At 38.3% G+C, this 1,077,425-nt stretch overlaps 11 protein-coding genes and 6 long non-coding RNA genes across 47 annotated transcripts; 6 read left to right on the top strand and 11 right to left on the bottom strand.

Moving 5' to 3' along the window:
* Positions 1-1,138: 1,138 nt before the first annotated feature.
* Positions 1,139-35,260, bottom strand: TUT7 (terminal uridylyl transferase 7). 6 transcript variants are annotated; one of them, XM_039343902.1, is made up of 30 exons: positions 35,062-35,258; positions 32,008-32,514; positions 30,666-30,844; positions 29,817-29,933; positions 28,132-28,309; positions 27,701-27,789; positions 26,762-26,813; positions 24,555-24,624; positions 22,885-23,011; positions 21,406-21,525; positions 19,825-19,956; positions 17,989-18,169; positions 15,688-16,799; positions 14,594-14,744; positions 14,119-14,205; positions 13,794-13,894; positions 12,196-12,253; positions 11,202-11,305; positions 10,649-10,738; positions 10,456-10,569; positions 9,908-9,985; positions 9,363-9,540; positions 8,349-8,396; positions 8,156-8,247; positions 7,303-7,418; positions 6,354-6,679; positions 4,737-4,810; positions 4,488-4,551; positions 3,520-3,634; positions 1,139-2,126 (listed from the first exon to the last, which is right to left on the bottom strand). In XM_039343902.1, exons 2-29 carry the CDS (start codon positions 32,489-32,491, stop codon positions 3,567-3,569), a joined length of 4,590 nt encoding a protein of 1,529 aa, XP_039199836.1. In that variant the 5' UTR covers positions 32,492-32,514; positions 35,062-35,258; the 3' UTR covers positions 1,139-2,126; positions 3,520-3,566. The 6 variants fall into 6 exon arrangements, 4 of the variants coding, with proteins under 4 accessions (XP_039199836.1, XP_039199835.1, XP_039199834.1 ...); XM_039343901.1 differs by having other exon boundaries at positions 3,524-3,634; XR_005556791.1 differs by lacking the exon at positions 4,737-4,810 and having other exon boundaries at positions 35,062-35,260.
* Positions 35,261-106,394: 71,134 nt separating this feature from the next.
* On the top strand, positions 106,395-113,613 carry LOC120308180. The gene is made up of 3 exons (XR_005556773.1): positions 106,395-106,496; positions 108,721-108,833; positions 113,396-113,613. It is a non-coding gene; the product is annotated as an uncharacterized LOC120308180 (long non-coding RNA).
* Positions 113,614-225,297: 111,684 nt separating this feature from the next.
* GAS1 (growth arrest specific 1) lies at positions 225,298-229,531 on the bottom strand. Its single transcript, XM_039343897.1, has one exon. It carries the CDS (start codon positions 228,277-228,279, stop codon positions 227,311-227,313), a length of 969 nt encoding a protein of 322 aa, XP_039199831.1. The 5' UTR covers positions 228,280-229,531; the 3' UTR covers positions 225,298-227,310.
* A 123,351-nt stretch (positions 229,532-352,882) lies between these two features.
* Positions 352,883-370,497, bottom strand: LOC120308197. 2 transcript variants are annotated; one of them, XR_005556789.1, is made up of 4 exons: positions 370,118-370,497; positions 355,739-356,036; positions 354,550-354,720; positions 352,883-354,103 (listed from the first exon to the last, which is right to left on the bottom strand). It is a non-coding gene; the product is annotated as an uncharacterized LOC120308197 (long non-coding RNA). The 2 variants fall into 2 exon arrangements; XR_005556788.1 differs by having other exon boundaries at positions 352,883-354,720.
* Positions 370,498-375,295: 4,798 nt separating this feature from the next.
* LOC120308192 lies at positions 375,296-381,283 on the bottom strand. Of its 3 annotated transcripts, none has more exons than XR_005556784.1 (3): positions 381,127-381,283; positions 379,283-380,826; positions 375,296-376,832 (listed from the first exon to the last, which is right to left on the bottom strand). XR_005556784.1 is itself a non-coding variant. In XM_039343895.1 (2 exons), exons 1-2 carry the CDS (start codon positions 381,256-381,258, stop codon positions 379,870-379,872), a joined length of 1,089 nt encoding a protein of 362 aa, XP_039199829.1. In that variant the 5' UTR covers positions 381,259-381,283; the 3' UTR covers positions 375,296-379,869. The 3 variants fall into 3 exon arrangements, 1 of the variants encoding a protein (XP_039199829.1); XR_005556785.1 differs by having other exon boundaries at positions 375,296-375,846; XM_039343895.1 differs by having other exon boundaries at positions 375,296-380,826.
* A 39,167-nt stretch (positions 381,284-420,450) lies between these two features.
* On the top strand, positions 420,451-429,879 carry LOC120308194. 2 transcript variants are annotated; one of them, XM_039343899.1, is made up of 3 exons: positions 420,451-422,027; positions 427,958-428,019; positions 428,421-429,879. In XM_039343899.1, exons 2-3 carry the CDS (start codon positions 428,013-428,015, stop codon positions 429,209-429,211), a joined length of 798 nt encoding a protein of 265 aa, XP_039199833.1. In that variant the 5' UTR covers positions 420,451-422,027; positions 427,958-428,012; the 3' UTR covers positions 429,212-429,879. The 2 variants fall into 2 exon arrangements, with proteins under 2 accessions (XP_039199833.1, XP_039199832.1); XM_039343898.1 differs by lacking the exon at positions 420,451-422,027 and adding an exon at positions 422,111-423,426.
* Positions 429,880-446,692: 16,813 nt separating this feature from the next.
* Positions 446,693-462,397, bottom strand: LOC120308196. Its single transcript, XR_005556787.1, has 3 exons — positions 462,247-462,397; positions 460,216-460,286; positions 446,693-446,783 (listed from the first exon to the last, which is right to left on the bottom strand). It is a non-coding gene; the product is annotated as an uncharacterized LOC120308196 (long non-coding RNA).
* Positions 462,398-462,495: 98 nt separating this feature from the next.
* Positions 462,496-532,320, top strand: DAPK1 (death associated protein kinase 1). 2 transcript variants are annotated; one of them, XM_039343894.1, is made up of 26 exons: positions 462,496-462,642; positions 463,578-463,756; positions 482,739-482,960; positions 489,629-489,767; positions 490,353-490,482; positions 494,429-494,477; positions 494,577-494,603; positions 496,283-496,435; positions 497,343-497,388; positions 497,856-497,945; positions 498,472-498,564; positions 500,731-500,850; positions 501,227-501,325; positions 502,157-502,255; positions 502,743-502,841; positions 503,837-504,034; positions 504,943-505,140; positions 509,179-509,277; positions 512,716-512,793; positions 515,108-515,330; positions 520,579-520,767; positions 521,970-522,167; positions 524,157-524,295; positions 525,053-525,173; positions 528,503-528,691; positions 529,583-532,320. In XM_039343894.1, exons 2-26 carry the CDS (start codon positions 463,695-463,697, stop codon positions 530,813-530,815), a joined length of 4,293 nt encoding a protein of 1,430 aa, XP_039199828.1. In that variant the 5' UTR covers positions 462,496-462,642; positions 463,578-463,694; the 3' UTR covers positions 530,816-532,320. The 2 variants fall into 2 exon arrangements, with proteins under 2 accessions (XP_039199828.1, XP_039199827.1); XM_039343893.1 differs by lacking the exon at positions 462,496-462,642 and adding an exon at positions 462,653-463,133.
* A 5,856-nt stretch (positions 532,321-538,176) lies between these two features.
* Positions 538,177-539,354, bottom strand: LOC120308195. Its single transcript, XR_005556786.1, has 2 exons — positions 539,301-539,354; positions 538,177-538,492 (listed from the first exon to the last, which is right to left on the bottom strand). It is a non-coding gene; the product is annotated as an uncharacterized LOC120308195 (long non-coding RNA).
* A 7,759-nt stretch (positions 539,355-547,113) lies between these two features.
* Positions 547,114-556,705, bottom strand: LOC120308190. Its single transcript, XR_005556783.1, has 3 exons — positions 556,595-556,705; positions 555,626-555,852; positions 547,114-551,841 (listed from the first exon to the last, which is right to left on the bottom strand). It is a non-coding gene; the product is annotated as an uncharacterized LOC120308190 (long non-coding RNA).
* Positions 555,672-568,530, top strand: CTSL (cathepsin L). 2 transcript variants are annotated; one of them, XM_039343891.1, is made up of 8 exons: positions 555,672-555,811; positions 558,717-558,849; positions 560,177-560,299; positions 560,381-560,536; positions 561,838-562,062; positions 565,155-565,323; positions 566,665-566,785; positions 568,015-568,528. In XM_039343891.1, the coding sequence occupies exons 2-8, from the start codon at positions 558,727-558,729 to the stop codon at positions 568,112-568,114; spliced, it is 1,017 nt and encodes a 338-aa protein (XP_039199825.1). In that variant the 5' UTR covers positions 555,672-555,811; positions 558,717-558,726; the 3' UTR covers positions 568,115-568,528. The 2 variants fall into 2 exon arrangements, with proteins under 2 accessions (XP_039199825.1, XP_039199826.1); XM_039343892.1 differs by lacking the exon at positions 555,672-555,811 and adding an exon at positions 556,784-556,912 and having other exon boundaries at positions 568,015-568,530.
* A 5,441-nt stretch (positions 568,531-573,971) lies between these two features.
* Positions 573,972-596,005, bottom strand: LOC120308188 (fructose-1,6-bisphosphatase isozyme 2). Of its 2 annotated transcripts, none has more exons than XM_039343889.1 (7): positions 595,729-596,005; positions 593,483-593,645; positions 591,329-591,421; positions 587,098-587,238; positions 585,432-585,569; positions 576,322-576,441; positions 573,972-574,783 (listed from the first exon to the last, which is right to left on the bottom strand). In XM_039343889.1, the coding sequence occupies exons 1-7, from the start codon at positions 595,899-595,901 to the stop codon at positions 574,589-574,591; spliced, it is 1,023 nt and encodes a 340-aa protein (XP_039199823.1). In that variant the 5' UTR covers positions 595,902-596,005; the 3' UTR covers positions 573,972-574,588. The 2 variants fall into 2 exon arrangements, with proteins under 2 accessions (XP_039199823.1, XP_039199824.1); XM_039343890.1 differs by lacking the exon at positions 595,729-596,005 and adding an exon at positions 593,742-594,159.
* A 4,630-nt stretch (positions 596,006-600,635) lies between these two features.
* LOC120308187 (fructose-1,6-bisphosphatase 1-like) lies at positions 600,636-616,963 on the bottom strand. Its single transcript, XM_039343887.1, has 7 exons — positions 616,660-616,963; positions 611,904-612,066; positions 609,674-609,766; positions 607,094-607,234; positions 605,009-605,146; positions 604,260-604,379; positions 600,636-600,968 (listed from the first exon to the last, which is right to left on the bottom strand). Exons 1-7 carry the CDS (start codon positions 616,827-616,829, stop codon positions 600,777-600,779), a joined length of 1,017 nt encoding a protein of 338 aa, XP_039199821.1. The 5' UTR covers positions 616,830-616,963; the 3' UTR covers positions 600,636-600,776.
* A 7,924-nt stretch (positions 616,964-624,887) lies between these two features.
* LOC120308186 (aminopeptidase O (putative)) lies at positions 624,888-816,712 on the top strand. Of its 10 annotated transcripts, none has more exons than XR_005556779.1 (18): positions 624,888-624,962; positions 634,519-635,374; positions 640,260-640,426; positions 648,133-648,280; positions 650,735-650,983; positions 678,991-679,180; positions 688,899-689,005; positions 693,175-693,277; positions 696,305-696,412; positions 701,558-701,601; positions 707,430-707,490; positions 721,865-721,927; positions 722,665-722,751; positions 786,866-786,982; positions 810,321-810,407; positions 813,039-813,182; positions 815,858-816,091; positions 816,211-816,224. XR_005556779.1 is itself a non-coding variant. In XM_039343881.1 (18 exons), the coding sequence occupies exons 2-17, from the start codon at positions 634,578-634,580 to the stop codon at positions 816,064-816,066; spliced, it is 2,583 nt and encodes an 860-aa protein (XP_039199815.1). In that variant the 5' UTR covers positions 624,888-624,962; positions 634,519-634,577; the 3' UTR covers positions 816,067-816,091; positions 816,211-816,353. The 10 variants fall into 10 exon arrangements, 6 of the variants coding, with proteins under 6 accessions (XP_039199815.1, XP_039199816.1, XP_039199817.1 ...); XM_039343881.1 differs by having other exon boundaries at positions 815,956-816,091; positions 816,211-816,353; XM_039343882.1 differs by lacking the exon at positions 815,858-816,091 and having other exon boundaries at positions 816,211-816,712.
* Positions 816,713-821,112: 4,400 nt separating this feature from the next.
* Positions 821,113-889,934, bottom strand: FANCC (FA complementation group C). 3 transcript variants are annotated; one of them, XM_039343878.1, is made up of 15 exons: positions 889,871-889,934; positions 880,454-880,626; positions 879,304-879,388; positions 877,025-877,119; positions 855,707-855,826; positions 854,724-854,788; positions 853,098-853,259; positions 849,894-850,050; positions 838,134-838,186; positions 830,035-830,134; positions 826,794-826,869; positions 826,618-826,699; positions 825,955-826,126; positions 822,180-822,380; positions 821,113-821,614 (listed from the first exon to the last, which is right to left on the bottom strand). In XM_039343878.1, exons 2-15 carry the CDS (start codon positions 880,616-880,618, stop codon positions 821,471-821,473), a joined length of 1,677 nt encoding a protein of 558 aa, XP_039199812.1. In that variant the 5' UTR covers positions 880,619-880,626; positions 889,871-889,934; the 3' UTR covers positions 821,113-821,470. The 3 variants fall into 3 exon arrangements, with proteins under 3 accessions (XP_039199812.1, XP_039199811.1, XP_039199813.1); XM_039343877.1 differs by lacking the exon at positions 889,871-889,934 and adding an exon at positions 888,712-888,836; XM_039343879.1 differs by lacking the exon at positions 889,871-889,934 and adding an exon at positions 884,637-884,767.
* Positions 889,881-896,590, top strand: LOC120308185. Of its 3 annotated transcripts, none has more exons than XR_005556778.1 (3): positions 889,881-890,018; positions 891,003-891,114; positions 892,888-896,590. It is a non-coding gene; the product is annotated as an uncharacterized LOC120308185 (long non-coding RNA). The 3 variants fall into 3 exon arrangements; XR_005556777.1 differs by lacking the exon at positions 889,881-890,018 and adding an exon at positions 890,034-890,212; XR_005556776.1 differs by lacking the exon at positions 889,881-890,018 and having other exon boundaries at positions 890,034-891,114.
* A 204-nt stretch (positions 896,591-896,794) lies between these two features.
* On the bottom strand, positions 896,795-1,017,498 carry PTCH1 (patched 1). Of its 6 annotated transcripts, none has more exons than XM_039343873.1 (24): positions 1,016,988-1,017,498; positions 992,787-992,979; positions 957,688-957,877; positions 956,087-956,156; positions 955,696-955,787; positions 952,063-952,261; positions 949,687-949,811; positions 947,578-947,725; positions 945,967-946,098; positions 945,255-945,410; positions 943,411-943,509; positions 941,976-942,101; positions 926,694-926,812; positions 925,557-925,959; positions 923,800-924,109; positions 920,830-920,978; positions 917,653-917,827; positions 915,217-915,497; positions 913,292-913,429; positions 909,653-909,795; positions 905,693-905,792; positions 903,393-903,647; positions 900,445-900,976; positions 896,795-898,581 (listed from the first exon to the last, which is right to left on the bottom strand). In XM_039343873.1, the coding sequence occupies exons 1-23, from the start codon at positions 1,016,988-1,016,990 to the stop codon at positions 900,446-900,448; spliced, it is 4,137 nt and encodes a 1,378-aa protein (XP_039199807.1). In that variant the 5' UTR covers positions 1,016,991-1,017,498; the 3' UTR covers positions 896,795-898,581; position 900,445. The 6 variants fall into 6 exon arrangements, 5 of the variants coding, with proteins under 5 accessions (XP_039199807.1, XP_039199805.1, XP_039199808.1 ...); XM_039343871.1 differs by lacking the exon at positions 1,016,988-1,017,498 and adding an exon at positions 994,369-996,907; XM_039343874.1 differs by lacking the exon at positions 1,016,988-1,017,498 and adding an exon at positions 993,453-993,898.
* Positions 1,017,499-1,077,425: the final 59,927 nt, after the last annotated feature.

Genomic DNA, 1,077,425 nt, shown 5'->3' with positions numbered 1-1,077,425 from the left:
TAGGTTGGAAGGCAGAACCCAGGTTTCCTATAAAAGCTCACATCTGCATCACTATAATAGAAACATTTTAATTCAAGATAGTTTCCAGCATATAATTGCATTCTGTAGTTTCAGGCATATTGGTTTATTTCAAACACTGCTTCCTTGTCCCTCATCTTCTTCCAAAAACTAGCTTTAAGTTTTCTCGTGTTTCACAGCCTCTCTGGATGTTGTCTTTAACCAACTGGAATATTATTTTATTTGGGAAAGAGAACATGCACTTCCATCCATATTTTATGTTAGACCTTTAGACATGATAAACAAATATTTCTTTCTCTTCAGTTCAGTCGACTGTAAACTGAAACAAACCCTGAATATTTGAGGTGTTCTTTAATCTGCAGCGTTGCGTTTGGTGATGGAATAACTGACTGTGCAATGCTAGTGTTTTTTAAATGTTTCTCCTACCTGTAGACTTCTTTGTAGTGTCCCTTCTTGGACCTGGGATAAGTGACTTTTAAGATGATAGGCAAAACAACACGTATTTTCCAGCCTCTTGTTTTTGATCATGCAATCATTATGATCAGGTCCCTGATGATAGTTTATTTGCTACAGTGTTTCAGTAAATTGTTGTAGATATCCTGGGGTGTCTTTATCTCCCCTGGTAAGCGAAATCCAATTTTGCCTTTGGCTTATCGGATCCAATGGTATTTTCTTTTAGTAAAAGTCCTTGAGAAAATGGCATTTTATTGAAATCATTATTTCACCCAAGTGATCATTTGAAAATGAATAAAAATAATAGATGTTTCTATCCTCCTTGCTTTTATGTGCATTTTAATCTTCAACATGCATCAAATTCTGATGTGTCAAATTAATTTATCTATGCAAAGTGTACTTACATGGATTTTTTTAAAAGAACAGAAGCTACTTTTGAGAGTTCTTATTAGAATAGAGGATTTCAACAAAGCTATATGCCAACTTTAATGTTATTTTAGTCTGTATATTTAAAAATGTGTATCTTTTTTTTTTAAAAAAATCACTTGTTGGATATCTTGAGTAAACTTCTGAATGAAAAATGGATGAAAAGTTTGTATGCACATATAAAATTCTGTACAGTAGTTAGATAACCCAATCGTGCAATACAAAAAAATGTAGAAATTTATAGTTTTCTTTTGACTGTTTTATTTCCAAGGTCATAAATAACAGTGTCTTATGTTTTTGCTGTATATTTTCTCCTGGAAAGGCTGTACTGCATCATCTGAAAAAAATTGTGACATAAAACTTGGATGATGAGGATGATATAAAAGTAAATCCTTGCCAAGCACACTCATGTTTAGTTTTCAATAAAGCAGAAATGCATTCCTTTGTTTTAACTCCCTTTTGTTTCCTTAGAGGAATTTTTTCAAGTTGTGGACAATGGGAAATAATCATAGCAGCAGCAAACATAACTAATTTGCTTCTCACTCTCTCTGTACAGAAAGGACAGCAGCATAGCAATCATAATAAAATAGAAGGGAAAAATTCACTCATTGGCACTGCTTTCCACAAAGATTTTTACATAAAAATTTACTTAATGTCCATGTTTTAGTTGTCCGCAGTTTAAAATATTTGCAAATATGGCAGTAGCAGTCCAGAAATATTCCAAACACTTTTACACAAGGAATCAATGTTCAACATTAATAAATACCCTTTTTACTCTTCAAAAATAATATTTTGAAGGTGACATTATATTTGGCTTGCACATCATTTAAGTGCACTCAGACATTCACACTGAATGTAGAAAGTCTTAGAAGTGATTTGGGTGAAGGATTTCCCTGATCTACATGTTTTACCTAGTAAATACAAACATGATTTTCTATTAAAATGCTCAAACCTATTTAGAGCAAGGATTCATGGTATGAACAAACATTAAAATTCATTGCCTTTGTAACTTTAGCAATTTAATTAAAATAAAAGGTGTTTTCTCTAGATTTATGTCAAAGACAGTTTTTGCTGCTGTTTTGTGAACCCAACGCCTATAAAAGAAACTTTTCTGAAGGGAATTGATGTTCTGTATTGCAACTGAAAGATTGCTTCAGTTTCTCAAGAATCTTGTTGGGGTCTCTTCTGTGAAGCTTTTCCCTGAGTCATGTATTTACTGGAAAGGCTGCCTATGTAAGGGAGACAAAAAGATCGAAATGAAGACATCAAGAATAAAGTTATCAACAGCATTTTAAAAAACTTTCCCAAGGGTAAGTCAGTTCTTCATAACTCAGGAGAAATGGAACATCGGTAAAGCTTAAGTAAATACCCTTCTTCAAATCACTGTCCATTCTACGCTATTCGTAGTAGCTCTTTTGTAATCTCAAACTTCATGTTTCTCATAGAAGAACATTGCTTCCGCTTTAAGATACAGTCCTTTTTGTCTGTGCAAGATCTTTGTATCTGAATATACATTTGTTTAATTAGCGTGAGGGTTAATTCCATAATGAATTCATTTTATTAAAAATAGCCAATTAAAAATTGCCCTTTAAAATCATGTTAAAACCAATCAACCAACTCACTCATCTACCCGTTCAAACTTGATTATATGCACTGGTGTCTCTGCTGTAGTTGTACAAGGTAGGGCATCCAATTTCTCTTCTATACATTTCAGTGCAATACAGCACCCTTATGTATTCCTAAATATCTTTTTTTAGCATGGAACATTCAACCCAAAGGTACAGGACATTTCGTATTCATGAAACTTGTGTGCCTTATTGTAGGACAGGGGTGTCAAACTCAATTTCACTGAGGGCCGCATCAGCATTGCGGTTGCCCTTGGGGGGCCAGGTGGGCGTGGATGGAGTGGGTGTGGCCTACTGGGTGGGCGTGGCCAGTTCTACATTCGCGTCAAGGGTGCCTGTGGGGGCCTGGGCAGGAGTGGGACAGATCTGAGGGTCTCTGGCAGAAGGGGGTGGGACCGGGGCAGGTGCCAAGGCATGGTCCACCGGGGCAAGTGCCAAGATGGCCACCACAAAATTGTACATTGGCTCCCGGCTGGCCTGGGCCAGGGCCAAGGCAGCAGGGGCCGTTCCTTCACTGTTTCCAGGATGGCTTCGCAGGCCACATGAAACCACTTCACGGGCCGCATCCGGCCCCCGGGCCTTGTGTTTGACATGTCTGTTGTAGGACATAGAAAGGTGTGTTTTTTTGTTACAAAAAATGCAAATCTAATAATCAAGTCTGAAAAAACTTTCCTAAAGGCGAACAAAATGGGGGCATGTCAGATAGCGGGGTGGGCAGAAGGGAAGGGCTTCATTCCAGAGAACAGGAGTAACAATAAAAAAGACATGTTTCCTAACAAGATTTAAATGAAGGAACCTGGAGCATGTCCCCCTTGTCGGAATCTGTGGGGCAGGTAGATGTATTTGGGAGAAATCAATCATTCAGATAACTATGCCATATAGGGCTTTAAAGGTGATAATCAGCACACTGAGTTGTACCTGGAATCATACTGGAAAGTAGTGCAACTTGCAAAGTTAACAGTGGCACATGAGCCTTACAAAAAGCAATCACAATTACCTACATTGCTGAATTCTGGATCAACTGTTGGTCTAGAATGATGGTCTTTAAGGGCAGCTTAAATTTCTGCAAAGGCTCCCCTGGCCACAGCTACCACTTGCTCTTTGAGCAGGAGCTGTAAGTCCAAGAGTATTGTCAGGTTGCATATCAAGTCTGAATGAGTTAATGCTACCTCATATAGAACCAAAGGTGAAAATATTCCAGTTCTTGGATCTGGGGAATCTAAAAACCCTATAACCACTCAATATTGGCAGGGTTGAGCTACAACCTGTTCTTCCCATCCAGACTCTGGGAAAAAAGTCTCAATAGTTTCACTTGAACAGCCAAGGACAAAGATGTATAATTGGGAAGCAACTACATACTGAAATGTGGTGTAGGAAATGTGATTGAGATAGTAGGCTGCAATTTTTATCACTCCTCACCCCTAGTTATAGTGGCTGGAACTGATAGGCGTTTCAACCCCATACATACATAGAGTATCTCTGCATTAAGGTAAAACACAAAGTATTGCTTTTAATGCAGATCAGCAAATGACAAATATATCTTGAAAAGCACTGCCTCTTTTTATTAGCATAAGAAAATGTCAATGACAACATCTGTATATTGTCTACATGATGCACAATTCTGTTCAGACTATTGGGTTGGATCCTAAAAGCCATTCATGTAGGAAAAAAGACAGAAATAGATTCTCTTGTTCCTTCCTCATGCTGCAGCCCCCAAATTGCTTGTCAAAAATTCTGAGAGCTGGAACAGCGCCTCAACCTGACCCAAAGAACTGGGTAGAGGGATGCTGTTGAAAACACCAATCCCAAATTTTTAGCCATTCACCAAGGCAAGGAGCTTACATAAATCATTGTGAGGAAAAAAAAATCTGTGATACTTTTTCGTCTATTTTAATAACTACCAGTACATTCTGTATCATTTCTTGGACAGTAAGGTTTGCATTAAAAAAAGCTTAATTTACAAACCTGACTGGGGACCCAAAAGTAGTTTCCCTTTCTGATTCTTTTTGTCTTCCTGTGGAGAAAGTCCCTTAAAAAATAGATAAGAAAAAGCGTGAACAAACATATGGAGGCAGTTAATATACAATATAACAGAAATATAACCCTGCAAATATCTTAATAGGTATTCTGTTTGGAATGATGTACTATGAATTTTATCATGTACTAAAATAAAAGCTAATCTTATTGTTTTTTAAAAATTGATACATTATTTACCTGATTTAATCGACCAGAGTGTTTAACAGCACTGGATAAAGGGGTCCCACATGGATTTTCTAACACCAGAACACCTTATAAAGTTAAAATTATAGTTTGTTAAAAAGAAAAAGTTGCATGTCAAATACTTTTGACCTCAGTCAAAAATCAGCTCCCAAGACCTGATTCATTGTTAAACCATGGTTTGTTACCTACATAATTGTCTGAATTTACACACTGCCTTGTCTTTACTGATAGCTTATAACTCATAATAATTGCATTCATGCAATATGCTAAGACAAAACAAAACAAATAAGGTGCAACATTTGGAAGGCTATCCTTTAAAAGAGGTCTACTGGTTTTTGTTTAGTTTACCTGAAGAAATTGCTAGTTACAATTTGAAACAAAGGGAAGGGGGCAGAGTTCTTAATCTTTACTCTTGCAGTTTTCCTACTGAAAATTTCCCTCCCTTTCACTACTCTCTTTCCTTAATCCAGAGGTTAAGTACTTTTTTTTGGTGAAGGTAAAATTCTCAAGTAGCAAACTGAAAAATTGAAAAAGTTACCAGGGGAGGAAAAATCTTGATTTAATATTTTACCAATCCTAGGACACAACAATGAAAATTTGCACAGAGACAATACCCCTGAAATAAACTCTCTGTTATATTCAAACTAGTCTCCATGATTTACTTTCTTACTTACTTCCACCCCAAGTAAGCAAATGACACAATTTCCATTATTTCTATTTTTAATATTTGCATTAACAATGTCATTATACTAATATAATTATGCAAATAATGTTATCTGGGTATAACAGCCATCCCCTCTATTTGAACAGTCCCTTAAACAAATGCTGCACTTAAATTGTGTTTTTATAATATAAACTTCATTTTTTAAACTATTCCTTTCTTTTCTACTAGAAGTGTTTCAGTGTCAAGGGTTATATCCAGAACCCTTGTTTCATAAATGGAAATTAATTTCAATTACTTTCATTCCTTACATTAACTTATGTACAGCAAAGGGCACTTAATTTGCTGATTAGACATTCCTTCCAGCTGATTTTCAATGACTTCCCTTTTTGTCTGCAGCTCTCAATCCCAAACTCTCATGCTGAATGTTAATCTCTGCACTGGTCTAGATCCAAATTATAGCTTTAGAAAGATAAGATCATTGAGGTAATCAGTTTAATCCTGATGAATATAGAGCAGTGGTGGCGAACCTATGGCATGAGTGCCAGAGGTGGCACACAGAGCCCTCTCTGTGAGCACGCGCGCCGTCGCCCCAGTCCTAGGCCTTCAGCTGGGTTTTATAAAACTTTTTCGCTTTAGGCCTCCATGGCCGTGTGCAAAAAAAAAAAGTTCAATCAGTCAATTTCAACTTCTCGCGGGAAAAAAAAAGATCTTGCAAAGTTGGAATTGATTGATTGAACTTTTTAGTCCCACCCAGTCTGCTGTTACAACCGTAGCCACGCCCACCTAATTGGCCACACCCAGCCAATGGGCCATACCCACCCGCCACTTGACAATGCATAAGTGGGTTTTGGGTTGCAGTTTGGGCACTCGGTCTCTAAAAGGTTCGCCATCACTGATATAGAGTAGAACATCCATTAGTAGCATTGGACTGGACCGAAAGTTCATACCTGCAGCTCCTTTGTGCTGTGGGCATTCTTTTTTTATGTGTCCTTCCCTTCCACAAATAAAACAACGTTTTTCTCTTAAATCTCTATCTTCTTGCCACTTCCATTTCTCTCCCATTGGCTTGGGAGATTTCTCTTTTCCAATTTCCATTGCTCCTCTTCCTGGTTTATTTTTATTGGGCGCACATATTTGCATCTTTCCATCCTTTAACAACACTTCTCTTTCTGTAGTTTTAACTGGGGTTTCTTTTTCATCTTTACTTCTTTTTTCTTTATTTTCTGTGTATCTTTGGTTTTTAGGATCTTCACTATCCTGCCGTCTTCGGGATCTATAACAATGTTGATTGAAATAATTTTTCTTTTATGAAATTTAAACCCGAGAAGCGTACTATAGCAAAATCACTTTAAAATGTACTGGATTCCTTTCTCCTACTGCACTTCTTGGAGTTAACAGTAAAACACATTCACTAGTCTTTTTTGCAATTGCAGTTCCCACCTTTAAATTTTTAATATATTATTTCTGCATTACTTGTATTTTCAAATGTCCAAATAAATTTACTTGGAAGATCCTCAATCAAAACTGAAGGCATTGATGAAAACAAGTGTATACAGTATGCAATACTCCATCAGGTCAATCTAATGCCATCTTTTCAGTAACAGTAGTATTTTCAAATTATGACGATTCATAGTTTCAAAATACTATGTATGTTTTAAACCAGGGGTCTTCAACTTGGCCCTTTTATGATCTGTGGACTTCAACTCCCAGAATTTCTCAGCCAGGCACACTGGCTGAGGAATTCTGGGAGTTGAAGTCCACAAGTCATAAAAGAGCCAAGTTTGAAGACCCCTGGTTTAAACCATCTATCTTCCACATGCAGCATTAAAGTATGGAGGAAATATTTTTGAGTTTCTAATCATTAGATTATTTCTGCACTTGAGGAAACGAACTTACTTTCTCCGCATTGGGCAGTCTTTCATGAAATGTCCAATTTTTCCACAAATTCTGCAACATCTGTCATTTGGGGCCAATTCTCCTTCTGTAAGCACTTCTGGGTCAAAAAAATATTCCTAGCAAAGCATTAAACACAGTAAGCTTTTAAGATCTGAAGACACTATGATTGTCCGTAAAGCACAATAAGTAAAACCTACTTCTTAAGTCTGACTGCTAGTATTTATTTTAAATTGTTTATTTCAGTAAGGACTCTAGAAAACATCTAAAAACCTAAAAAATTACAACTTTAGATCCAGTTCATATAGAGCTTTCCTTTTTTAAATGCAATCACACACACTGTTTATGCTTATCTGTATATATTATGAAGAAAAGATCTTCTATTCAACTTATATCTTACAAAACTAAATAAAAGTAGATCTCTGGTTTTCTAATTAATTTCACCTTGAAATGGCTAACATCTGATTAAATGTTGCAGGGCAAATTGTATTAAATGAGATAAAACTGCAATATTTGGTTACAGATCCACTATTTGTGACATGGAAATATTTAGACAGATGATTCTGATAAATAAGAGCTTTCAATATCTTTGTAAAGATATGTTAGTTTCTAAAGCACCTAAAAATATATTGTATATAGATTGCAGTTCTATTATCAAAAATGTTATCATAGATCTCTTCAGTAATTTCATTTATAAACTATATCATAACGGTCACATTTTAAGCAACCATCCATTAATTTAAAATATGTATTTATTTTCTTCCATCAATAAAAAGTATACAAACTGACTGAGAAAAAGCATCATTAACAAAGTACTTGAAAGACAAATGGGTCATGAATTTCCTAACATACTCACCATTTTTGAAGAATATTCTTTTGGAAATCCTCTTATTGGAGTGCCAAATACCCTCCTGCCGTTTATAAAAGCCTTCATTATAAAATTTGTCACTAAAATAATTGAAAGAAAAATAATTAACTGTATAATCAAAAATACTCAATATATACTTAGATGCAAGTATATGTACGATAATTCTGACAAAATGTCTTACTTTTTCTTGATAATCCAGCTCCAAGATTATGATTCAGATCAAAAGGATCTGCAAAACAAATAAATCCATAGAAAAACATTAGACTAGCCTTATCAACTGAATGGGTATTTCAGGACAACTTTGTATCTCTTTGACAACTCTACATAGAATTCACATATTGTATTAAATATTAATTTATTTAGCAAGCTATAATGATCTGATTCCCATGTTATAAACAATGGCTGATAGGCCATAGTATATGGCACAGTGTGATAGAATCCTAAAAATGGAGAGTGATATCTAAGTTCTAAATGATATATATGTAAAAATTTAACACGAGTAAAGTGTTGACGATTATAATATTCAGTCATTTTTTATCAATCCAAACTTCGTTAGAACTAGAATTCAATATAGTCAGAGAATAAAGAGAAAATTCCAGTGCAAGGAGAAGGAGAAAGCAGTGAAATGTACTTTAGGATCTGCCCTCAGAAACCTAGAATAGATTAGGCTGGATGGAAAGAAGAGTGCCTTGCAGATAAAGCTACAAAAAAGTATGACAGGGTCAGCATCAGATCCCTGTGATTTAATCTGTAAAATTCAAAGGAACTAAATGCTTTCAAGAGTTCTACATAAAGTTATGTACATTATGAGACACAGAAAGAATAAGAGAGGCCATAAGGGAAGTTCAGGTACCCTACAAAACCATTCTGTACTACAAAATAACTCTGATATGTGCTGTATACCCATCTTAATTTTGTTAGAGAGCATTTCTTCTTTGCGCCCTTTGTTCAATGTAACATGCAGAGCAATGGCAATGGATCCAGCAGCTCCATTGTAGACTGTCAGCAGTGACCTTAATAATGGACATCAAGAGAAGTACCTTGCAGAAAAATGCTAAGTTGATGTCCTTCTTCAACGTGGAATAGTGATATCATTCATTCCAGTGTCAGACACTGTTATGCATATAGAAGCTAGTCATCCAATAAAGCCCTTGCAATAAAAAAAAATCTGTATGTTAAAATATCAATAAAATACCTTCAATGACTATGTATTTTGAAGTCCACTGTTTCTTGAATGTTGTAAGCAAACTTTTTCTTCGGATGCAGATAACATGCTCTTTAAAATCAAATTCTTCAGTATAAAAACGTAGAAGTCCTAGCCATAATTCACCAATGGATTCTTTATTTTTACCAAAATCTGGCCAATCCTCTGACTGAAAAGAGAGGGGAAAAAACACTTTTTTGCTCATTTTTTTAGGTGGTTAAATTTTAAAATGGAAATGTAATTTAATTATTATGCACAGACACACATTTTAACCTGTGCACAAAAGGAACGTATTCTTCTGTTTTTTGAAAATTGAAGCCCCATAAAAGCACAAGGAATGTGGCTGATTTCACTGAATGTAAAATCTGCTAATCTGAAATAATCTGTATATTAACTAATTTCCTTTAGCCGTACAGAAGCTGATCACTGGGTTTAATAATATAGGCTGAGGCTGTCCTTTTTTATTCAGCAAATCTTAGGAATGTAAAATTTAAGAATACATACAATGTTTTGCCCTGAATCAGTCAGATTCTCACCAGTTCATTTATTCTGTCAAAGAAATAAACATTCCAGTCATCAACTAGAATTTCAGGTTTCTTTGGCTCTTTATAGATCTAAAAAAAGAAGTATTAAATATTAGGTTAGCATTAAACTGGTAGCCTTTGAATTCTTTTAACTCAGTGGTTCTCAACCTATGGGTTGGGACCCCATTTGGGGTCGAACGACCATTTCATGGGGGTCACCAAACAACCCAGTCAGCCATTTTTTCCCCCTTTTCCTTAGCTGTGCTACTCCCTTTTATTCTATTGGCTTTTGAAAGCCAATAGAATAGACTCTCTTGAATAGAGTCTACTTCTATTGGCTTTCAAAAGCCAATAGGAATTGTCCAGGCTGTCTCTGCCCTGCTGAGCCCGCCAAAAGTCCCATTCTGCAAACAGTGCTGCACCAGATGAGTAGTGCTCGACTTACGACTGGTTGAGTAGTGCTTGACTTACGACCGGTTGGGGGTCGCGGCATTAAAAAGGTTGAGAACCACTGTTTTAATTAAACATGGAAGTGTACAAACAACAATTATATACTGCACCTCTTGAAGAACTGGAATAACAGGTGGATTTCTCTGCTGAAGAAAATAGAGCACCATTAGAGTATATGCATAAGAAGATAAGCTGCCTCTGGATGCATCACCAATGTCGCACATCTGGAGTGAGAGAAAAAAATTACCTTCAAAACTTGGTTGTTCTTGAACTTTCCCCCATAAGATCTGGAGATTGCTTTACCTTTGTAAATACTTTCATTGTGTAACAAAGATATTTTACTCTGGGATCGATTGTGGCATAACAAGACAAGAGCCTTGTGTTATGCAGAGCCTGCAAAAAACAAAGACTAAGCGTAAGCCCTTTTTCTTTTACAGAAGGATTTGAAAAGGTAAAATGAGAAATTCAGGCATGGAAAGCTGTTCAGAGATTTATCAAGTTTTAGACTAATACATGGTAGAAAAGCTTCATTTTTAAAATATGCCATTAAAATGAGTCATTTCAGGAAATCATATGCTTCTTTGGGACTGACATATTTTTACATTAAGCTATTTTCAGACTATCTGACACAAAATATTGTAAAGACAAGGCTGATATATTTATCTTCCAACTTTTCAATTTTAGTTAACTGCCCATATCATTGCTTGCTATTTTGTTTTTGGTCCATATGATGACACACTTAAATATAAATTGAAAAATTATTTTACCTTGGAGCCATGGACCATTCCTATTTATAAAAACTTCTCAATGGTTATTTGAAGAAATATTTACATTTCAAATTGGTAAATGCTCTTACCAATGTGTTATACAGACTGATGTCTACTTCAAGGCCACTTCGGACATGAAAAAACTTGACAATCGGCACTTTAGCAGTTGTTATGGGTAAGATATTTCTTAAACCTATGCAAGTACAAAAATACTTACTTCAAGTGAACTTAGTGACAATACTAGACTTACAATCCAGCATACTAAATAAAAAATGGAGCTTAATATACAAAAACATACACACATATTTAAGGGCAAGTCTCAGTTAATTCAACAGTCCTTATTTTAGTCCAAGGCTTTTGGAAAATTATCAAGATGCTTCACTATAAAAATCACTAAAGAACAACTGGTGCAGAGTCATTCCAGGCTTTTTCTGTAATTCATAATAACAGAAATGCATTCGGTACACTCAGTTGTAGGAAAAGACAGTGTCAGCATATATATACAGAATGAGATCCAGAAATCTGACAAAAGACAGAACTGTATAAAAGATGTTGATATGAAAAAAAATTATATAGGGCAAGAAGTTTTAATGAATCATGTTTTACTGGAAAGATAATGAAAATTCTACAATGAAACTTACATTTTCTAATACTATTAGCATATAATCAAACAATCAATACATTAGCTATAACAACACTGGCAAAACTTTGTTTAAATTTTAGGAAATAATCTGAATAAAGAAACAGATATTTGCGAAAGACACAGATACTATACTCTCTCAATACTGGCTTTTGAAAGATAAGGACAATATGCAATCCATAAAGTTTTAACCTTTTTCCAAATGAGATTGTCAAAATATTATATAAATAACTGCATCAGAAACCAGTTGAATGCATTTTGATTTCTGAATAATGAAAAAGTTAACAGCTTGGGACATAGCTGTTGACTAGCATTTTTGCTATTTAAAAAATAATAAAGTCAAATGTTTATGTAAATGAAGTAACAATATATCAAACATGAGGACCTTTTCTACATTTCATGAGGCAACCCAGCTTTTTAATTTTGAAGAATTGGATGTTTACCTGAATGTTTCTTCAGCACTCTTGCAAGTTCTTCAATAATTCTTATACAATCAAGTCCCTATGATAGAAAAAAATGTTAGTATATTGACAGACTTTATATCCAAGAAAACAAACTTATCCACCTAATATGTCTTTGCAGCATACACAGGTATAACTTCAGTACTTGACACTATTTTGAAGCATGTCTTCATAATGTTAGGTACTGTCTTCTATACTATACTGGCTACTATACTATACTGGCTACTATACTATACTATACTATACTATACTATACTATGCTATGCTATGCTATATTATACTATACTATACTATACTATACTATACTATACCAGCTACTATACTATACTATACTATACTATACTATACTATACCAGCTACTATACTATACTATACTATACTATACTATACTATACTATACTATACTATACTATACTATACTATACTATACTATACTATACCGGCTACTATACTATACTATACTATACTATGCTATACTATACTATACCATACCGGCTACTATGCTATACTATACTATACTATACTATACTATACTATACTATACTATACTATACTATACTATACTATACTATACTATACTATACTATACCGGCTACTATACTATACTATACTATACTATACTATACTATACTATACTATACTATACTATACCGTTTACTATACTATACTATACTATACTATACTATACTATACCGGCTACTATACTATACTATACTGGCTTCTATACTATACTGGCTTCTATACTATACTGTTTCTAATCAGTTTTTGATTTTTAAATTGCAAACATGTGCTAACTCACAGAAACATTCATGTCAGAAAATGGAAGCATCTTGCAGTCCTGACCCAAATGTTGCAAATATTTAAATTGTCAAGGACTTGTTAAACTTAGTAAGGAGAGGAAAAAAGAATGCAAGCATGCATTTCTTTTCCTCTGTTGCAAGAGATGTAAAAGTCGAAATAGTGCCAGTATTGTGTATTATTTGATGAGGGCTTCAGAACACCCTGCAGTATAAACAATTGAATATAGATTATTTTTCTCTTCTCAAACAGCAGCCCTCTTTTTTCCAAAATCAGCTTAATTTATACATTTATTTCTGAGTGCAAATTGCTGCAATGAAGCTTATGTTCCCACTGGTGTCTCACATCTGATTTAACTGCCAAAGACAATACAGGCCATCAAAACAATAGCAAAGAATCCACATGATTTGAATGATTGTATTTTCTTAACATTTCTTAAACAGTGCACTGGTATCTTACAGCAGTGTTATGCCATACACAAATATCTACTCTGAATGAAAACCCAATTTTTTTGAACTGGTGTGAATGGAAACAAAAGTATAACTGGTTTATTAGCCTCAATTTTCATACAGTACTATAGGTTTCGAAAAACAGAGAATAAGAACCCTGCTGAGACTATTTTAGTAATTGTAGTTTGGTGCCCAGCCTATATACAAAACTATAATGATGGGTAACCAAACACATCTGTACACACACATATGGGACATTAGCAGCTTAGAAAACAAAAAAGACACATACAACATATATTTTTGTTCATCAAATTGTCCATATCGACAAGCTACCTCAGCAGTTTCCAGACCATCAATTGTCATACAAATATCAAGATCGCTTTGCTTGAAGCCAAATCCATTCTTTGAAGACCCAAACAAGTTTAATTTTGTGCCTATAAAGGAGGATATACATCTATGACTAATTTACACAAACATTTAGCATAGTTAGCAATACATGCTTTAACATCAGGTTATTTAAAAATATAAGAAAACTGAGTTCAGCATACAATATTCTTGTCAAGTAAGACATTTTGTTTGAACTAGATTTAGATGAAAATAATAAAAATTACTTTAAATCTCTGAAATTTAAAATTAAAAAAATAACTACAGGAAGCACCTGGAAATTCTTGTTGGATGAAACTTTCAAGATTTTGCCTTATATATTCCCGAGCTTGGTCTTCTATAATATTTGGAGCAAAATCTTCTGTTGAAAACAGAACACCATTTACATTCATTTAGAAAAGGAATTATGACAGCAAGTAAGAGGCACACAAAACAAGCTGTTTTTCTAATGTTTTGAAATAGTTTTATAAATAAAAAATGTTAAAAGTAAATCAGTTATAGAAATTATGGGAGTAGATATTTAGCAACATAGATCTAGGTACAACCTGTACAGCAGAGCAAAATGTGGCAGGAAAACTTAAATAAAAAATGGAAAATCACATAATTTTTAGCAAAGAATGCGTCAACATTTTTCTTTTCTGATCATAAATAAATCCGTATATTCCAAGTAGAATATAACTGCAGGAAACTATTAATGCTTTTTTTCTGTAAAATTAACAAATCATTAAAATATAGTTCTTCCCACTTACTATAACACTGGATGCACACTTGATCCAGAATACTGGTAAACTTGGATGTTAATGGTGGCAAAGGATCCAGTTCAATTTTTTTAAAGTCTTCTGGACAGTCCCTCTTTAGATGACCTTCCCGCTTACATAAACTGCATACAACTGTAGGAGTCTAGCTCAAAAGAAAAGAAGATTTATCTAAAAATGTCTCTTCTTTCAACTTTATAACACCACCTAGCTCCCAAAATTAAAGAGCAACCATTGCTCAGTCTTGAATATATATTGATGATGGATGAAATCCAATGTATTTCCAGTGACTTTAGTAACCTGAGGACATAATTCTCCCATCATCCATTATCCATATGTTTTTCAATCTTCTAACTTTCCAGAGCAAATATTTAATATCTTCATATCTCAATTTGATCTGATACTATTATGGGCTGTAATATACTGCAATTTGGACAAGAATTTTCTTAATTCCCATATAAGCAATGTTTCTCGGCTGCTTAGGAAACTAGTGACAGAGTATATTATGAATGGTGTATGCAACATACTGCGCTACTGTAATCAAAGATGAAATATAGGTGTACATTTTAAATGCTTAAACTTGAAGTTTGCTATGATTTTCTACTTACTTTAACATGAGACAGAAGTTCACAGCTAATTTGTTTGTGAACACAAACTACAAGGAATTAATATTTCAGGATTGAGTTGAGTGCAGCCATGGATGGAAATGGCTTTAAAACACATTTGAATCTAGATTCTTGTATATAGAATTTATAGGTCAAATTTTACTAATGTGGGTGTTAAATCCTACTTCCTAAATGCTCCAACACTGGAAGTTTTTAAGAAGAGACTGGACAGCCATTTGTCCGAAATGGTGTAGGGTTTCCTGCCCGAGCAGGGGGTTGGACTAGATGACCTCCAAGGTCCCTTCCAACTTTATTATTATTATTATTACTATTACTGATCATCGCACAGTCAGCCAGATGTTCAGACTGGATTTGGCATATTATTATTATTATTATTATTATTATTATTATTCTACAGATAAGTCTGTTCTGGAATTGAAACATTATACGATTAGTAATACTTTGATATATAGGTGCTATTACCTTGCCTTTTGTGAAAGCAGTTTTATTAAATTCATAGAAGAGTTCAGACCTGTTACTCTGGTCTACTTGCTTGTTACTTTCAGCAAGTATTTCTTTTTCAGGATCACCTTCTTTGTTCAAATCTACACTTGAACATTCATCTACTCTCTTCTTTAGCTCAATGTCCCCATGAGCAATAAGCAATTCTTCCTCTTCTGAAAGAGGTTCCTCAACACCAGATCCAGTGTATGTATTGTCCAGCTCATCTTCAGTATGGATTATGTTCTCGAGTTGCCCCTGGTTTTTAATACTACGCTCTTCGTCTTCTTCCTCCTCCTCTTCCTCCTCCTCCTCCTCTTCTTCTTCTGAGTTATCCATTTCAGATACTTGTTCCCGAGTTGGTGGTTCCAGTTTGAACAGGGAATCATCCAGTTCATCAGTACCTTCTGTGCTCTCTTCATCAATGTCAAGTTTATCATTTGGAATACCACTCTCTTCTAAACCAAACTCATCAAGGGCAGCTACTACGTTTTGAAAATTTTCCAAATCAGAAATGCTGTCTGTTTCAACATCCTGCTCACTAATTGGAATAGCAAGATCTCCACTTTCACTATCTTGGTTACTATCCAAATGTTGCTGCTCGTGTCTCTCTTCACATTCCTCCTCTTCATTTCCACTCTCAGTCTCCTCACAGCTTGGTTTAAATTCCTCATTATCTTCCGAAATGAATTCTTCAATTATGCAATCTGAGTCCTCATAAGACATTCCTATATGTTCACCATCTGCCAACTGTTCTTCCACAAAGTTTTCATCAGTAAGTACCTGAGAAGGCTCACACATATGTTCTTGAGGAAAATATGAACTTTTCTTAGAAGAAGTTATATAGTTGTCTATTACAGTATTCTCTATTTCATTATGGACATTTTTTATATCAGGGGTTGTTTGCTTAAAGGCATTCTTCTCAGGTTCTAGAAGTACTGAACCCTCTAGAGATTTTATTTGGTTCCTTTTTGCATTCTTTTTATGAGGCAAGGCAAAATACTTGTAAGTTGACCGTAAACAATGAAGTATATACTCATATACTAACTGACTATTAAGAGTTCTTGCCACATTCCTCTTTACGGAGTAAGGATCTGAGAAGGAGAAAAAAGGTAAAAAGTGTTACAAAGGGTAAAATGTTATGCTCATTTTTCATTCTTTTAACCGAAAATTAACCAAACAAGAATAGGCATGAAATCACATCAAGCCTTTTAATCAATTCATTAGGCTGAGAAACCTACAGAATACAGGTAGTATTTGATTGGTTAGTAATAATAATAATAATAATAATAATAATAATAGTAATAATAATAGTTGGAAGGGACCTTGGAGGTCATCTAGTCCAACCCCTTGCTCAGGCAGGAAACCCTATACCATTTCAGACAAATGGTTGTCCACTTCAGGCACTATGCAATCAGGCTGCATTTACAGCTATCTGTATTGTCTCACAGTCATATGACTGCGTTTTATGACAGTTGCTGAAAACAGGCACTTACTTCCAGTTTTCAAGAAAACCATGCCCCTGGCAAACCACTGGTTCACTTAACAACTATGGTGTAACGTAATGACTGTGGATTAGCTTAATGATCATGATTATTTGCTTAACAACTGCTGCAAAAAAGTTAATAAAATCAGGCAGGTCACATGACTGACCCATTTTACAACTGTCACAAGTTATGACTGTGATGGGGAAGCTACCTTACAGTTATGACGTGAGATCAACCTGTGTATCAACCAATCAACATGACTAAGAAATGCACATTTAAGGCTTGCAACATGCATACCATGAACATGAGAACCAATTTAACCGTTGTTTTATAGGCCACAAGTCTGAATTTTCACATTTTATTTTAGTGAGGCCCACTAAGTCAAAAAAGAAACCTGCCTTCAAAATCTTCTCCAGCTGAGATTCTGCACTGTATATTTTGAGAATGTTAGGGAATTGCCTCCTCCTGTTTCATTAGTAAAAATATCTGCTGATCAGAGTTAGTACTGGGTTCTATCCTTTAATTCAGTGGCCCCCAATCTTTTGGGCACCAGGGACTAGTTCTGTGGAGAGAGTTTTTTCCACAGACTGGAGGGGGCAGGGTTTCACGTGCTGCCTGCATCCCGCGGATAGTGGTTTGCTTATTTGTGCAGCCCAGTTTCTGATATGCTGTGGCCTGGTGTAGGTCCACAGATCAGGAATTGGGGACCTCTGTTTTAATTCATAATATATAGTGATGTAAGTTTCTGCTATAATGAACATAACTAAACACTGGCAAGCCAATCTATTTAATATACCTTCCACAGCAATTCGTTTTTTAGGCCAATCCTTGGATTCACGAGATACTTCTTCTTTGAGCCGTATGCTTATTACCAAGTCAGATAGATTAAATTCCAAGGCATAAAAACGAAGCAGTTCAACCCACAGCTGTCCCATCGGAACTGAACACTTTTGATCTGAATCAAATACTAAAGGAACCTGTCAATTAAAGCAAAAACTGAGTCACTGTGTTCATCTAGAAGCCATACTTGGAAACGGAAAAGCATGACTATACTATTGTTAATAATCCTTTTAAAGAACAAGTTCAAGGTAATGACTAAAACATCTAATGAATCAATAAAAAGGGAAATAATTAATTATTAAATAAAAGTTAAAGAATTTTTGAGTGGTGCAGTGAGATTTATTCTTAAATAAGATGATATTTTTATTCTGCCTTTATTTATACTCTCTCTCTCTCTCTCTCTCTCTCTCTCTGATCAGACAACATTTCTTTCAAATATTTGAGCTCTGATAAAAGCTCCGTTGTGAAACTAAATTGTTATGTTTAAAATATAACTGTAAGAGCACAGGTTTGCCCTTGGAAAAAATATATAAAGAATTTCTTTTTAAACATTTCACTTGTACTTTTGATGGACATGATGTATATATACCCCAAGTGTACTAAAAAAAAAATAGTACAATGGTGCAACAATTTATTCTACATCTATAAGCAGATGGAAAGAGAGAGGCAAAGATGATTCCAAAGTCTTTTCTCCTCCTCCCCAGAGGATCCTTATCATCAACTGCTATAAGGAAAGAATTCTAGAGCAGAAATAAGGCAGGTTGACAAATACTCTCCTAAAGCCTACTCCAGCTAACTGCCCCATCAGACATCATTACTGGTCATCATTTGTCCTATAGGAAATATACTAAAAATGTGACTTTTAACAATTATTGATATGATTCTATTCTGCTTTTCAAAATAACTGTGATTTAGTTTACACTTAAAATTATTCAAGTATCTAATCAAAATTAAGGTAAAAAATATGTAGTCATATTATTAAGTTCAATGGTGTACTTCTATAACTATAACTTGGTGGATTCTAGCTTCTGTATCTTTTTATGTATTCAGCTCTGATAGTAGAAAACTATTATACAACATACTAATTATATCAATTATTTTATTTTTAAATAAATATTACACTTGTTAAATACAATATTTGTTTCTCATGTCAATTTATAGATCCCATGATTTTTCAATTCTCTGGTCCTGAATACAGAAATTTCATAGTGTACTAGTCATTAAGATTTGTTTAATTAACTGGAATGTTCTACAACAGTGGTTCTCAACCCCTGGGTCGGGACCCCATTTGGGGTTGAACGACCATTTCACGGGGGTCGCCAAACAACGCAGTCAGCCATTTTTTTCCCCTTTTCCTTAGCTGTGCTACTCCCTTTTATTCTATTGGCTTTTGAAAGCCAATAGAATAGACTCTCTTGAATAGAGTCTAATTCTATTGGCTTTCAAAAGCCAATAGGAATTGTCCAGGCTGTCTCTGCCCTGCTGAGCCCGCCAAAAGTCCCATTCTGCAAACGGTGCTGCACCAGTTGAGTAGTCCTCGACTTATGACCAGTTGAGTAGTCCTCGACTTACGACCGGTTGGGGGTCGCGGCATTAAAAAGGTTGAGAACCACTGTTCTACAATAAGGCTTCCTTTTTAAATAATACCCACATTTATTTGATGGCAGTGTTTTAATACTGAGAACTTCAATCTGTTTATTGAAGCCTACTTCATTAAAAATTAGCAACACAAGCTTTTTAAAAAAATGTACATTTAAAACATTATAGCCCTATAATTAATTTGTTAACATACCTTTCCCCTTTTAGGAAAAGATTCCTTTGAAGAAGTGGTATCAGTACCAGGGCTGTATTCCCAGACCACAGTATTATTTTCAACTTCTTTAAGAATAAAATTCACTAATTTGTTTAATGAAAATCCTCCAATCTAACGTAAGAAAAAAAAGATCATTAGAAATAATTACTTCAGAAAAATATCAACATTAAGGACAGAAACTTAGAAAAGATTTCACTCCTGCTCTAAGATACTACTTTGGCAAATTCTGTTTTTTTCCTAGTCTTTAAAAAAAAATCTCAATGTGATGGTTTTGGATGAGGTAATACCAGAGAGTTATATAACGTAAGGATAGTATTGTTTCTAATTCCTGTTTTTTTACACCTGGCTGTGTATTTTAACATATATTGTACATATTTTCCAGTTTTCCAGTATTAGTCAAGTATTCCTTCTATAATCATAGCCAATCTAGGCTATCAATATCTATGAGAAGCCATGATTTTGTCTTCTACTGCACATCATTTTTCATTAACAATGAGTCTCATTGGCCATTCTTTATACTATTAAAGATATTCTTTTTTCATTATGAATTTGGAAAAAGGGCTATTTTTTCTCAAAACAACATTCAAACCAACAAATATTATAAACTATTTAAATACATAAAAGCAACAGCTAAAGAAGAATGAATTAAATAGTCTTTTCTTGGTATCTTAAACATGGGGTCAATGCTAAAAACCCTGATCTGAAAAGAAATTCCACAAGCAAGAGAATATCCTCCTAAGAATATTGTTTTCTAGATTGCATATTGTAATATCTAAATCTGAGACAAACAAAAGTGGATCTTATTTTAAGATCTTAATTGATTAGTACGATCAGATGGAAGATGGCAATATATGAGCTAAACCTGGTCCTGATAACTTAATGCTACAGTCCAACTCTGTTAATTTTGGATGCAACACAGAACTTTAAAAATGAACAAAATATCACCATTATTATAGGTCTCAGCTATTATCTAGATTAATTTTCTGAACCTATTGTAAGTGAACCTATTGTCACCATTGCTTGTTATCTCCTACTCAGTCCCAACTTTAGGACATTTAATAACTGTTTATAACCAATAAAAAAAAATCTTTGCTATTCATAGGCCTATTGGTCAAGGTAGAATCTACTCTTAATTCATGCACTCAACGAAGTCATGCTATGGGTCTCATTTCACCCAGAATTGAGAGGAATGCTAGTCCAGAAGTTGAATTTCTTGCTCAAGAATTGACTCTTACTCTCCTATCATTTAGAAAAGCAATTAAGACTGTGCCATTTCAAAGAGCTTTTGAAGGGGAGGGCATTATATAGACTGCCAATACTTTAATGTGGGGCCCATGAGCAGTCAGTCAGTCAGACCAATGAACTGTTGTGGTGTGGTTAATTGATTTTATTTGTTTCATTGATTTAGAACCGTGTCAATGTAATAGGTGCTGTACAAGCAATAGTAAATAAGTAAGTTTCTCTCTTTTTGGAAAAAATAATTCATAATCTCAAACTTATATAAAGAAAATACAAGTGAAAACATTTTCTTTGTAATTAAGAATTTTTATAGACACATACCCATGAACCTAAATAGACAGGCAGAAAAGGTTCTTTCCTTTGTTGCAGAAAGAAAATAACCATTAGAGCAAATACATAAGGTGGTAATCCACCTTCTTCAGGATGATCTATACAACATAGCTAAAACAGAAAGAAAAATATTTATTAAAGTAGCATTATCAAACATTTCAACTAGACGTTTATGAATTTGAAGAAACTAATCAAACTTTTACTATAAAAATATTTAAATATACTCCTAGCAAACTGAAAAGACAATTCTATACTTCTGCTTTTGAGTCATATATTCACATGCAGCTAGAGCAATTTTATAGATTGAGTCATGACACAGTAGCTACTTGTCATCATATCACCACATCTACTAGAGTTGGCTGTATAACCATGGCAGATATGGCCACTGCTTTTCACCAGGCTATATGACTAGTCTCATAAGCTTAATACAAGAAACAGCTGAAAGATGTATATTAAGTATTGGGCAATTGACAGAATGAAACATTCATTTACAGTGGAAATACTGAACAGTGTTTGTTTAAAGCTATTTTACTTCTCTAAAGAACAAAATATTATAGAGATTGAAAGAAATCATTGTAGAGTAAGATAAAAGAAAATTAAGAGATCCAGTGACAATGACTTGGAAATGAATGAAAGTTTATTTATATATGCCACACGCTGGCAAAGCTGCATAATCCAGAAAGTTAAAATCTTAAATCCGATAATTTCAACTTGTTGATTTTATTAACTTTACTTATTGCATCAATATCCTTCCATTCTGTTATGATTAAGATCCATAGTATTTTAAAAGCAAGCCTATCATAGTAATCTTACTTTAATAAAAACATCTCTGCTGATCAACAAAGTTGGGAAGAAAATTCAAAATCTGGAATAGCTGGAATACTATTCTCTTCTCAACTATTTCAGGATCACAGATATATTTTTATGGATATATTTAGAATTAAATATAGTAATATTTAGTAATATAGCAAACTGCTAAATATTTAGCTGCTGTCTTTAAAACAGATAAATCCTTATATGAGATGCATTATTTCCAGTTAGAAGCCCTGAGAAAAAAGAGCGACTCCTAATCTTTTCATTTCATTTACAGAACTATAGCAAATTATCCCTTAAAAGACACATCTAAATGGATTTCTAGGATGGGAAACCTTTTTTTTTTTTTTTGAGCCAGTCTCAGTCTCTGAATTAAGTGCCAATGAGCACCACTAATGGAACAATTTAAGTCTTCTGTCTTTAGTCCTACACAAAGCCAGCAAAATTGGTTCAAGGGTTTTTGAAGCAGGAGGTGATAGAGGAGAGGAGAAAGGAGGACAGGCTAAAGGAAAGGTATATCTTTCTGCAGGAGTAGAAATATCGCCCAATAATTTACAGGATGCATCTTCTTACTTTTTCCAAAACAGATTGAGTACATATTGAGTAAATATTTGATTATATATTAATAAACATGCTTTGCTACTAAACCAAACCTACCTTGGCCCAGTGTCTGAAAGCAATGACCAAGGACACAAGATGAGGCTCTAATTTTCCAAGCATAGCCAAGTGATTTGTCGTCAGACAAGCATTATCATTTCCTGCACTTACTCTGCAAACAAGGCCACTAAAATGGTAAAGAGAGAAATGTAAATGTTTTTTTCACTCTAGGATATGCAAAATGAGACAGAACTGTATACAACTGGCAGGGAGTGGTTGTTATGGAAAAGAACAATCTACATTCTCTCCATCTTTTTTCTGCAATAACTCTTGGTAGAAATCAGGGTGATGCAGTATCATGAGCAGAACTTGCTATTCAATGGCAAAGAATAGTGATTTTTCCCAGGACATTAAAAAGAACTTTATCTGCTGCTACTATGGTTATCAGTGATGTTACTGCTATAAATTCCACCTTCCTGCCCACACCAGACTCAAGTCAGCTAATAAGACGTAGTAACTTAAAAAGTACATAAAATCTAATAGGGATATTTTAAATCATTTAATTACATCAGGTTTAAAAAAATAATTATTTGAAATTGTCATTCTGCCTTTAGCTCGCTTCTGGGCAAGACTCTTGAATGAAAAATATTTATTTTTATTTATTTCAAATTAAATGGGACCGCTAGATTAACATATACTGAAAGTATATCCAGAGATCCATCATACAGATAAGCAATTACAACGATAGTTTTTTAAAATTATTTGATAGCAATAGCACTTAGACTTATATACCGCTTCACAGTGCTTTACAGTTTACAGACTCTCTAAGCAGTTTACAGAGTCAGCATGTTCCCCCAACAATCTGGGTCCTCATTTTATGACCTTTGAAGGATGGAAGGCTGAGTCAACTTTGAGCCGGTGAGACTCAAACTACTGAACTGCTGGCAGCCGGCAGTCAGCAGAAATAGCCTGCAGTACTCCATTCTAACCACTGCACCACCATGGCTCTTAATACTTACTTCTGTGGTTTGATTATAATACCTTTGGGATTAGGATTGCAGCCAATATATTGCCATAGTAATATACCAGTATTCAACCTAACATTTTTGGATAGAAATCCTACTTAATGTAAAACATGCTAACTGGGATAAAGAATGGAGACCCCACCAGGCAGTTCTAGGGTTGAAGTATGAAATCAAAAACACATCAATGAAGAATGCAGCAACAAAACACATAACACTGCTTATTTGAGAATGGAATGTATTGTTAAATAGTGAGAAGTTTATAACAAATGAAAGAAATGTTTCACTGAATGGGAATCTGTTATCACAAAATATATGAAGGCTGTCAATTTAGCTTTAAGGGGGATTAGATAACAAAGGATATTAAGACTATTCATACGTAGTAACTGGGATTCTAAGACACACAAAAGATCATGACTGCTATATTCCACCAGTAATATCTCTTTCTGAGAACACCATAGCAAAGTGCTATAGCACCTGCTTACAGCTTCCCAAAAACATCCAGATGAGCACTACAGGATCAAGATGCTAGACTAAATAGGCTTTTGATTTGATCCAATAGGTTTTTATGGTGTGGAATTCACTTTTATTGTTGCTCTGTAAGTAGAGCTCTTTGAATTTATTTAATAAAAATTGTAATTTAGGTGTGGCCAGATGTAATTTACATTATGATATATTATAGGAACACACAAATTTGCTAAGTGAGACCTTTGTTTTTCTTTGCACACCACCATAGGTACTTTAGCATGGAAATCTGCATCAACATCAATAAAAGATTCTAGGGGAAAAAAGAAAGCCACATTATTCATGGTACCAAAAGAAACAAGTCTACCAATATGTCTCTCCTGAAGGAAAAATGAAACATAAAGGCTGTATTTCCTTTCTTGTAGTTTATTGGTGAACTCACATGGATGTAATTTGCATGAAACAAGTGAAATCACAGTATAGAATTGCTATTTGAAACTATCAGGTGTTGGTAACTTTTTGATACACATAATTTATTGCACTTGTTAAATAAATATTAACTGATCAATAGCAACACAAATCTATATTTAGATTGTAAAAAATGAAGCAGAATATATTTTCAAATGTTTAACTTTTTAAAAAGAAATACTCTGTCCAGTTATGTAAAATACATGTTTGGTCTTAGGTTTGTGGTACATCCCTTCAAACTTTAGCTATAACTAGGCAACCCATGACCCATTGGGTCAGGATCTCAGAGCTGTTTTCATATCAGATTTTCAATGCTTTCAACAGTGACACAGCTCCTAAAGTAATGCCTTCACTGGAAAAGTTCTTTAAAAATTACGGAGATATTCAAAGTTGTATCTGCTTTGAAAATAGCCCATGTTGAACTTTATAGCATGGTCAAACATCAGAAGTTTAGCACAGAAAATGTTATAGGACAATTTGTATTATGTTATAAATGCAGATTTTTGACACATTCTGTAAGTAAGCCCATATGAGCTACCTTGGTTCAAAAACTGTTGCCCTACAATACACAGTTTTTCCCAATTAAGATTACATAATCAACAAGGAGAGGTTTAGTACTATATAAACGATTATGTGGAAGTGAGACAAAACCTAAGACAGATTTCTTGACATTGACTCTGTATTGCATATTATACTGAATATCTGAAGATTTATATCCCTTCTTTCAGCAACAAACTTTCATTAATTGCCGAGGCCTCAGTAAGCTGGCCAAGTTGTATCTTAATTAAGACATGAAACTAGCTACAGGGAAATATCATATAGCAACATATGTAAATTGAGCTTGACAAGTAAAGGCTTGACTGTAAATTCTATTTTTCATTCATATAAAAATACACTTGGACTGAATGGCAAACTAGTTATAATATAATTCACCTATTATATAGGTGGATGAACAATTATAGAATGAGATATGTCAGCTAGGATTCTGAATATTACCTAACTACTGCAGACTCTCTAGTCTAGACAGACACAAATGCTTTTACTGGAAAAAAAAATTGTTCTAATTTATAGTATTATTTAGTGAAACACTATTCTGAAAGAAATGGTTTTAGTAGCATTTTGTTTCCAATTTTAATATGTGTTTAAGTATATATTTTATTCTTGCTACACCAGCAAACTGGAAGAACTAGTATTCATTAGTCTTAATGAAGTCATAAATTGGAATTCCCTATGGCAATCTAGTCCTGGAAAGGCATTTCCCTTTGTGCTGCTAAAAGATCCCTATTAGTACACATCCCTAATCAGGTTTAATAACATTTTGGCATTATGTCTTTCCATCACCACAATTCCCAAAGAATCTATGAGCAGTGATTCATTCATACTTTAAAACATTCTCGGGTGTAAACCACAACTCAACAATCAAATTACAGGACTGACCCCAAGTATTCCCCATTCCAACCCAACATTTCAATCTGGCATCCCTTATATTGCTGCACTAATGTCCCTTCTTTTTAACTGCTGTATACAGAAATGGACAATTACATCTATCACAGAGAAAAACAGAGATGGACCTAATAGTTGTATGAACTCCATGCACTGGATGTTCCCAATGGTAGAAAAGGATTGGAGGAAAGAGGAAAGAAACCAACAGCCTTAATCTCTGATGCTTTTACTCATCCTGAATATCTTCTCCTGAAAGATTGGGAACCCTTTAAAATAATGTATCAGAGCAGGCTAGGGGTTACAGGAAAAGGAAAAATGAGCAAAAATTACCATTCTGCTCCTTTCCTCCAAGCAATGATCTTCCTTAATTATTTATTAGGATAACAGAGGAAGTTTTTCAGTGATGGAGAGAAATGCTGATCCAACCTAATTCTTCTAGTCCACCACCTATCCACAACTAATTTTTTTATGAGTGCAAAGGAATGCTATTTTTTCATGTCAGAGGAAGAAAAAAATCTAATTACACATTGAACCCTTACCATTGCTCTTTAGGCTTTCTTGTACAAGTAAGAGAACATCTGGTTGGGACATCTATGAAGAAGAGCAGAACAAAAGTACATAAATATAACATTTTCCTAAGTATTTTTTAGCATTATTTCAAAATATTAGTCCAGCAGAACAATTGGTTTTCTAATCTCTTTCCATTCACCCTATCCAATTAGTGGGCTCTCTTCTGACAATATTAAGAAGAGTATGAAATTACTTTCCTCTAATGTTATAGCTGCTCTAATACAACTGTACATTATTATTCATTAAAGCAGCTTGTCCTCTGTCAAAGATCCACATGAACTCCAGAAATGTTGTGACTCCTTTAAAAATTGCATTTTTAGGCGCATGCAGATTCTTAAAAAGAGGTGTTTGCTTTAACGAATACCTGTCAATACTGCATGAGATCTAAAAAACCTTATTTTCAAAATGTTCACAGTCCTGATTAATAGATTAAAAAGGGGAAGTTATCCTGTAGTAAGATGGGTGACTAATAAAATGTATAAATAAACAATAAATTTTCAGTCTGAGTTTACACCAATAGGACTGGATTTTAGTTAATGTGAACAGTCTCCCCCTCATATAGCTTCTTATCCTTTTCCTTATAGATCAAATGGGTTCAGCCATATGCACTAGATTCTAGATCATGTGAAGAACTCTTTTTTCAGAAGAAACAAGTAGTTGAAAAGGTGACATATTTTATATTGATAGAATAACACTAGTATATGTAGATCCAAAAATTATTGATAAATGCTACTGCTAAACAAATAGGAACATGTTATTTCTCAGAAATTAAATGTGTCAAACAAACACATTCTCCAAAGTTGATATTTTAATCCATCAGTTTACAATATCAGTGTGGCACAAATATAGATTTAAGAGCCAGACTGCTACAACTCAGTTTAACCTATATTTGCTAGTCAGATGCTTACGTTGGGTGGAAACTGGATGTCCAGATTTATATCAGAATTTTTAAAGCCAAATCTGCTCCAGGAAGAACCGTACAATCTTAGAGAACAATCTATAACGAAAGAAAATGAGAATGTTAAAATTAAACTGAAAAAAAAAACAAGAGAAGTGTTCCCCAAAACTGTCTAATCCAGAACTTTAAAAGGAGTTATTAAGAGGCTCAATTCAAAACCATCTGAAGTTAGTTCATCAGTAAGTAAGAGATAAAATGTAGAGTTTATTATACTTTGCCTATATAAATTTATTTTGTCGCTTTTTTCACTAATCTTTAAATTTACTGTTTTAAGCTCATATTTTGCATTATGTAGCTAATATACAGGGAAAATATTCATAGGTCATGGCACGTTAAAAATTATTAAAATAAAAATTTATGTATAATAATCATAACAACAACCTGGCAATTTTGGTTGAAATATATTTTCCATAGTAGTTTTGATTCCAAGCCTTTGTTCCACATCTTCATTATTTAATCCAAACTCTTCTACTACTTTTTGAACAGTTATACCAATGGCTTCAATTTGCAAAAGTGTTGGTGGAGGAAGTGCATTCAGCAGTTGTTGTTCTTGCTTTTCCTTTAAAGATAAAATGCAAAGCAATCTAAATACATCAAATAAATATTGTAACAATTTAAGAATATCAATGCTAGCACACAAATCATTTAAACAATAAGACTACCTGATTTTTCTTCATATCTTGGTAGGAAAAAAACCCCCAACAAATTCAAATGTACCTCCAAAGGGCATTACAATGTATCTCTTCAATAGATAATTTTTTTTATCAAATATAGAAATCCCAATTCAATTACAAAAAAAAAATCCTTTTGCAAGCACATATAAAATATTACTAATATATACAAAAGTCTGGATCTAATTTTAGTCATAACTATAGTAAGTTAAATCAATAGATTTCAATTCAGAATTAATTTTCAACTCTATTGATTCCAGTAACACTAAATACATTTCAACTCAGAATTACCGGTAATTGTAAATTTGTTGAGTTCAGTGGTTTAATTCTAAGTTTCATTAAATTTAGATCCAATTTAGATCATGTGCCCACATGAATGACAGCTGGAAGAGTGACAACAAAAAATATAGGTATCTATCTCAAGAAGCTCACAATATAAAATTCCACCCAGAATAAAAGTTTAGCAAGCAAAAACATAGCTGCCAAGGCAGAAAACCAATTATGACAAAACAATAATCTTCATGAGACGGTGAAATACAAGTAGTCCTCAACTTTGAAACCACAATTGGGGCCAGAATTTCCATTGGTAAGCAATGTGGTTGTTAAATGAGTTGCACCCTACTTTATGACCCTTTTTCTATGGTTGATAAGCAAATCACAGCAGTTAAGTGAATCTTATGGTTGTTAAGTGAATCCAGCTCCCCATATATGTTGCTTGTCAGAAGCCAGCTGGGAAGGTCACAAATGGTGATCCCATGACCCAGGATGTGCAATTGTCATAAATACATGCAGGTTGTCAAGTGCCTGAATTCTGATCATGTGACCTTGGGGATGCTGCAAAGGTCATAGGTGCGAGGACCAGTTGTACAGTAAGTCACTCTTTTTAGTACTGTTGTTAACTTTGAATGGTTGCTAAATGAATGGCTGTAAGTCAAGGACTACCTGTAGGCGAAGAATTTGAGAAACTGTTTCCCATCCAATGCAAATAAATCTCCTAATTAATGTATTCCTGCTTGCCTGCTTCAATCTGCAGTCTGAAAGTATCCTTTCCATTTAAAGAACCAACTTTTCTACACTGAGTTTTCTAGTAGGCCCTAAGCTTGCTGAATGGATTGCTGCCTAGCTCTATGGTTTTTATTCTTAATTGCTGCTCTAATATCTTATCTGTTTAACATGGCACACAATTTTTATTATCTTAATGGTTTCATGAGGCTTTGTGTAGCATATTCTACAGTTACATAATCACAGAATCCAAAGCAGAGTTGATCAGAAGAACTAGGGAGAAATCAATATATTTTAGTTCACAAAGACACAAAACACAAATAAGACATCTGTATTCTTCTTCTCCCTTTTTATAACATTATGAAACTATTGTTTTTACTGTTATTAACTCACCTTTATGTTTTTCTTGTGTCTTTTTTCCTTTATATGCTTATGAGCAAACATCACCGACTCCATCAATACATCACATAACCTGCAAGTATATTTAGCTGTTGGGTAGCTTCGAGGTCGCTAGAGAAAAATAAATTATGATCTTTTTAATTATATTTGTCAATAAAAATTATATGGTCATAAAATGTATTGGGAACTATCTTGCCCAATTAAAGCTGGGCAGATTCCAGTTGATTTAATGACTTTACCTTTCCCATGTGATCTTCATCCTCTGTTAAAGAATCTTAACTGCAAATATTGACAAAGTCAAATATACCAGTAGTAAGCCAGGAACTTCAGAATGCTACCAGAGATTAACCAATCTTGTTATATATTGAAGCATACCATATCCATCTGCATTTACATGCTTCCTGCAGCTATGACTGGTTTGCTCTACAATACTTTGTCAGAACTGGAGTCCTTATATTTCTGCACTGCTAAAAACTCAGAATCATTTATTTTTTTTAAAAAAAAAAATACATGGCTTGTCATTCTACCACTGAATATTGGGTACAGATGGAATTCTATGCTCGGTGGTACTGTTTGTAATAGCCTTCTCCAGTCTGGAGCTTTCCATTTGTATTGAAAAGCAACTCTTACTTCTCATGAGCTGGGAAATTTGGAGATCTTAAGGAATGGAGCTGGGGAAGGCTGATTTTGAGTGTGAATATAAGCATATAATATTTATATTTATAGGCAATTCTTATGCTTCTGCAAACTTGTTGATTTTCTGCTTCTCTAATATATTCTGACAATTGTTGCCTAACCCTAGTTCACATGTTTAAATAAGCATGTATATGGCAGAAATGTTACCTTCTTCAGTCTATAAATGTAGTCTCTCTTAAGTCGTTCTTCAGCCTGCTGCAACCCCAGTAATTCTTTTGCTGTCAGTAAAGCCTCCTCTATAACAGGTCCCTCCATTTCATCATCCATACCATTGTCTTCTTTTTTTATTCGTCTTGATCTCCTTGGTTTCCTATGTTTCTTCATTTCTTTTTTTGTAGTTATCAGAAAAAGAATTATGATGTTGCATAAATTAACTGTTAGTAGCACAGCATGTATTGATAGTATGGTAAAACTTTGCTGAGGAACCTTGAGCAATAAAGCTTCAAAAGTAATATACCATCATGGTTTAAAAATTCTGGAGGCAGACCCAACCAGAGAGAGTACAATACAGAAAAGATACTCAGAAAATAAATAAAAGTACAGCATGGTCCTGTACAGGTTTATTCTCATGTTTATAACATGTAAGCAACTTTAAATTTAGAGCACATCAGTTTGAAAATACTGTGTATTTTTAAACCCATGTGTTAACATCAGGTTAAGCTGAATAATACTGCATATAACATGAAGAAGGAAAAGCACAGTAATACTGAAATTTTTACTTAAAAACAAATGTCAGTTCTTAAAAAGAACCACTGCAATATTTGGAAGTAGCCATATACTATAAAAAGCTCTCAGATGTCTATTTACACAAGACACATAAAGCAGAGTTCAGCCAAACTTATGTTCACTGAAAGTAATGGATCCTGCACAAAAGCAATACAGTACTATGCAACTTTCACACATTTTCGCTTTAGTAGGACTGATATAGCTTATTCTCCATGGTGCTGCTACAGTTTTGATACTGGTATTTAAATATTTTGTCAGCAACATGAACCTATGGAAATGATGTTATTCCTAAAATATTTAAAGTAATGCTTTTAATGGTCTTAACTGATACTTTATGGAAGGTCAGTGGTATTCACCCACTTAACCTCACAGAACACACTGTTAAACTCTCTGCAAAGAAACTTCTAGATTTGCCAAAGAAAAAGCTGAAGTTAAAATTCAGGTGTAACAGACCATCTAAAACTGTGCTGACATTAATATTACATATCATTCAATCCTCTCATAACATTAACTGCTTGAATTGTTGTAACAAGTCTATTTTAATATTTTCAAGGATTAGAAGATACCTAAGACGATATCAAGTCTAAATAATGTAGCCAATTTCCAATAGTTTGAACTGAACTATTTAATAGTTTTATACAACTATTCAATATTCAATAATTTCAGAAGGGGAGGGACCTTGAAGATCTTCTATAGTTAGTAATGACTGCAGAAAAATATGTAATAGTGTTAATCTACAGAAGATCATCAAAAGATGTATTACCAGAATTTCCTTTTCTATCAGATAAATCTTCACTTGTTAGGTCTCTAAGGAGCTGTCTTCTTCCACTTCTGCCTCCTAAATTCTCACATTCGTGAGGAAACTCTTTCCGTGGCCTGATAATCACAGGTATCCGGGCTGTAGATTTGAATTCTCTCCAATTGCTGGAATTAGTTTGATGGTTGTCAGACACCCACTTCTTAATTTGGTCTTTTGAAGAGTCATTTATTCTTGCCCCTTGATTGTAAACCATGCTTTTTGAAGAATTTGGACTATTCAAAGCAGCATGTGCTCCCTTTCTAGGACTTGTTCCATAGTCACTTGATGTTCCCTTTCTTTTTTCAAATCTGGTGTCCACTTTGCTATTGTGTCCATTTCCACAATCATCCATTACTTGACGTGAAGTACATTTCTGGAAATCCTCCTCATTTATAAGCCCCCAGTCTTTATTACGTCTTGTACAGCAAGATTTTGCAGCATCACCCATTATAATCACTGTTTACTCTTACCCTGTGGATGATGGAAAAAACTAAAATAAAATTTCAAAATAAGATCAGTAGGATGCTTGGAAAGAGTTGAGATAGTTATGGGAATATATGGGATAATTCAAATTGTTGATCCCATATATCAAGACACAAGGAACCTGAAGCAAATTACAACCAAGCCACTTATGCAGGACATTTTCAGACTGAGGATTGTACTAGTTATTTCAAGATGAGCAATAAGGGTAATACACAACAGAATATTATGTTATAAAACTGAGGTAAAAAGTTATCATCCAAACACAATAAATGTATTAATAAATATTCTAATATCGATGGATGCTATTTTATCTATACAATTAGAATGAATTAAATCGAAGTTCTCCAGTTTGATACTTTCACATGTGCTGGGGATACACATGTTGGCTGGGGATTCAGGGAATGATAAATACAACAACTGGATAACATAGTACCAAGTTGAGGAGGCTGAGTAAATCCTCCAGGAAACCTAAGAACTTATTTGAATATCTGTGTATATTCATATATATCTAGCATTCTACAATGCCCATTATTCCAATAATGATAATAAAAGCATATGGTGTACCTAAAAAAATACTAAGCTCCAAAGACTGTATAGTAAATAAGTTTGTAAGTGGCAATATGCAGTGGTGGTATTTTAAAGTAACATTTTGAATTTATTCCCAAGAGACAGAAATGAAAGAGAAGTGGTACCAGTCTTAAAATCTTACAAACTGATTATATGTTGATGTGCCCTCAGTGCTCATTTCGGCAGTCTCAAATTTCAGAAGCCAGTTAAAAAATAATATAAATGCAGTGTGTAGCTCAGTTTCCTCCAAAAGCAAACCATCCCAGCCCAATCACTTCAGTGACGTATATCACACATTATTAAATGACATCACTCTCTTCATGCAACTGCCAGCCAGCAATATGATTTAAAAAGTGACGCCCTCAGCACCAGGAAGGGAATCACCCATTTTCAGACTTAAATTAACTGTCTTCCCATTTGACAACCTTACAGAAAGTAACATATATGTCTCCACACTGAAATGCTCTGAGACTGCTGAATCAATGGCAATCAGAAATGTAAGTAGATGTGACCAGCTAAAAACACGAATCAACAATTACAGGCAAATTGTAAGAGAGACATAATTCAACTCTACTCTATCAACTCTTGAACCAAAATAATTTTCTTGAAAAAAGATAATTCATAATACACTAGGCATGCAACATAAAATATACTTATTGCATTTTGATCTGATAAAATAAAAACTGAAGCTGTTGTGTCATAAATTATATATATATTTGTTTTCTGAGGTTTTCGCGGGTGTTTGTATGTAGGTCTTTGGTTATTCGGGTTCTCCGTAAAATTGGAAGTGTCTTGGCGACGTTTCGATGAAGTTTCATTCGTCATCTTCAGGCTGGTGCTTTCGCTTAGAAGCACAACAGAAGCCGAAAGCACCAGCCTGAAGATGACAAATGAGACTTCATCGAAACGTCGCCAAGACACTTCCAATTTTACGTGGGAGAGACCCCGAATAACCAAAGACCTACATATATATATATATATCCCATATATATATATATATATATATCCCATAAATATCCCATGAGGGATAGCTATACAGTATATTTCTAGGAAGAAGTAAACTGTCCATAGTCTTAACATTAGAATGCAAAATGAAAACAAATCAGATTTATGATGTGTTAATATGATGTGTTTATAGTTTAGGAAGTTTATTATTGTACCTGCAGGAATGCTTCTAAATCTACAAGCACAGGATGCTAAAATGAAATTTGATTTTTTTTTTCATTTCACATTGCCATGTTAAGACAGCTAGACCATAAAGACTATCATTTAATAAAATGTGTATATGCATTCCCTGATACTGGCAAAGCATACATTTCCAAAACCAATATAAACCTCTGTCTTCTCAAGTGAATGGAGGCACGCTTGAAAAAAAAAAAAACTCTTCTTGCCACATCTGAACATTAATTCTGAGCCAAATGTGGATCCAATAATCGAATCTGGTCTTCCTCAATATAATTCCCTCCAGCTACGCTTCAAGCCCCTCTACTTTAGGAAGAAAGGAGCTTGCAATCCAAAACACATTGCATAAGGCTATATACTATATAACACTATAAGGGAGTACATAATAGATTCGCGAAAACATCTATAACAGCAGGGGCAACTTGGAAATCCTCCTCCTCCTCCTTTCGGGAGGGGGGGCAGTTGCATCATCACCACAGCTGGAGGAGGAGGAGCTCCAACCAAGCTGATGTCTACTTAGGCCCAAGGAGGAGGAGGGGCTTCTCCGCTTTCCTTGCTATCGGCTCCGAGCTCTTTAACGTCCGCTTTCACCATCCTACAGTACTCTTTAAACTGGCGTCGGGGAATATGCCCCCTCCCCGCCCTCACCCAAAGGGAGTTCCACCGACCGGGGCGGTGGGTAGCTAGAGAGGTGGGTGGGGCCGAGGGCGTCAGGCTGTGTCTCCCTATACCCCGCCCAAGGGGGCGGGAGAGACGGGTCGACAGGGGACAGAAGGCTGAACTTACTACGGTAGACAAGAATACAGCTGCGCTCTTCGGGCTACAGGCTCTCGCTGGTCGTGCCTTCTCGCCCCTTGCCCCGCCGCCACGGCTGCTGCCGGCTTCTTCCCCCCTCGGTTACTGCTCTCCGTCCATTGTGCCAAGGCGGAAGCCCGCAGCAGCCCCCGTCGCACAACAAAACCGTCTCAGCGCTTTCCTCCGCCCACTCTCGGTCGCGCCGGCCTCTCTCCATCCGGCACATTCTGTTTACCTCACGGAGTGCCGGCGCCATGACACTCGAGGCAGAAGAGCCGCGCCTTTTTTTTTTTTCCCCTCACGCGCCATCGGCTCCTACATCGGCCGTGGCGCGAGCGGCGGAGTCCGTCTCCTTTTGTAAGGAGCGGAAATAACTCCTAGGACGAAAACTTAGAAAAAAAAAATATGAAGACGCTTTCGAGAGGGAAAAAGAACTTTCTCCTCCCCCTCTCAAACCTACTCTTGTTATAACGCGTAGTTGCGAAATCATGTTTCGAAGTAGATTCCGAACCATAGAAAGTTTAGGAGGGTCTAAGGCAATTTTTCACGGTAAATTTATCCTGACTTGACCTGCAAAACAAAACAACAAAATCCTAAGAGGCAGCCTATGTGCCCTAGAGCCTGCTGCCTCTATTCTTTTATTCACTCTGTGAGGTAAATTAAGCAGAGGAAGAAGCAACGACCCCGCAGCAGAAATGTTACACGAAGGACGAAGGATTTAAACTTTCCAATCCTGTTTGCCATGCAGCTGAAGCAAAGATAACTTTTGAATATGTACCTTTTTCTGACCACAGGTTTATAGTTAGAACAGAATGGGATGTGTCCTTTAGATTTTATTTAAGAAGGCCTGATCTCCATTAATTATGAAGTTAGAAAATAATTGGTTTCCTTCAGTGCAGGCCAATTGGAAGTATGTTGCCAGGATAGAATTTACATTGCTTTAAAAACCTGCTCTTCAATGCTTCATATACAATCCTGTATTTGCAAGATGACATAAATTTTATTAATAGGACTTTTGAGCTTGTCTGTGAAGTTTTGCTCTTTAAGGATAAAATTAAACACAGTTGCATGGCTATAAATCACATTGAACATTCAGTGGAGTGCAATACACGTGGGACTTATTTTTCAAAACATTTTGTGGTTACTATGCTTTTTAATTTCATAGAAACAAGTTCTGATGAATACCTTCATATGTACTAAAATATGTAGGTGTAACTGTCCCTATTAAGCTTAGTTTTGCCTCTGAAAAGTTCACAGCCTTGTCATCAGGTAGTGTGTCTCAGTGCTAAGATCTCACCATTCCTCTTTAAGCTAAACTTGGTCCTTGGTTGACCACTCTTTCAGTGACCATTCAAAGTTATCCCTCTGCTGAGTAAGACTTACGGTAACAACTAGTTCTTGTAATTGCAGCCATCTCTAGTGTTTCTGTAGTGAGGTGATTCCAATTTGGGCCTGCAAATATGGCAGTCACAGCATTCCACATTCATGTGATTTCCATTTATGATTTTAACTTCCAACAAGGAAAGACAATGGGAATTTGGCACAAGGTTGCGTTTAATGACCACATGGGATTTGCTTAATGACTGTAACCAAAACTGCTGCAACAGCCATTGTACATTGGCATGGTCAAGTGATGTCATACTTTACAACAGCAAATAATGGTAATTGGGACAGCTTAGCAACAGGGTTGTTGGTCCCAATTACCATACTTAAGTGAGGACTACCTGTATACAAAGTGCTGGGGGAAGTCATTTGCCAGTGTTGGGTATACTGATGATATTCAGTTGCACATCTCTGACCCTAGCTGGTCAGTTGATCCTGTTGAGGTACTGACATAGTGCCTGGAGACCTTGAAAGTTTGAATGGGGAGAATTGATTCAGGCTCAACCCTAGTAAGACGGAATGGCTTTGGATTTTCAGCCCTCCAGGGTCTGATAAAATGTTGTCTTTGATTCCAGGTGGGATTGTATTTCCTAGACAGAAATGATGTGCACTTTATAGGTTCTCCTGAACTTGTGGCTCCTGCTTAAAGAGCAGGTGGTAACTGTGGCCAGAGGGGGCATTACACAGATTCATCTTGTGTGCCGACTGCATTCATCCCAACACAAAGAAACTTTGCTGATAGTCATTCATGACGTGGTCACTTCTCAGTTGGACTATTGCAAAATGCTCTTTATGTGACTACTCACTAGTGGATAAGTTGGCATGATCCAGGTTTCTTCCCTTAAACAATGCTTTAAGGTGCTAGGGTAGAGCTTGGGCGTGGTTTGTTGAGGACATCTCAGAAGGATGGCTGAAGCACCAGATTTGGACTTTGTTTTTATGTTTTTTTAAATTGTTTTTGTGAGCCACCCAGAGTTGCACTCCAAGATGGGTGTCTAAGTGCATCTTTTAAATAAATATTGAAATATAAATAGTATAACAATCCTCCATAATGTAGCCCCTTTTGATATATCACCACTGTAACATAAGTTAACATAAACAACAACAGGAACTATACTATTATATTATTCCTCATATTATAGACAGATTAAATCAATATGTAATACCCCTTCATATAACAACAGCTTCTTTGATATAAAATTGTTTCCAAAATATTACTGTTCAAATGCATCCATATTTTATTTATCTCTTTCCCCCTCTCTCTGCTGTCAATAGCATGTGTGATGAGATAGGAATGTTTTGACTAATATGATGCAAACTGGAACAAAGCGGAGAACATTATTCAAACAGGACTTCACAGTTGTTCTTGGTTAATTCATGTAATTAATGGTATAGCAATTTGCACAGCAAAAGCCTCTTTACATTCTTTTCTGCAACAGTCAGCTATTATCAATAAGAATGGGGTAGAATATTTAGAACACCTATAAACCCAGTATGTGGAAGAGATATGGGTATTACAATCTGTGCTGCCTTTCAGGCAATTAAAAAATAAACATACAAAAAGTTAAATAATTTCAGTAATGCAGTCTCTTGGCCATATAAGGTAAAGGTGTTAAGCTAGATGATTTAGCTGTTCTTTCCCTATACTAATCTCATCACAATGAATATTTATTTAAAAAGAACATAACATGAGATGTTTCTGATAAAAGATAGGAGCCCTTATTAATTTGATGTATTACAAGGCAAATATTCAAAGATGAAGAGGATAAATCCCAGAGTTGTCCAGATCACAGTAACACAGCTGTTTAAAAGAAACATACCAAAGAAAATGCAGTAGTATTGTGAATGGCTGGCAGGCAGGTACATTCATAACACATGCAATAACAGTCTAAATTTTACAAGTTTATTAAACTGCTCAGTTAAGCTTATATTTGACTAAAGATTCGAATATCAATGTTTAAAAGTACTTCATGGCTTCAGGCCTGATTATTTGTGGGACTGCTCAGTCCAAACAGAGTCTGTCCACCCAAGGTATGTTTACACCAAATGTCTATTAAGAGTTCCCACTCCATATGAAGTACAACAGGAGAGTATTTGGATGTAATCATTTTCTACAGGAGCTATTGGACCTGTAGAAACTGCAGGACATCCTACCATCAGATACTTATCACATTTCTACACCACCCATCTCACCTAAGTGACTCCGGACAGTTTACAATAAAAAAACACTCTAGTATAAAAAGCTTAAATAAAAACTGAATTAAGAACAAAATTAAAAATTGAGCTCTTAAAAAGTTAAAGAGGCGGAGGGAGAACCTTTATGTTACCAATGACCCCCAGGGTTTCCTATCCATCTTAGATCCACATGCCAATTATGGAGCCAGGCCTTAACACTCTTTCGGAAGGCTAGAAGAGTGCTCCCCCATCTCTGGGATAAGGTGTTCCAAAGGGCAAGGAGCAACAGCAGAGAAGGTTCTCTTCCTGGATCCTGCCAGTCAAAATTTTTTCACTGACACAACATATCCTCTTTCTGTCCAGGTCGAATACGTTGGGGCTATCCTTAAAGAGCATTTGGAAATTATGACTGGTGCAGAGTGTGACAGCATGGGCAAATTTGAGGGCCTCTAGAGTGGCCCATATTGCACTGTTTTTCTGCGAACTGCTTTGGTTTGCTTCCGGGTGCAATTCAAGATGTTGGTTATCAAAGCTCTATATGATATGGGTCCAGGCTACTTAAGGAATTGCCTCATCCCAATGGGAATGGCCCTCTCTTCCCATGCCAGCAGAGGAAGCATGCTGTGGATACTGTCAATTACAGCTGAAGGGGTCCAGGAGAAGCACCTTCTCTGCCTTGGCCCAGCACTTTGGAACATCTTGGCCCCTGAGATGAGATTGGCTTTCACTCTCTTGACCTTCCACAAGAGCCTGAAGACCTAGCTCTGCCAGTTGGCCTGGAGCCCCAATGGGAAAGTATCACACTGGAGGTGGTTGATGGACCACCTAATAGCGGATCCCCCTGTACGTTGGGCTCTCTTCCTCCCATCTTTTAGTTATAATCTGCATTTTTATTATGAATTTATTATGATTAAAATTTAATAAATAAATAAAATAGCTTGATGTAATTAAAATGAGATAGTTTCTCAGTAACCTAATCCCATGCCAAGAATGGATTGAGTTGGGTCCAGAAGCAAACTGGCATCCAATGCAGCTCACGTAATACAGATGTTACATGTATAACTTTAGGGCAACTATCATAAGTACAAGTACTGATCATAATTACTAGTCACTCAGCAGTGTTGTGAGTTGTGACCACTGTTGGTGGACAAGCGGTCATTAAGCAAGGACCAGTATTCAGATATGGCTACTTACTGATCTTTTTATATATTATTTATGTGTTATGCTAATGTTATTGATGTCTTCATTGCAAACCAGTTAGATTCATACCAATTGAAATGGCATATCCCAAGAAACAAATATATCAGCTAGTAGGAGCTTGACAGATGTGAGCCATTGACTTTATCAATGCCAAGATTCTGATTGAAGCACTGTAGATTGTCTGTACATCAAGACATATGTCAAGAGAAAATGGTAAATGTTATTTTAAAACTGGGAGAGCTAGGAATGAATTTAGACTGCCTCCATAGTGTACTTGGATGAAACAAAGGCTGTATCATAAGGACATCTCTAAAATGTCCCTAAAATGGTTCATAGGTGTCTTTGTGTGTAATTAATGGACATGATGATAAGCCCCAACTCTAAAAACTATGGGTATCAGGCTATGGATATCAGGCTAAATTCTCATTGTCATATACCAGAGAAGATTTCTATAATGAATGTTACACTCACCAAAAGCTTCTGCTTTCTGAATAAGCATAGTGTTGACCTACAAGTGATGTTATTGATAAATGTAATTGGTTTCACATTGGAATAAAAACTGCTTTTTAAATTAACTAACCTTTCTCACTAGATGGCAGTTGATACAAAATAATGCATTAGGAGAATTGGCTTTGCAAGCCAAGTTTGTATTTCTGTTCTAAATATATTTCTATTTTCACACATACAAAATAAAACAAAACATATTGGCTATTTGATGATATATATGATTTATAATATCTTATTCTATTTTTCACCCCAAGCAGTTGCATGGGTTCATCTTCAAAAGTTTTGCTTTTTCCTTTGCTCTGCTGTAGTTCCTCAAATCTTTCCATGGATACCCAGAATTGATTAGCAGAGCCAAATCTTGGGGCGCTGTACTGAATTAGTCTGCCCCATTCATGCAACAGACTCTATTTTTGGTCAAGTAAGCCTCTTCAATTTCAGCCCACATCCTGGACTAAAAATCAATGAAACAAAATACAGAATGCTCACTATGTCATGAGTGATGGATTGATATGAGTTTATATTTTTTTATACAGCACAGGGGACCTTACTTAAAGGAGAGAATGACACTCTTGGGATATTAGTGATCAACTAAAATTCATATAATTGTATTGGATTGCATTTTATGAAACAGCACAACACAGCACAGCACAGTAGTATACAGGTAATCCTTGACTTACTATCACAATTGAGCCCAAAATTTCTGTTGCTAAGTGAAATCTCTCTGTATGTATGTATGTGTGTGTATCTGACAAAGACAAATATTCCTTTTTGACTACATCAGATTGTGCATTCAAGAGAATACCTGAATGTCACTTGGAAAACCGACCATTAAACTTTTTCTTCCATTGATCACTCCCATATTTAGCTTATTGTCGCTCACTCTTGTACAAGCAATCTGTTGAAGCATTTGGATCTCACAGTCCCCCTCACTCTCTACCTGGGTTTTCCAAAAGGATACACTACTGTATATAGCAATTGTAACTTTAGGTGATAAATAACTTTTTGGGGGTCTGTTGTTACTTTGAATGGAGATTAAGTTACTATTAAGTTGCCTGCATTAAATGAGGACTACATCTATACATTTTGTCCCACACATACTCACACACAGAGATGCTCATGCCCACTTACCCACATCCTTCTTAACCGGGTTGTCAGGCATCAGCTAAAGGGGTGGAAGCCACCTTTCCAGATGCAGGACAATCAAAGAAATGGATAGGCTTCATTCCTCCAGAGCCCATGCTTTGTTGATTCATGAGTCTGGTAGTACTTGATGGGATTAGAGGGGAGGCGGGGTTCCATGTGCTCAGTACCTGGCCTCCTTTGCCTCTCTAAGCAGAAGTTTAGATTTCTCCTTTGATCCTCAACAATTGTTCTTCTTATCTAGAGCACCTCCCAAAAGGATCTATTTGACAAGATTTCTGACTTTGGTCTTCTTTGCAAACATGCCTGCCCCATTTTTAGGTTATGGCAACTTCAGCCTTACATTGCATACCCATTCTCACACGTCTTCAAATTCAGGATGTCATAAAGTCTTCTGTGTTAAAACTTCTAATTATGAAGTACTGATGTGCTCTTTTACTAGAAAGACGCAGAGCAAATCTACCATTAAGATATTCTGGTTTTGTATTTCCTCCTGAGTAAACTAAATATAGTTCTTAAGAAGAGCAAGAGGGATAAGTGATGAAATATGCATATAATGCAAGTACTGTAACTTACTTTATATACATTGCTCAAATATGAAAGGGTAGAGATTGCATTATGTTGCCACAGAGCTTAACTTATCCTTCTTTGATAAATTCTTATTTATTTACATTATTTATAGCTTGCCCCAAACAACAAAGATTCTGGGTAGGGTATAATCATCTCATACAAAAAAGTACAATGTACAATTGTTTAAAAAATAATTAAGAAAAAAAAATCTCATCAGTACTCTCATAATTTAAAGTATGTAAGGACTGACACCTACCACTGCTTTGACTAGCTTATACGGTAAAGCATAAATAGGTTAGTGATCATCCCTAATCTTGGCTTGATATAGACTTTCATAGTAGAGTTATTTCTTGGCTAACAAGTTTGCAGATCTTTCACAGACATCTTATTTCCCTATATGCAAGACAGCAACTATGCACACTTTACATAGTTGATTGTCTTTGTATTTTGGGTTTGACACAAAGATTGTTCCAATATTTCTGAATCTGGGGCAAGAAGATGACGTATCTTCTTTTACTTTTACACAGAGCTGTGTTGAAGCGTGAAATCCTAGGTAGAGGGGTTAATGGGGTAGTTCTCAACTTACAACCACAATTAAGCCCAAAATTTCTGTTGCCGAGCAAAACAATTGTTAGTGAGTTTAGTCCCATTTTACGAACTTCTTTGCCACAGTTGTTAAGTGAATCATTGCAATTGTTAAATTAGTAACCCTATTCATTGTGCTTGTCAGAAGGTTGCAAAAGATGGTCACATGACCAAGGGATACTGCAACCGTCATAAATACATGCCCGTTGCCAAGCGGCCAAATTTTGATCACGTGACCATGGAGATGCTGCAACAGTTTTAAGTGTGAAAACTGGTCATAAGTCAATTCTTTTATTGCCATTGTAACTTCGAACAGTCACTAAATGAATGGCTGTAAGTCAAGGACTGCCTGTACTCACCTATTAGAAAATACTGCAAGCAAAAAGCTTACTCCATCTGTAACGTATATGTCATTATATTTTATAAGAGAGGCAAGATTTATAACAGGTTTGTAGAAAGGTTAAATAAAGCTTGAAAAATGTTGTGAGGAATATCAGGAGTAATTTTGAACAAACCAGGACATGGCTTCAGAGGCAACCCTCACATAATTTGTGGTTTGGTAGATTTTAAAATGAAGGAATTCCCTATGAGCTTCATATTTTGGGTATATGAACCTTTTTCAGCAAGTCTTTCTAATTCAATAATTGTAAAGAAAAGAATATTTAGAAAAATATTCTCATTATTTCACACAAGCACTATTATATTGTCATTTTAGATATCATAGGAATTGAAGGAATATTCTTCACTTGCTGTTATTTTCAAGGTTTGTAAGAGCAATGACTAGTTTAGGCAGCCTGCAGCTAATTTTGTTCCTCATCCTACTTTGCATTCCATTTCTGCATTTATTAATGGTACAATTAAAAATTAATTAACAATTAATGACTCATTACTATCTAAAAGGTAGAAATAGTTGGTAAAAAAATCCATCACTGTTAATCAATCAATAATTGAGAGTCAGTGTATTGTAGCTGTCAGATTGTTGGTCTTTGGTCCAGAAAAGGTTAATATCTTTGCTGAGCCATGAACTTCATTGACTAGCCTTGGGCAAGTCACCACTAGTTTTTTTTTCTGTAGTGAAATTTTCACAATCAGTTCTTGTAAGCATTACCAAGACTATATTAAGCAGACTTGACACAATGGTTTTTATTTGCAAACCACTCTTTAGGAAGCAAGCTTTAAAGGTGATGGACTCCAAATATATGTCCCCTCTCATTTTCTTCAAAGCCTCCTATCATACACCCAAATTAAATGATGGCTAATTTAATTTAATTTAATTTATTTTTAAAGGATCAGCAAATGCTCCATAATTTGTAATTAATCCTCAGTTCTCTGCTATATAATTATTAGCACTGAAAAAACAGCAAGTTACAAGTTCAAACTTTTAAGAAACTTGCTGATTTCAACCAAATCAAAAAAAAAAAAAAAAAAAAGACAAACTCTTCAATTTTAGCTGCAACATCCCAGTTTTCTCTCTACTCAATGGCCATCTCTAATTTCACTGCTACTAATCTTATTGTTGAAAGTCTTTTGAGTTGAAACAGCTCCAGTCTCCTAGTGGCTCTTCGCCAGGCATAGGAATTGATCTTGAGAGTTTTAGGAAAGATCTGTGAGATCCATTCCCATAGACCTCTCTTATCCATAAAGATAATAAAAATCAAGACTTTTCCCTTGGCCACTTCAAGATTATGAAACTGTAATTACTCACTTCATTCTCACTCTGGCTTTAAAGGGAGTATCTCTTTGATAGGCATTTTTTGCTGTCCTGCTTTTTAAGTGTAAGTCAATGGTGTGTTGGGCACCCAAACTTTCCTTATCTTGATAGAGCAGGGATGTCAAACTCAATTTCATTGAGGGCCGCATCAGCATTGCGGTTGCCCTCGGGGAGCTGGGTGGGTGCGGCCAGGGTGGGTGTGGCCTACTGGATGGGCATGGCCAGCTCTACATTGTTCGTGTCAAGGGTGCCTGTGGGGGCCTGGCCAGGAGTGGGACAGATCTGAGGGTCTCTGGCAGAAGGGACCGGGGCAAGCGCCAAGGCATGGTCCATTTCTTCATTCCTCACAAAGGGTGACACCTCCCCAGCATGCACCCAGGGGGCGGGGCCAACACAGCAGGGGCTGGTTCCTCGCTGTTTCTAGACAGCCTTGTGGAGCTAAGACTGAATGTGTTTCAGCAAAGAGGGCCACCACAAAATTGTACATTGGCTCCAGGCTGGCCTGGGCCAGCATCAAGGCAGCGGGGGCTGTTCCCTCACTGTTTCCAGAATGGCTTTGCGGGCCACATGAAACCACTTCGTGGGCCGCATCCGGCCCCCGGGCCTTGTGTTTGATATGTCTGTGATAGAGGAATTCATCACTGTTTAGATAATCCAATATTTAATGATAGAAATCATAACTCATTCCGCCCTTACAGACATTCATCTTGAATTCTGCCACTTAATTGTGTCTTGAATTATGCACACACTTTTTCAAGCATCATTCTCATGTCCTCAAGAACTTTCTCTCAGACACTCTTTTGAAGCAGACTCATACTTGACTTCTAGCCTAATATGTCCACCTTCTCAAAGTATCATTTTCACCCATGGCAGTTAAACCACTCGGCTTCAAATTGACATTAAGTCATAGGATTTATTCCCTTCAAATTCTAACAGAACTTGTGCTGTTATCTTCACACCAGAGAGTTACACCTTTCATATCTCACTTCATATCTTTATTTGATTTATCCTCCAACATCTGATAGATAGTGCTCAGGCTGAAGATCAAGTGCCCAATCCTCTTTTAGAACATTTTACTCCTCTGGCAAATGCATTGTGTCACTGAAGTCTCTTGAATTTTAGGTTCACTTCTCAAAAAGAAAGATGACTGGAATACCACTTAGTCCAAGATTCCTTTATGTATTTATATCCCGCCTTTATTTTTACAAATAACTCAAGGCAACAGACATATCCAACACACCTTCCTCCTATTTTTCTTACAACAACCATCCTATAAGGTGGGTTGGCCTGAGAGAGAGAGATTGGCCCAATGTCAGCCAGCTGGTTTTTATGACTAAGGCAGAACTTGAACTCAGTACAAAATGCTGTCACTTCATTCCAATGATTTCAGTCTTGCTGAAGAAAGTAAGAGACTCCTGGGCCAAACCAACCTCTGTGCTAGCAAGTTTTCAATGGACTAAACATCTTTATAGAGTAAAGCAAGAGGAATGATGTGTCATGTTCCAATATTTAATACAGCACCTAATTCTGTAACAATAAAAGTTCACAGTTCGACTCCTAACAATCAACATTCTGCACCCATGAATATGGAAGGCAAGGAAATTGGGCAGCTATACTCTAAGTATGCGGGGCAAAGTGCTGTCATTCTGCATGAGAAAATATTCCAATTTTTGGTCTCATTTCTGGACGACAATAAGAAAATTGTCAAGGTTTTTCAGCCAAGCAGATGATTTGCTAAACAAGAATTAAATACATTGCACTATGCAGCTGATTTGATTGCATGATCAGCTAAAATTGGTCTGAATTTGTGCCTTTTGAAAATAGCCTGTGTTTAACATGGCATGGAGTATGCATCAGAGCTTAACCCTGGATAGCTTAAGAAAAAAATACTGCATTAACTTTGGCAGCCACTTCACATTTTTCTGGCACCAAATTCTAATGCCCAGGCCAATAACCTATGTTTGTGTACGTAGCCACAAGCAAATATATTTTCACAGCAATCTTAAATACGATCTGCAATTAGACTAAGGATTTTTGTGGTTGTTTTTTTTCCTGTTTATGGTATTGATGTGCTTGGAATATGGGCTGAATTCCTGGTCAAAGTAAATAGCCATTTCCTCTCCATGCTTGTGACTTGATTAAAAGCTTATTTCTGAAATGCCTAGTTTTCATTTGTTGATTGTCAAGAGAATTCCAAGTCAGATGACATGTGGCAGATATATTTGCTAAGGACAGCTAACTTCCCAAGAAACCTAACACTCAAGCAATCAACTAGACAGAAATGACCTAAAATGGGAGGAATTATTGTCCTAGGTCAGGGGTAGGCAACCTTGGCTCTTTTATGACTCATGGACTTGAACTCCCAGAGTTGGGAGTTGGCTCAGGAATTCTGGGAGTTGAAGTCCACGAGTCAAAAAAGAGCCAAGGTTGCCTATCCCTGTCCTAGGTAAAGAGCAGGAAAGCAAATGTCTATAACTGTACCGTAGCTGATTTTATTAGCAATATTTTCCAGTCCAAGGTGTGTTCAGGATGAAACTAGATGAGAAGCGAAAGGTCTTCAAGGAAAAACAAAGTCCAGTTGCCTTTTAAAAAAGCACCTTTGGGACAACCATGACCTAGATGACTGAGAATCTCCATAGACATACAGAGGAAAGGAGAAATGTGATACCAGTTACTTTTAAGAGTATGTATTACAACAAAATGTCACATCCTGATGGTTCATCCCTGTCTTGCCTTTATTCCAGGCTGCTGCCAAGTGATGCCATCCTGATTATATTGTACATGTGCAGTTTTATAGCCAAAGCAGTTGATCTTGCTAGCCTTCCTCTTCTGCCCATCACCAGCTGGTGGAAAATAATCCACAGATCACTGCACTGCAGCAGGAATGGATTGAGTCTAGCTGCAGGAAAACATCAGTCATCTCTAGGCGCCTTCTTCGGTCTCTTTCTCATACGTTCTACCATAGCCAGAGTTAAAGTTAAAACAGATTAAAGTTGAGTCACAGAAGCTTTTTTATTTAGGATTTTCTCTCTCCTTTCCTTTGTTTATATAAGCAACAAAAGACAACTTCCACATTTCTCTGATTTCTGCTTGGGAGGCAAGAGGGTGGGGGTTAGTAATGTCACATCATTGCTTTGTCTCCTCAGGCTGTTGTAATATACAATTTCACTGTTATGTTGTTTTACTCCTCAGCAAATAGTTTTCCTCACTTTTCACATCATGTTGTGTCTAGCTGTTTAGACAGCAGTAGAATGGGGATAAACAATTCTTAACTGGAGGCCAGGAAAAAAGAGGGGGGGAGGATGTCTTCATCAGCCTGAAACAGCCAATAAGCAGTTCACCCAGCACTGGTCACCTAACTTTGTATCTACCATAATGAGGCATAACAGATTTTACACACCTTGTGGCTGCCGTTGCATGGAATCAATTTTAAAAGATGTAAACATTTTTTTTTATCTGTAACATTTGGAGGCTAGCCAGCTTCCAGCAATTCTGGATATCTTACAGCTAAAAGAAGTAGGAAAAGTTTTTTAAAAGACAGAAAAAAAATGAGCAGCTCAAGAACAAACATCAAAACAATAATTTAAGCCTTTCTACCCTATGAGGGGGCAAAAAGGGAAAAAAATGCATCAGGCACAAGATACTGTACTAGAGAACTTTATCTGAATGAGATCGCAGCCACCCAGTGATTGTTGCAACCTCTCTCTATGTGTCATGTGTTCAGTTAGTGACCATTTTACTTAATGGTCAAGGCACAGCAATAGAATGCAGTTGCTAAACAACAGCAGTGTACAGCAGAAAAAAAAGTCTGTTAAGTTACGTTTGTATCATGTTCAGATGGAACTAGAGAAAGATTTTCTATTTATGACCAAATCTATCCTGAAGCTCTTTGAACAATTCAGCAGATAAGTAGATAGTGGCTGCATTCATTCAGTCTGTGTGAAATGATATAAATTTGGTTTGAGAATAAATCTAAATCAGAATGGATGAATTTGTCTTTATGCTAAGCCAAAAACAAATCAAACTTGGTATAGTACAGTATGCAAATGTTTGCAAAAGTTGCTAGTTTGTTTTCTTTTTTTCTGTGTATAGCAAAAATAAGGCTGGGAAGAGAGGGAGAAAAGTTGAATGACTGATTGTTTTTTAAAAATTAAATTACATCCAATATTTTACTAGGGGTTTTGGTTTTTGGGGGAAGGAATTCTATCTAATGCAGTGGTTCCCAATCTTTTTAATGCCGTGACCCCCAACCGTTCATAAGTCGAGGACTACTCAACCGGTCGTAAGTTGAGGACTACTCAACTGGTGCAGCACCGTTTTGGGACTTTTGGCGGGCTCAGCAGGGCAGAGACAGCCTGGACAATTCCTATTGGCTTTTGAAAGCCAATAGAATTAGACTCTATTCAAGAGAGTCTATTCTATTGGCTTTCAAAAGCCAATAGAATAAAAGGGAGTAGTACAGCTAAGGAAAAGGGGGAAAAATGGCGGACTGCATTGTTTGGCGACCCCCATGAAATGGTCATTCGACCCCAAATGGGGTCCCGACCCACAAGTTGAGAACCACTGATCTAATGTTTTCTTCAATTTTCTCTGTACATTTTGTTCTGTGTGCTCTTTGTAGTTTTTGTACTTTCCTGATTATTTTTTATCCTTCTAATTAATCCCTATTTTCCCAATCAGTGTGATTTTTGTCAGTTTTTGTAGGTTTACTATTATACAGTATTTTCTGCTTTTCTAATTAATCCCATAATGCTTCACTAAGAGTAATTTGTTGCTGATAATTTTTACCCTATTTTGTGGCTATGGCAACAATATTTCTGAGGATCAGTTGGAGTCTTTTGTTACTTAAGCCATATTAAATCAACTATGATGGTTAAACAAAAAACAAGGGACTAGCAAAAAAAAAAAAAAAATTGGGAGAATATGCAGACCTAGGACAACAAGTTGCTTACTGGTGTCATCCCTTTTCTTTTCATTCTGATATGCTGATTCTAGTTACTAGGTTTTGCTTTCAATCAAGATCTATATTCTTTTTTAGTTCTGTAAAATGGTGTATAAATCCACATTTTTGTTCATAATTACGTACAGAAAGTCATAATATAATTGATCATGAGTACATTGCAAGTATTAACTGATTTGGCTTTATTTAACTATATTCGAGGAAGTAGTTGGAATTGACAGATTTATTTAATCTAGGACTAGGTCAATTCTTTGCTGCTCCCAAAATAGTTTAGATTGCAGTGGTTATAAAGTTCATCAACCTGAGGGCATACTTATATAGGTCTCACTTATTAAAAAAGAGAAGGAACAACAAAAGTCATTTTTCATAATGCAGACCTGGAAAAAATGAGCTTTTCTTATTTAGCGACAATATAGCACTTTAATCCTACTCTCACTAAAGCGTTCACAAACAACACTTCTTGCCATAGTGGTGGGCATATTAGACATGAGGATTTCTTATTTAAATGTGTCCATAACTATGTAAATCTATTTCTAATCTTGTGTCTTGAATTCTTATTTTTTGATAATTATCAGATAAATATTTAATTATGACAAAAGAATGAGAATCTTCTTAAAAATCACTGTTAATATTATTTATACATTGTTCTATGTAGGACTTTAAGGAATAGAATGATTTATGAGCAATATCAAACAATCCATTGTAAAGAAAAATGTGTACAGTGCTGCATCAGAATGCAGACTAAATATTAACCCTGAAATTCAGTTAATTTCTGTCTTACTTACCAGATCCTCAAATCTCTATCAGAGAAATCAGTGTGACTTCAAAATGTTTAAAACTGTATTAATACTTCAAGATATATGTTTTCTGTTATTTGAAAAAACTCCTTTCTGTTCCTTTAGTTTTGCTGAGCATATTGTATTTGTAAGTGCATTAAATTTAGCAAGTATTGAACTAGTTAGATCAGCTGGTTGATTCAAAAATACTCTGCAGAGTTGTATGCGCTGGGGTGATTGGAGTAGATAAATGTAGGTGGAGTTTAGGGCAAACCGTAGTGGCACAATGGTGAAGCTGTGATTTATATTTCTCCAGGTCACAGTTGTACCTTAATAATGGAAGTATGTGAGGAGTATTATGTGTATACAATACAATTCGTATGTATTTGTGATGCTATTTCTTCCCATACTATTGCCTGGAAAAGAAGATAGAAAACAGAGGATATGTGGGCATCAGGTAAGAAAAAATAAAACAGTAGAGTAGGGGAACAACTGTGTTTACCTCCACATCCATCTTATCCTAACAGAATAACAGAATTGGACAGGACCTTTGAGGTTTTCTAGTCCAAATCCCCTGCTGAAGCAGGAAATGCTATATCATTTCAGATAGATGGTTGTTCAGTCTCTTCTTAAAAATCTCCAGTGCTGGAGCACCAACAACTTCTGGAGGCAAGTCATTCCACTGGCTTATTGTTCTCTCTGTCAGGAAATTTCTCCTTCGTTCCAGGTTGGTTCTCTCCTTGATTAGTTTCCATCCATCGCTTCTTGTCCTGCCTTCAGGTGCTTTGGAGAATAGGTTGACCCCCTCTTCTTTGTAGCAGCCCCTCAGATATTGTAGCACTGCTATCACGTCACCCCTAGTCCTTCTTTTCATTAAACTACACATTCTCAATTCCTGAAACCGTTCTTCATATGTTTTAGCCTCCAGGCCCCTAATCATCTTTGTTGCTCTTCTTTGCACTGTTTCTAAAGTCTCAACATCTTTTTTACGTTGTGATGATCAAAACTGGATGCAGTATTCCAAGTGTGGCCTTACCAAGGCATTACAGAATGGTATTAACACTTCACATGATCTTAATTCTGGACCCTGTCCAGTTCAGTCTTGGCACTACAAAGTTTCAGGCAGTGGTGGGATTCAAATATGTGAACAACTGGTTCTCTGTGTGGATGCTGCTTCCGGAAGTCCATTCTGGGCCTGGGCAGCAAAAAATTAGCTACTGTTTCTGCTGAACTGATGCAAACCGGCTGAATCCCACCACTGGTTTCAGGTACTAAGGGGTCCTCAAAGGCAGGCACAAATGTATTCTTGGTCTTAGAGGCACTATGTAAAACCTTTCCCTTGGATTCATGCTGTGCTGCATTGGGGTCTTGCCTGTTTTTTTATTACTGCCTTTACGCTTCCAACCCAAACATGTGTTTTCAATATTCTGAATGTACATTCCACAACCATATATATTTCCTGGTGTTCCTGGCTGATGCTTGGTGGAGCCTTCCAATAAACTTAGGATAAACAGGAAGGTGCCATATAATAGTTCTGTTTCTGTGATTCATACAGATACTGATTGGAAAAAATGACAGGTGGATATGTTTTCCAGGTATAATGTCCTATGTAATAATGGATTTGGATTATTTGTATTTTCATCTTCCAGATTAAGACTACAAAAAAATGTTTTGCTGCTCCACTGCCGTAATAATGGCATCTTCCTTGCTTTCCCACATCTTTTGAAGGTAAAACTGCTTCTACTTGTGTCAGAAAAATAAAGTGTTTTTTTGACTGACATCTGAGAATCAGAATTTAACCCCTGTGATAATTTTCAGGGGAATAGTAAAAACTCCTAAGCAAGTAGAATGGAAATGAGAAAACCTTAAATTCACAAGAAAGCATCTTATTACTTAAAGAACATAAGATAATAAAAGCAAAAGTTTAGACCTAACTCTCCTAAGCTTCTCAAAAATACATTTGTACATACTGGATTCAGAACGTGGGATCTTATGGCCTATTAAAGCTTAGTGAAAGAACCATATGTCAGCATGAAGGATCAATTCACATTCTTATCAAAGATAATAAAAAGTTGCATTCCTGTCTTTGTTCCTTTTGGAGAAAAATGTACTAAACTACATTCCATTGTTCAGATTTTTAAAAATGCCCTGACAAGAAGCAGACTAATAAATGTGTATAATTTGTTAAATAAAACATCAAAACTACGCAAGAAACGTAACAAAAATTCAAGTATGGACTTGCTTCAAACTCTTTTTGCAGGTGGGCAAGAGGGCATAAAAATCTATCAGAACACATCTGGGGAGGTGAATATATAATCACACATCATATTTTATAGCAGTCTCTTGCCAGTATGAACACTTCCATGGCCTTGACAAGCTGTTGTCCTAATTCAATGAAGTTAATTATATGTGTAAATCCATCAGTGGGAGAAAATTACCAACACATTTACTTAAACATAAGCATATGCTTAAATTCTAAAATGTCCAAAGGGATCAAGTTAAATCTAAACATACTCTAAATCTGGCATGAAGATAGCTTCCTGTGTAATGCCCATTTTATCATTATACTGTACTTCTCACAAAGTATATGTCCTACAGCTTTTAATTGCCTTCATGCTGATGTCTGAAGTTTTTCTAAGCTGTGAAAACCCAAAGGAACTGCCTAGAACAAATGTAACATTCTCTTTAGATGAATTTGACTTCTGTTAACAGGTCTGTTCATCATACAGATTCTGGATGTGAAGTCCTGTGGGAGTTGCTTTTTCTTAAAGCCAAAGACATTTTTCAACAATTTATATGTAATCAATATAAAACAGTGTTTCATAATGTCATGATTCACATCTGGGGTCAGCAGCATAACACCAGACTGACACTTCACCCTTAGCTCAGTTTCTTGGCTGGACATGGCAGGAGACTCACAGACACAACTCAGCTAGATTAGAATCTTTTTTTAAAAATATATGTTATTAATTTTTTAACATTATCACCTTAATATTTAGTAAACAGCATGTTGTCTGGGTTTATATTTAAAACAATCAATAACAATTAATTTCTATAATTCCATAATCCACGTAGCTTTCCTGGATTTTCTCTTCCGATAATATTCTCTTATAAACCTTGAATTAGTCCATTTCTTAGAATTTTGATAGATAACAATTGAATATAAACATTTTTCTAATATTTCTATGTAACAACCATATCAATATAAAGCTTCTTTTCTAATTAATCATCTTAATTACCTTGTGATAAATTCTGTTTTCAAAGTTCTTATTTAGATTTGCAATGTTCAAAACATTCTTACCAGTTAAGATTTTCTGAGTTAATTACACTTAAGTATTTAAATCTTTTTCCTCATACAAGCCATCCCAACAATTTTACATTTCTCATATCTTAAAACAAAAAGAAAAAAAGAGAAGAAAAAAAGAAGGAAATAGTATAATACTTGAGAAACATGTCCCTCTTAAGCTAAAATACATTTATATCCAGAATTTTTCTATTCTTTTTAATCATATTCAAACAAATGTTTAATCTTTAAATATTCCATCCAACAAATCCAATCACCTAATTTTTTAAATCTATTCAAAACATTCTTATCGACTGAAATTTTCTCAAAATCAATTACACTTAAGAATCTAAAACATTTCCCCCATATAAACCATCCCAACATTTTTATATTTCTCATATCATAAAACAGTACTATGTTATTTGAGGGGCCCATCCCTCTTAAACTAAAATTCATTTATATCCAGAATTTTTCTATTTTTTAACCATATTCAAAGAGGTGTTTAATCTTTAGATATTCCATCTGATAAATCCCATCATCTAATTTCTTAATTCTAACTTTAGTCTTTTTTTTTGGCCAAACATCTTTCCTAATCAGTATGCTCCACTGGACCAAAGGGTCTTCCCATAGTCTTGTAGATATTGTTGTAGGTACAAGTCAAGTAAGATGTTTTTGTAGGAATGTTTTGCCCCTTCGTATTTATTGAAAATCTTTTTCTTTCTTTCTCTCTTATTTTTTTATCATTTTTTGTCTCTCACGTTCTCGTAGTTCTCCTGACACTCTATAATCCATTTTGTCGAATCTTTTTTCTTGTCCTCATACTTATTTTGCAATCTTCAAGTGTAGGTTATCTTTTCCATGTCCAATATTTCCTGCAAATTTTTCTCCACCTGGGTTAAGCCATATTTCCTTCCATTGTTGGGTTCCATCTTTAAATCCTTTTATTCTAATTTATGTTCAGTTGTCTGCTTTATTTGATTTATTTTCTGAGAGGTTTTTTGTTGTGAGGTTAAATTGAAGATGTGTTCATTTATATTTTCAAAGTTGTTTTTAATTTCCTCATGGTTTGAAGTCATTGTCATTTGTATTAGTTGCAACATGGCATACATTTTCTCCTGGAAAGTATTTGTTTTTTCTTGATGTGTTCTTTCTGCAGATTTCTGATGTTCCATGATAGCAAAAAAAATCAAAGTTTTCCTTTCTCTGCAAACAGCTTTAGAGTCACAGTTCAATAAGTATTTATAATTCAGGAAGATCAGGGTTTTTTTCCCTGAGGTTTATGGTTCTCGCTTTGTAGGTAGCCCAAATTGTTTTCTTTTCTTTGTTGCAGCTGTTCTCTGTTTAGTTAAAACATTGAAGGTCACAAAAACAAGTTATCTTTTTCTGGGCGTTTTGCCAATTACTGTATCACAGGAAGTACAATTGTATATTTTCATCCACCACTAGATGTCAGCACCAGTTCATTTTTCAGTTTTTAAAACAAGCAATTACTTTCTTCTGTTTTCACCAATAATCTTTTGAAAAGAAAATCTGAACTAATTCGACCATTTTCAAACTTATCTAGATTTAAGTCTTATATTCATTTCATTTCAATGTATTTCTGTCCCCCATAAAAGTTTAATTCGCCGCTTCAGTCTGTGGGAGGGTGGAACAAGAGTCCTCTCCTTTTCATTTTTGAGGATTTTTGCTGCTTGGGTTTTTTTTTCCAGGAAATCAATTATCAAGTAGAAGAGAGAGAATCAGTATTCTTACCCAGTTCCAAACATGTTGTTTACGATCAAGCTTAAATTAGTGCTTTTTGGCTTTGGCTGCTTGTAGCTTGGGCTAGACTCTGGAGTGAAACTAGCCTTTCTTCTGCTGGTTTCTGGAGGGCTTTCCCTGGATGACCAGATCGACCACCATCTCTCAACGGTCGATAGGGCACCCCTCCTTCTTTGTTGCCTCTCTGGGGCATGTTTAGGCCCATTTAGTGTCCCCAAACAGAAAAAAAATCAGCCATAGGGTGCGGAGCCCCATGATCCCTCAGCTGCTGCACTACTGTGCAAAACCAGAAGCCTGCTAGATTAGAATCTTGATTGCAGTCAAAAATGAAGGCATCCAATCAACATTTCAGATAAAAAATGTCAGAGATATGTATGTATCTATTTGCAAGGGTATAAACTCAAGGCTCATTTTTCCTGCCTGCCCAGACTAATGGATTTAATTCAAAGGCTTGGTTCTTGACAGACTTGAAATTAAGTTGTTGTGCTATGTTTATATAATGACCACCTCTTGCCTGGGTTGGGTTCCCTTCTCACTAATTTCAACCCTAACAATACATATAATAAAACCCATCAATTAAATAGCTGCCTGAAGAGACATAGTATAATATATTCAAATGCTCACCAACAGTAAACAATAGTAATTATCTTCTTGGAACGAAGGCATTATTAATGTTGTTATTATACTTTGCCTAGTATGCACACTTCTTGCAAGTGTTTTCCTTTTTTAATTAATAGTTCAACAATATAAGATCCCTACATTTTTATAGCATGGAAACTATATTTGCTAAGTGTGATAGTTCATTTTATGTTGCACTAATTAGATCATACCTTGAATGCCATATCTTTTTTCTGGTCACCATAATACAAGATGGATGATGACAAACTGGAGAGAATGCAGAGAAGAATATCATAATTGATGAGGAGTTTGGAAGTTAAATCCTAATGAAGAAGGAATAAATCTTTAGCCTAAAAAGATCAGGAAGCCAAGGGGATATACAATAGCTATCTTTCAGTTTCTGAAGGACTGTCATGGGAAAGAAGGTATGGATATATTCTGTACAGCTCTTGAGAGAAGAACAAGAACCAGTGCATGGAAATTTTTCCCAGGAAGATCCAAACTCAAAATAAGGAAGAAATTCTGCATCACAAGAGCTATTAAGCAGTGGAATGGCCTGCTTCTTGGAAGTTTTCAAGCAAACATTGGATTGTCATTTATCTGGGATGGTTTCAGTCCTGGTCAGTTTCCAAGGTTCCTTCCCATTTTTTATTTCTAAATTATTGCAAAATTGTGTCTCCCCCCCCCCCAGTTGAATATCAGATTAAGAGAACTAGAACCATCTGATTGAAATATTATTTAAAAATAAATAGTACCATGGTTTCTCAACTTGCTTCTTTGTGTAAAATATTCTATACTTAGTATCAATCACTTGCAAACTGCCTCAAGGGATTTTCAAAAGGTTGTCAAAGCTGTTTGGTTCAATTTGCTCTCAAGACATAAGCATGAATTATGCTTGCTTGTTGCTACTTGTCAATGTTTAGTAGCTGATGGCAAGTTTCACTGGCTTTGGTGCCAGGTGGGTGGGTGGCTGTACAGCCCTTTAACTTAGCAATTTCATCTCTTGGTTGCCAATGAATCACAGAATCATCAAGGCAAAAGCTTAGCACTGTTTCCTCTTCCCCCTGTCCTACAAATGCTAAAATCTTCCTTGAAAATGAAGGTCTTCTAAAGGAGTCCTGCCAAATTAGATGCATCTGTGTGCTATCAGAGGCCTTTTAGATAAGGCTGGCCAATTGTAGAATGACCCACATAGAAAAACTTGCCTGGTACTTCTTCTTGTGGTTGTTGTGCCATATCCCTTATCGGACGTTGGCGATCATGTTGGTGATCCTTTTTTTTTCAGCAGCCGCACGAAAAAGTGCTCCTGAGTTTTGTCCAAAGTTTTGCCTGGTACTTACTTTTTAATGACTGCTACTCATCATTATTTTCTAAGGCATGCTAACCTTTTCAGGATTTCACTTCATTTTAGTTTCAAACTGACTTGGAATGCTAAATTACATCAGCTTTTGACCATTGCTCTGGAAAATCCTGTCTGCAAAACTGCCAGTTCCACCCTTCAGATCAAAGAGAAAGAGAAAAACAACCCAGAACATTTGGGAGCTTAATCAAACTGAACTGCCAAAGTATTCAGCATGGAATCCATTCCTTTTATGTAGAAATGAACTAATAAGAGAAAACATCAGCATAGGAATGCACACAGATGACCAGTCCTTTCTACACTTAGTATTCTCACATTGTCAATAAAATTATGAAGATATTGATAGAAATAATGCAGAGGAAGTGAAAATGTGTGATTGTCCTGCCACCTTGAAAACAATATCAAATGAAGGGGGGGAGGTGTTGGTTGCTGGTTACCTTGTGTTGTGCTATCCTGCACTTTCCAAATGCTTCTTAGCTCAGTGCTTTATATGTCGAGTGGTCACAAGGTTGAAAAACAAGGTAGCCTAACATGCCATGAAGTGAAAGACTGTGTCTCATATTCACCCTCCTTTTGTTTCAAAAACTCATCACAGGGAAGGATCTTTATCTTCATGCTCACCCATAAATACAGTTGTCAGCAAGAGATTCCTGATCTCCAGGAGTGACCTAGGATTTCATATAGCACTGGCAATAACTTTAGGATCACTTTGAACATTTGTGCCTGGTTCCATTACCTGTGATGAAATTATTTCATTAATTATTTCATCAGTTATTTTGTTTTAAAAAAGCTTCCTGCTCACTCAAAATGACAATATGATCCAATTCTATTTCTAACTTTTATTTCTACGTTTAAGCAATTTCTCGTTAAATTCAATGAAAGATTGGATCGAAAACCCTAAATTATCCCTTATAGTCTGTGGCTCTGTTCTCACTGGTACTTAACCATAGTGCAAACATGGCATGACAACATAATTTTTTCTGCCCTGCCCCCATGACATCTCCTGCTCAGTTCACAAGTAAAATAAGTTCAAATTATTCTTAACAATAAAATAGTATGTTTCCTCTTGTTCTGAAACTGTCCCAGGACAGTGGCAGACACTCATTGTTTTGAAGAGAAGTTGGATAGTCACAGGGGCTCAAAACAGAGGTAATAAAATTACAATAGAAATCAACTATGGGGATGGCAAATTTAATGTTAGTGTAATTTACTGCCTACTTAAGTACAGGTAGATCCTGTGGCATTATAATTTAGTACTGTGCTACAGAGAAGAAAGATCTTCTTTTAGAAAGTGCATATCAAGACTGCTGCCACTAGATGGCAGACAATCCACTTCTTACTAGCATAGATGGTGTGCCTTGCAGAATGTTACCCATATTCTGTTTGCCAAAGTTTTCTTTTATAATATATTGTTTAGTGTATTAAAAAGAAATATTAAGGCCTTTCATAATTTTAAAAATAAATGTTCATCCAAATGTTTATGGCCATCAGAATCTAGGATAAGAATTTGCAATTAGCTAATTGTACACTACCAGAGCTAAAATTTGATGGAAGATTTGATATCAGAATAACCAGTTAGAAGAACTATTAAATTTCATTTGAACTGAACTTTAAGGTGAATTTGAGTATTTCTATGGAAATAACATTTTGATAATGTAAACATGTGAAAGAAATTCCCCCCCTTTTTTGGATAGCAAAAATTCTACAAGGTTTTTTTTGCACATCCCGAGGAACAATTTTCATTGTTGAAAATTGACGTGGATTTTTTTTAATTGATCTTGCTTTTCTCCTGATATGCTGCTATTACATAGATGAAATATTCACTACACAGGGAATATTGAGCCACAAAGCCTTCCTATTTCAAGTATCTGGTGGTATAGACTTGGCAACTTTATATGGGGATTTGTTTTATTGGCCTACACAGATGAGCTCAGAAAGTGTACCCCTTGAATTTAGCACCAAAGCTTTGAAGAGGAAACTGAAAGAAGATATGAATGCCAATAATAGAATTTTGTCTGTTCTTTTATTATTTATCCAATTACCTATCCACAATAACAAGACAAATAATAAATAAAGTTTCTGAGATAAGCTGTTAAGTGGGGGGGGGGGAATCAAACTTACCAAAAAACGGAAGCTCATTTTTAGTACATAAATTTCAATATCTATTTATCATATCTATTTCAATAGCTAACTGCTAACACACACACACACACACACACACACACACACCACCACCACCACCACCACCACTACCAGTTTACATCTATCAATTTTACAAAATCTGATTTTTAAGGAGTGGCCCATTAAGAGGCTAGCTGTACTTTTTCTAGGCTCTATAAATCAGGGCTAATCTGGATACCTTGGGACTGGTATATAGCCTCTCTCTGGGCTGGTTTTGGTCTTTTGAATCTGTCTTTCTAACCTGACACCTAACAAATGTCTTGGGACTGTAACTCCCACACTTTCCAGCCAGTGATTGCTCACATCTGGAAGGCACTACGAGGGTTGAGATGCTGTCCCAGAAGCTTCAGAATACAGTGCAAACAATCCCGGCTTTTCAATGGTTAGCTATTTTTAAAACAGAATTCTGACTTATTTTTCATTACTCCTTTTCATTGCCTGCTTTTTATATCTGTTATGTTTTATATTTGTCAGTTGCTGAGAATCCTAGGTGGGAGGTAGTGAATTAACCCTTTTTATAATATTGTTCCATTTCATATCACCTAGGAATAAAAGGTTTTAAAATATAAACTACTACAGGTAGTCCTTGACTTACAAGAGTTCATTTAGTGACTGTTCAAAATTAGAACAGCACTGAAAAAAGTGACATGACTCATTTTTCACACTTACAACCATTGCAGCATCTCTGTGGAAAAAACTGGAAGTAGTGAGGATTTTTAAAAATAAAAATAAAATATATTTTAGTATTATCATGTAATCATTGATTAGTTTTTTATAATCATTATTTTATAATCAAGTGCCTGAGTAGATGCTTTATGTATATTGGAAAATTACAAGTCCCAAATGAGGGGAGAGGGAAACTGGAGTTACTAAGGGGTCTGGTATGAGTCACCATCTAGGAATTGTTTTTCTGTACCTTTTGGTGCCTGGTATCACTACTTGGTCTGAAAGGTGGGAGAGGGAAACTGGAGTTACTAAGGGGTCTGGTATGAGTCACCATCTAGGAATTGTTTTTCTGTACCTTTTGGTGCCTGGTATCACTACTTGGTCTGAAAGGTGGAAGATTGATAGGCGTGTGGACACATCTTATTTCCAAGATTGATAGGCATGTGGACACATCTTATTTCCAAGATTGATAAGCATGTACATATATGGTCTGAGTAAACAGGATAGTAGGGGAGGGATCTTAGTAGTATAATGTAAGCAAACGGGTGGAGATAATGTATTCTGTTTAGGCGCTTCTGATAGATTGTAACCTCCAAAGCCTAAGCCAATGGGGCCATGGGGGAGGGAATGGGGCATCACAATAGGATGTATAATAATATATGATTTAGGGAATTTGGGGTGTGGTTCAGTGTTAGGCTACATTGCATTGTCTGCCTTCCTGAATCCACCACGCTTTGCAAACCGTTACTTTTTAGACTTTGTTGTGAAGTCTAATAAACTTCTTTTCTATTTGCAACTTCAAATAGAGTGGATTTCAATTTGTGACTATTTTGTGTCTAACATCTCCACAGTCATGTAATCAAAATTCAGACGCTTGGCAACTGACTCGTATTTATGATGATTGCAGTGTCCAGGGGTCATGTGATCACCTTTTATGATCTTCTGACAAACAAAGTCAGTGGGGAAGCCAGGTTCACTTAACAATGTGTAATTAACTAAACATCAGCAGTGATTCACTTAATAATTGTGGCAAGCAAGGTCATAAAATGGGGAAAAACTCATTTAACAAATGCCTCACTTAGCAACCTAAATTTTGGGCTCAATTGTAGTCATATGTTGAGGAGTACCTGTATAGAAAATAGCCACCATTATGAAATCACATTAGCAAACAAGAAACAAAAAGTATATAAAGGTTCCCATCAGTTAGAGCACAGGATAAAATAGTCCTTGACTTTGTTCCAGCCTTTTACCACTTGGTGCTTTCCATGCTGGCTCAGAATTTAGAGAATTATGAAGTTAATGTTTAAAAGTGGCACCAAAATAGAGAAGTAAGAATTCAACATGTAAGATTTCCTGGAGACAGGCAGGAGAGATATAACTTAAAGAGACCCCCCCACTCTTTTTTGTCTCCTCTGTTGATCCCTGTCTTACATTAATTTTTCTGTTTTCAGTCACTGTCTTCCTTCAGTCACTGTCTTCCTTCCACGGTAATGGATGACATGTCTAGCAGATTTTATATCTCTTGAGGCTGCCCTTGGATGAGGTCTGAATAAGAGGAAAACTTCCATAGAAGTATAGCTAAGGATGGCAAGTCTATTGTCAACGCTGCTAACATTGGATGTTCTTGCTTTGACAACAGATGGAAATACAGCCATTTTCTCTATTGCTCTTAGAATTAGTTGCTTCTGGGAGGGGGAATAGGGATGAGAGTCCAGCTAGTCATAACAGTAATAACTTAATCGTGGGAACCCAAGGACATTGGGCCCAGAGCTGATAGTGTTTTGGCTGGGCTGGAGAGCTGGGGAGAAAGCCTGCACTTTAAGCTAATTGGGGAATGTGATTTATGACAGTTTATTGGAGGAGGGAATTGTACTTTGTTATTTTGTATCCAGAGGAGGGGAATTTAGTTTCTGGTTTCAACTATGTAGTGCTGATACTTTGTCTCTCGAATAAAAGATTCTTTAAGGTAAACAATGCCTTGAAGTTCTTTTGAAGAGTTTCATCTATCGGAACCATGACACCTATCTCATATATAGGCAAGGGATGAGAGGAAGACCGGGATATGGAGAAGATGCTGCTACAGCAGTGGTTCTCAACCTTTTTAATGCCGCGACCCCCAACTGGTCGTAAGTCGAGGACTACTCAACTGGTGCAGCACCGTTTGCAGAATGGGACTTTTGGCGGGCTCAGCAGGGCAGAGACAGCCTGGACAATTCCTATTGGCTTTTGAAAGCCAATAGAATTAGACTCTATTCAAGAGAGTCTATTCTATTGGCTTTCAAAAGCCAATAGAATAAAAGGGAGTAGCACAGCTAAGGAAAAGGAGAAAAAAAATGGCGGACTGCATTGTTTGGCGACCCCTGTGAAATGGTCGTTCGACCCCAAATGGGGTCCCGACCCACAGGTTGAGAACCACTGTGCTACAGTATATTTATGCCATATTTAAGTACAAGTGGGGCCACTTATGGGTCACAGTCAGAAGAATACGCCCTGCAACAGCAAATCTGCATTGTGAAGCTTGATCCCCATCAAAAATAGATATTTTGGACTCTGGGAATGAATGTGTGTTTCAAGTAATATTAAATATACCAACACCTCCATAATAGCACATATATCATGTTCTTGCTCATCTCTTTGAAAGATCTTTGATGCTCTCTGAGCCTGGTCATTTCCTTGCAGACATTTCATTACCCAAATTAGGTAACTTCGTCAGTTCACTGATGACATTACCTAGTTTGGGTAATGAAACATCTTCAAGAAAACAACCAAGTTCAGAGAGCACCAGGGATCCCTCATTTCAACCCTGAGCTACAAATAGTCTCCTCTATTACCTCTTTGATTCTTGAAGAAAGAATTTTATTGGGACAGTGCATAAAATAATAATAATAAAGTAATACCTTGGCTCCAGGTGTTTTTAACTGTGGGATATGCAGATTAATTAAACTTCTCAAATCAGGTTGGTCCCAATTCTCATGACTTTTAAGATGTCAGTTGCAAACTTGTAAATTTATCAGTTTCCCTGGTGGCAAAGGTTTGTCGACAGCATTCATTAAATCAAGGTGTTTTTCAAGAACATTTTTATCATTTCAACATGTTGCATAATTAAAGGATTAGCATGTCCCTTTAAATGGATTTAAGGAAGACATTTGTGTATGTGTAAATTCATTCCGGGTTACATAATTTGCCATGGATTTCAAGATTTCAAATTAATACATAAAAATGTATTTTCTCACTGAAACTCTATGGGGGGAAAAAGACATCTGGAAAATTTTTTAGCATGAAATTATCTCCTTTATGTCATGGAAAAAAGAGATTGTGTGTTGGATCCATAAAGGCACAGAGTTGATTCAAATGCTTCATCTGTGCAGATTTGGGAATGAGTCATTGTTTGGCTCTCCTTTAAAAGTACACAGCCCGAGTTGGTAACATTCAGTTCTGCTTATGGATAACTGGTTCTAAAAAGCCTGATTCTTCTCAACAGTGAAAGAACGTATTAGAATACGATGTACTATTTTCTTTGCAGTATGCAATCATTTAGCAGATTTTTAAAATTTAATATGTTGGAGGGTTTCATCTCATCCTTCTTCAACCTTGTAGTTCCCAGACATTCCTGTAGCTGCCATAATAGTCAGAATGAGCTCCATGCTTGCTAAGATTTCTGAGAATTCCCACACATCTGAAGGGCATCAAGGTGGAAAAGATTGGACTTTTGATTGATTCAATATGGAAATTTAATTCAAAATTTAACATCCTTCAAAACTAATATTTAATTTAATAGACCTGAATAGCTTAAAGCATGCATTTATTTAATCCTCTAGTACAGTGGCCCCCAACCTTTTGGGCATTTGGAACCAGTTCTGTGGAGAAAGGTTTTTTCATGGATTGGAGGGAGCATGTTTTGTGTGCTTCTTGCATCCCATGGATGAGGCTTCGCTTGTTGCGTGGCCCAGTTGCTGGCATGCCACAGGCCAGTGCTGGTCCACGGACCGGGGGTTGGGGACCCCTGCTCTAATATGGAGGATTATCTGCAAAAAATTAAACATCACTTGCATGTTTAAACATACATCTTCAATGAACCAATTTTTCTGTTTTGGCTTCTTTCTCTGTCATAATACATTGAAACCAGTTGATTGTCTGTGATTGTCTGGCAGTGCCTGTGGTTTGTCTTATGATTCAGCCTTTAAAATTTAGAATTGAATCTCAATTTGATTTCAGAGATAATATATTCACTAGGGCTATATTCTGATGGGGTCCAACCCCATGAGGGTTCCTTCCCCATCTGCTATCATAGATTACATCTATTGAAGTAAGCTACAGCTCATGAAAGGTTGTGTCTTTTTGTAATCTTTATTATTCTCAAAAGAGGTTACTGGATTCTTCCTGATTTTTATACATTCCACCAGTTGCGTAGCTTCAACTAAAACCAGGGCTGGCACATAGCAAGCATTAAAAAAAACAACCCACAGATGTTTTCCTCTTTTACGCCTCCACAATGGGTGGACCATGCATTCTGGCATTTTCCCCTTGTGCTTTTTTTTTTTTCCATTGGAGAGAATAACTGACTATGTTGCCCCCTAAATCCCAGCTCATGTTTCATGTTCACTTAGCTAGTTACAGTGACCTGCTTCCACACTATAACGTGGAGACAAAACTAAGGAAAACTGGGTCTAGTTTAGGAGATCTTGCAGATCAAATGGGATTGATGTAGCAGAGCACATGCTTAAGTGAATCACCCAACAAATGCTCTCCAGATGATACAGCAAATCACAACTAGCCACAAGGTGGGCTCACCCACCTAGCTTCCTTGCAGCAGTTCAGACATCTTACTTAGATCCCAAAGATGCCTTTTTTTTCTCAGAAAGCAACTGGACTTTCTTGTTTTTCTTTGAAAATGTTTTGCTTTTCATCCAAGAAGGTTCTTCAGCTCTAACTAGATGGTGGCGAGTGGAAAGTTCTAGTCAGAGCTGAAGAAGCTTCTTGGATGAAAAGCAAAACATTTTCAAAGAAAAACAAGAAAGTCCAGTTTTTTTCCTGAGGGAAAAAAAAAGCACCTTTGGGACAACCATGACCTTGATGACTGAGAATCTCCATAGACCTACTGAGCCACACTTGAAACCAGCAAAACAATGGGATGGTTTCACAGTGATTTCTGCCTGTTGCACCAGACCAGACAGAAAAGGCATGCTCTGGACGCTCTCAGTGAAGCAGTGTCACCTGACAGGTCCTAGAAAGCATGCCATCTCTGTCATATGGCATCTCTCACAATTGTTCTTGTGGGGAAAATAGCAAGTGGGAGCATAGCTATGTACACCTCCTTGAGGCAGGATGAAAAAGACTAATAAAAATATAGAAGTGTTGTCAAAGAGACTTTTTTAATAGGGGCCTCAACTTGGATTTTAAAATATTGATTTGGATTATATATTATGTTTTGAGGGGCATGATGGCTCAGTGGTTAAAAGGTCTGAGCTTGTCAGCTGAAAAGCTGACAGCCCAGGTTCAAGACTCAAGCGCTGCGCAATGGGGTGAGCTCCTGTAACTTGCCCTAGTTGCCCTGCCCACCTAGCAGTTCGAAAGAATGCAAATGGTAATAGATAAATAGGTACCACTGTGGGGGAAGAATAACAGTGTTCTGTGCACCTCAGTGTATCGTCATGCTGGCCACGTGTCCATGGAAAGGGTCTTTGGACAAGACTGGCTCGCTCAGCTAAGGAACGGAGATGAGCACAGCCCCATAGAGTTGAGCATGACTGGACAGGGGAAACATTTACCTTTTACTGTTATATTTTTTATCTTTGTTCACTGCCCAGAATGCCACTGATTAGATGGTGACCACGGAAGAGAGGTTAGAGATCAGGGGCCCACTAAATTCAAATTGACTACTCCCATTTGGCCACTGTGTTTTCTGCCTCTATGGTCATTCTTTTTTCCCTTTGGCTTCCAGAAGCACCAGATTCTCATTTAGCAGCAGTTCTCACTTAGCAGGGTTTTTTTTTTTTTTTTTGCGGGGGGTAATGAAACTGGAGAGAATTGCCACCATGTCCAACAGTGACCTGACTCATTGCTAAGACATGATAGACTGTGCAGCACGTTATTGTACACTGGCCAGAGTCATGTTTTGTGAGACGGGCGGCCATATAAATATGATAAATAAATACATGAACCAACATTCCTCCCATCTCAAGGACAGGAGAAAAGTCAGACTCTCTGGGTGCTTGACCATCTCTCTTGAATGCAGTGCCTAGTTGGCTGGCATTTTTGTTTTTGAAACATAGAAATCTGCATTGGTTGATGGGAAGCCGAGCTGGCTCATCCTGTTTACCCTTTGAATGCTCAGGGGAGGAAGGAGCAAAATCGGCAGGAATGATACAGTAGATCAGGGGTGTCAAACTCGCAATGTCACGTGACATATCGCAACGTTTTTTCTGTTGCCGGCAATGGGGTGGGTGCGTTTTTGCCATGACACATCTGGCTCGCAGGCTGGCAGTTTGACACCCCTGCAGTAGATACTCTGGTTGGCAGGCAGAGTAATATGAGCCTGTTCTTTCATCTTCTTTATGACATCTTTATGTATGCCAAAATCATAGATAAAGCTTTCCCTTCCAGATTCAGATGATACTGGTGCTATGATTGAGATAAGCCAGCTACAAAACATGGATTTAGGCACTCTTCCTCAACTATAATTTAAACAATAATTTAGATTCAGTTGTAATGTTTAAAAATTCAACTGCTTGGAGTGTCAATGCCTAGGGCTGAGTTCCCATATTTTATCAAGCCATATAATTTGTTTGATGTCTGCCTAGAGTAAGCCCAGCAACTGTAGTTTATATGTCATGACTGATGGCTAAGCATTAGCACAGCCATTGGGTTATAACGCTTTTGATTCATTTTATTCAGACCTGAATTACAAGTGGTCACTTGTTCATTAGTTTCATTTGTAGGGCTTTGTTTCCAGAACCAATCTCTCTCCACTCAGTTAATAAAACAATACTTTTGCCTTTGAAATATTGGAACTGATTCTGCTGAATTTCGCCATAATGATATCTTGGCAAGGTGAAGGTACATATTTTGCTTTAGGCTCTGGGCAAGTATTGGCATATTTGGGCCCACCTTAACAGGTGGGAAAGCAGGGGAAAAAAAACTAAGAGTAACTATAGTTTCTGATCCTGAGCAAGCAAGTGCCTCAGAATATTAACTTAGGGCAGTGATGGTGAACCTTTTAGAGATTGAGTGCCCAAAAACTGGCCCTGCCCCCATTCTACCCCCTGCCCTGCCCCTGCTCTGTCCCACCCCATCCCCTCCCCCGCCTGCCCGTAGGGCCACTCACCGCCTCCAGAGCCCACTGTAGATTGCCCAGGCGGCCCAGCAGCACCATGGTGGCCACACCCTCTGCCCACCTTCCTGGCAACTGTGTGCAATGGGGCGTAAGAGCAGAGTCTTGTCTACACTGCCTGGCTGCCATGTCCTTGGCTGCGCTGCTTCACATGGGCCATGCTCGGGGGTGATTCTCCTCCAGGGAGGCTGCTGGGGAGGAGGGGGTCATGGGGGAGGCGAGGCTGGGGCAACAGCATGTGTGCTTACAGAGAAGGCTCCAAGTGCCACCTCTGGCACACGTGCCATAGGTTTGCCACCACTGACTTAGGGCATGAATGTATTTTTTTTTTTTGGTGGCCATTGATTATAATAGTTTTGGAGAAGTGGGCATTGAAGTGAAAGTGGCAATGATATAAAGCTGGGGGGGGGTAGCATGTACATGGTGAAGCTAGGTTTTTAATTTATGTTGTTTTGGGAGGGAGTTAATTTTTTAATTATTATTTTTAATTTGATCAAGAATACTTTAGGATTACACTCTCATTTTTATTCGCTTCCTATCTGAACGTAGCATTCTTCATGTTCTTCATGTGAAGAATAGCTACAGTGACCAGCTGCTTCCAGAAACTGAGGGTATAATTTCCCTCTTCTTGGCAAGACAAGAGAGGAGAGAGGATCATTGGCAAATGACAGTTCAGAAGAGGGAGAAATTCAAAGGAGAAATCATGTCACTGGAGAATTTTTGTTGTTTTGTAACAAAGGGAAATGCCTATAAAAGGGTACCTGTTAGCAGATTTTTCCCTCATGGGATTCACAGGAATGTTGGCCTGACATGTAAAAATGGGATATCAAATAGTATGTCTAAGGAGAGGCTGGGAAAGGGATCCTTGCCTGGTTCCCCTATCAAGGCTCTTAAGATTAACCCTGGCTAAGCTTACCTTGGACATTGATAATCTTGATGTGCTTGTGACAACCAAGCCTACTATCCAATCATTTGTGGTATGGTTCCAATTGGGACCAGTTGGGAAGCTGGCCTCATTAGCTGCAAGCAAGAGCAGTAGGCAGAAGCAGAGGTGGTACTGCAGCAACACCTCCCACTAGGAGCTTCATAGTGAACCTGATTGGTTGGGCCAACTCTAAACTCCTCCCCCTGCAGGTTGTGAACTGTTGGAGCCAGTGGTTACTTCATTGGGTTGAACCTAGCTGAAATCTCCCAGAAATGTAAAATGGTGCCATGAGTAAGGAACCCTTGCTGGAGAGCAGAATTACCTCTTACATCATCTTGGCTTTAAATTCCTGCCTTTCCCATAACTTTATAGAAATCTTGCTTTAGGTTTTTCCATTAGTATTTATTCAGCATCAAATGAAATTCTTGCTATTGATGATCATTCTGTCACTTCTGATTCTGTGTGGCCCCATGGATAACATTTTCCCACGATTATCTGTCAATAATGTGTTTGAGTTCTTGTACATTTGTGTTTGTGTCTTTGGAAATAGCATGTAACCCCCTTGTCTTCTATCAGCCTCTTTTTTGATGACCTTCAAATTTTTTCCCAAGCATTAGAGTCTTCTCCAGTGACGCTTACCTTTGGCCATACTTTGTGTTTAATTTCATAATTAGTGCTTCCAGTGTCTGGATTTCATCCAATGTTGAAGGATTGATAGTCAAAGTAAATTTCAGTGTTTTCACAGCTTTGATCAAGACACTGATTTTTTTTCCTTCAGTTTTTCTGATAGTCCAATTTTCATACCCATGCGTTACAGTTAGGAAAATCATGGGTTTGGCAATACATATCTTTATTTAAAATATTTATGCCATTTAAAGTCCAGCTCTCCCATTTACTTTAGATAGGTACTAGGTAAAGAAGCTTATAAAACAGAGTCATGTTTTGTTATATGTGCAAGGCTTACTTTTCATTATCATTTGTTTGTAAATATTTCCTTTTATGACTTACTATTTCCAATAACTCTTAGAAAGGAGATGCATGTTAACTTTTCTGTTAATAAATCTAACACCTCTAGATCTGCAGTTTAGAATAGAATAGAATAACAGAGTTGGAAGGTATCTTGGAGGTCTTTTAGTCCACCCCCCTGCTCAGGCAGGAAACCCTATGTCAATTCAGACAAATGGTTGTCCAATCTTTTCTTAAAAACTTCCAGTGTTGGAGTATTCACTGGAGGCAAGTTGTTCCACTGATATATTGTTCTCTCAGTCAGGAAATTTCTCCTAAGTTGTGGGTTGCTTCTCCCCTTGATTAGTTTCTGTCTATTGCTTCTAGTCCTGCCTTTAGATTCTTTGGAGAATAGCTTGACTCCCTCTTCTTTGGGGCAATCCCTGAGATACTCCTTTTTTTTCATTAAAGTAGACATACCCAATTCCAGCAACCGTTCTTTATATGTTTTAGTCTCCAGTCCCCTAATCATCTTTTTTGCTCTTCTCTGCACTTTCTACAGTGTCAACATCTTTTTTACATCATGGCAACCAAAACTGGATGCAGTATTCCAAGTGTTATCTCTACATGCACATTAAAATAATGTCTTTATTTAGCACATTGTATTATTATTTTGTACAGGACTGTTTGATTCCCTTTAGGTGCAGAGAAGACAGCACATGAATTGTCCTGCTTTGCCTGTACCAGAAATGGATGCAAAAATCAGTTATCATTTAAAAGAAGTATTGACAACATAGAAACTGAGAGAACATAGAAACTGAGAAAAAAATTAATGCATCAGGAAGACACTCCTTGGAAAAGTTGGGTGGTACCCAGACATGGAAAAGGGTTATGTTTGCCAGAAATTAGGGGGAAAAAAGGTTAGGTATGAACTGGAAAAATAAGTTTTTCTCAAACTTGTTTGTACATTCCAAAAGAATTCTGTGGCTTGTAAACAGTGGTGGGATTCAAATACCTGAACAAACGGTTCTCTATGTGCATGCCACTTCTGGAAGTGAAGAACAGACTTCCAGAAGTGGTGTCCATGCACTTCTGGTGGGCAGTTCTGAGCTTGGGAGGCCTCTCCGGCTCAGAACAGACTTCTGGAAGTGGCGTCCATGCACTTCCAGTGGTCCGTTCTGGGCCTTGTGAAAAAGAGCTAGGGCATCAGTCAGTTCACCGAAATCAACAAAAAATTAGCTACCGGTTCTATTGAACTGGTGCGAATGGCTGAATTCCACCACTGCTTGTAAATAAAATAGCAGTCCAGATGCAGTCTTGTGGCTACAAGTTCCCCATTTAATGGATAGAAGCCTTTGCTGTTGGTATATCAGGCTGTAAATTACTAAATATACAGTTCCTGATAAAAAGAGCTAGCTCCAGCAAAAAATAATTTTAAGAGTAAGGGGCTGGCAGAGATCCTTATTGGTGGGCTTAATATTTAATCCTAGCTATTGTTCTATCCCAGCCTATTGCCGTCCTTGTTAAAGGCACAAGGACCAAACCCCTTTTAATATGGGTGACAAACCTGTCAAATAGTCCAAAACACAAACAGCAAAACTCAAGTCCAAATGAAAGAAATAGTCCACAGGAAACACGATGCAAACAGAAGAATAGTCACAAGCAAGACAAACAGACCAGGATTCCAAGAAGCACTTTGCAAACGGTTGCCTTCAGCAATCAGCACCGCCCACAACTCCTCTTTTTATACAGCAGTCCCAAGGCGTTGTCTCTCATTGCCTTCTCCTTTTACTCTGGAGTTGCCATATTGACTGCTGCTGATTTTCTCTCGCTAATTGACGACGTGTGCGATTATCAATTAGCAAGTCCATCAGGTATGAGTCCTCCAAGTCTGACTTATTCTCCTCACACAGCTGAGCTTCATCAGGAACACGACTGGAGGGCCCAGGTTCTGCATCAAACCATGAGTCCTGTAATTCATCAGAGCCTCCCTCTGCCCCTGATGGCCCTTCAAATGCCTCCTCCACCACCTCCTCAGATTCCTCAGACTCAGCTGTTGGGAGCACAGGCTGGCACGGAATCACAACAGCTATATAGAGCTTTAATACACTATCAAAGAAAGCTTGGATAGTTTTCCCTGACAATCTTTACATTTCCATCTATTTCATAAAAATGACATGTCAGCATAAATGAGGAGATGTTCTCTTAGTCTACTCTTTGGCGTTCACGGGAGCTGAAGTACTACACATCTGGAGGGCAACCGATTGTAGAAGACTAACGCAATCCAACTCATGCAACTCAGCTCTTCTTCACATGGAATAAATACATGTTTGCCCTGAGACTTTGAGTGCAATGTTTCACTCTGTATTTCTCTTCAGTGCTTTACGTCGCTCCTGAAGAACTATCCATTATTATTTACTATGGTTATTAATTGTTTATTATGGGAATTGTTACACTGCAGCATTTTGAATACAGAATACAGCATTAATCATTGCTTTTATTTTTGGTACTCATGCTCTTGCTTCTTCCTGGGAGATCCTTGTGAGGTCCAGCAACCAGAATGTATAGACTTTTTAGCCGTGACAAAGTCACATTGCCCAAGATGCACCACAAGGAGACCAGTCTACATTGCTTACCAATAGTACACAATGGTATCCTCCACAATCATATTATTAACATTGCATTGATGCAAATGTATGGCAAATTCTTTTGTTTAGTAAATATAGTGTGCCTTCCCAGGAAATTGTATGGATAGTTTAAGGCTTGAGAAAGCTGATCTCTTTGGATGCATGATTCACAATGGGACGTCCATGGAAATGTGGATATATTTTGAGATATGTGCTGAACCTTTGACCCCTGCCAACCCTCATTTTTTTCATTGATCCTGGGTGATATGATAACAACACATACTAGATGTTTAATGGAGTATAACAGAAGACTGACCAAGCAATCTCATATTTGTGTGCTGCCAAGTGAACCAGATAAGTCAATATGCATTGCAAACATTGCAAAAATGGTTCATTTTCCACCCTGATAGATTTTATTTATTTATTGGGAAAAAAATTCATATTTGTATGAAGTAAAATGGGATGGATGGGATTTGTACTTGACTATGTTTAGAATAAGTTTGATTCCAACTTTTCAGGTAAAAACTTAGACGTGTTTAGAATCAAATTACTATAGTGCTTACTTTAGAAAGGCTGTATTGGGTTAAAACAGGAAACTTTTCTGGCAAACATTACTCCAATATACGCAGACGGGGGAGCACTCCGGCAGGCTCAAATATTATGCCAAAATCTAACATATGACTTGGCTATACGGTAGTGATTTTAAGTTAAGCTGGGATGATTGTGGTATTTCTCCCAGCTGTTAGTGTCAATGAATCTGGAACAGTGTAACTTAAAATAATTCTAGGATATATGTTTTTGTGGCAAAGCTAACCATTCCTTGATGGAACAGATCCATCATTCCACACTAACAAACTGCACTATATTAAAACCAGTTGGAGCAGCAGTTCTGAAGCAATTCATTTTTTTTTTAATCCTAGAGACTTTTTAAAGCAGTAATAAAATTTTGGCATCTCTGCTCATCTCTTGTTTGCTTAAATTGTTCTGCAAAGAATAACAGCTTGACATAGTTAGCATAACCAGAACAAACCTTGCCCTGTTTAAATTCTTCTGCATTATTTCTGGGCATTTTTTTTTTTTTAACTGAAGAAGGGAAAGCCACAGTTTCTTCCATATTACTTTGCCTGTGATACTTGCACAACATTTAAGAGGTAATAAATTCTCCAGTGCATTCGTGGTCCATCCTAGATACTTTGAGGATTTTTCCCCCTATTGATAACATATGAACAGTAACATCGGGAAATTAAATACTTTCTCTGCAGTTATACAATAAGATGTAATGGAAATATTCAGGTCATTCGTTCTGCCCATGTTAAGTAACTGAAGCTAAATCAACTCCAGATGAATCCAATCAAGACTCAGCGGAATTGTAGGGATAATCTTTATTAACAAGTTCACTCAGGGGTAGACAGAAACAAAAGAAGACTTGCTGGCAGCATCTTCAATTGGATGTGCAAAATTCATCTGGATTGCTAATTCAGCCTTTCTTCAATCTAGACCGGGGGTAGGCAACATTGGCTCTTTTATCACTCGTGGAATTCAACTCCCAGAATATTGGGAGTTGAAGTCCACAAATGATAAAAGAGCCAAGGGTGCTTACCCTTGATCTAGACAGAGACAACGTCCTCATTGCTGTTAAAACATACAACCCCCCCCCCACATCTCTGGAGGGTATGTAGCTCCTGGATTAAAGAAATGGCAAGCCAATCCTTAGGCTGTTGTTAAGAACGTAATGTGGACATGTCAGTGTAATCACCCATTGAGCTGAACTTCAGGAAAACGTAACTTACAGCTGATATGAATGATCCATGGCTTGCTAATGTTCAGATTCTAGTGGCTTTTAAAATCTTTCTGGAAAACATCATTATCTTCATTTTGTGCTGGTAGCCCTCGACTTAACGATCACAATTGAGCCCAAAATTTCTGTGGTTCAGGGAGACCTTTGTAAAGTGAGTTTTGCTCCATTTTGTGACCTTTCTTGGCACCATTGTTAAGCGAATCACAGCAGTTGTTAAGTTAGTAACATGATTGTTAAGTGAATCTGGCTTCCCCATTGATTTTGCTTGTCAGAAGGTCGCAAAAGGGGACCACTGTGGTAGCTAATTTTGTGTTGCCCAGGCCCAGAATGGACTTCCAGTAGTGGCATCCACACAGAGAACCGGTTGTTCACATATTTGAATCCCACCACTGATCATAAGTATGAGTCAGTTGCCAAGTGCCTGATTTTTGATCGGGGATGCTGCAACGATCATAAGTGTTGATCATAAGTCACATTTTTCAGTGCCATTGTAACTTCAAATGGTCACTAAATGAACTATTCTAAATTGAGGATTACCTGTACTATGCATATGATATCTCCAGAACACTTTGTAAAGTGGACTAGTTTATGTTTATTAATACTGCTTTGGTTACAGCTGAGTTTGATACTAAATTTCTTCTATTTTATATCTGGTTTGAATAATCTGGTGGTAATGAGACAGCAGATTCTTTTGTCTGCTTGTGGCTGGCTGACTGGTGAATTTATGTGATTTTAAAAAAAGATTCTATGTATATTTACAAGCATCATCAAGATTTTGGCTGACATTTACAGAAAAAGAACAGCTGAAGTTCCTGCAAAACGAGAGACAATCCTCATATCGGCTATGATAATAACTGCTCCAACCATGTGTGATTGTGTTTCCAACCACTCAGCATGTGTGACAAGACCTCTGCCTTGTTGTTTCCTGCAGCCTAGACTGGGACTCAGATGCTTCATGCATCAACCATGACATCTGGAATTACAGGAGTTTTCCAAATGCAAGTCACATCCTTGAATTTAGGACAGCTTGACATAAATAATTCCAAAAAGTTAACAGCACGTAGCAAAATTTTCAGTCATTTGCTGAAAGTACAGATGGGGAATAGAAAGATTCCCTACAAAGAAATATATAAAACATGACAACATTAAGGACCCCTGTGAGGTGGGAACTGCAGTATTGTAGGTGATATACATGTGGTATTCATAGATCTTGAAAGGTTTCCTTACTTAAGTAAAATAGAGAGTATTGATGTTTAAAGACAAACAATAAAGGACACGAGTTTTATGTTTTTCATCTACTTTCATTTGTAAGCACAAATCCAAACAAACATACTAGATTTTGAGGAATTCAGAGGAATGAATATGATGCTCATTTGATCAGCCTTCTAACATTTGGTACTCCAGACATGACAGACTACAGGATCTCCAGTTCCCAGCCATTGGTCCTACTGATTGGAATTATGAAAGCCTCAAAGCTTCTGAAGGGTGGCAAATGTAAAAAAAAATGAATAGGTACTCCAAAAATATTTTCCTTAGAGAAATGCTACAGTTGGTAGGTACATTGGGGAAATTCAGATGGTGACACCCACACCACACCAGCTGTCATGGCCTATTGGCAGCCAGTAAAAATGAATTAATGCTGGAGTTACCTTTGTAAATGAATTAAGAGCTGAAATGTAGCTGAACAAAAATATGCACAGTTAGAAATTATAAAACAAGAGCGTAAGAAGGCTAACCTCTCTGCTCTGTTCTTCTCACCTAATCCTAACCTCTTTTTTTTTTTTAAAGGATGGCTCTTATATGGTATATTGTCTTTCAAGATTTCTTAATTTTCCCCAGTCTGATAACTCTGATACATGTTGGACAGCTCTGTAATTTCTAGTCACGGAACTCGAATTCATATTCTGGTGGATATGTTTTTAATGTTTTAACTGGTTTGATTCTACAGTTTTAATGTGATTCTATGCGTCTTTTGGTCTTTGACTGGGAATCTTCCACAGTTGGTTGAAAGATGGGTGTCCAAATAAATAAATAAATAAATATTCTAATATACTTACAGGATAATAGGCAACAGAAAAACAAACAAATCCTAATCAGATTTAATGTTTTAATTTGAATGATACTTTGAAATGCTTTGTGCAACATGTTATTTTTATTTTTGCAAAACTCTTAGTCTATGTATGTCTTGATACATGAGCAGAATAGCATGAGCTCTTCATTTCATATCAAATAATGATATATATTCTGAGATGAATTAGAAACACCCACTATTGCACCACCGGTGCTCACATTCTCCTGACTTAAAAGCTGGCTTTATTATTTCTTTGATTCACCAATTGTCATTCAGTTCTTTCCCCCACAGTTATTAATATGGGGTAAATTAGTTGCTTAAACTAGAATTAATTAGAAGTACAGATTAGGGCTGCAGAACACAGGTAACCATTAACATGGCAATGCTTGAGACTTGTGCATTTCTTTAATGTTATCTACTTGTTTAGATATCTGCAACCCAGGTATGGTGGCTGACATTACAGTTAAACTATTGGACCAATATTGCTTGGCTTCAATTCCCACTCAGCCAAGAAGTTCAAGTGGGTTACTTTGGCTGGCCAGCACTGTTTTTTTTTTTTTTTTTTAGTGATTATCAACTACCATTATGTCTGGTTGATTGGCTACTGCCTGCTTGTCTCTCTAGAGCTGGAAGTCCCACAGGATCATAGCTTTCTTATTCTCTACGACCTTCTGTGAAATCTCCCATCTGGACTTAAGAAGATCTAGCCAGTGGTGGGATTCAAGTATGTGAACAACCGGTTCTTTGTATGGATGCTGCTTCAGAAGTCCATTCTGGGTCTTGGCAACAAAAAATTAGCTATCGGTTCTGCCAAAGTGGTGCGAACTGGCTAAATCCCATCACTGGATCTAGCCCATATTCTGTGTAGATGTCCCTATATTGTAGCAACTCTTCATCTGGACGTTTCAGTAATCATACAGAAATGTAGCAAGTATCTGTTTTCCTAACAGATGGAGATAATATAGTGGTTAAAGTTTTGACAGCTGCATCTCTCTGTATAGGAGCAGGGCAAAGAAAAGAAGAAAAAGGTGCCAGTCTTCAATCTTAAGATAACACAACTATTAGGGTACATATCATCTCTGTACAATTCCCATTCCAAACCTGGACAACTATAGTTTATATAGCTGTATGAACTACATTTGGTAGCTTTTACTGGGTCAAGGCCAATATGACTTGCAAAGGAAATGTGTGAACCAAGTCCTGGATTTGCCAGAAATATACATAGCCAGGTGCTAACATTTAGAAATGTAATGTAGGTTTGTCTGTAATTATAACATTCAAATGAAAGAACATACGTCATTATTAAATCCACCATGAAAATGTTTCCAATTATTGTGAATTGATCATTTCACACAAGAGACATGCGACTCAAAGGATTCTCATTCTGAAGAGCTTAAACTGTTTCCAAATGCAGCGTTTGAAGCTTTGCATATTTCTGATGTACTTCGATGGATGCTCTCGCTTTTGTGTCAACGCATACCGAGCTTTCATTTGGGGCAAGGGGAGGGCAATTCTGCTGCTGTTGGGTACAATTTGTTCCTAGCTATGGTTTGCCTTTGATGAAAATTAAGAAGTCCTGTTGTTTGTTGATCTTTTTAATTTATGAATAGTTTTCTAAAACGGTCCCAATGAAAACATCTAAAGGGGAAAAAAAACTCATCCCAAAGTTGCCTTTTATAAATCTCATTTTAGATTATTGCCTGGAAGTGCTTTTTCCCAATTTTGCTCAATATTGTGGGAAACAAACAAATAAACAAACTCTGAAAATGAGAGAAAGCAGAAAGCCCAGTTTTTAGATCCTCTCTGCACAGCTCTTTGAAGGATGTCAAGATGATTTAATTTTTTTTTCTGCTGCTACTAAAACAAAACAGAACAAAAATCCAGTTACTAAGAAATGGCAAAGCTTGGTGAACATATTGCCTAAACAGAAAGATATATTTTTATTTTAAACATAACATAAAGTAATCTTCATTTTATTGATTATCTGGAAAATGATATTGAATCAAGAAAGACTCCACCTCTCCCCGTGTACTTCATATTCCCCTTCTCCCTATCTTTTAACAGCATATATTAATAATAATAATAATAATAATTATTATTATTTTGCTTTATTATTTTAATGTTTGTAAGCCACCCAGAGCTTTCTCTGGACTGGATAGGTGGTACATAAATTTAATACATAAAAAAATCATGATTACCAAAATCCCACTTTCTAGCCAATCTTTGATTTCTTTCCTTGAAAACTTGGTCTCCTCTTTATTCTAGTCTGTCATACGGTGAGTTTGAGAAAACAAGATTGAAAGAGTATCAATGTTTGTGAATTTTGGTATTGGAGAAGACTTCAGAGAATACCTTAGACCAGTGTTTCTCAACCTTGACAATTTTAAGGCATGTGGACTTCAACTCCCAGAATTCCACAGCCAGCAATGCTGGCTGTGGAATTCTGGGAGTTGAAGTCCACATGCCTTAAAATTGTCAAGCTTGAGAAACACTGCCTTAGACAGTAAAGAAAAAAAAGCAAATGGAGCATTGAACTAATCAACCCAGAGCTTTTGAGGCAGAAATGATCAGGATCACATTGGGCTGTTGGTTTGATCTTCGAGCTTGGCGATTTGGCTACAAACGTTTCGTCTCCATTTGGGGAGGGGACATCTTCAGTACACTTTAAATTGTGCTTGTCGGTTAGAGCACTAGCCTTTAAATACCTTTTTGTATGATGTAAATTGGTGTAGGTGTTGTTTGTCCAGATGTTTCTGAATCATGGTCTGGTTTCGGGCTGTTTGGTTGGCTGCTGGTTGTTGCTGGGCCATAGTCTTTGTTGCTTTGTTTAAGTATCATCTGTGTGATGCAAATGGTGTTTGTTTGCTTGGTTGCCTCTGAGTCATGGTTTGGTTTTGGGTTGTTTGGCTGGCTGGCTGTTGTTGAGATGAAGTATGGTTTCTTGTGGAGGGTTGTGATTTTTGTTGCTGTGTGGTGGGGTGCCTGTTGGTTTTAGCTGCTGCCTTTGGGATTGAAGTAGTTCTTTTGTTCTCAAAGCTTGGTAGATTGGCTTGATGTCAATGTGTCTGTTTATTGATTTATTGGTGGAGAACCAGGCTTCGAGGAATTCTCTTTCTCCCCTTGATTTCACTTGGGTTACAACTGTGGTCCCGATTAGATCAAGCTTATGTCCTCCTGAGTCTTAATGGATGGATATGAGGCTCACATTATCATGCTTTGTGTACATTATGAGAAGTCTTAGTTCTCTGAAGAAGGCTGTAATGCTGGGAAAGGTGGAAGGAAAAGAAGAAGAGGATGAACAATATCAAGGTGGACAGATCCAATTACACAAGCAATGGGAGCACCATTGGAAGACCTGGAAGATTAGGCTGGGGACTGATCCTTCTATTGAAAATCTCTCTATATGGTTGCTAAGAATCTGCACTGACTTGATCATATCAGTTTGACCTAGTGCATAATTACCTGCCTTATTCATAACTTTTTGGCTGTTGCCTTAGTCACTAGAATGTCTGAAAGGACTATCACAGAGAGAATACTATTATATTACAATACCAAATATGAAATTCATTTTCAGCTAGCATAAAATAAACAGAGACCTCAAAGATACCCCCAAGAAATAATCCATAAGAAAGTGTGTATTACATCTCTCTTATACCAAGCACAGCCATGATCACAATACCAAAGCCAACACTTACAAATGAAGTTTTTCCAATTTTGTGTAGCTAATCTAGGAAAAGGCTCTAACATTCACATGAAGTATTCACCTGTAGCAGTCATTCTGGCTGTACATATATACAGTGAAAAGAATGTGTATGATATGTACCAATAAGGTACATGGCCGCAATATTACGGTATTATGACAACACTGTGCTCAGCCAAGTCTCAGGATGCATAGAAAATCTGCTATATCAGTTTATTTATATGAATAAATTAATTTTGGCTCTCTAAAGTAAATAGAACTGAAACTGCATATTGTCTAAAGGTATATACTTTTCAGATTTGTGCCGTGTAGTTTGCAACTCAAGGAATAGTATAAAAATTCTTATAACAGAAAAAATAGCCCAAACATGCAGTTTATTGTAGAAAATTTGCTGGCAAAATATATGCATATTTGAAAACATATATATTTATTGATACATTTATTTGAAAAATGATTTTATATCATCTGTGCCATTTTTTGTCAGTGGAATATGTAAACATGGCTAAATACAGCTTTAACTTAGTACAATGAGATTTTCTTAACCAAATAAATATATTAAATAAAGGCAGAACCACATATTATCTGCTCTCAAACTATGTTCTGCTGCCACAAATCACATCTGTAGAAGCTGTAGTCCATTTAGCACCCCTTAAAAATCCCAATTAATTCAGCTGATTTTCCATTTTAGCAAAATGTTTGGTTAAGTTTCTTCAAGGCTTAAGGCACTGTTTCATCCCTTAACTCTGCTAAAATGAGGGACAAAATAGCCTTGAAATGTTTGGTCTCTCCTACTTGAATGATGTCATATCACCAGCCATGTTCTCTGTGGCATCTGAAATGGATGTAAAGAGAAAATGAGATCACAGGATTAAAAGGTTTGTCTCCCTGTATCCTAAAGAAAATCAAGGAGATATGTAATGAATAACTCATTTATATACCACATGATAAATTTATATATATGAGCATGTATGGGCTCCAGAACAAGCATATTTAGAAACCGTATGGGTCAACTGAATATCTGTAGAGCTTTCTCTCATGTAAGTTCATCTGAATATTGCTACTGATGTTGGGATGTATATTGTTATTTCAGGTGCAGAGAGGTAATATATCAATACAACCATATTTCATTTCAGAACAACATAGGAGTATAAGTCAGAGTTCTATAATCATGGAATGTTTTATGTTATTTCCTGACAATGCAAGGCTAGAATATTTATTTAAAGACCTCACCAATTTGGGCAGGTGTATTTTTAAAAAAATATTATTACTGTTATTACTATTGACATTCAGTTGAGTTTGGGGGAGAGCTCTTCGAATCTACCCTGTTGTCCTCCGTGCTCGTACACAGTCTCTGAATTTGAGTTTTTCATAGACTGCTTGCTGTTAGACAGTAGGGTTTCTGTAAGAGGGGTCTCTTGTGAGCTGCTTTATGGGTTTTTCTTTTTCCTTCTGTAGAGCGGGAACTTGTTATTAAAGAATTGAGAAGATGAGTGGGTGGCACCTTAGGCTATTTTTCTTTTAATTTAGATGCTCTGACGGCATTGCAAGGGTTGACGATGCCCGCAGTTCACTTGTGCTGGTGAAGTCTGCTTGACAGCTGCATAAATCATGCTGTTCGCTGCCCGAATAGATTGCTGCATAAGAATTTGTACAGGACCACCCAAGTGCAGCTCAGGGGCAGCCGCCACTTGGCTAGGCCCTGCACAGATGTACAGTAATGCCATTCTCTTTAACCCTTTCTCCTTTGTGCTCCAATTTTGGGTCTTTCACTTCATTATGGAGTCACAACCCTTCTTGCATTTCATATGGGATGTTCTTGCTGTTCACTTGTCAAATGCTCTTCTTATGGTGCAGCTAGGAAATGGAAATACCTATTATCTGAGCATTACTATCAAGGTACACATATTACAGTGGATTTCTCCATCCTCTGTAAGAGGTACAAGGACTTTCAATGTAGTGTATTCATGAGGAATTATTTTTCGGTGATGCAAACTGAGATAGAGTTGAATGATAATTCCAATTTTGCTCATTGCATGGATACATAATTTGTGTCTGTCCATTGGATTAGTCTTCTTATCATCCCTAACAATTGACTCTTCTGATTGGGGGTAAATGGGTGTTGGCTGGTATTGATGGGTTTTGGAGTCAAACCATAACTGAAGAGCCACATTGGTTCATTTTGTCTTGTGTTATTCTGTTCCTACGTTTTGATTTTATTAGAATATCTACAATTAGTTTTCAAATGGAGAAGCACTTATAACCTTCATGACTGATTTTTTTTCTTTAATTTAGACCAGTGGAGAAGCACGTATAACCCTCATGACTGATTTTTTTTCTTAATTTAGACCAGTGAGTAGCCAAAGAGAAGAAATTCTGCTGGCTCAATGGAAACAGAAAGACACACCTAGTAACAATTGATGTCTGTGACTGTGTAAAAGAATTTAGAGATTAGGTTACTATGAAAGAAACATTAAGGAGGGACTTAGAGAAGCGAATATGTATTTCAGATATTGAAACAAGAATAAAAAAAATTCTGAATAACCCCACCCCATCTTTGTTAATGTGAGAATGAAGAGAGAAAGAAACTCGGACAGATTTTTAAGACTCTATTATTGTTCCCTACTATAATAGAGCAATATTCTTGGAGTCTCTGTGGTGTCTGTTTCTTGAACTGGCCAATCTCAAAGGGCTGACAGATTGGAAGTTACTGTAAATATGCACATCACATTAGGAGTGGCTTTGTATCAGATTCAGAAGAGTCATTCATGTGTAGTTGTCTATGCCACTGAAAGGCTAACTCCCAGAGAAAATAATTATTCCACACAGATTAACAGTCCATATTAACTGCATTTGGGGGTAAGTCGGATCGTTTGTGACAAACTTTCTAACCCCCAAGAAACATTCCCCATTCTTTCATCCTGATTCCTTCAGGGTACAAGTAAGAGAACACAGTGAGGGCCCTTGCTTAACCCTTGGGGTGTCAGCCTCAGCTGATATTGGTGTCCTTAGCCATGAATAGGTAGTTTATAATAAATGTCAAAAATGATTGTACAAATTATTAAAGTACTGGTTAAAATGAGTCATTAATATAGGCTCTAAGATCAGCCAAATTAACTACATAGCAATCTGGAATCATATGAGTTTGAAATTGTCTATAGGTCTGAAAAAACTAATATGGATCCCAATTTCCTTTTCAGAAGACTGGAAATAATTTTGATAAAAGATAAAGAAAGAGTAAAACAGACAAATAGACAAAAAGAATGACCGAACTGCTTCCTAGAAGTCAAAAAGACCCAGTAGATTGGAATAAAAGAAAATATAGAAAACATGTAATGCATTCTCTAAATTTATACAGTTTGAATATATCAATTTCTTTGAGGCAAATGAAACAAACTTGTGGATTCGTTGAAATATTGTTCACTTTAAAAACAATATTCCCCCGTTGAAGTTTCTAACCAAGGACTGTAGTCCAAATGTTACATATTTGACTGGAAAATTTAGAAAGGTATGATTATAAAATATTATAATTGCAATATACATTGAGAGAAGGCCTCATCCAACTTCAGATGAATAATGAAGTAAGTAATAGGACATGAGACTACATTGGAGATAATTGAGTTTTCTTGTAAGGGATATATGATTCAAAGCTACAACAAATAGATAAAGAAATAAGACAGGTAATAGTGCTTTATGCAAACCCATAGAAGAATTGAGAACAAAACAGATAATTCTGGAGGACATTAGATATCCTGCAATTAAAAATTATATACGATTAGATATAACCTTTCCCCTGGCTTTTTCCTGAGTATCAGGACCTCTAAGGAAAATGTGTCAGCTTTGCAACTTCTCCTCTGTTGATAGAAAAAAAAGGATAAAATATAATAGACTATGATAGATACTTTAGCCCTGCAGAGGTTTTATGAAATTGCAAGCAGTCCCCTTAGGAATAATTGGCCAGCTTCACTGATTTTTCTGCTGATCTTCCCATAATCCACGAGTCAAATGGAGCCAGTTGCAATCCTTGGCTCAGCTCAGAAGTGGAGAAACCATTTATAGAAATATCTCTCTCCCATTTTTTTTTTTTTTGCCTGACTTATAAGATAAGGGAGGGAAGCTCTAGATTCCCTTCATAAAGCAAAATAATATCACACTTCAGATAGAGTATCCCTTCTCTATAATTGTTCCTGCCCTCTGTAATAGCTTTCCCTTGAAGGTTTACTTGGCCCTGACCTTGCTGATTTTTAGGAAAGCTTTAAAGGCCCAGGCCCAGGGTGCTTTCTCCAATCAGTATCCTGTTCCAGGCTGCAAGCGGGTACACAATGAGTTTAAGGGCTTTATTTAATCTCCACAAGCCCCTAATGTCATTCTCCCAGATCCTTTTTGCAATAAGCTTGCTGGATAAATAGCCCCCCTCCCCCCCAAGTTTATAATAAAGCAAGATTCACAAGTCCGGCACAAAATCAACTCACCAAATACAGGAACTGAAATCTAGGCACAAGTCCAAAGGCACGATATCCAAATCCAAGGTACAACTCCAGAATCCACTCACGAGTCTGGAGTCCAAGCACAAGGTCAAGAAACAAAGGCAGGAATCCACAAAACCAGAACACAGACACAGCAGGAAATCAAACAGTTGTTGCCAGCATTGTGTTGCTCCACCTACTAGGCTAAGTAGGTGCACGCTGATATAACTCATTAGGGGTAGCCTAGCCAACCTCCATTGTACCTGCCTCCGTTTGGCCTTGAGTGTCCTGGGATCTGGTGGAGAAAGCATTCTTCCTTAACCCCGCTGACCGGCTTCAGCTGCATTCCTTGTCCACCCTACACTTCTGACTGGGTACCCAAACCTCCAACTGCAGCTGCGTGTCTCCCCTTTCTTCTTCAACCAGGGTCTCATCTGGTTGTTCTCCTAACAGTCCCTCTGAGGCTCCTGGCCTCTCCTCTCCCTCTGGCCCATTCATGACCTGCTTGGAGACCTCAGGTGTCTTCCTGATACTCCTTCACACCCTCCTCCGAAGTCCCAGAGTTGGTTGTTCTTCATTGTCCAAGACAGCATCAGGGAAAGCCATCACAACTAGTATCATAGATGTGATATTTTAAAAAGCTTTTGTACTTCTCTGATTGGCATTCTTTCATATATTTGTTTTTCCTACTGGCTTCCTTTCTGCTTGGTTTTTATGATGTGTTTTTAAAAATGTTTGCATATACCCTGGAGTTGCTTTCTGATTAGGTGGCTTCTAAATCAAAAAAGTGGCAATAATAACAATCTTTTGGTAGCCGGGAGCTTTACTAAATATTTTTTTGGAGGACACAAGCTTCAGGTGGGGGAGAAATAATGTACAGTTATATAGATCATTATAGGATTTTTTTTTTTTAACTTTGGGAGAAAAAGTTGGGGTTTCCTGTATTTTTAAAATACATTAAAGCTACCTTGGTGTCTGCATTTTTTTCCTATCCTTTCTAAAATATTTTTAAAAATCACACTTATTATTTTTCATTGATTGGTTGTAGGGGCTCAAGATCCACCTAAAAAGGATTTGATGGCCTTCATAATTCCCTAGAGGTAACAATCACCCATCCCGTTCTGTTCTAATGTCTTTTAAATGACAACATATGCTTGTTCAGCACAGCCCAATGTTACATAAACACAATCCTTGCCCTATTGGGCAAGTGCAGTTACAGTCTTGCTTACTTGTGGTAGTTACGTATGCATAGAATGATAAAAGGGAAAACAATAACAAGAAAAGAGGGAAGTGATTAGCTGTATAAAACCTGTCTTGCTAAGAAACCAGGTGTTACTTAATCACTTTAAGAAGCTAATTGTAAGGTAGCAAATGCTGCTGAATTGACTGCATACATTTGACTGTCTCTTTAATTCATGCTTTTGAAATATATTTGTTTACAATAACATATAAAGAGCCAGAACAATTAACAGTGAGATGATCTGGATAAAGTGGGTTGTTTTCTTTCAATTCTCTTTGTTGATGTTTCTTTGTCACTGAAGAACCACTAATCTCTTGCATCATGGTGCCAATTCCTACAGAGAAAGTGTAAGACATCAAAACTTCCACTGTCTTAGCAGATAAACTATCCAAAGAAAGATAATGATCTACATAAATTCCCTTTGTTGATCTTCCTTGAAGTTTTGAATTTTGAAGGACTTAAAAAAACTAGAGAAGAGCTTTCTCATTAACTCTTTCTTGTAGCTTTGATTGATTGGTTATGTGCCATCAAGTCAACTCTTATCACACAAATAGATTATCTTCAGGAGGATCTTATTGCTTTATTTAAATTCTGAAATTAAATTTATGAAGTTCAGGAAGAAAAATGAAATTTTTAATTCTATGAATAGACATTATTTTGTATTTAAATTAATAGCAACCATTTTAGCAGGGTATATGGACCTTCAATCATAAAGTTAGTATGTCAAGAATTCACTTCTGAAAATATAATGTGTGGACTTCGACTCAGTTATGCTGGCTGGAGAATTCTGGGAGCTGAAGTCTACACATCTTCTAGTTGCCATGGTTGAGAAACACTGTCTAAGATTTTCCCTGTTCTCTTGGAAAACCTAAACCAGGGGTAGGCAACCTTGGCTCTTTTATGACTCATGGATTTCAACTCCCAGAATTCCTGAGCCAGCCAAGGTCATAAAAGAGCCAAGATTGCCTACCTCTGACCTAAACACACTGGACTCGATCATGCAGTAACCCTGAAATACTACCAACATATTTAGCAACGTGAAAAGGGGGACTGGAGAATAGTACTGACCCTTTTTTCTTCTGTTCAATCATGTCTGATTCTTAGAGATGACTTGGACAAGTCCCTGCAATTTTCTTGCAAGGTTTTTCAGAAGTAGTTTGCCATTACCTCATTCCTAGCACTGTGAGAAAGTGACCAGCTCAAGATCATCCAGATGGTTTTGTGGCTAAAGCAGTACCAGAACTCATGGTCTCCTGGTTTGTAGCTTGATGCTTTAACCACTATACCAAACAGGTTCTTGTTAACTCTCTGTTTTCTTGTGAATCCTTCCCATATTCAGGGAAGGAAATGGGAACCAGTGGTCACCTAGATGTTGCTAAACCACAATTATCAATGTTCCTCAGAACCAATGTTAACAATGAGATAAAGTCTAACAGTATTGGAGGTCCAGAAGATTGTGATCCCTGTTATGGAAAACATGTTTTTCCTTCTTATGCCACAGTCAATAATTATTCATGTATAACTATTGATCTATAATATCTGGAACTAGGATGACATTGTGATACCACTGTAAGTAGAATTCTCCTAGATTTCTCATGAGTCTTATTTAGCAGTCTGCTTATACAAAAATGGCATGCTAATATGACATCACCAAGTCATAATATAAAGATTTATATAATCATTCTTGGCTCCATGTGAAATAATTCCAAAATAACATTGCTGTTATGTTGTAATGGCCTCTTTTATAACAGATGGATCACCTCTGACAAAAAAAAATGTATAGTAAGTCCAATATATTTTTCTCCTTTTCAATAGGGGAAAGTAGTTAGTAAAAAATAGTCTAAAAGTGATGTGTTAAGATAATCGAACTAGTAGTAGAAATGACCATCAAAGTTTCTATAAATGATGTAGAAATGCAGCTGAATACAAAGCAATAAGCCATTTATGCTGATCTCATTGAAATATCTTGGCGTGGAACTATTTCATTTCAGCCTAAGATCATATACATATGGTGAAGGAGACAAAATAATAGAAAGTTTATTGATTTATCCAGATTCCTAAACTCAAACAATTCTCATTTGGTCCTTAGCTTTGTTGCTTATTATGACAATGGCCAAAGTTAGAATATGGGCTGCTACTTTGGGGAATTGGGGAATTTTTTCTTAAAGGGCTTAATATTAAAATTCTTAAAGTGATTAATATGTCCAATAGCCCAAAGTTCAAGATGGTTTGATGATCTAAGTCCTTCTGAGAAAAGCTCAGTCTGCCAAATAACTCTACATTTGTAATTTAATCACATATTGCTTTGTGCTAGAAAAATCTTCACAGCAGGTTTCAATCATAGAGAACAATTTTTCCATAGCAGCTGAACCTAAAGCAGACCCATTACATATATAGAACTTAAACGTGTATCTGTCTATTTAAGCCTTTCGTACCTGTAGATTCCTTCATGACTTTGCCCAATTTAATTGACAGACATTTGGTAAAATATTGTGAAATCTAAGGGAGGCCCCAAGCTATGACCAGGATAACCATTTCCTATATGTGTGGCACGAGAGGGACATGCACTCTTGGAATTAGTCTCTCTTAACATCTGAAGCAAGTGATTAACATTGCTCATGCAGCCAGCACTGACAATTTAATTGCAGATGCACCTATGTTGCAGAAGCCCAGGTGTTGCCTAGAGATCACCTTTTATCCCCACTGTGCATAATTTGTCACATACGTGAATAACTTGTGCTAGTAAAAGTTCCCATTCATTTAAGGGGTTGTTTGGAAAAGTAAGTATGTGGCCCCCAGCATGCCACAGCAGACATTAGGAGATCTTGTGTCACAAAAGCAATAGATCTTCAAAATAAAATGAAAGAGAAAATTAAATATTGAAGCCCTTTTAGAGTCATGGTAAAATGTTTTGAGAATGCCTTGTTGCAGCCTTGAGTCTTATTTTTTTTCTCCTTGGATGTCCTGTCCATTCTCTCGGACCATGTTGTTTTTTCCTCTAGTATTAAAAGTAGCATCCAAATAAAATAAGAATATAGTTACTAATCAGCTTACATATGAAAGAAAACTAGGTTGCTTTTAGAAGTGGCATTAACATTAAAGATACTGTGGATTTTTTAAAAAAAAAACCTGATCTGAAAGAAAATAAAATATTCCAGTTTAAGAAATCTCTATTACTCAAAATTATGTTTTCAGAAATTCTAGTATTTAATGATAGAACGATTTGTAGAGGTTTTCAATCTATTAAATGAATGAAATGTCCCTCCTGGGTAGATGAGCAGAATGGATTGATTCACCCTGAAACTTATACTTTTGCTATTGTTATATTAAGGTTTTAGCTGTACTCAGAATTTCAAGAAACAGCATTAAAAGTAACTAGGTATTTATTATAAAATTATGAATATCTTGCATCTTCTGCCAAAACAGTTTGCAAAGCTAATAGGACCTCCTAGGACAGTGGTGGCGAACCTAGGGCACAGGAGCCAGAGGCGGCACTCGGAGCCCTCTCTGTGGGCACACGTGCCATTGCCTCAGCCTCGCCTCCCCTCGTGACCCCCTCCTCTCCATCAGCCTCCCTGAAGGAGAGTCGCCCCTGAGTGTGGCCCACAAAGAGCAGCGCAGCCAAGGACATGGCAGCCAGGCAGCATAGACAAGACTCTGCTCTCACACCCCATCGTGCACAGTTGATGTTGCAAGGCACAGGTAGAGGGCGTGACCACCATAGCGCTGCTGGGCTGCCTGGGTGATCTGCAGTGGCCCCTGGAGGTGGTGAGTAGCCTGCAGGCAGGTGGAGCGGGAGATGGGGGGGCGGAGTGGGGGCAGGGCAGGGGGTGGAGAGGGGCTGGAGCCAGTTTTGGGGCACTCAGTTTCTAAAAGGTTTGCCATCACTGTCCTAGGATTACAAATAGATACCCAAGAATAGAATGGCAAACTTGGAAAAAAACATGAGTAAAAAAAAAAAATCTTTTATTCCTAAAGTCAAATGTGATATAACTAGCAAAGCAATCAGAACTGCTCCTTTAACGTAAGTGATAAATCCATGAACATGTCAGTTGCACTAATTTCCTTACCTCCTTTTTTGATTTTGCAAATACTTGAAGAACAGCCTATTATGTTCTGCAAGGATATTTCAGCTGGCAGACTGGGAACATTAAATAAGAAATCAAATAAATATTCTATATGAATTTTCCCAACTTTTCTGATAGAAATGCTTTGCTCTTAGAGCAACATTTACTGCTTTGGAGTCCATTAATTGAAGGTTTGATACATCACTTATCTTTTTAAAATGATTATATTAAATGATGTAGTCATTTTTTTTTATTTAAATAGTGTCAGAAACAGAACTTATTTCCTTTTTTATATTGGGTTATGCTTCATAGTGTAATTCTGTAGAATGAAGAAATCTTCAAATACCATGAGTAAGTTTGTGGTTGTTGATGGTGAGGGCATTAGTACCACTACCAGCAAAATGATTTGCTGATAGTCTCCTTCTTATCTTGATTTCCCCAGAAAGCTTCTTGGAAATCACAGGTATTCCAAAATATGAAACTTCAAGACACCTTCATCGATGTATAACAAAAAATTGAGTGTCAGACTTGAAAGACCAGGTCCACATGGGAAGGTCCAATTAAATTAATTTATTGCTACTCGTTTCTATGCACAGGAATATTCTCAACTAACTATTAATACCTGCTAGGAGTTATATAAGAATCAACGGAATTCAAGGTGGAGGGACTTAGTCTGCTTGTGGCTACGTGGGAATTCTAGGCTGATCCCTCTTTTAACTCCATCCCCAGGTTCTGCCACTTCTTCCCCTACATTGAGAGAGAAACTGACCATCTTATAACAAAATAAGAAGAAGAGACAGAGAGGAAACTTCTTTCTGCTACTCATTTTATCCCAGTTAATGTACAGAAATCCCAACAGGAAATAGTATCGAAATTAGCTTTTATACAGGCTGGTGACAGACAGCTGAACATAATTAATTTGTACCTGGTTTTTATCATGTGTCTTATGAAGAGGGATTCAATAATTTATTATTATTGTTGTTGTTGTTGTAGAAGTTCATTTACTTGGCTCTGGATTGTACTAATAAAGTATTATGTTGTGTTGCCTGACAGCTTCTCAAATATGGTGCTGTTGAAAGAACACAGCCTGTAGAATAAACTTTTTTAAAACTGACTTTTTACTGATTTCATAAAATCCTAGCAATTCATTGATAGATTACTTGTTTATAGTATGCTATTTTAATAATCTAATATTTGAATAGATTATTAAGTCAGTTATATATTATGCATTATACTAAATATTAACATTGTATTACTTAAATTTCCATTTTTAATTAGTCCTAAAATGTATATATTTTATTTTTATTTGTTCTGTTTATGTACCCATTTAGCAATTTCTTTTTCCCCTCTTCTTAACCACCCTTTGTATTTTATAATATTTTATATGAAGGTGACCAAAATGCTGATCAACGTGGATTTGTACTGAGAAAAGCAAGGTATAGGTGATCCTATAGAGAGCCAATATGGAAAGTATGAGGGAGGAATCTGAAACTGTTCCAGCCTATTTTTCTATAAAAACAGTAAATCAATATTTGTGGGAGAAAAATTGCTGCAACTATGCCTCATGCTTATTAACATCCTCTATGTCTAATGAAGCTACAGTACTGAGACTATTGGAATCGCTATGGATATCAATAAAAAAAGTACAGCAAGAAGTACAAGGCAAATTAGGAGGCAGCAGAAACTGGATTTCTTTTTTTTTTCCTCTTTGAAACTAGAAGAAGATATTGCTTGTTTATATAAAAAGGACAATTCTCAATTTTGTTTCCATTGTGAACTTAGTTTACAAATTATGGAATTCATATCCAGCAGACTGGGAGAGGTTGGTGTAATGTGTAGAAATTCAGGAATCGCCCCATAACTCTGTTTCTCTTTTTATACAAAACAAAACCTTATTGATTGGTTTTAATTTTTAAAAACAATAAGAAAGTTTTGACTCCAGCCAAGCATCTGCTACAAGCATTATTTATTCCAGAAATCTTCATTGTGTTCTGGAACATGTTCTCTGATGAGTCACTAAGCAATGCTCCAAATATGAGTTCTTAGTCACTCCCACCACTTCCTGTGGTACTTAATTTTGGTTAGGAGGTTTTTCATCCAAACACTGTCTTATGCAATCGGATGGTGGCCGAGAGCCATGATGCAATCAGAGGGAAATTTACCATGTGGCTACTATTAGATTTAATGGGAGTAACTCACACAATCACCCGTATTTATTATAAAGTAAGAACGTGTCACTCTTGACTCTCCCAGAACTTATTGTTCAGAATCCTTGATTCATGAAAATGGAAATGAGAGCAAACCTCATTAGATCATATGCTCAACTTCCAAATATTGTCAGTATTTGTCTTGAAGTGAAATATGTTGATATAGGTATGCAGTTTTTAACTATTAAGCATATTAGCCTTATAAAAGAGAGCTATTGGACAAAAGATTGGGAAAAAAATAACAAGAAAAAACCAACACAGAATAGTGCAGCCTTTCCTACTAGGTATTTCCAGGTGTAGACGAACTGTAGCTGCTAGAATTCCATGTATTTTGTAATTCCAGCCCAATGGAAGAACAGCAGATTGGGGAAGTCAAAGACAGTGTTTATAGATTTGGAGTAAGATTATATGTCTTCAACTCTTTATTTACCATGTCGCTGGATGATTCTGGGCTACTTATCTACTTTAATTCAGTTTTACCTTCTTAATGAGTTTATCATGAGGAGAAAATATTTAGAACAGACCATCTGTATTAACCTGAGTGCTTTCCGCATCTGCTGAAATGTTAGTCTTTTATGGAAATCACTGAAAATAATCACTTCATTTTGAAAGATGGGAATGTATATTGGATTTTGTTTCCTGTAACAGTCAAGAAATAAAATGAAGTCATTGTGTGGATGGAGTGGAATAACTGGAAGGTATAACTGAAGTTACATTCCTAACATTTTCTAGCAAACAAAATCCTAAATGATCAAAACTATGGAATATGCCTGCAAGTAATGAATACATCAGAGTTACTAAAAATGCTATGTCTATTATACTTTTTTAAAAAAAACTGAGTGGGACAGAAATGAAAACTCAAAATGATTGTGAAAGAGTGATAAGGTAACTGATTTTTGTTGAATGTTCCAAAATTCCTAAGAACAAAGCTATTGCTCTATTATTATAAATGTATAACATGAAGACAGAATAAAACAGCTTTTATTTATTATTTAAATTTTTTGCTGCTCATCCACCACAATGCAATTCTGGGCAGTTTATAAGGTTAAAAGCAAAAACTATACAAATAAATATATTTCTTGGCCAATCTTATTCTGCCATTGGCCAATTCTGAGAACTGGAACCCCAATACCTTTGGATGGCACCAAATTATGGAAGATTGCTCTAAAAGAGAGCTTATGAAGATGTTGATGGTCATTTAGCAGGATTTTCAATCTCTATTCCATGTCATATTTTCTTTCCTATTTCTTTAATGGTAAAAAATTACAATATATTATACTGTTTTGAAAGGACATTGCAGTACTTACAGGTCCATCGATATCTTTTTTTGGTTATGGATTTCTTTCATTCGGCCTTATAGGTTGCCTTGTTTATATACTAGCTATCTTGTTACTGATATAACTTTTGAGAGAGAAAGATTTACATGCCTTATGTGCTTCGGAACTGTAGAATTACCAGTTTTATTTGTGGAAAACTGCTAGAAAAATCACAAAACTGTTTCACTTATTTTGGCCACATCATGTGAGGGATTTCACTGGAGAAAGCAATTATGTTTGGAAGAGTTAGTGGTGAAAGGAAATCAGACTGCCAACGAACATGGTGGCTGGACACCATCAAAGCAGATGCCAGCCAGAGGACAGAACAACTCAAAGAAGTAGTGCAAGATTGGAAGATGTGGAGAGACCTGGCCCATAGAATCACCAAGAGTCAAACACTTGACTGAATGAATAACATCATCATCAAACTGCTAGGGGAAGACGTACACTATTTACGTAAGCAGGGCAAAGAGATTTTGGATATTATATATACTATATATGATTTTTTAAATATCTGGAATGGTGAGATCTTGGGGGGAGGGGAATATTATGGGTTGAGGCCTACAGCGTGACCTGATGAATCCAGGTTTATCAGGCTGTTAACACAATTCCATGTCAAATTCCAGTGGATTTGACGCATGCTAATTTTGTATAGGGCGAGTTTATGTTTATTTATTTCCATGGGAAGAAGGCACCAAATCTGTTCCAACACTTCTCTGCCTGAAGTGGTTTGGTCCAACAGCAAATCCTTCGCAGAGGCTTACTAATCATGGAGCTTGGCTTTGCAACAGGTGTTCACCACTAGAGAGGTTTTGGTGAAGCACTTAGCACTGATCCTATTAATCTGGCCATCTCTGGCCATCATATGATTACGTCAGCCACTATACAAAGAAAACGGATATTATGAAAAACCATACATTATTTCTGGATACAGCCATCTGAAAATACTGCTGTTCTTTAGTAGTGCAACATCTCTGACTCCTACTGGATATAAATGGTCTTATATGATGAACTAGCTATTTCCCCCTCCTTTTCACTCACTCCCCCTTCCAAAATGTCTGTCCATGTTTGGCATTGTGGATTTCAGTTCAATTCTGGATAGTCAAAAGAGTTAAGCTTAGTATCAAGCAAAACAATATCCTGGTGAAATAGGTATCACCCACTGTTAATACCGAAATTCCTCTTGAGAAATACCCAGTCAAAACACTTGAGGAAATGCAGCAGCCCAAAGAGATACACACTTCAACCCAGAGCTGATTAATCTCTGCCCCTGGAGAATGAGTTTCTCAGAGTGGTAATACATCAATCTTCCGCTTCCCCACCCGCCCCACTCAGCAGTAAGCTCTCAAAGCCCTCTGCTTCTTAACCCTTCCATGGCAGGGAGAACAACAAATAAAGGCAACATTCAGGAGAATTTGGAAATTGAAGGGCAGCCAACATTACACTTTGTAACTTAAGTTATAATGAATTACGTAAACCTTATTGGTTAAGCTAAAGTATTTAATTTCAACTGAGCATCATTTTACTTATTTTTGTTCATGCAACCCTTCCTTGCTTTCCAACAAGATGACAGTTTGATTACAGATTGCCCATAGGGGAGCTGCTGGATAACTGAGGAGGAGAAAGGAATGTTTCTGAGCAACTTGAAAAAAAAAGTAACTGAACAAAAAAAACCCCCCATATTTATGGCAGATGCCTCTTCATTTCTACCCTTGATTTTTGTGGGAAGAATCTGCAAATCTATTTATCCCAATGAATGAGATCAGGAATCTCTCAAGAAGAACAATCTCATTAGAGGGGAAAATCATATTGGTTGTTGGATATCAATCAGAAAGTAAAAACAGGACCCCAAGGATCTCAAGCACACCAAAACTTATTTACTGCTGAGATATCAATAATGGATCCTGGTTTGGAGATGCAGGTCAAAGCCAATGCTTCTCTGATTGAATATTAATTGCAGGTGGCATATTTGGGGTATCCCTTCTATAAATAGCCTTTGCCTAAGCATTACTCTGTGTTCCATAAATGCAAGGCTATTGAGTGGATTTCCAGTTAAATCTCCCCCCCTCTCTCTTTTAGATCTAGAGGCTTTGTGAACAAAAGCAACAGGCACCCAGGTTTGGGAACCTGAAAAGTGGGAGAAAGGTAATAATTGCATTTAAGCAGTCAACAAAAGCAAAGCTCACCTCTTTAGTGAAGCAATAATTACAGGGGACTCACACAGGGGACATTGTGTTTTCTTTGAGAAAGGGAATGTCTGCCCATTTCTTTCCAGGCAGCCTCCAAGGTCTCTCTCCCCGCTGAAAATATAATTGGATCCTCCCAGTTCCCTTTAAATCAAAGCAGGGATGCAGTCAACGTTTATTTATCCACTGCTTGTTAATGAAAAAACTGAATAGGCTGAGAAAACTCCCACTTTGGGGATGGGATTAGATGCATGTAGACCAGCAGTATTTACTCCATGGCTGACATACTGTCCTCTTCCCTGCCCCCCCTCCTCATGCTTATTCAAGGTTTTTTGTTTCTAAATCTGCTCAGAAAGAAAAAGCAAATTGCTAGAAGTGAGATTAGAGGGGAATATTGTTCTAAGGACAATGGGACACTATGGCTTGACTGGCATGAGATTCAGGCTTTCCAAATGAGGAAAAGCTGGAGGTGTGTGAGTTCTTAATTGCCTACCTCTGATAAACTGGCAGCCAAAGGAAAAGAAAATACCAATGCTTTCACTGCTGAAATGGTCTGGATCAAGTCCATTGGCTAATCAGAGTTTAATTAGAGCACTGCTAACCTTCCCATATTCAAAAAGTGCAAAATTGCCGTGGCCTCTGCGTGCTTAGCATTCTCTTTTGCCCTGCAGGTTCTGTGCAAATATACATCTACAGAGCAAAGCGACTAAGTTTAGAAAAATTCATTATTCTTGACAGATGAATTTTTATAATTCAGAAACCTTTTCATGACACCTAGACTGTGCATATTCAGCCATTCTTAAAAGAACATCAGAGGCCCACAGCATCCATGACGTAGCCCTACTATCAAAATCCCTTTGAGGGATTTTCAAATTATTGCTTGTTACAAGTGTCCAAAATTTTGAAAGTGAGCTCATATCTTAATGAAAAACAGTGGGTTAACTGAAATGTTGCCAATCTGCACACTGTGACAAATGATACTTAGACTGCAACTCCTCAGATAATAGCACTTAATCTTATTATTTGATTCAGGATATGTCATCCACATTCACATGGATTCTCCAATCATCTATGTCTCCACTGTTTTTAGTTTGGATTCCCCCATAAGGACAAAACTTCCCTTTAATTCAGTATTAATATATGGTTAAAATTTTGTAGACTTAAATCTGGAAAATTAAACATTCTTTCTCTGACAAAGCTTTCTAGGTGAGAATTGAGATAGAGAATGTCACCAGCCAAATCTTCAAAACTATAGAGTACGCTACTGAAAATAAATTTTAGCTATGTATTTATAAAGTAATGCCACATATGGTATTAATTTCCTGTGACAAAATATACATTTTTAAATTTTCTGCAAATGCTCAATTTAAGTGAGCCTATCTATCCAAATATATCATTATCCCTAATAACAATATTTCATCATGTGAGATGTAGGAAGATGTAGGAAGTCTTGACTCAAAATGATTTTTGTGTGTGTATCCAGTCAATATTAAAACCATTCAGAAAAAGCTAACATTGACACTCTTGGAAGTATGGACCATCTATAGTCCTTAACCTTTAACATCATGGTCAGTTGATCTATTTCTGTCCAAAAGAGCATCAGGATGGATGCCACAGTCTCTTCTTTATTGCAGCACTCTGAAAACAGTCAGACAAGTTGAGCTGAGTTTTGGGTGATTATCTGCCATTTTTAATATAAATTTATTTTTTATCATCGAAAATAAAATACAAAACAGTAAAACAAATGAACAAAATGAAATAAAACAAAAGCATACATTCAACCCTAATAACAACAAAAAGAAAAAAATAGCGCACAAAAAAAGAGGAAAAAGTGGTCAATTAAATTTAAAATTTTATATATATATAAAGAAACAAGAAAAAGCAACAACAGGTTGAGCTAAACTTTATGGTAATCTTCAAATCCCTCTGATCACCAACTGTTATTATATTTAGCACATAGAAAGTTCTCAAATGTTTTCCAGTCTCTTATAAAGCTGTCTAGTCAGTTATTTCCAATCAAAGCAGTTAATTTCGCCATTTCTGCCAATTCAGTCAATTTCAAAATCCATTCTTCAACAGTCGGCATATCTTTTTCTTTCCAGTGTTTGGCAAATACAATGCTTGCAGCCATCGCCATGTGAAGGACTAGCGCCCCAAATTATTTTTCAAGTGACTTGCCCATCATACCTAAAAGAAAAGCTTCAGGTTTCATTAATATTTGTATCTTATATATATATTTGCATTGTCATTGTTATGTTTATCCAATATGTTTTCACATATTCGCAAGACCACCACATATAATAAAATGAACCTGGATTTTGACTACATTTTTAGCACTTATTAGAAATCCATTTATATATTTTTGCTAGTCTATCTGGGGTCAAGTACCAATGATACATCAATTTATAACATTTTCTTTCAAACTCTAATTTAATATCAATTTTAGTCCCTTCATCCATACATCCCCCCATTTATCTAGCATTATATTATACCCAATTTTTTTTGCCCATTTTACCATACACTGTTTAATATATTCATCTTCTAGATCAGAGGTGTCAAACTCGCAATGTCACATGACGTGTTGTGACGTATCATGACTTTTTTGCCATTGCCGGCAAGGGGGTGGTGCGGTTTTGCTATGATGCATCTGGCCCCTGTTCTAGATACATCTTGAGTAACATCTTATATACTTTACAAATCAAATGATCATCTCCAGAACATAAATTAATGTCCAACTCAGATTTAGTTCCTATGGAAACAAAACTTTTTAAAATCAAGTTTAAATCTTTCAAAAATTCTATAATAATTAAACCAATCACAAGCAAATCCTTCACTTACTAGTTATTCCCTTTTCTTTATCTTAAATCCCTTTTGCCGTTCCCCCCCCCCCCAAAGAACTAAGCAATGAGGTTGCCCACTGGCTGATTGGATTCAATTAGCTCTGGAAAGGCTAGCTATCTGTCCAGTTATGGAAAGATCTGTGCTTTATTATGGGTCTCTCTCACGTCTATCTTTCTGAATTAAAATCTGTTTAGTGCTACTCTGTTAATTTAAATATTTTTGTAGAGATGTGGTTGGGAATCATCTTCCCAGAAATTTCTAAAACAAAAAAAAAAAGCATGGGACTTTGAACTCCTGATTGTGGGGGCCAACTTGACTTTTTTGACCCTTTCTCGGATTCCTCTGGTTCTGCAGGTCTCCTAAACTTGTGCAATTAATATTATGTTGCAAAATCTCACAAAAACAATTTATGCAATTAATAATTACAACATTGTAGTTCTTAACAAAGATTAAAGCAAGAATGAGGTGCATTGAGAATTAACCTTCTATTTTATTTTTATTATTAAATTATAGCTAATTGTCATTTACAAAGAAGTATCAAATACCAAGCATTCTTTACCTTGGAGAACATCCTTAGTGATAAAAATACGGCAGTTGGGCACCATCAGTTATGGCACCTCCATGTATGTAACAACTGTGTAACTTTAGATACTACATGATGACACTAGGATTGTACATAAATGTTCTAATTTGTGTATAGGGAAAATAGAATGAAACTTTTAATTAACTGTTCAGGGAAGATATAACAGTATAACAGTATAAAAGTATATCTTTCCTATCTTATTCATTATACAAATAGGCTTACTGGTATATAAGGGAAACCACATAAAAAAATCTTTTTGAAAGTGTGCTATGTATTCAGCTGTTCAAACTGGGAAATGATAAAAATAATAAAAATAAGAAGCTTTGGCTTTTTACTTTTTTAAAACATGGGGATTGCAGTTAAATGGATTTGATGTTTCTGCCCAAAGGAAATAGTTAATGCTGACTTTACAAGCCCTTTACTGGATCAGACTTTTCACCATAAGTGATTTTCCAGAACTAAGAATTCCAGAAGTTTAAAACTGAAGCAATAAAATCAGATTAGAAAGTAAAATAAATAGAAGAGAACCAAAGTAGGAGGACGTCCAAAAACAGTGGAAGCTCATCTTACATATTTATATTTTATAATGTAGTCATAGAAAAAATTGCTTCATTTCCACTAAAGTAATAGTTTTTAAATATTATTCTCATTTAAATTAGCATGATCTCCTCTGTGGAACAAAGTAATATGTATTGAAATGATTTTCTTTTAATGTCCAAAAGTATTTGGCACCTGAATAACCTTTACTGAAATTGTCTGTCCCTTTGCTAAGAATCAATTGTTTTTCACAAAGCTAAAAATTGTTTTCAGAAATGCTAGACTTAAAGTTATATATACATTTCTCTCTCATGCCTGATCTAATCTGTACAACTTGTTTATCTGACATTGTGGTGTGTGTATATATCATGAGGAGCTATCATTTGTCTATTTCATCTGAAATTGTGGATAATGTGTACAAAAAAACCGTAAAGGTGAAGGTTTCCTCTGTCCTGTCATGTCTGAGTCTAGGGGACAGTGCTCATCTCTGTTTCCTAGCCAAGGGATCCAGGGTTGTCTGAAGATGCTTCCATGGTCATATGGCCAACATGACTATATGCTGAGGCACATGGAACACTGTTACCTTCTCACTGGGCAAGGAGCTGAGGCAGGATGGAACTCACGCTGTCATATGGTGCTTAACCTTAGCATTAATACAGTAGTAAGACTTCAACTCAAACTTGACATCAGTAACTGAAGGTTTGGGATAATTGCAAACCTCTTACCCTGTAGAAGGCAGTGAGTGTCTATGAGTTGCCAAATGATGTCAGTTGATCTGCTTTAAACATGAGTATCTTGCTCCAATTTGGAAAAAAAAGTTGGATTGCATTGGATTAAAATAAAGTAGGCTAACTTCAGCTATTCATCATGATGAATTTTTGCAATTCAGCCTCCTGAGCAGCAGGATATACTTTAATGACAAAGAAGAGGACAGGAGTGAATTTCCTCCTATTGTTTTCATCATGCAGATGATTTCAAGAGTGGGAATGTAAAGTTTGAACACTCAGAATCCTTGACTCTCATTACAACCCTTATGCTATATCTTCGGTTCTTTAGACATTGAATGAGGCAGAGTGTTGAAACAGCAAACAAGTTTATTAACTCAGAAGAGAAGCAGCCCTAAAGGCTGCTGTACAGCTATTTATACAGTTAGCCTCTAGGTGGCAACCAATAGGTTTAAAGTAACAGTTTCCCGCCCCAAACCTCATTATTAGCTTGGAGACAGCCAGTCTGGCTTTCAGTAACAGCAACTGTTAAACAATACAGCAATGTAGGTCAGACATTAAGCAAGTGATTTAAAACAGTTGTGTTCAATACATTACACCCCTTTCACCTAGATGGCTCAAACTCTCAACTGCTGGACATAGTCCTGCAGATATTTAGGTGGCCTTCTTGACCCTTCTGAACATCTAGGGGTTGCAGGGTCTACCCGCTTACCTGCCCGGCTGGGTAGACCAGGACTCTGAGGTCCAGTGAAGTCAGGTTGACTTGGGTCCCTTTGGCTGGCCAGTCCCGGTCGGCCGAAACCAAAGTCTGATTGTGCAGCAAAGTCTGCAGTGCAGTTTGCCGGTCCTGTTCAGCGGATACTGTCTGTCTGTCCAGGGGAATCTCTCCTATGGCCTTTTCCCCGCCTCCTTGAGTAAGAGTTCTGCTGGAGTACGCAAGCTCCTCTGTTGGGCCGCTGTTGCACAGCCCTTGCATGCGGCCCTCTTGAGAGGCCTGAGCCAGCGACTGGTTCGCTAGCCTCCAATGAAGCTGGTCAGTGTGCCAGCAAATGACTCGCCCATCTTCCAAGACCACTCATAAAAGAGTGGTCCCAACACCTTAACAACCACAGCTGCCACCCACAAAGCCCCTTGCCTATAATTCCGGGTCCAAACCTGGTTATCCACTTGCAAATTCCGAGATGCCTTTGGCTGAGCAGAGTCCGAGGCAACCCGGTCGGGGTACAGCCTGTCCAGTTTGGTGATCAAACGTCGCCCCATCTGAGTTTGGCAGGGCTTCTGCCCATGGCGGTACAGGGAGTTGTGCATTGGCAAAGTAGAAAATCTGCCAGTCTGTGGTGACAATCCCCTGTGACAATCCGTTTTAGTGATTCCTTGGTTGTGCAAACCATGTGTTCCACTTGGCCGTTTGAGGCCAGGTGAAAGGGAGCCGACGTGGCGTGCTGTATTAGATTTGCCCTGAGGAAAGACTGGAATTCAGAATCGGTAAACTGAGCCCCATTGTCTGAGACTAACGTGTCTGGAAGTCCGTGTGTCACAAAGATTCCGCGCAGTTCCTGGATGGTCCTGGTAGTAGTCATAGTAGGGACAGGTGCGACCTCTAACCATTTAGAGGAGTGTCGCAGCCTTCAATCCATCTTTGGTGACCTGGTGGGTGCGGAGGTAATTTTTGACACAGGAGATGTAGGACGCCCATCTCTCCGGTGAGTTACATCAAATTCTTTGCGCTTCCCGACCTTCACCATGGAGGTTTGTTTCTTCATTCAATGCCTCACGCTGCTGGCTTCTGTTTAGGCCCTATGATGGATCCTTAGGGCGTGGTGGTCTCCAGTGTGGCTTGCTGGCAGACTGAGGGAGGGGAATATAGTTCCTGTCAGGCTCTGTGCTGACCTCACCCCCTAGTGACTTCAAGCTTTCTCAATGAAGCAGCATATCCCACCCTCGTTGCCACTGTTATAGCTTCGGTTCTTTAGACATTGAATGAGGCAGAGTGTTGAAACAGCAAACAAGTTTATTAACTCAGAACAGAAGCAGCCCTAAAGGCTTGCTGCACAGCTATTTATATAGTTAGCCTCTAGGTGGCAACCAATAGGTTTAAAGTAACAGTTTCCCGCCCCAAACTTCATTATCAGCTTGGAGACAACCAGTCTGGCTTTCAGTAATAGCAACTGTTAAACAATACAGCAATGTAGGTTAGACATTAAGCAAGTGATTTAAAACAGTTGTGGCCAATACATTACACCTTACATTTATGTTTAAACCTTAATTTCCATGGCAAAATCTCAGGTCCTTCATGGTTGGAGACGAGGACCAGAAAAATCCCACTGAGCCCAGGCTATGTGCACTATTAGCCATTGTATAAACAAGTGCTAGATTTAGATTCAGAAATTTTTAACTGTGTGGGATTTAGCGCCAGAAGGTTTCACGAGATTTGCAAAAAGTTGGCAACATGAATGTTTTGTTTGTTTATTCGGTATATAATGATTTGAATGTCCCATACTTAACTTTACTGTGTGACTGGGCTAAATCACTGAAAGAGATTTGGCCACAATGTCAGGTTCCATGTCCTTGTGGGGACTTAAAATGGTAAGTAAAGAGAACTATACATACAAGCCCTGCTTCTGTGACTCCCATCTGTTTTTTCTCTACAGCCTCTTTGTGAAACCAGGAAGAAAGCTGCACTCACTTTTCCTTGAATGCAAGAACAGCTCTCTGTAAGCCATGATATTACTAAAGCATTAATTCAGATTCAAGTGAACACAAATAGTTTTATGGCTGGGGAGAGTTCAAATGCAAAGCAAGCAGGACATAGCAAGGGCCAGTGTGTCGGACAGTATTTCTTTGGTGCATTCAAGTGAGAGATGAACTGGTACCTTGGCACAAAAAGCAGCAAAGTAGCACCAATAAGAGAAGAATTCAGTTCGTTAAGAAAAACACAGATGGCACAGAGAAGTAGGTTGAATGTGCTAGGGAATAAATGTCCTAAATCTGGCAACATAAAACATTTTCAAGCAGCTGTGAATTTAAGACATAATAACATGCGGCTTGTGTGCTCAGGAAAACAGAATTTTTTTTAGTCAGGGGTTGAGAGGCTGAGCTATTCAGAAAATACTTGGTTTATCCAGCCAAGTTACATAAATAAATATTCAGAGACGGTCAAGGTTGAGGCAGACCTCAGAAAGTCCATTAGGCTATGATAAAACAGGGAAGTTAAACAACAGGAACAGCATACAGGGTATCTAAAATTACACAAACGCTCCTTTTGGTGACGAGAGGCATCTTCCTATTGATACAATTTTCAACAAGAAGCATACTGTGTTCCTCCATTTATGACTTCCAGTATTTCTAAGCAAGGTTGTTAAGTGAAATCTGGCTTCCCCCACTGAGTTTGCATTTTGGAAGCTGGCTGGAAAAGTCATACTTGGTGATCATATGACTCCAAGATGCTGCAACCCTCATAAATACATGCTAGTTGCCAAGTGCCCAGACTTTGATCATGTGACCAATAGCATACTGCAATGTTCATAAGTAGAAGAAGTGGTTGTAAATCACTTTTTTTCAGTGCTGTTCTAACTTGGACCAGTTGCTAAACGAATGATTGTAAATGGAGGACTACTTGTACAATGCTTGCATCTGCTTCTACCATTTTTACTTTCCGGCATTTTCTTTCTTTTGGATGGGGCTAAGAATGGGGTGCTCATCCAGTGCATCAATAATAAATGTAAATGTAAATAAATATTAATAAATGTATTTTCCATCTTGCTGCATGGGTAACATCCTCTTGTGCTGGAAGTTTTTAAATATGCAGATGGTCCTTGAATTTAGCTTTCTGCTGCTATTGCTGCTGCTTCTTTGAAAGAGCAATATATCAGGATGGGGATGATGCGAAAGAGGCCAAGAGCCATCTTGGACAATTCTTGGAGTTGTATAGCAGACGATTTGTCCATGAAAGGTCCCAGGACAAATAAGAGGATGTTAAGATATTTAAATTTAATAGCTGGAACAGTGGAGATGTACAATGAGTCAAAACACAGAGTTATAGCTGATTGGTTGGAGCGAGTTGGCTCCTGCATGAGGCAATCTATGCTGTGATTGGTTGCTGTGGGTAAAAAAGTGCTCTGTGATTTACCTCATGATGCTCCTGTTTGCCTTGTTAGCTGTAAATATATTCATTTATATAAAACAACCTTGTTCGTGCCCACATCTCTGACTTCATTTGGACACCTGCTGCACAATTCCCTGACAGAGCATTTGTGGTTTTTAAGTAGACAAACCAAGGAGTGATGAAATTCAGAAAAGGATGGAACAAAGACGTGAAAAGTTTGATTGTGAGAAAGAAGAATTCCAAAGAGAGTCTGAGCTACTTGAAAGAATTAACCCAAGTTGGTTAAGCTTGGAGCTCTGCTTCCTGAGGGAGAATTGAAGATAAAGAAGAACAGAGGGTATGATGAGTCATGCCTTGGTGCTCCAACTTGCTGATTTGTTTTGTGATGCAGATGTTTCAGGCCTGGGCTGAGTCTCCTGCCAAAGTGCCAGATTTGCTAATTTAATAATGTTCTTGTGGGTTGCCTGATTGTGTGGTGATTACTTTGTGAGAAAGATCTGTTTTTTAAAGGCATCCTTCAAAAACAATGCTGAAAGACTTTGATATATAAGGATAGAACAATTCTGTTATTGTTTAAAAGAAACAGACACTCACTTTCAGTGGCCAAAGAAAACAGGAGAGGGAGAAATCACTCATTTTAGGCTTTTAAGCACTGGGTGAAGATTTGGGTCAAGTTTCAGGATGGTTTCTTGACCCTCTAATTACTATTATTAATGTTCTTAACAAGACTCTTTAGAAAATCCTCTTGGTAAAAAGAGCCAGAGTGAGCTAATGAGTAGGAGAGGGAGGAGAAGGTCCTTGCTGGCATTATAAATACTCCAGCTTGCTAATTGGGGGGCTAAGATGAGATTTCTCTCTTTGGAAGAAAGAGAGAGAGAGAGAGAGAGAGGAGGGGGAGGGAGAGAGAGAGAGAGAGAGAGAGAGACTAGGAAAATGAATAAGAACAATATTGGTTTTTAGGGCTGACTTGTTACTTTTAAATATGCCCACTGCTACTTTGATATGGCACTGGACATATTTTAAAGTAACAGTAGGTAACTCGATCCTCCCTTTGGGCTCCTGCACGATTTAGGTTTTTCCAAGAGCTTTTCCAAGGCTCTCAACTTTCATGAAGAATAATAATCTTTGATTGAATCGGGCAACAGGCATCTCTCATTTTCCAACCCAAAGAAAAATCTGAGAGACAGGAGACCTTGCATCCATTGTTGCATTACTGTCCCATAACTTGAGCTGCCTCCACACTGATTTTACTCTGAAGGTGAGCAGTCTTTGAGGAGAGCTTTGAGAGGTAAAGGAGATAGTGAAAAACAAATGTGACATTCAAGATGGAACAACACATTGTCTATCTAATAAATTCAGTCAGATCTTGTAGGAAAAAAACCCATTAGGGGAGATAGTTTATTTTGGTGTAGTTTGGAGTAGTAGTGGTTGATGTAGTGGTTAAGGCATCAGGCTAGAAACCAGGAGACTATGAGTTCTAGTCCATCTTAGGCAAAACGTCAGCTAGGTGTTCTTGGGTCAGTCACTTTCTCTCAGTCCTACAAATGAGGCAATAGCAAACTACTTCTGAAAAACCTTGTCAAAACAACCACAGCGCCTTGTCCAGGCAGTCTCCAAGAATCAGAGATGAATAGAACATAGAACATAGAATAAAAGAGTTGGAAGGGACCTTGGAGGTCATCTAGTCCAACTCCTTGCACAAGAAGGAGATCTATACCATTTCAGACAAGTGGCTGTCCAGTCTCTTTTTGAAAACCTTCAGTGATGAAGCACTGACAACTTCTGAAGGTAAGGTTTTCCACTGGTTAATTGTTCTCACTGTTAGGAAGTTTCTTCTTAATTTCAGGTTGCTTCTCTCTTTGATTAGTTTCCATCCATTGGTTCTTGTCTTGCCTTCTAGTGTTTTGGTAAATAGTTTGCCCCCCTCATCTTTGTGAAAGCACCTCAAATACTGGAACACTACTATCATATCATCCCTAGTCCCTAGTAATGAACAGAAGGGAAAAATACTTTGGGACAGAAAAATATTGAGCATTAAAGAAATTCTTCCCTTCATTTTTTCCCTAAAATTTATAATTCTCTCTTTGTCTACAGCCCAGATTATTGTCTTTTTCTTTTTTTGTCACAGCTGTTCTTTATTGGTAAAGCTTTGGAGGTCACAGACATAAGATTAGCTTTTCCCAGGTTTTGCCAAGTCTTATATTAAAATCATAGTTGTCATAGTCTTCATCCACCACTGGTGTCAGCAACTATTTGTTTTTCAATTTCCAAAATGGACAATTATCTTTAGAATGAGAGTCTTAACAATTCAAACAATTTCAGATTTATCCAGATTTAAGTTTTAAATTTCAGGTTTTATATTTATTTCACTTCCATATATTTTGATTTTCCAAAAAAGATTAATTTGCCCCTTTCGTTAGTATAAGGGTGGGGCGGAAATCCCCCTCCTTCCCTTTTGAAGGTATTTTGCTCCTTGGGGATCTTTTCCAGGAAATTAAATATAGAATAGAAAAGAGAAAATCGAATTCCTCAGCCAGTTTCAAGCACACTGTTCACAGTTGTGCTGGTTAATACTTTTGGACTTCAGTTGCTAGTAGCTTGGGCTGGTCGATGCAATACGGCCAGCCTTTCTCCTGTCGGGTTAGAAGGCTTTCCCCAAGTCGAATGGAATGGCCGCTGCCATTCCAGAATTGATGAAGCACCCTTCTTTCTTTGCTGCCTCTCCAGGGTGACTTAGACCCATTGAGGGTCCCCCGGCATGGCAAAATTAGCCGTGGGGGTGCGGAGAATCCACAAGCCCACGACCGGTCGATACTGTGCAAAACCGGAAGCCAGAAATTTCCTTTTATAAGAAGACTTGTTTTTGTCATCCAGAGATAGACAGGTACTTCTAATATACTGAAAGAACCAAAAGGTGCTATGCATGTGCCCTAGGTCTAACCTTAAGAAAAAACTGCATTTAAAATAAAAAAGTCTTCCATGCCTGAGCTTTGCAATTAGCCACTCGGAATGAACTTTGATGGCTTTTGAACAGGTCATCACAATGTGGTTTTTGAAAGAGATTTTAAGCAAAAGCAGATTGTTGATTTTACCCCCTATTCCATGACATCCCAATGAGATGCTGCCTAACCAGAAAGCCAGACACAAAAATGAGGTGTATCTGTGGAACATATGGTACTAGTTTCCTTCTCAATGATAAACACATGGATTTCCTTCATATCTTTGTCACTGTTTTAGCAACCCCAAAATAACTTGGACACTTCAAGTTGTACTCTGAAGTAATCAAGTGTATGTTCCAATAATGCAGCCTTGAACCTGGCAGCAGAAAAATTGAGTTTTGAGGAACCGTTCATAGAAATAATCTTCCCAAAGAACCTCGCATTTTAAGCAAGTGTGACAGATGTGTATGAAAATGCTGTTCAGCTTCTCACTAATAAGTGGATCTTTCAACTGGCTCAGTGAAGAAATGAAGTCAAATCACCAACAGTTCTAGAAACCACCACTAGCCTGTTTTGTTTTTCCCTGCCATAGTCTTTGGCAATAATGCCCCTTTTTTGTCAAAGGGGATGAGATCTATTGAATTAAGCACTTACCATGCCTTCCTTGATATATGCTGGGACTGAGTATCAAAATCATGAAATTTAAAGCAGTGTGGAAATGAATGATGGGAGTGCAAAGATTGTTTCATATGATACCAGCAGTAGCTGATTTACAAGTATGACTGTATCTGGAGGGACATCTGGCACTATGGTACATATCCTGGTCACTTTTAGGTTAGGCTGCTCTTTGCTCTCCTTCAAGAGTCTTTGGAAACTGCAACTGGTACAGAAAATGCCCACTGTAATGATTTTTAAACCATCATTGGAATTTCTTAATCTCAGCAACTACAAAATGTGTGGACTTCAACTCCCAGAATTTCCCAGACAGCATGCAGGGAAATTCTGGGAATTGAAGTCCACACATTTTACAGCTGCTGAGGTTGAGAAGCACTGAGCAACATGTCCACCTTTGAAATGGATTGAAATCAATATATTAATATTTATTAATAAAACCAGGTTTATATTCTGGGCACCGATGCTTAAAAGTGCTTAACCTTTCATTTGTAGCCTCCCATTTTTTAAGATTTCAGCACACAGATTTCTCTGATCATCCGATCTGATCTGATCTGAATTCTCTGATCTTCAGCCCATGCCCTCTATAGCAGGGCTTTTCAACCTTTTCACCCATTGTACCACTTTTAGGATATGGCAACATCCGAGTACCACCAGTCGCCTAGCAAGGTGTCAAAAACTTGATGACCCCCCCCAAAACAAAAAAGTGATAAAGTACAGGTAGTCCTTGACTTACAACAATTCGCTTAGTGACTGTTCGAAGTTACAATGGCACTGAAAAAAGTGCTCCCAAGCCACAGCCGAGCAAGACACCTGCCTGCCCGCCCAGCGGCGCTCTTCCTCCTGTCCAAGGTTTTCATTGTTGTGAGCATTTCTGTTGATTGGCAGTGGGGGTGGGGTGGGGTGTTCGGTTTTTATTCCCCCCCATCTGCAGGTTTTGGTCACTTCACATTACCCTGGGACACTGTGACCGTCATAAATATGAATTGGTTGCCAAGCATCTGAATGTAAATCACAAGACTCTGGAGATGCTGCAATATTCCAGCTGATTGTTGCTTCTTCTGGGCTCAGCAGAAGCACCAGGATCAGCGCCGAGCTCCAGCTGGATCCTGGTGCTGATCCTGGTGCTTCCACTGAGCCCTGACAGCCCCAAAAAAGCGCTGATCCTGGCGCTTCCACTGAGCCCTGACAGCCCTACAGCTCCAGCCGTCTCTTGCTCAGGCTTGTGCAGTGCTGCCACTGGTTCAGTTCATTCCTCTCCCCCGCTACCACTTTTCTAGGATGGTCGCGTACCACCTGCCAGGTGCCAATGTACCACAGGTGGTACCCGTACCACTGGTTGAAAAGCCCTGCTCTATAGAATAGTACACAGCTTTATTATTTAGTGTGGTACTCTAGGGAAAGAAGCACATATCCAAACTCCTCTTGCCATTTTTAGCAAATCCAGCTTTCTTAGGCCTGCTCACTAATGTAGTATATACCATTTTATTTCTGCAGGTGCTTCTTATCTCAGCAAATGGATAAAGGTTGATAGGTGGCTAAAACTGTGCCACTGCTCCCTCAAGCCCTCTTCATTGCCACCTGTTAACTTTACTTGAGTGCTACAACAGGTTAGTGCTGCATAAAGAGACAACAGGATGATGCTGGTTCTCTCTGAAGATCACTGAAGAGGCATAAAAGCTTTCATAGTAAATGCGTCAATAAAATTAGATAAAGGTGTATTTGCCCTTAGGTTTTGAAATGTTTCTTTGAATTACTTTTCAATAGGAACTTTTTGGTACATTTTAAAGATTATTTAGGCAGGCTTTAAATAGTTAATGTGATTAATTTTAAAGCTAAATTAATATTATAGTCTGCTTTTTGGGTTCTGAACACTTGCCACTTAGAGGTATGTTCTCTATGAGCTAAGTTATTTTATAATTATTATCAAATTTCACATCAGCTATAGTCCAATTTATACTGATGATCCAGTGTGGAAGAACAGAAGCCATGTCTCTTTTGCTGAAGATGAAAAGAAAAACAGGAATTTGTAGAAATTAAAATACATACATACACTTTTATTGGCAGCAATGAAGCTTTTTAAAAATGTGAGGCTGAGACATCATAAAAGAAATGAAGGTTCATAGTCCACTATTGATAGATTGTGCAGTTTCTCTTAAAGCATTCTTTTACTGCCAACTTGGGTGAGGTCGCCATCATTTTCTTCAACAAGACACTTTTCATCCTAGAAACAGCCTATTCACTGAAATGAAACACTAATGTAATTTGGCTCAGCAAAGTATGTTGTATCACTCAAGTACTTGGCTCAATAGTAATAACTGCAAGAGGGATGTTGGAGTCATAGTGGGCAATCTCTTAAATAGGAGTTAGCAGTGTGCTGCAGCTGCCAAAAGGCTGCATTACCAGAGGGATAGAATCAAGATCATGTGAAGTGCTAATGCTACTTTATAATGCCTTGGTAAGATCACATTTGGAATTTTGCATCCAGTTTTGGTCTCCATGATATAAAAAAGATATTGATACTCTAGAAAGCATGCAGAGGAGAGCAACAAAGATTAGGGGGCTGGAAGCTAAAACATACAAAGAATAGTTGTAGGAATTGGATATGTCTAGTTTAATAAAAAGAAGGACTAGGGGTGACATGTTAGCAGTGTTCAAATATCTAAGGAGCTGCCAAAAAGATGAGGAGGTCAACCTATTTCTCCAAAGCACCTGAAGGCAGAACAAGAAGCAATGGATGGAAACTAATCAAGGAGAGAACCAATCTAGAACTACGGAGAAATTTCCTTATAGTTATGATAATTAATCAGTGGAACAATTTGCCTCCAGAAGTTGTGAATGCTCCAACACTGGAGCTTTTTAAGAAGAGACTGGACAGCCATTTGTCTGAAATGGTATAGGGTTTCCTGCTTCAGCAGGGGTTGGACTAAAAGACCTCTAAGGTCCCTTCCAACTCTGTTATTCTATTATTCTGTTAATTTATGTGATGGATCTGAAAAAAGATTAGTTTTTGGTTATGAAAAGTCTAAGTTTAATTAATTATTACTAATTCAGTAAAAAGCAAATAAGAAAGGCAGAAAGTAAGGGCCCATCTTGATAAACTCTGTTTTTGTTTGTTTGTATCTTCAAAGCAATATTCTACCTGTTGTTGTTGTTGTTAATTGCAAAGTCATGTCCAACCCATCACGACCCCATGGACAACGTTCCTCCAGGTCTTCCTGTCCTCTACCATTTTCTGGAGTCCATTTAAGTTCACACCTACTGCTTCAGTGACTCCATCCAGCCATCTCATTCTCTGTCGTCCCCTTCTTCTATTGCCCTCAATCTTTCCCAGCATTAGGCCCTTCTCCAGTGAGTCCTTCTTCTCATTAGGTGGCCAAAGTATTTGAGTTTCAACTTCAGGATCTGGCCTTCTAAAGAGCAGTCAGGGTTGATCTCTTCTAGGACTGACCGGTTTGAACACCTTGCAGTCCAAGGGACTCGCAGGAGTCTTCTCCAGCACCAAAGTTCAAAGGCCTCAATTCTTTGGCGCTCAGCCTTTCTTATGGTCCAACTTTCACAGCCATACATTGCAACTGGGAAAACCATGGCCTGGACTATACGCACTTTTGTTGGCAGGGTGATGTCTCTGCTTTTTAGTATGCTGTCTAGATTTGCCATAGCTTTCCTCCCAGGAGCAAGCGTCTTTTAATTTCTTGGCTGCAGTCCCCATCTGAGGTGATCTTGGAGCCCCGAAAAATAAAATCTGTCACTACCTCCATTTCTTCCCCATCTATTTGCCAGGAATTGAGAGGGCCGGATGCCATGATTTTGTTTTTCTTAATGTTGAGTTTCAAGCCAACTTTTGCACTCTCCTTCTTCATCCGCATCAAGAGGCTCTTTAGTTCCTCTTCACTTTCTGCCATTAGAGTGTATCATCTGCATATCTTAGGTTGTTGATATTTCTCCCGGCAATCTTAATTCCAACTTTTGATTCATCTAGCCCTGCCTTTCTCATGATGTGCTCTGCATATAAGTTAAATAGGCAGGGTGACAGTATACAGCCTTTCCGGACTCCTTTTCCAATTTTGAACCAATCAGTGGTTCCGTGTTCGGTTCTCACTGTTGCTTCTTGACCCGCATATAGGTTTCTCAAGAGACAAATGAGATGGTCTGGTACTCCCATCTCTTTAAGAACTTGCCACAATTTGTTGTTATCCACACAATCAAAGGCTTTAGCATAGTCAATGAAGCAGAAGTAGATGTTTTTCTGGAACTCCCTAGCTTTCTCCATGATCCAGTGTATGTTGGCAATTTGATCTCTAGTTCCTCTGCCTCTTCGAAATCCTGCCTGTACTTCTGGTAGTTCTCGATCCACATACTGCTGGAGTCTAGCTTGTAGGATTTTAAGCATAACTTTACTAGCATGTGAAATGAGTGCAATGGTGCGATAGTTTGAACGTTCTTTGGCATTGCCTTTCTTTGGAATTGGAATGTAAACTGACCTTTTCCAATCCTGTGGCCACTGTTGAGTTTTCCAAATTTGCTGGCAAATTGAGTGTAGCACTTTTACTGCATCGTCTTTTAAGATTTTGAATAGCTCAGCTGGAATACTGTCACCTCCACTAGCTTTGTTGTTGCTCAGATTTTCTAAGGCCCATTTCACTTCACCTTCTAGGATGTCTGGTTCGAGGTCAATGACCATCTCATTGTGGTTATCTGGGATGTTAAGCTCATTCTTGTATAGTTCTTCTGTGTATTTTTGCCATCTCTTCTTAATCTCTTCTGCCTCTGTTAGGTCTCTGCCATTTTGGTCCTTTATCATGCCCATCTTTGCATGAAACGTTCCCTTCATACCTCCAATTTTCTTGAAGAGATCTCTGGTCCTCCCTATTCTGTTGTTTTCTTCTATTTCTTTGCACTGTTCATTTAAGAAGGCATTCTTATCTCTTCTAGCTATTCTCTGGAATTCTGCATTCAATTGGGTGTATCTTTCTCTTTCTCCTTTGCCTTTCGCTTCCCTTCTTTCCTCAACTATTTGCAAAGCTTCCTGAGACAGCCATTTTGCTTTCTTGCATTTCTTTTTCTTTGGGATGGTTTTAGTTGCTACCTCTTGTACAATGTTGCGAACTTCCATCCATAGTTCTTCAGGCACTCTGTCTATCAGATCTAATTCCTTAAATACCTGTAAATACCTGTAGGGCTGTTCAAATTATCAAGCAAAATTTGGGTGCAGTTAAAATATAATTATGCCTCATTCTAAAGGAGCAGAAGACAACAAACCTCTTTGCCAGTGCTGAATCCAGAAATTTCTGTACATAGGAGAAGGGGCCTCTTCTTACTCTTCACCTCAACTTGTGAAATGTCTTAGTCAGACTTACAGTCTGATGTTAAAAAAACCTGCCAATTTAGCATTAATGAAAACCAATTCTGAACAAAAGGGCACAAAAGAGAATATAATCAAATCCATATCATTTTGAAATAACGAAAATATTGAAGTCTCACCTAAAGGCTAGTTGAATGAAATCCAGACTATTGACTTCAAAGGGTCAATTTGATAGAAATTATTAGTAGTAAACTACGCCTGATTCTTGTTGAAGTAAAAAGCTAGATAAACTCTGCCAAGGATGCTTTTTAGGTCTAAAAAAGGGAAGAAGATGAACTTGAACAGCATTTTTGGCTAGGCTGCATGATGTGTGAAGGATTGGATCCAAAATTATATAAAAATGCTCTCTTTCCTGTACTCTTTCATGGAGCAGTCAAAAGTCTCTTAGTGAGCAGAACAAATATAATTGCTTGAAGGCATGGAAGCCTATTGCTGTTTTGGTCTTGGCTGTGAAAGTAAAATAAAGTGACATCTCTCTAGAAACAAAGGCTTGGAAAGTTGGCCTCTTAAATAATTCCATATGGTGTTATTGTGAAGTGAAGCAGTGAAGACCAGATAGATATGATACATTTATTATGTATTCTTCAGCTGTGTTGCAATCATGAGAATGGAAAGATAGGAAGGACAGATATACATGCCAGAGTTAATACTGATTGATCCATTGGCCTTTTGCTTTGTATTTTATTAATTTTCCATCATTACAATTCATTTGTGTTTAATGAACATGTTGTCTGGGTTAATCTTTTGCTTAGTCATAAAATTAAGTTCTTGCTCTCTATCTTGTTTTTCCAATCATTGATAAAATAGGTCCCATGTTGGAGACAACGTCCAAGCTATTGAAAATGATAGAAGAATTTGGAGAAACAGCAGGATTGAAAATAAACAGAGGAAAAAAATCAAAGGTCTTTTCTTTTCTTTACTAGGTAACTGCTGCTATGTCTCCTGATGATAAATATAATTAATAGTCTATACTGATTTTCTATTCTGTTTGAATCCTGTAAGATAAACCTTTGCAATAAAGTAAGATGAACCACTCATCTGCACACTAGGATAAAGTCAATAAAGTACATGTCTTGCAACACTATATAACATATTTGTGTAGAGTTCAGAGTTCTAAATCAGCTTCTGATCTCTTTATATTTGTATATATTACTAGACAGCCCTGACATTTTTTATTGAGGTGCATAAGTAATAAAACTGTCAGTGGGCAGAAGGGAAAGCCTACCAAAGTTGAATTCATTGCCAAGATCCAGCCTAGCCTTATTTATTAATTTATTAACTATTTCTATACTACTCATTATAGAAAATCCCCAAGTACCTTATAATTCCTCTAGTGATAAAACACCCATGAGTCCCGGAGACAGGCAGTTCTCCTGCTTAATAGCTGTCTGGAAATTTCTCCTTATTTTGAGTTGGTCATCTCTCTGTAAAGCTACTACCCATTGACACCAGTCCTATTCTTCGGTGCCATATAGAATAAATCCATATCCTTTTCACTGTGATAACTACCAAGTCTCTCTTTAGACTGCTTTTCTTTAACTTAAATATACCCAGTTCCTTTGTCTGTTCCTCATAGGATTAACCTCCAATTTTTTTTAAACATCTTTGTTGATTTTATCTGTAATCTGTCCTGTATCTCAGCATCCTTTTTACTAGACACAGTATTCCAGGTATAGACTCACTCAGATGGCATGGAATGGGATTATCATTTCCTGGGATACCAACACTATAATTTGCAAAATTTCATTGGGTATTTTGGCAACTGCAGCACATTGTTGGCTCATGCTTAATTTATGATCTATCAGGACCTCTAGCCCCTCCTCACAAGTACAAATACTACTGCTTAGCCAGGTATCACCAATTTCACCTCTCACCTGTGCATCTAGTTTTTCCTAGTTAAATGCAGATTCTTACATTTGTCACCACTGAGCTGCATTTTTTATCAAATAGCCACTCACAAGGTACATGACTCAGGGCGGTGTATTATCAGCAATACAAAATGACAGAGTAAATAAATGATTTTTAAAATGCTGGGAAAAAAATATCTCATTGGTTCATACCACTCCCCCAATCAAGTAACTAGTGGAAGAACCATGTTTTAAATCCCTTTTAAAAGGCAGGCAGGGCCAGAGCCATACAGGGTTCCAAAGAATGGGGATAGTAACTGAGAAGGCATGTTTCCTGGGGCTTGTCAGTACCTAAGGAACAGCAACTGCTAAAGTAACACAGTCACGAATCATGGATGGCTTTATTCATGAGAATCAGCATCTTGAATTGCATTCAACATACCAGCGCACCTTACAAAATGGGACATGAGCACACTGAGGTTTCCCCATAACTACCTATGCCACTGCATTTTGGAGTAGCTTCAGCTTTAGAGTGATCATCAAAAGCCAAGGAATGAGTATCCTTGACCAGGCTCTCCTGATCTAATAGTGAATGCAATTGACACACAAGTTGGAGGCCCTTTGAACCATGGGTGCCACCTGCAGTTCAGATAGGAGCTGTGAGCTAAGGAGAAGCCCAGAAAGAGAAAAAAACATTGCAACACTATGCCTTCCACTTACAATCCAAAGTATAACATGATCGATCAATGAGAGCCAAGATGGATGCACCACCTTCATGCTCTTCCCACCACATGTCGTCAACAAGTATGATCAGTGCTGTCTTTTTACTTTGCCATGTCTGAAATCTGTCTGGAGGGGATTTGGTTAATCTTAATACATAGCCCTGACAATCTTCTCAGCAATTTTCCCTAAAGAAGAAGGGTTGGAGGCCGGCCTGAAATTATCCAGCACATTTGGATCCAGCAATAGCTTCTTAGCAAGGCAATAATTCCTGCTCAAGCATAGACAGGATCACTTTGTGTCTCAAAGATGAGTTTACCAATGCTTGAATCTAACCCCATGCCATTTTCTAGAAGACCTTCAGAAAGTAGGAAGATTATTGATTTAAATGCAAATGGACAGACTCACCACTGTCTACTACCTTAGGACCAACAGGATCAAAGTCTTCCCAGAGAACCATGTCTGTTTGTACCTCAACCAGTTCCATAAGACCTGCATAGCTAGCATCTAAACCCAAGTGGATCTCAGCATTTTTATCCCAACATATAGTATGTTATGAAAAATCCTCACCATAGCCCTGCTGGTGATGTTCCAGTCCAGTTCTACCCAGAAAAGGATAGGTTACCTTAAATATAGCTGCCAGACAGCAATCTGCAGACACAATAAGAAGAGGAAAATAATTCAGATTTGCCACTCTTAGTGACATAGTGTAAACCTTAATAAATATTCTTACTCAAGCCTGAGCAGATTTCCTTCATTTTCTTTCAGTGACGATCTAGGCCACCATTTTATGAAAATATTGAGACATAATAGGCTCAGGACTAAATCCTAAGGTACCCCACTACATAACTTATTCCATATATCCATTGATCCATTAAAGTCTATGTGCTGGGTATTATTGTTCACTAACAATAAATTTATCCATTCCACATTGTTCCATATCAATGAGACTATGGTCAACTTTATTAAACACCTTACTGTATTGGAATTTAAGTCTACTACCTCAATTGCATTCCTTTCGTCTGCTAATCTGATAATTTTGTCAAAAAATGTACACAGTGAGGGAGATTACCTTGATAGAAATAGAGCAGATCTGTTATCAAAACTACAAAGGAAAAATATGTTTTAAGTTCAAAGCAAGAAGAAGATTTGTGTGAGGGACTCAGGCAAACAGCTCCCTAATTCACATAAATTGAGGGGAGGAGTGAAACAATGTTAGCACTTCTTCAATCTTCTTGTACTTCCCTTGTACTTCAGGAATTCTCAAATATTATAGTTAGTGTTTCTGAGAACGTATCCATCAGTTCCTTTAGTGCCCTGAGTTGTAATTCCTCTGGTCCTGAAGATCTGAGTTTATTCAAAGCAGCTAGGTATTCTCTTACCAATTCCTTATATAATGTATTTTGACCTGTATTTCTTTTCTGCACCCCTCCTCCCAAGGTGGCTTCTGACATGTTAGGTCACTCTTTCTTTACAAAAGACCCATGAGAAAGAGGAATTGTTCAGCCTTCTTTTCTGTTCTCTATAACCATCTTGCCAGCTGTTTTTTACAATAAATATGGGGTAGAAAGCATGACTGTTAACTCAATTAGTCTTGAGAAAGGGGCTGAAAATACTAGAATGAAATTTAGTAGAGATAAATACAAAGTATTTCATATAGGAAACCGTAAAATAAACAGATACTGTATATAGTGTAGGACACCGGCTTCCCAATAATAAAATAGGTCTCAGAAAAGAAATAAATTGCAAACTGAATATAAGTCAGCAGTGAATGTAGCTGAAATAAAAACAAACAAACAAAATTTTAAATTACTTTAATAGAAATACATTTTCCCAATAATGGAAAGAAGTACTTCTGTTTTATTCTGTGATGATCAGATTCTTTTTAAGTATCGCATCCAGTCTTGGTTCTACATTTTAAGAAGGGAAAAAAAATGGAACACATTCAGGAAAGGGTAACAATGATGAACCTTAGTTCTTGAAAGAATTTAGCCTTGAAAAGAAAATATTCAGTGGGAATAAGATAGTTCTGGTTAAACACCTGGAAAGATGTCTAGCAAAATAAGATTTGAAGTGGTACTTTGCAACTATAGTTACAGGGAGGCATATTTTGGATAAATTCTATGGAAAAAATATTATACAAATAAGAGCAGTTTAGTCGTGGAATCAATTACCCAGAGAAGTAAGGACGGGCTCCCCTTTCTGAATGCATTAAAGCAATGATCAGGTGTCTGTCAGCGATGTTTTAATTTGGATCCATGCATTGAGAAGAGAATCAGATTAGATGGCCTAAAAGCCACCTTTCAACTATGATTCTAATAAATTAAATTATAGTAGTCTGGCACCTTTCGGCACTTTGTAAAAGTCTGCTGTGATTTTTTTTTAAATTTTCCATCCATTTTTGCCTCTCTCATACTTGTGACATTCTGATGAGAAGACTAATGTAATGATCATTAATTCAGTTGTAATGCTGTGAACACACACACACACACACACACACACACACACACACCACATGTGGCAAGGTTTGTCTTTCAAGTGGTTCAGGGCACCATAACTCTCAGATGCCGATGGAAAATTGCAGCCTTCTTTTTTTTGTCCCCCCAAAAGCAATTATTTTGTTGACCCTCAGGGTCTATACCTCAAAGAGACTCAAAGTCAGGCTTGGACCTGCTGCTCTGGCAAATTCCAACATACTCAATTACTGACCTAAGAAGGAGTCAAGCATTCCAGAGATTACAGGCCCTGGGAGTTGGCTTCACCAATGCACTCCAAACAATATGTAGGCACCATTAGCCTGCCTTTTCCAGTTAGCAAATGAGATATGTCTTAAGGCGAAATAGTTATTAACAGTCAAGGGCAGGGGCTACAGTCCTAATTGGAAACAGCAACATCTGCCAAGGGAAAGTAATAAAAACAAAGAACAAGGAGGTATAGCAAATGAATTATGATACATTTAGGCAATCATTCTATGAGGACATTTTTTAAACAGAAACAAAGAGAATTTCCATTGCCCTGAGAATTCAGGTTAACCTCAGTTGCTGAAAAGTATGCAAAGGATTAATTCTGCTCAGGTTTGCCAATTTCATTATAATAACTTCAGCACATTTCCCAGGTCTTATAGCATTTGTGTCACTTTTATTGGGAAAGGCTTTTTTTCCATCAGAGAAGGAGGAAACAGAGAGATAGACAATAATTTTCATCCCTTTCTTGACAAGACAAGTACTTTAATAACAGAACACTTTGAAGTGATGTAGCTGTTTAGGATGGCTGTCAGGCTGGATTAAGTATTTGATTTAGACTGTACATAAATGATATCTTGTCAAAAAAAATAATAACAAAAACATCCTAAACAAGTTTATTCAGAAAGGGATTTGGCAGTTTTCTGTTCTTCTAAACCCTTTTTTAAATCTTAAACTTCTATTTATGAAGAACCTGGCAAATTTTACCCTAATAACTCACTAGCTAAGTTTAAAGCATGAAAATCAACCTGCCGTATTTACCTATCTTCCTCAAAGTTTTAAAGAAGAGAAGCCTATCAAGAAAAATGGGTGACAGCTCTTATTCAGAGCTATTAACATGGTTGAAGATATAGGATTTAAAATCTGAAGTGCTAAAGGTTTTCTGCATGGATAGATAAAACTCTGTTTTTGTTCCCCCTATATTTTATTTTCAGATCATTAAGTTCTTTCCCATAAAGCAATCTGTGGATTTTAGGATGTTCTTATGGAAGAATGAACATCCCTCTCCATTAAAACAAACCTTCAGTAGCTGTTAAAATCTAAGAAGGTTAATTGAGTTTAGTCCAGAATGTGATATACCTGCTGGTGGAAGTTGTTTGGAATCATATTGTTTGAATAGTTCTGATTGGCTGGGTCTAGCTGCCACTCATTTCCTACAATACTTTGTCTTTGAAGTAGTAGCTAGCTTGGAGCCAAGATTTCTATTTTAGAGAAGGAAAAAAATTAGATGGGGCTAATAGCCCCTATTAAATTCTGGAATCTCAGCAGTTACCTAGAATGAGGATAGAGACTGTAGTGTGTTCGGCAAGACTGCATTTGAATGATTTAAAAACTTGTATTGCTGCATTTTGGATTTTTAAGAGTTGTGTGAATAAAGCCATGCAAATAAAGCTTTACTCTCACTTTTTAAAGACTTTGGGGTATTTTGCTACAGGCAATCATTGCGTACTCTTGTCCCAAACTCAGCTGTATCTTATACATATTAGCTTTTTTTGAGCTGTTTCCTCTGCAGGTTTGACCAATTTGGGAAAATTAAACTAATACATGCCAAAATGTTTTGACAAAGGCAAATCCTGGAGAATTTTGGGAAGCACTTTTGGCAAAGCTGCCACTGAAATCAACGTTACCAATTTCCAAGCATACTAAAGTTTAAATTTCTTGAAAATCATTTGGTCCATACTATTTGGTATTTCAGATCAATTATTTTTGTTGTGGAATAATGCCAAAGAGTTTATAGCAACATGCAAAATATGCTAAACACAAAGCAAATCTGGCCTTTTCAGAGCTCAGACATACAGCAAAAATGACAACAGAATATCATTTTCCCTTCTGTCCTGTAAGGCTTGAAATGCAATGAAACAGCTACAAGGCTGAATATATTTTCTATGCATATGAATATAGTTCAGAAGTGTTCTTCTCCAAATATTGAATCTTCAGCAAAAGGAGGTGGAAAGGAAATCTAAGAGACTATTTCAGCTTCTGGAGCCCTACAATATCTGAAGCAGAAATTTGAAAAATCTCATGGTTCCTAGGCATCTAATCAGGGAACATCGGAGTTTGTACTCCAGAGCAAGTCATTTCTCTTTTACAATAGCAGGAAAAGAATCAAATTATTGTTGATCATAATGTTAAGTAGTCTTGAACTTCATTAGCTTTGCTTTAGTTCACGGGTGTCAAAGTCCCACATCACGTGACGTATCGCAACATATCGCAACTCTTTTTGCATTGCCGGCAATGGGGTGGGCATGGCTTCGGTATGATGAAACCAGCAAGCGGGCCGGCAGTTTGACACCTCTGCTTTAATTGATAAGCCTCATTCTAATAAAATTCAAATTCTTAAATGTTCTGGTCCTATGCAGATACACCCAGATCCACAGACAAAAATTAAATATAATAACACATTTCAGGCTCTTTATCAGATCAAAGGCTGACATTTTAAAGAATTTGTTGATTGATTACATGCCATCAAGTTGGTGTCAACTCTTAAGCAAGGTCAGATTTCCGAGTCAAACCTAATTCTTTTGTAGGAGTCCCTCCCAGATGCACATTCTTCTTGATGTTCCAAGTCCATTGCCCTTTTTCAATGTAGGGAATTTTGTTGAACAGTAAAGAAGAGGAGTAATTTTTGCAAATATTGTTCTCTGTTAGGATACTTTCAAACCAGGGAACAGGAACAGGAAAAATTGCAGCTATAATAGATACATGGAGGGAAAATGGCCCAAAGATGCTTTTTCAAGAGGCAACTGGACTTTCTTGTTTTTCTCTGAAGATGTTTCACTTTCCAAGAAGCTTCTTTTGCTCTGACTGGATGGTGGGGAATTAAAGCATTTATACTCCTTGCAGACAGCTGGTCATTTGCATTCTTTTAGAGTCATTGAGGCCACTTGGAGGTTCGTCTGTGTCCTCAGGCTCACCTGGATGGTGCAAATGGGTGTGGAGCCTTCTTGGAATCACTGAAAGGACTGTGTTGTGGAGCTGTGCTTTCTGCAGGATGTTTTCTGCCTAGTGTCCCTTCACTGTTGAACACAGGCACAGGCAGTTGGGGATAAGTCTGTGTTGTCTGCATCTCAAACTGAAACATCTTGCAGAAAGCACAGCTCCACAACACAGTCCTTACAGCAGTTCCAGGAAGGCTCCATATTCATTTGCACTATTCAGGTGATCCTGAGGACACAAACAAACCTCCAAGTGGCCTCAATGACTCTCTAAAAGAATGCAAATGACCAGCTATCTGTAAGGAATATAAATCCTTTCATTCCCCACATCCAGTCAGAGCTGAAGAAGCTTCTTGGATGAAAAACTAAATATCTTCAAAGAAAAGCAAGAAAGTCCAGTTGCCTCTTTAAAAAAAGCAACTCTGATCTGGATGACTGAGAATTTCCACAGATGAAAAAATGGGTTCATTGAGATGTTCTATCTGTGGACCTTCCTGAAATGTAGAGTTGATATTGGATGTAGCCTTTTTCAGGAATTATAAAAAAAAACATTTGTACAGAGACAAGTTTGCAAATAACAGGTCTCTACTCCCAATGGAACCATGTTTGGATTAATTAGCAATCTACTTTGGAAAAGAACAAACTCCCATGGACAAAAAAAAAATACGTTTTAATTGTCCTATAATTCTGTATTCTGATCACAAGATTCAGAATGGTTTCACTTTCTTCTATAATAATGGGCTTCAAATGTTGGACTCCTAACTCAATAATACACCGAGAAAAGGCTAGTTTCAAGAGATCAAATAGCACTTTCAAAAACATTTCATCAAATTGGCAAACCTCGCACATTTATTCCACCAGACTCTTCAAAGGGAGAATAAAGTCTTACCAGGTTATAAATAATGCCCTTAAAATACAACTTTCCATTCCAAACAGCATGATGGAAAACAGATGATGAAGTTCAGCAAATGCTTTTAATTTTGTGCAGGTAGCATCTCGGTCATGATATTGACTTTCCATGTGAATACCAAAACAGTATGTTATAAGATGACAGTAATGAAAGAGAATACATTTGAGCTGTACCAAGATTGTTTTCTGATTGCCCCTCAAATAATTTATTTATAAATACACCTTCTATAAAAAGATTAATATAAAGTAGTAATCAAATTAGCACAAAGATGGACAATCACACTTCCAAGGTCCCTTTCAATTCTGTTATTCTGTTATTCAGTAAAACTCTTGAGGATGTCAAAGTGATCAGCACACATTCACCATCCAAACAAATGAAGAGCTCTCTTAACCTTCATAAAGGAAAGAATGGCTCCTGGGCCTTAGACCAGCGGTCTTCAACTTTGGCAGCTTAAGACTTGTGGATTTCAACTCCCAGAATTCCTCAGCCAGCAAAGCTGGCTGAGGAATTCTGGGAGTTGAAGTCACAAGTCTTAAAGTTGCCAAGATTGAGGACCCCTGCTTTAGACCAAGGGTGGGGAACTATGGCTCCTTTATGACTTGTGGACTTCAACTCCCAGAATTCCAGCTTGGCTCAGGAATTCTGGGAGTTGAAGTCTGCAAGTCAAAAAAGGGCCATAGTTCCCTACCCCTGCTTTAGATCCACACCTAAATAAAAAGAATTAGTAGTGTAAATGAGCATAAAAAATGTAATTTTCTTCCAAAATTAGATCTTTAGGAATAACAATAAATCATTGTTTGATTAGTTATTACTTCATATTTTTTTAATCTTTTGAAAAATCATCATATTCTATTTTACTATTTAGCTCATGAAAAAAATTGTGTACTGTCACTTTTCTACTCCATCCTATAAGGATAATGAAATGGAGGGAAAGGAGAAAGGATTAATTGATAAATTAGTAACAAGCTATTTCAGCATCCCAATTGTGACATGTGGATCCGTTCAGAAAAAATGAAAAGTGTAATAACCTTTTACGGTAACTATAGTAATTGTAATTTTATTAAAAAATAATAAAATAATGTATTCTTTCATAAAGTGCTTTTAACAGCATGTGTTTAATACATATTTGCCATATTTTTTTAAAAAAACACATGAGAAATATTAAATTATTCTTCTTTAGTGTTATAGTTTAAAATTAGACTGATGGTATTTGCCTTTAATTTAAAAGAGTTTTAAGTTTTCTTACACCAAGCCAAGCAATTTTATTCCAACTGGCAAAGGAATCTACCAGTTTCTAGATAAGGAAGGAAAACCTTTGCAAGTTTTACAGGGACTGAATATAATTTAGACTGGGATTGTTCATAAAACATCACAACTGGCAGGCAGTTAAGGATCTGTCCCCTTTCTTTGAGCAAATTTAAGATAAAAGTTATTTTTAATGTACTGCAAATGTTGATTTAAACAGGGCTGCAGGCACATCTAAGCTAGTAAATGGGGGCCTTATTTTTTGCACTGGCACCAATATGCTTTTAAAATGTTAGCCCAAATATAGGCATAGGCATGTCATAGGCAGCTACTAAAACAGATGTTTACTTCTATTCTTAATTTCTTTTTTTATATATAATATTTTATTGATTTTCTCATTTTACAACTGAATATTTTTAAAAGCAACGTAATGACTGGATTAATCAATAGTTCAATAGTGTACATAAATCTTTAGTATAAATCTCATGTTATAACATCAAATATTTCCTCTCTTTTTCCATTAATATCTGTTATCTCATATTGGGCTACTACAATTCTTATTGTTATCAACTAAATAAAAACATCTTTGTTACAGTTATCAATAATTTTAGCCTATACATATCTTAACTGCATTTGCACTTAATATCCTTGTATGAACAATGTCCTGTTATTGCTTCCCCCCCAAACTTTAATTTCCCATCAATATTCAAGAAAACACTATGATATGATTTCCAAGTACTTTATGTTTAGGTGACCAAAAGCTTACCTTATCACAACTTCTCCCTTTTTTCCTTTTCATACCAAAGTCTAATATTCTAGTTACACATCTTATCTATTTAATTATAATGTTAATCTATTCTCTAAAAGTTATCTGTTTTCACCATATTCAACCATCTAATTGGTAATATAATACCCCTTCTAATAAGTCAAAGCCATTATTTTCTTCAGCCTTACTCTCGCTTTCTTCCTTTGCCAGCTAACCTTCCATGTCAGTGCCTTTGAATCATCAAATAGGTCTCCTATTTTTATATATATTATTTGGAATAAGAAAGACCATTTGGTTGAAGTTTTTTTTGGAAGAACAAGCCCATCGGTATTCATTAAACCACCTCCCTGTTACTCCAATTTCCCACAATTGTCCTGATCACTGCATCTTCCATTCAATCTGTTCTTCTTCCTTTTCCTCAAATATATTCTATGAAAAGTCTTTTCCATTTTCAATGTTGTCACTCCATTTTCTGATTTTTCAGTTGGCTGGGTCTGTTGGTCAGTGGGTCCTCTGTCTTAGCGTTTAGTTGTTCCAATTTTCTTTTTGTTTTCTGCATTGTTAATTCTTTGCTTGTAATCAAGATCTGGCCTTGTATATTTAAGCTAGAACATTGTTACTTTGGGTTGCTTCTTATTTTATCACAAGCTGAAAGAATAGTTTCGTGTATTGATTTCAACATGGACAGGATTTTTTCCTGATCTTCATCTATATTTTTTTGATAATATGTTAAGTTGAAGACTTTAGAATCAAATGTTAAAAATATTTTTTTGTCTTTTGTAGCTAGGTATGAGACATCTATTTCACATTTTATAGGTGGTCTTTATAATAGAAATTATTTATCAAATTAGAGTTTATAATCCATGGTGTTCCATCATCTCGTATAATAATATATGCTTCTCATGCAGGGAAATAGGAAAGCAGTTCCCCAAGCATAGCTCTGAGACTTAGTAAAAGTTTACATTCATAGTTCAAGGAGGCCAGCTTCCCAAACAGTACATCATCCCTGCCACACAGATAAGCCTCCCAGAAATCCCTTCTTTGTAACTGGGTTTTTCAAAAGTGGTAGCTTTCAAGGCCAAACAAATTTTATCTGAAGTCTGGACTTCAAGCCAGGTTTCTTTTAGGCAATAACAAATTGTAATGCCATAATTCACCACAAGATGTCACCAACGCAGTTTTATAGCTTTATAAGTCCAAAACTGATATGGTGGTTTTTCAAGTCTTATTATTTTTAAACAAAACAAAACAAAACAAAAATCTCCAATAAGAAAAAAGAACACTTTTAGACCCCAAATTTCAAAAGAATATATATCCAATTAGGTTAAAATTAATCTTATAGTTGGTGGTGCTTTTGACTTCGGTTGTCAGCAGATTTATGACCAGCCATATTAATATGGCCGGTCCTTCCCACGCTGGTTGGGAGGGCTTCTCCAGATCAAACAGAAGGACTGCTACCCTCCTGCAATCAAACAGGGGTCCCCTCCTTGCTTGTCGCCTCTATGACACAACTTTCAACCCTTTCCAGGATCTCCCAGCGGAACAAATTCAGATGCGAAAGACGGAGCCCCAACTTCCTGTGTCCGTTGCACTGCGACATCAAGCCAGAAGTCACTTCTATTTTAATTTCTGAACAGAGTGCAATATGAGTGACTGTCTTTTGCCAGACAAAGTTTGTTTCTTTAAATCGCTGGAGATTCTGCTGTTCCAAACAGAACCATAATCCTTACCGTATATTCCGGCGTATAAGACGACTTTTGAGAGCGATGAAACAGCCTCCAAACTCAGGGGTCGTCTTATACGCCGAGTCATAACGTTTATTTATTTATTTATTATTTCCGGCATATAAGATGACGTTCTAGGAATGCGACTCGGTGTCGATCATCTTATACGCCGGAAATGACGTCATTTCCGGCATATAAGATGATCGACACCGAGTCGCATGCCTAGAAAGTCATCTTATACGCCGGAAATGACGTTATAAACTACGTTTATTTCCGGCGTATAAGATGACTTTCTAGGCATGCGACTCGGTGTCGATCATCTTATACGCCGGAAATGATGTCATTTCTGGCGTATAAGATGATCGACGCCGAGTCGCATGCCTAGAAAGTCGTCTTATATGCGACTCGGCGTCGATCGTCTGGCGACCCGGTGTCGAACTCGGGGGTCGTCTTATACGCCGGGTCGCCTAATACGCTGGCATATACGGTAATTTGTTTTTGATTTTTTCCCCGATAAAAGCTCTTAACTCCATCATTTGTTTCATATCCTTACTACATCTCCTTACTACATTTACCAAGAATTTCCTTGCTTACTTTCTTTCAGTTAGGATGCACAAAGCTTATATGCATTTTTTTTTTGCTGTAGAGTTAAAAGCAAGAAGAATGGCACTGCTATAAGTCCTACCCACAGTAGTGTGTGTGTGTGTGTGTGTGTGTGTGTGTGTGTGTGTGTGTGTAGCCCCCCCTGGCACTACAGTATGAAACACTTCAATCAATCAGAATGGAGCTGGAAGGGACCTTGGAGGTCTTCTAGTCCAGCCCCCTGCTCAAGCAGGAGACCCTATACCATTTCAGACAGGTGACTGTCCAGTCTTTCCTTAAAAACCTTCAGTGACAATACAACTGCTGAAGGCAAGCCATTCCACTAGTTAATTGTCCTCACTATTAGGACGTTTCTCCTTAATTCCAGGTTTTCTCCTTGATTAGTTTCCACCCATCCATCTTTCTTGCCTTGCCTTGTTGTGCTTTAAAAAAATAAGTTGACTCCCTGTTCTTCGTGGCAACCTCTTAAATACTGGAATACTACCCCTAGGCCTTCTTTTCTCTAGACTGGCCATACCCAGTTCCTGCAACGGTTCTTCATATGTTTTAATCTCCAGGCCTTTAATCATCTTAGTTGCTCTTCTTTGCACTTTTCCCCAAAGTCTCAGCATCTTTTCTGTAATGTGGATGCAGTATTCCAAGTATGGTCTTACTAGAGATTTACACAGCAGTGCTAATACATACTTCACACGATTTTGATTCTATTCCTCTGTTTATACAACACTATTTATTTATTAAAAAGTTTAGGTGGGCTTTATGGTGTGTGCGTGTGTGTGAATAATAGGGGAAGCAATCTGAAAATTAATGTAGTAAACAGAAAATGACCACATTGAAATCCTTCTTTGTCCTTTATCAAAAATAAACCAATAACTAACACACAGAGAGACAAACAACATATACTAACACTTGTTATTTAAATTACAAAACTCATATTTGAATTTAATGGAATCCCCTCACTTCTAGTTCCATGAAAACCAAGCAGTTATCCAGGTCTACTTCTTTTGAGTAGAGAGAATCAACTGGCCATTCAATTAGGTCAGATCTTCCTTCCTCCTTGCTTAGATGAAAACGATACCAGGAGTAACATAAGGAAGATTTCTACATCAAAGAGAAGGTTTCTAAAATATCTGGATGTCAAGTTTTGGCTTGATGTGAATCACAAGAAGGGAAGTTACCAAGAACTTTAAAAGTGGATTTTATAATGGAAATGCTGACAGGCCCTTCACTGCACAGCATCGCTGGGCGCCACACTAATAAAAGGTGGCAAACATCCAGGAGTCTTTGCAGCTGCAAGTCTAGAGTTTATTAAATATCTGATTATAGTTTACAGGCCTCTGCCAGATCGTAACTCATTTAATGCTGACACATTCCACTTCATAATTAATGTTGTACTAATATGTTCCTAACTGGTATTATGATATTTTTCCTGTTTTTTTTTTTTTTTTTTTGAAGAACCAGCAATGCACTGATTTGGCAAGTGAAGCGGCCTCATACTTTTGGAGAAAAAACAACTCCAGTGCTGTGCCCGTCTTTGTAAAGAAAACAGTCAGCATACTTTAAGCAGGAAGAGTAAAAACAAAACAAAACAAAAAAGAAGTAATGCGATGTTTGGCAAATCAAAAAAAGAATTTATTTTTTTTTTGAAAAATTAGTATAAGGACTTACAACGCACAATTAAATAAATTGTTGAATAATAACTAAAATGTTACTAAAGTGCAGAGGGTAGATTTTTGACACATATTATGGATTGTTTGTGGCTGGGCTTGCCCGCAAGGGAAATAGGTCATTTGCTCTGGGCACCAAGCCCTCAACAGCAGGCATTAAGCGGTGCTTTGGGGTGCCTCTCCTTGTATCCGCATTACAGTAATTAGTGCTGCTCAACGAAGAAAAGCACATTTAAATCTTAATTATTTCACTGTGTTTGTGAGTCGTAAATTCTAGTTCAGTAATCTGCTGTTCAGTCTGCCAATGAAGCATAGGCAGTCACCTAAAACCAAACTAGGAAACACCTTTAATTGAAAAGACACACCTTTTTCTCTTTCTTTCTTTCTTTCTTTCTTTCTTTTTAAAAAATGGGGGTAGCGTTGAAGTTTTGCAATGCCTGTTGTGGAAGCTAAGTTGGACCTATGCAGCAGGTTGGATTTTACAAAAGTTAGTTTACTGCATGTCCAAAAACCATTTAAATTTGCTTTGACTGCAGAATTTCAGGATACCCGTACAAGGCCCAATCCAGCAGAATAAGCAGGAGGGCTGCCAAAAATGCTGAAGTAACTTGCAGCAATCTGCAAGTAAATGAGGTAATATAGCCCACCAACTAAAGAAAAGATGGGGCATAAATCCATTAAGACAGGAGTCTAAAATCCCCTAATTGCGTCATTGGTTCAGCTGTTAAAACTGATTAATATGTAACTGAGCTGTGCTGTTTTGCAAATGCTGTTTGGATTTGATCTTATGGGGCAGCTTTATCGACAGTAATGTTATCTAGAAACACTAACAAAGAATGAAACAGACCAGAACAGATGACAACACTGTAAGATTCCATAGTTGAGTCGGATGGAAACTTCAACTCAGACATTCCCCTCATAAGTTTTTCTCATTAAAAACAAAGAGATTGGGAGAAGGATGATGGCAGCCAAAATGTACACACACACATTCGTTCTGTGCAGTTCTGATGGGGCTGGAAAAATTCAGGAATTATTTAAAGTTCGAAGTGGCTAAAACTGCCAGGTCTGGGAGGCACAAATCCATATGAGCACTAGATGGCAGCAAGAAATATAGAAAATATTTATTTCCTGTCTTTTTTAAAAAATTAAGTATCTTAAATAAAAAGAGGAGGGGAAAAAGTACAATATATAGGTATTTATATGTAAATTTTTCAGAGGTTATGTACTGGGGTAATGTACAAACAGAATAACATTTTGGACCAAGTGTTCTTAGCAGAATGCTTAATGTCTTTGCACATCACACGTCCACCCCCACAAAAACATATATGTCCAGAAAGGGATACCTCCAGGTCCAATATTCTTGGCAGCTGCTTTCCTGGAAATGAAGTTGAGAAGGCATAGTAATAGGGGAATCATCCAATGGGAGGGCATCATAATTTGAAGTCCTGACTCAATAGCTTGCAAGCTGTTATAAAAATATCTCAGTCCAGTCTGGAGGTTGAGCCATGGCAAATGGACTTCTTTTCTTTTTTTGGTTTGAAACGTTTCACTAGGCTGGCTGAGGAATTCTGGGAGTTCAAGTCCACAAGCCTTAAAGTTGCCAAGGTTGGACACTGCCGCTATAAAGTATGATTGTGCAAGGATCACCCCACCCGTTTTGTGACTGCATTTTCATCTTGAAAAGTAGCCTGATTGACCTGGCTTTAATTCATTACTTATTCTGGAATATTGCTTAAGAAAATCAGAGCTCTGCCTGGGTTTCCTTGTAGGGGGCCTACATAAATACTTAATGGCTCCAATAAGCTTTTTTGTTCTTTGTCAGAGTGGGATAAAAATTTTCAGAAAAGTGAGACCATTATGTGGGGATAAAATCTCCTAAATTTCATAGCAAACAGTAGAAGGTTTGAATTACCCTCTTTTAGATTATTAAAGTGCAAAAAAAAAAAAAAGTGTTGGCTTTTTACCAGAAGGAATACTCCTTGTAGAATAGCTAGATGTAATAAAGGGATGAGCCATGTCAAATTTCATAGGTTTTCATCACAGGGCTTTTCGGTTATGCAGTCTTGATTGTAGAAACTCCTTGTTCAGACCGGTTCCTCAATTTTTAAAATAAAATTGGAAGTCTGTGAGTTATAAAAATGTTTGGCAGATAACAGAAAGAGTACTGGAAACTTGGTGTCATCCATATATTTTGGAGTATTATTTCCTAATTCCCAGCTAATATGTCCAGTTCACAGTGATTCTGAGAAGAATAGTTCAAAAGAGCTAGATTGTACCAGCTTCTAGGGTACCCTCTACATTACAGTAAGCTGCAGTAGAGTGATGCTAACAGACCGTTTCAGTCTTGGAGAAGGTAATTTGATCTTGAAAGTTTGATCATATCGCTGTACTTCTGTCCCAAAGTAGAAGCAAACCAGGGTGTGTTGCATAGCAAATTGGACTGTTGTTTAGATTCATGGGATACAAAATATTCTAACTCTTCAATTACGCTTCCAATATAATTTCACATAAATAATTTATTTCCTCTTGTAAATAAGGGGAGAAAAAATTATCAACATTCCCTAGAACAGAGCAACAAGGAAGAATGCCACTGCTTCATTTCTGGCCTGGGGTACCACAAGATTCCATCTTAGGCCCAGTACTCTTCAATATTTTCATAAATGACTTACATGAAGGAATTGAAGGGGAGCTCATCAAATTTGCAGATGACACCAAACTGGCAGGAATAGCCAACACCCCAGAAGACAAACTCAGGATCCAAAAACATCTTGACAAACTTGAACAATGGGCCCTATTCAACAAAATGAATTTCAATGTGGAGAAAAGCAAAGTTTTACATTTAGACAGGAAAAATCAAAGGTACAAATGCAGATTAGGCAAGACCTGGCTTAAAACAGTAACTGTGAGAGGGACCTTGGAATCCTAGTGGATGATCACTTGACTATGAGCTAGCAGTGTGCAGCTGTAGCCAAAAAAGCTAATTCAATCCTGGGTTGTATAAATAATAATAACAACAACAACAACAATAACAACTTTATTGTCCCTTTGAAAGTACACCAATCGGCATACATCAAAATGAAATTTCGTTGCATACAGCTCTCAAAGGGTCACCACCTCCGATATACATTCCTTGTTCGTGGCCAGCTCAAGTTACAGATCTTCCATTTTAGTCTCTAGGGAGCGAACGATGGCAAACAGGACAGATGAAAATGGAGCTCCATGTGGATTAACCCTCAAATTAGCTTGTATTCCTGCACGACAACCTCGCCTCCTTTTCTTTTTCTGATCTTGTCTCTTCCACCTTTTCCTTAAAGAGGCCTCACTCCTTTTCACACAAAGTATTAGTACCGCTTTATAAAACCATAGTTAGTAAGACCACACCTGGAATACTGCAGTCAATTTTGGTCATCATATCACAAAAAAGATGTCGAGAGTTTGGAAAAAATTCAAAGAAGAGCAACTAAGATGATCAAAGGCCTGGAGACTAAAACATACGAAGAACGGTTGCAGGGTTTTGGTTTGGCTAGTCTAAAGAGAAAAAGAAATAGGGGAGACATAATAGCAGTGTTCCAGTATTTGAGGGGCTGCCACAAAGAGGAGGGGGTTACATTATTCTCCAAAGCACCAGAAGGCAGTACAAGAAAAAATGGTTGGAAACTGATCAAAGAGAGAAGCAACCTGGAATTAAGAAGAAACTTCCTGAGAGTGAGGACAATTAACCTGTGGAACAGCTTGTCTCCAGAAATCACTGGAGATTTTTAAGAAGAGGCTAGACAGTCACTTGTTTGAGATGATATAGGTTTTCCTGCTTGAGCAGGGGACTGGACTAGAAGATCTCCAAGTCCCTTCCAATTCTATTCTATTCTATTCTATTCTATTCTATTCTATTCTATTCTATTCTATTCTATTCTATTCTAGTCTATTCTAGTCTAGTCTAGTCTAAGAAGACTTGTAAAGTTTTGATATAATGGAGGTTCTGATGTTGTTTCTCTCTAAAATGTTGAATCATGATTGGATCCCACTCTTGCTCTTTTTAGAAAATCTTTAAAGACATCTCTTTTTCACAAGCCTTTGTTGATTAATTTTAGTACTAGTTTTTAAATTAATCCTTTCTCACTCAATTTTTTATCTGAATCATATTAGCTGCCTTAATTATCTGTTACAGTTGAAATGTGGGCTATAAACTGAATAAATAAAAAAATTCCAGGAGGTCCTAGGCATTCACTGATCTTTATCATCTCCACCTTTCTTTTCACATTTTTCTAGAGCCAACAGATCTTCTAAGGCAACTAAATTCATAAAATCAGGGTGGAGTTTTAAACAATATACTGTCAGCAGACTCAGCACAATGTTCAACTCCTCTTTACTATTCTTGTTACTGCCTATTCATTTCCCCGAATCTTTGGGTTCAATCTATCAGAGTGAAAGTGGGATATGGAGATTGCTGCTACTTCTTGCCTCTCCCTTTCAGTAGCACCATTAAATTAAAACAACATAATCAGACGACTCCAAATACAGGAAGAAAGAAAAAAAGAAAGAAAGAAAGAAAGAAAGAAAGAAAGAAAGAAAGAAAGAAAGAAATGTGTTTGTGAGAAAGAGAGAAAAAAAGAAAAGAAAGACAGAAAGACGAAAGAAAGAAAGAAAGAAAGAAAGAAAGAAAGACCCTGACTCTGTCTTTTCCCTCCCAATTTTCCCACTAAAAAATAAGTACTTCTGAAAGTGGTATTTTTCTATGGTTTTGAGATTTATTTTATTTAATGCATGTTATGAAAAGTGATTCCCTACAGCCATCTCAAAAGAGGTAAAACATCTGGTTAGTGAATGGGGCTGTTTTTAATCAGAGGGATTAGCTCTTGTAAGGATATAATTATAATGATAAGTGCAATTTTATGCAATTTTCACAAACCCCAAAGCCTGACAGATTTTATGTAGATTTATTGAAAAGTCCCCACTTTCCCATCCCATCCCTTCCTGGTTTGGCCCAAGTTTGGAATGTGATGTGAATGGCTCTCAGTTCACAGACCAATTGCAACCTTGGATGCTGCTCTCAGCTTTAATAAGCAGCTGGGCCACTCTGTTTTGTTGTGGTGTCTGGAATGTGAACCAAGTGTGACACACAAAACACCCTTTGGCTTTCCTGCCTCAGCAACCTGGAACACCTCCAATGATAAAATAAGTCAGACATTTAGTAGCCTTTATTACACTTTCCTTCACTGCTTGTCTAGGATACATTCATGGACACTTGGGTTCACACACATCAACCCTGAGTATCATCTTTATTATACTTACAGTATTTTTTTAAAAAAATGCTAATTGAGAATAGTTTCCATTTGGAAACAGTCTTACTAAAGTGGAGTTTATTTGGGTCCTCTAATCAACATGCTGGTTAAGAACTGTATTTCCTCTCACGGCAAAGTCCTATGAGCAGCTTTTTTACTTCTCTTTTTTTCTCCAGTATTATTACAAAGGTTTTTCAGACCACATCAAAAACCATGTTTGAATAGCCTCTAGAATAAGAGCTACAAAAGATTTTTTCCAAGTTAGAACACATTTTCAGAGTTGAGGGGAATGGAGGGACTGGAGAGGGTCTGTGGTTAGACTGGGGCCATTTACCACAGAGGACTGGAACCCTGTCACTTAAGCAATAAATCAGCTGTATAGTGGCTGTACAGATGCCACACACAGAAGTTGTCTCTGATACTGAACCCCTTCACTTTTAATATTTTGGAAAAGAACTTGAGGATGCAGATCAGTAAATATAACCAGAATCTCTTTGTGGAAATGTCAGTAAAGAAGCATGGAGACCTGTTGGCAGTGCTGGGATTCAGGCAGTGGTGGGATTCGCACCAGTTTGGCAGAACTGGTAGCTAATTTTTTGTTGCCCAGGCCCAGAATGGACTTCCAGAAGCAGCATCCACACAGAGAACCAGTTATTCACATATTTGAATCCCACCACTGCCTGTTGGGTGTAGTGGTTAAGGTATCAGGCTAGAAATTGGGAGACTGTGAGTTCTAGTCCAACTTAGGTATAAAGCCAGCTGGTTGACCTTGGACCAGTCATTCTCTTTTTGCCCCAGAAAGCAGGCAATGGCAAATCACATCCAAAACCACATCAGTTTGCCAACTAAACTGTGGGGATTAGTACAGGTAGTGCCAGGAGTCAACACTGACAAGGAGAAGGAGGAGGAGGAAGAGAAGGAGAAGGAAAAGGAGAAAGAGAAGGAGAAAGATTAAAGAAGAAGCAGTCCATGCATTGGCCACTGGTGGATCAGAACTTTGATTACCACTGGAAGCTTCTAGCAAATACAATTAAATCCTTGCTGCAGATATTCACTCTCCAGGTCATAGAGAGCAATAGGGCTGGTGAGAGAACAATTGCTAATGCTACTGATAAAGCTGTGCCTATTTAGAGATACATAAGGAAGGGAGAGTGTGGGTATTTTGTAGCCAAAGGAATAATTAGTCACAGCAATCTAGTCCCTGATCTGTTGGTTTCTAAATGTACTGAGCTTCAACTCTCTTCATGATTCAAACCTGACAATTATACCAAATGAAATACAATGTATCTGGAAGTCCAAGTAGATTTGGTTCTCTCAACTAAATTCCTATCAGACCAAATAAAACATATGGCAAGCTGGAAGGAAAGCATCTATTTCCAAGCTGACCTTTATGTTCTATACAACACCTACAGGTATTTTTATAAAATAACTGGTGGGTGCTTCTGTCCAATGATTTGTTTAGAAGTGTGCTCTTCTGTTCAGAAAAAACAGCAACAATAACAACAACAGAACTTAACCACAGAATAATGGAAACTACTTTGAGGAACTAAAACAAATAGTGGGGACATCTTCATTGGGCATCTTAATGGACACATTTTGGCTCTTAAAATCCACAAAGTTCACCAGAAAGAGACCAGAATGTTTTGCACAGCTTATCCTTAGCATAACTTGGCTAGCTCTGCAATAAAGTTGATGATTGCTTTAAAAAAAATAATTTTCTTCTATGAAACTTGCAGATGCAATTCAAACAAAGCTATATATATATATATATATATATGAGTCTAAACAATGAATTCTGAGCTAACACAAGTATGTAATGGAAAAAAATTATGTATTTATTTATTTATGAGACTTATATACCGCTTTAAGTGCAAGCACTCTCTAAGCAGTGTACACCAGTAAGCAATGTATATATATATTTACATTGCCCCCAACAATCTGGGTCCTCATTTTACCTACCCCGGAAGGATGGAAGGCTGAGTCAACCTTGAGCCGGTGAGATTTGAACTGCTGACCTGCTGAACACAGTCCTGAAGCAATAAAATTCTATTCTTACAAATGTTCACACTGTAATATATCTAGCTAGCATATTATATGTGGAAATATGATATTCCTATCTTCATTTAAAAATAAACCTTCCATGGTCTGATCTTACCATACATACTGAAATATGATATAACTCTTGTAGGATTATAAATTGAATTGATTAAGGGCTTGCATACATTATATAACTAATGTAAAACTGATGCCAATGAGCCCCATGCAGTTAAAGCGTTTGTCCATTTTTGGAAGAAATGCTGTGAAGAATGAATGGAGGTCCTTAGATGTTGACTTATTCTGGGTAATAAGTGAAAATAAAAGGCAATGTACCACTGAGTGCCACCATTGTTCATCAACATTTACTATTCAATCAAGCAGTTTTGATCTAGATGGAAAGAAGATGCAGACAACACAGACTCATTCTCAATAGCCTGTGTTCAACAGTGAAGGGACACTAGGCAGAAAACATCCTGCAGAAAGCCCAGCTCCACAACACAGTCCTTTCAGCAGTTCCAAGAAGCTCCATACCTATTTGCACTACTCAGGTGACCCTGAGGACACAGAGCCTCCCAGTGGCCTCAATGGCTTTCTAAAACAGGGGTGTCAAACTGCCAGCCCAGGGGTTAGATGCATCATGCCAAAACTGTGCCCACCCTATTGCCGGCAATGGAAAAAAAGTCATGATGCATCGCGACACGTCACCTAACGCTGTGAGTTTGACACCCCTACTCTAAAAGAATGCAAATGACCAGCTGTCTGCAAGGGATATAAATCCTTCCATTCCCCACCATCCAGTCAGAGCTGAAGAAGCTTCTTGGATGACAAGTGAAACGTCTTCCAAGAAAAACAAGAAAGTCCAGTTGCTTCTTGAAAAAAACATCTTTGGGACAATCATCACCTGGATGACTGAGAATCTCCATAGACATGGAAAAAAGAAGAACGACAGCATTCTTTGTTTTGTTGGTACTTTGTTTTTAATACATGATAACTACAGCAAGATTATGGTAAGCATAAAAATGGAAATATTTAGCATTACCCACAATGGAGGAATGGTTGGTGAAGATGATGGAACTTGCTGAGGTGGCTAAATTAATTTCTTTGATCAGAGAAAAGATAGCATCTATTTTTATTGCTGACTGGAAACTCCTTATGGACTTTTTGCATAAGCCAGAGAAATGCTTATGATTTATGGTTTTGATGATTAGATAGAATAGATTATAGAAAGAAGAGAGCAATATTCCAACCAGAGAATAAGAGGGGAATTTATAATTGAACTTATAATTGTAATGACCAGAAGCTACTTTCTTTCTTTTCTATTTTTCTTTTACTTCTTCTTTGTTGCACCATTAGCTTTCTCTTTTATTTATTTCTCTCTTTTTTCTTAGTTTATTTAGTTTAATCTTTCATTTTAAAACTCTTTAATAAAAATTATATTAAAAAAGAAAATAAATAACTGTACAATTAATGAGATTCTTTCTTGCTAATAAATTGCTATCGAAAAGCTTCTGATGGAGAACTACATTCCCTGTAGTCAGAAGATAGGTCTCTTATTCAGTCAACTTAAATATTTTTCCTCCTCTTATGTTTTCCATACATGGAAAAGCAGAAGTAAAGTAATATGTGGGTTTTTTCATATTATTTACTATTTATAATAATAATAATAATAATAATAATAATAATAATAATAATAATAATAATAATAGTAAAGTTGGAAGGGACCTTGGAGGTCATCTAGTCCAACCCCCTGCTCGGGCAGGAAACCCTACACCATTTCGGACAAATGGCTGTCCAGTCTCTTCTTAAAAACTTCCAGTGTTGGAGCATTTACTGCTTCTGGAGGCAAGCTGTTCCACTGATTAATTGTTCTCACTGTCAGGAAGTTTCTCCTTAGTTCTAGGTTGCTTCTCTCCTTGATTAGTTTCCACCCGTTGCTTCTTGTCCTGCCTTCAGGTGCTTTGGAAAATAGCTTAATTCCCTCTTCTTTATGGCAGCCCCTGAGATATTGGAATACTGCTATCATGTCCCCCCTTGTCCTTCTCTTCGTTAAACTAGACATACCCAATTCTAGCAACCGTTCCTTATATGTTTTAGCCTCCAGTCCCCTAATCATCTTATATGTTTTAGCCTCAGTCCCCTAATATCTTTGTTGCTCTCTCTGTACTCTTTCTAGGGTCTCACATCTTTTTTACATCGTGGTGGACCAAAACTGCTGGCCAGCTATCGACCCAAAGTCGTGGCCCCCTACAAGGCATTGAAGAGTGGTATTAATACTTCACGTGATCTTGATTCTATCCCTCTGGTAATGCAGCCTAGTACTGTGTTGGCCTTTTTGGCAGCTGCCGCACACTGCTGGCTCATATTTAACTGATTGTCTACTAGGACTCCGAGGTCCCTCTCACAGTTACTACTATTGAGCATGGTGCCACCTATGCTGTACGTGTGCATTTGGTTTTTCTTGCCTAAATGTAGAACCTTGCTTTTTTCACCCTTGAATTTCATTTTGTTAGTTAGTGCCCAGTTTTCAAGTCTGTCCAGATCCTTCTGTATCTTAAGCCTGTCTTCTGGAGTGTTGGCTATTCCTGCCAGCTTGGTGTCGTCTGCAAATTTTATGAGTTCCCCATCTATCCCTTCATCCAAATCGTTGATGAAGATGTTGAAGAGCACTGGGCCCAGAACAGAGCCCTGGGGCCCCCCACTACACCACTTCCCTCCATATAGATGCAGTTCCATTCGAGGACCACTCGCCTGAGTACGGCCGTAGTAAGACAGCTACGGATTCCATCTGGTGGTGGTTCTGTTCTACCCCACATTTTTCTATCTTGTCAAGTAGTGCAGCGTATGTGATCTACTTTATCAAATGCCTTACTGAAGTCCAAGTAAATTATGTCCACAGCATTCCTCTGATCCACTAATTTTGTCACTGGTCAAAGAATGCAATAAGATTTGTCTGGCATGATCTATTTTTGACAAACCCATGTTGGCTTTTAGTAATGACTTTGTTTGCCTCTAGGTGTTCGTTGATTCGTTGTTTGATTATCTTTTCCAGGATCTTCCCAGGTATTGAGGTCAGGCTGATAGGTCTGTAATTTCCTGGATCCATTTTTTTTCCTTTTTTGAGGATGGGAACTACATCAGCTCTTTTCCAGTCCTCTGGTAGTTCCCTGTGTTCCAGGATCTTTGAAAAATATAGTTCAGTGGCTCCGATATCACATCTGCCAGTTCTTGAGAACTCTGGGGTGTAATCCATCTGGTCCTGGCAATTTGAACTCATCTAGGCTGGACAGGTGCTCCCTAACCTATTTTCTTGCCTATCTTAACTTGTGTTTCTGTTTTGGTTTTTATGGCACTATTTTTGATAGGTTGGTCTGTTTTTTCCCTTTGTGTAAAGACAGATGCAAAAAATGAGTTAAATAGTTCTGCTTTCTCCCTGTTGCTTGTCACCTTCTTGCCACTTCCACCCACTAGTGGACCAATCATTTCCTTCACTTTTTTCTTGTTTTTTACTTGTTTTTTCTTGTTGCTTTCTACAAAGCTACAGCACTCATGGATCTACAAGAAAATCTAGATTCATTTTATTTGCTTCCTTATGTCAGCAGGCCACAGATTTTCTGAAATGCCTAGACCAGGGTAGGCAACCTCTTCTCTTTTATGACTCATGGACTTCAACTCCCAGATAGCTGACTCAGGAATTCTGCGAGTTGAAGTCCATGAATCATAAAAGAGCCGAGGTTGCCTACCCCTGGCCTAGATATTAGTATATCCCTAGTACTGAGTAGACATATATTGGATGACTGAGCTAGAAAAAAAAATGTGACAAATATCCCCAGGAGAAATAGTATTCCTGATCTTTTAGAATAAAAAATAAGCTATCTTTCATTAAGGGTGCTATCTTGTGTTTGTGTTAATGGGCTTCCTCCATTCCTTGAGTGAGCAATATATATATATATGTTGCCATAAATTGTCCTGTCCTGATATCTAAGCCTTAGTCTGCTCAAGAATGAGGCTGGTACTATCATTACAGTTTCAATATGGAACAAGGTAAGACCACTGAGTGTATTCCTCCTTGCTTTGGTTCCTCTCCACAGAATGTCATCTGTCAGCAAGAAAAACAGCCACCTTTATGGTGGGGCAGGGTTGTATGAGTGTAGGGAGATGCCTGGGATGGACACTTATCACCTTTCAAGTTGCCCAAGTGACAGACACTGAGATTATCCATGTCTCTGATGTATTAACTTGAAAGAGTATTAAATTGTGTCCAAATGTAGCTAGCTGATAAGTAACAGATGCTCTAGACCAGGGGTCTTCAAACTTGGCCCTTTTATGACTTGCTGGCTGAGGAATTCTGGGAGTTGAAGTCCACAAGTCATCAAAGGGCCAGGTTTGAAGCCGCTGGTCTAGACCACGGGTCGGCAACCCGCGGCTCCGGAGCCGCATGCGGCTCTTTGAGCCACCTCCTGCGGCTCCGGAGCCTTCTCCGCCATTTTCATAGAGAGAGAGACAGACAGAGACAGAGAGGCACTTGTGCTTCCCTTCTCTCTATCTCTCTCTCTCTCACACACATGCAGATTTGCCCCTTGCTCCCGATTGGCCCTGCAGCTGGATGCCCTGCCCCCTGGTGGCCAGGAAGGGCCTTTCCGGGGCTGGCCCAGTCCGAGGTGCATGTGGCCAGAGAGCCGCGCGGGGAAGCCCCAGGATCGATGCTGGGAGCGGCCCAGCAGAGCCTCCGTTGAAAGGGCCAGCCCTCCCGCAAGCTGCGGCCCTAGTGGGCCAAGCAGGAGCAGACCCGGAGATGGAGGGTGAGTGGGGAGGAGGGGGGGGGCTTACCTGCACCAGGCGGAGGGGCAGCCGAGCCGGCCTCGTGTCTCCCTGGGCTGGGCAGCAGGCCTGGCGGGGCCAGCGGCCGGCAGGGGCATTGGTTCCTGCCCTTCCCCGGGCCAGGCGGTAGGCCCAGCGGGGGCAGCAGCCGGCGGGGGCATCGGTTCCTGCCCCTCCCCGGGCCGCTGAGCCAGCCTCGCGTCTTCCCGGGCTGGGCGGCAGTGGCGGCCGGCAGAGGCATTGGTTTTTGGCCGTCCCCGGGCCGCTGAGCTGACCTCGCATCTTCCCGAGCTGGGCGGCAGGGGCGTTGGTTTGTAGCCGTCCCCGGGCCGCTGAGCCGGCCTCGTGTCTCCCCGGGCGGCAGATGGCGGGGATATTGGTTTCTGGCCGTTCCCGGGGCGCTGAGCCTGCCTCGCGCCTCCCCGGGCTGGGCGGCAGTGGCGGCCGGCAGGGGCATTGGTTTTTGGCCGTCCCCAGGGCGCTGAGCCAGCCTCGCATCTTCCCGGGCCGTGCGGCAGGCGGCGGGGGCATTGGTTTGTAGCCGTCCCCGGGCCGCTGAGCCGGCCTCGTGTCTCCCCGGGCGGCAGATGGCGGGGATATTGGTTTCTGGCCGTCCCCGGGGCGCTGAGCCTGCCTCGCGCCTCCCCGGGCTGGGCGGCAGTGGTAGCCGGCAGGGGCATTGGTTTTTGGCCGTCCCCAGGGCGCTGAGCCAGCCTCGCATCTTCCCCGGCCGTGCGGCAGGCGGCGGGGGCATTGGTTTGTAGCCATCCCCAGGCCGCTGAGCAAGCCTCGCATCTTCCCGGGCTGGGCGGCAGTGGCGGCCGGCAGGGGCATTGGGTTTTGGCCGTCCCCGGGCCACTGAGCCAGCCTTGCATCTTCCCGGGCCGTGCGGCAGGCGGCGGGGGCATTGGTTTGTAGCCGTCCCCGGGCCGCTGAGCCAGCCTTGTTTTTTCCCGGGCCAGGCAGCAAGTGGCGGGGACATTTGTTTGTAGCCGTCCCCGGGGCGCTGAGCCTGCCTCGCGTCTCCCCGGGCTGGGCGGCAGTGGCGGCCGGCAGGGGCATTGGATTTTGGCCGTCCCCGGGGCGCTGAGCCTGCCTCGCGTCTCCCCGGGCTGGGCGGCAGTGGCGGCCGGCAGGGGCATTGGGTTTTGGCCGTCCCCGGGCCACTGAGCCAGCCTTGCATCTTCCCGGGCCGTGCGGCAGGCGGCAGGGGCATTGGTTTGTAGCTGTCCCCGGGCCGCTGAGCCAGCCTTGTTTTTTCCTGGGCCAGGCAGCAAGTGGCGGGGACATTTGTTTGTAGCCGTCCCCGGGGCGCTGAGCCTGCCTCGTGTCTCCCCGGGCTGGGCGGCAGTGGCGGCCGGCAGGGGCATTGGATTTTGGCCGTCCCCGGGGCGCTGAGCCTGCCTCGCGTCTCCCCGGGCTGGGCGGCAGTGCGGCCGACAGGGGCATTGGGTTTTGGCCGTCCCCGGGGCGCTAAGCCTGCCTTGTGTTTCCCCAGGCCAGGCAGCAAGCCCGGCGGGCAGTGGGGGCCTCGGTTCCTGCTCGTCCCCGGGCCGCTGAGCCGGTCAAATCAACGGACGTGGAGGTACTGCAGCTGGCTTTTTGATTCGCCGCAGACCTCCATTGACTTCCATGGGGATTCTTGGCAATGAATGGGGCTGATTGAAATCGCTTCAAGAAGCAAGCTGCAGAGACACAGAGAGCTGCAAATGATCTCCACAGGAGATGCAGCAAGGGCAGGAGACGAGAAAGAGTCCGCTATGTCTGTGCACAAGCCCCGAAAGCTTTCTTCCTCTCCCTGCCTTTCTTGCTGGCCCTCTGATGTAAGCATCTGCTGGGTTTCCTCAACCTCCCCCCCCCGTTTTATTTTAATCCCACCATCGCCTCCCTCTTTCGCAAAGTTGACATTCCTAGGACTCGTAGCTCGCTTCGCTCCTGGAGTCACTTGGCAAAGTTTGAAGGAGAGGCTGCCTGCTCCCACCTCCCACGGAGCAGAACTGCTGCTTCCTCACCTCCCAGCGAAAGAACCCCAGAGAGCTGGAAGGCGTCCTTTCTCCCACTTTCCGCTTCCCATCCTCCCTTTTCCAAGCACCCCTCCCAGAGCAAACCAGAAGCCTCAACTCCAGCCTCCTGCAGCAGGCTGAGATAGGCGAGCCCGAGCGACCGTCTTCTGCTGCCTCAGAACATTCACTGCAGCAGCTCTTTCTCTCCGTCGGCTTCCTCCTCCGCTCCCTGGAAACCTTCGCGCCAAAAGGCAGCAAGAAGAAAGTCCCAGAGAGGGAGAGCGCGGGGTGAGGGGAGAGCAGTCTTTTCCGAAGGGAAGAGAAGCCAGGACTGCAGAGCCCGTTCATACCAGAGCTGGATGGGGGGCAGGGCAGGCGCACGTTTTGCCTTAAGCTCCTCTCTTCAATCAAGCCCTGTGTTCTGTGCGCATGCGCGTGCGCGCGCGTGTGCGCGCGCACATTTTGCGGCTCCCAGGATTTTTTTTTTGTGAGGGAAATGGATCCAAGTGGCTCTTTCACTGTTGCAGGTTGCTGACCCCTGGTCTAGACCAATGTCCAGAAATAGCTCAAGTTATAGAATACAGGCCTGGAAGAGGTTTATATTCCTTCTCTGTATCTATGAACAATGAGTTAGTCCAAAGGTATGGAGAAGGGGTATAGGATGAGGCAGGAAGGAGTGTTTGATAATGAGCAGCCTCTGTCCTCAACCAATTTTTCAACAGAATGCAAATTAAATAATTTCACTTTTATATTTTGCCCTTATAAAATCCAAGGTAATTTCCAATTGCATAAAATGGTATTATGATACAGTGAAACCTATAGCTATGCATAATAAATTTTACTTTAAAAGTGACCTTTATAGAGACTCTCTGGATGGGATTCAGTTGAAGAAGGTTATGCATTTAATGAAAGTTGCAGATGTATATATTAAAACAAATTCATGACATGTTCTGACTTCCTCTGCTTTCCTGTCAAACAAGAACCAACTTACCATTTTCTAAAAATAATAACATTGGCACAGTGATATATGAAACTTTAAATCCTAGAGGCACAACTAAGATAATTTTGAAAAGCTTAGCATATTTGTAAATATTTACAGTTCAAAACAAATTAATTACAATATTAATTGTTGCATATATTTTTTATTCTACCTTGTTGGCTGCAAGTGAACAATATAATAGAGAAAGTGAAACATCTTTGGGTAAAATGAGTCAAAGAAGTTGCTGCTATCCTGAAGAGGTATACATAATTTGATCTAGTCCTTAGTAATCAATGCAGGCATTGATAACATGCTCTTCAACAGAAATCATTTCAGGGCAAAGGGCCAAAATGCTTCACCAGGAAAATATTCAGATAATCCGTTCCCTTTTCCAAAGCAGCGCTTCTTGACTCATTATTAGAAGCAAATTTCTTTCTTTTTCTTGCTTTGCAATAAACCATACTCCAAAACACTACCAAAAAGCCCCAAAACAAAACCCCATTTGAAAGAAATTCTCAAACACCTTGAAAATGAGGCCTATTGCAGTTAAGGCATTTTATTGGTGTAGGTTTTTTTTAAATTACTTCCATTTCCATCATTCCAAAGTTTCTTTGGTGCACACATTTCACCCCCTAAGTATACCAAGTGGGTCATCTCTTTGGAATTAAATCAAAGGGTAGGAAGTCATGGAGTTTATCATCTGCTGGAGAGATGTTAGTACAATGAGAAAAAAAATGTATAGTGTAACAATAACCACAACATTCAACCCATGAGAATTTGCCCAAAAATTCATATTTGAAACAAAGGTCTTCAAAGCATAATTTCTTTCATCAATCTGGATGTCAACAGGTAGAAAAAGAGGTGAAAGGATTTTACTGCCTGGCAATCTTCAGAAATACTCACTCATTTGCATCTGTTCTTCTTGGTGCAATTTTCCTCTCAATTAATTCTTTAGTGTTTCATTTTTGCACAAAATTTATTTTCAACATCATGCTGCCTTCATTCCTGGATGTATAACTCATGGTGTCCTACTTTATTGTTATTACTTTTATTTTCTTAAATGACCCCTTTGTATCTGGAATATGTTTATGCATCTGAGTCTCTTGTGGAAGATACAAATCTATCAAAACACAAAAGTCTTGAAGGTTCAGTGATGTCTTTGAGTAGAAGTCAACATTTTTCCAAATACCAGATGCAGGGCGAGAAATGGAAGTTTTTAATTATCCCTTTTCAGCCCCTCCAATAAAGAAAATAATGGACTAATATGGGCCTTGGCCTGATCCAGCAGGATTATACTTATGCACTTTTGCTGTTTCCTGTTTTGTGCTTTTGCTCAGCTGAGTAAGAAAAACATTTGTTTCTCTGAAAAAAGTAGAAATCAGAATTCCGGGCAACTCCAGCTATACAGAAATGATGCCTTATTTGTATTAACTTATGAATTCAGTTTGGAAAAAGCTACTCTTTTCAACTATGACTAAGGAACAGAGATAGAAGGCCTTTCTGCGGATTGATTCTGTAACATAATCTCTCTCCTCAAAATTATTATCTGAGCGTGATAGAGCAAAAACTAAATTTAAGTTTAGGGGTGATAGTCTGCAAAGTAACTAATATTTTGTTAAAGGACTTGTTTCTGTTTTTGATACAGCTAGATTTCCAAACCAGGTTAATTTTTGGAAAAAATACAGTAACTGTTAGCATGGCAGTACAGTTACCTTGCTGCTTTGAGATTCCAGATGAAGATAAGAAAGATGCAGGCAGCAATGGATTTATGATAAAAAACCCCAAATATTTATTTACGAGGGCTCATGAGTTGTAATTTTTAATCTTTACTTGAACTGACAGGAGAGAGAATTCACTAACAAAATATACACTTATTATTTGTAAAGTTGATTCTATAAATACGCCTTACCTCAAAAATATTTCAAGCTTATTGTATGCTGTAATTATCCACTGCTACTTATTTTACTGTCAGAAGCATTATTATTTTATTTTGCTGTCTAATATGACTTCTGTAATTTGAGATGATCTTGCTAGTTTGTATTAAAATGTTTTTTTACATATGGCTTGAGATGATCAATAAATCTGTCTTCATCTTTTTAGTGTTCTATGCTTTCTCTATATTTAGAATTAAATACAAAACAAATTTGACGTGTGAAATCAGAAGAATTGTTTGTAATCAAAAAATAAGAGGCTTTATTAAAGGTTGTGCAGCCACTGACTATCATCTAATATTAAAAACCTGAAACAAGCACATTTTCTACAAACTCAGTTACCAGATGGAATTGATAGTGGGTGATTAATGAAAAGCACATTTCTCTGTATCTTGCAAATAGGTAACTGAATTGGAATATGAAATAATAAAATGTAATGGTACATTTTCATTCATATACAGTACTGTAAAGCTCAGATATATGTATGAATTAAAAATGTATTGCTTTTGTCGATTGGCAAATAAAGTTTCAACTATGGCAACTATTAGTTAAAAGTCTATCAGATATGAAGAGATACATAAATCAAACCCTGCCCTTTCATTCAATGAATTCCAATTTCAGCCAGTGATAGGACCGCTTCACTATAAAGGCTAGCTTAGAAGGTAGAACGTACAAGCCTCTGACTGAGTGAAGGACCACTTCTAGGAATTCTGGGAGTTGAAGTCCACACATCTTAAAGTGGCCAAGGTTAAGAAATACTGATTTAAATGGCAAGACTGCACACTTGAAGAAAAACTTGGCACCTCATTACTTTCCATTGCTTAAGATAGCTGCTGTCCTATAGACCCTTATAATATTTACTAAAGCATATTTAGCAATTAATGTTATAAGCATGTTGTAAATCACATTTATAGTTGATGCATTTTTCAGAGGAGGAATGTAGTTTTTGTGCATATAGAGTTGTGTACCAAAAGCAGAGGATGTTCAGCATTTGCTGTGTGAAACTTCTGCTTCTTTCTAACGATAGGGCCAGGCCGGATTACCTTGCCCTACATCTACAAAGGAATGCAGGAATTACACATGTACACTTACACCAAGACTTACTTAAGGGTTTCTGTAGAGTCTGTAAAATACATTTACTTTGAGCCTGGAAATGATGGCTCTTGAAAGCAATGTTATGCCACATGCCCAAGCCTGTTTCTGACAGTCATGCCATTCTCCTGCTTTGCACATGGAAAGACTCAGCCATAAAGATTTTGGAATTGGCACTTAGCTGACAATTTTTTGATGATGCTTCAGGCAGAACACAACCTGCCACATTCTAACGCAGTAACCCTTGGCTGGGCAAATTTCCACATCGTTCTAACATGCTTTTGTTGGTAAGTGAAGCTAATAAGAGGCAGCAGCAAGACAAGAGAGAAGCAATTCCCCTCAAATTTCAGATCTACGGATCCCTGCTTAAAATAGTAGAAGAAACAAATGAATGGCTTCCCAAATGTCTTGGCAACATTTGGAGGAGATGCACAATCTTTGGCTGCAGTTTCTGCTCTTTTCTCCCCTGAAGTCAACAACTGCTCCATCAATATTGGTGAAAAGATTCTCACGTCGAATTTCCCTAGAGACTGATTTTCAAAGTTTGTTAACCCACATTTTTAATGTAGGAAGCCACCTAAAAATTCAGTACCTTCCATACTACTAGGGAGACAGTCTTCTGTGAAGTGAGCCATATGATTGCAATTCTTAGTATCTCACAATTCAATCCTTCAGCTGTGCCAGCCAATTAGGGCAACTGGTGCTTTTCTCATTTAATTAGACATGGCTAAGCTCATTATGCTTATTTGTATAAAATATGTGCTCATTATACCTTGGAATAGGTTCAGCTTGTTATCAGAATCAGAGTGTTTGGGTGGGGGAAGACAAAAGATTTCCCACACTGCCTCCCACCTACCTTTTTAAAAAAAATTACCCTTTAGCTTCTAAAAGCCTGATAAGCAAACAGGTATCGGCCCCAATATTGTGCTATTTCTAAAAAGTATGGTGTGTTTAGTCTAGGACCATATATTTTAACAAATTAAAGTATGTTGTAACTATTGATATATTTCTCAATGCTTGATTTTCAAAGAGATACATTTATTCACAGTCCTATTTGCTTTCTGAATAGTTACTAAATTTGAGCAATATTCACACTATTAAAACACATCTAAGCTGAAGGAGGAGTGAGTATGTTCAAATATGTATATGTGTATACACACATGTATATATCTTAAAGGGATAATACACAATAAAGTATAAATTCTTTTTAAGTATATACTAAGTGCCAGCCACAAGATATTTATTCTATCATTTTTTTTCTATCAAAGCAGTATACATTTATCACCTCTCTCCAAAGCAAATTCATTCAGATTTCAGATTTCAAACTATGAGCAACTTTTACAAAAAATGGTATTTGCCATTAGAAGAGTTTTAAACCATTTTGACTGAATGCACCTTGCTAGAGGCTAATGCCTTTACAAAAAGCAAAATTTGGGGGAAATTGCCCTTTTGTACTGAAGCATACTACTTTGGTGGGGGTTATTCCCAATTCATTCCACAATTTCAATGTTATTGCTATAAAAGACGTTTGCTGGGTAACTACAAGCGAGGTCTGTTGGTTTGATCTCCGAGCTTGGTGATTTGGCTGCAAATGTTTCATCTCTATTTGGGAGGACATTTCAGTGCGCTTTGAATTGTGCTTGTCTGTCAGAGCACTGGCCTTTAAATACCTTTTTGTGTGATGTAAATTGGTGTGCATGTTATTTGCCCGGATTTTTCTGTGTTATGGTCTGGTTTGGGACTGTTTGATTGGCTGGTTGTTGTTGCTGGGCCATAGTCCTTGGTGTTTAAGTATCGTCTGTGGCAACTGCATAAAAACTAATGTATTCGCAGAAATGCTGTTGGGGTCTTTGGTAAATGAGAGCACATATGAAACACTCTCTTCTTTTTAGAAATGAGTGAATGATTATCATTCTTTTAAATGGGGCAACCAAAGCTGAAAAAGTATGTTTAGCTCAATTACATTCACCTAGGTTTTTTTTTTAAACTGCAACATTAAGTCATCAGCAATAAGTAGAAAAGCAAATGGATGGGAAAGACAATAAAAGTCTTTTTCATCTGGATTACATATGTGATGCCAAACGTGGTGTCTGTGATTGGCAGCATTTCTTTTAAACACTGGCAGAAAGAATCTTCAGCGGATGCAGAAATGGGACAGCAAATAAACAAGTATGCCTAGTCAGGTCAAGCTGAATTAGTGACGTGTGAGAACAGGAGTGAGATTACATGAACAGAGTAAGTGCTCAGGGCCATGATACTATCCACAACTGTGTCACAGAGGAGACATAAAATGAAAACAAAAGCAGACTTCACTAGGTTTTAATGAACATATCCTGGCCAGGGTTTCCAGTCATTTTTTTCTTGGACCTTGGTTACCATATTATATATTTAAATATAGCTGATAAAGGTCAACAATTATCTCAGTCTGTTGGTGTCTCTTACTTCTGAGGCTCAGTGAACATAGTGGGCATACAATTAGAATGTTTCTTAATTGAAAATAATGTTAAGCTATGCAGGAGTACTGAATACCAGGTTTAGATTTACATTCAACATGAAATTCCACTTGTGACATTGAGCCTCCCTCTGCCTAATCTACCCCACGTATCTCTAGGAAGAATACATTGGAGGACAAAGCCATAAACACCACCCTGAGCTTCGTGGGAGAAGATTCAATATAGAAGTCCTCCATAAAAATATATTTACATCCCTTGATTTCTTAAGTGTCAATTGGTTAATGTATTGAGTTGGGAGTTACAAAACTAGTATGATTATTGACACATTCAGGTCAATACCTCAATTTGTTGCATAAACTTTAAAAAGGAGGACACTTTTCCACAAATGATTTTGGGTTTGTTAATTGTTCTAGGAAAACATGCACAGGCAGAAACCTCTCCCCGTTCTCTTGCTTTTGTTTTTGTTGATATTATTATTGGGGAGGGAAATCTCCATTTTCATAACAAATAGGTTTGCACTTTTTGAAGAAGACTTGCATGTCTACAATTCATAGATATGTGTGTTTGGAAGCTGATTGTTTCCCAGAAACAGGTTTTGTGTTGTCATTTTTGTATACCAAACAAGACCCCAAATATATGGTTGCTATCAAATGGAAATAAAATGTAGTGTTCATATGGGGCTTCTTATTTCTGTAGAACATTGCAGTATTCATATATTCATGATAAAAGTATAAATTGGTAATTAAAAACATAAGCACTAGGATGAGCCAGTCAACTCTATTATCGAGGTCTGTGATCAAGGAAATAAAATCTGGAGGAAATGGAGTTTATATAATTAGGAAGTTAGATAGCAAGACGTAATACTAAAATGAATCTGTGTGTCTTCGTCAATTGACTAACGGAGGCTAATAAGTGCGTGAATATCCTTATAAAATGTAGAAAAAAAGAACAGCTGATTTAGTAATACCTCCTGCAATATAGGAAAAGACAAATTGCATGCATATGGATTTTTTTTTAAAAAAAATTCTTTCCAGAATGGCCATGGGCAAAACATTAAATATACAAACATTAAAAAAAATATTTTGGCACTGTACATTGACTTAAATACTTTGCTGGCCTCAAACTAAATGACTGAATTCTTAAATCTCTAAAGAGGCAGGCCTGCTCTAATGTTCCTTCCAGATCCTTAACTCATTGCTTAACTGCTAGCTTAGCCTGCTCAAAATCTACCGTATCACTAACAGAACTTCTTGAGGGAAAAAAAAAACATAATAATGCTATTTTTGTTTGAAGGAGCCTTTTGTTTTGAGTGAAAGTTGCCAGCTATCTGCGCTTTTTTGGATTAGAGGGCTAAACCTAAAAGGAAACATGTTCATAAATAATAAATAAAAATGCTTATTTACACTCCCATGCCCATCGTGTTAGAAATCTGTCCCAGTGGGGGCCCCAACCCCCCCATCATGATACACCTACATTGAGCTACCAGGAAAGTGTTTCTAACATGTTACAATTGTACAGACCCCAGTGATGCAAAATTGTGTGTATATAGCGTGTGTTATGGGTAGTATATACTTGCTTTTGAGATCAGGCAACATAATTTCATTTTTAATGTGTGCCAGTGCGCTCCACAGTAAAAAAAAAAATGACCATAAAGATTATCTTATCTTTAAAAAGAGCACCCTTTGCTGTCATTATAACTGTAGCAAAATAGGGATTACAGTGGGAACAATGTCTGTGTAGTTTTGCCTCCTGAAGGACTAATAAGTGTCACCGCAATTAGGAAGGCACCATGGTTTATATTTACTATCAGATCAACCTTAAGATACTGTAAACAAACTTGCTAAATTCTGTGTTTTCTTATCATCTTGATTTCTTGTCAGTGCTAGAATATTTACAGGTGATATTCTACTAAACTTTTATCTTATAAAAGCTGGTCTGTTACTGAAAATAAAGAAAAGAAAGGGGAGGCATTGCTTAACCATTCAAGATCTTCTGCTCACACATTAGATAGAAAATATGCAAAGAAATCAGCTTTCTGTGGCTGGATACACACATTGAACTAAGTTATGATGTGATTTGCTTCTTTGTGTAGGCATGCCATATTTGGATGGCAAAATCTAGATCAGGGGTGTCAAACTGTTGGCCTGTGGGCCGGCTGCATCATGCTGAAACCCCATTGCCGGCAATGGGAAAAAAATCACGCTATGTCACAACACGTCATGTGACGTTGCAAGTTTGACACTCCTGATCTAGATGATCTTTAGAAAGCAACTCAGAGTTTTCTGTATGTCTTCATTGCTATCTTGTAATTGCTTGGAATGCCTGGGTGTGATATAGTGGCTTAGGTGTTTTCTGAATTCATCCATGGTGATTTGTGGTTATAGTTGATGATTTAGCATTATGTGTGGTCTATAGTTTCTTCTGAAACACAGAATCGTTTGGATTACATCATTAGCTGGGAAGGCATAAATATTTCCACTTTCATGATCAGTTTTTCCTATTAATATATTACCTCAAAAGGTCCTGTTTCAAGAAGCTATTTAGTTCCTATAGCAACATATTATCTGTACAGAAGTTTACCAAGCAAAAGGGTTTCTATGGCTAACGTCATCACTGCTTGTTAACCCTCTCTTGTCCAACCCTCCAGCTTACAACAGCATATTTCAATTTCATAGCTAAGTGGGGAAATCTGACTTCTTTTAAGCTAAATATTTTACTGTATATATACTGTGTTCAAAAAGGCTTACAGTGGCTTGCAGCTTATGTACTCTCAACCTATACCTGTTTTCAGAAGCCCATTTTGCTTACTCAAGTTTATTTCCAGGTAAATATGGATATGATTTCAGCCATATCGTGCCATCTCTCTCTCTCTCTCTCTCTCTCTCTCTCTCTCTCTCTCTCTCTCTCTCTGTGTGTGTGTGTGTGTGTGTATAGCTTCCAGACAGTTTTTGGCTTCTTGAGACTGCCTGGACAAGTCCTAGCAGTTTTCTTGTCAAGATTTCAGAAATGGTTTGCCACTGTCTCTTTCCTAGGACTGAAAAGGAGTGATTGGCCCAAAGTCATCCAGCTGGCTTCATGCTTAAGGTGGTACTGGAACTCTTGGTCTCCATTGTGCCATCCAGGAATGAGCAAATCTCTTCCTGTTTACTCCAAAGGTGCATTCAAGTCCTTTGTCTCTCTCTCTCTCTCTCTTCTAAGGGCTGATCCATGTGACTAGTGTGTTGCAATTGCCCGGGAAGCAATCTTTTGCTATTACATATCCAAAGTAGGGCTTTCTGATTTATTTCAGTGATGCCATCAGGTTTGCCTGCTGTGCAACAGGTTTCATGCACAGAAGGAAGCATTAAGAGGGCAGAATTTGCTAGCACAAGCTTACCCTTGGGGAGTGAGAGACCTCTGCTGCCTTTTTTGCTCTGCTGACAGTGCTATGACATTGGAAATGGCAAAAGAAGGAAACCCACCTACCAATCAGGAAAGTCTTTATATCTCTTGGAACGAAATCCTCCCATTTTCCCAACATGTCCTTAGCAAGGCATGAAAAATATGCCACCCAGTCCTGGACAAATGTCCTTTCTTTCCCATTGCTCAAATGAAAGAGTAATTCTGAGTGTGAAAAAGAGACATTTCTATCCCGGATATCCACTTTGTAAAAATTTACATGGAGAACTTTTGTTTGTTTCTTCAACCCTGTTGGATCTATTGACTAATTATCATTTGTCTCCTATTTGGTTCTCTCCAGATGTGTTTGTACTGAAATTCAATTCCCAGCCAATTTGACTATGAGTTATAACATTCCTTGGAAGCTAAAGCTCCCACCCATCTGTGGAGCACCATGCTTGAAAAGGATCTAATAGCACAACTAGCCTTAAAAGCAACAATTAATCAGTGAGTGGTCAACCCACTTAAAAGAAGTAACTGTAGTTACAGAAATGAGGTTGAATTCCATTGGTGCAATGATGATAAAGAAAGGGAAGGAGTATCTATTCCATTCTCCTTTCTTGAAATTAAGACTAAGTATCTCCTTAAATACATTTTCTTTAATGTATGAAATTCTGCCCCAGAAAAAAAATGCTCTAAATGAACCAATCATTTTTTCAGGCACATGTTTTTCTTTTAGACGTGTCGTGCATTTTAGATCTTTGATTGTCTTTAATGCAATATGATGCCACCTAACTAAGTTTTGGAAAATGGCCTTGAAGTAAGATGACTCAAGTGTTAAAAAATACACTGAAAAAAATTTCACTGAACCAAGCCAGTCAATATGAAATTAATGAAGAGCCTATAGTATCCGTGGTTGTGTTTTCCCACACAAATGAAACAGATAAAAAAAGTAAAGAATTTACTCACTGACACCCATTTAAAATATCTGAGCTGATCAACTGTTTCATTGATCTGCAGCCAGACTGAAGTCTATCTTGGCTCCCTGGAATTCAACCAGCCACTTTCCAGACCTTCTAATGCTTTGCAGATCTCCTGCATTATGCATTCCAGATGGCTGCTTTTAATTCTTCTTCCTTCTTCTCCTTTTGATTTAGTTATTGGATAACTTGGGAACAAAATGCTTTTTGAAGCATCCTTCCACTTTCAATGCTGCTTGGAAATGAGGAAAGATTTTAATGACTGGCAGTGTTGATTGTTGTGTTATACCTCCATTTTGAAATAATATTTACCTTTTCAAATCTGGTCTGAAGCATTGAGACATTTATGAGCACCTGAGCAGATGTTTAATCATAGTAGGTGTGTGCATGAAAATCTAGAATAATGCATCACTTTGGACATTTTTTCAACAAAGTCACTATGTTTGTAAAGAAATCAAATTTGTGAATCATCAGTTCAATTGCCCCTAGAGTAATTAAATCACTCCATATCCTGATAATACCCAATTACATATGACTTGGTCAGTCATCTAAATACCATTTTTGAAAGTCTCCTAGTTTCAACTAAGGAGGCTTTCAAAACCTGGCCCTTTCTGCGCATCTGTAGTATGTGTCTGTATTTATGTTTGTATATGAGTGTGCATTGGAAACAATGCAAATATAATAATCAAATTGCCTGATTGGAGTCAGTATTACCATATATAGACTTTGGAGTGGTGGTGTTCCTTGGTCCACCCTGGTATACCTATCAATGTGGTTCACAATAAACTGATGTGTTTCCTCAGAGCTGCACTTCACCACCTAGTACTGGTATGTCTGTAGTGGGTCTATCCCACTTCAGGTGGGTTTTTTAAAATATAGAATTCTAAATAAAGAGGGGCTGTCATGTTGCTAAGACACAAGTTGATGCATTGCTACAAAACAGCAGTTAACTGTTAACAACAACAACAACAATAATAATATAAAAACAAATAATAAAAATGAATAATAAATAATAATAATTAATTAGTTAATAGCAGTATTCCAGTATTTGAAGGGCTGTCACAAAGAAGAGGGGGTCAACTTATTTTCCAAAGCATCAGAAGGCAAGACAATGGATGGAAATTAATCAAGGAGAGTAGCAACCTGGAATTAAGGAGAAACTTCCTAACAATGAGAACAATTAACCAGTGGAATGGCTTGCCTTCAGAAGTTGTAGTTGCTTCATCACTGAAGGTTTTTAAGGAAAGACTGGACAGTCACCTGTCTGAAATGGTATAGGGTCTCCTGCTTGAGCAGGGGGCTGGACTAGAAGATAATCAAACAACGAATGACCAAACACCTAGAGGAAAACAAAGTCATTACTAAAAGCCAACATGGGTTTATCAAAAATAGATCATGCCAGACTAATCTTATTGCATTCTTTGACCAAGTGACAAAATTAGTGGATCAGAGAAATGCTGTGGACATGATTTACTTGGACTTCAGTAAGGCATTTGATAAAGTGGATCACAACCTACTATTTGACAAGATAGAAAAATGTGGGGTAGACAGCATCACCACCAGATGGATCTGTAGCTGGCTGACCAGCCGTACTCAGCGCGTGGTCTTCAATGGAACTGCATCTACATGGAGGGAAGTGTGTAGTGGGGTGCCCCAGGGCTTTGTTCTGGGCCCAGTGCTCTTCAACATCTTCATCAACGATTTGGGCAAGGGGATAGATGGGGAACTCATCAAATTTGCAGACGACACCAAGCTGGCAGGAATAGCCAACACTCCAGAAGACAGGCTTAAGATACAGAAGGATCTGGACAGACTTGAACACTGGGCACTAACTAACAAAATGAAATTCAATGGTGAAAAAAGCAAGGTTCTACATTTAGGCAAGAAAAACCAAATGCACAAGTACAGCATAGGTGGCACCATGCTCAATAGCAGTAACTGTGAGAGGGACCTCGGAGTCCTAGTAGACAATCACTTAAATATGAGCCAGCAGTGTGCTGCAGCTGCCAAAAAGGCCAACACAGTGCTAGGCTGCATTAACAGAGGGATAGAATCAAGATCACGTGAAGTCTTAATACCACTTTACAATGCCTTGGTAAGGCCACACTTGGAATACTGCATCCAGTTTTGGTCACCGCGATGCAAAAAAGATGCTGAGACTCTAGAAAGAGTACAGAGAAGAGCAACAAAGATGATTAGGGGACTGGAGGCTAAAGCATATAAGGAACAGCTGCTGGAATTGGGTATGTCTAGTTTAATGAAGAGAAGGACGAGGGGGGACATGATAGCAGTGTTCCAATATCTCAGGGGCTGCCACAAAGAAAAGGGAGTCAAGCTATTTTTCAAGGCGCCTGAAGGCAGGACAAGAAGCAACGGGTGGAAACTAATCAAGGAGAGAAGCAATCTAAAACTAAGGAGAAACTTCCTGACAGTTAGAACAATTAACCAGTGGAACAACCTGCCTCCAGAAGCAGTGAATGCTCCAACACTGGAAGTTTTCAAGAAGAGACTGGACAGCCATTTGTCTGAAATGGTATAGGATTTCCTGCCTGAGCAGGGGGTTGGACTAGATGACCTCCAAGGTCCCTTCCAGCTCCATTCTGATTGATCTGATTGATTGATTGATCGATTGAACAAACTGCAACTGACCAAAACAAAGACCTCTGAGGTCCCTTCCAGCTGTATGATTCTATGTTCTATGTTCTATTACTGCTTAGTGTCTCTCTCTCTGTCTCTCTGTGTCTCTGTCTCTCTCTGTGTGTCTCTATCTCTGTCTCTGTCTCTGTCTCTGTCTCTGTCTCTCTCTCTCTCTCTCACACACACACACACACACACATACATACACACACACACAACATTACAATCTTCAGGATATAAGTTCTTTTTTTACTGTTTTTTTCCAGGACACAAAAGTTCACATTCTTACTTCCTCCTCCTCTCCACAAATATACTCATTCCTTATTCATTATCAGATACTCTGAATTATTACTATCTTTTCTTTTCAAGAAAGTCCAATCGCCTTTTGAAAAAAAACAACAACCAATTTTGGGACAACCATGACCTGGATGATTGAGAATCTCCATAGACACTTCTCAGAAAAGGACGAAATCTCTAGCTTGAGAAAAAAAAAATCCTCTAACATTCTTCCATATCCTCAAAATGCTTACATTGGAGATTTAGGTACTCAGGCATTCTCCAAAGAGGAAAACAACAAAATCTCTTTTAAACATCCATAGCATTTGATAGAACAGATGCTAAAACCAGATTTTTGCTCAACAAACAATAACCTTGTTCAGGTTCTTTTATGAGTATTGAAGCTGCAGAAGCTCTCCTCACCACTGGCTGGTATTAAAGTAGCCACACACGCCCAAGACATTTATATAAACAGTACTTAGCAATTAAACCTCACAATCCTTTTTGATACTGTTTCATATGCTTTCCAAAATGTTCCTTATGTAAAGTCGTTGAATTTAGCATATGAACATTGGGGTGACCTTGTGAATTGCAGATACAGAGATGCATGTTTTGCACTTTTGTTCTAAGTGCTTTTTTTTTTAAAGAAAACGAAAAACCCCATCTGATGTTCATCGAGAGTGACTTGACACAGTCTAGACTGCAAATGTGAAGTGAGACTCATGCATTTCTCCTCCTGTGCCTGACTGGTACCACTATGTGGATTCTGTTTCAGAAGCTGTTGTGTCTGCTGAAAAGCCGGCCAATGATGGATTGAAAAACACTCTTTATCACCCCTTAGAAGCGGTTCAGTATAATTGATATGTGGTTGGTTATGGTGAGCCAAGACTCCTGTGGTTAGCCCTTATTGGGTCTAAGTGATTTTTAAGGTGCATTTTAGGAAAGCAGAAACCAAATATCTTGGTCAGTCTTAATGGTTGCTTTTTTCCATATTCATAAAGTAACAAATTTCTTTTTCATATGGTCCTCAGATATTTAACCGGCTGGCTTTTAAGCATAATATGAGTTGTTAGTAGTTAAACTTTTCTGATGAATGGCTTTTACATCAGAGATCTCATAAATGTCCTGCGGGCTCATTTACAAATATAGGTTTCAACCTTTTCCATGCAAGGCCGCAATACTTGTGTTTCCTCATTAGGCTAGCCAATATTTTGAGCAACTCAACCTACTTTGTCAGAAATAGTAGCAGGAGACTCCTAGTGTTGGTCTGTGCTATTCAAAAGTCAGGAGGAATCTGGGAGCACTTAATAAGACATTTATTAAAAGGCATAAGCTTTTGTTATTCTGAAAAGATGCTACCAACCAGAGAATTCCAAATTTCCTCATTTGTCTCAGTCATGTCTCTTATATAATAAATCATGATTGGAAAATTATATACAGGTAATCCTTGATTTAGGACCACAACTGAGCCCAAAATTTCTATTGCTAAGCGAGATGGTTGTTAAGTGAGTTTTATGCCCATTTTATGACTTTTCTTGTCACAGTTAAGTGTATCACAGCAGCTGTTAAGTTAGTAGCACGGTTGTTAAGTGAATCTGGCTTCCCTATTGACTTTGCTTGTCAGGACACTGCAACCATCATAAATACATGCCAGTTGCCATGCGTCCAAATTTTGATCATGTGACCACAGGGAAGTTGCAACAGTCGTAAGTGTGAAAAATGGTCATAAGTCACTTTTTTTAGTGCCATTGTAAATTTGAACAGTCACTAAATGAAGGGTTGTAAATTGAGGACTAACTGTACAGAAGATCTAAAACAGAGGTCTCCAACCTTTGGGGCACCAGGGACCGGTTCCATGGACAGAGGTTTTTCCATGGACCGGAAAGTGTGTGGTTTTGTGTGCTGCTGCATCCCATGGATGGGGTTTTCTTCTTTGTGTGGACCGTTGCTGGCATGCCGCTGCCCAGTACCGGTCCACGGACCGGGGGTTGGGGACCCCTGATCTAAAATATAATTTTGTGAAATAATGGCAACTATTTCCTATAGGCATAAAAGAGTGCTTATTAACATTTCTGGATGCCTATTTATAAAATCAATAAGGCCATGTAAATTCCAATAGGGTACTGATGCATTTTGAAAAAGAAAATCAATAATTTAACAGAATTGATTAATTGACTGTAGGCCAATCACCTCAAGCCATTATTTTCAAGTGTCCTCAGAATATGTTAATATACTCCATTTTCTCCTTTTGCAATTTCTGCAATTTTTCAAGGCAAAGCAAACAGCTCATAATAATGGCACACTTTCCTAAACCACAATGTAGCACATGGTAAATTAATTCAAACCAGTCCCATTTGAATCCTCTGGCTCCTTCCCTTCTTCCCATCACCATGAATGTGAATGAAATGAAAGAAAGAAAGACATTTTATTCTTGTATTAATTTAGTTCAGATTCAGTTAGAAGTCAGGACAGTGTGACACTTAAGAATCCACTGGGTTTCGTAGTTTCAAAAAATTAAAAGATTTGTTCTTCTTGTAGTTCCTCCAAAAAAACCAATCAAGCAAGCAAACTAAATCCAGGAATATTGTCCTAGCATCTTTCAGGCACAGCTAAACAAAGGAATGCAGAGATTACCCTATTGCTTCAAATCTTTTTCTTTCAGTTTTCAATTTTATTAAAAACAAGACAAACAGAGGCAGAACAGTATTTGGCCCACTGACCAACCATCAGAGGAGTTAGATAGTTATGAGAAGCTCCATCTCTCTCCTCTCTAGGTGTATTTTAAATAAAAGTGTTTGTGCAGGTGGGTTCAAAGGAGGTCCATCTATCATGTAATAACCACAGACTGAGAGAAGCCTACATAACACCCAATAAGCAATTCAGAAGACAAACTGGTTAAGAATTATGTGGGTAGATGACCCAGCAGAAGCCAGAGATCTGGTGTCTCTAGGCGCCTAAGGCAAAATGGTCACAGCAAGGGTATACCTGCACAGAAGATAACTGCAGCATGGTTTTATTTTTATGTATTTTATTTTTAATTTTGTATTAGAATTCTAATAAAAACATCTTTTTTTTATTAGACTTACAGTGGGAAAGGAAAAGAAGGGAAAGGGGAGAGAGGAAAGGAAAGGAAAGTTTCTGATGCTGTCAGCTTCTCTCAAGGAAACTCAGTGAGGAAGTCAGAAGTTGCTCCTATATTTTTAGCCACCTATCATCATTCCGTTTCTCTGCTCAGATATGGAAATATCTCTGAAACCACCCAGTGGGGCACAGGTTGTCTAGTGTCCTCTCTGTTGCTAAGCACTTGCATGCTGCAGTTAATGGGGACATGAGGATGAATCCTAGCTTGGGGGCAGCGGGAGAGAAATTTAAGCATATGACAATCCTTGTTTAAGGTATTGATCAGGTTTTCTTACTTGACTGTAAAGATTGAATTATATAATTGCATATCAGTTTATTTTCACAATCCACTTTTAAAGCCATTCACACTAGATTCTCACTCGACTAGATTTCTCCTCAAAGGAACAGTAATGCAAATCATAGAAGTGTCTTCCTATTACCCCAGTGGTTGCTTTCTTAATCCCCTTCACCTGTTTAGCAGCACTGAACTATTTAATTGGCTTTCAGCTTGACCATTTCATTGACGTTTAAGTCCACTAAGAAGCCACTGCCCACACAGTACTAATTTGGAGGGACATCTTCCCACTGCTTGAAAATATAAGGGTTTTGATTCAATGAATTTATATTTTAAAAAAAAATATCGGTGTAGAATTGCTTACCTAGTACATTCTCTCCTCCCCCATAATGGTTTGCCAAGTATTTAACACACTAATAACTAGACATAAAACCTACTGTCGTACAACTCTATAAAATTCAAGCCAAGTGTCACACTCTAAAGTCATGCTGGCTCAGGAATTCTGGGAATTGAAGTCCACAAGTCATAAAAGAGCCAAGGTTGCCTACCCCTGTGAGGGATAATAATAACAATAACATCAGTCATAGTTGTCTTGCACTTAAAAATTCACCCCTGGAATATTCTTCATTGGAGTTAAAGTTTCTTCATTGGCTCTGTAGGACCGAGAATTGAGCTCTCCAACATAACAGTTAAGAACTGACATCAGTAATCCAAACTGCCATTATATGTGGAATATGCAATAATAGATGGAGAATACATGGCAAAGTCCTGGCAAGGCTTTGGAAACGATGGATGATCTGGAACATCACACTTGCCACTAAATCTATCTGGGTTACACTGGGTCTTACGCAAGGGAGAAGTGGCAGATTTCGTGCCAGGGAGCACAGTAGTCATTGACTTCAAGTAAATGTTATTAAAATCAGCATTATGTTTTGCTGTCAAATTAATAATGGCATCTCAACAAATTGGTCTATTTTCCTTTTGCTGTTTTGTATTGTATATGACATCCTTCTTGTATGACCAATAACTGGATACTTTTGGCTGTGTATGAACTGTAGGGTTTACATGTTGTTCCAGATATCTGTAACTAAACCTACGAGCAGTTTAGTCATACTCTGCTGTTTGTCAAAATGTATACCTGGATGTAATTGTTGTCTTACGATAACAAATTGAGAACCAGTTTATGTGCTAGCAAGCTTAAATATTCAACCTAGCCTTACTGTTGTAATATTTCATTTTCTATTGGCACTTAAAAATAATTTCTTATCTGCACAACTCCTGGGTAAAAACAAAGCAACAATAATCCAGTAAACAGCTGAAACAATTTACCTGCCCAAATGCTGCTCTTTTGATGTGTCACTGTGAAGCATTGACAATTCAATGATCTTTGACTCCTGCGCAAGTGGTGTCAATGTGTCTGCAGTATCTTCAAAAAAACCCCTTTGGCAAAAAAATAAACCAACTGCATCTGGCTTCTCCAAAGTAAATGCAAGCTAAGCAGCTATTAAGCAAATCTTAGTTGAAGCAAACTTTGCAGGTCTCTGTCAACAAACCTAAGATGTTTGAGAAATAATACCCTAAGGAAGTAAAGAGAAGCAATTTACATACTGCATTTTTCTAACATTCAATGGATGTAAGTAACTTATTATAATCACTTGCTTTTTGTCTGCTCTAAATGACTGCATAATATCAAACTAGATGGAGGGAGGAAAAACAGAGGCAGTAAAATAATTTATTGCAGAGTGATTCTTTACACATTTGATCCAAATGGATTTGCATGGAATTTAATGGGAATTGCTCTGTAATGTTAGGAGTGATCCATATGGACAGAATTTGAGGTATTGTGTTCTGCCTATAATACAGGAATCTTCTCAATTGGTCAGCCTATTCTTGGGATTAGATAATTAGATAAGGCTCCAAGGAACTTGGGTATGTGTGGATCCTAATCCTTTTGTGGTTCCGCAGTGGCTCCAGGCCAGGGGTAGGCAACCTTGGCTCATTTATGACTCGTGGACTTCAACTCCCAGAATTCCTGAGCCAGCATGGAATTCTGGGAGTTGAAGTCCACGAGTCATAAATGAGCCAAGGTTGCCTACCCCTGCTCCAGGCTAATTCTGTGTTGGATCCCCTCTTGTGCCTGGTTGGGTGCTTCCCAACAATATACAGATAGTCATTGACGTATAATAGTTATTTAGTGGCCTTTCAAAGTTACCATGACACTGAGAAAAAATTACATATCACCATTTTTCACCCAACCATTGCAGCAAAGTCACGTGATCAAAATTCAGACCCTTGGAAACTGACTCATATTTATGATGGCTGCAGTGTGCCAGGGTCATGTGATGACCTTTTGCAACCTTCTGACAAGAAAAGTCAATGGGGAAACCACTTAACAGCCATGTTACTAACTTAACAACTGCAGTGATTCACTTAACAACCGTGGCAAGAAAAGTTGTGAAACAGGGCAAAACTTAACTACAGAAACTTTGGGCTCAACTGTGGTCCTAAGTTGAGGGCTACCTGTGGTTCTGGTTGTTTTGAATGTGAGTGAAAATTGCAATTCTATACACATTGCCCATAGCACCTAAGTAGATATTTCTAGTAGAATTCAAACTTCTATAATCTGCTACACCTCCTTTAATGGCAATGCTAGTGAGTGGGCATTACAGTTCAACATGTCTGGAGAGCACTTTTTGAAAAGCTAATAAAGCAATTGAAGATAGTAGTGAGAACTTTGGAAAACTCTTAGAATCTGAAGGATCACCATAATCTAGGAAAGCCTATGTGCTATAGTATGTTGCAGATAACATAATGAACTCTGGCAAGGTGATTCAGCTTTTAATTTGGTTCACTTATGAAAGATGTTAGAGTAATATAAAATTTATGAGTTCCTATGAGCCAGTTTACTTTCACCATCTGATAGAAATGGAATTTGGGAAGCTGTGGTTAAAAAGTCACATCATGCTTAGGAAAGGTAAACCAAAGATACAGTGAAATTACTATTTACAATCAATGTTTTATAATTATCTGCTTAATTTTAAAAGAGGAGAAATTGTGGCAGGTAAATCATGTAGACTGTAGAAAATAAGTGCTGGGGGTCTGCCATGCCAATTTTGAAAGCCTACCATAGTCTAAATTGGAAACAGAATGCTTGATACCAAAATCAAAATCACTTAGATTCTTAACATTTGAAATTGCAAAATATGATTTCACAAAGATATGCAAAATGTATCAATATGCGTAGAGACTAGTTACAAATCGTATGAAAAACTGAGATCCACAATATCCTACAATACATCTACCGAGAATTCAATTGTGCTTCATTTTATTTATTTATTTATTGACTCATTAGATTTGTGTGCCACCCATCTCATCTTACAGTAAAACTTCTGAAACACATCCGTTGGATAAGAGGAATACTTTCAGCATTTTAAAATAAGAATAATATAGTATTGATATCTGATTTTTCTGGGCAAATGCTAAATTTATTCTTGGGACAGGAGCAGCCAAATTAATCAGTTTATCAGTTTGCCATGGAAAAAGAACAGATGCAAATGAAATATGTATAAACATATTTTTCCCAAACTAAACGCCTGCATTCTTACCACGCACTATAAGAAATATTAGACACTTGAAAGCTCTTGTCTCCAAGACAAAATACAGCAGTGCTTAGAGCAAAAAATGAAAATACCATGTTCCATTTCAAGTTTAGGAGGAACTTAAGTCTGGTATATAATTTCTGATTTTGGAATAAGGCCAAGGTTGATGGATAACATATCTATCCTAGGGGAAAGTGAAGTTAAACAATCCATTTCATGCTTTTGGATATCATCTAAAAGATAAATTATGACAGCCATAAGAATTTGGTATATGATTCACATGCAAATGGAACTAAGCTATCATTTTTTTGTGTCTAAGGATATTTCCGGACAACAGATAGCAGTTGTCTGCTATCTATATTGAATTATATATTTCAATATTAAGGAAGAATTGTGAGGAAAGTATTTATAAAAAAGATTAATTTGCAAGAAAAAAAATATTGGCACCTTTAAATATTTTGAGAACACCTTACTATTACTGATCTTACCCATCTGCCACTTGGACTAATGAAATCCAGTACTGTAATCCAGTACTATTCTCTGTATCAAATTGGTGGATTGGAGGCCCAAAGAATCTTCTAATAGAAGCATTCTTGGAAAAGTAAAGATGAAATAATAAGTCCCTAAGTTTCAGCTTTATGAACTCCTCCTCTGTTTCCAACACATAACTACTTTTGTCAAGTAAGGAATGAATGGCCAAGAATCAATGTCCTGTGCTATGTACATTTTATCTCTGTATCCCACTGTCCTATTATAATTCCTTACTTATTTATTTTGGACATTTATATCTTGCCTTTCCTTTAATAACTCAAGATTGGTTATTCCTTGCAATTCCATCTCCATAATAACAATCCTGTAAAATAAATCAGGATGACACAGAGTCAGTGGTGGGATTCAGCCAGTTCACACCATTTCGACAGAAACAGTAGCTAATTTTGTGTTGCCCGGGCCCAGAATGCACTTCTGGAAGCAGCATCCACACAGAGAACCCGTTGTTCACATATTTGAATCCCACCACTAGTCCAAGATTACCCAGTGGCCAGTATTTGGCCCTGAAGCTACCTGCTGTTGATGTTTAATACGTAGCTGAAAGCAGCATATCTCAACTTTGGCCTCAGCATCAGCCTCAATCTTGAAGGTGTGTGGATTTCAAGTTCCAGAGCTGAGTTCCACATGTTGTCAAGTTGCCAAGGTTGCAAAACACTGTTTTCAGCTCTGTGTTAAGCATCAACAGCAGGTTACAGTGCCTTAAAGCAGGGGTGTCAAATTCAATTTCACTGAGGGCCGCATCAGCATTGCGGTTGGCCTTGGGAGGCAGGGTGGGTGTGGCCAGAGTGGGTGCAGCCTACTGGGTGGGCATGGATGGAGTGGGTGTGGCCTACTCGGTGGGCATGGCCAGTTCTACATCATTCGCGTCAAGAGTGCCTGTGGGGGTCTGGGCAGGAGTGGGACAGATCTGAGGGTCTCTGGCAGAAGGGGGTGGGACTGGGGCAAGTACCAAGGCATGGTCCACCAGGGCAAGTGCCAAGATGGCCACCACAAAATTGTACACTGGCTCCCAGCTGGCCTGGGCCAGGGCCAAGGCAGCGGGGGGCGTTCCCTCACTGTTTCCAGGATGGCTTTGTGGTCCACATGAAACCACTTTGCAGGCAGCATCCGGCCCCCAGGCCTTGTGTTTGACATGTCTGCCTTAAAGTAACCATGCATGTAGCATAGTGTGTGAACCAGACAGGGAGAAGTATGATGCAAACCCCCTAAACCAGTGGTTCTCAACCTGTGGGTCGGGACTCCATTTGGGGTCGAATGACCATTTCACAGGGGTCGCCAAACAATGCAGTCTGCCATTTTTTCCCCCTTTTCCTTAGCTGTGCTACTCCCTTTTATTCTATTGGCTGTTGAAAGCCAATTGAATAGACTCTCTTGAATAGAGTCTAATTCTATTGGCTTTCAAAAGCCAATAGGAATTGTCTAGGCTGTCTCTGCCCTGTTGAGCCCGCCAAAATTCCCATTCTGCAAACGGTGCTGCACCAGTTGAGTAGCCCTCGACCTACGACCGGTTGAGTAGTCCTCGACTTACGAACAGTTGGGGGTCGCGGCATTAAAAAGGTTGAGAACCACTGCCCTAAACCTTGACTCTTTTATGACTTGTGGACTTCAACTCCCAGAATTCCTGAGCCAGCGGGAGTTGAAGTCTACAAGTCATAAAAGAGCCAAGGTTCCCTACCCCTGCGCTAAACTAAAGTCAACTTACTAATTACAAATGTTGTTTCTTTAACTTTGAAAAGAAAGAGTAAGTACTTTGAAGTGCTATGTAAAGCAGTGTTTTACATATTCATTTCTAGCATATTTCAGACTAAGTGAATCCTAGATTCTCTGCCAGAAGATACCTCTGCAACATGATGACATGATCTTTTAAGACAACTTGTGATTAGGCCTATAGATTTATTTATTATTTAAGGTGCAACTTCTTAATTGATTGCTTACTTAAATAATGTATTACTTAGTCTGTTGAAGTGCTTAATTTTATGTTATGACTTCCAGGAAGAGGGTTTGAAAATGGGAAAAAAATGTTAACTTCTTCTGCTCTTCCCCTTTTTAATATTCCATCTCAGAATGAAATCAGAATGCAAATTATTTCTGCAAATGTTGGGCAGATTCTGCCTACACTCCCTGAAGTTGGGTGGTGCATCTTGGCCTCTCCCTATCAGGATGTATACTCAGTTATGTGGCCACCTAAATATGGACTTGTGGTTTCTGAAGGTCTCAGATCTCTGGCTAAAAATCTGAATTACATAAGCCTGGTTTCTTTCCCAGGATAGTAGAGTTGATTTTCCACCAAATGAGTAAGACTCCTCCCATGGAGTCATAGCATGTTGTGAAACATCAAGAAAAAATGTTTTTCTCCTGATTTACACTATCCCCACAGTCTTTTGTGGAGAACACTTTGATTCCCACCCCCACCACCATTTTTGGGCTGAAGTGGAATATATTTGTACATATAATTTTACTGAGTACTATTTTTTTTAAAAAAGTCATCCAATTTACAAATTCAAGGACTATGATTACATACTTGCTGTAGTAACAACAGTAAAAACTAAAATTTTCCATTTCCAATGCTACCATATTTATTGAAGATCTTGATTCCTTTTTCCAATGACCTCTGAACTCATCTGTAATTATCATCCAAAATTCTATACTTGCTGTTCTTTATTTTTTAACAAATGCAAAAAAAGAAAATTAAAAATATACTGTATGCAGGGGATTATAATGCAAGTAGCCCTCATTTAGCAACAACAATTGGGACTAGAAACTTGATCACTAAATAAAGCAAACACTCAGTGGAAAATCACATGACATTACTGTATTTATTATTTTATTCCAGTTTTCCTTTTTATTCACTCCTGTTCTTTGGAATTCTCATCTGAGCACTGGGGTAATTAATAAGAACTATTTTTTATATTCATATCCATTGGAAGGGATGGGAAGTGATTACAAGAGAGTAAGTGGGTACAGCCAGTGCTAACACATTCCTTTTGATGTGTATTCCCTATTGTGTGCCCACTTACTCTCTTGTAATCCCTTCCTCTCCAATCAATGTGAATACAAACAACAATTCTTGTTAATTGCCCCAGTACTAGGGTAAGCATTTTGCAAGGAATTAAAAAAAGGGAAGATATAGGACAGTAGTGGCGAACCTATGGCACTCAGGCAGTACTCAGAGCCCTCTCTGTGGGCACGTATGGCGTCGCCCCAGCCCCCCCCCGTGGTCCCCTCCTCACCAGCAGCCCCCCCCAGAGGAAAGTCGCCCCGGGCGCAGCCTGAGCAAAACAGCGCAGCCAAGGACATGGTAGCTGGGCATCGGGGACAAGACTGTTTGGTTTGGATGTATTACTGTTTTGGACAGGTAGGCTGTGCAGAGAGTGATGAGGATAGCAGAAAAGATTATTGAAAGTTCATGTCCTTCTATCCAGGACATGGCATATAAGAAATGCTTGACCAGGGTCCGCAGTATTGTCATGGTGCTAAATGGCCATAAGTGTTATCTTCTTATTTTTCATTTTGGAATCCATGGGGAAAGATCCAGCAAGGAAAGAAAGAATGATGACATACAAATGCTTACATTTATCTCTCTTGCTAATAGGATTTGGAACCATATTCTTTCACCACCCCAATTTCATTCCAAAATTAATTCTGCCATTTTCTTATTAGGTATGTTGACAGATGTTGCTGCTGAAATTGCTCCAGATTCCAAAATCTGAATATGATCAAGGGCTCTAATTAAGTCTGCAACAGATCAAAGACCAGATTCTGGCTAGGATATTGGAATACTTTTGAAAGCTGACATTAGCTAGCTGAGAAAAGGGATGTGGATAAAGACTGTACCCGAGACAAGAGAGTATTTTTCTTGCAATTAGTGCCCCAGTGGTTAAAGCTTTGTGAAAGCAGCAGCTGTTATGAAAACTCTGTATTAAATACGCTTAGAGCAGGAAAATATGTATTGATGGTCCTATAGTTCATTGTGGGAATGGAAGGCATATGAATTATCACTCTGTAACCTTCCTGTCCTTTGAAATATGCATGTTTCCAATCCTTTTAAAATTTCTGTGCTCTCAGTTTTTATCACGATGAGAGACTTTTTTTCCTTCTTCCTGTATTAAATCAAATCCTAAATAGAATTTTAATGATTTAAAGCCAAGAACTCAATATAAGCATGTTCAGTCGGATGTAATTTCAGTGGGATTTACTCTCATGTGATCCTGGGCCTTATTGTGTGATCCTGGGCATGTTTACTCAAAAGTAAATTTTAATTTCTAGTAGTGGATTTCAGTCTTATTTAGTCAGACAGGTCCACTTAGCATTGCAATTGATTCTGTTTAAATAGCGCCATTACCTCAGATATATGTTAGTCAACATAAATTGTATCTAGATGTACAATTTATGTTAGTAACATACAGTGCTTTTTTTCTTTAAAAAAAAAAGGTGCCAGAACTCACACATGTCATACAATCTGTCTTGTCTACCCTACAAAGTTCCATCCAAAAAAGAGCGTTCTGGGTGTTCTATGAGGAAAAAAAGCTCTGGTAACATATCTGTGAAGCAATAAACTCCACCTAGAAGAAGAAAATCCAAAATCAAATCTGCAAGAAGGAAACAGCAGTGAACTTTTGTATTGTGGCCAATATAAAATACATTTACTGTATATCAACTTGGTTGGCTGATGACGAGTCCTAGAACTGGGAAATCACTCTAGTAGTTCTTGGAGAAGAATGCAGAACATCCAGGAATACATGTAGAGATGATAACATGGCCAGAACAAAGCCACGGGAAAATCTGATCTCTCATTGTTTCATTACGGAAAGAAGAGATTCCAGCTGTAAAGGACATATAAATGGAGTAATACTGTAACTGTGGCAAACATGATTCAAGGAAAACCTAAAATAGTCAAAACAAAAATTAAACATGCCAGATTGAATGTTTCAGGAAATAAGTGAATTTTGATGGACCAGGACACACAACTTTTAACAGATGCTTAGATGATATACAGTTCAGGGCATGAAACCATAGAAAAGAATTGAGTGGCAAAACTAATGATATTAAGTATGTGTTGAGCTACAATCCAATAAGCTAGTTATCGTTAGAATTACTGGACATCCAGTGAATTTTGATGTTCTGCACGTGAATGCATATACACAGATACAATGGTGGAAGACTATGAGCAATTCTATTGTAAACTGCAAATATGCAACACCAAGAAATGACACTGTACTACCAATAATTGGAATGTATAAGTTAGAAAAATGGGGAAACTGGATTTAAAAATCTGTTTCAAATCATGTTTTTACTCCTGTCAACTGCCTGGACTAGTCCTTCTAATTTTCTTGATAAGGCAAGGGTTTTGAAGTGGTTTGTCATTGCCTCCTTCCTAGGGCTGAGAGAGTATGACTGGCCCAAAGTCACCCAGCTGGCTTTGGGCCACAGGTGGGATTAGAACATCAAGTCTTCCAGTTTCTTGCCTGATGCCTGAAGCACTATATCAAACTAGCTCTCCAGGTTGAATTGGATAAATATTGAAATATTATTGGAAATAATATATGGTATTACTTAAAGGAAAGTCTTTTCAATGCAGTTATTAGAAGCTGAATAGCAGCTTTCTGGCCTCTAACTACTAACTAACTCATCAACTAGGGAGGGAGCAGAGGAAGCATGCTAACATTACGGGGAGAAAAGTTGCCAGTAAATTAAGACAAAATGGTGGGAAGAGAGGTCAAGAAGGAAAAATAGGTCATTGAAAAAGAAAAGAGACTGGAGAAGGGAAAAGGAGAAGAAAAGACTCAAAAAATCAGGAGGAAAACACTAACAAAGGCAATGGTCTATGGCAAACGTGCTTGCTGAGAGAGGCCTAGCTGCACCCGAGAGGCCTACCCAGAGACTGGAGCCCATTGTAGAGGAACCAGAGTGGCCCCCCCATCCAACAGAGTGACCGTGCAGGATCAAAAAGGGGATGTTGGAGGACCTCTAGGCCTACGGAGGCCTGCCTGAAAGGCCTGACGGCCCAGCAACCCAACCTGGCCCAACGAAGTGGAGACTGGCATAGCAAACCAGGTGATGTGGTGCTTCAGCAGCTCGAGGAGTGGAGAAGAGGCAGCTGATGGCAATGTGGAGCTACTGACCGATGAGGCAACTGGGGGCAATGCAGAAGGTGGTAGGCAGTGGGGACCGGGAGGCCTGTAGGCGGTGACGAGGAAGCAATGAGGCGATGGGGCAGTGCCGAGGAGGTGGCTGGCAGCAGCGCAAAAAAGCAGACTGGTAAGGTGGCTGGAGGCAGTACTGAGGAGGCAGCCAGTGGCAGCACAAAGCAGTGGACTGGTGAGACAACTGGGGGCAGCACAGAGGAGACAGCCAGCGGCAGTGGGGACTGGAAGGCCTGTAGGCAGCAGCGAGACAGCCCGATAGAGGTGGCGAGCAGCAGAGGTCCTGACCGGCAGCTGGAGAGAACCTGACTGAATGACGAAGATGGAGCAACAGCTAAAGGCGACTGAGGGCAACTAGAAAGACTGGCTGAGAACAGGCAGTCAAAAAAGCAAGGCAGAGAGGATAGAGTTAAATTAGGAACAGATTAAGAAAAGGAAGGATAGGGATGAATTTTTAGCAGAGAGCAGAAAGCTAAAAGCAAATTCCTTGTTGAGGAGAAAGCAGCCCTTCCCTTCTTAAACAGCCCTATCCTAACATTAACTTTTAACCTCAATACAAACTGCAATTTTTTTTTCTCTTAAAAGGAAAGGGCATACTACCACATACTTTATCTATACCAAAATAACAAGGCACAAAAACAAGCACAAGCAGACAGAAAAAAGAATAGAAAAATAGGCATAAATACTTAGAACAGACAAGCTAGAAACAAGATTAACAGCAAAGCACATCCACCAACCAAAAAGAGGGATTTTCAAACAACAAACTCATGGAACAGGTCACTGATACTACTGTGATATGCAATACATGTTCCATGTATGCGCTTATGCCCAAAGAACACCCAAACTATACATGCATTAGATGTAAATTATGTGAACTACTACAGGAAAAAGTAAGGAACTTAGAGGCAACTCTAGCCAAAACCCAATGTACAAAAGAAAGCTCCACCCAAATCAAACCAAATAATGAACAAATAACTCCCAGAGGATTTAACCCTACTGATAAACCCTTGAAGGAAGACAAATGGAGGTATGTCGCATATAGAAGGAAACACAATAATTAAAGAAAGAAGCAGCATACAACTAACAAACCACTTCTGCCCAACCCAACCCAACCAGAAGCAGCCCCATTAAAACCGAGCAATTGATTCCTCCCCTTAGATGGAAACACGCAGACCCACAACCTCCCCCTCAAAGAAAAATGCAGACACCTAGCAAAGAAACAACTTCCAATATCCCTAAAAATTCACATCAACAAACAGACCTGAAATAAACAGAAAAGCACCCTAAACTGCAGCCCCCCAAAAAGGAAGGAGAGTGTTGGTAATGGGAGATTCTATGCTGAAAGGAACAGAATCATCCATCTGAAGACCAGACATACAATTCAGGGAGGTATTTTGTCTCCCTGGATCAAAAATCAAAGATGTGGCTGAGAACCTAACCAAAATAATTAGGCCCACAGATTACTACCCCTTCCTCCTCCTCCACATTGGGACTAATGACACAACAAAGAAACTGAGTACAATAGTGAGAGATTACAAACAACTAGGCAATAAAGTTAAGAAGCTAGGTGCACAAGTAGTGTTCTCATCAGCACTCTCAACAAAAGGTCAACATCCATTGAGGGAAAAAAGAATTTTAGAAATAAATCATTGGCTAAAGGGTTGGTGTTGCCAAGAAAACTGTTTTTTTCCTGGGTCATGGACTGCATTTCCTATGCAAAGGACTCTTGGCAAGGGATGGGCTGAACCTCACGAAAACAGGGGAAAATATACTCAGAAAAAGATTGGCCCGACTCATCAGGAGGTTTTTAAACCAAAATCGAGGGGGAAGGGTGACCAATCTCTAGAATCTCTAGAACTCAAAACCAACCACAAAACCAAAACAAATCAAACAATGAGGTAGGCAGAGTTGAGAAAAAAGAAAAACTCAAACAATAATCAGGAGATGCAGGAAATATACCCATGGACAGGCATAAAAGTCTTAAATGCTTATATACAAATGCTCAAAGCTTGGGGAACAATCAGGGCAACTGAGAAGCAATAGTACATGAGGGAGGGTATGACACAGTTGGCATTACAGAAACCTGGTGGGATGAAACCCATGAATGGAATGGACTGATGGATGGATACAAATTGTTCAAAAGAAACAGGTTTACAAAAGGGGGGGGGGGGTTGCACTATATGTAAGAGAAGACTACATATCTACAGAAATGCACATGATCCAAGATAAAATCTCTCCAGAATGTACATGGGTCAATATAAAAGAGAAAAAAAGTGACACTGCCATAGGTGTATATTACAGGCCACTCAACCAATCAGAAGAAACAGATGAACTTTTTGTCAACCAGTTAACAAATGTATGTAGGAAGTGTACCACAGTAGTAATGGGAGACTTCAACTATCCAGATATCAACTGGGAGACAAACTCTGCAGTGAGTGGGAGATCAAACAGATTCCTAACCAACCTAGCTGACAACTTTGTCATCCAAAGGGTGGAGGTGGAAACTAGATGTAAAACTATACTGGATTTAATCCTTACTAATAGAGAAGAAGTGATAGAGGGAATTGAAACTGCCAGAACCTTGGGTGAAAGTGACCACGTCATACTGGAATTTAACATAATGCAAACACTAGCATAGAAAACAATCGAACCAGTATCTCAAACGTCAAAAGAACTAACAAACTCATAGAGAACCTAGGAAAGATCCCGTGGGGAATCCTACAGGGGAAAACAACCCAAGAAGCATGGGAAATTCTGAAAAATGTGATCATAAAAGCCCAGACCAGCACAATACCACTGAAAAAGAAAAACAAGAAATTCAAGAAGAAACCAGCATGGCTACACAAAGATCTCTCTGACAAACTGAAAGACAAAAAGGACAAATACAAAAAATGGAAAGAGGGGCACATAACTAAGGCCGATTATCAGCAGACAGCCAGAACATGCAAAGATGAAATCAGGAAAGCAAAGGCTCAGAACGAACAAAGACTTGCAACAGAAATCAAGGATAATAAAAAAAAAAGTTTCTTCCAACACATTAACAACAAGAAAAAAGTCAAGGAAACTGTAGGTCCACTAAAGAAAGAAGATGACAAGGAAATAACAGGCAACAGAGAGAAAGCAGAACTGCTTAACTCATACTTTCCATCAGTCTTCACACAAAAAGAAACTATAGCCCAACATACAAAAAAAAAAAAGATTGCAAAACTAGATTTAAAAATTAAAATAAGCAAGAAAGTGGTAAGAGAACACCTATCAGATCTTGACGAGTATAAATCACCGGGACCCAACAAATTACATCCCAGAGTTCTGAAGGAGCTGGCAGATGTTATCTCAGAACCATTACACCACATCTTTCATAAATCTTGGAGTAGTGGGGAAATACCTGAGGATTGGAAAAGGGCTAAGAGGGGAAAAAAACAAACCCAGGAAACTACAGACCAATCAATCTAACATCAATACCTGGGAAGATCCTGGAAAAGATAATCAAAAAACAGATCTGCAAACAACTAGAAGCAAACAAAGTTATCACTAGTAGCCAGCATGGGTTTGTTAAAAACAGATCATTATTTCATTGTTTGGTAAAGTGACTAAACTAGTAGACCAGCGAAATGCTGTGTATGTAGTATATTTAGATTTCAGTAAGGTATTTGATAAAGTAGACCACAACCTACTCCTTGGTAAGCTAGAAAAAGGTGGAATAGTCAACATCACCACCAGATGGATCTGTAGCAGGTTGGCAAACTGAACTCAACAAGTAGTCCTCAATGGCACCACATCCACATGGAGAGAAGTAAGCAGTGGGGTACCACAAGGCTCCATCTTAGGCCAGTACTCTTCAATATCTTCACCAATGACTTAGATGAGGGAATTGAAGGGGAACTCATCAAATTTGCAGATGACACAAACTGACAGGAGTAGCCAACACCCCAGAAGACAAACTCAGGATCCAAAAAGATCTTGACAAATTTGAACAATGGGCCCCATCCAACAAAATGAGTTTCAATGTGGAAAAAAGCAAAGTTTTACATTTAGGCAGGAAAAATCAAAGTTACAGTACAGATTGGGCGAGACCTGGCTTAAAAACAGTAACTGTGAGAGGGACCTTGGAATCCTAGTGGATGATCACTTGACTATGAGCCAGCAGTGTGCAGCAGCAACCCAAAAAGCTAATATAATCCTCGGTTGTATAAATAGAGGCATAGAATCAAGATCACACAAAGTATTAGTACCACTTTATAAAACCCTAGTAAGACCACATCTGGAATACTGCAGCCAATTTTGGTCACCATATCATAAAAAAGAGTTTGGAAAAAATTCAGAGAAGAGCCACTAAGATGATGAAAGGCCTGCAGACTAAAACATACGAAGAACAGCTGAGGGACTTGGGTTTGGCAAGTCCAAAGAAAAGAAGAAATAGGGGAGACATAATAGCAGGATTCAAGTATTTGAGGGGCTGCCACCAAGAAGAGAGGGCCACGTTATTCACCAAAGCTCCAGAGGAAAGGACAAGAAACAATGGTTGGAAACTGATCAAAGAGAGAAGCAGCCTGGAATTAAGGAGAAACTTCCTAACAGTAAGGACAATTAACCAGTGGAACATCTTTCCTTCAGAAATCATGGGCGCTCCATCACTGGAGATTTTTAAAAAGAGACTAGACAGTCACTTGTCTGAGATGATATAGGTCCCCCTGCTTGAGCAGGGGGCTGGACTAGAAGGCCTCCAAGGTCCCTTCCAGCTCTATTTTATTCTATTGTTATCTGCATTTCGAGGGAAATTTTCATTGGCCTCAATGTTAAGTCTGGAAAGGCTCTGGATCCCTTCCTGCTCCATGACTGTGACATAAAGAGAAAGGGGTTGCTTAGACCAGGGGTATCTAGGCTTGGCAACTTTAAGACTTGTGGGACTTCAATTCCCAGAATTCCATAGCCAACATGACTGGCTGGGGAATTCTGGGAATTAAGGTCCACAAGTCTTAAAGTTGCAAGGTTGGAACCCTGCACTTGATATTTACATACTAAATAGTAACTGAAACTGCATCTTAATTATAACACATAATTAACATATCATTAATTAACATATATTTCTTATCGGCGAAATTCAGCTCACTGGTAATGCCATGCCTGTTTCTCAAGTCAGTGCTCCAGAGAAGCAGCAGCCCCATGTTGCTGTAACATAACAAAACCTCTGAGCGGACTCACAAATCTAAACCAAACAGTGCAGCTATCTGCACATTTGCAACTCAACCTCATTCATTTATTAGGCCAGAGAATTCCCATGCCGAGACAATACAGGAGTTTGAGTTTGTATTTTTTTTCCCCACAAACCACAGCCTATTTGGAAACCATAAACCATTCAATAAACTATTGCTATTTTTGAAATGTTAACAACCTCTCCTGGGTGTTAAAGTTGCATAGAAGCAGAATAACTTAATGCTGACCCAGTGGGAAAACAAATGAAGAAGCTATTTTGTGCAGGCCCACCACTTGCCTTTCCATTCAGGCCATAAATTCGGCTTCTTTTAAGGACTGAAAACATGTCTTCATGGTTGCTTTTCTGAGCAACCTCAATTAAGTTTTTCTTCTGTGTAATGTATAAGCTTTCCAATAGGACTTGTAATCTTTTTACAGTAAATCAATTTCTACTTAAGCCTTCTATGTTTAGTTGCAAAATATGGATCTGGGGTCCAATATCTTTTGTCAGTGAGTTCTTAAAAAAATGGTTGTAGTCTAATCGCTTCCTCTGTAGTTTTTGACAATGAGGAATGCCATATCCAGTTTGGTCGCCCTGTGTGTATACTTTTAGCCGCTCTGTTAAGACAGAATGTTGCCTGGGGCATATCATCATGGAGGTAGTCTATGCAGGTAGTCCTCAACTTACAACAGTTCATTTAGTGACCGTTTGAAGTTACAACAACACTGAAAAAAGTGATGTATGACTGTTTTTCACACTTACAGTCATTACAGCATCCCCATTATCATGTGATCAAAATTCAGACGCTTGGCAACTGACTCATATTTATGATGGTTGCAGTGTCCTGGGGTCACCTGATCCCTTTTTGCAGCCTTCTGACAAACAAAGTCAATGGGGAAGCCAGATTCACTTCACAACCATGTTACTAATTTAACAACTGCAGTGATTCACTTAACAACCATGGCAAGAAATGGGACTAAACTCATTTAACAAACATCCCACTTAGCAACAGAAATGTTGGGCTCAATTGTGGTTGTATGTCGAGGACTATTTGCAATAGATGTCGAATTATAACATCTATCCCATTGCAATTCCATAGCTCCATATTATGGTGATTTTATTATGGTTTTATCTTAATTTAATATATTATATCCTATACTGTAATTTCTCTCTCTCTCTCTCTCTCTCTCTCTCTCTCTCTCTCTCTCTCTCTCTGTGTGTGTGTGTGTGTGTGTGTGTATTTGTGTATGTGTGTGTATATATACATATATAAATATATAAATTTATACATATATATTACGGTCAGTCAGGACGAATGGCCCTATCACACGGTCAATGAGTAAGAAACTAGGTTATCAAGGCTTATAAGAGATCTCTCCACCCCCAACACTTCACTCTGAAGACGCTGACAGTGGATCAGCGAAAGCTAAGTTTGTTTTAGTATTATAAATAGTTGCTTTTATTATTATTATTAAATTTATTTAATTTTTTTAACAATAAACAGCTGATTTATATTCCTTCCGGAGTTCGAAGATTGTATATTATTGAATATATACATATATATATACACATATATACATATGTATATACATACACACACACACATACACACAAACATATATATGTATATATATATTGCTGACACTTTATGTAAACTAAATTTGTATATCAGGTGATTGCATGACCTCTGTAAATGCCATATGCTAAGTAAATAAAACAGTAAATCAAGCAGAAAAGAACCCCAAATGCAAAACGAAGAATAAGAAATGCTGAACGTACAACAGACAGCCACAGTCGGGCCATTATTTGGAAGCATTTTTTGCAGATGACCCCCAGTCTCACAAGGGGTGCTAAGGTTGGTGTTCTCCGTTACTTGAGAACTGCACATATGTTGATGCTTTAGTTGCCCTACAGCTGCCATATCCTTTATATTACGCTAAGCTCCTCCCCCTGGGGTTTTTCACACCGTCCCTTCTTTGGGATGACCTCTCTCCCACCTCTGACCTCTTTTGGAGTTTTTGCCCTCACTTTAACAATGATTTATGATGTGCCTGTGCAAAGGTCAGGCCCAATTTTACAGCCAGCTTCTTCCTAGGCCAGATACAGAAGTAGCGCTCCATAAGTGCTAAGTAAATAAACAAAAGGATACAGCCAGCTTCTTCTTCTCTGTTAACTACTGGCTCTTTTAAAAACTCTTTGTCAGAGATGTTTACCAAGTTCTCCAACAAATTCACAGTTACCTATAATCATTTGGTAGGGTAATGAAAACTGTCAAGGCGCTAGGAAAATCCAGAAAGAGTAATTCCAAATTGAGTTGCCTCACAGTTCAATGAAAAGGCAACTGCTAAAGATAATTCAAAAGCCTGAAGTATTAGACAGGGAGTCTATTTTTCTTTGAGTCTGACAGATAGATCTTTCTCAGCCAAAAAAAAAAAAAAGGGGGGGGACATAATTTATCAAGCAAAAGCTTGCTTTCAGTGCTATTTTCTCCATTTTTTTCTTCTTCGTTGCACAAGCAAAGAGGGATGCACAAGAATGATTGATTTAATATCAATTATGGAAATATTTTTATTGTCTTTCTTCATGAATATGAATAGCAAGTACTTTCATGAAATGAAATGCATTTTTAAATGCATATTTGCAGATACTGAGGAATATGAAGGAATATTCAGGAAATAATAACAATTGTTCAGAAAAAATAAGATAAATACAAGTCAACTCTCTCTCTCTCTCTCTCTCTCTCTCTCTCAAATTTGTATAGTTACCCATTTACCAAAAGCAACTCTGGGAAGCACACAATTAAGGACAGAATGTGGTAGAATGTGGCATGACTTTTCAAGTATTTACACCTACTTACAACCATTCATTTAGTGACCATTCAAAGTTACAACAATACTGGAAAAAAATTACTTATGATCACTTTTCACACTTATGACCACTGCAGCATATTGTACAAAGTTATGTGGCAAACGAAAATATAGCCTATTAATCTATTGAGTTTGATAAGGTCTAGATCAAGGGTTCCCAACCAGAGGGTGCTCGCACCCCCTGGAGGTGCAAGATAATATTCCAGGGGGTGAGAAAACTTGGGTTTTCAAAATTATACTGTGTATGCATAATTCGTTACCATTATTTCGAATTTTTGTCAAGGGTGCAAGAATATATCAGAAGCATTCTAGGAGTCTGGGGTATAGAAAAAGGTTGAAAAGCCCTGGTCTAGATAAATTACAGAAGGCCCCACAAAGAAGACATGAACCAAAGTTTCCAGCTCGGAAGGTTTCATAACATGAAAGAACTATGTGTAATTTGCTGAGCATTTGCAATTTGCTTTTTGCAAGTAGATAGTTTTATAAGTATATTTGGAACAAGAATGTTAGAACCGTGGGAAATAGGGAACTGAAAGTAGCAGAAGGATGGAGGTTTCAGGTCACACGGGTATGTGTGGAAACTGATGGTCAGCAAGAAAGAACAAGGAACTGATTTCTTAAATGTTGTAAGAAACTGACCGTCTGTGTGGCCGTTAAGAAAAAAAGGTATAAAAGATAGAGCTCAAGACCAGCTCAGGGCCACTAGCCTATAGCTGTCCTTATTGGGGCTGCTGTGTCACTGGACCTCATTGCAATGAGTTGTTAATGTAAGTGATGTTATAATGATTGCTTATGTTCCAAATTATTACTGAAATAAACCTCTGAATCTTAAAGTAAGAATTATTGTTTTGTGTTGCTCTCTCTTGTTTCTTTCATTGGGTTTTTTTGCATGACAGTTACAACAGCACTGAAAAAAGTGACTCATGGTGCTTTTTCATACTTACAACCATTGTAGCATTCCCTTGATCAAATGATCAAAATTTGAGTGCTTAGCAAATGGCATGTATTTAGGACAGTTGCAGTGTCCTCGGGTCATGTGATCACTTTTTGTGAATTTCTGATGAACAAACTCAATGGGAAAGCCAGATTGATTGAACAGCCATGTTGCTATTTTAACAACTGCAGTGATTCTCTTAACAACTGTGGTAAGAAAGGTTGTGCAATAGGGCAAAACTCAATGAACAACTGTCTTGGTTAACCGTGGAAATTTTGGGCTCAACTGGGGTCATTAGTCAAGGACTATCTGTAGTCTATTTAAACTGTGGTATATCTGTCTGTACTGAGTAAATAATAGCTCACCATATTATTTACAAATTCCATATGAGACATTTCAAAGTCCATAAAAGTATAAATGTTTCCCCTCTGATGGGAAGTATAATTTATTGATCAATCTTACCCAGGAAAATAAATATATGTTTAAATAAATATATGCTTTTAAAATTCTTTGAAACATTACAAATTCTGCCAAATGTTTGTATTTATTTATTTACTTACTTACATACATAAAACTAATATATGCTAACTACATGTATTAACATGTTAACAACAAATACATGTTGCTAACTGTCTAAAACTCTGTGAGACAAACAGGAAATTAAAACCAGAAACAACAAGCAACACAATTAATAAACAAAATATCAACTACAAACAATAAATCACTTGCTAGAGGCCTAAGAAAGAACCATTCCATTTTACCACCATTAAAAAAATAACAACCAACGTGTTAGTAATTTATTACGCTCACCAATGAGAATCAACCAACCGGACTTACCTAACCTCCCAGCCCAAATGTCTGAGGGAACAACTGGGTTTTTAGCACCGTGTAGTACAGTGGTTCTCAACCTGTGGGTCGGGACCCCATTTGGGGTCGAACGACCATTTCACGGGGGTCGCCAAACAACGCAGTCCGCCATTTTTTCCCCCTTTTCCTTAGCTGTGCTACTCCCTTTTATTCTATTGGCTTTTGAAAGCCAATAGAATAGACTCTCTTGAATAGAGTCTAATTCTATTGGCTTTCAAAAGCCAATAGGAATTGTCCAGGCTGTCTCTGCCCTGCTGAGCCCGCCAAAAGTCCCATTCTGCAAATGGTGCTGCACCAGTTGAGTAGTCCTCGACTTACGACTGGTTGAGTAGTGCTCGACTTACGACCGGTTGGGGGTCGCGGCATTAAAAAGGTTGAGAACCACTGGTGTAATAGGTCTAGGGCGGAGGTAGGCAACCTTGGCTCATCGAAAGCTCTCAAGCTCTCCTTCATTCTAAACCCCAACTGGAATTGCTTATATAGAAGTGAATTGTCAATCTCCTTATATGACAATAGTACTGAAGCAGTTAATATCAAAAATTATTATCATGAATACTGTAGCACATGTAATGTAAAAGCAATAAATTTGACTGTTTAACCCCATGTCTTTTGACATCCAGAAGCATTTATACCTACTATACCACATCAGGCTGGTATTCATATGTAATATAAAAATCCATTTCTAAGACAAAAGCCATTTTTTTCAAATTTGGGGTGAATGTGATGAATGTTTTTTAATCAGGTAGCTTGTATATTTACAATTATTTCTTTACAAATATGTCTAAAATGTTCCAAAAATCAACTTTCAGAATATTTTGATGAATGATGTTTATCATGGGATAATTGCAATCTAAACTTCACCCATTGAGATCTATAAGAGGGATTCAAAAGAGGCAGAGATATGAAAGATTACATTTGTAAAAATTGCTCGAAAAGCCAAGGGAGTTCCAAAAATGCCCTTTTATTTTATTGATTTCACCAAGTCTTTTGACTAGGTAGGCCACAATAATTTAGGGACAGTGTGATGATTCTCTGGAGGCTTCTCCAGATACCTCTCTAGATGTCAGCTGGGGGGAGGATGAATCAGTTCCTCAAATGTCTGAAGCTGAGTTGATTGATGGCTCCGAACAGCTGTCTGTGAGGGATTTGGCTGAGGCTCCAGGGGGGAAAACATGCAGCTGTAGCCAGTTAGTGAGGAGGAGGAACTGCCTTCTGCACCTGATCCAAGAACACATAGGGGAGAGAAAAGGCAGGAGCAGAGAAGGTCATCCAGACTACTTGTGAGGAGAAAGCCTCACCTTCCTTGATGGGCTGCACCGGAACTGGCTATTTAGCACAGCAGACAGATGGAGGTGATGCTGGGAACCATGTGTTTGTTTCCTAGCTGTGTGTTCTTTGTCTTGACTTGCATCATGCCTTGGAAACTCTCTTGTATTGTAGATTTAAGTTTGCCTGGTGGGTTTATTTTGATTGAGAAACTTTCAAGTGCCTTTTGGATTCTTTGGCATTGCTCTGTGGACTAGCTTTGGTCTGCTCGTGGCTGGACTTAATTAAGACATTTCTGGGTTTTTTAGTGAAGAGAATTGCTGGGGAAGATTAATAAACTCAGTAAACCACAGTTATGTGTGTGTGTGTGTGTGTGTGTGTGTGTGTGTGTGTGTGTGAGTGAGCGAGCGGGACAACACAGATAGCCACTGAAACATTAGTACATCAGACTATAACATCTTGTTGAAGACATTATATGATAATAATAATTTGTTAAATTTATTAAATTATTTAACAACAATCATAATAAGACTGTACTCTCTCACCAAAGGCCTGGGCTGAAGTGAAGTGAATTTACAAAAAGCAGGTATATTTGAATATTTTATTTTAACCAAGAACTAAAGAAGAGGACAAAAACAATGGTTTCAAATGTATTACAGTAGTCCTTGACTTATGATCACAATTGAGCCCAAAATTTCTGTTGCTAAGCAAGACAGTTGTTAAGTGAATTTTGTCCCATTTTGCAACCTTTCTTGCCACAGTAGTAAAGTGGCTCGATGCAGTTGTTAAATTAGTAACATGGCTGCTATGTGAATCTGGCTTCCCCATTCAGAAGGTCACAAGAAGTGATCACATGACCCTGGGACACTGCAACCCATCATAAATGCATGCCAGTTGCCAAGAGTCCCAATTTTGATCATGTGACCATAGCAATGCTGTAACCATGTGAAAAATTGTTATAGGTCACTTTTTTCAGTGCTATTGTAACTTCAAATGGTCACTAAGTGAGTGGCTGTAAGGAGAGGACTACATGTATTTCAGATTTAAAATAGAATCAGAGTGGTACCTGTGTAAATATATCTGTGTTTCAATTTCCTCTTTGTGATGAATTTCAGTTTCCACCTAGTAAACGTCTATCTCCAGTTATTGTGGAATTTTTCCCTATTGTTCTACTGTCTGAAATCTCAGGTGTGAATAAAATAAAATGATAAAACAAAATATTATGGCAGAAAATGACTAGTTAATGGAGCTGTGTCCTACTTTATAGAGGATACTTCTTTGTTATTATATTTTTCCAAATCTAGGTTTAAATATAGGGTACCAAAGTAAGGAAGAATAGAGAAAGTAAAACAGTTCATCAACAATTTTCACAGGAGGTTGCTCAGATAAATAAATTTATTTTTTCTTATATTAAATTTTTAGTACTATTTTTTGTTGTACATCAGCATATGTACATATGTACCTTTTTTGTAAAACTGTAGTCTTTGTTAATGTATAAGGTGATCAGCCTGGAGCAGTAGTGGGATTCAAATATGTGAACAACAGATTCTCAGTGTGGATGCTGCTTCTGGAAGTCCATTCTGTGCCTGGACAACAAAAAATTAGCTACCGGTTCTGCCGAAGTGGTGTGAACCGGCTGAATCCCATCACTGACCTGGAGTCATATAATCAAGAATAAAAATTATAATGCTATTTATGATGAATAATACCATCCTGAGATTAACTATCCAAAGTGATAGAGTGCTATTTAAAAATATATGTGCTGTTACATTCCCCTAAGAGTTAATCAAGGCCTTCTATTAGCTGACCAATTTTGACTACCCTATATTAATACAATAGCAACAGCTGGATTGTCTTTCTTGGCCTTTGCATGTTTGTACAATTCCAATACCAGATTTTTTAAAGGGTAGTCTAATGCAGGGCTTTTCAATCTTTTCACCCATTGTACCACTTTTAGGATATGGCAATATCTGAGTACCACCAGTCTCCTAGCAAGGTGTCAAAAACTTGATGACCCAAAAAAAAAAAAAAGGAAAAAAGTGATAAAAGTATAGGTAGTCCTCGACTTACAACAGTTCGCTTAGTGACTATACAAAGTAACAATGGCACTGAAAAAAGTGCCCCCCAAGCCACAGTCGAGCAAGACACCTGCCTACCTACCTGGCCGCACTCTTCCTCCTGTCCAAGGTTTCCATTGTTGTGAGCATTTCTGTTGAGGATTGGCAGTGGGGGTGGGGTGGGGGTGTTTGGTTTTTATTTCCCCCGTCTGCTGCGTGGTTGCAGCAGGTTTTGGTCACTTCACATGACCCTGGGATACTGTGACGGTCATAAATATGAATCAGTTGCCAAGCATCTGAATGTAAATCACAAGACCCTGGAGATGCTGCAACATTCCAGCTAATCGGTGCTTCTTCTGGGCTCAGAGAGAAACACCAGGATCAGTGCTGCTTTCCAGCTGATTGGTGCTTCTTCAGGGCTCAGCAGAAGCACCAGGATCAGCGCTGAGCTCCAGTTGGAGCCTGGTGCTGATCCTGGCGCTTCCACTGAGCCCTGACAGCCCTGAAGAAGCGCTGATCAGCTGGAAAGCGGCATTGATCCTGGCGCTTCCACTGAGCCCTGACAGCCCTGCAGCTCCAGTCATCTCTTGCTCAGACTTGTGCGATGTTGCCACTGGTTCAGCTCATTCCCCTCCCCTGCTATCACTTTTCTAGGATGGTCGCATACCACCTGCCAGGTGCCAATGTACCACAGGTGGTACCCGTACCACTGGTTGAAAAGCCCTGCTCTAATGTAGTAGTTAAGACCATTTTTAAGTAAGCTATTTAATTCTTGCCAACTCTCACTGGCTTGGGAAGGATTGCAAATGGCATATTAGCTATACTTAATAGGAAACAATAGCAAATCTGATTGCAGCTGGAAATCAAAGGACTTTCCCAAACTGTGAATTTCTCAAAGAATAATATCCTACCCAAAATAGAGTTTATCTCCATTACTAACTTCACTTTTCTCTTTATTAACAACACCTCTGTCTTATCTAAATTCAATGTCAGTTTGCTATCCCCATCTAGTACACACTGAGGTGGAGGCATGGATTGTTTGAAATGCAGTGACTAATTTTGGGGATTAAGTAGTAGAGACAAGATTTGATACATCAATGTTATTCCACCCCCCAAAGCTCTAAATTATATTTTCCGGTGGCTTCATGTATCTATTAAACAACTTAGGGGAAAAGATGAGAAAAGTATACACACTTAAGCCTGTGGCTTAAGGTCAACAAAGCTGCCTAATGTGCAAGCAGCCCAGGTTTGAATCTCAGAAGGGTATGTCTGGCTGACGAGAGCTAATCACCTCGAAATAGCTATCCCAGTCCCCCTTAATTCTTTGTTAGCAATCCAAAAATTTAGGAAATACAAACAATGTCGCAGTAGTGACTACCTGCCTATTGACGGTTCTAGATTGAGCTGAAACAGGCAAAAGATTTCTTCCTCCCATATTTGGGTGGACAGGATGCATCAAAAAAGATTCAAGATGAATCTCCTCCCCTGGTCTCTACCCTCCCTGATACAGCTGACAAAGTGAGAAAGAGCCTGTGGCTTAAGGTCAACAAAGCTGCCTAACGTGCAAGCAGCCCAGGTTCGAATCTCAGAAGGGTATGTCTGGCTGATGAGAGCTAATCAGCTCGAAATAGCTATCCCAGTCCCCCTTAATTCTTTGTTAGCAATCCAAAAATTTAGGATATATATAGTCTAGTGTAGCTATTTCAGGCTCATTAGCCCTCATCAGCTAGTCACACCCTTCAGGGATTCGAACCTGGGCAGCTTGCATATTAGACAGCTGTATTCAAATCCCTGAAGAGTGTGACTAGCTGATGAGGGCTAATGAGCCTGAAATAGCTATATTAGTCTCCCACTAACTCTTTGCTAGCCACAAATTTTGAATTTATAGTGTTCACAGTATGTGACGTCTGCCTGCAAAACATGCTCCTAGATTGGAGCGAAATGCAGAACAGACTGATTTATATTTGGTAGACCGACAGATTATATATATATATATATATATATATATATATATATATATATATATATATATATATATATTATATGTAATATATATTATATATAAATAATACACGATCACCGGGAGAATTTTAAGTAAAAATACTTTACTAAAAAAGGTTGCCAAGCTTTCATTGGGGAACTCCCCAACATCATCAGGGCTAAAAGGCCGTTCTAGCAAAGATGGTTTAAATGGGTTTGGTCGACGTTTGCACACGGCTCTTTGACTGCGTAACTGGCCCCAGCTGATCAGCCGGTATTCGGAATGTATCTCTGACGTTATGTTCTTTCTTATCGTTCCTTCAGGTTCCCTTATCTATCCTTCTGTTGTTAATTTTTGGATTCATTAGTAATCTTATACTCCCCTCTCCTTTGATGGTGTTCATTCCTATCGTATCAGGGGGATTTAGTCCAATGTTTCTCTGTATCCTGTTAAGGATACATTGGACTAAATCCCCCCGATACGATAGGAACGAAGGTTGCTAAGTGAAACCGTGACAGTGCTTATGAACTTACATCATCTTTCCTTTGCTTTACACATCTGTAAAGGTTGTAAATGTGAGGACTTGTTGCAAAGTTACTTTTTTATCACCATTGTAACTGCAAATGGTTGCTAAATGAGACAGTCGCTAAGCAAGGACTATCTGCACAATACTTAAAAGACAAAAAAAAGGGACACATTATTGGGGCAAATAATCATGCACTCTAAGCAAAACAGACAATATATATTAATGTTTATGCTCAGTCCTATCAAGGAACGGGGGGGGGGGGGAAAGGAACAAGATTTCTAAGATCATTTAAAACCTTAACTGGAGGACCAGTCCCAACTTGGCCAGCAAAGACAAAGGACAAGTAAGCAGGTAATAGTCCTCATGTCTCCATATACATCATTTTCCCCCTTAGAATATATAAGCCAAGAAGAATCCACATGAACAGTTACCTCCCCATCACTTTCCCCAACTGGAACCTGTCAGAGCAAATCCAATTCAAGTTTGTCTGCAAAGAATAATGAACATTGTTCATAATGACTCTTTTCTGATTCTTGTCCCCTAACAATTTGTTGAAAGAGATGTTGAATCCCTTTTGCTCTACTGGAGGGAAGAGGATACTTAATGATATCTCCATGTTCCACAGATGAAGTAACTAGGACTTTAAGGGTGGGAAATTGTTAAAGTATATTTAGGAAATTATCCATGGTTACCATCGCAAACAACATCCTGAATCACTCTTCATGGGGAACGTCAGCATGGGAAAGAAATTGAGAGTATCAGGTAGAGATTTTAGTCAATGAGATGGAATTCCTATAGCCTACAGCCATACCATCTCCCACCTTCCAGTCAATGCTTATCACATCACATAGTAAGCCAACCCTTCTCCTCATCTCTCAGCCAGGTCTCCATAAAATATGCCAGGATAGCATTTCCTTCAGGATGAAATCCTGGATAATAGATGTTTTACCAACCAAAGCTTTAAGTTGGACAGACCTCCTTCACCGTCATCTTGATTTTGTTCATTACATTGATCCCTGAAAGGAATCAAGGTCAACAGTCTGCTCCCTCTGACACTGATCAGATTGCAACTTCTTATCACGTTAATAACCATTCTCATCTTGGGATAGTGAGCTCCATGTTTTGAGCATATGCTGCCTAACTAGACTAATATGATGTACAAGGATTTTGAAGGAGAGTACTGTATGTTTTCAACAGTTAAGTTCTCATAGCTTTAGGGCTCTTGAGTAGGTAAAGAAATCCAGACTGAAATAAAAACAAGTTTGGTATTTGTCAGTGCGATCCTACACATGTTTATGATGGGATGGCAAACAAGGGTGATTTAGGGTTGGCATCTGGCATTCCCCAACCTCAGAGCTCCAAAAATGCAACTGACTACTCTGAAGCAAATACCAGGATGTGCACAATGGGAATTGGTCCTTTAGGTATGTTAAGGATTGTTACTTGTGCTGAACATCCTAGGAGAGTTATTTTCCCTTTGGGAGCAAATGCAGTCCCTGTGCTTGAATGCTTTAATTTGCATAATTGTTTTTTTTTTCTTTTTGATGGTATAAGGCTTTCAGTATATAATTACGTTCCAGCCTGTCGATGTGCTTCTCTGAACAATGCTCACAGAATCTTATCTCTCTTGAGTAAGAGAACCAATGTACACCTGTTTATTTGTAAAGATGGCAAATTCGGAAGAGTTCTCCGTGACACCCTCTTTCACTCCAACTGCCTTTGTTGAGAATATGTGGCAATAATTTTTACAAATCTCTTGAAATGTACAGTACCCACGGAAGGAAACTAGGAAAAGTGTTTTGACAAGAAAAGGCTGGGGGAGGAAAGAATGAACATTCGTAAGAGAAGACATGGGGGAGGTTGCTGAATCTGTGAATTTTCTCTGAAAACATTCCTATCATGCTGCTTCATATTCATTAATTAGTCTGAAGGTTCCTTCGTGTTTATTTTACAAAGCCACTTAAACCCACGCACCCATTTAACATATTTACGACCCCAGTTTTCTTTCTTTTCTCTGAGACTGTACCGCAATTGTTCGGTGGGCTCAGGGTTTGCCGAGGTCCTTCCCCAATGAAAAGAGACAACATAAAGAAGGAAATGAATGTGTGAGGGATGAATACCTTCCACAAAGCAACTGGGTGCAATTTGGCCCATGCCCCCAGGGGTCACTTTAATAGAGTGGTGTTTCAGACTCTATTGAGTATATAGGAGACTATTAACTCTTCACAGTGCTGGGTCTCAGGTTATTTATTTATTGCTTAAATGATTTGTTATTGCCACTTGAATTTAATATATCCTCTGGGAACTGAGATAGCAGTGTCACGTTGCAAAACCCCCTGCAAGTTATTTAAAACTGTAATTGAGATTTTTAAGAGCACCATAAAAATCTTTCTGAACAAATAATGTCCCATTAAACAGAAACCACTGCAGGAGTTCTGTACAATTAAGTAGATATTGGAACAATACTGTATTTGTAAGCCTCTCCTAAAGCATCTTGAGAAGAAAGGGGAGCATTAAAATATTTATTGCTTTATGTGATCATGCTTACTGTTAGATTTTATTAAAAATGTAACACTGACCTAGCCCTTTACAATAACAAACACCAACTGGCAAAATGAGAAAATCATTTTGTGAAGGTTATCGTTTTTTTCAGCAACAGCTGAAAAACAGTTCAGTGGCTATTTGAGCAGGGGGGAAGTGTGAATCAAGCACTGCACAGTCTCTCCGTTTCAGCTTTGCCCAGTTTCAGATGCCCTTCTGGAATATTCAGCAATGCCATTTATACTGACTTCAATAGGGAGATGTAAGCTTGGTATAGTGCTTGTTAGGATGTTTTATGTTTTTGAATTGTGCATATCCATGTTCCCCCAGAACTATTGGCTTTATTTCCAATTAAAACAAAAAGAATACAACCGATGGACTTCTCACTGCATATCTTACATGCAGCATGGCACATAAAGGAGGAAAAATGTTGAGATGGATATTTAGAGTGTGCCATTATCATTACGTGTGTTTTTGGGGGGCCGAAGAGTGCTTTCTCCCCTTCTTTTGTCTAAGGGAGAATTGGCTTCTGGCCTTTGGCAAAAGAATGCTAATGTTTCTTAATTATAGCAGATGGTCCGCTTGCAGGGGTGAGATTAGACCAGGAGATTAGTGTGTGCAAAACAGCATTTCTGTAGATGGGAATGTGAGTTAATGAGACTTCCCTCACTTGCATCTAACCATGGTATAAACATGTCCTGGCAGCAAAAAAAATTTGCTGGATCTTCAAAAATATGCCTCATGTCTATCTTATAAGTAAAATAAGGCTTTGGTTGTCCTTAATTGGACTAGTGAGAAAGTAATATTTTGCCCCCTAGGCCACCAGCATCCAATCTATACAAAATCTGCTATCATTCTACCATAAAGCTGAACATTGGCCAGCAATGTGGAACACTGAAAAAAAAGTTGCCAGAACTTGTCATGTTTTTTTTTTTTTTAGCAGTGAAATGGTTTAGTAGGCTGAGGGGGTGAAAGTGGACAACTGGACCATCTCTTCCCCTGTGCCTCCAGAGCACAGAGGAATATGATTTTTGACACTTGCTGCCTTTATAAATAAGAATCTGAAATAAAGTGTTGTTTGTGACACAGCTCCATTTTTCTTTTAAACTGTACTCAGCTGTATATATATATGCATGTCTGTCTACTTTGGCTAAAAGCCCCTGAACTGGAATTCCAATCTAATATACATGCTTTATATCTAATATACCATACATATTTTACACACAAGGACTAGGGGTGACATGATAGCAGAGTTCCTATATTTAATGGGCTGCCACAAAGAAGAAGGGTCAAGCTATTCTTCAAAGTACCTGAAGGCAGAACAAGAAGCAATGGATGGGAACTAATGAAGAAGAGAATCAACTTAGAAATAAGGAGAAGTTTCCTGACAGTTAGAACAATTAATCAGTGGAATGGTTTGCCTTCAGAAGTTGTGAATGTCCCATCACTGGAGGCTTTTAAGAAGGGACTGGACAACCATTTGTCTGAAATGGTATAGGGTCTCCTGCTTGAGCAGGGGGTTGGACTAGAAGACCTCCAAGGTCCCTTCCAACTCTGTTATTCTGTTATTATTTGTATATAAGCAACATTATCCACAATTGCTTGAAAATGATAGAACTGAGAGGCTAAATTTGATGCCAGGGCTTCATCCATTTCTATCTACATATCCACCATACATATATTCAAGTCTAGTGAAAATGGGACCATATGAACAGAGCTAATTGAAAAAAGGGGCAAATTATCTGAAACTGAAGATGCAGTACCTTGAATTCTCCAGCTGTTATTGCAGACAGTTTTTTCCAACTTCTTGTAACTCAGAGAAATATAAGCATGTTAGCATTAATCTGGAATCAGATTGGTAATGAAGATACCATTGATTTTAAGCATGAAGACAACTGTTTTCAAAAGTGTCAAAACTGTAATAATAAACATTTTCACTAAATAATTACAGACCATATTTAGAATGTTGGTAATCATCAAAGGTTTCCTATAAGACGGGTCTTCAAATTTGGCAACTTTAAGACTTGTGGACTTCAACTCCCAGAATTCCTCAGACAGCCAGGGCTGGCTGAGGAATTCTGGAACTTGAAGTTCACAAGTTTTAAAGTTGCCAAGTTTGAAGACCCTGCTATAAGATAGAGGATTTGGAAGGCACTTAATTAGCTGGTCTTTTCTGTAAACCGAGACTCCAAAGTACTTATAATCAGAAATACTCTAACATATAGTTACTTTAGAGAAGCAAAAAGCAATCCGATTCTAAAAGGAAATCCTTTTTTCTTTTGCCATAAATGCAGCAAAAATTTGCTTAAGCAAAATATAGAAGTAGAGGAATAATCCACAAAGAAAGCTGGTAGATATTGAGGTGGACCTCTCTTTGGGGAGAATAAGAACTTCTGGGAGCAGAGCCATGAACCAGTACTAATAAGTTCATGGTACAATGTTGGCCAGAGACAATATATTGTTGGTACTTTTTGTGGGGGAGAGGTACTGTTTAAACTATTCTGGGATTTTTATAGATCATCTTTCCAACTCAAAATTGTAAGAACCCATGTCAATCCATGTGTAAAAATGGTATTCAGGATTCACATGGAATTCAGTGGCCCCAGTTTACTCTCCCTTATACAAATATTTCTTAGCAAAATTTCCTTCCATAAAAAGGACACAGATTGGTGATGGGCACTGACACTCCAGAGATAATAGTGCTGGTGCCAAGCCATAACCCATTATTGTTGCAGATTTTGCTGTTCAAAATCATATCAGCTAGGCAGCTGTTTATTCTAGATTACTACTGGTAGTTTGAATTCCAAGGATTGCTCATTATAACCTGAGATTACAGATACCCAATTGCATTATTATTCTACATTTCTGTGTTCAGATTGCTAAATATTTTTTGCCATTCCTTGTATATATGCATGAATGTACATATAATGAGACCTGTTTGGTACTTGAATGGCAGGAACACCAGGGTCATAAGCTAGACTGAGAAGTGGAATGAACATTCCAAAAGAAGATTATCTGAAAATAAATAAACCCCTTCAACATTATTGCTAAGAAGGCTGCATCTCTAGGAATCAAGCTCAATTCAAAAGGCTCCTTAATTATTTGGCTAGGATGACAAATTTTTAAAAAGTTCAAGAAGAAAATTTCCCAGACAACAGAAGGATGCTGTCTTTATCATTATACTTCTGTTTACTAAGTCAATTTTATTTTGTGTGGTTCCATTTTCCAAAAGTGTAAACGTGAAACCAAGTTACAGATGGATTTATGTTACTTATGATATTGCTTGCATGCTATTTACTTTTAAACCATTGTTTTTGATAGCACTGCTGATTCTGAAACTGTGGTGTGTATGCCATCAAATTGGTGTCAACTCTTAGCAAACAGACAGATCTTCTCCATGATGGTCTTTCAGGTCTTCCTATGTTGCACTAATTGCCATTGTAACTGAATCCATTCACCTTGAAGGTCATCCTCTTCTCTTTCCTTCTATCTTTCTTTGAGTTAGAGTTTCCTCTAAGAAATAGGTCTTTGCATAATATGTCCAAAGTAGGATAATTTGTTCTCCAAATGAAAATTCTGAATTGATTTGTCTGATGATTCAGTTGTTTGTTTTATTAGCTGTCCATGGAATTCTCAGAAAGTTCCAATTCTAAAGTTTGAAAATGCCAATATTCTTCCTATCTTGTACTTTCTTATTTTTGTATATATCAACACATCACAGCCTTTGAGTATTTGTAAGACTGGAGTCTGTTTCACCATGTATACTGTAGCTTTCTGATCTGTAAATAGATTTCTCATAAGAATAATGAAGTGTTCTGAAAGCCCATTCCACTATGGTTTCTTATTTTATATTTTAATGTAATTGCAATTTTGAAAAAAAAAATATACAGAAGTTTTTTTTATTTTTAAGGGAAATATGTGATTTATTAAAGAAATATAAATAAAATACTGTTTGCGTAGAGAAACATACATAACTGAAATTTGCTTTTAAAAATTTTGATATTCTTGAGTAGAATGCCAATATTTTAGAACAATTTTTGTTTCTTCTTTTTTGGTGTTTAGCTAAGGTGATGAAGATAAATGTAGCATGTCAGTGTTTTGACAAATTTCATGTCTTAATTTTCTGAGAAAAGATCACTGTTGGATAATAAAACAATTTAATGAGAATTAGGCAAATCTTGGATAAACAAAAGAGAAAAATAATTGACAGGTTGTGGGGGTTACAGATGATTTTGATTAAGCTGATTTTGACCAGTAATAAATGAAATTGAATGTTAGCTGACTTCAGTACATTGGAGGAAAGAAATAACAAAATTCAAAACAGTTTGGGATATACTGAACTTTATTTTAATGAAGTGTTTCAATTTGTAAATTAGCTAACCTGACTTCTTGAAGCATTTTAATGTTTTCTCTTTCTTTTTTATCTATCACATTGTGTTGGTATATTTTTTTTAGAAGCAACATTGAATTATTTTTTATTTTACAAGAATGTTCCTTCCATACCCCAATCAGGTTTGTTAGCTCTTAAAATTCAAATGCTTTGGGATGTTATTTTCTGTTGATTGGCAGTAGCCTGTGCAAATCACTGAGGGAGATCCCCCAGATCCAACTCTCAGCACGGTAAAACCAAAAAAGACACAACTTATTGTCAGTAAAGTCAGTGCTCATTGTCAGCAGTCAGTAAAGTTGTGACTGGTTCACAGCTGTGAGAAGATTTCCAGGCCTAAGAGCAAAGTAAATTTGAATGATTTACCCACATTCAACTGATAGAAGAATTTTTGTTTATAGTTTTCATTTGCACATTTCTTGACTATTGATATTAGAAATCCTACGGTTGGTTAGGTGATTAATTCTGGAGAAAAATCTATGCTAGGATTATTAGCATATTTCTGCTAACATCTCTAAGTACTTCTCCACTTTTAACAAACTGGTTAGCAGATGGCAGCTATGGAAGACTTTATACATCTCCATCCGGTATGCCAGTTGTGCCCCTTTCCCAGATTGGGAGGCCCTTCCGTCACTCAGGCTCTAGTTACCTCATGGCCAAATTATTGGCACTCTACATATGGCTGTCCTTGATGACCACTTGGATGTTTCAACTGGTCTAAAATGCAGCTGTGTGGGCAGTGATGGACAGGCCTCATTATGCTCATATGATACTTCTACTTTACAAGCTACAGAGCTTACCAATATGCTTACAGGTGTGATTTGAGGTGCTTGTTATATACCTAAAAATATATGGGATAATGTGCATGGTATAGTATAGGGCAGGGTCTCCAAACTTGGTAACTTTAAGACTTGCAGACTTCAGCATGGCTGGCTGAGGAATTCTGAGAACTCAAGTCCACAAATAGTAAAGTTGGACACCTCTGGTATAATGGTATGAAGGAATGGCCTTGAGAGACAGGTGGAAGAGCCACAGACTAGACAATAATCAGACAAGTGGCAGCTGAGCCCACAGAAGGGATTTTGTTGTTAGTTGCAAAGTCATGTCCGACCCATTGCGACCTCATGGACAATGTTCCTCCAGGCCTTCCTGGAGGAATACCATTTTCTGGAGTCCATTTAAGCTCAAACCTACTGCTTCAGTGACTCCATCCAGCCACCTCATTCTCTGTCGTCCCCTTCTTCTATTGCCCTCAATCTTTCCCAGCATTAGGCTCTTCTCCAGTGAGTCCTCATTAGGTGGCCAAAGTGCTTGAGTTTCAACTTCAGGATCTGCTGCTTTTAAAGAGCAGTCAAGGTTGATCTCCTCTAAGACTGACCAGTTAGAAGGGATTTGGGCATGACAAATGTCTCAAAGGTGACCCTCCCTAGTTTTTTTTTAGATTGAAAAGGTGAGGGAAGAGGGCGAGGTGTACTTTCAGACTTATAGGATTCTGTTAATAAACCCTATAAAATATATGAGGGTTATATATTATAAAAACTAGTTACATAAATAGTACTTCTGGATGTGCTTCTTCTCTGGGCTACCTCTCAAGACTGACGTCAATCTTGCATTACCATTATCGGTAATTTGAGGGACCACCTATATCCCATGGTTTCTGCCCAGCCAATATGGCTGACAAAGTTGGCATGTTCTAAGTCATTAAAAAGTGCCATCTTACAGGACCCAGGAAGAATGCCTTTTCTGTCACAGCAACTGCCCTTTGGAATGAGGTAGTCTTGAGATCCATATAGCTCCCATCTTAATGGAGTTCCAAAAAGCCTCAAAGACCTAGTTGTTCTTTCACGCCTTGGCCTAGGTTGAATGCAACCTCTTGGTATACGTTCTGCAGAATTTGTTTTGTTTTGTTTTAGTTGAGTGGATGGAATTCAGGTGACATATACACTTAATTATTTAATTCATCATCATCATCATTATTTTAGCCATAATCTATCCATGCAGGATGAAGGCCTTTTCCACATGTTTCCAATCAATATGGTCCTGAGCTTTCTTTTGCCAATTGGGGCTGCAATATTTGCTGATGTCAATCCATCTTGTTTTAGGTCTCTTTCGTGGATCCATTCTATGACTGCCTTGGTCCACCTGCCATCATTATATACACAACAATGTGAAATCACAGCTGCCAATTCTTCAGCTGGTGTTGGTCTCCATTCACTTCAAGTTCCTCCAAAGAACCTATAATGTCATACTGTATCAGCATAGTATTTTATCAGTGCAGAGATTTTCTAAGTACTGTCTAAAACTTTTAATTATGGCAGAGCTGTGTTTCATTATCTGGAACAGGTGTCTTCAAACTTGGCCCTTTTATAACTTGTGGACTTCAACTCCCAGAATTCCTCAACCAATGTGCCTGGCTGAGGAATTGTGGGAGTTGAAGTCCACAAGTCATAAAAGGGCCAAGTTTGAAGACAACTGATCTGGATTATTGGTTACCATGGTATACTGTAGCTTACTCTAAAGAAGCTTACTCCAAAAAATATTAAATGAACAGACATTGGCATTCTTTCATACATAATTTGGTATTTAACTATTGAGCTGAAATTTCAGCTATTTATACTTCCTTGATATCGTTATCACTGATAATATTTGGTTTAGGACTGCCCTAGACTGTGAAACCTTTTGAAATCAGTATTGCTCCACAGATTATATGCATTAATAGCACAATAATACATTATTTTCAGGGAATGTTATTTGGCTTAAAAAAAACTTATAAATGTTCTGTCAATTCCCCCAAACTGTATTTGTGCATTTGATTTCTGTTTTTTAAGTTAAGAATGTTTCCTTGTATTTATTAAATGTCATACAGTTACTTAAAGCAATTTAACCAAGGCAGTCATAGAATGGATCCATGAAAGAGATTTAAAACAAGGTCCTTTCAACTCTGTTATTCTGTTAAAATAATGAAGAATTGGAGGCTCAGGACCAAATCTTATGATACTCCACTTAATATGCTCCCCAATTTGAGGAGCAACAATTGAAAAACACTAATTGAATGCAGTGTCTGAACCTATTATGTATCCACTTAATTGGCACACCATTCAGTCAACTGGCTTTCTAATCAGCATGTCATGGAGTGTTTCATTAAATGCTTTGCTGAAATCAAGGTGTATTACAGCATTCTTAATAACCATCAGGGGACCTTACTCTCAAAAATGAGATCAAATTAGTCTGTCAAGATTTACTTTGAGAAATCCATACTGATGTCTGGAAATTGCCATATTGCTTTTTACTCATCTTAGGGTCCTTTTCTCATTAATTTCTTTTTCAAAGGTGCCTATAGGGCAGGGCTTTCCAACTCTGGGACTTTAAAACTTGTAGACTTCAACGCCCCAGAATTCCTCAGCCAATCAACTTCTGGGAGTTGAAGTCCACAAGTTGCCAAATTGCCATGGTTGGAGACTGCTGCCCTGTAGGCACCTCTGAAAAAAATAATAATTAGAAAAGGACCCTAAGATGAGTAAAACATTGAAGTCCACAAGTCACCAAGTTTGGAGACCCCTGCTATAGGGGTAGAAAGGAGTGAAAAGATCAAGATGGTGGACTGAGATAGAGGATTTAATTATGTATATTATTATAGCTGCCATTTGACACCCCCCCCCCTTTTTTTTTTTTTAGCTTTTCTGCTTCCCCTGCAGATGCCCCTGTTCATTAAGACAAGTTAGGAATTTCCTGGAAGGATCATGCTTGGTGAAGCTTGTCTCCAAAGGGATTGCAGGGCCATTAAAGTCTTCCATCACTATGACTACAATGCCTCTTCAAAGATCTGAAATTTGAGAAACTTATCAGTTCATTAGCTTATCTGCATTCTCAATATTTAAAGTTACAGCTTGTCTGCTTGAAAATGAAAAGTGGGCCATTTTTTCTGTTCTAATTAGCCTTTGACAAGCAGGGTAATGTACTTTCTGTGACCTAGCCATTCATATTAGGAGCTCTTCAGTGAAAACATTAGTTTTGTACTTTTGTGGTCCAAATCACCTGAAATAATTTTTTTTATTGCAAAGTTTTATCCTTTAATTGCTGGTTTCTTAGAAGGCTAAACTAACCTCAGACCTTATTTTGTAATGTTTTCAATTTCCTGTATTACAAAAAGAACCACTAAAGCATCTCTTTAATTGTCTTATGGCTCTGCACATTCACTTTATGTGCCAAAATATACTTTGTCTGGATATGAGTATGTATGATGTTAGACCCATTGCAGATGCAGCCACAAAAAATGTTACTTATAATTCAAGTCAATAAACATATTAGGGCTGTGTTGGTTTTAATGTTCACAGCAACAATTTTTTCCATTATGTCCTGTCTATAAAATAGAAAAGTCTTCAATAAAATATGCTTCTAAACACATTTCAATAATTGGGGTAACCACTCCTCATTTTAATCTCACAATATCATGGAGAACAATCATTTTCCACTTCCAACCTTTCCATGTTTTTCCTTCCATTTCTTACCACCACAATCACAAAATAAGTCATTAAGCAGAATAGGTGGAATATGATTTTTGATTAACTAAAAATTGCATGTTCAGAAGCAATAAAAAATGGATAGACAGTGTATGTAAGGAACTTTGAATCTAAAGGTCATGAGATAAGCAAGTTTTGGTTGGATCACATTTGACTTACCAGCAAATGGTACTTAAAATTAAAAATGTGGAACTATTTCCAAGAAGGCTTTCGAATCACTTTTACTCAAATTGTCACTCTTTGATCACATAAATTCACCTGGGGATAAAAGAAGTTTTGAAAACTATCTAAGATCCAAGATGACACAAGGGAAAGAGGAAAAAAGCTATATATTCCAGAAGTGAACTGTATGCTTGTATTAGCTTAAAATCAACTGCACTTTCTACTACAGTTTGAGATTTCTATAAAAAAAATATTGAATCTTTACCCAAGACTGACTTTAGTAAAGTCAAACTTAGGATTTGGAATTGGTTACAAATGGTCTCTTTCAGCTTTGAAAATTAGCACAGCCTTTTGAAATTAACAGATTATATTTTTTGCAGCATGAGGGTTAGCTTAAATTAATCTGATCCCATAGCCAAGAGAAAATTCACACTGAGACATACAGTCTGAAAAATGGTAAAATTAAAATCTACCATTTTTACCAATGGTAAATTTAACCATAATAAATGACACAGGGCACTGAATCTAAATTATGCTGTCTTTCAACCCACATGTCTACTATGCAACCTGCAGCCATGGCATTATGATCTTTATAAGAGAGTCTTTGAAATGATCTGGTAGCAGATTAACATATTTTGGGGTGTGTATCCATACATTAGGAACGACTTGCCTCCAGAAGTTGTGGGTGCTCCAACACTAGAGGTTTTTAACAAGAGATTGGACAACCATTTGTCTGAAGTGGTAATAGGGTTTCCTGTCTGAGCAGGGAGTTGGGCTAGAATACCTTGATCGTCCCTTCCAACTCTGTTATTCTTATATTATCATGCAAAGTTGTGTAGCATTTTTTATTATGTAAAGTTGCCTATTATGTAGAGTTTCTCTCTCTCTCTCTCTCTCTCTCTCTCTCTCTCTCTCTCTCTCTCTCTCCCTCCCTCCCTCCCTCCCTCCCCCCCCTCTCTCTCTGCTGAGGACCACATTTCCTTGGGAAAAATCTGTAATAAGCCACATATTAGTAGTGGTGGTAGCAAGCTAATGTTAAGCTAACCAGAATCTAAAAAGGGGAATGCTCCCCAGTCTTTCTCATTTTGACTCCCTCCTTTTTTCCTTCCTCATTCTGGCATCCCCTCCTCTTCACCCATCTGGTACTAGACTCACAATAATTGCTCTTGTATATCCAGTCAGTTTTTAAAATTAAGATAAGGAAAAATATATAATAGATTACCTTTCTGATTTTATCTGTTAGCAATCTGAATTCTTAAAATTATTTGGTTTTGATCCAGACAATCTTCTTCTAAACTTTCTTCAGAGAATGCATCTCTGAATCTAATTCTTCACAGGCAAATTGTGATCAGGGGATTGCATCATTGGGCATTTTCTATTGTGCCAAGTCTCAGTTTTGCAGCAGGAGAAAGCTAGGACCTGGCATTATGGAAAGTTCCCAGTGCTGGAGTTGACTGACTGGCAGTGGCCCAAGTATTTCCCCAGCAGATCTAAAATCACATCTGTTGAAACATTCTCTCTCTCTCTCTCTCTCTCTCTCTCTCTCTCTCTCTCTCTCACACACACACACACACACACACACACACACTGGATAAATATTACTTCCTTTGCTGTTATTTAAAACTATTCCTTCTGATTGCTTCTGTTTTATTTATGTATATATCTTTATAATGGAACAAAGCATCAAAAGTCGTGTGGCTAGGAATTCTTGCATCGGACGAGCAACGTTGTGTCTACAAATACTTCAGATATTAATTCCTTATATTTCTCAAGTTCTTGTTCCATTTTTCAGAATATCCAGTGTATAGAAATGTGCAGCCCTGCCTGCTTCCCTTGCCCCAACCATTCAAACGGGCTCTGTGTAATTGGATTTTGCACTTGCTATAATACCTGTGGCCCACAGAAATAAATAAATAAAAATCGGACCAAAGCCAAACAACCATCATCATGACAGCAACCATAATAATTAAAGGACAAACATTTTCCTGATATTGGGTCTCCACATTCTTCCCTAGATTCCAATATCGGCTGAAAAGGGGTGATATATATTAAAGTGAGTGGAGTCTGTTTCTTTAAGACAAGCTCATAAATCGTGAAAGATCACCACTTCTTTTCAAAAGAGTCTGCACGGTCTGAGTTTCCCTTCTGGGTCAGTAAAGGCATTGAAGTTTTAATGGCATGCCATGGCAGATTACACGATACAGCTGTCCCAGCACCGTGAAAATTAAGTTATGCCCCGTGTCAGCAAGGGTTGTTTTTTTCCCTCCTCTTTCCCTCCCTTCCCCCTCTCCTCTCCCTCTCTTTTCTTTCTTTCTTTCTCTCCCCCTTCCCCTTATTTCAGTCCTTTTTCTACTGAAAAGTGCACATCGAGGCAGAAATTCGGAAGACCGGAGGGAGCCATGACTGCCTCACTGCTGTCAAGCTTCAGCTATTGAGCCTTAGTAAATGGAGCTGATGGGGCCTGAGTGAAGAATCATCCAAATGGGGAACTTTTGTTCTTCGGCTCTCAGCAAGACTCAGACCAACCAACCCCCCTCAAAACCACTCTTTTTCCTGTCTCTCGGACCCCCTACCCCATTAGATTCTTCTCTTGCCCCCCTTACATGGCCCATCTCTCAATTGCTAGTTGTTTTAGCTTATTCACCTTCAGCTGCTCAGCATAATCATACTAACCTGCTAGGAGTGAAACCACATGTCTAAGTTTATGGAAATTAGGAGCTTTCTAGTAAAACTCTAGTGTAAAGTGTTAAGTACACACGTTCCTAATCCTCCCATGGACCACGGGGCAGGCTGGCAGGTTCACTTCCTGATCACTCATGAATTCAGAAAGCGTAACAACATTTAAGGTTCAATCTTAGGAACAGTTTCTTGTAATAAGATGCTTTGAACTCAGCAGAGGTTTCTTTGGAGTGGATTTCCATAAGATAGGACCATGGAATGCAATCTATACAGAAAAGCAGAGCAATTTGCCAATTGTTGTGAAGCTCCATATTTTTAGTATATTCAGAGTTGGCACATACACACAGTCTGTGTGTGTGTGATGTGTGTGTAAACATTAATTAACTGCAATCAATGTGGAGGCCTCTTCATTGAAGATGGTTATGAATCATAATGGTTCAGATTAGTCCACACCAATATGTTGTTATATCTAGATCAGGGCTCTTCAAACTTGGCCTTTTTATGACTTGTGGACATCAAGTCCCAGAATTCCTCAGCCAGGCACGCTGGCGGAGGACTTCTGGGAATTGAAGTCCACAAGTCATAAAAGGGCCAAGTTTGAAGACCCCTGATCTAGATAGATGTTCTTTGATTTCCTACTTCAGGGCTAAGAGAGGATGGCTAGCTGAAATTCAGCAAGCCAGCTTCCGCATCTAATGGAGAATTAAAACTTGGGTTTCCCCACTTTTCTAGTATGTTCTGTATTGTCTCCAATAAACCTTTCTGGTGGTCTCACATTTGCCCATTTCTGTTTTTCTGCCAGTGGAAGAAAATTAGAGAAAGAAGTTCTCTTAATTCTGACTGACCTGCGCAGTCATTTCCATAGCAGAGAAAAAACAATATTGGACCTTTTTCTATCCATCATTTTAATAGATGAAGAGAAGTCAGGCTTTGCTGTTAGGAAGTGGGAAGCAGCTGCATTACGAAACAGATGTTGGGAAGAGAAAATAGCAGTGAGATACCAGAGAGTAATGCTATATAAGACCTGCCACTTGTTCTTGAAACTAGCCTACTGCACCCAGGACTTTTCTATCTTATTATGGATGTTCCATAAAACTCCATTGGAAATTTAATTGGCAATTGTAGAGGAAATTAGGGCACCTCCTTGTCCTTCATTTTATATTTCAGATACCTTAGACAAACCCAGATGCATATTTCTTAAGTTTTAACTATACATCTTAAAATGTAACAAATTAATTATCATTATTTGCAGTGCTTTTTTTGTAAAAAAAAAAAAGGTGCAGGAACTCACACACGTCATACAACCCACCTTGCCTACCCTACAAGGTTCCATCCAAAAAAGGTGCCGGAACTCCGTTCTGGGAGTTCTATGACAAAAAAAGCCCTGGTTATTTGGATGTGTAGTATGTTTGTACATCTGTGTATCCCCTGTTTGTTGGTGATCAACTTGGATTGGTTCTGGTTCCAACTGGACTCATCCTAAAAGAGCAGGAGTACAATTTGGGGACCTTATGGACTCATGGTGGAGCTTGTAGCTAAGGTTGCATTGTCCATTTTTAGTTGGGGTGCTCTTTGCAGGCATTTTTGAACTGAAAGACTCTGGCAACAGTGACTTATGTCCCATTTACCTTGCAGAAAAGCTATTGGGACCCACTCTAAAGGAATGCTTTTGAAAAGTGGCAACTAGTCCAGAATGAAGTGGTCCATATGCTAACTTAGGGTACCTGTGCTATAGCATTGCACATATGCCTCTGTGTCCAATTCAAAGGGTTGATACCGATAGAGGAGAATATTTGCAGCTCAGGATTGAAATTATGTGTCCTTGGTACTCTCTGAGCTCAATTGTTTTCTTGCAGATGTTTCATTAGCAAACTATTTAACATCATCAGTAATGAAACATCAAGAAAACAACCAGAGAGCACCAAGGATTCCTCAAAGTGTTGATTATTAACTTTAAAGCACAAAATGGCTTTGAATTCAAGTATCTACATGACCATCTTTCCCATCAAGATTTGTACTATTCTGTTGAATCTGTCAAATAGAATATGCTGAGGTTGACACCTTGTGGGATCCAGTCAGGCTGACGTCTAGGGCCTTATCCCCGCTTGCTGGTAGTCCCATCATCAGAATGGACAGACAACCGCTTCCGGAAGCCTGAATCCTTTATCAATCTTCCAAAGTGGTCTCCCAAGCTGCATGTCTCTGCCCATTTCTAAAGCACACTTTTCTAGGTCTGTGTGCAAAATCTTGCTGCATTTGTTGGAAATGGCAAAAGGAATTGTGTTGTATCACACAATGAGCTCTGCCCTTTTGCGATGCAAGTATGTCAAGATTACGTAGAAAAGACACAAGGCTGGCACCATGTCATGATGCTTGCCCACCTCCCCAGCTGATACTGGTGAATGTTCCTATTTGTTGGATAGCATGCTTCAATTTGTTCCTTGACTATTTTGCAGAGAAAGAGCTGCCCCTTCAACTAATGCTTAGCATGCATTTTAACACCTCCCTTTAGCCCCCTTTAAAACACTGTTGAAATAGAACAATGGCTATTATTTTTGACTACCATGTATTCTAACATGGTATTTTTTATTACTATTTTTCTTTTCCTGGGCTCCTAGTTTCTCCCCATGCTTTTTAAAATAAATTTATGGGCGCACCATTTTACACTTTTTCAAGGCCATGCAGTTGTGAAAGAATGAAAGTGAGGAAAATTATTGTGATTGTGCCATTTCAATTCACAGGAAACCTGGATATACCCTTTGAAGTCAAAAGAGCTAAGAAGATGGCTGTTCTGCTGTGCTAAAGCAAATTCTAAAATCCCTCAAAATTGCCAAGAGTGTTGACAAATAATGACAGGGAATGCAGGGCCAAAGGAATCAAGAGCATCTCCTCTGAACCAAATTAGTCATTTTATAGCAGGCATTTAAGCAGATGTTGGATATTATTTTCTTGATTTTTTTAAAAAAATGGATGCTGCAAATGAGACACTGTACACCCTCTCCTCATTTAGCAATGTGTTCCATTCGAACAAATTGTTTGTTAAGCAAAATGGTACTAAATGAGAGAGAGAGAGGGAGGGGAGGGAGAGAGAGAGAGAGAGAGAGAGAAAGAGAGGGAGAGGGAGAGAGAGAGAGAACCTGTGAAGATCACTAGTTGTTGCACTTTCATTCAAATCAAGTTCTCTCATACAAAGTTCTGTACATGACCTGTTTCTTTCCCTTTTTTTTTGCTCTTGTGCAAAGCAGACCTACGGCTTAAAGGATATGGGTTAAACAAGCAATCTCTTTCTGTATTGTTTTTCTCTGCAGGACAGCATTTTCCTAAAAAGTGCTATCTGTAAGTTAACGTTCTCAGCTCCGTGACTTTAATTTCCTTTGAATTCCCTAGATCAGGGGTAGGCAACCTTGGCTCTTTTATGACTTGGGGACTTCAACTCCCAGAATTCCTGAGCCAGACCTCTGCCCTAGATCTATGGTTCTCTGGGGGTCTTTAATCTGCCTTCCCTAGGGATATTGTCTGAGGTAGCTCAAAGTTGCTGGCTTTCCTGACAGCTATGGGCCTATCCCACATCATCCAGAGCCCAACTCGGGCAGTGGTCATACTCCAGGCTTTCTGTTCCTGTCAAAACAGTGGCAATGTGATCTGACGCTTTCATCGTCCCTCATGTCATGGTTGGATCATGCCCTGATTTCAGCAGGATTCTCTAAAGTTACTATTTATTGTAGGAAGGCTAGACCCATTAGATTGGACCACTCCCTGGTGACTGATGAACCCAGATGCATTTCAGAGGAGTTGGGGGTTATCTCTGTTGGTCTGCTGCATGGTCTGTTCAAAGCCTTGGTTGTCATTTAGAAGAAGGAGGTAGTTGAGGCCTTAAGCTTGGATCACACCTACGCAGCCTCTCTTCTCTCATGGAACCTTGTAACACTCCATGGTTTATGGAGGTGCTGAAGGAGATGAAATGGGAGAACAGATGTCTAGAGTGCCTCTGAAGCTCAACAAAAGATGAGCTTGATCAAACTTGGGTTAGAACAGCTATTAAGGACTACTTTGTGGCATTAAGGGTGGCAAAGCATAAGTGCATCTTCTCCACCTTTATTGTGTCTGTAGATTGCCACACTACAGCCCTGCTTTTGGGTGACCCAAAGGATGGAGAGGAAATATTTACAGCATCTGTCAGACGAAGTCACTTGGATTTGTTCCCAATTGAATGCTGGCCTTATCCAAACCTAGGTCGAGGTCTTGCACAGTAATCCAGGAATGGGTTGAACCTGTTGAATCTGAGAAGTTGGAATTGGACAGAGACCTCAGGACTGTGAATTCAACAACCTGATCTCTAGATCCATGCCCCTTCTAGCTTGTCAAGGAGGCCTGAGAATGTTGTGTGAATGAATTGTGGTAGTGTTAATTCTTCTTTGAGTGAGGGGATTTGAAAGAGTTTAGTTTTCTTTCCTGCTTATCTTTGAAAACACAGTTGTCAGAGCTTCATAAGCAATTTTACAGATGAATCTTAAACTGGAAGTTCATTCGACCTCATAAAAATAAAAAATAAAATCTTTCAAAGAATGCACAAGTGAACAATGGAGTAGGACAATAATATTGTCAACTAAATTAAGACCTCTGGCTCTATTGATCCTGGGATTTTAATTACATTAGCTGTGTGTGTATATATATGTGCATGAGAAATCAGGAATAAGATGATGGTTTATATATTGGCTGATTCCTGAAAGCTATCAAGTTTGAACCTGGTTAACTGTTTGGATGGAAGCCTACCAGACAATCAGAGGAATACAGGTAGTCCTCAACTTACAACAGTTCATTTAGTGACCATTCAAAGTTACAATGACACTAGAAAAGTGAGTTATGACCATTTTTCACACTAATGACCGTTGCAGCATCCCCAGGGTCACGTAATCAAAATTCAGATGCTTGGCAACTGACTCATATTTATGACGGCTTCAGTGTCCTGGAATCTTATGATCACCTTTTCCAAACTTCTGACAAACAAGGTTAATAGGGAAGCCAGATTCACAACAACTGTGGCAAGAAAGGTTGTAAAATGGGGCAGAATGCACTTAACAACTGTTATTTAGCAACATAAATTTTGGGCTCAATTGTGGTGGTAAATCAAGGGCTACCTATATATGCTACATTGGGATGTTGAAAAAAATGTTCCAGAACCAACTAATGACAAGCCACTTTCATATTATTGCCACGAAATTACATGGATATGTTCATAACATCATCAGAATCAAACAGAACTTGGCTCTCCCCTCATTCTAGGTCCTTTTTTCCAGAAGGATTTGTTAGAAAGCAGGAACATTGTGTATTGCTGCTTTTCTCACGTTCTATACTATTTTTATATTGCCCCAGAAATTATTGTACTCATTGCTGCCTTTTATTAAAACTACCACTTACAGGATATAAATGGCAAAAATGGAGAGAGAACCCAAGTTCTCTGACAGACCTGAAGACTAAAGGTTAGTTTTCAAATAAAATAAAAACCCTGGTTTATAGATACAAGCTCTCTTCTTTTAAGAAGCACATTTTGGAGGAATATGTTGGAGGCCAGCCAGCAGCTGTCCTAAACTAAATATGGCTTTATGTTTTCTCGCTGATGCTTTTATTTCTCATACTTGCCTTTCTGCTTTTGACTAATTTCTTGATCTCATTTCATGGGTCACAGAGCAAAACACCAACCACTTAGTAGACATACTTACCTTCTCTCTCTTTCTCTCTCTCTCTCTCTCTCTCTCTCTGTGTCATCAAAAATCCAAACCCATGAGCATCCCAAATATTATAAGCAAATATGTTGCTGATTATTATAAGGGTGACTTTTTCCAATTTTGGTTCTATGATATATAATTTTTATTCGTACTGATTTTGTATGTTTAAACTTTTCAATCCGATAAGTGCAAGAAATTAACTCCCTTTAAAAAAGGATTAAAAAAGACTGAGTGATGAAATATCTGAAATCAAATACTTTTTGGTGAATAATGTAAGATTAAATCTTTGCAATACACATGGATCAATTTGTCAAGGAAAGTGAACCTTGTATGTATTTCTGTGAACACACTCACCTACTCCTTCCTCTCTCTCTCTCTCTCTCTCTCTCTCTCTGAGTGTATGTGTGCGAAGGTCTGAGAAATCCTAATCCCCTAGGTCTCATGGCCTATAGATTTAGACTCCATCTGGTATAACTGGATTAAAAATCTTTTCTTATTTCAAAGGCTTGATCTCAATAAGGGGTTTGATGTGATGAAATCAAAGTGGCAGGTCTGATTGGAAAATAATTTGATTCAGAATTTCCTAAGTTCTACGTCCTTGTGTTGAAGGCCAAGAGTAGGAAAATGGTAGCAAACATAAATATATTAGTACATTGATAAGGATGGACTATATTTAATGACAGCTAATTTGATGGCGATGTGCAGAATATTTGAAAATATTCATGTAAGTCAAAAGTCAATGTTTTTTTTCTTTTTCTCCCTCTTTCCCTCACTTTCTTTTCCCTTTCTCCTCCCCATTGTGTTCTATTATTTGCTTTATATTTTGTATTTTACTCTATAATTCAATAACATGTTTTTAAAAAAGAGAAAATATTCATGTAAACCAATCAGAATTTTTTTGTTCTCCTAGTTTCTCAGGAAATTTTCCAGTTCCAGTACAATAAGTGAAACAAATATTACTTTTAAAAAATGACTTTCAAAATCAATATTGGTGCTGAATTAGAAATAAATGGAAATATAATAGATATTGCATTCCTAATTATTAAACTCTTAGACATGTGCTACTTATTACTTTGAGATGAATTGAAATATTTAACATAATCATTAGTTAGTATTACAACTGATGCTAAAAGGCAGGGCTGCCACAAACAGGTGTGCAAGTTGTGCACTGCTTAAAAGTGCCGTGATATGGGTGTATGTGTGTATGTTTGACAATTTAATTTTTAAAAATCAGTTCTCCATTCCAAACACTAACTGTGTGTGCTTCCTTAGGTCAGATTTCACATCTTCTGAAACTAGTGTTGTTTATTAATTCAGAGAAACTGTATGTACAATACTAACTGAAACCATCATTGCCAGTACACAAATTGTTACCATTCCAAGGAAATGTGTTCTAATAAATACAGTCTGTGCCGAGTTGTTGTCTATGCAGTGACAAAATAATAGCCCTCTGTCTTTCCATTGGTTCTCTACGTTAAAGCTTATTCTAAACATCCTGCCTGGTCCTGGCAAATAAAATTATTAAGGGGAGGGGTGGCACACAACGTTTTGCATGATGGTACTTTATATGTCAGCTGTGTCCCTGCTACACTGGAAAGGATCATCACTAGATCAGTGATGGGGAGCCTATAACACACGTCAAAGATGATATGCCATGACATTTTGGGTGTCATGCCAACGTTCAACAAAACTATTCTCAAAAGCACACCTGTTGGATGATTTTTGGAGGCTGTGGGCATTGCACAGAATGAGATGTGTTCTTGTACAGCTTCCGGATGCTCTTGAAGTCACACAAGAGGACCATGCTCTCCTGCTGCCTTTGAAAATTGTGTGAGAATGGAAGATGCTTTCATGCAATTTTTGGAGGCTAAGGGGGCTTTGCAAGAATGGGGTGTGTTCTCATGTAGCATCTGCAAGAGGTCTGTGATCTCACATGGCCTCTGGAGCTTACAAAAATTGTGTAAGAATGGGGTGTGCTTTGGCACAATTTTTGGAGACTACAGAGGGTATGGAAGAGCATTTTCTGAAGCTGCTTCAAAAATGAGGGCCTTGTGCAACCCAGAGCAGCCTCAGAGACACTGAAGGAGACTGTTAATAGAACAAGGATACTGCCTGAAGATAAGGGGTCTTTGGCAGATCCTGGGGAACACCGAGTTGGAGGACAGTGACACTATTGCTCAAGGCTCATGCACCTTGGGGAATGGCAAAAAACGGCCTTTTTCATTGGTAGTCATGGCAGTAGGGTTGAAGTCAAGGCTTGGTCCTCTAAATCAGTCCCCGCCTTAGTGCTGCTCAAGGTGACCTACAGTAAATGGCGGGAGTTTGTGAATTGTTTTTCTTTTGTTTGAGGAATGGTGACATGCCACTAGAGTGAAATATTTGACACATTAAACACAAAAGGTTCACCATCACTATTAATGTCCAATATTTTAATATTTTAACTTTCTGATTGTTTTAGATTGCTGTTTTATGACATTGTAAGTCACTTGCCAGTGAGATGGGCAGCATGTACATTCAATATATAAATAAATAACATTTCACTGTAATTGACAGATGTTTCATTTCCTTACATGGGAAAGAAATTGCATTGCTCTTGGAGTGTTGTAAGATAAGCTTTTATTGCACTTTTGCCTTCTCTCACTCAGAGAATCTTAGAAATAACTATGATAATATCCTGTGGTTTTTCTTCTCTTAAGGAAGAGGGAGCCCAATGGGTGCAGAATACCTATTAAGAAGGAGATGGATGTCTAGAAACATATTGGTTCACTTCAAATATTCTTTAACACTATCTGTGTCTAGAAGAAGCTAGATCTGAACCTTGCTCTTGTAGGAGATGACCAGGCTGAGCCAAGGCTGGGGTCAGATGTGTCATCACTCTTGAGTCTCTTTGCACCCACAAGAAATTTAAGTCCAACCCAACTTGAATTCCATTGACTCCTGTCTACCACCAACTCACTTTGACTGTTAGTAGTTCAGATTATTGCAGAGAGCTTTAGCATCCAATAAATCTATACATTCATTTGAACTGTCTGAACTCATGATTTCCTGTGCTTGACAACTCTAGCATGTTAGTTTGGGTCCTTAGTACCACAACAGAATGAAGTAGGGCATGCAAACCGGAGAATGGCTATTTTTGAGGCTAGGATTTTTGAAGCTGAGAAGTGTATTACCATTGTGACATCTTTTCTGCCTTTTTGCATTGGGTTGGCTTTGCCCATTAGTATAGCATGTCGAGCAGCAAACAGTTACTCAGTTCTCTTCTTTCACCTTCAGCAAGAGATTTTAAACCTGTCTTATTTCTAGCCCTAAAAATGATAGTATCAGCATACAGATAGTTTCACTACGTGACCACTCATTCATCAACTGTTCAGATTTACAGTGGTGTTGAATGTGGACATTTACAACCAGTCCTCAAAGTTGCGGTGGTTGCAGCATCCCCATGGTCACCTGATCACCATTTGCAACCTTCACTGCCACCTTCTGGCAAGGAAGAGCAATGGGGAAGCTGGTGGGAAGTCATGCTTGACATCCATGAATAACCACAACCAGCTTAATGATGCAACCAGAGCTGCCATAACTGCTGTTGTAAGTTGGTGCGGTCATGTGATTATTTTTTTTTGCTTTATGACCGTATTAATGATGGATTGCTGGTCATTAATTTAGCATTACCTGTATCGGGTATTTCTAATGTTTCCCAAGCAATTTTCATTCTTCTTTCCATTTCTTCTAATGCAGCATTAATTATTTTGCATTTAAGTTAGATAAGGAGCAATATACAGACTTTGCCCCCTTTGTCTAGCCCCTTTGGTATGGGTTCTGTACTCTGTTCTAGTTGTTGGTTCCTTAACATATTACAAATTCTTAATAGGCAGATGAAATGGTAACTCTGGCATGTAAATTATGAGAGATCTTAGGAGGAGTGAGTGAAGAATGCCAGGAGCATGCATCTAAATTATATACTCCCAGCAGAATTAGCCAATCTATGAAGGCTACCCATCTAAAGCAAGTATATAGACATAGTATGTGCTACAGATCATTTTAGTTACAATCAAGAGGCAGCATTTCATATTGATGGGATACTTATGTATTTTATCAAGCAAATCACTTGAATAAACAAGATAGATTAACAATGTAGTGCCTCTAGCTGGATGGCTTTCAAGATACTACTGAATAAGAGGTGTGGATCCAGATCTACAAAAACAAAATTATGAGAACTCTGAACCTAAGAAGCATCAACTAATCCTAATGTTAACCCTAAGTCTCAGTACTGTGGACTACACACATTGACATTTAGGCATTAAAGAACTGAATTAAAATGGGCATTCTGTTAGAAAATCGCACTGGAAAATAAGAAATGATGTTGCTTTTGTGGCAGAGCAAAGACAGAGCTTGGGTACAATACAGTCAATGGTCACATAATATTAAATAGAGTTTAACAATCTTTTACTAAGATGGTTGTCCAAGTAAATGTTTCAATCACTGATGGAGAAGGAGAAGGAGGACCGTACCCCTTGTTTAATTGGCAAATTTAATTTGAAAGGAGCAGAACATGCTAGTAAGATGTGCTGATTGTGATTAGAAAGTAAAATGTCTATTTTGAAAATAAGGAGGAAAACATAGTTGGCCTATATTAGGGCTTTTCAACCACTTTTAGGATATGGCAATATCCAAGTACCACCAGTCGTTTAGTAAGGTGTCAAAAACTTGATGACCAATAAAAAAAGGGAAAAAGTAATAAAGTACAGGTAGTCCTCAACTTACAACAATTCACTTAGTGACTGTTCAAAGTTACAATGGCACTGAAAAAAGTGCCCCCCAAGGCACAGCTGAGCAAGACACCTGCCTGCCTGACCGGCGGCGCTCTTCCTCCTGTCCAAGGTTTTCATAATTGTGAGCATTTCTGTTGAGTATTGGCAGTGGGGGTGGGGTGGGGGTGTTTGGTTTTTATTCCCCCCATCTTCTGGGTGGTTGCAGCAGGTTTTGGTCACTCCACATGACCATGGGACGCTGTGACCGTCATAAATATGAATCAGTTGCCAAGCATCTGAATGTAAATCACAAGACCCTGGAGATGCTGCAACATTCCAGCTGAATGGCGCTTCTGGGCTCAGCAGAAGCACCAGGATCAGCACCAAGCTCCAGTTGATCCTGGCACTTCTGCTGAGCCCTACAGCTCCAGCCATCTCTCTGCCACCGGTTCAGCTCATTCCCCTCCCCTGCTACCACTTTTCTAAGATTGTCGCTTACCACCTGCCAGGTGCCAATGTACCACAGGTGGTACCCGTACCACTGGTTGAAAAGCCCTGGCCTATATGGTTTAAGAAACCAAAATAAAGCAGAAAGATTTATCAGATTCGGCCCGTTCAATTATTTCTTAATTGCTAACACATTCTTCAATCAAAAGAACATCTAAGTACTTGGACATTAGCCAGAAACAGCAAATTGACTATATTATTGATACAAAGAGGTAGAGAGTTCAGTCTATAACAGCCAAGTCATTGCCAACAGCAGACTGTGGAAAAAAATGAGAACTACTCACGTGCAAGATCTGAATCAACTTAAAGAAGAAAAGCAAAATCAATGGGTTATATAACATCTTTAGCACATAACCACAATTTCAAGGAGAAGATCAAGAATTATTTTGAAGTCCTGAACTTTATTGATAAGAAATCAGTGGAATTGTAGAATATAATCAAAGATGTTGTTAAGGACACATGTGAAAAAAGGCTGTCAAAAACAAGAAACAGGAGAAGCCAATTTTTTGTGTTGATAGTACCTTACTCCATTAACTTTCTGTTCTATCCATCTAGAATCTAAAAGTATGTAACTCAGCCTTTCACAATCTGGTACAGTATATATACTAGGAGTCCAGAATTCTTAATCAGTATTGTCCTTGAAGAAGTTAGACACAGGTTAGGGCAAGCTAACTCTGACTTGAGCTTCACAAGGAATTTGCAGCAGCAAAACTTAGGATAAATTTGATTGCAAAGATCTGGGGTAGATACAATGTAAAAAGCATAGCATTTAATGAATGGATGAGATTAAGTGTTCTAAGCAAAGCAGCTCTGCTAGAAATTGACTAATAATACAGTATTGACTAAACCTCATTTATTCCAGTCATAATTAATTATTACCTTCAGAGCAATAGATAGGAGTGTTTTTTTTCCAGTAATTTCTAATATTTGTCCAATATTTGTCCAATCTCCTGTAATAGTACCTCAATATTCTTATAAAGAAGATACTGGTATTTAGCCTTCAGATTTCATGATTAAGTACTTTGGTGAGTAATTGAACATTTAAGATACAATATCATGTTCATAACAATCTATGATCACATCACTATATTTGCATACTATAGGATCTGAAGCCAATTTCATGACAATACTTGGTGAGATACGGTGTAAATCAAAATCAGATTTATGAGAATTGTTTGTATTTTCAAGTAACCCTGAATCATCTCATACTTCGTTTTAACTGTATAAATATATAGTCTGATTTATCAGGCCATGCAACATGAATCAGAGTTTTTGACTGAGACTTTGGTTTTCATGTAATTTTTTTAATGGGGCTTATGTCAACTCTACAATGAACCTGGCTGAAGCCATCTTGTTCGTTCTCAGTTGCCACAAGAAAGGGAGGGGGTGCGGAGTATTTTTGCTAGTCTAAACAATTCTGGGTCCCGTGGGAACCAAGGTCATTCTATTGGTTAGTTTAGAGGGTTGGGCGTTTTGCTAGAAAGCCTGTCAAATTATTCTATTGGGGAACCTTACCGATTATCTAGCACTGGGGTGGGAAGTCTGACTTTGTAATAGTGTAACTCTTTGGAGGGAATTTCAGACTTGGTTTCACTTTTGACCATGCTGATATTTTGTAACCAATAAACATGTTCTAGCCTTGGAGTTCTGATTTTGTTGGTCTTAGCATCGGAACCATAACACTTATGGTTTATGAACTTCAGTGAATTAATTTTGATGCTACAGAAGCAACAACAGTTGGTAGGAATAAGCTCCTGCCCTTGAAAGACATTGCAGACACTTTCCATTGGTGGACTGTCTTTCTGTCTGTCGTCCTGGGTTCAATTCTCTCAAGGCAATTGTTTCAAATTATTTGTGATGCTCCAGCATAAGTGGCTTCCAATTTTTGATTTGCTCCTAATCCCTCCAAATTAAGGTCACTTGGAGCCTTGCATGAGTGGAGTAGAACTACTCATCATCATGTTTATGTAAGCTCAAAGAAAACGTTGAAACTTTTTAAAATGTTCAGTCTGAGGCTCAAGAAAGATATCACAATGTGCCCCTCAGAACTCTGCCTGGCTAGAGACTCTGAGACACAACCAAGAAGGCACCATTGAACCCAGGGTGTCCAACCTTGGCAACTTTAAGACCTGTGGATTTCAACTGCTTGATAACTTAAAGACCTGTGGACTTCAACTTCCAGAAGTCCCCAGCCAGTCTGGCTGGGCAATTCTGAGAGTTGAAGTTCACAAGTCTTAAAGTTGCTAAATTGGACACCCCTGATCTAACTATGGCATAAACATGCCGTAACCATCTCTTGCTTTCTGTCTCTGCCATGTCCCATGACATTGCCTTCCTCTGAGCATTGCTGTTGGAATCTTTAGTATTTGCATGCCTGTATTTTTTCTGATGCTGCACAGTGAGGAAGTCTGAGTTTCTCTATAGAAAATAACAACAACCCTCCTCAATAGTATGCACAGAAATATTTTAGCATCTTTCTTTCTTTCTTTCTTTCTTTCTTTCTTTCTTTCTTTCTTTCTTTCTTTCAATGGATGCTAAGAAATCAGTAGAGCAGTGAGTCTCAAGCATTTTAAATCCCCCCCTCTTCCCAACTTTCCCCATCCTTCAACTCACTGGGTGGTCTTGGAGTCAACACCGTTCAGCTTCAGCTCCTATTTATAAAATGGGAGCATAATTAGCAATCTATCTCATTGGGGTGCTATGAATGAGATAATGGCATAAAGCATCTTTCACCTCAAGAAAGTTCCAAGTGACAAACAGCCGCAATATTAAAGAAGAATGCCATTTTTGTTACAACGAAGAAGGTGGAGGGATCAACTCAGAAACTGAAAGAAGGATGGATCTGCAAATTGCAAAAGAAGAGGCTGCTGCAACAAAGACTTTTCATACACAATGAAGTGCAGCATCAGCCCTCCATTAAAAAAAACACAACACTCTCTTTTTAGGAGAAAGTGGGGGAGAATCCCTTCATTCTTTATAAATAGTCAGTTTGTGCGCCACATCTGGTCCCTGAGCAGTCATGGATGGATGTTTTGTTATCTTAAAGATGTCATTTGTCTTTTCCAAATCTGTATGCACTTTCCAAATCAGTCATGCAAAAATGTGGATTGCAAGCAGCCGACTTTTCGGCTTTTAAAAGACCCCAGGAAATTACTGTTGAATGAGTGGTTAGAAAGCTTCAGCAAGAAATTGTAGCAGAGAGAAACTCTTTGGCTTTGCTTCTTATCTAGTAGTCCCAGTTCTGCCTCTTGAACGTCTTATTATTATTTTTATATTTGCAAGCAGTAGATCTCTCAAATGGCTCAGGGCAAAAGAAATGCTCTGAAAAGATTCTGATGAAATCATTTCTCTTTGCAAATCCATAAAAAAAACCACCTTGGCCTCCTTATCAATGGAAATGTTTAAAGAGGGTGCAGAAGTCACTGAATTATGATGTGCTTGTTTTAATGAAATTCCACCCCTGCTGAGAAGTAGCCTGCAGATTTTCCATATTTCAGCATGGGAAAAGTTTGATGCTTTCCTGCTGATGCCAAGAGTTAATTGAAAACATTTCAGGATAACTTCAGCTCCGGGGGCCACCAGTTCCATTCCTTCATTATTCTTAACAATACTAGAGGAATAATATAATTATTAATTGGCATGTTGCATGATTTTAAAGTCGCAATGCATTTTTGAAACTCTGACTTTCAGGCCTTGGTCCCCCAACCAACCTGATAACTGAAACAAATCAGAGATTGGAAAGTTTTAAGATAAATCTAATTATTAAATATGCCCTGCACTTGTCTTTCACACAAGTCAATGGGTCATGCTAATTTTTTTAAATGCCATTATCTTCATAGTTTTTCTGAATGTTTTTATTACAAGACCAAATGCTATTAAGGACTTTTTATTGTCAGTGCATAATCTTTTCAACTGTACAAGAACTTGCAAAATATTTTTTACACTGGGAACACACTGAAGTAATTTAATACTTAACACAATAAAAAATGACTATTGTTAATACACCCAGTGAAAAGAAATAGTTGTAATTAGAAATTCAAAAATCAATTTTAAAATTAGATATTTTACATGTTTGGTGTTAGTGTTTGGGGGAAAAAAAACTACTGTATTTTTCCCACTATGCAAAATAATTTATTCTCAGCTGCTATGTTAGCTATGTCTTATCTCCCAAGGCAAGTTGTTTGTATTTTAATTTACTAGCATCCTTTCTCTGTTTTATTTCTTTATGATTTGGCCTCATGACACTTTCACTCCTCTCTTTGTTATCTTGCCAACTCAAATGAGAAGAATCAAATAAGTTGTGAACTGCTGGGCTAAACTTTACAGAAATAATCATGATTTTTCATAGTTTAAGAACCAAAAAGACCATAATAAATATATGTGCAATCATTACTTCCAGATGTAGAATAATCTTCTCCATTCTCCAAACTGGTGCCTTCCAGATGTGTTTGATTTCAATTTCCAGAATACCTCACTGAGCAAGACTCAGATCTACTTATAGCTTTCTAGGACATTTACAGATCTGGTGACTGAGGAAAACTATTCTACTGCTTTTTCAGAGAATTTTAATGTGAAACAAAGAAACCCATATTCATGAATCTGAACAGATGATAAGTGAATCATATTAATAATTGTTATTATGTTTGGGATTGCAACATTCAGAAAGAAAGATTTTTCGTTATTACAATTTGGTTTCCAATATGATAATTTGTATAAATGATCAATCCATAAATTTCCCTCCCCATCATTTTTTTCAGAAGTCCGATCTAAATCTTTATGAACTCTAAAGCTTCCTCTTTCCATTATGAGTTCAAGATGGACAGTGATTAATATTTATATGTTACTTATATATAAGGGTGCAGGTTTATACATATGTTGTATATAGTATGTTTAAATGTGTGTTATGTATGTGTACACTTTGAGAGCAAACAACTACATTTCATTTTTAATATGTGTCATTTTGCCCACAATAAAAAATGGCAATAATATCTACTGTTATTTCAGCCAGCAATTACTCTTCAGCGGGTGTGAATGTTCCATTTAATTAACACAGCCCATAACTGTTGATTGGTCTATTATTTATGAATCAGATTAGTTTCCAATAGCTGTCCCAGCAATGGGAGAACTTACATAACACTGGCAATGGTTTGCATTGCATGTCAGTTATGACTTGCATGGAATACAAGTGGGTGTCCTAACAGCCAACTTTACCAGAAAAGCATTCCATTCTAATGTTATACAAAGGGATCACAGACATGAAGGTGAGGTGTTTTGTGCAAAATATAAGTTGTTTCTCGAATATTCCATTCTATCCCAGTTACCTGTTTTCAAAGGATAGCCAGAATTCTAAATGTTTGTTCTAGTAGGACAGGGGTCCCCAACCCCTGGTCCGTGGACCAGTAACGGTCCACAGCATACCAGCAACTCGACCACACAAACAAATGAAGCCCCATTCACGGGATACAGGCAGCACACAAAACTATGCCCCCTCCAGTCTGTGGAAAAACCTCTCTCCACAGAACCATTCCCTGGTGCCCAAAAGGTTGGAGGCTGCTGTAGTAGGCGAACCAGTTTGGTCTAGTGGTTAAGGCACCAGGCTAGAAAGCAGGCAACCATGAATTTTAGTCCTATCTTAGGCATGAATGTCTTTGAGCCTGTCACTTTCTCTTAGCACATTTTACCTCATAGGATTGTTGTTGGGAAAATAGGTGGAGGAATGTTTGCTGTCTTAAGTTAATTATAAAAATAATAAAGGCATGATAAAAACAATCCTTAAAAACCTCCTCAACTTTTACTTTAAAGGAAAGAGGGAATATTCAGGCTACTTGATCATTTTTGTTGCTTTTTCTATAACTTCTTTCATTTCTTCTCTTTGAATGAATCAGCTATAACTTTGTAAGGAGTTTTAAATATGTCTCTTCCATGGGAGTCCGGCAAGGCTATATACTGTCGCCCTGCCTATTTAACTTATATGCAGAACACATCATGAGAAAGGCAGGGCTAGATGAATCAAAAGTTGGAATTAAGATTGCCGGGAGAAATATCAACAACCTAAGATATGCAGATGATACCACTCTAATGGCAGAAAGTGAAGAGGAACTAAAGAGCCTCTTGATGCGGGTGAAGAAGGAGAGTGCAAAAGTTGGCTTGAAACTCAACATTAAGAAAACCAAAATCATGGCATCCGGCCCTCTCAATTCCTGGCAAATAGATGGGGAAGAAATGGAGGTAGTGACAGATTTTATTTTTCTGGGCTCCAAGATCACCTCAGATGGGGACTGCAGCCAAGAAATTAAAAGACGCTTGCTCCTGGGGAGGAAAGCTATGGCAAATCTAAACAGCATTCTAAAAAGCAGAGACATCACCCTGCCAACAAAAGTGCGTATAGTCCAGGCCATGGTTTTCCCAGTTGCAATGTATGGCTGTGAAAGTTGGACCATAAGAAAGGCTGAGCGCCAAAGAATTGAGGCCTTTGAACTATGGTGCTGGAGAAGACTCCTGCGAGTCCCTTGGACTGCAAGGCGTTCAAACCGGTCAGTCCTAGAAGAGATCAACCCCGACTGCTCTTTAGAAGGCCAGATCCTGAAGTTGAAACTCAAGTACTTTGGCCACCTAATGAGAAGGAAGGATTCACTGGAGAAGAGCCTAATGCTGGGAAAGATTGAGGGCAATAGAAGAAGGGGACGACAGAGAATGAGATGGCTGGATGGAGTCACTGAAGCAGTAGGTGTGAATTTAAATGGACTCCAGAAGATGGTAGAGGACAGGAAGACCTGGAGGAACGTTGTCCATGGGGTCACGATGGGTCAAACACGACTTCGCAATTAACAACAACAACACTTCCATGGATTTATCAAATGACAGGATCTTAGCTGTGTTCATTTCCTGTCTCCTCCTGTTCGAAGTTTGGTTTCTTATAATTCCCTCTTGAAGTGAGAAAAATGGAATAAACAAAGTTTGTGTTATAAACTTGCAATAACACAGACAGGCAAGTGAAATCACATATTCCTGAAGGTATCATGCAAATGATGCAAAATATCATTTATGTCAGCCACATCCTGTCATTGTGAAGTTGTGAATACATATTACATTATAACATTCAAACAATAACACAGTGATTGTGATAACATAGAAGTTGTCACACTTCTGCTCCTAAAAGATTGGCTCCTCTTCTTTATGACATTAAGAAATCCAAACAATAAATAAAATGTATTCATTCATTGCTACGAATGCAATTTTATTTCTGTCTGGATCTTAGTGAGGTAGGGTGGCCATTACAGATAGATGACTTATGACTGGTCATTTAGCCAACATTCACATTTTGGATCTTCAAAAGCTATTTATGACCCAATTTCAAAGTTATGACAGCTACACTCCCTCCCATAGTCATGGGAAGCACTTGGCAACCAGCTCACCCTTACACCCATTTACAGCATCCCGTGGTCATGTGACCATGATTTTCAATGTTTTTTTGCCAATAGTCAACATTTATTGCTGGTTTCTGGCAATTCCCCCCCCCCCATCTGATTGGTACAATTAAATTGCTAAACAATCGCTGCATTCATTTAGTGGCTATTATCTTTGCTTAATCGCTGCCCAAAAATATATATGCTAAATCAGGTATGCCCATGTGGTGATCCACCTAAGGACCACAATGATTTACAATTGTAATTGTGGGCCAATTACAGTCAAAATCAAGGACTATTTGTAAAATTCCCTTAAAAAATGGGATGCAAATTAAAGGACTGTGATGAAGATTTAACAATGAAATGTAACTCTAGGTTAAAAAAAAGACCTGTAAATATAAATGGCAGTAAATGTATAACAATTGCCTCTCCACCCACCCACAAACACATACATACCCACGCACATTTTTCTCACAAGCCTATAAACAACTTTCCCTTTTCCTTCAGTTATGAAAATACTTAAAATTGGTCCTGAACATGCTGCTAGCCACATCTCCAGCTCTTCATACTTTTCTATTATTCATTTTGATCTATCTATGTAAAGATTTCAAGCACTCAGTTGAAAGTACTTTCATTTTCCTCTGATCTGAAACAAATGCTTTCCATGAATCTTGAAAAACTACAAACGTTCATATCTTTAGTGCATTTCTCAGAAAGATATTCCTACAAAGGTGTATAATGAAATAATGAAGTTACAACATAATGTTGTTATGGCTCCTTGTATAGACATCACAAGGGACATCTATGATAGCAACAGATTTGGTTTTCTAGAGCAGAGGTCCCCAACCTTTTGGGCACTAAGGACCGGTTACGTGGAGAGAGGTTTTTCCACAGACTGGAGGGTGCATGGTTTTATGTGCTGCCTGCATCCCGTGGATGGGGCTTTGCTTGTTTGTGCAGCCCGGTTGCTGGCATGGTGCAGTCCAGTACCGGTCCATAGACCGGGGGTTGGGAACCCCTGTTCTAAAGAATATGTGCAGCTAAGGTGAGATGTTTCTCTTGCCTTAACTGCACACATTCTTATTATTTTGCACGGCTTTTACCAAAAGTTGAGAATACCTAACTCAGAATATCAATCTCTCCCAAAATGTTCAGCTATATTGTATTTTAAATGACCTCTCCACAACAATTTATTTTTTTAGATTGGAATGTATTGTGCTTCTTTAATGAAGAATTCTGAAAATATCAAAGCATTCCATCTAAAAGAATAAGCATGGAAATATTCACTCAGTACTAATGCCCTGGAAAGTTTTTTGGCACCACAAATTCTGGAATTTCAACATTCTGGATACCAAGAAAGAAAGAACAGTGGACTCTCAGATAAATTTGGTGTGAAGGAAAGCAATTATAAATATCTGTCTTAGTTTACATCAAAAGAAATTTGGAGTAATTTTGCTTTGAATTATTTATTATTATTATTTTTTACATGAAATCAGCTTGGAAAAAACTGAATTGATATTTATTTATTTGTATTACAGATAGTCCTAAACCTAAGGCCATAATTGAGCCCACAATTTTGGCCATGTGATGGTCATAAAGTGGGTCATCCCATCACCAGAACCAGTTTTATAACCCTTTTTGCAGTGATTTTAAAGTGAACAGTCACTAAGTGCACACCATTGTTGTTAAGAGAACCCATTGATTACTATGGGGCATTTTTTTTCTGGAAACCAGTAATAAATGCTGGTTTCCAGCAAAAGTATTGTAAATCAAGGTCATGTGACTGGGAGAGCAAACAACCATAAATGCCGGCCAGTTGCTGAGTAGCCAAAATGTAGTCACGTAACTGCAGAAAATTGAATCCAGGTCTTAAGTAGCTTTTGCAGGATTTGTTGTAATTTTGAACAGTCCCTAAGTGACCAGTCATAAGTCAGGACTACCTTTACTCAAACTTAGTTCTGAATTCATCATTACTCACTTAGAGCAGGGGTCCCCAAACCCTGATCCTTGGACCAGTACCGGGCCACGGCATGCCAGTAACTGGTCCGCACAAACAAGCAAAGCCCCATCCGCGGGATCCAGGCAGCACACAAAACCACGCATCCTCCGGTCCGTGAAAAAAACCTCTCTCCACGGAACTGGTCCCTGGTGCCAAAAGGTTGGGGACTTCTGACCTAGAGAATATACTATTATGATTTGAATGTTTTTCTCTTTTCATCTATTTCTGACTTCTTTAGAATTTTCTTTATAGTAACTATAAATGTAAATTCTCCCAGAAGACATCTGTTACTAAGTGCATAGGTTTGTATGCCTTCATCTCACTTCTATGGTCTTTTTAGTTTATTTTATGTTTTCAATACCATTTCCAAATTGTTTTAAACATTGTTTATTTATTTATTTCTTCTTAGTATTCTTACCTTTCTACTTTTCTACCTTGTGAAGTCAGAAGTCCTTTCTATTTTTGACTTCAAAGTACCTTACTGTTTTGTGTTGAAACATCTCATTTTAAGAAGTATTGCTAAGTTTGTGACATAATGCTTCCCAGATTCATTATCTCACAGTCTTGCTATCCAAAGATACAATACTTAGTTACACGGAATCATATGAATCCGCTAAATCTTTGCATAGGTAAGCAATATGTCACCAAGCATTGCCTCTTCTTTCAAGAAACCATATCTCATCATAGAATCTTGCATGATCTGTTCATTGAAATAGGATATATGCCATCTGTAGTCCATGTATTGTGAATTACAACACATTACAACACATTATTTATTGGGGGTTGGATTAGAAGACCTCCAAGGTCCTTTCCAACTCTGATATTTTATATTCTATGAATTGTGATACTTCTACATTATTCTGCATTTTCATAGATGATCCCTAGATCAACTGAACTGAAGTTATGTCCATAAAGCTGTTCTCTTACTGAACTTTTTCAAGAATACAAGCAGTGTCATTCTCAATATATTACAATTTATCTTAGTTAGTTCCTGTTCCCTACAGATTTTATCTACCTGCCTTTGGGAAGTCAACGAAATATTTTCCCTTAGGGCATAAGAAACAGAAAATATCTGTTTCCTACTGTTGTTCACTAAAGTGGATAAGCAAGAGTTATGCTTCTGATGTATTTTATTACTATCACAACTAAAGCAATGCTAACTCATCTTCAGTAAATTGATCTAATCTTTTGAAGTAATCTAAGTTAATGATCATAATTATAGCTTATCAAAATGAATTACAGAGAGTTTTATTATCCAATGTATCAAAAAGATTTCCTTTCATATTTTTCCTGAATCTACCACTGTTGTTGACCTTTTTCTTATATTTTAGCATAATCAAGAGTAAATACATTTTCTTAATTTTTCATTTGTTGCATATGTATTATTTTCCTGTGACACTACTGTTTAATTTTCGGAGTCATCATAGATATATCATGATCTCTACCTCTTCATGTAAAGGATTTCTCAAAATTATTTTATTGTTTTTATGTATATTGTCCTTCACTCAAGAATATCAGGAATTACAGACAAATAAAATACATGTTTTATTTTTTTTTAAATTGCACTGTTTCTTCTTTCTCCTCCTCCTCTTACTCCTCCTCCTGCTCCCTTAAAAATCTACTTGACTTTTCATTAGTTTCAAGCATGTAAATCAGGTTGTTTATAGGCTTGCTCTATCAGGTCTACATATCTATAAAGTGTATGGATTTTTAATTTTTCAGTCAGTTCTCTGTGCCTTTGGATCCATAGCAAATGCAAATAAAAGGATCAGTTTCATATTATATTTGATCACATGGTATCTCTTCTATGGTTGTCCATTCCCTTAGTAAAGTCTTTTGGAGGTAAGCCTCCAAAAATATTAGCTGAGGCAAGTTTTCCAGAAACCAAATCTTTCCCACATCCTTCCCTGCAGTTCCTCTTTAAGAGGTGTCAGCATGGCTGAAAGAATGAAGTGGCTCCACATTGTTTGCCTGAACTATTATGTGCTTAACATTTCCATGACAAAAGTGCCACTCGACTTCTCCCCGATTAATGCAGCTTGAGGGCTCTTGTCCTCCTTTAATAAAACGTTGTTGAAATCATTTATTTAGAGTCCCTGGTTACTACTGGGAGAATGACCATCTTTGTGCCAAAATATAGTGTATACAGTTCACTATTTTGTAGTAGATCATTCCATTATTTGAGAAATTGATTAAATGGATGCCTTAGAAAGTATTTATGCTAATACTGCATCACTTTTGTCAGTGTGAGGCTTTTCAACTGTCTGCTCCATCCAATACCTCAAGTAAAATACAGTAGGCCTACATTCACATATGCAACAGTTTAATTTTTTCTTTTTATCCTATGTTAGGTTTTATGTTAACTTCTTCTCTTCTGCAGTATAGGTACATACACAGAATTATTTTCTCCTATTTTCTTCTTTATGATTTACCTGATCCTGTATTCCGCTATAGGGAAAAGACTTATTTAAACATTCTGTCTAGCAATGATGTACTCAACTCAACACACACACACACACACACACACACACACACACACACACATGAAATCATAAAAGACTTCCTGAAACTGCCCAAAGCCCATTTTTGAAATTTTCCCAGCTTGGTTACCAGATTGCTGAACATAAGAATGCAATTAAACTTAGGCCATTATTTAATCACAAACTCCCATTTAAGGTAGTTTATGTTGTTTGAAATGAAGAAAATAAACGATAGTGTTAAAATGTAGTAGTCAGTGCCACTACATATTTTTCTAGTGTAAATATGCAAATATATGCAAATATACCATATTTACATCTAAAATGAGGAATATTTTTAGCATTTCGAGAACATAAGAATTAGGATACTCAGTTTCACATAGGATGCAGTAGAATCAGAATTTTAAAAAACGTAATTCTAGAGAAGCATCAAATCCAGTTTCAAGCTACCTATATACTGTTATCTACCTATAATATAAGGGCAGTTTGAAATATAAAATCTGTTTCTCATTCCACATTGTATGTGATTTTGAAAGGAATTGATCTTCTCCATTTTTTAAGTCTTACTGTAAAGTCTCCGATTCTTGTCAGCTGCCTAGAGTCATTGAGAATTGGGGGCATATAAATTTAATAAATTATTATTATTAATCTTACCACTCGGAAATAAGTTGGTTAAGACAGTTTGCTTTACTTGTCAGCCATTTCATTTGCACTTATTTTCAGGTGATCCATGCTTGCCCACATACACTTTTATATATTGTTAAAAATAAACAGAGACCTTATGTTATATCCATTGTGCTTGTGTACAAAAGCCTCACAGTGCTCTTGGGTGATCAGTGAAGCTTGAATCTGCTTCTATTTACTGTATGGTCACTGTCAGTTCAATGAACTGCCTTCTTATTCTCCACCATTGTCTCACACTCCCTTAAACATTTGTCACTGAAGTGCCTCCAAAGACAAATAAACTGTCACTGAGAATTCAAATCTGGTAACTTGGAAGAAAAGGGGCACAAGGGTATCTAGTGGATTATTTTACATGAAATGGGGAGGGGGGAAGTATTAAGAGAGACAGGGGAGAGATGAAGCATTCTTTGCCCCCACTCATTTTGTCATGGTGGGTCAAAGCTTGTAAATATTTCAGAAATCTTGTAAACTTCAAAGAAGTCAGGGCTGTATTTGTTTCTCAAGTATCCTTTGAGGCACATCCTGTTTTGGGCAAATCTCACCTGCTGGATAGGATAGCATTGAACTGTTGGTTGGTCAAGGTAATAAAACTCTTAGAAATTAACTCATGGAAATTGAACGGGCTGAGAGAAATAGAAGCAAATCTTCAGTAGAAAAGTGCATTTTTTTCTTATTATTCTTCCCTCTTATTTTTATTTATTCTCAGTATTATAAAGTCATCATCTATAAATGTCTCAAAGTAATTAACAAGGAAATTGACCATGATAGATATAAATATCTATAGAATGATCATCTTATCCATTTGATGAGCTCCAGATGTGCTAGACTTCACAATTACTAATTGTCAGCCTAATTCTCAGCCATTAGAATCAGCCATGCAGACTGAAAATTGTGGGAATAACATCCAATACATCTGGAAAGCACCAGGTTGATTCCAACAGATTTTGGGGTAAAGACATTCAATAATCAATTAGGATCCTTTTTCTCTATGGAGCTCAACTCTGGTTGGTTTTTATTTTAAAAAAAGTTGTAAAGAATACATTTATTTAGAATCCTCATTCCAGGTGTCATGGCATCTACTTTTGACAGGAATTTCTCAAATTAGGACTAACTAGGAAATTCTAGTTCCTGTACTAGGAAATAATTATGTTCCCCAATGTATATTTCTCTTTGAGGAAAATCTATGGCCCAAACAGATTTCCACACTTCTTTCCCAAGAGTATAACTAATGGGTAGCTATTACCTCAGATCAAACATCAAAGTTGACTTAAAAATATCTCATTTCCTGTGACTGAATTAAGAAAAGTATTTAAGTTTATCCTGAAGACTAGAAACTCAGTATATGTAAGTGGAGCTTTTTATTTTAATGTCAGGTTCAATGAATTAATGAAAAACAGCATATATTTTTTTAAATGATGTGGTGCATTGTGGTGGAAATAGTAAATTTACAATTTTGTTAACTGCTTTTAACAGTTAGGTTTGATGGTTTTCACACACCAAAAAAATGTTATCTAAGAAAGCATAACAGTTCTTGCTGATCTTTCTTCCTCAGCAGTCAAGGTTTATTTGTTGCAGCTTTTAATCTTTTGACTTGTCTTCCAATCACAGCATTGAAAAAGAAGTTTTAAATAAACAGCAGGGATACAAGATAAATAAACTTTTTTTTAAGCAAGTGCCTAGCTTGGCACAGTTCAAACGCAATCCCCTGAGGACCAAGCTCTCTCTTTTGTGTTAATGTTTAAAAGATTTTCAAATGCTGAGAGTTTATTCTTACTGCAAACATTTCTATTTACAAGGTCAAGTGTATCAGCACTCGAGACAGCTTAAGAGTGTAATTATTTATCTAAGGGTGTTTGAGTGTAGATCAGTAGCTCTGGCAGAAAACCAGCCTTCAGAGGGCTGCAAAACAACTGCTAAGGCCAGTGTAAGACACAGGCTTGTCATTGTTGGTCACCCATGCTTCATTATATCTGCTCTCTCCTGCATGAAAGGAAGGTGAGCTGGTTTGCAAAGTGCCTCCAATTCACCAATCTAAATGTGTTAAGTACTTGACTATGGATTTGGTACTTAGATACAAACAAAGGCTTTCCTATGAATTGCCATCAACAAAAATGATGTATTTCAGTGAAAAAGCTGGGACACAGCAGTTTCTGTGAAAATGCAAAATGCATTAATTGGAATTGCTGTCTCCAATCATACAACAAACTTGTTGCCATACTAACATAATTCATATCTGTAGCTACTATTTTTGCTCAAAGGAAATAATTTTGAAGGGAAGCAATTACCAACTTACTTAAGATATAGTTGGCAAGTTCTCCAATTGCTCAGAGGAATACCATTGAATCACACTAATTTATCTCATAGCAATTTGAAGAACAAAATCTGTACCCAATTATTTCCATTTATATTCCACTCTGTTCCTATTTGGAGTGGTTTAAAAACAACTTCACCATAACTGTTCTTTAAAAATCTCTTTACTAATTTACACATAAAAATACACAATCAATAGATATTTAAACATAAGGCCTTTTCACACAGTCTATAAAAATACAATGTTTAAGGAAGTCCAGAGAAACATTTATACAATTCTACAAAGTTCATAAATCCCTTAAACAATACAAAATTTAAAATCAGACCTATTTGGAAAAGCTCTGTACATTATTTCATTTAGGGAATTACTGTTGCTTATATTCCTTAACATACAAAATAATATCTGTCTCTTTGCAATAAAAGAATAACAGATGTATTATTTTTTTGCAGGTGGGGTACACATTTAAAACTTTTAATTTCTTAAAAAATAAATTATTCCCAAAGTATACATTTTATAAAATTCTATATACAAGTAACAACAGCTGGTAACAAAACCAGTTTTAAATACATTTTATATAAAATTTACCAGAGGTCAGCCCCGATAGGATTAGAGGCAATATAACTTCTCAGGATATTTTTACATACTGAGCTTAAAAAGTGTCTTTTGAAGATGGCAGTGCAGCGCTCTTTAGAGACAAAGGTTGCATTGTTCAATAGCCAACAGTTCAGCATTTTTTTTCTCCTAGGACCTAGGCTGAGGCAAAAAAGATTTACTGGTGAACTTATGTATTGCAATTTTAACTAATGCAAAAACCAATACAAACCCTGAACAGGAAACCACTACTGTAGGAAAACCAATGAACCTACATATCATCCGGCATCTAGAATGAAGTTGTGTATCACAGGAATGTAGGAAATATATGTATACCTTTTCCCATAAAACTGGAAGCCACAGCTAATTAAAGCTTCCAAGGTTATGCATCAAGAAAGTAAAACTGAAGTATGTGCAATCATCACAGTAACAAATACATGCCAGTATTATACTTCATTCTGCAAAAAAAGTCCTAAGCTTACTATATATGAATCTTTGAAACAACTCTGAAACCTCTTCCCTCTATACCTGCACACCTATCCAATTAAAAAGAATCAAAACTGTATCTTCAGTCAACCATAATTATGAATGCTGTGAATGTTAACTTGTTGAATGGTTATGCAAAGCAGCACTTTTGGAAGCATTGCAAGGAAACCCTTAACTTCATTGTGGACAGCTTGAAAAAAAATCAGTCATTGGTACATTTATTGTTTTCAATTTGACTATAACCATGAGACAATCTGCTTACAGTGTTCTTTAAAGTCATTTGCCAAATGGCAACAATTTGCATAGTGCACATGTACAGATATGTCATGCATACTGTATATTTCCTATCTGGATGCAGACAGGATTGAGAAAAAGTCCATTGTATGTAATTGGGCAGCTGCAAGTGGTGATGTCTGTGCACATGGCAAAATAAACACTGCACAAGCTACACCCCCCTGACATGCATAGTCAAGACATTACTTATTATCTCATAAAATAACTAATGTGCAATATATGTAAAACCTACAGGTGAATTCCAAAGCATATTCATTTTGGACATCAACTGGAAACTCTTCTTAAAAAAAGTGTCAATAAACAGGGCCCAGTAACAAACCCCACAGCTTTTTAATTGTACCAGATTCCCTTTCTTTGAATCAAAAAGGGAATTTAATACAACAGAAGCTTCCCTTTCAGGCATCATTTTTTAAAGAAGCGAGAAAATGCCCATCATGAGAGGAAATAAATCTTTACACAGCTAGGAACACACAGCAAACCAAGTCCCAGACGATAAGGGGACTGGCCGGGACTGGCCAACTTCTGAGGTCTTCCACCTTCGGATGAAACTAGGAAGCTCAGGCAAGATGCTCAGGATACTGGCCTGTTTCTGGGATTCCTCTTCCTAAGATACCATGTTCCATGGGAGATATTCTGCCATCCTGTGAGAGGAGGGACCCGGGGAAGCTCTGAGACCCTCGCCCGTCCAGTAGAAACCCCACACCGGACAAGCGCCACGCGGCCAGCCCATCTTTCCTCCCTCTCAGCTCGGCCACGGTTCCCCTCATGAGCGCCTCCCAAGACTAGGCTAGGAGACCAGCAGCAGCAGCAGCAAAATGGAGGCGAGTGAGAGCAGCGTCCAAGCGGCCGCAGGGACTGTCCCGCCATCCAAGGGCTTCCTTGGGAAAACCGCCTCGCCGCCCGCGACGGCAGCCATGTCGTCGAAGTAATTTCTGGTGGGCTGGCTGGGCTCCTCCTCGTAGTCCTCTTCGTAGTAATCGTCGGAGGCGCTGTCCGAGGCGCCGCTGCTGCCGGGCCCCAGAGCGTCGGCTCCGAAGCACAGGCGAGCCATGTTCTCCTTGACCGACTCGCAGATGGGCCGCTCCAGCCCGTCGCATACGCAGTCGTTGAGCAGCAGCGCCTTGGGCACGGCCAGCATGTCCTCAATGACGGCCCGGCACTCCTCGGTGCAGCGCAGGCCGTTGAAGAGCTTGCCGCAGAACGTCATGTAGCGGCTGAGCGCCACGCTGCACCGGCTGTCCCAGTCGCAGCGCCGCCGCGCCTCCGTGCAGCCGATCACGCCGCCGCCCGCTCCCCCGCCGCCCGCGCTGCTGCCCCCGCTGCTCGTCCGAGGCAAACACGGCTCGATAGCGCGCTTGGTGGCGCGGCACTTCTCGTCCTGGTCGCAGTCGCAGTCCTCCAGCGCCGGGCCCCGCCTGGTGTGGTTGAGCTGGATGAGCGCCGAAATGCAGTGGCTCGGGCACCGCCGCCTATTGGAGAAGGAGGAGGAGGACGCCGCAGAGGCGGCAAAGCCGTCCCCCTCGGCCATGAGCACCGGCGCGCACGCCTCGGCGTACTGGCTGTAAGCGTAGCCGCAGTCCGGCTCTTCCTGGCATTGCAGCATCGCCTGCCAGCAGATGAGGCGCCGGCCGTGAACTCCCAGCGGAGGAGAGGCGGCGCCCAGCAGCAGCAGCAGCAGCCTCAGCCCCAAAGCGGCCAGTTGCGGGAGCAGCGCGGTCCGTAGGCATCGTCCTCCTCCCCGCCAGGCTGCCACCATTGCGGGCGGCCGCAGGGCAATCGTGGTCGGGAAGCGAGCGGGGAGGGCGCGGAGCAAGCGGCGGCGGCCCAGCGGCTGCCGAGAGTAGAAAAGTTTGGAGAAGTTTTGCCGAGGGTGCGCATGGGGGTCTTCCTCATCAATCCATCCGCGGCCTGGGATCTTCCTTCGGGAACGGTTTTCAGAGAGCCCAGAAAAGCGGCGCCTTCTCCTTTTTGCAGCCCCACAGCCTCCGCCCCTTACTCCCGGGATGGGGAGGCCGGGCAGCGGCGAAAGAAGCCTGGAGCTGCGGGGTGATGGGCTCCCTGCTGAGTCGGAGCGGCGGCTTCCCTCCTTCTCATGCCGATCTTCTTTCTTGGATCTCAGCGCATCTCCTCACATGCCAAGTGGCCGCGCTGAACATCCCGCGAGCCCCGGCCGGGCTCCGGAGGCGCGCTGAACCTCGCAGACTCTTCCGCTGTTGGGCAGGAGAAGGCAGCCCAAGCAACGAGGCAGCCGGGACTAACCGCGGGTCCCGCGCTCTCCCTTCGGCTTTCCTCGCCGCCGAATCCTTCCTCTCTCTCTCTTCCTCTCTTTGCCGACACTTTTGAGGAACTGTTTTCTTTCGCGAGGCTTTAAATACAAAAGTGCTCTCCACGCAGCGGCGGCGGCGGCAGCAGCGTGTTCTGATGCGGCCTCATTATGCATGCATGGAAAAGCAAACAAACAAAAAAAATTAGCAACGCTTCTCCTCCCTATTACACATCCCCCCTTGGCTGGAGCCCTCCGACTGATTCGCTCTTTCTCCTCTTCTCCACTCCCCCTCCAGTTGCCCCGCCCCTTTTCCTTGCTACGCGACCCGCGATTGGTCGGGCCGCTGTTGAAACTCCCCCTTTCCCCTTCTTTCGTTACGATCGCTAGGAAAGAAGCGGGGAGAGGGCTCCGGGGGGCTAGTGGGCTGCTCGCATTCAAAGCTTGAAAGGAAAGGCTTAAAAAGATTGACAGTAGCCCCCGAGGACCCCTCCTCCTATTAAGGAAGTTCCTCCACGCCGCTTCTTCCAGGGACGAAAATGCAGAAAGGCGAGAGTTTGCGACTGCTCTCCCATTAACGCTTGCTAGGGCGTTTCAAGCTAAAAGGAACTTGGAAAAGATAAAATGAAAGTTTCCAACGCTCATCATCAGAATAAAGAGTTGCACACTTGTTTCACTGGGTACTTCCAGAGAGGTGGATCGCGGTCTACTCTGCCCGACGGGGCTGAAAGTGTAAGTTGCTCTGTGGGGATCCGGGAGGCCCAAGTTTGTTAAGACACGCTCAGGGTCTACCCACCCGCGCCGATCTCTCCTGACATAGAACCGGTCCCCCTGAAACTTTCACTGAACTTTCACTTAAGACCACGTAGAAGTCTACGACCACCACCCCCCCCCCTGTTGCCGTCGGTTTCGCATGTTTGAATTCCCAATCTGTATGAACCCAGGGAGGAGGAGTTGGCTTAGCTAAAAGAATGGATTTTGTACGTAAGAGGAGACGCATCTGAACGAGGTTCATAATCATTCCTGGGGAAAGCGGTACAGTTTTAAAAGTGTCCATTTTGAAAGGTGGAAAGCAAAGAATAGGACGTGTTGTGGAGGGTTTAAGAACACACATACATAGTTTGATGTAATGGTTAAGGTACCACGCTGAAATCGGAGACTGTTAGTTGTGCTTTGGCTTTAAGGCACGAAAGCTAGCTAGGTGACTTGGAGCCAGTCACTCTCTCTGAGTCCAACCCACCTTACAGAGTTGTTGTTAAGCAGAAAATAGGAGGAAGGAGTATTAGTTACTTATATAAAGTAATACAGGCAGGCTAAAAACATCAGATAAATACATATCCATCCTATGAACTCACATTAGTATATGTTATTAAGGGCAAGAGGTTAGCAGACATGAAGGGGTGGGGGGAGGAATTTGGTATCCTTCAGCTTTGCTGGTAGTACATCTTGAACGTCATTCTATGTGTGTGTGTGTGTGTGTTGTCCTTTTAGTGCTACCTTAAGTTTTACTGTTGCAAATATACTTTGACCGCAAGGGGCATCAGTGTCTGCTGACTGTCAAGGGACAGCTCTTTACAGGAAGGGAGCAGCTCCATCTGTCAGAAAAATCAGGGCTAAAGCTATTTTCCAGAACTAAAGGGAGCCTGAATTTGTGGGATAAAAGTTGTCTTAAAATCTCAAGTTAGTATAGGCATGTATCCTACAGTTAAGATATGAGAGTCGATATGAGAGAATCTGTTTCAAAAACAATCCCAGTGAGCAAACTATTCCCTCTGAATTTGTTTTCACATTTAAGAAACAATCTCATGGACATTTTTCTCAGTGCCCCCACCCCACCCCGGGGCTCATTTTATCCGAGGCCCAATGTTTTAGGGTCTGGAATTTGGGAGACATAAGCCTATCTCAGTTTGCTTGGGTGAAAATCTCCCCAGAACTCAGTCTGCTTTTCTTTCAAACAGCCTTTTTGTACGCAACAATATACAGTAATATTTACTGCCGAGCATCACATAACAGTTTTCTGTTTCTACTGTCTAGCAGTGCTACATATCCAAGTGAAGTAGTGTATGCTCTTCAAAGGAGCTGAAAACTGTGTGTGACCTCTGCAGTTTTACTTCACAATAAGAAGATGTGAGATGACTGATAGTCCATTGAATTGTGTCTTTCTTGAACTTAGACTGACAAAACAGTGACCTTCTCATAGCTGTCCCATCTCTGACTTAGTCCGTGTGTGATTACTTTGCTTTGGGCTCAAGTTGTTGGTTATAGTTCACTGGCACTTTTAAGCCAGATCTCTACTATGCTGCTACTGTATACCACAGCATAACACTGTTCACTTTTTTTCCTTGTAGGATAATATATAAAGTGTACCTGATTACAAAGTTCAAAGAGGTATTTGCGATTCAGATTCTGGCTTTGGTCTCCAACACCAGCTTGTCCTAAGTTTGCCATCTCTTAAAATTAAAAAGGAAATTTGTATAACAATTTAAAATGTTATGTGAATCATAAGTACAGCAGCACCATGTTTAAACCTGCAAAAAAAAAAAAACAGGATTAATGGCCTAACAAACACAAGCAACATAATTACCTACATTCATATCCATTAATTAGCAGTTCATCCATTTATGTAGAAACCACTTATTATATAATGTTAATAGTTCATCCAGCTGGATTAAATGTTAGAATTCCTGCCAGCTTTCATTTAATTGGAAAAGAGATGATGTTGAATGATAAGATTTAGTTCATGAGCAGTTTCAAGACATGCCTGCACAATTTACGATATGTCAAGCCAACATAGTCCATCAGTTGGGATTGTAACCAAGGATAAGCACTTAGTAACGTGCTGTGATTCTAAAACAATAGAATTGCCAACCATTTTCCAAGGCACCACACACAGTAGGCAAAATTGACTCCATCCTTCTGAGACACGGATTGTGTTAGCTTACTCAGCGTTACTGATTTTAAAAAGCAAAGACATCCTCCAGTTGAGTTCCTGGTTTATATGTACAGTACATGTCTGTATAGTTTTCTGACCTCCACCTTTTTCCAGAGTATATTTTGTTGTGGGAACCTTTGGTGGTTTCCTATTCTAGTGTTAAATCAGGTCTGATCCTGCAGAGTTCGAAGTCCAGATGCAGTTAGCCCCATGCTGCCCTGTGTTCAGACATATTATTGATTAGGACTATGCAGAGATCCATATCAGAGGGCAAAATATGCCAGGAACATATTAAACAAAACATATTTTTTCCCCCTTAAAGATATCATGGAAGGTATAGAGGAGAGCTGCATGATGTCAGGAAAAGACTTAGGTGCTTTGAGGTGTTTTGGCAGTTATTACATGTCTGTAAACATCAATCAGGTCATGGCAGGTGCTGTGTCTGAGTTACCAGCAAACAAGAGCTATGTGAATGGCCACTGTTAATAACTGACATCACTGTTGGCAGGTCTGCTACCTCTCCCCAATCATAAGAGTATTTATCCTTCCAACACATTTAATGTACAATAGTAAACTGTTATCCACAGACATTAATGCTGCAATATATATTTTTTTTAGTCACTAAGGAGCCAGAAGATTTTTTTTCTTGTTTGGATTGCAAAGAAGTACGTGACCATTGTGCTGTATTGTAAAGTACATGATGGCTGTTCTGTAAATCTTGACTTGTTATGCTAAAAAGAAATAAGAAAAATCCTTTTAAAGTAATTTTTGGTGCATTCCAATCATTTCCCACCAATTCCAAATATAAGATTATGTCTTAATATTTTATTGCAGTCATAAGAAGAGAAATCCTAGAGAACAGTGTGTATGTTACACCTTTTGTAAACTCTCTTTAGACTTCTTTGTGGTCTGTGGCTCTCATATCTTTATAAAACATATTTGCTTCTTTGGCTGACTTCTGAAAATGAGATTGTTATTTATATCAGATGTAAGTTTTAGAGAGGGTATTTACCCCATGTATGGTAAACAGAGTGATATTGCTCAATTCATACTGGACTTGGGCTTTATAAACTTTTGCACAATGTAAACTGCAAAGCAGACCACACATGTTGCTAAAACAAAGCTACAAACAGAATAAAAGTCAAATATTCTTTAACTATTAATGTAACTGTTCCAAGTTATATACATAAAAATCATCCATTCAGCAAGCCGTGTGGCAGAAAAGTGGAAGATGTATCCTTTGTTCAAGCAGACCAGCCATTTCAACTACAACTTTAATTATAGGATGTATTTCTTTACACCCCACCATAGATGATGGAGCTAGGCAACCTGTTTTGGGATCAGTGGAAATATTTTGAGATGTTCTCATAACATATCTTCCATGAGGGGTGCCAGTCAATTGAATATAGTAGTAGAGGTTCAAATATTGAGATTTTTCTGTGTCATCCATGTAATCATCAGAATGATCTCTATAAAAAAATCTTTTGCCTTTTTTTTCCTCTCTCTAGCAGAAAAGTACATTTCCAAACAAAACACTGGGCTACAACTATCTGTTATTTTTATTTTTTAAAATTGTTAATGGGGCCTAGAGGCATCTTAAACACAAAGGTGGTTGCTTTGCTTTTGCCTTTGCTATTTATCTTCTTCTTGTTTTTTTAATTAAAAGAACATTAAGAAAAGTAAGTTAAACAGGCAGAAAATTGGTGGATGCACATTTGTGCCCATGGACATCACTGTGCTCTCCTCTGATATAAACAAATAGCTCAGTGATGGCGAACCTTTTAGAGACCGAGTACCCAAGCTGCAACCAGAACACATTTATTGCTGGGTGCCAGGTGGGCATGGCCCACTGGGTGGGCATGGCTGTGGTGTTCATGGCAGACTGGGTTGGATGTGGCTAAGGTAGGCATGGTCACCTTGATGTTGCTCATGGGGAGGGATGCCTGTGGGGGCTGGGCAGGATTGGGAGAGATCCAGGGGGTCTCTGGCAGTGGGGTGGTGGGCAGGAGGCTCATCCGGCAGGGTGAGGTGAGGGAAGGTGAGGCAGGTCGGGGGTGCCATTGTCACAGGGCAAGATGAGGCCGGGGCCAGGGCAGCTGCTGCCTGACACCATTGGCCCCCGCACACAGAGGCCAGTGAGTGCATGGGGGCCGACAGTGTCTGTCAGCAGCTGGCCCCTTGACAGGCACACTCGGGGACTCTGCAGCCCACCACTAGCAGTTCAGAGAAGCTGCCTCTGAGCTGGACAGACCGCCGACAGCTGAGGAGGAGATGCAGTGGGTCGTGCCCAGGAAAAGGAGAGTATGCAAGGCCAGGAGGGATGGGACGGTGGGGAGGGAAACCAGCCACGTGGGACCTCGGCAAGTTAGCAGGCGGCTAGTTGAAGAGGGATGGTCGCCATCTCGGGGCATGGCGCGTATGCCTACAGAGAGGGCTCTGAGTGCCACTTCTGGCACGCGTGCCATACAGTCGCCACCACTGAAATAGCTTTTAGCAAGTTTTTAATAATATAATTTCTAGATTTAGCATTCTCCTATGATTCAGGAGCTCTGTGACACAGTGGTTAGAATGCATTATTGCAGGCTATTTCTGTCCACAGCGAGGAGTGTGATCCTGACCAGCTCAAGGTTGATGATGTCTACTCTTACAAAGTCTTGTTGTGACATCAGTTTGCTTCTTTTAGTACTGAAATATGGCTTGTAAATTGAATATTTTTTACTTTGTATATTTCTTTACCTGAAAAAAGTGCCCCCAAGCCACAGCCGAACAAGACGCCTGTCTGCCCACCCGGCGGCACTCCTGTCCGAGGTTTTCATTGTTGTGACCATTTCTGTTGAGGATTGGCAGTGGGGATGGGGTGGGGGGTTGCTTGGTTTTTATTGTCCCCATCTGCTGGGTGGTTGCATCAGGTTTTGGTCACGTCACGTCACGTGACCCTGGGACACTGTGACTATCATAAATATGAATCAGTTGCCAAGCATCTGAATGTAAATCACAAGACTCTGGAGATGCTGCAACATTCCAGCTGATCGGTGCTTCTTCTGGGCTCAGCAGAAGCGCCAGGATCAGCGCCGAGCTCCAGCTGGAGCCTGGCGCTTCCGCTGAGCCCTGACAACCCTGCAGCTCCAGCCATCTCTTGCTCAGGTTTGTGCAGTGCTGCCACCAGTTCAGCTCATTCCCCTCCCCAGCTACCACTTTTCTGGGATGGTCGCATACCACCTGCCAGGTGCCAATGTACCACAGTTGGTACCCGTACCATTGGTTGAAAAGCCCTGCTCTAGAGCAGGGGTCCTCAACTTTGGGAACTTTAAGACTTGTGGACTTCAACTCCCAGAATTCCTCAGGCAGCTTTGCTGGCTGAGGAATTCTGGGAGTTGAAGAACACAATTCTTAAAGTTCTCAAGGTTGAGGATCCCTGCTCTCGAGTGGTTGACCTCTGATGGGAATATTGTGAGTTGTACCCTCCCCCCCAAAAATCTGAAAGGCACCATGTTGGGGAAGGCTGAAGGTAAATGTTCACTTCAACCTCAGGTTAGTTAGCATGGAGTAGAATATTTAAATCATGCAATTTTTGGCCTCTGGGCAAAATATAGAGCCCCAAACCCAGACCTTCTGTATCATTATCACATTAACTTTGCACCGATCAGCACCCTTTTAAGTATTTTGCAGATACGCCACTATGCCAGATAGAAGTTGACAATCTACCCTCAGGACACTAAGGAAAATCTGACTGCAGAACACGTAATGTTGGTTTGTCAATCTGCTAGGAATGATGAGGTCTTTATTTCATCTTCTTTGCCCGATAGGAGTTTTAGAAGTGGTAAGATTAAGAGGATTTACAAACCGCTAGAGAAATTGCAGTGTGGTAGGACATGGCCAACATCCTCTATTGCATGAGACTGAGGAGGTTCAACTTCCATTACCATCAAACAAATCTTCAACATCTGTTGGTGAATTGTTCCAATGACCAGAAAGAAGAGTAGGGCTTTCACAACACGACCGAAAAGAGATCTAGATTCATTCTAATTCCTTACTTCATCCAAGGGATCTTGCAGGTTTTTGTAGACCAAACCTGGTAGCACTTGTTGCTGAAGAAGGTATTTGTTCAGGGTTCTCCCTCACTGCTGTATTAATGTTTCTTGCGTCATTCCTGTATCAAAAAGAAAGTATGCCAACAAAAAAACTCTATCTGCTGTAGCAGAGCTTTACTGCATGTTTGTGGTGAGGCTGGGCAGCATTGCTGCTCCTTGCAAATTTCATGTGGAACAGTTTCAGGACAGATTCATAGTTTCTTTTCCCATCCTGCTCGGTGTCATCTATCAGCACAAAAAACAATCACTGATCATTCTCCAGAATATGTGGTAGGCCAGGGTTGAAGGACACTGGGTGGGTCTTTCCTTTCTCTGTCTTGAAGCCAATTTCCCTTGTGAATGGTTTCTTGGTCAGACAAAGAGCCTCTTCTTTCTCCCGTGCCCCATTCTATACTTATATGTGCATGATTTCTGTGCTTTACAATATTACCAGTACACACACACGCGCACACATACACAGACACACACATACCAAGTAACATCAGCACAGCGGCAGCAATACCACCCAGTGAAAAAACATTCAAACTTTACTAGAATATCAATATTCCCATATTAATGGGGGGGGGAAGGTTTCCCAGATCACAGGACTTGCTAGGAAATCAATATTCTAGTGCAAAAAAAAGGACAAAGACCCAAGTGTCTGGTCTTTCTTTGCAGGCCAGTCCAAAATGGCCATAGAGGATAGTATCATAATGGGATGGCAAGGGGGTGTATGTGCCACAGCAGCCTCAAACAACCAATGAGCTGGCAGATCCCACTCCTGATTACACCATCACCAGCATTGCCATTAAGGCACCATAGAGAGTTTAGATCAGGGGTAGTCAACCTTGGCTCTTTTATGACTCGTGGACTTCAACTCCCAGAATTCCTGAGCCAGGAATTCTGGGAGTTGAAGTCCACGAGTCATAAAAGAGCCAAGGTTGACTACCCCTGGTCTAGATGGTGAGTTTTGTGTTGGGAGGTGATGGAAAATATTATTTTCACACCAGAACAGCTAACGATAACTTCAGTGGGCTGAGAAAGAGAAGGAGGCAACATCTTCAGGACAGATCCTTAAAAACAGTAAGGAAAACATCTTCATGTTGCAGTAAATAGGATGTGAGGATTTGCTGTCAGGTATCCTGGGCAAAAAATATGCAGAACTTTGGTGATAATAATTAAATGGGTTGCTATCTGAAATACTCAATTGACAGCTAGTCTAATGTTTTTATCATGGGGAAATATACCACCCCTGAATGCATCCAGAAACCATCTTGATTGTTGAATTGTATATCAATTCAAATTTCAAATTAAAGGTAATCCTGTATAAAGTGTATTGCAGTAGTAAAGCCTGAAGCATGCTTTAAGGCAGGGCTTTTCAACCTTTTCACCCATTGTACCATTTTTAGGATATGGCAACATCCGAGTACCACCAGCCACTTAGCAAGGTGTCAAAAACTTGATGACCAAAAAAAGAAAAGAAAAAGTGATAAAGTACAGGTAATCCTCGACTCATAACAGTTCGCTTAGTGACTGTTCAAAGTTACAATGGCACTGAAAAAAGTGCCCCCCAAGCCACAGCCAAGCAAGACACCTGCCTGCCCACCCGGCGGCACTCTTCCTCCTGTCCGAGGTTTTCATTGTTGTGAGCATTTCTGTTAAGGATTGGCAGCGGGGGGGGGGGAGTGTTTGGTTTTTATTCCCCTCATCTTCTGGGTGGTTGCAGCAGGTTTTGGTCACTTCACATGACCCTGGGACACTGTGACTGTCATAAATATGAATCAGTTGCCAAGCATTTGAATGTAAATCACAAGACCCTGGAGATGCTGCAACATTCCAGCTGATCGGCGCTTCTTGGCTCAGCAGAAGTGCCAGGATCAGTCCTGCTTTCCAGCTGATCAGCGCTTCTTCAGGGCTGAGCAGAAGCACCAGGATCAGCACCGAGCTCCAGCTGGAGCCTGGCGCTGATTCTGGTGCTTCCACTGAGCCCTGACAACCTCGAAGTACCAATTAGCTAGAAAGCAGCACTGATCCTGGCGCTTCCACTGAGCCCTGACAGCCCTGCAGCTCCAGCCATCTCTTGCTCAGGCTCGTGCAGTGCTGCCACCGGTTCAGCTCATTCCCCTCCCCCGCTACCACTTTTCTAGGATGGTCGCGTACCACCTGCCAGGTGCCAATGTACCACAGGTGGTACCCATACCACTGGTTGAAAAGCCCTGCTTTAAGATATTTTTCATCCTTCAAACAGAAAAGAAAGGTATGAGCTACCCCTGATAAAATATGCTGCTAGCTATTTTTTCAGCCTGGGTGATCAAAAAATGATTTGAATCCATAGGCATTGCTAAAATGCATGTTTGCGTTATCTGAGACACAGATAAGTAACTCTTCATTGCAGTCTTAGACCAGTACAAATAAGACAATAAGAACAGTACAAGCAATACAAATAATGAATCCCATTTGTCCACCAGGTCAGAATGAAAATGCACTAATTATACCAGGCAAACCTAGGCTAAATTATAAAAAGCAATAGAAAACATCCAGAACTGGGTGGGCCCTGTCAAAGTCAAAAGGGGAATGAAGCTAAAATTGATACAGTAATGCAAGAAAGGTGCAAGCATAAAAATAATGCTAGTATTTAGTACGTGTCCACCAAATTTTGCAGTAGTGGTGCAGAATCTTGAGCATTAGCCATGGAGCAGGGATTATCTGCCTCTGATAGAACCAGCAAAGTCTGGTTTCTCAGGGCAGCCACCAATCAGAGGAAGAAGAAAGCTAGCCCTTATATCTCTGTCAGGCAATGGAGGATGACATGTTCCTGTCTTTCTACCTCTTCCCAAGACTTTCAGCCATTGGACACTATTTCTACTTGCCCTTCAGTTAATCTGAGAAAGTAAAATTTCATATATACATGATCTGGACTGAATCCTTGTCCACTCAGCAACCTAGAGATTGTCACAGTGACTGAAAAAAAAAATCTGTTTATAAGGGGCTGATGTAAATGACCACAAACATAGCGCGGAATGAATAGATGGCCTTTTTGAGACAGTGTGCCCCAGTCCAAGAACTTTAAAATGTTGAGCTCAGCTGAGGCCTGGGAATTGCTTGCTCAAAGAAAGCCCAAATATTGGAAAAGAACCCCTGGGAGATGGAAGCCTTGTGGGTTTGGCAGTCTCTGTAGGAAAGCGGGTATCAACTTGGCACAGAAAAAAACCCTCTCACTGGGTAATGCAACCTTTCCAGAACTAAGTAAGGGAGGCTTATTAGAAAGTTAGTTGTCTGGCTCCAAGAGAATTCCCTGGAGGGCCTCTGAAGCTGCACACTTGTCAATGGGATTTGCATAGTTGTGTTAACAAACTTGACAAAACTTGAATAATAAAAACATATAGCTAGAGAGTAAATGCATCCTTCGAACATCTTTTAGGCGTTAATGAAGTATTGCTTTAGCTACAAATGTTTGGCAGTTTGTCTGCAGCTGGATCTGGGAACAAAAGCATGCAATAGTTATGAAAACTCAAGATAAATGGATTTTTTTCACACTTCCTGAATTCTATTTTTAACCCATTAGATTGTATAGCCTATGACAGTGATGGCGAACCTATGGCATATGTGCCAGAGGCGGCACTCGGAGCCCTCTCTATGGGCACACATGTTATTGCCCCAGCTTTGCCCCAAGGCCCCCTCCTCACCAGCAGCCCCCCTGGAGGAAAGTGGCCCCCGAGCATGGCCCACGCGGAGCAGTGCAACCAAAGACATGGCAGCCAGGCAGCGTAGACAAGACTCTGCCCTCACGCCCTGTCATGCAGTTGATGCTGCGGGGTGCGGGCAGAGGGCGTGGCCACAATGGCACTGCTGGGCTGCCTGGGCAATCTGTGGTGGGCCCTGGAGGCGGTGAGTGGCCCTGTGGGCAGGCGGGGTGGGGGCAGGGCAAGGGGTGGAGCATGGGAGGGGCCAGTTTGGGGGCACTCGGTTTCTAAAAGGTTCACCATCACTGGCCTATGATCATTTGTATCATTTATTCCTGACCAAAATATCCTTATTAATTGTTAATATGAGAAAGAGACCCAAGTTCTCCTTTTCTGTCTTGCTATGGATATTAATCCAAAACGTAGAAATATGATTGGGAGCAAATTGACAACCCAGCTTTTTCCAAAGAGGTGTGTTATTTTCATGGTAGGATGAAAAGCAGTCCCACATAAACTGCACTGCAGTAATCCAAGTTTGAGATTACCAGCAGATGGATCACTCTGTCGACAGTGCCATTAACTGGGGACAACTGTATTTTGGAAACTTCTAAAGCTGAAAAACTGGACATAGCTAGACAAAAATACTCTATGCAACATAAACAAATCTTAATGATAATGATAACTCTATGAGCGCTTCCAGTATATGCCCAGATTAGTGTTCCCAGTGTATGCCCATATTCCTTCAGAGGGATTACAATTTCATCCAGAGCAGACAACTCCCTAATTCAGAGGCTCTCAACCTGTGATCCGTGGACCTCTGGGGGTCTGCGATGTCATCACAGGGGTCAGTGATGGCTTGAAGAAATGTTATGATTTAAATATTGAATTACATCTTGGGGGTCCGAGGCCACAAAAGGTATTTAAAGGGAGTTCATGTGAAGAAAAGTTTGAGAACCATTGCTCTAATTCATTATTGCCAGTGCTTTTGTCTTGTCAGGATTCATCTTAGGTAACTCTCCCACCTCACCCAGACTCAGATCATGGGGCTTTAGACTCAATTGTCATATGGCCAAGAGCCACCTAACCCTCTAGCCATAGGCCTGCATGTAAGAAAAGAACCACTGTAACACTCTATCTGAACTTGGAGTGATAGAAATTACAGTTCTGACAAACAGAGATGAATAAAGCAGAACTCCGAGGCTTGAAAGTTCCTCAAAGAACATGCATGTTTATTAGTTACAAAGTATCAGCATGATCAAAAGTGAAACCAAGTCTGAATATACAAGTAACCATTACCCAATTACAAAGTATAATGTCCCACCCACAAAACTATGTAAACAACTATGTTCCCCAATATTTTCATTTGACGGGCTTTTTTATGCAACACCCAGTCCCTAGTCACGGGATCAGTAGATGACCTTGGTTCCCACAGGACAAAATATTATTTTGACTAACGAAGCATCTGGGCAACCCCCCTCCCTCCATTCCATGTGGCAACTTAGAATGAGAAGAAAAAATGGCTGCAGCCATGCACACAGTAGACAATTACACTGTAAGCAAGACTTTCAAAAGCTCCTGAGACTATGGAGAAACTCGACAAGGAAAACTTCAAACTGATTCAGTTTCCCAAGCGGTCGGAATCTGGAATGGAATGGCTTCTGACAAATCCATTTTTTTCCAAGAGCATCTGAAGCTGCATGGATATATTTTTGCCACTAGTCATAATCATATTCGGGGTTTATAGAGTTTGTATCCAAGCCAAGTTCTATTAAAATACTGTACATTTTTGTGCATGTAAAATACTCTGTTTCTAATTTGGTATTTTATGAGTATATTTTCAAAATCACAACAGGGTTATAGTCTAGTTTTAGTTGTTCAAAAGAATAATAATCCTGAGTTCCGAGACAATTTTTCTCATGCTACCAAGGAAAAGGTTTTGCCATGATTCTATTTATAGGTAGTCCTTGACTTATGACCACAACTTACATTGCTAAGCGAGGCAGTTTTTAAGTGAGTTGCACCTCATTTTATGACCTTTTTGCCACCATTCTTAAGCAAATCGTGCAGATTAAATGAATCTGGCTTCCCCCACAGACTTTGTTTGGTAGAAGCTAGCTGGGAAAGTTACAAATGATGATCACATGACCCTGGAACAATGCAACTGTCATAAATACATGCCAGTTGCCAAGTTTTATCATGTGGCCGTGGGATGCTGCAAGGATTGTAAGCAATGGTAGGATTCAGCCAGTTTGCACCAGTTTGGCAGAACCAGTAGCTAATTTTTTGTTGGAGCAGCATCCACACAGAGAACTGGTTGTTTACATATTTGAATCCCACCACTAATTGTAAGTGTGAAAACGCCATAAGTCCCTTTTTTCAGTACTGTTGTAACTTTGAACTGTCACTAAATGAACGATTGTAAGTCAAAGACCACTTGGAAAGTAGTCCTCGGGTTTTTCCAGCAGTCCCTTCAAGGCTGTATTTTGTGTCTTGGGGAGGGGAGTTAAAATGCTGTATTATTTGCTTAAAGGTGATGGCAAAGGAGATAAGTAGCATTGTTAGAGAAAGATATACTGATGAAGATTCTCCATCATCCACATCAAGGTAGAAACTAGACTTATTTTCTTGTTGGCTTGAGACATTTTGCCACTCATCCAAGCCGCTTCATCAGTCAGAGCAAGTCAGTTATGAAACAGTTATGATGAAGTGGTTTGGATGAGGGGCAAAACATCTCAAACTAACAAGAACATAAATACAGTTGTCATGACTCCACTTTCAGATGACTGTTAGGGAAACTTTAGTTCTTTATTCTCTTACTTTATAAGAGAATACAAGAAAAAAGATCCTAAATGTAGCTGAGCAGAGCATGTTTTATTCATATGCTTGTAGATAGTTCAAAATATCACTTGGAAATGGTTTGGGCTTCAATTAAAAAGGGCAGCAGCTCAGATGAATAGGAAATGCTGCACCCCAAGGTGAAATCCTTCAAATGGTGGTTTCTTCATAAAATTCATGCCTAAAGCAACACTGTCTTCAGCCTGTTATATATTGCATTTCATGACTAGACTTTCAAACTGAATTCACTGCCATCATCTCCTACTACAGAACATCTTGAAAAAATCAAGCTACAAATAATGCCTGTTTTTTAAAGGTCAAAGAATCCAGAGAGGGGAAAAAAAGTGGAAAAGACTATATTTGGAAAGAAATATTCAGGAAGTCCTGAATATTTATTTACTGATATCATCTTCAGAGCCCAAGGGTATTTCAGAGCACAGGCTGCTACAGTTTTTAATTAAAAAAATAAAATAAAATAAAACTGAGTTTTATTTCTTATATATCAATAAACAAAATACCCCATAGACCATGCCACCCAAATAATGTGCTCTTTTATCTGAATTTTGCATTTCACAGTTGGCCTTTCTCAAAGGAACTTTTGCGATATTTTTAGGGAAAGTTACAAACTATCTCAGAAGTTGACACAAATTAATTGTATCATTTTAAGAAGTTACACTGTGTTATTTGGGTTTAATAATATGGTGCAATGTTGTGTTTGTAAATATTCCAGGGCAGGAATAGGCAGGACATGGTTTTGGAGTTACTAGTTGATTTCAGAGAGATTTACATTAAGAATACTGACTCATATTGGTCATGTTTGCTTGTTTGTGATATTTGGAAACTGCTGCAACTGTAGGACTTTAATAGCGTACAACAAAGATGAATTCCAAAAAGTCCCTAGGGACAGGACAGATTAAATACTTATTCCACATATCTTTAGTATTTCCTCCTGTGACCTTAGGCCAGTCATCCCCTCTGAGCTATAGTCAGAGTTATTCTCTGTGACACATCATCTAAAAAATAAAAGTCTTCAATGCATTGTGTATTAATAGGTTTAACTAGGCAAATGCAGTAACGTGCTAAGGAAAACAACCAATTTAGTGCGGTTTCCCTTTTCTTCTCACATTCCATGTTGTTATACTCAGAATCCTCTATTTTATTATGTTCTTAAGCCTTGGAATATCATAACTGAAGCTATTATGAAGGCCAAATATAGTGAAATAATTAAAATGCTGCAATTAGGTTCAGGTTAAATTCTCATTGACTTATAAAGTCCTTGGATGGCTTCTGGGCAGTCCCTTCTTTTTAATCCGATCTATTTCATAGAAGTGTTATAAGGATAAGATGTACATTTCTGACCTTCTGGACAGATTGATTGCTTCACTTCAAAACTGAAATTCAGAAGATAATCTGTCACAAGAAGTGTTCTGGAATGGACTCATTACAAGAAGAGAATATAACAAGAACATGCTTTACTATAAAAAAAAATCTGCAGATCCTGACACATGTTCTTAATGAATTCATCTGAATAACTATGGAAATAAACTCTAGGGATTAATGAAATATGTTTCTTTATATATATTTCGTTTAACTATAAACTGAAACATTTCTGGGGTCAAACAGCACAGAAGTGGAAATCCATATATCCTGCTCGGTGTGTTGCAAACACACACCCCAGTAATCAGTTGTAGAGGATACATCTTCATACATTGCCTTCTGTTTCCTTGCCAGTCTATTGCTAAAGCAATCTGCTTAAGATGTTCCAGTATGGAAGTGGTGATTTCCCTTTTGTCCTGGCATAAAATCTCCTATACCAGTGTTTCTTAATTTGAGCAACCTTAGGATGTCTGGACTTCAGTTCCCAGAATTCCTCAGCCAGCCATCATAAAGTTGCAGAGGCTGAGAAACATTGCCTTATAGCAGTGATGGCGAACCTTTTAGAGACCGAGTACCCAAACTTCAGCCCAAAACTCACTTATGTATTGCCGGGTGCCGGGTGGGTGTGGCCTGCTGGGTGAGTGTGGCTAGAGTGGTCATGGCCGCTGGGTGGGCGGGGCCAGGATGGGCATGGCCAGCTCGATGTTGTTCCTGGGGAGGGACGCCTGTGGGGGCCGGGTAGGGTTGGGAGATCCAGGGGTCTCTGGCGGGTGGGGCAGTGGGCAGGAGGCTGGTTCTCCAGCGTGAGGCGAGGCAGGGCGGGGGTGCCATGTCACAGGGCAAGGCGAGGCAGGGGCCGGGGCAGCTGCTGCCTGACACCATCGGCCCCCGCACACAAAGGCCAGGAAGTGCATGGGTGCTGGGATGCATCCGGCCATGTGGGACCTCGGTAAGTTAGCAGGCAGCTGGTTGAAGAGGATGGTTACCATCTCTGGGGCATGGCACGAGTGCCCGCAGAGAGGGCATCGAGTGCCACCTCTGGCACGTGTGCCATAGGTTAGCCACCACTGCCTTATAGAGACAGTTCATGAAGCTTATGGAGCAAGAACCTTGCAATGATGCAGACTGGGTCACAGTCTGCTTACCTCAAATTGGCCCGACTGGTTTGTTGCAGGATTGCTTCCTTCCATCCGGCTGTTGTAGAACAGGCCACTTTTTGATATTTTGGCTGCATGAGAAACAATACAAACTTATGCAAGGGCTGTAGGTGCTATATTCTAAGGAAATATTGACTTTCAGCCTGCAGAATGGACATAGAATGAGAAATAATTTTTTGGAGGAGCATCTCATTACTTAAAGCTCCTTTCTTTCTTACACTAAACCTCTGGCTGTTAGACAACACTTATCTAACAGCTACATCTGGTCTGCACAAATTTGGACAATCAAGAGATGGCATCTAAGACAGACCAAAAAAACTCTAATCTGTCATTAGTGATTCTTAGGTCAACAATTGACCTTTGGTAAAAATTGATTGGATTGAGAGCTTGCAATATGTACAGATTGACACATGTTTCATATGCCAATTGATGGGGACACTTCCTCTATGCGACATGACAAGCAGACTCCTTGCTCACTTTTATTAGCTAGAGAGTTTTGGATCAGAATTGACTTTGGATGCTGGATCCAAGACAATATAATCCTTCTCAGTTACAAAGCAGAGATTTTTGAAATTATCCATGTAATTCTTGACAGCTGTCCCTTGTGAGTAGATCACAGAAATGGATACTTTTATGTTTGGTTTATGAGTAGACTGACTGAGAATGAGGATTTACATCAAGCATCAACTCACAAAGCAGTCTTTATGGACACTACACATCACCATGCCTTATATTTTAACTACTTTTTTGAATTTTTTTATACTTGGCATATTAGAGAGATTAAGACCCTTTAGACAGGCAAAGTTCTGCTATACTGATTGGCTGAGTTTCTTTCTCCTTAAAAGTTAACGGCATGAATTTGATATTGAATTTTTTAAAAATATATGATTTCTTGGACTATGTAGGAAAAGGGTGATTAGTACATGGATTTCAGAAAGTTAATAATGGATTAAGGGGCCAGGGGGATTTGGAAGTATAGCTTTGAATTATTTAGAAGATATTTTCTCATGGGAAAATGCAGATATTTTTTTTTTAATAATAAGGGGACCTTGAAGGCAGGACAGTAAAACCAGAGGATAATGAAAATGGAACAGAAACACTTGATGCAAATTTTTGAATACCTTTCATCTAAGCTTTGAGACAGAATGGATTGGTTTTCTGGTCTGTGCCTTCTGATTTCATAATCTTGACTATAGTTTGAAAGCATATTGGAGTAACCGATTTTTGCCCACTTATATTCTTTTTACCTTTTATAGTCAACGATCTTCCACAACATTAGAAGCTAGAGAACTGAGAACTTAGAGAAGTTCCCTTCTGAACCTCTATCTCTGTCCATTATGCTGTAGGCTGTGCCCTTTCTTATCAGACCATTCCCTAAGCCAGGGGTCTTCAAACTTGGCTGCTTTAAGACTTGTGGACTTCAACTCCCAGAATTCATCAGCCAGCATGGCTGAAGTCCACAAGTCTTAAGGCGGCCAAGTTTGGAGACCCTTGCCCTAAGCAGCATCTCTACACCTTATCTCCTAGGATCTTTCTCACACATTATACAAACGAAGTTCCATAGCTAATTCTAGAGCAAAGTTCCCATGCAGAAGGACCCTTGTGGACTGTTAAATAAATAATAACAGCTGAAGAAAATGCCTTCAGGTGACCTTGTATAAAGTTGATCTCCTTTTATTCAGCATGTACACAGAGACAACCGTGTCTCTACATCAGGGGTCTTCAAACTTGGCCCTTTTATGACTTGTGGACTTCAACTCCCAGAACTCCTCAGCCAGTGTGCCTGGCTGAGGAATTATGGAAGTTGAAGTCCACAAGTCATAAAAGGGCCAAGTTTGAAGACCCCTGCTCTACATCAAGCAACTAGAGTAGAGGAAAGCACAACCATCCCTACCCTTTTCCTAAAAAGCCACACATATTTTTTGTGAGTGTCTCTATTGCTATTATATCATTTGGGTGTTGCCGTCTTCTTGTTTTATGAAGCAGGGCTCTGCTACAACATTCCAGTTCGATTTTCAAACTTGGCAAATAAAAGAGTAGCATAATTTATGATTCTTGAAAGCAAATGAAAGAAAGCAATAGCATTGTTCATATTGAAGAGACATAAGCATAGATAAGTTGGGTTATAATGTTCTTTTTTGGTTCTGTGTTTGTGGCTGGTTTGGTTCCATTGTCTGAATTCTTTAAGTGTCATCTCCAAATCTTAATTTATAAACAGATTTCACACATGTGGTACTTTCATACATGTGACATGGGGCAGCAATTCTATATGTCACTTGTCAGAAGAAATTCACTGAGTTCTTAAATAAACTCCTAAAATTTCAGCTTTCACTTGCTTGATACACTTAGTTCACCATGCTGAGTATGTGTGCTTTGTGCAGAGTGTTAGAGAATTTCTGAATCATCTTTCTGCTTGCGTATAAGCATGTGTTTGTATCTAGCTTTGAAATCAATTGATGGCAGTTGCCTTTCTGCCTTATCTTACACTTTAATTCATGAATCCCATGAAGTGCATTTTTAAGACTGCTCCCACTAAGTTTTCCATGCAAATGTATATATGTTGCTATGGATTCCAAAAGCATATTTTAATTTCTTCTACAGGAAATGAGATGAATCCTACTTGTTTGGGTCTGACTTGTAGGTTGGAATTGGAAAACCAGTACATTTCCCTAGAAATATTGGATTCCCAATATTGCAACTAGGGTGCAAAAAGGCTGAATTTATCATTTTTGAAGCAAATAATGCAGCCCCCCCCCAAGTCAAGGCAGAAAGTGAATTTAAGCAGTATCACACATTGGTTGTTATTGAGAAGTATATTCACTTTACTGAAATCTTCCTCCTGCTCTGTCATGGAAACAGTGTTAAGGATAGTAAGCACTGATTCTCAATCCCAGATGAAGAAAATTATCTTCAGATTGCTTTATCAATGGTTTATTAATATGCATTTTGAATTAAAAAATCCTTTTTCAAAGGCCCAAGAACTAAAAATAATATGCTAAAAAGTTGTACAAAAATCACAGTCATGGATAGATGCATTGAACTGGGAAGTCTTTGAATTCATCATGTAGCATTTAAGTTTCTTTAAGGAGTCATAGAATATATATTTGGCAAACACAATCTACTGGCGTTCTAACCAAAATGAGTCATTTTTTTGTGCTAAATGTAGGGTTTAAAAAAAATTTATGATGTTCTTTTAACATAATGACAAGTCTTAGAGGTTTTGTTTGTTTGTCTGTTTGTCTGTTTGGACTTCAGCAGCAGGAGAGAATCTAGGAGCTCAGAAGTGACAAGGCTAACTTGATGCCCTTTTATAGGGTATCCAAACATGAAGACATTGGGGTTGTCACAAAAAACCCTCTTTGCATGGAGGCCAACATGTCAGATTTGTTGCAAATCCAAGAGAAAAGACAGTTAAAAAAACAACAACAGATGGAGGAATGGCATCTCATCAGCTAGGTCACGATGACAAGATTTTCCAAACTTGTTCCAAGGCTATACAGACCACTGTATTGCATGTTTTGAAATCTGTATCAAATTCTCTTTCATGTGTTGCATTGTAATACAGTATAAACTAGGCCAGTGATGGTGAACTTATGACATGTACATCATAGGTGGAATGTAGCAAAGCTTTGGGGATATCCCAGCATTTACCAACACCTGACAACGATTCTTGAAAGCATGCCCTGCTCTCACGTGATTTTTAGAGACTGCAGAGGCCATGTAAGATATGGGGTGTACTCTTGCACGGCCTCTGGTACCTCCAAAAATCATGCGAGAACAGGGTGTGCTTTCATGTAATTTTTGCTGCTTCAAGAATGAAGGCCTCAGGGAGGCCGCAGGGGCCTGTCCACAGAAAGAGGACACTTCCTGAAGTAAGCAGTGCACGGCAGTTCCTTGGGGAATGCCAGGCCATGGGAAAAACTGTATCATCCCCCAAGTCTTCAGCATTTTGGGGAATGGTGCAAGGCAGACTTTTTGAGTGACAATATGGTTCTACAGCTGAAGTCAAGGCAAGGGCTCTATTTCAGGCCAGGCCTTGGTGCTGCCACTGAGAGCCACTATTCAGGGTGGCCTAGATGTGGGGGAGATAGAGAATTGTTTCTCTTGTATTCCAGATACTCCAAGCCCAAAAGGTTTGCCATCACAGAATTAAGCGAAGGAAATGACAGAATATTCTTCCTCATAATACAGTGGCGATGTTTCAAGAAGAATTGTGCATAATGCATATTACCATAATTGGGGAAGAGTCATAGAGCTCCTTGTAAAGCCTAAAATAAACATGTACTTTCAGCTTCAGCCTTTCAGGAATTTTTTTTTTCCTGCTGCATTTCTGATTGATTGATTGACTTCCAACGGAGACAATTATCCACATTTTCTTACATTTATCCACCATGTGATTTGTTTAGCTTTGCACATTATATGCAATCACCCATTGTAGCTTAGCATTATTTGCAAACCAGATCACAATGGTTTGTTTAACGAATCATAGTCTCAAAAAATCGATCCCAGTTTAATGTGTGAACTTAGCCATTTATCTGGCAATGTCTTTTCCACTGACTGAATTCCCACATTAAATAAGTAGGGCAATGGGCTGCGGAAGATGAATACAAACAAAACTTGTCAATTTCACCTCTGTTTCGGTCACTTTTACTGCAAGTAGTCCTTAAGTGACAGTTCAAAATTACAAGGGCGCTGAAAAAAGTGACTGTTTTCCACACTTACAACCGTTGCAGCATCCTCATGGTCATATGATCAAAGTACAGATGCTTGGCAACGGGCATGTATTTATGATGATTGCAGTGTTCCAGGATCATGTGATCTCTTTTTGCGACCTTCTGACAAGCAAAATCAATGGGGAAGTCAGATTCACTTAACAACTGTGCTCCAGCTTAACAACTGCAACCATTCATTTAACAACTGTGGCAAGAAAGGTTGTATAAAGGGGAGAAACTCACTCACTGTCTCACCTAGCAGTAGAAATTATGCACTCATTTGTGGCTGTAAGTCGAGGTCTTACCTGTACTGTGCACTAGGGAACATTTGGAAGAATATGCAGCCAAAGCATCTCACATCAATCCTGTTTGGCTCCCCTTCCCTGTTACCTCAACAAAAGCCATAGTTAGGCCTATGGTGAAAACTGCTTAGAGATAAAATTAACAATAACAGGAACAAAATAGCCAGACACGCTAGGCTTCACAACTATCAGTGCAGGAATATTCACATCTAGTGACGTTTCATGCATATCACATGTGAATATTCTTTGTCACTTACCTGATTGTGTTCTTTAATTTGTTTTTGTTTTGTGTGTGTGTGTGTGTGTGGGTGTGTGTGTCTTCATTTCTCCACATTTTCTGAAGGCTATTTTTGCCCACTATTGATTAACTGAAGGAGACGCTGATTGCTTCAGGCTTTCTCTATTCTTAATGTTTTGAGATTGGCAGAAATAAACAAAATCAATCGTTCGATTCGGTCTTCTTTTGAGGGATTTGGGGAGCACAAGCTGTGGAGGAATGGAAATATCTTAAGCCATGATGTGGCTTGTTTGGTTTTGGCTTAACACATTTCATGAACCCAGCCCTGTGGTTTACAAACCATGATTTATAGCTTAACTTGCTGTATTTGGCTGATTTTGCCAAATGCATAAACAGAAGGCTATTTATTTCAACTATTGTTCTCAAATAAAACAGTTTGGGCTGGATCCACTTCTGCTCACGGAAGGCATCAGAAATCAGGGGAAGCTCCTGCTGGCAGAGGGTGATGTGAGAAGTTGATCATTGTCAATTTCCCTGCCCTCTAATGATCTTTCTAATGCAGGGTTTATAGATATAGATAGAGTCCATAATTTTTATTTCCCCCCTACAAAAAGATGAAACAATTTTGCTCTTCCTAACCTGAGACCTCTCTGAACTTTTGTGATTTATTACATCAGATTGGTATTTGTGACATCTTATATGATTGCAGTCCTTGGTATCATGATGATACCCCTTTGTTTAAGATTATTCTTTTTTTTTGAGATAGTTTTTTTATGGATTTGAAAGCATCACAGGTACATTAAAATAGCAGAAGCTTTTCACTTGCAATCATAAAGTTAGCCTTAACAAATCAGATAGCAGTCTCATAATTCTCTTTTAATGGCTTAAAATGAGGCTATCCAACTGAGAAGCTTCTTGGGAATTTGCACGAAGAGGTCTTGTCTGCTTGCTTGTCTTGATGAAAATCTCCAGGTCCGTGAAAGGAGCCATCAATGTTTGGGGAGTTGGCCTGGAGCTAGAATAAGCTTCCCTTGTGTTTAAAAGGATTCCTCTGTGTGAAATCTCATTATAAATTGAAAAGGAAGGAAATCACTGTTTCACTAAAACAGCAAAGAAGGTAAGAGAAATGTACTTTAAAAAAAAACAAAGCAAAACTCCTTCAGGCATTGGTTAGAGTAATTAGATGTGGTGATTGAGTGGTTAGAAGGCATTTGACTGCTGTCTTGAAAGCAATGAGTTTAAATTTCAGAGATTCTCATATCAGCAGGCTGCCCTAAAGATGTAAGCAATCAGTAGGAAAAAATCCAAAATAGGAAATGTTCATTAGTGAATGACTGGAGCAATGAAGACAGAATGGGTACTGCCTGGAAAATGTGTCATCACAGACACTGCAATACTTCTAGATCTATTTTTACTTTTTATTGTCAGTGGTTTTATATGTTAGGAAGGGTGGTATTATGTAGGGCCATATTTTCTATGGTAAATGATCCAGATCATTATTTTATACAAGGAAGGGAAGGCAGGGAGCCAGTAGCATTGATAGAGTAAGGCATGTACATTGCAATGTGGCATTGTTTGTTACTTCTAATCTAGCAAGGTCAGGACAGGACATTGGGAAGACTGGTGTGTGTGTGTGTGTGTGTGTGTGTGTGTGTGTGAGAGAGAGAGAGAGAGGGGGGGGGGGAGAGAGAGAGAGAGAGAGAGAGAAGATTGTTTATTTCCTTTAGTCCAGCCAATTAAAATCATTATATCTCACCAGGCTGGTGTAGATCAGGACACTGGCTGGGGGATTCTGGGAGTTGAAGTCTTAAAGTTGCCACGTTTGGACATCCCTGGTGTAGATGAAGGCACAGTATTTGCTCCTCTGCAACAGTGTTTTTTTTTCAACATCAGTAACTTTAAGATGCATTGGCTTCAACTCCTAGATTTTTTAATGATGCTAAGGTTCAGACACACTGTACTATAGGAATAGAGAGATTATGAGACCAGCGCATTTAAAATTGGCCTGTCTTCAGAATGCTCTGATTTTGAATCTGCTAGATTTCTTATCATGAGTATAAATGCAGCTTCTGGATGAAACTTTTATGAACTTGATTTTTAAAATATCCTTCAGAATGGTACTTTAAGCCCAAGTACAAATTTCACCACCTTTTAATCCAAATAATGGATATCATATAGACATTCCCAACAGCCATCACTTGAATCAATAGATTTCCTCATGTCTGATTCCCATCTTTATTTGTCTCCTGTTGACTAACTGGACAAATCCCTGCAGTTTCCTTGGAAACATTTTTCAGAAATGATTTGCCATTGCCTTCTTTCTAGGACTGAGAAGAAGTGACTGGCCCAAAGTCATTTAGGCTTTGTGCTAAGGCAGGATCACAACTCCTGGCCTCCAGGTTTTTAGTGTTTTATTCATTGCCCCAAACTAGCTCTCTGACAATACATTATACTGTAAAGGCATTAATTGAAAGAACTATGGTTCAAAAAAAGAGCTAATACATTTTGGCCTGTTTGCCTTCGGCATATCAGTGTTCAAAACCAGCTGTTATTGGCTTCTATGACAAATGTGCTGGGTTTTAATTCCCAGCAACCAAGTCTGTGCCAGGTGTGACCGATTCAAGTTGTAGGCAGTTCCCAATCCCAGCTTCCTTCTAAGATAACAGAGACAAAGTCAAACAGATTGAATAGACCTTTGAACAATAGCACAATAAGGAGAAGAGCATTGACTTGTATGGAGTGGTTTAAATGCCTATGAAGATTATCAGTCATCCAGGTCATGGGTGTCCCAAAGATGCTTTTTCAAAAGGCAACTGGACTTTTCTTTTTTTTTCCCTTGAAAATAATTCACTTCTCATCCAAGAAGCTTCTTCAGTTCTGTCTAAATGGTGGAGAATAGAAGGATTTATATTCTTTGTAATCGTCTGATCATTAGCACTCTGAAGGTCAATCTTAGATCACTCTGAGTGGTTGAAGCTTGTCTCACTCATGGAATGGGGATAACTTGTGAACAACATACTGAGAACATGGTAAGGGGGGAAATGTTGCTGGGCACGAGTGCTTTTGCATTGAGAAATACAGGCAAACAAAGATCCTTGGTATAATTTTTTTCATTCCTATCTGGTAGCTATAACAATTTTTCCTGGACATCTGGGCTGATGCTAAAGGTCAGTAAAGAATAAGTCAGCTGTTTCCAGCTGCAGCAGGCTACCACGGTGTTAGGAACAATACAATACAACGTCTTGTTTTTGGAGTTTTCAAAACAGCACATTCTAATTTTCCAGGTACACAAAGCTATGTCAATGTTTACTCAGACTCTGAACTTCTTCTGGCTTCAGATCCTTGCACATTCAGCTCCATCATATGTCAGAGAAAATTCAAAGCCAAAGATTTAAGATGATTAAATGAAGTACTGGTGAAGGCAAGTCAGAGTAATGCTGATAAATTACCATGCATTTCTATCAGATTCACTATGTATTAGTTTTGACATCAGTAGTAATCTGATCTCATATGGCAGAAATACTCCCCCCTCCCCACATACAGATCCTGTCACATTCACTGTTGTATTTGGCTTCTTCTGCTGACATATCTTTTTACTGAGAGCTGAATAGGTATGGTTGGAGGCCAAAATTATCAGAAAAGTGATACCCTGCATGCTTGCACTTGAAAGTGCTCTGAGCACCCAGAAAAGTAATAGAGATGGTAGAAGGGGATATATATAGGAAAGGCAACACACAAAGGATTTGTAGCCTGATATCCTGGTCTAACATTTACGTTTTGTCAACCTTTATGCTCTATTCTGAGAAGTAAAGATCAGTCATGGATGGACAGAGAGTCTTGGCTTCAGGACAATGAATTATTTGGTTATGATGGATATATCGACATTGGATCCTGTTACAGTGTGTCAGATGCCACTATAGGACAAAGACCGTAAACAATGCTATATGGAAAATTCATCCATATTCTTTTCATATGTGAATATGTTCATCTTATATATTTTCCTTGAAAGCCTATCCTTCCCATCCCTTTATCTTCCTTTGCTTTTACTTTTCCTTTACTTTAGCCACTAGTTTTACACACATATATATATACACATATACTTATACATATACATATACAGCTAAAGTAAAGGGAAAGTAAAAGCAAAGGAAGATAAAGAGATGGGAAGGATAGGCTTTCAAGAAAAATTGCAATTGGGCGTGTAGGTCATGCAAAGTGTGTTAATAATCACTCTGCAGGATGTTTGAAACATCTGCTTTACAGAGTGAAGAGCTGAACATTCATTTCCAAGTTAGGCAAAGATGATAAACCAAAGCTGTTGTCTGAGGCCCTATTCTTGTAAACACGTGAAATGAATGAGATTTTTTTTTTTTTTTTTTTTTTTTTTGCCTTAACACAATTTCTATAGAGATTCTGAAATGGTACAACATAGGCTAGACTTACACATATAGAAACCGGTGGAAAAAGCCATTTTAAATTCAATTAACATAGAATCAAATAAACTCTATGAGTCTATTAACGGGTTCACATATCACTTATAACAGTGATTAATTTCAAACATGGTTTATTAAACAAGTCATAGTAGGTTGGCTTCTATGATGCATAAATGAAAATGGCAGGCTTCACATGCTTTGCTTAGCTAAAACTAAACCTGATGATATCATGAATTAGCATAAGATTGGATTTATTTTATTAGTTTGGATTTAATTTTACCTTATTTGTCCAAATTTATATGTTACCTTATTTGGGCAATTCTTTAAATTACACCCAAAAGAATGCAAGAATGTGGAAGCATCACAGACTGCAACATTTATATTCAAGTGAGCATGGAGTCTCTTTTGCCAGTCTACTTTTAAATGGACTATAAAAACATAGTTGCTCCGTTCACCTTTAATTAATTTTGAACCAATTTTTAATGCAAACCTGAAGTTTTCTCTTCTACTTTTGGATTTATTTATTTTTTTAAAAAAAACTGTTCTTAATTTGGCTCCTTGTCATATTCATTATGAATCAAATAATGAAAGTAGAATGATGTGCATTTTTGCTAACTTAGGGAAAGATGTGCATATGCTGAAGTCACTATAAAGAATATACAAGGTGTATAGTCAAATATGATGCAAATCAGCTGTCAAGGCACTTCTGTTCAAGCAGAAGTTTTGTGCTTCATATCTCCTGAAATATTTTCACACCACTGTCTAAGTATCCTCACTCCTGTCCTTCTCCTTGTCTTCCCACTGCCTTGACCAGGATTCTCTCTAGTTGGCCCACATGGGAGTGCAAAACAAATGGCAGCTAATCAGTGCTTTTCTTCTGTCCTTACTCCTTCTTTCCTCCTTTTCCTTTCTGTGTGAAGAAAATAAAGCAATCTCAGCTACTGCAGTGGGAGCCTTCCAAGCAATCAGGAAGGGTTAGGTACAGTGTTTCTCAACCCTGACAATTTTAAGGCATGTGGACTTCAATTCTCAGAATTCCACAGCCAGCAATGCTGGCTGTGGAATTCTGGGAGTTGAAGTCCACATGCCTTAAAATTGTCAAGGTTGAGAAACACTGGGTTAGGAGAAGGCACCAAGGTACTTAGCTTTCAAAAGGAAGAAAGGAACACTCAGGAACAGGGGGATGGGACAAAACCAAGGGAAATGCCATTCCAGGTCATCAGAGGAAATGTTGCTGAGTTGTTTTCTTCTAGGATCAGTTCAGCTAAAAGTGAAGTAGCTCAGCTTGCAAAGAAATCCATAAGCTCCATGGTTTTGTGACACATTTGGGGCACATTTTACACATTTGTGTGAAAAATGGTTTCAGTCTGTTCTCACATGTCTCAGTATAGTCTTGTTTTTCTTTAGAGCTCGACTCCATCTATACTTAGCAATCTCTTCAGAGTCTTATTCCATAGCATTAATTAGTTCTTATTTCCTTGGATAGACAATAGAGATAAACAGCACATTGAAAGAACTTAGTTATTTTCCAGTACTACTGTCTTCAATCTTGATTTATTCCCTTTTAAAACAGGCCTTAAATATAGGTGAGTAAATCCTCTTTCAGTCCCTCTGGGGGCTTTTTCCCTTGCTTTTTTTCTTCATCTGAAGCAGGAAAGAAAGAAAGAAAGAAAGAAAGAAAGAAAGAAAGAAAGAAAGAAAGAAAGAAAGAAAGAAAGAAAGAAAGAAAGAAAGAAAGAAATCCTGATCACTGGATTGGAATTTTATATTAATATTAATAGAGTATGTATAGGAGTACATACAACAACTATGATAAATGGGAAAATTTCTCCATACTCTTCTCTTTTCAAGTCTGCCAGAGAGAGAGATTTCTTCATTGCCTTAATTCAAATCAAGAATAATACAATAAAAAATGATCCTATTTTAATTAAGTACACTCTTATGAAAGAATTTTGACTTTAATTTTGCTTATATTTTGAAACAATGATAATGAACATACATTTCTGCATGGGACTGTTTCTTTTTAATGTCCATTTTTATCTTTTGTAACTTTCTGGAATTGCATCCTCAGAACTTCAAAGAATAATTGAACATTTCCGTTCTGATGAACATTTCAATAAAGCAAATCCTCAATTCCCAAGATGGAAGCCAACAGATACCCTGACTGTTTAAATCAGTCTTCTTTAGTTTGTTGTTTTTTCAGATGGAACTAAACTCTCAACACCTCCATCTAGCTAGGGATAATAGAAATTATAGATTGGTGGACATTAAATTGTTAGTAAGCTTTTTTTTTTTGCTGCAAGATGTAATAGCAAGCATTTCTTCTTTGTTGCAATATTGGCTTCATTTTTTTTGCCATGCCTTTTTAATTTTTTCCCCCTTCACCTGATGTAAGGGAATATGTGGATGACCTTGGAGAAGAAGGGAAAGAGCCTAGAAACAGACAAGAGAGGCAGGAGTTCTAAGGGGCAAAATGGGACAACTTGCCACAGCCAACTCACCACAGTCAACTCGCCATGGCCAATACACCACGGGATAACTTGCTGCAGGGCAATTCAACAATTCAGTTTAATTCAGTGTTTCTCAACCTTAACAATTTTAAGGCATGTGGATTTCAACTTCCAGAATTCCACAGCCAGCAATGCTGGCTGTGGAATTCTGGGAGTTGAAGTCCACATACCTTAAAATTGTCAAGGTTGAGAAACACTGATTTAATTGTTTAAAAATAATTTAAAAATATTTTAATTTTGGTCACTTAACATTTCTATTTTGGCTCTCCTTTGGCATCCTTTCTTTAATGATTCTATTCCACTATTTCTTCGATGTTAGTGAAACTCTTGTCCTGTGGCAAGTTGGCCACAGCAAGTTGGCTGTGACGAGTTGGCCTTGGTGAGTTGTTGTAGAGTCCAGTCAGAGAAAGGAAGTTAAGGATCAAGCATTTGAAAGTGACTGGAGGTGACTGTACTTTCAAACTTGCAAGATTCTGTGAATGTAGCCTTGCAATAAAGTAGAATATAGTTATGTTTCCTGTCTGGTTTACCTGGAAGGGCTGATTTGCTCTTTGATAGATTAATTCTCAAGAATTAGTTGATAATACTGTATTGCCTCTTCCCACTACCTCCTATTTCTTATCGTATTTCATCTGCCCTTATTTTTGTTGCCCCTTCCCTAGCTTGTAATTTGAACACCTATTTGTAGGGCTGTATTTTATTGACAATAAGCCTTTCATAGTAATGATGCTCTTTGCTGAATGCACATACCACTTGATTTGAAAATTACAGAGATGGATGCTTGCATTCTAATCTTTTTATACCATAACCTGTTCTAGATAATGAGCTTAAAAGCACGATGACAACACTGTGGAAGAAAACCTGATTACCCATAATCTTGAGGGTTTATTCTCCCTCTCTGTGTGTTTAAGTACTTTTTATTGCAATGAGAAGTCATGTGGAAGACCTGAGGGGAAAATATGTCTTAGTTTTTGAACATTAGAAATTTGTATAAATGGCAGTTAGTGGTTGTGGTATATAAAGAGATTACAGATTTGTGGTATTGTCTTCTGTGCTATTTTCTCTGTATTACTTTCATTCTCTTTCAGGTATTATAGCTTCAGTGAACATTGCAAATGCTCTTATAGTTTCCCTTTATGGTTACAAAGTTCTTTCATCAATGTATAATATTCTACAAGAATATGGATTTCTTTCCGTAAAATAAAACAAATCTCATATTATTATTGGGCTAAATCACAATTTAGAAATATGGAATATTTTAGTTTACAGCTTCCAACTAGTCTCCAGTAGTCCTTGCTAGCCCAGGTTGGATAATTTACATACCTGTTCTATAACAGCTTTTCTTACAACATTATGGGTGTCCTAATATATAAAAAAGAAAAATCTCCACAGGCCCCAAATTAACATTCTGCTCTCATGATAACCCAGCGGGTACCTATGAAACGTTTACAGGGACATGAGAGCAATAGCACTCTCTCCTTTGTGCTACAGTCTTGGATATCTGGAAATTTTATGACTAGATGCCATTGAGAGTTATAACTATCATGAACTTAGTGTATTTTAAAGAATTTGACATTATTTCCTATATGCTGATAGATATGTAAAATCTATTTCCCTTATTTCTGATCTCTCTCTCCATCTCTCTCTCTCTCTCCCTCTCTCTCTCTCTCTCTCTCTCTCTGTGTGTGTGTGTGTGTGTGTGTTTGTGTTTTCTAAACTGGGGATCTGGAGGAAGAATTAAGGGTAGGGTACTCTGCATTAGAAACATAGATGCAATTATTCAATCCTCTTTGAGCTCTGTATATAATGCTTTCTTTATATAAAAAACAGAACATCAGCTGTTTTAACACATGCAGCTCTTTTTCAGCAGACAGTTAAAAACATGCTTACTGGCTTATATTGTGATATACGCAATTATACTAATAAGTGAGATATAAATTAAGAAATGTTCAATATTATATCTACATCAAGTAAGAAAATAGTTTATGTTAGAACCCACATTGAACCAAACTTCGAAGATGGCATACCATACAACAAAGGTGCAAGCTAATTCGAAAATTGTTTTGCTTTAAACACTTTGTTTGGTGTTGCTGTATTTTCGCTTAAGGAAGCTTCATAACTGATCCCAAAAAGAAAGAATGAGCAAGACTATTCTTGGAGTTAAGATCCAGGAAGAGTTGCTGCAACAGGAATCTAAACTATTCAAGAGTGACAACACTTGCTACTTCACACTGGATATTGGACTAGGAGAAGTAAGACAAAGCACAAGCAATAGGACTTGATCCTTTGCTTTATTTACAAAAAATAACTTGATGAATTTTGTTACTACAATGACACTTGTTCCCTGGTTGCCTTTCGATTGACTAGTATCACTACAGGAAAACAGGGCCTGCTGTTGGGCCCAACAAGGCACAGGGTTTGGTTACGGGTTATTGTCTTCCATAGTATCTGATTTGATCCTGCAAGGCTGGTGTGTTTCAGGTCCCATTGATTAAACAATGTCATGTAGGAGTGAGCTCCCTTCGGAGTTCCTGAGGGCTCCCTACTGCTGGTGTTCAGGGCCCATCATGTTGTTGCTATTCAAAGCCCTAGCCCTTTACCAAAGCCTTTGGGAAGGGAGAGCGAAGACTTCTTGCTTCAACCTTGTTGAGCCCATTGTTTTTGCCTATTATTATTATTGGCACTGGTTATTATTGTATTTTCCTTGTTGTAGTTATGAGCTGTCCAAGGTCACTGGGAATCAATCAGTAAACACATCTGATTAATAAAATGAAATAAATAAACATCTGTCAGAGTGAGAGATGGTTTGGCCAGACTCTGTAGTCCTACAGTTGAATCTCCACTCACTGCTATCAGATGTGACTTTTGTCACCATCTGACTTTATCTGTGGATCAATAACCCATCACAGCAATAAAATTTGCTTCCCTGGTCAGTCACAGCAAAATCATTTTGGAAAGAATTCTAAAACTGTAAACAATTGTTCAATTGTTTCAGTCATAAACAAATGTATGCAAATGTGATTTTTAAAAATTAATTTGTTAAATAAATATCAGACAGTTGACTGAAATGTATATAAATCTCATATTTTTATTTCCTGAATGATGATTTCATATTTTGTTTAATATTGTAATGGCTCACCACCAAGACATTCCAGCCTTATTTTGTCAGAAAACTCCTTGTTTAGTTTCAGACTTTCTTCTCTACTTTCTGATTCACACCTTGCCCTGAAGACTTCTTATCCAATTATTTAATTTACATGCTTCTTCTATTTGTCACTTGCTACATCGTAATAAACTTGCCATCATAAGCCACATTCTTTCTTTACACTGGATAAGAGTTCTGGCTTTTGTTTTGTTTTTGGCACAGGAATATTAAAAGGTGCTTATGATTTATGATGACATTAGTTTTAGAGCAATAGATCTCACTAAAATTTTAAAGGATACTAACTCATCAAGCCTTCCTTCAAAAGATGACTAATCTTACAGTTATGCATTCTTCTCTGTCAACACTAATTTAGTTATTTAAGTTGCACTTTCCTAAAAATCCCCATTAAGTATCTTTTTTTTTCCCTTTCCTTTGCAGCTTCAATCTCTGATGCATGGAATGTGAACACATAAAACTGTCCAGCAAAGAACAGGGCATTCAGACTAAAATAGAGAAAGCTGTCCCAAGATAATTCTTTAAAGTTATCTCTGCCCTTGAGTTCCTGATTACAGGATGATAAAATGCATTCCCTCTTGCAGAACAAAAAGTTTCAAATTCATCTGAAAAGAACAGCACCTCCCTCAGTTCTCTTTCATTTGGAGGGATGGTGATATTTTACGTCTTTAGCGTATGTGCAACCTCATTTCATCTTTATATTTCCTTTCCCATTATCTATATATATATATATATATTTCTACTTACCCGATGGAAAGGACAGGCATATATTCACTGTCTTGCCTCCATGACTCATGTATGCTTTGGTTGCTTCCCTTCCTGCTGCATTTTTGAAGCGCTCTAAAAGTTGGGGCAAAATAGTAAAGAATAAAAACTGGAACCCACTGTCCCTCTTGCAGTTTTCTTCTCCATAGGAAACCTCCAGATGGTGGTGAACCTTCTTGAGAGCAAATGTAGTCTATTGGTTGAGGTACTGGACCCAGGTTCTAGTTTTTCCTCAGCCATAGAAAGTCGCAAGTGACTTTAGGCCAGTCATTCTCTCTCAGCCCAACCTCCCTTACAGGGAGAAAAAGTCTCAAAGACACCAGAGCTAGTGCTAAGCATTGGTTCAGTTGAAGAAGTCATCCTCTCTGCAAGGGAACCAAGGAATTGCCAAGGTTAGGCTGCAGCAAAATGAAAATGCTACATTTCAGAGGGATAGGTGCAATAAGCTGAATAGGAACAGTACTTTTAAAACTACTTAAGGCTGTTTTCAGAGTAGTGGATTGATAGAGTGTTAACAGTGTTTCTTTCTGCTATCCAGAAATGATTTCCAGCCAGTTCTGATAATAGGGCAAATGCCAGCATGGTCCTTGATTCATATTAATGACCTCTGAGTCTCCCTCATCTCTTAGTTTCCTAAGTGACCTCCCAAAGAGAGAAAATGTGTAATTAACCAAGAAACTCACAACATGGATAGCCAACAATAAAGGGAATTTGCTGACTTCCATAATTCTCCACTCAAATTTTCAAATATATAACCTGAATATTTAGAGAAATATGTCCAAGCAAAAGAGCCTGCTTCAAGACATTACTTCAAAACTTGGTATTATAGGCAGATATCTATTGACCACTATATCTTAGGTACACCTTAGGTAAAGTACTGTATAAAGAGTCTTGTACACTAGGAAAAATGGGGAGAGAATCCACGAAGAGTGGCAAACAGTGATATGTAAAAATCTGTGATAATAACACAAATTGGATATTCAACTACTCTGCAAATCCACCTGCAACTATCTGCCATTTCATCTTATGGATCCTCAAACAAGGCCCAGCCACTCCTAGAAACTGCCGCTCCATCATTTTGGGCAAGATTTCAGCTTGAAACTTGGGGTGATGGGACCTCTTGGAGATATATTTTCCACTGTAGAGAGGTGAACCAATGCATTTGGAGCACCAGCTCTTTTCTGGGTGATTTTGCTGTCTCATTACCTTTCTGTGGTGTGAAGGATAAGAGCTGGCATCTGTTGGTCTTAGCTTCTCTTTAAGGCCAAGCCCACTAGTTACTTCTAAGTGATACCTCATCTTCTGATATGATCTAATGCCCACCCTACTCCTATAGCAATACAGTAATGAGTGGAAATTAATGAAGATAGTGCCTAAGCAGAGAAGAAATAATTTCCTGTATTCATACTGATACTGAAACCAAAGCTCCCATTTTGGGGATGGAGGAAAAAGTACTGCCTGAAGGGAAAAAAATTTGTAAGAGCAGTAAGGAGAAGTGGTTACCTCTCAAAAATCTCTCTTACCCTAACATAATCTGGCCTATTTTGGTATAACCAAACACTTAAAAAGAAGGCAAAGACATTGAATATGAATATATATAACTGAATACCACAACAAGAGAATAATTATGGAAGTCATCGAAATAGAGAAACACCCCTACAACATGAATAAATGTGACGATACCTCCCGCCTACCAGACATCTGGAAACTAGCCCTAATTAACAAACAAGTCCTAGCCACGAAAACTGACTCCGGACCCAGAACAACACAGTACACCACCACCATTCACTCTCACCAGACCCAAACCCAAGCCCAAACCCATCCCTCAGATGAAATGCAACCACCATCCAGAAGCCAAACCATGATGACATCACCAACTGCTGCACCTCCCTCCGACCCCCACACAAAGCAAATGGACACACGCCATGAACACAGCTAGACTGCAAATTCGGAGCCAAACCAAAGCCCGGCATGTTACATCACAGCCTTCTGCTCTGGACATCACATCATAGAACTCAGGAGGTTACAACGCTAAAGCTCAGGATGTTACAACACAGCCTACCACCCAGGATGTTGCAACACAGAACTCAGGATATTACTACACTAGATCTCAGGATGTTACCACATAGCCCATTACCCAGGTCGTTACAACACAAAAGACTAATGGGCACACAGCCAGCATCTCAGCTACTCAGGATGTTACAAAACAGCTGAACAATCCGCAAACAATAACTCAAACACAGCCAACCAAGCCACCTACAGCAACTAAGCCAGCACTCCACACACCCCCACCAATATTTATAGAGAGACAGCAGCTTCGATCACACTTTACTCACACAAGCATGAAGCCGAAGACCCCCTAAAGACCCCTCATCGAAACGTTGCCAAGATACTCTCAATCTTACACGGGAAAAGACCCGAATATGTGAAGACCTGCATATATATAATTGATTACACCTTGACATTTTTTAACTGCTATACTGCAGTTTTACTTTTTACAATCTCTTTTGCCTTGCAGCCCCCAACTAGGGGCGTTAAGCAGGCTTAAGTCGCAACTGCGAAACATTACAAATCCAAATTTCTTTTTCTGACAAAGAAAAAGAAATTTGGATATACACACACACACACACACACACACACACACACACACACACACACATATACATATATATATGGATGCACACTTGTTGGACTTTATAGCAGCTTTAGAACCTGCCATGTATCACGGGGGTATAGGGGAAGATTCCAGAAACTCTATAAAACAGCAGGTCACTGGACTGCTTATACAGCATAGGCGTTATCAGACCCTATCCAAGGAGGAGATTGTGGCCCTAGAACAACTTAGAAGGGATGATTCTATAGTAATATTACCGGCAGATAAAGGCAGGGCCACTGTGGTAATGGATAGGGTGCTGTCTGTGGCCAAGGCATTAGAACTCCTTAATGACATAACGGCCTATAGAGTTGTTGAGAAGGATCCCATGGTGTCTATGATGAATAGGATCAACAAATTATTGAATAACTTCAAGCATGCCAAAAGAATAGATGAGGACTCCTTAAGGAGAATGCATCCTAAGGATTCAGCTCTCCCCAGGTTTTATGGACTTCCTAAAATTCATAAAGAAGGTACGCCACTTCGCCCCATCGTCTCCTTTAGGGGTACGCCCATCTCGGGATTGGCGAAGTGGCTGAGTGAGCGCATTTCCTACCTGGTGGAGGATAGTCCTACCACAGTTAAATCTGCAGTGGAGTTCTTAAGTAAAATCCAGACCCTTAGGGTGGAGGAGGACGAGGTGATGGTGTTGTTTGACGTCACCTCGCTCTTTAACTCCATCCCTCGGGGTCTTGCGATGGCTGTTCTTAAGGAACAGTTGAAGGCACGAGAGGAGACTCAGTGCCGAGACTCCCTGCGCGTGGAAGACTTGTTAAAACTTATAGAATTCTACTATATATAGTATATTTTAATAAGAAAACATAATTTAACAGGCAAACAAACGTCAGAGAGAGATAATATGAACATTTATAGAATGTTACGCCTAATGTCTCCAGGCTACATTAATTCTGGAACATATTTCAAATAAAAGTTGTCAAAATATTAAGGCTAATCATTCAACACAGAGAGAAGCATAACTGTGATAAATGGATTTCAGTAGAACTGTGCATTTTGTTTAAAAAGGTGTGACAAAATTTAGAAGATTTATGAATTATGCTCAGAAGCTAAACATTCCACTCAACAGAGATATAAATATAAGTTTTATCAGCCTGTCTGAGAAGATTGCAAAAAGCTATGCAATCAGTCAGAAACCTGAGTTTGGAAATCCAAAGACAATATGAAAAGAATGTAGGACATCAAGGCAAAAGGAATTTTCCTGGAGGCTAAGGAATAAGTAATGTCTTCACAGACACACAGAAAAATAAGCTGTCATGGCAAATAGTACCCACAGTGAGTAAAGTGTGGATTGAAGGTTCAACAATGTTAGAGGAGATCTCTTTCTCTGCTCTTTCTCTGAACAATATGGTCAATATGCTGTTTTTTCGTGGCATCCAGATCCTCCATTTTTAACCAATATTAGGGCTAGATCTTCAGGTCCATATCAATGATGACAAAGTAACACATATGTAATAATCTCTCAGCATTTGCCTGACAATGTCATCATGAAACTATCATTTGCTTCCCCTCTGAATGCCCATGGTCAAGATGGCTATTTAAAAGCTAGGAGTTGCTTTTGCTGATTTAGAATAGCCAAGTGACTCTGTGGTTTTGTTTTAAGTAAACAAGTGGGTAGAGTTGGGCTGTGAAGTCTCTTTCAAAACCCTAGCTCTACTCTGATTGTGCCTTGAGGCCTAGAGGTTGGCAGGCTGGCCGGCTGGCTGGCAGGAAAGAGATGCTATCAGTCTTCTGCTGAGGCCTCCCTTAATTGCATCTCATTCCGATCTCTACGAAATAACAAATTTGTTCTCTCTGTGGCTTGAAGAACACATGAAGAGGAAATGGAAGGGCTGCGAGTGGACTGGCACAGAAATTCTAAGCAGATGATGGAGAAAATGTTTTGCTGAATTAAGCCCACACTGCAGAGGAAAGTGTATACATCAACGTTTCTCAACCTTAACAACTTTAAAATGTGTGGAGTTCAATTCCCAGAATTCCCCAGTCACTAAGGTTGAGAAACAGTGGTATACATGCTGGCAATAGAATGAAAAAATGTAGAATTATCTGCCATAGAGTCTCTCTATTGTGACATTATTTTGACAACTAACAATGGGGGTAGAAAGAAGGGGAAAATTAACAGTACTCAGAATATAATACATTTATTCTTGACAGGATTATAAAGAGAAAGAGGGGGGGAGGGAGGGAGGGAGGGAGGGAAGGAAGGAAGGAAGGAAGGAAGGAAGGGCAATAACTAAGAGTAATAAAAAGCCTTATAAAGTGGCTTATATTATTTTTAATCTTATTAAAGCACAAGAAAGAACATAATTATTCTCATAGCCCTAATATTTGTTTAGTGAAGGTTCCATGTTTCATAGTATTCTTTATCTTCTTTTTCTTTAATTCTCAGTGTAAGTCTATCCATTTCTGCACAATCCAATATTTTCTTAATTATCTCTTCCTCCGATGGTGTTTTTTCATTTCTCCAGTGCTGTGCTATTGCAGGGCTTTTCAACCTTTTCACCCATTGTACCACTTTTAGGATATGGCAACATCCGAGTACCACCAGCTGGCTAGCAAGGTGTCAAAAACTTGATGACCAAAAAAAAAAAAAAAGAAAGAAAAAGAAAAAGTGATAAAGTACAGGTAGTCCTCAGCTTATAACAGTTCGCTTAGTGAGTGTTCGAAGTTACAATGGCACTGAAAAAAGTGCTCCCCAAGCCATAGCCAAGCAAGAAACCTGCCTGCCCACCCGGTGGTGCTTTTCTTCCTGTCCAAGGTTTTCATTGTTGTGAGCATTTCTGTTGAGGATTGGCAACAGGGGTGGGGGGGGAGTGTTTGGTTTTTATTCCCCCCGTCTGCTGGGTGGTTGCAGCAGATTTTGGTCACTTCACATGACCCTGGGACACTGTGACCATCATAAATATGAATCAGTTGCCAAGCATCTGAATGTAAATCACAAGACCCTGGAGATGCTGTAACATTCCAGCTGATCAGCGCTTCATGGCTCAGCAGAAGTTCCAGGATCAGTGCTGCTTTCCAGCTGATCGGCACTTCTTCTGGGCTCAGCAGAAGCGCCAGGATCAATGCCAAGCTCCAGCTGGAGCCTGGCGCTGATCCTGGTGCTTCCACTGAGCCCTGACAGCCCCAAAGCGCCAATCAGCTAGAAAGTACCACTGATCCTGGTGCTTCTGCTGAGCCCTGACAGCCCTGCAGCTCCAGCCATCTTTCGCTCAGGCTTGTGCGATGCTGCCACTGGTTCAGCTCATTCCCCTCCCCCACTACCACTTTTCTAGGATGGTCACGTACCACCTGCCAGGTGCCAATGTACCACAGGTGGTACCCGTACCACTGGTTGAAAAGCCCTGTGCTACTGTATACTTTTATAAGTACCATTTTAAGAAATTCTGGTCTGAAATGCATTCCAGAGCCTGAGGTTCCCAATTTCACTTGGTGGTTTTATCGACTGATTGATTGAACTCAATTTGAATATTTGAAGCAATTGGCCTTTTTTTTTTAATTTAAGGAGACAAGGGGACTGCACTGGTAAGGAGAGAAGACTTTTGCAGCCACCACTTTCTAAGTTTCACTATTTAATAGCAGTAATCACATCATATTCAGTGTAGTTACACTGAGATTGAATAATGATTTGAGCCAGAAACTAATCAACAAACTGGGTTCATGCAATAACCAGGTTTTGTAGTTTGTGCAAATAAGTCTGCTAAATTTTATTTCCTCTGGTTAAGCATGTTGTTATAAACACAGCCAGTGTTTAGGGCAGGGGTTCTCAACCTTGGCAACTTTAAGACTTGTGGACTTCAACTCCCAGAATTCCTCAGCCAGCAAAGCTGGCTGAGGAATTCTGGGAGTTGAAGTCCACAAGTCTTAAAGTTGCCAAGGTTGAGAACCCCTGGTTTAGGGAGACTATGTGTCCAATTTTGAGAATAACTTTCTTACATGTGAATATATACAAACTGTCTCAGAAGATAGCAGCATCTGGCCAATCTAATATTGTTTAAGAAATTAAGCGGCCCTGGGCTTGGTTAGTACTTGGATAAGAGTACCAGATTAGGAATTGGAAAAAAACAACGCTGGAAGACAAACATGATATGATGTTTGTGACATGACATGATAACTAAGTAGTGTTCATCTAGGTTTTTTTTTAAAATAACCAGAACAGTTAGCTAATAGTTAGCTCTACTATTAAAACTAACACAAGTGTAAATGTGTAAATAACCAAGAAGTACATTAGGTTCTACTGTAATCAGTTCATAAAAAATCAGTGTCAAATCAATGCCTGGTAACCAGCCAATATAATTGCTTCTAGCCAACTTATTTCTGAAGCTTGTTATCCCTCTTGCCTCACACTGATACCCTAAGTATTGGACTTAGAACAACATTTCAAAAGATGAGCCTTCTTAGAGCAAAGCAATACCCTCACTATTCCAGATACATTGGGAAAGCTGACCAAAATGGAGAGGATGGTTATTTCAACTGGCACTCTGCCTGTGACTTGGGAAATAACATGTAGTCAATGGGACTAATAGCCATTGAGAACATGAGTCTCCATGAATTTATGCAGTCCCCTTTAAAGCTTCCCAAATTGCCTATGAACACAGGCTGGCAGGGAGTTGTAGTCCCAACAAATCTGGAAGAAACCAAATTGGTGCTGGCTGCTGTAATAAATCTGTTATCCTAAGAGTGTAATGAAACAGTTGATGTAATGACCAAGTTAGACATTTAATAATATTACCAGATCTTGGGGGAGAAAAAGGGGGTGTTCCTGTCTTCTCTTGGTCAGAGGCAGATTTTATTAAAATAACAAAAGCCTTGGAAATTTAAGACCTTCTTTTCAAAATTGTTTTTGATAAACCTTCCAACTGGAATCTAGGAGAGGAAATGAACAAAATATTTTTCTACCATTAAACATGTGTTTGTACTTGAAACAAAGAGAAAAGTCTATTGGAAGGCTAATATTTGCTTTTAAATTTCTCTCTTTTGGCAGGGAAGGGAGTGGCCTCTCTCTTGCCAAAGGGATTAACGTCTTGATTTTAATACAAGAATGCCTATTCACATTCCCAACCCCCATTTGTTCAATATAAAAATGAAATGTTAATCACAGCTTGCTATTAAGAAATTATCATTCAAGTTGGTTTTCATTTTATTTGTCCTGGTATAATATTCCCTTTTTTACATGGGATAAATTTCTAAAGATGCCACAATGGAAAGGCCTGGTATTCATATCAAAGTAGCAATTATATACTGTATGCCACTGATTAAAACCCAAAGAGATTGAGTCTACTTTCCACTGTGGCATGCATAGGGACTAATTTATATTAAAAGAGTGCAGTTATAGGCTAGTCTGGGAAGTTGAAAAATATCCTGGAAAACGCCAAGGGTGAACATATTCCATATTCTTGCCAAGAAAATGCATGGACATAGTCATCAGGAGTCAGGGTCAACACAAAGAAGACTTTTAAGATTGTCTTTCAACAATACTGTGGATATTTTCTCCATTTATGCAAAATTCTGATTCAGATTACTGGATCATAGGTTTCATATCTGCTCAGGATCAAGTTCTCTGAAATAAAAAGATATAATTTGAGGATTCAAAGCAGCCTTAATGTTAGTTCTTGCCTTCAGTCAGCTCAGCATTGAATCACAGAGGAAGCAACCCTTCCAAGTGTTATTCTGTTACTCCTCACACAAATTATTCAAACTGCATTTTTTTGTGTGTGTCCCTCAGAAATTAGGGTCCCACTAATGTTGGCAGGACAACAGCCAGTGGAAACTTGAGTCTACACTTTCTTCCAAAATAAAGCAAGTAAAAACTGATATGAAAACCTCCATTTAGACTTATCAAACAAAGACATCCAGTTACCCCAAACAAATTATCAGAAAGCTTTTATTTCTATACTGACATTACATTACATGATAGTGGCCTCAACTATCCAGCAACAACTACAACAATCCATTTTAAAAGTGTGGTACTTTGCCAAAGTCCCTGCACTAAGGGCAAATTCTTTTATATTATGATTGGGAAGTTTGAATAATTCCATCAAAAGCTGCCTGATTTAAGAGGAGTGTGATCACTATATACAAGGAATTTTGTTCATTAACTAAGGTTGATTCTAGGCAGTGAATAATGCAACAGGTGGAACCAGTGGAATGACAATAAAATGCAATTATTTACAATAAAAATACAATATGTAATTACGGTTTTAAAAACTACAATTAATATAACAATCCTGGCACAATGCTCAAGTCCCAAAGCCATTCTGGAAGAGCCTTTCTAGTTAAAACAGTGTTTCTCAACCTTGACAATTTTAAGGCATGTGGACTTCAACTCCCAGAATTCCACAGCCAGCATTGCTGGCTGTGGAATTCTGGGAGTTGAAGTCCACATGCCGTAAAATTGTCAAGGTTGAGAAACACTGAATTAAAAGTTTTTAGAAGATTGTGGGAGCTACTCTTGCCTGGGAGGGAAGTGTTGGACCAGAGGAGCAGAAACACCATCGATAATGCTTTCCTTAAGGGCCCCTTGTGTCAAACCCCTCATGCCGTCTTTGCTATGGCACCCACTTTATGGAGTGTTCTTCCTCCTGAAACTAGATTAGCTCCATCACTTTTGATATTCCAGAAGTTCCTCAAGACCTGATGATAGTATTAGGCCTGGGGCTCCCAGGGAACCAGAGGCATGCTTCAATGGCTCCATTGTTGCGGTGGCCATTCTCATCTTCTCTTTGCCTAGCTTTTGTATATTTGTGTTTATAATATTTATATTTTAAGATGTGGATTTTCACATCTTTATATGTGTTGTTTTTACGTGTATTGTTTTAGTGATCGTTATACATCACCCAGAATCACTTTTTGTGAGATGGGCAGCTACACAAATTTGATTAATACTTTCATAATAATAATAAACCTCTGACTGTAGGCACTTTGAGATGACCCCCTCAGCCCTGAATGGCCAACTACTGTGCTCCTCTCTGCATGTGAAGGTTAGGGCCTCTTTTCCTTCTGCTCTTTCTGACAGTCCAAAGGATTTAGCACTCAGTAATGGAATGCCATACAAAACTTGGGTCCTCAGGAAAATTAGATCTGGCAAGCACACACATTCTTCTTTGAGACAATAATACAACTTTGATTGACGTTTACTGTGTTATCGCAGCATGTTCAGTCAGTTAAAGACCCAGGCTTTTTCACCCTTCCCCCTTAATTTCTCCTCAGAGCCATCAACCACAGATAAATTAAGCCAACTTAACCCACCAAATATTGACAATATACCATCACCAAGGGACATGTATTTAATTGCTCCTGTAAACAGTTTAAACAAGGGTAATCATATTCTTTTATAAATCAACATGTTGTGTTAAATTGTCCAAGCAACTATAAGGGTATACTACAAGCAACATAAAACATGACGTACGTTTGCAATTAATATTGGATTTATCCTTCAAAGCTGTAACTAAAATTTTGGGTTTTTTTCCAAGCTTAACCTCTATCATCCATAAGGTTCATCTATTCCTGTCCTTGTTTTAGCATTTATTAATATAATTATATAATAAAATATATATTTATCTCCTATTTTATTATTTATCTTTATGAGTTACATTTCGTTTCAATTTCTTCAACTAGAAGTTATGGGTGTCATAAATCATCACTATATGGTCACATTATGGCTGTGAATGCAGCTAATTTTTATACATTAGGTGTTAGAAAAAATCCTAAATACCCACAATAAAGGAATGGTTAATAATGACAGAGCTAGCAAGCTGGCCAAGTTAACATCCCTCAAGAGACAAAAATCACTGCAGAAATGATAATTGGAAACCCTTTGTGAATTTTTGCAGGAGATGAAGAAAACTAAAATGTTGGCATATGGATTTGATGATTATTCAAATTTAAAAAGGGGAGGGTTTTTTGATTTCCCATTTTCTTTTTTGGGAGAAAAATGGATATTTTATTATAGTCTTAAACTAAGTGTTGAAAGTAAGCATTCTTTATATCCTTGGAAGAAGAAATCAGAAGTCATTATTTGAATATATTTGTGTTTTCCTTTCTTTTCCTTTATACTTTTCCCCACTTCTATCCTTGTTCTCTTTTTCACTCTCTATCCTTTATGTTGTTTTTTCTGTTATACATTGTAAAATGTAATAAAATTATTTAAAGCATTGTGGTTCTGAATATAGGCATATTTGTTTATCCACTAGACTGAAATAATAAGATCTTCTAAAACTAATTGTTGTCAGAGACTCAGAATAGAAATTGTGCTTTATGTCCAGTATCCACAGGGCAGAAAAAAAGATAAATGACACTGCATGCAACATATCACCATGATGCAAATTATGCAGCTTATATGCTTGTATTAAATGTTGTGACACATGTATTAAGTTGCATCCTCTATGTCAGACATGTCAAACTTGCAACATCACGTGATGTCACGCAACGTATCGGAACTTTTTCCCCATTGCTGGCAATGGGGTGAGCGCAGTTTCCTCATGACACGTCCGGCCCACGGGCAGGCAGTTTGACACTCCTGCTCTATGTGATGACATTGTACAAATACGATTTGTTTTTGGGACACCATTATAGCTTTTTACAGATGTTTTGAATGGGACCACCACAGCTATGTGATGCATTTTTTTTTATTGCAATTCACATCTGTAGAACTGAGGGCTAGAGAGGCAACTCTCTGAATATGTGGGATGTGTGCCAGCCTATTATATAAAGGGCTGTTCAAGTAGAGGATGAGGCTCTAGTAGTTTTTATCAAGCAGGGCCCATGAGCATCGTATGACCAAGAAGTAAAATTCATGGCAGTCCTTTCTATGAAATTAATATTCACATTAAATTGCTCTACTACATGAAGCATTATCCAAGTATGTTAGGATGATTCAATATGCCAGAAATGTAGACTCAAAAAAAAAAAAGGTATTTGAGGCATTAGGTACATAGAAGATCAGGATCAGTGGTACAGATGGAAGACACGGTAGTGGCCTCAGTAACAACAACAACTTCTAATGGACAGCAGCAGATGGATAAGCTGGCAGCACCTGATCACCTCCTTTTCCAGCTAAATTTTTAGGCTTAGTTGGTTACAAGAATTCCAGCTAGAATTGCCAGCAATTTTCTCGGTTGTTAGAGACTCTTGTCAAATTGTGCAGACTCAGGATCCTTGGGAAAATTGCCTAAATCAGTTCAGAGTAATAACTGTGTGTTAGGAAGAGAGCCAGGCCAGGCTGACCGATTGACAGAAACTTCTCTCCTGCACACAACATATACTAACATTATAAGGATTCAGTGGCCAGTAATTGCAGAAAGTTATGTTTTTTAATCAATTTGCTTCCATAGTAGGTGGAGAAATGGAAAGAACTGTCAGGTTCACCCCTCCCCCCCATAATTCAGATGGAATTGACATAGCTGTCTCCTGTTGCTATTTGCAAAGGGAAAGTTGCCATTTAATTGGAAGTTGTAAAGTTGTAATTTAATATTCTCCCATTGGTCTAATCACTAATATGTAAGTGGGGAAGAATTTCCTCTGCCTTATCAATCAGATGGTGTATTATCAGCTGGTCAGTGGTCATTTTGCTTGCAGACTTTTCATTACCCAACTACTAGAAGCTTCTTGACTAGAAGCTTCTGTCAAATGGTCAGCCTGTCCTGGCTCTTTTCCTAACACACCAATTATTACTCTGAACTGATTTAGGCAATTTTCCCAAGGATCCTGAGAGTCTTGATGATTTGATAAGAGTCTCTAACAAAGTAACATCAACTGTGCCAGGTGATGAAAGGTCTGCAAGCAAACAACCAAACTCAAAGAACACCAAGAATTTCATAAGCTTTAATTTTTGTCTATGTGGTTGTAGTGGTGGAGGAACCTTGGGCAAATTGACAAATGAGGTTTGGTTCTGCCACAGAATTTGGGATTTTGCTCATCCCAAAATGGCTGATATGCTGGACCTGAATGGTGAGTCAGAAAGCAAGAATTTCCCAGAAGACAAACTAGTGAGGCTGAAAGATGACTCCCTTGCCTTGTAACCTGATTCCAAGGCAGAGATGAGATCTGATATCCCAAACACAGAGCAACTCATTTAAACCCAGCACTCCATTTTCTGCTTTCTCTCCCTCTTGACCATCTCCTTTGTCTCCCCTAATTTTTCTCTAGGGCCCTTTTATGACTTGTGGACTTCAACTCCTAGACTTCCTGAGCCAGCATTCTGGGAGTTAAAATCCACAAGTCATAAAAGGGCCACAGTTCCCTTCTCTAGGATGTAAGCACAAGCCAAAAAGAAGGGGAAAGAGCAATCAACTATCATGTATAGATATACACAGGGAAGGAAAGCTCACAAAGATGCACACGCAAACCTAAAACAAGCAAGCAAGCAAATGCCATAGGGAAACAAGGTGGAGAATATTTTTTTTTAAAAAAAGATCGCATTTTTCCTTCCTTTTTTCTTCCTTTTCTTCCTTTCTACTTTCTCCCACATCTGTTCTGGGTCAGAAAATGGTAGAGCTCTGCCACTAGGGTGCTTGCTCTGCCACTAACTGGAAGGCATTGTGCCAATGATCCAGAAAGAAGTGGGCATGTCTAGCAAAGACCGGAGAGGTGAATTTACTAGGGTTGTTGAGAGTCTTCCATTGCAGATGGAAGCAGATAGTGTGGGCAGCACAGTGAGCCCATAGGCAAAGCATTATGGATTTCAGTCTTAAAAAGTCTGGGCGCTAACCCAATTTCTTGTTTGAACCCTGTGCATTTGCTTTTGCCGGTCCTCAAGCTAGAAGCAATTTCTCAGGACAGAGATTGTTTCCTTTCATTTTATGTTATGCTAACAGCATAAGAAGTTTGCTAACTGTCCTAGAACACAATCTGTATCAGTAGTACTTAATACCTCTCTTATCACTCATCCCGTAACAGATAACGACCAAATTGCATTCCTCAGCTTCTCTCACACTCCAGAGAAGAATGTAACTTGTACAGGAATGAGTCTAACATCAGCCAGAAAAAGAAAGGGAGAAATCATCTTATTTTCTTGCCCTTTATCCCTATTGCACAATGGGCTGCAGTTCCCATAATGCCTTGTGATGGCCATGTTAGCTGGGGCTTGTAGCTGTTGAAATCCAAAGTATTAGTCCAGGTTACCTATTCCCAATTTAGATTAAAATCTTTCTCCCCCATAATCAAGAACATTGGGCCCCTAACCTCTTTCCTTGTGCAAAAGGAATTTCTGGCTTCAGCACCCACTTGTTTAGCTACAGGCCAGTCTTGTTTCACCAGTAGCACAAAACTTAATCCTGTTGTCAAAGAATCACACAATCTTGGTTTTGGGGCGAGCTTGGAAAATTTAGATCGTCTGATGCAATTCGAGTTATAGAGCATTAAGAGTTTGTAATATCTAACTAACCGTAAAAGCTCACATTTTTGTAGCTTTCAGGCCCTATTCTTGTTTTTGCATAGTTGGCAAGGAAAGAGGGAATTTTTCCTGGAAAAAAATCATAGCTGAGATCAGCCAGCCTGGAGCCAGCCTCATTATTACTATTTGACATTCAAAATCTTTCTAGATATTTTATTCAAATGGAATAAAAGTTTTACAAAATGGTGCAATAGTATCTGGAAATGTAACAGTAGAAGTCTTATAATGACTGTTAGGCTCAGCAATATTTATAACTAATTATCACATGATCACATTATACAAATTCCAGAAGAATCATTTAGTTATTAAATTACAGGAACAAAAAACACTGTTTATAATATGGGCTTTTCAAAAATCTCTCACTTTACAGACGACAAAAGTCAGACTTTTTTTTCAAACTAAATTTTTATAGATTATGCAGTTGTTCCTGACTCTTCTACAAGTCTAGTTATAGATCATTTGGCCATTGTAGCCATTGGTTATTGTTCTGGTCATCAGTTGGGGGGGGGGGAAAGACCACAACTGATAACTAGAACAGACAAGTGATATATCATACACACTCTTGCTGTGAAAGATTTAATATGTTTAACAGTTGTTTACAACTGGCCAGAACTACTGAAAGAACATGTCTAGAAAAATGGTTCCTACATAAAATTCTGAGCATAACAAGAGCAGCAGTAACAATCACAACAGTATTAAGGTATTCAACATGCTGTTTCCTTCCAAGCCATTTTATGTTGCAGGTTTTTAAAAACCTACAGTTGTGTTAGGATGAATTGTACACATCATGAACAGAAGATGAAAGATACTTTCATCTTCTGTTCATGATGTGTACAATTCATCCTTAGGAGAAGAGTAGAGCAAGGTGGCACAGTGACCGTCTATTGCTTAGCAATGGGTACCTTTACCCGGACCATTCTCTATCAATCTTACTTCTCTTATCTCTAAAATGGGAGTTCCCAGGACATTTCAAAGGGTTGAGACCAAAGAGTCTGACTATGAAGAAGCTTGCCTCACATCAAAAGACTCACTAAGAATTTGAGATATGATCAGAGCCTGGATTTTTTTGTCAAGTTCTAGTGATTATCCTTTGGAAAGTTTGGGCAAGAATACCACAGTAGGCTTCTCCTGTGTTGTAATAACCAGTCTTCCTTAATCATGAAATATCCCTTTTGACAACAAAGGTAGCTTGTTTCCCACTGGTAAAATAGCTATTTTAACACCTGCAAATCTGGCTTGCATTTCATATAGGTCTTTTTTCTGTAGTGATAACAGGAACCAAAAATGGGCCCTGACAGCATGTTGTGCATTTACAGTATCCAGGGGTACAGGGGAAAAAAAAAATCTCAATCTAATTATGATCACATGGCTTTTGAGAGTCATACTTTTATATTTAGCTCCATAAATCTGCTTTCAGTGAAAACCCTGCTCTGCTCTGCTGCATTTGCTACTCATTAAGGCATTTAATTGTTTGTGGTGCCTTTATTGCACAAGACAAAGGTGGAGATGGGGGTGGGGGGAGAGAGCGTGAAAGGATTGTGTGAAATGTTGATTTCATTGCTAAATAAATGGTTTTAAAATAAACCTGGGATGTTTCCTGCTGGTTCTTCTTTCTTCTGCATCTTCGCAGGAGGTTTTTTTGCAAGAAACAAACAAACCGAAAGGATGTCAGAACTTTACACAGAGGTCTCTGTACTGCAGCTTTTTCATCAGTGCAATTTCTATGGTGTCTAGTTTCAGCCTCGAATGCCAAGGTCATAATTTTCAGCCATAGATGGTTCTTCCAGATGTCTTTGGTCAAGTTAATCACAGTATGCCTGAAGGTTAAGCTTTCAGGTAATCTGTCAAGTCATAATTGTAAATCAAGGTCTCCTCCCAGCCAAGAGGCACAAGAGTAAAGAAAATAGACTGGGGAGGTTAAATTAAACAGGGCCAGACCAAGAAGCCATACCATAATAGTTATTATTTCCAACAGTTGCTAATGTTTTTTTTGTTTTTATGTCGTCTGAAACCCAGCTTTAAAAACATTTTGAGCAATGCTCTGTAAAGGAATTTTCAAAGGGATAAACATTCATTTCTACCTCTAAGGGCCGTACTTATCTACACTAATGTCCATCACAAAAAGGTGACCTGATCAGGAGATCAGGTAATATTTATCATCCTATGTTAGCAACAGCAATGGTCTTCATGGACAAAATAGTCTCCGTTCAGTATGAATTGAATTTCCAGAAAGGCTGAGGTTCATGTAGATCTCACTCTGGTCCGGAATCAGACAGATAGCTAATACTTAGCCAGAAGTAGTTCAGTCAAGACAATTTTAGAAAAGAGAGGGCCAATTGGTAGGTAGTTCATAATTTGACAAATGCATACCGTCCTATACATTATTCAGGAATAAATACTATAGATGTCAATGTGCTTTTATTCCCTGATATGGGTTTATTGGATTGATCCTTAGGAAAAGGAAGCCGTATCTATAGATAGTCATGGGTTTAATGTGCATACTGATGATTTATTGTGAGATTTCAACTTTGGATAGTTGTTCCTTAATCTTTACTCTTGTCAGGCTACAGCTGTCTCTTTAACATCAATATGTAAACAAACAGTTTTGAGATAGGCAAAATAAAGATTGGAATAAATAAATGTGTGGTTAAAATTTAATGAGCTTTTTTAAAAAAACAAAAGCACATTGTAGGGGTTTTCTAGGACAAGACTACTTCAGAAACAGGTGAAAGGAGAGTGCAGAGATCTGGATTTTGAATCCTATTGAGACTCTTATTGAAGGAAAAGTCTTCATCAGGGTCCAGTCCAAGCCGGGAATAAACAAAATGGTGACTGCTTTAGAAAGAAGGTTGGAGTTTATTGAAGACGAGAGCCAGACAGAAAGATGACTCTGGAAGAAAAGAGTCAGCACATGTAGAAGGGAGTGGGTTTTTATACCCTCTTGGGCTTTTGTTTGGAGTTGTTTCCTGTTTGAGGCTTTGTATTTCCTGTGTCATGTACTTTGACCTGAGTCTGAGTGTGCCCCTTTGGCATCTGTGGGTTAATCCTATATTGCCTAATCCCATCTTAGAGTTTGGGTGGGGTATGTAGATTTTAGGTGTCTTTGTCTTCCTAAACTTCTAGCTGGAGGGCTCCAACCTTCCTAAATAGATTATTACATCTGCATTTCTACAGAGCTGGTTTCTGTTTGGGGGAGGGAGACTTGGGACTATTAAGAAAAACTGGGCATGCTTTTCTGCCTCTTTAAGATCCCTTGAGGAACTATAATATTCTGCCCTTTTAATATTTCCTTCTCGGGGGGGGGGGCTGACTTCCCACACTCTTATTAAGTAAATTAAATGGACGTACATCAACATTTAGCTGACCATGTAGCTTGACATCCAATCTAAAAATGGTATCAGGATTGAATTATTTCTAATGACTACTTGGAAATCAGCCTATCAAACAATCTAGCTATAGCTGTCAAAAATCTCTCTGAATTATGAAACCTTTTTGACCTGCATCATGTATTTTCTAACATTTGAATAAAGAAAGTTTCCTAAATATTTGAAAATGCATTTCAAACCATATTTTTAAACTTATTTTAAATGCTGTGTGTGATTTTTTTTTCTCCTTAATTTTTTTTAAAGTGTGGAGTACATCAAATCTTCCATTTTGCATGATCTGCAAAGGTCAATAAAGCTTTGGAAATAGCCAGTGAGGAGGTAACATTGAAAACATTAATCCATCTGCCCACTTCCCATGAAAATATTTATACAGTTATATAAATAACTATATATTATATAAACCAGTTATGTTATATAAGATGGGTAGCCATAGAAATCATTTAAATAACTAAATAAACAAATATGTTGTGCATTTAGAGAAATATTACAGAAGACAAACTCTTTTTTTTAATGTCTTTGGGTCAGGCTTGAGTTCTAGTGACAGCCTGGCCAAGTCCCTGCATTTTTCTTGGCAAGGTTTCAGAAGTGATTTGTCATTGCCTGCTTCGTAGGGCTGAGAGAGAGTGACTGGCCCAGTGTCATTCACTTCACTTTGTGCCTAAGACTGGACTAGAACTCCCAGTCTCCTGGTTTCTAATGTGATATTTTAATCACTGCACCATAGTGGTTCTCAACCTTATATTAATATTAGATTATTTATCCCAAAGGGAAAGAAATGAGTAAAAAGAAATTCAAACTATGAAATTATTGCTTCTCAGCTAATTACCTATAATATAGAATATGCTTAATCTGAAGTACTGCAAGGCAGTTGTGTTGATTTTTCAGACAGTTTTGCAGTAAAATAAAACCTATTCCCCATCCAGGAAAATTATGCTCAGATCCTTTCTAATAATTTTCCTTCTCTTCAGTCTTTGTTCTGCTCCTGCTGTCCTCAGCAACTGAAACAGTTGTCAAATATGACTTCAGGCTGTGTGACTCTCTTAGGAAAATTTATGCATTTTTCTACTTCCTTTCCTTATAAGGAGACAGGAATCCATGATACCTATTAGAGCAAGTATGCATAAAGGGTAATGACTCTGCAACTTATGAGGAGTCTGTTCTTTCTCCAGCAAGTCATCAGATATAAGCACAAATCTGAACCAACAGCCTTGTTAGACCAAATACTCAGAATGCAGTGGTTGAAACACGGAGAATCCCGAAAAACAATCTTTTCAAATATCATCCTTTGGGGGAAATAAAAAAGAAAACACTTTTATTGAACATACATTTTTCCCGAATATTATTTTCTTCTTTTCCAATAATTGACTAGGTAGTTAATGTCTAAAGCTGAAGAATCGAAAACATGGATACAATATCTCTGTAGGCAAAGAGGGAGATCTAGGAATAGAAACCTCTCTTACGCAGCAAAAGATGGTCTTCTTCAATGTTCATTGGTAGACAATGGAGCTAGGCATTGGAATCAGGAATTATTGGGAAGCCTATGGATCTGCAGACCTCTTTGTTTTTCCAATATTCTGCAAATAGACTCCATAACCATGTTAGCCTTGGAACTGAGAGTCTTTTCCTCCTCCTCTTCCAGAGTCTAGCACAAAAATGGACAAATTATAGTCAACAGCAGTGTAAGTCAGTATCTTTTTTATGTGCCCTGAATAAATAAGATTACTCTTCCCCCCTTTCTTGGCAAGGTTTTCAGAAGTAGCTTGCCTTCTTCTTAGGGTTGAGAGATACTGATACTGGCCCAAAGTCACCTAGCTGGCTTTGTCAATAATTGGGACTAGAAATCAGAGTCTCTTCGTTTTTAGACTAATGGCTTAATCATTGTACCAGACTACTTCAATAAATAGTAACTTTTCCTGATCAATATATGAATTATTTGTGAATATTCTTTTCTGTTTAACATTAGAGGGGGGTGTTGATTCTAGGAAAAAAATGACTGAAACCTAAAAGTTGTTACAAGATTTTTCAGTACAGTCTATTCTGGCCATAATACAAATGCTGGGAGTGACAAGTTAAAATCTCAGTTAAAAACGAGGACAAAGCTCCAAAGATTTTGCTGATTGATAAGATCTTTCCGGAATTAAGTTAATTTAGCTCTTATTAAAGGCATCATTGTGACATCCCTAAAGGCAGAAATCTTGGCTCAACCACATAAGCAAATTCAATTCTTGGAATTCTGGGAAGCATCTCATGTTTTCCTTTATATTCTGAGAAATAGACTTCTTCATGACAGAAGGCACAACAGCTACATACTGACCATGCGGGTGTTATTAATCATAGTTCAGCGTTCAAAAATAATTTTCACAGAATTTGACCCTTAGTCAAATCTCTATATATTTATAAAACTAAAATTAATATTGCTTATTATTCCAGTCATTTTACAGACATATATTCAGCCACGCACATCATAATACAGTATTCATGAATTTCTATATGAGATTCTAAATTATATCAAAGTGGAGATTTTCTGTCTACAGTAATACAAGGAATGCTTTCTAATGGAAATCTTATTACTATTATGGCTATCCTTACATATTTATGTGGCATTTATAACAAATTCTGATACACTTACAATATACACAAGTGTCATGTGAGTTTATATAAAATGATACATTGCACAAGGCTGTTTCTATCTGAGGATGCACAATTGTAAAGCTAAATGTCCATAGTATATGTTAAACACTTATGGGCCTCATTTTTGAAATGGAAAAGGTATAAAATAGCATTTTCTATTAGTAGAGAGAGAAGGTTTTTGCAATGGAAACAACAAGGGGAAGACTATCTGTTCAAATGGAAGAAATGGACAAGAAAAGTTCACGTGATGGATAAAAAAGAGGCAAGAGATAAGATGACATCCAGAAGGGAAAGAAAGATAGAGTGTTGATGTCTTTGAACTTTGGTGTTGGAAACGATTCCTGAGAATATTTTGAAGAGCCAGGAAAACAAAAATGGATCATCGAACAAATCAACCCAGAATTCTCATCTGAGACAGCGAGACAATGAGAATTATCCTATCTTAGATACATTATGTGAAGATAGTATGAAAAAGGCTCTGACATTGAGAAAAGTGGAAAGAAAGAAAAGAGGACAATCAGCAGCAAGGAGGTCACTAGGAGTTGGAAATGATTTGAAGGCACATAATCAACCAACCAATCAATCAATCAAAAAAAAAACCCAAGTACAGTAGAACATAGCATCGAGAAAAGGGAGACAAAGAAAGGGCCTTCTTCTATTTACATTTAATGATAGCACCACATGCCTTGGCAACTTCTAAAGCTTCTAGGGAGCTTTACTTATTTAACCAACATGCTGCCCATCTCACTAGTTATCAATGTATCTGACCAGTGTATGCTCTAATTTCCATAAAGTGAGTTAAAAACAATACAGTAAAAAAAAAAGAGAGAGAGAGCATACTATTAATAGCCAAAACTATATATTCCAGGGACATTAAACAAATCAATTCAGTCATGCCTTCCCTGTCAATGGAAATAGGTTAAGGACCTGCGAATTCCCTCAGGCCTGATGGAATAACCACAGCCTTCTAGAAAACAAACAAACAACTCCACTGGGGATGTTTTGGACAGTTATTGAAAGGGCTCATTCCGTGAAAAGGACATCCTCTAGGCAAAAGGACACTGCTGGAGCCTACACTACAAGATCTAACTGGACAAGCAAATACTATTGGGAGTAGAAGATCTCACAAATACCAAAGCCCTGAGGTATATAAAGCCTTAAAGGTGATGACCAGTGCCTTGAATTGCATCTCGAAGTCACTTGGCAATCAGCTAGTAGCCAGAGTCGCTATATTATATAGCAGGGGTGTCAAACTGCCGGCCTGTGGGCCAGTTTCATCATACTGAAGCCACGCCCACCCATAGCCGGCAATGCAAAAAGAGTCACGATATGTTGCGATATGTCACGTGACATGGTGAGTTTGATAACCATGTTATATAGGGAGAACCAAGTGTTTCCATATGTATTTGAACTGCTGCTACCAAATGATTTTCTGCCATGCCCCATTACTTTGCCTTGACTTTCTCCCCAGACCATGAGTAGGACAGTCTTAAGTCATCATTAATGGTGTAACTATAAATAGTATCTTCTCTTACCCCAAGGACACCCTTTTAAGGGGAGATAAAATCCATTAGATAAGATGGGGATAAAAAATGGGGACAATTTCATGCTGGTTTAGTTTTCTATTATCTCGAAGATGGGTGGATTGTACTTTAACTTAGCAGTGAGGAGAGGCCCAAAGCACCAAGGTATTTCCACACAAAGATCAGTTCATTGTTATCCCCTAAGTTGGCTGTCTTCAGCAACTAAAAACTTCTCATTGCTAACTCAGTTGCAAACTACATACTAAAAAATCACTTCTCTTTGTTCTGCGATGGTGAAGCTTTGCAGATCTTCTGGGTGATCCATGTTTCCTCTAAGGGGACTTTTGCATTAGTCCTTTTTTGAGCTGTTGAGCTTCAGTGACCCTAATGGTTCCTTTAAGTACTAAGCTGCTTTTGATTTTTTCCCATTTCCCTTTTATGTAGACAGAGTATGGAGTGAAGGGATTTAGGTTCTTGCAGTAGAATGGAAAATTGTGACAAAGTAGACGTGCCCATAGTTCTATTTCTTATAGTATTTATTTTGTTTAGAACTTATTGACCCCTGCCCCATCACAGCTATCCAGTTGTAATTTAATGCAGAAAGGACAGTGTAGTAGTCAGACAACTTCATTGAATTACAAATGCTGAGATCTACTCTACTCTACTCCACTCCACTCCACTCCACTCCACTCCACTCTTAAACTCTCTGGAGAATATTATTTTTAAGCTTCTGTAAATTAGCCATCACTACTTATGGGTCAAGACAGATATTCAGATTGCAATGCAAAAGTCAATCCAATTTGCTTCTCATAACTAAATAAGAATGAAGTTCCATTATGATCTATTGGGGTTAATGCTTCTCACTCTAGAACACAATGAAACAGTTTCTCAACCTTGCCAATTTCCCAACATGCTGGCTGGGGAATTCTGGGAGTTGAAGTCCATACTTCTTAAAGTGGGCAAGGTTGAGAAACACTATAATAGAGGAATGAGGAAATATTATTTCCTGAGATACAAAGTTTGCTTCTGCTGACTTGTGATCCCATGTTTGTAGAACTTTAAATTATAATATATTATTCTCCCATCTCAGAACTTTGGAAGAATGGTTTCAAAAGCCCTAGCTGGAAATTGTATAGATGGAAAAAAGGTTTCTGTGTGCTCAAACTAAAAAAAAAAAATATTCCCACCCACTTTCTCTCCAATTCCTCAGCTTAGCTCTTTTCAGAAATTAAAAATGTATGGAAAATGTACAGAGAGACAGAGAAGCAGGATACTGCACCCTAACAGCATCCGGAGGGAATTGGGATCAAAACAAAATGCTGGTTGTAAGATTGAAGTCCCACATGAATAACATAAAGAAAAAGGTAGGGCTTTGATCACATGGCCACAACCACAGCGATGGGATTCAAATATGTGAACAACTGCTTCTCTGTGTGGATGCCACTTCTGGAAGTCCATTCTGGGCTTGGGCAACAAAAAATTAGCTACCGGTTCTGTCAAACTGATGCGAACTGGCTGAATCTCACCACTGCACAACTGCCATCTTGAACTTTTTTACTTCTACCTGTGGACCCCCTCTGCCAGATTCCCAATTCCCCTGCACCCATTTCAACAATTAAAACCCCTGGATGGAGCTTGCTGCCCTAATGTTATTCCCTCAACTGGTGCATGTTCTCAGAAAAAGACAAGGGTCTTAATATTTTTTGCTTTTCTCTCCCAGAGCAATCATTCTCCCCATAATTAAAAGACTTCCCCATTTATTTGGCAGCTCTTACAAAGCCAGAAGGGTTTGCTACTCCTGCCTCAAGTAGGGACAGGCTGGTACTCTGAGCCAAAGCACTGAGTAATTTGAGACATTTCCTTAGTTTCCTGGGGGGTTGTGGTAATAGGTGGTGGAAAATGGATGCTGCCGCAGGGAAAGTGATAGCCCTGCTATTATTCTGCTGCTTGTCACATTTAATATGCACTTTGATAATTATGTAGCTGCTTGTTAGGGGATATAATTGCAGTGGTATTTCCCATTTCACCCGTGGGCCTTTAAGGAACAAGCCATTTAAGCAAGGAAAATGTGAGAACCGTTGACGCATCTTCACCCACCTGGAGACAAAGGCTGTTATACTTTGCTTCTTCTTTCCTGAAGGGACTTGTGACTTCATTCCTGCAGCATGAGGGTCAGATCCATTTAAGAAAAAGGTCGCAATTCAGGTGTTTTGTATGAACAACATCTTTATTACAGTCTATTCCAGTTTGAATCTGGAGCTTTCAGGGTTGGCAATACTGGGCAAGATCAGCTTTCTCCAGGCTGCATGCTCTCCAGGTGTAAGAATTTCCACTTTCAGAATTCTCTGCCATGATCATCCTTCCTAAGGAATTCTGGGAGTTTGAAATCCATATGCCCAAAGAACACCAGGCAGGGGAGCAAGATGGGCTACTACTCTGACAAGGTGAGTCTGGAGACCTAAGGAAGAAATAGTCCAAATTTTCATTTTGACAGCTAAGTTTCCAAAACTTGACATTGTCTTTCAAACTAAAATTCTCTCCTCTCTTTGAAAATAGTACCAAGATTTAGGAACTTTTATACTCTAGTTTAGAATTCTATCTAATAAAATTAACATGGCAGTTAATTCAAAATTAAAATCAATGCAATTAAAGTAAATAGACAATCACTTAAATGTGAGCCAGCAGTGTGCTGCAGCTGCCAAAAAAGCAAGGCTGCATTAACAGAGGGATAGAATCAAGATCACATGAAGTGTTAATACCACTTTACAATGCCTTGGTAAGGCCACACTTGGAATACTGCATCCAGTTTTGGTCACCACGATGTAAAAAAGATGTTGAGACTCTAGAAATAGTGCAGAGAAGAGCAACAAACATGATTAGGGGACTGGAGGCTAAAACATATAAAGAATGGTTGCTGGAATTGAATATGTCTAGTTTAATGAAAAGAAAGTCTAGGCATGATATGATAGCAGTGTTCCAATATCTCAGGGGTTGCCACAAAAAAGAGGAAGTTAAGGTATTCTTCAAAGCACCTGAGGGCAGGATAAGAAGCAATGGATGGAAACTAATCAAGGAGAGAAGCAACCTAGAACTAAGAAGTATTTAAGAAGAAATTGGACAACCATTTGTCTGAAATGATATAGCGGGTAGGACCAGAAGACCTTCAAGGTCCCTTCCAGCTGTTATTCTATTCTATTCTATTCTATTCTATTCTATTCTATTCTATTCTATTCTATTCTATTCTATTCTATTCTATTCTATTCTATTCTATTTATTGGGCTCCACATCATTGTACAATCAAAGAAATTTTAATTCAAAGAAATAAAAAATGGGTTAGGGCAAAATATCCCATATTTGCCATAATTAATAGATACATATTTTAACTCTTTTCTCCAAAGGGGTAATCACATTTCTAGTGGGAGCAATTGGAGTGCCTTATCTCAATTTACCACATGCATTTTTTCAGTTAGATTTTTCAATTTTCAAATTACATATATGTATTTATGAAATTTATTTGACAAACTGAAATCACCAGATCCTAAGTGGATCACAAATATAGGATGTGATAATATTAATTAAAAGTTACTTATTTATATCCCACCTTTTTATTATTATTTTTTCAAATAACTCAAGGTGACAAACATATCCAACATACCTTGTTTTCCTCACTTCAGTCCTATAAGGTGAGTTGGGCTGAGAGAATGACTGGTCCAGAGTCACCCAGCCGGATTTCATGGCTAAGGCAGGACTTGAACTCACAGTTTTCCTTTTTCTAACATGATAGATTAAACTAATAGATATAGTAGTGGGGTCTATGGAGATTCTTAATCATTCCAGTCATAGTTGTCCCAAAGGTGCTTTTCAAAAGACAACAGGACTTTCTTGGGTTTTTTCCTTGAAAACATTTCTTGGGGTTTTTTTTGTTTTGTTTTGTTTTGTTTTTATTGAGAATTTTATAAATTTTTACAAAAAAACAAAATAACAATACAAAAACGAAAAACAACATATACAGAAAAACTAAACATGACATAACAAAACTCCCCTTCCCCGACCCCCCCCAAAACACCCACCCCCTTCCCCCCCCGAGCTTCCCAGAGCAGAATATAGGCTTAATTAAAAAAAAAATTAAAAAAAAATTATATATATATAAAAAAAGAAAATATAACACTAAGATATATGTATATATATATAAAAATAAAAGTTATGAAAAAGCTATGTGATATTTTTTATATCCAATTTAAATTGTATAAATTTTATCCATTTATCCCAAACAGCAAGAAATTTCTCTTGCGTTTGTTCCTTTAAAAAAGCCGAAATCTTTGCCATTTCCGCCAAATAAGACACTTTAAGGAACTATTCCTGCATTGTAGGCAAAGATTCCTTCTTCCAGTATTGTCCTACTAACAGCCTTGCGGCTGTAATCAAGTTTAACATCAATATAACCTCCTTTGTATCACAATCAGTAACTATGCCTAGCAAAAATAATTGTGGAGTAAATTTTACCCTCCTTCTAAAAATTCTCTGAATATTCCACCATATCTTAATCCAGAAGGCTTTTATCTCTCTGCACGACCACCAAATGTGATAATAGGTAGCATCCAAACAACCACATCTCCAACATTTAGGCTGTAAGTCAGGGTACATGAAAGACATTTTTTGTGGATCAAGGTGCCATCTATAAAACATTTTATAAAAATTCTCCCTTAAATTCTGTGCTTGTGTAAATTTGACATTTCTCACCCAAATGGTTTCCCAGGTATCCAATGGAACTGGTTCACTAAAGTTCTGCGCCCATCTAATCATACAATCTTTAATTAATTCCGTTTCTGAGTCCAATTCAACTAGAACCCCATAAATTCTCTTAATATGAGTTTGTCTTTGATCCTTCACTTGCTTAATAAAATTTTCATCTTCTCTAAGAAAACCCACCTTACAATCCACCTTCCATCTGTCTACTAATTGCCTGTATTGAAACCAAGAATAAATAATATTTTCTTGTGCTAACTCTTCCCGTGATTTTAACTGCCAATTTTGTCCATCCCATCTGAGTAGCTGTCTGTAAGACACCATGTCCATTTTAACACCTCTTTTTATTCCTTCTATTGCATGCCAAGGTATAGCCCATAATGGTACTTTAAAATCACCTTTATAATATTTTCTCCAAATCCTAAGTAAGGAAATTCTTATAATATGAGATTTGAAAGCCCAATCCACTTTTTTATTAAATATTAAATAGGCATGCCACCCAAAAAGTAAATCCCATCCCTCTAGATGGAGTATCTCAAGATTTGTCAAATTTACCCAGTCACTAATTAAAACCACCGCATCATAGTGTAATTTCAAATTCGGTACCTTAAGTCCACCTCTCTCACGGAAGTCTTGCATGATTTTAAACTTAACCCTTGGCTTTTTCCCTCCCCAAATGAATTTATTGACGCCTTTCTGCCATTCACTTAAATTAATCTCATTCTTCAAAATCGGTAACATTTGGAACAAAAAAAGAAACTTGGGTAGAATATTCATTTTTATCACTGCAATTCTTCCCATGAGAGATAATTGCAACTTCTCCCAATTCTTCAAGTCCTTCTGTACACTAGCCCACAACCTTTCATAGTTATTTTTAAATAATTTTGCATTAGAAACAGATAACATCACCCCCGAGTATTTTACCTTATTAACAATTTCAAAACCCGTCAAGTTAACCAGAGTCTGCTTCTCCTGAATAGTCATATTTTTAGGTAGAATTTTAGTCTTATTAACATTAATCTTAAAACCCGAAACCAAACCATAGTAATGGATCAACTGTAATAGCTTTACTACAGAATGGGTAGGTTGCGACAAAGTAACCACCAAGTCGTCCGCAAAAGCTCTTAACTTGTATTCTTTTTTGTTAACTTCTATTCCTTTAATTTCCTGCGACTCTCGAATTTTGATCAACAGTATTTCCAGTGTTAGAACAAACAACAACGGTGATAATGGACTCTCCTGCCTAGTACCTTTCTCTATTGTAAAAACCTCTGACAAACCTCCATTGACAATAAGTTGTGCCGTTTGTTTTTGATATATTACCGTAAGAGCTTGTAATATCTTTTCACCAAAATTCATCTCTTCAATTACTCTTAACATAAAATGCCAATTCAGTTGATCAAAGGCTTTTTCAGCATCTAAAAATATCAGCCCTGCGGGGACTTGGTTGTTCTTGTCTAAATATTCTAATAAATTAATGATTTGTCTAAGATTGTTTTTCATGTACCTACCAGTTATAAACCCAGATTGATCTTTATGCACAAGATGATGCACAACCCTCATAAGCCTATTTACTAGGATTTTAACAAATATCTTATAGTCAACATTTAAAAGAGATATAGGTCTATAATTCTTTGGTAAAGTAAGATCTTGATCCTCCTTTGGAATCAAAGATATGAAAGCACTACGCCATGAAGGAGGAATCTCTGAGCCCTGTAAGATATCATTAAAAAGATCACCTAATGGTTGGATCATCTCCTCCATTAAAACTTTATAATAAACAGCTGTCAGCCCATCCGTACCCGGTGCTTTCCCTGATTTCAATTGTTTAATTGCTATCACAATTTCCTCTTTAGTAATTAAGCCATTAATTTCATGTTTCTGATCCTCTGTCAATTTAGGAAAACTAGCCTCACTTAAGTATTTGTTTATATCTAAGATTTGCACATTAGTAGATTTGTATAGTTTTTGATAATAGTCTAAGAAGGATTTCTTGATCAATTCCTTCTGAAAAACTAATTTACCCTTATAATTTATTTTATCTATTATTCTCTGTCTCTGTTTCTTTCTTAATTGATAAGCCAACCATCTCCCTGGTTTATTGGCATTACAAGATGTATTTTGTTTCATAAACAATAAGTTAGTTGCAGCTTGATCCGCCAGCAACATATTAAATTGTGTTCTTAACAACTTTATAGATTCTTTAATGTTTTGTTTTGTTTTTGAAAACCTGACCTATCCATGACCTAGAGAGACCAACTCTCAGTACAATGTTTGGTTAAAAGGCTTAAGTACATGAAGTTTTCTTAATTCCGAATTATTTTGATCCAGCACACTTATGGCTGTTTCTAGATCAAGGATAGGTCTGGATGATCTACAGATAACTTGTGCTAGAATAAAACAGAAAGCGCTGCTTTAAGATCTCAATTTAATAAACTAGAAATCTTCTAGATCATTTTGGTAGGATATAGCTTGCAGAGATGCATGCTCTTTTACTGTGGTTTGGAGTAACAGCTATAAACATTTATCGTATGTAGTAATGTTACTGGGAAAAAATCTTGGTTATATCTTATATATTAACTGTCACATGCCAGAAAGTTAAGATAAAAAAAAAACTGTAAGCATATGACTAATAAAATGTACAGATACTTTCCTATCTTTGCTCTCATAAAGACAAGACGTTTTTGAAGCATTATTTTTCTTTACAACTAAGATTAATGGAAATGCCAGAAATAAACTGGAGCTTTTTTTATCTCCAGGATAACAAGGAGAGACAAATACAAAAATTGCAACCAATCCATCACCTTTTTTTTCCTTGAAAAAAAAAAAAGAGAGAAGTTTCTAAAAGCAAAACAAGGTAATATATTTTTCTGATTCTTCTTTTGGCACAAACAAAAAATTTTTTAAAAAAGAAAAAAGATATGGTTTTAAGCCAGCTGCTTCCTCTCCAGCAGGAGACTTCTCCTAGCAGATGGGATACGGGGCAACTTTTAGCAACACTCCCTTTTTGCAACAAATGGCCTGCCCTAACCAAATCCACTGGTAAGCAGATGTGGGAGAATAAGACAGTGGAAAAACTATTATTTCCCATTCTGCTGATGGAAGACTCCTGTCAGCCTTCCCAGTTAAACAGATAGGAACCATAACTAGATGAACTAATTCCATTTTATTGTAAGGCTACATTAACAAAATCCTGGAAAGTCTGAAAGTTCAAACTTCTCTATGCCACCTTTAATTAAGGCAGGTCTTTCCTAAGTTTCTTTTTCTGTTTGTTAAGCCTCTTTAATCTGACTGTTTCCTAGGCATCATCTCTTCCCATTTTTTCCCCAAGGTCATTCATACATTCCATTACCATAGTGGAAGATTTATTCCAAAACTGATATCTGTGAACTGAGTTATGCAGAGATTAGCACTAATTAAGATTTATATGGCAAATAACATTCATACTTTGAAAGCACAAACAAATAAACAAAAAAGAATTCAATGTTAAACCTTATTTTTCAGTTGTCCTTCCTTCAGCTGCTAGACTTTGCTTGCTTCTTTTGGCTTTTTCTGTTCTATACACTGAAACACATTTTAGCAAAATAGATTCTAGCCTTGTCCATTATATAGAACCAGTACATTGGTTAATTGTGTTGTGGGAATCTAATCTCTAGTTTAGAGGATTTTGACATTGGGCAAAATTTGCATCCTTGTTTTATAAAGCAAGTATGCAGGTAAATTAATTCTCCATGTACCCCGGTGCATCTCAAAAATAGATATATAGAATTTCTGCTTGCTGCTAAGTATGTCTGGCTTTAATTTGCATAATGCTATCAAACATCTATTAAACCATCAATCTTAATGATTTATATGAAACAACATATATCATCTTGCAGAAAAGTGTTTTATAAAGATCCCAATTTTATCATAATGCATTCAAGAATCTTTTTTACAGATGATACAAAAAGGCAATCTGGGTTTTATTTGGCTTGTTGATCTTTCTTTCTTTCTTTCTTTCTTTCTTTCTTTCTTTCTTTCTTTCTTTCTTTCTTTCTTTCTTTCTTCCCATCCTCCCTCCTTCCTTTTCCTTTGCAGTCCTCTAAAAATAATATCCCCATTGTTTGTTCCAAGGACTTAAAGGATCCATTTCCCCATAATAACACTGTGCAGGAAAGATTGCAAAGCCACCATTGATTAGGCACAAAGGGACTGTTCTTAGTCTACTTTTCATGGCAGTTAAAGTAAGTTGGCTATTAACCAGCATGATGAAAGGGCTGAAGATGGGACCCAGGGAACCTGCACATCCTGATCTGGCCTTGTCAAAACTTGGACCGTCATGTGCTAATTACTAAACATCAGATCAAACTGCCAGAAGCTGAAATATTGAAATCCTACTGACAGGCACAGATCTCTTACTTTAGGGATAAAATTATTTGTATGGAAGGAGGAGATAATTCTTAACATTTTAATTATTTAACTTATTGTTCTCCTAAACTGAATTTGGGCTCCTTATAAAAAAGAGAAATGAAAGACGTTCTTTTGAACTACATTAAGTGAACATAATTTATGCATTTGAGTAACCTGAAGATTCAGCTAGTGTTGTTTTTACAGAATAACAGAATTATACAGCTGGAGGTCTTCTAGTCCAATCCTCTGCTCAAGAAGGAAATGCTATTCCATTTCAGACAAATGGCTGTCCAATCTCTTCCTAAAACCTCTTCTTTTTATCCCATCCCTATTACTTAGTAAAAAAAAAAAAAACCCTTAATATTGGGAAAATAATAATATGAATCTCACTTTTTTTTTTTTTTTGGTGCCATCAAGTCAGTTTTGAATTTCAGAGGTTGCCTGGGCATGTCCCTGCAATTTTCTTGGAAATTTTCAGAATTGATGTGCCATTGTCTCCTTCCTAGGACTGGAAAAGAGTGGCCGTCCCAAGGTCACCCAGCTGGCTTTGTGCCTTAAGGCAGGACTAGAACTCACATTCTTCTAGTTTCTAGGCTGATGCCTTAACCACTACCTGAAAATAGCTCTTTTATTCTCACAGTGTGAAGCTATATTTCTTATTACAAGTTTCTGGTTGATCAATACACAGCTTAACAAACATCAGACTTAAATAATCATATTTTTTATTGGAGGCTTTGGAGAAAATAAAATCAAACTCAAATGATATAGATTATGCGTTAATACTTCCCAGTTTAATTCCAGCCATCAAAAGGCAGGACAATGACAAAAGGGGTTTTCATTTCCACCATTATCAAACGTATTGAAACAGAACTCTATTTCATTCTTTTTCCAGCCCACTGAGATAGTCAAAGAGAAGGAGCAGAACTCCTGTGTGTATCAGTGGTGGAAGGGAAAACTCTTCACACATAAGATTTTTCAAATGTTACATTTTGCATGAGTCTTGCAGGGCTCTTGCTTGCAAGCCAATTTGTATACAATTGTACATGTGAAGGTCTTTCTCTTTGCAGGCCTGTATACTGTAAGTATCTAAACAGTGATCTCTCTCCCCAAGAGAAGAGCATATTTTAAAAAGGCTTTGCTTAAGAAATAGAATTTATTAGATCAGTGTTTCTCAACCTTGACCATTTTAAGGCAGGTGGACTTCAACTCCCAGAATTCCACAGCCAACAATGCTGGCTGTGGAATTCTGGGAGTTGAAGTCCACATGCCTTAAAATGGTCAAGGTTGAGAAACACTGCATTAGATAGATGAGACGGTCAGATAGACAGATAGATATGGAGAGAGAGAGAGAGAGAGAGAGAGAGAGAATAGATTGATGATAGATGATAGATAGATGTAATGAATTCACATTAGGTAGGTCACAACTGCTAAATTAAAACAGAAACAAATTGCAATCAGAAAGTTTACTTCTAAATAAGGAACAGATTTATTAAGGAACAAATATGGAACAAATAAGGAGTATGTTTTACCAAATACAACTGGACTTCTGAACAAAGAAATGAAAAACCCAATCAAGTATGTACTTGGCCACATCCTAGCAGCAAAATCTTCTGCATGGGAAGAAAGAAGCAAATTCAGGTTCTGTTCAATTTCAAGTAATATGTACAGAATCACAGTCTAAGTTTTAAAAAAAATCTTAAAATCTGGGATTGTTCTGCAGATTCACCTGTACTTTTTTTTTTTTTTTTTGGCTCCTTATTTTTCACGGCTGTCTTTTGACAGTATGTTTAGACGTACCAGTCACTGCCAAAGATGTTTATGAATCACAGGGCTGTCATATTAAATACCCTCAAAGTCTCTTATATCTTTCATTGCTCTTTACTTCCAGGAATGAATGCAGATGACAGAAAAGATAGTGGCTGAGATAAGTAACAAAAGCCCATTATTTCTTACGCACACTTTCCAAAACTTGTGCCCTTCAACCTTCCATATTTTCCAGCTATCGGGATGGTCTTATTTTGTAGGAGAAAGAAGCAAAAAAATAAAAAATAAAAACCTTTCTAGAGTGATTGAAAGCAAAGTCCAAATCAGATAAATCATATTGTAGAATATGGTTGCACAAAAAGCCTGCTTCTGGGCCTTAAGAAATGGGATAGGGAGAGCAAGAGAAAAAGCAGGTGTGGTCGAAGCAAAAAGCAGCCATATCCAGTAAAAAACCCAAATATTTCTTCAATTCTATCCTTGTTTTTCAGTGTTTCATTCTACATCCCTCGTGTTTTGTAACATTACATTTTCCCACCTTAATTTATTCTAACTGTGTGTGTGTGTGTCTGTGTGTGTGTGTAAAACCATTCTTTTAAATAATGCCAAGTAGAAGAATATACCAGGTGCAAAGTGTTAACATTTGCAAGATAGGAGATCTAGCATCACAACCTAAGTGTCACCTCCTTTCAAATGTGAGCAATCTGGCTTGCATATAAGGGGTGGGGCTTGGGTAACAATGCCATGCCCACCATCTTGTGGATTTGACCCCTGCTGTGCATGCTGCTGATCAGATGTTGATAGCAACAGAATGTCAAAGCAATAGACAGATGTATAAATAGGTGGAAGAAATGTATTCTATACATGACAATTTAATTATAACTAATTTTGCCCTCTCTCATGTTGATGGAAGTGGCCTACAAATCGAATTTGTGCACAGGCTACTTCTGCTGACTGCCGGCTGCCAGCAGTTTGGCAGTTCAATTCTCACTGGTTCAAGGTTGACTCAGCCGTCCATCCTTCTGAGGCTGATAAAATGAGGACCCAGATTGTTGGGGGGGGCAATATGCTGACTCTGTAAACCGCTTAGAGAGGACTGTAAAGCACTGTGAAGCAGTATATAAGTCTAAGTGCTGTTGATATTGCTATTATTTATTTTGAATCCTGCCTTTATTATTTTTACAAATAACTCAAGGTGGCAAACATATCCAACACACCTTCCTCCTCTTATTTTCTCCAAAACAACAACCCTGTGAGGCTGACCCAGGGCCATCCAGCTGGCTTTCATGCCTAAAACAGGACTAGAACTCATTGTTTCCTGCTTTCTAGCCTTGTACCTTAACTGATACATCAGATTTAGTTTAATTTCTGAAATTAATGGCATATAAAGTGATTCCAACTGGAAATGCTCTGCTCTCAGTTTGAACTGGGTTTTCCAGTCTTGCTGGAAGTGTTTTGATGCTGTTCTGACCATACCAGAAGTCTTTGGAGTTTATCTGTTTTGAGCATCTGCATGGCTGGACAGCATTTCAGTGAAGTTTCGACTTCTGCCCTGAAAATCTTTTGCACATCCCGAACAGTAACTTAGCCAGAGTGTTAATTAGCTTGCTAATGTGAGAAACTTTTGTAAATGGTCCACACAAATAAAGCACTTTAAATGGGTATAGCTTTTGCACCAGAGTTCCTTTTAGACCTTACTGCTGACAACTATAATATTACCGCTGTGCTATACATGCTTTTAAAAATAATTTGGCAGAAGTGCTTTGAACCCTCCAGATACCTCTGCTATTCATTAAAGTTTGGAGCCTGAAAAAGATGCCCCTGCTCTAAGGGGTCAACTTATAACATGGAAGTCTGAAAAAAGTTGTACTGTTCCAATAAGTAGCAGAGAAGTGCTGTGCTCATATGCGGTCAAAAGCACTTGGGAAATCATTTTGAAACATGGCCAGCTATAACTTAGCAAAACATACATGAGTAAATGTGGGTTTCTTTAATTATTCACTTTCCATTTTATTTCCTTTTGACCCCAATGCTTAACTATTTTTCTCTGGGCAATTGTATCGGTATTTTGTGTCCATGCCTGCATTCATTAGCTAGAAGAACATTTGTACTAAAGTAAAATCCAGTCCCAAAAATACTTTCATTAACTTTCAGAGAAACATATTTTTCTTTCATTATACCTCAACAAGGCACAATCATTTTATAGTATAAGTAACAACGCAATAAGAGCTGTGCGAATTTCTTTTTAAAAGATTGTCTTATCTAGTTCCCCAAGATCATGATTATTAAAGAATGGAAGTCTCTGATCCCTGTTGGTTCTCAGTTCACCGATTGGTTGGAAATCTATATACTGTTAAAATTACCCTGTCTGTTTGCAACTTTTAATTGGGCAATTAAATCAGAGGGCCATACCTTTTGAATTGACATACTTCAAATGGGCTAACTTAAACAATGGGCCCAACATCTGGGATAGATTATTATCACCAGGTTGAAATTTGACAAAGTTGCGGCCACTTCAATTTATTTATTTATTCATTTATTTTCATTTATGAAATTCATATGCCACGGCAGTGCCATGTCACTGCACCGCCGCAGTCAGCTGTGGTCATGTGATCATAATTTCCAATACTCCCTGCCAATTTCCTTCAAGAAAAGTCAATGGAGAAGCTAGCAAGAGGTTGGAAGTCCCCTTCTTCAACTGCTTTTTGCCTCCTTGTGGTCATTTTGTTTCTCTGTTTAGGTAAGGCAGTGTTTCCCAAACTTGACAATTTTAAGGCATAAGTCCACATGCCTTAAAATTGTCAAGTTTGGGAAACACTGAGGTAAGGAAATATCTCTGAAGTGATGGCCCCCTGAGTCAAGGGTTGTCTAGTTCTACATTAAATCCTTTGGGCAAGACCTCCACAAGGTTCTTTTGTGATCCATACCTTGTTTTATCCCATTTGTAAGGAAGCTCAACTCTCTTCTAACTTTTCACTGACCAATAGTGACTATCAGGATAAATGACTACTATTTTCCAGCCAAAGAACATCCAGTGTATTTAAATCCAACTCCTTTCCTTCAAGTCACATTCCCATCTCTTCAACCAAGACTGCATCTTTTCAGTGCCAGCAGCTGCTTCTTTCTTCCCTGAACTATTGGCCTGCCTGTTGGTCTCCATAACATTTCTGTTTAGACATCACAGTTTGTTGATAGGTATGGAAGGAAGTTAGAACTGAATTAGCATATAGCTTTGGCTTTTCATTGTATTTGCTTCTGATCCTCTGAATAAATTTCTCTGTTGATTTATATTTAACTTACATTGAGCAAGGTTGCAAAAGGGGCAAAAAAAATTCCCTCCAAACCATCTCTAAACAAAATAATTAAAACAGGCCAAGAAGCAAATTGTCCACGTTTTCTCTTTCCTGTAAGTCTTAGCATTACTAACAAAGTTTGTTCTTACATTTTTTCGTTCAATATTTCTTAATATACCAAATGTCTTACATATCAAGTCATACACAAACACACACAGGGTGGAGGGCAGGGAAGAAAGAAAATAATTACTAAATATTGCCATTGAGTTGTCTTCACTCAGATTATATTTCTCAGTCACTGGTTGCTGCAAAGAGTAACAAGCATCCTCATTGTCAGCCAGGAATTTCAGCTTTGCCAATTTTTTTTTTTTTTCAGTTTATCTGCATCAGTGATTCCTGGGGGCAGAAAGAGACGGGGAGCGGAGAGCAGGACACAGAAAAGTAATCTCTGTCAGCTCCCTTGTCGCCCTTCTCTCAGGAAATACCTGCTTTTGAAAGATAGAATGCAGATGAAGCTGAGAACAGGATCTCCTTTGTTTAGCTACACAGATCTTCTCTCTGCTAAGTAACTTACCGTACTTAAATGTTGAATGTGCATATTATTGTAGTACATACAGAAAGGCAGTGCCACAGTACAAAGATATATATGCAGATCAATAGGGAATAACAAAAGGCTTTGTTTGCGATTAAAAGCAATGATAAATCCTAGAGAAACATTATTCGAGGTAAGGAAACAAGAAAAAGTTTGACTTGATTAATATACAATCAAATGAATTCATAGTATACTTAGAAATTCCAAACCTAATACATAGAAGATTTAAGGTCAATGCAGCTGCTTAAGAATATCACAAATATCTATATAATCATAGATTGAATTCACGGTAAGCTACAGTAGGAGTACTTAAAGTACGGTTTCCAAATAAGTCATAGAAGCCTAATTCATGAAGAATGATGGGTGTCCACATCACACTGAAGCCAAAGTGTATAAATAAATGTGGTCTGTTAAATAAATAAATGTGGCCTAATGTAATATGTAAATCCAGGATCTCTTTCAGTATTTTTCAGATGGTGGGGAAACTCTAAGTGGGGAAAGCAAATGTTTATTTGAAGAAGCAGCAATACGTTTAAAATACTTGAGGCTGAAAACCACTAGTACTTTAAATCAAATGTTTGTTTGTACCGCTGTCTTATGATTCTGAATTATGTTATCTTTCTGAAGTTATTTCAATTGCAAATGGAGCCACAATTGGGGAGCCAACATTCTCAAGCAAGCAGACTTCAAGATTTTCTTCAAGAATATCATCTTACTTGTAGAACTGTTATGTAAAGGGAGGAGAATGCATCAGATATTTTTGATATATTTGTCAGCATTCAACCAGGGTGGACTTTTTATGTTTAAGGTCAGTGTGAATGATATATTTGTTATTTGTTTGGGGTTTTTTGTAAACATGTTTTTTTATTTTTATTATTTGTGTCAGATGGTTGTTTGTTTGTTTCCTCCTTTTTTCTTTATTTTATATATTAACTTTGAAAATAAAAAATTTAAAAGGCTCATCCTTTAGATTCTACATTTGATCTAGTCCCTTGAAACAAATATTGTTCAACCTTTATGGTTTCTGTAATCAAGGGTTGCAGATTGATTCAGATGTACTGAAACTTTCTAGATCATAGTTGAATTCATGAAGCAATGAAAGTAAAAAAAAAAAAAACAGAAAAGAAATAATAGCACCCACTGACTGCACCCATGTTCTTGATTTTTAAAAGGAAACAGAAGTGAGGGCTGTACGTAATTCTTTTTACTTGTTTGTCTTGGCAAACCATTAATTAGAATTTCTTAGTTGGCTGTCTCCATGCTTCTCCACCATTTAGTATGACTGGATGACCCCTTAGATCAGTGGTTCTCAACCTGTGGGTCTGGACCCCATTTGGGGTCGAACGACCATTTCACGGGGGTCGCCAAACAATGCAGTCCGCCATTTTTTCCCCTTTTCCTTAGCTGTGCTACTCCCTTTTATTCAATTGGCTTTTGAAAGCCAATAGAATAGACTCTCTTGAATAGAGTCTAATTCTATTGGCTTTCAAAAGCCAATAGGAATTATCCAGGCTGTCTCTGCCCTGCTGAACCCACCAAAAGTCCCATTCTGCAAATGGTGCTGCACCAGTTGAGTAGTCCTCGACTTACGACCGGTTGACTAATCCTCGACTTACGATTGGTTGGGGGTCGCGGCATTAAAAAGGTTGAGAACTACTGCCTTAGATTCAAATAGTACAAGCAAAAGACATTTCTCTCTTTCTTCATACAATACTTCATTCTGTTTGGAAACTCCATGGGCTCTTCCTGCTGTTTTTTTTTAAATGAAAAACTGCCAGGCAATGTAACTGTTCCTCATAAGGATGTTACCTCAGCAGTTTGAGGCCATCTTTTCTAACTTTATGATGTAATTTTTACAACGGACTGACCAGAGTTGTTTGTCGGTGGTCACTCCATGGGGCTTGCTTATTTGTTGAAAACATTGCTATCACCAGAATGTGAAAGCTAACCACTGCCACAAAAAAAAAAAGTATTTTGGGAGAAAATGGCATCAGAGGTCTAGGAAGGCAGTGGACACACTGCAGAAAGTAAGACTCAAGCAGATAAAGTAAGGTGAAGGTGCCTTTACCTGGGAAAGGGATCCATGTAAAAGAAACCTAAGAAGACCAAGAGAGCTCTTTAAAGTCAACTATAAGCAGAATGAGAATTATGTTTTGATGTTTGAAAACTAATAATTGATTCAATTCAGATATATGAGAAATTGATTTGGACAAGAGTTCTTGGATTTTTTTAAGCAGTTCATTCACTGATGTTCCATTTGTATTTAAAATAAATGCACAAATATGCTCCCATAGTCTCCTTCCAGTAATTTTAGAATATTTCTATGACCTCTTTTCAAATAGGCACTGCAAACCTAGCTGGGCAATGCCCAAAACATACATATAGGATGACAACGTGACTGTGAATCAGATCATTATTTACTTTTCTGAAAACTGATATGTAGACTAAAGTTCTTCACGATCCAAATGTGTTTTGTTCTTTCTATTCTTTGCTCATATATAGAATTGATCAAAGGCTTAAATTTGGTTTTCATTCAGAAAATCTTAATTTGCTATTTTGGCAAATAATCTAATCAGTTTTTATACTTTCCCACATTGTCTTAATTAGAATTGCTGTGATTAGATTGATTCCATCTTTGCAAGAAATCCATAAAAAAATGGCAAAACTGGAATTTAAACACTCATTTGAATCACTTAGTCAAATAAAGTTGATGAATAGGTTGGTTCTGTTCAAGAATAACATTGAAAATAAAAACTCATTACAAATTCATATAATGTTATTGTCCTTTGATCATCAAAATCCAAGCTGCTTTAATTTTCATTGGAATGTTGTTGGTTTAAATTTCACAATCCAAATTTAGCTTGGACAGCAGCATGATCTTGTAAATTACCATAGTCTCATGAATATGGATTCTCAAACATATCTATTAAAATCTTCCACAGTAGATTTACAATTATTTTTGTAAAATTTATTGACTTTACTTATACTACACAAGAATGGAGTCATGCTTATGGTTGGGGGGGAAGTGTCATTACTATCGTTAAATACAAAATATTTGCCCTCAATGATGCATAGAATATGCAGACATCTCAACATTCTATCTAAATATTTTGCAAGTTGATAAAAGGTCCTGAAATGAAAAGAACACAATGTGCTTCACATTATTGTTTTACAACAGCTTCTTTATAACATATACTAGTGAAGCTTTGTACTCTTTTCAGCTTAAACTTTTAAGACCCACTCTACTCATATGTCCTCACTAAAACTACCTTCCAGTATAGACTGAATATCTATAAAATATTTTGGTATAATTGTTGTTGTTGGCCTTACTGTATTATCGTATCAATAGGAATACGGTTTTTGCCTTCAACCTTAGAATATAAAAAAATTAAAGATTCTTATTATTTAGAAAAAGAGGAAAAATGGGAGGAAGACCCATAGAAAAGACCCTCCTCCTTCAATTATATTTTCAAGATGGGCAGTGTTTAATATTTATTTGTTATGTGTATGTAGGGGTGTGGGTGTGGGTCTATACATATGTTGTATATCGCAGGGCTTTTCAACCAGTGGTAGGGGTACCACCTATGGTACATTGGCACCTGGCAGGTGGTACGCAACCATCCTAGAAAAGTGGTTGCGAGGGAGGGCAATGAGCTGAACCAGTGGCAAAACTGCACAAGCCTGAACGAGGGATGGCTGGAGCTGCAGGGCTGTCAGGGCTCAGTGGAAGTGCCAGGATCAGCGACAGGCTCCAGCTGGAGCTTGGTGCTGATCCTGGCCCTTCTGCTGAGCCCAGAAGGAGCGCCGATCAGCTGGAATGTTGCAGCATCTCCAGGGTCTTGTGATTTACATTCAGATGCTTGGCAACTGATTTATATTTATGACAATCACAGTGTCCCAGGGTCATGTGAAGTGACCAAAACCTGCTGCAACCACCCAGCAGATGGGGGGGAATAAAAACCAAACACCCCCCATCCCCGCTGCCAATCCTCAACAGAAATGCTCACAACAATGAAAGCCTCGGACAGGAGGAAGAGCGCCGCCAGGTGGGTAGACAGGTGTCTTAGGGGGGGTGTCTTCGGGGGCACTTTTTTCAGTGCCATTGTAACTTCGAACAGTCACTAAGCAAATTGTTGTAAGTCAAGGACTATCTGTACTTTATCACTTTTTTCCTTTTTTGGGGGGGGTCATCAAATTTTTGACACCTTGCTAGTTGACTGGTGGTACTCGGATATTGCCATATCCTAAAAGTGGTACAATGGATGAAAGGTTGAAAAGTCCTGGTATATAGTATGTTAGGTGTGTGTCATGTATGTGTTCACTTTGAGAGCGGGCAACTAAATTTCATTTTTTATGTGTGCCATTATGCCCACAGTAAAAATATGACAATAAAGGTTATAAAGGATAAAGGTTAAAAAAGCAGGTTTAGACACTGGTCCTTAGTATTTTAATATTACCACTATCAGCTGGAAATTGTATTGGAGTTTTAAGAAATAGATTGCAAGACTGATAATGTGAGAATAAACATCTCTCAATGACAATGTTAATATAAATATAAATATTTATAATGTTAGGCATTTAAAAAGGGTCTTCAGTTTATGCTAAATGTGAACTGTAACTGCTAACATATCTGAGCACAATGATATATCCCTAAACCAGCCATTTGTACTGAATACTATTCATGATATTGCTCAAGTGCTGCTCAAGTCCGATGGAAATGGAGACCGCCCTGTTAACAGCCTTGCAAGTTTCAGTTTATTGTCTTTGTTCAACGGCTGACAGTTTATTACAACTGTATTTTATGAAGAAATTTTGTGGGATTGGCAGCAGACACTGAATTCAATGTCTCAAATTTTGCTAAGCAATCAGTCCCTCAGGCACCCTCTTATTGGGCAGACGTTAAAGAAAGCCTTCATCACAAAGGTCTTCCTGCAACTTAGTGAAATGGAATTAAATATAAATTGTTCTTGAAAAGAGCTTTTAAAAACTTGGAAGAAGCGCAGGTTTGATCCCACAGTATGTCAGCGGACTAGTAACTGGCTGGTAAGAAGGATTTTCTTCCCTTTTTAAAATTCATGTTGAGTTAAGCTTTTGAGTGGTCTGTACCTCCATTGTTTTGGAATGATGATCCTTTGCTGTCTCCACTACCATAAAATTAAGCCTAAAATAATGCTGCTAGTTGTAAGAGGTCCTTGCCACACCCCTGGCTCCAACAAGACACAAGCCATTGAGTTCACAGGGGGTTGGTTTATTTCCGGAACGCCCTGGCATGCAGGATTCCAACGAATCAGTGCAAAAAAAGTCAGTGCTGGGAGCAACCGCCTCCCAACGCTCTAAATAGGTGCTTCCCGGCTGGCCCTACCCCCCACCCACCTACCCAGCATCTGGCATGCATGCCGGTAGGGTAGCAAGGCAAGGAAACGAGGCAGGCTTTCAACGTTCAGCTCCCCGCCACTTCTCCGCGCTGCTCAGCTGTTCAGCGGGATGACCTTGTAGCTGCGCTCCACAGGGTCCCCCTTCCAGCAGACGGAGGAGGGAAAGGGCTGTCGCTGTTGGTCCCATCCGCTGCCTCCTGATGCCTCTATCCAATGGTCTTGTCCCCTCCTCCCCCCTCCCGTTAGTGACAAGCCCACAGGGGCTTGACACTAGTACTTTCCTTTGAAGGCAATCCTAGGAACACATTGAAAAAGCCTTGTATAGTCAATATGGTATACAGGAAGCTCAGGAAAATCCAGAGTTTGAAAAACTGACAAACCCCACCACCACCATCCACCATTAATAATATTATTAACTTTACATTTTTCTCTTGGAAACTTGACTTGTAAATTTGTAAAGAGTGTTTTTAAACCAATTAATGTTGTTGTTATTCTTCTATTACATTAATAATTCTATAGCGGGAGCTCAAATGAGTCCAATAGAGACTGAGCCTAGATGGTGATCATAAAATGTGGACAGGACAAATTATTGTCATGTCAGATCAATACCATTATGTTTTTCCCATCAAAATTTTTTACTATAAAAATTGACATTCACTTAATATTTATTAAGAAGCATAAACCAAACATACTTCGTTGCTGCTTCCTGTGTGTGAAATTCTAGGGGGAACATAGAAGTTAGAAGCTCTTTATTTTGAATTGTGAGAAATTTCAGAACTGCAAGGAGCCAGATTTTTGTTTTCTTTCAAAGACAGCATCATGTATTTAGTAATCTTTAAGTTTATAAATCTATAGCTAGGACATAGCTGAATAATTAAACACTGCAAAAGGCGGCTCTTGTTCACTGCTTAAACATAAAATTTCAAAGACCTTAGTTTTGTGCCTGGTTGCAAACTTCTCATATGTTAACCAGATAGAGAAAAATCTGAATTTATTTTTTGTTTTCCAAAAGCCCTCTCCCCTACATATATTATTATTATTAAAACAATAATATCTCAAGTGAAAATTAGTTAGTGCTTTTATCATTTTACCAAAAGATTTGAAAAATGGATGCACTTATTAATATACAGTATATTAATAAAAATAATGATTCATTCTAAGGAATGTGGATGTCCACATACTTAAAATGTTCTCTCAAAATCAAATCAACATGTCTCATGGCATTTCCCCAGAAGATAATAATTTTAGGGCATTGAAAAAATATAGGATTTAATGAAATCTTATTCTCATTGCATATGACTGTGCTTATGATCTTACTTCAGCTTTCCTTTGCTTTACAGACCCATGAAGGTCATAAATGTGAGAATTGGCCATGAAGTTTCATTTTCATTACCATCATAACTGCGAACAATCACTGTTGTGATTCCTCATCAGCCAGTGGATCCGGCAGCTAAGTCTGAGGAATCAGATGAGGAGGAGGGGCCTGGAGTGGCATTAGAGTCAGAGGAAGGCTCTGAGGAGCTCCAAGACTTACAGTCAGACGAGGAGCATGGCCCCACTACTCCACTCAGGCTGAGACACAGTTGTGCTGGGAGCCTAGTTGGACAGTGATGAAGAACAGTTGGGACAAATCCCAGATGCACGAATGCGCAGGAAAGAGAAGTGAGTAGGACAGTGGAATGCAATGGGGTGGCTCCAAAGGCAAAGGAGAAGGAATTAGGAAGCCATGTCTTGGCTGAATTATAAAAGGGAGAGGTTTGGGAGGTGCTGGTTGCTGAAGGCAACCGTTCGTGTTGAGGATCGAGTTTCTGTGGACTGTGTTTGTTTGCCTTGGACATTGACTCAGGTCTGTGAGAATAAAAAGGGTTGTTTTTTTCTTACGGTTCCTGCCTGTTTCTTGGAAGAGGGGTTGCTCTTTGTAAACCTAACAACGACTCATATAGGCTGGGACAGAACAATCACTAAAGGAGACAGTTACTAAACAAAGTCTACTTATAGTTGATCAATGGTGGAATTATGTTGCATTCCACTGGTTGTCAAATATACCATTTATGTCTTTGTGCTTCAGACATACAATTATAGCAATGAGGATAACAATTACAGATATCTCTGAAATGTATGGTTTGATTTGAACAGTTTCAGGAAATCACACTAACACAGTTTAACAACCTACTCATTTCCTCATTTCTTTATCTTGATTTGTAGATTTCCCAACTCACCAATACAATTCTGGCTAGCTAATGGGAATTAAAATACAATATAGATACAGTCTATAATTATTGTCATTCCAACCAACTAGCACAAAGAGATTCCTGAACACATCATTCACCAGTTGTGTGTGCTTGACTTGGCCCCCATGGCTGGGAAAGCAACCAGGTCTTTTAATCTTCCTCTCTCCTCCCACCCCTTCTGTATGCAATATTTTTCCTTGGTTCTGTGACTTATTAAGAAAACCCCTAGATAGGAATATTGCCTCAAGCTCCTAAACAAAAAGTTGCTTGTTGTGAGAGGCTTGAAAAGAGGGAACACGCCAGCAAATATTATAATCAAAGGAATGATGGATTAGTCAAGACCCTCAGTTTGCTGGGGCAGCATTGGTACAATATAAAAACTAAAAGAAATAAAAGGAGAATTAAGAGGATTGCATCAAGTTAAAAGTGGACAATACAAGAAGTGAAGTAGGGAAGGCATCCATGAGGGAAAAAAAACCCAGGGGACTAGAGAGGCAAACCAGTCCCTAAACAGAAAAGCCAAGTACAAGGAAAGGGTTTCCTGCCTGAGCAGGGGGTTGGACTAGATGACCTCCAAGGTCCCTTCCAACTTTATTATTATTATTATTAGTAGTAGTAGTAGTAGTAGTAGTAGTAGTAGTAGTAGTAGTAGTAGTAGTATCATCATTATCATTATATCATAGCCATTTAATAATGCTTGACTTTCATGCAGAGATAGGAAGGATAAGAAGCAAGAGAAGGACAAATCAGATCCTAATCTTAATCCAGACTGAGCACCATCGCAATATCATTGCCAAGCCATAGCAGTTGGAATTTCTAAAATTGTCTTTTAAAACACAGGTGCAGCACAGGAGATACATGACTGTGCTGTCCTGCTCTCTCACTCTCTCTCTCTCACACACACATGTAACTGTGGTTTAGTGAGTTTATTAATATTTCCCAACAACTCCCTTCACCTAAAACCCAGAACTGTTCCAATTAAGTCCAGCAACAAGCAGACCAATGCAAGTCCACAGAGCAATGGCCAATGAGTACCCAAGGCACTTGAAAGTTTCCCAATCAAAATAAACCCACTAGACCAGTGATTCTCAACCTTTCTAATGCCGTGACCCCATAATACAGTTCCCCATGTTGTGGTGACCCCCAAGTGGGTGTGGCCACCAATAAGAGGGAGTAGGACAGCTAGGGAAAAGGGAAAAAAATGGCGGACAGCATGGTTTGGTGACCCCCGTGAAATGGTCATTCGACCCCAAATGGGGTCCCGACCCACAGGTTGAGAACCACTGCACTAGACAAAATTAAATCCACAATACAAGAGGGTTCATGTGGCAGGAAAAGTCCAAAGTTCATAAGGCATGACCCAAGTCAAGGCACAGTGTCATTCCAAAGCAAGGCAGGAATCACAACAACCAGAAAACACAACTAGGAAATGAACACATTGTTCCCAGCATCTCCTCCAAGTGCCTGCTTTGTTGAATAGCCAGCTTCTGGTGCAGCCCATCAAGAAGGGCAAGGCTTTCTCCGCGCTAGTAATCTGGCTGACCTTCTCTGCTTCTGCCTTTTCTCCTATGTCAGACATGTCAAACTCGCAACATCATGTGATGTTGTGCAACGTATCGGAGCTTTTTCGCCATTGCCGGCAATGGGATGGGCGCAGCTCCGGTATGATGAAACCGGCCTGCAGTCCTGCAGTTTGACACCCCTTTCCCATGTGTTCTTGTATTAGATGAAGAAAGCAGTTCCTATTCCTCATCACTGACTGGCTGCAGCTGCATGCTTTTCCCATCTGAAGCCTCAGGACTGTCCCACTGCAGCTGTGCTTCAGCCTCTCAGACTGCTGCTTGGCGCTATTGACCAACTCCCCTTCAGATGTGTCTGGAACTGGTTCATCCTCCTCCAAGGTGACATCTAGAGAGATATCTAGGCAAGCATCTGGAGGAGTCATCACAATAGCTTAGGCAATCATGCAGAAATGCCCTAAGTCCACCCATTCAGACTACAGGTTTATAACAGCTATGACTGTCAGAGAATAATTTTCATCTGACTGGAACCTATAAAGATGACCATATTGGCTAAATGTTTTAAAATATTCACATGAAAGGAACTGGCCTCAGTAAAATTCCCTATCTCAATCCCATCCTCTAGTAGCTAATAATCTATATTGAAACTTGAAATAACTTTGATGACATCCATCTGAGCACCATATAGCTGACAAAACATCATATTAGTTAACATTGGCCTTTCATAACTGAATATACAGACTGTAGACCCACATCAAGGTTGGCAGTCTGCCATGCTTTACTCTTAATATGTCATAATCACCAGAACACATTTAAAAACATAGTCTGTAGTTCTCAAAATTAGCTCATTTTGTTTAGAAATGGATTATGATTGCAAAGTTGTATGTGTCTCTGTAGTTCTTATGAACACACCTGCTGCTTCTTGCTTGCAATTTAATTTCTACTATTATTAAAGCTGGGAAAAACCTCAAACTAAACCCCAGGTATAAACCAGAATGGGAAACTATAGTCTCAATTGCCTTGGATTTGAAGCTTTCACCCACCTGGAGAATACCTTTTTTAAAAGGCATTTAAATAAACTTCTAATATGGAAACATAACTATCCAATCATTGCATGACCATCTGACATCATGGAGACATAGGGACTAACACCATGGGATTTCTTTTTCCCAGAACAACCTAAGGTGAGATTATAAGCCAGCCCCCAAAAATAATGTAATGCAGTATGCATGTCTGCAGTTATCAGATCTGCAAAAATATAGATGGTCACTAGATGACTGCAACATGTTTTCTGCTTTGAGAGGGTGCTGCTATCTAATAGTCTACTGGATATGGTCACCCTAGCCCACAGGTCAGCAACCTGTGGTTCCAGAGCCGCATGCAGCTCTTTGAGCCTTCTCCTGTGGCTCCCAGCCTCCTCTGCCATTTGCAGACAGAGAAACAGAGACAGAGAGAGGCACTTGCACTTTCTTCTCCATCTCCATCTCCCTCTCTCTTTCTCTCTCTCTCTCTCTCTCTCTCTCTCTCTCTCTCTCTCTGTGTGTGTGTGTGTGTGTGTGTGTGTGTGTGTGTGTGTGTAAGAAAGAGAGTGGCCTCACCCTGTTCTCCGACAAGCTGACAAGCTTATTGGGTGGGGCTCCTGCCTTGGCTGCGTCTCTGCAGGAAGCAGGAAGCAGGAAGGGCAGGAGAGAGCCAGCCTGTTGCAGAACAGCTTGAAGCTAGCTTGCCAGATGAGCAGAAGATCAGAGAGAGGGGGTGGGGCAGAGAGAAAGAGAGAGGGGGGAAAGGAAAGAGAAAGAGAGAGAGAGAGAGAGAGAGTTAACTCATGCACAGCAACCTCTATTTCTTTTTAATTAAACTCTTCAATCAAGCTTCCCCCCCCTTGCGCATGTGTGCATCTGCAAGTTTTGTGACTCCCAGTGTTTTCTTTTCTCTGGGAAACGGGTCCAAGTGGCTTTTTGAGTGTTTAAGTTTCCAGACCCCTGCCCTAGCCTATAATTCTCTCTCCACAACACACACACACACACACATAGATACCCACACACAGAGAGATACATAGATACACATCCATAAACACATATAAACACAAACACATACAAAAGGGTCACTTAAATCACATCTCTATTATAGTCATAGACCCGTATGAAAGGATCTCTTAAGGTACCATACCGCTTAACTTACCCTACTTCATGTCTTTCCTTGAAGGTGGCTTAATTTACGTCACTGCTACGAGAGGTATTCTTCTGAAATCGGGATGTTGCTATAGGGTATGTTGCTCTTAATCTTGCTAAAAGAGTGGCTCGATATATTGGAAGTGGGAGGAAAGCGGCATTGATAGCATTTAAAAGTCCATTCAGTTGCCATGCTGAATTCTGTGGTGCAGACATGATAGGTCATAGAAGACAGAAAGAGGGAAGGTAAGAGCTACTGCTACCACTATTATTATTTCCTCTCCTGAGGCTGCTTTCAAGTAAGTCATTGCACCAGCAGCAGCCATTGGAATTGAATTCCTTCAAGACTCTGGATATTTCTTCACCAAATACCACTTTCTCCCTCTCCTCCTCCGTCTGCATATGAAGGAACACACAGAGAGAGACAATGGAAAAAATAGCAGCGCTGCAAAAAACCAAGTGGCTATTATTGGGTAGTAAAATCATTCTGCCACCATCTATAGGCTGTCTGGATTTAACATTCCAGATGTATTTTGCCCAAGAGACAAAGGAAAGCCTTTGTCTAATACAGGTCGTTTTCAACTTACGACCACAACTGAGCCCAACATTTCTGTTGCTAGGTGAGACAGTTGTTAAGTGAATTTTGCCCCATTTTATGACCTTTCTTGCCACAGCTATTAAGTGAATCACTGCAGATGTTAAATTAATAACCGGGCTGTTAAGTGAGTCTGGCTTTCCCATTGATTTTGCTTGTCAGAAGGTCACAAAAGGTGATCACATGACCCCAGGACACGGCAGTGGTCATAAATACGAACCAGTTTCCCAGCATTCAAATTTTGATCACGTGACCATGGGGATGCTGCAACGGTCGCAAGTGTGAAAACCGGTCACAAGTCACGTTTTCAGTAATGTTGTAACTTTGAATGGTCTCTGAGTGAACTGTTGTAAATTGAGCACCACCTGTATTAAAGAAATTATAGGAACTGTAATTCCAGTGAGGCCACTGTGTTCTATGAATATGTCTTGCAAATAACGTTTCACTGAGATCAGCGAGGCCTCCTTGAGGTAAATTTGGGTTTTCAAAAGGCATGTGTTAAATGCATTCCTAAATTGTGGAAACTGTTACATTAAGCCTGCCTCTTAGAGAAAGTAATTTGAAGAACAGTTTTAGCACATTGCTTTAAAATTCACTAAGCAGGAGGTGGGGGGAGGTTTTCCCTAAAACATACAGTACATTTGTCAGATATGTTGAAAAAAGATAAAAGACAGTTCAGTCCAAGCCTATGTGAAAAAGAGCAAAGGACCTACTGGGATTACATCTGTTTGCATCATGATATAAACATTACTTTTCCAGTTTATAGGCCATCTATGGAATTCTATGGAGAATTTGTTCTTGATTTTATTTTTCAACCGGAAAATTTGCTCTTGCCTTACTATACATTTGAATATGAATCCAATAAACTTTTTTTTAGGAAAGAAAAGCTTTAGACCAGGGGTAGGCAACTTTGGCTCTTTTATGACTTGTGGACTTCAACTCCCAGAATTCCTGAGCCATGAGTCATAAAAGAGCCAAGGTTGCCTACCCCCGCTTTAGACTATCCAAACCATATCAAAGCATTTCTGTTTATATATTCCATGCCTAATCTATCTGACTTGTTTCCAATTTATAAATAATGATTTGTTCCTGGTAACTATGTAGGCACTCCTCCACATAGTCTTCATGGAGTAATATGGGATAGTTTGTTAATACCTTCTTGGATGTTTTTCAACTTTCTAGTCCAGCCTTCAGGTTTTGAAACAAAACAGGAATACTGTAAAAAAAAGGAATCAGTTGTATACAAAGATTGATATCTCTTTGTCTCACTCCCTTCAGAGAAATCATTTTTACAGGAAATACAGATGTTCACCGATAATGTTCTTCAATTACTAAACCCAGTGGATAAAATACAGATGATACTGCAGCTGTACATACTTTTGAGTCATGTTCCTCATTAATTTTTAATCTATCTCCTCCCTCTAAACCGCACATTCTTCTGGAGACTTTCCTTTAAATATATTTGTCCCCAGATAGTTCTTGTAGTTCTTATATATTCCAGACTATTAAGAAAGCATGACATTTGAATATAAACTCTGATATTTTTTTTTTTAAAAAGTATTTTGACTCTAATTTTGAAGAACAAGTAAGATTTAATTGACACAAAGGTATTTAATAAGGCTATTCGAAGCATTTGATAGGGATGCATTGTGTAATCTAAATACTTGAAGTATAAAAGCAGCAAAATCTTCAAGAAAATGTTGGTTCATGCCAACACATACACTTCTCTTTCAAATTTTTGGCACAGCCCTAATATATACAATGAATTCAGCCCTCCCATATTGCTATATTATTGTACCCTCCCTCCCTCCCTCCCTCCCTCCCTCCCTTCCTTCCTTCCTTCCTTCCTTCCTTCCTTCCTAAAATTTAGAGACCATCCATGTCTTGACTTTTGTCAACAATTCATAATAATAAATACAGGACCTTAATAAAGATATTATTTGAGCAATATCTAGAGATTGACAGGTGGAGAAAGCTGGCTTAGCAATGGATAATTCAGACTTAGATAGTCTTCTGCCAGACAAATATTTGTTATGAAATAAGATTTGAATTGGAACATTAAAAGGAAGATGTATTTCGTATCTAGGGAATGCATAACCATTTCAGATAGCTTAATTAGATGCTACCACAGGGAATCAGAGAATAATACACTGCAAACTCTGAGCCTTAATTCTACATAAAACATGCCTGAAAACTAGCATCATAAAATAACATTGTTTCATACAATAAGAAAAGAAAGAAATAATATATATTAGAAGATATTAAGTACCTGAATACTGCGGCAAGTAGTATTTGAAAAAGGAGTTATGCAATATACAGGAACATGTACAAAATGTAACTTAATAAAGCAGCCACATATTTTTCCAGATTTGCATGGAAGCTTCATAAAATGTTCTTGCTTGACTCCACATTCCAATAAAGTGGCTCTTATATTATAAATTATAACATTTCTTAGTTTATGTTTATTAGAGCTGTGTCTGACAGGGCAAAATATGAATCTGAATCAAATCCCCCTTTTTTTGACATGCTAGAGACAGAATAGATGGCTGAAATCTTGTAATTCAAATCTTTCCATGGGCTCCCAAATTGTCATTTCAAAGCTCCCTGTGCTGAAAATGAGGGAGCCACAGCCATCCCTCAAAGAAAAAGGGAGGGGATTAAAAACCCATTGATTTAAATGCTTTTGTGGGAGCAGGAAAGAGGGAGAGGAAAGGAGAATATTGGAGTCAGTGATCATCAGAGCTGTATCAAATCAAAATGACCTTGGTATTCCCATCTCTATCAGTTGTCCCGATTGCAGCTTTTCATGTGGAGGGTGAGATCAAGGGAGCAGGACTTCTCAACCAGTAACTAGTTAGAGTCAGACAGAGACACTGAGCAAGAACAAGGCAAGGGCAAGTCCCGGGATAAATGGCAAGAACAAAGTATGATTATGATAAGATTTGGAAATGGAATAACGGAATGAAAGAAGCTGTTGCTAAGATCTGATTTTCCCATCCCCATCACCAAATGTAGTATGAGACACCTATAACTTGTCATACTGCTTCAGAGTAAGAGATTTATTCCAGCTGGAGAGAATAACCCCAAGGTCACAGTCACCAGAACAGGTGGTCAGGAATATGCTCCATCTCTTCCTAGTGACTTGGTGCAAGATTTGTATGGTAAAGTTGGCTTATTTAACCTTGACCTTGAAACTCTAGGCGAGAAATTATACATTTTTAAAAAAGAGGCCTGGGAGCATTGCAATAGATGGTCTTCAGCCATCTGCTGAGTTGAAGAACAGAAGAGGGCAATTACCATGAAGATAATGGGTTTTTATTGCTACAGGTTAATGTTTCCATAGAAAAGAGAGTTCTATGTTCCTGAATCACAGGAACAAACTGGAAGAAAGTATCTTAGATTCAACCTTTCAGAAAGTTGATGGTATCCTGGCTTTTGGGACTTAAGCCACATGTGACATTGGCATCTCCCAATAAGTTTTTAGTAGTGGTAGTAGTAGTAGTCCTCGACTTACAACAGTTCATTTAGTGACCGTTCGATGTTACAAAAGCACTGAAAAATAGTGACATGATCGTTTTTCACACTTACGATCATTGCAGCATCCCCATGGTCATGTGATCAGACTTCAGAAACTTGACAACTGACTCATATTTATGATGGTTGCAGTGTCACGTGGTCACCTTTTACAACCTTCTGACAAGCAAAGTCAATGGGGAAGCCAAATTCACTTAACAACCATGTTACTAATTTAACAATTACAATGATTCACTTAACAGCTGTGGCAAGAAAGGTCAAAAAATAGGGCACAACAAATGTTTCACTTAACAACAGAAGTGTTGGGCTCAATTGTGGTCGTAAGTCGAGGACTGCCTGTAATTCTTTAACAGAATGAATATTTCATAAGCAATTGTGCAAATTTCTCTTTGTTATCTATATATTTTTCTTTTAGTCCCACTATCTGTAGCATAGCACTGACCCTTCCCTTTTAATGTCTATATTTTAATGTTTTTTGAAAACTGGCTCCAATCTTTAACTGCTAACAATATAACATTACATACATATAGTACAATTTAGCCATATGAGTAACATGTTACACAGGTCAGTAATTGTAATTTTGCTTCCAGGACTTTTGCAGCATGTGATAAAAAAAGGTCTGTGTGTGAGAGAGAGAGAAAGAGAGAGAGAGACTATTGTTTGGCATTTAGTATCCTGGTTGTTATTGTAATACCTATGCAATATTATCCTTATTATCATGTGAATTCTACTGTATCTATAAAAACAGCACATTCTGGGCAAAAAATATTTTTCACTGAAAAACAGCATGTCAGCAAGACACGAAGGCCTTCGAGCAGATATATATATAGTATTAGCACCATTCAAACAATTCACCTATTTGGTTCTTGTTGTTTCGTTACTCTGTACTTATTCTGTAGCCTGGGGGTTAGGGAGTGGGGAATCAACCCAGGTTGTACTCAGAACATTTCCCCCCAGTTTTGATTGATCAGTTGACAGTCCCTTCCTCAAGCAGGTGTTTAGCACATGAAAGCTAAAGCACATGAGAAACTGTGCTGTTTTATGTCCACACTCCAGTCCGCTGAGTGGGGACAACAGCAGAGCTGAAAGATTTTGCCAAGGACTTAAAAGTCCTACCAGTAAAATTCCATCTGTGTGCCCAAAGAGGAGTGTGTGTGTATGTGTGTGTGTGTGTGTGTTTGTGTAATAAATAGTACTGGAATCCTGAATTTTATTTTATTTTATTTTTTGTAAAAAAAATTTATTTTCAATTTTACAATACATAACAATCTTACAAATACTTCAGATAAAAAATAAAACAAATTGATACACACCACATTCGGTCTTGCCCACCCATTTCCCCCCAAACCGCATCCACCTCAAACCAAATTACTTCTTTCCCTCTTTTTCTTCATTCACCCCCTCTCCTCCTTCACCTCCACCTTCCTACTTACTTCTCACCTTCTTCTTCTCCCTCTTGATGGGGTCCAGGGGAAATGCCCGAGCAGTTCCTCTCTCAAAATTAAAACATTAATATTATATACAATAAGACTATTTCTACTTTATCTGAACTACTTAAACTTCAACCCATCCACCTCCCACCTCCCTCCCCCCACCCCCCTCCCCCCACCCCCCTCCCCCCCAACTTCCCAGAGCAAAATACAGGATTATGCAAACATATTAAACATAATCTATTTAAGTTTACTAATTATACAATGAACAAAATCATAAAAACCCTTAACTCTCTTCAAACTTTAACATCATAAGTTTATAAACAAAATCATTACTCATAGAATAAGTGAAACTTTGTAGTTCCATATTTCTTCTGAACATATTCTATCCATCTTCTCCATACATTAAAATATCTCTCTTGTGAATGGTCCTTTAAATAAGCAGAAATTTTAGCCATTTCTGCTAAATTAGAAACCTTAAATCCTGAATTTTCATCATGCATTTCAAGAGTCCAAGAAATGTAAATTCCAAGCAATGTAGCCAAAAGCTATCAAGAATTGACAAATCACTGAATAGCAAATTGCAATTCATTTGCCCTGTAATATTCTGGAAGAAATGGTTACACTGGGGGCCATCAACCTTTCAATTCTGGAGCGGTAACTTGTTGATGTCTTAATAAAAATGATGATTTGGTTACCCAAAACCAGACTCTCTATACTTTGATAGAGAGATACTGCATCACAGTATATATAAACTAGCAATATCATAACCGCATTTTATTTTCTTCTAGACCAGTGGTTCTCAACCTGTGGGTCGGGACCCCATTTGGGGTCGAAAGACCATTTCACGGGGGTCGCCAAACAACGCAGTCCGCCATTTTTTCCCCCTTTTCCTTAGCTGTGCTACTCCCTTTTATTCTATTGGCTTTTGAAAGCCAATAGAATAGACTCTCTTGAATAGAGTCTAATTCTATTGGCTTTCAAAAGCCAATAGGAATTGTCCAGGCTGTCTCTGCCCTGCTGAGCCCACCAAAAGTCCCATTCTGCAAACGGTGCTGCAAGTTGTCTGCAGTGAAGGCGAGCTGTCTGGAAGTTTCCACCCCTCCCTGCTGAGCAACTACTAAAAATGTAAGTAAAAGAGGGCCAGGGATGGGAGGTGGGAGGCCGGCAGGCTCAGGGAGGGTTGCTGGCGCGCGTGGGGCCCGGCAGGTGCCTTACCTCCCTTGGGCTGGGCCAGCTGGTGGCCCAGCCAGTGGTCGGCCTGCACCGTCTCTGTCACTTGCCAGCTATGCCTTGGCCGGCGCAGGGGGTGGCACCACACATGTGCGGCGCTCCCGGGCAGCGAAAATCCTTGACTTATGACTGGCTGGGTAGTCCTCGACTTACAACCGGTTGGGTAGTCCTCGACTTACGACTGGTTGGGGGTCGCGGCATTAAAAAGGTTGAGAACCACTGTCCTAGACCAAGACAGAGAAAGTTTTGCCTAATCTGATAATGAGGAGGATGGAAGTAAGTCTCAAGAGTGCTGGATCTTCCCATCTTTATTTGTTTAAGGACTTAAATACTTTAAAGATAGAAAAAGGAAATTACAAAAATAAACATTGTGTAAAGTGTGTGCAAACTCACTCTAGGGCAAGGGTGTGCAAACCTGACAACTTTAAGACTGGTGGACTTCAACTTCCAGAATTCCCCAGCCAGCTATGCCAAGGAGCAACCCTGCCTTAGAATAGCATCAGTCTTGCATGTTCCCTCTCCCAATCATTCCTTTAATAAAGAAAGATACCATTTTTGAGAGGAAGCAATAAGAATACCATTGAAAATACTAGAAGGATTTTTATTTTTATTTTTTTAGAAATGCTAGCAATGAGCCTGGAAGTTTCAGGGAGAGGTTAACAACATGTTGGTACTGATTTGGGGCATCAGTTACGCATTTTGAACTTGAGGGCAGAGGAGTCATAAAAGGGTCACGGATCTGTTGTTCAGCTTCCCAGTTTCATTCACGTTGCCAAGAATTGGAGCCATGCTGAGGAAAAAGGTTAGCACCTTTTCTCCTCTGTATGAACTCTAAATCAGGGCAGGATCTGGAATTTGCCCAAGTCTTAGTCTACTTGAGGACATAGTTGGTCTTTTCCTCTGGCCAAATGTTCCTTTGTAACCTGTTTGCTTCAATGTTTTGTAACATGTTGTCTCCCAAGAGTAGGAGTGAATATAAGTTCTTTCCTAGCCCTAGAGGATATTGGCCTAAAAATTGAAGACTTGAATTGAATTCATCTAAAGGCTGATTTTTCCCCAAAACATTTAATGGGAGAAACTGCTTTAGATTGTAGATTATATATGTATGTATTCTAAACTAATCTTTCTTTTCTTGCAATATTAGGGGTTAAATCAGGGTCATATTCTTTTCAGGTTAGTACAGCACACTTATCTAAATATTTACCTAATATATCGTATATCGTACTCACTTCAAGTATGATATGTGATATCAGGCAGGCTAATTATATGGATGAAACTGAACATGATGAAACTGAACATGTTTTTGAGCACTGAGTGCTTTCTTCCATTATTTTCAAGGGATGGGTTTGCAAATGATAAAACATTTCTGTGGTGAGCTTGATAACAACCATTGAAACAACCATTAGTCTTTAGGTTTCGCTTTTTTAAATTGCACAACCTTGAAAATTCTGTCATGGTTACAAATAGAATATATTTATCATGACCTTATTTTTTGGTTGTGGTTGTTGTGTTCAGAGATCAAAATAAAGGAAAACACTGGAAATGTGCATGGATGCAAGAGAAGAAGTCAAGGCCAGTTAAATATAAAGTGCTGATGCAAAGATATAACTGCAGTTTGAGAAGCAGATAGCCCCCTAATGTCCCCTCAGCTAAGCATCAAATCAAATTTGGTTGCACTCAATAAGGAAAGATCACTGAAATTGAATTTGCAGGTCATGGTTTTCCTTTCTCTTTCAATTCAAGTTCTCTTTCAATTTCATTCCTTCAAGATGAACATTAGTTTTTTCCCTATCAAATTTGGTCACCTATTTGGTCACCATACTACAAAAAAGATGTTGAGACCTTGGAAAAAGTTCAGAGAAGAGCAACTAAGATGATCAAAGGCCTGGAGACTAAAATATACAAAGAACAGCTGCGGGACTTGGGTTTGGCAAGTCCAGTGGTTCTCAACCTTTTTAATGCCGCGACCCCAACCGGTTGTAAGTCGAGGACTACTCAACCGGTCGTAAGTCGAGGACTACTCAACTGGTGCAGCACCGTTTGCAGAATGGGACTTTTGGTGGGCTCAGCAGGGCAGAGACAGCCTGGACAATTCCTATTGGATTTTGAAAGCCAATAGAATTAGACTCTATTCAAGAGAGTCTATTCTATTGGCTTTCAAAAGCCAATAGAATAAAAGGGAGTAGCACAGCTAAGGAAAAGGGGGGGAAATGGCAGACTGCGTTGTTTGGCGACCCCCATGAAATGATCGTTCGACCCCAAATGGGGTCCCAACCCACAGGTTGAGAACCACTGGGCTAGTCTAAAGAGAAGAAGAAATAGGGGTGACATGATAGCAGTGTTCCAGTATTTGAGGGGCTGCCACAAAGAAGAGGGCATCAAATTATTCTCCAAAGCACCAGAGGGCAAGACAAGAAACAATGGTTGGAAGCTGACCAAAGAGAGAAGCAACCTGGAATTAAGGAAAAACTTCCTAACAGTGAGGACAATTAACCAGTGGAACAGCTTGCCTTCAGAAATCGTGGGTGCTCCATCACTGGAGATTTTTAAGAAGAGGCTAGACAGTCACTTGTCTGAAATGGTAAAGGTTCTCCTGCTCGAGCAGGGGGCTGGACTAGAAGACCTTCAAAGTCCCTTCCAGTTCTATTCTATTCTATTCTGTTCTGTTCTGTTCTACTAGATTGTATTTTATATATCTGGAAGTGTTTTGAAGAACAATATTTTTAAAAAAAAATTGAAAAGGAAAGGAAAAGTGAGTTTGGTGTAGTGGCAAAGGTGCCGGCTTAGAAAGCAGGAGACTATGAGTTCTAGTCCTGCTGGTGTGATGACAGCCAGCTGTGAGGCCTTGGTTCAGTCACTTACTCTCAGCCCAACATACTTCACAGGTTTGTTGCTGAGGGGAAAATAGGAAGAGGAAGAAGTATTGTGTATGTTCCCCACTTTGAGTTATTTATAAAAATAACAAAGGTGGAATAAAAACTAAAAAATAGCCTCAGAAATTATTTCACATTAGTTGTTACAGTCCTATTTGTTCATTCTAACAGTGGTAACTTAATGGACTAGTATCACTGTCTTTATTATGGCTATGTATGAATCCTGCTATGACTTCAGGTTCAAACAGCCTTCCATAAAGATTTTGGAAATAAAGAAAGCACCATTTCCCAGAATTTTTGGGACCCGGAATGTTGTAGCGGTGACCTTTTGGAAAAAAAGCACTTTGGGGACTTGGCCACAATGGAAACACATTGATACTCTTCCACTAGTCATTAGTACTGGATAAGTTTAAATACAGTAGTGGCAATTATGATTTACATGGAGGACACATTGCATGATTTGCCCTTGGGTTCATTCTGAGCTGTTCCCATGGTCTGGAGAAGGTTTGAATCAACTTCTTCTGTGCTCAGTTATTTCAGATTAGGTATATTTGCTTCCAAATTGTCCATTTCAAAGACTGTAATATTCTCATGCACATTCATTTATGTCTTTGTAGAAGGAAAGCAAGTCATTCAATCTAGTATCCACATATTGGTCAAGCTGCCCCAGCTTTCTGTAAGCCTGGACCATGACCACTGTTGAATTGCTTACTCCATTGAGTGATTAATTGTCTTTTGGCTGCTTTTTGGTAATTCCATGGGTATAATAATAAGAAAAACAGATTTGGCATAAGAGCAGTTTCAGAAAGGGATCAGTTTTCATAAAAACAAACATTCCTTTTCTACACTAGAAGTTAGCAGAAAGTCTGCTTAGTCTATATCCAGCCTGCTCTGTGTTTTAGGGAGAGAAGCAAATCCAAAAAGTTAATAAACTAGAAGATGCCTCTTGGGGTGTGTATGTTGCATTGCTATAAAGACAGAAAAGCATCTGTCTTTATAATTGCTCGATTGTGATTTATGCTTAATTAATCTTTTTGATGGACTCAAGAAAATTAAACCAGAGCTCTGCCAAATTTTGATATATTTTTATTTCCATTGCAGTGCTTATTTTCTAATGGGCATGTAAGCTATCTTTATTTCACATAAAGAATAAAAATGTAATATATCTTGAGTGATTTTTCTTTTGACTTGAGCAGTACTGAAAAGGAGAAAAGACCTCAACTTCTAAATGCTTATCTAGAAATTGCAATCTAACTGTAGTGTTATACATTGAACTTTCATTGAGGAATAAGCCCCAAGGAAATCACATAAGACTTGGAAACAGAACTGCATTGACTGGCTTGTAATCTGCTTTTTAGGAGGGAAGGAAGAATAGCAATAGCAACAGCACTTAGACCAGGGGTAGGCAACCTTGGCTCTTTTTATGACTCATGGAGTTCAACTCCCAGAATTCCTGAGCCAGCTATGCTAGCTCAGGAATTCTGGGAGTTGAAATCCACGAGTCATAAAAGAGCCAAGGTTGCCTACCCCGACTTAGACTTATATACCACTTCACAGTGCTTTACAGCCCTCTCTAAGTGGTTTATAGAGTCAGTATATTGCCCCCAACAATCTGGGTCCTCATTTTACCAACCTCGGAAGGATGGAAGGCTAAGTTAACCTTGAGCCAGTCAGGATTAAAGGAATCAAACTCTTGGCAAGTGAGCAGAGTTAGCCTGCAATGCTGCATTCTAAACACTGTACCACCACAGAAAAGGGAAAGCACTGGAGAATTTCCTGAACTGTTATCCTGAATGGATGCCCTCAACAAAAACTAAACTAAACTTTCATCCTGGTGGCTCTAAAAGACTTAGAAGAACTTGTTTTCAAATCAGAAGTAACCATTCCAATAAGATGAGTTAAATTGGCTGTGGATCTGGCTGTCAGATTAAGTTGTTGCTTTCTGGTTGTGAGATCCATTTTCTGGAGAAATTAGATGAACTTCCCATAGAATGGTTAAGCAGTTATGCAGCATCTCCAGAACATATCTGTTCGTCCAGCATTAACACTCTGCTTCCAAGCAATTGTCTAATATCTCTGTTATTTATTTTTATATTGCTTTGGGGGATTTTTTTACTAATTATACACTTAAACAGAGCTTTTACAATTATTGTCCTTGCTATATTAGTATTTTATTTTTACTCTATATACAACCCTGGGCTTTTTTAGCTGCAGCAACAACGACAACTATTCTTAGCTGCCTTGAAACCAGGTTGATGCCACTGGGCACAAGTGAAGGGCACTTGGAGATAGTTGCATTGGTACTTGTTAGATAATGCCATCCTTACATGGTGTTGCACTAATATCACACAGCTCCACACAGCTCTTTACTGTTGATTTAATCTGCACCTATTTTCCTAGGCTCTGCGTTACTTAAGACTTTGCATTCAAGCTCTATATTATTATGGTTGTTTTTCTATATACATAGTCAGCATTTATAGAACTGGTTTAACATGAAGGGCAATCCCTCTCCCCACCCCCATCCCTGGTGAAAAACAACAACACACAACACATAACTGTCACACACTGGCCCTTTTCTGTCTGAAACCAGAGAGAGTTACATGGGGCTAAATTAGAGAGATTGGTCTACTGTGTTGTTTTTTTTCCTCCCTTCCCGTTTCCTACAGCTCATGCTTTCAGAAGGCCGCCTGCATTGTTCTTTCTTGCGCTTCACAGCTGCCAGCATCTTTAACTTGTGGCTGACATAAATGCTGCAGCTGGTCAGTCCATTCTTTGTTGCTTCCAAAGGTTCGTGGGGCAAAGCTTGGTAATTCTAACTGAAACATCCATCAACAGAAAGTTCAAAACTGCTGAACAGATCATTGTACATTTGTCAGTTTGGCCTAACCCTCCCCTTTCCTTCTGTAAATAGCTTGTTTTGAGAGCCTGAAGAGAATCTCTTTGCAAATTAAAGCTTGGCTTTAATTAATTGATAGTGTTACAGGATTCTGTATTTGCCTGGACAAAACATTCATTATTGGAAAGGATTATTTTAGCCATCTTTTATTAACTCGTCATAAATGAAAGTTGTAATAGGATTACATCTCCTTCAGTTTCTACTTATTATATCAAGTATAAATTTAGTGCAAACTATGGCCTAATATGAATCCTTTCAAAGTGACTTTCTTCCCAAAGCAAATTTTTGGTGGATCAAATTATCCAAATTGCAATCAGGCCATGGGCAATCAGCCCATCAGCAGAGATGGACAAAAACAAATGATGGCTGGATAAACTGAGTAATACACTATTATCATCTCTCTCTCTCTCTCTCTCTCTCTCTCTCTCTCTCTCTCTCTCTCTCTCTCTCTCTCTCTCCCTCCCTCCCTCCCTCCCTCCCCCCCCTCTCTCCTTAAAAACTTCCAGTGTTGAAGCACCCACAACTTATGGAGGCAAGCTGTTCCACTGGTTAATTGTTCTAACTGTTAGGACATTTCTCCTTAGTTCTAGGTTGCTTCTCTTCTTGAGTAGTTTCCAACTGCTGGTTCCTGTCTTGTCTTCAGATGCTTTGGAAAATAGATGACCTTCTCCTTCTTTGTGGCAGCCTCTTAAATATTGGAACACTGCTTTCATATCACACACCCCAGTCCTTCTTTCCATTAAACTAAACATGCCCAATTCCTGCAACTATTCTTCATATGTTTTAGCCTCCAGTCCCCTAATCATCTTTGTTGCTCTTCTCTGTTCTCTGTGCTCTTTCTAACATTTTTTTTTATATCATGGAAGTCAAAACTGGATTTGATATTCCAAATGTGATCTTACCACGGCATTATAAGGGGATATTAACACTTCCATAATATTGATTCTATCCCTCTGTTAATGCAGCCTAGGGCTATGTTGGCTTTTTTTGGCTCCCTTAGCACATGGCTGGGTCATATTTATAAGTGATTGTCCATTAGGACTCCAAGATCTCTCTCACAGTTACTACTATTGAGCCAGGTACCACATATTCTATACCTGTGCGTTTGGTTTTTCTTGCCTAAATTGGAACCTTGCTTTTTTCACTATTGTTAGATAGGGTCCAATTTGTCAAGAACTTTCTGTATCTTAAGTCTGTCTTCTGGAATGTTGGCTATTCCTGCCAGCTTGGTGTCATCTGCAAATTTGATGAGTTCCCCTTCTATCCCCTTGTCTAAATCATTGATGAAGACATTGAAGAGTACCGGGTCTAAGACAGAGCCTTGGCATACCCACTCCATGTAGATGCAATTCCATTAGGACCACACCTTGAGTGCAGTTGGTCAGCCAGTTACAAATCCATCTGGTGGTGATGCTGTCTATCCCATATTTTTCTATCTTATCAATAGTGGTCTACTTTGTCAAATCCCTTACTGAAGTCCAAGAAAATTATATTCATAACATTTCGCTGTCCACTAGGTTTGTCACTGGTGCACTAACTTTGTCACTATAATAACCAATTAGGGCATTGTTCAAGTATTAATTTTGGCAGAAAAATACAATCTGAGGCTCCAAAGACCTTAGGAAACTAAAATTTCTAATATGACCAAGGAGGAAAATTCTTAAATGCATGCCCAGATGAGAATCTAATTATAAGGCTATTGAACTCTAGTGAAATTAACATGAGGATAAAATTAGTTCAAAGGAGTTATTGCCCAGGTCTTACCCACTACTTGTGGACCATGGCTTGGCGGGGCACTCAAAGGACAACTGTAGTCCTCCATTCGGAAAAAGTTGTAGAGCCCAATTTTAAAGTGTATAAAGTGAGTACACAAATAGGCCTGAGCCAGGTGATGGCTATTCTTTATAGATGCTGGTATTGTTCCTCTGCACATCACAGAATGATAGAATTAGAAGATATCTTAGAGGTTATTAGTGCAATTCCCTGCTCAATGTACAGTCCACTAGAACATCTCTGACAGATGACCATGTAGCCTCTGTTTTAAAACATCCAACAAAGGAGATCATCATGTGGCAGCCTTTTCACAGCTGGTGCAGTTAGGATATTTGTCCTGAATTTAAGCTGAATAAACATCCTTGTAATATTTATCTATATGTTTTGGTCCTGTCTTCTGGGACAATAGAGAATAAATTCATTCTCTCTTCTATGTCAGAATCCTTCATTTATTTAAAGTCTGTTTTCATAACTCCCCTCAGTTTTCTTTCCTGTAGGCTAAACATACCCAGATCCTTTTAACAATTCCTCACAGGATTGGGTTCCAGACCTCCCACTAAGGAGGGTGGCCCTCCTTTGAACTTGCTCCAATTTATCATTGTCATTTTTAACTCTGTGCTTAGAACTAGACTCAATATTGAAAGTGAGGTCTGACCACAGTACAGTAAAGTAGAACAATTACTTCCTAAGATAAAAGACTCTGCTTCTGTTAATGTGAATAATAGTGTTTGTCTTTTCAGTAGCAGTATCATGCTGTTGGCCGATAATTTAATTTGTAGTTAACAAGGACGCTCAGATCCTTTTCATGTGTATTATTGTCTAGATAAGTCTCCCCCATCTTATACTTTCCTTTTTCTTATCCAAAATATAGAACTTCAAATCTCTCCTTGTTTAATTCTACCTGCTCATTTCATTCCCTGTTTAAGTTTGCCTACATTTTTCCTTTAAAGATTAGTAAAGTTTTTTTAATTTTGTGTCATCTACAGGCATCTACAAATATGTCCTCTGAACTCCCATATCACACTCAATGATAAAAATATTGAATAGCACAGGGCCAGAACCAAATCCTGTGGCATTTCACTGAATGATTCCCTTGAAGGTGAAGTGGTGCCATTAACAAGTACTCTTGAATGTGGCATTTGGGATTCCAACTAATAACATCATCTAACCCATATTTTAACTTTTAAATAAGGAGAATATCATTGGTGGAAGCTTTGCTAATGTCCAGGTCTATGGACATCGAATGCCTATGAAATTTTCACAGTCTGCTAAGAGTGGGACCGTACCATAGTACTAAATTGAGAAGGAGCTAATCAATGACAACACATTGATTGTAAAATGTTGACTTCTTCTCTCCCTGCCCTGATCTTCATATTCTTTCATGCACTTAATGAAAACTGCAATTGTGTTCTGTAAAGCGCTGGTTCTGTGAATCCAGCCAGGGTAGTTTCCTTCTGTTTAGTATGTTGTATGAACCCATCTAACCCTGTTCAGTGAAACCATGCTTCAGATAGACTGGGAAGGCAGCCAATCACTACGGTATTCAGAATCCCCACACAGATCTGACTGTGGGGAACTTAGGCTCCCATGCCCAAGACTGCAACCACAGGAGACACTACATCAAGCTTAAGTACGTAGATGTAGCTATGAGACATATTTTGGGGAACTCTTGAGTTACTTCATATATTGTGGACTACAGAGAAACTAAATTTAATTTTAGATTATAAAAATGTTTATTTGAAAGCAATAAGATGTGGAAAAGCACAAGATTCTAAATATACTTGGGAAAATTTGAAGTAAATAGATTCCAAATGGTGCTGAAAAACTCATAGAGATAGAAGTTTCCAGATGGGAATATGTGTGTGATATAGGAAAAACAGTAATTTTGGCTTCATCTCAGTATTCTCCAAAAGCAGTGTTTCTCAACCTTGACAATTTTAAGGCATGTGGACTTCAACTCCCAGAATTCCACAGCCAGCAATGCTGGCTGTGGAATTCTGGAAGTTGAAATCCACATGCCTTAAAATTGTCAAGGTTGAGAAACACTGCTCCAAAGGGACAGTTAAACTCATCAAAGTTCAGTGAGGCCTTTTGCATGTTAACCAATGCAACAGATTAATTACAATGATTATTGCTACTATGAGTCTTAGACTTAGTCTTAATTTAAATAAAATGATATTTTTTACCTGGAACCATCAGCTGAACAAAGTTTAAAAACTAGTAATAACTTTAGAAGAACTTAGCAACAAAGCTTTCCGTTGTTGCGTTTAAGTGAAATCCCTGACATATTTCTCTAATGTCACTTCCTGGAAAGTAAGCACATTAAGCAAGAGCTATAGGAATTACAATGACTTCATTTGCTTCTCAAAACACGTGAAATATCCATTTCAGTAGAGAAGGCAAATCCATTCCATTCAGTCTCAATTTAATCAGCATTCATTTCTAAGTATCCTATTTCTGTATTACTTTGCAGTATTGTGAAAATCATAAATGTACAATGTGGCATTTCTTTTTAATTGTTCCTCTGAACATTTATGCACATTTTGTCCTAAACTATGCAATGTTGTATATTTTATTCTAGTTCAGGGACAACCCATGTAGGCACAAGTTGATGGCTATGGCAGTATAAAGCCCTTCCTCTTTTTACATGTGTTGTATGTGCAATGCTGGTTATAGTTGCAGTTTTCTCTTTAATCATCCCAATTCCTAGACACCCCTGTTGTGCTTTATTTCCTCTTACTTGAGAGTTGCATTGCAGAATCTGGAGAAATACAACAAGGAAAGGATAGTATTACTTTGAACTACATTATATTGGTAACTTTAACAGAACAGAATAATAGAGTTGGAAGGGACCTTGGAGGTTTTCCAATCCAACCTCCTGCTCAGGCTACCATTTCAGACAAACGGTTGTCCAATCTCTTCTTAAAAGCTTCCAGTGTTGGAGCAGCCACAGCTTCTGGAGGCAAGCCATTCTACTGATTAATTGTTATAACTGTCAGGAAATTTCTCCTTGGTTCTAGTTTGGTTCTCTCCTTGATTAGTTTGTATCCATTGCATAGTTGCCATCCATTCCATTCAACTATAAGTTGAGTGATCCATTCACCTAACAGCATAGTCTGATTTCAATCATTAAGCAATTTTCCCCAGTTGACTATGCCGGCATCAGCTCTTCAAGTTAGGCCAGACTAGGAAAGTAGTCGTGTAGGCTAATATTATTTATTATAAGAATATAATAACAGAATTTTGCCAAGCCTGAATGCCTGTCACCCTTTCTTCCTTTAATTGTAAGAAAGAAGGAGGGACCTGTTTGAGATGTTTACTCAGGTTATAGTTTTTTTTAACCGACCATCTTCTTCGTAGTTCTTCTTCTTCTTCTTCTTCTTCTTCTTCTTCTTCTTCTTCTTCTTCTTCTTCTTCTTCTTCTTCTTCTTCTTCTTCTTCTTCTTCTTCTTCTTTCTTCTTCTTCTTCTTCTTCTTCTTCTTCTTCTTCTTCTTCTTCTTCTTCTTCTTCTTCTTCTTCTTCTTCTTCTTCTTCTTCTTCTTCTTCTTCTTCTTCTTCTTCTTCTTCTTCTTCCCCTTCCCCCCCTCCTCCTCCTCCTTCTTCTTCTTCCTATTTCTTAAGGTTATTCATTCTTCCCATTACATCTGGCTAGGAATTCTGGGAAATATAGTCTCTGTATGCCATGGGTATAGAGTAAGGCCTCCTACTGTGGTATTTTTTTCATTACACACTGTCCAAAGGGATTACTTGGGGAAAAACACATTACTGTGTAATAAATTGTAATAGAAAATAATGTTTGTTTATGGCTGTTAGATTGAGCATATGATTGAGTACCCTTTCTTTCTGTTTTTTTTTCCCCATCCACATATGAAAATAGACCTCAAAATTGTAAATTTATAAATAGAACAGGTCTCCTAGCTTTTCACTCATAGAATTGTTTTCTACATTCCACTACAACATGGTGGAATGTTTCTTACACGTTTACTGCTGAATAAGGTACAATTGGCTGGATTCACATGTTGCACAAAGCCAAAACACTAGCCTTCTAAGCTAAAACACAATCAACCATACTTTAGCACAGTGTGGTATTCAAATCAGGCTGCATATTGTTTATTTGTTTAGGAAACATACATGCTACTTAAAACCTTTGAAATAATTGTAGTAAGGAAGAGGCTAATGCAAAAAACTGAATTAGCTATTGTTACTAAGAAGTATCCTTCAGGGACACATAAACAGTGCCCCTTTTCTGCCCAAAGGAATGGAATGCAGAAGTAGACAATCGTACAGCTGTAAGTTTTCATATATCATTGTCAGTTCTTGGAATTACATATGTTTGGAGGGCAACCAGCACTAAAGGCTTCTACTCACACTCATATAACCACCTTCTAAGAAAGCTGTGATTTCTAAATTGTCTTCAACGGCCACTCTATACACAAATCTATTGTTATTAGTTCTAGGGACTGGATGTCAGGATTTCAGAGGGCTACTCTACAAAAAAGAAAATGCAATATCCAACATTGTGTGGGCATGATATATACAAATCATGATGCATATGCATACAATATATACTAGGCATGTATGATGTGTATGCATATAAACCAAGCCACCATGATTTTTTTTGAATAGGTTTTGCACAGTGTTTGATCTCAGATGGTCTGTTTGCTAGACAAAAATGGAGACAGAATAAAGGGGCTATAAAAAAAAGAGTATGGGATGTATCCAAGTTCTTGGAGCTTAATCTTTGGGCAAAGGCCCAGCAATGTGCCTGGATTTCCAACATCTGCAGAACAGACATCCCTTCATTTCTACACCAAGATAACTTTATCAGCCTTATCCTCCCACTGTCCCATAATGCAAAAACAAGGGGACATTATCAGGGAAAAGGAAGTGATGCTACAAAATTAAAGATAACTCAGGAAGGCAATCCTGTGATACAGGATAAGGAGTTCGCAAAAGTATATATCCAAACATATATTAACAAAGACAGCAAAAAAAGTAAACATACAAGAAATAACAAGACTAAAAATCCTAATGTAGGATGTAAACTATTTTCCAAAATTACAGTGAAAATTCCATGACGAACAGTTAAAATTGAGGACAAATTGAACTGAAAGAGCTTAACTCTTAAAAGAATTCCACAGGTTAGATATGGGCAAAACAGTATTTGATCCCCAAAGTAGTACTTACACTAAAAATATTAGTAATTTACTGATAAAAATTCTAAATTCCTTATGAAGTAAAAAAAAAGTTACTAGAAATCACTTCTCCCAATTAAAATTTACAAATGAGATATTCATATACAATTCCAAACAAATAGATGGAAATTTTTAAAGGGTATAATGAAAATATACATAAGCAAAATAATGCTATCTAGAAATTAAGAACTATTTGTGTAAAAGTTGAAAGCAATATGAAAATCAGATATAACAGTCTGTCTATAGATTTATAGTTATTCAGCTGACAAAAAAAAAAGATTTTTTTTTTGCAACTCCAATCTAGTAGCCCCAAGGAATTTAGCATTCCACATGGAAGTTGGGTCTGTTGCCTGTCATTGAAGCCTCTTTTCTTTAACAGAATTGTTTTTTTCCCCATTGGAACAGCATATAAGCCTTAATAAATGCCTTATAAAACTCTTCTGTCTGGTACTGAAATAACTAGATTCACATGGGGTGCTTAGCTACAATGTGGCTTGTTTCATTTTGGCCTAGGGTAATATGTAAATGAACACAGCCATTGTGATTAGTAAACAACAGCATTGCATTTGTATCAAGATATAATGGTATGTGAATTAACTCAAGATTAAAATAAAGTCTTGCATTGTATGATATGTGAACTTATCCACTGCTTAATTTTATCCCCTTGAATCTTTGGTCTTCAGCCATAGATAGATCTGGGCACAAGCTGCCGCCATTTCAAGCACTACCTCTGATTCATAATTCCTGAAGTATTTAACTAAAGCAGCAGAAGATTGAGGATGGAATCATAGTGGAGAATTAGTAGCCACTACAAAGCCATGCTGGAATGCCCAACAAGACCACAAGCAGGTCCAGAGTTCTTGTGTTTTTGATTACACTCTCCACAGTAATGTTAGCTTGTAGGAGACTAATGAATATTCAGTCCTGTGTTAAATTAAAACATATGCCCATAACTCTTGCTATGCTGAAAGGATGCTATAGAGTCAGAATGAAAGTTAGAGAAAGGGAATAATGGTGTACAACATTTTGCAGGTGGAGAAAGTAAATGTTTACAGTTAATATTTTTTTACATAAGAGTTGAATAACACATTTTTCACTTTCTTCTTGACTTGTAGGGATTCACAGCTCTTTTTATCACTGTAAACACAACTAGTAAATAAATTATGGATACCTAAGAAGATACCAATTCGACTACTGCTGGCATTTGCTTAATCCTAAACCTAATTTATGAGAAAATTAGAACAAAGGGGGGGGACAACAACTAAAGGGTATGTAGGCATTTTTATGGTCTAAAATAGGACACACAAATCAGTAGACATTGAACTTGTTTTACCATGGGATGTTACAAGGGCAATATGTTTCTGTGTTGCTATTCTGTTTTGATTATTGGTATTTCAGTATTTGATATTGCTGTTCTGAGCTACCTAAAACTCTTGGAGCATAATGTTTAAGTAAAAATAGACAAACATTGATTCAATAAACATTGGAAGTCATGCAGACCTTCTTTGAACCCAACCCAGATAGAATAGAATAGAGCTGGAAGGGACCTTGGAAGTCTTCTAGTCCAGCCCCCTGCTCAAGCAGGAGGACCTATACTATCTCAGACAGGTGATTGTCCAGTCTTTTTAAAAACTTCCAGCGATGGAGCACCCACAATTTCTGGGGCTAAGCTGTTCCACTGGTTGTTGTTATTGTTGTTGTTCCACTTCCTCATTGTTTTGTTACTTAGGCAAACTGCTGATAAGACTTATCCACTACAAGTCTTATCCTATCCCATTCAGATGTTTCATCCATCACAAAATGGACCAGAGATGTAGAAGCCTCACAAAGTGGTAGCTCTGAGTCTCCTGATGCACCTTGATAGCCTTTGAGCTGAGCTTTACTGTAAACATGGCCATTTGCAATAGCTCCCCTTCTTTTGGCAACTATAATCTATAGGCAGTTGCCCGAACAAGAGAAAGGAATGAAACCAGCTGAAGATCCTCTAAGACACAGGTGATGAAATGACTTCAGAGATACACCCGTCTGGTTTCCAAAGCCTCCTTCTCTTCATCACTCTTTCATGTTGGCTGGGCTACAATCCAGTATGTCTCTGCGTGTTGCTTAACAAACTCAAGCTGTAGTTTCCAAGCAGATAAAATGTATGCTAATTAACAGGTTGAAGGAAAATGTGATCTTGTTGCTGAGGAATGTTCAGAGAAGCTGGAAACACTTAGCTGCAAAAACGACATGTAGCAAAATAATCAATAATTTGCTTAAGAAACCCACATCTGTTTTTCCTTGCTACAAACAGGGATTAATAGGCTGTCATAGGCAGGCAGTGGTAAGTTGTACTCAGAGAAACAAAAAAAGCCTAAATGGCAGGAAGTTGGCTTGTACTCATACTATAAGCATTTACATTGGCTGCCAACTAGAAAAGATCATGAAATTAAATTGATTTGCACACTGCATTTTTAAACATAGTTTGAAGGAAACAAACAATATTTTGCATTTTTTATATTTATAAATGGAAAAGGCATGGGTGAGTTGGAAACACAAGGTTATTCTGCCCCCCTAGATCATTGTGACTTGGTAATATCTATAAGATCAGCCATTGCAGAAAAAGTATCTTAGGAATTATTAACACATTAACAACAAGAAAAAAGTCAAAGAAACTATAGGTCCACTAAAGAGAGAAGATGGCAAGGAAATAACAGGCAACAGGGAGAAAGCAGAGCTGCTTAACTCATACTTTGCATCAGTCTTCACACAAAAAGAAACTACAGCCCAACAAACCAAAAAAAAATCACTGCAAAAGACAAACTAGTAACAAAAATTAAAACAAGCAGAAAATGGTAAGAGAACACCTATTAGACCTTGATGAATTTATATTCATCACCGGGACCCGATAGATTACATCCCAGAGTTCTGAAGGAGCTGGCAGATGTTATATTAGAACCATTTTACCATATCTTCCAAAAATCCTGGAGCACCGGGGAAATACCTGAGGATTGGAAAAGGGCTGATCTGGTTCCCATCTTCAAGAAAGAGGGGGGAAAAACAGACCCAGGAAACTACAGACCAATCAATCTAACATCAATACCTGGGAAGATCCTGGAAAAGATAATCAAAAACATATCTGCGAACAACTAGAAGCAAACAAATTATAACTAGTAGCTAGCACGGGTTTGTTAAAAACAGATCATGCCAAACCAATCTTATTTAATTCTTTGATAAAGTGATTAAACTAATAGACCAGAGAAATACTGTGGATGTAGTATACTTTCAGCAAGGCATTTGATAAAGTAGATCACAACCTATTCCTTGGTAAGCTAGAAAAAGGTAGAATAGACAACATCACCACCAGATGGATCTGTAGCTGGCTGACAAACTGTACTCAATGAGTAGTCCTCAATGGCATTACATCCACATGGAGAGAAGTAAGCAGTGGGGTACCACAAGGTTCTGTCTTAGGCCCACTACTCTTCAATATCTTCATAAATGACTTAGATGAGGGAATTGAAGGGGAAATGCATCAAATTTGCAGATGACACCAAACTGACAGGAGTAGCCAACACCCCAGAAGACAAACTAGGGATCCAAAAATATCTTGACAGACTTGAACAATGGGCCCTGTCTAACAAAATGAGTTTCAATGTGGAAAAAAGCAAAGTTTTACATTTAGGCAGGAAAAATCAAAGATACAACTACAGACTGGGTGAGACCTGGCTTAAAAACAGTAACTGTGAGAGGGACCTTGGAGTCCTAGTGGATGATCGCTTGACTATGAGCCAACAATGTGCAGCAGCAGCAAAAAAAGCTAATACAAACCTGGGTTGTATAAACAGACGCATAGAATCAAGATCATGTGAAGTATTAATACCGCTTTATAAAACCCTAGTAAGACAACACCTGGAATACTGCAGCCAATTTTGGTCACCATATCACAAAAAAAGATGTTGAGAGTTTGGAAAAAAATCAGAGAGGAGCAGCTAAAATGATCAAAGGCCTGGAGACTAAAACATACAAAAAACAGCTGCAGGACTTGGGTCTTGCTAGTCTAAAGAAAAGAAGAAATAGGGGGGACATGATAGCAGTATTCCAGTATTTGAGGGGCTGCCACAAAGAAGAGGGGGTCACGTTATTCACCAAAGCACCAGAGGGCAGAACAAGAAACAATGGTTGGAAATTGAACAAAGAGAAAAGCAACCTGGAATTAAGGAGAAACTTCCTGACAGTGAGGACAATTAACCAGTGCAACAGCTTGCCTCCAGAAATCATGGGTGCTCCATCACTGGAGATTTTCAAGAAGAGGTTAGACAGTCACTTGTCTGAGATAGTATAGGTTCTCCTGCTTGAGCAGGGGGCTAGACTAGAAGACCTCCAAGGTTCCTTCCAACTCTATTCTATTCTAAATTAAACAATGCTGCAGTATAAGAATATGGATTAACAAAATATGAACTGATCTATCAGTGCTTAAGGAGAAAAGAATTTGTGGGGCACATGAAATTCTAAATGGAATTTGGAGTGGTTGTTATATGTAAAATTAAGATGCTGTCATAAAGCCTCATTCTAAAAAAATATTTAATTGGAAATCAGAGCACAGTTTAATTGTAAATAAAAAAAACGAATGTATGTGCAGGGATGATTGCAGAAATATGCTTTTTCACTGCCATCACTACACCCTATTGAAAAGGCTGGTTTAAATTATGATTGGTAACAACTGCAGAATCTGGTCCAAACTTGTATCAAAATACATTTTTAAATAAAATTTTAATATTATTAAACTTCACCCTTCAAAAATATTTTTGGATGATTAGTTCAGTATTGTTCACTGTTTATGAGCCATTGTTCTCAGGCTTAAATTGATGTTCATGACATTAGTAGTAGTAGCCAACTTTGATACACAATGATGTCATTGCATACTGTGTACTTGAAACTTCATTGGCTGGGATTAATTTTACGTAATGTAGGGAGCACATGAAAACAATGGCTACCTCAAAGGATAAGACGAAAAGATATTTTGGGGGAATAATATTCCGCTCAACACCATTATTTATTTATTTGAGGGGGGAGGGAAATAAGCAGAAGAATATTTGGCATAAATATAATAGCTTTGAAAAAAAATGAAACAGAAGTTGTGTTTAGGATGGAGTTATTTGTCCATGGCATTTTTGTTTCAGATGAAGTGCTCTGTGTGTGGCGAGGGGAGTCTTATATTTATAGTAACTAAAGAAACATACAAAGACAGTTTGAATACACAAAAGGCTATGACTAATACTTTTTTTAGTTCCTAATTCTTATTTAAAATAAACTGAACGTATTATACCAGAGATTCTGGAAACAGAACAACACCTACCTTTGGTACTTGCTGAAAAGATCTGCATGATGTTTGTTGGATAACCAAACGCTCACACCTAACATGTTCATGCTTCATATCAGCTATTTTATGTTCTTCCACAAAGTTCCATTATTCTTGACTCTGAGTGACCATGCAGCAGCCACCACATGACATTAATACCCCTCTCCTAGTCAATGTTTACAGTATATGAATATTTTGTGAAGCCAAGGCTTCCACATTTCTTAATTTGGAGACTTAAAAATATTTCTCTTTATTTCCAGAGCCAAACATGACAGGCTTTGCTCCAATTCAGTATCAAGTTCCACTGACACAACTCTGAATTTGAATGTGAAGTTCCAGCACCCCAGACATCATCTGTGCAGCTTTCTTTGTCACATGTCCTGTTCAACAGAGCAGGGAATGTATAGAATAAGACAAGGTTTGCTCCCCAAGTTGACATAACCCATACATATTGATGTATGCCTTCTAATAAACACTAAGTCATTAACAATACAGGTAGTCCTCAACTTACAATCACAATTGAGTCCAATATGTTGCTATGCATGGCAGTTGTTAAGTGAGTCATGTTCCATTTATCACCTTTTTACCATGTTCGTTAAGCGAATCACTACAGTTGTTAAATGAATCAGGCGGTCGGTAAGCGAAGTTGGCTTCTCCCATTGACTTTGCTTGTCAAAAGCTCCCTAAGAAGATTGCAAATGACCATCCCAGGACCCTGGGATGCTGCAACTGTAAATACATGCCATTTTGCCACATTGGATCACATGACTGTGGGGATGCTACAATGGTCATAAGTTCAAGGACCATTCGTAAGTCCCTTTTTTCAGCATTATTGTAACTTTGAATGGTCATTAAACAAATGGTTATAAGTCAAGGATTCCCTTCAATGTTTCTTGTATCAAAACTTAAAATGAAATCCTAAGCATACTTAATAAGACTGACTTCCAAAGGACTTACAAGTTAGCAGACACTGAAGTGGGTGGTTTTAAAATACTTTTTTAAAAAAAGAAATAATTCAGAGATTTCAGCAAAAACTATGAAGTTAGCCTTGAGTCCGGTAAATACAAAGAATTTGAGATAAAACAAGACAAAATGTGTCCCACTGAGCTTCGTATCGAGACTATTTTCCTACCAGACTCCCTGATATCTTCAACATGGCTAAAGCTTCTAATTTTTAAAAGTTCTTAAAAATGCAGGGAGCTATTGAGCAATGTACCTGCCTTGAAAATAGTCCATGTTCAATTGATTCGCAAGGTCAAACAACAGGAGTTGGCCATGGGAAATGTTTTATGACATTTTGTATTGCATCATAACAATAATTGATGATGATTTTTGTATCATAAAATGTTTTATAAAGTTTGCTGAATTTCAGTTCCACAGGTTATGGGTCCCAGATTTTGGATTCTGTAAATTAGCCCATTTGAGATATCTTAGTTCAAAACATTTCATCCATGATGGACCCAGTTAAAGGTTACAGACACAAAAGTTTTAGTAGTATATAGATAGGCTTCACCCAATGGTAGGATTCAGCCAGTTCACACCACTTTGGCAGAACCGGTAGCTAATTTTTTATTGCCCAAGCCCAGAATGGACTTCCGGAAGCGGCATCCACACAGAGAACCGGTTGTTCACATTTTTGAATTCCACCACTGCCTTCACCTTTCTGGCAGTCTTCCCCTCAGGTCCAAATTTTGTCTATATAGGATAAGAGAAGGGGGGTTGCTTTGCTTTTTTGTTTTGTTTTAATCTTTCTTTGCACATTCGGAGGTTTGAAAAACCAAAAGACCAGAATTAAAATGGCCCCATTGAGTCCATGGACATATTAACCTATAAAGTTCATTTCTGAACACGCAAATCACATCTGATTTTGCCAGTAGGGAAGATTGTGAAACCATATACACTACATTCCTAGGATATGGCTACCTTGTATATCTCTCTTTTCTTTTCTTCCAGCAAACTGGAGTTTTCCACTCGGTAGAAAACAAAATTGGCTATACTCCCAAGGCGGACATTTTACATCTGCTTGTTGAAAGTTACTCCTCCTTCCACTTAGGTGATAAATTATATGTATTTTGGGGTCTGCTTTCTCAAAGCATTCTTTCTTTCATTCCAGAGAGGAGGCCTTTGGTCAGACAGTCAGATTCTTAACAGAGACAGCTCTGCTGTTCCTTGATCGAGATACTGGGCTTTGCATAATTTCCCCAGCCATCTGCTTGCTCTCATTTTTTATTACTGACTTAAGTTCAGGAAAGGAGCAACATATCACTCACTTCAAAATAGACTCTCCCCCAGAATCTGAATCTATATTAAAAAAACAAACAAACGCTGATGCATTTTTATTACCATTTTTGTACTGCTCTTCTAATCTTTCTTTCGATCTCCAGTTATTAGAAGTCTATGATCAAGGCAGCTGTTGAAAAAGCAATTGTCTTTCTGTAAATGAAATTGTGCTTTAGTAGATCCCAGTTTCTATCATCAGGAAGCTAATTAAATGATAGTGTGTGTGTGTGTGTGTGTGTGTGTCTACAGGTGCTTAGAAGAACATGATTTGTTTGTCTTTCAGAAAAAATCTTACACTTCCACACAGACCCAGAGTTGGCTGATCATATTGCAATAGGGCTTGACATATTCTTTCTGGGAAACTCTAAGAGAAATTATGATAGAGTGTAATTAAATTAATTAATTCAAGCTTAATTCAATATTACATTTTTTAAAAACCTGACTTAGCTGTAGCAGACGTTCCTTGTTTGTACACAAGATGTAAGAAAATAAAAATATTTATCCAGCTTAATGCATGCTAGGTTATCAACAAGTGACCAGCCACATATAAAACCAGAACCTGGTTCAAAACATGCTATCACTTCCAAAAATCAGATCAGCGTTTCTCATTTTTGGCAGGTTTTAAAACTTTTTTTAAAACTGCGTATTTAGATTTTTTTTATCCTGCCTTTTTAATTTTTTAATAATCTCAAGGCAGTAATATATCTAATATTACTTCTTCTCCCTATCTTCCGCACAACATTCTTGAGAGGTGAGTTGGGCTGAGAGAAACTGACTAGCTCAAAGTCACCCAGCCATCTTCCACATGCATAAACTCCAACTCCCAGAATTCTCCAGCGAGCACTTTGGCTAAGGAATTCTGGGAGTTGAACACATATCTCAACATTACCAAAATTGAGAAATACAGGTCTAGATGTACATAAAAGTTGGTATACAGTACTATTGACCTTTGTTGTACTTAATTCTGTATACAGTCAAAGGGCAATGGATAGGATTTTGGGGGAAGATAGCCACAGAATAATTGTCCAGTGGGAGGATATGTTACCTTATTGTCCAGACTGAATACCTTTCAAGCCAGACTGGACGTTCTTATTCTAGTTTAAAGTTAAGCCAATATGAGTACAGGACACAAGCATCTTAAAACTAAGGGCATATATAAACACTGTAGGATTAAATGTCTATGGAAATTCTTAATCATCCAGGTCACGGTTGTACCAAAGTTGCTTTCCAAAAAGCAAGTGGACCTTCTTTGTTTTTTTTTCCATTTAAAATGTTTTTTCAGTTCTGAAGATGTTTCTTGGATGAGAAGCAAAACGTTTTCAAAGAAAAAAAATCAAGAAATTCCAATTGCGTTTTGGAAAAAGTACCTTTAGAACCTTGCAGGACTACCATATCTGGGCTCCAAAAATGTGGACAGCCACCAGATGGCAACAAATAGCTAGCATTTTCTGCATTGCTTTGCTGCATCTGGTCATCTGGATTTTTATAGCTTAGACCTGGTAGCCCAGTGCAAATGGAATTCAAAAATTCTGATCTTGGCAGTGATTTAAAGATAAGTGCACCTACTTGTCATTTCAACCAAAAAGGATTATAACATCAGATCACCATGAAAAAGCTGAGCAAGTCTCTCTGTCAAGTGTTCACTATGTGAGCAGTTCACTTTTTACCAACTATAACTATTCTTTCTTCACTCAGGTAAGAGAAAGAGTGACTCTTTATCCAAACAGTGTCTATATTCTCCTTCTTGAAATCCCTGTTTTCTACTTATAGACCTGTTTGTTGTTAATTGTGAAGTTGTGTCCGACCCATCGCGACCCCATGGACAACATTCCTCCAGGTCTTCCTGTCCTCTACCATCTTCTGGAGTCCATTTAAGTTCACACCTACTGCTTCAGTGACTCCATCCAGCCATCTCATTCTCTGTCGTCCCGTTCTTCTATTGCCCTCAATCTTTCCCAGCATTAGGCCTTCTCCAGTGAGTCCTTCCTTCTCATTAGGTGGCCAAAGTATTTGAGTTTCAACTTCAGGATCTGGCCTTCTAAAGAGCAGTCAGGGTTGATCTCTTCTAGGACTGACCGGTTTGAAAGCCTTGCAGTCCAAGGAACTCGCAGGAGTCTTCTCCAGCACCATAGTTCAAAGGCCTCAATTCTTTTGTGCTCAGCCTTTCTTATGGTCCAACTTTCACAGCCATACATTGCAACTGGGAAAACCATGGCCTGGACTATACGCACTTTTGTTGGCAGGGTGATGTCTCTGCTTTTTAGAATGCTGTCTAGATTTGCCATAGCTTTCCTCCCCAGGAGCAAGCGTCTTTTAATTTCTTGGCTGCAGTCCCCATCTGAGGTGATCTTTGAGCCCAGAAAAATAAAATCTGTCACTACCTCCATTTCTTCCCCATCTATTTGCCAGGAATTGAGAGGGCCGGATGCCATGATTTTGGTTTTCTTAATGTTGAGTTTCAAGCCAACTTTTGCACTCTCCTTCTTCACCCGCATCAAGAGGCTCTTTAGTTCCTCTTCACTTTCTGCCATTAGCGTGGTATCATCTGCATATCTTAGGTTGTTGATATTTCTCCCGGCAATCTTAATTCCAACTTTTGTTTCATCTAGCCCTGCCTTTCTCATGATGTGCTCTGCATATAAGTTAAATAGGCAGGGCGACAGTATACAGCCTTGCCGGACTCCTTTTCCAATTTTGAACCAATCAGTGGTTCCGTGTTCGGTTCTCACTGTTGCTTCTTGACCCGCATATAGGTTTCTCAAGAGACAAATGAGATGGTCTGGTATTCCCATCTCTTTAAGAACTTGCCACAAGTTGTTGTGATCCACACAATCAAAGGCTTTAGCATAGTCAATGAAGCAGAGGTAGATGTTTTTCTGGAACTCCCTAGCTTTCTCCATGATCCAGCGTATGTTGGCAATTTGATCTCTAGTTCCTCTGCCTCTTCGAAATCCTGCCTGTACTTCTGGTAGTTCTCGATCCACATACTGCTGGAGTCTAGCTTGTAGGATTTTAAGCATAACTTTACTAGCATGTGAAATGAGTGCAATGGTGCGATAGTTTGAACATTCTTTGACATTGCCTTTCTTTGGAATTGGAATGTAAACTGACCTTTTCCAATCCTGTGGCCACTGTTGAGTTTTCCAAATTTGCTGGCAAATTGAGTGTAGCACTTTTACTGCATCGTCTTTTAAGATTTTGAATAGCTCAGCTGGAATACTGTCACCTCCACTAGCTTTGTTGTTGCTCAGATTTTCTAAGGCCCATTTCACTTCACATTCTAGGATGTCTGGTTCGAGGTCAGTGACCATCTCATTGTGGTTATCTGGGATGTTAAGCTCATTCTTGTATAGTTCTTCTGTGTAGTTTTGCCATCTCTTCTTAATCTCTTCTGCCTCTGTTAGGTCCTGCCATTTTGGTCCTTTATCATGCCCATCTTTGCATGAAACGTTCCCTTCATATCTCCAATTTTCTTGAAGAGATCTCTGGTCCTCCCTATTCTGTTGTTTTCTTCTATTTCTTTGCACTGTTCATTTAAGAAGGCATTCTTATCTCTTCTAGCTATTCTCTGGAATTCTGCATTCAATTGGGTGTATCTTTCTCTTTCTCCTTTGCCTTTCGCTTCCCTTCTTTCCTCAGCTATTTGCAAAGCTTCCTCAGACAGCCATTTTGCTTTCTTGCATTTCTTTTTCTTTGGGATGGTTTTAGTTGCTACCTCTTGTACAATGTTGCGAACTTCCATCCATAGTTCTTCAGGCACTCTGTCTATCAGATCTAATTCCTTAAATCTATTTGTCACCTCTACTGTATATTCAGCTTATAGACCTAGCTGGCAGTACTTTATTTATTGAATGTGGCTCATTAATAGCCAAAACTAAGCTCCCATTTCTTTCTTAACACATATTTAAAGATAAGTGATAGACATTCGTAACTACTTTCTTTCCTTCTTTTTTTTAAGAAGCAGGGTATTTTTATTCATTTAATTTGCAGTGGTGCGTACATCCACAAATAATACAGACAGACATTTTCTGTTTTCAAACTTGTACCTTTTCGGATCTTCAGAGGCATGCATGCATATACTCAACGGAAACAAACAATGAGGTTGCTGTAAGGCAAGGGTCTTCACACTTGGCCCTTTTATGACTTGTGGACTTCAACTCCTAAAATTCCTCAGCCAGCTTGCCTGGCTGAGGAATTCTGGGAGTTGAAGTCCGCAAGTCATAAAAGGGCTGAGTTTGAAGATCCCTGCTATAAGGTAAAACATACATCTTTCAAATCTACTTTTCTCAGAATTACATCTTTCTGCATATATGTGTGTCATATAATGCCTTATGAACACAGCAGCTCTTACACTGAAATGTAAGTGCAACTGAAGTATAATTAAAAAATAGCACTGGTGTGGTTTTTCTTTCACATTTTGCATCTGGCCCCAAAGAATTTTTATTTTTATTTTTCAAGACAGAGCTCCAGTGCTGCAGAAAAATATATTTAAAGAACTGAAGATTAGAGCTAAGCACAGCTGGAGCTGAGTTTGACACCAGTAAAAGTAGTGTACCAATCTCATTAATAGAATTAATGAAAGAGAAAGGAGTATCATACAAAAATACCTCCCCTGTTCTCAATAAACGATTTTAAAAACCAACGTTATCTGCCAGAAAAAATGGACATGCTTTGGACACTAAATTTTCCCTGAAGATTTTGAATAGAAAATCAAAATTGTGGATAAACCATTTGGTAGCATGCTAATGTTCATAGAGATATTGCAAAACGCATTATATACTCAAACAATATCTTGCTTTAGCTATCCCATTCCAGTCTTCGCATTTTGTTTAAACTGTCCACAGTACTGACAAAAACCATCTGGAATTAGCAACTGGATCCTCAGAAGAAATCTTTACTAAGAAATGGAAGCATAAAAGCTTTTTGCCATGCTTGGATTCTGCCAGAAGATTTAATATTCCAAAATGAATTTGAAATCGACCCACTAGAATCAAAGTCCAGCTAGCATTAATTTGCCAGCTGTGTAACTTAGTGGTAATTTAAAAAAAAGCAACAACCAAAAAGACCCTTATATGGGAAAAACTTCTGGGATATAAGCCTATGTCTGGCACATTTTGTTAATGAATGAAAGCAAGATAATTTGTATTATTAAAAATGGTTATTAAAACTATTTACCTCACCTGTTATATAAAACATTTACAAATACTTCACACTTTTAAAGATAGGGTTCAAATTTATATGGATTTTTAACATTGCTGAAAATGCTTGTCACGAACCACTAACATGAACAATAGAGCTGACTGAATTTTTACACATCCGCACACCACTTGTCAGAAAGAAGGAATATCAAAACGGTGATATCCTTTCTTAAAACAGCAGCATTCTTTTGGGAATGTAATCTCCCAGCTGCTTAAAGGCATTTCACAGAAATTTGCTTGCTTTGTCCGAACCCTGAAAAAAGCGAATGAATCTTAATTTTATAATAGGAATTTGTGGTTGTTGTCAGATGTAAAGACATGGATTATGGGAAGCAAAAGATGTCAGTCAGTAAACCAAACTTCTTAGTCAGTTCTATTCCGATATTAAATCTCTTTTTACTCAGTATATTAGTTGTAATATATTTGTCAAACCAGTATCTTCTGCCTAGAGGTTTTGCTAAATCTCTGTAAAATCTGATTTATACTTATTTGGATCAAAATTTATATCCACAATAGCTGGAAGAGCTGTTTAGCTTCCCAGAATGTTATTAACTGTGTTTTCTTTGCTGGCATTTTCCAAAGTATTGTCAGCAGCAGTTAGTCCTTCTTTATGGGATAAAATGCTGAAATGTATCTGTATACATATTTATGGAGGTATTTGCCATTGCTGAAGAATTTATTAGCAGAGGTATTTTAGCTGTGGAATAGGGAACTTTGAAAAAAATAAATCATTGCTCTCTTCCTGCCCCTGGCATTAAATAGTTCTTAGAAAACATAGCAAGATATATGAACAACATTATTTTAATAAAGTGTTCTATGGATGTCCTATGGACATCTTCATTCTATCCAATTCAGGCATTAAAGATAAGAGCCGGCAAACTTTTGAAGTCAGCATTAAACTTCCATATATTTTATTTTATTTTATTGTTTTATTTTATTATTTTTATTTTATTTTATTTTATATTTTATTGTTAACTGGCCTCCAACAGCCACAAAATTTGTGTGTATGAAGATTTGGTTTGCAGAGAGAGATAGGTGTGTGAAAAGGCTAAATTTGGCATTATTTTACCATAAAAAGACATTAACAAAATCAGTGAGCTTGCTTCAAAACATCAGTGGCATGCATAGATCATATGACTGACATGGGGCCCTTTTATAACAGCAAATGCTTGACCTTTGGGCATTTCGCTGTCATGATATTTGGACATTCACCTTGCCGCTGGCCTCATCCCAACTGTCCACTAGCCATTCATTGCCCATTATTGCCACTGGTATTCCTGTTCAATGTTTAGTTTGTAAGACAGTGGAGAGGAACTGGTTCTTTTTGATTTATGGTACAGGTGCCTAATCTCTGCTATGGGATTCATTCTGTGTAAGCCTACTGGAAGTTCATTAAGGGAACTGGAGAGGCTGGCTTAAAGTTTAACTCTGCTTTCCAAAGCCACTTTATAAATTGTCTTGACTGACAACTGTTCGTTTAGTGACCATTTGAAGTTACAACAGCATGAGGAAAAAAGAGACTTCTCACCATTTCCCATACTTATGACTGTTGCAGCCTCTCCACGGTCACGTGATCAAAATTTGGACGCTTGCCAACGGACATGTATTTATGACGGTTGCCGTCGGGTCTTGTGATCTGCTTTTGCAAACTTTTGACAAGCAAAGTCAATGGGGGAAGCCAGATTCAGTTAACGACTGTGTTACCAACTTAACCACTACAGCGATTCACTTAACAACTGTGGCAAAAGTTGTAAAATAGGGCAAACCCCATTTAATAACTATCTCATGTAGAAGCAGATGTTTTGGGCTGAGCTGTGGTGGTAAGCCGAGAAGTACATGAAGAAACACAAGCATGAGACTCCAGCAGTTCTCCTAGGAGGTGAGGATGGGTGAAATGCCTTGTAACACCAGCTGAATTTTTATCTTTGCCTGCCTACCAGACAGAAGAAATACATGGATGAATCAGAAAGGTAGAAGTACATACTTGGTGACTGCTTTGTTTCTAGACTTCTGCTATTCATCAGAGGAGGAGCAGCTAACTCCCACTTGCAAGTCCTCCCTGGTCTCTTCTTGATAAATACCAGAAGATTAAGGGAGGAAAGGCAGCTTAAAGAGCAGGACATAACTTCTTCCATCACACAAGGAATTCCTTACCCGTGTGATTCCCCTGTGACTTTTTTCCCTTCCTGAGAGGGCAGGAAATGGCAAGGGGAGAACTGGTATTAAGGCATCACAGCTGTTCCTGTTTTTTGAGATCTTGTAGAAGGGAGTCCTTTGGGGCAGCCAAAAGAAGAAAGTTTTAAAAAGGAAATAATAAATGAAATATTTTAAATATGATCTTTTGTTTCTTAAAGAGAAATCCCCCATCCAATGCAGACTACATATACTCATACGGGATATATTTTAACTATTAAAAAAACACCAAAAAACAAGTCCACTGATCCTTCAGGGTTATCATGACACAAATCCGTTATCAAATCAAACTGTTATCAACTCATAAAATACTTTATGTGGTATCATTCATTGTTCATGTTTTTATAAGGTGACCAACTTTTTTACAATGAAAAGGAGGACACAAATAAATTGAAGAAAAAATATCGTAAATAAAAGAAACATTTTATTCATTGCAACAATAATACAGACAACTTGCATGTGCAAAGTTTGCCGGCCAGGTGTTTTGGCGCGCTCAGCAGCAATTCCTATTGGCTTTCGAAAGCCAATAGTGGGAGTAGCACAGCTCATGCAAAAGTTGAAAAAAAAAACCCATCAAAAAAAGCTGCCAGAACACCGTTCTGAGCGTTCTATGAGAGAAAAAAAAGCCTTGCAGATTAGTCTTCAAATATCGAAAAGGAGGACATGTAGGAGGACACTTTTCGAAGGAGGACAGAACTTACAAAAGGAGGACTGTCCTCCCTAAAAGAGGACAGTTGGTCTCCTTAGTTTTTAGATCAGAACCATTAACAAATTGATTTAGAAAGGAGTTATTTTTAAAGAGGAGGTACAATAATTTAGAACCAAACAAAACTTGAAAGTTTAACTGGCCAGGAAACTAACATAGTCTGCTTAGAAATCTAGATATATTTAAAATATGTTGGTGGAGTTTTTCGGAGATTACCCTCTCTTTTTTCTAAAAGGTGCTTCATTCTTAAAAACTACATCACAGGAAGTTGCAACATGATGTCTTCCATGTTGGGAATACCTGACCTACTGTATATGACTGGTACAGATAGGTGAGAATTTTGTTTGGCTAGGATATATATTTAAGGGAAGAGGCCATTTGGCCATTTTTCCAAAACTCGGTATTCTGGAAGATGACATAGTTTGCAGACTTAAGAGATGAACCAAGAGCCGAGGTGGCGCAGCAGTTAGAGTGCAGTACTGCAAGCCACTTTAGCTGACTGTGTTCAGCAGGTCAGCAGTTCATATCTCACCGGCTCAAGGTTGACTCAGCCTTCCATCCTTCCGGGGTAGGTAAAATGAGGACCCAGATTGTTGGGGGCAATGTAAATATATATATACATTGCTTACTGGTGTACACCGCTTAGAGAGTGCTTGCACTTAAAGCGGTATATAAGTCTCATAAATAAATAAATAAATCCCATGACAATCAAACAGTACCAGATTAAGGAATTTGGGGACCCAATACAAAACTAAATTTGGAGGTTTCTGTTAGCATGCACAGAGGGCACGGTGACCTACCGTTTAAGATGCTGGGCTTGTCAACCAGAAGGTCGGAAGTTCAAGATCCAAGCATCATGTGATGGGGTGAACTCTCATTTTTGCCCCAGCTCCTGCCAACCTAGCAGTTCAAAAGCATGTGAATGCAAGTAAATGAATAGGTACCACCAGTGCTTTTTTTCTTTAAAAAAAAAAAAAAAAGATGCCGGAACTCACACACATCATACAACCTGCCTTGCCTACCCTACAAGGTTCCATCCAAAAAGGGTGCCGGAACTCTGTTCTGGGTGTTCTAGGAGAAAAAAAGCCCTGGGTACCACTTTGGGGGGAAGGTAATAGCATTCCATGTGCCCTGCCATATAGTCATGCCAGCCACATCACCACAGAAGTGTCCTCAGACAATGCTGAGTCCTTCAGCTAGGAAACAGAGAAAAGCACCACCCTCTAGAGCTGGACACAATTCGACAGAGGAAATGGTTACCTTTACCTTTACTTAGTATGAACAATACTAAATTAATATATGTTGTTTGCCAACCGTCTCCCCAGTTTATTTGCAAATTTGAAATGTCTTTGTTTTACACGGTTCATCTTTATTTCCATCTATCTCATTGATAACATAGATAAGTGCATCTATAAAAGCTTAATTTGGTTCCTTAGTTGTCACGCCTAAGGAAATGTTAAATGCTTTTGCCTTTTCTTAATCTTATCCAGAATCATTTGTATTTTCTCTTGCCTTTTCTTTTTAAATTCACCATTCCATTGTATAAAATATCCTCTTAACAAAAACTTTACTCATATACCAAACCATCCTTACTCATATGCCTTTATTAAGATTAAATTGTCCACATTCCTTTAACTTTTTTTTTTTACAGTCCTCCACCACTTTTCTTTCTGTAACAACATCTCATTCAATCTCCACCTAAAAGATACCTTGCAGCTGTTCTCAAGATATGTATCTGAACCTTGGGAGCAATTTAAGGTAATGTGTGTGGAGCTGGTATAATTATTTCACATTGTTTACTGGAGTAATGGGAGGAGGAGGAGGAGGAGAGAAAAAAAATACAAGAACCAGGTTCAGAAAGTATTGCTTACCAATTTACTCCATAAACATATTGAAGGACAAATTTAATTCCGTAGCAACAAGTTAAAGCATGTGTTAATGAAAGCAGACAGTTTGTTTCTGCAGAACAGAAATAAAAGGAGGTTAATCAGAATACTTGATGGTAGAAATTAATTATTTGAGAGTATTTCTCCTCTATTTCCTCTCTCTATCTCTTCTTTCCCTCTCAATCCAATAGTCTTACATACAATCTGCCAGAATTTACAGAATCAGATAATCACATCAGTCTCACTATCGTAAAAGCCCCCAAACTGTAGCTACCTAAACACCTAAACCCTTTCATTCACAATAATATTTCCATTATCTGGGGTTTGGGACAGCCAACAATGAAACAAGGAGAAATATGATAATGAAACTCTGTCTACTTGTGCCCTCCCACCTCAGAATGAATTCCAGATGTTGAAGGGAGGACCTATACATGTGCCTTTCATCTGGAATCAGACCTGTGATCACACTGGACAATGCTACCCTTGCAGGAAGGAGAGAGGCTGGAAAATGTAGTCTTGAATGTCGCTTTGCAGTTTATATAGATTTTCACAGATTGAGAGCAGGGCTCAGTCTTGAGATGACTCTTGGCAGAACAGCCCTGTCATTCAGCAGAAATTCTGCCAAGTTTCTGGGATTCTTGGGGGTACCTAAGAAGGCTTAAAACGAAGGATCTGGATTACTTATATTTTCAGATTGGGTGGAATATTTGAAATAAGATTGCAGTCTTTTGCTCCAGGCAGAAGAAGAACATCATGGCTTCAAAATCTAAGGGACTGGTTTGGACAAAACTCAGCAACACTTTTTCGTGTGGCTGCTGATAAAAAACAGGATCGCCAACATGATCGCCAACATCCGATAATGGATATGGCACAAGAAGAAGAAGAGGAATCTTTTGCTCACTTAATATAAAAGTGAGGTATCTCTTAACAGACATATGTAGCATTTCAAGCTCAACATTTTAACAAAAGTCATTAAATTAGAATTAAACTATCAAAAGTTAAGTTTATATAATTACATTTTTTTCTTGTTTGAGTTTAATAAGACTTTCTACTAGGCCATAATTTTGCAGCTTTCCTACCGTGAAATATTGCTTTGAAGTTTTAGCAGAAGAACACAGCTGTAGTATACATTTGATAGAAGGATAGTACACTTCCACCTCGGATGATTGTCCTCTTCTACTGAAAATGCAACTTCAGGTGGGATGCACATGGAGTACCAAAGAAGAAAGGGGACATCCTCCTAATGAGCTAGATTCACTGAACCAACCATGGTGATCAATAGCATAAAGGTGTCACTGACAGATTATCCTCACATCTGTCCCACCATGAAATATTTTCCTGTTTTTAATTCTTCTAAACTTAAAGAAATTTTAGAAAGACATTATGTGAACGAGGTTAGGGACTCTGGTGGATTGTCCATCTGCAAGATATCTTTCCAAAACCCAAACTTAACTGGACCAAATTGGATGCAGGAAAAGAACACAGTAAAAGAAATAATCAAGTTTGAAAATAGACTGGAACTGGATAGGGTTTGCAGAGAATTTTTTTTAAAACATCTCCCACTGTATCCCTATGGAATAGACAGATAAACAGCAACTTTTCCTTAAGCTCTAAATATGTGGGAATGATCTTGAAAAATGGAAAACAGCCACAGCCAAGACTACGGGGTTGGATAAGTGACAGCTTGGCCTGCAGAAGAAATGTGAGCATGGCAAATGTCTTGGAAGGGATCCTCCCTGTTCTTGGGTTGTAAAGGTGATGGGGAAGACATGTACTTTCAGATGCCTATGGAGATTCTCAATCATCCAAGTCATGATTGTCCCAAAGATTGTCCCATGGTTGGAAAGAAAGAAAATCTAGTTGCCTTTTGGGAAAGCACCTTTGGGACAGGTACATTCAAATTCGCAAGATTCTGTTAATGTAACCTTACATTAAAGATGTCTTTGGAGATTCTCAGTCATCAAAGGTGCTTTTTCAAGAGATCACTGGACTTTATTGTTTTTCTTTGAAGATGTTTCACTTCTCATCCAAGAAGCTTCTTCAGCTCTGACTGGATGGTGGGGAATGGAAGGATTTATATTCCTTGGAGACAGCTGGTCATTTGCATTCTTTTAGAGAGTCACTGAGGCCACTTGGAGACTTGTCTGGATCCTCAAGGTCAGCTGAGTAGTGCAAATGGGTGTGGAAACTTCTTGGAACAGTCCTTGTTTTATGTTACATTAATATTACTCTGAGTTAGAACTATGGTTCCTTATTTTTAATTTCATTCTGATTTCTAAACTGTATGACTTTTGTCAAGAGCTGAATTGGCTTGACTGGAAAGTATAATACTATGGTACTACTGGTAATAAAATAATATTACCAATGGGTAATATGGTGCAACTGATGAATATGTTCTGAATTTAAAGGAAGAAGCTCTTATGCATTGTTTGCGATTAATACTTTGAGATCACACTGCATCTTCTTCCATTTTAAGATTACCTTTTATTAAATCAGATTTTTTTCAAATGTCAGGTCATAAAAAACAGGGTAATTGGATTACACTTACATTGTTAAACTTCACATGGTAAAAGAAAAGTGTAAACTAGAGACACCGTTGGTTTGAATTTCTTGGAGTTTATGGATCTAATCCAAACCTTTTAATGAACACTTTTAATAACACACTTTAATTTCCATTACTTTCAATGACAATCTTTAATAAATGATAGCCCTTTCTCTTCAAAGATATTTGCTCCAGAAAATTGCAGCTTTGATTTTATGTGCATGAGCGTTGAAAATATAAGCATGATACCTTGAAAGTTTTAATAGCCTTTTAAACTTGTCCATGTGCATAAAATGTGGTTTGTCAAACATTTCAGCTATGTTGCTAAGTAATTATTTTATGACAGAGGATGAAATATTTCAAGAAAGATATTATTTTCTTAGAAATGGAAAGTATGTTGGCTCAATATTGTAAAAATAAGACGACAAAGGTTATTTATTCAGAAGTAGAACTTTCAAAACTTTATGTAGATCATTGGGTTCTTTTTTTTATTGTAGATAAAAGCTGCATTTAGATGAAATTCTCCTTAATACTTGGTTCCACTTTCAATTGGCTCTTAAAGTTATGGGGTTTTTTAATAGTTAACTGAAATTTGCCTTTCTTACCTTAAATCCATTATTTCAGGTCCTGTCCTCTGGGATAATAACGAATAAAGCTTCTGCTATAAGGCATCTTTTTAGATTTTTAAGAGTGCTGTCATATCCCCACACCCTACATTATATTTTTCTTTTCAAAGCTAAAGGTTCTCAGACCTTTATTTTCTCTTCCAATTCTCTCAAATTTGCTTTCTTTTCCAAATGTGTTCCAATTTCTCTTAATTCTACTTGAAGTGTCAAAATTGGACTTAATAATTGAGGTTGGGGCTGATTAATGAAGAATAAAATGCAAATATTACTTTCCATGATAAAGTATATATGTACCTCCATTGATGTAATCTAAAATTGCATTTTCTTTTTTGCAGCCATATCACACTGCCAACCTATTTCAGTTTGCTTTTATTATTAAACGTTTATGCCATCCATCTACCCTATAAGGAGACTCTGGGAGACTCTTCAAAGTTCTTTCCTGATTCACTGTTGCCAGACTAATGCTTCCCTTTTTTCTCCTCTACACTTGTTTCCGTATTTCTAATTGCAAAATTTTGTGTGCATCTTTATTACATTTCATTTTGTTATTTTCAGTCCATTTCTTTAATTTATCAATAATTTTGTTTTTTAAAAACTGTATTTAAAAACTAGTATTTCTCTTTCAGAATAGTAGTTATCCCACTTGCTTTTTTTAACAGTTGCAATTACATTTCCACCATCTTTTCATATAAATCTTTAACAAAATGTTAAACAGTACAGGACCTAAGACTGAACCCCGTGGCATTCATGCTGTCTAATTTTAATTGAATGAGTTACCCCAGTTTATAAGTTACTCCAACTCTTTAAGTATGATTTTTCAAGCCAATTATTTATCTTACTATTAAGTGGAATCAGGACTTGAATAAGAAAGCACCCAGGGAACCCCAGGACAGCAAACCAGTTTGGGAAATAAAAAGACGCTATGAAAGAAGACAATGGAAAATTGTACTGTATATACAAAATGTATAGATGTATCAGAGTAGCCCTTATGATATTTAAATATTCTAATGACCATATCATCAGCACACGCTTAACTATACTGCTAATCAGAATGTCACTGGATACTCTTTGAAATGTTTAGCTGAAATAAGTATGTCTGCAGCATTTGCACAATGAAAATTTTGCTCCTTGCTTCACTGTTCATGAATATTTCAACAAAAACAAAAGGACAACAGTGCACTTCAAAGAACTTTCCTGTAGCGCAAAGTAAAACTTCTGAAACTTAGGTTTCACTATGAATAGCATGAAATGTAAGATGAAACAGCTGTGCCTACACATCACAACAGTTTAAGGAAATAAGAGGAGTTCACATGTATGTTCCTCCATATCTTTACTTCAGCACTTCTGCTTTTTTTTAATTAAACTGCACTTAGCTGTTATCAAATAGAGGCACAAATTCCCTCAATAATTTTAAAGCAAAACATGATAGATTGTGGCAATCCCATCGCATATTCTTTTTTTCTCTAGTAATTGTATTAAACATCATAACTGCAATAGCAAAAACTAACGCAAACTAAAAGGAAAGGTAGAACAGTTATTTCTTAAACTAGAGATCAAATCTGGTAAGTTAATTGACATTAGTGTGGTTTAAGGACACAAGCCTTGAGGAAGAGAGGCAAAAGGGATTAGGCTTGTATGTATAGCAGCTGTATCCAAAGGAGGGATCAAAAAAAGTTAAGATGATGGTTGTGGCATGTGATCACAGCCATGTCCCTTCTGTATACATGTTGATGTTACATGCATTCCAAAGCGGCAGGGCAGGGTTTCAATCGCTCTGCTGTCATCCTGAGTTATGTGCCATGTGCTTTCTAATAAATACATTTAGGACTGCAACCCCAACTGGTATATTAGGACCATCCCCAAGACATTCTCTGTTCATAGCTTTAAATTTGACAGAGGGGAGCTCACCTTTTCGCCAAGATGCTGTAGTTCAAATAAAATAAATCTCCATTTGTCATCAGTAGTGTGGATGCTCCAGCCTATAAAAGGCTGAAAGTGGAATCCACAAAGTCAACACAGTATATTTAAAACAGACCGACTCAGTCATAATGGAAGGACAGAACCCAAGCTAAGTACCTTTAATAGGAGTTGACCTCTCTGTGGCTTGTGGGTAAAAAGAGGATTTCAAGGTTTAGCTTATCATCCTGCATCATAGGATAAATATTACCTTTAAGTAAAAAGAGGAACTATTTGGTTATTACAAAAGTCAACAATATGTTAGCAGATATAAATATGCAGTGAAATCCGAGAGACTTTTTAAAGAAGCATTTTCTCTTTTTCAAAGCGGAGAAGTTTTAATAATATTATTTTTTAAGATAATTTATGATGAGTTACCAAACATGGGGTGCACGCGATGGCTCAGCAAGTAAGATACTGTGCTTGTTGGCAGGAAAATCAGCAGCCCAAGTTCAAGAATTGAGCACTGCATGATAGCGTGAGCTCCTGTTCTCGCCCCGCTCCTACCAACCTAGCAGTTTGAAACCATGCAAATGTGAGCAGATAAATAGGTACTACTTCGGTGGGAAGGTAATAGCGCGCCATGATGTCATGCTGGCCATAGGACTGTGGAAAATGTCTTTGACAGCACTGGCGCAATGGCCTTGAAACAGAGATGAGCACTGCCCCCTGAAGTCAGCTACGACTAATGGAGTAAAATCCACAGGGACTTCTTCTTACCTTTACAAAACATAACAAAATTGAAATCACCATATGAATATTAACAGGTATATCTAGAGACATTTCAAGACAGAATTGCTGGAGTGCAAGGAACATGTCAGCCTTACCAGGTAGACCAAACATGACCACAGAAACTAATTCTACTTTATTGTAAAGCTACATTGACAGATTCTTGCAGTTCTCCCACCATCTTCTTTACAGCCTGAGAAATTAAGAAGGGTCTCTTCTGACCTTCTTGCTCCTCCCACTATCCACCTATGCAGTGTGCTCTCTTATCTGACCATTCCCTCGGCCAGGGGTAGGCAACCGTGGCTCTTTTATGACTCGTGGACTTCAACTCCCAGAATTCCTGAGCCAGCCATGGAGTTGAAGTCCACGAGTCATAAAAGAGCCAAGTTGCCTATCCCTGCCCTAGGCAGTATCTCTTTATCCCATCTCCCAAGCTCCTTTCCACATACCATTGGGAACCATTACAAAATAGGAGAGGAATTCTGTTATATAAATAGAAGTTCAATTAGATGGAATCCTTTTATTATATTTTTAGTAACAGTATAAATAGGCAATTCAGAAGTACATCTAAAGCAATGCCTTCATTTTACACGCTATTTGAAAAATCTTTTCAAAGAACCAAGGGCCTTAAAAGGTCTTATGAATGCTTGTGAAAAATAAATGTCTTGAAGAGCCTCTGAACAACCATAGGATGCCCTTCTCCAGGTTCCAATGAGAAGTTTCTTCTAAATGGGATAACCATTGCCTGGAAATTAGTAAGATACTGAACACAAATTCCCTTAATAATTTTTAAACAAAAGCTGATAGATTGTAACAACTCCATCACGTAATCATTTGTATATAATAATTGTATTAAAGATTGTAATCGCAATAGTACAAACTAAAAGCAAGATAGAAGGCTAAAAAGAAAAACAGAAGTTGCAGAAATGAAAAAAGAGGAAAAAATAGAAAGAGAAATAGAAAAAGGCAATAAAGAAAAAAGAAAACAACAACAACAATAATAATAATAAAGTTGGAAGGGACCTTGGAGGTCATCTAGTCCAACCCCCTGCTCAGGCAGGAAACCCTATACCATTTCAGACAAATGGCTATCTAGTCTCTTCTTAAAAACTTCCAGTGTTGGAGCATTCACAGCTTCTGGAGGCAGGTTGTTCCAATGATTAATTGTTCAAACTGTCAGGAAATTTCTCCTTAGTTCTAGGTTGCTTCTCTCATTGATTAGTTTCCATCTGTTGCTTCTTGTCCTGCCTTCGGATGCTTTGGAGAATAGCTTGACTCCCTCTTCTTTGCGGCAGCCCCTGAGATATTGGAACACTGCTATCATGTCCCCCCTCGTCCTTCTCTTCATTAAACTAGACATACTCAATTCCAGCAAGCGTTAAATACAAAGAAATGACTTCCCACCTTCCTCAACAAGTATGAACAATTTTAGTAACATACCACTTTCTCTTCAAATACAAAAAATGGTCCCATCTCTTATTTGTAAACAAACTGATCAAGCATTGTCATTTCAGTCCTGGTTTCAGCAAAAGTCCATTAAGGGCTACAAAAAATAACAACACACCTATTTGATTATTGATTAAATAAACCATTTTTTTACTTCTAACAATTTTAATCTTTAGTCCATTCAAAGGCTAAAGTCGTAGAATTTGGTTTCATTTCTTTTCATTGTTTTCTCTTGGTTGACAGGCTACAAGACTAACATGGAAAAAGATGCTACACTAAAATCAGCTGATGCTTTAATAATTAAAAGGGATACCTAAACACCCTCCATCACATATTCCAAATGTTATTTTACTATATACCCACTCAGACCAAGCTGACAAAATTACTCTCCTTTTTCACACATTTATAATCTTCTAAAATGCCTAACTTTGATGTGCCCCATTTCTACTCCATCTCAGAAAATCTGATGTTTTTAGTGTAACAAACAGGGTAAGGAGGAGAGAGTCTCCAGAGCGAATCAGGTCACCTCTATCCATACAAACTGTGATATTTTCTCATTACAAAGATCAGAGCCCCTAGCTGATGACAGTTTATAAACTGCAAGCTGGTTTAAGATTTATCTTTCCATTAACTCTTGTCAATGGGACCAGGCATATATTGAGGACTGTATCTTTGCCACTGAGACTCTTCAAGTTACTGTAGTTTGTTTGGATTTCACTTCTCGTAACTGCTGCCATTTCCACGGTTGATCTGGCCTATGTTTGAAGTTGATGAACAGTCCAGAGTGTGTAGCACATACTGCTGCTCTCCATGTGCCAGGAAATAGAAGAAGGCGATAGTGTGTTTCTATGTCTGTGTAAACACCTGCCACAAACCCTTTTTCTATTCAATGCTGTATCCAAATTCGCTGTCCACCAGAAGTTTCTGGCTTGCTTAAATGCTTCTATTATCAGTGATAATCAGTCAGAATGCTGCTACTTGCAAATTACTTACAAAGGAAGTTAGCTTGCTTTCCAGAAGGAAGAGAATGGCCTATAAGAAAAAAAAAAGGAAAAATAATTGTCTCACAGAACAACTTAAGTTATAACTGCATAGGCCACAAAGATAATGGCTAGTTCAGACATCCACTGTCCCCTTGATTCCTCATCAACTGTTTCTTTAGCAAAAGTTTGTACAGAACCAGTTCACAAAAGGAAGCTTCTGCAAGGTCTAATAATTGCATGAGGCTCAATGAAAGGGGCCTAAATGTACGAACTCAAGGACCAAAGCATGGTGCCATGATGCTCTCTTCCCCATCCTTTCTTTCTGTATTCTTTTACATCTTGAACATGGCTTTGATGTTACACAACTGTCTTAGAGATTCTGTGGGTGCACATGATTTTTGAGTTAGACACGCATGTAAAAAATATGTTTATTCGGTGATGTGTCCATACTTTCCTGTGCTGTCATTTCTTGTTTGGCATGATTACAAAATGCACCTGAATGAAACCCGAGCATTCCTCTGTTTGTCCAGCTTGTAAAGTTGTCCTTTAAATCTCTTGCATTGATAAGCATTCAGGCTATACTCTTACTCAGACAATTACACAGCTCAGGAGAGACGGAAGGACTTCTTTCTGTAAGAACTCGTTTTCCGCTTACATCTTTGCTACCTTTGATCAATGAAAGATGATAAAAGATTAGGATTAGTGGAAAAATGACTCAGCTTCAGCAAATAGAAGTACACCTAGCAATAGGAAAGAACAAATAAAAGCAAATTATTCAATTTTAGACCTAATCTTAGAATTTGAAAAAAAAATCTAATGAAAAGTTTGTTTGTGGGGAGCCTATGCATCCTATAACTTCAAGATGTGATTGTCATTTTTTTCTAAATGTCCCTTCCCCAGCCTGGTACACTTCCAACCAAGTAAGATCACCAGAATAATTGAAGAATTGAAAACCAGTTTGGAGCAGGCTATTCTAAATAGCAAAGTGGGCTATATGAAGAACACAGAAGTAATATGTATTTTTTTTCTTGTGGAAACAGCTTTTTTAAAAATATCCCTTTATGGTGGTTCAGCTGAGAGTAAATTTCACCACAGAATCAATCACAGCCTTGGGCTAGAATAAACTCAGACAAAATGTGGTTTTCAGAAGAAACCAAAATGCGGGGATGAGGGTGTTGGATTGTAGATACAGTTTTATTTTAGATTTCTCTAGATACTCATTTCAATAAGGCCATTGACATGAAAGTGACCTATCATCAGCTTCCTAGGTTATTTCAGGATTCTTCTATTGAAGTAGAAACGTCTACATATTTAAACATGTGGCCTTTTATTTTCTTTAATGTATAAATATACAGGAGTCCTTTTTATTTACAATAATGCAGGGCATTCTGTTATTAAGAAACATATTCTCAAGTTTTCAGTCTTATAAATCATTTTTCTGCTGTTTTTCCACTGTGGACTGCATCATGTGCAACATCAGCTTTTTTCCCCTTCCTTCCTTCCTTCCTCCCTCTCTCCCTCCCTCCCTTCTCCCATGCCAATGGGAGTCTAATCTTTCACTCTCCTCTGTGGGAGAAGAGATCTTGTGGAACAAGATATCTTATTTCCCTGCCACTTTCAACAGCTTTTCAGTTAAAGCCTCAACTGCCAAGCTACTGCATCTTTTGATCTAGTTTCATGCTACCTTCTAGTGTATAGAATCTTTGCTCTTGAGCTTGACAATTTCATCATTTCAAGGAAAGCAGCTGTCAGAAGATATCACTGTCAAAAACACATCGCTTCTCAAGGTATCCTGGAGCAATTCCATGAAGGAGCAGGAAGTTTAACACTGGAGCCTTTGATGTCATATAATTCTCCATAGATTAATAAGAGAGTGAGAAAAGAGAGCCATTTCCTTAAGAAGATCTTGAGTGCTTTTTTCCCCTCCTTAACTATTCAAGAGGATCCTCTTCTACCTACAAAGCACAAAATAAGGTTTCTGTCTGCAAAATAAAATATAATGTTAATTAAAGACAAAGACAATTATCCAGGTCCGTTAAAATGTTCCATTATTGAATTTCAGTGCAATTAAAAGTTGTACAAGGGCATACTGTTATAAAATCCCCATATATTCCCTTTTTTTAAAAAAAAATTATAAAGGATTAAAGGAAAAAATATAAATAGTACAAATGTAGAAGAATATAAAAATAGATAATATGAATTTAAAAACACTTAAAACAGCAAAATTCTGGTGGATAGCTAGCAGATCTAAAGTCTCATAGCTAATATACTTTAGGACATTATATGAAAGTTTATTATAGTATATAACATTTCATATCCATATTTTAATCAAAATATATCTCTGTTAAACTGTAAACTGGCTGACACAATAAATTTGTTAAAGCAAAACAGGGATAAAGAAAGTGAAAATGTATGCAATAAACAATACTTTAAGGCAAATGTGTAGATTGCCTGTAGATTATAAGGCGATTCCCTATATATTTTTAAAAAACCTGCCTGGATCATTTCCTGTGTCATTGGTCTTTTGCTCTTTTACATAGCAAAAAAATCAGCAAATCTAAAAAGGAAACTGCTATCCTAGTAGTATTGTTCATGATTCTGTAGTTTGTTTACCAAACCATGATTAACATAAAAATGACTTAGTGCGATGTGAACCCATTGCTGACACCCTTCCCCACACATTTACTCAAAGGCTCACTGTTCTTAAATAGAACTTAATCAGATCAATGTGTGTATTTAATTGCAACTGAAAAGTTCAAAATATTTTTCTCTTCCCACTTATTCCTGGAAACTGTTTGTTTAATTTTGCTTTTTAGATTCTACAGTCAGATGATATTCAACAAATCTGAATGTCATTAAGCACATACACACACATACACACAAACACACACAACCCCACCACCACTTAACATGTTGAAGTTCTAAAGCAGGGGTGTCAAACTGCCAGCCCGCGGGCTGGATGCCTCATGTCGAAACTGCACCAATCCCCATTGCCAGCAATGTAAAAAAAGTCATGTTACCTCACGACATGTCATGTGACGTTACAAGTTTGACACCCCTGTTCTAAAGAATTAGTTCTTCAAGCACAACCAAGAGATCTTTTCATATATTTTTCCGTTTACAGCTTAAGGTTAGTGTTGCGTCCTTGGCGGGAAAGCAGACACGAGAAGCAGCTGGAGTTCTCAGTTTCTTTTATTCAGCGTTCAGCTTACAGGAAGATGGCTTCAGCCTCGCCCAAACGCCTCGCAGCCTCTTATATAGGCAACTCCCTCTTATATAGGCAACTCCCGGGTAAATGGGTTACTTTTCCCGCGCCAGCACCCGCGCATGCGCACGGCGCTGGCGACAGCCTGTCTGGTCCCGGGCAGCTTTGCACCTGCCCGGGACTGCCTGCAAACGCCCGAGCCGTTTGCAAAGGCTCGGGACATAACAGTTAGCTTGAGCACTCTTGTAACCAAGCGCTTTTCTAGTTTTGATGAGTGACATTTTTTCAGACATATTTGCTCTGTCTCGGTTTTGCTTACTGAGTAAAGCTGCTTCTTTTGTCCCTGTGCCTTAAGAGGTCAGTAAAAGCTCTCCAGAAATAAATTCATTAATTGGTGTGTGTGTAAGGGGGGGGGAACAGAACATTGGCATAATGTATTCAGTGCAATAAATACTCTGCACAGATTTCAATTTATACTAAACTGAATTTTTTGGGGGGAGGGGGAATCTCAAGTAACTGATTCAAACAAAAATGGAAAGAATATTCTTAAATTCTGTGCAGTACTGGTATCAACATCCAAGACAACATACCAGATATTACCCTATCTACAAGAATGTCCAGTACTCAAAGATGAAATTAGAGAAGCACATCATTTATTATCAAGTTGGAAAGCTACAGGAATTTATTAAATTTAAACTTGACAAAAAGCAAAAGAAGAATCAGTGAAAGTTCTATATTATTATACTATGGTTCCATGTTATGTTCCATAATAGACAAGATTTCCCAATCATAGTATGATAACTAATATAGGGAATGACACAATGATCAACAGATTAGAAGAGTTTAGTTTACTTGTTAGAAAAAAAATCCAATCTGTTCCATGGCCAGGTAAATGATCACAGGATGCCTGGTTGAAGTGGAGGCAGAATTTATTCGACAGCAAAGGAAATTCTGTCAAAGATAGCCACAAGCTCAGAAGATTGAGAGTAGTAGTATTTATAATAATAATGGACTTTAATAGTTAAGGTATGTTAGATATTAAAGTGAGGTGTTCTTGCTCTGGGGATATGCAGATCTTTTCCAAGGAGTGGAATTTTATGTGGGGTTTGGCTTCAGGGTTTAACTTGAGGAGCTGGTGCCAGGGAGTAGTATTGTGATAAAAGATTTCCCTTATCTTAAGGGACTTTTGTTTTATGATTGTTTTGCCAGCATTGGCTGACTCCCTGGAAAGATATGTTTAATCAGTAGTAGCCCAACTATCAATGCAGATGGAAATGTTTAAGAGGTTTCTTTATATTTTTATTTTGAGGATGCCAGTGGACCAGGATGATTGGAGCAGATATGTGGTTTGGCTAGCAGAGATACCATGAAGGATTTTGCATTCAAACAGTCTCTCCTTTGTGCAAAACTAAAATTTTGCAGTGGTGGGTGAGTTTGGGAAACACTTCCTTGCCTGGCTTAAACAGGAAAGGTTACATTGGGTGACACAGCATAAGACCATGGCAATTGTTATTAGTGCCCTTAAGAAAAAAGTTTTAACCATATGAGGTAAGCCATGAAAAGTCCAAGAACCAGGGACTGTACTCTATATGTTGGCTCAGGGTTTTTCAAATTTTTGATGTTTCCATCAATCAACTGGGAGTTCTCAGACAAGATGAAGCATTTACTTTCTTCTTTCTTGCTCCAGAGTGATAAAGAGGGAGGGGAAAATATGAGAATTCAGAGATGCAGGTGTAAGGTCTTCTGCCGACTTTAATCAGAATAAATGTAGCCTTGAATATGAGAATGAATATAACCCAACTCAATCAGTCTGACAATGAAACTGTTAAAATTGGTAGCATGGTCAAACATAGATCACAAATGAACATTGGAGTGTTTGATAAATCTTGTCTATTTGGAGAATAATTTGTGATACAAATGAAAGAACTTGTCTAGTACAAATGGTAGAAGGTCAGAATTCAATTAAGGTAAGTTTTTTTTTAAAGGGCTGATTTATTGGAAACATTTAAGTGATAGTCTCAAACCTCATGAGCTATCAGATGGTCATATGCACTGCATGAGACAATGGTATGATTGAATATCTGCAAAAACCACTATTAATGTACTATACTGTGTTAGAACAATCCCAGTTGCAGCAAGAATTAAGTGCTGGAGAAATAAACTTCACTGTTCTTAATATTTCGTCTTAGCTTACAGAGGTGCTCTTGTGAGTCGTGAAACAAGGAGAGATGTCTCAAATGGTAATTTTCTCTAACAAATTGAGCTTACGGTTAATTATGAACAATGTTGCAGAATACAGCAGGCATATCAAAAAGCATGAAAAATAAATTTAATTGATAGGCCATACAGTATACTGAAGATGATCTTAAATATAGTTAAATCATCCAAATTCTATCATCCTTAATTGTGCCCCATATTTAAGATACACAGAGACACACACAAATATAATAATAAAGTTGGCATTTAATCTTAGAACAGTCAGTGTAGAAAAGACTAGTTGAAGAGCATTCTGTAGAATAAATAAGTATCAAAGACCTTAGTGGTGCTGGGTTGACAAGAGTTTTTCTTGAAGAGCTGAACCTATCATTTGTTTATCATTCATTCATTCATTTAAGAGCAAAATTGATCATTTATTAACTTTATGGATCAAGGTTACAAGTGATTCAAATATGAAAGCAAAGCATGTTGGTCTGTAAAAGAGACCTTTAAATATAAACTGTATGCCATTAAGAATCCCAGCTGATGTCATAGCTTAAATGTGATTTTATGTGATGCAGTTAAATCTTGCAGAACATCTTTGACTTAAGTTGTAAATGTATAGAGTTTATCTCTTTCCATCTTCAACTAAATTATTAAATAAACTGACTTTCTGTAAAACACTCAGTGAATAAGCCATTAGAAATTTGATGAGAAAGTTACATTGCTAGAATAAAACTGGCAAGGTTGAAGTTTGTAATGTAATTGCTGAATTGTTGAATATGTCCATCGTCCTATGTCTACCAGGGGTCTTCAAACATGGCCTTTTTATGACTTGTGGACTTCAACTCACAAAATTCCTCTGCCAGGCATGCTGGCTGAGGAATTCTGGGATTTGAAATCCGCAAGTCATAAAAGGGCCAAGTTTGAAGACCTCTGGTCTAAGCGATTCATGTGCCTTCTTCTTCAAGGTCCTGCAAAGTGTAGGTAAGCAATTAGATGCTGTAGTAGAAATATATTCAGAAGTATACAACTGAGTACAGGTAGTCCTTGACTTATGACCACAATTGACCCCAACATTTCTGTTGCTAACTGAAACATTTGTTAAGTGAGTTTTTCCCCATTTCATGACCTTTCTTGCCACAGTTCTTATGGTACCATTACAGTAATTGTTAAGTTAATAACACAGTTCTTAAGCGAATCGGGCTTCTCCCTTGACTTTGCTTGTCAGAAGTTTGCAGAAGTTGATCCCATGACCCTGGGACAGTGCAACCATCATAAATATGAGTCAGTTGCCAAGCATCCAAATCTTGATCACATGGCCATAGGAATGCTGCAACAGTTGTAAGTGTGGAAAATGGTCATAAGTCATATTTTTTCAATGCTGTTGCAACTTTGAACAGTCACTAAATGATCTGTTGTAAATCGAGGACTACCCGTATAGATCTCAAGGTTTTTTAAAAAACAGAAGTACTGGAAACACTGCTGAGAAATTCAAAGGTCCCAAATTTCAAGAGCAACTTGTGAGGGAGAGATGAGAAAGCAGATAAGCCTGTACTTGTCTCAAAAGGAAAACTTCACATTAAGTTCATTAAGGTTATGATGGATGAAATAATTGCTCAATTAAAGGACAAATAATGGTGGGGCTGTTATAGTATGAATCATTTAACAAAAATGAATGATGGAAGCATTAAAAAGAAATGCAAAATGATAACTTTATATCTAATTTACCTATTCAAAATTGAGAGTAACTTTAGGTACTGTATGTAATCACCCTCAAGCAAAATGCAGTTTTGCAAACCTCACTTTAATTTTAAGTGTATTGTTCATTATGTTCCATGCAGGTAGTCTTTCCTTGATGTCCATTCATATGACAGTGATCATTTAAAGTTATAATGATACTGGACAAAGGGACTTATGATCATCCTCAGAGTTCTAGCCATTTTAGCACCCTCACAATGACATGAACAAAATTTGGATTCTTAGCAACCAGCTCGCACAAGTAACCAGTTGCAGCATCCTGTAGCAATATGATTGTCATTTGTAACCTTCCTTGCCAGCTTCCCACAAGCAAAGTCAATGGGGAAGCCAGCACGGAAGGTTGCAAGTCACTTGGATAAGGAACTCCCACTCACACCTCACTGGCCTTTCATCCCTCACATATTATGCCCTCCTTGCCCCCCTTCCCTTGCATAGACCACATGCTCCTTATCCCATGCAATAGAGTTGCTCGTGTGATAGCCTGTGCCAGGCTTTCCAGGGGCTTCCCCCCCCCCCGGGGTTCCCACACACTGCTTATCTGGGACTGCCCCTGCTTCCCACTTCACAATTCTGATTAAGCATCTTGGGGTTACAGCGCTCTGTGTCTTGGGGTTACAACAGCAACCAGGATTGCCTGGATTGTTGTCTCAAAGTGATGCAGTCATGTGATTACACATTTTATGATCACATTGCTTAGTGATGGCAATCTTGATCGCAATTGCTGTCATAACTTGAGGACTTCCTGCAGTTCTTACTGTACCAATAAGGGTTGCATACGGCAAGAAGTCATTTTCAAAACTGAATTTTAAAAAAAGCAACCTGTATTCTTCAGTGTAGGTAGCTGGGGGCAGTGTTTCTCAACCTTGACAATTTTAAGGCATGTGGACTTCAACTCCCAGAATTCCACAGCCATTCTGGGAATTGAAGTCCACATGCCTTAAAATTGTCAAGGTTGAGAAACACTGAGCTAGTGCATACTCTGAAGCATGAGGGAGTGACCATAAAAGATTTCACCCTTAATAAGAGAATTTAGGCTTAGATCCAGTTTTGGGTAACAGGCATTGGGCGCCTCTGTGTCTGAGTAACTTTACTGTTGCCTAAGTCAGCCTGTCTAAGTATTTGTGAAGGTAGACATAGCCAATCCAACATAAAAGGGGAAGAAAATGGCTTCTTAGCCTTTTTCCTTATAGGTTGAAAAATGACTTTGTACCTTTTTTGCTTCACTTAGAAAAATAGCCTGGTGTTTGTTGTTGTTGTTTTAAAAAAACTAGTTTACTTATATGGGGGAAAGCAAGTGAAGGGAAATTCCCAGTAGACACGCAAATGAAATGGTCTCTTCACAAAGCAATAGTTTGGACTGTACCACCATAATAGAGATGTGATAAATAAATCTTGTTTTAAAAAATGGGCACAACATGGCAAAGATCTTTTGACACTGGGTCACAGTTGACAGTGGGAAACACAAAACAACATAACTTAAACACTAAGTTGTACTTAAGTTTAACAGATTTCCCTCAGGTTTCAATACTTTTTTATATGTTATATAGGAGATATAAGATTTTCAATAATTAAAGTAAAGGCAAAGTATAGACAGTCCCCAGTTTCCTGATGAATACTCTCGAGTGGCCAGCACTGTAGCAATACTCTGTATATTCACACGATACATTTTTAGTTTCACACTTAAAACATGAGGAGACATATAAGTAAGCATAATACTTTGAGTCAGCTAAACCTTTTACTTGATTCTATGGATTAGACGAGAGCTAAAATGTTTCAATAGAATTGCTCAATGTAAAGTAGAGAAGATCATTGTAAAGATTATGGAAGACAAGTGAAAAACCAAGAATGATAAAAAAAAGGACCAACACTTTAAACTTAAAAGAAGTTGTCATTGAAACAGGCCTCTTAATTAAAATTAGCAAATACTGTAGTTTTATACTGAAAGAAATGATAGTGTTGATGTTGATGATGATGTTGCATTCTAAATTTGTCCTATTAAATTTTGGAAGCTGCTGCCAAAATCATCCAGTTTTTTAAACATAATTAGATGAGAAATAACATGAAGGTACACATCAGCCAGAAAAGGATTTCTATTTATATAGTGATTTATATTTTCTAGTCCTTCTGCCAAGCAAGTGTCAGGAAGTACAAATAATGGAATTATGTGCATGTTCCTCCCTATCTTTTAATAAATTTTGGCAGAGAAAACAAAAAGAAGGAAAGGAGAGGAGAGGAGGAGAGGAGAGGAGAGGAAGAAAGAAAGAAAGAAAGAAAGAAAGAAAGAAAGAAAGAAAGAAAGAAAGAAAGAAAGAAAGAATTTAATTCAGATGATATACACTGTCAAGAATCTTCAGCAAAAGCAATAAGAAAGAGTAATGTGCTTCAGAAGTTGTATAGTTTAAATGGTAAAATGGTAAAAAAAATAATCATTTTAATCAAGCTAATTATAATTGTTATGTCCCGAGCCTTGCAAACGGGCTCGGGGCGTTTGCAGGCAGTCCCGGGCAGGTGCAAGCTGCCCGGGACCAGACAGGCTGTCGCCAGCGCCTGTGCGCATGCGCGGGTGCTGGCGCGGGAAAAGTAACACATTGACACGGGAATTGCCTATATAAGAGGCTGGGAGCTTTTGGGCGTTGCTGAAGCCTTCACCTGTAAGCTGAACACAGAATAAAAGAAAACCTGAGAACTACAACTGCTTCTCGTGTCTGCTTTTCGCCAAGGACCCAACACTGGCGACGAAGGTGGGATGCCTTACATCGTCTGGAAAGGAAGAGGTGTAAGCTTATCCAAGTGAGTCCTGAGCGGTGGAACGGAGTTGACTCAGCAGCTACCCACCAATCCAGTGCGCATTCGGGGGTAGGCTGGCTGATAGATCGTCTCCAGAAGATGGCAAAGGTTGGAAGGCTTTCAGAGTTCGACGTCTCACATCCAGAGCGGTGGGACTCCTACGTAGCCAGGGTGGAAAACTACCTCAAGGTGAACCAAGTGAGGGAAGATAGCTTGAAGGCTGCCACCCTGCTTTGTGTCTGCGGCCAAGACGCCTTCGAAATCGCAGAGAACCTTGCAGCACCTGTTTCATTAGAGTCTGTCAGCTACGCAGATCTAAAGAAGCTATTGAAGGAACACTTCCAGCCCAAGATGTCCATCATCGCATGGCGCCACACCTTCGAGCAGAGGGATCAACAATCCGGAGAGTCGGCCAAAGAGTACATCGCCGCATTGAGGAAGGCCGCCAAGCACTGCGAGTTCAAGGACCTCGAAGAACGACTGAGGGACCGATTCGTGTGCAGCTTAAGGCATCGAGATTTACAACAGAGGCTTTTCGCCAAAGAAGACTTGTCCTTCCAAGATGCCTTAAGAGAGGTCACTGCAGAAGAAGCAGCAGGCGGCGCCGTCAAGAACATGCGGCCGATCAGGAACAGTCCAGATGTTGCATCCGTGCACCAAGAGGACGTCCAAGGGAACTCCGAGGAGGATCCGGACGAGGAAGTCGACCGCCTCCACCCCGTGAAGGAAGGGAATCAGAAAGGAAGCTCTTCAGCTCCCCTCAAGTGCATCGGCTGTGGAGGTCGCCACAGGAGAACCGACTGCAAGTTCCGCTCCGCTATCTGCCGGGCATGCGGGAAACAAGGACATATTGCAGCTGTGTGTCTGGGCCGACGAAAGGTACAACTCAGGAAGAACTGCGCCTGAAAAGTACCAGGGTCCCCAGCCAGAATAGGGTAGGTTTTTGCGCTTCGCGAAGAAGCATCTTCAGGACAGGCACACACAAGCCCATCAAGAAAAAGCTGTCACTCAAGGTGAAGCTACAAGGGGTTCCATTAACTATGGAACTAGACCCGGGGTCTGCCCTTTCAATCATATCCTTACATACATTTAGGAAGATTTGTTCCGGCAGTGGAACTCAGGCTAAATTAAGGCCTTCTGACATTGTGTTACCAGACTTTCAAAATTCGAGAGTGTGTGTTAAGGGGGAGGCCACCCTTAACGTACAGTATAAGAATTTTGAAGGTCCACTAGACCTATTAGTAGTAGGGGATGAACGAACGAGTCTCATAGGACTCGATTGGTTTGAAGCCTTGGGGATACACGTCACGGGGCTCAACAGTTTACAAACACTTGACCTACAGGAAGTCTGCAAAGAATTTGCAGATGTCTTCAGCCCCCAGCTGGGCACATTCAAGGGACCCCCTGTGTCCTTAAAACTAGACCCCACTGTCACTCCCATTAGAATTAAAGCAAGAAAGGTCCCTTTTGCTTTAAAGAGTAAAATTGACACTGAGTTAGACAAACTGATCCAACAGGGAATCCTAGAACCTGTTGATTCCAGCCCTTGGGAGACCCCCATTGTCACGCCTCTAAAGGCAAATGGGGACATTCGAATTTGTGCTGACTACAAATGCACTCTTAATAAGGCATTGCAGCAACATGCCTATCCTGTTCCTGTGGTCAGTCATATTCTGGCCTCCCTCAAGGGGGGGCGCGTTTTTGCAAAGCTTGACCTAGCTCAAGCGTATCAACAGCTGCCTGTTGATGATGCTGCTGCTATAGCTCAGACTCTTGTGACCCACAGGGGAGCCTTTAAGGTAAAAAGGCTACAGTTTGGAGTGAATGTCGCTCCTGGGATTTTCCAAAGCGTAATGGAAAACACACTACGGGGTATACTGGGGGTTTGCCCCTACTTTGATGATGTCTTAATTGCAGGAGACTCCACACACATTCTAGCTGAAAGGCTAAGGGCTGTCCTGTTAAAGTTCAGGAAAACAGGCCTCAAGCTCAAAAAAGACAAATGCAAAATTGGGGTGCCTTCTACTGAATTTCTGGGGTTCAAAATTGATGCTGCTGGGATTCACCCTGCTGAATCCAAACTAACTGCCATTTTAGAAGCAACTAGGCCAAAGTCTAAGGCCGAACTTCAGGCCTTTCTGGGCCTCCTGAATTTCTACAATTCCTTTCTTCCACATAAAGCTAGTGTAGCTGAGCCTCTTCACAGGCTATGAGACAAACAAGCAGTGTGGCAATGGTCACAAACACATGAGGCTAGTTTCAATGAGGTCAAGGCCTTACTCACTTCTAACAGTGTACTTGCACACTTCAATGAGTCCCTTCCTGTGTGCATCGATTGTGATGCTTCCCCTTACGGGGTAGGAGCCGTCCTGAGCCACCTCAGGTCTGATGGAACTCAGGTTCCTGTTGCATATTACTCCAGAACACTGTCTTATGCTGAGTGCAACTACGCTCAGATAGAAAGGGAGGCTCTGGCTGTTGTTGCTGGAATTAAAAAATTCCATGATTTCTTGTATGGCAGGCATTTCACGGTCTTCACTGACCATACGCCTCTGCTGGGACTGTTTACCACATGTAAACAAACTCCCCAAATCATTTCCCCTAGAATGCTTAGGTGGTCTATTTTTCTGTCTGCATATGATTTTTCCTTACTCCACAAGCCTGGGAAAGAAATGGGCCATGCTGATGGCCTCAGTAGATTGCCCCTGCCAGTAGTATAAGCTGACCCTGCGCCAGCTGTCAACATTCTATCCATCCAAGCCTTGCCCAAGTCCCCTCTGAATGCCAGGGATGTTGCCGCTGAAACAGGCACAGATCATATACTTTCACGTGTCCTTTCTTGGGTTTTGTCTGGATGGCTTGAGCACTGCCCTAGTCCTGAGTTTCAGAGTTTCTGGTCCAAAAGGAACGAGTTGTCCACTTCTCAGGGTTGTCTGCTTTGGGGAAGCAGAGTTGTCATTCCCACCTCAATCAGGACTAGGATCTTAGAGTCCCTCCACGAGGGTCATCCTGGCATTGTTCGCATGAAGGCCCTTGCACGCAGCCACTTGTGGTGGCCTGGTTTAGATAAGGACATTGAGGCTAAGGGGCATGCATGCCACTTGTGCCAGCGCTCTAGCCCAGAGATGCCCCAAGCTCCTGTGCATAGATGGGAGGATACACAGTCCCCATGGTCTAGGGTGCACATTGACTACGCTGGGCCCTTTCAGGGCCAGTTCTTCTTGGTACTCGTTGACAGTCATTCAAAATGGCTTGAGGTTGTACCTGTCTCATCCACCACCACTGCAAAGACTATTCAGGTACTGAGGGGGATTTTTGCTGCACACGGGCTCCCAGATGTCATCGTGTCTGACAACGGCCCTCAATTTACTTCCTCCAAATTCCAAGCTTTCTTACAGGCTTACATGATTCGTCATGCCACGTCTGCACCCTTCCACCAGTCCACCAACAGTATGGCTGAACGCATGGTCCGCATCACAAAGGATGCCTTGAAAAGACTCACCTATGGGGACTGGCATCACAGGTTGGCTGACTTTCTCCTTTCTTACCGCACCACACCGTCCAATTCTACAGGGAGAAGCCCAGCTGAACTTCGCTGGGGGCGCAAACTTACCACGAAGCTTGACCGGTTGCATCCGGACAGACTGCCTTCATCTACCTCACATCCTAGGGCACCTAGACAACTACTTGTGGGTGCTCCGGTTTGGACTCGCAATTACGGGCCTGGTCATACATGGGTCCCCGCTTCTATTTCCAGGGTCACAGGTCCTCTATCCTATGAGGTAGCCCTGGACAACGGTCATGTCCTGCGCCGGCACATCGACCAACTCCGCCCTAGGCGGGATCTTCCACCTGAGACTCCTGGGTCTTTTCCAGGGGGGAGGGGGACCCTTTGGAGCAAAGGGAAGGGCACGAGCTGCTGCCCACCTCCAAGATTCCGCGAGTGCCCCAAACAGGAATTCATGGGGCTTACCCAATCATCAGGCATTCACGCCTACTCCAGCCAGGGAGTCACCCGGGGGCACAATCACTATCCATCTACACCACACAGCACTCCAGTCAGGGAGGATACCCGGGAGCGTCCCAATAAAGCATACCCCGCAAGAGAGCTGGCACATAATCCCCAGAGTTGGCCTGACCTTACCCCAACTCCTACAGGGGGTCAAACATACAGGGAGGTGGTCGAGGAACCAAGTCCCGACCATAACACCTCTAGCCCAAATCAGGGAGCAACTGAGTTTTGGGAAGGCACAGAAACCCACACAAGCCCGGACACAGAACGGGGCTTAGGGGATGGACAGCCTCCTGACAGGTCTTGGACGGACCTAGGAGGTTCTACAGAGACGCCCAGCAGTGTCTATCACTTCAAGGGGCCCGAGGGCCTACAGCTAGGCGGGTCAACCAGGTCACAAAGTGACAGAAGCCCTGGCCTGACGAGCCCGGTTGGCAAGCAAGCAGGCCAGGCATTGGGGCACAGTCCTTGGAAGGCACCAAGGCATGATAAGGCGAACAGGCTCACGTCTCCCCTCAGTCAGGGAACACCTGTCAGAAACCCAGAGCTGAGAAGGTCACAGAGAGCAAGGAAATCTCCTAAATACTTAGAGGATTACATAACATTGCTGGCCAAACAAAAGCCAGTAAACAGTAGAAGCACTGGGGAGTAGAACATTGAATCAAGAAACAATTGTATGTTGGTAGTAGTCTTAGCCCGGGGGAAAGGGGTGTTATGTCCCGAGCCTTGCAAACAGGCTCGGGGCGTTTGCAGGCAGTCCCGGGCAGGTGCAAGCTGCCCGGGACCAGACAGGCTGTCGCCAGCGCATGTGCGCATGCGCGGGTGCTGGCGTGGGAAAAGTAACACATTGACCCAGGAATTGCCTATATAAGAAGCTGGGAGCTTTTGGGCGTTGCTGAAGCCTTCATCTGTAAGCTGAACACAGAATAAAAGAAAACCTGAGAACTACAACTGCTTCTCGTGTCTGCTTTTCGCCAAGGACTCAACAATAATCAACCTTGTTTTAATGCATGGCTCACTCACAGAACTTCACTATTTGCTTATTTTCTGCTGCCATATCTAGACATGAATGACATTACCTAAAATACAATACAAACCATTAAAATTGAGATACTAGGCTCCTTTCTGTAATATAATTCTTATTAAAACTTTTAAACAAGAAGGTAAAAGCTAACAGAAAGTAATGGACAATAAGGAAGAAAAAGAAAAAGAGGTTAATCATAGAAAAAGCAAAAAGTGCAAGAAAAGGGGGAAAGTTGTAGAAAAATAAAAAAGAAAAAAGTATAAAGAAGTGGTTTATGATATTCTTCACAGTAGTTATAAATACAAAAATATTTTGACCTTTCTCTCTAAAGATCTACATACTCTACTTTCTAGAACTTATCCTGTCTCATTATCAAAACAGTAAGTCACAAGTTTTTTTTTCATTTTCTAACAATAAATCTGTAAGAGGCTTCCAATCAGCAATAAATGTAGATTTTTTTTCTCTAATTAAAGAAGTTAATTTATCCATTTCAACAAAATATGTCAATTTCACCACTCATTCTTCCATAGACAGTAGTATCAAAACTTTTCATCTTTCTACATATAATAATCTTGCTTCTATGATCATATATTGAAATAAGCCTCCATGGCTTTTTTCTAATTATTGTCCATTAGTCCTAAAATGAAAAGTTCTGACTTCAATTGAATATTAATTTTGAACTCCTCTCTATCAAAGCATGTATTTAGTTTCATTTTTTTAAGCATTTTTTAGATGCCCACCAAGCATGACAAAATGCCCCTTCAGGTTGTTCACATTTCCAACATAATTTGAAACGCCTTTATACATTCTAGACATTTTCTCTGGAGTCATGTATAAAACAATACATCATTTTATAAAAAATACTCTTTCAGATTATAACACTATCTAAATTTCAGCCCTGTTAATCACATATTTTTCTAACTGATCTTTTGTATATTATAACCACAATTCTTAACCCATTTTATCATGCACCCTTTAACCTGGTCTTTCTCCATTTCAAATTTCAACAAAAGTTTGTACATTTTAGCAATTACATGTTCATCATCAGTATACAATTGTTTTTCAACTTTTGACTTACTTTGATTCATTTGAGTTTATCCTCGACTTCTGACTAGTCAATTTATGACAGTTTGGACTTACAACAACTTTGGAATGGGTGCTTTTACAATCAGTAAATGTTGTGGTCCCCCTTTGGCAAGTATCCTGTATTTATGACCAGTTGCAGCTTCAAACAGTCATGTGACCATGATTCATGAAGGATACATCTTGGAATGTCTGCAAAATTAATGCAAATTAACTCTTTGAACAATTTGATGGCACCATTACAGCTCTAAACTTTTATTCCTGGGATGTAAGTCCCAGTGAAGTCATTTTGAACAGACACGTATAGAATTGCATCATTCGATTTGAAACATGCATTTCTCACACTTGAATGCCTGTTTTCGTATATGGCATCTATCCGATGCCACCCATATAAAAACATTCATTGCAAGTCCAACTTCAAGAAGCAATCCCCCAAAAATCTCAAATAACTTTTATGGTATTTGAGATCCTTTAAAACCTCCTGTTAGCATTAAGTATCTTAAATGCATTCGGAAAATGCCTTTTAGTCAAAATGCATATGGTATGACTATATCATGTGAGCAAGTGATCGTTTTAATGCATTTATAAAAATCAATCCTATCCAAATCGAAATAATATTAGGAAGAAAAAGGAATCTATTTAAAAATGGCACAGCAAAAAAATAAAAAGAAGAGGATATTCCTATTCTTTTTCTGTGTTCAGCAGTGCAGTACAGTAAAGAAATTGACCAGTGCATGGAAAACGTTATAGCATAAAGCAATGCTTAGACCAGGGTTGACTACCCCTGGCTTAGACAGTATTTGAGTAATAGGATCCTTGCCAAATACCTTTTATTTATTAAAGACAAGTAAGAGTGCAGATTGAAATGGCCATGTTTATTCCAGCCAAGGCTGCTATATTGAGTTTCTACAGCGTGCTATTATATAAAAATTATAGGCCCTGAGCCTCTCACGTTTTGTTGCTGGTTTTCTCAAGGCCAGCAGGCCCTGCTTACTTTCTTCAATAGTATATCCGATGGAGATTAGATAGCAAAGACAGAGAAAGGGCATAATTTATTTCATGGGTAAGAAAACAAACAATATTTGGCTCCTTCTTTTGGCTACTGTATGTAGAAAGGAAGCCTAAAATCAACAAGAATGCTTTTGGCCATAAAATTATAAGGCAAGAAAATGAATTTAGATAACTCCATGAACCTTAATTGCATGTTTGTAAAGTTACAGACAGACTGAGCTTTTGCTCAAATATAGCTTAAGGTCAAATACCTTGGCACAATCTTCCCCCAACCCAGTGCCCTCCGTATATGTTAGTTTAAAATTCCCATTTTCTTTGCACTTTCTGAGTACACTTGTGAACACATCCAGAAGGAACTGGACCAGAGAAGATTGCCATAAGAGACGAAATCCCATTTTTCCTCGGCCTCTCCCAATTTGCTATGGGGTGACACATGAGGAGATAGCACTCTTCTTGGGATAATTGTGGGATGAATTTCTTCAGAGGCAACATTTAGTAGCAGAATGGAAAATGAAGCAAATCATATATGCAAGAGGTGGTTACACACCAGGTGTATCCTCAGGGTATTGGTTTTTTATTATACATATCACACATAAAAAGTAGACAGAACTTCAACTGCATCGCTTTGCTGCCATCTTGATTTTTTAAAACATATCTTGCAGACATGCCACTTACTCTACTTATTTATTATTTTTATTTATTAAATTTATATGCTGCCCAACTTAGGAACTGGATATATCTGGTCTAATAAAGAGAAGGACTAGGGGTGACATGATAGCGGTCTTCCAATATTTGAGGAGCTGCTACAAAGAAGAGGGGGTCAAGCAGTTAGAGTGAAGTACTGCAGGTCACTTTATGAGCCGAGGTGGCGCAGCAGTTAGAGTGCAGTACTGCAGGCCACTTTAGCTGACTGTGTTCAGCAGGTCAGCGGTTCAAATCTCACCGGCTCAAGGTTGACTCAGCCTTCCATCTTTCTGGGGTAGGTAAAATGAGGACCCAGATTGTTGGGGGCAATGTAAATATATATATATATATATATATATATATATACATTGCTTACTGGTGTACACCGCTTAGAGAGTGCTTGCACTTAAAGAGGTATATAAGTCTCATAAATAAATAAATAAATAAGCTATTCTCCAAAGCATCTGAAGGCAGGACAAGAAGCAATGGATGGAAACTTACCATGTTGACTGGGGAATTCTGGGAGCTGAAGTCCACAAATCTTAAAGTTGGCAAAGTTGGACACACTTCTGCTCTAAAATAATGAACACTTATGGACAAAAAGAGACCTTAATTGTGGAAGGCCTGCCCATGCTACCTGGTGATGCTCGCTTACTCTTAGCATAACTAAAAATGGGAGGATTGCTCCGCAATGAACTTTGCTATGGAATTTACTATCAGTTTCTGTATGTCAGCTCTTTAGAAAAGCCCTAAAGTGAGAAATGTTTTCTTTAAAGAAAAAGTGGCCAAGTGCAATTTATTTTAGTCTGTTGTTGATTTTAACTGCTTTTGGCTGGTTTTTTATTTTTTTGTTGGTTCTTAGTTCATTCTGGCTTCAGTTTTGTGCTGTTTATGTTTTATTATTATTATTCTAAGCTACCTTGATAGAATTTTAACCTTAGAGGCAACCTATTAAGAATTTTAAATAATCAACCAATTGATTAATTGATGTCTTGTATGTTCTACTGATTGCTGTTTGTTTGATTTTGAGCCATCTTCATTATACAGATTGAAGCAAAAAGGTTAGGAGGGAGAGTAGAGTGGGAAAAACAAAGCTTTCGTTAAAACTGTAATTTGGCTGAAAATGTGATGGCTTGATCTGAGCATTACTTTATACAATCATTTCTCAACATACTGCCTTCTAGACACTGTAGATCAGACATGTCAAACTCGCGACATCACGTGACGTCGCGCAACATATCGGGACGGTTTTGCCATTGCCGGCAATGGGGTGGGCACGGCTTCTGGATGATGCATCTGGCCCACGGGTGGGCAGTTTGATACCCCTGCTGTAGATGATTGTTATTTATTTGATTTATTTCTTGTCTTGCTCATAATGGCAAGATCAGGCTACAAGTCTCAGAATTTTCAACTATGCAAATCCATTGTATAATAAATACAATGCATACAGTGGCATCTATAGGTGTATATGTTGTAAAAAAGAAAGAAAGAAAGATGGAAGACATGATGGTGAGGTCAAAGCCCTGTCCCATTTGTATGGGCATTGACATTGCATGAATATACAAATAAGCAGGGTTGCTATCATATTATAATTGCCATCTTGACTATTTTGTTCTATGGATTTTGCTGCTTTATCTGTTGGAGTATGTGAAAGCGTAGATGTATGCATGTATGTGTATGTGTGCATATGTGTGTATAAAATAAATTATGTACTATGTATAGACCACACTAGGTTTTATGCTGCTATAAACATAGATGCATGCAGGCTCAGACATCAGTCCATACATTCAGAGTCAGCATAGGTGACTCCAATTTCTCCCTCTGAGATTTTTTTTAAAAATGACTTCTTAAAAATACTTTTATTAGAATATTACAATGCAACGTTTTTTTAAAAAAATGAAAAGAAAACCAAGAAAATGGGAAAGGGAAGAAAGGGAAGAAAACGTGGAATTTTTACTTCCACCCTTCTTTCTATTAAGTAATTTTTACTTACTCTTTTCCCTCCCTCTTTAACTCTTTCTAATCACATAAAGATCTGACTCTTTTTAAACCAGGGGAAGAAGCCAGCAATCCATGGATTAAAAGCGGGAAAAAGTGGAGTTTTTCTAGCAGCCCCTAAAATTATAGCTATAATTTCTAAGAAGCCAGAAAAGGGCAGATAATTGAAACAGAGGAACTGTTGCTTCAGAAAAATGTCACTCTACTTCTATTAGGTTTTCAATTTTTGTGTGACACCAAGCTTTATTGTCTATAACTCTCTGTATAAATTAGCAAATTATGTTTCAGTCTTTATTCATACTTCAAGCTATGGATGAAGCAATTTGTTTCTGTTAGAAACATCTTGTGATGCATAATAATATTTGGAACTCTTTCTTCATAAGTTTGTGGATATTTGAGCAGAGGGAAGTAATTTTTAGTAAATCACCGCCATCTTGTGGTCTGTGTTTAGTGTTATATTTTCTTTTGGCTTTTTAAATTTTAATTTGCAAACTTCTGTTCTACTATGATCTGGACAGCCCTGACATCTATTTTCTCCAACACTGAATGTTTGCATTTTAATATTTCAAGTAAGGTTGCCTGTAGTTTTTTAAATTAAAGCTTTATTTATCCCCTCTGAAGGGAAAGAGGATTTTTTAGATAACACATCTCTATACCACGGATCTTCAAACTTGGCTCTTTTATGACTTGTGGACTTCAACTCCCAGAATTCCTCAGCCAGGCACGCTGGCTGAGGAATTCTGGGAGTTGAAGTCCACAAGTCATAAAAGGGCGAAGTTTGAAGATCCCTGCTCTCTACCTTATAGCTAGTAGATAGTGTTCTACCAATGTCAACTTTTCATATCATAGTTTGACCTTTTGATCATCAGAAAGACAACACAGAATATGAGAGCCCTATTTCTCTCATACACCAAAATATGTGTATAGATGCTCTAGAATAGGGTTCCCTAACTCCCGATGCACGGGATCTAGATTGCTCACACTCCCCATCACCACTGCCATCACTGCTGCCTGTCCATGGAGCCAGAAAGATGGGGGACCCCTGCTCTAGAAGATAGATGATAGCAGCAGAATTAGTTGCTCACCCAAAAGCAGGAAGAAAGTGTAAATATTCAAGCAGCTTCAAAAACAGAAACCTCCAGTCTTCCATCCATTTCAGTGGTCTGCTACAGGCATTATATATATATAGGCTAACCATCATGTTTTATGCAAGCCATGTTCTTTTTTAACCATGGCTCCTTCAATAAGCCAAGATCAATCTTGAGACAAAATAATCACTACTTGTTTGACCAGTTCCTGCTTTGGGTATTTATTCTGCATTAAAAGTCTTCCATCACTTTTTTGATGGGGCATTGAGGTTCTTATGCATATCACATGTGCCAAAAGTATAAGCCAGAGACAATGTACCTGTTGCCTCGTCTTGACTTCACAACCAACAACCATCAACTTCACAACCAACAGACACAGGCCACCACGTCAGGAACGAAGAACTTTACTTTATTTCAGCAAAAATGCAGTTTAAAGTCAGCACTGACAACCATTACAGTCATGGCTCTTTTATACATTTCAAACTATCCCGCCTAGTCCACACCCACGCTAACACCCAGGGACCGCCACCCTCTTCCGGACCGTCCTACATACCCATATACGGGCCCCCATCCCAATTATACTAGCCTTCAGCTGCCACCTCCCGATGCTTCCCGACGCTTCGACGGCTTCCCGACGCTTCGGCAGCTTGTATTTCCTCAATTACTGTCCGTGGCTTCATCCCGGTGTCCGCGCATGCGCATTGGGCAGTTCTAGCCCTTTCGACCATCTGCGCATGCGTTGTGGTATGCTGGTCGTCGTCTGCACATATGCAAAGCAGGCAAGGCCAGCTGGTCATCGGGACGCTTTCCACGCATGCCGCTAGTCAGCTGGATGTCGGGCCGTCGGGACGCGTGCCCAGGACGTCGGGGCGCCTTCAGAGCAGATACCCAGGGCAGCCTCTGCTACGGCCTGACATACTGCCCCCCTTCACCAGGGCTCCCCCTGGAGGAAAGACAAAACATGTTACTTTGGTTCACGCACGTCCACCTCCCCAACCCCCACTGTGCTAATGGTTCCTGGTTTTCCGGGATTTTGTATATGGAATTCTTTAACCAGGCGAGGAGGTTGTTCATTATCGGCCAGTACCCATGTAGCCTCTGATAAAGGGTACCCTTTCCATCTAATCAGATAATACAATTTACGTTGTTTCATACGGGAGTCAAGTATCTCTTGTATCTCATACTCGTCACCATTAACAGGGCCTGGTGCGGTTCCTGTCCAGTACATATATATTGGTTTCAGTAAACTGCAATGAAACACCGGATGTATTTTCCCTAACAACTGGGGTAGTTGTAATTGTACAGTAACTGGATTAATGATTTTAAACGGTCCAATGTATTTAGGTCCCAGCTTCCTACATGGGATCTTCAGTCTTATATATTTAGTGGACAAATAAACTAGTTGTCCTACAACGAACGGCTTACAGGCCGTTTTTTGTCCGCCTGCTCTTTCATTTTCGCCTATATTCTACCAACGCTGTCTTCACAGCAGCCCATGCCCCACAAATCCTTTGTGTCCACTCTTGTGGGAGACATGGTTGTGCATCAAATTGCTGGCATTCAGGGATAGGAACAAAGTCTTTTCCAGATACCACTTTAAATGGCGCGTACCCTGTACTGCCATGCACCGCGTTGTTATACGCAACCTCCGCGAACACCAGCAGGTCCGCCCAGTTGGTTTGTTGGTATGATACATAACTTCTCAAATACCGTTCCACCGCTGCATTAGCCCGTTCAGCCGCTCCATTAGTAGTGGGATGGTACGCGGTGCTAAGCCCCTGCGATGACCCGAGCAGGGTGGTGAATCCTTTCCAGAATCGTGCCGTAAACTGAACCCCCCGGTCAGATATTATTCGCCGGGGAGCCCCATGGATACGGTACATGTGTGTAAGGAACATGTGAGCTAATTTCTGAGCAGTCGGCAACTTCCTGCACGGGACGAAATGAGCTTGTTTTGAGAATAAATCAATTACCGTCCATATTACTGTATGTCCCTTACTCTTTGGAAGTTCCACAATGAAATCCATGGCAATATCCTTCCATGGATATTCCGGATCAGCTACTGGCTGTAAACACCCAATTGGCTTTCCTGGATGGGTTTTGCACCTAGCACATAGAAAACATGCTTTTACATATCTTTCTACATCCCTTAGTAACGTGGGCCATCAGAACTGGCGTCTAGTTAGGTGTAATGTTTTAACAAATCCAAAATGTCCTGCCAATTTTACATCATGATACCTTTGAAGGATTCTAGCCCTTAACACAAGTGGTACATATAATTTTGCCCCGTACCACGCCAACCCGTTTCTTTGGGTAAACAGATTACTATGTTCCTGGAACCAAGGGTCCTGTGGTATTGCTGCCCTCAATTCCGATTCGATATTTTTGGTATCAGTACAGGAACTTACCCTACCTACTCCCTGCATATATGGAGGTACTATGGCTTGTACCAATGCCTCCTTCTGGCTCTCATATTGGGGCAATCTAGATAACGCGTCCGCCAAGAAGTTACAACCCCCAGGGACATATTTAAGTTGGAAATTAAATCACTTAAAGTATTGCGCCCATCTCACGTGTTTCGGTGCTAAACATCGGGGTGACTGCAACACTGCCAGATTCTTATGGTCCCTCCAAATTTCTATTTCTTGTTTAGCCCCTTCCAAGAGATGTCGCCACGTTACCAAGGCCCATTTAATGGCAAAGGCCTCCTTTTCCCATATTGCCCATCTCCTCTCAGTCTCTGTCAATTTACGCGAGGTATATGCGCACGGCTGTAAATTACCGGTGTTATTTTGCTGCAATAATACAGCTCCTACCGCCATATCACTCGCATCTGCTTGTACAATATACTATCTATCGGGGTCTGGATGTAGTAAAATGGGCTCTTCGGCAAACAAAGACTTTAGGTGTTCAAATGCAAATTGGCTTTCCTTAGTCCACGCCAACGACTGGCCAGGTCAGGGTTTTACAGGGTTTTTCCGCGTCTTTAATAATTCCGTAAGTGGCAGAGCCACCTGTGCGAAATCAGGAACGAACTGCCTATAAAAGTTCGCGAACCCCAGGAAGCTCTACAACTGGCGCCTCGTCCTGGGTGCCTGCCACTCAAGTACCGCTTTCACCTTTGCCGGATCCATCTCTATACCTGAGGCCAATATTCTATATCCCAAATAATCGATACGGGTTTTGTGAAACTCACATTTTGAGAGTTTTACGAATAATTGGGCCTTAAGGAGTTTGTGCAAAACTTCCCTAACCAACTTTATATGCTCGGCCATGGTCCTGGAATATATCAGAATATCATCAAGGTACACCAATACCCCACGATATAAATAGTCATGCAGTACTTCGTTAATGGTTTGCATGAAAACTGCAGGAGCTCCCTTTAATCCAAACGGCATGACAATGAATTGGAAGCTCCCTAAAGGACAATTAAACACAGTCTTCCATTCGTCTCCTGGTTTTATGCGGATGCGGTAGTATGCCTCCCTAAGATCGAGTTTAGTGAAAACGTTCCCCTGGGACAAATGGGTTAACATGTCTTTCAACAGGGGTAATGGATACATATTTTCAGCACATACTGCATTCAATCCTCTAAAGTCCACACAAAGCCTTAATCCACCATCTTTCTTTCCCTGGAATATTACCGGAGCCGCAATCCGAGATCTGGCTGGCTGTATAAAGCCGCGCGCCAAGTTCTTATCAATGTAGCTCCTTAGTTCCTCCAATTCCCTGGGGGACATTGGATACATCCGGGGCTTTGGCAATTTTGCCCCCGGCATGATATCTATTGCGCAATCTGTAGGACGATGTGACGGCAACACGTCACATTCCTTCTCCCTAAACACATCCCATAGATCCTCATACTCTACCGGGAACATACGTTTCCCTTCATTGGCTTCCACTGCCACATTGATCCTCTCCTTACCAGGTGGTTTAGACTGTGGTGTATGCATACATGGTTTCTCACTACTATCCTCCAGAGGTCGGAGACCTATAGCCAATCTTATGCGGCGATATCCACCCGCCCACCATATGACCGGTTGCCATTTATCAAGCCATGCCAATCCTAAAATTACTTCTTCGGTCATTGATGGAATGACAATAAAACATACTAATTCCCAATGATCTCTCATCTCCATCCTTACAGGTTCAGTCACTTGCGTCACCGGTGCCCCACCCAACAGGGATCCATCCACCTGTTCGAAATTGATCGGCCGGGATAATTCTTTCAACCGCAGCCCCAACGCATCCACAATCTTCCGACTCATTAGACACCTTGTGCAACCTGAATCTATCAACGCCTTGCATTCCACGCGTTGGCCATTTTTGCAATTCACCAGGACGATTGGTATGGCAAATGGTACCACTGGGCTACTCACCATGGGATACTCTTCTGGACCCTCCCAATCGTACTGGTCAGGTATCACCTCTGGGGTTGAAACCGCCGCTCCTGGGGACGGTCCATAGGGTGTGCTGTCTTCGTTTTGCCTCAGAGCTCTCATTTGATCTGCACCCCGGAATGGTGTGGCATCCTGCCTTCTCGCCGCCGGCACAGACTGTCCTGCAGACACCCCTTTTCCTGGAGACAGTGGACACTGGGCCACCCTATGGCCCGGTTTATTGCATCTAAAACATTGGAATATCCCCCTTGGCGCCACCGGCGGAACTGCTTGTACCGAAGCCCCCACAGTCTTTGGTTTACTGGCTGGTTGCTGTGTAGGTGCGGGGTGGGGGGGAGGTGCACGGGACTGATCTCTTGTAACCCAGCATAAAGCTCAGTAACTGCCCTATACCAATCGTGCAGACGAGCCGAAACTCCCCTCACCAGGCAGGCCTGTCGTAGCTCCAAATCTAGCCCCTGTCGGAAGTGGTGCACTAGCAACTTCTCAGGCCATGATCTTAATCGGCCTGCCACACGCTGGAATTCCCTGATGAACTCACGTACTCGTCTGCCCGCCTGCTTTAGTCATACAATTTCTGCCTCCGCTCTTTGAACCCTAGTAGGGTCCTCAAACCGTACCCTCAGGGCCTCTAGGAAAGAGCCTATATCTGCCAGCTCACTGGCGTGATCTCCGAACAAATCCGCCGCCCAAGTGGCTGCCTCACCCTGCAAATTGGCAGTCATTGCTACCACTATGGCCCACTGTGAAGTGTAATGAGCCGCAAAGCGATCTAAATGATTCAAGACATGGCCTAGGAACATGGCCAATTTATCGGGATCGCCATCAAACGTAATCCCAAGAGGGGGAGGGGTCCATGGCATACCCGTGGGCCACACTAACGCTGGCTGACCCCCTTGTGGACCCCCCCTAACAGCGGATTGTCGGCCAAGGTCTCCAAATCCTAAAGGCAGAGAAACAGGGGTGGTACGACTAGCATGTGTGGGTCCCATGTTCAAACCTCCCTGCACCCCTTGCTTCTGCTGTGCTGCTGTCACCCTCAATCTTGGGCTAGCCAAACGGAATCCAGACAAACCAATAGGAGGCTGGGGAGGCACCCCTTGTTTGGGAAGGAAACCCGTTTCCCCAAACCTATCCCTTAAAACATCAAGGGTGTATTGTCCAGGAGCAGTGGAGTAACTCCATTCATCCTCCTCGTCACCGGTAACTCTCCTTTCCCTCCAAGCTGCATAAGAGTCCCTTTCGCCCACAATAGGCTGCCGACCAGTGTCCAAACGTTGTAATGTAGGACTTAACCACCATTCACCTGCCTCAGTCACTGCTGGCCTCTGCCTAGTCTCAGGTCCCACATCCACTGCTGGCGGAAGAAGCCATTCCTTCGGCCGTACTGCAGGCCCCTCCACCACCGCAGCTGGTTCCACGAGCAAGCCCTGGTCCTCCATCTGTTCTGGAGCGTCTTCAGCCGGAACAGCATCTTGCACCCCTTCTGCCATGCTGCTTCCCGTCACTCCCCAAGGGTCGCTCTAACAATTGAGTTTAAAGTGAGTGCTGACTTACTGTTGCCTCGTCTTGACTTCACAACCAACAACCATCAACTTCACAACCAACAGACACGGGCCACCACGTCAGGAACGAAGAACTTTACTTTATTTCAGCAAAAATGCGGTTTAAAGTCAGCACTGACAACCATTACAGTCATGGCTCTTTTATACATTTCAAACTATCCCGCCTAGTCCACACCCATGCTAACACCCAGGGACTGCCACCCTCTTCCGGACTGTCCTACATACCCATATACGGGCCCCCATCCCAATTATACTAGCCTTCAGCTGCCACCTCCCGATGCTTCGACGGCTTCCCGACGCTTCGGCAGCTTGTATTTCCTCAATTACTGTCCGTGGCTTCATCCCGGTGTCCGCGCATGTGCATTGGGCAGTTCTAGCCCTTTCGACCATCTGCGCATGCGTTGTGGTATGCTGGTCGTCGTCTGCGCATGTGCAAAGCAGGCAAGGCCAGCTGGTCGTCGGGATGCTTTCCGCACATGCCGCTAGTCAGCTGGATGTCGGGACGTCGGGACGCGCGCCCGGGACGTCGGGGCGCCTTCAGAGCAGATACCCAGGGCAGCCTCTGCTACGGCCCGACAGTACCTCCTTACAGCTTCCTATTGTGATCTTAGATTGGGAGGGGGGTAGGCATCTGGGTCCTTTTATATCAAGGGAATTGGGAAGATTCTTAAGAAACCCTTTTAATTTTTTAAAACCTTGAGGGGTGTGTGTGTGTGTGTGTGTGTGTGTGTGTGTGTTTGCCTTCAAATCTTTTTTTTAAACTCCTGGACAAGTTCCTGCAGTTTTTCTTGGCAAGACTTTGTGGAAGTGGTTTACTCTTGACTTCTTCCCAGGGCTAAGACAGAGTGACTTGCCTAGCTTTGTGCCCAGATGAGTTCATTCCCCAGACAATTCCAGAACTCATAGTCTTCCAGTTTCTAGCCTCATGCCTTAAGAAGATACAGGCTGTCTAGTGGTTCCTGGCCCGATTTATCTTGGGAACGTCACTCTTAGCATTCTGAAGAACATCTGGTGAGCTAATGGACATTATGCATCCTGATGCATATTAAAAACCGTAAAAACTTATATATATATATATATTTGTTTACCTCTTTCTCTCCTGGCTTTTTCCCTAGGTAACCCCTTATATGGCCTAGGCCAGGGGTAGACAACCTTGGCTCTTTTATGACTTGTGGACTTCAACTCCCATTCCTGAGCCAGCATAGCATAGGTGACTCAGGAATTCTGGGAAGTGAGAGCATTCTTTCAGGCCACTTGTTTGGGTTAGTATAAAAAGGCAGCATTTGTTTATTTATGCTTCTTTTTTTATTATTGTTGGTTTGGCTTCAGGAAAAAGCATTTTTGAAAGTTGCTTTTATCTCAGATGCCAAAGTAATACCAATTGGCCAGCTGTGCACACTCTATGTTGTGTCTTAAAGAGGCAGACAGTTTGAAGCAAAATGTTTTGGGCAGGATCTTGGGCTTGGAAGAAATAACAAGTGAAAGTCCACAGTCTTTTCTTACCACAGAAACAACCTCGGATGTCTTTCATGGGAAAGTGGCTGGCTTTTGCATGAGATACCTGGATTATCTATTGTGGTGCAAGTAATTCTCTTAACAGATTCTTCCTTTAAAAAAGAAAAAGGAGGAGCCCACAATGAAAATGCATAGATCCTTATTTTTTTCCAGATGTAGAAGTTGTGTCCAGCTAGGATAACTCACAAGCAATTAGCAACATGCAAATAATATTCTCAACTAAAAGGAAACCTCCCTAGAATTGCATGCCTTGCCTTTTGTGGCATTTTTTTTCTTCATTCCTAAAGGGGAGTAAATAAGGGAAAGAAAGCAAGAAAAGAGCCACAGGAGAGAAACTGATGGACTTCTGGCTAAACTACAGCCAACCAGTCAGCCATCATTACAAGCAAGTGTCATGCAAAAGAAATACAAATTAATTCACATAAAACAAAATAAACACCATGCCGCTACCCCCCAAAAAACATCCAACCCCAGCTGCACAGTGTAGCTTGTATTAATATATGAAGGAGGGTAAGATTTGTACATCCCAAGGGATTCCAGCTCTGTGAGCTTACCGCACAAAAATGCAGGCTCCAGCTATAAACACGCTGACGGGAAAGACCAAAAAATATTTCTCAACATACCAGGGGAGCTGTATAAGTGATTGCAGCCTACAGCTTCCCAGGCTGCTCTCACAAATATCAGAATATCCACGGCTGTTTTGTTGGTTGTTCTCCAAGGCTGCAATGCCCTCTGTGCTGCACTCGGGATGGGCAGAAAAAGGAGACAAGATAAATCAAAACACATTCTGTTATTGAATGCTGAGATAATATTTTGGTAGGGGCTTTTGAAAAGGCCTCTCCAGATGTTTGATTTGGCAGAGAGGGATTTCAGCAGACACTTTTCTTGCAACTCAAAGCTACAAAGTTCAGTTCCCATTTTACAAAAAGCAAGGGACTGATCCCATTTCCACACCACAGAATGGAATTATTCCAACTAAAAAAATGCAGATAACTTACTGGCAAGAGAGGTTTTTAAAGTTCCTGTGTTTTTTAAGTTCATCTAATATTGTTTTCAATCATCCCATTTGCCTCCTAGCACAGATATAGCCAACCTCGTGCCCATGGGCACCTATGTTCTAGCAGATACTCCTTTAGCAGCCTCCAGATTCCCTGCTTCATCTGATTTCAATTTATTTTTACATTCTTCACTTTAAAGAATTAAATGGGAAGCTGGCATGTTGCAAAGGCTAGACTGCCAAGCACACACTTACTTAACCAGAACATCTCTATGGTCCACATAAGTTCCAAAGGAATCCTTCAAACATGTAACTATTCAGCTGGAGTCTTGTACTTTATTTGGAAAGTAAATCTCAAAAGCTCTAGAAAAAAGTCAAGGTTCAGTAGGGAATTAGAATGTGTGATAGGAAGCATTCTCACCAGTTTGCTTTCTGCTAAATGTATATTGTGCCCACATCCACCATGCTGGTCATTATTTTTCATCAGTTCCTTATTAAAATGTATAGAAAATATAAAGCAGTTCACAAATGCTAACATAAGCTGCCTATTAGAAGAGAGAAGTCAGAGTCTCAATAATGTCGCTGGAGATACAATAGATTCTGAAATCACTGAGCTTATTTCTGATTGTGCAGTAATAGTTGGGCCTTCTTTAAAATCAAGCCTTGTGCTAGCACTTAGACTTATATACTGCTTCACAGTGCTTTACAACCCTCTCTGAATGGTTTACAAATATCAGCGTATAGATCCCAACAATCTGGGTCCTCATTTTACTGGCTTCAGAAGGATGGAAGGCTGAGTCAACTTTGAGCTGGTCAGGATCGAACTCCTGGCTATGAGTAGAATTAGCCTGCAATACTGCATTCTAACCACTGTGCCATCGTGGCTCACTATAATCTTGTTGACCTCAGTTTTTGGCATTTGATCTTCTCTGCTCCAATTTTGAAATGTTCTCCTTGACTTCTATGTATTCAATTTGTTTCTGCAATTACCTCACCATCTGAAAACAGTGCAAAGTTACCTAGTTATGCTGATGGTTACGGTGGAGTTAATAAAGCTTATACTCATTGCAAACCCAGAGAGCATCAGCTGAGGCCTTTGCAGTGTTTCAAACATGGCTCCAATCTCCAAACATCTGCTGATCTGGGAAGTTCCATGAACTTATTTCCAGCACTATTCTAGTTTATTTGAAATTAGAGCAAAGCTGGAGTTTTCCTTTGTAGTGCTTCAATTCTGTGGAGCTTGTGGATGGACCTTTCCCCCATTGGTAGCAATTCTTATCCCACTTCCTTCCTCCTGACCTCAAGACAGCCATTAGTGTATAATCCATAATGTTTCATCATCCTGTTCCACATGTTCATCTGAATACATGGCTTAGAAGGCATCTTGCTCTCTCCAGCCACTACAGAAACATGCAGCTGTAATCTCTGAGTAAAGCATAAGGTTGGAGTAATGCTGATATACTTGCATTTCATCAGTGCAGCCGGTAAGAAGCTTTTAAATGCAGCTGAAAAATCATGCTTTTGTGGTCAGAAGCTTCCCTTCACATAACATTCCATTTTTTCCCCCTGTGGTTCACCAGGTTGCAGGATAGTGATTGAATTATATATTTTACATTTTCCTCCTAGTCATTTAGAGGGTACACTGTTCAGCTTTGGTTTTCTTCAAATTCTCCGTGTTTCAAGACTAGCAAAAAAGCATAATCAGAGGCCAGCTTCCAGCTGTTTTGGGAGGAATTGTAAAAATGATGTGGCGTGGAAGAGCCATACACGTTTCATGTATTAAAAAATCAGGTCCAGTCATATTTAGTCTGATACATTTTTATATGGTATAGAGACAGTAAAGTGCAAAGCTACATTTGCTAAATAACAGTATACATGGCAGTATGGCACAAACCGTGTTATTGCCCCAGTAGGCTATAATAAAAGGAAGTTCTGAATCCGCTTGCCACCAAATGAAACACAGGAAAAACTATAGAAGAGTATTTCATATTTTGTGTGCCCATTTTTTGTGTAGTTGGTTGAAAGTCCTGCCCTTTTTGTTTGGGGGGAAAAAAACATTGTACCCATTAACAGCCAAAATCCTTTCAAATCACATTCTTTTCAGTCTACTGATTCACTCTCCTGATTAATTCATATCTGAAACTACCATACAAGGTCTCCTGAGTTATAATCCTTAGCAAGAGAATCCAAGGCACTCTGCAGGCCTATATCCACAGTTCAGAGACCCAGATGGTTCAGAGGAAATTCTAGTAAATAATGGACTTCAGACATTATCAAAAGTTAGATCTAAGCTCAGGTAGTGGTCTTCTCGTCGTTTCTGATTGGGGATAATGGGAATTAAGCATCTGAACGGTCACAGCTTGGGGAACCTATTATAAAAACAGATAAATCAACATCATTTTGCAAACTTCTCAGTGGTTCAAGTGGAATACTGCTATTTTGCCTTTCTTTCTTTCTTTCTTTCTTTCTTTCTTTCTTTCTTTCTTTCTTTCTTTCTTTCTTTCTTTCTTTCTTTCATCAGAATAGAGCTGGAAGAGACCTTGGAAGTCTTCTAGTCCAACCCCCTGCTCAAGCAGGAGACCCTATCCTATTTCAGACAAGTGACTGTCCAGTCTCTTTTTAAGACCTCCAGTGGTGAAGCACTCACAACTTCTTAAAGCCAACTGTTCCACTGGTTAATTGTCCCCACTGTTAGGAAGTTTCTCCTTAATTCCAGGTTGCTTCTCTCCTTGATTAGTTTCTATCCCTTGTTTCCTGTCTTGCCTTCTGGTGCTTTGGAAAATAAGTTGACCTCCTCTTCTTTGTGGCAGCCTCTCAAATACTGGAGTACAGCTATTATGTCACCCCTAGTTCTTCTTCTTTTCTTCTGGACCATGCCAAATACCCATCTAGCCCAGCATCCTATGTAAAAAAAGTGGCCTATCAGATATATTCAGGAAGCTCACAAAACTCACATGGACCAGAGAATGATCAACATTTTCTATTCTTGATCCCTAGCAGCTTGCATATAAGATATCAAAGGAGTAACCGGCCATCAAAACCCGTGGTCAACGATAGCTTAAAAGTGTCCAGTTCCCTTTAAAAAGTATATAAATTGATGGTTTTCACCACCTTTAATTACAGCAAATTCCACTTTAATAATGGCTTGGCAACCATATTTGTTTTTTTACAGTGCAGCATCACCAACTAACAAGTCAATGAATCTGAGACAATAATTTTAGAGCAGACGAAATACAGAGTCAGACTATATCCTGCAGAATGTTCAAATGATCTTGAGGAACCAACATCATATTACCATGGCTTATAATAATATTTTAAATGCTTATTCTAAAATCTAAAAATCTTGCCTCTGTAGAGGCACATTCACAGTTGCCATTTTAACCATTTTAAGCACACCTTGTAGACATCCCAACCCAGGTGTATTAGAAACCAGCTAAAAGATACTGCTTGGAGTTATGCACAAACATATACAGATAATCCTCAATTTACAACCACAGTTGAGTCCAAATTTTTTGTTCCTGAGACATTTGTTAGGTGAGTTTTGCCCCATTTTACAATGTTTCTTGCCACATTTGTTAAGTGAATCACTGGAATTGTTAGCAACACGGTTGTTAAGTGAGTCTGGCTTTCCCCCCAACTTTGCTTGTCAGAAGGTCGCAAAAGAGGATCACATGATGCCGGGACACGGCAACCATCATATATATGAATCAGTTATTAAGCGTCTGAATTTTGACCACGTACCCATGGGGATGCTGCAATGGTCATCAGTGTGAAAAATGGTTGTAAGTCACTTTTTTCAATGCCATTGTAACTTCGAACAGTCACCAAACAAACTATTGTAAGTCAAGGATTCTTTGTTGGTCGTTGAGAAAAGTGATTCACTCACTCCTGTCTACCTTTATAAGAAGTAATCTCATGGGTTGAAACCAAAACATTTTTTTTCTTACTCTAATTTCAGCTAGAACCTTGAACTCATGTCATGTATCCAAAAATACAGCACAGAAACAAATACAAAGAAGGGAAGGGCTTCATATTTGTCCTCCTTTCTCCTAACCTCCATGTTTTTACCAGTATTTTGTACAGAATCTATAAATATCCAAGTTGCAAATGTGTGGCCTAAGTACAATCAAGGAATAGCCATTTGCAAGGCATCACATATGTATCACATTATATATCACACAAAAACACACACAGTAACTTATGCCTAGTACAAGTAGAGTCCACAAATGCATGGAAATCTGTTATGGTAATAGTGGGTATGATTGCTTTTCATTCATTCATTGCATATATTACTATACTTCAGAAGAGCAGTAATTGTTTCCATTTCAACAATCCTCTCCAGGGGACTTCTGTCCTTCTGATGCACAGCTGTTATAGATACCTTCTACATGAATATTGGCAGCAGCTGGTCAGCTTAGGATTAGATACTGCAAGGGTCTCTTTTTTTTTGATAGTGTCTGCAAATTATTGGTTTAAACACCGAAGGTCTTTTCAGCACCAGTGATCTAAGCAAAACTTCCACAAATGAGCTTATCTTTTCAAGGTCTTGTCTTACTACTAATGGGAAAGATTACTCATCCAGATTTAAGGTCAGCTCTTGGTATTCTTCCTCTATACAAATCATGCCATGTTCCTTTGTGAAAGTAAACTAATGGAGACAACTATTGCCTTACCTCTAATTTTATTTGCTTATTTTAAAAATATTGTGCCAAGGGCTGTGTAGACTTGCCAGTTTTTATTGTATTTACCGCAGAAATTGCTTTTCTTGTTTATGTCTTGAATTCCTATTATATTTTCTCATTAAAACTGTCTGAAATGGGAAGAAAGCCAAATGGATTTCAGATTTTGCTATCACAAAAACAAGAAAGTCCAATTGCCTCCTGAAAAAAGCACCTTTGGGACAATCATACCTGGATGACTGAAAACCTCCATAGACAATTTTGCCATCAGATTTTGATTTCAGTCTTAAACCTAAGCATTCAGATGCAGTCTGGATGCCAGCTTTATTGCCTTATCCCCATCATATTATGGATTGCCTTTCATATATTCTTTCTCTGTTTCCTTCCTTCACTCTTCATGTGCTATACTACTTCCTATAGCAGCTATAGGAAGATGTTAGATATATAAATAATCACCATAAGTAAGAAAAGTTAAGTTGCTCTAACTGCAAATAGCCTGAAAAGAAAATCAGAACTCTGAACACATAAGATTTAAAACAGACATGTCCAATATGTGGCTGTATGCAGCCCAGGACAGATAGTAAAGTAGCCCCACAAGAGAATTTAAAAAGGAAAAAGAAAATTAAAAGAAGTTCCTAATTTATCTATACTAACCATATTATATATTTTATATGCGGTTCAAGACAATTCTTCCTCACTCAATGCGGCTCAGACAAGCCAAAGGTTTGGACAATCATGATATTGTCTAGGTGTACATTGGATTTTAAAATATGTACATTATAATGCAGGAAGAGAGAGAGAGAGAAAGCATTACTATTATATATTTAGATGTTATGATGTTTAGATATGTAATACTTATACATCCAGTGATAACATCTGTAATAAGAAACAAAGATCAATTATAACACAGAATAGAATAAAAGAAAATTAATAAGATAAATTTCAAAAAGAGCAAATCATGGTTTTACATCAAAGAGAAGACAAAACAAAACAAAAAACTTCCAGACAGTGAGATATATGAGAATGTGGTTCAGACTCCAACAGGAAATGGTGGGAGCACTTAGACTTTTAAATTCAGATTATACAAACTAGACTAGACTGAACTAAAAAATACAGGAAACAATTCTGCACTAGATAATTAGACAGTTTCTTGGCAAAGTCTTCTGATGGGCCTTTTTTTTCCTTCCATCACTAATTCACAAAACATCATGAATACTTTTTCCTGAAATGAAAAAGAAGTATATATAATGGCATAGATCAAGTACTGATGTTTTTACAGGAAATAGATGAATAAGTAGCACATCTGCAGACTATTGACAAGGACAGACATCTGCATAGAATATCACCTCATATGTAAAAAAAAAAAAGATAAATCTCCAACAACTCATTTTAGAAAAAAAAAAATTTGGAATTAACGGCTCAAAGGAACAGTAGGATCTAGTTGACAAGCTATACTGTATATTTAAGATATATCATGCATGTCTAATATAAGTGGATAAAATAATATAGAAGGAAATGGAAATTATAAATAAACATAACATACTTGCCAGTTTTTCAGTATTCAATTCTTGAGGCATAAATCACAAAGTAAATGATGGGATACACTTTGAGAGAGGAGCTAGATTTCAGTAAAGTTTAAATAGTCCATGAACAAAAACAAACTTTTAGCCAGATTTAGAAATACAGTATCTATGTTTGTCTCACTGGATATAGGTTATTGTACAAATTGGATTCTGGTGCTGGGAGTGTACAATTTGCCTTGTCATCCCATCAGGAGCCAAAATTGCAAAAGATAAGTTAAATAAGTGAAATAATAATATTTAAAAATAAAGCCTGAAAGCAGAATGAATAAATTGAATAAAGCTGCATTACTTACAAGAGACTTATCCCCCACCAGACATGTTGTGGTCCAACAAAATTCAACTAAATTTGTTTAAAAAGCAGCATATAACTACCATCCCATCTCCAACTTCCCCTTTTGGGAGGGAAAGTTGCTGAGATGATGGTGCAACAATTACACTGATCTGCGAAAGATATATATTATCTGGATCTGTGGCAGTGGTAGATTTAGGCTTGGACATGGGAAGGAATCTGCATTGGTTTCCCTCAAAGATGACATGTGGTAGGACTTGGATAAAAGTCTTTGTCTTGCTGAACCTTGCAATCGTTTTTGATACTGTCAAACATAGCATTCCTCTGGACTACTTATAAAGGCTGGGAGCTGGAGGCATTATATTATGATGGTTTTGCTCCTTCATGAGATGCAGTTAAAGAGAAGTCAAGACTCTTGGATGCTCTATTATGAGATGCCCCAGGGATTTGTTCTTTTCCCACACTATGTTTCATTTCAACATGAAGGTGGTAGAAGAGATGATATAGCAGTTATTGTACTGGTAGGTGACATCACTGCTGCCAGGTTCTTTTAATAATTGTTATTTAAAGTTTTAAACAAATAGACAAAAACTAACACAAACTGATAAGTAGTAAGCAGGGAGAAAGAAAAAAAAAGAAAGAAAAAAGCAAATAGTGTAAGAAGAAAAGTTTAAAAAATTAGAAAAGAAAGGAAAAAGTACGAAGAAGTAGCTTCTGATATTCGTCACCACTGATATAAGTACAATATATTTTAACATCTATCACTAAAGTTACATTCCATTGCTCTTCTGTCTATAATCTGTTCTGCCTAATTGTCAAAAACATAAGTCACAAATTATTATTTTTTCATTTTAACACGAAAAGGCCATAAGTGGCTTCCAGTTAGCAATAAATGCGGATGATGTCATTTCTCTAATCAGGGAGGTTAATTCATCCATTTCAGCAAAGCTTCACTAATCATTCTTTCATAGTAGGAAGTGTCGAATCTTTCCATCCCTGAGTATAAAATAATCTTGCTGATGTGAACATATACTGAAATAATCTTTTTACTACCTTTAAAGGCCTAAATGCCTGGGTATCTAAGAGACCCTCCTAAATCACTTCTGCCATTTTCACGTGGGTAGCCAAATAAATCTGGCCAGAATCCCCTTATTGGAAGATGCTGTGAGAGGGAAAATGGCGACCAGCATTCCTCTTAAGAGTTCCCTTCCTTTGTTTCTTAAAGCTCTCTCATAACCTTATGGACGCTTGTAAAAACATAGCTGTTCCAGAAGGCCTTTGGCCTTTGATTAAAGTGGAATAATCTCTGCTAGTGTTCTTGTTAACATTCTTGTTATTGTGGTGATTACTACCACTTTACAACTCCATAATTTATTTTTAGTGTTTTTCTGTACACTACATTCATTTGCACTGAGGCAGCATATAATTGCATATATTTAAATTAGACATTTTTACATCATACAGGACGTCCTTTGACCTTTAATGCTACATTAATAGATTACATGGCAGAACCAGGCAGACTGAGGCAATTACTGGGATCTACACAGTGCACAAATTATACAAGAAGCAGATTATTTGCCTTGCCCTATTAACATAATACTGTTCTTTGGAGGCAATGCTGCTCTGGCTACTATCTTACTGTGTTTTCCCCAAAAATAAGGCCTACCCCCAAAATAAGCCCTGGCTTGATTTTTGGGGGTGGGCCTAATAAAAGCCCTACCCCAAAAATAAGCCCTAGTTTTGGGTTGAGGCACACACCTAAAAATCAAGCTAGGTGGGAGTGGGGGTGTGGAGCTGCCCCACATGCCCACACCCACTTACCTTGCAGCCAGGTCTCTCCTCACCAGCCCACTTCTTCTGCAGCTTCCCCAAGCCTGCATTTTGCAGTCAGGCCTTTTCGAAAGTCACTGCAGCCGGGAACTGAGCCATGAATTCAATCCATAACTCAGTTCTGCAAGACCATAGCTCAGTACTCATCTGTATAGGCCTTCTGGAAAGGCCTGACTGCAAAATGCAGGCCAGAATGCAGCTGCAGAATGAAGCTACTCCTTCGGTCAGAAGAATGGACCGCTGGGAGGGGCTGTTGGTGCCAGAGGTGAGCATAAATAACACCACCCAAAAATAAGATCTGGTACCTCTTTTAGAGGCAAAAAAAAAAAAAAAAACAGACCCCATCTTACTTTCAGGGAAATACAGTACCTTATGCAGGAGTAGGGATTTCCAAAGACTGTGCTTTAAGAGCCGCAAGAGCCAAAAGATCCCTTACAGCAGAGATGAGCGACTATGACAACTTTACAACTTGGGACTTCAACTCTATTGCCGTCATACGCTTACGTTTTAGTGTTTACATGCATTTTCACTCAGAACTACCTGCTATTCAAATGTTACACAGGACAGAAATAACTTTTCTATCCTTTCACACATACATTGGTTCCAGACTTAGCAGTGGCTACAATAAGCTGGACATCTGGCCTATTTTTTCTTGCTCAAATAATTCTGGGATCATTACAGCATACTAGTAAGTCACTGATCATTTACAGAGCTATTATGATATTACAGTATTACTACAGATAGTCTTGACTTACAGCAATTTACTTAGTGACTGTTCAAAGTTCAAAGCGCTGAAAAATGTGACTTATGAGTGTTTTTCACACCGTTGCAGCATTCCCCATGGTCACACAACCATAATTCAGACGCTTGGCAATTGACTCACATTTATGACGGTTGCAGTGTCCCAGGGTCATGCAATCCCCTTTTGCAACCTTCTGACAAGCAAAGTAAATGAGAAAGCCAGATTCACTAAACAATCATGTTACTAACTTAGCAATTACAGAAATTCACTTAACAATGGGGCAAAACTCACTTAACAATTGTTTTGTTTTGCAAGAGAAAAATTGGGCTCAATTTTGGTCTTAAATCAAGGACTACTTGTATTTTATCATACTGTACTTCAATACCTTAAGTAATAAAATAGTAATGCAGTGATTCCCTTAACAGCTACCACAAGAAAGGCTGTAAAATGGGGTAAATCTCACTTAACATCTGTCTCGCTTAGCAACACACATTTTGGGCTCAATTTTGGTCGTAAATCAAGGACTATCTATTCCTTTAAGTAAGCTGGAAGAAGGGAAAGCTGGAAGCTTTAGGCAGTTTTCTGCACATGGGGACAAAATAGTGGTAAGTGCCTTTGATGTGGGCCCACATTTCTAGAATTGGAGCCATGAACAAATGAAATGCTCATGATTATCTGATTTCTTACTTGGATTAAGGACACATTATAGGCCCTATAGGATAACGTTCTCACAAAGACTCAGCTTCTCAAACAGATGTGAAACATATTTTTTCTGAAAGACGCTAACATTTCAAATGAATTATTTAAGTCAGGGAAATGATTTGCCAGTGAATTTCTCTTATAAGGGAAAACTGAAACAACTACCTGGATTATGAAATGTTGGTTAACTTCACATAATACACTAATCATTATACTGTGATTTTGGTGCCAAGATTCCATCAAGGATTATAATAATTTTAAATAGAACAGATGTTTAGCAGACACATACACTGTCTTTCAAAGCGAAAGAGGCCCTGTCAATTTAATGACTATTCCAGAATTATTCGGTTCTACCTACACAAATACATATCTGTATTTAACATGCTAACACTATATAAAAACCTTAAATGAAAAGAACTTTTGTTTATTTATCTACTGGAACGATCTTTACATCTTTCATAAAATATTTCATTTGATTGATTTTGTTTTCTGGGTGAATGTGAATATTTTACTTTCATTTTTGTTCAAAGTAACAAATAATTGCTTTGTTTATGTGAAACCTCAAGGTCTAAGTAGAATATTAATACTATATTAATAGAGTTTGGATGGTACAGTAAATCACAAATTAATTGTATCATTGCATTTGTACATCACATTGGGCTAAAATGTAGCTGACTGGTAATTCAGCATGCCATACAATACAATAGTATAGGCAACTTGGCCAACATTCAACTCACTGCAATCATAAGTGGTTTTGTTCTCCACTGTGGTTCTATCCAGCCAATTTCAAGAATGGATAAACAGACTGCATGAATTACTACATAATTGCTAGCCAATTATACCATTTCATCTCCTCTAGCAATGAACAGCCTGAAAAACACAACCGTGCGATAATGTTAATATGCTTTTGAATAGATAATTTTATACTTTAAGTAGGCATCTTGTTATGCTAGTTTTGGCATGCTGCGTTGAATCCACTCTGAGCCCTTAGGGATGAGATGGGCTAGGAATCAAAATAAACAAATTGAAAAGCGAAGGTGAGAGCTGCTGCATGGCTTATGACAAAACATCTCTTTCACCGAGAACAGGTGAGTTAAACTGTCACCTAAAATAGTGCCTGTCTCTTATTTAACTTGGTACCAAGTAGATGGACTGTATGTATTAGGTCAAGAGAGTTTCATTTTCCCATTTTTAAAGTAAAGTCATTAGATGAATATTCTTATTCCATTGTAGCTATCTCTTATTTTGGTGGGATAAGAGCGACAATATGTTGGTCTGGAAGTAGGTCTTTAAATTAGACACCCTAGGAGCTTCCAGTGGATCGGCGCGCGCGATGGCGGCTACTTTGTAGCCGTCCTCCTGGGTAAGTGTTTGAATCGCTATGAACAGCGGACATCAGCTGTTCAGCGGTTCAAAATCCCCCTCCCGGGCAAAGGGGAGGGGAAGAGGATTGTCTGAATAGTGGTAGAGCTTCTTATGCACCCCAAGGTTTTTTTGGGGGGGGTGAAAAGAGTGCTCCCACGGAGTTCAGACTGTCTCCGCTCCCCAGCTGCTTTTGTCTCTAGGGACAAAACAAGCCTCTGCAACCACCTCCGCGATTAAAGTGACCTGGTGAGTTTTTCTTAGAAGCGGACAGAGCTGAGTAGAGGATTTTGTTTTTGCTTTCTTTGATTTTATTTGGATTTTAAGTTTAAAGATTTATCTTTATATTCCCTCTTTTTATTTTTTTTTTATTTTCTTTGTTGAAAGGGAAAGTAAAATGACGATCAGCAGGCTTTTCGGTGTTTTTTTTTCCCCTTTCCTTTTTTTTTTAATGACTGGAACGGAATGTGGACTTGATTATTTATAATGATTTTTTTGATGTTGGGTTTGGATATTAGAAGGATTATTATTTTTGTTTAACTTTTTTGTTTGGTTTTTTGTACTTTTAAAAAAATGGAATGGATTTTTTCTATTTAATCTTTTTTTTTTCTTTCCCTTTTCTTTTTTTTTAACTTTTTTCTTTTTATTATAATGATCTCCTTTTGAAGGATTTTTTGATTTTTTGGAGTTAATCTCTCTTTTTCTTTTGCTTAATTTTTGTAATTTTTAAGAAGGAGTAAAGATTTTTTTAAGATGGCTCCAAAGCGTCCAGTAATTCCTACAGCTCCTAAGGTGGTTTCTGCTTCGGTGTTATCATCAACAACAACCTAAATCAATAGCTTCACCCTCTTCTTTGGTACAGTCAATAATGGTGAAGGATTTGCAAGACATGATGGGAAATGTTATATCTCAAATTAGGGGAGAAATGAAAGAGATTTTAGAGGAAAATAATAAGATTCTGAGGCAAGAGATAGTTTTGGCTTTAAAAGGAGTTGCCTCTGTTCTTGAAAAGCTGAACTCTCGCGTAGAAGAGGTAGAGAAAAAGTGGAACTGATGGAGGGAAAATTTGAAAGCATGGAAAAAGAGATGGAAAATTTTCAAGATGAGATTCTTATGCTTCAATATAGACAAATGGAATATGCTTTAAGAATTAGAGGCTTGAGAGAGTCTGTGCAAGGAGATCTGAGAGAGATGGTTGCAAATGACTTTGCTGTGATTTTGAATAGAGAAAAAGAGGAAATACTTAGTGAAATTGAAAAAACATTTAGAGTTAATTCTGTGGTGGCAGAGCAAAAGAATTTGCCAAGAGATGTGGTAATTTACTTTGGGAAAAGATCCCTGCGCAATGAAATTATACAAGCTTTTTATAAGAAGAGGTTTCAAATTGCTTCACAAGATGTTATAATTTTAAAGGAGATCCCATCTAAAATTTTAAGAAGAAGAAAGGAGTTTGTTTTTTTAGCAGATGAACTTAAAAAGAGACGAATCTTGTTCAGATGGGATGCTCCGACTGGAATGGTGGTGAGTTACCTGGGGATACGTTATAGACTTAATACTGTTTTTAAAGCAAAAGACTTTTACACTTCGGTCCGGGGGTATGTTCATTGCCATCTATTATGTTTAAAGCTTTGGAAGAGAAGAAGGTAGAATTGCAGTCTGAAGAGCCTATACTTATGAAAATTGGGAAATCTCAGTTTGAGGGGCTTCAACAAGTTGAGATGGTGGAGCAGAGGATAACCTGTGCAACATATAACTGTAAAGAAAAGGAACAACAGAAGAAGGAGGTTAAGGAAGCCTCACAAGTATTGGTTTCTGAAGCTGCGGGAGAAGGGCCTCAACAAGCTGAGATGAAGGAGCAGAGGACAACTCGTGCAACATATAAACATAAAGAAAAGGAGCAACGGAAGAAGGAGGTTAAGGAAGCTTCACAAGTAATGGTTCCTGAGTCTGTGGGAGAAGCAAGATTTATAAACTTTTTGGAGCAACCTTTAAGGGCAGATTTTAAAGCACTTCTTTCGAGGTTTATGGATAAGAGAGATTGATAAGGAATGTCTTTATTGTGGATGGAATTGGTTATTGGTAAAGATTTAAATATGTATAAGGGAATTTTAATGTTTTAAGTAATGTTTAAATTTGTGTTTTGGAGGGAGTTTATAAAGAATGATGGATAATAATATAACTATGATATTAGAAAATGTTTAGAGTATATTACAATGTGTTTAATGATTATAATTATAAAAAAAATGGTTTTTTTTATATTATTATTATTTTTAAGAGAAGATAACTTGTTTAATATGTATTTAGATTTGCTTAGGACTTATATGTGTTTTAAGTTTGTTTTTTTTTTTGACAGGAGAGAAGATTATGGAGATCGAATGAAAAATTTTAGATAAGAAGTTTAAGTTTAGCAACTTAAGGACTATTCAAAAAAGTATTTAGTCTTAATGGTATAATGAATGTTTATATGTTTATTTTTGTGTCTTAGGATAAAGAAAGAGGGAGAGATTAGATTTTATATGGTATGTATAGATATCTAAGGAGTATTTAAAGGAACATTTTGCTTTAAATACGTATAAGGGAATTTTAATGTTCTAAGTAATGTTTAAATTTGTGTTTTGGAGGAAGTTTATAAAGAATGATGGATAATAATATAAGTAGGATATTAGAAAATGTTTAGAGTACATTATAATATGTTTAATGATTGTAATTATTATTTTTAAGAGAAGATAACTTGTTTAATTTAATGTATTTAGATTTGCTTAGGATTTATATGTGTTTTAAGTTTTTTTGAAAAATTTTAATTAAGCCTGTACTCAGCTCTGGGAAGGTTGGGGGAGGATATGGGAGGTTTGGGGAGGTGGGGGAGGGTATGGGAGGGCTGGGGGGGGTTGGGGAAGGGAATTGCTTTGTAAAATTTGAAAATAAAAAATAAAATAAAAAATAAATTAGACACCCTAGAATAGTATGAGTATGTTTGAGGTAAAATAGGCTTTGCTTGCACTTATAGCATACTGACCAAAAGATGCCAAAATTGACCAGTACTATCCTGTCTTGCTCCCTATGGCACGGATACATCTAAGGCCACTTTTCTTATTCAAAAGTGCCTTGTAAGAATGTCAGCTGACCACAGCTTGAGTCAGCTATGGAAGTCAATAGCTATAAGCCCATCTGATATTTTCCTTCCACATTTTCAATTTCTTTTGCCTGTTTTTTTTCTTGCTCCTTTTCTGTACTTTACATGACTTTGCTTATCCCAGAAGAATATAGAGTGATATGTAGGTAAGAATGAATAAGAATAAATGAGAAGCCTACTATCATGTACAGTGGTACCTCAATTCTTAATGTTAATTGGTTCCAGGAGGTGTGATGGATACCAAAAACTATGAGTACCAAACAATTTTTCTCATAAGAAATAACGTAGTGAGTCACAAGGCAACCAATACCAACATGTTCTAGCTTGTGCATTGAGTACCAAACAAATGATGAGTACCAGGACAAAATTTTCACATAAAAATGTGTTGAGTACCAAATTAGATGCATTTCAAAGCAATTGAGTACCGAGGTGCCACTGTATGTATAAAATATATTAATTTGACCAACTGCACTTGAGTAGGGGCTATAAATCCCTGTTATAATTATGAAGTGTAGTTACAATGGTGCTGAAAAGTAATTTTATGCCTGGCCCTTGCACTTACAATGATCCAGCATCCTGGTGGTGACATGATTGAGATTCTGGCACTTTGCAACTGTCTTAGTCACCCCCATGATTGCCATTTGCATGCTTCACAGCCAGCTCGATATTCTACTTCCATCAAGCAGAGTCAATGAAGAAGCTGGCAGTAGAACTGCAACTCATGGTCATGTGATGTCTCGCTTAAACACCAAGGTGATTTGCTCAATGATCATAAATGATGTTGTAAGTCCAACATGGTTGCATAATTTTTGATTTAACAACCGTGTTGCTTAGCGATCGTTTAGTGAGGACTACCTCTAAAAGAAAACCAAGTAATAGCACGTCACACGAAAAATAAATCTACTATTCTATGCACTGATTACATGGATCCCTGGGATCTGTTGGATAACATCTCTGAAGAGTTGGTGGTTGACTGGAACTTTGAAAGTCTGTTATTGGTGTTATCACAAGATGATTCACCCAAGAGATTTGCCTCTTCATGGGATGGCATTTAATGGACATGCCATGTCACAAAATATCCACCAAAAAGGAGACAAGTTGGTGAAGTTGTTCCTTGCTACCATGCAGTTACCTTATTGCCTCTTCAGTCTTTCAAATGCTTCCAAGCAAAGGATAGGGCTTCTGAAATCTCCTGTTTATATTTACAAATAGTGTAGTCAAGGCAGACCTACAGACAAGTCTCATGAGGTGGCCCAGGAATGTTGACAGAAATTAATGATGATTTACTTTGTAACATACAGCTTCACAGGGTTGGTTTTTTTTTAAAAAAAAAAGGTAGGAGAGAAAGATGGGTGAGTAGCAAGAGATATGCTTCAAATCAAATAGATGCTCCTAAGATCCATGCTATGAAATAGATTTTGAATATTTTTTAATTAACATTTAGCTATGGAAAAATACTTGCCAGCTTTCTGAAACAATGGCTGTCTTATTAGTAGGGGTAGTAGTACTTATTACACTTTTTATTAATAAAACTATCTTGATGCAAGTTTGACTGCTGGCAAGATCATGGATGATTTCATGCAGTTTTCTTACAGTAGCTAAAGTACTTTAAGGAGGAGCTTGCTATTGCTGACAAATATCTTACCAAAACAATTCAAAAGGCCAAAGTTTCCTGAGAAGAAATTAAAAAATAAGAAAAGCCTCTGTTAAAATAAAGAGAAATTTTGCAAGGCTTGGAAATGTGTGTGTGTGTGTGTGTGTGTGTGTGTGTGTGTGTGTGTGTGTGTGTGATCTCATCTCGCCAAATAAGTCGCTCTCTCCTTGCCTCTGCCATCACTATTTTATCTCTTCCCTTCTCTCTCAACAGCTGCCTGTGGAGAAAATGTTCCTCTTTCAGGACCTTACTTTATGCAAGGACTGAGCAAACAAAACCCTCCTTCTCAATGTGCTGAGGTCTCTGGCTCTTCCAAAAGCTTGGCAGGCTTTCCGGGTCAGCTTGGGTGAGTGTGTGCAGAGACTAAAGGTCTCTTGGGGTTCTTGGAAAAACAAAGTGGATGTGCATGCACAGGGAAAACTTTCAAAGCAGTTGCACCAAGCCAGCCTTGGTGCTCTGAGGATGGATGCCTCATTCACAAAATATGCTCTCTCTGCATGCAGTGCATGAAGAGAATCATAAATCAACCAAAGTGTATGTGTTCATCGTGGCTTGTAAGGGTCACATGGTAAAAAAATGTGGGTGCTTGACAACCAGCGTATATTTACAATGGCTGCAGCATCCAGGGATCACATGATCACTATTTGCAATCTTCCCAGGGGGCTTCAGATGAGCAAAGTCAACAGGGGAAGTCAGATTCACTTAACAATTATGTGATTTGCTGAACAATTGCAGTGATTCACTTAAGGGCTGCAGCAAAAAAAAAAAAGATTGTAAACTCAGTCATGACTCACTAAATGGCTGCATCACTTAGTATTAGAAGTTTCAGTCCCAATTGTGATTGTAAGTTGAGGGCTATTTTGTTCCTGCATAAGGCTCAATCCTAGTTTGCTTAAACTTGGTGTATTAAATGAATAAGAGTTGGCTGGTTTCAGGCAATTTACTATGCTAGAATATATAAACAAGGACTGTTTTCATATAAGATAGTAAAAAGCAAAACAAAAAAAGATAATTAGAATGATGTATGACTGATTAATATGACAATGCAGAATTTTTCATCTATATCATTTTACATCTATTTTTTCCACCTATCCCCTTCCTCCTCTCCATCTCCTTTAACCTCTTTTTCAATGAAGAAATCTAAAATTCTCAGAGACTTGAATATTTTTCTTCTCTTTTATATGGACTGATAAAAGCACTGACCTAATATAATCTTTGAAATGTATGGGCAAAAATGATACAGTAAGCTTACTCTAGACTAGATGATGAAGATATGATAGGCTTTTTTTTTCTCTAATATCCACAAATATTTTAATTGTATCCCAAATGCACTTGGCCAGCCATAGTCTATATTAAATTCTATCTCACCTCAATAATAAAGACTGCTTGGAAGTTTCATTAAATTCAACAGAGTTGATCTATCATTTTTATTTATATTGATAGATGCCTCAGCTCCTGTACTTGAGCCTTTATGAAACTCGGTGAAAAGGGATTAGACTGCCATCTTGAGGGTGTTCAACAGTAGCTTTTTCTCGTAGCTGAATGGAGTGCTAGTAAATAAGTTGTCTTACATATGTACCCAAATTTTACTGCTATAAACAGTAGGATTTAGAAAGAAGGTTTCTAGAAACAAAAGTAACCTTGCCTGTGAAAGCAATCTGCAGTAATTTTGGTTGTTCATTTAAAAAATACTGACCAAAAAGCGATAAAACCTATAGTACCATCAGGGATAGCTTTCCTATTAGGTGGAGGAAGAAGATAATCTCATGTAGCTAAATGGAGATTATAAAAGGGTAGCAATTTGATTGTTTGATAAATTCTAGGCTGTTCTTTTCAGCCTAGAATGGGAAGATATGGATTTTCTTTCTAGCTTGGAATACAAATTGCTTTTTTTTTTTTTTTTGCAGCTTCACTAGGAAACCTAATTTCTTATTCCAGGTTATGTCAAGGGAAAAAAAGCACCAACATTGATAGTGATGGTATTAATTTTTTTATAAAGTTTTTATTGAGTTTTATAAGGTTGGGAAGGAATAGGATCAGGATGGGGATTAAGGTTCGGGGTAGGGTTGGAATCAGGATTGGGGTTGGGACAGGATTGGGAAAAACATTGGGGTTGCCCCCTAATAACATTTTCAAGCTTTAGCAAACAGACCATTGTCCGGGTACATATGTTCAATAGCACTAATTAATATATTAGTAAATAGCTGTAATGAATATGATAAACAATAACCATAAACAGTATCAGTTAGTCAACACATATCATTCTTCTTACTAATATATATTCAAAATAACATATCACATTCATTTCTCACTAGTTCATTTTCCTAACCATTGGTAAAAATTATCCCATGTTTTAAAGTAAACTGAATCTTCTTTCTCTTTAAACTCTAAGGTTAGTCTATCCATTTCTGCACACTCTAAAATTTTCTTAATTAAAACCTCTTCAATTGGTAAGTTTACATTTTTCCAGTATTGGGCAAATGCAATTCTCGCTGCTGTCAATATATGCAATATTAAATACTCATTCTTCTTCTCATACTTGGCTCCTAATATTCCTAACAAAAACAGTTCTGGTTTAAATTCGATAGTGATGATATTATTGACCACTGAGTCAGATCAGATGGTTGTTATCGTGATCACTTTAAGCTTCTTTCTGGATATGAAGCAATGCTACTATGTTTTGCTAAGATTAGGGTAGTCCTCAACTTACAACAGTTCGTTTAGTGACCATTTGAAGTTACAACAGAACTGAAAAAAGTGACTTATGACTCTTTTTCACACGACCGTTGTGGCATCCCCAGGGTTACGTCATCAAAATTCAGATGCTTAGCAATGGACTCACGGTTATAACGGTTGCATTGTCCTTGGGTCATATGATCACCTTTTGCGACTTTCTGAGTCAATGAGGAAGCTATATTCACTTAACTGCATTACTAACTTAACAACTGCAGTGATTCACTTAAGAACTGTAGCAAGAAAGGTCATAAAATGGGGCAAAACTCACTTAACAAATGTTTCACTTAGCAACAGAAATTTTGGGCTCAATTGAGGTTGTAGGTGAAGGATTGCCAGATCTTTAATGGGTTGAGATGGTGTGATCCAGCTTGGAAGGCCAGTTCACCTCAGAGAACAATGCTTATGGAAATTAAACATATTTAATGTGATATATTAAGCCAGCTTAATTGTGCAAACTATAATCAGTGAGTCCACAACACACTAAATCATAGCTTGTTTAATCAACCATGACAAGTTGGATCTGTATAATCCCATAAACCATGCATTATCATTTACGAAGTATAATGGCCAGCCAGAATCAAATGTAGCTATTGATTCAAATTGTTTATTCAATCAACACATATATACTCAGAAGTGAGACACTGTTAATTCAGAGGAAATTACCGGTAACCCAATATGAGCATTTATATCATACTTCTGTCTAAATAAAGAGGATACTTCAAGAAGAGTTTCAAAGAAAGATGATGTTTATGATAATGATGATTTAATTTTACATGCTGCCTGATTCCCAGGAACTCTGGAAGGTTTAAAAATGACCTAAAACATAATAAAAAGAAGAAACAAAAGTGAAAGACTGCGGAATAATAAACTGGGTGGAAATAGTAGAAAACAGTGTAGGTTTAAAAAGAAACTTTTAGATTAAAAGAGATTTTAGGAATAGGCAGATCATTACAGAACTTTTGCTAACTTTAGGGAAGGGGGAACTTTTAGCTCTCCAGAAATTGTTGAACCATAGATCCCAGCATCTCTAGCCCAGTCGGCAATGGCTGCTGGAAGTTGTGCTTCAGAAACATCAGGAGCACCAAGGTTTTTCATCCCTGAGGTCAAACACTGAAGTTTGAGTTATGACAATAAATAAACTGATTTGTTTTTAATATAATGGGACATACACTGATTAGTAAAGGATTGCAAGATTCTATACCACTTGCATATTTTTTAAAAAGTGCTGATTTCAGGTGGAAATCACTCTGAAGTTGGGTGAATCAATAATCCATGAAGAAGAGGCCACACTAAGGTTTGAAGAACATAACCTCCAACAGCTGGAGAATTTAATTGTTGCTCAAGTGTTCTTTGTGGAATGTGTGCATTAACACAGAAACTTTTTTTCTCCACTGATTAAAATGGATCAAATATTTTCCAATTGCATTTTGGAGCTGAGTAAATTCCAAAGCCAAATTTGCCCTTTTTGATGATTTTTTAAAAGTCATTTCTTCTCAAATACTTAACTGGAGCAGCTTCATCACCAGGTTTTCCTCTCTTTCATCCTGGAATAACCACAGAGCATGTTGCGTCCTTGGCGGGAAAACAGACACGAGAAGCAGCTGGAGTCCTCAGGTTCTTTTATTCAGCGTTCAGCTTACAGGAAGATGGCTTCAGCTCAGCCCAAACGCCTCGCAGCCCCTTATATAGGCAACTCCCGGGTAAATGGGTTACTTTTCCCGCGCCAGCACCCGCGCATGCGCACGGCGCTGGCGACAGCCTGTCTGGTCCCGGGCAGCTTTGCACCTGCCCGGGACTGCCTGCAAACGCCCGAGCCGTTTGCAAAGGCTCGGGACATAACACCCCTTTCCCCCGGGCTAAAACTACTACCAACATACAACATTTATTTTATATGACATTTTGCTCCCCAGTGCTCCCACTGTTTACTGGCCTTTGCCTTGCCAGCAATGTTATGTAGTCTTCTAGGTACTTGGGAGATTTCTTTGCTCTCTGTGACCTTCTTAGCTGTGGGTTACTGGCATAAGTCCCCTGACTGGAGGGAGGCGTGAGCCTATTCTCTCTATTGTGCCCTGGTGTCTTCCAAGGACTGTGCCCCGATGCCTGGCCTGCTTGCTTGCCCACCGGGCTCGTCAGGCCAGGGCTTCTGTTGCTTTGTGACCTGGTTGACCTGCCTAGCTGTAGACCCTCAGGCCCCTTGAAGTGATAGCCGCTGCTGGGCGTCTCTGTAGGACCTCCTAGGTCAGTCCAAGACCTGTCAGGAGGCTGTCCATTCCCTGAACCCCATTCTGTGTTTGGGCTCATGTGGGTTTCTGTACTCTCCCAAAACTCAGGTGTCCCCTGATTTGTGCTAGGGGTGTTGTAGTCGGGACTTGGTTCCTCGACTAGCTCTGTGTATGTTTGACCCTCTGTAGGATTTGGGGTAAGGTCAGGCCAACTTTGGGGATTGTGTGCCAGCTCTCTTGCGGGGAATGATTTGTTGGGATGCCCCCGGGTATCCTCCGTGACTGGAGTGCTGTGTGATATGTGTGGAAAGTGAGTATGCCCCCGGGGTGACTCCCTGGCTGGAGTAGGCGTGGATGCCTGTTGTGTGGGTAAGCTCCATGACTTCCTTTTCGGAGCAATTGCAGAATCTTGGGACGGGCCGTCTGTGGCTCCCTCAGTGGAGATGGGCAGTAACTCTTGCCCTTCCCTTTGCTCCAAAGGGTCCCCCTCCCCCCCTGGAAAAGACCCAGGAGTTTCAGCAGAAAAGTCCCGCCTAGAGCGGAGTTGGTCGATGTGCCGACGCAGGACACGACCGTTGTCCAGGGCAACCTCGTAGGAGAGAGGACCTGTGATCCTGGACACAGAAGCGGGGACCCATGTATGACCAGGCCCGTAATTGCGAGCCCAAACCGGGGCACCCACAAGTAGTTGTCTAGGTGCCCTAGGATGTGAGGTAGATGAAGGCAGTCTGTCCGGATGCAACCGGTCAAGTCTAGTAGTAAGTTGGCGCCCCAACGAAGTTCAGCTGGACTTCTCCCTGTAGAAGTGGACGGTGTGGTGCGATAAGAAAGGAGAAAGTCAGCCAACCTGTGATGCCAGTCCCCGTAGGTGAGTCTCTTCAAGGCGTCCTTTGCGATGCGCACCATGCGTTCAGCCATACCGTTGGTGGAAGGGTGAAAGGGCGCAGATGTGGCATGACGAATCAGGTTTGCCTGTAAGAAAGCTTGGAATTCGGAGGAGGTGAATTGAGGGCCGTTGTCGGACACAATGACATCTGGCAGCCCGTGTGCAGCAAAAATCCCCCTCAGTACCTGAATAGTCTTTGCAGTGGTGGTGGATGAGACAGGCACAACCTCAAGCCATTTTGAATGGCTGTCAACAAGGACCAAGAAGAACTGGCCCTGAAAGGGCCCAGCGTAGTCAATGTGCACCCTAGACCATGGGGACTGTGTTTCCTCCCATTTATGCACAGGAGCTTGGGGCATCTCTGGGCGAGATCGTTGGCACATGTGGCATGCGTGTACCTTAGCCTCAATATCTTTATCTAAAGCAGGCCACCACAAGTGGCTGCGTGCAAGAGCCTTCATACGAACAATGCCAGGATGACCCTCGTGGAGGGATTCTAAGACCCTAGTCCTCATTGAGGTGGGAATGACAACTCTGTTTCCCCAAAGCAAACAACCCTGAGAAAGGGACAATTCGTTCCTTTTGGACCAGAAACTCTGAAACTCAGGACTAGGGCAGTGCTCAGGCCACCCGGACAGGACCCAGGAGCGGACACGTGAAAGTGTGTGATCTGTACCTGTTTCAGCGGTAACATCCCTGGCACTAAGAGGAAGCTCGGGCAAGGCTTGGATTGATAGAATGTTGACAGCTGGCGCGGGGTCAGCTTCTACTACTGGCAGAGGCAACCTACTGAGGCCATCAGCATGGCCCATTTCTTTCCCAGGCTTGTGGAGTAATGAAAAATCATATGCAGACAAAAAATAGACCACCTAAGCATTCTAGGGGAAATGATGTGGGGAGTCTGCTTACGTGTGGTAAACAGTCCCAGCAGAGGCTTATGGTCAGTGAAGACCGTGAAATGCCTGCCATATAGAAAATCGTGGAATTTTTTAATTCCAGCAACAACAGCCAGAGCCTCCCTGTCTATCTGAGCGTAGTTGCGCTCGGCAGAAGACAATGTTCTGGAGTAGTATGCAATAGGAACCTGAGTTCCATCAGACCTGAGGTGACTCAGGACAGCTCCAACCCCGTAGGGGGATGCATCACAAGCGATGCACACAGGAAGAGACTCGTTGAAATGTGCAAGAACACTGTTAGAAGTGAGCAAGGCCTTGACTTCTTGATTCTTTAAAGCAAGCCTCATGTGCTTGTGACCACAGCCACACAGCTTGTTTGTCTAGTAGCCTGTGGAGGCCCAGAAGGGCCGAAGTTCGGCCTTAGACTTTGGCCTGGGTGCTTCTAAAAATAGCAGTTAGTTGGATTCAGCAGGATGAATCCCAGCAGCATCAATTTTGAATCCCAGAAATTCAGTAGAAGGCACCCCAATCTGCATTTGTCTTTTCTGAGCTTAAGGCCTGATTTCCTGAATCTTAACAGGACAGCCCTAAGCCTTTCAGCTAGAATGTGTGTGGAGTCTCCTGCAATCAAGACATCGTCAAAGTAGGGGCAGACCCCTGGTATACCTCGTAGTGTGTTTTCCATTACGCTTTGGAAAATCCCAGGAGCGACATTCACTCCAAACTGTAGCCTTTTTACCTTAAAGGCTCCCCTGTGGGTCACAATGGTCTGAGCTATGGCAGCATCATCATCAACAGGCAGCTGTTGATATGCTTGAGCTAGGTCAAGCTTTGCAAAAACACGCCCCCCCTTGAGAGAGGCCAGGATGTGACTGACCACAGGAACAGGATAGGCATGTTGCTGCAATGCCTTATTGAGTGTGCATTTGTAATCAGCACAAATGCGAATGTCCCCATTTGCCTTTAGAGGCGTGACAATGGGGGTCTCCCATGGGCTGGAATCAACAGGTTCTAGGATTCCTTGTTGGATAGTTTGTCTAATTCAGTGTCAATCTTACTTTTTAAAGCAAAAGGGACCCTTCTTGCTTTAATCCTAATGGGAGTGACAGTGGGGTCTAGCTTTAAGGACACAGGTGGTCCTTTGAATGTGCCCAGCTGGGGGCTGAAAACATCTGCAAATTCCTTGCAGACTTCCTGTAGGTCGAGTGTTTGTAAGCTGTTGAGTCCTGTGACGTGTATCCCCAGGGCCTCAAACCAATCGAGTCCTATGAGACTCGTTCGTTCTTTCACCCCTACTACTAACAAGTCTAGTGGACCTTCAAAACTCTTGTATTGCACGTTAAGGGTGGCCTCCCCCTTAACACACACTCTTGAGTTCTGAAAATCAGTTAATACAATATCAGAAGGCCTTAACTTGGCCTTAGTCCCACTACTGGAACAAATCTTCCTAAATGTATGCAATGAAATGATGGAAAGGGCAGACCCTGTGTCTAGTTCCATAGATAATGGAAACCCCTTGTAGCTTCACGTTGAGTGACAGCTTTTTCTTCATGGGCTTGTGTGTGCCTGTCCTACAAATGTTTCTACGCGAAGCGCAAAAACCTACCCTATTCTGGCTGGGGACTCTGGTACCCTTCAGGCGTTCTTCTTGAGGTTGTGCCTTTCGTCGGCCCAGACACACAGCTGCAATGTGCCCTTGTTTGCCGCATGCCCGGCAGGTAGCGGAGCGGAACTTGCAGTCGGTTCTCCTGTGGCGACCTCCACAGCCGATGCACTTGAGCGGAGCTGAAGAGCTTTCCTTCTGATTTTCTCCCTTCGCGGGGTGTAGACGGTCGACTTCTTCGTCCGGATCCTCCTCGGAGTTTCGTCGGACGTCTTCTTGGTGCACGGACGCACCCTCTGCACTGCTTCTGATCGGCCGCATGTTCTTGACGGCGCCGCCTGCTGCTTCTTCCGCGGTGGCTTCCCTTAAAGCGTCTTGGAAGGATAATTCTTCCTTAGCGAAAAGTCTCTGTTTTAGCTCTCGATGCCTCAACCCGCACACGAATCGGTCCCTCAGTCGTTCCTCGAGGTCCTTGAACTCGCAGGGCTTGGCGGCCTTCCGTAACGCGGCGAGGTATTCCTTGACTGACTCACCGGACCGTTGATCCCTCTGCTCGAAGGTGTGGCGCCATGAGATAACGGACACCTTGGGGTGAAAGTGGTCCTTCAGCAGCTTCGTCAGGTCTGCGTAGCTTACAGACTCTACTGGAACAGGTGCTGCAAGGTTTTCTGCGATTTCGAAGGCGTCTTGGCCGCAAGCGCAAAGCAGGGTGGCAGCCTTCAAGCTATCTTCCCTCACTTGGTTTGCCTTGAAGTAGTTCTCCATTCTGGATACGTAGGACTCCCACCGCTCTGGATGTGAGACGTCGAATTCCGAAAGCCTTCCGATTTTCGCCATCTTCGGATCTTCAGGAGACGGGTCTATCAGCCAGCCTACCCCCGAATGAGCACCGGATTGGCGGGCAGCTGCCGAGTCGACGCCGTTCCTCTTTCGCCGCTCAGGACTCCTTGGGTAAGCTTACACTTCTTCCTTTCCAGGTAGTGCAAGGCATACCACCTTCGTCGCCAGTGTTGCGTCCTTGGCGGGAAAACAGACACGAGAAGCAGCTGGAGTTCTCAGTTTCTTTTATTCAGCGTTCAGCTTACAGGAAGATGGCTTCAGCTCAGCCCAAACGCCTCGCAGCCCCTTATATAGGCAACTCCCGGGTAAATGGGTTACTTTTCCCGCGCCAGCACCCGCGCATGCGCACGGCGCTGGCGACAGCCTGTCTGGTCCCGGGCAGCTTTGCACCTGCCCGGGACTGCCTGCAAACGCCCGAGCCGTTTGCAAAGGCTCGGGACATAACAGAGCATATGCCAGATCACACTTCTGAATTGCTAATGGCATCTGGCCAATACTAATAAATGTAAATTAATCCTATCTAGGGTAAGGAAAATTCTTTTTTTAAAATATTAATATTATATCCACAGGTGCACAACTAATGGGCAGGCACACTTTGCTATTGTGTGGCAACCTGGGTGTGCTCAGGGTAAGAATATTGAATCTACAGTTAACTATAGTTAACATTAAGTTATCGTAATTTCCGGCATATAAGACGACTCGGCGTATAAGATGACCCCTGACTTCGGAGATGATTTGCATGCTTTAGAAAGTCGTCTTATACACCGGAAAATACAGTACATTCAGCTGAAATTGAAATCTAATCCAGGAACAGAAAGGTGTGTGTTGTCTATATGTTTGCACACCACTTGATTTCCAAAGAATCAGAATTAGAATAGAGCTGGAAGGGACCTTAGAGGTCTTCTAGTCCAGCCCCCTACTCAAGCAGGAGGCCCTATATCATTTTAAACAAGTGACTGTCCAGTCTTTTCTTATAAATTTCCAAAATATCATAAATGTGGTTGGTGGTTGGTTCTAAAATGTATTAATTTCTCTTTTGAAAAAAGTTCTCAGGGCGCTTTTAAAAATGAGGGAATTAATTGCTAGAAGTTGAAATCTCATTTACATCAAGTTTGACTAATCAGTGAATTGGATTGATTGCACACTCGTAAAAAAATAGCTAAAAATTAAAACATGAAAAGTAGTCCTTTAAACATGCCTAATCAACAGATATAATCTTCAGATTGTTCTGTAGCCAAGCATTTACAATCTACTTGCATAAATCCTCTACCACCTACCGTATATTCCAGCGTATAAGACGACCTTTGAGAGCATTGAAACAGCCTCCAAACTTGGGGGTCGTCTTATACGGGGGCAATGTAAATATATATATACATTGCTTACTGGTGTCCACCGCTTAGAGAGTGCTTGCACTTAAAGCGGTATATAAGTCTCATAAATAAATAAATAAATAAATAAATAAATACGCCGAGTCGTCTTATACGCCGGAAATAAGGTAGTTTCTGGCGTATAAGATGACTTTCTAGGCATGCGACTCAGCGTCAATCGTCTTATACGCCGGAAATACCGGTAGTTTCCGGTGTATAAGATGACTTTCTAGGCATGCGACTTGGTGTCGATCGTCTTATACGCTGGAAATGCTAGTAGTTTCCAGTGTATAAGACGACTTTCTAGGCATGCAACTTGGCATCGATTGTCTTGCGACTCAGCGTCGATCATCTTGTGACTCGGCATCAAACTCGGGGGTCGTCTTCTACTCCGGGTCGCCCTATACGCTGGAATATACGGTATTTTAGCAGAACCATGGAAGAGAATGATTTTTTTTTTTACTTGTTTGGTACACTCACAATATGTGAAATTCTAAAAGGGATATTTTTATTGCCGCTACATGTGGCCAATACTTTTAAATGAGAGAAAAGTGTTGAGAACTTTATTTTTCTCTTTGTTTCACAGAAATTCAAATGAAAGTAAGTTATTCTCAACTCTTCTTTCCTTCAGTGTAATTTTTCCAAAGTTTGTTAATGGGTTTAAAACAGATTCCTAAACTGACGTCATTCAGATCTGTGAACCAACTTTCCTACCATTTATTATGGACATCAAGAGCATATCCACAAAAGCATTCTGGAGAAAGCAACAAGGCTGGAGGAAATAGTGAGAGAAGCTAAAGAGATTAATAGGAGCCAGGAAATAACAACAACAACAACAACAACAACAACAATAATAATAATAGTTGGAAGAGACCTTGGAAGTCATCTAGTCCAACCCCCTGCTCAGGCAGGAAATCCTATACCATTTCAGCCAAATGGCAGTCCAGTCTCTTCTTAAAAACTTCCAGGACATTCACTGCTTCTGGAGGCAGGTTGTTCCACTGGGTTAATTGTTCTAACTGTCAGGAAGTTTCTCCTTAGTTCTAGGTTGCTTCACTCCTTGATTAGTTTCCATCCGTTGCTTCTTGTCTTGCCTTCAGGCACTTTGTGGCAACCCCTGAGATATTGGAACACTGCTATCATGTCCCCCCTTGCCCTTCTCTTCATTAAATTAAACATACCCAATTCCAACAACCGTTCCTTATATGTTTTAGTCTCCAGTCCCCTAACCATGTTTGTTGCTCTTCTCTGTACACTTTCTGGAGCAGTGATGGCCAATCTTTTAGTTCCCCAAAGCTGCCCCTGCCCCCCACCCAGCCCCAGCCCCTGCCCCGCCCACAACCCCACCCCACCTGCCCGCAGGGCCACCCACCGCCTCCATAGTCCGCAGCAGATTGCCCAGGCGGCTCTGCAGCATCATGGCAGTCATGCCCTCCGCCCGTGCCCCGCAGAGCCTAGTGGCCCCATCGGAGAGGACATTCTTAGACCAGGCCAACTGTAACCCAGCAAATTGTTGACTTTCTGAAATCTATTCCTTCTTATGATATGCAATGTCCATTGCATTCTAGTTGTCCATGGCAAATACCACTTTCTTGCCAGTTTGGTCCAACTTGAATCTGCATCAGCAGCCCAAAATGGAGGGTTTATTACAAGGCCATGAATTTAATATACTATTTTGGAGTAAGCAGGACAACACTTCTGAGGGAGACATGATATGGATTTTGTAACTTGTTAACTAACATAGTTACTTTGTATTTTAATTTGACTTATTTTCTCTCTTTTAAAATGATGTTCAGGCTCATTACAGACTGGAATGCTGGGAAACCTTTATCCTATGGTTGTATGGATAGGTTAGATAGCTTCTAACATTCCTAAACTGAAAAGATAAGTTACAGAAAGATGCCTGGAGACTATCTCAAGATAAGAAAAAGTTTCTTAGTGTCAGCTGGTTATCTAACTTCAAACAAGCTTTGTAGTTGATTTATTATGCAAGGAAGAGTTACTCTTCTTCAACCAACTTTCCTCTTTCATTTTTCTTGTGTTAACTATAAAAAGGAATGTAAGATGGATCTCAAGGTTCTACCTTTTCATAGGGAGATCCCACTTTATCAGGGTATCCTAATAAACTGCTTTAAAATGATCTTCCAACTCGGTTGCTTATTGGGAAGGTAAACCGAGGCAGAACCTAAGGCCAAATTTGGCTATCACCTAGCTTGTGTTCCAAAGATAAGCTAATTGATTGTTGCTGACATTGCTCAAACCTGGGCTTTGGTTTTGGGTTTTTGCATAGTTTTTGCAGCTCTGTTTCCCCTTTGGAGTAAACTGTGGGTAACTCTTCCTCCCAAGCTTTCTGTTCCTTAAGAATAATTCTAGCTGCATAGTTCTTTGCAATCCAGAACAAGCCAACAAGCAAGGGTGAAATTATAAATTATTTGATCAGCAAGGGCACCATGCAAAGAAACTGCTCACATACTGTATTTTTGTTTTTAATTCTTTCCCTTTTGTATAGAAAGGGCATGTCGGCATATTTATGGCTACAAGATATGTAAGCAGTTAAGAGAAGGAAGGTATTTCCATTCCTATTTTTTTTCCTGACATTCTTTCTGATTATGCTATAAAATATTTCACAACTCGAAACATATAGACACATACAGACATAACCCATAAATACCACTTTCTTAAAAAGGTGATTTCCAGGTTAAAGAAGTACGTACACTATACTAAGTCACAGTTTGCAAGGTTTCACATTTTATCCATGAGTCTATCTGTAAGTTTCTCTAGTTATATTTTGCTAACATCCCTACTATCTCATGTAAAGACCAGTGGTGGGATTCAAATATGTGAACAACTGGTTCTCTGTGTGGATGCAGCTTCCGGAAGTCCATTCTGGGCCTGGGCAACAAAAAATTAGCTACCGGTTCTGCCAAACTGGGGCGAACTAGCTGAATCCCACCACTGGCTGAATCCCACCACTGGAATTAGAATTTTTCCTCATTTGCCAGATATTATTCTATCTGAAATCCATTTGTGCTGTGTTACTGATTGATATTTGAAATTATTAGAAGACATCCAAAATAGATTTCCAAAGTTCTTAGACAATATGCCTAGCTAATCTGAAGAAAGCTGTTTCTTTTATTGATAACCACAGTAGGAACTTGCACATCCCTGAAGAAATTCCCATTGATTGTAACAAATGCAAAATTGGACCCCAGCTGAGTTAATTAGCACCTGACAAAAATTCACTTCCTACTTTACTCTGCTTTACAGATCTTGAAATTTAGATAGAAAAGAACAAAATAATCACTGTATGCAAATGAAGGCTGAAATACACTGACTAACACTTGAGAGAATCTCCATTGTTCCATATCTATTTATTCTACAATTATCTATCAGAATTATATTATCTATCTATCTATCTATCTATCTATCTATCTATCTATCTATCTATCTATCTATCTATCTGATTTTCTGATTTGCAGAAAAACTCTGGGCAGCTTACATTATTAAATAATAAAACAATATTCAGGAGAAACCATGCATGTCTGAACGATTTTCATCTGTGATATAAAAATACTCAGTAGGGGCTCAGCTGCCCCCTATTCCAGAGCCTATTCCAATGTTAATCCAGGTATTGCTGAAATGTCAGGAAACCTAAACTAGAGCAGGAATGCATATGAATTTAGAAGACTAGTTAAAGCAAGTAAGAAAAAGAAATCTCCAGAAGTTAATAAAATCAGTAACTGTTCAAAGGGATGCAGACCCTTTTATGTTCCACAGAACAATTAATCAGAATAACAGCTTTTGCATTATTTCTCACTGATATTCAATGAAAATTCTAAATCACGAGGCATTCTGTAGTTCACAGAATTATTAATTTGAGCCTTCTGTTCCCTTTGGAGTGAATTGTGATTTTTTATTGCTTTTTACCTTTTTTTTGATAGGCCACTGTATCTTGCATATAAGAGTCCCTTGTCCCTACCCAAGCCTCAAATATCTAAAGGCATATTTAAAGAAGGAGTTGGCTTTCAGAAGTAGAAAATTAATCTCCAGTTATGATCTTGTCAGTGGAAGCTTACTGCAGTCTAAAATAGGTTGCAAAATTTCTGCTACCCTGAGATTTTTGCAATTTAATGGAAGATTCTAGAATGTCCTAGAAGTATTTTGCTAAACCCTCTACCCCCTCTAGGGCCTGCAGGATTTCCTAAAAATGAGGAAGACACATGAGCTATAAATGGATTAAGGAATATACTCTACATATTCTGTACTCCAGCAGATCTGTTTGAAAAGCTTGTGTGTCATGATTCCTCATATTTGTCAATAACATTAATATGAAAGGTTAGTGTAGAAGCGATGTGTCGGAGAAAAAATCCAGGTAGCATCAAGTTAATCAACCATTATTTAAGTGATCAGACATCATTTAAGTGAGAATCAATTAATCATAGTAACTAATTAACAGTAATTAACTGGCATCACATAAAGGGAAAACCTAACTGTGTGTTTCACTTCTAAAATTTCAGAAGGGCAGTGGAAAATCATACTGGAAATAATGCACTGGTTTTATTATTCAGCACTAAATTTCATTATTGTTTTCCCCAATGTACTATTGATTGCTTTGATTTAAGTCCTTTAGAAGCTTGATAGCCAGCATGATGACCAACTTCAAAAGATGGATTTATTATTCAGAAAGGGAAACTGCAGAACCTTCTTTTCACCCCAGAGAATTCCAGCCAATTAAACAAAGGTCAATTTGGTGGCTATGGAAACTATAATTATTTGAAAGTCTAATAAGGTATTTCAGTGAGGTTGGCTAGAGTGACCCACCAAGGGTTGTTACCTTTTTAATAACTAAAGATTCCAAACATATGAGCTACTTGTGGCTAATAAATTATTCTCGCTTGAACAGTGTGTTATAATAAATGTGCAATTAACAAAGAAATGAAATATAATGAATATACTGGAACTTTGACAATAACTAGCCCGGAATTATGAGACTCCCTTTCATCCAATCTGATTTATACATTTTATTTTTGTGCCTTTGAGTTAGTTTTGACTCCTGGCAATTGCCTGAACAAGTCCGTGCAGTTTTCTCTGAAGGTAGTTTGCCATTGCTACAGCTGAGAGAGGGACTGGTCCAAGCCATCCAGCTGGCTTTGTGCCCAAGGCAGTAATAGAAATCCCAATTTAATTCACTGTTATAACAAACTGGCTCTTGATCACAATAATTAGAGTGGAATTATGCACCTTCCTTTCTTCCAATCTTCTTGCAGCGGGTAATCTGATGCATGTTTACTTAGTAATAAATCTCACCGTGTTTAGTGGGTTTATTTCCATATCAATATGTGTGGGACTGTAGTTCCTATTTCCAACTCAAAATATTTTACAGAATGCAAGAAACATCAGATTGAATGGCTTTCTTTCTTTTTCTTTCTTTGTTGTCTTTTGTGCTGAGAACTAATTAATTAAACATCTTTAGGCAATTCTTATTGTATAATTCCTCTGTTGCTTGTTTACTGACTCTTCCATTCCATTGCATTATTAAGTGTCAGACAAGCGCCTATGATAAATACAGTATCAGTCAACACTTTCATTTGGGAATAAAGCCTGGATAATAGGTCCTTACCAGCAACTCATCTGGCATTAAAAGCAAGCTTCTTAAGTTGGAGAGACCATGATTTTCTTAGTGAGGAAGACCATCGATTCACTTCTTTCTTTACAAATGTCAGGTTGCAACTTCATACCATATCTCCCTCTAGTTGTGATTACTTCAGCATTTTCTCCAGATTATTTCCCTGCTCTATCAACCCCATTTTCCTAAGGCATTTCTTAACTAGGGCTTACAATATGGATAACCACTAACATGGCAGCAAAGACGGATCATTCTAACTTTTTGTTGCCATCTACTGGTCTTATGAATGTTTTCAGCCAATCACGAATGGCTTAGACCCTCATTTCCATCTTGAAGACTTTGGACTTGTCCCAATTGGTATTTGGCCCAACTCAATCTATTTCTATCTCTGTTCAGATACAGCTAATGATCTGAATGGAGAGAAGCCTGTGTGGCGTGGCTAGATCATTCTCTGCTCGGTTTGAGACTCATTGCCAGTGTAAACATCTATGGGAGTAGGGAGCCATTAAAAAAAGTTGGGATCAATATTGTTGATACCAAAGACAGCTTAGGAAGTTAATAAGCGTTCTCTCCCCTGTCAGAGAATCAAATCAGTTCCTTGGTTCTTTTGATGGGACAGAGTAGGTGGTTCCTCAACTGGAATACAAATGGAAGACTATTAGGATAGATCAAATTATCTATGGAAAGGCCATTGGAAGACCCATGATTACATACTCTATCTCATGGCAACAGGACAGTTGAATTTGCCTTCATTGCACCCACAAAGACCTGGCTGATTAAATTAACCAGGCCAATCAACCAGGCCAAGTCAGGCCCAATGGTTAAGGGAGAGGACCAATAACGTATTGCCAAAGTTATATTTCTCCTTGCTTAGCCTAAGGAAGTAATAATACTACAGAAAATCTCTTTTCATTTAAGAAGCCTATAAAATTATAAATCAGCCTGACAAACTCCATTTCTAGGAATGAGAAATCTGTAACTTGAGCCTTACAGCTCCAGGTGCATCAGAAGAATACTGAATTTTTTAAAATTATTTTTTATTTTTTGGTTTTCAATAGGTTTTTTTTGCAAGGATATGATCCTAAAATGCTTTGGTTACTTTCTTAGGTGAGATACTCTAGATTGAAGCTGGAGGGAGCTGGAGGAGAGAGGGATTTGGCCCTTAAGTTCATTGGTCCTCATGGTGACTTCTAAAACACATGGCTGAACTGGATCTTGTGGTCTCTGTTTACAGTAATTCTAGTATTTCCCGTCAGTCTGTGTCCTAAAGGTGATGCTGGGGTTCATCTTATACTGTCTCACAAAATTCCATCCTCTAGCCATGAAGTTTAACAGGAATTTTAAGTGGGATGAGCGTGAGGCAAGTTGAGACCTTTCCTACATGGGATGCAAGCAAATGGTACACTTATTCATACTCAGATTTTTTTTTTGAGAATGATATACATATTTTCATTGAATACTCCAGGGGCCCACTTTAATCACTGCCCATTCCTTGCAATAACATTTACTGCTGTTATATTTCCAGTCATCATTTAGACAAACTATCCCCATCTATCAAGACTCAAAGCATGACCGTCTAGAAAAGTGTGCATCACATAAAGAACATCTTTTTTGTATTGCTATAAAAACATGCCTAATTCTTCAGAGTCTCATCAATTCAGAATAACAGAGTTGGAAGAGACCTTGGAGGTCTTCTAGTCCACCCCCCTGCTCAAGCAGGAAACTTCTGGATAAAGAATTGCATTAAAATCCCCCTTTTTTTAAAAAAAAATCCTCTTAATTTCTCTTCAATTTAAGGTTTTTTTTTTGTACCTGTCACTTTTCAGAGGATATTATTTGTATGTTCTCCAATGGCATCAAAAGCATGCTATCTTTATAAAAGACAAAATAATCCAAATTACCAGATCACTCTTCTCTGTCAAAACCATAAGAACTGAACATAGAAGATGGTTCTATTAAACAAATATTGAATGATTGATGCATTTTAGACATCTTTTAGGGGGGGTGCGATGGCTCAGCTATTAAAGATGCTGAGCTTGTCAACTGGAAAGCTGACAGGCTGTGTTTGAGACCTGAGCGCAACAGAGTGAGCTCCCGTTACTTGTCCCAGCTCCTGCCCACCTAGCAGTTTGAAAGCATGCAAATGCAAATAAATAAATACTACTTTGGTGGGAAGGTAACAGCGTTTTGTGCCCTTCGTTGTATAGTCTCGCGGGCCACATGATCATAGAAATGTCTTTGGATAACACTGGCTCCCGTGGCTAAGAAATGGAGATTAGCACTGCCCCCTACAGTCAGACTCAACTAGACAGGGAAAATCTTTACCTTTTCTATCTTTCAATGTACTGTTCTAATACACCACCTAATTACAGAGGTAGCTTATTTTTTCCTGGGACAAACTCTAGCTTAGGGGTCTTCAAACTTGGCAACTTTAAGACTTGTAGACTTCAACTCCCAGAATTCCTCAGCCAGCCAAGGCTGGTTGAAGAACTCTGGGAGTTGAAGTCCACAAGTCTTACAGCTGCCAAGTTTGAAGACCCCTGCTCTAGCTGTTAGGTATTGTATTTTAAAGTCATCAACCAATAATGTAAGCCCAGTATTGAAAAACAACCTGTTTTCCATTCTAATCTGCCCCTGTTTTAGCTCTTCTATTCAATTTGTGGTCAAATTGCCATCTTCTTCAGAACCATGCTACATAATTACACAACTCATCTTTCACTTGTGTCATTGTGATTTAGTATTGCTTTCTCCAGGAAAGCCTGCCTCATCTCTACTTTATCAACTTTAGCTACCTGGTTAGGACAGTTACTTTGGCATTTTAAACATTATGTATTCCTTGGTGGGTGCTTTCTGTTTTATCGTTGTCCTTTGTATGGTGGTCTAACTATTGTATTTTCAGACTGCCATTTTATATGTTTTGCAATATCATAAAATCTTATCTGATAAAGGAAGGTATAAAATATACTGCTCAAAAAAATAAAGGGAACACAAACGTATAGGATCCTATACATTTGTGTTCCCTTTATTTTTTTGAGCAGTATATTTTCAATCAATTAAGACATGGCATTTTTTTCCCCCAGAGTCCTTCATTGGCTGCCTGTAGCTTGTGCAAACCTGCCAGGAGGTGGAGATATTGAGCTCTTGAGCAAGCAATTCTCATCCCATGCTAGAAGGGGTTAATAATATTAACATCCACCCAAAAACAAATTAGCACAAGGAAATTTTATATAAATGTTTCACACTAATGAATCCATGTTTCATTGATCAAATCATACACAAGAATGAGCTTTTGTTCAATATATTCAGGCTTATCTCAAAAAAGAAAACAAAACAGAGATTGTTCCAGGCTGTTTATTATCTCTCAGCACACTTTTTGAACATTCAACAAATGCCCCGGATTGCAATTTGCTAGCATTGTGCTTTAATCCCTATGTGAAATCTTGGTTTATTGAAAGTCTGAATTTAGGATACCATAAATACAAATTTCCTGGGCACCCTAGGCAAGAGCAAGTTATCATATGCAAGCCGTAGATCTTCCCAGGCATCCTTCATCACTTTGCTGGTATTTCTCTCTTACACCTCTTCCCATGTTCCCCACCTGATGTTTGACAGTTTTGCAGCCAGCTAAATATTAAGAACCAGTAAGGCTTAATAAAACCTGTGACTTCCATGCATGGAGGTTTTCTAAGATACCTTTGTTGCAAATTGGACCACCATCCATCTTCTTCCCAGGTTTATTTAGCCAAGGTGATTCTCAACCTTGACAACTCAAAGATGGATAGACTTCAGCTCCCAGAATTGGGTGCTGGCTGTGGAATTCTGGGAGTTGAAGTCCACCCATCTTTCAGTAGCCATAGTTGGAAAAGATAATTTCTGCAACCTCAGGAAAGAAGGGTTTTAGAAGAATTAAGGAAATTAGATAGAGGATAATTTTTTAATTCACACTGCATTTGTTTTTAATTAGCTGGCATCAGATTTCTAAATTCTTCTTTCATACAATTCTCAGTCAATCTGGGGGTGGGATGGAGACAAGCATCTTAGTCAAATGTTTGCAAACATTTTTCACACCTATTTGCAAACTGCAAATAAATTGTACTGCGAGGGAAATTGCCCACTGATTTGAAATGATCTGGAGACCAAATTAACAAAATAAGGTGTTTATTCCATGTAATTTGGATGGGAAATTAATCATTAAATCTCTCTAGAAAAAAAAGTCCAGATAAATCATAGTAATGGTTTCAGAATTTTCACACAGAAATATAAAGTACAGTAGCATAACGTGTCATACAGATTTATATCCTGCGAAACCATGCTGTGAATTTTTAAGCCTTAGCAAGAATTTATGTACATTTTTCAGATGCACTGCAGAGTCCTTCCAGAGAACTATCATGAAATCTAGTTATTTTTTCTGAAAAGGAACAACCTTCAAAAAGCAAGGAAAGTAATTTGAAGCAAGATATATGACCAGAAATCAGCAATATAACACTCTAGAAAAGTGGAAAAAACCTTGTCACCAACCTTGGTCTATGACAGTGGTGGCGAACCTATGGCATGGATGCCAGAGGCAGCACTCAGAGCCCTCTCTGTGGGAACACGCGCCATCGCCCCAGGCCTAGACCTTCAGCTGGGTTTTATAAAACCTTTTCGCTTTAGGCCTCCGCCGCCATGTGCAAAAAAAAAAAAGGTTCAATCAATCAGTCAATTTCAACTTCTCACGGGAAAAAAAAAGATCTTGCAAAGTTGGAATTAATTGATTGAACTTTTTAGTCCCATCCAGTTTGCTGTTACCATCGCAGCCATGCCCACCCAATGGGCCACACTCACCCAATTGGCCATACCCACCCAATGGGTTACACCCACCCGGCACTCAACAATGCATAAGTGAGTTTTGGGTTGCAGTTTGGACACTCGGTCTCTAAAAGATTTGCCATCACTGGTCTATGATGTTGCAGTCTATATTTCCAGTCTCTCACTATATCAGGACCATCTGTAAGAATAGGGATGATAAAAGGCACAAGAATAGCCATGTCCAGGCAATGAAAGACCCACCTCTTTTTTCACCTGTATTAATTGGTCACAGATACCAACTCACAGACCCACCTGCACTCCTTAGTACCTGTGGATCTGCAAGGGGGACCAAGTGTTATCGTTACATTACGTCATTACACAAGTGACTTTAAGTTGAAGTCTTTATTTACAGCAGGGGTCTTCAAACTTGGTCCTTTTATGACTTGTGGAGTTCAACTCCCAGATTTCCACAGCCAGGTAAGCTGGCTGAGGAATTCTGGGAGTTGAAGTCCACAAGTCATAAAAGGGCCAAGTGTGAAGACCCCTAATTTACAGTTTATGATCAGATGCAAACAAATCCTACTTGTTATTCTCCAATTATACCTTTAACCGCCATCTCATCTTGGAACTTTTGATTAATACACAGTTGCCTCACTACCCAGACCTCTTTTTATTGTATTTTTTGCACATTGGGACTACTCTACAAACGAGGCAAGTTATGCAATAATTAATTGCATAATTACACAGTTTGTACGATGACCTGTGATATCATAGTGGCTTCTCTCAGTTGTCTCCGCCATAATAATTTTGCACTGGATGTCCACTGGCTTTTCATGATATGGCTAACTGTAGACAGGATGTAACTGGAATCCACAAACTGATGCAGTCATCATTTACCACTTCCTTTGGAGAGGCCTGGTTTTTGCAGCCTGGATTGGTTTTTGCTGATTAAAAATATATATTAAATATCTGTGTGCTTTGCATGTAGCTAGGATACAGGCTGAACCATCTGACCTTATCTGATACTAAGAGACAGAAAGGAAATGATTCAGCTCAGCAATTCCTGCTCCAGTAGAATTGTTGTGGAAAATTCTCCTCAGCCTAATATATATTCACTGCCCATTGCTTTTTAAAGGTGAGGTTTATGTTTAAAACTATTTCTGAAGTCCCTTTTGTCCATCAACACTCTGGATCAATGACTGAACTACAGCAATTGCTATATCTGCCAAGCAGTAGGAGGAAAAAAAAGTATAACATTTAATTTATACGAAGATTCCTCACTTGAGAGTGGAGCAGTGGTGGGATTCAGCTGGTTCGCACCACTTCAGCTGAACCGGTAGCTAATTTTTTGTTGCCCAGGCCCGGAAGTGGCATCCATACAGAGAACCAGTTGTTCACATATTTGAATCCCACCACTGGAGTGGAGTGTCATGTTATCTACTCCCAAGAACAGGACAGAGAGCCATTTTGGTGCAACGATTAAAAGCAGTGGATTAGAAACCAGAAGACTGCAAATTCTAATCCCATCTTAAGTACAAAGCCAACTGGATGACTTTGGGCCAGTCACTCTCTCTCTCTCTGCCCTAGGAAGAAACCAATCGGAAACCGCTTCTGAAGAATGTAGCCAAGAAAACTGTAGCCCAGGCAGTCGCCGGAAGTCAAAAACTGACAGGAGGAGGAGGAGGAAGAGAAGCAGAAAGAGAAGAAATATGGTTAGAAAGTACATTCTCCTTTGAGTTGAATTCAGAACTGCATCCATTTATTTTCTGAGAAACAGTTCAGAAGTGGTTTGCCAAAGCTTTCTTCTGGGATATTTTTTTCCGCTTGCCACTTTAGCCTGTGGCATTTCTAGAGGTCTCCTTTCTCAGTGCCAACAATATCTAACTCTGCTTACAGCAGTTGTGTGTGTGTGTGTGTGTGTGTGTGTGTGTGTGTGTTTGTGGCAATGATCCAAGATCATTCGCTGAGGCCACCTAGCTGAGCAGATGGGCGTATTGATTTGTTTAAAAAGTGCTCATTTACATGCAAAGATCAAGGTTTGTCATCTAACTGAAATTAACACGCAGTGCATTTCACCCTAGTCAGGAAAGATATGGCCAAAGGAGCTGCACGCAATTCATTCTATTGTCCAATTGCTAATTCATTAGCAGGCAACTCCCAAGTTTCATGTTTTCCTTCTTCGAACTTTATTTATTTTTTTTACATTTCAACCAATGTGCAATTAGAAGATGCCTTCAAATACAGACTGTCCTCCCATAGCCTTACAAATAAAGGTCTGCTTTCAGTAGAGAAGGGCATGTGTCGCTTTTGCTATTTGTTAAACAAATGTATAATAAAATTCTGCCCTGACAGCTTTTCCAAACTGACCCAACAGTTTGTTTTTCCTTGCTGAGTCCATGTTCTTCTGCTACTTCAAACTATTCAAGCATATCCTGTCTTTCTCTGATATGCCCGCGATAAGTTCTTGACTGCCTGCAAAAGCTGTTGTTCCCTGGAGTGTCTAACCAATTATGTTTCCAGGTGAGGCTTACTTGTCATTGGAAAGCTAGATTGGGAAGTAATTTGAAAAAAAAGAATACGTAGCAAGACAATATGTCTCATGCCAGGCAAATACGCCTCACTCTTAGGGAAATCTAAAAGAAGGATACAATGAAGTTGAAGTTTGTGTGTTGCAGTGGAACAGGTGGCTGCTGCAGCCACTTCTCCCATGCTGAAGACCTTCCCAGAGCAAGGTGTTTGATAAATACTCCAGAGAGCAGTGCTGATTGTTTTCCTGCTATTGGATGACCAGACAGATCAGGACAGACCAAACTTTGCACTTATCTCTGTAGGCAGCTGAGCATTAGGCTGCCAAGTCATTCTGCAGACCCAGTATATCACTCTGGAAAACATCTAATACTGAGGCTCTTAACTGTTTTGTGAATGGACAAACTCAGCCAGCAGTCCATCTGTGCAAAGTATCTACCATATACAGTAGTGTGTTCTCAACATTTTAAAAGTGCTCACCTTCCCGGTAAGATTAGAGGCCTCTCATATAAAGGGAGCTTAGGGGAGGTGATCAGACTAGATGGCAGATCAAGGAAGAGATAATAAAGGGATGGATATATACCGGTAAGTGCCATACCATCCACTTTGCCAGTTGGCAGGGTGCTTTGCTCTACAGCTTACATTCTTTGCTCAGAAAATAAACTTTTTGGAACTTTCAGATTCAGGACTAGGGTATCGGAGAGAGACTGGCCAATCCAGGGGGAGAAGTCAAGTGGAGAATTAGTCTGGAATCCTTACTCAGGCACAAGAGGGAAAGGCCTGACCCTTCTCTCCTTAAATGTGTTGAACCTTATCTAGCCTGGTCAAGATGCACACTGCCAGTCTGGGAAGATTTCTATGTAAAAGACATGAGCAATAGAGTAGCTTAATTGAATTCTTCACATATGGATCTGGTTGTTTGAGCTTAATATAGCCTGATCATTAGACAAAATGAAGCAGCTATCATGGAAGCACTTGCAAGATTTAAATGAAAAAAAAATTGGCTGGCCTTGAACACTATATATCTTGACTTGAAGGAGAATGGACATTTGTTATTTTTGTCTCAGGCAGCAAAATCCAATCAAATTTCTGAGAACCGATTTTTTAAAAAATTTCTAGGAAAGGGTATCTTTCTACCTAACCTATGGCAGACAACAGGCTTAGAAAGGCAAATAGATACGGGTGCAGTCCTGCCAGGGTGCCAGGCTATGCTAGCCAGAAGGACTGGAGAGCTGAGGAGAAGGAAGACCCCATAACATGCTGCAGGTAGCCATGATACCGTGTAGGTCCCAATGCTCATCTTGCCCTATCTCTTCCTTGCTCAGGAATATAGATCATCCTTTATCAGCATCTAAACAAGATCTCTAAGGCTCTTCCATATAAATAAAGGAACACTGTTGTTGTTGTTGTTGTTATGATTTGTTGCAGAGTCAGCCAAATGTTCAGACAGGGTTTGGCATTTCTGACTACCTATCAATCCCTTTCCCAGGACCTGGAATAGGCAGCTCTGGATGTTTGATGTTGTTCTTGTTGTTGTTATTAAACATGCTAGTTTCTTCTACTGAATTGTTTTAGTCCATAGGAAAATAGAAATGGTCATGACCCAAGTTCCTCTTTCAATAGATTGTCTGGCTTTGATTGCCTTGAGAAATGTTTAGTTTTGAAGATGTGAAAATGTGGAAGAGAAACACTCCAGTTAGTAATTACATGGTACAGCTTTTCTGCTGTCTGCATACCCATTGCTGTACATGTCTTGAAAACTATGCCTTCTCTCTTTTAAAAGAAATTGGAAGAAATAAGCCATTTCTTCCAATTAGAAAATGAGATTGTTTTACTGATAGGAAACAGTTTAGTTCATTCCAGGTCAAATCTGACTCCATACTGAGATTATTGGGCTTTAGTAGGATCTAGTTTTTTTGCTAACCTTTGCTTTCCTCAGCCAAACTCTTCTCAGTTACCCATCCATTTACAATATCTAATTTGCTTTTCACTAAAGAAACTATTTGAGAAATCTCATTTTTCTGTGCCACCAACAGCAGGACAAGCCACATTTTTTCAGTGTTCCTAATTCTCACCATAATATAAGAATTCATCATAAAAATCTACCTCAGGAGTTCCATTTAGCCAACTAGCATTGTGATGCCAATTTTTATTGTTGAAACTACCAGCACCTTTCCAGACTTTTCAGGGACACGCAGTCCAGTTCTACCTGAAAATCTCAGAGATTAAGCTGGAATCTTAACTGGGACTAGGGCAATTGGAAATAAAACCAACTGCACCATTAGTTTTGCCATCCTTGTATTGGGGTAAGAAGCCAGAACGTTGACATTTCCCGTGATCTGTCTTCAGTTCCCAATGGAGAAGGAAGGCTGTAATGTTCACCTTACTTCTGAGGCATTTTTGAGCCAGCAAATGCAAATGTTAATAATAATATTAAATTGATAATCCCCTTCTCAATACATAAGCATTAGCATGGAAAACTCAAAAAGTTTCTGATCTTCCTGTCTGTATCATGCAGGACTTCTATCAAGGACACAATGCTTTAAAACAGGGGTGTCTAAACTTGGCAACTTTAAGACTTCCCAGCATGGCTGTCTGGGGAATTCTGGGAGCTGAAGTCCAGAAGTCTTAACGTTGCCAAGATTGATCATCCCTGCTCTAAAATAAATTCTTCATTGCAGCTCCAAATTGGACTGTGCTTTGAAGTCAGAAAAAAAATCATTTCAGTTCCCTTTTTTGGGGGGGGTTTCATGCATATTGAAGATTTAGAGTCACACTTCCTGAAAAATGTAGCTTTTTGTGGCTTTATTTTGCAGATGGGAACTATTTGTTGAGGATATAAGGTTTGAGACACGTTCCCTATAATTTCTATTTGATTTTATTGTCTTCTACCTCTTAATTACATTTTGAGCTATTTAGCTGTTTAATAAATGTCTGTTTAGTCATTGTTTCACTTTGTTCCCCAGTATTATTCTAGACTTCCTTAGCATGTTTGTCCTTTCAAAGTATTTCCAAATGGGACAACGTGCAAAATTTCCATTAAGAAACTGTCATATGAAAGACGGGAATGCACAGTCTTGTTTAGAACAAGCACCATCTTTTCTGTTGCTTGGCCAGAGCCATGTTTCAAAAACTGAATGGGGATAGGACAAAATTGCATTTAATTTATATTTCCATTTAATTAAAATTCAGTGTAACCAAGTAATGCATTTAAGAGGATTATTCCCTATTTGTTTAATAATTTTCCTGTTTGGTCCCATTACAAATTAAAGTTCAGTAGCTATTTTGGGAAGGATTTTGGGAACTGCAGCTAAGTCTTTGCAGGAACTTTTTGTTTCCCTAGTTTGCAAGCTAAGTAAAATTTGATTGAAATGTTCCTTTTGGGGGGGGGGGGATGCTGGAGATCTGAACAGAGCTCTTTACTGGTTGCTGACTGGGGAGTTCTGGGAGTAGAAAGCCACACATCTTCAACTTGCCAAGGTTGAAAAACTCTGGTGTAGACAAAGAATAAGTCTACTCTTTCTTACTTACCTATCTCAATGTTAAGAATGGGTCATAAAAGCAGAAATGATTCTGTTTTGTCAATGGTTTATCCCTTAGACCATGGGTGTCAAACTCGCCGTGTTACATGATGTGTCACGACATATCATGACTTTTTTTGCATTGCTGGAGCTGGCCTCCCCATGATGCTCCCCACAGGCTGGCAGTTTCACACCCCTGCCTTAGACATTCTCAATGTGATTATAAAAATGTGAACAAATGCAACTTTTGGCTATATGAAAGATTGTTTGGTCTACTGGTTACAGCACCAGGCTAGAAATTGGGACATTGTGAGTTCTTGTTCCACTTAGCCATGAAAAGTAGTTGGGTGACTTTGCGCCAGTTATTATCTCTCAGTCGAACCCAGCTCACAGGATTGTTGTTGTTGTGAGGAAAACAGGAGGAGGCAAGAATATTAGATATGTTCACCATCTTGAGTTATTTATAAAAATAATAATGGCAAGATATAAATAAAAAATTAAAAATATGCAATGAAAAAGCTGTTGGTCACATGGACTGTTGGGGCCTGATCATCTGTTAAAAACTGCTACGTCACATGGAAATATATCCGGGCAGGCAAATGGTAGGAAGGTGTTAATGTTATGACAAATGTCACTGGAGAACATCTTGTGTGCATTGAAGTATATATGGAAGATTGTGCACTGGTGCATGTTTTCAGTACAAAAATGACAAGTGAGATTAAAGCATATTTTCTCATTAAAAGGTGTTAAACTCAGCATTTCAGAGCATGTGGGTCTGCCAGCATAATTTTCCTTTAAATGCTTAACTTGTAGAAATTTGCAAAAGCAGGTCTCGCTATACCCCGCCTTCAACCTGTTCTCTGGGCTAAATTGCCTAACATAGATACCCACACAGGAGGATTCTTTTTCTGGAACATTCTCACAAAAGTGCTGCTGTTGCACATCACAATAGCTTAGAAAATAAGCAAAGTGTTTGAGGTAACACGATATGTGCATGTGAACAGTGCTGAGAGCTGGAATCTAAAAGGTTAATGAAACAGGCTAATGAGTGTAACAGAAAGAAGTTTTCTTTAAGGAATTACACAAATTACATTAGCTATCAGTAACCATTTCCATCAAAATGATTACGTCTCTGAAAAGAAAGAATCGGCTTTTGGGAGACCTCAGTGAAGTAACTGTTTCCTCTGGCTTCTGTAAAAATATCCTATGCCTTTAGATTTTGTCATGAGGAGAAAAAAACAGACACATAGAAATCCTCTATTGTTTTATATATTGTCATGTGTTTCTTGAGCTTCTCAAGAGATGTCTAGAGCACAGGTTCCCAAACTTGGCAACTTTAAGAGGTGTGGACTTCAATTCCCAGAATTCCCCAGCCAGCCATGACTGTATTTCAAAGGAACCAATCTGTGTTGCCCTCCAGGTGCCTGCCATACTGCAATCCCAGATAGGCATATTGGCGAATACTGATGGGAACTGCAAACTATGTTTCCTTCTTTAACCATTCACACATTGGGAGACCACCAAGTGAGATAAGTCTGCTTGAATGAAATCTGAAATAGCAGCCTATGATATATTTGTTTCTTTCTGTTCTTTAGTAAATGACGATGACACATGGCCAAAGAATAGGAAACCATTTGGGAAAATCGAGAGATGAAAGGTCAGTAACTTGCTTTACCACCAAGATCAGCAAGATTTGTGGGGACTTAAGCGAGAGCCTTCTGCTTAAGCCTCCCTTTGGATGTTCATCCCAAAGGAAACAGGCTATTTTAAAAGGTTACCTTATTATTCTGTGGCTATTTTTAAAGGTGCTTTAAAAACATACTGTGTAAACTGAAGAAAAAGCATTTGCTATTACTTAATAGGTACAACAAAATCGTAATACCATTTATGTTGCAAACCACTTTGGGAAAAATTAGATCCTTGAAAGGTACAAGGAAACACATTCAACGAAATAGGATGGGCGGGGGGATAAATAAGTGATGAATTAAGCAACACTATGCCTCCTATAATTATTTAAAGATGGGCAGTTTTGCAGGACTTCTTTTTTTCTTTTTTAAGAAATTCTTCACGCAACACAGACGCCTAACAAGCTGTTCCCGTCACTAGTACATAAGACTGTGTTGGATGATGTCCATGACAATGATTTCCTTTCTAATTCTGCCTGGCAACAGTCCCTGTGTTGCCATGTAACACCTACCTATGCACCTGGATGGAGAGAAGAACCTTGCACCCCATGTGGCTTTGTTGCATGCAACATATTCAGAGGCTGGAGGGTATCAACACAGCCAGACAACCTCAGATTAATCAGGTGGCCTCCTTACACTTCTGCCTTACAAGCAAATGCATTAATAATATGGAAAGAGGGAGAGAGAGAAATTCTTCAGGAAAACATGCCCTTTGTGTTCTGTCTGGCTGGTGTAACAAATGCAATGTCAGATAAAGGTGACCAGAGAAGGTATACTAACAAGACTTTTCTTCCTGCTCCAGAGTGTGATGACGTCCTTCCTTTTTTATTTTTTGGGTTGAATAAGAACATAATCAGTTCTTATTTATTCATTTATTTTGGACATCTCTACCTCAAAAACAAACAAACAAAAGATGAAGATGATGATGATGAAGAAGAAGAAGAAGAAGCAGCCAAGAACATTTCCTTGCAAGGACATCACCTACGACAGTGTCATACGCTCTGGCATTTAAGAAGGTTTATTCAATTCTGTCTGATCTGGGAACGCAATATTTTTTTTATTAAACTTTGCTTTGTAATGAAGTTTTCCTCATGTCTGTTTGTGAAACTACAGAGCTTTCAAGACTGGAGCAAGAGTAACACCCATGCACACTGCCTGGTTTAGCCCTATAAATTCAGAGTCAGCATTTAGGGGAAAACCTGGAAGTGACAAGTTAAGTATATTTCTATAAACTTATATAATAATTATGCTCTTGAATCCTTTTCAGTAAGGTTAGTTGAACTGACTGTTATGAAGACTTGGCATTGTAAACTGCAAACCTTGTCTATTGTTGTTATCCCGGAATTAAATTTTCTTCATTCTGAGGAATCAAAGGAACTTTTGCACTGGTTGATCCTAAGCTAACAACAAAATCTCTATACCGCTCTTTTGTCGAAAATAGTATTTTGGTTCGAACTGTTTTGAAGAATTTACTTCTTATCAGCTTTATTTTTTAGTATGTACGTATATATTTATGGGATTTATTTACTACCTAAAATAGCCTTAAGCAATATGTAGACAAATAATAGAATAAGATTAGTGGCCACGCAATTAATAAGCACTAATACCTTTAGTAAAATTGATATATTGTTGTTCTAATTACAAAGCAGCTTGAAATCAAAACCTTTGGGTTTTTCTTTTAATCTGTCCCCTTGTGATTCATTGTAGGCAAAGGTGATGTATAAATTGCAGGAGAATAATTACAAGCAGGACTCAAGCATGCTTATAATATTCCAATTCATTCCTTATGGCCCATGATTAGAACACATGTATAGCTCTAATAGTATAGCTAAGTAAGTAAAATAAAATAAAAGTACTTACAGACTGATGCTGAAGATCCAAAGGATAAGTAAAGTCAACTAAGGAAGTTACCTATGATAAAAAGTCAGCATCTGTGAACTTTCTGTTTTATTCTGGGAGGAAGGATAGTCTTAGAACTACTAAATCTTCTAATAAAGAAAGGTACAGCAGAGCCAAACAGAGAATCTGCATGCATGATGATTAAGGTAGCCTTAATATAGTGCAAAATGCAAAGATCTCTCTCTCTCTCTCTCTCTCTCTCTCTCTCTCTCTCTCTCTCTCTCTCTCTCTCTCTCTCTCTCTCTCTCGTCAAATGCATCATCAATTCAGAATCTCTGTGCCCCACCCCCATAACAGACTTAAGTCCCACCACCACCACTTGAAATCCATTAACTCTTATCTGGTGCCTATTTGCCTTGACCATTAATAGATCAGATTCTTTGTGTATTAAGCAGCATAAAAAAACCTTGCAATACTTTTGAATTTTATCCTGACTCCTGATTTCTTGCACCTGACATTCTCTTTATTATCAGAGTGTTTTTTATCCAGTTACTTTTGCTTGCTTGTTTTTACACTTTGCATCTCATTATTTTAGGATATTCTTGGAACACACATACCTCTGTGTGTGGGTTTATCTCTTATTCCATTTTAATAGTCACAGACATATTGCTGCCGGAAAATGTAGTTAATATAGTAACTACATAGTAACATATAATCAAAACACAGACAATCATATAGCAAAGGGATTTCTTAACACAAAATATGTCTCCGCAACAACTGTGTATTCTTTTATCTGAAATTCTGTGATGTTACTATTTTCAAGTTTGGGAGATCTATTATTTATTCATCAGAAAGCAGATAAAACCTATACCAGAAATCTCAAAATTCATTATCTGAACCCTATTTATAATATTTATTTTATTAAGAAAATATATAATAATTTATAATTTCATGTGATCCAACCTGTATCAGAAATAAGATGGATTATCTTGTGTGTGTGTGTGTGTATGTGCAGGTCTTGCTGTATTCGGATCTTTTCCCGTGTAAGATTGAGAGTATCTTGGTGACATTTCGATGAGGTCCCACTCGTCATCTTCAGGCTGGGTTCTTCGGTTTCGTGCTCGTGCGAGCAAAGTGTGATCGGAGCTGCCGTCTCTCTATATATATTGGTGGTTGTGTGGGGAGTGCTGGCTTAGTTGCTGTAGGTGGATTGATTGGCTGTGTTGGAGTTATTGTTTGTGGATTGTTTGGCTGTTTCGTAACATCCTGAGTAGTTGAGGTGCTGGCTGTGTGCCCATTACTTTTTTGTGTTGTTAATGACCTGGGTAATGGGTTGTGTGATGACATCCTGAGATCTAGTGTAATGATATCCTGAGTTCTGTGTTGCACCATCCTGGGTGGTTGGCTGTTGTAACATCCTGAGCTTTAGCGTTGTAGTCTCCTGAGTTCTGTGATGTGATGTCCAGGGCTGAAGGCTGTGAAGTAACATACCGGGCTTTGGTTTGGCTCCGAGTTTGCGGTCTAGCTGTGTTCATGGCGTGTGTCCGTTTGCTTTGTGTGGAGGTCGGAGGGAGATGCAGCAGCTAGTGATGTTGTCGTGGTTTGGCTTCTGGATGGTGGTTGCATTTCGTCTGAGGGATGGGTTTGGGCTTGGGTTTGGTTCTGGTGAGGGTGAATAATGGTGGCGTACTGTGTTGTTCTGGGTCCGATGTCAGTTTTGTGGCTAGGACTCGTTTGTTGATTAGGGCATTACTTTACAGTAAGAGCAAATGGTTTTCCATGTCCTCAGTTACAACCAAGGACAATTGCAAAGAGAAAATAGCTTCATAAGCAGCATAAACTAATTTTGCCTTTAGAATTATTGGTAAACATCTTGTGAAGGGTGAAAGTTGCATGGCTGTCTGATGTTACTGCTGTCTTCAAAGAGAAAAATTGCAAGAATGCCATTTTTAAATTAAAACCTGAAGGTTTGATATATTTTTAACAATCCTACAACGATTACTATAGAAAGACTTAAACATGGGGCCTACTTTTAGCTTGCTTGGATTCCACAGACACATAAGATATATTAGATAACAGATAAAAATTTATCAGATAGATTCCAGAGAAAATCAAAAAATTGTATTGTGGCAAGGAGCCTACAGAAAAAGAATTAAATACTTGGGCTAATGTTGGGATGAAAATCTATTTTAATACATCATTGCCTTTGCATCCCGCTTTTTAAAAAATCTCTACATGCTAATCCCTTTTTTAAAAGTGTGTTCCTTCCTTTGAGTAAACTTTATTGGGACTCTTCAACTTTTAGCTTCTTATCTCATGATCTTCTAGCTTTTAGCCTACTCCAGGATACTATTTCTATTTCCCAGGCTTACAAGATGATTTAATTCTAAACAAACTGACCACTTTCTTTTATCACATACGCATTTCTTTGTTTCCTGACATCTCAGCTCTTTAACAGATGGGAATGATCATGAACCTTTTGTTAATAACCTCACTGGCTCAATGAATCATTGTTTAGTCTGCTAAACAATGCAGTACAATCTAGAAGTTTCCTGCTATCTCCATCTTCCACATTTCAGAATTTTAAATGTAGAACAGTCAAACTCTATTTCTAGCAAAAATCATTAGTGAGATATAAAAGATTTTTAGAATGTGTCATATGTATCCCCTTGGCAAGGGCAGAAGAGCCAAGTCACAATCAATTTTGTTCAATTACAAAGTGCAACACTTGTTTGTACTATATCATTCAGGATTATGTCATTGTAAAAGCACATCATTGTTATTTATGATGAATTGTCCTATTCCTGTGATCAAGAAACTTTTGGCATCTGTCCTACCCTATGCACATATACACAAACACATACAATGTCCGTACATTATTCCTGAATGATCTTCAAATAAATAGATCCAAAGGCTCCCAATCCCTGGGAAAGTAGATGTTCTCCCTACAGATATCCATATACTTGCCTCCATTCACATGCAAGGCAGCATTAATCAAAGATTAGCACTGTATCTTACCATACCGTGTGGCTTGAGAAGGTACGTATGAACTAAGTCAATCCATTTCTAAATCAGCTGCTTCTCCAAAAGCAACACTGGGAAGATGGTTTGGCAAGGGGGCCCTCTAGAACTCTAGCTAGTTGTGCTTTGGTTTTTTTTCTTTGACATGAAAAGAAGATGTGGAGAGAGAAACTTAAGGGTGAGACTGGAACATCTGCTGCTGCTCCTGTCTTCCCTCTACCAGCCTCCTGGAAGAAGCAGTGGCTGGATCAGAGTAAGAAGAGAGGAGGGCAGTAGAGAGAACACACTTATTGAAGGTTTAGGAAGTGAATTCAGGGGCAGTGTGGAAGGGCTTCTAGACATAGTGACGTAGTGGTTAGAATGCAGTATTGCAGACTAACTCTGCCCACAGCCAGGAATTCAATCCTGACCAGCTCAAGTTTGACTCAGCCTTCCATCCTTACAAGGTCAGTAAAAGGAGGAGCCAGATTGTTAGGGGCAATATGCTGATTCTGTAAACCACTTAGAGTGGGCTGTAAAGCACTGTGAAGTGGTATATAAGTCTAAGTGCTATTGTTATAAGACCTGAGAGAAAGTCTAGTTATCTTGGGAATGGAACCACATAAAGAAACTAGTGGCTAGTTCTGGCATTGCATTATAATTTGTTTCACTACCAAGATATGGAGATAAACTGTGTAATATCAAAAAAAAAAAATTAGCCAAAATATCCTGAGATGGATTTAATTATATAGCTTTGACATGCATATTGAGTTGTGGACCACAATTAAAGCAGCTCTGGACTATTCTGTGAGAATGATACAGATTATATTCTAGCATAGGGATCTCCAAACTGCTAGGGAATTCTGTGAGTTGAAGTCTACAAGTCTTAAAGTTGCCAAGATTGGAGGCCCTTGTTCTAACATATCCAGAGGATAACAAATTGGACACGACTGTTTTAATTCACTTTTGAACAGTGGATGATTCTTCCAAGGTTGGAGTGACCTCTGAGGGGGAAATCTAATATTCTATGGCTCCTGGGATTTTTACAATACTTTTTTGTTCTTCAAGAAATATGGCTGCCTCTATTATATTTCGGCTACAAGAGAAACAGTCATCTTCATTCAAAACTCTTTCTGTGATTGAAAATGATAGAATAAATGAAATTATCATTCCAGCCAGGGCTTCGGTTACAGGTACACAATTGTTTAAGCTGCTTCTGCAGTTGTCATGGGGATTCAACTAAGCAGTTGTTTACTTGTTTACTGAAAAAATTGATATGCCATCCTCTAACTACTAAAACTCTCAGGGCAGCTCATGATTATTATAAAACAATATCAGATACAATATTGTCCTTTGACGGAATGAAAGAGGAAATAACACAGTGAAGCAGAAAAGCATTCTTAAAAAGGACCCAGTGCCACTGAAGTGACAGCTGTCACCTTAGATGAAAGGATGTCAAGGACATTCCAGGTGAGCCACCCTAAGAAGGAGACAACCAACTGTGATCTCTTCATCCAACTTCAGAAAAGAAAAAACAGATATGAAATGACAGATGATTTATACCAATTCACAAGTGTCCTGGGATGTGTAGAGAGAGCAAGGGAAGGGCAAATGACCAAAATTTTGTTGCTATCACAATGTAAGCTCTCTACTCCTTTTTGAATGCATGCCATGAAACTGCACACAGACACAAAGTGAAGGGACTCACAGCGCAACAATGCTGTCATCATCCTGCAGGCATCCCTTAACACAAATAATGAGGAAGTTGTTATTATTAGTAAGCGAAGAAAAATGGTTGCATATTTAGACACCCAGAGTTTTTTCGAAGTTGGGCGGTATACAAATGTAACAGCAACAACAACAAACAACTGCTGACAGAGCTCTCAAAAATCAAATAAGAAACAGCTGCTATTTTACAAGCCAGTGCACTTAATGAGGCCTCCAAATGTGCAAGTGTGACAATCAGCTGTCAGAGGGCTACCTAAACACCTGTTTTAATGAATCCCGAAAGATTTGGTCTTCATTCAACGGCTGCCTAGCTGATCATCCACTATCCTTTAGCTAGACTATTTCTGTTTTACTATATTCTTTGAGCCCAAAAAGTTTTACATCTGCTTTGCATGTTAAATACATGTAGAAGTGAATGTCATAGTTCTCCCTCAAATGAAACGCACTAGTACCTTCAATTAAATGCATTACTTTTATCTTAACGGTCTGGAAGGTAGCTGACCTGGGGTCCTCCAGATGTGTTAGATGTAACCTTTTGAATAAGGATAGAGCTGACCCCCTCCAACCCATCAAGTCAACATTACTTGAATTTTTAAAATGTCTTTGACACAATTCCTCATCAAAGCTCTTTAGTGGGCATGGAATAAGATGACCTGATTTTTTATGGACTGCTAATTGGTTAATTAATTGGTTAATTAACCAATTAATTGGTTAAAATTACACAGCCAGTCTAGTATAGTGTTAGAGCACCAAGCTAAAAACCTGGGAGATTGTGAGTTCTAGTCCTGACTTAGGCACAAAGTCAGCTGGCTGATCTTGGGCCAGTCACTCTTTCTCAGCCCTAGGAAGCAGGCTATGGCAAACCAACTTCTTAAATCTTGCAAAACAAAAAACAAAAACGTAGGGACAGGTGCAGGCAGTTGTCAGGAGTTAACACTGATTTAAAAGCACCAGAAAGAAAAAAAAAACGGTTAAAAAGATTTTTATTAAATATGTAGGAAAAAATAGACAACTTTTCTCCATCAGAAATTAAGGGATATATGTTGGAACCCATGCTTTTTGGCTTATTCACAAATGATCTTGACTTAGGAGTAAGCAATGTCTAACCAAATTTGCAGTAAACTATTCAGTATAATAGAAACTGTATGAAGAAATCCAAAAGAAATTCTTTGAACTAGGCAAGTACCAAAAAAAATGCAGTTTAAATAAGTACATAAGGATGCACACTAGAGTAAAACTTCAAATTCACATTGACGTGGTCTGATATGTCTGTAGCTAATTGGGAAAAGGATTATAGAAACATGAAGATGCCAGGTCAGTTTACAGCAGTGGTGAAAGGCAAGGTCTGTGTTAGAGATCATTAGGAAAGAGATTACAAACAAAATGCCAACATTTTTAATGTATCTAGTATACTATGTACAGAATATGTTGTACTATATGCAATTCATGTGTGATATTAATAACAGTTGGGAAAGTGCTAAAGATAACCAAATTATCAGGTATCCTGAACATATTTCTTATGAGAGAAGAATAGATTGTTTGAGACTACTTTGGAAAAAAAGGCAATTAAGGGGACATGATTGGAATGTACAAAACCATGCATGAAATTAAGAAACAGGACAGCGAGAATTTCTATCTCTTTCTCTCTCAAAATAGTAAGACTACAGGCCATGAAATGAAACTGATTGGAAGATTTAAAACCAACAAAAGGAAGCACTCCTTCAGGATTAACCTTTAATTTGTGGAATTAAGATGCAGAATCCCTCCCTGTTAGGCATGGTAATGATCATTAATTTGGAGTGGCAATATAAGATTATAAATTCATGGATGGCAATTCCATCAAGGGGCAATTCAGTGTTCCTTCTGGGTTGGAAGAAGCAGGCAATCAAATACAAATACAATGACAGGAGATGAATATTCTTCACCTCCTGCTTGTGAGCTCCCAGAGATATCTGTGAGACTAACATGGTCTTTAGTTATTCGTTTTTAAGAAAACATTTGAGTTTTACCTATTGTTTGTTCCATCATAAATCATAACAAATAATGAAATCTCAGAAACTTTGGGCTGGGTGGGATGAAAATCCATCCATTTGGAGAAGTGATTTAGATCTAGAGGATTTTTTGAAATAAACACAAAAGAAGGAAGAAAGGAAACCTATTGTCTCCTACAATGCTCCCAAAACTTCAGGAGCAGATTTTCAAATGCACAGAGTATATCACAATCTTTATTTTTATCTGGATTGCAATATTTTTACATGTTCTTTTAAGAATGGATGTGAATTGATAGGCCATTGTTGTATGATAGGCTATATTTTCCAACCATTTATAATTGGGTTTTTATGAATTTTGCAATAACAAAGTTCAAGTGAATTTTTATTAGAAAGGTAACAGAATGAACTTGGAAGTGGTTTATTACTGTGAAGCCAGAAGATTATGAGTTACTTCTACTCATGATAATGAAAAATCAGTACATGCATTGCTATATTGTTGTTTGTTTAACTCTCTGAATTGTATATGTAGGTTTGAAATATAATAATTGGTGTCAAATAAAGATCCTCTGCAACTATCTAGTATTATGACTTTATCATTATTTATTCTTCCTAGGAATGGTCCTTCATCTGAAAGAAATGCTAGATCTAATCCCCAGTTCAATATACTTCCTTGGCTTTAGTATAAAGTGGACATATAGACTGGATAATATTTTCTTGACTATATTACTTTGTAAGAATGTGTGTATATGTTTGTGTGTGTGTTTGTGTGTGAGAGAGACAGACAGACTAGGGCAGATATGAAACCAGCCCTTTGGTTTATAATTTCTTAGTCATGCCACAAAGAGAAAAAAACACAACTGTCTTGAAGAAATAAATTTAAGATAGCATCAGTACTGCTTGCAGGCTAAGTCTGGCTCCTGTATAAATAACATTAAAAAAGAAAAACCTTTTGGCAGAAATCCTAGGTTTGATGTCTTGGATCAATAAACAGGTTTTCCCTCTCCATATTTAAATGTATCAGATATAAACCAACAAGTTAAAAGAGAGAGAGAGACCCACCAGCACTTTAATTATGCTTCAGCAATACTTTTGAACTGGAACATTTGTTTTTTTAAAGAAAGTCTGTTCTTTGTTGCCATAGAGATAGATTCCCAGAGTGAAATTATATTATACTGGCTTTTCCCCAGGTTTTTAGCAATGTGCAATCAACTCCCACTCTTCTTTCAGTCTGTCAATAACATTCCCACCACCCTATTTCCCAGCACTTAACCATTTAACAGATTTGAATATGGGGGAGACATGTGAGACCTGACTATGCAGTGGACCGCCAAGGTGGAAGATCAGCGGCGGAAAGATGAAAAAGAAAAGGTTGGTTTCCCTTCCAAAACATTTCAGTAATTAAAGTGGAAAGAAATCCCTGCCCTATCTTTTCTTCTCCACTTTTTCTATTATTGGAGAAGCTCTCTGAAGGGCACATTCACTGTCAGGTTCAGATGTGCATAAGCACATAACAAGTGTGGTGATAGGAAAGAACAAACATCTCTATTAGTCTGACACTGCCAAAGCAATTTCATCTTGGAAAATGAATCTTGTTCTCCCGAGATGAAATTCTCTTGCATTTACGCAGCAGGCTACCTCCTCTTACAGCAGGTCCAAATTAGTCCATATTAACATCTTTAAAGGCTTATCAGGGCTAGGGAAGAAAAACAAAAGTCCTGTGAACTAGGCAAGATTAAAAAAAAACAAAACCCCAAAAGACTGTATTAGTTCCAAGGAAAAATGAGAGCTCACAGTTTACGGTTGGTGAAATGATTTGAAGCAAATATTTCTGCATTTAAATATAAAGCTATGCAATTAAGTTACGGTACTTCCTCCTCGCTTTCTTTGGATTAATTTCCAACATCCCACAGCATACAAATTCAATTTATTCTTTAGTCCCTGGTGTTTTCATGCCCCTTTATTTTTAATAGGACTATTTTTACTGAATGAAGTTTTCATTATAAGTGAAAAGGACTAGAAAAAGACCTTGACATATGTCTGGATATGTGAAGTAGTACACTGAGGAGAAAAAAATAGCCCATATTATTATAGTTGCAAGAAATATATCTGCTTATCATTTACTGCCTCAGAAAAAATGTCCATGGCTCCCTAGTTTTGGACCGGGAAATAGGCTGTATGTTATTTTGTTTAGAGTATATGTTCATGTTAAAAAAAAAAGATGCAACAGTATGAAAAACCTCAATTTATCTTGCATATCAACAAAACAAAGCCAATACAATTTGTACATCTGGATTGTTGTTGTTGTTTTGCAAAACCAAGGTGTTTGTTTTCTTATTAGTTTTGAAATAAATAAATGCAATTGAACTCGTGGAGATTTTTTATTTTTATTATTTGTATTTGTAACATGAAATGAAATTTGAATAAAAATTATTCTGTCCAAGATTTATAGTTCACAGTCGAGCAGCAGGGAGCAACCCTGCCGTTCTAAAAGTCATGTTACCATGTCAGAGAAAAGAGTTGTCTGCACATTGATTTCATTGCAGACATGTTTGAATGTACAGTGGTAAATCCAGAGTTCAGAATAGAAGTTTTCCTATACCCAGGCCTCTGCAGAATGGACAGTCATTCTGCATGCAGTCACTTTTCCCACTGACACCACAACGCAACTTCAGGAGCTACTGAGTAGGTAAAATTGTACAGAATATTTCATTTTACCATTGACGTGAATGCAAGTCAGCAGGTAAGTGTACCCTGAAGGCCTCAGGCTGAAGAATGGCCAAACTTTCCTGGGCAGATTAACTTTCTCTCATCAGTTTTGCATTGCATTAACTGTGATGAAGAATATTTCCCTGCCTCCTTGACTTATGACTGCAACTGAGCCCAAAATTTCCATTGCTAAGCAAGGTAGTTGTTAAGTGAATTCTGCCCCCATTTAACCTTTTTTTTGCCATAGTTCTTAAGCAAATCACTGCAATTGTTAAGGGAATGATATAGTCATTAAACAAAACTGGCTTCCCTCCCTTGACTTTGCTTGTCAGAAGCTGGCTAGGAAAGCTTATAAATAGTAATCACATGATCCAGGACAGTATAACTGTCATAAATATATGTCAGTTGCCAAGTGCCTGAATTTTGATCATGTGATTACAGGGGTGCTGCAATGGTCATACGTGTGAAAACAGGTCATAGGTCAACTTTTTCAGTGCCGCTGTAATTTTGAACGGTCACTAAACAAATGGTTAGAAAAGACTATGTGCACTAATCAATATAAAAGTTGCCCTCTCCACCTAACATCTTAGACCATATGATTCTGAATACCACCAGGATATTTGTTCATTGTTGGACAGCTGGTCTGGTTTAGTGCTAGAAACCAGGAAAACTATGAGTTCCAGGCCCACCTTCGGCATGAAAGCCAGCTGGGTGACTTTGGGCCAGTCACTCTCTCTCTCAGCCCACAACCTCAGGCTCAGTTGACAAACTGAATATTCAGTTCTGGTGTCAACCAGTGGAACAACACTCAGCTGATCTGGGGGAAAAAAGGATCCTGCATTTGTGGGAAAATGTTAGGAAGGAAAAAAAAGTTCCTTCTTGGCATTTAAAATTTAACATTAAGACATTTCCTTAAATAGTATTAAGGATTACTGGGTTAACATAATTTTAGCTACCTTTGATATTATAGCACTCTGAATTTCATCAGCCTCAGTCCCCAGCTACACCACTAAGCAGATATAATTATTCTTGATTTAGCACCAGCATCAGACAATCACACTTAAGAATTTGTCGAGTCTCCATTTCTACAGATTGTTCTATGATATCCCTATAAAAAAAGCTGCAGTTCTAATAACAGAAGACTGTAGGATGAACTTGTTCTTGCTAAATCAAGATTTTTAGCCCATGTTCAGTGATAATTTTCTTGTTTCACCATATGCCCCTCTTCTTCACTAGATAAAAATGGTGTTAATATTTATTTGCTTTTGTTTGCTATATTTTCCATTATCTTTCCTGAATACTGAAGTGAAAATAGAAGAGTTTTGATGGTGAGTCTGAGCATCCTTACCGAAGGTCACTGGAATGTTAGCACTTTGGCTGCTTAAACAAAGTCCATTTGTGAATTATAAAAGTAGCTCATCTAATAAAATATAAATGTCTTCTCTTAGCTAAAATTGAATGCACTTCCTATATAGGTCTCTTCTGGCCATTAATTTATATTAAGTTTTTTTGCAACCATATAAGATCAGCAAGTGATATAAAACAGCCAAGTGATAAACTTTTATATCTTGTCCACTTAAATCAAAGGTAAAATGCCGGTTGAGATATAAAAAAAATGCACACAAATATGGATCCTTTTCAAAATTAACGTTTCTTCCTTAATGTGTAGTAATACTTTTTTTTAATAAACATTGGTAAATACATGTCCTGTACAGAAGTGATAGAATCTAATCACAAGTTCAGAGTTAACAGATCATAAGGAATATACTTAAGTGATTACTTTTATTCTGAGAACAGCTTTTAAGATGGCAAGTCATTTCAAGGCCACTTAAGATGTGCACCACAGGTTTTTTTTTTTTTTTTTTTTTTTACCAATTATAGGCATGATCTCTTTTCACCAGATATGTTCAAGCAATGCTTTTGGTTGGGGATATTTCATTTGGATTCCTGCAGTAAGCAAGAGGATGGACTCAGTGGCCTAATTCTGTGAAATCTCATCTAGTTAAGATGATATAGGAATTGCTCAACTCATGTGGAAGGCATAAAATTGGGGAAGACTACTAAGACATGAAATGATAGAACTAATAAAAAGAACAGCTACATGCACACACACACACACACACACACACACAACCAGCCAGAACCAATCCGTTGAAAGAAGGTTCACTGAAATAAGGTTCATTGAAAATTATAGATCATAAACTACTATGCTAGTCTATAATGAGAAGATAGATCAATAGATGATATATGATAAATGGGTAGACAAACAGACAGACAGACAGACAGACAGACAGACAGATAGAATTTTTACTTCCCTATCTAAAGCTAAGAGAAAGGTCAAAGTCAGCCAGCCAGCTTCCGCACCTAAGGGAGGACAAGAAGTTGCTCCTAATCTAACACCTTAGCCGCTACACCACATTAGCTCCTGGATGGTTTGATTGATACATACATGGAAAGTTTGATTTCTGTGTTCTTCAGGATATATAGGACTGCTTTTTGTGTTCAATAAAACAGCTTATATAAACATGTTATGTCTGTGATGCTTCAGTATAAGCAAGAGGGCAACTTTAGACGACTGTATGTGGTTAACAACTGAAGAATAAATTACAGTACTGCAATGCAGACTATTGCCTGGAAAATGCAATGGCCTGCCTCCTAGTAGATTAGACCCATTACAAGCACATAATAGTTGCTTAGGGATGTAGTAGGGCTCCTAATCTGTTTCTGAGTACAGCTCAAAGTGCTGCTTTTATTCTATAAACCCCTTCAGGGCTTGGATCCCAGGTCCTTCAAGTTTGCCTTCTTCAAGTACAGCTGGCCTATCATCGAGTTTGATTTGTAAGGGTTGTCATCTTGGTCACAGGTGCCAATTTTGGTCAACAACTTTATCTACTTTAAATTCAAAGCTATACCCCTTTATATATGTTTGTGATATCAATGCATACAAAGAGTCAGGGCTTCTACTGCATGGTTGTGACACCCAGGTGCTCACAGATCACAGAACGCATCCTTTTGATTATTGTGCTTGATCCCCAAGTCTCTCGACATTGGTAGGCTTTCCCTAGGATTTTAATGAATATGTGTTTTTAGTAAGATATGTGTGTGTGTATTAATTTTAATTTCTTAAAACAATGAACATTGTTTTACAAAATATTTTACATTTTTAACTGCCTTGATTACTTGGCAGAGTACAAAATACATTGTAAATCAAATAAATATAAAAAAATGTCGTTACACCAAGAAAATATTCTTAAAAGTCAATAATGCAGCAGGAAATTTGGCTGGGTAAAGGAGCCTTTATCCAACCCTGTCCTGCTTTCTGTCAAATGTTCCATTTATTTCAAAGGTTCATATTTATTTCAAACTAATTTCCTATGAATGAAAAGAGGATATTCAGCAATCACATCTCTTTTTTTTTTCATTTTTCAATATGGAGGATCCAAAGGAATTGTCACATACTTTCTTGGAAACCAAGCACTGTTTATTTTTATGTATGTGTTTTATAGGCTACCTGATTCCCAATGACTCTGACCAGCATGCAATTAAAAATATAAAATTCAAAACAAGCAAGGAATTATGAATGACCCCCCAAAAGAACATATAACCAACCAATCCTCCCCCCCCAAAAAAAAAAGCTATTCAGCAGAAGATCACTCTTTACTCTTTACCTCAAAGCCTGGGACAATAGCCAGCTTTTTAATAGCTTTGGATAGTCATCAGGGTGGGACCATCTGGATCAGGAGGGGGGGAAGGTTATCATTCCTGAGGGCAGCCATGAAGAATGATAGAAAGAGGGCAACTCCCTGGGTCCCACAAGATGACACTGCTTAATTGATGGGACCCATAAAATGGCTGCTCTGTTTGATCACACTGCATGGGCATAAAAAAATCAGAGACATAGTCCCTCCAATAACCAGACTGTAGGTCTATGCATAGCTGAATATCAGCCCCTTGAATCTGGTAGCTAACCAGTAACCGGCGCAGCTTTGCAAAGCAGTGGGGGGGTCACACAGGAATAACCATCCATGTCAACACTGCGTGCACTGTTTGTTTAGTTTGTCCATTTGGTTACTTTTACACCTACATTTAAATTCCCTAGTCACACGAAGGAATAGGACTTTGATAGCAGCGAAAGAAAATTATTTTCTTTTTTTGTTTTTGTTTTGCCAATGGGCAAGTTGTGATAGGCACTTCCTGCAATGCTAAATGACAGAAGGTTAGCCACATACCATAATAAGTCATAAATATGGATGACAGGTCTCTGGGACATTTAGTACTGAAAAACAGGCATTTGGCAAGATTCAGTGGAAGAGGTAGGGTGGTTACATTCCTGGACCGCACATTCAGGAGAAGCTGGAATTGCTGAACCTTGGAAAATGCCTCCTGATCAGTTAGTATCAAGTTAGGGGTACTTATCTTGACCCAACAGCAGTAGGCTAAAATAAGTGCGATCAATTTTGCCTCTTATTGTAGCTACTCTACCATCCCCAGTATTTTGAATGAAAAGAGGGGTCCTTGGTGCTCTCTGAGCTTGCTTCTTTTCTTGCAGATGTTTCATTACCCAAATTAGGTAACATCATCAGTGCTAGTGAGGAGTGCCGTTTGCTGTCAGTTTATATTCTACATTCCTCACTAGCACTGACGATGTTACCTAGTATGGGTAATGAAACGTCTACAAGAAAACAAGTAAGTTCAGAGAGCACCAAGGACCCCTCACGTCAACCCTGAGCTACAAATATTCTCCTTTATTTGAATGAAACGTATGCCTTTTTTTCCAGCATCCTGATATATAAAGCACAAAGGAGCATAGCAGCTCTGTTAGTAAACACTACCCTTCTGACATATTTGCTTTTGTGTGCAAGACAGATTGAGTTGTATGCCATGTATCATTAAAATACTTAACTTCGGAACAGCAATGTTGTTTTCAAAGATAGGAATATATAATTTTGAATATACAGGTAGTCTTCGATTTACAACCATTCGTTTAGTGGTCATTCAAAGTTACAATGGCACTAAAAAAGTGACTTATGACCATTTTTCACACTTATGACTGTTGCAGTATCCCCATGGTCATGTGATTAAAATTTGGACACTTGGCAACTGTCATGTATTTATGACGGTTGCAGTGTCCCAAGGTCATGTGACCACCTTTTGTGACCTTCTGATGAACGAAGGTCAATGGGGAAGCCAGGTTCACTTAACATCCATGTTACTAATATAACAACAGCAGTGATTCACCTTACAACTGTGGCAAGAAAGATTGTAACATGGAGAATATTTAACAACAGTCTTGCTTAGCAATGGAAATTTTGGACTCAATTGTGGTTTTAAATTGAGGATTACTTGTACGCACAAAGTGGTTAGTTTATTTCAGTGTTTGTCAAATTTGGCAACTTTAAGACATGTGGACTTCAACTCCCAGAATTCCCCAGTCAGCTGGGAATCTTCAATCCTGGGAGTTAAAGTCCATACATCTTTTAAGTTACTAGATTTGACAAATACTGGTTTATTTAAAGAGCATCCCCAAATGGTGGGTTATTATTAGAAATAAATTTAGCCATAGACTATGATGCAGTTTCAGAAACTGTTGGACCAGTGTAACAGATTCTCAGATATTTTAATTTCCAAAGTGTTATTCTCAATAGTTCTTACAGAAAAAATAGAATCAATTTTTTCATATGCAGCCATTGGATTAAAGGAAATATGTTTTATCTTGATAAAAATTATCTTGATATTTTTTAAAAAGGCCATTTCATTCCAGTTAGGTCCTAATTTCACATAGGAGTGAAACTGCATTCACTGTTGTATGATGTACCTCAGTTAATAAATGTTTCACTGAGTTACTCATTTATGAATAGCAGGACTTTTTTCTAGCTATTGTGTCTTGCAATACAGTATACAGTACTGTTTTGCTGATAACAAGTATCATTATATTGGCTTAGCAAGGATCCAAAAATCTTGAAGTAAATGTAATATCCTGCATAGCTTAAATTTGAAAAGAAGAGAAGTGGAAATAGAAGAAAAAAATGATGATATACTCATTTAGAAACTTATGAGAGAACAAAAATAAAATTCATTAGAGGGGTCTACATTAGATCAAAACTATTATACAGAAAATAACCATAGATTCTCAGCTTTATTAGTGGCTTTCTGTTTCACTAATAGCACATAAGAATGCAAGCATGGACTATATATATATACAAAAAAGTTAGTTTGACAAATAACATGGGGGGATTCCAGTTTTGAACTTCTGACAAAAATGTACATTAAAATTCTGCAAAAATATTATCCAGTACTTTAGTTCAAAAGAGATAGCATTGTAGGTCAACTAAGTAAGTTTTAAAATGGTCTTGGACTCTCCTTATTTTGTTGAACTATAGTCACCCTTATCTAATAAATAACATTCTCCTGGATTAAAAGATCAAATGATTTAGCACCATTGTTATAAACATAGGATAGTGCCATTTTAAACCTCTGAGAAGTTCAGGGGCAGAGTATTCATTGGAGGCCCCACTTTTTTTTTTCTCATTGCATGACAGTGAAGTTTTTTTCCCCTCAGTTTGTCCTGCCCAATCAGTTTAGCAATGATGGATTAGAATCATCTCTCTGGTGGAACCAAGGGCAACTGCCTTCTTTTAAGGCTTTGACCCAGAGCTCAGGACCATCATCTATTTCAGGGGTCTTCAAACTTGGCCCTTTTATAACTTGTGGACTTCAACTCCCAGAATTCCTCAGCCAGGCATTCTAACTTCTATCATTCCTGTAAGGAACACATAGTGCTTGAAAGTTAAGAAGACTGTGGGTATTTTCTCCTGACTGTTTTCCCATGTTTTATTTTCCTGGATCAACTCCAGGGCTCTCCCCTTTGCTCCTTCCTGTTGCCCCACACAGTCTATTCTTTTTGAAATGTCAACTCTGCCTTGGAAAAAAATGTCACAGGGCAGCAGAGTTTTTCTCTTCCACTTTACTGTATGTTTCAAAAGTTGGTTCAGTTCCTCACATACACATAACCAATACAGGTAGTCCTTAACTTAAAACAATTCATTTACTGACTGTTCAAAGTGACAACGGCACTGAAAAAAGTGACTTATGACCATTTTTCACACTTATGATCACTGCAGCATCCTCATGGTCATGTGATCCAAATTCAGATGCTTGGCAGCTGACTCATATTTATGACGATTGCAGTGTCCCGGGGTCATGCAATCACCTTTTGCAAGCTTCTAAAAAAGCAAAGTTAATGGAGAAACCAGATTCACTTCACAACCATGTTACCAACTTAGCAATTACAGAAATTCACTTAACCATGGGGCAAAACTCACTTAGCAATTGTCTTGCTTTGCAAGAGACTACTTGTATTTTATCATATTGTACTTCAATACCTTAAGTAATAAAGTAGTAATGAGGCCATCTTTGCGGTCCAATATATGGTTTCCAGTCAGATATTTTATCTTCTGATAGAATCTGTATATCTGTAAGAAAGATGCCTTTAATGAAATAATGTTTAACTATAATATACAGGAAGAGAGAGAACAGCATGTTTCCTAATGTTTTTCAGAACTAGGTTAACTTTCTGCCCTGACTTGTCCTAGTAGGAAAGCTTGCTGCAAAGCAATGTCTTGAGAGAGAACTCCTTCTCAATAAACACAGTATGGTACAAATGCTGTGGTGTCTTATCACAAAACTATCTTGCTAGTTTTCACATAAGGGAGTTCAGGTCATTACAAAATCTGCAGGGCTGTTCCCTTGCCCCCTTGATGTAATTGATACAATAATTTTTAGCAAGGTACTTCTTGTACTTCACTTTAATCATAACCTCCTGATGAATAGTGATTCACAGTCTTATGTAAGCGACTAAATCTGGATCTTTCTACTTAAGCAATACAGAGAGCAAAATGATGGATACCCAGAAGCTGACCTTGCAGTGGACAGCATTCTGAAAAACAGAACTGCATTTGTGTATATCCTTCCCAAAGCCCTCTGATCTTTCCAACAAGGGGAACACGGATTGTACATTTAAACTAAGAAATGGGATAGTGCACAAGATTCCTGGGATACTCATCTATTATTCTTCAGCAAGACCTAAAACTTCTCTTTAGGAATGATAAAGCTTGATCTTTCAGTTTAAAGTCTTCTGAACCCCTCTGATACCCAGCTTGCATGCAATTTTCCTATCATTTCACTTGACACTGATCCAAATACTTGTACAAAAAAGCAATTTAGTATTTTTCAGTCTTACTTGAATAACATTCATGAGACAAGATTGTCTGGTCCTTCAAGTAAACTCTGTATTGCTTACAGAAGGGCAAATATAGTAAAATAGTGTATATTTCCTAAAGGCACTTGGTGCTTTGCCTGCAGCTTCTTTTTCCAATTCTCTCATCTCTGTGTTAGAAATACAAATACATAGTCAGCAATTTTTTTTCTGCTGAACTCATATATGTACCCAGCATAAAAAAAATCACTTGGTATCTGGGGGGTTATAATGACACCTAGAACAACTGGATTAATAACCTGCTGAGCATCTTGTCTAAGGTAGGACACACCAAGTATAAATGCCATACAGCTTTATTTGAATCAATGGATCTCACTCAGTTCTTTCCAAATTCTGCTGAAAAGGAGAATATTGTGCCATAAGCTTTAAAAAGTTTAATCAACTAATCATTTGCAGTTTACTTTACAACGCAATTACATTCATGAGAGTTTCTTCTGAAAAAACAATCATTTTCAAAGGAAAATATCTGACTATGTTGTAGATCATATCAGGGAACTGCATTTTAGAAAACAGAAAATAAATACAACAGCTAAATAAATACATTTAGGAATCATTTGCTTCTCATGAGAAAGAAGAATAAATTTTCCCGTATATATTTGTAAGAATAGTTATTAAAAGTAACTATTTACTATATACTTTTTAAAACTCCTCTTTTAGTTGACAAGCAGTCTCTAAACAACTTCTTGGTTTGACAAGGTATGCTTATCTATCAACAAAAGAGTTAATTTATATTTATTTTAATTGTAAACAATAGTAAAATAAAACCTGTCTATCTCTTGTTTCTACAGTGAACTTTGTTCTTCTTAAACTAAGAGGAAACTCTCAAGTCAAAATAAGCAAAGGAATATTGTGGATCAAAAGCCTTTTAATCAACTCATCTGATTAAACGGTTAAACACTACAGCCTTAATATCAGCAGCAAAGGTCTGATAATTTACCAGCGTATACTTGTCAGTAAGTCCGTGAAAGACTTTTTGGTAAACATGAATTAGGCTGAACTACATATTACATTAACCATATAATTGCCCTCTGCCCTTTCTTCGGCATACAACACCAAGGAAGTGTTTTATTCTTAAAGAACATTTTATTTCCAAAAATATGATGGCAGTTTCCTGTCAGCCCCAAAACCAGATTCAAGTCAATTTTCATAGGATTTGCAATTCAATGCAATTATTAATTTATTGGCATTTTTTAAATGTATGTCCTGCCTTTCCTCCTCACAACACTCCTGCCTCCAGTTTTTCCCTATAACAATTCTTTATGTCATATGATATCATGATGGGAGACACATATGTAAGCAGATGTCCCTTCCATTCATATATAAAACACGAGATAGGAATGAAATTTAAAAGGATCAAAGAAAAGATAGGTAGATTCTATCTTTCAAAAAGTATTTCTCCTACCAAAGTTCATTTTACAGGATTTGATTGGCCTTGACATGCTCCAAAAGTGAACCCAGACCTGGTTAGAAGAATGTGTGTTGCTGCATGAAAAGATTTCAGCTGTTAATGGATAGGGAAGGCAATCAAACTATATACCATTTCCATGTCACATCTTTTTTGGTATTTTTTTTTAAAAAAACTCTTTTAACATTTACTGATTTCATTATCTTCTTCTAGGATAGCTGGATTTATTGTTGTATTTCATAATTTTATTGATTTTTTCCCCCTTTTTCCACCACTTTGATTTCCCTTGAGAATTTAAATCACATCCTAGTTTATACATAGGAAGGGAAATTTAGAAAATGTAGAATACAATATAATTGTTACTAGTAGTTTAAATAATAATAATAATAATATAATTTCTATTTTAAATAAAATAGGATCACATAAATTTTCAGCTAGGACTTTGTGCTGATCAGAGTGTGTCTGTTTTACAGACAGTATAACAAAATTCAGCCACATCCAAAGAGAAAACGTACATCTGAAAAATAAAATAACAATAAATAATATACACAATAAAATCATAAGGTAATAAATTAAATGTTATTTAAAGTAAACCAATTTTCTTTTTGACTTATGATCAAAGTGAAAATCAACTTATGATCACATTAAAATAAATTGCCATTGTTGTCTCAGCACCAGATATATGTGTATTATATGTTGTTCGTACATACATAAAAGCATATTTGAGTGTTATTTTGTACAAAGAATGATCAAAGGCACTGAGTCCCATCATGGTGAAGAGTATCCAAACTAGACAAACGATTTTGGCAGAAAATCCACAAGCATCTTTCTTTTCTACTGTAAAAATAATAAGGATAAAAATAACTTAACATAAGCTGCTCTCTCCTCATCTTTGGTGGGCTACCAAAGATGTTTGGCTATGCATATAAGCACAGCTAGACTGTTAAAATTCCTCTAAGGGCTCCTCCAGATGGCTGGAGTAAAAGTCCTATCCCACAGTCCTTGAGGCAGCAGGGAAATTATGTTGCCGGCAGAAATTGTGCTGCCACATTACCAATTTGCATTATGCAATGGTAATGAAGCTGAAGTGTGCTGTCCTGATGCAGCTCTTGAGGGACAAGTTTTTCTTATGCAGTTCTTGAGGGACAGCTTAAGGCATAGGTGGATTTCCTTGACTTTTCCCACCTCTGATCTGTCAGCAAAAAAACCAGCTACGGGATCTTAATGCGCAGTATTATGGTTAAGTTACAATCAAGGAGATGGCTGTTCTAAAAGGCAGGCTTGGCTACTCCTCTAGTTGTCCAACTAACAAGTCACAGGCATAGAGGAGTACCTGAGATGAAGTGGGAGGACGCTCCTTCCAATTCTCCTACTCAGTGCAACCCTGTGAAGCCTGGATCAGACTTCTCCATCACAACACGTCAGGGAACGTATGCCATTCAGAGACAGTTGCATTTCTGTTGCATTTATATGTCTGCAAATGTTCATTCTGGCTGGGGGCGCTCAAACAGCAAAACACAGAGCGGGCAGTCGGGTCAACCAATCATTATGCGGGACATGCATCTCTGCACAACACGCAGTTGGGATTTGGAAGGTGAGCAGGTTCTGTCTTATAGCCATTTGTAACCTATGCTTACCCATTAATCCCTTCACAGTGTAGGTATGTGGTAATGTATTTCTGCACAACTCTAATTCAAGTTTGACCTGACTGCTGTGTCACTTGTGAATACAGGCCTAAAGATCTTTGAAAAGTGCAACTGGTCTATCAGACAAGGAACTGGAAAGAAGGGCTGAAGGGATAGGGAGCTGATGTTTCTCCTTGACATAATCTATCTTCTGGGCCCATGACCAAGCAGCACTAAACCCGTGTTTCAAAATAGACCAGCAAACAGGTAATTGAGTGTGGGGCAAAATAGTGTGTGTGTGTGAGAGGGGGGGGAGAGAGGGAGGGAAAGAGAGAGAGAATAACAATCAAAATTTACCAAATAATACTGCAAGAGAGTTGGCTCTGTTGGCAGCAAATAACCAAAGAATCCAGGTCAAATCTTATGTTCACAATTCCCAAGAACAGTCACGAAAAGCCTGCAGTTGTAATTAGCCAGCATGTAATAACAACAGCCATCATCATGGCAACAACTGTTGCTAACGTCCAAACAAAATGGGCAAAATGGTGCTACCCTTTTCCCCATCAAGGTATTAAAAAACAGTAAAAAGCATGACCCTGTGAAATGCTTTTTTGGAAACCAATAATACAGCACATTGTGACAACACTAGCAACACACAGCTGGAAAAAAATTGGTTATTTTCCTGTTTAAATCGACCTATGAATCACAGAACTACTGATTTGTCTTGGAAGAAAAAAAAAAACCTAAACGTGTTTTAAATCACAGATCTAGTAGTCTTTCCACAGAGCCTTATATTTGCTTGTTCGAAACCTGTGTTAAGAGAGATAACCTTTATTATCATTTTTTTTTTTTACTGTGGGCACACTGGCACACATTAAAAATGAAATTCTGTTGTCTGCTTTCAAAAGCAAACACATACATAATACACATATAAACATGCTATATACCACAGATGTATATACCTACACCCTTACATATAAATACCTATAAATATTAATCACTGTCCATCTTGAATACATAGTGGAATATATTTAACTTAAGTTAAGATTTGGTAAGTGCTTTAAAAACTACCATTTAAGCATTTCATGGGTAGATTCTTCTGCAGAAGCCCAGTAATCCAGTCCTTTCTGCACTCCAAAGTAAAATGGCCAGGGAGAGCAATTCCTAGGGACGGGAGAAGTTACATTCAAAGATGCCTAAAGTGGCCGATCAGAGCCAAGGAGATCCTAACTAGATTTTATCCTTGGGAGAAGAAGAAAAAGGTTGCTTTAAAACTGGAACAGTCAACTTGAAGCTGTTTCAGCTATGGGCTGGGTAGGAGACATAATAACAGTATGAACAGGGGATGGCAAAGAAAAGAGGAAGGAAGAAGACTGTCACATCAAGCAGCTGCATGGATTACCAGGACAGATTGCCTGGTTTGAAGGAAGTGAGGAAAACCCCAAAGTTCAGTATCAAGAGAACAGAAACAAATTCAGTTTCCCAATAATCCATCAATCCACAGTAAGAAACAATGTAGCCAGGGGTCTGCAACCTTGACAACTTTTAAGATTTGTGGACTTTAACTCTCAGAATTCCTCAGCCAGCTATGCTGGCTGAGGAATTCTGGAAACTGAAGTCCACAAGTCTTAAAGTTGTCAAGGTTGCAGACCCCTGATATAGCCTCTATCTCATTAGATATTGTGGAAGGAGAGGCAGAAGGAAGATCATTTTTGTTTTGGTGGATTTTTAGTTTCTTTCGTTTCCTGTTCTAAAAAAAAAAGGGGGGGGGAGAAAGGAACTGTATTCATGTTAAGATGAAATCATATCTTCCTTAAATACACATATTCAGCATTTTCCCTTCCTTTGATGTCTACTGTGAATCTGAAAAATTATTAACTTCCTTGCTTCTGATTTGATCTTTATAGCTTCTATAATGTCACAAAAATAACATAAAATAAGGGGATATTTTGTATTGGTTTGTAAACATTTCGTCTCCTGTGTCATGTTATCAAAGGCTTTTCCCTACCAGCAACAAGTCATGCTAACCCTGTAACTTTTAACTTTAACAAAACAAAACAAAAAAGCCCTTTTAGACTGTTGCAATTGATCTATTTTGATTTATTTCCCAGAATTGTGCAAGTCCAGTGGATTCAGCAGTACTAACTACCTTGATAAGCAATGGTGGGTGAAATGAAAAGATTACATAGGCATTTCCAGTACTCTTTATATATTGAGATAAATTTATCAGGGTACATTTCATCCTACATTCTCTTCCCCACATGAATTTTAATTTACAGATTAAAGAAAGAAAATCCAAACCTGAAATCTGCTACCCATGTGTGTGGCCTAATTGACAAAAAACATCCTCAAACTTTCCCCAAAAGAGATTTTCACCATGGCAAGGGAAGAAAGCAGCCTTAAAAAAAAAGAGGCATCTGGCTATATATCTTCAGATCAGAAGTGCTATCTTGCAAAAAGCATTTATCTCTTTAGGAAAAAACTATTGCTTAATGGCCCTGAAAGTACAGAAATAGTTTATGCCACAATATATTTCACAGAGATAGAAAGAGAGAATAAATAAAGAGCCACTGCAAACAAAAGGAAGAAAACTCAATCCTGGTTAAATGCTAAACTCTTAGTTGACTAGATATACTGGCCATGGACAATTTTTTTTTAATGTCAAGAGCCATCTTCCCACAACAGAAATCTTGGGAGTTGTATTGCATCTCTAGGGCAGAGGTCCCCAACCTTTTAAGCACCAGGGACTGGTTCCATGGAGAGTGGTTTTTCTGCAGACCGGAGGGGGCGTGGTTTCATGTATTGCCTGCATCCCGCGGATGGGGCTTTGCTTGTTTGCGCAGACAGGTTTCTGGCATGCCGTGGCCAAGTGCCGGTCCATGGACCGGGGGCTGGGAACCTCTGCTCTAGGGTAAGTGTGGCCAAAAAAAGGCAGTATGTGGAACCACATCTTCAAGCAGATGGAAGAATGGTCACTAGGTTCCTCTTTGAACCTCTCTCTTACATTTTATAGCAAACCATAAGAAAAGAGGTAAATTGCTTTTGCCTGAGATTTAAATTGCTAGCATGAAAAATGTATTTGAAATTAGACAGAGGCGTAGGGTACTGGTTGTCTATGCATGATATAAACTCCTTAATGAAAGATACTGGTACTTTCATAGTAGAACTTACAGAAGAGAAAAATCTATAGAGAAGTTTCAGCTTCACGTGCAATTCTCTGTATCCACATGCCATGATACCTTTCTCAGCTTACTAGGAGTGCTGAACTTATAATGATAATAAACATTTCATTACACTCTGAATTGATGACAGGCACTCCTTTACTTATTAGCTATATACTGCTCACAAAAATAAAGGGAACACAAATGTATAGGATCCTATATGTTTGTGTTCCCTTTATTTTTGTGAGCAGTATATATACCCTGCCTTTCATTCAGGCAGGTCAAGGCAGTGTATGCAACTACTGTACTCCCTTCCTCCATGTCTTCCACCCTGTAAAACAGATTTGAGTGAGAGAGAATGACTAGCCCAAAGTCACCACTTGGTTTCTGTGGTCCAGGGTGATTCTTGAACCTCAGTATTCCATTGCCTGTCCAACACAATTACCAGCACACTACAATCACTCTGTTTATGTTCACATTGCCATCAAGTCCAGTGGTGGGATTAAAATATGTGAACAACCGGTTCTCTGTGTGAATGCTGCTTCTGGAAGTCCATTCTGGGCCTGGGCAACAAAAAATTAGCTACCGGTTCAGCCGAAGTGGTGCGAACTGGTTGAATCCCATCACTGATCAAGTCAGTGTTAACTCTTAGCAGCCACATAGATAGGACAGGATGTTCTGTTTTCAACTTGGCCTTTAATCTCCCAATGTTGCTCTGATTATCACCTTAATCAAGCCCATCCACCTCTTTGCTGCTTTTTCCTTTTTTTTTTTTCTTGCACGTTTCCCAGCATTATGGATGTTTTGAGGAGTCTGGGTCTTTGCATCTGTCCAAAATGTTACAATTTGACTCCGGCTATTTGCGTCTCAGCTGAGAACTCTTGATTTTTATATCATCCATTTGTTTGTAGTGATATGGAATATGGACAAGTAAATTGGCTTCCAAGGATAATTCAAGGTGCTAGTTGTCATCTGTTAAGCCTTTAATGGCCCAGGGCCTAGATTTCAGCATGACCACCTGTCTCCAACAGTATTTACCCATTAGATACATTTGGGTAAGTGGCTATACTACTCAGTTAAAAGCTGTTATTTTGTGGGACCAAGGAAGTGGGCATTCTCTGTCATTGCTCTGCCCTCCTGAGAAGCATCTCTCCAAAGATAATCAGTATATACCTCTCTCCTGATTTCTCCAGGCCCTTAAGACCTGGCACTGTTCCCAGGTCTGGGGGCTTAGTGTGTCTCTGGAGATCCTGGATTTTTTTTTAATAGTTATGTGACTTTTTAGTCTGGGTTGTTATGTTTTTAATTGTTTTAACTGTATAGTCTAATGTATGCCATACATAGTTTTTTTTTGAAGTAGTTAGCCATAATAAATTTATAACATCATTACCATCACTAGCATCAAGTCACAGGTAAATTATACTACAATTTAGAAAGAAATATCTTGGGAAAAATACAGTCTTTGTCACATTCCAGATCTGTCACACTAGGTAATCAGCTAAGAATATTCTTGCTCGCTGGAAATAAATGTAATGAATCAATATTATGCCATTTGTTCGCAATCAAGAAAGTTTAATCCCATCATAATAAAACAAAAAATAAAATGAAATTGTCTTGCTTTGTTGGTTAGCCCCCAAATCACAAAAGAAGATGTTGTGATGAAAAGACAATAGGTAACGTGTCTGGTAGCCTATTATTTGTATATAAAGATTACTATGTAAATTGTGCATAAGTGATACTGAAGAGGGTTATAAATCATTTGCCTAGTTAAGATAATGGAATCTTTATTTCAGTAGATTATGCCACAAAATATAAAAGCTTTCAGCTAGATTGAATGCTGTGTAATTAATAATAGTCATTGAAAGGTTTCAAGCAGTTCTAGAACAGTTGGGAATAGAAATTGCTACATAATGTTAACCAAATTCTTCTCACTGAAGAATGCGTGCCTGAATCTTATTTTAGGCATTGGGCAGAACAATCATATAATTGCCCTGGAAATCTGTAGGTTGCAGTTCAAACTTAAAATAAGAAAGTTCTGTATATTTCATTTTTCAATATAATGCAAAGATTCTGCATTTTTTTACCCCAAGGAGCTGTGTGTTACGATGTTGAGGAAAATAATACTATCTTCTATGCAATTATCAAAGATAGAGATTAAATAGAAGTAGCTTAGCCTCATTGGTTCATGTTTAGGTAACCGGAATGAAATACTGTAGTGCAATGAACCATAGATTCTCCTTTTCTTTTTCCAAGAGCTTACAACCTCATTTAGCTGAAGTTAATGTATTCTGATATGAACTTCACAGTATTGTCTCACAGCTTGGGAATTACCTAAGAATGGGGTCTTAATTTTTGTTGTAGACATTTATTTATTTATTTATCAATTTGTTGAATTATGTAGCCACCCTTTTCACAAGCAATTCTTGTTTGCAAACTAAACTGCAATCATTAACTTCTATGAAAGAAAACAAATCATGTTCCAAATTCCTTGCTCTCGTGATCCCAAGGAGTGGCGGAATCAGTGTAGATTTTTAGTTCTCAATTTAAGTGTCTTGGTTAATTTGGCACATAAACCCCAGTGACAGCTACTGAAAAATATGTTACTCAATAACTCCATCTTGGATGCAGTTGCTTAACCTCATCAACTTTAAGTTGGGTAGACTTCAACTCCCATAATTCCCTGCTTTCTGGGGAATTCAGAAACTTGCACTCCACACTTCTTAAAGTTATCAAGGTTGAGAAATACCGTAATAGAGGATGATAGGAGTACTAAACAAATTTAAGAAAGACAGAAGCTGTTAAAAGAAATAATTTTATGTAATATTTCCATACTGTATTAAATCTATTTTCTAATATATCCAAATAAGAGAGGCAAGCTTGATCCTTATCATTATACTGCCATAATGTCACTGCTATTTTTAATATAATATTTTAGGCATTTTTATCCCGCCTTTATTATTTTTATAAATACCTCAATCCAGTGCACATACCTAATGCTCCTTCCTCTTCCTATTTTACCCACAACAACAACCCTGTGAGGTGGCTTGAGCTGAGAGTGAGAGACTGGCCCAAAATCAGCCAGCTGATTTTCATGCCTAAGGTGGGACTGGAACATAAAGTCTCCTAAAATCTAGGCTGGTGTCCTAAACTGTATAACTTAAATCATGTTTAATTATTGTTTTATGGTATTGATATTATAGCTGTTAGCTGCTTTGGGCATCATTAATATTAAAATATATCATCTGTTCCAACAATCCCCTTTTCAGTTCTTTCTTGCTAAGCTTAGCTGCACTTAGAAGTTAGAAAGGCTGAACAAAAACCCTAAGGGAAAAATGCATCCTTTTGCTACCTCCAACCTCTTTCGGGGAAAGACTAACATGCAATTTGACAATTCTGCAGGAGATCACATTGGGTTCTTGGCAGTTCTTATGAGCCTATGGAATACATCTTATAACAACAGCAGCAACAGCATTTATTTTTTTATCCAGAAAATTACTCAGGGAAAATGGCTGATTCTATCAGGCTATTGAAGATATTACAAGGAATACAATAAAGGAACACAGAGTAATTATTAAGGAATGAAAAAGCAATTTATTATACAGTATTTGTTCATCCTTGCCAAACTTTCTGGTTATTGAGATACCATTCTGCAATCAAGTAAGATAAACTGTTTCACTCTTTCATGATCTAAGCCACAGCTCTTCAACATGTTATTTACTGTAACTTTATGCAGCAAAATGTATTACGAAAAGGTGATAAATTATATTCTTATGAAACATTGAGGGCACCAGTGGATCAGAAGATCAACCAGGTAGAACGAGACAATCTGGTAGTTAAAATCACAGAAATCCCAAAACAGAAACAACCAGAATCATTAACCCGTTATATATGTAGAGATATGCCACTAATACAGCCTATCGACATGCAACTCATATTGAACTGATTTTCTACAGCAATGGCACAACTCTAGGACTAGTCATATCTTATTTCCCATATTTCTTGATTGGCAAGGTTAGAATTTGCTGCTGTCAGAAAAGAAAATGTTGCAGAATATTTGTGAAAGGCCATGGATTAAGGATTGATTGAGATCAGATAAAGAATTACCTGAATTGGGCTTATGTCTGCTTAAATCTAATACATGAATACTTTCCATGTGATGCAAATAAATGTTGATAATATTCTTGAACTTTAGAGTGGAAGCTATCAACCTCCGACCCGACCCTTATTCTGGAAGTACAGGCTGCTACTGCATGTTCAAAAACTTGTTGAAAAATTTTTATTATTGCCATTGCAGCTAGTTATGTCTCTCTTTGGTATACATCATAATCCTTCAAACAAAAAAGCTCAATTTAATTACCAAAGCATTACTAGTTCAGCTCAGATTTCTTCTTTTGGCCATTAGCTGCCTATAAATCTTTACTGACTGAAAGAAACCTCAGTATGGTAAAAATAGAACTAAGCCTTGGAAATGATAGTACAACAGCAGCAAGAAAACCAAACAATTAAGAACTTTTGAAAAGAATTTATTGGCTAGTCAAATTTATATGGCTTCCCATCTCACACCAGGTGACTGGCATGCAATGAAAACATTCTATAAAGCCAGTTAAAAACTATGAACATAAACAAAGGAAAATCACAAGAGGGAATATATATATAAAGGCTAATCTCCTAGGTCTCATCAGATAGAACTCCCTTGCAGATGGGATCCACAACATGCCTCTCCTGCCAGATCTGATGGGACAGGTAGAGGTAATCAGAGAGAGGCAATCCCTCAGATAACCTTGCCCCATGCTATAAAGAGCTGTAAAGGTCAAAACCAGCAACTTAAAATGGACCTGGAAGCAAGTGACAGCCAATGAAGGGCTGTCTAATGTACTGTCCTTTTAGAGGAACACATAAACTGTCCATACTGCCACATTTTGCACCAGCTTTCAGGTACTTTTCAAGGGCAGACACATAATATTTGTTTGCTTGCTTGCTTGTTTTTGTGTGGCTGTCCATCTCACCAAGTGACTCTGGTGGCAAATAAAATTTAAAAAATAAAAAACAATGAGTACAATAATTAAAATGGGCAAACACACTAGGATGATAGTATGAGTTCCCTGAATAGTTCAGGCATTTTAATTTAGGGCAAAATATGTATTTTATTTTGCAAGGTAATATAATCATTAAGCATCTGACCTGGGGCATATGGTCTTGTGAACCATTTGGAAGAACTCAAATATGTTTGGGCTTACTTAAAAATTGCAGAAAAATAGAAAAAATAAAATAGAATAGAAATGTCAGACAGGACCCAGAAATTAAAAAAATGGAAATAAAAGACGAAAAATATAAACTACAAGCATTTGCAGATGATTTGATATTTATACCAGAAGACCTGTTGGAAACAAGCTCTAAATTATTGACAAAGATAGAAGAATTCGGAGAAGTGGTTAGAGAAAATGTTAAAAAAACATGGAATTAATTCTTTTAGGTGTAACCTCAGAAAACTATGATAAAGAATGTGTATATTTAATATTACATATACTAACAGCAGCAAGAATTACATTTGCACAGCATTGGAAAAATGAAGAAATACCAGCTGAAGAAGAGATAATTAAGAAAATTTTGGACTGTGCGGAAATGTACAGGCTTACATTGAAAATGAAAGGGAAAGAAGATACAGAATACTTTCAAACATAGGATACATTTTACCTATGGCTAGAAAAAGAGAGTAGAAAGTAGGAATTTAAGATGTATTAAGTTAAATATGTGGACTCAGACAACACATTGTTTACCAAGCACTAAAGATTTGTAATTATAAAAAGTAATACAATATTTTTAAAAAGTTGCAGAAAAAGATACACATGCACTTATTTACAGTACATGCACAGAAGCATATTTGCTTCAGTATTCACCACTTGATAAGCATGCAAAAAGGTCTATATTATACCATGTCTGCTAAAGTTCAATATAAGATTGATGGATTCATATTTTTGTTTGGATCAAAATGTGATTTATTTCCTTGTGCTTTATTATGGTGTGTGAATCAAGGTTGTGACTTATTCAACATTGGGGTTAAGCAAACCACAGTCTATCAGGTCTAAATCTTTTGCCAATGACAGGTCTTTGTTTCCACATTAACTTCACTTTCCTGAATTAATCTGTACACCAGAATTCTATAAAGGGAAAGAGGGTTAAAATTAGAGGCAACTAAATGTTCTACTCCACACTTCAGTGATTTGCTAACATTGCTAAGATGGCAGAACATTTTAAAGATATATCCAGTGTATCTATTTCTCCTTACCCAAATAAGCAGTAATGTGGAGGACTGTTGAGAGGGAACGTAGGTATAAAGTCAGAACTAGAATTCTTGTATGCAAGATATATAATTATTGAATTGTTCCTTGCCCTTGAAGATTAGCCTTTGATTAGGTCAAGGGTTCATGTAACAATTACCTATTGCTCATTGCCTGGAGTTGTTTTGGAGGTACCTCTGGGTCATGAGTTCCTTTCGAGATATGTATAGTCTGCAAAGCAGTGTCAAATGTAAAAGGAAAAAAAAAAAAACGGTTAAATTTGCTGCAACTGCTATACATGCATTTAGTAATACTGAACAATATTTATCTAAGAGTTACAGTGCAGAAGCATATGGAATACTAAGGAAGAAAAAGCTCACATTGACACTTTTAAATTTTGGTACTACAATGCAAAATATAATAAATATTGCAATATTGCTGTATAATTAAGGATATATTTAGATTCTTCAGTCTAGTTTCCCTTCCCGAGTCTTGAGTCATATTAAAAGTTGCAGCATATTATATAAGCCAGCTGGAAGAGCAGGCTACATGTAATTCTAGGCAGTTCTCTTGGTTTTGTTTTGGCAATTTAAAATTCTTTTCTGTCAATATGCGAGGTTCAGTAGGCTGCATTTGTTTTGCTCAAATTTTTACATTGTTTACTTTGATTGAAAACTAATTAAGAATATCATTTTCTTGCATTAACTTTTAAAATGTTGTGGTCATTTGAGAAATGGCTCAACCCAAACTTGGTATCTTAAAGTATCAAACGTTTTTTAGTTACATCAGGATGCATAAACAGATACACATCCCAAACTTGGGAAAACTTAGATGTGCATTTCCATGGATAGTTTTATCATAAGTGAGGTTTGTAAACCACAACAAAGTGACTTTCTGATCTTCAAAATAATTTTCAAAACGGTTTATTGTTTGCTTTCAAATAATGTATCACAAAAGCAGAAGATAAAAATACCATATATAACTTTAGGAAAAAAGAGAACTAATTAAAATCAGCAAAACTAGAACCAGCATCACAAAGAATATATATTTATCAGACATAAAATTACAGGACAAAGCAGTGGATATATACGAAAACAAAGTTCAAGAGGAGGCTGGAAAGGTTAAGAAATTAGCAACAGGCTTCCCAAAACTAAATTTTTTACATATTGTTTGAAGTGACTATCTCTGATCAGGTATGACAAAAGTATAGCATGCAAGGATTTTGTTCAAGAGCTTTTGTGGAATAGATGAGGTGGAATTCTTCCTTCAAGTGCTGTGAATCCAGTCATGGCTCCCAACAATTAGAACTGAGTTCAGAAATGAGCCAATGAATTTCAGCATATGATTATATTGGCATTCAATTTGACCATAATACGCAATTTCAGTCTGGTTACAGACAACTCAACAGAAAATGATTCCAACATGGAATAAACACCCTTCAAAAAATTTACAGGCACTATAATGCTGTATTTTCCTGTGGAGACATATATAATTATGGTGGTTTCATTAGTAATGCCCCCAAGATTAGCTCTTCAATTAAAGATGAAAATGTGGGGATTAAGTCCTATAAAGTAATTCACATATTAGTAATTCACATATCATTTCACTGCTACAGAATAGAGCAATTGTCAGATAATCTCTTTTGATCAGGAAGTCTATGGAGATTCTCAGTCATCCAGGTCAAGGTTGTCCCAAAAGTCCTTTTTTTCCAAAAGGCAACTGGACTTTGTTTTTTTTTTTCTTGAAGACATTTCGTTTCTCATCCAAGAGGTTTCTTCAGCTCTGAAGAAGCTTCTTGGATGTGAAGGGAATCATCTTCAAGGAAAAAACAAAGTGCAATTGCCTTTTTGGGGGGGGGGGAGCTCTTGATGGGGAAATTTCTCTTTGGCAAAGCACACCTTGCTTGTCAAGAAGCCCAAGGCAAAGGTCAACTTTTAGATAAGGCGCTACAATCATGACCCAGGAGAGCTCCACACCTGCTGCCTGCTATACCTGCGGATGCTTACAACTCACTTTTCTCTGTGTGTGATCTTACAAACCCCCGTTTGCTAAACATTCGGAACCGGGAGCCTTCCCAACGCGTTCAAAGTCCGTCCCCCCTCGATGCCTAACTAGCTTCACGCCTGGCGGTTTTTGGGTAGCTGGAATCCAACTGGAAGGCACCGGTTAGAGAAGGGTGGGCAGTACTTACATACTGGCCATTAACCTCTGCAAAAGCCCTCCGAATGGGATTAAGCCGTGTTCTTCTTACTCGGGCGCTAACCTGGCACCGGGGAGGTCCCGACGCCTTCCAAGCCGCCCCCACGATACCCCAAAGGGCAGCCTGACTACACCTGCACGCTTTTGTCTTCCCCCCCCCTGCGTGCGTGCGTGCGTGCGCACGAGCCGCATTTCCCCCCCCCCTCCACCCCCGTGCTCACCGCTGGCGTGGGCTGGTCGTGAGCGGGAGAGGGAGGGATGTAAAGCGCCGCGGCTTTCCCATTGGCCGCTTGCCGGAGTGGTTTTTCCCTTGCTCGGCTCTGAAGAGTGCGAGCTGTTAAGAAAGGGAGGTTGGTCGCCGGAAAAGGGAGCGCGAGCAAAGCGGCGGGTGAGTGAGCGAGCTGGAGGGGCGGGTTTTCTTCCCGGTCTCTTGCTGCCCCAGCCAGAAGGAAGCTCCCTGCGCCAAGGAGAGGTTCCCGGTGCGCCTCCCCTCGTCCCCCTGCGGCGGCGGCGGCGGCGGCTCCGCCAGACGTGTCGGGGGGTTTCCCTCCTTCGCCAGCGCCGGGGGCGGAGAGTGGGGCAAGGCCTTCCAGGAGAGAGCAAGGGCCAAAGAGGAAAAGCGCAAGGCTCTTTGCGCCCCTCCCCGGCAGGGCGAAGGGGAATGCCCGCCGCGCCTGGCCAGCTGGATTTCACCGACAGCCGAGCGGGCGGATTTTAGGCGGCGGCGGCGGCGGCGGCGGCTCCTCCCGGTTGCACGTCCTAGTTGACCGGGTAACGGAGGGGGAGTTGCTGAGGAATGTGGCGTCCGTGCGGCTCAAGGCTCCTGGCTCAGGTGAAATGGTGGCTTTTGGTGCTCCTGCTTGCCGCGCGGGGAACAAGGTGAGATGCGCGCGAGAAAGCGGCGCGCGGAGTTTAGGAGGTGCCTTTCTTTCCCTTGCTCTCCTTCTCCCCCCCCCCCCCAGTGAGGCGTTGTTCTGAGGCAAAAAGGGTGACTTCTTTTCTGGTGTCTCCATTTCGCAGCTCGAGGCAAGGGGAAGAGGCTGTCGCTTGTGCAAGGCAGGCGGAGGGAGAGGACATTTGTTGGGAGCCGAATTGGCAGCCCAGGCCCGGCGATTTTTAGAGAGTGAAGTTAACCAGCCGGCGGCCACCCGGCACCAGCAGAGCTGCTCTCTGCTCTGATTTCCCCAACCCTGCTTGCTGGGAGGCACTGCCGGCTTGGTGTACGGACCTCTGTGCAGGGAGAAAACAAGGGACATAACCGCACCCTTCCTGCAAACATGGGCATTTTAACTCTCCCCTTGCTTTTCTGTGTCTCTTCTCCAGAGCTAGTGGCCATGCATGAAGTCCTGGAAGATCCTACCAAGGTGGAGATGATGAGTTGAAAGGCAAAGGCAGTGGAAGCTGGTTGTGGGCTTTCCCTTCTGAGCAGCGACAGCTATCATGACTGTCTTCCGGCAAGAAAACCTGGAGGATCACTACGAGATTGGAGAGGAACTTGGAAGGTAGAGTACCTGTTGGGAGGAAAGTATATCGACTGGATGGCTTTGATTGATAAAAATCCTTGGGGACAATGAAACCCACAGTGCAAGTGTTTTGGGTTGGGAATAAGGCTGAAGGTTATGGTGACCACAAGAGGACGTGGGAACCAATCAGTGGCATGTGCACAACAACAGTAAACTGTGAACCGGCTAAGTGCATTTTAGTCTTCTGTGGATTGTGAAATCAGTCTGCTTGATAGATTGCTGTTTCTGTGTGGCATGTGAACCCAGAAATTTGGGTTAATTGACTAAACTCTAGTTCAGTTGACCAAGATAATAAATATATTGTGGGAACAAAGTCACAGGACTGAACTGTAAATGTGTTTACCATTCATGCATGCATTCCAATGAGCTGCTTAAATGCTGCAGATTAAGAATTACATTATGCTATCTTTTAGCAGCTGCATGCCTTTTAAGGGGATCATTAGACCCCCAGTGAAATGTATTATGCTGTGGCTGGGAACCGAGCACTTATACTGGTGTTATGTAGGCATTTTTTCTGAGAAAAACTCAATATTCTGATGAAATTACCTCAAAAAAAGATTCCAAGAAACCTGCTTTGATGAAAAATATTGGATTGAAAAATATTGAAATTGTCACCTCTATGTTTGTTTTATGCTGATAGTAACTGATTATAAGAACGGTTTGCTTGATCCCAACCTCAGCAGTGAATTGTTAATGGATGTGGTAAAACCCAAATTGGTATGAATCTATTCAGTTGCATCTTAAGCCTTAATATGGTGGATTCTGAATCCAAATAATTTTTAATATTATCCATTTTGTTGACACTTGATAATTCCCAAACTATTCCCGAGCTTCCTTATTCATTTTAGTCAAATGTCAGATCAAATGAATTATTGTTATTATACAGTGCAGCTTTAACACAGATTCCATAAAGCTTGTTAGTTGAACATTAGAGCATGCTGGGTGTGTACCATAGCTTTGTGATAGGATAAACAAAACTGTTGACTGCTGATTTTAGTTCCATTTTATTTTAAATCTCTGAGTTTAATTGCTCAACTGCATTTGTTTTAAAGTGTATTACATTCTCGTTGTTAAGGTATTGTTTAAGCTTTCAGTAAAATCCCTAAGTGAACAGTAAATACTTCCATTTCAAGTATTACAGTTCTCATATACCCTCATAATTAACCTGTAAAGAAAGTTTAGATTGAAAGTTTGCTGTGATTTCCAAGCCATAATAAAAATGGTATGAAGGTTGGTAAGATTACTGAGAACCAGTTTAGCAATTTGGATGTCATGCAAAGCAAAGCAAAAACTCACAAGGAAACAATAATGTAAACAGAACAAATATATCAACTTGCAGAAAGACTTCTAGCTGTTGGACTAATGAGCTATGTAAACGTGGACATGGGTTCAAATCAGCCCCTTAGTTTGGTAATTGTGATTTATAGGATTTTTTTTGAGGATGTGTTTAAATTATGGTCCTCTTGAATTTATATTTGAGTTATATACAATTAAGAGACCAATTCAGTGTAGTGGTTAAAGCCACCAAGCTAGAAACCAGTCACTTTCTCTCAGCCTTAGAAAGAATGCCATAGCAAACCACTTTGAAAATGTTGCAAAAAACTACAAGGACTTAACCAGGGAATCGCCAAGAGTCATCAATGGCTTGAGGCATGAGGGTTTTTTTTCCTTTTTATGTGTAATTATAATGCAAAGAAAAGACAATTTTTGACTTTTAATCTCAACACTCAAATTATTTTGGAGCAGGCAATAGATTTACTGTATGTGTTGTGAACTGACTGTACACTGCTTATTTTATAGCTACAGGGGAAAATCCAAGGCTCCTTCAAATTAATAAGAAAACAGCAACTAGAGGATTAACTTGCATTCTGACATCATTCAAATAAATTTCTACAGAAAATTATAGCCTATTGTGAAAGTAAAAATAAACTTATATCATTTTATTCATTGTTATTTATATGCAATATGTAGCTAATTATAATCTACAAGATAATTGTAGGGCTGTTTTAAGCACTGAGCCCTGTTTTAAGAATTTCATATTGTTACCAGGAGTCTAATACTAATTTAGAATAGTAATGAGAATGAATAGTAACAGTGTTAAATGTATACAGAATTAATGTAAGGAAAGGATTTGAAATCCAGAATGTATTAAATAGGAGATTCTTGGGTTCTATATATTAGGATAAAAAAAGTTAATTTGCCAAAAATAATACTTTGAACTTTTTTTTCTTAACTGCTGCAAAATTTGTAGTGAGGTATATAACTTTTTCTTGTTTAAAATTAACTGATGCTGATTTGCTGTAAGCATGATAAAACTGCAAAACGTATCTTATTTTAAAAGATAATATATGAGTAAGTAAAATTTGTATATTTTATTTGATAAGTGGAAATTTGTCTATTAACCTCTGTGGGACATTTTAAAAAGTTGTCTGAGAACTTTTAACTTGCTTTTATATTGACTTGTATCACCAATCATTTTACCTCAGTATAATTTTATGCCTCTAAATGATGATAATGAATGTGTAGTTAACATTCTATAACAGTGATTTGAACCCACAGCCATATGAGCAAAACAATTAGTACCCCCTTGCTTGTCACTTAAACCAGGGGTCCTCAACCTTGGCAACTTTGCTGGCTGAGGAATTCTGGGAGTTGAAGTCCACAAGTCTTAAAATTGCCAAGATTGACGACCTGACTTAAACAACAACAGTTATAAGCAACCAATACATTGTACAAGACCATAAAAAATTTTGGTTCCATTTAAGAGGAAATTATTTTGAAATACATGCATGCCTTCTCTATTGCATTCTGTCCTTTGTGGTTATGAACAGTGTGACTGTGCATTTTAAATACTGTATTTGCTGGTTTCTTTTATATGCTATATACTGTTTCAGGGACTATATATGTAGTTGCCAGAGTGCTACATTCTTGTAATACTTTTTTTAAAATTATCCTTGATCAAAACAGCCCAAGAATTTGTTCCCATGAAGGTGGCTTAACATTAAAGGCAGTATTATGTTGACCTTGAAACTTTAAGATTAACCTGAAGTGAAATAGTTTAAATAACTTGTATCTGAAATACCTTCTGGTAGTGTTTGGTTAACAACAGAAATTGGGACCAGGAATTCCATCGCTAAGCAACACGGTCATAAAATGCACATGACCGTGCCAACTTACAACAGCAGTTCCATTTGCCATTGTTAAGAGAATCCAGTGTGGTGGTTAAGTGTGACATCATGTGATTGCCATTTTGCGGTCTCCTGTCAAGTGTTTCAGTCGCGATCACATGACTGCAGTGGCTCTTCAAGAACACAATTTTGAGGACCTTCTGTAAGTCTCCTTATTCAGTTCTATCGTAAGTTTGAATGGTCACTGAACAAAGAGTTGTTAATCGAGAACTATCTGTATTTCAAGAAAGTAAACTACAGGATCACTGGTTCAGTATGCATGAAATACCCATATAGAATTTTCATTTTTAGGGATGTATGACGCATCCGGCCCGTGGGCCGGCAGTTTGACACCCCTGTGTTAGGGTAAAGAGTATAGCACAGCCTGAGTTATGTCAATTCACGCTAGATTCTGTCTCACATCTGAGTAGAAATAAGGTTTGTACAATCAGATTTACACATAGGCCATTTCTCCAAATACAAGTTGTTGAGGCAAATAGAGATACTGTTTCCTATATTTGTAGTCTAATCCTTAGTGGCAGTTCCCTGCCAATTGCTGCAAATAGATTGAAATTAGTTAAGTGCAGAGATCATACATGGGCTTAAACTGTAACAAGCTCCCTTTGAATCTCTTGCTCATTGCTGTAAAACAATACAGCACCCAATGTTCTAAAGGCAAGCTGCTTCATTTAGAGGAGATCTTGCTTCAAATCAGTGTTTCTTCATTTGATTTAGTACATGCACATCAAATGACTTTTTAATGCAAACTTTACACTAATTTTCTTCTAGTTTTTATCCTTGAGAGAAAACAACAATGTTAAGGAGTAGAAGAGAAGGATAATGGGGAAATATAAATGGTAGTAATCTGGAAAAAAAAACTAGTCCAGTCAATTGTTGGTACCACTTGACCCATGTGTGCTAATATCAGAATTCCAAAATACAAGTAGCCATGTAGAATTGCAAGTCAGCTATGTCAGAGGTCCCCAGCCTTTTGGGCACCAGGGACCGGTTCCATGGAGAGAGGTTTTTCCACGGATCAGAGAGTGCGTGGTTTTGTGTGTTGCCTGCATCTTGCGGATAGGGCTTTGCTTGTTTGTGCGGCCCGGTTGCTGGCATGCCGCGGTCCGGTACTGGTCCACGAACTGGGGATTGGGGACTCCTGAACTATGGGATTGCAGGAACTCTAACTATGAAATGTACTTCTTCCAACATTGAAATCTCAAAAACTGGTAATGCTGCTTTATATTGTATGCTTTATTTAGAGGAACTCTCCAGTGCTAGAAATGCCCCAGTTGCAGAATCCAGCTAGCTTGCCATACTGCATACTTTGTTTCAATTTCAATTATATTTCAACAAGATGAAACCTTGAGCTAGGTTAGAATTAATTTAGCTCTCAGGGGGGAACATATTCCTCTGCAAAATGGCATGGCTTGCAACTCTTGCTTAAACAGCAGCTGGAGGCCATGTCCAGGAGACACTTTGGCCATCTTCACTGATACAGCAGATACAGCTGTCCCTAGAGAAGATGCTGTGCCAGTTATTCACACCCTTATCACTTCAAAGGTGTATTACTATATTTGGGTCTGCTTGTGAAGAATACTTGGCAATATTTAGCAGGATAATAGCAGTATTGTGGGAAGTACATTTGCTGCTAGTTTCTGGATACACCTCAGAGAGTTGCCATTAAAACTTTTGGGTTCAGATTCTTGTTTCCTCTCCGGATATCCCATCCTGTGCATTCTGTGCAGAAAGAGATGCTGCACAACTGGTCAAGCCTTTTCTGTGGTTCCCCAACCTAACAATTCTTTTTCCTCCTCTAAGGGAAGAGATGGCTTGCTCTAATCATCTGTTAGGAAAGAAACGAAAACTATTGTCTTGGAACATAAATTTGGAATCAGAGAAGCTGTTACTTGCTGTGTCTGGCAGTTGTGTTACTTTATGGTTTTTATGTTGATTCTTGGATTTTATGTCTTTTCTGATACGTGTTGTGAGTTGAAGTGTCATCTGCCTGGAGTTGATGACTGGAGTTGTATACAAATGCTTTGAAATAATAAATGGGGAAATGCTGTGTAAATTCAGATATATACTATGTATAGCATACTAGAATGCAAGCAGATATATAAATCCTTGGAACCGTGGATAACATTATTAGGTCTTCATTTTAAGTGTTGCTGATTATATTCTGATATTTAATATAATGACTTGCCCTAGAATGCCATTCATCCTTTGCTTCATACAATTAGAGTGGTGTCATTTTCAATTTCACTGGATTGAAATAGTTTTGACTAATTGATATTTGGGAAATGTAATGGTATATAATAAGCATATGAAATAAGAAAATGATAAAAATAGATTCTTGTTTCAAGTCCAATATTTGGGGAAATTGCAGGTCTTTACTCTGATACTTGCAAAAAAGACTGCAAAAAAATAGTATCAATCAATCAGAATAGAGCTGGAAAGGGATGCACCTGAAATATATTTTGTTTCAAACTTGGGACAAAATGTTATTTATTTATTTATTTATTTTATTTATATGCCGCCCAATCCCAAAGGACTCAGGGCGGCGTTCTTTCCAAGCTGATTTTGTTTTACAGGATGAAGGTAGAAAAAGAGTTGAATGTTTGTAATCTAATGGGACAAAACTCAGTGAGAGGTTGAGCCAAAAACATTTTGTTCCCTTGTTTTTCACATCCAAGTTACAAAAAAGGAAGGATGGTAATCTATGTGGATTGATATCTCTCATCCAACCTAAAAAAGAACTGTACAAAGAGATTAGTTTAGTGCTATGTTAAAAGTTGGATAAAGTGTTGCTATTCTTAATATGGCTTATAGAAGGAATTGAATTTCATAAATCATGATTGAATTTTATTACAGGGTAATATGAAATTTGATTCCTTCAATAAGCTATATTTAACAGAAGTAGAATTTAGGTTGGAAGTAATATATTCTCTTCTGGTAGCCATATCAGAGCAGAATGCCTATGCTTACCAAACTTGTAAACTCCTTATTCTTATGCTTTTTGCATCTAATGAATCCCTGATTTTTAGTTATAGTTTGATGTGAGGTCCAAATTGACAAAATATAGTTAACGATCAAATTTGCAAACCAGAACCTATACAGAATTACAAACTATAATTACAATAATAACATATAATTTGTACTGCTGAACAGATGAAAAAATTAAAGTAGACAAGATATTCAAATGCTGCAGTGAGTTGGTGTACTATTTTCAGCCACTGGTTTTACTAAGGTAACATGAATGAGCCCTACCAGACAATATTGGACTTTCATATTGCATATTCCTGCCTCCTCTGGTATAGTTATATACCGAGACTTGAAACCTTTTCCATTTTAGATTAATTATAGCCTGTGGCCAAAACTGGACAGAATTTCTATGTAATGTTAACTATGCTTTATTGAAAGAAGCCAGTTTTAACTTATAGTTTATGGTAGTGGCTTTTTTTTTAATTGACTAAGTTGAAGTTAACTATATTTAGTGTTCAAATGAAAGCATAGTCTGAAGCCCATTGAATGAAATTATAATTGTTAGATGTAGAAAGTGCATAATTAAGTTTCTGCATAATTTTTTAAAAAATATTTCACTTTTAAACTATTTCACTTTTATTTGAAAGAAAGCCAGTAAAAGCTTTTTCTAGGTTAAAGCTGCATGACATAATTTCTTGAGGATTTAATAACGGGTAAATATTTTAAAAAGTGGTACAGAGGAGCTCATATTTATAGAGATAAACTTTCTTGAGTATATTCATGAATTTCCCTTTAACAAACATCATGGATGGGAATAATTTTTTTTCTGGATAGGCAAAATAAAATATGATGGCATCTTTCTTGCCTGTAGCAGAAACATTTTCTGTCTGAATGGATTTCATCCATGCATAAATACTTTCTGAAGAAAGTAGGTCTTGTGCCAGCAAGAAAATTTTCAGTGGAAAAATACTCTATTTCTAGGTATGCATTGCTTGATTAAATTAAATGAATGTAATATGAAATGGGCTTTGGGGAAAAATGACATTTGGATCGAAAAAAAGATGTGTTTTTTGTTCTAATAATTAGCTGTATAAAAGTGCATGCATATACTCCTTTGGACATAATTAAAACATTTGCTGCCAGTTATCAGTATCTCTATTTTTCTTTAAATTATATGAGGAAAGTCTCCACTTTTGTCTATCTGACCTTTCCTCTTTACTTTTCATAGAGTCAGGACTGATTTTAGTGTTTCCCAGAATGTGCTGACTGCCATTCCCCATATATATTCAGCACAATAAAGTTGTTTTGTTTAAAGCCACTTTTTCCAATTATTGAATTAATAGTGGGAACCTAAGTTACAGCTGCCAGTAAGCTGAGAGATTGCTTGTATATTTATTTAATATTTTATCTATTTGCCTTGACAATGTTTATCTGCACAAGGTCTTCTGATTAAATGATATATTAAATATGCCTTGCTTTCATAAGCATTATAGAAATTTCTTAAAAAGACTTCTTGAGCAGTAAATTAACATTTTTAGAAGTAGAGGTAGTCCTTGACGTATGATGACAGTTGGGACCAAAATTTTCACTGCTAAAAGATGTGATCATAAAGCACAATGTCACATGACTGCATTGCTTAGTGACAGCGCTCCCAACACTCCCCATTGCCGTTGTTAAATACATTTGACTGGTTATAAATACCTCCTTATAAGTACCTACCTAATTCAAGCATTTAGGGTTTGGTTCCTCGCAGCTGCAAGGCTGGGTAAGGTAAGGGACTAATTTTAACTGCCCCCGCTGTTTATTTCATCAGCGTCCCTGCCCATTTAGTCCCCCTGCACCCCGCCTTGTGGGGCAACAAGCAGCCCCAAAACTGCTTGGCCCCCAAAGCAAAATTGCAGCTACCCTTGGAAGCCTAACCTACTCAGCCCAGTAGTGTAGCACAACACGGCTGCACCCTCACGAGCCCCAGTAGCATAACACAAAGCTGCAGCATTCCAGGAAGTCCCAAGAGCATGGCACAACAGTTGCCCCCGGAAGCCCAGAGAGCCGAGCTGCCCTCACTGCCCATCACCCCAGCTGACCTTCACCGTCTTCTTGCTTCTACTGAGGTGTATCTGCCATGGCTCTTTACAAGGCAGCTGCTTGCCACCTGAGGCCATCTTCCCCAGGTGTTACAAGGAAACTGCCATGCATGACCTTGGGAAGAAAGCTTAATGTGCCAGCAGCTGCTTCACAAAGGGCCAGGCCAGGCATGGTTGGTTTTCAGTGGAAACAAGAAGGTGGCAAAGATCAGCTAGATTGACAGGGGCCACAGAGTGCAGGGAGTCCAAATGGGGAGGTAGGTGGGGTGGAATTGAAGTGCCCCTGCAGTCTTAAGTAAAGGCAGGCTACTGAGCACCTGGGGTGCTGCGAGGGCTATAACTTCAGGAATAGGTCATAAGTCCCTTTATTCGCCATTGTTGTAACTTCAAATGGTTGTAAGTCGAGGACAATCTGTAACCAGAAGAGGTGTCAGTTTGGTCTAGAAAGCAAAAGACTGTGAGTTCAAGTCCTGCCTTAGCCATGAAACCCAGCTGGGTGATTTTGATCCAGTCAGTATCCAAGGTCATCTCATTTCACAGGATTGTTGTGGGGAACAATTGTCTCACAGGATTGTTGTGGAGAAAATAGGAGGAGGAAAATGTGTTGGATGTGTTCACTGCCTTGGGTTATTTGTGAAAATCTAAAAAGGCGGAGTATAAATTATATAGCTGTAAATAGAGATGTCTAAATAAATAAAAGAGGATTACTTCCTGGTTTTCTTCCTAATACTAGTACATAATGCTAAGTTCAATAGAAGAAATTTTTGTAGGAAGCTACTAGTTTTAAATATTAGTATTTGTTGTTGATGGGTGTTTTTCATGTTTGTCCTTACAACAGCCTAAATTTGGTTCTAATATAAGATTGAATGCTTAATAATAAATGAAATTTAGAGGAATATTTATAGTATGAAATTCCAAATTTGTTCTACTGTTCAAATCGTATGATGGGCATCTGGCAGTGTTTTGTTTTGCATTGCTACTCACAAAATGATCTTACACATAGAACCACATTCATTATTATGTGGTTATGTCTAAAGATAACAAAGGTTGTATCTACTAACGGTTGGCAATAGCAGAAATGTATGTATAATCCTCACCTCAATAGCAAAGTGCATTTTATTATCTAATATAATTTATTCTTCCTTTCCACCTTCCCACCCATCCCCCCACTCCCATGCTCTGAATTTATTTGAGAACAAAAGTAGGCTAAAAACCTAACTAGTTTTACTGCTGTGTATCCATTTTTAACAAATGGCAATCAGGAAGGGGGATTGCTAAAGGCATGGTACCATTCTATGTGACATTAATAAAAATCTGCTGGGATACATTGATTCCAGAAACTGCAAAACTTATTATTAGGAATTGTATAGTAGATAAAATGTTTGATACCTAATATTATACAGGTGTCCAATATCCCTTTTGTCCCTAGGACCCAGAAGGTATATCTTAAAATATGAAGTACAAGCACATGATTTACAGTGCCTTCCCAAAATGCAAAATTCATTTAGGACATATATAACATACCAAATACAAGTCTCTTAGTGATCTTTGGAAGTTACAACAGACTTCCCCAGGGCTACTTATAACCCAGATTCAAATTTGCGACAGCCCTTCCCTCCACCCATTGCCACGTGATTGAATTTTGAGTGCTTGGCAATTGACATGCTTTTATGGTCATTTGGAGCATCTCCAGTCATATGACCACAATTTACAATGCTTTTTTCCCCAGAAGCCAGTATTTGTGGTTTGTGGCAAAAAATGTCCCTTGTGAATTCACTTAATGACCACCACAAATAAAAGATCATAAAATAGGTGTGGTCATGTAGTGAACTGCTTAATGACTGGCATTTCTTACGACTAATTCCAGGCTGTATTACAATTGAAATTCAAGGTCTATCTATAATTTGATTATGAATTCCTATGTGTATTGCAAGCTATATTCCTGTTCCATGAACAGATATATTCTAGAATCTAGAATTTTCTACTTGCTGACCTAAACAAATGCAGATAGTCCTTGACTTACAACTACAATTGGGACCAGAAATTCCATTGCTAAACAAGGCAGTTATTAAGTGAATAACTCACGTTTAGTGAATCACTCAGTCATTAACTGAGGAAGACAGCTGGGAAGGCCACAAATAGCAATCACATGACCCCAAGACATTGCAACCATTGTAAATACATGATAGTTGGCAAGACCTGAATTTTGAACATATGAATACGGTAATGCAAGAATCAATTGTAAGTCACTTTTTCAATGCTGTTGTAACTTCCCATTATCACTAAATGAATGATTGTAGATCAAAGTATATTTTTCACATTCATTACTTTCAATGCATGCTACAGGTAATCTTCCACTTATAACTAGTCAATTAGTGACTGTACAAAATTATGACACACCCTTCAAAAGCTACTTATGAACAGTCCCCAAATTATGACCTGTTGAGACTCGGAGGTGAGGGGAGATAGACAAGGCAGGGGCACTGTAGTATCCTTGCAGTCTGTCATAGGGGTGAATGACTGTTGGGGCACTGCAGCCACAGTAACTTCAGAACCTGGTCGTAAGTAGCTTTTGAGGGGGTGTCCACCATAGCTTTGAATGATCACTAAAGAACCAGGGGACTACCTGTATTACATTCTCAAATGGTCTAAAATCTCTGGTTTCAAAAGTATAGACAGATATATATTGCTTTCACTTAGTACAGTGTTAAATTTCAAAATTCAGAATATCTTTTATGTGCATATTTAATCTTACATTGTTGTCTGAATTATGTGCATTTCATACTTCTGATCTCAGATTTTCTCTTCTACCTACATCTATTCCATCTAATCTGCTGTTATAGTCTTAGTCAACTTTGATTCCATTTTTTTAGTTAGTAGATTTGAGCATCAATAAAAATACGTTGCATATAATGTTCCTAATTGTTTATCTCAACAACCTCTTATGTTTCATCTGTATATTAATGCTAGGTGCCATAAACAGAGATGTAAAAAAAAAATTTCATGGATTAAATTGAGCCATGTGTTATACTTACACTTAATCTGCTTTAGAAAGAAGTGCTAACAAACTTTGATTCAAAGTCTCACAATACGATTTTCCCCTATTGATTTTTTTCCATAATAAGAACACATTGCAGATGCTATATGAACATATCATAGTTATGCCTGTTTGCACTCAGTAGATATAAAAAGGTTCCATAAATGTATATATGTATGCATTATTATTATTATTCCATTCAGCTGTGTCCAATTCTCGGAAAGCACCTGGGCAAGTCGGACAAGTTCCTGCAGTTTTCTTGGCAAGGTTTTTCAGAAGTAGTTATCTATTATCTCCTCCCTTGGGCTGAGAGAAAGTGACTGGCCCACGATCACCAACTGGTTTTATGTTTAAACTGGACTAGAACGCATAGTCTCCTGGTTTCTAATCTGGTGCCTTAACCATTACACTAAAGTGACCCTTGGCTGTAATTATTCTTCACATGATGTAAGCATGGTATAAATTATACCATGTTTATATCCTGTGAAGAATAATTAGTACTCAAATATATATTTTATGTGAAGAATATTAAGTACAAAAGAAACAGTTTTCTCTGTGAAACCAAAGATCCATTGTGTTGGTTAAAAAATGGAATTCTGTTTCTTCTAGGCCTGATACAATATATGTAATAGATTAAATTTGTTTCTTTGCATTGTTATTTTGGCATATGTCTTTACCAGAATTCTTTTCTGTTTGTGGTAATTGGAGGGCCTCCTAATAATGACTCAATGAGCATGGAAACAGCTTGAGAAAGAGGGTATTGGGGAAAATAAGTTTAAGATATTATGAGTTTTTTATTTTATAATGTAATTTATGGCATTCTTTCTAGGCAGATAACTAGCAATCCTAAATTTAGTTCAGTAGATCCAGTGTTCAAGGAATTTGTTCCATTTGCAGTTTTTTATGGGCATATTCTTCAGTTCATTGAAGCTGTTCATAATACTCCAGTAGCTTTAGAAATAGGACATTTGCCATGGAGCCTATTATTTGTGTGTTTGTTTTACTCTGCTTTTCAAACAAAAACAAAGGGTTATAAGACTAGAAATAGAGAACTATCCTTGTCCTGAGGCTTATACATGGAAAAAAATAGGACATAAAGTGGAAGGAAGGGACAGAAAGAGTAAAAAGCACACCAGTACTTAGTTTTTGTAATTAAAAAAAATTGAAATAAAGGCTCATTTAATGCAATTTGGGCATGTCTTTGCTAAAAAAAGGCAGATATTGTTTAAACAGAGCTTTCTTCCATTTGAAATACTATACATCTTATTTGTTTTATGGAGTAGACGTAGTCTTTTCCATTTAATGTCAAAATCATTGCATGACAGTTTATATTATTCCCATTTGGAAACATTTATGTGTAGATTCATTCTACTTTCCTTTCTCAGTGTCTTCGTGATTTTAAAACATCAGGCAAATTGAAATGTTAAAATCTAAATTTTAAAATCTACACAAAATATTTTTTAAAAAAATACTGTATTTCCTCAGCAACTTTGTGGAAGCCTTATGCATTGATTATATGCTTCCTGATAAAATCTCAATAATATTTTACCTTCAGCAGATCAGCTTTATATTTTTAGAATTATCACACGTTGTGATAAAAGCTGTGACCAACTATGCAAATATATGATCAGACATAATAACCTACTTTTATGCAAAATTATAAGTTAATATGTGCTGGTGGATTTGCTGAATTTATTTTAATCGCTTCTTAATGTATATGTTTGCATTTAATTCCTGAATTTCATTGGAATAAATTATGACAGTGTATTATATTTTTCATCCTGGATAAAGCCCATTTGTGTGGTGATTGAGAATTGACTGATTTAATGGCACATAACCATTCAGTTAGTACTGTATTAAAATTCTCTGAGTTCTTTGAATAATAGGAGGGGGAAAAAACCTCTTGCCATAATTATCTCATGGGATTTCTGGAAGCATCTGTGTGAAATGAGATACTGGATTCATAGGTATTGCTTAGCAGAACTGCTCATGTTATTAGTATCCTAGGAATCCTTATTAAGCTTCCTAATAGAGATTTCCTTCTAAAAGCATGTTATGCTAATTCATAGAAAGTTTATTACAAGTTACATATTCCTTACTATTGGAGAGATATATCTCTATAGAGCTCGTAGTACAGAAGTATCTGTAGCTGATAATCTATAAAACAATTTGGGCAAATTTTTGAATTATACAGATTCAGGAGGGAAGTTGGAGGAGGGTGTTTATTTTAAAAAAGAGGAACAAATGAACTTTTATCTTAAAAGTTATTTTGCTCTGCTTATAGTAGATTAATCATGTTGTCCAAATCACAAATTTAGGCTACGTCATAATTACATTGCTACCGCAGTGCCATATATGTTTACCTTACCAATTGATATGTATTACAATTGCAACAGATAAAAAGGAAGACATCTGAAGAAATGTTACTTGAAATATTGATTGATAGTCACATGATTTTTATGAACAATTTTTAAAGTCTGAATTAAAAGCTGAAATGATTGAAAAGATGTTAGAGCTGTTATCTATTTTGTCTCTGGTAAATCAGTGTTTTGGTGTGGTCATGATCATAGCAGCTGTTTTGAATGCCCATAATTTGTTCTCAAATGTCTAAATGTGGCTTTAAAGATATCTTATCAAGATATTCTATACAATTTTGCACTGGACAGATGGTTTAACTATGTGAGAACCTTAACTAATGTATTTCTAAATGTAATCCTATGACAGCCCAAACAGCTAATAAGGAAAAAATTGATTTCTTGATTTTAGTTGGGAGAAAAAAATGGTTGTAATATCATTTTCCAATGGATCATTTTTAATCTGATCTCTCATATATGGCTGTCAAAGGTGATCCTTCTGGGATTGTACATTCATAATGATGTGGTTCATATGATCACTGAAATGTTGCAAGTTTATCATTGGTAATGAGCCACGAAGGGAGTAATCAGTATGCATATTGTATTTTGAGAAAACTGCTGGTCTGTTTTTATTTTCCATCTGCTCAAAACAGAGCTTTTTTAGATCTACATTTTATAGCAATCTGTTTAGGTGTCCCTAACTGACTTTAACTTCTCAATGGTGAGCAGCTGAGTTATCAATAACATAACACAAACTATGATTTCTGGTGTGGTACTAGTATAACAGAACTGTTTTGACTTTCATGATTAAGAAGTAGGCTTGCACGTATATCTGATCTTTATGTAAATTAATCACCTTTCTTTACATTATTTTAGATCAGAGGTCCCCAACCTTTTGGGCATCAGGGACCGATTACATGAAGAGAGGTTTTTCCACAGCCCGGAGGGGGCTTGGTTTTGTGTGCTGCCTGCATCCTGCATATGGGGCTTTGCTTGTTTGTGCGGACCAGTTGCTCTGAGGCCCAGGGGTTGGGGACCTCTGCTTTAGACTGGTATCAGTGCTTACTTAACACTACAGCAGGTTTTAAAATTCTATTATTTATTCTATTAGTGTCAGTTTTGGCACATGGTTGGTAAAATGATGGTTTTGAATGCTATGGCACTCTCACACACCAATTTTATGATCATATTTAGGGATATTGATGATTCTTAATAGTGAATACTGCAATAGACACCTTATACATTTGTTCCTGGTTAAAATCCTGTAACTAATGCCAAAAGAGTTATAGTTGATAAGTACTCTGTCATATTCTTTTATTGCAGAGGTTTTATATTCTCAAATAAGCTTTCCCTTCTTGCTCAAATTGGAATTGAAAAATTATTTCCAAACAAAAAGTCAGTTAAGTAGTTTTAATTTTTATACATGTTTCCCTAGATATATTTGACCTCCAAATTGTAACATTAACATATTAGCCACTTTTCTAACTCTATTGCAATTTTGAGTGAAATATACCAACATTTTTTTATCTGTTCTTTTTATTGTTCTGTTCTTCAGTTACCCAAATGCATATTCTGCATCTTTACATAAAATCAAAGATTTCGATTGAATTGTATTTTGGTTGGTTCTAATAATATTGTCTCAAGTTTGGATTTTTTTTTACTTAAAATTTAGATGGATGGGTTGTTTGGGTGGGTGGATGGATGGATAGATAGATAGATAGATAGATAGATAGATAGATAGATAGATAGATAGATAGAACTAAGCAACATGGAATGAGAAAAATTGCATTGAACATCATCTTATAGGAAAAAAAACTTGCATTGCATAAAACAGTTTCAAAATTTTTGAAAACCTTTTTGTCAATGCGGGGATATGTCATGGCTTTCAGTTTCAACTGCATCCTTTGGGCCACTTCTAAAACTTCCTCCTGAAATATTAGATAAGTTTTTGAAGCATTTCAATTTTTATTTATATATGGTTCTATAATTGCCAAGGCTTTTAATCCCAATTTTCTTACAAGTTCCCTTTTTTGTTTTTTAAGCCTTCTTTCTATGGCAATGTGAAAAGGCACAATTTCTTTTCAATTTCACACAACCAGAGGAACTGCCCTGAACCACATACTGTCATATCCAGCGAAGGAAACGAAAGAAAGAATAGAGAACCTGCTTGAACAGATCTGTAAAATTTACAAGCTTAAAAAATGAAATCATTGTTTTTTCAGGATTGACATGATTTTATTTTTCTGTGAATGCCAAATATATGGAGATTATAAATGGCTTGTTACCAGGATGTAGATGCTATTGTGTAGTATAATGTGATAATAAAGTAACTCTACAATCATAAAAAATCTTTTTTAAAATTAATTATAGGACAGAATATAGTTTGAGATAGTGAGGTTGGAACAAGAGGTATTCAGGTCAGACAGAGCTAATTAGATAGACGGACAGACAGACAGACACATTTAGCAGGTATATCTCAGTCTCAACGCTGGGTAAAAAAATGACTACAAGTTGACTTCCGGTTAGACATTGCGGCATGACGGATGCAGGAAGATGGGGCTCCTAAAAAGGGTTGAAAGTTGCCCTGGAGAGGCAACGAAGAAAGAGGGGACCCTCATTGACTGTGAAGGGGGGGCAGCTCTTCCACTGGATCCGAGGAAGCCCTCCAAGCCGACGGGGGAAAGACTGGCTACATTCATGTGGCCAGTCAGAAGCTGATGAGAACCGAAGACAAGCACTAACTAGTAATTTTTGAGCAACGTGGATGAAACTGGGTGAGACGTTATCCTCTTTTATGACCTTGATACTACTTTCCTGGAAAAAAAGAATGCCCAAAGCAAAGAATCCTCCCTGATGAGAGAGAGAAGGGAATTTTTTGCCCCGCTCCCTCAGGAAAAGAAAAGCGGCGAATTGATTGCTTTGGGAGGAAATAGAGAAAACTACAAGATTAATTTGGAATTAATATAGCTTTGAAATTTGGGAACTAAAAGTACCTTTGAGAGGTTTTTTTTAGAAAAGATTTGAAAGTCTAACATAGGCTTGGATTTGGAAAGCTGGAAGACAGTGTCAATGACATCTAGTGGCGAATCACGGCACTACAATTTATTATGCTTAAAGGAAACTTGGCTTGAAACCCGGACTTAGATAAGACTCTTTGTTGTTCCTGGAAACTTTCACTTTTGCAGACTGCAGCTGGGAAAAGGGAAAAAAAACTCTTGGGCTGCTTATCTGTTTTGGGGACCCTATTGGACTATAAAAACTACATACAAAAACAAAATGGGTGTTCCATACTTAGCCGCAAATGGTAAAAAACCATCTTTAACACTTGTTTCTGAAGCCCCCAGTTTGAATATACCAACAAGAAAATGTTAATGAGTCTCAGAAAGAAATTCTTTCTATGTTGAAATGACTCCAAGAGTCAATTGTTTTATTTCATAATGAGACTAAAAATAACGCAAATGAGATAAAGAACAATTTTCTAACCTAAACTTACAAATCAGATAATGAGTACAAAAGAAGGAACTAGTAACCCAGAAAACAAGGAAAATTAGAAGAAACGGATCCAAAGATGGAGGATCTAAGGAAGGAATAAACAGACAGATACAGACAAATGAAAAATTAGAAGATGCAGTGATAACACCGGAAATGGAAAAGTTATCTTACTTGTCAAGATCTCAGAACACACTTGAAGATAAGAAAGAAGAGCTGATCGAATGGATGATAAAGCTGTTAGGAAAAATGCTGAATATTGACAAACAAGAAATGAAAAGAAAAACTGAAGGAGAAGGATGGAGGCCATTTAATTAATATAAATGGGTTGAACGTTCTTCCAAAAATACTTCAATCAAATTCTCTTCCTCATTCCAAATAATATATATAAAAACAGAGGAAGAATTACTTGATGATTCAGATGCATTGACTTGGAAAATTATTTGGCAAACGAAGAAAGCTAGAGTAAGACCGAAGAAAATAGAGGTTTTGACCATTAGATAATATATTATACTATTAAACAGATGTTTGATTATGGTTAAGAAAATAGATAATTATTAGAAATAAGAGTATTATTATAATTAGAAGGATAGGATTTGTAACTAGAATATTGTGTTATGAGATGTGAAATATGAACATTCTGAAAGGTTTGAATAAGGGAAGCTTTTGGTTACCCAAATATAATTTATTATGAGAAAATTATAAGCAATAGATATATTTTGAACTTTGATGGGAAATATTTTTTTTTAAAAAAAGTGGGAAAAACAGGATGTTGATTGAACAAATGGATTTTAAGTGGAAATGCAATTGAGATATGTTCTGGCTAGAAAATATAAACTGACACTATCAATATTATGTATAATACCAGAAAAATGTGATGAAGATGTCTATACTTAATTATATATGTATTAACAGTAACAAGAATTGTATTTGCCCAGTGTGGAAAAATGCATACCACCAGAAGAAGAGAAGACCAAGGAAGTACTGGATGGTGTAGTATTGGAACTAGACTGAGACAGTTAATATGTACCACTGAATTACCAGTGGATCCAGACAACACATTGTTTATTAAGTACTTGTGATTGTAAAATTAGAAAATTAATAAAATATTTATTTTTAAAAAATGTCTGCAAGTCTATTAATTTGAAAGAGTGGGAGGAATGGCTGAAGATTTAACCCTAAGGCTGGCCTATATAGAGAGCTGTTTATTACACAGATTTACTGTATGTGATTTTATTCTTGTCTGCAGTAAAGCATCTTATTTAATCATGTCAAGTCTGAAGTTTCTGTTGTTTGCTAGTTATGCTATGCAGGATTGAGTTTCTGAATAATATAGATACGTTGCTATGCTTGTGTGAGGTGGGTTGGGGAATTACTTGTCTTTTAACTTTTTCATTACTGTCGTTTTTGATGATGAGAGAGTAAGTTGAAAAAGCAATAGATATAATAGATGTTCTAATACCAAATGTATATTTTTGGTTAAATTTAAATTCATTTGAAGGCTTTTCAAAAAAAAGGCCTATTTTTCTGTTCACATATTTTTATTTCGGTAAGGTTGTAGTGTTTCCCCCCCCATTTTCGGGTTAAATATTGGCTATATTTAAAATGTGGATGTGTTAGCAGACAGTTTTAGCTTAAAAGAAACAGGATAAATGCAAAACAAATTTGTAGCTTTGTACCATTATTCTGCACTTCTTCCAGGATTTACTAAGGCAGATAGACCAATGATTAGTCAACATAAGACGTTCATCCTGTACTTTTGTGTAACAGTTCTTATTTCCACCAAGATATTGTTGTACTTTAAAAAGCACTACATTATTTTATTTTTGGGTTGTTTTTTTCCAGTGGCCAGTTTGCAATAGTAAGGAAATGTCGTGAGAAGACCACTGGGGCGCAATATGCTGCAAAATTCATTAAAAAACGAAGAACAAAATCCAGCCGGCGAGGTGTGAGCCGTGAAGACATTGAACGAGAAGTAAACATATTAAAAGAAATCCAGCATCCCAATGTGATCACACTCCATGATGTTTATGAAAGTAAAATGGATGTAATTCTTATATTGGAACTGTAAGTAATTTGTAAGTTGTTTGTAATGCCAGTTTTGGAAATGAAGCTTTTGTATCAGTTTTGAAAATGAGGATTATTCCTCTCTCCACTCACCCACCCAGTAATTATCTTTGCATTGTGAGGGTCATTCTACATTTGCTTATAAGAATAGAATAAACAGTTGAAAATAAAGGTATTTGTATGCAGATATCTTTGACATTTTGTTCTGTAAAGCATGGGTACCTTTGAAAATTAACTCTGAAGATTATTTACTTGGAAAGAGCTGAGCCTGTTGAATTTTAACTTTTATAATGCCTCTCTCTTTTTTGATCCATCTACCTTTTCCCATCTCATTAGTATCCAGTTTTGTCTTCTCCTTTCCTTCCCCCCACCCTCTGGCCACCACTTCTTTTTTCTTCCTTTCTCTGCTTGTTATTCTTATTTCTTTCTCACCTGTTCTTATATGAAAGGGAATGAAACTTCTCTGATAGAGAAGCATGTGTGGAGGAGAGTAGTTGGTATAAGCAGAGGGGGACCAATTGATTTTATAAATGGGTTATCATATTTATAGACAATTAATTTTAGTTTACAGTTAATATAGGGGGTTTTGTCTGCATGTTTTGAAGCATAGCTTGTGGCAGGCACTATATGCATTTGTGGGATACCAAGAGTAGAATTTTCTAGATTTAGTATAGCTGGAGTTGTCAATCCAGGGCAAGGAATATATGTATCAAATATTTGCTTTCTTTTGCATAATTCCTGAAATCTGGGTTTCATTTTGAAGATCACTGCTCTCATTCTGCAAAAGCAATGTTGGAAGCAATGTTACTTGCCTTAAATCAGCATCTTTTAAAATGCTGTTAATCATTTGCAGACTGTAAGTTATTTTTGTACTCTCTTTTTCTCAGCACAGGCAACTTGTGCTTCAGCCACAGCCTATTTTATTTCCCATCCAGCTTAATTCTTCAAAATCCTTCTTCCACTCTAACATTTCTTCTTCCTTACAGTCAGTTGGCTCTCCTTTCTTCACCCCCAGTGTAATTCCTTCTGGAAGAGCAAAATGTCAAGTTAGTCAGAACGCTGTTCTTGGTTGAACAGCCTGAAAGCAATACAGTAGACTCGGTGACATCTTTTTCATTTTTACAAACATGAGGCCAGTTTTTTTTCCACAGTATTCCCTTGTGCTTTTCGTTCATTCACTAAACTATATAAAAGCCTATCTGAGCAAAACATGAGAGCCAGATATTCTTAAGGTCTGAATGGCATAAGGAAGCAACTTGCTCATTTCTGACATATACATTGGAAATGTACCTCATCGGTTTTCTTTTTCAAAATCTGCTGGAAACATATATAATTCTCAGAATTATAACAGTTCTGTTATCATATGATGCAACGGTATGAGACTGTGGGCCTCAAGTTACCCATACTTAGTAATATTTGGTGTTCTATTAAACAAAAAACAATTATATTAAAAATGTCTATTAATAGAATAGGCTTGTGCAAATCTTCCAGTGAAGCACCCCACTGGATCCGTTCCTTGAAGCTGCCACAGCTATCTTGAAGCTTTGAGGGCCTGCCAAGTTTTAGAGCACTTAATTGACTTATTTATACAGTTCTAGAGTAGAATAGAAAACTTTTAACATGAACATTTGTTTCTACTAATGCATGTTCTTGTAATTATTGGCTAATTCTCAGCAGTCATGAACAAGCTAGAAAATGTCATATTAGTTTTTTAAAGAGTGAGGAACAAATGGATTAATGTTACATGAAAAAAATGCCAGTGCATTTAAAGCATACAGTCAGAATATTCAGATCTGTACAGGGGCATATCATCGGATATAAGATTTTATGAGGGACTGTCTGTCAGAAGATTAACTTGAGTGTCAGGTTTTTAATGTTGATGTTTTTAATAAATTTATGTATTATGGTGTTTTATTATTGTTGTTTTAATTGCTGGTTAGGAGCCACATAAGGAGTTTCATATAAAATGGGTGGCTATATAAATTTTAAATGAGCCGAGGTGGCGCAGCAGTTAGAGTGCAGTACTGCAGGCCACTTTAGCTGACTGTGTTCAGCAGGTCAGCGGTTCAAATCTCACCGGCTCAAGGTTGACTCAGCCTTCCATCCTTCCGAGGTAGGTAAAATGAGGACCCAGATTGTTAGGGGCAATGTAAATATATATATATATATATATATATATATATATATATATATATATATATATATATACACACACACACACACACACACACACACACACACACACTGCTTACTGGTGTACACTGCTTAGAGAGTGCTTGCACTTAAAGCGGTATATAAGTCTCATAAATAAATAAATAAATAAATGCAAAAATAATTTTGAGAAATTTCTGTTGATAATGGTTTTTTTAGGATGCTTCTAATATTGAGTTGTCTGTTCTTTCTGTATTAGTTGTTAGCTATTATAAATCTTAGCACAGTCTTAATTTCAGAAAATTTGTCTGTGGTTGAAAGAACATTCTCCACTTAAGATGGATATTTACATTTCAAATGATAATCCAGGCCGGAGTTTTGCTTTTAGTTCTCATTCTGTTTTTAAGATTGAATTCTGGATGATTATCGTGTTTTCTTTCTTGGAAAATAAGTACTAGGGAGGGAGGGAGGGAGGGAGGGAGGGAGGGAGGGAGGAAGGAAGGAAGGAAGGAAGGAAGGAAGGAAGGAAGGAAGGAAGGAAGGAAGGAAGGAAGGTTTTTGATTCTCCCAGCCATCTTCCCATAAGGAAACTCAATGGGGAAGCTGGCAGGAAATCAGAAGTTAGTCTCATTCCCAATGCTGACTCCTGGTCATGTTGTTTCTCTATTTAGATAAAGAAATACATTTGAAACGATGATCCAGTGGGGCATGGGTTGTCTAGTTTAACATAGAAAAATAAAATCATAAATTTTTATAAACAGAGTATAGCAATTTAAGATTGATTTTATAGTAGATATGAAAACAAGTTCTTCATATCCAAGATAGTGTGTCCAGGCTTAAAGAAACATGACTTTTTTTGTGGGATTTTAAATCTTTCCCTCCGTTAGTCCTCCATTGATAGAAGGTATTTTGCCAGTTTGAGAGCTTTCTTGGTTAAGAATTAATCCTCTTTTTCCTTGTGGAAAATAGGTTTGCACCTCCAAGTAACACTTTCAGATTGTGCTGTAGAGTCTATTTAAATGGTGAACATGTAGTTGGTAAAGCACATGTCTTTATAAATGATGAAATTGTCATTTATAATGTCCTTATATCCAACAGATGATACCTATATCGTACTTTAATACTTTACCAAGCAAGTAAAGGTTTTTAACACTTATCAAGCAAGAAAAAATCTAGCAAATTTAAATCTTTTCTATGAATAAATTATACAATGGGCTGATTTGCTAATATGAAAGCCTATCATGTTAATCTAATCTTTGTTAATATTGCTGATTTTTCTGACTACTTTCAGTGAAAGTCCTTTTAATTTTGTTAAACTCACTGGGAATATAAATCTCCATGGACAATGTCTTTAGATAGTGCCTTAATTATTTAATTGGTTCATTAATAAAGGCAAATGTATGTTGGTGCTAATTCATTAAGAGAGATAATGCTATTTTTATAAGCTAATCTGTTTCACATTAAATGCTTAAGACCTATAATTATATCTTGTGAGATATAATTTGTAATCCCAAAGCTTGGGTAACAGTTTACTTGCTAGAAAAGGAATTATTTTCTGGTATAATGTAATCCACTTTTCTTCCCAAAAAAAGAAAGAAAGAAACATCTTGTTTGCTTTAACTACTTTTATTTAATTGCTTTTATTTATGTGAGACTTTAAAGATCAAAAACCTATTGGAATTCCATGTAAACTTGCTGGTGGGCCTTCTGTATTTTCATTTATAAAGAAAACATATAATAAGTACTTTGAGCCATTACAATAAAATAAATATATTTAAATGGTTTTCTTAAAAAAAGCTTTTGGGGTATATTACATTGTATACTATAAGAACTTATTAATTTCAAAGTGTTTTGCTCTGGATATCTTAGTCATAACACTAAAATAAGCTACTTTCCCCATCATTCGCCTTTTAGTAGTCAGTGTAAATATTTTTTTAATGCAATCTATTTGTTTATACAAATTCTAAAATACATTTTCTTTAATCAGGACACAGATTACATGTACTGGGCAAAACATTTATATTGATAAAAATGTTAGAAATCTGAAGCCATGAATGGTTTCTAAACTTGTATTGAATGGGTTCTTGCTTTGATTTATAGATAATCACTATCAATATATTGATTCATTTATTTGTTCATTTATAGTAAAAGAAAAGTACTTACATTTTCAAGGGAGGTTGAGTAATAGCTAAGGTGTTATAACTTAAAATAACTCCTCCATTTATGTTCAATAAAATATTGCTATTATTGTTGGTGGTGGGGTAGTAATATATCTATAGTATAGCATCCAAAGCCTTAGTATGTTGTGTCTCTCCTGCTATGGCCCATCACTGAATAATATTTTGTTTTTCTGTAAAATTTCTGTTTAGGTCTGTAAACTCAATTGCAAATATAGAGTAATAATAAACTGAGGAAGAGATTTGTGCGGAGAGGAACTGGTCATATATTTTTTTGAGCAATCATAAGCACAGAACATGGATGTACATGTTATTTGAGACATTTATATATGTTTTCATATTCGAGTCTTAAAATTCCGTAGATACAATTAATTGTTACTGGAAAAATATGATTTTAGATATGCTATGAAGTGTTAATTATGAAAGCTATATTGCATATAGAAGAACTGTGGTTGCTGATACCATGTTCTTTGCATTATCAATCATTTAGAATTGGCAGATTTGTGTTTCATAAGATAAGAGATGATATCTGTATAATGTGAATGCTTCTTAGCTAAGACATAGAAAACCTTTCCAGAAGCAGAAGCCAGAAGCATCTGATTAAAGCAGTGGTTCTCAACCTGTGGGTCGGGACCCCATTTGGGGTCAAACGACCATTTCACGGTCGCAGTCCGCCATTTTTTCCCCCTTTTCCTTAGTTGTGCTACTCCCTTTTATTCTATTGGCTTTTGAAAGCCAATAGAATAGACTCTCTTGAATAGAGTCTAATTCTATTGGCTTTCAAAAGCCAATAGGAATTGTCTAGGCTGTCTTTGCCCTGCTGAGCCCACCAAAAGTCCCATTCTGCAAACGGTGCTGCACCAGTTGAGTAGTCCTCAACTTACGACCGGTTGAATAGTCCTTGACTTACGACCGGTTGGGGGTCGCGGCATTAAAAAGGTTGAGAACCACTGGATTAGAGCTTTTAAAAACAGGATGGTATTTATAAGATGATTGTCCCTGTAAAGATTTGGACTAGTTTTAGTGTCTACAATCAGTAGAAATAGGGATTTGGCCTTTGTCATACATACATAATTATTTCCAGATTGAGTTACATGATGTTTTTTGTACAACTGCTTTTGAAAATTGAACATTCCAATTGTTCAGCATGAAACATCCAGATTGTTAACCGATCACAGAGAACATACTGTGCCTATTTTATGTAACTCTGACCAATCTACAGTTACTTTCTAGGCACAATTCAAAATACTGATATTCGTCTTGAAAACTGAAGCGTTCTGAGATTGCTGTACATGCCTATTTACATATAAACTTCCTCATTTATTAAGAACATGTAATAATGTTCCAGCCACTGCTTCAATATGCATATGCTAAGACAGCTACACAGATCTATAATCCATGGTAACCTACAATAAATGCTGGGTCAAAAAATTGTGTTTTTTTTTTATTTAAGAGAGAGACCCATCAAATTATATAAGGAATTTTCTTATTAAATATGTTTAATTAATTTAATGTAATTTTAATAATATGTTAATACTAATATTAGTATAATAGATATATTAATTAAATGAGAGGTTGTTTGCCTGTTGCATTTCTGCCAGTTGTTTGGACTGTGGTTTTTAGCATGACATCCATTCACTAAGTACTCAGTTGGCCCCCTTAAAAAGTTACATCCTTGGTTTAGGATGGTAGTTGTAAGAAGAGAAACCTTATGCAGTATTTCATTGCTAACTTGAGAACAGCTGATAGAATAGAGGAATATCAATGAGAAAAATATGCTAAACAGTAGTTTTTTTCATGCTAGCTAAGGCTCAACACTATCAGAAGGTGATTGATAGAACAGAAATAGATGTGTTTGTATTTCTGATTTTTTTAAGAAGTGAAAACCAAAATATTTAATAGTTTTATGAATATGTTCCATTCAAAGACTATCCAGTAATATTTAGAACATATGAAAGTGTGATATAATATTGAAAAAATCATTTTAATTTCTATGACTTAGAACACATTTGAATACAAAGGAAAGTAGATTTTACATCATAATTGGTGAATAACCATGTGTCATATTTTTCTTCCACTCTATTGCTTAAACTAATGTTTTATTTTTAAGATATGACATTGCTGTTTCTCTCTTGCAAAGTTTTCTAAAGGCCAAAAATCTTTACAAATCTGTATTAATACTTAGCAAATTTAATTAAACATTTTAATAGTTGTTAAATAGTGTAGAAAGCTTTTAAGAGTAGATATTTTTCTTCATAAAGTGTGCAGACTCCTTCACATTTGTTTTTTTTTTTAAATGGAAAGTGTTCAAGTCATAATTAAAGCTCCTATTTTTTACAGCGTTGCAGGAGGGGAACTCTTTGATTTTTTAGCTGAAAAGGAATCTTTGACTGAAGAGGAGGCCACAGAATTTCTCAAGCAAATTCTTAATGGTGTTAAGTATCTGCACTCTCTGCAAATTGCACATTTTGATCTTAAGGTACATTGATCAAGCAGCTTTTTCAAACTTTGGATACCCAGAATAAATGCTAATGTAAAGTTTTGTCCAAGAAAACAAAAGACATCTTGAAGGTTCTTTATGTGGCAAGACTATAAGAGATTATAATAGAATATTAGAATAAAATAGGATATAATAGATTACTGATTGTGTTTATGGAGCCATATCTTTATGGATATTCTATATACAGTATACTTTGGGAAACTCTTATATGTATGTCTGCATATATTTGTATATTGGCATTTGTCCAACTTCATTTTATTAGAGACAAAAAAATTCAGGGAGAGAGGCATCCTCAGGTATGATCTAGATGGAGTAAATGATAAAATGCTTACCACTTTTGTATGTACAGTGCTACATATGTGTATTCAAGAGACAGGTTGCATCACAATGGTGCAATATTACTATTGTCATTTTGATGAAAGCCCCAATCCTGCAGACACCTCTTGTCAAGAGAGGGCTACATTTACCCATAAGAACTTATTAATTTTTTATTTTTTTATTTTTAAAATAAAGTATGGGTGTGATTTAGAATTGCTCACATACAATCAATATTTTTCCTTGAAGCCTGAAAACATAATGCTGCTGGATAGAAATGTACCAAAACCACACATCAAGATCATTGACTTTGGCTTAGCACACAAAATAGACTTCAGCAATGAGTTTAAGAATATTTTTGGGACACCTGAATTTGTTGGTAAGTATTATATTTCATCATTTTGTTATTATTAAAATTTGTCTGATAACTTTAAGCAGATGTGTTCTTTATAATCCACCTAATGACAATTTTGATGAATTTAGTCCTGTTTTTGTCCTTTGCTTTCTATACTGAGATTTAAAGATAGGTGATAGGAGACAGAGTTCAACTTCTTTTCAGTGCATGTAGCAGTATAGGTATATGGGTAATTTCTTGTAGACATTCTATGTCCATGTATATTTTTGCAGTCTGAATTTTATACAACTGTGTTAACCTTTCTTATTGTATAGATATCTACATTTAAAAGGAAAAAATGCCAAAAAAAGCCCAGCTCCATTAGTTTATAAAAATCCTCTTTTAATTAGGTGAATTACTTACATCTCCTTGAATACTTATTCTCACTATCAGCCATATATGTTTGACTGAGGAAAATAATAGAATTAATGATATTATAAAGTTCATTTGTTGAGGAGAAGCAATGAAGAGAACTGTTAGCATCCTATCCAGAGTAGCTATTTTACCACTGTATGACATTTTTGATTAGAAATTCATTTTCTTAATTTTTAGCATTATATATGGTACTGTATTGAAGATTGTAGTGTAGCACTATAAGAATTATGCTATAGTTCCCATAAAATCTGATAAATAATTCCTTGCTGTTCAACATCACCATAGTACAGTATATTTCCTGAGAAATATCATCAAGAAACCTGAAGTTTAATTTTAATTATGAACTGCTTATACTCCATTCTGTTTCTTCTTTACATTTATCCTTATAATCTGTATCTGGAATAAGTAAGAGATTAGGATAAGAGTAATTCCATCCAAATAAAAGTCCTGTTTATTAATGATTTATCAGTCTAGAGAAATAGTATTCTTTCTGTTTTGGATGGATTTAATTAGGCGCTGGACTTTCAGCTGACACAAAGAGCATGTGGCATATTTTACAAGCTTTTGCTGATGTACCAGTTGCATTCCTTTTTGGAGAAACAGAACATGGCTAGTTACCCACTCTCTATAATAATGTCCACACTGGATTACTATAATATAGTGCCCATGAGGCACCTCTTGAAGTTCATGTAAATTATTCTGGCTCCCTCCAGATATGTTGAGATTAGAGTCCACAGAATTCGTAGACCTCATGGGCTATGTTTCATCACATTTGGGCTGAATAAGGCTGATCAAGAAACTATTTTAGAAGATGCTGGTTGAATTATTGAATATGAATTCCCTACACATATTTATAAAATAGCTTACTTATTACAAGTTTATACATGGACTTAACTAAAGAAATTGCTTTGACATGTGTGGTCTAAGAATTTAGAAATCAGCTGTTCAGCAACTAAATCTAATATTGAAGGCCTTAGATTTAGCAACTAAATCTAATATTGAAGACACTATATTCCCCAACTTCTGATATCCAAAGGGAGGAAATAAGTGGCCTCTCCTTTGTAGATTTGTCTTTCTGTGTTTTGTCTTGTAGTTTTCTTACTTTCTCAACAGCCAGGGAAAGCATGCCCTGTCCTAAAAAGCTGCAGTATGATATGTAAGCCTGTCCATGACTATAATGTCAGCTTGCTCTGCTTTTTCTGTTGTAGAATCTAATATTATTTGGAGTTGAGACCAGCTCCTTGTTAATTTAAGAGGGAATTTTAAAACAAATATACTTACTCAGTTTAGAATATTTTTTCAATGATTCAGGATGACATAAATTTAATTTTACATATTGTCAGTTACCAAAAACTACAAAATGGATGTGACACCATATTTAAATAAATAAGATAAATAATATTGGCTATTATAGTAGGAGCTTTATTTTATATTAATGATGAAAGCTTTTGGTGCTGTTGCTAGAGATTTTTGGAAGGTAATATTATTTATCTAATTCATTTAGCTATCAAATTATTCACTTAATAATTTATGATAAGAAAAGAATTAACATGTGACTGAAGATAACTCCCATTAACTATATTTCATTTTAATTATATGAATGAATAAGTGAATAAATAAAATTCATTTTTGGTATTGCCCCAGGTATTGTCTTATGGAGTGCTAGGCCTATTATGTATTTAAAAGTTTGTCTTGTTTTGCCTGGTTATTTTTTCTCTCTAGCTGTTCTGTAGGTTTGATGCTATTTTAATGGAACAGAGTTGTGTTTCATCTGCTTTGAGAAACTTCTGGGATGTAAATCTCTACTAAAATTATCATTTGAAATCATTTGAATGATTCAAATGTGAATCATTTGAAATAAAGGATTATAGACTGACAGCAGGAAAGTTTATGATATTGATGGGGAAAATATAGCTGAGTAACAAAATATATTTATCTCTATTACACATTTAAGGAAGGAAAGATGAAAAAAGAAAGAATGGATACCTCTTTTAAAAAAAGAGCTGAAAACAATTAAAAATTAGAAAATAGAATTAAAGTAAGCTGAAATTAAATAGAGCTAAATAAAATGTCTGAGTGTTTAAGTACAAATACAAATACTTGCATCAGTATGAAGCAAAAACATAAAGGTGGTGGAAATATGCAATTTTAAGTTATTATCCACTGACAATAAGCCAATAAGTGTATCAAACCTGTCATAAATATTTCTAAAATAACCTGATTTTTAAATAAGTTGAAAGGACAATGCAGTAGGTTTCTATACTACAGTACATGCAAGCAGAAAGAAACAATGCATAAATATATTTTAAGAAAGGTTGACAGATTTCTCTGCTTATTTTAGTACAGCCTAAGCAAAAAACAAAAGTGCCATCTAAATAGAAACCAAAGATTGCAAGATAGTATGACCTGTCAAGAGCCTGTAGCAGGCTTCCATTTGCCTGGTGGGATGGGAACCAGGCTGAAGTTTCCAAAGCATGCTCCATCCTCTGAGGCACTCTCACATTCCACTTAACATACACAGTCTCTTAATGACCACAACTGGGAGAACTTTGCTTAATGACTAAGATATCACAAAAAAAGATGTTGAGAATTTGGAAAAAAAAATTCAGAGAAGAGCAACTAAGATGATTAAAGGCCTGGAGACTAAAACATACAAAGAACGGCTGCGGGACTTGGGTTTGACTAGTCTAAAGAAAAGAAATAGGGGAGGCATGATAGCAGTATTCCAATATTTGAGGAGCTCCTACCAAGAAGAGGTCATTTTATTTACCAAAGCACCAGAGGGCAGGACAAGAAACAATGGTTGGAAACTGATCAAAGAGAGAAGCAACCTGGAATTAAAGAGAAATTTCCTGACATTGAGGACAATTAACCAGTAGAACAGCTTGCCTTCATCACTGGAGATTTTTAAGAAGAGGCTAGACAGTCATTTGTCTGAGATGGTATAGATCAGCGGTTCTCAACCTATGGGTCGCGACCCCATTTGGGGTCGATCGACCATTTTACGGGGGTCGCCAAACAAGGCGATCCGCCATTTTCCCCCCTCGGGGCGGCGCCGCGCATGGGGGCAACGCCACGCATGTGCGCAGCACCACGCATGCGCGGCACGTTTGTGTGACGGGGGTCGCCGTCACACAAACATTGAGAAACGCTGGTATAGATCCTCCTGCTTGAGCAGGGGACCGGACTAGAAGACCTCCAAGGTCCCTTTCAGCTCTATTCTATTCAATAAAAATGTGACATTTGAGATTATATGTACAGATTAATGGCAGTCAGGATATATTGAACAGATGCATACTGCAAACACAAATTTTTACTGGTCTAAACTAATGTAGCTTTCTTAAAATTGGTATAAATTGTTCCAACTGCCCAGTGCATTTTTTCCTCACTCATTCTAGAAAGTGGGATTTAGATTCTATCTCTACTAGGGTGTAATGCAGCTAATAGAATACATTTGTTAATGTTTTTGCTGCCGTACAGAACAAATATTAATATCAAACCCTCTATTATTTATGTATTTTTTTTAAAAAAAACTTAGCAAATTCTTTATTTCTAGCTCCTGAAATAGTAAACTATGAACCACTTGGTCTTGAGGCAGATATGTGGTAAGTTCTCAATTTTTTTCTGGTATTTGTTGGTAATTTTTATAGGAGGCTTTTAGCACTGAAAAATACCTTTTCTCCTTCTCCCATATTTCTTTGCAGGAGCATTGGTGTAATAACTTATATTCTGTAAGTATTAACATCCTAATGTGGGTTTTTTTGTAATTTTCTCAATATTATTCAGTCTTGTAAATGATAACCTCATCTGTTTATATCCATAGAAATCTTGTTATGAAATTAGCTTGAAATACTTGCAGAAATACTTATATGAAAACATACTTCAGTATATAATGAATAGAAAATGTAACTGTACTAAGCATTATTTTGATATTTGGGAATATAACTTGGTATGTCTTAAATGTACTTTTCCATCCATTGAAGTGAGAAACCTGAATATTGTTAGATTCTAGTCCAGCCAACATAGAAAAATGATCAGAGCTTTAGGGTACAATCTGAAGGGCCATGGGTTTTCCATTTCTAAATTATGATTTTAAAAACAGATATAAATTACTTTAAGTGCCTCCACTTCCTGGTTTAATCATTAAAGAAACCTATTTGAAATTGTAAAAATCTGGTGCTTGGTTTCCATTTAGATCAATGGTGTTAAACTGCTGGCCCGCGGGCCGGTTTCTTCATACCAGAGCCGCACCCACCCCATTGGCGGCAATGGCAAAATAGTCCCGATACGTCTTGCGATGTCATGTGACGTCGCGAGTTTGACATGTCCGATTTAGACATAGAGACAGTGATAGTGACAGTAAAAGTATTTTGAATGAGGCAAGTAATGAGTCCACCATTTTAGGTGCCTCCAAAATGAACATTTTTATCAAACATCTTTTTTAATTGTAAATTTGGTGAAAGAGATAAACGGGAGGAAACAGCTTGTTGGAGCAGCAGAAGACAACAGCATGGTTAAGACTAGAGAACAGAGATTCAGTAGGAGACTTGTTTTGCCTCTTTTAAATAAGCTTGTGGTTTTTTTAAAAGCAACATTATATCTGTATATTTTAAAAAGCAAGATGATTTTGGGGGGAATCTGTCTATTACCTTTGGCATCAATACATACATTGAGCACCACTGAAACTAGAATAGAAGAAAACAAGCTGTGATTTTCCACCACCCACCTTTTTTCTATGTAAAAGTGAAGGGGGTGGAAATGTTTAGAGCAAAAGTCTTCAAACTTTTCCCTTTTATGACTTGTGGACTTCAACTTCCAGAATTCCTCAGCCAACGTGCCTGGCTGAGGAATTCTGGGAGTTGAAGTCCACAAGTCATAAAAGGACCAAGTTTGAAGTCTCCTGGTTTAGAGTAATATTAATCAACTTGAATTGAAATTATTACAGGGCACATAAATTTATTTGACAGGTAGAGATAAAAATATTTTATGGTTTTAAGCAGTTATTTCTATTTTAATTAATAATTTCATGTAAAAATTAATTTATTTGATGTGGTCCATCCTACTGTATGGATGCCTATACAGCATAACCATTTTAAACTTATGCCTCTGTTTCTTTATTTCCAAATGCATCAAACTCTGAAATATTGTTTGACTCCTAATTTACATTGGCCTGGGCATTGGTAGTTTATGTATTTTTTATTTAAGATTTTTTTTATTTCAGAATATTTATTTAGCCCCCAAATCACTCTCAGTGACAGTGATAAAAGTCACTAAAAAAGATAAAAACCCAATATAAAAACAATAATAATTTACTAACATTTGTATTTCTTCTGCTCCAAATGGATTCTAGAGATGTTTCTGTTCAAGTCACGCAACATCATGTTTACTGTGCCAAAATTAATTTTTGCAGATTAAGTGGCGCTTCGCCATTTCTTGGAGAGACAAAACAAGAAACGCTAGCCAATGTGTCTGCAGTGAATTATGACTTTGAGGAAGAATTCTTTAGTAATACCAGTGCTCTAGCTAAAGATTTTATAAGGCGACTTCTAATAAAGGACCCAAAGTGAGTTTTTGTCATTGATTATTTGTGATGGGTATGATCATTTTTTTATTTTATGCTTTAGATTATGCCTCTCAGTCAAGTTGGCATATAGCAGCAGCAGCATCATTAGGGCCAATTAAGGAACATCATGAAAACACCCAGTTATGGGGTAGAGGTTATGGGTATAATACAGATAATCCTCAAGTTACAACATAATAGAGCCCAAGGCTTCTGCTGGGAAGGTCACAAATGACAATCACATGACCCAAGGACAGTGCAACTGTCATAAATACATGCCAATTGCCAAGCATCCAAATTTTGATCATGTGACCATGGGGATGCTGCAACAGTCGTGTGGTAATTGGTCGTAAATCACTTTTTTCAGTATCATAACTTCAGATAGTCAGTAAACAAATGGATGTAAGACTATCTGTACACAATTTCATCAATTTATCAACTGGTATATTGGCCTTCTAACTGCATTGCATACTTCAAGCATGATAATCCAAGTGCCTCCTGCAGCAATCTAATTGGAAATATCTGTGTTTCTAAACTTAAGCTTTATTTCTTTTGAAACCAGTGACATGTTTGCCACTTCATTGTCCTGGATTTTATTAAATTAACATGATGATGATGATGATGATGATGATGATGATGATGATTTGTTTTTATTTATCACATTCTAATATTAAATATATGTGTTTTAATAAAGTTTCATGGAGAATGCACCAGGATTAGTACTGTGTGATGTTGCTAGAGCTGATGTAGTAGGTTTGTAGTTACTAGGTTGAAAATACTAGTCTGGGAATTTTAAAGTTAACTTTTAAATTCTGCCCACTTGATTTATAGTTGTAAAATTATAGGTAGGTGAGGAAAATAGAATAAGAATTTATTGGCTTACTTAATTAACCTGTTTCTCATTTAAAAGGAAGAGAATGACTATTCAAGACAGCTTGCAACATCCATGGATCAAGGTCAGCATGTAATACATAAAATTAAATTGTTTGATACAGTTTGCCTATTTTATTGCTCCTATTTGTATTTTTGTTTGCTTTTTGAGGCATACAAGTATAAGCATTTTCTTTTTTCTCTAAGGCACTAACCAAATTATTTTCTTCCTATCTGATGTTTTTTTAATAGTTATTCTAACCCTTGAACCAAATCAATTCGCCCTGTATTATCAAAGAGGAAAGAATCCAGTAGAAAATGTACAATGCTTACTGTACACTTGCATAAAATAACTAAAGATGAATATTCTGTGGTTGATAGGCAATACATTCTGCCCTGATTCTTCTTCTCCTTGGACTAAGGATTATATTTTGTGGTGCCATTACCTACTAAATTAACACATGAATCTGAGAACCGTGATTATAACTGTATCATTTGACAACCTTCACCATAACAGTAAGCATTTCAAAGTGTTATTTTAATTTTCTCACAGCCAAAAGATACTCTGCAAGCCCTGAGCAGAAAAGCCTCTGCAGTAAATATGGAGAAATTCAAAAAGTTTGCTGCACGAAGAAAATGGAAAGTAAGGTTAATAATTATTTATGATAATGCAGTTTAGCTTTGTATTTGGGGTAAGATGTACAAGAGTGTGTGCTATCATAACAAAAATATTAGATTGATGAGTGGCTACATTTAATATAAACAATTTTCTGTCTCTTGCTTTTAATTAGTAATAGTGCAAGATCATCTGTTCACTAAACTTAGCAATGTAGGTTTCTGTTGAGTACTTCCACTGTAACTCAGAAGGAGAAGGAAGTAACAATGTTGTGAGGATGCATACAAATTTCAAAAGCAATATAACATACCACAAAGAATGTAATTATTATGAGAATGGATATGAAATTGAAACATCTACCTCTAGATAACAATCATGATTTTTGACACGTAAGAACTTGTTCTAAGCTGATTCTCATTAAATTTTTGAATTGCCAACAAACTTCAGATCAGCATGTAGAAACCTACATTTTAATATGTCCTTTTCCTATGATAATCTCATGTGACATAAATTTCCTGAGAAATGAATGTTTGTTTCTTTTTTTTAATAAAAGCAATCAGTGCGTCTAATATCATTATGCCAAAGATTATCAAGATCATTTTTGTCCAGAAGTAACATGAGTGTGGCCAGAAGTGATGATACTCTGGTAAGTAAACATGTAAGATTGATAATTTCCTTAGGAAATTTTGGATAAAATGTTGTATGCAAATCAGGATTCAATTTTATTTAACTGTACTGATAAATTGAGTTTCAGATCTCATAGGGATTACTACTAAGAAATTAATTATATATCTATCAAGCAGCCATCCCCAAATTGGCAATGTATGCAATCTAGCTACCATAAACATAACTGGCCAAGTAGCCGGGAATCTTGGAAGTTGGTCTGAACCTAAAAAATATTGTTATGGACAAAAGCTAATATGTCTGAGCTCCCATATCATTATTTTATGCATTGTTTGTACATAACAATTTATTAATAAACTAAAGTTAGCAGCCCTAAGAAAGAAATTAGAAATACAAGTAGTCCTCAACTTACAATCACAAATGAGCCCAAAATATTTGTTGCTAACACAGTTAAGTGAGTTTTTCCCCATTTTAGTCTTTTTTGCCACTTATTAAATGAATCACTGCAATTATGAAATTAGTAACATGGTTGTCAAGTGAACCTGGCTTCCCCATTGACTTTGCTTCGCAAAAGGTAATCACATGACCCCAGGGCACTGCAACCATCACAAATACATGCCAGTTGTCGAGTGTGCGAATTTTGATCATATGGCCATGAGGATGCTGCAATCATCATAAGTGTGAAAAATGGTCATAAGGCACTTTTTTCAGTGCCATTGTAACTTTGAACAGTCACAAAAGGAATGGTTGAACATTGAAGACTATATCTCTTTTCTGGTTAAATTAAATGCAGCTTATCATTACTACACTGGACCAAGTTGTGATAATTGGTATGAACTTTTAGTGAAATAAGCCAGACATACTACCATTTAAATTTCTAGTTTCTTAACTGAAAAAGAATTTAAAGAATTCACAGTGAAGGTATAACAATATAAGATAGAACAGTGATCCCCAACCTTTCTGGCGTGCCAGCCCAGGAGGGAGACAGATAGCACAAGGGGAGCTTTGTGTGCAAGTGCAAGACGGCTGCTACTCACACGAGGGGAGCTTCATGCACATGCTTGCCTGCTGCCAGCAGGTCCTGATTCCAAACAGGCCAGAGCCTGGGTGTTGGGGACCCCAGCCATAGAAAATTAAAACCAGGAAGTGGTTGTTTCAAGTCTAATAGAGGGTCTACTAGATAACATCTTTTATAAAATTAGAATTCCTCTTTACATAAAATTTACATACTGAAAGAATGTAACAGTTATGTCAATTCATCTGAAAATATATAATTCAGTTATAGTTACAATTTAAAACAGAGTATATTGCCTTTATTTATATTGACCTCCTGAGGCTTCTATTCAAATATATAAATCTAGGAGATATATACTTCATACAATTTGGATACCTTTATTTTCCTAATGTACTGAACAAATTTGTTCTTGAAAAGAAAAAAAAATATAATCAATTTTGCAGAGTGATCCTTTTTTCTTTTTGTTCATCTGCTGATTTTCTCATTATTGTAAATGTGATTTCTACTTACTGGGGTACTAAATTCAGTTACTAAACCAACTGTTTTGGAAGATGAATTTCAATCTTGACCTCTTGTGGCATAAAATATAAATAAACATAAGACTACTGTTGCAGAACTGCAACATTTAAATTATATAATTTTTTACTTCTGCAAAATCTTCGCCGCTCACTCCTAGCACACGTTGAACTGTTTTAGAAAACAAGGCAGATACTAAATACAAAATATAGAAAAGGACTAAAAAATTCTGAGCCGAAGAAATGAAAGACATGAGATTAAAAAAAAAGAAATATAAGTAAATCTGTTTGGCCTCAAGCCTTTTATTATATTTCTTCTTACATTACCTCTTTATACTTGCAAGATGGACACTTTTAAGGAAGTAAAAATCTTAGATTAGAACAAAATTGTCACATGTTAGATGTTTGCAGTGACACCGAAGGACTCCTTTCAAGATTGAGCCATTTGAAAATGCATACTTCTAATGCATATAGTGCAGCAACACAATTCCTATTAAGAATACTGTAGTAAGCCTGTCAGAACTGCAATATATTGCTATGGCCTTATTTTGTTTTGTTTGATCCTTATAAGAGTTCTTATCCCTCAAATTAATTATCTTTTTTATTTCTATTCCCCCTCCATTTACAACTCTATGCTTCATTTTGCTTAATTTGTGAGGATGAGGAAGATTCATTTGTAATGAAGGCCATCATTCATGCTATCAATGATGACAATGTTCCTGGCCTTCAGCATCTTCTGGGGTCTTTGACCAATTATGATGTCAATCAACCAAACAAGGTATGTTGTAGTTGTTTTTAAACACTGAGCAACTAATCAGACATTTGGGGGAAAAGATTTGTTTATATTTTCTATATGATAACAGAATGTTTTATAATATATTGGAGAAAATGTACATCATTTTCTGGTGTGCTGTTAATGTATTTAACACCAAGCATACATCATTGCATCGATTCATCTGTGATCAAATCTTTGCTACTTAAGTTTCCCCCTCCCCAAATTTAATAGAACAAATAAACCAAGCAGTATGAAATATCTCCAAAATATATAAGAAAATGCATAATGTAAGTTCAAAACTGAGCATTAGTAAATCTATAGAATTGTGTTGTAATTAAATTGTACTGATATAGACAATTTACTGGTTGTTTTTACCTAGCATGGAACACCTCCATTTCTGATTGCTTCTGGATGTGGGAATATTCAAATGCTACAGTTATTTCTAAAGCGAGGTGCCCGCGTTGATGTCCAAGATAAGGTGGGAAACTAATTTGCCATTGTGAATAAAATAAAACATATATTAATACTGTAGAGGAGAAGGATAGAGATTAAATATCTGTGTTTTATAAGTGATCTGTCATGATTCCGAAAAGAAGCAGCTTTTCAAAGAACTTTGAGGCTTATTTACCTTAAAGAATCCTTTTATTTCTGCATAGCTTCAGCACATACAAAAATAAGCCAAAAACTGAATCCTCCCTCCCCCAATCACCCGTAACAAAGCATAATTCACTCCTTCATTTCATAGTCATCAATCACATTCTCCAATTAGTGTGAAGTGTGAATTGTCCCTCCCGTACCTCCTGTTACAGCCGACCTTGGCAATGCTGTGCTGAGATATTGTTATGGTTAACTAGCATATTTTCCCATCCACTAGGCTAGTATTGTCTGCTTTAACTCTAGAAGTGATATGCAGGCTAAATAAAACATGTTTACGTCTTAATATATAGCAAATAAGAACATCCGATGTTAACAGTCTTGACACGATCATTGTAGATTATGAACATTGTTTTAATTCAGAGGTCTTCAAATTTGGCCCTTTTATGACTTGTGGACTTCAACTCCCAGAATTCCACAGCCAGGCACACTGGATGAGGAATTCTGGGAGTTGAAGTCCACAAGTCATAAAAGGGCCAAGTTTGAAGACCCCTGTTTTAGTTAATTCAGATTCAAATTACAGTCTTCCAAGTTCTTCCTTTTCAATTCATGAATACTGAGCTGTATCTATCTGACATCAAATTATAATTCTGAGGATGTATGCTCAAATTAGTGTATGGTTTTGTTGATTACTACCATAAAATATTTTGCACAGGCAGGATCCAATGCAATATACTGGGCATCTCGGCATGGTCACATAGAAACTCTGAAATTTCTCCATACAAATAAATGTCCTTTGGATGTTAGAGACAAGGTAAGGAAAAATTGTTTTCCCTTAGAAAAAAAATACCACACATTCTAATTTTTAATAATTTTAAATTTAAATTTAAGAGCAAGTAATGAAAACTCTAGTTTATTCATAGAACATTAGCCATAGTAGTAGGAAAAGAAGAAAAAAAATCATTTTGAAAAAGGGTTTCAGACACCTATGGAAAAGAGATGGTTTAAGGATGTTCTTTACTATTCCCACATATCTAGTTTTTTACCTGTGCAGGTAGACATAGTGGAACTCATGAGCTGTTTTTCCATATTATACTTAACCATAAAATACAACCATATTTTGTCAAGCATGTTGTGCAATCCTAACCCATATTTTTTTCCAGTGAGTTATGCAAATGAAGAAAATTAAATTAGTGGTGTTAATCATTGGAAATTGTTTTATGTCAATGCAGTCATAATGTAGGAATTTCAACAGTCTGGTATAAGAAATAATATTTGCATGTGGTTGTCTTCTAATATAGTCTGGAGAAACTGCACTCCATGTGGCTTCTCGATATGGTCATGTTGATGTAGTTCATTACCTCTGTAGCATTGGATCGAATCCTAATTTTCAAGATAAAGTAAGTAATGAAGATTTATTTATACATATTTGTGTAATGTCAGAATAGCTTCTGAAAGGAAAATATAGTTGTGTTTTCTTATTTAAAATTGTTAATAAACTCAGAAATATAAAAAGCTGTCTTTGTTTTTGCTCCTCTCTCTCTCTCTCTCTCTCTCTCTCTCTCTCTCTCTCTCTCTCTCTCTCTCTCTGTGTGTGTGTGTGTGTGTGTGTGTGTGAGAGAGAGAGAGAGAGAGAGAGAGAGAAAGAAATTCATTGTGAACATATGAGCTGGAACTACCTATTGTTTTGCTTTGTTTTTTTCTCACAAGAGTATGGTATAGGTCGAGTTGAAAGGGCATGGTGATCCAAAATCACACACTGAGTTTCCCTGGCTGAGGATAGACTTGAACCTGGGCCTCCTGAGTACTAGTCCAACCTCTGAAACTCTGTACCATGCTGGACATTTATTCAAGTGATAGAACATTAATGTAGGGAAGGCTCCTATAACATCTGGAACTGTAGGGTTAGATTTTAATAACAAAGTTGGAAGGGACCTTGGAGGTCTTCTATTCCAACCCCATGCTCAAGCAGGAGACCTTACACTATTCCAGATAAATGGCTGTCCAATCTCTTTTTAAAACTCCAGTGATGGAGCACCCACAACTTCTGGAGGCAAGCCATTCCACTGATTAACTATTCTTACTGTCAGGAAATTTCTCCTTAATTCTAGGTTACTTCTCTCCTTGATACGTTTCCATCTGTTACTTCCATTCCTGTGTTCAGGTGTTTTGAAGTATAGGTTGACCTCCTCTTCTTTGTGACAGCCCCTTAGATATTGGAAGATTGCTTCATATCCTACATTTATAGGATAGCACATGAAACATGAATAAATAATGACATGGAATATACTTATTTATTGAGTCAAAATTTACAATGACGTTTTAAATAGTGCTAAAGCAGAAAGGATGTGAGACATAACTTTATTAATTTAAGTCCTTCAAAATTACTTTATAGGAAGAAGAAACTCCTTTGCACTGTGCTGCTTGGCATGGCTATTTTCTTGTTACCAAAGCACTTTGTATGGCAGGCTGTAATGTGAACATTAAAAATAAAGAAGGGGAAACTCCACTTCTGACAGCTTCAGCTAGAGGCTACCATGATATTGTGGAATGTTTGGCAGAGCATGGCGCTGACCTTGATGCAACTGACAAGGTTAGTTTATGGTTGAATGAGAAACGTTTAACAGGCTTTTAAATAATACAAAGCTTTCTGTGTTATGTTCTTTAATAATCCTTTGGATATAGCATTCAATATTTAATATTAAATAAAGATATTCTTTAAAAACTAAATACACTCATAAGCACTCTTGTTGTAAATGCAATTATTCTTATGAGATCTTAGCACTGTGTAGTGATTAACTCATTTTAGTTATTATTTGACTTCACGGTTGACTTATATTTCAGTTGCCTGTATTGTTCAGTATCCTTCCCTTATTTTTCTCATTTAATATTAGATTTCCTTATTCAGCCTGAATAATCCCTTTTTGCTACTATATACTTTATATAATTGTCTAAAGGATTTTTTCAAACTAAGTAAAAAAACAAGTAACTTTAAGAGATATCTCTCACTTTTTGTACTGATTAGCTCATTTATGTGGAGAGGATCTGTAGGAGAGCTCCATTGCAAGCATTCATCTGCCAGCTAGAGGAGGTTCCTCCCAAAGTGATGGCAATTCCTCCTACTCATTTGCCTTAATTTCAAATACTTGCTTTCATTGTACATCCTGCCCATTTGCTTGCATTTATCAGTATCTTTTATTACCATGTACTGAGCAGATATAAAATAACACACACAAACATTTTTAAATATGGTAATTCTGGAAAGGATGCCCATTTTTTTCTTGAAAATTAGATTTCTTGAAATATGTGATTATTGAATTAAAAAGGCAAAATAAACCCTACCTTATGTAGAATTTATCCATACCGTAGCCATGTAACATATTCCATATCTATATCTACATATGACAGGTATTGCCATAATAGGTCTGGAGATTTTATATATACATTCATAGAAATTTTGTTTGCAGCAGAAGAAATAATTAGCTGCGTTTATTATTTTAGGATGGACACATAGCCCTCCACCTTGCTGTACGAAGATGTCAGATGGAAGTAGTAAAAATGCTGATTAGTCGGGGTTGTTCTATAGATTTTCAAGATAGACATGGTAACACTCCTCTTCACGTAGCCTGCAAAGATGGAAATGTCCCCATTGTAATGGCACTCTGTGAAGCAAACTGTAACATCGATATGACAAACAAGGTAATAAAAATAATAAATCTAATCCTATAAGTATTTATCATGAGTGTACATTAAAATACCTTTTTTTAGTGAACTACATTTATATTTGGGAAAAATACAGGATTTAATTTTTGTGCAATAGCTATATTTTAAGGACATAGAGGGATTTTTCCCTACAGCCACTAGAGCCAATAAGAGAATAAATATTGTACTGTATGGTGCCATCAGCATCTGTTTGCTGACTTTCCTAATGAAAACTGCTTTTTGTCCTTTTTTGTAACTATTAACAGCTTATTTGATTTTGAATTTTTGAAGCTGTATTATCTTGCATAGGTATCTCTTCTGTGTCGTTGTCCAAATAAGTGATTAGTATGCAGTGTAAGCTGTAGGATTGATCGAATATAATTAGTATACGTCTGTATTTCCAAGTTAGTTATTCAGTCATATTTTTCAATAGCAGGTAGATGAACCTTTCTCTCAATGTAATTATCAAGCTGTTCCATTCTGTGTAGCAGGTGGAATAAGGAGGCGACTGCTCTAAGTAAATCAATATTTAACTGCAAAAAAAGTTGATGGATGATAAAGGATAGAAGAATGATTATGTTTTATAAATCAGAAAAAGTTGGGGAGGAGATCCCTCTGACAAATTCTATTTTTTCTTTTTCTCTTTTTTCTCATTTAATTAATCACAAACAGCTGTCAGATAATATTCTTTAGCATTTCTCCTTTCAGTACACATTCAAAAATTAGTATTAACTGCAATGCAAAAATATCTGCTGTTCTTCTAGTAATGATATTTAAAAGCTCAATACCTCATATACTTGCTTTGTGGAAATGGGTTAGTAAATTACATGAAATATGGAAAAATAATAAATAAAATCTAAATAACTATCTTGATTGTTTGGATTTCCTTATAGAACTATTTTCAAATGATGTTAATGATGAAAAAACAAGACAGATTTGGATGTCTGCTACTGTATAATGAACGACATCTGAATAATGAAACATTTTAGCTGCCAAAAAAAGCAGTTGATTTCAAAAGTGCTAGCATTAAGGAACATTTTTGAATTTTAGAGAATTAAATAGAATTGCAGTACAGTTTTGTCATCTAAAATAAAACCTTGTGACCTTCTGTACTAAAACTTCAAAATGAAAACGTTGGATTTTTAGCTGATCCCGTGAAATCATATGTTTGAATCATTTTTAAGTGTAAATGTCACCAGCTGCCAAGTAAAAAGTTTATGTAAATGAGCCCTCTGTCGTCTTCTATTAGTTTAATCTTGACTGATTGAGCAATTAAAACCAGAGCCATGCTAGAAACTGTTTATCAGGAAAGCAGAATTAAGAGCAAACAATCCAGTTTTTGTTATTTCAATTATCTTATCTTTGTTTGGTCCAGAGGATTTGGCACAAAAAGTTTTGGGGGAGTAGTGCATGGAAGGAATTTGGAATTGGCTCCAAAGGGAGATAGATGTTTCCAAATAAAGGTTGGCTTGTAGTTGCTTTTATTCAACTTCTTCTGAGAATAACATTAGCATGAATAAAGCAACCAAGTGCTATGAGATAGAATTCTAGAAAGCACATAAAACCCATAGAAACTTAGAAAGTAAATAATTGCATTACCTCTTTTTTTCTGTTACTGTTACATCTGAAACACATGATATTCTTAGCAGATTCTTATTTTTGTTACTATGGGCCACATGGATTATCATCTGATGATTTATCTTAAACCTATTTCATAGTATTATCTAAAATATAAAATGAAATCAAGAAACGGGTAGTTCTACTCTATTCTGGGCATCCCCAAAACCTGTTCCAGAGGAATTCTCTAGTTTGTTGAGCAGACTTTGAGAACATGTGGAGATCTTATAAAACAAGATGTCTCCTTGCAGGACCAGAAATTAGACAGTTTTATATAGATTAAAGAAATTGTCTTTGAAAAATAAAACTGCAAAAAGTATTACTACTTGTCAGAAGTGTTTCTGTTTGTATGGTTCATTATTTTATTTTATATTTTTATTTTTCTAGATTTCTGTAGAAGGAATTCACTTCTTTTAGTGTATTAAGTATAATTTAAAAAAAATATTAAGAGATAGACGATAACTACCACAAATGTAATAAGAAATTCTCAATGTCCAAGAGAAGTGTGGTATTCTAAGCCCCACATATATAGATCCAACTTTTGGGGTGAATAAATGGCTTTTTTTTAAGTGGGTTTGATGGAGAATGGGAAATGGATTTCATACATCTAATTGAGGAATGATTTTATCTGATTTTTTGGGAGGAAGATAGATTGGCTTTGGGGACTTGACTTATTGTATCTAATCAATCAGCAATTGATAAGAGATGGTATAAAGAAGCAAATATGGATATTAGATCTGGTATCAGTTAGGATTAATATTTGGGATGATTGAATATTGAAGCCATGGTAAATTTTCTACCAGTTGATTACAATAACAGTTTGTTAACAGAGGGTTTTGCATTTTTAACCTTGTCTTTTTCTTATTATATACAATTTTTATTATTCTTATACTCTTCTAACATAATAAATTCATTATTATTGCTTTTATTGTTAACTATTTTGTTATTAATATAGTTTATAGATGACAGGCTAACAGTTTGCAAGTAGATTTAGTAGTTTTGCCTTTTTTGCAAGGGGTGGGAAAATAATATTGTTACATTATAATAATTAGCATTCAACTAGGGAGAACATTAGGTGTATATGTGTTAGTTTTAGTTATTTTTAAAAAACACTTTTTGTTAATATCTTTTTTGTTTTTTTCTGTTTTTTTATATTTTGGTGTTCTGTATTTTAATCTTTTATGAATAAACTAAAAAAATCTTTTATGAATAAACTAAAAATTTTGAAAGATAAAAAAAAATTGCACATATTTTCCAGGCTTTGTAAAATGGGTAGAAGAGACAATATGTTCTTTTTATACACATTTCATAGTTTTTTCTACTGGACAGTAAGCATTATTGTATTGTTCAAGATTAGATCATTATCAATCTAAAATCTCAGAATTGTATTGCAATATAATTGAGAAGGGGATTCAGAGAATTGGATAGAAAAGGGTGATGTTTTTCTTCCTTCCTAAGGGAATATAAGAAAAGTAGACTTTTGATTATATATCATCTTCCTGCTAGTATTCTAATTCCACAAATTCATAAACTGTTAGGAGATTAATCCATTTGTCACTTTTTCTTACTACCTACTGATATATATTTAATTGATAAATTCATCTTGCTTCCTAATATTCAATTGGTGTAAAGTCATCAGTACAGAATGAAGCTATTGTCAAAATTCCAGGAATTTCTGCTATATTTGAACAGCAGAATTCTTTCTCACCGCAACAGAAATTAAAACATAAAATGGAAATTCCCTTCTTTCCCCTCTCATATAATGAGTTATTCTAATATTTACTTATTTGTCATAATTTACTAGCTGATGACGAACTTATTTTGAGTTTGTGATTTTTTTGTTTTTGTTTTTTACTATGAGGAAATTACCTTTGTCCTGTTTCACTTCAGATTAGTAGGCAAGGCTAAGCTCAAAATAAATTGAAAGCTCTTTGTATGCTGTAAATATATCTTGGAACACTTTATGCTTGGTTCAATAAATCTGTGCACTTTGTGGGAGTTGTCTGTATAGTTGAAATTACAGTAGTACGTATATGAGTCTGGACAGCTCTAAAGAATTGCCATCATCTGAACTGTAAAGATGGAAGTTCATAACATTTTTAAGAGCAAGGATATAGCAGTGCATGAAAATTTAAAATTAATTTTTAATTTCTAATGTAAGTAAAGTTTGCTCACTTGGCTCAGAGGAAATGAAAATCAAATGTGCATCTGAGATGACCAGCTGTCCGGTTGTTGTTATGCTCTTATATGACTCATTTCTGTAAAATGGGCATTTTATGGAACTTTTCCCATTATAAGTTGTTTGATGTATTTAAACTGTTCTACTGAGGGCATGTTTTTCTTTGCCAACTGATCACAAAATGAATTTGTAGATTTACCAGTTTATTATTTAGCAAAAACACCTTGTTTCTTTTATAGTATGGGCGAACTCCTTTACATCTGGCTGCAAATAATGGAATCCTTGATGTGGTCCGGTACCTCTGTCTTAGTGGGGCTAATGTGGAGGCTTTAACATTTGTAAGTATGACCTATTTGTTTTCTGCTTATTAGCAGTTTTATATTAAAAACAGTGAAGTCCTTAGAACTCCATGAGTTTGGTTGTTTGTTTGCAGATGGTTCATTATCCAGCTAGGTAACATCAATGCAAGTGAGTGAGGGGTTTGTTTTTTGTTTATATAGAATAGCTGGCTCTGAGAGTTTTGAATTGGCAGAGAAACTATAAGCTACATGTATATGCATCAATAAGTCTAACTGTATTGAATCTGGCTAAGAATTTCCAAGGGTCACTCCATGGCTAGAAACAATGATATAAATAGATCTGCGTTGTGAAAATGTTCCAAATACCAGGAAGAGTTTCATATTCTAAATATATGGTAATAATATGTCACAGATGTAAAGAACTCAGTGGCCTTGGATGTAGAATAGAATAACAGAATTGGAAGGGACCTTGTAGGTCATCTAGTCCAGCCCCTGCCCAAGCAGGAGTCCCTACACCATTTCTGACAGATGGCAATCCAGTTTCTTCTTGAAACCCTCCAGTGATGAAGCATCAACAACATCTGAAGGCAGTCTGTTCCATTGATTGATTATTCTCACTGTCAGGAAATTTCTCCTTATTTCCAGGTTGAATCTCTCTTTGATCAGTTTTCATCTGTTATTCCTTGTCTGGCTTTCAGGTGCTTTGGAAAATAGGTTGGTCCCCTCCTCTCTGTGACAGCCCCTCAAATATTGGAACCCTGCTATCATGTCTCCTCTGGTCCTTCTCTCTACTAGACTAGCCATGCCCAGTTCCTGTAACCGTTCTTCATATGTTTTAGCCTCCAGTCCCTTAATTATCCTTGTTGCTCTTCTCTGTACTCTCTCCATAGTCTCAACCTCTTTTTTATAGTGTGGAGACCAAAATTGATTGCAGTATTCTAGGTGTGGTTTTACTAAAGCTTTATAGAGTGATATTAGTACCTCACATGATTTTGATTGAATCCCTCTGTTAATGCAACTTAGGAATGCATTGGCTTTTTTAGCTGCCGCTGCACACTGTTGGCTCATATTTAATTGATTGTCCACTAAGACTCCAAGATCCCTCTCACAGTTGCTGCTATTAAGCCTGGTTTTACCCAATCTATTCGTGTACTTTTGGTTTTTCTTGCCTAAGTGTAAGACTTTAGTTTTCTCCATGTTGAATTTCATTTTGTTAGATAGGGCCCAGTGTTCAAGTCTGTCAAGATCTATAATGGTGGGAAATGTGGAAGGAAGTAGAAGAAGAGGATAATCAGCAGCAAGATGGATAAACTCAGATACCATGGCAAACCAAGGACAACACTAGGGACAGAACTTCATGGAGAAAATCTATGTGATCACTAAGAGTTGACACCAACTTAACGGCACATAATCAGTCAGAAAATATTGAACATAGAATTCTGTGGTGCTTGTAATCATCTTCACCAAAAAGCAGAATATGGACAAAATAAGGCTAAGGTTAGGGGGGGGGGAAGACATGGAGGTCGGAGGAAAAAAGTGATTATTTTAGCTGTATAAATTAACTCCTAGTAATATCAAAAATGGTAACCACTAATCTGTAATGGGTTAGGCCTAAATAAATGTTATATTGTACAAAATTCCTGTATTTTGAATAACATCTTCATCTGGTTATTTTTATTCTTATGTTTGTGCCAGCCAAAATAGGAAATTTAAATCCTTATTTGCATGTGTATATTTTTAGCTATCACTTATGTTACATTTGTTGATCTAATTATTCTTTGCAAAGATATAGAGGGATAAAAATAAATATAAATTGTTCCAAGCTCTAGAATCTGCAAGTAAAATAACTCCCTCTTGCTAAAAAAAAAAAAAACCACCAGATCCTCCTTGAAATAAAAGCTCTGAAAATGTCAGAACGCTGCTAAGCTTCAGATAATGTTGTGAGGAAATGATTTTAGGCCCCTATGCTGATTTGTATTTCTGGTCAGAAATATTTTGACATTTATTAACTCCCATAAAAATATTAATCTAGGCTGGGCAGGATGGAGCATTCTACTATTTTATATTGTTGCCATGAAATAAAAATACTTTTTAACTCTTCTAATATTTATTTCTTAAAACATACCTTTATAGAATAGGCTACAACAATTTGAAAACATGAATTAGTAGTTGGCCCCATATTTTCCATCCACATTAATACACCTGAACATTTCATTCTAATATTCTGCTTATATTTATGGGGACAATGAGAGCAATCAATGCATCTCCTTGTTAAATCTGTCTGTAGAACAAAAAAATAATTAACACATCATTTTCAGTTACTAAATAAAAAAGCACATATTCAGCTGAAAACTTCAAGCTCAGCACCAGTGATATCCTTCATAGAGCTAATGCCTGTATTCTAATCATTGCTTAGATCGATGCTTGTAAGGCAAGAGCTGCTAAGTGATACTGCTATGATGCATGTTTGGCTTCAGTACCATTATCATAGCTGAGTCATAAGTCTAATTAAGACTTCTGTAGGAATATCCTTGTCCCTCAAGTCTTTCTTTACTGATTCCTAGTGGTGGGGAGGGAGAGGTTCATGGGAGAGATGAGCAAAGAAAATCAGGAGTGACACAAGAGTTTACAGGGGTACTTATAAATTTGTGAACCCTTTTGAATGTTAAACATTTCTGTGTAAGAATGACCTAAAACATTATCTGTTTTCCACAAAAGTCCTAAAACTAGATAAAGAGAACCCAATTAAAGAAATGTCTCAAAGTCATTTTATTTATTTATTTATTGAGGAAAATGATCCTGGTTGGGGCAAAAATTTTCAAGTGATAAAGTTTTCTAGAGGTTAGGTGCCACAACTGAAAAGACATGCTTTTCTTAGCATTCTTTAATTGACTGCAACCAGAGTGTGCTCTTCTTACCAGATCTGATGGAACAGGATTGAGGTGGTCTTTAATAAATGTATTGGATTAGTTAAATGAATAAATAGAATATTTTGCTTCTTGTATAATTTAGATACAATTTCCAATTTGATTAGTAAAAATATGTTGGCTTCACCATCTTCTAAAGCATTTCTGTATTGCTCATAAAAAAAAAGAAAGAAAAACACTTCAAAAAAAGTAGAATGTTGCTTTAAGATACCCCCTTCTGTTGGAGACCCCCACTCCTGCCCAGGCCTCCACAGGTACTCTTGACGCAAACGAGTAGGCCACACCCAGGAGGCCACACCCACTCCATCCACGCCCATCCAGTAGGCTGCAGCTACCCTGGCCACACCCACCCGGCCCCCCGAGGGCAACCGCAATGCTGATGCGGGCCTCAATGAAATTGAGTTTGATACCCCTGCATTAAAGGTTCCCAACAAGTTATCTTCTAATTTGTTTCTTTCTGAAAGTTTATTTTCTTACTATCAGTAGAACGGTGGTACTTCTTCATACATGGATACAAATTCATTTTAACTGGCTTTTTGTCTTCTAATAGGATGGAAAAACAGCAGAAGATCTGGCTAGATCAGAGCAGCATGACCATGTAGCTAGTCTGCTTACAAGATTGAAAAAGGTAAAGGAATGAAATTGCACTATTACTTATAGTTAAATTTATATCCTGTTTTTCTGTTTAAGTATGTACTCAAAGCATCTTATAGAAGGCACATATAGTGACTTATAATGAAGAATCAAGCTTTGTATACTTCCACCTAACACTTTAAAACAGTGGTTCTCAGCCTGTGGGTTGGGACCCCATTTGGGGTCGAACGACCATTTCACGGGGGTCGCCAAACAACGTAGTCTGCCATTTTTTTCCCCCTTTTCCTTAGCTGTGCTACTCCCTTTTATTCTATTGGCTTTTGAAAGCCAATAGAATAGACTCTCTTGAATAGAGTCTAATTCTATTGGCTTTCAAAAGCCAATAGGAATTGTCCAGGCTGTCTCTGCCCTGCTGAGCCCACCAAAAGTCCTATTCTGCAAATGATGCTGCACCAGTTGAGTAGTCCTCGACTTACGACCGGTTGAGTAGTCCTCGACTTATGACCAGTTGGGGGGTCGCGGCATTAAAAAGGTTGAGAACCACTGCTTTAAAAGGTTTTATGAAAAAAAGTTTCAAGAAACGTGGAAACAGTGATTGATAACTTGTTGTCAGTTCTCAATTTGACAGAGTTCTGTAAGAGTCTTGAGAGAATTCTAGAAATCAAGTAGACATTTTAGCAATGAACAGCTTAATTATACAAAAATCCTGGTTTTAGTTTAATTGTAAGATAAAAATGTAGGTAATTTTGATATTAATTGAAATTGATTAGTGAAAAAAGGAGAAATTTCATTTAATAATAGTAATAATGGCTTACTAACTTTTCATTAAAATAATTTGTAAGATATCTGCAACCTGAAGAGAGCTAGTTTGGTGTAGTGATTAAAGCATCAAGCTAGAAACTGGGAAACTGTGAGTTCTAGTCCTGCCTTAGGCATGAAGCCAGCTAGGTAACATTGGGTCCATCATTCTTTCTTAGTTCTAAAAAGGAGACCAAGAAAGCTACAGGGATTTGTCTAGGCAGTCACTAGGAGTCAACACCAACTCAAAGGCATCAAAATAAAACAACCACAACATAGCACCATAATGTTAGGAAGAACATATTGAATATGTAAAGCAAGTCTTTATATTATCAATATGCTAATGACATACTCAGGCCAAGCCAGAGATGCCATGAACAGCCTGTTTCTGGAGCTGTCAGGATTTGGATGAAGCAAACAAGCTCAAATCATCTAAGACCAAGTTACTTTTTGCCGATAAACATGTCAATCCAGTAACAATGGTTCCTGTAGTCACTCAACAAGTTATGCTTCCCTTCTGAACTCACTGTTCCTGCTTAAACAGCAGGGGTCACTGTGGTTACAGAAACCAATAACCAGATCACCATAAGGCTGAAATATTTCAATGAACTATAAGTGGGATAGCCTTTGGAAACAATCTAGAAACTCCAGTTAATCCAAAATATGCTGGCTATCAGTCTGCTGATGAGATGATAACTCAGTTACAGAATGTCATAATTTGACGAATTTTGCTTCCAAGTCCATTTAGCCACTACTAATACAGCTTATAAGTCATAGGGAATTAAGTAGCATATAAATAGTTAACTGGCATATATGAATGTGAAATCACAGCTGCTAATTCTTTAGCTAGTGTTCACCTTCGTACAATTAAATTATTCCCAAGAATTTAGGATATCATAATATATTGATGTATATATGCAGATCCAATCATTGTGGCCTTTTTTAATTGATAGATGGAAATTTTGTCAATACACAGATTTTCTAAATGCCCTTCAATATTTTTTGATATGGCATCCAATGTGCCAATAATCACTGGGACCACCCTGGCTGGTTTATGCCATAATCTTTTGATTTTCAGATCCTGATATTTGTGATTTTCTCCAATAGGCAACTTACAATAAAGCAGTTAAGCTAAATAGTATAAGAAATAAAACTCATAGCACTGAGCATCAGTGTATTCTACCAATCTAATTTAGAAATCTCAGGAATGCCTACCAGTTCTCCCATCTCTGTTAAAGATTTATGGAATAAGGTTTTGATGCTAGCAGATTGGCATGGGCATCCTTGTAGGCATGGGCATTTGGGTTGTATTTTTAATTTATGATTTTATTTTTGTGTTACTAGTATTTAATTTGCTTTGGTCTAAACTACCTAGAGATGTAAGATGAGGTAATTAATAATGTTGTTAATTAATTAAATAAATATTTGTTATTTTAATCAGAATGCTAAATCTGGATAGCTGTCTTTTTTCTTGGAAAATATATTACAAAGTATATTTAATATTTCTCATCATAACTTTGTGTCTGATTTAATCCCTGTTTTATCTTTAGGATACACATAGGGCATTATTCATCCAGCATCTTAAACCTACTCATAATCTACAACCAAGAATAAAAATTAAACTCTTTGGCCACTCTTCATCTGGTAAAACGACTCTTGTGGAGTCTTTAAAGTGTGGGCTACTGAGAAGCTTCTTCAGGAGGCGCAGACCAAGACTCGCATCTACAAATTCTGTCCGATTTCCTCCTTCACCTTTATCTAATAAGCCAACAGGTACCGCCTTTAAGAATGTTTATTTTGTGTTATTTGCATTGGAAAAGCATTATAATAGCCTTTTCATTTTTGTAATTATGATAATCGTGGCCACATTCTGTAATGCAATATTGCATTCCTTTGTAAATGGAGGCTGAATGGAATGGTTCTTTTTAGAGAGAAATGTACACAATCTGTGCCATCACAAAAGCAAATGCATACTCAAATAGAAGAAAAGCTGTACTTCAAAATAGTAGAGCACTGACAGTGTGGTGAGGAAAGTGGTTTGTTTCATTTTGTTAGACAGCCTGTTTTCTTCTTCAGTGATACCTTAAAGTAGTAGCATTTGGTCTCGTAAAACAAGGTGAACCAGGTCTAGTCAGTATTTGGATAATAGATCACCAGGGAATACATGGCTAAACTGGAAAGCTGAAAAAGCATCTCTAAAATTAATAGTATCAAACTGTTGCCAATGAAACAGCACAAATATGTCCATTTAGTTACTACGAGTCAAGCTCAATCCAAGAGCATCTTTAGGTTTCATAATGATCAAAGGTTTAAAATGGGTAAGGTATGAAGAGCAATAACACACGGGAATTCATTATAGTTAATTGTGAAAGAAGTATGTTTTTCTACTGCCCCAATGTTGCTTTTATAGTACAAGGAAAATGCAATATCCCTGAGGCATATATCTAGCCTTCAGTAAACCCTTCTTAATATCTGAAATAATTAGTAAAAATTGATTGCCTTAGTTAAGCATTTCAAAGCAATAATAGTTAGATTGTCAAGTAGGGCTTATGAAAAGAGAAATTGTTAGTACTGAAGGCACTCCAGTCTCTCACCCTCTTCCCCCCAAAATGAGATTTTTTTTGCTAACCTTGAGTTATCACAGAAGCTTTATTCCATATGATAAAAACCAAAAGCTTTCAATTTTTTTTTCAAGTGATATCTCATAAAACGTCAACATTTCACAAGATCTTACAAGATTTGGGGGCGGGAACTCTGGGAATTATGCACAATTGCACACTACAATAACAAAGATTACCAATAACACCATTGCAAAAAAATGTACAATATAGTTTATATTCCATAGTGATCCTAAGTATTTTTAAATAGCTTCAATTCTATGATGATCATACGTTTATATTTTTACACTATAGCTTTTTAAACAAATTTCTGTGGTTTGTTGTTTATAGCTATTATGCTTAGAAACTTCTGATGAGTTTGTTAGGGTTTTTTTTTCATTTAACTTTAAGTGTTTTAATAGATCATCCTTTCCATAAGTGGAAATCTGCATGGTAAGTAAGATAAAAGTTTTTTTAAGGAAGCATCATGCTTATTTTTACTCTGTATAAATACTTTATATTGGGGCCATCCAACTTTGACAACTTTTAAGACTTACAAATTTCAATTCCAGAATTCCCCAGTCAGCACAGTTGACTGGAGAATTATGGGAGTTGAAATCTTCAAGTTGCCAAAGTTGGACATCCCTGCTTGATATAGTTAAGATGTTATCTTTAAGTATGTCTGTTACCAATTAACTGAGATTTAAAAATTGGATGAGAGGTAAGTTCTCATTACTTGTTTAATTCTTGAATGCTTAGATTTTAATGCCTGTTAGGAAAAGATGGATCAGGTCAAGGCCCATGAGAAAGAAGCTTGATATAAATCACCATGCATTCCCAAATGCATTTTGTTAAAAACCAATGAACAGATAAGGCTAAGGAGAGTTTGCCATATTTTGAACAGATTCCCTACAGATAGGGAATTAGAATGCTAAGAAATCTGGAAATCAAATCCTATGAAGAGTATTTGTAAAAACTGACTGAAGAATAGAAGAGTTTTGCATGACAGCTATCGGTACATTGAAATATCTAAAGTCTTGTCATGTACTGTACAAAAAAAGAGCAGGAGCGTTCTTTGTTGCTCTAGAGATTATAAAAGAGAGATTAGAGCCACTAAATGCAAATTGCATAGAGCTTTATTTTAGCTTAAGAATAAGAAAACTATCCTAATTTAATTAGGTTATCTGACAGAATGATAACTTAGTTTTGATAGGATAAATTATTACCTCAAAAAAAAAGTGCTTCTCCAGCAAGGTCAATGATATTTTCCATGAACAGAGCTTGAATTTCCTGAAATAACCTTCTCCATTTCTTTTATTTGGAGTTTGCCAATGTAAGCTTTTATTGGGATACAAACTTGAATGATGGTAGCAACTCTGCACTGAAAAAAATCTTTTCTTCAAAACCAGAATACAATTTTGACGATGTGATTCCCAGTGAATTACTGAAAACTGAAATTAATTAGCTTGCCTCAGCTTTGCTGACTCATTTATTGACATTCCTTTTGGATTCCTGAGGACTGAATACACTTAGACTGGTCCATCGGGAAAACAAGAAAAGAACTGAGCCAGTCAGCTATCAGAAAATCAACTTAACTAGTATGACCAAAAAAGAATTGCCCCTGGTCCCTATTGAAAATTGTGACATTGGTTGAGAAGCAAGTCAGACACAGGAGATTAAAATCTGAGTTGTATAATAAATTGCTCCATCTCGTGAAAAATGTACCAGCATTTCCTAGATAGCTTTGCATGTGTTGATGGAGAGATAGTATCTGGTTAAAATTTCTTGGTTCAATTTCTATTCAGCTCTGCCCTTGACATGTCTGAAGTCAAAGCAATCAACTAAATTGCTGTATTGCTCCCAGATGTGTATTCATAAAAATTCCAAATCACTATATGCTCTTCAGTCAGAAATTTGAAAAGATATCCTTTGGATCCTCTAATATATTTCTTGGGTTTCTGACACTTGGAATCAAAGAATCAAGGATGGCCTTTTTTCCTTTTGACAGAACCCCTGGCCTCTGTCATATTCCTGAATGGTTACATTTTATATTAAAAATAAGAAATTGGAAATTAACTTTGATTTTACAGGTTCTATGGGTAAGGTCTGATCGCTTTGTCTTTTGAAAGGGGGAAAAACTGAAATCAGTCAGTGGGTATTGGAGCAGACCATCAAAGTCTTGAATATTTGGCTGTGCAAAGCTTTTGTTCTTTGTTCTTACTTCAGGGAATCCTAACAGCTGCATCCTTTGGAAAATTCGTGCACCAATTTCAAAGGTTGCACCTGTTTGTCGACACAACTCTGTATGCATACAGCCATTTAACTTCATTATCAGTTGGCAGTTTCAGTGCTTCAAGGACAGGTGCTTCCCTTGCACTAACCCACTTTGAATCTATATTCTGATATTTAGTATACTCCTGTTGAGCATAAACCCTGTCCCTTATTAGGCGAGCTAACTTGAGGATCAATGTATCTGCTATTTATTTAATGTTACCTGGGCTTCACATCTAAGAGTTTTCTCCTTACTTACAGTATGCTAAATATATTACTTCCAACGTTTTGGGAAACAAATACAACAATTTTTTTAAAGCAATCCTGCACTTAATGAATTTGGTTGTGTAGAATCAGAAAATATCCTTTTATATGGGGTAACCACTTTAACCTATTAATACTTCTAAGCAAATAAGACAAAGAATTAATATATTAATATATAATCCATCTACAGTGAAAATCCCTAAATTTGTTCTATTGTTATTTCTGTATTCAATCAAAAGTTAAATATGATCTGATGGAAAGCTTAGTATTAGACTCATGATCATTTTTCAATGGTGAGGTTTTGTTTTATTTATTTATTTTTTATTATTATTATTATTATTATTATTATTATTATTATTATTATTATTATTATGGATCATCGCACAGTCAGCCAGATGTTCAGACTGGATTTGGCATTTTGTCTACCTATTGAGTCCTTACCCAGGACCTGGGATAAGCAGATTATTATTATTATTATTATTATTATTATTATTATTATTATTATTATTATTATTGATTGTTAGATTTATATTCCTGCTTTTTGCCACAGAAGTTGAAGGTCCCTCCTCTTAGTTTTCCCAACTCTCTCTTGTGAGTCAGGTTGGGCTGAGAGACAGTGGCTGATCCAAAATCATCCCATGACCTTCCTAATCCAGCATCCTAGACAACATCTGGTAACTTTTTAATCTGCAGTGTGCTAAAGCAGGGCTCTCCAACCTGTGGGCCACAGCCCGGCACCAGGCTGTGGCCTGTTGACCAGCGGGCCATGAGAATGGCTGGCAAGTGCACACACATGTGCGTGCACCCCCCCACTTATGCTAGCAGCCCTGTTTGCACATGTGCGGGAATGCTAGTGCCACCATCAGCATCACACAATCGCTAGCAGCCCATTTGTGCATGCGCATGGTCGCTAGTGGTCCACTTGCAGGTGCTAGCGTCCTGCTTGCATGGGCACGCAGGCACTCACACTGCCACCAGCACCGCTGCAGTGCACACGGTCTGCTTTCACATGCAAGAGGTTAGAAGAGTGCAAATATATATGCATAAAGAATTTAAGGCCTGTCAGGCAAATCTCTGTTTATTCCTCTAATTGGAAAATAGCCAGTTTATTTAATGATACAGAATAGCCTATTGATATTTCTAAGCAAAAGTGTTTACAAATTGGAAGAGGCCTCTGAACAACTTCAGAGCAGTGGTTACAGCACAGTCTATACAGTTCAGGAGAGTCCAGTATCATCAGTCAAGGTTTATGCAGAAGAGGGTAAAGGGTAAAGCAAATTGGCTTCATAAGCTGCCTTCCACACGGATGCTTGGTATATGTGCAGATGAGAACTCGGATGTTAATTAAATTAAATAAAATTAAATTACATTACATTAAATAAATTCAAAAGCCAGCTGTTTGACTTTGGGCCAGTCAGTCTCTCTCAAGCCAACTCACTTCACGGAATTGTTGTGGGGGGGGGGGAAATTGGAGGAAGAGGAAGGAATATTAGTTATGTTCACGACCTTGAGTTATTTATAAAAAATAATAAAGGTGGGATAAAAAATAAATATATATATTTGGAGGGCCACAAGTTGGGAAAGGCTAACTACAGAGTTAAGTGGGAACCTTCTTGGAAACCCTACAGATTTTGTTTACTTTCTTTTGTTTTTTGTTCATCATTGGGAATATGAGAAAAAAATTGTGCAAAAAGAGTTGTTCCCAAAAACTTAAATCTTTTCTAAGGTAAATGGATGGCTCTCACTAGTGATGGTACTGGGATTTTTTATCATCTCCATCTTACCAAGCCTGCACTCTTACTGCTTTTAATTCTACATAGTTTGAAATCATTAAGTGGTCAACTTTCCAAAGTTTGTAATTTTCAATTTATATTCTTTCTCTAATCCAGTTTCAGTAAGTATTTCAAATCTGTATCCTGGCTGTGAGAATGTTAGCGTGAGAAGCCGAAGCATGATGTTTGAGCCAGGCCTGACCAAAGGGATGTTGGAAGTATTTGTTTCTCCCTCTCATCATTCCCATTGCTCCATGGATGACCAGTCCACAAAGGGCATTGATGTGCAGAATGCTTATTTGAATGGTAAAACATAAACTTTAGTGCATTATAAGTTTATTTTAATATCACTGGCAGGGTCTTTGGTGCAAGCAAGTTCTACTTTAACCCCTTTTTATGCATTGAATTAAATATTTTCAGTACTTCAACAGCATTTACTTTTTTTGAATCTCGTATATGCAAAGTTCCATGTAATCAATAGTAAATTAATTATAAGCAGCAGCATCAGTGCTTAAATCTAACTGCAGTAAGCAGATGCTATGGTGCACATGAGGCCAATCCCAGGAAAAACTGTTGGTTTAAAGAAAAGCTACATTTGTACCCTGAGAGCTGTTAAGTACTTGTTTGCCTTCAGATTTGCCAAAATGCTTCATGGTCTTAATGATCACTTAATTGCAATACAATTACTTAATTGAATTACTTTTAGCACTAGATTTTATGCTATTAACATCTGAGCTTCTTGGGCTTCAATACATCCTACTTTTTTCCACTGGACATATTGTGGAACTTTTTAAAGATGTCTACAGGTTAATTTTGAAGAAGGTAAAAGTAAATTGGGGGGGGGAGTCTGAATGGAGACTTACAGATAGTTTACAAAGTAATGGGACATCCAGCAAATGTAAAACAGTCTGAGAAAAATATTGTCTGTGGAGATTCTCAGTCATCCAGGTCATGGTTATCACAAAAGTGCTTTTTCAAGAAGGAACTGGACTTTCTTTGTTTTTTCTTGAAGACATTTCACTTCTCAACTATAAAAAAAAACTTTTTCAGTTCTGACTGAAGGGTAGGGAATGGAAGAATTTATATTCCAGTCATTTGGTCGTTAGCACTCTTTCTGAGAGTCGTTGAGGCCACTTGGATGTTTATCTGTGCCCAGATGATCGCCTGAATAGTACAAATGGGTCTGGAACCTTTTTGGAACTGCTGAAAGGACTATGCGATAAACAGGGGATGGGTGGTGTCATATTCCTCCTCTTCTATTGAGGGAGGGCTGTTCAGTTTTAACATAGATGGCCTCTTTGACCCCTCTTTCAAACCAACAGTCCTCTCTGTCCAGAATGTGGACTTTGCTGTCTTCAAAAGAGTGGCCTTTGTATTTGAAGATGGACTGCTGAATCTTGTTCTGAGAAAAATATTGTGATTTCTGTCTTTGGAAATAAGAATGTTTTGTTAACATTTCATAATTTCTTTCATTTATTAGTTTGATAACATACTTTTTGTTCTTGTAGGAATTGGTGATTTCAGTGTATGGGAATTCTCTGGAAATCCTGTCTATTTCTGCTGCTATGATTATTTTGCTGCAAATGACCCCACCTCAGTTCACATTGTGCTTTTTAGCCTTGAAGAACCTTATGAAATACAGTTGAATCAAGTGACCTTTTGGCTTAGTTTTTTAAAATCACTAGTTCCCGTTGAAGAACCTATAGGTATGTTTATTTACATGATGAGCGTACTGATAAGATATCTTAGTCACACTGTCTTAAATTGCTTATAAACTGTATCCATTAATGTACAGTAATTGTTCTATACTTTAGAAAAGATTCAATTCACAAAATTCAGGATCATCTTTATCTCAGTGAATCACTTTTCGCCTGTTTGTGACATTTTCATTGAAAAACACAATTAAAATGTATTGATTAAATTTCTGTCCAAACTAACAGTGTTACTAAAATTTTAGTTAAATGGTCACATCATGGGATTAAAAGATTTTCTATTCCATGCTGACACTATTAAAGATAACTCATTAATATTTTAATGTTGCTATTTTCTTCTCCTGTGCAAAGCTTTCAGTGATGGAATTTGCTTTCTCAGCTATGCAGATAAAATGTCTGTTTTCATTTGCATTTTGAAGAACCTTGAACCAGCCATGCCACATCTTTAAGTAGCTGCAGCATTTTCTTGGCTTTGAGGTGCAGTTCCCTAGGGACATCTCCCTTGCAAGCAGAGTATCTCCTTGAATGATTTGCATAGGCTGGGTATTTATCTTTTGCAAACAGTCACCCGACATACATGGGAATTAATTGGCTTTTCCCAAGTCAGCCATACGTATATTCCTATTCATTGCACATTCATTCAATATTTTATTTTTTGTATGGGAAGATTTACTGCATCAACAACTTGGAGAAAATAAATGCTGGAGCTAAGAATTTTTTTCAGATATTTCAACAGTCACTGAAGTGCACATTGAATTTTGAAGAAATGTGCATAGATGTTAATTATTAATATTGAATTTTATTTTCAATGCAGCACTTTTGCACATCATCAGGAACCAATACTGATTACATTCTGAGAAATATTTATGTTAGAATAACTCCTGTACAATTATATGTCTGTGCATATATCTTTGTGTATATGTGTGTATATGTGTGTGTATGTATGTTTAATATACATGTGTGTTTATATGTGTGATCGATATATAGATATAGATATAAATAATATGTAGCCAATTTTGAAACCTCAACCTGATCCAACCCCCTTCTTTGAATATTAAATAATAGTTGGAGCTTTTGGCTTTGGGGAGAGACTGGCCACTTGATTCCAACATTAGCCGGATGACATTGACATCCAACTATTGAAAATGTTGGATGACATTCATCGTCAGCAACATTTTCAATAGTGTTAGTTCATGAAGGAATCTGCTACAATGTGTGGACATATATGTGTGTTCAAACATATATATCCATTTGAAATATTAAATATTTCATTTGAACGCTTAAGCATTCTTCTATTGAATATAAAATATAAATCCATGTTTATAATTCAAAGAAATAAAAGAAGTTTGAATATCTTTTTGTATTATTTGCATTTAATAGAAATATTGGTTCTTGCTCATTGATTTTTGTGGTAATGCTATTGAGTATTTGTTGTAATTAATTACTACAAGGTTGAAATCACTATTTTCAAAAAAAAAAACGTAACATTATTTCTCCAGATGATGTATTTGTGCAGAGTTGTGTTTAGTATTACCTCATTCTTGTCCCAATTGTATCTCTTTCTCACTCTCTCTCACTTTCCCATTCTTTTTCATGGTATCTCCAAGGCTTTCATACTTAATTCTCTCTTTGTGTAAGTACTGTAAAGTTGCATTCATACCATTGTATGAATGGGTTTTAGATCAGTTATTCCTTGCCTGTAATATCTATCATAAATTTGCAGTACTGTTGACTATTGAATCTAATGGATAAATTCTTTTTAAAAAACTAACCTCCAAAATGTATATTTATTTAGTAAATGGACAGATTATGACTATTCCCATTTATAATGTGTTTTGTTTCGTAAAATGGAGTAGTATGAGTAAACATAGAATAAATATAGCCAATCTCTTCAGACCAAGAACATACAGTACAGAAGCATATTACAGTAACGGGAAGACAAATCTGTTTGTCCTGAAAGTCTTCATTCTTTGTCTCCTGAAGCTTTCGGAGGAAGGCTGAAAACCCCACCTCATGTTGCACTGGTGGCTACACATGCAGATATTGTGAATCTTCCACGTTCTGCTGGAGGAGAGTTCCAATATGAGAAAGATACATCACTTTTGAAAGAAATTAGGAATAGGTAAGAGAGAAAACATAATATAAATTATAGGAATATCTGCTATATTTTGAAATTAGCACATTTTAACTCTTTCATATACATGAACTGAATTAATTTAACTTTTTTTAAGAAAAATGAAATATTCCTATGCACAGGAAAAGAAAAGTCCATATTAATTATACTGTTTTATACTTCAAGAAGCAATAGTTTCTCTTATAGTAATGTGTTGCCATCCCCTTGAAGATTTCTCTACCTTCCATTTCTTAACAGAATGGACTAAAAGCTTCTAATGTCTGTAAATGTTTTTAATACATTCTAATTTTTTTATTCCAGTGTAAATTTATTCTAGATTTAGTAGTTTAAGCAAGCTAGAAGGATGAGCTCCTAGACAGTCTGGATTAACCATTGTTACAATAAATAGATTTTTGACTTCAGAAATAAAAAAATGAACTATGTTTAAAATTAGAAGAAACATCCATTCTCTCTTTATTTTTGGAGAAACTGGATAAGGGGCCAGTATAGCTCCTCTTTGAGGGAGATGGTCAATTAAGAAGTATGAAATATAAATAAATTAAATGTAGTAAAGAAAATAAATAGTTAAAACAGAAACAAGTGATTGAATTTAAAAGAATTTGCTTTCAAATACCCACAGAGTCAAATGACAAGTGGATTGCTTCATTTGTGATCTCAAGAAAAATTTTAAATCTGCCAAATTTATTTAGTTAGCAAAAGGTAAAATTGGGCTTTGGAATTAAAATGATAATCTTTTTATTTTTAGGTTTGGGAATGACCTTCACATTTTGGACAGATTATTTATTCTAGATGCTGGAGCATCAGGTTCAAAAGATATGAAGATCCTCCGAAACCACCTTCAAGAGTTGCGCAGTCAGATTATCTCTGTAAGTTGTATGTACAGCTACTGTGTAGTCACTGAGCAGCTCCTTACCTATTCTGAACACAACTACAGTTATGCCACTCCTTCTGATATGGGAGAATATTAAAAATAATAGTTAGGAGTCACATTTATATGAATTAGAACAGAAATGTATTATTTTGCTTATTAAGTTTTTATCATAATACATCTGTTTTTTAAAACATGTCTCAACAACGCTGAACTTTTTTTGATGGGAGAATTCCTGCCCATTTTTTTAGAAGACAGCAAGACTGTCCTCCAACCTAGCAACCTATTAAAACTGCAACTCCTTGAATTTTCATATAGCTGCCTAAGAATTCTGAGAACTGAAGGGCTGATGTATTGGAGGTCATCAGGTTAAGGAAAGCTAGTTCAGTGTTTTTTAAACTTATCAATGAATGTATTACTGATTTTATTCTATTTGTAACTTACATACCTTCAATTAATAGAGATTAAACCATGTTTTAAGTTTGGCTTATCTTGTTTTAAGTGTTGTGGTCAATATATGTTGGCAATCTTTTAGGCTGGTTGACTTGTGGCAATACTAAATTATTTAACACATGCAACTTTATGTTCAGTAATTGCACAACTGCCTGTCCATTTTATGAAAGAATATCCTATTTATTATCCACTTAATACAATTTTTTCCCAATTTTTGATTAATTTTCTGATATTACGTTTACATATTTGAAAAGTAGCATGGCGGTTGAGCGCAGTAATTCCATTACATTTCTATATCATCAGTACAAATCTCCAAGTATTACAACAACTAATTCCCTCTCTTTCCCCCAGAAAATCTACTGTCATATTCAGATCAATACAGTTCTTATTCTTTCAATCAAACAAAAAATACCTTTCTAGTATTCAACAATAATCTTCAGTCTATACATATCTTAATTAATTTGACATTCCATCTTTTAGACAATAACCTAATAAGTTTTTCTTAACTTTAATTTCCCATTGATATTTAAATTTAACATTTAATCTTTATCATTTCCAGATTTTAAATGATCCCAATTTCTCAGTCTCCTATCTCATATTTAGGGCTAATAATTTTTTTCTTTTCTTCCTTCTACTTCTTTCCTTTCTTCCTTTCCAGAAAAAGAGAAAAAAAAATAAAAAATAAACCATCAGCATTTGTACCACAAACCAATATATGAATTTAATTATTAGTATTTATACTTCTAAGTTTTACTTAACCTGTGTCTCAACTCATAACAATATCTTAAACTCAAATCTTAGTTATCTGTAAACATTCAAACTTTTAGCAAATCAGTGACCTGGTGGTTAATTTTCCCTTAATATTTTAATTTAACGTTTAATATTTATTTATTCTTTTCAAATTTTAATTAAGCACAATTCCTTTATCACGATTCCTCATACAATCTAATATTTAAAAGACAGACCTTATATATAAATTCTACCATATATCTTAACAAACTAATAAAACAATATAATATTCTTATTTCAATATTTATATTTCTAGATTTTATAAAACCAAAATTTTTTTTTATCTCAAATCGTTACAATATCTTATATTCAGAATACATATTCTATCCATTTAGATATATTCTACTTTGGATCTCATGTATAAATCAAAACCCCAATCCCTTTCAGTCTTATTCTAGCTTTTTTCCTCTGCCAAATCATCTTTCGTATCTTCGCTTTTAAATCATCAAAAAGATTTCCTTGTATTGTTGTAGCTATTGTTTGATATTGATAAGGGCATTCAGTTGCTGTTTTCTTAAGAGGACTAGCTGATTTAGCAGGTCATCTCTTTATTTTTCCATTTCGATGCAGTTGTCCCGAAGTATTTATCTTCTGTTTCATCTGTTTTTCTTTTTTATCTTCAAATTCCTTCTGGTTTATAAGAAAAGTCCTTTCCTTGTTCTCTATTATCAGTTTCTTTTTTCTGTTTTCCACTGTCTGTATTTGTTGAGTATCTGTCTTCTATCATAGCATTTGTTTGTTGTTTCACTTTCTCTATAGAATTCTGTATAGATGATTCTTTGGTTTAAGTAATAGTTTGAGTTTGAAGAGTTTGGATAATTGCTTTTAACATATAACAAGAATTTGTTCCTGTACTTCCTCTGTAGAAAAAATCCATTCCTGTTCTTCCATTGTAGTGTATTAAACTTTTTTTTTAAAAAAAAAAAACTTACAATCAGAAAGTCCACCACTAAGGAACTGAGCTGAGTTTCTTGCAGATGGAGCTTCAAGGTTGCTTTATATCTTATCTATTTTCAAGGCTGTCAACAAGTCTCTCTTAAAGAATAGCAGGTTACAGTCTCAAATTTAGCCAGCAAGTATCATCTCAGTTAGATCTTTTCAGTTTTCTTCCCCCCTCTATTTTAAGGGGGAGAAAAAGAACCCAAATCTTCAATACTAGTTAGAGTAAAAATCAGGGAAGAAAAAGAAAAATAGAAAGTAGAAAGTTACAAGTCTTATAATCCACCAGTTTTAGAAAATAGAATTCCAATTAGGATCCCAATATTTTTCCAACGTTTTAAACTCCCGAGTGGTTGATAGCTGCTGCTTCTGGAGGGAGGGCTAAAACCCCCGTTCCCTCACCACAGGGGGGGAAAGTACTTTAACAGCTTATGCAGGTAATTAAGTAATTAGGATGGAAGAGAGGCAGGTCTCACCCAATCCTTTTCATGCTGCTTTGAAGTTGCCAGATGTTAATGTGACTTCTAGGGACGAGCCATATTTCTATGGCCGGTCCTTTCATTCACCAGTTTGGAGGAATTGTCAGCTGTAACAGGAGAGTTGCTGCTTTCCTGCAATCCAGCAAAAGCCCCTCCTTGCTGGTTGCCCCTTCGGGGTGATTTTCAGCCCTTTTCAGGGCCCCCCAGCCATGCAAAACTGAACAGGGGAGAGCAAATCTCCCAGCCATCCATGGCGGCTGCATGACAAAACTGGAAGCCCCACTTAGTACAATTTTTGATTGCTATAGCAAGTGAAAAAGGCAATTTCAGAGTTATTTTTATGAAATAAGAAAAGTAGTCCAAACAATAGAGATAAGAGGAAAGATGAAACTCACCTTCAAGTGGGATGATTGCATTGATTGAAGAAATAAAATCTTTTTCATGAAACAGGTTCAAATTTCATCTAACCACTGAATAAAAAATACATTTGCACAAAGGGGCTATATGTCAGTAATCTCAGTGTAATCTGCAGTTTCACTTACAGGGAATATATTGCTAAATAAAAATTGATTACTTTCTTAAAATATCTTAGACAAAATCTAAGCAAAAATAATAGTTTGCATTCTAGAAACCCAAGTTAATATCTACTATGATTTTTTTTTCATAGACATGTCCACCTATGACTCACTTGTGTGAAAAAATAATTTCCACTCTACCATCATGGAGAAAAATGAATGGGCCCAATCAGCTCATGTCCCTTCAACAGTTTATATATGATGTGCAAGATCAGCTTAATCCATTAGCAAGTGAAGATGAGATTCGGCATATAGCCCTCCAGCTACACAGTATAGGCGAAGTAAGTAATATATTAATTACATGGATAATTCTATAAGTGTTAATTATATGAATGTTTATGCAGTGCAATTTGCCTATCACACTGCTTGCAAATTGTTCCCCTACTAAGTTTTCCTAATTCTAAGTTCTGCATGCACACAAAACCTACAGTAAAGAAACCAAGCAGGACCTACTTCTGCTGCAGCACAAAGAGAAACTACCTTTATGCCAACTGGTGTTTTTAAAAGACCAGAAACAGCTTAACTTGCTTCTTCTTCTTGTAAAGTTCAATATATTATTGAAGACTATGACTGAATTTGGAACTAGAGAAATTTATATTGCATTGAATAGGGTCATTGCATGTGAAAAGAAGATATATGGCAGCCTAGTGGTTAAGAAAAATAAATTTACAGGTAGTCCTCACTTAATGACCACAATTGAGCATGGAATTTCATAAGTCATTGCAGTCATTAAGCAGGTCACAATGACTTGTCTCAGTTTTATAATCATTTTTATAATTGGCATAAACATGGTTGTTAAGTGGGATATTAAAGTTAGGGGTTTTTTTTTCTCTCACATGCTAGAAATTACATGAGGAATGTATTTGTCACCAATAAATACATAAATAAAGTCTTGAATAAATTGGGAAGAAAACATAGTGTGGAACAAAACAATCTTTTTCTAGTTTTTTTCTATGTTCAGTCTTATAAACTGAGTTCTGCTCAGGGTTAGGATTAGCATTAGGGTGGATAGGATTCTATGCATTTGTACACAAATGGCTATCTATCATGGGTATCTGAACACAAGCCTAGCTTTTTACAGTCAAAGCTCTTACGAGCTCTCATGTAGATCTTGTCCTTTCTCTTTCGTGTATGTATGATTATGTGAATGTGACTTTTATCTTTCTAAACAGATCAATATCATGCAAAGTGAGACAGTCCAAGATGTGGTTCTGCTGGATCCTCGCTGGTTATGTTCAAATGTCCTTGGAAGACTTTTGTCTATAGAGAATCCTAAAGCCCTCCACCACTACAGAGGTCGATATACAATAGAGGATATCCAGCGCCTTATACCAGACAGTGATGTAGAAGAACTTATACAAGTCTTGGATGCCATGGACATCTGTGCCAGAGATATCAGCAGTGGAACAATGATTGATATTCCAGCCTTGATTAAGACTGACAGCCTCCATAGGTCTTGGGCTGATGAAGAAGATGAAGTTATGATTTATGGTGGTGTTAGAATTGTTCCTGTGGAACATCTAACCCCACTTCCTTGTGGAATTTTTCATAAAGTTCAAGTGAATCTGTGTAGATGGATTCATCAACAAAGCACAGAGGGAGATGCAGATATACGTCTGTGGGTCAATGGATCAAAGATTATGAACCGTGGAGCTGAACTTCTTGTACTGCTTGTCAACAATGGTCAGGGTATCGAGGTTCAAGTTAGAGGCTTGGAAATGGAGAAGATTAAATGCTGCTTATTCCTGGATTCTGTATGCAGTACCATTGATAATTTGATAGCCACCACTTTGCCAGGGCTGTTGACAATCAAACATTATCTCAGTCCTCAGCAGCTGAGGGAACATCATGAGCCAGTCATGATTTACCAGCCAAGAGATTTTTTCCGCGCACAAAGTCAAAAAGAGACCTCCTTGACTAATACCATGGGTGGTTACAAAGAAAGTTTTAGCAGCATATTGTGCTTTGGGTGTCTTGATGTTTACTCACAAGGAAGTTTAGGAATGGATATCCATGTATCAGATTTGAATCTACTTACAAGGAGGAAATTGACCCGACTTTTGGATCCACCTGATCCTATGGGCAAGGATTGGTGCCTTCTTGCAATGAACTTGGGCCTCCCTGATCTGGTTGCAAAGCATAATATAAATAACGGGAGTTCCAGTGACTTTGTCTCGAGTCCATCCTATTCCCTTCTCCAGGAATGGGGAAATGCCCCTGAAAGTACTGTGGGTATTTTGATATCTAAGCTGAGGGAACTGGGCCGCAGAGACGCAGCTGACTTTTTATTGAAAGCATCTTCTGTGTTCAGAGTCAGTTTCGACGCAAATGGTCAGGAAGCTTACGCTTCAAGCTGTAATAGTGGGACCTCTTATAATTCAATTAGTTCAGTCGTCTCTCGATAAAAGTAATAATGTGGAACTTTTTCTAATTTCAACTAATGTAAAAGGGTTCAGGATGGCAATCTTTTTGGTATTTATAAGTTCTATATATTACTGTAATGAGTTGTCTCTGTTCCTCCACATTGCTTTTTAAGTGACTAAAACCCTGAAACATTGTTTTTTAAGTGACACATTGCTCTTACTTTAATTATAAAAGGCTAGTATAATTTCAGCTATTTTGCAATCTGCTTTTTAATGATCATTGTACTTTTTTGAATTCTATTGGTTTAACTGTTTAATTCTTCAGTAGCTGGTCATTTTAACACATCATCCTTCCTTGTACCGAAGACTGCACAATAATTAAGCTACATTTCTTACATATTCTTTTTTCGCCCTTGTTTATTTTAAAAACATAGCTAGCCAAACAATGCTAATTGGTTTGGATTTGAATACCATGCTTAGAAATGAAAAAGTGAGTGCCTTTTGCAGAAGACTCATGTGGTTAAAATCAAGTTGTTCCTGTGGAAGCTGTAAGACAATGCTACCTCTATTTCATGTCTGCATGCTGGTTGTTGCAAGTGGTTGTTGCCTTTGTGTGTCATAAAGCATAAGATACTTGGTAACATGAAATCTGTTCCACTGAAGAGCTCTCATGTAGACTATCATGAGGGTAGAAATATGTAAGACATTATAAATGTTTATTTCCGTTGAAGTGGAATGAAAACTTTTGAACTCCATGAACTTGCACCTTCCATTATTTCTACATATCTCAGGTAAAGATTTTTCACAAGTGTAAAGTTCACCAAGGCACATATACAAGTGTTAGCTAACTATAACTTACTCTGTATTTAACATTGATCATTTGTGCAAAGCAAATGGTTTTCCACTATCAGATACTAGTGTGCTTATTTCTTATACTTGAACGTTTAATTTCATTTTGTTTTTATTAAAGAAAGCAAGAGCTTAAAATTACTATGAGGGAAAATGACTTTCTTCTTTTCTGAAAAGCATGTAATTTTAAAGGCACACTATATATTATGGGTATATACATATATAATATATGTATATATTAATACTGTTTTTCCTTAATCTTTGTTGTAGTACAATTTTAAAAGTTTTTTTACAAATAAATTGTTGCCTGTTGCAACTTGTTCATCATTCTACATTTCCTATTTGCATTCATATCATTAATTACATTAATTATTTGGTTTATGGGCATGCAAAACAGTTAGCTCTTAATTTTAACTATCTAGCCAACATCAGCTACAAATTTTCATTCCAAGAAACCATTTCATGTATCACAATTTTCTATGACAGGACTGGACAGAATTAAGTATAAAATTTTACCCAAAGCATAGCATGTATTTTAATGCAGAAATATGCAATCGGCAATCTTGTAATATGTCAACTAGACGGGAAATAGTATTTGGTAATAATAGTATTAAGGCTATTTTTCTGATCATGATTTGAATATTCACAGAATGACGTGGGAAGGTACAAAAATAAAAATGTGCAAATATGTTTTTGAAGGTTTTGCTTTGCTAACTAATCACTTTTAGAATGTGTGAAAAGGAAATGACTTCTTGGGGAAATACAGTTTTTGGCGAAGTTCTGTGTTAATTTCCTTTCCGATATGATGATTCTACAGTTTGAAGCAGTGAATGATGTGGATTGCTAATGTTACAGCATAATTCTGTACAAATGATGCTAAAAACTAAAAAAGTGTGTGTGACTGAATCTTGGTCATAAGACTGTGATTAATTTCAACAAAAGTTATATGCTGCATTTAACTTGTAAAAATGATTGCTCTGTAACTTTCCTTTTTAAACTATGTCTGTTGGTAAGATTACTTAGGATGGAGTCTCCAGGTTTCAACTTTCAATTTATTTTCAGTGCATTTCATTGTTTTACAAGTCTATTTTGATTTGCATTCATTTGCATCTTACACATCCATGATTGAAGCCTGTGGAATGTTTACACCAGTGTTTCTCAACCTTGACCATTTTAAGGCATGTGGACTTCAACTCCCAGAATTCCACAGCCAGCATTGCTGGCTGTGGAATTCTGGGAGTTGAAGTCCACATGCCTTAAAATGGTCAAGGTTGAGAACCACTGGTTTACACGATGGCGTTGAAGGCAGCCCTAGCAGATATCTGTGCACGCGCATCCAGACAACTGAGAACAACCTTCACAGCCATGATGGAAGTCACACAGCTGCTTTAATACTTTCAATGCACTTCTTTTAAATGCTTTCCCTAGCCCTAATATGTCATACTACTTCACCAGAATTGGCAAGGGGACAAAATCTGTCTGGAACTCACAGTTTTAAAATAGAAGTAGCAACTAAAATGTTATTTATAAAATACTGTATTTTTAGATACGATTCTTCTCCACAGGATAATTTCAGCAGGGACTCAAATCTCCATCTGATGCCTTTAAGAGAATTGAATTAACCAACTGTATTGGTTAGAATTGGACCCTAATTAAAGCACATCTGTGGGGAAGCAACAGTTTGAGAAATATTGATATGAACTGCTTCTGGCAGAGGTCCGAAAGGCTATGGGGGATTGGATATAGCTCAATACCAATTCAAAACATTATATCTTGACAAATTAAAAAGAGTTCCCTGGTTCAAAAGAAGTTGTTACAAGTCTGATGGTGTCCTCCTAGTACCTGTTATTTTTAATAAAAATGAATTATATTAATAGGTTCAGATTTGCAAGTTAACTTTCTTTAGAATGTCTATGGAGATTCTGTCATCCAGGTCATGGTTGTTCCAAAGGTGCTTTTTTTCAGGAGGCAACTGGGCTTTCTTGCTTTTCTTTGAAGACATTTCGCTTCTCATCCAAGAAGCTTCTTCAGCTCTGACTGGATGGTGGGGAATGGAAGGATTTATATTCCTTGCAGACAGCTGGTCATTTGCATTCTTTTAAAGAGTTGTTGAAGCAATTTGGAGGTTTACCTGTGTCCTCAGGGTCACCTGAGTAGTGCAAATGTGTGTGGAGCTTCTTGGCTGCAGGATGTTTTCTGCCCTGTGTCCCTTCACTGTTGAAGACAGGTGCAGGCTGTTGGGGATGAATCTGTGTGGTCTGCATCTCAAACTGAAGCGCCAATGTTTCCTACAGTCTGCAATGTTTTCTGGAAATCCATGCATTTCTTTAGAATGCCCTCTCAGGAAACAAAGGCATGACTGAAAATGAAATTTCAGAGTTAGATTTTCCAACTGACTTTTTGAGAAATGCCCCAAAAGGAAAGTGAATACAGGGAGCTGTTTTTGTTGATATAGCAGTTTGTTTGTACTATTCAGAGATTTATTATGGTATAATGTGCAATGTGACATTTTAAAGCAACCTAAAGTGATCACATGGAAGAGAAGAATGACCAGGAGATAGGACATGAGTCCAAAGCACCCATTTGTAGATATTTTTTTTAAAATTCAGAAAATTTGAAGACCTGATTCACTATTGGAAATTAATATAATTCATACTGAATGTGCTTCAAAAGAAAGTCTTTGTTATAAGTCTCTATTCCTCTAAATCTACCTTGCTTATTTGGAGCTTAATAATGTTCTCTTATTAACTGCTGGGTTGAGATTGTAATGCAAAATCCTATTCTGGGCTCCTTGGAGGAAAGATATGATACAGTGTAAAAGACTTCATTAGATTTCAACCCTACTATAGTTGTAGGCACAGAAAAAATGTATATTTCTATGAATCCTTAAGTAAATGGAAGTTAACACAATTTCTACATGGTATAGAGTTAAATATCTCATTGTGCTGCAAATTTGAATGTATATTATCTATCTGCAGTTGTTTATAGATTTTGCATATAAACAATGTAGGAAAGGATTTGGACATCCTTTCAGTATTTTGTAATACCTTTTTGGCAGAAAGAACTGCTTGCAAAATGTTTCCTGTGGCAAGTTCCTTTTTTGTTGTTGTTGTTTTGGGAAATGTTTTTCTTCTCGCATAATAATTCTACCTCAGAATTATTCTTAGGTCTCCTTGAATACACCATATGTTTGAGATTTTCTCATTTTCAATTGTGTTCAGGGTGGGAGGTTGAAATTTTAAAAGCTTACAGTTTAGGGGGACACGGTGTCTGGGACTTATTTTCAAATCAACCATAATGTATGGTTGTACAGGGGAAAAAAAGAAGGCTTTTGAAATGACCTTCACAGACTTAAATATTACTGAAAATCCTGGGGGAGATCTCAGACACACTATATACACACGGAGTCATAAGAACAGGTCTGATCTGGAAGAGTCCTGAAAAAAGGGGAAAAAATCAAAAGCAAGAATAGAAAGATTAAGCAGCATCCATTTCCTATGAACTATTACTTTTTCCAAAGAACGTGTTAGAAAATATTGACTTAATTTTTCCATTTGCTATATTCTGAATTCAGTAAGCAACTACATACACATAGGAAGTATGAACTCAAATCTGAAGGGTGCTTAACTGTATCATGTGAAGGTTGCGTCAACTTCTCTTGACTTGGGGATTTGAGGGTGAAGGTTCGTTCTCTGAGCTTGTGGGTAGGTAACATCTTCAGTGGAGTTTAGGGGATGACTGTATCAATACTCTTCTGTTTATAAGGGCTTCAGGTGTGGGTGCGTCAAGTGAGGGTCTTGTGATGGTCAGGTGTGAGTCATCAGTGAGAGGCTTGTGCTGGGGCGGTTACATCAGGTCAGGGTGATTGGAAGGTGAACTGGTGGGAGGGGGTCTTGCTTGGGTTGGTTGAGGGTTGGTGCTGTCTCTGGCTGTGTGGTTGATTTGGATTCTGAGAGGTTTGTAGGCTGGTTGTAGGTCAATGTTGATGGAATTGCTTGTGGAATGCCAGGCTTTGATGAACTCCAAGCATGGCGGGTGGTAGAGTGGCCAATTATTTTTGTGTTGCTCCAATTGAACTGATGCTGTTTGGTGTCGGTAACACATGACCCGACCCATCACTAGACCCTCACTTGACACACCCACACCTGAAGACCTTATAAACAGAATAGCACTGACCCAGACATCCCGTAAACTGCTGAAGATGTTGCCTGGTAACAAAATGTTCGGAAAGCAATCCAGAAGCTTGGAAAATGAACCTTCACCCTCATCCTACACCTGAGCTACAGATATTCGCCATCATTACAAACTTAGGGATTTACTGAAACATGAGATCTCACCAGCAATACCACAACATTTGCACACAATTGAGCAAAATTAAATCACAACAGTTGGTCATCTCAGTATAATATCCTGCTATCCACCTTCCATAATCTTGTGTCAGCAAATAGTGACTTCTGCCAGTAAATTGGTACTCTCATTTAATGTTCTCCTTTAAAAACCTCTGCCACAACAAGACTCCTCCAAAGTGTGTTCCTAGCAAAATTTGTTGAGCAATTGAGTTCTGACATATGACTGAATGCTGTGTCATTTAATTTGCATCCTATGTGAATTATTGTGCCCTTGTTCTCTGTTGAATCACTGAAGACAGTATGTTGCAATATAAAGACTGTATACGTTCAATCTGAGCCTTGCTTTTGTTGAAGAGTCTGTATAATCTTATCTGCATAGCCAACTCCAAGTTTATGGCTATCTATTTAATTGCCATCTCAGTATTTAATGGAATCCAACAGAATTTAAATTTTGACTTCAAAAATGTTTACAATCCAAGTGCAATACTACCATCTGATCACATTTTGTAACACTGCTAAGTGATAACAAATGTTAAAGCATTTCTCAATTCAGGGAGATAAGATGCAATCTGTATTTGTTGATATTTCAAACTTAAGCCTATTAAATATTTTGCCAGGTTCTAAAAGCCACCCAGCTTCAATACAGTCAAGCTGCTAAACCGATCCAGTCCATCAAAAGTCCTTCAGAAACAAAATTTAGACTATAAATACATTAACAAATTCATGCCCATTATATTAAAGGCCATCATAAAATTAAAGGAAATTACTAGGGAGAAGTCAGAAAGAAAAAAAAGGAAGAAATTCTATGCAGTCTGAGCAGAAAAGGGTAAAACCTATACTCAAATACTTATTCACTTTTAATAAATATTATCATCAGAATATACAGACAGAATCTTTGACATATGAGATATAATGCTTTGCCACTTTTAGCTGATCCAGAAATTTTAAAATAAAAGACTTTGGAGACAAAGATTGGAATACTTTTAAATAGAGATAGTCCTCGACTTACAACAGTTCATTTAGTGACCGTTCAAAGTTACAACAGCCTTGAAAAAAGTGACTTATGACCCATTTTTCACATTTATGCCTATTGCAACTTCTCCACGGTCATGTGATCAAAATTCAGATGCTTGGCAACTGATTCATATTTATGACGGTTGCGGTGTCCTAGGGTTATGTGATCATCTTTTGTAACCTGACAAGCAAAGTCAATGGGGAAACGAGATTCACTTAACAACCAGGTTACTAACTTAACTGCAGTGATTCACTTAACAATTGTGGCAAGAAAGGTGGTGAAATGGGGCAAAACTCACTTAACAAATGTCTCACCTAGCAACAGGAATTTTGGGCTCAATTGTGGTTGTAAGTCGAGGATTACCTGTATGAGCTACAATTTAGTATGTTCAATGTGTTTGCTGATTGTTTCCATGTTTCCTAACTATCTTATGCCTAGCAAGCTGTCTGAATGGCTTGGTTTACAATGCCCATCAATACCTGGTCATGCCAACTGATCCAGAACTGTAGGCTAATTATTCTAAAGGAGGACTATCCCAAACCCTCTACCCGTTCTTAACATTGCCAATTGTTCAATGTTATGTGTCATGCACAAAGAAGTACCCCGTTTCTTACAGGCAAGGAAAAAAAAACATATATTTTCTGCTCTTTGCAAAATCTGTAAATGCAAATCTAATTGATGTATGCGCTCATTCATCAAGACTTCTTGGTGTTTTCTTCTTTTGTTTGTTTGTTTGTTTGTTTGTATCTCGCCTTCATTACTTTTACAAAAATCTCAAAACTCACCGTCTTCCTCCTATTTTCCCCACAACAACAACTCTGTGGGTTGTGCTGAGAGAGAATGACTGGCCCAAAGAGTTGAAGTCCACGAGTCATAAAAGAGCCAAGGTTGCCTACCCCTGCACTAGACCAAATTGGCTCTAGTATGAGTAAGTACATAAAAGTATTTAATGTGCCTTGGTTTTATTTAATAATAGTTGGAATATGCAATTTGGAAATTGAGCTCCTCAAATCAAGAGTTAAACTTTTTCTCTTGCATTATGCTCCTCCAATATAGCTTTTGCTATTCCTTACGGAAGAGAAAATCAATTTCCTTTCACAATATAGTATTTATACTTAACACACTTTATTTAAAGTGAAAAGTTATGTTAAAGGTATAGACATTTAACACATCTAAGCTGACCATGACCATTGTTAATGACGAACAAATTTAATATCTATGGCATCATACATCAGTATATGATCTCTACAACCATTTTTATCAGGATAGAAACAAGCATTTTAAAAGAAACATTTCAGAAGAAAACAGGCTAGTGGGAGCCAAGCTAGGAACACACCATGTCTTAGTATCTTACATGTATACATATTCCAGCATGGGTTGATTTCTAGATTCTGGATCCCGTCACATCAGCCAAAGATCCAGCTTCAAGATGCCATTAGACCATGATGCTTTTGGGCCAGTTGTTGTCTTTAAGATCCAACAATGTTACAGTCATGATGAAACAATCTGTGTAAACAAAGTTGGATTTTCAAAGAAAAGGCAAGATGCAAACACCTACATGGATACATCTTCCACCATGGGACATGAACAGGTTAGTTAAAACAATCATGTCTTTTAGGTACTGCTTTTTTCCCCAATATGTAGCTCTACCACGTCTGTATCTTAAATCACTTTTCTTCCTAAAGGCCATTTGTAATATTATGAGATAATGCATATGCATGGTACAGGCTTTTCATCAACATAACTGCAACAACTTTACTAACCAGTTTGAGCTGATAATCTATTAATAGGAATGAATTAGCCCTCAATCCATTATTATCTAGGTGTGGTGCTAAATTAAAAACAATCTGCTGCTCCTGTTAAACGCCTTTGACACAAGTCCTAAGGAAGCACTTCCTCTACTTAACCTTCCAAAGTATAACTAGATTGAAATTGTTTGAAAGGTTTCCTGACTTAAGCTGGACTTTGGGAGGATTTCATTCTATCTAGGGCAGTGGTTCTCAACCTTTTTAATGCCGCGACCCCCAACCGGTCGTAAGTCAAGGACTACTCAACCGGTCATAAGACAAGGACTATCCAACCAGTCATAAATTGACTTCCCCTGCCCGGGAGTGCCGCACATGCGTGGTGCCGCCCCCTGCGCCGGCCGAGGCGTAGCTGGCAAGGGGCAGCGACGGCGCAGGGCGACCATTGGCTGGCCACCAGCTGGCCCAGCCCAAGGGAGGTAAGGTACCTGCCGGGCCCCACAAGTGCCAGCAACCCTCCCTGCGCCCGCCAGCCTCCCACCTCCCACCCCTGGCCCTCTTTTACTTACATTTTTAGCAGGGAGGAGTGGAAACTTCCAGACAGCTCGCCTTCGCTGCAGACAACTTGCAGCACCGTTTGCAGAATGGGACTTTTGGTGGATTCAGCAGAGCAGAGACAGCCTGGACAATTCCTATTGGCTTTTGAAAGCCAATAGAATTAGACTAAGGAAAAGGGGAAAAAATGGCGGAATGCGTTGTTTGGCAACCCCCGTGAAATAGTCGTTCGACCCCAAATGGGGTCCCGACCCACAGGTTGAGAACCCCTGATCTATGGCCTCTCCTTCCCCCTAAAACATTGGTTCTCAACCTTTTTAATGCTGTGACCCCCAACTGGTCGTAAGTCGAGGACTACTCAACCGGTCGTAAATCGAGGACTACTCAACTGGTGCAGCACCGTTTGCAGAATGGGACTTTTGGCGGGCTCAGCAGGGCAGAGACATCCTGGACAATTCCTATTGGCTTTTGAAAGCCAATAGAATTAGACTTTATTCAAGAGAGTCTATTCTATTGGCTTTCAAAAGCCAACAGAATAAAAGAGAGTAGCACAGCTAAGGAAAAGGGGGAAAAAATGGCGGACTGCGTTGTTTGGCAACCCCCGTGAAATGATCGTTCAACCCCAAATGGGGTCCCGACCCACAGGTTGAGAACCACTGCCCTAAAATATCATTTTTATACGTATGGCTGAAAAAACAGCCGATTTTAGTAACTTGGGTCTCCTGTGATTAATAACTTATAATTATTTCCTTGCAAGTTTTTGCAGTTGGGGACACAATCTCTGAAACCGTATTCAAATACTGCAATATGGTTTGACTCTGCTTCATTTTTTTATTTTTATTTTTTTGAGATCAAGCTTTGTGCTTCCACCCAGAATCACAAAATACAGAAGCATAAAATATTCTGCTTCAGACCAAAGGTACTGCCAATATTTCGTAGCACACTTGCTGTCACCCCTCTCCTGTAATACCTCCCCTAAAATGCACATTTTCCTGAGCATGTCAGCAATTAGAAGACACCCAGAGTTTGGAATAAGATAGTTGGTGATATAAATGTTTTAAATAAATAAATACATTATGAGACCCCAGGAAAACAAATGGCTTTTTTCAGTAGATGCCAACAGCCGGTGATTCTGGGACCCATTCAGCGTGTCCAAAAGCAAATGCACTTTTTCCTCGAATCACTGCAGATATTGTATATCTCTAGTCAAATGTATGAGATGGAACCTTGCCCAATCCATTAAACCAGTGGTTCTCAACCTTTTTAATGTCGTGACCCCCAACCGGTCGTAAGTCGAGGACTACTCAACCAGTCGTAAGTCGAGGACTACTCAACTGGTGCAGCACCGTTTGCAGAATGGGACTTTTGGCGGGCTCAGCAGGGCAGAGACAGCCTGGACAATTCCTATTGGCTTTTGAAAGCCAATAGAATTAGACTCTATTCAAGAGAGTCTATTCTATTGGCTTTCAAAAGCCAATAGAATAAAAGCTAAGGAAAAGGGGGAAAAAATGGCGGACTGCGTTGTTTGGCGACCCCCATGAAATGGTTGTTCCACCCCAAATGGGATCCCGACCCACAGGTTGAGAACCACTGCGTTAAACCATCCCTGGCAGGTAAACCTTCAATTCCTATTGGACACTAAAAATCAAACAAGTCTCATTCTAACTTAAATAAATATGATTTCCACTTTCCATGCTGGTCTTCTTCAGAAAGCGTAGATCGGGTATTGTCTGCTTTTTGCTTTTAACATTTGATTCTAAATGTCTTAGATTACTTCACTTTGTGAGGACCTAGCATGCCATGGGCTGCAGCAAGTAACCGGCTTAATCCTACCTTGGAATTTATTGGGTGAGGGGAAGATGTTGAGAGAAAGTCATAAGATGCCGAATAAATGTGTTGCAAGTCACATGCCGCACAGTCTCACCCTGGCCTTTTCTTGAAGACAAAGAAAGAAATACAGTATCAGCAACAAAAGGATGCCACAGATAAAACTGTTTACTAAGTTGGTTGAGTTTCTTGACAGCGGATGGTTACAAGGGCTATTACTCATTTGGGTTTAAGAACTGCCACTCATGTAAGCATCTGCTTCAGTAACTCAGTAGGAGCCACACCTTCAGACCTTGCCCAAAAGCTGCATTTCTTTCAACGGGCTGGATGGAAATGACAATCAGGCCATAATGCTGGCAAAATATTTTCCCTGACATAGCATCCTTTTTTCCCGTGCTTTCCCACCTTCCTCTGAAACTATTGCAATGAAGCCAGCCATGGATGCCTCCAAATATTCTACCTTTATCTAATAAAAATCCATTGCTTACTGTGTCTTGCTTTATACACATACCTCCTTCCTTAAAAGGCCCACTGGGATTTTGGCAAAAGAAATGAGAACATAGGCATACATTATTCTAATTTGGCCAACAAAAATGTTTTAGATGTACATATATACAGATAGTCCTTGACTTACAACTGTTTATTCAATGACCATTCAAAGTCACGCCACTGAAAAAAGTGACGTATGACCTTTTTCACACTTACATGGCAGCATGCCCATGGTCACATGATCAAAATTCAGATGCTTGGCAACTGGTTCATATTTATGACAGTTGCAGTGTTCCAGAGTCACGTTATCCCCTTTTGTGACCTTCTGACAAGTAAAGTCAATGGGGAAGCCAGATTCACTTAACAACTGTGTTACTAACTTAACTGCAGTGATTCACTTAACAGATGTGGCAAGAAAAGTTGTAAAATGGGGCAAAATTCACTTAACAAATGTTTCACTTAGCAACAGAAATTTTGGGCTCAATTATGGCCATAAGTTGAGAACTACTTGTACCTATGTATGTGAGTATGTGCGTGATTGGGGTGTGTCTGTGTGTCAAATTCTTGTATTAAAACCCAATAGCTATAAGATTTTTTCAGAGTCTTCCAATACAGGCAAAAAACATGAAACTTGGCTAACCTGTTGGCTAGGTAGGTATGCTAATCTCATTTTTTTTAAAGTTAATCTCCAGCCTGGAACATCTGGTAGAACAACTGATAACAAAGTCTGGGAGAATCTATAATATTGGATGGAGAATACTATGTTAAAGGAGGTGACCTACCCTAACTCCTGAGAGGAAATGTTCTATGAAAAAATCATGTTTTGCTACCATGTTTCCCCGAAAGACCCTGTCTTATATTATTTTTGCCTCCAAAAGAGGCATTAGGTCTTAATTTGGGGAGTGTCTTATATTTTTCGTGACACCTGCCTCGCCTCGCGGCGGTGGCACTAACAGCCCTGTCCTGCAGCCCACGTGCCTGCCGGTCCACTTCTGTGGCCGCTCGCAGCAGGAGGCCATGCGGCACATCACACTGCTGCCACCACTACAAGGCAAGGCAGGTAGGGGATGGGGTGGAGCTGCCCCATGCTCCCTGCACCCGCAATGTGCCGCACGGCCTCCTGCCCCGTTATGGCAGTGAGGTGGGATGGAGTGGCCAGGGTCCTAACTAGGGCTTATTTTGGGTACGGCTTATAATAGCCCCCCCAAAAAATCAGGATAGGTCTTAGTTCAGGGGAGGGACTTATTTTCAGGGAAACACAGTACTCATCCCATGTAAAGGTTCAGTGATACTTAAATACTTTAGTATCTCTTCACAAAGGGCCAGGTTCTCGTCTTCTCTCTTCAGATGCTTGTATCTCAAGGTATTACTAGCTGAAGACCTTTTGAATTTAAATGAAATGGTAAATTCTGAAGAAAAGCAAAAAAAAAACTCTAAAGCTCTGGATTTGATTTTATTTGCCCGGCTGAGGGAGGTGCATGCGTTTCAAAACCATGAAGATAGTGGCTAGAATTGCATGCAAAGCACATAAGAAAGTGGCAGGGTTCAATTGCATGGTCATAGCTGGCATTTTCATCTTTTTTTTCCCTGCTACTCCAATTAGTGGAATCAGGTCACTTGGAGCAAGTACAAATTTCGGTCCGGATGGAACATGCACCTCCAAACCCAGACCTGACTGTAATTAAGCCATCTCTGAATATACTGTTGCATTTGTGTACTGCAAGAAATCTACTGTGTTTCTTCCTGTGCCCCAAATTCCCTATAGATATATATTTGTGGTCCATGTAGTGGCTGAGGTACTTCTTTCATCTCAAAGACTTCTAGAGCAACTAGACTCTGAAAGCCTCTTCTGCAGAGAAATCTAAAATAGGCAGTGTGCTTCACTCTGCATTGTCATTCAGGCTGTCGTAGCAACATCTGAATGTTTATAATTTTCCACGTTCAATTAAGCTACAGTATTTGTCTTGACATTTGTTTCAAAGCCATAGATCAGAAAGAGTCAGAGAGCATCTTTTCAAATGAATACATTTTACTGAAATATGGAAGCTTTTGTGCACTACAGCTCCCTTCATTGATGCATGGAATGGACTTTCTTAACTTGACCTGAAAAATCTTGTATTTGCTTGCCTAATTACTGCTTCCTTCCTTAGACAGAACTTGCAAAATATGTCTAGAATGGCTGTTTGTTTGTTGCTTTTGTTTGTATTCGGAGAAATTTACAGTACTTTGTTTCTGAATACATTGAAATAATCATTTCTAACTTAATGTGGTTAAAAATATGGCATGATGCAAAAGGTTGGCACATGGACATCTTGGAATACCAGAATATTAGTCAGAGTTTGTAAAAGAAAAAAAAACTAGCTAGTTAAATTCGCTTAGACATAAATAATGATTTTACATTATCTGTTATGTGGTTTACTTAGCTTTCAGCTTTGTCAAAAACAAATTAAAAAAAAAACCAGCCAAAGTGTAGAGAAAGCAAGTATGGAAAACATTCTTTGGAAATTAGCTTCCTGTGCAAATACAATAAAAACTCAACTGCTGGATATGTGTCTAGGGCACAGGTCGGCACAGGTCAGCAACCTGCGGCTCCGGAGCCACATGCGGCTCTTTGAGCCTTCCCTTGTGGCTCCCAGCCTCCTCTGTCATTTGCAGAGAGAGGCACTTGCGCTTCCCTGCTTCTCTCTCTCTCTCTCTCTCTCTCTCTCTCTCTGTGTGTGTGTGTGTGTGTGTGTGTGTGTGTAAAAGAGAGTGCACTCACAGTGTTCTCCGAGGAGCTGAAAAGCTTATTGGGCGGAGCTCCTCCCTTTGCTGCGTCTCTGCAGGAAGCAGGAAGGGCAGGAGCTAGCTAGCCCAGCTATGCTGACTCAGGAATTCTGGAAGTTGGAGTCCATGAGTTATAAAGGAGCCAAGGTCGCCTACCTCTGAGCTTGTTGGAGAACAGCTTGAAGCCAGCTTGCCAGGTGAGCAGCAGATCGGAGAGGGGGAGAGAGAAAGAGAGAGAGAGAGAGGAAAGAGAGAGAGAGAGTGGGGAAGAGGACTGGCAGACCAAGGGCAGATAGAGGGGGGGGGAGAGAGAGACAGAGACAGAGAGAGAGAGACCCTTTTGACATCTAAAATGAAGATAACACTGTATATATCCTTTTTACCTGTGTGTGTGTGTGTGTGTGTGTGTGTATGTGTGTGTGTGTGTGTATATACATACATACATACATACATACATACATACATATATATTTGTTTTCTGAGGTTTTCGCGGGTGTTTGTATGTAGGTCTTTGGTTATTCGGGTTTTCTCCCATGTAAAATTGAAAGTGTCTTGGTGACGTTTCGACGAAGTCTCATTCGTCATCTTCAGGCTGGTGCGTTCGGCTTCATGCTTTGGTGGAAAACAGGTCCAAGCGGCTCTTTGAGTCTTTTGGGTTGCCTACCCCTGGTCTAGGATTATCAGACCTCTGGCAAAAGAAGGACATGTTCCCCCTTTTTATCCTTGTGTCCTCCGTCCAGCGGGCAGACCCATACAATCAAATCTTGTCTGGCTTTTTGAGTGTATCTTTGTAAAATTTTGGATTACTTTCCCAAGAGTAATTGTTCAAACTCTTGTGTATTGTGACCTTGTAAATAGCCTGATGCTTTCCTTCTCTTGTCTGTCAGCAGATTCAACAGTCTAGTAATCTATTTTCTGATTCCAGCAACCGGCTTCAATCCAGCCTCTTCAAATCTACAATTGCTGCGGTCTGTAGATCACATGATGTTGACATTTAGAAAGCATGTTCTGTATTCTCAGTAGCGTATGTTCTTGAAAATAAATACATTTTGGGAAAATACTGTGATTCAAAAACCAGTCTTTCTGATGCTGGAAGAAATAATTTCATATATATGTAGGCCTTTTTATTTTATTTTATTTTTTCAGCTTTTCACTTTACAGTACTTTTTGTTACGGATGCCAAGAAAATTAAACCCTTAGCTTATTCCTTTCCAATTGGCCGAGTCCTCCTTTGCTGGTTCAAATATCTGGCAACCCAAAATATGCCAAGACCAGAGGTTTCTGTGCAATCGAATATTTATTACCTATTTTGGAAGCTTGTAATTTCCTGCTTTTCCCTCACATCTGCCCTGAGTCTTTATAAAGGTCAACCTTCTATTTGCATATGAAGATTATTTGTTAGTTCACCCTCCAAGGGAAAGGCTGCCTGATCTAAGTCCACTTTTAGGTAAAGTACCACAAGAAGAGAGAACAGAAGCCCTGGAGTTGTCCATCTGCACTTGAGCTACCATAGCCAAGGTACAAACATTCAGTCAGACAGCCCCTAATTGACAAGAAGAGTTGGGAATTTTCTGTAATTGTTGGCATTTTTGCAGCCCAAGTCAGCACCTATAGCAATCTAAGAAAGGCTGTATAAATTAGCACCTGCAATTTTTATGTTCTTTGCAGCTGCCTGATAAGCTTCTTCTTTTGCCCGATGACCTGCATGTCTGTCTGTTACAAAATTATTTTTGTACAATGAAAATTTCACAAAAAAAAAAAAAATGTGGAGAAGCCTGGTGTTAGGGAGCCTGTGATCAAAGAAACAGCTAAAAATATTATCATATCATTTATTTACTGGAAAATAAGATGCTGAATTTATCTCTTATAAGCTGTTTAAAGAGATAAATGACTAGCTGACTAAACAAAGGGAGGACACTGTGAGGTAAAGGTACAACATGTGATGTGGAAAGAGAAAAAAATAAACATTTTGCAAGAGCAGAGATCTGAACAATGTGACAAACATTCAAGAAAGCAACTTGTCTTTCTTGACCCCAGTCACTTGACAGAAGAGGTCACAGAGAGATGGTTATCTGTTACACATCTGTTACACAGCTACTGGGAGGTGAATTAATAGTCAAAAGTTATTTTTTTCTAATAGATATAGTTTAGCTCAGAGGTCACCAACCTTTTGGACACTAGGGACCAGTTACGTGGAGAGAGATTTTTCCGCAGACAGGAGGTGGTGTGGTTTTGTGTGCTGTCTGCATCCTGTGGATGGGTTTTCCTTGTTTGTGCAGATTGGCTGCTGGCATGCCACAGCCTGGTACTGGTCCATGGACCGGCGGTTGGGGACCCCTGGTTTAGCTTTCATCATGGGTTTTGTAAATGTACTTGTGCAAATAATTACTGTACTTTATGGCTGTGCAGCAATCCAAATTAAAAGATGAAATAGCACTGTGGAGCACACTGATTTAAAATGGTGCAGTTATTCACATGTGCTCCAAATCACTTTTTGCTTTTCAGTCCAAGTTGCAAGAGAGGATAAATCCCTTTACTTCTAAGCAGATTCTAAAGAACACCTCTTCACACACACACCCAAAAAACCCTGGACTATGGAATTTGAGCATTCAGTTACATCACTATGTTGTTTTGCTGCTTGTCCAAACTTGTGACCGGAACAGTTGGTGATATGAAAACAGGAAAGCTTTTCAGACATACTAGAATGTCTTTTCCCATATGAAGGACAACTCCAAAAATAAGGTATTTTTTAAAAAAAGTTAAATTTCAACATGTACAGCAATGTCAATGTAGGGCTACATTAGCTAGTTACAATTATATCCCATAATTCAATTGTAAAAGCTATATTCACACTTGACAGAGTAAGCTGCCTCCTTCTACTCACCATTAACACTAATCACAAGTGATACATTTCTGCAGAAGAAGGCATTTATAATTTGTGGAGTTTTTAATGCAGGTACCTACTCAAGTAACATTTAACCTTCAGCAGGAGCTCCATTTTCAGCAATTTGACAGATCCCAAATATCAGTACATATTTAATTATTATCATTATTATTCATTAGAAATACTAAACTAAATTTGAACCATTAAAATACATTTTTCGAAACAGATGAGGTTTGAATGAATAAAAAATGGCAGGAGATAAATATGATAAACTAAAGTCAAATGTCAGAACCGATGTCTTGGAATCAGAACTGAGTATTTTCAGCCCCACTTTAGTTGGCTTTCGAGAGTAAGTGTTTTACATTTTTCATGAAAAAAGATAGCACATTTCATTATCAGAAAAGTACAGTTGTATTATATGATTTGGGGGGGGGCACAAAATACATGCGGGGCTGGCATATCATCCATTGCCTGTGGATTTCCCACCCATCTTAAGCATTTTAATACAGATCAATTTTTTCTGTAAGAACTACATTCCATACTGTCCTCATGTTATTCAAGGTTAGAGCCTTGAGTTGGAGGTTACAATACGGAGCTATTTAGTTCTGTAGATTATTCAAATGTAATAAATTTATGTGAGTTTATTGTTAATTCACTTATCTCAATTAAGTGACTTTAATTGCTTCTTGGTCTTTTTATGAAGATGTGTCATCAACTTTGCATTGTCTCTTAGCTAACACATACAGTAGATAAGTTTTCCCAGAAAGATCTGCCTCTTCACATTTTCCAACAGTGCATTCAGTCCCACAGTAATTGAATCCATCCTCCATGTTGCTAGTCATCATCTTCTCTTTCCAGCTTTGCCAGCATTATATATATATTTCGAGAAAGATCTTCATATGTGTCTGAAGTATGATAATTTGAACCTGGTTATGTGTGCCTAAATGAAAATGCTTGGTTTAATTGTTCAGTAATCCATTTTATTATTTTCTTGACTATCTATGGTATATTCAGGAATCATCTCCAACACCAAAATTCCAAAATATCAACACTCTTTTTATATTGCTTCTTTGAAGTCCAACTTTCACTTTCATAGTAAGTTACAGAGAAAACCATGTCTGTATGATTCTGATCTTTATTGCTATAGGCACAGCCCATAATCACCTAAAATCTACAGAAGCCAATGCCTTCATGGCTACTCTACTAAGTGCTAGTTTGTGGTATATTTCTTGACTCCTGGTTCCTTTGCTCTTGACCAGGGGTCTTCAAACTTGGCCCTAACTGAACTGAAGCGTGCCTGACTGAAGAATTCTGGGAGTTGAAGTCCACAAGTCATAAAAGGGCCAAGTTTGAAGACCCCTGCTCTTGACAGTTGATTCTAAAAGGCAGAAACTATTTTAATTTCATTATCTTCATTGCCAGTTCTAATGCTGGTTGCTGTATCTTTTGTCATGAGTTTCGGTTTCTTACATTTAATCTTAGTCTTGGGGAGTTCTTTTACTGTGCTCTTTGACTTTCATTACTAGAGTTTGCAGACTATTTGCATTTTCAGCTATCAGAGTAGTTCATCAGCATACTATAAGTTATTAATACTTTTTCTCTAATTTTGAAATCACACTCATCTTCTTCCTGTCCAGCTTCCTGCAATATATATTCCTGCAAATTATAGATATAAAATAAAGAAGCGAATACTATCTTGTCTCAATCTCTTGATCTTTTTAACAAGATTAAAATTAAGGTCATTTTTTTCATTCTTTTTTAAGAACAATACAAAAGATCACTATGTATTTAATAAAGAAAATAGAAGCTCAAGTAGGCGTACAATGCGATATTTCACATATGATGCTTGAGATTATTTTACAGTTTTCCTTTCACGCCAAGCTTAATGTCTTAGCTTGTTCCCTCTACGTTTGTCAAAAACCCATTACTGGTTCTGCTCTGTTTACAGTATCACTGCCTCTGTTGTTTCATGAAACAACATATGTTTGTTTTTTAGGACAAAGACTTCCTAGAAAAATAGTTGTCTTCCAGTACATTATCAACAGTCAACCTAACTCTAGATTTTCTTGCACACACAATTCTGCGTCTTCATTGAGGACGGTATCAGTACCACTACCAAGATTTAATTTCTAGGGACCTCTTAGCAATTCAAATTGCTGACCAAAGCTTTAGAAAGTCTCTTCAATAGGCAAACATGCAATTATTTTTTCAGGAGGGGTATCCAAAAAATGAAAAAAAAAAGAAAATGAATGAAAGTTCAATCATCCAGGACAAAAGTATCTAAAAAGGTTTGATTGAACCTTCATTCATTTTCTTTTTCTTGTATCTTTGGGAGGGGGCACTAACTGAGAAATGAAAAATGAAATGAAATGAGATAATAGCTAAGAAACAACAAACTACTGTAAGATTGCTTAAAAAAAGCTGCATGGCTGGCACAATCAGGAACCAGTCTTCATAGAAGGAATATCTGTGTGTGCCTTTTTTCTGTAAAACACCCATCCTGGTTTATATTTGTTTTGTGCTAAGATTGAAAATTAAAAATTGTCAAAGGTGATGAGTGATTCCCTGGGATCATTTTAAAATAAACATTTAAAGTGCAATCTGAAGGTGAGCCTCACAGAAATCAGTGGATATTCTCCTGAGTCAGTACAAAAAGAATAGCTCCTCATTAGGGACGGAAGAGTCTATTACACGTGAAATTTATATCTGCTCTGATCCACTGCATGTGTTTTTCTTTGCAATGAGAAAATTATAAGAAAATAATTGATTCCTCCATTTTTGCTATCTTCTTTCTATCTTCACCAGGCAATGGGAAAAAACTTCTCAGATCCTGGAGTATCAGTACGGAGTGTCACGATTCATATACATTTTGGGCAGAACTTCAATTTCATGGACATTTTGATTCCACCACAATTCTCTGCAGATTCCCCCATCCTCCTCAGATCTATGTTTTCTGGGACAATGTACACAGATATAGTGTGTACACCTGCTTTAATCACCTTCATGTTTGGATCTAAAGCACAACACATCTGTAATTATATAGTAACATCAATAACATCTAAGCCTCTTTTATCACAATTGCTTTCTAACATATTGATTCTATTTTAAAATATTAAGCTGTTGCCCATACAGGATTGCTGGACAATATGGCATCTTGGATTCTCAGAACAAGAATGACCAATGGAACAGAATCAGAATGCTTGTTTTAATGTTGTCACATCAGGACACCTCCCAAGTTCTCAGGATAGTTTCCCAACTCTTTATTTTTTTTTTATGGGATTGAAATCCCAGAATTCCAAGCCTTTCACTGTGTTTTAGGGAATTGTACTCCCAGAATACTTACAGGGTGACATAATGACAAAGATGATTTTGTCATGTGACAAAGCTTGAAAAGCAAAGACTCTTTTCAGTGAAAGTCAATTTTTGGTTACTTCATGGACATTCTGGAAATTTAGTCTAAATATTATTATATGCATCCAAGAAGATGCAGTTTATTGGTGTGAAATGTAAGGTCTTACACATGGGAAGGAAAAAAAAAACAGATACACAGGTACAGGATATATACTAGCATCTGGCCCACTAGATCTAGGTGTCCCAGTGGACCACTTCTTAGTACAAGTCAGCAGTGTGCTGCAACTGCCAAAAAAGCCAACGCAGTCCTAGGCAGCATGAAAAGAGGCACAGCAACAAAATCACAGGAAGTGAAAGTATCACTCTGTGCTACACTGGTGTGGCCGCATTTGGAACACTTTGTCCAGTTCTGATCACAATAGGAAAAGGATGCTGAGGCCCTGGAGGGAGGGCAGACAAGAGCAACAAAGATAAGGGAGCTGAAAGTTAAATCCTATGAAGAACATTCAAAAGAACTAGGTGTGTTTAGCTTAAAAAAGTGAAGAGTGAGGGGACACATGACAGCAGTCATCCAATATACGAAGGGCTGCCACAGGGAAGAGACAGTTGATTTATTCTCTATAGCATCTGAGGACAGGAAAAGAAGCAATGGGTGGAAACTCAACAGAAAAAAGGTGGAATTTGCTTACATAAGAACTATTGAGCAATAAGAACTCCTCCCGGAGTTTTGGATGCTCCATTCCTGGAGGTTTTCAAGACTGGACAACCATTCATCTGAAATGGGTATGAGGACTTCTACCTTGGGCAGAAGATTAGACTAGAAGACCACCAAGCATTATGAGTCTATTATTTGAACATCTGGCTGGCAAAACTTAAAAAATAATCTAAGCAGGTTCAGATCCTGTTTTACTTAAAAGATCTAAGTAAAATCTAAGAACTATACGAAGTAACAAAAAAAAAAACCACCCTGAAAATGGTAAAGATCATCCAGAATAATATTAGAAAACCAGTTGGTTATGTCCACATCTTCACTAGATGTTAGGCTCAAGTTATACTTTATCTTTTAATGACAATTGCTTCTCCTTTGCTTCTAGTTACTCAGCAATTTATTCTCTTATCAGCTGGCTACAGTTAATAAAAAGACAAAGTCAGATGTGAGCTCATAAGATTAGAGAATACATGCCTTTTTCTTCTCCTCCTGGATTCTGAATTTTGTTTCTTGTTTTGCTGTACATATCCTGAATGAAAGCAAACATAGGAACAAATGAACCATGAATCAATCTTAGGTGGAATTTTCGTGGTTATTGGAAAAGAATCAAGCAGGACATTTTGAACTGGGATTACAATCCCTAGGAATAAGTATGTGTACACTTACGACCAAACCATGGTGCTAATTCCTCCAGTCTTTCAGTCTGAAGCCCAGGGACGTCAAATCCCTTTTTTGCAGTTTTCAGAGTCATCTTGACTTTGTTTATTAGAAATTGGCATCATAGTTTCATATTGCTCTCAGGTAGAAAGCACATTAAAACTATCATGTAATAAGTTAAACTAGACTTAGTATGGTGTGTGCAAAGAAAACTGTCCCTGTATAAGGGAGAGAATTGTTTCTACTTGCTTTGCATAACATATACTCACTGCAATGTCAATCAAAGCCCCTAATGTCAATCAAAGCTCCTAATCACCCCCAAGTGTCTTTTTGGAATTTCAAAACAATGAGACTGGGAACTGTTTTTATTACCTTTACATTAAAATATGGAAGATAGATGAAGTTTGTGACTTTATCAATTCAGTAATATAATCAATGCACTGTAACTTTAAATGCTTATTGAACCTCATTGCTACCTAGAAGTCACTGCTATTTAGAACTACCAATTAATACTACAAAAAAATCGCTTCAGAATATGCTAGGCACATTTAGTTGAAAACAATTTCAAAGTACCAACGGATCTGTTAACATGTAGCCCAATTCTGTGCTGAATTCTTAGGAAAAATACTGCATTTTGGACAAAAGCAAATCACTGTGCCTTTTTTGCAATTCTATAATATTATGCAAAAAATATTTATACAAGGTAAAAGCAAGAAGACAACTTCTATTTCTGAATAATATGGAGGGGGGGGGAGAAAATCCAATTCAAGGATTTTTTTTTTTTTTTTTTTAAAACCCCTGATATACACTAGAACCAGCTTCCAAGTATGTGGGCAGTAATCTTAGTCAAATCATATATTTGTCCCTAAAAGGTATTAGGAGCTGTTTTTTCTATGCAGATAAATATCAGTCCTTATTAGCTTTAGCACTCCTATAGAAACACATACACAAATAATGTTTTCAAAGGATCTTTGATTCTAGGTGCCAAAAATATTCAAATTGATAAAGAGTTGAATAGTATCAGTTCCTAAGCTATAGAGCTATCTGTAAAGATTATCTATTCTTTTTAACAATTACCTATTCTTTAACTTAAAAAAGAGTTGTATTTAATCACTTTAAGCTAATTTATGCATGGAAAATTCAATGATCCCTAAGATCATCTAAAACTCTCACATGATTTCTGGGATCAGATGATTATAAACGACTCATTGATTTACCGCTGGCAAATTTAAGAGTATAACTAATTTACTCTATAATCTTTGTTAACCTGAAATCAAAAGCATTATCTGGGTAAATTATTTATTAAATGGACTACCATATTTTCCGGCGTATAAGATGACTTTCTAAACCATGCAAATCTTCTCCAAAGTTGGGGGTCGACTTATAAGCCGAGTTGTCTTATACGCTGGAAAATACAGTAATTTAAATTCTATTCAATAGATAGAATAACAGAAATTTATTCTGTAATTGATCTCGTAACTTGTCCATTAAATGAAACATTTAAATCACCAAATAAGAATGCAATTATTCAATAGAAATCCCTAAACTGATCAGTAGAGAACTGTAGAACAGACAGTTTAAAACATTATACAACCCTCAAATTTTAATCCATCAAGGCCACTTATATTCCATGTTTTATAATTTATTATTTTTATTTCTTTTCTCCAAGAAGCACAAGATGACCTGACCTTTTTCCTACTACCATTCTATCCTTACAGCAGCCCAATGAAATAGGCTACACTGCGGAAAAAACTGCTGCTTTCTCACCCATTAAACTTCACAAATGATTTGAATCCTAAACTTCCAGTCATCCTGACCATGACATCAGACAGGCTAAGGTGAATGTTGTCAGACTGGTTTTAACATGAAGACTCCTGTTTAAAAACAGGTAACGTGCAGGTATTCCTTTCCCATTTTCATACTCCCATGGAGTATTCGGTCAAGAATAAAGCTATACTGTAAAAGGCAAATTGGACGTCAGAATTACAGCACAAGGAATGTCTACTCAGGAGTAGGTTCCAGATATTGTAAACTTACAAGCATCAGTCTGAGAATGGGTGGTTTTACATAGCTGTGCATAAATTACCAGGGTTTGCAGAATGTGGTAGCCTCAAACCTAATGCTACATCAAAGCTTAGCCTATTGTGCAAAGCAGGCTTATCTTGGAAAAAGGCATGATCTGAATTTAATCTCAGGTAGGAAAATGTGTTACATTGCCTTTTGTTCCTGCATAGATTTTGTTCCTGCATATGGTTGTTTCTGAAGTGTATAACATACACACACACAATCTTTCAAATTACAGTAAAACCCCAAAATATTCCATTTCAGAGTCGTTTTAAAACCTGCTTAAAAAAACAGAACCATCATTCAATGTAACCCAAAGCCTGGGAATTGAGCCAGGGTTTAATGGATCCTCTCAATGGGTCCAAGGTGGGTGATGAGGTAGGCACTTTCTGGGTTCCAAAAGTTGACATTACTGTATTTAAGGGATCAGACCCAGAGCTTGCAAACTTTGTCATATAAAGTAGCTTTCCATTCAAGAGGAGGGGAAGGAGACCCAGCACCTTCTTTTCTTTCCTTATGAATGACCCGCAACCCTCCACATTAAAAACCGCATTATAGGATTTGAGATCCTAGGTCAGTGGTGGCGAATCTATGGCACGGGTGCCAGAGACAGCACTCAGAGCCCTCTCTGTGGGCACACACACCGTCACCCCAATCCTAGGCCTTCAGCTGGGTTTTATAAAACCTTTTCGGTTTCGGCCAGTGTTTCTCAACCTTGACAATTTTAAGGCATGTGGACTTCAACTCCCAGAATTCCACAGCCAGCATTGCTGGCTGTGGAATTCTGGGAGTTGAAGTCCACATGCCTTAAAATTGTCAAGGTTGAGAAACACTGGTTTAGGCCTCCATCACCATGCGCAAAAAAAAGGGGAGGGTTCAATCAATCAATCAATTTCAATTTCTCATGGGAAAAAAAAGATCTTGCAAAGTTGGAATTGCTTGATTAAACTTTTTAGTCCCATCAGTCTGCCGTACCATCCAATGGGCCACACCCACCCGGCACCCGACAATGCATAAGTGGGTTTTGGGTTGCAGTTTTGGGCACTCGGTCTCTAAAAGGTTCACCCAGATCTCATCAGAGAAGCTGTGACAGACATATAGAACGTGTATAATCGGACTGCACCCTTTCAGAGCCAGAAACTAAGAGGAAACAAGCCATCTCCCCGGTTTCTGTGTAAGCGGTGGTCGTTTGGTTTGAACATAAAGACGAAGTAGAAGCGGGAAGCGCTGCGGCCCGGTAAAATTTCGTCGGGCTCCCAAGCCCCTCCTGTCCCAGCCTAAGAAGCCAAGGGCTTGAGAAGGGAGCTGCTTAGTTAGCATCTCTACGCCGCGAGGAGGAAATGGTCTGAACTCTACGGGGGGGGGGAGGGGGGCACAAAGATGTTTTCCATCATTTGCTCAGCAAGGTCAGCTTTTATCATTTGAGTTTCCAGAGGGAGTGCTGAGATTCAGCTGTTTTTTGGGGGGAGGAGGAATGCCGCCCCTTCAGGTGACTTTTCTTCCCCAGAAGCCCCAGGACACCAGAAGCTTTCTCCCCGGTCACGTCCCAACATGTTCCCCCCTCCTCCCCCCTCCCCAACAGGTCTGAGTACCTCTGGCATCACGGGATCGGGAGTCACGCTCCTTCGCGGATTAGTCCTGGCTCCACCTTCGCGCCTTGCTAGCCAATCTGCGCGCGAAAGGGGCCGGACCGCTTCGGGCTGAAGAGACTTTTAGTGAAGACCCCGGCCCGGCGCCAGTCAGAAGGCCGAAGGAGGGTTTCCGGTCGCTGTTTATAGGTAAGGCCGGCTGGGAAGCCAGCGACGGGTTTGCAGCGTTTCTGGGGAAAGGAAAGAGAGCGAGAGACATTAGTCTCCAGCAGCGTTCCTGACATTCTTGGTCCTGGCCGCGGAATTTGGGTTATGAAAACGGGGTGGGGATGCCGGCGAGTGTCGGTGGCGTCTCTTTCACAACGGTTTCATCTCTCAGCCTTTCTGACGCTGGGATCCTTAGGAGTGAAAGCCGGCTTGGGTGACTTTGGGTCATTCTCCCTCTCTGCCCACCTCACAGCTTGGTGGTTGTGGGGGGGGGGGAGAATAAAGTGGGATTTATAAACGACTCGCCGCCTTGAGTCAGCTATAACAATAAAGGCGGGATAATCAATCTATTCATCCATTGCTTAGAAACCGGACAATCCGCATCACTTCCAGGTAGTAAATATTTGGGGAACCTTGTGTGTGTGTGTGTGTGTGTGTGTGGGAGGGGGAGTTTCTTCGACTGGGTAAAGCTGTCTGCTTTGTGGGCTTTTCTCCACCGCAGAAAACTGCCGATCGGCTGGGGTTTGGGGCTCGGGGAGCGGGAGGACCATCGCGACCTGCATCGGGCATCTCCTTTGCTTTGGCTGCCGGGACCGGTTCGATACTATTTGCTTTCTCACTCTTCCGAGCCGACGGCAACGAGGGCGCGCCTGTTTTGGTCGCTGTTTACAAAACCTAGAAACTGGCGTGAGTCCCGGGCGTAGAGGAATGTGCCTGCCCTGAGTCGTTTCCCCGCCCCTCCAGCTGTTTGCCTTTTCCCCTGACCTGGGCTTGCCTCCCCCTCTTTTCCTCTGGAAGGCCTCCGCCGGCTTCTGCTTGGACCGGTTGCTTGCTTATCCCGCCCCCCCCCCTTTTTTTTTTTTTTCCTCGCCTTGCCTCGCGGCGCCTGGAAAGGGAGGGCTCCGTATGTGTTTACTGGAGACAGGTCACGTGCCCGCAAGCGCCCCCCCCCTTTCCCAGGAGGAGGCCCCCGCATCTCCGCCCCTACCTCGAAGTCAGGACAGCGGAAGTGATTCCCGGAATATGGCCGGATGAGTCATTTCATGCACTTAATGGGATTCCTCGCTCCCCCTTTATACGAAGGTTTGCGCATCACGCCGGGGATCTGGGAAATTGCTACAAGGTTTCCTGTCTCGCGCTTGGAGCAAGAACCGAGCGAGCGATCCATCTGCTGGGCTGGGGTGGATGGAGCAAAAAGGCTGTTCACCAATTTGAGTTGGTGCTGTGTAGTCAAATCTACCGTGCGGTCGCATTCTGAATTAGTTGGTTGTGCTACATCGGTCAAATTGACGGATATCTTATTGGCACCGTATAATTTCTCCGACTGACTGAAGTGAAGGATGGTGAAAGAAGGGCAAATGTTTTAGTTACTCCTTTTCCATCTTTTCCCAGTGTTAAGGACTATAGTATTACATCTCTTGCAAATAAGGAGGGAAAACGCTGGTTAATTGTATTCTTAACCGGGTTACTTAAAATGGGGAGGGGGAGCATATCAAAACGTGTTTTCCCTCTATTCATTCAGGTATATTGCTACACTCACCTAGGTTTCAAAGCCAAGATGTAGCTCTAAAGATATAGCTAACAATACAGGATCTAACAATACACTTTTGTTATTGAACAGAAAGTATAGTCGCCCACTTCATGTTGGTGCAAGGGAAAGAGAATTCTAATCTTATTTAACTGCAGTCCCACTTGAAGTTGTTCTGAAAAAAGAGTTGGCTATTAAAATATCCCTATTCTTTAGTGGATCATTACCTATCTTGAAGAGCTAAGCAGACTTGAATCTGGTTAATGCTTGGATGGGAGACTGTTGACTAGGAGGTAGAAAACAAACAGATCATCCCCCTGAGGTGAGCCAGGCTGGCAGCATCAGACTTGATTTTCTGAAAATCCCTCCAGATCTGGTTGTGCCATTAGGTCTGAGGACCTCAGGGCATTGGCTCCATGGTTATTAACATTTCCTCACCCATTATTTCTTTTCTATAGCCTTGTTTTTATAATTTCAGCACTTTCTAATAATTGTTGTTTATACTAATTATTTTTTAGCTGTGTTGAACACAGCCGAGAGTCATTTGTTTTGTGGCTATATAAGTTTGAAAAAGATGTCTGTAGGCATCAAGAATCAAGTCACACCTGAAAGAGATTTTAACTTTACTTTTTGGCAATGGAATGGCAATTGTGAGGAACTTCCCTAATCCACGTTTATTCCCTGAATAAAAAATGTAACTATGTTTAAAAGTGTCATTTGACTCTTCCTCACTTTGAGCTCCCTATGACATTAGACCTTCAACAATAACTTTCTTACAAAGTAGTTCCAAGGATAAAATTTGAATTCTCCCCCCCCCCCCGAGTTTAATTTTGAGCATTTTGAGAAAAGATAATACAGTTACAACAATAAGTACAGTATATCATTTTGAGTAGATATGCATTAGCTAAACATGATTCATCGTTGGAGATTTTTTTAATATAGTTTGCTTGTTTATTACTGCCACTTAAGATAGCAATGATGATAGGTGTTGTACAAGAATTAAAATCAGACAATAAACAAGTTGCTTTATGTATTACTGCCCTTAGTTATTTTTGCAATTTTGTGAAATTGCAAAGTACCTACATAATAAAATCAAATTACTGACATGGGATGGGAGCCAGCGGCATTTCTACTAAATTTCATAGTCGTCGTTTGCTTTGACATTCATGAGTGCAGGCAGTAGCTCCTTTGCGGCTGTGTTTACATATTATATTAAGCTGTTCTGCCTTGGCACAAAGTAATGACTGCATGGTTTGGCTCTATCACGATGACAAGAGCTTGTATTTTTATTCCCATCTCATGTCATCTAGAGGAGATCTTCGTTTTCTAATTGGACAATTTTTTCACTCTCTTTTTTAGACATTTCACGATGATCTATCTATGCATTTTGGCCCTAAGTTTCGGGGCCTCCTTTGCTGCTCCAGGTTTAGATCCTGCTTTAAATGATCACTGGCTGAGCTGGAAATCATGGCACAGCAAGAAGTATCATGAGGTGAGTTTTTCTTGGGACTCAAGGAGCATGATTGCTTTAGTAATTGACAAGGTATAAAACATGCCTTTCTTGCAAAAAGAGTCATGCGTTAGAAATAGTTAATTAGGCATCTTTACAAAGACATTTTTTTAAAATATGGTAATTTGGTGTGTTGGCTAAATTATCAAAATGCGGTTTGGGATAATGGTAGTTTTGAACCAAAGTTTCTGCAATAATTTAAATTGATAAATGAACTGGACTCCCTTTTGGAAATAGAATAGAATATTAAAGATATAAAAGAGCAGCAGCTTGACTTGATGTAATTTCCAAGTTAAATCCTAACAATAAAATTCTGCTTGTTTTAGACCAAAAAGTTGGTATTACTTTAGAAGGTGAGAATTTGATAAAACAAATTAGAGATCAAAGTCGAGCTCATATAAAAAGAGTTTATAATGTATTAGTGGAATTGGATTCAGAGATGGAATTAGTCAAAGATTGTATGATAAAATGGGCCCAAAATTTTCAAGAGCCAATTTTACTAGATACATGGGAGACAATTTGGGTTGGGAATGTGAAGTTTACTCAGGCTCAAAATTTACGAGAAAATTTTTATAAAATGTTTTATAGGTGGCATTTGGATTCACAAAAATTGTCTCGTATGTATCCTAATTTACAGCCTAAGTGTTGGAGATGTGGTTGCTTAGATGCAACCTATTATCATATTTGGTGGACATGTAGAAATATAAAAGCTTTTTGGATTAAGATTTGGTGGAACATTCAGAAGATTTTTAATATTTGAAATATTTACACCACAATTGTTTTTGTTAGGTATTATTGAAGATTGTGATGTTAAAGAAACTATTTTAATGTTGAATCTTATTACGGCGGCAAGGCTATTGGTTGGGCAATATTGGAGGAAAGATTCTTTGCCTACTATAGAAGAATGGTCATTTAAAGTTTCTAATTTAGCAGAAATGGCCAAAATTTCTGCCTATTTGAAAGATCATTCACAAGAAAGATACATCTCGGTGTGGAGAAGATGGATAAATTTTGTACAGAATAAATATGGGATTAGAAAGTATCATTTAGTTTTTGATTAACTTATAGTTTAAATTGGGAGTTGTTTGTATTTGAGTTAAAGTATTTTAGGGACTTGATTATTGGTATAGTTGGATAAGCTTAGTTAGAATTTGTTTGCTTATTTTTAACCCTATAATCAGCTCTGGGAAGTGAGGGGGGGAGGGTTGGGGTGGGGGGGAGGGAGGGAGGGTTATTGTATTGTAATAATAAATTTGTATAAAACTTTTCAATAAAAAAAAATTCTGCTTGTTTTGTTCCTTGTTCATAGAAGGAAGAAGGCTGGAGAAGGATGATCTGGGAAAAGAATCTGAAAATGATTGAATTGCACAACCTGGACCACAGTCTAGGCAAACACAGTTACAGACTAGGAATGAATCATTTTGGAGACATGGTATGGATGGGCAAAATTGCCAGGTTGTTTTTCTTGAGTAATTGCTTGCATGTTACACTGATGAGTCTTCTCTTTCTTCAGACTAATGAAGAATTTAGGCAAGTGATGAATGGCTTTAAACAATCTCGATCTCAAAGGAAATATAAAGGGTCACAATTTCTTGAGCCAAACTTCTTGCAGGCTCCAAAATCGGTTGACTGGAGGGAGAAGGGTTATGTAACACCAGTAAAGGATCAGGTATGTGCCTTCCTTGTTTTAATTGCCCTAAGGCAATTAGTGTAAAATTTATAGCCCTCATAGATATTATTCTGAACATAGTTTTAGAGCTAGAAAAATAGGGAGAAAAAAATGGAAATGTGGAATTGGACCAGTTCTACAAGAAAATTTATAGCAATTGGAAGTAGATTATGATAAAGAGGAGACAAGACAGAGGTATATAATGCATACTGTAGGCAACTTGGACAGAGAAATCTTTTTTTTTCCTTTTCTCACATTGTGATATGATACAAAGAACAATACAGAGTTCCGTGGAATTCCTTATGGTAATGTCCAGCAGTGTAAAAAAATGTATAAATAGACTGGTCAAATGTATGGAAATTCAGGCTGTCAGTGACTTTTACTCATTATAGCTGTATAATAAATACCTCCTGAAAGATAGGCAATGTATCTAAAATGCAAACTGCTAGAGTGCAACAGTGGAAGAGACCTATCACAGTCCTACCCATGTGAAGTCTGCAACTATGTTTACAGACTTCACAAAGTCATCTAGAATAGCAAATGAAGACAAAAGAGGTTCATTTAGACAGATCATCAGCCTGAGCCAGCCGAAGCTTTTCAGCAGTACTAGTTAAAAATCCACGTTCCTTGTGTCAAGAACCTAAAATAGTATGTACTTCGCAAGGATTTTAACATTCCATGAGTTGTAGCATGCATTTTTGAAATAAGAATTATTAAAGTGCTTGTTCATTCAGTCTTTCCTCTGAGGATGGAGAGAACAGTTGTGTTTTCTTTTGTTTTTCTCGTGTACTGCTCTGTGTAGTCTTACTCAGCCAGGAAATGAAAACATTGTGGAAAAACTGCTAGGTAATTTGCTGAATATGCACTTTTATAATTCTGGTCTTTGTGTAGATTCTGTGATCAAAGTTAAAAGCTGGAGTCACACAAAACTCCTAATATAAGGTTAATTACCCAATTCCTGGCTAGGCACAATGCATTGAAACATAAACTGCTGCTGTCTGGATTTCTAATATAATAAGCCATAAACAAGCTCAGTATGATTATATAAAATAGGAGATGGGAGTCCAAAAAGTTGGAATAGCAAGAGATTTAATTATTGCATGCAATAAAGATTAATTGATAAGCAAAAATCACGGAAGCAACATTGGGAGATGGGAGCAGTTGTAGAGACAAGGCGAAGCACAAACTGAACTGAGAGAACAAAAAGTAGCAGACAATATTTTTCTACTGTTTGTTAAAGTAACAAGTTAGAATAAAATACATCACTTTTTTTAAAAAATGCACGTTCCATTTCACCACAGGATCAGTGTGGATCTTGCTGGGCATTCAGTGCAACTGGTGCTCTTGAAGGACAGCACTTCCGCAAAACTGGCAAGCTGGTTTCTTTGAGTGAACAAAATCTGATTGATTGTTCTGGGCCAGAAGGAAACCAGGGCTGTAATGGAGGACTTATGGACCAGGCTTTCCAGTACATCAAGGATAACAATGGCATTGACTCAGAGGAATCATATCCATACATAGGAAAGGTAAAAAGTCACCTTTGAATTAAGTTATGCCTCTTTGTTTTGGTCCCTGACCAGCAAAATAAAGCTTTCAAAACCAGGATTATATCTTTACATTTTGATTTGTGAACTCCACTTGGTATTTTTTTTTTTAGTCAAGTTCATTTGTCAGGTTTATTTGATATGAGAATATAATTCCCGCACTAATGACAAATGATCCTTTCATTCAAGGGAGGCTTCTTAATTATTGTCCCCTACTTATGAGGACAGTACTCCCCCAGATAGTCCCACCTTAAGCCTGAAAACCGTCTGGATGACTTTGGGCCAGACTCCCAGACCAATTCAAATTGCAGTGTTGTTGTCGTGAGGAAAATAGAAGACGGAATTGCCACTTTAAGTTACTTATAAAGTAATAAAGATAGGATTAAAAAAAATCTAAAATACATAAGTAAGAGTTTTATAGAATATTTAAATCAGGGGTATCAAACTCAATTTCACTGAGAGCCGCATCAGCATTGCGGTTGCCTTGGGGGGCCGGGTGGGTGTGGCCAGAGTGGGTGCAGCCTACTGGGTGGGCGTGGATGGAGTGGGTGTGGCCTACTGGGTGGGCGTGGTCAGTTCTACATCTTTCGCATCAAGGGTGCCTGTGGGGGCTTGGGCAGGAGTGGGACATATCTGAGGGTCTCCGGCAGAAGGGGGTGGGACCGGGGCAAGTGCCAAGATGGCCACCACAAAATTGTACATTGGCTCCTGGCTCCAGGGCCAAGGCAGCGGGGGCCATTCCCTCACTGTTTCCAGGATGGCTTTGCTGGCCACATGAAACCACTTCGTGAGCCGCATCCAGCCCCCAGGCCTTGTGTTTGACATGTCTGGTTTAAATTATCAAATGAAGACTTTTGTTTAAAGATATGTGTAATGAGTATCCAAATCTTAGAGACTGCTAAACTCTTTCCCACAATTTCTTAACGGGTTTACACATAAGTCATCACATAACTTTGTTGCTAGAACCCATTGGTTCTCTTCTAGGCAGATTGGAAACAATTATCATATCGGAACGACAGAAATGGTTGATAAATCCAGTAGAAACCCCTTTAGCTTGGACATAAAACTTGTTTTTCTGCTTTGTTTTGCAAGCAGAACATTTGGTAAATTGGATTGTTCCAGGAAGTTTATGTTGTGATATAATCACTTCATCTTACTTTTGCAAACAAAATAACTACTGCAAAATCTTTCCTGCTATTTCAAATTCACAATGGAAAATTAAGACAGGTCTATATTTATGGATGAGCTAATTTATATGTATATTTCTTGTAGTCTTTTCTTAGTTTTACTGCATTTTGTATTTACATTGCATGCAGTATGAAAATGACCAGAAAGAAATGAGATTCCATAGCAAAGGATTTTTATAGCTGCAGATGAAGTAAGATAGTGTTTCTACCTTGTTTTAGGGCTCATTGCCTTTTCTTATTTACGCAGTCCACAAATTAGTAGCTTCAGATGGCTTATTATTAATCATGGGCAGCCAAAAGACATGGCATGCCCTAAAGCAAGCCATATTCAGCCATAATTGCTATCAGTCCTCCAGCTGCTATTTCAGCTACCATTGCACCTTTCTGTTCTTTACATGTTTAAAAAAAAATGGCTGTCCAAATTGGAATCCTTGCCTTCAGGGTAAGAAAAGCCAGAAGTAAAAAGTAAGGTTCTACATTTAGGCAAGAAAAACCAAATGTACAGGTATAATATAGGGGATACCAGTAACTGTGAGAGGGACCTCAGAGTCCTAGTGAACAGTTACTTAAATATGAGCCAGCAGTGTGCTGCAGCTACCAAAAAGGCCAACACAGTGCTGGGCTGCATTAACAGAGGGATAGAATCAAGATCACGTAAAGTATTAATACCACTTTACAATGCCTTGGTAAGGCCACACCTGGAATACTGCATCCAGTTTTGGTCACCACAAATGTAAAAAAGATGAAAGAGTACAGAGAAGAGCAACAAAGATGATTAGGGGATTGGAGGCTAAAGCATATAAGGAAAAGCTGCTGGAATTGGGTATGTCTAGTTTAACGAAGAGAAGGACGAGGGGGGACATGATAGCAGTATTCCAATATCTCAGGGGCTGCCACAAAGAAGAGGGAGTGAAGCTATTCTCCAAGGCGCCTGAAGGCAGGACAAGAAGCAACAGATGGAAACTAATCAAGGAGAGAAGCAACCTAGAACTAAGGAGAAACTTCCTGACAGTTAGAACAATTAACCAGTGGAACAACCTGCCTCCAGAAGTGGTGAATACTCCAACCCTGGAAGTTTTTAAGAAGAGACTGGACAGCCATTTGTCTGAAATGGTATAGGGTTTACTGCCTGAGCAGGGGTTTGGACTAGATGACCTCCAAGGTCCCTTCCAACTTTATTATTATTATTACTATTATTATTATTTTGAATCCCTGATTCACTCCCTCACAACCATTCATGTGGAGAGGGGGAAAAAAACAGCTCATCTTTACAATTGTTCCGTGTTGAGCCAAAAGCAAAAGTTGATCCTTGGTTTAACTTTCAATCTGGATGCTATTTGCAGGCCTTGATTTTGTGGATCAGACCCTGGATCGTAGTTAATGTGTGGACCTTGATTATAGCTTAGGCTTTGGCCTACATTCAGATTGCTATATGACTTTGGATATTCAAACATTTCCTGTGGGCAATTCAGAAATGAAGTAAATATACACTTTTCTTCTGAATGAGCTGGGTGTAAAACATTTGATTTTAAGCTGTTTCAAATTTAAAATATCTTTTTTACATTTGAAAAAAACTAAATCATTCTGATTCAAGCAGTTCCTTTTGAGTGTGAAACAACTGCTTTACACATACAATGGGCATTTGTAGTATAAATTTTGCTTCAGATTGTTTGATATACCCCTAATCTATTGCATTCCTACCTTCTGTGGGTGAAATAGCTTGAAAAATTGCAGTGTTCGTTAGGTTCCCTATAATTTTTTTTTCTGGGTTATGAAATTGATATTTTGTGCGCATCTGTTTTATTTGTTTTATAGCAGAATTAGCTAACACTTTGAAAAATGGAGCTTAGCTCTTAACCACTGCACTGATTTTTTTTTTTTTTTAAGGATGATGAAGATTGTTTGTATAAGCCTGAGTACAACTCTGCTAATGATACTGGCTTTGTGGACATCCCTGAAGGAAGGGACAGAGCTTTGATGAAGGCAGTGGCTGCAGTTGGACCTATCTCTGTGGCTATTGATGCAAGCCACACCTCTTTCCAGTTCTATGAATCTGGTGAGGATTTATGAAAACAAAGGCTTTTGAATTAATCTATTAATCTACTGCTGTCAAGATGCACTGGATGAAATTCCCATCCCCTCAACCATCATTATATCCTATACCTGGAATTATTAGGGTTGTGGTCCTACGTATCAGGAGGGCACAGGGTTGAGAAACTATAGAATAGAGTATTGGTGGTGTGCGTGAAATGGGAAATAACTGAAAAGGTTCCAGAGTGCTTTAATAGCTCCCAATTCAATTTATATGTGAGCAGTATTTATTCACACATCCATCCATGCATATCTATGCATACCTGCCTGTCTCAAATCAGGCAAGGATTATCTAAAATGAGCTGTTCTTTATAGAGTATAGCTCATGCACAGCTATACAAGAGTATTGTGTACCCATGTATTGTCATAGTTGTAATTAGTGTGAATTGCTAATTGTGTTAGGAGTAGTACCAGCATATCACTGAGTTCAGGACATTTCCTGTTTGTTTTTTTCTTAATGAAAAAGCATCATCATCACCTCTTAATTTGTTTAACAGTGCCTACTGAGGAATCCATTCAACTTGATTTAAATTTCTTACTGTTATTTGTGCCTGATGTTGATTCCATTACTCTATGTTCTCCAGGATTGAGGAAGGATATGTTGGGTTGAGAAACCACCAAAGCTTTTCAATAGACAAAAGCAATCAGGAAAGGTCCTCTTCTGCCATGCAAAGCATGGGAAGATGGACCACTATGTCTCTTGATCTTCTCCAAAATCCAGAAAGGCTAACAATCACTTATTCAAAAAGATCTGCATATGTTAGAAGAGTCTTGATTGCAGACAATCCGAAGCTTGCTTAATTTTGTGCTGAACTTCTTACAAGATCTATTTTGTGGTGGTTCTGCCTTCAACAAATCTACCTAAAAATAAGCCCTCCCCATACTTTTTTTTTTTTTTTTTTGCAAGTTGGTGGAAGGAGATTGTACTTTGTGAGATGGTATATGGATTTTGAAATTTTGTTCCTGTTTCTTATTCTGGCACTACTTAGTTTGGGAATTATTATTTTCAACAAAAGTTGGATACCATATAAATTGGGAAAAGCATAACTCATTAGAAAAAAACACTTGTCTAAAGCTCTAAATCTGCTAACCTTTATTATCAAAAATATTGTTTGATGATTGGACTATAAGATAGTCTGCCAAGACACATACCTTATTAGGTATATATAAAACTTTGGTCCAAACACCTCATGGGAATAGATATGTCAAGCTAAACCAAAATGTAAAACCCCTAATGGCTTAGTATTAATACAATTTCTTGAGAAGTTATTGGTTTTTGGAAGCTAATCAACTGTTCTAATTCTAGGTGTTTACTATGAACCACAGTGCAATAGCGAAGAATTGGATCATGGTGTTCTTGTTGTTGGTTATGGATATGAAGGTACAGATGACGATAACAAGAAGAGGTATTGGATAGTCAAAAACAGGTATGCTTAGAATATTTAGGAGTTTGTTTCACAAATTTCCTCTGCATTCTTGCTTTCAAATGCAGGCGATTAACAATGAGGCATATGAACTGTTAGACGCAGGTAGTCCTCAGTTAACTAATCAGGAGCTCTATTGCTAAGTGACATCACCATAAAATGGGGGGGGGGGAACCCACATGTCCACATTGACTTAGGGTATCAGTTGTGGTCATTGAGTGAATTGCATGTGGTGGTTAAGCACAACATCACATAACCATGACTTCCTGCCAGCATCCCAATTGATTTTGCTTGTTGGAAGCCAGCAGTGAAAGTTACTTTGGTGATCATGTGACTATGGAATGCGATGACCATTGTAATTGCATGCAAGTTTCCAAGTATCAAATTGTGATCATGTGACCATGAGCAAACTAATGGCCATGGATTTGAGGACTGGCTGTTAAGGTGTCCTCATTCGGTGCCATTGTAACTTCAAAAGGCTGCTGAACAATTGATCACTAAGCAAGGACAACCATTCCAACCAATTGTAGAATCCTGGAAAAGTCAAGTCTGAAGATGTATTTCAAGTTGGTGCCCTTCAACTTTCTATTACAGGTTCCTGCTTGTTACACCTGATGGAAATTGTAGGATCATTCATGTCTTAATGTAAATAGTTGTAAAGTTCTAGTAATTAACAATATAAAAATAACATTTTTTTAAAATCCCAATGGGCTAATGACTCCTTTTCAATGTCGATGTCACACACTAAAATTATAGTTATTTGTTTTTGTCAACCAAGGCATTTCATAACAATTTCATGTGTAAACTAAATCAACTGATTTGGCATTGGGGTGAATGCACTCAGCTTGCGAACTGCATTCCTTTTTTTGTTTTGTTTTGTTATCTTGTTTTTAAAAATCTTAAAATCCATAAAGCAGTGTCGTATGGTGGTTATGGTGCTGAACTGGCGCTGGGGAAACCTGGGTTTTCAATCCATGGGAATGTTATGTATTCTTCCTTGTACTGCTGAAGGAGAGGCACAAGATACACATGTTAGCAAAACAAATGAAAAGAGAGTGAGTGTATAGATTGGTCAGGAAATATTACTATCCTCCAAAAGGGTGGCATGTTGGATGTATAGGTTACCATACTCTACATCATAACTTTGTATGTTACGTGCACATACTACATTCTAAAAAGAATCTTGGCAGAGTGGAAAGATTCCTAACACACTCTTATATTGTTCTTTTCAGCTGGAGTGAAAAATGGGGAGACCAAGGCTACATACACATGGCTAAAGACCGAAGCAATAATTGTGGAATAGCTTCAGCAGCTAGCTACCCCATGGTATAATTGTGCAAAAAAAAAGTGTCACCTGGGACAACCAGAGCCTCCTTAGATTGACAGAAAGATGAACCACTGGAACAGGTCTCTAGCTTGTTGGTCTTTCTTGGCACATTCTGGAGCCACCAAAGTATTCTGGCATCGAAAGGATTTTGAACTGACAATTGCACATATTTTCTAATGTATTAGATTGTATCGGTTTCTTCTGAGAACTAAGTTGTGATTTAATTTTTTTTTTTTTACCTTGAAACTCTGATGTTTACTTGATGGCAAGAGAAGCCTTCTTTTTTAAAACTTTAAATGTTGCTTATGAGCCCGAGCTTGTAATATTGATAGCTTGCAACCAGCTATTTTGTTTTTTAAACTGCAACTTGCACAAAGTGTTACAACACCCAGAAATAAATACTGAACATTTCAATATCGTTCTACGAGCTTTGAATTTTATTTGTACATTAAATTTGTTTTTTTATTATTGTTGTTTTTTTCATGTTGGGTCAGTTGGGACAGTCATTTTCTGGAATGGTTAAATTTGCTTATCGGATGTTATTTTCCAAGCAAGACCGTTTCCTGAAAAGGAAACAAAGGAGAGTGTTCCTCCTTTTTCCTTTATCTCAAAGTAAATTCTCTCTTCTATTTGGCTAATGTTTTATACAATCAGAAATATCCTATTGGGGAAAATGTGAACAAAATACAAGCAGTAATATTTAGGTGTGTTGGAGTTACTTTGCTGCAGGGTAGAAAAGCACTTAATTATCATAAAATTGCCTGCCAGTGATATGGGTGATTTCAAAAGTAGATTGGCAGGGACAAAAGCAGTTAGTATGGATGTAATTATAATCCACACTTTGGCATTCCTAAACAGAGAGAGCCACTTTGGTGTGGTGGTTTAAAACACAGCACCAAGGGCTAGGGCAGGGATCTTCAAACTTGGCCCTTTTATGACTTCTGGACTTCAACTCCCAGAATTCCTCAGCCAGGCATGCTGGCTGAGGAATTCTGGGAGTTGAAGTCCCCCAGTCATAAAAGGGCCAAGTTTGAAGACCCCTGGGCTACAGAGTGATTTGGGGCCAGTCATTTTCTCTTAGCCATGGTAAAATCTCTTACAAAATGTTGTCAAAAAAACATTACCAATCTGCGCATCTAGTCCTCGCAATTGACTTGAATGATCAAAACAAGAACTAATTCCAATAGCATCAGCTTTTAGGAAGAATGATGGCTTATATATATGCAGGTCTTGGTGTATTTGGGTCTTTTCCCGTGTAAGATTGAGAGTATCTTGGTGATGTTTCGACGAGGTCCCACTCATCATCTTCAGGTCTTCCAGCCTGAAGATGATGAGTGGGACCTCATCGAAACATCACCAAGATACTCTCAATCTTACACGGGAAAAGACCCGAATACACCAAGACCTGCATATATATATTCTTCCCTCCCTAACACAGCTGGCAAAAGTGAGAAAGAGCCTGTGGTCTAGAGGTTAATACAGCTGCCTAATATGCAGACAGCCCAGGTTCGAATCAGCAGCCTATCCAAGAAAGAATTGGATAGTATGAAGAAAGTATGAAGAATTGATGTATGAAAATTTAGTAGGCATGACTTAAATAATCCTGCAAACTCTTTTTCTGTAGATTTCTTAGATTGACTTAATCCTTGTCACCCTTAAAAGCTTACCTTTGTTTTTTCTAGACATGGCTTGGTAAACAAGGTTTTTCCACTGTCCTTGACTGGTGATAAGTAAGTTGATCATTATGTTCTTGTGAAGTAAGCCAACCTGATCCCTAACTTGTTGACTCAAAAATTGGTCACACTAAACTAAGCAGGACTTACTACTGGGAAAAAAAACATGCTGGAAAACTGCAGTCTAAATTATGTACAATGCTAAGTTACTGCAAGACGAGACCCAATTTTTCAAGCAATTCTTTTGACATTGGCAAAACTATCTAAAAAAACATCTCCGGTGAATGTCAGTAACAGGAAAGCATATTGTTTTCTGTAAAGATCTGAAGCATCAAAGGTTTAACTACCACAGGAAATGGAACACTTCTAAAGGCTGGCAAGTTTGAAATGGGAGAGGATGAGGTTAAATGTGCTGAGAATGCATTTCAAAATGAAGTATCCTGGCTCTTGCCCCATGTTTTGTTTTCAAACACAATAGCACATGACTGCTAATAAGATATCTTGGCACTTTTCCCTTAGTGCTAAACTTCTGCTGGAAGTTATACAGTAATTGGCAGATAAATGACCCAAGGACAATCTCTTTACAGGTACATTCATTGATCTGGTCAAGAATTTTTGCTGCTATAATTGGCTCCTCCATGGATATTGGCAGGCTGGTTTAATATTAATGTATCTTATTCAAATCATCTTGCCTGTGACTCTGGGTGGCTAACAACTTTAAAAACAACTTTAAAAACAGCAAATAAAAAACCCTCCCTTTTTTTGACCCTGTAATCCCTTAATTCGGGGTAGAGTCAGGGTGACTGGATAGAACTGAGTGTTTACTGGCTGGATGCCTTTCCTGACATCACACAAAGTCCACAGCAGATATTTTTCCTTTGCACTCTAGGAGATAAATATCTGTCACTACCTAGGGTTGAGCTCTCAACTTTCCAAGAGGGAGGCAAGCATCTACACCCATACGCCAGAGTTCTCAACCTTTCTGGCTTTGTGGACTGGTGGGGGAGAGCCGATGGTTCTGTATGAGTGGTGGGCAAGCATGCACATACCTCCACTTGTGTGAGCAGCAGGCACCCTTGCCACACATGCACATGCGCTCTCTGACTGCTCACGCAATTGGGGATGCATGTGCCCACCGCTTCAATGACCCGGTTCCAAACAGCTCATGGCCTAGTAGTGGGACACAGCCCAAGAGTTAGGGACCCCTGCCATAGGCTACCATGCCACTCTTTAAAAACAGAAAATAAATATATATAAAAAGCTTGGGAGAAACAAAAGAGCACACACATATACATGGACAACCACACACACTGACCAGTAGCCTGGGGGTCAAAATTAGGTGTGTATATATATCAACACAGAATGGTTAGTATAACCACCTAGAGATGGATCTTAAGAGTCAGTTATCAACATATTAGGAGGCTGCTGTTCGACAGGTCAGGCACTGGGTTGAATGCATATCATCCATAAAATATGTAATATTACAACCTTATGTCCTTTGGTTTTTCAGATTGGATATGTAGGATATACTGATTGGGAATTCTAAATACTGCAATCCAAACACATCAGGAGTTCAAATAATAAAATCTTTTAAAAATGGAAGATTAAAACAGAATAGAGACTGCCTTTGGCCACAAATGAAATAAATCAAAGGTGTCAACACAAGATATTAAGTATGTTATTGTGAGATTTTTTTTTCTAAGAAGATAAATGCAAGTGAGTAATATTGCTAAAGCTGTAATGAAGAGGGTTTCTAGTTACAGTATGTGCATGCTCACATTAGCAGTCCTGACAATTTCACTTACTTCCCTGGAAAATAAGGAGAAAAAACAACAACAGACTATCTGAAATGAATAGAGGCTATTTTTCAAACCAAACAAATCAAGTCATCTGTAAGAAAATTGAATAGAATTATTGTAAATTTCTCCTAAATCCTTGTTCCTAGATGACCCTCTGTCTTGTATAAATTGCATTTCTTCCAGCAAAACGTGTGCTAGCAAGACTCAAGCTATCAACAATAGCTTTGCAGAGGAGATGTTCAGGCTTCAGGCAACCTACAGTCAGCTGATTATTAGTCACAGACAATTTTGCTGATATAATCAGAATAGTCAGAGCAAAACAAATCTGCACATAAGGATTCTGCTGCCATTTTAAGATTCCACATTTTTTTCTTTAAGAAGTTTCTCAAAATAAATGTTCCTCTTTGTTTCTCGGGAAGGAGGGATGTATAATTACTAAAGAACTGGATACAACACTGAGATTTACTTAGTCCACTTTCTTTAAAAAAACATACACTCAAAGATAGTGAACCTTGAACATGGAGTTGCTCAGAGAAAACAAATACATTGATCTCAATTAGCCCCTCACATTCACAGAATGATAGACTCAATGCAGCAATAAATATGTTGCAAATATGCTCCTAATTGGAAAACCTATTATTAACCTATTAAATATATAGAATTGAGAGAATAAGCCACTATCTTTTCTCTGACATGTACTGCAGTACTGAGAAAACAAGGTTATCATAGAATACATAACTGGTTGATAATTTCTCTTGTCATACTTTGTGCTGTTTTTCCAGCTATTATTAAGTATACAATATTTTTTGAAACCACATTCACAAATCTTAGGACTCATCTAAGGCAAGATCATTACTATTTACTATTTCTTCTGTATGCATGGCTATAGCTGTTTGTTTCAGAAGGGTAAGTGGGAAATTTCTGTTGTTATGCTTGGCACTGCTTGTACTATACTGCATTATCTCCTATTGATTTCAATTGTTTCAATAAGCTCATAATTTAAACCTTGTAAACAATTGTGTGCATGTGGTTGGAAAAATGGGAGAAAAATGTCCACATTAAAATCAGAAGTAATCACCAATGACTGAAAAAATGAAATATCTTACAGAAGTTATCATTTCAAGTGCAATAATAATCACCCATCAAGAACATTAACAAAATTTGAAGAACAGTGTTTAACGTCATTTGAAATTAGAGGGATATCTTCAAAGGAGAATCAGGTAGTACAATAATATGGCTTTAAATTAGGATAGGGGTAGGCAACCTTGGCTCTTTTTATGACTCGTGGACTTCAACTCCCAGAATTCCTGAGCCAGCCATGCTGGCTCAGGAATTCTGGGAGTTGAAGTCCACGAGTCATAAAAAGAGCCAAGGTTGCCTACCTCTGATTTACTAGGATGAGAAGATATGGTTTTACTTTCAGTGGATTGGTAGAATGATCCGGTTTAGGGGTCTCCAGCCTTGGCCACTTTAAGATTCCTCAGCTGGTAATTCTGGGAGCTGAAGTTTACAAGTCTTAAATCGACAAGGTTGGACATCCCTAATCTAGTCACTCTGTCATTCTCTCAGTTCAAGAGCATTGGAGGGAAAAATACAGTTTGCAGAAAAAAGTGCCAAAGGAAGCTAATTTTTGCTCATGAAGCAAAAACAGGGTAACACACATGCCAAAATAGCTTTTATATCTCTATGCTTTAAAAGAATATTAAGAAAAGGATTTGGGATTTCAACTTGATTAGGCAGCTTGGAATTCTGTATAAAACAGTTGATGTAGCAAGCTGTGGTAACTAGGGACTCTTACAGATCCTCAAAGATTAATTACTGAGAAGTCAAGCCAATTTCGTGAGATGCAGAAAGCGTTGATCTCAGCTGTCAAAAGATACTAAGAAGAGCACTTTTCTAATTTTAAAAAATATAGGCAGAGATACGCTTTTATTCTAAATCATTATTTTGAGGGGGGAGTGCTACACATATTAAACCAATCTGTTACAGGTGTGTATATACTGTAGGGTCCAAATGTACATAAAATAGGAACAACATGAATCATCTGGAAAACGTCCATGGAATAAGATAGTTCTTCTAGATGTGGTTACATGATTATCCAGCAGTAGGGTCATATCCAAGGTTCTAAACAAGTCCAAACTGAATAGAAACAGTAAACCTTAGTTAAGTACTAGACTCTTGCTCTGGAATCTCTCTTTAAATTTTTGTCAAGGTACCAGAATCATCTTGCTATATAAGCACAACAATCAATCCTTCATATTTTGAGGAAAAAAACAAATTGGGAGAGTTTTAAAGATATATGAGTTATTTGTGTTAGCTGGCTAAAGGTAAAATGAACTTTTAAATGTTTGGTTTGCAAAATGTATGTGGAAAACAAAAAACAAGAAACAAATAATGAAAAACCATTTTAATTTGTATAGATTTAGGCCAGGCTGGCGATGCAAAATTCCCAACAGAGTCGACATACATTTAGGAAAAAAAAAATTTTTTTTTATTGTTTTGCTCAAGTCTAAATGGAGAGAGAAACCCATTACCCCAGAGGTCACAAGAGAGGACAATGTGGGAGTTGATTATTTAGCTGACTTGATGCTAGACACGAGGAGTGAACTTCCACATGCAAAGCTTGTCTGAGAAAAAATGGTACTCAATTCATTCAAAAAGATCCTTGTTTTATTCTTGTTTTTTCTTTAAAAATGTTCAACTTGATATTTTTATTTAAAGGAAGGATTTTAAAAAAAAATATAGGGGAAAAATGCCTTTCTTATTGTGATCATCAGACTGGACATTCCTTTCACTTTGTAGCTTCATATTTTTTCAGAGCCTAATGCAAACGCAAATAGATGGGGCACTTTAGAGGGCCACTACCGCAGTGATGGGATTCAAATATGTGAACAACCAGTTCTCTGTGTGAATGCCGCTTCTGAAAGTCCATTCTGGGCCTGGGCAACAAAAAAGTAGCTACCGGTTCTGCCAAAATGGTGCGAACTGGCTGAATCCCACCACTGCACTAGCTGCTTTTCTGGTGTTTCTGTACAAATGCAAGGTATTCTTGAACATCCTGGGGAGAACCGACAATGAAAGGGACTCTCTGATGAATAGACTCTGGCTTTACATCCAACACCGCCTCTGTGCCTGTAGTAGCTATTCCTCCAGCCTGTTCAATGATAAAAGCGATGGGGTTGCATTCGTACAAGAGCCGCAGCTAGGATAGAAGTGGAAAACCCATTATTCTCACTTTAATCTCTTTTGTTGAAACTATTTAAGAAGCAGTTGAAGAATTTATACCTAATCACAACAGTTTTGCAACTTTTAAACACTCATACATGTACCAACTGTCAGTTTTGAAGACCTTGCATTGCTGTTCTTTTTAAATCGCAACACCAATAAATGCAGTGCAGTGCAAGTTAATTTTCCAATTCATTTCAATAGGAACACGAATTGTATTTTCTACAGCAAAGAGTAAGCATGATCAGGAAGAACAATAGTTTTGTAACAGTCTTACATGTAGAAAGTCCAGATCTAACCCTACTATTCTCTGGTAATAAATTCTACTTAAGATTTTGGAGAGGCAGGCAATCTGGATGTGCTGCCCGGCTCGCGGGAGGCTTGCGTGGCAACACTGGCAGCAGGCAGAGGCAGAGGCACGGGGGGAGAGGCAGGCGATCCTCACGCGCTGCCCACTCTATCTCCCTGTCTCTTAGCTTGCCCGCCGTTGCGCTGGGATTGCCTGCCTCCCCCGTGCCTCTTCCTCTGCCTGCTGCCGGTGCCACCCGCAAGCCTCCCACAAGATTCCTGTGAACCAGGCGGCCACGCAGGATGTACAAATTGCCTGCCCCCCCCGCCTTTACCTTCGCGCTCGAACTTACCTGTGCTGCACCAAGGGGCCGGCAGGCTGCGACTACTGCCAGACACCATCGGCCCTTGCATGCTCGCCACTTCTTGTTCTAGCCACGCCCGCCCCCAGGCTTATTTTTGGGGTAGGGCTTATATTAGGCCCACCCCAAAAAATTAGGCTAGGGCTTATTTTGGGGGGTGGGTCTTATTTCCAGGGAAACACGGTAGTTCAACCATTGTGTACTTGGATTTTTTTTCACTAGGTAGCTTTCAAAATGATCTGTAAACCTGCACAACACTAATGTATAGTTTAAAATGTTCCAGGACTAACTAAGAAAACTTAGCAATGAACATGTTAGAAAACAAATTATTTCTGCTGCTGTTTAAAATCAAATTTTACCCTCTCCAGAGAATTTCACATTATTATCATCTTCTACAATAACTAAAAATGAGAAATCCTGAATTCATGAGGACCTTGTCAAGGTTTAGAAAATTGCAGCAGCAGATTCAAAGACTGATTGAAGCCATAAGCCAAATGCCATTATTTAAACAATGATGTAATATAATTTTCATATTAGTCTGTACTGGTGGTGCTATGATTAATTTTCTAATAACTGTGCAAAGTAATTCTAAACACATTTACTCACACATATAGCATATTGTGATACATTGGGGGTTTCCCAAATAATAAGTGTTGCTGGGAATTGGGCGGCATTTAAATTTAATAAATAATAATATGGAAATTTTTCTTATATACCTATTCCTAATTTTTACTGCATTTATTGGATTCCTTGTGTCAATTGATTCTTTAATTCTAAATCCTGATTTTCCAAGGAACAAAAACGCCCACCTTTTTCATTAAAAATGTACTTTCTTATAATAAGTCAATTTAAATTAAAAGCTTACCTTTCCTTTGGGACTTTTCTGGTTAGCTGGATATAAAAATATCCCACCATACACCAGGGTACGGTGAACATCAGCTACCATGGAGCCTACGTATCTGGCTCCATAAGGAGATATTCCTTCCTGTAAAGCAGAAATACAGATTATATCAGAATGGAGTTGTTCGTACTCATTACCTGCTAGTGCAAACCTGAACCTAATCTGAGGCATAATTCAGAGGGAAGAAAAACAATGAAATACCTAGTCTGTAATTCCAGTAATTCTGTATCCGTGGAATTCTGGACATAGAAATAAGTTCCATATTGTTGTGGAAAAACCCAATGGAAAAGACAACAAAAAGCAACACAAAACAATAATTCTTACTTTAAGATTCAGAGATTTATTTTGCTAATGATTTGGAACATAGCAAGCATAATAACACAACATCACTTACATTAATAACCCATTGCAATGAGGACCATATGGCATAGCGGATTCCAAAAAGACAGTTATAGGCCAATGGCAAATCAATCAGGTCCAGTCCCAACCCTTTATACCTTTTCTCGTTCTAAGACTGTAGGCAGATGGTCTACTGGCTTTTGCTGACTTCCTACTGACTTCCTGCTGACCTTCTGCTGAACATAACTTTCCACATATACCGTATATTCCGGCGTATAAGACGACTTCCACAAGCGTTAAAATCGGCGCCAAAGTTGGGGGTCGTCACAGCTGAGTCGTCTTATACGCCAGAAATACTGGTAGTTTCCAGTGTATAAGACGACGTTCTAGGCATGCGACTCAGCGCCAAAGACAGGGATCGTCTTATACGCCGAGTCGCCTTATACGCCAGCATATACGGTACCCATGTACATTGGAACCCACATCCATCAGCTACTTTCAATTCCCTATTTCTTACTGTTCGTCCTTATGTTCTAAATGTACACAGAACTTTGCAATTTCATATTACACAAAGCTCAGCAGATTGCAAATAATACGTCCGTATTGTGAAACAATATAGAGTTCAAGTTAAAGCTTTGTTTTAAATCACTACTGTGGGGCTTATCTCAGGTTTGCTCCAGCTTCATCTTGTTATATGAGGAAGGGGCTATATTTTCATCTCTCACAATATCAATCCAATTTTTTGGCTGGCAGAAATCCAAATGTGGCAAAATATCATACCCTAATATCTCTGACCCAGTGCAATATTGTATCCCTGGCAAAACAGACTATAGTATTAAATGTTTTCAAGCCCTGAGAAAGAGTACAGAGAAGAGCAACAAAGATGATCAGGGGACTGGAGGCTAAAACATATAAGGAACGGTTGCTGGAATTGGGTATGTCTAGTCCAGGGGTAGGCAACCTTGGCTCTTTTATGACTTGTGGACTTCAATTCCCAGAATTCCTGAGCCAGCTGTGCTGGCTCAGGAATTCTGGGAGTTGAAGTCCATGAGTCATAAAAGAGCCAAGGTTGCCTACCCCTGGTCTAGTCTAATGAAGGACGAGGGGGGACATGATGGCAGTGTTCCAATATCTCAGGGGCTGCCACAAAGAAGAGGGAGTCAAGCTATTCTCCAAAGCAACAAGAAGCAATGGATGGAAACTAACCAAAGAGAGAAGCAACCTAGAACTAAGGAGAAATTTCCTGACATTTAGAACAATTAACCAGTGGAACAACCTGCGTCCAGAAGTGTGATTGCTCCAACACTGGAATTTTTTAAGAAGAGACTGGACAGCCAGTCTGAAATGGTATAGGGTTTCCTGTCTGAGCAGGGGGTTGGACTAGAAGACTTCCAAGGTCCCTTCCAACATTATTATTATTATTATTATTATTACTATTATTATTCATTAAATTATTGCCCTTATGGAGCCTGTGGATTTATTTAAGTTAGAATGAGATAGAGAGTGGACAAGAGTACAAATGGGGAAGTGCTGCCCTATCACCCTTCTGAATTTCCACTGCTATCTCCCTTTCTTATTTTGTTACATTCCAAGCCACTTTCACCGCTCAGAGTAAACAACTCATAGATTTCCCTTTCAGATGACAAAAGAAACAGATAATGATTGATGGTTTGGAGTGATTCATTTTTTCCTTTCCAGAAATAGCTTGGACACTTGGAAAGATAGAATTCTACCATTTGAGATTGCCTAAATGCTCTGGAGACTAAAACACACAAAGAACGGCTGCGGGACTTGGGCTTGGCCAGTGTAAAGAAAAGAAGAAATAGGGGAGACATGATAGCAGTATTTCAGTATCTGAGGGGCTGCCACAAGGCAGAGGGGGCTAAGTTGTTCCCCAAAGCACCAAAGGGAAGGGCAAGAAACAATGGTTGGAAACTGATCAAAGAGAGAAGCAACCTGGAATTAAGGAGACACTTCCTGACAGTGAGGACAATTAACCAGTGGAACAGCTTTTGCTTTCAGAAATTGTGGGCGCTCCATCACTGGAGATTTTTAAGAAGAGACTGGACAGTCACTTGTCTGAGATGGTATAGGTTCTCCTGCTTGAGCGGGGGCTGGACTAGAAGACCTCCAAGGTCCCTTCCCATTCTATTCTATTCTGTTCTGTTCTGTTCTGTTCTGTTCTCTCAAACAAAAGTCACAGTTTATGGATAGAACCTGAGTTCTGAGTAAGCCTGTTGGTTCCATTCCAGTCTGCTTGTTTTTAAAGGGCAGCTCCTCATCATGCAGACGTTTCAGACTATTATATTAATTTTCACTTATGCTTTGTAGTCGTGCACCTGTATTCAAGGAAGTTCCCACCACATCATTCAAAAAAGATGATTCTACAATGAGCAGCAAAACAGAGATATACTTCATTTCCTTTTCCATCTTCACATATATGTCCAAACAAAATTTAAACCCCATTCCACGCCCCCAAAGAAGCAACATAGCAACAATCAATCTCATATAACCCAATGCGGGTAGTCCTCAACTTACAACAATTCATTTAGTGACTGTTCAAAGTTACAAAGGCTCTGAAAAAAGTGACTTATGACCGTTTTTCACACTTACGACCATTGCAGCAGCCCCTTGGTCACGTGAACAAAATTCAGATTCTTGGCAACTGACTCATAGTTATGACAGTTGCAGTGTCCTGAGGTCATGTGATCACCTTTTGCAACGTCCTGACAAGCAAGGTCACTTAACCGTGTCACTAACTTAATAACTGGAGTGATTCATTTAACAACTGTGGCAAGAAAGGTTGTAAAATGGGGCAAAATTCACTTAACAAATATTTCACTTAGCAACAGAAATGTTGGGCTCAATTGTGCTCATAAGTTGAGGACTACCTGTATTAGCAACAATCAATCTCATCAACATCATTCAAGCCACCTGTTGGAAATGGCCTTAGGTGCTTGGGGTGGGAACTAGGATCTGCTGGGGAAAAAAAGTTAATTCCTTCTATAATATCAGCAAAGATCATTTTTATGTCTTGCGGTTTCTTTCAGCAATTGGAATAAAAGGGATATCTTTTTTCCCCCTAAAGGGATGGTTTGAAAATCAATTCAATAGACAGCTTTCAAAGTTATTCCTTGATTCAATTATATTTCTTTAAAATAACGTGATAGCTTTGGCTTCAGATCAGTGGCTTAAGCTTAAGTGTTCTTTTCCTTGAAACAATTTCACACAGAAAGGATGCAGCGATCAACCCATGGGGCAATTTGCATAGGTGGGAGTTTCAAAAGCTACAAAATATCTAGGGCTGGCTCAGGAATTCTGGGAGTTGTCCACAGGTTGTGAAGTTGCCATAATTGCCATAAAGTTTGATCTAGGGCAGGGATCTGCAACCTTGACAACTTTAAGACTTGTGGACGTCAGCTCCCAGAATTCCTCAGCCAGCTATGCTGGCTGAGGAATTCTGGGAGCTGACGTCCACAAGTCTTAAAGTTGTCAAGGTTGCAGACCCCAGATCTAGGGGAAGATTTTAGTTCTCCTTTCTTAAGAACTTAATAGCAATGTGTATCTGATCATTACAGTTGACAGTGACGTAATAAGTACAGCTAAATCGAAGATTATAGAGTAAATAAGATTGTAATCTCATTTCCTACCAATCTTTCTACAAACGCACTTACAACACAACGATGGCAAAAGCTACCTACATGCTTTTTATCCAACGCACAGTGAGTTTTGTGGAGAGATAACACTGCAATTCTACTGGTTAATCCCCTACAGAACAAGTACAGTGGTTTTAGTGGTTTTCTACATATAGGTTATAAGGCTAAGGAACTCCTACTATGCCCATTGTTTTCTCCCCTAGATAGCTAATCATCTGATCAGAGAAGAAAAATACAGCATATTCTTACACAAAATCAGCCTTCTCTGACTTTTTTCAGCCTTCTCTCTATTCCACGCCTCAAAATTCTCATCAATGGCCATGGCTGACTGGAATTTTGGGGTGTTGATTTTACAATCATCGGTGCAAAGGCTGAGAAAGAATGAACTAAGGGATGCCAGCCATGGAGAGATCATTTAAGTATCTATCAAAAAAAAAATCCAATGAATCAATGCACAATCAATTGCAATACGCTGTTTAATCAACACTATGATTAGGATCACAGCAGTGGCTGTCTAAGATTTACAGATCTGTCTGTTCAATTTTGTAAAAAAAAAAAATATTATACGGTTGTGTAAAAGAAAGTAAGTAAACCAGTCCCTCTCTGTTTCTCTTTCTCCACTGTCCTGGTTTCAGTCGAATATATGTGTTTGTGAAAATGTGAAATAATGTCATCCTGAACTACAGTAAACTGAACAAAATCACACCTACTGGCTTCATGGAATTCCTGCCCATGAACTGCACTAAATGTACAGGTGATTATGAAACAGGTATAAACCAAGGTAAAGTCACCAAAATCCAGATACTATATAATAGAGTGAAGTCATTTGCTGGTTTTTATTTCTGATTCTTTTGTGATAAATTTCACAAACAAAATTCAAGTTTCTAGGTCAAGTTCTGAATCAGACAAATCGGGCAACTAAAGCAACAGGCAAAAAAATACATTTTTCTGAAGGTTTCTTATTTGGCTGAAAAATGAATCATGAGGTGAGTTGCTGTTGCACTTGAGAGAAGCACACAAAAACCAGCTGCTGCTGATTTAAACCATGTATATCTTTGTAAGATTAATTTTGCAATAGTGGTGAATATTTGTAGCTCGGGTGTAGAATGAGAGTAAAGGTTCGTTCTCAGAGCTTGTGGGATGGTTTCTGAACATTTCATTATTAGGCGAGGTAACATCTTCAATGGAGTTTAGGGGATCTATTAAACTTGGCTGAAGATGTTACCTAGCCTGGTAACGAAACATTTGGAAATCAATCCACAAGCTTGGAGAACAAACCTTCACTTTCAAAACTAATTTTATTTCAATCTATTAAAGTCACTTGGAAAAGTATTAAGTAAGTAAGTGAGTGAGTGAGTGAGTGAGTGAGGGAGGGAGGGAGGGAGGGAGGGAGGGAGGGAGGGAGGGATGAAGGAAGGAAGGAAGGAAGGAACCTTAAATCTTAAAAACACAATTACAGAAGTATGGTTCAGAATCCAAATTTACCATATTATACAGCATCCTATTCATGAATTTGGAATAGGAAATATCAAAGGATTGGTTCCCATGTAGGGTAAATAAAGCCATCTACATAATACTTCTCTTTGTGTTCTTTTTCTAAAGCAGAATAACCTCATGCCCCAGGGCACACATAGTCCTTACACTCCCTTCTTTTCTGGGTTTTTTTCCAGGCCTTAGTAGGCTTTTCTAATTACCTGGCAAAAGTATTTTTGGTTATTTTGAAATGCAAAACAGGTACCTATTGTAGAAGCCATAAAATGAGATTAAATCCATTTATAAAACAAATGGTCTACTAAACTCAGGGGAAAAGGCAGACATCTATCATTCCTGGTTGATGTGATCCAGTATGGAACCGCTGTACCCCTCTTCCCCAAATAGTAATGTAGCCCCAACTAGGTTTTAGTGCTAGTGAGGGAAAGATTGCCTCTCTCCTCCCAGTTTTAAATTAATCAAAGTTATTGGTTACACTTGCTTTTGCTACAGTTTTCTGGATTCCGATTCAGCTGGATGTAGTAGTTAGAGCACTGGGCTGAGATTGAGAGATCATGAGTCCTATCCTGCCTTAGGCACACATCTTGGAACAGTCACTTTCTCTCAGCCCTAGGAAGGAAGCCATGGCAAATACACATCTTAAATTTTGCCAAGAAAAGCTCCAGCAATTTGTCCAGGTAGTTGCCAGGAATCAAGATTGACTCAAAGGCATGAGAAGAAAAAAAACAAACTAGTTTTAGCAAAGCATTATTTTCTTATCTTTTCTCATCTGTTTAATTCCTTGGGCTCATTATTCCTTATTCCTGGCTCATTTTCTGTGCTTTCTACTGTATTAAAAAGTTTCTTACTCCAAAAAAAAAAAAAAAAAAAAGAATAGATGGATATGGATGTATTTAATATGTTATAGGTGTTCGCACAAAATTGCTTCCATGAAAATGCCTGATCACAGCTGAAACACTGAGTATAGCCAATCAGCTGTATCCTAGACCATTCTAGTAAATTTATCCTTGTCAGCCCTGAGCTCCCAAGATATTTCTACCACTTCAGACATACCCTCATTTTATTTTTGAAGAATGTCAGTGATATTATGTAAACTCAGAAGCTTTCTTGAAAATAAATACGTAAGATGATGCTTTGCATGATAGCAAGCTGGATTTCTTTTAAAAATGCTAACATATTTTGTAAAAAAATAAAATAAAAATAGTTATGAGCTCAATCTTTCGAGGAAATAAGTCCCACTGTCCTGAAAAAAATGTGTCCATGTAAGACTACAACTATAGTATCAATAGTTCAATGTATTGTAGGCTGGGACCTATTTTTTGGATGGCATGCCTATTTAATATTTAATAAAAAAGTGGATTGGGTTTTTAAGTCTCATATTATAAGAAACTCTTTGCTAAGAGTGTGGAGAAAGTATTATAAAAGTGACTTCAAAATACCATTATGGGCTATACCTCGGCATGCCATAGAAGGTATAAGGAAAGGGGTAAATATGGACAAGGTCTCTTACGTACAGTTATTAAGATGGGATGGCCAAGACTGGCAGTTAAAATCTTTGGAAGAATTAACACATGAAAACTTAACTTATTCATGGTTCCAATATAGACAAATAGTGGATAGATGGAAGATGGATTGTAAAATGGGCTGGCTTAGAGAAGATGAAATTTTTTTAAAACAAGTAAGAGATCAAAGGCCAACCCATATTAAGAGAGTTTATGGGGTTTTAGTGGAATTAGATTCAGAACTTGAACTAGTTAAAGATTGTATGATTAAATGGGCACAGAATATTGGTGAAACGATTTCAATGGATACTTGGGAACTTATTTGGATAAGAAATGTTAAATTCACACAAGCGCAAAATTTAAGAGAGAATTTTTATAAGATGTTTTATAGATGGCACCTTGACCCAAAGAAAATGTCCATTATGTACCCTAATCTACAGCCGAAATGCTGGAGATGTGGATATTTGGATGCTACCTATTACCATATTTGGTGGACGTGTAAGCATATAAAAGCTTTTTGGATTAAGATATGGTGGAATATTCAAAGAATTTTTAAAAGGAGGGTAAAATTTACTCCGCAATTATTTTTACTAGGTATTGTTATTGACTGTGATGCTAAGGAGGTTATATTGATGTTAAATTTGATTACAGCCGCTAGGTTGTTAATAGGACAATATTGGAAGAAGGAATCTTTGCCTACTTTACAAGAATGGTTTCATAAAGTTTCGTATTTGGCAGAAATGGCAAAGATTTCGGCTTTCTTAAAGGAGCAATCTCAAGAAAATTTTTTTGCGGTATGGGAAAAATGGATAAATTTTATACAACATAATTTGGATATGGAAAAATATTATTTAGCCTTTTTATAATTTGTAATGATTGTTTTTTCTTTCTTTCTTTCTTCTTTTTCTTTTTTATATATATACATTTTTTATGTATTATTATTCATATATTTTTTTATATATATATATATATGCTTTATTCTTCGTCTACTTTCTTCTTTCTTCTTTCTCTCTCTCTTTTCTCTTTTTATTTTTTTATTTTTTTTTTCTTTTTTCTTTTTTAGTATATATTATTCATTTTAAAGTTTATGTTATCTATATTATTATTATATATATTATTATTGTGATTTTTATTATTATTATTAATTATTTTATAAATTGCAAATGTTATTTTTAAAATATTTGTTAAATAATCCTGTATTCAGTTCTGGGAAGTCGGGGGGGGGGGGTGGGGTGGTTGGGGAGGGGGGGGTGGATTTTTATTTGTAAAACTTTTGAAAAATTTCAATTAAAAAAAAAAAAAAATAGTTCAATGTATTGTGGCAGTTTAAACTATGGAATTTATCCAGCACCCAATATTAAAACTTTTTCTATCACTATATAGCATATCACTATGCTATATACTGTATTTCACAATTCTATAATGTATGCACTTTGGGAGTAGCCTCCTTATATTTTGTTCTTGAGCTAATGCAGCGGTTCTCAGCCTATGGGTCGCGACCACATTTGGGGTCGATCGACCATTTCACGGGGGTCGCCAAGCAAGGCTGTCCACCATTTTTTCCCCCTTTTCTGGCAGGTGCCTTACCTCCCTTGGGCTGGACCAGCTGGTGGCCCAGCCAGTGGTCGGCCTGCTCCGTCTCTGCCGCTTGCCAGCTACACCTCGGCCGGCGCAGGGGGCAGCACCACGCATGCGCGGTGCTCCCGGGCAGGGAAAGTCCTCGATTTACAACCGGTTGGGTCGTCCTCGACTTACGACCGGTTTAGTCCTCGATTTATGACCGGTTTAGTCCTCGACTTACGACCGGTTGGGGATAGTGGCATTAAAAAGGTTGAGAACCACTGAGCTAATGTAATGTTTTTAAAACAGATGTCTGTCTTTTTGCTAAATAGTATGATTTGCTATTGAATGGAGTTTTACTTAGATTCAGGTCTTCCAGTGCTTTTAGACAACAAGTTTTCTCCTTGAATGCATTAATGCAACTGTAATCACAATTCTTGGTGGGAGATACAAAGCTAAACTATATTAAATATGTATGCACCAAGTACTACTACTTGTGATTAATGGCAGTCAAATGGTAAATTACCTCAGGAAATTTTTTCTTTTGTAAATACTCAGTCACAGCAGGATCAAAATACTTTGCATAACCTTCATTAAGACTATAGATTTTTCCTTTCTTCTTGATTTTCACATCTTTTTCCACCAAAATGAATTCACCAAGAGCCTACAAGCAGATAAAATAAATAAAGGAGCTTATTCATATACTATTAATTCACACACCATCTTAATGACTTATTACTGTAAAAATTTCCCATTCTTTCAAGCAATCAGGTAAAACTCAATTTAATCCGCTTTTAAAGGAATAAAAATAATTGAACTTAGTGATAATCAATTCTAAGAAATCTCTTCAGCTTAAATTGTCTTTGCATAGAGTCATAAGCATCTTAGAGATTTTTTGAATAGATTTCAGGTCTGCACTGTCTACTTTGTTCTATAGTGGAAGAGCCTATAGTCCATCAGCTGGAGCCCAGGATTCAAAATAGTAGGATGGACCACTAAACTAAGAATTAAGGATAAGAATATCCAAAGGCATATTCATTTTAAAAAAAACCAGTTTTGGGTTCTCCTCCTCTAAGCATTACTTTTCAATAATGTAATAATTGGGAGGAAAGGCTTTTGAAGTGTTGATAATTCTGGGATTTAGAAACCTTTACCAATCTTCTGAGGACCTCCCAGAAGCTGACCAATACATCTCAGTCTACGTTTTGACTTCTCCTGATAATATTCCAATAGTGATGTCAAAAAAGACGGGGATCATCACTAGAAATGAAAGTGACTAAAGCAGTGCAGACTCAAGCTAGAAAAATTTAAGTTAAGTTAAAACTAATGTGCTTCCACTTTAGCATCAACAGGAAATACTATTCTAGTGAGAGTTCTTTTTTTTTTCTCCTAGCAAAATTGTGAGCAAATTAGAGAATAATTCAGTTTTTGCACAATCTGCTTAACAATTAAAATCTGGCCACATTTTTATGTATGGATAATAAAACAGCTTTCACTTCCTAAATCTCCAGTTCAGTGTTCCCTTGCTTGTTGAAATATGCTTGAAAGCTTTTATCATCTGCTATTTCCACATACTGTTTCCCAAACTCTTTTTAATGGCAGCTAATGTTGTTCATTCATTTGACGAAACTCCTCTTGGTTTCACTGCTTTGAACGCTAAGGTAGCATGCAGTCACTCTTCTGTTCTGACTTTGGAGAAGCCTTGTCATATCAGCTGTTCTGTAGTTTTTGAGGACCAGATCCAGAAATGTATTTCATGCCTCATCCAAATGATTTGTACATGCCAATTCATAAGCAATCATTTTGCCACCATGGCAATATATTGGTGTTATACTGCCAAAAACCAGCTCAGGAAGCTTTGCTCTTACTCAGAATGGCCTCTATATCAAGGCTTCCCAACCACCGGTCTGTGGACCTGCACCGGGCCACGGCATGCCAGAAACTGGGCCGCACAAACAAGCAAACCACCATCGGCGGGATGCAGGCAACACATGAAACCGCGCCCCCTCCAGTCCATGGAAAAAACTCTCTCCACAGAATTGGTCCCTGGTGCCCAAAAGGTTGGGGGCCACTGCTCTATATTATAAACACTTTATCTCCCCACCACCACAGTTCCTGGAAAGGGAGATGGTTTCCCCATGGAATATGAAACAGCAACCAAAGCATACTTATGCTTAGTATTTGTATCATACCGGATCCAACATAAAGCAGTCCACTCCTTGCCCTGTTGAAAGGGCAACCAGCGTTGCACTGCCATACAGAGCATAGCCTGCAGCGACAATGTTGCGTCCAGGTTGTAAGGCGTCTTTTTCAGAAGGCTCATCTTCAGAGGTCTAAAAGAAAAAAAAAATTGCACTATAAGCACTGTTCATATAATTTGCTGTTTCGAAATTTAAACTGGAGGAAAGAAACTTAAAATGTATGGATAGGACTTTCTCTCAATGATTGGAACTACAGTGTGTCTGTTATACTGAGACTGAACAGGCTTTTTTGTAAAAGAATATTACAGTAAATATAATTGAACTACAAATACTGCCAAATTACAAATAAGAACATTAACAGTAAAGATATACTAGCTGCAGGTCAAGTCATAAACTGAAATAATAATAGCAACAACAACAACAACAATAATAATAAAGTTGGAAGGGACCTTGGAGGTCATCTAGTCCAACCCCCTGCTGGGGCAGAAAACCCTATACCATTTCAGACAAATGGCTGTCCAGTCTCTTCTTAAAAACTTCCAGGGCTGGAGCATTCACTGCTTCTGGAGGCAGATTGTTCCACTGGTTAGTTGTTCTAACTGTCAAGAAGTTTCTCCTTAGTTCTAGGTTGCTTCTCTCTTTGATTAGTTTCTATCCGTTGCTTCTTGTCCTGCCTTCAGGTGCTTTGGAGAATAGCTTGATTTCCTCTTCTTTGTGGCAGCCCCTGAGATATTGGAACACTGCTATCATGTCCCCCCTACTCCTTCTCTTCATTAAACTAGACATACCCAATTCCAGCAACCATTCCTTATAGGTTTTAGCCTCCAGTCCCCTAATCATCTTTGTTGCTCTTCTCTGTACTCTTTCTAGAGTCTCAACATCTTTTTTACATCGTAGTGACCAAAACTGGATGCAATATTCCAAGTGTGGCCTTACCAAGGCATTGTAAATACTTCACATGATCTTGATTCTATCTCTCTGTTAATGCAGCCTAGCATTGTGTTGGCCTTTTTGGCAGCTGCAGCACACTGCTGGCTCATATTTAAGGGATTGTCCACTAAGACTCCAAGATCCATCTCACAGTTACTACTATTGAGCAAGGCACCTTCTATACTATACCTGTGCATTTGGTTTTTCTTGCCTAAATGTAGAACCTTACTTTTCCACCATTGAATTTCATTTTGTTAGATAACGCCCAGTGTTCAAGTCTGTCCAGATCCTCCTGTATCTTAAGCCTATCTTCTGGAATGTTGGCTATTCCTGCCAGGTTGATATCATCTGCAAATTTGATGAGTTCCCCATCTATCCCCTCATTCAAATCATTGATGAAAATATTGAAGAGCACTGAGCCCAGAACAGAGCCCTGGGCACCCCACTACACACTTCTGTCCATGTAGATGCAGTTCCATTGAGGATCACATGCTGAGTACAGCCGGTCAGCCAGCTACGAATCCATCTGGTGGTGATGCTGTGTAACCCACATTTTTCTATCTTATCAAGTAGTAGGTTGTGATCTATTTTATCAAATGCCTTACTGAAGTCCAAGTAAATTATATCCACATCATTCCTCTGGTCCACTAATTTTGTCACTTGGTCAAAGAATGCAATAAGATTTGTCTGGCATGATCTGTTTTTGACAAACCTATGTCAGCTTTTAGTAATGACTTTGTTTGCCTCTAGGACATGTTCACTGATTCGTTGTTTGATGATCTTTTCCAGAATCTTCCCAGGTATGGAGGTCAGGCTGATAGGTCTGTGGTTTCCTGGATCTATTTGTATAAGTAACTTGCCCATGTTAATAATCAATCTTCAATAACAGGAAATCAAATGAAACACTGAGTACTTTAACATTGTCCCTTTACTTATTTCAAATGTCACTGTGAGACTCAATGCCTGTGTTAAGTCTATTTGCAAATGGCTAATAATTACTATTAGCTCAAGTTTAATAACAGCTAGCCATCAATGGAAAATGTCCTTTGAAACAAATCTTTTTAGGTCAAAGATGCACATTCTGTGAGTTCAAGCCTTATTGGGGCTTGATAGGGATATACTGAAATTCTCTCTGGCAATTTAAGATTGGTTTCATAACAAAGTGCAGATTATAATATGCACAAATTGCCAGAAACCACACTTAATCTGGAACAATTTCAGACATTCAGAACAGCCTGAAGAACACAACTGCAAAAAGTTTAAAAAGTATGTGATACTGGATGGTTATTTAATCATTATTCCAGATAATTAGTGCAAAAGGCTTAGCAAATCAGGACTCTGCTCTAAATTGATCAGATAACTTTTAGGTGTGATCTGATCTTTTACTAGAAATGCTGGGCTATATCTCTCTACCAAAATATTGGAACATATTCTTGGGATTTAATGTTAAACTATATAATATGTACAATATCACGTAGATTGTCTTCTAGTTTTTCTTTTCTCTAATGTATGGATAAGGGAAGAGCAATCTGGTTTTAATATACACAGGATGGAGCATCCTAAAGTGTTCCACAGCAAAGTCTGTTTCCCATGTTAGTATTGCTTGTTTCAATACCAATCGATGATTTATAGGCAGACTGTACATTATACTGTTATTTCGTTTATTCTGACCCACTCAGAGATTGAGATGCTCAATTGACAGCAGTCAGAAGACTGACGATCCATCCAACAAGATCCATATACAAATCAATAGATTCATATCACGTTCCAGGGAGGATTACGACAAGAAAGACCACTGTTTGTCACTTTACAGTTCATAATTCAACACACTCAAATCAATTATTAATAAACAAGAGCCCATGCTGGTCACATCAGGACACACAATAAAGACAAAGTAATATCAAAGCCAGTTGGGTATAGTGGTTAAGACATGAGTAGGCAACCTTGGCTCTTTTATGACTTGTGGACTTCAACTCCCAGAATTCCTGAGCCATTCTAGGAGTTGGTCCACAAGTCATAAAAGAACCAAGGTTGCCTACCCCTGGGTTAAGGCCTCAGGCTAGAGACAAGGAGTTTTAGTCAATCGGGTGACTTTGAGCCAATCTCTCTCAGCCTTAGGAAACAGGCAATAACAAACTACTTCTGAAATCTTGCGAAGAAAACTGTGGGGAAATGTCCAGGCAGTAATCATGAACCAATACAGACTCAAAGGCATACACACGCATAGACAATCAGAACACTTCAGTTTCCTGGGACACTCCATTACAGATCTCAAAGAGTCTTTGGGGTGGGGGGGAAACTTTATTAGCACAATTAAGTGAGAAGCTCCTGAAGCGACATACAACAAAACACTTTAGGCCACCTCGGAAGGTCCCAACCCAAAATGGATTTTTACTTGCAATACTTTGCCACCATTAATTGATGAGGTATTTATACTCTCTTTCACATGCAATTTGCATCTACAGAACTACCCTGAAGATCCCAAAAGTGATGCCTTTTGCTGATAATGGCTGTCTTCAACTTACAGTCACAACTGAAGCCCAAAATTCCTGCTGCTAATCTGAGACAGTTGCTCCATTTTACAAACTTTCTTGCCACAGTTGTTAAGTGAATCACTGCAGTTAAGTTAGTAACAAGGCTGTTAAGTGAACCTGCCTTCCCCATTGACTTTGCTTGCCAGAAGTCAAAAAAGGGGGATCCCAGGACCCTGGGACAATATGAATCAATTGCTGCAACAGTCGTAAGTGTGAAAAATGGTCATGTTGCTTTTTTCAGTGCTGTTGTAACTTCGAATGGTCACAGGACTACCTGTATTATTTAAAAGCAAGAAAACATGGAAGAACCTGACTGCCATTTCACGTTTGTTACTTTAGCTGTCTTGGGGTCACAGAGTATAATTGATTAAAGAAATGTGGCTCAGTGGTGAGAATATAAGATGTCTTATATATAGAAGATAAGAGGATCAACCACCATAACTCCAGTTCACCTCTCTGCTTGAGAACGTGAGGTAACTAATACCAGCAACATCAGATTTTATAGGGTTGGTTGAACATATATTTGGATCTGATTCAGAGTTGTTTCCTAGGCCTGTTGTTTCACCAAAGAGTTCTTCAACCTGGTATCGCACAAATTCAACAACCTTGATGACTATCAATTTGAGGGAAAATTCCGTAAAGTGAATGCTTTTTCTGGCAATCTATAAATGACCTTAATAAAATGCGATATTACAAGATATTTGTTCTGCATTTTTGGATATTACTATTAACTATTCCACTTCTTTTCAGCTGCTTACCTTTTTATAAATTGCAAATATTGTTCCTATTGAGGCTAAACAGTCTATATTGGAAGAGCCATCTAGTGGATCAAAGCACACCACATATTTACCCTGAAAGAGAAGAAGCAAAAGCAGTCTTAAAACAGATATTAGCAGGTACAATTTTCATTCACAGTTTAGTAAAAGCTAATTTAGAAAGTTAGCAGTTCTGAGAACTCTGCTTTATGCAGAAGAACAGTCCAAAGGTGCATTTTTACATCAGAGGGTTGATGAAAAGTAGACTATTAAATGGTCCAATACCAACTGCCGACAATCGGTATTGTACTTCTTTTATATAGTACAACTTGTACTGTACCACACAGACACACACAGAGAGAGAAACAAAAAAATGTAATAGGGAAATAAAACAGTTCTTGTCTGGCTGTTTCTGGTAAATTGCCAGAAGCTAAAGCTATTTTTTTTTTCCTGCAGTTATTCAACTGCGGTATCAAATATTATTTCAGGAAACTTGGCGGCTTCCTGATCCAGTTTTTCAGGGAAACTGAGAACTGAAATAGGGTATCAGTGAAATCAGGCACCTGACTTTCACCAGTGAGATTATGTACAGTAAGTACTGGTAAAGCAAAGCCATCCTTGGATACAAGGTGATGTATTTATTTCTCTCCATGGTTCATTTTGGAAATTATGTCAGGTACCTTTTAAGGCTGAACTAGAATCTCAGGGAAGAGATTCCATGTTTTCATTCATATTTATTGAGAACTTTCATATAAGATATGTGAAAAGACAAATCAAAAGAAACAAATCCCTCCCCCACAAAAAAAAACAGAAAAGTGCAAGAAAATTAAGAAATGCAAATTATTTCTGACCTTATTTTGAACAGATAATTACATTCTTATTCACCTCCACATTTAATCCACATCTTTTTAACTCTTCAATTCATAAATCAATAAATTCATTTTTTTCTTCTTTTGACAAAAAAGTCTGAGACTTCATATTTTCAAATCTCCTGCTCCCCTTCCAAGTGAATTGTGCACAAAATATGTGCAAAAGTCAGATAGGAAATCTATCCTGCCGGGGGGGGGGGTTTAAACCAGTTCTCCTTCAATTGATGGAAAACTATTTTATTCCTCTACGTCTTTCCAAGTAAAATAATAGTTCACTGCATGCTTGTTGGTAGAACATGGCGTACATTTAATTGTAGGGTGGCCCAGTGCGAGTATCCTGCCTATCATAATACACAAAGCCCCAGAATAAGGCTCAGGCATTTCCTCACACGTATCTAAATCCTGCAATCTTTGTTATTCTGTGTCGTCATAATATCGTTTTCCCTAGTCAATAAGAGAGGCAGCCTCCAGCTATCCTTAGCTATTCTGTTTTTAAAGGAGTGTTTATCCTCTTAGGGGTTGTCACCAAGAAGAATAGAGTGGACCTACTCTCCAAAGCACCTGAGGGCAGGACAAGAAGTAACTGTGTGGAAGATCATTAAAGAGAGAATTAAGGAAAAAATTCCTGACAGTGAGAATAGTTAATCAGTGGAATGGCTTGCCTCCAGAAGTTGTGGGTGCTCCAACACTGGAGGTTTTCAAGAAGAGACTGGACAGCCATGTGTCTGGACTAGTACTATAGGATATCTTGTTTGAGTAGGTGGCTAGACTAGAGGACCTCTAAGGTTTCTTCCAACCCTATTATGTTCTATGTTCTTATCTTGACATGGTTTTTGTCATGGATTCAATCTGGCATGCTTCACTGATCATCCAGTTGCTGATATGGTTGGGATCAGCTCGGATCATATTGGCAATTTAGCTTTGTGTTAGCAACACCCTCCCCCCCCCCCCGATGTTTGGATGCTGTCCTCCATTTTAGTTCGATATGGATATGAGAAAGTTTTTCTTTCAGACTAAGTTCTCCCTCAGTTTAAGCAGTTCAATCTTAATTCAGTTTTGGAAGCTTGGGAGCAGTGTTATCTGTTGCATGTTGCACGAAGCAATATTCAGTTCTGGAACTGTAGATTGTCAACTTTGCCCCCAGACGTTTTCAGCTACAGAGCATTGTCTAACATTTTTCTTTGGAGCCCCTTGGAAAAAAAATCTTTTTTCCTACCGCGATTCAATTGCGCCCCCTGCTGCTAAATGAGGGATCACTCTCTTCCCCTTAATTAGACCACATACTGACCCTCTTTTCTTTTGGAGTGATTATTGCTTCTTTATTCTCCTCAGAGACCAGGACGCAAGTGCTGTAGGAGGACTGGAGCATGTTGATAACCAGAGAATTGGACAACACATCCAGTTTTTTTTGCTCATCCCCGGTCACGTTCATGCTTCCTGCTATTCCATACCTATGGAGGGGAAAAGCCCACACGGTTATTACTAACATGAGAAAGAGTGAAGTTAGGGAAAAGCAAATGGATGTTCTTTATATTTTTGGATTGTACCTCTCATAGTCTTTTGCCATTGACCATGTTGAAGGACCATACTGAAAGCCTTTTGCAAGCACTGAGGATGTGGATGTGCTCCCAGGCATTTCCAGAGGTTAATTGGAGACCATGGATAATATTCAATTTATTGAATCTTTTTACCCCAGCAATCATGAAATAAGGCATATATAGGAGGAATGTGCTTTAAAGTGTTGCAAACCATTTCCTTAATATATGAATCTGCCTTTGTATCCTCCGTGTTTTGTTTAGCATAATCTTATTGACATCTTCAGTGTTAAATGTCCAGAACTGTTTCTGTAAAATGCCGATCATTGTAATACTTTAATAGGGTCCATTTCCATGGTTATCTCTGCTGGAAGGCTCTAAATGAATCCAAGATGAAATGAGAGAGAATTTTGATCAGCTCTGTGAGCTCCTTTCTATTTCAGCCAAGCTTCTCCTCTGCTCCATCATCCTGCCAGCTGGTCTATTTTTTTTTTTTTCACGCAAATTTATCCATCTTCTAGAACACTGGCAGACCTGAATTCAGAAATAGCCCCTTTGTATTGACAACTTGTCTCTTGGGCAACTTGAAAGGTGACTAAGGTCTGTAATCTAGGTACCATTTATTCTTGTCCAGCCTCATTCCATCATATGTTAAAGAGGAGTAATGAAGCCAAGGCACTCCATCAAATGCTGCCCTTCAATTGTCACAAGAACTAGTAGTGACACTACAAGGCTCAGTAATAAGGCAGAATAAAGCTTCATGATCAGAGCAGCAGAAATTAGTGAGTTATTTAACCAATGTTTGTATTGCCCCAATCATACATCTCTGGATGGTTCACAAGATGCAATCTCAGTAGAATAATAAATACAATAAAATAATACATAATAACAACTAACATTATATATTTCTACTGATTCAATGCACATTAATGAGCTTATAAGGATCTCTCTCTCTCTCTCTCTCTCTCTCTCTCTCTCTCTCTCTCTCTCTCTCTCTCTCTCTCTCTCTCCACTTAATTACATCCCTTTGCAAGCAATGAAAGGATAACTGCAGTTCCTTTCTAATAGGAAAGGCTTAAGATCTTCAGAACCAAATATAGCCCTTCCCCATGACCAATCCTTTTTCCATTTTTTGGACAGCATATCTGACTTTTATAAGAGTCAATCTCAAAGGCTGGCATGGGAACAAAAGGGTTTCTGCTATTTGATTTCCTCCTTCAAGGCCAAAGCCCTCTTTGTAATCTTGTAAGAAAAAAATCAAGAAAATCAGTTGCCTTGAGACATTGCACTAGGAAGCACAAGATTGCATTTTGGCAACTTATTCTCTGATTAACTCATTCATGTTCATATGAAATTATAAAAATATGCCATCCGGTTTCTGGAAGACAATCAAGACTTGTCAATGACATCAAACCTGTTAAACAACACAGTGCAATTTGCCACTTAGCACAATTCTGAATCCTTCTCTGAATGCATTTCCTATTGCATTAGAAACAAGTTAGCTGGCCTGATCTTTACGCTGACATGCTTATGGACCATTTTGTTTGAACCTCTCAGTCACAGAAACAGCACAGAGGCAAATCCGATTATTCCTGGGTTAACATTACTGTTTGGTTTGCTGAATTATATTACCAATATTAAAATGAATGCATACTACATGCTAGTACATTATCTGTCTACAGCTCAGATCTTCAGAAGATGATATCTTCTGAAACATTTGTTTTCTCCTTGAAATTATAATATTAATGGAGCAGAGGTACCAGAATTTGATCAAAATCTGTTTATATCAAAGCAAAATCAACAGTGATTTTACAGAAGCTTCTATAACTCAGCATACATTAGCCATCATAGCTGTTTTTCTTTCACTGCAGCCACGTGGAACTCTTATCTCAATAATTTTGTTCAAGATTTTGTACTAGAGGAAATAGACCTCCTTCCCCAGATCTCATCCAAGACATTCTAATACAGATCCACATTTTCTTTTCTCTATGCTACTCACATATGAGCAAGACCTGCTTTTCGGACTGCTGATGAGATGGCCTTGATGGCAGTGAGCGTTGAGTTCAAAAGCTGGGTCAGTTCTCCTGTTGCCCCTTTCACCCGCCGTCCTTTCTCCATGACATATCGGTTCAGGGTTATCATATCTGTTTCAAAGGGGCTTTGATCCGACATGTTGGCTGGAAAGCAGGACCGGTTTTCTTGGTTAGAATCTTTTAGTTTTTCTCTTCCCCTCCTGAGTCCTGCTGTTCACCAGTAGTTTTATTTTAAGGAGAAGCAGCTGGTGGCACACCAAGCATGGATTAGTAAAGGATTCCTGAACCCATGTGACTTGAATGCTCAAAATAGACCTCCTGCACAATTCCTCTGGATCTTCAAAGCAGCAAGAATGCAACGTCTACCCAGCTGAACAAATTACCCTTTTCAAGTAAATTAGAAGTAACTACTTGTGATTGAGCTGAACATGGTATAAAAATAAAATTAATGAATAGCTCTACATCTCAACACATTTTGTGGGAAATCAACGATGTGAGCAAGGTGGTCTATGCTGTAAACTCTCAAAGCATTTATTGCAAAACTTAGAGCATCTGTCTATGATAGAATGTGGGTTTGGTTCAGGGAAGTAGAGGGAAGGCAATGTTGAACCATTACAGAAAAGATATCTGAGTCCTGAGAAAGTAGAAAGCATGAGGCAGAAACACAAAACAAGTCCATCTTGACTGGGTTAGATATAAGCTGAAGTAAGGAGAGGCTTTAATGGGCTTTGAAGATTTTGTTACAATGCCCTAAGCTCCTTAAAGAAGGGCTTTTAGTAACTCCTGTTTCATCACCTTGCATACCTTGAAGGGTTGACTGTCCCTGACCTACAGTATATTATCTGCTTTACTACAGGTTGCCAACTTCTTTGGTCTGAGTGCCACCTTTTTAAATATAGAAGAAAGAAAGAGATACTGTAGTCATCTTGCCCAATTCCAGGCAGAAGCTTGACTTTGGCCAGGATGACATTTTGAGCAGCTGCCTCTTGTTCATCAAATTGCAAACGGGGAACTTTCTCAGAGTTTGGCTCAAAGGAGCTTTACGTTTAGCTCCAAGAAAAACTGTGAAGATATGGTCCTGCCAAAACAGCTAAAGAGTTTGTAGCTTTATCAAACCATGGTATTAAGTGGAAAACATGTCTTCCTCCAGGATGATGATGGGAGTTGTAGTCCAGGGAGTTGAGTCAAATATTCAAAGCCCATTTCAGCATTGCTTAAAATAGTATTGTAATTATGAAGGGGATTCCAATTCCTGGATTGGTTCCAATCTGGGGGTGTTAGGAATGTCTAACTTACTCTAACACAGGAGTTTCTGTTTTCCAAATCTACCCAATTTTTGTTTATCAACATGCCCAGAACAGGGCTAGCCTTGCTTAATCAGACAAGAGTTGTTGGATTCAACAAAAGCACACCAAATTGGTTTCTTGCTGTTGTATTTTTAATGCCAGGTATAGAAAGAATTTTTTTATTCTTCCACCTCTTGTTCTAAAATCACTTGGTTTACTTTGAGAAGCACCTCATCTGAGGGTGGGGGGAGCAGGGGGAACAATCTGCTGTTCCATCCCAGATAAAAATGTCACAGGCCAGTTTGGGCCTAGAAATCTTGAAATCTTCCATATTGTATTACGAATCTGAATTTTAAAAGAGAATTGTTCAGCAGCTGGCAAAGTCAACCAGACGTTTCTTAAGATGTTTACTGTCTACATATATTCCTATGTAGAAATTTGCACTCTATTTTCTTCTTATATAGATAAGGGTATTTGCAAGGTTTATCAAGAAATTCAAGATGGTAGCCAGGGCCACATTGTCAAAATCTCATCCTTTGTTGTACGCATTGTACATGCACCTATTGTAAAAACAAAAATGGCACGGCTTCAGTCATAGTCATAACTACTATCTTTACTTTCTTGATCGCATCCCTGTGGGCCCCCTAGATATGGCTATGACTCCCACTTATTCTTCTTCATGGTTATGATTTAGGTTTACAGATTAATGTGGAACCAGCTTTCTATCTTCAAGCAGTTCATTATACAATGACCTTCTTGAATTTGATGGCACTGTTCCAGGACAAATATAGCTTACTTTTCCCCCACCAAAAATGATGGAGATGCATTAACGAAAATCTAAGGGTTTATCAAGTTGAAATAGATAGAGACAAAATTGCTCTGCCTAAAGAAATCTGCCTGGCTAGAGATCTGAAGCACAAGGAGAGGCTACAAGGTTTGGTCCACAAATATCCAGATAGCTACAAGTTATCAGCAAAGAGACACTTCCATCTAGTAACTAGCCCAGATCTGGTTGTTCTAGATTAGAAGTGCCAAACTGCCGGCCCATGGGCCGGTTACATCATGTGGAGGCTGCGCCCACCTCAGCTCCAGGAATGCAAAAAAAGTTGCAATACGTCGCAACACGTCACATGACGTGGCGAGTTTGACACCATCCATCCTTTTTGTATCATGTATCCAGGGCTTTTTCACATTGATAAAACCTCAGTGGCTGTACTACAGTGAGAATCCTTCAAGCAGCACCAAATTTAACTTTGCTTAGAGTCCATCTTACCCCTGATGACTGTAAGGAAGCAATTTGCTATTTTCTTCTGGGATGTTGTTTTTCAACTTCTCTGCCTACTCTAGTATTCAGAAATACTAGATGGGGCTTCCCATCTGAGTACTAACCAGGCTCAACCACTTTTCAGCACAACTGAAGCATGCCCCACTATGTCCATAAAATAAATGGGATTGAAATTAGATGTAACTACTTAAAAGTCACATTTTTCCCCGTAGATTGACTCTGAAACCATTCTAGAATATACAACTCTGGTTTTGCCAATGCAAAATAATAAATGGGGTAGTTGCTTCCATGGATCCATTTTGGCATTCATTTGGTATTGTCAAATAAAGAATCTTGTGGATTTTAACTGTAGCTATAAACTATAAGAAAGTTAATTCTACAATGGCGATTACATATACAGTACATATTTATCTTTGGCAACACACAGCAGCTCCCTCACCAGAAGCAGAATTCTTCACAGCCCCATAAAGAGAGGACATCCACACCATTTACATGCATTAAAATTGTGTAAAATTAGTTCTTCTGCAGAATTGATCAGGAATGCCCTTGAAAATGTTGGAAATCCCACAGTTTCAGTTGTCGAGGAAAATCTGGCTTTTAATGTAAAGTAGTACTAGAGGAGAAAGGTGTGGGTGAGGCAGAAACACTTCATTGCAACAAACCCCACAATTTGGTACCCTCTCCAACAGGAGATATGTATTAGCCCGCAAAGCAAATATATTTCAATGGGCTTTCAATCCCAATGTATGAATGAATAATAGCACCTGTGTCTAATGAATTTTTTGAATGTTTATATTGTTCTTTAATGGTTGGATTTCTATATTTGCAAATCTCCCACCTTTTAGGATTGGGGCTAGTTATAAAAATGGTTAATTAAATAAATTTTTATAGGGAAGATGATACAGCATGATTTAAGCCTCTGCAGTCCCCTTGTGTGTGTTGTTATTCTTTAATAAATTTTTTTGCAGAAGTCCATGCCTTTCCCATTGCAGGCAGTCTACAGTGTTACTATCACTCAGAATGGCACTTGAGTCCCGTATCATGATGTCTGCATGGGAGACTAAGCTAAAGTATATCATATGAACATTCACATGCCATGCTTAGCTGTAAGCCATAGGCTAGGTCAGATGCACCCGTTGGCCTTCTCCAGCTTAGTATGTTTACCATCCATCCATGATATATCAAGCATGTCATCCAAACACAAGTCTCATGTATTTTCCCCATCTCCAGTTAATGGAACCATGTTTGTTGACATTTGCTCATGCTTAAGTCCTCTGGTTCACTCCATTGAAAAATGCTGCCATATGAATGGCTAGGAGGAAGAGGAGAAGATTGTGATGAAATGTATTTGCCTCAACTGGTATTTGTGGTTAAACTTGAAATAAGAGTCCAGCCATTGACTGGACTCACATATCATAGAAGAGCTGTGATGGAGCAGTGGTAAGAATGCAGTATTGCAGGTTCACTGCCAGGAGTTTGATCCTGACTGGCTGAAGGTTGACTCAGCCTTCCATCCTTCCAAGGACCCAGATTGTTGGGGGCAATATGCTGACTCTGAAGACTGCTTAGAGGGTGCTGTAAAGCATTATGAAGCGGTATATAAATTTAAGTGCTAAGTGCTATATCTTTCTATGTGGTGAACAGATTTAATTGAATAAATCACAACTGGCATATATTAGTATATTTATATAAGAGACTAATCCAAAATCAAACTTGGTCTCAGATTTGCTGAAAAGTGCTCTTCAGAATCTAATATATATTTGATACCTCTCTGTTAGAAGTAGCTCTTCTGTGTGTAATGATCTGAATTACAGCTAGGCTGATGATGTTAAAGAAGAAAGCAATTATCCGAACATCATAAGTAATGTTTTATAATGACAGGAGTATGAAATATGAGTGAGCTATTTCCACTACCCAATGTTCAAAACAGTCTATATAATATGATACTTTCTTCAACTGCATTTAAATGTTAGTAGTTTAAATTACCAAACCATCTGTCACGTAAGCTGTTGTCCTTTTACCAAATGCCAAAGTTCTTTAGCTGCTTGCTGGAAATCTTACCACTTGGTAAATGCTGCTCTAGAGCAGTTTTTCTCAACCTTATTAATTTTAAGAAGTCTGGACTTCAACTCCCCAAATTCAACATAGTGTTGATATATAATGAGCTAGGAGGTATAGAAAATGTACTGGATATCATAAACATGTGTTCTCAAAATGAGTTAAAGTACAGATTTTAGATTGGCTTTGTTGGTATTTCATTAATCTGGGATGTATGGTTCAAGATTTTAGTTAGGCAAGGAGACTGAGTAGATCAAATTTTTAATAGCACTTGGAAAACCACACTGCATTAACTTTTGAGGCATTCCGAAGCTACAGCACACCACATATGGGCTTGGTCCAGTGGCAAGATGTTTCTCTTGGGATCTTGGCAGTCTTCTGTTCCTCATTTGGCTGAATGCTTCTTGACCAAGGCTAAGTATTCCTCCACATCATCTGAAGAGCCCAGCACAACTGGCACACGTTCATGAATGTTTTCAGGAATAATGTCCAAGATCGCCTCCTTGCCTGTTGTTGCAGTCCCTCCAGCTTTTTCGATGATGAAAGCCATGGGGTTGCACTCATACAGCAATCTCAGCTGGAGTTGAAGATGTGAAAAATAAGGACAGAGGTCCATCGTCAGCATTCTGTTTACACAGCAAACAAGCATTATACAGTCCTATGGGGATATCCTGCTCTTTGTGTATTTATTTCAGGACTCACCTATCGGTATTTACCAAGAAGCAAACTCCACTCTAAACAGCGTATTTTAAACTACAAATTAAAAGTTTGGACTAGATTTTCATATGTGTGCATGTGGATGAGCGTACACACATTCTCACACTAATTTTTTAAAAAGCCATTATAGTTCAGTGATTAAGTTCAGTTCAGGACAGAAATCCAGGGGTTTGGTTAATTTAATCTCCCTAGTCTACTTTCTTTCTCAGGTGATTGGATGCCATTCCAACCAGCATGAATAAAATCCTTTCATTTTTTTTTTTGATGATGGATGACTGAATTCATACATGGCACTAATCCCAAACACTGATCAAATCATGGCTTGATGCTAGGTCAACTAACCCATCTGGAAGGCAGCAGGAAAAACAGGTCTACTACATCCAGTAACGGAAGAATTGTTCCATGTTTTAATATGAACATGTCCAACATGTTAACAGTTCAGAAAAAGCTGGATCCATCCCATTCTGTGCCAGCTTCCTAATTGCAGTTTTTGTTTTTATAGAACAGTGTTTCTCAACCCTGGCAACTTTAAGACGTGTGGACTTCAACTCCTAGTAAAACAGTATTGGATGGAGTACACTAGCACTTTTGAACCAGTCATTATCTCACAGCCTATCTTTGCTCATACAGTTGTGGCAGGGGAGAGAGTTTCATGAATGAAGGTGAATATACATGTCTCAGAATAATGTTGCAGTATCCAATCTGGCTCAGTCATCGGGACCGGGGGTTTTGTCTTCCGAGCTTTCAGACCCGTGCTGGAACCCATCTTTAGGGAACTTCTCTCTAACTTCTCTAGTACTAGAGAGAAGTTGTGCAACATGAGTCCGAAAGCTTGGAGGACAAAACCTCAGGTCCCAGTGATCAACCCTGATTGGATCCCACAAAGATAATTTCCATGTGTGCTATTTGAATTATTTAAAAAGAACTAAAAGTATGCACAAAAGGGAGAACCCCGTGGCTAATAAACATGAAAGCCCTCTTGAAACGTGGTGCATGAATGAGTAACCATCTCTTATCTACAAGCCAAAGCAAACAAAATTTCAGAATTCTCAGAGATTAAAGTTCTCTGCTGAATAAATATGGACTCTTCCCCATGTTCAACTAGAGTTGGGGAAAAACTGGCAAAGAGTTTATTGGCTACTTCTCAATTTCTGAAGATCGATACAGTATTATGCTCAAATGGCATTGTAAAGTCTCAGTAAGAAGAAATGGGTTCTGGGGTTTTTTAACAACAAAGATGCGGCAACTGTTTAGCAGAGAGGAATATATTTTACTTCCTTAAAAGAATTCCAGCTAACAAAGCAAGGATGCCACAAACACAGTTGAATTATTTCTGATGTTATTCATGTCTGACTTAGGTAACCATTCCCTGATACTTTCAAAATCTGTGCCATTTTTCAGTGTGAATGTAGCCAGCATCTTAATAGTTCAGGAAAAGTTTGTTCCATCCTATTCTGTGCCAGCTTTCTAATTGCAGTGTTTGTTTTTATAGAGCAGTGTTCCTCAACCTTGACCACTTGAAGATGTGTGGACTTTAACTCCCAGAATTCTCCAGCCAGCATAGAAAAGGAATTTTCTAAAAAATAATCCAGTAATCCAAATCATTTCCATCTATTCAAGAATTTTAGACTACTACTGCCATACGTGCAGCATGTGCAAATGAACATGTGTCTTGAAAAAACAAATCAGAATGTGGCTGCATCACATTTACTACCACCATCTCTCCTCATATTTTGATGTCCTCTCTTGCAATGTTCAAGCAGCCCCGGTCACTACTTAGCTCCCCCCAGTTATATCCCACCTGCATTTTCCAACTATGTGAAAGTGCCAGATGCAAATTCTAATTTAGGCATGAGTAATAACTTCCCGCTACTATCAGTATGAAGCCCGTAAAGAGAGGGCATCATATTCAGGATTGGATCACATAGCAGGAATCCTGCTCTACTCTCCTTGTGTATTTTCCAAGGAAATAAAGGGATTGGAAAAGAACCCAATGATCCGTGTGTGCTTAATTATGCTACTGCTGTCTTTTTTGTTATTATTTCAACTGCTACAAAATCACCGCAAGACTATTCCCAGTATGTTGCAGAGGGTTTTGCACATCTCTCTTTCCATATCTTTTTACAATATGGTCTGTCTTCAGCCCAGTGTACATCCGCACTCAGCTCACATACATAGAAAAACACTTGTACTTAGATGTGAGCTATATATGTTTGGGATTAAAGGCCAGACTAGAGGTAACATAGAACATTTATCAGGAGCCTCTCTGGTGGCTTGTTAATATATCTAAAAAGTCACAGGGGAATGGGAAATAGAAATAAGAGCATGACTATGAGATTGCCAGAAAGTTTTCTCATCAAGAATGTATAGGAAAAATAAGGATGCTTTGGAGGACAATATCGATTCCCTCTTTTCTCGACATTGTCATCTACATCCTTTCTAGTGACAGAATGTCACTAGAAAGTGACAGGAAGAAGTATTAGATAAGTTCATCATCTTGAGTTATTTAGAAAGAATAATACAAGAAGGATAAGAAAATCTAAAAAAGCAACAACCACAGGACATCTTATTCAGACTTCTTATGCGTTACATCTAATTTTAACATTCCCAGTACTAAGAGAATGTTCAGAGGCCTTGATTTCCCCAAAGCTTCTAAAAATTGTATCTAAAAATGTTAAACATTTCGAGCAAGGGAAAGAGAAATCTACCTGACACTCAGAGGAACTTAACTACATATCCTACTCTGTACCGTTGAAAGGTGTTAAACACGGATTAACATGTTATTTTGTAACTTTAAGCATAAACATCCTACTTATGTGCCACCTGCTTAATCATACTTTCATTTTGCCAAACCTCACTTTCTAGCCAGCTCTACATTTTGGTAAAGAACAAAGTCCATCATCAAAGATGGTCCAAGAGAACTCCTTCTTGCGCACTGAAAAAGCCACCTTCAAAAATATACCAGGCAAAGCTTAGTGAAAGTGAGAAAGCAGATCACTCAAATTATAAAACTGGAACCAACATTGTTTCTCCTATGTTTTGTCAATGTTCTTGCATAAGGATGGATGCCTGGATTTACTTTTTAAAACGGGTTCTGCTCTAAACTATCAGGAAAATCAAATGTACAGGTACATGTGTTTAGTAATCTTACCTTTCCCTTAGGGATCTTTGAATTGGCTGGGTATAAAAAGATTCCTCCATACACCAAAGTACGATGCACATCAGCCACCATGGAACCTACATACCTACTACCATAGGGAGAGCTACCATCCTAGAAAGCAAAATGAAGTAGTAGATTAGAATAAGCTTTGGTTTGCAGATAATCTCATTCAATGATGACTTATGTATCTACCATGCATCCAAACACAGCTTCCCTCTGTCTGTGTTCCTCTAATGCAGTGTTTCCCAAACTTGACAATTTTAAGGCAACTCCCAAAATTCTGGGAGTTGAAGTCCACATGCCTTAAAATTGTCAAGTTTGGGAAACACTGCTCTAATGCATAGTTCCCTATTGTAGGTACAAGAGGATCTTTAAATCCAATACCTAATTATGGAAAAGATGGACTCTGGGTAGTGTGGACTGCTGAATCAATTCAATTTGAATTTTTCAATAGCATCATAAAAATGAATCAATCTGATTTTGAAAATCAATTCAGCTCTGAAAAACAATCTCTCTGTGAATGCACAAAAGCTACCAAATCCTTAGAGTGATTAAGAAGGAATGATTGTATTCGACCATTCAGATCGTATCAGGAAAAAAGTTGGTTTGAGTTGGAGATTAGATCAAACTGCCTTTGAAATGATGATTTGAATTTCCAAATCAAATCTTTGCAGAACCCAGATATATTCACTTAAAAGACTGCCTGTATAACATTGACTCTCATATATATGAAAACCTACTTGGGGAAATTTCTTCTTCTGAAGATATTCCGTGACTGCTGGATCAAAATACGATGCATATCCCTCATTTAGACTGTAGATATTTCCTTTTTTCTTTATTTTAACATCCCTATTGACCAAAATGAATTCACCGATTGCCTAGCAAACAAAACAGAAAGCAATACCTTTTTAATAGCATGGAATATTGCATCTTGAATTGAAGTTATAATTTTTAAAAAATTCTTTTGTAAAGTGTTACAAGGTAAAGTGTTGCCGGATAACTTATTTCAAGTGTTTATGTATTATATCCAGTCAAATGCTGTATCATCATCTTTCCAATTTTCTTAGAAATTTACTTTAATAAAACACTATATACATATATAAAAAGAAACTACTGGTTATAAATATGCATATACACACATAAAAAACCAACTACTGGTAACTAGAATAATTCTACAAAATACTTTGCAGTTTGTACAATAAGAAATCATAAAAGGTTTGAAAATCGTTCTTTCCTAAGTGATGGTTATAATTTCACAATTATTTAAAAACATCCGCCTATAATTACATAAAAAGACAAAAGAAAACAAAATGAAAATGTAGGTTAGATACAGCTACAAAAAGGATACATAACAGATCATGACAAATTCTAGAAATGCAAAATATCCCACTCCAGTGTCTTACATCTGAACCAATAAGGTTACATTCAATATGGCCATCCATTTTTATATTCTACATTCTAGAAAGCAATTCTAATGTAAGTTGCATGACATCAGCTAGGCAGGCGCATGCAAAGAAGATCCTTTATGAAAAACCTCTAGGATGTACACGGTGCCTCACACACGCACACAAACATGCCACTTACTCTTTAAGACATCAAGGTGTATCTGAAAGCGTACAAGAACATGTGTTAACATACTTTTGAGATAATCAGAAGGCAGTCCTATTTGGAAGGTGTTTCATCATATATGGAGGTTGAAATGCGAGGATTGTTCAAAAACCACACATTGTGCTCATGGACACAGAGGAAATTATGGTAGTTAAATAGTGCTTTTAATAAAGGAAGTCCTATATATATTATTTCTTTTAGAAGATAAGTGGCTTGCTGCAACTCTTGTAACAATTTATTTTTTTTTAAAAAAACTCCTACACCATCATTTCATTGTTAGCAGTATTTACCTCTATCTTTCAAGTACTTTGCCTTCTAACTCTATATCAGTTCTAATGCAGATTCCGCATTAAGGCATTGTCTGCTTCAGTTAAACTTCCCTGCCACCCTTACTTCTGCCCTGATTTTCATTCATAATTGTCACCTTTGTTTGATAAACAGCCTACATTTCTGTTGATCTTCATCATTTAATTTTAAAATACTGCCTGTGCACATTTCAAAGTTCCCACTGCTTTCTGGCTTCCTTTCCTAAGTGTTAAATTGTATATTACATTTTAAAAGAAATGTGCAATTTCATTTGTCCTTTTCTTATTCCAAAGCAAGAATGAAGATCTGGTCCAAATTGGGATGCTAGCATTAATTAAGACCATAGTAGCATAGATATAAATTATAAATCCTCACTATGATCCTAACCTAGATGAAGGTTCCTCTTGCCAAATGCAGACATACAGCCCCTTGATATAGTAAAAAGGAACAGGGATCCTTGCATGCCAGGTATGAAAAATATCATCTGAAGAAACAAAAAAAACCCATCCAGTACATAAAGACAATATGAAGTAGGCTTCCTTGTATATTCTGCCATCTATTAGTTATTACTTTCTGTCACAAAAAAATACAAAACTCAGTTTCTCAGTGATCATGTGTAATTTTTATGCAGTTTTACACTGTTCACCCCTTAAACTATTGAACATAGCATTGTTATAATAAAATTAGGTAAAACACTCATTTTGTGGTCATAATAACTTTGAACAGTTGTGTAATGACTGGTCATTAAGCAAGGACTAACTGCACCGTGCATAATATGCAAACTCCAGCACGGTATTTATCTTATTGATGGTTGTTTCATTTCACAAATTAAAAATGGAAACTGAAAAGGCAGGATTGCAAGACTGCAAGCAAAAGATAATCAACCTCAGAACCCCCAGGGTGCCGCTTACCGGATCAAGCATAAAGCAGTTGACACCAGATTCCAGGGCCAGGACAAGCATGGTAGCACTTCCATAGAGGGCATAACCGGCTGCCACCATATTGCGACCAGGCTGCAGAGCATCCTTTTCACAAGGAGCACCAGGTGAATCCTTGCATGATAAATACAATAAGTTTAGAACCTGGACATTTCAATCATTTTATGCAGCTGATGAGAAGAGTTTCACCGCTAAACTGAGATTCTTTCAGTTCACTGGTGGCAGTATTTTCTTCTTAGTACAGCAAATAATCTGAAAGATGCTGTGATACTCATAAAAGCTATCACTTCACCAACAAACATCTTGATCATTGGTGAATGTGATTCCTTCAGGTTTAGCTCCAGTATCAGATGGTTCCCAAGCTTAAGAAATAGCTTCAACTGTTGACTTAATCCTTATGCTGCTCATACTTCTCCCCCTGGCCATAATACTATATACAAAGGTAAAGGAGTCTCTGCAGATTTTACTCCACTCAATCATGGGGGGCAGTGCTCATCTCCATTTCAAGGCCATTGAACCACTGCTGTCTGAAGACATTTCCATGGCCATGTGGCCAGTATGACATTACAGAATTCTATTACTTTCCCACCAAAGTGGTACCTATTTATCTACTCACATTTGCATGTTTTTGAACTACTAGGTTGGCAGGAGCTAGTGTGAGGACAGGAGCTCACCCTGTCACATGGCACTCAGGTCTTGAACTTGGACTGCCAGCTTTCCAGCAGACAAGCCCAGCATCTTAACCATTAAGTCATTGCCCCACCCCTCATAATATTATGATTTCTTCCTTATAATTTCCAGATGATACTGAATCGTATCTTCCAGCATTCTAATGGCCACATTTTTTTGGAGCTGCTAGGAATTACAGTTTATGGGTATCTGACAATTATTATCCCTGAATGAAAATAATGGTTTTGGGACCTGAGGCTATCAAGCAATTACCTTCTTCTTTAGATCCAAAGCTGGATGGAATCATTTTCCCCCCAATAAAAGCATACTCCATTCACTCAGCTATATGTACAACTTATAGAGTGTACAACTCCTCAGTGTCGTCATTAGTGTTCCTCCCCACTTTAATTCCCATCCCACAAACTCTTAATTCCTGTAATTGCCAAGGAAAGTTTACTATTTATTTTTAAACACAAGATAAAACAGAATCTGAAAGAAGAATAAGCACTCCATCCCCATATGGAGAAAACAAAATAGGTCCCACCACTACTGCACTCCGCAAACAAATAGGCCAAAAGAAGGAGGTAGCTATTAGCTGTGCTTTCAACCCAAAGTTTCCCCCTTATTTTGATCCTTATTTTTCAGTTTTCAATATTTTTAACCCTTGTGTACAATCTGCAATATAATGAATAATTAAAACAAATAGTAGAGTGTTTGCATCTAAAGACTATCAATGTATATATTTAAATACATGCTCATCTAGAATTTCAAGTCCATCAATCAGGTCACCTGCCTATAAAATGTATGCACTCTTACTATACTTATCGTTCCATTGTGCAAATCAGATGCCTACAGGAATTAACCAAACCTACTGGTTTAGCTGCTTGGAAGTTTACATTGTGACTTTGCTTCCAATGTGCAAGATCACTTCCCCCTTCTGAATAGGCTGCCCACACCATTGCATCCTACAGGCCTGACTCATGAAAAGAAATAGCTGCAAATCACAATGACTAAAGAAAAACTGCATCCGCTCAAGCACAGGCAGAGTTTATTTACTACATAACAGCATAACTTACATAGCATGTTTTGTGGCACAGGCCACAGGCCACTAATGATTTTTTACACATAATAGTAAGTAAATCCAGCTATGGCTTTCCAATCCAATATGGAATTTTTTTAAATATAGTGGCAACAGTTAAACCTGCTTTCACGAAATAGTGAACTCTGCTGGAATCAGTAAACATGGCCTCTTAACTTTGGATTGGGAGTGAAAAGTTATTATATAGTCTTCAGGAATATCCAGCAATACAGCACTAAAACTCACTGTATCTAAACAGTCTCTGGATTCATGCTTTTGTTGTTGTTGTTGTTCAGTCACTAAGTCATATCCAACTCTTTGTGACCCATGGACCATAGCACTTCAGGCCCCCATCCTCCACTGTTTCCTGGAGTTTGCCCAAATTCATGTTCATTGTGTCATTTACACTATCTAATTATCTCATCCTCTGCCATAATCTCTCCTTCACTCTTTCCCAACATCAGGGTCTTTTCCAATGAATCCCCTCTCCTCATTACGTGGTCAAAGTATTTTTGCTTCAGCTCTCTGGATCCATATATTGTGCTAAGTGATAAGTGATAGTATGGTATGTTTGGTTTTGACCAAGTACAATGGATGAATCCAATCAACTGGTGTTTAGTTAATAAATTGTGGTTAAACAAAGTGTAAACTCTGTCACACTATTTATGGCCTCAGTTAAAATTCATCACTGCTACTTGTGGATTTGAGAAGCTTTAACAGGAACATAATTAGGAATAGTCTAAGATAAAAGTGGTCCTCCTCATCCTCATCTCTTTGATATTTAGCAACCATTCAATATATCCTACCTTTCTATAGATGCCAAAAATGGTTCCAATAGAAGCAAGGCAATCAATGTTAGAAGAGCCATCAAGTGGATCAACGCAGACAATATATTTACCCTACAAGAAAACAATATTTGAATAACTTTTCAAAAAACAAAAATGAACGCTTAGTTTATTGTTAAATATTTTGACCAAATAATAGCTTTGGGGAGAAGATAGGCAGCTTTTTCCATTTACCTGCCTAAAATGAAAGGTTTGAACTACTAACTCATCTCAGGCTGATGGATCCAAACTATAAATGACAAAGAAGCATCACATTCATGAAGTGATCAGGCCACACATTTCTCAAAAGGGAAAATTGTTGTTTGATTTGGGTTTTGCAGGTAATTAAATTTATTGGATTTGCTATGGCAGCCACCGCAGAAGATTCTGAATCGCTTTATAAAAATGCTGACACCACAGCAAAAAGCTTATTTCAGTCACAAAATCTCAAGGAATGTTCTGTAAGATGTATCACAATCTACATCTCAGGTATTGCATTACTTCCCAGACTGCAGGCAAAACTAGCTCTTGAATGTTCTAGACCACCAGCAGCCCAAAGTGGATAAGGCTTATTCATTTAGAAAACTCTCCTGCCATAGGTTACTCAAAATTAGCATGCAGGGGTAGGAAGAGCAATAAAAGGTCCTGATCATGAAACAGCTCTCCAGTCAAGTAGAGGTCATAATCCAGAAAAAACTGGAGTCTAGACCAGTGATGGCGAACCTTTTAGAGACCGAACGTCCAAACTGCAACCCAAAACCCACTTACGCATCGTCGAGTGCCAGGTGGGTGTGGCCCATTGGCTGGGTGTGGCCCATTGGGTGGGCGTGGCTGCAGTGGTAATGGCAAACTGGGTGGGACTAAAAAGTTCAATCAATCAATTCCAACTTTGCAAGATCTTTTTTTTCCCGTGAGAAGTTGAAATTGACTGATTGAACCTTTTTTTTTTCCCACACCGCGGTGGAGGCCTAAAGCAAAAAGGTTTTATAAAACCCAGCTGAAGGCCTAGGACTGGGGCGACGGCGCGCGTGCCCACAGAGAGGGCTCTGAGTGCCGCCTCTGGCACCCGTGCCATAGGTTCGCCATCACTGGTCTAGACCAACATTTAGAAAAAATATCAGGAAACCCTCTATAAAACTGTCTTAAAGAGGGTAAAAAAAAGTCAGGATGAAGAGTGTATAAAGGGACCCTTTTCACTTTCTTTACCTGCATCATGCAAAATTTGCCAAAAAGAGATTAGGATTCCATTGCATGATTGTGGCAGGATCTTGAGGTGTTTTTTTTTTTTTTATTTCTCTGTGGACATTCCTGTCTCAGTTAAATTCAGATGATTGTCCTTTGCTGCCAAACCAAGACAGTTAAATGACAAAGCAGCACAGGGGAAAATATCTAACTTGGTTTAACTGAGCTCTGTGGTTCATGCTCCCAACTCTAAATCCCCAGCATTGGAGAAGGAATGGGAGTTGAAAGGGATTTTTGATATATCCCGCACAACACATCAATTCTTTCAAACAAATATTTTGTAAAATTCACTTCCAGACTTGATATACTTAAAAGGTTCAAGTAAAGGTAGGGAACTTATGGCCCACTGTCCACCTGTGATTTCAGTGGCTTCCAGTGTCTCAAAACTCATGCTCTCCATCCTGCAGAAAAGTGGTGAATTTCAATGACATTTTTTTTCTAACCCTGACACACACACACACCAAAAAGACCCAATTTGATAAAAATGTTGGTTGTCATAATGAGACTCATAATGGTTGAAAATAATAAGAGGGAAAAAAATGCAGCTCTGTCTTCCCATGTCTGAATTAAAATAATACCTTGAGATATTTTCAAGAGATTGATTATATAGGATCACCTTCTGCTCTTTGATCAATCCTTTTTGCCCTTGGATTAGCACAGTGAAGGAACCATAAGGATGCCCTGTGAAATTTAACCTAGTGTCCTCCAGATATTGGCCATTAGGTCTGAGTATTGGATTACTTGTAGGTCAATATGTGCCTTAAGCTTAATGAAAGCTGGTTTAGGGTAATTGCCTAGCAATTCTAATTTCTTTTCTATTTTTTTTCTATTATTTATTTTGTCTTCGGAGGGTACTGCTCTTTGGCCTTTGAAGTCAGCATGTTGGGTTAAACTTTGCCCATTTAAAAAATAATTGTTGCTCAATGCTGCCTTGAAAGCAAGCACTGGGGAATTTATCAGAGATACTGACCTGTCTATCAGCTTCCACTATTACTGCTTCTTTGTTTTCTTCTGACACAATGATACAAGTTGAGAACGATGATTTCAGCATGTTGATCACCATGTCATTGGAAAGAACGTCTAACTTCTTTACTTGGTCCCCCGTCACATTGGTAGAACCAGCAATTCCATAGCTGAAAGGGGGGGGGGAAATCATCAAAAAATATCTATATGTGTGTGTATGTGTTAAGTGAAGCCCTCAAGCAGGTTAGAATTAATTATGACTCTAATATCTCACATAGATCCCCACAGGTTTTAGTCCCTCTTCCCTTCTCCCTGAATTAGGGTTACATTTGACATTATTTCTCAGGGTTCTAAATAAACATGGGCAGATATATACACATATGACACTGATCCTAGTTTATCTTGAACAAAAATTGCATAATAAATTCAAGCCTTTATGGACTTCCCTGGTTTCTGCCTTCCAATACAGACATTTCAGAAGTGTCCCTGTCCCACTAACATTAATTGCAATTTAGCATGTCATCTAAACTTTTGGACTGCAGTGTTAAACATAGTTTGCCAAATTTCATGTGGGATCACATGGTTTCAATGTGATTTATTTTAGACAAACCACAATTAAACTTTTCAGGTCTGGATAACAAAATCAAACTTAGAAGCAAACTTTTCCTCTTCAGTTTTTTTTCTTGGTCACAAAACTGAAGCTTAATGTGATGTCTGAATATAACTATAGACTACTACCTGAGTATGCTCATATTTTCCTATACATGTTTCATTTGTAATCCTCAGAATGGTAACATGACATCCTTAATTTTTGATGCAATCTTTTGAAAATTTTGCTTTAACATTTTAGACCAACCTTCCTCAACTGATGCCATCTAGATATATTAGTGAAACTGATAACTTATGATACCCCAAGAAAATAATGCTCAGCATTATCTAAAAGTTGCAATTTTATGGTGCCACATTAACTACAACTTTCCCTAACCACCAGAATTACTCATTTACATCATTTATATCTTTCATCAGAAATTGGTGAAAATTGCAAGAGTCGTAAGCCATATGTTTCACTATAATTAGCTGAAATAGCTGTAAAAAGGTAAAATCTATTCCTTTCTTACCCATAAAAGAATCCCATGGTGTAACTGAGAACTGAGGCAATTAATTTATCCCCAAAATATGGAGGGCGCAAGAGCGGTAAAGGCTAAGATGTATATATTTGATAATCCCCCAGCCCACCATTGTGGAACAAGTAGTTTCGGCTGTTATTCAACTTTTTTTATAAAAAAAAGTGGACCCAAGTTTTGCTTTCTGGGGAAAATCAATGGGACAGAGTAACATATTAATAGCTGCCAAATGATGTAGGATTTTCAAACATTGGATGAATCAGCTACTTGTTTGGTCCTTTCAGAACATAGGAGTACTAAGTTTAATGAGAAACCTAGCTGAATGCCCGCAGCAAGCACAATGATGCTGTGTGATACAGGTAGTCCTCAACGTATGACCACAATTGAGCCCAAAATTCCAACTGATAAGCTGTTGAGTGAACTTTGCTCCACTTTACAACCTTTCTTGCCAGAGTTAAGTGAATCACTGCAGTTGTTAAGTTAGTAGCACAGTTGTTAAGTGAACCTGGCTTCCCCTTTGATTTTTCTTGTCAGAAGGTTGCAAAAGGTGATCACAAGACCATGTGATCACAACCACATGCTGGTTGCCAAGCATCTGAATTTTGATCACCTGACCATGAGGATGCTGCAATGGTGGTGTGAAAAACAGTCATAAATCACTTTTTTCAGCGCCATTGGAACATTTGAACAGTCATTAATGAATGGTCATAACTGGAGGACTATCTATATACCTTGGACTGCAGATTCTATCTTGCTCCAAGGCAGCATTGCTGTACAAATGAGCTAACAAGTCCTTGTTATGAAAAATTCTTTTTATAAACGCTTGACTTCTGAAACCTAAGATTTAGAATATTTAAAATTCACATATGAACTCATATCCAAATAAGATCATGCTGTCCATATACATAGGCAGATATGGGAGTATTCTCTAAGAGCTCACAGTAAGAAAATCTACCAAGATGTTATCTGAATTACATATTAACTTTACCCAAATAAGAGGGGGGGGGGGAAAGAGGATCATCCAGTAGCCAATTATTATCTAATTGCTCAACTTTGCTTATTTGCCAATTGCACTAAAAGAAGGGTAAACATAAGCAAAGTTCTTCATTAAGAAATACAAAGTATGTCCACATAGATGTGCACATCAGGCAGGCAACAGCCATCTCTTCAGTTTGCTACTTCCTGTGGGAGGTGGCGTTAAATGGCTATACTTGCATCATAACTTGTTTCCCAAGACAAAGAACCCAATTGCAGGGCATTTGTGCACACTTCAGAGTTATTGTTATTGAGCTTACCTTTTGCCCACAAAGATAGTTGGGTGGTTGGGATTCTATCTTCAACCTTTTACTGATCAAAACCTTTTAAGTTGAATGGTTTTTTTCCCCTAGCATTCTGATGTAATATTAAACAATTTCTATCAAAGTGAACTTCTTTTTGTAATTACTAGATGTTAGACCAGGGGTTCTCAACCTTGGCAACTTTAAGACTTGTGGACTTCAACTCCCAGAATTCCTCAACCAGCAAAGCTGGCTGAGGAATTCTGGGAGTTGAAGTCCACGAGTCATAAAGTTGCCAAGGTTGAGAACCTCTGTGTTAGACTAAAAGGAGAGTAGAACAAAAGTGCAATTGTACATCTATTTACCTGGTAAGCAACCCTAATTTAAACGAATAGGACTTATTGCTGTGAAGTACCTGTATAATGATACAAGTTAAATATATAAGAAACTGATTGTCTATGGTCATATATAACTAATGTTGAATACAGATTCATTAACAGGAAGTCACTTTAACAGTTTGGTTTTTGTACCCAAAAAGCATGTGCACACTTACAAAATAAGTGGGAAATCCTTTCTTCTTCCATGAAAATACAATGAAAATACAGTAGTAAGTCAGAAAATGAGTAGTTACATGAGAAAGGGCAGCCTGTAGTCTGCTGGAAATCTTATATTACAATGCTCATCATTCCCAGCACATCTTCAAATTACAAAAGGCAAGATAGATTAGCTGATATTCCAGGGAAGTTAATAAGTACAAAAATTAGATTGATGAATTACAGTTTTGGCAAAATAAAAGAAGCAAGGTTACTCCCAGTTGGATTCCAACGCTAAACCCTAAACTACAGCAAATCAGAGGACAACACACAAATCCTGGTTGAGACTCCAGAAAGGCCCAGCTGAAGAATGGGTTCCAAACTCTGAGGAATCATTCAGCTAGGTTGCATTGGCTTTCAGATCAATGGATCCTGGTTAGCTACAAAATCCCAGGCATGGAACTTAAGGAAGGGGGTTCAGATACTGGACTCTAGAACAGATTCTGAAGACATATTTTGGGGTATAATAACTATATTCCCCATCCCTTGGTTGTCCAAATCTTGATGGCAAATGAGAGGGAACAATAATGGATCACATGCAAACAGTCCACTCCGAAAATCAGGCAGGAAGATGGGCGCAACCGAAAATCAGGCAGGAAGATGGGCGCAACCTAGGAAGGAACACAAGGCTGCATAATTGGCCACACACTTGCTTTCTCTAGGACCTAGGTGGTGGATATGGAGGACAAGATTTATATAGCTGAATGTTGTAGCCATGAATCCATCAAGATTAATCCAGAGAAAGAAGCAGATTGAGCAATTAAAGGCAAGATTCATTCTGAAACCATGAAAGAAGCCAACTGGTCCCTGAAAAAAATCATATGTTATACTAAGGCATAGTTATTGAATAATTTGTTGAATAAATCATGACTCCCTACTTACATATGTAACAGCAAGCTGCAAACCCCAAATCACAAATCGTAGCAGCTGAATCCGCACATCAAGCTAAGGCAGAATCAAATCATCCACAATATTGCATACCACAAAGTGTGCAGGGAGGACCAGGCCAATGATGGCTGCCAGAGTGCTTGCATATCCTTTTTCTCAAAAAGTTGTATCCTTTTGGGCCCTCTGCGAGAGATCTGGCTGGTTTAGTTACTTCTTCCTTTCAGGATAGCTTGGTATGGAAGAGTGATGGGGCTTGGTGGGGCTAATTCCTGGTTGTCCAAGAGAAGAATCTACGTGGACAGTGAGTGGAAGGGGCCATCAACACAACTTTCTCAAGAAGAGAAAGATCATAGAGCAAAGGAATGCAGAGGTGAACATGAGGCAATACCAGTAGCTGGGGTTTTTTTTGGGGGGGAGGCTCCACACACTCCATCTGAAGAGTGAGTAGAACGAAACTGAGTAACTGAAAAAGAAAAGGTAACAACTCAGGTGCCCTGTCTTTTTCCAGGCAGAGAAATAAGTAGGAACAACATCCTGCCTCTGTCTCAGCATCTGCCTTCTGAGTAATCTAGCAGAATCCAGGCTCCTTCTGACACCTGGCAGAGTCAGCTGGTCAAACACCTGTCTGTCTTCCATGGGGAGAGAGACCGACTGGAAGACGATCCCCGCTGCATTTCTTTAGAAACCCGCAACCATCATGGGACCTTTTCGAAGCGCCCCATTTTCGATTCTCCAGGAAGGCTCAAGGACCACCCCATCATTCCCACTCAAGCAACACGCTGGACCTCAAAGAGAAACCCGAGGGAAGTGGGGAGGGGGGGGTTTCACCGCGCGGGCCGTGCTCCTTGGCTGTGTCAGCCAGAGACCTTGTGCACACTTACAGGTTGGCAATGCCCGCCTTGCGCACGGCGGTGGAGATGGCTTTGACGGCCGTGCAGAGCGAGTTGAGCAGCTGAGTGAGCTCTCCCGTGCCCCGCGCTTTCCTGCCTCCCTCCATCACGAACCGGGTCACAGTGGTCACATTGGTGTCGAAGGTGGACCGGTCTGTCATGGTGGCAACTGCTGTGGCTTTGGCGCTGGACGAGGAGGAGGAGGAGGAAGAGGAGGACGCGGTGGCCGATCTGAGTCCTTTTGAGAGGGGAGGGCCCAGTTGGCAACGGCGGAGGCCGAACCAACGGTTCCCGGGTCCACCTCTTTTACTACGCGGAACTGGCGCCAGCCGCCCTCTCCGCGGGCAGCTAAAGGGGGAGAGGAGAGGAGAGGAGCGCTGTCTCCTCCCTCCAGTCGCCCAATCCTGAGAAAGAGGCGGGGAAGCCCGATTCCGAGCAGGGAGGGCAGGAGAATCGCTGTGGAGTTTTTGATCTTCGGGACTTCGCGACCCGAAAACGGGTCGAGTGGACCGATCAGGTCCCCTAAGAAAGTGAGGGAAGGGAAGGGAAGAAAGGAGGGCACACCACGATGAAGAAGCTTGATTTAAGACCCGACCGTCGCGCTAAACCCAACCACACAACTCATTTTTACAGCTGAATGTCAGGTGCGAACCATCCCTTCGCCTCCTTTTTACCGTCAGAGAAGGGGTGTCCAAGCTTGGCAACTTTAAGACTTGTGGACTTCAACTCCCAGAAGTCCCCAGTCAGCCATGCTGATTCACATGCTGACTGGGGAATTCCGGGAGTTGAAGTCCACAAGTCTTAAGTCGCCAAGCTTGGACATCCCTGCTTTACAGGTTTCCGATCACAATAGCAATTTAGATCTAACTAGATCGGGGACTCGTTGCTTTAAAAAAACAACTCAGGAAAAGAAATTAACAAATGAGAAATAGGCAACGTGTACCAACTCCATTTTGAATGTATTCTTCTTCCCTTCTTTCTGCTAGTATAATTGTGTGCATTGTTCTATCTACCTATCTCAAGTGGGGAGAACTGCATACAACATACTTGGTTCTTGAATGAACCAAGTTTTCGGAATTCACATACTACATTAAATTCAAAAAGAGCTGCAAACAGTAACCAAGATTAATAATACAAACCTTGGCATGTTGTGCAGCCTCCCGGGTCTGTAAGTGACCTGATTAAAGCCAATCACTTTTTCTGTGTGGCTACTGTATCATACCTGGGCTACAAAAATCCAGACCAGCTCTGCAGAAGAAGAAAAAATAATAATACAGAACATTGATAACTGCCACCTAGTGACTATTTTGGAGTTCTGCAGGTTTATTTTTATAGTACTGGTAGTACTTTGTCTATATGTGCGGGGTATCCCAGTTAAGTAATATAGCAATCAAAATTTGGCAGTAAATAAGGAAAAACCCAGTTCATTTTAAAAACCTAATAACTATGCACAGGAGATTGTAATAACATGTAGCAAAAATGTATGCTTGATAGGCCAATTTAATGGAACTCCAGAAGCCTATTGTTTTAAAAGGCTGGGCCTGCAGTGTGAAGGAGATGAAGCAGTGGGCTCTGAGTAGACAGTGACAGCAAGTAATACATAATGGACATTATCAGGCCATTGGGTGTCTGGAGACCCTGCTATTGCAACATTGTTGCATAGGTGGTCATATGCAAGGTCCCTGTCTGATGTTGGACCAAAGGGGAAAACCTTAGGTGATGTCCCTATATTATCCTTCCAGTTACAGGGCAGCATCACTGAACTGCTTAACAGCAACAACAACAATAATAATAAATAAATAAATAAATAAAAATTCCTCTGGGACTTTAGAATTTAGACAGACAAGCACCTGCCACATAACACCCCGGACTTAACAATTGTCGATAAGAAAGACAAAAAAGTCTGGATAGTGGATGTGGCAGTACCTGGAGCAGCAGAAGAGAAGAGAAAGAACTGGAGAAGATAACAAAATATGAAGGCATAGAAATAGAACGATTGTGGCAAAGGCAAGCAAGGGTAGTACCAATAGTAATAGGCACCTTGGGTGCAATCCCAAAACAACTGGAGCACCACTTGAACACTATTGGCATTGACAAATTTGCTATCAGTCAATTGCAAATGGCGGCCTTACTAGGAATAGCTTCCATCCTGCGACCATAACTGTAATACCATCAATTCAAACATCCACATCTGCCTATCCCAGGTCCTTGGTAAGGACTTGATAGGTAGATAAAAATGCCAAATTCAGTCTGAACATCTGACTGACTGTGCGATGATTAATAACAATAAAATAGTAAAATATAATAAAAAATATAATAAAACTTGTTAATAGAAAGAGTTAATATCATAAGTAAAGTTTAAAAGAAAATAATTATGGAGTATTTATATAATTTGGCTACAATGGACTTTTTAATCATATTTCTTGTTCAATCACTAAGTTGTGCCTGACTCTTCATGCTTGTTGTCTTGATCTTTGTTGCATCACTTTTGTATAAATTATAAGTGCCAAAGAAAGATTAGCAATGCAATATTTTGCAATTCACAGATGGACAGGAAAGGAATGGAAAAAAGTGAATAATGGTGTGGCCTTCCTAGACTGAAAAACTAATGCCATTGCTCCCTTTCTTTTATTTTTATTTATTAATATAATAAGCAAAGTTTCCATCATTGCAACATGCTTTGCTGTAAATATATGTGCAAGGAGGATCTTTGCACATTTTAAAAACAGCAATATGTTGTAACTCAGCATTTCATAGGGAGCAAAATACATCTATTAGCATAAGAGTTTTAGTTAAGGCCTACAATATATTTTGTGCAAGAAGTGTGCCCAAGTGCACACACACACACATAAACACAAAGGCATTTTGTAATAAGTTTTTCACTTGTTTTTAAACAAATGCACAGAATGAACAATGTGTATTAGTATTATGGGAGAAATTGCACTATCTCTACAGCAGATGGTAGCACCTAGCAACATTAGCTCATGAAAAAAACTAAGCAGTCTTAATCTGGGAGATCATCAGAAAACCCCAGCACTTTTAGTTCGATTGGGAAGTTGAAAAATCATCACAGAAGATAATAGCTAACCACTTCTGTACTTTTACTACACACACTTGCATATACACACACATGAATGAATGAATGAATGAATGAATGAATGAATGAATGAATGGCATAAACCAGAGGTCTTCAAACATGGCCCTTTTATGACTTGTGGCATGCTGTCTGAGGAGTTCTGGGAGTTGAAGTCCACAAGTCATAAAAGGGCCAAGTTTGAAGACCCCTGGCATAAAGTAAATGGTAGATTGAATGAACTATGACAATCAGTATTATCCTTATTAGGATTCATCAAACATAGATAGCCAGATGTTACACTGTGGGCTACAAATTCTCTCCTGGGACTTGAACTCATGGACTTTGTATTTTTAATAATAAAATACATTGCATTTATTTTTGGAGCTATCCAGGTTCTGGCATTCAAGAGCTGTGGGAAGAGATTTATAGAATTTATCAGAATGATATATATAGCTCATTTTCCTAAACATTCTCAGAGCAGAGAAATACAATTCATGTTGTGCTCCTATGTTTGGATGGAAGTGATGTCATTCTCCCCCAAAGTTCCAGCAACTTCAACCCCCTTTATCACTTCTTCTCTGGTAGTAAGTCCAGTATAGCTGTCTCTCTAGTTCCCTCCTGTCAGCTAGGTTGGTCAGGAACCTGTTCGATCTCCCACTTGTTGCAGAGTTTGTCTCTGTTCTAGGTCCTTCTGTTTTGTTATTCTGTAAATTTTTATTTAAGTTTAAGAATCTAAAACCTTAGATACTTTGTTTCCTCTTCCATTTATGGATCAAATTACTTTGGAATCTGATAAAAAAATCCACATGTACCTTCCTTCCTTCCTTGCAATAGTTAGTTAAATAATTCAAAATAAGCTACCATTTTATGATGCTCCTAATCAGTTGCTTCACTTTGACTAATGATAACACCAGCTCTTGTCTTTAGGGAGTATTATAATACATAAATTGGAAGTTCCAGCACAGCTATGCTGTGTTCAAGCATAATATGGAAATGTAGTTTTTATTTCTTAGCATGCTTTTTCTGTGGCATTTGATGAAATGGACTTGAATACTATAGCGATTTGCTAGATTATTCGGCCATAGGTACCGTAGCAGGGTTTTTTGGAAGGGAGGGTGCCATAAGAATATTATTTTGGTGTCTTTTAAAATATATGTTAAAAAAAATCAGAGGTAGCATAAAGGTTTCTTCAGAGCATGTCACATTATAAAACATGCCATATAGTTTTATTCAAGAAAAATCTAAAAATTGAAAAATGAAAAATCTATAAAATCACTATGAACATCACTTACTTTATTGTATTAGCTTCAAGGAGAAAGAAAGTAAAACTTTTTCAAGGTAAAATAAATAAAATACAAAACATGTTGAGCATAACAAACATATATGATATAAACCTGACTATTATAAGGAAATAACAACTTTAACGTGTACCTCAGTCTCCGACATGTTTTCTTTAACAAATCCTTTCACGTTCCTTAAGACCTAAATGTCTACTTGGTATGCACCTGGAAGCTATACATATCTAAATGATCTGGGAGTCAAAATATTTACTTCAAATACTAAGCAACCAGTTGGTCATTCAATTCCACTTCTCATAACTTGAAAAAAATCTTGGTTTCTGTTCATATGATTGATGGGAACGTGTAAATATTCAGTTTATATACTCATAACACTAGAGATTTCTGTGTGATGCTGATCTATAGATCCTTCTATTTAAGTAAACATGTAAAGTGGAAGTATTTTATTTTTCCTTATTTATGGAGAGAGTTATGAAAGTCAGTATTGTTTGAGGAAAAACAAACGCAGTGACTGATATGTGAATCAACTCTTAAAATTTGGTAGAAAAATAGGATTAATAAGGAAGATTGCCAGATGGCTTTTTTTTAAATTACAAATATAAAGTTGAACAAGTACTATGAGACTCAGCAGCAAATTGAGGAGTCGTTCGAATTATGCAAAATTTGATATTTGTCAATTCTTTCTAAAAAAATTATGATTACATACTAATGAACCATATTAGTCTCACATAACCAGAGAAGGTTTATGCTTGTAACTAATTAACAATACCCCAAATATTTCAAGATGCTGTAGAAATTGAGTGGACATTAACAATTGGGTGAGTGAGTGAGTGATAAGTCACAGAGATATGCTGTTTGAACACCAAGACCTAAAGTTTAAGGTCATGAGGAATGTCTGGCTGGGGAATTCTGGGAGTTGAAGTCCATATGTCTTAAAGTTGCCAAGCCCTAGTTTAAATAATATAATTTTGGTTGTCAATAAAGAAACTCTTTGGATCCTGAAAGCTTTTAGAGCCCATGTTTTATCTTTCAAATAAATTTATTCCATGCCTTGTGGATTTGTAAAATAGGAGACCACCATAGAATACGGTAATACTTCAAGATGGTTATGTATTGCTCCTGGGCATCCAGTTATTAATATCAGCCAGTAAAATAAAGTAGTGATAAAAATCTTTGACACAAGCCAGAGTATAGGGGATAGGGAAAAACAGAAATCCATATACTATATTCCATGACTGACAGACTCTAACGTGCCTGGTTGATCACATTCACATTTAATTTTTCAGCAGAAGATGAAAAATAAAGTGTAAGAGACAACATAATTAGGTAAAACGTGCTGTCTCTGATGCTGATTCAGTTTTTCTTTTATTTTCTACCATTATGATAGCAAAAGGTCAGAATATGAAATGCTAGGAACATCTCTAGCTGATCTGTGTTCATCCCGGGAATGCATCAACAGTCATAAAATTTTAAACAGCTACGGTAAATCTCTTTGCAAATATTGCCTTCATTTTTACAGTAAAGCCTCTGATGAAATACAGAAGGCTTGTTTGTTATTTAGGGCTGGTTAACCCTTAATATAGAGCATTATATTTTATCTTCCTGAGCTGGATACCTTTGTGGCTTTATGACCGCTTGTTTGTAAAAGAAAGCAGCATGGGAAGAGTTAAGATGAGATCACAAGCCATTAACCAAATTTAGTTCCCATCACCGTAGGATGAGTAATTGAATTGTTCTCTGGTCAAAACATTTATCTGCAGCTCTTTGGTTGCAGCTGTCTAAAATGCCAGTTTGACATTGTTCAGAGTGGTCTTTCTAAGACTCTAGTTCCATTCAGGCCAGGGTTGATCAGAAATTATAATCATGTAGCAAGCAGGAAACATAGCTTTCCTAAGTAATCAAGCCAAATAAATGGAAGATGAAAGATATTGATTCTTCTTTGTTTCTCTTTCAAGTGGCAGCCAGAGACTATTAGGCTATGTCTCTCTCATCCGTGGAAAAAGACTGTCAAGAATAGGAGGTCATGTTTTGCTTAGAAAGTCAAAAATAGAGTAATGGCCAAAATGATCTGGAATAACAATCTGGAACAAGAGAGAGCAACAAATTTTATGCTGGTGTAGTATTTAGCCAGCTCGAAAGTGTTTGGCTAACTTTTTAAAATGTTGGAGAAATACCTAATGAGAGAAGCACAGGTGTATCTCAGAGTTTCTTACATTTACCTTAAAAAATATCCTGCCTCTTTAGGGTTGCCTAGAAATGATACTGTCCTTATTTAATATGGGCAGGGCATGCTAAGGTAAGGGATTGGTGAGTTCCCTTGGCTTTGCTTCCCTTCCTTCCCATCAAAGATTACAAGCTGGTAGGAAAACATCTGTCAAGCATTCTTCTTAATGAAGGATGGAAAAGGTGGAGAGTTTCGACAAAAGCCATTAGGCAAAACCCTTGTATCTTTCTGCAAGTATTTTGTGGAAAGCCTCATAGATCGATGCTCTGTGTTGCGAAGTAACATAGAGACACCCCAATACCACCATCTTACATTATTTTCTTCTTTATGAACAAAGAAGCTTTGTTCTGTGTTCAAAGCTTCATTAAAGTAGAAGAAGTTTGCTCCATAGTATTTCATTTTTCTCTTCAAACTACTCGATTTTATTGAGTTCTTCACCAATATCTGCAATGTCTGCAATCATATCCAATGCACTCCAACAGTTCTAATTGTATTCCTGTTTTAATTAGCTAGTAAGCTCTCTTCCAGTCCTCTCTGTCTTTCTTTAGTGGCCTCTATCTAACCCTGGAACAACCCTGGAACAAGAAATCTCACAGCTGTTTAACTCGGTTAATTTAAAATCAGAATCCACCTTTTTTAAAACTTTGAGAACGAAATTATATTGCAGAACTATTTAACTTGTTTTTTGCATCTGTCTTTACACAAAGGGAAAAAAACAGACCAACCTATCAGAATAATGCCATAAAAAACAGAAAAGAAACACAAGTTAAGATAGGCAAGAAAATGGTAAATGAGCACCTGTCCAGCCTAGACGAGTTCAAATCATCAAGACCAGATGGATTACACCCTAAGGTTCTCAAGGAACTGGCAGATGTGATCTCAGAACTACTGAACTATATCTTTCAAAGATCCTAGAGCACTGGGGAACTACCAGAGGACTGGAAAGGAGCTGATGCAGTTCCCATCTTCAAAAAAAAAAAAAAAATGGATCCAGGAAATTACAGACCTATCAGCCTGACCTCAATACTGGGAAGATTCTGGAAAACATAATCAAAAAACGAATCAGAGAACACCTAGAGGGAAACAAAGTCATTACTAAAAGCCAACATGGGTTTGTCAAAAACAGATCAAATCTTATTGAATTTTGAAGTGGTTTAGGCTGAGAGAGAGTGACAAAGTCACTCTATCAATCAATATCTATCTATCTATCTATCTATCTATCTATCTATCTATCTATCTATCTATCTATCATCATCTCCAATGTTTGAAAAGCTAGATCTCTAAATACCACGACACTGACATGTCACATCTGAAAATTCCTATACTGTTAAAAGCACAAAGTGCTGTATACTGATTTAAAAAAAAAAAAGATTATGATCCACAAAATGTATGCGGTTGTGTTTCTCCTGAACGTATGATTCCTATCTTCTAGGGTTTAATAGCCAGTTGCGAGTAGAACTCCCCGAACAAAAAGCAGTTTCTAACCCAGCACAAAAACCTGGGTCTTTGCTTTCGGTTGTTGAAACTGAAGAAATTACAACCGCGCTGGCAAAACAAGCAAAGCAAAGCCGTCCCGTTGAGTTACAACCGGAGGGCGGAGCTTAATCCTTGACGTCATCAAGCGCAGCCTTCGCCGCCGAAACCCGTAGTCGAACGGGGTGAAAAACACAACCAAGAATCGCTGGTGGTGCGCCAGGTAAAGAGCGGCACGCGCTGAGGATTGTTGTAGCGCGGGGTGCGGGGTCTTCTTGTGACAGGGCGGCCTCCGGCCGGTTCCATCACACAAAAGGGGGGGAGCGGCGGGAAGAGTGAGTAAATATTGCTGGACACAGCCCCCTGTTTCAATCTGGCCATAATTTCCTTTCCCCATTTAATTATGGAGGACTCCGTCATCTCCTTTGCCCCATCTTCTTGAGCTGACCTGCCCAGACCGGAGCCCCCACATTTGTCTCCCCCTCTCCCAACTCAAATCCTATGAACTTGTCAATTTAGGGGACGGGCTGGGTTGAACGTGCACAAAACCTTCTGAGCCGGGCACCGGACAGTGATCGTAGAGCCCAGATGCCGCCCGAGGAATAGAACGATCAATCGTCTTTGTTCGTTCCCGACCCGGTTTTGTCACGCCAAGAGTTGCCACTTAACTGCCTTTTCCTTAACTGCCTGAATTCGCCGTGGGGATTTTAATTGAACCAGCCAGACATGGGCCGGGAAGGAAGGATGGAGCAGCAGCTCCTGGCAGATACTTTCTGGCAGCCACAGGATCCTTACCGTCTCCTTCCGTGATTCTCTGGGCAATGCATTGGATGGACAGGGGCTAACTTGGGCTTTTCAGAGGAGTAGGGCAGGGAGTGAAGAACTAGTGATATGCCTTTCACCTTCTCTCTGTCTGTCTGTCTGTCTCTCTCTCTCTCTCTCACACACACACACACACACAATCTCTATTGGTTGTGTTCTCTCCACTCATGGACCCACAAAGCAGCCCGTTCCCTATTTAGCTCATGTGTTATGTAAATCCTAGCATATGTTGTTCCTTTAGGTGTCGTTCGGGAAAATTGGGGTTACTTGAGTCAGCAGTGGTGGTTCATTATGTGTGGTGAGCTCAATTTTCCAGTGATGTGTAGAAGAAACTGCGAGTAAAATGTTCTGGAGCTTACTCTTTAGGGAAGCATTTGCCGTCTTTGTGTAATCACTGAGTAGAATGGAGTCGCACTAAATCCCCTCCATTGCAGCTCTTGCAAAAAGCACAGGAATAAGGGGATGAAATGGCATTGCCGAGGAAGAAACATGGACAAACAACAAGAAGGAAGTAGAAACAGATGTTTCTTTTCTTGCTCATATATTTCATGGCTTATATGGGAAGTGAAAAGGACTCTGGAAGACTTCTGGGCTTATAGTTCATCCTGTTCTTTCCCAACTGTTAAGAGGAGAAAAAGTGTTTACTATCACTTTTTATTAGAAGGCAGCAAAGAGTTAGTATTCCCTACAGTTCTCTTCTGTCACCTAGTGATTGTCTAGATTTTTACATCTTGATGTCATGGTCCTAAGACTTAACATATTGATTATAATACAGACATTTTTGGTGAAACATATGCTTTCTCAGCTTCTCTATGAAGTTTCAGCTTTCTGCCTGCCTGCATTTGAGTGTAATTCCAGTAGTTTCAACCATTTTCACATGCAGAAAGAAAAGTGCTACTTTCAATTTCACAATCAATTTTTAGAAGAAATTCACTTTCCTTTCAATGCAAATTTTTAATGTCTCTAATTAAACCTTAAAACCTCTTTTACCCACAAACTTATGATTTACATATTAATGTGGTTTGGCCTCCAATATCTATAAAACTAACATCAGGGTATGGTGGATAATGTCAGTAGCAAATATAGAATAAATACCTAATTCACCTTGCCATTCCAGGAAGTAGTCTGACCCTGTCTTTTATTTTTTTAAAAATGCAGTATATCTCTATGTAGTTCGAAAGCATGCAATTGCAAACAGATAAATAGGTACCACTTCGGCGGGAAGGTAACAGCGCTCTGTGAGTCATACTGGCGACATGATCGCAGAAATGTCTTCGGACAGCACTGAATCAATGGCCTTGAAATGGAGATGAATACCGCCCCCTATAGTCAGCAATGACTAGAGGAGTAAAATCCACAGGGACACTTTTATCTTTATATGTGCATATGTGTATGTATCTACGCACACAGAGTATATCCATGGTTTTAAGGTATAGTATATTATTGATTGATCACATTTATAGACTTTCAGCAGTTTATAATATGGAGTGAAAGAGCATAAATAAAAACTCCCCAAACCAATAAAACATAGAAGATCATGACATTAACAAAGCCAAATCTTAACCTACCTAAGATGGAATCAAGGGCCAGATGCTTTGAGCAGCTTTTAAATGTTTTGAGCAGCTTTTAAAAGGCAATCAAGACGGAAGCTGTCTTGATATCCAGCTGGGAGGCTGTTCCACTATGCTTCAACCTCCCTCACTTCCATAAAATAGGCATTACTTGCTGTTTCTCCCACGCAGATGAAACACATATCTTGTAGCTAACCAGATACCATCCATGTTTTTCTACACCAAATTAGTGTCAATTTTAAAATAAATAACATGGTTCATATAGTACAACAGGTAAGTAATGCTTAATAATTTAAAATTGTTGAACATGTGTTTTATTTGTTACAACTTGCTTGAATTCTAATGGACTTTGTGTTTGGTACAACAAAATCAAATTCAAAAGACTAAAACAAAATTTCAGTGATAGTTAAAGTAATATTATTAAAAGTCATTAATACACATCATAGGGACCCTTAAAACTTGACTAATCTAAGTGCTGAATGAATGTTGAAACAAAGCTGCTTTAGCTTCCTTATGCAAAAGGGATCCTTACCTAGGTTTACTCAAAGTGCTAAATCATAAACTGCAGCTTATAAGATTTAAAAAAAAAACATTTACATTCTAAGCCAAAATGTATCCTTTGGGCATCAATGTTCTACATTGCTATTCTCTGGGAAGTGCAGCAGAATAGATTAGGGTTTACCATAGCTATGCAAAGGGAATAAGAGGTAATGAGTTAGCTGATCACATGTCCTGTACTATCTATTAACTTACATTTTCATATTGATTGTGTTCTCATAAGCACTGAAATACAGACAAGCTATATCCATTTTAAGCTAGCCACGTATGAATCTAGCCTTTGTATAGTTCAAGGGGTTGTACAAACTCAGAAAATGAGTTAAATGAGCAGACACTGGTAAATGTATGAATGCAGCCATTGTTTGAACGATAATGCAATTATTTTGGCTTTGACGTAGCATGTTGTCTTAATGCAGCCGATGTGGTTTGTACATAAGAGTTTATACTTCTAACAAATCATGTGACTCTTATAGCAGTTTATTCCATACAGTACAGCTAAGCAAAGCGTGTTGTCTGAAGCTAATTTTATAGTAGCAAACTAAACAGCTAAAGGAAAGAAAGCTCAAATGGGATTTGGCTTTCAGTAGAATGGACCTGATTCCTAATTCTGTCTCATTCTTCTGTACTATAGCTTGATGGAATATCATATCTTTTTGACATTCTTTGTCCATGTCACTAGGCCAATCTTGGCCTTCTATCTTCAACGCCCCCCCCCCCAGTTCAATCTTTTGTCCTCGATTTCTATTTCCAATCTCTTGTCTTTAGCGTGTGTCAAGCTAAGCCCAAGAACAATATGGAATAGTTCAGCCAGGGTTCATTTCTTTATTTGCCTGCACATCACAGAAAGAATCTTGCCAGATTAAATCCTTACTACCCTCAGTCTAACGAATACACCATGGGAGAGTCTAAGGAGTGGCTAGTTAAACTTTTTTTCTCTGTCTCATCATTTCTGGGCTGCCTCTTGTCTCCCTCTCATTTCTAGAATGTGCTCCCTCCTTCCTAGGAAAGTGCAGGCTCAGTATAGCCATTCACACCAGCTCCACCTGTCTGGGCATAATCTCTTCCAGCCTGGGAGCCAGGTTTGTTAGCTTGTTTATTATTAGACTTCTATGTGACCCATCTTGCCCAAATGAGTTTCCAGATCCTTGGAACCCTTGTTCCTGGTCTGCTACTGTTTAATTCCAGATCCCTCTGCAATCAATTCCTCCTGAACCATGGATAACAGAACAGATCTGACTTGTATCTAGGAAACCTTGATTTTGGAAGGTGAAGTCTACACATGTTAACATGGCCAAAACTGAGAAACACCTGGGCAGAATTCTCATTGGCATCAATTGTGCCACTTGTAGCTGGGGACTCCTATTGTCGAAAGCCTCCAGAGAAATGATAGAAAGCTGGGTCAGGATGGTGGTGAATGATGTAGAACTTTCTCAATTACTACCTTTCTCTAACTTTGGAGCAGCTTTCCACCTGAGGCTCAGTTAGCTCCAATCCTGTTGGGATTTAGAAAGAGTATTAAAATTTTGTTACTCCATTAGGTCATGGGAGCAGATAAGATATGAAGCTTTTCTCTTCTTGTGTTTAACTATATTTTAGTGCTTTCTGGTTTACAGGGAAGACATTGGAAGTGTTTATTGTTTATTATTGCTTTAATCCTAGTTATGGAGGATGAGTTTATAGGCCAGAGAGAGGCAGAGGCAGAAAGTACTGGAACAGTTACAGTGATGCTGAAAAATGTGACTTATGACTGGTTTACATATTTACGACCATTGCAACATCTCCAAGGTTAGGTGATCAAAATTTGGGTGCATGGCAAATGATGTGTATTCATGACAGTCGCACTGCCCTGGGATCATATGATCACCATTTGTAATTTTCCCAGCCAGCTTCCTGCAAGCAAAGTCAATGGGGAAACCAGATTCACTTACTGATTGTATGATTCAGTTAACAGCTACAGTGATTCACTTAACAACAGTGGCCAAAAAGGTCATTTATACACACACACACACACACACACACACACACAAACACACGTACATATTCTTGATTTAAAATACAGTTATCTAGAAATATATTCAAATATATGATTTATATGCTGAATTTTGCATTCCTCATAAAACCATTATTCACTCAATACTTTTGAATATGGTTAATGTCTGTTATAATTACAAGACATATTCTGTAAAATTGCAGCTGTAAGCAGTCAGTAAGTAAGGAGTAGAATTTCTCTGATTTATTTCTTGCTCTTTAACAAGGTTGCATTGTGTGAAAATTAACCGCAAGTAGATTTTGATTTCGTCAAATGAATAATATACAGTAATGCAATTCCAAGTAGATACAGTATGGTTTTGTAGTATTCATTCTTTCACAGCAATCAATATTGTTAGAAAAACTAACTTAATTTCATTAAAATTATCCAGACACATAGATCATAACTTTGGGAAACAGACACTGAAGTTCTTCAATTCTGAGGATTCTTGTAATATATATTTCTATGTATTTATGTATGTATATTTCAAAATACTTTTAGGTCACACCCACATGACTTTAATTTAAAGGATTGGCTACCATGTGTAAAAAAGCTCAATTCTTGAATAAGCACAGATGCTTTTACTGTATTTTAGCCCATTCTGGTTTCTATAGCCAATGTGGGCACCGTGGTCTGCATGTTTGGCTTCTTGTTTTGAACATGGGGGATCAATGGCCGCTGGCATTTCTTATATATTTTCCAGGCTTGTTAAAAGTCTAAACTGATTGGATGGAAAGTTTACATGTCGTATCTTTATATGATCACTAAATACTACCATATATGCATTTCTGTGGTTTTGGATTAGTGTGTGAATTCAGCCATTGCTGTCTATAAATAGCGGTATATGGCTTGTATTAACTGTGTATCCAGACTTTTATCCTTTACTTAGAGAACTATGGCTAAGAAAACAGAAACAAACCCTGGAATGTGTGTACTAATAGTAGTGTTTATTGATTACAAGGTTTATTTCTGATTTAAAGTAGTGGTGCTTTGTAGGAAAAGGGTCCTTAGGCAACTAACCAGTGGTGGGATTCAGCCAGTTCGCACCAGTTTGACAGAACCGATAGTTAATTTTTTGTTGCCCAGGCCCAGAATGGACTTCCGGAAGTGGCAGCCACACAGAGAACTGGTTGTTCACAGATCTGAATCCCACCACTGCAACTAACTAAGAGAGTTAGAATCTTGCCCTTCCTGAAGTATAGCAAAAAATGATTGACATAAATACATTTTTTGTCTGATGTGCTAACAGGTAGGTGCAAATTCTTTAGAAGAAGTCTTTTTATTCAATAGGAATGCGTATGAAGTACAGTATCTTTTTCAAATTATGAAAACAAACTTGTGCTGCTACTGTGAAAGCTACCCTCAACGGTTTGCTTTCAAAGCACGGTATTTTGCACTGTTCTGAAGCACCACTTTTTGAAGGATTTCCATAGTTTTTGGTAACTAATCTACTCTCTGCTGGAGAGATCTGCAGCAGAGTCCTTTTTGTTTCTGAGCTTGTTGATGGTTTTTTTTTTTTTTTGTAATTGCTGTTCTGTGAGCAACGTGAAATCTCTCATGTACATAATTGCAGCATAGGAATGTGAAGTGTCACGTGCTTCTTAGATACACATTGAACATTCCGCTTAAAAATGGCTGAAAGAAATGAAAGAGGAGAAATGAACCAAGAATTTTCTTTTCACAAATGAATTTCAGTTGTTCAACTGGTCTGTACTTCACTCCCACACGTTTGATTTATAAAACGGAACACATGCAATTTAGTAAGGATTTAAAAATAAAGTCACCAACCACTATAAGAAAAATCATATGGTCTGTTTTTTTGTTCAAGTTAACCACAAGTAAGCTTGAACTTAATGGGTAAGTAATCTATAAAGCTGTCCCTGAGGTACTTTTTCTGAATGGTAACTGGATCGGTTCTGAAGAAGCTTCTTGGATGAAAAGCGAAACATTTTCAAAGGGCTCCCAAGAAAGTCCAGTTGCCTTTTGGAAAAAGCACCTTTGGGACAACCATGACCTGGATGATTGAGAAATAGACATATAGTACACTGGTTTCTAAAAATACATTTTTACCTGATTAAATACTGAACAAGTTCTGATATCAACTCTATAACAGAAAATTATATATATCGTTTGGATTTTTAAAATGGAAAATGAAAACTGAATTCCAGATCTTTATTTTGAAAAGCAAAACATAGGAATATTCAAAACCTAAGTCATACCAAGACAGTGTTTCTTAACAGTGTTCTTCAGAGGTGTTGGACTTAAATGGTTATAACTCCAGAAAACATAACCTAAACTAATTAAGGATTATGGGGGATTCAGTTTCAGGATATTTAGAGAATATAAACCATCATACAGTATTACTTTTGCTAGGCTCTGCCATCCCTCCCCTTCTGATCTTTTGAATAAGAGGACAAAAACAGAATTCAGTAAAGGTCATCTTCAACTAACCGCCATTCATTAGCAACTGTTCAAAATTACAATGGCACTGAAAAAAGTACAACTGGTCTCCCCTCTACACCTGTTGCAGCAACCTTACTCTCACATGATCAAAATTTGGATGCTTAGCAACCAGATGCATTTATCAGGGTTGCAGCATTCCAGGGTCACATGATTGCCATTTGCAGCCTTCCCAACCAGCTTCTGACAAGCAAAGTCAATGGGGAAAGCCGGATTCACTTAGCAACCACATGACTCACTTAACAACTGCTGTGATTTGTTTAACCATGTCAAAAAAATTGTAAAATTGTGACTCACTCAGCAACTACCTTGCTTAGCAGCAGAAATTCTAGTCCCAATTGTGGTGATAAAGTTGAGGACTACCTGCACTGATTAAAAAATAATGGATGACAGTCACTCAGTAATTAATTGTGGAATAAATTTAATCAACAGTTGTTCTCCCTTAGGTAGATAAATATTAACACTGAATGACAAGTCCTTTCTTTTTTCTTGTGAAATATTTCTAATCTAGATGCAAATGAGATTGTCACTATTAGAAGGAATTATATATTGGGACTGTTAGCTGTAAATTTCAGAAGTCTTCCAGTACAATCTCAAAAGAATATTTAGAATTTCCTTAGTCTTCCAAGACTCTTTTTCTTGTCATTTAACAATGGTGAAACAATATGGGAACATAACCGTCCTATAAAACTACATTACAGTAATCACTTAAGATATGTAATGTATATAGTCAGTGATTGTTCTGGTATAGGAAATAGTAGAGGCCATTTAGCTTTCAGTCATGCATGCTACTTACATTGAAAGAAAAAAAGGAAGAAGGCAATGACAAACCACTCTTGAAAATGTTGTCAAGAAACTGCATAGATTTGTCTATGTAGTTCCCAGTAGTCACATATACATATTACATATAAGATAACCTATTACACATATACACATATAGTCACATATTACATATAAGATAACCTCGTGAAAATTATAAAATTAGACAAGCGATCATATCAACTGAATTGCTGCCATAAATTCATGCTGATTCTTCTATATTGCAGAAGATTCGTTTAATTGATAACATTATACAGAAATACAGTACTGATTCATTGATTTTGTTTTCTGGTGGTTATGTAAATGACATTAGTTAATTTTTCTGCACTTACCTTGTTATGACTAACCAACAAATTTAATATTGATGGGTCTTTTCATACCGGTGTTTCCCTGAAATAAGACCCACCCAGAAAATAAGCCATAGCCTGATTTTTGGCATGCACCTCATATAAACCCTGACCCCAAAATAAGCCCTAGTTAAGAGCCTGCCCACTCCATCCCACCCTCTGGTTGCTCACTGTCTCGATAGGAGCATGTCGCACTGGTGCCGCCATCACGAGGTGAGGGGAGGCAGTTGGGGTGCGTGTTTGCCACTGGAGGGGTTTTCTTCGGTCCCGGCTGCCGCTGCTTCGCCCTGCAGATTACCTGCCTGGCAGCAACAGCCACTTCCTTCTCTGCCAACTCTCCCCTGGCTTGCACCATGACCAGGCAACGCAAGCCTCCCCTGCCACCTCCCTCCCTCTGCCAGACATCTGCCGAAGCCACCTGCCTGCTCCCTCCCACCATCTGCTTGCCCGCAGCCGCAACGGCTTACAGGGCTTCTCAGGGCAGATGCTCAGGAGGCGAGGGCAGGTACCCAAACATTTTTCGCCCAGACAGAGAAATGATGGAGATTGGAAGCTTCATCTGCTTGCAAATGGGGATCTTGGAAACAGCAATTTGCTCAGTTCCCAAGCACCCCATAGGTGCCCAATCACTTTTCGCCCAGACGGAGAACTGACGGAGACTGGAAGCTTTGTCTGCTTGCAAAAGGAAAGAGTGTGGCAGGTGAAGGAAGGAGGCAGGGGATGTTTGTACCGCCTGGTCATTTGGCTTCCCCCGCCTGTCCGTGCTGCTCTCCTCCTCCCCTGAAGGTGCATTCCGTTGGCACTGCCTCCCGAGCATCTGCCCTGGGAATCCCGGTAAGCCATTGTGGCTGTGGGCAAGCAGGCAGTGGGAGGGAGCATGCAGGCGGCCACAAAGTCAGGTATCCCATGAAAATAAGCCCTAATGGGTCTTTTGGTCCCCCCCAAAATATAAGACCCAGTCTTATTTTTGGGGAAACACAGTATTAAAAAGATTTATTTATCATTAAAAATACATTCAAGTGTACATTTCTTCTTCTTTTGTACCCCTAATTTAAATCAAAAGTTAACTTTTTTTGTCAGTGGGATATATATGTGGGCCATATGTATTATAGTACATAACAGGTTTTTGTAAAAATGAAAAGGATGGCATACTGACTATTTTTTCTGCTGCAGAGTCTATATAGGAAACAGCAAGATTTATCAAGATTTCTTTGCATGGAAGACCTATACAAATGGAGCTAGATATGACCACAGATGATCTGCCATTGATGGCCAATACTAACCACATGTTGGTAAAACATTATGTTTTAGACCTGGATGTGGACTTTAGAAACCATGTTATAGAAGGCACCATAGTTATTTTCCTTGAGCCTGTCAGAAGACAAGAAGAGAGTAAGCAGATGGAAGGAGCCAGTCCTTCTTGGCCTGATGAAGCTTGCCGCGTTCCAACACCTAAAGCCTGCTCAGTCGTTGTGCCAGATGCAAGTGCTTGCACAACTAAAAGTGGATGTAATGATTTTGCTGTCTGTGGTAAAGGTGAAAATGATACTTCTGATAAAAACAGTAGCCATGGCAACAGGGAACAGGCTTCTGGGATTTCTAGTTCAAAGAACTGCTGTGACATTGAGATTCATGGGAGTGAAGATTTTTTGCTGGTCCTAGACTGCTGTGATTTATGTGTGTTAAAGGTCGAGGAGGTGGATGTTGCTCTGGTTCCAGGCATTGAGAAATGTACAAGCTCTGCCAAGTTAGTGGATGCTTCTAAGGATCCTGGAAATCTTCGGAATCAAATTGTGCATGAACTTGTGACATTACCCACAAATAATTGGAGAGAGCAGCTTCAGCATTATAAGCATTGCAGCCAGGCACCTGCTGGTGGTGAGCTTCTGTTTATTACAGACGCTTGGAGCTTGGAAATCAGGAAAGCAGGGATCACACTACCAAAGGACTTCCCTCGTGCCATAAGAATATGGTACAAAACAAAGCCAGAAGGACAATCACTTAGCTGGACTACAGATCAAAGTGACAGGTAAGCAGCAGTCCTGAGTGCATTTGGTACCTTTTGGTGTTGCGTTCCAGATGGGACACAGTTGAATTATGAATGATGATCTCATTCATAATGAATTTAATTGCATGAGTAGCACAAACCGGTAAACTTCAGAGCTTGTATAGCTTTTTGAGGATTTTATCACTGTCTGAGTCTGAATCGAGCTAATACATTTCATTAAACCAAAATAGTCCAAGTAATAATTTTGTGGTATGGTTTAGATAAAAGATGAAAGCATTTTCTAAAGCAGTTTCACTTTGCTTTCTAAACAGTCAAATGTTTAAGAATATTAGAACTTGCCTTTAAAATACTGTTGTAGTAAATGCAAAATGTATGGAACGTTTGAAGGATTAGGACGTAATTGTATTCTTTAATGAGGTAGCAATTTTATATGTTTTTTTAACGAGACCTTGTTTTTCAATGCCAAATATAGTTTTGTAGCATATTAGCCCATCTCAATGGTAACCTTTAATTGGGTTGTAGTTCCATCACCCCTGGGCTCCGAGTCAACAAAGGCCAGTATACAATGCATCTTGCCTACAAAGCTACATTAAGCCAACTTGCTTCTTTTAATTGCATCCAGGCTATTCATTTACCAGCTCTTGACTTGATTTCTATTCCTGCCATGTAATACAGATTATAAAAATTTTCGTCGGAAACAAATTCATGTTATAGTCTTAATTGCTTAATACCTGTATTTTGGGATATATTAATAATTTCCTTTTTGATAAAGGCAACTATACAAGATTATAGGGGATACCTGACCATATGCTCATAAAGGGTCAAAGCCATGCTCAGGAAAAATGCCTAGATGATTCTCCCTCTCTGTTCACATTTATTCTCTATGTTTGTCCTATAAGAATGCATACAATAAGTCTACATAAGTCTTCTATTTGCTTCATGGGCAAGTAACAACCCCAAGATGAGACGAGTAAGTTCAGAGTGAGAAAATGGTATTAAGAGAAGAACATTTAACCACCGTAGGTGTCTATAGGAGAAAGAGAGGAGGAAAGGGATGAAGCATGCTTTGTAATATCATGACGCAAACACTACGCCTTGTGTACATGTGTCACATATTGGTATGAATGTAAGGGTGGGCTTTACATAATGAAATCGTATTCATGCCAGCATTTTTCTCTCATTGTGGCTAGCTGGGATGCCTTTTCCCCAGTTCTGATATAAATTTCTCTTCAATGATGTTTACTCTATTGAGAACAAATCAAAACATGATTATAAATAAGCTATATAAATAAGTTTCTTATATATAAATAAGCTTCTATTTGGCCTTAGGTATATATAATAATTGCATTGAATTATAACCAGTATATTTTAATTGTTGCTTATGTTTCTGGAGAAAATAATTTTTTTTTCATTCTTCAAATTAACATTTAGCCCCACCACCATATTTAGTTCAAGTTAGGGTTACCTTGGACTTCCAAATGCTTATAATTCTCTGCTTTGACATGCTAATTTGTTCTAGATTGCCATTATGCTTAGATTGGCCAGTGTACTTTCAACATGGCTAGAGGAAAATTGCTATGCTTATACTAGTTAATTGCATTAAGCAAGTACAAAGTGCTGCCCTGTATGTTGGCCTCTTAAGTTTTTCATCAACATCTAATCCTGAAATGTAATTTTATTGCGGAAGGTAAACTTGGAATACATTTTATACACTTTATGTGTGTGTTGATACAATCTTTCCATTGACTTATTTTTGGCTTCTTCCACATCAGTGGAGATATAAAAGCTCAGCCCTTGTCACAAATGCTAAGCAGCCCAAGCTACTATGGAAGACGAAAGCGTAAGTGACACTCTTACTTTGAGAAAGTTTGGTAAGATATATGGAGCTGATGCCTTCAGCATCAGCATTGCATTTGCCTGCTGTCTTCCCATATATATATATATAAGCTGAGGGCTATATGTAGTTGCTATAATTGTTGGAAAGTATGAGAAAGAGAAACTCTAAAATCCTATTGTAGGGATATACAATAAAAGAGGACTGTAAATAATTAAATACTTTTGTGTTCTATTCTAGTAAATATGCTATTAAATGAAAGTATAAACTTTTATACTAATATTTTCATTTGCTGTATTATATTTTGCACTGGAGTTCTTGTTTCGAAATACTAGTAATGTAATATGTAATATGATTCCCATTGCTTTAGATTGCTCTGGGCACTTAAAGGTATACATTAACTTTTTGCGTAGAACAGAACAGCTATCTGAATCATCACAGCGCAACTTTTTAAGTTAGCTATGTTTCAACGAAATAAAAGGCTCTATGTTTTGCTGAAACAAAAGTCAAAGCAATTATTATTATTACTACTATTTATTATATTTATGTGCTGTTGATTCCCGCAAGGCTCATGGTAGCATTAACAAATCATGTACTATAATGAACTCTTCACAGTGTAGACATTCCTAATACTGTACACAGAAATTAACAATAATATATCAATGCGTCTAACTAAATAAATAAATATATAATAACATACAAAACCAAGAGCGATGTCAGTGTCAATTAATCATTGCCCAAAGATTCTCTGAAAAAGTTCAGTTTTCCCTACTGTCCAAAAGATCATTATTGAAGGGCCCAGTCTACAGGAAGAGACTGCTCCAGATCATAGGTGCCATGATGTAGTAGAAGGAGAGAGAGAGCTTGGGAGCAGAATCAAGAGAGGAATTAACCCTGGAATTGTTACATTCCCACAAGTTCAGCCCCTCTTGAATGAACTGTAATCTAGTACCAACTTAATGCTGACCATTAGTTGACAAGATTCTTGTGTATAGGCATGAGCAATAAATCAGCTTAACTGGAACTTAATATGTGGTCCTGATTCTTCATGCTTGACACATGATGGAGAATCTATGTGGCCATAAGAAACATTGAGGATTCTGAACAAGACTTGTTCTCCCTTATTTTTCACCCAGGGTCCTCAAATATGGGTAGAGTGGTAGTGTATATTAGCTGTTATCAGCTACCCAACTTGTGTATTAATGAGTCAGATAACTTCTTTCCTCCAAAACAAACAAACAGTAATTGAAACGGACATCTGTTTTATAGGAGAAATATCTATTGTCATCAACATTATGCATTTAGTAGTTAAGTAGCACCTGTTTATTTTTAACTTCGTAGGTAATAAACCAGGCATAAATTGTAGTTCTGTTGTTATGCTACTATGGGGTTTATTTAAACATTCCCAAACATTGCATAGGAATAACTGTGCTGATTGAAAATACTTGAATAATGTGCATAAATATTTACAAAAGCAAAAGGAAAGCAATCAACACCATCCTCCTCCACTACCATTATTTTTTCAGGTTTGAGTGTGACAGTACCTTCATTTAAAATGCATCAGCAAAACATCGTGCTTTGTGTAGAACAAGCAACCAACTCATGCAATCTTTTCAGGTTCTTATATAAATAGACTAGTATACTCCATATGTTTTATCCTACAATTTGTGAGAGGAGCTTGGAAGAAGGAGACTGACAACTGCTTCCATGATTTTAAATGTTCTCTGGCATTCTGGTGATTATTTTTAGTTCTACTGTCAAAAACTCTGTGTGGGAGTAAATAATGGCATGTGTCAGGTAACAGGTGGGCTGCCTGTGTTTCCTCTTCTTCAGTAAACATCATAACAAAAAGAATAGGGCCTGCTGGGGTATTGCAATAAAACTCTTTAGAAGATAGAAAGGAAAGGTCATCAAGCTGTGCAACTTTGTAAATATTTGATGTAATATTTTGTTTTAATGATTGAAAACCACTGGTTGGGGATTTAAAGAATCTCTGTGGAGAGGGATATGACCAAAAATTAATTAGATCAAGGAGCTTGGGCTGACTTATGTACAGGAACCAGTTCTTGGACTTGGTCTCTTGTAGTCATTTTTGGGGATAGCCATCCTGAACTGGGTACTTTCCAAATGTATTGATGCAACATTCTCAGAACTCAATAGGGTTCTGCCACAATTAAGGACACAGTAGAAAGGATGGAGTGGGAGAGAAATCTATCTGCTATTTAAACACTAAAATTGCCAAGGGAAAGGGTAACTCTAGCCATCTCTCTAGTTTAGTTCTTGAGTACAAGCCTTTGTACCATAGAAGTAAACAGCTGCCAGTTGCTACTGTGAAAAAGCATAGGACATTTGGCGATTTAACTTACCCTTATCTCTGAAAAAAAAATCTACATAGATATAGGATTGGTTTGCATACAGTTGTTAATCTTACATTTAAGAAAGGAAGTCTTGATTTATCTACAGCCCCCTTTTCCTTTCTGTTCTATTCAACATAAAAGTCTAATTAACTGTAGTTAGGATTTATCATTACTTAAATTTAAAATTATATGTTCTCCTTGAATGGAAATGGAAGCTTCTGATTTCCCTATTGTTGTGCCAGAAGAGACGAATAGAGGTCACAAATAGGCCTGAGGATTGCTAAAGTTTACCCTCCTAATGCATTATCTTTAATGCTATATCCAGTCATGCATGCATTTGTAAATCCACAAATTCATATTCCACTTGGTAGGTTATTCCTGATGATGGTAAATTTGTGATCAATTCAGAAACATTTTTTCAAAACTACTCTATTGCATTATTTAGAGCAGAATAACCTCATACAAGTTCAAATACAATGTATTTCTATCTTCTCTGGTCTTCAGAGATATCAAAGAGCAAATCAGAATTTAATTTCACATAAGGTTCAAGAAGTAATTATCCTCTGATATGATTCTTTCTTTTCAGACTAGATTGAGACAAGATGTATTGAGTGGTATTAATAGTTTGAATTTCTGTTTCTGTTAGCAATTTTGTTTTTCTTTTAATAAGTTGTATAGTATACACTACTTCCTTATCTTTTTCTGTTCCCTATAGACCATGTGTTTATACAGTGGGATCTCCAATAAACAACAGGGCCCTTTTTCCATGCCAGGAACCGCCTGTTGCCATGTCAACATGGCAAGCTACAGTCCGAGCAGATGCATGCTTTGTTGTTCTAATGAGTGGTGAGAATGTAGCGGAACCAGCAGAATCTGAAAAAGGTACAACATGTTGTTATATTGCTATATGGCTATATTAATATTTGATTCAATATTCATTTGGAAAATGATTTAATATCAGTGCAGTATTTCTTCTATGTAGTCTGATGAGATTCTAGTCCACCTCTATCTGGAACCATTAACTTCATATTCGTTCTTTTATTTTTTTTTCTTCCTTACTTGATTCCTGTTTCTTATCAGTTTTTCATTTCCCATCAATCCTTGATTTTCAGGAACCAGTAATATGCATTTCGTAGGTGGATTAATTCTAAACAAAGTTATGATAAAAATCTGCTTCTGTGTTGCCATAACAATTTATAATAACCTGAAATCTTGCTTTAAAGTGTTTGTAAAAATACAATTGTTGGTTGTGGTGAATTACATTTTTGCAGTAAGAATGGATCAGTTAGAATTGTGTTTAGTATCTTGAGCTAGGATTAAGTGGTTGAGATATCCTTAAGTGGCCTAAAATAACTTTTTTCTTTGATACAAGAAACATGATAAATCAAATTGAATGCCATAGTATGTGTGCTTACAACAACAACAACAATAATAATTTTGATTTAGAATACACCTCCTTGGTGTGAACTGTTTAGATTGGATTAGCCTTGATACTGAGGACCATTTCAGATTGACAATTGGAAGTTTGGTACAGCAAATCCTATTTGTTGTTGATTATTTTTAAGTAACTTAACCTTATTTCTGTTGTTGAATTATCTTATCGAAATCTGCTTCACAATAGAAATTTATTTTTCTTTAAAATTAAAAATCCAAACAACAAAATGCCAACACATAGCAATTGACATAATTACTGAAGAATATATGCATTTCAAAGGGAGCTTTTCTATAGCTAGATTTTAGTATAGCCCTTAATATCATTAGCACTTCTTGGTTCTCTCAATCAGCTCTGCTGTATTTTCACAGATTTATTCTCGGAAGTAAATCTTACTGAATTTAGTTGGACATTAGCAATATCATAAGAATACAATCTTAAAATTTCTTACACATTTTTTCTTTATTATTTTTATTACAGTAATAAAAGCAAATACATCGTCAATATTTCAGTCCTCGTGTTGGCAAAAAGTCCAATTTCTAAAATCATAAAGTCTTAGATTTCCATTATGGGTTAAGTTAGACAATTCAATTTATTATTATTACAGCCAAAGACAAAACAATTTGGTTTCCATGAAACACTATTTATTTGTTTCCAAAATCTTAAAGTAAAAGTCTAAATATTTCAAATGTGTTTGAATTCTTAATTGGTTTATAACTTTCTTAGATCAACATTGCATTTTTGCTATTTATTGTTAATTCTTTAAATTCTTATGGTTAATTTTGCTCAAAAAAGATGATAAACTCACCAAGAAGCTTTTCAAACCTGTTGTTCTAAAGATCTTTAGTGGTCTCAGGTTAATTTAAAAAAGCAATTTTCTGAAAATGATTAGAAAGAAGGTTAGCAAACTCAGTGTCCTTTAAAAGTCTCTGCTATACTTGTGAGCACGATGACTTGCCCCCTGATCTCTTGGTGCCTGAAATCTGCAGGTGACTATTGCCTTGCAATCTCACTGTGAGGAGCACTTGTCTAGATCACATGTATGTAATCTCCTGTCTTCTCCTTGCCCAGAGTCACAGTCATCATCTTAGCTCTTTCAAAGACATGTTTAGTTTGCCATGCTTCCTCAGATGTTTCTTACAACAATGTCTCTGACTCTATGGTTCAAACTCAAATGCTCATGAGAGCTCCTGAGGACTAGTTTCATAGCACAAGAGCCTGAAACTAAAGAGCCTGAAACTGAAGCCTCTGACAAATCAAACATTAAGAAATATTTGAATATTATGAATAATACTATGGTATACCATTAAACATACATTTATTTTTATTTTTTACATAATTCTTCAAATCCGAGGGGTTTTTGCCATTTCAGTTTGACCACTTACCTGGCAGCATTTTTCTAAAGCAGAACATCAATATTTGTTTTGGTTGTTGCTAAATAAATATATAACCCTTAATTCTAATAATCTGCAACTTGGCAGAATTTGTCTGCTTAGAAGAGGCAACTGTGCCTGAACATTATTTTCAGTTCTGCCAAGTAATAAAAATTACTTTGGCAGTTCTCTGGTTATAAAAAATCATGTTTTGTCTTCAATTTTCTGAAAATTTAGCTCAAATTCAAATTATATTTAATAAAAGCCAAGCTAAAAATGATGTATTATTTGACACAGAAAAAAGCAATTGGCATTTGATGCTTAATGGGGAAATATTGATTCTGACTTAAGATTTGAGCATAAGCCTCATCTAATTGATCATGGATCGATTGATGGATGGGAAGTGGCCAGCCTTGGGCAGAAACTGAGATACTTGTATTTGGGATACATAGCAGGTAGATCTCTTAGTAGGAGGAACATTTGGCCAAAGCTGTGCTAACACCACCCTACCCCCAAAACTAATACAGCTTCTCACAGTGAGCATGGAAAAGCTTAGGAGAGAGTGCACAACATCTTCCCCAGGATAGCACTCAGTAGAGCACATCCCCACTTGGGCAGAGACAATGTTCCTCTCTTCTTTTCTATGAGGCACACACTCCTCTCCTAGCCAAGATCATTGGAGTTTCCTAAGCTACAACACCATCTATCTTTGCTTCTTCTTTCCTCTGCCTCCATTCCCAAAGCAGCCATTCTGTTGTACCTTGGCTAAAGACTGCAGAGAACAAGCCGGTCCTGTGCAATGCTGGCCTCACCTTGCTTGCCTTATGCTCCCCCAATTCTTTGTTGAGGTGGATGGAGGGAAGTTGCTAAATGGGAGTTTAAAGGCATCAGGAAGCTTGAAAGTGCTATAGCCTCTCATTACCCACAGGAAACTGACTGGCCCCTATCCAAGAAGTGACAACACCTCAAAATAAGCTAAAGGGCAGCCATACTTTAGCCTCCTTTATCTGGCTGGAGAGACAAATATTTTCTACTTAGAGAAGATCTATAACTCCCACCTTACTTCTCTGTGTCAGCGAAGCTCAGGCTGTACCTAGTTCAAAAACTTATGCTATAAACAGTGGTTTAGTGTTGTGAGAATGGATCTTTGTGAGTTTAGGGCTTGCCTTGTTTCCCCTGCCTGCTTTTTCTAGAAGATTTAGTTTCTGTTTTTGTTAACTGCAACTGAGCATGACAACTGAAACCCGTGGAAGTCATTTTTCCTAAAGTCATGCCTTCTTCTGGGTGACAGTTCCTTATTCCTTCTGCATTTTGTATAACATTGCTTAGACTGCAAGGGAATAATGTGACGAGTACGTACTATTTATTTAAGATTTGGGCAGGATTACATTTTTGTAAGCATAAAATATATGAAGTGGGAGAAATCCCATAGATCATTTTAGTATAATCCCTTTCTCCATGAAGAAATCCATTAATTCATGCCTAACAGATAGCCATCCAGACTCCATTTGTAAACCTGTAGAGCAGGGGTGTCAAACTCAATTTCATTGAGGGTCGCATCAGCATTATGGTTGCCCTCAAAGGACCAGTTGTTGTCCCCTTCTCTCCCTCAGGCTTGCCCCATAGAAGCCTCTCCTATTCCATCCCCTTCTCTCCCTCAGGCTTGCCCCACTGACATCTCTCCTCCCCATCGCCTTCTCTCCCCCCCTCACTCCTCCTCTTCCTCAAAACCCCTCCTTTTATATCCTCTCCTCTCCCATGTGCTCACTCACTGCCTGGCTGGCCTTGTCACACAGCTCTCATCAGCTGGAGCTGCATGCGCTGATTCTGGGGTCCCCACCAAGCCCTGGCAGCCCCGCAGCTCCAGCTGACTCTTCCCCTGTGCAGCTGCTGGCCACCCGTGAAGCTGCTGGAAACGCTGATCAGTTGGACCCGTGCACTCTGATCCCGGGGCCTCAGCAGAGCCCCAGCAATACCTGCTGACTCTCCCCAGGCTCTCTGGTGCTGCCATTGCTTCAGCTCATTCCCCCCCCCCCCCCGCTACATATCAATCATCTCTTCCTACTAGTCTGCAAGGACTGGATCTGGCCCATGGGCCTTGACTTGGACATGTCTGTTGTAGAGCTTGGCAATCTACAAGTGTTCAGTTGCTCAAGTGCTCTTGCCATCAAGAATTTTCACAGTTTTAATTCTAACTTAACTTCTGTGGACCTCACTCCGTATTTAATAGGTCCCCCAGGGGGCATGCACAAGTGCACTGGCATGCCTATTGTCCCTGTCACTATTTGATTTTCTAATTTTCTTTGTTTGAATTTGCATTTTTTTGTTTAATAGATAAAATAAAAAAAAGAAATTCCTGTTAACATTCAGTATGAATTTCCTTTGATTTCTATCCTTTGTTGTGTCCTCAATTTTAATAGTGAAAGCTCCTTCTTGCATACCACAACCTTTTAGATATTGCACAACCTTGTGGACAGTAAGTGAGATTGGATTTTCCAGATTAAGTGCTTGAAAACCTGCGTGGAGGGGACTACATGGCCACTCAATATCTATGGATATCTTTCCACAATGGTCCAGCTGACTGGGAATTGCAGAGGTGTATTGGAAGTTCCAGAAACAAATGTTCATTTTGGAGAAGTTTTCACTAAAGTGATTTCCACTGATGTTACCAGCTCACCCTCAACTCTATCCAGCTTTTTGTGCAGCCACAAACTTTTGGTCCAATAATATTTTTCCAGAAATAAGTTATTGTCACAATTTCAAAAATGTCTTCCTCCTTCAGATTTGGAGAAGAGTGTGTTACATTTGCAGTTTTTGGAGCATCTGTTGTTTTTCTCCAGTTTCATATTAATTGACATTAAAAAAAAAATCTTCTGTTGAAATGTCTGTTGGAACTTGCTGAATAGTTCTAGGCAAATCATCAAAGAGGTTATTTGCTGCTTCAAAATTTAAAAATATTTCATTTCAATTTCTATTGCTAGATTCAAGAAGTTTGAAAAAAAGCCTCTTAACTGAGATTTATTTTTTAGGCTTTTTAGATAATGGGATTTTAAGCTTGATTAAATTAATTGCAATACAGTAGAAATAATATAAAGCTGGATTTCTCTTATGTTACATATGACAATACATTATTAAAAGTCTTTTAAAAGTCAGTTTGTGCCCTTCTCAATGTACCCTTTCACAAGGCAGACAATAAGTAAATTGAAATATAATTGAGATGCTAAAAAATAATTCTACTCAAAAGGCTAAGAGGAAAAAACGGAGTGCCCCAATAATACAATTAAAAACTGAGTGGATTTTCAATGAGAACATGAAATGCAAATTATTCCTGCATTATTAATTAGAATAACATCTTAAATTTATAGATACAGTACTGCAAATTATCTGACATAATTTGCATAATTTGTAAATAGGTGGGAATTTTCCCCATGTTACATACAGTATGTGTAAATTTTCACGTAGAAGTGATGGTGAGAAATGATTGCTACAAAAATTATTAACACAGCATCATGGGAAGCAATTCACTTCTAATTTATAACAAATACGCTGCACTTCAATGTTTTATGGGTTTCTGTGTTTCTGTTGTACCACATGAAAATATGCATTTATTTCATAAAAATAATTATATATATATATATATTCTACCCTAGGTGGTGCTGTATCCAAGGGAGCCTCAAAGGGTCTCAATAGATATAGTAAGATAGTGGATGAGCATTCTGGACAGAAAGACAAAGAAAGAAATGAGGAAAACATAAAGATAAAAAATAATAATTTTAGTTTAGTTTATTTCTTGCACTTTTTTTGGAAACACTGTAGTTAGAGTTAAAAAGGAATGAAGAAAAAGAATGATCAAATATTTCTATTTTATATAATGTTGGGGAAAAGTTATACATGATTAAAAATGCTACATGGGAAATACAGATAGCTTGACACTTTCTAATAGTGATGAGCATGATAGTTACAATATAGTACCTAAAAATAAACAGTGGTTCAGTAGAAAGACATCTAGAATAATCATTAACATTTGAGAGAGTCCTTTAGCTTTGTAGCTTTAGTTTTCTGTCCCAAAGATACACTTGACAGGTTTTTCTTTTTAATCATCTGCCTTGCATTTGACCACAAAATGGCTGCTGTGGGGGGCCCCCTTGCTTTTTCTCTCCTCTCTATTTTTATTCCCAGAGTAAGAGACCACAGAAAGGGATCTGAAATGGCCTGTACAGAGTATTTATCCATTAATTTAGATTTTTTTTGGCGGGGGAAGCCAACCAATTGCCAACAATTAAATTGCCCTGTTTTTAAGCAAGAGAGAAGGCCTTTCTTTCCCAGAGAAAGATCCTTCCTTCCTTCCTTCCTTCTTTCCTTCCTTCCTTCCTTCCTTCCTTCCTTCCTTCCTTCCTTCCTTCCTTCCTTCCTTCCTTCCTTCCTTCCTTCCTCCCTCCCTCCCTCCCTCCCTTGTATATTCTTTTGTATGTATTCACAGACACATTGGCATTTAGAGTTACTACTCTCAGATTACAGTATGTTTTAGACTGATCAGAACAGTTCATATACAGTATGAGTTCCTTCTAATAACACTATAAGAAAAGTGATTATTAATTATGTTAACACAGTGGGTCCACTGCAAATGTGCATTAGCCTGGAGTTTAAATATATGGTGAATTTCTTTTATATCACTGGTAAATACATTTATTGGGGGAAATGGAACCTAATTTGCAACTTTTATAGAAAACAAATATACAATGGAATAGAAGAAGATTCTTGAATAATTACATTAGATATAATCAATGCATGTTAAGCAAAATGAAGGAAGTGTTACAGAACATTTGTTTATTGTAGTATTTTTTATTTTATTTTTGTTTATTTTTTTATTTAATTTATTTATTATAGTTCAGAATCAGATGGAATATATTGGATCAGTGCCGCAGAAGCAAGGCTTTTGCAGTGGGTATAAATATGTGCATACTGAGATTAATCCCACATTGATACTTTTCTTTAAAGGCAAACATCTCACTCTGCACAAGTAGTTGGCAAGGCTGTTTCTCTCCTTTTCCACACTGAAGCTTCATATACTCCTTCAATGTGCTGAACGTTACAAGATATATTTTACCTATTTGCAAAGGAAGCGGCAAATCTCCTTAAGTTAGGTGGAGGTATACACATACATATCCCAGTTATATTCTGCTTTTCTATTCAGAGGGCAGTCGGGTTTTTTTTTTCAAATTTGCTAAATATGGCAGTTATCCTCTCCGACTACATTCAACATTCCTCACCCTCCCCCAACTTAGGAATTAGGGATTCCAAAAGCTGGATAGAGCATGGAAAAATTGACTTCATCCATTCATGCAACACTGCATTACACTCAGTATTTTCACTGCCATCTTACACATAAATTAGGCAAGAAATCTCACCATTTAAAAACTCAGAAATCTCATATCGCAACACAGAAATCCAGTCATGTAAGACTTTCTCCTGATCTTCTACCATTTTATGTTTCCAAATTCTGATCTAGAAGATCCCATGATAATCAAGAGCAGATCTTAGGTATCTGCAAAGTAAGTGGAAATTGCACGGTGTGTGTGTCCTGCACTCTTAGTTCCATCCTAGGTAATATTTTATCTTTGTAAAACTTAATTGTATAAAGCCACAATCCAATCAAAACATCAAAATAAAACATTAAAACAAAAACAAATCTCTATTTCAAGCTTTACCTGATTTAGATTTAACAAATGGTAAGCAAACTTGATGGATAACATACCGGTAATCTACATGTTTTTTCTTCTTAGGTATATTAAGTTGGTTTTATTATGTGACAATGCCAATGCCAGCATCCACCTTTGCTATTGCTGTTGGATGTTGGGCAGAAGTTAAAAGAAAAAGTTATGAAACTGATGATCTGAAGAATGATGGGCTGTCTTCAAAAGTGGATGTCAGGTTGGTGATTACAGCTGAAAAATATGTACTTTACAGAACATTCAATTTCTTCTATTATAAAAGAAAATGACTCATCATAGTCGAGGAACAATAGTGGGACGTGTTTAATCAAAGCATAAGAAAACTGTAGAAGAGAAATAGTCCACTGAAAGAGGATGGGCAAGGGTGTGTTGCTTTTACAGAAAGAAAGGGTTCTTTGAAAAAGAGCATGGCTTTTTATGTCATTTACTTTAGCTGCATAATGTGCAAGTTGAACACCTAAATTCTACAGAGTTTATACTTTTTTCAGTTACATTTTTAGTTTTAAATTATTCAAACCATGTTAGTTTCTAACACTGAGGTTAACAAGAACATGATTGCAACTGTCACTACAGAGGCAAAACCAAAGACAAAATGGATTGCTTAACAGGTGAATTTTAATTGAGGCCTAATAAAACAATGCTTTTAAGCATCCCTTTTTATTTCTTCTTTTAAATTCCAAATTGCTTACTATTTTGCATGGTAAAAATATTTATTATATTTATTTTACAGCCTTGATTGATGCTGGCATATCTTATGAAGCTTATTAGATTGCTATTCCTGTATCATATTTTTGTCATTTTTCTTTCACATTATTAGCAGGCTGTCTCTTAAAATCCCATTCCTGCTTCCATCTCTTCATTGTTGGTTTGAAAAATTACATTTCTAATCTTTGTTCCTATATTTATAGAATGAAAGTACCATCCAAAAGCATTTTGCAGATCTGATCTAACCACTGCTTCTAGAGTATGCATTTCGTATCAAAAGTTTATTGAAAGGAATTTGAAAAAAAAATGTTATTAATATATTGTGGCTGTATACCCTTCCAGATAGGAGCATAATTCAGGCTATCTGCATGTCAGTAATTTATTGTCCTGTATACTGCAGATGATAAAAAACAAAAGTGTACCCGTAAAAGAAACCACAACTGCAGTGTTTTCACTTTTTTATGACCATTTTTTTAATCACAGGAAATTGGTTAAGGGTTAAAATAGTTAATGAACTATTCCAAATCAAAGGCATTGTTAGTACTATTTTTCTCCTCCAAATATATTTTCCTTTTTTAAAAAAATGACAAAACATGATAGGGTTATAAATGGAAGGAAGCATTATCAATTCTATGAACCGGGCAGTATGACTGCATGATAGAATCTCATTTTTAGGTTTTATCCAATAGCGGGAAAACTTAGTTAGGCAAGCTTATAAGAACTTCACATAAGTAATATGTATTTCAAAAATTTTAGAGGCCATAAGCAAAGAATTTTAGCAACTGCTATGATTCAACAAGCTATGTATATAGAAGCAACGTTCAACCCTTCTTGTGGTTTTTCCCCCCTCTTTCTTTTCTGTGCACTGGCTTGTTTCAATCTGTCCTTTATTTTTTTATAATTATCATATTTGTTATCATGGTGGTTTCACTGACTGTGGAAGAACTAACTTTCACATTCATCTGGAAAAACTTTCAAGATGAAAATTTATTTCAATGGCTATTTCTAAGAGCGTCCTAGCTTGAGGTGTTCACGATCATGGGGGCAATATGCTGACTGTGTAAACCGCTTAGAGAGGGCTGTAAAGCACTGTGAAGCGGTATATAAGTCTAAGTCAGTGGTTCTCAACCTTTTTAATGCTGTGACCCCCAACCGGTCGTAAGTCGAGGACTACTGAACCGGTCGTAAGTCGAGGACTACTCAACTGGTGCAGCCCCGTTTGCAGAATGGGACTTTTGGCGGGCTCAGCAGGGCAGAGACAGCCTGGACAATTCCTATTGGCTTTTGAAAGCCAATAGAATAAAAGGGAGTAGCACAGCTAGGGAAAAGGGGGGGGGGGAAATGGCGGACTGTGTTGTTTGGCGACCCCCGTGAAATGGTCGTTCGACCCCAAATGGGGTCCCGACCCACAGGTTGAGAACCACTGGTCTAAGTGCTAGTGCTAGTGCTATTATTGAGTAGTTTAGGGCAGGAGTCCCCAACCGTGGCAACTTTAAGACTTGTAGACTTCAACTCCCAGAATTCCCCAGCCAGCCATGAATTCTGAGAGTTGAAGACTACAAGTCTTAAACTTGCCAAGGTTGGGGACCCCTGGTTTAGGGGATTAGCATTATTTCACTGCCTAAATTGCAGAGGTGACAGGCAGGTGATGGCGAGACAAAAGATAACAATAGTTGAAAATCCCTGCAGACCTTCTTGCAATAATTTTGAGCAAGTTACCCAACCACATTTTTCTTGTCTGGATGAGATTCTGAATTCTATATATAGCGGATAAAAAGATTGTCAAAGGAAAGAAATTGTCCTCTGATCCAGATGTTTCCCTCTTAATGTTGTACAAGTATGAACAAATCACACAAATTTCTTGGCCACGTTTTGCTGAATTCTCCTCAAAGGCTCACAACTTTTTTTTTTTTAAATCAGCATTCAATGGCTTCTTTGTCTCTGCCAGGTTATTAAAAAAGGCTTGCGGTCATACACCATATCCTTGTCGTTTCCAAGATCCTACCACCTCTGCTCAGGTTATTATTCCTCACCGCATCTTTGCTCCTCTGTGCCTTAAGGAATCCTGCAAAAAGGTTTTATTCCACCTGCTTCCTCAATGTCTCTCTGCGGCGTATGATCTGCTGGGTACACATCCCTTTTCCCGGCTTGATGTTTTGATAGTTCCATTGAACTTTTCCAGTCTTGGAATGGCAAGGTATGGATATTTTTCCCGTTTTCTTTGTGGTTTAATTTGGCTATCAGTGGCTTATTGAATCCCAGTATCATCCTTTATAATACCCGTAGGCTGGACACTATAAAGGATGACACTAGGATGACCATAGAGGATCTGAAGGAGGCAGTGCACGACAGAGGGTCTTGGAGAGTGCTGATCCACAGAGTGGCCAGCTGAATGGCTGATGGCGATGATGGTTTATTGAATAAACTGCAATCAAATGCAGAATGTGCTATGTTGTAAAAAAATGATGACAAATCACAGTGATTGGATTCATCCTTAGACAAAAAAACCACATTATGTGTGAACCCACTCCATATGTATGTATATACTATATATATGTATGTATTTATATATCTATGTACAGTATATATGTATGAATGCATGTATGTATGTCTTTGCTAGGAAGAAGAACATTGTTAAAATCCTTTTTGCATTTTTCAGAACGACTGTCTTTGCAGATGTGGCTATAAAGCAGTGGTTCTCAACCTGTGGGTCGGACCCCATTTGGGGTCGAACGACCATTTCACGGGGGTCGCCAAACAAGGCTGTCTGCCATTTTTTCCCCCTTTTCTTTGGCCACGCCCCTGGCACCCACTGTATAAGTGGTTGGGGGTCACCACAACATGGGAGTCACCACAACATGGGGAACTGTATTATGGGGTCGCGGCATTAGAAAGGTTGAGAACCACTGCTATAAAGGGTAGGAACCTATAACATAAAAGAGTCATTACTCAATTGGACACCCCATGAATCTAAATCATAAATAAAGAATTAATTCTTCAGTTGTATGACAAAATAGAAAAGGTAACACTGCCTGCTATCTTGTAACACCATCACCAGGCTTACAAACTGTACCTGGGGTGATATCTGAGGCTGGGAAAAGAAGTTTGGGAGGTGGAAATGGATCTTTTCCCAAATACATATATGATGGATGGGGGAAGTGGAAATGGGCTAAGGAGCAAGCAGAATGTTAGCTGTGTTGGAGTTGGCTGAGAGGAGAAGAAGAAAAATGGCTGAGCAAAGATGAAATTAGGCAGTATTGGACTGCTAAAGAGAAGCATGTTCCAGATGAAGAGGAGAATGACACAGTGAAAGAGCTGTGTATCATATGTAGATAGCCTGAGGGAGAAAATGAACCAACGATATAGCAAAGATTAGGTTTCAACTAGCTGTACAAGTTGCCAGCTACGTTTTAATTAAACCCTTGATTACTTCTTTCAGAATTTAGTCACAGCCACATACATAAATACAGTTTAGGATAACCTAAGCTGTTATATTAGTAGCAACAAACATCTGAAAGCAGAGAGACAGTTAATCTCAGAATGGTAGAACAATTAGGGTTTAAAGCAATTTATTATATTACTTTGAATACAGAAACCAAAAAGAGTGGGGAATGATCAAATCTAAAGAAAAGCAGTATACACACGAATGCTATTTTAAAACGCCTAAATATTTACGGGAGTTCTTGGAATTTAAATTCTTCATTTCTTATTTCAAAGGGAGAAATGAATAAAAAAGCACAGGATATAATTAGGTATATATACTTCTGATTACTCTTGACATTAATGTTAAAACAGTTTAATAATTACAGTGACGTAGGGACCTTTCTGTTATATCCTATACACTATTTTCTCTTTACTGTAGCCATGGATGTTTTCCAAAGCTTCTTATTACCTTATGTATTATCTTGATACAGGAAGAGTACTGTGCTGCGTGTGCATTTAATCAACTACTTGATCCGCAGTTGTATAAATATAACATAATACAGTTGGCAGGAACAAAAGAGCTGCTGTTCTGAAAAAGTTCTTTGCATTTGACTGCTACCAAAGGAAATAGCTGTGCATTTTCAGTCATTCATGTTTAAATTTGCAATTTCTCTCTTTCCCTTCCTCTTATTTTTTACATATAACATAAGTCCATGTACTTGGGCAAGTCTGTCCTCATTAGTGTTCACTAATGTACAGCACCAAGGGACTTTTCCTTTTTTTGAAGGTTACTCCACATTTCAAAGTAGGAAGAAACAGGGATTCTTTTGCAGAAAAAGCTTAATTAGAAGTTTGAGAGCTGTGTTTTCCAGCAACGGCCAATGCAGATTCGGCATTATTTTATTTTAAGGCTTGCCAATGCTTTTTTTTTTTTGAAGCAAAAATATGCCTTGAAATAATTGTCATATGCTTTGGGTAGGTTGTCACTTGATGTGTTTCATTTGCTACATATTATATATGGAATAGTAATTTTAATGGAAGTTACTTCTGGATTATCAATAGAACCTGAAGGAGGTGTTGGATTCTGGAAATGCTCAGAGTAATGCAGCCATTTTTGTAGTGATTGAAACTGCAGTGGAAATTCTGTACAGGTAGTCCTTGACTTGGCAGTTCATTTAGTGACCATTCAGAGTTACAACGTTATTGAAAAATGTGACTTATGACCATTTTTCACCCTTATGACCGTTGCAGCATCCCCATGGTCACATGAACATAATTCAAACAGTTGGCAACTGACTCACATTTATGACAGTTGCAGCAGTGTCCTGAGATCATGTGACCACTCTTTGCGAACTTCTGACAAGCAAAGTCAATGGAGAAACCAGATTCATGTAACTATCTTAACAACTGCCGTGATTCACTTAACAACTGTGGCAAGAAAGGCCGTAAAATGTGGCAAAACTCACTTAACAAACATCTTGCTTAGCAACATAAATTTGGGGCTCAGTTTGATTGTAAGTTGAGGACTGCCTGTAGTTCTTTTCTACTAACTGTTGTATTTTAACTGTCCTTCTTTTCTTTTGGTCTTATTCAACATTTGGAGGCTTTGGAAACCTCGCGTTTATCATACTTATATTCTTCTGAATATAATAGGGACTTGCCCCTAAATGGAGTAGAGTCAGTAGACAAAACAAACAACTCCACAGACATAAATGGGAGTTGGGATGGGTAAGAATGTGGAGATGATTAGTAGTACTGTAAATAGAGAAACAAAAACTGAATGAATATAAAAGAAAAAAAAACCCAGAAAAACAGAAAAAACATATTAAATCTTCAGGATAAGCTTCCAAGGTACCCATAGTTTTTAACAAGGAAATCTATAATCCTGCCCCTTCTGTTGTTTTCACTGATTGTGACAGTATTTTGGGCGTATGTATCTTAAATAGGTTTAATTCTGCATATGGTACACTCTGTATTTTTGCTATATATTACAGATCAATTTAAAATTGGCATTTTGTCAACCATTAAGCATGATGTATTGTGTACTTGATAAGCTCTTTTCTTCCAAATGCAGGCCATTTGGACTAAAATTGGCCTAACTTATTTTGCCTTAAAGAAAAACAACTTATTGCTTGTATTTATAGAGATAAATCCAATGTCAAATTAGCTGAATTTAATGTTGTTCTATTTTCTCCTTTCAGCCTTCTTTTTATAGCGGAAGAATTAATTGCATATTCATATGTTCCTTATACTCCAGTATAAGTATAAAAATAAACTTTACTGAATTTAACTGGGAAATGAGATTTATTCCCAGCAGGCTTGCAGAAGATTGCAAATTTCAACTATAAAATTAATACTGTTTCAGGTTTTTTATTTGTTTATATGACTAGCAAAAAATTTGTTCTAGAACCTGAACAAATATTGGATACCTTTTTGATGAGTGATTACTATGACTTATGTACCTTTCTCTAAAAATATTTCTAAATATATCATTTGTGACTAAAAAGGGATCGTGGCTTTTCTGCATATATGAGTCACAAAGAGAAACAGTATTTATTACTCTATGTTTCATTTATTTCATCAACTTATTCTACTCTTCTACTTCTAAGTAAGTTTTGAATAAGAAAGCTACATGTGAATTTCCTTTCCAGACTTTTGTGTAGTTAGTTCTTTTTTAAATTTTCCGATTTGCAAAAAATATTGTGAGTTCCACACATGATAGCATTTCAAATGATATAAATATATAGTATCTTAGTAAAATCTCGGTTAACTCTTACTTGTCAGATGCTATTATTTTATCATGATCATTCTAATTTGTCATTATCTTTTAAAACAGGGGTCCCCAACCCCTGGGTTAAAGCCCACTACCAGGCCGCGGAAGCAGCAGGCAAGCACATGCCATGTGAAGTTCCACTTGCGCAAATAGAGCTGCACGCAGAACTATCCCCTCCCCCCCCCCAGTCTGCAAAGCCAGTTGTGGAACACTGTTTTAAAAGATTGTATGCACATTGCATTTTCCTCAAGGAGGTTAAGGTCAGGCAGGAACATTGATTTAGCAGTGCTTGGAGATGTGGTGGGAGGCATTGGTTGGGTCACTCTTGAGGAATACAGACCCAGTTCTTGGTGCTAATACTATTTTGCAGCATTGTTGCACCCAGCCTCAAGTCTTGATCATTGGACCTTCAGAGGCCCAGTGTTTTGGCTGCTTCTACTGAATGCCAGAGGTCAGTTTATAATGAGGGCTTCCTCACATGTGATTTATTAATGGGGCTGGTCTGGTCTGGTGTGCATTACTGAAACCTGGCTGAAGGAGGTGCTCTCATATATGTGAGGAGCACATGCTGGGCCCCTTCAATTAAGAAATTTCAACAGATGAGACCCAGGAAGACCTTTCTTCTTTTTGGGATGTTTGTATATTGTGTACAAACATGGCAATTTTTCATGATACTCTTCATAATAAAACCATTTCTACCTCATAGTAAATCTGTAGTATTTTGATAATGGTTCTCAACTCAGTTATCAACTGAAGATTAAAACAATACTTGGAACACATCAAGCAGATGAGATTTCTTACATGTTGAACCACTTAGTTCATAAACATGTAACAGATGTGTATCGAGCAGAGGTCTGTTATAGCATTTATCAGTAAAACTGAGACCCATACGACTGAACTCAATCTTTGCAGTGGTTCTCTAACCAGATTTAAAACTATTGTCAAAATATTTCTAGCATGTCATCTTTAAAAAAATATTTAAACTGAGATAAACTATATAGATTGAAATTTTAGTAGTAGATAACGGACAAAACAGATTATGTTTTTCTATGTACATCAGAACATCCCATAATTTTTTCAGGCCCTAACCCAGTTTGAATGGAGAGCATCCATCTAGTGACAGATGTCAACTCAGAAATCACAAGTCTTTTGAAATCAACTTTATGCTTTATTAAATCTCTGAAATCCATCAACTAGGATCAAGTGGATAATATACCAATATGCAGTGCTTTTTTTGTAAAAAGAAAAGGTGTTGGAACTCATACATGTCATACAATCCGTCTTGCCTACCCTATAAGGTTCCATCCAAAAAAGGTGCCGGAACTCTGTTCTGGGCGTTCTATGACAAAAAAAGCCCTGCCAATATGCATATTAAATGCTAAATAGGATATTTAAAAACATTTGTAATCAGTGTCAAGACCAAACTCATAAGTCATTTCACACAAATATCTACTCCTTATTTTCCCTCCAAGTATTTTGTTTCAACAGCTTTTGGGAATAGGATAGGGTAAGTTTTATTGTTATGCTACTGTTAAATAATTGTAAATTAGTAACTTTGCTGATTTATTGCAAAAGACTATCCAGTCATCAGCTAATAATCTTAATTTACTTTCTGCCTATTAATGCATTATTTAAATATGAGAATAAAACAAAAACTTCTGTATTTGATGTCACTCCCCCAGAAAAAAAGGACACCAATACACAACCTTCTTACTGAAACTAAGATTGACTTTCGTTCCTGTCATAATTACCAATTTATACCATACAGTATTTTACACTAGGTACAAAAATATCTAAATCTGTCTAAATATGGATTGCGCCACTTTTCTTATCCACTTTCTTTGTAGCAATATAATAACATTATATTTGGAGCTTGATAGAGAAGGATGTATTAATCACCTCTGTCTCCAGTGATTCTAACTATGGAACTGATGACCATATGATTGATTGATAAATACTTGAATAGCTAAAATGGATAAATATGTATTCTTTATTTTAGAACTGAGCTAGGGTGTAGCTAACTGGTAGCATCTGGACTAGATCTCATCTTATTTAATAGGTTGGCCCTGTTGGTATTTCTTGGATGGAAGACATCTTTTCCAAATTGGAGAAGGAAGGAAGGAAGGAAGGGAGGGAGGGAGGGAGGGAGGGAGGGAGGAAGGAAGGAAGGAAGGAAGGAAGGAAGGAAGGAAGGAAGGAAGGAAGGAAGGAAGGAAGGAAGGAAGGAAGGAAGGAAACCGTGTTTGTGTGTTGCATGTGTGTCTGGATAATCATCGGGGTGATTTCAATTCTAGAGATTCTTTATATAATCGTCAACCTAGAAAAAACTACTTTAGGCATAAGAGAAGATGTAACATTTATTTCTTGGAACAATTAAAAAACATTCAGGCAAAATCTGGTTTTGGAGACTGGCTAAAAATAGCAATGACTTTTAACGTTCTTTTATGTTACAAATTTTTGTTCTATTTTTGTTCTTTTTAAAACTCTTTTTTTAAAATTGGACTTCCAATTGCATGTGCAATTTATAACATTCAAACTGTTTTACTGATATTTCTATACCCTCTGAAAGTTTTTTATGGTGTCAGACTAATCCTGGAGTTAAATGTATTAACACTTGAACATGAGTGAATACCTCAGCCTCAGATGATATTTTTCAGTTTTCTTGCAGCTTTTGACATTTGTTTAGCAGACTTCAAAGCTTTTATGTACCAGTATTTTATCCTTTAATTCTTGAAGCTGATTCTCAGTTGCAATTGTCAATGGATAATATGAAACCCTCCAGATGTTGTTGAACTATAATTTTCAGCATCTTTCACCATTGTTTATACTGGGTAGGATGAAGTTCAGCAAGGTCTGGATTGTTGAACAAACAACAGCACTCCAGAAGACAATAAAAACGAACAGAAATTATAATTGTAAGCAGATCCGTTTTTGTTATCATGAGTCAAAATGATTGTAATCTTCTACAGATGATCACTTCTGTTGTAAATATATAACATGAACATTGTATCTTTACAGGATTCAGATCAGTCCTGTGATACTCTGAATTTCTCGCCTCAAGAAATATATCTAGGGGCAATCATATGAGAATGTCCTCACTGACATCTGTGCAAACAACCACATGAGAGCAGGTATACCCTTCCTGGTGTGTGATCCAGAGAACATCTGGCTAGGTTCTCTACCCCATTATAACTTCCTGCTCTCCATGGAGGACATTGGAGTTCCTGGTTATGCTATTATCAGCTAAGTGTTTCAGAAACATTGGTACCCTGCTGCTCCTTTAGTTGTGACACAACTTAAACACAAGAATTTTGAGTATCTACTCAGGTGGAAAACATGATTAGGACAATAGGCTTGTGGAGAGGCCTTGAATTTTTCCCAAGACTCCTGTATAGATTCTTGCAGGACATTTTTATTATTATTTGAGAATTTGATACATACTGCTTATGATTGTAGTATTTGAGTTTAATGTTAATTGTTTCAGTATAGCAATTATTACAAAACTATAAGTATCCTTTATTTCAGTTGTATAGCTTTCAGCCTCTTTGGGAAAACTGTAACAGTTTCACCTCCTAAAATGCAAAATACAGTATATTATTTCAGTATTATATCACAGAGATTTGAACTCATGCACTTGTTTTTTTCTTCTGTGAATGGTGCTCCTTTTCAGCTTATTTCACTTGATGTTTCTCACCGTGACAGGATAAAAGTTGTCCAAGCTCAGGTAGAATAGTTGGTAATGTTTTGGAGATTATAAAGAAGAAAATTGGGAGATTGGGCAAAATTTGAAAAAAATAAAGAAATTTCAACCCTGTACGATGTACTGGACTACAACTCCCAGAAACCCAGTTAGCATAACAGTGGTCATGTTGATTATGTTTGATGAGTATTGTAATTTACAGTTACAGAATGCTTCTGTGAGTAACAATACTTCACAGAATGTTCTCAGTATTAACTTTGAATTAATAGTGATCTTACTGTAACACTTTTAAAACTGCCTTATTACAGCAAAGAACACCCCCCCCCCCCTGTAACTCTGCAAGTTAATTGTATAAACATTGATGGGAAACTTTGTAACATCAGTATAAGGAAGTACAACATAGAAGTTTAAACTTGGTTAAATGCTTGTTTTGATACTCAGATTGGAAATCTAGTGACTGCTTTGCGATTATATGGTGTTGTCCTTGAATAGCAGAAGTTAACAGCTAAAATACTTGATTATGTAACAATGTTGATGTTTTAGTGTTTGACACAGGGGTTTTTGTTTGGGATGCTGTTACTTCTGTTATGGTAAACTACACAGTGATACATTTAAAATATTTTTTGACCACAACTCTCTTTATTGTTAGCCGGCACGGCTAATAGACGGAAAATCTTTTTGTTATAGCTTCAATCTAGAATATTTTGGGGAAGGTTGGGATAATCCAGTAAAAATGCCACCCTTTGCTGAAATAGCAGTAGTGTATGTTTAACGTAGAGTAGATTTTTGTATTATGTGTGTGGTCTTCCAGATGTGTTAAAATCAGTTTCCTCTCTTCTTAGGCAGCATATCTATGATAAATGATGATCAGAGTCACAAACAACATCTGGAGGGCCACACATTTTTTCATCTCAATGTAGACAGTTTACATTTCTCAATGGCTTACTGCAGGAATAACCAACCTTGCCAACCTTAAGGTCTGTTATCTTCAACTCCCAAAAGTCCATAGCCACCATGCCTGGCTAGGGAATTCTGGGAGTTGAAATCCACGTGCCTTAAAATTGCCACTCCAGTTGTACATTCCTGGCCTAGTGTATGATGTTTTAGTTGCCCTTGTCTTACTTTAGATTTATGATTCTGTAGTACAAAATCTTATGCTAGGACCCAATAGTCTAACTCATTCAGGAGAATACAAATGCCTCATCCTTTTGCCTTTTACTGCTGTCTAGAATATTTTCCTCATTAAATTTAGTGGATTGGACCAAGTTGGTTGTACGTTTGTTTAGAATCTAGATTTAGATTAGGTAAATTGATTTGTGATAAAACAGGAAAAACATAATTACAAGTAGTTAAAAGTCTATTTGTGTACATATTTATTCTTCTCCCTCAAATCCACACATATGAGCACACACATACACTGAACAGAGTTAAATTAAAGTAAAGCAAATGCTGATGAGTTGGACTTAGGTCAGTAGAATCCTTTGATTTATATCTGTAGGAAATGGAAAGGGAATGTTGCCAAAAGAATTCTTAACTAGGAAGCTAACATATAGGATTTGTTTAGATTGGGTAATTTTAAGTTTTAAAAATGTTTATATAACAGTGCATGCTTGTATTCATTAAAGCCATTTCATTCAATCATGGACCTCAGCGCACACAAACTTAATGCATATTTTCAGGAATAAGTAAACATTTGATACCCATTAAAATGATGGCTATGTTTGTAATAGCATATCTTTATTGAGAAACAATTTATGAAACACATAGGAAACCCTGATGTGTTAATTTTGTGTATTAGATAAGAATGTGGGTAATTTATATAAGTATATTCTATTTTCTTAAAGCAGCCATTTATAAATGTATTTTTGTTTCTTTATTGCTGTTTTAATTTTAGACCATTTGGCTTCCATTTCTTTCATGGCTACTTTTTTCTAGTGCTGCTCTTGGCAGACTGGATTGTATTTATTCTGGAAATAAATGTAGGCTTCCTATCCAGGCCTAATAATCCCAGATACTTTAGAATAGCAGCCCAGCAGCAACAATTAATCAGCTACTAATCCTTAATCTGCAAGGTTCTTAGTCCCCTACCTTCTTTAGTCCTGGTGTTTGCAAAAATTGAAAAATATGTATATATGGGAGGAATATGGCAGCTTTTTCATCTTTTGTTTCTCCAGCCTAGCATTCCTGTATTTTTTTTTCAAATATGCATAGAATTAAGGCTACAATTACGTTAGTCCTTGATTTAATTGAGCCTGGAATTATAGTCATAAATTGTTGTAGTCATTAGGTGGGGCATCACATAACTGGACTCGACTTTATGACATTTTTTGTGTTAAGCAAATAATTTGCATATTAAGCAAATTCATTATGCCAAATGGGTGGGGTTATTTGCTGAAAATCAGTGGTAACATGGCCCCTGAAATGGCCTCTGTAAATGGCTGTAAAAGTCATGTGACGGGCGCAGTAGTCGTAACTTTGAAATTGGTCATAGATACCTTTGAGGAGGGGGGTCTGTTGTAACGTTGAATGGTTCCTAAACTACTGATCATAAGTTGAGGACTACTCATAATCAACTAAGTGCTGATGAGGACTGTATAGCTTTAAGTCAAATAGAAGGATTATATATTATCCGGTACATTCATTTATAATTGTGTAAAATTATTTTAAAAGTGTTGTATATCTTTAAATGTAATGAAATGGATAGCTTGAGCCAGGCCTACCAGGTAATTGGATACAATTTTTTTTGCAGCAATAATAATTAATAATCAATTGGGCCTGTGTAGTTTTAGGATGTCCAACCTTGGCAACTTAAAACCTGTGGACTCCACCTCTCCCCAACTCCCCAACTCCCCAATTCCCAATTCTGGGAGTTGAAGTCTACAAGTCTTAAAATTGCCAAAGTTTGACATCCCTGATTTAGATAGAACAGTAGCCAAGGACACTTCTGGTGGCTGTTCTTTTATTCCTTTCCTCAATATCTTATGTAGCTCCCACAGAAACCAGGACAAATATAGCAAAGAATTATATTGTGTTCCAAGACATGGTAGCGTGTAAGATACTGTAGTTGACATTTTCTGAGTCAGCAAGAATTCCAGTTCTCAGTGTTTCCTCAGTCAAATCTTATGTTCTTTTGCAATGCTGCCCTCTCAGAAGAAAACACTTGCATTTCTTCTTATCTTTAACTCTTAAAATGTCTACTTATGACAGATGATTGTTGACATTCACTGCATTCCTGCCTTCCCATTCAGATAAGTTCACCAAGCTAGGTTAGAATTTCTAGCCATAACCGATTTGGGTTTTTGCAGGAAATTATAATCATTATCATTGTGTAGAGTTATAATAATACCTGGTTTATAATGGTTGAAATTACAGATAAAGACAGAGATGTTGACATTTCAGTAGGATAAATCAATACATGCAGCAATTACAAAACATTATTTATATACATGTATATTGTAGATATGTTAATTGGGCTATTTCTGAAATATTTTAGTTAGTCAAAGTGACCTACACAGTACAGATAGTCTTTGACTTATGATCGTAATTGAAACTGGAACTTCTGTTGGCAACCATGCAAACATTGAGTGTGTTGCACTCGATTTTACAATGTTTTTACCATGGCAGTTAAATCCTTCTTACCCAATTGAATTTGCTCGCTGGAAGCCCTCTAGGAAGGTCGCAAATAACTATCACATGACCCTAGGACGCTGCAACCATTGTAAAATACATGTGGGTTGCCAAGTGCCCAAATTTTGATCACATGTCTCTATGGTGATGCTGCAATGGTTTTAAGTGGAAAGACCTGTCATAAATGACTTTTTCAGCACTGTTGTAATTTCAAATAGTGATTAAATAAGTCGAGGACTAACTATTCGGTATAGAAAGCAGGATGAATGAACAAAAGATTGATTTCCCTTGGAAAAGTTGCTACTGCTTCTGTCTCTTATTTATTTATTTATTTATTTATTTATTTATTTATTTAATATGTCTCAGTTTTTTCTTTGGGGGGCTCCAGGTGGTAGACATGGTGGCACTTCTTATTTTATCTTCAGTTGAGGTGTGAGTAGGTTGGGCTCAAAGATTGGCCCAAAGTCACCTTGTGATTTATGTGACCAAATGAGGATTTTAACTTGGATGTCTCTTATCCAAATCCACCATTCCATCCTGTAATAGTCCAATGTGAACTCAGCTACAATCATGCTACCCAGGTAGAGTGCAGTGAGTGAGTGCTGGAATGAACTTCCTTCCTTCCTTCCTTCCTTCCTTCCTTCCTCCTTCCTCCTTCCCTCCCTCCCTCCCTTCCTTCCTTCTCTCCCCCTCCCTCCCTCCCTCCCTCCCTTTAGAAAACAATTGTTTCATTTATTTAATCTAAAAATGGTATACCTAGTGGAAAAAAAGGCAGGATGCTCTTGACAACATTTGTAGATAAAGCTGGGAAGAGAATACTGTTTTAAAATTTCTAGGCATTATATATTAACTTGGGATTCAAAAAAGACATAATATATAGCAGGGGTCCCCAACTCCCAGGCTGCGACCCAGTACCAGGCCGCAGTCTATTTGGAAGTGGGCTGCAAAAGCAGCAGGCCAGCCTCACATGCACAGCTCCACTTACACAAGCGGTAAGCACTCACACTCACCTGTCACTCACACGAAACCTCCCGCCAGTCCACAAAGCCAGAAAGGTTGGGGAACACTGATATATAGTATATAATATAATATTAATAGTTTCATTTAAAATGCACCCAAATTGGCCATTTGAATGAACTTTAATTTACCTTGATTAAATTCTATTCAAGAAGATTGCTAATAAATATTCCAAAGAGTTCAACTATTTACCACATAGAACTTCATAAATTAATGTAAAAGAGTTATGTTGTTTTACAGGTTTATAATCCATAAATCTCTTATGACAATGAAATCTCTGAAAGCTACTTCTACAATAATGGAAGTTTTCAGAGTGCCTCAAACACTTCATTTACATGATTGCAAGCCATATGTGGTCTAGAATAATTGTAGATTACGGTGCTTATTTTCAGTAGCATAAACGTTTCTGAATATGTCCTTGTTCTATGCTTAGAAAAGCTTGTACAACCCCAGTAATCTATGCCTTTTAGGATAATTTATTGAAGGGAGAAATTATTTGCTTTTCTGTGAAACATATTCATTGCTATCATTTTGAAAATGTGATTTCTTGACACAGCAATATATATTTCTCTTTCTAAATTTCTTTGTAATGTAAGACTGTTCTATAGTCTAATATTGAACCCATTTCCAAAATACCAAGTTTTGTGTTGCCTAAATAGCTCCAAAATTTCAACAGTTTCAAATAACTTGTTGGGGGGGGAGCTTAGGGGAAACCTTCTTCTCTCTGTGCCATATCCATTATCAGACATTGGCGGTCATGCTGGCAATCCTGTTTTTATCAGCAGCCATACGAAAAAGTGCTGCTGAGCTTTGTCCAAACCAATCCCTTAGATTTTGAAGCCACAATGTTCTTCTTCTGCCTGGACCTTGTTTGCCTTCAATCTTTCCCTGGAGGATTAAATGGAGTATGCTGTATTTTTCTGGGTGTCGCATCACATGTCTGAAATATTCTAATTTTCATTTTTTAATTGTTTTGATGATTTCTCTTGGCTTTCCCAGGCGGCTTATCACCTCCTCATTTCTGATCAACCCAGCTTATACGTAACAGCCGCCTGTAAATCCACATTTCAAATGCTTCTAGTCTCTTCAGGTGGCCTTCTGTCAGAGACCAACTCTCTACTCCATAGAGCAGGATAGAAAAAATATAGCATCTGCCAAGCCTGATTTGGGGAAACATAAGAAACCTTTCCCCAATGTTATGGAAAAAGATGAAAGCTGTTCAACTGAGATGGAATGGACAGTGAAGAAAACAGGAAAATGTTGGGATAAGATGCAAACAAAAACCTCTATTTGGTAATTCCAAGGAATGAGATCCAAACTGTGGAGCTATATAAATGAAAGACCCAACTGATGGCAATGGCATAAGTTTTCTTGTGATTCCTATTAAATATGTTTTAGCACCTAATTGATTTGATTGATCTAAGAGAAATGAGCATGATCAGACTTGTTTAGCACTTGAATGAATACTAAATGCTAGAGATATAAACTAATTTATAGACTAATCTTAGAGATACCTAGACTAATCACCCAGAATCACTGGGAGACAGAAGACATTAATAATAATAATTTGGAAAGTGAAAAAAGAACATTGAAGAAGAGAGTGGCACACTATCATACCTATTACTGTCAGGTTGGGTCTTTTAACAAGTAATACTATCAGGAGATATATTATCACTACTTTCCCAAACAACCCTTCCCTAAAGACCTTGCAGTATATAGACTTTATTTATTTATCAATTTTACATAGGTTGTCCCGAGGGGGGACTCTGGGCAGCACCCAATATATTTTCCTTTCACTCTGTGAGTAATAATTACAGAAATGTGTATGGAATATTTATCTACAAATGTACTGATGGTAAACAATTTGCCTCTCTTTAAGTGGGGATTAAATAATTCCCTAATAAGAAAAGAAACAAAATAACAGAAAGGACAAAAGAAATAACATGATGAATCAACAAATTATAATTGCCATTAATTTTGTGCCTAAGAAATGAACACACACACACATATTGTAACAGCCTCCACCACCTTTTTTAAAAAACTACATTTCTCCATCTAAACCCAGACATTAAGGTAATTAAGTCTTAATAGCTTTCAGGAATGTTAACAGAAAAGGCTCAAGTCTAATTAATGGAGAATAAGATTATCAGTAGCTGTTATTTATCATCAGTAGAATGGAATGCAATCAGTAGATTCTTAATACAAGTTGAGAGGGAAATGCTGTTGAAGTTGTGTCCTGTTTGTGGTTGTACCGTTAACATTTTGTTAACCCCTGAAAGAACAAATGATAGAGGAATAATACCTTCCTAGCTGATTCTACACTTTAGAATTTACATACAAATATTCATTCATACTGAACCATCAAATTAGATGGGCAAACTGTGATATAGCATCTAATTTTCTTGGCCATTATGAAAAAGATAAACCTTGGTCATCAGTATTCTAAAATTCAAATTGAATTCTATAGTTATTAATTTTGTCAAGGAAAAATCACAAGTTAAATTGGTATTGCATAAATATGCTTGCTGTTATTCACGTACAGTGGTAACAAGATGTTAATTATTCCTAATTCTCATAACATTTTTGCTACTTGTATCGCACTTTATAAGCATGACTGAGGACTTTAGGCTTTCTAAGAAGAACATGGCAACCAGCATGTTCTTCTGTATACAGAAAATATATATAATTTAATTTTTTAACAAACAACCATATAGTGTCCAGGGTAATACTTTTTTTGACCATCTTTTGATAACTTTAGTTTTCAACTATAGTTTGTTTTTGTACTCCAATTTTTCATTGATAATATGAATTTCATAAATAACATTTAATTACCCTCCAATGAGTATATTGCAAATGTATAGTATTTGAAAGTTAAGATTTTCAAGCAATATTTTTGGAACTCTCAAATTAATACTATTTTAAAATCTCAGCTTTTAAAGCTCACATTTTGTTCAGAACCCAAATTGTTTTCTGACCTTATTTGTTTCACTGTTCCATCTACAATTGCATAATATGTGGGTTGCTGTAAAGTTGTTACAAATTGGAGGGCTGATATAATATGAAATGAGGCGCCTCGCCTGAATGTTGCTTTTGTTCCCTCTTTAACAAATTAGCATGTTGACATTTGTCACTGATGGATTTTATTATTTGCTGAAAGGGGTTTGGGAGGGTTTGACAGCATGAATGGTTTGTCCTACAGACTTTAAGAATCGATAAAGGCATCTTTGTTCTTTGTGCAAAACACACAACAGATATCTTATTGACTGATACACATAAAAAGGAAGGCTTGTATAGTTGTCTTACAAAATAAGCTAAGAAAATGATTTTGAAGCCATTGCTTATTCTGTGTTCCCCTTCCCCATGTGTCTTTCCTTTTGTTAACATGTATCTCCCAAATAATGAGAATTAGTAAATGTTCATGCAGTAAATGTAAAGCATTCTATTTTGCATCCCATGCAGTTTGCATATGGTTTGCAGAGGCAGATAAATCCAAAAATGAGTAATACATAAGAATATATTTGATTTATTATAAAAAAAAAGTCAGTGGAAGTCTAAAGTAGATGTTTAAAAAGTCTGATGCATTATAATGAGGATATAAGAAACTGACTGTGTTCTTAAAAATATTTGCGCATTGAGATGGATTGAGACACATTGTATTGCTTGTTTTATGCAGAAAAAAAAGACATCTGATTAAAAGATTCTGATTTTTTCCCTCATCGCCTGAAAGTCTGAAGAAGTTTCAATGAGCTATGCATATAATGCACATAATGAAGTAGGTGGAGGATTCAGTACTGTAATTTACTTACTGAAATACATGCTGGCATAAAAATAAAGGTTAACTAGATATAAACTAAATAAGTAAAAAGAAATCTCTCCACTTTTCTTGAAAATAAGACATTACTGTCTGGTTCTCAAGATGAAATAAACATGGTAAATTTAGTTTGACAATGATAATACTTTTTTAACATTTTCATAAAGTTGAAAAGAACTATAAGATACTGACTACTGACTCCTACTGATTTGTTTGTTTCTTTGCTTTAAAAGCTTTTTTCAGAATTACAAATAATTTATAGCAGTATTTCTGATAAGCTTTTATTCCACATCAGTTTTGTTAGTTCTAGGTAGAGAAGAAAGCCTGGAAATTGCTAAAGTCGTGCAAGGGGTTGAAACAGTAACGGATACAGATGTATTGGGATTGGAATTGCGAATACTTTAAGATGACCGTACAAGTGGAGACTTTTAGGAATTACAGACTTAACACAAGTGGAGGATGCTAGGTTGGGAAAAGTTAAAGACAATTCTGTATAGGTAAAAAACTCATTCCTGATGAATATGATTTAAGATTCTAAGAGTTTACACCTCTGACATGCATAAGAATTTTACATACCTTATGATTGTTAGTAGACTTGTGGAATTAGTGCTACGAACAAAAACTGCAAATGGGGAACATGTCTTAATTGTCAGACTGGAAACTGCTGTCTTTTGTATAGTTTTTTCCCTTGGAGAGAGGCTCTTAGCTATAACTGTAGAAATAATAGAGGACGTTACTCATTGTGTCCTTCAGTGACCCATTTACAGTGAGAGCAGGATCAAAATATTGATGGTAGAGAAACTCAGAGGTTCATATCTTGAAAGATTGAATTATCTTTTTGTAGATGTGTTTCTGACTGTTGGTAGTCAGGTTGCTACGTTTGTTTAGTTGTAATTTAAACTTACAAGGCATTGTTTAAGTTCTTAGCAGGGGCCCAGGTTTTAGCTTGAATTGATCTTACAACTAGCATACTTTTTATCATATTCTTTTCTTTGCTTGTTACAATAATAAACTCTGTATGTCTATGGAGATTCTCAGTCATCCAGGTCATGGTTGTCCCAAAGGTGCTTTTTTTCACGAGGCAACTGGAGTTTCTTGTTTTTCTTAAAGATGTTTTGTTTCTCATCCAAGAAGCTTCTTCAGCTCTGACTGGATGGTGGGGAATGGCAGGATTTGTACTCCTTTTAGACATCTGGTCATTTGCATTCTTTTAGCCAGTTGTTGACTCCCCTGGAGGGTTACTTGTGTGGTCAGGGTCACTTGAGTAGTGGAAATGGGTGTGGAGTCTTCTTGGAACTGTTGAAAGGACTGTGTTGTAGACTGGAGATAGATGATATATAACACAGTCCTTTCAACAGTTCTAAGAAGGCTGAAGAAGCTTCTTGGATGAGAAATGAAATGTCTTCAAGAAAAAGAAGAAAGTCCAGTTGCCTCATGAAAAATGCATATTTGGGACAATAAACTCTATAATTACTATAATTACAGAGGTTACCCCCTCAATAAAGAAGATAGTCTAGTAAAAAACTATGAAGGAAAGCTATCTGGAAATAAATAATAGCATTCATCAGTTCCAAAATGGTGAATGTCAGACTGGAAACTATGTTAGGGACAACTTGGAAACTTAAAGGATGAGGCATGCTTCTGTAGTAGAATATACACTTTATTGTTCTTGATGACTTATACCATAAGTAATCTATTGAGTTGGCTCTGTTGCAATAAAAGATTGTCATATGCCCTTAAGTGCAGTATTTCCAGAGTTAATTTATTAGAAGCCCTAATTGGGTACTACATAAATCTATGTAGACAAGTATAAGTTTGATAGATTAATGGTCTTAAGTGGCATATGCTATGAAAAAGGATGTGCCGTTGCCATATATTGTGGTGATAATTTGGCTTGTTATTTTGCTAATTGCCAAACTAATCATAGAAATACAGAGTAATTGTAGCATGTTTTTCATTCTAACTAATGCCAAACTTTTGGATTGTCTTTGGATTCTCTTTAAACATTGCCTTAGTTTCAAGGGAGCCACTCATCCATAATTAGTTTTTACAAAGAATTGCTAAAGGACATGAATTCTGCCTATTATGTTTGTTGGCTCACATGGAATGTTCTTCTAATATATAAGGAGCTATTTCTGGATCAGAACTACTCCTGCATAGTTGAAAAGGTATTTAAAAAACTAAGTCTTTTTCCATCTTTGTCTTCTGAAAGGAGCTAGATGCTTAGGAAACTGTTCACGTAAATTAATGTATGAGTCGATTTACCTACAAAATATTATGCATATTTAATAAAGTGGGTGCTTTTACAGCATGGTGTAGATTGCCAGTATAGTATAGCACAGAACCATAGACATTTTTGGGAAAAAGGCAAATACTTTCTGCTTGAAGTGGGTCAATGCCAGTTCAGAATAGGATAGCAATGCAATAGCAATGCAAACTGGTTTACATCAGTCTTTCAGATTATGATAAACTATGGCAATCTATACAATCATTGCTTGTTTAGATTGAGGAAAATCAGGTGTTCTGAAGCAAAGAAATATCAGCTAGTACTGACACTTCGAAGTGATCAGAAGAGAAATGTTATCTGAGCTCCCAAGGGAAGGAACAGTAATGTGCAATATCCAAAGATACTAACTTAGAAACCAAAATACTCTTGCTGATTGGAATAGAAGGCACAGTTTTAAAATTTAAAGTTAACATTTCAAAACAAGATTTACAGAAATGCCTTCCTTACCTTTGAAGTGAATTATATGCCTGAAATAAAGAATGTTGCGTATTTGCTTCTTTATACTGTAACCTTTTCTTCTAGAAAACATTTTTTTGCTACACATGGTGTTTAGATTCAAAGAAATTTGATTACAGCCAGGAGAACACTTTGTTTTCATTTGATGGTGTTACTTAATCTCTTCCATATTTGTAGAAAATGGGTTTTTCCCAATCAAGGTGAAGTAGATTCACGTTCTCACTAAGGCTGTGTATATAGATAAAGGTGTGTTCTATTAACCTAAAGGTCTAATGCTATTGCTTTTGCTGTGTTGTAATTGCTTAATTTACACATGTTGTTCAGAGGGGCAATTTCAAACAGTCACTAAATGAACTGTTATAAGTTGAGGACCACCTGAACTTTTCCAACAGATAATAAGAGGACTGTTTAACTGACACCATGCTTAATGCCCTTCTAGTACTTGTTTTGATATCTTGCAATTCCCAGCAAATAAAAATCTGATAAAGAAGCCAGAATTTAAAAAGGAAAAAAAAAGGTTTGCAAAATATGGCACAGTCTAGTGTGTTTTTTCCCCTTGCATGATCAAGTTTTCAAATTTATATCAGCTGTTAATCATGTTACTCTTGAAGCATGACTTAAAGAAAGCTAGCTTTCATGGAATTAATCTGTTTTAGTCTGTTTTAAACTAAATGAGTACTAAATGAATTATAATCACAGACCAAAATGTAAGGAAGTAAACAAATACCACATATAATTTTCAATATACTATGAGCAGGAAACTAGCATTTTGGGGGATAAATATTCTGCTTGCTTGTAAAATAATTACTATTCTTTGATTGTGGTGTTTGGGTCTTCGACATTTAGAAGATATCTAACATTCAATTCATCAGGGAATAGATTTAATTAGAGGCAAAATTGTTGTATTTATCTGTATAAAAGTAAAATAAAATGTAATGTACAGCATTGATTTAATCTCACCAACAAATTCCTTAATTGTGGAGGATGTTCCTGAATCTGCCTTTCAGAACTGCTTCAGGAAAAATATTGATTTGCGTGATCACAAACTTGCTATAATATTTGGGAAAAGGAAATACACAAGACACACAAAAAATGAAGAAATTACTATAATATGTCTTCAGTAAACATCTCAGTCCTGCTGGAAGTCTCATATGTTCTCTGAATTAATTTGATTTCACAATTAAACATTAATGTATGTTTAGAGGACTTTTTAAGCTTTGTATCTATTAAATCAGAAAAGTGAATCTGAGAACTAGTTCTTAGTTTTTCATGCTCTGTTCTGATTGGGTTTTTAAGGCTATTTTTTGAAGCAAAGAACAGAGAGAACAGATGAGATATGATTAGAAAAGAAAACCCAAAGATACATATATAGATGCTATTTTGTTTTTGAATTAAGTTGGAAGGTGAAGCCTTACCAAAATCCAACTTTTTGGGAGAAATTGCATATATATCTCTGTAGTGATAAAGAGAGAGCTATTTTATATATAGTTGTTATATATATATGCACATGTGTACACACAGAGAGACACATACACACACAAATACGCATGCACATATAGATATATTTAAAAACAAGGTGTGGTTTTCAGTTCTTTTCATTCTACCCATGAACTTGTTCTGGCCTGTTTTGGAAGTTTTGCAATTTGGGTTCATATTGTGTTACAAACTGAAAGCATAGCACCCTGAGGCTCTCCCAAGTTTCAGGAGAACTGGTCAAATCATAATCATACTTGTTTTAACTTTAACCAAAGAAGCAAGTTAATGACACTCGTTATATTCTCCTCAATGTTAAAAAGAAGTTTTGATTTGATCCATAAAAGAATGTTGGGAGAGGCCAACATTCCATCTAGAAAACATGGTAGTCAAGTCATATTTGGCTACATAAGCTTCCATGAACGTAAGAAAAATCTCATATTTTTGTCTTCTTCACTACAGGGCAGCCAGGAGAATAATTTAGCTTTTAAATATAGTTTCATTAGACCTGTTTCTGATTGTGATTGCATATGAACCAGAAACTGTATTTTGCAAAAAAAAAGCTCTAGTCAACTCTTAAGCAAGACCCCTACCACCAACCCAATCGCTAGTGGTTGTGTGAAACCATGATTCTTTATACATAAAGGAAACAGTATAACTGAATACTATAGATTCCTTTTGCTGGCTTTATTGAAACAGGAGATAGCAATAGAAGTTCAAGTTTCACTAAGGCCTGCAGACCTTCACATCATAATGACAACCAAGGGGAAGGAGGGGAAGCCAAGTGCTGGAAAGATGAGAACTGAACGACAACAGTAGCTGAAGAAGAGAAAAGGCAACAGTCACACTAGTTTTCCCCAACTCATCCTATAACCTCAGTATGAAATCTTTGCAGAATTTGTTTATACCAAACCAGAATGATCAAATATTTCTCAATCTGAGAAGGACTCAGTAATACTTCCAATTCACTGTCACCAAATTTATCCACTTATAATTAACTAAGTCACCAACAACAGCAGGACAAGGTGTTCTGATGAACAACTTGATAGAGTTTAAAAGAGTGGAAAGAAGAATTTAAAAGATAAACAAGTAAGAGAATTCCAAATGCAGCTGAAGGACAAATGTCACTACAAAAGAAAGCACATGATAGTGGTGGGTGGAGAGGGAATACTTCAATTAAAGTAAAAAATGAAAAGAAACAGCAAGTGACTTTTTAAAATGACAGTAAATGGAAGTGGGTTGACTAGAGGAGTTTCTTTTTTTGTGGTTGCGGTGCCAAGGCCGGATATATATATGCTTGGGACAGGCCTTAGAAATGGTTGAATCAACCTGTTGCTGTGGGTATATGAAAATTACAAAGTCGTGAGTGAGATTTTGAGACTCTTTGGATCTTTTTAGGGCAGCAAATTCAAGCAAAAGAAGGTTTGGGGCAGCTGTATGAGTTAATGGAGAGAGATCCTCGGGGGAGGGGCTTTGTGGGTCCAGGGTGAAAGAATTAGATTTGGACTATGGGGCTGCATGGACTGTAGGCTGAAGGGTATGCCTTAAAATTAAATTTTCTTCTGCTGGTTAGACTTTTGGCCAGCTCATGTATGCTACATTGCTGTATCTTGCTTCTTTTTTCTCAATATAACAGACAGTGTGTTACCTTTCTTGTTGCTTAAATCTATGAACTAAGTATCAAGAACCTGAAAATATAAGCTCAGCTTAATTTTTTTCCTTGCCATACAAGATATACTTAAAATGCAAACTCCTTACATGTGTCTGTTTCTACATCCGTAAGTTGCTCTGTTTAGTTTCAGCCAAATGGCCCAAAGGCTGCCAGCAGTATGTCTGGAATGTTATTTACTTGATCCATTCAGGGCCATTTCTTTGTAGTACTGTGTAGACCACAGTTAGGGGTCATTTACTTAAAAATATCCAGAGCAGTACCCCAAGTTGTATAGTTAGTCCTCTCAGTGGGGGTTTGTAATAAAAGGGAGTGTCTCATTATGTGTTTTAGCTTCTGTGCTTTTTCCCTCGTAGTACCTTTTTTTTTATTCTTCATAATTTGGGAGTTTGGCTAGAGGCTAGAGGAGGTGCTGTTTATTCTTTCTACTTGTTCTCTGTGACTCTATTCCTTTGTTAATATTTCAGTCTCATGTAGTGTCTTTTGTGGTAGTTCTTTTAACAGAATCTGACCTTTTCTTCTTCTTTTTTTGAGTGGGAGGTGGATCCTTGATGCATGTGTTTTTTGGTTACTGGGTGTGTGTATTTTCAGCAAGTTGAAACCATAGTTTTTCAAACATGGCTGTGCAAGCAGATGCCGAGAGAGAAACTTGTTTAAGGAGAAGTGTGGGTGTTCATACATTTTTGAGGAAAGGGTTGGGTTGGATAATAAGAGCTTTTCAGAAGATGGATTATTGCATCTTGGAAATATCTTTAGAACATATTTTATGGAATATATTGGAAAGAAGACACCTAATACATATTTATAGTTTGTATTTATGGATCCATATATTACATTGCGTTGAACTATATAGTTCTTTTTCTGTGGTTCTTGACAAGTTACATCAATTTTGAGGAAGTGCAGGACAGTCCTGTGGAACTTAACTATATAAAGAAAAGGGAATGTAGTCCATGCCCTCAGTGTTTCTACTTTCAGACTTTCAGTGACGATTAATGGCAAACTAGACGTCTCTGAAGGAACAGGTATGGCATTGCAGTGAAGATTGATGGCCAGGTGCTGAATTCTGCCAGATGAAATCTCTCCAAAAAAGGAGAGATCATGAGCCCCCATGTCCTCCAGAAAGCTGTTCCTCATGAGTAGATTCCAGAAAATGTGATTTTTGTGATGAGCTCGATGAGTTGAGCAATTGATTCCAACCAAGTAAAAGGGTGATTAGATCATTGATTTTGGATAGTTACAAACAGACCAAGGGTGCAGATGGATTTGAAATAAGATTCTAAAATTAATTATAAGAATGCTTTTCATGGGAAAATGTTTCCCTTTTGAATTGTTTTTAAAAAAAGAGATAGTATATTGGAATGTGTACCTGCAGGAGCAGTGGGGAAGACTTTTGGTGACACAATGCTTTCCCAGAGAGAGGCCCAGATTAAGAGATTGCACAGTGGAGAAGAAGGGAAGAAGATAATCTCTCAGGATATATCTAGTAGTTTAGAAATTATAACTTTAGTTTTGGCAAGATTCTGTTCATTAGATGTCAGCTATTAAAGGATTGAACATGATTGAGCTCACTGTCTCATTTCTGAGCTTGAGCCTCACAGATAGGGGCTTGGAAGGTTGGACACTAGAAGGAATCAAAAGAAACTAAAGATTACAATTAAAGGAGAAGAACATTTAAATTTGATTTTATAATACAGGATGAATGAAATACTTCAACATCAGATGTATTGAAGGGTGTTTGTGAAAAATAGACCCAGACGTTAATATAAAATGTCTGCTGTTATAAATAAATTATGTTTAAAAGATGTAATGAAGGTTTTGCTGGACAAGACTAATTCTGATTTGGAACTGGATCTAAAAGTAAGATGTGGAAAAAGATGCTGCATTGCATATAAAACTGGCTGGTATCTTAATAATTAAAAGTAATACAGAAATAACAAAAAAGAATGATTGGGATAATTTCATTATATTGGATTTACAAAATAGTCTTGTTAAAGTTTTTAAGGAGCTTGTGAGAATGGACAAATAAAAAAATAAAAAAACCAAGTTCCAGGACAGGGTTTGAAGGGATTAAAGATCAAGATTGTTGAAGTAAAAGGAGAGAATATAAAGTTGGTTTATTTAATCCACATTTATATAACTATGTCGCTATCTCTGGTAGCCCTTAATGGACTTTTGCTGACCATGACTGAACAATGAGGCTTTAAGGATTTGTTTATAGATAAGGGATGGGATATGGAAACAAGAAGTCATTATTATACTTTAAGAGAAGGTGAGAAGTTACTAAAATTGTTTATATTTGTTATGAAAGAAGTAATTTTTATATATTTTTTTTCTTTTACTCTATTACATTCTTATTATTTCTATGTTTTCTATTCCTCTCTCCAATCGTTTTTCCTTTTCTGCACTTTCTATTTTTTCTTTCTATTTTTTAAATAGCACATGCTTTAATATCATTTTTAGTTTGTATTAGTTCTTATATTTTTAATTTCAGTGTTTAATAAAAATATTTAAAAATGCTTTCATATTCTTGCATGATGCCATTTGCTAAGAAATATAATACTGTCCTATCTAGTAGGAGTTCTTTTGTTTTAAAAGTCATAAAATCTAAGGCCTGCGATCTCCATCTTAGATGTGCTTAGCTATAGTAGAAAGCTGGCTATTATGGCATGTGACTGATCTGTTCTGTGAGACGTGCACAGACTAGAAACTGAGAAGAATTTTGGGTGGAAATTAATTTAAATAAGCTTAGGATGAAATGTGGGTGGACGATAATGACTTACATTTCCTGCTGGGATTGTTTTACTCTCAAATCTAGGCTCCCTGAAGCAAATAAACACATTTGGTTTCAGATTTCTCTTTCACCTGTTCTACACATATAAAACTATTTCCAGGGAATTTTATTTTCCCATTTTCTGAAAATCGTATCAAAATTTTATTTTTAACTGAATTTGTAAACATTCTTGCAGGTTACTGTTCTTTTTTTTTTTTTTTTTTTTTGCAAAAGATACAATAAGTTACTGGAGCTAGAATTGATTATAATGAATTTACATAAACAAGCTGTTAGTTATGCTTTGAACCATTGCTATATACCAGGAATTGTCTGGAATCCTGAGTCTTCTTTAGGGAAGAGCCTATCTGGCTAAACCTATCCTTTGCTGAAAGAATATGAACTAAATAAGGTCAAACCTCACCTTAAGAAATAATTTGGCTCAACTTTCCCAATTGGCTACATTCCAGATGTTGAATTTCAACAACTAACCGCCCCCCCTCCCCATCCCCTTCTATTATGTTGCAGGCTTGGCTGCTTTCCAGTACTGACATTCAGATTAAAGAATTAGCACTTAAGGAAACCTAGTCTTGTGCAGAAAGTTTTGTGTTCCTGTTGCAGGGACAAGCATTGTTTCTAGGTGCCATAAAACCTATCCTGCAAGTAATTACAATGCCAGATTAGCAAGGGGTCTTCAAAATTGGCCTTTTTATGACTTGTGGACTTCAACTCCCAGAATTCCTCAGCCAGGCATGCTGGCTGAGGAATTCTGGGAGTTGAAGTCCACAAGTCATAAAAGGACCAAGTTTGAAGACCCCTGCAGATTAGTAAAGTAATTTGATAGGCTAGAATCTGACAATTTTAAGGCATGTGGTATGCTATCATTTTGGAAGCTATGGGAGAAGGAACTTCAGATTGAAAAAGTTGGTGGCCAAAGGATGCAGAAACAGTGTTGAGGAATGGTCAAGACTTCCATTTTAAAAGAATCCTGCTGGGAGATGTCCAGAGCTTCTGTAAAACTTACCGGAAGTAGCGATAGAAACTTTGAGCAATCAGCAGAATCTGACCAGAATAAATTCCATCAGGAGTACTACAAGCTAGAAGTGATTTAAGACTGAAAGCTATATAGCATTTGTGTCCAGTTGGGTGGTAAAGGCTAGGAAAATTTGATCTATGATATTGATTTAGCTGAGGAAGAATTTTCAGGAAACCAGAAGTATATTTAAGCATGGATTTATATGACCCAGATGAATAAAAAAATTAAATATTAAGTATATTAGTCCAATTACTTACATGAGGAAAATGAAACCCTTGCTTTTTATATGGAATGTTGAGATTGCTAATTTCTTAAATTCTAAATTCTTAAATTGAAATTTGTTTCTTAAACAATGTGACAAGAGAATGTTATAGTCGTCTTTCTGTATGAAGGGTCATTATAGCATGAGTTTTAAAATATTGTTTCAACAGTATTTGAAAATACTAGATAAGGATACTGTTTTAAAAATACTGTATTTTTTGCAAGCTCTGTCTTTTCTGCTGCAAATCTGTCATTTTGTGATTCTATTACTTTTATAGTTTTATAGTTTTTTTATACTTTTATCATTTTATAACATACATGCATTAAATACATATATTAGATGCAGTATTATATCAAGGGAAGGAAAGAAAGGAAATGTATTTATCATTAAATTTATATGCTGCTTAACCTCTCACTGCAAAGCAACTTTCAGTTCATGTTTAGTGCTGAACTATGTCATTACTAGAATTAAAAGAAGGATTAATCTAACACGTAATAGTGTTAATCTGCAGTCTTCATTCTCACTTTAATTCAATAAGTCTATCTTGTACTAGATATGAGAAAATGGCAACTAAATGATTCTTTCAGAAAATTTTGTGTTCACCCAGACCTTGGGGATAGGGTGATTTGTGGAGCTGATGTTTTGTTTTTCTTTTTTTATATTAACTTGATTTCTTTGCTCTTCTAACATGTTATATTTTGTGTGTGTGTGTGTGTGTATGTGTGTATTGTTTTGTTCCTGTGATGTTTTTCTTCATTTTATTGACTACCCATAGTATTCTAAGGCTGGTTGTTGTGTCTGTTGTAATGAATTTGGCCTTCTTACATTTAATCTTAGTCCCATTTTTTAGTGTGTTCCTCCACTTTCATTACTAGACCTTGCAGATCATTTGCATCTTAAGCTATCCAAGAGTGTCATCATCATAATATAGGTTATTGATGTTTTAAAGCCACATTCAGCCTCTTCCAATTAATTCTCTCCCAATATATATTCTGTATAGTTTGAATAAATAAGGGGAATGCATACAGCTTTATCTCACTCTTTTGCCAACCTGGCGCCAGTCTGTTTGACAATTTTCCATCCAGTCTATGGCTTCCTGTCCTTAGGATAATTCCCATATCCACCTCTAGTACTAGTAAATATCACAGATATGTGTGTTACAAACTCTCCACCAAAGATTCCACACTAGCAGCTATTCTTATAGTTTTCCTCAGATATGGATACCCAACATCTTTTCCCAAAAACACAAAGACTATCCAAGGCAAAACAACCTTTGGATTGTTTATAGAGATAATTTTATGAAATTAATATCAAGGAGAAAATACAGCTTGAATAGGAAGCTTATTGCTGGAATAACAATTTCTTCCTTGTCTACACAGTCATCTTAAAACAATATTTATTTGTAAAGAGTTGCATAGATTATAAAATACAGGCTATTAAAGGCTTACTTTACTCTTACAGTATTTGTTATTCTAGCTTATAGTTTTCAGCATTTTTTACTAGGTGCACTTGTCTGTATTTTTTTCTTCTTCTTCCATAGTTGTTTTGATCTTTAGTTAAGAATACCTGTGGACTACATTCACACCTAGCCTTTGTTTAAGTATAAATGCTTCCATTGAAATAAATTGGCCTTGTAATTTGAAAAATACAAAAAGTTGGTTTGCGTTACTTATTACAGGTAATAGACATTTGATGAAACAAACACTTGGCAGAATATTTGGTTGGAATCCCAGCCAGAAAACAATAAAGTGCAACCTAATTCCTAAAAATGTCTGAGCTATAAACTAGCTGTCACGGCACAGCATGCATATAGTAATAACAGGCTGACAAGACTAAATAAAGTGTGTGTATTTCTGTAAACACGGCTCTGTAATGTACTTTCCCCTTCATTCATATTTCGCAGCCCACATATCATATTCCTGTCACAGAGCACGTTATCTGGAGAAAGCAGCCTCTGCGGAACACGACTGTGCCATGAAATTGCTCATGCCTGGTTTGGCTTGGCCATAGGCGCTCGTGACTGGACAGAAGAATGGCTTAGTGAAGGATTTGCTACCCACTTAGAAGATGCATTTTGGTCAGCAGCACAAAAGGTACAGTTAGAATAGTCTGTAATGAAAAAATAAGGGCAAACATTAGTTGATGCCGAGAGTAGGCAACTATGGTCCCTTTATAAGCTGTGGACTTCAACTTCCAGAATTCCTGAGCCAATCATGCTGAGCCATGCTGACTCAGGAATTCTGTGAGTCCAAGTCCACAAATTGTAAAGGGGTCGTAGCTGTCCACTATTGCTTTATGTGATAATAATATACTCTAGAGTCCTAAAGGATTTATTTTGTTGGATTAGGCTACACAAAATACCTTACTTAAGTTAATTGCAGATCACACATCTACACTGGGGTTCCCAAGCTTGGCAAGATGTGTGGACTTCAACTCCCACAATTGTATAAACGGAGGCATAGAAGCAAGATCACGCAAAGTATTAGTACCGCTTTATAAAACCCTAGTAAGACCATACCTGGAATATTGCAGCCAATTTTGGTCACTATATCACAAAAAAGATGTTGAGAGTTTGGAAAAACTTCAGAGAAGAGCAGCTAAGATGATCAAAGTCCTGGAGACTAAAACATATGAAGAATGGCTTCAGGACTTGGGTTTGGCTAGTCTAAAGAAAAGAAGAAATAGGAGAGACATAATTGCGGTGCTCCAGTATTTGAGGGGCTGCCACAAAGAAGAGGGGGTCACGTTATTCACGAAAGCTCCAGAGGGCAGGACAAGAAACAATGGTTGGAAACTGATCAAAGAGAGAAACAACCTGGAATTAAGGAGAAACTTCCTGACAGTAAAGACAGTTAACCAATGGAACAGTCTGCCTTCAGAAATTGTGGACGCTCCATCACTGGAAATTTTTAAGAAGAGGTCAGACAGTCACTTGTTTGAGATGGTATTGGTCCTCCTGCTTGAGCAGGGAGCTGGACTAGAAGACCTCCAAGGTCCTATTCTATTCTATTCTATTCTATTCTATTCTATTCTATTCTATTCTATTCTATTCTATTCTATTCTATTCTATTCCATTCCATTCCATTCCATTCCATTCTATTTCTCCAGCAAGCATCATAAAGTTGCCAAGATTGGGAACCCCTGATCTAGACTGAATAAAAGAACATGCAGTACATGCAATACAATGTAAAATATAACATAAAAGTAAAAACTGCTGTAAATCATGCTTGCCCAAGTTGTACAAGGTATAAATACAAACTTTGCAACTAGAATTGAGCGTAGAATTCTTTTTCCAAAATGGGCTAAGAAGACTTGTTATTAGTAGCTGATTAGGAATGTCTTCATAAACTTTACAGTGAAGCACAATATGATCCTGTGATTCAATTCTCTCATTTTTTATAAGAGCAAGCGTTTCAGAATAGAGTATTTTTGCAGTGTTTACCCTACAACAGTGCTGACCATAAAATATTAAACCACAATAGTGTGAAATCCTCTAAAATGTATTCTTTGTTTGTTGGTTTAAAATAAAATTTAATTTGACCCAATCAAGCTTTGATGTATATCATATGCTATATTCTGTTTATAATTCTTTATTGAGAATTCTTGGTTTGAGAACTCCCATTGTATGATTTTGTCCCAGGGCCATCAGCATCTCACGTGAAAATTCCAAGTTTTGTAGTTTATCTTTTGTTTGTCTTTTTAAGTATTTGAGTATCAAGATAAGATGTATCGGATCTTGAGGTTAAAAATGAGCTTTTTACCAATATCTGAACACATACATAATGCCCTTTTTAATTTTTTTATTAGCTCTTCCTCTCAAAATAGAGCAATGATGGGCAACAATAACTTCAATAATAATAATAAAGTTGGAAGGGACCTTGGAGGTCATCTAGTCCAACCCCAACCAAGCTGGGGCAGAAAACCCTATACCATTTCGGACAAATGGCTGTCCAGTCCCTTCTTAAAAACTTCCAGTGTTGGAGCATTCACTGCTTCTGGAGGCAAGCTGTTCCACTGATTAATTTTTCTAACTGTGAGGAAGTTTCTCCTTAGTTCTAGGTTGCTTCTCTCCTTGCTTAGTTTCCAAGCATCGTTTCTTGTCTTGCTTTCAGGTGCTTTGGAGAATAGGTTGATTCCCTCTTATTTGTGGCAGCCCCTGAGATATTGGAACACTGCTATCATGTCCCCCCTCGTCCTTCTCTTCGTTAAACTAGACATACCCAGTTCCAGCAACCATTCCTTATATGTTTTAGCCTCCAGTCCCCTAATCATCTTTGTTAATTTCATTTTTGTTAATAATCATCTTCCTTAATTTGAGCCCTCTCTAGGTTCTTATAGTTAATGTCTGGATTTAACTGAGCTCCATATTTTTTTTATTTATTTGTATCCCACTTTTATTATTTTTACAAATAGCATATCCAACACACTTTCCTCCTCCCATTTTCCCCATAACAGCAACCCTGTGAGGTAGGTTCGGCTGACCAAAAGTGACTGGTACAAGTCACCCAGCTGGCTTTTATGGTTAAGGCAGGACTTGAACTCACAGTCTCCCGCTTTCCAGCCTGATGCCTTAACCACTGTCCAAACATCCTGTCTTCAAAATGTTTCAAAGCTGCTAGGTGCCTGAAAAAAAAAAAATTGCTTAGCTCTTCTAGGTATTCAAAGCAGCCTGGATGATGTGAGTATATATTCTCCCCAAGTAATGTAGCATGACAGCCATGTTTATAAAATGAGGAACTTGCTCTATTTGATGTCCTTCGAAGATCCCACATATTTTTTTGAAGATCCTTGCAAAATGCATTACCTTTATCTTCTCATACATTAGTCACAAAATATCCATTTAGCCAAAGATAAATTCATGAGGATGATCTTTTCCAGCAGTATTGAAGTTAGTTTTTTTCCTGGGCAAATGGGTACAGTTGCAAAAAAAAATAAAAAAAATTCTTTGACACATTAAGAAAGCTTATGGAGCCTATATAGGCATTGGTGCTTTGCTTTTTTTAGCATTTCATATCCCCACATTATATATATATATATATATATATATATATATATATATATATATATATATATATATATATAATAAACAACTTAAAACAATCCTAAAAGGTTTTTTAATTTAAATTAAATTAATTTAATTTAAAAAATGCAGAGAAAAATCAAAAGAAAATAAACAAAGGAAAAAGAAAAAAAACAGAAGAAACCTTTTCTTTCATCCCAGCAAGTATAGTCAGTCAACCTTAATAACTTATCACTGTCTTTTAAATTACAATCAAATACTTCTTCATTCCTTGATACAGTCAATTTGACTTAATAAAGTGTTCTTCTTCTTCTACTTCTTCATTCCGTATTTTACTCCATTTTCTATAAGCCCATCTCTAAATCTTCATTCCTCCATATAAATCAGCAATTAGGTATAACAATTTAGCTATTTGTATCTCCATTTCCATGTAAACAATTTTCCCCTTTGGTTCCATAAAAATCTACATTAATGGCTATGAGTAATGTGAAATCCTGTGACTCCCAGATGATTGCAAGAGACCACAAAAACATCAGTTTCTGCCATCTACTCACAAACCCACAAAAAAGCTGTCCAGAGTAAATAAAGTTAATCTCAAGAACTCTTCTTGATCAAGAGAGAATTTTTGACTGCCTTTTCAGCCATAATGTTTCCCACGATCTTCAGAATGTCACTGTGCCATTCCTAACTATAAGTGATTCCCTCTACCCTCCTGTCACCTCCCCTCCCCTCTCCTCTCCCTTCAAAATTCCCTTCTTGCCCTCATTTTAAGGATTCTACAGTACATAGTATCTTAGCTTTTCCTAATGTTGCACTTTTCTGGACAGAGAACTCTGACATTGATCCTAGGATCCATTGGAGCCACTTTTCCTGCTTAGGAGTCACATTCCTATATGACTGAGCCTTTACTTTCCACATCCTCTCTAGTTCTTCTTTCAGAAATACTTCCAGGGTATTTCTCCAACTTTTCTACTCTTTCTATGCTGCTGTCACTTGGCACCACTATTATCACCACTCCTGTCTTCTGGTCCTTGTCTATTACCACAATGTCAAGAGAGATGTGCAATATTTTTAGTATCCTTTATCATCATGTGGAGACTTCACCATTTAAACTATGATTTGTAGCGTAACAAACTGGAATGTTCACTCCCATTTCTCTTTGTATTAGTATTAGTAGAAAATGATGTATGAAGTCTGAACCCAAAATTATAGCTCATTGCACTCAGACCACTTTTGAATTAGGTTTGTTATTGGCTTCTGAATTATTGTACAATAAACACTGACTCTTAATTGCAATATTTCATGAAACTTCCTGTTTGATTTTCTGTTTGACGAAGAAGCAAATGTTCGGATCACTTATTGCTTATCAACATTCTAATTAACTAGAACAAAAGAAATAACTTAAGTCATTCCTATCATCAAGTGTCAATAAAAGCAAGATTCCTGATTTTAACTGTTGGGAAGGGGTAGGGAATGGTATCTATTTGCAAGTATGCTAACTAATAGCTGTCCTAAATTCCATGTAGTTATATGTTTTATAACTGTTTTAAGGTGAGGTTTGTTTAACTTCCATCGGTGGAAAATGTTTTATTTGATAGTTTAATGGGATAGGACCAAAAATTATTTGAGAGACTTTCAAGAACACTGCACTTATTTTTTCTTTTATGTCTAATTCTTTGGTAATTCAGTTGTTATGAACTAATTTAATCATGTACATATATCTTTGTGGATGAAGAATAAATAAGGCATGAAAACTTCTTTACCGCAAGTGGAAAATTATTTGCTCATTTATAAGCTGACTAATTGGCCCACAACTCATTGTTAGATAATACCATATATATTCTTGTGGGTTGTGGGACAAAACAAAAATTAAAGCTTTAGAATGAATCATCCACATCTTCTGGTTTTCAAGGCTACAATGAATAATAAAAACAATTATATAGAAATGCTATGCTAAGTCTTGAATACACAATTAACTTTTTTTTTCAGTCTTCGAAGAAAACCTATCCCCCTTCAGAAATATTTTTAACAGGCTATTAATTTTAACATTTACATTTTAGTTCTTATTCTTTGGTTGGTTGTAAAAGAATGAAAGCACCACAAAATGATTTGAATATTTATAATATCGTGATAAAATCATACAGTCGTGAAGTTGCAAGGAGCCATCAAGTGCAATCCCCTATCCAATGGAGAAAACTATATTAAAATATCTGCTTGAACCCAGCTAAGGAATCGCTTTTCTGAATAATTAGTTTCACTCTCTACCTGTCAAATTGCTCTTACGGTTAGGATCCTTCAGAATCTACCTTCCTTAAACTCATTACTCTGTGTGTTGCACTCTGAAAGGATAGAGAACAAATCCTGATCTTCTTCTGTATGAAAGAATGCTATCATATCCCTCTGGGTCATCTTAGCATTCTCAGATTGTTCTATCGCTCTTCATAGGACTTAGTTTCTAGTGCCCTGATCCTCACTGCTGTCCTCTGAACTGTTTGTTCCAGTGTTCGAATCTCTCTCAAGCATTAAACCCAATGCTCCAATTGGTGTGTGTGTGTGATCATTATGGACTGATTAATTCCTATGATTTAGAACTGACATTTCTATTGATGCAGTAAATTTTGTGAGCTGTTCTTGCAAGAATGGTACATGGTTGGCTATATTCGATCTGCAATCAACAGGGAAGTACAAAGTTGCCATCTACTGAGTCAGACTGACAGTCTGAATGATGTCTGTAGTGGCCTTGCCGCTCAGAGCCAACAGGAGTTATATTTCTATAGAGGGCATTAGGTAGGAGGAGATTGATCTTTGCTGAATGGCAATAGATCTCTCACCAATAAAGGAGAATATTTGTAGCTCAGGGTTGAAGTGTGAGGTCCTCGGTGCTCTCTGAGCTTGGTTCTTTTCTTGCAGATGTTTCATTATCAGAACTAGGTAACATCCTCAGTGCTAGATCTCTTACTTTTTAAAATCAAATTCTTTTACATCTTCACCTGGAGTTGCCAAAAATTGAATCCTAAGACACAATCTTTTGGCTTTTCAAACACTAAGAAGAAAACACTGTTGCCAAATCCTGTTATTGTAGGGGGCCTGCATTTTTTATTTTTATTTCTTATTTTATTACATAGGGTTTCTGGAGACATAAGAAAGGAGGGATATTATTATCAAAGAAGTCAGGCATTTTTGTCCATTTCCCTTCTCTTTATGACTTTCGGGTTTGGGGATTAGTTCCGCATTTCAATAAACAAGTTACATTTTGGTAAGCTTAACTGAACCTCATTTATTACTACATTTTCTTTTTTTAAAAAAGTAGAATAACACAGAAGGATAATTAGGGATTTGCAACCAATTGGCTGAGGATTGCAGGACGGGCTGTGGATTGTTCTTTCCATTCCACTTCCAGAAAGTTGTAGAGGTTGGTTACATTTTACTGCCTTTATACATCAGTTCTATTAATTCACTTGTATAGTAATTCATTTCTACATTATCACCTGTAGCGACTGAGATAAAATATTGTTGTGGCTTTCTCACCATTTGTAATTTCATAAACAGGGGGGTGGTTTCCCACCATTCTTCTAATCTATTTTTGCAAGTAACCAGTCTTCTAAACATTCAGCAAGGATTACTCCTACTTCTGCCTTGTGTTTATGATGCTTGTGTATCCCAATTATGCTATGAGCTATGCTCCTCAGAAGGGTCACCAATGAAAGACAGTCATGATAAATGAGGGATCAGGCTAAATACTGTGAATTAGAGATGGAAATAACATCTTATTGCATCATTCTACCAAGAAAGCAAAGCAAACATTTACAACCGAGACAACATCACAGTGATAACTGACATCTGAGAATCAGCGAATTGAAATGCATTAGAAAGAGACACCTTATATCACAGGAGTATCAGATATTTTACAGTAGATAGGAAGCTAAGAGACAAAATCAAATAGGCACTACTGTTAACAAAAGATTATCAATGTCTTTTGGGTGCTTGGGTATAAGCCCAAAACTAACACACTGCTCTCAATTTGAATCCAAGGCAAACAATCAGTATCAGGGTGATCCATGTCTATATTGGCGGAATCAGGCTAAGACTCTTGATTATTTCTGGATTCCTGAGGTAACATTTGTCTGAAGTGGGCATGTCAGAGTCTTCTGATTTTGTGGAAATAATAACAGCCAGGATGAATGCACCACTCGTCCTAGTCTTGCCACTGGTTAACTACAAGTGTGATTAATGCTATATCTCAGTGCTATAGTTTGGTCTGAAACCCATCTGAAAAGGGGCAGATAATTTATTTTCTTCATTCCTGGAGCTGCAAGTTAACAACCTTCTCTAGAGAGCTAGGTATTCACATGATATATCCAAAATATCTTAAATTTGAGTCATTGATGCCTTGAATGAAAACTTTGCATTAATTTCCTCCATTCCCCATTATCCAGTCAGATCTGGAGAAGCTTCTTGGATGAGAAGCAAAACCTCTTCAAAGAAAAAACAAGAAAGTCCAGTTGCCTTGTGAAAAAGCATCTTTGGGATAACTATGACCTGGATGGCTGAGAATCTCCATAGACATATTCCTCTCCAGCTGTTTGACTTACTGGCTACTACAGTGGGTTCTCAACTTTGCAGCTACTAAGATTGTTGGATGAGCCAGGCACAAAAACAGCCAGGGAAGTGATTAATGCCTGGGAAACAGGCTCCTCATTAGTCAACAGGAGTGCTTATTTACCACCAGCATATCAAGTACTTAGAAAGTGAGGGTTGGGCAGCACAAGCAAATGACAACCTACAACTTAAAAGCCAGCCATCAACACACCTCAACCATGATCTAAAAGCCTCATATGATAGGCACCATATAAATGCCATTCACAGAACAGCATGGTCCCGGAGACCGACCCAGATTGGATCCTGCAATATTATCTTGGGACATGTATATCTGCCTTCATTTGTAAGATATGAAAGACTGTTGCTATTCATTCAGTAGTCACCCTAAAAACTAGGTTGGCAGAATTATTCTACAGCCATTGTATGATAAAACAAGCATCTGTGTGCAACATGTAACATGCATTGGTGCACACAGGAGCACATCTTTATACAATAGGGCTTGAAATTATTTAACATGGAGCACCATATTACAGAATAATTTTTTTTGTTGAAAATGTGCCTTGTCTGAGATTTTTTTTAAAAAAGCCAATGTATTGTAGTACAGGTATTCCTCAACTTATAACCATTCAATCAGTGATTGTTCAAAGTTACAACAGCAATGAAAAAAAGTGACTTATGATCATTTTTCACACTTAACCACCATTGCAACATCCCCATGGTCATGTGATCAAAATTCAGACGTTTGGCAATTGACTCATGCATACAATAGTTGCAGGGTCCTGAGGGGGGGGGGTATCACATGATTACCTTTCACGACCATTTGATAAGCAAAGTCAATGGGAGAAGACAGATTCACTTAATAACTGTGTTACTAACTGAACTGCAGTGATTCATTTAACAATTGTGTCAAGAAATGTTGTAAAATGGGGCAACACTCACTTAACAAATGTCTCACTTAGCAACAGAAGTTTTGGGCTCAATTGTGATGATAAGTGGAAGACTACTTGTACACCCACCTGGAAGAATTACCACATATCTTTCTTCTTTCGGGAAGCCTGTCATTAATTGACCAATAATATGAAATTAGTTTATTAAAATTTCTTTGATCAGATAGTAGTCCTGCTAAAATCTCTACTTATATTCTGTGCAAGTGCTGAGTTCTATATTCTTTTGAAGTCTGTCTTAAATTTTTAAAATCATTCAGTATCACTTTGCTAAGCCATTCACAACAGGGTGTAAATCTGAGAGTGAGGTGGCCTTCATGCTTTCAGAACTGAAAAAGTAGCCATTATTTCTTCGGTCTAGTATACCATGAGTAATTTGATGCCTGTAACACCTAGTAGTGATTAATAACTCTCTTGAGATTGACTCTGCAAATTGAATCTGCAAACTGTCATGACTAGAACACCTGCCTCAATTGCTGAATTTTTGGTGTGCTTCCCTATTTGTTCTATTTTTCGGGGGGGGGGGCTATTTTGCCTGCAAAATCAGAGAACTCTAAACTTAGGGGGTGGATGTGCCTTTGAGGCAGTGTGTTGGCAACTGCAGTTTTCTTGGCAAGATTTCAGAAGTGGTTTGCCCTTACTTTCTTCCCAGGGCTGAGAGAGAGTGACTGGCCCTAAGTCACCCCGCTGGTTTCACGTCTAAAGCAGGACTAGAATTCCTGGTTTGCCGCTTTTAGCCTGGTGCCTCAACCACTGCATCATATTGATTTACACACATACAAATATACATATACAGACAGGCACACATTCATTAATACATTCTGTGAGTTTGAAGTTGCTTTGTTTGCTTTTTATGCAGAAGTTCTACTCTCTCTTTGCAGCAACAGCTTGCATTTACTTAAAAAGAGAAATTTTCCAGACAGTCTGAAGACATAAGGGATCCCTGGAGCAATATTACTTATCCATAGATAAACTGTTATTAAAACTAAATATCTCCCAAATTAATACTTGGAACAGTTATTTTCATTTCTGCAAAGCCTCTGTTATTCTTCTGTTGTACCGTGTTTAAATGTATGGTGCGTGTGTACATATGTGCTTGTGTATACAAATATGCATACACAGATGCAAATTTATACATAAATTATATTAATAGTATAACATAATTTTTGTTACGCTTTCTATTCAAAAATTATTGAAAAAAATCAGGAAAAAATTAACAGTGAACAGTGTGTTTGTTGTCCCAAGCAGCTATCCGTCACTGAAGCAAAAGAGCAACAGGAGCTGAAAACTTTGCTGCGCTGGCACCGTCTTATGGATGAAGTGCAGAATTCTGAAGGGGATCTGCAGGTTTTAAGGTATAGCTCAGGCTGCTTACTTTGGCTGTGTCTTTCCCATCCAGGTTGTTTTTCCTCTGAAAACTGAGCATGTCCAAATGATCAAATTAAGTCATTGCATTCCCCCACCCAAAGAGGATATTGGAAAATTTGAGTGAGCCAAAGTGATGTAAGGATAGTGAAGACAAATTAAAGAAAACAAATCTGGAATGCAGTCTTGTGCAACTCAGTGGGATTTATTTCTGACTATATACGTTTTGGCTGTAAGTTGCTACTGGAACCATAAAAACAAACTTAACTGTCTTAAATGTTGATTCCAGAAAAAATTAAAAGATTTCCTTTCTCACATAATTTATTTATTTATTGGAACCACAAATTCTGTTGGACAAAGCTTTCTGTTTTCTGCATCATATTTATTTATTACTTACCATCACACAGAATACCAATGACAATATTAAATATATATATATATTTATATATGTAGGTCTTTGGTTATTCGGGTTTTCTCCCGCATAAATTTGGAAGTTTCTCCCGCATAAAATCTTCCAATTTTACACGGGAGAAAACCCGAATAACCAAAGACCTACATACAAACACCCGCGAAAACCTCAGAAAACACACACACACACACACACACACACACACACACATATTCTTTCAGTCTAAAGTTTATTTCTTAAATGTGAAATTCATCGATTGGTTCTAAAACATACTGACTCTATTATTTACTGTTGAATGGAGACCTGGAGCTGGATTTGGCACTACAGTTTACCTGTGCTTACATTCCAAGTCTTAAAAGTATAAACCCCTTTCTATGAAATTGTTCAGAGAAATGGTTAATTCATGGTTGGTTTTGCTTATGTTTCATTATTCCGTGAAATGTCTCCAGCCTTCCAATAGCATGCATAGTTATGCATGGAATTCAGATTGGAGTATGCTGCTATTCATGTATTTATGTGTAATGCTTCACAGAAAGTTGCAGCTCAAATCTCTAGTCTAGACAATTGTGTATAGGAAGACTCTGTGTAGAGCAGGACGTTATTCTGAAACAGTATAACCTCTGAAATTCATTCCACATTGGTTTTCGAACTACCCCAGTTTGAAAATTAAACTTTTCATACAAGTCTGTATGCAGGGAATTCATTATAAACTTCTCCCCATGTTGAAACCTAAGTGGTAGGTCTCTTCTGAACTTCAGATTCAAAGGTGAAAATCTGTTTTTTCTAGCATTGGGCTGCAGTTAGAGAGGGTAGCATGACCATTGTGGCTATTTTCCACATGACCATTGCAGCACACCCCCCCCCATGGTCATGTGATTAAAATTCAGGCTCTTTGGTAACTGATATGTATTTATGACAGTTGCATGTCCCAGGGTTATTTGATCACCTTTTTTGTGACCAGCTGGCTTCCAAACAAGCAAAGTCAAAGAGGAAAACCAGATCGCTGAGCGGCAGCATGAGTCATTAACAGCAGGGATTCGTTTAATAACTATGACAAAAAAGGGCACAATTCACTTAAAAACTGCTTTGAATAGCAATGGAAATTCTGGGCTCATTTTTGTCATAAGTCAAGGACTATCTGTAGAGCCAAGAAGAGCAGTAGGAGTGTCCCTCACCTTTGAAGGTTCATTTCGCCCTCAGATCTAAAGTACTACACAACTCTGTTGAAACTACTTCCAAAGATGAGGTGCCAGGGAGCTTCTCGAAACCCATTTTATATAGTTTGAAATGTTAAAAGAGCTGAATATTAATCCTGAGATTCCATTAGCTGATATAACTTCCCAACTTAGAGCCTAGAACGGATACGAGGCTTTTAAGAAGATTTAAAGGATTCATCTCACCCCCTCCTACTTTTCAAAAATGTTTCTCAGTTAAATTGGGGCTCAAAGAGAGTGGCTAGATCAAAAAAATGTCATAATTAGGGAGTTCAAAGCTTTCTACTTTTAACATTTCTCTGCTACGATAGTTGTCCTGAGAGTCTTCCACTGTGTCCAGCTTCTGTTTGACCTCCATGTTAGCTGTTCAAACATTATGGGTATACAGGTGAGAGTTCCTGAAAGCATAAATCTAAGTCCAGCAAGAATTAGTGAAGCCGGTTTTATAATTATAATAGAAAGGAGATTATGCATTACATTTTTAGGCCAAACCTACCCCCTAGCTAGCTACATCCTATGAGGAGAGAGTCTAAGAGCACATGCTCTGTGTGGATGCTGGCTGGGGAATTTTGGGAGTTGAAGTCACATCTATTAAAGTTGTTGAAGTTGAGAAGCACTGTCTTAGACAAACAGCAGGCAGAGTGATAGTGAATAAGGGGCATGAATAAATCCTTAACCTTCTGTCTACACTGTACATCACAGTAGGATCAATAGATCATAAAGAGCTGTTGGATTCACACCTCCAGCATGCTTAGCTTCCCTTCCCATTTAAATAATCACATTCAATTCTTATATTTCCAACAGTGCCATTTGATAATAGACATGGATAGAAGAGGCTGCCTTATCATTAGCCTCCATGCAGCTGCTGATTGACAGGGTGACTGGTAGTGGTTGCTTTTGTTACAATGTGTATACAGTATGTTTGTTTGTGTGTGTGGATTGTTGTGATAGAGGCCTAACTGTGGAAGATGGACAGCCAGATGCTTCAGTTCAGATTTCTGAACGGAGTTGAACCTTGTAGCTTTTATGTATCCTTTCAATTCAATTACATTTTAATTTGTGATTAAAGAATTTTTAAAACCACATTTTAGCCACTTTGAGAAATATGATGAAGTGTATATGTGTGTGTATACACACACATATATATACATATGAGATTATCTTATAGAGTGTAACCTGCCATTGATGGCAGCTTTTTAAATAAGTTCAATTTTAATAGCATTTTTCAACTATTAAAACTTGAGATATATTGCCATATAAATGTAAAAGAACATAAACAACTTTCAGCTGCTATTTATGCTGGAAACTGTACAGAAAGAAGAAATAAAGTAGGTAAAGGAATTGGAGCAATTCCCAGTATCAAAAGACAATGAGATAAGCTAAAATAATTTAGTGTAATTTATTAGCTAATAAATATAACACAAAATTAAATGGACTGCTGCTGTTTTCTTGTTTGCAAAAAAGCAGGTGGTGTATTTGTCAGAAGGTTGCAAAAGGTGATCACATGAATCTGGGACACTACAACTGTCATAAATACATGCCAGTTGCCAAGCGTCTGAATTTTGATCACCTGACTATGGGGGTGCCTAACGGTCATTTGAAAAATGTTCATAAGTTATTTTCTCAGTGCCGTTGTAACTTTGAACACTCACAAAACAAAAGGTTATAAGTTGAGGATTACCTGTATAGAAACCAGCTTTCATGAGAACTTATATAAATGCTTCACTATAGAGAGTTGTCATTTGAACTGAAGCAGAACAAGGTGTGTGTGTTTAAATCTATGCTGTAAACAGAATAATTTAATGATATGGCTAGTATAAAAATTCTGTAAATGAATGCATTTCTGGCAGAGTTACAGGGAGTGACTATTAATTGATGAAGAATCTAATCATTCAGAACTGGTAGAGATATTGCAGACCTCCTGAATGAGAATTTGGAGACCAAAACATAGTGTGTCATTGTTTTCTAAAGGAAGAAATTATAAAATAGAAGAAAAATAAAGGAAAACCTGGCACATTTTAAACATGGTATATGTAGATGAAATAAGATGTTTACTTGATAGGTAGGTTTAAAATGTGCCAGGTTTTCCCTTGTGAGCTGCTAGTTTGGATAAAACCAAACAAAATATGTAGCTGGATTTTTTTCCTTCATCTAGAATGTTTCCATCATTTCTCATTTCCCTTTGCTATGATGTGATGATCCTGTCTGTGTAACGTATCTTTAGCAGAATGCCACACGATATGATATAATGTCTGGGACAAGTGTTAAGTAGCTTCACACCAGCTTAACTTGGGCTATCGGTTCAGTGTCAGCTGTTTATTTGGACATGCACACAATATTACAGTAGAAAATTGTATCATTGCCCTACTTTTCCACGAAGAGAGTTTCATTGAACAGAGGTTTCAGAACCGGGTCCATGAATCAAATATTATCTGTTCCTATTTTTAATCAGATGTTTTGATAATGAAATTTTTATGAAATAAATATATTTCTGTCACTTCATCTAAAATCATGTTACTATTTTGTATCATTTTAGGCCAAACAAAGAGAAAACGGGCAAAGTGACTGAATCTGGTTCCTCTGTAGTCAAACACGGCCTCAATGCTGAAAAGATCTTCATGCAGGTTCACTACTTAAAGGTCAGAATGCTTAATGCTGTTATTGGAAACCAGATGTTTTATCCATAGAAATTTAACATGCTGATATTACATTTTCAAAGGGCCAGAATATCTTCTGTGAACCTGTTCAAATTTTGTGATTTGTTATAGTGCATTCAGAAATGCAGGTGTATGTATCTGCACCATACACCTTCAGAATTTTTCTAAAGCAGTGATAGCGAACCTTTTAGAGACCGAGTGCCCAGACTGCAACCCAAAACCCACTTATGTATCATCGGGTGCTGGGTGGGCGTGGCCCATTGGATCGGCGTGGCCCATTGGATCGGCGTGGCCCATTGGGTAGGCATGGCCCATTGGGTGGGTGTGGCTTCGGCGATAATGGCAGACTGGGTGGGACTAAAAAGTTCAATCAATCAATTCCAACTTTGCGAGATCTTTTTCTTCCCACGAGAAGTTGAAATTAATTAATTGATTGAACCTTTATTTTTGCACCATTGCGGTAGAGGCCTAAAGTGAAAAGGTTTTATAAAACCCAGCTGAAGGCCTAGGATTGGGACGACGGCACGTGTGCCCACAGAGAGGGCTCTGCGTGCCACCTGTGGCACACGTGCCATAGGTTCGCCACCACTGTACTAAAGCTTAGAGAGTGTGATGGAGTTATGCAAAAACCATTCCATTCAATACATAATGCAATCCTGCAAATTCCTGTATGGTGACCTTTGGAAACAACCAAGAAGATTGGCTACTGAGAAAACAGAATTCTAGATAACATTTCTGTAGTCTCTATGAATCACAGAAAGAGCCGAGTAGCATGTGTTACTTGGACATAGGCTTACATTTTCAGGATTGCTTTCACACATGAAGCGTTATGTTGGGAGTGAACATCTAAGTCAGGGATCTTCAAACTTGGCCCTTTTATGACTTGTGGACTTCAACTCTCAGAATTCCACAGCCAGGCATGCTGACTGAGGAATTCTGGGAGTTGAAGTCCACAAGTCATAAAAGGGCCAAGTTTGAAGATCCCTGATTAAGTGGTACTGTTTTATGAATATGGGATATTGAGTCTGGGTTACAGTCATCCTTATTTCTTTCAATGAACTGTGTTAGAAAAGAGCCTAGAAGTTAATGCAGCTTTTAACTAGGCTTAGATCAAGGGAGCTCAACCAGCTCATAGAAGAAATTTCTAGGAGCAATGATCTAGCAGCAGACATATTGAAAGGAAATAGAAAATATATGACTTGGTTGTGGTCCTTAGAAAAAGATACTGTTTGATGACAGTATTTTATGGAAAGTAAGGTGTGTGTCAGCTAATCAAAGAGCAGCCAATTTACCAAATCTTCTGGGAGAAGTAAGAACAAGTAAGAACACAGTTTTCCAAGTGCGTAGATTAATAGGGCAAATAGCCAGCAATCTAAACAGATCCATAATCAACATTGGGAGAACCAGGGATTAAGTCCCAGATCAAGTTAGAAGTGTACGTTAAAAATTCCTGAAAAAGGACCTCTCTTTTGAATGGGAAAAAATTGATCACCCCTTGACCATTCAAGAGATGTTGAAATTCAGAGCAATTAAAAGTAGAAAGGAGAAGGTTTTCCTCCTTCAGACAGGGTAGGAAAGCCAAACCAAACCTCATAGTATGGGATGTCTGGAATAAGATATATAAAAGAATGTAACATTCTATTTAGTATTTTGTCTTCCCCATGTTAAATGAAAAACTGAGAGTCTTTTCACACAAGAGCACATTTGATGAGTGATCTTTTACAAAAAAAATTAATGTCTGAACATATATCTTACTTCATGAGTACAGTACTTGTTTAGTTAACGAAAATGAACGGATCCAAAACCCATTGGATAGAAAATGCAATTCTTTTAAGAAAAGTAAACAGGAACTGAGTTCAAATTTCTATCTGTTCTGAAGCATCTTTTTGGAATTGAATCTGAAGCATTATACCGTTATTTCTGTGTATGAGTGGTAGGACTGGGGCTCAAGATCTCTGCAAGCTCTAGAACGGGTCTGCCTAACATAGAGCCTGCCAAGCCATCTTATAACACCAAAGAGTTTTTTTTTTTTTAAAGTAGTAAATCACTGCCTCCACTGGCTCCAGTGCTTCTGCCACTCCACTAGCCACAAACATCTGAACAACAGCATTCTATGTATTTATTTTTTGTGTCCCACCAGGATTTTTAATTTATCATGTGGCCCTTTTCTCATGACAAATTCTGCAGGCCCTACTTCTAGAAGCACTATTGTGGATACAGATACCCATTTATGTCCATTGTGAGGATCACAATCAAGGATTGTAATAAGTATTTGGGAAAGGACTTCTGCATGCAATCTCTTCTCTTTAATACATTCCCAGGGAAAATAGGTCTAATACTTTTTTTGTTAGTAGTCCTTAGAAAATTGTAATCTGTATTTTGATAATATTGTTGTATTATGTAGTAATGGTCAGTTTATCATCTCATGATCATTATAGGTAGTCCTCGATTTACACTCATTCATTTATCGATCATTCAAAGTTATAATGGCACTGAAAAAAAGTGACTTTCAACTGGCCCTCACACAGCCTCCCCATGGTCATGTCATCAAAATTTGGGCACTTGGGAATAGACATGCATTTATGATGATTGTAGCATCCCAGGGTTGACTGCAATTTGTGACCTTTCTGATTGGCTTCCAACAAGTAAAGTCGACAGGGAAGCCAGATTTCACTTAACGACCACTTTGCTTAGCAATGAAAATCTGGTCCCAATTGTGATCATAAGCCGAAGATTACCTGCATAATGATCTAATTGCTTTTGATAATAATAATTTTATAATATTTCATTGCTTTTTTTGTTTACCAGTTAGCAACAAACAGCCTAAAACCCAAAACAATAAAAAATAAAGAAATCAGAAAAGATAGCGTATAAGTTTCCATTGCCATTATTTATTGCCCAGATGAGGTCCAAATAAGATAATTATGATGTGCTGATATTTTGTTAGTCATTTTGTTAACTTCAGAGCAGATCTGAAACTGAGAACTGCCCTGTCTTGGTTTCTTCTAGGGTTATTTTTTGCTTCGGACATTCACAGAAAAAATTGGAGAAGCTGCATATTTTGCTTTTTTAAGAAAATATGTGCAAGCATTTCATGGACAACTGATACTCTCTCAGGTATTTGTGCACATTGTTTTCTTGGTGAAGGCATATCAGAAAATTAAATAGTATGTATGTAATCTTCAGAGATAGCAATATGCAAAGAGAACAGGGTGAGCAGCTTGAGACTTAAGGTTATAAAAACGTTAAAACAATATGCCAAAATTTGGAAAGGTCTTATTATAATATCTAACTAATCTCTCATGACATTCATTGAAATGGACTAAGATAGAAATTTTGGAATTTCAGTTTCTCTCTCCCATATTCCTGCTCTTAGATAATATTATGATACTGACGTGGAATGATTATGGGGATGCTAAAATGTAATTTAGCATGGAATATTGCAAAGATTAAAACATTTTTTTAAAGACACAATCATTGAAATTAGGATTTTTCAGTCAACCAGAAACATAAGGCAAGAGTATCTTTGAAAAGATATTTTCTTTAATTTGATGTTTGGAAATAGGACATAATGGAATAGCTTTGATGTATATTTGAACCTTTCTTATATAATCAATATTATAGTTTAATATTAAGGCTAGTCAAACTAATAACAATTTTGATAGTATTGCTTACATCTAGAAAAGGAACTACCAGATGAAAGGCTTTTAGAATGCAGACCAAGCCAAACCCCAAAATGAGAAAAAAAATGCTGGCATTCAGACAAATCGGCCATAATAGACATATAGATATACAGGTAGTCCTCAGTTACTGATGCCCAATTGCGACCAACAATTCTAGTGCTAAGCGCTGCAAACATTAAGTGAAAAATCTGTCACCATTCTGAATTTGCAATATTACTTTTGATTTGTTGTTAAATGGATCACTAGGATCATTAAATGAGATATCATATGACCGCAAATTGCAATTTCACTTCCGCGTTCTTCATTCTGTTTGTTGGAAGCCAGTGAAATTCAGAAATGGTGATTACCTGACCATAAAATGCTCCAATGGCTGTAAATGTAGTGACTGATTGCAGAGGCTGTTTTCTTTTACACTATCATGATTTCGAACAGTTGCTAAACAAGGCAGTGAATAAGTGAGGACTATGTGTAAAGCACATTTACACACCATGTAAAAAAGACAATAAAAAACTTAGGAAGGAAACAAAAATATCCTTCCAGCATCCTACATTTAAATAAACAGGATCAGGCAATCAGATAGAAAACAATGCCCTAATCAAGAAACCACCAAGGAAGAATCTATGCCCCCAACAAAGCTGGTAGGGCAAGCAACTATATATAGGTAGTCCTTGACTTACGACCACAATTGAGCCCAAAATTTCTGTTACTAAGCAAGGCAGTTATTGCCCCATTTTACAACCTTTCTTGCCACAGTTGTTAAACGAACCACTGCAGTTGTTAAGTTAATAACATGTTGTTAAGTGAATCTGGCTTCCCCATTGACTTTGTAAGTGCAAAAAATGGTCATAAGTCCTTTTTTTCAGTACTGTTGTAACTTGAAACAGTCACTAAATGAATGGTTGTAAGTCAAAGACTACTTCTATAAACAGGAAGCAAACCCCACCCTCATTAGCAGTGATGATGTTATCTAGTTGGGTCATGAAATGTCTGCAAGCAAACAACCAAGCTCAGAGAGCACCAAAACTTCCACTGGATGCAGTTACTCTGTCCTTCCACTTGTTACTGGATTTTTTTCTTGTAGGCAAATGAGATTTCTCCCAAGAGAAAACAATGGGACACCTACAAATCAAGGTAGACATTATCACTTGAAACTTATAATGATTGCACAATAAAAGCCTTCTCTGGAATTACCCAACCATGTTCCTGAACATGGCTTGCTCAACATTATAGTGATGTTAATGCTTAGTTTATTTTATGCCTCAACCATAAACATATTTTCTTAACAGTAAATCTTAGAGAGTTAAATGTGCTTATATCTTGCCAAGTAAGATTCAATTGCAACTGAGAATAGCGTAGTACCACAATTTAACTATACACCAGCTAACACCGTGCATTATTTCTGTTATGTGAACAGTATTGAAGATTTCAATTTGTTTCACTTAGCTCTGCTAGCCTGATATTAAATCAATTTGGTTAGCAAATTATATAAATATTGCAAAACACTGGAGGATCTCAGCTCATAAGGCTATTAGTCATTGTAGTAAGATCACGTTACAATGGAGATGTTAATCCGCTGGTCATTTTCTTTTTGCCTAGCAGCCTGCTGTGAAATCTGGTTTATAAATTCCCCAGCTGTTCTCTGTCCATATGAAATATTTCATTCTTTCTCTTATCCTAGAGGCAAATGTTTATAAATCAGACTTTAAAGCTGATGTCAAATAATCTACTTTTTAGTTGTTTGGATGTGGTGAGAACATTTTCTTACTCAAGATTCTCCAGGTCAACATTCTCCTTAATAGGAGATTGGACTTGTGATATACAGTTTTGAAGTCCCAGCTCCCCTGTGTTCGTGTCACAACAAAGAGTGGAACAAAATCTCGTAAGAGAGAGCAAAGCAATCTTTCCCTGTCTTTCATCCTAACACTCATCTAATTATACTCCAGTTGAGCTTTGATTCATGGTGTTTTCAGACAATATGTTTACACAGATTTAGATTTTTGTCCGCATGCAATTGATCTGTCTCTGTGCTAGAGAGACTGCAGTTTTTTTCACTCATCCCGTGATATGTTCACTTCTGTTGCAAGATGAGATCAGGGGCAGGTAACCATTTTATGGCCCCCGGCAGCACTTTTAATAATACTATTTTTGGCAGCTAGGCACTGCAAAGGGTGGGGCAGTTACATCATACAAACAGAACAAGTTTGTTTTTGTTTTATTTTTTTAGTTAAAGTGCACTATGCCTGTACAAATAAATCGGCAGGAATCCATGTCAGGATTGTCAGCGACTGGCGACTAGATTTGTGGCAAACGATATGAATTCATTCCTTCTTTGCACTAACAGAGCAGAAAGAATTATCTGAATTCTTCTGCTAGTCACAGGGTTTATATCTAAACTGGAATATGATTTTTAAGGAAAAAGGAGATACTGAATAAATAAAAGTATTGCAGTGTTTTAGTGTTAGAAAAATCGGGCTGAATTCCTACCATTTAAGAGCATGAAGACGACGGTATAATAACTAAAGAATAAATAATTCTCACATTCTGAATACTAGTCTTGTTTCTAGACGTGTTTGTAGTATTTTTCTTAGATTTGAGCCACAGGTGCAAGGAAATGACTTCACATGTGAAGCATTAATCAGTTTGCTTTTCTCCCTTCATTTTGACTGCAAGCTCAGTTATATTTTTAATAGTAGTTTTTGTTTATTTTAGTTGAGTAGTAAGTAAGTCTGGAACTTTAGGAAGGATTTTTTTAAAAAAAAATGAGTTCATTCTGGTTTCTACTAGAGAATCCACTGAATAAAATTTTTGATGAAATTTGTGTTTTAGATGGAGTACTTGTAATTATAAATGAATAGGAATGAATTTAAAGTGCTGATTCTACTTGTGTAGTTAAGGCTGACTAGTTTGGTGATGAAAAATGGATATCTTTGCTGAGTTTAATATGTTCATTATAACATCTGGTCAAATAAAGAAATAAATGTAACATTGAGCTGCTAAATGTGTATATTAGCTAATTCATACGTAATGTCACTGGTACGTGTTTAAAATAATTAAAAATTGCACCAGGAAAAAAATTACTCTATGATATAATTGCATTTGTATTTCATTTTAAATTATGTGGTTAGTTTGGAGAGCCTTTGATTATATTCCAGATTTTGGTTTCTCCAATAGTCTGTCAAAAAGACCATATATACTAGTATATCTTGGGCATAAAAATGTGAATTGAGAATTCATGTAACAATCTTATGTAATTGTGTAGATTGATTTTACAAACATAAAATGTTTACATTATTTATATCTTTAAGATCAGTATCTGATTGATTTACTTCAAAATGGATTAACAAATTTAAAACTAATTATAATACAGTTGAATAATAATCCCGTTTGGAAAATTTGTGCTATTCTCTAAAATATTGTGACATCTTTACATAGCCAAAGAATCAGTTAAGGTTCACATATGAAGAATTGTGCAGACAGAAGAATGCTTTTCTTAATAATAGAAATAATCAGGGAAGCTCTACCCCAGTCTATTGGAATGCTCAACTGCATCTCTGTATTTTGAATTATGAAAGCGAAAAAGATGCCATTTGTAACTAGTATACACAACTTAAATATCTCAATGGCCAGCTTATTTTCTCTTGTTAAAATATTAACTCTTGAACTCCTGAAATATAACATATATAACACAATGGAATCTTGCATTGTCTTGTGTTGTCCTATGGAATGTAGTTATGCAAGGTTCTTTTTCACTTCTGTAGGATACTCTATTCCAGTGGTTCTCAACCTGTGGGTCGGGACCCCATTTGGGGTCAAATGACCATTTCACGGGGGTCGCCAAACCACGCTGTCCACCATTTTTTCCCTTTTCCCTAGCTGTCCTACTCTCTCTTATTGGTGGCCACACCCACTTGGGGGTCACCACAACATGGGGAACTGTATTATGGGGTCACGGCATTAGAAAGGTTGAGAACCACTGCTCTATTCTTTTCACCCTTTTTTTAATTTCTTCCCTTTTTCAATAGCCATTCAGCATTCCCTTGATCTGAGCATGTGTACATCTCATAATGGGATATTAGTGTTTTTATCTTATAATATGCATGTATAATTTTTATTTTGTATTTCTGCAATTGTTGGGTTTATCTTGGGCCTGCGGTTATTGTCCACTTGTCTTTGGATGATATTGAAATTAAACTAAAGATCACGAACAAGAGATTAAATGTCACATATAAAAATGTAACTGTAACTTTAATGTATAAATAGAGAAACATATGGAATTATAGCTAACCATACATATAGTTATATTTACATTTAATCTTCTAACTTTTTTATTGCCATTCAGTGTAGTATTTGGTGTTTATGCTAAATTGATTATGAGTGTATGGAAATATAATGTACTGCCCTTGTATTTGAGGAAGATAGTTGTTAAAACTTGACATATCTTATATCTACTTTCATTATATGTGGCTTAGAATTTCATAAACACATCTACCTTTTATGAATAATATCAAATGAATAGCTATAAAACGTTGCTATGAGTGCTTGTTTTTAACAATAACAATATTTTGTTATTTTTGTCCAGGAATTTCTTCATTTATTGTTAGAAGAGTTCCCCCAGTTAAAAGGGTATGTGGAAACGAGTCTAAAAATCATGATTCAGATATTTTATTTAATGTGTAAATTTTCCAGAAATATATTAAAGTTTCATCTCTGCAGAGAATATCTTAAGATAATCTTATATGCCTAAAACACTAAGAAATTAGTACCGAAGTTATGAATGATATTGAATTCAAGTGTTTCATAGCTATCTGTTAAATTATAGGGTGCTATATTTTTTATTATAAGAGAAAAAAAATACAGGGAAAGGAAAACCATAGAAAAAAGCTTAGGATCTCGTCATGGGATCAGAGTTTAGGTTTTTGAGTTCAAAAACAGTTCTAAATTCAACTGAAATAAATTAACTCACTGGCATAGATTGTGTCTGTGATCAGCCTTATCTTTTCATTTCCAAAAACCTAAAAAGGGAGAAGAGTGTCCCAAGCTCCAGTAAGAAAAAAAAATGCGAAAGCCCCATGCATTTAAAAAAAAAAATCCTTTGTCAAAAGCGCGCTGTCTACCTGGTAAAACATTTTGGTTGAAGGACTCTTGACTCTTGGAACATATTGGGCTTCCATATATATATATATATATATATATATATATATATATATATATATATATATATATATATATATATATATATATATATATATATATATTAACTAGCACTTTTTCCGTCTTTAGTTGCAAAGCCTTGCCATTTACTTTGTATTAAAAAAGCATTTTTATGGCTTGGTTTATGTACAGTAAATTATGCAAACACATTGTGCTCAATTATGGTATCAATGTTATTTCCGTTAACGATGTGCTTGGACAGTATTGTAGAAGTTTTTAATGGATTTGTCTTTCTTGCTAAAAAAAAGGTATTTCTGTTTTTCTTGGTGAAATTGATTTGTTTCAGTCAGTTGTACTTAGGATCTTTGTATAAACTTAACTCTCCCTTTTCTAAATTTTATCAATTAAGATTTTACAAAAACTAGAAAGTTAATGGCTCCTTAGGAATATGCCAATAATATTTTAATTTCCAGTAAAAGTTGTGGAAATTATATTTCTTGTCCCTACAGAAAGAAAACCAAGATTTCAGTTCTATTTATTTTATAGCCAGACATATAGTATGTTGCCAGAATTATGAATAATGAGAAGGTAAAGTGTGGTGCCAAAAATAATAGATCATATTTATATAAAGTATGCCCTCATCTACACTCATATGTCTGGCAATTATGTTTTTTCCTCTAATTACAATATAAGTTTTAATTCTTAACATAAAGTTAAGAAAAGAGTAGAGCTTTGTACTTGTAAAAACGAAATGTGTTAATTTGGATTTAATTATATACAATACTTTGACCTGAAAGAAGTTTAGACTTTAGATTATTTCTTCCCATCATAAAATACTTGTTTTATCACATAAAACTTTTCTGTTGAAATCAAATGATACTTTGGAAGCACTTTAGGTTATGACAGAGGTATATCTTGATTAAATTAAACACAAAATGTTCCTAATGTAAGCATAAGCAACATTTTTGGGATCCAACCAACACATGTATTCACTTGCTCTAATATTATACCTTTGAAATGTGTTTTTCTTTATGTAAGCCATTTCCAGTTTCTTATTTTAAGCAGTCATTTGTGACCATTTTAAAACACTTCATAGTACAGATATAAACTTCTGCCAAACTTTTTTCCCAAAATGCATAATTTAACATTGTGTTTCCCAGCAATAGCTTTCTATTTTGTAGTGTAACATCTAGTCCACAATAATACTTTTATGTCATGAGAAACTTTAATGTGGAAATACATTAAACAATTTTTATGTCTTCATTTGACATGAAGTATTAAAGGGATATCTAGAGATTGGAAATGTTATATAACAAATATTTTTATATTATTGTTTTCCATTGCTAAACAATGATCAAATTGGATTCAACATCACACTTTGCTTTTCCAAATAAAGAAATTAAAGGAAGAAACAAATAAAATTCCTTTTGTCTCTAGCACTATTTGGCTTATATATGTTACACAGATAAATATAAACCTTCAGGAAATAATAATGTATGGTTAAAAGATTCTAAAAGTAATCACATGAAAATCATCCAGTCTAAAGCTGAAGCAATGAAGATCTGAGAAGATGCGGTTGGGTTAATTTTTAAATGGCCATTTGTTTGATCTTTCTGACAGTTAATATGCCTGACCCTTAAGTAAATAGTCAAATGCTGCACAGCTGAACACAAGGAGGGTGTAAAAGTTACAATCTGGAGAACAGAGAAAGGGTATTGGTAATACTTCGAGAATGCAGCCCCTTTTTAAATTTCTGAGAAATTTTGAAAATGTGGACCCTTCAGTCTAAATGAAATGTAGCTTTAAGGAAGTTGTACAATAGCAGAAAGCACCATGTCATCCGAATGGAAAATTCCAAGACTGTGGCCTCAGAAGGCAGACTAATTTTCCAATTTAATCAGGGCAGACTTGGAAAAGTGAATGTAACTGAAGTCACCCAAATGGCTGAGACAATAAGAAATGACAACCAAAATGAATAGAACTGCCTGAAACATAATGAAAAAGAAATAAAGTACGCAAAAAATAATATTAGTTGCTCAACTTTCTGCTGGATTTAAAAACAAATAGAATTTATTTCTGTGCAATTTGTACAGTGTATTAGCTTTGTGGGGAGGGTTGGTGTAAACCGTTTAAGCAGCACAATTTTAATGGCATGAGATAGCATTTGATTCGTAATCACATCTGCTTTCCATAATAAATTCTGGGTATATCAGATTTGAGCCTGAATTTCTAAGATACCATTATTTTGATCCTGATTTTAAAAGACAGTTTTCAAGTTATGTGCCTGTTGTGTACAATAGCCTTAAAAATCAATATGCTTTGAAACTAGCTCAGAGGGAGCTAGTTCAAAATTTGCTATGAATAGCAGTAACATAACACTCAGTCCATAACAAAGTAAAGAAGAGATCCTATTTTATAAATTATGTGGTTGAATTATCGTACTAATTTTATTTAAATATCTGAAGTCCTGGATCCCAGCACAAATTTGGACAATGCTCTGTATTAATGGTTCAGGATATTGTGTCGGGAATCAGGAACAGCATTTGGCTTTAAATAATGGTTGCAGCCCTCTAATAAGAGGATAGACCTAGACAAAAACTGAGCAGGACCAGGACCAAAACAAAACATAAAGTAATTGAATGAAAAATATAATTAAATTAAAGGTAATTAATTACATCTGATCAATATGGTTATTCTCCATAAATTACATTTTTCTTGTCACATAAAAAAATGCATCTTTTGGTCAGTGGTTCATATTATAGGTAGTCCTTGACTTACAACCATTCACTTGACTTACAACCATTCACTTGACTTACAACGGCACTGAAAAAAAAGTATAACTGTTTTTCACACTTATGACCACTGCAGCACCCCATGATTAAAATTCAGACACTTGGTAACTGGCTCATATTTATGATGGTTGCAGTGTCCCAGGGTCATACGATCACCTTTTGCAACCTTCTGATAAGCAAAGTCAGTGGGGAAGCCAGATTCACTTAACAACTGTGTTACTAACTTAACAACTGCAGTGATTCACTTAACAACTGTGGCAAGAAAATCGTAAAATGGAGCAAAATTTAAATTAACAATTGTCTTTGCTTAGTAACACAAATTCCGGGTTCAGTTATGGTCATAAGTTGAGTATACACCTCTGCTGTTATGTATTTTCATTTATATTATAATTATATAATAATTCTTCATCTCCAAATGAACAAATTTTAGACATCTGCATTTTGAATTCTGTGTATAGTGGAAATACTGTACTAATTATCTTTCACGATGGAAATAGAAACCTGTATTATCTACGTACTATACAGTTCTGTTTTGGGCTTTAAAATATCATCATTTCAGACTTTTTTTTTATCTAAACAAAGAAACAAAATGATCCAAGCAGGCAAAAAACCAACAGGAACAGGAGAAAATACCTGTCAGCTTCCCCATTGATTTTTCTTATAGGAAGTTGGCAGAGAGTGCTGAAAATTGTGATCATTGAAATGACCACAGCTTTGCCAAATTTAAGTCCCATAGGAGTCAGCTCCTCGATTTTGAATGCATTCTATAATCCATTTCAGGTTCATTGGTTCAAAAAAATAAAAATACTGTCCTATAATGCTCTGTTTTGCCCAATTGAAGGGTACAAACAGATCCAATAGTTTTAGTAGCATATAGACTAGGGTGAATGCAAGTGATATGCCATCTTGTCACATTACTAAATAACTGTCGTGTTGCAGTTGTCCTTTGCTTAAACTATTTTGATTATTTTCAACTAATTACAATGAAATATCCTACAAATATGCAGAGTCGGGTTTATAGACTAGATTGTTTCATAAGGAATGATGCTTTGCTGGCAAAATCTGACAAAGGTTTCACTATTTCTCCAAAGTATTGTCCTCTTGTTGCATCAGACTAATGGAAAAAATAAGTGTGTGGGAAAAGGCTGAATTTGTAAACAAATTTTAAAGCCCACCTGCTTTGGCTTAACAAAAAAAGGGGTTGGATCAATTCATAGAAGTCATGGGGATCAATGGCTATTAATCTCAATGGCAGTGTAGACTGCCTCTGAAGGACATCTGCTGGGAAACCAGTGAATTCCTTGTGCAGTTGGTTGACCACCGTGAGAACAGACTGCTGGACTAAAAGGGACAGGGATCTGATCTCACAGAGCACTGGTTTGTTGTTATGTTTGACATTCTACCAAATGCCTTTTAATTTTAGCTTGTCTTATCTAAACATCTCTAGGGAGTTTAAGGTGCTTGCTCTGCTGAACCATCTTTAAGAGATACACAGTTGAGTTGCTTTAGATATTTTTATAGGTTCACTGCTTTGTCTTGGTCCCTATAATTAAATTTTGTTTTGTCTTGTTTCATTTTGTTTTGATTCATTTCATTTCATTCGTATACTGCCCAGTCCTGGAAGCTCTGGGTTGCTGACAAACCAAAACATCATAAAAAAAATCCTTCAAAAACAATCAATAAACCCACTCATAATAAAGCAAATACAATATTAAAATTATGGGGAAAGTATAGGAAATCATGTCAAATTCATCTCTCCTGTGTTAGAATGGACAGCTATGCCTTAGCTGCTCTCCTTGAACCCAGAAAGAAAGGATGCCAATTTATATATAGTAATGTGTTTTATAGGTGAACATGTATGAATGAACATAGGAGCAGCATATGCAAACTCGTTTTAGGGAACTTTAAATAACTGGAATTTCCTATTCATTATACGCTTTAGTAAGAAAATATAAAGCAATTACAAAAACAGAAAAATTAATAAGCTCTTAAGAGTAAATGCAACTATTCTGTTTTTATCATGTGTGTGTGTGTGTGTGTAAGGGGAGATAGGTGTGTGTGTCACAAAGACATACACACAAGCAGTTTTTAGTTTATGATGGCAACTGGGACTGGATTTACTATCTCTAAGCAACAGATAGTATGACATGGACATATTAGGTGATATCAAGTGACCACATTGCTTAGCAACAACAATTCTAACATCTGTTGTTAAGCAAGGGCCACATGGATTGTTAAATGAGGACCTCACATAACTTCAACTTTCTCCCAGCTTTTCCATTGACTTGTTTTGTGGGAACCTGGCAGGATTATTAGAAATAGGAATGATGTGTCCACGAAATACTGCAACAGCCAGAATTACAAGGTCCTGTTGTAAGTACCTTTCATTTAGTGCTGTCATAACTTCGAATAGCTGCTGAACCAATGGTCATAACTCAAGGATTTTACACACACACACACACTTACATACATTGCATGTTTATGATTAATTTTTTATTTGTTTGGAAGGTATGGTCTGGCGATTGAAAACATTTTCCAGAAGTGGCTTGACTGCTCAGGAATACCCAAGGTAAATGGAAATGTGTTCTTGAATAGAATCCTGCGTATGAATCTGCTGAACATGTTGTTCAAATTACTCTTCCTTCTATAATAGATACGGCATGAATCTAAATTTTAATGCTATCCAGTTTATGTTTTTATAAAATGCACATATGGGAATCAACTTTTATCATTTGCAGATTCCATTTTTTACTTTCCTCAAAGAGATTCTGCCAAGAGGGGGAAAAAAATCTCTTAAACCTTACTTTATTACTAAGGATACTGTTCATTGGAAATTGTATTATTAAGGAATCTTAGCGACACTTCACATTTTTTAAATGGAATTTTATGTTTCTTGCATTATTGTGGATGAAATAAAACACTGCTTTAAATTAATTTTATTTATCAACTTTTTAATATTTAGTGGGACCGATTTATAAGGCTTCACACCTATTACAGTTAAGCTAGGAACAGACTGTTTGCTGAAAAGAAAAGAGGAAAAATGAAACATTTAATTTCAAATGGAGTGATATCCTTCACAAAGAAATACAAAATGATATTTATGTTACACAATTTACTTAAGCAAGATAAACAGTGGCTGTAAAGAAATCACCCTCCCAGTAACCTATATAGCAGTTGCACATTCTATCTGTGATTCATATATTTAACTGCTGCATCCAGTTATCTGGAAATGCTAGAGACAACAAGTACATTTGAAAACACATCATTATCCTTCACAGGTCCTTCTGTGGATTGCATACATATTCTCCAGACATCCAAAATTTGATCTCCCTGGAATGTTGACCTTTACTCTCTGTAATGGCCAGTCTGTTTGGCTAGCCCAGGCAAAATTGGCAGAAACCAAGAATAGATTAATCCAGCAGTGACTCAGAGAACCAGTTTTCCATTTCCTATCTTAGAAATCTGAAGGAGCAAATGTTTTTATCTATCCATTTCAGTTATTTTTCCTATCATGCCCACTCAGAGCAGTTCAGATAAATGGAATACAACACAGTTATGCTCAAAAGAGTTTGATGTTGGGATAGGAGAGGCCATGACTTTAGTAAATATTCTTCAAATTCCTTATGAAGGATTTTTCAGGAAATTGGGCCTTATAAAAGAATGTTCCCTCCCCATAGTTGCAAACCCATAGCTTTTGACTGGATCATAGTTAGATTTTCCAGTGTCTTACGTTATATATGTATTCTGAAAAAAAAAAAAGACATTTGTGTAGACACAAAAGATTGTGGGAGAGCATTTTCTTGAAACTTGTTGAGTCTGGGTTAAATAAGGTCAATTACCCTGTGCTGTTGATTTTGCTGTTTATCAGTTCAGGATGTACAGCAGTTTAAGAGGTGACTCACCACAGGACTGGAGAGCTTTTCACCTTCTAGTAAGTTAATAATGATTTAATGTCAGCAACTCCAGACTGAGTTTAAATGACACGACGAATTTAGAAACAGCTGATTTTAGAGTATGAAACAACCAATTAAGAAATTATTAATTAATGCGGTGGCTATGTCATCATTGTGTAAAAATGTGCTTCCAGATGTTTGCTATTATTCCTGTCTGTTTTTAAAGATTTCAAGAGTGATGACATCTTTGATTTGTTTGAACTATAATTCTCTATTGCTGAACAAAGCTTTCCCTGATCAACATACATTTTCTTTAGTCTTCCATTTAGTATAACCGCACCCAAGGTAATGAATAAGGTAAAACTATGCATAAACTCCATGCTTACTTAACACATCCTTCAGTTATTTAAACAAGTAATAATCAATCATATTCTATAATAATTTGTACACTTCATTAAATCATCTATTTTGGTTTCTCTATGCCAGCAGCTCCCAATCTTTTTTATACCCCGTACCCCTAGAATGCTTTAGATGTATTCTCGCACCCCTTACAAAAGTTTGAAAGAATGGCAACGGCTTATGCATATACACTATAATTTTGAAAATCCAAATTTTCACACCCCCTGGAATATCATCTCACACCTCCGGTTGGGAGCCCTGGTCTATGCTTTTGCTGTAGTTTTACAACTTACCAGTACACAGTGATTCTGTTTGTTCCTTTCCTATATGATATGCATATGTTAGGCTTCACTTTTTCCTACCTTCCCTTGTTATTATATCCATGATCCAAAATGCCACACGAGGATTTTTTTTCTCCTTCTTCTACATGCATTCATTTTGAAATTGAACTTTAGAATCGTCGCTCTTTTTTTCCTCTTTTTTAATGGAGATCCATGTGATGGTAACTTTGGCCTCTTCCAATTCCCCCCCCCCCCCGCCCTAAATATATCTATAATCTCCAGGGCTGAGGCAATAATGCCCAGAGTTACCCTGACATAAGATGGGCAGCCAACACATTTTACAAATAAATAAATAAATATTTTTGTAATGAAATATACAGAGAAGCACTAGTAAAGACCCTCATAGTATAAATATAGCACTTCTTCGCAACATCAATCCACTTTGCATTAGTTGCAATTGAAAAATTAAAGACTGATTAGCTTCAGATTTACTTCTTAATTAGCCATCTTAAATTGCTCTAACATCAGCTTTTGTTGTCTGGGAGAGGAAAGTTTTAATGATTAATTTCCTCTCTCTCTCTTTTAATAGTAGAATAGTATATATGTATTAATACAACTCTGAAGAAAAATTGCAGCAAACAGGCAGAGGGAGAACTTAAGAAGAGCGGGAAGGGAAGCAAAATAGAGAAGTGAGGTGTCGGAGTATCATGTAATAAAGGAACTGAAATTGCAGCTTACTCTGGAGTCCCTTGGTAAGAAAGAACACAACAATAGTAATTTAAATAATGAAAAGGAGGTAATCTGAGACTTCCATTCTTGCAGCTTCTGTCTCATTTGAGGGGTAGGGGTCACCTGGAGAATGTCCTGGAATATAACATTGAATAAATATGGTGAAGAGAGATATTTGTTCAGTTAATCCAATCCAATTAGGGATAATCATAAAACATTTTCCTTTCTGTCCTTTCCATCTTAAACTATAGTAATAGAGCTCCAAAAAATAAAGTGCTTTGGGGTATCCAGGTCTCAGGGCTCTGTAAGGATCGTGTGCCTTTCCCAGAAAAAGTTAAGTATTATTTGTGAATTTTCTCTCATTTTGCAGAAACATTTTCAAATGATCCAGATGCTTGGCAAGACTTGATTTAAGTATGTTAATCTACTAATTTTGGTCTTTTTATTGATTTGATCTTTATAAAGAAACTTTCTTATTTAGAATATTTTTGTCTGGGACATTGGTCATCATCCCAAAGTGTCTTTAGTTGGTTTCAAGGGGATTAGAAGTATTAAATTATTATAAAATATAATAAAATCAGGATAGGTAAAGGTCACATTTAAACAATTTTTATCATAGCTACAGTGCTTAAATGAAAATGCATTTCCAGATTATTCACTCTCAGCTCTGCTAGTCAAACTGTGATTTCTTAGCTCCATGTTCAATTACATTTTCAATAAATGAAAAACAAGCAAATGGCATTCATCCAGATATAATAACAAAATGTTTTTCCTTAGAGGTATTTTGTGCTTTAGTTATCCATAGAGTAAGCTGTAGCAACTAGTCTTTTCAGCAAAAGTCTGGTTTTGTTTTGGCTGGCTTTGGAATGTTTCAGTATGATTGGGAAAATAATTATGGCTGAAGACATTAGGCTACATATTATTTTTTAATTATGCTATTATAAACCAACCTTACAGATTTTAGGGAATGCATTCATCAAATAAGAAAACTCTCTTTATTTTAAATTTATTGATGAATGACTGACATTTATAGGGGGGCATTTTTAATATCTGTATATGTCCTTACTTTCTTTACTCCATCTCCAGCATAAACAAATTCGGACGTTATTTCTGAAAGAGGTTGTCAGCATTAGAGTAGTAACAATCCTTCTAGATTATTTTTCATGTAGTTCTTCTGTTTCTTTTGCTCCATGGCTATATACTTTAATGTAATGTATCTTGATGAAGAATATATCTTGATGAAGAAAGTGAAAGTAATGCAAGTTTAAGGAGAACTTTCTATTTCTGCAGACCAAGTACAGTGTTTAAAAATTGGCGGTACACCTCTTCCACTTAGTAAGCATAGGTTACAACCCCTCATTTGGAGACTATTTCCTATTTTTTTTCTGCTCCATTGAAGCTTTACAGTTTGCCTATTCAACTCCTATCAGGTCTGGTGTTGATAGCTGTTCTCAAGAGAAAGTTACCATCATTCTGAAGCTTGATATATCACTGAACTGTAACTAATGTTGGCATTTCAGGACATACTGTGGGTTAATGAATGAGCTTTTACTATGAATTTATAGAGAGAGTTTTAAAAGTAGCACCATGTAGCCAAAAATCTAGTTTAGAAAAGTTTGGGGTTCCTTAGAAACTCAGGAATAGTCTCACAGTATTGATACTGGAAGCAACTTCATATACAGGGATCTGAAATATGAAAATAGGTTCCCTTTAGAAAAGAATCCATGAAAGTAGTTCATAAGAAATTGTTTACAGAGCTTAAATATTCTTTGTGGCTTGTCTTCTTCCTGTTAATCACACTGCTGAGCATAAAAGCTAAGTTATGCACAGAATGGTTGTATTTGCCTCTAGTAGAAAGGAAGTATGTTTGGTATCTCCAGAACAATAAGAGTTTGCTGCCTGGCTGGTCTATGCTGGATCAAATTCACATTCCCAAGTTCCTACTCTTCCACCTACATATTCAAAGGTCTGGAAGCACAGAAGAGGAAGGAAAGTTCTTTCTTAAATAGGGATGTGAGCTTTTCTAATAAAGCTGAGCCTGCACAGTACAAGCCTATTTTAATTTGTGCCTCGAAAAAAGATCCTAAGAAAAGCAAAAAAGATTAGCTATGAATTAACTCTCTTGTCTTGCTGAGGTTTTTTTCCCCATCCAAAACAACATGAGAAGAATGCGTAGTCCCAGAATACGTTTCCTTTTGAACAGTGGTCCCAAAGTTTCAAATTTTATTGGAATATCTTTCATGGTGTCTGTATGCAGTAATAAACAAGCAAAATGCTGTAGACACAACTTCCAACCATTTGGCTGTTGACTTGCTGGCTGATATAGTGTGTAGCTGCAAAACTAACTCTGAATAAAAAATGGAGTCTGTTTTGGCTTCCAGGATCTATTCTCAGTACCCTGAGAAGGAGGAAGAGGGGTCTCGTAATTCAATCTCTGCATGGCAATGGATTGCCTGTCTATCTCAGAAAAAAACTTTTACTATATCAGTTTACTAAGAGTCTTTGTACCCCACCCCTTTCTAGCTCTTTATCATGGTTTTCATTCTCTCAAGCCTACAGGCATGCCAATAAAGGAGGGCAGCTGAGTTCATTTCAAGCGTTTCCCAGAGGCTCAGCGCTGACTGTTCTTCAGCAATGGAAGTCCTCCTTGAGGGACTGAAATGGAGACAGTTTTAGTACAATAGATGTATAAAGATGCCAACCAATGGCAGCTTCCTATTGATTCTGGAAATATTGTAAGCAAGTACGGATTAACTATTTCGGGGGGGGGGGAGGGGGAAAACCTCACATTTTTAAAAGCCTATTAGCCTTTACAGTTGTGACTTGGATCAGTTGTAAAACATAAAATACATTTAGGTTGTTATGCTTGAAATATTTAAGAGTTGTAAGAGAAGTTCGTTATGTTTCATCTATTTAGATTTCAATTAAAACCTTGCTGTGATTGAGAGTAATTTGACAATTGCCACTGTTATTGCTAAATATACTTCAAATTTGGGATTGTGTGTGTGTGTGTGTGTGTGTTTCCCTCCAATGTTATTTTGTCCTATCTACAGGGCAATGTGTTGAAGCTCTTGAACTATGAAGGAATATTTTTATGAGAATATTTATGACCATATTTAAGTCATATTTAAATATAGTCATAGATACTTGTGACCGTATTTAAATCATGTCCACATTGCTTTCTAACCAAAAGGCATGCACAAAGAATATAAGACAATAAAAAGACAATCCTAAGCATCTCTGCTCTAAAGCTCAATGGCTCTTTTTATTTATGCAAGATTGCAGCCTAGAAATGCATTAATAAGTGACTTGCATTTTTTAAAATTGTTGGTTTGTGTAACCCTAAAAGAGCTAATGCTTTTTTTCTAAATCTCAGGGAGGCATTCAGTTTATAAATAAAGAACAGGAAGAAAAGGGGCAATACCATAAATTGGGAACTGGCAGACCACAATACACTTCAATCTCTTCCTTTACTGGAACGAACTTCAAGCACATTCAGGACTATTAGACCGGCAGATTGGCACCAAATTTTTGGGGTAGGGTGATAGGTCAGTAACTATAGCACAAGCCTCGGTGGTAGTGGGTTCACGGTCATTGCCTCGTGCCATGGGTTAAAAACATCACAGCTACATACTAAGAGCTGGCAATTGCTATGAAAGACCCCACTTGAGATCATGGAAAGCCATTGCCAGTTAAAATAAGTACATTCTTGGCTAGATAAATCAGTGGCCTGCTCATCAGAAGATAGCTTCATAGATTCTTCTACAAAATCAGGCTTCAGCTGCCTACATATTTCTTCATGAAAAACTAGAGCAGTCCAGTACGTTATTATATTTATGAGTGTACATAAACATAAGTGCTCTCTCATTTATTAACTGACCACGGTGAAGCCTATTTAGCTTTAACGTGATTATTGCATGATGCACTTTCAGACAACGTTCTGAGATGCAGTTATCATGAAGGAAGATCTATGAGTAAGAACAGCAGGAATCTAGACTTTTGTCCATTGGTTTTTTTTCTCAGTAAAATGGTTTTGGATACAATTCCTGCATTAGGCTAATGATAAAATATAGATCACAGAAGAAAATAGTAATTAAAACATGTAAAAATAGTAAATAAACACACAATAACAACAAAGTAATAATAGCATATGCCACTACAAAACCTGCTTTCAGAAGCAAGGAGGCTTATGAATCAAACATCTGTCAAAATAAATATGCATTCAGGAAAAAAAATAATAGAGCTAACTTCTCTTAATAGAAAGTGGAAGAACCCGTGAGCAACCAGTGAGAAGCCAACTGGATTCCACAGAAGAGATAAAAGAGCTTCTCTGAGAGATCTTAAATCCTGAGAATGGTTTCCAAATATCCTGGTCTCTTATCAAAATAAATTATAAAAGTCATAAAAGAACTGATAATTCTTAGCCCATGGAGCTGTTGATGAAAGGGCATCATAATGTTTCTTATAAACCAGACCCTGAATGCAGACTTACGTCCACAATTGAGCCAAAAAATCCCGTTGCTAAGCAAGACAGTTGTTGAGATTTGCCCTATTTTACGTCCTTTCTTGCCACCGTTGTTGAGTGAATCAGTGCAGTTGTTAATAACATGGTTGTTAAGTGAATCTGGCTTTGACTTTGCTTGTCAGAAGGTTGCAAAAGGTGATCACATGACCCTGGGACACTGCAACCCATCATAAATAGATGCCAATTGCTAAGCATCCGAATTTTGATCATGTGACCACGGGGATTCTGCAACAGTCATAAGTATGAAAAATGGTCATAAGTCACTTTTTTCAATGCTGTTGTAACTTTGAACGGTCACTAAAGGCATGGTTGTAAGTCAAGGACTACCTGTAATCTAAATGTGCTTGGTCAAGGCAACTAGGTGTATCACCATTGGTGGGAAATAGGCTAGGACAGGGGTAAGCAACCTTGGCTCTTTTATGACTCGTGGATCTTAACTCCCGGAATTCCTGAGCCAGCACGAGTCATAAAAGAGTCATAAAAGAGCCAAGGCTGCCTACCCTTGGACTAGGATCTCACTGTACTTTCAAAGATGGGGGAAGTGCTTCTGCCCTTTTCTCTTGCAATTGCTGCCTATACCTAAGCTCTCTTCTGAAACAATAATCATTAATGGCTTTAAACATGCAGACTGCTGATTTGAAGTCCACCTTCCTTTCACCTTCCCTATAATTTATAGCATTTGCTTGAAATATTCTAGAGAAAATAAAGAGATTACACACATATTTGTCTTAACTTTATTTTACCTTGATAAAAATATCAGCTGAGTCAGTTTGGTGAAATGGTTAAGATGTCAGGCTGGAAATCAGGAGACTGAGTACTACTCCCACCTGAGGCAGAAAGCCAGCTGGGTGACCTTGGGCCAGTCACTTTCCTTTAGCCCTAGAAAAGAGGAAATGGCAAACTACTTCCAAAAATGTTGCCAAGAAAACTGGAGGGACTTGTCTAGGCAAAAATCAACACTGACTTTAAGACCCCGGCACAAAACAAATAAAGATATCACTTAGCTTTATATCATGGATAGATTTTGATAGGAATACTCACATTTAAAGTATTACCAATAATTAATGTCAGGTTGAGTTTTGTTTTGTTTTGGGAAAGATAAGTTTTTGAAAAGGAAAAAGAAAAGTCAGCTAATCTTGACTAATCTGCTTATCTGGGTGTGGTTGTTCAATTTTGAACAGGTAAACATGCAACAGTGGTCCTGCATTTTATTAAAAAGGCAGAATATGACACAAACAAAGAAGTGTATACATCTGACATGTAGTTCTGTTCTAAATCAGGCTCTATCTAGCTATTGAATAAAGTTGAGCATTTTTCAGGCATGTAGTATGAAAAGCTCAAATTTCCTTTAAATAGCAAGAAATTTTGCCTGGTGTGGTGGATAAAACTTTTTAATGTTTTGGTATGCCCCAGCTAGTCAGAGGGCCCAGCTGCTTGGATTTTTAATAGAACTGCTCTATTGGACATGCTTTAAACTCTTTTTGGGTGGCCATTAAGACCTGCTAAAAAAAATTGTGTGAACTACATAAGAATTCCAAAAATAACTGATTATGTTTAAAGATTCATGCATGCCATGTGAAAGTGTTTTGCATTATGCTACAGTCCTAAAATTCAGAGCATAAGAAAATTAGAAGCAAAATCCCAACCTTTTTTATATTATATCCCAGTGCATTTCATGATAAAAGCTAAGTAGAACATGAAGAGACTTGCAAGTTCTGAATTCATATCCAATAACTGCAAATCTATTAACTACATTTTCACTGGATTCTAAACTTTAAGTATGAATATCTTTCTAGGACGCCAGCATACAGGGATATTTTGTGTGATGACATATTCACTACTAGCACACACACCCCGGCTGCCTTTTTTTTTATGTTCAATTGTGTCTGGTTCTTTGAGACTGCCTGGACAAGTCCCTGCAGTTTTCTTGGCAAGGTTTTTCAAAAGGAATTTGCCATGGCCTCCTTCCTAAGGCTGAGAGAAACTGACTAGCTCAAAGTTACCCAGCTGGCTATGTACCAAAGGCCAGAACTAGAATTCATGGTCTCCAGTTTCCAGTCTAATGCCTTAACCTGTATATTAAACTGGATCTTTGGATCTCTCTATTCATAACTTGAACTGTGGAAATGCTGGTCTGTTTTTTTCCTTTGAGAGTAGCTGAATAGGAATGACAATCATGTTCCATTGTAGACTCTCCTACTAAAAGAATAGTTTTCTTACTTGCAGATGACACAAAACTGAATGAGATAAGATAATAATATCTGGAAGGAAGAAATACAATTCTGAATGTCCTTTAAAGAAATGAGTTGAATGTAATAGCGTGAAATCTAACACCGATAAGTGCAGAGTTTTTCTTTTGGAAACAAAAATCAAAGGCAGGGATAAAAGATAGTGGACACCTGGCTTGGCAATGCTATTTGTAAAAAAATACTTTGCAATATTAATTAACGACAAACTAAGTATGAGTCGAAAGTGAGATGTCACTGTAAGGAAGGCAAATGCTGTTATATTCAGTGTAAAGAAACATTATTTCATAATCGCAAGTTCAAAGTATCACATTTTAAGAAAGATTCAGAGAATTGTAACGGGTCTCGAGAAAACACCAAGATTGATTAGAAGACTAGAATCTAAGAAGATAAAAGGAGACAAGTAATTAATTAATTTTGAGCAAAGCCTTGACGGGGGAAATGATAGTTCTCTTCAAATACGGATTGTCCTCACTTACTGAAGGTAATTGGACCCAGGAACTCTGTTGCATGATGTCATGTGACCACACACCGACCGTCAATGGCAATTCTGGTAGCCCAGTTGATGCTATTAGGTAAATCCCACATAGCCGCACCTTCTGCCAGCCTCCCCATTGACTTTGCTTGTCGGATGCTGGCAGTGAAGGTCACGAATGGCAATACTGTGAACATGAGATGTTGCAAGGCTGCATTTGCAAGCCAGAGTGCCCAAATCATGATCATGTTGACCACACAGGGATGCTGTAACAGCTGCAACTTTGAGGACCCATCATAAGTGCCCCTCATTCAGCACTGTTGTAACTTTGAATGGTTACTAAACAAGTTGACATTAAGCAAGGACTATCTGTATCTGCAATGAAGTCACAAAGAAAACTAAAATCTGATCTCTTTCATTCCGGAGTGCAGGATCCAGAGTAATTATTTAAGATGCAGGAAAGCAGGTTCTGATTTAATATAACAGAATTTCAACAGTAAAACAAGTTGCCCAGAGAGGTAGTGGCATAGAGGAGCAGCTGTCACATCTCTCTCTCGGTACATAAAAAGTTATTCTTGTTTCATTCTGTGAGTTGGTTCAGCAAAGGAATTTAAATCTGTATTTTCAGCATTTAACATTTAGCATTCTGTGGTTGAAAACTGCTTGTACTTCATATGTATTCTGAATATTTATACAACAAATATTATTAATGGGCATTTAAACCTAGATTTCCTGGTCCCAAGTTCTAAAGTTTACTGCATCATAGCAATTTACATCAAAATAATCTAAATGGGTAGCACTGTTTCAAGAACATTAATAGACAATATAATACAATATATTATTGTATTTTTATATTGCCGAACTCAACAATTACTGTCAGCAGTGTACATTATAAAAACATAAAACATGACTTTAAAAAACACTAAATTAAGATTGAAACAAATCTTTCATAATACAATAGGTGCAATGTCTGTGGAGTTTCTCAGTCATCCAAGTTCTTCTTCCTCAAGGAAAAAACAGTCCAGCTGCCTTTTGAAAAAGTACCTTGGAGACAATAGGTGCACATTCGGTTCCTAAGACTTTCTGGAATAGGTTTGTTTTTAATAACTTCTGATATGGAAACACTGAAGGTGCTAGACTAATTCCATAAGATGGAAGCTACAAATAATCAGCAATGCCTGGGACCCCCTGTCCCATCACCTCATAAATTTTGGGGGAACCGTTCAGAGAGGCTGGTGACGTATAGTCATTTGATATACATGAATGCATGTATATTATATTATGCAAATAAGTGTATCAGTTGCAGAAAGATGTCCCTTGGGAGTAAATGTATATATATTCTAAACAGATGCCTCCTGTGTGTTAAAAAATATTTTCCTAAATAATTTTTGCCAATGGAAGTGCTGAATAAGTCAAAGTAGCAGTTCTCATAGATATTTACAGATGGGATTAGCCCAAATGTAAAAATCTAGAAAAGGGTTTTTTCCATCATAATATCTCCTTTAAGATATTTTTTCTTTGAATAATAAGTTTCATGGCAATATTGCTTCTATTTAAAGCAAAGAGCTTGAGCTTGGCTTTGATCTAAAGCTTTTGATCTTGAAAGAAGGTTATTGTGGTAGTAAAAAAGGGGGCAGGCAATGTCTTTTTAAAAACCAAAAGCAATAAAGTTAAAGTGGTGGTCAAGATTTAGTGAGCTCACTCGACATACATTTATGTTTTGACATCTGTTTGTAAATGGCATCTAATTTTATGTAGGAGAAAATCTGCTCTGATCTAAATCTAAAAACTTAGAAACGTTCTTTCCCAGAATGCATAGATACATCAATCAAATTTTTGTGAGAGCATGAGTTTACGCTTATACTTATGTCAGAAAACATTAATATGCTAAATGTAATTATCCTGAAGGATTGATTCTTTCCTTGCTTTCTTTTTTTAAACGTTTACAGAAACAAGCTATATCAGTAATCTAGTAGCACTTTTCTGAATAATGCTGAAAGTCCACAAACATACATCTTTTTATATAACTTAGTAGTCGGAAAAGGTGCTACCATATTTGTCCCAAATGTACTTTTTCCAAAAGGCAACTGGGCTTTCTTGTGTTTTTTCTCTGAAAACATTTTGCTCCTCATCCAAGAAACTTCTTCAATTTTGCGATTTAGTCTGTGCTATCAGATTTATGGGGTTTTTTTTTTGCCTCCATAGACTACCTAACATGGTTCCCCTCCCACAAAAGTGTTAATTGTTTTAACATGTTCCCAAAGTCATTTTAATCTCCTGCTTCCTGTACATTTTCATACCAGTAGACAAATTTTAGTAATGATATTTCAATAAGTTTGGTGGGATTTACTCTTAAGTAAACAATTGATGGTGGAGTAGCAGTCTTAAAGCAAAGTTTAGGCTTTGCCAAGCTTCAGCTTAATGGAGGAATCAACTGTGGAATGGCCATGACTAATAGAAATGGCAAGATTCCAGTAGCAAAAAGCAAAACTTAATGCTTGCTTTTAAGATGCACTTCAGAGTCTCCACGGAATTCATCTGATATCGTTTTGGATTCCATAGAGGTCAAGGAGCTATTGGGAAGAGAAAGTTTTAAATTCTTCCTTGCATTTCAGTATGTTCAGCTAGAATACTTGCTTAAAGAAAGCTCTGGTTTGGAATAAAAGGGAGGGCAGGCGGATGCTGGAGAAAGGAGATTTGTAAAATTGAATTGTCCCTACTTGCGCTTCTACCTCGTTTCGCTATTTGCACTTTTTTAAAAATAGGTTCACGATTTGATTCATTTGCAACTTGAAGGGGGGGGGAAAAGTCTATAACTTTATGCCAGCATTATTTTAGTGTCAATTCAGCGCATAGATTTGCATTTCCAGTATTAAATATAGTGCTGTATTAAATTTCAGAGTTTTACGGCAGAAATCCGGGACCCCCCCCCTCTTTTTTTTTTTGGCTGAATGCAAACGACTTTTACCTCTGCCACCTCCGCTCTTAAGCAGGGCTCGTTTGGTCCCTTCCAGCCCCCCCAAACTTTTTAAGGAATGCCCGTGACCAAGCAAAGAGTAACCCTCGCCCCTTGTAGTAAGTAGTAAGACCCCCTAATCAAGCACGTAGTCTAAAAACCACCCTAATCTTCGTTGCTGTATTCAAGTCCGGAGAAACCCGGTCTTCGAATTACAGATAGGAAAGTGAAGGAACTCGCCGACCCCGATTAAAGCCGCGAGCGAGTCGGGCTGTCGAGAGAGCGACCGAGGGACCCCCACCTCGCCTAGGCGAGGTTTATCAACCCGCTTCACGCTCGCTCTTCTCGAGCCCCCCCCCCTCCATCCAGCTGCGTGCCTTGCGTGCAAGCCAGAACTGACAGCCTGGACGCCGTTCGCGCGGAAACGTCAGCGGGGGAAAAAAGGTTGTGTGTGTGTGTGTGTGTGTGTGTGTGTGTGTGTGTGGCTGTGGCTGTGGCTGTGGGGAGGGGGAGCGAGAAGCGGCGGTTGCCTGTTGCTCGGAGCGCCCGACTTCAAACGGCGCCTTTTACGCAAGGCAAGTTGAACGGGGCGTAGAAGGAGACAGGCAGACGCTGCACTATTTAAACGGTGACGTTCGCCGCCCTGAGCCGTCCCTCCGAGGTACCTTTCGGGGATGGGGGGGGGGGGTTGAACAAAGCCGATCGGGCTGGAGTATTCCCTTAAGGCAGGCTCCTCCTCCTCCTCTGCGCCCCCCCCCCCCCGCTTTGATTTCGGAGGCTGGACCGCGAAGACCGGTCAGGAAGGGGGTCCCCTGCTCCCTTAAGGTGTTTTGCTGCCTTAGGAGAGTCCCTCGTCTTCCGCGGCAGGGGGGAAGAAAAGCCCGAGGAAGCCGCGTTCTCCGCTCCTTGCAAGCCTGTTGCGCGGAGTGTGTGTGTGGGTGGGGGTGTGGGGAGGGGAGGGGAGGGTGGACCGTCTCTTGCGACCAGCAGCCCGGTGAACCCTTCGCGGCGGCCGCAGCTGGTGCTGCCGGGGCCGCCCTACCGAGGGTAAACACGAGCAGACCGACCGCGTGCGCCTCGGGAGCAATCGCAGCCGGCGGGCTTTGCAGGGCAACGCGCGCCCGCCCGACCGGGCAGCCTGTTTTTCTTTCTTTCTTTTCTTTTTTTTTTTCTTGTCGAGCGCCAGAGAAGAGCGGCTCCCTCGCCTTGCGCCCGAGCTCGGGCTGCGCTGAGGAGAAGTTTTGTTCTGACCGCAGCCGATCTTGGAGCTTTCGGGGACGCTGGATCTTTTTTTGGGGGGGGGAAGGGAGGGGGCGACATCTCGGAAGCCGGGGCCACGATCGGGGCTCTCTCTGCCTCCTCTTTCAGCTCTCTCTCTGCAGCTGCGGTCCAGATCGCCTGGAATAAACTTGCGCTTTATTTTGTCTTCCCCCATGTAGCCTTTGCTGGAAGAGAGTCGCGTTTGGCAGGAAGGTCGGCTTGCCCAGCGAGTGAAAGAAGAGGTAAAAGGCGCTTTCCTTTGGGAGCTGGTAGTTGTAGATCGTGGATATTTTTTTTTATTTATTTATTTTTTGTAAAACGGGATGACATCTCGGTCCGCCCCCTCCGCCCTCCGATCCTGAGGTATCGCTATATCCACGAGAAGTGACACGGAGAAGCTGCTCCTTCCTATTACCTTGACCCCGACCCCCTTAATCCCACCCTATTTAGAGGGGCGAGGAAGGAGCTGCCGAGGTCGACTCTTCTTTAAAAATGCTCCTCTCCCCTTGAAGATGGGTTACTGTTTGAACTCTGTCGCACCTTTTCCCCTCCACCATCATCGCTTTTCGCCTTGGTGCACTTCTGTAACAATTTGACAAATGTTTGGGTACGTCCCAGATTTCTTTACCTTACAGAAATGTTCTTGCTGGGGCAATTGGCTAGATTATGGCACCAGACGGAACTTTTGGGTGCATTTGGGTGAGGGTGGTGGAGGGAATAGAGAGGAAAAAAAGCTTTTCTGATCAGGAAGAAAGAGCTAAATGGATTAAACAGAACACGGTATGGAGGACTGGAACGGTATTTCTCTTCCTCATCTCTCTATCCTGGTTGTTGTTTTTTTTCCCCCAATTTTTTTTTCTTCCTTCCAGTGAAGCAATGGAAAATTGTATCTTGAGTCTGTTTATAGTTTCTTACTCATGCTGAGGAGTTGTGCTCAAGTTGCGTCTTCTTAAAAAAGCTGTATGGTTTTGACATATAGGTCGTAAAATGGACTCAAGTAAATCAGAGGTTCAGAAAAGGCACTCGATGGAAAAGGCGACGAACAGAAGAAGTCACTTTCCAAAAGGTACCGACTCCTAATGATCTAATATAATCGGGTATATCATGTCGTTTGTATTTTTTATTGCATGTTATGCTTTTTTAAAAATAGTTTTTTAAAATGATATGAAAATTTATTATGTGCCACCAAGTAACTTATATAGTACTATTCCTGGAAGCATTGTTGTGAACAGAGCTGCAAAATGTAGGTTAGGGGCTCTGTTTATAGCGAAGGAGAGTTTAAAAAAGTCTTTGTGGAAAATAAAATGCATTTTTGTTGCTTCTTTATGCAACCTTTAAAAGCCTCTGATTCAGATAACAAGCCTGCTTAGTGTCTTAGAAATAAACAGTATATCAAATTTCAAGTGGATGCATGACTTTCAGATTAAAAGAATTTCCCAGCTTGGATTAATCAGTATTAATTATGTGCAAGGCTCCTAAGATTTCATTCTTAAAATTGTTTAAAAAAACCGGTATTAGGTTTAAATAATGTTTGATGGACTACTTGGTAAAGTTGAATGCACATATGGGTTGTCTTGCCAGATTCTTGTAATTTTTTGTTTGCTTAAATAACATTTCCTGTTCTCAAGAATAATATTGCTAGACGTGTGTTGTCTTTTATGCCTGTCTTGCTATGAAATATAGGAATAGCTAAGTAAATGGAAAAGTTTCAACAAGATGGTTTACTGGTGATTTTCTGCATGTTTGTTTAGACTTCCTACTCAGCAAGTGTGGCTTATACTTCTTGATAATGATGTTGAGGGTCAAATCCATTTGAATAAAGTTCTATCCTTGAACTCTTTTCAACATAGTTAAATTTTAGTGATTTCCATGAAACTTCCTTCCAAGTAATTTTACATCTCTGCCTTGTGTTGTGAATTGTGCTGTTGTTCAAAGCTGATTGGTAAGTAACTATGTTGAGCTGTTTGTAGAATTGTAAACACCAGAATCGCGTCTTTATTAAGTTGAACTATTGAAAATCTATATATCTTTCTTCAGCAAGATTAAAAGGCAATATGTTATTTTGTAGCTTGACAGTGCAGCTAGAAAGTCTGGTGAATCATCACTGTTTCTGTAGCCAAGTTCTTGCTGTTAATATGAGTGCCAACTCCAGGGTTATGTTGCCTTAGTATGGATATTGGTCTGTTTGACAGATATCTCTGGATAGTACAGCTAAATGTGGCATTGGGAGAGATGGACAATTGAAGAGTAAACTCATGAAGCCATAATATTCTGACTCTCCATCAGTTGACTACTGTTATAACATAGGCTGTCATAATACAATCTATTCAGCTGAATTATTTTACTGGACACGCATAGTAATTTGTATTTAACATGCTACTTCACCTTTTGTTCAGATTAGCTTAAAAGTCTTGATCTAAACTTACTGTTTCAATGAAATCAAATGTGAAATAACCAGTAGTTTCATCAAGAAGATGAACAGAGTTACATGTTTATTCTTCTCTAGGAATAACCAACTGTTTTAACACAAATATGTTTGTAAGGGTTATGGAACTTGCAGTGCTGAAACCTGAAAAACGAAGGCTATCACAGTAGTATCTCATGTGATTTATTGACCAGAAGTCAGTTAGAATTTGAGTGTTTTAAATAAGTAAGGCTTAAAAACCTGAACAACCTGCTTTATACAATGATGCAGTGAGATTAAACAGTGATCCATGAAACTTTTACGGTATTGATGGCCAGCAGTATGAATTTTATTTATTTATATTCTCTTTGTGATCTAAAATGGGATGACATAATAGCTTTTCTTTAAAATTTATAAATAATAAATAATAATAGGATATTAAAGAACAATGCAAGAATATTGTTATAATGGGACATTAAGATGAAGTTTTAAAAGCCTGGATTATGTCAAATCAAAACGAAATATTGATTTAAAAAATCTTTAGATGAGAAGAAAATACTAGTAAATAGGAGACAATTTAGGACAGTAATTCCCAGTGAAGATTCTGTTCCGATTGACTGGTGTTAGTTCCTCAGTGTTTCAGAAAATTATCATAAAACAATTATTGTAAAAAAAATAAAAACATTTGCCTTTACTAGTAAGCTAATAAGGAAGATTTTTTAAAAAAACCCAGTGAGGACATGTAAAAGTTATACCATCACAACACCATTAAAATTAGTGAATGTATTGTATCTCCATTTCTATCTTATGCTTTATAGCTTTAGTGACTTTTAAAAGGAAGAACTTCAACATGAAGTTTTGAAAAATTATTTCCATGGAGAAAAAGCTTAGAAAAACTTCTCCAAGGACTGGAAAGTAGGCAGGTATGCTTCAGTAGATGATATTTTTATAGCTATCCCATATTAGAAGTTGCAGGACAGACGCATCGAAGGTATCAAATACAGTAATTAGTCCTGGAAAAGTATGGGCTATCATCTGGGAATACCAGGGAGTGCAATTTTAACTTGATATGGGGTATTGCTTGTACAGGTATTTAAATGGTCATTTCCATCTTAACCCGCCTCTTCGATATTTTTCAGTTTACTCCTTTATCTCTTCTGTTTATTGTCATACTGCTTGCTGTGCTCAAACATCTAGTTTAAGACCTACTTCCTGTTGCCATGTATATGATAGTCTTAATTTTTTTCATTTTATTTCCTTTCCTGATTGGACTTCTCTTTTCCAATTATTTTTCAAGTTCTTAATACTTGTTATTTTTTCTTTTTTCTTTCTTTTTCTTTTTGCCTTTCTTGAGTTCTATCGCTTCCATAATTTTTTCGTTGTTTACACCTATTGATTCCTCTTTGTACCGCCTAGTGTTTGGACCGTTTGATTAGCTTGGACTTTATTTTTCTATGACAAGGAGGAACAATCTAAAATAAACACTAAGCAAAATTGTTGTAAAATCAGACTAAGGAACAAACACTGAAATCTTTGAAGAAAGAGACCATAGTAAATCTAATTTAAATCTATACTTTTTATGATAAAATGAATTATGTTTACCATAAAATAAGAAGAGAAGTTAGGCAAGATTAAGAACTTCTTAACATATTTACTGTATATTAAATTTGCTTTGCTTTATGATGAGATCAGCCATAATACCAAAGAGTTCCTAACTGCAGAGCACTAAATTGATATATTGGAGATATAGCAGTAGGAAATTTAATTGGAAACATCTGTTGGAAAGCTGGCATACTCAAATGCCGTATTTATTTAGGACCAAGACAATAGAATTGTAATTTAAATATTTGGCTATCAAATATATGGAGTATTATTTGAAAGTAGTAGTAGGTTGCTGGTAATAATTGATTAAACATATTGGCATTTAATGTAAAAGCATATTATTAAAAAGTATAACGAAATAATTGTTCAGTTTTAAGAAGGAACATTATAGCAGATAGCTGGAATATATGTAGGTATAGATATATCATTTAATGTTATCCTGTTAGGCTTCGTATTTTCAGGATGTGTTTCACAATCTAAAGAAACACTCAATTCTAAACTTTTTTTAAAATGTCTCTTTCATAGCAGGGGAAAGGTGAACACTTCTTCCTAAGAAGAATTAGGACATAGGCTTTCGATTATTGCGCTTTTATTTACAGTATATATTATTTTCATATTTGCATCTATAAATTAATATGTGCATTTCCTGGTTGTATTAACATCCATCGTAATGGTTTAGCTTGGTGCCATGCGTATTTATTTTGCATTGTTTTAAGTGTTTTTATGTTTTATGATATACATTGCCCAGAATAAGTTGAGATGAGCAACTATAGAAATAAAATCAAATAAATAAATGTGCAAATATGAGTTCTTTTTTATTTTAATTTTTGCTCATTTGTTTCTCTTTTTTGTGATCTTTAAATGGCCACTTTATGTCTTAAGGGGAATTTAGTGACTTTGCTTGTGTTGAAATTAATTATTCTATTCAGGGATGCAAATAAAGAGAAGTTTGACCATAATATTTGGAAATGAGACCTGCCTTTTTGCTCCATTTAAATATGCTGCTATCTTTATTTTTTCAAAATAGTTCTGCTTACAACCACTCAGATTGTGTCTTTAAAAAAAAAAAGAATATCTCCTCATTTATATATTGCACAGACAGGTGTCATTAGTAAAATAATTTTGGTGGAGTCTAAAGACCTTTGGGAATATTACTGAAACACACTCTAAGGCGTTTTTCTGATTTCTTCTCCAATCTGATATGACCCTTTTAAAATAAAGAGCATACAACTAGCACGGCCATGTGTTGGGAGTAACCTGAAGTATACGTAGAATTACATCACTTAATTAATGTGGTTCATTGCCAGCAGTCATTTCCCTGCTGCTCAGTGAAAGATTAAGACCACCTTAATGGGAAACACAAGTTTTACTGAAGAAAGACAGAAAACAGAAGTGTCGGGTCTTTTATTTAAAGGGAAAATTAGCCACACTGCTGCAGCAGAGCCTTTCATTCCGTTGTGCCTCTCCTTCAAAGCATTTTAATGAATTACAGTTAACACGAAACTATGTCAAACTAGGAGCCACCCAGAGTCACTTGGTTGAGTTGGGCACAGAAATTGAATAAATAAATAAAATTTCTGCAGATGGTGATGCCCTGGTATGAGGGTATTTGGTGGTACTTTCATTTGTGAAAATAGCTGTTCCAAAACATCTATTCCTGGGATGCTGCCTTTAAGTCTAGAGTTTAGAAGTACATTTTATTTTCTTTCCTTCTTTAATGGAACTTTGGAGATGTCTATTTAAGCTGGGTTTAGAGTTTCAGAGAGGTAGAGAGAAAAAAGCAAGGTGTCCAAAAGAGGAAAGAGACACACATTGCCTCTGAGGAAGCTTTCAGCTGCTCCTAGGAGCTGCAGAGGATGAAACTGGTTTGCTTGTGGTAGGAAAAGTGTAAATATCCATCACTGCCAGCCAATGGGAGGTAGTTGCAAGCCCATGCCACTTGTCCTAGAACTACTATTAAGGTATTTACAAAGTTATCAATCTGACTGCCTCTTCCTATGTGGCTTAGCAATGCTGTGTTGTGGTATCCTTGGTGTTCTTTGAGCTTGGTTGCTTTCTTGCAGGTGTTCATTATCGAACTTGGTAACATCACCAGTGGTACCAAGGACCCCACAGTTTAACCCTGAGCTACAAATATTCTCTTCTATGAATGCTGTATTGCTTTAGGGCAGGGGTGTCAAACTTGCAAGGTCACGTGACGTGTCGCAACGTATCGTGACTTTTTTCCCATTGCCGGCAATGGGGTGGGCGCGGTTTCGCCATGATGCATCTGGCCTGTGGGCTGGCAGTTTGACACCCCTGCTTTAGGGAATGGGCTTAGGAATCAGATTGGTGGCTGCAATTCCTTTCCAATAGAACTGCTGTCGTAATTTGTAGTGCATGTATGTGCTGCTTTAGTATTAAGTGAACAGACTGTTCCTCTTTTCCTAGTTATTCTGCATTAGAGCTGGCCTTCCACTGTCTGAAAAGCAATGTAAAGGAGGCTTGCTCTATTCAGACTTCCTAAGTTTTAAATAAAGAAATGCAGCCTTTCAAAATCTTTTGTAGGTTATGTTACTTAATCCCAATGATATTCCAAAGGGCATAACTTAGAATCAAGTTATATGTTTAGAGTTCACGTTACTTCAGACACATGTACAAAATGTAGTCTTCAGACATTTAAAAGTTCTCCAGTTTGACTCTGGGCCAGAAGAAGTCTGCACCAGATCTAAAGAACAATAGTGATGCTATCACTTGATCTCAAAGGGTAGGTAAAGTCTATGAATTAAAGAAAAATTGAGTAGTCAATGTGGACAAGTTCTGGAAGCAGGAAATTATTTGAAAATATAACTTGGCTTGACAATAAAATTCTGGAAATACATTTTGTTCCCTTTCATTTTTAGATCACCATGTTGCTTCTGTTGTTCTTATTTCCCAATATGAGTACTGTGTTGTGTTTATGATGATTGTTACCAATTTGGGAAGGTGCTCATCTCAGATTTCTGAGACATTCAGTCTGGAGTAGCTTCCCTTCTTGAACACGTTGTTCTGCTTTCTCCCCACCCTGGGCCCTACTTAGTTATACAAATGGAGGACTTCCTAGCATTATTTTTCCTTTCCCATTGTCTCCTGTTTTGGATTTCATTGAACATTATGCCAATTTCATAAATTGGGACAATTTCCAGTTATAATCTCAGCGGGTGACTTGCTGTGTCTCCACTTTTGTGACTTGTGAAGCTTGCTAGTTGGTGTATAAGATCTCTTCATTTTAAATAAAACCTATTATTCCACAACGTTTTAAAATATTACACGTTTTCTGAATGACCTTTTGCCAGTTTTCTGAGGCAGAAGGAAAAGGGAAGCAATAAACACTTTTCTGGAATCCCAAGCCTTTATTTTGCAACATGTTATCGCCTACAAACATCCTGGATAGGAATCTGTTTGAAGTGCTCCTTTAAAATGGAAAGGTTTTGCAATTCCAGTGACCTAAATGCAATGTAGATAGATTTTTCGTGCATTTTCTGTTTCGTGCTGCATTGTTATAGGAATCATTGTTATAGCATGCATATGTGTGTATCAGTTTTGATTTCCTCCTGGAACAATACACTGGAAAAAAAATAGTTGGGTCTTTTTTTTATGGCTAGTGGCAGAAGTATATATAAAATTTTATTTAAGGTAATAGTTTGCTTTATGGCAAGCCTTCCGTGCTAGAATCAGGAAAGGAGGAAATGGTTCCTTCCTTATTTTTTTAATATCTGATTACTCCTTTCCTGGGTTTGTGCCCACACATGAATACCAGCTTAATCTAATGTAATAGATTATGTTTAAGATTTTTTGACTGAGCACCCACCATCTTCACTAAGAACATTATTGTGGAATAAATGCTGCCTTGAAATTAAAGCAAAGAGCAAGGAGTCACAACTCCATTGTAGATTTAAGTCTTCTGTACGCTTTTAAATGAGTTATGCTAAAGGAGTTAAAAGTCTTGCTTTCAGGCTATGGAACTGAAAATAAAATGCTCTTGAGGTAGAAATGCACAGATGCACCCCCTCTGCAGCAAACAGAAATAATTCATTCAATAATTTAATATTTAATGGAGACGCACATCTGCTGCATGAGGCAGTTAGAATTGTTAGCTCTTCCTAACTATAGGAATGGTTATAGTGCCCCTGGCTGATGCTAACTGGTCTCAATAAAGCTATGTAGCAACATTAAGATGGAAGCTCCCATAGAACTTGGGGGGGGGGCAGTAAGTCTAATAGAATATAAAGTGTAGTTTGTTTGTTTTTTTAAAAAAAAACACATTTCTGGAAAAGGCAATGGTGAAACACTTTTTTTTATATTGTTGCCTCAGTGTGTCCAAGAGTTTAGTCTGAAGGGTAAGTTTAGTCAATGACATTTGTGCCCGAGTTTCCATCTTTTCCTTGTGTGTTGTTTTTAAGGAGGCTGGATGACTTTGAATCTTTCTAGTCTCTGGAATAAGGGCTAAAGCAAAAAATAATAATAATGGTGGGTTCCAATGAGCAGGTTTATGATTTGGAGGTCAGATGACAGCTTTGTCTGAAACAAAGTCCCTTTTAGCCTTATCCATGTTCTTTCTCGTGAATTTGATCTTTAGGACTGGCCTTGTGCATCATTGCAGCCCTTTATAAAAATAGCCACAGTGCTATCACGGATTCTAAATGTACTTTTTGCTCTGAAAGCCTAACGTTAGGAAACTCAGTAGAGCATAGCCTTCTATTTGCTGCCAGTGTTCTCCATTTCCCACTTATTTTATGTCTGGATTTTTCTTCTTCTTATACATGTTGATATTCTTTTCATATGTGTGTTCATCTTCTGACGGTGAACACAGAAACATGGTGGGCATGGAAAAGTGTTTTTGAACTTTAATGTTATTTGCCATCATTTTGAAACACAAAATCTTTCAAAGGAGCCACTTTCCACATTCAGTTATACCCGTATATTGCGGTGTACAAGGCAACCCGGCATATAAGACGACCCCTGTCTTTGTCGCCGAGCCGCATTCCTAGAACGTCGTCTTATACGCCAGAAACTATTAGTATTTCCAGCGTATAAGACGACTCGGCGTATAAGATGAACCCCGTCTTTGGCGCCAAGTTTAGCGCTTGCGGAAGTCGTCTTATACGCCGGCATATACGGTAAATCAAATCATTCAATACTGAATTTTTTGGTAGACTGGACAGCCATTTGTCTGAAATGGTATAGTGCAGGGGCAGGCAACCTTGGCTCTTTAATGACTTGTGGACTTCAACTCCCAGAATTCCTGAGCCAGCATGGCTGGCTCAGGAATTCTGGGAGTTGAAGTCCACGAGTCATAAAAGAGCCAAGGTTGCCTACCCCTGCTATAGTGTTTCCTGCCTGAGCAGGGGGTTGGACTAGATAACCTCCAAGATCTCTTCCAACTGTATTATTATTATTATTATCATTATCGTTATCATTATTATCATTATTTATTACTTTTCTAAGCCCAGTTGATTAATATTTATAGCTGTTCTTCATAGTCTCTTAAGTAGAGGGTTGTAAGAGGTCCTTTGCCTCATTTATTAAATATGGAGCTCTATATGTGAGCATATCATTTGAATGTCAAATACAAACCAGACTGTTATGTTGGGAGAAAAGACTCGAAAGCCAAAATTAATCAGTGAATGGCATGTGATTACAGGCAGTCTTTGATTTATAACAGTTCATTTAGCGACTGTTTGTAGTTACCAAGGCACTGAAAAAAGTGACTTAACGGCCATTTTTCACACTTACGGCCATTGCAGCATCTCCGTGGTCACATGATCGACATTCAGAGGCTTGGCAAGTGACTCATACTTATGCCAATTGCTGGGTTGCCCTTGGCTCATCTGATCCTCTTTTGTGACCGTCTGATAAGCAAAGTCAATTGGGAAGCCAGATTCACTTAATAGCCATGTGGCTTAACTAAGCAACTGGAGTGACTTGCTTAACAGTTGTGGCAAGAAAAGTCATAAAATGGGGCAAAGCTCACTTAAGAAATATCTCACTTAGCAACAGAAATTTGGGACTCCATTGTGCTTGTAAGTCGAGGATTACCTGTATTTTTCTTACGATTATTGCTGCTAGAAGCATAAGAAAGTGACAGTGTGGCGAGAGTTAGAAAAAAACCCTGAATCAAATGTAAAGACATAGAATTTGGGGAAGAAAAGCAAAATAGGTTTCCTTTACAGCTTACTACATATACCTATATCAGTAAGAATACCTGTTCTACTCTTGGATTCTTAAGGAAAATGAAACCATTTGACTATTAAAGTACTTAAAGTACTCAAAAGTACTTGATAAAGCAATTTGGTAGTTTGATCTGCTTGTTAATTCTGGGAGATTTGCGGGAGAAATAAAGGCAACAGAACAAGAGCAGTGTGTTTGTGTGTCTCTGGGTGAAATACGTCCTTACAAGGTTATCTCTGATAGCATGGATAGAATGGTTGTTGAATTTTACAATTATCATTTTGGCTTAATTAGAATAATGGGAGTGGACTGTGATGGATTTTTTTTTTTCCACCCAGCATTCTCCCTTTAGGAACACATTGGCAAAGATGCTCCAGGAATCAAGCAGGGTTTGAGCAGAATTTCTGACTTTCATATTTAATTAAGCATGGATATGAAGCAAGAATTATTTGAAGCTTTTGTTTCTTCGGAGTGTGACTGATAGAACAAGGAAGTGGATGCCAAATGTTCTGATATCTTATTTGGGGGTTGATGGAGTTCAGAACTGGGACAGATTAAAAAAACCTTTTCCTTCTGAACTGTGTCAGAGATAAAAAATAAGAGTTTCTAATACCAATTTCATTCAGGTCTCTTCCACATGCTGTTTTTTTCCCCTTACTTGTCAGTATCTCTTGATAAAGCCCCCTATACAAGGGATGTCCAACCTTGGCAACTTTAAGACTTGTGAACTTCAACTCCCAGAATTCCTCCGCCAGCATCACAATGAATATACATCTTTGCCAACCATGCCATATTGGAAAAACAGGCTTCTTGGTATACATTCAACAGAAATACTTGGTCCATGATATCCTTCCACCAAACCTGGGCAAGGCATTTGTTATCATCATCAAAATAAAGGATAGATAGTCGAATAGTAATGTTACAAATTACTATTTTTCATAGAAGTAATTATATTTTGGTGCCTTGTTATCCTTTCTTTCTGCTTTCATTTATAATTGCTGAGATTTCCTTCTCAGTCCTTTATGCCAAAACTGATCCTAACTCTGATTTCTTGGAAATGCATCCAATTTTATTTATAAGGTGCTGGACATTTGGGGGCATTGATAAAATAACACAAGCAATTTCACATTTATACATTTGCCAGAGCAAAAAAAAAAAAAAGAGTGTAACAGGAAAAAAAATAGTAATTTAAAGGGAACAATTAAGAAAACCTGAAGTAATCTAAAGTATAATTTTTAAGTAGGTGTATTTCTGAGAATAGATCGTTACCTGTTTTTTTTTTAATAAAGAAATGGTCTGCTGTCAGCTTGTAGGTTGTCTTGATGAATTAATGGTCTAATGCAGTGTTTCTCAACCTTGACCATTTTAAGGTATGTGGACTTCAACTCCCAGAATTCTACAGCCAGCAATGCTGGCTGGAATTCTGGGAGTTGAAGTCCATATGCCTTAAAATGATCAAGGTTGAGAAACACTGGTCTAATGTGGTCAAAAATCTGATCACATGGAATCTGTTCACATGGTAATCTGTTCAGTCCCTTTCACTTAGGCTGTCAAGTGGAAAGAGTGGCTATCATGTGAATAACATAACACTTAGCTTGTCTTTAAGGTTCAAAATAATTTTATTGTGTTCTAAATAATTCAGTTGGTCATGATTAATACTCATGAGGAATTTCTGAAGCAAGAAGTCTTTGTGTTGTTAGCTTTAGCATCTTAATGCCATTTTTAACAATTTATCATGAGATGATAGTAAATTGAAGTAATCAGAGTTAACTACGTTAGAGAGCCTCAGTTTGAATGACAAGTAAACTAAACTAAATTAAAATTAGTATTAAATGAAGTTTGCATCAGTATTTCATAATAAAAAAATATGTCTAAGTTAATTCTATTTTCATGTAACAGATACAAATGTTTAAGAATATATTTTTCTTTAGCAAAAGAGACATGCTTGCAATCCTAAGGCTTTGCTAGATTCATGACATTTCAGTGTACAGAATCATCTGTGTTCACAATCTCTGCCTATTAAGATTTCAGCTGAGACAGACTGACTGACTCCAGAAAGCTCGATGGTACTAGAGCGTGTCCAGCATCATTCAGTACCATGTGCAATTCACTTCTTGGGAAAATTGAGTTTGGGAAATTTGGCTTCTTACTAGTAAATAACTCTCACTGAAATCAGTGCTGGTTTTTTTTGTCCACTTCTATCTTTAAATGACGAGGACTGTGTCCCTCTCTTTATCTTGGTATCTCTTTTCTTAAGGGAACAATATTTTCTCCAGATAATAATTAAGATTTGTAGTAAAAGGAGGTAGGATATCTTATTCACTGACTACATCCTGGAACAGTAAAATTGAACAAAGGCTATATTTTCCAAAATGAGCAATGTAGGATAAGTTTTGCCTATTTAACAGCAATATAATGTTGTTTAGTTTTTGTCACCTTTATGAGCAAAAATAAAATACATTCAGGTGTATTCATTTATAGTCAATCATGTCATGCCTTTACAACTATATGTGTTTTATACATAATTTCTCCAACATGTGTACTTTGCACAAATACAAAGGAAACAGTTTCAAAGATGAAAATACAGCAATGATTAAAAACGAGCAACTTAGTTCCTTTGAATTAATTCAGTTTGTCATCAGTCGCTTTTTTTGTTGTTGCATCTTGTGGAATGCAATGATGGAGCTCCCAGTGTAAGAACAAAGTTTGTCCTTGAAATAATGTTTACATTTTTGCCTATCTTAGAATAGCCCCTAAACTTGTTTTGTCTAAACCTGTGAATGTGATAACAAATTGGACACTGAAGTGAATTCACTGATTAGATTCCAAAAAGCTGTTTCTAAACTACAGACAACATGAATATATAAGAAAATATATTAGCAATTAAAGGTTGTAAAAAGTGCAGTAATATAACCTGTTAGACTTGGCTGAGAATTAGATGAAGGATTGATTGTTTCATGACTTGCTTAAAATGTCTGGGCTAGGCTTGGCTGGATTGAAGGAAAAGTCAAACTGCCATCTACTGGACTGAAGTGTCAATCAATCTTTTTGGTGTGCTTTCACATTCTAACATGATGCAACAAATGAGTTGAGGATGAAACAGCCAATGCTGAAAAAAGAAATAATAATATTGTATGCAAAGGCTATAATGCAGACATGTCAAATTCGTGATGTCACGTGACATCGCTCAACATATTGGAACTGTTTTGCCATTGCCGATAACGGGGTGGGCGCGGCTTCTGCATGATGCGTCTGGCCCGTGGGCCGGCAGTTTGACACCCCTGCTATAATGTGACTAATGGAACTACTGAAAAGCACTGGCACTGACATGTCTATTACATTGTTTTGCATGCTGAGGAGACAGCCTAGTTCAGAAGTAATTGGCAGACCAGATTTGAAATACTGTAAATAGAAAAGCAAAGCAATTTGACGTTCCGAGAAAGAGAATTGTAGGCCCAGGAAAGAAGATCTTAATTTCAGGATAGTGGTGTTGTCCACAGAATTAGCAAAAAGCTGCATGTCTCAGAAAAATTAAGCCATTTAACTTTAGTCTGAAATAATGTACATTGTTATCTGTTCTTGCCTTTACTTGTTGGAAAGTAAAATAAATTAAGATTGTAACTGTAAACCCCCACAAAGTGAAACATTTTTTCCAGGTAAACGAAGGTGAGATTGCAGTTTTTACCCCTTGCATTTTTGTCTTTTTAAACCAATTGAGTTTCATTGACAAGCTTGATCCTTCCTTCCTTCCCTCCCTCCCTCATTATAAAATGAATTTGATCACAATGGTTTTAAAACGATTTGCGCATTTTAATACAATGCAATTACATTTTATCTTCTTGTTATATTTTGATACATTCAATGTCCACAATAAAGATCAGTTTTGGTCAAAGCAGGTGAAATACAATAGCACTCTGAACTTTAATCCAATGATGCAAGTTCAAATCTCGATAGCACCTAAATTTGCAATGGGGTATTTTAAGAAAGCTGAGAGCCAGTTTGGTCTAGTGCAGGGGTAGGCTGCCTACCCCTGGTCTAGTGGTTTAGGGGTCAAGCTAAAAACAAGGAGACTGTGAGTTTTAATTAGACATGGAAGACATGGAAGCTGCTTGGGTGACTTTCAGCCAGACACACTCTCTCAGCGCAACTTACCTCACAAGGTGGTTGTTGTTGGGGAAATAAAAGGAGGAAGGAGTATTACGGTAGTTACATTTTCCACCTAGATTTATTTATAAAAATAATAAAGATGTGATTTAAAAAAAGGACACAAACATTCTGTTGGAAAGACTGGGCATACAGCATGCTTGCTTGGAGACAGGTGGGCTGTTTCTAGCAATGAATAAAGTAAGAAATAGATGAGGAGATTTGTAATCAGAGGTTTCAGGCTATACCAGGGGTAGGCAACCTTGGTTCTTGCTGGCTCAGGAATTCTCGGAGTTGAAGTCCACAAGTCATAACAGAGCCAAGGTTGCCTACCCCAGGGTGATACCCTGTTTGGAGACCTGCATTCAGTGCCAACTGACTCTGCATTTGTCAGAGCTCTAACACTCCCTCTAATTTGATTATTTGTCTTTTCATTAATATAATGTATGCTTGATATTTCTTTGTATTTCCTTTAAATATAAGTCTTCTTGAGTGTTCTTTTCAGGCAGAAAGGCAGCATATAAATCAAATCAATAAATAAAATCTTATAGCAAGACAATGGGTTTTTTATAACATATAAAAATACATTGGGTCTTTGGTTTAGCTTACTACAGCGGTTCCCAACCTTTTCTATACCCCGCACCCATAGAACGCTTCTGATATATTCTCCCACCCCTTACAAAAGTTCAAAATAATGGCAACTAATTATGCATATACACTATAATTTTGAAGTTTTTGCACCCTCTGGAATATCGTCTCATATGCCCAGGGGGTGTGAGCACCCCCAATTGGGAACCCCTGGCTTAGTATAACATATGAACCAAGAACCTGGCATTTCTAAATCATGGTTTATAGATTTTGTTTATGTAGCCATTGAAACTAATTCAATAGACCAAGATAAAAACAAACCACTGCTTAATGCAAGGCTGAACCTCCCCCCCCACACACACACAATGTCTACATTTAGCTGCTTAACACTCCTTTTGGTTCTGCCAAATATTTAGGGCTTTAACATTTTGCTAGTTTTGGGGTGTTTTAGAATGATTTTAATGGGCAAAACTCTATTGTGACTTCTAGGTCCTGTAGTGTGTAGTCCTCAAAATGTGGAAAACCAAGAATAGTTTTGCAATTGATAGAAACTGTATAGTTTTGGCTTAAGTGAACTTGCCTGTGATTCTGTGTAAGCATTTTTTAAGGTGCCTCTTTAATATTAACCAGTTTACTTGAGTAGATTTTAAATAACATATCTAGTGAATTGTGTCTGTATGGTTCTAAGAGAAAAATGTATAAATAATGGATTTTTAAAAAGATTTTGCCTGAGTCTTTGAACTTGGTTAAACTTTTGTCAAATTCTGGAATGTGATATTTGTTTTGTCTGAGATCTGGCCAGAATATTTTATTTAATGCACAATTCCACCCACTTTTTGTAAGAAGAAACATTTCAGGCTGCAGAGTTAGCTTTCAGTAATGATATCTTGGAAAAGATGCAAGAAGCCAGTCTTAAGACATAATATTTATAAATCCCCTTTCCTTGAATAATGCCAGTAAAAGCAGACTTTTATTTAGGCTGTACATATAGTTAATCTTACTTTTAGCACAATCGTTTCAAAAGTAGCACAGTGAGGTACTTTCAAACTTTCATGGTAAAGATATAAGATATACACTTTCAAAAGATGAAAACATAATGCTCATTGTCTCAATTATTGAACCAAAAATAAGTTAACAATTCAGCTGCACTTACTCAGAGTGCTTGCAGTTATGTGACTTTGTAATTTATAAATAGAACTCAAAGTACATTATCAGCATAGTTGATTCTTCAGACTAGAACAAAAATAACATTTAAAAAAATCAAACAAAGCATATTCTGAAATATAGTAAACAGCAAATGTCATGCGGTAGCTTTTCTGTTCCCATGAATACAGTTACCTCCTGTATAGTCATCCTTATATTAAGTAAGCTAAAAGTGAAAATTACAATCTGCATGGGGTGGGCTAAGCCTTGTGTCCTCTCATGGTACACCTATGGACCAAATAACAGTATCACTTTTTGTGTCACCAGAACAGCTGCGAATGGCATATTACTCTACTCTCATTCAGTGGCATAGCCTACCCCTATACCATAGAGATATTTTAGTAATTGAATTAAGATATTCAGATCTCAAGCTGATTCAGGGGATCAAATCAGATATCAATATTATGGCCATATGTTCTCATTATTCCTTTGATTTTGGGCTAAGTTGAAAACAATGTTTCAAGTGCAGCTTACAAGCAGGTTAGTTGAACAGTTGGCGGCACCAAGCTGATATTGGCTGATCTCAAAGAAGGGCTGTCTTGCCTTGTGCTAATGGGAGGGACCATTTGTGAATTCCACAGGTGTTGGTTAGATGGGGAAATCAAGAGAATAGATGAGAAGAAGGTAATGCAAGCTGTTGCTTTAATGCTACAAAGAAAATTATGCGGTTGTATTCACTAGGAGTTATGAGTCACTCAGGAGTCATGATTAACTAGAGCAGGGGTAGGCAACCTCGGCTCTTTTATGACTCATGGACTTCAACTTCCAGAATTCCTAAGTCAGCATAGTTGACTCAGGAATTCTGGGAGTTGAAGTCCATGAATCATAAAAGAGCCGAGGTTGCCTACCCCTGAACTAGAGGGACATTCTTTTCTTTTCAATATAGATTAAACAATTTATACTGGATCTGATGAATCTGTTTATAAACTATGCATGAAACAGATTATCAGGTCAAGTTTCTGAAGTCTGAAATCATCAACTTGCAACAGCACATATTAAATGAGACTGGGACTACATCTGATCTTGTATTTTCTGGCACAGGAAATGAATAATTTGGGCATACAGTACTAGCAATATACTCCATACTGGACACAAATCTAGGAGTGTAGCCCACCCATTAATAGTGTGTTTTCCACTTCATGTGAATTCTCTGTAGACAGACTTCGATTTACATTCTATAATGCAATAATTTAAATGTTGGCAAATCACAGCTTGAATGTTTGCAGTTATATGTATTTGTAAGAAACAATGTTAAAACTACTGCCAAGCGAAATTTCTATTTTAAATAATTAGGATATCAGAATGCAGCATGATCTTGCCTTGACTTTTGACAATCAAGTCTATTAATCTATATATGATGTGAAATACATTAGAGCATTTTGGTCGGTGTGAATTGTGGCTGTACACAAAAGATAGTAGAACTGTTTTGATGGCTACTAAATGGAAGCTTATGTATGCTGGAAAATTTCATTAATGTGATATCGGTGGCCATTTAAGGATCAGAGTGCAACTGATCCTTAAAAGATAACAAGGTCTGGAAAATCAAATACCGTATGGGTCAAGAAAACCAACACTTGACTCAGAATGTTGGACATTTTGATGTACACATGCTCATTTTTAAGCAATGTCAAAGAAAAAAACAAAACTTCCTGTCTCCGTTGTGTCTCTGGTTGATTATTTAAAATGTTACATTCTTTTTTCATGTAGATCCAAAAGGTAATCATCTGGAGAAAATAATATATCAATTTAGGAAAAGTATTTTCTTAAAGCAGTATTACTTCCAGGCTTACTCATGCTTAGAGTGCAATGACTGTATTGAAATCAGTAGGCCTTAGATTAATCTTAATTAACTTGCCTGTTTGGTTTAAAAGGTTCTATTCTAAGCTTGACTAATTCTGGATTATTTCTCTAGGTGAATTTAATGAAGGTTGTAATTTACAACATGAGTAGTACAAATGTCATTCTTAGTGCAATTTGAAATAGCCTAAGTTATTTCTTTAGAAATCAATGAATTTCAAAGCTGGAATCATTTTAGTGACTGAAATTCTTTGGCAAGTTTTGCTTGAATGCAAGCAATTACATGGCTTCTGTGATATTGGAAGCTGCTATTCATCCAGTGCAGGGCTTTCCAACCTTAGCAACTTTAAGACCTGTGGACTTCAACTCCCAAAGTTGAACTTCCAGAATTCCCCACCTAGCATGGGTCTTAAAGTTGCCAAGGTTGGACACTCTGATTTACTGCATCTTTCCTTGATCTGGCATCCTTCCAGATCAGATGCCATTCAGATGCCATTTACAGGATGAAGATTTTTGCTGAATTGAAATTCTGGGTATTATAATTCCAGCACATCTATGAGAAACCAGATTGGGGAAATCCTGATTCAATTCAATACTAATCTCTCATTTCCCACTTTGATGGAAAGGGCGGAAGGTCACAGCCAATGGCCTTCCTACCACCTACTACTTTTAGTAGCCTGGAACTTTCTGGAAATAAAGTTAATGATTTCTCTTTTACTCTTCCTCCTTTTTGCTCTGTGGACTGAGAGATAATCCCTTCTCTGAAGGACTCAGTTGTCACTCTGTGTCAGGGTTTACTACCTGAGATTGCAAATGCATTGCATTTGGTTGCATCCAGCTCTGAATATTCTTTCCCTACAAAAATAAAATAATTTTAAGGATGAAGGTTTTAACTTTCTCCCTAATCTGATCATTTTCAGGGGTGGGAAAAGAAAGGATTACCTCATTAAGATCTAGGTAGTTTGTGAAACCATAGCAGAAAATTTCATAGCCCTGAAAGAATTGTGCTTTTTTTTTTTTTTAAAGTGCATGTTAGATTTGTCTGCACTACTTAGGGCCAAAACCATAGCTTTTCATTTTTGTATTTTCTGGCTTGTGTCAAGTATTCGTATCACTAATAGAAGATGACAGATCAATAAATTATGCCAATAATAATTTGAGCCACCCTCCACAGAAGTAGTTTTAAGACTACCGGTTCTGGCTCCCCCACCCCCACCCCTTTTTTTTCTTGGTTGAACAGCAGATCTCTGTATAATATTATAAAACTGCTTTGAAGTTCTTTGGAGCTGCAGAGGGAAAAAAGATTTCTGTAGCAATACAGAAAGCCTGCCATTAAATGGCATTCCAAGCCTCATTAACTTGGAGTGAGGTCTTTTTCAAACTAAAGAGTATCAGCATAGTTGCTTCTAAGAAGGCAAACCCCATAGGTTCCTTTCCACATGAGCAGGGCTTTTTTTGTCATAGAATGCCCAGAACGGAGTTCCGGCACCTTTTTGGGATGGAACCTTGTAGGGTAGGCAAGGCGGGTTGTATGACGTGTGTGAGTTCTGGCATCTTTTTTTTTTTTAACAAAAAAAGCACTGCACATGGGCAGCCATTTCTGCAAAGCAGGTTCAATTTGATCCAAAGCCATTTTACCTATGCTTTTTATGGCATAGATAACGTGTTGTAGTTTACATTTTGCAGATCTTCTGCACTCCTTGATGGGCAGCTATGCTTCCTATAATATTTAGTTTTCATCAATTTTTGGCAAGTTTCTCAATACTTCCTTCTGTTGTTGTTCTTTGATCCCAAGAAGAGAGATCCCAAGTTGTTCTTTGATCCCAAGAAGACTCAGCATGACTATTCATACAGAAGTCATAGTATTACTTGCTTGATTTTGGCTTAGTTTGGGTAAACCGAGCCAAATAAGATTGATTCAATAATTAAGCATTAAACAAATCATAACTTATGATGATGTGTAAGCCAAGCCTTTGTCAAGAGAGGACAGTTGTGTATCGGTGACTGCCAACTTAATCCATTCCACAAGGGAGGAATGAATTGTATTCCGACTTAGTTGTAAGTATATTTGATTTCTTGAAATCAGTGAGGCTAAACTGATTATTAGCTTGTCAGCATCAGTACAAGATGCCTGATCTTCACTTGTACATTCAAGATCAGCAGATCCAAACAGTATTTTGAACCTGTATGGCAATAAAAAAATGAGATGAACTTTGGGTCATTACTAATTGTTGTATGAAGCTTCTTTCCTATTAATACTTAAAGAATAAAAACTTATCATTGATGAAATTGTATTTTGTTATTTTTTTTAAAAAAATGATGCTTCGACTCATTGTTCATAGATTTACATTCTAAGTTCTTACATTTCAAACTTCTCTATTCTAATTGTCTATAGCACAGGTCGGCAACCTGCGGCTCCGGAGCCGCATGCGGCTCTTTGAGCCTTCCCCTGTGGCTCCCAGCCTCCTCTGCCTTTGCAGAGAGAGACAGAGACAGAGTGAGGCAATTGCACTTCCCTGCTTCTCTCTCTCTCTCTCTCTCTCTGTGTGTGTGTGTGTGTGTGTGTGTGTTGTGTGTGTGTTCTCCGAGGAGCTGAAAAGCTTTCTGGGCGGAGCTCCTCCCTTTGCTGCGTCTCTGAAGGAAGCAGGAAGCAGGAAGGGCAGGAGAGAGCTAGCTAGCCCAGCTAGGCTGACTCAGGAATTCTGGGAGTTGAAGTCCATGAGTCATAAAAGAGACGAGGTTGCCTACCCTGGATGTTGTTGGACAACAGCTTGAAGCTTGCCAGGTGAGCAGCAGATAGGAGGGGGGGGGGAGAAAGAGAGAGAGAGAAAGAGAGAGAGAGTGGGGGAAGAGGAGTGGCAGACCAAGGGCAGATAGAGGGGGAGGGAGAGAGAGACCATTTTGACATCTAAAATGAAGATAACACTGCATATATCCTTTTTTTACCTCTCTGTGTATGTAATTTTATTCTCTTAAAGCATTCTCTTGGTGATCATTGTTTTAATAGTATGGGTATTCCCAAGAGTCATATTTTTACTTTTATCTTTAATGTGTATGTGTGTGTGTGTGTGTGTGTGTGTGTGTATACACACACACATATACACATACACACACACACACACACACACATACACACACCTATAATAAAGGTAAAAAAGGATATATGCAGTGTTATCTTCATTTTAGATATCAAAAGGGTTTTGCGGCTCCCAGTGTTTTGTTTTTGGTGGGAAACGGGTCCAAGTGGCTCTTCGAGTGTTTTGGGTTGCCTACCCCTGGTCTATAGAATACTCAGTATTATTAATTTTCTTGTTCAGAGGAAATGGTGTTGAAACAACTCTAAATGTTAATCATGACTCACTTAAAAGTGAGGATTAAACTTGGATTATTGGCAGTTACCTTTCCAATATAAGCTAGGCATCTGCAGTTGACCTGGGAGTTAAGCATTGGGATTTGAGTAGTTAATTTAAGAGCTCAACATCTCAGTTTGCTCAACTTAGCTAAGACATTGGAAGTGGAGATCAGGGAATCATCAACCATCATTAGCTTGCTGATGAGTTTTTTTTTTTTAAGGTAGTTGTTCTTCATTTCATAGGGCTGTTCCTCCTCTTATCTAAGTCCTTGGTGGCCTTACCAGATAAACTGATACAGTTACAGTTTCTTTGGTTGGATGCTTATCATAAAAAAATCAGGACATATTGCCCTCTGCAGCTATCAACTGATTTGAAATGTTACCAAACATAGTTTCCTCATTTAGTTTCTGTTTATGTGTAAATAAAATTAGATTTCCAGTAGAAATTTAAGTAGGTATAATCTCTACAAAATGCTGCAAAAGCTTTTAAATGTAGTTCTCTATTTATGTTTGCTGCTATCTTTTAATCGATAAACATTTTCTGTGCAAGGGTAACACTTATTTTTTTTCTAATAGGATCTCAAAGGCTCCATTTTAAGGGAACATCACTCAGTATACCAGAATATCTCCCAGCATTTTGAATCTGCCAGGCTTTTTTTTTTTTTTTTTTGCTTTTTGTTCCAAATAAAAATGTGTGGTATCAAAATATATTCAGCTGTATAAGCAGTACTCCACATGTTGCTTTTAAAATTCAAAATGTAATGGATTTTGATGCAGAGAGAAGAATAATCATAGGTACACTTTAGATATGGCATCATGAAAATCACTATTGTTGTTTCTTTGGAATTATCTTTAATATATATTAGAGTTCTTGTTAACAAATGAATACATTCTAAACCCAGACATTACAAAGAATATTACATAGTGACATATATTAGAGCAGAGGTCCCCAACCCCTGGTCCATGGACCGGCACTGGTCCCTGGCATGTCAGCAACTAGGCCATGCAAACAAGCGAAGCCCCATCTGTGGGATGCAGGCAGCATGCAAAACCACACCCCCTCCGGTCGGTGGAAAAATCTTTCTCCATGGAACTGGTCCCTGGTGAATCTATCCCTAATCAGGTCTTTCAGATCTTCCAACATTGTATTCATCCACTTTGCTGCTGAACATCTTTTTTTTTTCCCTGTCCCTCCACTTTTCCCAGCATTACAGCCTTCTCCAGAGAGCTAGGTCTATAATTATATTAAAATTATCAAAATACAAAGTACAAGTTTGAGTTGGAGATTTATGCTTTGAGTGAGAACACTTGGATGATTTGTTCAAAGAGCCATTTTTTAAATTTTCTTGGCTGTCATGGTATTCTTGGGTATGCTTTTTCGGCACCAACGTGTCAATATTCTTCCTATCCTGTGTCTTCAAAGTTTAACTTTCATTTTTATACAGTATCATAGAAATATCATGGCTTTTATGATTCTGATATCTGTATAAATAAAAACATTGCAAATATTTCCAAGGCCTTCATGTGTTCTCACCAGGTTCTGTCTGAAATGTATTTCTTGGCTGCTTGGTCCTTTACTGTTGAAGGTTGATCCTAAAAGGCAGAAGCTCTCCACAGCTTCCATATCTTCATTGCCAGTTCTAAGACTGCTTGTTGTATCTGTTGTCATTACTTTAGTCTTTATATTTAATTTTAGTCCCACTTTTGACCGTGTTCCTTGAGTTTTATTACTAGGTCTTCCATCATGCCATGTTTGAAGCTGTCTTTGGAACATCATGAATTAAAAAGATAGGTTTTGCTACTAGTTTTGTAAATTGCTCTGTTAGATTAGATGAGACAGATAGATCTGTCTCAGTTGAAAAATACAATTCACACTCATTAAACAAAAACAAGTAACCGTGTGTTTCAAAGAAAAATGGATTTTGCATTTCATGGCATAAGCTAGTTTGCTATAAATTGCTCACCACAAATCTGTAAATAAAAGATGTGTAAGGACCCACCCCACTTTGCATCTTAAGAAGACAGAACTCTTGGAATAGCTCTTCCAACAGGAATCCTTTATTAAGAGAAAATGGTTGCAGGCATGCTAGACAGGACTTGGGGTTCAAGCTCTCCCATTCAAGGTTTTAAGGGGTTCCCCAGTAGTCCCACCCAATCAACCCCCCTTCCAGTGATAGTTTCAAGTATCACAATTCCATCCCCTTTCTTCTTCCGTCTGGATGGAGACTTCAGATAACTACATGAAAGGCAATTACTCTTCTTTGATATGTTAAAGCTTAGAGGCCACAATAAACACACATTCAGTCCTTTGAAGTGTGCTGAAGGAAGTGAGGGCCATAAAGCCCCTTTGCTCTCCCCCTTTTCTCCCTCTTATGGCAGAATCCAGAGAAGGCAGAATTGGGAGTTTCTATGTTTGATAATTAAAGATGAAATATAATTGGATTCTGACATCCGGCCCCTCTTAACAATAAGAGAGATCCACCTGAAAGAAAACACAAGTAAAAAATTTAGTTAGGCTTGTTAGGATACTCTGTGTGAAACTTCTTCAATAGCTTCGGGGCTCTGACGTGACGTTTATGGACCCACTCATTTTGTGAGGCAGGGAGGTGTTTCCAGGCAACTAGGTACTGAGTTGTTCCACGATATCTCCTAGAGTCAAGGATCTCTTTTATTTCGAAGTGTTGTTCCCCCTCCACCATGATTGGAGGTGGTGGGGGGGGGATTTTTGGCCGTAGAGGTGACTGATGCTCTCTTTTCAGCAAGCTGCAATGAAAAATTGGGTGTATTTGCCTGAGGTTTTTGGGTAATTCTAATTCTACTGTTACTGGATTTATGATTCCTTTTAATTGGAAAAGGTCCTATATATTTTGGTCCAAGTTTTTTACAGGCTGTAGGGACTTTAGGTATTTTGTAGATAAGTACACCATTTCTCCTATAATGAATGGTGTAGGCTCAACCCTTTTTTTATCGGCTTGTGCTTTGTATGCCCGCCTAGCTTCATCTAGTGATTTTCTGACTATTGGCCAGGTGTTTTGTAGGCTTTCCATCCATTCTTTCAGTGAAGGGATCGTTGGTTCTTTTGGGGTTAACTCTGGCATAGGGTTGAAACTTTGGCCGTTGGCTATTTGAAAAGGAGTGTAGCCTGTGCTGGAGTGGACTGCATTATTGTAGGCAACTTCTGCAAAAGGAAGTAAGTCCGTCCAATCACTCTGTTGGAAATTTAAAAAACATCTCAAATATTGCTCAAGTACCGACTGGCAGCGTTCCGCTTGTCCATCTGTCTGAGGGTGATGGCTAGATGTCAGTCCCTGAGTGGTCCCTAAGAGGGATAAAAATTCCTTCCAAAATGTAGACGTAAATTGCACTCCCCTATCAGAGATGATGCGTTGGGGTGCCCCGTGCAATCTGTAAATGTGCTGGATAAAAAGTTTTGCTAAGGCCTTTGCAGTGGGAATTTTTTGGCAAGGGATAAAGTGCACCTGTTTGGAAAATAGGTCCGTGACTGTCCAGATAACAGTATTCCCATTGCTTTCAGGCAATTCCACTATAAAATCCATGGCTATTTCCCTCCAGGGGGCTGAGGGACTTGCCACTGGTTGTAACAGCCCTGGCGATTTCCCTTGCAACCTCTTTGCTGATGCACAGGTTGGGCAGCTGGCAACATAACTTTCTATGTCCTTTTTTATTGATGGCCACCAAAATTGCCGTTTAATTAAGTGTAAAGTTTTTACAAATCCAAAATGCCCTGCTGATTTTGTGTCATGGCAAAGTTGCATGAAAGTTAGTCTTTGAGTTGTTGGTATATATAACTTTTCCCCTACCCAAGGCAATCCGTCTCTCATTGTGCACACATGTTTGTTTTTCTGGAACCAATCATCTGTTTCCAAACTTTTTCTGAATTCAATCCCAGTTTGGCTGTCCAGTTGTGGTTTTATTTTGGCTTGGGTTCTTGTGGTTACTGGCGCTGCCAGTTGTGATTCTGCCATTATTGGTCTAGAGTCTGTGGTTCGTGCGCTGTTATATTGGGGCATGCGAGATAGTGCATCTGCCAGGAAGTTCTTTCTTCCTGGTAAATGTTTGAGCTTAAATTGGAATTGGTGAAAATGCTGGGACCAGCGGGCTTGTTTGGGATTGAGTTTCCTGGAAGTTTTCAGGGCTTCTAAATTTTTGTGATCAGTCCATACCTGGAAGGGGATTTTGTTGCCTTCCAGGAACTGTCGCCACGTGAGTAATGCCCAACGTATCCCATAAGCCTCCTTCTCCCATACGGGCCAGCGCTGTTCTGTTTCCGTGAGTTTCTTAGATGTATATGCACAGGGTTGCAATACTGCATCATCATTTTCTTGTAATAGCACAGCCCCCACTGCCACATCACTTGCATCTGCCTGTATTATGAAGGGCTTGTCCATATCTGGGTGCCTTAGTACTGGTTCGGCAGAAAAAAGTCTCTTTAGTCTCTCAAACGCTGCTTGGCACTCCATTGTCCATGTTAGTGGCTGGCTAGGTTTTACTGAGGATGTTCCCTTCGTTTTTAGTAAGTTGGTGAGGGGCAAGGCTATCTGTGCAAATGAGGGGATGAATTGGCGGTAAAAATTTGCAAAGCCCAGGAAACTTTGTAGTTGCTTTCTTGTGCGGGGTGGTGCCCATTCTAATACTGCTCTGACCTTCTCTGGGTCCATTTCAATGCCCTGTGGGGATATGCGATAGCCTAGGTAGTCTATCCTTTCCTGGTGGAATTCGCATTTTGAGAGTTTGGCATATAGGTGAGCGGCTCGCAGCTTCTTTAAAACCGCTCTGACAAGTTTGACGTGTTCTTCTTTTGTTTCGGTAAAGATAAGAATGTCGTCCAAGTAAACAAGGACCCCCTTAAACAGGTGCTCCCTTAGAACGTCATTGATTAATTGCATAAAGACTGCAGGGCCCCCTTGTAATCCAAATGGCAAGACTTTGAATTGATAGCACCCCATGGGGCAGTTAAATGCAGTCTTCCATTCGTCCCCTTCCTTGATTCTCACGCGATAGTAAGCTTCCCTTAAGTCTAGTTTAGAAAAAATTTTCCCTTTCGATAGGTGTGACAGCATGTCTTTCATGAGGGGCAGCGGGTATAGGTTGCTTTCACTGATTGTGTTCAGGGCCCTATAATCCACGCATAAACGTAAAGAGCCATCCTTCTTCTCTCTAAAAAGGACCGGGGCAGCCACTTTAGGCTTAGCTGGTTCAATGAAACCTCTCTCCAGGTTTTTTTTTATAAATCTTTCCATTTCCTCCTTCTCCTTTGGGCTCATGGAGTATAATCTGGGCTTCGGGAGTTTTGCCCCAGGCTTGAATTCAATGGTACAGTCTGTGGGTCGGTGGGGGGGAAGCTCATTCGCCCTCTCCTCACTGAAGACTTCAGCAAGGTCCCTATATTCCTCTGGTATTTCTGTTAATCTTTTTTCCTCTCCTATGGATGCTTTTTCTATTCTTGATTCTGGTAGCCTCTCTTGGGGTTTTAAGTCCATAGGGTCCCCCTTCGGGAATTTGATTTCTGTCGTCCTCCAATTTACCCAGGGGTTCCATTTTTTCAACCATTCCATCCCTAGAATCATTGGGCATTCCATACCTGGGGTCACCACAAACGTTAAGTCCTCTTCATGGTTGCCCAGGGAGAGGTGTATTGGCAGAGTGGCTAGGGTAGCTGGCACCCCCCCTGCTATGGATCCATCTAGCTGGCCAAATGAGATTGGTTGTTCCAGTCTCCTGGATGGGATGCCCAGATTCCCCACTAGTGTTGGGCTAATGAGGCAGCGGGTGCAGCCAGAGTCTATTAAGGCTTTCACCTTCACAGCTTCGGGCATGGGGGGGATTAATATAGTCACTGTTTTGAAGATGGGTGTGATGCGTCCACTTACCAGGGGTTCGCCTTCCGAGCTGTCATCTGAGGCATCCACCGTCCCTGTGGTGTAGGCTGGAGTTCTTTCCCCTTGGTGAGCAGAGGTGGGGTTTTCTGCAATTTCCATCATTTTCATGGCTGTTTCTTTTGGCTTAGCTGAATACCCTCTGGGTTTGTTGATTGGGGATCTGTCTGGGTTGTGCTGGGGGGCCTTTGAGCGGCATTCTACAGCTCGATGCCCTTCTCTTCCGCACTTGAAACACCCCATCTGCTTCTTGGCTGTATCCGATGATTTCACCGGTTGGTGTGTCAGCTCAGGCGGGGGGCGGCTCCATTGTTTTCCTCGGCGATGCCTCTTCAATATGTCGATCTCTGCTTCCTCTGCCAAGACGTACCATTCCTCAAGTCGATGTGGGTCTCCTCGGGGCAGGCAAGCATCATATAGATCATAGTTTAGTCCGTCTTTGAAACGGCCAAGGAGGATGTCTTCTGGCCAATTCAGTTTGCTGGCAATGGCTCGGAATTCTTGTGTATACTCAGCCACTGGGCGTTTGCCCTGCCTCATCGTTGTTATTCTTTCACGGGCTTTGCGATCAGCCAGGGGGTCTTCAAACCGTCTTCTCAACGAGGACATGAAACGGTTGAAGTTACTGAGTTCTGGGGCATTGGAGTCATGCAGGTTCACCACCCAATCTGCAGCTGGTCCATCCAGGGCAGATTGCACGATCCGGATGCGGGCTTTGTCGCTGGGGATGTCCTGCCCATATTCCTCCATGTAGCTGAGGACTTGGGTTAGGAAAAACCCCAAGCGTGTTGGCTCCCCTTTGAATTTCACCTCCAACGGTGGACGTCTTGGAATGGATCGGTGCCTCCATTGTGGGTGGTAGTGTCTTCCGTCCAGATTTCCATCTGTGGTCCGGTAGGGGGTGGGAGCTCCTGGATCAGTAAATGTCCCTGGGGTTGCAGGTTCCACGTCCCCCTCGGTGTCTCTCCCTTTGTGGCTCCAGGAACTGGGGCGGGCGTAGGGCTCAGGAATCTCCTCTCCTAGGGAGCTGAGAGTTCTCTTCATCAGGTCAATAGCTCTCTCTAGGATCCAGTCTGAGTACGGCATACAGCTTCCTCCCTCTTCACTTGCGTGCAGGGATTTCTCCATCTCCTGCTTCCATTCTGGTTGCTTGGTTCCCCGTCTCAGGGTCACTTTTCTTGATTCCTTTCCCCACTCGCTTTTCTTTCCAACGCCCATCGACCAGCGAGGCTTGTGGTCCTGTGTCTCCACCACTTCTTCTTCTGAGAAATCTGGCCTCTCGGATCCCAACATCTGGCAAGGTTCCAACTGGGTCAGCGGCTCTCTTTCCAGGGAGTTTTCTCCCTCTCTTGCTTCGTTGTCTGACATGGTAAATTTTTGCAAAATCCCCCGGCAAGGGTCTACCTTCCAGGTGGATTAATTTTGCAAGTCCTGTCTAATGTAAGGACCCACCCCACTTTGCATCTTAAGAAGACAGAACTCTTGGAATAGCTCTTCCAACAGGAATCCTTTATTAAGAGAAAATGGTTGCAGGCATGCTAGACAGGACTTGGGGTTCAAGCTCTCCCATTCAAGGTTTTAAGGGGTTCCCCAGTAGTCCCACCCAATCAACCCCCCTTCCAGTGATAGTTTCAAGTATCACAATTCCATCCCCTTTCTTCTTCCGTCTGGATGGAGACTTCAGATAACTACATGAAAGGCAATTACTCTTCTTTGATATGTTAAAGCTTAGAGGCCACAATAAACACACATTCAGTCCTTTGAAGTGTGCTGAAGGAAGTGAGGGCCATAAAGCCCCTTTGCTCTCCCCCTTTTCTCCCTCTTATGGCAGAATCCAGAGAAGGCAGAATTGGGAGTTTCTATGTTTGATAATTAAAGATGAAATATAATTGGATTCTGACAAGATGTTTCCAGTTTGGCATCTACAGAGAAATTACAAATCCCCTTTATGAACAGCCATTTTTTGTCAATGTGATTTCTTATTTAGTGTCCTGAGTCCTGAGTGTGGTGCACTCTAGAGTGAGAAATACATTCTGACTGAGGAGGGGCATAACTCATTCCTAAAACCAGAGACAGGGTGAAGCAAATGTCAAGTCCTTTCTCATGATTATAGGAATGGGTCTTCTGATCAGGATTATTTTTCAACCTGAAGATCCTTTATCTGACCTTAGTACTTCCTTCCCGAAGAGGGAGGATGTCAAATGGACCAGTGTAGAGTAATAACATTAGAACACCTTTTAGTCTGTAATACCATATCCAGTCTGTTATTACCACATTAAAACCTCATTTTCTTTATCTAATCATTTTTCTACTTTATGGGTCCAAAGCTTCTCTCCTTCTCCCTATCTTTAAATATTAAACCTCTGTTTGTTTCTTGGTATTGAATTATTTCCCCCCCCCCCATGTGAGTTTTTCCCATGAGCTTTTCAGATTCTTTGAAGTGCAGCTGTTGCTCTGTATATTCTTACCACCCTCAAAGTTTGGCATTGGGATGACCTCTTTACGCCTGACCTCTTTTCCATGCAAGACAAGGCTGTATTAGTCTCCCCTTATTTATTCAATGTATATACTGAATATATATTAATGGATTGGAAGAAGTTGAGCGTGATTTTAAAATTGGAGGAAGAAACAGTAGTTACTGTACATGCTCTATGCAAGTTCTCTTAATAAAGGTTTAAGCAGAAAAGGAAAAAAAATGAACTAAAATTCAATATAAAGAAGACCAAACTAATGACAACAGGTAGAACAACCAGCCTTAGAATTGGCAATGAAGATGTTGAAGTAGTGGATGCCTTCTGCCTTTTAGGATCAACCATCAACCATAATGAAACAAGCAGTCAAGAAATACACTACAGGTTAAGACTTGATAGAGAAACCATGAAGGCCTTGGAAAAATTATTCAAATACCAAGGTGTTTCTATTCATAAAAATATGAGAATCATGCAAGCCATGGTATTCCTTGTAATACTATGGAATTAGATGTTGGGTAGAAATGTGGCATCTTTGAACTTTGATGTTGGAGAAGATTCCTGAGATTACCATGGACAACCAAGAAAACAAGCAAACGTATCAACATAGAATTCTCACTTGAGGCAAAAATAACCAATCTCAAATTGTTTACTTCAGACAATGCCTATCTCTCTAGAGAAGGCTATAATTCTGGAAAATGTGGAAGGAAGGAGAAGAGAGTGGTCAGCAGCTAGATGGATGGACTACATTACACTGGTGATCAGTGTAACCTGAAAAGGAAAAGGAAAACCTGAAAGGCCAGGATAGTGATAGTTCATCATGGAAAAAATCTATGTGGTCACCAAGAGTTGAAAATGACTTGGTGGCACATAATTAATCACATCATTGATGTGGTGAAACGTTATTTGAAATATAACTGGGTGAGTTCAGATGCATCCCTTTATTCAAGAATATCCTTGACTGAGCAAATATCAATAACCTGTGCGTCCCTCGGCAGTAAGTGATGGGGTTTGAAACAGAACAATCCACAAAGAAGAGGGGGTTACGTTATTCTCCAAAGCACCAGAGGGCAAGACAAGAAACAATGTTTGGAAACTGAACAAAGAGGGAAGCTACCTAGAATTAAGGAGAAACTTCCTGACAGTGAGGACAATTAACCAGTGGAACAGCTTGCCTCCAGAAATCATGGGCACTCCATTACTGGAGATTTTTAAGAAGAGCTAGATAGTCACTTGTCTGAGATAATATAGGTTCTCCTGCTCGAGCAGGGGGCTGGACTAGAAGATCTCCAAGGTCCCTTCCAGCTCTATTCTATTCAAAGGTAGATTGGTTGTATTATTATTTTAATATATTTTGTACTCTCATTTGAGTTGCTGGTAATCTTGAGAACACTTGTGTTTTTTTTTATTTCAGGGGCATGAATTCAGTGTTCTGAATACCAGGCTATTGCAATCAAGAAGATTTTCAAAAAGCGAAAGGATTTAGAGCAGGGGTCTCCAAACATGGCAACTTTAAGACTTGTGGACTTCCAGCTGGCTGAGGAATTCTGGGAATTGAAGTCCACATGTCTAAAAGTTGCCAAATTTGGAAAGCCCTGATGGGCTCCAAAGGCCTTTAGACTGGTGGGCACATTTAGCATTTGAAAAAACAAGATGATGCTGTTTCCAATGGTTGCTGCAGGATTTGCCCATTCACAAAACAATTGGCATGAATGCCAGCAATGATTACAAAATACCTTTTATTGGAATTCTATTTAGCTTTTTCATCCCAATTAGCTTTAGTCTGTCTGATCCACTAGCTATTGCCAGCTTCTTTGTATCACAGGGAGAGCTCTCAGAAGATTTGGAGCCTTTGTTGAAACATGCAAGCATAGTCAGTTGAAACTTCTTGTTATGAAATATCCAAGAGGAATGTTTTCCAAGGCTTTCATCTGATGCACATCACTAATGCATTGTGCAAGTTCAAACATTAAAGGGCTTGTATTATTTCTCAATCAGGTTGTTTTGAAGGCTTGAATGGGCCCTTAATTTCCTTTATTGTGGAGTGTGTAGATGCTGCACTTCAAGAAAGAAAGATATCTCGAGTTATATTCCCATGTCGTATGAAAGCACTTGGCAGCAACATTTGAAATGCAAGATGAATAAATTTGTCTGTTGAAACCGTGGGGATGCCTTTCACAGTTTTGTTTAGATAGGAAAAGCAATATGGAAAATGTCTTTAGACCGGGGGCGTGTCCAACATTGGCAACTTTAAGACTTGTGGACTTTAACTCCCAGAATTCCTCATTGAATTCTGAGAGTTGAAGTCTATAGGTTTTAAAGCAGTGGTTCTCAACCTTCCTACTGCCGTGACCCTTTAATACAGTTCCTCATGTTGTGGTGACCCCCAACTCTAAGGGGTCTCCAAGTGTGCACCGACGCCGCCCACTCACCTGCTGCTCCTGGGGCTCAGCGCGCCTTGCCTGTCCTCGCCTCACTTCCGAAGGTCGCCGGCCTGTCCGGCTCCAGCTGGCCGGGGAGGGGGGGCAAGAAGGCTGCTCTGCCGGCTCTGCCCAGCCTGGTTGGAGAAGCGCCCAGGCGGGGAGAGGGAGAGGGAGAGAGAGAGAGAGAGAGAGAGCCAAGAGAGCAACAGCGCCGGCAGAGCTTAGTTCAGCCTCCTCTACGGAAAGGGCAGTGCAGCCTCCCTTAAGAGATGCTCAACAGAAATGAATCCAGCGCTGCAATGGCCCCCAGCTCGAAGGTGTGCGGAAACGGATAGAGGAGCGGTGTCTCAGTTCCTAAGACCATCGGAAATATGTGTTTTTCGATGGTCTTAGGCAATCCCTGTGAAAGGGTCGTTCGACCCCCAAAAGGGTCGTGACCCACAGGTTGAGAACCACTGTTTTAAAGTTTCTAAGACTGGACACCCTTTGCCTAAGATCTGCACAGGATTGCCCTGTTAGTATATTGAAAGTACTTTGCACGTAGCTATCTCATTGAAGCTAAGATCTTATGCAAAACTATTTGTAAAAGAAAAATGACTGAAGACAGTGAGACTTATTTTTGAGTAAGCATAAGTAAGATAGCAATATGGGAATTTTGTCAGTTATTTTCATAGGTCCATTATGGTTTGTCACAGAGTCAGCCAGATTGCATTTGGTATTTTTGTCCGCCTATCAAATCCTTCCCCAGAACCTGGGATAGGCAGATGTGGATGTTTGACAGTGTTAGAGATATCATTGCAGGATATAACCTGTTGCTTTTTTGCCACAGTAGTTCTCTTTCTATTTGCAGATCTTTGTATTTTTTGTTATTATTATTATTATTTGCATTTTGTGAGTTTATTGTTTTAGACCAATATGTGATCTATTATCTTAGGTATAGATAAATGGAGAACAATTTAGAATGCTTCACCCAGTAACCCTCTTATAGTGATTCTTAGGGCACTTGCAGACCCAGCACCAAAGCCCTGTCTTGCTACACCAGTGCTAAACCTTTGTAATCGCACTGTTGTCTTTGGACAATTGACTAAATTTGCTTCCATCTTGGCTATTTCACAGTTCAAATTGTAAAATTCCTAAGTTGTGATTTGCAGTGCTATTAATTCAGCAGATTTATGAGCAGGCATTTTCCCATTCACTTCACCTCGCCCCCATTCAGTAAATTTTGCAAGCAACTAGCAGTAAACCTAAATCTTACTTCTTATTTTAATGTTTTGGTAAAAATGTGAAGCTCAACAAAAGGATAGCAGTCTTTACTTACTGTCTTTCTTGTAGGTAAACCTTAACCAGCATTCAATAGTGTAACTGTGATAAACCGAAGTCTGTCTTTTGATGATGTCACATAAGGAGTTCTTAAAAGAACTATAATTGTTCAGTGATAGAAGGCAATCTTCACAGCCTAGTAACTTTCAGATTAGTTAGGTTTGTATAAAGGGATAAGGAAAAGTAGGCAGTTGGACAATGGAATAGCTAACATTAAGTTTTTTTGAGGACTGATCCTATTACATTATATTACTGATTCAGTTTAAATGTAATAGCTGGATAGTGTGCCAGAAGAAGGCACAGTAGTGGCTTATTTTGAGAGTACCAATGCAACTGGATTATTACTTATTCTGAGAGGGTTTTTTTTTTCTTCATTTGTCTTTTTTGTCAGTTGGCAGCACTCCTTGAGAATAGTTTTAACAACATGACTTCACACCTCTTAGTTTTAAGTTTTTCCTGATCACCTATTATAATAAGGGGACCAACCGTCCTCCTTTAGGAAGTTCTGTCCTCCCTTGAAAAGTGTCCTCCTACATGTCCTCCTTTTCGATATTTGAAGACTAATCTGCAGGGCTTTTTTTTTTCTCATAGAACGTTCAGAACGGCGTTCCAGCACCTTTTTGTATGGTTTTTTTTTTTCCAACTTTTGCATGAGCTGTGTTACTCCTACTATTGGCTTTCGAAAGCCAATAGGAATTGCTGCTGAGCGCGCCAAAACATCCAGACGGCAAACTTTGCACATGCAAGTTGTCTGTATTATTGTTGCAATGAATAAAATGTTTCTTTTATTTACGATATTTTTTCTTCAATTTATTTGTGTCCTCCTTTTCACTGTAAAAAAGTTGGTCATCTTAATTATAAGGTAGCTTAGGCTGCTTGAGCTTGGGTTTAATCTTCATTTCCTAAAGCTTGCTGTTTAAAATGTGACTGCAGTTAAGCTGTTATCATTTAATCAGTTGCCTTTTTCTTAAATACCAGTGTACAATATAGGATAACACCATTTATTTTTGTATTGCTTGTTTCTCAGCTGGGCCATCTGACTTATTTCACTCAACACCCCAGAAAAAAATTATTCACAAGAGCCATGTGCCTGTTCTACTGTCTTTTTGTTCTGACAATCAAAACCGTTGTTATTTGTGTGCTTTTTAATAATGATTCATTACAAATCCTTTCTCTCTCCCGCCCAACGTTATTTCATGAATAGCAAAAGTGTATTGCCTATGGACCCACCTTGAGTCCAGATGGATTACGGGGTGTAAAGAATTTAATCTCTTCCAGTTGCATAAAGACTCTGAAATGCTAGAATAACCTTCCCCCATGTGGTCTATACGTTTATCACAGTAGACAAGACTGAAGATTGTATTGTCTGGGAATTGTGACCATTAAAGCACTGTTTCTCAGCCTTGGCAACCTTAAGATGTTGGGCTTCAGGGGAGAAGAATAGTCCCATAGAGCATAATGCCCAGCCATAAGCAGTTTGCTAATGGCAAAAAGTGAGGTTCAGTGTTGGAAGATTGTATTTCAAGGATATGAAGCTCTGTGTGAAAATATTTTAGACCCAAACAGTCCTTTAATACAGAGAAAAAGGTTTCTTAAGTCCAGAACAAACATAAGCTTTTAGCTCATTCTTGACTGAGGCAGGGATCATTTTAAGTTTCTGCTTTATTTTATTTTCTATGTATTGGGAACCATGCTGTAGTTACTAGAATAACCAGTTGAAGTTTTCTTCATCAGGAATGAGACAGATAGGTTTGCATTCAGTGAGTATAATAGATTTAGTCTGACTGAAATCATGTACAGCTGAGCGAAAACTATACAAAGATACTGAAGCAGCATATATTATGTACAGAATGGTGTCACACAATATACCAAGTTTTAGTTTGTTTAAATCATGGTTTGTTAAACAAGGCATAGTGCTTGATACATGCAATGCTCAGCATAAACCATTGTTTACTAACCACCAGGATAAGCAAAAACTTATTATGGCATATTTAAGAGCCTGAATAAACCCATTATTTCCATTCAAATAAATCTGTACTACTAACCTTAGCTCTGAAATACTAAAAGGCACGTGGCCAGATCCCGTAAGTTTCCCTTTCCTTAAGATCCATTTTGTCATCTCCGGTCAGTATTGTGTCAGCGAAAGAGATAAAGCTGGCAGAAATATGGGACAGGTTGTCATTGTTAATTTCCTGTGGTGGCATCTGTTTAAAAGGAGACTTTCAAACAATATTGAATATAATTTTACATTTAACTGAAATGTAATCTTTGAAGAGAATTACAGTTTCCACTGCTGAATTCTGTTTTGATATTGCAAATACTCCAGAATGTTCAGTTTCTTGATGATCCTTTTTGGGCCCAAAGGAAGCTCATAAATAATTGTTTTCAGGGAGAAGTGATAGAAGCCATACAGAAAAAGAAGCCCAGTAATTTCATGTATACAGATTTAATAAATGAATGAAACTTTAACTGTACCTTTCATTGCTTTAAAAGCAAGTTGAGTGATAGCTATTATGATTTATAACACTGACCTAAAATTACCTTTTCTTCTTTCCCTCTGCAATACCATTTTTCAACTGGCGCATTTAGATTTTCCATATTCCCAAACGTTCTTCAAAGTGCTTAAAAATGAGCATTGTCTTGACATGTATCTGGCAGCCTCTGTCTCATTAGAAGCAAATTTCCAGGTATTGCTAAATATTTAAAATGCTTGGTAAAGTTTCCTGTCTGGTCCTAGGGATTTCCTTCCTTTCATCTTCTTAAGCTTGCTCTACCTTGTTGTCACTCATAGTCTTTGTTAAGAAACCTGCTACATTTACTAATTTTCTACATTAAAGATGGAATTTTCAAATGCTTTCATTATTGCTTCATCAATTGTCATATCATGTTTGTCCATAATACCCTCCTGGCCCATCAGGAGTAATGTGGGCTTCAAAAGCACCCGGGCTCAGATGCTTAAAAATGTAATGCCTTCTTCAAATACCATTATCACTACAAATCAAGCCACTGCAAATCAAGTCTAACAAAAGCAATTCTTTGAATGCCGGTCGCATTCCTTTTATTAGCAAGAACTGAGAAGGATGGCATTACAGAAGACTGGCTTGTCTCATTTTTAGGACAGCCTAAATGCTTTTGAAGTGTACAATGCATTGTTTAGGATATAGGATTTACAGGTAGTCCTTGACCTAGGACCACAATTAAGCCCAAAATTTCCATTGCTAAGTTAAGTGAGCTTAGCTCCATTTTATGACCTTTCTTGCCTCAGTTATTAAGTGAATCACTGCAGTTGTTGTAAGTAAACCTGGCTTCATCATTGACATTGCTTGTCAGAAGGTCACAAAAGGTGATCACATGACCTTGCAACCATCATAAATACATGCCGGGTGCCAAGTATCTGAATTTTGGTCACGTGACTATGGGGATGCCGCAGTGTGTGAAAAACAATCATAAGTCACTTTTTTCAGCGCCGTTGTAACTTCTAACAGTCACTTAAAAGATGGTTGTAAGTTGAGGACTACCTGTACAATATATACTTGAAGTGTGTTCATTTGTTTTAATTGAAAAGAAGGATTTAAATTAACAAAGTCATTTACTTATTTTTGAGAGATTTTAAACTAGCTTATTTTTGTAGTACCTTGTAAAAATTTAGAGGAACATTGCCTGAATTTTTCCATAAGCTATTTCTGCCACTTAGCTTGTAAATTTCCTCAAACAGCCAACATGTTTCTAATAACTCTTTTAAACTATGACATATTTTAGATATGGTGGATAGTAATCTGTAGAAGGAGAAATCTAATGTTGGCATATCTCGTTCACTGGATGCAAGCAGTTGTCAAGAAAGCAGTCCTATCATACATTTCATAATTGTAACAGGCTAGTAGGGCTCTCTTTTTTTTTTAGTTCCTTTGATCTTGTTTGTCTGTTCTTGGACACCAACAGCAATCACCATCTGAGTTATGACAAAGATGTGATCGTTAGGAGAATAAATAGAAAATGTTGTAGCTGGGAATCTAACAGAGCTTAGCATAAGAAGCAAGTGATCAAAATGCAGCGAAAGTAACCTAAGTAGAGTAAAATGGAAGAGACAGGAATTGAGTATGGAGGTACACAGGAGGAGGCGGCAAGCACCTGGCATCTCTGCTTACTGTCCCTGCTGACCACTCAGGAAGAGAAGAGGCGAGCCCAGGCTGACTGGGTGCTGATTTACAACCTCATAGCGGGCATCAAAGCCAGAATGCTCTTAGCCTTAGATTCACGGGGCAGCTCTGGAAACAGTGACAGCACCTTGCTGCCTCCGTCCCGTACCCACCCTGCCCGAACGTCCCTGGGGACCACATTCGGAGCCGAACGTCCCTGGGGACCACATTCGGAGTGCTTTGCAGGTTCATTTTTTTAAGCTGCCTGAGGCTCCAGGAAGGGAGGGAGGGGTCAAAATGGGAAGCCTCTGCCTGTTGCCACCTCTGCCCGGAGACTCTGGCAGCTTAAAAAAAAATGCAGGGAAGGAAGGAAGGAAGGAAGGAAGGAAGGAAGGAAGGAAGGAAGGAAGGAAGGAAGGAAGGAAGGAAGGAAGGAAGGAAGGAAGGAGAGGCAACTTGATTGGAAATGCCCCAGTTCAAAGGAGAAAGCAATTTTGTGTTCTGTTTTGTCACAGACAGAACTTTGTTGGCAAACCAAGTTAACATTGGTATTCTTGAATTGTGAGCTCTTAGGAAAGTATCCCCTCCTTTTATGTTGCAAACAGCCATTTCCAGTGGGGAAAACAGGAAAAAGCAGAGTGGGGAAAAATATTTTCCTTTGCTATAGTTCCAGTCTGAATTACACCAGGACAGGGTCCCTACAAGAAAGTCCTTTTAACTATCACAGCCACCATTTTGACAGTTTTACTTTACATTGTCTGTGGACACGCCCACTAAATGCAAGCACGGGATAAACTGGGCCTAGTTTGTTTTCAATCTTTTAAGTGGCCACAAACTACTAGCAAAATGGTATTTGATCACAAGGCAAGGAGGCATCGAGATGCATTTGGATGCTCAAATGCATCGATGCATTTGAGCATCCAAGAAGGACAGGAAAGGAGAAAGGGAAAGAGGAAAGACAAAAAGAAGGAAAGAGGGGAAGAGAACAAGGAAAAAGAAAGAAAGGAAAAAAGAAAGAAAGAAGGGAAGGAAGGAAGAAAAAGGAAAGGAGAATGAAGAGGGAAGGAAAAAGAAGAAAAGGGGAGGAAGGAAGGAAGGAAGGAAGGAAGGAAGGAAGGAAGGAAGGAAGGAAGGAAGGAAGGAAGGAAGGAAGGAAGGAAGGAAGGAAGGAAGATTATAATGAGAGGGAGGGAGGGTCTGAGGGAAGTCCTGTCTTAGCACTTGGCCATGACTAGCCCTGCTGCCCTTTTGTCATTCCCTTTGCCCTTCTGACTCTCCAGGTGGTCTCCCATCCTATCGCTGAGGATGCTTTGGTTACAAAGCTGGGTCTCTTTGTATGGAGAGGGAGTGGACCTCCCTCTGATCTACACATTTTGTCCTGTCGCTCACACCATGAGCAACCTGGCCAAGGAGAGCAAGCCAAGTAGCAGCAGCCTTGAGGAGAAGATAAGCGCAGCCAGGTGCCCTCTTGGAGAAGGCTGGGCTGAGCTGTCTGCTTGCCCTCCACTGCCCAGGACTCTGGGCAGCTTGCACTGCCGGAGGTCCTCTGTGTGGCCTGAGAGCAAAGGAACCACCACTGAAGAAATTAAAACCGGTACTCTTTTTATTTTATAGTTTGTAACATTTTATTAGATTATGGAATAAAATACAAAATACAAAAGCAAATAGTAGGACACAATGGGGAGGAAGAAGGGGAAAAAGAAAAGGCAGTGAGTTCCGACTTCCTCTATTGCAATAGAATGAAGCATTAACGTTGAACCTCAGCTTTTTACTTTTCCATAATAGTATAAGCTAGCCATTTCTATAACAACAAATGAATCTAATCAGTAAAACCCAAAATCCTCCCCCCCCTTTTTTTCAGTTTTTGACACCTTGCTAAGCACTGGTGGTACTCAAATATTATCATGTCCTAAAAGTGGTACAATCTGTGAAAAGGTTGAAAAGCCCTGCTCTAGATTTATTTAATTTAATTATTTATTTTCTTGGTTTTGCTCTTGAATTTTCCTTTGTAAAGCAACTCTAAACATTTTTATCCTTATGAACCTATTTCAGATTTGTCCCCTTAGCATTAAAATAACAAATAATTCTACAAGTTGTACTGTAGTTGTAACCTGTTTTCTAAATAAGAGACATGGCGTCTAGCTCTGTTTATTTTCTGTTGGTGAAACTACCCACTTGAAAATTAGGTGCCAACCCAATTTTAGATTGTGCAGAAATGGACAGATTGACACTGAAAATGAAAGAGAAAGAAGATTCAGAATATGTTAGAACATGGGATACATTTTATCAATGGCTAGAAAAAACGAGATAGAGAGAAAGGAGCTTAATATGTATTAGTAAATTAATTAATTAATAAATTAAACATTAGAACCCAGACAATATGTTGCTGATAAAATATTAAGGATTTATGATTATAAAAAAATTAATAAAATATTGAACAAAAAAAAGAAAATTAGACTCTAACCCCATCTTTCAAAATAGGAAGAAATGTCTAGATTTACTATAACACATACACACACACTCAGACATAATGAAACTTGGAACTGATTAGCTTTAATACTATTTTCCATTAATAGTATCAGACATTAAGTAATTCAACCTTTTCCTGTTATTTTTAGAGGTGTGATTTATGTACACATTTTCATTTTTTTAACTGCTGTTTTCTTCAGTAGATTGCAACCAATTTTCTCTCAGAACAATTCCCCCACTTTCTTTCTTGGAAAAAGCTGAAAAATATTCTCTAGTTTTTATCATGCGTTTGCATCAGATTTATTTAAATGGTCTTTCTATTATCAAAGTCTGAAAAAAGCAGTGAAGCCATAAGCAAGCAGGTGGCTAGGTTAACTTAACACGGAAAAATGTGATCCTCCTTATGGACTTGAGAACCTTGCACACTGAGAATGAACAATTATATTAAAATATGTTATCCAATTGCTCTTGCCTGTTCTTCTCCTAAGAATCAGGAAGCACATCTTAAAAGCAAAATCTGGCAAATAATTCTTTGTTAGAAAAGAAACAGCTTCAAAATCTGGTTTGATTGTTATAACATAACATATTGTTATATTATTGTTATGGTGACAGTTGTACTTTGTATTAAAAAGCTTCGCATCTCAAATTGTTATAATCAAACCAGGGCAATTATTTGAGATGCGAAGCTTTTTAATAAAAAGTACAACTGTCACTCATTCACATAGCCCAGATATCTTTCTTGATGATGCATTTCTTTTATACAACTACTGTATTATCCTGGCCCTGTTCCTACTGGGACTATGTATTCTCCCCTTTTTTCGGTCCCAAGTGCATTTGTTACTGTTGCAACAGATATTTGGAATTGCATGAATATCAAGAATTCCTCATTGGTTAAGCTATTTGGTGCTTATAACCGTGCATGTAGCTCCTGCCCTTCATTGTGATTCTGCAACTCTTTATTGAAGTCTCTGCGTGGTTTTTAAAAATACGGCTTGTGATGCAGCTGATTCTTGCTACATGCTTTTGATATTTCATCAATTCTTCTTATATGGGTAAATTAATGATACCTTGTATAATTTTTTTTCTTTTGAGAATAATAGTAAAAATGCTAATTAAATAATTGACAAGCTATGTTGTCAATTATTGTTTTTAGGTTATGCTTGTTTTTCTTTCCCTGTATGTGTTGCATGATCCAACACTGTAACCTATAAATGATTGGCTTCTCTTACTGAATGCAAAATGTCTACAATAAAAACCTTTCACAACAGCAGAAATGTTTTAGATGCAGATCTGTAACTTTGTTTGGATCCTTTTTTAAATAATAAATGTATTATTGTTTTACAACTTTGCTTGTTTTACAAGCAAAGTCTTGTTAATACAAAATAAAATATAAAATTATAAATAAAACTAACATTTATTTCTTTATGTAATACATTTATGCATCCTCCATCTCACTACACGTGATTCTGGGTAGCATATAGCCAATAGTTAAAACAACATCACAACTATTAAAAATCTTTTAAAAATAAATGAAAACAAGATAAACAAGATAATTAAAATATTTATATAAGAAATAATAATTAAACAAAGCCTTGTAAAAGGCTAATCTCACTTTGGGAGGAAGAGATAGTATTCCAAAAGATGATATGTCATCTGTTTCCATCAAAAGCAGCTGGGATTTGCAACATACTATTCTGTTCAACCTGATTGGGTTGATAGCTGTGATATGGAATGGGTGGTCCCTCAAATAACCAGAACCATTCAAAGGTCAAATCCAACACTTTGAATTGCTCTTAGAAGCAAACTGGCAGCCAATGCAACTTACAGAACAGAGGTGTAATATATATCATCATACAGACACAATAATTCTCTCTGCAGCCATGTTCTGCATCAGTTGAAGTTTTTGGATGTTGTTCAGGAGTAGCCTCATTTAGAGAGCATTACAATAATCCATTCTGGAGGTGGCCAGGGCATGAGTGACTATAAGTAGAGCCTCATCATCCAGAAAAGAGCACAGCTGGTGCACAGCATGAAGTTGTACAAAGGCCATCCTAGCCATGGTTGCTACCTACCCCTTCGATAGGAAACATAACTGTAGAAGGACCCTCATATTACACACCCTGTCTGTATGGGGTAGTGCAACCCTGTCTAGAAGCAAAGATGGTAAAGTCCCAGATCCAGAAGTCCCCAAAACACAAAGCTACCGTATTTTTCTGTCTATAAGACACACCCTTGTATAAGATGCTCTGGCAGGCGAGTTTCTCCGTGCCGATCAGCTGTTCGGCGGAGTGCCAAACAGCTGAGCCAGCAAATCTGGAAGGTTGGCCAGCCGACGATCTTGCCCCCTACCCCCTCCCTTTAGTGGCAAGCCCACAGGGGCTTGGCACCTGCACCAGGTGGCATGGCAACCCACACAGGCACACCCTGGGCTGCAAAGGTTACCATTATTTTTCTGTGTATAAGACGCACCTGATTTTTGAACAGGGTGTTTGCAGGAAAAAATAGCACCTTATACACGGAAAAATATGGTACTCAGTTTTGCCAGGTTCAGTTAAGAAGCCTTTTGTTTCCCGTCTAGACTCCATAACTTCCAAGCACTGGGACAAGATATCAACAGCAGTACTTAGTTTGCCAGTTGTGGACATCTCAGGCCATGATGAAGAATGATCTCAATTCATTGGAAGACAGATTGCACAAAATCACAATGGCGCTGAATGAATGGTGATTATGTCTAGCCCTCAGAATCCAGACTATCCACAGGTCGTAAAGTTTTCATACTTGCCTACTCCTGCAGTAGAAGCATTTTGAATTCTCCTATGTAAGAGCTGCACATGGATTAGATTAGAGAACAAACAAAAGTATACAATATCATCAAAAGTGTAAAAGAATTGAAAGGGAAATGGGCTGGAAGTGAGTATTGCGGGCCCAATTGGCAAAAGAAAGCTCAGGGCCGTATTGGTTGGAAACATGTGGAAGAGGCCTTCATCCTGCAGTGGATAAATAATAGTTAAAAAAATGATATTGCTTATACTTTGCCTCTTCTCCCTTTTATTTTCACTTACAAAAATTGAAGGTAAAAAATCCTAATACTAAGCATGACACAAAAATAGTGTCATCTGTTTTTGTATCTGTTGGGCCTGTACTTGATTTTGACAATTCTTTCCAAAGCAATTATTTTTATTTGTTTGTTTTTTTCATTCTATTGCCTTCATAATTACACTGAAAGGTGGGAGGATATTTTTATGTTCCTAACTAAATATTGCAAATTAGCCCCTAAATTTAGTAGCGCAAACTAGTAGCATGTGTGCCCACCATTGCACAAATAGAGCTGCGCAGGCACGCATGCTTGCCCACCACTTGTGTGGAACCATCCCCTCTCTGCCATCCCCCTCCCCAGCTGGTTTGGAAAGCCAGAAAAGTTGGGGAACTCTGTATCATGGCAAGAAAACTGCATAGGCAGAACATCTACACAGGACCAGATTAGCTGTTCTTATGAGAGCATTATTCAAATTTCCCTTATTGGTGTGAAGCAGATCTGTGGCCTTTTGATTTCAAGATTGAATAACATTAGATTGCTGCAAGATAGGACACTTCCTTGAGTTTTGTGATGGAAGTACATTCAGTTCTAAATATATATTTATTTACAATTTATTTACAGGCATTCTTCAACTTGTGACTACATGACAAAATTTTGATCATAAATCCTGATGGTTGCAAAGTGGATCATCACATGACCAAATCTAATATTTTTTTACTTTTTCTTTTGTAGCAAATGCCATGGTCGTAAAGCCAGCAAATAGTCATTAAGTGAAGTGTTGTTTGCTATGGCTCTTTTTTTTTCGTTTTTTTTTGCCAGAGACCAGAATTAAATGCTGGTTTTCGGCAAAACATCGTAATGTGTGACTGTTGGGTGGGAGGCAAACATCAGACTTGGAATCCAAGTTGTAACTAGTTTTTTCAGGGTCTGTCATAAGTTTGGAGACTACCTGTATTTTTAAGGTTTTCCGTATGATCTGCTCTCAAGACTCTGGGTAGTTTGCAGGTATTCTTTACTTAAAACCACAATTAAGAGCAGAATTTCTGTTACTTACCAAGATGGTTATTAAATGAATCAGGCTTGATTTTATAACCTTTTTTTTTTGTCAGAGTTAAGCGATCACTGCAATTGTTAAGTGAATCTCCCAGTTAAGTGAATTTGGCTTTCCCAGAAGCTATCTGGGAGGGTTGCAGTGAAGATCGTGTGACCCTGCAAGACGTTGTAACTGTCATAAATACACACAGTTGCCAAGTGCTGAAATTTGATCACGTGACTGTGAGGGTGACTGTGAGGATGCCGCAACTGTTATAAGAATGAGGAGCGCTCATAAATCCTTTTTTTCAGTGCTGTTGCAACTTCAAACAGTTGTTAAACTGTCAAGGACTATCTGTATACATTGCAAATAGAAAATACATGTACAAGTACATGTATTTTATAAGTATAGTTTCAAAACACGAAGTCTATATGACTACATCAAAAAGAAAAAAGATGATTCTCTCAAAATCAAATAAGTATAAGTAAAATGTTTCTTTTTCTATGTAAAATGAATACTTTTCTGGAACTTGGAAGCAAAATAGATAATCTTTCTTTTCTTGGCTAGAAATCCAATATGCATACAGATTTAAATTACATTCATTTATAATCACTTTAAATTTCTAATGCCATGGGGTAATAGCATCGTATATCAGTTGCTTATATAATAGCACATGAAGCACAAAATTGTTCAGTATATAACCTGGTTATGTAACAAACAGGACAATTGAAGCCGAAATAATGAGAAGCTACATGTTTATGTTTTAGTTTGTCATTCAGGAACAGTTAAACTAATTTTAGCTTCCTGACTGGAAACAAAACCATGCTTAAATCTGATTATGAGAAGCCTGCAGTGAAACATCTTTTGCACATGTTGTAGACATCTTGACTTGAAATGAATGTTTTAGAGAGGCTTGCTTAACTTGTATGGTTGAGTATGCGGATTTCATTGTCATTTTTGTGTGCCATAGCTAGATTAGGGGCAACAGTCCAGCAGCAGTCCCTGACTCTTGCTTATCTAAAACCAATTATCAGGAAATAGGATATATAGTAATTCCGTTTTCATGCATAATCAGCCCACAGACCTATTTATTATGATTACTCTACTGTTTCATATGCATAACGTTTTAGTGCAAAACTACTTTTGCATAGTGAATTTTAAAGGCTACATTTTTCCCACTCAGCATATCATGCATTTAGAGATTATGCCTATTTGTGGATATGAAGCAGAAATTTATTCTCATCCAGTTCTCCAGATTTTGAATTTTTTTAGTATAAAATGCTTAATGATTTAATCTGGAAATAAATGCAGAAATTGTTTTGGTTTTCTGAACTGTTTGGAGTCTGATCATCTCCAAGCTTGTGAGCTTGTATTTGGTTATGAATTCAAAAACTTATGTCCTCAAACCTTCAAAGTTACTTAATAAGATGCTGACATTTTAACAACTACTTTTTGCTCCTAATTTTTCTCAGAGCTTTCCAGCAGTTGTACCTGTTACCTCTGTACATTTGGGCTGTTAACGTTTTTGTATGAAAGCAAGGAATCATCTTTTTTCTAAATCATGTGTACAGCTTGCATTTTAAGATGCATATTTAAATTATTGTTTGGGATCTACACACACACACACACACACACACACACACACCTGAGCTGTTAAGTGCTCTCAACTGATTACTGAAGAGATTTCAACTGCCTCTGATGATAAAAATAAACAATAAAAGTTGTCATGCATTTCCTTTTTTAAGCAAAAGATATTAATCCTTCAGTGACACTGTTTGATGTCTTATTCCTTCTCCAGTGAGATGCTAGCTGATAAAACAAACTTAAATATTTGCAGGATAGATCTGTAAAAATCACTTGACAGATAAGGTACATTGTAACTCCTTTTAATCGTATTAACAAAGAAAAAAAACCACAGTACTATCAAGACAGTAAAAATACATTATAAGATCGAAGCAGGGTAGAGTAAAATGCTTTAAAAATGTCAGTGTCAAGTAAAACCAGTAAAACGTTTGACTTATTCCTATTTTTTTTAATGAAATGTATTTTTTAAAAATCCATTCCATGTAATTAATTTTGATTATCTGTAATAAATTATTTCCTAGCAATAACTTCAATTTTAAGCAAAACATCAACTTTCTATATGAATCATGTTAATTGTCATAATGATCTAAATATTACATTTTATCCTTTTTTCTTTATAGAAATAGTACGTCATAATATAGCATGCACTGTGACATATGCTATTTTGTAATCAAAATGTATTAATTTCTTTGTGTAAAGTAGCTAAAGATGGGTTTCCTCTTCTTGTTATATGTAGAAATTAACCTATCTTATCAAATGAAATATACATTTTTTAATCATGTTTGTTAAGCTTGCAAGTTCCTTGCTTTCCATTTTATACACAGAACAGGCACAAAGAGAATGCACTGAACAAATATACTTAGTATGGTCTTTCTTAACGTGCATCTTCACAAGCCTTAAAATTTTTGGTAATGATATAAGGATCACAACAAATTTATATATTTCTTTGATAATGAATGTTTTCCCTCAGAAAGCAAGCCGAGAGCTTAATTTTAATTTTAATTTGTATTTTCAAAAGCAAGACATCTGATTCTCCCAGTTTCCATTTTACTAGCTTAATTCCTCATGAGTAACAAATAAGTAAACCTATTCTTGTCTATAGAAACTGACAGTATATCTCATGATTTGAAACACTTACACAGATAAAAATAATTTAATTTTATGAAAATAAAAGTTGAAATGTTTGTTAACTCTTTCCTTTCCACATACTAGTTTTTTTCAGAATGAAACTTGTATTGATATATTGAGAAGCCTTCAGTAAATGAACTTCCATAAAAAATAGACTTACCCCCCTTCTTACCAGTTCTAAGAAAATTATATTTTTCTTATACTTTCTATAAGAAATAATTATCAGATATATAGGGTCTTAATTCAGTTAGTCTTCCTGAGGATTTAGTTAATGGAATTACTCATTTTCCCACAATAATTTTAATGTTCAAATTCAAAATTGTCGCATCCTAACACTGCCTCTTTACGGTCTCATGTATTTTTCCTGGAACAGTCAGCCCATGACTACAGGAGATTCTTAGACCACACATGAATGTGGGCAGGGTCTCTGTCAAGGAGAAATCGTATCTGATCCACCAGCTCTCTCTGTGGGTAGACTCTTTGGACCTCACTGACAATGACTCAATACACCAACACTGGAGACATTTTGGAAGTATGATTTCATCCAGAATGTGTTAAATGCTATAGGCCACGGGTGTCAAACTTTCCGTGTCACGTGACATGTTGCAATGTATCGCAACTTTTTTTGCATTGCCGTAGCTGGGGTGGGCGCGGCCTTCGCATGATGCAACCGACCCACAGGCCAGCAGTTTGACACACCTGCTATAAACCATCAAAAAAACCTTTGTCCTATCTGGCTGAAACTATAATTATTGTTCTTATTTCAGTCTTCTTCCAGATAGGAATTCAGTATTTTCATTCCTTTATCTGATTGAAGAAAAGAAACAGCAAAATTCATAATAAATCTCTGGATGACCTTTTTCATTTGATTGTTATGCATTTGAATAAATATAAGTCTGTGTGGTACACTGTATTATTGCTTTTTCCTCATCTAATTCTATTTTGATCTCTTGAATTTTGTAGGTGCATGTTTGGATTGTATGAGGGCTATTATATTATAGCAGTGATATATTTTATTTAGAGAGTCTTTTGAAAGTAATTTATATATTTTGGGAACTTCAGTACTTCCTCAGTTTTCTGAAGTAATTCACGAAGAAATCAACTGAGGGAGAAATGGATCTTTAACTTCATTTTGGGAAACCTATAAAACTATTTAGATTAAGCCGAATTCTATATAATTTAATACTTTTGTTATAAAGTTTGATATGCAACTGGAAGTAGAAGATATTTTTATCCATATGAATTGTGTTCATGACACAGGGAAAAACAAATGTAATTTAAAGCTCTGTGCTGTCTGAAAAATCTCATTCAAGCAAACATTCACCTTGATTTATTTAACTAGCATATAGCACCTATATAGAGTAAGTTCTAATATTAGAACAAGTGTGTTGGATTCCAGTTATTCCTGAGATTATAAGCTTATAGCATACAATGCATTTATTTGCCACACCTATTTTATACTGTTTGTCCTTACAAGGACCACACCCAGGGTTTTCAGGGAATTCTTGTATAACAGTATTGAAATTCAAGTTGTATATTGTCAAACAGTCATTGGATATGCTAAACCACATGATGCTTCTGCAATTTAAGTTTAAAAAAGGAAGAGGGGTCATGACTGGTATAGATAAAAATCTAAACGATTTAACGAACAAACCTAAATATTCATATGTGGCCATTTTTCTGGGAAATCGATGGGAAGAAACTCCCACTTTTTAAAATTTTCTTGAGATTAGAATATCAGTCTTTGGAAAGTGTAATCCAATTGAATGAGTTTTATTTATTCAGAGGCTACAATTAAGTTCTCTAATTAAATGTAATTACTGAATTGTGTCTAAATGAAGCTTTAGTAAGGGAAAAGGTGAACAGACAATTTAATTGCTGATCTAAATGCTGTAATTTCAAGGGTGGAGCAACAGTTGGATTAGCTTTGTAGTAAAAGGGAGAACTCCACCTTCTCACTAGGTGAAAAACATAATGCAGGAAGATGTTCCTAGCATATGTGGTCTTCGATTACTTTGTAGCTGTCTGGAAGAAAAATTATTTGTAAGTAATATATTTTTAAAACTTGTGCTTATAGAACAATTGCTTCTAACATTTTACATGACTTGCCTTTTAAATTTCACTCTTAGATCCTCTTTTGCCTCAAGTCTATTTTGAAAGGAGAATAAAAGAACAGTTTTTATGTGCACATTTCTTTTTTTAAAAAAATGTAATTTTAAAATGCATTATTTCCTTCCTTAATTCTCAGTGCAAAATCAAAGTATAGTAAATAAATCTGATTCTGCAATGTGAATGGAAATTCTAATAATGACAAGCTCACGTTTTCAGTAACAAATTTCTAGCAAATTTTAACAGAACAATTAAAAATATGAAGGTGGACAATTTTGCTAATTTTTTGTCTAGTTCTTACTTCCCTGTACTTAGATTTTGAAAGTTAAAATAGATATTAGCTTGGACAGTTGTCAGACCATGTTTATTATTTATGAAATGCCTAGAATCTTTTGTGCACATTGTTTTGGAATAAACAGGGTTTGATCTGTTCTTTCCAAGCTTTTACATGTCAATTGAGAATTGGTAAAATATGAGGTCATCCTCTTTTATTTTCTGATAGTGTTTTCAAAAAAGGGGTTTGTCACAGAATAGTTAATTGTAATCGAAGCAGGATTATGAAAAAAGTAAAAGCAAGTGTATGGTATAGGGAAGTAAGAGCTAGAGAAAAATTAGCAAAATTGTCCATCTTCATATTTTTAATTGTTCTGTTAAAATTTGCTAGAAATTTGTTACTGAAAATGTGACCTTGTCATTATTAGAATTTCCATTCACATTGCAGAATCAGATTTATATACTATACTTTGATTTTGCACTGAGAATTGAGGAAGGCAATATTGAATTTTAATGTATATTTTAATTCAATAAACTGAACTTTATATGGGTTCTCAAATTGCCAAATACCATTATGTAGCACTAACTTGAAAGCTTGCAAACTTCAACTGAAAGGTTTGCAGTCTGGTAGAGAATGTTTTTGACTGAGATTTTTACCCCCTTTAATCTTTACTTTACAAAGAATCAATATTTAATTGCAATAGCTTGAGTTTTCAAAAGGTGTTCATTTGGAGCTAGACTGGATTTAATTTGATTTTATATAACACAGTATAGTTTTAGATTGTTACACAAAAATATTGGAGCAGAATATACAAAATTATAGAAACTATTTAAATAGCAAGGAAAAATAATCTAACATTTCTGCAATCCTCTGTAAATATTCTAATATATTACTAATTAAGTATACACATAGAAGTATACATTTATATAATTACGTAAAGTTAAATAATTTTATCTTGATTGTTATTACTGGACTTAGTTAACTATGTTTAGCATTTAAAATATTTGTATTATTGGACTTGTACTAAAATCAATAAACACTTAGAAAATAAATCAACATAATGCAAAGAAATAGATTCAAATTTCAAAAATAGTGCTAACCTAAATATGCAGTTAAGCGTAGATGTTATACTTCTGCATTATTTTCTTTGACAACCACATTCAGATTCAATATCCATGCTACAAAATCTATTTAAAATATTAATTTGTGTACAAAATAAGCACATTTTTCTGTAAAACCATGTCCAGAGCTGGATTGACATGAAGTATATAATAAAAAAGACTCTGTATTAATTGGAATTGATTTTATTAAAACATGATCATATATATTGAGATACCATTTTATAAAAGTTAACACTTTAAGGAATAATGATCCATTTGTGTAGTCCTCCTCCTTAAATAATGTTTATTGTTTAGCAGCACAAATAATGCAATATTATTAACTCTTATTGTATTATTGTCCAATCCAACAATAATTATGATGTTTCATGTATATTTCATGGAATATATCCAGAATAAATATTGAGATCTTTATATGGAGTGGTATTTGAATTGCTAAGTGCTAAGTTTTATGTCATGATGCATTGTCTGATGTTTAATCTGTAAACTGCAATGATAAATTCCACACCAATATTATTGCAAAAAGGCTAAGGAATTATTGGAACAGTTAGTGACCTGAGAAGGTGTTAGAGATTATGGCTGAGTTTTGGCCCATGTGAGGAGTGTCCATTGAGACAAATTCAAAACAAAGTAGAGTTTAAACCAATTTATTCATCCTCCCACAACTATTACCATTATCATTCCTACTATTGTACAGTAGACTTAATTTCTAATGTATGAGGTGAGAGAAATCAACAAAATTGCTATCCTCTATTTCTCAAGTAATCTATTGCTGAATCAGACGGCCTTTGATCTACATCAGTTGGATCCAGTCCATTGTCTGCTCTGCTTCTTATTTCATATTTCACTTTGGAATAAAGTATGTTGAAGGAAATAAAAAGGATGATTTCCAATCAATTCTGCATTAGTGTTAGAACTGTATTTGAGATACATTACTTCACAATAATTTAGTATCAGCTTTGTACAGCCAATAAATTGCTGAAATAGAATATAAATGGCATCGTCAATCATTAATAATTTTTCTTTTTACATAATTTACATGTTTCTTCTCCAAAAAGAATCCAAATAAAGTTTAAATTCATTGTTTTTCATTTAGCCATTCATACATCAATAATGATACATTAAAACAATTATTTAATGGGATATCGGTGGTAAAGATATTGGTTAAAACCAAATACCAATTTCAAAGTGGAGCGCAAAAAGAAGAAAAAATGTAAGGAGAGAGAGGATGAGAGAGAAAAAATGTGTTCTTTTCTTTCTGGCTTGTGGCAAGCCGAAGTGGAAAGAAGGTTGCCTTTACACAACAAACCAGAGAATGCATGCAGAGGCTTCGCTAAAGCCTTCATTGAGCTGGGTAAGAAATGGATGCTGCAGAACAAGGATGGGGAGGACTGATCTGATGGGGTAGAAACCATTACTGGGCGAGTATATAATGAGAGATATAATGGAGAAATTGGGCTCCTCTTCCTTCTCCTCCTCCTCCTCTTCCTCCTCTCCTCCCTTCTCCACCTCCGGAACAGTGGGCCAAGGATTACAAAACGGGGCCACAGGGCTTCCAGGGTGACTCACCAGGAACAAAAAAAATAGCTTTAGAATATGGCATAGAGGAGACAGAGACAGGACCCAAAGAGATACAAAGGGGCAGTTCAGCTGCAGGTCCCTTTTCTGTCTCCTCTGCATTCAAACACAGGAAGGTGTGCAGTGATGCAGGATTCTGGCATGTCTCCCTGAATATCAGAGGCAGACACAGAAGTGAACTGATGACATTACTACACATAAGCAGACATGAATGCTTTCCAGATAATTTCAGGAAGAATGGATCTTTTGCCCAAGATCATTAATACCATTCATTACTTTCAGGTGATGTCAGAATGAAAAATATAGCCCTGGCATACGAAGTCCAATAAACTGAGCTTAATTAAATGTGGGGAATAATAGTGTGTATTGCTGTACAGTTTGTATGGCTTCTATAAGTTGAGCATTTGCCTTGTTCCTCTTTTAAATTAATATTAACCTCAGAGTTGTATTTAGATTGAATACAACTTGAATTGAATTGGGTAACGATGATGGGATGATGAAAGAGGATAAGAGGGTTAAATCTTAAGTTATCTTGAAAAAAAAATTCTTATGAGGAATCCTTAGCTGTTTATTGGTCCAATTGTCTAGCTGTTTAATTTGAGTTTGGAACGTGAACTCTGATGCTTCAGCATCCTTCATGTTGAATTTTCTGAGTTAATTGAAGGTTACGAAATTCCAAAAATATCCTGAAAGGGAATGGAATACAGACTTTTGGACAATTTTATGTATTAGATTGTTTTCTGAAAAATTGAAGATAACAGGGAAGAGACATTCATGAATTTTAAGTGAAATGCCACAGTGTTTGGTGAGGGAGAGTTAAACATAGTTTTGTGGAATTTTAACACCACATGTTTGCCTTGATTATAGTTTCAAGCAATCCTGTGATCTGGTTTTATAATAGGTCCATGACTAAACTTATCTGAGAATTAAAGCTGGGATGAGAGATTGATATCCCATTTTTATGCTTCTCTAAAACCAGGAATAAAATTTAATTTGAGCTGTAGAAATTTAAAATACAAACAACATTTGGAAAGTAGTTTATAAGTAAAAACATTCAATCTCAATCCATTCTTTATAATTTCTTAGTTTGGAAAGAATATTACTTCCCAAAGTAGAATTTTATTCAGAAATGCTGCAAGATGGAAAATACATTTTTTTCCTCTGTATGCTGCCATCTCCCTAATTGTTTCCATCCTCAGTTCATCGCATTTGTGTTTTTAAAAAAAATCTGTCCATTAAATGTAAGAATATATATATAAACTTGCATTCAGTATAGCCACGAGATAGATCAAAATCAACAAGGATGAAGTAGATGTACCTTTAGACAGTAAATAAACTTGCATAAATAATGGGAACCAGTTTCAGTATTAAATCCCACAGAAGGCATTAAAACTGGATTGATTTAAGAAAATGCATTAAAATAGCAGGTCACCTTTCAAACTGGGCTGTAAGAAATTTAGTTTGAATCAAAATTCTTCCAGTTAAATCAACAGTTCTTCAAGTGAAAGGCACATACTTTATATGCATACCTTTCTAATTTTGTTTGTTTTTATTCAGTTTGTGCTGCAAGTATTCTTGGGATACGTATTTATTTTAAAAAACAGAACATAAAAAGGTTTATTAAAAAGGGCATATATAATGTTATAACAGTATTTTTAAAAGTATTTTTGAGATACGTGCTATCCAGTAGCTGCCATTAAATAGGCTTTGCTTTTTGCATGCGTTTAACTTTTAAGCATTTGAAATATTTTTAAACTATGGAAATTTAATTGTTTATATTCAAAAATCCTTTGCATTATAATCCTGAAAAACAAAATAAAAACACATCACCACTTAACCACATTCTTGGCTAATAAATTTCATACTGGAATAAGTTTATGAATCAATTATTAAACCCTGAAAAACAGAAGAAGCAGAAGTTTCTTCCAAATCTCTGAAGGTATCTATGGCAACATAATTTGTCCAGTCGGTCTTAATAAACTGTAATATCGTTATACAGATTCACTTACATGTCATTAGTTTGCCTAAAAAGGAAAATGAAGGCCTATCCTTTTCCACAGACTTCAGGAAAACTCTTCCACATCCTTTTCCTCCCTCAGTTTCTTTTTAAATACAGGGTTATGCTGATACAGACAGCCTGTGATGTACAGGGCAATCAACATAAAATCTATGTATATAGGACAGACATTAAAGGTTTAGGATTATCCATTTTCTCTAAAATGGAATTATTATGCTCAAGGGTAAAGTTCTGATGAAATGTTTCTTTGTGAATACTCAGGCTGGTGGGGGGGGGGGCAAAACCCTATAACCTGACCAAACCTGCTTAGAAGCCACCTGGTTTCCATTTTGCTAGCTCAACACTTTCTTAGATCTTGTATGTTTAATCATTTATGACATTTCAAAGCACTTAGAATGCATTGTGGATTTGAGATTTGTCCTTAAGTGGATCTTCTTTCCATTAGAAGCATTATTGGAAATATATTTTGCATACAACTGGAACTTTTTGTGTTGAAGCCTCTGTGGGCGGTGCAGCCTCTAAGAGATAAAGCAACATCTTTAAAACGTTTATTGAGTATACCCTAACTGACTTCATTCTGTTAACTTTGAAGAGACAATTTTCTGGGAAAAAGTACTCTAATGCACATCCAATCTATTGTTATTCAAAACTGTAAGACCTCAAAGCACAGAATTCATAATCTGATGCTTCTGGAAAGAGTAAGATATTACTTGATATTAAAGCTGTCATGGCTTCTTTGTGGGTACACTTTTTTTGAGTGCAAACAAGAGAAGTAGGTGACCTGGTCCCCCCTAAATATTTTGGATCATTATTCCCAGCAAGCATGATCATTGCTATAGGCGAATTCTGGTATGTAAACTGACTGTAAACATTCAGACAAATTTCTGATATATTCAACATTCAACAGAATTCTAATATATTTCCTAAATCCTTTAGTGGAATTATAATTTCCAGGTTCTTTGAGAAAAGAGAGAGTTTCTTCCTTTAGTAGGGAAAGTAATTTATGTCACAGCTGCAGATTGATATGAGAGCTTTCCTTCTTTTCCCAGGACTATTAAATTTGCTTAGGAGGCTTTGTGTAGGTCCTTGAACAAAACCTTTGAAAGTCCAGAAGAGAAAAAAAAAAAAAACCCAGTATCACCAGCCTGAATTACTCTTCCACATGAGTGTTGACACTTTTAAAGAACCATTAAAAGATGAATGAGATGCTTACTCTTCATGGACATTAATTAAATCTTCTTCCTTAAGACTAGTTACTTCTCTATGCTTTATACTCTATTTTTAATCATGCCTTTTTTCAGTTTTATAAAGTATAGATAGTAAACTAATAGTACTTTTCTGAATTCTACTATCCCCTTTTAAACATTAACTTTTAGCCATTTTCTACTCCTTTGGTAGAGAGGCTAGTTTTTCAGGGCATTTTTTTTTTCCTGACAATCACAAAATCAGGAATATCCAGTGTCATCATTGCATTTACCTCAGTTTCACACAGATCTCCTCTGTGTGAAATTATTCAGGGAACTATATTGACTCCTTTAATATAAATCTAACAATTTCACAAAAGGGATATCTAACACAAATTAAACATAGCTGTGTTTTAGCAAGAAAGTTTGAGCAGATAGTAAAACAAAAAATCATGTCTTGGCAATTTATATCTGGCCTTGAAGTAAAAGTATGGTTTGGCTGTATTAATCATCCGAGCTACATATAGCAAGAAAAAATTGATATGAAATGGTTATTGGGAAATAAGAGAACCTAGAAGGAAGCTTAGCTAATATAAATCAGGAAAGTATTGAAGGATATGATGTGTTGTCAGATTAAAGAAGAAACACAGCAGACACAACTCTCTATTTTTCAGTATCTTCCATATGCTTAAGCCATATTATTAACTGATACTGTAATTAGAGTTCTCTGAAGGACACCAGTTTTGAAATTCTACTCTTTTCTAGGATGTCAAAGAAGATATAGGATATTATTTACTAAACAATAGACCAAATAAGCTCAGTGACAGATACATATGAGGTTAGGAAAAGGATTGCTGCAGAAAGAGAAAATAGTCCTCCTCTGGGTATCTTTTGGTTATTCCTTAAGACACTGCATCTTTTCTAAGCTTCTGGTTATAACGATGCAGTTCAGGAGAAAATGAGTTCAAATTCAAGTGGCCCATAAACAAATGTGTTCTTGAATCTATTGGCTATTGGAAAAGACACAGTTTTTTAAAGAGCAATAACAGGTACAGAGGGGTGCCCACACCAGATCTTGTTGTCTATTTCAGATGTAAATTATGTATTCCTCCAATTAGGAGCAAATGTTTGGATTAATCTGTATCAATGAATATTGTATATGGGTGTTAAATCTGACATTATTTTGAAATAAAATACTATTGTTTGGCATTGCTGTTCCTTTAAAAACAGGTATAAAATGAATTTATCAATTAGTTTTTTGTTAAAAAATAATTACATTAAACTAAATAAAAAATACATGTCACTTTGTTAACAATGTTATAAACTAAGCACTATTTTTAAAGGGGGAGTAAAGGTCTGAAAAACGAATCAATTTTCCTTCTTGCTCCTCTTTCATATTATTAGTATTGTTTTTAATCCACAAACTATGATGTCAATCTTAAATTCTGATGGTACAGAAAAATTTACACATTCTTAATATGGATTGATCAGTCTAAAGTCATGTTAATAATTCTGTGGATTTGGAGCCAAATTCTAGCAATAATTGTTTAAACTCAGATTGTGCATGATGATGACATTTTCAATGAAATTCAATTATAACAAATTGTTTTTTCATTCTTTACATTTTATTTTACTACTTGTTAAGATTTAGTTTCATCTAGCAATGTCTCATATATTTTTTAAAAAAGCATGATGAATGTATTAATAAATAAACTGAAAAGAATTCCCTTTCTGTTAATAATAATTTGTATAAAAGTTCTTTAAAATAAAAGGATAATTAATGAGCTTCTCTACCTACTTCTTGACTTTGCTTCTAGTCTCTAGTCTTCTAGATGCAAATCAGCTCCATTATAGCTATTGTCTTAGAGGGCTAAGAATGCTGAAACTAAGAGGCAAAAGCAGAGCATATTAGTAGTTTCTGTGTCAGTCTTTTCAGCAAGAATAAAAAGAATCTTATAACATTTTAAAGCCAAAGTTGTTATGGTGTAAATCATCCTAATTGTATATCTGAAGTGTCTTCTTGAGTTATATACACATGGTTGGAAAGAAGAATGATGAATGATGAATGATGAATCAAGAAACATTGTACTACAGGCAACAATAATTATACTGTTTCCAACAGTATTTACTGTTGACGTCAATACAATCACCCTGTAGCTGATTAATACCACTTCTACTATTATTAAGCATCAGTGATACCGCTGTGCCTCTGAATATATCAAAAATAGTTGTGTCATGTTAAGAATTCTCTTTTGAGTTCCAGAAGGCCCATTTATGAATATGAGGTTAATTCTTTGGTTGATTCAGAAACCCTGCCCACTTTTTTTTATTGGGTGTTGTGATTTTTAAAATATAGCAGTCAGAATTTCAAATCACAACATAATTTCATATACTAGAGCATTTTGGTTATATTTTGCACACCAAGATGAAATTTCAGTTTGAATCTATAATGGTGTATGTAGTGCTGATATAAATTATTCTATAAACATTGAACAGAAGGTACATACTCATTTAATCCTGTTGCTTCTTTTCCCATCTGCATGGTGGATATTTAAACTATGAGAAAGGCTAAAACTTTTAAAAAACATTTAAGGTTTCTATGGACGAATATTTCAGAGGTTCTTAAAGTTATTTCTTTAATCATATTTGGTAGTGCTGAAAAACAGTGTAATGGTTATATATTGAGAAGTGGATTGAATAGGCAGTCTTGAAAGACTGCCAACTCAAGACCTTTCCCCACATAAAAAACATCATAAACAAGATTTAGAAGTTAGATACAATATTCAGAAGAATATTTACCTGAAAACAACTTTCAGCATAAGATTGTAGTAGTGGTTAAAAGTATCAACCATTATCAGTGGAAAGCACATAAAACAATGGGATATTAGAGCTTTAAAATAGATTTAAAATAGAATAAAAATTATTTGAAAATTACAAATATTTTAACTAAATAACAAACAAATGAGAGGATTTAGTTGAGTAGATTCTCCCAAGATTCATGGACCTCAGAAATCAAGAGTAAATACACCTATGGAGAGAAAAGGAGGGATAATCTAAATAAATCAAGAGTGCTGCTCCAGAGCTGTGTTACACCCCAAATTCCCTAGAGTAGTTGGGGATCATTCTTTTATGTGGCAACCAAAAAAGAAGGAAAATGAAAATATCCATTATGAGAAGTCACATTTTTTGTATTTAAATTCAGCTCAGTATCAATATAGATTCCTCTCTTTTTTGGTCCTAATCCTCTCATTATTTTTTTAAAAAGTTTGATTTTGTTTATATGTGAAAAAGAGAGAGCTTAGCAGGTAGTTTGTCCCCCTGTATGAAAAAGGCTTCATACCCTCAGAATAAAGGATAGATTAGGCTTATTGGCCTTAAAACAGCATTGTCTTTTCATTCAGACTGTGTGCGTGGACACTCAGCTCATCTGCTGCAGACTTATTTTCATAGATGGTTCTGCCTCTTAACTCGATCCTGGTTCATTTTTTCATGGTTGAACCTTCTCGCTGCAGAATATCATTCTGGTTTTTTCACAGCTGGTTTTGTGGCTGTTTTATTAAATTCACATGTTGGTTAAAATAAACGTATGTTTGTCCCTGAAGGAGAAATGCTTGCATTCATTTGAAAAGAAAGAAAGACCGGGGTGGGGGTTGGGGGGTGCAGATTACAGAGGGAAAACAACAGCATTGAGGAATATCATTTGAGTTATACCCTGACAAGGTCTTTCTAAATGTGTTTACTGTTAAGTAAGAAACACAGCTTTGAATTTTGTTGTAATATTTAATTTTTCTTGATTTCTGTCCTTGGCAGATGAAACAATTGTTCTAAGAATGTCTTAGTTTAATTGCAGCCAGTAGAAAACAACCCTGAAGGAAAATTGACAAAGCAAAGGGTTTATAACGAGAGAGTCTTGGCCATTTTCCCTTTTTGGCTTGGCTCAAAGTACAGGCTGCAAGAGATACCCTGACCCTATAAAGCCAGTTTCTTGAACTAATTTGACAGCTTTTTTATCAGTGTTTAATGAGGAAGCTTTGTCTAATGGTAGCCATTCACTACCAAAGCTGTGGATTGCCTTCTTTCCCTTCCCTCCTTTTTTTTTTTTTTTTTTTTTTGAGAGAGAGAGAGGCATAGGAAGGCATTCTGCTTTACTTGGGGAAATCTCGTAAAACTTTTACAGGGACAGTAAAACACTGTGTTCTTTTAAGGGGGAAGGGCTGTACTTGTATGTCTGAAAAGAAAAGACGTCTCTTTGTAATATTCAAAGGTCAAGTTTTCTAATTCTGTTTTGGGACTTGTTTGTGTTGAGTTTTAGCCAGCATTCTCCAGCGCACAGTAGTGGATCGAAAAAAACAACCCCTTCTCTCCCCACACCCAACTGCTGTTTTCCATCAGCATAAACAGTTCCTTTCCGTAATAACATAGACGGATATAGCGGAGAACCCATTTCTGGGAGAATCCACTCCCTATGCATTTCTTAACCATTTTTGGGAAGAATTGATCCATCTGTATGTGCAGGAGAAAGAGGAGGAGAAGGAGGAGGCAGTAGCTCTAAATGAAATGACATCATAGGTATTACTCCCATTGATCCAATTTTAGGCTACAGCCAGGATAAAAGGAAATGGCATCAGGGAGGAAGTATGCTCATTTAGGCACAGGTCCCAGTGTGATAATGGAGTAATAATAGAAATCACGCCAGCATCACTTGGTTGTTGCATGAGTCCAGGCACTTTTTCCCTTTGAGGAGGCTTTCAATGAATTCATTCAAGTGCAGACTGTAGCAAATGGGATATTCAGAATACCAGCTGTACTCCTTAATGATTTGTGTCCTGGCTTAGGGGTGCGGCACAAGTCGTCATGCTGTTGGATGCTCAAGTGCATATATCTCTGTCACATTTTTATAGCGGTGGAAGGTCAGTAGTTAAACGTTTCAATGACATTTTTTTTCCAGAATTAGTTGAGGATCTGGTATTTATTTCATTATGCTAATGCCGGTTTGACAAATAGTCTCTTTTAAGGTGGGTGGTCTTCTGGGAGGAGAGGCCAGTGACCTTGTAGAAAACAGTGAGGAAGCTTTGAATGCAGTAAGAGAGAGTTTTCCCTGTGCCTATTTTATTTGACATTGGGATATAAAGAAGCTTGCTTTTGTTGCTGCTCAAATCCTGTACTTGCTTTGTCAAAAACTTTTTCCAACGAGTTGCAGTTGGAGACTTCAGTTCACTTTAAAAAATGACTCTGTTAGGCATTTGTCTTACTAAGTAGATCTATAAATCTAGTTCCTGTTTAGATCCTGGGGAAGCTAGGACTACCCAGAAGCTGCTTAGTCAGAATGCATTGTTACAATTGTTCTTTTCTGATTTGGTTGCATTTTTAGGAATGTATTTTTCTTATTTTTTCAAACTTGGCTTTGCTGCATTTTTCCAACCGGACTTTGGAAGTTAAAGAGTCGGGAATGCAAACTTCAAAAAACGTGTACATGTGTGAACCTGCAGACGAGCACAGTACAGTTCAGCGTGTGTTATCTGTAACCCAGTAAAAATGATTTAAAAACCTCAGTTGTTACACTTAAAAGAATTATTAAACTTTAAAGACCTCTAGAGACGCTTGTGAGAATTTACCATTTCAAGGAATATGATTTTTTGGCTGGCATATGGAACTGTTCTTTGAAAATTACAGACTATTTCAGCCCGCTCAGCATAACATAATAATTTATGTCTTTTCTCTAGTACTCTCCCTTAAAACACATTTGGCAGAAACAATCATGGGAAAAACGATTATTTTTTTTAAGGCTAGCTTTTAAGCCCTCTGTTGCCTTGGCAGTATCTCTCACTGATGCAATTTTTCCTACCAGCCAAGTTTGCTATATTTTTATCAGTTACCTTTCTTTTCTCTTTAACTCTTTAACAACAAATGTTAAATTTGTATCACACTGCTTGGCCAGAGGTCTGAAAAAATTCTTGCAAACATCCAATTCAGTGCAGCAGGCCTATATTTTTCTTAACCTTTTATGTAGAGATAGTCCTCAATTTACGACCACAGTTGAGCCCAAAATTTCTGATCCTGAGACGGTTAAGTGAGTTTTGTCCCATTTTACAACCTTTCTTGTCACAGTTGTGAAGTGAATCCCTGCAGTTGGTAAGTTAGTAACACGGTTGTTAAGTGAATCTGGCTTCACTTAATTTGCTTGTCAGAAGGTCGCAAAAGGTGACCTGGGCCACTGCCATAAATATGAATCAATTGCCAAGGCCATGAATTCTGATCACATGACTGTGGGGATTCTGCAATGGTCATAAGTGTGAAAAATGATTATAAATCACTTTTTCAGTGCCATTGTAACTTTGAACAGTCATTAAATGATTTGTTGTAAGTCGAGGACTACAGATTCTGATGCTTTGACCTTATTGTATGGAGTGGGAGAATATTACACAGGTCATTCATTAATATCTGGATAAATCCATGTCAGAAAAAAAAATCAATGAAAATATAAAAAAGTGATTGGGAGCCTGTGTTCAGTAACACTGTTCTTTGTAAATTTACAAGTCTACTTAAAGTGTGATGGTTTACCATTAGGGATAGTACATCCAGGGCTGCAAAAATTTGGATGAGCATTAGAGGGCAGTAAAGCAGCTTTCTGTAATATTTCTGCTGCCCTCTAGTGTTTTCATAGTTTTTGCAACCCAGATATTGTCACCTAAATTGCCATCCCTTTTGGGAGATTATCCAACTGCTTTCAGTTGCTTTGAAATTCAACCAGATCCTGTTAGAAATTAAATGATCCCACTTAGAGTTACAGCAGTAATTTGTGTTACCTCTTACAGGAGTGCCCTAAAGTGCATTATTTCAAAATGGTGATATTCTGTCCAAACATCAGTCCTAACTGTTTATTGTTATAAGCTATAAGGAAGAGTCATATAAGCTGGTTATAGTAATTGTAGCATGGATTTAGAAGAAAAGAATCAGCATGGATTTGCTAATCATACGATTTCAAATAATTGTTTGAAAGTCTTGCAAATTAATCAACAAACTATCACGGAAAGAATCATGTAATCATATAGATTAGGGGTCCCCAACCCCTGGTACACAGCCCAGTACCAGCTCCTGGCCCTTTAGGGACCGGGTCGTGCAAGCTGCAAGCACATATGTGAAACCATCCCTTCTCCCCCTCCCACCAATGCCACCGCCAGCCTGAAAGGTTGAAGACCCTTGACATAGATACATGTCAGTGAAAGGAGAATGGAGCTGAAAAAAGCTAATCACCAATCAAAACATATTTTAAGTTTGTACATTTTTAATATTATTTATATTGGTTTGAGCTAAAGAATGAAATATAGACAACATAGTTAGAATTTAATGTATACATTCTATCTGAAGGACACAGATAGGACACTCACATCATAAACGGTATGAGAGAATATCTTGAGGTGGTCATAAATACATCATGAGTCGTGTATGGAACAAGTCCACGTTTGTCCTCTATTAAATTCTACTTCTTCAATTGATTATAAGTTTCAAAAATACCATTTCAAAATCAAATAGAAAGTGTATATTTTGCATATACATTTCACATATGCACATACATTTAGTTCATACATGAGAAATGCACATTTTATATGTTTAATATTTTGTAATTTCTCCCTAGTGTTGTTTGCTCTTAATATAAAATTCAGGATTGGAGATGAATGGCAAAAGTAATGTGGAAGATTCTTACTTTGCCCTATCATTTTGGTTGCTTTTCAATCATTTTTCAAAATCTCAAAGTTTTAACTGCATAATGCATAATGATATGAATTTCACAGAGGTAAACTGAGGTCATGTGGTTACCTTGTTTCTACATTTCTTTGCTTAACTTGGCCAAACTCAGAACACTGATGAAATTTTAAACAATAGTTCCTTGTACAGTTAACGTATAAAGTCAATGCCAAAGGTACATTTCAAAGGAAACCACAAGTCAATTTTTAAGTCTTTGGTGCTGTTTCTGGTAAATGGCAGCAGTTTCTATGGAGAAAGAAGAAATATTTATAAAATAACATTATGCAACACTTGAACTTCAATTCAGAAGTAGACAGTGATTTTCCAGAAACACCTCACTATTTCACTTTAAAGAGCCTCACAAATAATTGTATTATATAAATGAAATTGAGCAGACACAGTTGTTTAAAACTGTATTCCTCAATCTAAATACGAACCAAACATGTAAATTCAAGTCTTATATTTCCCTTGCCATCGTAAACGTTCTGGAGTTGAAATCTGCACATCTAGAGTATGAGTTCCAGAATGCTAATTGATTAGTTTTCTTATTGCTACATTTAAGATTTTATATTCAAAGTACCAATTTTTCTAAAAAGCTACCCGTTTCTGTCACAAGCCCACTGATAAATTTCACTAATCTTCACTGGAACTTGTGTAAATGTACTTAAGTTGTAGCTTTAACTACATGCAAGATGGATACTGTCCATCTTACAATTATATCATTTTTGTGCCTTATTGATTAAATGGTAATGTCACAGGTTGCATTAAGAGGGATAACTTTGAACAGTCTGTAAGTACTGAAAAAAATAAATTTGCATAATGACCTCTCATTTTAATAGCATGAACCTGGTAAATGGAAACAAATCAGAAAGAAATGTAGGATATCCTAGTGCAGGGGTGTCCAACCCTGGCAACTTTAAGACCTGTGGAATTCAACTCCCAGAATTGCCAAGGTTTGATACCCTGTCCTAGAGTAATAGAGAAGCAAACAATCCTTTCTCCCAGTTTTAATATATGATACCTTTTAAAATGACTCTATTTTGACTTAACAGAATGGAATGGAATGGAGTACAGTACAATGCAATGCAATGCAATACAATACAATACAATACAATACAATATTCTTTATTGGCCAAGTGTGATTGGACTCACAAGGAATTTGTCTCTGGTGCATAAGCTCTCGGTGTTCATACAAGCAATAAAGTGATAAATCATAAAAAATAAGATAACAATCATAATTCATATGATATAGCTAACAAAGTGATAGTCATAAGATATCAATAGGAATAGGTAATAGTTAAGATGGAAAGGATAATAGTAATACAGTCGTACGACATGGTTAGATATCCTTAGAGACTATAGAATCTAGTAATCCATACTCTTGGAGATGTTACAGGTAACCATAAACATACAGATAATTGCAGTATGTCTTCTCCAACTGTCCTTCATTTTGGAGCAGTTCTGTCCTGAGCTTCCATTATTTGGTTATGTTGGGTCTGCAAGCTAGAAATTTTATGCCCAGAATTATCTTCTCTTTTTGTGGAATGAAAAATTGGCTACACGAGAAACCACATGCTGCTTTTTAAAACACCAAACCTCCCATTCAAATGGTTTATTTCCTGTCCCTTGACCTTATTTTCAATATTTTTTTCATATAAAGAAAGCAGAATAAATGTAGAACTTAAGGACTTGTTTATATAGTGGTTTTGTAATTTTTTCTCTCTTCATTTTCCCTGCAATAAAATCCCTCATTTTCTTCTATTGTGCATTCAGTAAACTAGAATTATTTATATTCTTAGTTGAAAATTAAACCCACTATAGGGAATTTACCTCTGAATAAGTATGCTTAGAATTGCACTAAAAGGGGTGGATGGATGGATGGATGGATATATGGAGATAGGGATATATGTGTGCATGCAAATGATATTGTTGCTATTTCAATTTTGAAAAAGAAAGTTGGATAAATTTGTATTTCTGTTTTGCTACAGTTCTTTAGTCCTATATATATTAAAATCTCCAGGAAGTGATGCAGTATAATTTGTGCTTTTGATAATTTTCTATGAAAATTAAATAATGTGGTATATTTTGCAAAGCATGTTAGCTGATAATATATATTTATCAGTTAACTGAGATTAGTATAGGTTTAATCTTACTTAAGTAAGAATTGGACAAAGGAACAACCTCTCACTTCATTTTGATAAAGGAGTTTCTTAGAATAATGACACAAGAGTGTCCATAATGAACTCGCACACTGTTTCTATATATTACAAGCACGTGATTTACTTTCATAGGTTACCTGAGACTAGTCACTGTCTATCCTCTTTTATCTGAATTACAAAAATGTTATAATTTTATCTCACAAGCTACTTATTTTCTTTTAGCTTTCCCCGGACCAGCTGGTCTTACTTCTGGAGAGTCTCCTGCAGAAGAGGACATTCTGTTCACAAATGTTGGAATACTTACAGGAAACTTATCACCTCCGTGAGCAGGATGCAGAGGTAATCCAGTTATAGATACAGGGAGCTCACAAACTGAGCCAATAGCATGGAACAATTGTATTCTATTGGATGCAGGATTATTCTGGTGTGGTTTTTTTTTAATCAATTTTAAAAAAATTAAATTTGTCCTGAGGGCAATACAGGTAGAGCATGAGTTGCATTGACTGTACTCAGTTTTATGGGCTATGTTTTTAATAAACGTTTGTTTTTAACAAAGCATGTGTGTACATGTATGCTTGCATAGTTTGGTTAGTACAGCCAAGTCACATCTCTCCACTGTGTCTTTGCGTTTGAAAAATACACACATCTGGAAATGATATATGCCTTATTGTGGATTCATTTTCTTTTTTACTAACTGTGTACCTGTTTATATTTGTGAGTAAAACTGCTTTTTGTTTATATTCAGCTATATATGAGAATTTGTACTCAGATATATTTGATTGGAAGTTTATGAAAAAGTAAAATGCTTGTTTTCATTTTGAGTTCCATTCAAAAACAGATCTTAAACAAGGGTGGTAATCACATAACGTACAATCAGTCATTTGAACTATTATTTATTAATTGATACTTGTCCATTCAACCCATATAACGTCTGGGTAGTTTATAATTAAGAAAGGAAAAGAAGATTGATTACAATTAAGAAAATCAACCGCTGGCCACCATAATAACTTACAGTACTTCTGCTGGCTAACCAAAAAGAAAGAAAAATCACAACCAAAGGCAGTACAGATAGCAGCTAAACATATTTTCAAAGCAGTCTAAAAACAGTATAAGTGTTTATGGGAACTAAATCATTTACAGGGCCTGTCTTTAAAATGATCCAGAAGCTTAACTTAATTCAAAATAGAGTATAAAAAACATTATCTGGGAATGGGATTATTCTGAACTTTTATTTATTTATTTTATATTTAATTATATATCAGATTTAGAGACCACCCATCTCACTCACAGAGCGACTCTTGGCTGTGTACAATTAAAAATATAAAAACCAGATAAATGCTGTGCTCCAATAGGAAGCAGTTAAAACAAAACTGCTTTTTTGTTAAAATATCTCATGGATGCTTAGGAATTTTCCAGACAAATTCTGTATTGGAAAGGGGTTGCCCCCTTCATTGACTATCTTATTTAAAGATTAGGCTCTTGAGGTCTTTGATGGCGATCCTTGTCCGAATGACATTGCCAAGTGAGATACTGTATGAAGAAGGGCTATAAGTCAAAGTCCCTCAAGCAGGCAATCTTCAAATATTAAGGATTCCAGAATCCCAAACATCTGCATTAATATTCAGGGTAACATATTTGCTCCTTTGTGAGTCTATGGCAGTGGTGGCGAACCTATGGCACGGGTGCCAGAGGCGGCACTCAGAGCCCTTTCTGTGGGCAAGCACGATGTCGCCCCAGACCTAAGCCTTCAGCTGGGTTTTATAAAACCTTTTTGCTTTAGGCCTCTGCCACCTTGTACAAAAAAAAAATCAATCAGTCAATTTCAAGTTCTCGTGGGAAAAAAAAAGATCTTGCAAAGTTGGAATTGATTGATTGAACTTTTTAGTCCACCCAGTCTGCTGTTACCACTGCAGCCACGTCCACCCAATGGGCCACACCCACCCTATTGGCCACATATACCCAATGGGCCACACCCACTCGGCACCCGACGATGCATAAGTGGGTTTTGGGTTCCAGTTTGGGAACTCGGTCTCTAAAAGGTTCGCCATCACTGGTCTATGGAATAGATTTGGAAGCTTTCTGCCTTGTTAATTGTTTTTAGATGATAAGCATACATTTATTTTATTATAATTCTTAAAATGTTATATAAAGTGCTTATAGAACACCTTACAGAAACATTCTATAAAAAAAAATAGCACTACAAGCTTCACATCCCTCTTCCCTTTTAAGCAAAGATCCTGGTTTGAGTGAATTGCAGCTAATGTCTCATCTGAATCCTACATTGGATTTAGCCTTCTATATAACTACTAAAAAACAAGCATGATTCCTTTTCTACTAATCCCAAATGAAATGAAGCATAGTTTGTCTGCATTCAGATAATAAGAAAACTGTAGGTAATCCAAATGAAGCAGAACAATCCAGAACTCTTCCTTGTGGCTATCTATGGGGATTCTCAGTCATCCACGTCACGGTTATCTCAAAGATGCTTTTCCGAAGGCAACTGGGCTTTGTTTTTCCTCAAAGGAGTTTCTCTTTTCATCCAAGAAGCTTCTTGGATGAGAAATGAAGCGTCTTCAAGGAAAAACAAAGTCCAGTTGCCTTCGAAAAAGCCCCTTGGGTCTTCCTTGTGGCCATTTGGAGGAAGAATAGAAGTGGAGAAGGCTGAAAGGAAACTCTCTTAGCACAAAACTAACCAAATAACCGAATAACAGAGTTGGAAGGGATCTTGGAGGTCTTCTAGTCCAGCCCTGTGCTCAAGCAGGAAATCCTATACCGTGTCAGACAATTGGTTATCCAATCTTTTCTTAAAAACCTCTTAATGTTTTAGCATTACTGTACTTATGTACAGAAGAGTAGTAGTTACTCTTCATTTACTGCAAGCCTCCTTTTAGAATATGATTTTTGTTTTGTATAATAACAAAAGGAAGCATCTGCATTAGATTCTTCCCCTCCCATAAATAGAATTATATATGAAACAAAATAAAGACAAAGGCAGATTTTAGTTTGCTGAGGTTGTAATATCTTTCAATAGTTACTGGAATGTTGATTGAAGCTTTTTATAGGTCAGTACATAAAATTGAAAACTCCACAACTGAAAATTGTCTCCTTCATCCAAGGAAATATTTAAGATAATAGGTAATGTTTATTTCAGCTTTAACGTATTTGTTGTTTATACATGTCTTAAAGGCCAGATTTATTTTTAATTGGCCTTGAAACAGACTTTGCTATTTATAGAAATTAAGTTATATTTAGGGTATATTTTAATCACATACAAATACCAAAGAAATGTCAGGACCTCTATATCTGGAAGAGAAATAACTGAGAAGGTAGCATCAAAGCTATGTTGCCTATGTTGTGGTTACGTGCCGGACACCAAGACCTATGTGAATTTTTACACTAGACTGATTTTCATTCTCTCCTGGCATAAATTGTGCCAAATGTACTTGGTTATGTGTCTGCGTGCATATGTGTATGTTGAAGGAAAGTCACAACCTCTGTGGGAGATATATTACTTCAGCTTCATCTTGCAAGGTGAAATCAAGGGCTTTACTCTAGCCTTTAAGAAAGGCAACTGAGATAACGTTACCGTTACAGTTTCTACAGCTACTGGATAACAAGCACCTACCGTCCTCAAAAGGGAATGTGGTGGTGCATACTCTTGTCTGCCTAAACAAGGAAGTTTCTGTGGTTCAAAACACATTAAATGCCACAAGGAGGGGATTTAGCCCCTCTCCTTGAAACAAAAGAACAAGCTACATTATTATTTTTTTTGATGAATGGCTTTGGATAACATTCAGATGTGTATAATTAAATGCAATATATATGTATATGTGAGAAAGATCTTGAGAGGCAGGGAGAAAATGTGCTAAGGAGCAGTCAGACAAGAGAGGGCATAAGAAAGAGTTTCATCAGGGATGCATCCTAGCTCCTCAGGATGTAAATGAGATGGTGGGAAATCTGTACTTTCAGAATTGCAATATTCTGCTAATGATAAAGTAAAATTATCTGGTCATGTTTCCTGTCTGATTTACCTGGGAAGGTTAACAGTTTGATGTCATCACATATCTAGTTATAAAGACTGCAATCTTACAAACACATGCTTAGCAGAAGTAAGTACAGTGGTCTTTTCTTCTGAGTAAACATCTCCTTGATTAGTTTTCATCCATTGCTTCTTATCTTGCCTTTTAGTCCTTTGGAAAGTGGATTGGCTCCCTTTTCTTTATGACAGTCCCTCAAATACTGGTACACTGCTATCAGGTCACCCCTAGTTCTCCTTTTCACTAGACTAGACATACCCAATTCATGCAACCGCTCTTCATATGCTTTAGCCTCCAGTCCGTAATCATCTTTGTTGCTCTTTTCTACACTCTTTCCAGAGTCTCAACATTGTTTTAAAAAACTGGATGCAGTATTCCAAGTGTGTCTTATTAAGGAATTATATAGCAGTACTAACCTTTCATGTGATCTCCATTCTATCCCTCTGTTGGTGGTTGCGGGCTCATATTTAAGTGATTGTCCACTAGCATTCCAAGATCCCTCTTGCAGTTTCACCTAATCTGTACCTGTACATTTGGTTTTTATTGCCTACGTTTTTTGGGTTACAGCTGAAGAGGATTGCCTTTGAATGTGCCTTTCATTATATAAAAGGCTTGTGTAATGCACTGGTTTTCAATATGCATTTTTTTTTTTTTTTTTGCATGGGATGTCTTACGTTGTATTGATAGCAACAAGGAGAAAGAATTCAAATGGTTGCCATGTATACTATATTTTTTGGACAGTCTCAATGAGAGAATTAGAACAGGTTTGAAATTCTATATTTTGTAGAATATATACAATGAATTTTAGAGATAGGTTCTTCTACTGTATTAAAAATGAAATGAAACATCCTTTTATATAGGTTCCACAATTTTCTCTAAGGGACAAACTGGTATTTACCAGAGAGCACCTGACTATTTTGCTATACATTTTCTAAGATTCGCTTTAAGTGGAAGAACAAGATTAAGCGCTATTGTTTCCTGGAAAATTACTCTCAGAACAATGTTTTTACCAGCAGACCTTGCATGATATTAGATTTATCTAGATATTGGGGGTCAGAAAAAATTAGTAACTGTCTTTCAGCAGCTCTTTGACTAACAGATGAGCTGGAGATTGAAATAAAATTGAAATATATTATTTAGTTGTTTTTTAAAACAATTTTGATCTAGTTATAAACCACACAGTATAAGTTTATACATTAGAGTAATTAGAATGAATGCTATTATAATCGTGCCTTATTATGGAAAATAAAATAGAAGCAAAGAGTGTAATAATTTAACTCTGTATATATTTAGACTAACTCAAAGACTCACTTCTGGGTAATTATAAACAGGATTTTTCCTATCCACTTTTTTTTTTTTTAAAGATACTTAAAAGCACAATGAAGGAAAAAAACAAAAAGGAAAAACAAAAAAGAGATTTATAAGCTACATAAAATTATGTGAAGAAACATTAGGGTAGTGCTCCAGTTGTTATAAAAAAAACCTTCTGTGTTTTGTGTTCGATTTGACAAGGTTGGAGATTGAGAAATGGTGTGTGTGTGTGTGTGTGTGTGTGTGTGTGTGTGTGTGTGTGTGTGTACAATCTTGTCTAGGCTTATTGTGTGTGTGTGTACAATCTTGTGTAGGCTTATTTACCATCCCAGTGATCTTAATAAATGAATTGGAAAACTGATAGGTATTAAAACTTCAAATAACTTCATTACAGTTCTTCAGTATGTTGGGGAATAGTATGATGAACTTGGGCCTCCAAAGTCAATTCTGTATCAAAAAGCAGCTCTTAATAGGAAGCTGCAGAAGAACAAATGACCCCGTGACAGTTTTCACAAGAGATGGGATTCCCCAGTGAATTGGAGCCATTGACCAAAATCAGGAGAGACTAGGGATAAATTGTAGCTTACTGAAGAGGCCTTGTTTGATCTATAGAAGATCCCACTTCAGACAAGCAAATATACCTGTTTGAGGCTCCTAGGCTTAATTGCAAGAACTTATCTAGTTATTTCACTGATAGATATAGAAAGAATCTTCTGTATTTCTAATGTCACTTACACACACACACACACACACACACACACCAATTAGGGTTTCACTGCCAGGAATCAGTGAAATCAAGCTTCAGTTCTTATTCTCAAAGAATCATTAAAATATGTCACAGTCCCTCTTGTTTTTCCTTCCAAAAGATTGATCACTGATTAATTTTCCTGTTTTTATTGCTAGTTGTAGATCTCTTATTTATTTCTTGACACTTCATGTCCAGCAATCATAGAAGAAAATATGGACATTATTTACAAAAACTTAGCCTCCTGCTTTTTTTCAAAAGGTCTGTCAAACAGAGTAAAGAGTATAGAAGAGTATAGAACCCATAAAATACAGAGTATAGACAACTGGAAGGCAAAAGTGAACATCAAAGCTCTCATCTTAATTTGGGATAAGAAGAATAAAAAATAAAATCTGCTATATAAGCACAGTAGGAGTGCTAAATAGGGTGTAGACAAGAGAGCAGAATGTGACACCTCCCAAAGTCACTTTATCAGGGAGATGGACAAAATATACATTTGATAAATAAATTATATAAAAATTATTTTGCTACATACTTGGTATGTATCATATTGGTATCATGTTGCTTTTGCTTATGTCACTGTTGTAGCCTGTGCAGGCATGTCAGCATCGAATGAATGACATGACCAAATTACAAACTAAGAAATCCATTGCTCAAACCTTTTTTCACTTACTCCTATTTGAGCCAGTTTGTATTATTTGATAATTAATAGTAGTTTGGGGGCTGGGTTGAAATTCTTTTGAAAGCCAGGTAATGCTGCTTTTTCAAGGGAATTAATGAACTTAGTGGAAGAAGATAGTTTTGCTTGTCACATGTCCCTACTTCAGACACTGATAAATTCAGTAGTAATGATATTAAAGAACTGCCTGATCTTCTAGGGAAGGATGGGAATGCTTAAATAGTTCACATAGATTATGTCAATATAAGCTAAATGTTACAAGAGAATTTGGCTCCTGCTGAAAACAGTAGCTTTATTTCACTTAATTTCTCCATCTAATCCAGTTAGAAAAAGGAGAAATTGGGAAAAATCATTATCCATGTTTCCATGAGCAAAAATGCCCTGAGCAGATCTTTGCGGAGGGCATGTTCCTGCCAACAAAAAAGGATATAAATCTGGTGTACAATTGTTGTTGATATCATCATAGTTTTTAGACAGAATTGCAAGTTCAAATGGTAAACAAAGCATGTTCCATCAATTGTATAGATTCATAAATATGATTTGCTATTACAGTAAGCCCTTGATTTACAACCAGAATTGAGCCCAAAATTTATGCTGCTAATTGAGACATTTGTTAAGTGAGTTTTGCCCCATTTTATGACCTTTCTTGCCACAGTTATTAAGTGAATCACTACAGTTGTTAAGTTAGTAAGCTGGTTGTTAAGTGAATCTGGCTTCCCCATTGACTTTGCTTGTCAGAAGGTTGCAAAAGGGGATCACATGACCCTGGGACACTGCAACCGTCATAAATATGAGTCAATTGCCAAGCATCTGAATTTTGATCAAGTTGTAAGTGTGACAAACTGCCATAAATCACTTTTTTCAGTCCAGTTGTATTTTGAATCGTCACTGTATGAACTGTTGTAAGCCGAGAACTACCTATATAGTTATTATTCAACTTACTATCCTACAAAAGTTCCTGGAATTTGGAATTCTCCAAAATTCCAAATTAGCATGCCCATCTTTGAAAGACCTCAAACTGGGGAAGACTAGTTTCTATCTAATCTATCTCAATCTAATTCTCAACTGGTGCCCAATGTCTGTGAAGAATTGATAAAGGCAAAGAAAGTTAACTTAATCTAAAAGGCTTCACCTGGCTCTGGCTAGTCAAAAGGCAGATCAGGAAGTGAAGAGACTGGATGTTCCTCATGGTGTCTATAATTCCAGTTTAAGTGAAGGGCTGGATTTGCAGTGGCCAGCAGTGTATTTTAAACTGGTTTTGGCATTGTCATTTAACTTTATTATTTCAGGAATTCACATTTTTTTCTACCAAAGAATAAACATTTTACTGCTTTTATCACAATGTATAAACTGTTTTTCTGCCCCCAAAATCCCCAAGCTAGTATGCACACAAACATATACACGTAGAAACGGAATTAGGCCTTTGAAACAACAAATCTGAATAATACTAGCAAAATTAAGAATACAATGCGTGCATCAGCTCAAACACTGTAAGCCATGAACTGAGAATTGCAGCAAAAACTGAAGCTACACTAAATAATGTGCTTTTACTTTATCCAGAAGAAGTTCAGGATTGAAAAACCACACTGAAAAGGAGCTGCCTCATTTATTCACCAGCCATGCTTCCTGCAGCAGTTGCATGTGGTATGAGCTCACCCGAAACTGTTTCTGGATAAAAAATTATTGTCTTCTTTTCAAAATTATTTGGAGAGCTTAGATTTATATCTAAGCTCTCCAAATAATTTTGAAAAGAAGACAATTTCCATTTAAAAATGAGAAGCTGGAGTTAGATTCGATCTGCTGAAATTTTTGCAAACATTTAAATTTCTACTAAAATCATCCTGCTTCCTGTGGCTCTTCAGTCAATTTTATATGTAATAAAAATTAGCTCCCAAATTAGCTGTTGTGCCCTCCCTGTATATATTCCTGATTGGGTCCATTTAAAGCAATTCTTGGAGAAGATAGAAATTTATTTCATGACATTATTCTATTTCCAGCAGCTTCAGACACTACTTTGGATCAAGCCTTTTAGAGTGAATACTGGGGAGATCAGGGGAGAAAAAAAGGAGGCAGAATATAAGTAAACTGCTTTTGCAGAAAATGTGAGCAGTGCAAGCTAAGGCATAATATACAGTGATGCCTAATAGCACTTATACAACTGTTCTGTTGTAGTACAGAAGCATATGAAACTGTGAAATCTTATTTCACAAGCCAGAGTTACATTGCTGTAAACTATAGAGAACTCTTGAGCTTCTTAACAGAGTTATGCATAGGAGAAGATAACTTCTATCCATCTCCCAAACTGTGAAAAATCTGGCAGGCATCAGAGAACATGTTTACCACAAAGTGGTATTTCTGTTTACCAGTTTTTGAATTGGGCAGTGTCTCATCTGTTCTGCTTAATCCTTTGGCAGGTTTGCTACCACACAGCATTTGTTTAGGGAAAAAAAAAATCCCTGCACCTTTTGGGGACAAAGTCATGGCTAAATTATTTTCTTTTTCTCCCAAGTTATGTCTGTCTTAAAATTTCACTTTATTTTAAAAACTGTGTGACTATATATATATATATATATAAGCTATGGACCAGTCATTCTGTCTCTGTCTGTCTGTCTGTCTGTCTGTCTCTCTCTCTAACCTACTTCGCTCAATTATTTTGAGTGTTAAAAAAGAAGAAAAGAATGCAGTATATGACAACTGTGAATTCCTAACGAGAAGCAAAAAACAAATGAACAAATAAACAAATTTCAGCTTATCCACAGTTGTGTTTCTGTATAGATAATCATTTCCCCACCTTATGTATACAGAAGATAAGTGCCCTAATAACTGTTACATATAATAAATATGGAATTCAAACTGTCAAATTGTAAATGATGTTATTCCAAATTTGGGGGTGCTTTATCTTGAAGCATTCCAAAAATATTATTGAAAGGTCTGCAAATAATAATTTGCAGGCAAAACTGCTTGTGTATTTCTAATGCAGCTTCCTTCTTTTTCTTCCTTTATTAAAAACACGGATATAAGGGGGGAAGGGAAAGGAACACCTGCGTAATGTCTTTTAGCTGCTAGAACTAGGGAGTTTTTCATCTGAAATCTTCTGTCAAAATCCAAAATTGGATATTTCAGAAGGAGTGTAATTTGTGTTTTTGGCTGTCCATGACATTCTGAGGAGTCTTCTTCACACCAATGTCCAAAGTATTAATATTTCTGTTTCTTCAAGATCCAACTTTTGCTTCTATAGATTCCACAGAATCACTTGCACGATTTTGATCTTTTTAGGTGTAGGTACTTCATGACATTTCAATACGTTTTATAAGGCTATCAGAGCTGCTAGTTCTTAACTGCTGGTTCCTTTAAGGGTTGATCCTAAAAGGCATAAGCTATTGATCACCTCAATATCTTTATTGTCACTTTTAAAGCTGAGTGTTGTTGTTATCTTATTTGATTTAGTCCCATTTTTTTCTCTATGCTCCTTGGTTTTAATTACTAGAGTTTGCCAATCCTTTGCTTTTTAGGCTGTCAGAGTAGTTATTGATCTATCTTCCTCCAGTTTTAAAACCATGGCCATCTCCTTCCAATCCATCTTCCCTTAAAATACATTTGGCATATAAGTTGAATAAATAAGGGGAACATATACAGCTTCTAATGTAGACTGCTGATATTCTGTAAATGAAGCTTAGCTGTTGAGATAAAATACTAAGCCAACATCCTTCTATGAACTATACAGTTGTTCCTTTAATGGAAGTAGAAGGTTAGCCTGGGGTGTGATTTCAAACACAGTAACATAATCTAATGTCAATATGATACTCATCTTGGAGTTGGGAAACTATATTGTGAAGCACTGATTTATTTTTGTTTGTACTATAATTCATTTTTCGCAGTGGAAGGTCGAAAATGTACCTAACACTTCCCCAGCACAATAAGCTGTATGGTGGTTCATTTTAGGTGTGCCTAAATAAGCATCCAGAATTATGATTTAGACTAATTTGTCTCCTCTGGCTTTGAACATGCTAAAAAACCTCCACAGCAGGCATTTTTTTTAAAGCATTCACTTTGCGTCACAATGCAGGAATCAATTAAGAAGCAGTCCTTAGGAATAAGCCGATAGATATACAGAGCAGTCTGGAAGACTGGTATAATTTTGGCCTCCCTGTACTTAACTGGCTATCCTATTTTCTTTGTATTCTAATGGTAAAGATTATACCTGCTCTCAGAAATAGCTTATGAAAAGAAGGGGCTTATAAAGGTACTGAGGTCATGGTGATGAATGGTGTAAATGCACGGAACAGAATTATAAAAGCAGACTTCCCTCCAAAAGTCAATATGGAAAGTTGAAGAAAACCACGATGTGTCTATACCTGCAAAGATCAGAATCATGCAAACCATAGTATTCTCTGTGACACCATGGAAGCAGATGTTGGGTTTTGGAGAAGCAGACTAGGAAGAGTATTGACACTTTGGAACTTTTGGTATTGGAGAATTGGTGTCGGACAGCCAAGAAAATAAACAAAAGGCTCTTTGAACAAATCAGAGTTGCTCAAACCATAAATGAACAATCTCAAATTATCTACAATTGGTCACATTCTGTGAAGAACTAATTCTTTGGAGAAGGCTCTAATGCTGAGAAAGGAGGAAGGGAAGACAACAACCAGCAGCAGTCTATAAATTCACAGTGGCGATGAGAATATCGTTAGGGATAGTTCATCATGGAGAAAAATCTATCTATCTGATTGCTAGGAGCTACTTTAGGGCACATAATTGATCAATCAATCAGTCAGGAGGAAGATTAGGAGGAAGTTACACAGAGAGACAGCAAAAAATATATTTTCTTTTCAGATAATCTTTTGATAAACAGTGGTTGTTGTTTTTTCTTCTATTCCTTCTACTCTCAGTGATAATCTTTATTGCCCTTTGGGATAAGCGATTAAGCATTTGATTAATAGTAATAAGCAATATTGATTATTGGGTACGAATGAATTGAGGAAACTTTGGTTTTGAAGTTAAGGTTCTTGGTGATATATGAAGTTCTGTTCATGTTCCAACAACTCTGGAATTTCATTCACATGTCCTGGCATACTCAGTTTATGATGAATGAGCCTGCTCAGATGGAACATACTGGGTTGTTGAACAGGGGAATCCTTTCTGGGTTTCTTTTGTGTTTCTTTTTCAAGGCTGAAAAAGAAACTTGAGATCAAGTTGTGCCTTTTATCTCTGGTTTATTCCAAAGCAAGCAATCCAGAATCACTGATATGAGCTGCATCTCTTGAAAAAGGAGGCCCTGGTCATAATTGCAGCATGATACAATATAAAATCTGGTAGCAGCTTAGCCATAAGGTGCCTTATTGTACTGAGCAAATTGGAAAGGATAAAAGTATAAGTTGCTTCAGTGAAGTTGTACATAGTATACATCGGACGTAGAAGGCTTTTCGTGTGTTTTTCCAATCAGACGGAATCACAAAGGCTATGTGGCAAGGCCACTGCACAATTTACTGTATAGCTGACAGACGTTTTCATCACATGTTCAGAAAAAGAAATAGGTTTTTTGTTTTTTTTTTTAATTAATTTTTTTTAAGATTTTACAATAAAAACCCCTTCCCCAATCCCTTCCAATCCATCCCAAAACCCTCCCCCATTCTTCCCAGAGCTGAATACAGGCTTAACTAGAACTTAAAAGAAAAAAAGTCTTAAGCCCAAATAAACCTTAAGCAAATATAATTACACTCAATAAACAAATTGTAAGATACTTTAACTCCATTATATATAAAAAACAAAAAGAAGAAGAAAAAAAAGAAAGGAAAGATAAAAAAAAATAAAAATAAAAATTAAAGAATAATAATAATTACACTTCTAGATAATATCTTAAACTTTAAATATAAATTATTCAAAAGCTAGATAATATTTTCCTTAAAAGGAAAAACTTTTAAACTCAAATAAACCTCAAACAAATATGATTACATTCAATAAACGAATTATTAAGTACTTTAACTCCAATATGAATGAAAAACAGAAAGAGAAAAAGAAAAAAGAAATTAACATTAAAATAATTTCTTTGTCATTACAATCCAACCAAATTACCATTATAATTTATTTTATCTATAATTCACAACTTCTGTTTCTTTCACGATTAGTAAACCAATCATCTCCCTAATTTAATAACATTACAAAATATCATATTTCATATAAAGTGAATTAATTGAAATCTAGTCCGCCATTAAAATATTATAAACTTTAAGTATAAATTTAAATATAAATTATTCAAAAAGCTAAACAATATTTTCTAATATCATACTTATATTATATAAAATTTATCCATCTTTCTTTGTCATCACAATCAACACACATATAAGCATTACTTATACCATTAAAATCCCCTTATACATATTTAAAACAAAATATTCCTTTAAATGCTCCTTAAGTTTCTAAGCATACACTTCTTATCTAAAGTTTTCATTCAGTCTCCATAATCTTCTCTCCTCTTTTCCAATAACCAGTTCCATCCGCAATGAGCTATAATCTGTCAATAACCTTGGAACAATCTTTACATTCTTTACCTGTTATGTCCCGAGCCTTGCAAACGGCTCGGGCGTTTGCAGGCAGTCCCGGGCAGGTGCAAAGCTGCCCGGGACCAGACAGGCTGTCGCCAGCGCTGTGCGCATGCGCGGGTGCTGGCGCGGGAAAAGTATCGCATTTACCCGGGAAATGTCTATATAAGAAGTTGGGAGGTTTTGGGAGCTGCTGAAGCCATCTACTTGTAAGCTGAACGCAGAATAAAGAAAACTGAGAACTTCAACTGCTTCTCGTGTCTGCTTCCCGCCACGGACTCAACACTGGCGACGAAGGTGGGATTGCCTTACACCGCCTGGAAAGGAAGAAGTGTAAGCTTACCCAAGTGAGTCCTGAGCGGCGGAACGGCGTCGACTCGGCAGCTACCCGCCAATCCAGTGCGCATTCGGGGGTAGGCTGGCTGATAGACCCGTCTCCTGAAGATGGCAAAAATCGGAAGGCTTTCGGAATTCGACGTCTCACATCCAGAGCGGTGGGAGTCATACGTAGCCAGGGTGGAGAACTACTTCAAGGCAAACCAAGTGAAGGAAGAGAGCTTGAAGGCTGCCACCCTGCTTTGTGTTCATCCTGCTGAATCCAAACTGACTGCTATTTTAGAAGCACCTAGGCCAAAGTCCAAGGCCGAACTTCAGGCCTTCCTGGGCCTCCTGAATTTCTACAATTCTTTTCTTCCACAAAAAGCTAGTGTAGCTGAGCCTCTTCACAGGCTACTAGACAAGCAAGCAGTGTGGCAGTGGTCACAAACGCATGAGGGTTGTTTTAACAAAGTCAAGGCTTTGCTCACTTCTAACAGTGTACTTGCACATTTCAACAAGTCTCTTCCTGTGTGCATCGCTTGTGATGCGTCCCCTTACGGGGTTGGAGCTGTCCTGAGCCACCTCAGGTCTGATGGAACTCAGGTTCCTGTTGCATATTACTCCAGAACATTGTCTTCTGCTGAGCGCAACTACGCTCAGATAGACAGGGAGGCTCTGGCTGTTGTTGCTGGAATTAAAAAATTCCATGACTTTCTATATGGCAGGCACTTCACGGTCTTCACTGACCATAAGCCTCTGCTGGGACTGTTTACCACACGTAAGCAGACTCCCCAAATCATTTCCCCTAGAATGCTTAGGTGGTCTATCTTTTTGTCTGCATATGATTTTTCCTTACTCCACAAGCCTGGAAAAGAAATGGGCCAGGCTGATGGCCTCAGTAGATTGCCTCTGCCAGTAGTGGAAGCTGACCCTGCGCCAGCTGTCAACATTCTATCAATCCAAGCCTTGCCCGAGCTCCCTCTTAGTGCCAGGGATGTTGCCGCTGAAACAGGTACAGATCACACACTTTCACGTGTCCGTTCCTGGGTTTTGTCTGGTTGGCCTGAGCACTGCCCTAGTCCTGAGTTTCAGAGTTTCTGGTCCAAAAGGAACGAGCTGTCCCTTTCTCAGGGTTGTCTGCTTTGGGGAAACAGAGTTGTCATTCCCACCTCAATGAGGACTAGGGTCTTAGAATCCCTCCACGAGGGTCATCCTGGCATTGTTTGTATGAAGGCTCTTGCGCGCAGCCACTTGTGGTGGCCTGGTTTAGATAAAGATATTGAGGCTAAGGTGCATGCATGCCACCTGTTCCAACGATCTCGCCCAGAGATGCCCCAAGCTCCCGTGCATAGATGGGAGGAAACACAGTCCCCATGGTCTAGGGTGCACATTGACTACGCTGGACCCTTTCAGGGCCAGTTCTTCTTGGTCCTTGTTGACAGCCATTCGAAATGGCTTGAGGTTGTACCTGTCTCATCCACCACCACTGCAAAGACTATTCAGGTCCTGAGGGGGATTTTTGCTGCACACGGGCTGCCAGATGTCATTGTGTCCGACAACGGCCCTCAATTCACTTCCTCCGAATTCCAAGCTTTTTTACAGGCAAACATGATTCGTCATGCCACGTCTGCACCCTTCCACCCATCCACCAACGGTATGGCTGAACGTATGGTGCGCATCACAAAGGACGCATTGAAAAGACTCACCTACGGGGACTGGCATCACAGGTTGGCTGACTTCCTCCTTTCTTATCACACCACACCGTCCACTTCTACCGGGAGAAGCCCAGCTGAACTTCGTTGGGGGCGTCAACTTACTACTAAACTTGACCGGTTGCATCCGGACAGACTGCCTTCATCTACCTCACATCCTAGGGCACCTAGACAACTACTTGTGGGTGCCCCGGTTTGGGCTCGCAATTACGGCCCTGGTCATACCTGGGTCCCCGCTTCTATTTCCAGGGTCACAGGTCCTCTCTCCTACGAGGTAGCCCTGGCCAACGGTCGTGTCCTGCGTCGGCACATCGACCAACTCCGCCCTCGGCGGGACTTTTCAGATGAGACTCCTGGGTCTTTTCCAGGGGGGGAGGGACCCTTTGGAGCAAAGGGAAGGGCACGAGCTGCTGCCCATCTCCACTGATGGAGCTACAAACGGCCCATCCCAGGGTTCCGCGAGAGCTCCGAACAAGAATTCTATGAGCCTACCTAATTACCAGGCATCCACGCCTACTCCAGCCAGGGAGTCACCCCGGGGGCATACTCACTTTCCACACACATCACCCAGCACTCCAGTCACGGAGGATACCCGGGGGCATCCCAACAAATCATTCCCCGCAAGAGAGCTGGCACACAATTCCCAAGGTTGGCCTGACCTTACCCCAAATCCTACAGGGGGTCAAACATACAGGGAGGTGGTCGAGGAACCAAGTCCTGACTACAACACCTCTAGCCCAAATCAGGGAGTAACTGAGTTTTGGGAAAGTACAGAAACCCACACAAGCCCGGACACAGAACAGGGTTCAGGGAATGGACAGCCTCCTGACAGGTCTTGGATGGACCTAGGAGGTTCAACAGAGACGCCCAGCAGTGGCTATCACTTCAAGGGGCCCGAGGGTCTACAGCTAGGCAGGTCAACCAGGTCACAAAGTGACAGAAGCCCTGGCCTGACGAGCCCGGTGGTCGAGCAAGCAGGCCAGGCAGCGGGGCACAGTCCTTGGAAGGCACCAAGGCAAAATAAGGAGAACAGGCTCACATCTCCCTCCAGTCAGGGAACTCATGCTAGTAACCCAGAGCTGAGAAGGTCACAGAGAGAAAAGAAGTCTCCTAAATACTTAGAGGATTACATAACATTGCTGGCTAAACAAAAGCCAGGTAACGATAGGAGCACTGAGAAGCAGAACACTGCATAAAATAAATGATTATATGTTGGTAGTAGTTTTAGCCCGGGGGAAAGGGGTGTTATGTCCCAAGCCTTGCAAACGGCTCGGGCGTTTGCAGTCAGTCCCGGGCAGGTGCAAAGCTGCCCGGGACCAGACAGGCTGTCGCCAGCGCCGTGCGCATGCGCGGGTGCTGGCGCGGGAAAAGTATCGCATTTACCTGGGAAATGTCTATATAAGAAGTTGGGAGGTTTTGGGAGCTGCTGAAGCCATCTACTTGTAAGCTGAACGCAGAATAAAGAAAATTGAGAACTTCAACTGCTTCTCGTGTCTGCTTCCCGCCACGGACTCAACATTACCCATCTCTCTTATCCAATAACCTCGAGAAAGCTGCTTGAAGATCTGCCATTGAAAATTGCACCAAAGAACTCTTAGGTCTTGCTTCTCCAACAGACTCAGAAACAAATTATTGTGATACTTCTTTAACCTCCTTTTTCTGTTGTTCCTTTTCCTTGCGTTTATATACTGCCCGAGTCATTCTCTGCTCCTTCATCTCGACTTGTTGAGACCCCTCAGTCTGTAATTTTCCAACTTTCATCAATACAGCTTCTTCAGACTGCTGTTCTACCTTCTTCTCTTCCAAAACTTTAAACATTATAGGTGGTGATGAGTGTGCTCCCAGGACCGAAGTATAAAACTCCTTTGCTTTACTATGATGTATCCCCGCATAGCTCACCACTATTCCAATCGGAATATCCCATCTAAATGGCATCTGCCTTGTTTTAAGTTCATCTGCTAAAAAAGCAAACTCCTTTCTTCTTCTTAAAATTTTAGATGGGATCTCCTTTAAAATTATAACATCTTGTGCAGCAATCTGAAACCTCTTATTGTAAAAAGCTTGTATAATTTCATTACGCAGGGATCTTTTCCCAAAGTAAATTACCACATTCCTTGGCAAATTTCTTTGCTTTGCAACCCAAGAGTTAACTCTAAATATTTTTTCAATTTCTCTGAATATTTCCTCTTTTTCTCTATCCAAAATCACAGCAAAGTCATTTGCAACCATCTCTCTCAGATCTCCTTGCAGATTTTCTCTCAAGCCTCTGATTCTTAAAGTGAACTCCATCTCTCTATATTGAAACATAAGAATCTCATCTTGTGAATTTTCCATCTTTTTTTCCATACCTTCAAATTTTTCCTCCAACACCTCCACTTTATCTGCAACTTCTTCAACATGAAAATCCAACTTTTAAACAACAGAAGCAAGTCCTTTTAAAGCCAAAACTATATCTTGCCTCAAGATCCTGTTATTCTCCACTAAGATCTCTTTCACTTCTCCCCTAATTTGAGATATAGCATTTCCCATTACATCTTGCAAATCTTTTACCGTTAATGACTGTGCAAGAGGAGAAGGTAATAATGTTGATTTAGATTGTTGCACTGATAGTATCGCCGAAGAAGAAGCCACCTTAGGAACTGTGGAAATTACTTGGCGCTTTGAAGCCATCTTAAAAGAAAAAATTTTATTTCTTCTTTCCTCCTTCTTAAAAAAAATACAAAAGAAAAAAGAAAAAAAAAGAATTAAACAAAAGAGAGGGAGATTAACTCCAAAAACCCAAATACTCCTTCAAAAAAGTCATTATAATAAGAAGAAAAAAAATAGAAAAAGAAAAGAAGAAAGAAATAATTAAATAGACAAAATCCATTCCGTCTCCTTAAAAAAAAAAAACTTCAAATCGCCATTTTACTTTCCCTCTCAACAAAGGAAAAAAGAGAAAATGAAAGTAACTCTTTAAACTTAAAATCCAAACTTAAAATCAAAAAATAAAATCCTCTAATCAGCTCTGTCCACTTTTTAAATAACTCACCAGTTCTCTTTAAGCGCGGAGGTGGGAGCAGCGTCTTGCTTTGTCCCGAACAACAAGGGACAAAGGCACCTGAGAAGTGGAGACACCCTGAACTCTGTGGGAGCACTCCTTTCACCCCAAAAGAAAACTGTTTTGGGGATTTCAGAGGCTCTACCACTATTCAGGGTAACACTCCCCTCCCTCCCTTGGCCAGGGAAGGAGGCTTTAAACCGCGGAACAGGTTGATAATTGACTGCTGAACACTCTTATTCATACCAAAAAAGCAGAAAAAAATAGAAACCACAGTATTTTCCTTTCACATTTTAATAGTAATGTTCTATTAGTTACCATAATAGAAATACAGATTTGAATATAAATCTGGAGTGTGACATGTTTGCGTGTGTATAATTTCCTCTGGTCTTAATGCCATTTAGCTAAGAACTCTGTACAATTCTCATAAATAAAGAAAAAGAGAAGATACATCTATCGTAAAAATTAATAGTACGCCCCTAGCAGGGTTTTTGAATCCTCAGTATATATTTTAAATGGTTAAAATGCATATTATTATTAATTTTATATAGCACTTAGAATTAGTTGTCTTGAAAACCGGCTTAATATTTTCTTTAAGATTTCTGAGCTGATAACAAGTGCAAATTTTAATTTACTATAATAATCTTTCCTAGGGTAGTTTGAAAATATTCTGTTGTAAACTAAAAAAAATCTGTTGAAAGAGAGCCATATCCAGGCATAAGTAAATCCTGGAGTTAGAAAGCACATATTAAAAATTATAATTTTTATGGAACATATTGAAAGTTGGTTGGTTGATTCAGTTATTCTACAGTCATTGTAAGAACAAGAATATAATTGATTATACAGAATTGAAACGGTTGTATTTGCATCATTTAAACTGAGCAAATTGTCTCAATTCAAAGTGGGAAAGGGTATTTGGTGGATATACTAGTCTCTTAATTAATTACACTCTTGTTTTTGAAGTTTGCTCATGTATTAAAACTCCCCCCCCCAAAATAGATGATGTAGAATAAAGGAACCCAAGCCAGTGATGGCTCATCCAGATATAACTGGTTATAGCTGATTAGTTGGAGATGGGTGAGCAGTATCCTAAAGAGAATTCCTACCTGTATTTAACCACAGTTGTATAACTACAAATATCTCGACCTGGAATGGGGAAAGATTTCATTTCTTGGCAATCTTATTCAATGGATACAAGCAGAATGGATCCATGGTATTCCTCTTTCTTTCCAAGCTGACTTCAGAGTAGGTCTTATTTGTCTTTATAACTATTATCCAACTGGTCAAGTCTGACTATATAATGCTCTTTTGGGAATTCATCATTTCTATTATTTATTTATTTACTTGGTAAATTTATATACTGCCCCTCTCACTACCCAGAGTGGCCTTTTACAGCGTGATCACTAATTGTGGAGAATACATATTTATGGACCATGCAGATACATGTACGCACTCTTAAACTACAGCTAAGCTGGAGAATGCCGATTTAGAAAAAGATACATTTGCCTTCAAAAGTTGCAGCAATTCATGGATATCTAGCAGTTTTGTTTCAGAGGAAAAAAGGTCTATAGGCAACTCTTTTTTAATCAAAGATGCTTTTACCCAGGATCACATTGCAGCCCTGCAACGGCAGCCCTGCGATCCTTGGATAAGAAAATAGTTGGTTTAAGGAGTTGATCCCAGGTGCTCCATGAGCCCTCCCCCGCCCCCTCAGATATTTTTAACTATCATTTCCCGTTGAATCCAAAATGCTGCATTCCTAGTTACTTCTGCACCAAATAAATGAGTTGCTTTTGATATGTTGCAGAACTTTGTTGACTCAGAGTAGTCCAAAGGTTGGGGGTTCAGGTCAATATTATTGTACTCCCAGAAATGAAACCTTTTAGCTGGAAAGCTTGGGGGTGAACAGGGATCTTATCTATAAGCATGAGCCGGTCATTTTTTCAGGGGTTAACATGTTTATGTAAGGGGACAATGTATGTTATGTTGAGCAGTGTGCAAGATGGGAAGCAGATGAAGCCCACTCTGCAACATGTGCTCGGTAGCATGTGAACATTTATTGTAATACAGCTGGTTATGGGAGTTGAATTCAGGGTTATTTTAGCGGTTGTGGTATTATAGTGCATCTGATAGTCTGGAAACTATTATTATGTGAATTCTTAATTACAGGATAGCCTAATCTTTGATCTAAATGTTAATGTCTCTAATCATTTCTTTAGCTCTTTCATTTTAAGCAGAAGTAATAATGTTTACTTTGCAAAATGCTTGATGTTTATTAAGTAAATTGTTCTTCATCCTTGCAGATATCAAGAGGGGTTATAACTTCCTTAAGTACCCTCCTAATAACGTCAAGGTTTATCTTGTATATCATGAGAAGTAATTTCTGTGATTGTGAGGAATTTTTTTTTGTTTTGATACTGCAGGAATAGAACTAGCAGCAAAAGTGTATCAGTACATATTTTTTCTGTATATAATTTCCTTACCTAGAAATAACAGGAAGTATATATGCTGTTTGAATATGTGAATGAATCTGTTCTTGGCAGCTGAGTTTTATTTCTGGTTTGAATAAATTTATGAAGCTGTAAGGATCTGAAAGCCTCTGAAGTTATAGTAATATATTGTATAGGATCTTTTGTTTCTTTTGTATTATAATGTGAAATAATTTATAATTCAAAATTATTTTTTTTCTGACATCTTTAAAATTAAAACCAGCCATTAACTCCCTGAAGTTGGTGGACTCTTTCTAAAGACCAAAGTAATAGGGTTTTTTTTTTTTTAATAAAGCATATGTTCTGAATTACTTTAGATCGTATTTGCAAGTCACTGACTAAACCATTTTCTTATATTTTCTTATTAATGCATAAGCCGGTTCTCAAACTTATAAGTGAACATGTCTGTTGGAATAATTACTTTAAGGAGAAATTATCAAAGTAGTCAAAATGCTGATTTTGTTGATTCGTTACAATAAGTTTACAACACATTTTTTCCAAGTGGAAGATTAATTAAGTGCTCTGATTTTCATCCCAAATTAACACATGAATTTAGAACTCATAAAGGCCATTGATTTCGGTGATTTAATTTTAAATAAAAAAAAAACAACTGTTTTCTGAAGTAGGGTTTTTTTTTTCATCTTCCAGACCAGGAAAATTAAGAAAATATTCTTTTGGACTTATTGCTTCTTTCCATGTTTCTCTAAATGGATAATCGTCTAGTTTGATAAGCTATTATACACATTATATGTAAACAGTATGCCAAACCAGGTTCAGTTTTTTTTATTGTAATCCATTGTCTTTGGGTAGCTTATTCTCAGATAAATGTGCATAAATATGTTCTTAACATCTGTATAGATCAGGGGTAGGCAACCTTGGCTCTTTCATGACTCGTGGACTTCAACTCCCAGAATTCCTGATCCAGTGCTGGCTCAGGAATTCTGGGAGTTAAAGTCCGCGAGTCATAAAAGAGCCAAGGTTGCCTACCCCTAGTATAGATAGACAAACTCAAATTTTGAACCATTTTTGGAAATAAGAAATCAGCTCACGTCCCTTCTTTGGCAAATTCTTCTGGAGCAGCCAAAGCTCAAGTCCAAATTGGGTAAGTTTACAAGTTGTTAATTTGAGAAATGGGAAGCATGAAAGAGATTTGAGGTTGTTGATCAGGTTAGAACTGTACCATGTGGAAAGAGGGCTAGTCTGCAAAATAAATCATTTTATTCCACAGTTGCTTATATTCTGATAATCACTAAGGTTAAACAGCAAAGCACTGAGTATATTACATTTTTTGGTTTGTTGTATAGTTTAATCTTAATTCCATTACTGCACAGAGCTTGCCTAAATACATAAAGACCCCACAAACAAATAAATGGGAACTGTTCTGCTTATTTAACCACATCCTACTAAATTATTAGGATTTGATCTTTTGTAACTACTGATTAATTTGCTATTGAGACATGAGATGTTATCAGTTGTGTAGCATGCTGGCCCTTTGCATTTCTATTCCTTCTGTTGCCATAGAATAGAGCGAGGAAGCACTGGGATGGGAGGGGAGAATAGTTGATAGCCTCGCTTGACATCAGCAACATGGCAAAAAACATGTTTTTTCTTCCATATTTCTTCAGTAAGTAAAACCTGTGTTGAAGCAAGTAGTTCATTATAGCTGACAAGATGATGGAGATGCTAGTAAAATCTTGGCTTACCAAATTCTTGTAATGGAATTAAAACTGTTGAGTTTTTGCTACGGTTTCCATCGGTGGGTTTTCCCCCCACAGAGGCCCCAAAACTTCCTAGATTTTGAAAGAGACAGAGAGAACAATACCTGCCCCTTGGGAAAGAATTTCCGGGCATGAATTAAGGACAACGACATCACCTTCTTGCCTTGATTCTTCAGACTGTTTAACAATTTTCTGCCTCAACTTCTGCTCTGGGGAGACCGAGGGAAGATGGCCCTAGCTAAAAAAGAGTGCATTGTCCCTCTATACCGCAGGACTATTGAACTGTGTGAATATGAATGAATGTAAGTGCTACTATCAACTGAAAGTAATCTCTGGGACAGAGGAGGACAATTTTTTTTATGGAGAGATTCACATGATAGACTCCACTAATTCAAGTTCATACACACTCTTGCCTGTAGCATGGGAAAGTAGTTCCTAAGCTGGATCCATGTGAAAACAGTTCTGTGGCACAACTCCCCAGCAAATTTGGGGATTATATACATTCCTTCTACCCTCTAAAGCCAAGAATCCCAATTTAGATGTAATTCTAAACCAAGATTCAATAGAGAGCCCTTAGTTTTCATCATTCTCAGTGGCATAAAGAACTACTAGCATTATCTCTCCCCCCCAAAAAAAAATTCTAATGGATTCTGGTTTAAATCTGAGCACTGTAAGAGGAGTTGCCATTTTTAGCATGTCTTTGGGTATATATTTCACATATTTTTATTTACTTTGAGCATCGGTTTGGAATAAATAAATAATTTTAGGTGCTTTATCAATAAAAACATTTTCAGGATGAAATATCATGCTATTAAAAACTGAATTTGTTTGAAAAGTTGGTTTTACCTTTAATTATTTGATATTGTAACCCTAGCTGTTTTAGACTTCCACTTTTTTAATTACAATGGAGCCATGTTGCATTGTTAGCATGCCTGGTTAATAATGAGAATCTAGTGGTAAAATGGAAGGAGTTTTTTTCTGAGGGGGGGTGTCTTTTTTTAAAAAAACTTAAGGAGTTAATTTAAATGTCACAGCCACATTTTAATGAGTGTTTAAATAATTTTCCTATTTTTTTCTCTCTTACTAAAGGTTCGACATCGATGGTGTGAGCTGATTATTAAAAATAAGTATGTGCCAGGATATGCTGATGTTGAGAAATTCCTGAAGGAAGATCAGGTCAGTGTTGTTTAGGCACCCTTGTTTAGGCACAACACAGATACATTGGAAATGATCCTTTAAAGGTGGAACCAGTATAAATCCTACTTTTTGTTCAGATGTGTGCTAAAATTTGATTAAAAGTTTTTTACTGTGGCCTTCACATTGCATGAGCTTCATCGAAATTGGATCTGTTGCTCTGGAGGGGGAAATGTCCAACCTCAGAGTGGAAATTCAACCTCTGAAAGCTCCTTTTTAGCCCCTGTTGAATTTTCTTCAGCTTTTATTCTGTCACTGGTGCCCATTGTCAGATATTAATATTAATTTATACAGGAAAATACAAATTAAAACGAAGTGCGGCATCAGCACTTCCGATATTATATACTCTTCAAATAGTTATACCACTTACAGGATTGTCAGAGGCATTCAGCAGTTGGTATAAGCTGCTATACAGTATCTTTGAGTACTCACCACATGTGTTAAAGTGCACGATAAACAATTGTGCATTTTTAAAAAGTGTGTGTAAAGATTATTGTTTTTCCTCCCCTACTTTTTGCTGAGAAAGTCTATCCATAGCTGTTTTTTTTTTATGAATCTTCTGAGAAAAAAAGTATGCGAACTCTGGAATGATACCATTTGAAATCAAGCCAGTGTTTTTTTTGTTCCTGTCTGGAAAGATTAGTTACTTCTTCAAAAGTCTGAACCAAATGCCAATAAGACCAGTTAATATTTAAGATAACAGAATTTCCAATGTAGATTAAACTCTGGTGTTTGAGCTATGGAAAATGGTAGGTGAAATAATCAAATCAGATTTGGAATTTTTAGTGATGGATTTCACAATTCATTTTGGCAGTAAGTGACAGATTCTTAAAAGCCCAGCATAGAGATGATAATGTCCATTCAATTTAAATCTTGTATGCTGGTTTATTTCTACTTTAATGCAGAGTTCCCCTCCATGAGAGAAGTTTGCATGGTTTAGTAATAAATGCATAACAGAAAGGAGATAATTTTTTGATTCTCTTATTTTTCTTTCTTCTTCTTTCTTCCTATTTGTAACATAACAAAAATAGCAAAATAATAGATTTTGCTAATACCTATCTTTGGTTTCAGAAACCACTATGCACTTGATTTAAAGTGAAGCTAAGCGTCTATGGTATTGAAAACAATACGAACAAAGGTTTTCTCCTTATTGTGCAAAGGGAAGCATATTATTTCAAGCACAAAGAGAACAAAATGAATTTTCAACAATGGTGTAGGTTGTCTAAGTGTACATAGTTGTCACACAATCCCAGGTTTTTAAAAGTCTATCCCTGCTATGGAAAATGAAAGGCAAATTACACTGGGAAGAATATTCCCCACCTAGGCTATCTCTCCTGAGAAAGTTTTCTCCCTGATAACCATCGCCTTTCAATTGGAGAAGATTTGCAAGAGTTATATTGGAGTTCAAGTTGGTAGAAAATATGTTGATATCCTGGTTTCATGTGTAGTTCTGAAGGTTGTAAGTAGTAGACTATTATTCATTCATCTGTCATAATTATTAAGTTCTGTGATGGTGAGTTTTGTAACTATCCATTGCTTTTTGTCTCCAAAACTGTCTTAGTCTACGTTTCGATATTTTACTTTCTTTTCTCCAATTCCTCATTTTCTTAGGATCCAGTTCAAAATAATGTAGCACTTGTAGCTCTTGTGTAGTTTTTAAAATCAGTTATGGGGAGGGAGGAAAAAGGTGAGTTACACTTGTGTGGGGGAGATGATTAGCATTTTTCTTCCTATCACCACTGGCACTGAGGAAGATATGTGGACACGTCCCCCCCCCCAAGTACTTTGGCTACAAATGGTATCAGTACCAATGAGAAAAGAGTGAACAAAATTTGTGTCTTTCTTCTATTGTCTAATTAGATATTTTTCAACTTTGGAAGATGTCTTTCTTTAAAATGTGTGAGGTTTTCTCAATGGCTCAGATATCAGAATCATCTCTATTCAGTATGGATGAAAAAAGTCCACCCAGTATTCCAGGGAGCCCTAAATTAGTTGAACGCTATCACAATTAAATCTTGCCGAAAACTGTAAAATTAACTGGTCATAATTGACTTAAATTCCCATCCTTTCACCAGGATGAAATTACCTCTTGCATTGAGGTCAATTCATTTTTGTTTCATGTCTATTTGATACATTGCATTTGCTCCCTTCAATATCAAGTTATACCTTTTAATAAATGTTGTGTCTCTAAAATTTTTCAAGGAATTATTCCATCAATTAAGATTTCATCCATAAATGATATATGGGGATTTTCATGAAATATTATTGAATATCCTGTTGCCTTACCACGCAGTTATAATTCTGAAATGCCATGATACTTTGGAATAGTTTGGAACTTTGACATACAAAATAAATGGATGTTCATAGAACATTTAGGTCATATTCAAGGTGAAAGTAAATTTCCATTGTTCAAGCAGAAATTCACTTGTTCACTTGGGGTTTCCTTAGAGAGAACTACATTTCAGTTTTGCTTGGGTTTAAGAAGAAATGGCTGGTTGCATTACGCTAAATTCTTACAGGTAATTTTAATAGAAAAAATTACAACGGTCTTAACATTATTTGAAAACATTACAAAATTATATATGCTGTAAGATGACTTTCTTCCTCTTACAGGCAATGGGTGTCTACCTCTATGGAGAATTAATGTTGAATGAGGATGCAAAACAACAAGAAATTGCCTATAAAACTTTTGCTATAATTCGTGACCAGATGGATACATCCTCAGCTAAAGTAGTGGCAGAAATGTTGTCTGACAAGGTGATTTCCCCTCCTCCCCCCAGATAATTTAGTTGGGCACTTTCAAAGCACAGCAGCTGTACCACAGAGGCTTATAAATGAATGAAAAGATTAATTTATCAAATTATTGTATCAATAATTTAACTTTGAATAGTTAAAAAGACTTTTAATGTAATTCTTACAATATTGAAGAAAAAAATTCCTTAAATTATCCTTATTTTATCAGTGAGCAAATGTTTAATTTTTTTTCTAAATTGACCAATCTTTTCAAGAAAAAAAATAATTCCAACTACCTATGTATCTGTTAAGTATTTGTAAGAGGTTGCAGCAACAGTTCATATGAAATTTATGTAAGATTATATGAAAAGCTTCTTATGGACTGGGTTGATTTACAAAACGTTTAGTTCTTTACTCAATCTTTGCTAGAGAGCTCAGTCAACTACAAGATCTTCTGAAATACATACATAGACATTTTTGAATTTTACAATATGCCAACTTTTTACTCCATCCTTTTAAATTTCATAAAACGTGAAGTGTAATGGTTCCAATGCCAGTTTTAAGGGGTATGAACATCTTAGAAAAAAGACTTAGCCTTGATTGAATATCATGCTTTGTACATCAAAAACCAGTTCCAAATGCTTAACAGATATATAATGAATAACTTTGATAGTTGTAAGGCAAATTTAGTTATAAATACTTCCCTCATCTGTTTAGGCATTTTGGAATGTAATTTTATAATGCAGATATGGAGTAATTAATTGGAGTACTTGAAGCATGTCCTCCAGACCTGCATTCTGTAGGGGCAAATTGGGGATCTCTCAGGTATGAAAGTTTAATATATGTAAAATGGAACTTCAAGGATTATGAAATTGCTTCCATAAATCTTCTTTAGGAGACATATGGCATAAATTCTGTGACCTGTTTTGTAAACCTGTAACTCTTAAACATCTTATTCCATGTACTTTAGAATGAAAGGAACTGACATAACATCTTGCAGTTTAATACTTTGGAAGCTTTTTTTTGGGTTTTTGTTCTTTAAAGGGACAGGAGTGTTTTAAATCAGGGGTCCCCAACCCCTGAGCCAGGGCCTACTACCAGGCTGTGGCCTATTTGCAACTGGGCTGTGTGAGCGGCAGACCATTGCACAAGCGTGTGCAGCTCAACTTGTGCAAGTGGGCCGGTGCACACGCATGTGTGCAGCTCAACTTGCTTAAGTCAAGCTGTGCATGTGTGCCAGTCCACCACTCGCACGTTGAGGTGTGTGCATGTCCCCAGACCACCGCTTGCATGGCCCAGTTCCCCTCTCCCCCCCCCCACCAGGCCAAGTTGCAGAAATTGGGGACCGCTGTTTTAAATGGTTGTGTGCTTAAGTGAGCCATCATATTACTTTAGAATAATTTCACAATCTTCATTAAAGATGGTTAATTTACTTGTACACCATTCTAATTGTTTCTAGAGCTGATCTGTAGCACTACTGTATTCTAATGTGAATGAAATAAATGTGAAAGTTGTTTTTAAATCTCAAGTTCTCGGATAAAATTCTTATTACAGCTGACAGTTTGTACAGATTCCATTCCTGTTTTGGTTGTTTGGGTTCCTGGCATGCTGATTTGTGATTTAAGATTAAAATCACATTGCCAGGGATTACCACATAACTATAACATTACCTTCTGTGGCTTAATTCATGATGGTCTCACTCAGCTTCTTGGAACCTGCTACCCTCCTCTTAAGATACACAGAGAAGCTATTGAAGAACGTCAACTACTTTTTAACTTTATTCCGATGGAGACCTCTCTAGTGAGGTGCAGAGCTTAGCTGATTGGTGAACAGTGATTGATTTCCTCTTTGTTCACAGTGGCTAAGTTCTGCACCTGAAGAGAAGTTGAGATCCAAGCCTTTCCTAAAATTTCCGAGCCTGATTGCTCCTGCAGCGATTGTATCATAGCAAGTATTTTCACAGAATGCAGATTATAAACAATGAAGATGCTACCCAATCCCTGTTTGCTTCTGTCTACCAAGAATGAAAAAGCTCCTTATGGGGGGGGGGGAATCCAGATTTAGTTACAGTAGAGAAGTAACCAACTGCTTTAAAAAGTTTGTTATACTTTGTTTTCTTAGCACTTAGATACTAATGTGGTGTATCAGCCCACCCTGTAGGATTTTATATATTTGCCTTTAAAATAAACGTAGCATTTAAGCATTCAGGTTGCAAGTTGTAATAAACTGGACAAATTGCTATTGTTTCTAATAAATGCTCTTTTCTTTTTGTTGGTATGGGAGCTGCCCCATGCCGCACTTGCTGTTCCAGGCTGTTGATGGACCCGTCCTCCGGTGCCTACTGAGCTGATATCAGTTCTGATTTTATATACTGGCTCAGTTCAGCAGGAACAGGAGTCGAGCCCTAAAGCAAAAAACAAAACAAAACCCCCCAAAAATATTTTCCAAGTACACAGATGTCGGTGAAAACTAATGTTTATTTCAAAGCTAGCACAGACTGATATTTTGATGGGAAGCACAAATCTTTATGTGGGTTACCCAGCCACAATCCTGCAGAAAACACAACAATTAAGTATTTGTAGGTTGCGTAAAGGAATTCTTAATTCAAGCAACAAACGCAATGAGTAATCTCTTGAATGCTTTATTCTTCCAATGTTTTCAGAAAGAATAGTTACGAACTTTCTTGTTGTTGTGTCTAGGATATATATTTGAAGAAAACAACTGTGATAATTGCATAGTTAGAAGTTCCTTACACCATTCTGGTGTGATTTTTCCCTTTTGTTATGGAACACCACAGCCTCCTGCCTTCTCAAATTGCACAGAAGCTGACAGGAAACCTGATAGTCACAGAACATCAAATTACCAATGCTGCAATTCTTTCCCACTGTCTGCATTCAAGAAAAATTAGAGTGGCAGAGAAGCCATCTGAAGAAGTGGGTTTGTAAAGAATAGCCATCCCATTTATTACTCTTTGCATGCATTCTTTTTTTTTTTTTTAAAGTATTGCTTCACTGTGATAGAATAATAAGTTTTACCACTGTTTCCCTTACAGGAAAGGCAGAGACTTTAACTGTATTTGTTACCAAATGCTGGTGGTATTAGAATTTCTTTGATTCTGGACATCAAAGGGACGATTATGTTGCTGCTAAAACAATCAGCTGAAAAACATTTTATGCAGAGTACGTCTTTTTGTAGAAGGTGACAGAAACCAGGAAGAACAAGTCCTTCATCTCCCTCATAATAAAATACAATTATGAATGTGGATCCATACAAAGAGCTAAACCCATCAGTCAAGAGAATATTATGTGTAATTTAAATTGAACTTAATGTGTTTTGTTTAATTAAAGTGAGGATTACTGTTATTTTGTTATTGTTTAAGGCCCTCAGTCACACTATAATATAGGCATAGTATTAAGCAGTATCAATGAAGTATTGCTCTCCTGTGCCCAATGCTGACTATAGTTTCATTCAATATGATACAACCTCAATCTGTGAATTTGTATCACTCCCTTTGTAAAACATATTTTGTAAATAAACTGATTATATAAACATTGTGATAGGTTTTTTTTGCTTGAGACATATCTCTGTGTGTATACATGTGCTGTTTTCAAATGTCAGTGGATGTACTAATGAGTTAAAACTCTGCAGCCATGCCCTTGTTAGCTAAGAGGGGAGACACACTCTTACTCATGCATGTATCCAGTCAGAGTAACTCTATTTACCCCTTTTTGCCTTTCAAACCAAAGTAATGTTTCTAAATTTTAATAAGCTGAATTAAACTGCTGGCAGTCCTGGATTCAGCTCTGCAGACATCTGGAGCCTGCATGGCCTCTTACTGAGCTACAGCAATGGCTCTTACTGTAGACCTTTTGATGTATTCAAGAAAGGATCCGAATGATTCTTTGAAAAAAGTTGTGCTCTATTTCACAGGCTTTTGCAAAGGATAATGAAGGAAAAGCAACTCATCACTTTGTTATGCCATTGTGAAGGATAACAGGGGCTGAGTAAGGGAATTCAGAAAGTAAAACACTACAAAGGGAACAATTGCCTTATGATTTAAACTATATTAATGTGATTGTTTTGTCAAATGTAGAACACTACATAACTCCATAAAGGCTGTGGATAGCATATACTGTTATTATTAACAAACCCATGAAGTACAAATAAGAACAATCCACATCCAGAAGAAATATTTGGCTTTTGTAAAAATGTCAATTTTACATTCAAGTAATCTTAAATGTGCATCCACTTCCATCACAGTTCTCCCACGTAAAAAGAGACCTTTGTTGACTTGTCTGGATATTGCTAATTAATCCCCTTTAATGCCAAAGACATCAGACACACATACAGTAGCGTTAAGTACAAAGTAACAATTCTTTGATGATCACAAGATCAGTTAATGTACCTTTAAGTTTAGATAAGATTAACTGAATGCCAGTGACATCTCCTTCCTTTTGTTTGGTATTTTAATTCCATTATATGCCATGTTTTGAGTTCTGAATAAGAATTCAGGTTGGCTTCTGTCTGATATAAAAATAAGACTATATAACCTGCTATATAATCTGAAGAATATATAAAGTATTAAACAACAGATAGTCTTTAGTGCAGGGGTTCTCAACCTTTTTAATGCCGCGACCCCCCAACCGGTCGTAAGCCGAGGACTACTCAACCAGTCGTAAGTCGAGGACTACTCAACTGGTGCAGCACTGTTTGCAGAATGGGATTTTTGGCAGGCTCAGCAGGGCAGAGACAGCCTGGACAATTCCTATTGGCTTTTGAAAGCCAATAGAATTAGACTCTATTCAAGAGAGTCTATTCTATTGGCTTTCAAAAGCCAATAGAATAAAAGGGAGTAGCACAGCTAAGGAAAAGGGGGAAAAAATGGCAGACTGCGGTTTGGCGACCCCCGTGAAATGGTCGTTCGACCCCAAATGGGGTCCCGACCCACAGGTTGAGAACCACTGCTTTAGTGCTTTTGTATATGGACCTGTGTATCCAACCTAATGCATGAAAAATGTGTGACAATGCCCACATTCTTAATCCAAATGCAGGCACATATAAAAGTGCAGACGTTAAGTTTTCCTGTCGTTCTTCTCATGCTGTGGTAATGATTTTATTTCTGTAGTGTTCTTCTTCCCAAAAGGAGCCCAAGGCAGTCTGATGGATGGATTATGGAGTGGGTATCAACTTCTAGAATCACCTATATAGATTTTCCCAATGACAATCTGTCCCTAACCTGGGGCCTCAGATTTTCCAACAGATGTACTCATTGCCACTGTGCTGCTGGTTGCTTTTTTCTTCTCCCCCCCCCCCCTTTTCCATTATTAAAGCATACTCCAAAGAGCTAGGTCTTCATGTATCCAAAGTAGGCTAATATGAGTCTGGCCATTATTTTTCATTAGCCAATTAAAGAGAAATATGATTAATAATGAGAGGCTTAATGTGAAAAAGTCAAACCTTTAGCAGTTTCTAAAGCGATTTTTTTCTCTCAATATTTTATTATTGCTTAAAACAAAATGATAGTCTAGGGAGAAATCAGCTACTGAAGGATTGCCACTTGCCAATTGAAAGTTGGTTAGGTTGCTTGTGGGTTGGCAGGATGGCAACGGGGATGCAAGACTTCAGTCACAGTTGTGGTGTCTGTAGAACGTTGGCCATTAAAAGGGCCTAGTCAGTTTGAGTATACTTAAGCCCTTTAGAAAGAAGCTCAAGGACCTTTAACATCTTTTATAGACTCAGACAGTCGGTTGAAGGAGTACAGCCAGAAAAAGCAAGGGAAACTCTTCTGGCATTTGGTATTAAATGGACCACCCCTGTGCAAATTCCCAGAATCAATGTTAAGATATCATTTAAATTGCAACTATGAATATGCCTTTAAAAAGGGGAGGAGGAGTGGGTGTCAAATTTTCAAGCATTAGGCAGCTTGATAGGAAACAGCATTATATGTATATGTGGTTCTGCATTAGGAGTAACTGAGGTACCTCATAACAGGCTGTTTTTCTAACTTTCCATAAAACGGCAATCCAAAAATGCACCTTGGGTCCATTAGTGATCCAGGAAAGCGTCACAAGTATTGTTGCAAGAAACAGTATTTTCTAAAATGAAAGGGGGGGAGAAAAGACTGTTATAATCACTATGTTGAAATGAATGATCTCCTTTAGATTTAGAAGATGATGTTGGACTACGCTACAAGTAGTCCTTGATTTACGACCACATTTGCAGTCGGAGTCTTGGCTGCTAGGCAATGTGGTTGCTTAACTGAGTCACACCCAATTATACAAACTTTTCCCCCCATGGTTGTAAAGTGAATCAGATGGTCGTTAAGCAAATCTGGTTTCCCCTATTGACTTTTGTTTGCCTGAAGCCAGCTGAGAAGATTGCAGATGGCAATCATGTGACCCTGGGATGCTACAACTGTTGTTAAATACATGCTGGTTGCCAAGTGCCTGAATTTTAAACATGTGATCGTGGGGAGAGGGCAACAATTGTTCAGCTCATTCCTAAGATGCTTTTTCCAGTGCCATCTTAATTTTGAATGGTTGAGGATTAACTGTAGAATGCTGAACACATGCAGTTCTACAACAGTCACATAATTTATTTTCAGGAGTAGGAGGAGCAGATCCTAATTTGGCAAACATATTACATAGTTTAAGGGACAGAAAAAGCCCTGTATTTCCTATAGTAGTGTGAAAAATTAATTTTTCTTAGGTTTAAATGGCTAGTTGCCAGAATAGAAAATAATAATAATAATAATAGTAAAGTTGGAAGGGACCTTGGAGGTCATCTAGTCCAACCCCCTGCTCAGGCAGGAAACCCTACACCATTTCGGACACATGGCTGTCCAGTCTCTTCTTAAAAACTTCCAGTGTTGGAGCATTTACTGCTTCTGGAGGCAGGTTGTTCCACTGATTAATTGTTCTCACTGTCAGGAAGTTTCTCCGTAGTTCTAGGTTGCTTCTCTCCTTGATTAATTTCCACCCGTTGCTTCTTGTCCTGCCTTCAGGCGCTTTGGAAAATAGCTTGATTCCTTCTTCTTTATGGCAGCCCCTGAGATATTGGAATACTGCTATCATGTCCCCCTTCGTCCTTCTCTTCGTTAAACTAGACATACCCAATTCTAGCAACCGTTCCTTGTATGTTTTAGCCTCCAGTCCCCTAATCATCTTTGTTGCTCTTCTCTGTACTCTTTCTAGAGTCTCAACACCTTTTTTGCATCGTGGTGACCAAAACTGGATGCAGTACTCCAAGTGTGGCCTTACCAAGGCATTGTAGAGTGGCATTAATAGATTCCCATTTCTGATCATTAAGGTTTTATATAAATTAGAGATCCAGAACATCATACTTCAAAAACACCAATTACATAGTGCAGGGGGCAGAATAGCCAGTTTGTATATACTCAGCAATCAAACCCTGATGTATCTCATGTTAATCATTTATCGTAGTTTAATGTTTGTGGTTCCTGCTTGTTTTTGGAACTCATCCTATCCCTCAAAAAGCATGCTGGCGTAAGAATTCCATTATTCCTATGTAGGAGGAGATTTAAATTAGAAGCCTTAAAGGAAACTTCTAAAAATCCAAAATGCATAGTTTACAGAAAGTATGTTTTTCTTGTGCATTATAAAAAAATGTGAGAGATTTCCAAACAACTCTTCTGTTTATGAGATTGAGATTCTTAAGTTGCAAATTGGGAGACATCCTTGTTAAGTACAAACTTTTAATACAGGTTGTTAGTTCTGCTATGAAAGGAGGATTTTTTAAAAAAAAAAATCCAATTTTTAAAATTGCACAAATCTTTCCTTGGCAGTGTTCCATGTCTGCAGCTCAGAAAAGGTCTATGGTCCATGTAGCCCCAGGAAAGGAAAATACGTTTGCTGACTAATGCCACTTTAACAAAATATGATATTTGCTTCCTGTTGAAGAAAACAAGTTAGAAGAAACACAAGTAGGTGTTTGGTCACTGATCTAATGGAAACATTTAGTTCAAAAAAACAACAACAAACCACCAATAATCATGTGCTTGTAATGGGGCTTAGATGCCACAAAGTGGTATAGCAGAAATAAGATGTTTGATCGGATTGTAAATGATGACATCAATAAAACATGCCACTATTTTAAACATTAAGAAAAAAGAACAGCTTTACAATGCACTTTTGAGTAACTTTGAACAAGATACTTCTGCAAATGCAGAAAAACCATGAACGTCATTATTATACAGTTTGTAAGTAACAGTTTTATCTTCCAATCTCTTTCAGAAAATGCCCATTGGAAAACAGCTACTTTCTCTCTTTCTATTCCATAATTCTGAATAAATACTAAGCACCACATCGGAATTCCTGGAGCAGATCATTTCCTAGCTTTACAGAGCATTGATATTTCACTCCAAGTTGGCTGGCTGTATTTGAAATACGGATAAGAAGTCCAGTTACTTCTGGGATTTCACCACCTCTAGCTAGAATCTGAAAGAAGTTGAGGGAAAAAATAAAAATAAATTTAAAATTAGAATATTACCTTATGGCACAGACAAACATTGTTCTGCTCTCTAGCATGCTAGATAGCTCACAGATATTCACAGACCAAAAGAGAAAGCAAAAAATTCTAAAAACTCATTCATTAAGAAAAGAACTCAAAACAGGTATATTAGTGATTTCTGAAGAAGTGTTTGTTACTGCTCTGCCCACCGTGGAGGGAACCAAAATTACTCCGCAAAGAGGATCTTCTGCTAAATATTTTCAAGAGCTGAGCAGCAGCAAAACATGCCTAAACACAGGACCTTTTTAAATTAAACCCAATGAAGGTTAAAAAAAACATGAGTGTTGTATAGTCAAAACCAGTTAATCGTTTAAAATTACTAGATCAGATTACAATTCCCATTTCTGATCTATGATTACTATTTTGAGTGATGGGAGGTATAGCCAAACACATCAATGAAGTACCGCGTGGAAAAATTGAAACATATAAATGACTAAGTTTTTTCAGTATGGGAATTGTAATATTCTGCTATTAGGGGGAAAAAAAACTTACGTATGTAATCAATTCCCTGGCTACGGTGTGTCCGTTAGGAGTAAATAGCACAAAGCTGATAATCAGATGCATAACAACATGTTTAGCTGCAGAATGATTTACACTGGTTTTGCTGCTTAATAAAGTTTGTAGGTCTGCAACAGAAATGGTTGGCATCCTTGAGAGGCTTGTCAGATAGTCACATACAGATCTAGCTTCTACCTGTTGACAACAATTGGAAGGAATCAAGGGTTAGCTGAAGAATAAAAGTCATATTCATTTTATGAAATTTGCAGAAAAGTACAGACTGGATTCGTAAGCTGATAATGGGAAGTAATGAGAGTGGAGAAGGGGAGTGGGCCAGAAGAGGAAAGATACAAAATATTTTTTTTAATTGTCTCTTTAGCCTTGAAAAACTAAAGCACTGCAGGCTGTGATCCAGAATTTGATCCATGTCTCTCTCTCTCTCTCTCTCTCTCTCTCTCTCCCTCCCTCCCTCTCTCTCTCTCTCTCTCTCTCTGTGTGTGTGTGTGTGTGTGTGTGTGTGTGTGTGTGTGTGTGTGTGTGTGGTAATAAAAGGAAGTGGCAAAATCCACAGAGCAGAATGAAGGTAGATTGTTATATTGTGGGGAAAAGAACAGAAAGTTCTTTGAGGGCTCACCATAATACTACAACTACAAATCAAACTCCATGCAATTTGACCTCTTCTGATAAAAATTTCTGATAGGAATTCAAGTGTTTGGCTTCCTCCTACTATTGTTGTCAAAAGTTTCCCTCCACTCCTTTTCACCTCTTCAAGCTGCCAGAACAAACAGTTTCTGGAGCCAAAATGGAAGCAGAATTTGATGGTCTGTGCATTAAAGGAAATTATTGGCCAGATAGAACTTAAAATATTTACTACATAAAAGCTATGTCAGGGATGGAAAAGAAATAAAAAACAATATGCTGCTGACCTTTAATTTTAAGCAAATGATTTCCTTATTCACATCTATTTACATATATATATATCAAAGTTATTTTTAAACACACAATGCACTCCTTTTCTATTGTCAATCATTGCATAGTATTGCATGAAATGTGCCCAAAGTTAAATATTTACATATATAACATAGTTATCCTTGCTACCATCTAATATAGATTCTTGGTAACTATAACATAAAAACACAATAATAACATTTGTAAAATAAAAACAACAATCAAAACAGGCAAAACCAAAGTCCAAAAGGCAGCTGGTATCAACCCTTAACCGACCTATGAGAGCCAGCTTGGTATAGTGGTTAGGCACCAGGCTAAAGACCAGGAGTCTGTGTGTTCTAGTCCTGCCTTAAGCTTGCAAGCCAGCTAAGCAACCTAGAGGTTATAGTGGCTGAAATCTACACGTAGCCCTCTGAATTTTTGTGACCTACTTTTCTCAAGAAATAAGGTTATTCAAGGAAAGCCAGAACAAGGAAGTAGCCAGCCACTGGTTTTTTGAACTTTTGAAGAATGTAAAAGAAACCAACTAGATCAGTGTTTCTCAACCTTGGCCATTTAAAGATGTATGGACTTCAACTCGCAAAATTCCCCAGCCAGCATGGCTGGCTAGGGAATTCTGGGAGCTGAAGGCCACATATCTTAAAATGGCCAAGGTTGAGAAACACTGAACTGGATTCATGGCTAGATTCACTCTTGGAGTTTGCATTAGTGGGCAAAATACATTTAGACCTGGCAGCAAGACCAAAGCCATGGATCAGCCTTGTTGAATATCTATTTTATCCCAATCCACTAAACAGGATAGAATATAACCATGTTGCTCAGAAATAATCATGGTTAACTCAATTATCACACCAATTATTCATAACACTAGTGTTTATAGAAACCTAGCTTAAATACATACATAAATTTTAGTTCCCTGATTATCCTGGCCCACATTCTCCAAAGGGACAAGAAAGACCAACATTAATTGACAGGATAAGAATTAACAATGGTATTGAAGGTAGAATATACTGTATATTATTTATTTTCTCTATAAAATGTTATGTAGAAAACACCATGAAACAACCAAAAGCAAGCAGGCAGATCATAAAAAACAGTGGCAATTTATCTCGCTTCTTTCAAAGGTAAATTTTCTGAGTAAATTTTCTGAAATTTACTTTCATGCGACATTCAAATAGAATTGTTGTGTCCTTACACTAACAAAAAGTAGCCTTGCTGTAAGAGCCAAATATCTGAAATTCTTGATACAAAGTACTCAGATAATATAAGTATTTACAAATCTAACTTTTAGCTCAATATTATTTCTATATCCAGTAATTTACACAGAAATTCATTTCTAAATTTAATTTTCTATAAAGCTTCTCATGTTTCATGGTGGCAGTTTCATTCTGTTGTCAAGGATTAAATATTTCCTTTTCTTTGTGGAAATTGCTGCAGACTTTTCTTGGGAGGGGGGGGTTAAACCCTTTTATCCTTCATTTCTTTGTGTTGCATTTATGTTGCAACTATAGAAAAAGAAGTGTGGGATGGAAACTATTTACTGTAGAATGTTAAATTAGGATATGAGTAGCTACAAAAATTAAAGGTGTAAACAGAAGCTTGATAACAATTTAATGAAAGAGGACTTGGGAAGTAAAGGAAATGACAATTAGCATTTATAGAAATCACAAATATTTTGTGGTGCCATCTGTTGTGCTATTTTCCACCAGCCAAAGTCCACCTTAGATTCTGTTACTAATCATACCTCTTTTGCAATTATATATTTGATACTACATTTCAGTAAAGCTGCTCCCATTCAAGGAGACCTTTCTATGCATATTCTAATGTATATTAAGCATAGATGGCATAGAAACCAATCAAAGCATAAATATTAGTAAGTGTTGTGTAAGCTATCCTTGAGAGAAGCAACTGGAATGCTCAATTGTCATCACTACATAGATCACCTGAAAAATGCTCACAGCAACTTGACTGACTTAACTGTTCTTTGGCCTTGAGTCAATGGACCATCCAATTCTCAGCTCTATTGAGAAATGTGAAAGAGACAAACTAAGGAGAATATTTTAATAAGAATTTAGGAGAGAGAAAGAAAGCAAAGACAAATACTCTGCTTTAGACCAGTGTTTCAGTTGTATAGTAGGATGTAGGACAAGTAGTCCTTGAATTATATCTATTTGTTCAATGACTGATCAACATTACGATAGTGCTGAAAAACATGGACTTACAACTGACCCTCAAACTTCTGACCATTGCAGCACCCCTGTGATCATGTAATCAAAATACTGGCCAACTTGCATTTACAATGCCCCCTCCCATCTTTGTCATCTTCTTTGCTTCCTCCCCTCTGCTGGGCTTGGCAACTCTGGCTTCCCTCAAGGACTATGACCTCTGTGCCTTGTATCCCCACCTTCTCCTCCAGATAACTCGCCAGGCAAGAACATACTTTCTTCATTAGTAATCATTATAGAACTACCCTCTTATTACTAATACTCAAAAGTCACACAATGAGACTCTCAAAAGCTATAAAACCTTCTCACTAAATAATTTAGAAGAACTGTCAGAGAATATAGTTGGCTGAATACAAATCTTCATGGATCTTAACACATGCCAAGGGACTATGGATACTTTGTTAGGCCATCTCATTCTCATTCATCCAATCCTTTAAGCCACTCTTACTTTTTATTCCCGAAGACTGTTCCAGCCTATAAAATAAAGCTAATGAAGAATGCTTTAGCAATGATTTCTGAGCTGTTTTGCAAGCATTGTCGCAAAAACATCTTTGTTTTTCAAAACATCATATATTACCATGGCTAGAACTTCTTACCATTATTTGAGTTCTCTGCTGATTCACGTTGTTTGGAGTATAGTAAAATACCAAAAGCCACAACAAGTTAGAGGAATCTGCTTGTGACAACAGCAACTGCTTTGCTGCAAGATCAGCCCATTCTCCAAAGTGAATCAACAAAAGCCAGTTGTTGAAGGCTTCATCCAAAGACCTGGAATAACACCAACATGTTTATCAACCTTACCTTTCTATTTACAGTGGTACCTTGATACACATCATTAATTGGTTCCATGAGTACTACACACCTTTTTCCCATAAGGAATAATGTAGTGAGTCACAAGGCAGCCAACACTGACAATTCTAGCTTGTGTGTTGTGTACCAAACAAGTACCAGGACATGGGCTGAATACCAAATTCGATGAGTTTCAAAGCAGTTCAGTACCAAGGTACCACTGTTATTGGAATATGACTTAAGTTCTTAGAAGGCTCTAAACTGAAACTATTAAGACTAGCCAAGTTTTTTATTTGAAGAAGATCAATGGGAATAGTAATATGCAATAGTGCTAATTTTACACTAACAAAAATAATGCATTGAAAATAAGTTTGTTTCCCATACATGTAGCAAATTACAAAAAATGATCGCTCACAAGCTAAGACAATCTTTAAAAAAGTAGAAAGGAAAGCAAGTCCATTGCTACTTACTCAGAGCCCTTGACTTCTACTGTTGTTTTGAGCATTCCAGCAAGGTGGTCTAAATGCTGATATAGACTATTACCAGGCAAATCTAAAGAGAAATGTATTAAGCATACTTGATGCTTACTGAACTCACATTAACTCAGTATTAATGAGTAACATGAAAAAAATGTAAGTGAGCTTACCTGAAGGAGCTTTAAGGAAAGCCATCACAAGTGAGTGTGGATTATGAGGAAAATAGGCCTTCAGTGGAAATTTATGCTGAAATGAAATTATTATTATTTTTAATTCTAGTTATCAAGGACCTAAATCAATTTATGAGAATCTTTAAAATCTGCCATAAGAGAAGATATGCATCTAAAGCTAAAAACTACTTTCTGTACTTAAAATACATGCACAGAAATAGGTTCTTTAGAAGAGACTGTATAATTGGCTATTCTGTGACAAAAAAAGGCTTTCTACAGATATGTAGTGGCATGGGATAAGAAAGCCTATTTTACTATGCAGCTTCTTTCAAGTAATTTTCTGCATGATTTGGGTTATAAAGTCTACAATCAGTAACTGAAACTCACCATGGTTGGGGAAAGCTACTTTAATGCATCAGTATCCATTTCATGAGAAACAAAAGATATCAAAGCTCACAATTTTCAATACAACCATTGGAATCCATGTGAACTACCTGATTAATAAAAAATAATTCTGCAACGGGGGGGAGGAGAGGAGAAACAGCAATAATTGTTTAGAAATCTCACTTCAAATATTTCCCGAATTAGGGTAAATGAAAAAACCCTGATACGTATGACTCATTGGAAATACAGAGAAGTACATGACTGGATGAATAAATTATACTTCCTTATTCTGTAACATATGTAAATCAAGATAAGAAATCATAAAGGTTTTTTTGTTAAATGAAAGTTGTGAAGGAATTACTACTTCACTGAAGATACTTGTAAGGCAGCAAAAAATAATTTCTTCAACACATGATTATATTACTTAAAGAATTCATTTCATAAATGGCTTTTAAGAAGATTAAGAAAGCTTCATCTTTTATCAATGATTATCAAAAAGGACAAATTTTTCAATACCTGATGGGAGGAAACAAATCATACTGGGGGGGGGGGAATTATAGACACAGACATCTTAGCCTATATCAGCAAAAAAAATTATTTTCATTCATTCTGTCTTGATTGTACCAAATGATAATCCTGCAAGCAAATATGCTTAGTAAATATTAAAATATAAGATAATACACATTAAGAAGCTGGTAAAAGCCATGATGAAATCTGTGCATCATCCAGATATCACACAAATTTGCATTATTAAGTGATTGGACCAGTCATGTCATGATGCAAATGATATAATTACATCGTATGCATAACTATGACCTGTGTATTGTCACTTTCCCACAAGTCTCTCCTCATGGATACCCATGATTGCATAGATGATCTCTTGATCTAAATGTATTAGGAAGCTTATGTTATGCTGTTAAGGCACATGCTAATAGTTTATTCATAGTTTAGGAATGTCAAATATTTGTGCAGTATTATATCAATGATGGCGAACCGTTCAGAAGATGCCTAACTGGTGTGTCATAGACAAACATCTCTGAACAAAAGAGAAATAATTCTCTACTCCCTCCCCGCCAATCTAGGCCACTCTGAACAACAGCACTTGGCAGCAGCACCAAGGCTGGGCCTGAAATGGAGCCCAGGCTTTGACTTCAATCCTAGGTACCACTACTGCCACTCAAAAAGGCTGTTTTGCACCATTCCCCAAAGCACGCAAGCCTTGGGGACAGGTAGAATTGTCTCTGTGGCCTAGCGTTCCCCAGGATCTTTTGTGCGCTGCTTACCTTCAGGCGGTGTTTTCTTTCTGCTGATAGCCCCTACCTGAGGTTCTTTGAGGCCTTCATTCTTAAAGCAGCTAAGAGAATGCTCTTCCATGGCCTCCATAGCCTCAGAAAAGCATGATTTTCTTATGATTTTTGAGACTCTGGACTCTGCACAATAGCACTCCCCATTCTCACATGGCCTCTGTAGTCTCCAAAAATGACATGAGAACAGGCATGCTTTTGAGAATAGTTGTTATCAGGTGTTTGTGAGCACGGATGTGTCTACCCAAAATGTTCATGACATGTCATCTTTGATACACATCATAGTTTTGCCATCACTGACCCATACTATGGAGATGGACAGAACTCAGTCTGTTCAGGACTAAAGCGTAAACAAATAAAAAGCCAGAAAGCATTCCTGTCTGCCTGCATACCATACCAATCCCAGATTTTTCCCTAAATTGTAACAGTAAAAGTAAAAAATTGCTTAAATAAAATGCCAAAACATATTAAATTATTAATATTTAACATATTAAAAACAGCTTAACAACAAAGCACATAAATAACAAAGTGATTAACACAGTTGGCTTCTGGCCATTTAAAGGGTGTGGAATTAAGTTTAAGTTCTCCACCCAGCCACCCCATTCATGCCAAGGCAGCAAAATTTGCTGCTGCCATATAAGCAAATTTAATGGGTGTGGCACATATACATATTAACTTAGACAGCTGCAATTTTACTCCTAATTCATACCTTTGGAACTCAAAAAGAGATTTAATTACAATGCTAATTAGAACTAATTACTGCATCATTTGCAACATGAATAACTACTGACCAATTGATCTCCCTCACAACATGGAAAAACCACTGGAGCATTTACTAAAGGAAATTTTTGAGCAGAGAAATATTAAAGTATTTGTGTGGCCCAAACTTAAATTTTCACAGCTACTTTAACTGACTAAAGCAAAAAGGAGCACTTGTAAAGTTATTATAGAGAGCAATACAAACCAAAGGAAATGCCAAATGAGGTTAGCTATGAACCAATGATGTGTTTAGTTGTTTGTTATGTAAATCCAAGGAACAGAAAAGGTCATCTGAATGCAAAAAAAAATTAACATCTTACTTCATATTAAAACAGATAGCTGTGTTTTATCCTAAATCAGACATGTCAAACTTGCGACGTCATGTGACGCCACGCAATGTATGGGCGCGGTTTCCTGGTGACGGGTCCGGCACACGGGCCGGCAGTTTGACACCCTTGCCCTAGTTGATGGACCAATAAGATTTTCTGTAAGTTATAAAGATGCATCTAACGTTTCCACAACATGCTCAATTACATCTGCACTGAAATATATAGTGAATATTGATGTTAGCTAAGTAACATGTAGATTGAAAGATATTTATTGGTTTTGTGTCTAATTTAAATTTGATATAATTTAAAATTCTGAAATGGATGTTACCAACCATCTACTGCAATCTAAAGGTATTATTTGGGTTGATATACTTGTCCACTGATCTAAACTTCAAAATGATTCTTTTGCCCTAAATTTTGAAGCGTTTCATTTTTTAAAAATAATAAGAAAGCAACTTGACTAACCTGCTTATTATTCTCATGGTAAGCTTGAACAAAGCACTGTGTAAACACCTGCATTACAATCATTATTTCTTGAGCTCCAGCAGTTTCCAGCAGGGCATTCCTGAGCAGTGAAAAGTTTAATTACGACAGGTCAGATTATGAGTATGCCAATCACACAGTCGCTAATTGAGAGAGGGAGGCAAAAAAAAAAAAAAAATACCCAAACAAGAACATTCTTCCCATGCCTCAAGCTTTGGGCTTAACTCATCTAGCTTTTAGACCGCATGGGAAGTGAAGAAAACCCCAACTTCATTTTGCTTGTCCTTGAATATGACTATATTAAACACCTGTCTATTACTGCCATTAGAACAAATCCTTCTGATGATGTTGGAACATTGTTTTTCAACTACAAACCATATGATTTACTATATCTACTATAATTGAAGTACACAGTTAAGTTTCTTAGTTACAAAATCTCACACCAGAATATGTTTTTAAAATTAAACAAATAGTGAAAATGGCAATAGAAAACATTCCTGTGCATTCTGTTACAATATTCTTTCATTTTCCTCAATCCCTAATATGCTGGCTTTGGAAATTGGAAGTATAATTATTTAATGAATCAATAAGTATGTTTTTGATGTGAAACTCCACAAATCCCATCGGCAATTTTATATAGAAACGATGAAGGTATTGGATAAACTGTTTTACCAGCCTCACTAATTTACCAGTTTTTCCAATTCTGTAACTTTGGGAAAAGAAAAGAACTGATTCTAGTGGAAGTAACCATTAAGTCAGTGTTTCCCAAACTTGACAATTTTAAGGCATGTGGACTTCAACTCCCAGAATTCCACAGCCAGCGTTGCTGGCTGTGGAATTCTGGGAGTTGAAGTCCTCATGCCTTAAAATTGTCAAGTTTGGGAAACACTGCATTAAGTGAACATAACAGAGGGAAGGGGAAGAGTAGAAATCTTCGTATTTACTGAACAAGAGTTTGCATTTCTAATCCCCAGTTCCCCAAAATGGCTGCTATCAACATTCTATACGGTGTACCTTTGCTCAGAAGGTGATCTGCTTCTAATCCATTCATTCAGGCTGAGAGTTTAAGAGTCAAAGAGTCTAATGATCAATAAGAGGTGCCTTAACCACTTAAATTAATTGCAAAGGAAGAGCATTCCATCAAAATAATCTAGGGAATGGGATTATGAAAGTCCCTGCTAATAAATCAGCTCTCTTCAGCTGTATACCTTATCTAATTTCCATAGAGAGATAAATAACTAAAAGCAACTTTTCTTTGTGCTACAGAATTAGCCATTTGTTTCAGATTCTCAGTATTTTAATTATAAATAATATATATTCACCTTTGCATACAATTTGATTCCCACAATATCAGAGAGACACCAATGCAATTTTCTCTGAAATATTGTGAAGTTGTCTGTCACTCCCTTTTGGGGGGGGGGATTATGTTTAAAATAATCCAGTCTAGTCTTCAACTCTTAGTTTTCCATCTAAGTCCTGTCAGGTCAGTTCCTAATTAGTTTCTGAATGGAACAAGGCCACCCTGATGCAATTAAATTCAATTGTTTACATTTTTATTTAAGTAATAGCAGAATATAAGGTAAAGTCAATCCCAAAAACAGTGTTATAAAAGAATCTGAAGCAGTTTTATGAAAAAGAACCATTGCAAAAATTCATCAAAAAAGTTCTGAGGCTAACATGTGAAAAGTAATGACTCCTGGTTAAGATATATTAAAGATCCCCATATCCATATACCTATACATACACACATATATACAAATCTTGACATGTAATAATTCATTCTCCAGCATGATGTGTAGAATCCACCGGTGGGTAATCTCAGCCTTCCTGCTCAGTTGAGACTAAGTCAGAAATCTGCCACGCCTCCTTCTGGGCTGGACCTTACCCAGTTTTTGACTTAGTCTTAGCTCAGCAGGACGCAATTATTCTTGGCTCCTCTGAACACTAGATTAGGTTAAATTAATCAAATTGATCAAATACTTAATTCCAAATTCACCTTAATTTTGACAGGATAATTTGGCTCCAAATTGATAGAGTTAGCTTGCAGCTGACTGCAGCCTCTGCTCCAACGAGCCTTGCAGGCTCCAACCGAGCAGGGTTTTTTTTCCATCCTCGGACTCATAGAGGCTACACCTAACCCTGATCCAGCTGATCCAGGAGATACGGGGGTTAGCCTTACCTGGATGATCCCCCACGGAGCCTTGGGAGACCGGACAGCCTTGCTGAAGTGCGACGTTGCCGTGAGGCTTCTGAAAACCCAGACGACCATCCGGATCTCAGTGGAGGCTGTGCAACGATCGAAACAGCAAGTATCCGCCTTTTCAGCCTTAGAGTGAGGCAACAGCCTTAAAACGACAGGCAGAGCTCCCTCAGGGTCTCCCAGGACAGGGAAAGCCCGGCTTTAATTTTGGCACGGCCGCCATTTTGGAGAGCCTCACAAAGTGCGGCTGCCATTCTGAGAGCCTTGCAAGGCCTCATTTTCACCATTCAGACTTCTATGCCATAATCCAGGCTCTCCTTTTATCCTGCCGTGACAGGCATGGATCGGGGGGCATACTCCAGCATTCTATTCTCCCACGATACTTCCCCCTGCCCAGAGTGTTTGTCAGGCCACAAAATCAGTGGGCGGCCGCCATTTTGAATTCCTCGGACAGCCCTCGGCCATCTCAGAATAATTGGCAGGCCTTTGAACCTTTTTGTAACAAGACAGCAGGCCTTTTTCAGAGGCATCACAGAGTCTTCGAGGCTTAAGGTCTGGGCCAGAGGGGATCTATTCAGAGCACACATCACCTCTGCAGGGCCTTAACCTTTGATCATTGATATCCACTCATGAGAGGGGGAATTTTATTAGACTCCACCTGTCCCATTTAGCCGTGTGGCGCTGTGCTGCAAGGCCTAGCAGATAATTCTAGGTGATTATCTGGCTGTCAGCCATTGCTGTTGCTCAGAGCGCGGGGTTTCCCTCTCTGACAACCAGATCTGCGTTCCTACCCTCCCCTGGACATCTCCTACCTGGAATATCCAGGTGGCAATGGCAGACAGTGTAACTCCTCAGCCATCGCAGGGCTCTTCTGCCCCCCCCCCCGCAGAAAAAAAGCACAGATCCTCTGATTTGGAAGCGGGGGGAAGGAAAACAACTAAGGCAAAGGCCTCGTCCACCAAGAAGCCCTCCAAAGCTGCTGAGAGAGAGGCCTCGAGGAGACATCAGGCGCTGGAGAAAGAGTTCTCCAGAGCTCAAAGGTTCACCTCCAGTGGAACAGAAGTGGTTTCCTCCGTTCCACTGGACCGCTCACCATTTGAGCCTCAATTCGGCCTCCCCATGATGCCCCCAGGGGGAAACTGGACAGGTTGGTCCCCCTCCCCCCCTCTTGCAAACACTCAGGGAATTTTCCCCTCCCCCACAACACAACAAGGCCCAGAAGCCACATATACTCCTACAGCAGCTGGCATCCACCCAACAGACCAACAGCGCACGTGGCCAGACCATTTTCAGGCCTTTATGCACCAGGCCTTTGCACAATACATGGCCTCCTCCATGGGTCAAAGGCCTTTGCAGATGCCTCCTCCTCCTCCGGCATCTCTGCCTCAGACAGGACCTGCCCTGTTTCCCACTTCGGGCAATTCTGACACTTCCTCCCAAGTAGGAGAAGATGACTCTGTGGACTTTGAAACTTCAGACATACCCATGTCAGAGAACGAGGAGGCAGCTCCAGATCCGTCCCTGGCATCTGGCCTATTTGACCCTTCTCTATTCAGGTCACTGCTCCTGAAGGCCTGTACTACAGCCAACATCACTACGGAGCAGGAGCCTAAGCTGGCGGCCACAACCGCCCAGGACTCGAACCCTCTGTTCTAAGATCGGTGGTCTGTTTCGATTCCCTGCCCATCTTTCTTCCACAGCACGGTGGAAAAGCAATGGTCTTCCCTGGGCACTCTTCCATCTCCCAGCAGGACCGAGAAAAAGCTTTTCAACATCTCTTCCTCCTTCTCTTCCCTCCTGGAGGTGCCACTCGTGGACACTCCCTTAACCTCCTTGTTTTCTTCATCCACCATTCCAGGAGACATGGCAGAGGCCTTGAAAGCGGAGGAGAAAAGATTCGAATTTTCCTTCTGCAGAGCTCACCAAGCCTCGGCGTGGGCGGTCAAGGCGGCGACATCATCATCCTTTTTCAACAGGTCGTCCATCATGTGGCTCCGCGAGCTCCAGGCGCTTATTCCCCCTGGCCAGGTGCGAGCACACCAGACGTTGGGCAAATTAGTCACAGCATCTGAATATGTGGCGGACGCATCGCTCCACTCTGCTAGGTACTCTGCCAAATCTATTGCGGCCAATGTCTTGTCCTGCAGACTTCTTTGGTTAAAGTAGTGGCGGGCCGATCTGAAGTCCAAGTGGCGCCTGGCGACCACCCCTTATAGCGGCACGCATCTCTTTGGCCCAGTCCTCGAGCCATATCTAATAGAGGGAAAGGACAAGCTCAAGGTACTTGCACACCCCTCTAGGAGGGCGGACAGAAAACCACAACAAGATTTCCATAGGCAGCCCTTTCGTACCAGCACCACCTGGGATTGGAGGCAGCCCTTTCAGGCCGGGCAGTCCTGGGATTGGCCCCGGAACTCTAGATCCTTCCCCCCTAGACAGGATCGCCAGCAGGACCGCCAGACCCCTAGAGCCAGGGCCCAGTACCAGACCAAGCAGCCATTTCAGCCCTCTGGAGGCCATCCATACAGACGGAACAAGTGACGCCAAGGAGACCTATCCCATAGGGGGTCATCTGTTCCTATTCAGCGACACTTGGGGAGGCCACCACCACAGACTCATGGGTGATAGACACCATATGATATGGCCTTGCCCTGGAGTTTTTATCCATATCTCCAGGGCGCTTCCTAGCGTGCCCCAACACGAGAAACACCACCAAGACAGGACTCATGTCCATGGCCATCTCCCACCTACTAGAGATAGAGGCCATCGAGCCAGTGCCCACGGAACAGAAGGGACAGGGGTTTTACTCCATTCTGTTCGTGGTACCGAAGGCCTTGGGGGGCTGGAGGGCGATATTGGACTTGAAAGGACTAAACTACTTCTTGGCCTACAAGCAGTTCAAGATGCAGACTCTCAAATCCATCCTGGCCAGCATCAGGAGGGGGAATTTCCTTACCTTCACATCCCAATCCTGCCCGAACACTGCAATTCCCTTCGGTTTTGCTACGCACACTGGCATTTTCAGTACAAAGCGCTCCCGTTTGGCCTTTCCTCGGCTCCACAGGTGTTCACGAAGATCTTAGCGGTATTAGCTGCCCATCTGAGAATGATCCCGGTGCGCGTACAATGCTATCTGGACGATATCCTTATCCAATCCCGCTCCTTCCATTCGGCTCAGTTGGACCTGGAAATCACCATCAGGACTCTTCAAGCTCATGGATTCTCTGTGAACTTCCAGAAGAGCCATACGGTCCCTTCATCTCATCTCCTTCACCGGGGGCAGTTATAGACTCAAATCTGTGCGAGGTCTTCCTTTCCCAGGAACAGCGGAACAGCATCCGGACCCTTATCCACCGTGTTCGGAGAGAGAAGGTAGTCCCTCTAGTCCAACTGTCTCAACTGCTGGGGAAGATGGTCTCCTGTATGGGGATCGTTCCATGGGCCAGGCTGCATTCCAGAGAACTCCAGTGGTTCCTTCTCCCCTTTCAGAAGCGGAACATGAGTTCTTCCACCAGGAGGGTGAGGGTCCCACGCCAGACACTGTCATCTCTTCTGTGGTGGACCTCACCGGCAATGGCCAAGGGATCCCTCTTCAAGGAGCCTGCCAGGCTCAACTTGACCACAGACGCCAGCCTGTTTGGCTAGGGCGCTCACCTCCAGACACATCTAGCCCAGGGTCAATGGTCCCGTTCAGACTTGAGCCACAACATAAACTGGCTAGAACTCAGGGCCATTCACCTGGCACTCCGCCACTTCTCCACCATAGTAGCGAGGCAGCACTTACTGATACTGACAGACAACGTGGCAGCCAAGGCACGTGAACAGGGAGGGAGGGACCTGATCCAAGTCCCTTATGCTCGAAGCCCACAGCCTGGGCTCTTTGGCAGAGGCCAATCTAGGATCCATCAAAGCAGAGCACATATCGAGGGAGGCGAACCATCAGGTGGACTCCCTGAGCAGGTCTATGGTGGACCACTCAGAGTGGCGCCTGGACCCAGTTCTGTTCAGGGAGATCTCGGACAGATTCAGCCAACCCCAGTTAGACCTCTTTGCCTCCCCAAACAACACCCAACTGCCCAGGTACTTCACCAGGTTCCCATCCCCAGGGGCAGAGGGAACAGATGCTCTTCACAGTGAGTGGCCCAAGGGGTTGCTGTACGCATTCCCTCCCCTCCCACTGATTCCGGCAACCATCCGCAAACTGCTTCAGGAGCAGCGGAGGTCATCTTGGTTGTTCCACACTGGCCGAGATGACCGTCATTTGCTGACCTCGTGGAACTTTCAATCTCACCGACATGGAGGATCCCTCCAGATTGTATCTCCTTCAGCCAGGGGGCCCTTCAACACCTGGATCCCCATTGGGTCCAGTTAGCTGCCTGGCACTTGAGGGGAGAAATTTAACTAGACAATCCTATTCTTCCAGGGTGATCTTGATGATCCAAGCTTCCAGACGCCCCTCGACTAATAGTATATATGATGCCACGTGGAGGAACTTTTGCCTGTGGTACACTAAGCACCAACTCCAGCCTCTTTCTGTCACCATTCCCAATATTTTAGATTATCTGTTGGAAGGTATGGATAAAGGGTTAACACCTAGCACTATCCGCAGACAAGTAGCGGCCTTGTCCACAGTGCTTACTTGTGACAATCTGGTCCCTTTAGCCCAGCACCCAGTAGTAAGCGCCTTTCTCAAGGGGGCGACTAACGCCAGACCACTGGCGGTTCGCTGCTACCCCTCTTGGGATCTTCCACGAGTACTACAAGCGCTAGTCTCACCACCGTTTGAGCCTATCCAATCTTGTTCATTAAGACTCCTTTCTCTGAAGGTGGCCTTTCTGATTGCAATCACGTCAGCCAGGCGTTTCGGAGCTGGCTGCCCTTTCAGTTAGGAGTGACCTGTATACCTTTTATGAGGACAGAGTGGTCCTTCGGTTAGATCCATCCTTCATCCTGAAGGTCAATACCTGGTTCCATAGGACCCAAGAGCTAGTACTTCCGGACTTCTGTCCCAATCCATCGCATAGGCTGGAAAGACAGTGGCATAAGCTGGCCATACGCAGGGTTCTGCGTTATTATGTGAAACGAACCTCTGCCTTTCACAAATCAGAGGACTTGTTTGTGTCATTCCAACCCTCTTCCATGGGTCAGAAGGTTTCCTCTTCGACCACTGGAAGGTGGATTAAGGCATGCATTGCCCATGCCTATCTCTCTCAGTCCCTACCGGTCCCTGGACGCATTACTGCCCACTCCACTCGCAGTGCGGCTACGTCAGCGGCCTGGTCTACCCAGGCATCCATTGAGGAAATCTGCAAGGCGGCAACTTAGTCCTCATCTTCTTCCTTCATCAGACATTACAAGCTGGACAAGTTTGCCTCTGCAGATGCTGTTTGGCCGGAGGGTGTTACAGCAAGTAATTTCTTCTGATGGGACACAAGCCCAGAATATTCCCCCCCCCCCGTAGGGACATGAGCGGCTTTGGTATGTCCCACCGGTGGATTCTACACTCATCATGCTAGAGAAGGGGCGTTGTCTTATCTGAACGCCTTTTCTCAGCATGATGATGTAGAATCCACACCCACCCTTAAAAGCCGTCTGGGCCTGTGTCAAAGTAGGAGGAGCCAACGCGCCGGACTTCGTCATGTTTTGCTTCGCCTTGGTCAAAAACTGGATAAGGTCCAGCTCAGAAGGAGGTGTGGCAGATTTCTGAGCAGGAAGGCTGAGATTACCCACCGGTGGATTCTATATCATCATGCTGAGAAAAGGCATTCAGGTAAGACAACGCCCCTTCTACCACATATGTATCTATCATATTCAAACAACTGCATATGATTTGATCATTTTAAATAGTTCTTCCTCCCACATAAATTACATGCAAACTTACTTGAAAATTTCATCAATAGTTCTGAACACAGCTGGATGACATGCAGCTTGATGCTGCAAAAAAAAATTGAGTAATTTAGAATCTTGTAGGAGAAAAAAGTCATTGTTTTCAACAATAAGAAAGAAAATGAATTGTAATTAGATTAGTTTAGCCTTACCACCAAAAAGTATTTTTCCTCCCAAATTGTGACTTTAAAAGGCCAATGAAGCTGGCAGTAATAATAATCAAATATATCTTACTAAGTACATACATACAAAATGAGAAATATGTTTAGCACAAAATAACCCCATTCAAAATGTTCATTTTATTATGAACTATGCTTCAATTGAATAAGACGTTCAAGGATGTCAATGTTTTGTGTTCCACTGGAGCAGAACACGATGTCAAGTTCATAGAAAAAGTGAGAAATTGGAACAAACCATTTCTTTTTGATGATAGGGCTATAGCAGGGGTCCGCAACCTGTGGGCAATGGCCCACTAGAAGGGTGAGAGAGGTTTGCAATTAGGCCGTGGAACCCACCAGTGAGTGCCCGTATCACTTATGCACGCAGTGTGAGTGCTCCATTTGCATGAACTGCGTATAAAAAAGCTGCACATGCTGTTTGCGCAAACCATCCCCTCCCCCCACCCCCCCCAATCGGCAAAGCCGGAAAGGTTGGGAAACTCTGGGCTATAAGCCTAAATGGGATAGAAATCCATGCAGATTGAGACCTGCCATTCAAGCTACAGAACAAATATTGAGAGGGAGAGGGTGCCTACCTGTCACTTGCTGCAATAAAAGTTATTTACAACAAAGGAACTATGATTTTTTAAAAGAAAAATTATCTACAGGTAGTTCTTGGCTAATGAAGGAAATTGGGACAGAACTGTTGTCACCAAGTGATGTAGTTGTAAAGCATAATGTCATGTGACGGTGTTGTTTAGGAATAGCAGTTCTGGCAGTCGCAGTCGCCACTGTTAAGCAAGAGTATAATGTTAATGGATATACAAAGAAAGTAGTTTAAAATCTCAAATCATCATGTTCAGCAACAATGTCTATAGGAAGTTTCTAAGTGTTTTCAAGTACATTTATGGAAAAGTACCTTTTGAACTTCCTTGTTCAATGTGGCAAAGTAAAGGGTTGAGAGGATATATATACAAAGACATGGGAGGCAGAGACTGCACACATGGTCTGCTCTACTCTGTTCAGCAAGAGACTAAACAAGACTTTGCAAAGTTGAACTTAAGATAACCCATACAGTAGTTTCCCTCTTCTAGCCTTGTAAGGCTAAACAAAATTAGCAAGTGGTCCAAGATCACCTTTTGAGGGGCAAGCTTCATTAGACCTGTACTGCCCCAGCAATTTCCATTTTTTATTGTTTTAGGAGAGACTAGTTTTAAATGGAGGTGTTATTATGAAACCAATATCACTGTTCTCCCCCAAAAATTATTAGGCTCCTCATATTTGATGAGTACCTGATCCCATGTTTTCTTAGCTTTATTCCAGTATTTTATCTACTATAAAAATGAGATTCCTGCTTTAATATTTTGTATTCTGAATTACTTTTAAAGATGGGATTGCCAAATTTACATGGATGAGATTCCATTGCTCCATGTTGTTTTCTTCTTTTTTGACAGCATTATCAATTACATAACTGCTATCTTATGTCTCACAGAACAATCTAAAGCAGAATATAGTCAAAAGTAAATTTATCACATTTAACTGTAAAATCTTTTTCTAATATTCACAGTACAAGTATTTTTTATGGTTTCTTCACTTGATCTACATTTTGTGAGTCAAATCTCATTGGTTTTATTATGTTATAATTAATTTTGAAGAAAAGTTTTGTTATTATTTTTACTTCAGTATTGAAAACCCTCTTTTGAAGTTGTGAAAACTGTAACTAAGCTAAAACTAATAGTAGAAAAGCATAAAGATCCAGGAGCAAAGGAGACAGAAATCTCAACTTGGCAAGTAAAATCCCAATGTCTTTTTCTTTTTAATTTTATTACCTCATTCTTTTCTCCTAAAATGTTCTACCAAAATTCTTCCCTTTCCTGACAAAGCACTTCATTTCCTTTCTCATGGAATCATATAGAGAGCAACTCTGTCCTTTATTTTTCATCTTCTTCTGAAATAAAGTGGTCCTTTTCCATGTGACTCAAAAGTGTAGGAAAATGTGGAAGGATAAAACGTGCACGAATAGAAGAATTTATCCCTTCATCCATACAGGGAAAGGATGAATGTCTCTTTTTGCACAAAGGAGAACAGTTTTAACTTAATTATGGCTGTCAAATGTCATATTTACAACATACAATCCACCTAGTTGGTGCTATTAATATTTAGTTTCCTGTAAGGGTTTTATTAAAATATTAGAGTTTTAAGATGTTGTTGTTTTGGATGTAAGATAAAAACATTTCATATTTCTCTAGAAAATACTTCAAGTGAATAATAGATAAAATTATAGGTTTCCTAGATATATTTATCATATTGTAATGCATAATATTAGAAGAGCATCCTTATTCTAAAAATTTGGTTCATTTCTTCTTAAATGCCACTATCATACTGAAAGGACTAGATGGCATCTTTCTCTGTGTCTTTAATTTTCTACCATACTATTGTATTTGTCATATTAAACTGTGCCACCTAGTGTTCATAGGAATTCATGGCTATTTTTCTCATATTTGTATGCAAAACAAGCCATTTCAAATTTTTTATCATTTCAAAGAGGATAGATATACTTAGTCAAAAAAGTATTCATTTTATAAATTGCTGTGTTACAAATATATGTAAAAAGAAGGCAGATGATTTGATTTTCCGGTCACCAAGGATAAGTATTTTTAAATACTAATAATAATAATAAAAAAAATAGTAGTAGTAGTAAATAATAATAAAGTTGGAAGGGACCTTGGAGGTTATTGAGTCCAAACTCCTGCTCAGGCAGGAAACCCTACACCATTTCGGACAAATGGCTATATAATTTTATTTACCACAGTCTTCAAGGCTTTTCTAACAATGCTAATTGTCCTCCTTTTTAATGTTTTGTTGCAAGAAGAGTAGCATTTGTTTAAAAAAAAAAAAAGAATTCAGGAATTCAACACAATAAGTAAAAAAAAAAAAAAAACCAAGTAATTGCAGCACCAAAAAAAAAAGTGGCAATTGAAATCCTGTTTAGATATGAAACTCACTGGGCATTTTAAAATAAATTACTGTTTCTGGAAACAAGCTACTTAATTGTTCCTGTGTAATTAAAGCATTGCTCTGAGTATCTGAGCAGAACCAAACTTAGTGATTTAATAATTATCTGCTAGCTGTCTCTGAATAATTTTATAATTTACATGCTCTGCAAATCTGATATGCTTTAGAACTTGAATCTAGCAATTCTATATGTGATTAACTGAAGTTTTCACATGCAGTTTTGGCATTTTATAACATTCCTTTAAAAGAACTTAAGCCTTGCTGCCATTTAGGCTCTAACAAAAAAAAAAGACTTTGGCTAAGAATATTATCCTGAATATTTATAGGCTAAACTGAAGGTAGAAAATTGCCTTAGCAATATAGAGTGGATCAGTGGACTATAGTTCAAAAGCAGCCAACAAGGAACTGAACAAAGAAAATCTTATTGTATTTAAAGTGATTTAAGCCCATCAAAATCTGAGGGGTTTTGTTTTATTTGTTTTTGTCAGTCTCCAATCTTATTTATACTCCACCGACTTTGGCTGATCTCAGAAGTTGAAGAGGGCTGCCTTCCTTTTATTTAGATATAGGACCACCTGGGAAAATCTGAATTGCTAGCTAGAATGGGAAGTAAAAAAATAATAGTAGAAAAATGGCAACTTTTTAATAATATCAAGACTAAAGAGCACCTTTACTTTTTATGTACTGTAGGTACAAGCAAATAGCCAAAAGAAATACCTGTGGTCAGCTGGGATATAATTAGCTAGCGAATATAGGATTTTGTGCCTATCTCCAAATATCCTTTGTGAAGACATAATGGCATTACGTTCAATTCTACTCCAGAAACAGGAATTTAGAAGGGAAAGAATGGCCAAGTTCATTGACTAGGCAAAAGTGGCAAATGTTTCTGTATATAACTCTGAAGTCTGAATAGCAGAACTATTGTCATTGCAGTAACCAGTGCTTTTTTTGTAAAAAAAAAAAAAAAAAAGGTGCCGGAACTCACACATATCATACAACCCGCCTTGCCTACCCTACAAGGTTCCATCCAAAAAAGGTGCCGGAACTCCGTTCTGGGCGTTCTATGAGAAAAAAAGCCCTGGCAGTGACTATGATACAAGGTAACCCTCAATTTACAACAGTTCATTTAGTGACCGTTCAAAATTATAACAACAATGAAAAAAGTGACTTATGACTAGATTTCAGACTTACATCCATTGGAGCATCCCCATGATCATGTAATCAGAATTCGGATGCTTAGCAACTGACTCATGGAATGTCCCAGAGTCTTGTGATCACCTTTTGCAATTTTCTTTCTTTTTTTTAAATAAAATTTTATTGATTTTATAATTTTTACAAATCATAAGTGCTTAATAAACGATGTGTTGTCTGGGTTCATTTTTTACTTAACAATATATATTAAAATTATTCTGCATCTTTTCTTTGTTCTTCAATATCGCTCTTGGTTTCTGCACATTCTAACATTTTCTTAATCTTCTCTTCTTCAAGTGATGATTCTTCACTTTTCAAAGACTAAACAGATAACAGTTCTTTCTACTATTAATACATATAACATACATACCACATTATGTTTATTCTTCATCATATTTTTCTAATATTGTATCTACTGACATTGTTTCTAAATTATAGCATTTTTTCTATCCAATTTGTAACTCAACTTTATTTGTAATTAGTCACCTTATTAGACCAATATCCTGTTTTCCCAGCTCGTTTTCATTTTGTTTTCCCTTCAGTATTCAAAATAACTTTGTACATTACGATTTTCTCAACAGTAGTTACATTGAGGTGAGTAAAACTTTCCTTATTAAAAACCATCCTGTTATTTTCATATTTCCAATCTCATAGAAAAATAAATCATTCTAAGTATAAATCATATCATATAGTCTTTTAATATCTAAAAGTTATCTGTTTCTAGCCATATTCAAACACCTGTTTGGTAATATGAGGCCCCAACCAATCAATCAAGTCCTCTATTTTCTTTAGTCTAACTCTAGCTTTCTTTCTTTGCCAGTTAGGCTTCCAAAAGAGTGTATTTAAATCATCAAAGCATTTTTCCTCAATTTTTATGGGTGCTCTTTGTGACAGGAAAAGCCATTTGAATAAGGTATTTCTGAGGGGGAGTTCAGCCCAGTCGTATTCATTGAGAAGCACCCACTTCCTCAGCTTCTCTTATCATTTCTTGTTTTCCAGTTTCTAACGCTTCTTCTGATGGCTCTATAGTCTGTTCTATACAATCTTCCTCCTTATCTTCAAGTATATTCTGAGGTCTTGAGGGATGGTGTTCTTTCCATGTCCGATATTATCTCTGGGTCTTCCGTATTTTTCTTTGTTTGTGTCAGTCTATAGTTTCCTTTCTTTATTTCCTCTGTCTTTGGATCATTTTTTTCTAATCTGTCCTCTATTTTCTGGGTTCTTGTTCTTTCTTTGTAGTCATTTTCTGGGGATTCCCTAGTTTAAATTTTAACTTAGGAATTTGCTCATTTATCTTATTCATGTTCTCTTTAGTCTCTTCGTGGTTTCTTTTTGAATCTTCTCTATGTAACACAATTGTCTCTTGAATTTATTGCAATATAAGTTGTATTTCTTTATGGAAATTATTAGTTCTCTATCCTGGTGTGCCATATTGTGGGCTTCAGAGGCAGACACTTTTACCACTTTTGACTAAATGTGGAGCACTCCTATTTGTATTTCCCAAGTGCTAGTCTTGTTTGATAGGACCAATCTTATAATCAATACAATAATATACAAGTTAAAATTAAATTTAGGTTTAAAATCATTTCATATAGTTTTATAGTCTTTATGTGTAGTCTTTGTAATCCAATAAGTTCCACAATATAGGTCTATCATTAACCAAAAGTATTTTGTTACAATTCTTCTGTCCAGGAATCCAAAGATTTCAGTCCAAACAATGTTTGTAATCCACAATGTACAACCATCTTAAAGTCAATCCTTTAGTCTACCCCTAGTTAAAAAAAGAATAACCAAGAGGCAGAAAATCAAAAGTTAAGATTCAGTCAATATTTGTAGTCCAGAATAGTCACCAAGTTTCAAAACAGTTATATCTTCTACCAAGTAGAGAGTAGTCCAAAATATTTTTCTCTGTTGAACTGAAAGCTTAGCTGAAGGTCAAAGAAGCTGAGAGTTTATCTGTATCTAGGCATTGTACCAAATGCTCTAGTCAAGGGGTGCCCAACCCCTGGTCCATGGACCGGTACTGGTCCACAGCATGCCAGCAACCAGTCCGCAGAAACAAGAAAAGCCCCATCCATGGGATGCAGGCAGCACACAAAACCACGCACTCTCCAGTCCGTGGAAAAACCTTTCTCCATGGAACCGATCCCTGGTGCCCAAAAGATTGGGAACCTCTGCTCTAGCTGCAATAAGTTTAATGCTGTACCTCTATGTCACCACTAGATGTCCTCAGATGTCCATTTCCCAACACTTAAAAATAAACAATTATTTTTGCTTTAAAGTTTCTTGACTTTCACCCCAATATTCTTTCCAAAGAGAAAACCCTTAACTAATTTCTCAGTTCTGCGATTTGTCAATGCTCTGTCTTGTAGAACTTCCACTTTGGTATTATATTCTTCTTTGTTTTTTTTCCCCATAAAGGATTCACCCAATTTTTTTTCCTCTGGAAAGGGAGAGCAAAAGTCCCCTTCTTTGCTTGGGGATTTCTTGCTTTATGGGAGTTTGTCTTATCCAGGAGTCAAATATCATAGTAGAGAGAGAATTAATAATCTCATCCAGTACCACACATGTTGTTTAAAATGCTGATAATGCTGGTGTTTTCTTTATTCGGTTGTCAATGGCTTGGCTAGCCATAAAAGTGCAGCTAGCCTTTCCCCTGCCGGTTTGGAGGGCTTTCCTTGGATCAAACGGATTGACAGTTGTCTTTCTGTGATCTACGAGGGTCACTTCCATTGCCCCTCCAGGGCGACTTTAGGCCCATTTAGAGCCTCCTGGCAGGGCGGAATCAGCCGTGGGAAGCAGAGCCCCGCTTTCCTTCAGCTGTGATACCATGATGCAACCGGAAGTCCACCTTTTGCAATTTTCTGACAAGCAAAGTCAATGGGGAGCCTGATTCACTTAACAACCATGTCACTAACTTAACAACTGCAGTGATTCACTTAATTATGGCAAAAAAAGTTGTAAAATGGGACAAAATTAACAACTGTCTCATTTAAGGAACAGAATTTTTTGGCTCAATTGTGGTTGTAAGTCGAGGATTACCTGTGTATTTGCCTAATAAATATGCCAACTTCCAGTATCTTTTGGAAATTTGGCAGCTCTAAAGGTTTCCTTCAGCACTATTAAGGTGGAGAGTAGTAACCGCGAGAGGGATCTTGAGAGTCCTAGTTGACAATCTCTTAAATATGAGCCAGCAGTATGTTGCAGCTACCGAAAAAGCCAACATGGTCCTAGGCCAGTGGTGGCGAACCTATGGCACGGGTGCCAGAGGCGGCACTCAGAGCCCTCTCTGTGGGCACACGCGCCATTGCCCCTGTCCTAGGCCTTCAGCTGGGTTTTATAAAACCTTTTCGCTTTAGGCCTCTGCCGCCGTGTACAAAAAAAAAAAAAGGTTCAATCAATCAATTTCAACTTCTGGCGGGAAAAAAAGTTCTTGTAAAGTTGGAATTGATTGATTGAACCTTTTAGTCCCATCCAGTCTGCTGTTACCACTGCAGCCATGCCCATCCAATTGGCCATGCCCACCCAACTGGCCACCCCCAGCCAATGGGCCGAACCCACCTGGCACCCGACGATGCATAAGTGGGTTTTGGGTTGCAGTTTGGGCACTCGGTCTCTAAAAGGTTCACCATCACTGTCTTAGGCCCACACATAACTACTGAGCTAGTTTTTAGCTTGATTTCTCAGTTAATTTCTGCCTTTTAAGTACGAAAGGGCTATATCTGGTTCACCAAACACCGTTATCTCCTGTTCCCTAAGGTTTGAGAAAAATTAAGATTTAGAAATTGCAACTTGAGAGAAAAAAAGCTGACAAATATGAATTGTACCATCTTTGGAATTCTTTACTGATATTATTATTATTATTAGGAATCAATTAGTGAATGATTAATCAATTAGAGATGAAGCAGTAGTTGTAATAAAGGCTGCAATGTGAAGAAAGGGCCAGGCTCTGAGCTCATTTCCCAATAGCTACTTTCTGCTGAAGATTAAGAAAATAGGAAGAAATCTTTCCTGATATCAGAATATCAGAATGACAAAATAATAGAATAACAGAGCTAGAAGGGACCTTGGAGGACTTCTAGTCCAATCCCCTGCAACATTTCAGATCTCTTCTTTAAAACCCCACAACTTCTGGAGGCAAGTTGTTCCACTGATTAATTCTTCAAACTGTCATGAAATTTCTCCTTAGTTCTAGGTTGCTTTTCTCTTTGGTTAGTTTCCATCCATTGCTTCTTGTCCTGCTTTCATGTGCTTTGGAGAATGCTTTGATCTCTTCTTTGTGGAAGCCCCTTAGATATTGGAACACTGTCATCATGTCATCCCTAGTCCTTCTTTTCATTAAACCAGACATACCCAATTCCTGCAACTGTTCTTCGTATGTTTTAGCCTCCAGTCCCCTAATCATCTTTATTGTTCTTTGCACTCTTACTAGAATCTCAACATATTTTTTATATCCTGGCTACCAAAACTGGATGCAATATTCCAGGTGTGTTCTTACCAAAGCATTATAGACTGGTATTAATACTAAACATGATCTTGATTCTATGCCTCTGTTAATGCAGCCTAGGACAGTGATGGCAAATCTTTTAGAGACCGAGTGCCCAAACTGCAACCCCAAACCCATTTATGGCCCACTGGGAGGGCATGGTTGTGGTGGTCATGGCAGATTGGGTGGATGTAGCCAAGGTGGGTATGGTCACCTTTATTTTGCTCATGTGGAGGGATGCCTATGGGAGCCGGGCAGGGTTGGGGGAGATCCAGGGGGTCTCTGGCAGGTGGGGGCGATGGGCAGGAGGCTCATCCTGCGGGGTGAGGCAAGGAGAGGCAGGGCAGGGGTGCCATTGTCACAGGGCAAAGCGAGGCAGGGGCCAGGGCGGCTGCTGCCTGACACCATCAGCCCTTGCATACAGAGGCCAGCGAGCGCATGGGTGCTGGGATGCATCCGGCCATGTGGGACCTTGGTAAGTTAGCAGGCGGCTAGTTGAAGAGGGACGGTTGCCAACTCTGGGGCATGGCGCACGTGTCCACAGAGAGGGCACTGAGTGCCGCCTCTGGTACGCGTGCCATAGGTTTGCCACCACTGGCCTAAGAGTTGTTATTGCAAAGTCAGCCCAGTAGCTACAAAACATGGCCAATAGACTTACCCAACATAATCATACAAAAAAGAACTGTGGGTTTAGAAGAACATTTTTTTGAATTCCCAATTCAGTTATAGGCACGATCCTGATGAATAGGCATCTGTGTGAATGGCTGACACATCAAATTAACTATTCACTGACAACATCATGCACAAAATCGCATCCTTTCCCTAGTTGTTGGCAAAAGATATTAACATAATGTACAGTGAATGAACGACTATTTCAGGTGTCCACTGTCAATCATTTGAAAGATTTAGTGTGACCAACTCCTCAAAGGAAAATTAATATTTATAGGTTAGTTGTTCTATGTGCAATAGATGTGACACCTATCATTAGTTTTTGCAATTCGTGGTAACTAGAGAATTTTCATTATCAGTTTCACTCTTTCCAAAAGGATGGAAACATAAGAGTAGCACACAATATAAACCAGAAGTTACTAGACCATCACACTTTAATTATATGTAGAACCCTAGCTTAAAAGTGTTGCGTATTATATTTCTTCCATAATAAAACTTAGCAATGTTTCATTATCAAGAATAGATTTGAAAAGTTGTTGCTTTGAAATACAGTTCAATGTGGCATCTTGTAAAACAGGAAGGAATAACATTTGCTATATCACTTACATAGCAACTTAATGAAGATATATTCTAAATCATTTACATAGTATCAACTATTGACTTAGTCATGTTTTCTATTAAATCATTTTAACTTCAATTATAAGCTTTGCCCTTTGTGTTTTTTTGTTTTACATTATTTGTTAAAATGAAAAACAAAAAGAAAACACATTAGTGATTAAATAGTGAAAAGCAAATCCTAAATACGTTATAGTCATTTAAAAAGTTAAAAGTAATAACCTCCCAATTAATTAACTAAAAAAGATATATTACATATACAAATACCTATATAAAATTAATTCAACTGTTAAACTCATCATATAGCAAACATATAGCAACATATAATGTCATGTTCTCATTTTAGAATACAGAAACTTTTCAAAACCCTTTATTCTGTCTTTCTGGACATGTTTACAACAATTTATCATATTCACTGCTTTAGTTATACAATGAAATTTTATTTTAAAATGTGTCCTTCCCTCCTGTAGACTGTCACCAGATATAAGAGGCAAATCCTGATGTTTAATATTTAACAATTTTTTATAAGCATCATTTTTCAAATATGTATTTAGGGACTAAGGGAGAATGGAAAAGCTACCTGAGCTTAGGATAATCTAGTTGCTTTGATGTTATAAAGTTTTTTGTTTATAATGCTTTTTGCACTGCATGCAGAATTGTGTTTTTTCTCCCAAGGAAGTTTTATGATTGGCTTAGCACATATAGTACATTTTGAGCACTCAAGTAAAAGAGCATTTGGCAACTTAACTGTTTATTAAACTGTTAGCAAGAATAATTTTGATAAGAAAAAACCAGCCTGATTAATCTGTCTTCCTCCATTTACTTTTTTTTTGGGGGGAGGGGTAGTTGGAAATTGGAAAGCAACTAGAAGGGAAAGAAGGTAGAGATCAATTTCCTGGGAAAGTATAAGAGATTCCTTACTTACTTCCAATCCACTCTCCTTTTCATGTTTTCCTTTAATTGGATGAACCGGATTTTGGTGTCTGCCTCTCAAAATCTACTAAATTCTAGAATTAGCCAGTCAGAATTTGAGTTTTCCTTTCTCTGTTAAAGTTTATTGTAAGATTTACTTACAGTGACATTCGGTTCTTAAGATTTGTAATAAGAATCAATTGAGAATTGTATCCTGCCACCTTTACCAATAATAAATGCATCCCCAGATTAAAATTGCCATAATGTTCAATAGCATGGCTCACTGGATTTTATGTAAATTGATCAACAAAACTGGAGAGGAGATGCAAATGTCTGGATGGTTTGCACCTAAAGATAAGAGTATTTGTGAATCTGTGAAATACCTCAGTGCCTTTTGAACACAAGGAAGTTGAAGTTATAATAATGGGAGACTGCAGCATTGACTGGAGAGGTGGTAGGTGCTCTAGAGCAGAGGTCCCCAACCCCCAGTCCGTGGACTGACACTGGGCTGCGGCATGCCAGAACCAGTCTGTGCAAAGAAGCAAAGCCCCATCTGTGGGATGCAGACAGCATGCGAAACCACGGCCCCTCAGGTGGGTGGAAAAACCTCTCTCCATGGAACCGGTCTCTGGTGCCCAAAAGGTTGGGGGCTGCTGCTCTAGAGCCCACATGTGTTGAGTTTCCAATACTTGCAGCACACTATACTCACCAATAAAGAATCTTTTATCACACATGCCATCTCTTCCATTGACCTTGATTGACTTGATATTAATTGTTCAATATTTCGTAGTATTGCCTTCTCTAGACTAGGAAGGTGACGAAGCCATAGTTGCAGAACAGCAGTTTCAGATAAGGAGATATTTTTCCTGTATTAAAAAAAGGAGTTGATATTTCTGTATATATTTCACTAAAGTATTGTGCAATTCTTGCCTTTCTCCCTATTTTTATCTGTTTCCAAAGAGAAATGTTCTTTTAGTGTCCCTTGCTACAAGTGATATTTTTGAACTTCATTCCAAATTGGGAGGATATGGTGCTTTGGAATACAATTTATGCAGTCACTGGACTTCCCATCACTTTATTTTAATCACCTTTGAAAATATCAATCTTTAAGAAAACAATGGCACAGTTTGTTTCTCAGCATTTCAAAACAAAGATGAAATTCATACCAAAGAACTAAGCAATTAGTACAATGGAAACTTTGCTTGGTAAAAAAATCAAAGTATGGCCAGAAATAAGTTCTCTGCATTTTTTTTTTACTATGGAACAAAAGAAATACCAATGCTCCAAAATCTATCCATTCTTTCTCTACAGAATTAATATCACACTATTAAAACTTGAGTAACTACTGCAAACTGCTAGCTTTTTTCCCCATGACCTTTTCCTGCTCATTATCTGGCAAAGTCATTTTTGTTTTCCCTTCCTCTATATTACTACAGGTAGTCCTCGACTTATGATCACGATGGAGACCAAAATTTCTGTTGTTAAGACATTTGTTAAGTGAGTTTTGTGCCATTTTATGACCTTTCTTGCCACAGTTGTTAAGTGAATCTGGTTTCCCCATTGACTTTGCTCATTAGGTCATAAAAGATGATCACATGATCTTTGGACAGAGCAACGGTCATAAATATGAACCAATTGCCAAACATCTGAATTCTGATCACATGATTAAGGGGATGCTGCAAAGGTCGTAACTGTGAAAAATGGTCATTCAGTGCTGTTGTATCTTTGAACGATCACTAAATCAGTGGTTCTCAACCTGTGGGTCGGGACCCCATTTGGGGTCGAACGACCATTTCACGGGGGTCACCAAACAAGGCTGTCCGCCATTTTTTCCCCTTTTCTTTGACCACGCCCCTGGCACCCGGTGATGTATAAGTGGTTGGGGGTCACCACAACATGGGGAACTGTATTATGGGGTCGCGACATTAGAAAGGTTGAGAACCACTGCACTAAATGAACTGTTGTAAGTCAAGGGCTACCTGTATTGGGTACAGTTTATTTCTCCATATTTAGGGTTTTGATTTCCCCCAATTTAGCATGGTATATGATCTAATGTGTGTATGCTACACTTTCCCAAAAGATTATATATATATATATATATATATATATATATATATATATATATATATATATATATACACATACATAACCATCATGCTACAGTAATCCCTTTCAAGGTATGAAATGTTATGCAAAGCACACATTTGGGTTCTAAGTCAACAAGGCATCATCTGCATACAAAAATACAAGTATTATGTCACCAAGCAACACACTGACGTCAAATATTTTTATCCATAGTGTGTGTGTGTGTGTGTGTGTGTGTGTAAAAAATAAACCTTTCTTGCTATAGTTGTTAAGTGAATCACTGCAGTTAGTTCTTGACTTACAACCATCATTTAGTGATAGCACTGTGAAAAGTGATTTAAAACCTTTTTTTCACACTTACGACCATTGCAATCAAGTTGTGGTCAAGTGATCAAAATTCAGACGCTTGGCAACTGGTTCATATTTATGATGGTTGCAGTGTCCCAGAGTCCTGTGATCACCTTTTGTGAACTTCTGATAAGCAAAGTCAATGGGGAAGCCAGATTCACTTAACAGCCAGGTTACTAACTTAACAATTGCAGTGATTCATTCAACGACTGTAATAAGAAAGGTCATAAAATGGGGCAAAACTCACTGTCTCACTCACTCAACTGTCTCACTTAGCAACAGAAATTGGGGGCTCAATTGTGGTTGTAAGTCGAGAGCAATTGTAACATGGTTGTTAAATGAATCTGGCTTCCCCATTGACTTTTGCTTGTAGGCATCTCCATTAGAGACTCTATCCTTTTTTTCCAGTACATCCTATTAACCAAACAGAAAGGTTGTGGAAGAGAAACAGCAGGAGGGACTGATCATTTTAGAGCAGTAGCAAATAATCATGGTGTCCTCCAAACATATTTGATAATTGCTTCCCTCATCCCCAAGCAGTGGGGTCACTGATCACACTGGCTGGTGGTAATGCTACGTTTAGTTTAACACATTGGAATATCCTAGATTGAAGAAGACTTCCCTTAAAATATGGGTGTGCAAAACAATAACTCCATTTAACTCTGAACAAAATCTAAAATAAAATGTGAATTTGTTATTTATTGTATTGTGATATAGAGATTTCTACTCTTTCCTGGAAAAAGAAAACACTTTCAGCATATTTCTATAAGTGGCCAAAAGGCATTTATCTCTACTGAATATATAGATGAGACTAATATTTTATGTTAGGCTAACATTTTTCAAAAGTATCATCTGATTCATCATTACAAAAAACATCATAGCAGTGGCACACAAGTTATTTCACAAATAAAACACATTCTTTCTCAATTTACAAAATGAAATCCATCTGTAGAAATAGATTTCCAACATTTGCATCAATTATGCAGAATGCGTATTGTTCAAGAATTAGGATATTAACTTGTTTATATTATTATGTTTATTTTTAATTTGTTTATTTTTATGTTAAAGGGGAGTTAAAGCGCATTATGGACTTGGTTATTTATATAGTTGGTTAATGTTAGTTAGATTATGATTATTATATTTGTTACCCTGTACTCAGCTCTGGGAAGTGGGGGAGAGAGGGGTTTTTTTTTAGGGTGGGTGGGTTTTGGGGTGTATATTGTAACTTTTATAAAACTTTTCAATAAAAAAAAAATTATGCAGAATGCACAAAAGCTCATCAAATAAAGGAATAATCAAGATAGTTTATGAAAAAAATAAGCAAAACCATGTCTGAGAACCTATCCATAAACTATTAATAGATCCTAATAAATTCTTAGCCCAGCACAGATATATAAAATTAATTTTCAACAAATAGGGTTACTGAATTAGCATTTTTGTTCGTAGACAAGAAAAGCTTCTTATTTTGGAGCCTACTTACCGTAGTATAGCCTCATTCACTACTTCTAAAAACTGAGAGTGAAGCACTTCTTGTGGTCCATGATCACGATAGTTAAGGAGAGCTTCAATAAGTGGTTTTATATCAGGCAGAGTTATAAGAGGTACACAGAGAAGAGACATGGATGTTACTCGACAAGACATGCTGTAGAAACAAAATCAGACCTCTTACATAGAAGAAACTTTTAACTGGGAGCTGGGCAGTATATACATTTAATTTTTTTAAAAAAGATTAAATTGTTCATTAAATACACATTGTCAAGAAGTTCTGTTTACAAAATGGCAAACTTACAGCACATAACCTGCCTATGTACTAAGCTCTTCACAAGGCTGCCAGATTTTGTGTGGCAGTGTGTAAAATCAGGCAGACTAACTAAAAACAAATGAACTTGCCTGAGGATAGAGAGACAGATTTGGCTTAGGCTCAGCATTAACCGTTGGTTACTTTTTAACTTCTTTTTTTATACTTTGGTATGTAGATGCCATGTCAACTATTGTGTATGACAAAAGTCTGTAAGAGAAATTTATAATCCTGAAATCCCTTTGGGATGATTTTATTTTTTTATCTATCAGTATTTTTTATATTTGTTGCTGTTTTAAAGTTTATATTACTAGTATTGCTCATTTTAATCTCTTTTCTGTTTTGTCATACATGTGTAGCCTGAGCAAGCATCCTAGTTTTTTTTTTATTTAATAGTATTTTAGCCAAAATGCTTTGTTTATATGCACCTTTCTTACTTAGCTTGATAGTGTCAATTTAGTTTTCAGTATTTGAATACCAATTCACTTAGGCTGCTTCATGACTGCAATAAAGTTTTTTAGCAGTGAGCTTTAAACTTCATTCTTTCCCTGCTGTAACTAGAAACATTCATAATGGGGCGGGGGGAATTAAGAATTTTAGTCCAATATATCTGGAAGCATTAGGTATTTCTATATGGCAAACATGACAACCCAAGTCTCCAAGCCACTTTTGATTATAGTTGCTGAAAACTTCAATTTTTAGCTGAGTAAACACTCAACATTAATATTAATATTACTTTAAAAATAAGTATTTAACATTAGTGTCTGTGAAGAGGGGGAAGAGTTAATATGGCAATCAATGCTTGCAGAAAAGGGTTAGGGCTTCAGTCTATGGACTGCAACCACATCTTGATCTTTTTTGCTCCCACCATGGATGTCTTTGCTGTCAAAAAACTATTGAAATTCTTCAAAAATTCCTGGCTATATGTACTATAGCATCACCAACTCTAAAAATATTAAGAATGGGTCCTGGTCATCCCATCATAGGTACTACTACCTTTAAAAAAAATCAAGGCAGACAACCCACCTGAAACCAGGAGAGAAAGTCCAATGGATGACAAATTTTATCTGCCCTTTCAATGTTAAAATTGGTGAAAAATTAGGACCACAAAGCAATTTGAGGACTTTCTTCGAGCTGTTTTTATATTATTTGTAACATGTATAATTTCTATAAATAAATAAAACCATGCTTACGCATGGTTTCGTATATGTCTATGTAATGTTAATAAGTTTCAGTCTTAAGTATCTTTCCATAGAACTTTATTTGCACTAGTTACTTATATAAAGTTCTATTAATAATAATACCTACGTTTGTTTACCATTAAATCCATTAACTTGGGTTCTGCTGAGTTCCGTCACTAACGATGAGACTATCTGTTAAATAAATATAATTATCAACTTAAAATAATATCAAAAACCATACAGTAATGATTACATCAGCGATATTTTCTCCCTGTTGAATTTGTGCTTCCAGGTAAATGAATAATCTATTTGTTAAGGCCTGAAAGATGAGAAAATAATTTCTCCAAATTTACTTTATGACAAAGAAACAATTCAAAATAGCTTTTCCTTCTAAGAATGAAAATTACCTTTTGCTTTCTCTGTTTAAATTCTAGTTCTAACAGTGTCCTATAAAGATATCCATTCCAGGTTTTTGTCATTAGGTCCTAGATGTAATATTTACATCTAATTTCATTATTAATAACTATTATGACTATTAATCAAGTAATAATAGAGTATATTTGATATGATGGACTATATCAATCTTCAGCATTTACATATTTAATTGGTTCACCAGTAAACAAGTATAATAAAAAGCTAACTATATATAGAAAAAAGGAGAATTGTGCATGGTTTAAAAACATGTTAAATCCAATTTAGTTTTCATTCTAGCTCCATCCATTGCTTTGTCTTGGTCTTTCTCATTTTGGCCACAGAAATTACCCTCTAGGCAAGAAAAACTGGAGTGGAAATAAAGAACTTGCTCTACAATCATTCCCATTATATTCTTTACAAAGAGACAGCTATTATCAATCATGTTTAGCAAATCAGCTCTTTGCTAAATAGGATCTGCTGGCTGATCTTTTATGCTGTAAGTCAAAACAGTCACATTCCTCCATTTTGTGAACTGGTAGAAACAAGTAATTTGTTATTCATGAGAATTAGAGACAACTAACAATACTGTAGATGCCTGACAACTTGGAGGAAAATGGTAGCTACTCTCTATGTGTCAAAATCAGGGGTAAATGAATATTCACTTTGCCGAATTGCCAACTTATACAAAATACTCACATTTTCAATGACTTTAGAGTAGTAATCTACTGAGGTGAAGCCAAGAGTTGAAATAAACTTATTAATATCAGTACCATGATTTCCCAGTCCACAAAACGATAGCAGATGGCACAATGAGTTCTAGAGGGAACATGTCAACAGAGGAAATAATTAAAATATATTCCACCAAAAGTTAATTTTATCTTATATGAAAATGGGGAAAGAATACATCGTGTTATAGCAACAATAATATGACTTCAATATCTAAAATATGAAAAGGCATGTTTGACTTAATAGAATACAGGAATCTACTGAAAGAAACCAGTCCAAATACATTCAGTAATAAACTTGCCTTGAACTGATTCAGTTATTCAGACTAATATACTTTTTGGCATAAAGAATAAAAATAGAGAATATTTTTTGAAAAAGATATTGTACAAAAGAAAAACATAAATAAAAGTGGAAAAGAGCAACATCCAACTCTTGTTTATTATATTTTTGTGGAATATTAGTTGGGCAGGTTAGATACTTCATAGATGTATTTAAAAATTAAGTATATATTTTCTACAGAATAGTTGTTTTACTGCCACCTAGCGGCATACATGTCAAAACTGGCACAATTTTTAAATGTGGTTTGAATTTTTAAAACAAGACTGAATGAACATCACAGTGACAAAAAGTTAAATGACAATGTACAAATCTGATAAACAGATAAAATCAATAAATAGTGTGTTAATTCTATAGCAAAACCTATTATCCAGTAGGGGAAAATGGTGTTTATTTATATGTTAAATATAAATAATATAAATAAGGCACACATGGAACAATTACCTTCCCGCCGAAGTGGTACCTATTTATCTACTTGCATTTGCATGCTTTCAGACTTTAGGTTGGCAGGAGCTGGGGCAAGAACTAACCCAGTCACTTGGTACAGGTGGAATACTGGAGGTAACATCACTCCTTTGCTTAATCTCATATACATGATGTACAGGTAGTCCTGCAACTGGAACCGGGATTGCCATTTCTAAGCAATATAGTCATAAAGGTGACATCATGTGACTGTATCGCTTACCAACGACAATCCCAGCTATCCTAGTTGCCATCCTGTTAAGCAGGAAGATGTAGAGGTCTTAGATAGGGAATGCAGGAGTTATGTGTGAGCGTGCTGCAGAAGCATTAGGAAGTGTAGTTGGTGTTGGAGTCCATAGGCAGGCTGGCTGGCATGAGTCATGGCTGGCCTGGCAAGGGCCATAGGCATGAAAGCCAACACAGGCTGCAAGTGGGCGAATGGGGGCTGCAGGCGGGTGCACATTATGGAGTATGGCTGGTCATGGGACCTTTGCTAAGGAATACAAGATTCCCCGGGACCTCATACTCTGTAGTGCGGCTGCTTGGGAGAAAAAGCTGCAAAAGCAACTTACGATATTTCCCGCTGCCTTCCTGTTTGATTTTTCTTGTGGAAAGTTGACAGGAAAGATTCCCCTCATTCAGTGTCGTCATAATTTTGAATTATTACTGAATGAGTCGTCATATGTTGAGGATTACCTGCAAACATGTGGAGTGAACATGCTGCTTTTGTTCGCTACATCGGTGAATGTTGGTTTCTGTTGAGATTCAGTGTGTGTGTGCGCGCACATGCATTTTGTAGATGATGTCTTCATCTTCAAAGACACCAGCTATGCAATCAACAGAATAGAAGAGCATGCAGAGTACACACAAATTCAGTAAGACATCATCAAAATAGTTAAATTATTATTACCCTTTCCACAAAAACATCTGTTAATGGCTTGTTCAGGTCTGGTTGGTTCTCCTGTGATTTTTAACTTTGAGTGCATTTCAGAAATAAATAGTAATTGGCTCTTAAAAGAGTTTTTTATGTTGGTGTCATAATTTATTCATAACTGTACTCCATGCCCTGCACTCTTGTTTCTTCTTGCTTATGGAGATTCCAGAGCTCATTCAAAATTCACACATGCACAAAAGGCTTTATATTGTTAAATGTGTGTTCGTGTTTATGCTCTTGTGAACTGTTGGTGCAGTCCATGGAACATTTAGCTTCAAAGGCATGTTTGAAGTTGTTGGTTTGACTTGTTTCCTATGGTTCTTTTATCCCTTTAGCATTTCAAGTGTAAAAAGTTGTTGTTTTCCTGAGTAAGGGTATCTCTATGTTCCATAAATACTCTTGTTATTGTGTGCTGTTCAGAACTCTAAAGATGTAAATTAGGGATTTCTTGTATTTCCCAGGGTGGGGCCTTTCTCCTCAACAGCAGCTTTTCTTCTTTTTTTCTTTACTTTCTTTCAGGTTGAAAGTGGGTTTTTTTTTTTCAGTCAGGTAAATGGAAAAAAATCTGTAGGTAATCCTTTGAATGCTGACATTCTTACAATTAATTTTATACACCACCGCAGATCTCTGGTACAAACAACACGTGTCTCTTTGCCATACATTAGCAATGTCTCCAAGGCAACGGCTAGATTGTTGGCCCCCCACAATACAAAGGTGACTCACAAGCCTAGCCAGACATTGCGATCAAAAGTCATGCACCCCAAAGACCCACTTCCCACTGCAGAGAGATCTGCGGTGGTGTATAAAATTAATTGTAAGAATTGCCAGAGCAATTACGTGGGCGAAACATCAAAAAGGTTAAAGACCCGCCTACATGAACATAAATTGGCGATTAAGAGGGACGAGCAATATTCGCAAGTCTGGGCACATATGGCTGAACATGACCACCAATTCGACTTTGACAATGCACAAATTCTATCTAGGGGGCCGACTGTTAAAAGAAGCCTGGTTTTCTGGAAAAGACTCAGTTAATCGCCACATAGACCTCTGTTCGGCACAGCAAGCATTAGAACATGGTGTATGAATCATCATCACCCCAATCATTGGAAGGAACCGAAACACAAGCTGTGTGACCTAGGGAAGAGTGTTGCACCTAATCCCTCACGTGATCGAACTAACAAAACTCTAACTAGCTCTCCGCGAACCATGAACACTCCCCTAATGCCCGACCAACAACGGAATAGTCCCGACCAACAGCTGTTGAACCCGATACGGAACAACAAAGATCCGGGGAGGACTGAGAGATCAATTAGGGATGAAGGGAGGAGGAAAGGGGAAACATGTGACTTGCAGGATTCCCTGTTGCAACCTGGAGGAACGTCACACATGGAGTGGGGGGACGATGCCCAGAATAATAGAGTGAGACCCAGGGAGCCGGATGATAGACCAGCAGAGGTAAAGACCAGAGGCGATGGCAAAGATAGATTACCCGTGGGTAGAGCCGGCAGACATGCGATGACAACTCGATTGCGCCAGAAAGGAGAGAGATATTTTGCCAGATGATTTGATGCGAGAACACAGGGTCATGAACAAAGAACATCCACAACTGCGGCAGAGGAATCCTCCCGCAAAAAACAAGTACAAGGGATCTGTGCCGAACGGAGAGAATGGTTACCAACAGTGAACTGGATGGCAAAGTACCATTGATAGGGCGGCGACAAGGAACGTCTCGGGTGAATGTGAGGAAAGAGATGACAAACTGAACAATGGGCAAGCAAGGACTACTCACGTAGGAAGAGACAGCAGAGTGGATGGTGCAGAACGAAGGGAGACGCCCGAGTTGCAACTGCAAGGGGCGAGGAGGACCAACCAGAGCCTAATTGGGGCGTGTGGTGAGACTAAGAGAGAACTGAACGGCCCGCACCTCAGACCCCCTGACAAAGAGAACGGCGCACAAGGGAATGGGGGAATAGAGACAGCTACCACCCAGAAGGGATGGGGGAGGGCCCCACTCAGCCCCAGAATTAATGATGGAGGAGCGCACAGTAGCACACGGAATAGAAACAGGAAAGGGCCATGTACTGACGAAAGGGACATACTTAGAGTGCAATTCGATCAGCTGGGAGCAGTGACGCTGTCCAGAAGCCGGATGCAGGCATCTAGTGATCACATATAAGCTTCTTCCCAACGACTGTGATCACATATAAGCTTCTTCCCAACGACTGCTTTTAACCCTGACGATGTCAGAAGCTATATAAATAAATAAATAAATAAATAAATAAATAAAATAACGATCACTAAGAAAGTAAGAAAATAGAATTTAATCAACCTAGCTTTCGTCAATAGAGTGCAGGAAAGGAGCCGGAAACAGGCGTTTAGTGATCATATATAGGTTCTCTCTCAGCGTTTGCCTTTTAACCCTGACGATGTTGAGAGTTATCGACGAAAGCTAGGTTGATTAAATTCTATTTTCTTACTCACTCTTTTGGTGATTGTTATTTTAGCAATATGGACATACCCAAGAGTCAAATTTTTACTCATATTTCTATATATCTTTTACCAGATTGCCTGAAATTCATTTAACATTTTTGAGCAGAATGTTCCTATCAGGTATGAGCTGCTCAGTGGCTGTTGAAGGCAAGTTAAGAGGCATTCTGAGGAAAAAAACTGATTAAATTTATATGAAGGACAATATGTCATGAAATGAAAGATAATAATACGCATGGATGTTGCATGACTTCATGGATGTTCTATCTATTGTTCTGGATGGCACTGTTCTTCACCCAATGCAGCATCTACACAATAAAAAGGCTCCTGCTAAAGCAGCAGATAGAGCAGGCATGTCAAACTTGCGATGTCACATGATGTCGTGCGACTTATTGCGACTTTTTCCCCATTGCCGGCAATGGGGTAGGCACGGTTTCGGCTTGATGCATCCGGCCCATGGGCTGGCAGTTTGACATGCCTGAGATAGAGGATATGAGCAGGAGAGCTTTTAGCCAATCAAACAATTGCATTCTTTCCTGGATCAAAAGATGTGGGAAGTAAGTCACTTCCTTGTCATCTTTTGATTAGCCTACATGCAGTCCTTGCCTAACAACTGCTGTTTTGCGACCATTCAAATTTCCAGCAGTACTAACAAAGTAACCTTACTACTTTTCTGTATTGTTTTCCTTCCATGGTCAGATTTTTTTTATGAGGAGTTTGTTTTGAATCCTATTTAGATTTCTGATAACCCACAACACAAATAAATTGAAACAATTTAAGATTTTCTGCCAAAACAATGAACAATAAATTCTTTTCAAATTTTGTTCCTGTTAAACCATAATTAGCTTGAAAAGATTTTTAAAAATTTCCAGAGTGTCATCCATCTTCTTTCTCTCTTTTCTTCTTGCTTCTTTTTTCTTTCTTAGTTTACTTTTTTCTCCTATACTTAAGAGACAAAACCATGGTATAGGTTTTCTTAATTTAAGCAGTAATTTCTGGAGGAAACAGAAAGGATGGCTTTCTGCCAATTACAATTTCATAGGTTTGTAGTCCGGATGCAATTTAAAAGTTTTTGAAGCCAGACTTATGAATGAAGCTACATTCAGCTGAAGTGACCTCATGAGCAATTATTTAGATTTTTGAGAGATAAGGCTTCCATTGATCAGATTTGGTTCCATTCCAGTCCCCTTAATTTCAGGATTTTTGTTTTGTTTTGGACAAGAAATATTCAGCGATTTAGGAACAAAACCAGGCAAACCTATCAACAACTGCTGCTGCTGGGGATTAGCCACCAGATGTAATTGATTTATTCATTCTATTTTATAGATTTATAGACCATATTTCTTCAGGAGCTCAGTCTCTCTGCAAAATTTATCCCTCAACAAGCCTGCAGATATATTATGACTGGACCAAAGACCTTCAGTGAATTTTCACAGCTGGCAGATGTGAATCTCTGTTCCCCAGCCCTATTCTAAAATGTTTGTCATTACATTAACACATCACTGTGGTCTGCACAGTATTACTATTCTGAAATCAAATCAATGATTGTACACACACTACATACTCTTTTTCTCTCATACACACACAAACACACAGTAAAACCATGCGTTTTTATCCCCTCCCACTAATGTTAGAATGTTTTCTAAACTAATTAAATGAAGCTTCAGAGTAAAATCAAAATAAGTTCCTTAATATTTAAATCAGAGACTGATTGTTAGATTCATTGCACTTTAGAATTTAAATAAAAAGATTTTAAACAGTAAGACAAAACATGTACCATTCTATAGATCTTACTAAAAAAATAAATTGTTAATGTTGCAAGGGCAAAAGTAGTTACTTATTAAAAAATTTTCAGCAGCCCTCCTTCATGATTGAGGAAAGAGCTAACTGGTTTATATATGGTTTATTTCAGAAATGTTCGTTTCCTTCCCCAAGTTTATCTTGTACAAAAACTACTGGCAAAATTGAGGAGCCTAAATAAGTTAAGGTGAAACACTCTTAAAAAAAAAACTTAGGAGATCTTTGGAACTTTGTCTACTTCTATACTGTTGCAATCTGTATTCCAGAAAGCACTGACAATTCTCTGCATACTGTGACCACCCACATTATGGCAAGCACTCTGATTAAAGTGAACCTGGCGTTCCTATATTGAATAGTGTAGTCTGCTCCATGTTGTCGTTATTATATTTGCAGTCCTCTTTTAATCACTTTCATGTGTTGCAGCTATTCAATCTACACCGTCCAACCTGGAAGGAACTGAACATTCTTATTTTGCCTGTATGATGGTGTGTCAGTACGTATGTGTCCACATTTTGCTATAGAACTAGAAACTCTGCATTTAATTTCTTATTAAAACAAAAAAAAATCCATCATTTATGGCAAACGGTATTTATAACAAAATGTATTTAAAAAATAGTAAAACAGTGTACTTTTTGCATCAGGCTTCAAACCATATAAGAAATATACTAAAAAAAAATGGGATGAGAAGGAAACAGGGATAGAAGAAAATACTAGGGGGAACATTTCAGCATTTAATTTTTATTTAGTTACCTAAACATTTATTCACTAGCTGGAATGACTACTAAGAGAGACAGTTCTTAGAAAGGCGAAACCAAATGATACAGTAGGTGCTTCCGGATGAGTGTGAAAATGACTGCTAACAAATAATGAGAAATGGCTTTTATTTCAAGACAGATATTGGTAAAATTTTACCGATGAAACCTGGCTTCCTGGCTAGCTGAGATGGGAGAAATGTAGGTATAATTCAACATCATTTAGCATTTTGCTTTACTTTTAATAACTTTCATTGCTAGTATTAGCTGAATAAGAAATTGATGATACTGAATTTTGAAAACAAATTAATTATATGATTTTCTTTTCCTACAATAAAATTATTTCTGCTATCCATTCCCACTTGATATGCATAAGATTATTAACTTGTATTTTTTTTATTATAGGGTTGAGTTTGCTGTACAACTTTGGTTTTACAATATAAGCAACTGTCTAGGTGTCCATTTGTTCTTACCCCAACACATCCTGAGCAGACTCTCTCCAAAATAAATTTATTAGTAAAATACATTAAATAGCTTATTAGAATTTCCCCCAATAACAGTAATTAAGACCATCACTCAAATCACAACTATCCTATCAGCAAAGTAGGTAGATGTAATTGAGACAGGAGTTCATTTAGAGTTCTATGCATAGTTATTCTGCTGCATGAGGTAAATCACCTTATCTATAGAATTGTACTAGTTCTGTCATTTCACTAGACCAGTGGTGGCGACCCTTTTAGAGACCGAGTGCCCAAACTGCAATCCAAAACCCACTTATGTATTGCTGGATGCCGGATGGGCGTGGCCACTGGATGGGTGTGGCTGCCGTAGTCATGGCAGACTGGTGGGCATGGCCGGGGTGGCGTGGCCATCTCGATGTTGCTTATGGGGAGGGACACCTGTGGGAGCCGGGCAGGGTTGGGGGAGATCCAGGGGGTCTCTGGCAGGTGGGATGGTGGGCTCCCCAATGGCGGCTCCAGGCTGGCTGGCCTTAGGCCAGTGATGGCGAACTTTTAGAGACCACGTGTGCTGGGGTGATGGCGTGTGCCCAGAGAGGGCTCCGCGTGCCGCCTCTGGCACACGTGTCATAGGTTCACCACCACTGCACTAGACTGTAAAAATCATTTTACTGAGACAGACATTCAAAGCTTGATGTTTTTTCTTTGATATTTTCAAATACCAGGCGTGGGTTTAATGATGTTTTGTTACATGAATTGCCTTTATGTTTTTTAAAATATAACTTTAAAGGGATATGGTTAAAAATTAGAAAGTGATTTACACTTTCTAAATAGATTTGATTCAATGTTAGTAAAATAAAAATTGATATTTCGAAATAAATTCTAGCCACTAGAACTACAAATGAAAAGTACTGAAAAGAATTATAGTGGATTACTGTTATAGCGGATTTTCTTTCCTTTGAAAACCACAACATAAATTAGTTTTAAAAAATTTCAGTTCTCTGAAAAACAGCACAACTCATATTGCATGATGCCAAGTATTCATTCAAGGTAGACCAGATGGTGATTAATGTGGAAATTATGTCATTTTCATTAACAGAGTGATTTTACCAGGTCATGGTTGATTTCACGGGTTAGTAACCTTCGAATACTTTATCTTTCTTCACTACAACTGACAAGTAGATCAACAAATGAACATGGACTAATTTTTCTAGCTCTTCCAAGACCATTAGAAAACATGGCTTTAAAAGTATGCATCACAGTTTTTAGTTATTTAGTTTTCAAATTCAAGGTAAAATGGAATTATAAAATTTCAGTAACTTCAACATATAATTTCATTGCATGCAGGCAGATGCAAACTTCAGTAAAAGAATTATGACACTTTTTCTAAAATCAGACCCCTCTATATCTCTTGAAAATCTGCTTGAGTTGAGTGGCTCTTTAGACAGAATGGAATAATATGCAAGTGCCACACAGTAGAAAGTGGTAACTTGAACACTTTGGAGGGAGAGTGTTATGGAAGCAGAATTGCTTTCCAATTTGCACCATATGCCTCATTGACTCATTAATAAGACGACAGTCATTTCTCTTGGGTCTGTCTAAAGAAATAGTGCAGGCTGTAGTAGGCCAGGGAAAGAAATTCCAACATATATGGCCAAGGCTACCCAGTCAGGAATGGCTCAATTTCATGTCTGTCATGTCAACCATATACATATGGAATCTGTGTTCTATTCTTCTGGTGATGGTGACCTGAGAGTGGAAAGGCAACTCTGTAGTCATGGACAAATAATTCCCTGGTCTGTTTTAGATTGACAGCTGCTACAAACCTTGCATAGATGGAAGACCATCTAACATTGTTCAAAACATGCTAGCTTTGGATATAGGTAATTTTCTAAAGATACTAGGCGAATCAAGTAATCATCACACAGATGATTAGCGAATCCAAAAAACTCACAAGCAGTGGGCATGTGACTACAGGATACTGCAACTGGTTGTAAATTTGAGCTGCCCAGAACACGAAATGGGGTTATGCAACTATGGGGGAAATATTTTATAGAAGTGTTTTAGAGGCTGTAAAGCATCCTTTTCAAGGTTATAGTAACTTTGAACAGTCATTAAACAACAAGTAGTAAGTCTCAGACTACCTGTAGTGTTAAAGGTCTGAATGATCTGTAGAGAACAGAAATGGCCCTGGCAGTTGATACTCTAAGGGTTCTAGAACAGTGGTTCTCAACCTTTTTAATGCTGCGACCCCCAACCGGTCGTAAGTCGAGGACTACTCAACTGGTGCAGCACCGTTTGCAGAATGGGACTTTTGGCGGGCTCAGCAGGGCAGAGACAGCCTGGACAATTCCTATTGGCATTTGAAAGCCAATAGAATTAGACTCTATCCAAGAGAGTCTATTCTATTGGCTTTCAAAAGCCAATAGAATAAAAGGGAGTAGCAAGCTAAGGAAAAGGGGAAAAAAATGGCGGACTGCATTTGGCGACCCCTGTGAAATGGTTGTTCGACCCCAAATGGGGTCCCGACCCACAGGTTGAGAACCACTGTTCTAGAAGAATTCTGTCAGTTCCTTTATTTATTAAATGGCTGAGAGTAATGATGGACAGATGGATAGCATATACCGTAAATGCCGGCGTATAAGGCGACTTCCGCGAGTGCTGAAATTGGCGCCAAAGACGGGGGTCGTCTTATACGCCAAGTCGTCTTATACGCCGGAAATACTGGTAGTTTCCGGCGTATAAGACGATGTTCTAGGAATGCAGTCCGGCGATAAAGACAGGGGTCATCTTATATGCCGGGTCGCCTTGTACGCCGGCATATACGGTAGTTACAGAAACTTTCACAACAAATCACTTTAGACACAGAATGGGGCTTTTCTTCAGATCCATTTGAGATCTTCCTCTATAGCAATGGATGGAGGTATCATTTCTCTAACTTTGTTGTGTTTGCACAAAACAAACTGGTGACGCTGTGCCATATTCACCTCATTGATTACGATACTGGGCAAGAGAAATTGGAACTCGCAGTACTCCCGTGATTTGATTCATCACAATTTCCTTTGATTTGGACTCCAACACTCAGTTATGGCATTGAGAAATAACTTGCTTGCCAGGTTTATATTTTTCAGCTTATAGATTTTAAGATTGTGGATGAGTATATGTGCAAAAATGAAGGCCACTACTTGCTTAATTGACCCTAATTAAACAAATAGGCTCAGACTGGCCCCAAGGTTAAGGGAGGTGTTTTATGTGATTGAGCATGTGTCTTCAGGAAAGTTATAAATGCTTTCAAAATCTTCCCCCTGATGCAAAAGAATTTTCTAAATTTAGGCCACTCTGAAATATTTCATTGAGCAAGGTGACTTATAAAGTTTTGGCCACAGATTTTCAGGATGGAATTAATTTTCTGAATCCATTTCAATTGGTATTCATTCAGGAAATGGAATAGAATGGCTTTAGTCACTTTGATGGAAGCTGGTGGGAAAATGTAGACCTTTCTCTTCTCCTAGGCTCTCAGTAGATTTCAGTAACATTGACCCAATGAGCATTTTTATAGCTTGCCTTGAAAAGAAGGGCTTGGGGGCATTATTTTGCTATAGTGCAGGTCCTCCCTGTCACGTTATGTCCAGAAGGGGGTGCTAAGGGACTACTGTTAAGACAACTATCATAGGTCACAGATTTCTTATGTCCTTCAGGTTTATATCTTGTCTCCTATACTATCTAACCTGTACGCAACCATGGGGAATAGTCATTTGGACCTTTGGAGCTGTGCCATCTGTGTGCCGATAACAACCTTTTCTGTTGCTTCTTATCTTATTGTTCTAATGAAACAATAGTACTCTTGGTATACCTGCTTAATATGCTTGATATTGGGCTTGAGTGACGGACAACATATTGAAATTAAATCCAGACGCAATGGATATTTGTAAAAAAAAAGAAAAGAAAACCAGATTCTGAATTAAGCTGAAACTTGCTCAGAATGCAGTTGTACTCCTCCCAAAGCAACAGGTTTGTACTTGGGAAGTGGTCTTGGAACTCCACTTGTCATTGGATTGAAAAAGGCACCTTTTCACAACGATAGCTAATGTGCTAGCTGCTTTTCTTCCTGCGTTAGCTGGACTTAGCAAAAATTATCCATACTTTTGTTACAACCCACTTTGATTGCTGCTGTGCTCTATGAAAATAGCAAATTGTTCAAGATGCAATGGCTAGCTACTGACTGGTGCAGTAGAGAGATTATATGATCCAATACTGAAATATCTGCATTGGCTTCCAAGTCAAGGTATTGATCACGGCATTGATCTAAAAAGCTGTAAATGCCTATTTTCTCAGAGAAGAGATACTTTGGCTACTTAAATGAACAGGGAATACCTTTCTGAAGATATTCTTGCTACCAGACATTTAACAACTTCAGGTAATCCTTGACATACGACCATAATGGAACCTGCCTATTACGTCATGATAGTCATAAAATGTGACCAACCCAATTTGATGACATTTTTGGTGGTCATCATTAAGTGAATGCAGCAGTCATTAAGTGAACCAAAGATTCAATACGGGTGTGAGTTTGCCTAAAACTGGAAGTGTCAGTTTTTGGCAAAACCACTGTAAAATGCAATCACATGACCATGGGACACCGCAAATGGCAGTATTTCCAGCTGTACTGCTAAGTTCCCGAAGTTCTGTCATGAGATTGTGGAGGAGGCCCAACTATCGGAATGCATTATATTCTCACACTAATCACAACCTACCTGTACAATGTTTATAAAACTCTTACCAAAGAATAGAATAGAATAGAATAGAATAGAATAGAATAGAATAGAATAGAATAGAATAGAATAGAATAGAATAGAATAGGAAGGGACCATGGAGGTCTTCTAGTCCAACTCCCTGTTCAGGCAGAAAACCCTATACCATTTCAGAGAAATGGTTGTCCAAACTCTTCTTAAAAATTTCCAGTTTTGGAGCATTCACAACTTCTGGAGGAAAGCCATTTCACTGGTTTGTTGTTCTAACTGTCAGAAAAGTTCTCCTTAGTTCTAGGTTGCTTCTCTCTTTGATTAGTTTCCCTCCGTTGCTTCTTGTCCTGCCTTCAGGTGCTTTGGAGAATAGCTTGACTCCCTCTTATTTGTGGCAACCCCTGAGATATTAGAATAGCTCTAGGATGTTCTCTGCAATTCAGGTCATCTCAGGTATCAATAGTAGAATGAAAGATTTTGATCTTCCCTTTTCTCATTTTTTAACACAAAGACAAGTTTTGTCCTTTTCACTGTTTGGCACTTTAGCTGCTCTCCAAGATATCTCAAAGAGAATATAGACAGTTGGGCCAGATCATTAGCAACTATCTTTAGAACTCATTGAGCACGAGAGATTTAAACTCCAGCCAAGTATTCCCTGACTATGTTTCTATCAATCTAAACTTTAATCCTATTCCATCATCCTGATGTTTACAGCAGCTGCCTGATAGAATGTATACCCTCTTCTCAAAGAGGATGTAATTAAAAATAATAGTTTCCTTGCGACCGATTAACTATACCAGAGGTCTCCAACCTTTCCGAGCTCGAGGACCAGAGGAAAGGAGAGCAGCTTCAAAATTGGTGTGCATATGCACATACACACAGAGCTACGCACACTGGCGTGGCACTAGCAGCCCCATTTGTGCATGCATGAATGGGCCGCACAAACCACCCGGACTATCAGCGCAAGCGCAAATGGGCTGCGGACAGCCGCCCCTCACTAGCATCCCCGTTCATGCCTGCACACATGCACGAACGTGGCTGCAGGCGCTAGCATGAGTGGGGGGAATGTGCGCACACACGTGTGCACACCGGCCAGCCATTTCCACGGCCCACTGGCCAAGAGCCCATGGCTCGATCCCGAGCCACGGACCATAGGTTGGGGACCCCTGAGCTATATGACATCTTCACTGAGCAGTTCTCGTATTGCTTCTTTATTCAGAACATATCCAAAACTTCTCTTTTCACTCTTTGCCAATCTCAGTTTAACCTGAGTATTAACCTTTCTGGAATAATTTCTAGGCTACATGTATGTTTTGGGTAATTTGTTCACTTTTCAAAAAAAAAAAAAAAAGGTTCCCACTTAAAAAACTCTCTTGAAAGAGTTTACAATTAAAACTTACAATTAAAAGAACGTATGTATGTATCTGTCCAATTTTTTATTTTCATATCTTAGCTAATATTTTGTGTAGCTATATTGCTGACTGCTATTCCCCCCTCCCTTTGGAATTATTTGTTACTGTGCTTTCAGTAGCTTTTTCCTTTAGGAACTTCCCACCCACCTTGCGTTCTTTTCCCAATGATTTTTCCTGGCATGGAAAACTTTTATCAATGTTCTAAGTTTTATTAAAATGGGTTTTCTTGAAGTTCAGTGTATACAGTATATTTGACTACAGTCAGCCTCAGCTCTGATTACAATCAAGAATTCCAACATTACATAGTCTCTTTCCTCTTATGTCCACATTACTTTTACTTTAGCCAGTAAGCCTACCTATTGGTTAAGATCAATTTCAGGATAGCTGGTTCACTTTCTCTATCATTAAAAATGATGCAACTGCATGGCAGAAAAAAACATGCTTACGCTTTATTTCCTAATTAATGTCAGGGTAATATCTCCCAATTATTTCATCACTATTTGAAAAATTTTCAATTTGTTACCGGAAAGCATAATCCACATCTTTCTCTTTGTTGGGTCACACATCAATGACGCTTAAGGAGAAAAAAAAAGTAAAAGCCCAAAGCTTACTGTCGTAATTACAAAGTAATGGCTATTACTTTAGTATGTTAATTTAGTTAGCATGCAGAAAAGAAGTCTTGACTTACAAACAAAGATTTAATGCATGTTTCTGAATTCTACATTATTTGAAAATTATTGATAATAATTGCTTTTCAATACAATGATTGTGTTCGCAAATTGTGGTAAATGAAAAAGCTCAGTTGGAACTGAAAAGGAAAATTAATGAAGGAATAACCATCATAAAGATGGTAATTCTGATATGTTTTTAGAATTTTGTTTTTGTGAAGAAAGCATATGTAAGGATTTTTAGATTTCATGGCGATTATAAGCTTCAAAGATCTTTCCTTTTTAAATGGCTTCAAAACAACTTTATATATCTTGTTCTAATTTGATTTTATTTTTTTTGCTTTTTTTATAGTTGTTCTTTTAAATTGTCAAATGATTAGTCTTGAGACTAAGAATAGAAGCAAGGAATTGAAATCATTGCCAAGGAGAATACAGGGAAATGGCTGGTCTCTACACAATTGAAAATTGAACAGATATTCCTTAGTCCCTAAAAATTTAATGCTGTCTCTGTTTCTTGGAGGAGTAACTGGATACCCTCCCCCCAGAAACAACCCCTCCCAACCCTTTCATACAGATTCAGAGCAAAGTCTTGGTTAGAAACCATTCAGGTGGTCCTCAGGTTAAGAAAGTAATTAGGACTGGGATTAAGCAATGTGGTTGTAAAGTATCACGTGACCGCATTGTTTAACAACAACAATCTAGGCAGTCTCGGTTTCTGTTGAATTCCCAAGATGGACAAGTCATTAAGTAGGAAGCAGCAAGAGTCCCAGGTAAAAAGTGCAGTAGTGCCACAGGAGGGCAAGGGAGTCCCTGGGAAGCTCTATGAAGATTGTATGTAAATTGGCAGAGGGAGGTTCTATGGTGTGGCACATGAGTGCAGGGAGGCTGAAGAAAGGATGGCATAGGTCCACACAAGCACAGGAAGGCCTGGGGTCAGTCCAAGTGCCTCCAAGTGCAGGGAGGCCATGGGTCTGTGCAAGCAAAGAAAGACCCAAGGAGGGCATGGCAAGGTGTGCAGGAAGGTTGGGGGGAAGTTTACCACAGCAACTTGTGATATTCCCTGCTGGTTTTCCCAGTGATTTTGCTTGTGGAAAGCTGGCAAGAAAGATCGCAAATGACAACAGCATTATTGCAGGGTACTACAACAGCTGTAACTTCAAGGATCAGTTGCAACTTTGAACAGCTATTGCACAGGTGCTAACTAAACAAGGATTACCTGTATTCACTAAGCAAAGAGCACTTCAAATGTTGTTATTGTATGAAATTAAACCATGATTTAGTTAAAGAAATGAAGTCACCTGTTATGCTATAAACAAATGAAAGAATGTGACATGCAAACTATGCTTAATAGAAACTTGTTTAGTTTCACAACTCATGAGAAGGAATGAAGCTGCAACAGTTTACTATGAATTATTAAACCAGGTTTTCATAATTCAAAACAGATCTCAATTTTAATAAGTATCTCAATAGAACCTGCATTAACAGGCTCAACTTCACATATTTTTAGTATTATTCCTCAAAATAAACTACTATTCCATCATAATCCCCAGAGTATGTAATTATAAAGCATGCACCTAATTGTCTAAACAGAAAATGTTTTAGCCTTCCGGTTTTGCACAGTAGTGCAAGTAGCTGAGGGATCACGGTGCTCCGCACTCTATGGCTGATTGTCTTTTGTTTGGGGACCCTAAATGGGCCTATAGTCGCCCTGGAGAGGCGACAAAGGAGGGAAGCCCCACCAACCGCGGAGTGGTCATTTGGGAAAAGCCCTCCAAAAACCAACAGAAGAAAGGTTAGCTTTACTCCAGTCTAGCTCAAGCTACAAGCAGCCGAAGCCAAAAAGCACTAAATTAAACTTGATTGGAAACAATGGGTTTGGAACTGGGTAAGAATACCGATTCTCTCTCTCCTACTTGATAATTGATTTCCTGAAAAAAACAACCCAAGAAGCAAAAATCCTCCGAAAGTGAGAGGAGGGGGATTTTTGCTCCACCTTTCCACAGATAGAAGCGGGGAATTAAATTTTTATGAGGGACAGAAATATACTGAAATGAAATGAATGTTGTTGTTAATTGCGAAGTTATTTCCGACCCATCGCGACCCCATGGACAACGTTCCTCCAGGTCTTCCTGTCCTCTACCATTTTCTGGAGTCCATTTAAGTTCACACTACTGCTTCAGTGACTCCATCCAGCCATCTCATTCTCTGTCGTCCCCTTCTTCTATTGCCCTCAATCTTTCCCAGCATTAGGCCCTTCTCCAGTGAGTCCTTCCTTCTCATTAGGTGGCCAAAGTATTTGAGTTTCAACTTCAGGATCTGGCCTTCTAAAGAGCAGTCGGGGTTGATCTCTTCTAGGACTGACCGGTTTGAACGCCTTGCAGTCCAAGGGACTCGCAGGAGTCTTCTCCAGCACCATAGTTCAAAGGCCTCAATTCTTTGGCGCTCAGCCTTTCTTATGGTCCAACTTTCACAGCCATACATTGCAACTGGGAAAACCATGGCCTGGACTATACGCGCTTTTGTTGGCAGGGTGATGTCTCTGCTTTTTAGTATGCTGTCTAGATTTGCCATAGCTTTCCTCCCCAGGAGCGTCTTTTAATTTCTTGGCTGCAGTCCCCATCTGAGGTGATCTTGGAGCCCAGAAAAATAAAATCTGTCACTACCTCCATTTCTTCCCCATCTATTTGCCAGGAATTGAGAGGGCCGGATGCCATGATTTTGGTTTTCTTAATGTTGAGTTTCAAGCCAACTTTTGCACTCTCCTTCTTCACCCGCATCAAGAGGCTCTTTAGTTCCTCTTCACTTTCTGCCATTAGGGTGGTATCATATGCATATCTTAGGTTGTTGATATTTCTCCCAGCAATCTTAATTCCATCTTGTTTCATCTAGCCCTGCCTTTCTCATGATGTGCTCTGCATATAAGTTAAATAGGCAGGGTGACAGTATACAGCCTTGCCGGACTCCTTTTCCAATTTTGAACCAATCAGTGGTTCCGTGTCCAGTTCTCACTGTTGCTTCTTGACCCACATATAGGTTTCTCAAGAGACAAATAAGATGGTCTGGTACTCCCATCTCTTTAAGAACTTGCCACAATTTGTTGTGATCCACACAATCAAAGGCTTTAGCATAGTCAATGAAGCAGAAGTAGATGTTTTTCTGGAACTCCCTAGCTTTCTCCATGATCCAGCGTATGTTGGCAATTTGATCTCTAGTTCCTCTGCCTCTTCGAAATCCTGCCTGTACTTCTGGTAGTTCTCGATCCACATACTGCTGGAGTCTAGCTTGTAGGATTTTAAGCATAACTTTACTAGCATGTGAAATGAGTGCAATGGTGCGATAGTTTGAACATTCTTTGGCATTGCCTTTCTTTGGAATTGGAATGTAAACTGACCTTTTCCAATCCTGTGGCCACTGTTGAGTTTTCCAAATTTGCTGGCAAATTGAGTGTAGCACTTTTACTGCATCGTCTTTTAAGATTTTGAATAGCTCAGCTGGAATACTGTCACCTCCACTAGCTTTGTTGTTGCTCAGATTTTCTAAGGCCCATTTCACTTCACATTCTAGGATGTCTGGTTCGAAGTCAGTGACCATCTCATTGTGGTTATCTGGGATGTTAAGCTCATTCTTGTATAGTTCTTCTGTGTAGTTTTGCCATCTCTTCTTAATCTCTTCTGCCTCTGTTAGGTCTCTGCCATTTTGGTCCTTTATCATGCCCATCTTTGCATGAAACGTTCCCTTCATATCTCCAATTTTCTTGAAGAGATCTCTGGTCCTCCCTATTCTGTTGTTTTCTTCTATTTCTTTGCACTGTTCATTTAAGAAGGCATTCTTATCTCTTCTAGCTACTCTCTGGAATTCTGCATTCAATTGGGTGTATCTTTCTCTTTCTCCTTTGCCTTTCGCTTCCCTTCTTTCCTCAGCTATTTGCAAAGCTTCCTCAGACAGCCATTTTGCTTTCTTGCATTTCTTTTTCTTTGGGATGGTTTTAGTTGCTACCTCTTGTACAATGTTGCGAACTTCCATCCATAGTTCTTCAGGCACTCTATCAGATCTAATTCCTTAAATCTATTTGTCACCTCTACTGTATATTCATCAGGAATATGATTTAGTTCATACCTGAGTGGCCTAGTGCTTTTCCCTACTTTTTTCAATTTAAGCCTAAATTTTGCAACAAGAAGCTCATGATCTGAGCCACAGTCAGGTCTTGGTCTTGTTTTTACTGACTGTATAGAGCTTCTCCATCTTTGGCTGCAGAGCACATAGTCAATCTGATTTCTATGTTGACCGTCTGGTGATGTCCATGTGTAGAGCCGTCTCTTGGGTTGTTGGAAAAGAGTGTTTGTTATGACCATCGTATTCTCTTGACAAAATTCTATTAGCCTGTGCCCTGCTTCATTTTGTACTCCAAGGCCAAACTTGCCTGTTATTCCGGTTATCTTTTGGCTTCCTACCTTAGCATTCCAATCCCCCATGATGATAAGGACATCATTTTTTGGTGTTAATTCTGTAAGGTGCTGTAGGGCTTCATAGAACCGGTCAATTTCATCCTCTTCAGCACCAGTGGTTGGGGCATAGATTTGGATTGAAATGAATATAAGACTTAAATCTGGATAAGTGTGAAATTGGTGGAATTAGTTAATCTTTCTTGGCAAAAGATTATTGATGAAAACAAGGCAATTGCCTGTTTTGAAAACTGAAAAACGAACTGGTGCTGTTATCTAGTGGTGGATGAAAATATACAATTATAGATGCTGTAATACAGGAACTGGTAAGCCCAGAAAAAGATAACTTGTTTTTTTTTGACCTTTAACACTTTAACTAAACAAAGAAAGAAAACATTTTGGGCTATCTATAATGCAAGAACCATAAAACCTAGGAAAAAAATTGACCTTCCTGGATTATAAAGACTTATTGAACTGTGAGTCTAAAGCTCTAAAGGAAAACTTTGATTTTTGGCTATCACAGAACATCAGAGATCTGCAGAAAAAACATATCAAGAAAAAACAAATACTTTCCAGGAGTAAATGTATATGTTACACTAATATAAATGACAATGACTTCAAAGCATGAGGAAATTAAAAATAACTTTGAAAATTTAAACGAACACATCTTCAATTTAACTTCGCAACAAAAAAACTCTCAGAAAATAAAAAAGAGAGCGATCAAGTAAAGCAGACAACTGAACATAAACCAGAGGAAAGAGATCTAAAAATGGAATTCAACAATGGAAGGAACTATGATTTAACTCAGGTGGAAAAAACTTGCAGGAAATATTGGACATGGAAAAGACAACTTATACTTCAAGATTGCAAAGTCTAAGGACAAGAAAAAAGATTCAACAAAATGGATTACAGAGCTGTCAGGAGAACTACGAGAATTTGAGAGACAAAGAAATGGTAAGAGAAACTAAGAGAGAAAGAAAGAGATTTTCAAGGAATACAAAGGGGCAAACATTCCCATAAAAATACCTTACTTGACTTGTCTCTTGTACTTACAACAACATCTACAAAACTATGGGAAGACCTTTTGGTCCAGCGGAGATATTGATTAGGAAAGATGTTTGGCAAAAAAAAAAAGGCTAAAATTAGAATTAAGAAATTATGGTGGGACTTATCAGATGGAATATTCAAAGATTAAGCACCTGTTTGAATCTGGTTAAAGAAATAAAATTTTGTATATAAATGAATTTTAGTTTAAGAGCGATAGACTCCTTAAGTAACAGTATTTTTTTATGATATGAGAAATATAAAAATGTTAGGATGATTTATATGAGGGAAATATTTTAGATATTTTAGGCGCATGATCGACCGACATGGCGCACCTTAGTGTACCAGGGTTGCCAGACATATGAACACAGAAGGACAATCTTGGCACAAGAGAAGCGAGCACTCTGCAAAGCCAGAAGTAACAGTGTCTACATTTCTTTGTTCAGTATATGGCAGAACATTCCGTGCTAACATTGGTCTTATTAGCCACCTACGGACACATCGTTGATGGCCCATAGCCCACAAGATGTCAAGGTCTTCATCGAAATCGATGGACGAACAACAATTTTAGATACTCAAATGTAATGGATTTTGAGAAAATTTCAATTAATAAAAATGTTTTGAATAGTTTGAAAAGATTAGCTATGGATTTATTAGACTGAATACTTAAAGATTAAATATTTGTTTGAATATGGTTAAAAAGAATAGAAAAAATTTAAATAATAACTTTAAAAACAGGATCTATGTTAAGGTGATTAAGATGATTAATTAGAAAAGAAGCTTCACAATGATGTTGTTACTAATAGAAATACTAGAAAAATGTTTATATTCAATTGTTATCTATTAAAATACTAATAAATGTACTAATTTAAGGTTTATAAATGAGAATATTATTGGAAGAAGATAAAATCAAGGAAAGCTACTATGTGGTTTACCGAATTATAGAGACTAATTGTTATTGATTGTTTGTAAATATAAACCCAGACAACATACTGTTTACCAAATATTGTGATTATGTTAAAAAAATTAATAAAATATATTTTAAAAAAAGAAAATATTTCTGTATATGAGCTAATCTCTTTTACTTAACGATGGAATAAATTGATCAGGCAGATTTTTCTTTTAAAAATGGTTCAAGTAAATTAAGAGAGGGGGTTATTTAGGAAAAAAGTGCCATCAGATTTTACATGAAAGGCTGTGCAATGTAAAATTCAAGCAATTGCAGATTCATTTAATTCAGAACTATCTAAAAAAATTATGTTGCACACAAGTGTTTTCTTTAGCTGTCTGTGAATAAAATTTGGATACAATTAGTTTCTCCCAAGGCTAGAAAGATTAAACAAAAACAAAAGCAAAATTATAGATCATATATAGTTTTCAAAAAAAAACAAGGGCTTCTATCCAGTTTGCCTTATTTTTCCCCTAATTGAAAGTTTGCTTTTATAGCACTCTCTTGCTTGCTGATTTGTGGACTTTGTTCTTTACTTAAAGTTGCCAGAATCTAGGCTCCATTCAATTAAGGGCCATTAAAATTACTTTGGTTTTAAACACCACATTTTTTTTAATGTTCAAAATGAGAGACAGCAGAGTTTGTACTTTAATTAAAGGAGAATATATTTCAATACAATGTGAATCTAGTATGTCTCTAGAGTGGTTTCCAAAAATGACACAGTGTCTATATGCTGTAGATGCTGCACCTTTAAATAATTAAGTTAATGTAAAGCAGCTGAGGGGAGGATTCATTTGCTTACTTGTATCCAGCTGTTGGCCTTCAATTCCAGAGGGTTCTGTGGTTCACCACTGTACAGACAACATAAGCAGCACATCAGAATCTTCTGGCATTCATCTGTGGTACCAATCCAAATAAGGATATTTTTTTTAAAAAATATCAAAGCAGAACAAGAAGATTCTTTTGCTCATTTTAATAAACAAAAACAAACAAACAAACAAAAAACAAGGACAAAGTAAATCTTTATGGTTATTTTTCTTCTATTCCATTCTTTCTAAGCCATTCCATTCATCACATATAGACTATTTCATTCTTCCTTCTCTTAATATAAAACATATTTTTATGTATTTGGAGATGGGTTTAATTGATTGTCTTGCTGATTCAATATGAACCTAGTTAATTGTGACAAACTTAAATCTGATCCGTTTCAATCTAGCTAGCTTGTTCTGAATCAAGCCACCTTATTTTTTGCAACTTATTTTATTGATAGTTTTATCACAAAATGTATTTATATACATAGAACAGTTTTATGACATTAAATTCAAATTTGTGCATTGTTTTATTTTTCTAACATAAAAACTAACCCTGAATATCTCTTTCCTCATAAATAATTACCTTCATCAAAACAAACAGGTCCCCTAAGGGTCTTTACATTAATTTTTGCCTGGTAAATAAGCAGCTGTCAAAGCAAAATGTTTGCTAGAGAAGACTATTTGTTTGGGAGATGCATGCAGCCCAGCTCCCCTCAACCACTATTGACTGTACTCCCCCAATAAAATGAAATTTAGAGCCGCCATTTTACTGCTCCATTTTCTGTGCTACTGACAGCAATGAAAGAAAAGCCGATATAATAAAAGTACTCAAAGGTTGGTGTATTGAAACCTTTAATTATAACTGTTCTATTAATAAAGAATTCCTCTCAAATAGTCCAAATTCAATCATTCAAAACTTGTCACCCTATAAAAAAAACCCTGTAAAACTGTATGTTAAAACTCTATATGTATTAATAACCATTTAAATCCTAAGACAATTTTGCTGTATTAGATACTATTTCCTTACAATGGTATCGTATGTGAAAGGATTTTGATGTGCATGGTTTCTTCACAATGATATAGCAAGTGTTAAAGTAGGACCATTGTTACCAGTCCTGCTTGTTTATGTGTTTACATCAGTATTATATTGCCAACTGCAGAAGATAACCTACAAATTACAAGAAGCCCTTGAGTTATGACCATTTGTTCAGTGACTGTTTAAAGTTATGGTGAGTCTGAAAAAAATCATACCTTCTCTTGGTTTCTGAAGTTACAGCCATTGCAGCCCCCCTTGCGATCAAAATTTGCATACTTGGTAACCTGCCGACATGACTGCAGGGATGTTTCATCTCCCCCACCCACCTATTCTCCAAAACATCAGAGGGCAGGACAAGAAACAATGGTTGGAAATTGATCAAAGAGAGAAGCAACCAGGAATTATGGAGAAACTTCCTGAGAGTGAGGACAATTAACCAGTGGAACAGCTTGCCTTCAGAAATCGTGGGCACTCCATCACTAGAGATTTTTAAGAGGCTAGCTAGACGGTCACTTGTCTGAGATAGTAGGTTCTCCTGCTCAAGCAGGGGGCTGACTAGAAGACCTCCCAGGTCCCTTCCAGCTCTATTCTATTCTATTCTATTCTATTCTATTCTATTCTATTCTATTCTATTCTATTCTATTCTATTCTATTCTATTCTATTCTATTCTATTCTACTCTACTCTACTCTACTCTACTCTAATTTCCCCCTCATTTCTGCTCTTCTGGCTCCCTGCACTCTGTAGCCCCTATTGCCCCATGCTTTGCATGCCCAACTGACCTTTACCATCTTCTTGCTCCTACTACATGCCCAGCCTGGTTCTCTGCAAGGCAGCCTTGCACAGTCAGCAGCTGCCTCGCAAAAGACTTGATCAGGCACGCATTGCTTAACGATACAAGTTTCAGTCCCAATTTCCATTGTAATTCAAGGAGTACCTGTATATAAATCTGCTCTTATAAATCTTTGGATTCTATAAATATTCCTTATGATCCATTTTAAAACTCTGTGAATGGATTTTGTTTTTTTCAAGGCCCTTTGACGAATTATTTTTTCATTATTTTGGGCAACTGTTGTTTTCATTACAAAATCCTTGACTGTAAACTTGATGCCAATGAATGTATATGGTTTTATGCTAGATGGACCACTGTCTGATACTTACACTGAAAGTATAATTTTAAGAAACACTCCCATAATTATCAATTATTTTAACAAAACAAGTTATAAACACTCACCATATCCAATGACAAAAGGATTCCAACAGAGTCTTCCCAATAACTGACCAATTAATGGAAATTTTTGAACTGCAGTTGTCGAGTTCTAAAATTAAAGAGAATGCTTAGTCTTGAAATTAGTGCGTGCCAAAACATATTGACTGCCCACAACGATAAGGGATTGGGAAAATGAAAATTAAGGCCAGAGCATCTTCAGAAGTAAGTGCTGCCTAAATGTAGATAATACTCAAGATACAGCAGTAATAGAGTCTGCTCATTATGATCACATAACAGCAAAGATAATAATCACTTCTCACTACAATCACTTCTCACTACACTTCTCAGATTTGATCCACATTTGGAACAATCCCTAGACATTGTAGAGTCAAATACAGAAGGCCCATCTGAAGCCCAATTTTATAAGTAATTCAGTACAATTAAAAAATTTCAGGGGAAAAAGTTATGTCCTCAGAAATATAGGCAATTGCTAACAAAATAATTTTTTCAGTAGCTAATCTGCCACTTGTTATTTTATTAAAAATACTTTCCTGACCATTTACATTAATTTTATACGTTAACTGCTTATTATCAACAAAATATATTTTAGTGCACACAGCATATAACAATACCCTAATTAATTGCAATTTGTCTTCTACAAATTATTGCAACCTAATAATAGAGAAGCAAAATAGCAGCAGCAAACTAGATATTTACCTGTGATAACACAATGGTGATCTGAAAACATTTTGCAAGCAGTAACAATAAAGTTAATAAGCCAGCAGACTCCATGGTTTAAAAGGTCACTTATAATTTTATAAGTTAAGGATCTGTATCTAATGGAATATGTGACCTGAGAATAAGAATTAAATGCTTGTTTATTTTAAGGTATTTTTAAAAAGCTTGCTGCATTGAATAGGAAATCTCATGTGAGAATATAACCAATCAAAAAGAAAAGGCTCATTTCATAATAAATCAGGAACACAGGAAACACATTCCTGTTTGCATTACCTATGGCTGTTTCTCCAATTTGCTTCTATGATCCAGTAATACATTAGGTCAGTACTACAAGGCTCTCTGCTACTGTTAGCTTTTTATCTTGTCAAAATGTGGGGTGCAGAATGTTTCTGTAACAGTCTTCAAAACAGTTCATTCTTTCAGTTAATTCACTTACCATATGTTTCAAAGCTCCATAAATCTGCAGGAGAAATTCCTGTAATTCAGGCAAGTGAAGGCAGACATCTTGCTGAGATTCTAAAGTGGTGATCTGATCCCACTGAAGAGTCTTGTTCAGCCAAAACTCAATGCTTGAGTTAGAGACTCCACTATCTTCAACCATTCTGTCATCTTAAAAAAAAAAAAGGGGGGGGGGAAACAAATGAAAAAAGACTTTCTCTTAGCAACTATTAATAATTTTTATTACATTATGAGATACTGAATTAAAAATATGTACAGCTTTTATGATGAGATGCATTACCATAGTAGTTCCTAAAAGGAAATGGCTTTGTGTGTGAAAACTAAGAGGGAGGGAATAAAAAGCAATCCTTATATCAAAATGCTAGCACTTGTCCTTTTGTTTTTATTTACTAAATAATATTTTATGACAAGAACAGAAAAATAGAATTGTTACCAATGATTAAGGAAACATACACTGGCATGCAAAATCCATAGCCAGCAAGAAACAAATGCAGTCAGGATTCAACTTTTAAACTAAGGACATCCTTGAGCTGCAATACTTCATCCAGAAACCACATGTTTGGAACAAAAGAAACACTGTTAATTCTCAGCATTCACAAATCCAAAAGCTTTTAAAATAAAATGAATCATAAATGTCCATATAATATGCATATTGACCATAAACTAAATACAATTCTTGCACAGAAGGGGTAACTCCTTCCTTCTATCCTTCCTTCTCTCCGTCCCTCCCTCCCTCCCCACTCCCTCCAATGAAATACAGTCCAAGTTCCCACCCTACTCTTTAACCAATTTAGCTGGACATTTTATACAAATAATTCCAAGAATTACCATTTGGTGCATATTGGTTAGCTTATAAACATGATCCTAGTTCAATACATACTCAAGGGGTTTAAAGATTGGCAAGACAGCAGTACTGTTCATAAAGATTTTTCATAGCTTCTTCCACCCTTAAGTCTTTTTTCTCCCACTTCCCACAGGTATAACTAATGAAGACAGAGTAGATTTCTTATAAATGTTGTACACCCATCTTTAACACAATTTTGCAAATGTCAGATCCCCAGATGTTAAATGTACATTCATAAGTAATGTTACTAATTCTGCAAAGATTAATATAAGATGACCCTTAAAGAGATAATTTTTAACAGATTAGTGAACAAATACAATTGAGCCCTGTATGGTTTCAGAGAAAGCTGAGGGCTGTGCCTGCCAATTTACTGCATGGTAGTTTCTCAGTTTACAAAATAGTAAAAGAAAAAGGCTTAAAAGGCTTTTACAATGAATGAAATCTTGGTGCTACAAAAACATAAAAATTAATAGGCAAATCCCTTTTTCCATTTCATTTGAAATATTTAATATACCTGCATACTTCCCAATAGGCCAAGAAAAACAATGATTTCACTCATACTATGCATGCCACTCAAACATTGGTCTAGCCCTTTCCAAGAGGCTAGCAAAGATCTATACTATTAAAACTAAGTGAAACCAAGGAAGGAAATGAGAACATTTTGGGTAGGGAATGTTTAGGCAGAACACTTTAAAATCAAAATGGCGCTATGTGCATTTAACTTTGGTGGCACTGAAGAATGGAAGGCATCTGGGCTACTAAGGAGCTTCACGCATACACCCCAAGGCACAAAAATAACTCAAATGCCTTCAGTAACTGAGATAACAAAACATTTTAGAAACTCATGCAGATTTACACAAAGCCAGTCAGGACAATCTACAACCTTAATGAAAGCATTTCAAGGAAGTAAGAAGACCAAACTGATGTCTTGAAAAGGGATTCTTTTAAAAGGAAATGAGTTGGCAAAGATTCTTCTGACTTAATACTCAGAGATGTTCAAGGTGAAACAACAGGATTCTGTTCATGCTATAAAAGCAGTTGAAAAATGACCCACAGTATAAGGTTGCTTGGCACATTAGTTCTTAATAGAGTTATTAGCCATAAATTATGGATGGGAATGATCGTGTAACCTATGCCTTTGAAGCAAAAAAATTACTCCTTCTAGTTTATTTTCTGTTTTCTTAATTAATATTTATGCTGCTATAGATACGAATATCCTCTTCTCCAATTGTATAGAGCCCACTACTGACTGAGATGTTCTTGATAATTGTCATTCCACTCAAGTTACTTTAGCCTTTCTGGAAGAGAACAAAGTAGACCTTTGCTCCTCCTACTTCAGGCAAATTCTTGTTGTTCTCTAGTTTTAGAAGCAGGATACCCTGCAGAGCAATGAGGTATTTGTTATATCCTTCAGACTCAGGAAGCAGCATTTCTAACATGGAACAGATTTATATTGAGTGAATTCTCTGGATTAGGGTCTGAATTGTAACACTTTAGTTACAATTTACATCAGTAACTTACGTTAATAGTTTTAAAGGCAATCCACCAATCAGTATCAATTATGGTCTGTATATTTAGAAATATCAGATCTGGGCTGAGAAAATCTAATAGATAGACAACTAATAGATATCAAAGAGCTAGGTTTTCTTTATCTGGATTTTTGCAACCCAAATCTATAAATGTTTGTTATAAAACAAAATGATAACAGAAGCATTTAACCAATATATTAAACTGATAAATTTTAGAATGTATTCTCTGAGTAAATTATCTTTAGTCAAACTCAACACCTGGATTATTTGGACATATTCATATAATTTTCTTGGCAACAGTACAGAAATTGTTTGCTACTAAGCTGTTTTTGGACTTCACATTCCAGTCTAGACCCTTAGGAATTCACTGAGCATTTTTTTCCAAAGTGGACAATTAGTCATAGGGGAGGAAATGGCATCACACAGTAAGAACAGACTACAGTACATATTTCCTTTCAAATAATATTTTTTAAAAAGTATAGTGTATAAAACAGAACAATCCATAATTTTATATTTAATAACAATAATTATAATGTTAATCAATAAGATCATTCCTTTATTTAAAAATAATAATAAATCAAGAATGTATCTAATGATGATTTTGCAAAACAGGAACCACAATTTAAAAACTCTTTTTCCCCCACTGTAATTCCTTGTTCCAGTCCTTCCAGGCAGACTTATCTTGAGAGATGAGAAATCTTTAGAATATTATTAAATATGGCATAGATAATTGTAATACAGCTCAATGCTGAGTATTTTATCTTAGTGGAAATACTTTCTTCTAATGCTAAGTTAGATATAATACAATGAAACAAAATTAGAAAAGCCAAATTGTTTATAATTCAGATATGAAAACATATAATTTATGATGTAACAAATGGGGGCTTGAATGAAATAAAAAAATCACATGGTAAAACTGGTATTTTTAATGAAATATAGAGTGCTTTCATTAATATATTGATCAAATAAATGTTTAAAGTTACTAGAAATGCTAATTTTGAATTTACAGTTGAAAATTTGAAACACATGCCTAAAAAAATATCCAAGTATGAAATATTATATGCTGTATAGTCTTCCTTTAGATACAGAAGATGCTCTCATTATCAAAGGCAGCTGAAGCTTCTTAACCCCTCCCCACCCCACCCCCCAAAAAATCAAAATGTAAAACTCTAAACTAAAATGTAACAATACCATGTGCCCTAAGAGGGCACAGTCTACATTCTAATGTATAAACCCCTGCATATTTCAATTACAAGTGAATTTAAAAAAAAAAAAAATCTAATTATTTTGTACTGCTCAATAGAAAAAGCAGGTCACAATGGTCTATTTTGGATAAAAAGCAGTAAGGAAGCGAAAAGCATTTACATTTCTCCATGCAATACTTCTCTAAAAATTCTATTGCAGTTTTTTTAAGGAAATGAAAAAAAAAAAACCAAGAAAGTCAAATGGTAAAAAATCAAAGTAACTGGCAGAAATGTTTTAAAATATATATAATCTATCTGAGTGGAATCAGATGGTATTATCCCATTCCATGATGAAGGCTGAGAATTAGGCTCCAACTCTAGAATTATTTCAAGGGCCTAGGTTTCTAAATATTCCACGATGAAGAAAAAAATAATTAAAGTTCAATGATCAGCAGAATCAGTGTGTGCAATGAATGCACAAAAGTGTCTTTCACACAATATGCTCAGGGTATTGCTGATAAAAGGACTTCCAGAACAAGAAATGGCAACGTTAAGACAGTTCTGCAAAAAGCAAAGCCAATAATAGCAGCAAAGAACCAAGACCTGGTAAGTAGACAGGTTCTTCGGCTTCTCTGGAGAAGGAGGAAAGGAGATCGCCCTCAGGTACTCCGGACAATCACTCCTTACAAGAAGCTTGCAAGATTGGTCTCCAGTGGGTTTTAAGCAGTAGAAGACAAGAGGATAGCCATCTTGCTCAAAGTATGGTCAGCATCTGTTAAAAGGATATTAAGTTTACCTATTTCCTTTTCTAATCACATTTGGAAATTCGTGTTAACTCCTTTTCAGCTATTAGATACCTTCGGATCAATGAGTCTGAAAATACTGGGTGAGTCAACAGAAACAACAGAAGAGGAACAGATTTCATCCAACAAGACAGAGAGAGAGTTAACACTGAAAGTGGAAAGACAATAAGATGATATGGAAAAGATATCTTATTGGACAGATAAAAGAAATTGGTTGATGCTTTAAAAATCTAAGGTGAATTACAAATAATAAATAGAGTGAACTTGATTTACAAAGGAGGTTTGTTAAAGCTTGAATCTTAGTATTAATTTAACACTAAGCAAATATGTATTGGCCTTTTTCAGAGTCTGATTTGGTGCCCTCCCATCAACTCTACTTGAGGCAAAAATTTCATGGTATTCCCTATTCAGAGAGGTAGAAACTCTCATCCATGTTCTCATACGGTCTCCTTTCTATGGTACCCCAAGATGTGCTATGATTGCCCCAATCATTTCCAAACAGAAAGGCCGTACAGATACATTTTATGTTTATTATCTTTGAAAGGATGCTAACCCTACACTCACATATCAGGATCTGTTTTTATTGTCCTATTATTTTTCCCTTCCCCTATAACAATTGTTGTGTAAAACTCTCTCTTTTTACTATACCTTTCTGTTGTAAAGCTGGTCGAAAACTGTAATAAAGCTATTTGGATTTAAAATTTCTAGCAATCCTTAATGGGATTTTTCCGACACCAGGACTGAAATGATGATGTTTTATGGATTTGTTTATAGATAACAGGTGGAATGAAGAGATAATTGGTTGTAAATTAAGAGGTGAAACGTTAAATTGTTCATAATTGTATTAAAGTTTGAAAGCCACTTCTTTATATATTTCTTTTCTCTTTATTGTGTCTTTTTCTTTTCTTTCATCTAATTTTTTTCCCTTTGCTTCACACTTTACACTTCTAGTATTTTACACTTTACACTTCTAGTATTAGTTTTTATTATTACAATTAAAATCTTTAATAAATATTTTGTTAAAAATGCTCATAGTAGTTAAATTCCATGTTATTTAATGCATTTTGCCTAAAATTATTACTCTTTTGGAGAAAGGATCTCCATATAATCTGGTCTAGGAGAAACACACTAATGCAGAGGCGTCAAACTGCCAGCCCATGGGCTGGATGCATCACGAGGAAACTGCGCCCACCTTATTGCCGGCAATGCAGGAAAAGTTCCAATACATCATGTGATATCACGTGACATCGCGAGTTTGACATGTCTGCCATCAAAGGCAATCACCATCTCGTCTGACTTGATCTTTTATCTTGGATTGTTTGCCTGATATGTTCACACACAATATTAAGATATCACATTCTTTAACAAAGAATTAGAGTTACATTTATACCATTTAGATAGCTGTATGAAAGATATTAAAACAAATACAATAGCAAAATATGGAGAAGCAATGAAATCTAAAGTTAGATCACATATTATCTCAAGAAAAGTGATTTAATTTTCATATTATAATTGTTTACTGAAATTGTTCACTGAACATCTTAGTCATTTGTGGATACTACGAAGAATGATGTTAGATTTTCAGGATTTTGTATAAATGCCATTCCACAAGAAGACCAAAATGAAAGTATTTGTTTAGCAAATCTATTTCCATCCAAGAGATGGCAGTGACAGATCATCTGTAAATAACTAAAACCAAAGGAGGAAATATAAGCTTAGGGCAGCCCCTAGACAAAATAAATTGCCAATAAGATGTTAACATTTGTCCAAAGAGTAGTTGTATTATGGCCATTGTTACTTTTAGATTCTTAAATTCCAGTTAAAACGTCTACTAGATAAAAGGTCTTTGTTCTACAACTGTTAATGAAAAATTAGAAATTATTCATTAAAGAGCTAAGCCAATAGAGAGAAATATGGCAAATGGATACTTGCTGGATGACTTTAGGCCACTCTCTCAGCTGAAACAAATTGTCATGAGAATCTTGGAGGGAATACTAAGTATACTGCTTTGAGTTCATGGGCAAAGGCAGAATATAAATCTAGCAGATAAATTCACCTCTCATTATCTTACCTACAGATATCTGTAGCGGATTGTCAATAAAAATAATCAGCATCCACACCTAAAAACTGACAATACACTCTGAATTTGGGTATTGCTTGCTTTGCTCTGAATTGAGGATTAATTGCTTTCCTTCATATAAAGAAATAGTTGTCATTTAAATACCATGCATGAACATTCCCAATTTCCACATTTTGGATTTAATTCCATAACACAGCATCTACCAGTCTTTAATGGGGGCAATATTTCTTGCAGGTAGGACGGTTCAAAATTCAGCAATAAACTGCACCGTAAAGTGAAGATTTGAACCTAGCTCTTCCTGGCTGTAGTTCATCAACTAACCTGGATATTCTTATAAGAAGGTCAAAAAGGTCATTCCTAATACTAGTTGGCTTGATCTTCACTTACAGAGATGATGAAAAAGAAAATGCCCCATTTTTAGCCTTTCTCTTACTTTGCAACAAAACAAAGCCAACTTGGTTCAATGTCTTGTAGGGAGACTACAACCATCAATAGTTATTAATCATGAGGATTATATACAGTATTAGCATAAACATGAAATGTATCTCAATAGCAGCTGCGGCACAATGCAAGCAAGTGCATTGTAATTGTTTCCTCATACATGGTATTATACATATATCTGATTTGCAACCTGCCCAGAAGCTTCAGTTTGCACAATAAGGGAAGAGAATGATAGGAAATATAATATCAAGCATTTATCTGATTTATAAGGAAGCGTATTTGTTCAAAGCATCCTTGAACAGGTTACTTAAATCAAAAAAGAATGAGTGGGGAGAAATGGCCATTGTCTCCCCCCCCCCAACTTTTCTTTACAGTACTGCTTTTACATGGTTCCAAAGCTAAGCAATTTGCTGCTATATCATTGTGCACAGAATTACAATATAGGATATGCTGTCCTTTCCTCCAGAAAAAAAAATATTTATTCAATTATTCTTACAAACTGTCTACTCCATACAATTCCAAGTGGCTTATAATGCTAAGATTACAATTACATGTAACCACTTCCAGCCAAAATGCAGCAGTATGCATAAATAACATCTTTCCATCCATAAAAATTTAACCAAACCAATAAAAATCATCTGTCAAACAACTGACAAAAGGACAGACTTTGGGCTCACTTTCCTGGTTTGCTGCAGGAATGGGAAGATATTAATAAAGAATATAATACATGAAGGTTTTAAAAATCTTTATAAAATCCCCTTATACTGTATCTCTTACTCCACTTCATTACATTCAAGGCACTGTTAAAATTTAAGAGATTAAATCATGTTTGATGCTAAACAATTCCTCCATGTGACAATACTGTGTGGTTCAGCAACAATTTTCACGACAAAATGTAAGGCTGTTGCTTAAATCATCCTCCTCTCTTGTATTTATTTGGCATGAGGAACTAGCATTAAGAACTAGAGGATAGGGCCCCCAGGGAAAGGACAATCCTTTCTATTTCCCATATCCCCTAATGCTACTCCAGTGAGTCATTGGAGGAAATCCACGAGGTAGCAAAACCGAACCATTCAACTCAAAGATCCAGACAAAGAGAAAATCATTAGAGAGCTTAGTGTTATGTGTTAGGGATTACAACACAAAATTGCTCACAAGAAGGGTGCCAGAAGAATTAAGATGGCCATTGCGACTATCCGCCTTTTGACTTTTTTGACACATATACTCCCCTAACCAAGAGTTCTGGAAGGGGAACACTAGCATTTCTCTCCGCTCTTACATGTTCAACTTTATGTAAAGACATACAAATAAAGCATTTCTGTTAGCAGAACAACAGCCAATAGTTCCACCTCACCCGTCGTGGTACCAAAACAACAGCCAGGCGGGTAGCATGAGCAGGATGACCCTGCTAAGACGCTACGAGGCCTTTGTACCAGCTCTTTCCCGGGAGCGAAGCGCGCTTTATTTCGTCCGGTGGCGGGAAAGCAGCTCGGCGTCGTTTCTTTCCCGCGCGCTCTCTGCCACGCCCCCCTCGCGGAGAGAGGCTGCGCGAGAGGCGCAAAATTCCGTTTTAGTTCTGCCCAGGAGGAAGTCGAGGGTATTTGGACTGAGGGGGTCGAGGAGGGTGGTGGAAGTACGAATAGCCAGGCAAATTATGCCCTTTCCTATGTCCTTCATTCTAGCCTAAATCTGCGGTTATCTTTTTTTCCTGCCATTCTTTTAAAGGGAAGTGCGCTATCACAACTACCTTTCTCCCTGTCATTTTCTATGCAAGCCCGGTTTTCCATCCCACTCCACGGTGGGGAAATAGTACAAGGCTGGAGACCTTCACGAGCTCCTTATTTTGCGAGGCCCGCTGATGCTCAGGCCAGCGCCGGAGAATGCGGGGGACAGACCGGCGTGGAAATCTTTGCGTGGAATAAGTTTTTTCCCACCGTTTAGGAGAGGAGAAATGCAATTGTAACGGGGAAGGAAGAAACCTAGAGGGAAAAATGTAAATTCTAGGAGAGCGAAGACGTCCGAATGATTCCCAATAATTCCGCGAGGGGCAAATGGGGTTATTCAACTCAGGAGAGGCGCTGAGCTCAAGTTCAAGGGGAAAAAATCAGTCTAGGGCAGGCGCTAGAAGTCGAAACCGAGTTAGTGACACATCAGTTAATTTGGTTCACGTACATCACATTGTGGGCAATCAATATTTACTCGAACCAGTCAGAAAACACACGGGTGTTACAATCCAAGCAGCTTTTACTGAAACGCAAGGAAATGCAAAGCGCAGCTCCACGAGCGCATTTCCTCCCCATTAAACAAAATGTGTGTGTGGGGGGGGTTCCCCTTCTGAATCAGTGCGCAGAGGAGCCGAGTCCGTGGCAGTATTCACCGCCGCTCCCTTTTTTTGTCCTTCCGTTATTTCGATATTTAACTTGCTTCTTGCCTCAACCGAGATCTCAGCCCAGGGCTCTGCAGCCGCTTTGCTCCGACCCCTACGAAGACGCTCCCGCTCCCCCGCAACTCACCAAGGCTGCCACCCGCCCAACTTTCAAACCTTCCTTGCAGGAGGAGATGCGGAGAAGCCGCCGAACGGCAGCCTGTGCGGCCAATGACCGCTGGGTGAGGATGTTGCTCCTCCCGGCGGTTTTCTTGAGCCAATCTAAAGCTCAGAAGGTGGGATTTCCTTGCCTTGCGCGGCCTTAACCCCTTGAGCCCCTGGGAGGTTAAGCGGGGAGGCTGATTAAAAGGCGGGAAAGTTGTCGTTTGGATGTCAGTTCAATATCAGTCCGAAATTTTAGGCTGACAGTTGCGAAAGATAGAGTCTTAAAACAATCTGAGTAGCGAAACTCGTGGCTACGATACGGAACGTAATTATTTTAGCTCTTTGGCTTTCTTTTCCATTTCCCCCACCCTGCTGTTGATGCCATTGCTGGTGAACAGATTAGGTTTAAGCTAGGTCCTTTGTGATCAGGCAAGCAAACTTGAAAGCGTTTGTTTATCAAATTTAGACACCGGACTTTCACTATACAAGTGACTCTGGGTGACTATCAATGAATAGATTATGTCTGTTGGTCCAGAAAGTATGGATCTGACTGACAACTAACTGATCAAACATCCAAGATGAGCGTCCACAATCAGTTTGGCCAAAAGCAATAAGGATCCTGTAATTTTAGTACCTTAAGTGCAAGGAGGCAGAGGATATAATGTAAACCCAAAGGAAGCATGGAGGGAAGTTGCAAAGAAGTGTCCACTGCCTACAGTGGACCATATGTGGCAGTCCCACTAGAAATATTTAAACCAGATGGGCAAGTGTATTTTTGGAAATATGATGTCTGTGTATCCCAGAACTTCAATTTATAGTGCTTTGTAAGTGATAATCAGCACTTTGAATTAGGTCTGGAATTCTATTGTTAACCAATGCAATGATGTAAAACAAAATGCATTTTTTTTTTTACAGTGGGGAGGTGGGGTTGCCTAGCCATAGTTTAGCTCACTATATTTCAAACTTGGCAACTTTAAAACGAGTGGACTTCAACTCCTAATGTGTTGCTGGGAAATTCTAGGAATTGAAGTCCACACATCATAAAGTGCTTCTGTGAGGCCACCAGAACCTCCAAAAATTACACAAGAATAGGGCATGTTTCATGTGGTTTGCAGAGGCTGTGGGAGACCATTCTCTGAAGTTGCTTCAGAAACAAAGGCCTTTGTGTGTCTTGAACCAGCCTCCATTAAGCTGCTGGAGCCTATTAACAGGAGAACACTGCTGAAGGTGAGTGGCGTGCAGTAGATGGGGAGTGCTGGGCTGTGGAGTCAATAGTAGTATTCCCAAGGGTCTCAAACCTGGGTGAACAGTGCAAGGCAGCCTTGTTGAGTGGCAGCAATGGTAATAGGGCTAAAGTCAGACCCAGCCTCAATGTTACTGCTGGGTACTGCTGGTTAGAGTGGCCTAGATGGGGGGGGGGGATACAAAATTGATTTATTTGCTTTGGTGTGTGTTTGTGTATGTGACACGCCAACAAAGAGGCCACTGTTCTGGACTGACAATTTTGATATGTTAATATCCTGGGTGGCAACTTCCTTTAGCTTCAAGATATCTTCTATGGACATTCAATGCCCCAAGTAGCCTTAATGCTTGAAGATAATCATAACAAATCATTAATTTGCCAGTCAGGTATTGGTGTGGTTCCATCAGAATTATAAAAAAAAAGATTTTAAAGAATTCATCGCATAACTCAGGTTGTAAGATGTAAAATTGATGTTATTGTTGTAGGGAATGGTGCCTCACCATCATGGATCAAGTGAGAAAAATAAATTATTAACTTCAGCGCAGCAGTGTGTGCAACTTTTTAATTCCATTTTTGTAATATTTTTCCTGATGTAGCAATTTGCAAGGAAGATTAATTTTTTTCCTTCTGTCAAATTATCAGTCTTAAATGTTCTCCACTTAATGAAGCAGTGAGGTCCATCAGCTGCATTACTGGATTTAATTTCCTTTGTGTCAAAACAATAGATATTTATGGTGCCTTTCAATATCTATTTAATATTATAAGTGGAACACAGCAGAAACTAATGGAAATTTTTACAGCAGGCAACAAATTTGTCTCATTGGTTTTCTGGAGAGAGTTATTTTAGTTCAGTGCATTTTGCTTTGACAAAACTCTACTAGTTTAAAACTCTGTAGCTGGCTCCAAATGGCTCCTTCCCATTTTTTTTCAAATTCCATAGGTTATAATATTTCAAATACTGGATAAAAATTCTTGTAACAGGAAAGGAAATACTGCCAATAAATCAATGAATCTAGCACTTAAGAAAGGATATTGTCATTTTATCCCTCTTTATATTAAGAAACTACATAAATTCTTTGTCATTCCAGATTGATTGTATCTTTGGCCAAACTAGAGTGTAGTAGAAATTAAATTAGGAAAAGATTAAGGATATAAGTAAAACAAATAAAGTAAAGTAAAAACTTAAAACAAAGTACAACCCCTTAACTACTACTGCACTCACCAACATAGCTTAATATATATTTGCTTCCTATTGTCTCTTAAGAAAAAGTGGTTCAATTCTTAATTCTAGTTGGTGGTATCAATTTGGACAACTTTCTTGCAGAGAAAACGTGTACTTATACATGTAACTAATTACCTTAATTTGGCAAAAAAGGCCCCAAAAAGTAGACCAGAAGAAAAAATTAGTTAATTATAGCATAATCTCATTTTGATGCATCAGTCGAGGGTTTATTCTTTACAAATGGCATGTTGAATATAAGAGTTGATCATTATGGCAGTTTATATCATCTTTGTGATGTCATACAAATGCAATGGCATTCATGTCATTGGTATAATTATATCATTGATATGAATTACCTCAGATGGTGAAACTGCTGTTCAGAAAGTCTGCTGTATCGAAGCCTATACAATTAAGATTAACCTTGTAATAATTTTCTTTTTTTCTTGCTATTGCTGTAAACATTAACATTTTTCTTCATTTTTGTCAGTGTTGATAATACTGTTTCTGTGTTTTACTTTTCAACTTTTATAAACAGAGTGTACAGGGACTTCTCCAGAACTTTTGTGGACTGGACTCAACTGTGAAAATTCAGAATGGGGAAGTATTTCAAAAGCACTTGTGCCACAGTTCCTGACACACATTGTTCCACTAAGTTTATTTAGACCAGGACTTTATTCTTTGCATTATAGGTTATTTTTGTTCTTATTGCTTATGCTAGTCATTAAAAGCAATTAAAATATGGCATGAATGTGATACTTCAGTTATAATCAGCCTCTGTTTCAGATTCTCCTCTGAGGTATCACTTACTTGTATTGCAGCTGAGTGCACACCTCCTTGTATGATTAGGGCATTGTAGATTCTCAATGAGGGACACTCTGTAATGGCCACTTACAATATGTCAAAGAATTTAGCTACATGTTTAGTTTAGCCTTACACAAATGTTGTTCCCTGAATTAAAAAAATGATTTTTTTTTAAAAAGTTGAAATAAGAATCATAGGTAGGTTTAACAGAGACCAAAGAGTAATATTGAATAGCGTAAAAGATATGAAACATAAATGGGAAAAGTGGTTTCCAAATTAATACTGAGTGAACTTTGAGCAATCCAATCTGGGAAACTACATCCATGAAGGGAAAAATGTCTGTTACAGATCACCATAAGTCTAGTGTTCCTGTCTACTTTGCTTTTACCAGGTCATTCCCCTGACTTCCTCCATACTACTTGTAACTTTGTTGATGACCTAATTGGTTGTGTCCCTTCTCATTTTGTATTTTTGTGGGGGCTTTTTCAATATGTCAGTTTATAGAATGCTTACTGAAGTTGTCCAAATCTCAGAGGTGATGGGGCAGGGAGCCAAGACAACACCAACAGAGGTTGCCATGGGCATTCTGTTGAGGACCCAAACCTGTCTAATATTGAAGGCAAAAATGTTTACATCTAAGATACACTTTTATGCACTATGCTTTGACAGATATAGGATAAAATCAGCTTGAACAAATGAAATTGCCAGTGATGGATTATCATGGGTTATATCTGTTTTAAGATGGGGTGGGCAAGTTGAAACCCTTTTTGCAGCCTTTGGTGGACTTTGGTGGACTTAAAACTGACAGGATAATTGCTTCCCATTTTGAAATGGGGAACACATGAAAAAACTGTAATTTAAGGTATCATATAGGTATTTCATAGTTAAAAAGCAAACAAGACCTTCAAAGTTATCCCAAATCCTATTCTACTCACACATTAGATGTGGTCCTTAGCCTCTTCAATATCTTAGGTTCAGTTCTTGGTCCTGAAAGGTTGCCCACCCCTGCTTCAAGATAACCATAAGACTATTTGCTTGTTGTAGCCGATTAACACTGCTAATCCATTAGATCTGGTTCTTGAGAATTCAATGAAGAACTCCCTTTATTGTCTGGGCAGCAAAGCAGTCTCAGTCCACAATCTGCCAGAATTATAGAACTGTGGCTGCACACCAAAGATTTGTTGCAACTTTGAGATGGCCTCTGTGCAGGTCTTTAAAATCCCACCATAAACATTTCACGTTAGACAATGAAGGTCATTACCATGTTTAAAAAGGTTTCCCGAATATGGTTTCAGTTAGCCTGTATGAATCAAAGAAGATGCAAGCCACCATTTTTAATAAAATGTTCCACAAACAAAATACGTAAACAATAAGTTATAATATTTTTATTCATGTTAGAATTTCTATCAATGTTTGAACATTAATGTTTAGAGAGTTTGTACAAATTTTCATTTATGATTTAAAATTGAGAACCACACTAGATCACAAAATGGTAATCCTAAAACAGTTCAGAATGACATGCAATATTCCATACTCTCCTTAATACTGTTGACCTTGATTTTGTTTGCAAATGGGGTATCACGAAAAGTGTGCATTGTATTTTATGTCTCAGCATTGTTCCAAAACATAATGGTATCATTGTCACATATAAACTCTTTTAAAAATATAATTCTGTCAAAAGAATTGAGGACTACTATGTACACTACAAAAATAAATTTTCATATAAATAAATTATATGGCATACTTTTATCTTTGTAACTGAAATACAAACCCATTCCTGCTAAAAACAGGCAATGAGAACCAGTCTGAATATTTTTCCTTTCAATTTCTCACTCTAAAAAAAACTACTGAATGAGCTCTTAATGTAACTGTTATATACTCTCTTCCTATTTAACATTAGTAAGCATTCTATACAAATAAAAATTTCAATTAAAAAGTAAAAACATAACTGTAATAGTGTTTCCAATAGAAATAAAATCCCTGCATTTTGTTTGTTATAAACTGGCATGACAAATACTGTAAGAAAACATTCTTATGATACAAAAATATAAATATCAACAATTTATCATTTAAAAACATAGAAGAGCTGATCACTGAAATCTCCTTTTTGCCAATGTGACAAGCGAAAAAGGTCTATACTATACGCAAAGGAGTAGGCAATCCTACAAAAAAAAGCAAAAATATCTCTGACACACAAACACACACACACACACACACACACACACACACACTGAGGAAGGTTAAGGTGAGGACTACTGAAAACTACATTCTTGTACTTTCTCCCCCTTTCTTAAAAAATAATAGGAAGCAACTAACCATAACTTCTGAGTCACCAGTACCTGACAGAAAATACAGCTTACAATTGGTACCAACTTTGCAAGATTGTTTCATTCTTTTTTAATAATCTAATTTTACCAAGATTTGCGTATTTAGATGCTTCTGTGGCAAAATAGGCCTACAGAGTGAGATTTCCTGCCTTTTCATACCACTGAGACAATGAAATACCCAGCTTCTCTTTAGAAAGTTCACATTAGACATGTCCACAATCACTTTGCCTCAATGTATTACTAATGTTGGAGCTGAAAGGGCCATACTGATTAATGTATTACAATATCTAGCAGAGAGAAATGAGAAGTTGTGAGCAAAAGAGAGGTATCACACTATTCAAAGTGACTAAATAGGGAGATTAATTACTGAAATAGTGGTATCAGGCCCACACAATATGGGCCACCAAGGTTTGTATGACACTACTTACTAAAATTAAGTCAAGCTGAATTTAGATATTACATTGATTGATGCAAAATCACTCAAATATATAATTCCTGCTTTAACTCAAATTATATGTAGGAGATCTGTTTGCATGTTATCTCTCATGCTCCTTAGAGTTTTGTTGAAAGGAAGACTTCTCTATGGTGGATATGCTGATGTTGTAAGGGCAGCTCATGCAACATGTGGAAGAAACAGGAATTCCTCTCTTTTCATGAGATTGGGACACAGCAGTGAAAATTTTTTTCAGCCTGTTACTAAGATGCAAAATGTTAACAAAGATGGTAGGGAAGCCATGCTGACTTTGTGCTGTTCATATAGTTACATAAGTCAAAACAAATTATTTTTCTTTGAAATGCAGAAAGACTTAAAGAACATTTAATGAAAGAATAAAACTTTTAATAAATTTTGATGAAGACCTTCAAGTTCATGTAGTTTTATATGGAACACATGACATGTATGAATAATTTGTATAGCTTACACCTTCTGGTACCATTTCAAGGCTTTGCCTTTCTTACTTGATTGCTGACCTTCCTATTTTACCATATTTTCTTTTATACACTTGTTATTCTTTCACTCTAAGACAGTGGTGGTGAGCCTATGGCACGGGTGTCAGAGGCAGCACTCGGAGCCCTCTCTGTGGGCACATGTGCTGTTGCCCCAGCCTTGCCTCTGCCCATGACCCCCTCCTCACCAGTAACCCCCTAGAGGAGAGTCTCCCCGAGCGTGGCCCATGCAGAGCAGCGCAGCCAGGCAGCGTAGACAAGACTCTGCCCTCATGCCCTAACACACAGTTGATGCTGCGGGGTGCGGGCAGAGGGCATGGCTGCCCTAGTGCTGCTGGGCTGCCTGGGTGATCTGCGGGCGCTGGAGACAGTGAGTGGTCCTGTAGGCAGGCAGGTTGGGGTGGAGTGGGGGCAGGACAGGTTCAGGGGCAGTTTTTGGGCACTTGGTCTCTAAAAGGTTCGCCATCACTGCTCTAAGAAATGAAAGCCATAAAAAAATAGTGTTAAATGAACCATCTTACTTTCTTGCTGGACTATGCCTAATTTGGTAACTTTTCATTATTACACATCCCAGTATAACAAATTTGAAAAATACTACTCATTATTTAAATATCTAAATTATTAATACTTCGGGTGTATTAAGATAGTGTTTCTCAGCGTGGTATCTTCCTGATTAAAAGGCCTGTATAGTACACACACCAGGGTTGCCAGCTTGGAGAAGACAACATTAAAAGGGATGTTTTTCAGTTCGGATAATCTGAATGGAAATATTCTTTGACTAAGTTGAAGGTTTCATAAAATGCTAGGGACAGAAAAGATCAATTGTGTTACATATTGCATATTGCAGCCATGACCATATGTGATCATGATGATCAAGTGCAGTTCTAAAACATACCAAACCTTTCACTATTTAGCTTCCAGCATTTCTTTCTTATTCTGCTTTGAGTAGGTGGGATGATGCAGTGAGGACAACAGGCTATTTTATTCTCACTGGAGATATAGCCATGTTACAGATCAACAGAGGCAATTTCTGTAGTTTGCTCACACCCAAATACAATACATCAGAAGACTAGAACCTACCAATGCTGTCTGCCAAGCATTCCACACTTTTTTTTTTTGATGGTGATATTAACAATTGCTAAGCTCCATTATTATTGGTGGTTTGTCACACAATCAGCCAGCTGTTTAGATTGGTTGTGGAATTTTAGTATTAATTATTATTGACTGATTGCAATCTTACAAACATTTGCTCACACAGGGAAACTTGCACTAATGCCGACTGAACTGAAAAGTACAAATCTGTAGCCTTAGCCAGCATTGGTAGATTATTAAAAGCAAAAGGGATTATACAACAGATAATTTTCTGGCCAAAGCTCTTACATATGAGCCATTAGTTAGATATGAGAGTTATAGGTAAGTCATATACTTTCAGTGCTACATTCATTTCAGCAGGGCATATGTTAGAAGTTCACAATAATCTGTTCTCCACACAACAGTTACAGTACACAAACCACACAGCTATGCCTACTTCAATCATTAGCATTAAACACACTGCTCTTCATATCTGCTCATTAAGGAAAAAACAGAAAAGAAACATTATCACGCATAGCGTGTTTGAAAGTTAACAGAAGTATTCCATACTACCACAGGGCTGTGATATGAAAATTTTAAAATAGTTTAACACACCCTCTCTCTCACGCACACACAAATATATATATTTATGAAACTTTACACAAAAATATCCTAATACATTATCAATATTTGCATAGAATTATACATGTAAATCATACAATTTTTAAGCAGCAGCAACATATGCTGAAATTTATGACTAGTTTAAGCTTAATTGTGGCATAGAAATTCAACGTACAGTAAGTACAGAGTACAAACAACAGTCCCCACTCTGTTAAACAGGAGTTTAACACAACTCCAGATTATACTACTTTACAGTTTCTCTCGTATATTACAGATGTGTACATCTTTTAAATATTTATAGAAATAATTCACAAAATTTTACAATAGATTACAGTAAAGGGGAATATTTGTCCTGGTGCAGCATTGTCCTTTTTTCCCCGCAACTCGAAGTAGTTTCTCTTCAAGCGTTTCTGGAAAGACGAGGTCTCCCATCTTTGGCCTCTTTCTTTGCTTCAGTTATTTCCCTGTACAAATAAAGACAAAAAAGGAGCCCCCCTCTTCACTTAAAGTTCAGCAAAGATAAATAAATCATCTCAGCCAAAGCCATTCAGCAAGACTGCAATTAAAAGTCACAAGACTCTGTATGTGTGTGTAAAACACAAGTTATATATATGACTCTGGACTTTTCTGAGTGCTTTAATATGGACACAGAAAATTCCAAGAAAAGCAATTTAACCACCTCTGTTGTTTAGGCGTTCCCTTATTAAAATAATGAAATTGTATTTTTTCCTCATATCGTACTGCCATCCTATATTCCATAACTTCCTTCAGGAATCCCAGTATGCTGAGCCAGGACTATGTGCTTGAGGCTTCACTCACAGATTTCCCCTCACCCCTCCAGTGCTTCAGTATAACGTTAAAGGGGAAATAGAAAGTATTTTCTTGTTTCTCTTTTAAACTAATTTATCAGCACGTTCAAACTGGGTTAGCTAAATCACAGCAAAGGCAAGCAGCTTTTTCCTTCTTAATCCACAATCACCCTGGCTGCCATCAAGTGAACCCAGAAAACTGAGATTTTGTCCCAATATAGAGACCTTAAATTTGAGTCTAGACTCAAGCCCCTTTTTGTTTTTTGAATTCATATAGTTGCCCTTCTCATCTGCATGTTCCCCTGTATTTTAGAAATTCCTTAATACAATAAGAAATTGCTTAAAGCTACAGGAGGCTATAACAACAGCAGTAGCACTTAGACTTACAGCATAAACTGCTTCACAGTGCTTTACAGCAGGGCTTTTCAACCTTTCCACCCATTGTACCACTTTTAGGATATGGCAATATCCGAGTTCTACCAGTCGCCCAGCAAAGTGTCAAAAACGTGATGACCCCCCCAAAAAAGGAAAAAAGTGATGAAGTACAGGTAGCCCTCGACTTACAACAGTTCCCTTAGTGACTGTTCAAAGTTACAATGGCACTGAAAAAAGTGCCCCCCAAGCCACAGCCGAGCAAGACATCTGCCTGCCCACCCGGCGGCGCTCTTCCTCCTTTCCGAGGTTTTCATTGTTGTGAGCATTTCTGTTGAGGATTGGCAGTGGGGGTGGGGTGGGGATGTTTGTTTCCCCCATCTGCTGGGTGGTTGCAGCAGGTTTTGGTCACTTCACATGACCCTGGGACACTTTGACCGTCATAAATATGAATCAGCTGCCATGCATCTGAATGTAAATCACATTGGAGATGCTGCAACATTCCAGCTGATCGGTGCTTCTTCTGGGCTCAGCAGAAGCGCCAGGATCAGTGCTGCTTTCCAGCTGATTGGTGCTTCTTCAGGGCTCAGCAGAAGCACCAGGATCAGCGCCGAGCTCCAGCTGGAGCCTGGCGCTGATCCTGGCGCTTCCACTGAGCCATGACAGCCCGAAGCACTGATCCTGGTGCTTCTGCTGAGCCCTGACAGCCCTGCAGCTCCAGCCATCTCTCGCTCAGGCTTGTGCTGTGCTGCCACCAGTTCAGCTCATTCCCCTCACCTGCTACTTTTCTAGGATGGTCGCGTACCACCTGCCAGGTGCCAATGTACCACAGGTGGTACCCGTACCACTGGTTGAAAAGCCCTGCTTTATAGCACTTTCTAAGCGTTTTACAGAGTCAGCATATCTCTCTTAATAATCTGGGTCCTCATTTTACCAACCTTAGAAGAATGGAAGGCTGAGTCAACCTAGAGCCAGTGAGGACTGAACTCCTGGCGGGTGAGCTGAATTAGCCTGCAACACTGCATTCTAACCATTGCGCCACCATGGCTCAATGCCAAGAGATGGGTACGAAGTGCACGTAAGGCAATTATGCACGCTGGCAGGCGGTGTGAGTAATGCTACCCACTGGGGGATAGAAAGCGTTACCTTAAACTGAGCCCTCGCCATGAGTCTTTTCTTCACATTCAACATCTTGCAGTTCTATGATTTCTATTTTAGAGTTCCTCCTCTCACACCGGACATTAAATGGCACATGAGGATCCTCAAATTGTCCATGCTCAGCTTCATGGTGTCTCTCATAGGCTGGAAAGCTTCCTCCGTGAGGATTGTGGCTGTGCCCAGCAGGATGTACAGCTACAGTAACTGAAGCTGAGGCAGTCACGGTAGTGATAGGCTGGCAGCATGATGGCACAGAAGAGCCTGTGGCGGTGAAGGCTGGATTTCTGATGTTCTGAGAACGAGTTCTCTGACCAGAGCAATCCCTGTTACTAGAACAGGAATGCCCTTTAGTAAAAGTTTCAAAGGCATCTCTACGTGGCCGGTAAGGGGGTGGTTGAAGTCTTTCCCTTGGTTCTCTTTTCAACTTCTTGCTCTTATGCCATGGCTGTTGGATTCCAGGGTCTTGATTAGACTGTAGCTTTGGGCTTGATGGATAACAGCTTGATTCTGGTTGGATCACCTGAAAGAAAAAAAGGCAGGGAAACCCGTGAGCAATATTGTGAACTAAAAGCTTTTATCTGGTTCATGAAATAGTTATTGTTGCATTAATTAAATGTACTTTGCCACAGCAAATCTGACAAAGTTACTTAGAAGCCTAGGTGCATTCTTGCTCTGTAGTAGCCCTTTTACTTCATAACAAGCAATGAAGGGCACCATCGCAGTGAAACAAAAGTTCGTGCATGCATCCACAGAATTACTTTCCACAACTTTATTCAAGTGTGCTCTCGTTAATCCACTTAAGTAGAGTTTCTCCTTTTGCAAAAAAAGTGGAATGGAAACATCTTCTCGTGTGGCTCCATAAGTAAACATTCTTGGGTTTTTTTTTGCAAGAGATACAGTTCAAGTAGATAATATTAATGAGATTATTAATGAGATTTAACTGATAACTGAATTTTTTAAGCATGTACAGAATCTTTTCAAATTAAACACATTTGATCTAAAAGGGTATTTCTACTCAGGGGCATCCACAGGTGGGGTCAGTAATATCAAAATGTCTGGCACAGCCAGACAATCAAACTCCTGCCCCTTTTTAATGTATGTTGTTCTCATGTAAACAGGGTGGGCCTTCAATTGCCCAGTCACGCCTGCCATTTTCATCCTTTTGATTTCTCCCTCACCACCATGGATGCCCCAGACTCTACTTCTTATTGTAATGGCTCTAATTACCTATTCTTCATCTCAGAAGCGGCACTGGAAGCGAAGCAGAAAAAGAAAAGAATCCCTTTTTACTTCCTAGTTTAGCTTGTTCAAAGATAAATATGAATTGGACATGGTTTGGAAAAAACACTTTGATAAATATTCATCACTTGTGTCAACTTATATCCAGCTAGATTTTTTTTCTTTTTGCTCCTGTCCCCTTACATCAGACATGTCAAACACAAGGCCCGGGGGCCGGATGCGGCCCGCGAAGTGGTTTCATGTGGCCTGCGAAACCATCCTGGAAACAGGGAATGGCCCCCGCTGCCTTGGCCCTGGCCCAGGCCGGCCGGGAGCCAATGTACAATTTTGGGGTGGCCATCTATGCTGAAACGCATTCAATCTTAGCTCCACAAGACCGCCTGGAAACAGGGAGGAACCAGCCCCTGCCGCATCGGCCCCACCCCCTGGGTGCATGCTGGGGAGGTGTCACCCTTTGTGAGGAATGAAGAAATGCACTATTGTCTGGAAGTGGCCAGCAAATGGCCCTCGCCTACTTCACATATCTGACTTGATGAGCTCCGGGGGAGGGGTTTCAGCAGGCAGCAGGGTGCTCTCCTCACACTGCTGAGAAGCTGAGCCGGGTGGCACGAAACTGATGAGAAATGCAATGTTGCCTAGGCCCCAGTCCGCCCAGTTTCAGGAGGCAGCAAGGTGCAAAGCTGGTGAGCTTTGCACCTCCCGGTTCAGCCTCTTGGCGCTGTGACTGCCGAAACCGGGCAGGCTGGGGGCTGGGTGGCATTGCGCAGGTAATGTTGACCTCTGCTGCCCAGGGCTCCCGGCAGCCCACACCACCATCCAGCCTCCCCCCCGCATGGCCTGAGAAGAACAGTGAGGCTCCTCTAGTGGACCATGCCTTGGCGCTTGCCCCGGTCCCTCCCACTTCTGCCAGAGACCCTCAAATCTGTCCCAATCCTGCCCAGGCCCCCACAGGCACCCTTGACGCAAATGATGTAGAGCTGGCCATGTCCACCTAGTAGTCCACACCAGTTCCATCCACTCACCCAGTAGGCTACACCCACCCTGGCCACACACCCCAGCCCCCCCCCCCAGGGCAACTGCAATGCTGATGCGGCCCTCAATGAAATTGAGTTTGACACCCCTGTCTTACATGCAAAGGCTACTTAATGCTGATGAAAGAGAACCTGGCAAAACTCAATTTTTTACTTAGAAATTATCTCAACCAAACTCAGCCAACCCACTTTCCTACTCAAATCTCTGTATCAGAAGAAATTATACAAATTAAATCCATTCATCTAGCACTGGACTGTTCTAACACTTCACTTTCTTTCCTTTATTCAGTTGAATTTTGTAATAAGTACAGTAAAAATACAACTAAAGGACAGATGAAAGTAGATTTTGTATTTATTTTTCATGTTCTGGAGATGAGATTATGAACACATGCCTTGCTCATTAATCATCTCCTTCACTTACAATCAATTGCTGTTTTTTTGTACCACTTATAGTCACATGAAATTTCTAAACAGGTGTTACCTAACAATGTCCCTTGTTTAAAGATTTATAATTTAGTATTTTTAACTGTAATCATTTTCTACTTTATCATAAATATTCTTTCCTGAAATAAATTGATTCCCTGCTTCAGGATTATTTTTAACAATAAATATATGGGATCAGTGGTACAATAAATTAAGTACCAAAATGGGATTTCAGTTACTCACCGTGGATCTGGCAAACACTGGATTTTCAGTTGCTTCAACAATGACTTGATGGACTGGGGCCCCAGTTCTCTGGGGCCCCTCATATTGATGTAGTTCCTCACTGATTCCTGATACTGTTGTCTGAGAACTGTATTCAGAATCAGATGTATCTGAGCCATTTTGACCATGAGTCGGTGGAACAGCAAACCTCACAATGCTTGGGGGAGGTTCAGAAGAAGGGGTAGGTAGTCTTCTCCTTCCATCAGCTGGGGAAACCTGAAGACAACATTTTTAAAGCTCTTAGTAGATCAATAAAAGCCTCAGGCATATTCTTAAGCTTGAAGAAATACCCACGACCAGTCTTTGAAGAGTTATAGATAAATTCTATCTAGTGTCATTTTCCACTTAATAATCCTTGATGAACAGTATAGGAACATGACATATAAATTAAGATTTGATACACTGTTATTTAAATTGTGTTACTGCACGATACATGGGTTGCTGTTATGAAGTAAAAGGGTTCCAATTATTGTTACCCCACACGCTTCTGTAGCATAATTCCGAAGTATCTTCCACAACATCCATCTTTACATTCAACTCCTATTCAGTCCACTGAAAGATCAGCTGATTTGTCTTCTAGTACCTTTTCATACAGGACTTGTTCTCTCCCTACATTTTTTCTACATTCACTCTTGTTGCTTTCCCTTATTTCCTTTTCTCCCATCATTCACTAATTTTCATAGTCTCTCAGTATTATACCACATGAACCTGCTAATTGGTTAGATGCCAACAATATGCTGATCTGGAAAATAATCAGCAATTTAGGTCCCTAAGTTAATAGAGTAGTATAAGTACGCTTAGCCATTGGTTGCACTTCTGGCATTTGGTCAAAATTTACCAGAATTGACCCAAACTGTCTTTGCCATTAATAGGGGATGAAGCACTATGTAAAAGCCTCAACTGAATAAAGCCATAAAAGGAAGTGAAAGTCAGTATCTATGGATCCATCTGGCACGTGGAAGATTGTGTTTTGGAATGTAAAAAAAAAGGGAGGGAGGGAAGGGGAGGGAGGCAGGAAAGGAAGGAAGGAAGATGTCTATGAAACAAAGAAAAAGAGGAAATAATCTGAATGAAGGTGATCTCATTTTTAGACTGGAGCCAATGAATACATGTATGACAGTAAAGGTGTAGGTTCAGTTATGAAAAAAGGACTAAAATATGTGTTTCAAAAGTATGAATTTCTACCTTATAGTAATTCTGGTTAAGTATGAAAAAAGGAATTCAGAAATTGGGGTCTTCACTGTAACATTCTAATGAACAATTTATGGAGAAATTCTGAAAGAATGGGATTTGAGGGGAAAGGTTCTGTTGGTGTTATGAATGGATGAATGGGAATGAGACAAGATAGTTAAAAAAATAGTTATCAGAGCTTTAAAAGACCTAAGAATTCACTAGAATGATGATTCTTCCATGCATACGTGCTTTTTAAAAAGTCTGCTGTTTCAAGTACTTGGTTTAAGTACATAATTTGTGTTTAGAAGAATGCTATCTGAAACACCTTCTCTATGAATACTGCATGCAGTACATTACTTTTCAAGCAGGCATGCTGGTATCCCAGCAGCTGTCTTCTGGACCTGCAACCGATCAAACTTGATGTCATCATCTGTATTTCTCTTGCCCCCCAAAAATGTTTCAGAAGAAAATCAAAAAAAGTGAAGATGGCAGCAACAGACTTCCTAAGAAATAGCTGCAAGTATTGGAATGAAGTCAACCCTGATTAACAGCAATCAACTGGGGACACTAACTATGAGTATAGAGCAGTGTTTCTCAACCTTGACAATTTTAAGGCATGTGGACTTCAACTCCCAGAATTCCACAGCCAGCGTTGCTGGCTGTGGAATTCTGGGAGTTGAAGTCCACATGCCTTAAAATTGTTAAAGTTGAGAAACACTGGTATAGAGGACTTTAATAGATATATTTTTATGTTTTGTTAAATTTTGTATTATTTGTCTTTTCATCCTCTTTCCAGTGTTCTGTTTTTGAAAAAGAGGCACACAAATGGAAGATAGCAATAGTTGGGCCATAAAATAATATTTCTGATATCCAGTCACAAATTGTTGACAAAAGTTCTACTTCAGAATCTATTTTTCTACATCGCAAAAGTTAGATCTGTAAAATGAATTAAGTTTTGGGTTTTGAATTATGTCTCAAAGTGCCAAATATTATAAAGCAATATAATTTAAAATGGTAAAAGTACAAAATATGTGTCATTATAATAAAACCTCAGGAGGAAAACAATTTCTGACGACCATAATACTGACCTCAGGATATGGTCCAAATAGGGAAAGGAGAACAGGAAGCAGCACCAATCCATTCAAAGCGCCCAAGATAGTTAAAATTGCCAAAACAGCAAAGAAATACCTGAAACATTTTAAGAGATAAACAGTTACAATCAGAAAGCGTGTTGAGTGCTAAAAACAGAAAACCAGACAGATAATATACTTCCATTAAATATTCAAGCAAGCATGCTAACATAACATTCATTTTTTTTTCTATTTAATGAATCAACTCAGCATGCAATTTTGTTTTCTTTTTTTACCTTTTGGATTAGAGAGTTCTACATTCCACAACCAAAGTGTTAGTTCAAAAAAGGAAAGAAAAAAAAAAGTTTGTTAATTTGCCAGAATCTTGCAGCATGTAATGTTATTTATGAATGTGTTACACAAACACAAAAATATGGAATGCAAACTGAATGACTGAAAGGATTGAAAGCACAAATACAATGAAAGAGGCCCTCCATTAGTGAAAATCCAGCAGAAGCAAACAAATGAAGTGAAGGGTGTAGAATTTAAACAATTTAGCCTAGAAGGAGAAAGAAGTCCACTTCTCCCAGCAACTAATCCAGTGTGAAATGCTCCTGCATCTAACAGCAGAATCTCTAATTAAATCTCTAGTGTATCAGGTAAAGGCTTTCCCTTGCCATTCATTAATCATAACTTTCCGCCTTGAATTCTGTGAGCTCCACTTTTACCAAATAGCTCAAATTGCAACCTTTTTAAACACAGGAACCCGCTTTTGCAAAGAAAATGCAAGCCATTCTGTGGTAAGCCAGAGCATTGTACTGCATAAGAGCCCTCTACAATGGCCAAGCTACATTGCAGGCTAATCTTTTGTTGAACAATTTAGCATCTCTGAACGCTCTTGTTTTGTGTCACCCAATTCAAACATAAAGGCTGGAGGACTATGGAAGAAGAGGAGAGTGCACAAGTGCTTGTCCTTTCCCACCATTGAGGGCTAAGGTCTGGCATCCTTCATGAATAACATGGCAAACCTGCCAGCCAAGAGGAAAGCTGGACTAGCAAATATCCAGCATGGGGAAAGTGGGGATGGGAATAGGGAGCAGGAGAAAGGGAGAGAGGCAGCGAGCAGGGAGAAACAGGCTAAACCCAAAGATGCATTTAATGGTGCAGATTTTAGGCTACTGTCTGAAGGTGAAAGGAGCAGAAGGAGGAGATGAGTCAAGTCTTTTGTCAATAGTTTTGCTCACTATGTGGCTTTAACAGGAAAAAAATACTACAGCTCTCCTCCTGTTATGGAAGTATTACATCTGGAAGTTTCTGGTCTGCATTAGTGGAAAGGGGAGGGAAAAATAAGCAACCAATTTCCTACACTGATGTAAATGAACACAACTTTATACTAGAGTTAATACACCTTCATATAAGACTTGCTGGAGTCAATTGCATCTCATCAGTCTTGCTCTAGAATAAACAGGCTGATTACAGATCTGACCACTGAGTATATAAAACCTCTACCCAGATGTGCTGTTGAGGTTAAAATCTATTCCTTGTGGGAAAATTGCAGCCTTTCTCAGGTCTTGAAACAATGCCCAAGCTTTGCTTTATTTAGTTTCCATTCCTCTTCAAAAGAGAGAGAGAGAGAGAAAAAAAAATAAACTAAACCCAGATTGTGCTAGAAAATAAGAAAGCCAAGCTCAGTTTTAAGACACTAAAAATAATTATTTGAAAAAGTAATTTTTCAAGAGTAGAGACCTAAGGGGCAATAGTGACCACTAGCTGTGCGATGTTTTGTTCTCACAATAAAATGTGAACAGAAGCCCCACTGGTTTAAATGAAAAATGCACATCACTAGTAATCTCTTGCCTGAAGTAAATAATAAAATGGCAATGCCCTTCCCTAAGTTCCTTAAATAGAAGCTATAAGGTGATTAATATTTACTCCAACAGGTAAGATGGAAAAGCATTTCTGACCACAATCAAGGGAAGCAGATAAACCATGTGGTACAGACAATTGCTCTTCAACATCTTCAACAATTGCTCTTCAATATCTATTATGCTCTGCTATTTTCTTCTGCCCACTATAAACACAATAATCAGAATTGCCCAATTGCTGAGGCTGAGTACCCAAATGCCTAATTGCTTCATGATGAAATCTCATCTGGACTACCTTATGTAAACATTGAGAAGAGAAGTGATGCAGAAATGCAATGAAGAACTGAACAAGGGAAGAGAAGTAAGAGGAAAGTGATGGGAACCTAGATGTAAACTAACTTCAAGTTTGGAGATCCAAGAGGGGTATGATTTCAAAATGTTTTGAGAAATTACATTTCTATGGCGTTCTTTTGACTTTTACTATATTTAGCAATCTAATACCAACAATAGGTTGCTCTCATAATATCCATTCACCTTATTCTGTATTTTGTCTACAATGCTATACTGTAGAGCGTTGGTGTTGCTTTTCTGCTCAAAAACTCTGCCTAAACGGCAGATAAGACCCATTTCCAGCATCCCTCCACAGAATTCTCCTAAAGCAAGAATTAATTTGATTCTTTTTATCTGAGAAATGAATATCCCTAATTAAATCCACCAGCTGTCTTTAGGTTCCAACCGAAAGGCCAATAGGCAGTTTTATGGATTTTACCGGACATCCTGTAGTCCTGCTGACTTAACATTCATTTCTAATTTTCTTTTTTAATTTTGGTCGGGAAAAGTTTTTTATAACCATTAGTTTGGGGAGGAAAGGCGGGGGGAGAAAGATCCAGGGTGCTTGTAGTTTTATAGGCTTCTCAATTCAAAATTATCCTCTATATAAATTATTCTAAACAGTGTTTTGGTGAAAGGTCATCTCTGGTTAACCACTTGCAATACTTAGTCTTTGAGATTAACTTAATGTTTTTATTAAATAAGAGTATTGGCTCCAAAGAGCCTTTCTGAGTTTGCTGAGATTAAAGTAACCACTAACATAGTACAGTAAAAACGGAGGCACAAGATTGCAGGCATGTTATATTATTACAACAGCAGGTAAATGGAAATGTCCAAGTTCCCAAAACAGAAATAGGCAAAAGAAATTAGGAATTGTGATAAGCTGCAGCCATTAGAGGGGCTGCATCTCTCCCCTTCTCTCTGTGTGTATCCTTAACCCAGTTCAATATTAAAATCCCAACACCCATATTGAGACCACCCAAAGCTTGCTGGGAAAAAAGGAAGTGAATTATCATTGGTCCTCCTTGTTCAGAAATAAAAAAAATAAGAGAAATCTGTTTCCACCCTTAGACAAGACAAGAGAGAAAAGAGAAAAACAGTTAACAAGCAAGTTCTGCTAACACTCTTGCCTACAATCTATAATTGGATGATGCCTTTATTACAATAAACCAACATTTTACAAAAAGACGGGGCAGGTAGCCCTGAACTCTTTATCAAGCAAGATGTTACAAAGTATAGAGAAGAAGAAAAAAGTGTATTGTAAACTTTACAGCTAATTGTTGGGGGTTTTGCTTCTTATGTCCCCCTTGCTTTTGCTTGTAGAAGAGTTCTGGAATATTTGACATTTGCACAAATTTTTGTGTCCAGCCATGTACCGTAAATGCCGGCGTATAAGACGACTTCCGCAAGCGCTGAAATCGGCGCCAAAGACGGGGGTCGTCTTATACGCCGAGTCGTCTTATACCCCGGAAATACTGGTAGTTTCTGGCGTATAAGACGACGTTCTAGGAATGCGGCCTGGCTATAAAGACGGGGGTCGTCTTATACGCCGGGTCGCCTAATACGGCGGCATATACGGTAGTTTGGATTTTATTTCATTGACAGATATGGATAAAATTGCTTTTCATTGGTGTAACACTGACATACAGTCCAATAGAATATTGATTCTCTTATCCACATGTCTTATTAGTTAGTCAATTGTAAGCACATTTGAGTAATCAGACAATTGCATTCATTATGTTCCCATAAAACAAAGGGAAAGACGAAAATGAGCAAGCTGTACCTGACAATAAAGTCAAATTCAGATCCCGCAAGCATTAATACGCCAAGTAGTGTAGACACAGCTCCATCCAACACGGGTGCAAACATGTGTTCTAATGCAAGGATAGTCCTACGATTTTTGTCTCCTATTGCTGTTAGAAATGCCTAGAAAAAAATGTATTAATTAGTAAGCACAGTTTAAGGACACTTGACTTTCCTCACAGAAATCAAAGATGTACAAAATCTAGCAGTTAATTATTTAAGGAATAGAAAAGTTCTTCAACCTGTCATAAAATATAATTTATAAATTAAGAAGCATTATAATTCATCCCCAACCAGAAATCATTCCCAATCTCAGATATTTAAAGGCTAGTTATGATTATTCTTTTACTCATTTGGGGAATTGCTTCCAGTGTAGAGATAATTCTTAATGCACACCTATAGGAATTACGACTCATTTCCAGGGATTCTTTGAAGAGGGTGTTTATAATTATTCTAAAATATTAAATGCACCAACTAAATACAAAATAGTTTAACCAAACACTGCAGATTACATCTGTAAAATATATTGATGTTCTTTCTTCCTCTTTTGTATGTCATTAAAATTTCATCCATTTCACCTAACAAAGAGAACTAGAGTACAGTATCACTGATGCTGTATATTGTTCTTCCCAACATTTAACATTAGTTGTCTTTCTTCCATTTAAAACTTGAAGATGATGATTTCACTTTCCCTTGCATTCATATTTATGCTGGAGCTTCTTTCACCCCTATATTCTTAAAATGTGTAACCATACTCCCTTAACTGTACTTTTTGACCATACCATCTGGGGTTGGAAAAGGTGTTGCACCACAGGTTGTTACACAGCAATATAGTACAGCCAAACATTGTCCAGATAAGACAACGTCTTTCTGATTTTTATACTGCAGTACAGAGCACTTGTACGTAATGGTTTGGATTTCAACTTCCCTTGACCTTAGCAAGCAGGGACAATGACAGGCCCATGTGGGAATTGTAGTTGTGAACATTTGGACAGCATTGAATTCACTGAAAACATGTACATCGTAGTTGGGCTCATAGAAAAAATTAAAAAGACAAAGCTTGGGAGTTGTACATGCCAATAATGGATGGATAAATCGTCAGAGCATTTTGTAAGCTCTGAGTTACAAAACCATGCAGTGCAGGTTTCAGCACACTAAAATGAATGCATGTATGACATGTGAAAAAAACAACTGAAGGGAGAATTGATATGAATGAAATATTCATTTGTAGAAATTCCTTTTAAGTACTACATACTGAAATTTACTGATAGCTAAACATTGAATATTTCACATTCTGTATGATTTTATTCTCTATGTTCAGCCAGCTATCCTCACTCTTTCGTACTTTTCCTGTTAAACTTTTGATGAAGTTTTTCATTTCCAGTTGTGATTCAGGAAGAATGGTTTTAAAATATGTCTTCTATTTTAAGTAAAGCTCTATCATGATATTAGAAAGCTGACATCTAAGTGCTGGATCAGCAGGCATTTTTAATTTTTAAAAAGGGGATAGAAGACAGGTGGCTAAAACATTAACTTAAGGCTACCAAACAGGGCTACAAAAAAACCAATGGTAGCAGAATTAGGGCTTTCTGTATCTTTTTGTTTTGTTTTTTTGCAATCAAGTGGCCATCCTCAATTCTGCAATCTAAGTTAAAAATAATAATAAACTGGAAGAAAAACACTCTAAAAGAAATCTGGTAGCTTTACTCTAATTCCTACATGACAGCTGCCTGAAGTATTTTGGTAGCAAATGACTACAGGTATGGAGATAAAAGGCAAAAGTAGATGAGATTTAAACTAATCACCTTGAGGTATGTCAGCATTTTAAAAAATAGCACCTGGTGTATTTTGGGGGTGGAGTATATGAGAGAAAGACAGAGACAGAGAGGGAATGACACAGAAATCTGCAATGCATGAGAGAGGATATTTAGCTTGTTACATCTTAAACTGTAATTCCAACAGCAACAAAAGTCCACAATTAGTGCTATGTAAAACACCCTCCTATAGGTGCCAAGAAGATAGTGAAATTTACATAGTAGCTTAAATTTTCATAACTCAAATGGCACAGATGGGAAAACTAGCACCTAGAAAATTTCCACATATGCGTACATATCAGTATGAATATGAGTACATAGAACCATCTGTTTCAGGCAACAGGACCGGAATGGGTCGTTTAGGCATGGACCCTTGGCTAGAAAGAGGGGAGGGTGGACAACATGGGAAGCCCCGCGCACACCGCTGCTTGCCTGTTGCCCGCTCTGCACAGAGCTTCTGACAGCTTAAAAAAAACCTGCAGAGTAGCAGCTTCCTTTTTTCTTTCCACCCTCCCCTCCGTTACCTCTGTGCCTGGAATCCAGCCTGACATGAACGGGCAGTTCATGCGCCACCTCGGTTCACCTGCACTGCCCCCCCCACATCACCCACAATTGCAGAAGCTACGCAGGCTTGCCACTTACCATGCTCTCCCCCATGCCACCTGCAATTGCAGAAGTCACACTGGGCTTGCTACCCCTCCCCTTTCATTTGAGTTCTGAGCCGAGTTATCTTTGTCCAGCCCCTTTGAGGCATCTCTCCTTCCCTTCCTGGTACCCCCCACACACTTTCGCCTGTGCCCCCCCCCAGTGGCTTTGGCGGCTGCTACTCCTACCACCACTCCCCCTCTCTCCGGTCCTGATGACAGATCTACAAGGGCCCAAAACTAGAGCAGCTGCAGTACTTTTAAAAAAATCTTGCATCTCACGTTGTCCCCCCATAGCCCCTGCAATTGCCCATCACCAATCGCACACTGTCCCGAAACCATGGCTTCTGCTTGCCACTCCGTTAGCTGGGAGCTATGTGTCCTGTGCAATCAAAGGCCCGGGTCAAATGGTGACTGGGTGAATAGGCCAGGCCAAATGGCGAGGAGCGGAGGGCCAGGGGCCCATTGGCCATGGAGAATGGCCAGAGGAGGGCAAGAGGAGGAGGAAAGCTGGCTATAAATGGACTGAGGTGGGTGGCAGGGGGCAAAGGAGGCATGGCCAACTGTCCATGCCTAAACATCCTAAACCCAACAAGCATTATAGATTATGCTATGAATTTACTCCTAATTTAAAGACTTGGTATTTGCTTTCTACCAGTGTAAATATAAATATGTGAGAATCTGTGCAAACATGTAAAAGCACATACACTCCACAGCAGAAGTTCCTCTTCCCATTAATAGATTTTCAAAAAAAATCTTCAGCATTATGGGGTAATAGACAAACTAATTTGATTACAATATCATATATTACAGTAACTCAAATGCCTGAGATAAAGTATATGAATTAATTTGAAAAAAATAATTGAGTACAGTGTGTGTGTGTATATAGCCTCTTGATAACTTCTCAAAAAAAAAACCCAAGGAAAATGCATATATTTAAACATGTATGTGACATACTGTTATACTTCTCATTTATATGCATTAACTAAGAAATATGTAAACATTTTAACACTTTGCTTTTGCATGTACAGTATTTGCAATTTATTCATATACTCATCTTGTGACATACAAATTTGTACTTGATTTTGGAAAAGCTGCACAAAACAATTTCCCCCACACATACATGGCATGTCAGAAATTAGAAGGGACGTTGCCACTTACCAAAGCAATATGAACCGTGAATTCCACTCCAATTCCAACAGATGCAATCAAGATGACGACAGGAACTGCACTTAGTTTTATTCCAATTAGACCCATCATGCCAAAGAGTTCCACTGTCATAAGAGCCAGTACAACCACCTAAAAGATTATAGATGGTGGTTAACTATTTATCATAAAAGCACAGACAGAAAGCATAACTTTTTTTAAAAAAAAACAACTTTAAGTTATTTAGTGTAAGTGTCTGTATCCTTACAAATATCACATACTATAGTAATTTCTTCTGAAGGTAAACCTTTAATTTGGCACTGCAATCTAAAACTTTGTAAACCTTCTGCTTTTTTTGCAATGTTTCACCTCTACTAAATTCAGTCCTAGTGCAGAGATAGATACATAAAAAGATACAGGATTTCCACTAAATAGATAACTGGAGGAGGAGGTCTAAAACTTCTGTACAAAAGGTAAAATTCCTTTCTGTAACCCAAACCCACTTCTGTAGGAATCACAATAAATTATTTTATAAGCTAATGACTCATGACCGATAACATACACAGTCAAGCCTTTAGACAGCTCTTCTAGACTAAACATTTACCTTTTTACATAACTGTTATACAAATCTATAGGCCAAAACCCAGTAATCATTTTTTACCTCTACCATTTTATAAGCTGCAGAGAAGTTCATAAAGTTTAGACAGAATAACATCAAACATTCTGCTTGAAAAGAATACCAGTGTGCTGAAAGATGTCTGGTGCTTCGCAGAACATATAAAAAAGTAGTCTGTCTCTACAGTTTATATTCACCATTTTTTTTAACTTTTTAACGTCCTGCAGCACTGTGCCACGTTCTTCCCTTCTGTTGAAGCTGAACATTGTTATCGACAACCAGACTCCTCAAGAGTGAAGGAGTCGCTCAATACCCACTATAGTAAGGTGACCAATCGTCCTCCTTTAGGGAGGACAGTACTTCTTTTGTAAGTTCTGTCCTATCTCGAAAAGAGTCCTCCTACATGTCCTCCTTTTTGATATTTGAAGACTAATCTGTAAATCTCCGTATTTGATTGATGCCGAGCCGATCCATTGTGTGTGATGTGACGTATTTGTATTTGACATGATGATTTGTCAAGGCTCGGTACAGTGCGGCGAGACACAATTATGAGACGCATGTGCTCCGCACAGGAGAATTGTTTTGAGAGAGTGCGCCATGCGCAAGAGTGCACCGCACGTAAGTGGCTTTGTTTACTTCTTACCAAAACACGACATGGCACACGCACGCATTAGACTCACTTTTTTTTCTTCAATTTATTTGTGTCCTCCTTCTCATTGCAAAAAAGTTGGTCACCTTAACTATAGTCTAGGGTTACAGTTACCTTGAGGTAAAATGGGCAGCCTATAAATTTTATAAATCATAAATTATGCTAGCACTAAAGGTCAGTGGGTGGTCAAAGGCTGGAATCCAAACAGCCTGTGCAGTTTAAGGAGAGTCATGCTTTGGGGAATACTCTTTTCTTTCTCATCCGGGATGCCTTAAACCTGAGAACTAACAGCAAAAGCTGTATAGGTTTAAATTAAGATGTTTCAAACAAGAAAATGATTCCCTAAGCCAAAACTGTCCATAACAAATATATACTATACTGAACCCACTTATAAAAAACATGTTCTAATTTTGATTCCCCCCCCAGGAATTTAGATGGAAGCCAAAAGTTTAGCCATCTTTATTTTTAAAACTTCAATTTAATACTGGGTCAAAATATTAAGGTTATTAAAGCATATGTACCTTTAGCAGGAAAACCTGCCCCCTCAAGTAGTAGAATAAATATATCATGAATGATGCAATATGCACACTCCACTAGTAGCTCAGACATAAACAAAACCTTCCTGAGTGTAGCAAGAGCTATGCTAAAAGGAATTTGACTTCAACAAAGACTTACAATGATCCCAGCTGTCCAGGGGTTCAGAAGAATGAGGGCACACACCAGAAATGTGCAGGCCAGAACCACGCTAATGGATAAGAGGAGCCAATGACGAAGGCTTATATATTGTTCCCAAAAGAGAAAGGGATACCCGTTTGGATAACTGGGAATCCCAAGGCTAGTGTAATTATTGCAGATTGCTCTCACTTTCTCTATAGCTTCCACAAAATCAGAGGTATCGCGCAGTCCATTGAGGTAGAAAGGAAACTGAGCATATTCAATAGGCTCAGCTTCTGGGACTAAGGGGAAAAAAAGACAATATAAATATAAATATTTTATACATATACGTAGAGAGAATCATTAATGCGGAAGGAAAAAGATGGGTGTGATTGTTTAGGACTGTGTACTAATTTACCTTTGAATATGACATTGGATACCATGAAATACCACACATACAGTTCACTGAATAACAAAAAGGTATTGGGTATGTCAGATTTCATTTGTACATGCTTCTATGCAGTGTATATTTATTTGAATGTTGCAAAGAAATCCCAAAAAGAACACTCTAAAGAGAAAATAACAGCGGTATTCTAAAATCACTAATCTTTTGTGGCTGAAGTTTTTGTTGTCCCAGAACAGAAAAAAAATCCTTCAAAGTTGACTTTCTTTTTTAATCACACAGTATTTTTTTGTAACATTATTGCACATTATAGGGAATTTCAGAGAAGTTGCTAAGTTTGTCCATTACTATAAAAGCAAAGATAAACATATTTTCTATGGATTAATTTATGTGAATCAGTCCATGAAAGCTGATGCCCTAATGTAGGGGTAGGCAACCTTGGCTCTTTTATGACTCGTGGACTTCAACTCCCAGAATTCCAGGAATTCTGGGAGTTGAAGTCCACGAGTCATAAAAGAGCCAAGGTTGCCTATTTGCCCTAATGTATTTTGGCTTTTATGGTTCTATAAGATACTCTGTCACTGTTGTACACTAATTGCCTCTCCACCCATATTCTATACACTCTGTTAAACTTGGAACAAGTTATCTCATAAAAATACCTACATTGTTTACAAACTGTCAAGACATCAAATACCTCCATTTAAAGTATTTGATAGGAAGCCAAGCCACTAGGATGGAAAAGATTTTAAAATATCTATTCAACTTAATCTATTACGTTTCACAATTTGCTATCAGAAAACAATAAGTCCTCAGTGACAACCCCACAAATATTTGGAGATTAAAACATATTTAATATTTGAACTGAGGAGGATTACAAAATCTCAAGTACTTTTATACTGATATAAGGGTAATACTTCTGAAATCCTTGTGTTGCTGACAGCACTATAATCCCAACAATTTACAATGAAGCAGTGAATTGGGCCAGGATTTGTAATCAGTTAAATATTTTGAATGCTAAAGTTAGCCAGTACATTTGTTACATTTTCTCTGGCTATTGAAAATAAGCTTGAGAGCATGTTCCAGTCAGTCAAAGAAAGATTAAATACTTCAAGTGGTTAATTCAGGAAATACATAATTTTTATCCTTTAATGACATAGCATATCCACATTTTTCATGCTCTTTTTGAAAGCAATGCTAAGTCCATCATACAACCCATTCTTTCCCTGACTAAAGGAAGCTTTTTATAACTAGCTTTGGAGCACACTAGCTGTGTGTTCCAGACTCTGCAGGGTCATTCCCTTGACTTGCTAAACATGATTTGCCCTATTATAATCTCAACTATAAATTTTCATTAAGACAAGATTTGGCTGGATGCCCAAGAGTTTTAGGATTGAGATAGAAGGAAGGACAATTTCCTTGTTATCCAGTTGTATTGCCATAAATACCACTCCTCTTCTTCCTTCACGCCTGCCACCAATAACTAGCCAGCAGCCCAACCAATAAATCAAGTGTCAAAGCAACATTAACTTGGTATTGCTATTTAGACAGCAGCAGAGAGAGTTGAGGGAAAATGTATGGAAAGAGCTATCGGACTTTTAGATGTCTTCTCATCCCAACACAGTTCACAGACACAAGGCAGGTGTTAGAGAATGACCTCGTTTTCCAGAAATTCTTTGCATGCTGACAGATTCCTAACAAACATGCAATAATTCCCAACGGCAAAAACTCTCCATTTGCAAAGGAAACAATCATGGAACTAAAAACTTTCCCTTAGTGAAATGAAATGCTGAATGCAAGGTTTAAACTTTAATGTAAACTATTACAGAGTTCTCTCTCCCCCCCCCAAAAAAATGCTACCAAGATATAGCATTCTTCTACTACATTACACAACCACATCTATCTCCTGAGTTTTTACAGAGTAAAGCAATATATATTATTCTGTTTGCAGTCAAGAGTCCTGGAAAATGTCAATGGACTTAAAAGCTGCTAAGTCTGGAAGGAAAAGCAGAGACATTTGAATAAATAGCAAGATATTATAATAAAATGTTCCTTACTGGTTACTGGCATATAGTCTGCTTTATCATGAACCCATTCTGGACGATGGGGCCGTATGTTGGCTTGAGAGGCAGCGTATGCCACAGGATCGTTGCTAACCCAAGCTGTTAGATACATGTAGAATGCCTTTGGGTTAATGATTCCATCTGCATCCACTAAGCGCTGTTTAGCCAACTGCAAAATGCAAAGTCTTTCAGAATCACGCTTGCTCAAATCTTTAACACAAAAAGGCTGAGGCACACAGTAGATGAGAGTACACAGAACATATGTTTGTGAGAAACATATTTTTACAGAGAGACCACAAGCATATTATTCCCGGCATGGGAGATATTTTTATATCCAAATTTTTGAAAGTGCTTGGAATGGTGTAAAACGCTTTGCGTGCAATTCGTCAGAAACATTAAATCAAAAGAAGGTTCCCGATTGATACTGAGCCAATTAAGCCTAAATTCTCATACACAATCTGCAGCCAAGAGGGGCAAATGACCAAACTGCTGAGAAACATATTTAAAGGTGGTTTTGAGGAAAGTGGGGGGGGGAGAGAATCTGGCAAGAGTCCTGTAGATGTCTGTGTGCAGTTAACCTCTGTTGTTAACACTGAAGGAAATGCCACCCAGTAAATGGAGGAGAGCTATAAAAATAAAACAACATCTGTATAAATTTTGCTAACGCTTGTCTCCTATGACCTACATATTTACAAGATACCCAACATCAAAAACCAGATGAATGTATCCTGAATGTTCTCTTCATGGGGGACAAAGGGGCAAATGAATTGGATGGCTTTGAATAAGATAATCTTAAAATTCTAGAGCAAAATCTGCTTTGTCAAACTACAAAAATGATGATACTCAGAAGGTGCTGAAAAAGAAAAACAGTAGGTTTGGGGGGGGGTCGTTTTGCATTCTGCCATAACATTCATTTTTAAGGCTTCCTAATTATCTGAAAGAACAGTGGCAAACAATCTTTTTTTAAAAAAAAGCTGGAATCTGGAATCAATTAATCCTCAGGACATGCAACAATTGTATGTCTTCAAATTGTTTCTAGAGTTGCAGAATATAATTAATGGGCCCTGGGGGTTCCCATAGCACAATTTTCTCTCTCTCAGGCTGAGGAAATTATATCAGGAGCCATCGTGCATTTGGTATTTTAAGTTTTAAGAGTCATCTGAAATTCTTAAATTTCATTTTATCTCCCCTTTCTTCCGTCTATTCCTACTGAACTTCTTGATGAAGGCTGTCACACTAATAACATAAATATACAAACTGTCCTTTTTTAAAGCCTCAAATGCCAATCCTCATCATCATTTAACTTGGGGCAGGGCAGATTGAACTTTATCCTATGCAGTAAAATATAGTGACAAATTTTGCTTGTCACTGTCTGCTGGGAACTCAGAGGAGAAAGGACAATGAGAAATATCCTATTATGATATACAGGAAGACTGACAGGAGAAAGATATATTTTGGATAATCTGACCCCAGCCTTTCAAGGTTGAAAATTACAACTCCTGCCCAGAAAGCAAACAGGGGAAGTACTTTTGGGTTTGATATAAAATGGAACCATGGAACCATTCCAATAATTAATTGGGCAGCTACATTCTGAACTAACAGGAATTTCTGAACAATTTTGCAAAGGAAAACAAACATAAAATGCATCCCGGTAATCTACTTTAGAAGTTACTCCTCTAAGAAATGTTCCAGCCAGTAAATCTGCCTAAGCTGCCAATAAGCAGTTCTGGCTAGGGCAACTATCCTAAATCCCACAATAAATCTTCCACAGCAGCTGTGCTCCGATTCTTGGAGAATGTGACTCCTCATCAACAAAAGAAGTATACCTTTTGGTTGGGTTCCTGTCTTTAAAACAGGGGTGTCCAACCTTGGCAACTTTAAGACTTGTGGCCTTCAACTCCCAGAAGTCCCCAGCCAGCCTCAAGACCACCCACTGTTTCCAAACATCTATTCAGAACTTTCACAGCTTTACATGATTCTGCTGTAAAGAAGAAATAGATCTGTATCTTCAGCGTACTCACAATCAGAGAACATTAGACAATAATACCCATGAATATTATTAAAAGCACATGAGCCTATATCACACTATACAAAACTCTAGAATCAAGTCCTTTAAGACAGAGAAGCACTTTTTGGATTTTTCCCAGCAACTAGGATAGGGGTAGGCAACCTCGTCTCTTTTATGATTCATGGACTTCAACTCCCAGAATTCCTGAGTCAGCTATGCCTAGCCCTGAACTAGGAGCAAAGTCACCATAACATGGTAGCTACGGTCCTTGGTCTAATGAAGGCCTCAAAAAAGGCTACCACAGCACCAAAGAGAACTAAGAAATATAGATAAATATTGGAATCATATTATGATTCCTGTTGAGTGATGGACAGGCTAGGAGCCATGCTGTTGCTGATAACCAAAAGTCTCTAGATCTCCACAGCTACAATCTATTTTCTAGAGAAATATATCCAAAACCTGTGCAGTCATTTTTCAGGGTGAGATGATTCCTGTGTGTATTTTTTCAGAAATTTCAAATTTGCTTTCCTCCAAGAAGGCAATAACAAATAGCACAAATGTTATTAACTTATCATCAAATCAGCCAGCTCAAGGTAGCTGCATACCACTTAGGCAAAGGGTAGAATAGGGTTTTATATGGTGAAAGGAAGAAAACGCAGGAGAAGGCACTGTGGTTCATTGCCAATATAACATAACATCCATGAGGAACAATAGTATTTATTGCTCCACTGTGATTCCTGGGAGGCTGCCCAGAGCTGCAGCTGAATATAACCAATCCCAAAGGTCAAGAAGCAAGCATACTAGTCATCAGCCGGATGTTTTCAACAATTCTGAGCATATTTTCAGCTCAGTGTAGTCAACTGAAATCAATTGGAACTCATTCTAGCAACTTCTTGCTGTGGGCACATGCATATCTACATTGGTTAAAACAAACAATTTATCCAATTTATTTCTACCATTGTTCAACTCATTACTTCTTTTGTTTTTAAGTGTCTTAAATTACCGAGCAAATACAGGGGTTTTATCCTAAACAAGGGGGCAGCTCAGAGCTATTGTTTCCCAAGTTCATTGAAGTTTTAACAGTAAATGAGTTAATGAATAAAGAAACATACAGTATTCTTCCATTTGAAACCATAAACATACAACTGTATTTTTGAACATACCTGGCTCACGTTAAGGGGTTTCTCTCGGATGTTTGAAATAGTCTGAACTAGAAGTTTGTAAGCCAAAACAGCATCATCAGATCCATTTTTGTAACTGTGAAGGGTGATCTTCCCAGATTTCCAGTCTTTGTCAAAAGCCTCCTGAAGACCTGTTGGGAGGCAACACTCCCATAAGTTAATAAAGCATCATTCACCCAGCTCATAATGGAAGAGAGATAGACAACTAACCACACTTTTTTTTTCAACTAATAAAGAAGGTGTTTCAGGACTCCAAGGTTTTCAGCTCTTGAGTAAGTGCTGACAAGGCTTGTGAGACGTTGCCATTACTTTCCTTGTGTTCTTTTTTGACTCTCAGTTCTGTCTTTTCCAGCCTCTCCCCATAGCCCTGAAACAAGAAGAGTCTGGCTGGAGAACTGTCACCTGCCTCCCAAGCAGATGTTTGGGAGGCAGCCCTAAACTTGAGACATTGGCCTCCCAGAAGTGTAGGCCTTGCATAGTTTGCCTTCCCCATCTTCCAACTTGTCTGTGGAAGGCTGCCAGGCCTGAGTTCCAGACAGACCTCCTGCTGTCTCAAAACTAGCCCAATTCTCCCACACCCACTTAGCTAAACTTCTCCACACGTGAAAACATTGACATCATAACACTACTGTGTGTGTGCGGCTGAACACATGGCTTGTATATAACAAAACAAGCTTTGGAGGCACTTCATGCGTGCAAAATTTACTCTGGCACTTGAGCTTACTTCAGCTATGCAGCGTTTCAAATTTGATCTCTAAAAGGTACTTCAGAGCATATGGAAATGCAAAAACACAGCAGCCCCCCCCCAAAAAAACAACAACCAGATGCTTTAATGTGTTGCAATAGGTATTATGTTCATGTACCTATCTGTTCCAAAATATTTCTTGGAGATCAGATATGAAGGACTGTCCAGTCTTAATGCTTATGCATACAGGAAGAGAATGTACACAACCTGTACAGGTTTGGTAAAACATTTTTTTTAAAACTTAAAAAAAACCCCTCCATATTCTGTGACAGAAATCAGATGAGCAGTGTTATTATATGTGCGGTGTGCTAATAACGAAACAAGAACACACACAGTAAAGAACCTGACTGGAAATCTATAATGGGAGAAATAAGTAGCAAGTAATTTGCAAACGAACACTTGAAGGGAAAATTAATTGCTTCATTCAAATACAATCCAGGGATTGAGCCCCCCCCAAAAAAATCACGTAATAACAAAGTCAGAAATGGAGCCATTATCTTAAAAAAAGGTTTTATCCACTCACAACCCTAAAAGGAATTACGCAATGGGGAGGAGACACATAGGACTTTAGTTGTTTCGGCTACCACTAGGTGCTGAAGCCATAGGTTACACAACAACATGACCAGAAATTCCACCCCAAAGCTGGAGGAAAAAGAAACTCACACCGCACCATTCAAACTTCAAACAGCAACCCAGCTCCTGCTTGAGCACAGCATGAGTGAACATGATTTTGTCAATTTGTTCCATCTGTTCAACTTGTGGAGCTAATACAAGTTGTGGGATCTGCTGCCAGCACGTGTAAAGATCACAGCCAACACCTATTCACTCTCAACTGTTCTTTTCCTCTTTGCCACCCCTTCCAAGGGAGAGGCTGGGGGGGAGAAAAAAATACCTCAAGGAGCAAATTTGGATTAGATTTAGAATAGGAAGCCGCAGCCCAGTGCAAGGAGGCTGTGTGAGAAGAGATGAACCAACCGCAGGTCTAAAGTAGAGAAGGGAAGGGTGGGAGGGATCCACCAACCCACCTCACAGCTGCACTGGGACGCTGTAATCAAAACCATCCTTACAGAGCTCACAGGTTAGCCACAGCTATAAAGAGGGAAGAACCTTGGAAGGAAGAACGGGACATGAATGACACAACCATGGGTATTCATTCTTGTTCGCAAACCCTTTCTCTGTTTCCTATAGAGAAGGGGAGTCCAATCTTGGCAACTTTAAAGACTTGTGGACTTCAGCTCTCAGAATTCTGGAGCCAGTCAAGCTGGCTGGGGAATTCTGAGAATTGAAGACGACAAGTCTTAAAAGTTGTCAAGGTTGGACCCCCTCCCCGCTTTAGAGTTTTCCACATGCAGAAATTTATAATACAAGTTCCTTTTTGACATCCAGAATAAAAACACTGAGAAAGTGCAACCTACCAGACATAACACGTACAACATGGCTAGAGAAAGAGAGAACAACAGCTAGAGACCCTAGTTATTCAAAATCAATTTACAAAGCTGCAAAGTCCCTAGTAAAAAAAATAAAATACTGGTTTTTAGAGAATGATTGGAATAAGATAAAGTGAGAAAAGCATTAGAAATAAAAAAAATCTTATTTACATATTGTTTTTTTTTTAAAAAATTCAAATGCATAATATGAATTTATCTAATTAGCATCTGGCATTTTCTGAACTGTTGGGCAGGGATAATATATAAAAGTAACTCAAGAAAGAAACAACTGATTAATCTGCATGAAATTAGTGCAAATGTCGCAAAACGATATGGGTAGTCCTTGTTTAGTGACCATAGCTGGGACCTGCATTAAGCAAAATGGTCACTGAGTGAAACCACATTTTTGCATATGATCTTACTTTAGCTTTCGTTTGCTTTACAGACCTCAAGGTAAAAAATGTGAGGATTTGTGGGCAAATAAATCATACAGGACCAGTGCTTTTTTTGTAAAAAAAAAAAAAAAAAATGCCGGAACTCACACACGTCATACCACCCGCCTTGCCTACCCTACAAGGTTCCATCCAAAAAAGGTACTGGAACTCCGTTCTGGCCGTTCTATGACAAAAAAAGCCCTGTATAGGACTATCTGTATCATTTGTAAATATCTTGACTTTCAGAGATATTCCACTGGAGAAAAGCATCAGTCACTGGTACGATGCATTAAAAAGGCAGGAAGTGCATTTGCGAGAAAGATGTATTATTGCTCTTTGGTTTTACCTTGCAGCCAGTCTCTAAAATAATGCAACCACATTTTAGGGAGTTGCTTATTTTCTTCCAATAAAACATAGGTCACATTGCTGAAGCTTCTGTGAAGTTCATAAAGTAAATGTTGGATGTTGGGATAATCCGCTTTCTGGGTAACAATATACATATGGTAGAATGAGAAATATTTGAACTGGGCTGCAATGAACTCATACTCCCGAGTCTCCCGTGGCACAATGTCTGTGAGATCCAATCCATCTTTCACACGAGTTGTTCCGTAAAGACTAAGGCCAAGTAAACCCAGAAAAAGAAAAATGACCATAATCTGAAAAACAAAACCACAGGAAAAAAGCATGCATAAGTAAATGGATTTTAACATTAAAAAAAAAATCACGGGCTACAAAAGTTATAAAAGGATGCATATGGAACTATTTAAATTTATAACCTATGACTTCTATAAGGACTGGGAGGGGGGCGCGTTTCCATAAACTATTTTCAGCAGAGCCAATATATTCACTGACTTGAGCTGATAAAATTGTACCAAGTATACCGCAGTTTGCTGAGTTTTGGTTTAGCATTTTGTGAACCCAGCAATAGTGGGTTATTTAACAAAATATAGTTAGAATAGTGGTTCAATGTGATGTATTGATTCCGCCAATGTTTAGCATAGCCCTCCCAACCTGGTGCCATTCACATGTGGTTGACCTAATTAATAGTCTTTGTGCACTTTTTAATAGCCTAATGGTGGCCATGTTGTTTGTAAAAGCATTCAAACTGAGCTAAGGTTGGGCAACATCTGGGACAAATGCTTCATTGTAGAATTTATATCTCCAAGTCCCTATCGATACAGTACCATATCCATACCAGAGACATCAGAAGGAAAGTTGCAACTGCACAATCAAAGCCCTCCTTCCTTTACATGCATCGTGTGTATACTGTATATAAAAAGGGGACAAGCTTCCATAACATTATCGTGCTCTCCATTTTGATTTTGATTCCTTCAGATGTTCATGCTCTCTATAGTTGCTCACTTCAACCCAGAGCCAAGAATCTTAATGGTTTGGCAGAAGAAAATGGACAGGAGAAATTGAAATAACAATAACACAAAAGCTTGAGAAACAACTTCCTATAAAGGAAAAGCGTTTTAAGGATCTAGAACCACCAATGACCAATCCATGTGTTTGACCTCCACACATACAGGTAGTCCTTGACTTACAACAGTTCATTTAGTGGCCATTCGACGTTACAACGCCACTGGAAAAAGTGACTTATGACCATTTTTCACACTTACGACTGTTACAGCATCCCAATGGTCAAAATTTGACCGCTTGGCAACTGACTCATATTTATGATGGTTGGTGTCCCGGATCATGTGATCACTTTTTGTGACCTTTTCAATGGGGAAGCCAGATTCACTTAACAATCATACTACTAACTTGACAACTGCAGTGATTCACTTAACAACTGTGGCAACAATGGTCATAAAATGGGGCAAAACTCACTTAACTATCTTGCTTAGCAACAGAAATTTTGGGCTCAATTGTGGTCATAAGTCAAGGATTACCTGTATCTGAAGGAGAAGGAGGTAAACCTATTTAAGAGCTATTTCCAGGGATAATCCAGTGTCATTTTTTAAAACTGAAGTATCTATATATGGAGGCAGAATGCAGCATGAACTTTAGATACTTATAGTATTGCTAGTTTTTCAAGGACGGCCAATATATTTTAACTGTGACCCCAAAAGACAAGAGTAACCAACCAAGCAACATTACCTTTGCTTTTGGTTTTAATAGGAGTGGCGCATACTGCTTTTCAGCAAAAGAGGAGAGTGTCCATTTAGTACAGGGTGGCTCAAGACAATGCAATGTAGTTTCGGAGAACTGAGAAAGAAGATCCCTGGTTGAACTGGTGCTTTCCGGGCTCTGGCAGCTGAGGTCATCCTGTGGCACGGTGATCGGTTGGACCGATATTTCTGACCGAGGTTCTGCTGTGGTGTAATAAACCTGAGTATGTGGGTCATATTCAGTGCGCAGCTGGACTGTAGACTGCATTGTGATTTGAGTTTCGTGGGCAAAACTGGGGCTGCTGTAGGGCGGTGGAGGGCTGTAGCGGAAGTTATCGCCAGCCTCTGCATACGCTTGAGGTTCAATCTGAATGACTCTGCTGACACAAGGGCTGAAAGAAAAATAGGGAAAGTAGATATATGCACTGTGGTTGTGGCCAGAACTGTTCTACGACGTATTACTTGTTAACATTTAATAAAGCGTTCCTCTATAGCAGGGGTGTCAAACTCACAATGTCACGTGATGTGTCCACGGGCCGGCAGTTTGACACCCCTGCTCTACAGAATACGCCTGCATATATGGAGTTTTATAATATGCAAGAAACACAATCCAGTATTTAAGTTCCTTAATGCTCATTGTGTTTCTGAAAATAGTACTGAATTAGCAAAACCACCACTGTTCTGTTTTGAAGCCACACAAAATGATTAGAGAGGAGAGTTACTGGTATTATGGGTTAGTATCCAATTATACCAGTTTAGCAGCAGAATAAAGAAAACATACTAGATCCTCTCAAAGCCAAACAACATTATTGTTTAGTGATGTGTGAAGTGTATTTTGTGGCTGCTATTAGAACTTCCCTAATGACATTGATATAACCATAAGAAACTGGTCAACCAAACTCTTCCAACCATACAGCAGTTCATGGCCACCAGGGTGCAATAATGCTCAGTTTGCTGCTCCAGACATTATAGCTCTTGCTTTCCATTCAGTTGGAATAGAAGAAGTTTGAAAGTGACCTCAAATTCTACCACAGAACTGTAGGAATAAGTATCTCTAGCTACAGTAATCCGTGGTAAAATGTCCACTTAAAATGTTGTAATATTTGTAATATTCCTTCCATCTCACCTTGTAAAACAGCAGAATATATCCAGCCTCCGATCTTCCCGGCGGTATAGGTCCATACTCAAAATAGCAGGAAAAATTAACAGAACCATGGCAAAGTTAAATACTACAACCACAGCAGCCTGTATAGTCAAAGAGAGAAAGAAGAACATCAGCAATATCAATACTAAGGCTACCGGAAGGGAGGGAGGGAGGGTTTAATTTTTTTTAAAAAAAGTTGTATGTAACTGTTGTTATTCCAACACTGAAAGTTATAATTAGGTTTCCATATTGAAAACGTAAATATAGTAATGAAATATTAAGAATTAGATATTGTCCTAATAAGTATCCTTGGTTGTGTTACCAGATCTCAAATCCATTTCTCATGGGAGAAATTAGAACAAATAAAGAACAATTCCGCCCCCCCCCCAAATGTGAAAAGCTCTGATGTGCATATTAATTTAATTTTAGTATAATTTTTGTGTCAAAAAAGAGGAGAGTAGAGGGAGAGAAAGCTCCAAGTCAAGACCTATATTCTACAACGTAACCACAGAAGTGTTCTTCCGTGGAAACTGCTTATGAAACCAATTAGCCACTATTTAGTGTTTCAGAGCAGTGATCCATTCATTTAAACAGCCCTTGATTTATATCACCATGAATCAGGACTTCAGTATCCTCTTTTGTACCTTACTAGGAAGAACTGTCAAAGAAACAAATGGCTATTTAGGCAAGACTGATATTGACAGAGGTCTGTTTTTTGGATTTAAAATAGAGAAAAAAAGACTTTGCAAAGATTAGTTAGGACCTTCATCACATTGGTGTTTTTTTGTATCTCACCACATTCCTTCCCTGAAGTTTTTAAACAGTTGTATAGATATTTTGCACTATAATTTTTATCTCTCCAGACTGATTCCAAATGACCAAGGAAAACATATCTCACAGCCTATTTTTGTACAGCATTCAAACAAATTCTTAACAATTAAAGAAGAGTTGCTAATTATGAATATCAATTCAACTTTAGACCAAAATATATTGTAAAATATATATCCTTGGACATTCTGAAAGTTAACTCATAACTCGATTGCTATCCAATATGTACATTTTTCCCTACAGAATTCCTTCACTAACTGGAATTTACTCAAGAAAATAAAGAAAAGACAGACTTGCATAGTAGATACAAAAAAGATGGCTCTTTTCATTTATTTGTTACATGTAATAATAATAATAATAATAGTAGTAGTAAAGTTGGAAGGGATCTTGGAGGTCATCTAGTCCAACCCCCTGCTCAGGCAGGAAACCCTACACATGTACATGTATGTAGAGTTTCTAGGAAGTCTCCTATCCCAGCACTGACCAGCATTAAATACATTTGATTTTAGGAAAGGCATTGCATTGTTTATCTTCAGTTCATGTCTTGGTGTCTAATAACAAGATATTGGCTAAGGCAGTGGTTCTCAACCTGTGGGTCGGGACCCCATTTGGGGTCGAACGACCATTTCATGGGGGTCGCCAAACAAGGCTGTCTGGCATTTTTTCCCCCTTTTCTTTGGCCACGCCCCTGGCACCCGGTGATGTATAAGTGATTGGGGGTCACCACAACATGGGGAACTATATTATGGGGTCGCGGCATTAGAAAGGTTGAGAACCACTGGGCTAAGGCTATATTTCAGTAACCCACACCAATTTCAGCTACCTTCACCAATCTCACTGTCATCGTTTGCTTAAACAGTTTATTATATAAACCACATTTGGTTACATTTACAAATCAGTTAGCTAAAAATCATGATTTACAAAGATTTAGAATATGTAGCTAGTTTCAATCAACACTGAAAGCCACAAAGACAAATACATTCCTGTCAGAATGAGGTCCTCAGAATTGATCAGGGATGCTCTGGGGAAGACAAAAAGGTAGCTTATACCAGACTGAAGCCCTACCAGAACTGATTCTCATAAAAGGGGATCCCTAAGCCTCAAAAGAAATTGTTCCATTATCTCATGATTTGCTCAAATTATCCCCATGGGCAGTTACCAGCAGTTTACAAACAGCTTTTTACAGAGTTGCCTGAAAACTACTTCACCCCTGTGTAACTGGAATAGCAAAGTTTCTTCAAGTCCCCCATCAGTAAGAAGGTAAATCTGAACGTCTCACGCTTTTCCCTTTGGAGTTCCACAGACCTAGAGGGCAGCTATATTTCTTAATCCTAAAATGTACAAAACTTCTGGCTTCATTGCTCACAGAGAAAGAAAGGCTTAGTTGTACTTGACAGCTTTAATATGCATAGAATATTCATTCCTTTTTGGCTTTAGGAAAGCTGCGAAGGCCCATCTGTTCCATCTCGCAGAGTTATGTTATGATTGAAGATGGGGTTCACAGGCATAAGACTTTTGGTATTTCCTAGTTTTATGTTTTCTTGACTTTTTATTTTTGCACATATTGGGTCTTTGGGGATGCTTTTACTGATTGTTTGATCGTATTTATATGACTGCTCTCCTCATGCAGCATGATTCTAGGTGCTGTACAAACAACTATAAAAACAATTTCAAGAACATTCTAAGGGTATAAAAATTTAATATTATTAGAAAAAGCTAAGAGAAGGCAGCAGATTATAAACAATGGAGCCATCTAATCCAATTGGCTCCAATGGAGCCATCTAATCCATTCCCATATTGTTTGTTGCTGTTTTCAAGATTAATTGCCCAGAGTCTTCAGGAACTGGGCAGCACCAAGTATAGTAAATATGTAAGAAATATTTAGAATATTTTATGTATAGGTTCCACATTGACACACCATCTACAAAGCAAGTTGATTAAATGTTTTTTTTTTTTTTTCAATAATCTTCTTCTTTACAACATGGTGGCTGCTGTCCCATGTATTTGCTGAAATAAGATAAGATCTGAGCTGGAATTATTGAGAGATAAAGTAAAACAAGGCCCTGGCTTATATACTGCAATATACCTTTCTTTGCAGGCCAGCCAGAGTTAGTGGATGCATTGTTTGATAAGAGATATTACAAATGAAGAGATCAGCTTTGCACTTAATTTCTAATCATATGCATCTCCTTCCTAATGAAAATCACAATGTTATATTTTATTTCTCTGTCTTCCTGCCCAGCATTTGCAACCAAAATTAAAGGTATTATGACTGGGACAAAAAAACTTAGAGAACTAGATGTAGACAGATGTAGCTCTTCCATCCAGCCTAAGTTGGGAGTAAAATGATAAATGAGTGAGTGCAGCTGGCACTTTTACTCCCACTATGTACATGTACTTAACAGGGCACTGTGCATCATTAAGCAAGTGAAAAGAATATCTTTTTGCTTCCCACAAAGGCTCTCACTACAGGGAAAAGACTATGCCATCAGGGGTTTTGCGAATAGCTTATGATGGAAGAAACTGGATGGTGTAAATCAACGGTTCTTAATTGGTGGTATCCATATCACAGGTGGAAATTAAGAATAATTGAGGTGAAACACCAGGGTAGGTCACTGAAACTTTAATTAAGTCTTTAAGACTTGCCATAAGTGATGAGTGTAGTAATAAAATAAAAATGTTGAGCAGGAATTGACAGTCTCAGAACCAAGAGTTTCTGTAAGCCAAACCTTTTATGGCTTCCAGAGCTACTCCCAATTCACAAGTTTTAGAAATTGATGGTGTGGTTTCCTACTACTTGGAAGCAAAAGCAAACAGAAACTGAACTTGTAAATCTTCATTTTCCCCCCCTTCTATACAAACATGTCCAATTCTTAGAGGCAGCCTGGATAAGTACCTGTGGGGATTTTTTTGGCACAGTTTTTCAGAAGTAGTTTGCCACTGCCTCCTTCCCAAGGCTTAGAGAAAGTGACTCACCCAAGGTTACCCAGCTGGCTTTGTGCCTGTGCGGGGGCTAGAATTCACATTCTCCCAGTTTCAATCCTGATGTTTTAACCATTAACTAATTCCCTGCATAAAAAAATAGATACACAGATCCAAGTCATCTTCCATCATCTCATCCACTGGGCTGCTTCGAAAACAAAAAAAATAAAGTCACTACTCATGTTTTCATTACTATGTTATGGTCAATTGATCTCCATCATCAGGGAGGTCCCCTATTCATATACAGATCAATGAGGTACAGGTAGTCCTTGACTTATGGCCACAGTTGAGACCAAAATTTCCATTGCTAAGCAAGAAAGTTGTTAAGTGAATTTTGCTCCATTTTATGATCTTAACTGCCACAGTTGCTAAGTGAATCACTGCAGTTGTTAAGTTAGTAACACGGTGGTTAAGTGAACCTGGACTCCCCATTGACTTGTCAGAAGATTGCAAAAGGTGATCACAGGGCCCCGGGGCCCCTGTCAAAGATTTGAACCAGTTGCCAAGTGTCTGAAGTTTGATCACATGACCAGGGGATGTTGCAATGGTCGTAAGTGTGTAAAATAGTCATAAGTCACTTTTTTCAGTGCCGTTATAACTTCGACTGCTCACTAAATGAATGACTGTAAGTCAAGGACTATCTATTTAGACATCACCTTCTTTATGCAATGGAGTCTCAGTATAAGTCTCCACAGGTCGTAAAGTTGCCATAGTTGCCCAACCCTGATTTAAGAGATATAATATCATATAGCTCCAAAGGTATTCAATCTGACAAAAATATTCAGTTAACAGAATTTCAGGATGAACTTCAGTTGTGGGTGCTTGGGAGCAGGAATGTCCACTGGGAAGATTAAAAAAAAGTCAAGATTATGGCCACAATTGTGTTTGAAGCCCCCTCTCTTTTTAATCCCATATATTTTATTGATTTTTTAAAAACATAAATCACTTAATAGTTGGTAAACAGTGTGTTTGCTGGGTTTACATTTGTAAAGAAAAATCATTAACAATTGGTTTCTAGAATCCATAATCCACATAGTACATTTAGTTGATTTCCCCTTTTCCACAAAATGTCTTCTTTGCAAACCTTGAAATAATACAGTTCTTATTATTTTGGTAAATAACAGTTACGTATATGATTTTTCCCAATATTCCTAGAAATAATGATCACATCAATATATTTCTTTTCTATCTAATCATTCTGGTTGCCTCATCTTATATCCTGTTACAGTCCTTATTTAGATTTGTTTCTCCCATAAAGTTCAACGTATTCTTGCTGGTTAAGATTTTCTCAACAGATAATTTACATTTAAAGATTTAAATCCATTTTTCCCATATAAACCATTTCAACACTTTTACATTTCTTAAAGAATAGGAAAAAACAGTAAAGAAAAAGGAAAAAGAGCAGGAGTAAAGAAACATAAAAAGTAAAATACTACTTAAAATATATATTTCTCCTAAACTAATATATATTCATTCCCAAAATTTCTTATTCTTTTTAACCAGATTAAAAATATATTTAATCTTTAAATATTCTATTTAATGTGTCATCTAATCCTTTAACTCAGTGGTTCTCAACCTTTTTAATGCCGCGACCCCCAACCGGTCGTAAGTCAAGGACTACCCAACCGGTCGTAAGTTGAGGACTTTCCCTGCCTGGGAGCGCCGCGCATGTGTGGTGCCGCTCCCTGCGCTGGCCGAGGGCTGGCAAGCGGCAGAGACGGCGCAGGCCGACCACCGGCTGGGCCACCAGCTGGCCCAGCCCAAGGGAGGTAAGGCGCCCACCGGGCCCACATGCGCCAGCAACCCTCCCTGCGCCCGCCAGCCTCCCACTCCCACCCCTGGCCCTCTTTTACTTACATTTTTAGTAGTTGCTCAGCAGGAGGGGTGGAAACTTCCAGACAGCTTGCCTTCGCTGCAGACAACTTGCAGCACCGTTTGCAGAATGGGACTTTTGGTGGGCTCAGCAGGGCAGAGACAGCCTGGACAATTCCTATTGGCTTTTGAAAGCCAATAGAATTAGACTCTATTCAAGAGAGTCTAATTCTATTGGCTTTCAAAAGCCAATAGAATAAAAGGGAGTAGCACAGCTAAGGAAAAGGGGAAAAAAACGGCGGACTGCGTTGTTTGGCGACCCCAATGAAATGGTCGTTCGACCCCAAATGTGGTCCCGACCCACAGGTTGAGAACCGCTGCTTTAACTCTTATTCAAAACATTTTTTTCTTTTTTATATATTATAATTTCCCTTAATTCAGACACATTTAATTATCTAAAACATTTCCTTCATCTAGGCCATTTCAGCAGTATTATATTATTTATATCAAGAAATAAAATAAAAAGGGGGGGAAGCATTCATTATTATTTAAGGAATTCATCTCTCTTAGAATGACATATGTATTCAGAATCTTTTCTATTTCTTTAACCATATTCAAACAAATGTTTCTTTTTTAAATATCCTCTCTGGTAGATCCCATCATCTATTTTCTTAATTTTCATTTTGATCTTTTTCCTTTGACCAGTATATTTCTTGATCAATGTATTCTGCTGAATCAAAAAGTTTTTCCATATATTCATGACTGTTGCTGTAGGTATAAGTAAATCGAATAAAATGTCTTTATGTGAGGCTTTTACCTTTCCATGTTTCTTGAAAATCTTTTTCTCTTTCTCCTTCTTTGCTTCTCTTATCACTTCCTTTCTCTCTGATGTTTTCAACATCTCTACATTCCATTTTATCCAATCTGTTTTTTTGTCCTCAGATTTATTTTGTAATCTTAAGGGATGAGTGGTTTTTTCCATTTCTTGTAAAAAAATTTCCCACTAGGATTAAATCATGTTTTCTTGCTTTGTTAATTTCTTTCTTTGAGTCTCTATTTTCAATTTTATGTCCACTTATTTGTTTTGTCTGCTCCTTCTCTGTTGTTGTTTCCTGGAAGTTTTTTTGTTGTAAAGTTAACTTAGAGATATATTGATTTGTATTTTCAAAGTTATTTTGGATTTCTTTGTGATTTGAACTCAGTGTTATTTGAATTAATTGCAATATACTATATAACTCCTCCTGAGAGGTATTTATGTTTTCTTGGTGTATAATGCTGTCTGCATGTCTCTGATCCATGATGACCAAAAGTTGGAGTTTTTCTTCTTATCTGCAAATAGCTTTAGAGTCCCGGTTAAATAGATATTTGTAATCCAAAGAGTTCAAAAAAGATTTTTTTTCTAAAGTATATAATTCTCACTTTGTCTACAACCCAGATTGTTGTCTTTTTTTGTCACAGCTGTTCTTTATTATTAAAGCTTTGAAGATCACAAACACAGATTAGCTTTTCCCAGGTTTTGGCAAGTTCTCTATGGAAATCATAGCTGTCATAATCTTTATCCACCACTAGGTATCAGCATCTACATTGAACAATCTTAAACTTGTTCAAAGTTAAATTTTAGCTTTCAAGTTTATAAATTTATTTCACCACCATATATTTTGATCCTCCATAGAAATTTTAATTCGCCGCTTCCATTAGTATAAGGATGGGGCGGAAGTCCCCCACTTTCGGAGGTATTTTGCTTCTTGGGGATCTTTTCCAGGAAATTAAGTATAGGATAGAAAAGGGAATATCAGATTCCTCACCCAGTTTCAAGCACGCTGTTTATTGTAATCCTGGTTAGTTCTTTTGAACTCCGGTTGCAAGTAGCTTGGGCTGATCAATGAAATACAGCCTTTCTCCTGTTGGGTTAGAAGGCTTTCCCCAAGACAAACGGAACAACCGCCATCATTCCAGAGTCGCTGGGGCACCCTTCTTTTTTTGCCGCCTCTCCAGGGCGGCTTGGACCCATTAAAATCTCCAGGCAGGATAAAAGTTAGCCGCAGGGGTGTGGCGGTCCACAAGCTCGCGACCAGTCGCTACCACGCAGGACCGGAAGTCTCTAAAGCCCTCTCCCTTTTAATGTGAGCGGCCTCATACTACACACACACAAACACCCCTCCATGGAGGACAAATAAATTGGAACAAAATAAAGATATAACTACAGAGAGAATTAATCTGGAGGTTTGATTTACTTATGTTCTTATCCTATGAGGAAGACATTTGTTCCTTTCTCAGCAGTTGGATTATTTTACCAATATTAAACTTCAAAAACCAATAGGGCTTTGATTGTTATCTTTTAGTATCTCAGGGAGAAATAAAAAAGATAGAAGAAGTTTAAAGCAACTTTCTGTTCAAGCCTGTCTTATATAGAACCTCTATATAGTGAAACAGCTATAAACATTACTCAAAAGAAAAGCAACGGTGTTACATTGCTATGCTTTCTTAACTTGGTTGTGGAGGATTTACTGGACAGACAGGAAATCTTCATAAAATAAATTTTCACTTTTAAATGAGCAAAGGCAGGGTGGAGAGCTGTAAGAGTAGAAAGTTCCACATTTTCAAACAGACCACCCAAAAGTAACTTGCATTGCCCTTTGATTTTAAATACCACAGTATGCACCATCTGAATTTCACCATAGCTGGTAAAGCATGAAGTAAAATAAATAGCAACTGCTAACAAGAAAAAAAAAATAGCTTTCCTTTCCTTTCCTTGTGCATGTCAAAATATATATTTAGTGAACAGCACTGAAACGGGTTTCTCTTCAGATCATATGAAAACTGCACTATTGGAAGACTAAAGGTTAAAATTTAAGTGAGTAAATCTGGCTCAGAAGAAATCATAAGAAAAAATGGCTCTATTCAAATTCCCCCACACACCTGAAAACCCCACAATAATTGCAATAAGAATATTTTTAATGATTGATGAACCAAGCAAGAGAAAAATTACTCTTGAGAAAATGCAAGTGCCAGATCTTTACTAAGAATCTACTATTAACTGTCTTTCTGCTGGAGCATTATCTTTGGGGTAGAAATCACAATTTTAACTATAAAATAGAAAAACTAATGTATGTGCATGCACACACACACACACACATACACACACACACGTAGAGAAAGAGAGAAACTGAGAGCAGGGTGCACGTGATAGCATTTTGGAAGGATATTGGTTATGATCCAGAATGTCAAATCCACATAAGCCGGGCTCTATATTATCAGTTCATATAAGAAAAACAATTTTGTTAGCTCATGGATATCTGTCTATATAAGTCACAGAAAACAGATATGGGTTATGAAACTAAATGCACTTTTAATCAAGGCTTACAAGGTTATCCACAGCACCATGGAATTAATCTAATCCTACAAAGGAGAAAGCCCCAATAGAAGGTCTTTTTTTTCTTTTAATGTCATAAATGCCAAATCAGAGCCTGTTCATCTGATTATAATTAAGTCTTGTGTCAATTGACACTTATATGCAGTAGACAGATATGGAAGAAAAGTATGCATAGAAAGTTATGAGAGCACAAATTTGTTTTTCCAGCCTACCCTACTTATACAAATATGAGGAGAACCAGAAGAGAAGAGGGTGGGCTGGGTGAGCAATATCCCTCTGACAAAAGCAGAGTAAAATATGAGCTGCCATTTATAGTAACTAACTAAACAACCTGTGACCCTTAGGTCATCGTTTCAGATATGTTTTATTTATTTATTTATTATTGTATTTATCTAATTTATATAGCTGCCCATCTGACAGAACAAACAACTCTCTTAGCTTACAGGTTAAAACAATCGATAAATACCCAAAATCATTATAATGATTAATTTAAATATCAAAAACTATGAAAAATCTGAGTTAATGTAAAAAGATGAAGGGATGTTAACAATAGCAGAGCCACCTCACTAGCTCATCTGTCCCCTGGAGTCCCCAGGCCTGCTGACACAATCAAGTCTTGCAGGACCTTCAGAAGCTCAGAAGAGATGAAGATAACTTGATCTCCGGGGGGGGCGGAGGGGGGGAGAAGATTCCATAATGAGGGTGCTACCACAGAGAAGGCCAACTACCAAGGTAGCTACCTAGATGATAGAATCTACAACATCTGCTGGATCTAATAGAATGAGCAGAATAAATGGGGAGCAGTGATCCCAAAAATAACATTTAAAGCCTTTACAGCATGGAACTAGGTTAACACCACCACTTTGAATTGGACCTGGAAACAAGCTGATAACCAATGCAACTTGTGAAGCAGAAATGTAAAGTATGTTCTTCAAGAAAAACACATAACTGCTCTCGCCACTGCATTTTGCACCAGCTTAAGTTTCCAAATATTCTTCAACAGCAGTCCCATACAATGTTCACTGCAGTAGCCAACTGGTTGTGAATTATTGTGAGCAGGGCCCCTCAATCTAGGAAAGGGGGCAACTGGCATACAATATGAAGTTGTACAAAGGTTGTCATGGGCCAGGATTCAGATTCTGACAACATTGCTCCAGCTGAGTTTGTGGATTGTCGTTCTCGGGTATCTTAAACCATAATTCATCTAAGAAGGGTGAACAAGTCAACTCCTGATCAGCTGGAACAGTCGGATGATGAGGCACAACTGGCAAACTCCCAAGTTTCAATGCATGCAGTGGTGAGCAGAGCAATGCTAGTCAATGAGACTTCTCACTAGTTAAAGGGCCAGACCTGAATAATTATAGCCAGCTGCTTGCAGACAGATTTATATAGCTACTTTGGCCTTCAGTCTTTGTTGGAAACAACTGTTTGGAATCCTAGTTTATGACTTTTGTTCCTGTGCTTACTTACTCTTAAACCCCAGATTATTGAAGTGGCTGACTAGCGCTCAGCACTTTAACTCCTGGAATGAATTTGGACCACTCTATTGCTGCTTAAATTTCAAATGGACTCATTTAACCAAACATTATTTGCACAGATCCCGATATACAATCTCATCTACTTTATCTGCTTAACTGATAGCAACTGTGTCTGCATGTGAGTGTCTGCAACCTTGCCACCTGACACAGAACAACCCCTCCCCAGCCACATCTGCAACCTGCTCATTAGAGAAGTCATGAGTCTAGGAGGACCCCCACATTGCACACAGGGTTTATTTGGGGCTGCAAGACCCCATCTAATACCAAAGATTGTATAATTCCTGAACCAAAGGGCTTCAAAACACAAAGCTATCCATTCTCGGCAGGTTTCAATTGAAGCCTGTTGTACCCCATCCAAACTCCCACAGCCTCTAGATACTGGGATAAGATTTACATAGTATATCACTTAATTCACTGGGGGCTCAAATGTACAATTGGATGTCATCAGCATACTCTCTACACATTTCCTTATCTAAACAGAGAAACAGAATGACAATGGTTTTGTTTTTGTTTTTTAAAAAAACTATGAATGGGAGTGAGTTCCAGCTGGCTTCCCCATTGATTTTATTTGGGGGAAGCTGTTAAGAATTAGGATTGAAAATGATGATCCTATGACTATAGCTGTCCATGGCAATGTGGCAGTGTGGCAGTCCTGAAGCTGCCACATTGCCAAATTTCAATCCCATGGGAGTCAGGGTCCTGGATTTTGGATGCATTATTTTGAGATTTGTACCTGTTTGAGGTACACTGAATCAAACTCTACTCCATTTTGCCCAATTGAAGATGACAGACGGATAAATAAGCAGGAGAATTTTAGTAAGGTAAAGGTAAAAATGAAGTATGGTTAAGAAGGCCAGTCACTCGCTCTCAGCCCAACCCACCTTACAGTGTGGGTTCTTGTGGGAAAAATAGGAGGAAGGAATATTAGATATATTCAATGCATTGACTTATATATTAAAAAGGCAGGATTTTTTAAAAAAGGGAAAACAAAAGCAAGGTCATTGCTATACATGATATCTATAAATAAATCCTCATATATAAACCATGTAATACAAATATAGATTTATTTCTGGTGCTTAGATCCCATTAAAAGCCTAATGGAGAACTTCATCAAAAATCACCTAGTAGAATCAGTTTTAAAACCCTACAAGGCCAGAAGCTTGAGTGGGGGTGAATATAGGCACACAAATGTTTCAGTTAATTCATTTGTACAGGCTATCTCTAAATGCTGCTCTCCTGCTGCTTCTATAGTTGTTGTTTTTTTTTAAAGTCTTTATTATTTTGAAAGAAGGAATAGGTGTTACCTATAATGCCATCCTTCTAAATATAGCTGCTAAAATTCTGTTTCTAGATTTGGAACTGACATGTGTGTTAAGATGTATTTTCTACAAATAGGTGATACAAACTTACATAGATCTCTTCTTGGGTATGTTTTGAAATGACAATTTAAGAATAAATCCAAAATTAGCTTTGAGGATACTGTGAACACATTAGCCAGTTGTCAGGAAAGGCCCTCATCTCTGAAACTGGGGTTTACTTCAAGGCAAAGGTACATGTTTGAATACCTATCAAAAGCAAAGCCAAATGATCCCACCTTTCTCTTATCTGATCACAGAATGTCAGACAACACAAAAGATTGATATAGACACAAGATTGTCATACAGATGGACAACCATATTTTAACATGCTAACTTTAACATTATAATTTATGGCAGAAGAACAGAATGCACCCCCCATTTCCCTATGTATTACCAATGTCTTTAGATGATTTGTGACAGTGATAGAGACATTACTAGAACCTATGTGGTTTATTTATTTTGGGTTCATTAAAGTGAGCTTGTCTACTCCAATTTTGTGTCCACATGAGCCAAGTTTTTACGGTTTGTTCAACAAACCACAGCTAAAAATCCTGGGAAAACATTATGTGTGTTTAATAGGCCATTTAATTCAGATGATTAAATCATATAATTAAATGGCTTTCAAAGATCTTTAGACAGATCCTTTGCCAATTTAGGAAATCCACTGCTACCACATTTCCAAGAGTTTCCTAACGAGTCTGTCTATATACTGTAGAAAAACTTATTTCCTTCTGAGGCAGTCTATTTTCTGTTAGGCAGCTTGAATAAGCAGAAAGTCATTTCAAAGGTTAGGTCAAAAACTTGTTTCCTTATTTGAGGAATTTGGATTTGTAATTACTGATTTGTATCCTATCTACTAGATCAAAGGGAAGAAATGGGGTTTATTACACATAAAGGTCAATCATTTTCTACCCTTATATTTAAGTGGGAAACTTTCACATAAATAAAAATATTGAAACATATTTACACATATTCTTCATGTTTTTAATTTGTAAGTAATGTTATTCATATTTTTTTAATTGTAAAATATTGCTGAGGCCTTCAGGGTTGAAACTCCTCTCCCAGAAATCCTCTGGATCTTCACACATTGTTTCCTGGCCTGAATTGAGGTATTAGCTTAGCATTTGTTGTTGCCATTACTTATCTTTTCAGGTGCCCTCATCTAATGCCTCCCCCTAATCCTCTCACATTCTGTGTTGCTCTGCTGATGATTAAACTCTCAAAATACAAAAATAACCTCTATTCTGCCACCTTCTGGCCATGTACAATATAATGCAGTGGTGGTGAACCTATGGCACGGGTGCCAGAGGCGGCACTCAGAGCCCTCTCTGTGGGCATGTGCGCCGTCGCCCCAGTCCTAGGCCTTCAGCTGGGTTTTATAAAACCTTTTCGCTTTAGGCCTCTGCCGCCGTGTGCAAAAAAAAAGGTTCAATCAGTCAATTTCAACTTCTCGCGAGAAAAAAAAAAGATCTTGCAAAGTTGGAATTGATTGATTCAACTTTTTAGTCCCACCCAGTCTGCTGTTACCACTGCAGCTATGCCCATCCAATTGGCCACACCCACCCAATGGGCCATACCCACCCGGCACTCGACGATGCATAAGTGGGTTTTGGGTTGCAGTTTGGGCACTCGGTCTCTAAAAGGTTCGCCATCACTGATATAGTGGCTTGGTGACTAGAGGATCTGGTCCTACTTTCCATTCTTTGGGAGACAGAGCAATCTCACCAGGTAAACAAAATAAAATTTTATTTTAAAAAAGAAAATACAAAATATTTTAAAAAAACCTCTTTTATTTTTTTAAAAATTTTAAAATGCAAACATTCAGTGTGAAGGGAACTGGTCACACAGTGGTTTATCGGTCAGGAAAAGCAGAAGAAAAAGGAGAAGGATTTAAAAAGAAAAGATAATGCTTTTTATAGACCACTGATGGCAATCTGCCACAAGTATGATATTCTCTACCAAAATTTCTGAGAAGATAGTAGAGAGTTTTCAAACTATTGTTAGAGACCGCAAGAAATTCTAAAGAGAATTTCTATCTTTATGAACACAGCCTGAGATTTGACTGAGAACTCAGATTAAACATTCCATTTTGAAGTTGGTATAGAGACACAGAAAACCTGAGATTTAGCACAACTCAGCATACAGAAATAAACCATCTTGCACAAATTTCTAGCTGGACGCCAAGAGTCACTGATTTAGAAGGGTGGCTATAGAAATTGAATAAAATAAACAAATAAATGTTGCAGCTATTTCTACAAAATCCAAAAATTCCTGAAAGAATTTATGCCTCTGCATTTCTCCAGCTTCTTGGAGATTCCAATGAATTAATTAGAAGATGCTGGGGAGAAAGAAACCCCCAGCTTCTATTAATCTATGTCTATGGAACTCTGCCATCGAGTTCTTTATTTTAATAAAACCAAACCTCTTCAATAAACAGAGGGAAAAAAGGATCAGACTAATTTCAATATAAGAACATACATGATGCACAAAAACCTTTCAGTATAGAGGTGTGGATTGTGCATCTGAATTTATCATGCAGGCTACATATACAATAGCAACACATTTAGAGAATCTATCAAAATATAGTGTCTTTTTGCCCTCCTTTGCCTGGCCTTTGCATTTTAACAATAATTCTGTAAGTTCTAGCTTCATTCCATCAAATGAATGCTACTTTCCTTTTTTAGCCCAGCAAAGAATTTCAAATATTGTGGCTAGGAACTCACAGCCACAAAACTACCACACTGTTCATAGGCTCATCTTTAAAATCCATTGTTCATCTTTAAAAAGTATATTCCTTCTCCTTTAAAAAAAAATTAATGTACTTGCTATGGAGTAGGTGCTGTTTTGGGAACTTTTAAAGTACATTTCCAAAAGGTTGCTAACATACTCACGTTCAACTCAGTTTCTACTTTGTGTATCAGGTTTTTTGAGAACTAGTAAATCTTTCACATTTTAAAACATAGACTCAAAAATTACATGAGAAGATAACTGCAGTTTCAAGTCAACCATACTCATGAAAAGAAGCACATTTAAAATTAAGCGTGCTCTATAATTGCCCTTCCCAAACTGATGCCCTCTCGAAATGTGTACTAGAGTCATTACTGTCTCCAGTTAGACTAGAGGAAACTGCTCTTACTTATATGCTTCTGACAGGAAGGTCAGTTCAGACCCCCTTGTCAATATATCAGTTTGCTCCCTGCAGAATCATTCTTTAATTGGGAATTTGTGCCCCTCACCCAATCCAAACACTATGCCCTTGGCCAGCTTTCTCCACCAGTCCTCCCTAGTTGTGTTGAATAAGAAGTGCTTCATCTCTGGACTGTGTTGAGAAATCATAAATTAAAAGTCATTTAATTTTACTTTATGAACTTACTTGGAGTGAAAATGCCCGCAGAGCTGGAATGGGAATTAAGGCAGCCATGAAAAATGCAGTAACATTGCTAATAGATGTAAGGGCCACACTTGCACCCGTGCGTTTCAGACATTCCCCTGTTCTATCCTGAAACATATAGATAAATATGTGGAATTAATTACAAATTAAACAGCGCATAATCTATATAAAGTTACAGTGTAATAGAGAAATAGATATTTATTTACAGGCTGCTCTAATCAAAGATGCTGGGTGTTTCAAAGCAAATAAAATCAAATATAGTAAAAATAATCATAAGAACATCACACATTAAGGCCAAAATTAGCCATTTGACAGCAATCTTTTAAACTCTTATGTCCCAGACGTTTGACAAAAGAGAAGTAGTCATTTTTAATGATTAGCAGGAGGGTATCCTATGGGGGGGGGAGAGAGTTGATGGGCAGAAGTTATATAATTTTTATGCCATAAACTGTTTTATAAAATTTGCCAAATTTCAAGTCCACAGGAGCCATGGGTCTCAGATTTTGGACACATTCTGTAAGTTGGTCCATTTGAGTTACCTTGGTTTAAAATTTTATTATTAAATTTTTATCCCACCCCTATTACTTTATAAGTAACTTAAGGCAAGGAATATAGATAATACTTCTTCCTCTTCCTATTTTCCTGACAACAACAATTTTGTGAGGTGGGTTGGGTTGAGAGAGTGTGGCTGGCCCAAAAGTCACTCCGTTTTGCCCAGTTAAAGGTTATGGAAATAAGAATTGTAATAGTATTATATATAGATACTATTGCATCTGATTCTACTGTACAACAGAAATGGAAAACTACAATGGAAAGTTAATGCAAACAACTTTTTTTTTAATTTCTAAAGTAGACTGTAGCAGAAATAGCCTGATATCAGAATGCAAAATAAAATATCAGTTCTCAAAAAATTTGGGAGAGTAATTGAAATTTCAATTCAATTTATCCAAACAACTTTTTTGAAGAATAACATCTACTTTGACAAATAATCACAAACTGACAAAAAATATAATCCATAATCAGCATTTCATTCCTCTAAAATAACATATTAATCATAATATTTCCAGATTCTTCTGGAGAGGTAATCATATTATCTCTGCTGATAATGCCCACAGAGTTACTCACTTTTGTCAAAAAGTTTGAGAAAATTGGGGAAACCATTTGACAGTCTTTGGTCATTTATACTGCTATTAGTTTACTCCGCATAGTTCTAAGATAAATAAACTGGCAACCTAAGAAATGATTTAGGTTGTCAGCTGCTAATTGAAAAACTAAAGTATATATTTAATGAGCTTGCTGAATGGTATATATTATAACAATCACACTTAGACTTATATACCGCTTAACAGTGCTCTACAGCCCTCTCTAAGTGGTTTACAGAGTCAGCATATGTAATGTAAGAAATATCTGAATTTACCTCAAATGGAATTCTCTTATTCTGCCCAGTTTCACTAAATGCATGTGCCAAAAGAAAGACATCATCTACCCCAACTCCAAGAGCAAGAAAGGGTAAAACCTGCATAAAAGGAGACAGCAACAACTATTTTATAACCAACCAAAGAACAAGTTAATGAAGTACGACAAAGAAGTGCAATCTTACATTTCACTTTAGGCATAAGCAGAAATCTTGAGACATTGTAGTTAGGAGGGCACAATTCTTTATGCACATAATTATTTACACCATTGGGTGTTTCTCTTCAATTACTGATCTCCATCATATTGTCAGGCCCAGTAGAAATGAACAGGTCTTCATGTGGATTCATGAGAACCAAAGGCTATTTTTACAATCCAGTTAAATGAACCCACTTGCTTTGAGCAACTAATATTAGAGGATATGTATTGCAGGATCTCTTTTTTCCTCGTTTTAGCTTGCTGTCTTCAGGAACAGAGAGCTTTATTTTAGCAGCTCAAGAACAAGCTTCGCCATCTAATTGCATAAAGGGAAAAATTCAACATGTACCAAATAACAGCAAATGTCCCCTTTGTAGTTAAAAGGATGAAACAATTGACCATTTGATCAATGGCTGCTGCAAAATTTCACAAACTGACTACAAGCAGTGTTACGCCCAAGTTGCCAGAATTATTCCTGGAAATTTTGCCAGAGGTTTGGATTTGAATGTAGTAAAAAACACTGGGACCCTCACATCGAGAAGGTTTTGGAAAGAGTGCAGGATTGAGATATTATTGAAGTTTTAAGATCCAAACAGACAGGCATCTTGTTCATAATATGCCTGATGTAATAGGAGTTATTGAAAAGAAGAAAATCTGGTTCATTGATGTTGTGATTCCAGACGATGGTAGGATTGAGGAAAAACAATTGGGGAAAAATTCAAAATACCAGGACTTGCAGATTGCAGCTGAACCTTATGGAAAAATAAATCCATTGTGATTGGAGCCCTTGGGGCTATATCTAAAGCACTTTCTCAATATCTGGAAATATTCAATTTGTCAGTCCCGAAAACCCTGTTTTTTTTTTTTAAACCCTCCACCCACTCTGCTTAATGCTACCTATATTCTTAGACATTCTTAATAATTCGTAGGTCTTTGGTTAGGACTTTAATTATTAAACTTCCTTAGTCTTACACTATGAATCTAACTGTTGATTATCCACACATTATAATAATTTCCTGGAGAGAAGATTTTAGCTAACTGTATCACAGTATGTATTTTCACAGCACATATGTCTGCACACCCTGCCTTTGGAAACAGGGTTTATTCAAGGACAATTTGAATTTCCCGGGTCATTGACATTTTCAGCACAAGTCTCGAATATTCAGCCTTTCCCTCTGTACTCTGCGGTTAACAACAAGTTCCTTTCAAAAATTTCAGTGCAAATTATAAAGCCCTTTTTGTCCCTCATTTCCTCTGACATGACATGCCAAAACCTGCAATTTTGTTGTGTGTGTGTGACATGTAAATATACATCCCATAAAACTGTAGGCCCTGTTCAGAAGTCTTCTGGGCTTAAATAATCACAGCTATGACTAGTTTTAGGTAAACACAGGGCTTTTTTTTCTCATAAAACGCCCAGAATGGAGTTCTGGCATCTTTTTGGGATGGAACCTTGTAGAACAGGCAAGGCGGGTTGTATGACATGTGTGAGTACTGGCACTGTTTTTTTTTTTACACAAAAAGCACTGGGTAAACATATTAATTCAAATTTCTGAGGGTTGTCCTCTTAAAGTCTGTCCTACTCCCCCGTGCATGCACCACCCTCAGTAGGAGACATTGCAGCGCATCATCTTGCAAACTGTTTAATACCTGAGTTGTGGCAGCGTTAAAGGAAATCCCAATCAAGGAACACAGTCCCAATCCGGCGGCTACTGAGAGAGCAACCAACAAGACTCCTGCCAGACCCACAGCACCCTGGGATTTAGCACAGTCCCACCTCAGCATGGTTAAGCAGGCGTAGGCAAGCTGTAAGCAGAACAAAAGAGCGTTTTTTTTTTCCTCCCAAAACCAGGCCTGACATCAGAGAAAGCCAGTTTTATGTTTCCTTTTCCTGACCAAAACTTTCAACAACAAAATACGCTTTTAATGGAACACAGATATTGGAAGGCACCGCTCGGCAGTGAGATAGAGCAATGGCTTTGCTTGTCTGATCCTGTCATTAGGTCTGAATCCCACCTCCACACATCTCATGCAGACATCTCTTCAGCTCTGTAACTATTTAAGAGGAAACCACAAAGAACAACCCTGTGGCCCCATCCCAAGCCAACTTTGTGCTCACGCTAATGAGCCACAGATCTTCCATGGATCGGAGACATACGTGAGCAAGTGGCATAAAAATGCAGATTTTAAGGCTGTTAAAAACATTGTAAGGATGATTTGTATGACAGCTTAGCATAAAAAAACTCATGTAGTGGGTACATCTTGAATTACAGATTTCTCCAGCCTGGTCCTTTTCGTATCTGGATGGCATGAGCTTGAAGAAGACTAAGGAAGAATAAAATTAATATTAAATCTATTTTACCATTAATAGATAGCCACTAGCAACTCTGATGACGCTGACGTCAGAAAATGACTTTAGGATGTCTTCCAGTGTCGTCGTCGTAAAAGAAAGCACCTTCTGAGTAGAGTTTTGTGCAAGACTTTGATGAGCAACCTATGAAAAGAAGATGGGAGCTGTAATTACAGAAAGGAAGTCACTATGATATATAGGTAGTCCTCGACTTACAATAGTTCATTTAGTGACCGTTCAAAGTTATGACGGCATTAAAAAATGACTTACAACCGTTTTTCGCACAACCATTGTAGCATCCCCACGGTCACATGATCAAAGTTCAGATGCTTGGCAACTGGTTCATATTTATGACGGTTGCGGTGTCGCCCGGGTCACATAATTAGCTTTTGCGACCTCCTGGCAAGCAAAGTCAATAGGGAATCCAGATTCCATTAACAACCATGTTACCAATTCAGCAAATGCAATGATTCACTTAGCCAACGTGGCAAGAAAAGTCGCAAAAAGGGGCAAAACTCACTTAACAAATGTCTCACTCGGCAACATAAATTTTGGGCTCAATTGTGGTCGTAACTCGAGGACCCCCTATATTTCTGAAGCAGGCTTCTATTGACACTAACTTTTTAGTTGCTGCCCTCACTTCATCTGTTGCTCTCTCTTCTCACTCACCCACAGGCGTTCTTCTCCTCTACTAACACTACCCGTTCTTCTCCTCTACTAACACTACCCGTTGCATCCTTGACCCTTTGTCAATATAATTGCCATACCCAATGCAGAGCCACAGCAGGCTGCTACAGATCAAATAGGAACGTACACCTTGAAAGAGAGGGAAATGGCAATTTATTTAAAATAGTGAAACTGAAGAAGGCTCATAGCTCACCCGGCCCCTCCTGCACCCTTTTCTGCATTCCATCCAGAAGTCTACAACTGATTTGTTGTTATACCCAATCTAAAAACAACAAATTCTTAAGAGTAGCCCTCTCTTTTTTCATTGGCTGGACACTTCAAAGAGGTCACAAGCAGCTCAGCAGAGGTCAATGCCTGGGAAACAAAGGCCAGATAATGTCACATGACCTCACCAAGGGGACTGCAGCTGTGAACAGATTCTGTGGTGGGCTAATGTTTTCCAGACACCTTTGCTGGGAGCAGTTTGTGTGTGTCTGTCTCTCTCTCTCTCTCTCTCTCTCTCTGTGTGTGTGTGTAAGAATCATCCTAACCAAATGCTGACTTTTTCTCCTTAAGCCTTGGCAGCCCAAAGCAGCTCAAGACAATGAATTTTAAAAGCCACACATTCTAACAAAAACACATTTTCTCTTTCATTTTAACAACAGAAAAACCAGCAATGTTTCACTCAAATCTTGCTGCGGGTGGCAAGTTTTTTTCATGTATTTGTTTCTTTAAAAAAAAAAAAGGTCTTACTCAGCTAGACCTAAGCATGCCTCTTTCCTCTTTCTAGCAGCATACTGGCTGGAAATGACAGGGGTTGAATTCCAACACAGTATCTCCATTTTCTAGCTATCTCCATCTCAAGGAAGATCCCTGAAGGACTGCGATGACAAGAGCTAGTAGGGTTTACAATGAAAGTTAGCAAGAAACCATTCTCCAAGCAAACGTCCATTTTACCTCAACATACATCCTCTGCCATGCTTCCAGGATCGCAGCCGCCTTGTCCTCATTCCAGTTGATGTGCGAAACATAGTCGTAACCCTTGAAATGTTCATACATTTGCTTTGGAGTCATTAGCTGAAACATGGTCTGTAAAGCCTGAGCACTGCAAGAAAGAATGGGGGGCTTAGAAGGAGAAAGGGGCAACCAGAGTCTCCCCCTCCAAAAAGAAAAAAAAAACCTGGTTTCACTGCACGGTGTCACCAAATGCACAATCTTTGCTTACGGGATGGGAATGATCTTTGCTGGGTTTGGAGGTCTGTTCTTATGAGCAGCAGAAAGCCATTTCTTCAATTTTTTTTTGTAATTGCTCTACACATTTTATTTGACTAAGAATCATTTTGGTGCTGTTTAAAATGGAGGGGGAAATCTAAGTTATAAACTGGGGGTGTCCAGGCTTGGCAGCCTTAAGACTTGTGGACTTTAACTCCCAGAATTCCCCAGCCAGCATCGCTGGCTGGGGAATTCTGGGAGTTGAAGTCCACTGGTCTTAAAGTTGTCACGGTCAGACATTCCTGTTATAAAACCTCTTTATCTTCTTATATCTTGATGTAAAAAAAACTGATCCTATCATAGATGTAAAGCGGATGCAGAGACATTGGAATATAAAAAGCCTATGAGCTACCGTCCGGTTTCTGTTAAAGGGCTGATCTGATTCAGTCTTCTTATGTCTAATCTCGCTGTATAATTTAAATAAGGCACCATTCACAAAGTAGCAGGACCTACAGAGGAGTCGCACCTATCAAGGAGATGGTTGGGATGGCAAACTATCTGAAGAAAATGGAAGTCTTAAAAGTGAAGGGTTTTTTTCAAGAAGCATACAAAGTACACAATTTAACACAGTTGCAGCAAATGGGATCCTTCCATATGCAGTAGGATCCAACAGAAGTTTCTATCACTGAACAGGATTCTCATCTTCGGTCCAAAAAGCGGGGGGATGGGTGATCCTTCGTAATAGCATGTGATGTGACACGGAGGAGAAGTCACCTCCATCCTATTCCAGAGACCAAAATCTCCAATGGATCATATAATCATCAGTCACCAAAAAAGATAACCGTGGGCTACACAGGTATCATGACCTCTACATAGGTATCATGACCTCTTAACATACAAGTGGAAAAAGAGTAAAACTACTAGAGCTCAAATGGGAGATACAGTTTGCTGAAATTTAAATCATATGCTGCATGGTTTTTCTTCTTCTTTGCATTATATGTACTAAGGAGGGCTTCTTCAATTTTAATATTTTTTATTGAACATTATCCCCACTATCTCATAAACAAAAATGCATTATATAGGTATAATAAATAGTGGTACTCTCACTGAGAGTCAGTTTGGTATGTTATTATTGTTATCCTTGGGATGGTGACATTGTTTGATGAGTAGCAGTTTTTTTTCCTTTCGAGAACGGGCATCAGAATTTCATTGTAATGTGTGCCATTGTGTATACAGAAAAATGACAATAAAGTTCATCTTATCTAACTAAGGCGTCAAGCTAAAAACTAGGAGACGGTGAGTTCTAATCCTGCCTTGGGCACAAAGTCAGCTAGATGACCTTTGGCCAGTCAGGAAAAGGAGGCAATGGCAAACTATGTCTGAAAAACCTTGCCAAGAAAACCGCAGGGATTTGTCCAGGCAATCTCCAAGAACTGGATATGATTGAATGGAAGAAAAAAGAATTCTCACATTACCGACAGTAAATTTTTCACTCAAAAGAAAACAACAGTTGGATTTACACTTCACATTAAGCCATGGTTTCTTTAAAGCAAGATCCGTTGACTAAGAACAGTTGGCTATAGGCCACGACATATGGAACAAAATAGCTAGGTTGTCACAAGAGTTTAAACCAGTGTTTCTCAACCTTGACAATTTTAAGGCATGTGGACTTCAACTCCCAGAATTCCACAGCCAGCAATGCTGGCTGTGGAATTCTGGGAGTTGAAGTCCACATGCCTTAAAATTGTCAAGGTTGAGAAACACTGGTTTAAGCCAAGACCATCCAAACCATAGTGCACCCTAGAGGTGTGTAGACCCAAACCAGGCAGGAATTACTGGATTAGGAGTGCTTACCTGACAAGTTTCCCCCCAGTACCATTTTTAACAGTGCCACCAATAATCAGTTCTTCTTGCCAATGCATGTATTTTTTTGACAGCCCATAGCATCCACCGCTTAAAGCAAGGGCGACATCAAGAGGCTGGAAATATTAAAAAAAAAAAAGTGTTACAGAATCAAAGACAGGAAAGTTCACATTTTTGGAGGATCACTGATGCCACTTTGGATACCCCCTGAAGGTAAGTTTTCTGATATGTATAAATCCTGCAAATCCTGCTCTGGTTGCAAACTCTGAAAGGGGCGGGGAGAGAGTAAGAATGTTCTTTATGGAAGTATTTTCATGCTTCCAGGATTGATTCTGGCAGATGTAGCTTTGGATTTTCTCTCAGGTTGATAACTGTACGTTTTTATCTTTTTCAGGGTGGTTTTACCTCTAAGTAGAGAGAAGTAGTTGCCTTAGATCAGGGGTCTTCAAACTTGGCCCTTTTATGACTTGAGGACTGCAACTCCCAGAATTCCTCAGCCAGCATGCCTGGCTGAGGAATTCTGGGAGTTGAAGTCCACAAGTCATAAAAGGGCCAAGTCTGAAGACCCCTGCCTTAGGTAGTAGATTTTGGTTGTCATGAAAAGCTAGCAAAGGTTGATTTAGTCTGTTCTTGTACTTTTATTGCTAAAGATGTAGCATTTGAGGGATTTTTTTTTTATTCATGTGGCACAACAACATGATTATTTGGGCTATCTGCAGACTGTATGAAAGGAAGCCATTTATTTTTCTAACTTAGGCAGCAAATAAACTTCAGCTGCCTTGAGCTATCCCTGGAAAACTTATTAAGCGACAACAACAACAATAATAAAAGCAGAGAATCAAGAGAAGAAAAAAGGAAAGTTCACTCCAGCAACACAGTAAAATCTTTATAGAGAAGTCACTCATATCCTGTCTACTTCCTCTCTACCACTGAAGGAGCTCCAAACTATGGACATGTTGAATTTTTCTATTTTGTTTTAATTATAAAGTTTGCACAAAGATAATACATTTATTTTTAAAAACAAGTATAGCATAGTCCATTAAATAAATATCTCAACAAACAAAATAGGCCGTTACTTCCATTTGAGTGTTTAATTTCTTTTAATATAAATTTAAATGGTACAATAAATATTTGTTTTATTAAGAAAACAGCTACTCATATTATATACCATAATGCTGGGTGGCTTACAGCAACAACAACAGAATCACATCAGAAACAATTTTAGAAAATGAATTAAAAAAACAGTGCTTGGTATCCTAAAGCAACACCCCTCAATACTTCAGACTCCCTTAATCTCAGTGTTTGAGGGAATTTCAAAAACTAGAATAAATTTCTTTAGCTGACCTGGAATAAAATGCAAATATACCAATTACAGATATTTGTATAATAATAATAATAATAATAATAATAATAATAATAATAATAATAATAATAATAGTAGTAGTAGTAGTAGTAGTAGTAGTAAAGTTGGAAGGGACCTTGGAGGTCATCTAGTTCAACCCCCTGCTCAGGCAGGAAACCCGATACCATTTCGGACAAATGGCTGTCCAGTCTCTTCTTAAAAACCTCCAGTGTTGGAGCATTCACCGCTTCTGGAGGCAGGTTTTTCCACTGGTTAATTGTTCTAACTGTCAGGAAGTTTCTCCTTAGTTCTAGGTTGCTTCTCTCCTTGATTAGTTGCCATCCGTTGCTTCTTGTCCTGCCTTCAGGCGCCTTGGAAAACAGCTTGACACCCTCTTCTTTGTGGCAGCCCCTGAGATATTGGAGCACTGCTATCATGTCCTCCCTCGTCCTTCTCTTTGTAATAAAAAAGATGCTCTTTTGGAAACTTGTTAACTACAAAAGTTTCCATTCTTTGATACTACAGCATTTATATATAGAACCTGATTGGTAGCAATTTGTTCAGTCACATCTATCATTTAACATTCATGAGTATTTAGCAGCTTTGCAAATCTAACTGCATTAATATTCCAATATCCCTTTCTCTGCAGTACAAAATTTAGAACATAATATATTATATATATCATTTCAAAGCTATTGTTTGTTCTTCAGTCCTTGAAGCTTGTTCGTTAAATTAGAAATAAGTAGGTCTCTTGGTCTGGAACTCCTGCTAAGCAAACCATACAAATGATCATAGTTTCCATTTTATTGCCTTATTTTCTTCTGTTAGCAGAACAATTCAAGTCGGTGTGACCAACCATCATTTTACCAACCAGAATTCTGAACTTAAAGCTGTATAAGAGGCTCAAATACTGCTATCCTGAAACTGCATCATATTGTTGACAATGATTTTATGATATGGAATTACAATCTGCTTTGTCAGCACATTTTTCTCCTTTGGCTGATAGAAAAGAAGAATTAACTTACTTTGGTTGAATTTTTGTTGGGGGCGGTTATAGGACAGTCAGGATCATCAGGGTTTAGGCAAGGCCGATCCATATATCCATGGCCAACTTCTGCCCTATTCAGCATCTCCTCCCAAGTATCTACTTGGGAGTTTATCTTCTTCAGCTCTTCCAAGAATTCTAAGGGGTCAAAGTTGGTCCACTGCAAATGGGGTTTTCCTCTGTCCCATGAAGAGAAAAATGAAAAGGTATCGAGAGTTGCCAGACTTTTTGTAAATATTTATTTACTGCTTCCTCACTCCGACTCACATTCATATTTTTTTTTAAAACAAAGTTCACTGACATGTGCATAATAATATTTAAAACATTGCCACAAGATTTGTCATGGAAAAAGTTGCTGAAAATTCTTATCTTAAAGCTGGTTTTTAACCCACAAAATTTCTTCTTCACATGAGCATCACATCCATGCCTAAGTCAGTGCTAGTAAACAGAGACTCTTCAATCTAATGATTTGAGGGGATTTTAGAGGCTGTAGTTAAGTCTTTATTCTTACCTCAACTATTACATTGTGCCCCTGTTTATTCATTTATTGAATTGAGATAATCAAATAAGCAAGAAAATTAGTATCTGAACTAGTATCTTAAGTATAAATTTTAGATGAATAATTTAGTAACTAAATGATGACTCAGAAAAAATAAGGAATTCAGCAATCGTAAATATAGGAAATGTTCAAGTATCAGAGAAAAGTTCATATGATATTAAAAAATGTCTTTCTTTAAAATATTTGCCATGTATTAATCAAAAACATGCACAAAGAAAATTATAAGCATTGTGCTCCTTCAGACATGGTAAACTTTTTTATAAACTCCTGAGCCTCTGCTACTATTTTTTTTTCATTTCCACTTTTGATTTTGTGATGTTGCCAGACCATAAAGGCTTTTGCCTGACTTTTTTCTGGTTCAGACCACTGTATCTGCTTAACCAGGCTAAAGATATTATTCAGACTCTCCCAACCAGAAAACACAAGCGCCTTCATTGTCCCGTTTTTAAAAGTCCACACTGAAAGTTAAGCAATAGCCATTGCATGTTGCCTTTACAGAGACAGACAAGCCAGGGCAAAAATTTTGTACCATATAAACAAGCTATGCAATTAACCTAAATGAATTTAAACTTTTTAAAATATAGAACATGTTGAAAGTAACAATATCCAAAAGAGAGACTTCATGCCACTTAAAGGCCCAACAAAGAAAACTTAGCTTCTGCTCAAGTTTTCTATTACAGGGTTAATTGAAAGAAGCAATTTTCATGTTTTTATTTTACAAGTATTGTTAGTCCAACTGCTGCCATTATACTTTTCACTGTACTTTTATTTCCTCAAATATAGTCACCAATAACCATCATATAACAGTGAGAACGTTGCCTTTGGGAAATGAAAAAAACTATGAAGTTAATTGGGACCCTTGCCTTTTCTATCATAAGCATATGTTGATAGCAGAGTACAAACATTGAAAGAACCAAAGCAAAAAAAATATTAAATATTCAAATTACTGACTCTTTCTGTGGTCCTGCGATTCTGCTCAAAATTTGGTGACAAACCAGTGACTAACCGGTAGGATTTCTGCTGTTGTTTTAAGCAATGAAAATGTTCTGATAAGACTAATATTCCAATTCTTCTTAAATAAAAGTATTGAAGCCAGAAAATTGGAGGAAGAATCAATAATTCAATCCAATCCCCTGAAAATGTCACAGCAATTATTACCATATTCCCCCACAGCTTAAAGCAGGGGTTCTAACCTTGACAACTTTGTGGACTTCAAGTCACAGAATTTTCTAGCCAGCCATGAATTCCAAGAATTGAAGTCTACAAGTCTTAAAGTTGCCAAGGTTGGGCATCCCTGGCTTATCGCAACTCATCTCCAAAAGACAACCTATTTTGGCAATGGAAGGGAACTACTCGCCATGGCAACTCAATGCAACCAGCTCACCGCCTCCAGCTTGCCATTGCCAAGTCACCTCTGCCAATTCACTGCCGCCAAGGGGTTGCAGGACAACTACATATGGTTCTCAAGCTTTGGGTCGCGACCCCATTTGGGGTCGAACGACCATTTTACGGGGGTCGCCAAACAACGCGATCCGCCATTTTTTTCCCTCAGGGGCGCCACCACACATGGGGGCCTCCGCGCATGGGGGTGCCGCCGCACATGGGGGCGCCGCCGCACATGGGGGCGCATCCTTATGACCGGGGTCACCGTATAAAAAGGTTGAGAACCACTGGTCTAGAACTTGATGCGGTAGTGGCAGGGTGTGTGAAAATGGGATGTCCCCTGGCCACCACTACCTCCCCGCTGCCCACCCCACCCACTGCACCATCCCTGGCCTCTTCAGCCCAGAGCTCAGTGTGGTAATGGCAGCGGGTGTGTGTGAAAATGGTAAGCCCCTGCCGCTGTTGCCACTCTGCACTCTGCCCGCCCACCCACTCACTCAACCACTCAGCTCTCTCTCCAGCTGTGAGTTGTCTCCGCAATGAGTTGACTATGTGGAGTTGTCCTGTGGCGACCTGGTGGTGGTGGCATGTTGGCAGAGGCAACTTGTGGTGGCGAGCTGGCAGCAGTGAATTGGCCTGTACCGAGTTGTCCTAGACCCTTTTGGCAAAGGTACCCACTGGGAATGGGAGAAGGGAGCAACATTCCATGCATAATGAAAAATATCCAAATTGCGTATTTGTACCACCACTATGTTATGATAACTTTATAATACACTTTGATGTGATCATGGCTTCTGCAGGATCTTTGCATTATGCAAGAAGGATTTGCTTTCCTGCAAAGAACTGTAACCAAGTTCACTCAATTGCTCTCCTTATAGATCTTTTCCATCAAGGAGGGAAATCAGAGGGATCAAATTATAGCAAATGTCCTTTTGTCATAACAGAAACATTCTAAAATATGATGGAAGTTGCCAGAAGACACAGTAATTGATTTGGGGGGTTCTCTTGTAATAGGGCAAAGACCATTTTTTTGGTCATTATTTAGTGAATGCACGAAACGAAAGAAACTGTTGTATAGATAGATGTGAAAAACAAGCAGGTCATATACCAATGATGGACACCACTGTCACATACACTTCAACTCATGCAAAACTCAGGACCTGTTATTGTAATTTCTCAGATGTTCAGTACTCTCATGACCGAGGTCACTGAAGGTCCTCCAAACCTTTTCAAAACACATTGTTTAAAATGTTTTACTCTCAGTGAAAGTCGATACTGAGATGCTTATGTCAGTATCAATTCTAACTGCAAATGAAATATGAATCTAGTTCAAATACCTAAAGCCAAGGATATCCAAGGGACCAGATCTGGGTAAGGGAAAGTGTCAAAAAACCAAGATGGCAGCTGCAGCAGTGTAATCAATGTCCTGCCCTTTTACATATATTGTGAGATGCATATAAAAATGTAATATAACTTCAATCATATGATTGTGGCTGCCATCTTAGGTTTTGTTTTTGTTTTTTTGCCTTACAACCTCCAACTTCCAATCCATATTAAATCATTGAGAGTCTGAGCACATTTTGTGTTCAGTCCAACATCAGAATAAACACTAGCTAAGTGAAGCCCCACTAAACTGGTAAAAAAAAATAGAAATCAACACACATTACTCACGGTAGATATGCAGTCCCAGACTGTAATTTTGCGCCCTCCCAGAAGCAGTCCAGTGGTGTGATAATTAAACAAGGGTAAAGGTGTTCTATAATCTGTAAAAGAAACAGAAAAAAAAAACCCTCAAACTATTGTTATACATCTCGGGGAAATATACGGTACATAAAAATGCATGAGTGCAAGTTTGGTCTAGTGGTTAAGGCACCAGACTAGAAAACAGGAGAGCATGAATTCAAATCCTGTCTTAGCCATGAAAGCCAGCTGAGTGACTTGGGACCAGTTCTTCTCTCTCAGCCCAACTCACCTCACAGGATTGTTGCCTTTGAGTTATTTGTAAAAATAATAAAAGGCAGGTTATAAATAAATAAAAATGTAATAAATATGTTGTCTCTACCTTGTCCATGTAACCTGTTTCTGTGATGGGTTCCCCTGATTTGTGACATAAATGTTCCAATTTCCATTGTCTGCAAAAATGAAGAGCAAATTACATTAACAAATGGCCATAAGTTGAGGACTACCTCTATTTTCAAAGGGGTTTTTTTGTCATTCTTAGGATATGCTGCTGTTTGAATTAAATTAGTTCACCTTTATGGGTATAATCACCTTATGACAGTAATAATAGTTAGATTTTGATGGCGTGCTGGTCCTTTTAGCCTCTTGTATTGAGGATCCTTCCTGTTTCTAACCATGCAATTCAAATTTCTCAGAAACCACCAGGCAAGATTAATGGAAATTGAATTTGCAATATTGTAGGTCAGCCTTTGCCAAACTGGTACACTCCAGACGTGAGCTACATCTCATGTCTGCTAAAGAGCATTAGAACTTTGGCACATCTGGAGGGTATTAGGCCGCAGAACGGTGCTGTAGAGAAAATGCCCATTCTCTTTACCACTTGGTGAATGCAAAGGACTCCCTGCTGCGTTGAACCCTTCCCGTATGTCAGGGTAAATTTATGCTGAACGTTTATCTACATTGGATCAAAAACAGTTTTGAACTTTGCAAAACAAACTCACTGTAAGATCCCTTCAAGATAAGTTGAAATTTGTGCTTTAATACTAGCTTAAACCATTGTTTAATATTACTGACTCCCACAACTGGGACCTGTTTGTACTAGATATGTCAGCAACCCAACACAGTCCGAAGTTATACTTTGGATGCGTTATGCCAAAAAGAAAAGATTATTTTTTTAACTTAATAGCTGAAAGCACAATGGTTTCAAGCACTGTAAACTATGATGAACATCGAGAGATGTGGCTAAATCAAGATTTTCCCCAGGTCCCAGTTGCCAAAAGAAACAGGGTCACAGGCAGTGGGGCTCAACAAAATCGAGAGGGTAGTGGAAACCATATGAAAGTTGCCATGTTGATGTTTTTTTAACGGCTCCTGAACTGAAAAATTAAGGCCGAACCATGCAAATATTATAAGGAGTTCTTGACTTACAACAGTTCATTTACTGTCTGTTCAAAGTTACATCGGCATTGAAAAAAGTGACTTATGACTGTTTTTCACACTTATGAGCGTTGCAGCATCTCCATGGTCACGTGATCGAAATGCAGATACTTGGCAACTGACTCGTATTTATGAGGGTTGCAGTATCCTGGGGTCACCTTTTGCCACCTTTTCCAGATTCACTTAACAACAGTATTACTAACTTAACAGCTGCATTCATTCACTTTAACAACTGTGCCAAGAAAGGTCATAAAGCAGGGCAAAAGTCACTTAACAAATGTCTCGCTTAGCAACAAAAATCTGCGGCTCAATTGGGGTCATAAGTTGAGGACTAGCTCTCCAGAAAAACTAGTAACTTTGCAAATGTTGAAAAGCAAATGTTCAAGGAAACACTGTTCTTACAATAAAAGAAACTTCTAGGGAGCCTCTGAATTTCTTCTGAATGAGTTCTGATTCACACGTTACTGCAGAAAATGACCAGGTTGGAGCAAATCATTCCCACAACTGCTCTGAGATTTGAAGGAGGGAAAGAGCTTTCCATCTTACCTGTTGTACATATATACATGTATCTTGCTGGCTTGTAGTGCAGAATCAAGGTGCTGTCTGAGCGCTTCTGTTGTTAGTACATTAGCAGTCTCTTCTTGTGGTGTCTGAATCATCAGTTGAGGATTAAACATGGCCTCTTCTCCAATCTTTTGCCGTGTGTAACTTAACTCCCGACTCACTCGCCCACCAACTGACAGACAAATATTTACAATTTGGGATTAGCCAGCAAGAATGGACTCTTTATACACATTCTAAAAGCTCGCAGGCTCACCAATAAATTTTCCCATATGCATGGAATAGTTTATTGTCTATTAAGAGCTGAAGCAACTTTAAAGAGAGCTAATTTTGTGTGCAGTGCAAAAAAAGCCACATACATTTTCCTTACGTTAAAAAAAAAAGTTCCCGTACTGCAAAGTCCAAGTCACAAGTCCATTTGTGCTAAACACATGCATTTTCAGTATCATATCAAAAATTCCACACGTACAAAGTTTGTTAAAAAATAATAATAATAAAATAAATCCTTTTTCCTTTCAGACCAGACCAAATATTTCTATGTTACAATTTCTTACACTTGTATAAACAGTCTGCTGCAATGGCACATTTCAAGATAAATGGCTTCAATTTACACTCTTCTCCTAAATAATTTGGCAAAAGCAGAAAGGAAATAAACGCAGCTAGGAGGAAAAGAGTAAATGAACATTAGTATATCCTGCTGCTGCTACTTAAAATATAAAAATACTATTAAGTGAAGGTCACTTAAAAGTGCAGATTCAGAGGACAGTCAACTTACATTTAGTAAACTACCGAGAGAATCTAGAATTTCTGTAGTGAACTTTAGCATATCAGAATATGGATTTCATGACAAATTAAATGGCAATAAACCTGAGAAGACAGCTTCCCAACCTGGTTGCCCTCCAAAAGCATGGACTTCAATATCCAGAATTCTCAGCAATGGCCATACTAAGTGCGCTTTGAAGCCTTGCGGCTTCATGATCATTGTCAAAGTAACATTTCAGGTCTTGAAGACATATAAATAGGTCTTCTCTTTTAAATTTTTGTAAACATATAGGGACTTATATTGTCCTCGACTAATGACCGTTCATTAAATGATGGTTCAAAGTTACGACAGCCTGAGAAAAAGTGGCTTATGACCTGTGGTCACGCGAGTACAAGACACAGTTGCAGCATCTTGCAGTCACTTGATTGTGATTTGCAACCTTCCCAGTTGTTTTCCGACAAACAAAGTCAATTGGGGAAACTGGATTCACTCAATGGCTGCGGGATTCACTTAACAACAGCAGTAAAATAGTAGTAAATTCAGGTCTGGTCACATAATCACTCACTAAATGACCACATCACTTAGTGACCAAAGTTCCAGTTCCAGTTGTGGTGGTAAGTCGACTATCTGCACTTCATCTATCACAGTCTTCATTAAACCTCTGTTTTTCACAGATGTGTTCAAATTGACAAAACACGAATTATTTCAAGAGCATTTTTAACCATGAATTTTTAAAATGGTTTATCCTTTAAACACTGCTGTATGCACAATCTCCTAGAGCAGTGATGGCGAACCTTTTAGAGATCGAGTGCCCAAAAGCCGCCCCCCCGCTCCTGCTCCACTCCCCTGCCCTTGCTCCGCCTCTGTCCGCCCCCTGCCCTGCCCGCCCACAGGACCACCCATCGCCTCCATGGCCACTGCAGATTGCCCAGGTGGCCCTGCAGCGCCATGGCAGCCATGCCCTCCGCCCACACCCCGGAACATCATCTGCATGCAACGGGGCACGAGGGCGGAGTCTTGTCCCGGCTGCCATGTCCTTGGCTGCGCTGCTCCGTGTGAGCTGTGCCTGGGGGTGACTCTCCTCCAGGGGGGCTGCTGGTGAGGACGGGCCGCAGGGGAGGCGGGGCTGGGGCGACAGCGCAAGTGCCCACAGAGAGGGCTCCGAGTGCCGCCTCTGGCACGCGTGCCATAGGTTCCCCACTACTGTCCTAGAGGAACATGGAGTCACCTCGGGCTTGTGAGAAATCAATTTACACATGTGTTATCTTTTCAGTTTGTTTCCTGATACACTAACAAGGCCTTCAGCCCAACCCATCTTCTTGCTATTATCAGTATTTCATTTATTTCCTTTATTCTGGGTGACCACATGGTATGCCATGTAAATTGTATGCTACACAGACTGAAGTGCACTCAGCCTTGCACTACTTCTAGAATTCTAACTAGTTTCAAAGTCTACATACAAGACTAGGCAGAGGGAACACAGCAGTACATCTGCCTTAGAGTGGAACTGGTGAATTGTACCTCTTTTGGGGGTGTATTGTGGCATATGACATAGATTAAGAGGGGAACAATGATGGTAAACAGCATGATCCTGCTTCCCCCCCCCAAAAAAAAGTTAATGTATGACAGAAGTAGCTTTTTAGGCTATTTCCAAAGAACAAGATGAACAAATGTAGAATTGTGAACAATTGCAGAATTAATTTCTTGAAAAAAAAAAGAAAAAAGAATACAGGTAGTCCTCAACTTACAATTGAGCCCAAACTTTATGTTGCAAAGCGAGAAATAAGTGAGTTTTGCCCCATTTTAGGACTTTTCTTGTCACATTTGTTAACTGAACCACTGCAGTTGTCAACTTAGTAACATGGTTCTTAAGAGAATCTGGCTTCCCCATTGACTCCTGCTTGTCAGAAGGTCGCAAAAGGGGGTCAAGGGACCCTGGGACACTGCAACTGTCATAAATATGAGCCAGTTGTCAAGCATCTGAATGTAAATCACAGGACCATGGGGATGCTGCAAGGGTTGTAAGTGTGAAAAGTGGTCATAAGTCACTTTTTTCAATGCTGTTGTAACTGAACGGTCACTAAACAAACTGCTGTAAGTCAAGGGCTGCCTGTAAAACCCAAGGCAATAATAAGAATTAGCGACTGCAATGCAATGAATTGTAAAAGTATTTTTTTTCTAACAACTGCAACTTCTGCCTCTAAATACCCTGGGCTCATGTTTTAGACACAGCAAATAAGAACATGAATTACTCAATCTTCTCATTTGTGCAATTGCCACTAATTATTTTGATATTTGGAAATATTTAGTGAAATTATTGTTAAACTACAATCTTGTAAAAAGCTCTAATTGAATTTCAAATGAACGTAGAATTTCATGACTGCTTTGAATGAAAACAATATTCCAAATTGCAAAGAAACTATATATGTATACATGTGGTCATAGATAAACGTAATGTGTCAATGTGTCATAATTTCATTTATGAAGACAGAATGCAAAATTTGCATTATACAAATCAATCAAAATATTGCAGAAATGTCAAGTTTGATTTTAAACCCCATTTCAAAAAAATTGGACTTCCCAGCAAATAATGTCCAATTTTATTTTACAATGTGTAGAATAAACAACCTGTAGATTCAAATAACACTTATTACCATTTTGTATGTAAAATACATGCTCTGCCATCCATACTCAAGTTCATAAACAATTTTATTTCTGGACTCATCAGAATTTCTAACTTATTTCAACTAAGAGGACTAATCTATGTATGCCAAAGGACAGCATTATAAGTGGCCAACTGTTTAATATCAATGGCCATGATTGCCCGACTCAGGATGCTGTCAAACTCTATTAATCTCACTTAACAAGGCAAATTCAAACAAGCAGCATTATAAGAAGAAAAGTGGACTTTTCCAACCTTGCATAAAGCCAAAGAGAAAATAATAATAATAAATCAATAGATGGGAATAAAGCTTTTAGAAGTCTAAGGAAATTATGTTAACAGCAGATCTTTTAGTACTGATCAGTTATGAATAAAATTAAATCTGGCAACTTATTTTGAGATACATTAACCGCTTCAACGTATTTCAAAAACATTATATTCAGATGGCAGTTTAAAAAGTAACCTTTCATAAGATGTAAGAAGTGGAGAAAAGAAAAGAGGCACAGGAGAAATTCATTCCACAGACATCATCTCCAAAATTCAAACATGTCCCAAACCTTATCATTAAGAAGGAAAAATGTCACAATCGTAATACTACTTTTGTAAACGTCTTATTTAAGTACCAAACCAACATCATATCTTTGACTAGGCCAGGGGTAGGCAACCTTGGCTCTTTTATGACTCATGGACTTCAACTCCCAGAATTCCTGAGCTAGCACAGGTAGCTCAGGAATTCTGGGAGTTGAAGACCACGAGTCATAAAAGAGCCAAGGTTGCCAACTCCTGGTCTAGGACACCCGTTTGTAGAGAAAGGGCCAGATTAATACATTAAAAATAATTGCAGGTCACAAGGAATAGCTAGTATGCCAATCAGTTGTTTGGGGGCTAGCAGAGTAGTGGCAGCAATGGAGTTGGCAGTGTTAATAAGGCTTGGAGGTGCTCTTCAGTGTGTCTTTGGGGGTGGAAGTGACAGTAAAAATCAAGGTGACAATGGCAGATCTTTCCTAGGGATGCCATTGTTTGGTGGCAGTGAAATGATTATTTTTCCAAAACACTGGTACCCTGTGAGCTTGTATGTTGTGCAGGTTTGCCTCAGTACTAAAGGAATGTCAGACTGGTTTCTGAAAATGAAAGGAACTAGTCTATAGATTAATATCTAATTCTACTCATATTTTTATTTATCTATGGTTAGAGACTGCCCAGCTCTGTTGTAAAACAACTCATATTTAACTTAGTACTATAAATTTATCAGTCTTCCTGGATATAGCATAACGATGTGTTTTCCCCTCTCAAATTTCCATGGCAAATGAATTCTTTGAAGCAAAAGTTGCACTTTTGTGCAACTATGCTCCATGTTGTAACAAATACAAAACAATGCCATAAAATGGCATGAAAACCAATGCCCTATGTCAAAATCATTTAGGTAATTTTCTGTGTAGAACATACAAAAACAAAAACCTTCCATTTCTTTCCTTTTTCTTCTACTTTGACAGTCAAAGTGACAAGCACATGTCTTTAAACGTTGCATGCGTTATATGTAACAATGTCCATCTTTCAAATATTTTTGAGCATAATTTCAGCCAGCACTGTACTGCAACACATCAAAAATGAGGTCTTCCCTTATGGGTGATGTGCCTGTCTAGATCTCAGGTTTGGCATCAGTGACAAGCCCAAGTTAGATGAGGTTGTAGCCAGGAGATTCTGATGGCGCCAAATTTCATGTGTGGTTATCTTTCAACAACCATACATGAAGGTTCATTGGAGAAATTGAGTTATAGAGATAAATTGGGATTACACCTCTGTTGTAATGCCTTTACTACAGTATGGAGGTATCCATTGCAAGCAGTGGATTTTCCCAGGGTTATAGCAGTTTTCTTTGCCGTGGCAACCATGGTCCTAGACCATTCAGAGCTGAACATATGTAGGAAAGAACATACTAGATCTGATTATTGTCTTGAGGCAGACTTTTGATACCATTAATCATGATATCTTTTCTGATTCCTTCCAAGGAAAGGGGTTTATCTGTTTTGTGGTACTTCTCACTTACCTAAAAAAGCCATCAGAATTGGCAGCATTATAGGGAGCTATAGGACTTTCTGCTTTCTCAACTCTTATTTAACATCCATATGAAGCCACTGGGTGATCTGTTCAATCAATATGGACAGGTATCATCAGTATGTAGACAATATGCAACTTTACATCTCAGCCCTAGGCCAGGCAGGTACTGCTCTGATCCTGCAGCCTATTAGGATCTGGATAGAGAAGAACAATTTGACTAAATCCCAGCAAGATAGAGCAGAGAAATTTGAGCTTTGATTCTAAGATGGGATCATGCTCCCCCAACAGAACTGGCTTGAAATATAGAGGTCATCCCTTCATTCACAATTTGCTTCAATCACAATTTAATCATGTCTCACTTGGACAATTATACATAGTTCAAATAGAGCTGGCTCTATAAGAACAAGTGGAAAGTCCAAATGATGTGGCTCTAGTAGTCATGAGCACATCTTGATTTGCCCATGTAACATCACAACCTCAAGATCTGTCCTGGTTGCCAGTTAAATTCTGGGTACAATTCAAGGCAATACCTGACTTTTAAAAACCCTTACACGGTTTGGGATCTTGGTACATTTGAGACTATATACTTTCAATTGTATCTGCCTGTCTGGCCTAGGGCTGAGATGTAAAGTTGCATATTGTCTGCATACTGATGATACCTGTCCATATTGATTGAACAGATCACCCAGTACAATAAGATCTGGTGGCATTTCCCAAGGAATGTTAACAACAACGATCACCAGAAGTGATTGTTCCCCTGAAAATCAAAATAGCTCCTAACCTTTTGGTATTTAGGAAGTCATTACAATTTGGCTGTTCCTGCAGGTTTTGGAAGTTGGGACATGTAATATACTTCTTTGTGGGACTAGAAGTAATCAGAACATTGCTAAAGCTAGAACTATCAGCTCAAGTAAAACTGGTAAAAATATCATGTACCTCTGATTAGATTTTTAGATTATCAAAATCTATACTTTAGATTTGAAAACTATAAATCTCCCAAGAATAAGTTGCCTATCACTCATACAGACACATATGTCCAGAAATGGTGCTTCTAAATTCTATTTGTTGGTCCTAATCCAATCAATTATTTTGACTATGTACCCAGCACTTCTCCAGCTCAGCAGCCATTCCATAAGCAAACCGCATTTAATTTATTTAATCCACAACTGTTTTGGCACCTGAAGTGACTTATAAATTGATCAAATAAATACATAAATAACATTTCTCTAGTTACACCATCTGCTCCTGCAACTTTACCATTTTTGAACATTCCTATTGAATTTATTACGTCCTTCCCTAACTAGCATTTGTTTCAAATTCAGTCTTTGACACATCTCTAACATTCCCTTGCAAATCTCTAAAATAACAATCCCAAAATTCCTTCCTTTCAGTCTCATTCCAAATCATTTCATCACTGCTATTTGTAATTCCATTCACTCTGCTGGAGGCACCTTGTTTAGCTGTCAACCCGTTTCAAAACAATTTTTAATTTCTATCAAAATTGCTCTGTGTGCTCTCTGCTTCCTTTAGTCTTAACTGTTTCCTTGCTCTCTTTGATTATATTTTTGCAATGTTCTCTCCATCAATATTGCATTACTTTCTCTCATCATTTGAAACAGTTATTCTCATTTTTTTCAATCATAGCCTTTTCAGTTCATCATGCCATCAAGTCTCCTTTTTCATACTTAGTATTGTTCCCAACATCTCCTTCACTCAGTAACATAAATTAATTTCACTGTATTCCAAAAAGCACCTTCCACATCCTTTTGTCTTCTTCATACTTTTTCATATATTTTATACTTCCTCTTTCTAGAGTCTACGTTCTATCTACATTCTACTTTTGTTCACTTTTCCCCCTTTCTTCTAAGTCTACTTTTTCTCAAGATCTATTGTTGACATTACTAAACTATGCTTTAACACACATTCAAAAATGTCATTATCTTTGTATACTTCATTCATTACTGGACTTAAGCCTTTCATACTAATTGAATCAGTTATGTAGTTTAATATGATTTTCTCCAAACCAACGGTCACTGATTTTTTTTATGCAGATGTTCACCAATAGCATTGTTCCTTAATCTTCAAATGATCCATCCATCCTTTCTGCATTCTCGCATTTGTTCTTACATAACCATTCATGTCATCTAATCATCCCTACATGAGCCCAAAGATACTGGCCTCTATTGCTAATTATGGTGTTGATTAATTAAGGCTTTCACAAAACACTTTCCAGTAAGATAGAAAAGGTACAGACTAGATTACTAATCTTAATCATTCCTATGCCACATACAACATTGCCTACTATCAGTAAGTATAGTACCTGTTTGTTTTGACACAATTTGGGCAATATGCCAGCAGCACAACCCAAACTTAATTTATCCTTAGCATGCCTTAATATTCTACAGAAGCTAGTATCTCTAATCTAGAGACAAATTTATGAGCCAATATACTGTTGCCTGTATCCTACCAAGTGGAAGGTACCTAAGCCTAAGGTCTATTGAAATGCTCAGAGCACAATTTCTGGATCTTTAAGGACTTCCAGATCTATTAATAGACCAGAAAGGCATATTTATTTATTTTCAAGTTTACAACATTCACAGAGAATCAACAGTAAAATCAAAACTTCCTACCAATAATAAATATATATTTTAGGCAATCAGTTAGCTTTTACTACTCTACTTGATTAGTAGTTGGTTTGTACTAACCCCTCTCCCCACCACAATTAAAAAACAAAAGTAAATGGCATTTTCATTGGGGCCAGTTGTCAAACTCTTATGTGTTTTGGCCTCTTTATTAATGTTTATGTCCAGCCTCATATCAAGAGAACAGGAGCTTGGAGAAGGACTGAATCAGACACTATTTCCAATGACCGCACAGATCATTCCAAGCAACACAATCCAACAAAACATATTCTCTCCTGCAGATATAACTTCTGCTTTGATAATAGGATTTCTTAGAAACAAATGAACAAGCAAAACCCTCATAATTGACACTAGGAACACCCAGCAAAAACCCAACAGCAGTGTTGTCATAAGAGTATAAGAAAGAATACTGCTGGCATTTGATCAAAATGTGTCAAAATGGACAGGTGCTATACTTACTATTTAGCAGGCAATGTTGTATGTGGGACAGGAATTTAATCTGCAAACAACTCTACATTCACACCTGGGAATGTCCATACATCAGGGTACATCATAAACCATTAAATACATTACATAAGCATGCACAAAAAGCATTGGGAATGGGGAAAAAGCATTCCTTATATAACATTAAATCTTAATCCTGAATGACATGAGAATAATAACAATGTACAGTACTACTAACTGATTTGTTCACTTTATTTTCACAGGAGAGTAGATAATTAATTGAATGTTTATGAAGGTACCTAAAACAAACATAAAACAGGTAACTAGATCAAATTTCTAACAGGACCAAAAAGCTAATCGTCCGACATTCTGAGACAAGTTTCAAAGGCTTATTATTCCTCCTATTTCAATCTGTCAAACCTAACTGCAGATAAATTGGATTTTCCAAAGGTTAATACCACAGTCCAAATATTAATCCAAAAGGTCAAGTACAATATTACACTGGAGTTCAGTGTATTCTGCAATATGGTATAGTTCTTACAAAATGAAGATCCTGAATCAGAGCTCTTTGGGCTCACAAAGCTCAGAGGGCTAGATAGATCAATGCTGTAATCTTAGCCTTCAATTGATGAATCTGGAAGCAAAATCCAGTCATCCAGAAGATTAAATAAATGAATGACAGGTACAGGCAGAAAGCTTCCTGGTACCAGCATATTTTCCCAATTGATCATCTCATCCCAGGTGAAAGCACACACCAACTTTTCAGATCCTCAGAAGGTAGCTCTTTCCCTCCCCCCTAATATCACTGGAGACACATTTGGCAGAAACACTTTGGCAGCCACTCTTTGGCTGCCTTACTCCCTGACAAAGACATCTGTTGTCCTTCTACCTGAAAGCAAAAGCATTTTTTTGTTCAGAAAGGCTTTGGATATTTAAATTGTCTTGTTGCTGAACTATCTTTTAAATGGTTGGGGACTGTTGCTAATGGATTTTTATCGGTGAGTTTTTAGTTGATGAATTTTAATACTTTAACTGTAACTTAATTAGTTGTCTTGCATGTCATTGGAAGCTGCCTTGAATGGAAAAATCAGGGACTTCACTCCATTAGCAAAGCACATATTCAAGACAGCATTACCACTAAATATCAGAGCTTTAGGCTAAGACTGAAAAATTGGAGACCTTGACCAAAAGAAATCAATGGCAAATCACTTCTAGATTTCTGCCAGAAACCCCTCCACGGGCACCTCCATGAAGTCACCAAGAATCAAGCACCACTCATGGCAGACCTTCATTTTTCAATTACATATATTGGAAGGAATTTTTTTTCTTGTAAAGCAGCAGAATTTGGCTGTCTTGATATTCTGAGAGTTGTAGTCTCAACACATCTGGATGGTATATACTATTCTAAATTCTTGAATTAATGGGACTATTTTTTAAAAAAACTAATTATATTGCAATAAGGCTATATGTACAGCTATTAACCCAGGGGTCTTCAAACTTGGCCCTTTTATGACTTGCGGACTTCAACTCCCAGAGTTCCGCAGCCAGCGTGAAGAATTCTGGGAATTGAAGTCTGCAAGTCATAAAAGCGCCAAGTTTGAAGACTCTGTATTAACACATGAAAACAAGATTTTTTTTTCACTACTGCGAAAGAAGAATTCTTACTACCAGATATACATATAATTTACCAATTTATATAATCCCCTAGAGAACAACAGGATAAATATATAGCTTTGTGCCTTAGCAACTGAATTCTCTCCAGTGAACTTCAACATGGCCTTTTTATGCATATGTAGTTGTTTTCTTCAGTGGTTAAAATCAGTACTTTAAGCTCTCCTTACTGGGACATACACAGCAGAGATGATGACGTTCTAAAAAATGTATATGTCCATATTGGAAAACGATTTTATTCATTGGAGGGTTAATTATTTTTAAGCATTTATAAACCTAGAAAAACTAAATGAGTAAGAATATTCGCATTCTACAAGGTACAGTTCCTTTCAAGTATTTGCTATACCAGCTGCTTGCTGTACCATCTGTTGTTGGCTGAGCAGCTTCTTTTTGAATAGCTTTAAAGCAGAACTGCTCTCACTGTGGGACACAATCGGGTCAGGTCAGCAGTCCCTCCCCATCCTCCACCCCCAATCCTGCAGTTTGCCACGGCTTCCTCCATCTTGCTATTTCTGCTTTTGGCATGAGCTCCCAGGTGGAGCTGCTTCCATCAAAGGACTCATTTTTCATATTTTCACTAACCAATCACACTTCCAAAACCTGGAAGTGAGTGATATAATCCAAAGTATTGTCAGCAAATTTCGAACACACTTGGTTTCATTTGCCTTCGGGGATAGATTTGTTCTGACCACAAAATTTTAACTGGGGGGGGGGGGAGAGAGAGAGAGAGAGAGAGAGAGAGAGAGAGACTCTTGCACGAAGCCAGATTTCTTACTTGCAATCTCTAGGACTGCATGCAAGCGAGTACTCACACAGCCTTTGCCAAGACTCTTAAGCTTGTTGCATAACATTAACCTCAGCTCCCTTCTCTCAGCAACTCAGAGCTGACATCACCTCTTAGCTCTAAGCCCTCTTCCCTCTATTATACAGCCAAGTTCTCTTTTCATTGGCTTTCCACTTGAGGCCACATGGGGCAGAACACAATAGATGCCTCCAGCTTCACACCCAGGCTCCCCCAGCCTGTGAAGATCACCACACCAGACCGATCTCTTTTCAGCACGGTTCCCTTCTCTTTGCATCTGTGCAGGGAAACACACATCGCTGGGAGCCACTTCCATGATTTTGTTGCCATCAGGATTAGCTGGATTAGGGGCCGAGTCATAAGGACCCCCTGTGGCTGTGAGGAAGTTTCATCACAAGGTCAGTGTGGTGTGAACTATATTCTGTCAACACCACCACTCCTTATAGCCAACCACGCATGCAAGCAGATACTTACACACATCAAAAGGGGCACCAAGAGAGAAAAGTTGCAGATGTAAAAAGAAGAAAAGAAAAGGTGAATTGAATAGTTGACAGCCAGATTTCCCCATTGCCATCAGCCCACGTTTTAATATTTGTATACAGTTTAAACAAGCACACACCATTAGGAACCTGCAAAGGTCCTTTTTAAATGAGAAAAAAAAAATGATGATTTCGTTGCTAGGGAATAAACCGTCGAGGAATTTTTTGGCACCTCCTCCAGTCATGGAGTTTGAAGGCTGATGAGATTTTATTGTATATAATACTGTCACCTTCCAGACCATCTACTTACTAAGCCTCTTAAGTGCAGTACCATAGGATTCTTCTTTTTTAAGTGAGGAAAACAAGTGGGGACCAAAAGAGGAAGATGAACATGAAGCTCTGGATTTACAATTTTGAACTTTTCATTTGTCTTCCCCCTCCCTGCAAGGAAGATCAAACCAAGCCAGTAAAACTCTATGCAGGAAAGAGAGAATTGCCGCTAGAAACAGAAAAATAAAAGAAGGCAGGAGTGTGCACATATATTTTAAAGAGTGCTCTCTGCTTGCACTGAACTAGGCTGTTCAATCAAAGCCTTATCTGTTATATTCCTGCCTGTCTTTCTCCTCTGTTTAGCACATTCACCCACAAGAGAAAAGGAGCTGTGCAGTGGAGCTTTGACCTGCAGCTGTAACACAATACTTTCGCACAGCCCTGTCGACCCCTGACATAAATTTTACACCGCAGCTGGCATTTACACACTTAGCATTACCATATGTATAGCCTACTCTGTGCTAATTATGCTAATCACCTGTCTAACTCTCTGCTGCGAAAAAATGGTTGTATTTAGCAGTCCACTGCCTACAAATGCAGCTTACTGTGTGGCTGAAATGTACATTCAGACAGCTCTGAACGGCAAGATTTTTCCACGTTACTGGCTTCATTCAGGGCACAGAAAAATTTATTCAAGTCAACTGGTTTCGGTCTGCAACAAAAAAGTTAGGAAAAAAAAGTGAGTGTGTTCCTGCCCTAACATTCTAAGTCTGCTTGCAAGCAAAATGATAAATCAATTGGTGTGGGAAACAAAACGGGAGAGATTTCTTTTGCAAGCCATGTGAAACTGTAGCCTATTTAAAAAAAGAGAGAGAGAGAGAGAGAGAAAGAGAGAGAGAGAGAGCAAGAAAGAAAGGTCACTCTAGTTTCTCAAATCTCTAGGAAAAAAACAACCAGATAATAAGATAGTTAAGCCAGATCAAAATTCTCCTAAATTTAATTCTGTTTTATATGCCTTTAGCTACAGATATAAAACTGAAAGCATTCTGATGTTATTTTCAAAGATTACACGTACTTCAAACTAGCACCATGTTAGAATTTCCCATGGATTTATTTCCTTGAAGTAAGCCAACATGAAACCATAAAACAAACCTTTTCTGCTAATGAATTCACAAATAAATTACCAGAAGGTAAACAATTAGAATTGGTGCGATACACATACACACACACACACACATAAAATGCAGTATTAAATGTGAAAATAAAAACGGAATATGAAATTTATTAATTTCATTACATGGGCCTATCATAAACCAATAGTGGTGATTTTGCCCCTCCGCCTTTTGAAAGGTAGTTTTATTGCTGAGTTTCATAACATACTTTTAAACTGAAACATGGGTAATGCTGTAACAAGGCCAGGAAAAATATTGGGTAATTACTTATTTAAAGTTTGATATGTTTTTTTCTTTTAAAACTGAGTAATGTGGCTGGTACTGGGGGGGGGGGCTTCCTCCAGGTATTTAGTGCAATTAATCACATACAATTGTGTTTTGTATCATCTACATTAGGGGTGTCAAACTACCAGCCCACAGGCCCGGATGCATCACACCAAAACCGCGCCCGCCCCATTGCCAGCAATGGGAAAAAAGTCACGATACGTTGCAACACGTTACATGACGTCGCGAGTTTGACACCCATGATCTACATTTTCGCTCATCAAAAGGAATCTTTCATGTAACTAGTGATCTCCCATTAGATAACCCACCACTCAGAGTGATTAGTTGGGTGTTTTACCCAAGACACGTATATTGGGCATTCATTTACCACCACCCCAGATACACTTTTTTATACAAGCTCACTGAATGTTTAGACCGGGGTGGGCAACAATAGCAACTTTATGACCTGTGGACTTCAACTCCCAGAATTCCTAGCCAGCATTGGTAGCTCAGTAATTCTGGGAGTTGAAGTCCATAGAATTTAAAAGTCCTCATAGTTGCCCATCCCTGGTTTAAACATAAAGTGGACAACCTGAAGACTGGAAGACATTTTCCAGACTCCTTTTTGCAGTTATCAGTTTGCACTGCAAAACGCTGATGACCAAACAGTTGATTTTTGCAATTATTTTTCTCCCTCACTCCCAGAACAAGGACGTGTAGTGAGCCTTCACTGTAGATTAACACACTGCTTTCATACCTTTAGATCTCTATAATTCCTTCCGCAAAACAAAAGAAAACAAGAGTCACTAAGGGTTTAGCCTCACTCTTAAGTAGTCATCATCAGAGAGAAAGTTTTGGCTAAAATTAATCGATCGATCGATCAATCAATCATGGACTCCAGTGTAAAAAAGATCCCTTATTTTGATCACTATCAAGAGCATGTTTACAATGGGATGGCCTGCACTGGTGATTCAAAAGCCTTGACCAGAGCCCTTGAGCTATTGGTCCATCTGTGCTGGTCTTTCAGAATACATTTAAATCAGGAGTCTTCAACCTTTTTGGATTGGCGGCCCGGTGGGAGAGGGAGGGGCAGGTGTGTGCGTACAACCAGGCTGCAAGGATGCGCACCACACAAACAGGGCTGCGAGCATGCGCGCGAGGCTCTCAATGATGGCGGCGCTGGCTGCCACTGCCAAGCTCATGGCAATGCTACCACCAGTGCAAGGCTCATGCCACGGCCCACAGTGATGCCGCCCCCGGCATGCGGCTCACACTGCCATCCCTGCACAAGGATCATGCTGTGACCCGCAATGATGCCGCCCCGGCACGAGGTTCAAGCCACCACCCTACACAAGGATCATGCCGTGGCTCACAGCGATGCCGCCCCAGCGTGAGACTCATGCCACTGCCCTTGCGTGAGGATCGTGCCATGGCTCACCTGCCGTTTGTGGCACTGCCACCACCTGCACAAAATTCATGGCAATGCTGCCACATGTGTGTGGTGTGCTGGTGCCCACTTGCCACTCGCAGCGCTGCTGCCCCCCCACACAAGGTTCGTGGTGTGGCCACCGTCCACGTGATACTAGCAGTGCTGCCACTGCCCACACAACACTCATGGCAACAGTGACACGAGGGGGGATGAGCACACGTGTACGTATACTGCCCAGCAGCCAAGAGGCCATGGCCTGGTAGTGGGCCGCAGCCCACAGGTTGGCGACCTCTGACTTAAATCATGGGTCTTTTGTAAAGCATTTCAAAGACTCATGTCTGTGAATTTATTAGGGTTTTTTTAAAATTACATTTGCTGTATAATACTTTCTTATACATTACAGCTTCTTTATTTCCACCCCCTACCCTCAATTTCATCATTTCCAGATCAAGAGTTTGGGGAGATAAATCTATTTCTCCTTTGTAGAGGACAGCAACAGGGTTGCTCTTAAAAGGTGATTTCTGTTTGAAACCTCCAAAGTGAGAATTCATACAATTGCTTTTTGTCATAATCTTGGGATCTTGGATTGTGCATGCTCAATATTGTTTTAAACAGACAATATACATGGCTGAAGTCTTCAGACACAAGCACACTTATTAACGGTGTGTAAGACAGAGTGTTTGTTCAAGATTTTAATTCCCAATTCCCTACATTTGGTTATTGTAGAAGAATTTTTTAAAAAAGAATCTAATTGACTAAAACACAAAGGGAAATTCTTGAAATTACATCTTATATTTATTTTTAAAAAATAGCTTCACAATATAAAATGATATTAAAAATCTAAAGAAAATGTTTTAATTTCCGTAAGATGGGTACCAATAGAAATAGCTTTACAGAAGGTTGGACACATTCATAATGTAGGGTGATAAATTGATACTGATTCACTAATTATGTATTACCTTATTAATCAAAGGCAGCTTATTAGTTGATGCTGGTTGCCAGTGAGGAAGAACAAGAATGGGTCATTGCCTTCATATCCTACTTTAGTGCTGCCTGAATACACTTAGTAGACCAACCACAGAGGGAAAAACACCACAGTACCAGACAATACAAACGTTTGGGTCCAATCCAGAATACTTCTTTTATGTTTAACTGACCTAAGCAAAACCTATATTTCTCAATATTTGGAAATGGGATAATCTGTCCCCCATACACAAAAGCTCATTCATACATATGTGTTCTCTCCTAAAATGGTTAGCGCTGTTCTCATCTTTTTATTAATTATACACAATTTTACTCACATTTATTTTACCCTGTCCTACCGCTAGCTGTAAATATAAGTAGTTAATTTATCAGTCATTATTATCTTTTTAAAAAATAATATCCTTGTTTTAATTAACTGAACCCAATAAATGCCACGTTTTGCTTTCCAGCATCTCAGTTTCAATTGACATTCTTTGCTAGTCCAAAGTATTAACTTATCTGGGCTTTGGCAGCTACAGAAATGTAGCTGTGCAGCCAAGAACTCAAACAACACTACAACTACTGTGCTCTTTTCAGAGTCGAGAGATCTCCCCTCCTCTCAAGAGAGAGAGAGAGAGAGAGAGAGAGAGAGAGAGAGAGAGAGAGAGAGAGAGAGAGAGAGAGAGAGAGAGAGAGAGAGAGAGAGAGAGAGAGCAAGAGAGAGGACATGGACCACCCTGTTCTCATGGCACAGAGCACTGTTTACATTGCAAGACTTGACTGTGTAATACATCTGGCATTTTTGGGCAGGATTCCTGAGCTAGAGGCCAGAAGCCCTTAAGCAATGATTTGGGAGGGAGGGGGAAGGCAGAGGCATACTCAACAAATTGACCCAAACAGAGCTAGTTTGTGATGTGCAGCACTTCACTTTTAATTAATGATGAAACAGGTTTAAATAAGCTGATCCACTAAACAGAAAGAGGAATCAACAAGCCATTTCTTCCAGATTTCTTTTTCTGTGAATGAGGAATCAAGATTTGGGGAGAAGCTACTGAATGTGTAACTTAAAAACATAAATCTTTACTTGTGGACACCTGTTTCTGAAGCATATGTGTCAGACATTATGACATTTCCCCCCCCCCCAAGGCTATAATAGTGCTCAGAATCCATGTGCCTGTAACACACTAGTTCGCTTCTTTTCATAGGGGCTGTGAATGAAGGTGAGCATTGGAAGTGAAGTACTGTTGTTAATTATTTTGAAATTACAAAAACAAAGGACTTTTTAAAGCAAGTTGTTTTCCTTTCAACTAATTATTAATTTGCTAACCCAATATGTATTTTATCCTACACCACCCTTCTATTATTTCCAAAGGTTAGGTCACTTCCTGTCAAAAGGCACAAAGAGCAAAGGATACCGAAAAAATTAGTTTGATTAAAAAAAAAGAAAAGAAAACTTACTCATGGCATGACAGGTCTTTTAACAAATGCTAAACCTTATTTGAATGAGACATACAGTTCTTAAAGCATGAGCTTTAGTCACCCACTGAAATCAGTAGAACTTCAACCCAAGCAGTTTTATCTGAATCAAGTCCATCATTTAAACAAAAAGCTTTCTATTCTTGATACAGAAACCCTATACATTAAAGAAATATACTTTACTTAGATAATTTTTCCTGATAAAGCCTTTTGTGCCACACATACAAAATGGAAACAGTGATACAGGAATATTATTTCATGACAATGGAACCAATATAAAGAAGCAGAATGTAAAACCAATACAATATTGTTATGTAGCTCTCCATTATACCTCCTAATTATCTAAATTCACTCAAATTTTGGAGGTTACTACTACTACCTGATATGTGGCTGAACAGACCTAAGTATTAAAAAAACAAGTACGGTAATTTCTAATGCCTTTTGATAATTTTATAACAAATGCAACTTCATATTATATTAAGGATTGTTAGCATTTTGATACAATATGGAACTCAAGGAAAAAAGGAGACTAGCCATGTTCATACATCATGCTAAGCCAACATTTTCAAGACTTTGAGTTTACCCTGAATAATCAGTGTATTATCATTCTTCTAACCACAATCCTGAAAATCAGAGCTGCTGAACAAAAAATGGAAGGTGTTCTTGTTGTTAATTTACTGTGGGACCACTTACTTGCTTCTTCCATTTTTTTATTGTTGGCTTACTATTCTAGTTTATTAGGAGGGAAAAAGCCCGATTTCTGGTTTACCATGGAAGGAGCTAACTTGATTTGGTTAGATATCCCTGCCAGCAGAAAAAGTGAGACTTGCAGTAGGCTAGTCTGAACCAGCCCACTGCTTTTCCCAAATAAGCCCACATTCATCAGAATTCTCAATAAACATGTTGTAGAAACACTGCCATTGCCTACAGCATCACAATCTCAAATTGGATGGAAAAGAGTTTAGAAATATGACTCACATGAAAGGACTGACATGTTCTGGATGATGCATTCACAGTTTACCCAAGAATATAAAAAAGAATGCTATTGTGGGCAAGTTAAACCTGGCATCCTAGTGGACATGGTTTTAATAGGTCACGGCAAGGTCAACTTGAAGGAGAAATCCATATGAAATATAAACATGGCATTGTGAAAACCAGACAAATCTCCCATAGCTTCATCCAGCCAGCACTAATCTAAGCATCAGCTTTGGAGCATAATCTAAACAAAAGGATCAGTCAGTTCAGACATCTGGAAGTTGTCATATTTTGGAGTCTCCTAACAGTAGAGCACGTAACCAAAGGATCCAATTGCACTTTCAAACCTAGTGGTCAAAGAACCAGCAGGAACAGAGAACTACCAAAATCACTGATGTCATCAAAAGCAAATTTAAATAACAGAAGGGAGAAAAGGATGGGGATGAACTGGCTAGAGTTGAGTACCAAGCTTTTCACAGAAGCCTCATGAAAGAACTCATGGGAAGACATTGCTGTAGGAATTAGGACCACCAAGGAAATATTATTTAGCTATTAAACATCAGATCCCCAAAATAAGCAGTCTGAAGTCTGAAAGTTGGAAAGAAACTGCAGATTTTTTTACATGTCAGATTTTTTTCCCCCACTTTCTCATTTATTCCAGTGATTGTTGCCTCATACAGTTTGCAATATTGTTGCCTCAATACAGTTTGTATTCAGTTTGAACCAGGGCTTGCAAAACCTGCTCTGAAAGTAGGCTGCTAACCTTACCCCAATAAATTGCTTAGAGAAAACAAGAATGGGGATAAAGGACTGTATAAACTCACAGCAGATACTGAAGCCAGCTCGTTTCTCAAAAACAGAAACTATACTTTCAACGTTTTATTAGATTTTATGTGATACCTTTTCTGTAGCAAACATGCAGTGAAAAGAATCCTCCCAAACTTTATTCTTACATATTAAATGTACTGTTCAGTACAAACATCAACATTTAAAAGCATAGAGAAAGGAGCTGAAAAATAATGCATCAGTGAAAAAGTCATTTTGATCTGCAACAGAAAACTAGCACAGAGGGATTATCTAGAAATTATCCCCAAATAACAGACACAAAAATATAATCAATTCAGGTTTTCTGTTTCAATGATACGACTATATTATCTCACCATTCAATTCCCATTGTTAAGGAATTTCCTGAAATAGATGCTTATACTGCAAGCAAATAATTCTGGGGGGGGGGGCGAGGGACACTCTTCCAACATCTCAAAATGTTGAAGTTGGATGAATGCAAATAATTTGTACCAATGGCTGGTACGCAGCAAAAGCTGCTAAACTAGCATTTGCATCTACACAATTTACTTACAGAACATCAAACTATATCATACCTACAGTATTTGGAAGGACATCAATTTTTAAAAGAAATTGAGCAGATGCTTTCTCCAGCCCAGCTTCACAAAACCAAACCCTTTTGCCCAAGAATTTTTAAATAAAGGGGTCAGGAATTGATCTTTTGAACAAGAATTATATTGCTTATTTACTTTTATCCCCATAGCTAATGTAGAGATAGAAAGTGCATGGTCCTTAAGGCTGCTTTAAATTCCGTTCCTCACCCCTTCTGTTTTTTTTGTAGCCTCTGATTATCTTTTAGACTGTACTGGAATTGCCCTTCAACTTTGGGGGAACTTAACAAAAATATGTTTTTCATGCATTGTACTATGACAGAAATTACTAAACAGTGATTTGTTGAACACTTCATATTGGCCTGGTTTACAGATAGCATTAGGCCATAATGGTTCACAAAACTGGTTAAGCTTGCATATTTTAGAAAATGCAACAACAACAAAATAAGAGGAAAATAACAGATGATATCTAGTGATATCCTATATCGCTACCTGCCCAGATGAGGTGCTCTGCTTCTGGAAAAGTTGTCCAAATTGGGTTAAAAGACTGGCCATAGAATTGGGTTCTCTTTCCCTCTGTCCCTTTCCCTTTCTCCAGTTTAACTCCCAGTATTAACTCTGTTGTGCCTAGACCAATGGTAATCATATTAATGGCAAGATTCAACATTTGAATGTTTAACCCCTTCAGATTCTATTTAATGTGATGCATATTCATACATTCCCAAGTTGAAGCAGGAGTGCCTTCTTCCTTTAATAACTGCATGCAGATGCTCCCACTTTGGGGTTCCCTTGGAAAAAAAAACACATTCTTGGAGATGTCAGGAGGAGGTCCGATATTAAGACAGGAACAAATATATGACCTCACTTCTGCTGCAATACAGAAATGATTTCATATAAATAATAGCTATAGGTGAAACATAGCAACTAAACTTAAGGCTATACTGTAAAGGGGAAGAAGACATCTAACTTGCATTCAAAAAGGAAAAGAATGTTATTTTAAGGCTATGAGAAGGGACATCTGTATAGTAAGATGTAAATTAATAACTCACAGGAGATAACAGCTCATCTTGTGACAGATTCCAGCTTTTTATATATTGTTCCATCTATTGTGGTCTTAAATGGTAACTTACCAAATACACACGTATGAAATACACACATATGCCTCACTTCTGCAAATAGACTACAGATTTCTGCCTGGGAATGAATGTGTAGTACAGTTGTTCTCAACTTAGCACACTTTTCTAACGTCCAGCTAAGATGCTGGTTTTCTACTCCTGTAATTCCTAGGTAGCATGATCACAGCCGGATAGCCTAGAATGATGGAAGGTGAAATCCATCACATCCAAAAAGCAAATACAAAATGCAGTCCTGGAGTACATATTGACACTACTTGGATTCCTTCATCTCACTCAGCTATGACATTGTGAAATATAATTCCTTCATAGAGCATGAAGTGATGGGAGTGCATCGCCCAGTGACAGCAATCCTGGTCAGTCCCTATTGTTACTGCTGAGCAAGAATCACAGATCATTAAGTGCGGATCTCCTCACAACTTCCAAAAAATAAAAGTCAATGGGGAAGCTGGCAGGAAATTGCAAGTCCCAGGCAGCTTGCAAGTAGGAAAGGACGTAAGCATGCACGATTTCAGGCTTAGAGCTTGCTGCTGCCAGAAGGGGGAAGGTGTGCAGGCAGTTACGGTGGCATGGATAAACATTCATGGATCCAGGAGTGACTGCCACTTTTCCCATTGACTTTGCTTGTGGAAAGCCAGTAGGGAAGATTGAAAATGGTGACCACATGGCTATGAGGTGCTGCAACAGTTGTAAGTGCAAATTGGTTGCCAAACAACCAGACAGCAATCACATGACCGCAGGGTGATAAGACGGCTAAAACCTTGAGGGTCCGTCATAAGTACCACTCATAAAGCACCGTCACAACTTTGAATATTGGCTGAATAAGTGGTGGGTAAGCAAGGACTACCTGTTGCTGCTTTTTGGGTGCAGCTGAGTAATAAATTGAATAATAAGCAGAAAATTCAAGAAGCCAGTACAGAAAATTATACATGAAATCCACTATTCACTTTTTTTTTTGCTATGGCAGCATTTCCCTTTTTGTACCAATTGCGCAGTTCAGGTTTATGTGGCATAGATAGTATGGAACAATGACAGAGCCTATGCTTTATGAAAATACTAGCCAAAGTCTTTAATGAAGAGTGCATCAATAAACCAAAATCTGTATAAATCATTAGTTCCAAAAATGCCAACATTTTATACACCTTCATTTAGAGTGTATAATTCACCTAGGTCCTAGAATTTAGAGCAGGGGTTTGGACTAGAGGGGCAGATGTGAAGTTGGGTGGCAAAAGGGGGGAGCACCTACATATGCACCTTCACACGTTCATCAAGCCACACAGAGAATCAATCCTCTTTAGAAATCTCAGTGTATTTGAATGTACAGGGATAGAATATTAAAATTTCCTTTTATTACTTACTTATCAATGTTGCCGTCCAGCAACTACAGTATGCAATCTATGAAACTGCATACTTTGGTTTCTGCACTGAAAGGAATCTATGGTCATTGGCTCTGATAGAGAAGACTGGATGGTAACCAATGGCCTTACCAAGACTCTACAAGTTACATATGTGGAAAGACCTGCCATCTCCCCATCTAGATTTTCAGATATGACACTTTTTAAAAATTAACTCGATCATTTATCTTTTATGATCCTAAAATTAAAGACATCATTTGCTATTTAGGCATAAAATATATAAAAAATAGCATTTATTGTTATATTCATTATTTAGCTGGAAAAAGTATTGTTGCAGTTAACTTTGCTTTAAAGCTATTTATTTATGCAGAATTTTATAGCAGCTTCCCCCAAATGGATGCTTGCCATTGTGTTGGCTACAAATCCCATCACTCCTACCCAACATTAACATGCTATCAGAAACCCAGAGATTGGTGCAATGGTGATGAGACACTATCCTCCATCTATAACAGCAAATAACATTTTCTGTAATACAAATCCTTCCCTGAATGGCAGAAAGTCCATTTCTATCAATCTTATTTCCCCTTATTTCATTATAGGCATGAGAAGCTTGGTAAACTGTCTGGGAGCTCAAGTGAATCCAAAAAATAGTATGGTGTTGTTGAAAGCAAACAATGCATTTCAATATTAATGTACATATAATTTTGCAACTGTGGAAAGAAATCACAGAAAAATGCAGATCACTGGCAAATAATAGACAGCAGCAATAAAAACAAAGCATACAGTACACTGAAAGCCAAGGAAATTCAAGCCGATTTTTATCTGACATCAGAAAAATCTAAGCATCTACACTACACATCCAGAGGTGAGACGTATGTTTTACAGTCACAGACCAGCCCCCCCGCCGAAGAGAATTCTAGCACCTAATCCCCACTTGCTCATCTCAGCAAATCAGATTTTAATATATAGACAAGTCTAAAATGTCCTGCTAGACAGCAACTTTGCTCTGGTTTTATTTGAACCAATTGACATTTTGGATAGACTTTAAGTTCCAATGTGTGACCTGCTTTTAATAGAAAACTCCAGAAAGCACATTAAAACTGAGGTAAAATAAATGGGCCATTGTAAGGTAGACCACTCTATGGTATGAGTAATCCTCAACTTACGACCGGTTGCTTAGCAACCATTTAAAGTTCCAATAGACATATTTGGAGGATACTTATGAGAGATTCAAAATTCTAATGGTGCCTCCCCCTGCAGTCCTGTAACTGCACTGCAGGCACTCAGCAGTTGGGTTGCATTTACAGCCGTTTGAAGCACTCCAAGGTCACATGATTGTAATTTACGATGATTTTGCCAAAAACCAATATTTATTTACAGGTTTTTGGCAAAACTGGCCCAAAATTGACAAAAGTAATTAAACCATCAGTCACAGCAAAAAAAAGTGACTGACCCGTTTTACTATGAATTATCAACATGATAGGTAGGCTTCATCACAGTCATAACTAGAGGACAACCTATTGTCAAGTCTGTGATACCTTTGCTGGGGAAGGGACACTTGGAAACATTCTAAGAGGGCATCAGATTTCAAAATAAACATGTACATTCATATGTTTATTGCATATTGAGTTTTCTCACTATCTCCAGACAAAATGTAATAATGATATGAGAGGAGATAGAAAAATAAAATGATTCTCTAGTATGAGGGATCTATGAAATGCTGCATTAAGGCCTCCATGCAACAGGGGACAACAAACAAGGCATATGTTCTCTAACTTTGGTCATACTGTGTCTAATGAAATTTGTTTTTTCCTAAACTAGCATGTTAGGGACTGCATCACAAGTTAAGTGCAATTTCAGGGCCTAAAGAAAAAAAGAAAATAAACATGTTATGTAGCTTTAAGATTTAAAAAAATATTAAAATTGGTATATAAAGGAAAGATAATTTATAGTTCATCTAAGACACTGATAAAGCTGATTCAAGAGTAAGAGACTCATTATGTTTACAGAAGGTTATGAGCATTGGCACAAAATAGTAAGCTGGAAAGGAAAATGGTTTTAAAATGCAGTGTTGGTTCTTTAAGATCTCTGATTTCCTCATCTCCTCTTGTGTTTTTTTCCCCTGAGTTTCTGCCCACCAGGTGGGTTTTTACAATCTTTATATAAATATTTCAAGCCCTAATAGTTTTAAACATATACTACTAATCACTCATTTCGGAGTCTGGATGATCTTAAAACTCATTCAAACTTTCTTCTCAGGATAAAGTTTGAGCTGGGATTTTGTAAGTTGATCGTTCACTTGTTTGCGGCTTCAAGGGCATGATATCTTCTGACACCAAGTTCTCTCCCACTCTAGATGACATTACACGAAGCAGACTGGTCTCTAATATAAATACTGACAATTCCTTGAGAGGCAATAATTTTCCAAAAGTTTTAACAACAAAAAATAAAGTGTCTTTATTGCAACGGCCACGGAGATCTATTTTAAGACATTTGAAGCATTCACCTTATTTGGCCAATTCTATTCAGTATATTCAAACTTTCAAACATTGGTAGGGGGGAAGTGGAGGGGAGAGATGGGCTGCTATGCACAATAAGCCGAAGGCCTGGCTGGTTGAAATTCTGGGGAATTGCAATTGCACAGGAAGGATGCTCTTTCCAAGCCAAGAGAGAGGCCAGAGACTGCCAGTCTCAAATAATAAAACTGGCAATTTGAAGAGCACAGCACACCCCTCAGTGTGATCAAGAGATCACACTCGATATCTATGAAGAAGGAATGATGCTATTTCATAAATCCTTTGATAGTGCTATTTTTAAAGATCCTAAAACAAAGGGGAATTTGCTCCTTAGCTATAAATAAAGCAACATTTATTATTACAATGCTGTATCTATTATTCAGCAGCATGATACAACACTTGTAATCAGCTCTGGTTTGGATTCCTTCCTTCCTTCCTTCCTTCCTTCCTTCCTTCCTTCCTTCCTCCCTCCCTCCCTCCCTCCCTCCCTTCCTCCCTCCCATTAATGCAACACTCAGTAGCAGCCTTTCCCAAATGGATCCTTGTCACTCCCCACTCATTATTTGTCTTTCTGGGTGATGGAAATGGGAGTTGTAGTGCAGCCCACCTGGAAAACTTCACAACTGGAGAAGACTGACTAAATCAGTGGTTCTCAACCTTTCTAATGCCGTGACCCCATAATACAGTTCCCCATGTTGTGGTGACCCCCAACTGGGTGTGGCCACCAATAAGAGGGAGTAGGACAGCTAGGGAAAAGGAAAAAAATGGCGGACAGCGTGGTTTGGCGACCCCCCGTGAAATGGTCATTCGACCCCAAATGGGGTCCCGACCCACAGGTTGAGAACCACTGGACTAAATGATCACAAAACAAGTTACACAAAGCAAGTATGTTATGTTTAGAAAGAGAGAGAAACCTCTCTTAATAGGCTTGCTGAAAAGTATTTGTTGATAAATGGGAAAGAAGAGCTTTGGGGTCTTCTCTATTATTTTACATTATCTTCTCCAAGACCACCCCACCTAGGAATTATAGGAGTCCAATGTGACTCAGGGATTACAGATTAAATCAGATTGTGTCTGCAGAATAATTGCGTGGTTAAACAAATTATAATAAACATTTGTGAATGCTCTTTTTGACTTAGTCCTATTAAAATGAATGGGACCTTCCTCTAACTTCAGCTTACCACAATTCTTTTGAGTTGTATGAGACCACTTCATTGTTTTCACTTGTACTAATGCGCTTTTGAGGGCATCCCTCTCTTTCTATAGCAGAGCATATTTTTTTAAACAAGTTTTATTAATTTTCCAATTTTACAAAGCTCCAAGTGTTAAGGAAGCAACATGGTGATTGGGTAGTCCATAATCAAATAACAAGCTCTTTCATGCATATGTCAGGTTACATCATCAAAAATTTCCTCTCTATTTCCCTTAGTTATTGTATCACATTCAAATTAATACATTGCTAGTTATAACTCAGTCAGTTAATACATTTATAAATATATTTTGTTTTATACACCTTCATATCCTGTTTTGAATTTTACCTAATTTCAGTTACAGTATTCCAGTTAACTTAATATCCATAGTCTTTAGATTTTGGATGACCCAAAGTTCTCTTAGTTCATTACAAAATAATTGTCATATCTAAAATGCATTTATTATTTACTCAGATAGCTTCTTACTTTATTTCACAAATATATTCTATTTCTCATCCTAATATCTCATCCCTTACTCATAAGATAACCTTTTATCATCTCAATCCAAATTCTGTATTATAATCCAAAACTATTATTCTAGTAACTATTTTTTATTTCCCTTATAAATCTAGATCTTAAATATTAAATCAATTAGTATCTTTTAAGTTCTCCTTAGGCCATTGAGTGAGATTTTAAAGAGATTTTAAACTCTTCCATTATAGGTCACATAAAAAAACCATTTTGAAGTCTAACTCTAGCTTTCTTTTTGTACCAAGTAGGCTTCCTTAGCAATGCCTCTAACTCAGTGTTTCTCAATCTTGACAATTTTAAGGCATGTGGACTTCAACTCCCAGAATTCCACAGCCAGCAATGCTGGGTGTGGAATTCTGGGAGTTGAAGTCCACATGCCTTAAAATTGTCAAGGTTGAGAAACACTGCTCTAACTCCTCAGGTGGATCTCCCTTCATCCCTATACATCATTTGGGTCAAGAAAGACCATCCAATTATCAATTTTCCAAAGAAGCTGGCCCCTTCATAGTCATTAGATTGTTGATCCAATAATTCAGGTCTCCATATTTGGCTCAGTACATCTGTCGTCAGTTCAGTCTGGTCCTTCTTCTAATTTCAGCTGGTTTAAGTAGACAGTCATGTTCAATGTTATAGTTGTTGTTTAGTTATCTGGTTTATCTGGGTTCTCAATGTGTTGTACATGTAAATCTTCAGCACCTTCCGTCTTAGTGTTGGTTTCTTCACTTTCTGATGCTGTTAAGAGTTGCAGGTTTTTTGGTTAAGATCAAGGTCTGGGTATCAGGGTTCTCAGTAGGTTGTAGCTGGTATATATTAATTCCTTCCTCTTCTGTTGCCTTTTGGATTGTAGGTTCATCAGTCGGACTCTGGGTTGCCTTTTGTAGCTTTGAAGTGGCATCTTTATTTTTCAGTCTGGAATTCATTAGCTCAGTAGCCTCAAGGATTTTTTCAAGTATCAATTTATACTTAAGTTATGGGTAGTATTCCTCCATTTCTATGGGGTTTACAGATAGTCCTTTAGTGGAGGCTATTTTTGAAAAAAGTCAATAATGTCCACCTCCACTATAAAGAGTTGTTTTCACCATCCAGCTGTTTCAAATTCTTGTCTTTTTTGATAGTGCCAAGGCCAAATCTTAGTTTCACAAGTCTCCCAGTCAGAAAGAAATTCACTTGCTGTACCAAATTTCACCACAAGATGTCCTCAGTGACATGTAAAGTCTTTCTCAAACTCAAGTTAGGTTTCTATCCGGTTTGAAAAAATAACCTTTTTTTCCAACTTAACAGATAAGTAAAGTAATAAGTCCCTGTAAGAATAGGAATTTTTTTAGGGCCCCAAATATCCAAAAATTGCAAATCCAATTATTTAATCATTTAGATTAATTGTTCTTTTTTTTTCCATAGCTTTATGTTCCCAGAGTAGGCAGAAGCCGCCAAGTTAGAAAGGGGGAAAAATTTTCCAAAGGCTTTTACAGGAAGGTAGTTGGGGTGCAAGAAAGTTAAGGTAAAGTCTCACCCAATTCCTCCGCGTTGCTTTTGTTGTGCTTGGTAGTGCTTTTAACTTTCGTCTGGTACGGCTTAGTGATCGGCCATGTTAATGGCCCATCTTTTCTTCGTCGGTCCAAAGGAGCTGCCTCGGATCAAACGGAAGGGTTGCCACCCCTCTGTGATCAAGCGACAGTCCTCCTCAGCGGTGGTTGTCCTTCCAGGGTGACTTTCAACCTTTTCCAGGTTCTTCCAACGAAGGGAAACTGGACGGCGGAGAGAGCACTCTCATCACACGTCCGCTGGCGCCGCAATCCGGAACCAGAAGCCTATAGCAGAGCATATTTGATATGCTCCAATATACACCATTAATGCAAGAATCCCAATTCCTTTAGTTCAGTTCTCAGACAATCATGAGTTTTAGCATCACTAGCTTACTCAACAAACTATTTTAGCTACCCTATGAATACAACACTACTGTTGAGCCCCACCTTAAAAAAAATATCAGAACCTTGCACATGATACAGATGGAAAAGTGAGAAAGCAAAATTAAAATAGATTTCCTTTTTCTCAGATTTTGATTAAAAGGAATTTAGAGAAATTAAAAGAACATTGATTGGTCTTTGGAAATACAGGATATCTTTTTTTCCTTCCTATTGCATAGTCATTTACTAGACAAGAAGTCATTATTCTGGGAAGACCTCTAATTGTAGTCCTGCCAGGAAAAAAAAACAACTATCTGTGCATGGGAATCCAATCACCTAAGAAGAACTTTCATTCAAAGTATTTCAGTGGATTAAATCATTTGGGTTCATGCAGAGAAAAACAAAAACCACGATTTTTCTCATTTTTGAAGAATATTGGTAGGGAAAGTAGCTTCTCCTGCTTAGTCCTTTATTCTGTGCTCTTTTTTGTTTATGCTTTTACTCATGGAAAAATGCAACTGCTCCTCATCTGTTCATGGCCATAATATTTATATAGGAGTCTCTACTAAAGACAAACATACATGATTGCCAATGGCATTTTTCCCATGCTGTTGCATTGAAAGAATAATCAAAAGGGGACCAATTCAAATGAATTCCCTGTATATTTTAATTAACTTTAATAGAAGCACAGTGACTTTTCAACATAGAGTTACAATTTTTATGTTCTATGTCCTAGCATTACATAATGTATCATATATAAACCATGGCAGCCAAATGTATTAGAGAGGACAAAAAATACTGAAGTCAGTATTGGATTTTGACAGTAGGGAAAAAAAGCAATGGGTAAAAACTGAAGAGGACAGGATACCGGCAAGCCAAGCAAATTGTTAAGAGAGAAATTGTCAGGATTCACTGCTTTTGTCAAAACATAATTGCAATGGAAGCTCTACTCCTTCATACACACCTGTGATATCACAAGCATATAAAAAGGAGGGGGAAGCTTAGATCGTATCAGGACAGTGCTACTTTCATCATTTGCCTCCTCGGTGGATGCTGATGTTTGTTGATCACAGTTTTTCTTTTTCCTACTATTAAAAAAAGAATAAATTATCCATTGTGTCAAAAAGAAATGGCCACTCAATTTTTAGGAAAAACTGGTGGCATAAGATGGCACCACCAGTCTTGGATGAAGATTAATCAACCAAATCATGATTTCAGACCTAAATCTATCTATCTATCTATCTATCTATCTATCTATCTATCTATCTATCTATCTACCTATCTATCTATCTATCTATCATCCCTCCCTTCCTCCCTCCCTCCCTCCCTTTATTTAATTTGTTTGCCGCCATCTCATTTCAGGGTGATTCTGGGCAGCTTAAAACATTAAAAGCTATAAAAGCATAAGACATAAATATTTCTAAAAATAATAAAAATAGAATTACAATCAAAAGTAAAATTATAGTTAAAATATGGAGAGGGAAAGCAGAATTCACAAGAGGTGGGAGGTTCTCTTAATCTATCAATTACCTCTGGCATGACACTTCCCCATTAAGGCCCCAAGCCAGCTGGCAGAGCCAGATTTTCAGGCCCTGTCAGAAGGGTAGGAGCAGATCCAATGCCATTCATGTAAGCCTGGTGCCATGAACTAGATCAGTGTTTCTCAACCTTGACAATTTTAAGGCATGTGGACTTCAACTCCCAGAATTCCACAGCCAGCAATGCTGGCTGTGGAATTCTGGGAGTTGAAGTACACATGCCTTAAAATTGTCAAGGTTGAGAAACACTGAACTAGATATATGAACATGCAGATGAGTTTAGGACCACAATTCAAATTGCCAGAAACAGAATTTTAACACTTGATCAGTAACTTTTAACCTACAGTAAATTAAGAACTAAATGAATTGGCTATACAAAGTCCACTGAAGGATTCCAAATAAGAAACATCAGTGCTGTCTCTACCCAGTCTTTTCAGTCAGAAGAACTTGTGAAGAAATGTGCTAGATCACATCAATGCTCTGTCTAAATCAGCAGTTTTTTCCCCCAGCCTTTTTCAAAAAGTGACGCTTCATATGAGTTGTATTCAAATACATACACTATCGCTAAATCTCAAAAAAGAATACGAGTAGCCCTCTCTTAACAACAGTAACTAGGACAGAAATTTCTGTCACTAAGAGATGCAGCCATAAAGCTGATATCACATGACTGCCCAACGTAGCAATGGCAATTCCAGCAAACCCTTTTTATCATCATTAAGTGAATCACTGCCATCTGTTAAAATAGGACCTCATGTGACTATAACCTTCGAATTCCTGCTAGCTTCCCCATTCACTTTGCTTGTGGGAAGCCTGCAGGAAAAGTTCCCAGTTACAAATGATCCTGGGATGCTGTTACAGTTGGAAAGCCAAGTTAATTACCAAGTGCCTGAATTGCAATCACAGGACTATGGTATCATTCTGATGGCTAGAACTTTGATGATCACTCATTTTATTTATTCAAGACTATTTAAAGGTTCAAACAGTGGTTGAAACAGTGGTCATTAAGCAAGGATTTGCTTAATTTGTTTACCCTCAATGTTTTGTGTAACTGCTTAAAAAAAATTAAATGCGCCCCATCATTTCATTTTGTGACACGAAATTTCATACTGGTTTCAAATACCAGAGAGATACTCCTGTTCTGTTATCATTTTGGTTGCCTTTTTGGGAATCGATGCATTTTCTGAGTTGTGACAACCCAAATATTCTAATAAGTTAAACCATATCACAAATCTATATAATAAGATTCTGATGCTGACAGTTTTATTTTTTATTCTTTCCTACTGGTCATAAATGTACCTTTTATAGTTCTGCAAATTAACATATTGATTGAAATAACAACCATCAATTTAGATCAGGAATATCCAATCTTGGCAATTTTAACATTTGTGAACTTCAACTCCCAGTATTCCCCAACTAGCATAGCTTCACGTTAGTTCAAATGTGGCTGCTCCATTACACATTTATAAACCAAATAATGTATAATTAACATAAATTGTACAATTGAGGTGTCAAATGACGGCAGAATTGCATTGCAAGTATAATATGCCTGAATCTGTCCTGTAACTTAATATAACACAGATCAGTTTGTAAAAGTACCACCAGTTTGTAGCAGTTGTGGCCTCCAAATGCTTCAAAAAGAGATTCAAGGTCAAAGACTTCAAAAGCTTTAAGTCTACTTGAGGTTTACCAGAGTGGTTATGGATACTGTCTGTACAAAGATTTCTCTAGGATGCCTCTGTTTGATCAACTACCAATCACGCTTATGGTTATATGGCAGTCAAGGGAAGACCCCATCAAATTTAGCAAGGAAGGCATATTCTGAGTCCCTTCCATTAAAAAAATATCATTTTTCTGAACCCAGGAATCATACCTTCTCTGTTACAGTGACAACCTTGTGGAACAGCATCCCTCTGGAGATGCAGATGATGCCAACCTTGTTAGCCTTTCACAAGACATTAAAGAATTGTCTGTTTTCCCCCAGGCATTTGGCCAAGGACATTAATCTGGCAGATGTTGTTTAACTTTGAACTAATCTTTGTGGATTTGGACATTTATTTGAATTGTTTGCAAATAGTTTGCATAAGTAAGTAAATAACTTGTAGCTAGAAAGGATAGTCTCCATGCATCTGCCAGACTAGAATGGTCTTTTACAGTATCTAATCAACTATAGATCTTCCTAACACTTTTTAATTCCTCTAAAAAAGTAGCATGTATCTGTCAGTCATTGGGCTTCAGAACATACTAATCTAATTATTACATTATTATTTCTCAAATTCCTACATGACTCTGCCCAATAGGGTGAGCCAGTCACCACATTTGGACTACCACCCTCCTCCTCCTCCTCCTCCATCTAGCTGGAATAACATCCTTATTCTTTATCTTTAACCATCATTATGAAAACTGCCATGTTCATTTGCAAACTGAATTGTTTCATCATTTTAATAAAAGCCAGTTAACATCAGATATCATATATATTTCTTGTGCTCACTTTGGCAGCATATATACTAAAAATGGAACAATACAGAGACATCATATATATTTCTTCAATGGCCAGATGGCCAGAGACTAACTAAGACAACATTGTGATGTTACAATGAGGAGGGGTTGGTTTTGAGACAATAAAGGGAAGAGTATTAGGCCATTTTTTCATGAAACGTTTGAATTTCCAATGGATTCAGTTAGTAAGAAGTTAGTTATGACTGCTCTCAGCTTTACCTAATTCTGTATCAACTCTGGGGGCAATGAAATGGAGAGAGTTAGATATGGTTAATAACTCCATCCCTTCCCAATTGCTCCACCGGCACCTCTTGGCTTATACAGCAGGTCAGGATGGCAGATTTCTGTAACCAAATCTTTGGCAGCAGAAAATGTCCATCACATCGTTACCATGTTAAAATGTTATCCACTGAATTGCCATACAACAAGCCTGATGTAAATTTTGCATCCAGGTGCCAGTCTCTATCCTGCTTTATGTTCAGAATCACTGCTGAATGCTATTCTCCTGACTTGTGAGTGTGTTAGACCCAAGCAACCAGATCCACATGGGTAGGATTTAAACTAGCTACTTTATTGTATTCAGCCTATAATACAAGAATTTCCCCAGACTACTTGCTTCACCTTAAGAACAAACAAATGGATAAGGTTCCATGGAGCTTATTGGGGGAGGGGGGGGGAATTCCTGGATCTCTTACCAATGATTCAAGGCTAATTCCCCTGAGTCCTCCTCCCTGCTTGGCTAGGCAATTTCCAACAGACTGTACCAGTTTTTACAGGCAAGCTGATTGGTTTTCCTTCTGGCTATGCCACCAGGCCCTTTTAACACCTCTCAAGAAGCAGAGAAAATGACTAATAATCAGGGCCCTGCAGCAGAAATAGGATGGGCTATGACTTCTGGACTTAGTCTGGTCTTATTCAGACTAGTTTGCTTGCCCTTCTTCTCCCCCCCCCCTTCTATCTGGATCTCTCTCAAGTTTAAAATTATACAAAGAAAAGCAAAGTATGAGAAAATGGTAGGGCACAAGTAGCCACAACCAGCATAAATGTCAAGTAATGTAAAGAAGGATCCTTGAAAATGATTACTTGCTGAGTAGCAGCAGAGTGGGGGGTGACGTGATTAAATCAAGGAAATATAAAGGACTGATTTTAAAAAAGGGGAGGGTGGAATCTGGTTCAATATCTCTCACTGATTTCTGGATACCATAGTAAGGAAAAACTGGTCTGTTGCATTAAAGGTAAAGATCCCCATAGCTGCCATTCAAAATATTGTAAAAGGGATGTCCCTCTTCTCACATAAAAGTGTGGGCCTATGGTCATTGCACATGCCACCCTTAAAGTAGAGTGGCACAAATACCCCCCTCTTCTTCCCAATATAAAATATTGGGGATCTACTCTTTTCTCTGGTTTTCTGGAGAGAAATAGGGTCAAGGTGATAAACTCAAGTGAAAAACTGCTAACGCACAATACAAACCCTGGGAGAGAAATTGACTACTTTATCAACCAGGCAAAGAGGACATGTTCACTGAGCCCCTCAATACACTCCAGCTACATGTCTGATTGTACCCACAAAAAAAAAAAAGAAAGAAAATCACCTGACTGCATCCAAGGTGATAAGCAAGAAAGCATTGCAGAATTTACACACTCTGAAGCTGTAATGAGATCATGTCAGCTTAAGAGGGAAAACTATACTTAAGCTGTTTCGCTCATGACAATTTACAGCAAAGAGAAAGTACTGATATTGTCAGGGCATGAATGGGCTGAGATAATGTACAAGTGGGGAAGACTTTGGGCCACTATAACTGTCTCTAACCAGTGGCTTCATTGTAGGAAAATCGCACTGCAACTTTAAACCATTTTACTGTTATCCATTTTCTTTGGATTTAGTCCCATTTAACCCACTTGGATTTACTTCTAAATAAAATATATTACAACACTGTAAATCTCTGTAGTCCTTTTCCGTGAAATAGAACCCCCCTCCCCAAATGACTATTTTGTGCAATGCACTGTGACTTTGGAGTTGTGAGGCCCCTTTAATGAATGTTATTAGCAAAAACCTCAGGGAATAAACCCAACCTAAGGATTCAGATAATTTTTTTAAAATGACTTAACAGATTGGTCAATGCTTCTCCCAGAGAATTAAAAAAAAAAGGAATCTGCATAATTTACCATTTAAAAAAAACATTTTTAAAAAAAAAACAGTATTTTTTTAAAAATTAACAATCATTATTTTACCCTGGGAAAATATGAAAAAGCAGCCATCCCTGCTTCCAGTTAAAGCAGCCTCCCTCCTGAACTGAGGGAGAGCAAGAATCTGCTTTGCAAACATTCCAACATGTGTCCAGTCTGTGCTTCACTTTTTCATTTTTTTTTTAACCTTGAAACAAATGTTTTTTCCCCTCAAAGCTGAAAGCTGTCCAAAAAAACAGGACCACACACAAGCACAGCCCTACTGAGAGCTGTGCAGATCACGTTCAGCCTGTTCCTGCGGCTGCTGCTGCTGCTAACAGGACACACGCACGCACATGCACCCCTACACACTCTCTCCCTCCCACACACACACAAAATGGCGGAGGAGGTGAGCTGCTCTGAACACAGACTTTCTTTTCATGCTCTGCAAGGGAACAGAGGCCCTAATACCACCAGCTCCTTGGACACACAAGCAGAATGGGGAGAGGGCTAGGAACGCGGGGGGGGGGGTGTTTGCAGGGTCCAAAGGATCCCCCCTTTTCTTCTTTCCCACCACCCAAGTAGCCATCCTCCCTTCTAGTCCCCAGCTCATCTCACAAGGTATCACTTCCAGAAATGGCTTACAAGACTTGATAGCGTCCATCTGGCCTTCAGCCAACACCAATAAACCATCGCGCTCTGCCCCCCCCCCCCCAGTGAAAGGAAGGTTCCCTCAGCCAACCCCGCTGTCATTTGGAGGAGGAGAAGCCAGATGAGGGATCAATCCTTACCTTCTACCCAGAGTTCCTCCACATTGGTCTCCAGATTGGCCGCTCTTAATCCCACCGCAAAAGCCCCGAAGATCAGAAGGCCAACCACTAAAAATTTCCCGCAGTTTTTTTGAATGTAACAGCCCAGTTTAAATAGCAGTCTCTGAAATTTCGCTCTCAGCCACAGCGGTGCTTTTCTTCCAGTAGCTCTCCCCTAGAAAAGCAAGGAAAGGGGGAGAAATTAAGTTGGGGGGGGGAAGAAACGCACGCCCGGACCGTCCTTCGAATCGGCCCCCCAAAGAAAAAAGCACAATATGCCGGCAAGAAAGCGGCTTGAGAGGGTCCCGGCCGGCAGTTTGTGACAGGAACGGGACAGACCCGGGCGGCCGAGCTGGCCGGCCAACCTACAAAGCGTGGCAGATGCCCCACCGCCTTCCACATCCGCCTCCCCTCCGGGATCCACCGACCGCCCGACCCGCTCCTTCTCCTCACGCACCACCCACTCTGGGACCCTTCAATTCAAGCCGGGAAAGCGCTACAGCCCGGAATGATCGCCTCAGCACCGGAATATAAAGCGACCTGTCAAAACAATCTGGGGATGGACTGGAGAAGGGGGATCCCTTCTTCTGGAAGAGCTGATGTCCCCCTCTTCCCCCCCAAATCTTGTCATCCCCTTCCCCGCCTTACTTCCTTGGGCTCCTGCTTCTCAGCAACTGCCTGGCCCCACGTGGCTACCGAACGCGCTGGCAACCGCCTAAATTTTAAGAATCACGGTCTACAATTGCCGTTTGTGGGGTCGCTGGGACTGTCTTCACTTTGGAAACCGAGCAGCCGTCATGAAATTACCACAATATTGGGGAATGGAAGGGACCAACCGCACGGCGCTTTCCTTCTATTTAAATCAACCAACAAACCCATCTTTTAACCCACATACTACTGCTGCGTTCGCTTTTTGTTGCTGTTGTTCTTCCCGTCCGGCCAAGTGGAGGTACTGCCAAACCTGTTATCTCCCTCGAGTATTGAAGGGGAGGGGTGAGTTATCTCGACCAGGACGGGAAAGGTGGAAGTTAGCAATTTGCTTACAATTTTCACTCTCTGCCTTGCCGCTAAAGGAGAAACGCGACATTCACTGAAAAAAGAGCTCTCTTGGAAGGGAAACCACACTTCTACACTTAAACCGGGTAACAGGAGCAGAAGGTGGGGGGCAGAGGAGCAGCAATGCTCGTTTGGAAAACGTTAGAACTTTTCTTGGGCAAAGCTTTTTTCCAGGGGTTGAGTAGAAAAATCAAAAGCCTTGGAAAGTTTTCTCGGGGTAGACAGAAGAGAGCCTCGTTCGTGAAGAACAGAGAGGAAAGTCCCATTCATACACTCACACACACCTCCCGAGGAAATGCGATTAGATGACTTGCAAAGCACCAACACGCTGGACAAATGGGCACGGTACACGATAGGAGGGACGAAGTGCTGCCTTTTTACCTTACGGGAGTCAAGAACATTCCCCCCCACCCCACCCCCACTTCTCAGCATTTTATTGGCGATTCTTCCCGCCGCTTATGAGAAAATGAGATTTGGAAGAGAAAGACGAGAAATCTCGACAAAGCACCTTTGCTATCTGCTCCAAGGCGAACCCTGCATCGCAGTAGCTCGGCCGCTGCAGATATTCCAGATCGGGCGGCGCGGCGCGTCTGTTCTCCACTATCCTTCTCCGCCTTCTGCTGCCGCTTCTCCCCAGCCGATCTGATACTCTGCAGCCGCCGCCGCCACCACAGTCGCCGTTGCTCTCCGGCTCCGAGGCATTAACAGCTGAGGCCATGTTGCCGCCACAGAGCCGCCGCCGAGGCGGCTGCTGCTGCTGCTGTTGTTTTGGCGACCCAAAGGCTGGGTCTTCTGAGGTTTCCCCCAGCGCGCTGCTGCTGCTGCTGCTGCTGCTGCTGCGGGACGATCCGGAGGGACCAGGGACTGGCTGGGTCGGCGGAGATTCGCTGCTGCTGCTGCTGCTGACAGACCGCTTCATACGGCGTTGGCTGCCGCTGCTGCCGCTGCTGCCGCTGTAGCTGCTCCCGGCGAGTCAGACCCCGAGCCTTCCATTGCAACATTTCGCGAGGATCCGGAGGTCTTCGCCGCTGCTGCTCCCCACATCCAGGGTGTGAGGGTGAGCGGAGCCAGGGAATCTCAGCGCGCTCGCCTTCCTTCCCCGGACCGCTTCGCCTGCGGCTCGAGTTGCTCTCCAGGCTCCTCGCCGCTCGGCTGCTGGAAGCCAAGCCGGACTCTGCCCGATCTCTTTCTCGCCACAGCAGCGAAGCCTGGGGAAAAGCCTTGATCTCACAAAAGCCGCCGCCGCCGTTGCTTCTGTTGCTGCTGCTCTGTCTCGGTGCGCTGTACCATTCTGTCTGGGTGCAGGCTGTCTCTAAGAGCTCTCCCGGCTGCTTTCCCCCCTCTCTTTCTCTCCTAGATGCGTGCGTCGCGCTCTCTTTCTTCCTCTACTGTGTGCAGCAGCAAGCAGCAGCTCCCTTGCTTCAATAGATGAGATGAAGAAGGGGGAGAAAAAAGGAACTCTCTCCATTTGGATAAAGAGGGGGAGGGGGAGGAGGGGTGAAAGGGAGAGGGGAGAGAAAGGGAAAAAGAGCTGAAAGCCCGCCCCTGGGGCTGTCAGATGGCTTCGGTTTCTGGGCTGCGATTGGCTCAAAGAGGGCAGAAATTACTCAGCAAACATGACTATTATTAGCTGCTTAGCAACAGCTCACCAAAGTAGAGAGACCACCCAGGCAGGCTACCCTTGTGTGTGCATCTCCCACTTCAGGGGAGCCTTAAAGAGATCCAGCCCTTTTTCCATGCAATACTTCCATTAAGGAATGCTTCTCTTTTCTCCCTACCCCCTCGGTTCTTTTCAAGAAAGGTTTGCTTTGGGTTTTAAGAAGGAAAGGACGTTGCTGCTGTTGTTTTTACAGGGAGACGATTTTACAAAGACCACATCAGGATTACTTCAAGGAGCGACCTGTTAAATACAGTCTTTCTTTCTTTCTCTTTCTTTCTTTCTTTCTTTCTTTCTTTCTTTCTTTCTTTCTTTTTCTTTCTTTCTTTCTTTCTTTCTTTCTTTCTTTCTTTTCTTTCTTCTTTCTTTCATGAACTGGTTTGCGGGAGGCGCGCGAAAGAAGAGACTAAACTAAATGATATCCGGAGCCCTTCAAGAAAGTCCTTTTGGGGGCGCCTTGGCCTCAAGCAGCCACGATTCCTGGGAGGTCCAAGCTGAATTCCCAGGGCTGCACAAATAATGACAGGGTGGTGGATCCTGCGGTCTCCCCCTTTCTCCTTTTTTTGAATCAAAGAAAAGTCCGCGTTCCTAACAAGAACAACCAGCCGTGCTAAGAAAAAGGCGACAAACAAACCTTAATACTTGAAACAGTGCTGCCACTGGCGGATACTTTAAACGCTAGGGCTCCACCAGCCTTGTTTTTGTGCGTTCAAAATGTTCGGCTTTTAAAAAGCGTTGCATACAAAGTTTCTCACAGATCATTGTGTGAGCGTTATTAATTAACTCTTTGTGTTCCAACAAAGTAATTTGGTAATTCGACATAGGTGACGTCAATGGGGTCGGTTTCCTATTTTTTTCAGATCTCCCTCATTGCCTATTATTTTGACGAACTTTCGCACGTGCCCATCTTGGTTATTTGATCCGCCATGAAGAATTTAGACTGGGAAACTCTGTCCAAGGATCGTACAAGCTTTGTTTCCCTTTCTCGACATACGGCGTGCGTATCCAGTTTTCAGCTCCACGTTCTTACAAGAGGGTAGTGCTCCGTTAAAGCATGAAACGCGGGAGTGTTGCTTTAAGGAACAAACTTGCGCGTGTTCATTGAAGGAAAAAGTGGAGGGGAACTAGAAAAGACCGCACATTCAGAGGGGAAGGCCGTGGAGGCGGGCTACAGTTTTCACGTGACTGGCTGGCTCTGGATTATGCACACAAGGCTGGGCTTCCCTCCGTCGCAGATCTGGTGGGGTGGGCTGCGGTCGTTTCTTCGCTTGGCACGCAGGGCCTTAGGCCATCAAGTTTAAAACGCTATCCACACGAATGCGGCCTTAGCCTCGCAGCGTAACAGAAAGAAGCTGCTACTCGCTCCTCCCTCCCTAGGAGAGAAAAATACCAGACAAGCCATAGTACATTCCTAAAGGAGGTCTCTCCCCTTTACGCTGCCCAATAGCAGTCTACGTCGACATCTGTAGGCCAATGGCAGGGGAGCAAAGGACGTTTCCATTCAGTTCAATGCTAAATGGAGGGAGGGGGGTGTTGCCACGGCAGCCGTGTAGGAAGGCTTAGAGAAGCCGATTCTTCGCTCGCAGCCGCCTGCTGCGCCCTGAACGCCAGTAGTTTACTCCTGCGGATCTTTTAACATTGCGTAGGACTGGCCGCAGAGGTTTTACCCGATAGCGTCCTTGGTGAAGACTCTAATCCCTCAGCCACTTTAGCAGCCCCGGCAAAGACATCAAAGTACGCTCTGATCCAAAGAAGTTTCAGTTCCTCCCAAAGGCACGTGTGGACCTCTCCTCCCCCACCGACAGGCGTGTTACAATCGGCAACCCGAGAAGCCAAAGTGGGAAACTCGGCTGGCTAATGATTCTCACGACCTTTTTGCTGGCCTGATGTGAGACACTAGCACTCAGCTGTTTAGGAAATCGTGGAAGCAAAGTTAAAACGCCTCTCGGCTTTTAGCCACAGTACTTCACTTCATGTGTTCCCCTAGCATACGGTATCCTCCAGATGACCTTGGATTCCTAATTAACCAAGATTCCTAACCAGCGGAAGACACGTAATTGGGAATGGCGATATCGACTTGATGGCACATCACCATCAATTATTGTCATACTACTTGGGGAACACTGAACCGAATCTACACCGAAATGCAAATATACGGGACTACATTGTTAGCTATGCTTCTGAATAAGTGGCTTTGTGTATTTGAACCCATTCCTGTTTAATCTTCCCTGCTTTCAGCATATAACTTAGTGGTAAAATACATATTTTGCTATAAAAGGTCTCTTGTCATACTCAGTTCCTCCGTGCCAACTGCATAGAGAAGCCACAACCTTCTCTGCGTGGTGCCCTTGGCCACGCTGCCTGGGAAGAAGCTGCAGGATGACCGCGTGGTGTGGGCGCCAGGTTGGGAAAAGCTAGAGGGCTCTGTCAGCGGTTGCACAATAAACCGTGAATTTACTGGCCAGTCATGTTTCAGCGAAGCACGTCCTGCGATCCCACCCGCCATGATTAGTTTAATATTCAGTGTAACCTGCTGCGAATCCGAATATTGACTTAATTGAGTAAAATCCAATTAAACTAACCGTGACAACGCATGTTGCCTTAGGAAATGGATAAGAGAAGCCTTAAAAATGATCTGCACACGTCTGATTTTGTTGTCATTTTAAACAATCTATTCCAATCCCCATTCTATGCCCTGAAAAGCACGCTAAACTGTGTTACTCTCTTCTCAATCTTAGTATAAATTTACACATTAATTTAGCGCCACGTGATAACCTCCAGATGTATTACAATGAAACCCCTTTCAAGACAGGACTTTTCAGCCCAGACTCCAAACTGGGGAAAACCTGCTGTTTATGGATATAAGGGATGGTATGGCTGGTGAGTGAGAAAAACAGTTGTTGTCTAATGGAACAGGATTCACCACCTTTGCCCACGATTTACTGGTAAACTTTTCTTGTACGCCACAAAATCTTACAGGTAAGGTTTTCAATTGGGCTTATTTTAAAGTAAAAAGGTGGTAAAAATCGAACTCACACGTTCCTTGGTTTCATTTCCCAAATCCACACTGCAGAATACTTTCCTTCTTCCTTTTGCAACCCTCTGGCTGCATCTGTTAAAACGTTATTTCCAAAACCTAATCTGGAGGCTTAAACTTAACAGCCCTATCTTAATATCCTTCCTCCCCATCGCCGCCTCTTTCTCCCCCTCTCTGTGGTCTGGTTTATTTCACACACGAGATGAATTACATCTCTAATTGGCTTTGTTTTGGGTGTGTGCGTGCGCGCGCGCGCGCGCGCGTGGGTGGGTGATTGTGCGCGGCCGCGCGTGGGCTTTAAAGGATGAAGCGTAAGTTGAAACGTCTCGTGTCGACTTGGGTGGTCAAAGCCAGGGATATCCCCAGTTTACCCATGCCCGATTTTCTCTTCTTGTGTACCTAGATCTTTGCATCATCTACATCTGTCTCTGGCACCACAACTTCAGCTACCCATGAAGTATCCCCACCATTCACATGTACCAACACGCCTACCTCTACCTTAGATCTGACCTAGGCAGCAACAAGATGCATCCAAAGTTCGGATGAACTTGAGTTTTGAGCAGCTGTCCTCAGTCTGGTTTCTTCCAGAAATGTTAGCAGCTTTATTCCCAGCTGGATGTCTCACAGCATCTAAAGTTGCACAAAATTGGTTTGGAATATAGACAAAACTGAAGAAACACTGTTGCAATAAACTGTCTACTTCAAATTGCCCTACCCAAGTAGCAAAAATCAGGCAACCCTTAGATGGCAATTTGAGACACAGAAACATTGACTGTTTGCTGCCCTCTGGTGGTCATCAGGTTTTGTAGCCTAGATATAGCCCTCCCAGAGGGTGAAAAGGAGTAGAGCAGGAAGGCTCAGAGTCTAAAACAGTGGTTCTCAACCTTTTTAATGCCGCGACCCCCAACCGGTCGTAAGTCGAGGACTACTCAACCGGTCGTAAGTCGAGGACTACTCAACTGATGCATCACTGTTTGCAGAATGGGACTTTTGGCGGGCTCAGCAGGGCAGAGACAGCCTGGACAATTCCTATTGGCTTTTGAAAGCCAATAGAATTAGACTCTATTCAAGAGAGTCTATTCTATTGGCTTTCAAAAGCCAATAGAATAAAAGGGAGTAGCACAGCTAAGGAAAAGGGGGAAAAAATGGCAGACTGCGTTGTTTGGCGACCCCCATGAAATGGTCGTTCGACCCCAAATGGGGTCCCGACCCACAGGTTGAGAACCACTGGTCTAAAACAATATTAGAGGGCTGCAATACTCTATTTTCTATGCTTCCACTTACACATACTGTTCCTGCTAGGGGATGCAGCCTAATCTAAGTGCAAATGCATAGTAGCTTGGAGCTGCTGTATTCTGTGAGTCTCCAAGTGTTTCCATATAGGCTTCCTATTGAAACCAGTCAATTACTTCCCAGTATCAACAATGTTTTCTTTTAGTAAGAAGAAGATGGAAGGAGGGAAAAATAAGAAGGTTGCAAATTGTTTACAAAGTTATCTAGCTTCTCTGCCTTTAGGGAGGGATACAACAGTGCGTAAATTACACAAAAAGGTTGCATCTGGCAGCAATCTTCTTCCAGGAGAGTGGAAGTTCTTCCTTGTTTACAATTCCATGCCCATAGCAGGTGGCAGTGCCTAACTGATGGGTTGGTTTGGAAGCAGCTGGGTTAGACCTGTTAATCTGTTTATGGGTTAACAACAGGAGATCCCAAGAATGTAGGATAGAGCAGGATATTAAAAATACAATTACCGGGAGTTGACCTCAACTCTAGGAAATCTATATCCTGTTATATCCTCTTCTAGATGGTTGGGTTTTCAACTCCCATGAATTTTATTGTCTGGGAAGAGCTATATTCCCAATGCCACCTGGTGGACAACAGGTTGAGAACTGTGGTTAATGGTGTAGTAGGAAGCTGATTAGTTGTTATGTGGGTGTTTAGGCTTTTGATGTTTTTACAGTAACAGAATTAGAACTACTCCAGTTGGAACTCTGCATAGTCAGAAATGTCCTTGTGGTCACAGCAGCATTGAAAGAAAAACAGCACTTAAATGTTCATATATATATATATATATATATATATATATATATATATATATATATATATATATATATATATATATATATATATATATATATATATGTTTTCTGAGGTTTTCGCGGGTATTTGTATGTAGGTCTTTGGTTGTTCGGGTTTTCTCCCGCGTAAAATTGGAAGTGTCTTGGCGACGTTTCAACGAAGTCCCATTCGTCATCTTCAGGCTGGTGTTTTCAGCTTCGTGCTTCGAGCAGCAATGTGTGGTCTTAGCTGTTTCTTCCTTTTAACTGCCAGTGGGGGTATGAACTGATTGGGTGGGAGCTTGCCACATGGGAAAGAAAAACTGGACAACTTCCTCACACACCTCAACAGCCTACACCCCAAAATACAGTTCACCATGGAAACAGAAGCTAACAACCAACTTCCCTTCCTGGATGTCTTAGTCTACAAGAAATCCAATGGCTCCCTAGGACACACCATCTACCAGAAGAAAACACACACAAACCGCTATCTGCACGCTCTCTCACACCACCACCCAGCACAGATCAACTCTGTAGCCAAGACACTCATCTCCAGAACAAAACGCTTAGCTGACGAACAACACCTAAAACCCGAACTACACACTCTCACCAATGTACTAACATCCAATGGATTCCATAGAAATAAGATTACAAACCTAATCCAAAAAGAAACCCCCACTAAAATCCAAGACAAAGAACAAGAAAACGGCAAAGCCCTCCTCCCATACATAAAAGGCACCACAGACAGAATCAGTAAGATCCTCCATAAACACAACATCAAAACAGCATTCTGCACAAACAGAAAAATATCCACCATCCTTAGAAACCCCAAAGATAAAATTGAATTAGAAAATCAAGGAGTATACGAAATCCCATGCTGAAAGCACCAGCCTGAAGATGACGAATGGGACTTCGTCGAAACGTCACCAAGACACTCCCAATTTTACGCGGGAGAAAACCCGAACAACCAAAGACCTACATACAAATACCCACGAAAACCTCAGAAAACAAATATCGAACCTCTACGCGGAGGAAATCCACCATCTGACCAGGACCTATGAAAAACTTGAAGTCCAAAGAGCTTCCATTTTATGCGACCTCACATTCCTACGCAACTGCCGAGATCAAAATCTAATCCCCACATGTTTCCAACTGAAATTCCACTCCAACTCTGCAGCCACCAAACGGATCCTGAAAAGAACAGAATTGGCCCTAATCAGAAATGAACTTCACACAAAAAGATTCCTCCTAGACTGAATTAACAAAGATCTCCTCACACTCCACCTCAAACTCAGCAACAAAATCCACCCCGCACTTTGGGACAAATCCAAACAACTCGCCGTCTGGAGAGCCGAAACACAGACCACCCTCAAGACAGATACACACACCAACAAACTCCGAAGACTACAAGAATGCCAGAAACAAACCCCTCCTCCCTCACAGCCACACATGAAACAAACAGTGCATAACATCTCAGATAGGATCCTCACCAAAGCCGAAACCAATGTCCTTTCCAAAGGATTCAACTTTGCAGTCGCTCCCAAACACATCCCCACTGAAACCATTATATGTGGAGTTGAAACCAGCCTGACCAAAATCAACCCCGACGACGCCAACAGAATCAGACTCGAAATCACCAACATCCTCTGCACCAGCAAGCCACCCAAAAGCAACTTACCCAAAGAGGAACAGACAGCACCACGTAACCTGAAAGAAGACACAGCATAATAATCCTACCAGCAGACAAGGGCAACGCCACGGTGGTTATGAACACATCTGACTACCAAACCAAATTAACCAACCTACTCCAAGACTCCACATACAAACCCCTAAATACAGATCCCACCACCTACCTGGAAAAAACCACCAGATCCAAAATAAAAGCCTCCCCCATTAGCGAAGAGATCCAGCAAAGAATCATTCCCAGAGAGAAATCATCCAGATGCCCCAAACTCTATGGTCTCCCCAAGATACACAAAGAAGGAACCCCACTCAGACCTATAGTCAGCTCCATAGGCTCACCTCTACAAAACCTAGCCAAATTTCTCGCCAAACAACTACAGCCCTATGCAGAATCCATCACCTCACACATAAAAAACTCATTCCAGTTTATAGAGATCATAAAGAAACAAAACTTACAGCCCAGCGACCTACTAGTGAGCTTCGATGTCATATCCCTCTTCACCCAAGTGCCTATCAAAGAAGCCTTGACAGCTATTCAAAACAAATATAACCCCCCCAAACACATCTTAGATCTGACCAACCACTGCCTATCCAACACATACTTCATCTATAATGGACAAAAATACAAACAAACAGAAGGAGCACCCATGGGATCACCCCTCTCACCTGTCATTGCCAACCTCTACATGGAACACTTTGAAACCCAAGCTCTAGAAAAATCGGATCACAAACCCAAACTCTGGCTCAGATACGTAGACGACACCTTCATAATCTGGCCACATGGGAAAGAAAAACTGGACAACTTCCTCACACACCTCAACAGCCTACACCCCAAAATACAGTTCACCATGGAAACAGAAGCTAACAACCAACTTCCCTTCCTGGATGTCTTAGTCTACAAGAAATCCAATGGCTCCCTAGGACACACCATCTACCAGAAGAAAACACACACAAACCGCTATCTGCACGCTCTCTCACACCACCACCCAGCACAGATCAACTCTGTAGCCAAGACACTCATCTCCAGAACAAAACGCTTAGCTGACGAACAACACCTAAAACCCGAACTACACACTCTCACCAATGTACTAACATCCAATGGATTCCATAGAAATAAGATTACAAACCTAATCCAAAAAGAAACCCCCACTAAAATCCAAGACAAAGAACAAGAAAACGGCAAAGCCCTCCTCCCATACATAAAAGGCACCACAGACAGAATCAGTAAGATCCTCCATAAACACAACATCAAAACAGCATTCTGCACAAACAGAAAAATATCCACCATCCTTAGAAACCCCAAAGATAAAATTGAATTAGAAAATCAAGGAGTATACGAAATCCCATGCACCACTTGTCCCACCACATACATCGGACAAACCAACAGAAGAATAAGTGCACGCATTGAAGAACATAAGAACTCAGTCAAAAAAGAGGAACCAACATCTTCCCTGGTCCAACACCTTAAAGCCACAGGACATGAAATTGACTTTAAAAATACCAGAACCATTGCCAAAAGTGAACATTTTAATAACAGAATAATCAGAGAAGCCATCGAGATAGAAAAACGCCCACACAGCATGAACAAGCGAGATGATACCTCCCGCCTACCAGCCATTTGGAAACCCGCCCTTATTGACAAACGACTCCCTAACACAAAAAATGATACCAGACCCACACTCACAAAAACCACACAGGAGGTCACCACCACACATCCACGCAAAAAACAAACCCAAAGCCACACTGATGACGAGGCACGACCACAAACCAGAAGCCAGACCACAGCTGCATCATTAGCCACTTTAAACCCCTCCAATCCATACATGAAGCAAACTGACACCCTCCATGAAGAAGAAGCACGACCACGAACGCGAAGCCAAAAAATAAGAAGGCAGCCCAAAATCTCAAACCCCTCTGCAACTCAGACTAACCTGAGCACAACCAAACAGAACACTCCCCCAGCCAATCAGAGCACAGCCAAGCCCCTAACCATTCAGAACACACCTCCACCCAATCAGAACACAGCCAAGCTCCCACCCAATCAGTTCATACCCCCACTGGCAGTTAAAAGGAAGAAACAGCTAAGACCACACATTGCTGCTCAAAGCACGAAGCTGAAAACACCAGCCTGAAGATGACGAATGGGACTTCGTTGAAACGTCGCCAAGACACTTCCAATTTTACGCGAGAGAAAACCCGAACAACCAAAGACCTACATATGTGTATATATATATATATATAATATATATATATATATATATATATATATATATATATATATATATGTTTTCTGAGGTTTTCGCGGGTGTTTGTATGTAGGTCTTTGGTTGTTCGGGTTTTCTCCCGTGTAAAATTGGAAGTGTCTTGGTGATGTTTCGACGAAGTCCCATTCGTCATCTTCAGGCTGGTGTTTTCAGCTTCGTGCTTCGAGGAGCACGAAGCTGAAAACACCAGCCTGAAGATGACGAATGGGACTTCGTCAAAACGTCGCCAAGACACTTCCAATTTTACGCGGGAGAAAACCCGAACAACCAAAGACATATATATATATATATATATATATATATATATATATATATATATAGGCAAATGGCAGCCACAAATAGGTTATCAAACCCCCCATTTTTTATGTTGTACATAAAAAAGGGGTGGGACTTTAATCACATGATCATGGCCAGCATCTTGGCTTTCTTTATCCCCACCCCCCATAAACACATCTGCCATTGTTCTGTCTTGATAAGGAGACAGCTAAGAAATACCATTATTACAAGATTTCTGTATACTGGTAGTCCTTGACTTACAACAGTGATTGTTCAAAGTTGCAACAACTTTGAAAAAATGACTTATAACCCTTTTTCACACTTGCGACTGTGGCAGCATCCCCATGGTCACAGGATCAAAATTCAGATGCTTGGCAACTGGTTCATATTTATGACGGCTGCAGTGTCCTGGAGTCACGTGATCTCCTTTTGTGACTTTTTGACAAGCAAAGTCAGTGTGGAAGCCAGATTCACTTAATAAGTGTGTTACTAACTTAACAAATGCAATGATTCACTTAACAACTGTGGCAAGAAACATCATAAAATGGGGCAAAACTCCCTTAACAAGTATTTCACTTAGCAACATAAATGTTGGGCTCCATTGTGGTCATAACTCAAGGACTACCTTTATGTTTTTCAGAGAGATGGATGTAAACCCATCTTAGGTAACCAAATATGACTCTATGGATCGTGTTATGGTACTCTGTTATTTTATTTCTCTTTACAGGATATTTTTGTCATAGTTAGTCTAAGTTCCACTTGGAGCTAGCTCAAATCAATGTCAGCAGTAAGTAGAATGGACAAGCTAGGTTCTTTGAATCCATGCAAAGTATTTTTTCTTCATATTTGTTATATTCTTTTAACTTGGTTCAATACATGGCTTTTCATCCCAGACTGTGTGCCTGGATTCACACATTATGCTAAGACACTGTTTTCTTTGTCATGCTTCATTGGTGAAACAAACAACAATTGGCAGCAATCACACAATACAATAAGCCCATACCAAGCAAACCACAGTATGCCTTACATCATATGTGCGTCTGATCAACATCTCAGTTTTTCACTCGCTAAATCCAGAGACAGGGCATGGCTACTTGTGGGACCACTGGTTTCTCATAGTTACCTGCCTGGCTGGCTTATTTTCAGGGTTGGCACACCTTCCCTTACTCAATGCAGGCTATCAGGACTCTGAAAGCTCATCTTCTCTCTAGCAGCGTCTGCCCTCTGGAATGAAGCTCCCCCCAAGATTCAGACAGCCCCTGCCTTGCTGAGATTTCAAAGGGCTCTGAAAAGCAGCTCTTCACCCAGGCCACTGGGGAGCGTGGTTGATGCTCCTTTTCTTCTTTTTCCTTCTTTCCATTATGTCTGTTCTCTCTGCCATCTCTGCTCCTTGTCTCGTTTTTGTCTTGTTCCTTTGTTTTTAATAATTTGTAAACTACTCGGAGTTGCTAAGAGTTGGGTGGCGTATTAATTTAATATACTCTTATTATGGTTTGTTGCACAGTCAGCCAGATGTTTAGACTGGATTTGACATTTGTATCCATCCATCAAGGACTTGGGATGGGCAGACATTGTTATTTGAGGGTATAAATTATTATGTATTAATAAATTACCATCATCTTTCCTTTCAGCAAAATTGCTTGCTGAAACTTGTTCTTTCAGATTGTAATCTGAGAACAAGTATAGGTAAGTTTAGCTAGGCTGAGATGATAGGTTTTTCAAGAAATACAGTAGGTGGGTTTTCCAAAACAGCTATGGCCAACCTCAGTAATTTAATCAATAATGCATTTCAGACAGGATACAACAGTGTCTGTGGTTTAATCGCCATTTGGCTAAAATATCTCATAAGACAGGTAGTCCTTGACTTATAACCATTCATTTAATGACCATTTGAAGTTACAACGGAACTGAAAAAAGTGAGTTATGACCAAGACTCATGACCACAGCAGCATCCCCAGTGACATGACCAAACATTGGGTGCTTGGCAACCGGCATATATTTACAATGGTTGCAGTGTCCTGTGGCCCCAGGATCGTCATTTGCAATCTTTCTAGGGAGCTTCTGACAAGCAAAATCAATGAAGGAAGCAGATTCATTTAAAGACCATGTGATTCATTTAACATCTGTAGTGATTTGCTTAACAACCATGGTAAAAAGGTCATAAAATAGAGGCACAACTCACTTAACAACTGCCTTGCTTAGCAATGGAAATTTTGGACTCAATTGCAGTCATATGTCATGGACTACCTGTACATAAAACAATAATGTCTGTATTATTTGTAAATAGGCTATAGCGTGATATCATTTTTTAAAAACAGTTGATGACAATATAGATGTATGTATATATCTTAGTCAAAAATTATAGCCTTATGTGACTTTTGCAGCTCATTTCTGTACATATTTATATGGAAATGAACCCCATATTTCTTAATGGAGTTACTGCTAGAAGGTCAGCTTGTGATCCTATAGTACAGACATGTCAAACACAAGGCCCAGGGGTTTCATGTGGCCTGTGAAGCCATCCTGGAAACAATGAGGGAATGGCCCCCGCTACCTTGGCCCCAGCCCAGGCCGCCTGGGAGCCAATGTACAATTTTGTGGTGGCCATCTATGCTGAAACGCATTCAGTCTTAACTCCACAAGGCTGTCTGGAAACAGCAAGGGACCGGCCCCTGCCACGTTGGCCCTGCTCCCTGGGCGCACACTGGGGAGGTGTCACCCTTTGTGAGGAATGAAGAAATGCACCATTGCCTGGAAGTAGCCAGCAAATGGCCCTCGCCTACTTCACATATCCAGCTTGATGGGCTCTGGGGAAGGGGTTTCAGCAGGCAGTAGGCCGCGCCCACCCAGTAGGCCATGCCCATTCTGGCCACACCTACCCATCCTGACCACACCTACCCGCCCCCCGCCCCCGAGGACAACCGCAGTGCTGATGCGGCCCTCAATGAAATTGAGTTTGACACCCCTGCTATCGTACCTGGAAAACAGGGGCTTTGTTTTTGGGGAGGAGTGTATAAAGAGCAAAAGGGATGACCTGGGCAGAAATATTCAAGAAACATTGAATAAGCAAAGAGGGTTGAAACATTCTTAAAGTCTTGGCAAGCAAAATAATATTCAGAAGCAATAAAACAACCTCTCCCCTGATGGGAATATGAGAAGGTGAGGATGTAAAACAGGCTTGCAAGATTCTGCTTTAGTAATCTAACTCAATAAAGTACAATTCTGGTTTTCCCATGAAGTTGATTGTCTGGTCTACATAGTTGGGCTGACAGACAAGTGGTAGGTGGAACTTAAATCAGACCAGAAGAGAGTAGATCGTTCCCAGAACAGGTTATTGATATGATTAAGCTTCATGGTAATCAACAGGATTTCTTTCAGTCCATTTGATTATTTTTTATGGTCTGTAGGCTGATATTTCTCTCCAAATAAGCATATATAAAGGGCAGAAGACAGCAAAATATGAATGTAAGAAAGTATTAGATTTAGACTGTATGCCTGTATACTCTCATTCATATACATGCATGTCTGTTTGTATATTCCATCTTTCTAATCAAATGATTGGTTTTGTACATTGAGTAAAGCAAATTGGTAACACATTCCAAAACATTTGCAGTGCCTGTTACTGTTGGATGGCCTCTCTATACCTTTGTCTGGGTTGGCAAATGATACTTCTGCATCCTGACTGACTGCCACTGTAGGTTTCAAGAGATGCACTTGCAAGCTGCAAGCAGGGTTTAGGAAAAGCCTTCCAACTACAGCAGGGGTTCTCAACCTTGCAACTTTAAGACTTGTGGACTTCAACTCCCAGAATTCTGGCTGAGGAATTCTGGGAGTTGAAGTCCACAAATCTTAAAGTTGCCAAGGTTGAGAACCCCTGAACTACAGGAATCAAGCCTCATTCCTCTCACTCTCCTCTCGCCTTCCTTCATGGTCCCTTCCTCGGGAGCCTAAGAAAAAAAAACTGCTCCAGCCAACTTGTCAAAATAATGTGTCTAATTACTCCTGATCTCCTCTAATGGAAAGCTGCTTCTCATGCTACAAAGGAACACAGGAGAATTCTACAATGCAAAACGCATAGCATACAGGAAAGAAAGTCTGAAGTTCTGAAGAGATTTTTGTGACTGCCCAACCCAAGTTCTAAAAATCTTAAATCCACCAAAAGGACTTTTGCTAAGAAATATGGGAATCCTGTATGAAAAGCTTTGGGTCACTGGGATGCAGTGGAGAATAGCATTTTTGTCCTACAAACCTCAGCAATAAATAAATAAATAAATAAATAAATCTTCTAAGGTACGCTTCCAGGAACATTTCTCATTAGCTTCTGTCATCTGTTTTAATGTGTTTATATTAATGCAATCAAGATGAGATTTCTTTTTATAAAGAAAACTGAACTCCTAGTCTCAAAATGTTCAAGGATATTTGCAATAAGAATAGAAAGAATACCAGCAAAATAGGAAAACAGGCTCTCCTGCATTAAATTATGTGGATCCCCCCCCCCCATCTTGCAGCTGTTCTATCATACATGAAATATTGTACAGAATAATGAACAATGTATGATTTATAATGCTTTCTATGGAAAAAATTGTCTTTTGTGTGTAGTAACAAAAGAAGGGAGAAGAAAAGAATCATTAAGAAAAATAAAAGCAAACGGATGAATAAAAGCTGTTGCTCTGGGAAGGAAGTTCTCCAATTTGTTCACCAGATGAATTCAATTATGAATCCATTCACCCAAACCCGCATGATCATTCTGGCTGGGGATGATGGGAGTTGTCACCCTATCTATTTGGAAGTCAGAAAAGGCTGCTCTGAATTAGAAGTTTGGAAAATTGCTCCATGTTGAATAAAATTATTGGCTCATCCTGCTTGGTTAGCATGGTTAGCCAAGAATGCAGGTAACATGTCAGGGTTTTAGACAGGAGTTTCTCTGTCTTCCTAAAGAAGGCTAGCAAGATTCTGCCCGGATAGAGAGAATTCTCACAGCCATTCCACCTTGCTCAAAATGGTTTTGTCATAATGACAAGTGTTTGGAAAAAACACATCTGATAATTTTTAGGGCTGAATTAAGAGACTCAGCAGTTTAAGTAATAGGAAAGTATTTGTTTTTTTCTTCCTTTGTTTTCTTTCTTCTTTTGAATCCTCAGGCATTTTTCTTAGGAACATCTTTTTCTTATACCTAAGGCAGGAAGAGCTTTCTGGTTGCTTGATTTTGTTTACTGGGAATTTTGCATTTCCAGAGATGCAGATTTTTTTTCCCCTATGATCTTCATAAAAATACTCTAGAATAGCTCATAGATATTTTATTTTAAAAAATTCTATAGCCACCCATCCTATAACAAACTCTGGGCGGCTCCCAGGCAAAAGTTAGAACAGCATAAAATTTATACTAAAATTATAAACTAAAAACTTTAAAAACAAAAAAATAAACCCTGGCACTAAGTCAAACTTCTGATGTGCAGTTACCTAATCTTATCCCAGAGCTTGGGGAGGGGGGAGCCAGGTCTTCAAAATTTTATGGAAGGCTAGGAGGGTAGAGGCCTGCCAAATTTCAGGGGACAGAGTATCCCATATAGCCAGGATTGCCACAAAAAAGGCATGCTTGCTAGATCCCATCAGATGGCAATATTTAGGGGAAGGGACTAGGAATGTGCCTGCCCCATCTGACTTGGTAGGATGGGTAGATGCCTTTAGAGCAGGGGTTCTTAACCTTGGCAACTTTAAGACTTGTAGACTTCAACTCCCAGAATTCCTCAGCCAGCAAAGCTGGCTGATGAATCCTGAGAGTTGAAGTCCACAAGTCTTAAAGTTGCCAAGGTTGAGAACCCCTGCTAGAGAAAGGCAGTCCTGCAGATAACCTGGCTCTGTGCTATGCAGGGCTTTAAAGGTGATGGCCAGCATCTTGAATTGCACCTGGAAAGAAACTAGAAGCTAGTACAACTCATGTAACTAAGGTGTAACTAACTTACATGAGCAAGTCCAGCCCCCCCCCCCATTACCATGTAGGTTGCTACATCCTGGACCAGTTAAAGTTTCCTGGTAATCTTCAATAATAGCCCCATATTGTACATTGCAGCAATCCAAATGGGAGATGCTCAAGGCATGAGTGACTGTGATTAATGTGTTGATCTTTAGGATAGACAAATGGTCTATCCCAGTGATGACGAACCTTTTGGAGACCGAGTGCCCAAACCATAGCCCAAAACCCACTTATTTATCGCAAAGTGCCAGGGCCACATCAGCATTGTAGTGCCCTCGGGGGGGTAGGAGGCATGGCCCACTGGGTGGGCGTGGCTGCAGTGGTCACAGCAGACTGAGTGGGCATAACCGGGGTTGGGCATGGCCACCTTGATGTTGCTTGTGGGGGGATGTCTGTGGGGGCTGGGCAGGATTGAGGGAGATCCAGGGGGTCTCTGGTGGGTGGGTGGGTGAGCAGGAGGCTCATCCTTTGGGATGAGGCAGGGGATAGGGCGGGGGTGCCATTGCTGCAGGGCAAGATGAGGCAGGGGTGGCTGCTGCCTGACACCATCAGCCTGCGTACAGAGGCCAGCGAGCGCATGGGGGCATGCTCTACTGCCTCTATTTGAGCTTGCTAGCCAGCTGCTTCACCTCCTTTGTGCTGGGTGAGGCTGCTGCTCCAGGCGCCAATGGTGGCCTAATGGACCTGCATAAGCTGGTGGCGGCAGGTGTGCCCACAGAGGGGGCTCTGAGTGCCCCCTCTGGCACATGTGCCATAAGTTCACCATCACTGGTCTATCCTTTTGGTCAACTAAGTCCAAAGTCAGTATTTTGAACTTTATTGCTGCATGTTTGAAATGTAAAAAAACTTCATATATTCTTCTCCTTTTTCTTCCATCTAGTCTAAATTTTATAACTACCACAGGAGCCTCTTTAAATAATAAATACCAAAGTGCTTACATGCAACTTAAGAACTCACTGCATAGCTAAAACTGTTGCCCTCCAGACAGAGGTGCCCACAGAGGAAAAGGAGGTAAAAAAGTAAAAATGTTGGCCATAGCCTTGCCATCAAAGCTCTATCCCTTTTAATGTGCATTATCCAATGATACACATCAAAAAGTGGAATTGACATCAATTGCACTGTGACTACCATCTTGATATTTTTATCATCCTGCCAGCTTCCTGGCTCCAGATGGTGGTTCTCTTCTCTGACATCTCACTGTCACTTATCTCCTGGCTTTGCAGGAATGAAAGCAGAGATAAGAGTGGAAATACAGTGGACAGGAACAAGTTCCCAGTGAAGCAGTGTCTGGTGTCTGCCACCCACAGAGGTAATAGAATAAATAGCACTTAAATAGAAAATAGAAATTAGAAATAGACAAAAAAAATTGGAAAATAGAATTACGTATTATTTGGGCTGCGATAAAATTTCCAATGCTTTTCATGTAGGGAAGAGTTTATAGATACAGATATTAATCTTCTGACATGCTTTTATGTGAGTTTTCTATATATTTTTGAATGTAGAAAAAGTGTCCCCCCTTTTTTTTTCCAACTGGGGCAGAAGAGCCTTCAGATCTAGGAAAATATTTGATGTAAACTAACCTGGCTTTCATCTGTTGATACAGATGAGGCCATGACAGGTTGACCTGCCTTTCCCAACCCCAATCAATACCAAGAGCTGAGCTGTGTGTGACACAAAATGAAAAGGCAATGGACATACTGCCTCAGAGCGAAGGGAGAAAGAATGATACATTGTTTTTTTGTTTTAACACCTCCAGGGCAACAAGAAAAGAATGGTTTCTCTCCTCTTCTCAGCATCCTTATTGAAGCATATAGAAGAAATACATGAAAGCAAGGTAGCACAGGGCTTGGGGCTACATCTTTTGGGAGGAAAATTGGGGCTATAGTGGAGGAGGCAATGAAGCCCATCATTGAAGTGGGTGGGGCTGTGCTTTTCAAGTTGATTTAATATTTTAAACCTATGTCAAGAGGCTCAGTTACCTTACTCTCTTTCCTATTGAACAGCAGCAGAAAACAATCTTCCCAATTACTAGTGGGAAACTGGCACATGTTGTGACCTGGCCAGCAGAGGGCTCCTGGGAGATGCCAAGAATTCCCCATTCTGGCATCCTGGAACTCAGCCTGAAACAATTCAGACTCTAGAATTTTAGCCCTGAGTTCTAATCTAGGTGATGTGCTGGGTTCTTGATCCAAACACAGCAGATGAACTCTACATTTAATTTTGTGCTTGCATTAAGAGGAAAACAGGAGTGTTTTCATCCAATGGATGATTTCTTATCCCAAGACAAGTGATCGGTCTTGTTCATTCACACTGCTGCCCTTTTGGGGAAAGCCAGCATGTTGTTTATGTAGCTTGACTGAATCTATGAGGGAGAAGGGGAGAGCTACAGTAGAAGACTTTCTCAGATCCACAGCTGGATCAACACATTTAGTAGATATACAGACATGAGAAATGATCATTCAGACTCTGTATCTGCCTTTAAAAAAAAAATGTTGGAAATCTGCTTAATGCAGAGATCTCCAACCTTGGCCACTTTATGACTTGTGGACTTCAAGTCCCAGAATTCCTCAGCCAGCATGGGGTTGGGGACCCCTGGCTGAATGCATTGTTCACCCATCTCTTGTCATTTTGTACAATTAGTACAAGGAGAGGAAATAAAAGGCAGGTCCATATTTGCGATTAGGATAAAATCAGAGAAGACTGATACTTTAATTCAGATGGAATTGTTCTATCAGTTTTCTATCTAGTGCAGTGGTTCTCAACCTTTTTAATGCCGCGACCCCCAACCAGTTGTAAGTCGAGGACTACTCAACCGGTTGTAAGTCGAGGACTACTCAACTGGTGCAGCACCGTTTGTAGAATGGGACTTTTGGCGGGCTCAGCAGGGCAGAGACAGCCTGGACAATTCCTATTGGCTTTTGAAAGCCAATAGAATTAGACTCTATTCAAGAGAGTCTATTCTATTGGCTTTCAAAAGCCAATAGAATAAAAGGGAGTAGCACAGCTAAGGAAAAGGGGGGAAAAATGGCGGACTGCGTTGTTTGGCGACCCCCGTGAAATGGTCGTTCGACCCAAATGGGGTCCCAACCCACAGGTTGAGAACCACTGATCTAGTGCATCTGAAAGCAAATAAGAAAATTGTAAAAAAAAAAAAAAAATAGAGGGGGGGTGAGTACTTTCTTTTCCTTTTCAGCATTGGATCCTGAGAAATTAATTTTCTTACCATATGCAGTAAGATTATCATGATCCTATGCCACAAATAAATGAACACATAAATTGGATGAATGAATAGAGGGGGAAATATTTATTTAAAATTGTTTAGTTAGGCATGGCCTATTGCCCGTTAACTGAAGGTGAAGGGGATGTTCCAGCAACTTGGTTTTATTTTTAACTAATTTGAATCTTTAATGTTTAAAAATATGTTTTTTAAAAATATAAAATATGTTTTTAAAATATGTTTTAAAAAAATCAGAAAGAAAGCCCAGCTTGTCCTATGGAAGGTTCCATAGACAAAACTTCAATTGATTTTTGAAGGATCTGGAATCCAGGTGAACCCAGAGAACACATCATGTCCTGTAAACTGTGGACACCCCATTTGCATGAGGAAAACAGAAAAAAAAGATGTTGAAATCTGGATGAATTGGGATGAAAAGCGGTGTTGAAAAGTCCCCTGTTCTGACAGTGATGCCAGGAGCCAAGAAGGAAGACAAATTGCACTGAAGCCAAAGTCTGGTTATGAGGCTCCAATGTTTAGTATGCTTTGAAGGTTGCTTAACCACACTTATTTACAGTGGTAAAGCCAGCGGATTGGACAGGACTCAGAAGGAGGATGTCTCAGTTCCACAGCTTTAGGGCACACACATTATGCCCTGGGTGGCCCAGAAAAAGACACCATGTATAACAATTTGTTAAGCTATCGTCTTCCAGGTGTGTTTGGATTTATAGTAATGATTATGGAATTTAAGATTTGGGAAAGTCAGTCTACAAACCTCCACCCTAACCATATTTATTTGAAAAGAAGCAAGTTAGTTTGTTTCAAACTGCTTAGTAGTATGGGTAGATGGCCAATCCTGAACTGCACATTCCATCTATAAAATGGGGCCAATCTATAAGAATGCAGGGAATCAATATTCTATTGTATTTGTAAAAAAACTTTCCACAATCAAAGGAATTAAAATTGACACTCTATGGTTTGGATGTGGACATAGGTCCTACTGAACAAAATAAGATTTACACCTCATGGATCAATCAAGCTTTACAAAAATTAAAGTCTCTCTCTAGTCTAGGCAATAACAGAAACAGTGCTTAGAGTGTTAGCTGTTGCTGCTACTATTCTCTTTCTATTACAAGGAACTCCTTTTCTTCACTACTTAGAGACTGATTTTTCACACATCAGATGCTTCATGTATACTGCAGACCCATGAATGAACCCACAATTGGCTGAGTTCATATGTCATACAGATCTGAAAACCATGCTTTTCAAATCCCAAAAGGATAGAATCACAGAACCTATTAAAGCCACACCAAATTAACCAGTACTTAATACAATAGGCAGATGAAGATGCTACATGATAGAAGCATATATAATAGCTAATACAAGTGATCAAATTAATACAAATAATCTTGACTTACAACACTTTATTTCGTGACTGTTCAAAAGTTATAGCAGCACTGAAAAAAGTGATTTATGACCATTTTTTTACAGTTACAATCGTAGCATCTGCATGATCATGTGATCAAAATTCCAATGCTTGGCAACTGGTTCATACTTATGACCATTGCTGTGTCCCAAGGTCATGTGATCACCTTTTGCAACCTTTTGGTGAGCAGAGTCAGTGGGGAAGCCAGATTCACTTAATAGGCGTGTTACTAACTTAACAAATGCAATGATTCACTTAACAACTGTGGCAAGAAACATCATAAAATGGGGCAAAACTCACTTAACAAGTATTTCACTTAGCAACATAAATTTTGGGCTCAATTGTGGTCGTAAGTCAAAGACTACCTGTAATAACAATAAAAAGGAAATCGCTGGTTTTCTATTACCTCCCAAAGTCTGGCTTCAGTTTCCTAATGATGTGGTCTGCTCTGACTAACTACTAAGCTGTAACCTAAAGATGAGGTTCAAGAGATCACTGCCAAGTATGAAAGGCTGACTCTGGATCAGCCTCAGCTGGATTGGCTGTGTTCCCCACCACAAAAGACCCCTCCAGGGAGGGGATCACATCCACTCCTTGGTAATCAGCAGCACCACGCTAGTCCCCTACGGATGTGTTTGAAAGCCACTCTGAAAGGGATTGCATTTCTCAGTGAAGAAGCCAGGCCCAGGACACCACCCTTGAGAAAGACGGCCTGGTCTATGAGAGTCATTTACCCTCATCTAGGGAGACGGCTGTTTCAGAACAGGCTCTTAGAGCTGGCGACACAAGTCTCCAGAAGGTGGAGAAGAGACAGCTTGTCATCTTTCTGCCCTCAGAACAGACCTTGGACTCTTTCTCTGTGCTCCAGCCCTCCACTTTTAAATGCCTTTTACAGCGAAACCTTATCTTTCTTTTGCGGGGGGGGGGCGGGCAGAAAAGGAAGGCAACTTGAGGTGGTGACCTTCCTCCTCCTCTTCCTCCTCCTCCTGTTCTGCAACCATTGCTCTCTCAGGACTTTGATTTTTTCCTCTCTCGCTCTCGCTCTCTCTTCCTCAGTAGGGCTCCGAATCCCCGGGGGGACTGATTAGTAGAAAGGAGGGCGGCGACCCTTTAAACATAAGTGCGAAGATGGGAGAGCTCCCCTCTCAGACAGCGAATGGTTTTCCGACCCCCTTACTTTCAGAGGCTGCACCCCCATCGCCACCACCACCAGCAGCAGCCCTCACCGCCACCGGAAAGGGACACCTTGGCTGCGGCAGGCGCGCGCGCGCGCTCGCGCCACTGTCAAGCGTGAGGCGAGGCGCCCTCTTTCTCCCTCTCCCTCCCTGCCATAACCCGTCCTTGCTTCCTCTCCTCTGGGTGCGTCTTCTCTCCCCGCAGCCTCCGCCCGTCACACCGCGACTGGGACGCCACCTCTCTGGAGGCTCTGCCGTCGGCCGGGGAGCTCCGTCTCCACCTCGCGCCCGCTTCCCTTCCTGGCCGTTCCTTCCGCCCTCCCTCGCCAGCCCATTTGCCGGATCCGTGGCCGCACCTTTTACTTACCATTTTCCCCTCCCCAAGTTTCCCTCGAGGCAAAAGGTCCGGAGGGACGGATCAGTTTGACGTAGTGCCGCCGCCGAGGCAGGGGACTCGGCAGGAGCGCATCAGTTGGCCTCCGCTCTCATCCTGCCTGGGCTCCCTTCGCGCAGTCCCCCCACCTCGGGCCCGCCACCCCGTTCCCTGCCCGAAAAGACGTGAAATGGCCAAAAAAAAAAAAAAAAAAAAAAAGCAAAAAACCCAAACGCGCGCACCACCCAACCCGAAACCCCAGGATAATCCTCCTAGGTTGCAGGCAATCGGCGGAGTGCGGGGAAGGCGCACAATTGCCTGCCTGTTTCTATTAAGCGCTCCATCGTTCTCTCCATGTGGGTGGTCTGGCTTTCTCAATAGGCAGGACCTGTCGAGGTCACGTGATGGATCCGAAAAACTTCACCCCCCCTTTTTTTTTTTTACAATAAACTCAGGGAACGCAAAGTAAACCAAAGTAACGCGTCGCCATCAGCGCAGCCCTCTTGAGTAAACAAGGGCAGGCAGGCACCTTGTGTCCCAGGGCCTCCCAGCTCAGGCCATGCCCAACCTGAAACCTGAAATTGACAGGATGGCTGGAAGGAAGGGCTCGCTGCCTCCTCGCTGCCCTTCCTCCGTTTCTTCAGGCATTCGGGATGGGGGATGGGGTGGCTTTTGCAAATCTTAACAGAGCACACAAACGTCCCCTCATTTTTTGCACAATCATTTTTAGTCTGATTCTTTTTCCTTTTTTGGGGCGGGGGGGGGAAACGAAGTGTATTTGTATGTGTGTGTGTCTGTCTGTTTTGCAAGATGTGAGGGGGAACAGATGCCGGAATGCAGTTCTCCTGTTAAAATAAATACAGGGTTGAGTGTAAAATGAAGTGAAAGCGGGACTAGAGTTTTCTTTGCGCTGAAATGTTTATCCATTCCACCCAGTACTTGGTTTACAAATGTTTGGCCCTGCAGGATTTATGTTAATCCTGACCATTTTGTTTGGTTTTTTTTTTTTTAAAAAAAGGTTCATTAGTAAGGTATTTGCCTCCAAGGTGGCAAACAGACAAGGCACAACCAAATGACTAGTCCAGATGGTAGAAAATTTCTAATCAGGACTTCTATTTGGGTAGTCCTCAATTTACAACCATTCACTTAGTACCCATTTGAAGTTACAGCAACACTGAAAAAAGTGACTTATAACCATTTTTCACACTTATGACCGCTGCAGCATCTTCACTCCCATTCAGGACATAGCATAGAAGCGCTGTTTGAGCAGGGTCTGCAAGATTATCTGGGACACTATCCATCCTCTTCACGACCTGTTTTCCTTGTTACCTTCTGGGAGGAGGTTTCGTGATATCCAAAGCAGAACATCCAGATTCAGTCAGAGTTTCATTCCCTACAGCAGTAACCTTGCGAACTCTCAAGCTTCCTCCTTCCATTATATATTCAAGATGGACAATATTTAATATTTATTTGCTACGTATATGTAGGGATGTGGGTCTATACATATGTTGTTCATAGTATGTTTAGATGTGTGTCATGTATGTGTTTCACTTTGAGAGCAGGCAACTAAATTTCATTTTTGATGTGTGCCATTATGCCCACAGTATAAAAATGACAATAAAGGTTATCTTATCTTAAATCCAGAAGGTTGGCAACTGACTCATATTTATGACGTTTGCAGTATCCCAGGGTCATGTGATCCCCTTTAGTGATTGTCTGACAAGCAAAGTCAATGGGGAAGCCATATTCACTTAACCATGTTATTAACTTAACCACAGTGATTCACTTAACAACTGTGGCTTTAATTCATGTGATGATGGGAATCAGAGCCATCTTTTTTCAGAACTATACAATATATATATATCATTCTGAAACCTGGGGGGTACTGGTGGAAAACAGAAGTTCTATTTCAGTGGTAGCAGCGGCAAAGATTTTCTGTTAGATCGATTCAATCCATCAAGTTTAGTATGGTTCCTTAAACAGAAGTGGCATTCTTATTATAACAAACTCTTACTGAATGCAAAAACATTCAAAAACAAGAAAACAAAAACAGTTTGTTCCTGACAACTTTTACAATTATTGCAGGCTTTTTAGCATTAGTGGGATGGAGTCTGCAACTTTTCCTGGCACTAGATAGCAGAAGTGTCTAGGGAGATCCTCAGTCATGGGTGTCCCAAAAGTGCTTTTTCAAAAGACAACTGGGCTTTATTTTTCCTTGAAGACATTTTGCTTCTCATCCAAGAGCTAAAAATATTTCTTGAATGAAAAGCGAAATGTCTTCAAGGAAAAAAATAAAATCCAGTTGCCTTTTGAAAAAGCACTTTTAGGTAGCAATATGAATCTCATGAGAGAGTCGAATATCTTCGATTGTTTTGAAAAGATTTTATGGGATTTCAGTGCTCTTGTGTAAAAGTTGAGATTTTGGCATTTTATGTGAAGTTTCATAAAGATGCAGTCAGTTTGTTTAAGAGGGGGTCAGAAGACTTGCAAGATTTTCTATTTTTTATTATCTATTAGCTACCCTGACCCCACTAGGAATATTGCTGAACCTTATTAACAGGATCAACTACTCAAGCACAATGGGTAGATTGACTCCTGTAATTTAATTTGGATATGTGTTCCCAGGAGAAAGAATTGACTGGCTTAAATCCAATCATATTAAAAAAGAAAAGAAATTAAGGCCGGACTTTTCCATTTTTTTAGCTAAAAGCAAACAAATCAATACATTTTCCAAAACAGCTTCAACTTATCAAATGTTTGTAGGAAAACAGAGCATATCCTTTGCTTAAAATCAAAAAGAGATGACATGAAATGAGAAGTTATTAGTAAATAGGAATAAAATAGCATACACTGCTTCTTTTTGCAAAATTACAAGATGACATGGCCAGTGTTGAGTCCGTCGCGAAATGGTAAGACACGAGAAGCAGTTGTAGTTCTCAGGAAACCTTTATTCTTCAGTTCAGCTTACATTGGAATATGGCGGCAAAAGCCCACAACTCGCAGCCTCCTTTTATAGGACTTTCCCGGGTCAATGTGTTACTTTTCGCGCGCCAGCACTTGCGCATGCGCACAAGCACTGGCGACAGCCTGTCTGGTCCCGGGCAACTTGCACCTGCCCGGGACCGCCTGCAACGCCCCGAGCCCGCTTGCAAGGCTCAGGACATAACACCCCTTTCCCCCGGGCTAAAACTACGACCAATGCCAAATAATACACAACCCACTCTTAGTACAATGCTCTGCTCCCCTCCATGTTCGGAGTTCCCCCGTTTCCATTGCCTCAGTGTTTCTACCCTTCTACTGGCTCTGTTTAGCCAATAGTGTTATGTAATCCTCTAAGTACTTAGGAGATTTCCTTGCTCTCTGTGACCTCCTAAGCTCTGGGTGTCTGGCAGGTACCCCCTGACTGAGGGGTGATGTGTGTCTGTTCCCCTTGTTATGCCTTGGTGACTCCCAAGGACTGTGCTCCAATGCCTGGCCTGCTTGCTTGCCCACCGGGCTCGTCAGGCCAGGGCTTCTTCCAGTGTATGACCTGGTTGTCCCGCCTAGCTGTAGGCTCTCTGGCCCTTCTAAGTGACTGTCACTGTTGGGCGTTTCTGTAGAACCTCCTAGGTCTGTCCAAGACCTGTCAGGAGGCTGTCTATCCCCTGAATCCCGTTCTGTGTCCGGGCTTGTGTGGGTTTCAGTACTGTCCCAAAACTCAGTTGTCCCCTGAGTGTAGTCAGAGGTGTTGTAGTCGGGATTTGGTTCCTCGACCACCTCCCTGTGTGTTTGCCCCCTTCTAAGGACAGGGTTGAAGTCAGGCCAACTAGGAGGAGTGTGTGCCAGCTCTCTTGCAGGGAATGGATTGTTGGGATGCTCCCGGGTATTCTCTCTGACTGGAGTACTGGGTGATGCGGGTGAGAAGTGATCATGCCCCCGGGGTGACTCCCTGGCTGGAGTAGGCATTGATGCCTGGGTTCTAGTTGGGCTCCCTGACTTCCTGTTGGGAGCAATTGCGGAATCTCGGGATGGGCTGATTGTGGCTTCCCCATTGATAATGGGCATCATTCCATGCCCCTCCCTTTGCCCAAAGGGCTCCCCCTCCCCCCTGGAAAAGACCCAGGAGTCTCAGCGGGAAGGTCCCGTCTAGGGCGAAGTTGGTCAATGTGCCGACGCAGGACACGACCGTTGTCCAGGGATACCTCGTAGGATAGAGGACCTGTGACCCTGGATATAGATGCGGGGACCCATGTATGACCAGGCCCGTAATTACGAGTCCAAACCGGGGCACCCACAAGTAGTTGCCTAGGTGCCCTGGGGTGTGAGACAGAAGGAGGCAGTCTGTCCGGATGCAACCGGTCAAGCTTGGTAGTCAGTTTGCGCCCCCAACGAAGTTCAGCTGGGCTTCTCCCTGTAGAAGTGGACGGTGTGGTGCGATAAGAAAGGAGGAAGTCAGCCAACCTGTGATGCCAGTCCCCGTAGGTGAGCCTCTTCAAGGCGTCCTTGGTGATGCGAACCATGCGTTCAGCCATACTGTTGGTGGACGGGTGGAAAGGTGCAGAAGTGGCATGACGAATCATGTTAGCCTGCAAGAAAGCTTGGAATTCGGAGGAAGTGAATTGAGGGCCGTTGTCAGACACAATGACGTCTGGGAGCCCGTGTGCAGCAAAAATCCCCCTCAGTACCTGAATAGTCTTTGCAGTGGTGGTGGAAGAGACAGGTACAACCTCAAGCCATTTTGAATGGCTGTCAACAGGACCAAGAAGAATTGACCCTGAAAGGGCCCAGCGTAGTCAATGTGCACCCTAGGCCATGGAGACTGTGTTTCCTCCCATCTATGCACAGGAGATTGGGGCATTTCAGGGCGTGAAGCGTTGACAAAGGTGGCAAGCATGCACCTTAGCTTCTATGTCTTTGTCTACACCTGGCCACCACAAGTGGCTGCGTGCAAGAGCCTTCATTCGTACAATGCCAGGATGACCCTCGTGGAGGGAATCTAAGACCCTAGTCCTCATTGAGGTGGGAATGACAACTCTGCTTCCCCAAAGCAGACAACCCTGAGAGGTGGACAACTCGTTCCTTTTAGACCAGAAACTCTGAAACTCAGGACTAGGACAGTGCTCAGGCCATCCAGACAAAACCCAAGAAAGGACACGTGAGAGTGTGTGATCTGTGTCTGATTCAGCGGCTACATCCCTGGCATTCAGGGGGGACTCGGGCAAGGCTTGAATGGAGAGAATATTGATGGCTGGCGCGGGGTCAGCCTCTATTACTGGCAGGGGTAATCTACTGAGGCCATCAGCATGGCCCATTTCCTTTCCAGGCTTGTGAAGTAGGGAAAAGTCATATGCAGACAAAAAGATAGACCACCTGAGCATCCTGGGGGAGATGATTTGGGGAGTTTGTTTTCGTGTGGTAAACAGTCCCAACAAAGGCTTATGGTCAGTGAAGACCGTGAAATGCCTTCCATACAAAATCTCATGGATTTTTTTAATTCCAGCAACAACAGCTAAGGCCTCCCTGTCTATTTGAGCATAGTTGCGCTCAGCTGAAGACAATGTCCTGGAGTAATATGCAACAGGAACCTGAGTTCCATCAGCCCTGAGGTGGCTCAGTACAGCACCCACCCCATAAGGGGAAGCATCACAAGCGATGCACACAGGAAGGGACTCATTGAAGTGAACAAGTACACTGTTAGAAGTGAGCAAGGCCTTGACCTCATTGAAACTAGCCTCATGTGTTTGAGACCACTGCCACACTGCTTGTTTGTCTAATAGCCTGTGAAGAGGCTCAGCTACACTAGCCTTATGTGGAAGAAAGGAATTGTAGAAATTCAGGAGGCCCAGAAAAGCCTGTAGTTCGGCCTTAGACTTTGGCCTAGGGGCTTGCATAATGGCTTTTAGTTTGGATTCAGCAGGATGAATCCCAGCAGCATCAATTTAACCCCAGAAACTCAGTAGAAGGTATCCCAATTTTACATTTGTCCTTCTTGAGTTTGAGTCCCATTTTCCTGAACCTTAACAGGACAGCCCATAGCCTTTCAGCTAGAATGTGTGTGGAGTCTCCTGCAATTAAGACATCATCAAAATAGGGGCAAACCCCTGGTATACCCCATAGTGTGTTTTCCATTACGCTTTGGAAAATCCCAGGAGCGACATTTACTCCAAATTGAAGTCTCTTTACCTTGAAAGCCCCTCTGTGGGTCACAATAGTCTGAGCTATAGCAGCGTCATCATCAACAGGCAGCTGTTGATATGCTTGAGCTAGGTCAAGCTTTGCAAAAACGCGCCCCCCTTGAGGGAGGCCAGGATATGACTGACCACAGGAACAGGATAGGCATGTTGCTGCAATGCCTTATTTAGAGTGCATTTGTAATCAGCACAGATACGAATGTCCCCATTTGCCTTAAGAGGCGTGACAATGGGGGTCTCCCATGGACTGGAGTCAACAGGTTCTAGAATTCCTTGTTGGATCAGTTTGTCCAACTCAGTGTCAATTTTACTCTTTAAAGCAAAAGGGACCCTTCTTGCTTTAATTCTAATGGGAGCGACAGTGGGGTCTAACTTTAATGACACAGGGGGTCCTTGGAATGTGCCCAGCTGGGGGCTGAAAACGTCTGCAAATTCTTTGCAGACTTCCTGTAGGTTGAGTGTTTGTAGGCTGTTGAGCCCTGTGATGTGTATCCCCAAGGCCTCAAACCACTCGAGTCCTATGAGACTCGTTCGTTCACCCTCTACTACTAGTAGGTCTAGTGGACCCTCAAAATCCTTATACTGTACGTTAAGGGTGGCCTCCCCCTTAACACACACTCTGGAGTTTTGAAAATCCGTTAGCACAATGTCAGAAGGCCTCAACTTGGCCTGGGTTCCACTGCCGGAACAAATCTTCCTAAATGTGTGCATAGAAATGATCGAAAGTGCAGACCCTGTGTCCAGTTCCATAGTTAATGGAACCCCTTGTAGCTTCACCTTAAGTGACAGCTTTTTCTTAATGGGCTTGTGTGTGCCTGTCCTGTAGATGCTTCTTCGCGAAGCACAAAACCCCACCCTATTCTGGCTGGGGACCCTGGTACCTTTCAGGCGCAATTCTTCCTGAGGTTGTACCTTCTGACGGCCCAGGCACACAGCTGCAATGTGTCCTTGTTTTCCGCACGCCCGGCAGATAGCGGAGCGGAACTTGCAGTCGGCTCTCTTGTGGCGACCTCCACAACCGATGCACTTGGGGAGAGCTGAAGAGCTTCCTCTTGGTTTTCCTTCCTTTGTGGGGTGGAGACGGTCCACTTCCTCGTCCGGATCCTCGTCCAGATCCTCCTCAGTTCCTTTGGACTTCTTCCTGGTGCACGGATGCAGCATCTGGACTGTTTCTGATCGGCCGCATGTTCTTGATAGCGCCGCCCGCTGCTTCTTCTGCGGTGACCTCTCTCAAGGCATCTTGGAAAGACAAGTCCTCCTTGGCGAAAAGTCTCTGTTGCAACTCTCGATGCCTTAGCCCACACACAAATCGGTCCCTCAGTCGTTCTTCGAGGTCCTTGAACTCGCAATGTTTGGTGGCTTTCCTCAGTGCAGCGATGTACTCCTTGGCCAATTCTCCGGGTCGTTGATCCCTCTGCTCGAAGGTGTGGCGCCACGCGATGACGGACATCTTGGGTTGGAAGTGCTCCTTCAGTAGCTTCTTTAGATCTGCGTAGCTGACAGACAGGAACAGGTGCTGCGAGGTTCTCGGCGATTTCGAATGCGTCTTGACCACAAACGCACAACAGGGTGGCAGCCTTCAAGCTCTCTTCCCTCACCTGGTTCACTTTGAGGTAGTTTTCCACCCTGGCTACGTAGGACTCCCACCTCTCTGGATGTGAGATGTCGAATTCCGAAAGCCTTCCAATCTTCGCCATTTCGTATCAGGAAGGGTCTATCAGTCAGCCTACCCCCAAATGCACGCTGGATTGGCGGGTAGCTGCCGAGTCAACGCTGTTCCTGCCGCTCCGGACTCACTCGGGTAAGCTTACACCTTCTCTTCTTCGATGTAAGGCAATCCCACCTTCGTCGCCAGTGTTGAGTCCGTCACGAAATGGTAAGACACGAGAAGCAGTTGTAGTTCTCAGGAAACCTTTATTCTTCAGTTCAGCTTACATTGGAATATGGCGGCAAAAGCCCACAACTCGCAGCCTCCTTTTATAGGACTTTCCCGGGTCAATGTGTTACTTTTCGCGCGCCAGCACTTGCGCATGTGCACAAGCACTGGCGACAGCCTGTCTGGTCCCGGGCAACTTGCACCTGCCCGGGACCGCCTGCAACACCCCGAGCCCGCTTGCAAGGCTCAGGACATAACAGCCAGGAAAGAAGAACTTTACCTCATTGTTGAAAAACAAACTTCAGGAGAATGGTGAGCAATAGACTGATAGGGCTGCATACAGCAGGATTCCAAAATGTTAAGATGGCAGTCACAGTCACATGAATAAAGCTACGGCCCTTTTTATGTGCATCATAGGTGCCACATACGTAAAAAAAAGGGGGGGTGGAGCTTCAATCACATTGCGATTCCAAAGTTGCAGTTATTATCTTGGCCCTTCCTCCCTTGCTGCAAATATCCCTGGGACTGTTGGGCATACTAAACTTTTTTGTGGTGACTCTACATGTTTTGGAGTGGCTTTCTCTGTGGAAGACAAATGAGTCCATCCTTTTTGGCTTTCAGAGGAAAGTTACCTGTTTGTTCCAGAATGTATTTTATATGTTGATATTTTACTTGTTATTTTTTTAATCAACCCATTCAATGTTATTCTAATTCACTTTGTAGAAATGAATCATCCATATATGTTCAATGACTCCTATTCACATATATTTTCCATTCCTATTTAGGAGAGAGTTGCTATATGAGTGTAATATTTTATGAATGCTTTAGCCACATGCCTAGAAATTCTGGATGGATTGAACAATTGAGTACCCAAATATGTCAGTAGAATAGAAGTGAGGCATGTTGAAGGCCTCAGGAGACTGGATTGCCACTTACTCAAAGAAGATAGCCATCAAATCCCACCCCAAAATTTCTCTCCAGCTAAACATTTTAGCATTATTAGGCAATCAACATACACAATAAACTTTTAGCAGATCCTGTCACAAGTCTGTGAAGATTTAAAATCAGGGCCTTTTCAGTGATGGTTTCCAGGGTTTCACTGTGGGATTTCTTTGGGAGAATCAACAGCCAATGATCCTTCTGGTTCTTATCTGTAGGCTCAGTCAGCTCTACTTCTTAAACTCCTCGTTTAATATACTGTTTAATCTGTTTTACGAAATTCCTAATGTTGTTGATGATGATTGATTGATATATTCCTTTAGGTAATTTAAGAGACTATCCCTTAGGATTACTAAAAAAACAAAAAAAAACAAAAAACAAAAAAAACCCACCTCCCCCGAAAAGCAACAAGAGAAAATTATGCCAGTATCCTCCTAAAGGGAAATGGAGGATCTTGATAGTGACCTTTTTCTGGGTTCTTGGATCACTTGTGGATCCAAGTGCAAATACTTCTTTTTGACTAGCATACAGTGAGGTTGAGGGAATTTCTTGTTTATTTCGAGGATACATTTTTGACCTTAACATATATCTGTGCATGGGGAGATTATCACAATGTTGTAATTCAGGGCCACTGGGTTTTCTTGAGCTTTCATTTATGGATTTGTTGTCCCAAAGTTTGATAGTCTCAGATTTCATATTTGATAATATGATAACACCTTAGCTCTCTTTTCTGTATGATGGAGTAACTATAGGAGATCAGTGGTTAAAATTCATACTTCACATGCAGAAAATCCCATATTAAACTTTATGTCCCTGTTCTTTTTCTATTTAAAATTATCTCTAGCTGAAAAAAAAATTAGAAAAGAAAATGCTAGTGGTCAAACTTAGTATAAGACACTAGTTTTATATATTAATCATGCAGCTGATCTTGTCACTAATGAAATTCTGTGCCACAGATTTAATGAGAAGCTATCAGTTTTCAACTATGTATTCTTATGTAGAATTCCAGTAAACCTCCAGGCCAGAAGTGTTTAATCCAGGGATGAAATCTTAGGTCAATATAGATTGAATTTTGTTTATGTACACATATTCATACTTTTTCATATGACGTTAAGGTCATGTACAGACAGGTGCAATTGAAACTGGAAATTATTCTTTTGTGCCATTTGAAATCACTGGAGCAGGCAAGCTGGTACCTACCAGATATTTTGAACTGCAACTCCCACAATCCTTTGTCTCCATTGGTCATGCCAACTGGGATTGGAGTTCTAAAATCTGAAGCGCCTCAGATTATCTAGGGCATCCCTGTAACTTCTGGATTTTAAGTAAACTCTCCATGAAAGCAGAAATGTAGTAGACTTGGAACATATTCATGTGCAATATTTGTGCTCCTCCTGGATCAATTCCACATTGTGAGATGCCACAACACAGTTGCTTTTTGGCAGCTGAACTGATTTATTTCTAGCCCAGCTGTGGTTTATCAGGAAACACACTGACTCCTGTTACAGTACTGCAGCTCTCCAGAGCTCAAAGACTGGTCACTTTCCCATCTGTAGGAAATGTTGACTCACCCTGTCTCCCACCTCCTGTATCTCTGACACATTGGTAGAAGTAACTTGGCACTAGCATTTCTCTGCTGTTTTAAGGTGAGTAAAGGAGTGGCACCAAACAGCTTTGCAGTCCCTGTCCCCTGAGTGAAACTTTAGTATTTTAAAAACCAAATGTTAAACAAAACAATTATTGGGAGAGGCGAGGGTCAAATGCAGATTGTGCCTGCAATATTCTATTGCAGGGGCTTCAAACTTAAAACTACTTAAAATTAATCTAAAAAATCCCCCAAAGCCCTGATGAAAAGGTAACTTTCTTATAATAGAAGACTGGCTTTATTTGAGTGAACTTTTGGTTTCATTGCCCTTAGTTCCTTATAAATTCCTGTCAGGTTCTGATGGAATTCCATGCAACAGTGGATGGAACATTTCATGTGATGTTCTCTGTTTTTTGATATCAGTGTCTGTAAGAATGATTATGGTTGGGCTTAAAACTTACTCAGAAAATTTGGGGCATAGTGACAGTGCAAAAGGGACTTGAACTTTGTTTGCTTCAATTGCATTTCAGTAAGCTGTTTTCTGTTAAGAAGCTGGGTATTCTAGGCAAATGTGAGTTACTGATAGATCTTATCAATTCAGTTGAAATGTTCATCATATATTAATTCATTAAGAATGTCTATTAAATATTATGTATTCCTATAGAATGTAGAGCAACTCACAAAGTTGAAATGTCATACCACTATAGAATAGAGTAGAGCTGGAAGGGACCTTGGAGGTCTTCTAGTCCAGCACCCTGCTCAAGCAGGAGGATCTATATCATCTCAGACAAGTGACTGTCTAGCCTCTTCTTAAAACCTCAGTGATGGAGCGTCCATGATTTCTGGAGGCAAGCTGTTCCACTAGTTAATTGTCCTCACTGTCAGGAAGTTTCTCCTTAATTCCAGGTTGCTTTTCTCTTTGATCAGTTTCCAACCATTGTTTCTTGTCCTTCCCTCTGGTGCTTTAGCTATCTTTTTAAAACCTAGGTATTTTGTATAAATGAGTTCTGTATTTCTGTTCATACAAAGTATATGTCTATATGCAATCTATTCATGTTGTAAGTGCAATTAGGTCTTCGATCCGTTGAATAAAATGAGCCATGTAAAAGCACAGAGAATCTTATTTACATTGTCTGATTGTCAAATTCTATGTACTACGTATGTAGTTCAAGGGAATATTGCACTTTGAAAATTTAGCTTTCGTTGCACAATCATATTTATACAACCTACCACTTTCTCCCCAAACCTAGCAAATATAGGACCTTATAAAAACATGTGCCTTAAAATAACTAGTCCAGAAGGCTGCCATGATTTATTCTCTCAAAGGCCACTGATAGGTTAAGAAGAGCAAGGATGGGTGCACTATTTTATTTCCAATAACGTCTTTGGCTTCCAGAATAGGCCCCATACCAGTGGTGAGATTCAGCCGGTTTGCACCAGTTTGGCAGAACCGGTAGCTAATTTTTTGTTGCCAAGGCCCAGAATGGACTTCCGGAAGCAGCATCCACACACAGAACCGGTTGCTCACATATCTGAATCCCACCACTGCCCCATAGTAACATTATTGGAAAATAAAAAATAAATAATTGAAGCCCAGTGTTTTCTTTGGAAGTGTATCTACCCTGAAAAAAAAATCATGGTTGCACATTACAGACCATTCAGTAAGGTATGGAAGGGTTATGGTAGAAGTTATGGCGATTTGCAGGAAACGGTCTCACAATCAGGAAACAACCTTCGCCTTCCAATAAATAGGTGCTTTATTCAATGTTAGATAAACCATACAATGTCCACTTTTATTCTTTTCAGAATGCTTTAATGTCAGAAGTTATTTTTAATAATTGGAGAATTATTGATTACTATCTCGCTAACTAACCACCTTAAATTAAAATTGCAGCTTAAGACAAGGAATGCCCAAACTGTCATGAAATAGAGTGTGACAAATGGTTGGAAGAATTAGCACTTAATCAATCTGATTATTTCTAAATTATTTAGAATTATATTTGGAATTATTTAGAATTTCCATGTACTGGCTGGCCAACTTTGCAAATTGTAATGCAGATTGGAGTTGCAAAAACCCTGGCTGATCACTAGATGGCAGCAAAAAGATAGAAAACACTTTTGCTGCCATCTTGTAGTTTACAAGAACTTTTGCAATCTGATAGATCTAGATCCCTGTGGAATAGGCTACCCCAAGACACCCAGATGCTACCCCTCTGATGGTATTAAGGAAGGCAATATCAATATTATCCCAGTGGAATAATAGACCCTGCCATGGATCAGCAGGACTGACAATTTTTCATTGTTTAACCATTAACATACATTTGTCTTCAGTCATGGGATTCAAATATGTGAACAACCGGTTCTCTGTGTGGATGCCGCTTCCGGAAGTCCATTCTGGGCCTGGGCAGTACAAAATTAGCTACCGGTTCTGCCGAAGTGGTGTGAACTGGCTGAATCCCACCACTTTTTGTCTTACTGATTTTATGTGAAAATGTCATAAAGTGCCAGAAATCCTTGCAGAGTCAGCAATTCATAAATACCACAGATAATTAAAACTAAAGTAAATAAACAATGATTTAGAAAGCACCGGGGCTAGAATTACATCTTGTTAAACCAAAACCTCCTTCCCTTTGTGCCACATGGTGGTTTCAAGAGACAGATTGGCCAGTCTGAGAATGCAGAAAGAATTCAGAAATTAATAAATTGAGACCAAATGGACCATTTCAAGGAATTATTATGCAAAAGCAACATCTATTGAAACGCCCCCTTCAGTATCTTTCAGGCCACAGGGCTGGGATGAATTGAGCTGTGCTTCTGCTATTGATCTGGGACTAAAGATTACACTCACTCAACTATGGGCTTCTACAGATGAAGGGTGCAATAGCCTCATAGACTCCTGGCATCTTTACATGAGGCTTGGAGCTATACATAACCAGATGAGTGCCTTACTGCTAATGAGTCACACTGTCGCTGCTGGATTACTGTCCAGAAGCCAATTTTGGAACACCTCCAACTGGAGGAAGTGCTGGGCAACTGAGGAGGAGTTGTTGGTGGTTGTTGTGAGGATATCAAAGATCATTGTGAGAACCATTCTGAAAGTTTGTAGGAATGTGACAGGATAAAGTGGCCTTTAATATATATATATATATGTGTGTGTGTGTGTGTGGGGGGGTCTTTGGTTATTCAGGTTTTCTCCCGTGTAAAATTGGAAGTGTCTTGGCAACGTTTCGACGAAGTCCCATTCATCATCTTCAGGCTGGTGTTTTCAGCTTCGTGCTTCGAGGAGCAATGTGTGGTCTTAGCCATTTGGAAACCCACCCTTATTGACAAACGACTCCCCAACACAAAGAATGACACCAGGCCCACACTCACTAAAACCACACAGGATGTCACCACCACATATCCACGCAAAAAGCAAACCCAAAGCCACACTGATGATGAGGCACGACCACAAACCAGAAGCCAGACCACAGCTGCATCATTAGCCACTTTAAACCCCTCCAATCCATACATGAAGCAAACTGACACCACCATGAAGATGAGGCACGACCACGAATGCGAAGCCAAAAAATAGCAAGGCAGCCCACCATCTTAAATCCCCCTGCAACTCAGACTAACCTGAGCACAACAAAGCCCCCACCCAAACAGAACACTCCCCCATCCAATCAGAGCACAGCCAACCCCCCATCCAATCAGAGCACAGCCAAACCCCTAACCAATCAGAACACACCTCCACCCAATCAGAACACAGCCAAGCTCCCACCCAATCAGTTCATACCTCCACTGGCAGTTAAAAGGAAGAAACAGCTAAGACCACACATTGCTCCTCGAAGCACGAAGCTGAAAACACCAGCCTGAAGATGACGAATGAGACTTCGTCAAAAATGTCCCCAAGACACTTCCAATTTTACGTGGGAGAAAACCCAAATAACCAAAGACCTACATACAAACACCCGTGAAAACCTCAGAAAACACACACACACACACACACACACACACACACACACACGCATCCAGTTTTGGTCACTAGGATGTAAAAAAGATGTTGAGACTTTAGAAAGAGTACAATGATGAGCAACAAAGATGATTAGGGGACTGGAGGTTAAAACATATAAGGAAAGTGTTGTGTTCGTGATTTGTGTGCAATTGATGAAGACACATGGTGACAATTAACAAACGCTTTATTCTCTTTCTCCTATAATCAAGCAAAAAGCAAAAGGCATGCAGGCCTTTTATAGGGCCAGAAACCCAGACAGTGTTAACCAATAGGAATTTAGCATTTTTGCGCCTTGCGCATGCGCACAAGGCTGGCGCCGCTCTGCCTGGTCCCGGGCAGCTTTTGGAATGCCCGGGACCAATTGCAACATTCTGAGCCTGCTATCAGCTCTTGCAGGCTCAGGACATAACACCCCTCCCCCCTAGATGGAACACACCTAGCTTACCCAGAGGTGCATTGTGCAATGCAGGGAGAGTGGTATACAGATACATTATCCAAATGCAAGGAGGGCGGAAATGCTTGGGTCTGCACGCATGCAAACCTCTTTCAAAAATAATTGTTAACTCAATTAAAATATACCCAAATCAAAATAGCATATGACACTCTTACTTAAATGTTGATTTCCTCATTCAGGGACCTCATAGCAAGATTCCTCATGGGTTGACTGCAACCTCACAAAATCTGCTAGATGTTTAGGTGGGCCCTTGGCCTGATGCAACCTTCTAAGGGCCAGTGAGGGTGCCTGGCCTACCTGTTCGCCTACCAGGCTAGGCAGGCCAGGACTTTGATGCCCAAATACCCGGTTGACCCACCCAACTGTTGACTGGCTGGACCCTCTGAGTCCAAACCAGTATACCTCGGAGGGGTGGAAGTCCCCGAGTCCACAATGGACTCCTCTTGGGAACACTGTCCCTCGAGCCCAAGGCCAGCAGATGGAGAGGCCTGAGTGGCGGAAGTGCCCCAGTACTCCGTAACCCCCGAGCATGTGCCAGAGGTGTCAGAGTCAGGAGCCGCCTCCATGGCAAACCGCCTTGCTACTGACTTCCTTTTGGGAGCAATTGCTGAATTATGAGCATGCCCCTGATAGAATTCCCTTTCTATAGCTGTGTGTGATTTATGTGGATACCCCCAGTCTGTCTCCCTGTCTGGAGCACTATCTGACATGTTTGAATAGTGTGGATACCCCCGATGTGACTCCCTGTCTGGAGTAATAACGGCTGTGTGGGATGACCCCCTATCCTGTGAATTCCTGTTTGGAGCACTTGCGGAATCTTGGGATGACCCCTCAAACAGCCTCAGCAGCTAGTGAGGGCCTGTTAGGCCTGAGAACCTGTGACCCAGAATGCATATTATGGTCCTCTTCCCCCCCCCCCAAAGCAGAGCCAGGAGCGGAAGGGTGGCAGTCCAGTCTCCAACGCAGTTGGTCTATGTGTCTGCGAAGAACGCGGCCGTCATCCAAGGCAACTTCGTATGACAACGGCCCAGAGACCTTGCAGACCACAGCTGTGACCCAAAGATGTCCAGGCCCATAGTTCCTAGCTGAAACTGGATTGCCCACCTGAAGTCATCTAGATGCCCGCAGTTGTGACATCTGTGAAGCCACCCAGTCTGGGTGCAATCTGTTCAGTTTGGTACTGAGGCGGCAACCCCAGCAGAGTTCTGCAGGGCTCTTCCCCATGGCTGTGCATGGTGTGGTGTGGTGAGCAAGAAGGAAATTTGCTAACCTGTGATGCCAGTTACTGTAAGTCAGTTTCTTGAGAGCATCTTTGGTAGTGCGCACCATTCTCTCTGCCAGTCCATTGGAGGATGGGTGGAAGGGAGCAGAAGTCACATGCCAGATCAGGTTGGCTTGAAGAAAAGCCTGGAACTCAAAAGAGGTAAATTGAGGACCATTATCTGAAACTAGGACATCTGGAAGCCCATGCATTGCAAAAATTCCTCTCAACACCTGGATGGTCCTGGCAGTAGTAGTGGAGGAAACAGGAACAACCTCGAGCCAGTTGGAATGGCTGTCAACAACGATCAGGAATTGCCCCTGAAAGGGCCCAGCATAATCTATATAAACCCTTGACCATGGGGTTTGAGTTTCCTCTCACCTATGTACTGGGGCCTGAGGCATTTCAAGCCGTGACTGTTGGCACACTTGGCACCCGTGCACCTGAGCCTCGATGGCTTTATCGATCCCAGGCCACCAAAGATGGCTGCGCACAAGCGCTTTCATCCTCACTATACCAGGATGTCCCTCATGCAGAGAGAGCAAGATTCTAGACCTCAATGAGGCTGGTATTACTACCCTGCTACCCCACAACAGGCAACCCTTGAAAGTGGAAAACTCATGCTTCTTGTGCCAGAAGCTTTGGAACTCCTGACAACACCCATGTCAGCAAGTGTGTAAGCGTGTCATCAGTGGCAGTTTCTGCAGCCACGTCCCTAGCATTTAGGGGAGATTCAGGCAACTCCTGAATGGAAAGAACATTGATGGTAGGAGCAGAGTCTGCCTCTACCTGTTTCAGAAGTAATCTGCTTAGGCCATCTGCATGACCCATCTCTTTTCCAGGTTTGTGAACTAGAGTGTAGTCATGTGCTGACAGGAAGATGGACCTTCTCAGCATACGAGGAGAAATGATATGTGGTGTCTGTTTGTTAGTGGTAAACAAACCCAGCAGAGGTTTATGGTCTGTATAGACTGTGAAGTGGCGGTCATATAAGAAATCATGGAATTTCTTTATGTCAGCCACTATGGCCAAGGCTTCTCTGTCAATCTGAGCGTAATTTCGCTCTGCAGATGACAGAGTCCTTGAATAATAGGCCACAGGGACTTGTGTCCCATCAGCCTTCAGATGGCTAAGTACTGCTCCCACCCCATAAGGAGATGCATTGCATGCGATGCAGACAGGCAATTGCTCATTGAAATGCACTAAAACAGCATTTAAAGTGAGCAAGGCCTTAACCTCATTGAAACTCCTGTCATGGACTTTGGTCCACTGCCATGGAGCCTGCTTGTCTAAGAGCCTGTGTAACGGCTCTGCCACTGCAGCCTTATGTGGGAGAAATGCATGGTAAAAATTTAAGCCCCAAGAAGGCTTGCAGTTCACTCTTGGACTTGGGGCTTGGGGCCTGCTAAATAGCTTGCCGTTTGGATTCAGCATCAGTCCTGAAACCTAAGAAGTCAGTGGAAGTCACTCCTATCTTGCATTTATCCTGCTTTAATTTAAGGCCTGCTTTTCGAAAATGAAGCAAGACAGCCCTTAGCCTTTCTGCTAAATTTTGAGATGACTCCCCAGCTATGAGGACATCATCAAAGTAGGAACAGACCCCAGGAATACCTTGAAGTGTGCTCTCCATGACACTTTGGAATATGCCAGGGGCTACATTTACCCCAAATTGCAGTCTTTTGACCTTGAAGGCCCCCCTGTGAGTTACAATAGTCTGGGTCTCTGCAGATGCCTCATCAATAGGTAGCTGTTGATAGGCCTGTGCCAAGTCAAGTTTCGCAAAAATGTGTCCCCCCTTGAGGGAGGCCAGAATGTGGCTTACAACAGGCACTGGATAAGCGTGCTGTTGCAATGCTTTATTCAGTGTGCACTTATAGTCTGCACATATACGGATTTCCCCATTAGCCTTTAGAGGCGTTACTATGGGGGTTTCACATGGATTAGAATCCACAGGTTCTAAAATGTCCTGCTGGAGCAATTTGTCCAGCTCAGCATCTATCTTACCTTTGAGGGCAAAAGGTACCCTTCTAGGCTTGACTCTGATGGGCGTGATGGTTGGTCTAACCGTAGTGCAATGGGAGGCCCCTTGTAGGATCCTAGCTCTGAACTAAACACATCTGCAAACTCCTTTCAAACCTCTGCAAGGCCCAACATTTGCAAGTTGTGCAGCCCAGTTACTTGGATTCCCAGAGCCTCGAACCAATTGAGTCCAATAAGACTCGTACATTCATCCCCAACTACCACCACATCCAGGAAACCTTCAAAATTCTTACGCTGTACCTTGAGTGTGGCCTCCCCCTTCACACAGACCTTAGAATTTTGAAAATCAGTGAGTATTAGGTTCGATGGCCTGAGTTTAACTTGAAGGCCACTGCTGCTGCAAATCCTTTTGAAGGTGTTAATTGAAATAATTGAGAGAGTGGACCCTATGTCCAACTCCATCAATAAGGGAACCCCTTGCAACCTCACGTTAATGCGAAGTTTCTTCTTAAGAGGCTTGGGTGTCCCTGTCCTTAGAATACTCCTGTGCGATGCGCAGAAGCCCACCCTGTGTTGGCTGGGGACCCTGGTACCTTTCTGAAGCAATTCTTCACGAGGTTGGACCTTCTGGTGACCCAAACAGATGGAGGCGATGTGGCCTTGCCTGCCACACACCCTGCAAATGGCGGAGCGGAACCTGAAGTCAGCTCGCTTGTGGCGTCCTCCACACCCGAAGCACTGAAGAGATGCTGGGGCCTTGTCCGGACGTCCCTTCGGCCTCCTCTCAGCTGGCTGGTGAACTCTGTCCACCTCCTCTTCAGGATCCGCTTCTGATTCTTATCGAGCGTCCTCTTGATGGACGGTAGCTGTGGCTGGAGGGTTCCTGGCGAGCTGCAAAGCCTTCACAGCCCTGCCTGCTGCTTCCTCCGCTGCCACCTCTCGTAACGCATCTTGGAAGGAGACATCTTCTTTTGCAAGAATCTTCTGTTGTAGTCTCTGCTTCTTAAGCCACATACGAAGTGATCTCATAGCCTCTCTTCCAGATCCCTGAACTCACAAGGCCTGGCCGCTTGCCGCTTTCCTCTGCTCGAATGCATGCCTCCCAGCAATGACGGATAACTTCAGCTGGAAGTGTTCCTTCAACATCCTTTTCAAGTCAACATATGTTACTGACTCCAGAAGTGCAGGGGCCACCAGATTTTCTGCAATGTCAAAAGCTTCTTGTCTGCAGGCACACAAAAGAGTTGCTGCCTTCAGGCCATCTTCTCTTATCTCATTTACTCTAAAGTAGTTCTCTACCCATGCTACGTAGAAACTCCATCTCTCCGGATGGGAGATATCAAAATCAGTCAAGCGGCCAATCTTCGACATCGTAAAGTTTACGACCTTCACCAATCGCCTCCTCTGCAAGCTGATGTTTGGGAAAGGGTCCTTTGCTGAGCTCACCCCCAGCGACGCTGTACTGGCAGGCTGAGACGCTGATGCAGACGCCATCTTCCCCCTCGTCGGGACTTCCTGAGTGAGTCCTTAATTCTTTTTTTTATTGCTTGCAGAGGATCCCACCTTCATCGCCAGTGTTGTGTTTGTGGTTTGTGTGCAATTGATGAAGACACATGGTGACAATTAACAAATGCTTTATTCTCTTTCTCCTACAACGAAGCAAAAAGCAAAAGGCACGCAGGCCTTTTATAGGGCCAGAAACCCAGACAGTGTTAACCAATAGGAATTTAGCATTTTTGCACCTTGCGCATGTGCACAAGGCTGGCGCCGCTCTGTCTGGTCCCGGGCAGCTTTTGGAATGCCTGGGACCAATTGCAACATTCTGAGCCTGCTTTCAGCTCTTGCAGGCTCAGGACACAACAGAAAGGTTGATGGAATTGGGTATGTCTAGTTTAATGAAAAGAAGGACGAGGGGGGACATGATAGCAGTGTTCCAATATCTCAGGGGCAGCCACAGAGAAGAGGGAGTCAAGCTATTTTCCAAAGCACCTGAAGGCAGGACAAGAAGCAACGGATGGAAACTAATCAAGGAGAGAAGCAACCCAGAACTAAGGAGAAACTTCCTGACAGTTAGAACAATTAACCAGTGGAACAACCTGCCTCCAGAAGCGGTGAATGCTCCAACACTGGGAGTTTTTAAGAAGAGACTGGACAGCCATTTGTCCGAAATGGTATAGGGTTACCTGCCTGAGCAGGGGGTTGGACTTGATGACCTCCCTTCCATCATCATCATCATCATCATCATCATCATCATCATCATCATCATCATTATAACACTGTGTTCTTTTTAGCATCCTTTGTAGTTACACTTAAAGTTTTGAAACCTGTGAATTCCAAAACTTCCTTGACCCCTAGTGAGTGTCTTTCAAACTTTCCTCCTAAAAGCTAGCTCTATGCAGTGTTGTTCCTTAATAACCCAGAATCGACACTCTACAGGTGAGGAATGAAAACTTATCAAACTCAATTCTTGACTTTCTAATCTAATTAATCGGTGATATTAATGTGGTTGTAGGTAATAAAAATATTTGGCATTTGAAAATTAGGAAGGAATGAACAAAGAAAGGAAGTAATGGAAGGAAGGAAGGAAGGAAGGAAGGAAGGAAGGAAGGAAGGAAGGAAGGAAGGAAAGAAGGAAGGAAGGCAGGAAGGAAGGCTAAATAATAAACAAGCAAACTAGACCTTACTGGGGAAAAAAAACAAGCTTCAAATAATACACAGGAACTTGGGGTATTTTAATAAATATGTCAATTGCCCAATGTATTTGAATGGAAAAAAGTAATTTTAAAAAATAGAGTATTACACCAGGCACAAAGATTTTATTCTATACCTGTACATTGTGGCTGGGAGTTCTAGGAATTATAGTTGTAGAGGGAAGACATTGGAGGAAGCTAGTTTATAAAAGCCCCCCCCCCGAACATGTGAGTTAATGGGTCTGAAATGTAGGCCATGATCTGTTCAGATAGATATACAAATTGCAGAGTACCATCTCCTACCAGTAGATTTGCCATCTTTTTATATTTCTTTTGTCTAGGGCTGGGGTAGGGAACCTTGGCTCTTTTACGACTTGTGGACTTCAACTCCCAGAATTCCTGAGTCAGCATGGCTGGTTCAGAAATTCTGGGTATTTGGCTGTGTTGCCAAAGGCTTAATTTAGGTCAGAGCTCCCTGGTTCCTAGGTCAGGGACCTTACCTGTGAAACAGGTGGAGCATCTAGCACCTATAATTTTAGAAATGAAAAACTGGCTGCCTTGCCCACATCCTGAATTGCTTGAAGTGCTGATCTTAAAGCCAATTCTTTTTATAAAATGTCTTCTTGGTAGACCTCTTGAATAAACACAGCTATCCAAACTTTACCCTGCTGAAGCCTATTTCATTTCTGAAACTTTTGACTTTGTTGCATGGTCTATATTTGCTTAGACACATACCGTATGCTTTTTGCTAAAGCTCATTAAAAGCCCATGTTTTATCCATAGTGGTTTACATTTATATTGGTATAATGCTTATTATCAGTACTAGGAAAAGTATCACCAGATCTAGTTTTACATCTGCTTGGACAGTGAGATCATCTTCTCAGCCAACCCTATTGCCATCTGCTTTTTACCATGACAGCTAGAACCTGGCACAGTGGAAATTATCCAGCATCACCACTGTTAGTCTGGGGGGTAGGGCTGAAGTTGGTTTTTGGTTTGTTCTTTGTCCAGATCTGAAGCCAAATCTGATAAAGCTCAAAAAGGTCAATGCAGTCCTGGGGTGCATCAACAGAGGGATACTGTCACAATCACATGAGGTGTTCATGCCGCTTTATACTGCACTGGTGAGACCACACTCAGAATACTGCATCCAGCAGTCACCGTGATGTGAATAAGATGTTGAGAACCTAAAAAAAAGATACAGAAACAAGCAGCAAATATGATTAGGGGACTGAAGGCTAAAACATATGAAAAAAAGTTGGAGGGACAAGGAATGTCTACATCAGGGGTAGGCAACCTTGGCTCTTTTATGACTCATGAACTTCAACTCCCAGAATTCCTGAGCCAGCATGAAGAGAAAGATTAGGGTGATATGATAGTAATCTTCCAATATATAAGGGGCTGTCACAAAAAAGATGGGAGAAAACCTATTTTCCAAAGTATCTAAAGGTAGGACAAGAAGTATTAAATGGACACTTATCAAGGAGAGTTTCAAACTACATCTAAGAAGAAATTTGCTGACAGAACAATGGAATGGCTTGTCTTCAGAAGTTTGTGGGTGCCCAATCACTAAAGCAGTGGTTCTCAACCTGTGGGTAGGGACCCCATTTGGGGTCGAACAACCATTTCACGGGGGTCGCCAAACAACGCAGTCCGCCATTTTTTCCCCTTTTCCTTAGCTGTGCTACTCCCTTTTATTCTATTGGCTTTTGAAAGCCAATAGAATAGACTCCCTTGAATAGAGTCTAATTCTATTGGCTTTCAAAAGCCAATATGAATTGTCCAGGCTGTCTCTGCCCTGCTGAGCCCGCCAAAAGTCCCATTCTGCAAACAGTGATGCAAGTTGTCTGCAGCGAAGGCGAGCTGTCTGGAAGCTTCCATCCCTCCCTGCTGAGCAACTACTAAAAATGTAAGTAAAAGAGGGCCAGGGGTGGGAGGTGCGAGGCCGGCGGGCGTAGGGAGGATTGCTGGCAGGCGTGGGGCCCGGCGGGTGCCTTACCTCCCTTGGGCTGGGCCAGCTGGTGGCCCAGCCGGTAGTTGGCCTGCGCCGTCTCTGCCACTTGCCAGCTATGCCTCGACCGGTGCAGGGGGCGGCACCACGCATGTGCGGCGCTCCCGGGCAGGTAAAGTCCTCGACTTACGAATGGTTGGGGGTTGCGGCATTAAAAAGGTTGAGAACCACTGCACTAGAGGTTTTAAGAACAGATTGGACAGCTAATTGTCTGGAATGGTATAGGGCAAGGCTTTTCAACCTTTTCACCCATTGTGCCACCAGTCGCCTAGCAAGGTGTCAAAAACTTGATGACCAAAAAAAAAAAAGGAAAAAAGTGATAAAGTACAGGTAGTCCTCGAGTTAGAACAGTTTGCTTAGTGACTGTTTGAAGTTACAATGGCACTGAAAAAAGTGCCCCTCAAGCCACAGTCGAGCAAGACACCTGCATGCCCACCCGGCGGTGCTGTTCCTCCTGTCTGGGGTTTCCATTGTTGTGAGCACTTCTGTTGAGGATTGACAGTGGGGGTGGGATGGGGGGAGTGTTTGGTTTTTATTCCCCCCGTCTGCTGGGTGGTTGCAGCAGGTTTTGGTCACTTCACATGACCTTGGGACACTGTGACCGTCATAAATATGAATCAGTTGCCAAGCATCTTAATGTAAATCACAAGACCCTGGAGATGCTGCAACATTCCAGCTAATCGGCGCTTCTTCTGGGCTCAGCAGAAGCACCAGGATCAGCACTGAGCTCCAGCTGGAGCCTGGTGCTGATCCTGGCGCTTCCACTGAGCCCAGACAGCCCCGAAGAAGCGCTGATCCTGGCGCTTCCGCTGAGCCCTGACAGCCCTGCAGCTCCAGTTGTCTCTCGCTCAGGCTTGTGCGGTGCTGCCACCGATTCAGCTCATTCCCCTCCCCCACTACCACTTTTCTAGGATGGCCGCATACCACCTGCCAGGTGCCAATGTACCACAGGTGGTACCCGTACCACTGGTTGAAAAGCCCTAGTATAGGGTGTCCTGCTTAAGCAGGGGATTGGACTAGAAGACTTCCAAGTTCCCTTCCAATTTTATTATTTTGTTATTCTGAATTCTCATTCAGGACCTGATTACATATGACAATTATTATATCAGCCAGCTGAGTGCAAGTCAATCCAACTTGTAAGTAAAGAAATGAGACCTGTATGATCAGAGAAGGGGGAGGTGACCTTATGATAATCTTGTCTCTCCCTGCTCTTCTTTTTCTTTCAATGATGAGGGGCAAAAGAAGGAGAATTATGTAGAGATAAACTATGGATGGAGAAAAGTAGTCAATAGTTCCCACTATAGGTCTGCCAAAGCTCTTATCTCCTATCTCCCATTTCTTAAAAGTTCCAGGGTAGTCAACTCTTGTGCCTTAATTTATACTTTTGGACCTGATGACTATAATGGTTGATGAATTGGCAGAAGAATCCGACAAGAACTGGAAAGAACTTAATTTGTTTGACTTTTGATCACACCCATATTTTAAAAGCAATATGTTATCCAGAACTCCTGGTTTGTAAACAGAATGAAATAATGGGCTTCCAGACAACCCCTGTCACCTGGAAAATCTGTTCCTGCTATTGTTGGCTGGCTATCATATTTTTATGCCTAAACAAAATAATGAATACATGTTATGAAGGAATTACACATAATAGCTGAGAAGATTAACTAATATGAACCTATATTGCGCTAAAATATTCCTTGCAGTTTCTCAGAAAGTTGTCTTGTGTTTTTCTCTTTGCAATATACTTACATTTTACTTTGAAATCTCCTTCTGTTTATCAGACAGCTGCAATGAGGGGCAAAGTGTTGGTCTTGTTAATGTGATTGTTCTTCTGATTCACATCTGGTCCTTATGGCCTAGCTGCCTCCACTTCCTGACTGGAAAAAGCCCATTGGAGATATTATCTCAGGCTACTTTCCTTTGGGAATTAATTGAAGCCAGGGAGCAGGATTTCTTAATCTAGGCCACTTTAGGACGTATGGACTACAACTCCCAGAATTCCCCAGCCAGCAATGCAGTCCACATATCTTAAAGTGGCCGAGGTTGAGAAATCGTACCATGGAGAGTACAGAAGAATGACTGTACAATGAAAGAAAAGACAGCCTTTCACACTGTAAGACCCCTCTGTAACTGAATAAATACAAGAGCATCACTGATTCTCATAATCAGTACCCTGACATTCTCAGCATTTCAGTTTGATGAAATAGAGAGGGAAGAGTACAAGTCTTCCTCTATTTTCCATTTCCTTTAACCTTTTTAGGTTATGTTGAGGTGCATGAGAGGTGCCGCATGGGTCAGGAAAGATGCTTGAGTAAGCACAAAAGATGTCACATGGATTGGGGAGGCACATGGGTGGGCAGGATGGGTCAGGAAGTGCATAAGAGGTGTTGCCTGAGTTCAGTAAGGCATGAGGGGGTGGTGGAGGTCAAGAAGAGTATGTGGGGGTCATGGATGTGTGAAAGGTGCTATGCAAGTTGGGACAGGTGCCTGGTGGTGCCTGGAGGTGCTGTGCAGGACGGGGACAACCCAGAGCTAGACAGCATGAGTCGGGAAGGCTGTGTGGAGGGGGTATGCAAGAAGTGTCTCATGTGGGTTGGGAAGGGTGTGTTGGGGGGCAGTGCAGATCAGGGAAGGTGTACGAGGTGCATAGGATATGCTGCATGGGTAAGGGATAGCACATGGGGGTTGTGGGTTAGAAAGAGTGTATGGGGATGTGCAAGAGATGCTGCGCAGGTTGGGGAAGATGCACAGAGCACGGTGAGGGTTGGGAAGAGTGTGTGGGTGTGCACAAGAGGTGCTGCGTGGGTTGGGGAAGGCATGCAGGAGGGTGGCTTGGGTTGGGGATATCATGTAGGGGGGATGGGCTAGAAAGGTCCCTTCCCGACCTTCCCTTTTCTCTTTCCTTCCCAGCCGGCAGGTAAGGATGAGAGAGGGAGGGGGGATTGCAAAAGGGCCCTGAAACATTAAAAATGAGGATCACATGACTGAAGCATCAGCAGCAGAAGCCTGGCAGCATGGGAATACTGAAGCAGCCACAATTTACCCAAATTTCATTCTTTTGGGAGTCATGGGTCCTGTATATTGTGAAAGTTCGCCCATTTGAGGTATCTTGCTTTAAAAACTGTTGCCCTATGATGCACTGTTTTTCTCAGTTGAAGTTTACAGAAATGGGAGTTTTAGTAGCATATAGAAGTGACGGTTAATTCTGCAGTAAGGTTCAAAAGGTAGAATATGAATTAAAGGCGTATATTTTTAAACAGTTACGTGCTACAGCTTAGTACTTTCATAATACAATAGCATTTCAGTGTCGAAATAGCCAAATGTTGATTCCCGGTGCCTATATTTAATTAAACCAGCCTGTGAACATAGAAGAAAAATGGTCTTTTATGTTTCAGATGGTCCAGTGTGTGTTCCACATGGAACCCTGTGTGTGGTCCTTTCATGGTCAGAAAATGTTCTCAGACAGACATCCCTCTCTTTCCTCGGATAAAGCTGTAAGTTGGCTAGAGATTCCATCCAAATGTGGAGAGGTGGGGGTGAAGTTATTTGTTTGTAGGCATGCTGTAAAGTAAGTTGTGAATGTGATACAACTTCAATATTTGTGAGACATCTCAGGCGGGAATTTGATTATAATACAGCTTGTGAGGAGACTTGCAAGCAGAATCATCTATTTTCAACACAGTTGCGGGTGGGAAAATGAGTTCCTCAAGGCCAAGCCAGCACTAATTGCGAACTACCAAACTGAGTAACTATACACAAGTTGACACATAAGGCATGTACGTGCATGTGCGGGCACACTCACATATACACATGTATTAATATGACTTTACAATGCCTTGGTAAGGCCACACTTGGAATACTGCATCCAGTTTTGGTCACCACGATGTAAAAAAGATGTTGAGACTCTAGAAAGAGAAGAGCAATAGATATGATCAGGGTACTGGAGACTAAAACATATAAAGAATGGTTGCTGGAATTGGGTATGTCTAGTTTAATGATGAGAAGGATGAGGGGTGACATGACGGCAGTGTTTCAATATCTTAGGGGTTGCCACAAAGAAGAGGGAGTCAAGCTATTTTCCAAGGCGCCTGAAGGCAGGACAAGAAGCAACGGATGGAAACTGATCAAGGAGAGAAGCAACCCAGAACTAAGGATAAACTTCCTGACAGTTAGAACAATTAACCAGTGGAACAACCTGCCTCCAGAAGTGGTGAATGCTCCAACGCCTGAAGTTTTTAAGAAAAGACTGGACAGCCATCTGTCTGAAATGGTATAGGGTTTCCTGCCTGAGCAGGGGGTTGGACTAGATGGCCTCCAAGGTCCATTTCAACATTACTACTACTACTACTACTACTACTACTACTACTACTACTATTATTATTATTATTATTATTGGTGTGCTGCTATTTGTCAAAGAGTACAACACCACCAAACCAAATCAAAAGAATTCCATAGCTCAAGGCAAAAGATCCCAGGTTCAATCTGTGCATGATTTTTTTTTCCTCCTCTGTTCAATAGTGTTCGATTCTCAGAGGCTGCTTGGAGAAGTCCCTGCAGTTTTCTTGGCGAGGTTTTTCAGGTATCTCCTGTTAAAAGGATCCAGGAACAGATGCTTCTAAAGAAAGACCATTCTCAGGAAACCCCGGTGCACAGGTAAATAATTAAAGGGCAGATGAATAAATATGTATTTCCAGTAAAAGCAGCTTTGCATATAATAAGGCAATTGGCAGTTAATTGGTAGACTGTAATGAATGAGCCATTAGGCTTGGTAGCATGACTGATATGCATACACTAAATATAAAAACAAGAAAAGGATTACACAAAATCCAGATCCATGTTAAAAAGTCTTCTCTAGGAAGGAGAAAATGTCTTTTTCTTGTTTCTGTTTGTACCATATGCTAAACCATTAAGCACAATATATTGACTCAGTTACAATTGTCTGGGTTTCCACAAATGCTAAGATATGGCCTTAGATGGGTGTGCTGTGTGCATCTACCTAGAGGGCAGTGAGTTGCTTCAAGTGGAGCTGCCTGGATTCTGTGTTAGCTTTGAAGAGCTTAAAAAAAAAAGAGCATAGAAGGACAGGAACAGGAGGCTAACTAGAAGCCACTTTGGATCGAGTGCTATCCAAGGGCTTGAACAGCCTTACTTTAAACATGTAATAGCTAATGGAGGAAGGGGGGTTTCAAGGTATAAGTTTGAAAGATGGTCAACCAACATTGTCCTATCAACTGGCTTCCTTGAAGGTTTTAAAGTCTGAGCTCTCAGAGCCATTAAGAGTAACTTTTGAGAATTCCTACAGGGAGGAATATCTCACTTGCAAGCAATTTTCTATCAATTAGATGTTCTACTTGACCACCAACGTGAACTGCACCTTCCGACTTTGGTTTGAATAGGAAAAATTCAGTTTCCTTTTCAGAATTAGAAAAGGGGGTGTCCTCGGAGCATCTTGAGCTGTCCATATTCCTAATTCATATTATATAGGGTAGCAAAGGAAAAAGTACATGGCAAGTATTTTCACAATATTAATGAATGGAAAAGTCTGATGGATATATATTTTTTAAAGTCTGTCTTTATTATTCTCTGCAAAGTCATAATTTCCTACAAATAACAATAGCAAAAGAATGATTAGGGTTATTGAAAAGTCCTGTTGCCGGATGAAGCCATGGAAACATTACTGCCAAATAAAACCCTGATGGTTAAGACCATTCTCTGCTGCAAATGGATCACACAACTGAGAAGGCGGACTGTGAGGTAGGTGTAGCAGAGAGTCATGTGTAACGCACATCTTAGCCAGGGCTCAGAAATGTGCTCTTTTTCCATCTCCAGGCAGAAATGCAAAATTAAGTGTGTCCAGTCAAATTGGTGAGATCAAAGGGGGGCATATTTGCCAGAGGCATGGGGGTGATAGGTATTTAACAGCCTCACCTCCTCCCAACCACCCACTTTCTAATGGACTAAAATAATGCTTGAGGCCACCCTGATTTTATTGACTTTGAAACCACTCCAGGGCCAAAAAGTGAATGTGTACTCTACTGCAAGCATAAATCTTATGTGTGTATGTGTGTGTATGCATTTGCACATGATGTGGGTTTCCTGAATGTCATCTTGTGGGATAATCTTCCAAAGCTGGTGCCTCCAGAGATGCAGCATAATCACTGCATGTGCTCCAGGGTGGTCATCCGGTAATTGAAACTTTCACCAGCTTTGGAGCTGATAGCCACAATCAGAACAGTTCCCATAATTATAAGAAGCTGGTCCTCTAATCCAAGGTTAATAAAAGTTAGATAAAAGATAAATAAACTTTGCACAAGCATTTCCTGGAGCCACTAGATGCTTTCATCTTCCTTAACTACCCCCCCCCTTTTTTTTGACAAAAGAATAAAAAGTACGAAGGTCAGGGAAGCATGGTAGCTGTGGGAGAGAGAAAAAACTTGTCATCCCATTTCATGCTGGCATTACAAATTATCAAGTGCTTTTGAAGATATCCTTCACAAACAGCGGAAGGCAATGTATTTACAGTTGACATTATGCAAACAAGTAATTTGGGTCTCTAAGCAGAAACTCATTAGAATCTATTATTCTTTGTGTAGCTGTTGCATTCTGAATCTGCAGAGGCTCTTAGATTTCTGAAATGTGAGCAAACAAACCAAGGATTCTTTTTATCACCAAAGAGGAGAAAATATAGAATGCAGGTGCTCTTTTCCTTTTTGTTCCACACTGTACAGAAAGTAAATCCTTTCCTTTCCCCTTCTCCTTTGTCAGCCCCCCCCCCAAGTAAGTCAAACAGGAAGTGGACTAGAAGAATAATTCTACTTTATTGTAAAGCCACATTAATATAATCTTGCAAGTCTGAGGGAACAAACTTTCTGCTGCCACTTTCAACTGCTTGATCCATTAGAGGGGGTCCTTCCCAAGTTTGTTTTTCTGCCTGTTAAGTCACTGGGTGCTCCTGTCTCTCTTGTCTAACTGTTGCCTAGGCAGCATCTCTTCCCCTCTTTTCCCAAGGTCATTCATAGATTTCCTTCCTTCCTTCCTTCCTTCCTTCCTTCCTTCCTTCCTTCCTTCCTTCCTTCCTTCCTTCCTTCCTTCCTTCCTTCCTTCCTTCTCTCCCTCCCTCCCTCCTTCCTTCCTTCCCTCCTTCCTTCCTTCCTTCCCTCCTTCCTTCCTTCCCTCCCTCCTTCCTTCCTTCCTTCCTTCCTTCCTTCCTTCCTTCCTTCCTTCCTTCCTTCCCTCCTTCCTTCCTTCCTTCCCTCCTTCCTTCCTTCCTGCTGTTATTTACAAATGTTAACAAGATATTTGATTTCTAACTCCCTCGTACTTTATCTTCTGACCAGTTTTCAATCTTTAGGCCCCCTTAATAATCATATTGCAAGTGTTTGTATTTGACTTGCTGCATGATGTACAGTTGTACCCTTGACTGGATTCTTATAACACTTCTGCTTCTCTCTCTCTCCCTCTCCCTCTCTCTCCCTCCCTCCCTCCCTCCCTCCATTGCATACCCATCTTTCCTCAATTGTTGTCCTCCAGATGAATAACTCCCAGGAAACCCTATACCATTTCAGACAAAGGTTGTCCAATCTCTTCTTAAAAACTTCCAATGTTGGAACATCCACAACTTCTGGAGGTAAAACGCTCCACTGATTAATTGTTCTAACCGTCAGGAAATTTCTCCTTAGTTCTAGGTTGCTTTTCTCCTTGATTTAGTTTCCATCCATTGCTTCTTGTTCTGCCTTCAGATGCTTTGGAGAGTAGCTTGACTCCCTCTTCATTTTGGCAACCCCTGAGATATTGGAACACTGCTATCATGTCACCCCTAGTCCTTCTCTTCATTAAACTAGACATCCGCAATTCCAGCAACTGTTCTTTATATGTTTTAGCCTCCTGTCCCCTAATCTTTGTTGCTCTTTTCTGTAACCTTTCTAGAGCCTCAGCTTCATTTTTTTTACATTGTGAATGCAGTATTCCAAGTATGGGCTTACCAAGGAATTATAAAGTGGTATTAACACTTCATGTGATCTTGATTTTATCCCTGTGTTAATGCAGCCTAAGACTGCATTGACTTTTTTTTTTTTAAGTTGAGCTTCAACTCAGTCTCTAACCTGCATGGCTCAAATCCAACACATCTGGAAAATACCAATTTTGGAAAGCTATGGTAACCTATTTTTGTCTTAGCTACATCCTGGAACCATCCTGTATAAAAATTTCTGTAATAAAGATGTCACTTCGCATCCATCTATATGTTCCATCTCTTGAGAAGGAAATGAGGCTGGGAAATACAAAGCTTGTCTGAAGCAAAGAATAGAATATTTCCACTTACAGTACATGCGTATGTCCATATCCATCACACCACTCAACTTTATGCAAGGCACAGAAGAGATGAAAGGAATTGTAAGCAAAAGAAATCAAAGATATGAAATAAGAGAAAATATACATAATTCTATGTTATACCAATACTACACATCTTCATAGTTTTCTGTCCTTGCTAACCATCCTTATTTTGTTCACATCTATATTGCCTTTTGTTTTTTTAACCTTGGCTTCCACTTTTGAGGATCTCACTGAGTTCACTCAAACCCAGTTTTATTGATTTTCCCTTCCCTTCCTCTTCAACCATTCATATTTCCTTCGTATACTTACTTTGCAATTTGATTGCCATTCATTCTCTCAATATAACCAAATATATCAACCTATTTTGTTATGTCCTGAGCCTTGCAAGCGGGCTCGGGGCGTTGCAGGCGGTCCCGGGCAGGTGCAAGCTGCCCGGGACCAGACAGGCTGTCGCCAGTGCTTGTGCGCATGCGCAAGTGCTGGCGCGCGAAAAGTAACACATTGACCCGGGAAAGTCCTATAAAAGGAGGCTGCGAGTTGTGGGCTTTTGCCACCATATTCCAATGTAAGCTGAACTGAAGAATAAAGGTTTCCTGAGAACTACAACTGCTTCTCGTGTCTTACCATTTCGCGACGGACTCAACATATTTATTTTGCCCGGATCTCTCACTTATGCAATCAGTCCATATTTATTCATTGTCCATTCATACTTGACTTGATTTTGTCTTGTTTAATACACATTCTTCTAAATACTCTCTTCCATTGCTCATCCTATCTATATAGTGTCTAGTAGTTGAAAACAACTCGATGGTACATAATACACTTACTTTTATTTTTTCCTGAGATACACAGTTCTCACTTCCATGCAACAAAATGTCAGTAGCATACTCATATACAAAGCCATTTTCAAGTATTTAATATACTTACTTCTCATAATAAACCACATATATTTCATTATCCTTCTACAAGTATTTGCACATTTAATGTTTATTTATCCATCTTCTCATCTGTAGTCCCATTCTATTACGCAAATACACCCGCTTGATCAAGCTTTTGCCATTTATATACATCATTTGCAATCATTCACTCCAATTTTCTGTCAAATACAACTAATTTGTATTTGTAATTTGTTCTTTGTTACATTTGTTTTTAGTTCCATACTCCTTGCTTTATCATACAATTTGCCTGGCATTTACTGAGAATTATTCACAGCACCAACAAACTTCTACTCTTACCACAAGCATTCCGTATACCATTACCGTAAATACATTAAAGCTAAAAAGACATTACATATCCTTGTATTATTCTTGAATCATTAACTAGGGATTCATTTTTTTCTCATGAAAAATTTACTTTCATTTATTATTTTTATCTTATTCAGCAACCAATCTTCAATTTCACCTTTGAACAAATATTCCACAGCTTGTCTGTTCACATTACAGATTTTCTCTAAATCAAAAATCTAATAAACTTTCTTTCTCACATTCATGCATTTTGCATAAATATCCTGAGAAGCAAAAATCTGATCTATGCAGCTGCTGCCTGGCATAAAGCTGCTCTACAAAATTTTGCTCCATTTATCTCTTGTACTCTTTGAATCAGAATTTTACTAAACACGTTTCAAAGCACACTAAACAAATGAAGTCCCTCATTGGTTTTGCATTATTACTATTATTATTAGATACAGGACAATGTGAAGTCACATCTGCCAATTCTTTAACTGGTGTTGGCCTTCATATTGAGTTCTTCTCAAGAACTTAGGATGTCAGAGTGTATTGGTGAAGTATATGCATGGATCCAAGCAGTGTGCCCTTTTGCAATTGACAGGTTTTGTCAATGTACAGGTTTTCCAAGTGCTATCCAAGATTATTTGGTAGGGCACCCTGTATGCTGATAATCACTGGGATCACCATAGATGGTTTATGCCGCAATCTTTCAGTTACAGTTTTCAGATCTTGATATTGTCTGAGTTTCTTGATTTTATCCGACTGCATAATGCTCAGATTTTAGGCTTCATTCTGATGGCTCCTGAGGGTTGGCTATTTGGCATTTCAATTCCATTACTGTCAATGATTTTACCCCAGTTTATTACTACTGTTGGAAAATTTCATTGCTATATCTGTGTTAACAGTTTTTAAAATATTTGTCAGTGAATGGATTTTGATTTCTGATTTTCCATGAAGCTTCAAATCATGCATATAAAACAGGTCAGTGAGATGTATAGACTGGATTTGACCTTTTTATCTACTTATGGAATCCTTTCCAAGGCCTGGGAGAGGCAGATATTATTTCTCTTGCTATCTTTGCATAGGGAAACAGTAATACCATCTTTCCAGTTTTCATTCTAATATCACTTAAGACTTGCTTTTCATCATTTTTTTTTTAAACTTTAACATCTATAGCATTTATTTCAGTTTCATTCTTCAATGTATCACAATCATTCCCATGAAAATCTCTGAAATATTCTTTCTGGTATAAGTTTGCTTCTGTATCATTCTAAATTATTATTCTATTCTATTTTATTTTAAATTCTGTTCATTCTGCTGCAAAGTCCTTGTTTGGCTCTTTTTGTTTATTTTCAAAAACCTTTTTTTTTTATTTCCATCAGAATCTCTCTGCATTTTCTCTGCCTCATTTAATTCATTGCACTTTTGACTGTGTTCTTTGGAAGTATTCTTTTTCTCTCCAGGCATATTTTACATTATTTTTCTCTCATCTTCATTTTTCTCAGACTCTCCCCTGCAGCCTCTTTCACTTCATCATTTCACTAAAAGCATAGTTTTTCAGAGCTCTAGTTAGATAAATCCACACATTTCTGTGGCACTCTATAATGATTTTCACTCTGTTTCAAGCAGCTTCCACATCTTTTTCTTTATATCCACTTTCCTTATTCTATTTTTTTTTCCCCATACGGGATTTGTTTGTCTTCTTGCCACAATCCATCTGCTTTCACTCTCATTTCTTTTATTTATTTATTTTCTTCCATGTCCATTTTCCCCCAAGATCCATTCTTGAGAGAACAAAAAAAAAAAAAAAGTCTGTCTCACAGTCGGAATTGTGTACGCTTCACTAAATCAATCATTTCTTATAAACAAACAAATAGCCATTAATTCTTTTTCCATGCATATGCCTGGATAGATTTATATTTAAACCACATATTGAAAACAATCACAAGTTTTTCTAAGTGGATACTCTTAGAGCAATTGCCATTCGTATTTATCCCCGGATCTCCGAATGACATAATTATTTTTCTCTGAATTCCTTTGCCTTGTTCCTGTCCATCAATTCATGTCACCTAAGGAAACAATTCTGTTACCCTGAAGGGCATCCTTTCAGGTGTCACACAATTTTCTCCGAAACTAACCCTACCTCATAATTATAATCTATTATCCTCCTATGGAGCATAACATGCAGTTATCACCAACCAATGGCCTCTTACTTTCATGTGCACCCAACAACAAAGCGGATGACTTGGGTTCAAACTTTTTGATATATATTTTAGTTCTTCTGTTCATAATCAAAGATCCACGGGCTTCCTGTGGATCAAGCAGCTACGATGGCTGCTTTTCACAAAGCAGCCCGTTCCTGGGTTGTGTAAAAGCAGCAGGACTTTTACAATCAGCTGTCCTGTGGCTTGAATCTCTTCCCTGGGAGAAAGGGAAAAGAAGAGCTGCTCAGGTAGAGGTAAGAGCTCCCCTGGATCCCCATAATTTCAGGGATCGGAGGGTAGAGCTCCCTCGGAGCCTGAGCCAACTCTGCATTCCAGGACTTCTTTGTCCCGAAGTTCTGGGATGAAGCAAGGCGTTGCTCCCACATCTGCTTTTTTTGGAGGCTTGTGAGTATTCAAATGCAGACGGAGCAGACCAGGAGAAAGTGGATTTAAGATTTATTGTGACTTTAACTCCTGCAAGCATCTTCCCCCTCTTTTTTGTTTACTTTCCCTTTTGAAGAAAGGGAAAGTGAAAGGCAAAATGGTGATTGTCTTTCTTGTTTGATCTGCATTACAAAGTTAAAATCCGGATATAGACTAATGCTTCAAATATAGAAGTAAGAATTTGTCTTTTTATTTCTTGTTTTTTCTTTTTTCTCTGTAATCTTTTTTCTTTTTTAAGGAATATTTAAAAGAACTGTGATTTTTTCTTTTCCTTTTTTTATTTTTTTAAACAAGAATCTTTCTTCTTAGAACTTAATGAAAATGGCTTCAAAACGTTTGCCTCCTCCTCCTAAAGCTACTATCTCTTCCCCAATGACCCAGCCTGTCTCCCAGAAACCAAAATCACCTCCACCCTCTCCTCCTCCTGCAATTTCTCTTAAAGATTTATAAGAAACTTTTAAAAAGCATGCTTTGGATATTAAGGAGGAAGTAAAAGATCTTATAATTGCAGAGAGGGCAGTTACAGAAGAACTATTGGAGGCTAAAAATAAGCAAATAAGGGAGGACATACTTTTTGCCTTTCGGGGCCTTGCTCAGCACATAGAAAGGATTGACGACAGGATCAAGGAGATTAATGAAAATGTAATAAGAATGGAATCCAGGATGGAGGAGGTGGAGAATAAGATAGAAATCACATAGGATGAACAAATCATGTCACAATATAGAGAGATGGAGTATACATTGCATATCAGGGGGCTGAGAGAGAATCCTCAGGAGGACTTAAAGATGCTTATTGTGAAAGATATTGCTCTTAATCTGGGCTGGAGACCTGAAATAATCGGGAATGAGATAGAAAAAATTTTTAGAGTCAACTCACGGGTTGCTAGACAGAGAAACTTACCAAGAGACGTGGTCATCTACTTTTCTAGAAGATCTACTCATAATGAAATTATACAGGCTTTTTACAAACAAAAGTTTCAAATTGCAGATCAAGATGTGATAATTTTAAAAGAAATACCTCCCAAAATTTTAAGAGGCAGAAAAGACTTTGCTTTTCTGTCTGATGAGTTAAAGCATCATCAAATCCAGTTTAGATGGGAGATTCCAAGAGGAATAATAGTGAATTATGAGGGGATACGTCATAGATTAACTACAGTTCTGAAGGCAAGAGATTTTTATCATTCTATTTTAAAGGCAAGATTGTCTTCACCCCCACAAACAAGGATAATGGAAGAGCCTGTTATGGCAGGAGCCTCATCAATGATGGTTATGGAACAAGCTGTACAGAATTTTGAGATAAAAGAACAAAGGATGACACGAGCTGCCCATAAACGTAAAGAAAAAGAGCAGCAGCAGAAGAGTGGAGATAAAGTTGAAGGCATGGTTATTAAAGAGCCTGTGGGAGGGGCAAGACCCAAAAGATCTTCGACAGTGGATCTGCAGGCCATGCTCCAGAGGCTCCAGGCCGGTGGAGATGGCCAGGCTCCTGACCTGGAATGTTAATGGCTTAAATGTGCCACAGAAACGAAGAGAGGTTTTCCACTATTTGAAACAACACAACAATGATTTGATATGTCTGCAAGAGACTCATATAACTTTAAAGGACTCCAAACTTTTGATGAATCCTCGTTTGGGTTCATATTTCATTGCTCCAGCTCCAGGGAAAAAAGGGGGAGTGGTAATTTACGTGAAGAAAAATTTTCCATCTAAATTAATTGAGACTGACTCTGAAGGAAGATATCTTTTTGTGGAATTATCATTACAAGGTAAAAAAGTTCTTATTGTTGGATTATATGCTCCTAATCAGCAACAGAAACAATTTTATAAGTTTTTGCATGGGAAGATATCCCAGTTGGATTATAAATCTGTAATCTTGATGGGTGACTGGAATGGGGTTCTAGATGCAACTATAGATAAAAGGAGTTCTTCTAAAACTTTTACCCAAACTAGGTTACCTAAAATTTTTTTTGATTTGAAAGAAGAATTGGAGCTTATTGATATTTGGCGAGAAAGGAATACAAGTAATAGAGATTTCACTTTTTATTCGGATAGACACCAACCATTTTCAAGAATTGACTTTTTCTTGATTACTAGTGACCTTCTTTCTAGAGTGAGGAAGGTGAAAATTTTTCCCAGAACTTTGTCAGATCACAGTCCGGTGTGGATGGAATTACATTTGGAAGATGGGAATAGAAGACCCTGGAGATTGAATGAGAATTTGTTTACTCGGGAAGAGTTTGTACAAAAATGTAAAGAGCATTTAAAGGACTTTTTTGCTATAAACATGAATAAGGGAACATCGATGTCCATGGTTTGGGATGCCAGTAAGGCATATATGAGGGGAATTTTGATTCAATTGAATAAGGTTTTTAGGGAAAAAGGGTTAAAAAGACATAGAGAAATAGAAGAAGAGATTAAAAGAACAAGAGTTTGTTCTTAATCCAACTGACAATAATTTAAAGGTATCTATAAAGATGCTTAAGGAACAATTTAATATGTTGATGGCAGATCAAGTGGCTACTAATCTGTCGTATATGAGACATAATACTTTCTGTAACGCGAATAAGCCTGGGAGATGGTTGGCTTATCAGTTACAAAAGAAACAAAAAGCTAGAATTATAGAGAAAGTAAAATATAAAGGTACTGAGGTTTTTCAGCAAAATTTGATCCAAAAGAGTTTTTTAGATTTTTATACAAAATTATATTCAAGTGATAACATAAAGGGTGTGGATATAAACAAATACTTACAATCTGTGCATTTTCCTAAACTCTCAGAGGAACAACAAAATGGGATGAATAGATTAATTACTGTGGAGGAAATTGGTTTAGCTATTAAGCAGTTAAAGGTTGGAAAATCTCCGGGAACAAATGGATTGACTTCGAGGTATTATAAGACTTTATCTGAAGAAATGATGGAGCCTCTAAAGGAACTTTTTAATAGTATTATGTTGGGTACACAAGTGCCTCCTTCTTGGAAAAGAGCTTTTATATAACTGATTCCAAAGGAAGATCAGGATCTTACAGAGCCTAAGAATTATAGGCCAATTTCCTTATTAAATGTTGATTATAAGATTTTTACAAAAATTTTGGCAAACAGATTAATGCAGGTTATGAAGGACTTGATTCATAATGACCAAGCAGGATTTATAACAGGGCGATATATGAAATATAATGTTAGACAAATTATAAATTTAATTGAATACTTGGATAAGAATAATCAGATTCCTGTGGCTTTTATCTTTTTGGATGCTGAAAAAGCCTTTGATCAATTAGATTGGAAATTTCTATTTTCATTGGTAGAGAAAATGAATTTTGGGGATAATTTTTTACATGCACTTAAAGCTATATATCAGCAACAATCCGCACAAATTGTTGTAAATGGGGGATTGACTGAGAATTTTAATATTGAAAAAGGGACAAGACAAGGATGCCCATTATCCCCATTGTTATTTGTTTTAACGTTGGAAATTTTATTGATTCAGATTCGAGAATCAAAGGTAGTTAAGGGCGTAAAGATAAGGAAGAATGAGTATAAATTGCAGGCTTTTGCGGATGATTTGGTCTTAATTTTGGAACAACCGAATCAAGCGATTGATTGTTTATTAGAACTTATAACACAGTATGGGAATGTCTCTGGTTTTAAAGTCAATAATTATAAGACTAAGATATTATCTAAGAATATGTTAGTTAAGGATAGGGAAAGTTTGGTCAAAGCCACAGGTTTTCAGATGGTAAAAAAGGTTAAATATTTGGGAGTATATTTAACCGCTTCAAATGGAAAATTGTATAAGAATAATTATGAACCATTATGGGGAAAAGTACAAAAGGACTTAAAAGACTGGAAAAAACTGCAATTGTCATTGTTGGGGAGAATTTCAGCTGTAAAAATGAATGTTCTACCAAAGTTTCTTTTTTTGTTTCAGATGAAACCTATTTTAAAAAAAGAGGCAAATTTGATGAATGGCAAAGGGGTATCAACAATTTTATATGGGCCGGAAAGAAACCAAGGGTTAAGTTTAAGATTTTACAGGATGCTCGAGAAAGAGGAGGACTTAAGGCACCCAACTTGAAATTATATTATGATGCAGCCGCTTTAACTTGGTTAAGCGATTGGCTCAACTTAACAAATAAGGATATTCTGTTTTTGGAAGGTTGGGACTTAATATATGGTTGGCATGCATACCTGATTTTCAATAAGAAAGTTGATCGGATTTTTAAATTACATATTTTGAGGAATGCCTTACTTCGTGTTTGGAAAAAGTATTATTTTAGATTGAATTATAAAATACCTATCTGGGGGATTCCCAGACATGCAATTGAGGGAATTTCTAAGGGGACAAATTTCGATAAAATCTCGTATAAAGAATTGTTAATTTGGTCTGGTTCGAATTGGCATTTGAAATCCCTAGATGTATTAAGGCAAGAAAATACTCTACAGTCATGGTTTCAATACTTACAAATAGTGGATAGATGGACTGTAGATAAGAAAGAGGGAATAACATTAGAAGATAAACAATTGGTTATTCAGATTAAAAATCAGAGTCAGGCCCATATAAAAAGAATTTACAATGTTTTATTAGAGTTAGACTCGGAAACAGAATTGGTTAAAGACTGTATGATTAAATGGGCTCAAAATATACAGGAACCGATTTCATTGGATTTATGGGAGACAATTTGGACTAGAAATGTTAAATTTACACAAGCTCAAAATTTGAGAGAAAATTTTTATAAAATGTTTTACAGATGGCACTTAGATCCTAAAAAATTATCTTGTATGTATCCTAACATACAGCCCAAATGTTGGAGATGTGGCAATAAAGATGCGACATATTTTCATATTTGGTGGAATTGTAAAAAGGTAAAGGCATTTTGGATTATGATTTGGTGGAACATTCAAAAGATTTTTAGAAGGAAGATAAAGTTTACTCCTCAACTATTTTTATTGGGTATCTTTGTGGATTTAAATGATAAAGAAACTATTTTGATGTTGAATTTATTAACTGCCGCAAGGTTATTAATAGGTTTATATTGGAAGAAAGATTCTTTGCCTACTTTAGAAGAATGGGTATTTAAAGTATCTAGTTTTGCAGAGTTGGCAAAAATTTCTGCCTATTTAAAGGATCATACACAAGAAAGATATATTACTGTATGGAGAAGATGGATAGATTATATTCAGAAAAAGTATGGAACTAAAAAGTTTCACTTATTTTATGAATGAATATTATAGTAAATATTACAGAGAATTGTCTTATAGGCTATTGGAGTTAAAGGTTAAGTATGATATTTTTTTCCTTTTTATTATTATTATTTTTTCTTTTTTTCTTTTTTTTTTTCTTTTTCTTTTCTTTTTTCTTATTATTATAAATTCCTTTTAATTATTAACCCTGTATTCTGCTCTGGGAAGTGAAGGGAGGGGGGTTGGGGGTGGGAGGGAGGAAATGTGGGGGGTAAGTGTAATATAGATAATGGTTGCTTATAGGGGTGCGGCCTGGGCACTCCCCTTATGCTGCGTTCATGGGTTTGATAGGGATGAGAGGTGGGCAAGTGTAGAGAGGAAGTAGGGTAGTGAGAGGAGAAGGGGAGGGGAAGAGAGTAGGATGGGAGGTGAGAAAGAGGAGGGAAGTAAGCAGTGTACAAAAGATTTTTCATTAGAGGATCTGGACAATGGGATGATATTTGGTAATCTCCCACTGGACTACTTTCTGTTAAGTTAAAAGGCCTTTTACAATCTGGGTTTGGAAAAATAGATATCTCCCTTCTGTTTCAGGTTTGAAAATCAGCTGATGGTCATTAGTGCAATGAGGAATTACATCAAAATTAAATTTTCAAAGGAGACCTTTATTTCTGTTTTGCACATATATTTTTCTTTTCTTTCAGGTATCAAGGTAGCTTCTTGAGGGCTATCACTAATTTTATTTCCACAACAACCTTGTAAGGTTAGTTTCATAGAGAAAAAAATGACTATCCAAAGTCATTCAGGGATCACTGAAATAGAGTTAAATCATGCCTTTTCTCACTCAAAGTCTCACCTGCTTATTACTACAAAATACTAGTTAAAATAGTGGAAGCTATCCTTGACCCCTATCAATGGACAGAAAAATAAATGTATTTAGACTGCTCTGTTCTTGGCTGTACATCATTGTCCATTCTATCAATTGGTTGTAGTGGTTTTATTCTTTCCCCTTCTGTATCGTGCCAGGGCAAGCATATTTAAGTAAAGAAACAATGAAATAAAACTTTAGCCCAGGCATGTACTATCCTTGGCCCATGGACCACAGGTGGCCCTGGACAGTTATTAATGTGGCCCCACAGGATCATAAACTGTTAAAATCATCATTGATTTATATACATTATCTATATATTTTATATGCAGCCCAAGACAATTCATCTTCACTCAATGTGACCCAGGCAAGCCAAAAGTTTGTACACCCATGTATTAGTCGGATAAGACTATAACACTGATGAAACAGCAATGGTGGAAAGCAATAAGTAATGAGAGACAAGTGGAAAGGAATCAGCCATCTCAGCTGACAATGGGAACAAGTTTAGAGAAAATAGAATGATGCTCAAAAGGGTTTGTAAAAGAAACAGATCATGAGCAGGAAAAAAGAAGCTGTCCCATAAAGAGAAAAGGGAAAGCTCTTCTCCATATATAGAAAAGTGTGGAAAGATACCGCAGAAGTAGGAATGAAAGCTATTAAAAGGAGCTATCAAGATATTCATTTGGTGGAGTGGGGGGGATAATAAATGAGAATAATATAAAATAATATAAAAATTGGAGTAGCAAGATGATGAGCATCAGGCTAAAAGTCTGTTTATTCTAATCTTGTCTCAACAATAACATTTACTCAGCCCTCATCTCTCAGTTTCACCTTTCTCAGACTTTTGTCAGAACGTTAAGATGTCTGATCCAGGCTTTGATGTCTAATTGTACAATTAACTCAATCTTTATTTTGGTTCTGGATAAATTGAATCCAGCATCTAATAAAAAGAAAAAGGTCTGATGGAATCTTGAAGACATTTATTCTGGCATAAACTTTTATGGATTAGTGCATTGTATTCAATTCAAGGACTGTTATCCAGAGGAGGAATGATGAAATAGTTGGGCTAAGGAGAGATTACAAAATGGTTCTTCCCTCATGTACAAAAGCCAATTGATTATTAAATTATGGGGCAGTGTCCTTCATAGAAACATAAAGAGAAAGGTTGATGGCCAGAATGATACAGCCACTATCTACATCCCCAGGCTGTTGCATTGCTTAAGGCATTTGCCTCCTTCAGCCTGGTGGTAGGACTGACTCCGATGCACTAAAATAATTGTTATACTCTAAAGTTTCTTATAAAACACCTTGAGGCATTGGTGCCTAGTTTTATTTCTGGGATAAAGATGGGAAATCATGCAGAATTGGGCGAAACTATTTGTTGGTTTATTTCTGTGGACAAGTGCCAGTTAGACTACAGGCTTTTCACTTTATTCTTATCCAAACAACATTAAGGATGTAAAATGTGAAGTATTTAGTTACCTCTATTTTTCTTACCAACCATCACCTCATTTGCTATCATCTATGCCTGACTTGCGAAGCTGGGAGAAGCAGTAGATTGCGCCAGAATAAATTGTAGCCATTTGTGTGATTATTGGGAAATCAGATGGAAGCCGTTTGGCAACACTTGTGTGAGACTGATTCGGTTACAATTTGGTTTCCCAAGATCCTCAGAAAAAGGAAAGGACATTATAACTACCAACAATAAAATCTAAAATGAAAAAAAAAATAACAAGTTGTCCTCTTTTTATATAATTTTTATTGAAACTTTTAAATAATAAGAAAAAAACTAATCAAAACTCCTTATTTCCATATAAAATAAAGAAGAAAAAAATCAAACAAAAAGCAAAAAAGGGTAGGGGAAAAATGTTAAAGAAAAAAGATATAAAGAAATGGCTTCTAATATTATTCACAGCAATTATAAGTGCAAATATGTTTAACATCTCTCTCTAAAGTTACATCATATTCCTCTTTTTATAATCATAGGAAGATTTGTCTAATCAAAACCATAAATCAATGTCTTTTGAAAAACTTTTGTACAAAGGATTGTAGTCACCAATAAATTTAGATAGTATCTTTTATGTAATCAAAGATGTCAATTTATCTGTTTCAGCAAAATCTGTCAGTTTCACCTACTATTCTTTCATAGTAGGTAGTGCCAAATCTTCCCATCTCTGTGCATACAGTAATCTTGCCACAGTAATAACTATCCTATGTCTTATTAGTTAGCATCATTCATGCTAGAAAGATACCATGGGGAAGGCATGGCTTTAGAAAAGCTGGAGGGAATTGATGGAAAAATTGTGTGGTGTGATCTTTTGAGAATACTCCGCCCCCCCATAGTTCCAGATATATGCTGGTGAGCCTTACTCTGAGAAGATTTCAAACTGATATTTTTATAGTAAGGAGTAGCAGGTCCCATCACACAATCTACCACATTAGTTTTGCATTAATATTTTAATTCAGAGGAAGACAAATATAGACTCAATTTTGACAGATCTCCAAGAGTCATTGAATTTGAGCCATTGCAGAGCAAACCCAGAGATTTCTGTTAAGAATCAGAGATCCATTATCATTCCATGCAAAAATTTGTGGATTTGTTGTTGTTGCTATGACTCTTTTTCTATTTTAGTGCCTAACTTTAAGCATGACAGCAATTATTTATTTTCCATTTTTAGAAAACTGGGGATTTTTTTTTTCAGATCATACAGCTATTTTTCAGGAGATCTGAGACTAACATGCTATAAGCTAAAATAAGGCAAATTATATGTTCCTTTGAGATAACAATAGACTTTTCTGAAATTATGTACTACTTACTTCAGGTGTAGAGTGATATTAAATTTTATTCTATTCTCATTTATCTATTAGATTTATTCTTCTTCTTTTCCCTTCAAGGGTACTTAATTAAGGGGAAAAAGGGAATGTGAAAATAAATTAATCAATGCTACAGTTAAAAGCAGTTCAAGTTAAAATGGATAAGACAATACTTTTAAAAGCAGGTTATGGATTCAAATTATGTTTCCGATTCAAAAGGCAATTCTATTGTAGGGGAACATGGAAAGTTCCCTTATCGCAATACAAAATAATCTAGACATGTCAAACACAAGGCCCGGGGGCCGGATGCGGCCCGCAAAGTGGTTTCATGTGGCCCGCAAAGCCATCTTGGAAACAGTGAGGGAACGGCCCCTGCTGTAAGATATTTGCCAGCATTCTGTTTTTTAAAATGTACAGCAAAATGTATGCTGTTTTTTACAAGATGAAGAAAACCCAGTATATATCCATCAAGCTGTCACATACTCATTTAAATGGCACTTGTTTTTAAAATCCGTTAAAATGAAATAACACCATTCAATTCTGATGCTCTGCGAAACAGAGATCCTTTACTGTATAAAATACTGTCTACATTTTCTAGAATTTCAGTATTGCCTTTTGCTGGCTTTCTGCTTTTTTGGAAAGGGGGCTAAAGCAATATGAAAACCGCATAAAATAAGAGCTTTAGTAGATGTATCTAGCATTCTGTTTTATACTGTGACTTTCACACTGTGACTTCATCTGATTCCTTCTACTGGTGGAACTAGAAGTTATTTAGTGGCTTGCTGTGTCTGACACCTTTAATATGTCTGATAGTGGAAGTGCTCATAGCTGTCAGGACTAGTTGCCATTGGTAATTTCTCCCGCATGAATGTGCGTTGCATGGACCACTCTTCCTCCAGCTTTCCCATGGCAAGGTATAAATATTGGCAGCAAATCAGCACTCCATCCTGTCTTCCTTTTTATTTCATTGTGATTTTTGTGCAAAGAATAAAAAGCAAGAGAGAAAAAGGCCACTGAGCATAGAACAGTGATGGCGAACCTTTTAGAGACCGAGTGCCCAAAAACTGGTCCCACCCCTGCTCCACCCCCCTGCCCTGCCCCTGCCCTGTCCCACCCCACCCCACCCTGCCCCTGCCCTGTCCCACCCCACCCCCACTCCGCCCCACCCTGCCTGCCTGCCTGCAGGGCCACTCACCGCCTCCAGGGCCCACCACAGATTGCCCAGGCAGCCCAAAAGCGCCATGGCAACCACACCCTCTGCCCACGCCCTGCAGCATCAACTGTGCATGTTGGGGCGTGAGGGCAGAGTGTTGTCTATGCTGCCTGACTACCATGTCATTGGCTGCGCTGCTCTGCGTGGGCCATGCTTAGGGCGACTCTCCTCCAGGGAGGCTGCTGGTAAGGAGGGGGTCACGGGCGGAGGCAAGGCTGGGGCAACGGCATGTGTGCCCACAGAGAGGGCTCCGAGTACCATCTCTGGCACCCGTGCCATAGGTTCGCCACCACTGGCATAGAAGAAGAAGGTCTGAGGAACGGGATGTAGGACAAGATAAGAGTTCCCAACAGTGGAAAATTGTCCACTTGATAATTTCAGGGGAAATTCTGTCATGTTTGTAGAATTTCCTTTGCAATCACATTTAAGTTCAGAAATAATTTGTTCAGCTGCAAAAGTCATCCCCTAAATTCACAGCAATCTTGGATGGGTGCAGTTGCTGTGGAATGAGCCACACACAAACATTCAGAAATGCACACATCAAGTTTATTTCTGTTCTAAGCTAAATATGATATATGTCCATGCTAGAACTTTTTCTCTTTTTGATATCCTTCAGAGTTTAGAGTGACGGTGTAAGACCTCAATGATACATTAAGCATAGTCTTATGCTTCAGTGCTGCACTTGTTTGCAAAATGTGGAATCTATTCAATGCCACGTAAGCCATTTGCATTTATAAATGTTCTCCTTTTATTTTGGATCCTTTCTTGCAGAACCTGGGGCTGCTAAACATGGTGGAAAGTCACTGGGCACACCACATAAAATTGTTGTTTTTTGAAAGTATGATATTCCCATTTTGAACGACAATAAATGTTATTGGAATCAGTCCAGCTCATTTTGGTAGTTGTCAGATAACCCTTATTTCCTAGTACTCCCCCTTGTGGGGCTGTCTGTAATTTTTTGCTAGAGTTTCTGTAGTAGTATCTCAGAGAGCCTAAATCAGTGGTTCTCAACCTTTCTAATGCCGTGACCCCATAATACAGTTCCCCATGTTGTGGTGACCCCCAAGTGGGTGTGGCCACCAATAAGAGGGAGTGGGACAGCTAGGGAAAAGGGGAAAAAATGGCGGACAGCGTGGTTTGGCGACCCCCGTGAAATGGTCATTCGACCCCAAATGGGGTCCCGACCCACAGGTTGAGAACCACTGGCCTAAATCAACATCATTTCTCAACATCAGCCTCTTAACTGTGGACTACAACTCCCAGGATTCCTCAGCCAGCCCCTGGGCACATAGGAAATTCTGGGAGTTGAAAGTTGTTCAGGTTGAGAAACATGGGCCTAAAAAATTAACCAAGAGAGTGATTAATTTTATCCCATCTGTTGAGTCCTTGGCGAAAAGCAGACACGAGAAGCAGTTGTAGTTCTCAGGTTTTCTTTTATTCTGTGTTCAGCTTACAGGTGAAGGCTTCAGCAACGCCCAAAAGCTCCCAGCCTCTTATATAGGCAATTCCCGGGTCAATGTGTTACTTTTCCCGCGCCAGCACCCGCGCATGCGCACAGGCGCTGGCAACAGCCTGTCTGGTCCCGGGCAGCTTGCACCTGCCGGGACTGCCTGCAAACGCCCCAAGCCCGTTTGCAAGGCTCGGGACATAACACCCCTTTCCCCCGGGCTAAGACTACTACCAACATACACTTATTTCTTGATGCAATGTTCTACTCCCCAGTGCTTCTACTGTTTACTGGCTCTTGTTTGGCCAGCAATGTTATGTAATCCTCTAAGTATTTAGGAGATTTCCTTGCTCTCTGTGACCTTCTCAGCTCTGAGTTTCTGACAGGTGTTCCCTGACTGAGGGGAGACGTGAGCCTGTTCTCCTTATCATGCCTTGGTGCCTTCCAAGGACTGTGCCCCAATGCCTGGCCTGCTCGCTCGCCCACCGGGCTCGTCAGGCCAGGGCTTCTGTCACTTTGTGACCTGGTTGACCTGCCTAGCTGTAGGCCCTCGGGCCCCTTGAAGTGATAGCCACTGCCGGGAGTCTCTGTAGAACCTCCTAGGTCCGTCCAAGCCCTGTCAGGAGGCTGTCCATTCCCTAAACCCCGTTCTGTGTCCGGGCTCGTGTGGGTTTCTGTACCTTCCCAAAACTCAGTTACTCCCTGATTTGGGCTAGAGGTGTTGCGGTTGGGACTTGGTTCCTCGACCACCTCCCTGTATGTTTGACCCCCTGTAGGACTTGGGATAAGGTCAGGCCAACTCTGGGGATTATGTGCCAGCTCTCTTGCGGGGTATAATTTATTGGGATGCTCCCGGGTATCCTCCCTGACTGGAGTACTGTGCTGTGCAGGTGAATAGTGATTGTACCCCCGGGGTGAATCCCTGGCTGGTGTAGGCGTGAATGCCTGGTAGTTGGATAGGCTCTTAGAATTCCTGTTTGGGGCACTCGCGGAATCTTGGAATGGGCCGTTTGTGGCTCCATCATTGGAGGTGGGCAGCAGCTCGTGCCCCTCCCTTTGCTCTAAAGGGTCCCCCTCCTCCCCTGGAAAAGACCCAGGAGTCTCATCTGAAAGATCCCGCCTAGGGCGGAGTTGGTCGATGTGCCGACACAGGACACGACCGTTGTCCAGGGCTACCTCGTAGGATAGAGGACCTGTGACCCTGGAAATAGAAGCGGGGACCCATGTATGACCAGGCCCGTAATTGCGAGTCCAAACCGGGGCACCCACAAATAGTTGTCTAGGTGCCCTAGGATGTGAGGTAGATGAAGGCAGTCTGTCCGGATGCAACCGGTCAAGCTTCGTAGTAAGTTTCCGCCCCCAGCGAAGTTCAGCTGGGCTTCTCCCTGTAGAAGTGGATGGTGTGGTGCGGTAAGAAAGGAGAAAGTCAGCCAACCTGTGATGCCAGTCCCCATAGGTGAGTCTTTTCAAGGCGTCCTTTGTGATGCGGACCATGCGTTCAGCCATACCGTTGGTGGACGGGGGGAAGGGTGCAGACGTGGCATGATGAATCATGTTAGCCTGTAAGAAAGCTTGGAATTCGGAGGAAGTAAATTGAGGGCCGTTGTCAGACACGATGACATCTGGGAGCCCGTGTGCAGCAAAAATCCCCCTCAGTACCTGAATAGTCTTTGCAGTGGTGGTGGATGAGACAGGTACAACCTCAAGCAATTTTGAATGACTGTCAACGAGGACCAAGAAGAACTGGCCCTGAAAGGGCCCAGCGTAGTCAATGTGCACCCTAGACCATGGGGACTGTGTATCCTCCAATCTATGCACAGGAGCTTGGGGCATCTCTGGGCGAGAGCGCTGGCACAGGTGGCATGCATGCACCTTAGCCTCAATGTCCTTATCTAAACCAGGCCACCACAAGTGGCTGCGCGCAAGGGCCTTCATGCGAACAATGCCAGGATGACCCTCGTGGAGGGACTCTAAGATTCTAGTCCTCATTGAGGTGGGAATGACAACTCTGTTTCCCCAAAGCAGACAACCCTGAGAAGTGGACAACTTGTTCCTTTTGGACCAGAAACTCTGAAACTCAGGACTAGGGCAGTGCTCAGGCCATCCAGACAAAACCCAAGAAAGGACACGTGAAAGTGTGTGATCTGTGCCTGTTTCAGCGGCGACATCCCTGGCATTCAGAGGGGACTCGGACAAGGCTTGGATGGATAGAATGTTGACAGCTGGCGCAGAGTCAGCTTCTACTACTGGCAGGGCAATCTACTGAGGCCATCAGCATGGCCCATTTCTTTCCCAGGCTTGTGGAGTAAGGAAAAATCATATGCAGACAGAAAAATAGACCACCTAAGCATTCTAGGGGAAATGATTTGGGAGTTTGTTTACGTGTGGTAAACAGTCCCAGCAGAGGCTTATGGTCAGTGAAGACCGTGAAATGCTTGCCATACAAGAAATCGTGGATTTTTTAAATTCCAGCAACAACAGCCAGAGGCTCCCTGTCTATCTGAGTGTAGTTGCGCTCAGCAGAAGACAGTGTTCTGGAGTAATATGCAACAGGAACCTGAGTTCCATCAGACCTGAGGTGGCTCAGGACGGCTCCTACCCCGTAAGGGGAAGCATCACAAGCGAGGCACACAGGAAGGGACTCATTGAAGTGTGCAAGTACACTGTTAGAAGTGAGTAAGGCCTTGACCTCATTGAAACTAGCCTCATGTGTTTGTGACCACTGCAACACTGCTTGTTTGTCTAATAGCCTGTGAAGAGGCTCAGCTACACTAGCTTTATGTGGAAGAAAGGAATTGTAGAAATTCAGGAGGCCCAGAAAGGCCTGAAGTTCGGCCTTAGACTTTGGCCTAGGTGCTTCTAAAATGGCAGTTAGTTTGGATTCAGCAGAGTGAATCCCAGCAGCATCAATTTTGAATCCCAGAAATTCAGTAGGAGGCACCCCAATTTTGCATTTGTCTCTTTTGAGCTTGAGGCCTGTTTTCCTGAATCTTAACAGAACAGCCCTTAGCCTTTCAGCTAGAATGTGTGTGGAGTCTCCTGCAATTAAGAAATCATCAAAGTAGGGGCAAACCCCCGGTATGCCCCGTAGTGTGTTTTCCATTACACTTTGGAAAATCCCAGGAGCGACATTCACTCCAAACTGTAGCCTTTTTACCTTAAAGGCTCCCCTGTGGGTCACAATAGTCTGAGCTATAGCAGCAGCATCATCAACAGGCAGCTGTTGATACGCTTGAGCTAGGTCAAGCTTTGCAAAAACGCGCCCCCCCCTGGAGGGAGGCCAGAATATGACTGACCACAGGAACAGGATAGGCATGTTGCTGCAATGCCTTATTAAGAGTGCATTTGTAGTCAGCACAAATGCGAATGTCCCAATTTGCCTTTAGAGGCGTGACAATGGGGGTCTCCCAAGGGCTGGAATCAACAGGTTCTAGGATTCCCTGTTGGATCAGTTTGTCTAACTCAGTGTCAATTTTACTCTTCTTGCTTTAATTCTAATGGGAGTGACAGTGGGGTCTAGTTTTAAGGACACAGGGGGCTGTCTTCAGCTGGGGGCTGAAGACATCTGCAAATTCTTTGCAGACTTCCTGTAGGTCGAGTGTTTGTAAGCTGTTGAGCCCCGTGACGTGTATCCCCAAGGCTTCAAAACAATCGAGTCCTATGAGACTCGTTCGTTCACCCCCTACTACTAATAGGTCTAGTGGACCTTCAAAATTCTTATACTGTACGTTAAGGGTGGCCTCCCCCTTAACACACACTCTCGAATTTTGAAAGTCTGTTAACACAATGTCAGAAGGCCTTAATTTAGCCTGATTTCCACTGCCGGAACAAATCTTCCTAAATGTATGTAAGGATATGATTGAAAGGGCAGACCCCGTGTCTAGTTCCATAGTTAATGGAACCCCTTGTAGCTTCACCTTGAGTGACAGCTTTTTCTTGATGGGCGTGTGTGTGCCTGTCCTGAAGATGCTTCTTCGCGAAGCGCAAAAACCTACCCTATTCTGGCTGGGGACCCTGGTACCTTTCAGGCGCAGTTCTTCCTGAGGTTGTACCTTTCGTCGGCCCAGACACACAGCTGTAATATGTCCTTGTTTCCCGCACGCCCGGCAGATAGCGGAGCGGAACTTGCAGTCAGTTCTCCTGTGGCGACCTCCACAGCCGATGCACTTGAGGGGAGCTGCAGAGCCTCCTTTCTGATTCCCTTCCTTCGTGGGGTGGAGACGGTCGACTTCCTCATCCGGATCCTCCTCGGAGTTCCCTTGGACGTCCTCTTGGTGCACGGATGCAACATCTGGACTATTCCTGATCGGCCGCATGTTTTTGACGGCGCCGCCTGCTGCTTCTTCTGCAGTGACCTCTCTTAAGGCATCTTGGAAGGACAAGTCTTCTTTGGTGAAAAGTCTCTGTTGTAGATCTCGATGCCTTAAGCCGCACACGAATCGGTCCCTCAGTCGTTCTTCGAGGTCCTTGAACTCGCAGTGCTTGGCGGCCTTCCTCAATGCGGCGATGTATTCTTTGATCGACTCTCCAGATCGTTGATCCCTCTGCTCGAAGGTGTGGCGCCATGCGATGACGGACATCTTGGGCTGGAAGTGCTCCTTCAATAGCTTCTTTAGATCTGCGTAGCTGACAGACTCTAATGGGACAGGTGCTGCAAGGTTCTCTGTGATTTTGAAGGCGTCTTGACCGCAGACACAAAGCAGGGTGGCAGCCTTCAAGCTATCTTCCCTCACTTGGTTTACCTTGAGGTAATTTTCCACCCTGGCTACGTAGGACTCCCACCGCTCTAGATGTGAGACGTCGAATTCCGAAAGCCTTCCAACTTTTGCCATTTTCAGGAGACGGATCTATCAGCCAGCCTACCCCCGAATGCGCACTGGATTGGCGGGTAGCTGCCGAGTCAACGCCATTCCGCCGCTCAGGACTCACTTGGATTAGCTTACACCTCTTCCTTTCCAGGCGATGTAAGGCATCCCACCCTCGTCGCCAGTGTTGAGTCCTTGGCGAAAAGCAGACACGAGAAGCAGTTGTAGTTCTTAGGTTTTCTTTTATTCTGTGTTCAGCTTACAGGTGAAGGCTTCAGCAACGCCAAAAAGCTCCCAGCCTCTTATATAGGCAATTCCCGGGTCAATGTGTTACTTTTCCCGCGCCAGCACCTGCGCATGCGCACAGGTGCTGGCGACAGCCTGTCTGGTCCTGGGCAGCTTGCACCTGCCCGGGACTGCCTGCAAACGCCCCAAGCCCGTTTGCAAGGCTCGGGACATAACACCATCCAATCTGAATGCTACTACCTTGTCTTGTAATTGGATTGCCTCAACTTTCTGTACCTTCCCTTTTGATAACTTCTTCAAAAATTTTGATTCAGCATTGTGTGTTACTGCTTGTGATGCTGAATCCCCCTGCCACTTATTTTCCATCAAGCCAATAGAAATAATCTTTTGCTAAATCTTACAACAAATCTGAAAGCCATAGAAAGTGAAATTTGAATCCTGAACATATACAATCCCTGTATTTGTGGATTAATATCAATTACACAGATGAACATTGGTAAGAAGTTGAATTTGTCTAAAACATTGCATTTAGTTTGTAATCATATTGTTTAAATCAAAAGATGTTTTGAAAGGATCTCTAAGAATATGACAAGGACGTGGTTTGATTTCTTAAGCAAGGAAAAATAATCAGGGATAAATCAGGTCTAATTTGCTTAGCACAAGTTAAAAATGAATTTGATCACAATCAGTGATGGATATAAACAGAGTAGTAGTTTATTTAACTGGTGTAAGATAGCAAAACAAGGCAATTCTTGCCGATTCATCAGTTCTTTTGAATTGCAAACAAAACCTCTTTAAAAGAATTTTTAATATAATAATTATATTTTCATGTGATCTTTATTGAAGGTATAACTGAATTTCTAACAAAACTAGTATTTCAAGAGAGTAAACAATATATATTATTAAATACCAAAGGAATGTTATGTTCCAATAGAAGAGAATATAAGTAGGTCAGGGGTAAACTGTGGAATCCTAGTTGTTCTCTGAATTTTGTTGTTTGTTTGCAGACATTTCATTGCCCAAGTAGGTAACAACATCAGTACTCCACAAAATGTAATTATTTAAATAAGATCCATGTTCTTGTTGGGTCATGTGATTAAATTCTCTCTATATATTTTAAAGGGAGCCTATTTCAGTGGTTTTGGAGCAAAAAGAAATCTTAATATATTTCAATCAGAGGTGAAATGACACAGAAGTTAAAATTAAGAATGAAGAAATGAATGAGGGTTAATTTCACTGAGAAGCTGCTCTAGCCAATATCTGCAATATCTTATCCCAATTCACATCTGGTATTCATGTTATTGGTGAAGCCCCGAAGGAAAGATCTGATATAAATCTAATAAATTCTTTAATGTAGAGTTTTTCTATGCAATTTCTAAATAGAGATTTGCCCTGTAAAATTCAAAGTTGGAAAGAGAGGCCCGCTATCTGAAAGATAGCTATGGTTCAATCTAGATATCGTTTGGGATGTCCATATTAAATTGTTTCATTTGAAAATGCAGAACAAACAAAATTCTTCTACATTTCTGATAAGAAACCCTTGGGTAAGAAGAGTTGTTTTATTTCTTTAGATACTGTACTAAAGAATTACTTGAGTATAAAATTATTAATTAAAATAAACCCAAAAGAGAAAAATTAATACTAGAAAAGATAGCATGATAAAAAAAAATCAAACAAAACCACATTGAAAAATAAGCTACATTTATTTAAGAAATAAGAAACAGTGAATTTTAACATCTCCCCTCGGTCCAAATTATAACTTTGAATTTTCAGAAAAACATAAAGAACATCCAGATAAAACTGAACCAGAAAGGAATTTCCAATTTGCTCAACTAGATATAGGTACATGTCGAATTAATATTTGCTAAGTGTTCTTTATTTTTTATGTGCTACGGTAGTTAAGTTCTTTTATTTATTTATTTATTGATATCTATTATATGTATACTAGTTTAATTATTATATAGGTGATGCCTCTTGGGAATCTGTGATCTTCCATCTTGTGATATGACCCAAAATTATCATCTCCTTTATAGAATTTTAAGATTCCTTGAAAGGGCTGGGAAAATTCTGAAAATCTGATTTTAATTAGACCTTGTGATAATTATCTATTTCCTAAAAAAGAAGGTTGATCTCCCTAGCTATAAAGGGGGATGTTAGATAATTTATTTCATCATCTTTTCCTCTTTTATTGGCTAATAGGGTATCTAGATTGTGAGATCACTATCCAACTAGCTTCATCAAGGCAACCTAGAATGTAAACCTATAGATTTTCAGGGAGAGCAGAATGGAGACTTTACAGATTTGAATTGGGATTAGGTCTGGGCAGTAATTAACTCCTCCTTGTAAGAGGGAGTGGTCTCACCAGCTCTGAAAGATGCAGTGGTGCACCCTCTCCTCAAAGGACCATCGCTTGACCCAACTAAGTTGGATGGTTTTTGCCCAGTTTGCAATCTTTCCTTCTTAGAGATGTTTGTGGAGACAGTGGCTGCATGATAGTTACAAAAGACCTTGGATGGATTATCTAGACTCTTTTCAGTTGGGGTTCAGGAGACCTCATTGATTCTACTCATGAATGACTTCTGGTGGGACTGCGATGGAGGTGGTGCATCTGTCCTGGCTCTTCTTGATCTCTCAGCTACATTTGATACTATTGATCATGGTATCCTTCTGGGTCATCTCTGGGAGTTGGGGGTTAGTGGCACTGTATTGTGCTGCTTCGCTTCCTTCCTCTGGGATTAGTTTCAGTTAGTGTTGCTAGGAAGGGAGAGATCCAGGCCATGGCCTCTAATTTATGGAGGGCCTCAGGATCTAGATCTCTCTCCTCTATTTAACATCTACATGCGGCCACTGGAGGAGGTGATCTATCAGTCTGGGGTGAGATATCATCAATGTACGGATGACTCCACAGCTTTATATCTCTACTCCAGGCCCCTTGAATTATGTTGTGGACATCCTCCAGGTCTGGAGGCTATTCCCGTCTGGATGGGGCAAAATGGGCTCTGACTCAACCCTAGCAAGACAGAGTGGCTGTGGATATTTGGGCCTTCCAGAGACAAGGGTTTTCCATCTGTAGTTAGGGTGACACTAACCCAGACAGACCTAATGTGCAATCTGGGGATCCTCCTAGACTCATAGCTCCTGCTTCAAGAGCAGATGCCAGCTGGGGCTCATCTTCAGGTAGTGTCCCAGTTGTGGCCATTCCTGGACTAGAAGGCCTCCTCACTGTCATCCATGCCCTTGTAACCTCCTGCATAGAATGTGTGAGGGACCTTGTTATGTGGCTTTACTATTAGCTGATAATTATCATGGCCACTGGTTATATTTATACTTACCTATTGTGGATGATTTTATCATTGTAATGTCATTTAAATTGTTATAATTGTTTCAAAATTTTAGACTTGTAAGCCATCCAGATTCACTTGATTGAATTGGGCAGCTATAGAAATTGATTGACTGAATGACTGAATAAATAAATAAATAAAAATAAATATTTGGCTGTCTTTTCATATAATGATAAGCCTTGTCTTAACCTGCCAAGTGCAGAAAATCAGGAGTGCAGGCAATTCAAATGAATATATATGTTTATTGCAAGCTGAAACTCTCTACAAGAATATGAACTACTAATGGTTAAAGCAAACTGGAGGTAAACAAGAGTCAATGGAATTCAAGGTGGGCTGGAGTTAGATCTCTTGTGGGCATGAAGGGACTTGAAACTGATGGTGCGTTTGACTCCTCCCTCAGGCTCAGCCTGGTCATCTACACAACCATGTTTAAAAACATTTTAGGCCACTGGCTACACTTTCTTTATGAGCATTTTTTACATGATCAAACTAGTATTTTAATAGCCTTGTATTTGCTGGAGAAGATCTTCTAAACAGAAGTTGTTTTATTACAAAGGTGTTGCTCACAATATAAAAAAATACACTGGTTATCCCAAGGCTAGGGCTAAATACTTTTAAAAAATGAAAAGAGGGCTGAAAGTGAACAGATCGAGTGTGTCTATTTTCTAGAGATTACTATAGTTAAAATACATGGAATGAATAATGATTTGGCTGCAGAGGATTAATTGTAACATCCTTAGCTAAATATTAGTCAGTCAAAATCCTTTCTACCTGCTTTATCATCCATAACATCTTTTTAAAATTCAAATCTTCACAGTCTTAAGATTGTACTTTGAGATTCATTCTTGTTTTTATATCACCAGTGTAGTATTTAACTAGGTAATGGGATTTATCATTTTGTTGATATCAGTTGTCCCGGCAACACACCATAAAAAAACCCGAGTTGCCTGGCAACTTGGCATTGTGGAGCTGCAATGGAGGGGAGACCTTTTGTCTCACTGAAGGGGGGGTTTAAGGAATATTGAAAACTTCTGTTCATAAGTCTTATGAATATACTTATGTTCAAGGTCATCCAATTTTTCCCTTCTCATCAATTAAGACAAATATACTGTTCTTTCAAAGATGCCCCCTAATGTATTTCTCGAAGATAGTCTTATGTCAGAGGAGAGAGAACAATTGGATTCTTATTCCATGTGCACACTTGCCAAATAAAGTGTGGTGTTAACTATAGGACAGCGCTCATAAAGCAGGTCTTTTCTTTCTTGGATTTTTCTACATTCATTAACAAATCAATTACTGTACACCCAAAATCCTCTGTGATCCCAGGAATCCAGGACTCCTTTCTGCAAAGTGTGTATTTGTTCTGGTTTTCTTTCAAAAGCTGAAGCTTTTATTTCCCTTGTTTGGTTCACTGGTGGCACTATAGGAAAAAAAGGAAGAGATTTTGGTAGATGAAAAACTGGGCAAAGTAGATTTTGAGAGGCAAATTTAGCCGGTGTATGAAACCTTTCCAAGAGGAAATATATTTAGTGTGCTGATTTTTTAGGGGGTTTATTGAGATGTTAAGTACATATTACCTATTCAATCATTAGAATTGCAAATGTAATTAAAATCCAAGATTCTTTTCTTTGGAAAAAAAATGAACAGTCATCCCAAGGTGATACTAAAAATGCATTTTCCCACACATTCAAAATGAACAAAACGAAAGAGAAGCTGACACAGGATAAGATATTGAGGTAGACATACAAGCCCACTCAGCAGAATCAGCAGGAGGACAATAAAATGTACCTTGTCCGGTTTACCATTGATGTTGGACTGAAATCTACTTTATACTCTATTACTGAAGCCATAAAGGTGGCAGTACACCACAGATATTATTATATATCAGAAGGCAGAATACACCCGGGGCCATTCATAGGTAAATAATTTAACAGCACTGTATTCTACCCTTGAGTTACCTCCCCCTTTCCTCTTTGAAAACGATTTTCAAGAGTAAAAAAAAATGCTGTGAGTTATGTTACTTTCTGCTCTGTTTTCATCCAAGGGCATATCTATACTTACTTTACTTACTTATTTATTTTTCACATTTCTGATCCAGTCATCTCCCTCAAAAAAAGGACTATACTTAACCATTTCAGCTGCTTTTCTCCCGTGCTCATGGCTGGCTTCATTTTAACCTTTTTTTTTTTTTTTAAGATCCTGTCCACTCTGAGATATTTCAGCAGCTACTTGCAAGGTGTAGGTTGTCCTTGCTTAGTGACCACTTGTTCAGTAACTAAAATTATGATGGTGCTTCACAAGGGAGACTTGCTACTGGTTCTTGAAATTATGACAATTGCAGCATCTTAGTAATCATAATTTGGATGGTTGGCAACTGGCTCGTATTTATGACGATTGCAACATCCTATGTTCATGTGATCGCCTTTTGTGACCTTCCCTGCTGGCTTTCTCAGACAAAGTCAATGGGGAAGCTGGCATGAGGTTGCTAGCACTCCACAGCGCCTACCTGAGGCATCCATCTACCTCTAGCTCTCACCTGCTGGCCTGGGATGTGGTTTTTCAGGCATAAGCAAGTGTTCCTGGATTCCTCTTCTTCAGACAGGAAACAGAACCAGATGAGCTAATACTGTTGTTGTCAGGCCCAAAACTAAGATGGGCACATGACAGTTCTTCCAAGATGAGTTCTTTATTATTTCACATCCTTAGAGAAAATCTTGCCAGACTGAAGACTCTACTAATCTGCATCTACAATATACTCTGTGAACTATTAGGGAGAGGCTGTCTTCATCCCCTTTCTCTCACACATGATATCTGGGATGAGTTGCCTCTAACTCATCTGGCATGCACCCTCTCCCTCCTGGGCACCCACCTCTCCACTGTATTGTAAAGCTTCATTAACAGAATCTTATTAATTCCACATTTAGCTTTACAAATAAAATTTGAACAAACTTATGCTTCTCAACATCAACATTTTAGAAACCACAGTCTATACCAGTGATGGCGAGCCTTTTAGAGACCCAGTGCCCAAACTGCAACCCAAAACCCAGTTATGTATCACCGGGTGCTGGGTGGGTATGGCTGCGGTGGTCATGGCAGATTGGGTGGGCAGGGCCAGGTTGACAGGGGCCAGTTCCTTGCCATCTCTGGGGCATGGCACGCGTGCCCACAGAGAGGGCCCTGAGTGCCGCCTCTGGTACGTGTGCCATAGGTTTGCCACCACTGGTCTATACAAACTTCTTTACCTTTAAAGATTTTATATCTACTTATCTATCTATCTATCTATCTATCTATCTATCTATCTATCTATCTATCTATCTATCTATCTATCTATCTATCTTACATAACCAGCCATTTCTTGCAGAATTATTAGGTTGCTAATAATCTCCAGTCAATAATGTATAAACACTACTGTGTCCAAATAATATAATATACTACTTCTGTTTCATAATAATACAATAATAGAAAAAAACCCAATCATATCATAACGAAAGAAGTATCAAGCTATCCTGAAAACTGACATTGGCTAACACTACTAATAGATGCAGAGAAAAAAAATTCATTCCTGCACAATAACAATTTTTAAGAAAATGTGAGACTTGTCCTTTGAATCAGCTGGTATCCCATTCTCTTTACGCTTTAAAATTACATTAGAGAGTGGAGGTTGGCAGGTATCAAAGACTATTTACACACCGATTACAGTTAGAAAGACCAACTATTCTTGCTGTAGCTTGCAAGAAGCAAAAAAACCAACAACACTAAGGTAGTTGGTGACCTGTTGATTAATGAAGTCTGCTGCCTACAGTGATATGACAGTACAATTCTCAAGGCTTAATCATCCACCATTATCTCTTCCTTTTTATTCATGTTATAGGAGTTTCATGGATGACTGCACAAGGTGAAAGTTTGGAGGTTTCTAATTTACTGTTCCCCCAAACTCTTCACATGTACACATCTCAGCTCTTTCTCTCACTTTGATCCCAATATTTTAGGAAAGGGAAAAAGTTCTTCTTATCCATTTTCTTCATGCCTTTTACATGTATCTTTTACATGTATGCCTTTAGGTATCTCAATCATGTCTCTGCTCAGACTTCCACCCCTCAAGCTAAAATGTCCCAAACATTCTAGGTTTTTCTCTTATGGAAGCTGTTTGAGCCTTTTTGTTTTTACCAACCTGAATCGTTAGTTCAGTTTCATCTAGAACAGTGGTTCTCAACCTGTGGGTCGGGACCCCATTTGGGGTTGAACGACCATTTCACGGGGGTCGCCAAACAACGCAGTCCGCCATTTTTTCCCCCTTTTCCTTAGCTGTGCTACTCCCTTTTATTCTATTGGCTTTTGAAAGCCAATAGAATAGACTCTCTTGAATAGAGTCTAATTCTATTGGCTTTCAAAAGCCAATAGGAATTGTCCAGGCTGTCTCTGCCCTGCTGAGCCCACCAAAAGTCCCATTCTGCAAACGGTGCTGCACCAGTTGAGTAGTCCTCGACTTACGACCGGTTGAGTAGTCCTCGACTTACGACCGGTTGGGGGTCGTGGCATTAAAAAGGTTGAGAACCACTGATCTAGAAACTTGGCCAACCCATAAGTCAAGATAATTTATGATGTTAATAAGCACTATTCCCATGATGGGCACCACTTCTTTCTCATGAACTACATATTAGAAATTATATATTTCTACTCTGCTTCTCTTTTTTTACAGTTAGCAATTTATAACAGGTCATCTTGTCTAATGGCTCCTAAGAGTTTCAAGAATCTTAGATAAGATAAGATAAGATAAGATAAGATACGATAAGATAAGATAAGATAAGATAAGATAAGATGATAACCTTTATTGTCATTTTTATACTGTGGGCACAATGGCTCACAACAAAAATGAAATTTAGTTGCCCACTCTCAAAGTGAAACACATACATGACACACACCTAATACATACTATGAACAACATATGTATAGTCCCACATTCCTACATATACATAGCAAATAAATATTAAATATTGTCCATCTTGAATATATAAAATATATAAAAACCTATATATACAATGCCAGTAACATTATCCCTATCTGAAGGCCTAATACTCTTTAAAAAAAAGTTAGTAAGGCAGAATGTATCCTTGAGCAATCTATGTAGATTTTCTTTCAGGAGAGATAATCCTCTATGTGCCTAGTTACTATTTCTTAGATTATTTTTACCCATTCTCTTGGATTAGCAATAACAATAGCATTTAGACTTATATACTGCTTCACAGTGCTTTACAGCCCTCTCTAAGGGGTTTATAATATCTTAGATCTGACCTGGGTCCCTTTTTAAAAACAAACATCCATTGACTACCTTTCATGTTACAAGCCCAAGTGAC

The sequence above is a fragment of the Crotalus tigris genome, unplaced genomic scaffold (genome assembly GCF_016545835.1).
Source record: "Crotalus tigris isolate CLP2741 ecotype Arizona unplaced genomic scaffold, ASM1654583v1 scf7180000017881.257975618366:2651188, whole genome shotgun sequence".
In the NCBI taxonomy this organism is placed as follows: Eukaryota; Metazoa; Chordata; class Lepidosauria; order Squamata; family Viperidae; genus Crotalus; species Crotalus tigris.
The sequence above is the reverse complement of the archived record's forward strand: the minus strand, read 5'-3'. Positions and strand labels throughout refer to the sequence as shown.

Coding starts and splice junctions, on each gene's coding strand:
- TUT7 (XM_039343902.1), bottom strand. CDS start 32,491: ATGGGTGATGCTGCAAAATCTTGCTGTACAAGACGTAATAAAGACTGG. Junction 7,419..8,155: donor AAGAATATTCTTCAAAAATG/GTGAGTATGTTA, acceptor ATGCTTTGCTAG/GAATATTTTTTTGACCCAGA. Junction 6,680..7,302: donor GACTGCCCAATGCGGAGAAA/GTAAGTTCGTTT, acceptor ACATTGTTATAG/ATCCCGAAGACGGCAGGATA.
- GAS1 (XM_039343897.1), bottom strand. CDS start 228,279: ATGGTGGCAGCCTGGCGGGGAGGAGGACGATGCCTACGGACCGCGCTG.
- LOC120308192 (XM_039343895.1), bottom strand. CDS start 381,258: ATGGTCGAAAGGGCTAGAACTGCCCAATGCACATGCGCGGACACCGGG. Junction 380,827..381,126: donor TCGGGAGGTGGCAGCTGAAG/GCTAGTATAATT, acceptor CTCAATTGTTAG/AGCGACCCTTGGGGAGTGAC.
- DAPK1 (XM_039343894.1), top strand. CDS start 463,695: ATGACTGTCTTCCGGCAAGAAAACCTGGAGGATCACTACGAGATTGGA. Junction 498,565..500,730: donor CCAGAAGTGATGATACTCTG/GTAAGTAAACAT, acceptor TTAATTTGTGAG/GATGAGGAAGATTCATTTGT. Junction 509,278..512,715: donor ATGTGGAGGCTTTAACATTT/GTAAGTATGACC, acceptor GTCTTCTAATAG/GATGGAAAAACAGCAGAAGA.
- CTSL (XM_039343892.1), top strand. CDS start 558,727: ATGATCTATCTATGCATTTTGGCCCTAAGTTTCGGGGCCTCCTTTGCT. Junction 558,850..560,176: donor ACAGCAAGAAGTATCATGAG/GTGAGTTTTTCT, acceptor CCTTGTTCATAG/AAGGAAGAAGGCTGGAGAAG. Junction 565,324..566,664: donor TTTCCAGTTCTATGAATCTG/GTGAGGATTTAT, acceptor TTCTAATTCTAG/GTGTTTACTATGAACCACAG.
- LOC120308188 (XM_039343889.1), bottom strand. CDS start 595,901: ATGTCGGATCAAAGCCCCTTTGAAACAGATATGATAACCCTGAACCGA. Junction 593,646..595,728: donor AAAGCAGGTCTTGCTCATAT/GTGAGTAGCATA, acceptor TCCCCTCCATAG/GTATGGAATAGCAGGAAGCA. Junction 591,422..593,482: donor TCACTCCAAAAGAAAAGAGG/GTCAGTATGTGG, acceptor CTTCTCTTTCAG/GGTAAATATGTGGTGTGCTT.
- LOC120308187 (XM_039343887.1), bottom strand. CDS start 616,829: ATGACAGACCGGTCCACCTTCGACACCAATGTGACCACTGTGACCCGG. Junction 609,767..611,903: donor TAGTGGAAGCTGATAGACAG/GTCAGTATCTCT, acceptor GTTTTCTTGTAG/GGTAAATATATTGTCTGCGT. Junction 604,380..605,008: donor AGAAGAAGAAATTTCCCCAA/GTAGGTTTTCAT, acceptor TTTGCTTTCTAG/GATGGTAGCTCTCCCTATGG.
- LOC120308186 (XM_039343881.1), top strand. CDS start 634,578: ATGGAGCTAGATATGACCACAGATGATCTGCCATTGATGGCCAATACT. Junction 640,427..648,132: donor ACCAGCAGAATCTGAAAAAG/GTACAACATGTT, acceptor TTTTCTTCTTAG/GTATATTAAGTTGGTTTTAT. Junction 648,281..650,734: donor TCTTCAAAAGTGGATGTCAG/GTTGGTGATTAC, acceptor TGTCTCTGCCAG/GTTATTAAAAAAGGCTTGCG.
- FANCC (XM_039343878.1), bottom strand. CDS start 880,618: ATGGTTGAAGATAGTGGAGTCTCTAACTCAAGCATTGAGTTTTGGCTG. Junction 853,260..854,723: donor GGATTTAATGGTAAACAAAC/GTAGGTATTATT, acceptor TTGTTTCTACAG/CATGTCTTGTCGAGTAACAT. Junction 822,381..825,954: donor AGCAGAGAACTCAAATAATG/GTAAGAAGTTCT, acceptor TGTTGTCAACAG/GTAGAAGCTAGATCTGTATG.
- PTCH1 (XM_039343871.1), bottom strand. CDS start 994,779: ATGAAGCGGTCTGTCAGCAGCAGCAGCAGCAGCGAATCTCCGCCGACC. Junction 955,788..956,086: donor AAACAGGTTACATGGACAAG/GTAGAGACAACA, acceptor TTTCTTTTACAG/ATTATAGAACACCTTTACCC. Junction 917,828..920,829: donor AACCCCTTAACGTGAGCCAG/GTATGTTCAAAA, acceptor TGCATTTTGCAG/TTGGCTAAACAGCGCTTAGT.